Source organism: Triturus cristatus, chromosome 4_1 (genome assembly GCF_964204655.1).
Source record: "Triturus cristatus chromosome 4_1, aTriCri1.1, whole genome shotgun sequence".
Taxonomy (NCBI): Eukaryota; Metazoa; Chordata; class Amphibia; order Caudata; family Salamandridae; genus Triturus; species Triturus cristatus.
In genome coordinates, this window is record NC_140585.1 from 422,921,946 (window position 1) to 424,075,378 (window position 1,153,433).

Below are 1,153,433 nucleotides of genomic sequence, written 5' to 3' on the forward strand. Positions count from 1 at the left end.
ATTTGATTTCGAGCAGAACCATCAGTGTGAATGATATTTTGTGCTACCTTTAGGCCATGACTGCCACGCGCTTCGATGGTGGTACATTATAGAAATCTATTCATCACACTCATCTGTTTTTTAGGGGGCTTAATTCCCCGTCCTAGTTTATGTAAGTTTTCATACGCACTTGTGCTGCAATGTCGCTTATTTGGGCGAGAAATGTACGTGCAATTCAGACTAAGGATGTTCATGGCTATTGCATAGACTATACATAACCTATTTATTTTATGTGTATAAAGTTGACATTGTATATGCTAATAATGTCCAGTTATTAACATAGGCCCTGGATAAAGAGCCATTAAAAAGGTAGGGGGAGCTATCTGCCACAAGCCCTACTATTTTGAGGGCGTTGCGCAACACCTGCTTAACATATTTATACATTCATATGGCACAGAAGCAGTTCGCCTGTTTTTTGTGATATATTCCTGATAAGGCAGGTAACGTCAGCAGCCACTCAGTGTGGGTATATGGGCAGAGAAGGGCTCCACATCACGCTCGTGTCCTAAGGCCAAAATCTTCTAGCAAGCGGAGCCGGCCCTTGCTCGAACAGTGTTCTGGGTGAAGAGATACTTGGCGCCCTGGCTGCTGAATAAAAGGGGGCAGCAAGGGGCCCCTGTATGTGCTAAATACAGCAGTGACTGCTGGCCCTGAACACAAACACCTTCACTTCCCCGCCCCTACCTCACACGAAGTACCCACAGACTAGTTCCATCATGCTGATTGTTTGTTGGGGTGGGGGGCGAGGGGGGAGGGAGGTGCAGATGTATGGCTGCAGGAGGTGGGAGGGCAAGGAAGGAGACTGAGAGTGTTAAAGCAGTGCATGCACCATGTTAAAACAAGCACTGGCAAAGCCAATACATCTCCCTTATGCAAGAGCAATTGGTTTTGCCAATGTGTTTTATCAGTGTTGTACACCAGTGTGGCTGCTGTTCAGCGTGGATAAAAGTTAGTGGTGAAGAGGAGAGTGTCACAGAGAGGTATCCCGGTATGGCTGCTGGCTGTATTCATCATATACTGAGCGTGGCAAACTTTAACATCTCTGAACTTGTTGAGCCTTCCACACTGAATTACTCTGTTGTCAATCTTTTAGCTGTTATCATTTTAATGATTTTTAAATTGCAGCCTTGCACTATAACCTTTCCAGCTGCTAACCTTTAATGATTTTTTAACTGTGATTCCACACTGCATCTTTTAACGGCGGCTTTGCACAGTTCTTACCTGCACTTTGCACATTGCACACTTCTGATTGTCCCTTACCAGCTTTTCCGCCCCGGTCCACCGCGGCGGAGTGCCATTTGTGTGGAGGGTGTGTCAGGAAGCAGCGGGGCCATTCACAAAGCACTTCCGGTCTAGGAAGGGGCGGAGTAACGATCCCGCCCAGCCCACTCTCCTACATTAGACCGGTGTGCCAACTTATGCGCAGTGAACGCGTGCAGCGGGCGCGCCGCTGGTGCGCCGAAGGCATGCCTAAGGCAAGCCCATCTGCGCCCGTCCGCGCCCGGTCCAAACCAGCTCGAGCATTGCATGTTGTTACATAAAAAAATACACTTCAAGCCATGCTCCAACATGTATCAAACGATAAAACACACGGCACAAAAGCCTACCCAGGGCCAACGGAGGGCCCGTTATCCTGTCTTGGCTGCCAATGGTGCAGCATAACACAATTAGACTGGTTTCACAGAGAAGCGGCCGACCTGTTCAGACTTACATGCATTTATTTTAATGCCAGGTCTGTACTTAAACACTCCCTCGATATCTGGGACACCCTTAATGAGAGGAACCCCGACCTGGTGTTCATAACTGAAACCTGATTGGACGAAAACAACTCCCCTGACATTTTCAATGCCCTGCTTGCCAATTACAAAATATTAAAACAAGACAGGCAACGGCGGAAGGGAGGGGGGCTGGCTATCTTGTTCAAAGATTATCTCACCTGCCTGCATGTTAAAGTGGCACAACTAGGAGAGCATGGAATATTATCATTTCAGGTATCCAAAGATGGCCACACAATACTTGCTGGAGCAGTGGTCTATAACCCACCCGGACATCAAGCTGAACTCAGTGCCAAACAACTCACCCAACTTCTCCCCACATGTTTGAAACACAAGAACTACTTAGTAATAGGGAATTTTAATGTCCACTTTGAGAAAGCAAACAACTCTGCAGTAACACCCCTTGAAAGTGATATGCAGATTGTCCAACTTAAGCAGTGGGTCAAAGGACCCACACACATTGCAGGGCACACACTAGACTTACTACTTTCTAATATTGAGTCCACACTTATCCAGGAGATCAAACCTTTGTCCTGGACAGACCACTCACTCATATCCTTCTCACTCAGTCTGCTAGTAAAATCAAACAAACCCCTTAACCCCTCGCAAGTGGCAAACAGAGCCTGGAGGCTGGTCACTCAGGACTCTTTCCAGTCTCACTTTCCCCTCGGCAATACAAAGACCCAGTGGGAGCAGTAAATCTCGAAACAGAGATCACAAAAACGTTGGACCTATGCGCACCGAAATTAAAACCTAAACTCACAAAAAGATCGCTTTCTGAGAAGTGGAACACATCCGAATTCAGGGCACTTAAAAGAAAGTGGAAAACTACAGAACCCCAATGGAGACTGTCCAAGCAAGAAACGGACAGGCTGAGGTACAAGTCTGATTTGAGGATTTACAATAATGCTATTAGAAAGACCATGAAGATCTACTTTGCACAACGAAAAAATGAGAACTGCAACTCAGCAAAAGAGCTGTACAAAATAGTAAGAGAACTTTGTAAACCTGTGTGTATGTCCCAAACACTGCCCCCCTTAGAAAAAGGCTGCGAAAAGATCAGCAAGTTCTTCTCTGATAAAATCAGTAAAATCTATTCCTCCTCTAGCACCAACCCCCCAGTAGCCACCACCAACTGGAAACACCTAACCCCTCAACCAGATGCCCCGCATGTATGGGCAACTTCTCCCCTCTTACAGAGGAGGAGGTCATAAAAGCAATGGGGGAAGCCAAATCAGTATCTCCCCTTGATCCATGCCCCCACTTCATCTTCGCTCGGATCACAGCAGTAATATGTCCTTATGTTACCCAGCTCATCAATAAATCTCTCGATACTGCAGCTTTCCCTGAAACTTGTAAGCAGGCGGTAGTGACCCCCCTGTTGAAGAAAGCAGGAACAGACGTTCACAACCCTGAAAACTATCGGCCGATCTCTCAACTTCCATACCTCTCCAAAGTCTTGGAGAGATTGGTAAACAGGCAACTATCCAGCTATCCTGAGTCTAACAAACTATTATATCCATCTCAAACTGGCTTCAGAGCCACCAATAGCACAGAGGCAACTCTTCTGGCCGTCCTAGATAACATAAGATCTCTGACCGATCAGAGAGGGGCTGTAGCCCTGATCCTGTTGGACCTGTCGGCAGCGTTCGACACGGTCTCACACAACCGCCTGCTGAAAATTCTGCATGAAAAAGGAATCCATGCCAAAGTGGCTTAGCTCATTCTTGAGCAGTAGAACACAAATGGTACAAATGGACCAGTTCTCATCCAAACACAACACCATAAGCTGTGGCGTCCCACAGGGAGCATCCCTTAGCCCCACACTTTTTAACGCCTATGTGTCATCCTTGGCGAAAATCAGTAGGAAATGGGGCTTCAGTATTTGCTCCTATGCGGACGACACACAGCTGATGATAGCTCTCGAAGAAAGGCATGAGGACACCAGGGTAAAATTGAATAACTGCCACTCAGAGATGGCTTTATGGATGTCAGAACATTGCGTGAAATTAAACGCAGGGAAATCAGAAATCCTGCTCTTTGGAGGAGCCAACCTAATCTGGGATGCTATTTGCTGGCCACAAACCCTGGGAGATGCCCCAGCACCCAAGAAATGTGCAAAAAACCTAGGCATCCTCATCGACAATACCCTTTCCTTGAAGGACCATGTGTGGGCCCTATGTGGAAGAGGTTTTGCAACTCTGAAGCTCCTAAGAAGACTCTTCCCCTGGATCCCATTGGAATGCAGAACAGTTAAGTAGGCCCTGCTTATCAGCAAGTTAGATTATGGAAATGCACTGTTTGTAGGCATGGCAGAGTACCTCTTTACACGTCTGCAGGTGCTACAATATGCTGCGGCCAAACTGATGTGCAATAAAAGCAGACTTAGCTCATATCGATGTGCATGAAACAGCTCCATTGGCTACCCATGCACCAAAGAGCATTATTTAAGCTGCTCAGCCATGCACACAAGGCCCTACACCACTGTGGCCCTAGAATCCTACAGAATAAAATCGAATTCAACGTCCCTACGGGGTGCTTAAGATCACGCCACCAAGCGCAGGCCAGGATAAAACGTATAAGGAAAGTAAGGGCAGGAGGACGTTCATTCTCATATCTGGCAGCATAGCAGTGGAACGAACTACCCCAAGACCTACGCCTCACGGCTGACTATACAGCATTTAGAAAGAAACATAAAACTCATCAGTTCCCCAAGGCCTAATATTTGACAGTCCCACCACACCCATCGGTGTCCCTCCCTCGAGTTCTCGCTACATAGCGCCGTGATATCCTTCGGGATGAATGCAGCACTCTATAAGTAAATAAATAAATGTCGAAGAGTGGAATACAGTGTTATAGAATGGAGTGGCAGTGAGTGTCGTGATTTGGAATGGCAAAGAGTGGAGTTGCGTTGAGTGGCGTACAGTGGAGTGACATAGAGTAGAGTAGAATGGTATAGAGTGCATTGCCGTACAGTGTTGCAGAGTATAGTGGCATAGAGTGAAGTGGCATAGAGTGCAGCGACATAGAATTCAGCGGCATAGAATTCAGAGGCATGCAATGCACCATCGTAGAATGCAGGGACGTAGATTAGAGTGTTGCATAGTAGAGTGTGGTGACATGGAGTGGAGTGTTGTAGAGAGTACAGTGGTGTAGAGTGCAGTTGTGTAGAGTAGAGTGGTACAGAGTGAAGTGGTGAAGAGTGGAGTGCTGCAGAGTGCAGCACTAAAGTGTGGTGCTACAGAGTAGAGCGCCATACAGTGAAGTGTTGCAGAGTAGAGTGTTGGTGAGTTCAGTGGCGTAGAGTGATGCAGAGTAGAGTGCCATAGAGTGCATTGGCGTAGAGTGCATTGGCATAAAATGCAGTAGTTCAGAGTAGATTGGCATAAAATGCATTAGCAAAGAAAGGCTTGGAGTGTACTGGTGAAGTGTACAGTGGTGCAGAGAATAGTGAGGTGGCAAAGAGTGAAGTGGTGTTGAGAACTTGTTATTTTACAAATGGAGACAAGCTCGCGTGGTTCTACGTCATTCTGTTCTCAATGTAAACTGAAGCTGACCCCTGCAGCTTTTCTCCTGATTTATCTTTGAGCCATCGTTGACTCGGACGCTGGTAAGAGCAAATGGGGTCATATCTCATATTACTGGCTACTCATATCGCTCACACCAGAACCTACCCCTGTTCTTTAATTATTTATTAGAGACATATCTATCCACACTCATTTTCGTGATTGGGACCATTATTGATGCAACAATTATCTCACGGACTCCAAATGAAGCTGAGGCTCACAGCTTCTCATTACTCATCGATGAGTCATTTTTGACTCTCACGGAGAACACTCTACTGACACGGATTGCCATGACTTGTACAATTATTGATGCAGCAAATAAATTACGGCACGCAATAAAACAGTCAGTCCTTCCCCTCACTGGGGTAAGTTTCTCTATATTATAGTCACACCACTAATCCATGAGTACTGTGCTATAATGAGGATTCATTGTTCCCTTTATTTATTATTTTCTTCTCTCGCCAGTTCCCGGCTGGGTCCCATGTAAGTACCCTCCTTTTTATCCTCACCCTTGGGGTGCACTCATTTCACTCTGACAGCAGATTCCTATTTTAGGTATTACTACCAGTCTACAGTTAGCATATCCTTACAATCCTGCCTTTTTAGGACCAATACTGATGCACTCTATCATTCTTTCAGATGTCCCTGCATTGCTAGGTCCTGAAGAGACCCCTTATTGTTGGCGGGGTCGAAACGTCGTCGACACACCCATACCAAACTGTTTATCAGCCTCTATTACTGTATTAGAAGGCTGTGTCCATTTGATATTATTGTTATGGTCAACCTTGTATTTATTTATTTATTTAAACGGTTTTATATAGAGCTGGCTAGACCCAAGGGTATCAGAGCGCTTTACAGGGGATGGCAGTGGAAACACAATGCAGCATTACATTTGTACAAAAAGGAAAAGCAAAATATATGAGCAAAATGTAAAGAACAATAAATTCCTGGACAAGGAAATAAGAAGTAACATTTAGTCCATAACCAGTATATTGGATAGCTGTGCAAGCGTGGTTGGCCAGGGGAAGTGGAAGGGAGGTATGGGGGTATGGTGTAGCCGGGGCGGGAGAAGGGAGAGGAGATAGCATGTAGGAGTATGCAGTGAATATATGAGAACTGGTAGAAGGAGAATGGAGGTATGTGTGAGGGAGAGAGGCGGGGTTAGCAGGTCAGGTATAATGTGGTGAGAAACATAGCGCCATAATGGGCAGGTTGTGGGACACCTGTAAGGTGACAAGATTAACAACCCCAGTATTTGAGGAGAAAGTGTCGCCTGAGATCTTTTTTGAAGCTGAAATATGAGGGGGGCGACGTAGCTCTTTGGGGAGTGTGTTCCAGATGGTAGGCGCATTACCAGAGAAAGAGCGTGACTAGGTAGGTTTCTTGTTTACCAAGGGCGGTACCAGTATGAGAGCATTGGTGCTCCTCATTTCTCTCGAGCAGCCCGCTTTGTGAAGTTTCTGTGAGAGATACAGTGGGGTTTGAAGATGCAAGGCTTTATGCGGTGTGCACACATTCTTGTAGATGATTCTGCCTTCGAAGGGAAGCCATTGGAGATCTTTGAGGATGGGTGAGATGTGATCAAACCTCTTGCAATCGGAAATAACCCTGGCCGCGAGGTTCAGGACAGACTTGATTGGGGCTAGGTGGACTTTAGGTGTTCCGAAGAGAAGGCGTTATCGTAGTCTAATCTGGAGAGTACTAATGATTGAACAACAGATTTAAAGTCATCAACAGGAATGAAGGGTTTGATTTTCTTGAGGTGAAGTAGGGAAAAGAGAGCGCCTTTAGCTGCGTTTTTTATGTGGGGAGAAAGGCTGATGTTTTGGTCAATGTTTATTCCGAGGGATTTGACTGAGCTAGAGGTGGCCAAGGAGCAGTTGAGAGCTTAGACGTCGGAGAGCCAGTGTTGAATGGGGAGCCGGTTGTTTTTAGGGGTGAAGATAATGACATCAGTTTTTTTGGGGTTGAGTTTCAGGTGATTGTGATGAAACCATTGTTGAATCTTAGTCAGGGTATCATTGAGGTGCAGAATGTCAGCATGGGATTTGATTTTAAAGTAACGTTGGGTATCGTTCACATAGAGGTGGTATTTGATACCTGCTTTCTTTAGAATGAGGGTGAGGGTGCCCATAAAGAGGTTAAATAAAGAAGGAGAGAGAATGGACCCTGGGGAACACCCCAGGAGACAGGCATAGGTTTAGAGAGTGATGGATATCATGCACAATGTTGAGCATCGCAGTTTCTGAATTACAGGGGTGAGGAGCTCTGTGGTGTGGGATTTAATGCAAAGGATAGATCAATCTTGGCAATTTTCTCAGAAAACAAATTCGCAATTTCTTCACATCTTTTGGTAGTGGGGGGGGGGGGCAGAAGCTGTTTGATTTTTGATAATGCTGAATAGTACCCTAGGTCTATTCTTAGCTCAGTCGAGTTGAGCGCGAAAGAAGAAGGCCTTTTCGTTGTGGATGTGTTTTTTGTAATTACCCCTAGTGGTTCTGTGGAGGGCAAGGTTTTGGGGAGAGGGATGTTGTCTCCATGTGCGTTCGGTCATCCTAAGCGCGCATCTCTCATTGTGTTGAGATCAGCATTAAACCAGGATTTTGCGGGGATGTTTCTTTGTGGTTTTAATTTGGTGAATATTGAAGTCTCCGAGGAAGATGTTTTTGGAGTTGGAAACTGAGGCTTGGGAAAGTAGGTCAGACAGTTCCTCTACAAAGGGCAAAGGGTCACCAGGGGGATGGTAAATGTTGTGGAGCAGGGGCCCCCTGAACTTTAAGTTTGGCTGCCATGTATTTGCAAGTGGCTTGATCGGAGTTCTTAACAAGGGAGAGTGGGAGTTCATCTTTATAAATTATGGATAGGCCCCCCCCCCCCGATTTTGTCAAGCCTATCTTTTCTGAGGATAGAGTAACCTGGGGGGGAGAGCATGTCAAGAATAGATGAGGAGTGAGCCTTGTGCCAGGTTTCCGTAAGAAAGGCGATGTTGATGGCTTCACTGAGGATAGTTTCCGCGAATTCTGTAGCATGTTGTGCAGCAGATCGACAGTTGACCAGCATGTAGTTGAGGGGTTTGTGGTTGGTCTCAGGGGAGTACCCAGAGTGGATAGTGGTGAGATGCGGGGGAGGCCTGGGCGAGCCGGGGGAGGCAGGAGTGCTGCTTATCCCCAAGATCATGGGAATAGTGAAGTGAAGAGAATGAGGATCCTTAGTTGCCTTGAGTTGCGGTGGAGGCCTGGGCGACCCAGTGGCGTTAGGGCAGAGGCTTCTCCCCAGGGTCACCGGAATAGTAGAGTGAGGCATGCGAGAGTCAACAGTCAAGGAGCTGGGGGAGTAGGAATTATTTAGCTCCACAGGGTCTGGGGAGGAGTGATGGGTCGGTGCTTGGGATGGGCTAAGGAGGTAATTATCAGGGAGTCCCTCGGATGGGAAGCCATAAGGGGTGGTACATCTTTGTGGAGGGAAAGAATTGTTGGTATGAGCGTCGCCGATTGTGACGGGATGATTGGCAGGTTTAGTTTGAGAGAGGGCATTAAAGTCTTTCCTGAGAGATGAAAGTTCCAACGTCAAGATGGAGAGGTGGAGTTCAATGTTAAGAAGCGATTGGGTTAAAAACATGGACGGTAAGGAGGCAGGGGGGTCTGTGGGGAGAAGGGTATGTTCCACATTAGTCAGGGCAAGGGGAATGTGAGGTGGACGTGGAGGGAACCCAGGAGGCGGAAAGTGAGGGGTGTTCCAGATGCTGGGCTGAGGAAGGAGTGTAGTGTGAGCGCCCACATGCCCAGAGGCCTGAAGGTTGCTATGGGAAGAAGAGGGGGAGAGGGGCAAGTGAAGAGAGGTTCACTCATCTCTTTGAGGTTGGGGGTCATTAAGATAGGAAGGGATTGGTATCCCTCGTGGGGCGGTAGTGGTGATGGTGTGAGCAGGCTCAGTGTTTAGGGGGGTCGAAGTAGGGGGATCAGACAGTGGGGGTGGGAGGACTGAGAGGTAAGAAGGGAGAGATTGGGGTAGGGTGGGAAAGCGTCAATAGGCGTGGAGAGGGTTTGGATGGTCGAGGGGGGTGATGGAAAAGGGGAGAGAGGCTATGGGTGGCTAAATAAGAAGAGGAAGAGTCAAGTGAGGGAGAGGATGCTACAGGAGCGGTGGGATCAGAGGTCTGGGATTGGGAGACTTCGAAGTTAGCAGAGGTGGTGTCAGAAGAAGTGAAGTCAGGAGGACTTCCTGTGATTGTGAGGCTGTAGAAATATGAGCAGGGGAGGTTAGTAGATCATATAGGGTGCTGAAGTGGTGCTCAAAGATTGTGAGGTGGTTTTCAGAGGCTTGTATTTCCAGATTTAAAAATAGAAATGTCAATTTCAGCTGAGAAAGTGGAAGAAGGAGTGGTGGACAGTTTCCAGCCATATGGGACTTTGCAAGATTCCTTTATGGGGGGGTGGTGGAGGAAGATACTTTTCCATTTGGAGGGGCGTCTGGAGTAAAAGATGTAGTTAGTTTTGATAATGAATGTGAGGCTTAGGTAATTGTCAACAAATATGGTTTCTTGGTGACAAATTATTAGTTTATGTTTCAGGTTCCTCTTCGTATTTTTAGAGAGGTTGGAAGGGTAAAGGATGGTCCAAGAGTTGGAGCCAAACATAGTAATTAGTGTGTCCGGTGTAGTGAGGGTGTGATTGGGGGGAGGCATGGTAATACCACTAGGATGATCGAATGTGTGGGTAGGAGATTTGCAGGATGCAAAATGGAGGAGGAGAGTGGGGGGGGGGTAGGAGAAAAGTCTGTGAATGTGAAAAATAGGTCCCAAAGCTGGGGCAAGGGCCTTGTATTGCAGTGGTTTGAGACAGGGAGGTGTTGTAATACGGAGGGAAATCCAGAGGTAGCGACCTTAGTTTGAGTCAGCACGATAGAGAAGGCGAGGGTGACATAGTGATAGACCGGGTGGGGGACCAAACGATAGAGATAAATGGGAAGAAGATGTGACGAGTAAGAGGGAGAACAGAATAATGTTGAGGGGCATAGTGCTGTGTGCAATTATGTGGATAATAAAATAGAGTCTAGATGAGGAAGATCAGTTTGGGTGTGTGCGGGACAATAGACCCAGGAAAGTCGGGTCACAATTCAAATAAAATACAGTTTAGACTAGCAACAGGCAAAGTCACATTTGAGATAAATGGCATCAAGATGAGGTAGATGAGTTAGGGTGCAAGTAGTGCAAAACACCGATCGCCAAAAGGTTAAAAAAAGACAATACAGGTGGGGAAATTATTACAGATTGTCAAGCAACAGGCAAGGAGACCCTATGAAACGAAATTGAAGCATCACATTGAGGTAGATAAAAATAAAATAAAAGGAGGGGAACATTGCACATTAGGTAGAAAACATCATGGAGCAATCCGAATAAAATAAAATAAAAGATTCTTTAGCAGCAAGAAGAGAAACATTTGTGATAAAAAAACAATCACCCTATGAGGTAGTTCAGTTTTAATGCAATAGGTGAGAGGCGTCTGGTTGGGAATGTGCATAGGAAGTAATTTGTCGAGCCGTCGGGAGTGAAGCCAATAAATAAAGTAGCATGAAAAACGTTATGGGGGGAGAATTAGTCGAAGGGAAAATGTATGAAACTTAAGACCCTCAGAGCTAAAATGCACAACATGAGAGGAGGGAAGGCTGGAGCGGCATTTGAAGTGAAGCATGTCCTGTCAATCCGAAGTGTAGGCTCATATAGTGGGGGCGGGAAATTTTGATGCATCAAAAGAAAAATAAAGATAGTATCTTGTAGCAGATCAGGCAGCGTGACTTATCTTAAAGTGGTAGTGAGCTCCGTTCCAAGATGGCCTCCATAGGAGTGAAAAGGAGCAAGTCCTTTTTCTCTTTCACCTGTATGACCGGATTAGTGTTTCAAGGCGGTGGGCAGTGTCACCTAGCCTGATAGAAATGTACAAAATGGCGGTCCAACCTCCCAACAAAATAGGAGCCCTGCTGAGAGGCCCTCTGTCCAGTCATGGCCCTCTGTATCGGTCCAAATTCTCCACACAAAAAAGCATCCACTGTACCAACCTCGGGCTACCCAAGAGATGCACAGGCATCAACCCCACACCGCTGGTCTGATTAGTAGGCCAGGGCGGTAAATTTCGTTCTGTTCACAGAATTTGCGATATTTTGACATTTTCGCGTTCCGCGGAGAGCACGAAACGGAAGTATTTTTCTTGTTCACGCTTTAAAAATACATTCTCGCACACGCGGTCGCGACTTACCGGGTCCCTGCGTTCGCCGACGAGTTTTCCTATCCGTTTGAGTGCGCCACAAGATGTTGGATTGTTGGTAGCCGGTCGCGCTATCCCACGAGAGTTTGTGATCGTGAACATGTAATTGCGATCGTGAACAGGAAATAAGCATCGCGAGCAAGATGGCCACGCCCATTAGCGACCGCATGGGCAAGTTGGAGATATATTTTCCCGCGAGCACGCAAAAACACATCGCGAACGGGTGGGAAAAGCAATCTCCGCATCTTCGCGAAAGTTTCGCATGCTCGGGGAGATTTTGTGCAACTTCGCGATAATTTGCAAAAGTCAATTTCGCAAATTCCGCCCACCCTTACTGATTAGTCTCGGCCGGTCCCGAGAGCTGCCTCAGCTCAGGGTGTGCAGCACCAGCCCATCTCGCCTCGAAGAGAAGCCAGTACAAAGAGGACCTCCGGCGGATCCAGAGGGGGCAGGGCCAAGCCCGATCTTGACTTGGGGGGCTGGAAACAAGATGCCTGTGGCTCCTATGCGGGATCGCAGATTTGGGCCAGCGATGCGGGGCCCAAGCCAGGATGGAGCCGGAAGATGAAAACCCCAATAAACCTAAGAAGGGAAAGCCAACAACCTAGGGAGGCGGAGAGAGCAACCAGCGGGCGGCTGCGGCTGCCGTGCTCCGTCCCTGTGCCAATGTGCAGCGAATCTCCAGTGACTGGCATGAGCTCCTCGGCAACTCGCCCCGTCGCCGCGAGCGATCCGGGGTGAAGGCAGACAATGGGGGGCCTAAATCTGCTGAAAGACGCAGCCGCCAAGTTCAGCTCCGGTGCCCAGGGACTGCGGCTCCAACGCAGCCGTCCGGGTCTCCCAGGCAGCTCGCATGGACAGCTCGTGCAATCCAAAGGGAATGCGTCCGCCGAGAGGATCGCCGTCGCCCAGCCAGACAGTCAGGATCCACAGTGGGGCAGGTGGCGCCACAATGGAGGAGCCAGTAGCAGCCACAACCGATGGCCCACTGCAGCTATGCCAACCTCAACGATGCTGGGTAAGTGAGACAGATGAGCAGCATGGGGCCCAAGCAGCGTCTCGCAGTGGGGAAAGGGACTCCAGTCGTCCGGGAGGATGATCCTGCAGGTAAGCTGAGCGAACCAATTTATTCCTATCCCAATAGGTCACTGTAGATCAAATTGTAGACCGGTGCACAGCTCCGTCAAGACAACGCTGATGGGGGGCCAAAGGTGTGGTTTCTGCAGGGATAAAAACCTAATAGGTAATCCCCAAACCAGGAGCTCCTCCGGAGACTCCTACTCGGCGGCCATCTGAGAACTAACTAGTAACATTGGAAACCATCTGTTTATGTCACAAAATGTCACAAACTGTTATGTAGGTTCCATGTTCACTGGGGACACTATGCACCTTAATTCTGAATAAATGTTAAGCATTCTGAATATAAACATTTGAATTTACAAGTATCCTGCTGTATATAGTCTTATCTCTCTCTGACATACACCTTACCCCTGTTCATTGCCATTGTGCTTTTGATTATTATTGTTTATTAATTACATTTCTCTACAGGAACCACCATTTCTGTTTATATACGATGTACACTGCTTCCATGTGAGTAGGGTGTCCCTTGTGTCTTGTACACGTGTTGAGTAAAGTGGCACAGAGAAGACTGATGCAGAGTAGAGTGCAGTGGCATAGAGTGCTCTGGCATATAATTAAGCAGTGTACAATGCACATTTGTAGAATGCAGTGGTGTAGATTAGAGTGTTACCTATTAGAGTGTGGTGGCATAGAGGGCAGTGGTGTGTAGTGGTGCAGAGTAGCGTGGCATAGAATACAGTGGTGTAGACTGCAGTGATGCAGAGTAGAGTGGCACAGAGTGCAGTGGAGTAGAGTGGCTCTGAGTAGAATATAGTGACATAGAGTGGAGTGCCATAAAGTGGAGTGTTGCAGAGCAGAGTGGCATAGAGTGCATTGCCATAGAATGTAGAAAGGCAGAGTAGAGTGGCATAGAGTTTAGTGATGTAGAGTGCCATAGAGTGTAGTGGTGTAGAATACATTGCCATTGAGTGGCATAGAGAACAGTGGTGCAGAGTAGAGTCCAGTGACAGAGTGCAGTGGCATTGAGTACAGTGTTGCAGTGGCATAGAGTAGAGTGATGTAAAGTAGAGTATACTGGTGTAGAGTGCATGGCATATAGTGTTGCCAAGTATACTTATGTAGAGTGCAGTGGCACTGAGTTCCACATCACAGAATGCAGTGGAGTAGATTAGTGTGGTGCATGATAGAGTGCAATGGTGCAGAGTGGAGTGGTGCACTGTAGTGTGGTGCAGTAGAGTGACATGGAGTGCAGTGGTGTTTAGTGCAGTGGGAGAGAGTTCAGTGGCATAGAGAGGTGCAGAGTATAATATAGTGCCATAGAGTACAGTGGTGTAGACTGGTGTAGAGCGGCAGAGAGTGCAGTGGCAAATAGTGGGATAGCATGGAATGCATTGTTGTAGAGTGGAGTGATGCTGAGTGAAGTGGTGTTGGGGGAAGTGATGCAGAGTAGAGTGGTGTATAGTTCAGTGGCAGAGAGTGCAGTGTTGCCGAGTAGAGTAGCACAGAGTGCAGTTGTGTATAGTAGAGTGGCATAGAGAGCACAGTGGAACAGAGTAGAGTGCAGTAATAAAGTGCAGTTGTGCATATTGTGTGGGAATAGAGTGCAGTAGTTCAGATTAGAGTGGCAAATAGTGCAGTGGCACTGCATAGAGTGGCACAGAGTGAAGTAGAGTGGTGTACAGTGCAGTGGCGTAGAGTAGATTGTTTCAGAGAGTGTAGTGGCGTAGAGTAGCTTGTTTCTGAGTAGAGTGAAGTGCTGTGGAGTGGAGCAGGGTAGAGGGTAGTGGCATAAAGTAATGTAGAGTGCAGTGACATGGAGTGCAGTAGCGTCCAGTAAATTAGAGTGGCATACAGTGGATTGACGTAGAGTTCAGGGGTTTGAGTGTTACAGAGTAAAGTGCTTTGGTGTAGAGTATATTGGCATTCAGTGCAGAGGCAATAAGTGCAGTGTTGCAAAGTAGCGTGGAGTAGAGTAGACTGGAGTGGCCTAGACTGGAGTTGTGTAGAGTGTGGTGGTGTAGAGTGGAGTGGCGAAGAGTGCAACGGTGTATATTAGAGAGGCATAGAGTGAAGTGGCATAGAGTGAGGTGGTGAAGAGTGGAGTGGTGTGGTGTGGAGTGACATAGAGCGCAGTGGCATTAAGTGGAGTAAAGCGGAGTGGTGCAGAGTAGAGTGCAGTGGTGTAGAGTGGTGCAGAGTACACTGGAGTGCATAGAGTGGACTATGCATGGTGTTGTAGTACACTGCCATTACAGAAAACACATTTGCAATTGAAATGACCATTACATTTGCACATGCATACTGTTTTACTAATAAAACTATACAACAAACAAACGCTTGTGTGTGAAATTGCATCATCGCGTGCAATGATTTGTTTTGATCATGTTAAAATATTTGATTCCAACACACTTCAAAATTAACAAAAATGATGCTTCATTTTTGTTTCTAATCCTGACATGTTCTGAAATACTTGTACAGTTGATTTAGTTGTGTGCTCGAAAATAAGCTTGTCTGTAGGAAGGTTTCAGGAAAGAGATTTTGTCGTGGCATTATTGTCCCACATTTAGAGGCATATCATCAAGGGCTCATCGCCACTTTAGAGCAACTTTTTTGCTGCTAAAGTGGCGATATTGTTATTGCCCTATTAGCAAGCTGTCGTTAACAGGCATTAGCGACAGCTTTCAGGTGATAGCGGACGGAATTTCCATCGCCTTGCAGGTCAGCGATATTTATCGATAATGACATGCAAGGTAGGTGTTCCCTGGCAAAATTTCACAAAAACTCAAGCTAACACCACTTCGCCCTATTATCAAGGATGGCCCGGACCCGCAAAGCAATAAAAAACTCATGCTAAGGCCCATTAGCTGCAGGAAGCTAAGACCAGAAAAAAAGAGGTCTAAAAAATGGTGATAACTATTGGGGCCTCATCAATGCACCTTTTGGTACAGGACAGCTCTGCAAGCAATGTTGCAGTGCTGCCCTGCGACAAAACTACAATGCAGGAATGTGCACAACCAATAAGATAGTGCACATACCTGTGCCCCAGTCATAAAAAGTGTTGCTGCGCTACGACAAGACAGCGTTGCAACACTTCTCACTATGCTCTCCTTGCGACAACATGGATGCGCTGTAATCACTGGACAGCGCTCCATGATGTAAGTAATGACATAAACGTCAGGAATCCTGATGTATCCGCCTGCGCTAAAGTCACGCATTGCTGCAGTCATGTCACAGCCATGATGCATCTCCAGCAATGCATGGGGCCAGCCTATCCCTTTGGCACTGCCTCACCCTCACACCTGCCATCAGGCAGGCGCAAGGTACTGACACAGTGCCGTTCATGAGGGGTGCCCGAATGTCGGCGTCATTGGAGATCCACCAGTGGTGGTTCCGCGCTGCTGTGTCATCGTTTGGAAGCATTGGTGGAGTGTTAGTGCTGAGGGAGTTGTTGAGACGTTCTGCGGTGGCCTTGATCCAGCTGTGAGGAGGTGCGATGATGGTGCTAGCGTCCGGTCGGCAAGGTGAAGACATGATTCATTCAATTATAGTAGTGCCAGGAGAGTCTGTTGTTGTGGCTGTAGTTGAAGTACCCGCTGGCGGAGGTGACGTGCTCGACCGTGTGTCCTGCAATGTGGCCCGTTGAGGTGACTTGTTGCTTGCGTCTGACGATGGTGACAGGAGAGGGTGGTGCTCTGGTCACTGGGGTAACCCAGGTGGAATTTGAGTTCACAGAGTTGGATGTCGTCGGTGGAAGGGAGACCCTGGTCTGCAATGAGGTCTACAATGGGATTGGAGAATGGGGGGCCATGGCCCGGGGGCCATGCACATGAGGGTGCCGCAGAGGATGTCCTTGGGCTTGGTCCGGATCTGGGACTTGACGTGGTCCATGGTCACACTTAGCACATTAGAGTGCGTGGTCAGTTGGAGTGTGCCCTGTAGGTGACGGCAATGCCTCCTCCTTGATGTCCAGGGGGCCCCTTGTGGGTGAAACTGCAGCTGTCAGCCTGTCTGGTACGAAGCAGAGGTTGGTCCTGGCAGGCGAGGTTGCGTGCAGGGTTGATGGCGAGGAGGGTGCAGGCGCCGTAGCGTGTCCAAGAGGAATGCACCTTGGTGCTGTGCCAGGGCCAGGGGCAGACGGACGCAAACGACAAAGCCCATGGGTTGCCCTTTGCACGGGAGACGACCATTACAATGCAGGCAGAGCATCGTTAACGCAACTACGACATTGCGGGTGCCTTAACATCGCATGTGAATACAACACTCAGGTCAGTAATGGGATAATTTTGGGGTGTTGTATGGGGTAAAATATGAACAAGCATTGGCATAGCCAATAGGTCTCACTTTTGGGACCTTATAAGTATTTAGTTATGCAGCACAATATCCTTGGTGCAACAACATCAACTGTTGCATGGTTAAACACTTAAAAGGTCCCAAAGGCGAGACCTATTGGCTATGCTCGATGACTCAATTATGTGGTGTCCTTCTGAATTGTGTGGCATGATGTGGAATTCTATGGTGTGGAATGGATGTATGTGGCGTGTAGTGTAATTGTGTTGAGTTCAATTATGTGGTTTAGTGTTAAATTATGTGGTGTTGATTGGATGGATTAATGAATGAAAGGTTGGATGATGAGAGTGAAAGAGTTGCTGGATGAGGTTATGGGTTTCGAATCATGGCAAGTCAGACTCCCTTCTCCATTCATCTGAGGTGGGTGAATTGAGAACCATGAATTGGGCAACAGTTATATAACATAAGATAGTGAAAAACGTGAGTTGGCCAATATATAAAGCTATATAAAACTTTTGATATTATTGTTCCTTATATGTACCTTTTCATGTAGCTTTCTGATATATTTTCCATTAACAATTCTCTCACCAGTTCAGGTGGGGGGGGGTGAGGGTGGGGGCGGCAGGGCTTTCATTTTCAGCATTTCTTGGAGAGTCCTGCCTCAGTGAGGTGGAGTTGATCCTAGTAGTAATGATTGGGGTGTTGGCACGTAAGTTTAGGAGAAATGACTATTACTGGTAAGTGATGACAACATTCTTTACAGAACACAGGAAGATACTTGTAGGAATATACCTACTTTGTACAACACACGGGTACAGTAACCTGTGCATGACCTCTGGACATTCTGGAGCTGTCTATTAGGGAGAGGCCATTTCAGTCAGTATGAAGAAGAATGGGATAGAAGGGCTGGGACTAATGAAGCAATATACATGCAAGGAGCAGCCTGCCAAAGGGGCGATGTGCACTGGACCAGTATATGTATAGAAGCTTAGGGCAGAACCAACTAAAACAAGCGTGGTCATGTTACTGTCAGGACCTCCTCTCCTGCGTGGGAGTAAATGGTTAAGATTGTACGTTGCACACAGTGGGCCACTGTTCGCCAGCCCTTGGAGTTCGGGAGATAGGATTCCTCAAAATGTTTAAATAGTCCACACGAACAACTAGGATGTCAGTAATGAGAGGGTATGTCTGGTAGAAACTGTCTCCATCCTCAGCAGGACTGGAGTAGAGAGAGGCAGGAGCTCCCAACAGATGCCCCCACCCCACTGACCGCCTTATGCCCCTCCTAGCATGTGTGGGTCTGCAGGGCGAGACCTCTGACCCCTCAAAGTACACCCACCAGGGCAAGAAGGAGAAATGTGTTAAAAGCAGAAACCGGTGGGACCAGAGCCTCAAATTAGATCAATAATGCGCTTTTTATCGATTTACATTAAGAGTAAAGATGAGAATAGGAAAGATGGTGGAGGGAGCGAGGGAAAGTGGATTCAGAGAAGGGAGAGGGGACAATGAGACAAGAGAGGGGCAATGGTAAAGGAGAGAAGCCAGGGGATGAGAGATGGGAATAAGGGGTGCGAGGAACGGGTGTGGTGGAGAGAGGGACACACACACACAGAGTGGTACCGAGGGGAGGCGAAACACGGAGCGGCAGGAAAGACCCAGAAACAAAGAGTAGAAGGAGAGACACAAAGAAACAATCGGCAAACTGGAAAACAGTGGGCGATAGAGAGCAAGAAACACAAGGAAATAAAGAGTGAAGAATGGCAGAGAGGACCACGAGCCGGGGGGGGGAGGGTGGTCTGGGTGGAGGGGGTTGTAGAGAGAGGCAGACAGAATTAAGAAGTTGAGTGCAAAAAAAAGGATAAAATGCCATAGTCCGTGTACCATGTGTAGGAGTCCCCCAAACCGGCAGTCATATTTCAACACAGAGGAGTCTTTCTGTTGAGCCTTTGAAGTCATGCAAATAAAGCGGTATTTTAGTGGTTCACTTGGCCAGCTCTCTGAACCCTAAGGTCGAGGTAGCCACTCACGCGAGATTCAGACCTGGTTCAAATCAATAGCTAGGGCCGAAGATGAAACTGAGGTGTACAGCGCCGCACTAGTCTTGTCCACGATCACACAGGGATGCACGCGCCTCAGGGGTTACTGCCTCTTCTCTGCCCCCGCTCTAAAAATAAGCCCTAATTGTACATGGTGCAAGCCATCACCGGGGAGCCAAACGCAGCGCAACGCTGTGAATGCCCGGCGATTCCATCTGCTCGGGGTTTAATGGGGCGGACGCAGGTCGCGCTTCGTTCAGGCTGTTATTCTTCAGCCGCTATGATAGTGTTTGAAAAGTAATGATTTGTATCACGGTGGGAGCACGACCTGCCTTGTGCACGTAGCGTGAAAATGTGTGAAAATAGACCTTAGGCTCGCGTGTGCTTCAATGTCGCGGGCATCAGCTCACACAAATGTCAATAAAAAAAAAAAAATGTCAATGAAAACGATTACCTCTCGCCAACCTCCTTCCCAGCCAGAGACTTCAATCAAAAGAGTTGCAACGGAACGCTTCCAAATAAAACATGAACTCTGGGTGTACTCCAGCACCCATCCAGGATTCAGGGAGGACTTCCGGCAAGAGCAATGCCCAACAAACAGAGCTAGTCTAGGGAGCGAGAGTAAACAAAAGGAGCGAGAAACAGAAGAAGCACGCAGCTGCGAGGCGGACTGAATCTAATTTCCCACTGATCCGAGCAGCGCACTAGCACGAGAGGCGTTTATTTTCTCTAGCGAGCCTTCGTCCAGGAGGCTTCTTCGGTATGGAACGCCGTGCAGGAAAAACAAGGTGCTTTGCATTTGAAGTAGTTAAAAGAAAAAATAATAATAATAAAGACGGCAAAAGTGAATGCAGGGGTGAAAAGACGGCAAAAGTGAAAGCAGGGGAGCGAGCGCTGCATTTGATTAAAGTGATCGCAGACACGGCAAAAGTGAAAGCAGGGGCGCGAGCGCTGCATTTGGTTAAAGTGATCGCGGACACGGCAAAACTGAAAGCAGGGGCGCGAGCACTGCATTTGGTTAAAGTGATCACGGACACGGCAAAAGTGAAAGCAGGGGTGCGCGCGCTGCATTTGAAGTAGTTAAAGTGATCGGAGACGCGATCAAGCACAGCGAAACACATGGCGGCTGCGTGTGTGCACGCTCACGTGCACTCAAGCTTTAGGCCACAGGCAGCACTTTAAAAATCCCAACTACAAAATGTCTCTCCGAGCCAGCGCATGCGCTGGCCTCAGCGAGACCTAAAAATGGGGTGTATTTTGGGGTAAAATATAAAAAATGGGTATATTTTGGGGCAAAATATGAAAAATGGGGTGTATTTTGGGGTTAAATATTAAAAATGGGGCGTTTTGGGGGTAAAATATGAAAAATTGGATATTTTTGGGGGTAAAATATGAAACATTTGGAGGGTGTTTTGGGGTAAAATATGAATAATTTTGGGGTGTTTTGGAGTACAAAAATAAAATTTTGGGGTGTGCATTTGTCTCAAATGTGATTTTTGGGTGTCTTTTGGGGGTTCTACAATAGAATTCCAGGGTTCACGTTTGGGTTTGTTGTGCTAAGGTTAGTTTTGGTTTTCACTCACTGAAGTGGGAACAGTGATCTTCATGTGTCCGCCATGCAAAACCTACTCTACTATTGCAATGTGCTTAGTACTGGTATGCATTGGAATGGAATGCAATGTCATGGCATGCGTCGCAACCAGGCACAGATGTGGTACGCTCACTGTGCATGGGCACACACCGGCCAAGATTGAGAAGTGCGGCGGGGTCTGGACAGATGTGAGGTGGTAAAAACCGTAAAGAACACTGGATGGTGCATGTACGCGGGGATGTGTGTGTGAGGGGGTGTCGTCAGAAATTTATTGAGGGAAGTCTTACCTCTAATCCGTCTCTCATGTCTTCGTAGCTCCTGCTCTTCTGCGTCTGCTTCCATTAAAATGAAGTAGGCAGCCAGGCTCCGTCCCCTAAGTCAATCACAACACTGTGATGCAGCGGTGGGATTGGCAATCGGCAATTGGCAACGGGAAACCTCATGCAGTCAGGTGCCGAAGGGATGGGCATGTTATCCATATAGGCTGTAATGCAGCCTGCATTGCGAACAGGGAAGAGCACGTGACTGCTTTGGGCGGCCTGAGTGGGCCAACCAAACAGTCATTGCGCACTAGAGTATGCATGCCCATCCGCCCATGCCCTGCTCTGTGTTTGGAGCAGTCCTACCCATCCCCCCGCCCCCTGAGGATACATAACTGGATTACATCAGTTAGTTATCCCTTGTTCTTTCCATTTTGCACTTTTTTTTGGCTTCTCTGAGCCCGCACTTCACGCTTCCCGCCGCTGCTGCCCCACGGGCCCGCACCCCTGTCCTCGCCCATTCCCGCCAACCAGGTGATTGGTCGTCCACCCTCCTCTAATTAATGGTGGACACTGCACGATTGTGCAGAAGGCATGCCTAGGCTAAGCCCACCTGCGCCTGTCCATGACCCGACCGTGACCCGACCACGACCCGACCGCGACCCGACTACGACCAGTACCAGGAACCCTGGATCCTGGGCCACCCACTGCTCCAGCACAGCCACACTCCATGCACTCAAATCTGGGAGATACTCAACTCCCTCTCGCCTGACAACGCCTTCTTCATGGAGACCTGGACCAACGCCTCCTCCGCCCCAACATCAACACCACCATCCCGGACTGATACAAGACCCAGAGAAAGGACCACCACAACCACCCGGGAGGGGGCCTCGCCATTGCCCACAAGAGCACCCTCCACCTCACCACCTCCAGCTAAACCTTCCCCTCTGCCGAACACTTGCACTTCCAGATCCAGAACAGCCACAACTCCACACTCCGAGGAACTCTCATCTACAGACCCGCCGGACACACCAGCCCAACCACCATCTCCACCTGGACGCCAGTCACAGCCGAAGATACCGCCTCGACCATGAAAGGCATCCACTCGTGGGCCCCCACCAACCCATGCCCTCCTCACATCTACCACAGAGCCACGTCCGCCATCACACATGATCTTCAACGCACCATCAACACCACCTTCAAAACCGGCACCTACACAGATGACTGGAAGCGTGCAGAAGTCTGGCCCCTGCGCAATAATACCACAGCTGACCCCACTGACCTTAAGAACTACTGGCCCATCTCGCTCCTCCCCTTTGCAGGAAAAGTTGCTGAGTAAATAGTAACAGGGAACTGACATGATTCATTGATGACAACATCATCCTCGACCCGTCACAATCCGGATTGCCAAGCAACCACAGCAACGAGGCCACCTTACTCGCCACCACAGACAACATACGTACTCTCCTGGACCAAGGCCACTCAGCAGCCCTCATCCTACTTGACCTTTCACCGGCCTTCAACACCGTCTCCTACTGCACACCAGTCGCCAGACTACACGGCGTCGGTATACAAGGAGCAGCCCTAGACTGGATCCAATCATTCATCACCGGAAGAAGCCAAAGGATCAGACTGCCACCCTTCCTCTCAGATCCCATGTAAATCACCTGCGGAGTCCCAGAGGGGTAATCTTTGAGCCCGACCCTCTTCAACATCTACATGGCCCTCTCGACGACATCGTCCGACAACACAGCCTTAACATCGTATCCTATGCTGATGACACCCAACTCATCCTCTCCGTCACCAAAGACCCTACCACTGCCAGACTCAAATTCCAGAAAAGAATGCTGGACTTCACAGTCTGGATGACCAACAGCTGCCTTAAGCTCAACATCGAGAAGACAGTAGTTCTCGTCCTTGGAACCACGCCTTCAACATGGGACAACACCAGTTGGCCTCCGCTCTTGGAAGCCCACCTAACCCCTCAGACCACGGCAGAAACATCAGCATCGTACTCGACCCATCCCTCGCCATGAAATGACAGGTCTACGCCGTCACCCCCAGCTGCTTCAACACCCTCTGCGTCCTCCACAAGACCTTCAAAGGGATCCCCCGGAGTCAAGGAAGACAGTCACCATGTACTCATTACCAGCAGACTGGACTATGGACATGCACTCTACGCCACCACCGCCAGACTCGTCCTCGGCATCCCCCGGCACAAACACATCAGCCAACACCTAAGTAGACTTCACTGGCTCCCCGTGGAGTAAAGGGTCACATTCCAAATCATCACTCACGCCTACAAATGCCTACACAACAACTTAACCAAATACCTCACCAACAGAATCAACTTCCCTGTACCCAAACGAGACATCAGATTTTCCAACCTTGCACTGTCCTGAACCCCACGCATCCACAGAGCCAGAGCAGCCTGAAGATCCTTCTCCCACATTGCATCCAGGACCTGGAACATACTACCGGCAGACATCAGAGGTGCCACCTCCCTGAACACCGTCAGGAAGACCCTCAAGACCTGGCTCTTTGGCTAACAGATCTGCACCCCCCCCTCAGTGCCTTGAGACCCTCACGGGTGAGTAGCACACTTCCAATTCCCCTGAGTGATTGATTGATTGATTGAGTTATGATCATGTGAAGATTGTTTCTCTTCTGCACTGCTTGAGGTGGTGGGGCAACGCTCTTCCGCAATAGTGGTCGAGATGCCACTGGGGGTGCGCCATCTACGTGTGATAGGCATGAGTGACTCGGCCCTCCTGCGCTATGCGTCCCACCATCTCCTTGCCTGGACATTGACCCCATGGTGCAATCCACTGCACTCTCTCCAAATCTGTGACTCAGCCAGCAGGAGCCTGAGCCAGGTGTGATTTCACTGGGCTGGATACAGCAGTCACCGCGTAGTCCACTGGTGGACCTCCTGATGCAGTTGATGCAGCAGGGCTCCCTTAGGCGTGTAGTTGCAGCACCCAGACAACACAAGTTGGGCGTAGCACAGGGGCCTCACCCTCCATAGCATCCAGCCATCTCAACATCATCAGTTCTGTGATGCAGGGAGACGGCACCCACTGTTGGTAATCCACTCAGTGTACACCAGTGTAGTAGGGGATTGTTGTATGTGTCACTAGGTTGGTGCGCAGCAGCGCCTCTACCATTGACTGCTCCAAGGTGCGCAAGGCGGACTTCTCACACAGGTCAGCAACGTGTCTCCATGTGACCTGCCAGACTTCACCACCAGGTACGGGCGATCGTCGCACATCAATGTCTCACGCCACGGGTCATCGACTCCACAGCTACTCCACATCCCACTCCAGGCTCTAGGCGCAAGTCCAGCAGGCATACAGGCACCAGACGCAGGTCCAGCGAGGCATCCAGGCGCAAGACGCAAGTTCAGCACAGCATCCAGGCTCCAGGCGCAAGTCCAGCAGGCATCCAGGCTCCAGGTGAAAGTCCAGCAGGCATCCAGGCTACAGGCACAAGTCCAGCAGGCATCCAGGCTCCAGGTGCAAGTCCTGCACGCATCCAGGCACCAGACGCAGGTCCAGCGAGGCATCCAGGTGCAAGATGCAAGTCCAGCGAGGCATCCAGGCTCCAGGCGCAAGTCCAGCAGGCATCCAGGCTCCAGGTGCAAGTCCAGCAGGCATCCAGGCACCAGGCGCAAGTCCAGCAGGCATCCAGGCACCAGATGCAGGTCCAGCGAGGCATCCAGGCTCCAGGCGCAAGTCGAGCGAGGCATCCAGGCGCAAGTCCAGCAGGCATCCAGGCACCAGACGCAGGTCCAGCGAGGCATCCATGCACCAGACGCAAGTCCAGCAGGGTTCCAGGCACCAGACGCAGATCCAGCGAGGCATCCAGGAGCAAGACGAAAGTCCAGCGGGGCATCCAAGCTCTCCTCCCGGTAATCCTGGATGTTCGGGGGCTTGAGGGGGTTGTTGATGTGTGCTGCACTTGGCAATGGGTGCTCAGATCTGCATTCAACTTCTTTTTGTGCATCTTTTCTATGGTAGGTGGACTGATAGGCTATTTTTTCAAAGTCCACACTTGCGGGTTAGCATGCGTATTATTGTCTCTAAAAGCTTATCGTTGGATTCTGCTCCCTATCGCCGGTTTACCTATCGCCATTGCGCAGCGGTTAGCGGCAGTTTTCGTGGAAGCTATCGCCTGTTAGCGACCTGTTGATAAGTCGCTAACAAGGCGAATTAAAAGGACGATAGACGCCGATAAAAAAACTAACGCTAACCTAGGTTAGCGAAAGTTATCGCCAGTCCTTGATAATATGCCCCTCAGTCTTCATATCGCTTCATTAACTGCCCATTTTGATAGCTAATGTTTTTACCTTTATAGCTGCCCCCCCCGTTCTCATTGAACTGCATTGTTCCTCGGTTACCTCTCTTCTGCCCAGAATTACCCAACTAATTTACTAAAGTGTATTACTCCTTACTTGTCACGTTCATTGGTAAATGTATGCAACACTGTTTTCCTTAAGTGGATCCAGGGGATAGCTATCATATCGCAGTAGGTGGACAGGCAAAGGAGAAAAAGTGTGTCAGGTTCACTTAGCATCCCAATTATTGAATTACCCAACTAGAGAAGCGTGCCTTTCTTTGGGCCTTGGCGAAGGCTAACGTGGCTATAAAGCAATAAAAGCAGAAAAGGGGAATGCCTTAGCAATTATATGGAATGTGCGGGGGGTGTTACAGGGAAAAGGGTAAGGTGTAAGTAAGGGGTAGGGAGGATGAGTGGAAGGCTAAGTGGGTTCCATGTAGAGAATGAGAGGTTTGCAAGGGGAAGGAATCATGCAGCGGGTCAGATCTCCCAGTAGATAATAGCTCAAGTCTTACATGATAATTAGGTGATGTATGAAGATCAGGTCTACCGTTTATTTCTTATCTTTCCATGAGCCTCCTAATAGGCACACTTCCACAATAATGACCGAACTTCTCTCATCAGAATAAGTTCTCTTTATCTGCAATGAGTCTCGTCATAGGCAGACTAGTGCCCTGGTTTTTCTCATTATGTGAGGTCCTTCTTACCTGCCCTGACACTTCCACCGTAATGACTGGACTTCTCTTATCGAGTGAAGCTGTCTTATCTGCCCCAAGTCTCTCCATGGGCACACATCTACAAGAAGGACCTAGCTTATTCTGTCATTTGTCTGCCCTGACTCTCCCCCATCTGTTGCATAGTAACAATAATGACCTTCCTTCTATTATGAAGTGAAGTTCTTCTTCTGTTCCCTGAGTGTCCTCATATCTCACGTCCACAATAATGAACAAACTTCTCTTATCAGGGATGCCATACATACCTGCCACGAGAATCCTCACAGGCACACTTCCAGTGTAATGATCAGACTTCTTTTGTCAAGTGAAGCTTTCTTATCTCCCCTGAGTTTCACAATGGGCACACATCTACAAGAATGACCTAGTTAATTCTGTCATTTAAAACCCTTCATATCAGCCCTGAGTCTCCACAATAATGGCCTTGCTACTTTTATCAAGTGAATTTCTTCTTGTGTACGCTGAGTCTCCTCACAGCCCATTTCCACAATAATGACCACACTTCTCTTATCATGGAAGCCCTTCCCATGTGCCCTAATTCACTCAGAGGCACACTTCCACAATAATGACTACACTTCTCTTATCATGGAAGCCCTTCCAAAGGGGCCCTAAGTCACTCAGAGGCACACTTACACAATAATGACCACACTTCTCTTATCATGGAAGCCCTTCCCATGTGTCCTAAGTCACTCAGAGGCACACTTCCACAATAATGACCCGACTTCTTCCATCATATGAAGTGCTTCTGAGTCTCATTACAGGCCTTAAAAAGAGAACAACACATTTTAGAACTCCTTTCCCATTTCTTTCATTAGAGATAATAGTCCAATTTGAATGTTTATCCCATCATAAATAATGCACTGTTATTTTCAAGCGTCATTGTTTTGACTCTTCCATAAAGCCAACTCCTCATGTTAAAGCCAGAACACCTCAGAGTAATTTCCACATCACCTCTCATTTTCCAATTTTACTGTATGACCTTTATCCAGATATTCCAAGTAACATTTGTAGTTTCTTTTTTTTTTTTTTTTTTTTTTTTTTGAAAACCTTTATTGACAGTTCAATAGAGAACAAGTATGGGCCTACAACCCCCCGGGGCCGGCCGCTAAGCAATCAGAGCAAAAACAGGCAAGTATAAACACAGGCAGCACATCGGGGAGCAGAATCGTGGTGCTAATACTGTGAACAGCGTAGGTAGGGCAACAGGAGAAAAAGGTTTTCGTTTTATAATGAAACAAGGCAGAAGGATCAGGTGCCAGACAATTTTCAAACAGCAATTACAGGTACGCAGAGTAATAGAAGTAAACGATTTACAGCAATCTATTAGGTCAATGGCGCAAACACAAGAACATCAGGATGAGGAAGAGTATCATAAGCAGTTGCGCCTGCAGTCCCCCGCCAGAACTCCCGGAGAGCACCCTGGAAATTGTGGTACACATAGAGCGGCAACGAGTCATAGCAAAGGAGGTGTATCACACTGATCCCAGAAAAAGAAAAAACAAAAAGAATCAGAGAAGAAAAAGGAGGCCATGGAAAAAGAGATAAAAGACGAAAGAATCCCCTCCCCCAACCCCCCACCCTGCACCTCTGCAGATGAGTACGGCCCCCCCCCACCAGTGTGCCTGTCACCCTGGAACCAGACCCGAAATATAGGAGAAGAGGGAAAAAGAAGTAGGAAAAGAACCCCACCAGACGGGGGGGTGGAGAAAGTATTAATAAAACTGGAGGAGGGCCTTCAAAACATACCCCCGGCTTCTCCCTCCCGCACGGTAAGTTTCCCCCAAAGTGGACAATAAACAGCACAAAAGCGATCTTCTCAAAACAAGATGGGGAGCACTATGCACCTATTATGCTGTTAGCTATGCCAGGAGAGCACGCAACCCCTGAGCCCGCCCGTCCACTAGATGACCACCCCTGAAGGATCAGCCTTATCCCTGACCACTCTTCGGAATTCTGCCCATGCCTACCCCTCGACCCAGCACCATATCCAACGTTCCAAGGTAGAGAATAGTCCAAAAACGTCCGAGAAGCGACGCACACAGGTGGGGTGGAAGTCTCTGAGCATCAACACAGTCCGCAGCGTGGAGAAACAGGCTTCCCAGTGCTGCCCCAGGATATGCACTGCACTCAAGGTCCAGGAAGGCAGAAGCAGCCAAAGCAGACAATAGTTGCTGGAGTTGTCCCTGGGTCGCAGGAGGGCACGTACGGGACGAGGCTACCACACCCCACTCAGGTCCGACGCCTCCGGGACAGATCAGGCCCTCAGCTGGACGAACACACTGTAGCATACTGGCCGGAGTGTCCAGCCGTGCACTAACCTCAGGGGTGGCCGCCAAATTGTCCCCCTGTACGCAGTGTGGGTAGGCCCTATGTACGTGCGAACAGGCGGGCCGCCTTTGCCCCAACGCCGACGCCACACCGTCGAGCTTACTCCCCAAGACCCCGACACCATGAATCAAGGAGGAGTGAAGAGCACCAAGGGCCTCGAGGAGGTCGCCGTACCCCAGCACAGCTCTCTGCGCTCGCGCCGCCACACTCCCAAAAGTCGCACTCTCACAATCCCGCTGCGACCCAGCGGACAGGATGGTAGGCTTCATCGCAGCAAGATGGCCGCCAAGTACGCCCGACCCCCACCGGGGCCGGGACCCTGGGACAAGCGTCCCGATGGCCACGTCGCTGGTGACCGGGTTCCGGGGGCAGGCGAAAAGTTATCCGTTGCGTGGTCACGGGCAACAGTCGTCCCCACTACGGACCCGCTCCCGTAAAAAGCCGGGGGCGGCCCGCAAGGATCAGGGCAGGATACGGGCGGCAGCCGGGCAGCTCACCATCAAAGGCAGGGGCAGCCACCGGAGGATCTGAGAATTGCGCCCACGGGCATGCACCCGGACCGCTACACTTGACAGTAGAAACGACCACGACGAAATGTAGGCCGAGTTTGGCACCGCTCCGGTGGACCGCCTCCGCCCAGTCACAACAGGCCGCTGTTGTTGAACTGCCACCCGGCCACGGCGTCCACTTGAAGTCCCGGCTCCAGGGCCGCACAGGCCGCAAAGTTCAAATGCTCGTTTCTCCGGCGATACCGCAGCCAGAAACCTCGGAGTCACACAGTCGGGTGCCACTCTCCTTCAGAAACACAACCGCGTAGCACAGGTTGAGGATCTCGTGCAGGATATCCGCGCGGGATGCGGAGGTTCACGGAGCCGGGAGTCTACGCTGCCGTCCCGGTCGCCATCTTGGCTCCTCCCCCACACACATTTGTAGTTTCTGCTGGCGGTGCCTTTGGCACCACTGTCGCAAACATCCCTTGATATGGAGGTGGTCTGTTACCCAGAATGTCATCCAGCAACTCATCTTTAGTATCACTGTACCTACAGCCTGAAATTTGAACATGCTTCTTTTCCTCTTTCTTTTCACCTCCTGTAGATCCTCCCATACTCATGACAGGAAACAAATCATTTGGTACATCCATCTGTTGCCATGTACATATTCTGTCCTCAATATTCTCATTCTGATATTTATCCAAACCAAAATCATAACCTCTTCCTGATCTGTGCCGTTCTTTCTCATACACTGCATTTTCCCAATCCATTAATGCTTCAAATTGCGATGGTCTAGGTTTAGGCTCAAGTTTCCCCATTGTTTCTCTCAAATGCCGCAAAACTTCTATGTTAAAAGAACCTTCTGGAGGAAATGCAAGCGCACCATCACCTTTTGTATATCGCACCCAATTCTCTACAAACACGCAAGTGTGATAGCCATACTTCCTTAGCATGTGAAATACAGGCGTTCCCAGGGGAGGGAGTAGTCTCCACTTCTGCTTTACTGCAGGCTTGTCTTTCACAAACAATCTTTTTACCTTTCCAAACAGAGAAACTTTCTTCTTCTCTTTACCAATATAATACATTTTTCGCTTAACTGTTTGTCTTTGCGTTCAACTAGAAACGTCAGTGCAACACAAACTCTCTACCAATGAGCTTCCTCTGCGCGGTTTCATTTCCAACCAATGCCACTGTGGAAACACACTCGTAAGCAAATCAGAAAGCTCTACGTCACTTCCGCATCCACCTATCCCAGCGCGACTCTCACTAACGCACCAATCCGGAGCGTCTACGTCACTCTGTAATTCTTCAATACCAGCGCGACTCACACTAACGCACCAATCCTGTGCGCCAACGTCACTCCACAGCTGGCCAATCCCAGCGCGGTCTTCCTGATGTCAGCCTTTCCCGCTACTACTGCTCCTGCTGACCCTTCCTTTACAAAATTTATCGGCAAACTTTTCTTATGTTTCTTTTAATCAAATCTGTTAGTAACAACATGAAAACACCACCATTGCCGGTTTCGCTAAACGAAAGAGATAGTTTTGTTCATTTCCACAAGAATTCTGTATTTCCAGTAGGCAGCGCTTACCTCTATCCTACCACAGAATTATTCTGTTTCGCCGATAAAGTAGCACTTTCCTCTACCTTACCCTTCTAACAAGCAAAAAGGCTAACCGTCTCTCTGGGGATAAAACACATGTGGAGACTACACTGCTCCTGAGAATTAAGGCCAGGGTTTCACAAGAGAACCTGTTGCTATTTTACTCACGCACGTTCACACAGAAATGTCCCTACCGATAACACACGACGATGTTACCAACTCGAAACCAGACAATGCGTTGTGCGACTTCACTTGTCACACATTTCCCCGTGTACCTACAGGCTAACCAGACAATCACCGTGCGACTTCACTTGCCACACATTTTCCCCATGTACCTACAGGGCATCCAACTTTCTATGTCCCGGAAGTCTTCAAAACATTTGACAACATAAAACGCAACACAACTCAACATAGAATGTTAGAACATAAATCAATAATCAATAATAAACAAACCAATGCAATAAAACCATTACTAATCACCAACCTAGCCAAAAATACCCATAACTCTGCTACCAGAAAACTGCAGCAGCAGAAAAGGGAACATTTTCATTTTCCCCCATGTCACAGACTCGTAACCACACTAACTCATTCATACATTCATTCATTGGTGGGGCCCATAACACCAACACTCATACGTCTCACTCAAATCTGTGCACAGGAGAAAAAGAAGCGCTGGACATGTGGGGGGGTACCTTGTTACCTATCGGGAGTAATTCCTTTACATTATATACGTTATATACATCTGCACCTATAGAATCCTAACTTTAACATCAAGGCATTCCACCACTTGGTCGATGGACCAATTCGTTGGACTGGTTGATGGTGATTGTCAAGACCAGCTTAACCTCACTACAACAATACATTGAATTGCATAATTAATTGACTCTAAAAGAATCACGAACACCTGAAATCATTTAAAAGATTTTATGTACTTAATTTGCATAAAGAAAATTATCATTTATTCTCTCACTATTAATTCTCACTTGAGCATTGCCATTTATTCAGGACATAAATCAAGAAACTGTTTAATAAAAGTCATGAAGAGAAAATGTAGGTTTGCATTCATTTCATTATTCTCAAAATGGTAAAAAATCAATCCTTGGCCATGTAACTAACAGAGGGTTCCAAAATGAAGGATCAATGAACCATAGTTAAAAACATGCATTTAATTCTAAAGATTTCCTACACTAAAACCTTCCTACCCAGCACTAAAACCCCAACTTACTTAATTAACCCTTGGCCTCCTCGATGACTTCTCTCACCCAGGCTAGTGTCCCGCAACTATCACGAACCTACAGGGGTCATCAGTGCGCAATCTGGCATAATTTCAAGCTCCCAGCATCTCTCCAAAACAGCTTTTATCCTCCCCCTTCTCTGACTCTAAACCCCAATTTTGGTCTGATATTTTTACTGTGTTTGCTGGCTTTCTACCCTCAAATGTTTCAACTCTTGTCATTTCCCTTGCTCTGATTGGTCATGACAATGCAGTTCTCCGCTCCCAGGATGTCCGTTCATAACAATGTAGTTCTCAGCTCCCGGCTGACAAGCTGATAGATACAAATTCAACTGTCCCACAGTTCATTACCAGGCATTCAAATGTTCATTGGCAGGGATTCAACTGTTCAGTGTCAGGGATTCAGCTGTTTCCACGTGGTCATTCTTTGGCAGGCATTCAACTGTTTCTCTTTGGCAAGCATTCAGCTGTTCTCATGCTATCATTCTGGCTCTCAGCCACTCACACCAAATGGCCTTGAACATAGTCAGCTGGAGTTGCAAAGTTCAGTGGAACACAGTGCATGCAGGAGGTTCCTCCAGCAAGATGCTGCAAGTATTCTCTACTGCGCAGAACCAGGAAAAACTAAGCCATCTTGAAACTGCCCACCAGCCAAACTACGATAAACACACACAAAGAAAAAGTGAATACACAGAAAATAAGTGTTTTCTGTCTCCCCACCCGCCAGGGCTAATATTTATCCCCTAAAAACTGTCACCTAGCGGAAAAGCATCACACTGCATGCCATTAAAATGAAGCAAAAGCAGCATCTAATGCACAATGTACCCTACAACATAGACATGAACTATTACACTACTTAAATGCGCAAAATAGATTAAACATGCGTTTTACATCATTATTTAATATGTTAATCAAACTTGTTAATGTAGAGCATTTCCCACATGTAATGTGTGTGTTTGGTTAATACACAGCAAACAAAATTAATATATTACTTTGTTATGGGGGGTGATTGGTCTGAACGGGGTACACACAAAATCTTCTGCACTCCGCTCCTTCAGAGGAAAGGGGCAATAGGTTCAGCCAGAATGTGTAGGATTCATGTCAATTACCACCAAATTACCCTTTCTGCTTGAAATACCCTGCTCTGAGGAAGAGTACCAGCTGACCAAAAGGAGTACTGAAATATGTGTTTCAGCAACAGGTAAACCCTGTGCGCTTGTAGGTTAAGAAATTAAACTAAGTGAAATACCAATGCATAAGATACTTGAAGTAGGAGAGGAGGCACCTGGACTGAACACCTAGCTTGCCACCTGCCAGTGGCCTCCAGTTCCTGCTTGTTCCAGCCTGATACAGTTGCATCCTTTTGAACCAGTAATACCACAGTTGCCTGTGTTTTCCTGTCCTAGTTTTTCTTGCTCACTGATCTTCCCTCCAACAGAAGGCCTTGCCACCTCAGGACCTACTTAATGCAGACAGCAGCGTAACTGTATTAGTAGGCACCTGGACATCTAACTTGTCACTTGCCAGTGGCCTCCAGTTCCTCTTTGTTCTAACCTGATAATGTTGCCACCTTTTGACAAAGTGACACCACAACTGACCAGGTTTTCCCACCTGGGTTTTTTTTTCCTGCTCACTGTTCCTGCTAACAGAAGCCCTACCTACCCCAGGACCTACTGTCAGACAGCTCAGTGCTATATAGGAATTTAAAGGGGCACTGACCTGTTTATGTCGTACCCAGCAGGAGCGATGTTCCGAAGTATAATCCTCCAAAGCCCAACAACGCTAACCCGGATGAGCGTAAACATGACCCGCAAGCAGAAAGCACCAACAGGATAGGGGGGAGAAAACAAGGTAAGTGAGGGAAGAGAAACTGCTCGGGTGTCCATCCTGGGTCTGCCACTGTCCGCCCTCTTGAATACTGGCTCACGGAATCTACCAGTGAAAGGATCAATACCCCTGAGTCTCGTGTGATCCTAAAAAGAGAGAGTTGTGAGAACATGCACAATGCTACCAAAGGTGTTCTGCATAATGACCTATAAACATGCATATTTTATACCTGGAACAGTGTAAATAAAGTGGGCTTTTGGAACCTACTTATTTGTGACACTTTGTCGCAGAATCCATGACAAGGCCCAGCATAATCAAGGTTGCAGACAGGTAGGTAGACCGGAATCAGAGCGTAAAGAATGGGGATGGTACTCTTAAAGTCAGAGTCCAGCTGAAGTTAAGTAGGTTTCTGGGTGATGCTGGGGAGCACTCACTCACTCACACTATAGTCCTTCCCGCACACACTACTGCACACATTCCCAAAAATAAAATAAATGCAAGGCCCCAAGGCATACCAATTATTTGCTCGGTATAGTATATGTTTAAGGACTCTTGAGGTCCATTTACACAGAAATATTAATGCTCATTGATAAGGCTCTTGGTAATAAGGCTTTTTCTCGCGCACACCAACAACAGTGCAGGCATGCAATCCCCAAGTCAGAGCTGTGCGGTATACAAAAGATTTCCCAAGCGCTATCCTTGCAGCTGAAATTCTTGTAAATGCACTTTACATGCAATTGTTTGTAATTTGCCATTGATTATATGCCCCTGATGCGCATGCACACTTATTGATACATTATACTTAGCTTTTCCTTTGTTTTACAGGATATGGTAGAACGGTTAGGCACATCAGAGAGGCCACTGTCAAAGTAAGCAGGCCAGTGCTGCCATGATGAGAGGACTTGAAGGAGGTCAGAGAATAAGGAGATGATGCTGGTGTGGGTACCGAAGCTGGATTGTCAAGCAAGGCTCTGTGAGCATCCCTAATATGGCCACCTAGACTTCAGTGTCTCCCGCAACCAGGGAACCACCAATCGGGTGGCTTGTTGTCCCAAAATATCCGGGAGCTCATCTGGGAGGCACACGTGTGTGTGTGTGGGTGTGTTTGGGGGAATGACCTTACCTGATGCTCACTGCTTTAACCCGTAAGAGCTAACAAGGGGCTGAATGGGCGATGGGAGCCAATGCACCCCTTGACACTTACTTAATGCAGGCTGCAGTGCGACCACATCAATAGGCACCTGGAAACCTAGCTTGCCACTTTCCAGTGGCCTCCAGTTCCTGCTTGTTCCAGCCTGATCCAGTTGTTGCCTTTTGACCATGTGACACCACCACTCCCTGGGTTTTACCACCTGGGTTTTTCCCAGTCACCGTTCTTCCTCTCAACAGTAGTCCTGCCACCGCAGGGCCTACTTAATGCAGGCCACAATGTGTGTATCAGTAGGTACCTCAACACCGAGCTTGCTAATTGCCAGTGGCCTCCAGTTCATGCTTGTTCCAGCCTGATCCAGTTGTCACGTATTTGACCAAATGACAGCACTGCTGCCTCGGTTTTCCCGCCTGGGTTTTTCATGCTCACCAATCTTCCAGCCAGCAGAATCCCCATTCACCCAAGGACCTACTTAATGCAGGCTGCAGCATAACCGCATCCGTAATCACCTGGACATCTAGATTGCCATTTGCCAATGGCCTCTAAATCATGCTTATGTCCAGCCTAATCCAGTTGCTGCCCTTTTACCAAGTGACACCGCCACTGCCTTGGTTTTACCGCCCATGTTTTTTCCACTCACTATTCTTACCGCCAATAGAAGCCTCGCCCACCTCAGGACCTACTTAATGAAGGCCACAACATGACCGCTTTAGTAGGCACCTGGATACCCAGCTTGCCACTTGCCAGTGGCCTCCAGTTCCTGCTTGTTCCAGCCTGATCCTGTTGCTGGTTTTTGACCAAGTGGCACCGCCGCTGCCCAGGTTTTGTCACTTTTGTTTTTGTCGCTCACTGTTATTCACACCAACAGAAGCTCCACCCACCCCAGGACAAACTTAATGCAGGATGTAGTGAGACTGCACACAGTATGAGTGCCACGGGAAACCCATATGCACCTGGGTCATGCCAAGTGGCAATAACACTGACTCCACGACCATCCGTTGCAACATCACAACAAAAGCTGCCATCCGAGCCAGTGAAAGCGGAGACTACTCCTGAACCGTCCTCCACAACAACAACACACACCTGCAACCATGCTGCTGCAATGCATCTCCCAGCACCACGGTAGAACCTTTCTCCTGCACCCATTGCAAATTCACCTGCAACATCTCAGACACCGACACCACCACCTTCAAACAACCGATGCATGCCACCAACACCACAGCACTCCAACGCTCTGCCATGGTCCTCAACGTCTACTTTCTCAGGAAAAACTCCACAGAAATCTAGGACTTCCTCAACAGCAACACACCAACCTTCTCTTCCTGATCAAAACATGCCTCAACCCAGCCTCCAACCCAGACATCGTCACAACCATCCCGCCTGCCTACAACATCATACACCAGGACCGAACCCACAAACCAGGTGGAGGACTCGCAAACATCTACAAAACCATGATTGACTGCACCACCCATACGTACTCAGATACCAACCTCATGGAGTGCCCCCACTTCAAAATATGAATGGACTACTATGCCTTCCTTAAGGGAACCCACAACTTCCGTCCACCAGGCCCCCAAGCAGAATTCTGCAACAATATTGCAGACTTCATTGATCCCCTTTCCATCAGATCAACCAACTGCATCCTCCCCGGGACCTCAATTCCCACCTGGAAGACACCACAGACCCAAACTCCACAGCCCTCCTCAACAGCCGCAGCAGCCTCGGACTGACCCCGCTCGTCCAAAGACCAGTCCATACAGCCGGCCACACCATCAACCCTATTTTCTCCTCCCACAACAGGATCACCACTACCCAAAAGACCCGGCTCACATGGTCCGACAACTACGACAAAATACCTAAAGAAAACCGGTTCAAGACCCTACAGGAAAGCACACCCAACCACACGGAAACCTCAATGTCAATATCAACTTCTTCAATAAATGGCTCGCCAACTGTGCCCACCAGTCCTACCAGCAAACAAAGCAGCTGGTACATGAACGACCCCAGGGAGTCAAACGTCACTGCAAACAACTCTGCTCCATCTACATAACCTGGACACTAGGAGATGCACCGAACTCTTCTTCCAATAATGCAGCACAGAACGATTGAGCAGATAGTGCAGAACACCACCACCTCTCCTCCGTGATCTTGAATGGCAAACCATCACGGCAGCTCCTATTCAGTGGTCCGGGATGGAAAGGAATAACGCCTACACCTCAGGCTCCAGCACCCACACCTATTCGCCACTCAATGATATTTTTAAAGAAATCACCTCCATTGGGACCCACCTCACCACTATGTATACGCAAATGACTGACCTCACCCAAGATGTGAAAACCATCAGACATGGGTCTGTTCTATGCCAAAGTTGATACCTTGGACCAATGCCTTGCCACAGTAGAGGGAACCCTGACAGAACTGGAGGCCATTGGCTCTGACATATGGCACATTAAACAGAAACTGATTGACTTGGAAGAGCGCTCTTGCCGTGACAATATGAAATTTTTGGGCATTCCGGAAAAGATGGAACAAGCAATTGTCTATGCCTTTCTTTATTACCTCTTTCCAAAGATAACCAGCCTGACCTTCTGCACTCCATTGGAATTACAAAAAGTGCACAGGATACCCTCCAGGTATCCACTGGAAGAGCGGAGATACAAAACCCCATCCTATTATAGCCTGCTTTATCCTGCATGCTCATACCCAGCAAATCCTTTTAGTTGCACGTAAACACACTCATATGTCATTGAGGGGGTAGAGTCTCTGTGGCGGCAGACAATTCCCGGTCAGTCCTTCATAGCTTATTACCAGCAGCTACGGAAATGGTACATCAACTTGAGACTACTGGGCCTTGCTGTCATGTGGATCACAATGGACGCTCCAAAGACTTCCATGATTTTACAGATATGACCTGGTTCTTAGACGTGACCAGCTTGAATACCAATACCCTGCCACCCCTTAGCCCCTGGTAACTTCAATTCTTCCAGGTCTGGTGTCTTAGGGAGGACATCCCAGTGGGGAAGCCAGCAGAGACCGTCATATGTGACTATCTTGGGCTTAGCAATTGTCTTTTCGCCCCTGAGAGGGGAGTGGATGAAATATCTCAACCACTCGATGACCCCAGGTCTAGGTTTGGGCATAAGGCATCAAACATCATACAGTATAATGGGGAGGGTGATTCACTGCAGGAGCTACGAATGCTGCTGACAGGGGGTTTGGGTTCAAAGGGAATGACCATTGCAGGATGTAGTCAAAACAATGCAGAGAAAAGTGAAGCAAAGTTAAAGTTAAGCAGAGTCCATTTCTGGACACATCACCGAAGTGACAGAGAATCACTGAAGGAAGTGGCCCCTAGGGGCCACCCGGGTTACTTACAACCACCTGCTATGCCTTCCCACAAATGAAGAGTCGGTCAGACAGTAGAAAATACAAACATACATTTATTAGCAATACTCTGCAGAGGAGTCCAATCTTACCTGCACCCTAAGATGTCTGCTCCCCCCAACAGTCTGCAGTGGGTAATCATTCCTCCCGAGAAGCCTCCAACCACGCCCACAATGGAAAGTTACCAGGCTGGGCGAACATGAACAAAGATGCACAGAAGGATGAGCTATCACCTGCCAGATGGGTACATGTTATCTGCGATTCAAGGCTACGGCGCTGGGTCTCAGCGTCTCCTAACGTGGGAGCAGAACTACACACTTGGAAAGATATGCAAGGGCAGAATGGCCTATTCATTAGTAAGTTGGGAAACAGCCTTGGACAGAAGAGAAAATAATAACGAAGTACAGTGTTCTGCTGAGGCAAGCAATACTGAATAATGAGGCCTAGTACGGGCACGGCGTAAGCAGTCTAAAAGGGATTACAAAATACAAAATGGAGTCACAACCGCTAACTGAAGCTTTGCACTTTGCGGGGATAACTCAGTGGGTTGCATAACATGAATGCAAATAGCGTCTATTTAGCCACACATTGCTAATATAATCTAGCATGGAACGGGTGCAATGCTGGAATGAGATTTTTGAGATTAACAGACCCTCGTTTAGCATGGGTGGCTAAAAGCTTTATTGGGCTATCCGGTAGGGTCTACTCTTTACAATTCTAAGCGGGGAGGGGGAAATTGCATAGTCACTCACATCACAGGGAAGAATACAGTAGCACACAAGTATCAAAATTCACTTAGAATTCTAAAATGCCCTCGTTGATGAGCATTATGTCCTGGATATCCTGCATCATCATAGTAGAGACCTTATTAGCACGTCCTGACAATTTAGGGGCAGGGGTGAGCTTACTCACACAATATGTACAATAGGCTGGAAGGCAATTAATACATAGGCAACATGTAAGAAGACACCTGCGATGGCTATCAGGACAAGTAATATCTTCCAATCCCATGATGTCAGCAGACCACAGAACCACCCTGTCAAGGACCATGACCCATTATCTTGATGAATATCAAATGCAAGCTTGTGGAGCTTCTGTATAGCAGAATATACATTGGGGGCGTGATTGGGAATGTAGACGCAGCAGCTGCTACCGATGACACGACAAGCTCCACCCCTATCTGAGAGAATGACATCTAAAACCATCCGGTTTTGAAGAGCAACGAGTCTCGTAGCTTGAACCTCTACCGTAATGTTGGTCATTATTTCTGCCGTCATATTGATAACCCAATCCACCACCCGGGTGAGTTGTCTAATATTGAGGATATTGGCCATAGGGCCCCAGAAGGGTAGAATGCCTTTCATTGCATCAGTAAACTGTTGCAAGGTAGTATAAGTCTGGTCTATGTCATCTGTACTAATCATCCTCTTAAATCGGGATGCTAGGACACCTCTATGCTGTAGGCAATCAGTTTTGTGGTAGTTGTGAGGGGTTATATAAACTGGGGGAAGGAGGTAGGAAAGGTAGCACTGCCCAGACCATCCCTCAGGGAGCCACACATAACCACGAGCACCACAAACAAAATAAACATTAGGCGGCGGGATCAAGGGCAGACTTTTGGGCATCCTCAATATGGAAGTGGTGTTGCATCTACTTTCCCCCACCTCTATGTCTCCTGCCCCTTAAATGCAAAAAGGAGCCAGTACATCTACCACTGCCAGGGGTATGGGCTTATCTTCGGTGACATTTCAGGCTTGGAAGGATTGGTACTATTCTGATACTTTGAACTGCGAGAACCTATCTCTGTCCATCTCTGTTCTGCTTGCCTTTTTACCTCGATCTGCTGCTCTGAGGCAAGAACTCAAGAATACCTGATTTCCAGGGGAAACACCAGGTGGGGCCCTATGTTAGGAATACACATTCATTGTCAAGTAACGGGAATCAGTGCCTCTTTTTTCCAAAGAGTCAACCTGAGAGAACGAGCGGATCATACTAAGTAAGGTGAACCACCCCTCACAACTATTAACATAGGATAAGGGCATGGGCAACAAGTTCTCACTTCGATGTGTGACAGAAGGTAACAAACCACACACCCAACAATTTGTCATATTATAGGCTGCTTGCGTTTGGTGCAACGTCTGAATAAAAGCATTGTCCTTATAGAACTTCCAGTGTTCTTCTTTATGAGGCGCTAAGGTATCAAAAATATGTTCAGGAGGGCCTGGCGTAGTACTTATCCAAGCATGCACAGGATATTTTTCTTCTAGGAAGAACAGCAACCCTAATACAAATATCAGGGAAAGCAAAATTATTGCAACAAACACTATTTTACTCTTAGTGGACCAAGAGGACCAAACAGGCCCATCTCAAGTGGGACGCGAAGCCGCAAAGGGCTGCTCTTCATCTTGGATAGGGCGACCAAAGGGATACATTTATAAAAGTTTGAAGGCAACTTATATGTGTCACAAAGGAAAAGTCACAAGCTGGAACCACTTTTGCTACAACAGTATCAGGAGGCACAAATCACCCAGCGTCCGTTTAAAGCCACACCGGTAGGCTCCTATTGTTCATTAACGACGGTGCTATGATGCACTCCCATGGGGGAGCTGCGCGATTGCAGCCCTTGCAGAGAAACAAATCCTCTTCTGTCAGGATAGGGCATGCTCTCTCCTGGGCAAGTACCCTCAACGATCCTGTTCAGTGTCCAGGGCAGTACACCAGTGCAGTTCACTCTAATCTAAAGCAGGCACCATAAACATAGCACCTTCACCCTAAGCTCAAGTCCTTCCCCAACTCCTGGACTGTCTCTCTGGCACACTGTCCTTCCGTTAGGGCCGCAAGTTGTACCTGGCAACCCTTCTTCATCAACAAAAAGGGGAAGAAATTCAGGCTAGGCAGGGCATTGAGACTCAGGTGTCTGTGCACCAGAAGCGGGAGCATCCGAGGGGCCCTTATCTCTGGGGGACCACCTCAAGTAGGGTCGCGTTGCTTTCTTTGTCTGTCTGCATCAGAGAAAGGAACGAAACGATACACTCACTCCCCTTCCTGATCAGCAATGCTGTCGAGGACCCACCGGTCATACCGAAGTGGCAGAGGCACCTTCTTTATGCGAGTCCGTGGACCCAAGGTTTTCAGCCCTCAAGCTTCATAGCGGTGCGGGTGGTGAGTAGAACAAGGAGGGGCCGCTTCGACCTCGGCTCTAGGCAGTTCTTCCATTGAAAGTTCTTGACAAGAACAAAATCCTGGTACTGGTTGCAGCGTGGCCTGATTTCTATTTGTATTTGTATTTGTAAAGCGCAACATTCATCCTGGCGGATATCACAGCGCTGTCTAGCGGAACATGTAGTAGGTTATGTTAGGGGCGTTCAGCTGCTCACACTTATGTCATCGGAAAAAGCTGAGTTTTTAGCTTTTTCCTGAACGTTACATAGTTCTCAGTAAGATGCAGGTCCAGAGGTAATTCATTCCAGTGTTTAGCCGCCAGGTATGAGAATGATCGCCCACCTGCTCTGACTTTCTTTATACGCTTGGGCCTAGCTAATGCTTGGTGTCGTGATCTCAAGCACCTTGTAGGGATGTAGAATTCGATTCTATTCTGGAGAATTCCGGGTCCAACGTTATGCAGTGCTTTGTGCACATGACTCAGCAGTTTGAATCTTGCTCTTTGGCGCATAGGTAGCCAGTGGAGCTGTTTCATGCACGCAGACGCTGAGCTAAATCTGCCTTTATTACACACAAGCTTAGCAACCGCATTTTGCAGCACTTGTAAGCATGAGAAAAGGTAGCCTGCCATGCCTACGTACAGTGCATTACCGTAGTCTAATCTGCTAGTGAGTAATGCCTGTATAACCGTCCTTCTACATTCTAGGGGGATCCATGGAAAAAGCCTTCTTAGGAGTTTTAGGATAGCAAAACCTCTTCCACACAGAACCCGTAAATGATCCTGCATGGACAGGGTATTGTTGATGGTTATACCCAGGTTTTTTGCGCATTGTTTGGGCGTTGGGCATCTCCCAAGGATTGTGGCCACCATGTGGTGTCCCAAATTAGATTAGCTCCGCCGAAAAGCAGTATTTCCGATTTCCCTGCTTTTAACTTAAGGCAGTGTTCGGTCATCCATATTGCCATCTCTGAGAGGCAGTTGTTTAGCTTGACCCTGGTATCCTCATGCCTATCTTCTATGGTTATCATCAGCTGTGTGTCATCTGCATAGGAGCAGATGCTGAGGCCCCATTTCCTACTTATCGCCGCCAAAGATGACACATAGGCATTAAAAAGTGTTGGGCTCAGGGAGGCTCATTGGGGAACACCACAGCTGATGTTTTTTGGTTTCGAGGAGAACTGGCCCATTTGTACCATCTGAGTTCTGTTCCTAAGAAAGGAGTTGAGCCACTGGAGAGCTTTAGCGTGAATACCCTTTTCATGGAGAATTTTCAACAAGAGGTTGTGTGACACCGTGTCGAACTCCGCCGACAGGTCCAATAAGATCAGGGCAACAGCCTTTCCTTGATCCGTCAGTGATTTTATGTCGTCAAGAGAGTGGCCTCTGTACTGTTGGTGGCTCTAAAGCCAGTTAGAGTACAGTCTGGAAGTTTGTTAACCTCCAAGCAGTTGGCCAGTTGTCTGTTTACCATCTTTTCTAAGACCTTGGAAAGGTATGGGAGCTGGGAGATGGGCCAACAGTTTTCTGGATTATGAACATTTGTTCTGGCTTTCTTCAGCAGGGGAGTCACTACGGCGTGTTTCCATACTTCTGGAAATACTACTGTATCCAGTGATCTGTTAAGAAGGTGAGTGACATAAGGGCATATTATCGGAGTGATCTGGGAAAATATGAAGTCGGGGCATGGATCGAGGGGGGATCCTGATATTACTTCCAACATGGCTCTCTCGACCTCTAGTTCTGTAAGAGGGGCGAAATTGCCCATCTGTGTTGCACCCTCTGGATGTGGAGGTGGGTGTTCCCAGTTGGTCAGGGCTAAGGAGGAATCATTGTTAAATGAGCAATAAATTGTGCTGATCTTGTCGGCGAAAAACTCGCTTATCTTTTCACAATTGTTCTCAGAATGAGGCAAGGTTTGAGACAGATTAGCTGGTTTGCAAAGCTCCTTCACTACTCTAAAAAGTTCATTGGCCGAATTACAATTTTCTTTTATCCGAGTTGCAAAATAAGTCTTCTTTGATTTCTTGATGGAATTGTTGTAAATCCTTAACTCAGTCCTATAGCTTGTTCTATCTGTTTCCTGTTTAGACAGTCTCCAGGAGTGTTCTAATGATTTACACTTCCTTTTCAGTATCTTGAGATCCTGTGAGTACCACTTCTCAGATAGAGACTTGTTTATGGGTTTAGATGTAAGTTTGGGAGCAAAAGTATCTAGGGTACTGGTAATTTCAGCTTCAAGTTGTATTGCTTCCGCATTAGCTGGAAGAAAATCTTGGGTGGTTAGGTTATCTGGGGAAAAATGGGCTTGGAACTGGTCCTGAGTGACCAGTTTCCAGGCTCTGTTGCCACTTGTGCAGTTTTGAGGGGTTTGGTTGCATTCACCGGCAAGTGGAAAGTAAAAAATAGTGATCTGTCCAGTATACAGGAGTGATCTCCTGGATCCTTGTTGACTCTATGTTATGGAATAGTAGGTCTAGAGTATGCCCAGCACTATGTGTGGGGCCTTTGACCCATTGCTTGAGCTGGAGAATCTGCATATCCCTTTCCAGGTGCCTTGCTGCGGTGCTATGTGTTTCCTCGAAATGTACATTCAAATCTCCCATGACTAGGTAATGTTTCTATTTCAGGCATAAAGGAAAAAGTTGAGTGAAAAGTTTGGTGCTCAGCTCGGTTTGATGGCCTGGTGGATTGTAAATTACTGCTCCCCCAAGCAGCGTGTGGTCTTTACTAGATACCTGAAACGTTAGTACTCATGCTCTCCCTCTGGCACCACTTCAGAATGGAGACAGGCGAGGTGGTCTTCAAATAAGATGGCCAGCCCACCTCCCCTCCTTCTCTGCCTATCTTGTTTCAGTATTTTATATTTAGGGGGTAGGGCTTTGGCGATATCAGGGAGATTGTTGTCCCCCAACCATGTCTCGGTTACAAAAACCAGGTCGGGGTTTCTCTCATTTAGGATATCCCAGATATCAAAAGTATGTCTAAGTTTTGACCTGGCATTAAAGTATAAGCATCTAAGAGTGTGCTGATCATCTGTCTCTGTGTAGGAGCAGTCTGAAGACGCTAAACTATGCCATTTGCAGCCATGACTGGAAAACGGCCCCTCTGTGTTTCCTGGACAGGCTTTCACACATAGCGTTTTGTTATAGCTTGTCAGGTTTCGTGATATCGCTAGCAGGGACTCCCTTGAATATTGTTTGATTGTTCTTGTAATTGTCTTTGCGGGGTTGGGGGGGGGACAGGGGTCATGGCGCGGAGGGGCAGACGGGCTTATCTTAGGCATGCCTTTGGCACGCCGGCGGCGCGCCCGCTGCACGCGTCCGCTGCGCGAACACTGACACATCGGCCCTATGTAGGGGGAAGCGGGGGATCGTGCCTCCACCCCCTCCGGACCGGAAGTGCCTCCCCGAGATCACTGGTGCTGCCTGCCCCGTTCTCCACACAATCGGCACACAGCTGTGATGGACCGGGGCGGGGAAACCAGATGCAGCCTACAAGTACTGGGTGAGTAAGCTTTACAAAGTAATCTTCAAAGAAATGATTAACATTTTTATGCAAATAGCGCAAAAAGCAATTGATTAAAAAGAACACAGTTCTATTCGTTTTTTTAAAATCACCGCTAACAGTAAAGTACCACCCGGCAGCCTTTCCAGGTTCCATGATTCTGTTGGTGAATAGAACGAAGATCTTTAGACAAATCATACAAATAATCTATAAGCAAGGGGTACTCTATCAAGGAAAAACGCTTGGGTCTTGGGATACCCCAGACATTGGCGGGGCGGCCAAAGACCATCTCATAAGGGGACAACCCTGTTCTAGAATGTGCTGTGTTAGAAAGGGGGGTCTTTAGTTGGCAGATATAGGTATCTTTGACCAAATAGGGACCCTTGCTTCTAGTCAGGGTAAGGGGGAAACACACTCTAGATAACCCCTGCTCACCCCCTTGGTAGCTTGGCACGAGCTGAAAGGCATATCCCAAAGGCAATGTGTAAAGTATTTGCACCAACACTCACAGTAACACAGTAATAACACCACAAATGGACACCACACCAGTTTAGAAAAATAAAGGTTTCTTTATTAAGACTCTGACAAGACCAAAAGGACAAAAATCCAACATGTGCGTATTAATGTAATTGACTTTTCAGGATGTCATGAAAAATAACTTGCAGGTTCGTATTTCTTTGTAGGATTAATAAAAATGCCACAACACAGTTTGCTTCGGCACCGGTTCATAGTGCGCTCGAGGTTATGGCTTCTCACCACATGACAGGCTGACTCCGCGGTCAGCGAGTGCAAAGTTTTGCCCCCAAAGCTCAAAATTGAACGAGATATGCGCAAATGCCAGTCCCGGTATCATCCCGCTATTCAAGGCAGTTACGGGCCGTCAGAGTTACCCAGCGTAAAAGACTTCATTATGCAGGTGAGATCGGAGCAGTCTCTGCAGACACACGCAACCCGCCCTAGGCGGCGACACACGCAGCGGCTCTGGACTTTAGTCTGGGCGGTACCTGGAGGGTTGCTTTCTCTCTCTCGTCCTCGTGGCTCGACTTCCCGCTAGCAGCTCCGGCAGCCACAGCTGTTCCTCGCGGAGGGGGAATCCTGGTTACTAGGCGATGCCTCACAGAGGATCGGGTCTCAGTGCTTCACTCTCGTAGCTCCTCTACAGATGACTCACAACTCTCTACAGATGACGGCTCGCAGTAATCCTTTGGCAATTCACAGCTTGGGCCAGCAGCAGTAATTAGCTTCACAGCGTTACGACGATTACGCTGCAGGGGTTCAGTGCAGTCATGGCTGGCTCAGACACACGGGCACAGCGGACCACACGATGGTCTCAGGTTGCAGAAAAGCACAAGCACACAGCGTTGCTGAGACGATGGGGGAAGCTTTGATGTTCCTGAGTTTCCACAACAGAAGGCCAGCTCACTCAGGCCCTTGGAGAATTTTCTCTTCAGTTACAGATGGACACAGCACACAGCAAAGTCCTTCAAGCAGGGGGACACAGCACACAGCAAAGTCCCTTAACCTCTCCTTAGCAGAACAGCAAACTGCAGGCCAGCCCCAGACACACAGCAAGGACAGTACTCCTCCTCAGTCTCTTTAGTTGTCCTCTTTGGCAGCAGGTTCCTCTTGATCACGAAGTAGTCTAAAGTACAGGGGTTTCAGCTCTAATATTTATACCCCAAATGTCTTTGTTCTCTATGTGTAAGGGGTCCTGGACCCAGTCTAAACAACTTCTGGGTGCACTCTGCCAGTGCACAACTTCTTCCTTTGTCAGTGTGGGCCAGGATCTTAAGACACACCGCAGGAGGTGGAGCTAGTCTTTTATGGAAGGCAGGCACAGCCCTAGTCAGGTACTGGTGCTACTCCCCCCACCACTCCAAATGCAGATAAGTCTATTCAGCCCAGGGCTGATTCACCCAGACTCCTGGCGCCACCCCAGCCCCTGTCACTCCAAAGCCAGACAGTCAATCCACAACCAGGCAGAGGCACGCAGGAAGGTTGAACAAGAAAACAGCCACTTTCTAAAAGTGCTATTTTCAAACCCAAAATTTAAAAACCATCCTTACTAAAAGATGTGTTATTAAATTTCAGGGATACCAGACTCCAATTTTCTATCACACTCCTATGGGAAGATATGCTTGTGAATTGTAACAAAGCATTCCCAATTCTGTTCTATGGGCAAGATAGCCTTTCAATAGTGTAAAACTAAATTGGCAGTATTTCACTATCAGGACATGGTACACACACAAGTACATGTCCTACCTTTCACATACACTGCACCTTGCCCAGGGGGGTACCTTGGGCCTTCCATATTGGTGTCCTATGTGCTAGGAAAGGGAAGGGAAGTGCCTGGCAAGTGGGTGCACTTGCCAAGTCAACATGGCAGTTAGCAAACTGAGCGCAGACACTGCAGTGGCAGGCCTGGGACAACTTTTCATGGTTACTTATGTGGGTGGAACAATCAGTGCTGCAAACCCACTAGTAAGCAGAAAGAAGTGATCAGACGTATCAATAACTTGAGTTTATTTGGAATAAACCTTCTTTTTGACAAATAAGCAAGGTTTGGTGTTTTTTATTTCACCTATTTAATGTCACTGTTAGTTTTTGACGTAGAACATAACATTGAAATCATGTCAAGAGGAACGGACACATATATTAAACAAAATTGCACACAAAATATTTCACATTTGTTTATTACATAACAATAAGACAATTCTGACAACAACTAACATAAAAGACTAGTCCACAAGTTGGCAAAAAGTCAGGGAAAACCATGCCAAGGTTGCCAGGTCTAACTGCTGTTGCCCTGGTAGATAATAAAGCCAAAGGTAACACACCTGGCCATCGCAATCCTGTGCTTTTTTTAATCTTTACTTGTTTCAGTTTCAGAGTACCATTGTACTTCTTAACCAGGCCTGCTGACTGTGGTTGGTTGCCTGCATGAAACTTCTGTTTACTATGCAAACCTTTGCACACCAATTCAATGATCTTTGAATTGAAGTAACTTCCGTTGTCACTCTAAATCACATGTGGCAATCCGTAGAGCAGGAAGAACTCTTTTAAGAGTGCCTTCGCCATCACAATGGCTGTATTCTCCTTAGTGGGGTAAGCCTCAATCCATTTTCTGAATGCACAAATCACTACCAGCACATACTTCAAGTTGTTCACCCGTCCATTTCGATGAAATCCATCTGGAGAACCTCTAAAGGGAAGGAATGCGATGCAAAGTTATCTGCGGGTGTAGGAGTGCATTTCCAAGGATTATGCTTTAAACAAACAATGCAGTGCTTCACTAGGTGTGTGGCTACCTGAGAGATATTATCATTCTGCATACTGGGTCCAGTAGCTTACATATTCCTTTGGCACTGATATGTGCGGGACCGTGGGCCATGGTCACAACAGGGAGCAGGTACGCGTTTGGCAGCAACCATCTCTGTTTCCCAGATAAGTCAGTTCAGCACTGATCCTCATCCAAACGTCCCGTCCTTTCCTCCCATATTGCCAGTTCATCTATGGTCGCCTCACTCTGTATTTCCCTGACATTTTCCACTGTGTCCTCGAACATTCCATTATCTTGGAGCCACGTAGCGGGACCTGCCACAAACATCTTTTTTATCTTTGATCGAGCTGTCTCTTTAGCTATCTGGTCTCCAAACGCATTTCCCCTCCCAACATTGTCTGTGATGGTTTTGTGAGCAGTACATTTTATTATTGCCAACTAATCAAGAAGTGTCAATGCAGATGACAGTCTAAGTGTCAATGGTTCGTGCTGTATTCTCAGCCCATGCAAGGTCAAAAACCCTCTCTCTGCCCAGAGGCACCCAAAATTATGGCCCACCCCAAAGGTGTTCTGACTGTCAGTGTAGACATTAACAGTCAGTCCCTCACTCAACTCACAAGCCCTAAAAAGGGCAACCAGCTCTGCAGCTTGGGCCGATTGGTATGGGATACGGTATGTCTCAACTTCAGTGTGTAACATTGTGATTGCATAGGCTGCAGTGGTAGTGCCATCTGATAGCTTGAAACAAGAGCCATCGACTTATAGTTCCTCTTGGGGGTCAGATAAAGGAACATCAGTCAGGTCTACCCGTCCTTTCATTTCTTACTCAGTCCAAGATAAACAATCATGGACATCATTGTCCTTTTCTTCCGAAGGGAGGGGTAGTAATGTGGACGGGTTAAGAGTGGCACATCGTTTGATGGTTATGTTGGGAGCAAACAAATTTAACTCATATCCAGTCAGACACGCACTAGTGAGGTGCTGCGTATTTGTCTTATTCAATAGCATATCCACAGTATGAGGTACCATTACTGTGAGATCAGTATCAAGGACGAGCCCTGCCTATTGTCTGATAGAAACTTTCACTGATGCGGCAGCTCTCAGGCAGCTCGGGAGAGCTCTGGTGACATTATCGAGAATAGCAGAGAAATAAGCACAGGGTCTCTGCTTACTACTGAAGCCCTGTGTTAGGACAGAAAGCGCACAACCATCTGCCTCGTGTACATAGAGCACAAAAGGCTTCTGGTAGTCCAGAGTACCAAGCACAGGAGCAGAACATAGCGCAACCTTTAATTGCTCAAAAGCTTGCTGGCATGCAGGTGTCCAAGGCAAGGATTCATGCACATCCTTGGTGGTCAGGTAAAGAAGAGGTTTTGTTAGTAAGGAGTAATTAGGGATCCAGTGCCGACAATATGAAGTTATACCAATGAACGCGCGTAACTTACGTTGGGTGTTAGGAACAGGCATATTAGTAACAGCAGCTATGCGTTCAGGTGTTAGTCTGCGACCCTCCTTCGACAGTAGGTGACCTAAGTAGGTGACCTTCTGTCGACAATATTGAAATTGGAAAAGTGACACCCTGTGTCCATGGTGCGCCAAATGTAACAGTAATTCAACCGTAGCCTCCTTGCAACCATCCTCAGTGTCCGAGGCCACAAGGAGGTCGTCAGCGTACTGCAACAGCAGATTACCAGGGGGAATCTCCAAATTATCCAATTGATCTTTTAAAGCTTGGCTATAAATACTAGGACTTTCTGTCTAACCTTGTGGAGCATGTCAGAATCTAAAGCTCCGACCGACTATTGCAAATCCGAAAAGATATCTACTATCCGTATGGATTGGTATGCTGAAGAAAGCGTTCTTTAAATCGATCACAGAAAATAATTGTGCTGACGGGGGAATCATTGCCAAGATCGTGGTAATGTCTGGGACAACAGGGTACTGGGGAACCACTATTTTGTTTACCTCTCCAAGGTCAATGACAAAGGGTTAAACATCAGGATGGGCATTAGAAGAATCCAAGGGTTTCTTTTTAAGAATAGGAAGAATAGGGCTATTACACACATTCAACACTGTCTCTTCAACCACACCAGACTTGATCAAATCCTGTATTATTTGTAAAAAAGCCTTTTCTTCTCCCTGTGAAACCTTGTACTAGGGAATGCGTAGAAATTTGGCGTTATCCTTTATCCGGTTGGAGACCGGTGGGACCTGGAGCTACCCCACATCCGGGGAGGGGAGCATCTTTCGTGAAGCATTACTTTGCACGGGCCACCTGTGGTCCAATAGTCATGTATACACCATCAGGAGAACAAATGTGGTCGCATGTAACCTTTTTAACAAATCCAGTCCCAACAAATTCTCCCCACAATTTGACGTCAACAAAAATGGTGAATCAACCATGAAGGGGCCAATAGTCAATGCAAGAGGTTTGGAAATGGGGCTAACAACCGGCATGCCTGAAAAGCCTACCTACTCATTATTGTGGCTAGACAGAGCTGCCCCCGGGACCAGTGAACAGAAAACAGAGCTATTCATAGCCCCTGTATCAGATAAAAGTGTCTTGGTCATACCCTGCAAATCAGCCGTAACATAGGATCGGCACTGATCTACAGGCACCGGAACTGGTCCCTCACACTGTCCCTGGCTGTCCTAGCTATGGGACAACCCCGTCACCCCATCCATGTCATAATCATCATGATAGTACTGTCGGACTCGGGGTCTTCAAAATAGTTACCGCTCTGTCGATTGGGTAAGATGTTCTTTGACTGCATCCCCCTCTGCCTCCTCCCCCTCGTCCTCTAAAACCTCGACCTCGTGGAGCCTCACTTTTCTGCAACAGCTCTGGACACTCGTTACGCCAATGTCCCTCCTACTTACAGTACGCACATTGATTGAGCCCAAGGGTCGCACTTGAAGCACCGCCCCTGTTAGGCTGGGGTAGCCGTGGGGCCGAACCAAAACCTCTTCCTCTTCCACTTCCCCTCTCAACTTGCTGCATCAATACCCTTGTCTTCCAATCCTTTTACTTTTTCTCTACCCTTTCCTTGTCCTCATTCTCTCTATGCTCGTAGTACTGTGACATACTTAAAATCACTGATGGGGATGATGTTGTTCAAGTACTTTCCAAAGCCTGCAACCTAGTTGCAATCTCAGGAACCAGGCTAGTGACACATTTTTTTACAAACAATCAAACACCACCCTCCTGTGACAGGTCCCAACCACTAAAGTCTAAAAACACCCCTTCGAATCTGGTAAAGAAATCCGACACACTTTCATCCTTCTGATAACACGCAGTCAACATATCCCAGTCCACTCGCTTCAGCGGGATAAGTGAGTGCATGTAAGTTATGCTATGCCCCGGCAAAGCTAGGAGCTCCTCTTTCGGCTTGTCGCCGGGCTTACACTCTTTATCCCAAGCCTTGATCTCATCCTATGTGCCACCCAATTCCAGCGTATGATCCTACGTATGAACCTTCCGCAATATATCTACCGGTACCAGCAGACCAAAGACCAACTCAATGTCAGCTGTCATCACTGTGGAGGAGGCCGCCTCCGTAAATTCTTTATAATATGCAGTGGGCTTCTTTCAGAAGTCCGGCAGCTTGCTCTTTAGGGATAGGACCTCACTCCTCTTCCATGGAGCATATATCCACTGTTCCTGAAACCGAGCGTCGACTCGTGGTCTAATCACAGTGTCTGTGGAGTCGCGCAATTCTGGTACCTCAGGGTGGTAAATGGGATGGACCTCCCTCATGGGATACTGTGTCCCTATCGTCGGAACCTTTTGGAGCAATCTGCCTCAGTAACCCACCAATGTTGTTACATTTCTAAAAACCTCATTGGGAGCCATACCTGTAGCATACACCCTGTCCCGTATATTATAGATGATTTGCGGTGCAACACCATGAAAACACTGTTCCCACAGTCCTATCAGTGTAGCCGACATATGCTTAAGAGCATGCTGCTGTATGAATGGCTCATAATCTTTCATCACTTTCCACACATCCTCCACACTATAGATTGGTTTCCGAGCCCACTGGGCTGCTTGATTCGCCACCATTTGCTTTTCCTCATCACCCACAGCAGATCGCACCAATAGTTTCTCCGTGTGGTCCCGCGCAGCTGCCCAATTCGCTTCATGCATCCCACCAAAGGCGTTTCAACATTTGACAGTGTTTGAAGTGTCACGCTCAAGGGGTAAAGAGCAGAGGCAGAGACATGTACCATCATGTAGGGAGACAGTGTTGTAGGGGTGAAAGGGGGTAGTATCGGTCAAGACGGAACCAATAGACAGGACGGGAGAGCTAATGGCTCCCGCCCCTGTGGTTGGCACAGGAAGAGGAGAAGCAAGTAGGGCCGGGGCTGAGGCAGTAGTGCTGGAAACAGAAACACTAGGGAGGGTGGCGCTAGAGGCCGAAGACTGGGATGTCGGCACTGTCGTGTATATCCGTTCAGGGGCATGCGGAGGTGGGGGCGAGAATCCAATAACTCTTTAAGAAAATCATCACCTTCCTCTCTAGTAACATAACATTTATCAGTCTGTAATCGCAACCTTCTATCTGCAAATTCTATGCCCTTCTCCATCTTTTCCCTTTCATAGGCCACTGCTTTCTGTGTTATAGTTTGTGTCTGTCTTTTTCGGGCCTCTTTTTTTCTGCTCTCATACGCTGTTGCTTTGTTTTTTTCTGCCATACCCTTAGAGAATCAAATATCGACTGCCTACTCTTTTTGGCAAACAATTTGTCCTGCAAGAAATTAAATTTTTGTTCATCAAACGAACCAGTAAGTGGCCATTGTAGCTCAGCATTGTCCCTCATATATATATACCCCAACGTGCCAAGCATAATAGGGCCAATACCATGCTTGACGCATACGTCGAAATTTGGGGGACCCTCGGAGGCACAGGCTGGCTCTCTTCCAATCGAGCTTCAGTGAAACAACATCGGCATCCAAAACACCCTAACTTACTCAAACAAGACATCTTAATATAAGACACATATGCAGTCCCCAACGGACAAGTATAACACCAACAAAAATAATAAAAGAAAAAATAAACAAGAGGAGAATAGTGCAAGAACCAAACCACAACAGTCCGGAAACCGCCCACTGCAGTCCGGAGACTGTACCAAGTTCAAGAAGATAGGCTCTAGCCCCATACCTTTTCACAAGAAGACCAAATTACCAGTTGGCCTGACAGATTGTTCGCAAACACTGTGTGTCTTTTAAAAGGGTCTGCAAACCCACCAAGCTCAAGCCGAGACAGCAAAAAGAAAAACCATACCAAGACACAGCCCATCGGCTTGTGCCGTTCAAGCAAGGCAGTTCGGAAACTGCACCAAGACAGTCCAGAGACTGTACCAAGACACAGCCCATGGGCTTGTGCTGTTCAAGAATGGCGCCATTTTTCCAAGAATCAAATCACTCACCTGGTGCATACAGCTCGAGTCAAGTTATTCTCCACTGCTGACTCTTCGGACCAAATGGTCAACTCCAAGGTTTCACCTTCTCAGGAGCCCAGCCGGTGACCACTAGATGAGGAGACGCCCAATCAGATGGGCAGGACAGCTGCGAGAACCAAGCTCGATCGTATGGGGTACCCCGATCTACCCGACTGACCAAACGCGACCCGACCCTGCAACCCGATTACAGGTGAGTCGAATCACCTTGTAGGGTTCCTGTTTGGGCACCAACTGAAGGAAGTGGCCGTTAGGGGCCACCCGGGTTACTTACAACCACCTGCTATGCCTTCCCAGAAATAAAGAGTCGATCAGACAGTAGAGAATACAAACATACATTTATTAGCAATACTCTGCAGAGGAGTCCAATCCCACCTGCACCCTAAGATGTCTGCCGAGGGACTGACCCCCAACAGTCTGCAGTGAGTAGTCATTCCCCCAAGAAGCCTCCAACCACGCCCACAATGGAAAGTTACTGGCCTTGGCCGAACATGAACAAAGATGCACAGAAGGATGAGCTACCACCTGCCAGATGGGTACATGTTATCTGCGATTCAAGGTTAGGGTGCTGGGTCTCAGCGTCTCCTAACGTGGGAGCAGAACTACACACTCGGATAGCTATGCAAGCGCAGAATGGCCTATTCATTAGTAAGTCGGGAAACAGCCTTGCACAGAAGAGAAAATAATAACGAAGTACAGTGTTCTGCTGAGGCAAACAATACTGAATAATGAGGCCTAGTACGGGCACGGCCTAAGCAGTCTAATAGGGATTACAAAATACAAAATGGAGTTACACTCGCTAACTGAAGTTTTGCACTTTACAGGGATAACTCAGTGGGCTGCAAAAGGTGAATACAAATAGCGTCTATTTAGCCACACTTTGCTAACATAATTTAGCATGGAACGAGTGCATTGCGGGAATGGGATTTTCAAACCTAACATCACCATGCTGATCTGGAGGAGCAGAGGACGTGCCGGTGGGTTGGAGTTGTCATCCGATCAGAAGAAAGGTTTCATGTCATGGGAGATCTCAACTTGTCTCTGCCATTGGCCTGTGTCAGTTCCACAACAGTCGTTATTGCCCTCTCCCTGTCCAGCTGTTTATGAGGTGGGCAGTCGTGTTGCCAACCTTTTCCAGGGGTGGTTTGGTGGGGTTGTTGTCGGAATTGAAGGTACCCAGGGCTAGGGGTGGCAGGGTATTGCTTTCCAAGTTGGTCATGTCTAAGAACCAGGTCATATCCGTAGAAACATGGAAGTCTTTGTAGTGGATGTCCATTGTGATCCACATGACAGCAAGGTCCAGTAGTCTGAAGTTGATGTCCCATTTCCTTAGCTGAAGGTAGTAAGCTATGAAGGACCGACTGGGAATTGTCTGCCACCACAGAGACTCTGCCCCCTCCATGAGTGTGTTTACGTGCAACTAAGAAGATTTGCTGGGTATGAGCATGCAGGAGAAAGCAGGCTATACTAGGATGGGGTTTTGTATCCCCCCTCTGCCAGTGGATGCCTGGCGGGTATCCTGTGCACTCTTTGTAATTGCAATGGAGTGCAGAAGGTCATGCCGGTCATCTTTGGAATAAGGTCATGAAGAAAGGCATGTACAATTGCTTGTTTTATCTTTTCCGGAATGCCAAAAAAAGTAAGATTGTCACGGCAAGAGCGCTCTTCCAAGTCAATCAGTTTCTGTTTAATGTGCCATATGTCAGAGCCAAGGGCCTCCAGTTCTGTCAGGGTTCCCTCTACTGTGGTAAGGCATTGGTCCAAGGTATCAACTTTGGTATGGAACAGATCCATGTCTGATTTAACGGTTTTTACATCTTGTGTGAGGTCAGTCATTTTCATATATATAGTGGTGATGTGGGTACCAATGGAGGTGATTGCTTTGAGAATATCATTGAGTTGTGCCTTAGGTGTGGATGATGGAGCCTGAGGTGTAGGGGTTGTTGCGTTCCATCCCAGACCACTGAAGAGGCACTGCTGTGAGGGTTTTCCATTCGCCATCACGGAGGAGAGGTGGTGGTGTTCTGCACTATCTGCTCAATCGATCTGTGCTGCATTATTGGAAGAAGTGTGTGGTAAATAACCCAGTGTCCAGGTTATGTAGATGGAGCAGAGGAATAGAGCCTGAACAGGGATTGACTTTGTTTGCTCAACTAACAGCACAGGGGGCCAGAGGCTTGGGGGTAAGACTGGGTGGCCATCGGTCTATAGAGATTTGGTTGATGGAGGTGATCTGCAGGAGTCGGGTTGCAACACTGTGATGGTGGGGACTCAGCAGGGATGCCAGCTACCACATAGGGATCCCACGTAAACCAACTGCTATGGTGAAGGAATGGAGGTACCACGGTCGAGACACAGCTTTCATGTGATCATCTTTTTTGGACAACAAGGCTCTTCCCCCTCAGGTGACGATGCGGTTGTGGAGTTTGAGCATCAGAGGGAGGGAACCCATAGGCAGCCTGAAAGGGTATGGGGCTTGGACTATAGTGGGATCTGTGCAGAGAGAAAATGTACAGAGCAGGTGGTATCGGTCATGTAAAGTGTAGGGCCAAGATGTCTGGCCAGGTAGGGCCCTGTGGCACACAGGCAGGATGCTGCATCACATGTTGATGGGCCCCAGTAGGTTTGAGGGGGTGGCTCACCGTGGCGGCTAGGTAGTCAAATGGTGGGATCAATCTTGCAGGGGGGAACACTATAGCGTAAGCTCTCTGAGAAATTGCAGGTGGGCCCAAGGGGGCCCCCACTCACCCCGATGTCATATAGCAAGCCTGTGTGGCCCCTGCAGTCCTCCGCAGTGCACAGGCTACGTACATGCTTTCCCGCAGTCAGGTGGTCAGTGGGCCAGCACAGTACAGTAGATGGACGCTGCAGAGTTGCTGAGTGCCGAGCTCTGGAGGGTATGCCCTGGTGTCCCACTGGGCCCACTGAAGTGAGAGGAGGTTGAAGACCTGCCGTGTACACAGCATGGGCCGCTGGAGACAGTGGAAAGTCTCTGGGCTAAAAAAAGAAAGGCTCTGAGGCGGTTCAACAGCAGGAACAGCCATGGCTATCCAGTGTCATCAGGTGCTGCTGTGTTAGGAGAATCGACCCCCATCATTTGTAAAGGGCTTTGGCAGCAGTGGTGGGGTTATCAGCCCTGCTGCCTCCTCCGCGCAGTGGAGCCTCAAGGGAAAGTGACCATCTTGGTCCATGGCGAGGTTCGGCTGTTGTCATGGATTTTATGAAACTATATTTTTGAGAAGCTAGTGGGACCTCAACAATGAAAAAAAATTATTGGTGTCAAGCAAAACTATTTTAGGCCTCTCTAAGTACACTTTGCCATAGCAATCCCTAGTACAGGAGGGAACTACTTTAGGTGGATTTATTCTTTGTGAAAGAGCAGAATGCTTGCACTCACACTGAAGAGATCTAGGGGCTAGAGTGGGCTGACATATGCTTTGAAAGATTTACACAAGTCGCTAAAAACTGCAAGGAGAAACTACATTGTCTCCTGTATCCACAAGGCAGATCACTTCAGTAAAGAAGTCTTTAAGGTAGTACAGACCTTTTCTAAGCCAAAAGCAATAGAGACTGAAGTGCAACCTTCTCCAGCTCTGTGCGAAGACATCTCTAGCTTTTTTGATAACAAAATCCTAAAGGTCTATGACTCCTTCTCAGCACCCAAGGAAACAGAGAAACTGGATCCACCATCGGGGGGGTGCAGCGGTTCCTTTGTTGACACATTTTCTACCTATTTCGCATCAGGATGCAATGGCTGAAATTCAAAAATGTAGATCAGGTGCCCCAGATGATCCATGCCCCCTAAACTCTGGAAAATGCTATCTCACTCTCTTACTGATACGCTAGCTCATGTCTGGAATGCATACCTTGAATCTGGCGTCTTTCCCGACGAGTGGAAGCATGCTACCCTTCTCCCTTTGAGAAAGAAACCTACTGGTGACCCAGGAGACCTCAACAATCTCTGGCCAATCTCTCTGATGCCCGCTCCAGGAAAAATGCTAGAGAAGCTGGTCCAGCATGAACTGACCAAATTTATTGAGTGCAATGCCGCCCTGCATGATACACAATCTGGCTTCCGGGCGGGTTTCAGCATGGAGACTGCCCTCCTTGAGGTGGCAGAGTCAGTGAGATGGGCGTTAGATTCAGGGGCATCAGCACTGCTGGTGCTCCTGGATCTGTCTGTAGCATTCAACACCGTCGACCATGCCCTGCTGATTCAGAGATGGAAAGATACGGGCTTTTGGGGGGAAAGTGTTGACCTGGCTGAAATCATATCTTAGCGGCCGTACCCAAAGAGTCGCCTTACGACCTTTTGCATCAAAACCTAAACCTCTATGGTGTGGCGCCCCTCAGGGCTCTGCGCTGAGCCCTTTACTTTTCAATTTGTACTTAGCCCCACTCTTTTCTTTGATTGCCAACTGGGGTGTGAAGGCAATCTCTTACGCTGACGATACCCAGTTGTTTTTCTCTTTTCAAGAGCAGACGTCAGAGACTTTTAAGAACTTTAAAGCCTGTTTGCGTGACATAGCCCTCTGGATGAATATAAACAAACTAAAGCTCAAAGCGGGAAAAACAGAGGTGCTGTTTTTTGGAAAGGGCCCAGTGCCTGCTCCAGATCTGTGGTGGCCATCAGAAATGGGCCCTCTGCCTTCCCCCAGCTCCAGTATCAAAAATCTGGGGGTGAAATGGAAGGCTGACCTCTCTTTTTCGGCCCAAATCCAACAGGTCTCCGCTATGTGTTTAGGAAATTAAAAAACCTTCGTAAATTTCTACATCTGTTGCCAGAAGATTGCCGCAAATCTGTAGTCCATGCCACTGTGACATCCAGGCTAGACTACGCAAACGGCTTATATCTCAGCCTGCCTAAATATTTGATTAGACGTCTGCAGATGGTGCAGAATGCGGCTGCGAGACTGATTAGACGTATTCCCTTTTGACATCATGTCTCTCCGCACCTACAGGAGCTACACTGGCTCCCAGTAGCTAAAAGAATAGAATTCAAGGCCTTGACTCTGGCCTATCGGGCTCTTAAGGGAAAATGTCCCAGCTACCTTAAACAAAGACTCTGCTGCTATAAGCAAAATCGATCTCTGTGGTCAAATTCTCAGAATTTTCTCTGTGTTCCCCGCTTTGCGAAAGCCCGGCTGGGTGGTAGGGCATTCTCAGCAAGAACAGCCAAACTGTGGAATGCCCTGCTTGGATACCTCCGCCAAGTTAACACAGAGACCTGTTTTAGAAAAACGTTGAAGACATGGCTTTTTAGCAATGACTAGGTATGGCCCCAGTACCCAAACTTCCCTGCATGCGTTACTTGCTACTAGTGCGCCGGGACACCTCTGTTATTGAGGTAGCTGTTTGCGCTATACAAACTCCAGTATTATTATTATTATTATTAATAGGTTGTCAGATCGTTATCTGCGCCAACAAATGTACACTTTAAATTTCTCCAAACATTTCAATTATTGGGTGTGTGTTGCAGTGTACAGAACACATTTGAAGCTCGAGATGTTAAAGATATAGTCTAATTGTAGAATTCTGCATTGGAAGGGTACTTGTCCAGTGCAAAATCCATGCTAGGCAGCACACACACCCTATGCACTAAGGTGCAAAGGTTTCTGTGTGGTGCCTATTTGTGTGTCATTGCAGGGGAAGAGAGCAGCAGCTCATATTTAGCAAATATGGCTTTGCAGTTCCATCTTCTCCTAGTCCAACGCAGCACAACAACTTTGGTTGCTGCATTACCTTTTGTTATTTTTTCAGCAAATCCATCCCTTTGTCTACACATACGTTTTTTTAAATTGCCTGTATACCTTTTTCCCACTAGCCGGTGGCCAGAGAGCTTCTCCCCTCACATTCTAAGGGGTCACACCCACTTTTTTTGGGAAACACCCTATACCACAGAGTCTGAACAGCACAAGGCTTACTTAATGACGCAGTCAGAACCACGGACCTCTAAACCACGCATATGCCTTTATCACGCATATGCGTGGTTTAAACATCCGTAGAAGATAGTGCTCTAGACTCGAGCTGAGGACTGGGCGGAGGGTCGGAGGTGACTTCCTGCCCAGACTAGGAACTTTGCGAGGGCTCGGGGAGGCCGGTTTTAGGACTAAGGGTGGGGGGCGGAGCTGGATTGGTTACGAGGGCACTCAGGAAATAGCCGAAGGGCCAGTAACCGAGTTCTAGCTGTGGGCTGCTTTTTTGGGCAGCCTGGGGGCTGTATGTGCTGTTTGGATGCCGCCAAAGCAATACCAAAGGGGATGATGGACGGAGCGTTTGAGCAAATCAAACACTGGATGCCACCAGCAGCCTAGTGGGTGCCTGAATGGCCTTTCTAGAGGCAGAGGTGTCACTCCCTTTCTCTCTCTGGGCCAGCCCATTAATGTATGTTGATTAAGCGGGGGAAGGGGGCCTGAGCAGAAGTGGTCTCACCTGCATTCATGTGTGGCTCAGCAGTGAGAACTAATCTGTGCATTTTTTTTTATCTAAGTGAATTTAATAAAACATGCACCCCACACCCTTTCTTTTAATACAACTTTGCCTAAGCAGTGTTTTGCAGAAATGCAATACGCAAATGTGGGCCACTTTTAATTGTGTGCCCGGGCTTATTTTGTATCCCAATGCAACCCTGGTGGGGGGCATGGTAAATGGGACAGGGGATAGGGTATGTCTTATGGCTAGAGCGGTTTTAGGGCATAGGGCAGGGGGCTGGGGTGTTTTTAAATTTTGGGGTGAAGGTTTTAGGGCTCAGGGTAGAGAGAAGGGGGTCAGGGTCGAGTTCTGTGGTGAAGGATTTAGGGCTAAGGGGTGGGGGTGTGGGGTCGAACTCAAATATGGGGGCTGGGATTTAGGGCTCAGGGCACGGAAGGGCTGGGGTGTTTAAGGGTCTGGGATTGGCTTCCGCTATTAGGATTCAGGGTGGGGCTGGGGTGTTTTTAGAGTTGGGGTTGCACGTTAGGACAGGTGTGTGTGTTTTAGGGAATAGGTTGGGGGCCTGGGTAGAACCTTAACCACGCATATGTTTTTATCAAAAATGTAATTCCAACTACATTTGTTGTAAAAGCATGCATGGTAAAGCCATGCATGGTTAAGACGCTGTCATTGTTTAGAGTGTGTTGTTCAGTCATGCGGGGTTGGAGGTTCCACTTTTTTCCCCCAGACAAGTTGGCAACAGTACCATCAGCTCAAGTGCTTTCAGACCTTTAGCTTCATCATGGTTAAGAGGCGTCAAGGGAGCTGGTGTTGCTACCAGCCTTTGAATGGGAATTAAATAAATATGAAAAAAGACATTAGTTGTCACTTTAATTCTAGATCTAGATTTTGTATTAATTTAGAACTTTAATGTAGATGTGAACACAACAAAACAGACATTTCCGTCTATGCTCACAGGATCTGGAACAGCATTGTATAATCCATTAGGACGGTACCAGCGTTACTCCAATTTAGGAAAAATTTGAAAACTCACCTCTATAAAGAACACTGGATTAACCATCCACAAACCAGACTCACAGACTTGCTTTTGACCAATGACAGTGCTTCGCTACCTTTTGGCTAGGTTTGCGCTATAGAAAAAACATACATACATAGATGCATGCAATTTGGATACTTTTAGTTTATGCACTGCAAATACAGCCGTTGCACATATACCTTGGAGTTTATCACAGTCAAATAATTTAACCTGGAAAATTGCTTGCATTAATGTAGGTTTAGAACTTGCAGATGTTTTCAACTGTGCTGAAGAAGCAGAGTGGGGTATGTACAAGGAAGTGGAGGAGAGAGGCGTTAGCCTTCCTGGCTTAACGCCTCTCTCCTGCACTTCTGAAACACAAGGCTGCACCATATGTAGAAGAATGTGGTGCAGCCTTGCATTTCCCACTGCGATAGTGCTAAGTTTAGCAACTTAGCACCAATGCAGGAACCCTTGCACCGTAGTGCAAGGGTATCTGCGTGCGGGAAAGGATTGTTTATGGGTAGGAAGGTGTCCCTTCCTGCACATAAACAATCCTAGAAATGCCATTCTATCACTGGCATGTGTGCTGCTTCATGCAGCAAACATGAAAGTGAAAGAATTGCATTTTTTTAAAAAGTTTGTTTATGTACAGGAAGGGACACCTTCCTATACATAAACAAACAATGGCATTTTGCTTTTTCCATGTGTGCTGCTCAAGGCAGCGCACATGGAAAAAACAAAAACGAGGAGAAATAATGCATTTCTCCTCGTTTCGCCATCTTAAGACCAGTTTTTACCTGGTCTTAATTTTTGCGCTGCCTCTTATGAAGGCCAAACTTGTATATAGGGGGCAGCGTAAAAATGAATGGGCGTTGCGGTGAAACTCCCACCAAAACACCCACTACCCACCCCTTTCATGCTAACCATAGCGTGAAAGGGGACCTTATGTACAAGGCAGCGCTAAGCCACATTAAGTGGCTTAACACTGCCCTGTCCATAAAGTAAACACAAGGAGATGATGGATGGAGGGCTGAACCTATTCAGACACTCACCCCCAGTCACAGATCTGGGTTGAATCCATCATCGTTCTTTAGCTCACTTCGCCACCTTAGTTCAGACCCAGCTATATGCAAATCAGTTTTAACCCTGTGCCTCATGGGAACAGTTCAGCCTGAAGTGCCAAGCCAGCTCTTCCTTGAACCGGAAACAAGCATCCTGGGACCAGTTTCGGGGTACCACCCCTCATCAGGAAGGCTAGCTTGAATCCAGTGGCAAAGTGAGCAAGAGACCCACGTCTGGGCATACCCAGCCAACTTAGGGCAAACAAAGCAAACACAAGGAGATGATGAACGGAACGCTGAAACTATTCAGACACTCACCCCCAGTCATCTATCTGGGTTGAATCCATCATCATTCTTTAGATCACTTCGCCCCTCAGTTCAGATCCAGCTATATGCAAATCAGTCTTGATCCTGTGCCTCATGGGAGCAATCCAGCCCGAACTGCCAAGCCAGGTCTTCCCTGAACCGGAAACAAGCATCCTGGGACCAGTTTCGGGGTAACACCCCTCTTCAGCAAGGCTAGATGAAACTTAGTTTCAGCGCTCCATCCTTCATCTCCTTGTGCTTGCTTTGTTCACCCTAACTTAGCAGGGTATGCCCAGACGTGGGTCCCTTGTTCACTTTGCCACTGGATTCAAGCTAGCCTGGCTGATGAGGGGTGTTACCCGTAATCGGTCCCAGGATGCTTGTTTCCGGTTCAGGGAAGACCAGGCTTGGCAGTTTGGGCTGGACCGTTCCCATGAGGCACAGGTTCAAGACTGATTTGCATCTAGCTGGGTCTGAACTGAGGTGGCAAAGTGAGCTGAAGAACGATGATAATTTACTACCCAGATCTGTGATTGGGGGTGAGTGTCTGAAAAGTTTCAGCGCTCCATCATCTTCTTGTGTTTGCTTTGGTCGCCTGGTACAGAAGGCGCAGCTCCTATCACCACCACAAAATAACTAAAGGTGACCTTGTTGTGGTGATAGGCGCTTGTACAAATGCCCCAGAGAGTCAAACATGTGCATAATGAGGCACTTTCACTATTTTATTCTGCACAGCATAAATATTAGAGATCTTAGAATATTTTTTTCCCTTTTACTTCAAGTTTGTTTTGGGTTGGGTTCCAGCACAAAAATCCGAACTAGCACAGTCTGCTCACATTTCTTGAATGAACATAGTGGACCTCAAGAGCCCAAGCCTTTTTGCAATCTGAAGGCCATGTCTGAAGCCGTATCCGATGCATTTGCCGTTTCTTCTATCTTGATATTGTGTGTAGGAGGTTGTCAATACATGGATGTTTCTATGGAGAAACTATTATGCTATGTTTAGCTTCTGCTTCAAAATGATAATGCTTAGTACATCAAGCATAACACGACTGCCACATTACAAGCATACACACTGTTCTTAACATGGTAAATGTTCCAGAATCTTGCATATTTTGTTCTGCAAACACTGAAGAAGAAAAGCCTTTTCAATGCCATAAAATGATTGTATATTATTAATTGTTAAATACACATATCAATCAATCAATGCATTTGTAGAGGGCGCTACTCACCCGCGAGGGTCTCAAGGCGCTCGTGAGGTGGGGAGTGGAATGCTGCTACTGGTCAAACAGCCAGGTCTTGAGAAGTCTTCAGAAGGTCAGAAGGTCCTGGGTCTGTCGTAGGTGGTTGGGGAGGGTGTTCCATGTCTTGGCCGCGAGGTGAGAGAATGATCTGCCGCCGGTGGTTGTTCGGCAGATGCGTGGGACGGTGGCGAGGACGACGTCAGTGGAGCGAAGCTGGCGGTTCGGGTGTAGAAGGTGAGTCATTTGTTGAGGTATGCTGGTCCGGCGTTGTGGAGTGCTTTGTGGGTGTGGGTGAGGAGCTTGAAGGTGATCCTCGTGTTGACCGGGAGCCGGTGCAAGTCTCTCAGGTGGGCAGTGATGTGGCGGGCCATTCCGAGGATGAGGCATGCAGAGGTGTTCTGTATGCGTTGAAGTCTTTACTGGAGCTTTGCTGTGGTTCCCGCGTAGAGGGCGTTGCTGTAGTCCAGCCTGCTCCAGACGAGGGACTGGGTTACCGTCCGTCTGGTTTCGTGGGGATCCATCTGCAGATCTTGCAGAGCATGTGGAGGGTGTTGAAGCAGGAGGAGGAGACAGCATTGACTTGCTAGGTCTTAGAGAGCGTTGGGTCCAGGATGAACCCCAGGTTGCGTGTGTGGTTGGAGGGTGCAGCTCCCAGCGTGGCTGGCCACCAGGAGTCATCCCATGCGGAGGGGGTGGAGCCGAGGATGGGGACTTCGGTCTTGTCAGAGTTCAGTTTCGGAACGCTGGTCTTCAGCCACTCTGCGACAGCCTTCATTCCCTCTTGGAGGTTGTATTTGGCGGTGACCAGGTCCTTGGTGAGGGAGAGGATCAGCTGGGTGTCGTCGGCATACGAGATGATGTTGAGTTTGTGCGATCGGACGATGTTGGTGAGCGGTGCCATGCAGATGTTGAAAAGGGTCGGGCTGAGGGACGATCCTTGGGGTATGCCGCAGGTGATCTTGGTGGCTTCGGAGCGGAATAGGGGGAGGCGTACTCTTTGGGTTCTGCCGGTGAGGAAGAAGGTGATCCAGTCCAGGGTCTTGTCACGGATCCCTGTGTCATGGAGGCGTGTGCGCAGGGTGTGGTGGCAGACGGTTTCGAATGCGGGCGAGAGGGCCGAGGTTTCGCTGTTGTCCAGCAGGGCCCTTATGTCATCTCTGGCGGCGATGACGGCGGTTTCGGTGCTGTGGTTGCTGCGGATGCCGGATTGGGACGAGTCCAGGATGTTGTTCTCCTCTAGGAAGTGGGTCTTCTCAATGACTTTCGCCGGAAACGGGAGCAGTGTGATGGGTCGAAAGTTCTTGAGGTCTTTTGGGTCTGCCTTGGGTTTCTTGAGTAGGGCGTTGATCTCGGCGTGTTTCCAGCTCTCCGGGAAGGTGGAGGTCTCGAAGGAGTTGTTGATGATCTTTCGGAGTTGGGGTGCGATGATGGAGCTTGCTTTGTTGAAGATGTGGTGGAGGCAGGGGTCGAAAGGTGAGCCGGAGTGGATGGTGTTCATGATTTTGATGGTGTCTGCACCGTTGATGTTGTTCTAGGAGAGCAGGAGGTCAGTGTGTTTGGTGGGTGTTGAGTTGAGGGTGTCGGTGTCTGTCGTCGGTGTCTGGGTGCCGAAACTGTTGTGGATGTCTGCGATCTTGCGGTGGAAGAAGGAGTCGCAGAGTTCTTGTGATGGCGGGATGTCATTGGAGCTGGGGGTGGCGAGTTCTTTCATGATGTTGAAAAGCTCTTTGCTGTTGTGTGCGTTGTTGTCGATGCGTTCCTTGAAGGAGGTCCTCTTGGCGGTTCGGATGAGTTGGTGGTGCTTGCATCTGGCGATCTTGAGTGCTGCGTGGTTGTCTGGTGTCTGGTCGTGGCGCCACTGCTTCTCGAGTCTTCGGCAGGTTCGTTTGGAGATCTGGAGGTTGGTGATGAACCAGACGGCTCTCGTGTCGGTGCGTCTGTTGGAGGGTTTCCTGATCGGGGCGAGGGTGTTGGCACAGTCGTCGATCCATTGCCTGAAGTTGTGGGCCGCTGCGTTGGTGTCAGTGGGGTCGGATGGAGGGCCTCGGGTGAGGGTGGTGATTAGCTGGTCATCTGTGACTTTGTTCCAGCTAGGGTGTGCCATTCATTGCGGTTGGTTGTGCACGGTGTGTTTTTCGAAGGAGAAGTGGATGCAGTGATGGTCGGTCCAGTGGAGTTCGGTGGTGTGGCTGAAGGTGACGTGGGTGGGTGATCTTGCAGCCATCCAGGATGGCTATGGCTATGTCGGGTGCCGAGGAGGCGTTCATCCATGTCTCTGTCAGGAAGGCGACGTCCGGGGAGGATGAGTCAAGAACTTTACAGAGCTCGACGGCGTGCTTGTGGACTGAGCGGGTTTTAAGTAGGGTGCATCTGAGATGGTTGTGGCTTGCTCTGGTATGATGGGCATGGTGTGCTGGTGTGCACTGGCTGGTGAGGCTGCAGTTGAAGCTGCAGGTCGGGCAGGTGAATGGTCTGTGGGTGAGCTTTGGGGCGGCTTGGAAGCAGGTGGAAGATTGGCCGACATTGAGTGCATGGAGGGTGTTGGCGTCGTAGCGGCTTCAGGTGTCGTGGCAGTTATGGGGGCCAGGGGGTCTGGCACTGGGCATGGTCCAGGCACGGACGGGCGCAGACGGGCTTGCCTTTGGCGCACCAGCGGCGTGACCACTGTGCGGCCACCATAGGTAGGGGAGGGGGGGCGTATTCAGAGGATGTGAGGTAGGTGCGGGCTGGTTCAGGGTCGGGGCCCCAGCAGTGTCAGCGGTGAGTGAATGTGGCGAGGGGAGGGAGACAGACCAGAATGTGAGAAAACAAAACAGAATGCAACCAGGGTGAACCAGAAAATACAGTAATAAATACAGTAACAGTAATAGAAGGCAACAGTGCAAAAGGCAGTGACAAGGCAGTAGTGAAGGGTACCAAGGCACGGAGCAGAGCAGAGGTCAAGGTGGGCCTGCGGCGCTGGGACAGGCTGCTGGCTCAAACCCTAACAGGGAGGGCTCAGCGCTGGAGAGGTCCTGATGCCAGGCGGAGCTGCTGGGGAGAGTGAAACCCCGAGCCGGAGATCAAGGTTTCACTACACTTTTTCAAACGTCTGATGCGACTTCGAGCTTACGCTTCTGTTTGGATTATGCTTTGTCTTGCCCTGTCCTATTTTTTAGACCGTGACTGCCATGCACTCTGATGGTGATACCTTAAAGGAAGTTTTGTCATATTATATTCACACCACTCACTACACTAATGATTTATGGGACTCAGAGCCGGATGCACAAAAGCTGAACCAATTGGTAACCATTTGCAAACTTGTCACTTTAGCTTTGTGCACCATTTTTAATGTTTAAATGTGAATGTATTATGTCTCCTGACTTAATTCATTTATGTCTTTTGTGACTATATAAAAATACCTTCATTTTTGAAAACCTACATGGTGATGCTTTATTTTGACTAAATAATTAAGATTGAGTCTATTGTTCTGTACTTATGTTGTGCAATTGTTTGCCACTGTGACACATATTCTCTGTACCACATTGCACCCAGGTCCAGTGGCCATTCGGGTTCACCCCATTGTCACATAACTGCCTGATTCGTGCTGGCTGGAGCCTGCATGCCTCCGCCTGGGGCTGAATAATCTACAGCGGGCCTCTGGTGGCACCCTTGGTTCCCCTCTGCGGTGCCTGTTGGCTTGGGGCCCCACTACACTCCAATTCACCATTGCTGGCCTGCTTCTGCCGCCTTTTGCAGCCTGCCTGCGCTTCCTCCTGGGCCTGCGGGGGGGCCGTGCCGGGCCTCACGCTGGCACACTGGGCCTAGCCCGTTCTGACACCCCAGGACCCCCTTGGGCACAGCTGAACTTCATCACTGTCTACGCGCTGAATTGACCTACAAGACCATAATAGGGAAATCCAACGCCAAGCATCCTAAGCTTACATTCACTGTGCAGAGGCGGTGAACTACCCCCAGATTCCGGTGCACAATCAACCCAGACAGATCTGCCCGGTGAACAGGACGACAGTCTTCATTCCATACTGCTCGATGTCCAGTCCAGCCTAAGGTCCACAGATTCTAAGATAGGTCACCTCATGTCAAGCCTTGATCAGGTCAAGCAGTGGGTCAATTCTCACAATGCCCGCATTGTCCAGCTCGAATCCAGAGTCTATGAGCATGACGACGCCAGGGCAGAGAATAAGTAGAGGCTCCTCAAAATGGACAAGGTCCTTGAAATTATACGCGCCAAGAACAAAGAACTTGAATCCTGCTCCCGGAGAAACAACATTCATGTCATCATTATACCTGAATCCACTGCGACTGGGAGAATGGAAGACTACCTTGAATCTCTGCTCCGTGAAATTTTCGGCTCGGTCCTGTCCGAACATTTCATAAATGAGTGGGTGCACAGGTCCCTTGGTCTGTGGCCTCCTCCTGGGACCCCTGCGAAACCCATAATTGCCCGCCTGTTAAATTATTGAGACCGTGACTCCATCCTCCGAAGGGCCAGAGAGATGGGGTCAGACACCAGTCAGACACCAGGGTAACATTCTGTCATTCTACGCTAATTTCACCCTATCCGTCCAGGAGACTTTCTTCCCATCAAACACATTCTACAACAACTTAATATCACCTATGCCCTGATGTACCCTGCAAAGCTCCGCATTGAATCTGGTGACAAACACACGTTTTTCACAGACCTGAAGGCTGCCCTTGCTTTCACTAAACATCTACAGAAGTCACTCCCCCGGAGACACCGCAGTGTATCTGAGGACAGCGGTACAAGTGATAATGACTGACCTTGCTCGTTTTTATTTATTTCATACAGACACTTGGCTCTCATATTCAGAATTTGCCTAACTGCACCTCAAGCTTCTATCCATGTACACTATTATTGTGTTTTCTCATTTTGCTCCCTTCCGTGTTCTCTAATGCTCGGCTACCCTGCCTACATGGCATGGGGGTAACTGGCAGAACCATTGCACCCTAAAGGGATAATTCCCCTATTGACTCTCCCTCTTCCAAGTTTGGGTTCCTTCTGTGGGGGAGGATTTGTAGCTCAACCTAATCGGGGGGTTGGAGTGACTGGGGAGGGGGTTTGGGGTTTTCGCTTTAGGGGTCCTTTGGTATCCCACCTTATGGGTTTTGTTATACTGTTATTTCTGTATTGTTACCGGCATGGCATGAATCACATCCAATGGGCAACATTCTGCTCTCCGTGACTCTAGGCATCCCAACCTGACTACTAACCACACACACTAAATTATTAACCTTTTTTCGGTCATCACATGACTGAAACGACCTTCCTGACTTGGAACATTAGAGGCATGAATAATTACCGCAAGGCATGTCTCACACTCTCATACCTCATTCGACATAAAGTAGATGTATGCTTCCTTCAAGAGACACACCTTCTCCCCACCAATGCATCCAGACTGCGCTCTCGACATTGAGGGGAAACCTATTCTGCTTTTTATTCCAATTTTGCCCACAGCGCCACCATTCTCTTTAGGAAGGACCTTCTGTGGCATGCAACACAATCCTTTATTGTCACTGAGGGCCGGTATGTGATACTTTCCTGCACTCTCTACAACCAGCCAGTGATTTCGGCAGTGCTCTATGGCCCCAATACTGACGACACTCAATTCTTCTCCCGAGTATAGAACATTATATCCTCCCTCGGCCCCCAACCTCTGATCTGGGGAGGTGATTTTAATGTTGCACCCTCAGGGATGCTGGACCGCTCAGGGGCCCGCATGCATCATCCTCAGGCCACAGCCATCCTACACATCATATTTGAGGATAACTCTCTGATTGATGCATGGCGCCACTTCCATCCAGACATGCGTGAGGACACTTACGTGTCCGATACACACGGAACCTGGTCACAGATTGACTTGTGGTTCATTACCCGTGACATCGCTTCCTGGATCTCCTCAGTAGATTATTTGGCCCGCACCTTATAGGATCACGCCCCAGTCTGCTTGCGCTTGCGTTTCCCAATCACTCTCCGCCGCATGTTTGTTTGGCACCTGCCACTTGATGAGCTAACCGATGTGGCTTTCCGCAAGGAAATCTGGGGTGCCATCACTGAATATTTCAATCATAATACTAGCTCTGTAGAGTCTTCCTCGATGCTCTTGGAGGCCTTTAAAGTTGTGATTCGGGGGGAATGCATTGCAAGACAATCCAGGGTGCTCAAATCCATCAGAGGAAGCCTTCAGAGCCTCGAGACAGATATCAAAGCTCTAGATAAACATCAGGCCCAGAACCCCATCCCCGCTACCCTTGCTGATATTAGAAATAAACTTTCTGAATTCCACGCAGAGGCTGACAGGGACGTAGCATTTCTTGGTATAGAATTTCAGGGCTGCCAATATGGGGGGCGACTGCCCCAGTAAAACCCTTCTAATCTATTAAGGAAACAACACACCTCCTCATACATCACAGGGCTCAGCGACGAGACTGCCGGTAGGACCATCTCCCCAGGTGACATCTTTGCTAGGGCCTCTGCTTTTTCTGCCAAATTTTACACTGCCAGCGAGGCAACCCCTCAGGAACTCCTGGACCAATTTCGACTCTATCAAGCTTTTGTGGCTCAGCAACGAGCACCACGAATACTTGGATGAGCCATTCTCTACTGAAGAGATAAATAAAGTAATCGCAGGATTCCCCGGTGATTAAACTCCTGGTACTGATGGGCTCATGCCTGCATTTTATAAAGAATATGCACCCCTTCTTGTGCCCCATCTCGCCGAGATGTACAAAGAGTCCCTCACCATTGGCATATTTTCCGCGAAGCTATGATCACTCTTCTCCTCAAACCCGACAAGTCAACTAAGAGCTGCTACTCTTATCGTCCTCTATCATTGATCACTACAGATAATAAAATATATGCCAAATTACTGGCCATCCGTCTTCTCCCCGTAATGCCCCCGGTAGCCCACCCTGACCAATCAGGGTTCATTCCAGGTCGTGCCACATCGCACAACCTTCGCACCGTTTTCTCTGTGAGGCACCAGATCGACCCTACTTTACCCGCGGTGGCGGCCCTGTTGGATGCCACCAAGGCCTTTGACATGCTGGAGTGGCCTGTTCTTTTCTATCTTTTAAACATGCTGGGTCTCAGCCAGAGCTTCATCTAAAAAAACAACTTCTTTACACACTCCCGTTAGTGCATATTAGGTTTAATGATCAGGTCACTGACCCCATCAGTATCTCCAGGGTACCAGACAGGGCTGGCCTTTGTCACCTATGCTTTTTGCCATCACCATGGAGCCCCTTGCGGCATGCCTCAGACAACATCACAATCAACCGGGCATCGGCTTCCCTTTCTGCGGCCTGGTGACCTCCATTTACGCAGACGATGTCACATTATACATTCAGGACCCGCAGGAGAATCTAGCTCCCATGACAAGGGAGGTGATTCAATTTGGCTGCTACTCCGGGGTGCAGGTCAATTGGGTTAAATCCGTACTCTTTCCTCTCACTGATATGACAAAACTCTTTCCCACAGAATACCTGTTCATCTGGGCTTCGGGACTCACCAGATACCTTGGCATTCACCTAAGTGGAGACCTTGACGAACTGTGGAAGTCAAAGTTTGGTAAAGCAATAGAATAAATAACTGCTTGGCAAAGCTCCCCCTCTCTCTGGCTGGCCGTATCACGACCGCCAAAATGATCATTAGTTTAAAATGTTTCTTTAAAACTGCCGTTCTCACCTAACTATATTGTCACTTTAACCTTTGTATTTTTCAATTAATTTCTGAGTTTTTTAAAGCAAAGTAAGACATAATTACTAACCTTTTCTTTTTAAAGTGAATTTCTAGGAGTTTTTTAAATGTAAAGTAATATTTTATTTTACCATCTGTAAGTATGGCAACCATGTGTGTGGCATGGGGTTGGTTGCTGGCCCTAGCTTGTGGCCAGGTCCTGTACCCAGCCAATGAGGGCAGCTAACCCCGTGTTGTGTGCCCTGAAATTGTTGCTGCAACATTCCTCCTCATGTTGCAGCCAGTCAATTGCAGTGCAATCTCCTGTGTGTGCGAGATAGCATACAAGGAAAAACAGCCCTTGTGGTACGTAACAACGCTTTAATATTTGAAGTTGTGTGATTGTAGGACTTTCGCAAGCTTCGAGTGAACGCAACTGTCCAGGTATACAAATATTTTGAACCCTAACTTCTCAAAAATTACTGCACAGATTTACACCAAATCATGCTTTCCGGACACAAATCTAGCTTTCTGACAAATTTGGTGGAATCCTGGCAACATTGTGTTTTGGGACTTCCCCATTTATCTCAGCCCCTGCTTGATAAATTATTCTCAGACTTTCCATGACGAAGAAGAGGTGGATGAACTTTTTTTCTGTAAAGTTTCCAGAGGATTTATCAAAGTGCACCTACGTTATTAGCAAACTCAAAAAAACTCCTCCTATGGTAACTAGGTTTAACTCTAACTAAAGGGTCGCCTGAAACTATATAAATATATATTCACTGAAAAAACAAAGGTTTCAAGCAAGTTATAGTTAGAAATTATCATCTAAAAAACCTTGGAAATTCACTGAAAAACCCATAGGTTTTAGGGTGAGTTATAGTTAGTTGGACATTTCACTCGTACAAAACCATAGAAATTCCCCCGTTATAGTTAGTTCAGCTAACTATAACTCGCGCCCCCGCAATGCACGGCTGATGACGTCACATATTACATCACTCATGACATGGTCAGTGACATCACTGATGACATCACTGATGACATCTCAAATGACATCACTGATGACATCATCCATGTGATAATTAGATGCATCTTCTCACACCCTAATATAACCTTTGATACACCCACTCTAAATTACAGACTGACATTCTCAAAACCATAGACACTCCAACACCAATAACTACGTACCCACTCACTGATTCTTAGGTTCACAAACACATTCACTCACTCATCTGTACAGTCACTCATACTTATGGTCACTCAGTACAGGACTATCATATGCACTCATACACCTATATAGACACTCACAAGACCACCACTCATTCATAGACGTACTCACACACCTAGTCAGTCATGCAAATAATTAATCACACTGCCATTTACTCATATATACAGTTATACACACACCAGCTCACTTACTCATAGAAATACTAGCACATTCTTATGCTTTTATACAATCACTGATACAAGCACACACTCATCCATACAGCCACTCTCACAATCACACACTCTCACTTATAGCAATTTATATAATCCAACACACATATATACTGCCTTTCACATATGTAGTTACTCACACATGTACCACTGAGATATACATTCACTCACTAACACACCCATACACACACTCACCCACCCATACAGTCCATCACAGATGCACTCTTGAAACCATGCACCCAGTATATCACCCACTCACACATCTATGTACAGAGTCACACACACCTCAGCCACACAAACACTCAGGCACCCATACAGATACTCAGACAACCAATCAATAACCCATATAGACACTCATGTAGCTACTCACAAACCCATGCAGCCGCTTACACACCAACAGACAGACGGATTCAGACATTCACACAGTTTAGTCAGTAACCCATGCATTCAGTAAGATACGTTTAATCACTCACTTACAGAGTCAGTCATGCACCTACTAAATTATCCATTCAGACACTTATACACCCACTCATTCTTCAATAATCCTTTCCTTATATATATTAAACATATTTAAACTTTACCGAAACACACAGTCACTGGATGATGTCATCAGTGATGTCATTTGAGATGTCATCAGTGATGTCACTGACCATGTCATGAGTGATGTAATATGTGACTTAATCAGCAGTGCATTGCGGGGGCGCGAGTTATAGTTAGCTGAACTAACTACAACGAGGGAATTTCTATGGTTTTGTACGAGTGAAATGTCCAACTAACTATAACTTACCCTAAAACCTACGGTTTTTTCAGTGAATTTCTAAGGTTTTTTCGATGCTAATTTCTAACTATAACGTGCCTGAAACCTTTGTTTTTTTTCAGTGAATTTCAAAGGTTTTGTAAATGCTAATTTATAACTATAACGTTCCTGAAACCTATGTTTTTTTCAGTGCAAGAAACGTCTGTGTGCAGACGAGCAATCTGTTGGAGCTATTGTTTTTGCTGCAAACAATCATCGTTGTTAAATTTATTTTTATTTTCAACTAGTTTCTAATTGCAAAATGTTTTGAAAAGATTTTTTAGTTAATTTCCTTGTTTTTTTCAATTGTTTATTTTAAAAAAAAAAATTACTAAAAGAGTTAAAAAACACAAAAAGATTTAAAATGATTGGAAGGGTAATGTCTGAGTCATGCTTTTAGTGAATAAGTAGTGTCTGAGTGAATGAATGAGTGCAGCAGTATTACCTGACTCATTGGATGAGTGCACGGATAGTGTTAGAGGGAATGAATGAATGCATGAGTAGTGCCTTAGTGATTGCATGACTGAATGGGTAGTGCCTGGCTTGTTGCAAGGGTGCATGGGTAATGCCTAGGTGATTGCATGAATGTAGCGGTAATGTCTGGATGAATGGATGAGTATATGGGAACTGCCTGAGTGATTGTAGGACTGTATGGGTAATGCATGGGTGATTGCATGAATGTATAGAAAGTCCCTGGGTGATTGGAGTAGTGCAAGGGTAGTGCATGATGATTTTAGAACTGCATTGGTTACGCCAGGGTGATTGCATGAGTACAGAGGTAATGTGTGGGTGATTGGAGGAGTGTATCGGTAATGCCTGAGTGATTGTATGAGTACAAGGGTAGTGCCTGGGTGATTGGAGTAGCACAAGAGTAGTGCGTGGTGATTTGGTAAGTGCATGGGTAACGCCACACAGACTGTGTGAGTGCTGAGGTAATGTGTGGGTGATTGGATGAATGCATGGGTAATGCATGAGTGATTGCATGAGTGCATGGATAATGCCTGGGTGATTGTATAAATACATGGGTAGAGCCTGGCTGATTGGAAGAGTGTGTGGGTTCTGCCTTAGTGATTAAAGAAACGCATGGGTTATGTCTGAGTGATTGCATGAGTACATGGGCAGTGCCTGGGTGATTGCATGAATGCAGTGATAATGTCTGGGTGACTTGAGGAGTGCATGGGTACTGCCTAAGTGAATGAAGGAGTGCATAAGTAACGTCTGGGGGATTGCATGAGTGCATAGGTAGTGCCTGGGTGATTGCAGAACTCTATGGCTAATACCTGGATGATTCCATAAGTGTAGGAGTAATGTGTGGATGATTGAAGGAGCACATGGGTAATGTCTGGGTGATTGCAAGAGTATAGGAGTAATGTCTGGGTGTTTGCAGGACTACATGGGTACTTCCTGAATGATTAAATGTGTGGGTTGGAAATCCCTCGGTGATTTTGTAACTGCATAGGTAATGCTTGAGTAATTCAAGCAGTGCATGACTAATGCCTGGGTGATTGAAGCAGTGCATGGGTAGTACATGTATGGTTGGAGAAGTGCATAGGTACTGCCTGAGTGATTGGAAGAGTGCATTTCTAATGGCTGGGTGATTGTATGAGTGTAGAGGTAATGTCTGGATGATTGAAGGACTGCATGGTTAATATTTGGGTAATTGGATGAGTGCATGGGTACTGCCTGGGTGATTGAAGGAGTGCATAAGTAATGCTTCAGTGATTGCATGAATGTAAGGGTAATGTTTAGGTGATTGGAAGTGTGCATGGGTGATGCCTGGGTGCATGTAAGTGTGCATGAGTAGTGCATTGGTGCATGGAGGGGTGCATCGGTACTTTCAGGTAATTGGAGGAGTGTATAACAAGTACCTGGGTGATTGCATGAGTGTACAGGTAGTGTCTGTATGATTGGAAGACTTCATGGGCACTGCCTTAGTGATTGTAGGAGTGCATGGGTAAAGCGTTGGTGATTGCATGAATGCAGGGGTACTGTCTGGGTGATTGGTGGATTGCATGGATAATGGCTGGGTGCATATAAGAGTGCATGGGTAGTGTCTTGCTGCATGGAGGAGTACATGGGTAGTTTCTGTGTGAATGGAAGAGTTCATAACAGGTACCTGGTTGATTGCATGAGTGTACAGGTATTGTCTGGATGATTGGAAGACTATATGGGTAGTGTTTGAGTGATTGTGTAAGTGTAGCAGAAGTGTGTAAGTGAATGTATGCGTGCATGGCTAGTGCCTAAGTGATTGTCTGAGTGCATGGGTAGTGTATGGGTGATTGTAGGAGTGTATGGGTATTGCCTGAGTGATTGAAAAAGTACATGGGTAATGGTTGGGTGATTGCAGAACTGCATGGTTACTGACTGGGTAATTGAAGTAGTGCATAGATAGTGCCTGGGTGATTGCATGACTCCAGGGGTAAAACTTTGTGGGGGGCACACAATTTTGTTACACCACTGATTGGGAGCTGCTTTGAAGACAAGGGGCTGGCAGGGTGGCAATAATGGCTGGTATAGACTTGCTTGACTGTCTTACTGGTTCTCCCTGTATAAATGAGGGCACACTCCCCTTAGCAGGTGAAATGTTCTATAGTCCTTTTGGCTAGGGAGACAATGGTTGTTAAAAGCCCTCTTGTGTGTTATAGGCCCCCCACCTGCAGTTTGGGCCTCTCACACAGGTAGAGAGCTTTTCATGGCCAGGGTAGCCCTCTGCAACCGGCTGTGAGGCTGGGTTGATGCACTTACCAGAAATCTCCCTAAAACACGTAATTACATGTACCTTTCTTTAAAATGAGACTCGAAGGAATTAGTCGGAACTGCCACCTGTAAAGATACATTCTGGAGTTGGCAAATTATGTAACTGGCACCATGCCAAACAGTATCAGAGGTGCTATCTGAAGGTGTATTCATTCTACGGCTCCAAATACGGGCCAATTAGGTTAACGTCATCAAAAGCGGGTGAAAAGTTTGCACAAAAGGAGCATCGTCGAAATGCGATCATTATATGTTTTACCAGTTTTCAGGATAAAAGTCCTGCGTGAACAATCTTTGGTGGTCTCTGCGGTTATCCCGACATGTGTGAGGGGCCTAAATCGTGCCAGGCCAGATGTAAACAGACAGCTCCTGGCTGGTGCCTCGTGTGCCAGGGCTGGTTGGTGGGACAAGATGGAGACAGAGGAGGGGAGTGAGGGTCCCCAAAGGAGCCGGGCTGCATTCCTACACATACAGGGCATTCTGCTGCATGCTGCTGGTGCAAGGCTGTGTGGAGGGCAGGCTCGTGGTGTCAGAGGCGCTGCGCATCACCCCATTTGGTCTGTGTTTCCTACACCTCGTTGAGGGCACCAGCTCTCCGTATGGCTCCGAGGTTGTGGACTGCGGGGCTCCTATTGTGCTTCGGGGTGCTGCCAGTCGCCCCTTCCCGGTGCAGGGACTGTGAAGAAGGGGCTGGGGCAGAGTTGGCACAGCAGGTCTTCAGAGCCAGGTGCATGTCCCGCTGCCTGGCACTGCATATGGCCCACCTCTCCAGGGCCTTGAGGAACTTCCAGTTAATAAACAATGTAGTGATGGTATTTTTTAAGGTGCGCACCCATCGCCATTGAACGGCTCATCTTCATTTTGGTGACACTCACTTGTCTGACCGCCTTATTGAGATAGCGTCCAGCAAACATCATTGTATCTTCTGTGCACTGTAAATAAAAGTGTACACCTGTGGCATTGCGATCTTGTTCTGCTTTCAAACAATAACGTATTTTATGGGGACAGTCCAACGCTTTCTCTCCACGTGTGTGCGCGTGTTAGTGTGCGCTTGAGTGCACGTGTCTGTCAGTGCACGTGTATGTGTTTATAAGTGAGCATGATGTTTCTCTGTGCCTTCTTATTAATATAATATGTGTCTTTCTTTTGTACTGACACTGTGCATACTGCACACCTGCAGCACAATTGTGCGTGTGCGTGCTTGTGCGGGAATGTGGTGTGTGCGTAAATGTGTGTGTGTGTGTTTTGTGTGTGCAACTGCGTGTTTGTTGTGTGTGCGTGTTGAGTCTATGTGCTGCGTGTGTTTTGTGTGTGACTGTGTGTGTGTTCTGTGTGTGCATATGTGTTGTGTGGTGTATGTGCCTGCGTGTGTGTTGTGTGTGTACGTTTGTTGTGTGTGTGTCTGTGTGTGTGTGTGCGCTTGTGTGTTGTGTTTTTGTGTGAGTGCTGTGTGCGTTTATGAGCACGTACTCTAGACCGCTCACCCTAAGTTTGACCGCGGCCACTCCTTCAATGATATCTTCCGTTTGTAATCTGGTCATTTCACACCGACCTCACAAGGATGAACGTGCGTCCAGCAGGGTCTCTGGCCGGGGATCATGGCGTTCACTAACTACCCCTCCCTTGTTGCTGGATATTATGCAGCAGCACGTGCTTAATTGTAAATAACCTGTGGGTGCTGCTGCTAAGAGTTTGTTTTCAGTGACTGTGTATGAAGGGGTGTCCGTTAGACCCCCTCTTCCCCTGTCATGCTTTCCTTAGCCGGAGTTGGTCTATGTTAACACGCTTCTGCGGAATCGCCGTGGGTTTGCGCTTCGCTCGGATGCACTCTGATGCCTGACCACACACATCTTGAATTTAGAGTGGTACTAATACTTACATTGCTGTATAGTTGGAAGGGCCCATTCATTCATCCCTTCCCCAGGTTGGTTGATTAGGCCTCCACTCTGACGCGTCTTCCCGTTTGGAGATAAGATGGCCTCCCTTCACTCTCTTGTATTCCACAGGTGTCTGAGTAACGAGTGCTCCCGGCAGCACTTAGCATACATGAAAAATATTGCCCCTGGACCTGTGCTGCGTGTGTTTTGTGTGTGCCTGTGTGTGTGTTCTGTGTGCGTGCGTTTGTTGTTTGTGTGTGTTTTGTGTGTGCGCGCCAGCATGCGTGTGTGCGCATGTGCTATGTGTGGTGTATGTGCCTGCATGTGTGTTGTGTGTGTGCGTGCGTTGTGTGTCATTCATGCAAGGTTTAATGTGTGCTCCATGAATCAAATGACTGATGCACACATTTAGGTAGTTCTGATATCATTAGAAGTTGCATTTCTCCCAAAACCTTTTTATTGTCATTTTTAGTTCTCGCCTGACCCAGCGCATGCGCTGGTCTGGCGAGACTTTTAGTGAGGGCTCAAAAAATGCTATCATGACCATGCCTAGAGCTACAGTGCATGTACGCAGGTGCACGCTTAGGAGCAGAGGCACCATATGGCAAACCTCATCATGCTCATTAAGCGCCCGTGATAACTTTCACTTTTGCCCGCGATCACTTTGGCGGCGCCCCTTTGATGTTCTCGTTCAAAGAACATCAAAGAACATGTTGTTGTGTTAATGCTTTGCTGCGCCCGTTGACTTACAATGTGCTTTCTCTTTCCACAAACTCGATGTTTCTGTTCCTTTATTTTGATATGCTTTTAGTATTACTGTCACACACACAACCACAACCACACACACAACCACACACACAACCACAACCAAACACACAACCACAACCACACAAACAACCACACACAACCACACACACACAACCACAACCACACACACAACCACACATACAACCACACACACACACAACCACACACACACAACTACACACATACACTCAACCATACACACACAAACATAACCACACCCACAACCACACACACCCACAACCACACACACACAACAACCACATACATACAACCCCACACACAACCCCCCACACACACAACCACAACCACACACACAACCATACATACAACCACAACCACACCACACACACAACCACACCCACAACCACATGCACAACCACACACACACACAACCACATACACATACAACCACACACGCACAACCACACACACACAACCACACACACAACCACACACACACAACCACACACACAACCACACACACAACCACAACCACACACACACAACCACACAAACAACCACACACACACAACCGCAACCACACACACAACACACACACAACCACACCCAACCACACCCACAACCACCCACACAACCACACCCACACAACCACACCCACAACCACACACACACACAACCACACACACAACCATACCCACACACACACAACCACACACACACAACCGCCACACACATATGCAACCACAACCACACACACACAACCACAACCACAGACCCACATACACACAACCACACACACACACAACTGCACACACAACCACACACACAACCACACACACAACCACACACACACACAACCACACACAACCACACACACACAACCACACACAACTGCACACACATAACCACACATACAACCACACACACAACCACACACAACTATACACACAACCACACACACACAACCACAACCACACATACAACCACGCACACACACAACCACACACAACCACACACACAACCACAACCACACACACAACCACACACAACTACACACAACCACATAACCACCCATGCAGCCATACACACAACCACACACACACAACCACACACACAACCACACACATAACCACACACACACAATCACACACACAACCACACACACACAACCACACACACAACCACACACACACACAGCCACACCCACCCACACAAACACACACACAACCACACACACAACCACAACCACACATACACAAGCACACCCACACAACCACACACACACAACCACACACACACAACCACACACAAACAACCACAACCACACACACAACCACACACACAACCACACACATAACCACACACAACCACACACACAACCGCACACACATACAACCACATACACATACACAACCACACACACTCACAACCACACACACACAACCACACACAACCACAACCACACACACCCACACCCACACACACAACCACATACACAACCACAGACACACAACCACACACACACACACACACAACCACACACACACAACCACACACACAACCACACACACAAATATACACACACAACCACACATACACAACCACACACACAACCACACACACACAACCACACACAACCATGCACAACCACACACAACCACACACACAACCACACACAACCACACACAACCACACATCCACACACAACCACACCCGTACCCCTAACCTCACCCACACACAACCACACCCACACACAACCACAACCACACACACAACCACACACACAACCACACACAACCACAACCATACACACAACCACACACACAACCACACCCAACGGCACACACACAACCACACACACAACCACACAACCACACACACAACCACACACACAATCACAACCACACACAACTACACACAACCACACACACACACAACTACACACAACCACACACACACACACAACCACACACACAACCACACACACAACCACACACACAACCACACACAACCACACACAACCACACACACAACCACACACACACACCACACACACACACACAGACCTCATTGCAGCAACCCAATCACACAATCACACAAAGAACACCTGGTGACACCATCATTACAGTAAACATCAAAAACAGACAGTGTCATACAACTGCACCATCACAAAGAATCACAACACGCGATCAGACATATGAAAGGTGCAGGAATAGGCAGATGTTCATGCAAGAATAGGCAGATGTTCACACCATCACAAATGCACTATAACAAACATGCATTAACAAAAGCTCACATACACAGGTACACACACAGTCACCACAAAGCATATTCACCATCATTCACACATATTTTGCTAATGCACACATGCACCAATTTACAGACAAAATCACACCAATGGATTCTCACAATGAGGGAGAAACCAGCACACTGACAATAATACTGCCACACCAACACACATAGATCGTACAAACAAATGCACCAGTGCAGTAAAACACAATCACATAATCATACCCCATCATGCCTCCACACTCATGCATCATTATGCACATCACATACACACTCCTTATAACACACAACCTCATACAGCAACCCATCACACAGAAACACAATGTGAGGGAAGCTTGCAATTACATTGTTCATGATGTTACTGATCTTAGTATATGAGGACAGTTTTCATATGCTGTAGATGCTCTCTCTGTGTGAGGAACCATACACGGCTGATACATGTGCTTTAGTGGCTCTATTTTTGAAACATCTCACTCCTGACCTGCCAGCTGTTGTGTCATTGGGGCATATGTATGAAAAACCCATTTTGCGAGTACTTAATAGTGAATTTTTGTGAATCGCTATTAAGGATTTGCAAAATTGAATGTATGTAGGAACCGCAATATTAATTACGATTCTTTAATATTCCTTAATTGCGAATTGCAAATTGCAATTCGCAATTAAGAAATACTTTCCCATTCATTCCTATGGACCTAGAGGTCCATTGGAATGAATGGGAAGACATTCGCAATTTGCGAGTACCCATTAGGCAAATTGCAAATTAAATTTCAAGAGTGCAAGGCTGTCAAAAGGACACCCTGTTACACCCCTGAAATATGTATGTGTGCCCATGTGGCGCACATACATGCCTTTATGGCAGGTGTGCATTTTTCAAAGAAATCGCAAATTACCACCAACTTGAAGTTGGTGGTAATTAGCAATTTCCTAAGCAAAAATAGCACACCTTGGGTGCTTCCTGCATTGCATTTAAGGAATCGCAATTTGTGATTCCTTAAATGCAATTGCAAAATAGCGAATCACACATTTTAAGTTTCCCTATATTGCGAAGGCCTTTTGGGATGATACATCCCAAAAGGCCTTTTCCCATTCGCAAACGGGCCTATTCTGAGAATCAGCCCGTTTGCGAATGGGAAAAGGGCTTGATACATATGCCCATCTGTCCTTTGTATTAGGGTTGCTTGCATGCAGTGTTAAGTGCTAGTGAAATTTGGCAAAAGACACTGTGTAAATGCCAAAACAATTATCTTTGTCAATGCATGTTGTAATTTGCACCTAGTTAAGTGAAACAGGCAGCTCTCCAAACGAAGCTGTAGGTGATATAATGATAGGTATGATTCACACCAATCATAAGTGAATTCTACAATATTTGTTTACAGATTGCAGAAAGCGTCTCTCAGTACTACTCCCAGAAATGTAAGCTAATGCTAAGGCTGTATTTTCTATCTACCTCTATTACATTTCAAGAGTTACCAGCAAGTAATATTGTACCAAGATATCCCTCTCTTTGAGATAGATGTTCAAAATGTACTGTCTGAGTTCCAATGTTTATGGTTAAAGCTTACACAAATGTGTAGGTCCCAGTAACTATGTCAACTATGGGCGAGGTTCTCAATGGATTTAGACAGATATGCCACTTTATCTCCATATCATTTTTAATCTGGTTTGGAAAATCAGTTGCAATAAACTTAAGTAATGGAAGTGAACGTTTTTCTTCTGCATAGATTCCATTTTCGATATAGTCAGAGCAGGACTGTGTTTGTCCCAGTTCTGATGTACCACTTCAACCTGACCATGGGGGGAGGGTGTGCTTATATATCAGGCTGACTGTTCTTAGGGGGCTACAATTCATCACTGAAATTTATTTCAGCTTTTTAAATGTGTGCTTCAGAGAAGGTCTTGATAATAAATAAGTTTGTTGCTAATGCACATTTTTAGCTAGCTATTTTAATTTTTTTATCATCTTTAAAATAGGGAATTAGAAAAGTTAAAAGCATCTATCTCAATATTCTATCTAAATATTTGCTGAAATATAATATCTGACCATAACATCATGCTTAAAGTACAATGACTAGAAACATGGGCAAAAACCTTGATGGTAAGTACATTTCTACTGTTTTACAATAATATTGAAGTTTAAAATATAGTTTACTATAATATAGTGCAATGTTATTCTATTGCATTATGGTTTGAATCAATTATTTATGCTTTTCTGAACTTTATTCATAAATATATTTTTTCAAATGATTATAGTAATGCAGTTGTTAGATTTATTGGTGTGGATGTGTTGTATTTTTACAATTATATATACATTTTAAAGTATTATCTTGATTGTTTTTTGTTTTTTAATTGCTATGTGTTTAAATGTTTAATAAATAATTATATAGTACATTTACATTTCAGGTTGTAGGGTTTATTTGAGAATTGTGTGGGTAATGATTTGATAAAACATGTAATAATTGATAATAATTGATCATATATTCATTATGCAAATATTTACATATAAAACAGTTTATACTTTTCTAAACATTTAATAATACTTTTTGGGTTTTTGTATTTATTGGGGTTAGGGTGGGTAGTGTTATTTTTAAAGTGTACACTATTTAATTGTAACCTACTATTTTTTAAATATTTTTTAATTGGTAATGTATGGCATTGCTATTTTTTAGTGTACACACTTTATAATTCTAACAATATTTACTGTTATTTTTGGAGATGCTGGGGGCGTAGTTTGCAGAGCTTTCCTAAGCAGAACTTCGCGAAGTTATGAAAAAACTCCGTGAAGTTCCGCGAGTGGCGGAGTGCAGTGCGAACTGCAGTTTGTGCTGGTATTCCTGCAGCTCGGGTAGAAATTCTACTTGAGCAGCAGCTCACGCTCACGAACTTACCGTTCGCGATCGCGAGCTTACCGTTCGCGAACTTACCGTTCGCAATCGCGAGCGAGCAAAAAACTCCACTTTACATCGCGAAGCGGAGTTTTCTGCACTCCGTGAGCTCCATGGAGTGCGGAGTGCAGAAAACTCTGTAAACTCCACGAACGGAGCGAAGTTCACCGCCCAGACCTATTTAATAGTAAATTTGGTGGGTAGTTTTTTAAAATAACAATATATTTAAAATAAGTGATTTACCTTCATATTGGCACCTTTTCTTTTCCTGTTTTATATAAGTGGGACAAGCTCTTTCTTAGCTGAGAATGGAAAGGACGTGCCAAAAATGGGGACCAAGTTGGTCCCCATTTAGCTGCATGCGGACGACACTGTGCTCATCGCCCACACAGCAAATGGCCTCTAATCCCTATTAGATTTTTTCTTTCAATATATGGATGGGTTGGACCTTCAAGTTAATTTTTCAAAATCTTTTGTCATAAAATGCAGGCATCCAAATACCAGGACAAAAACTTATAGCATGGGGGACCGTATTTTAGTGAAAGTAAATTTTTAAAATTATTTGGGGATCCCTTTTAACAATCTGGTCACCCCTATTGACGGCAAGACTCCAATCTTTTAAAAGAAATTCCTAAGCTATTGTCAGATTTGCTCGCAAATTAAAACATTAACCATTAAATGAAATGTTGGCCATTTTTAAGAATAAATGTATCTCGGTTGGAACCTACGGTGCTGGTTTGTTGAGCTATAGTAAAGCTGGTCCCATGCAAACAGCAGAAAATAGCTTTGGAATTAATTTGCCATGAGGAATTGGGGATATCCTACATGGGAGACCTAATTGGTTTAGCCCCATTATTGCTTTGGGCAAATATTTGGGTTACATCCAAACATGCTGTTAGAAGAAAAGTTATAATTGATTGTCAGTCATTAGATAAAGCAAAGCAGATCCCGTGGCTGTCTTATATCAAAAATACTTTCTATTTGATAGAACTGCCAAAATTGTATGAAAAACTATCCTGTATTAAGCACAACCATAAAGATTTTATAAAAGAGCGCTATCTGGCTTATTGCTCAAAACTCCACTTAGACCTTGCCGAAGTTAAAGTATCTGTTAATATATATGTTGCCATCTCTACAAAAAACAGCATAGAGCCTCACTTATGTTGGGTAGAAACCCTGACCCATCAATATTGGCTGACAAGTTTTAGACTAGAAATGTTGCACTTAAAATGTGCCTTCCCTATAGAGCGAGTCTAGAGAAGGGATCTTCAGGCGTGTTGTTGGAATTTCTGCTCAAGTCACTTTATTCTATCTTGTAGACTGTATCTCGAACCGATGCATCCCTTTTTAGTCCCAGCCCTCCGTAAATCTAAAGTAAGATCTATTATAGAAAGGCTAATATTTGTGCAATCCTTGAACTCCAGAGACCTATGTTATTCTGTATTAAATTTGATAAGATCTGCTTTTAATACCAGGAAAAGATATTCATACCAAAAGTACTGTATTTTCCATTTTATTATTAATGATTTTTAGAACTTGGTGTAATTTATCTTTTCTAAAGGGGGGGCGGAGCCTGCCGGCTTGCAAAATGGCAGCGCGGTAACGGAGCTCCTCTAAGCCATTGCCATTATCCGAGAATATCCCGGTATTTTTGTTGACTGCTCCAGCCTGCTTTGTGCGCTCTGTGTGCCGGGGGCGCTTCTGCATCGAACCATGCCATGGATTCATTAATACGTGGAGCAGAGACCCTATGATACATGTAGTGAAGACATGAGCCGCATCGTCCGCCATTGAGGTCTGCAGCGTAGCAAGGTGTGCTTTCCGGGGATGCCTGTGCAGTAATGGCGCACCCGCTTCCCCATTCGACGAGACGGCGCTGGTTGGTGACTCTGCCTGAGAGAGCGCGGGCTCTGCTGGGGGCACCTGTGGCCTGTGAGCGCTCCGGCACACGGCCTTTCGATGCCAAACCTGGGCCTGAGCCCTCCGGAGATAACGTGGTGAGACTGCCGGACCCCGGGGAGTAGCCTACTGGCGGATCAGTGACTTCCCTTGTGGCGCACGGTGCTGACGACCCGCCGAGGAGGCAGCGCTGTCTGCGTCTGGCCCCCTGAGAGAGTGATCCGCCGAGGGAGAAGGATGCGACTGGTGCCATAATGTGCCGTGTGACGGCCTATGAACACTGAACCCCACATTCCAGGCGCTGCATCTGTTGCAGCACTGCTGCTGGGAGGACTGAGGCCCTAATTGGCCCCTGAAATGGTGATATAGACCCCTACTCCTGAAAATCAAAGAGAGCATTGGCCAGGAGACTGCTGCGTGAGTTGGCCCCTAAAGGGGGCCCAGTTATCCTCCTTTCCTGCCTACGTTTGCTCTTTGTGCGGGGAGTGCAGACTTGGGAGGTAGACTCTGATTGAGGGTCGTCGGTCCTTGCGTATTGTGTAGTGTAGGCCATGCTCTGATGATGCCTACACCTGCATACTCCATGCTCTATCCTTCATTCTGCTGCTCGGTCTAGCGATGTGAGTGGAGGGCACACTCAGAATTCCCTTCCTCGGCCCGCACCCTGATTTTTACGGGTATTCATTGTGTGACCCTCTGTGGTGGCAACGATCTGATTGGCAGCGAGCAGTGTGGTCTCTCTAGCAATGGGGAAGGTGGACAAAAGCCAGACCAAGCTCCCATTTGAGCAACGCAAAATGCGAACCCAGGAACTGGGTGACACACAGCTCCCCCCAGAACAGTGTGATATGTCTGAAGAAATGCCTGCGGACCTCCATCAAATCCTAGCTACTATGCAAACAAGCCTTAGCTCAAATGCTTGGAAAATAGACTCGTTAGTATACCGCATGGACCGTATGTCAGAATGCCTCGGTAAACACTCTGAGAGACTAGAAATGGCGAAAAGGCATGTAACAGAGATGGAGGAGGCCCACACACAGACTGATGTGGCACAAAAGAAGATAAACAAGGCCTTTACACTGCTGGATGATAAAGCAGAGGATTTGGAATCTAGGTCAACATTCGAATTACTGGCCTTCCGGAATCCACTGCCACAAGGTATATTGAACTGTTCATTGAGTCCCTATTAGTGACCCTCTTGGGCTGAGAAGCTTTCTCCTCCATGTTTGTGATCGAGCGCACACACCGCTCTTTGGGCCTTAGACTCCAACCAGCTGCACCACCACGCCAGATTATTGCTAAACTCCTCAATTACCGCCGCTCGGGGAACTATCTCGCCGCAGCTAGTTCGGCGGTTCATCGATGACTTGCCTCACCGTACCCTTACTGACCAGACTAGAGACGTCCTGGATGCCCCGACCTCATTGGAGAGGCCCAAGAAGCATTAGCTGATATGTGTTCCAGTAAGGCTCCGGGCCCTAACGGCCTCCACTGTGAATTTTATAAAAAGTATCAGTCCCTTCTTGTGAGCCCCTATCTTGCTGCGCTCAGGCCGCGTTTGACTGTCAGTGTCTTCCGATGGATTGCAGACATGCAGAGATTGGCGTTTTTCAGAACCCGGACAGACCCCCGGAACTCCATTCCTCTTATCGCCCAATATCGCTCCGTAATGTCGAGGCAAAACTGCTCGCCAATATTATCGCTAACCGCATAGTTCCACATATACTTGACTTAGTCCACCCGGATCAGGCTGGCTTTATGCCAGGCCGAGTTACGCGGCATAACATTCGACGTGCCCACAACGCTGTCGCCTCGGTGGATAGGTTGGGCGAACCGGCTGCCCTTTTGCTGGCGGACATAGACAGGGCGTTCGATTTTTTAAGTTGGACGTATCTGTTCGCGCTGCTGAACCACCCCAATCTTGGCCCTTGCCTACTACGATATATTCTCCTGTAGACTGTCGTTACAACGTCAGTTAGAGTGGCAGACTCTGTATCCTGCACCTTTGCTATTGGACGTGGCCCCCGCCAGGGCTGCTATCTATCCCCATACCTATTCGCGCTAGTGATGGAGCCTCTTGCGGCATGGATACGGATAGACGCTCAGTACCGGGGATTCGAGTGGCCTGAGAGGACGTTGGATCGCATAGCGCTGTATGCAGACAATGTGTTATTTTTTCTTACACAGCCGGCTCGCTTAGGACCTCAACTCCAAAGGATCATGCAGGTCTTTGGTGAGACATTAGGCCTATATATGAACCCCCAAAAGTCTTTTTTATGGCCCTTGTGGGATATGGGACAGCTTGGCCTTTGGTCCATAGAAGTCACAGTGGTGTCCGATGGCTTTAAATACCTGGGGGTCTTCTTGGCTGAGTCACAGTCTTTGTCCTGGGAGAGGAGTTGGCACCACTGGGGATCCAGATTGAAGAACAAACTTGTGTTTGGTCCCACCTTCCTCGTTCGCTGCACGGTAGATCCGCCATCTTTAAGATGGTCTCCCTACCTCGGTTATTGTACCAGCTTCAAAATCATCCATACTTGATCCCACCAAGCTGGTTCACACAGCTCAATGCTACCCTTCGCCTCTTTCTTTTGGGGGGTCTTCCCGGGTCCACTTGAGGACCTGTTTCCAGTCAACCTACTGTGGTGGATTGACGACACCAGACATTCAAGCCTATTATGCTGCCTCACACGTACTCATCTTAAATGACTGGTGGTGCGGAGATACGTCAGAGCCCACATATACAGGTGAGCGCTGGCTTATGGGCACCCAACCATTACATTCCGTCTTGTATGCAGACGCTGTTTAGAAGGCGCTGCCCCTGGCGACTGCCACAGTTTTTGGCCTCTGGAGGCATACCCTTCGGCAACTGGGGTGGTGGGGCAGAGTAACGAAAGAGGCTCCCCTCTGGGGCAACGGTCTCCTACCACAACTGGCCGGTCTTCCTGGCTTTTTGGGATGGGATAGAATAGGCATTTTTACTGTCAGGGATGTTCTCCACGGGCAGACGCTGAAATCCTTTCAGGAGTTTCAACAAGAATACACAATACCTAGATTGCAGTTCTATAAATATTTGCAGTTCCGCCATGCCTTCGTGCCTTACTTAGCATTACAGGAGTCCATCCCTGAATTTAGCCCCATTGAGGCTAAGGTGTTTATGGGGGATCTGGGGGAACACAAGATTGCGAAAATCTATTGCACAATAGTTACCAATAGCCACACAACACTGCCCCACACGAGGGAGGCTTGGCAGACTGACCTGGGCCCACTAGATGATGAGGGTTGGACCGAGGCGCTGGAGTCCCCACGTGGTGCTGCCATTGCGGTGCGACTTAGATATATACAGTTCAAATATCTACACAGAGTGTACTACACTAGGCACTGGCTGTGGCGGCCAGGACTAATCTCCTCCCCGCTCTGCTTTAGGTGCGGGGCGTTCAACAGCACTTTCCGCCACATTGTTTGGTCATGTACATCCCTTTCGAAATTTTGGGGTGGTGTTCTTTCCTGTTTGTCACAGATACTGGGGTGGGATGTCCCTCACACACACAGATTGACCCTCCTGCATATTACGGATGAAATACAGGGGAATATATACAAACGACACTTATTGCTACTGGGCCTCACTCTTGCAAAGCGCAATATTGCAAAACATTGGAAAGACACCTTCCCACCTTCTTTAGGGGTCCGGAAAAGGGTTTGGATTTCTGCATGGGGCTTGAGGTACCTATCTTCGCTGCCTGGGGCTGTCCACAGAAACATCCCAAGATATGGAAGAGATAGGCAGATTATAGGGGGATCTACCTGGAGCTTATTCCTGAATTACCAGCGGAATAACTTGAATATAACTGCAATGGGGGGATTTATAGATGATTGTGATGTAGATTTTCTGGTATCCGATGGATTTTCTATGCCTTATATATACTGTGGGTGGGTGACACAATAGTTATTTGTTATCATGACCAGTTGTCATGTACAGAAATCTTTATTATGTATCTTACTGCAAAACGTCGACATCAGTATTCGTGATTTGTATTCAATTTTGTTTTTGTGTAACGCCCTGCCAGGCGTCCTCTGGCTGTTGACAATAAAATTTTGTTGGGAAAAAAAAAACCCGAATTACAGGGATAGAGACGCGGCCCTAAAAAGAGCCAGAGAAATTGGGAGCCTGCAGTATGAGGGCTCTACCATCTCACTATTTCCTGACTTCACTGCCAGGGTCAAGGAAGCGCAGAGGCAGTTTGCTCCGCTGGAGCATGCCCTGCGGGCCCAAGACCTTGACTATGCCATGCTCTACCCTGCACGTCTCAGAGTGACGATGAATGGCGTTTCAAAGATTTTCTTAGAAATCCCTGCAGAAAGCATTGAAGGAATACTCCAAAACACAGCAAAGCAATACAGACTCTGATCAGCTGCAGGGGGCGGCGGGGTAAACGATGGATGAAAATGACTGAAATGGAACTTAACATTACGTTCCCAACAGGTCTTAAGCACTGTGTGTGTGGGGGGGGGGGAGGGGAGTGAGAGGAATTGGGTTTGCGGGGAATGTAATTTTTGGAAATTCATACTGAGCGGATTGCCGCTGCGATTATGTCCGACTATGATAGTGAGAGCGTCCTACTGTGGAAATGTGGATTTTCCTGGTCAGTTATGTCCCCTATCTTGGACCCCAACGGTTCTATATGCATGTTACAAGTACATGTATGTTCCCTCCAGTTCCAGTTTCTAAGACGCAAACATATGTGTGTCTACCGTCAACATGTTCTCTGTCAGATCCGCCATCAAAGGGCTGGATATTCGATTCATAAGTATAAAAGGCCACCGACTTTATATGGCTAAATTACTCCATTTTTACAGTTCAGGCAAGTAGGCCCGATTCTGTCCTCAAAGCCTTTCCCTGCTCTCTGTCTCTGACAGCTTCAGCTTGAGCTCGCATCTGTATCCATGAACTTTGTCCTACTCCCTGTGCAGCTAACGGTGCCTGCCTCGGCCAGTTTTCGCATGCCTGCCAAGAAGCTGTATTTCACCTTCGAATTATCTATTTTGCTCTCCAGCCGATGCATTCCTGTCTAGTGATTTAGGTAAACATTTCCTTTAGCTCACAAGCAAGGACTCAGCCTTTCCGTCCTCCTGCAAGTGATTCATAGCCCTGCTGCCATGGAAAGTTTTCTGCCCCTCGCATCTCATATAGACACTTAGACGTTTGTGCACGCACACAGTCAGTATAGACTAGATTCTGTCCGAGAGTCCTTCCTTGTGGATAACATAGTTCTCCAAACATAGGATGGTAGATATGATTTGGGATTAGGTTGACTTGACCCCCCAGACTTCTCGTCTCCACATGTAGAGCTAAATGTCAAGTCCCCTTCACCCCCTAGTTGCACGTCAATTACACGTCATGCTGCTGCGCGCGCATCCATGCCAAGTATTATCTTATAGATCCGCCTATGTCTGATAATCCTAACCAATCATGTTTCTTTTATTCCTTATTACGCCTAGTTTCGATTACGTACCTGTTTTGTCACTCTTCTTATCAAATGTTACGCCTTCTACATTCGTTTCATTGTAATGCACTTATTATAAAAATACATGTCTGTCAATAAATTATTGTACTTCACTTCCTGAACCCTCGTGGTGACGGAACCTGAAGGCCGCGACTCGAGTCGGCCATTTTTGAATGGAATAAAGCCCATTAGAAAACCTCTTATACCACGGATTCTGCCTCTTGTTATTTTGAGCTATTTATTTTATTTTAAGATTCCGTATGAAATTCAGTCCGGTATTTTTATTTACCACATAATGGCGCCCGAACAGGGACACTTTCTCATCTCACGCGCCGGCGGTGCGTTGCAGGCCCGGTCTCCTGCCACAGCTGGACGGACCATAAACGCGTACCAGCAGGATTTCCTGTAAGCTCCCTCCGGTCAAGCGGGGGCGACTGAGGCTGCGATCAACCCAGACGAGGCGGTGAGAAGTGCGAAGTATCCCGACCAGAGCCTAGCTGAGAGAGCAAGATCCGAGGTATACTGAGGCCCACCAGGTTTTCCGAAATCCCGACGTCCAGAGGGTCCGCTGTCCGCAGTTATCGAGTCCTGTCCATTCTCTGAGGCCTTCCGTTTCAAGGAGCTACTCGGTGAGTACCATCGCCGGGGAGGCGTGTTGACGCGCACATAGGTTGTGCCGGTCAAGACGGATTTGGGTACACAAATCCGGTCTGCACTGTTTAGCAGTGTATATGTACTGTTTAGCAGTATATCAAGTATTCCGAAGTATTCAGTTATTGTCAAGAATTCAGCGTGGTGATTAGTTAGGCAGACTGTCATCATTGTCGATCATTGTTATAATGTTTAATGTTTAATGTTTAAAGTATTCAGAAAATGTCTTGCATATTGTGGTATGAATGACTGTTCATTGTTCACTGTTCATTTATTGTGTTTTTCGTATTAAGAAAATTCAAGAGTAAGTATCAGATCAGTTGTAAATATGCCGCTCTTCTCGAAGTTAAGACAGATTACTACTAGAAAAGGGGTGCTTGAAGAAGCAGTTCCTATTCCTCCTAGGGACACTCCAGGGCATTTTATGTACCATAAACATGGCTTAGATGCCATATTGTTTCTTGATCTATGGGTAGATTATACCAAGGGATTGCCGGAAAGTCAAAGGTGGCCCGTAGCGGGAACCTGGGATGCAGAGTGCATCATGAAAGTGGAGGAAGAGTTATGGAAAAGAAAGGTCAGACAGTCACAGAAAGACGCTGTTGAGTTATGGCGTAAAGAATCTCATAGACGAACAGAAAAAGCACGTAGACAAGAAGAGAGGAGTAAAGAAAGTTCAAATAAAGTTGAAGAAAATCTATTAATTAAGGAAGGTATCCGAGTGAAATCAGAACAAGTAAATAGACAAAGAAATGCTCTTATGAATGGTATGTATCCCCTTCTAGCCGAAGGACTACCTAAGGCTGATCCAGAGATGCCAAAAGACTTGCCACCCCCATTATTTCCAATTAAGGTACATCCAAAAGGGCATCCCAGAACCGCAGAAGATGTTTTTCTTTCCTCATATCTAGACGATGCAGCCCCCGAGTATGCTAACGCCACACCACATAGACCGTCTGGCGGAGGGGTTCAACGTCAGGATCAGGTATCTGTACCCGTGCAACAGCAAGTCCCGACGCAAGCTTCGGCAAGCACATCTGTTTCCGCATCTGTCTCCGCAGTCGATTCTACAGGGGCATCGACGCCCATAGTTGCTGTGTCACGTTCGACGAACCCATTCACACCCGACGCCCCAGATAGGGCCACGGGAGGTGCTAGCAGTACTTTTACACCACCTAGAATAAATAAACTTGTCTTTCAAGAGTCAGCACATTCACGTACACCTAAATTCGTAAGTGAACGTACGCTTAAGGAACTCCTTGTAAATTGTAGATATGACCCGGTGGTTGGTAAAGAGGACGAAATGGTCCTGGCATCATTACGTATCAGACGAGCCGCAGAGTATTTAGCGAGGTTACCAGGGATGATTACGCATCTAGATAACATATATCATTTTGTTCAAACAGGACGAGATCCAGGATGTATTAACAGAGCTATGGAATTCCAGAAAGTAGAGATACAGGGGGAACTGTTACGTTTCCTCATAAACTGTGTAATCAGAAATCAAGATCGTCCAGGGGTAGACCCGAATGCAATGCTTACTCTTACAAGATGGAGTCAGAATATATCAGAAGGGAGACACGATAAGCAAAATTGTATAATAGCCATGTGCCGAAAAATACGTAAAGAAATAGAGCGTATTCATGAAGAAAGATTGGGAACAGACGAGTTTGAGCCAGATGAAGTGTCCGAATCAGGGAATTCCGCAAGACAGTCAGAGACCATAGCCTATGTAGGCAGAGGAAGATACTGTGAAAGTACTAGATGTTTTTCTGATCCCATACACTCTGTATGTCCAAATAATAGCAGAACGTATCCGACGCCTGTAATAAATCTGAAGTCTCCTGAACATTCGTTTCAAGCCGCAGACAAGATACTACGAGAACGAAGGGGTTACCACCTCCTCGATTCCATGGATGAGCAAGAATTAGCCAGATCAGCCGTTCACTGGATTGACAGTCCTGAAAAATACGGTGATGAGACCGTAGCACACACGTTTTTTAATCTCAGTACAGATGAACAACGTTTAGCTGGAATATATATGATTCAGCAACTCCTCATATTATATAAGAGCCAACATACTGACCCTGGTCCTTTACCTGATATATTAACGGAACTACTCACGAACAGATGGAGAGGTTCTAGTAACAAGCTAATTAAAGAGATATTAGTGTCACGTAAACAGTATGTCCTTTTTGTAAGTCCGGATTCTCTCTCGCTGCCCCACAGAGAAAGAACGCCGTACTATATGGATAGACAAAATCCTTTACGGGAAGTGCACCCAATAAAAGGCGAAGACAATGAGTTTCACCGTGTATTTGTTTACACACCCATATCAAAAATGGAATTATTAGAAATGAAGAAAGTAGTACCTAGTCACGACAAGGACCCAGCGGGTTTCCACCGAGAAATTAAAGACATGTTACTGATGGGAGAGTACACCTTTCCTGATATTATGACGATATTAAAGGTGCTTTTGCCTGCTGGCATTTATGAAAAACTGAAAGAAAAAGAGTGGGAAGTGGGAGACCAAAAGATAGACTGGACAGCATTAGCAGAGGAAGAAAGGGGCCGAACTGCAGGTTCAGGGCTCGGGGATAAAGTTAAACTGTTACCAGGTTTACTAGTACAGGTACTGCCACGTTTATTAACTACAAAAAAGGAAGATTGGGGTGCAATCACAGCCTGCAAACAAAAGCAAGATGAAGACACAAGCGATTATTATGCTCGATTTGAAAAATGTTTTGGTATAAATAGTGGTATAAAAGCAAGTAGTGATTCATATCCACATTTATTTGTGACAAAATTAGTGGAAAATGCATTACCTCCAGTAAAGAATAGAATATTGAAATTCGAGAGTACCTGGCAAAGTAACACTCCGTCGCAAATGCTACAAATGTTACAGTATCACCACAATAGAATTAGGGATGAACAAGAACACGAGCATAGACGCATGAAGGATACAAAAATGAAAATGCTAGTTTCTCAGACAGTACCAGCAGATGGTCACAAAAAGGGTGTGACACATTCTGGTGATTCTGCAGTTCCTGTAAAAGGAACCTGCAATTACTGTAAACAACTAGGCCATTATGTACACGATTGTCCAGTCCTGAAACGTAATATAGCTACAGGTATTGCAAAGGAGAGACCACGATTAGTTAGACAAGATCAGAATGAACAAGGAGCTATGCAGCATGGACAGTCCATGCCAGTTCAGCAACAGTCCATGCCAGCCTCACAGCAACCCATACAGTTTGTGCCAGCTGCACCACCGTTGCCTGCTACTGCCACACAAACCACAACACGACAAATGTATCAGACTGCACAGTATGAATACCCTGAATATCAGCGCTACGCATGAACCAGCCTAGAGAGGGAAGTTGACTTACCGCTTATCGAGATTCCTGTAGATCAAGAAGGACCTTATGTACATAGTGAATTATTAGGTCAAGATAGAAAATTCTTACTCGATACAGGGGCAAGTCGAACAACTATAAAACGAAGTGAAGTTCCGGGGGCACCCCTCTCAGGCTCTCAAAATGTTTCCCTTGGTTTTTCAGGAAAACCTATTGTTAATGAAGTATCACAGCCTCTACCACTTACGATAGGACCTTTGACACGAACTACAGATTTATTGCTTACTAAATCATGCCCAGAAAATCTGTTAGGAATTAAAACTCTGAAAGCACTAGGAGCCATAATATGTTGTTCTCCGGAAGGAGTAAGGTTGTTTTTGCGTGATTTTAAAGGTCACTATGTGTCTAGAGACATGGATCCCCGACTACAGACTTTACCAGTACATCTATGGGCACAAGGCCCTACGGATGTTGGCTGCATGAACATTACACCCTATCGAGTTACATTGAAAGCAGGAGTGGTACTACCACGAATGCGACAATACAAGTTACCGCATGATGCTGTAGTGGCTTTGCTGAAAATCATTGATGAGCTGATTGCCCAGGGAGTAGTTGTAGAAACAGACTCCAATGTATGTAATTCACCGATAATTCCGATTCTTAAACGAACTGATCCTACTGCTCCGCCAGTATACCGATTGGTTATTGATTTGCGTGAACTAAACAAGTGTATTGTACCACAATTCCCTGTGGTCCCTGATATATCATCATTGTTGACAGCAATTGATTCCGAAGCAACATTCTTTACTGTAATCGATCTCAAGAATGCTTTTTTCAGCGTCCCAATAGATCCGGAAAGCCAATACTTGTTCGGATTCAGTTTAAATGGGCGCAGCTTTAAATTCTCACGCGCTCCCCAAGGATTTACAGAAAGCCCCAGCATCTACAGCCAAGCACTGAAACGAGAACTTGACAGTATCCACATGCCAGTCAATACTGCACTGCTTCAATATGTCGATGATCTGCTGATCACCGCGAGAAGCGAGTCAGAATGTGAAAAAGCTTCTCTGACAGTTTTACATTTCCTAGCCGACAAGGGGCACAAGGTGTCCCCTTCTAAGCTGCAATTCTGTGTTCAGCGAGTTATTTATCTTGGTCACTCGCTGTCCAAGGAGGGAAGGCAGCTTACACCAGATCGCATCCAGTTAATTGCTAACATGTCAATACCCCAGACACAAAAGGAGGTGCGGGCTTTCATAGGCCTCACTTCATATTGTAGGCAGTGGATCCCTCAGTACGCATTTCTAGCAAAACCACTCATTCAGTTAACCACACAGGAGGCAGCCACATCGACTGTTCTCCCTTGGACTCAGGAACATACACAAGCTTTTGAAAGCCTAAAGGAAGCTTTATGTCAAGCACCTGTTTTAGCAACACCATGTTATAGCAAACATTTTACACTCTTTGTTACAGAACGCGAAGGTACTGCCTTGTCAGTACTCACTCAGGATCAAGCAGGATCACGCAAGCCATGTGCTTATTTTTCCAGTACATTAGATCCCGTAGCTCAGGCTTTGCCTGCATGCCTGAAATCAGTGGCAGCGACAGCTTTAGCAATCAGACAAAGCGATGCCATAGTATTAGGACACCCATTGACAGTTCAAGTACCACATGCAGTAGAGGTTCTTGTGAACCGAACACAAACACAACACTTGACCATAGCAAGACTTACCGGTTATGAACTGACATTGTTTCAACCACACATAGAGATCCGACGGTGTAATACATTGAATCCTGCTACACTATTACCTGTAATTGGAACAGACCCACTAGCTCATGATTGTGTTGAAATTATTGAAATAAAGACGAAACCTAGACAAGACTTGACAGACGTTCCATTGTTAGATCCAGACCTGACGTTGTATGTAGACGGATCGTGCATGAGAACAAGTACAGGAGATTTAGTGGCCGCGTATGCAGTCACAACAGACACTGAAGTTATTGAGACACATTGTATAGATACTCTGTCAGCCCAAGCAGCAGAACTTATTGCTCTAACGCAAGCCTGTATTCAAGCCACAAATAAGAAAGTTAATGTATACACTGACTCACGTTATGCATTCGGAGTTGTACACGACTTCGGCGTGCTGTGGCGAGAGAGAGGTTATTTAACGTCCCATGGTGCCCACATTCAGCACGGACCCCTCATTCATGCTTTGTTAGACGCAATACATCTACCCACTGCTATATCGATTATGAAATGTAAAGCACACACGAAGGTTACTGATACCATTTCTCAAGGCAATGATTTAGCTGACAAAACAGCTAAACAGACTGCTCAGAATCGCACATTAGACATGACAAAGCCAATAGTTCAGACACCAACACAGTGTATGACAATTAAGGATCCCGCACTTGACGTAATTGACATACAGACACATGCCACAGCAGAAGAAATAAAGAAGTGGACTGAACTAGGAGGGATCCAGACAGATCAAGGGTGGATGACGAAGGAGAAATCTGTATGGTTTCTCCCTGATTCCATGGTTCAAGCCATTATAGCTACAGTTCACAGTCCAGCACATTTAGGAGAGAAGGCTATGCTAGACAGCATTCAGCACATTTGGTTCAATAAACATTTACGAGCAGCAGCTAAACAAAAAGTTCGTACCTGTATGATATGTTGTCAGTTTAATCCAGGAAAGAGTGTTCCCGTAGAGCAGGGTGGATTTCAGCCTCCTGACCATCCTTTTGAAGTCCTCCAGATGGATTATATTCAGATGGAACGTTGTCGAGGATTCAAATATGTCCTCGTAGTTGTCTGCGCTCTCTCCCGTTGGACAGAGGCGTATCCCGTATCAGATTACACTGCCCCGACTACTGCCAAGCAGCTAGTTCGAGAATTCTTCCCACGGTACGGTTTACCACGTGTTGTATATTCAGATAACGGTCAGCCTTTCTCATCCGAATTAATGAAACATGTCTCACTTTTGTTGGGATATCAGTGGAAATTCCACTGTGTCCGACACCCCGAGGCAGCAGGTCTCGTGGAACGACATAATCAACTTTTAAAAATCAGATTGTCTAAAATATGTCAGGAAAAAGGTGTGGACTGGATAGTAGCCTTACCAGTTGCGCTATTCTACATGAGAATGGTAGCACACTCTCGAACAGGGCTATCCCCTTATGAAGTGATCTTTGGTAGACCACCGAATATGTGGGGGACGCCTATACCCCGTAAAATAACTGATGTTGACTGTAATATGCTGACAGATTACCTGGCTTCCTTGATGTCTGCACTACAATCTTGTCGTTCACAGGTAGTCGCAGCTTTTCCCGACAACACCGAGGTGAAACCTCATGATGTAATTCCCGGTGATTATGTTCTCATCAGAAATTTTGATCGGAAAACCCAACTGGAGCCAAGGTGGAGGCTTCCTAAGTTGGTCCTGCTGACGACCAGAACAGCTGTGAAGATCGAAGGAAGAAAAGGATGGGTGCATTCCAGCCATGTAAAAAAATTTAATGGACTTCCTCCTGACACAAACAGTACTTCCCGTGTGTCTTCCCCCATTGACTCAAAGCTACCTTTGGCTGAGGCCAGTAGCACCGAACTCTATAAACAGAAACTCAGGTCCAGATCTAAACTGTCGGACGATTTGATTGTTTAAGTCCTCTCCAAGGTGAAGCGGTTGAATCTGTCCCGACATGTATCCCTTAGGTCTGAATCATGTAGAGTCCAGAATCATAATGAAACGACATGCTTATTGTAAATCACTGCGTAACCACTGTATTGTGACTTTATTAATTTTGTTTTCCTTGAGTTTTTTAATAGTTACTGCAAGTATATTGTTGCATATGTATTATCCTGTTTCTAAACGTACTTTCAATATAACTGATGAACATTCTTTTAGTGACTTACCCCCACATGAGTTGTCCTATAGACTTGCGCTGCGCAATAACACATTCATTAGTATGTTACATCATTCCCATCAGACTAGTAATGCCACCAATTGTTGGGTGTGTGGCCGACTCCCTCCCTATCAGAATACCAAAGGAGTTCTGCCTTTCTTTCCACATCCGTTCACACACAATGGCTCCTGTGGAGCATGGTTTAGTTTATTAAATTCCATAGACCCAGACACAGCCGTTTATCAACAACATTGGATATGGGGAAATCTGAATCTAGTTTTATTCAAAGTCTGTCACCCTAATAAGGAGGGTCACCCCAGTAGAACAGGAACTGATTTAGAGAATGAAGTGTATAAATTAGGTAATTTTACGCCTAATCTTATGATTCTGAATGTCAAATCCGAAGTTGAACTAATTCTGCCCACTATGTCAGTATTTCCAGTTAAGGGTGAATTATGTGTAAGAAAAGTTGGTTCCATACATATGGGCCATAGTAAATGTGTTACTACAGTAGAATATAGTGATCAAGGCAAATCTTCATTTAGAGCTTCTCGCCATTCTTACTTTATATGTGGTCAGACGGCATATATGCGTCTGCCTCTAGATTGGGATGGTACCTGTTACATAGCATTCCTTTTGCCACCTGTTTTCCTAGCTCCCCCTGATTATTATCGAAATGTTCATTTAGTACATAAAAGAGAGCGGAGAGATCTCCCAGTTGTCGATTATACTGAGACGGCATGGGACAAGTATGTAGATTTCAATAAAGGTATCTTTCCCTATATAGGTACCATATCAAATAGTAAGCTGATACGCAGACTCACCAAGACTCTTGAAGCTGTAGTAAACGAGACTATAGCCGCCCTAGGCAATCTGACAGAGGAACAATCAGTGATGAGAATTGTTGTTCTCCAGAATCGTCTTGTCCTTGACGTCATCCTGGCCGATAGGGGCGGAGCTTGCAGGGTCATCGGATCCAGCTGCTGCATATTCATACCAGAAAATTCGCCATCTGTATATAAAGCTATAACACGCCTTCATAAGATTGTAAGCCAGATACACGAAAATCCAGGCACTTGGACGTGGTCCGGGTGGTTTTGGAGTGTGATATCAGCCTGGGGATGGAGAGTTCTATCCTTCCTAGGTATTGGCCTTCTTATGCTCTTCAGTTGTTGTTTATGCCTACAATGTGGACCAGTGATTTGTGGTCTGTGTGCCACATCATGCATTCCATATCAAAGTTCTCGTTCAAAATGCCGGAAGAAGAAGGAAGAAGAAATGATGCTCCATGAGCAAATCGATGGAATGATGAAGATTGATATCTCTTGAAGGGCAAGAAGGGGACAAGGAGGGAATGTGGAAATGTGGATTTTCCTGGTCAGTTATGTCCCCTATCTTGGACCCCAACGGTTCTATATGCATGTTACAAGTACATGTATGTTCCCTCCAGTTCCAGTTTCTAAGACGCAAACATATGTGTGTCTACCGTCAACATGTTCTCTGTCAGATCCGCCATCAAAGGGCTGGATATTCGATTCATAAGTATAAAAGGCCACCGACTTTATATGGCTAAATTACTCCATTTTTACAGTTCAGGCAAGTAGGCCCGATTCTGTCCTCAAAGCCTTTCCCTGCTCTCTGTCTCTGACAGCTTCAGCTTGAGCTCGCATCTGTATCCATGAACTTTGTCCTACTCCCTGTGCAGCTAACGGTGCCTGCCTCGGCCAGTTTTCGCATGCCTGCCAAGAAGCTGTATTTCACCTTCGAATTATCTATTTTGCTCTCCAGCCGATGCATTCCTGTCTAGTGATTTAGGTAAACATTTCCTTTAGCTCACAAGCAAGGACTCAGCCTTTCCGTCCTCCTGCAAGTGATTCATAGCCCTGCTGCCATGGAAAGTTTTCTGCCCCTCGCATCTCATATAGACACTTAGACGTTTGTGCACGCACACAGTCAGTATAGACTAGATTCTGTCCGAGAGTCCTTCCTTGTGGATAACATAGTTCTCCAAACATAGGATGGTAGATATGATTTGGGATTAGGTTGACTTGACCCCCCAGACTTCTCGTCTCCACATGTAGAGCTAAATGTCAAGTCCCCTTCACCCCCTAGTTGCACGTCAATTACACGTCATGCTGCTGCGCGCGCATCCATGCCAAGTATTATCTTATAGATCCGCCTATGTCTGATAATCCTAACCAATCATGTTTCTTTTATTCCTTATTACGCCTAGTTTCGATTACGTACCTGTTTTGTCACTCTTCTTATCAAATGTTACGCCTTCTACATTCGTTTCATTGTAATGCACTTATTATAAAAATACATGTCTGTCAATAAATTATTGTACTTCACTTCCTGAACCCTCGTGGTGACGGAACCTGAAGGCCGCGACTCGAGTCGGCCATTTTTGAATGGAATAAAGCCCATTAGAAAACCTCTTATACCACGGATTCTGCCTCTTGTTATTTTGAGCTATTTATTTTATTTTAAGATTCCGTATGAAATTCAGTCCGGTATTTTTATTTACCACACTACCAGATTAGTATCTTTGTTGCCCAGACGTTCTTTGCATGTAATTATGTTGGCACCCCTCCAAGTAAGTACAACGGGGCAGATTCATGAGCCCCTTGCGCCACTTTTGCGTCACTTTTCCCATGTTAAAAGTGACGCAAAAGTGGCGCAAGGGGCTCATAAATCTGCCCCAACGTGTGTACGTCGGGTTGGTTTCTGGCACGTACTTCTAGTGGTAATGCTTCCTCATTTATCACTTCTGCACAGCAAGGCTTTGTGATCCCTGTTTTGTATACCTTAATATTAACAAACTACAGTCTGCAGGGAAGGGTCGCTGTCGGCCTCAGGAATTCGTATGTTTAATTCATGGGAGTTTATCAAGCTCTGTTTGGCAGCGCACAGTTGATCGTGGGAACCGGGTAAATCCATGTTCGTAAGTTTTTACAGAAGAGCACTACAGGATGCCTCCTTTGTTTTTCAGTGACTGACACTCTCACTCGGCTATTACAGAGTGAGATTCGGTGGAGCAGCAACATCTGCCCCTGTGTGTGCTCCACCTGATTGCACTACTCTGTCCTAGTTTGGGTGGTATTTTCTTTGTGTCCAGTTGCGACGTGGGAGCAGAAGGGAGATTATTGTTGTTTGTTTTTTGAACCACAAAGAGTGCATTGTTTCTATGGAGCATTTTGTTAGACAAAATAGTCAATCGACTAGGTTAGACACCATGAAGATAGCCAGGCACATCATAGATCCCCAGATATCTCTGATATGACTCAATCTGACGTTAGCATTCTCAGAACCCTGATGTGGAATGTCAGGGGCCTTAATAATTTCCTCAAGGTACATAATGTTATTGCATATTTAAAACGACACACTATAGACATCGCCTTATTGCAGGAAATCCATTTACCGGTAGACAGGAAGATCCTCACGCAGAGAATTCTACAAGGTTCCTTTGATGCTGCTGGGTTCTCAACACATGCCAGAGGGGCGCTCACATGGGTCAATACAAAATCAGGCATTAAACTTGATCCGGTCATAGCAGATGAGGAGGGGCGGTACACTATCTCCAGATGCAATGGGAAAGGCCTAGACTTGCTAGTAATTAATGTATATGGGCCCAATTACGATAATCCGCAGTTCTACCAAACCCTTTTCATGAGCCCCTCGGTTGATACTGCACTGCCAGTGATGGCGGGAGGTGATTTTAACTGTGTTCTTGATCCGACATTCGACAGGTCGGGAGGTTCCACTTAGCATACTCAGCCTCAGCGAACACTATAGCTGACGCCATGGTAATTCTAAATTTGGCAGATATTTGGCGCTCACGATTTCCGATACTGTCCTTAAAGCTGATATCTCTGAAGCTATAGAAGACTTCTTTGACAATAATGAAGGTTCCTTTCCTAAGTTCGCCACAGTTTGGGAAATTCTCAAAGTTTACATAAGAGGCATTGCAATTTCTAAACACTCGGGAGTGCTGCGTGCTTTTAGGGGAAGGCTAATTAGCTGGAAAATGCATGGCTGAGCTAGAGTTGGGATTACAGCGAGATGGGGCAGCTAATAGTGACGAGGAGTTGAAACAGACACTGGAAGAGTACCACGCAGAGGCCGACCGAGAAGTCAAACATATGGGTAAATAAGCTGTAGCCAGAAGCTACAGAGAGGGAGAACGCCCGGGAGCCACACTTGCAGCATTACAATGGCATAGGAGAGAATCCTTAATGATCACGGCAGTTAGGTCTGAAGGAGGAGAGTTGCTAAATGACCCCAAAGCTATTGCAGACCAGATCAGGCAGTACTATACAGAACTTTACCGCTCCCATGCGCAGGTAGACGAAAGCCTGACCCGGGATTACCTTGAACACATAAAATTACCCTGGCTCACAAATGAACATCGCAAATATCTGATGAGGCCACTGGAGGCTTGGAAAGTCCACGAGGCTTTGAGGAATATGCGCTCGGGTAGTGGCCCGGGTCAGAATGGCCTAACAGTGGCTTTCTATAAGGAGTTCAGAGATCTCTTAGTCCCTCACATGGTAACGCTATTTGAACAGATTAGTGAAACAGGAGTGTTGCCCTCATCAATGAGTGAGGTCATGATAGTTACTATTTTGAAGCCGGGCAAGCCCTCAGATGAGTGCGCCTTGTTTTGCCCACTGTCATTATTAAACGTAGATACAGAAATATATGCTAAAATTTTAACCAATCGCCTTGCACCCCTTAGTTCCGAAATTGGCTTGCACGGAACAGGCGGGATTTGTACCAGGGCGAAACCTAACATACAATTTACGCACCTTTTTTGGGACGTTTCAGCACGCCTACCCAGAGATTAGTGCTACTTCAGGCTTTTTAGACGCAGAAAAAGTGCTCAACTTGGTAGAATGGTCATTTATGGGGGCAGTATTACGTAGGATGGGGGTCGGGGAAATATTTCTTAAATTGGTAGTGGTGCTGTACACTTCTCCCTCTGCCAGAATTCGATATGGTAACTGCTCCAGTCAAAATTTCTAGAGGCACCAGGCAGGGATGTCCTCTATCCCCTCTATTTTATGCTATAGTTGCAGAACCTCTAGCATGTGCGCTCAGTGAATACCACGGATTCCGTGGAATCCGTTTTCCCAATTACAATTTAATAATGTTATCCTTTGCAGAGGTCAATATGTCCCCGGTTCTCAGAGAATTAGTCCGATTCGGGGAGCTCTCCAGATTAAAAATAAATTGGAATAAGTCCATAATATTTCCCTTGACCAAATGCACTACCCCTTTCGAAATAGATTCTCCATTGACTTGGACTACCGATCTAGAGCACTATCTAGGAATTCAGATCCATACGGATACGGAGATAATTTTCAGGAAAAACTATGGCAGGGCAGTTTCTAAACTCAAGGAAGATGTGGAGCGCTGGATACGACTTGCTGGGGCGAATATCGCTGATGAAGATGGTGGCCCTTCCACGGTTTCTATTTCTGTTTTTCAATAAACCCATAGTCCTTCCAGCCCACTTTTTACATCAATTACTTCCACACTGACGAAATTGGCTTGGGCGGGGAAGCTGCCAAGAGTTCAGTGGAAGGTACTTACCCTACACTATGGCTTAAGGGGTCTGAGAGCCGCGGACATGGACCTTTATTATAGAGTGGCACAAAGCTCCCATGCGTTCCACTGGATTAATCAGCAATTAGACCCTCCTCACCTACACATAGAAAAGGTAGCTGTCTTCCCTGCTGCTCTTCCTACATGCTTATTTTACTCTCCTGATCGTCGCACAGGTGTTCTAGACTCAATTAATTCCACGGTGCATGCGTGGCATGATCTGTTGAAGAGACAAGCAAGCATTATATTGTATTCCACAATAGCTCAGTTGGAATGGTGCTCTTGGCTATCTATGAGTGGTGACCAGGCGGTGCACAAAACATTAAACACTATTAGCATGACCAAAGCTAGGGACCTCTTCTTGGATGGCAGAGTTCGTACGTAGGCTGAGGTGGACACCGAAAGGCATGATGTCACTCCCTTAGTACAATTCCATTACCATAGGGTGCGCAAGCTATGCAAGAGCTCCTTGGTGACAAAATGGCAGGGCCACCGGAGGTAGCGCCTTTCACTTTACTATCAAAATCGCAGTCTCCTTATAGATTGGTGTCTAACACCTACGGAGTAGTTCAACACTATAGTAAGAAATTCTACACTAAGTCAAGGTTGGAGTGGCAAACCGACTTAGATATGATTATTGACGACGACACCTGGAGGTACTGCTGTGAAGCGACGCGGCGAGTCTCCCTAAACGGCCGACATTGGCTGATCTACTTTAAATATTTACAAAGGGTTTAGTAGATGCCTGCCCGACTATTTCGATATGGGTTGCGTGAGACAGCTGAGTGTGAAAGGTGCATAGCACGAACAGCAGATTTCCTACAAGTGGCCTGGTTGTGTCCTGCGTTGCCAAATACTGGAGGCAGGTATTTCAGGAATTGAGTGATGTCACTGAGGTGCCTCTGCCCCCGGATCCTCTGATCGCCCTATTGGGTTATACTAAGCAAATAAAGAAGGAAATCTGAAGGTTGGTCAAAATGGGTTTATTGATTGCAAAGCGGAGGATTGTGATGCGATGGGCACGCGGCCCCTCTCCCACACTACAGGAGTGGTCACGAGACATGCTATACTGCAATATGCAGACGGAGCTGTATAGTGAACTGCTTCCCCCCCAGAGTCGAGCTAAGAATTTTTTGGGATTGTATCAAACATACTTAGCGGGAAAGGCCATGTCGTCTTCTGACCAGTCAACTGTCATGGCAGGCTCCCCACCTCACTAGTTAGTCTTAGCTGCTGAGACAAGATTTATACCTGGTGGCTAATTGAGTAAACAATCTGATGTCTGTTCCAATGTATGCACAATCCATTGACAGGTCTATTGTTAACCTCTGTGAATACTGCTGTGGTTCTTTTGTGACTTTATTTGTTTTTTGTTTTATGTTTTGTTTTATGTTATGCCTCTATGATACATATTATTTTATACACTTTCCATGCTGCTGGTTTGCAGAAACAAGAGATGTATGTTATTGTGTAAAAAATCAATAAATACAATAAAAAAACATTATCTTTTTAAATCCTGCTGGTTTGTTATGTATGATGGTTTTAAATTGTTAATGTTAACATTTGATATTGCTCTTATGGTCGTTTGACTGAATAAAGGTTGTTAGGAACTGAACTGATTTACCTATCAATTATGATACTTTTTAAAAAAAAATGTTCTATCTAGCCTGTTTTTTAAAACTAATTGAAGCATATAGTTATAATAAAACAAATAATAAAAATGCATGTGAAAATATCAGTATAGGCTGTAGTGGGAGAATAAGTGGGCTGTGTTGTCTAAAAGAAAAGATGACATTTTAATATTTAGAATTTCAATCAGTATAATTTTAAAATTGTAAAACGTTTTGTATTTTTAAAATAATATTGTTTCATTTTTTAGAAGCTTTTGTTTTTTTGTTTTTATGTAATTATTTGAGGAATAGTGTTTTAATTTTTTGAATAATTATTTATAACATTCTGATATAAATATAATTTTTTTAAAGTTACTAAAATAACTTTTAAAATGTTTTGGTTTGTATTGACATTTTAAGTATTTTGAAGTTTTTATATATATTTTTAAAAGATTTGAAATGTGTATTTATATTTTGTTGGGTATATTGAATCTAAATCCTCAAATGTATGCAGTTATCCTATGTTGTTAGAATGGAACAGAATAGTAAATCTAGCCCATCCCCAATGTATGCACCAGTGTATGCCCTCTCCCCAGTGTTTGTTAAACTAAAGTTAGAATAGTAAATGTGACTCCCAAAGCATGCACTTTCTCTGTTGTTTGTTGTACTGGAGTAAGTATAGTATAGCAGACTCTCGCCCGATGATAAGAGTTTCCCAAGGTTAGTTAGACTGGAGTTAGAACAGACAATCTGACCCCCTCCAATATATGTACTTTACCCAATGTTTATTATATTGGAGTTAAAGTTGAGTAAAAGTTAGAATTGTAAATCTGATGCTACTCCTGTGCCATCACAATGTATATTTTTCCTGTTTGTAGGATTTTAGTTGGAGTTATATATTTGATTTTTTTTTATTTTGTGTATTTTTTAATGATTTTGAATTAGAGTAAGGTTACTATATTTTACTGGAATATTCTTAACTCGTTCCATGTGTTGGACGGCTGGAGCCATCCAACATCATGGTGGGCATGTGCATCGGATGGCTCCCAGATCTCCTAGATGCACCTACGGGAGAATCGCTGGCGCTCCCCCGTGGGCCACTCATCAACAGGTCCCCACCAGGGATGGCAGCGGAAGCCCTTCCGCTGCCCCCACCCCCTCTCCATGTCACCTAATGATGACAGCGCGCACCGCGCGCCGACGTCATTAGATGCAACCGGACACGCTGGAAGCCATTTGCTTGCAGCGCGTCAGAGAGAGAATGTAAGTTACTCCCTGGGGAGGGTGGGGGGTTTTAAACAAAGAGGCATTGAAGGAAAGGGAAGAGTTTCTCTCTTTGGAACATTCCTGCTGCATGGCCGCACATGGAGCATGATCAAGCAGCAGAAATGTCCACTGGACATCAGGGATTTTTTTTTTAGATCAGTTTTGTGTTTGTGGGGAGCAGCCCCCGGGGCAAGGGTCACTCCCCTTTGGGGAGAAAATATTTTGGCCATTTCTGCCCCAATGGAGGGCAGATTGGCTGATTGTTTTGAATTTTAGTGTGCCCCACTAGGCCACCAGGGATTTTTTTAATCAATTTTACTTTCGCGGGGAGTGGCCTCTTGGGAAAGGGTCGCTTTCCTTTGGTGAGCAATTTATTTGGCCATTTATGCCTCCCTGGGGGGCAGATCAGCTGATCATTTTGAACTTTGTGTGCCCTACCAGGCCACAAGGGTTTTCTTTTTATTTTTTTTTATGTTGGGGGCGGTTCCCTGGGCAAGGGTCATTCCTCTTTATGGGGTGATTATTTTGGCTGATTCTGCCCTCCTTATGTTTTTAAGCCATTAGACACTAGGGATAATATTTTATGTTGTTGGGGAGCGGCCCCATGGACAAGGGTCTCTTCCGTGTATGGGGTGATCATTATGGCATTCCTGCCCACTTTGGGGGCAGATTGACCATATGTTTTTAGGCCCATCTGTCCCCAAGGTGGGGCAAAAGCCACTAGACAGCAGGGTTTTTTAAATGTTGTTGTTGGGGAGCAGCACCTCGGGCAAGGGTCTCTTCCCTTTATGGGGAGATTAGTATGACAGTTTCTGCCCCCTTTGGGGGAAGATTGGCCTTTTGTTTCAGGCCCATTTGCCCCCAAGAGGGGGCAGAAGCCATTAGACGCCGGGGATACAATAATACTCCAGATGAGTATTATTGTCATACATGAATCAGTTTTTTGTCAGTAGTTTCATAATAGCAGCATATTTAGTTTATCTTTTGAGTGTGAAATCCTTTTTGGATTTGTGCATGATGTGTATTGCGTTGTCTTATTTGTCATTTTTTTCCCTTTTCTTCTTTAGTGGGATATTGATGGCCCTTGCTGTGTCTGTGCAGAGTAGGTGGTGGTGAGTCTAGCTGCTTTGGTAAGCAAGTAGTATTGTTTTGGAGTATATAGGTCTTTGAGATAAAGCCACATGTTGTTTATTACTTATTTTACAAAGTGTTTGAGGTTGACTTGTTTGAAAAGTTACCTTTTTTAGTAAGGATTATGGCTAGCCGCAGAATTACTGCTCAGAAGGTAGTTGGTATGCTTTTTTAATCTTCCTCTGACCATGATTATGAGACTGACAGTGCATCAGAGGAGGAAATGGAAGATTCTGGCAGTGAGTTTTCTGTCTATGAGGAATTAGCTGATGATGAAGCTACTCTCAGTGCGGATGAAGCTACTCTCAGTGCAGATGAAGTGCCTGTTTTAGAGGATGACACTGATGTGTCGATGGTGCAGCAAGAGGCATCTGGATTGCAGGCTGGGGCTGCAAGGCTTCCCATTGGAAGTGCTGGACTCTTGGTTGATCCATCGTGAATCAGGGGTTGCCTACCTTTAGTGGTGATGCATGCTGTAGAGTGAATTTTGAAAATCTTTTGCGTATACAGTTTTTTCAGTTGTTTATGAATGATGTATTTTGACTGAGATTGTTGAGCAGACTAATTTGCATGCCAAACAGTACCGCTTAGGCCCCACTTTAGAGCACCCGGTGGACTCCCACAAATCTGGATGAGAGGAAGAATTTTTGGGGTTTAACTTTTTTGATGGGCTTGATAAGGAAGCCATCCCTGGCTTCATATTGGTCTACCAGTTCCTTGATGGCAACAGCCCTATTTCCTGCAATTATGAGTCATGATGGGTATTTACTTTTGTTTCGGATGCTGCATTTTGTTGATATTGCTTTGGCGTTGCCACAAGATCACCCTGACTGTGACCGTTTTTTAAAGATTTGGCCTGTCCTTGATCACTTTGTAGATCGATTTTCAGAGATCTAAATGCCAGGGAAAGAAATAGCTGTTCATGAGTCTTCATCCTGTTCAAGGGCGTTTGCTTTTTAGGCAGTACATTCCTAGCAAGAGGGTATGTTATGGAATTAAGATGTATATGTTGTCTGAGAGTAGGACAGAATATGTCTATAATTTCCAGGTATACACTGGCAAGGATTCCACTATTGACCCCCCTGGCTGTCCGTCCACTTTAGGAGTTTCAGAGAGAATTGTGTGGTAACTTGGTAGAGTGCTTTTTTAACAAAGGTCACCATTTATACCTATATAACGTCTACACTGCTGGGCAATTGTTTAATGAATTGTTCAAAGCGGACACTCTTTTTTTTTTTTTTTTAAAACCTTTATTCTTCAAAAACCAGGGACACAGCTATTCAGCCGACAACCCGGAGGTTCGGCAGCTTCAGGAGAGCAGCACAAAGAAGCGTCCACAGTGCATAAAAGGAGAAGCAAAAAGGTTCTATTTTAAATAAACACACACCAAACCCAAGCAAGGCGAAAAACACTGAATACCACTGGTGATTGCCCCTCAGGGGAGACCGGACCCCCCTCGTCTATCAGTCACAGTGCTGTGATAAGAGGAAAAAGGGGAAAAGCAGAGACCCAAGAAGTCAATTAACAATCAGATATATGTACAGAGCTGGAAAGAATGCTAAGGAGAGAGCTGCTCCTCGGGGGGATCCAGATCAGGGGCAAGAAATATGCCCCCCCTATATTGTTCCACCGCCCCCAAATGGCATGCCACTTCCGAGGGCGCCCTCTAGCGCAATATACCGTCTTTTCCCTGAGCATACTCCAGTCCATGTTTTCCTTCAACGCAGCCAATGTGGGGGGTCCCACGGAGCCCCACAGGCGCGCGATGTCTCGCTTAGCCACCATGTTACCCAGAGTCACCCACTGGGTCTGTGCCTCATCGTGATCAGTAGGCCCCCAAACATTCAGGAGACAACACCGCGCCTCCGGCTGCATAGCAATGCCCGTCACCTCCCCCATTACCGCATGGACTCTCCTCCAAAATTCCATGATGACGCCACATTCCCAAATAATATGCAGGAAGGTACCCACCATACCACAGCCCCTCCTACATAAGCCCTCCTCAGAAAATCCCATATGAACCAGCCTTGGCCCCGTAACATAGACTCTGTGGAGTATTTTGAGCTGCACCAGCCGCAGACGCGACGGGATCGCGACCTCCTTAGGAGAGGAAACCGCAGACTGCCAGTCCTCGTCATCCAGCTCAAGTCCGTCCCTAGTCCATTGGTCCCGCAGCCCCAATAGCAGGTCCGCCCGAACATTAATCAATTTCTTATAGATGAGAGAGATCGCACTCTCTGGCATATGGCCATCGAGGATCCGGTCCTCCAACGGAGAGGACTCAGGCACCTTCTCACCTTCTACGAGGACTGACCGCAGGGCATGACGCACCTGAACATAGCGGAAAAACTCGGGTTTCCCCAACTCATACTCCTTCTGCAGCTCTTCAAAGGACTTCACCCTCCCCTTAATCAGCAAATCTCCAACCCTGGAGATACCGATCAAGTCCCATTTCTCAAAACCTTTCGTATGCCAAAGCTTCCCCAATTTTTCAGATTCAAACAACGGGGTAGCAAGGGTGAGCCTATCCTTCCAGCCCAGCGAGTCAGTTGCCAACTTCCACACCCGCACCGCCACCCCAGTGGGCCCTGTGAGGGACGAGTCCAGCGACCGCGAGTACAACGCTCTGTGATACTTACCGCCGCGCAACAACCACCGGTCCATGGCGTAGCCGGGGCTTAGAGCCGGACCATAGAAACCATGATTAATCGCGCTCAACTGGGTGGCCCAGTAATAGCGTTGAATGTCCGGAAGCGCAATACCCCCGTCGTACCACGGAAGCGTCAACTTAGCAATCGCTATGCGCGGCCGCCCATCCCACAACAACGATCGTTGGAGGCTTTCGACCTCCCGAAAGTAACTGGCCGGTACCCAATCAAGAGTATTCTGCAAGGCGTAGAGGAACCGGGGAAGAGACATCATTTTGAACAAGGCGGCGCGCCCGAGGAGGGAGAGCGGCATCCTCCGCCAGCCCGCAACATCCCGCCGCAAACGCGCCAGGGGAGGGAGCAGGTTCTTCTCATACCGCAAAGTGGAATCGGTGGAGATAAAAATCCCCAGGTACACAAAGCCCTGCTGGGCAATCTGGATCGAACAAGTTCGCGGGACAGGTGGAACATCGCCGCTCAGAACATACAGATATGATTTACTCCAATTGATGACGAGACCCGAGTTCCTACCAAAAGATGTCAGAACGTCACAAACCACTATAAGCGAGTTCTTGGGCGAGGCGAGATATAACAGGATGTCATCGGCATAGAGCGAAATACGGTCCTCGTGATCGGGCGACCATCTAAGTCCACGTATATCCGGGTGAGAGCGTATCCACGCCGCCAGCGGCTCGAGGGCGAGGGCGAACAACAAAGGCGACAGGGGGCAACCCTGCCGGGTGCCCCTCCCAAGCTGGAACGGAGTCGACGCCCGCCCGTTTACCACAACACTCGCAAGGGGACGCTCATAGAGCAACCTCACCCAGCTCACAAAACCAGGGCCAAAGCCGAACTTGGCAAGCACAGCCCACAGATATGCCCATTCCACCGTATCAAAAGCCATCGTGGCATCAAGAGACGCCACAATAGCTGGTTCTCGCATCGTGCTCGCCCTGGCAATCACTCCATGAAGATGCCTAAGGTTTAACGCAGTGTACGGTGCGGGATAAAACCCGATTGATCCGGGTGGATCAAGTCTCCAAGCACCCTGACCAAGCGGCCCGCCAGAATTTTAGCCAGAATTTTCGGCTCAGCATTAAGGAGTGATATTGGCCGATAGGAGGCACACTTGTCCCGGGGTCTACCATCCTTATGTATCACAACAATCGTCGCCAGTCGCTGGTCCAACGGAAGGGACCCACTCCCCCGCGCCTCCACGAACATGGCTCGCAGGTGAGGGGCAATCCTATCCGGGAACAGCTTATACAAATCAATCGGCAAACCATTAGGGCCTGAGGCCTTGCCCGAGTGCAGCGCATGGATAGCACCAGCCACCTCATCAACCGTTATATCTCCATCGAGGTCATCTCTATCTACGTCAGAAAGGCAGGGCAGAGCGATGTCACGCAGGAGGTCACGCGAATCCTCAGTTGGCCTATCCGAAACCGAGGCGTAAACCATACGGAAATGATCCGAAAAACACTGTACTATACCCTCGGGATCAACAACCACCTCTCCCCCCTCTCTCGTCAGCTCCGGCACCACTCTATTAACACGTTCTTTTTTATCCAACCACGCTAGGAGTTTCCCGGCCTTATCGCCAACATCGTACAAGCGACCCTGCTGTTCCCTACTGAGGGTCTTGGCGGCATTCGTCACCAGGTCCCTATATTCCGCTTGCTTCAAGCTCAGATCATGCAGTGAGGCTGCTGTAACCTCCCCCTCCAGGGCCACCTCTAAAGCCGTGATCTCATCCTCAACCTGTATAACCTCGCCATCTCTCCGTCGCTTGGCGGCCACTACCAAGGAGAGGGCCTCTCCTCTCAACACGGTCTTAAATGCTTCCCACAACGACACAGCCGAGTCAACGGAACCCTGATTGTCCTTAAAATAGTGATCAACTGTCTTCAACAGCGCACTGTGCATCTTGGGATCGCGAAAGTACCAGGGGTTAATAGGAGCAACCCTGCCCCCTCCCTCGCGGCCGACATCCAGCCGGACCCACACTGGCGAATGATCAGATATGCCCCGCGCCATATGCCTAGCCTCAGATACCAATGAGGCGTGCGCAGCCAGGGTGAGCAGGTAATCAATCCGAGAGAGACTACCATGCGCCCCGGAGTGGAAGGTATATTGGCTCTGTGTGGGGTGCCGGAGCCCCCAGCAGTCTACCAAGCCGAGTGTATCTATAAAGTCTGGAAGCCACTTCTGGGCCCCCCCGGTGTCCCTGGGCGGGTACCTATCCAGCAACCCAGAGCCGACAGCATTAAAGTCTCCCCCCACCACTAGCATACCCTCCGGGAGGTCCAACAAGGCCCTACCCACATCTGCAAACGTGGAGGCCTGCAGGGCAGGAGGGACATAAACCGAAACCAAAACCAACGTTCTTCCCTCCCACCTCCCCGCCACCGCCACAAACCTCCCCCTATCATCAACAATGGTGGAGTCCACCTCAAAAGGTAGTGAAGCTCTAACAAGGATGCCCACACCCCTGGAGCCGGAGGAGAATCCCGAATGAGCGATGAATTTGTAACCTTTTCTATTAAGAGCATAGCAAGTATTACCTATAAGGTGTGTCTCCTGCAGTAGGGCCACATCCGGCAAAGAACGTTTCAAGAACTGCAAGACTATCCCCCGCTTAATACGATCTCCCAAGCCATTAACATTCCAGCTAATAACATTTAAGCCCCTAACCCCCATCCCCACACACAAAGAGGCCCACCCCACACCCGAAGAGCCACCATTGAACAACCCTGACAACCATTACTACGCCTTGCAAAAACAAACCCCCCAACAAAAACCCCAAAATCCCAACTCTCCCCCCCACCCTGCACCCCTGCTGCAGCTTACGAAGTCCCCCCAACTTGCAGTGTGCCTGTCGCCCTACCATAACACAAAACTACAAAAAGTACCCTGAGGGAGGAAAGAGCTCCCATCTTCCTCCCGCAACCCTCCGTATTACTGCAATCAGCTCAAGTCATTGTCCGGAGCCAAATCAAGTCATTCCGGCTCCAAAGGCATCAACCCTGCCCATCCCGGTCACCCTCCACGTCTGTGGCAGTATCCTCGCCAGTCCGTCGTCGGGGCAAAGCGTCCAACCAGTCTCCGGCCATAGCAGGCGACTCAAAGAAGAAAGTTCGGTCCTCATACACCACACGTAGTCTGGCAGGGAAAAGCATAGCATACTTCAGGTCCCTCTCCCGAAGACGTCTCTTCACCCCCAGGAAACTCTGCCTTTGCTTTTGCACCAGCTGGGTGAAGTCAGGATAGAAACTCACTGATGCGTTCTGAAAAGGGACCGGGCCCGTCACACGCGATGCTTGCAGGATAGCGTCCCGATCTCGGAAGTGAAAGAGCCGGGCGACAATCGGTCTCGGAGGGGCTCCCGCCCTGGGCCTCCCGCCAGGAACTCTGTGAGCCCGCTCGACTGCAAAAAACTTCCCAAGGCCCTTAGGCTTCAGATGGTTAAGCACCAAGTCCTCCACGAGCAGATCTGCGGAGATCTCGTCCGGGACCCCAATAACGCGCACGTTGTTGCGCCTGGCCCGGCCATCAAAGTCCTCCAGCCGGCGGGCGGAGAGGTCGTTCTCGGCCCGCAGCTTACGAACTTCGGTCTGAAGTTCCGAGACATCATCAGCGAGGCCTGTGGTCTTGAGATCAAGGGTTTTAACCCGCTCATTAGTTTTGCCCAAATCCGCGCGGATCAGGTTGACATCCACCAAGATAGTATCCACCTTATGCGCCAGGGCATCGAACTGTCTCCCAATCGAGGCCTGCATCCCCTCGAGCGCACCCATGACATCCTGCAACGAGAGCTCCGAGGTCGGGGATGAGGCAGTCTTCTGTACGTCCAGCGACTGGCCCGATCCACCAGGCGATCCCTTCTGCTGGGCATAGCGATCCATATTATTGGATTGGATATAGGCTCCCCGCCTGGTAGCCTTGGGTTTCAGCCTATCCACCTCTGCTTTACCCGACATGTCTGGCAACGAGCAATCCGGTGCAAAAAGACGACCCTCTCTCAGTCAGAGGGAACAGGAGAAGCCAGCTCTGCAATAACCAGTCAGAGTAGGGCGCAAGGCGTCCAGAGGATAGTAAAGCATCAGAAGGCACTCCCGGGCCAGGGCAAACAAAGGGCGAGAAAGTGAAAGTGAAAGTACGGCGTTCTCCGTCCGCCAGTTCACACCTCGCCAGGCCGCTGTTGTTCAATTAGAGGCCGGGCATCCTGCCAACTCCAGCCCCTGGCATCCCTCGGAGATAGGCCTCAATCTTCCGCCGTGCACAACTCCGGTTCCCGGTGGGCGATCCGAACCCGGGCAGCATCAATCGCCTCAGCAATGAGTCATCTGCAAGATGCCGTGCATATAATCCAGGATTTAAGACAGGATAATCGACGGAGGGCGCGTGGGTCCCGGGAGCTCAAAGCTCACGCGGCCATCTTGGTCAAGCGCTAGGCTCCTCCCCCCAAAGTGGACACTCTTACTTGTGGCACAATTTGCTCTTACCGTAAAGGTTACGCAAAAAAGCTTGTTTGCAGAAAGCTTCAGAGGGGACAGTGCAGTGCCTTGCATAGTGATGAACTGCTAGCTGTGAAATTTGTGGACATGAGGGAAGTCTACATGCTGACTACAATCCACGATGGAAGTACTTCACATGTGACTGTTTGGGGTCAGGGTGCTGAAGTGCACAAACCTGTGTGCATTGTAGACTACAATAAGCACATGGGTGGTGTAGATAAAGTAGATGAGAGGTTGGAATCCTACACTTCTGTTCGTAAGTCTTACATTTGGTATGAGAAGTTGGACATCCATCTCTTCAATTTAGCAACTTTTAATGCTTTTGTTGTGTTCAAGGAGTGTGCGCCAGTGTCAAGGATGACTTTTGTTCAGTTTGAGGAGTCTGTGATAGGCAGTCTTGTTGTAGTGGAATAGGCAGTGTTCCTAGAGTTGGAGTGGTGGAGGATGTGGCTGGATTGAAAGATCGCCACTTTCCTGATTTAATTCCTTCCACGCCAAAAAAACAATCCATGTCAGAGATGCAGAGTCTGTTTGCAAAGAGTATGCGGAGGAAGACTTGTATGCAGTGTGCTGATTATCCTTCTAATCCTGGATTGTGTGCCCACATCACATGTTTCAGATTTTGTCACACTCAAAAGAGTTTTTGGGAGCAACCGTGAGTCTAATAGTGAACTGCCTGGTTTGTATTGTTTTATGTTTGTAGTTCTAGTTTTGTATCTTGTTCCAATTGGTTTGTATTTTCTTTCGTGTTACAAAAATTTGATGACGGGGTGCTTGCCCTGGGATTTGGCATGGTTGTGTGCATGGACTGGTGCTTGGCTAGCGGTGTGAGTGGACTGACGCTTGGCTGGCAGTGTGCGTGGACTGGTGCTTGGCTGGCAGTGTGCATGGAGTGGTGCTTGTCTGGCAGTGTGCATGGACTGCATTTGGTTATCGGAGTGCATGGACTGGCGCTTGACTGGCGGTGTGCGTGGACTGGCATTTGGCTGATGGTGTGCGGGGACTGGTGTTTGGCTAGCGTGATGTGGCAGTGTTGTGGCAGGTTGAGGATTAGTCTTACGGCGACGTTCTGGATGTTTTCAAGTTTGCGGGTGAGTCTTTTGTTGATTCCGGCGTAGAGTGCGTTGCCATAGTCAAGTTTGCTGGTGATGAGGGCATGTGTGACGGTCTTTCTGTGCTCATGGGCTATCCATTTGAAGGTCTTGCGTAGGAGGCAGAGGGTGTGGAAGCAGGAGGATGCGACGGTGTTGATCTGGCAGTCCATTTTGAGTTCGGAGTCCAAGATGATTCCGAGGTTGCGTGCGTGGTCTGTGGGGGTAGGCGGGCTCCTGAGGGTGGGGGGCACCAGGTGTCGTTCCAGGCGTCCGGTGTGGGCCCATGATGAGAATTTCTCTTTTGTCCATGGTGAGTTGTAGATAGCTGCTCTTCATCCATTTGACGAGTGCTTCCATGCCTTCCTGAAAGTTGTGTTTGGCTGCATTGGGTTCGTTGGATAGGGAGAGGATGAGTTGGGTGTCGTCTGCTAATGAAACAATGTTGAGACCGTGGCTTTTGACGATGGGGGCGAGTGGATCCATGTAGATGTTGAACAACGTATGGCTGAGGGAGGATTCTTGGGGGACTCCCCAGGTGGTCGGTGTGGGATCCGAGAGGAAGGGAGGGAGTCTGACCCACTGTGATCTGCCGGAGAGGAATGAGCGGATCCAGTCGAGGGCTTTGTCCCGGATCCCTGCGTCGTGAAGTCTGCGTGTTAGGGTGCGGTGAGGGACTGTGTCAAAGGCCGCTGAAAGGTCAAGGGGGATGAGGGCCACTGTCTTATCTCTGTCCAGGAGGGAGCGGATGTCATCTGTTGCGGCGAGGAGGGCGGTTTTTGTGCTGAGGTTCTTTCTGAAGCCGGATTGGGAGGAGTCAAGAATGTTGTGCTCTTCGATGAAGGTGGCCAGTTAGCTGTTGATGGCTTTCTCGATGACTTTCGCTGGAAACAGGAGCAGGGAGATGGGTCTGTAGTTTTTTAGGTTGGTGGGGTCCTCCGAGGGTTTCTTCAGGAGGGGGTTGATCACATGTATGTTATTGTTATTCAACCATGCTAGTTTAGCCCAAGAGTTCACACAGTGTATCAGGAAAGCTATTTGAGGACAACGTCTCGTTCCAGGTCTCCCTCCCTGCAGTACCTTTCCCAAATCCCTTTCCCCGTCTAGCCACTTTGATCCTTGAGTCAAAGCTGCTGGAAGGTGGGCTTCTTGAGAGTACTGCTCCTGAGGAACCCAACAATACTTACCAGTTCTGATAGTCTTCAGTGTGTCTTCGGTGGTGGGGTTGTCCAGCTGTCAATCGTTGGCTTCAAGGTGTTGGGGTGGTTGGTGAGGGTTCTGTGTGTTGGCTGTCTTCGTTAAAATTGTCATAAATGTTCTTGATTTGGTGGTGGAAGAAGGTGCTGAGTTTGTCGGGGAGGTCTTGTGAGGGAGGAATGTCTGTAGACTTGCTGATGGGTTGGGCAAACTCCTTGGTGATGCTGAAGAGTTCTTTGTTGTTGTGCGCGTGCGTGGAGATTCTATCTTTGATCATGTTCTTTCTTGTATTTCTGATGAGTTGGTGGTGGGCGTGGATGGCGGCTCTGAAGTTGTTGTGGGCTTCTGTAGATTTGGAGTTCCTCCAGGCCTTTTTGAGGCGGCGGCATGTGCGTCTGGACTCTTGGAGTTCGGTGGTGAACCAGCTGGATTTCCTGGCGTGTGTGTTGTTGTTCTTCTTGAGGGGGGCTATGGTGTTGGTGCAGTCGGAGAACTAGCTGTGCAAGGTTCAGGCTGCGGTGCTAGGGTCATCGTGGTCCGCGATGGTTGGGGTGGAGTTGCTGAGTGAAGTGGTGAGCTGGACATTGGTGATTTTAGTCCAAATTCTGCATGGGAGCAGGTGCTGGGTGCTGTCCGTGATGGAGTTGGTGAATGGTCCGCAGGGTCCAGGGGGTCGGTAGATGAGGGTTCCCTGGAAGGTGGTGGTAGGGCTGGCCTGTATCTTGAACTGTAGGTGTATCAGCAGGTCTGTGGGCTCGTTGGAAATTTTGCTCATTCGGAGGGTGGATTTGTGGACAGTGGTGATCCCCCCCCCCAGGGCGGGTGGGGCAGTCCTTCTAGGAGATCGTGTGTCCTTGGGGAATGGCGATGGTGATGTCAGGTCCTGAGGTGGTGTTGGTCCAGGTTTCTGTGAAAAATGCAATCTCTGGGTGTTGCTGTTGAGGAGGTCCCAGATTTCGATGGCATGTTTGTGGAGGGATAGGACGTTGAGGAGGATGCATTGCAGGGTCTTTGGTGCAGTCGCGTTGTTGCGGGCGGGTTTTTGCTGGATCTGTGGTCTTGGCAGTGCTGCAGGAGTGGCGGCAGCAGTGACAGCTGAAGGGTCGGTGGGTGTCAGCTGGTGATGCTAGCTTGCAGTTGTTGTTGTGACCTGGGTTGAGTGCATAGAGTGCCACTGGGTTGTAGCGTTGGCGGTTCGGAGGTCCAGGATTCCTGGCACTAGTTGCGCTTGGGTCACAGACGGGTGCAGACGGGCTTGCCTTTGGCGCACCTTCGGCATGCCAGCGGCGTACCCGTACAGCGGCCGCCATTAGGTAGGGGTCGGGGAGGGCTGGACAGCTGGGAGGCTTGGGCTGGTCATGCTGGGGGGAAGGGGCCATGGGGGCAGGAGCAGAGGGAAAAAAACACGAGAGAGGTGCACAGAATAAAGAATAGAGTGAAAACAGAGTAACAGTGAAAAGGAGGATGGAAAGTAATAGAAAGAGAGTGACAGTAAAAGGGTGAAGAACAAAGGTGAAAGAAACAGGTCAAAGGAAAAAGCAAGCAGAAAAACGGAGTGAGAGAAAGAGTGAGAGGTCCACTGGACCACCAGGGATGAGGCGCAGGTATAGCCTGCGGGTGGAGGAGGGCCTCGAACACCAACACTCGAGAGTGCAAGGGCTCAGGACAGCCTCACTTGATGGTGGAGCTGAGAGGGTGGAAGAGCAATTTCACTGACAATAATCAGTTGTATAGGTTTGTTGGGTTTCCTAGGTGCGAACTGAGCTAGGATCCATAATCCACAGCTAAGCACATTGCAAAAAAAAAGGGTCCGTTTTCACTGGAAAAATGTGATGTGTTCACATTGCATGTTAGGCCATTTCCTAACGCAGGCACTAGGCCTACCCACACAAGTGAGGTAGCATTTGTATAGGGAGACTTAGGGGAACACAGAATAGTAGAACAAGTGTTAATACCAATTGACTTTCTTTACATTTCTGTCCTCCAAATGTAAGACAATTTGTGAAAAAATAACTCATTTTGAAAAATGACTTCTAATTGACATGCTTGTATGGGTACCAGCAATTTTGGAGATGTGCATATAACCACTGCTTCTAAACTTTATATTTTGTTCCCATTTCTGAAAAATATAGGTGTTCTTGGTACCTATTTTTCACTCTTTATATTTTACCAAATTAATATCTAGATACCCAGTATACAATGCAAAGCCATTGCAAGACACAGCTCAGTTATTGGGTCAGGGTACCTCTGGTTATTGGTGAACCTACAAGTCCTATATATCCCCACAACCAGAAGGGTCCAGCAGCTGTAACGGTATATTGCTTTTAAAATATGTCATACTTAGAAGAAGATACAGGTGAAAATGTTGCCACAAATGGCTGTTTTTTTCAACTCTATTTCAATATTTCTTATTTTCAACTGTTAGTTTCTATAAGAAAATCTTACAGAATCTACGCAAATGAACCCTTCTCTACTTTTCAGAAATGTGTAGCTTTCCAGGATTAATTATTGCTTTTATACCCAATCCTACCTCAAACTGGAAGGAGGTTGAAAGCACAAAAAATAGCAAAAATAGCCCACGTCCCAAAAAAATGCCAAAACTGTGTAGAAAATGTTGGTTTTCTTACCAAAGGCTGCCTGTGCATGAAAGCTGGGAAGATGGTGATTTCAGCACCACAAACTCTTTATTGATACCATTTTCAGGGGAAAAAACAGACGCTTTCTTCTGCTGCACTTTTTGCCCCATTTAAAAATAAATTGCTGTATTTAGGCTAATATCTGGGACCCCTCCACGGGAATCCACAAACCCTGGGTACCTTTAAAATCCTCATTATGTTGAATGTAAAGGAAGCAAATTTGGCGTGAACACCCTGTGTGGACAAAAGGTTACAGGGGCACTACCCCAAATAGCCAAGAAAAAGGCTTTGTGCAAGGGGGAAAGGCCTAGCAGAGAAAGGTTTAATATATTTAGAGTACATTTAATTTAAAACTTTGTATTTTTTAATTTATTTGAATTTATTTCTGTTGTGTTTTTAAATTATTTTCAATGTTATATGCATATTAACTTTTGGCACATAGTTTCAAGAGTTATTTATAATGTTATATATAACGTGGGTAAATGTAAAATACTTTTTCTATTTTTTATTCTTGATAATAGTTTTACTTGTTTTTATTGTGTGTTTATTCAATAAAATGTAATAATATATATTTAAGTTAAAGAGTATTCCATTCGCAAAATACATTTATTTATATATAAATATATACCCTCTTTTAAAAAGATGTGTTTGTGTCCGAATGTTTTAAAGTAAAAAAATCAATGATTTTGTTTGTTTAATATAGTAGTTTAAAAAATAATATATCTATAGTTTTAAATTATAATAGGTTTAATTGCAAATATGTTCATATACTTACTTGCATCATGTTATTACTGTAGTTTATCTTTTATAGATCCTCTGGGGTTTTGAAAATTGACAATGCTCAAAAAATTTAAGAAATTTGGACTTTTGTAGAAGTCCTGTGATTTTTACAAAGCCCCCACATAATATTTAAATAACATAAAACCTCTTGTACCCTTTTTTATTGACCCTCAGCTGCCACACTTGGCAATTAAAAGGAGAGAGGGCAGGAGAGAGTTGTTTTATCTCTTACCTGATTTGCGACACCACTATGAGCTTCATGGAGTCAAATTCTGCCTCCAAGAACCTCAAAACAAGCTATGCCAGACCTGCACAAAAGGAGAACAAGACTGCTGGAGACTGGGGCACTGCAGGTATGTGGTCACCCCGGCCATCTTTGACAGTCTTTAACCTTTCCTTTCCAGCCTCCCACCTCATCACCTTTTATTCCCGCGTCCACATGACAATTTAGTTTTTGCGCCCCTTCCCTGCCACATTTCTATTCCCCCTCAGACCACGCATCCGATCAGCATGAAATACATGACGCTTCAGTGGAGTGTTAAAATAGTCCCTTCACCATCCTCCCACCTTATATTTAGATGTGAGGAGGAAGCAGGAAGCACATTACCAGCTCCCTCTATTAGTATGCATGTCACGCTTAGAAGCAATGTGTCATGGTGGCTCCAGAGAGAGCGCCAATTTTAAACTGCATTCTGCACTCCCGCTGGCAGACATCTCGTTCCCCAGTTCATGTTTGCTGCGCGGTGCTGGTTTGATGGCTAGCCCACAGTATTTTTGCATATATGCCTCAGTTTTCCAATTTTGTAGCAGCAAAATTTGCCAAACAAGGCCGCAATTTCCATGGTTAGGATACTGTCCAATTATAGGTCTTTAAAATAATAATTTGGGTTGTCGCAATCTAGTCCGTTTTTGTACCACAAGTTTTTTTGTTGCTGATATTCTCTCATACAAGCATATATCTCTGTGTTCACATTTCGAACTCAAGCCCCAAAGAAGTAACTGCAGTTATATATCAAATATTATTCCTTAAAATAATATGAATATATTTGTATGTAAACATATACGGCAAACAGATGAAGTTCCAGTACTATGGTGCAGAATTAGGTGAACTTAGAAACAGGTGGGGTGAAACTCCCAGGTGGAACTTCACCAAGCCCACTACAAAATGTTGGCTAAAATAAAAACAAATTGTGCATATCATAGCACACGCTTACAAAGAAATTGACTAAAACCCATAGGCTTTACAAGCAGTTATGAACAGATGGTGCTGTACATTGAACTGTATGCTGTATGAGGCCTTGTTGCGATGAGTGTACAGAGACTACTATTGTACCAGCAGCGGAATGGACCTTCCCAAATTTTCAAGACCACGTAAGGTCACCCTGGGTGACTTTTCATGGGGTTGTAAATATGTTTCCCTTTCACGAAGAACTCTGCATGAAAGGGGCGCTCCATGGGTGTTGCTGTAGGTGTTCCCATCTAGCATCCATGGAAGTTGATGCATTCCCAGATTTACAAAATTTTGTAAACCTGGGAATGCGTCAGAATGTTATGGGGAGGCTTAAGGAGGCGCAACGAGGAGAAATACTTTTATTTCTCTTAGTTTTTTCCTCTTTCTATGTGAGGGAAATGCTTTTAATGACTGTTTTTTGTGTGCAGGAAGGTGACCCTGGCCCCTGTTACTAACACTAGTAAACGAAAATGTATCAAAACGGTACACCTTCCCAGGGGAGGCGTAACGAGTAGAAATATGTTTATTATTCCTCTTTTTTCCACTTTCTACATGTGCGGCACTCTGCAGAACACATAGAAAGAGGAAAATGCCTGAGGGGATTGTTTCAGTTCAGGAAGGGGTCCCTTCTTCCACAAAACAGTGCTGGCTGTGCCACAGGCATCCTTGCACCATGGTGCAAAAGGAATGTGTCCTTTTCCCACAACACAGTGAGAAATCCCTCACCACATTCTGAACTTTTTCACATCTCCGTCTGCTCCTGTCCCTAACAGCCTCCAACAACTCCTTGAAGGAAAACTCACTTCATTCACCACGTTTCCACAGCCGACGTCCTGCCCTGGTTGTTTGTTTTCTAGTATACCTACCAGGGTGCTTGCTCTTTCAAATCCCTGCATGGTATATTGTTTCAAATACGGCAGTCTTCCACTGAGATCGCCCTGCTTTTGTTATGCAACAGCCCCTCCTACCGCTCAATTGGCACAACTGTCTGGCAATTCATGGATTTAACCTGTTACTTATGAGCTGCACAAAAACCTTTCTGGTAAAACGGTCTCACTCTCTTAAAAGAAAATGCCACGTCTTCAAGATACTGCTAATATATAAATCAATCCTTACTAAAGCTTATATACAAACTCCTCAGTACCCAAAGTAACATTTTGCATTATACTTATATTTATCTGTGATATTATTGTATAATCATGCACCTTATGTAATATTCGTTTTCTATTGTAAAGCGCCCTAACAAAAATGCATACATAAAAGGATGAATGTACAATTCATTAGATACCCTCACATCTTTATGGAGTCATTCCATTTTTATTCCAGAAATCAAACTTCCAATGAACCTTTTGAAATGTATGTTGCTTCTTTGTGTGCCTTTGCAGCCTATTGGGAATTTGGTAACTTTGCTGCCCATATATTTACTCACTGTTACAACAAAAAATGTACAGGAAAAGTTACTACAATATAAGAACACTACACTGGCTGCAGTCAATAGGGGTAACCAATAGATTGAAAGATCAACTAAATCATTAAAAGTTTTAAATTAAAGAGCTCAAAAGGAAGTGCATGAAATGTCGTGCCAAAACCCAGTTTGGAAAACTAGTCTGTATTGCAGTACATAATGAGGCATATTTATGAGAGCCCTCTGTCACTTTTGTACCACGTAGAGTGGTACATGCATGACACAGAGCTCTCATTTTGATTTATAAAGCCTTGCAAAGCCACCCTGCATGGCTTTGAGGGGCCTCATATAGCGTGAGTAAGGCGACGCAGCGAAAATCACTTAGTCACCTCACTCTGCGTCCTTGGAGGCTTTCCATGGGCATTGCAGTGGGTTTTCCCACACAACGCCCATGGATTTTGACGCTGCCACAGATTTGCAGTGATGTAAACCTGTGGCAGCACCAAATCTGTATGCCTCCCAAGGTGAGGCATAACGAGGAGAATCACACCTGGCTTTCAGCCTTCACTGAAATATGCCTCACAACGGTTCAAAGCCCTAAGCCTTCTTCTCTATCATGAGTCCCTGGTCCTACATAGCCAACCTTATCGGACCCACTAACCAGCACCTTTCTTGGAATCAAAGTTACATTTGATATACACCTAGAAGGTCTACTTCTCCTCTTGTGTTTATGTTCCCATCCCAGCCCTTATGAATGTCAGCAATTCACATCTCCTGTCTGGACATTGCAGTCCTCACCTCCGCTAGATATTGCAGGCTCTGGATTTCCAAAATGGAACCCACAGGCCTCCATGTTATGTACCATGCCCAGGTACACACATAACTCAGCACAGACATGCAAATATCACAAGCTATCCAGCGGTGCACACAGTCACAATTTAGGCAAAGATGACACAGGTCAAAAGGCCTGTTCACACTACTGATTCGTACTAAACAAAAAACACATATGTTGCCACCACTGTAGTCTTGTTATGTAACTCCAGGCAGATGCAAAAGCCCTCTCTCACTATGAGGGCAGCGCTTTGTTTGCCCTGGCTGGTCTAACAAGAATACATTTCCATTAAACAGGCCTAGGTTACAGCGCACAAGCATGATCTGTATTCACACCTGACAAAATATCAGCATCAGGGATCTGGATATATATATATATATATATATATATATATATATATATATATATATATATATATATATATATATATATATATATATATATATATAGCTGGGGTTCTCAGGGCAGGAGTGCATGTCCAACACCATGTGGGGGGGGGGGTTGGTATATCCCAACAAGAGATTCCACAGGTTTTCCAATTCTTCCAAAACATTAAAGGTGGTAAACAATGCTCTTGAAAATTCAGAGTTTCCCAGGAGTCCCTGGCAGGAGATGTCTATTGATGGTCTGTATTACACTTGGCCATCTAGGGAAATATATACTTAAGGTCCGATAGATTATTTTTTCAAATGGGCAGAGATTAGATAGATTTATTAACCAAACACTGATGCTGAATGATACAGATTTTTTGGAGGACTGTGTTTATAAAGATCCTCTACCCTAATATATAATCATGGATAATAGTGTACAATTTACTTCTGAGATATTCCAGCGGTTTCTTAAGATATTGTCATTGAAAGGTTTAACCCCTTCGCTGCCAGGCCTTTTCCCCCCTCCTGTGCCACGCCCTTTTTTGGCTATTTGGGGTAGTGCGCGCTGAGGCCCCTGTAACTTTTTGACCACATAAGGTATCCACGCCAAATTTGCGTCTTTTTCTTCCAACATCATGGGGATTCTGAAGGTACTCAGGGTTTGTGGATTCTCCTGGAGGGGTCACAGAAATGAGCCAAAATACAGCAAAATTTAGGTTTTTTGGGGGAAAATGGGAAAAACGGGCTGCAAATGAAAGCATCTGGGTTTCTCCCTGCAAATGTTATCAAAAAAGGGTTTGTGGGGCTGAAATCACCATTTTCCCAGCTTTTAGGGGATACCAGACTTTTGTCAGAAACCCAACATTTTTTACACAGTTTTGGCATTTTTCTGGGACATAGCCTATTTTTGCTATTTTTTGTGCTTTCAACCTCCTTCCAGTTAATGGTAGAAATGGGTAAAAAAGCAATAATGGATCATGGAAAGCTATACATTTTAGAGAAGTAGACAAAATTTTGAATTCAGCATGGGGTAATTTGTGTAGATCCATCAAGGTCCCTTTATAGAAACTAACAGCTAAATATAGGATAAATTGAACGTTTGTTGAAAAAAGCGCCTTTTGTGTCAACGTTTTCACCTGTAACTTCTTCTAATTTTGACAGCTCTTTGAAAGCAATATACCGTTCCATCCGCTGGACATTACTGGTTGTGGGGATATATAGGACTTGTAGGTTCACCAAGAACCCAACGAACCCAGAGCCAAAAACTGAGCAGCAACTTGCAATGGTTTTTAATTATGTACCGGTTATATAGTAATTTTTCTGTAAAAATGTGTACATGGAAAAATCGGTATGAAAGACACCTATGTATTTCTGAAATGGGAACAAAATATAGAGTTTAGAAACAGTAGATATTTGCACATTTCCGAAATTGGGATACTCATACTAGTATGAGAATTAGCAGTCATTTTTTAGAATGACTTCTTTTTTACACAATGTCTTTCATTTGGAAGGCAGAAATGCATCGAAAGTCAATAGGTAATAACAGTTCCTTTACAAATCTGAATTACCCTAAGTCTCCCGATACAAATGGTACCTCACTTGTAGGGGTAGGCATAGTGCCCACGACAGGAAATGGCTCAAAACCCAACGTGAACACACCACATTTTCACAATGCAAAATTACCCTTTTTTAGCAAAGTGCCTAGCTGTAGTTTTTTAACCCTAGCTCTGCCGGCACCTAGGGAAACCTAGCAAACCTATACATTTTTGAAAACTAGACACCCAGGGGAATCCAGGATGGGGTGACTTGACTGCCTCCCACCAGGTTCTGTTACCCAGAATCCCTTGCAAACCTAAAAGATTGCCCAAAAAACACCTTTTCCCCACATTTCTCTGGTGGAAAGTTCTGGAATCTGCGTGGATCCACAAATTTCCACCCACCCCCTGTTCCCCAAAGTCTTCTGAGAGAAATGGTACCTCACTTGTGTGGCTCAGCCTAGTGCCCGCGACAGGAAACGGCGCAAAACATAAGGTGGACACACCTCAATTTCGTAGCGAAAAATGACCCTTTTTTGGCAAAGTGCCTAGCTGTAGTTTTTTAACCATAGCTCTGCCGGCACCTAGGGAAACCTAGCAAACCTATACATTTTTGAAAACTAGACACCCAGGGGAATCCAGGATGAGGTGACATGACTGCCTCCCACCAGGTTCTGTTACCCAGAATCCCTTGCAAACCTAAAACATTGCCAAAAAAACGCATTTCCCCATATTTCTCTGGTGGAAAGTTCTGGAATCTGCGTGGATCCACAAATTTCCACCCACCCCGCGTTCCCCAAAGTCTTCCGAGAAAAATGGTACCTCACTTGTGTGGGTCAGCCTAGTGCCCGCGACAGGAAACGGCGCAAAACGTAACGTGAACACACCTCAATTTTGTTGCGAAAAATGACCATTTTTAGGCAAGGTGCCTAGCTGTAGTTTTTTAACCCATAGCTCTGCCGGCACCTAGGGAAACCTAGCAAACCTATACATTTTTGAAAACTAGACACCCAGGGGAATCCAGGATTGGGTGACTTGACTGCCTCCCACCAGGTTCTGTTACCCAGAATCCCTTGCAAACCTAAAAAATTGCCAAAAAAACACCTTTTCCCCACATTTCTCTGGTGGAAAGTTCTGGAATCTACGTCGATCCACAAATTTCCACCCACCCCGCGTTCCCCAAAGTCTTCCAAGAACAATGGTACCTCACTTGTGTGGGTCGGCCTAGTGCCCGCGACAGGAAACGGCGCAAAACGCAACGTGGACACACCTCAATTTCGCTGTCAAAAATTACCCTTTTTTGGCAAAGTGCCTAGCTGTAGTTTTTGAACCATAGCTCTGCCAGCACCTAGGGAAAGCTAGCAAACCTATACATTTTTTAAAACTAGACACACAGGGGAATCCAGGATGGGGTGACTTGACTGTCTCCCACCAGGTTCTGCTACCCAGAATGCCTTGCAAACCTAAAAAATTGCCAAAAAAAAAACATTTTCCCCACATTTCTGTGGTGGAAAGTTCTGGAATCTGTGTGGATCCACAAATTTCCACCCACCCCGTGTTCCCCAAAGTCTTTGGATAAAAATGGTACCTCACTTGTGTGGGTCGGCCTAGTGCCCGCGACAGGAAACGGCGCAAAATGCATCGTGGACACACCTCAATTTCGCAGTGAAAAATGACTCTTTTTTGGCAAAGTGCCTAGCTGTAGTTTTTTAACTCTAGCTCTGCCGGCACCTAGGGAAACCTACCAAACCCACACATTTCTGAAAACTAGACACCCGGGGGATTCCAGGGAGGTATGGCTTGCGTGGATCCCCCAACGTTTCCTTACCCAGAATGCTCTGCAAACCTCAAATTTAGCTGAAAAAAAACATTTTTCACACATTTTTGTGTGGGAAAGTTGTGGCATCACCGGGTTGACACAAATTTCCTACCACTCAGCGTTCCCCCGGGTCCCCTGATAAAAATGGTGCCTCACTCGTGTGGGAGGCCCAAGTACCCGCGACAGGCAAGGGCCCACAACATAGTGAGGCGACATGAAAATTGCCTACCTCAAAACGACCTGGTTTTGCAAGGGGGGTCACCTGGGTTTTTGGTCCGGTGCTGGGCGGCCACCTAGGGATACCTACCAAACCCACACATTTCTGGAAACTAGACACCCGGGGGATTCCAGCGAGGTATGGCTTGCATGGATCCTCCAACGTTTCCTTAACCAGAATGCCCTGCAAACCTCAAATTTAGCTGACAAATTCACCTTTTTCACATATTTTTGTGAGGGAAAGTTGTGGCATCACCGGGCTGACACAAATTTCCTACCACTCAGCGTTCCCCCAGGTCTCCCGATAAAAACGGTGCCTCACTCGTGTGGGAGGCCCAAGTACCCGTGACAGGCAAGGGCCCAAAACTTATTGAGGCGACATGAAAATTGCCTACCTCAAAACGACCTGGTTTTGCAAGGGGGGTCACCTGGGTTTTTGGCCCGGTGCTCGGCGGCCACCTAGGGGAACCTACCAAATCCACACATTTCTGAAAACTAGACACGCGGGGAATTCCAGGGAGGTATGGCTTGCGTGGATCCCCCAACGTTTCCTTACCCAGAATGCCCAGCAAACCTCAAATTTAGCTGAAAAATTCACCTTTTTCATACATTTTTGAGTGGGAAAGTTGTGGCATCACCGGGCTGACACAAATTTCCTACCACCCAGCGTTCCCCCGGGTCTCCTGATAAAAACGGTGCCTCACTCGTGTGGGAGGCCTAAGGACCCGCCACGGGCAAGGGCCCAAAACGTAGTGAGGCGCACTACGTTTAGGACCCTTGCCTGTTGAGGCGCACTACGTTTTGGACCCTTGCCTGTCGCGGGTACTTGGGCCTACCACACGAGTGAGGCACCGTTTTTATCAGGAGACCCGGGGGAACGCTGGGTGGTAGGAAATTTGTGTCAGCCCGGTGATGCCACAACTTTCCCACTCAAAAATGTATGAAAAAGGTGAATTTTTCAGCTAAATTTGAGGTTTGCTGGGCATTCTGGGTAAGGAAACGTTGGGGGATCCACGCAAGCCATACCTCCCTGGAATTCCCCGGGTGTCTAGTTTTCAGAAATGTGTGGATTTGGTAGGTTCCCCTAGGTGGCCGCCGAGCACCGGGCCAAAAACCCAGGTGACCCCCCTTGCAAAACCAGGTCGTTTTGAGGTAGGCAATTTTCATGTCGCCTCAATAAGTTTTGGGCCCTTGCCTGTCACGGGTACTTGGGCGTCCCTCACGAGTGAGGCACCGTTTTTATCGGGAGACATGGGGGAACGCTGGGTGGTAGGAAATTTGTGTCAGCCCGGTGATGCCACAACTTTCCCTCACAAAAATGTGTGAAAAAGGTGATTTGTTCAGCTAAATTTGAGGTTTGCAGGGCATTCTGGGTAAGGAAACGTTGGGGGATCCACGCAAGCCATACCTCCCTAGAATCCAACGGGTGTCTAGTTTTCAGAAATGTGTGGGTTTGGTAGGTTCCCCTAGGTAGCCGCCGAGCACCGGGCCAAAAACCCAGGTGACCCCCCTTGCAAAACCAGGTCGTTTTGAGGTAGGCAATTTTCATGTCGCCCAGGGCTTATTTTGTGCCGGTGCTTTCCGGTGCTTAGCACCGGCACTTCTGTGACAGGGCCGGGTCTACACTCTGCATCTGCTGCATTGCGAGCACGTCAAATTTTTCAATAATTTAACTTACACTACAGAGTAGTGTGTCTCTCTGTCAGACTCTCGTGCCGCAGCGTGTTTTTCGCATCGCAATCGCATCTCTGAGGAGTGAGTCACAGTCACACTCACACTGTAGTCTGTATCAGATTCTCCAGGACCGACAGTCATGGCACTGTTGAGCTGGGCATCGATCAGTCAGTACTAGTAGTACTGTGGAGAGTTTGGTTGGTACAATTAAGCAGCAGAAGTAGCACCCGTCCAGGCCCTAAGTAACTTCCTCGACCTTAGTTAAACCAATGCCAATCCTCAATCATGTGATTTTTCAATAGGGGAGGGGGGCGGGAGCTAGCCGTAGTACGGACCTGCCGGGGTTAAGCAGACTCACTTAATAGTACTCAGTGGTCGAAGTGTGCGGGATCGGCAGGGCAAGGTGTGCCCCTACTTCTTTAATTCCAAGGATTCCGTTACCCTACTTATTTATTTTGAAAATGCGTCCCAGGACGCAAGCCTATAAGTAAAGCTCTATGTTCCTTGCGTTCATGACGGGCGGGGCGGCAGAGAACAGTAACAGGACTCTTCCCTCTCTTTCAGTGTAGCAGTTCTGGTCTTACTGAAAACCGTGACTCCAAAACGGGGTTCTCACTCTCTTTCCTCTCCTTTTCTTTTATTTGCTCCACTGTGAAATGGATCCAAAAAAGAAAAACAGTTTTGCAGGAAATGTCGTATTTTTGTGACATTTTAATTTCAAAGTGCAGCATCGGTAATAAAACGTTAAAAATATGAAAAATAAGTAAATAAACTAGGACAGAGTGGTAGCAAACTGGCCAGATTGATTTTATTCACATCCAAACACATTAGTGCCACTTTTACAGAGTTTGCCAGTGAAGCGCTATTTTTGTTTTCTTGTCTTTGTTTTCGCTGGTACTTGCAACTAGTGCACCAATCTCAGAGGTACTGCAAAGTGTGGATTGGAAAACAAAATGTGTACTGCTTCCAGGGATGTGGTCTTTTGACCATACTGCTTACGTTTTGTAAGGATATAAGCAATGGATATTGAAATGGGTCCATTCAGGCAAAAGCACTCACTGATTTCTGAATAGTGAGTGTAAAAGCGTTAAGGTAACCATGCTGTTCCTGCTTACATTTCACATGGTTTGCAAAATTTTGCATTCCTTATGAGTGAAGATGTTGTTACTTTTTCTTTGTAGGCAGCATATTGCTCTTGTCTAGTGTGTAATTTAAATTGAGCCGCATCCAGGTGTTTATAGTCAACAACAATTGGGTTGTAGTTGAAGGCAGTGTGAGTTTTTCTCAGTGGGGCAGTATGGTGTTCAGTAGGGGAGAGGATGTGGCACTATGGCCAGAGCTGCTGAATTTGGAACTGGGGAACCAGGTTCAGCCTTAATGACCAGTCCACCAGACCACTCTCCTGAGGGAGCACAATCTCATGCTAGACCTCAGAAGGCCTCGCAAGACCTTAGAAGCTCTCGCAAGACCTTAGAAGCTCTGGTGTCTTAGCACCAGCAGGTGGAACCTAGCATGGCAAATGTAAGTGAACCTTCAAGGCTTGTCTACCACAAACAATACTGAAGTTCACCTCCAGTCTTGCGGGCAGGCCTATGAAGCAGCACACCCTAGAACAACAGTGACTCTGTCACTAAGGTCACAGGACCCTTGCGAAGGGCCAGCTCTAGAGCGGTGCAACTGGTGTGACCGCACCAGGTGCTGACTTTGGGTGGAGGCATTATGTTTGCAAGTATGGTATGGTTTTAAAAGCGCTCGCTGCGCCTTCCTAGCCTCCAGCAATTTTCGGCAACAATAAAAATGTCATGATGACTCTGGTGATTAATGTTCTTCCTAGAGAGAGATCGGAATGTTGTCTAGTGGAAATTTTGACTCATGGAAAGGTAGCTCAGAGGGTTAATCATGTGCCTGCTGCACAGAACATGTACCATGCAGATCACACAGTGCACATAATGTAAATAGGTCAGTGGGCTACTGCTTTTGTCAGAGACATCCTTTTGTTACTTGCAGTTTATAAGTTAAAATCCTAACATAGAACAGTTAGCTATTAACTGTCATCTAAGAGCTGCATACAAACTGTAGGGTATAAATTAGTGCATTATGTTTCCCCTCCCCAGTCTTTGATTATCCTAATGTTACAAAAAGTGTTCTTTTGGACAGATAGCAATTCTGATTATTAAAGAGAACCCCCAACCATGGTATTACGTTTTAAATACTTAGTTTGTGTTTCTCCAGACCAATCACTATTAAACTATATGGCCTACTAGTATGGTTGCCATTTGACTCCTACACCTTGTAGTCCTTAGTCTTATGTAACATTTCCTATACACTGATTTACACACGTATTGATTGTCTCTGTGTAATGTTTGTGATGGAAAGTGCTCTGACACCCTAAAATGGTATGAGTGGCGCTGTAAATCATCAAATTAAATGCATCTGAGATAGAGTGTGGTTATGGAGACTTGAGGGGCACTGTTAAAGGGTGCTAGTGAGTGGATCCATGGCGGAGGTGGTCATTGGGGGGCACTAACAAACATTGTTGCACAGAGCGCCACGAGCGCTAAAGCTGACCCTGCCTTGTTTCAGCAGTAGTAGCTGCAACTCACCAGGGATTGGCAATGCTGGATTTGCAAGCCACCAAACTAAGTTCGCAAACTTCACAGTCTCTCTGCTTCATTCACAAGCACTTTTAACATGTGCTGCCTGCTGTGGGGCCATTGGAATTAATTATGCACCAAAGAAGGACAAAATTATGCTGCAGTGTTGACTAAATTATGCATTAAAAAAAAAGGCTGCAGCGTAATGCAGTATATTTTTTGATATTTTATTATTTTGACATTTGTACACATGCTGCAACAGTCTCTGGAAAGATGTTGCCTCATTAGTACCAGTGTAACATACAAATGCAGTAGTGAGAAAGGTGATCAGTCAACCTTTGCAATAGGCCATCCACTCCGCAGCAACACAAGTCACATTTTTATTAACTTTTTATACGTTTGAGCTATAAACAATTTATTAGTTTAAATGGTCAGATCATGCAGCAGATTTTGCATTAGGATGCAAATATGGCAGAGCCATGATTATATACAAAACATTGGCAAACTAGGCTATTTTGCCATTCATGTTTGAACTGCTGTTGTGGAAAAAGGGAGAAGTGCTGATGACAAACTGCGTGGCTCGGAGACAAATGGCTTGTGCTTCCACATTTTATTGTATTTGGGACATTCTGTGATTAGTAGCATATCCCACTTTGTGAATGTATTTTAATGTCAATAACTCATTATATACTTAAATAATCATGTGTATCCATTGGTTGATTAAACTGGGCAGTGAAATGCCAAACAAATACAAAAAATTGAGATGGTTGCGCATTCTGGCGCACCTCTGGCTCCGCCCACTGATTCAATCCTTGGGTTATTCCCGCCCTCTAATTCTCTGCCCACAGTTCCCCTACTTTTTTTCCCCCACTTCGACCACTGATAGTACTACTGTATATGTTGTTGTTGTAGATGTAGAGAGAGGAGTAGAGAGAAAGCCAAGGCCCTGTCCGGCGTGTCCGACAGCCACTTTGTTGTCCAAACTTGGCGCGCGCGCAGCAGCCGCAGCCACACAGGAATTAGTTTCACAATCAGAGCACTTTGTCTCGAAACTTCACTTCTTCTCGGGCCATTCCCCACGAAATGCAGTTCGGTTTGGTTTCACTTTCTGGTGGTCTCTCACTTGACTTAAGTCAACAACAAATGGCTGGGTCACCCACTAATACATTCTACAGCAACATTTTCTACATACAATTTCTGTAAAAGCCATTGGCTTCATTGACATGCAAATTAATCCACGTATAACATTTAAGATGTCTCTTCTCATTTTTAGAAAGTACAAAACATATACCGTTGTCTTTATTTCTGTTTTCATTTCCTTTGATTTTCCTTATGCACATTCCATGTAAAGTCGGCGTTTATATCAAATGCTTTTAGAACTATTTAGACAGGCAAAGATATGAAAGCGAGAAGTTACGCCAGAGACATAGGTGGCCGAGCTGTCTCTCAGTATGAACTGATTTTACAGGTTCAGCTGGGAAGATGGCGGTGACTGACAGTAAAAAACAGCCATCCGACTACCCACTTTATACAGGGCGGGCGAATGGCTTGCCTCCGATGGTATTGAGAGCATAAGATTTACTCCGTCAGCTTTCACCTGATGGTCCGCCCTTCTTCTAAATCAGGTGGGCGAACTGAGAGTCTGGAGAAGAGGGTACTCTGTGGTCATTGCACGTGCACCATACTCTAAGTCAGCCCATATGTTTTTGGTGTTAGTTGTTGTGCAAATATTACAGCACGATTTTACAGTGTTGTGGAAATCTGCACCTGGGCAGTATAGATTTTTTCTGGAGTTGCATACTCTGGGCTCCATACATGCAGGGATATATTTTTTTTCTTGAAGTTGTTTTTGTTTTCACAATATATGAACGATCAGATTGTTTAACACTATTCGTGTTCTCAGACGTGCCTGCCAGCAGTGCTCTGTTATGCAGAACAAACTAGAGAAGTCCTGAAACAGGATGTGTGCAAGGTAAAACATTACCAAGTATCCAAGTTCTAGAGTCCTAGGGTCAGCAGGTCAGACCTACCTAAAGAGTTCTCATGCAAAAAGGTTACGTGGCAAAGTACTGTTTCATGAAAAAGGAAAGGAACTGGGTGGGTACCGTGGGTTACTGGGTACCGGTGCTGGGCATGCTGCTCTGAACTGACATCAGTAACCCTTACCCTGCCTTGCCTGCCCTCCTACCACCTCTCTTCCTTCCAAGCTATGTATGTGAGATTGCAAGTTACTCGCTCAGCCTCAGGCTCACAGTCCGAAAATTCAGTACTATGCTGGATGGGTCAGGGACGGACCAGGTCCGGGGTCCTGTTAAAATAACACTCTGAGGAGTCTGACTGAGTCCTTCCGAATTTCTGAGGACAGCGGCGGCGTCACAAATCTTGAAAAAAAAAATGTATTCTGATTCTGCGTCAGCTTCACGCTCACTCACCCAAATGCTTGGCAGCATCCTGCTATGGGTGCCGGTGTGGGTTTTAGTTTTTAGCCAAAACATCTGCGTTCTGGGGCTTGTAGGACAACAACGTCTTTTTAACGATGGGGCAAGTGCAACATTCTGAAAATGCAGACAAATGGTGACGTGACAACAAGGGCTTTGCCATCATGATGCTACAGCACATTGCTCTTGTTATATTCAAATGTGGTAGATGGATCACATTACTCAGACTCGCGTGGTAGCCATTAATTAACTAGTCTGTACACCAGCCAGAACTTGAAGCAAGGGTCATCGCATCTCACATTCCAACTGTGGTGGCAGAAACTACTTACGGCATAATGGCAGTCGAGTGAGTCTGACTGCTGACCAATTCGCGCTCTGAGTCTGGCTTTAAAGTTGAAACCGTTGTGCGCACCTGCACCCCAACATTCTAAAAAAAAACAAAAAAAAAAACACTATTTGCAAGCATGCTGCTCACTGATGCTGCTGCTGACTGAGCATGACTGGATGAATGAATTGAATATATATGCAGCAACACTGGTGCAACAGTAACTCACTGTTGTTCCTTTGGGTTTCTCTATGTATGATGATCCATGAGTACAGGAGAATACGCTCCATAGCTACGTTTCTTTGCATTGGAGCTCATAGCCTCTATTGACAAGCTGCAGGCAGGCCATATTCCTGTCCATGCTCACTCACTACTCACCCACACACTGCAGTTCTGGTGTCACGACTCACAAGAGAGACCTAAGTAGGGCATGCAGATGCCATTAATGCAATCTAGCCTGTGCCCGAATGATTGAATAACTGAATGGAAAGCCTTGGGATGGGAAGGAAATTAATCTATTATTATCTGCATCAGTCTACTGATCAGGTTTACTTTCCAGAATGGTGTTTCCCCCAAATCAGAAGTTCACAGGCGCCCGGCATCCTGCGGACCTCTCTGCCATCATCCTGTCTCGCTGGTCTTGTATGAAAATATCCGTGAGAGGCCTGTAGAGCAACAGATTGAGGTTCCTGCTTCCACTGCTTTGGAAGACCTTTAGCACAGTTTCCTTGATATGTATGTAGTATGTGTGTGTATATATATATATATATATATATATATATATATATATATATATATATATATATATATCTAATGAAAAGCGGGATGTTAAATAAACTGGTTGCCTTTTTTCCTACCAGTGAGTAGTTGCACACCCAATGAATGAGCCCATAGTCTTAAAAGCTCTTTAAGCAAGCGGCGTGTCATGTTTTGTGCTTGTAAATTTGTAATGTAATTGTGCCGTGCCTTAATATGTATTACATTTTATGTGCAAAAACAACTGACAGAAGTAGGTCAGCCTCGCAGTGTCCTCTATTAATTTAATTCGAACTTCAAAGCAATCTATATTGCGGATCACCTGAGCTGCAGCATTTGATTAAAACAGGCAGCCCGTGGACTCTTTGTGCCACTGGCTTTTTTTTGTGGCTCGTGCAGATTTATGTTTCCTAAGAATTGTTTGCTTTAATTTATGGCGGAGGCCGGCAGAGCTGCTGCAGTATGTGTCTGCCCCAGGGGGGCAAAAAGACTACATTGTGCCAAAATAATCAGGGGGGAGCAAAGGCCCTTGCCCAAGGGGCCGCTCCCCCCTCCCTGGTGTCTAGTGGGTGGATCCCTGCTTGGGGATCGCCCTCCTGTGGCGATCCGCAAGCAGGGATCTGCTGGGGAGGGGTACCATTGGAAAGGGGAGATTCTCCCGTTTCCAACGATACCTCTCCCGTCTTTCTATGTGCTCGGGGGCTGAGATAGCCTCCTGAGCACGTAGAAAGAGAAACAGAAATGAGCCTCTTGGCTCATTTCAGTTTCACTTTCAGTGTAATGACGTCGGCGTGACGTGCGCGCAGATCGTCATTACACTGAAAGCAGGGGGGGGCCCTCGGGAGCTGGGGAAGCTCTTCCCCAGCTCCCGAGGCTATTTTTAGTGAAAAGGGAATCCCTCTGGTGCCCGCACCAGAGGGATTCCCCAGGGAATGCCTCATGACGAGCTGGACTCATCATGGGCACAGGGCGACTGTTCTCCATGACGAGTCGAGCTCGTCATGGGCACAGAAGGGGTTAATGGAGTTATATTTTGAAGCAGTTCAAGCTGCTATCATCAACAGGTATATTGTTCAGGAGTTTGTTGCTGAAAAAAACTGGGAAAACTACTGCACCCATGTTGGAAATGGCCCTTTTTGCAGGGTCACACCCAAACTCTTTGCCTTCCTCGTCCCCTTTTTTTGCTGAATTAGTTTTTGTTGGCCTTAGGATTCTGTTCACTTTATCACTCCTAACCAGTGCTAAAGTGCTTGTGCTCTCTCCCCTAAACATGGTTTGATTTAATTATCCAAAATTGGTATATTTACTGTACCTATAAGTCCCTAGTACAGTGCACTACTTGTGACCAAGCCTGTAAATTAAATGCTACTAGTGTGTCTGCAGTACTCATTGTGCCATCCACTTAAGTAGCCCTTTAAACATGTCACACGCCTGCCACTACAGAGCCTGTCTGTGCTGTTTGCACTGCCATGCCGACTTGGCATTAAAAACCCCTTGTCAAGCCCTAAGCCCCCCTTTTGTTACATATAAATCAACCCCTAAGGTAAGCCACAGGTAGCACATAGTGCAGGGTACTGCGTAACTCCGGGCGGAGCTGGCATAGTGCCACTACGTGGAGTTCCACTGAGTTGGGAAAAAACTCTGTGGAACTCCGCTCCATTCCCCGCCTCCATCCCCCTAATACAAAATATAAATTAAAAAATTAAAAAAGAAAAACGGCACTTACCTGACCCTTACTGTGGCATCTCCGGGCTGCCCTCCTCCTCCTCGCCGTGATCTCTCTCCTGCAAACCCCTACATCGGACATATGTTTTGCGAGAACTGTGCATGCGCATTTGCACACGCATGAGCAGTCCTACCAAGATTTTCATCTGATTTAGGGGTTTGTGTGAGAGAGACCATGGTAAGGAGGAGGAGGGCAGCCCGGAGATGCCACAGTAGAGGTAAGTGCCTTTTTTCTTTTTTGAATTGTTAAAAAAATATTTTTTAATAGGCGGGTGGAGGTGGGGAGCCGTTTGTGACAGCGAGGGGGCTGGCTAACTCTGCTCCACTGCAGAGTCAGAATTTTGCCTAAACTCCGCGTTCTCAGTGGAGCACGGATTAGGCAAAACTCTGCACACTACGCTGGTGGAGCAGAGTTCTCTGCCCGCCCTTAGTACTGTGTAATTAAAAGGAAGGACATGTACTTTCAAGTTTTACATGTCCTGGTATTGACAAACTCCCAAATTTGTTTTTCACTCCTGTGAGGCCTAACCCTCCTGTAGGTTAACATTAGGGATTCCTTGTTACATCTAATAAGTGTAATTCCAAATTGGAAGGAGGTAGAGTTGTCATTTTTAGTACCTATGGAATTGTAGTGATAAATCCTCTTAAATGTCAAGTCAAATTTATAATTTCAATTTTAAAAATGCCACTTTTAGACAGAATAGGACAGAATGCTGACAATGCAAAAATTCCCCCCAGTGAAAAGATCTGGGTTAAATGCATCCTTCTTTTGCCCACTACGCCAACCCAGTTTGGACCCAGACATATGCAAATCAGTCTTAACCCTGTGCCCCATGGGAACAATCCAGACCGAACTGCCAGGCCAGGTCCTCACTGGACCAGAAACACGCATCCTGGGACCAATTTTAGGGTATGTCACCCTTCTTCAGCCAGGCTACCTTGAATCCAGCGGCAAAGTGAGCAAGGGACCCACGTCTGGGCATGTACATCCCACTTAGGGTGAAAAGTGTTACAGCAAACAAATGATGGACGGAATGCTGACAATGCAAACATTCTCCCCCATTCAAAAGATATGGGTTAAATCAATCGATCTTTTGCCCACTACGCCACCCCAGTTTGGAACCAGCCATATGCAAATCAGTCTTGACCATGTGCCCCATGGGAACAGTCCAGACCGAACTGCCAGGCCAGGTCCTCCCTGGACCAGAAACAAGCATCCTGGGATTGGTTTCAGGGTCAAGACTGATTTGCATATGGCTGGGTCCAAACTGGAATGGCATGGTGAGCAAAAAAACAATGAATTCAGGCCCAGATCTTTGTACTGGGGTGAATGTATGACATTGTTCTGCATTCTGTCCATCAATTGTTGTTTTTACTTTTAGAAAGGTGGCATTTTATTGCTCCTAGCCCTGTGTGCCTGTTTTCAGTCTCCTATTCACATGTGAGTTGGGTGACAGTTGGGCCTTGTGCATTCCCTCTAGACAGCCAACCACGGAGGGAGCTTTGGTGTGACTGATGGGCCATCCATATCCAGATGGGAAATCCTGGGCAGGATGGGAGGGAGGAGCTGGGCACAGCCTCACACTTACACCTGAATAGGCTGTGTCCTGTCTCCACACAATGGACTACTTACCCCCTGTACTGAATCTGGTGCTTCATAATCTGGACTTCATTTTACCTGCCTCCGGGTTCTTTTCTCCAGCGTTTGTGTTGGGAAACTTTCACGACCCCTGCTTCGCGGGCGCCGTTCATCGGACCCTGGGACTGTTGCAAGGTGACGCTGCGGGACTGCGAGGCCCAGCAGGCTCTGCTGCCCACACCTGTTGCCTCTTCTCCAGCGGACACGCCCCCTCCTGGCTTAAAAGCTCAAGAAATCACTCGTACCACGGGTGCTTCATAATCTGGACTTCATTTAACCTGCCTCCGGGTTCTTTGCTCCAGCGTTTGTGTTGGGAAACTTTCACGACCCCCGCTTCGCGGGCGCCGTTCATCGGACTCTGGGACTGTTGCAAGGTGACGCTGCGGGACTGCGAGGCCCAGCAGGCTCTGCTGCCCACACCTGTTGCCTCTTCCCCAGCGGACACGCCCCCTCCTGGCTTAAAAGCTCAAGAAATCACTCGCTCCACGGGTGCTTCATAATCTGGACTTCATTTTACCTGCCTCCGGGTTCTTTGCTCCAGCGTTTGTGTTGGGAAACTTTCACGACCCCCGCTTCGCGGGCGCCGTTCATCGGACTCTGGGACTGTTGCAAGGTGACGCTGCGGGACTGCGAGGCCCAGCAGGCTCTGCTGCCCACACCTGTTGCCTCTTCCCCAGCGGACACGCCCCCTCCTGGCTTAAAAGCTCAAGAAATCACTCGCTCCACGGGTGCTTCATAATCTGGACTTCATTTTACCTGCCTCCGGGTTCTTTGCTCCAGCGTTTGTGTTGGGAAACTTTCACGACCCCTGCTTCACGGGCGCCGTTTATCGGACCCTGGGACTGTTGCAAGGTGACGCTGCGGGACTGCGAGGCCCAGCAGGCTCTGCTGCCCACACCTGTTGCCTCTTCCCCAGCGGACACGCCCCCTCCTGGGAGCCAAACAATTCCCCGCAATGCGGGACGCGCGCGGACGGTCGCCGGGCAAAGGGCGGGCCGTCTGAGGCCGTCCGAGGGCTGCCGAGGCTGGGCTGGGCTTACCCTCTTGGCTTGTTAAGTAAGGATTTGCAAATTACCTTTTTACATAGATTGATATCCCTTATTGTGTATTTGCCATTATGTCCTTACTGTCAGGGAAAGAGAGATTGGTACAAGTCCAGACATCGACAGGGGTGGTAACAGGTCCCCTTGATGCTTTTCTAATTAAAGCGACGGGTATCTTAGAAAAAGAAATTGCCTTTGTATAGAAACGTCTATCTTTAGACCTTATAACAGGCAAGCACTCTTCTTTGGGTCAAATTGCTACCGCAATTTCCCCCAGTAAAGTGAGCACTATAGCCCTAAATACAAGCCTACATCCAGATCCTGGTCCAGTGCCGGTAGGCTTATGCCATAATAAGGACGGATCCATTGAAAATATAACAGGTGAAGGCTTGTCCTTGAGTGATACTAACTTTAGTGGGGAGGATGTTGCCCTACATACTGGTTGTTCTGCTCATCCCCAAACATTTAAGGGGGTTTCCCAGACTATTAAACGTCGCAAAAGGAAAAGAGTGAATAGAGTTCAAAAGGGAGGTATATCTAAGATCCCTAAACCTAACACTACAGTACTGAATCCATTGGCTGACTCCAACCCTCATATTCCCATACCTGTATTAACCGATACTAGTCCACCTTGTCCGTTGGTTCCAGGTAGTGAGAAAGAATTATTAAATAGTATAGAAGTAATAGTTAAGTCACTTATGATACCCCTACTGGAACGTACCAGATTGTTGAATGCTAAAATGGAGTCTTTGGAGAAAACAGTTATCGCTAATAATGAGATGTTAAAAGATTTGTTGAATAAGCAAAATATGTCCCAAATAATATCTAAAACCCCCAAAGATTCTGGGACGGGCGTATGTACTATACCTGAAACCCAAACCCCTGCTGAATATTCTAGCATACAACCATCGATAAGCACAAATACCAAGGACGTTAATATTGTTAAGGAATCCATGGGAAGTGCAAAGGAAAAATTAAAGTCTAATCAAAGCGGTCTGACGTTGAGGAGCCTAGAGAACCCTCCAGTTGAGCCTGTCAAGAGGGATCCAAAACAGAATGTCCCCAATATTAACCTTCCTCCTGAGGCCACACCATATACAATAATTCTGACGGGAGTTTCGGTTGTTAAAGGTGAAAATTCTGAAACATTTAGGGAGCTTAAAAATAAAGTAGTCTTTTGGTTGAATAAAAATAGACCTCTCCCACCGACCTCTGTTACGGAAATCCTTAATGTCAGAAGAGTAAAATGGGTGGGGCATTGCCCTAAGGACCTAGAGCGGGATTGTATTATTGTCAATTTTAGGGACTCATGGGTGGTGGATTTCATACGTAGGGAACCTACATTTGGTAGGATGGGTGATGTGCAAACTTTGGACCTTAATTATTTCTATCCAAAAAGAAATAGGGGTCCTCCTACTATACCTATGTTTAACCATCATGGTAAACCCAAGGGTAGGTTCCTAAATGGATTGGCACCTTATACCCCCTATTCCATCCCCCATCTGTATAATCGTTTTGAACCACTCTCTGACCTAGAGTGTATTGATTGACTTCCTCCTAACAACGGTGGGGTCAGTCCACTAGATACTAACGTTAGAGTTACTGAGGGTTTTAATAATAATAATGAACCAGTAGCAGATGGTGTCGCCTGCTGTAGTTCATGTGACTTGGTTATAGTAGATCATGGTAGGAAGAAAGAGAAAAATGACAAGATTTGTGGGATTGCCACAGTTAGATATCCCTCTGTCAGTTGTCTACCACCAGAGAGGGGTGAGCAGGGCCCAGCAAAAGGGGGAACGAATCAAGTAAAATTAATATTTCAGGAAACTGGGCTGAAAATTGTTTCATGGAATATTGCGGGACTAAAGGAGAAATTAGGTTCGGAGGACTGGACAGTTTTTATTGACAGGTTTGATATTATAATTTTTCAAGAAAGTTGGGCACCTGATCCGTTATATCGGACAGGTTACCTAAACTTTTTTAAACCAGCAATACAGGGGAAAAAAGGAAGACCCTCTGGGGGCCTAGTTATATGGGTCAGGCAAACTAATAATTATAGGATAGTGGAAGTTCCAGTTTTGAACCCGGATATCCTGGGAATAAAATTAAGTAGGGTAGACCACAAGAGCTTGTTTATTATAAACATCTATGCTCGTGGCCTACCTGGGGGGAGGTGTCCTGCAATTATTGATGAGTTAGACTCATATCTAGAAGTAATTGGGAGGGACAACCCCATTATACTAGCAGGGGACTTGAATTGTAATTTTGAACCCTTGGCTTATGAAAGTCAGGATATACGGGAGGAGGAAGATGCAGTTTGGAATATCCCAGTTTTGGCCCTAAATCCCATTAAAAAGGCAACAGAGGCGGCTCTACATTGGCTTGGTTTGTGTCTGGAATGGGGGCTAAGAGCGGTTAATGGCCGCTCCCTTTCTGATAAAAACGGACATCCTACTTATGATAATGGGGCCAGTACTAGCAGAATTGACTATATTTTGTTAAAAATTGAGTATTGGTCCCTGCTGAATGATATGGAAGTTGTTGTTCGCCCAGAGAGCGACCACAATCCTTTAGTATTAAGTTTAAAATACTTAGCTGGCCAAGGTGGAATAGATCCAGTGAGATGTCACATTGCAGAGACATTTCTCACTAATGATAGACGTAGGGTCCGTTGGCCCAGGGCCTTGGAGGACCCGGATTTGTTGCATGAGTTATCCCTGGAAGTATCTTCATCCTGGGGTGCTCTTCAGGATCTGCCCATTACTTTAGATACTTTACACCAGATTAGCAACACACATGACCAGCTATTTAAAAAATTAAAAGCTCTACTCTCCAAACCTGTAAACCCTGGGAAAAGTGCTGCTATGGGATTCCGTCAGAAATGGTATAATAAATCATGTAGGGAGGCGCATAGTGATTTGATTAAAGTCATTAAATCTAGAATTAGCCTTGACATTAAAAAGGCACGTGGGAGGTACAAAAAGGTTCAGTGGGAGGCGAAGCGAGAGTGGGACGAATCCCATTGGCAGGACCTCTATGAGGCCTGTCTATCCTCCAACCAGACTAAATTTTGGGAGGTGGTGAACTGGGGCAGAAACTCAGACTCGCAAATCCCAGAAAATCCCGTCCCCACTGATGCCTGGGTGGATTTTTATTCTTCCCAGTTCAAGGGAGTAGAGAATGTACCTGATTACGTGATAGAAAATTCGGTACAATTGCGTGCCCCACCATCCCAATTTTTAATGTTTTTGAATGAGGACACAGAATTGGCACTGGGTTTGATACATTCAGGGAAAGCACCCAGTATGGATTGCATCCCGGCAGATCTTTTTAAATTAGATCAGTGGATCTGGGTCCCTTATATTACAAAGATTGCTAATGCTATTGCTAGTGGGGCCAGGATTCCTGATTCATGGAAAGGGGCGGAAATTCTCCCAATTTTCAAAAAAGGGGATCGTTCTGTCCCAGAAAACTACCGCCCTATTAGCCTTATAGATGCCCTACAGAAAGTTGTAGCAAGGATGATCCTTGCAAAAATCCAGATCTGGATGGAGAAGGAGAGTATTCTTTCACCAATGCAAGCAGGCTTTAGGTCAAGTATTAGCACCAATGACCAGGTATTCAGATTTATCCAGATATACTGGAAAGTGGTGCTATTGGGTGGTGGAACTATATATGCTGCCTTTGTGGACCTTAAGTCCGCTTTTGATCTCGTGCCCAGGGCAAAGCTATGGGCCGTGTTGGAGGATATCGGGATGCCGCAGGACATTCTTGAACTAGTGATAAGACTCCACACGGGCAACTTTGCTAGGGTTAGGTGGGGGAGACAGGGCCAGGTGACGGATTGTTTTCGTGTAACCCGTGGAGTCCGCCAGGGGTGTGTTTTGGCTCCCACCTTATTTTTGTTATTTATTAATCAATTGGCTCGTTTTTTTTTCTGAAACCCCTACTGACGCCCCAATATTGGGAGGTACTAAGTTCCCCCTGCTCATTTTTGCCGATGATACGTTAATCCTCTCTAAGACTCGCAAGGGTCTACAAACAGCGATTAATAGATTCGAGGATTTCTGTAAACTAAATGATCTACAGGTGAATGTGAGCAAAACTAAATTCATGTTACTAACTAAAACTCGATCTCTAAAAAGCCATGTTAGCATGAACGGGGTTGAGCTTGAACAGGTGGATGCCATGACCTATCTTGGGGTGACTTTAGATTCTCATTTGCGTTGGCAGCCACAGGTGGATATTCTTTGCTTAAAATTTGCGCGACTCACGGGTACCCTAATCCAGGAGCAACGCAAATCAGTGACCAAAAGGGTAAAGCCAGCCCTAAAAATATATAATGCAAGGATTAGTTCTGCCATATTGTACGGTGCTGATCTTTGGGGATATAAGGACTTAAGTCCTTTGGATAGGATAGAAAATAAATTCCTACGCAAGTTGGTTAGTTTACCCCAATCTACACCAATTAAACCCTTACTATTGGATATGGGTTGCAAAACAGTAAAGGAACAAGCACGGTACCGGTTGGTAGCACTATGGAGATGCATTTGGACTACCCCAGAACTGGCACTATTTGCGAAAGAAATCGAAGATGTAAGATCTATTTCGGGTTATGCAAAAATTCCCTGGTTTAGAGAAGTAAGGAAAATTTTGGATAACATGGGTCTTAGTTTACTGTGGTCTGGTCCGGGCACAAATGCCTTTCCCTCTACCAAAGATTTTAAAATGCTATACAGGGTAACTGTTAAGCAGCAACTAGTCTCGCAATCGGACCTGCTTACATTAACAGGTCAGTTTCTAGTACATAAACTGGATCCCCATCTGGAGGACTACTGGGATGTAATTACGAGGAGTCTAGATAGAAAACTATACCACCAGTTTAGGGTGGGGTCATTACCCCTGAGATCCTTTACCAAAAATTGGCAAGGTCAGCCAAATGATTACTGTCAATGGTGTAAGGAATACAGGGAAAGTGTTGGCCATTTTTTCTTTGCCTGCCCTGCTTACTCGGTGCCAAGGTGCAAATGGTTAAAGCCTATCTGCAAACGGTTGAACTCCAGGAGGTGTGCAGATGCATTATGTGAACTAAGATTTAATACTTCAGAGTTTATCGTTATCGGTGTGGCGAAATTCTTAGGGTGGGCATGGATCATTAGAGCCAGATAGGTCTAATATACGATGAGATATCTAATTGATAACAAATTTAAATTTGCAAATCACGTCTTGAATTGAGGTTTAATAATCTTTTATGATATGTTTTAAAGATTACATATTGCTGTTTTTAATTGTTTAAACAGTCTTTTATGAATTATGGTGTATGTATTTTTTATTTTTATTGACTGTCTTTTATGATGTAACTATCGAAATAAAGACGTATGAACTGAACTGAATCTGGAGCCTGGGCAGGAAGAGTGGATCTCTATGCACTTCAAAGCCCCTCTTTGAAGTCTTCTCTACCTCAAAGGCACCGGTTGGTATAAAAACTGGACTTTTGATCCTACCATCTCAGTACACTTCTGGACCTGTGGATACTTTGCCAGGAAGAAGGACTGCTGTGTTGCTGAAGGATTGCCACTCTGCTGGACTGCTGCTCTGGCAGAACTGCTTTTCTGCTGTGCTCACCTGTCTGCTGCCCTCTTTATCTGGGTGAGATTGACAGGACCTACACTACTGGAACCTAGAGTGACTTTAAGGGCTTGTCTGCTTTCCTCCTGTTCTGAAGTCTCAACGACTTCTAATACACCTGCTACAGCACCTGGACCCTGCCATCTGTGAGTCTTGTCCTACCAGGGGGTGCCAATCCAGTCCTGGGCCCTTGGAAGTGAGTATAAAGTGCTAATCCAGCAGAAATCCATGCATCAACACGTTTCACAACTTGGAACCGATGCATTTTCATCAGACGCATTGCCACTGCAGCGAGGATCAGGATCAGGTGCATCACATTGCCAATGCATCTTCAACTTTGCATGGCTCAGAGCAGACGCATCACCTACATCCCAAGGATCAACGCGGATGCATTGCCTCCTTTGCTCCTCGCATTCCATCCTCGACGTTGAAGAAACCACAAACCAAGGTACTGTTTTCAGTGGGCAAAGGCTGGTCCCTGTATCCGACCCGCACTATATCCCGGTCAGCTTGAACCTTTGGATTTGACCCGGTATAGAAGGTCGAGATAGACCCAGTTGGCTCTTTATACTTTTAAACAGTACATTTCAAGATATTCTTTTAAAATTCATAACTCCAGTTCTACGTATTGGATTATTTGCCATTTTGGTCTTGTTTTGTTCAATACAATAAGTTATATTTCTTTAACTAGATGTGGTATGTTTTTTTGATGTTTTCACTGTGTTACTGTTTAAAATGTTGCACAAATACTTTACACATTGCCTCTTAAGTTAATACTGATTGTTCTGTGCCAAGCTACCAGGGGGTCAGCACATGTTAATGTATGGTGTGTCTCTGAATTACCCTGACTAGGATTGTGGTTCCTTCTTGGACAGGGTATATACTTCTGCCAACCAGAAACCCAGGGGCATATTAACAAGAAACGGGGAAAATTAACTCTCAGGACGCTTAGCGTTAATTTTTTTAACGCCCGTTATCGCTGGATAATATCGCCTGGTTATCGCGTTATTAACAACGCTTACCGCCTAGGCGATAAAAAATCCAGCGATAGCGGCATTTTGGGAGGTTATCGCTGGTAATGCAGCGATAAAACTACAAGGATAGGGATATCCTTTTTGATAGCCCATGGTGGATTTAGCCATGTAATCCACCTCCCATTGGATTACATGGCTAAGTCTGAAAATTAGCAGACGTAAAAAAGCAACGTTAACCGTGGTTAGCGCTGCTTTTTTTGTCTCTAACAAGGTGAGCGTGAAGCTTGATAATAGGAGAAATGTCGCTTAGCAACATTTCTCCTATTATTTTGCTCTGGAACGCCCACTTTGCATCTCATTAGAGATGCAAAGGGAAGGGTAGTAAAAAGGGTGCAAACATGCAATTTTGCATGTTAGCACCCTGTTGTTGATACGGCGATATTTTTAACTCCGCTTCTTTGGCTTCTTTTTAAAGCCATTGTTAATATGCCCCCCAATTTCTAACAACCCCACGTTTCAACACTGAAGTACCCCCTTTTTAGGTCTCGCATAGGGCAGCGCATGCGCTGCCTCTCCGAGGCATTAAGTAATTAGTATTAGTGGTGAAACTCCACCCATTATGTTTCTATTTGTTTGGTCACTTACCATTGGTTACATCCAACATTGCTCTTCTTATCTCGCTCATTGATCAGCTGGTGGTCCAATGCCTCACTTCCGTTTTGATTTCATTTTGCCGGAAGCAGCATTGACCAACTACAGTTTAGTTCCGCTGCTCGGCCTTAACTATTCATTTAGGGACTACTTCCTTGTTACTTTACTATTTACACAACACCCTTCTTCACCTCTCTCATAGCGCAGCTCACTAAACTATTTATTTATTGAAATTAAATGTTATTATGCAGCGGCATGCCACGATTGAAGTTTATGGCAGACAGCCGCATTCTCTGCAACTCGAGTTGCCTCCTTCTTCCGCCCCTCAGGAGAAAGGGCTTCTGCCGCTGCTGCTTGTGCTGCCATTTCAGCCCCCCACCTGCCCCTTCGTACCAGGGAACACGAGGAAGCCGCTCCCCTACTGACGGGGGAACCATGTCACGGTTGATGTTTATGGCAGACAGCCACTTTCTCTGCATCTCGAGTTGCCACTAAATGATTTCTTTATTGAAATGAAACGTTATTATTCACGGCATGCCACGCTTGATGTTTATGGCAGACAGCCACTTTCTCTGCAACTCGAGTTGCCTCCTTCTTCCGCCCCTCAGGAGAAAGGGCTTCTGCCGCTGCTGCTTGCGCTGCCATTTTAGTCCCCCACCTGCCCCCCTCATACCAGGGAACATGAGGAAGCCGCTCCCCCACTGACAGGAGAACAGACACCGGGCCAAAAGTAGAAGCATTGTTCCATGCAGCAGATATGATATGTAGAGCAAAGTTGAGACGGGGCCCTGCGCACAGCATGCCCCCACACTTTCAATGTATGGAGGTCTTCACTGCAGATTATGTGATGTAACTGGTGCTCATGTAAAGCGCTCCAATACCTTCGCGTCGAGTTCGCGCTATATAAATCTGCAACTAAAAAAAAAAACGTAAAAAGAAAGTGTCCAACTACTGACAAATTACTGTCCGCTATCATGTCAATAATGGACTTCAGGCTAAAATAATGGGCCCGTTTGTGTAATTTATGGACAGGTGGAGATTCAAAAACTATCAAGCACATCAGCAATTATTTCACTCTGCTCTGTTCTTTAGTTTTTTTTCAGTGAACTTTTATGTTCGGGGTGAATCTATACAACTGCATGTACCAGGATGCAATGCACAGCATGAAAATAAGCCTGTTGAAGGTGCCTCCAGGCAAACTTCAAATTTGCTGCACCAAACACACATTGGACTTTTTCTTATTAGCAGTTCATTTGTCCTTGATGCCTTTGTTTTCGCTTTTCCTGCATCAATTTGACCACAAAACGAGAGCTGGTTGTTAAACGGCAAGAGGGGCCGACCTTGACGGTGGGGAACCGGGTTCGAGCCCCGGAGTCGGCTCAAACATTCTCTGATTCTGGGCAAGTCACATGCTTCCCGTGCCTAAAAAAATCTGTATGCAATTGGTGCTCTTGAAAAGCGCTCCGGGTCATGTTCGCGCTTTTAAAATTGAAAAGAAAAACTAGTAATCTGAATCGCTGAAGAGCTTAGAGGCACGTCAGTTTGCAGTGTGTGCTGTATGTGATTATGTTATATCTTCCTTTTGTAGTTTTCCTCGTGCTTGCATGCACAAGCTTTGTTATGTGTTATTTTTCCAAGCCCTTGATTCATGGCACGATCAGCATGTTCTAGAATAGAACATCTGATCAGTCCCATGAATCACGAGTGGACAGTTGCAGGGAACCAGCCGGAGCTTGAAGTCCTGTAACCGGCAGTGCTTCCTTTTCTTCATTGGATTAAACTTCCTTTTTAAAGTACTCATGAGTCTACGTTCCATCTTAACAAATTGGCGACGATCGAAGGAAGCACTTGATTATCGAACCTACAACTTGGATTAATTTCTTTTTAATTCCTCATTTTTTTTTAACTTAAAATATTCTGCGGAACATTTAAAAAAAAAACAAGTCTTCAACTTCGTTTGAAGTGAATTGAAGTTCCCGTTTCACACTTCTGCTCACTACTTAATCGGACTTTGGGTTGCAGTATTCGTTTCCTGTGAGTTGTTTCTTTATTTGGAAACATACATATTCGGAGTGTTCAAGGGGGCACGAACCGGAGACGCATTTGGAAAGGTAAAGAACAGTGTAAATTGTTGTGAAGTTGCGGAGCTTCGGCCAGTGTAAACATTTGTCCATTTTATAAGGGAAGAGCACTTGCCGTTGTTAGCATTTTCCATTGTTATGGTTCAAAACTTTACCAACGACTCACTCACCTAGTTCGTGGTGGAATTCTCATTTTCATTCCAAGTGGACTCCCGGACTGGAACCTTCCTGCGTGTTGTTCATGTGACGTTGCTTTGCCTGTGACGTGTTTCCGTCTTTACGTACTACACCACACGTAAGACGTAACACGTAAGACGGCAATCTTACGACATTTCACTGAGTCGGTGTCCATTTCATGCTGTCACCGTTTTCCTCATCAGGCCGATTTGAAGTGTCGAGTGGAAAAAAGCAAGCAGAAGGTATTATTTAAGATTTTTTTTTTCTCTTCATTCCCCTGTAACTACGAGCATTTCGAAAACAGAAGATTTGTTTTGGGGGATAAAATTCCTTGTACTTTGCTAATCTGAACTGCAACCTCTTCAAGTCTCCGATCATTTTGGATTTTTCATCCTGTTTCGTGGACATAATTTTTTCACGGACACTTCATCTTCAACTGTTTTGAATTAATTGAACAGTTCATCTGCTCCACCTGGTGGTTTAGATCAGTACACTCTATAGCTATAGTATTCAGAGCTTCATTTAAGAACATCTTTTGGTGCACTTTTCTGTATTTTTTCTTCCTCCAGGTATTTTCATCGTGCTATTTATTTTCCTAAGCCATATGCAGATTTACTGTAGTCATTGCATCTTGCGCATCTGATTTCGTTCAAAGTCAGTGAAATTCAGTTTTTTCATTTCTTCAAACTCACCTATTACACTTTCCTTTTCATTTTCTTTTCTTTATCTAAGTTCTAAACATGTGTGCACAGGGTTATACTCTTTCCCCCCCCACAACCTTATTGGTCTGCAGGTATGCCCTGGGTGGAGTGGAAAGCTTATTTCTTAAATTATATAGAAACGTTAGACTCTAATGGCAAAATGAAACCACCAGAAAAAAAAGGTATTTTTTTTCATTCCTTAGGCCCTGGAGGCCTCAAAGCGTTTAACCAACAACCCAGAACTGAAAGCAGTGGTGATGTAAATGTTTTTGAAAAAGCAATTACTGATTTCAATCGCTACTGCTCACCTAAGGTGTGTGTTGGTATTTCTAGATATAAATTCTTCCAAAGAAAACAGCGTAGCGACAAATCTGTTGATAGTTATGTTTCTGCACTTAAGACCTTGTCTTTGGATTGTAAGTTTGGCATTCTACAAGAAGATTTCATAAGAGATCAAGTTGTTATGCATGCTAATAATTCTACGATTCAAGAGAGGTTATGGGTCAATGGTGATTCTGATCTCGAAAACATACTAGCCATTGTAAGAAAATCTGAAATGTCTTGTAGAAGCGCCAAACAAGTTAAAGGTGAATCCAACATTAATAATACTGAGGTAATTGCAAAAGTAAAGACAAAAAATCGTTTCAGAGAACAAGACGTAAAGAATATGAAGACCACCAGTTCTTCTAAGGGAAAAAATGATGACTTAAAAGAAAATTTGAAATGCTACAGATGTTGTAGTAAATCTCACCTTGCAAATTATAAATTATGTCCAGCCATCAAGCAGAAGTGCTCTAATTGTGGTTTAGTTGGTCATTTTTCAAAAGCATGCAACAAAAAGAATGTATACAACAAAGTCAAGTGTATTGATCAAACTGAGGATAGTGAGGGTGAAGAACCTAATTCTGATTGTGGTGATGCAAGTTCTTTTGTTCTCAACATTAAGGATTCTAAACATCCTATTCTTAATATTGACAATTCAGTTGTAAAAAGAAAACCTGTTTGTGAAAAGGGTATTGGTGGAGTCAACACAAAAATGTATGCAGATTCAGGATCTCCTTACTCCATTGTGAAAGAGATGGTATGGAATTCTCAATTTGTACCTAAGTTAGGTAATGAGTTAGAATTGCCTGATATCAGTCCAGAGGGTTATTCCGGCGAAAGAATCGATATTCTAGGATACAGAACTCCAATTTTTAGATTCAAGAACCGTGAGTGTACTGCGAAACTATATGTTTCCAAAAAAGGACCCTCTGTTTTAGGCTGGTTTGACCAAGGCAAATTAGATATTATCCTCAATCCCAATAGCCCTGATCCTGGAATGGTTATTGATGAGTCTAAAGGTCTTGGTGAACTTTTATTACACAAATTTCCCAGTGCTTTTAGAACCGATATAGGTAAATTAAAGGGTTTCAAACATGAAATTTGTTTAAAAAAAGATTCATGCTCAAAAATTTACAAAGCACGCAACATTCCTATAGCTGTGCGCGAAGATGTAAAAAAAGAACTTGATTCTTTAGTAAAAGATGGCATAATTGAGAAGATTGAATCTTCTGAATGGGTTTCACCCATTGTCGTTGCCAAACGTGCCAATGGGAAAATTAGATTGTGCATCGACTTACGCCATTTAAACAACAACATCATCATCGATCAATTTCCTTTACCACGTATTTCAGAAATGTTGACCAGTGTTAGGGGAGCTAAAAACATTTCTACTATCAATTTATCTGCAGCTTACCACCAGATTGAGTTGCATGAGATCAGCAAAGATTACACAGCATTCATTACTCCTTTTGGGTGTTTCAGGTATAATAGAATGCCTTTCGGATTAGCTTCTGCTGCAGCTATTTTTCAACGTGTTATGCAGGATATTTTAAAAAATTGCAATAATGCTATCTGTTTTCAAGATGACATACTTGTTTTTGGAAGTGATGCCCAGGTACATTTATCAGCTTTAGAGAATGTTCTTAAGGTTCTTTCTGATCATGGTTTGACTATCAAACATTCCAAATGCAGATTTGGAGTGAAATCTGTGACTTATCTAGGTCATGAATTGTGTGAGGAGGGAATCAAACCCAAAACAAACTTAGTTGAGGCTATTCTATCTGCTCCTCACCCTAAATTTAAAGATGATGTTATGTTCTTTTTTAGGTCTTACTGAGTTTTATTCAAAGTACGTGCAAAACTTCTCTTGTCGTACTTTTAACATTAGACAATTAATCAAAAACAAAAACAAGTTCTTGTGGTCGAAAGATTGTGAGAATGAATTTAATGACGTCAAGAAAGCTATTTGTTCAGCTACTGCACTTTCAAGTTTTGACCCTTCACTCTTTTGCATCATTTCCACAGATGCAAGTTCAAAAGGTTTAGGAGCTACTTTAGCACAGAAGTCCAATTCCGGTAGAGCATACATCATTGCACATGCGTCCAGAGCACTCACACCTGCTGAGGAAAAATACTCTACCATAGAAAGAGGAACTTTAGCGTGTGTATGGGCACTTGAGCACTTCAGAGTGTTTGTGTGGGGTAAGGAATGTTTAATTAGAAGTGACCATAAACCTTTAGTGCACCTTTTAACCACAGAAGGGATGTTAAAAGCTTCAGCACGAATTGCACGCATGTCCATGCGTCTCCAAGATTTTATTTATACAATTGTCTATGTACCCGGTAAAGAAAATGTAACCGCTGATTTTCTGTCAAGGATGCCCTTACCACTCAAAGAGAATACCTACAATGATTGGGATGATTTTCATATTGCTTTGGTACACAACGAAGATTCTTTACCAATTGACCGAATTGTTTGGCTTAAATAGTTTGAGAATGACCATACATTAAAAAATGTGGAAAGGTACATTTCAAGTGGATGGCCTAATAAAAAAAACATTGATGCTGACCTCAGATGTTTTTGGGAGATAAGAAATGAGCTTTCATGTGTAGATGGTGTGCTTAAAAGGGATGATCGAGCCATCCCTCCATGCAAGTTAAGACACAATATTGTCAAGAAAGGGGGGTCTATACATGATCCAATTGTCAAAGTAGGGATGCTAGTCAAAGTTAAAAAAACCTTGAAAGGTCAAAAAAGGCGAGCCAATTTATGGGTCCTTTTGAAATCAAAGAGGTACTTAAGAATTCAGTCAGACTCACAAATAATAAGGTTTGGAATCTAAGCAGAATTGCGGTCCTGAAAGCTGATAAAAGTATTTATTTCAATTCTGAGGATGAACCAAAGTCTGTAGACAATCTTGATGATGAAGATCTTGTAGAATATCCAGTTCGTAATGATGAATTGGTCAATGTTTCTAATGATATTGATTGTACTGTAGACTCTGGAAAACGCCAACGAAAAAACCAGGTTGGATGTCTGATTTTGTCTCTTTCATCAAAAGCAAATTTGTAAGTTGATTGTTTTTTTAACTGTTTTTTTTCATTATTTATTAAAGGGGGAAGATGTGTTATATCTTCCTTTTGTAGTTTTCCTCGTGCTTGCATGCACAAGCTTTGTTATGTGTTATTTTTCCAAACCCTTGATTCATGGCACGAGCAGCATGTTCTAGAATAGAACATCTGATCAGTCCCATGAATCACGAGTGGACAGTTGCAGGGAACCAGCCGGAGCTTGAAGTCCTGTAACCGGCAGTGCTTCGTTTTCTTCATTGGATTAAACTTCCTTTTTAAAGTACTCATGCGTCTTCGTTCCATCTTAACAGATTAGTACTTGCTTGGAGAGGTAGAGCTTAGAGACGAGTCAGTTTGCAGTGTGTGCTATCCGTGTGATCAGTACTTTGAGAGGTAGAGCTTAGAGGCGAGTCAGTCTTCGGTGTGTGCTATGCCTGTGATTAGTACTTCCTGAGATAGCGCTTAGAGGCGAGTCAGTTTGCAGTGTGTGCTGTATGTGATTAGTACTTGGAGAGGTAGAGCTTAGAGGCGAGTCCGTTTTCACTGTGTGCTATGCGTTTGATTAGTACTTCCTTAGATAGAGCTTAGAGGCGAGTCAGTGTGCAGTGTGTGCTACATGTGATCAAGTCAGTTTATAGTGTGCGAACTCTCGCAGGTGCAAGGTATCGTTTGATTGGTGGAAATGGCCAGTTAGTGTCCATGGAGTAACGGTGACAAATTTACTTCACCATGACCCTTGCTTCGAGACACAAAGGGGAGACCACGGATCCAGCTTCGGGGACAGACGTTTGCACTTTTACACTGTTTTGTATACTGCGACTGCTGGGCATTCGACTAAACACCATGGTATATGCTGAAAAATCTGAATCAATATGAGGACTGACCCATGTGACAGCCGTGCCTCGGTCATGCTCTTATTCTGAGGCTTAGTCACGCAAAACCAAGTGTGAATAGCTCGGCTTTCACAAGTAGCTTTGTGGGTTCAGGCTGGAGATGTGGTTTCTGACGTTCCACTTCTAGAGGCTCCAGATCCCACTCAGAGCCCTCCAGAACCATCTCCAGTCACCTCCATAAACTTCTTAATACTGCGCACCCCTGTATTCTCTGCATGCGCCTGGAATACAGGCATCAACATAGGCGCTATTACTTGCTGCTCTTTCCTACTAACACCTACAAATCGACCTTTGCTTCAGTTTTGATATGATGTCAAGGCCGTTACTTTTTCCACCCTTTGGCTTATCTTTTGAAATATATTCTAGGCATTAATAATTACTTTGAAACCGACACCTCTCAATGCGTGAGGCTGTATTTAAGGTATTTGAAAATTTAGATTATGTTCCACGTCTACTACGATACAAAGGGGCAGAACAAACCCGATTTACATCAAGTGCACTGGCCTTTTTGCACCAATATGTGCACTGACGAACACAAATATGACGTCATGAACCGGTACTTGGTCTAAATGTTAGTGCAAGATTCTGCTGGTACGAGGGCAATCTATGTAATCAAAATGACATTACTGACTTGTGAGCCAGCAGACCCAGGGTGCAGATTCTGGCATCTCAATTTGAGTGCATTGTTTGATCGTCATCTTATTTCCTTATGCCTCCGTTTTTTTTATCTGAAAACATAAAAATTGCTTCAGAATGAACTAAATGTTAGCTTTAGTTTATATACATAAGCTTGACATGTCTTTCGTATTACAATCTACCTAAGCGCTTTATTATCATATCACAGTATTGATCAACTCATTAAATTATCGTGGTAATCGAACATGTGTCTCCCATCTGCAGGAAATATAACTTGTAACTTGCAAGTTGCAATCGAATCTCTACAGGAGGCATACAAATGTGCTAAATTGCGAATTTGCAAGATTTTGAACTATTGGTATTATAAATGACAATGCCTTTTATTTATGTATTTAAAAAACCTGCAATAATAAAAGGCATTGTCATTTACAATACCAATAGGTCAAAGTTTTGAAAATGCGAGACCTATTTCATTGCAAATGCTTGTTAATTATTGAAATGTAGAATGCCTTGCACTGAATTGATCACAATAATAATGAAGTAGAGTTTTCACTTTTAGATTTGAGGTCTCTATAGGAATAAGCCAGGGGTAATGTAGGAAAAAATGCATAAAGATAGTTGCTATTTGAACAATTCACGGCCCAATGGTAATTTAAAATCAGGTGACAGGGTCAACATCAAATTACCATTCAACATTAGGAAACATTTTTCTAAAATGTAGTGAGTGTTTGGAGTTGTGCAGGCTGGCAAATGGTGGTTAATGGTCGAGCTTGAGCAAGCTTGTCAGGGTTAGTCTTAATACCAGTGATGTTGATATCCAGTCCCCTATGAAAAATCTGGGGGCTTATTTACAAGCCAAAACGTGAGGCACCAGTGGCGCAACCTCCTACCCCATATTTACCAGGACACATAAAGATAGCCTGCGTGGCTTATCGTTCCCTTGTAAATATGACCCCTTTACACGCAACACTTTGCGTGAAAGGGCAGTGCCATGGGTGTTTCTGTGGGTGTACCCATGCAATACCCAGGGCTTCTGCCACATTTCCAAATTTATGAGAAATCGTAAACCTGGAAATGCATCACAATGCTACGCCTCCCCTTCGTAGGCGTAGGGAGGCGCAACGTGGAGAGATGTTTTCATTTCTCCTCGTTTTTTTCCTCTTTCTATGCATGCTGCATTCTGCAGCACACAAAAAATGAGGAAATCACCTCTTGTGAAAACAATCATTGAAATAAATGATGTTTTTTAACTTTTATCTGTTCTGTATTAAGCAGCACACATAGAAGTTTCAAAATGCCATTTCAGATTGTTCATGTGCAGGAAGGAACACCTTCCTGTACATAAACAATCATTTTCTTCAACGCAGGCACCCTTGTGATATAATGCAAGGGTATCTGCATTGGCGCATGGCAGCAAATTGTGTGCCAGCAAACGTGAGAGCATAGGGATCCATCATATTGTTGTAGATATGACGCAATCCTGTGCTTTGGACTTAACGCAGCACGGCGCAGCCAGATGGCTTCCAGCACTACGCTGAGTTAATTTCTTGGAAATGAGGCCCTTGGTCTTCAATTGAGTGGAGTGTTAGCCCTGCTCAAGCAAACACCACAATCCCTGTCAGGGTCAATCACAAAGTCACTAAATGAACCTGTGCTTAATCCTCTGGTAGCTTAGCACAAAAACAGTCAGGCTTAACCTACAGGCAATGTGTAAAGTATTATGTAGCACACAGGAAGGGGTGGGAGCACACTGCTTCACCTCTCAGCACAGTTCGCCCTTTAGCACTATGGTAAATGCAGTGCATGGTACATGCTTACTTGAATATTTACTGGAGTATTCCACCAAAGTTGGTGCAGGTTAGTGCTGTAAATCTCTAGACACGTGTTTCTGGATATCATCTGTCGTCAGTAGAGATTAAAAAACAAATTTAATCTGGGGTTGCTGAGCAGGCTGCCACAATCCTTTCAGTCTCAGTACCTCTCACAGGCGCACAGGTGCATCTCCACAAGCTCGTCAGCTCAATGGCTCAAGGAAGCCTTTTGAAACAGGAAGGGGTGGAAGTACACTGCTTCACCTCCCAGCACAGTTTGCCCCCTTAGCATTATGGTAAATGCAGTTCATGGTGCATGCTTACTTGAATATTTACTGGAGTGTTCCACCAAAGTTGGTGCAGGTTAGTGCTGTAAATCTCTAGATACGTGTTTCTGGATATCATCCGTCATCAGTAGAGACAAAACAAATTTAATCTGGGGTTGCTGAGCAAGCTTCCACAAATATTATGTAGCACACAAACAGAAAGTGAAAGCACAACAAAAGAGTATCCCCACACTAATTTAGAAAAATAGAGTAAGTTTAAAAAAAAAAAAAACACCAAAACAACAAAAATCCAATGAGTAGAACCGGAGTTATGAATTTTGAAAGTTTAAGGTAAAAACTAGCACTTTAAAAGATCAAACCACCAACTGCAGACATCTGGCTGCGCTAGACCTAGTCTAAGTCGAAAGGAATAGGGCTGATCATGATGGGGCCACGGTTGGTGCTTACCTTCGGATTTAGGACAAATTTGAAGTAAATGTCTCAGAGAAGATAAAGATTCAGCGGGGCAAGTCTACAGGCAGTATCTGAGAAGGAAGCTTTGTCATCAGGAGCCTCTGGAGTAAGTCGCAGTGAAGATTTCCACATTGGGACTTAGGTCCTGATTTAGGTTTTGGCAAGACTCCAGTCGTCCGTGGCGGCATTTACAAGTACTCTGTTGAGCTGGCGGATTCCCGCCTGCCATACTTAGATGTGTGCTGGTTGATCATCTGTCCCTGTTGACATTAGTGTTTTCCATTGCATACGCTGTTCACCTCTGTCGTGGTGGCTGATCCTTCTTTTGGCTAACATTGCTCCATCGTCATCAGGGTGGCGGGATTGCGCCAAGCCTATTTAGATTTCATAGTTGTGCTGGTGTTGTCCTAGCGGATGGTTCTCGGCAGAGAGATTCTGTCGCGGTACACATTCAAAATTGTACTATTCCTGCGGCTTTTGGACGGGTGCTAGCATAACCCCATGATGTGTTTTGGCTAATTGTTTTCACCAGCATACCACATTTTAAAACACACTTTATTTCAGACCACGATCCTTTGCCAATCTACTGCAGCACAATATTGTTAAGTTGAACTTTTGCTTACTCTGTTTCTCACTGAAATTGTTTTTTTATTATTTATTATCTTGTGGGTTATTAAATGTATTTAAGTTAATTAGTTAATAATGAAAGGGAGGATAAATCCATGTTTAGCTGAGGGAGAATTATTAGTCATGGTGGATGGAATTATTAGAGCAGAGCCACAATTGTTTGGAGCCCAAGTACAAAATACAACTGCAGCTCAGAAAAGGCAAATGTGGGCCAGAATAGTTGACAGAGTGAATGCTGTAGCAAACAACTTGCACACACAGGATGAAATAAGGAAGAAGTGGACCAACCTGGCCTCCGAGCATCACCTGGAGGCCCTGAGAACTGGGGGTGTTTCTCCCAGCCCCCCTTACAACCTTTCCCTGAGCGGAGATGGTCTTGCAGATCCTGCATCCTGAAGGCTTGTCAGGAATCCTTGGTGGAGTGGAGACTGGTAAGTTATACTTTTGAATATGCCACTAAACCTAAATGTCGTTTTTGCTTTTAATTTAGCTGTTGCTAATGTGTTTTGCACCTTTGTAAACATATAACACCATATATAATTTTTCTAATACTAGTTTTTAGGAAATTTTATTGCATTATTGTTGTATCTCTCATTTTACTAATGGTTAATGGGCCAGATGTAAGACGGTATTTAGCATGCACAAACAAGTTTGCCACCCCTTTGCCCTATGCTAAAAACCTGTGGCCAATGTACAAACACTAGTTTGCGAGTTGCAAATAAATTACGACTCGCAAAATAGTGTTTAGTGACTCGCTATTAGGAAGGAGCGTTCCCTTCCTAATAGTGACCGCAAAGCCATGTACCAATGTTTTGCGACTGCCAATTGCGGTCGCAAATCACTTGCAAATTACCACCCTCTTTAAAGGGGTGGTAATGCAGTTTCAAATGGGAAGGGGTCCCCAGGGGACCCCTTACCCTTTGTGACTGGCTCAGATATATTTTTAAAGGGCAGGAATTGGTCCCAGGGAGCACTACCTGCCTTTAAGAAATGAAACAAAATTGTTTAATTAAAAAAACATCCCTTTTTCCTTTCAAGAAAACAGGCTGCATTTTTTTTTTTTAAAACCTGCTTTATTGAAAAGCAGTCCCAGACATGGAGGTCTGTTGAGCTCAGCAGGCCACCATCCCTGGAAGGGCCAGGCATTCCCAAAGGGGTCGCAAATTGCAAGTGGCTGATTAATATTCATGAGCCTTGCATTTTGCAAACCCCTTTGGGAATCGCTAACAGTGTCTCAGACACTGTTGTACATTTGCTTTTGCGACTCGCAAATTGTGACTCGCAATTTTTCGCAATGTGCGAGTCGCAAAAGCAAATGGCCGTACATCTGGCCCCAAATGTGTTGTCAATCCGTGTGTTTTTCATAATGTATTATTTCTTGATTTTGCCTTGTTTGTTTGAATGTATTTTGTTGTTGTTAAGATTACAGGTTTCAATCTCCATTTAAGTTTGCATGAACTTATGGTGCTTGTAAGTGTTTTTGCACCTAATAACATATTTCATATATGTGATTTATATTGTAAATGCATACATTTTACTATGTATGTTCAACTTACATTTTTACATTTTTTCAAGTGTTGTTAATGTTTAATTGAAATGACTATAACTACCATATTGCCTTGTTTTTAGTTTTGTGAAAATAATATTGCTATGTGATGATGGTCACTCTCCTTTCTTTCATATGTTAAAGTGTTATGTATGTATGTATGTATCAGTCTGCTATTTATGTCATTTTTTGTTTATTTCTGTTTATGTTGTATGTTGAATATATGTTTTATTGATAATAAATGCACTTTGCAGAGTTCATATGATGAATAATGCTATTTATTCTTCTAAGCTATTAAACTGTCTGAATTGTATCCTGCTGGGCCTTGGAATGATTTATTTCACATTTCTCCTCTTGCCTGTGTTGTGTTGAATGTCTGGTATATTTTATGTATACTTTCAAAAAAAACATCTTCTCAGGACATCTTTTTTCCTGCTTTTGTGAACTAGTTTTGTGTGTAATTTAAACTGCTTGTGTAATTTATTATTATACCACTGAAATGTATAATCATTGCATTAATTTTCTTTTTCTTTTTAGTTTGCTTAATTTTTTGCTTCAAACTCATTTGATGTTTAATCTAGACTTTACCCAGAATATGTGGCCAATTATCTGCCACTGGTACTGAGTGTACCTCAACTTCAGACGATGAGCAAGCCTTAAGTGAGGACTCCACTCCTGCAAGTCCGATTGATGAAGACCACCTGGTCAAATGGTCTGCCTGATCAGACAGCTCCAGTGAGACTCACTCAGTCCACACCTACACCACCCAACCCAGCTGTTACCACACCTTAGCCTCTGGATAGTTCCACTTCCTGTATTCAAAGAATCATCACCCCAATCTTGTGCCCCTTATGCCTGGCTGCAGGTGGAGCTGGAGATGCTGGCTACTGAAGTCTTGTCCCTGTCAACACAGCTGTATGGCTCACCAGAGAAAAAGGTACATTTTTTTTTAAATGAAAATGTAATTCTGACTAACCTTTGTTTATTTAAACAGAGGCTAGAATGTTCCTTTTAGTTTCTGAGTAAAGTGCAGTGATTGAAGTGAAAATTCTGCTCTTGTTAAATTAGATAGCATAATTATGTTGCCTATTATTCAACACCTTAAAATTAGACAACACCACAACATTAGCATGTATTGTGTATTTGCTGCCCTATTTTTTGTTGGTATATATATATATATATGTGTGTGTGTAATCATTTTATGTAGATCTACACAATGTACATTATGTTTATTTAGGAAAGGTATTATATCATAATACAACTTGACATGTATATAAATATTTACATTCCACGTAAACATGATTTTTTCTATTTGTATTATCCTACAATTAACTCAGCCTAGACAAGGTCACTGCTTTGGCTAGTAAAATAAGAACAGAACAATACAAAAGGTTACTCAACAGGTTACTACAATTCTTTTATTTTAGAAAAATAAAAAATAAAATCTATGCTGTTGTAACTTTTTAAAAATGCTTGTGATTGAATTCTCTAAATTGTGTTACATCAATACAAATAAACAAAAAGTCTTAATTTTGTTTTTGTTATTTTTAATTGTTTTCTATCCATACAGGTCAACTCCCATCAGAAAAAGGAGATCTGGAAACTCATTGCCAAAAAGGTGCAGACCCTGCGGATCTAACAAGCGGCGTAGCATCCACTGCTGGAGTGATGGGACTACCTACAACGGTGAACCAAAAAGCCAAGAGAAGTTCAGCTCAGCCACTTCTCCCAACATCCAAAGCGTGTGCACTGCACACTGATCCCATCTAATGGACCACGTACTTGCAGTGGCCTATCCCCAGCTTGATGGGTAGTTGAGAGCACAACAGCAGCATCAAGGGGGTAAGTTCTTTTTTGAGTTTTCCATTTTAAATAACTATTTTTTGTTACACCAACACATGATGCCATCAACATAAAGGTTGACACATGTCCAACGCACAAGAAGAGTTATTGAAGGTGTAAGTTTTTCACAAGATGTATGGTGATGTGTTTTGTATATTAATTTGTGAAAAATTATACAAATATATTTCTGATCACTTCCAGAGAAGTGTTTTGAGCAGTCACATGCCTGGCTACAACACATTATGCATGAGTTTGGTTGATGTTATAAGGGACAGTTGTGCCAAACAGGCCAAAATGTATATCTGTGTCAGGTATGATGCTCCGTCACAATTATGATGGATGCTACGTTAGCCCTATTACAAGTGACATAGCATAAATCCACTTATGATACAGTGGATGTTCCAAATATCACATTTCTGAGGTTGTATTATAAACAAACAATAGTGAATATGTGAGCCAAAATGACAAGAAGCATAAGATTAAATGGCTACATTTTCTATTAAAAACAGATTACAATTGTGTTATTATTAAAACATAACATTTAATTTATGTTAATAATGACAGATTTGCATGATGTCTTACGGCCTTATTATGAGTACTTAACCAAGTGCATCACAGATGTTTTTTTTCACAACTTATTATGAGTTTGGCAGTCAAGGAGGGGGCTGCCGCGGAAGCGCCCTTCTCCAAGACTGCCAAACTCATAGGGAGACCACAAACTTGATTCCGACTGGAATCCAGGTTGGGTGGTCCTGCAGTGGCTGGTCCACGGTGGTGCATGCTAAGGCTCATAGGCAAGCCTTAGCAAGGCACAGCAATGGGAACGCCATTGCACATTCTTGCATGGCCTGGACTGTGAAGTCCAGGCCATGCAGGAACTGGGAGAGGGCATGCAGACAGGAAGGCACACCACGTGCCCCCTTGAATGCATCACCTAGCACAGAGGCACCGGCCCCCTTAGTTTCCTTACCGCCACACTTTTTAAGGGCGGCTCACCGCTATGTAAACTGTGGCAGTGAGGAAACTCGCAATATGCTTAGTGCTACTGCAGCGGCATCACCAGTATATTGTGGCCATGGACATCTGCGCCAACGCCAAGGTATTGCAGATCCATGGTGGTAGCAGTGGTCCAGTGGCGGTCCAACCACCATAGTCAGAATATGGCAGGTGGATTGTCAGCACGGCAGTCAACCACGACAACTCATTCACAAATGTGCATGTCAGCCAGTCTGTTTTTTGGAAAATGAACTTGGTAGGCATACAGGAATGTGAACACATTGGTGACAGAGTAACACATTCCCAAATGCATTATTTTTATGCCCTTTGCTATGTCCAGATGATAAATCAATAATGAACAAAAATAGATTATTTAAATGGAGTTTTGCAGATAGAATGTTCAGTCACAAATATGTTGGACTATCTGTACTGGAAAACTCAAAATCGAGCACAAAAATGACTCATTAGGACATTTTTAAAAAGCATCAAGGTGTAATCATTGTCATATAGTAATTTGTGTTTTTATTTTTAAAAATATATTTGAATCAACTAATGTAAAATATACTGTAATATTCCAATTTTCGACTAAACTGAAAGCCAGATTTTTTGCATTTTTTTCACAATAGAAAAGCAAACTAAAAATAACAAGACATTTTGGTGTAATATTTTTTTTTACCACTGTACTAAACTGGATCAGAAATGTATCAAGCCCCATGTATTTACTTATACTGTAGACGTCATTTGAAAGTACCCTAAAAAATATTTTTGGATTTCTTCAACAGCATAAGTATTACATAGGGCGTGATATATATATAAGCAAAGTAAGTACTGAAGCCATACAATTAATTATAACATTAGAAAAATACATAAGTTACTTAAAGTAAATGTAATCATTGTGAAATGCCCAAACAAAAGAAGTAGGCTTTCAGTTTGTAATAAATATTGGCACACCATTGCAGTAAATATTAACACATATTAATTCACATTTTTATTTTTAAAAATAACAAAATATATTTTTTTTTTGCCTTGTACATGCAATTAACTTTTGGGACATAAGTTCACTATTCAAAACAACAAATCAGAACCATTCACTGGTGTAAAACATTTCCTGGAGAGAATTGAAAATGGTTAAGATAAATGATCAAATATAAGATAGGACCCATAATAGGAAATTACAAACCTGTGACTAAATTGTTTCTGACGATGTTCCCTTCATGCAGGAGATAAAGATAACAATAAACCAAAGTTTAAAAGCCTTGAAGCAGGTGAAAAATTAAAATGAGGGAAATGTTTAGTGGAAAAAGTTAATGATCAGTTATATTTACACAGATACATAAAACTATTTCATATGTCTTTACAGCATCTTCAAGAGCAGGCTAAAGGGACATTGGCCAAGAAGGCGGGGAGGCAGCTAGCCACTGTGTTTCAGGTGGTAAAACATCTGACACCGATTGACTCAGTGGAATTGAGGGTAAGGGGACTGGAACGGAGGACACCACCTCATCATCTTCTTCAGAGGCCTCCACAAATTACCAATCTCTAGTGGTGGTGGACCCAACAGGAATTGTACCAACCTAATCCTTGTCCACCACTCAGATAACCATCTCCATCCTCCTACTTGCTTCCTCCCAAGTTGGCCACACCCAAACCCCTAAAATATCTGGGGTCTCCTTCACCACAGGCATCCCACCTCTGCACCTCTCCCTCTAACTGTGCTGACTGAGGAGGCTATTGTGCTCTTACACAGTATTTCTGTGGGCCCAACTGCGATAGTGAATGGCATCTAGGGCCTTACCTGCCATATGCAACAAAGGTTGTATTTCTGCATGCCATTCACAGTTATCCCTCCAACAACTGCTTTTGCCTATGGCACCGCCAACGCAGGATGAAAATTCTGGCAGGGTCGGCTGGACTTAGACGCGCCCACCAACATCTTAATATAGTGGGTGGACCGCCTAGTAGGCAAGCAGAGAAACCATGGAAAAAGTGACAGTGGGGCCAGATCCTCCAAGATCTAAATCAGGCCCTTAGACTCTTTTTTGAAAGTCGAAAATCTCTAGTAGGATGAAGCTGGAGGCTGCAGCCTATGAGAGTTCCAGGAGGCTGGATACCCCTTTGAGGAAGGACTGCTGAACAGAATTTGTTGCAGTGAAGAAGAACATAGCAGGAGCTGCCACAAAGTCAGCCTGAATGGCAATGCACCTCGGGCTTATATACCAACAGGTTGGTCCCGGTCTCCTCTCGGTTTTCAAAGCAGGATTTAGCCAAAAATGTTCTACGTTCCAAGTTTTGGATTTTGGCAATCTGGGCACTTTTGGCACCACCAACAAGGGTCCAGGACTGGAGGGGCAAACTTTGGTGGGGGAGAACTCACTCAGTCTGGGTCCAGGTGCACCTGTGAGTGCAAGATGATTGGAGCCTTTTCTGTCGCTAAAGCTCTGATCAGGTGGCCCAGCACCTAGCCCTTGGAGTTCTGGGTTCAAGCAGTGGAACAGGGCTCAATGAGCAGGACAGACCACTGAGAGTTCAAGGCAGGCTTCAGACAGCAAAGTAGTCCTTCCAGGTGCAGCAAAGAGATGTATGTGAACTAATGGAAAAACAAAAACTGAGGACCCAAATTGGAGGTAACCAAATCATTGAAAACTAATTTTTGGGAAAGACAATTTTAAGGAAATACAATTACATTGAAAATTAAAGAAAACTTTTTAAAGTAAATATAATTTTAAGTAAACCGAAGTCACATCCTTGGGTAAAGATTAGCTGTAGTGAAGGTCTTTTGGGTTCCAGAGTGGGAATGTTTAGGTGTGATGAGTGGTTTTTACAGTTCAATAATGGGTGGCGTTTAGGGATAGTGATTGTTTTTTAGGGATTAGGAATGTGTGGTGTTTAGGGTAGGAAGGGCTTTTCAGGGTTCACAGATGAGTAGGTTTAGGGGTGATGAGAGGTTTTTAGGGCTCAGGGATGGGTAGTTTGTTGTTGTATTGAGTTTTCTTTAGATTTTACTTATGGATAGAGTTTAGGGTTGGTGAATATCTTTAAGGTTCAGTTAAGGGTAGAGTTTTGGGGTGGTGAAGATGTTTTAGTGTTCAGGAATGGGTGGAGTTTAGGGTGGTGTACGTTTTTAAGGGTTCAGGGATGGGGGCTTATATGTGGAAAGGGTAGCTAGGGTTCAGTGATTGGGGAGTTTAGGCTTGAGGAGGAGTTTTAGGGGCCATGAATGGGTGCTTTTTAGGTGTGGTGAGGGTTTTTATGGGTTCAGGTCTGAGTGGAGTTTAGGGGTGATGCAGGATTTTAAGGCATCATGGATGGCTGGGATGTAGGCATAGAAAGGGTTTTTCAGGGTTCATGAATGGGTGGAATTTAGGGCTTGTGAGAGGGTTTTAGGTTACAAGATGGGTAGAGGTTTGGAGTAAAAAGTGCTTTAAGGGTTCAGGGGTGGGTGGAGTTTAGGGGCCAGATATGGGTATAGTTTATGAGCAGTGAGTGATTCTTAGGGTTTAGCGATGGGTGAAATTTAGGGTTAGAAAGGGCTTTTCATGATTTAGGGATCAATTGATGCTTGGACAGGCATTTTTAGCGAGTAGTGATGGATGATGTTTGGGGTTGGCGAGGATTCAGAGAATTACAAGCATACAAAGTAATTGACAATGTTAAAGATGTAATTCCGAAATAAGGTCCCCTTGCCTAAAGGATTGAAATAAGTACCTTTGAAAAATGTTTCTGAAAGTAAGACCTGCAACTGTTAAAAAACAAGTATGAGGAAAACAATTTTGAAAAACAAAATCTATGAATTGGTTTCTATGTATGGCAAATGTGGTTCATCCTAAAAATTTCCATTAAACGGTTTTAAGTAAATGTTTTCTCAGTATTGGATTTCCATTAAATCATTTTTCTGTGAAATTGCATACAACCAAAGCAAAGCAGTGCTCAGGAGAACACAGTAAACCACAGCAGCAGGCAGTAGTCTGAGAGTCCTTCTACAGGTTCAGAACATAGAATAAAGATAGGGTCTTAAGGTCCTATTTTTACACTTGGTGTCTTATTTGAACTAGGAGCAGTTTCTAAAGAATCCCCATTGAAAGGATTGCTGTTTCCTGCTTCACCTGCCTGGGCGCCAAGCTGGCTGCATGAACAATGCAGAGGTGACAAGTCCTTTGTGTGAAGGCATAGCACAGCCTATTCAGTTGCAAATGGGGCTGCGCCCAACTCCTCCTTCCCATCCTGCCAGTGATGGCCCAACCAGACACACCTCATCTCTCTTTTTTGAGGTTGTATGGGAGGAATAAACAAACTCCAACTGCCAAATACACCCAGCCATGTGTCCCTGGAACAGGCTGCAGGAATCAAAAATCTAGGTCAGGAAAATGGCAAATTTCTAAAAGTGTCATTTTCAAAATTGTAAATGAAAATCAGACTTTACCATTAAAGAGGCTTTTTAATTACAATTTCTCAGACACCAAACATGAAATGTTTACCTGCTCCCAATCAAACATTATCACTTTTTAAATGTAATAAAGGAACCCAATGTTATCCTATGGGCGACGAGGGCCTCACAGTGTGATAAACTAATTTGGGAGTTTTTCACTACCAGGATATGTAAAATCCAAAAGTGCTTGACCAACTTTTTAATTACAATGCACCCCACTCGAAGGACTACCTAAGGCCTATTTAGGGGTGACATATGCAATAATAGGGGAGTATAAGGCTTGGCAACGGAGGTTATATTACAAGGTTTAAAACTGCATTCAGGCTGCAATTGCAGTCCTGGAACATGTTTTATGGGGCTACTTAATTGGGTGGCAAAATATGCGTTGCCACTAGTAGCATTTCATTTACAGTCCCTGCGTATATTGTATACCACTTTATTAGGGACTTACGAGTAAATTAATCATGCCAATCAGGGGTAAGCTAATTTTACCATCATTAAGGGAGTGAGCACAAGCACTCTAGTACTGGGTAGCAGTGGTAAGGTGCACTTGGTCCCAAAGCCAACACATATATATATATGGTTTTGTACGAGTAAAATGTCCAACTAACTATAACGTACCTGAAACCTGTGCTTTTTTAGTGAATTTCTAATGTTTTTTAAATGCTAGTTTCTAACTATAACGTCCCTGAAACCTATGGTTTCTTTCAGTGAATAACCATATATATATATTCACTGAAAAAAACATAGGTTTCAGGGACGTTATAGTTAGAAATTAGCATTTAAAAAACCTTAGAAATTCACACAAAAAACCACAGGTTTCAGGGATGTTATAGTTAATTAGACATTTTACTCAGAGAAATTCTGCTGTTATAGTTAGTTCAGCTAACTATAACTCGTGCCCCCAATGCACTGCTGATGATGTAACATATTACATCATTCATGACATGGTCAGTGACATCACCGATGACATCACTGATGACATCATCCAGTGACTCTGTGTTTCTATAAAGTTTAAATATGTTTTAAAAATATATGCCAAGGTGTATTGAAGAATGAGTGGGTGTATAAGTGTCCTGGATGGAGGATTTAGTAGGTGCAAGACTAAATGTACAAGTGAGTGATTAAATGTGTCTTACTGAATGCATGGGTTAGTGACTGATACAGACATTCACACAGTTTAGTTTGTCAGTTGGTGTGTAAGCGGTTGCATGGGTTGGTGAGTAGCTAAAGGAGGATCTATATGGGTTATTGATTGGTTGTTTGAGTATTTGTATGGGTGCCTCAGTGTCTGTGTGGGCGGGTGGGGGAGGGTGTGACTCTGTCCATAGATATGTGAGTGGGTGATTCAGTGGGTGTATAAGTTCAAGAGTGCATCTGTGAAGGGATGTATTGGTGGGTGAGTGTGTGTTTGGGTGTGTTGGTGAGTGAATGGATGCTTCAGTGGTACATGTGTGAGTAACTGCATATGAGAAAGGCAGTATATGTGAGTATTTGATTGTATTAATGACTATATGTGAGAGTGAGTGTTTGTGAGAGTGGGTGAATGGAAGAGTGTGTGCTTGAATTAGTTATTGTATAAGAGTGTAAGTATGTGTTAGTATATGTTTGAATACGTGAGGTGGTGTGTATATAACTGTATAGGTGAATAAATGGGAGTCGTGATTGATTCTCTGCATGACTGACTAGGTGTGTGAGTAACTCTATGGATGAGTGGTGGTGTGTGAATGTCTGTATAGATATATGAGTGCATATGATAATGCCATAATGATGGTTGTGTGCATGTATGAGTGACTGCATGGGTGAATGAGTGGTTCTTGATTTTCCATTATTTCACCATAAAGATCTTCTAGATAAAATATAAAGTTTAGAATAACATTACCATAGCTGTTGACATCAGAAGCATTTTCTAATTGGTATCCCACAAGATCACCACTTGTTTGTATTTTCTGATTCTTTACATGTTTTCTTTTCTCTTGAATTTTTTTCTGCTTTTCAACCACACTTGATTCATCAACATGTTTGTGTTTTGAACACACAACAGATTTTTCATAAATAGGATATTCACCTAAAGTTGGTGCATAAAGCCTTCTTACACCATTATATTCTCTTACACAATTTACATCAGCACTAACCTTGTTTCCATCTAAATCAATTAAATACAAACCAGACAATGTTCTAACTCGAGATAATGCACCATATGCCATTCCCTCTTTAAACACAGTTCTTCCAACATTTAATAAAGCATTATCTACACTTAAGATTTATGAATGGTTATTGCATATGATAAACGGAAAGGAAACTGTTTTCTACGGACATACAAGTCTTTTACCAGCAAAAAACATACAGCACGATGCACAATCTGTTTTAACTCTGTAATCTGTTCAAATTAAATTTTCAAGAATTCAATTGCATTTCTGTTTTGATATTTTACAAATTCAACAACTTTCCCCATTGCTCCATTCACTAAACCTTCTTCTACATTCAAATTACGCCTCAAAATTACCCGACAGTTTATACATACATCTAAAAAAAATTCTAGCCAGCAGTTTTTGATACAGACTTTACCAAAGAATCCAATTTAGAAGAAGAATTGTTATTCCTTGATGCTCAATTTTACCAAAAGCTTCAATGTGAACTATTACTTGATTTTCCAGTTTCAGAAGTTCTTGATTAACTGTATAACACTCTTCCACTGTAGGCATTAGGCAAACTATAGACTTTTTTTCTGCAATTTTCTTTTACATTACTGCTGCTGGTGTGTTTTCAGTTGTAAACAAGTTCTTTAGTAGACGACTTTGTAAAGCTTGTTTACCATGTTTGCTTAGAACACCAATTCTTACTTCTTTCAGAATATTTCCATAATCTTCATCACTTGCTTGTCGCATATTCTGAATATGTTCTTTATATTCAAAATTTAAACACAGATTCACATTTCCAATACTTCCCAAATATTTCCTAGTGTCTTCATGTAGAAGAGTTTTAAAACGGGTTCTCCTTTTACAGGAGTTAGTTGTAGCAGATCTCCAAATACAATTAAATGTTTTCCTCCAAAGAGAACGTCGTAATATGTTTTTAGTACCTGTTGCATTCTTAAATGTACAAAAGCTAGCATTAGGTTTGAGACCATGCTCACCTCATCAATAATTAAAAGTTTAATTTTCAGCACTCTTGACACTTCATAAGAAGCTTCTCCATACAACTTTTGATATTCTAATTTACTATCATGCTCAAGTGGTACCATTGGTAATAAATGCAAAGTAATTCATTTAACATTGTGTGCAGCTAATCCAGTTGGAGCTGTTACCACACAGGATAAATGTGAACCAGTAGTTTTTGGAAGATAACTCGTCAAAACTTGAATTAAAAAACTTTTACCCGTTCCAGCTTGACCACTGATGTACATCAGAATAGGTTTAAATGATAAACATACACATTCTTTTTTTTCATGCAACAAACCATGTTCTATCTGTTCTCTCACTTGTACATATATTTCTTTCTGTACAATATTTACTTGTTCTTCTAACTTTTCCAATATAATGTTCTCCTCTTGTGCTTGTTACATTGCAATTTCGACTTCATGCATAGCAATCGCTGCTTCATTTTCCACTATTGGTTGTCCAAGTGGATCTTGGCTACATGGACCAGAACTTTGACTATCTTGAGAACTTTTATTAACTATTTCAGCTGTAATAGTCTTTTCCTGTTCAACTTCATCATTTAACATTTTTAAATATGTAGGGAAAATTGTACATGCAATGCTATCTTTACATGCATTAAAAGAATCTTCGTAACAGTCGAAATCTCCAAGTAATTCACTTTCGCTACGCCATGATTTGAACAGTTAGAGAAGTGGCAAATAGCAAAATTCTCGCTTATCTGGAGTTTCACAACTGAGTTTATTGTGGTTAATAGGGTTACCTTTTATATGTTTTACTAAACATCCATGACATCCAACTACTGCATATTTTTCTTCTTTTAAATTCTGTTTAACATTTCTTTTGAAGCTGTAATGTTGATGTACTTCATACAGACATAGCTGTTCCAGATGTCGAATCCTTTTCGGATAGTACGTATCCAACATATTAGTTTTAAGAATGTCTGTACTGTCTGGTTCATTTGCTACTAAGTATTCAATTTCTTCTAATGATTTCAATACTCCATTTCATGAGCAGGCAAGGCCTAAACTTACCCAAACGATTCCTCGTGATTTTGAATATAAACTTGAAGAGCACAAGCGGTCTGAACATTCATAGGATCCAATTTCTCGGTGGGGAAAGCATTTTCAAAGTAAAGCTGTACAATTGTTTGCTAATGTTCTTCTCTTGTGCAATTTCTTCCCACATTTGTTTCATCTCCTTTTTTCGTTATATATGATGTAACATAGCGTGCCACAGCAATTGAGTTATCTGCAACATACTCGATGTCCTTGTTTGCATACCACATTTTCAAAATAACTGGATTGCAGTCATTAATATACTTGAATAGTTCTGTTCTTTTTAAGTTTTAGGTATTCTTTGGAGATTTGCGAGTTATTGTGTGCTTTACAGACGAAAAAAAAAATTTACTCTTCCTCTAGAAACTACTGGACGCGGAAATCCAAACCGACACTTGGTCTAACATTTTCCTTTAGACTTGTATTTTCCTCGGCGGTACTTTCCACAATGGTGACTTTGGAAACATAAAACTTGCTGTCTCAAGTTTCTATCTCCTCCTTCTCTTGGAATCTCACATGTCACATACTGTTCAATGAAAGACAGTACTATTTCATCTGAATCAGTTCCAATGTAGGTGCATCCTTGATCCATAATAGCATATGTATATGAGGAGCACCTCTCGCTTGTTACTCCTTTCTCCAAAAGAAATCGGTAACTTCTCCTAGAGATGGATTCTTTTTATTGCAGATAAAAGACATAGCTCGAAACCTATGATTAAAATATCTGCACAGATTTACAGGATCCAAAGAACACAGTTCTCCAGGTGTCTTCATTTCAACAATTTTTATATTGGAATTTTCTTCTCGTAGAAATTCAAGAAAATCTTCCCATGCATACTCCACACAGTTAAGTGTCACAAACCATGCTGGTGTACCTAAGATCCGTAACATACACTTCAGTTCTCCATGACGATGATACCAATACTCATTTGTTCCTCATTGACATGCAATCAAATTAATTACTTGTGCTTCCAAATTTTCCTGTTTGTTGAACTTTCTCCACAAATTCTTTCACTAAAAGAAGTGATTGATAAACTCCAGTTTTAAGTATGTGGTTCACTGCATAGGACAGAGAACACAAATCACTTTCAAATAAAAGGTGAAATATATATGGAATACACAGTCAAAATCTAAGATCTTCAGAGTATAATCTTGTCGAGCGATATTCTGAAGCTGGATTCCGTACAGGTCGGTCATTATATCGTCCACCTTCTCCAGTAGGAAACAGCTGTGGAAAACAACGAGCTTCCAAGCTTTTCTCCCAATCACTCATTGGAGTTCCCTTTAAATTTTTAATTTGAAATAACTAAATGCTGTTTCCTAGTACTTCTTTTGAATGTAGAGGACATTGTGTGTAATATTCATAAATCTCTTCACTCCTTGACTTGTCCACTTTCTCTTTTTGACCACTTGAAATTTCAGATTCATCTTCCAAACTTATTACCTGTTCTTCCACATTTACATTTTTGTAAAAATTATTGTTCTCCACAAGATATAACGTAGCCTTTTGAAGTTTATTAACATCCACAAATTCTTGCCATATTGTCCGACTCTTTGTTGGTACTCCATTTACTAGAATGACTACTGCTTCATTTTCCTCTTTCTCTCCACCAACAATTTCAATATTTCTCTTAAAATCCAAAGGTAAGTACACCACTCTTCCTTTCAGCCCTCTTTGTAAGTCTGTTCGTGGCAGTTTTCCTATTGTAGGGTCCATGAGAATTATAGTTCAAAATGGATGAACAGATTGAATTAGAAAGGACTTATATGTATTCAAATCTGCCAGTTCCTCCGGAATAGCTTCTAATTCTAACTTATTATGTAATGCTCTAGCATCTTGTTCTATTCTAATTTGTTATAACAATATTTACAAACACATTGATCACTGCCTAACTCAAATTGACCTTCCACAAACAAGTAAGTTGCAAATTCCTTCCATTTATCATTATTCTTCTTTTCAGATTTCAAATACAAATCAACATTCCTAGTTTGAGTTTTATAATTAGTACGTCGACAACAAACACAAACATAGTTTGGAATTTCAGAGCACACTATGTTAAACTTTCCAATTTCTTCTTCAAACTGATCAATCCTAATCACTTTCCCATCTTCTTCAACATCTGTAATTGTCAAACTTTCACTTTCGATGCAGTGCGCTTCTGAGCGAAAGTATCGGAACTCAATACCATCACACTTTTTTTGTACATCTGATAAAGAACCGTGTAAAAGAGCTGTATTCAGTTCACTTAAACATAATGCAGGACTTTTTACATAGTACACTTTCCTTACAAACCGCATTTCTGAATGGTGTACTGCTAACATCCTCAAGTAATGAAAAACACTTTTACACACTTTTCTTGAACGGCAAGCCAGAGAAGGCCCATGTTTCTCAGTATATTTTCTTACATTAAATGGATCTAGTCCTTGTAACAACCGAATCTTCTGTTTAACACTTTTCTGTGCATAATCTCGTAACAGATTTCGTTTTATATCAATAGATTCCTGTCGAATACTACAAATACTGCTACAACCCCACTTATACACAGGAGCTTGTGTGTGTTTTCCTTGCACTTCTTCAGCTATTAACGGTTTTGCACTAATACCAACCTTTTCTTCTTTTGGAACAGGACAAGCATTCTGAACTTCGTAGCAACAACCTCTAGTATCAACTGCAAATGGTAAACTATTTTCTTGCAAGTAACGCTCTTCATTAAAAAAAGGTTCACTGTTAGACGTATGTTTCCATTTTCCACTGAAAGTTTTACAAAACTTGCTTCTGTTCACAAGTCTTTTTTTTCTACATTTGTCTTTCAGAATCTTCATTGTTTTATCCAACAGTTTCATCCTCTTCAAAATCAAAATGAATATTTTTTGTTTTAACTTGCTGTTTCTGTTTCAATTGCAGCACTTTCTTTTTATATTTGCGGCATCCCTATATTTATTAAATTCTGAATTACTCTATTTTGAAAAAGTCTTTGACGAATTTCTTGAAATTGTTTTTGTCTACGGGTAACAAATACTCTTTTGTTGTCATGATTTTTTTTTTCTTTTTTAAAAACTCTGTTTATTTAACATAAAAACTTTGGTCATGTTACACAGCTTTGTGTCTCACAGAGTATAGTTGCATCAGTTTACACATGCGTCGGTACATTCTCTTCAACGTAGCGGGCAGAGTTACATAACATACATTGCAATTCACACTGTACAGTGGTCCTCTGGTGATGGGATAGCCGGTGGCTCACATATCCCTCCCCGGTATGCATTCCACTTAGTCCAAATCGCCACCCATTTTTTGGGACAACCCTGTGCAACATAAACGGTTTTCTCGCGGATCATGCACCAGTCCATGTCTTCCTTCCATTTCTTTAACGTAGGTGGCGCGGCGGCCCCCCACAGTTGCGCTATGTTGCGCTTCGCCACCGTCTGCCCAAGCGTGGCCCACAACCTCCCGTGCACGGTTAAATCTGTGGGCTCCCACACATTCAGGAGGCATCTCTTGGCCTCAGGCAACAAGGGCACCCCCCACACCGCACTCATAACTTTCAGTGTGCACCGCCAGAAGCCATGAATTACTGGGCACTCCCAGAGCACGTGTAGGAATGTACCCTGCATGCCACAGCCCCTCCTGCAAAGCCCGTCCGCACCACTCCCCATGTGGATCAGCTGGGTCCCTGATAGGTAGACTCTATGTAAAATCTTTAGTTGTATTAATTTTAACTTTGCCGATATAGCCACCTCCTTGGGTGAGGAGAGTGCCTCCTGCCATTGCTCATCGTCCACCTCCAGACCATCCCTTACCCATTTCTCCCTGAGTGCCGCAAGGGGGTCAGGGGTGTGATGGATGAGCTTTTTGTATGTGAGAGATATACATTTGTCTGGCAGATGCCCATCAAGCAGTCTATCCTCAAGTGGGGACACCTCAGGGAGCTCCGTGCCGGGTCTGATGGTGGCCTGCAGGGCATGCCTTATCTGTGTATAATGGAAGTGTTCTGACGTCGCCATTTCATATGTCTGTTGCAGTGTAGCAAACGTCACCACTCCATCCCGCCCCCACAAGTCCCTAATGTGCGAAATGCCGATGAGGTCCCATTTTGCAAAGCCTTTGCTACGTCCCAGAGTACCCAGCTGCTCTGTATGCCAGAGGGGGGTTTCTAATGTAAGTTTATTGGCCCATCCCAGGGCTTTGGTGGCCACGTGCCATATCTGGACTGCGTGTTTAGTGGGGCCAGTGAGCAGATACCTAGTAGGTCTGGAATATAGGGATCTCGTGAAGTCACCTCCCGGTAGCAACCACCTGTCCATTCCGTATGCTGGGTCGTCTCCGCTTCCGTACTGGCATTGGTTTATTGCAGCCAGTTGCGCTGCCCCAATAGTATTTCCTGATGTCTGAAAGGGCTATACCTCCATCATACCACCCCAATGTAAGCTTGCCTAGCGCAATTCGGGGCCTACCATCCCACAGTGGGTCTCTCTGTAAAAACTCGACCTCCCTAAAGAAGGCTTTCGGTACCACGTCTGGGTAGTTTTGGAGGGCATAGAGGAATCTAGGCAAAGCCATCATTTTGAATAGGGCCGCTCTCCCAAGTAGGGACAGGGGCAACTTCTTCCAGACCTCTACATCTCTTCGGAGCCTTTGCAATGGAGGTAGCAGGTTTTTGTCGTATCGTTTCCTGACGTCAGTGGTTATGAATATCCCTAGGTAGCGGAAACCGTCCTCCGCTATCTGAATTGTGCATTCTCTTGGGAGGGAGGGGTCTGTTCCGTGGAGCATGTAAATCAATGACTTGCTCCAGTTAATACGAAACCCTGAGTTTCTTCTGAAACTGGCGAATATGTCTAACACCACTCGTATAGAACGCGCTGGGGAAGATAGATAAAGCAGTATATCATCCGCATATAACGAGATCCTGTCCTCCCAACCCTCAGTCCACCGGAGTCCGTGGATGGCCACATCCCTGCGTATCCAAGCCGCAAGCGGTTCAAGCAAGAGAGCGAATAGCAACGGCGACAGACGGCAGCCCTGTCTCATACCTCTACCAAGTGTGAATATCTCTGACGTCTTATTGTTGACGGACACTTTCGCAAGCGGTTCGGCATATAAGAGGTGCACCCACCCTATAAACTTGGGCCCAAAACCCAATTTCTTTAGCACCGCAAAGAGGTAAGCCCATTCAATGGTGTCAAACGCCATGGTTGCATCCAACGAAACCACCATGGCGTCCTCCCGGATTCCGGGGCGACGCCCCAGAACTCCGTGAAGGCGCCTAAGGTTGAGGGCAGTATTGGGGTGAGGCATGAAGCCCGACTTGTCAGGGTGCACGATTTTGGTGATGACAGTACGGAGCCTGTTGGCTAAGACTTTGGCTAGTATTTTGGGTTCCGCGTTAAGGAGTGATATAGGTCTATACGACGTGCACTCCGCCTTCGGTTTTCCTGGTTTGGGAATCGCAACCAGAGTGGCTATGCGCTAATCTTTAGGTAATATCCCCTTCTTCTGACTATCATAGTACATGGCTTTCAGATATGGCGCTATCTTATCAGGTTTAAGCTTGTATAGTTCGATAGGGAGGCCATTGGGCCCTAATGCCTTACCCAACTTGAGATCACATATTGCTTTAATTAGCTCTTCTGACGTGAGGTCGTCTTCCAGTTAGGGTAGGCAGCTGAATGTCTGCTAAGAAGTCAGTGGAGTCGCCCTCTGTGAGGTCAGACTGTCTCCGGTACACTCGCTCAAAGTGCAAGGCCAGCTCTCTCACTATGTCGCCCGGCTTGGTTAGGATGTTACCCGAACTACTCATGAGCTCGGGCACCACCTGTTGCTCCCTTTCTTTTTGTCATCCAGCCAAGCTATGAGTTTGCCTGCCTTATCACCCTGGTCATATATACGTCCGTCCCTGTCGCAGGCATGTTGTCATGATTTTTTGTCTTGCAATTTGAAGTCGAAGTCTGCTTCCCCTTACGTGAAAAATTCTTCTTTTTCCTTTGTGTGATGTTATTTTCATTAAATGTTCGTAATACCTTTTTTTAAAATTGTCTAGTATTTTTACCAGAAGAAAGTCTTTTTGTAGTACTCTCATTTACTTGTAATCCGCATTTTTGACTTTTCTTTAAGTAGATTGCCTTTTTGTCTTTCCTTTTTTTCAGTTCTTCTAGGCATTTTCAACTTTTAATCCAAACAAAATAATTTTCTGAGAAAGAAAAAAGTTTCAATTGTTTGTTATTTCTGTTCAATATGTTAAAATAATCACATACAATTAGATAAGTTCCACTGGCGGCTTCCAGAGGGAATGCTGCATGGTAGTGGAGCGGAATAAGGGAGCAGTAGGGTGGCAGATAGTGTCACCGGACGCACAGCATGTATTAATTTAATTATTTAGATTCACCTTCCCATTTTATATGTGACTCCACTACCTCCTACTTTTCCCCTCCCCTGCCCCACCCAATCGTCCCATGCACCCCACCATCCCATAGCACTTCCTCTGCAACCTGCTACAGATAACTTTGCAGATACTATTTTGAAAAATTGTTATCTGTATACTTAAATGTACCTCACAGTGTAAAAAATGACATCACAACCTGTGCATATGTAATATTTCCACCATAATACAGTGCAGTTTTATACCATTGAAACGGATTGCAACATTCTCTATATAGTACAGATCCTACCAATATACCAATAAACCTATAAGTGCTATTTTTATAATAGATAAAGCTGTATTAGATTATTTTTATAAACATTACTATTGGGGGCACAAAATGGTGGTGGGTGGTGGACAGAGTAAATGAAGGTGTAATTCCCAAACCTTTTATGTATCGTCCCTTTATTATACATATGTGAAGAGCTTTAAGTGCGATGCAAAAATTGGCGTCTGTCTTAAAGGAGTGGCGGAGCTCAGTACCGATAAGACCCAGACCACTTAAAAACCTGCGTATATTCAGCATAGGAACACACCCTAACAATTAATATCACTAATAATCACACTTACTTTAGCACTGTGAACAAAATCATACAGAAAATATACAGAGAACATTTTCATTTATTTTTTATCTCTCACATATTTATAAAAAATGTCTTCTAAAGAAACGCTCCCCAACAACTTAGATTTCCTTAAAACCAAAGCCTCGCAGTACCACACCAGCCTTGACTGATATTGAAATCTACCTCTCAGTATAAAAATGAGACCACAAACTGTGCACATAACATTTCTGGTTTTTGTTCCATCTCTGTTAAGTTAATAACACTCTCACCCCTTCCCCACTATTTCCAGACTAAGCATAATTTTCAAACGTGCGACATTCTGTTTATCTCGCCAGAATAGATATGCAAATCTAAATTAACGCTACATCTAATTTTTAAAACCATACAGTTTTTTACAGATGACAACTTACACCTTTTCTTTGTGAAAAACTCCTAAACATATATAAAGTACTTGTTTAACAACTAGTCACACGTTATGCATATTTTAGAACCAATGTGAAACACCAGACTTTACTAACACTATGTTATTTAAAAATAAAAAATAAAAAATACTTTCAAAGTTAAAAATATCACCTCAAATACTTAACCACTACTACAGAACACAAAACACACCTTCTTAATTTCTAACTTACCTTCGTAGTTGGTATGCAGTTTTCAAATGTCACAAACGCATGCAATTCTTTCTTTTTCACACAGTACATGTAATGCACCGCTTTCATCAAGAATGGAACCAGTAATGGCACAATTTCCCTGTTGCTCCACACATAAATACATGCAAAGAACAAATCAGAATAGTTCCTTGATTGTTTTAGATTGCAAAACTTCTCTCTATTGGGTATTTTTGAACTTTCCATATACACTTTTTTTTTTAATGTTTAGGGACACATACAGGTGAGAAGTTCAACGTATTCTATCAACACACTTTCTAGAACATTCTATGACACGTGCATGTTAAAAGTTCATCATTTTTTTAAACCTAACGATATTTTTTTTGCAACATTTTCTGGAACATTTAACGGCACGTGCAGGTTAAAAGTTCACCATTCTTTTAAGTTCGAACTGTACCTCCCAAATTAATTAGCAGGTGTGGTTGAGCTGAGCAAATTTTAATCTATAATATGTACTCCACGTTTAAACTGCTTTTTTATTGACCAATGACAAAGATGCTTTTCCTCAAAACTAATATGCACCCTACTTTTTAGGAAACAATGCTTTTCATCTCCCAATCAGTTAATGGTTTGTATGGAGAGAAAAAAGTAGTTCCCCATCTTTAAACATATCTCTTACGCTACGAACGGACTGCTTGAGCTAGACATCTATCCATATCTTCCAGCCATACCTTCAAAATGCTAGTGTGGATCGTAGGACATAGCTATGTTTTCTGGTGCAAGAGGTATGCAGAACAGAGACGTATTGACTTAGACCTAGGTTTACAAAATGTGGACATTAAATGGTTTGCACAGAGAGGATTGAAGTGACACCAATTGCTGCCTTTGGTTAAAACCTGTTTGCATCTCCAACACCCTGACCTCATGATTGTGAACTGTGGTGGTAACGACCTAGGCACATTGACTGCAGTAGGTTTGGAAATGCTTATGAAGGACACCTTTGTACAATTGATGTTGCTTTAGCCTCAAACTGTCTTTGTATATTCCAATATATGCCAAAGACAGAAGTGGAAATGGTCAAACCAATTTTGTCATCAGATTGAAAAATCTAGGAAGAATGGCAACAAAGCTGTGTCTGCATACTTCAGAGACCATAGGATGGGGTCGATCTACAACTACAACATACGTTTTGATATGGCTCATATCTACAGAAGTGATGGAGTACACTTGACAGAGCAGGGAAACCGAGTTTTTCTGAATAACCTGAAGCTGTGCATCTGCACTTACATGTAGCTCCAACTAATAAACACAAGGGCTCTTTTTAGAGCCGCCTTATATTCCCAATATCGGCTCAGAGAGTGACAGCTGTGGTCCGGCTAGCAGAGGGAGACCTGTGGGCCGTCGGGCAGGCTCGCAGAGGGGGAGCTGCGGCCCGTGGGCACAGCTCGCAGAGGGAGAGCTAAGGGCTGTCGGCTCGCAAAGGCACAGCAGTGGACTGGCTCGCAGAGGGAGAGATGTGGTCTGACTCGCAGAGGGAGAGCAACGGGCTGACGGGCTTGCTAGCAGAGACACAGCTACGAGCTAACGGGCTGCCTCGCAGAGGTAGAGTTGCGGGCCCGGTCTCAGAGCCGACGGGCTGACTCGCAGAGGGAGAGCAACGGGCCGACGGACCTGCTAGCAGAGACACAGCTATGAGCTAACAGGCTGGCTCGCAGAGGTAGAGGTGCAGGCCCGACGGCTCTCAGACGCAGAGCTGCAAGCCGACAGACTGGCTTCTAAAGGCATGACTGCGAGCTGGTGATGTGGGGAAAGAAAGTGTGAAAGGGGTATCTCGCACAGACAGAGCTGCCGTATATTTTCAGTGTTGCCTCGCAGAGGTATAACTATGGACCCGATGGCTTGTAGAGGGAGAGATGCGAGCTGACGGACTGAGTCACAAAATGGCTGCCAACACTTCCTAGTTTCAACAGTTCGCAGCCAATGAGCCACAGAGGTAGAGCTGCAGGCCCGAGCTGCGAGCCGACGGGCTGACTCTCAAAGGGAGAGCAACGTACTTGCTAGCAGAGACACAGCTACGAGCTAACTGCGAGCAGATGGACTGGATTCTAAAGGCATAGCTGCGAGCTGGTGTTGTGGGGAGTGAAAGTGTGAAAGGGGTATCTCGCACAGACAGAGCTGCGGTATATTTTCAGTGTTGCCTCTCAAATGGCTTCCAACACTTCCTAGTTTCAACAGTTCACAGCCAATGAGCCACAGAGGTAGAGATGCGGGCCCGAGCTGCGAGCCGACGGGCTGACTCGCAGAGGGAGAGTAACGGGCCGACGGGCCTGCTAGTAGAGACACAGCTACAAGCTAACGGGCTGGCTCGCAGAGGTAGAGCTGAGTGCCCGACAGCTCACAGATGCAGAGCTGCAAGCTGACGGACTGGCTTCTAAAGGCATAGTTGCAAGCTGGTGATGTGGGGAGAGGGAGCGTAAAAGGGGTATCTCGCACAGACAGAGCTGCGGTATATTTTCAGTGTTGCCTCACAGAGGTAGAACTACGGACCCGATGGCTTGTAGACGGAGAGATGTGAGCTGATGAACTGAGTCACAAAATGGTTTCCTATGGAAATTGCATGGAGAAAACACGTTTTGGGACCCCCTATTTTCTCAGCCCCCCCTTGACCAACAACCCCCAAACTTTCAAGATAGGCGTTGATTTGATTTTTGGGGGAAAATTTCGTAAAGATTCGTCGAACGACGCCAAATCAAAAAGTGCTTTTCCTATGGTAACTTGGTCCTAACTATAACTACCTACTGGCGACCGCCAGTAGGTAATATATATATTCCACTAATGAATTCCGTCACAGCCACCACTCTCCTCACAGCGGCTGTAGCAAGTAGGCAGCTATAGTTAGAACCTAGTTTCCATAGGAAGAGCATTTTTTCATTTGACAATAACTTTGGTGCTGTTTGGTGAATTCTCATGAAATTTTCAAAATTAATACGCCAGTCACTTTAGCTGCTGTCTTGAAAGTTTCGGGGTGATCCGTCAAGAGGGGGCCGAGAAACTCTTTTTCACAATGTTAATTTACATGGGATACTTTAGACATTACACCAAATTTGTCAGAAAGGTAGCTCTTGGTCCAGAAAGCACTCTTTCTGTTAAAGGTTGTAAACCCGTTCAGTAGTTGGTGAGAAATTTAAAGATTTACAACTGTGGCAGCGGTGGATCAGGGACCCCTCCTGATCTCATTCCTGAGATCTTATTGGCTGCCAATAATTTAAACCGGGAAATGTTGGCAGCCATCTTGTGACTTGGTGCACTGCTGGTGGGGGATGAGGTCCCCTTGTCACCTGTGCACCTCAAGACTATAGTGGACTTAATCCCCCCCGAGCAGCAGTGTGCCGAGTGGCGCACTTGCAGAGTGGTGGCAAAAGGTGGTGGGGCCTCTGACCTCCTCTCAGCAAACCAGCTGTGTGGGCCTTACAGGAGGTCAGGATCTGATGCCCCCCACACACACCCCAATATAATCTTTCATACACCCACTCCAACTTCCACACTGCCATTCTCAAAACCATTGACACATCCATACCAGTAATTACACACGTAGTCAATAATTCATCGGTCTACACACAAATCCACTCATACACGCATACAGCTACTCATACACCAACTCACTCACTAATACAGCCACTGATATATCCACTTATACACCCATACAGCCACTTACACACTGGCAGTCACCCATAGAGCTACTCACACACCTACGCACTCACCCATAGAGTCAACCACACAGCCACTTACTCACCTACACATTTATGCACACACCCTCTCACTTATTCATACAGATACTAACACATACTCCCTCACCCACACTGTCAGTGACACAAGCACACACTCACCATTACAGCCTCTATCACATTCACCCACTCACACATACAGTCACTCATGTACACCAACATTCACCTATACTGCCTTTCACATATGCAGTTACTCACCCATATACCACTGACACATCCTCAGCAACACAGCCATACACACACTCAGTCACCCATAGAGCCCCTCAGAGATGCCCTCACTAACCCATACAGCCACTGACTCACCCACTCACTCATCCATGCAGGTACACACCCTCACCCACCCACACAGACACTCATACAGCCATACAGGTACTCAGACAACCAATCAGTCACCCATACATCCACTCACATACCCCCAATCACACACCCATACAGCCACTTAGATACCAACTGACAGACTGAATATTCGCACAACCAGTAACTCATCCATTCATTCACTGAGGCACCTAAATATTCACGTATACAGTCAGCCATGCACCCACTAAATCATCCACACAGGCACTCATACAACCGCTGATTCACCAATACACCTTGGTATACATATTTAACACTCATAAACCTTTTAAAAACACTCAGTCACTGGATGATGTAATCAGTATTGTTATTTGAGATGTCATCAGTGATGTCATCAGTGATGTCACTGACCATGTCATCAGTGATGTAATATGTGAGGTCATAAGCAGTGAATTGCGGAGCCGCAAGTTATAGTTAGCTCAGCTAACTATAACTGCTGAATTTTACTGGTTTTGTACGAGTGAAAGTTGACCCCAAATAGAACGTCCCTGTAACCATTCTTTTTTGCTGGAAATAAACTTACCTTCTGCCTCTAGCAAACTCCTTCAGGGAAATGCAGGGATATATATAAGAAAGACTTAGGGCCTAGCACTACAGGGATGTTTCCGTTCACACTAGAAAGCAGTTGAAAAGGATCTGTCAGTCTACTGCTACCCCCAGCCAGGGCAAATTTTGTCAGATCAGCCCCCATTCGGTGCAGAGCTAGAGCGTGTAGATAGCTGGTATATATTCAATTGCTTAGCTTTCAAAGCATAGTGAATAATGGTTTTACAGTGCACCAGGATACACGGCCACTTAAACAATTATAATAAGACTTTTTTACAGAAGTGTGGGTTATAGGTTTAATTAAAAAGTCTGCAGGTCCAATTGGAAAATCTGCACATAAAGCATCAACGTACAGTTAAGACTGTGCAAAAAAAGACCCTATAAGTATGTTGAAAGCAATTTCTGTATAAGGAAGACAACGTTTCATAATCATGTCATCCTCTAATCACACGACAATTTGTATTGCTATGAGTTACAATACATATATTCCTCAATTACTGAATTGTTATGTTAATTAACACAGCATACATGAAAAGGCAATTTAATCCTTCATGCTGGCCATTTATTACCCCCACAGCCTCTGAGGTCTGATCTGGAAGGCAAGGTCACCTCAGCACAATGTGCGGGCACAGCGCTTCTCGCTGAGGGTGGGCCAGGGTCGGTTTTAGCACTGATGGCGGACAGTGTAACAGTCTTTGTTGAGACCCTTCAATGATTCCCTCACTATCACCATCCAACAGTGCCCCTCATCTCTCCATAGACCTTCTCTCACATCTATTTCATGTTAGCACCTTTTACATCACACACACATACTGAGACAATGAATTATATGTGTGTCAATCAGTGTATAGAAAATGTTACATAAGACAATGGGGAACTATACGCTGTTGCAGTTACATGTCATCCATACTGATAGACATTTTTTAAGGGTGCTTGGTCTGGAGCAGCACAAACTCAGGATTCATAATGTACCACAGTGGATGGGGTTGTGTTTACTAATAAGAATTTATCTCTACTCAAACAAACTCTTTTCAGCAACATTAGAATAATGAAATACTGGGAAAAACATATCTGCCTCACCTGTATGAAGCAGTTTGTATGCAGTTCATCAATGGCAGTTCATAGGTCACTGTGCTATTTTACGATTGTAACTTATGAATTGCAAGTAACAAATGAATCGCTTTGGAAAAGCAGTATTCCTCTGAGCTGTGCACATGAAGGAATATGCTACTTACCAGTATGCATCTGTTCTTGGCAAGTAGAGCTGTAGATCTACACACTATGCATAGATCGCCATCTGGTGTTGGGCCCAGATTTTTGCACTTATTTTTGTCCTGGAAAGTCTTTGGAAGTCACGAGGTATGTGACTCCTTCTTTGGATCATAGTGCGCATGGGCATTGGTTCCATCCGAAGATTGTTTTTCGCTAGCAGGGAAATGATGGAGCTTTGTAAGAAACAGGAAGGATGCCCATGTATGGTGTATCTAAGTAAGATAATACAGGAACAGATAAAGGTAGCCGGGGAGGTGGGTGAGCGTGTGTAGATCTGAAGCTCTACATGCCAAGAACAGATGCATACTGGTAAGTAGCATATTCCTTTCGAGGCATATGAGCTGCAGATTGCACACTATGCATAGATTGTATAGCAGTATCCCCTCCTAGCGGCGACCACCAGTATCTGTTGCAGTAGTTTGAAATAGTGTTTTGAGTACAGCCTGGCCCACACAAGCTTGTTGTTTAGTTTGCACATCGACACAATAGTGTTTTGTGAATGTGTGCGGTGTAGACCATGTAGCTGCTCTGCAGATATCGTCTTAGGAAATGTTCCCTAAAAATGCCATTGAAGCCCCTATCTTTCGTGTAGAGTGGGCTTTAGGAGGAACAGATAATGTACGTTTTGCTTTGTGGTAACAAATCTGTATGCATTTGACAATCCACCTAGCTATCCCAGATTTTGATACGGGGTTGCCCTTGTGTGGTGGTGAGAAAGACACGAATAGTTGTTTGGTCTTACGAAAAGGTTGTGTTCTCTCTATGTAGTACAGCAGTGCTCTTTTGACATCTAAGGTGTGAAGAGCTCTTTCTGCGACTGTTTGTAGCTGCAAGAAGAATACAGGCAGCTCCACAGATTGCTTGAGGTGGAAGGGAGAAATTACTTTAGGGAGGAATTTAGGATTAGTTCTGAGTACAACCTTATTATGATGCATTTGCAGGAAGGGTTCCTAAATAGTTAGTGCTTGTAGTTCACTAACTCTTCGTAGAGAAGTAATAGCTACTAGGAAAGCAGTTTTCCATGTTAAGAATTGTAGCTCATATTTAGGTAGAGGTTCAAATGGCGGCCCCATTAGCCTTGTGAGAATGATGTTTAACCCCTTGAGTGCCCATGACAAGATGGTCTCGTCATGGGCCGCGGTTGCGCTGTGCCCATGACGAGACTATCTCGTCATGAACCCCGCCCGCTAATTCAACGCCCGGCACAGGGCGGGGAAAGGGCGGGGCACACAAGGGGTTAAATTCCACACGGGTGAAGGTGGTCCTCTGGGGAGAATTATTCTTTTGGGGCCTTCCATAAAAGCTTTTATGGCAAGTATTCTGAAGAGTGATAGATGTTGTCTATTTTGTAGATATGCCGCTATGGCAGCAAGATGCAGTCTGATACATGTGTAGGCTAAGTTGCATCTTTGGAGGTGTAGTAAGTAGCCTATGATGTGTTGGATAGACACATCTAGGGGATCAGTGTTGTTGTTATGGCAGTATATTACAAATCTTTTCCACTTGGCTGCATAGCATGCTCTAGTGGTAGGCCGTCTAGCTTCTTTGATGATGTTCATACAGTCAGGAGGAAGGTTGAGGTAACCGAATTCTAGGACTTCAGGAGCCAGATCGCTAGGTTGAGCTGAGCTGGATCTGGGTGTTGTATCTCTCCATGGTTCTGGGTTAGGAGGTGTGGAGAGAGGTGTAATTTTTTGTGCGGAACTACGGAGAGTTCCAGCAATGTGGTGTACCATGGTTGTCTGGCCCAAGTTGGAGCAACTAGGATGAGCGTTAAGGAGTGTTGCTGTAGTTTGCGCACCACTAGTGGAATGAGTGGGAGAGGCGGAAAAGCGTACGCAAATCTGCCTGACCAGTTCATCCATATCGCATTGCCTTTGGACAATGGGTGAGGATACCTGGAGGCGAAGTTTGGGCATTTGGTGTTTTCGTGGGTGGCGAAGAGGTCTATCTGTGGTTGCCCCCACATCTGAAAAAACGGTTGAAGAACTTGTGGATGAAGTTCCCACTCGTGGATTTGTTGGTTGACGGCTCAACAGATCGGCTATTGTGTTTTGGACTCCTGGGACATGTTGGGCTAGGAGAAAAATGTTCTGAGGTATAGCCCACCTCCATATGCTCTGTGCGAGCTGAGAGAGTTGCAGAGAGTGTGTCCCACCTTGTTTTTGTATATAATAAATGGCTGTCATGTTGTCGGTGCGAACTAAGACAGCTTTGCCTGAAATGTGTTTTTGGAATGCTTTCAAGGCTAGGAATATGGCTAGTAGCTCCAGGTGGTTGATGTGGAGTAACTTTTGCTGAGGTGTCCACCTGGCCTGCATGGTATGATGAAGTAGGTGAGCTCCCCAGCCGGAGAGCGATGCATCCGCTGTCATGACTATTTGAGGAACCGGCTCGAGGAACGGTCGCCCTTTGGAAAGGTTCTTGGTGTCTTGCCACTGCAGAGAGCGATGGGTACGACCGTCTACCAACACCAGATCCGTTAGCTGACCTTGAGCCTGGTTCCATTGGCATGCTAAGCACTCTTGGAAAGGACGCATCTGGAGTCTTGCATGAGGCACTATGAATATGCAAGAGGCCATCATCCCTATGAGTTGTATGAACACTCGAGCTGGAAGAGAGTTTTGTGGTTGGAATCTGGTGATAAGAGCTTGTATGCTTGCTATCCTGGCGACACTCGGATAGGCTAGCGCCCTTGAGGTGTCTATTGTGGCACCGAGGTATTGTTGTGTGTGGGAAGGTTGCAGCTGGGACTTGGCGTGGTTTATTGTGAACACCAGGTCGTGAATTGTTGAATAGTGGCATGATTGTATGAGCTGGCTTTTATGAGCCAGTCATCTAGATATGGGAAGAGATGGATGTGTTGTCTTCTTAGGTGTGCTGCCACCACCACGAGGCACTCGGTAAACACTCTTGGTGCTGTGGTGACTCCGAATGGGAGTACTTTGAATTGATAGTGCTGACCGTCCACTACGAATCTGAGATATTTTCTGTGAGCGCTGTGAATGGGAATGTGGAAATAGGCGTCCTTGAGGTCTACAGTACCAAGGAAGTCGCCCTGGGAAAGCAGAGGGAGGACCTGCTGAAGTGTGACCATGTGGAAGTGGTCTGAGTGTATGTATAAGTTTAGGGGTCTGAGGTCTAAAATAGGCCTTAGAGATCCGTCCTTCTTTGGTATGAAAAATTGAGGGAGTAAACTCCCTTGTTTTATTGGTGCAGGGGAACTGGTTCTATTGCACTTTTTTGTAGGAGGAAGATTACCTCCTGCTTTAGCAGTAACAGATGTTCTTGTGACATTGGACGGTGTTTGGGTGGTATGGTTGGGGGGGTAGATGTTAGTTCGAGACAGTAGCCTGATTGAATTACTTGGTGGACCCATCTGTCTGAAGTGATGTTTGCCCAGGCAGGGAGGAATTGGTGGAGTCTTCCCCCGACTGGAGTGGAATGGTCTGGGGGAAGTGGAGGGAAGACATGGGGTGGGGGTGGAGGCAGAGCGGGAGTTGTTGTCTTTGCCTCTGACTTTGCTGTTGTTACCCCTGTAACCACCCCTTTGGTAACCTCTAGTAAAGGTGAATTGGGTGGGAGCATTGTAAGATGTGGAGGGGCTATCAGAGGAGTAGCCTCTATGGGTGCTTCTGAAGGATGAGCAACGAAAGGACCGTCTGGGAGCTTGCAACTGCAAGGCTCCCTTAGATTTGGCCGTGTCTGTATCCTTTTTCATTTTCTCAAGTGATACGTCTACATTGGGGCTAAATAGGTGTTGCTCATCAAAAGGCTGATTGAGTATAGAACTCTGGACTTCGGGTTTAAAACCTGATATGCGTAACTAGGCATGCCTGCGCAAAAAGACACTTGTGTTTATTGCCCTTGAGGCGGTATCTGCTACATCTAGGGCACAACAGATGGAGGTGTTAGTAATGGTTTTACCCTCCTGTATGAGTTCATTGGCCTGTTTTTATACCTGTCAGGGAGGTGCTGCATTATGGACTCAAGCTCATCATAATGTGCCTGTCATACCTGGCTAACAGCGCTTGGGTATTAGCAATGCGCCAAATGTTTGCTGCCTGTGATGCTGTGCGTTTGCCAGAGGCGTCCAGGAGTTTTGATTCCTTATCTGGTGGTGGTGCGTCACCTGATGTTTGGGAATTTGCTCTCTTCCTTGCATTAGAGACTACTAAGGAGTCTAGTGGTGCGGTGCCTTTAATGTATACTGGGTCAGAAGGAGCAGCCTTGCACTTTTTTTCTATTCTCGGGTTGATGACTCGAGCTATGACTGGGTCTTTAAAGATCTCTGGTGCATGCTTAAGGACCCTTTTAAGCATGGGCAGAATTGAGGTGGACCTTTGTGTGGTATCGAATGTGTCCATATGAAAATCTTCCTCTACTGGGTCTGTATGAAGGGCAACCCGTGGTATTGGGCAGCTCTGTGAAGGAGCTGGTTGAAGCCGATATTGTGCTCTGGAGGGGAAGGCCTGGAGGGATAGATGTCATCTTGTGGGGTGTAAGGGACGTCTGGGACACTGTAATCATCCCAGGGATCTGGGGAGTCAGTAGGGGTAGGGTCCCCAAGGGGTTGATCGTCTGCACCTCCCCCTGCATCATCTGAGGTGTTGTCATCATCATCTACTGGGGTAGGTGATGGTGTAGGAGAGTGGTGTGGTGGGGAGGAGGAGGAGGAGGAGGAGAAGGAGGAAGAGGAGAAGGGATCCTTAATGGAGAGGTAGCAAAGTCTCTCTTTTTCAGTGGTGGTGCGGGCGCAGGCATTTCCAGGGGTCTTTTCTTGATGCTAAGCATTAAATGACCAGTCTTAGGATCCTTCACAAGAGTCTTTTGGGTAGGATCTGGATGAAACAGTTCGTCTGTGGGAGGCAGATCCTTCGGAGTTGAGGGCTTTGGTGCCGTAAGCTTTTTCGGCATCGACTTGGTAGCAGTTCTAGGTTTGGAACCGTGTAGTTTTGTAGTGTCTTTATCTGATGGAACCGTTTTTTTTTTTTTCGGCTCCGAGGTCTTTGGCTTTGAAGAATCGGGGCCTTTTGGTGGGCGCTTTTTAGTCAGCTCCGAGGGTGTTGTCGGTGCCGAGGAACCGGTGCTAGCCTTCGACACCGAATGCTTTGATGTGGAAGCAGCGGTCGGCGTGGTTGAGGATGAGGACGTCTTCTTCTTCGGTACCTGAGTATGTTTTTCGGCACCGAGGGTAGGCTGACTCGAGCCCGAGTCACCTAAAGGCTTAATAGGCTTCTTTACCGGGCCTGAAGGCGGGGCATGGGAAGCAGTGTCTCACTGTGCACCTGGGCCCGAAGGTGGTACCAAAGCCTTTTTTGATAGTGTCGAGAGGGGGTGTGGGTCGGGGTGGACGTCTTTACTCATGGCCCTTTGAGCTGGAGTGATGTCTTCGACATCGGAATCATCTGCTTCGGAGGCACTGATGATGACTTTTTCGACCCGACCCTGCTCCGGAACATCGACGCCCTCTTGAAAGATGTCGTCTGGGATCGAAGATGACGAGCGCACCATTGTTCTTCAAGCTCGTCGGTCCCGGATTGTCTTCTTGGAGCAGAAAGAGGTGCAAGCTGGACAGTCTCTGGCCTCGTGCTCCGGTGAGAGGCAGAGGTTGCACACCTCATGTAGGTCGGTGTGGGGAAACTTCGGCCCACATCGAGGACACTTTTTGAATGGCGTCCTTTTCATGAGTCGGAGATGAGGCCCAGGTAGGCCCGAAGGCCTTCGTCGACGACCGGAATCGAAGACTTCGAAGTTGAAGGGTCGCATGGATTGGAAAACACGATCGAAACAATACCGTCAAGAAGGGAATGATTGTGCATCGAAAGAGAAAACGTTAACGGTTTCGAACTGGAACGTGAGAACACATCCAAGCCCGATGGCGGAAAAAAATTATCTGAGGATGAAGCCGATGCCCATGCGCACTATGATCCAAAGGAGGAGTCACATACCTCGTGACTTCCAAAGACTTTCCAAGACAAAACAAGTGCAAACATCCGGGCCCAACACCAGATGGCGATCTATGCATAGTGTGTAATCTGCTGCTCATATGCCTCGAACATACAGTTTTGTGATCTGCATTGTATATGTTCTTTGCAGCAGGCACATTAACCCTGTGCACTACTTTATGATGAGTCAAAAGTGCCCCTAGACAAAACTCCAACAGGAACTCTAATCATTTTATTGTTGACTGAAAACTGCTGGATATATAAGGAACTTGGGTGCTTTTAAACTCAGAACAAATTTCAAAACCCAGTTTCCCCGGGAGGCTGGAAGGTTGGGGGGGGGCATATTTCAGTACTGCTGCCAACCCGCCCCCCAGTACCAAAACCATCCCCCAGTATACACATCTGGCCCTCACCCTCCCGCCTCCCAGTGAAACACCCAATGCCCTGTACATCAAGTCTGGCCTTGCCCCCCAGCAACTACACCTCTATGGCTGCTTTGGCTGTCCTGACAGCACGACTCCCCACATCTTTTGTTAAGAAACACTACATTGTATGCCTTCATGCCTCAGTAATCACTTTTAAAAAAAAGTCCTAAAAAACAATATAAAATTGTAAATAGTATACAGTTCATCGACAATATTTCATCTCGTTTGACATAAAAAATTACCTAAGTTTGAAAGAAAAAACAAATATCATCCACCACGCATTAAAGCACAAATTATTAACATCACAGTGTCCACATATAATATGCTATAAAGCATATAAAAACTGCTATTTCCCGTAATATCAATAACGGCTCTTGAATTTTAATCAAAAAAAGTTCCCCAGATTCTGTCAAATCTTCTAATACCCCCACTCGTTGCGCGAAAGTCCTCTCACTAGTTTTAACCCGTTTCATCTTATGAAGCCATTCATAAAAGAATGGAATCTGCTCTGTACTCCATTGTTGTAATAAGAGAGATCTAGCCACTGCCATAGCAATATATAATAATTTAGCCACCTGGTCAGGAAAAGAGAGATCAGGATCAAAGCCATACAAAATTAATTTCTCGTTCACTACAATTTCGATACCACATTTGATCTGGAGATGACTGAAAATCTCTTCCCAGAACTTTGTAATCTTATCACAATAAACCATAACATGTTATGTTATGTTATCAAGATTTATCAAGCGCGCTGTTACCCTGTGGTGTCCTGGCGCTATGCGCTGTCTGCCAAAGCGAGCCGATTAAAACATTAGGAGGAAAAGGTTATTCAAGAGAAAAGCCAAGTTTTCAAACCCTTTCTAAAAGGAAGAAGTCCAGCAGAGTTCCTAAGATGAAAAGGGAGACTATTCCAAGCCTTAACGGCACAGTGACTGGCTCCTACCACCCCAACTGAGTTTGTGGTAGCGGGGAAGAATAGCACGTTTAGACTGCAGCGATCGCAGGGTTCTCCATGGCACATACCATGGAATAGAATGTTTTAAGAAGTCAGGGCCAATGCCATTGAGAGCTTTAAAGACTAGGCATAAAGCCTTGAACTGGATTCGGGCTGCCACCGGTAACCAGTGTAGATATCTAAGCCCTGCCTTTACTGAGGTGAACCTGGGTGTACCGGTAAGTAATCTAGCTGCAGCGTTTTGCACGGTCTGGAGTCTAGACAGATGTTTTTTATGAATATTAATATAGAGACTGTTACAATAGTCCAGCCGTGACAGGATAAGTGCCGTGACTGCAATTTTTAGACAGTCTTCTGGGAGAAAGGTTCTAATTTTACGTAAAAGTTTAAGTGTAAAAGAGCAGGAAGAGACAACCCTGCTAACCTGATCTTCAAAGGACAATTTTGCATCTACAAGCACCCCAAGGTTTTTTGCCTGGGACAGGAGGCCTTCCCATCGAAGTCGGCCACCAGTCTGATGTCCAGAGGTTGGCAGTGTTCCCAAAAAGTATGACCTCGGTCTTTTCAGCATTAAGCTTGAGGCAGTTTGCTGCCATCCAGGCAGCTATTGTCTGCATACAGTTGTGACACTTAGAGGCTGTTTCAGCCTCTGCCCCCTTTTTGATTGACAACACAATTTGTGTGTCATCGGCATACGATGACAGCTGGAATCCAAAAGATTTAACCAGAGTGGCCAGCGGGGTAACATATACATTAAACAGCGTCGGGCTGAGTGAAGACCAATTAGCTGGAGAATGATGGATACATCTAAAACAATGTGGAGAGTGATTAGGATACATTTTAGCAATAGAAGAAGGTGTACGATAAAGTAACAACTTACTAAAAAATAACATTCTACGCCAATTCGCCACCCCGTAATGTAGTAAAATTAAATCTATTAATGACAGACCAAACATTCAAAGGCATTGCCTGATTTTCCTGGTCCAACCACTTTTTGATTGCCTTTTGACGAAGGTCCAGCTTCCTGTTTTGAGCGAGATGGCGCTTCTATACCCCTGGTTTTCTATCAGACATGTCGACTAATAATTCCTTTATTAACTGACTTTGCTGATCTAACTGAGTAATATCCAATTGAACCAGGAATTTATAAATAGATTTATATGACCCTAATAAGATGAAATTTCAGGTAACTAATTGAGACATTTCCGTCAAGGTGATCCATTTCCCATTTCTCAAAAAGTCTGAGACTTTCGAGAACCCTGCCGCAGCCCAATTATCAGCAAGATCTGAACCTTATGTAACACCCGTCAGTGGAAGAATACTAGCTAGTAAGGATGTTAAGTTGATAATGGGAATAGAATATCTTTTAAACAGAGTCTGACGTTTTTTAAAAAAACCACTGAAGGGACTTATAACGAACAAATTTGGGAGATTTAAACACGTGTAGAGGAGCATGTATCTGATTTTCTTTACAGATTAGATCCATAAATGTATTTATGAATAATTTTTTGGTGTGAAGTTGAGTTTTGAATCTAGATAGGTACTGGGCAAAATAGGCATTATAGTAATCGCTAAGATTTGGCAGAGCAAGCCCTCCCTGACCCAGATCTTCATATAGATTACTAAGTGCAATGCGAGGTGTTTTCTTTGCCCAAACAAAACGCTGTAAACATTGATTCTACTCGAGTAAAGAAAGAACCTGACAAAAAACATGAAATAGTGAAGAACAAGAAATTAAAAATAGGAAGGACCGACATTTTGATCAAAGCTATCCGACCTAAAATGGATAATGGTAGCAAGTTCCAACGCGAGAACAATGTTTTGACTCTTCGAAGAAGGGGATTAAAATTCAAATCATATAAATCCCTAACTGATGCTGAAAAAAAGACACCCAGATATCTCTTTGGTCTAGAGTTGGTACAGGAAAGAATGTCAGGATGTAACTCCAGAGCTTCACCCCCACATTGTAGAATTTCCGTTTTCTTTTTGTTTATACGATATCCCCCTAAAATTTCAAAATCCTCAAAAAGCTGAAATACTTTGGCTTGAACTCTAAGTTTAGGTTTTATAATAAGCATGATGTCATCTGCATATAATTTTAGTTTTGCCATTGATGGAATTGGGGGGGAAATTTCTGCACAGGTCCTCAATGCTATTGCCAAAGACTCGATGAAAAGGCAAAAAGGACTGGTGATAAGGGACATCCCTGTCTTGTACCTCGTTTCACTAAAACTGACCCCGCCGCTATGGTGTTAATAATTACATTAGCTTTAGCATTGGAATATAAGTTGCGAATCAAAGATATAATTTTAGGCGAAACTCCAAAGTGTCCCAAAATAATAAACAGTGTCTCCCAAACCACCAGGTCGAATGCCTTTTTGGCATCTAATAACAAAACCAAAGCAGAAATCCTTTGTGTCTCAAAGTAATCTAAAGCCTCAATTAAATAATGTGTGTTAGTTGCTAATTGTCTGCCCGCAATAAAACCATTCTGATCCGGATGAATCAATTCTGCCGAGATATTATTAAAGCGCAATGACAACAGTTTCGTTACTATTTTGCAATCAGAATTTAGTAATGTTATCGGGCGATAAGAATTTGGATCTTTACTGTCCTTCCCCTTTTTCAAGAAACTCACTACGTTACCTTGTCTGAAGGAATCTGGTATTGTACCTCCCTCTAACATGGAATTTATTAATATGTGGAAGAAATCACCAAATGCAGAAAAAAAAACCTTAAAAAATTCCGATGGAAACCCATCTGGGCCACAAGCTTTACCATTAGGGAGTTCTTTTATAACTCTCTCTAGCTCCACTTTCGAAAATAATCTAGCCATAGACTGTTGATCTACTTCTGAGAGCCCAGGTAATTTATTTTTATGTAAAAAGGCTTCTAGCAAAAAGGGGTCTACCCTCTGATGTTGACCATATATATATTCACAGTGTTTAAGCATTATCTCCCCTATTTTAACCGGATCATCTCTCTCTAAATCAGTAAGAGGACATTTTAGAGTTTTAATTAGGTTGGCGGCAGCATGTTCCTTAGCCTGCCAGGCCAACAATCTGCCCGTAAAGTTGCTTTCTTCATATATCGTTTGGTACTGTTGCCGGAAGACAGCTTCGCTCTAAGTATAATAATTAGCACTAAGATCACGTTTTGCCTGATCAAGCTGATATTGGTTAGCTCTAGATGGATTGTGAAGCCTTATAGTGCTGAGTACTTGTACTTTCTGCTCTAGGTTTTGCTTCTTAACTCTAAATTCCTTTACATTGGCCGCATCCTTTCCGATGATTATTCCACGGATAAAAGCCTTAAGCGAGTCCCAAACGATATTAAATGGGGCAGATTCATAGTTTCGAGTAAGAAATTCTTTAATCTCTACCTTTATAGAGTTAACCTAGGACTCATCATTTAAATAATATCTATTAAAGACCCAACGCTTGGGAATTTTTACCGAGTTTTCTAAATAAATCTCTAAAACTATCATAGCATGATCTGAAAATCCATTATGAAAAAATCTCTGCTGACTAAAACAAAGCTTTCTACAGACCAAAAAAAAATCTATACGTGATGAAGACTTGAATCTGCCTGACCAGCACGTAAATTCTGCTTTGGATGGAAAATTCAAACGCCATGGATCATGCACGTCAAGTGTAACCCCATCATTCTGCAAAATTTTCAGTGATTCAGGTTTTAGTTGTTTCCTTGTCTTAATAGAGGAATCTATTATCGGATTAATAAGTATATTAAAATCTCCCCTAATTACCACATCCTCTATAACAGTTAGCAAAGATTGAAACAGTTCTTCATAGATCTTAAAGTTGTCCTCAATCGGTGCGTAAAAACTAACAAAAGTTATAGGTCTCTGTCTATGTTTAACTGTACATGTAACCCAGCACCAACGCCCCAACTGATCCCTTTCTGAGTTTATAATTTCTGCTTGAATATTTTTATTTAAAAAGATAGCTGTCCCTCTATGGGACGCAGAGGTACTGGAGAAACCTCGATACGAGGCCCAGGCCCTAAACATAGAGAAATCTAATAACTTTATAGAAGAAATATGGGTTTCATGTAACAAAATTACCGAAGGATTTTCAGTTTAAATCCACATCTCTATGGCCCGCATTTTCTTCTGATTATTTAAGCCATTTACATTAAATGATACCACTTTCAGTTGCTCCTTGCTAGTCATCAAAGCAATTTAACAAAATGTGCAATCGATTCAATCCTCATAAGAAGATATAAAAAACCTTGATTAAGAGAAAAACAATTAAAAAAAACAAAGGACTTCATTTTTTCCTTACTTTTACACCCTATCCACCCCCTGTGCCCCTCCCCCATCTCCATAATGCTCCTAACCCTACCCCTGTGCCCCTCCCCCCAAATGTGGTGCTTCCTCCCTCCCCCACACCAACCACACTTCCCTTCCCCCTAACAACATGGGTGTCTTGTTGTCACACCCCTGTGAACCCTCCGCCCCCCCTCAGCAATTAAGGTAATTTGACATGTGTTAGACTTGGCCCTTTTTGCAGGGTAATCCCTGAAATATTTGCCTTCCTCCTGTATTTTCTCTGACCTGTTGTTGGCTGTTTTATGACTCTGGGCACTTTACCACTGCTGTTCAGTGCTAAAGTGCATATGCTCTCCCTATTTAAAATGTATATGTTGGTTGGATTCCATGATTGGCTTATTTGGTTTACTGTCAGACCCCAGTAAAGTGCACCAGGAGTGCCCAGGGCTTGTAAATACAAATGCTGCTGGTTGTGCCACCCACAGAAGCGGCCTGGTAAAATGTATCTAAGGTCTGCCATTACAGAACCTGCGTGCAGTCTGGTACTGTCATGCTGACTGGGTAAGTGCACCCACTTCCCAGTCCCTAAACCTTCCCTTAACTTCATATTAGTCACCCCTATGGTAGGCCAAAGGGCAGGGTGCATTGTAAGCATAAGGTAGGACAAGCCCTGATGTGTGTGGCATGTCCTAATAGTGAATTACAGCCATTTTCATTTTTCACTATTGTAAGGCTACCTGTTCTCCTTAGGCCAGAATGGGCTGTTAGAATTGTTACATCCTATGATCCTAACAGACCCAGGGAACATGGTAGAAATTCGAGTTTAGTATGCCTGAACTCAGAATAATAAAATACATCTTTTAGTAAAGTTTATATTAATATTCTGTGTTTGCAAATGCCACTTTTAGAAAGTTGGTATTTGCTTGCCTGACCATTTCAGCCCGCCTCTGCTATGATGTGTATCTGCCTGTCTGGATGTGTGAGTGACAGGGCTGGGGAGACCCAGAGGGGCAGGGCTGGGGAAACCCAGAGGGGCAGGGCTAGGTAGCCTGGTGGTGAATAGGAAGATTGGCAGTCAGATGGGTGGGACTCACCTGGGCTCTGAATAGGGTTGTGCTCTGCTACCACAATGCTGGCTCCACCTCCTGCGGAGCGGCTGATGTCTCTGCCCTGCACCCTGAATAGAAAGGCAGAGTCATGTCAGAGTGCTCAAGAACTGGTTTGGACTGGGCAAAGGCCCGTCAAACCCAGAGGAACAAAGGAATTAGGGGTATAAGTATTGGGACCCTGCTCCCAAGAAAATAGATCAGATCCTGCTGAAACAAGAAGAACCTCTGCCTGAGGAGAAGGAACTGGGAAAGCTGTAAGGAGGAGTACTGTCCCTGACCTGGGGGATTGGCCTGCAGTGGTTGCCTTGCTGCTGGAAGGAGAGGAGAAAAGACTACAAAGACTTTTATTTCAACTTGTGCTTAAAGATCTCCAAGGGCTTGAACTGAGCTTGCCCCCTGAACGAAGTCCCAGGACCAGTGGACTTCACCCCCAGCTCCCCAGAGTCTTTTGGAAGTGCCTGCTGCTGTTGTTGGGCCTTCTGAGGGACTGCGTGTCGCAAGGAGCTGGGAGCGCGACGCCAGGAAGAGAAGCGTGCTGCCGTCGGAGCTGTTGCCGTCGCATCTCGCAGAGAGTGTCGCCGCTGCAGCATCGCATCGAGCGGAGGCATCTCGCATCATTCCAGAAGTGTGTCGCAACGCCGAAGAAGCGTGTCGCCATCGCAGCCATCGTAGCTGTCCCATTGCACCGCATCGAGAGGAGAGTCTCGCATCGAGGAGGAAGCGTGTCGCCATCGCAGCCATCGTAGTTGTCGCATTGCACCGCATCCAGAAAAGCGCCTCGCATCCACGGAGAAGCATGCCGCCGTCGGAGCCGCTGTTGCCGCACCTCGCAGAAGGGGTGTCACCGCTGCAGCATCCCATCGAGCGGAAGCGTCTCGCAAGGTCGGAGAAGAGGGCCGCTGCCAAGGCCGATGTCGTCGCATCTCGCCAAAGGTGACGCCGCTGTAGCTGATGCATCGAGTCGAGCCTTCTCGCAACATCGGAGAAGCGTAACGCATCTGGAAGATCCCGTCTTTATTTCTTTTGCACCAAGAACTTCAACGCATCTGCATCGCTGCAACACTTTCGTTGCCCTGCGTGTCGCATCTAAGGTACATTGACTTAAAGTGTCGCATTTAAGAACTTAAGAGAAACTAAGCAATCTTCTACCAACTAAGCAACCGTATTGTGTATTTTTAATCGTTTAATGGTCTTGTGATAATCCTATATAAAGAATCCTTATTTTTAATATAAATACCTGTGTGGAGTCCATTTGTAGTGTTGTCACTTGGTTACTGTATGTGTTCACAATTGCTTAACCTATAACGCTCTGAGATAAGCCTTTTCTGCTCGCGCCAAGCTACCTAGAGGGTGAGCAGTGGTTATTTTAGGAGTGTAACCCCTTACCCTGACTAGAGGAAAGGTTCCCTGCTTGTCACAAGTACCTACCTGTGCCAACCAGAGAACCCGGATTCTAACATTGGTGGTCAGCGGTGAGGATGCTGTATTTGCATTTGTGAGTCATGTCAACAGAGTGCTCAAGAACTGGTTTGGACCGTCAAACCCAGAGGAACAAAGGAATTAGGGGTATAAGTATTGGGACCCTGCTCCCAAGAAATTAGATCAGATGCTGCTGAAACAAGAAGAACCTCTGCCTGAGGTGAAGTAACTGGGAAAGCTGTAAGGAGGAGTACTGTCCCTGACCTGGGGGATTGGCCTGCAGTGGTTGCCTTGCTGCTGGAAGGAGAGGAGAAAAGACTACAAAGACTTTTATTTCAACTTGTGCTCCAAGGGCTTGAACTGAGCTTGCCCCCTGAACGAAGTCCCAGGACCATTGGACTTCACCCCCAGCTCCCCAGAGTCTTTTGGAAGTGCCTGTTGCTGTTGTTGGACCTTCTGAGGGACTGCGTGTCGCAAGGAGCTGGGAGCGCAACGCAAGGAAGAGAAGCGTGCCGCCGTCGGAGCTGTTGCCGTCGCATCTCGCAGAGAGTGTCACTGCTGCAGCATCGCATCGAGCGGAAGCGTTTCGCATCATTCCGGAAGTATCTCGCAACGCCGAAGAAGCGTGTCGCCAACGCAGCCATCGTAGCTGTCGCATTGCACCACATCCAGAAAAGCGCCTCACATCCACGGAGAAGCGTGCCGCCGTCGGAGCCGCTGTTGCCGCACCTCGCAGAAGGGGTGTCACCGCTGCAGCAGCGCATCGAGCGGAAGCGTCTCGCAAGGTCGGAGAAGAGGGCCGCTGCCAAGGCCGCTGTCGTCGCATCTCGCCAAAGGTGACACCGCTGTAGCTGACGCATCGACTCGAGCCTTCTCGTAACATCGGAGAAGCGTAACGCATCTGGAAGATCCCGTCTTTATTTCTTTTGCACCAATAACTTCAACGCATCTGCATCGCTGCAACACTTTTGTTGCCCTGCGTGTCGCATCTAAGGTACACTGACTTAAAGTGTCGCATTTAAGAACTTAAGAGAAACTAAGCAATCTTCTACCAACTAAGCAACCGTATTGTGTATTTTTAATCGTTTAATGGTCTTGTGATAATCCTATATAAAGAATCCTTATTTTTAATATAAATACCTGTGTGGTGTCCATTTGTAGTGTTGTCACTTGGTTACTGTATGTGTTCACAAATGCTTAACCTATAACGCTCTGAGATAAGCCTTGTCTGCTCACGCCAAGCTACCTAGAGTGTGAGCAGGGGTTATTTTAGGAGTGTAACCCCTTACCCTGACTAGAGGAAAGGTTCCCTGCTTGTCACAAGTACCTACCTGTGCCAACCAGAGAACCCGGATTCTAACAACATGCTTAAACTCTAGTGAAATCTAATGAAAGGTACAATAATCGACAATCTAATCTTACTTAGCATATAACCATGAGACCGACTATCATAGCCAGGATAAAGTAAAGTAAAACATGGTTTTTACTTTCAACTTAGACTGTTGGGCAATCGAGGCCTGAGCTCCATTAGCTTTAAACAGATGTAGAATTTTCACTAATTCCTTCCTTCTATGTGCCGCCGCTGCAGACATGTCCGAAAAAATACGACACTTTGATGTTTCATTTACTGAAAACTGTCTTTGCTGTATAGCTTTAGAGAGTATTGTTTCTTTAATCCGAAAATCGGAAAAGTTTAATAGTATTGTGCATGGCAGCGAGGAGTTAGGAAAGGGGTGAGCAGGTACCCAATGCGCCCTGGTAATAGTCAGGTCCCCTTCAAATTCTGGAATGACTTTTTGCCTAATGAATGAGGTGACCCATTGTACTGTATTGGCCCCCTCTAGCCCCTCCGGGACTCCAACTATTCGAAGATTGGATCTCCGTGTGTCATTTTCCAGCTCATCCAATTTATTTTCGAATGCCTGCTTGCTTTTGGCTGCCACTTTAACCTCTTCTTTTACCACTGTCATCTGATCCTCAAGGATAGAAATCCGAGCCTCAGCTTCTTGAAGTCTTAGAGGGAAACCTGAAATTACATCCTCAATTTTCTCCAGTCGCTGATGTACAGAGGAGAGTTCAGCTCTGTGAGTTTTTTTCAACTCCTGAACCTTCTCTAAAATTAGATTTAGCATGTCTTTAACCGTCATCTGGACCTCACTTGCTGACTCAGTGTTCAGACTAAGGACGGGACTTAAAGGATCCGTGGTATAAGGTAGCGGAGTGACCATATGCTCAGCCATTGACAGTGTATCTTCTGATGAGGCTGTCTTCTGTGCATCCAATTGAGACTGTGTCTTTAACTTTGCCGGCGGATATACAGAGGAACCAGGGGGAATGGAAATGCCTTCCATCTGAACCAAGACTTGTGCTGGTATGATATTTCCTGAACAAAACTCCTCTGGAACAGTAAGCAGTGATGAATCATCATCTTGGTGAGATATCGCCCCAGCAAAGGTACAGTGTTTGAAGGCGTATTCACTTGTGTAACAGCTTCAGAATCTCCATGGTTGACTATAGCAGGCTTTGCACATAGTGGAGCAAATAAGGGTGGAGAAGTCCCCGATATCTCCTCATCGGGTTGCAGATTTAAAGCAGGACTCACAGTGGGATGTGAGGTTATTTTATTTATTTTTTAAAAAGGGATAATTGTCTTGTTTATTTAGTAACTGCTTTCGCTTTCTTGGGGCTATCAGATCCAATGCTATCTGGTCAGGACAAAACCGGGCTGGCAGTGATTCAGTTCATATCGGCCGTCGTCGTATTTACTGGAATACTAGTTTGACTTCATGGCTCGGCAGAGGGTGATTCTTGTTCATCTGTACTCTCATATGTAGAGTTGATTTCCGAAAATTTTTCTGAAGATTCCTTGTCTGCCGTCCGAGCCACTTCCTTTGCTTCTTTAATCAGAAGGCGGCGAGCCTTAGCTTTAATACGAGCATTCAACAATTTGCCCATTTTACCCCGCTATATCTCCGAGGTAACAGCTTCTATCCTTAACCCAGCAGTAGGCGGAATCTCAATACTAAATAGAGTATAGAGTATTAACTTTCAAAGAATATTCTCCCTATTTTCTTAGGTGCTTAGGTACTTCAAGTGAGCAAGCACCCCCCTATCGGAGATTTACACACAGGCAATGCAGGCAGTGCAAGGAGGTACAGCCAGGGGGGGAAACAAAGACAAATAGTCTATTCGAAAGTCCTCTATAAATCACCTAGCGTGCAGTCGCAATGAATCAATAATTTACCTTTGACACAAGTCTTAGCTTGAGAGCATTGACCAGGTGCAGCGCAGCACAATCAATCAGGCGCTTTAGGCCTATTCACAGGACACTAGAGGCAAAGTTCTGGTCGCTGATTTTCGCTGCGCTTCCACTGAATCTGGAAGTCGTCAATTGCTCTGCGATACCTTCAAACCACTTCAACTGGGCACAGCACAGTCAATCGTGAGTTTGTTGCCTCCACAGCTCTTACACACCAGCCAGAAACAGCTTGCATCCTCAAGTGCTTAACAAGAGCCCTCTATTAGCTGCCGAGGCGCTTTAATTGGATTCTGGACATGGCTACGGAGAGCCACGCCTCCGTGTAGCCACAGGTGATCCGCGACCCCACCCTCTGCAATGGCGGCACATACCTGGCTGGATGGTTTGGCATGCTGCTCCCGGTAATGCGGTGATGCGGGTGTTTCTTCGCGAGGCGAGGCAAGATGTCTGAAAAGTGTGGAAAGCGCCGTGGAATAGGACGTTTCCCCGTGTGAGGAAAGAAAACCGCGGTTTCCTAGTGGCGGAGTGGAATTCGAGTCCAGCTGGTGAGGGAGAGCGGAGCTCTGGATGCCGGGCTGGGTTACCTCCGAGGCGGAAATATGTGAAAGCATTCTACAGGTGATTCCAAGGTGCAACATCGAAGCGCTTTACTGAATGGACCTGCTTTGGCGCTTCACCAACTGGACGTGGCCAGGAGGTAACAAGCAACCGGACTGAATGGTGGTCAAAATTTCTAGTAAGGGGGGGAAGCAGCTGCTTTTTTGATTTATTTAAAGCGCGGCCACAACGATTTTAAAGTGCAACTCCAAAGCGTAGACCCGGTTCTTTAGGGCTTTATTGTATCAACATAAACAGGAGGAAAACACATACTAACCGAATAGCGCGTAAAGGGTTTTTTGATCTAATTAAAGCGCCTCGGCATGCCTCAGTAATCACAACACGTGGGAAAATTGTCTATAACTCAAAGCATCCTTTGGTGAACTACATCACCAACAAGTTGAAAAGCAGAAATAGAAAAAGAACAAATGCAACAACACTCACCTTACATAGACCTCACAATGTTAATTCTATCTGATTTCAAGCCAAAGGAAGTGTGTTTTAGGTATCAGTTTGTTGCAAACGCAATTGGTTGGTGATGTACCCATTTTTTATTTGATGCAGATGGAGCCGTATTTCAGCAAACTGCTATCATTCAGAGTTTTGGATACATCCAAAGCCCATGAGTTATCCACTAGGCTGACCCAGAATGTAAATGACACTGACAATAAAGCCAATTGTTGATGGTGGCTCAGCCATTTCCCACTCTGATCCAAAATATGAATGACACTTGAAGGTGTCACTGGCTAGAGGGGGCTGTTCCTAGCCACCTTTTATGTATGATGTGATTGTAATACATTTGATCACAAAGTCAGGTGACAGCTGCTTTTTTAATCAAGTCTGAAAAAGAGCCAAATCAACAATGGTAGAATACAACTCATCCATTTAGAACACTGTGAGACCGAAACACTCCCAGGCAGAACAAACACAACAATGGCGTGAAAAGCCACTGAATCAAAAGCAGATACCCAAGCTGTACAACAAAGCCAAATAATTATGGGACTGACCTAAAACCCATTCTAAGTATAAGTTATGTATTGGAAACAAAATTCCTTCCTGCACAAAAGCAATCCTGGCTGCCACACAGGCTCCCTTGCAACATAATTTAAGGGTGTCTGCGTTGTAGCAAGGCAGCAAAAAGTTCACCAGTGCTAGGAAAGGACATGAATGTACAAAGATTGCACAAGTTTGGGTGTACTATTATACCTACTTGCATTTCATTTTTGAACTCACTTAGTATGCATGCAAATGTCAGTGCCAAATTGTACCGGCACTAATGAAACTTATGTAATCAAAAAACGTTGGGACAGATTAGTACTAGCAGTGGTGCAGTTCATGTAAACCTCAGGCCATAATCAAGGTGGAGAGAGCACAGGGGGCATTAACAAAGTGCTACATAACTGAAAAATGTAGCAAATGAGCCACATCCATTTAACAGGAGTATGGTAGGATTGTAGTATGAATGAATGAATGAAGGTTCTTGTAAAGCGCAACGTTCACTCCAAGGAGCATCTTGGCGCTAGTGGAAGAACAGAAAAAGATCTGTCAATGAGAAGAACGTAGATGGATCAACAGGGTTAAGTCTTAAATGAGAGATAACACCAATTGATCTGGGGTGGCAAAGATCTAGGATTTTAGAAGCTTCCTGAACATAAGTTCTGTTTGTGTGTGTCTCAGCTGAGTGGGCAGTTTGTTCTAGGCTTTTGTCCCCAGCACAGTCATTGTCTTACCCCCTCTGGATTTCAGACGGAAAGTGGGGGCAGCTAGAAGGTTCTCAGAGGATGTTCGTAGGATGCGTTGGGTGGTATATAATCTAATTCTGGAGCTGAGGTAACCTGGTCCTGTTGCCCTTGTGGCTTTGTAGATGATGGTTAGGATTTAAAAAAAAATCCTTTTATGGATAGGCAGCCAATGAAGAGTTCTGAGTGCTGATGCTGAGGGCGAGCCTTTCGGCCATTTAAGTTCCAACCTCGCTGCCGCATTTTGGACGACCTGTAGTCTTTTCAGGACCGTTTTTTTTGTTCCAGCATACAGGCTATTAAAATAGTCCAGCCGTGATAGAATTAAAGCTGCAGCAACAGTTTTCCTGGCCTGGACTGGGAGAAGATCAAAAAACATTCTAAGGGTTGTTATTGTTTGAAAACACATACCTGCTACAGCAAGGGCTTGCTTGTGGAAAGATAATGAGCAGTCAAATGTAATCCCTAGATTTCTCACAGTATCCACTGTGTTTGGTAGAGGGGCCGAATTTGAGGGCCACCATTGTTTGGGCATAAATAGGTTAGATTTTCCAAACAACATAATTTCTGTAATGTTCCCAGTTCTGCATTCTGAAACACAGGGCCTTATTTATGAAGAATTGGAGTAGGGCAGCGTCGCAAGTCTTCCTGCTGCGCTGCCCAACGCCAATTTGAAAGGGCAAGAATGCACTGTATTAATGAAAGGGGGTGCATCCCTGTCCTTTGACCCTCCACTTGCGCACAATTCGCTGCCTAGCACCAATGTAGGCACCCTTGCACCATGGTGGAAGGGTGTCTCAGTTGCAGGCAGGGTTGTTTTTGTGCAGGGACGGGAACCTTCCTGCACACAATTTTTTTTCCAGAGAAGCATTATGCAAAATGTAGCACATTTAGAAAGAGGAAAAACGGAGGAAAACTAAAAATATTTACACCTGCTCTGGGGAGAAGTAAGGTTTTGGCGCTGCCCCGGGTTTACGTGATTAAGCAAATCTGGGGTAGCGTCAAAATCCCTGGGTGGTGCATGGGAAACCTAATGCAATTCCCATGGTCTTCCTTGACACAGAGTGAGGCAAGGCAGTGACTTGAGCTGCTTTGTCTTACTCCATATATATGAGGCCATGCAGAGCCAGGCAGAGTGACTTTGCGTCGCCTCTTAGATATGTTTGAGAGGCTTGCACCACCAGAGCATCAAAAAAACATGACACTCTGGCAGCACAAGCCTCTCATATATCAACTCCACAGTGTCCCAAATATTTGATTAAAGCATGGAGCAGTAGGGTCCTGTCATGTCCAAAGAGGAAATTTTTCATTAAAATGTCCTCTTTAAATGACCATTAAATTTGCATGAGGCATGCAACCTTACTGCTAAACATATCAGGTGCACAAACAATGAGGAAATTTGAGCACATATTTATGATTTGATTGTGAAACACACGCAGCAAGCCACCTTGCTGTGCTGCGCTGCGTGAAAAGGAAAGGGCAGGAATGTGTCGTATTTACCATTGTTTGATGCATTCCTGTCCTTTCCTAATGCTGGGGCACTTTTGGCTGCCTTGCACCAACTCAGGCACCCTTAAATTAGGTTGCAACGGTGCCTGTGTGGCAGGCAGGATTGTTTTTGTACAAGAAGGAATTCTTCCTGCACAAAAACAATCCTCAGAGGCATTTTCCGATTTCTAAGTCTGCGTTAGGTGACAGCACACTTAGACAGAGGAAATGATGACAAAAAATAAAGATATTTCTCCTTGTTGTGCCTCTGGTGAGGAGACGTGCAATTCTGATGCATTCCTAGGTCTACCAATGTTGGTAGATCTGGGAATGTGTCAGAATCCATGGTCGGATGCATGGGAACACCTACGCTCCACCTATGGCACTCCTCCCTGCCAGAAAGTAGTGCAAGGGAGCGATTTGCACTGCCTTGCATTACTCTTGATTTATCAAGATACTCAGGGCCACGAAAGGTGGCCTTTCGTATCTTGATAAATCTCATTTCATTTTTGTATCGCCTGTACGTACCCTTGTGTGCCCCAAGCTTGACACAAAACCATGATAAATATGGGGCCTTGGTTTCTGTGCATATGTAACATTTTGTATTCAGAACAATTGACAATTAGAAAAAATCAATGTGCTTTATTTGCTCTTTAATTGCTACATTTTTGTAAAGTTCATTTAGAATTTTTATTGTGCATTACAAATCATTTGACATACTGCAGCCCACTCCTTTTACACCCTCTGTACCACAGGAGGATTGTCCCATGCCTTCAAAACTCACTCACTTTGCATAAAAAGAATGGAAAAGTAAACAACAATCTGCATATTATGAAAACAGTTTAAGCAGCAATTTGCTAGAAGACATTGTCTGGAATCTGACCTCTGACTTTGAACGTACAGCAAATGCTACAAGATAAAAACTAATTTGGAAGGCGCCTTTCTTGATCATCCTCCTTTTGAACTCCTGCAAGGTTATCATGAGGAAGCTGCAGCAACTCTTGCACCCCTAGTTCAAGCACCCCTCATTATGCTTTCATGGTCCCAAGGTCTTCCTGTAAAATTCATTTATAGATTTAGAAAGCTAAGCCTGACACGAGATAGGTCGGACATACCACGGCACCAGTGGAGCTTTCGTAATTTTACTGTGCATGAAGGAGATTCTTTATTAATGAAATTTGGGATGCTCATATTTCCTGGCATAAATGAAAATCACCCAGTAGGGCCGCACTTTCATGTGATGTTTGCAGCCATCCTCCATAACAGCTAATGATCCAGCTATGCCTTCTGTGAATATTCTGAAGCTGTGTATGTGCCTGGCTCCATCGTATCCCTAACAGGGATGAAGGTGCTCAATTTGTGATTTTCTCTAAAATAATATCAATGCCTGACAAGATGTGCACGCGCTAATGCCCATCTTCTTACAGGTCTGAAGCGTTCAACTTAACCTTAGTTCCAATGTACTCTGTCATCTCCATCCTTAGGGAATTAAGTGATTATACTCTGCTTATAATCATAAGGACCGTAATATCTGAAAAATAGTCATCAGTCACTCTGTTTGTTTTCCATTTCTGTTATACACTTGAAATTCATATGTGATGTCATTTTCTTTTTGTATTCCAGAAGGGACACCAGGAAACCTGTAAAAAATGTATATAACATGCGTTTTAAAAAAAGTTAATCTGAATGGCAGAAAACATTCTCATAGTCAGAGAGAAAAAGCAATCAGGGTGGAGGATGGTATGCTTTATGCACTGCCCAGGTGTTGGCGTGTATCTTTAGAAAGCAGCACTCCATGGCTAACTAGAATTTGATTTCTTACAATGTGAGGAAGAATTACTGAATGGGCAAGATATCTCTCCAAAGAGTGGATGGCCGATATTGCGTATGCCACCTTATTATGTATTTTTTTCATTCATTTGTAGAATTGTTTAAAGTGAAAAACATAGAATGAAAAATAGATTCATGAAACATATTAAAAGAATACACAACCTACTTATTAACAGCAAACTATCAGAAATACAAACATATGCAAAATACCATCTCATTAGTTATTAGTTTGAATGCTTAATTCAATCTTTGCAACATAAAAATCTAAAGTAGACTGAGTTACCTTACAATGGAATATATAAATAGACACAGAGTTAGAAATCAACACAAAATAGTGTTCCCATGACCAATTGTGTATACTTACCCCAGTATAATGCAGGCAGATCAAGAAAACAGAGAAATGGCTTATGTAAATGGGTCTCCCATTTCTAAATTTCAGATTCAAAAGGTACATTGATAATGTCTAATGCCCAGGTTTTTCAGCAAACAGTCATATTTTTGGTGGAAGAGAACACATCAGACAAAAAACACACACAAAGCGCCTCAGATTCTCCTATAAACGAGCAATGACAACAGAATTTTATTTGAAACAAAGGGGCTCATTATGATGGCGGGTGGACTTCAGTCCGCCTGCCATCATAACGGTGATGGGACCGACCGCCAGATGTGCGGCAGTCCCACCAGCCCAATTAGGAGGCACCCGCCATACTGGCAGGCGCATCCTGGCCTTTTACCATTGCGGACGGTGCTGCTGGCTGCAGCACCGTCAGCAATGGTAAAAGGGCATGCACAGCATTTCTCTGCACCACGTGGCAGGCACCACAGAGTGCAGGGAACTGCAGGGGGGTACCATAGGTACCCCCCAAGTGCTCCCCGCACCCCACCACCCCTCCGGGGCCAGCAACTGGGCCCAAAAGCCAATCCCCGCCAGCCATTCCATGGTGGCGAAAGGCCTGTAAACCACCCACATCATAATATGGCTGGCCTGCTAGGCACCGCCACCATATTAATGGCCCAGCCTCGCCCGGCCGGCAATCGTAACGATTGCCGACCGGCAGAAATTCAGCCGACGGACTTTGCGTCTGCCACGATACCCACCGCCATCATAATATGGCGGGGGTATTTCATAATAGGATGGTGTAACGATCGCCACCGATCGTTACGCCATCCTAAGGAGCCCCAAAGTGAGAACCCCAGGAATAGGTGAATTCTGCTAATGGCAGTATAACAAATCAAAAATTAAGGAGGTTCAATGAGATTCAGACAGTGTGCAAAATAGGCACTCCACCAACAAAAAGCGCTCAGTAATAGTCCCTACCCTCTTTCTCCTTAAGATTTCTAACTACTCCCAATTCCGAAATGCAATGCTTATAAAGGAGAAGTAGCCTCTATTGTTTACGGTTAGAGAGAGTCAAATTGAAAAAGGCATATGGAGATTTGAGACTCGTGAATGTATGTAAATCAACTAAGAGAATGAGCTCTCCTTATCTTCTAAACATCTGGTAGTGCATCTCGTATGAACTCCAACTCTACTCGCTCTATAACAGAGCTCAGTATAGTAAGAGTCTGAGTCAAATTAATGAAGTGATACTTCTTGCACCCAATTCCAAATAAAAGGAGTATTTGGTGTGCTGAAAGACATCCACAAAGGATCTTTTAAGAAAAGCATGAGCCCATAATTCAGAAACATACAACATAGTGGATTGGGTCTGGGCTTTCTTTACACACCTGAAAGGTTGGAGAAATTGCTCTACCACTCCCCAAATAAGATTTGTGACCAAGGGCTACTCACCCAGGAGCCATTTAGATTTCATAAAACGTTTATGCCATTTGATATCAGATTCAAGTCTAATGCTGAAATTATCCATGTCAATAACCCTCTAAAGTGGACGACCATAAAAAAGTAAGATGTTTTTAAAGGATTGATGAGGAATAAACTTCATTTCTGAGATGTTAATTGACAAACCAGTCAGCCCACAGAACTTTGCAAATTTATTGAGATGTTACATAGCCTTTAGTGTACAAGATAGTATTAAGTTTAATCAGAAAATAATAATGTTGGTATTTTAGAATATCTCAGTCTTGGGGCATCATTATTGCAGTCGTCTTGGGTAGCCACTGCCTAATTTATGTACACAATGAACTAGGTCAGAGCACGAACACAACTTGTTAAACACTCTGAGTCACATTGAAAGCTTGTATGGCTTCTTCATTAGTGGAGAAGCCTGCTGAATGCTAGCAGGGTTATTTACATAGGGTCCAATCAAAACATTTAACAAGTATGTTGATAAGCTCAAGGACCTAATGGTGTCTCATAACCTTTCCCTAGGGGTATTATCACAGGCTGATTTCAGGCGAACAAAAGTTACAAAATTAGTGGTTCGGTATTTAAAAGGGGCATTTTTAGGGCATCTCTTCCAAATACTGAATCTGAATGGGATGTATGAATGTTTTATGATCGAATTATAGTTGCAAAAGCTTTATATTATACCGACTCCTTAATGGAGGAGGTAACCGTTTCACAAATGGGAAGGGGTCCCCAGGGCACCCCTTCCCATAACTCAGCTTGTGCTCTCCCCATCACTGACTTGGCGATGCGGGGAGCGCAAGGTAAGTGGTTTTATCTTTGTATAATTTATCTTTACTTTGTTGTAGTCTGTCAACTCCACGCCCCGTCCCCCCACCCCACCACTCTTCCCTGCACGGGCCACGCCTGCGTTCAACGAAAACGGACTGCACTTAAAAAAATTAAAAATAATTGCTTCATTGAAAAGCAATCACAGACATGGTGGTCTGCTGACCTCAGCACGTCACCATCTCTGTGATAGCTGTGATTCCTAATGGGTTGCAAATTGCGACCTACCTCATTAAAATGCATTAGGTAGGTTTATTTGCGACCCAATAGGAATTGCTAATGAAACTCAAAATCAATCAATCAATCAATAATTTGTAAAGCGCACTACATACCCGCAAGGGTTTCAAGGCGCTGAGGATGGGGAGGGGGGGGTGCTCTTGCTACTGGTTGAACAGCCAGGTCTTGAATTGTCTCCTGAAGGTTAGAAGGTCTTTGGTTTGTCGTAGGATGAGGGGGAGGGTGTTCCAGGTCTTGGCGGCGCGGTGGGAGAAGGATTTGCCTCCGGTTGTGGTTCTACGGATGCGTGGGATGGTAGCTAGTAATTTATAGCAATTGCTTTGGAGAAAAATGCCTTTTCTTTTAAAGGTCAGTATATATATATATATACATATATATATATATATATATATACATATATATATATATATATATATAATCTACTGTCGGTCGCCAGTAGATAGTTATAGTTACAACCTAGTTTCCATAGGAAATCTCAAAATTCTATTTTGAATAACTTTGGCACCGGTTGATGAATCCTCGCGAAATTTTCAAAACTAATAGGGCGCTCCGTTCAGCTCCTACCCTGAAAGTCTTGGGGTGATTCGTCAAGCAGGGGCCGAGATAAAAGGGGGGTCCCAAAACGCGTTTTCCCCATGCATTTTTCCATAGGACCTTTAGACACAGCTACAGCCCGAACGGCTGAACAGAATTACTTGAAATTTGGCAGAGAGGTAGCCATAAGGTCAAGGAAGTGCCTTTTGCAGGTCTGGTGTAAATCTGTTCAGTATTTACTGAGAAAATAGCATTTAAAAGCATATATATATGTGGGCGGAGCCTAACCACACATCTCATCCTGAGATCTGATTGGCTGTCAGCACTTCATCCAAGAAGTGTTGGCAGCCATCTTGGGACCAATATACATGATAGCACCTCATTAAAAAGCATTGCAGTTAATAGAAGGTTTTAAGACTTTAGTTACATTATAAATCATTTGTTGATGGTACCATACTCATTTTAGGAATTGTGGTATGTTCTAAGGTGATTTCACCATGTGAAAAAGCCTTCTGCTGGGATATCATGATTGAGAGAAAAATATTTTCTCATGCTTTTACCACAGAGGTTTGGAAGGTGATCTATAAGCTAAACTGAGAGCTTATTTTCTGTAAATTCACATTATCTTTCTCAGTCATGTGAGAATGAAGTCTGACATTCTCAGTAAAACATGTACATCCAACAAGGGCAGAGACTGTCAGTTGATTCCTTTGTGTTCTACTGCAGCTTCCCAGAGTGTTCCAAAGAACTACTAGAGCACTAACCGTCCTACTTATGATAAACGTATGGCACACCTGAAGCCATCTTGCTTGGATTAAAGTGGTAACTCTTAACACATTTAATTTAAAAAGGAACAAAATGAGGGGGTTCATTTTTCCATAAAAAGTATGATTAGTGCTGCAGAAAGAAAAATTAGGGCACATTTTGAGTGACTTCTCAAATCCTCTTCTATTTCATAAAAAAACTCTGACATGCAGACTGAAACATGCACTTTCAATACCAGCAGCAGTTTTCCCTGGTGAGCAGTAGCTTTACTACAGTGATCTAATGAGCAAAAAGAGTGCTAACATTCTGAATTTATGACAAATGTGTGACACATCTGAATGCCTTCTTGATGGAATCAAAGTAAAAAACTGAAATTATTTCCTACTGAGGAGACTGCAGTAAATGAGGAAATTAGGAAACTTCATAACAAATAAGTCTCCCAAGATGGCCACCAGAGACAAAAGAGCCCAAATGTAGCCCAAATATCACCCAGATGTAGCCCAAGTATAGCCCAATGACAGAATGTCCAAGAATGTTATTAAAAACAACTAGAGCGCTTACTGTCTTCATTATGACAAAAGTGTGGCACACCTGAAGCCATCTTGATTGGAATAAACTGGTAACACTTAAAACATTTAATTTAAAAAGGAACACAATGAGGGGGTTCATTTTGCCATAGAAATTATGATTAATGCTGAAGAAAGAAAATGAGGGCACATTTTGAGTGACTTCTCAAATCCTCTTCTATTTCATTAAAATATTCTGACATGCAGACTGAAACATGCACTTTTAATACCAGGAGCAGCCTTCCATGGTGAACAGTAGTTTTAGTACAGTGATCTAATGAGCAACTAGAGTGCTAACATTCAGAATTTATGGCAAATGTGTGACATATCTGAATACCTTCATGATGGAATCAAAGTAAAAAACTGAAAGCATTTCCTACTGAGGAGACTGCAGTACATGAGGAAATTTCATAACAAATAAATCTCCCAAGATGGCCACCGGAGACAAAAGAGCCCAAATGTAGCCCAAAATCACCCAGATATAGCCCAAATATAGCCCAATGACAGAAGTGTGCAAAACACTTAGGGGCAGATTTATGTTGCACTTGCGCCACTTTTGCGCCGCCGTTGCGTCACTTTTGTGACGCAGCAGCGGCGCAAATCCTGCGCCATGGTGCGGGGTATTTACAACGTGACGCATCTGGGAGATGCGTCACGTTGTAAAGCCCTGCGCCACATGTAGGCGTTCCAGGGCAGGTGGGGGTGTTCCGGCGCAGGAACGCCTCCTAAAAGTGGCTGAGTGAAATCTACAAGATTTCACTCAGTCACTTTTAGGCCCATGCTGCGTCAAAACCCTGCGCCTGCTTGAAGCAGGCGTAAGGATTGACTCAGCATTGTACAGATAGGGCCCCCCAGAACATTGCTGGAGCTGCGTCGCGCTTGCGGCGCAACTCCAGCAATGCGCCACTTTTACGGCACAGATGCGTCACGCATCTGTGCTGTTTTTGCTCCATGGTGCATTATAAATGCGGCGCATCCATGGTGGCGCAGCTGTGGCGCATAATAATTGGCGCATCCCTGCTGATATGCAGGGATGCGCAAGTTAACATAAATCTGCCCCTCATTATTTTGTGTTTTTGCAGTCTTATATAGTGCAGACTTGTCAGGTATTGGAGTGCTTTACATGAGCATTGGTTACATCACACAAGAACAAATTCATTTTGGTTGTAGACATGGGGAGACTAAGTGATTTGACCAGAATCACAGAATGTCGAGCTGAAGCAGAAACTTCAACCTGGTTCCCCAGTTGCAAAGTCTGCAGTTCTGGAAGTAACACCACATCCTCTCCCCTAAGTGCAACATTTAATCAAGTGGTCAACTGGATAAAAAAACATAAATATAACAAATAATTTAAAAGTGCTTTGTCGCTATTTTAAAACTCAGAAAATATGTCCTTATTTTAGTCTTTTAGAGCACTAACCATAATTTTGATGCCAATAAGACCCTCTCATATATGTAATTTCTAAAGGAAATGCTCTAGGTATTACAGTTTTGATTACATTAAGATGATGTCAGGCGTTCCACACTTTTGTAATAAATATAGAATGTTAGCAATCTAGTTGTTCATTAGGATACTGTTGAGAGGCAGAGGCCAGGGGCACGGACTCTGAAAATTGAAGGCAGGTAGGAGGGTGCAAAGGCAACAATTTAACCACACTGAGCAGGCAGGAAGGGCCGTGGAAGCACAACAGACTATGGAGGGCAGTGGAAAGGGGGGCAGGGTCAACAAACCAACAATACAGGACTTGCAAGAGAGGCTGTTGGAGGGAAGATCTATTACGGGTCAAGGAAGCTAGGGGGGTCCCCAGAGCCCCGGGAGCCACCACAGAACTGAGCAGGAGAGTGAGTCAGGGACAAAAGGGGCACCTTAATTTGAGCCGGGGTGCCTAGGAACGCTTGCTCCAAAAATGAAGAAAACAGACATATGAGACATGGAATTGGAGGCAGAATACAATGGCAGTTTAATGAGAAGATGCAACTTCAAAGAAACTGCAGAATAGAGACATAAAGTACAAAATACAGAATCCAGATAATCATACAGCTGTCATGATATTCTCTGTATCTCAATTAATGTACTGACAGAGAGAGAGAGAAAACACATCTATAAATGGATCATGAGAAACAAGTTACACCAAGGAAAATGTTACCTAGGAACACTCATGTTTACTCTTAGAGCAAGCATTCCTGTAATTACAATACAAAATCTTTTAAATGCAAAAGTAAAGAGAACAATGGTTAAACATAACATGACATTTCATATAGGTAAAATAGAATAAGATACTTCAAGCAAAGCAGAGCAAGACATTTTAAGCAAAGGAAGACAAGAGCTCCCAGCTCTTGGGGAAAACCTGCACAGCCTGTTAACCTACATACAGACGGCGAGGTAGTCCGTCGATATCTGTGGGTGCTCCCTTTTTATATCATTTTGTGGGCTCCTTTGCATGCTACATCTACCTACGTATGCTACCCAAAAGCTTCGTCTACAGATTTTATTAGACATTTCGTCATTTACCCACTTAATCCTGACAATGGACTGGGTGAAAAGGTCAGTCTCTCAGGCCAATCGCTTATCGTAAGTTCCATAGAGCAAGCAGAAAATAATGGGTATTGTACGGGAATTCAATATATTCGTGTATAAAATCTCCTCAGTTCTCCTAACTTGACGCTCTGCGGTTGCCACTTCCTTAAAAGCAGGAAACCTGCCCAGGAAGCAAGTACCAGTCCAGGATGCAGCCTACTGTATGTCGACAGCTTCAGGGGGATGTTGAACTTTGATACCGAGCACGGAGCACTCGGGTAGGGTGGGGGCTACTAGTTTGGAGCAGAAGGCCTCGCAGACCTGCCTTCAGACTGCTATACACCAAAATTCCAGAGCTATGGTCAATTTAACAAAGAGGCCTACATATTGAACAGAAGGGCCTACACATGGGTTTTATGCTGGCTGAGTGGTAAGGATGTCTCAGGATAATTATATAGCAACACAGGACCCGCTGGTCAATTTAATACGGCCTACAAATGCGGCTGGCAGGGCAAGGACAAGGGTCTCATACTTTAGGTGTGGACAGAACGGGCCAGGGGCCCCCTGTGATACAAAATCTACCCTCCTTCAAGGCTGTGGCAATGTAATAGACCATTGTGGGCAGAAGGAAGAGGCAATGGTAGTACAACCATACATGCCAACAGACCCGATTCAGCCAGGAAACGTCCAATGTTTTTAAGCTCAAATGGGCTTTATTTGATCTGTCTCCTGTCTACAATATCCTCTTTTTCAATGTAACTCAAAGGGGAAAATCAATACCCCAGTTTTTTTTCAAAATCTCGCTCTTACCAAGTTCAAAATGTTCGCAAGTATGGTACATTGGATCATGGAAGGAAATGGGATAGGGACATGGACTTGGATAACAGAGGACAGGAGGGGCATGGAGAGGTGCACCAAACTGACCCTGCAGGGCAGGCATCAGGGTTTGCAGCAGCACAATACACCACACAGGGCATGCAGGACGGGAGTGCAGCACAACAATCCATAGAAAGCAAGAGGGAGGGGACAGGACCATGCACATGGACAACAGAGAACAGAGGGGCAAGAGGCAATGGTAGCTAGCTGACCATAATGGACAGACAGGAGAGAAAGCTGCAGCATAACAGACCATAAAGGGCAGGAGGGACGGATCAGGGGCATTACAATGGAACAGACAAGCCAGGAGGGAGGGAGTAGGGGTCTGCATATGTTAACAGAGGGCTGGGGGCAAGGGGGCAGGGCAGGAGCAGCAAGATAGCCATGGAGGTCAGGCAGGATGGGCACTAGAAGCAAGACACACCATGAAGAGCAACAGTGAGACTGTGATGGCATACACACAGACCATGGAGGGAAGGTGGGAGTGGTTCAGGGGCAGCTAACTGACCACACAGGGAAGGTGGGAGGGGCCATGGCGGCACAGAAGACCATGCATGGCAAGTGGGAGGGTTAGTGGCAGCACAATGGCTATGATGGGCAAGAAGGAGGGTGCAGGGGCATGCACAAAGGACGATGGAGGATAGAAGGGAGGGTCAGGACCTGTGCACAGACAAGAAAGTTCAGGGGAAGGGGCCTCACAACAGACCACACGGGGCAGGCAGGAGGAGCAGTTGCAGCACAACAGACCAGGGAGGGCAGAAGGGTGTGGCAGTACAATGGACCATGTAGGACAGGAGGAAGAGGATAGGGGCATGGCATGTGGACAGGCAGGGTGGAGGTGGCAGGGACAGGTTACAGTCATCTGACAATGCTAGGCAGGTGGGAGGGGAGTGGCAGCTCAACAGAACACTCAGAGTAGATAGGAGTGGCAGGTCCATGGGACATGGTGGGCAAAAAGGATGCACAAAGACATCGGAGGGCAGGGGGAAGGAGAATAGGGGCAGCAAGCTAAGCACAGAGTTTAAGCAGGAGGTCAATGATGGGGCATAGAATTGGGCAATGGAGGGCAGGAGGAGTGGACTGGTACATCATACTAAATTGAGGGCAGTGGCAGCACATCAGACCATGCATGGCAGGAGGGAGGAGGCTAGTCCATGGATTCACACAACAGAGGATAGGGAGGAGGGGGATGGGCAGCAAGCTAACTGTTCAGAGAAGGCGGGTATTAGGAACTTTATTGTTTTTAAAACATTGTGTCTGTGCAAACTACTTAAAATATGAACAAGTATGCAGCATAATCTCACTTTTATTCAGGAAGAAGAGGACGTTTGTGACTGTGACTCCGGGCTCACTTGGCAGAAACACCCCCTGACCCTCCACCCCCTATCGCAAAATGTAATGCCCGTGAAAAGGGTAGGTGAACACAGTGTTATATACAACATAGTCCTGAGAGCACGATTGAAAATGAAAACTAGATATAGTGTATGGTATAAACTATGCACCAAAAAGTGTGATATAAGATGAACCAGGCGTGAAATATAATATGCAATACATTGTGCGCAATGACAGATTCATTGGAGAGCGCGAGATAGCACAGGCACTAGCGCGTGCTATGCGATATGCGCCTTGGAGTGTAATATGCACAGGCCAGTGTTGTGTAACCTAACTAGTGTCTAAAGTTGTAATATAAAATATGTGCTGGGGAGTGTAACGTTGCATATGCACTGTGACAAAGATATGGATCCCAGATTGTAATATGTATGGCATAGCACTGTGCGTTATAACATAGGCATCGAGGAAGGCACGTTAGATGGGGCAATATAACCCGTCTGAAGACAAGTGTGGCATGACATATTCACGGGGTGGTGTTACAGTGCACATGGGCTAGAGAGCGTCATAGCATATGCACTAGCTAGTGAAATACAACACAGAGGTGTGTGGCACACGGCAGGCAATGGTGGGTGTAACACAGCATTGGGCTCTGTCAGGAGCGCGCTGTGACTCTCAAGTGATGTTCGTCCCCTTTCCAGAGAGTAAAATAAAAAGTATTACACATCCGGCAGTGGATGTGTGTTTTATTAACCATGAGGGGGGTTTCTTGCATAGTTTTGGTCGAATTTTTGTCGAATCCCCTTTGAATGGCTTGGTGTGCATGTGTATTAAATGTGCCCGTCAATAGCTACCCATGTTTGTATAAATAAACGACAAGGTTGTCTACCGGGATTAGGCACGGTAGGGCATCAGACATGTCAGAGCTTCACTAGTGGTGTAAATACATTCCACGTGGATTCATTGCATGCATAGTCGCCTTTTAATGAATATCACGCAAATCGTCATGGTGATAGGTACGTACGGTTTGTCCAGCATGTCCTAGGTGTGTCTATAAATATATATTTTTTAAAAATAATAAAAAACAGTGGCCGGCCCTGGGGATTGGGGTCAAAAAAATATAATTAGGAGACAGGCCCTGGGGGATGGGGTCATCAGGGCCAATAAATTAGAATAAGAAGGGGAACCACACAGCCCCCCTTCTTAAAAATTAAAATAAATAAAAGACTGGCATCGTGCTGGAGGCCATGCCCCCTCCGTGCAGCACTCTGCAAACGCGCCCCCAACAGGCATCTCCAGTATGCGCCAGGGAGCTGCGCTGCAGAAAGGTGTTCTGAGGCCAAGCCCCTTTTTACACCTCTCTGCAACGCACCTCTGTGGCGCTTACTGGAGGTACCTAGTGGTCTAGTGTGACCCTAGGGACCCTTAGGATTCAAGGGGACTTAATCTCTCAACTTAGAACAGCCACAGGGCGCATTTACACAGTGGTGAAGGGAGGGGACGGGGCCTGAGGTGACGTGTGCAAACACGCACTATGGCACGTTTTAAATTGGGGATATAATTTCCCTTCAATACTGAGGGCCCCTGGGGGCTAACTAGCCCACCAAGTGCTTCCAGTAAACGCCACGGAGCTGCATTGCAGAGAGGTGGTCCAGGCCGTGCCACTTTTTACACCTCTCTGCAACGCAGCTCTGTGGCACTTACTGGAGGTACCTAGGGGGCTAGTTGGACCCTAGGGACCCTCAGGATTCAAATGAACTTAATCTCCCAACTAAAAATGGACACAGGGCGTGTTTACACAGTGGTGAAGGGAGGGGACGGGGCCTGAGTTAACATGTGCAAAAACGCCCTGTGGCCTGTTTTAAGAGGTAGTTTTAATCCCCATGCCCTATTATATACTAGGGGCTTACAGAGGAGGTCAGGCTAATGACAGGGGGACCCCAACGCATAATGTTCCCTAGTGTATGTAGGTGTTTTCACTGTATTCTAAGTGTCTTTTAACATAGCACTGGCTCTAGGACTGGTTAGTCAGACTCAGTTACCACCAGTATCCGTCTGAAAAAGTTGAGGGTACAGGATGATTTTGCAACAAGGCTTCTTTCTGCTCTTCTTTTTGTTCTTTCTGCACGTTATCCTTCTTCCTGCACTTTTCTTCGTCTTTGAGGACTTCTGTTGCTTCTTTCTGCACTTCTTTTTTTTCTTTCTGTGCATTTTTTCTTCTTTCTTCACATGTCCTATCTCTGTAGGCATAGTTAGAAATTAGCATTTAAAAAACCTTTGAAATTCACAGAAAAAAACATAGGTTTCAGGCACGTTATAGTTAGGAATTAGCATTTAAAAAACCTCAGAAATTAACTGAAAAAAGCATAGGTTTCAGGGGTGTTATAGTTAGCTGGACTTTTCACTTGTACAAAACCATTGAAATTCCCCCGTTATAGTTAGTTCAGCTAACTATAACTCGCGCGCCCGCAATGCACTGCTGATGACGTCACATATTACATCACTCATGACATGGTCAGTGACATCACTCATGACATCACTGATGACATCTCAAATGACATCACTGATGACATCACTGATGACATCATCCTTGTGATAGAGTGGCAGACCTCCTCTCACCCTAATATAACCTTTGATACACACATACAAAAATAGAGACTAAAATGTTCAAAACAATGGACATACCAATACCAGTTACAACAACCTCTTCAGTAATTCTAAGATCCACATACACATCCACTCATTCACCAATAGTCCTATACAGTCACTCATACATGTACTTACTCATCATATTTACTCATACACCTATACATCCTGTTACACAATGCCACTCATCCATAGAGTTACTCACACACATAGTCACTCATGCTAATAAAGAATCAAACATACATTTACTTGCATATACAGTTATACACACACCACCACACTTACTTCTACGGAAACTTACACATACTTAGGGCCTCATGTAGGTAGCCAAATACCGGTCGGTAATGGCCGAATTTCGGTAAATATGCCGTTACCGACCGGTATTCAGACAAGTGAGATGTAGGAGTCCAAAAACCACTTTTCGGTAAATATGAGGCGGTAAATACCGAATCATATTTACCGAATTCTAAAATACCGAATCAGATTTACCGAATACATACTTAACGAATCGGTAAATATGAAGTGGTAAATATGAAGTGGTAAAAATTAAAATGACATGTAGGAGCACTCGGTAATTAAGAAATCCAGGAAAATCGGTAAATAAGAGTCGGTAATTAACACGGATTGAAAGCAGGTGGTAACCATCAACAGTGCACATAAGCAATCCCAAAATGCAACAGCGTGGACAACATGGCCGCTATGTACGTCATTGCAAGGCGCCTACGTCTACAGGCAGCAGGACTGAGGGTGTGGCGACGGGAGGAACAAATCCACAGACAGCGCATCACACTATTCCAGCTGACTGATGCAGAGATACATGAGAGGTACAGGCTACACCCCGAAACCATCATGGACTTAATCAGGGACCTACACCCACTCCTGGACCATCCAATAAGAAGGGCGCACGCCATACCCCCACATGTGCATGTGCAGGTGCTCTGCAGCCTACATCTGTTGGCATCCGGCAGTTATCAGGTGGTGATAGCTGCGGTGGGTGGGGTATCCCAGAGTTGCCTGTCACGTTTCTTCAGGAAGTTCCTGGATGCCATGATGCAGAGAATGCACCACTACATAAGCTTCCCAAACACACAGGCTGCACTGCAGAAAACAAAAACAGACTTTTATCACATGGCACAGTTCCCCCATGTCATCGGCTGTATTGATGGTACACACATCCCAATCTGTCCACCAGCTGACACAGAGCACATCTACAGGAACAGGAAGTCCACCCACTCCATCAATGTGCAGGTGATCTGTGATGCAGGGAACATCATCACAGATATTGTTGCAAAGTTTCCTGGGAGCACCCACGACTCTTACATCTTCCAGAATAGTGGGATCTACACACGACTGAGTGCCGGAGAATTCGGAGAGGGATACCTGCTAGGTAAGTAACAGTGACGCCCCTTGAAACCTGCAAATCATAGTGTATAGAGGCATGTTACTGATGGTTCCCTTTTACTCATATGCATGCCGTTCATTCATCCTCACTCCCTACCTACACCCAGCAACCCAGAGTGAGAGACGATACAACGTGGCACACAAAACAACACGCAATGTGGTGGAGCGCACGTTTGGACTACTGAAGAGCAGGTTCCGCTGCCTGCACAAGAGCGGAGGCGCACGCCAGTACAAACCCATCACCTGCTGCAAGATTATTGCCACTTGTGCAATGCTGCACAACCTTGCCACGAAAAAAGGGACAGATGTGGAACTGACATATTTTGAGGACAACGAGGATGAGTCAGGCCAGCCAGAGGGCAACGCAGCTAGAGTGCCAACTGCAATCGATGGGAGAGAGAGACGGGCAGAGATCACATGCAACTATTTCTGAGTAAGTGAGGGGACACAGCGAGTTGTGAGAAGTCATGACGTAGTTTTAATGTGGCACCACGCCATGAACACATGAACAGGCCAATCTGGCAATATACCATCTATACAAGGAGTATGTCCAGGGTTACGTCACCCAATGGGAAGTGGCTAAGCAGGGCTACATCAATGTTTGCGCATACGCGCTGCAGTGGTGGATTGCACGGCCTGTGCATCCTCACTAGAGCCAACCCCAAGCCGCCTGCTGCTCCTGCGTGCTTCTGGGACGGGGGGTGTGATGCTGCTGCTGGTGTCGATGCTCTCCGCAGCATCCCCTGCAGCAGTTGTCGACGCCTGACTAGTCAATAGCACCCCTAGTGCACTTGTCACCTGCACCATCCCCCGAGACAGGTCGCTGCAGCACTGTGTTAGGCCCTCCTGCATCGTCACAGAGCGCCGGCACAGTAGAGAAGTCGCAGTTGCCAGACGGTTGAGTGCCCTGCTGGTAGTGTCCCTTCTCTGGCGTTCCCGGCGCCGTGCTTCGATGTCAGCATCTAATTTGCTGCACAACTGCTGGATTGACTGGGACATGTCCCGAATGCCCGCAGCCATGCCGCTAATGTTATTGTCCATGTTGACTAATGTTGTCTTCATCACCCGCATGTGCCTCTGGACTGACATAACTGCCTTTGATTGCAGGCGCTGTTGCTTCAACATTTGGCCCTCGAGCCCCAAGAAGACACCATGGCCGTCAGTGGGTGCTGGTGGACTCTGGACACGCGACCTGCGGCGCCCTCTTGCTCCCGTCTGTGCTGCCTGTGAGGTGTGGGGCACAGTGGCATGGCTCCCTTCCTGGGGCCCGGTGCGGTCTTCTGGGCCCATGCTGTCGTCTGACGAGGTGTCTAAGGCTCGTAGCCTGGCTGCTGGACGCCTCCTCATTCTCACACCTGCAAGCGGAGATGTGGCCGGTGATTCGAACATGAGTGGCGATGCTGGCTCTGGTTGTGGTGATGCTGGCTCTCGGTGAGGTGATGCTGGCTCTGGGTGCGGCGAGGCTGGCTGTGTTGGTGGTGCGGCTGCCAGTGGGCCTGCTCCCTGGTCTGAACTTGTGCTGGCTAGAGGTGATATTTGTGGCCGGTGTGCCGTCTCTCCTGCAGCATGCCCTGTCCTGCATGATGTCACATCTGTGGACAGAAATACAACATTGGCTCAGTGTCCCCGAAGGGCTGCATTGCAAGCATCACAATACATCATTTCACATTCCAATATGTCCTCTGTCTCCTTGTGCCTCGAGTGCGTGACATGCCTTGTTGCCCTGTAACATTTACGTCATGGTTAGTGTTGCCCTGACTACATCTCCCGGAATGCATTGAGTGTCTGCACTGACACGTGTGGACTGCAGTGTGATTCTCGTTTCACAATGGGGGATGTGGGATAGGGGTAGGGGGGGCTACATTGCTGTGCTTTCGTCTTACCTTGGTGTGTTGCGGCTCTGGCAGAGCTGTCGGCGTCCCCAAGACCCACGACGCTCTCCTGCTCGATTGTGGCCGCCACCAGCTCCTCCAGTTCGGTGAGGGCAGGTGCCCTGTTGGTTCCACCTCCGGTCTGGCTGGCCTCCTACTGGATGTCGCCCATCTTCCTCTTGGTTACAATCCTCAGGTCATACCAGCGCTTTTTGAGGACCTCAATGTCCCTGTGGGTCACTCCCACAGCATTGACCTGCGCCTGGATGGCCAGCCATATGTTGCGCTTTTCAGCCTCAGGCACTTGCAGGGATTGCCTTCCGAACAGCTTCTGGTGCTGCTTCACCACCTCCTCCACCAGCACCTGGAGTTCCTTGGGGCTAAATTTCAGCTTCCTCCTCCTTTCCCCTCCGTCTCTCTGTGTTCTCTGGCTGGACATGCTGTTCGTTTACCCGCTCGCACATGCAACGGCTCCCTGCCTCTCCTCTGCACTCCAAGCCTCTCCAGGGTCGGCTAATTATGTACACCTGCCTGGGTGTGGCCACTTCGGCTAATTATGTACACCTGCCTGGGTGTGGGCACTTCCTGGTTGGGTGGGCTGTCGTTGCACAGGATTAGCTTTTTCGTCAAGTCATGTGATTTTATTTACCGAATCCGTACATACCGATTCGGTATTTTCCGATTCGGTAAATACCACCTCGGTATTTTCCGATTCGGTAAATACCACCTCGGTATTTTCCGATTCGGTAAATACCACCTCGGTATTTACCGATTCGGTGAATTCCGATTCGTGATTACCGAATGTTACCGAATCGGTAATTGTTACCGAATTTTTACCTACATATAACTTTCCGATTCTAATTTACCGATTCGGTCCGGCTCGGTATTTAAGAACCGGTAAAATGTATTTACCTACATGAGGCCCTTAGTCTTCTAAACAATCACTTATAGAAACACATACTTATTCATACAGGAACTCTTTCAATCTCTCACTCTCACATATACTCACATATATACACCAATAGTCACATATACTAGTTTAAAACATATGTAGTTACTCATAAAGACACTATTGAGACAGTCATTCACTCACTAACACACCCATACACACACTCATCTACCCATACAGTCCTGCACACATGCTGTGTTCAACACATACAAACAGTGAGTCACTCATTCATGCACCTATGCACTACGTAATACCCCCACCGAACCATGCAGACACTCAGACTGATACTCAAAAAACCAACTAATAACCTATATAGACACCCATGTAGCTACTCACCAACCCATGCAGCCACTTATACACAAAGTGAGAGACTGATACAGATATTTACATATTTAACCATTACTCACTAAGCCATGTATTCACTATGATACACTTAATCAGTCAGATACACAATCAATTTTTCAAAAAGAAATCATCCATTTAGACACTTATATACCCATTTATTCTTCCATCGACCTTGAGATATACATATATAAAACATATTTAATTTTCAGAAAAACACACATTCACTGGATGATGTCATCAGTGATGTCATCAGTGATGTCATTTGAGATGTCATCAGTGATGTCATGAGTGATGTCTCTGACCATGTCATGAGTGATGTAATATGTGACGTCATCAGCAGTGCATTGCGGGCGCGCGAGTTATAGTTAGCTGAACTAACTATAACGGGGGAATTTCAATGGTTTTGTACAAGTGAAAAGTCCAGCTAACTATAACACCCCTGAAACCTATGCTCGACATTCTGTGATTCTGGTCAAATCACTTAGTCTCCCCATGTCTACAACCAAAATTAATTTGTTCTTGTGTGATGTAACCAATGCTCATGTAAAGCACTCCAATACCTGACAAGTCTGCACTATAGAACACTGCAAAAACACAAAATAATAAGTGTTTTGCACACTTCTGTCATTGGGCTATATTTGGGCTACATCTGGGTAATTTTGGGCTACATTTGGGCTCTTTTGTCTCCGGTGGCCATCTTGGGAGATTTATTTGTTTTGAAGTTTCCTAATTTCCTCATGTACTGCAGTCTCCTCAGTAGGAAATGCTTTCAGTTTTTTACTTTGATTCCATCATGAAGGTATTCAGATATGTCACACATTTGCCATAAATTCTGAATGTTAGCACTCTAGTTGCTCATTGGATCACTGTAGTAAAACTACTGTTCACCATGGAAGTCTGCTCCTGGTATTAAAAGTGCATGTTTCAGTCTGCATGTCAGAATTTTTTAATGAAATAGAAGAGGATTTGAGAAGTCACTCAAAATGTGCCCTCATTTTCTTTCTTCAGCATTAATCATAATTTCTATGGCAAAATGAACCCCCTCATTGTGTTCCTTTTTAAATTAAATGTTTTAAGTGTTACCAGTTTATTCCAATCAAGATGGCTTCAGGTGTGCCATACTTTTGTCATAATGAAGACAGTAAGCGCTCTAGTTGTTTTTAAGAACACTCTGGGACATTGTCATTGGGCTATACTTGGGCTACATCTGGGTGATATTTGGGCTACATTTAGGCTCTTTTGTCTCTGGTGGCCATCTTGGGAACCTTATTTGTTATGAAGTTTCCTAATTTCCTCATTTACTGCAGTCTCCTCAGTAGGAAATACTTTCAGTTTTTTACTTTGATTCCATCAAGAAGGCATTCAGATGTGTCACCCATTTGCCATAAATTCAGAATGTTAGCACTATTTTTGCTCATTAGATCACTGTAGTAAAGCTACTGCTCACCAGGGAAAACTGCTGCTGGTATTGAAAGTGCATGTTTCAGTCTGCATTAAGGGTGGGCGTAGTTCGCGAAGTAGCACTTCGCGAAGCTACGCAAAGTGAAGTTCGCACTACGCGAGCTACGCGTAGCACTTCGCGAACTGCGTAGTAACATGTTCGCACTGTGCAAGATGTTGTTTTCAATGATTGCACAGTGCGGACAAGCAACCGGCACTGTGCAATCATTGAAAATGGCATCTTGCACAGTGCGAGCTGTAGTTTTCTGCTGCTCGAGTAGATTTTTACTCGAGCGGCAGCTTTCTCAACGCGAACTGGTAGTTTCTCATTGCGAGCGGTCGCGAGCATACGCGACCCCTCGCAATGAGAAACCTGACCTCCTCGCGTTGGGAATCTCGCCGGGAGGTTTATTTTCCATGCTTGCGATCGCGAACAAGGAAAAAGTCTCGCCAGGATGTCATTTTGCTTGCTCGCGGTCGCCAACATGACGTTGAGGACCGCGAGCAAGCAAAAAATAACCGCAGCACTACGCAACACTACGCTACGCATGTTCGCACTGTGCTACGTGCAGTTCGCGTAGTGTGAAGTAGCGCGAACTTCGCAAACTACGCGAGCGTAGCGTAGTGCTTCGCCCAGGCCTAGTCTGCATGTCAGAATTTTTTAATGAAATAGAAGAGGATTTGAGAAGTCACTCAAAATGTGCCCTCATTTTTCTTTCTGCAGCACTAATCATACTTTTTATGGAAAAATGAACCCCCTCATTTTGTTCCTTTTTAAATTAAATGTTTTAAGAGTTACCACTTTAATCCAAGCAAGATGGCTTCAGGTGTGCCATATGTTTATCATAAGTAGGACTGTTAGCGCTCTAGTTGTTCTTTGGAACACTCTGGGAAGCTGCAGTAGAACACAAAGGAATCAACTGACAGTCTCTGCCCTTGTTGGATGTACATGTTTTACTGAGAATGTCAGACTTCATTCTCACATGACTGAGAAAGATAATGTGAATTTACAGAAAATAAGCTCTCAGTTTAGCTTATAGATCACCTTCCAAACCACTGTGGGAAAAGCATGAGAAAATATTTTTCTCTCAATCATGACATCCCAGCAGAAGGCTTTTTCAAATGGTGAAATCACCTTAGAACATACCACAATTCCTAAAATGAGTATGGTACCATCAACAAATGATTTATAATGTAACTAAAGTCTTAAAACCTTCTATTAACTGCAATGCTTTTTAATGAGGTGCTATCATGTATATTGGTCCCAAGATGGCTGCCAACAATTCTTGGATGAAGTGCTGACAGACAATCAGATCTCAGGATGAGATGTGTGGTTAGGCTCCGCCCACATATATATATGATTTTACTTTTGATTGATTAAAAAGGAACAAAATGAGGGGGTTAATTTTTCCATAAAAAGTATGATTAGTGCTGCAGAAAGCAAAATTAGGGCACATTTTGAGTGACTTCTCAAATCCTCTTCTATTTCATTAAAAAATTCTGACATGCAAACTGAAACATGCACTTTCAATACCAGCAGCCGTTTCCCCTGGTGAGCAGTAGCTTTACTACAGTGATCTAATGAGCAAAAAGAGTGCTAACATTCTGAATTTATGGCAAATGTGTGACACATCTGAATGCCTTCTTGATGGAATCAAAGTAAAGAACTGAAAGTATTTCCTACTGAGGAGACTGCAGTAAATGAGGAAATTAGGAAACTTCATAACAAATAAGTCTCCCAAGATGGCCACCAGAGACAAAAGAGCCCAAATGTAGCCCAAATATCACCCAGATGTAGCCCAAGTATAGCCCAATGACAGAATGTCCCAGAGTGTTCTTAAAAACAAGTAGAGCGCTTACTGTCTTTATTATGACAAAAGTATGGCACACCTGAAGCCATCTTGATTGGAATAAACTGGTAACACTTAAAACATTTAATTTAAAAAGGAACACAATGAGGGGGTTCATTTTGCCATAGAAATTATGATTAATGCTAAAGAAAGAAAATGAGGGCACATTTTGAGTGACTTCTCAAATCCTCTTCTATTTCATTAATAAATTCTGACATGCAGACTGAAACATGCACTTTTAATACCAGGAGCAGACTTCCATGGTGAACAGTAGTTTTACTACAGTGATCTAATGAGCAACTAGAGTGCTAACTTTCAAAATTGATGGCAAATGTGTGACATATCTGAATACCTTCATGATGGAATCAAAGTAAAAAACTGAAAGCATTTCCTACTGAGGAGACTGCAGTACATGAGGAAATTAGGAAACTTCATAACAAATCTCCCAAGATGGCCACCGGAGACAAAAGAGCCCAAATGTAGCCCAAAATCACCCAGATGTAGCCCAAATATAGCCCAATGACAGAAGTGTGCAAAACACTTATTATTTTGTGTTTTTGCAGTGTTATATAGTGCAGACTTGTCCGGTATTGGAGTGCTTTACATGAGCATTGGTTACATCACACAAATTCATTTTGGTTGTAGACATGGGGAGACTAAGTGATTTGACCAGAAGCACAGAATGTCGAGCTGAAGCAGAAACTCCAACCTGGTTCCACAGTTGCAAAGTCTGCAGTTCTGGAAGTAACACCACATCCTCTCCCCTAAGTGCAACATTTAATCAAGTGGTCAACTGGATAAAAAAACATAAAGATAACAAATAATTTAAAAGTGCTTTGTCGCTATTTGAAAACTCAGAAAATATGTCCTTATTTTAGTCTTTTAGAGCACTAACCATAATTTTGATGCCAATAAGACCCTCTCATATATGTAATTTCTAAAGGAAATGCTCTAGGTATTACAGTTTTGATTACATCAAGATGACGTCAGGCGTTCCACACTTTTGTAATAAATATAGAATGTTAGCAATCTAGTTGTTCATTAGGATACTGTTGAGAGGCAGAGGCCAGGGGCACGGACTCTGAAATTTGAAGGCAGGTAGGAGGGTGCAAAGGCAACAATTTAACCACACTGAGCAGGCAGGAAGGGCCGTGGCAGCACAACAGACTATGGAGGGCAGTGGAAAGGGGGGCAGGGGCAACAAACCAACAATACAGGACTTGCAAGAGAGGCTGTGGCAATGAAATAGACCATTGTGGGCAGAAGGAAGAGGCAATGGTAGTACAACCATACATGCCAACAGACCCGATTCAGCCAGGAAACGTCCAATGTTTTTAAGCTCAAATGGGCTTTATTTGATCTGTCTCCTGTCTACAATCTCCTCTTTTTCAATGTTACTCAAAGGGGAAAATCAATACCCCAGTTTTTTTGAAAATCTCCCTCTTACCAAGTTCAAAATGTTCGCAAGTATGGTACATTGGATCATGGAAGGAAATGGGGTAGGGACATGGACTTGGATAACAGAGGACAGGAGGGACATGGAGAGGTGCACCAAACTGACCCTGCAGGGCAGGCATTAGGGTTTGCAGCAGCACAATACACCACACAGGGCATGCGGGACGGGAGTGCAGCACAACAATCCATAGAAAGCAAGAGGGAGGGGACAGGACCATGCACATGGACAACAGAGAACAGAGGGGCAAGAGGCAATGGTAGTTAGCTGACCATAATGGACAGACAGGAGAGAAAGCTGCAGCATACCAGACCATAAAGGGCAGGAGGGACAGATCAGGGGCATTACAATGGAACAGACAAGCCAGGAGGGAGGGAGTAGAGGTCTGCACATGTAAACAGAGGGCTGGGGACAAGGGGGCAGGGCAGGAGCAGCAAGATAGCCATGGAGGTCAGGCAGGATGGGCACTAGAAGCAAGACACGCTATGAAGAGCAACACTGAGACTGTGATGGCATACACACAGACCATGGAGGGAAGGTGGGAGGGGGTCAGGGGCAGCTAACTGACCACACAGGGAAGGTGGGAGGGGCCATGGCAGCACAGAAGACCATGCATGGCAAGTGGGAGGGTTAGTGGCAGCACAATGGCTATGATGGGCAAGAAGGAGGGTGCAGGGGCATGCACAAAGGACGATGGAGGATAGAAGGGAGGGTCAGGACCTGTGCACAGACAAGAAAGTTCAGGGGAAGGGGCCTCACAACAGACCGCACGGGGCAGGCAGGAGGAACAGTTGCAGCACAACAGACCAGGGAGGGCAGAAGGGTGTGGCAATACAATGGACCATGTAGGACAGGAGGAAGAGGATAGGGGCATGGCATGTGGACAGGCAGGGTGGAGGTGGCAGGGACAGGTTACAGTCATCTGAGAATGCTAGGCAGGTGGGAGGGGAGTGGCAGCTCAACAGAACACTCAGAGTAGATAGGAGTGGCAGGTCCATGGAACATGGTGGGCAAAAAGGATGGAGCAGGGGCATGCACAAAGACATCGGAGGGCAGGGGGAAGGAGAATAGGGGCAGCAAGCTAAGCACAGGGTGTAAGCAGGAGGTCAATGATGGGGTATAGAATTGGGCAATGGAGGGCAGGAGGAGTGGACTGGTACATCATACTAAATTGAGGGCAGTGGCAGCACATCAGACCATGCATGGCAGGAGGGAGGCGGCTAGTCCATGGATTCACACAACAGAGGATAGGGAGGAGGGGGATGGGGCAGCAAGCTAACTGTTCAGAGAAGGCGGGTATTAGGAACTTTATTGTTTTTAAAACGTGTGTCTGTGCGAACTACTTAAAATATAAACAAGTATGCAGCATAATCTCACTTTTATTCAGGAAGAAGAGGACGTTTGTGACTGTGACTCCGGGCTCACTTGGCAGAAACACCCCCTGACCCTCCACCCCCTATCGCAAAATGTAATGCCCGTGGAAAGGGTAGGTGAACACAGTGTTATATAGAACATAGTCCTGAGAGCACGATTGAAAATGAAAACTAGATATAGTGTATGGTATAAACTATGCACCAAAAAGTGTGATATAAGATGAACCGGCGTGAAATATAATATGCAATACATTGTGCGCAATTACAGATTCATTGGAGAGCGCGAGATAGCACAGGCACTAGCGCGTGCTATGCGATATGCGCCTTGGAGTGTAATATGCACAGGGCAGTGTTGTGTAACCTAACTAGTCTCTAAAGTTGTAATATAAAATATGTGCTGGGGATTGTAACGTTGCATATGCACTGTGACAAAGATGTGGATCCCAGATTGTAATATGTATGGCATAGCACTGTGCGTTATAACATAGGCATCGAGGAAGGCACGTTAGATGGGGCAATATAACCCGTGCGAAGACAAGTGTGGCATGACATATTCATGGGGTGGTGTTACAGTGCACATGGGCTAGAGAGTGTCATAGCATATGCACTAGCTAGTGGAATACAACACAGAGGTGTGTGGCACTCAGCAGGCAATGGTGGGTGTAACACAGCATTGGGCTCTGCCAGGAGCGCGCTGTGACTCTCAAGTGATGTTCGTCCCCTTTCCAGAGAGTAAAATAAAAAGTATTACACATCCGGCAGTGGATGTGTGTTTTATTGACCGTGAGGGGGGTTTCTTGCATAGTTTTGGTCGAATTTTTGTCGAATCCCCTTTGAATGGCTTGGTGTGCATGTGTATTAAATGTGCCCGTCAATAGCTAGCCATGTTTGTATAAATAAACGACAAGGGTGTCTACCGGGATTAGGCACGGTAGGGCATCAGACATGTCAGAGCTTCACTAGTGGTGTAAATACATTCCACGTGGATTCATTGTATGCATAGTCGCCTTTTAATGAATATCACGCAAATCGTCATGGTGATAGGTACGTACGATTTGTCCAGCATGTCCTAGGTGTGTCTATAAATATATATTTTTTAAAAATAATAAAAAACAGTGGCCGGCCCTGGGGATTGGGGTCAAAAAAATATAATTAGGAGACAGGCCCTGGGGGATGGGGTCATCAGGGCCAATAAATTAGAATAAGAAGGGGAACCACACAGCCCCCCTTCCTAAAAAATTAAAATAAATAAAAGACTGGCATCGTGCCGGAGGCCACGCCCCCTCCTTGCAGCACTCTGCAAACGCGCCCCCTGGCGAATTGTAAGTTGGGGAATTAATTCCTCTTCAATACTGAGGGTCCCTAAGGGCCAACTATCCCAACAGGCATCTCCAGTATGCGCCAGGGAGCTGCGCTGCAGACAGGTGTTCTGAGGCCAAGACCCTTTTTACACCTCTCTGCAACGCAGCTCTGTGGCGCTTACTGGAGGTACCTAGTGGTCTAGTTTGACCCTAGGGACCCTCAGGATTCAAGGGGACTTAATCTCTCAACTTAGAACAGCCACAGGGCGCGTTTACACAGTGGTGAAGGGAAGGGACGGGGCCTGAGGTGACGTGTGCAAACACGCACTATGGCACGTTTTAAATTGGGGATATAATTTCCCTTCAATACTGAGGGTCCCTGGGGGCTAACTAGCCCACCAAGTGCTTCCAGTAAACGCCACTGAGCTGCATTGCAGAGAGGTGGTCCAGGCCGTGCCACTTTTTACGCCTCTCTGCAACGCAGCTCTGTGGCACTTACTGGAGGTACCTAGTGGGCTAGTTGGACCCTAGGGACCCTCAGGATTCAAATGAACTTAATCTCCCAACTAAAAACGGACACAGGGCGTGTTTACACAGTGGTGAAGGGAGGGGACGGGGCCTGAGTTAACGTGTGCAAAAACGCCCTGTGGCCTGTTTTAAGAGGTAGTTTTAATCCCCCTGCCCTATTATATACTAGGGGCTTACAGAGGAGGTCATGCTAATCACAGGGGGACCCCAACGCATAATGTTCCCTAGTGTATGTAGGTGTTTTCACTGTATTCTAAGTGTCTTTTAACATAGCACTGGCTCTAGGACTGGTTAGTCAGACTCAGTTACCACCAGTATCCGTCTGAAAAAGTTGAGGGTACAGGATGATTTTGCAACAAGGCTTCTTTCTGCTCTTCTTTTTGTTCTTTCTGCACGTTATCCTTCTTCCTGCACTTTTCTTCGTCTTTGAGGACTTCTGTTGCTTCTTTCTGCACTTCTTTTTTTTCTTTCTGTGCATTTTTTCTTCTTGCTTCACATGTCCTATCTCTGTAGGCATAGTTAGAAATTAGCATTTAAAACACCTTTGAAATTCACAGAAAAAACCATAGGTTTCAGGCACGTTATAGTTAGGAATTAGCATTTAAGAAACCTCAGAAATTCACTGAAAAAACCATAGGTTTCAGGAGTGTTATAGTTAGCTGGACTTTTCACTTGTACAAAACCATTGAAATTCCCCCGTTATAGTTAGTTCAGCTAACTATAACTCGCGCGCCCGCAATGCACTGCTGATGACATCACATATTACATCACTCATGACATGGTCAGTGACATCACTCATGACATCACTGATGACATCTCAAATGACATCACTGATGACATCACTGATGACATCATCCTTGTAATAGAGTGGCAGACCTCCTCTCACCCTAATATAACCTTTGATACACACATTCAAAAATAGAGACTAACATTTTCAAAACAATGGACATACCAATACCAGTTACAACAACCTCTTCAGTAATTCTAAGATCCACATACACATCCACTCATTCACCAACAGTCCTATACAGTCACTCATACATGTACTCACTCATCATATGTACTCATACACCTATACATCCTGTTACACAATGCCACTCATCCATAGAGTTACTCACACACATAGTCACTCATGCTAATAAAGAATCAAACATACATTTACTTGCATATACAGTTATACACACACCACCACACTTACTTCTACGGAAACTTACACATACTTAGTCTTTTAAACAATCACTTATAGAAACACATACTTATTCATACAGGAACTCTTTCAATCTCTCACTCTCACATATACTCACTTATATACACCAATAGTCACATATACTAGTTTAAAACAGATGTAGTTACTCATAAAGACACTATTGAGACAGTCATTCACTCACTAACACACCCATACACACACTCATCCACCCATACAGTCCTGCACACATGCTGTCTTCAACACATACAAACAGTGAGTCACTCATTCATGCACCTATGCACTACATAATACCCCCCACCGAACCATGCAGACACTCAGACTGATACTCAAAAAACCAACTAATAACCTATATAGACACCCATGTGGCTACTCACCAACCCATGCAGCCACTTATACACAAAGTGAGAGACTGATACAGATATTTACATATTTAAACATTACTCACTAAGCCATGTATTCACTATGATACACTTAATCAGTCAGTTACACAATCAAGTTTTTCAAAAACAAATCATCCATTTAGACACTTATATACCCATTTATTCTTCCATCGACCTTGAGATATACATATATAAAACATATTTAATTTTCAGAAAAACACACATTCACTGGATGATGTCATCAGTGATGTCATCAGTGATGTCATTTGAGATGTCATCAGTGATGTCATGAATGATGTCACTGACCATGTCATGAGTGATGTAATATGTGACGTCATCAGCAGTGCATTGCGGGCGCGCGAGTTATAGTTAGCTGAACTAACTATAACGGAGGAATTTCAATGGTTTTGTACAAGTGAAAAGTCCAGCTAACTATAACACCCCTGAAACCTATGGTTTTTTCAGTGAATATATATATATATATATATATATATATATATATATGCAAAGTGGAGTGGGTTTTCCTGGGACCAGTCCCGCGTCAGGTGGAGCGTCAACCGGTAAAAGCCCTACGCCGGAAGTGAATAGTCCAAAAATCCATCAAGTAATAGACTTACTCTCGGAGGTCAAGTTGCTACACCAAGTTTAATTCTTGTTTAACCGCTACGCGTTTCGACACCAACAATGTGTCTTGATCACACGACAATACAGTTTCAAAGAAAGTGCATAAATAAGTATTGAACATAGACGAAGGACCAACAAATACACAAGTGTGCAAAGTAAAAGTAGCAGCCATTTTGTAAGAGTTTAGATTTCACCAATTCATAGATGTAATCACTCAATGTGTCTCATTGCGAATTATTGTCAAAAGCACCACAGAATTCATTTCGAGAATTATAAGGCACACGTATTGTGAACGCGTGACAAAAACAATTTAAAGCAATTTAAAGCGAAAAATAGCATTTCAATTCTCCAAGTGGATATATTGTAAGACATTCCTAAATTAATCTAACTCTGAATCAGTAAACTGACTTTGTGAAATGAAAAGGAGCTCATGTAATGGTGCACCATAAGTATAGTGTGTGCAACAGTGGCAACTCTTAGGCGCATTAGTCACCAGAAAATACATTTCGAGAATTATGAGACTCACGTATTGTGAACGCGTGACAAAAACAATTTGAAGCAATTGAAAGCAAAAAATGACATTTCAATTCTCCAAGTGGATATAATGTAAGTCACTCCTAAATTGGTCTAACTCTGAATCAGTTGACTGATTTCATGAAATGAAAAGGAGCTCATGTAATGGTACACCATAAGTATAGTGTGTACAGTCCATCAAAAAATGCAATAGTGGCAACTCTAAGGCGCATTAGTCAATAATACGCTACTGTAAAATTACAAAAGAATCTTCAAACAATATAAATCCATCTAATCGACAAGTGTCCATGGCCTGAAAACATTAATTGCTTTATAGTTTGGTCGTCTCCAAGTTCAATCAAAAAGTGATAAATTATACAGAAAAAACTACCAACATTTAGCATGTGAAAACCATTGTAAATAGGTCACATAGTCTCTGAGAAAGTGATCCACATATTTGGACAAGTTTTCGTTGACATTCCCTATATGAATATATCACTTTCTCAGAGACTATGTGACCCAGCTACCATCGCACATAGAGGACACTAAAGATTTCCTTAATAGGATTGATAAAATCAAGTGGGAAAACAATTTCATCATGATCACATTAGATGTTTGCTCACTATATACCATCATAGATCATGAACAAGGAATTAGGGCTTGTCAACATTTTTTGGAAGACAGAAACATGAGCCTTTTTGACCACACACAGATGCTCTTGGAAATGATAAGGATCTGTCTTGTTAATAACATTTTTATGTTCAACGGTGACCTCTTTAAACACGAGGTGCCGCAATGGGTTCGTGCTTCGCGCCGAGTTTCGCGAATCTTTTTCTTGGCAAATGGGAGGAAGAAATTCAAAGCAATCCTTTGCTTCAATCTGAACTTGTGCAGGTTAAAGTCTGGCTGAGGTACATCGACGACCTTTTTATTGTATGGGGTGGCACAGAACCTGAAGCCATTGATTTCATTGGCAAACTTAATAACAACCTGTACAATATCAAATTGACTTACAACATAAGCAGGACTACAACTGAATTTCTAGATGTACTCATAACCGTGCACAATAATACTCTGATCACCAGCCTTCACCGCAAGGAAACAGCTGGTAACAGCCTCCTTCATGCCCTTAGCGCCCATCCTGAATCGTTAAAAGCGAGCATTCCTTATGGGGAACTTTTGAGAGCACGGAGAAACTGCGGTACTGATGAAATTTTTGACAATGAACAGATGAAGATACTCGCAAGATTCAGGGCACGAGGTTACCCTGAGGAAGTATTGACTCGAGCTTTGAATAAAATCGAGGAAGTTACGAGGCCCATGAGTCTAGATTACACTAGGAAGGATCAGGAAGAAGAAGCCTGTTTAAGGGTCATTACAACCTTTACACATGATTCCAAAAAAATCAACAAGGTCTTAGCGGACAATTGGAAAATTCTCCAATCAGATAACATCATAGGAGAAAAAATAAGCGATAGACCTCTTATTACATACAGAAGGGGCAGAAACCTTAGGGACATGCTAGTTAAGGGAGATATAACTGTGAACAGCAACAGAAATATTCACAATCTCAAAGGATTCTATCCTTGTGGACACTGCCGGGCCTGCAGGTCTAGTCATATGGTTAAAAAGTTTGAAGTACCTGGGTGCCCTAAAAGAACTATCTCACAGTTCCTTACTTGTAGCTCTAACTATGTGATATATGTTTTGAGGTATGTTGGGAGCACCATCTGCATGGTAAAAAAACGTGTTCAGGAACATCTTAGAGCGATTACTCATGTAGATCTGCACTATCCCATTGCCAGGCATTTCCAAGAAAAACACCAATCTAACAATCTTTTTTTGAGATTTTTTGCAATTGAGCAAATTGTCCTAGGCAGACGGGGTGGAAACAGAGAACTCGAGTTGAGAAAAAAAGAATCCAAATGGATTATGGATCTCGAGACCGGAATGCCGGGAGGACATAACTTGGATGAAGAACTGGCCACACATCTGCATAATGATTAATTTACTTTGTCTTTCCATTTAGCTTTTCTCCTGAGTGTTGTGACTGTGGTGATATACTAATTGAATTAATTTTTTCTAGTATATCTGTTTCATGTTTTTATAAAATTGTAAATACCTTTTTCTTTTCATTTTATCATAGGAGAAAAGGAAGGGACCCATCATGTTCCAGGACTCTGCACGGGTTCCCCACCCTTTTCTTCAACATGATTGTCTGCACTCACTGTGAGATAAGGATAAAAATTAATCTTTTTATAAAAAAATATATATATATAAAAAAAAAACTTTTTTCCTATTTACAATGGTTTTCACATGCTAAATGTTGGTAGTTTTTTCTGTATGATTTATCACTTTTTGATTGAACTTGGAGACGACCAAACTATAAAGCAATTAATGTTTTCAGGCCATGGACACTTGTCGATTAGATGGATTTATATTGTTTGAAGATTCTTTTGTAATTTTACAGTAGCGTATTCTTGACTAATGCGCCTTAGAGTTGCCACTATTGCATTTTTTGATGGACTGTATACACTATACTTATGGTGTACCATTACATGAGCTCCTTTTCATTTCATGAAATCAGTCAACTGATTCAGAGTTAGACCAATTTAGGAGTGTCTTACATTATATCCACTTGGAGAATTGAAATGTCATTTTTTGCTTTAAATTGCTTCAAATTGTTTTTGTCACGCGTTCACAATACGTGAGTCTCATAATTCTCGAAATGTATTTTCTGGTGACTAATGCGCCTAAGAGTTGCCACTGTTGCACACACTATACTTATGGTGCACCATTACATGAGCTCCTTTTCATTTCACGAAGTCAGTTTACTGATTCAGAGTTAGATTAATTTAGGAATGTCTTACAATATATCCACTTGGAGAATTGAAATGCTATTTTTCGCTTTAAATTGCTTTAAATTGTTTTTGTCACGCGTTCACATTACGTGTGCCTTATAATTCTCGAAATGAATTCTGTGGTGCTTTTGACAATAATTCGCAATGAGACACATTGAGTGATTACATCTATGAATTGGTGAAATCTAACCTCTTACAAAATGGCCGCTACTTTTACTTTGCACACTTGTGTATTTGTTGGTCCTTCGTCTATGTTCAATACTTATTTATGCACTTTCTTTGAAACTGTATTGTCGTGTGATCAAGACACATTGTTGGTGTCGAAACGCGTAGCGGTTAAACAAGAATTAAACTTGGTGTAGCAACTTGACATCCGAGAGTGCGTCTATTACTTGATGGATTTTTGGAATATATATATATATATATATATATATATATATATTCACTGAAAAAAACATAGGTTTCAGGACTGTTATAGTTAGCTGGACATTTCACACGTACAAAACCATTGAAATTCCTACGTTATAGTTAGTTCTGCTAACTATAACTACAATCCACTGCTGATGATGTCACTTATTACATCATTACATCATTCATGACATGGTCAGTGACATCACTGATGACATCACTGATGACATCTCAAATGACATCAGTGATGACATCATCCACGTGAAAATCTGATGCACCTCCTCACACCTGAATATAACCTTTGATACACCCACTCTAAAATAAAGACTATAATTTTTGAAAAAATAGACACATCAATACCAGTTACTAAATATGCATTGACTGATTCCTAGGTCTACACACACATCCACTCATTCACCCATGCAGTCACTCATCAATACAACACTATCATATGTACTCATACACCTATACAGACACTCACACACTGCCACATATCCAGTTACTCACACACTTAGTCAGTCATGCAAAGAATCAATCATACTTCCATTTACTCACCTATACAGTTATACAGACACAACCTCACATATTCATACAGATACTAACACATAATTACTCTCTTATAGAATCACTGATACAAATACACACTCATCCATCCAGCCACTCTCACAATTACTGACTCTCACACATAGTTATTTATATACACCATCACTCACATATACTGCCTTTTACATATGTAGTTACTTGCACATGTACCACTGAGACATCCATTCACTCACCAACACACCCATACACACACTCACCCACCCATACAGCTGTTCATATAGATACTCATGCAGCTACTCACCAACCCATGCAGCAGCTTACACAACAACAGACAGACTAATACAGACTTTCACACAGTTTAGTCACTAAACCATGCATTCAGTAAGGCACATTTAATCACTCACTTATACAGTCAGTCACTTACCTACTAAATCCTCCATAAAGACACTTACACACCCACTCATTCCTCAATACAGCTTGGTATATATATAAAACAAAAGTAAACTTTACAGAAACACACAGCCACTGGATGATGTAATCAGTGATGTCATTTGAGATGTCATCAGTGATGTCATGAATGATGTCACTGACCATGTCATGAATGATGTAATATGTGACGTCATCAGCAGTGCATTGCGGGGGCGCGAGTTATAGTTAGCTGAACTAACTATAATGCCGGCATTTCTATGGTTTTGCACGAGTTAAATGTCCAACTAACTATAACGTTGCTGAAACCTATGGTTTTTTCAGTTATATATATATATATATATATATATATATATATATATATATATATATATATATATATATCTATATAGCTATATTACCTACTGGTGGTCGCCAGTAGGTACTTATAGTTAGGATCTATTATCCATAGGAAATCCGCAACATTCTATTTGGAATAACTTTGGCGCCGGTTGATGAACCTTTGCGAAAGTTTCAAAACTGGTGGGGCGCTCTGGTCCACTCCTATCCTGAAAGTCTCGGGGTGATTCATCAAGCAGGGGCCGAGAAAAAAGGGGGGTCCCAAAACGTGTTTTCCCCATGCAATTTCCCATAGGAACCTTTAATCGCAGCTACAGCCCGAACTGCTGAACAGAATTACACCAAATTTGGCAGAAAGGTAGACCTTGGTTCAGAGTCGTGCCTTTTGGTTAAATGGTGTAAATCCATTCAGTAGTTCCTGAGAAAATCAAAATCACATATATATCTATGGCCGCGGTGGATCTGCGCACCCTGCCGAGCACGAGCTGTATGTTAATTGGCAACACTCCAAACCAGGAAGTGTTGGCAGCCATCTTGTGCCTCGGTAGAACCGAGGCACAAGAAAACATTAAACAAACGCGCAAAACGCAAAAAGGGGGCAGGGTAGAAACACCCTGACCCCCTAGGCCTGCTCAGGGGGTCCCACAATGACCCCCAGGGCCCAAAAAAGCATTTCTTTTTAAAAACGGCGAGATTTGCGCACCCAGCATGAATTTCGGCTGAAATTTTTTTAAAAACGAAACGCGGGCTCCCGCCATTCGGTGTTAATTAGCCCCGGGGGCCAAGTCCCCAGGGCAATTTGCATAATGTAATGGGGGGCCCAGAGACCACCACCCCCGGGGCTTTATAAAAAAATAAAATAGGAAAACCTGTATGGAGGGCCCCCCTCATCAATTTTTTTTTTTTTTTAAATATTAAAAAAATAAACAAAGGCCGGCCACGGGGGATGGGGTCCCTGGGGCCATAAATGGCCTAAGGAGGGGGGCAAAGCAGCCCCCCTCCTAACATTAAAAGGAAAAAAAAACCAAAAAGGCCAGGCATAGTTGACATAACTATAACGCCGGAATTTCTATGGTTTTGTACGAGTGAAATGTCCAACTAACTATAACGTGCCTGAAACCTATAGTTTTTCCAGTGAATTTCAAAGTTTTTTAACCTCTTCTGTGCCCATGACGAGATAGTCTCGTCATGGAGCACGGTCGCGCTGTGGCCATGACGAGACTATCTCGTCATGAACCCCACCCGCGTGTGAAACGCCCAGCACAGGAGGGGGAAAGGGCATGGCACCGAAGGGGTTAAATGAAAATTTGTAAGTCTAATGTACCTCACTCCTATGTTTTTTTAATTTATATATATATATATATATATTTAAAATGTAAACAAGAACTGGAACACCAAGTTGACAAACATGAGGAATCAGTACAATTGCGGAAACAGTCTAAATTTCAAAGGGATAAAGATGACTACTCTGAAGGACGGATTTTTACATATGCTAGAAAATTTGATATTCTAAAGCAACAAGACAAGCTGGACCTGGCCACTAATACTTCAGGAAATATGTCATCAATCACATCAGCTGAAACAAGTGAAAATGAATTGGATCAAGGAGGAGCACGTCCGAAGTGCAATTTTTTAGGGGAAATGAGATTAGCCCTACAACAAAAAAACTGGGAAAAGAGCATGGGGACACAACCAACAAAAAACAGAGGACGGGGCAGAGGAAGGGGCCGCCCAAGAATAAACCAACAAGGAGAGGCAAGCGCATCCGCAGACCCCACAAAACCCGGAACATCAACAAGGAGTATGAAAAAGAAGAGACCATAGAGAATAATGAACAGGAACTCCAAGTGATAAACCTTTCTAAAAGGACATTAACCAAAAAGGAAATCAAAGTTTTAAAACGTGGATTGTCATTCTGCCCCACAAATGGCTTGAACTTAGCACAAACGAGGATTGATATTTTCAAATATATCAGAAAATTAAAACTTACAAAATTACATGAAGAAAAATGGAAATTCAATACCTTTGAAAAACAAACAGAAAATTCCACAATGGAATTACAAATCAAAGATGCGGAACACTTTGTAACATTAATGGAATTAGATCAGGATCCAAATGAACAAGGATATGATCTAGAGGAATATTACCCACAGTTAGGGGAAGGAACGAGTGGAAAGAAAAGTAAATAAAAATTTTATCCTCAGTTACAAAGCGGCAATAAAATTGATGTATTCCATGAAGCAATTGTCAAAGATCTTTATAACCTCAAAACTGTAAAAAGAAAACAGAATCTAACACCAGAGGAATGGACTGCTTTGAAAACGCTTAAAAGTGATGAAAATATAGTGATAAAAATGGCGGACAAAGGCGGTAAAATCATTATCCAGGATAGGGAGGATTATATCCAGGAAGCCCACTCACAACTAATGGATGACAACCACTACCAACGATTATCAGAGAATCCAACACCACAATACAAACAAAATCTGGACATCAAATTACAAAACTGGCTTGAGGAAAGACTACTGAACTGTGAGGAGAAAAAATATCTCACAACAGATTTTGCAATAACTGCAACAATATACTTCTTACCAAAAATACACAAACATTCAACCAAGCCACCTGGCAGACCCATTATCTCCGCGAAAGGATCTCTTTTGGAACCAATTGCAAACTACATTGATGGATATTTGCTACCATATGTTAAAAACCTGACATCGTACCTGCGAGACACCAGTGATTTATTAAGGATTTTGATGGGAGGCAACATACAAACTTATCACTATGGACGTGATCTCATTATACACCAACATACAGAATTCGGTTGGTCTGAGGGCATGTGAGTATTTTCTAAAAGAACGAAATATCCATTACTCGAATCACAACGCGATGCTAATGGAAATGATCAAATTATGTTTGACACAGAATGTATTCATGTTTGGTGAAGAGGTATATTTACAAAGAGAAGGCACAGCGATGGGTTTTTCTTTTAGTCCAAGCTACGCCTGCCTCACCATGGGATGGTGGGAGCAAAAAATAGCTTGGAGTTCAGAAAATGACATACATGTGGAAAAAATTATATCATGGTTGAAATATATCGACGACCTCATGATAATTTGGGATGGTTCAAAGGAAGAATTTGAGACATACTTCAAAATCCTTAACAACACAAACACAAATTTACATTTCACATATGAGATCAGTGAAACAAGAGTGGTTTTCCTGGACACTGAAATTTACATCATGGATGACAGAATCCATACAACATTACATCGTAAAGCCACTGCAAGTAATGCAACGCTACATGCGGAAAGTTTTCATCAGTCCTCCTTAATTAGCAATATTCCATATGGGGAACTTTTGAGGATACGACGAATATGCTCCGAAAACCAGGAATGGCAAAAACATAGTAAATTGGCAATCAATAGATTCAAAACACGGAAATATAACAAAAACATACTGGCATCCTGTTTAGAGAAAGCGGAGAAGAAACAACGGCTTGAAATCATACAAGAGAAGAAGAAACCAAAAACATCGGAGAAAGACGGAGTGATTCGACTAATCACAACCTACTCCACTGATTCCAAACAATTTGAAATCATTCTTAGAAAAAATTGGAGCATTTTATGCCTGGATCCAACAATGGCGAAACTTTTTGGGAAACATCCCAGAATTACATATCGAAGAGCGAGAAATTTGAAAGATGATTTAGTCCACAGCTACTTCAAACCCAAAAAACGGAATACCTGGATGACCAGCAATGGGTTTTTCAAATGCTCAACTTGTAAGGTGTGTCAGATTGCACACAATACAAAAGAGGCGCAAATGGTAAACAACAAAATGTGGAAAATTAATCAACTGATAAATTGCAAGAGTCAATATGTAATTTATGTAATAGAGCGCCCCTGCAAATTAAAATACATTGGAAGCACAGTGTGCAAACTAAAGAAACGCATTTTGGAGCATGTGCGAGCAACAATCAACAGGGATCGCAGCTATGCTGTGGCTGAACATATGGAGAAACACCACGAGGGTGATTGGAAAAAACTGAAATTTTATGGTGTGGAGATGGTCGAACGCCATGTGAGAGGTGGCAATCGTGAAAAGATCTTGCGACAAAAAGAATCTCGCCATATCCTGTCTTTCAGGACTTTAACACCGTATGGTCTAAATAAGGATGAGGAGATGCATTCTCACCTGTAATCAACTACTGAGTATGATAATGATTGTCCCAAATTGTCTGGTAATCCAACCACGTTTTCAAAAAAACATTGTGATACTGGATTAATGATGAAAAAGTGACTCTTGTTTGACTGTAGAAATTGTAGATCACATTCACTGGAAATAGTATAAATGTAATTATGGGAATGGAAACAAGGGAGAGATTAAATCCTTTTCTTGGCCTGTCATCTAAGCAGTGTAAGTAAGGATTGAACACAAAAGCCAAAAAAATGTAAAACAATAGGAAACTAAATAATTACACACGGGGGATGCCCACCGGAGGGCATAATATATGCAACACAGTGGTATATTAAACGGAAATATATTATCATGGTTTGGGTACTAATGCCCACCAGAGGACTAAATGACCGACTGTCATAATTAGATTTGTAACAAACACGTACTTATATAACAAGCCGAAACCCCTGCAATATACACCCTTGGTAAATTGATACCCACCGGAGGGTTAAATCTGTTATACATAACGATTGGTTCAATGTGGCCTTATATCACTAAATGTAACATGTTTAAACAACCCTTCAATGTTTATTGTTTATTATTTGTATTTGTTTACAAAAAATGAGTTTGCTTAATATAAAACTGCATGACCCATAATGCTAAGCATGTCACAGGATATGACGTAATATCTGTGTATGTACCTTTACAAAGTAACATGTGACATTGTGCTGCATACCCGTGATCAAGGTCTGTGGTGCAGACCGAAACGATGGCTGTTGAGCTGCTTAGGGAGTGCATTTAAATAAAATAAATGCAAATTGAACCTGCGAGTGTGTGGAATTTCTCCTTTGTGAGAAGCTGTGACGATTTTAAACGGCTGGGCTCTGCCATATCCAATACCCGCACCGTCGTCAGAGCGCCTTTGTCTTGAACGGAGCCAAACGAGGGGTGGATATAAATATATATATATATATATATATATATATATATATATATATATATATATATATATATATATATATATTATCTACTGGCGGCCGCCAGTAGATAGTTATAGTTAGGAACTATTTTCCATAGGAAATCCGCAACATTCTATTCCCAATAAGTCTGGCGCCGGTTGATGAGTCCTCGTGAAATTTTCCAAACTTTTGGCCAGCTCCGCTTCGCTCCTACCCTGAAAGATTCCCCATGCAATTTCCCATAGGACTGTTGTCGCAGCTACAGCCCGAACCGCTGAACGGAATGACACTAAATTTGGCAAAGAGGTAGTCCTCAGTTCAGACTCGTGCCTTTTGCATAAATGGTGTGAATCCGTTCAGTAGTTCCTGAGAAAATTAGAGTTAAAAGTACATAAATATCTATGGCCGGGGAGGATCCGCGGACCCTACCCGCACCGTAAGCGCACCCTCCCCGAACCAAGCGCGCACCCTCCCGATCGTACACTGAATGCTAATTGGCTGTCGAGTGTCTCTCTACATTCGAAACCAGGAACTGTTGGCGGCCATTTTCTGCCTCTGTAGAAGCGAGGCTGAAGAAGCAAGGGGAAAAAGTGTGTAAAACATATAAAGGGGGCAGAGTGGAAATACTCTGACCCTCTAGAGATGCTTAGGCGGTCCCAGAAGGACCCCCTGGGGCCCCCCTTTTTAAAAAAAAAAAAACGGCGAAATGCGCGCACGTTGCGCGCATCCTATCGCGTTGGGTGCACGGATTCTCTCGTGTTGGGTGCACGGATCCACGGAAATGTTTTTTGAAAAAAGACAAGAAATCATTGGTTGTATGACTACTTTCTACACTGAAAAGTAGGGTGTATATTTCTGTTTTTTAAAGGTATGATTCTTATTGGTTAACAAAAACAGATTGTAAGAAACATTATATATGATAAGCTGATATGTTGAAAAGTCAAGCACACTTACTGTCTTGTTTAGTAACATTGTGTGCTGAACTTGTGACCTGTGAGCTCAGTGCAGTGTTCCATGACCTGTTTCTATGGTAACAGGCAGAAGACAGATTGGGGGAAGGGTTGAAATGTATTTCAGTTGGAAAGGGTTGAAATGTTTAACCCATAGAAATGTGTGTTTACTTTTGAATTTATGTGTGAAGGATTGTGATTTGATGTTTACATGTATATGTGTGGAAAATGAAAGGGAAACTTTTCCATTCTTTGTTTTTGCTGAGAGGTGCACAGTGCAGAGATTCTGTAAAAGAAAATATGGTGAGTGACTGATATACTTCTTAATCTACAAAAGAACTTGAAAGATGAGTTATTTAATTGTGAGGGGATGTATGTAGACTATTTTGATTTTAATCAGACTAATGTATTTCTCCTTCTAAAGTGTAGGGAATACTTTTTTTCTCTACAATCTTATTGACAGTGTGTGTGCATGTAGAAACCATTCTGTGATAAGCATTTGTGTTTTTCATGTGTCTGCAGACAGATAACTGTGCTGTTTTTATATTTTGGTAGAATTAGAAACCAGTCATTGTTTATGAATTTGTGAAATGAGTTATGTTTCTACACTAAAATGTAGTACTCCTTCTAGATGAAGAATTGTGTTTTGGTATAGTGCAAGGGATAGTGTTGTTGGTCTAGAATCACACAGTGAGTCTGTGTGCATTTGGGAACCACTGTGAGAGAAGCATTTGGTAACATCGTGTATTTGCTGACAGATAACTGTTTTAACCTGTCATGCTGTGAAGTTTTAGTAGCATTAGAAGACAGTTATGGCTTATGCTTTGATTAAATGAATTAGGCTTTGACACAAAAGTGCACTCCTGAAATATGAAGATTGTGTGCAGTTCCCTTACCACTTCCACAGTAGTGAATGATTTTTGGTTATCTCCTAGGTATAGTGGTTGTTGTCTAGAATCACACTGTGAGTCTGTGTGCATTTGGGAACCACTGTGAGAGAAACATTTGGTAACATTGTGTATTTTTTAGCAGATAACTCTTTTAAAACCTGTCATGGTGTCAAGTTTTAGTAGCATTAGAAGCTAGTCTTCGCTTATGCATTGATAAAATGAGTCAGGGTTTGACACTAAGGTGCAGTACCATGTACTATTCTGTTCACTGTGGCAGAACTGAAAATGTAAAAGTTTTACCTAAGCACTGTCCTAGAAGTAGTCTGATTTTTTAGTCAGTTTCTAAGTACCAAATAGATTGCTTCAAATGTCTATGCAGTATGCATGTAGTGTTCTAACATACTATACACTTGTCTTTAACACCTTCAATTCCCTAGTCAGTATCCATACACTTCCAGGAAACACCCTGTCACTCCCTTTGCAGTCCTCTAGTGACCCATTCAACACCATGTACTAATCCATTCACTGTGCCAAAACCCAAACAGTTATACATTCACCAAGACACTCTCTTTCCAGTACTCTAATGATTCAGTCACTGCCTAAGTATTTATGCACTGAGCCAGGCCTTAGCACATGGACTTCTTCAAACCCCTATCCACTATGCATGCAGTCCCCTAACCACCTACACACTTGTGTTTCACACCTTCAATTCCCCAGTCAGTATCCATACACTTCCAGCAAACATCTTGTCACTGCCTTTGCACTCCTCTAGTGACCCATTCAGTACCAAGTACTAATCCATTCCCTGTGCGAAAAGCCTAGCACTTATAAATTCACCTAGGCACTCTCCTTGCTGTACTCTAATTATTCAGTCAGTACCCAAGTAGTGATGCAATGAGCCAGGCCTTAGCACATGGACTGCTTTAAATGCCTATGCAGTATGGATGCAGTCCTCTAATCACCTACACAGTTGTGTTTCACACCTTCAATTCCCTAGTTAGTATTCATAGTCTTCTAGCAAACACCCTGTCACTCACCCAGTGTGTCTCCTTATAGTACTGTAATCATTTAGTCAGTTAGCATGTAGAGTTTTAGTGAGGTAGGCTTTAGGGCATGAACTGCTTCAAAGTAGTATGCACTATGCATGTAGTGTTTTAACCATCGTCACACTTGTGGTTCAGGGACAAATTTTCTTAGTCAGTATTTATATAAAATGTGTTTGTACAGTAATGGAATAGTATAATTTGGAAAGTTATTAATATACATTTATTTTTGATTCTTTTTTACAGAAACAGAACAGGAGTGTTTCTCATCTGTTTGCACTCTTCTCGTGCAAGATTATTTGGATGAAGGGTCCTTGGGTGTTTCATCATACTTGCTGTGCCGCATGAGTATTTTTTGTTAGGATCCCCTCGTAACAGAACTCTTTTGAAAATCTTGTGCATGAGAAAGGTGGTATTGGTTATTGTTTGCCCCTCGAGAAAAGTAGAAAATTTCCACATCACTGAAGAAAAACGTTGTGGGCGTGGTGCATCCTCCAAAAATTCAACTTTAGATTTGGTGAATATTTTATAGCGACATCATTTACAGTTTTTGTAAGTTAAAGTTAAAAAATGTTGTTAGCTGTGTGCATTTTATATTTCTGTGATTTGTATTTTGAGAATGGCATGTTGATTTTTTTTTAACAATCTTTGAGATTGTGTTTTTTTTGCCCACTGTTAAGTGATGAGTACTATTGAAATCACTATTTTTTGTGAAATTTTATATATTCTGAGAACAGCAAAAAAGGCAAAAAAATTACTTTGTGGAAATCATGCTGTGTTGTATAAAATGTATTATTACATGTTATATATTTTTTTCCTTTTCTTTCACAGATCCAAATTTTAAAATAAGCAATTTATATGAATTTATATTTGAATGAAAAACAGAAAAAAATGTATACCATTTTTTATTCCTATTACTGTGAAGGTAAGTTTAACTAAGTCTCAATATGCAGAATGAAGAGGCCTGCAAGAAGCTACAAAGTTGAAACACGTTTCTAAAAACACTCTGTTTATGTAGTTTTGAAATCTGACCGTAATCAGATATCATGTGACCTGCAAAAAAAGAGATTTGAGGGGTTCATAATATTTCACCTTTTTAGCTGTTGAAGTACCGCAATTATTTCAATCATTCTTCTTTGAACATCTTTGCAGACAAAACTCTGTGCTTACCTTCTATCATTCGCAAGGAAATTTAAAAACGGAAATATGTCACTTTTTGTAACATAGTTATTGTGCAAGATACTCTTTTATATTTACAAAGAGAGGAAAAGGCACTCTGTGCACTTTTTATACTCCATGTAAATATAACCTCATCATGCACACCACTTTGTGTTGAAAGGGTGTTCTATAAGTTTTGTTGTGCATGATTGCACTTAATACTCATAGAACAAGACACATGTCTAGATTTATCATAGATCATAAATCTCGATATGTGTGTGAATGCTGCACCATTCTAAAATTGGTGTAGGAAAGCACAACAAGGAGAATTGTTTTCATTTCTCCACATTTTTATATCTTCAATGCATGCTGAAATGTTTTGCATACATTGAAGGACAAAAATGCATTTTCTCATTGTTTTTGTGCAGGAAGGTGTGTCTTCCTGCAGAAAAACAAACAGCACATGACACAGATATCCTTGCAGTATGGTGCAAGGGTGCCTGTGTCACCACATGGCTGCAGTTTAAGCAGCCGTGCAGAGAGAAGCATAGATTTGCAACATATTTCTGTACATATGTTGCATCCCTGTGCTTCGGAAGTACTACATCTCACTGCAGTTAAAGAGGTTACTGTGTGATGCTGCAGCACTTCCTCATAGTTCTGCACTTAAACATTCACCATACGCTACTAATGCATTCATTCAGTCAATTACATACTACACATACATTCATCTAAACTAACACTAACAAAGAAATTTAGCTCTTTTTTTAAACCAGGAAAGTTAGTTCTTACAAGAACTTTTTGTTTCTTCTTTCTTCTCTTATAATTTTTTGGGGGTTTTCTGAACAATTTTAAATTTTTGGGGGTTTTTCTACAAAAAAAAAAACAGGAGAAACCAAACAGTGAACTTCAGTGAACAATAAAAAAAACCAAAAAAAAAAACCTCCCCTCTCGATAGGACTCTTTTGCAAATCTTGCACGTGACCAAGGTGGCATTGGTCTTATTCTGCCCCTCGGGAAAAGTAAAACAATTCCACACCATTGAAGAAAAACGTTTTTTGAGTGGTGCCCCCGGCAAAAATTCATCCTCAGAGGTATGAGGTGATGCAGGTGATGCCTGCTGCCCTGAAGCCATTTTTGGTTGAAAAAAGTTAGAGCTAAGTGTAAACTTAGTCTAAAAAATCTTCTTCTCTCCAAAGAGATGGTGCTCTAAAGAAGATCAAAGAAGAAGAATTGAAATGAGTCTTTTAATAGTTAGAAGAGGAAGTGTAATGAACCAATCAAATCTCTTTTTTTGCAGGTCACATGGGATCCATGCACCGTGCGCTTACGCAGCACGGACACAGCGCGCATCCTCGAAATTGAATTAAAAAAAAATTATAGGATTAGATTTAAAAATATATTAGTTTTAAGACTAGTTTAGAGTTTGTCTTCAATTAATATTCACATGAAATACATATATATATGTTTTTTTAAATGTTAAATATTTCGCGGGATCTGCGCACCTACCGCATCATAGACGCAGATGACGCGTGTATACGTCACGTTACGTACATTGAACGTGTCGCGTATAGGCTGAGAGTCGCGTACCGGTCGCATTGCGATCGCGCACTAAACACGTACCCAACTCGTACCATGCGCGGATGCTATCACGTAGGGATCGAGAACGGTGCGCATAGGGTGCGTGGATCCAAAAACATTGAAAAACAATATATATAAAATAAAGTTTTGCCCATATAGTTGCAAAAATATTTTGAAAAATATAAAAAAATGTTTGAAAAACCCATTAAGTTCAAATAATATTTTTTAATTTTTAAAAGAATTAATTGAAAAAATAAGTTTAAAAAATGGTGATAAAAAAGTATTTTTAAAAAAATGTAACACTGAATTTGAAAAATATAGAAATCCAATCAAAATCATTAAACATGATATCTTCAGAGATAAGTTATAGATAGGAATTGGCATTTAAAAAACCTTAGAAATTCACTGAAAAAACCATAGGTTTAAGGGGTCTTATAGTTAGCTGGACATTTCCCTCGTACAAAGCCCTAGAAATTCCCCTGTTATTGTTAGTTCAGTTAACTATAACTCGCGCCCCCGCAATGCACTGCTGATGACGTCACATATTACATCACTCATGACACGGTCAGTGACATCACTGATGACATCACAGATGGCATCTCAAATGACATCACTGATGACATCACTGATGACGTCATCCATGTGATAAATTAGTGCATCTTCTCACACCCTAATATAACCTTTGATACACCGATTCAAAATTTCAGACGGCCATTTTGAAAACCATAGATACTCCAATACGAATAACTACATACCCACTCATTAACTCTTAGGTCTACATACACCTCCACTCACTGACATGTACAGTCACTCATTCTTACAGTCACTCCGTACAAGACTATCATATGCATTTATACACCTACATAGACAGTCACACACCACCAATCATCCATAGAGGTACTCTCACACCTAGTCAGTCATGCAAATAATTAATCACACTCCCATTTACTCACCTACGCAGTTATACACACTCAAGTTCACTTACTCATAATTTATACAATCATTGATACAAGCACACACTCATCCATACAGCCACTCTCACAATCACACACTCTCACATATACCCTCTTATATACTCTTACACGCATATATACTGCCTTTCACATACGTAGTTAGTCACACATGTACCACTGAGATATACATTCAATCCCTAACACACCCATACATACAGTCACTCAACCATACAGTTCATCACAGATGCCCTCTTAAAACCATGCACCCATAGAATCACCCACTCACACATCTATGCATAGAGTCACACACACCCTACCCACACAAACACTCAGGCACCCATACAGATACTCAGACAGCCAATCAATAACCCATATAGACACTCATATAGCTATTTACAAAACCACGCAGCCACTTATACACCTACACACAGACACATACAGACATTCACACAGTTTAGTCACTAGTCTGCAGTAAGACACATTTAATGACTCACTCAGTTACGCACCTAGAAAATCATCCATTCACACACTTGTACACCCACTCATTCTTCCACATGCCTTTCATTATAAATATATAAAACATATTTAAACTTTACAGAAACACACAGTCACTGGATGACGTCATAAGTGATGTCATCAGTGATGTCATTTGAGATGTCATCAGTGATGTCACTGACCATGTCATGAGTGATGTAATATGTGACGTCATCAGCAGTGCATTGCGGGGGCGCGAGTTATAGTTAGCTGAACTAACTATAACAGGGGAATTTCTAGGGTTTTGTACGAGGGAAATGTCCAGCTAACTATAACACCCCTGAAACCTATGGTTTTTTCAGTGAATATATATATATTTAAAAAAATTGTGAATAATTTTTAGTTAGGAAAACTATATTCTTTTTTAAAAAAAAATATATTATACAGAAGTCGCACACCCTTCGCGCACCCTACACGATGGCGGCGCGCATTCCGGCAGCCATTTTGAAAAGTCGCGCTGGGGTCGTGACTTCGGCATAATTTGTAAAGTATGAAATATCTTTAAATTAATTATAAATAAAAGTTTTCCTTTAAGTGTTTGTCTAAATTTATTAATAAAAGTATTTTTAAAGTATTATTTTCAATATAATTTCGACTAAAAATTATTCGATTATTATTGGATTCGGAGGTTAGGAGGGATGGCCATTTTGCTCGGTCTGTTTTGCAAGATTTTTTGGTCTAGTCAGGTGGACACCCTCCTCCGGGTGAGGTACGGATTGAGGATTCTATTAAAAAGGTGAGGAATCAACAGGCAGAAGTATCCATCAGAAGAGCAAGTTACTTAACTTCGGTAACGCTTTTTCTGGTGGATACAGTATCTGCCTGTGGATTCCTCACTGTCCCACCCGCCTCCCCGTTGTCCACCTGTTTCTACCAAAAAGATGCTTTTACTGTTTGGTATGAATGTTTTTAATATGTCTTAATCATGCTTATGTTTTAATAGTGAGAAATGCTTGATCTGAAGCTATTTTGTTATGCCTTTATTATTTATGCATTTGTGTGTGTATGTATATATATATATTTAGTATACTATGTATATATCTGAAAATGTGTCAGTCCACCTGTTTACCTCGGTGGCACGGAAAAAATGGGTGGAACTGACGTCAGCACGCTGACGAGGTCCTCCTATGGCTCCTATGACATCATACGGTGTTGCAAGCGGAGCCGTGCTATTATGACATCGTCATCGACATGGGAGAGCTAGGAAAGAATTTCTGCAGAATGCTGGTGCAGGGGATATTCACCTAAGTGTTCAGGCTAGTCCTTTGAGAGCAACAGTTTATGTTGCCACTCCAGAAACCGAAACCAGTGATCCAAGGGCAGAGGCCCTGCAGATGGCACACGATATGGGGAGCCCAGTCGTGTGCACCGGTGGGGCAGCGAAGTGACAAGCACCACTACCCACAGAAAAGGTAACAAGGGCACTAAATAACACAGGATCTTCTCTTTGTGTCTGGCAGGAACAACATGGTTAAAATGCCCTAGTTCCAAAATGTAGAATTAGTGCTACAACGGTCTTGAAGAGGACCTGCGATCGATGCCGCTTCTGCCTTCCGTACACTGGAGGCGGCACATGGGTCACGCGGTACGGTCATACTGCGGTGGAACGCACACTCGTTGACCTCTCATGGCACTGCTCCACACTTCGGGGACATCACTTTCCATTAGCTGTGTTTTCTGATGACGTGTCGCGCCGGCCCCATCCAACAGCAGAACCCCTTTAGATCCAAACAGACTCTTCCACTCTCTCACCGGAAGTGAAACCAGGCCACGCGGACACTTTCACAATACAACAGCCAGGACTGCACTTTTCGGTAAAACAAACACATTCCTTCTTCCTAATTTATCAAAAAAATGACTCACTGAAGAACAGGGGCCAGCTTCGATCGGTAAACAGCTGTTACAACAACGATACCATTACAACACATTCATTACCACACATGCGTTGTACATCGTGAAGTCATTACTACACAATATTTTAGAACGCATGGTCATTTACCACGCATGCCTTTACAACTAATTTTGTTGCAAAGGTATGTGTGGTAAATAACCATGAGCTCTAAAAAAAATGTAGACGATCCAATTCATTCTAAGGAAACAGAGGCTATTCCGTTTCCTCACAACGACTTGCACCGCCCCTCAGAGATGATATGAAGCAGGAACCACGAGGAGAGGAAACCATGAGGAGTGAAAGGTAAGGGGGATTGGGCATGGGGTGGTGGTTACTTTTCTAGGGGTTAGGGTAGTGCAGTGGTGTTTGTGTAGTGTAGTGGGTTGTGCTGGGGGTAGTTTTTTAGGGTTTAGGGCAGTGCAGTGGTGTTTGTGTAGTGTAGGGGGTCGTGCTGAGGTAGTGTTTTAGGGTTTAGGGTAGTGCAGTGGTATTTAGGTCGTTTAGGGGGTCTAGATGGGGTAGTGTTTTAGGTTTTAGGGCAGTGCAGTGGTGTTCGGGCAGTGTGGGAGGTCGTGCAGGGGGCTTGTGTTTCAGGGTTTAGGGCAGTGCAGTGGTGTTCGGGCAGTGTAGGGGGTTGTGCATGGGGGTGGTGTTTCAGGGTTTAGGGCAGTGCAGTGGTGTTTGGGCAGTGTAGGGGGTCGTGCAGGGGGCTGGTGTTTCAGGGTTTAGGGCTGTGCAGTGGTGTTCGGGCAGTGTAGGGGGTCATGCTGGGGCTGGTGTTTCAGGGTTTAGAGCAGTGCAGTCATGCTGGGGCTGGTGTTTCAGGGTTTAGGGCAGTGCAGTGGTGTTCGGGCAGTGTAGGGGGTCATGCTGGGGCTGGTGTTTCAGGGTTTAGGGCAGTGCAGTGGTGTTTGGGTAGTGTAGGGTGTCATGCTGGGGTAGTGTTTTAGAGTTTAGGTTATTGCAGTGGTGTTGTAGTATAGGGGGTCATGCTGGGGGTAGATTTAGTGTTTAGGGTAGTGCAGTGGTGTTTGGGTAGGGTAAGGGGTCGTGCTGAGGGTAGATTTAGTGTTTAGGGTAGTGCAGTGGTGTTTTGGTAGTGTAGTGAGTCGTGCTGGGGGAGTGTTGCACCGTTTAGGGTAGTGCAGAGGTGTTTGAATAGTGAAGGGTGTCATGCTGGGGGTAATGTTTTAGGGTAGTGCAGTGGTGTTTCGGTAGTGTAGGGGGTCGTGCTGGGGTAGAGGTTTAGGGTTTAGGGGAGTGCAGTGGTGTTTGGGTAGTGTAGGGGATACTGCTGGGGGTAGTGTTTTAGGGTTTAGGGTAGTGCAGTGGTGTTTGGGTAGTGTATGGGGTACTGCTGGGGGTAGTGTTTTAGGGTTTAGGGTAGTGCAGTGGTGTTTGGGTAGTGTAGGGGGTCGTGCTGGGGGTAGTGTTTTAGGGTTTAGGGTAGTGCAGTGGTGTTTGTGTGATGTAGGGGGTCATGCTGGGGTAGAGTTTTAGGGTTTAAGGTAGTGCAGCGGTGTTTGTGTAGTGTAGGAGGTTGTGTTTTAGGGTTTAGGGGGTAGTACAGTGGCCTTTAGTTAGTGTAGGGGGTCATGCGGAGGTAGTGTTTTTGGGTTTATGGTAGTGCAGTGGTGTTTGTGTAGTGTAGGGGGTCGTGCTGGGGTAGTGTTTTAGAGTTTAGGGCAGTGCAGTGGTGTTTGTATAGTGTAGGGAGTCATGCTGGGGTAGTGTTTTGGGGATTAGGGTAGTGCAGTGGTGTTTGGGTAGTGTAGGGGGTATTGCTGGGAGCTCAGGCAGTGTAGGGGGTCATGGTGGGGATAGTGTTTCAGGGTTTAGGGCAGTGCAGTGGTGTTCGGGGATGTGTAGGGGGATGTGCTGGGGCTTGTGTTTCAGGGTTTAGGGCAGTGCAGTGGTGTTCGGGCAGTGTAGGGGGTTATGCTGGGGAAAGTGTTTCAGGGTTTAGGACAGAGCAGTGGTGTTCGGGCAGTGTAGGGCTACATGCTGGGGTTAGTGTTTCAGGGTTTAGGGCAGAGCAGTGGTGCTCGGGCAGTGTAGGGTTCATTCTGGGGGTAGTGTTTTAGAGTTTAGGGCAGTGCAGTGGTGTTCGGGCAGTGTAGGGGTCGTGCAGGGGATGGTGTTTCAGGGTATAGGGCAGTGCAGTGGTGTTTGGGAAGTTTAGAGGGTCATTCTGGGGCTGGTGTTTCAGGGTTTAGGGCAGTGCAGTGGTGTTCAGGCAGTGTAGGGGGTCGTGCTGGGGCAAGTGTTTCAGGGTTTAGGGCAGTGCAGTGGTGTTCGGGCAGTGTAGGGGGTCGTGCTGTGGGAAGTGTTTCAGGGTTTAGGACAGAGCAGTGGTGTTCGGGCAGTGTAGGGCTACGTGCTGGGGTTAGTGTTTCAGGGTTTAGGGCAGAGCAGTGTAGGGGTCATGCTGGGGATAGTGTTTCTGGGCCCGATTCACAGAACTAACTTAAGACAAAATCCTAAACTTACTACCATTTTCGTATTCACAGAAGGCACTTACTCATTTTGGTATTCACAGAAGACACTTACTCATTTCGGTATTCACAGAAGTTAGGAGTCCTAACTTTAGGACTCCTAAATGCCTTCTGTGAATATCGAAAGTCTTAAAATTAGGATTTTTCTCAGTTTAGGAGTCCTAAAGTTAGGACTCCTAACTTTACTACTACTAAACTGAGAAAAATCCTAATTTTAAGGCTTTCGGTATTCAAAGAAGGCATTTAGGAGTCCTAAAGTTAGGAGTCCTAACTTTACTACTACTATATTGAGAAAAATCCTAATTTTAAGACTTTCGGTATTCATAGAAGGCATTTAGGAGTCCTAAAGTTAGGAGTCCTAACTATACTACTACTAAACTGAGAAAAATCCTAATTTTAAGGCTTTCGGTATTCACAGAAGGCATTTAGGAGTCCTAAAGTTAGGAGTCCTAACTATACTACTACTAAACTGAGAAAAATCCTAATTTTAAGACTTTCGGTATTCACAGAAGGCATTTAGGAGTCCTAAAGTTAGGACTCCTAACTTCTGTCAATACCGAAATGAGTAAGTGCCTTCTGTGAATACCAAAATGAGTAAGTGTCTTCTGTGAATACCAAAATGGTAGTAAGTTCAGGATTTTGTCTTAAGTTAGTTCTGTGAATCGGGCCCTCAGGGTTTAGGGCAGTGCAGTGGTGTTCGGGCAGTGTAGGGGGTCATGCAGGGGATGGTGTTTCAGGGTATAGGGCAGGGCAGTGATGTTTGGGAAGTGTAGGGGGTCATGCTGGGGCCGGTGTTTCAGGGCTTAGGGCAGTGCAGTGGTGTTCAGGCAGTGTAGGGGTCGTGCTGGGGCTAGTGTTTCAGGGTTTAGGGCAGTGCAGTGGTGTTTGGGCAGTGTAGGGGTTCTTGCTGGGGGTGGTGTTTCAGGCATTAGGGCAGTGCAGTGGTGTACGGGCAGTGCAGGGGGTTGTGCGGGGGGGTGTTTCAGGGTTTAGGGCAGTACAGTGGTGTTCGGGCAGTATAGGGGGTTGTGCTGGGGTGGTGTTTCAGGGTTTAGGGCAGTGCAGTGGTGTTCGGGTAGTGTAGGGGCTCTTGCTGGGGGTGGTGTTTCAGGGTTTAGGGCAGTGCAGTGGTGTTCGGGCAGTGTAGGGGGTTGTGCATGGGGGTGGTGTTTCAGGGTTTAGGGCAGTGCAGTGGTGTTTGGGCAGTGTAGGGGGTCGTGCAGGGGGCTGGTGTTTCAGGGTTTAGGGCTGTGCAGTGGTGTTCGGGCAGTGTAGGGGGTCATGCTGGGGCTGGTGTTTCAGGGTTTAGAGCAGTGCAGTCATGCTGGGGCTGGTGTTTCAGGGTTTAGGGCAGTGCAGTGGTGTTCGGGCAGTGTAGGGGGTCATGCTGGGGCTGGTGTTTCAGGGTTTAGGGCAGTGCAGTGGTGTTTGGGTAGTGTAGGGGGTCATGCTGGGGTAGTGTTTTAGAGTTTAGGTTATTGCAGTGGTGTTGTAGTATAGGGGGTCATGCTGGGGGTAGATTTAGTGTTTAGGGTAGTGCAGTGGTGTTTGGGTAGGGTAAGGGGTCGTGCTGAGGGTAGATTTAGTGTTTAGGGTAGTGCAGTGGTGTTTTGGTAGTGTAGTGAGTCGTGCTGGGGGAGTGTTGCACCGTTTAGGGTAGTGCAGAGGTGTTTGAATAGTGAAGGGTGTCATGCTGGGGGTAATGTTTTAGGGTAGTGCAGTGGTGTTTCGGTAGTGTAGGGGGTCGTGCTGGGGTAGAGGTTTAGGGTTTAGGGGAGTGCAGTGGTGTTTGGGTAGTGTAGGGGATACTGCTGGGGGTAGTGTTTTAGGGTTTAGGGTAGTGCAGTGGTGTTTGGGTAGTGTATGGGGTACTGCTGGGGGTAGTGTTTTAGGGTTTAGGGTAGTGCAGTGGTGTTTGGGTAGTGTAGGGGGTCGTGCTGGGGGTAGTGTTTTAGGGTTTAGGGTAGTGCAGTGGTGTTTGTGTGATGTAGGGGGTCATGCTGGGGTAGAGTTTTAGGGTTTAAGGTAGTGCAGCGGTGTTTGTGTAGTGTAGGAGGTTGTGTTTTAGGGTTTAGGGGGTAGTACAGTGGCCTTTAGTTAGTGTAGGGGGTCATGCGGAGGTAGTGTTTTTGGGTTTATGGTAGTGCAGTGGTGTTTGTGTAGTGTAGGGGGTCGTGCTGGGGTAGTGTTTTAGAGTTTAGGGCAGTGCAGTGGTGTTTGTATAGTGTAGGGAGTCATGCTGGGGGTAGTGTTTTGGGGATTAGGGTAGTGCAGTGGTGTTTGGGTAGTGTAGGGGGTATTGCTGGGAGCTCAGGCAGTGTAGGGGGTCATGGTGGGGATAGTGTTTCAGGGTTTAGGGCAGTGCAGTGGTGTTCGGGGATGTGTAGGGGGATGTGCTGGGGCTTGTGTTTCAGGGTTTAGGGCAGTGCAGTGGTGTTCGGGCAGTGTAGGGGGTTATGCTGGGGAAAGTGTTTCAGGGTTTAGGACAGAGCAGTGGTGTTCGGGCAGTGTAGGGCTACATGCTGGGGTTAGTGTTTCAGGGTTTAGGGCAGAGCAGTGGTGCTCGGGCAGTGTAGGGTTCATTCTGGGGGTAGTGTTTTAGGGTTTAGGGCAGTGCAGTGGTGTTCGGGCAGTGTAGGGGTCGTGCAGGGGATGGTGTTTCAGGGTATAGGGCAGTGCAGTGGTGTTTGGGAAGTTTAGAGGGTCATTCTGGGGCTGGTGTTTCAGGGTTTAGGGCAGTGCAGTGGTGTTCAGGCAGTGTAGGGGGTCGTGCTGGGGCAAGTGTTTCAGGGTTTAGGGCAGTGCAGTGGTGTTCGGGCAGTGTAGGGGGTCGTGCTGTGGGAAGTGTTTCAGGGTTTAGGACAGAGCAGTGGTGTTCGGGCAGTGTAGGGCTACGTGCTGGGGTTAGTGTTTCAGGGTTTAGGGCAGAGCAGTGTAGGGGTCATGCTGGGGATAGTGTTTCTGGGCCCGATTCACAGAACTAACTTAAGACAAAATCCTAAACTTACTACCATTTTCGTATTCACAGAAGGCACTTACTCATTTTGGTATTCACAGAAGACACTTACTCATTTCGGTATTCACAGAAGTTAGGAGTCCTAACTTTAGGACTCCTAAATGCCTTCTGTGAATATCGAAAGTCTTAAAATTAGGATTTTTCTCAGTTTAGGAGTCCTAAAGTTAGGACTCCTAACTTTACTACTACTAAACTGAGAAAAATCCTAATTTTAAGGCTTTCGGTATTCAAAGAAGGCATTTAGGAGTCCTAAAGTTAGGAGTCCTAACTTTACTACTACTATATTGAGAAAAATCCTAATTTTAAGACTTTCGGTATTCATAGAAGGCATTTAGGAGTCCTAAAGTTAGGAGTCCTAACTATACTACTACTAAACTGAGAAAAATCCTAATTTTAAGGCTTTCGGTATTCACAGAAGGCATTTAGGAGTCCTAAAGTTAGGAGTCCTAACTATACTACTACTAAACTGAGAAAAATCCTAATTTTAAGACTTTCGGTATTCACAGAAGGCATTTAGGAGTCCTAAAGTTAGGACTCCTAACTTCTGTCAATACCGAAATGAGTAAGTGCCTTCTGTGAATACCAAAATGAGTAAGTGTCTTCTGTGAATACCAAAATGGTAGTAAGTTCAGGATTTTGTCTTAAGTTAGTTCTGTGAATCGGGCCCTCAGGGTTTAGGGCAGTGCAGTGGTGTTCGGGCAGTGTAGGGGGTCATGCAGGGGATGGTGTTTCAGGGTATAGGGCAGGGCAGTGATGTTTGGGAAGTGTAGGGGGTCATGCTGGGGCCGGTGTTTCAGGGCTTAGGGCAGTGCAGTGGTGTTCAGGCAGTGTAGGGGTCGTGCTGGGGCTAGTGTTTCAGGGTTTAGGGCAGTGCAGTGGTGTTTGGGCAGTGTAGGGGTTCTTGCTGGGGGTGGTGTTTCAGGCATTAGGGCAGTGCAGTGGTGTACGGGCAGTGCAGGGGGTTGTGCGGGGGGGGTGTTTCAGGGTTTAGGGCAGTACAGTGGTGTTCGGGCAGTATAGGGGGTTGTGCTGGGGTGGTGTTTCAGGGTTAGGGCAGTGCAGTGGTGTTCGGGTAGTGTAGGGGCTCTTGCTGGGGGTGGTGTTTCAGGGTTTAGGACAGTGCAGTGGTGTTCGGGCAGTGTATGGGGTCATGCGGTCGGGTGGTGTTTCAGGGTTTAGGGCAGTGCAGTGGTGTTCGGGCAGTGTAGGGGGTCATGCGGGGTGGAGTTTCAGGGTTTAGGGCAGTGCAGTGGTGTTCTGGCGTTGTGTGGGGTCGTGCGGGGGTTGGTGTTTCAGGGTTTAGGACAGTGCAGTTTTGTTTGGGCAGTGTAGGGGGTCGTGCATGGGGTGGTATTTCAGGGTTTAGGGCAGGGCAGTGGTGTTCGGGCAGTGTAGGGGGTCATGCTGGGGGTAGTTTTTCAGGGTTTAGGGCAGTGCAGTGGTATTCGGGCAGTGAGGGGGTCGTGCTGGGGTGGTGTTTAAGGGTTTAGGGCAGTGCATTGGTGTTCGGGCAGTGTAGGGGGTCGTGCTGGGGCTGGTGTTTCAGGGTTTAGGGCAGTACAGTGGTGGGCAGTGTATGGGGTCGTGCTGGGGCTAGTGTTTCAGGGTTTAGGGCAGTGCAGTGGTGTTCGTGCAGTGTAGGGGATCATGCGGGGTGGAGTTTTAGGGTTTAGGGCAGTGCAGTGGTGTTCGGGTGTTGTATGGGGTCGTGCGGGGGTGGTGTTTCAGAGTTTAGGGCAGTGCAGTTTTGTTCGGGCAGTGTCGGGGGTCATGCAGGGGGCTGGTGTTTCAGAGGTTTAGGGCAGTGCAGTGGTGTTTGGGCAGTGTAGGGGGTCGTGCTGGCAGTGGTTTTTTCAGGGTTTAGGGCAGTGCAGTGGTGTTCAGGCAGTGAGGGGGTCGTGCTGGGGGTGGTGTTCCAGGGTTTAGGGCAGTGCAGTGGTGTTCCGGCAGTGTAGGGTGTCGTGCTGGGTCTGGTGTTTCAGGGTTTAGGGCAGTGCAGTGGTGTTTGGGCAGTGTAGAGGGTCGTGCGGGTGGAGTTTCAGGGTTCAGGGCAGTGCAGTGGTGTTCCGGCGTTGTATGGGGTCGTGCGGGGGTGGTGTTTCAGGGTTTAGGGCAGCGCAGTTTTGTTCGGGCAGTGTAGGGGGTCGTGCTGGGGGTGGTGTTTCAGGGTTTAGGGCAGTGCAGTGGGGTTCGGGCAGTGTATGGGGTCGTGCTGGGGGTGCTGTTTCAGGGTTTAGGGCAGTGCAGTGGTGTTCGGGCAGTGTAGGGGGTCGTGCTGGGATGGTATTTCAGGGTTTAGGGCAGTGCAGTGGGGTTTGGGCAGTGTATGGGGTCGTGCTGGGGCTAGTATTTCAGGGTTTAGGGCAGTGCAGTGGTGTTTGGGCAGTGTAGGGGTCGTGCTGGGGCTTGTGTTTCAGGGTTTAGGGCAGTGCAGTGGTGTTCGGGCAGTGTAGGGGGTCGTGCTGGGGCTGGTGTTTCAGAGTTTAGGGAAGAGCAGTTGTGTTCGGGCAGTGTAGGGCTATGTGCTGGGGGTAGTGCTTTAGGGTTTAGGGCAGTGCAGTAGTGTTCGGGCAGTGTAGGGGGTCATGCAGAGGATGGTGTTTCAGGGTTTAGGGCAGTACAGTGGTGTTCGGGCAGTAGAGGGGGTCTTGCTGGGGGTGGTGTTTCAGTGTTTGGGGCAGTGGTTTTCGGGCAGTGTAAGGGGTCTTGTTGGGGGTGGTGTTTGAGGGTTTAGGGAGTGCAGTAGTGTTCGGGCAGTGTAGGGGGTGGGGGGGTGGTGTTTCAGGGTTTAGGGCCGTGCAGGGGTGTTCGGGCAGTGTAGGGGGTCTTGCTGGGGTGGTGTTTCAGGGTTTAGGGCAGTGGTGTTCGGACAGTGTAGGGGGTCTTGCTGGGGATGGTGTTTCAGGGTTTAGGGCAGTGGTGTTCGGGCAGTGTAGGGGGTCATGGTGGGGCTGGTGTTTCAGCGTTTAGGGCAGTGCAGTGGTGTTCAGGCAGTGTAGTGGGTCGTGCTGGGGCTGGTGTTTCCGGGGTTTAGTGCTGTGCAGTGGTGTTCGGGCAGTGTAGGGGGTCGTGCTGGGGCTGGTGTTTCCGGGTTTTGGGCAGAGCATTGGTGTTCGGGCAGTGTAGGGGGTCGTGCTGGGGCTGGTGTTTAAGGGTTTAGGGCAGTGCAGTGGTGTTCAGGCAGTGTAGGGGTTCTTGCTGGGGGTGGTGGTTCAGGGTTTAGGGCAGTGGTGTTCAGGCAGTGTAGGGGGTCTTACTGGGGGTGGTGTTTCAGGGTTTAGGGCAGTGCAGTGGTGTTCGGGCAGTGTAGGGGGTCTTGCTGTGGGTGGTGTTTCCGGGGTTTAGTGCTGTGCAGTGGTGTTCGGGCAGTGTAGGGGGTCATGCTGGGGGTGGTGTTTTAGGGTTTAGGGCAGTTCAGTGGTGTTCGGGTAGTGTAGGGGTTCATGCTGGGGGGTGGTGTTTCAGGGTTTAGGGCAGTGCAGTGGTGTTCGGGCAGTGTAGGGGTTTGTGCTGGGGGTGGTGTTTCAGGGTTTAGGGCAGTGCAGTGGTGTTCGGGCAGTGTAGGGGGTCGTTCTGGGGGTGGTGTTTCAGGGTTTAGGGCAGTGCAGTGGTGTTTGGGCAGTGTAGGGGGTCATGCTGGGGGTAGTGTTACAGGGTTTAGGGCAGGGCAGTGGTGTTCGGGCAGTGTAGGGGGTCATGCAAGGGGTAGTGTTTCAGGGTTTAGGGCAGGGCAGTGGTAGGGCAGTGTTGGGGGTCATGCAGGGATAGTGTTTCAGGGTTTAGGGCAGTGCAGTGGTGTTCGTGCAGTGTAGGGGGTCGTGCTGGGGTTGGTGTTTCAGGGTTTAGGGCAGTGCAGTGGTGTTCGGGCAATGTAGGGGGTCGTGCTGGGGCTGGTGTTTCAGGGTTTAGGGCAGTGCAGTGTGGTTCAGGCAGTGTATGGGGTCGTGCTGGGGCTAGTATTTCAGGGTTTAGGGCAGTGCAGTGGTGTTCGGGCAGTGTAGGGGGTCGTGTTGGGGCTTGTGTTTCAGGGTTTAGGGCAGTGCAGTGGTGTTCGGGCAGTGTAGGTGGTCGTGCTGGGGCTGGTGTTTCAGAGTTTAGGGCAGAGCAGTTGTGTTCGGGCAGTGTAGGGCTATGTGCTGGGGGTAGTGCTTTAGGGTTTAGGGCCGTGCAGTGGTGTTCGGGCAGTGTAGGGGGTCGTGCAGAGGATGGTGTTTCAGGGTTTAGGGCAGTGCAGTGGTGTTCGGGCAGTGTAGGGGGTCTTGCTGGGGGTGGTGTTTCAGTGTTTGGGGCAGTGGTGTTCGGGCAGTGTAAGGGGTCTTGTTGGGGTGGTGTTTGAGGGTTTAGGGAGTGCAGTAGTGTTTGGGCAGTATAGGGGGTGGTGTTTCAGGGTTTAGGGCAGTGCAGTGGTGTTCGGGCAGTGTAGGGGGTCTTGCTGGGGTGGTGTTTCAGGGTTTAGGGCAGTGGTGTTCGGACAGTGTAGGGGGTCTTGCTGGGGCTGGTGTTTCAGGGTTTAGGTCAGTGCAGTGGTGTTCGGGCAGTGTAGGAGGTCTTGCTGGGGCTGGTGTTTCAGGGTTTAGGGCAATGCAGTGTTGTTCGGGCAGTGTAGGGGTTCGTGCGGGGGCTGGTGTTTCAGGGTTTAGGGCAGTTCAGTGGTGGTTGTGCAGTGTAGGGGGTCGTGCTGGGGCTGGTGTTTCAGGGTTTAGGGCAGTTCAGTGGTGTTCGGGTAGTTTAGGGGGTCGTGCTGGGGCTGATGTTTCAGGGTTTAGTGCAGTGGTGTTTGGGCAGTGTAGGGGGTCATGCTGGGGCTGTTGTTTCTGGGGTTTAGGGCAGTGTAGTGGTGTTCGGGCAGTGTAGGGGGTCATGGTGGGGCTGGTGTTTCAGCGTTTAGGGCAGTGCAGTGGTGTTCAGGCAGTGTAGTGGGTGGTGCTGGGGCTGGTGTTTCCGGGGTTTAGTGCTGTGCAGTGGTGTTCGGGTAGTGTAGGGGGTCGTGCTGGGGCTGGTGTTTCCGGGTTTTGGACAGAGCATTGGTGTTCGGGCAGTGTAGGGGGTCGTGCTGGGGCTGGTGTTTAAGGGTTTAGGGCAGTGCAGTGGTCTTCGGGCAGTGTAGAGGCTCTTGCTGGGGGTGGTGTTTCAGGGTTTAGGGCAGTGGTGCTCGGGCAGTGTAGGGGTCTTACTGGGGGTGGTGTTTCAGGGTTTAGGGCAGTGCAGTGGTGTTCGGGCAGTGTAGGGGGTCTTGCTGTAGGTGGTGTTTCCGGGGTTTATTGCTGTGCAATGGTGTTCGGGCAGTGTAGGGGGTTGTGCTGGGGGAGGTGTTTCAGGGTTTAGGGCAGTGCAGTGGTGTTCGGGCAGTGTAGGGGGTCGGGCTGGGGGTAGTGTTACAGGGTTTAGGGCAGGGCAGTGGTGTTAGGGCAGTGTTGGGGGTCATGCAGGGATAGTGTTTCAGGGTTTAGGGCAGTGCAGTGGTGTTCGTGCAGTGTAGGGGGTCATGCTGGGGTAGTGTTTTAGAGTTTAGGGCAGTACAGTGGTGTTTGTGTGGTGGGCAGCGCATGCGTTGCATCGCTAGGCGATACCTAAAAAGCATTGCACCAAGATGGCTGCTAACACTTCCTGGATTGAAGTGTTGGCAGCCAATTAGAGCCAAGCTTGTGCTTGTGTAGTTAGGTACCGCCCAGATATATAAAGATTTTTTCCTTTCGTATCTTGAAAACTACTGAACGGATTTATACCATTTAAAAAAAGGTCACTTTATGAACCAAGCACTACCTTTTTGCCAAATTTGGTGTAATTCCGTTCAGCAGTTTCAGCTGTAACCGTGTCTAAAGTTTCCTATGCGAAAATAATTTTTTGACCTCTTTTTTTTAAATTTCTCAGGAACTACTGAACGGATTTACACCATTTAAAACAAAAAAGGTCTCTTTCTGAACCAAGGACTACCTTTTTTCCAAATTTGGTGTAATTCCGTTCAGCAGGTCAGGCTGTAGTCGTGTCTAAAGTTTCCTATGGGAAATAACATGGAGAAAACGCGTTTTGGGACCCCCTTTTTTTCATGGCCCCCGCTTAGCGAATCACCCCAAAACTTTCAGGATAGGAGCTGACCAATGTTTCGGAAATTTTGTGAAAATTCGTCAACCGGCACCAAAGTTATTTGGAAAAGAAAAAAACACTTTTTGAATAGAAACAATGTCCTAACTATAACTACCTACTGGAAACCGCCGGTAGGTAACATATATATATATATATATATATATATATATATATATATATATATATATATATATATATATATATATATTCACTGAAAAAAACATAGATTTCAGGGGCGTTATAGTTAGCTGGACATTTCCCTCGGTCAGTGACATCACTGATGACATCTCAAATGATATCACTGATGACATCACTGATGACGTCATCCATTGAGTATGTGTTTCTGAACAGTTTTAATATGTTTAATATATATAGGGAAATGCTGGTGGAAGAATGAGTGGGTGTACAAGTGTGTGAATGGATGATTTTCTAGGTGCGTAACTGATTCTATAAGTGAGTCATTAACCCCTTCAACGCGGCGCGGATTACCGCGCTGTGCTGAAGGGTTCTTGCGCGGGCGGGCCGTGACGGAGTGGTTCCGTCATCCGCACAGCGCGACCGACGCGCGTGACGGAACCACTCCATCACGCGCATCGAAGGGGTTAAATGTATCTTACTGCAGACTAGTGACTAAACTGTGTGAATGTCTTTATCTGTCTATCTGTTGGTGTATAAACGGCTGCATGGTTTTGTGAATAGCAATATGAGTGTCTCTATGGGTTATTGATTGGTTGTCTGAGTATCTGTATGGGTGCCTGAGTGTATGTGTGGGTGGGGTGTGTGCGACTTGTGTGAGTGGGTGATTCTATGGGTGCATGGTTTTAAGAGTGCAACTGTGATGGACTGTATGGTTGGGTGAGTGTATGTAAGGGTGTGTTAGTGATTGAATGTATATCTCAGTTGTACATGTGACAGTAACTACATATGTGAAACACAGTGTATATGTGTATAAGAGTAAATAACTATCTATATGTGAGAGTGTGTGATTGCGGGACTGGCTGTATGTATGAGTGTGTGCTTGTACTAGTAATTGAATAAGAGTGTCAAAACTTTTTAGTATTTTTATGAGTAAGTGAACTTGAGTGTGTTTAACTGTATAGGTGAGTCAACTGGACTAGGTTTAATTATTTGCACAACTGACTAGGTGTGTCAGTACCTCAATGGATGATTGGCAGTGTGTGAGTGTCTATATATCTGTATAAATGCATATGATAGTCTTGTACGGAGTGACTGTAAGTATGAGTGACTGTACAGGTGAGTGAGTGGAGGTGCATGTAGACCTAAGAGACAATGAGTGGGTATGTAGTTATTGGTATTGGAGTATCTATGGTCTTCAAAATGGCCGTCTGAAATTTTGAGTTGGTGTATCAAAAGTTATATTAGGGTGTGAGAACGTGTACTAATTCATCACATAGATGACGTCATCAGTGATATCATCAGTGATGTCATTTGAGATGTCATCAGTGATGTCACTGACCATGTCATGAGTGATGTAATATGTGACGTCATCAGCAGTGCATTGCGGGGCCGCGAGTTATAGTTAGCTGAACTAACTATAACAGGGGAATTTCTAGGGTTTTGTACGAGGGAAATGTCCAGCTAACTATAACGCCCCTGAAACCTATGGTTTTTTAAGTGAATTTCTAAGGTTTTTTAAATGCCAATTCCTAACTATAACGCCCTTAAAACCTTTGGTTTTTTCAGTGAATTTCAAAGGTTTTTTAAATGCTAATTCCTATCTATAACTTATCTCTGAAGATATCATGAAAAGCATTCTTTTTTAAAAGAAGGGTGCACATTAGTTTTGTGGAAAAGCATCTTTGTGATTGGTTAAGAAAAAGCAGTTTCAACGTGGAGTACATATCAAAGGATAAAATTTGCTCAGATCAACTGCTACTTGCATTTGGAAGGCACTGTTCGAACTTAAAACATTCGTCAACTTTTAACCTGCACGTGTCGTTAAATATTCAAGAAAATGTTACAAAAAAGTATTGTTAAGTTTATTTAAAAATTGATGAACTTTTAACCTGCACGTGTTGTAGAATGTTCTAGAAAGTGTGTTGATAGAATACGTTGCACTTCTGACTTCTATGTGTTGTTGAATATTTAAAAAACGGCTCATATGGAAAATTAAAAAGAAACCAATAGAGAAGTATTGAAACCTAAAAGAATCAAGGAACTATTCTAATTTATTCTTTACATGTATTTATGTGTGCATCAACAAAATTATAGACACAACAGCACTAGGAAGAGGAAGAAGCAGGGAGTGGGGGGAGGGGGGGAGATGGGCAGCATGGCACACATGCACAATGAAGTACAACACACATATAGACTAACAATGGCCAAAATGAAACACACCAACAAGCAGCACAAGTCACACAACCCGCCAACATCACACCACTGAACTAGCATAGAAGTGAAAACCACGCTGCATTCATACAGGATGTGTACAAAGGCCAGTCGTTGGTGTTGTGGGATGTCTGCGACCGTGGTCATCATGGATGAGATGCCCAGCATGTGGCACATGGTCGAGTTCACTGTGTGTTATGTTGCCAAACGGCTGCACCTCCCTCCCAGGAGCCCCCACACTTTTGTACGGTGCGCTATTGTATCTCGTGCACTCGTACGGCACACCATTGTAATGCCTATTTGCGCATGTCCTGCTACATTCCAACTACAACATCACAGTGCCGTTTGGAGGTGGTGCATGCCAGTTTCAAACATCAACCGCTGCGGCACTTGTAGCAGGCCACACCAGAACACAGAGACACACTTACCGCATTTCCTGTACACGGACATGTCCGAGACACCCCGTTCCCCTTGCCGGATAGGCACACCCCTGCACTGACCTGTGAACCCCAGACCAGCACATGCCAGTTGTGCATGCAGGAGGATGCGTGCATAGCTACACATCCAGGCTCACTGCCAACGCTGAGGTGACAGCACACTGTGATGTTGCAGGGCTCGTGCCTATCATGCTAAGACAATGACCACAGGGACACACTTACTAAGATGTGGGTTTGGGGGGCATTGGCGGTCCTGGAGTTGTTGAGATGAGTCTTCTGGCCCTCATGGGTATCCCTGTATCATGCTCATTGACTCTATGGTACCTGTTGGTGTTCTGATGTGGCTCTTGGCTGTGTTCCCTTTCATGGTGCAGGTAGTTGTCCTGCTTAACACCAGCAGAAAGCATGTGTAAAATCCCTGGTGCTAACGTGTCTTATCGCCGGAATTTGTTTCGCATTGCAATTGGTGTGAAAGTTGTGATGTGATTTTTTTCGTGTGCAGAACAATATACGAACTGAGCAGTGTATCTCATCAAGATCCAGCACCTGACACACTATTCCCAATCAATATAAATTCAATGAGATTTCTTAATAGTTTTTGTGTGTACACTGTAAGTGCAGCCAATACCTCAGTGCAATTCAATACAGGATTTTAGTATTTAGAATAAATCGGAAAGGTGCACCTCGTGTCCTTTTGCACGGGAACGGCTACTCTCCATTTCATTATCAGCACTTTAACGGAAGTAAAGTTGAGATAAATCTAACACACTATTCAGAAGTTGGTGCAAACTGCAGATATCACCAGTATTCCAGCGATAAGTGCCCCAAAATGTAACACCATGGTGGACTCCATCAAATAACAGTAATAAGAAAAAGAAAGAGTCACACAGCAGTTAAGAGAACAACCAACAACATTATTAATGTTTTTTTCAAACTTTATTTTTTATTGTAATAAATATATAAACGAAAAACTATTTTCAAACTTTCTTTTTTTATTAACATATATATGAACAATAAACTAATAAACAAAATGTAACAACAATAACAAAAAAAAAAAAAGGCGGAACACTACTGTGGGGACAATGGATGTCGACGACAGACCTGGAAAATAAGAAAGATTGTAAAAAAAAAAACAACAACATGGTATTTGTTAGAATGGGGAACACCTGGTTGGCACAGGTAGGTACTTGTGACAAGCAGCGGTCCCTTCTTCTATTCGGGCAAGAGAATTACCCCTTCAGAACAACCCCTGCTCACCCTATAGGTAGTGTGGCGCGAGCAGTCAGGGCAAAACTTCAGGGTGCTAAGTTAGTTAAGCATTTATGACGACACACAGTAAATCACAACGATCCCCCACAAATGGACGCCAGGCATGAGTTGTATCAAAAATACGTATACTTTATGTAAAAGTTTCTCTACTATGCAGGCTTAGTACAAGACCATAAATAACGGTTGCGAACTGGGAGCCACAAGATGATAATTAGGCACTTAGTCTTTTCTTTGATCGCTTCGTGGTGATCTTTCGAGTTTGTCCGGTCACGGTGATGCGCAGGGCACCCTAGGCACAGTGAGGCGGGGAAATCGGAACGTTGCGGACCCCGAGTCCGAGAGAGTGTTCACTGTACCTGGGAGCGTGCGATGTGTTGGACGAGTCTTCGGTGGTGGGGTGCAGGTTCTGCACCTCGAGGGACTCCGGATCTAGAACCAGCAGGCGGCTTTCGGTGGAAAGGTGCGGCCCAGGGCCTCTGACACGGACGGTGCGAGAGGTCACTTCAGGGGGCAGTGCGGTCTGACTCTTTGTGGAGGCGAAGCGGGGCGGCCGGGTTCGTGCGACGTACGGGCGGCCATCTGAGGCTTGAGTTCGCGTTCCAAGTAGAAATCCGGCGGGAGGGCGAGGGGGCACCAAGCACGCTCCAGTAGCAGGCAGGTGACAGGGAAGCATGGCGGCCAGACCCGATGGGTCAAGAGCGACTCCGGTAGAGCGGGGCTCTCGGCGAGTGGAGGCGGCCAGGCTTCTGGGTGTCACGGCCCTTGGAGGGGGTGAAGGTGCGCCGAGCACTCCGGTGGGAGAAAGCACACGGCTCGATTCTTCAGACGAGCGGAGACACTGTGAACCCACTGGTCCTGGGGTTCAGTTCAGGGGGCAAGCTCGATCAAGCCCTTGGAGATTGCTGTGAACACAAGTCTTTGAGTCAATAGGTAAAGCAAGTCTTTTGCAGGTTTCTTCTCTCCTTTGGCAGCGAGGCAACCACTGCAGGCAAGTCCTCCAGACTTAGGAACAGCGTTTCCTCCTTTAGCTTCAGGTTCCTCCTCCTCAGGCAGAGCGTTCTTCTTGGTCACAAGCGGGATCTGATTTCTTAGGAGCAGGGCTCCTACATTTATACTCAGTTTCTTTTGTCTTTACAGGCCAGGGGGGCATTTGCATAATCCTGGTCCAGTTCTTTTCAGTGAGGAGCACTTTGTTATTGAAACTCTGGCTTCTTCTTTCAGCAGGCAGGGTAGAGACATCAGACGCTCCCCAGGGGGTGGAGCCAGCATTGTGGAGGCCAAGCACTGTCCCATTCAGAGTCAAGGTGCACTCCTCCCACCCATCCTGGTGTAATCTTTCTACTCACCACCTGGTAGCCCCAGCCTGTCTCCTGGAACTTCCCAGCCCTGTCACTCAAGCTACACACAAAGAAGATAGCCCTCCCCTCCAGAGGCGGACTGAAATGGTTAAGCAAGCAAATGCTAACTTTCTAAAAGTAGCATTTGCAAACACAGGATATTAAAATAAACTTTACTAAAAGATGTATTTTATTATTCTGCGTTCAGGCATACTAAACACGAATCTCTACCATGCTTCCTGAGCCTGCCAGGATTATGAAGTGTTATAATCTAGCAGCCCATTCTGGCCTATGGAGAGCAGGTAGCCTTACAATAGTGAAAAACGAAAATGGCTGTAATTCACTATTAGGACATGCCACACACCTCAGGGCATGTCCTACCTTATCCTTACAATGCACCCTGCCCTAGGGCCTACCATAGGGGTGACTAATATGAAGGTAAGGGAAGGTTTAGGGACTGGCGATTGGGGACACTTGCCCAGTCAGCATGACAGTACCAGACTGCACGCAGGTTCTGCAATGGCAGACCTTAGACACATTTTACCCCGCTGCTTCTGTGGGTGGCACAACCAGTGCTGCAAGCCCACTAGCAGCATTTGGATATACAAGCCCTTGGCACCCCTGGTGCACTCTACTAGGGACTGATAGTAAACCAAATAAGCCAAACATGGAAGTCAATTCACATAATACATTTTACCATAGGGAGCACTTGCCCCGTGGCACTGGATGGCAGTGTCACAGGGCCCTGAGCAGCTAACACCAGCACAAAAATACATTGAGGCACAAACAAAAATGGAAGGGTGACCCACGCCAATGGTGCCAGGTCTAACATGTGTCCCCTCCAGCTGAAATGTGGGGAGAACTACCCTACCCCAGGGAGTTCTCATCACTAAGGCGGAAAAATCTGGAAAGACCATCAGCGTTGGCGTGGTCTGTACCGGGGCGATGTTCCACCGTGAAATCCATCCCCTGTAGGGAAATGGACCACCTCAACAACTTAGGATTCTCACCCCTCTTCTGCATCAACCATCTGAGGGGCCGGTGGTCTGTTTGAACCCGGAAGTGAGACCCAAACAAGTAGGGTCTTAGCTTCTTCAATGCCCAGACCACCGCAAAGGCTTCTCGCTCAATCGCACTCCACTTTTGTTCCCGGGGAAGTAACCTTCTACTAATAAAGGCTACGGGTTGGTCAAAGCCCTCCTCAGTGATCTGTGAGAGAACAGCCCCTACACCATGCTCTGATGCATCTGTCTGCACAAGGAACTCTTTGGAGAAGTCAGGAGCCAAGAGCACGGGCGCCGTGCACATGGCAGTTTTCAGGGTGTCAAAGGCCTTCTGACAGGTGTCAGTCCATATCACTTTTCTGGGCTGCTTTTTCGAAGTCAGCTCTGTCAAGGGGGCAACGATGCTGCCATACCCCTTGACAAACCTCCTGTAGTACCCGGTGAGTCCTAAAAAGGCCCTCACCTCCGTCTGGGTCTTTGGGGGCTCCCAAGCCAGGATGGTTTCTATCTTGGGTTGTAGGGGCGCCACCTGGCCGCTCCCTACTTGGTGTACCAAGTACACCACGGAACCCTGCCCGATCTGACACTTGCTTGCCTTGATCGTGAGGCCTGCCTTGCCCAGTGCCATCAACACTTCCCAGAGATGTCGCAGGTGTTCTTCCCATGTGCCGCTGAACACTGCGATGTCATCCAGGTAGGCTGCGCTGAACTTGGACAGCCCAGCCAACACCTGGTTGACCAACCTCTGGAAGGTGGCAGGGGCATTCTTCATCCCAAATGGCATAACTCGGAACTGGAAATGCCCATCTGGTGTGCAGAATGCGGACCTCTTCTTGGCCCCATCAGTTAAGGCGATCTGCCAGTACCCAGACGTTAGATCAAATGTGCTGAGGTACCGTGCAGCCCCCGATCGATGAGCTCATCAGCTCTGGGAATGGGGTGCGCGTCAGTCTTCGTGACCAAATTGAGTCCCCTGTAGTCCACACAGAACCGGAGTTCGGGTGTGGCACCCGGCGAGGCAGCCTTTGGGACCAAGACCACTGGGCTGGCCCAAGGACTGCTGGAGGACTCAACCACCCCAAGAGCAAGCATCTTTGAGACCTCCTCCTTGATGCAGGCTCTGACCCTGTCAGTTACCCTGTAAGCCTTGTGCTTCACAGGTAAGCTGTCTCCTGTATCCACATCATGGATGCACCAATCTGTGATACCAGGAACCAGGGAGAACAGGTCAGGAAACTGCCCCAACAGGTGGCGGCAGTCATCCTGTTGCTCAGGGGTCAGGGTGGGTGAGAGGTTAACTCCATCCACTGACCCGTCTCGCTCTGAGGCTACCAGGAGGTCAGGAAGAGGCTCAGACTCCTCCTCCGTCCCATCATCTGTGGCCAAGAGCATGCCCACTTCAGACCTCTCCAAGTGGGGCTTCAGTCGATTCATATGGAGGACCGTCAAGGGGTTCCTCGGAGACTGCAAGTCCACCAAGTAGGTGACAGAACTCTTGCGCTCCACAATCTCAAAGGGTCCTGTCCACTTGTCCTGGAGTGCACAAGGCTCCACAGGGGCCAGGACCCACACTTTTTGACCAGTTGAAGCTCAACCAGAGTGGCATTCTGGTCATACCACCGCTTCATTTCCTCCTGGCTGGCTTCCAGGTTTGCCTCAGCAAGTTGCCTGAAACGCCTAGTCTGGTTCCGGAAAGCCAGCATGTAACTGTATACATTCTGGGGAGGTTTCCTGGGAGATTGCTCCCAGCCTTCCTTGACCAGACTAAGAGGTCCTCGTACTGGGTGGCCATACAAAAGCTCAAAGGGACTGAACCCCAGAGACTTTTGTGGCACCTCACGGTACGCAAAGAGAAGGCATGGTAAGAGGACGTCCCACTTACGCCTCATGGGTTCCTCGAGACCCATAATCATGCCCTTTAGGGTTTGGTTGAAGCGCTCAACCAACCCGTTTCCTTGGGGATGGTAAGGGGTGGTGAACTTGTACATCACACCACACTCTTGCCAAAGGGATTTCATATATTTCGATATGAAATTGGTCCCCCTGTCAGACACCACCTCTAGAGGGAATCCTACTCGTGGGAAAATTCCCATCAGTGCTCGTCCCACCACGGGGGCCGTCACTGTCCTCAGAGGGATGGCTTCAGGGTACCGGGTGGCATGGTCCACCAAGACCAGGATGAACCTGTTGCCCATGGCTGTCTTGGGGTCCAGTGGCCCCACAATGTCAATCCCCACTCGCTGGAATGGGGGACTGACCACAGGGAAAGGTTGGAGTGGAGCCTTCAGCTTCCTTCCACTCTTACCACTTGCCTGGCAAGTCTGGCATGTCCTGCAGTGAGTGTCAGAACTCCTGCGCATTTGAGGCCAATAAAAGTGGGTGACAAGCCTCTCGAACGTCTTGTCCTGTCCCAAATGCCCTGCTAACGGAACGTCGTGAGCCAGCCCCAGTAGGAAGGCTCTGAACTTCTGGGGTACCACCAGCGCACGGGCTGACCCAGGTTCAGCAACCTTAGGCTCTGAGTACAGGAGGTCGTTCTCCCAGTAGATCAAGTGAGTACCGGACTGATCACCATTGGCCTGGGCTGCAGCCTGCTGCCGCATACCCACTAGAGAGGGGCACTCTTTCTGCTCCCTGCAGAATTCCTCCCTGGTGGGGCCTCCTTCTTGCTGCCAATGGGTCAGCTCAGGCAGGTCCCCCAGTTCGGCTATCTGTTCCCCGGTAGGCTCCAGGGCATCCCCCTCAGGGTCTGCTTCCTCCTGGGCCATGGGAACTTCAGGAGCCGGATTCCCGTGCCTCCTGTGCCCTCTCCCTAAGGCCGGTTCCTGGGCCTGTCCCTCAGGCTCCAGGGTCCCTTCAACACCCCTACTGGCTGCCATCGACCGGGTGGTCACGCACGCCCAATCGGGTAAACCCACCATCCTCAGGTGAGTTGTCTTCTCCACCTTTTCCCAAGGGGAGCTCTCCTAATCGTTACCTAGGAGACAATCAACAGGCATGGCCTCTCTCACAGCCACTTGCAGAGTACCAGAGACCCCCCCCACTCAAAGGGAACCTGAGCCATTGGACACTGACTCTCTGTGTTGTCGGCGTTGACAACACGGCAGAATGCGTGTGGGACAACCTGCTCTTGAGACACCAGGTGTTGCTTGACAGCAGTCACACTGGCTCCTGTATCTCTAAGAGCCTCCACCCTTTGGCCATTTATGGTCACCCACTGCCCATACTTTTGAGTATTCGGGGGCAGTTGGGCCTCAGCGACCATCTCACTGTCTCCTAATGAGACTAGGGTCATCTGTACGGGATCCCCCGCCCCTTGGACATCTATCTCCCTCCCAAAGGCTACACTATTCACCTGCTTTGGGGGTGGAGCACCAGAGGTGCTGGTTTACCATACATGGGGCACTTGGGATCCATGGAATAGTGCCCCAGGTTATTACACTTGTAACATCTGGGGGCCCTCTTTGAGCAGGGTTACCTGTCGGGGCCCCAGTCTGCTTCGGGGGTGGGGGTGGCTGAGAACCTTTCCCTTGGTTCCCTTGGGAATTACTTTGGGGCCCTCTGTAGAACTCCCTCTGTTTACCCTTGTCCCCCCCACTCTTCTGCTGGGGACCCTGAACACCTTTGGCGGGGCCTCCCATGGGACCCTTGTGGACCCTGGTGCTGATCCAGCGGTCCGCCTATTCAGCAAGCTTCCTAGGTTTAGTCAGCTTGCTATCGATCAGGTGCTGGCGTGGCTCAGGAAAACAATTATCCGACAAGTGCTCCCATGCAATTAAATCAAACAGCCCTTGGTAATCATTCACTTTGCTACCCTTCACCCAACCATCTAGCGCTCTGGAAAAAAAAGTCACATATTCTACATAAGTGGTACCAGGTTTCTTGGTGCAATCCCTAAACCTCTGCCTGTACAATTCAGGAGTTAACCCATACCTTGCCATCAGAGCTTCCTTCATGTGTGGATAGGATGTTTTGACATCAGAGGGGAGATCTAGCAATGTGTCCCGCCCCTCACTCAGGAACCTTCCCCACAACCCTGCTCCCCAATCTTTCTCAGGGACCCGGTGGGAGGACATGGCTACTTCATAGGCCCTGAACCACTGCCCTATATCATCCTGTTTATAATACTCTCTTACTACATCTTTAGGAATATGCACCCTTGACTCTGTTAAATTGCTGCCACCAGAGGGAGAGTGGTTTAAACTCTTGGCCTTGATATCCAACTCCCTCATTTTTACCTCATGCTCCATGGCCAACCTTTGTCTTTCCATCTCCATTTGAAGTTTCGCCATCTCCACCTCATGTGCGCGTGCAGCACTCCTGTCGGCCATCTCCTCTGGCGACAGGCCTCTGCCAGGCTCAGGAACACCTTCTGGGGGTATCACCTCTCTTGCATTCTCTGGGAACTTTGATTCGTGCCAGGCCCTCAGCGCCTTTATGTACTGATCCTTGGTGGTTAATCCACTTTGTTTAATTCTGTACTTGGAGAGGTATCCTTTCAAGACTTCATTAGTGCACTTTCTCAGTGCCTCTTGTTCCCAATCTATGTCATCAATCCCAGAGAGTATGGAGGACGCTCCGCCTCCAATGACTGAGCTAGGCATGGTTTCTTCAAGTGGAGATTCTTCAGCAAAACAAAATTCAACCTGTGGCTGCGTTATAGGTCTGCTCTACGTGGTGATCAATAATTCACTGTATGTAAATCATAAATGCAAATTCGAAATCCTCACCGCTGCCACCAATGTTAGAATGGGGAACCCCTGGTTGGCACAGGTAGGTACTTGTGACAAGCAGCGGTCCCTTCTTCTATTCAGGGCAAGAGAATTACCCCTTCAGAACAACCCCTGCTCACCCTATAGGTAGTGTGGCGCGAGCAGTCAGGGCTAAACTTCAGGGTGCTAAGTCAGTTAAGCATTTATGACGACACACAGTAAATAACAACGATCCCCCACAAATGGACGCCAGGCATGAGTTGTATCAAAAATACGTATACTTTATGTAAAAGTTTCTCTACTATGCAGGCTTAGTACAAGACCATAAATAACGGTTGCGAACTGGGAGCCACAAGATGATAATTAGGCACTTAGTCTTTTCTTTGATCGCTTCGTGGTGATCTTTCGAGTTTGTCCGGTCACGGTGATGCGCAGGGCACCCTAGGCACAGTGAGGCGGGGAAATCAGAACGTTGCGTACCCCGAGTCCGAGAGAGTGTTCACTGTACCTGGGAGCGTGCGATGTGTTGGACGAGTCTTCGGTGGTGGGGTGCAGGTTCTGCACCTCGAGGGACTCCGGATCTAGAACCAGCGGGCGGCTTTTGGTGGACAGGCGCAGCCCAGGGCCTCTGACACAGACGGTGCGAGAGGTCACTTCAGGGGGCGGCGCGGTCTGACTCTTCGTGGAGGCGAAGCGGGGCGGCCGGGTACGTGCGACAATACGTGCGACAGTCTGGCGGCTTGAGTTCGCGTTCCAAGTAGAAATCCGGCGGGAGGGCGAGGGGGCACCAAGAACGCTCCAGTAGCAGGCAGGTGACAGGGAAGCGGGACGGCCAGACCCAATGGGTCAAGAGCGACTCCGGTAGAGCGGGGCTCTCGGCGAGTGGAGGCGGCCAGGCTTCTGGGTGTCACGGCCCTTGGAGGGGGTAAAGGTGCGCCGAGCACTCCGGTGGGAGAAAGCACACGGCTCGATTCTTCAGACGAGCGGAGACACGGTGAACCCACTGGTCCTGGGGTTCAGTTCAGGGGGCAAGCTCGATCAAGCCCTTGGAGATTGCTGTGAACACAAGTCTTTGAGTCAATAGGTAAAGCAAGTCTTTTGCAGGTTTCTTCTCTCCTTTGGCAGCGAGGCAACCACTGCAGGCAAGTCCTCCAGACTTAGGAACAGCGTTTCCTCCTTCAGCTTCAGGTTCCTCCTCCTCAGGCAGAGCGTTCTTCTTGGTCACAAGCGGGATCTGATTTCTTAGGAGCAGGGCTCCTACATTTATACTCAGTTTCTTTTGTCTTTACAGGCCAGGGGGGCCTTTGCATAATCCTAGTCCAGTTCTTTTCAGTGAGGAGCACTTTGTTATTGAGACACTGGCTTCTTCTTTCAGCAGGCAGGGCAGAGACATCAGACGCTCCCCAGGGGGTGGAGCCAGCATTGTGGAGGCCAAGCACTGTCCCATTCAGAGTCAAGGTGCACTCCTCCCACCCATCCTGGTGTAATCTTTCTACTCACCACCTGGTAGCCCCAGCCTGTCTCCTGGAACTTCCCAGCCCTGTCACTCAAGCTACACACAAAGTAGATAGCCCTCCCCTCCAGAGGCGGACTGAAATGGTTAAGCAAGAAAATGCTAACTTTCTAAAAGTAGCATTTGCAAACACAGGATATTAAAATAAACATTTTACTAAAAGATGTATTTTATTATTCTGCGTTCAGGCATACTAAACACGAATCTCTACCATGCTTCCTGAGCCTGCCAGGATTATAGAGAGTTATAATCTAGCAGCCCATTCTGGCCTAAGGAGAGCAGGTAGCCTTACAATTGTGAAAAACGAAAATGGCTGTAATTCACTATTAGGACATGCCACACACCTCAGGGCATGTCCTACCTTATCCTTACAATGCACCCTGCCCTAGGGCCTACCATAGGGGTGACTAACATGAAGGTAAGGGAAAGTTTAGGGACTGGCGAGTGGGGACACTTGCCCAGTCAGCATGACAGTACCAGACTGCACGCAGGTTCTGCAATGGCAGACCTTAGACACATTTTACCCCGCTGCTTCTGTGGGTGGCACAACCAGTGCTGCAAGCCCACTAGCAGCATTTGGATATACAAACCCTTGGCACCCCTGGTGCACTCTACTAGGGACTGATAGTAAACCAAATAAGCCAAACATGGAAGTCAATTCACATAATACATTTTACCATAGGGAGCACTTGCCCCGTGGCACTGGATGGCAGTGTCACAGGGCCCTGAGCAGCTAACACCAGCACAAAAATACATTGAGGCACAAAAAAAATGGAAGGGTGACCCACGCCAATGGTGCCAGGTCTAACAGTATTCTCAACAAAATACCACAAGAAACAAATCACAGATATATAAAATGCATACAGCTAACAAAATTGTATAAGTTTAACTTACAAAAACTGTAAATGTTGTGCTTTAAAATATTTACCGAATCTGAAGAAAATGTTTTGCAGATGGCACCACACCAACAACGTTTTTCTTCAGTGGTGAGGACATTTTTTACTTTTTCCAAGGAGCAAACAAAGACCAATGCCACCTTCGTCACTCGCAAGATTTGCCATAGAGTTCTGTTACGAGGAGATCCTAACAAAAAATACTCGTGCGGCACAGCAAGTATGATGAAACACCTAAGGACCCTTCATCCAAACAATCTTGCACGAGAAGAGTGCAAACAGATGAGAAACACTCCTGTTCTGTATCTGTAAAAAAGAATCACAAATAAATGTATATTAATAACTTTCAAATTTATACTATTCCATTACTGTACGAACACATTTGATATCAAAACTGACTATGAAACTATAGCCCTGAACCACAAGTGTGACGATCATTAAAACACTACATGCATAGTGCATACTACTTTGAAGCAGTTCATGCCCTAAAGCATACCTCACTAAAAGACTACATGCTAACTGACTAAATGATTACAGTACTATAAGGAGACACACTGGGTGACTCACAGGGTGTTTGCTAGAAGAGTATGAATACTAACTAGGGAATAGAAGGTGTGAAACACAACTGTGTAGGTGATTAGAGGACTGCATTACCTCCTCGTTAGTCTTCCTCGCCACATGACTAACACAGTGAGCTTCAGCTCCACACCAGAACCCTCCAAAGCAAAAAAGTCAGCCTCCCATGCCTCCATCCCTTCCCAATATGGCCGACAAATTACACCCATGACCCCTATAAGAGGCGGGCCGGCCCATCCCATCAGCCTGGTTTTTTTTGTTCTGCGCACGTCTCTCCAGATGTGTCAGGTAAGTGGTGCCTGCAGTAGCAGGTACGTGGGTCTCTGGTTGGAGGTCCTGCTCTAGCGGACCCTAGGATCTTGGGCTCTTTTTCCCCCGTTCCCCCGGTGTACTGGCCGGTTAGGCCCTTCTACAGCGGGCCATGGGTTTACAGGGGGGGTGACCGGGGGTGTGGGCCTACTGGTTACGTGCTTAGGCCCTTATTCTGTGGGTTGGGGGTTCATTCCCTGATCTTGCACTGTCGGTCTGATGTGTGGCCTATGGTGTTTCCTTACGTATGGTTGGGTAATATTTGCCTGGGCTCGCCATCCGTGGCACTGCGGCAGCTGTTAGGACGATCCCTGATCTTGGATCACGTTGGTCCTTCAGTGTACAATGTCGTTCTACTGCCTAGTGGGTGTTCAATCCCTGGTCTTTTGCTGTCACTGTGTGCTCGCTCTGCCATTTTGCTGAGCGACGCTCTGGCCTACTGTTTTGTTCACGCCGCCCGCTGGCCCCTCGAGGCGTTGCGGCAGGCGGGGCGGTGCTCGTGCCAGAGGCTGGCTTTCTTGGTATCGCCCGTCCCGTCGGATTCCGCAGAGGTTTGTGGTATATCTGGCGGGGAACGCACACTTATATATGGGTGTGTCGATACGTGTTGCCGCCGTGTTGCGCGGCCTCTGCTGTGTCTCTGGTTCCGCTGTTGCCTGGGAGGTACTTTCCCGCCCTGCCTGGAAGTTGGAGTTTTGCACTATTCGACCTGCGCTGCTCGTTCGCTTCTGTTGCCGGGGTGGGTGCGCTTCCTCCCTGTCCCGTGGTCACTCACCAGTTGCTCAGTCCGGGGTCGTGCAGGTTGCTGGTATCCCTGGAGTGGCGCCGGTCCTCTTGTTTTCCTGCGCGTAACTTTCGGGTTGGCGGTGTCTGGCTCGCGCGCATGCGCGCTGCTCCTTTTCGCGCTACGGCTTTCCCTGGTCTTGCGATGTCCCTGCTTGCTCTTTCTGGGGTGTAGGCACTGTCGTTTCCTTCAGGCATGTTTCCGGCCGGGTCCGGTGGCTCGTTGGTCCCTTGCGTGCCTCGCAGGGGCCTGGTTCCGCTCTCTTGGTCACCGGTTCGGTTCCGGGGGGGGGTCCGCTCGGCCCTTCGTCCTTCTGAGGGAGAGTTGTGTGCCTTTGAGTTGGCCTGCTCCTGGGGCTTCTCGGTTTCCGTTGGCTTTGCTTCGCTTTGCTTGACTCTTACTCCACTCTTGGCTGCTGTGCTATGCGGGTCTGTCGCCCCGTTGGTTGCCTGCCTTCTCTCTCCGCTCCTGCGGCTCTCACCTCCCGCCTGCCTCTGGTGGGTGGTCGACTTCCTGCCCCGGTTGGTCCGGGGATCCCGGGGGGTGGCTCTGCTCTGTTGGCCTCGCTTGCTGGTTCCCCTTCCTGCTGGCCCTCACGGTCCTGCCCTGCGCTCCCCCCTCCCCCGCCACCTTGTGCCTTGATGCCCTGCTATAGCGGGCTCTGGGGTTTGGGTTTTGCCATTTGGCTGCCCGTCTCTGTGGGGGCGGCTGTGGGTTTGTATGTTTTACCGGCGGTTGTGCCTGTGGGCGTGTGGGTCCCTCGGTCCCCTCTGTTTGTGGGTGTCCTGTTGGGGCGCGGGGATCGGTTGGCTTTCGGCTTGCCGACGGTGTCGGCGCTGTGTTTTGAGCCTTTCGACTCTGCTGTGCTTTTGGGCACTGGTATTTCCTTCGGTGGGGTTGGGTCCTGTTTCGAACTGGGTCTGGCTTCGGGGGTCGTCGTACGCTCTTCCGTGCTCTGCTTGTCCCTGCGATGGGGCCTTCCAGGTGTTTCCTCGCTCTGGTTTTCTTCTGTGTTGGCCTCGGCGGGCCCCCTTGGTTTGTTCTCTCCACTTTTCCGCAGGGTGTCTTTGACGCGTCTGCTGATGGGCGCCTGTGGCGTTGGGTTGTGGGGCCTCAGCTTCGTGGTTTGCTGTGTTGTCTCTTTTCCCTTTGGCCCCCGGGTACTTTCGTCCTGTGGACTCCTGTTCCCGCCGTTGTTGTGCGGGGTCTGTCCCTGGCGGTTGCTGGTTGGCTGTCCTCCGGGGGTTTCCGGGGGCTGTGGGGCCTTCGGCCTTACCACCCTGGTTGCGCCTGGTCTCATCTGCTCTCAGCGGTTAAGCTGAGTCTGGCCTGGTTCGTGCCCGGATGGGAGTCCGCCAGGGAATGCCGGGTGCTGTAGGCTATGGGGTCCTTCTTGGGCTCGCCCTTTCTTGTCCGGGTCTGCAGCTTTGCCTCTCCCTCCTCTTCCTGCTCCCTGTCTCGGCGGGCTGCTCTTACGCCCTTTTCCGGACGGCTTCCTGCTGTCTCCGTACTTCTCCTTGCCCCCTGGGGGTTGGGGTCTTTGTTGTGGTCCTTCTGTTCGGACCTGCTTGGTCGGGCCAGGGGTTCGGCGCCCACCTCTGGTGGGGTGAGAGTTCTGTCCTTTTTTTTTTCTACTGGGTCGCTTTTGGCGGTCTCGCTTGTCCTTCTCTGATCGGATCCTGTCATGGGGTCTGATTTGTTCCCCTAGTTTTTCCTGTTGGGGTTGTCTGCCTTGGTGGGTGCCTTCCTCGTATCGTGTTTTGGGTCTTGTTGCCTGGCAGTTTTTCTCCTTCCGGTGGTCTCGGTGCCTCTGGCCCTTCCTTGGTGCGGTTTGCCCCGGGCCCTTCCCGCTCTCTATCCTGGTGCGGCTGGGTGCATCCTTCCCTTTGGCGGCTTTTTGTTTCCCTGGGGGGCATGCTTGGGTTCCTGTACTGTGCTGGGTCAGTGGTTTTCCCTGTGGGCGTTTTTCCCGTCTGGCTTCTGTTTACCGTTCCTTGGTTTCTTTGGGGTTTTCCCCTGCCTTGCTGGCCCTGCCTCGTGCTCCCAGGTGTTTGCGGGGTTCGCCACTGTTGGTGGCTGCCTGTGTGGCGGTGTTCTTCTGGGTCCCTTTGGTGCTGTTTGCTTCCTTTGGGTCTCCGGTGTTGGCTCTTGGGCCTTCTCGTCCTGGCTCCCGGCCTGGAGTCGCTCTGACCTTTTGGGTGCTTGCTTCGGCGGCACATATACTAAAACTTGGAACGATACAGAGAAGATTGGCATGGCCCCTGCGCAAGGGTGACGCGCAAATTCGTGGCGCGTTCCTTATAAATTGTGGTCGTTGCCTCTTGCTCTGCGGATTTTTTGTCTCCCGGTGCTTTCCCGTTTTCAGTCGGTTCCTCGTTGTCGGGCTGAGCGGGGTCTGGTTGTTGCACTGGCTGCCTGTGTGGCCGCCTGGGTGCTCGCTTCGGCGGCTCGCATGGTCCCTGTGCGGGGCGGGCTCGGTCCGTCGCGCTGCTTCTCCCTGCCTTCTGTGCATGGGTGGTCATGTGGGTTCTCCGCTTTCCACTGTGGCCTGGTTGAGTTCCCTTGGTGGCCGGGTCTCTTCGGAGTCGTTTCCGACGCCGTCCTGGTTTTTTTTGTTCCCTTGTTCCTGCCGGGGTTCTCTCCTTGGGGTCGCGGTCCCTTCCAGGGGGTCCTTTGTGTGACTGGGGTGTTTCCCCGTCTGTTTATCTTCTGCGCCCCTTTCCTTTCTTGCGGCTCTTGCCAGTTGTTTGTTTACGTCTGGTTCCGCTGCCCTGTTCCTCTGGTGGATTCGGCTCTCTCGCGGGTGGTGGTCTCCCTTGCGGGGTTGCTGTGTTTGTCGGACTGCGTCTCTCTTTCTGCTGCGACTTTTTTGTTGGGTCGCTGTGGTGGGGTTGCCCTCTGTTCCTTCGGTTCCCCTTTCTGGGTTTTTGATGCCCTCTCGCTGTCGGGATGTCCGTTGGATCTGGGCCCTGTTTCCTGTGGCCTTTGGCTCCGTGCGGTCTTTCTCTGTCCCCCTTTGGCTTTGGCTTGGGGCTGGTTTCCTGGCTGCGCTTCGTGTCTCTGGGGTCCGGGTTTTGTCCTTCCCGGTGTCTTTCGGTCCCGGGCTGGTTTCTCCTGCTCGTGGTTGCCTCTCCCCTGGGTGGTCCTTCCACTCGTTCTGGCCTGTTGGGTTTTGCCCTCGTTCGTGGGCGTCCCTTTCTGGTCTGTTGGTTTCTTGTGAGTTTCCATGAAGCCGCTTGGCTTTGGTATGTGCTCACTGTGTTAGTCATGTGGCGAGGAAGACTTACGAGGAGGTAATGCCCCGATTACTTACCGGTAATCTTCATTACTCCGAGTATAGTCTTCCTCACCACATGAGTTCCCATCCTTCCCTCCCTGTCTGGCTATCGGCTTCATGTTTGTGCTTGGTAGTTTCAGGCTGATGGGATGGGCCGGCCCGCCTCTTATAGGGGTCATGGGTGTAATGGGTCGGCCATATTGGGAAGGGATGGGAGGCATGGGAGGCTGACTTTTTTGCTTTGGAGGGTTCTGGTGTGGAGCTGAAGCTCACTGTGTTAGTCATGTGGCGAGGAAGACAATACTCGGAGTAATGAAGATTACCGGTAAGTAATCGGGGCATCCATACTGCATAGGCATTTAAAGCAGTCCATGTGCTAAGGCCTGGCTTACTGCATGACTACTTGGGTACTGACTGAATGATTATTGTACAGCAAGGAGAGTGCCTAGGTGAATTTATAAGTGCTAGGCTTTTCGCACAGGGAATAGATTAGTACTCGGTACTGAATGGGTCACTAGAGGAGTGCAAAGGCAGTGACAAGTGCTGGACTGTATGGATACTGACTAGGAAATTGAAAGTGTGAAAGACAAGTGTCTAGGTGGTTAGAAAACTGCATGCATAGTGCATAGGGGTTTGAAGCAGTCCATGTGCTAAGGCCTGGCTCAGTGTATGAATACTTAGGCACTGACCGAATGATTAGAGTACTGCAACGATAGTATCTTGGTGAATTTATAAGTGTTTGGGTTTTAGCACAGTGAATGGATTAGTACATGGTGCTGAATGGGTCACTAGAGGACTGCAAAGAGAGTGACAGGGTATTTCCTGGAAGTGTATGGATACTGACTAGGGAATTGAAGGTGTGAAAGACAATTGTGTAGGTGGTTAGAGGACTGCATACATAGAGGATAAGGGTTTGAAGCAGTCCATATACTAAGGCCTGGGTCACTGGATGAGTACTTGGGTACTGACTGAATGATTAGAGTACTGCAAGGAGAGTGCCTGGGTGAATTTATTAGGGTTTGGCGCTGTGAATGGATTAGTACATGATGCTGAATTGGTCACTAGAGGAGTGCAACGGCAGTGACAGGGTGTTTGCTGGAAGTGAACGGATACTGACTGGGGAATTGAAGGTGTGAAAGACAAGTGTGTAGGTGGTTAGAGGACTGCATGCATAGTGGATATGGGTTTGACGTAGTCCATGTGCTAAGACCTGGCTCAGTGCATGAATACTTAGGCAGTGACTGAATCATTAGAGTACTGGAAAGAGAGTGTCTAGGTGAATTTATAAGTGTTTGAGTTTTGGCACAGTCAATGGATTAGTACATGCTGTTGAGTGGGTCTCTAGAGGACTGCAAAGGAAGTGACAGGATGTTTCCTGGAAGTGTATGGATACTGACTAGGGAATTGAAGGTGTAAAAGACAAGTGTATAGTATGTCAGAACACTTTTATTTGAAGCAATCTATTTGGTACCTAGAAACTGACTAAATAATCAGACTACTTCTAGGACAGTGTTTAGGTAAAACTTTTAAATTTTCAGTTCTGCCACAGTGAACAGAATAGTACATGGTACTGCACCTTAGTGTCAAACCCTGGCTCATTTTATCAATGCATAAGCAAAGACTAGCTTCTAATGCTACTAAAACTTGACAACATGAGAGGTTTTAAATTAGTTATCTGTCAGCAAATACACGATGTTACCAAATGCTTCTCTCACAGTGGTTTTCAAATGCACACAGACTCACAGTGTAATTCTAGACAACAACCACTATACCTAGGAGTTTACCAAAAATCATTCACTACTGTGGAAGTGGTAAGCGAACTGCACACAATCTTCATATTTCAGGACTGCACTTTTGTGTCAAAGCCTGACTCATTTAATCAAAGCATAAGCAAAGACTGGCTTCTAATGCTACTAAAACTTCACAACATGACCGGTTTTAAAACAGGTATCTGTCAGCAAATACACAATGTTACCAAATGCTTCTCCCACAGTGGTTTTCAAATGCACACAGACTCACAGTGTAATTCTAGACAACAACCACTATACCTAGGAGTTTACCAAAAATCATTCACTACTGTGGAAGTGGTAAGCGAACTGCACACAATCTTCATATTTCAGGACTGCACTTTTGTGTCAAAGCCTGACTCATTTAATCAAAGCATAAGCAAAGACTGGCTTCTAATGCTACTAAAACTTCACAACATGACCGGTTTTAAAACTGGTATATGTCAGCAAATACACGATGTTACCAAATGTTTCTCTCACAATCCTTACCCAAATGCACACAGACTCACAGTGTGATTTTAGACAAGCAACACTATCCTAGGAGTTTACCAAAACTCATTCACTACTCTGGAAGAGTTAATGGTACTGCACACAATCTACATATTTAAGTACACCACATCAGTGTCAAATCATGACTCATTTAATCAATGCATAAGCAAAGACTGGATTCTAATCCTACTAAAACTTCACAACATGACAGGTTTTAAAACAGTTATCTGTCAGCAAATACATAATGTTACCAAATGCTTCTCTCACAGTGATCCCAAATACACACTAACTCACAGTGTGATTCTAGACAAGCACCACTATCCCTATGAGTTTACCAAAACTCATTCACTACAGTGCAAGTGGTAAGGGAACTGCACACAATCTACATATTTCACAACTGCAATTTACTGTCAATGCCTGACTCATATAATGAAAGCATAAGCCATAACTGTCTTCTAATGCTACTAAAACTTGACAACATGACATGTTTTACAACACTTATCTATCAGCAAATACACGATGTTACCAAACACTTCTCTCACAGTGGTTCCCAAATACACACAGACTCACAGTGTGATTCTAGACAAACAACACTATCCCTAGCAGCTTACCAAAACTCATTCACTACAGTGGAAGGGGTAAGGGAACTGCACACAATCTACATATTTCACGACTGCACTTTAGTGTCAATGCCTGACTCATTTAATCAACGCATAAGCAATGACTGGCTTCTAATGCTACTAAAACTTGACAACATGACAAGTTTTAAAACAGTTTTCTGTCAGCAAATACACAATGTTACCAAACGCTTCTTTCACAGTGGTTCCCAAATGCACAAAGACTCACAGTGTGATTCTAGACAAGCACCAGTATCCCTAGGAGTTTACCAAAACTCATTCACTACACTGGAAGTGATAAGGGAACTGCACACAATCTACATATTTCACGACTGCAATTTACTGTCAATGCCTGACTCATATAATGAAAGCATAAGCCATAACTGTCTTCTAATGCTACTAAAACTTGACAACATGACAGATTTTAAAACAGTTATCTGTCAGCAAATACATGATGTTACCAAATGATTCTATCACACTGATCCCAAATACACACTAACTCACAGTGTGATTCTAGACAAGCACCACTATCCCTATGAGCTTACCAAAACTCATTCACTACAGTGCAAGTGGTAAGGGAACTGCACACAATCTACATATTTCATGACTGAAATTTACTGCCAATGCCTCACTCATTTAATGAAAGCATAAGCCATAACTGTCTTCTAATGCTACTAAAACTTGACAACCTGACTGGTTTTAAAACAGTTATCTGTCAGCAAATACATGATATTACCAAATGCTTCTCTCACAGTGGTTACCAAATGCACACAGACTCACTGTGTGATTCTAGACAAACAACACTATCCCTTGCACTATATCAAAACACATCTAGAAGTAGTACTACATTTTAGTATAGAAACATAACATAACTCATTTCACAAATGTATAAACAATGACTGGTTTCTAATTCTACCAAAATATAAAAACTGCACAGTTATATGTCTACAAACACATGAAAAACACAAATGCCTATCACAGAATGGTTTCTACATGCACACACATTGTAGAGAAAAAAGTACTCCCTACACTTTAGCAGGAAAAATACATTAGTCTGATTAAAATCAAAATAGTCTACATACATCCCCTCAAAATTAAATAACTCATCTTTCAAGATCTTTTGTAGATTAAGGAGTATAGCAATCACTCACCATATTTTCTATTACAGAATCTCTGCACTGTGCACCTCTCAGCAAAAGCAAAGAATGGAAAAGTTTCCCTTTCATTTTCCACACATATACATGTAAACATCAAAACACAATCCTTCGCACATAAACTCAAAAGCAAACACACATTTCTATTGGTTAAACATTTCAACCCTTTCCAACTGAAATACATTTCAACCCTTCCCCCAATCTGCCTTCTGCCTGTTACCATAGAAACAGGTCATGGAACACTGCACTGGGCTCACAGGTCACAAGTTCAGCACACAATGTTCCTACACAAGTCAGGAAGTGTGTTTGACTTTTCAACATATCAGCTTATCATATATAATGTTCCTTACAATCTGTTTTTGTTAACCAATAACAATCATACCTTTAAAAAACAAAAATATACACCCTACCTTTCAGTGTAGAAAGTTGTTATACAACCAATGATTTCTTGTTGTTTTTCAAAAAACGTTGCCGTGGATCCGCGCACCCACCGCGAGAGAATCCGTGCATCCAACGCGATAGGATGCGCGCACCGTGTGCGCATTTCTCTGCTTTTTTTTTTTTAAAAAGGGGGGCCGCAGGGGTTCCTTCTGGGACCCCCTAAGCAGATCTAGAGGGTCAGAGTATTTCCACTCTGCCCCTTCATATCTTTTCCACACTTATTCCCCTTCCATCTTCAGCCTCGCTTCTACCGAGGCAGAAAATGGCCGCCAACAGTTCCTGGTTTCGAATGTAGAGAGACGCTTGACAGCCAATTAGCATTCAGCGCGCGATCGGGAGAGTGCACGCTCCGTTCGGGGAGGGTGCGCTTACGGTGCGGGTACGGTCTGCGGATCCTCCGCGGCCATAGATATCACTAACTTTTTTACCCTAATTTTCTCAGGAACTACTGAACAGATTCACACCAAATATGCAAAAGGCACGAGTCCGAACTGAGGACTACCTCTTTGCCAAATTTGGTGTCATTCCGTTCAGCGGTTCGGGCTGTAGCTGCGACAACAGATCCTATGGGAAATTGCATGGGGAAAACGTTTTTTGGGACCCCCCTTTTTTCTCGGCCCCCGCTTCATGGATCACCGCAAAACTTTCAGGGTAGGAGCGGAGCAGAGCTGGCCAAAAGTTTGGAGACTTTCACGAAGATTCGTCAATCGGCGCCAAAGATATTCCCAATAGAATGTTGCGGATTTCCTATGGAAAATAGGTCCTAACTATAACTATCTACTGGCGACCGCCAGTAGATAATATATATGTATATATATATATATATATATATATATTTTTCATCAAAGTGCTCTTGCGCTCTTGAGAGGGCACGCACGGCATCCCAGCAGTTCAGCTTTCTCGCCTCTCTCAGCTCTCATGCCCTTTCTCCAAGCATGTATCCAAATCCCGACGCGTTTCGAGGCCATTCCGCCTCTTCATCTGGGGACAAACACAGAAGCAGACAGGAAACTCGCCTCTTGTTTCCATTACTTTTTATTGGAAATCACCGCCCTAAGTGGGCGTGGCTCGCCATGTTTACCATCAAGCATGATGGTATACGTAGTCCCTGAGGTGAGTTGTAAGTCTCCCTATAGTAGGTTGTGTGCTTCTATGTTCAATTTCAGTCCATTTTGAAGCCTTTAGTAGGAAAGGAAAAACGGGGCAGTTGAGCTGTTTATTAAAACGGAACATCGTATCCGAGGGTGATGAGCAGTTCTCCACCACGGTCTCTCTGCTAGCAGTATCGTCTTCTGCAGACAGAGCGGTGCACCTCTCCACGGCCAAGGGCAGCCGTGTAAATATTTTTCATCAAAGTGCTCTTGCGCTCTTGAGAGGGCACTCACGGCATCCCAGCAGTTCAGCTTTCTCGCCTCTCTCAGCTCTCATGCCCTTTCTCCAAGCATGTATCCAAATCCCGACGCGTTTCGAGGCCATTCTGCCTCTTCATCTGGGGACAAACACAGAAGCAGACAGGAAACTCGCCTCTTGTTTCCATTACTTTTTATTGGAAATCACCGCCCTAAGTGGGCGTGGCTCGCCATGTTCACCATCAAGCATGATGGTATACGTAGTCCCTGAGGTGAGTTGTAAGTCTCCCTATAGTAGGTTTTGTGCTTCTATGTTCAATTTCAGTCCATTTTGAAGCCTTTAGTAGGAAAGGAAAAACGGGGCAGTTGAGCTGTTTATTAAAACGGAACGTCGTATCCGAGGGTGATGAGCAGTTCTCCACCACGGTCTCTCTGCTAGCAGTATCGTCTTCTGCAGACAGAGCGGTGCACCTCTCCACGGCCAAGGGCAGCCGTGTAAATATTTTTCATCAAAGTGCTCTTGCGCTCTTGAGAGGGCACTCACGGCATCCCAGCAGTTCAGCTTTCTCGCCTCTCTCAGCTCTCATGCCCTTTCTCCAAGCATGTATCCAAATCCCGACGCGTTTTCAGGCCATTCCGCCTCTTCATCTGGGGACAAACACAGAAGCAGACAGGAAACTCGCCTCTTGTTTCCATTACTTTTTATTGGAAATTACCGCCCTAAGTGGGCGTGGCTCGCCATGTTCACCATCAAGCATGATGGTATACGTAGTCCCTGAGGTGAGTTGTAAGTCTCCCTATAGTAGGTTGTGTGCTTCTATGTTCAATTTCAGTCCATTTTGCAGCCTTTAGTAGGAAAGGAAAAACGGGGCAGTTGAGCTGTTTATTAAAACGGAACGTCGTATCCGAGGGTGATGAGCAGTTCTCCACCACGGTCTCTCTGCTAGCAGTATCGTCTTCTGCAGACAGAGCGGTGCACCTCTCCACGGCCAAGGGCAGCCGTGTAAATATTTTTAATCAAAGTGCTCTTGCGCTCTTGAGAGGGCACTCACGGCATCCCAGCAGTTCAGCTTTCTCGCCTCTCTCAGCTCTCATGCCCTTTCTCCAAGCATGTATCCAAATCCCGACGCGTTTTCAGGCCATTCCGCCTCTTCATCTGGGGACAAACACAGAAGCAGACAGGAAACTCGCCTCTTGTTTCCATTACTTTTTATTGGAAATCACCGCCCTAAGTGGGCGTGGCTCGCCATGTTCACCATCAAGCATGATGGTATAAGTAGTCCCTGAGGTGAGTTGTAAGTCTCCCTATAGTAGGTTGTGTGCTTCTATGTTCAATTTCAGTCCATTTTGCAGCCTTTAGTAGGAAAGGAAAAACGGGGCAGTTGAGCTGTTTATTAAAACGGAACGTCGTATCCGAGGGTGATGAGCAGTTCTCCACCACGGTCTCTCTGCTAGCAGTATCGTCCTACACAAGTCAGGAAGTGTGTTTGACTTTTCAACATATCATATTATCATATATAATGTTCCTTACAATCTGTTTTTGTTAACCAATAACAATCATACCTTTAAAAAACAAAAATATACACCCTACCTTTCAGTGTAGAAAGTTGTTATACAACCAATGATTTCTTGTCGTTTTTCAAAAAACGTTGCCGTGGATCCGCGCACCCACCGCGAGAGAATCCGTGCATCCAACGCGATAGGATGCGCGCACCGTGCGCGCATTTCTCCGCTTTTTTTTTTTTTTAAAAGGGGGGCCGCAGGGGGTCCTTCTGGGACCCCCTAAGCAGATCTAGAGGGTCAGAGTATTTCCACTCTGCCCCTTCATATGTTTTACACACTTATTCCCCTTCCATCTTCAGCCTCGCTTCTACCGAGGCAGAAAATGGCCGCCAACAGTTCCTGGTTTCGAATGTAGAGAGACGCTCGACAGCCAATTAGCATTCAGCGCGCGATCGGGAGAGTGCGCGCTCCGTTCGGGGAGGGTGCGCTTACGGTGCGGGTACGGTCCGCGGATCCTCCGCGGCCATAGATATCACTAACTTTTTTACCCTAATTTTCTCAGGAACTACTGAATAGATTCACACCAAATATGCAAAAGGCACGAGTCCGAACTAAGGACTAGCTCTTTGCCAAATTTGGTGTCATTCCGTTCAGCGGTTCGGGCTGTAGCTGCGACAACAGATCCTATGGGAAATTGCATGGGGAAAACGTTTTTTGGGACCCCCCTTTTTTCTCGGCCCCCACTTCACGGATCACCGCAAAACTTTCAGGGTAGGAGCGGAGCGGAGCTGGCCAAAAGTTTGGAGAATTTCACGAAGATTCGTCAATCGGCGCCAAAGATATTCCCAATAGAATGTTGCGGATTTCCTATGGAAAATAGGTCCTAACTATAACTATCTACTGGCGACCGCCAGTAGATAATATATATGTATATATATATATATATATATATATATATATATATATATATATATATATATATATATATATATATATATATATATATATATTTATTTATTTTCAGCCACAAACAATGTAGTTGGAGTGCATATAAGAAATTTAAATATTTAGGGCTTCATGTACCAAGCATTTTTGGGGTCGGAAATGGTCAATGGATGTCGGTAGTGGGCCCACCGACATCAGAATGAGGGCTTAGTTATCAATGTCTGTTCTTGCACTCTGTGTGACAGCTACCAGTTCACCACACTGTGACTGAAGAAGGTCTCCGAGCCTCACCTAACACCTCCTGTTTAGACCACGCTGGGCACAAAAAACCTGTTACCAGCCAGAGCATTTTGTGGCTTGGTCTGTTGCATGAAGAGTTACATATAAAAATGGTATTTCAAAGCAGCTCATGGAGGCCAAAGCCCATTCATCCTCACATATAAAACTTCCATATTCTCACAGTCAGACCTTAAATATAAAAACAATAAGTAATATTTAACAAATCCACTTACCCCTCAGTGAGCTTAAATTCATCCTTATTTAGCACTGGAAAAAATGCATCACATTCAAAATCAGCCATGACCTTGGTGAAGAATATCTGATCGCACCAAGGATGATGCATCATCTCCTGTTAAAATAAATATGTGCAAAAAGAAATTAAAATATGCAAAAATGGGCCAAATCGTTTTTGGGAGGTCATTCTGAAACGTAGTCAGCTTAGCTGGCTTTCCTTGAAACATAGCTCTTAATATGAAATGTCAGGGTACATCATGAAACGTTAACACGCCTACAGGATTCAATACAGGTTTAAATCTCAAAAAAGTAACTAGCCTGACTCAACAATTTAGTAATTACCTCCAACTGCTAAAGTGATGTTAAGGCCACAAGTACGAACCACGGTAAGCAGACTCTAAGTTCCATCCTTCTAAGGATGGTAAGTTGTGAGCTATTTAATGAGAGTAATAGGGCCCCTTCTTATTTACAGTGCTTATAAACCGCAAGTTTTTCTCACTAGCTACTGAAGTATGCATACTTCAACTCACTACCAGGGTATATGTTATATTCTGTATTACTCTGCGTGTCCTTTCTCCCTCCTGCTCAGCCTGTGTGTGTGATGTAATTAGAATGTTCGTGAATGCATGATTTTGAATGAGTGGGGCTGAGCAGCAGGACGCTGCTCCCGGTGGGGCCTCCTTAACCATTCTACTTACAATGAATAAACCTACTTAACTACACCTTCGGCTACTGGATTACTTACCCACAAGAACACTTTCTTCGATGTAAAAGTGGCGACGATTCGCAAAGAACTACGCGTGCAGGAACAATACATGAAACATGGAACTACAAAGATGATTGCCAGTTAACCCTGAAGATAAGCTTAAAACAAGATAAGCAACGCCCTTGATGCCCCACCGGTGTCTTTTACAATAGACAGCCTACAGAGGTATGTTTTCGGCTTTGGACATTGTGTGGCCTGATTTAAAGGTACTGAACAGCGCTTGGCAGTGATGTCATTTGAGATGTCATCAGTGATGTCATCAGTGATGTCACTGACCATGTCATGAGTGCATTGCGGGCACGCGAGTTATAGTTAGCTCAACTAACTATAACAGGTGAATTTCTCTGTTTTTATATGAGTCAAATGTCCAACTAACTATAACATCCCTGAAACCTATGTTTTTTTCAGTGAATTTCTAAGGTTTTTTAAATGCTAATTCCTAACTATAACGTCTGTAAAATCTATGTTTTTTTCAGTGAATTGCAAAGGTTTTTTAAATGTTAATCTCATATTTTAATATTTATAAAACTTATATTTTTTCTAATTTCTTTTGTAATATTTTGCAACTCTATTATCCTTTTTTTTTTTTTAATGTGAAAAATTATGTCATTTTTTATATCTTCCCAAAAAAGTAGGTATATATATATATTTTTTTTTTAGAAAACTAGACTCTCGTACCGGTAGTGTACCAAGCTCCATCACCACGCGAATCCTATCCGCGATATTGTGAAACTCGTTAAGGATGCACATTTTGTATCCGACGGCTTCGTAGCACCGTGTCCCGCCTAACATCATATACGTATATGGTCACGCCAGCTCCTAGATTGGTATGCGATGGCTGCGCAGTACCAATACGCATGCTACGTCATCTACATATAGGGTCACTCCGGCTGCGCGTTCCGTATGCGAGGAGTGCACGCTGCTAGTCCCTGTGTTACATCATAGACATATGGTATCGCGCCGGGTACGCCATTCCCTCATTTATTTTTTTATGTCTCAAAACTATATCTAAATAAGTTTAAAGTGTATATGAGAGCAAGCGATAATCTAAAATATTTTTCCATATTTATATATTTCTAACAGTAATAAACTTGTATTATGGTAAATATATTTTCTCAAAATCGCGTCGGGTACAACCTCCTTGCGCGCTCGGTGTGCGCTTGCCATGTGTCCTTAAAAAAAAGCTTTTGATTGGTTCATAACATTTCCCATTGTAACAGTTGGAGGACCCCACCCATTTTAGTCATTCTCTCCACAGCCTTTGATGAGAGACACCTCTTCAGCTTACAGAGCTTTTTTGACAACTTTTTTGCTGTGTACACATATCTTATAGTACACACAACATGCAACGATCATCTTGATCAATAATCATGCTCTGTACAGTAGCCTTCCATGTGTGATAGCCATGCCCCTGGTGTGTGTGTGCGCGCATTATTGTGCTGCCTTTCGGCCTGGGTATTGGTGGCTTGAAGGGGTATCATCTGCCACGGGCAGAGTGCACATCCTAGATCACATGTGACAAACAGTAAAGAGTAATGTGTAGATTTGTGTTGCAGTATGCTCTGTTGTCAGGCTTTACCAGTATAGTAGTGTGTCATATGTGAGACTTTCAGATTCATGTTTGACATGCTTTGCTTGACTATAATGAGCATTATCACTGTGTATGACGTAGCCTCACTGCTGATCCTCCCTCCATCCGAGCACATTCACATGTGTGCGCTTCGCGATAGCAACACTTTCAATAATACCGCACACCATTGACATGTGTGTCTGCGCATATCCACAAGCTTGACAACGACACGTGATGTTGTCCATTCAATGTTTTCGGATAGCATCTCATTAGCGATAGTTGCCGCCCTCCCGGTACATGCTACATTAATGTAAATTGCGGATTGTGCCACGTCAAAACTGCAACAGGGACACACACATAAGTACACTTCCTGCCCAGGCAGGAACTGAACAACGCCCAGGTACCCGGAATAATTATTCACACCCCTACACTGGCCTGGCGTATGCAAGCCCAGCCCACTTTGCGTACGTATAAATAGGATAACGACAACGCCACATGTCCCAGTTATTCCACACTGCTTCAGGTGATATGGCCACATCCACCTCGCATATCACAATGCGCAATAAATAAAGGGATCCATGAGGTGTAGATCATCCTGGCAATCAAAACTACATCTGAATTGTGAACCCTGCTGGCAGTCGTGTTTGGACACAAACCAATGAAAGCAGGTGAGCAATGGGGCCTGGGTGCACAGGGACTGCAATTGAACGCTGTGCGGCAGAAGGGATGGGGTGCATCAGCCTGGGTGCACAGGTGCAGACAAGCGATGTTGCCATGCGTAATGATGTGATCTCTGACCTCATTCAGTCACATCTCTGTCTCATTTTAAGGACCTGCTGGACTGTACTGTAGGCCTGAGCCAGCGGGCAGCACTGCCCTACAGACACATGGCGTTGGCTTTTGGGGCACTGTAGTGAGCCGATTACTAAGTGTACATGCACACAGGCTTGCCCAACTGCATTGCACGCGCACATTATCTTTCTAGCATGCGCTCTGTTCCTTTGTATGTGAACGTTGGCATAATATATTATTATTTACCCCTGTGTATTCTCCTGCACTCCAACTCCTTTTTGAACCACGATTACCACTAACAGTTGGTAGATCGTACTTCAAGAAGGAAGGATGCACTCAACTGGTGTTCTCTCTTAAACTTGAAATAAACCCTCATTTACCTTAAGACGTTTCCACCATTATATTATTTCTCCCTTTTCAGACTCTGAGTTAGTATCACGAAAAAGCACGCAGCAGGTGCTCAACCGGTGCTGATGTTCTGGCCTTTCTGACGCCTTCCATCATGGTATCAAGACACCGTCCCCGAACGGAGACCTGCTGTGCCACCCTGAGAGCGGCACCCCGTCACGTCGTTGGACACACCGGTTGTGGCAGGTGAGCAGTGAATCCTCGGTGCGCAGGAGCTGCAATTGAGAACAGTGCGGGGGAAGGGGCTGGGGTGTTGCAGCCTGGGTGCACAGGTGCAGACAAGCGATGTTGCCGTAGATAATAATATAATCTCTGGCCTCATTCATATCTCTGTTTCATTTGAAAGACTTCCTGGACCGCACTGTTTCTCGCAGACCCCAGCATCCCAGACACACGGGTGACGGGAGTTGAACAGTGAGGGCTGGGTGCAGTAGGCCAACGCTCTGTCTCCTCCTCCCTCTGTTCTTTTGACTCTCCCTCCCCTTCTCCCTTCCACCCACTCGCTCTCTGTCCCATTCTCACTTTCTTCCTTTCATTCTGACTACCTTTCTTTTTAAATCTCGCCTACGCAGTGCGCATGCACTGCATAGGAAACCTTTAGTCCTTGTGCAGCTCTTTTTACAAAGCACATAATCGTGCTTGTGGCCGCATACGGCTTGCGGGAGTGCGCAGCCACGCGCCACATGCACGAGTATGAACTTTGAAAAAGAGCAGGATGCGCGGTCAGGCACCCGCTCATCGCCAGCGCACTCACTCAAGCGCTTCTGAGCACCACTCGCGTATTTTTTAAAATTTTCTTTTAGCGCTTGCGCGCACGCACACAACTCTGGGCTTGTTAATTCATTGTATTTATTTTGACGTTTTTAGAGTGCCTAAGTGGCGCCTTACGAGAACTTCAGTGCGCATGCTGGTATGGACTCTTTTCTGATGCCAGCTCATGAGCGCGGCTTAAGGCTGCCTCTGGTCTCATGCGGTGAGCCAATGGTGGTGAGTTTTAGGGATAGGAACCTCATACTGTGAGCAGGAGCCAGTGGCACTGGGCAGGGTGCCTTGGGTCAAAGGGCAAGGAGCCTTTAGTCTCGTGCAGAGGACGTTTGCTTGAAACGTACAGGGTGCAGGGCTTTAAGTGGGCTGGGTCCCTCCTGGGCGTAGACTTGCGAGCAACTAACAAGCATTTGCAATGCAATAGGTCTCGCATTTACGCGAGTTTGAACTACTAACAATGCAAATAACAATGCCTTTTATTTTTGTTTAAGTTTTTAAAACAGCAATAAAAGGCATTGTCATTTACAATGCCAATAGCTTAAACTAGCGTTAATGCAAGACCTATTGCATTGCAAATGCTTGTTCTCTTGGACGTGGCAGACATACTTATGTTTCTTTTTTCTCTTGCAGGTTTTGTACGCAGCTTCCGGAGGAGTCCCACCCACTTCTTTCATGTTTTACTGTTGTTCGAATAAAGTTACATTTCCATTTATTTGTGTTGTTTTAATAAAAGTTATTTTTTTACCAATAAATAAGTGAGTGTATGGGTCTTGTTTTTCTGACAACACTTGTCTGTAGTTTATTGTGAAAATTGGCAGTTGATAGTAGGTTATGAGAGAAAACATTTTTAATTTTGCGGTGCACCTACCAAATATAAACCAACAGACTATTACATAAATCAAGCCTGGGTAATTCTACAACGGCAAGGGTTCTATGAGTGTATCACTTTATAACACCATGAGTACTGCCCGTGTGATTTCAAAACCAATAAGGCACTGCCTAGGGCCACCGAGGCTTCAAGGACTGGCGAGTCCCACCCTGCATACTTAAGTAAAGCCCCGGAGGTTGCTGATCTTGAGTTGGCCTCGAACCCCCCCCCGAAAAATTCATAAACAATACCCAGGGAGGTGTCGATCCCCTAGTCTGCGAAACGTCTCTGTGCCCTCCCGCGCCTAATTTACATGTGAGATTAAGGTCCCCAGTGCTGCAGAGACCCCGCAATATAATAATAGGATTGGCCCCGGAACATTACCCACCAGTGGGCTAATTTAAATGAACGGGTGAGACCCTGCCTCATTTTTTTTCCTCCATTTTTACCATCCGGATCTGCTTTATTGAAGCGATACGAGGTTTTCCTCGTCTCGCTTCAAAGAGGCAAACAGGAATTTACTATCACAGGGTGCAAGCAATGCTCCAGCCCTGTAATAGCAAAAATAAATGTCCAGCGGATGCACTTCCCAGGACATTGTATGACCTGCGCCTGGGAGGTGGCGCTCCATAGGGCCATGATGCATTGGTTAATGCATAGCCACAGAATTAGTATAAACACATACTAACACTACTTGCACACGTGTAGTACAGCAACCAGAGTGTAGTGAAGAGGCAGAGGAGCCCAAAATCAAAAAATATAAATCCTACCAGAGGTAGGATCACATAGTTCGATCAGCCGACGACCCTGGGATGAGTAGAAACAGTTTCACCAAGAAAACGGGTCTTCAGCAGAACGCAAGCAAGCTCAAAATCTTGGTGAGTGCTGCCTTCTTTTTACCTTCTCCCGCTCGTCGCCAAATTTATGTAGTGAAGAGGAAGACAGCAGTGGATCTGATAACTAGATTTATTGCAGGAAAAAAAGACAGTTTAAACAGCCACCAACAGGACCAGATAGCAAGGCAACCATCTTCACCAGCACCGTGTACAAACTCCCCAAGATTCCCCTCATGACAGCCCTACATTCTAACATTACATACTTACATTATAGTAGCATTACATACTAACATTCTACTATGACTTACATTGGAATACTACGCAGAGCACATGACTTTACAGCAATGAGTTCATGGTTTCATCCACGAGTCTTGAGACCGGTAGGGGTGAGTAGTTTGCTTCCCACTCCCTGTATTGTATAAACGCAAACTAACACTACTTCCACAGGTATGCTACAGCGCCCATAGCACATCACTTTACAGCAATGAGCTCACGGTTTAATCTCCGAGTCTTCAGACCAGTAGGGGTGAGTAGTTTGCTTCCCACTCCCTGTATAGTATAAACGCATACTAACACTACTTACACAGTTATACTACAGCAGCCAGTATGCTACAACGCCCACAGCCCATCATTTTACAACAATCAGATCGGTTTGATCCCCGAGTCTTCACACCAGTAGGCGTGAGTACTTCGCTTCCCACTTCTGGTATAGTATAAACACACAGTAGAGGTCAGTAGTTCGCTTCCCACTCCCTGTATGGTATAAACGCCTACTAACACTACTTCCACAGGTATGCTACAAACACCAGAGCACATCACTTTACAGCAATGACCTCACAGTTTAAGCTCTCGGTTTCATACCCGAGTGTAGCAGCATCTCATCTCAGCACCATGTCACTTTGAGCAACACCGCACTGTCAGTCCGGTAGGAGTGACTACTGCGCACTCCCCCACAGAGGTTACAGGGCTCCTATCCTCCTGTTTCCGACTCTTTTCGCCCTTTTTCCCCATTACTCGTTTCAACGGAATCACAAAATGGCTGCCAATACTTCCTAGTTGCAACCGCTTGCAGCCAATAAGCAGCAAGCTCGTGCTCGTAACGCCTCAGCCAATCAGATGGCAGAATTCCCAAATATCAATATCCGTAAATTTCGATATTTCTCCAAAACTACTGAACGGATTTACACCAAATAAACAAAAGCACGTTTTCTAGACCAAGACCCTTCTCCCTGCCAAATTTGGGGGAATCCCGTTCACCCGTTCGACCTGTAGCCTTGTCTTAATTTTCCTATGGAAATTAACATGGAGAAAACACGTTTTGGGACCCCCCTTTTTTCTCAGCCCCCCCTTGACGAATCACCCCCACACTTTCAACATAGGAGCTGATATGAACAAAGAATTAGTTTGGAAAATGTCATGAAGATTCATCAAATGACGCCAAAGTTATCAGCAAAACCAAAAATGCCCTTTCTATGGAAACTTGGTCCTAACTATAACTACCTACTGGTGACCGCCAGTAGGATATATATATATATATATATATATATATATATATATATATATATATATATATATATATATATATATATATATATATATATATATATATGCGTTCCTTAATCACCATTTCCTGTGCACTCGCGGGCGGGTGCTTAGTTCGCGGGAGTTCCAAATTACTGCTCCCAAACTCTGTGTTTCATTCGCACGAAATCCAACACTCAGGGGGTGAGTTCAAAGGTTTTTATTCTGGCGTGAAATCTTGCACACAAAAAAACCAGCCGCGTTTCGGTTAACGCCTTCCTTGGTGCGATCGGCCGTGCCAGAAACGGCCATGTTTAAATCAATCCTGAAGCGGACACGCGCATCAACAAAGGACTTCACAATGAGTAAACATGATCGCCATATTGAAGTAACATATAGACCATGTGTAGCACATTAAATTGCACAATTCATGTTATAGAAACTTGATGTTATGCCATATAATGCGTCATATAAATTGACATTCCTGTTATGGTTATTAATAACACCCTGGATGGGCTAGTGGCCAATATAATTATTTTAAGGGAACGTATTTGGACAATGAACGATGAAATCATCGATGTCTCCATGATTGCCAAATTTTACATGAATTGACGCCATCTTGGAATGATGTCAGAGCCACATACTGGAATACTTTTTTAAACGTTAAAAATCAAATCCTAAATTGGCAACCACTATTAGTATTCTTCAATTGTGTCAAGGTCAACATTGCAATGTCATTTGCATATGGCAATGTCATTTGCCAAACCTAAAACAATCTAAGTTCCATTCTGTCAATTCATATATTTATACCAACCTGTATGAGCAACTTCTATCCTCCTGCATATCATGCATTCCTAGCTTAACTCAATCTAATTATTTGCCTCATGTCCTTATATTGATCCCTTTAGCAAATCCAGCAATTTAGTTGGATTAAGAGTCTCATTCCCAAAGGACATTCTCCTAGTTGTCACAAAAGAAAAGAAAAGGAACAAAATAGAGAAACAATCGTAAATTCATTAAAAGACATTTCCACCATTCCACTCATGCCTTTAATCTGGCTTATGTTTTATGTTATTCTACCTGTATCAACATTCTCCCAAATGGACAGCCAATTCTTCATTGATATTCATGCCATTGGGGGTGGTATAAAGTGCCATCCAGTAATGCACATGATGTATTTTATCCCCAAAGTCCACAATAAAACTGTGCCCATAACAGGAAGACCTATCGTATCTGGAAGTAACATGATTTTTTTTTTAAACTTCACAATATATGGATCATTTCGTTCAGGAATATGTGTCAAGTCTTCCTTCATTGATCCAGAACAAAAATGATTTCCTATGCAGGATATATGACACCCCTTCCTTGGGCCAATGACAATGCATTGATGACATTGGATATCACCTCACTATATACAAGCATTAAGCACCATGATCGGCTGAATTCAGTGAAGCATTATTTAAAGAGTAGACCAATGAGGCTGTACAAACAAATAAATATGCTATTATCCATGATCACTTGGTGCTTGAATAACAACTTCTTTTACTTTAATAGCGATGTGTATCAACAACTAAGGAGAGTTGCCAGAAGTGCCTGCTTCACACCCAGTTTTTCTTTGTTTTTTTTGCAGAGTTTTATGTAGTGCAAACTTGATCCGAATCTAGTATCAGAGCGCTTTACATAACACCAGTTACGTAACATGAGGACACACATTCATTTTTTTGGTTAGGCACGGGAAGATTAAGTGATTTGCCCAGAATCACAGGATGTTCAGCGTTATTGCCGAGACTCAAACCCAGTTCCCCAGATTCGAGGTTGACCGTCCTAGCTGTTAGGCCAACTCCTCCCCAGTTATACATATTTACACATGGGCTTGTGGGGGGAACAGGTCCTGGTGGTTGACCATGTTGAAGCTGGAGATAACAATGTTGTAAGCTGGTTCTGATACAGCAATGATGTGTTTGTTATTTGGAAGGGGTCAATTACCAGGGCTCAATAATTTGTTGATAAAATCAACATTAACAATGTCAACCTTAAGTTTACTGATCATATTAACACTTATGGCATTGATTTTATTGATGTACACTTTTATGTGGAACATAACAGAATTGAATCCCAATTATTTAGAAAAACAATAGCAGTCAACTCTATTCTGCATGCCCATAATTTCCACCCTAGACATTTGAAGGACAGCATCCCCTGTGGTGAAATGCTCAGGTTACGCAGAATTTGTAGTCAGACGAGTACGCTCACTGAATGTCAAGATGAAGCTGCAGTTAGATTTCTAGAATGTGGCTATTCAATAGCAACTATTACCTGTACAATTGAATGAGCCAATGAAGAAAGCAGGGAATTGATCCTTTTCAGAGACTGTAGTGGTGATAAGACACAACACAAAAATATGAAACACAACAAAAACAGTGATGGTAACAACAATAGATTAATTGTACCATTTAACAAACAAGAACATAAGCTAAGGACTATTTTTAATAAACAATGGCCCATAATACAAACAGATCCTATTATAGGACAGTCTCTGCCGAAAAAGCCCTCCATCACCTTAAGAAGAGCTCCTTCCATGAGAAATGCATTAGTGATCAGCAGCCCCAAAGTAACACAAACAAGTAATCGGCTATCATCCAGGAAGGGGTTCTTTAAATGCGGCTCTTGCAGAGCATGCCACTTTGGTGTGAATATGTCACAATATACCACAGCTTTTAGTGACAAACCAATAAAATTAAGGTTCTGTTTTTACATGTAAAACTGACTATGCAGTCTACGTCCTTAAATGTATCTGCAAACTTAAATACGTTGTTAGCACTAAACTGCAGACACATGATCCAATGTTACAACACCTAAGAGTCATAGTCAACAGAGATTTAATGTATCCTGTAGCAGACACTTTAAACAAGCTCACAACAACAATCTCAGGGGCATATTCTCAAGGATCTATCGCCGAGTTAATCAGCACTTTATCTCAGCCAAAATTGTGATAAATTCATCGCCCCATTCACAAGCTGGTGCTAACAGCTGATACCACCAGTTTACCTGCGATAGCAGCCGCAAAAAACATCGCCACGGATGACCCCGGCAACTATCGCTAATGAGATGCAGAGTAGGCATTCCCGAGCAAAAAGCCACAACAACACCACACCTCAGCATTCTCAACGACCAGCCAGATCTGCGATAAGAACACGAAACATGCGATAAGGTGTGTTAGCAGCAGGAAATTAACACCCGCTCTGACCTGGTGCAAAGTTGGACTACAACCTGCACCAGAAAAGGGAGCCCAGCCCAGAGCCAGACCTGAAGAACAACAGACGCCATGGAGCCAACGATCATGCAGCTCGGACCCCCAAGAGGGCCACAACACCCACCACCATCCCCGGCCCACACTCAACCCCCCTGGGCCCTACCCCAGGCACACGCCACCTCCTCCGGACCAAGAGATTGCACATCAATGTCACAAAATCATGAACAAAATCATTCGCCTGATGCCGCAGAATCACAACAAATAACAGTCATGTGAGTACAGAAAAAGCAGAATCAATCATTCACCATTGAAAGTCCAAACAAAATATCACAATCAAATTTCTCTCCAAACAACTGTTTGGAAGAGTCATGGCGGGTCATCCCCGGACAATCTGTAAGTGACAGCCGGTAAGACAATATACAAGATAAGAAGGTGTGTCAGGGACTCATCAAAGGTCAGAGAGAGAGAGAGAGAGAGAGAGAGAGAGACTGAACAAGGGGGACAAGGACAATCGGGCCCTTGACTCATACATGCCAACTGTTGCATGTGTTTGGAAATTGGTGCACTCTAAATCTAAGCCCTGGCAACAATTTCAGCGTGAAGGCCACATAACATTTCAGAAATGCAAGCAGTAGTCAGACTGACTTTAGGCATGAAAGCTCCTTTGTCTCAATACACAAGGCGGAAGAACATCTGACCTCCGACCTTGTTCTTCAATGCGCCCGGCACCCCCTGAGTGAGATACCATACCAGACTCTGTCGACTCCCACACCATGAACTACGCTAATGAAAGACCAATGTGTCCACACCCCACACACACTTGTCCCTGCTCAAGGTACACCTGCATGGCATGCCCCCAACACATTGGTAAAAAACAACCCATATGTCCAAACATTGAACACACATACAACACATTGCTCCGAGCTGAGGCATATCCTCCACAGAACTGCCGCCGGTCTGAGGAGTGTCGTTGGTACGAGACCAACAAACTCAATGGCACAACCCCTGTCACGTGGAATTGTACCGCACACGAATACTGCATCTGTTGGAAGCTCTACCAATGGCAGTTTTGCGAATCAGTTATCGTCTAAGTTTCTGGCTTGCATACGTCACATGCGCCCAGCCCTGGTTCCACGGTCGATCATGCACATTCGAGTGGCCCATGGAGGTCTGCCTATCCAACACAATGGTAGCTGAACTGGATTATGACTTATGTGTGCGCCCCCTGTTGGCCCACGAACAGGAGTGCAACCGGGATACCCATGCATGGGATGCCCTGATCTGTGACGTATGTGCTGGCAGTAATGGATGGGAGATTGCACAAGTCATCGTGTGCAGTGACCACATCGAGGCGCTCCCCTATTGGGCTGTGTTGCGGATTGGTGAAACTGCGTGGACGGAGCACATCTGTCTGGACCAGTTAATGGATTGGCTCTCCCTCGTGTTCCTTGAACTCGAGAATGACATACTTCTGGAACTGATTACCTATGAAGCTGCGCTCGCATTCATGGGTGAGTAATTACCTTCCTGCAGCCACAACTGATAGACACCCAGAGCGAAGGTCCCAACACCGTGTTGCATCGTGGAGGAATGGTCCCATAAGCCAGAACAACAGTGGACATGTCTGAATTCGCCCGGACTCAGAATGCATGTGCGTGCACCTACGTGTGTTGTCACACACCTGTGTAAGGTGATGCAGCCCCATGGGTGGAGCTGCACAGCGTCGTTTGGCAAAGTTCCTAAATCTGGCATATTGCTGGAAGGAGACTACACACATGGCAATGTAGCACGACATGTGACATTGTTGGTCCCTTTCACCTGTTCACTGTCAGCATAGCACATAGTAGGTGCTTTTCAGTGGTACAGCTCCATGCAGATCCCATGGGCTGTGAGTCGTGTCCCCTGACATGGGGCTATGAGCAGACACCAAACATCACATGACTCGACCAGCAAGGCAAGGTGGGCTGAGACCGTTGCCAATCGTAAGGATATGTGTTCATTTTTGCCTCCACATTTCTTGCACCACGACACATTCCCATTCTGCCTGTGTCTTAAGCATTTGTCTGCCTGTTGTGGCCCATTCCTTGCCCATACTGACACGCACATGCTAATAAAGTCTACGCAACTTCACCAGAGAACAACTGTGATGAGTGTTGATTAGTATGACAAATCCTGTGCCTCAATTAGCATTGTCCGTACACAGGAAGGGACAGACTGTCGTATGTACATTGGTGGTGAATCCCTATTGGCAGCTCCACTTCTGTGAGCCAGACATTGTGTTTGGGATAGTTGCTGGTAGACCTGTGCTCTTACGTGTCTTCAGCAATGTGAGTATGGTGTCCAACTTCTTGCCATGTGGATCAATGTGATCCATTAAAAGAGACTGTGTCCACACTGATGTGTGTGAGTACGTCATGCGAAGAGAAGTTCTGTAGCCACATGCGATGTGGGACCCTACTTCAGGCGTGCTACCTATTCTGATATTTCTACACACAGCCCTATATAATACATGGACATGGGGCTACGTTGGGGGATGCAAGATTGTTATTCATGTGCAATAAGGCCACAGATAGTTCACACCTTCACATTCATCTAATTGGCCATGTGGGTCAGGGTCAAACGTGCGCATTGATAATATTTACCAGGGTGTATCCTTTTTGTGCAATCAATGTCCCTACATTCATCCATACTTGTACACGTGAGTGAACATAGACATGACACATCTGTGTGATTTGGAATGTTTTATTAACATTCTGGGGAGTGTCGGAGCTGGAGGGGTACATGGCCAGTTTAAGCCCACATTATGTGGTTGCCCATTGGTGGGACAACCAGAGTCCTTGGGGGAATGCAAGGTTAATCTGAAGAGGAAGAGTTCAGCCCACAGCCGGATTGCTGTGTCATTGGTACAAGAGCAGATATGACAGGCCATGTCGAGATCCAAGTGAATATCGCAGAGTGTTCTGGGGGACAGTGAGAGGTGTTGTTCCAGGGCATGATGCATAGGGCTGAACCAGGCAGGGACAGGCAATGTGGCGGGTACGGATGCTACTGCCTCCTTCCTCACACAGTTATTACCCCTGGTAACCCCGATCAAATAATGTCCCATACATATGGTAAGCAACAACTACTTGATCTGAGAAGAGGTACATGCATGCCACACAACATATCTTTACAGAATGTACAGGGGACAGAAGTCATTTGCTCTATATGTTCCTTTCGGATTAATCCTGACATACACATGGCCTCTAGGTATACCACTAGGATAGAGAAAGGGCTTGAAACGAGAAAGGCAATAGGACAGAACGACAGAGAAAAGGGGTCTAGGGATAACGATACAAACGGGTCTTCCAGACATTCCAAGGCAACTCAAAAGGCATATGTGGAGTGCCTTCTGATAAACGCCCGCTCGGTGGTAAAACATAAATACCAGCTGGACGATCTAATCCAACTCTCCACCCCAGACATAGTCTTTGTAACTGAAACTTGGACAGATAGCACATCATGCCCTGGTTCGAACATTGCTATCCCAACAGGCTACGCTCTCTATTCGCAAGATAGGGAGAAAGGTAAAGGGGGGTATAGCTATTATTTATCGAGACTATCTAAAAGCGCGCACTGAAGCTATTACTGATCTACCATCAGAAGCAATGCAGTTTTGTGTAAAACTAAATAATCTCTCAACTTTTCAGGGGATATTATTGTACTGCCCACCTGGACCCAAAGCAGCTTCCTCCCAAGCACTTTTGACACTCTTGGAGTCCTACACTGATCCTCACCCTTTCACTATTCTGGGTGACTTTAACTATCACTTAGAACAAGGAAACAACTCCGAGACAATAAGATTGTTAGACAACCTTGAGGCTTTTAACTTAAAACAACTTATAACTGAATCGACCCACCAGGCGGGACACACCTTAGATGGTATTTTTACAGCCAATTCTGACATTAAGCTGACTAAAATTCAGGCCTTGCCGTGGACTGATCATTAGGCTATTTATTTCAACATCAAATCTACACAGTTACACCCTTGCACGCAGACTAAGTCATCCAAGGTACAAATCAGGCACTGGAACAAAGTTAAAGGCTGCGGCCTAGAGTCTGCCCTCGGGCACTTTCCTGCTAAGTTAGAAAGGAATAATAACAAAGCTGCCTTGCAGTTTAATGGCTGGCTACAGGCAGCAGGCGACTGTGCTGCACCTAAAAAATTGGTGATGGTAAAGAAAGCTAAGATATCGCCACCCTGGTATACATCTGAGCTTAAATGCCTAAAGGTTAACTGCAGGAGAGCCGAGCATCTCTGGAGACAAAGTTATAGTAATTGAATGAAGTTAAAATACAACCTAGCCATTCAACAATATAAGGACGCAATCACCGCCGCGAAAAAGTCTTTTTTCACAACGAAAATAGAGGAGGCCAGTAACTCCACCAAGGAATTATTTAAATCAGTTAATCTGCTGGTTAGACCTCAACAGGATAATGTTTTTAAGCCTGACCAAGCTATGTGTAATAAACTTTTCCAAGACAAGGTGCAAGGAATTTATAATGGCCTTCGTAGCTCTCCAGGGTCTCAGGATAGAAATGATCAACTTATGCCTCCCACTCATTGTAGACTGTCGTGTTTCCAGACAGTCTCAAACGATGAAGTAGAAAAACTCCTTCTCTCTATAAAAACTGGCTCGCCCACAGACCCCTGCCCCGCCACCATTATGCATTTGGCCGACCAGAAGATTGGTACTCATCTTACACCCATTATTAACCAAGTCCTGGAAACAGGTCACTATCCAGAAATTTGGAAAAAAGCATCTATTAGACCACTCTTAAAGAAACCAAACCTGGACCCAACCAAACCAAAAAATTACCGTCCGAATGCTGGTCTGCCAATAGTGGCTAAGATTCTGGAAAAATCACTGAACACAGCACTGACTGACTATTTAGACGCCAACAACTTACTTGACACTTCTCAGCATGGTTTTTGTGCTCGTCATTCCACTGAATCAGCCCTTATCATTGCAACCGAAGAGATCCGCAGAGGGGTGGATGGGGGGAGGTCGATTCCCGTGCTCCTCGATTTGTCGGCCGCGTTCGACACCGTGAATCACACGGTGTTGGTACAGCGGCTGAAGGATGTGGAGGTGGAGGCCACTGCCCTGGCCTTTCTATCCTCCTTTTTGGATGCAAGAGAGCAGAGGCTGTTTTGGGATGGACTGCAATCGGAGAGCTTCCAACTCCCCTGTGGGGTCCCTCAGGGGTCGCCCTTTCCCTGACAATGTTTAACATCTACGTCACCCCGTTGGCCAAACTTGTGAGGAAGCATGGTTTTGTCCTGGTCTCTTACGCTGATGATTCTCAACTTGTCATCTCTATCACCAACCAGCCTGAAAACACAGCAGCCAGGTTCCATCTCTGTCTCACTGAGATCATGACCTGGATGAACCATAGCTTCCTGAAAATTAACACAGAAAAAACGGAGGTGATGGAGTTTGGCTAGGGCCAGCCCTTCTGGAATAAGTCCTGGTGGCCAATTGAGGCTGGAGAATGTCCATGCCCGGTTACCAAGGTTAAGAACCTAGGGGTCATCTTCGATGACCAACTGAACGTTGCTGCCCAGGTAAACAGTCTCACCTCTTCTTGTTCCCCTAAAAACCCTGAGAAAAATGTTTCCATTCATTCCACAGGAGTTACAAAAGACGGTCATAGTTGCGCTCTTCCTGTCTAAGTTAGACTACTGCAACGCTCTGTTTCTGGGAATTGACAAGTCCCAAATCAGAAAATTGCAATCCTTGCAGAATGCCGCTGCGAGGTTGCTTCTGGGTATACCCAGAGGACAGCCAACTTCAACAGGAATTAGATCACTACACTGGCTTTCTGTTAAACAACGTGCGGAATTCAAGTCCCTAGGCAACATACGGTGGCGGTGCCGAGGACATTCAAAGACTGTTTCCACCTTATATCCCTCCGCGCGCCCTTAGATCTGCTAATGTAGGTTTTATTAGGATTATAAAGACCAAACGGGCAAGATGGGGTGGAAGGGCAATATCACAGGGCGCGGCAAAGCTTTAAAATAAAATGCCTCTGGCCATGAAACTTCAACCCAACTTGCCGCTTTTCAGGAAGGGTTTGAAAACATCGTTGTTCACTTCTGCATAGATCCCCGGTAAAGACAGTGCGTTGTTCCTGCCAATACACCACATCGCCACGGCAATCAAGCGCTAAATAAACATAAACAAACATTACCCTCCACATCTTACTCCTCTTAGACGTCTTCTGTGTCTGATGTGTCAGGTGTGTGTGGTGGTGTTATGGCTGCATCACTGTGTGCCAATGACACATCAGGAGGCGGAGATGTGTGTGTCGAAGTTCCAGCAGCAGTTATCTGGAACAGGCTCTGTGGCAGCAATGGCAAGATGAGGATCTGCAAGGCATGGAAGATCCCAGCTACATCTCGCTGGTGTTAGGCCGTGGCAGCCCTACTTCCAGCCTGCATCAGCTCCATGGTCTCCATTGTCCTCCACATCTGTGCCAACTCTGTGCTGTCATCGCTGGAGCCTGTCTGACTAGACAGTTCTTGTATCCGAGTAATGGCTCCAGCGAGGTCTGCCAAGGATTGTTGGTGAGCATAGTGCGGACAGTGGGTTTCCGTTAGGGACTGTAAGTGATCCCTGATGGGACTCAGACACACACGTATGGCATCGAGTTTGGCTGCCATGAGGTCGAACCCCATCCGCAGCTGATTAGCCATCTTCTCCTGGCACCCTAACACACAGCATTGGAATTCCATGTGTTGGTCGTGGGGGTACTGTGAGCCAGTCTTGGTAGTGTGTGCTTCCTGCTGTGTGGTCTGTGCAGGGTGTGGGGTCACCGCGATGCAGCTGGGCTGCCCTGCTCCTGGCGGTGGGGTGCGGAGGCTGTCCGGATCGGAATTGGCCCCTAAGTCTAAATAATTCAATTCAACACTATTTGTTTAAGGTGCTCATATGATGTTACTATACCCACCCACCAGGGTATATCTTTCCTAGGAACACACAGCTAGAACAATATTGAACCACAATACACCAGAGCACAGCCAATCATTATATCTCTGATCCAACGCAGAAGTCAAAGGAGGATAGAGAAAAAGAAAAAAAAAATCCACACAAAACATTTCAGTTGAGCCAATGACATCAGTGATGTCATCAGTGATGTCACTGACCATGTCATTAATTATGTAATATGTAACATCATCAGCAGTGCATTGCGGGTGCATGAGTTATAGTTAGCTGACCTAACTATAACGGGCAAAATTATCTGGTTTTGTACGAGTGAAATGTCCAAATAACTATAACATCCCTGAAAACTGTGTTTTTTTCAGTGAATATACATATATATATATATATATATATATATATATATATATATATATATATGTATATATATATATATATATATATATACCGAGAAAGCGAACAGGACGTGTTTCAGCTTTGTGCCTTTTTCCACTGTAAGCAAAGATGGGTTGACACCATGCAAAGATTTCCGGTGCAGAATTTACATGGAAATAGTTGGCGGACTGTTACTTACAGAGCCCGTGGGTGCCCTCTTTGAAGGTATAAGACCTCAAACAAATATATTAATACAATAAATCGTAAGCGTGCATGATGAAAATTAATTATATATATATATATATATAGAAGTGGAGAAGTGTAGCTCACTGGTTAGAGGAGGCATACCCTGAAGCAGAGATCAGGCCCGGGACCTGGGTTCGATTCCCGACGCGGCAGGGTCCAGAACCCAATTGTCCACGGACTCGATAATTCTCGTTTCGGTGCCCACTCTAAGCACGAGTTCACACTATGCAGCTCTGGGCAACAAGCCTGCTTAATCTCCACAACGGCCCCCCGCGGCGGGATGCCTGGCTTTCACCTTGGGGATGCCCAGTACGGGTTATCTTACAGGGAAAAACCAGGACGGGTTCCCAATGCAAGCGCCAAGATGCCCGTAGGGTGACAGTTGCGCTCTATAAGTACTCCAATCAATCAATCAATCATATATATCGGTTGCCAGTAGATGCCTGTAGTTAAGACCTAGTTTCCATAGGGAAAGCATTTAGTGACTTGTCTATATCTTTGGACCCTGTTGACGAATCTTCACAATATTTTCCTATAACAATGCCCTAATGATTCTTGTTATGCATGAAAAGTTTCAAGTCAATCCATCAACCAGGGGCAAAGCAGAGAAAGGGGGGGGCACAAAATATGCGTTTCCCATGTTAATTCCTCCAGAGGAATTATAGACTAGACTACAGCCCGAACCAATGAACAGAATTACACCACATTTGGCAGAAATTTAACTGTTGCACCCAAAAGTGATCTTTTTGGGAATTGGTGTAAATCAGTTCAGTACTTTTGGAGATATTGAAAAAAAAATGTGTGTACATATATTTTATATTCACGGAAAAACCATAGGTTTTACAGATGTTATAGTTAGGAATTAGCATTTAAAAAACCTTTGAAATTCACTAAAAAAACCATAGGTTTCAGGGACGTTATAGTTAGTTGGACATTTGACTCATATAAAACCAGAGAAATTCACTGTTATAGTTAGTTGAGCTAAGTATAACTCACGTGCCCGCAATGCACTGCTGATGATGTCACATATTACATCACTCATGACATGGTCAGTGACATCACTGATGACATCACTGATGACATCTCAAATGACATCACTGATGACATCACTGATGACATCATCCAGTGAATGTGTGTTTCTGTAAAGTTTAAATATTTTTCATATATATCTATGCCAAGGTGTATTGAAGAATGAATGCATTTACAACTGCCTGAAGGGATTATTTAGTAGGTACGTGACTGACTGTATAAGTGAGTGATTGAACGTGTCTTACTGAATGCGTGGGTTAGTGACTACACTGTGTGAAAGTCTGTATTAGTCTCCCAGTTGGTGTGTAAGCAACTGCATGGGTTGCTGAATAGCTACATGAGTATCTATATGGGTTTTTGATTTGTTGTCTGAGTATCTGTATGCATCCCTGAGTGTTTGTATGGGTGGGTCCCGGGATGTATGACTCTGTGCATAGATGTCTGAGTGGGTGATTCACAGGTTGTATGGATTCAAAAGCGCATCTGGGAAGGGCTGTATGGATGAGTTAATGTGTGTATGGGTGAGTTGGTGAGTGAATGAATGTCTCAGGGGTATATGTGTGACTAGCTACATATGTTTTAAGGCACTATATGTGAGTTTTGGAGTATATAAATGACTATACATGAGAGTAAGTTATTTGAAGAGTTTGTGTATAAATGAGTGTCTGCTTGTATCAGTAATTGTATAAGACAGTAAATATGTGTTAGTATCTCTATAAATAAGTGATATGTTGTGTCTATAAATAACGAACTTGGTGTGTATAACTGTATACATGAGTAAATGGATATGTGATTGATTCTTTGCATAACTGACTAGGTGTGTGAGTAACTCTATGGATGATTATAAAGAACGGGGTAACCCAAAGTAATCAAGGACCTGGGTATTATGTGGTACAAAAAACAATGGTCCTGGACCTATATTTAAATTGAATCGATCAAAGGTTTTCATTTAACATATTATTGAGTAAAGCAATAGACATAAAAAATCAACATCAAAAAAGTCAACATAAAAAGTGCAACAAAAAGACCATGATCTGGATCACCATATATTTATTTAGAGGAATTAGGTGAAAACCAGACAGTACATAATACAAAGTAGCAATTTGAAGAAGGTTGCTCCAGAGGGAGACGTGCAGTGAAACAGAGTGCTCAAGAGTGACGTGGTAAAGAGAGATAACTCAGCAAGGATATATAAAAAATTCAATATGTCAAGGCAAAAAACAGCGGGACCGGTTGTGAGTCACCGTCCTTGGGTAACCTGGCCCAATTATATTCACACAAGATTATTATATCAGTTCGTACTAGAAATCAATTCTAGGGTAGCACGTGAAAAAGGCCAGAGGGTCCAGGTTAGGTTAATTGGGCGCCGACGTTTCGATCCGACTTATGGCCAACAGGGCAATTAGTTCCTCGGCCGGGCGGATCTTCATCAGGACTACACTGGGCAACCCATCAATTACAGGTGAGAACGGGAGTCCATGGTTTCCTTTATGGATCCAATATGGGGGTATTCGTCTCCAACCGTAATCTTCACACTTGGTTTCAATAAATGCACCCCGGTGAACCAAAGGAGATGATTGCGATTCCCAGTCACTTTAGAGGGTCGTGTAATCGAATTACTCGGGGGATTAAGCAGGCGCGTCTTCACTTCGCGGCCGTCTCCAGGTAGGAAAAATCCCTACCTGGAGACGGCCGCATTTACTGAAACCAAGTGTGAAGATTACGGTTGGAGACGAATACCCCCATATTTTTTTGGGTAATATTTTGGAACTCTATTATACTTCTTTTTTTAACTTTAAAAATTAAGTAATGTTTTATATCTTCCCCCAAAAAAATGTATATCTTTTTTTTGTTGTTGAGAAAACTGCACTCCCATACCGATAGTGTACCAAGCTCCATCACCACGCAAATCCTATCCGCCATATTGCTAAACTCGTAAAAGATGCGCATTTTGTATCCAACAGATTCGTGGCACCGCGTCCCGTGTAACATCATAGACGTATGAGTTTGCGCCAGCTGCTACATAGGTATCTGACGGGTACGCAGTACCAAGCCACGCGTTATGTCATGTACGTATGGGGTTGCGCCCAGTGCACGCTGCCAGGTCCTGTGTTACATCATAGACATATGGTGTCACGCCGGGTACGCCATTTCCTCTTTTTTTTTTATGTCTCAAAACTATATCTAAATAACTTTAAACTGTATATGAGAGCAAGCGATAATTTAAAATATTTTAAACATTTATATATTTCTAACTGTAATAAACTTATATTATGAAAAATATATTTTCTCAAAATCTTGTAGGGTGCGGCCTCCTTGTGCCCTCGATGCGAGATTGCCATGTGACCTTTAAAAAAAGCATTTGATTAGTTCATAACATTTCCCATTGTAACAGTTGGAGGACCCCACCCATTTTAGTCATTCTCTCTACAGCATTTGTTGAGACACACCCCTTCTGCTTAGAGAGCTTTTTTGATTTTTTTCTTGCTGTGTACACAGTAAGCCTGGGCGAAGCACTACGCTACGCTTGCGTAGTTTGCGAAGTTCGCGCTACTTCGCACTACGCGAACTGCACGTAGCACAGTGCGAACACGCGTAGCGTAGTGTTGCGTAGTGCTGCGGTCATTTTTTGCTTGCTCGCGGTCCTCAACGTCAAGTTGGCGACCGCGAGCAAGCAAAATGACATCCCGGCGAGACTTTTTCCTTGTTCGCGATCAGCAACATCAAGTTGGCGATCGCGAGCATGGAAAATAAACCTCCCGGCGAGATTCCCAACGCGAGGAGGTCAGGTTTCTCATTGCGAGGGGTCGCGTATGCTCGCGACCGCTCGCGATGAGAAACTACCAGTTTGAGTTGAGAAAGCTGCCGCTCGAGTAAAAATCTACTCGAGCAGCAGAAAACTACAGCTCGCACTGTGCAAGATGCCATTTTCAATGATTGCACAGTGCCGGTTGCTTGTCCGCACTGTACAATCATTGAAAACAACATCTTGCACAGTGCGAACATGTTACTACGCAGTTCGCGAAGTGCTACGCGTAGCTCGCGTAGTGCGAACTTCACTTTGCGTAGCTTCGCGAAGTGCTACTTCGCGAACTACGCCCACCCTTAGTACACAGATCTTCTACTACACACAACATGCAACGATCATCTTGATCAATATTCATGGTCTGTACATTAGCCATCCAGGTGTGATGGCCATGCATCTCAAACGTTACATCAAAAATCAAATGTGTGTTACATGATGCCCCTGGTGTGTGTGTGTGTGTGCACATTATTGTGCTGCCTATCAGCCTGGGTATTGCTGGCCCGAAGGGGTATCATCAGCCACGGGCAGTGTGCACATCCTAGATCACATGTGACAAACAGTAAACAGTGTCCATTTGTATTGCTGTATTCTCTGTTGTCAGGCTTTACCAGTATAGTAGTGTGTCATATGTGAAACTTTCAGATTCACGTTTGGCATGCATTGCTTGACTATATTGAACGTTATCACTATTTATGACGTAGCCTCACTGCTGATCCTCCCTCCATCTGAGCACATTCACATGTGCGTGCCTCGCGATAGCAAAACTTTCAATGATACCGCACACCATTGATATGAGTGTCTGTGCATATCCACAACCTTGACAACAACATGTGATGTTGGCCATTCAATTTTTTCGAACAGCATCTCATTAGCGATAGTTGCCGCCCTCCCGGTACATGCTACATTAATGTAAATTGTGCATTCTGCGACATCAAAACTTCAACAGAAACACACATAAGTACACTTCCTGGCCAGGCAGGAACTGAACAACACCCAGGTCCCAGAACTATTATTCACACCCCTACGCCCGCCTGGCGTACGCAACCCCAGTCCACTTTCCCGACATATGAATAGGATAACGACAACGCCACATGTCCCAGTTCTTCTACACTGCCTCAGGTGATATGGCTGCATCCACCTCGCATATCACAATGTGCAATAAAAAAAGGGATCCATAAGGCGCACACCATCGTTGCAATCCACACTGCACCTGAATTTTGAACCCTGCTGCCCGTTGTGTTTGGACACACAACAATGACAACAGGTGAGCAGTGGGGCCTGGGTGCACAGGGGCTGCAATTGAGCATGATGCTGCAGTAGGGGTAGGGTGCATCAGCCTGGGTGCGCAGGTACAAACAAGCTACAACTTGGAAAACACTACTGAGGCGGAAGCCGGTAGTCGCTAGTTTTAATATTTTAATTGTTTCTCCGTGTATAAAGTGTGTTTTATTTACTTGTATTGTGCTTCAGACCCTAGCCTCACCTGTGACACAGCTCAGCGGCTGACAGCTGCCGCTTTGCTCGTAGAGCACATTGCGTCTTGCAGCCATTCTTGGTCGCCGCCGGACACGCCCACCGCGCCAGGCCACGCCCCCCCCGCCTAATTGGTATAAATAACGCGCCAATGCGCCTGCGCTTTCTACAACTTGGAAAACACTACTGAGGCGGAAGCCGGTAGTCGCTAGTTTTAATATTTTAATTGTTTCTCCGTGTATAAAGTGTGTTTTATTTACTTGTATTGTGCTTCAGACCCTAGCCTCACCTGTGACACAGCTCAGCGGCTGACAGCTGCCGCTTTGCTCGTAGAGCACATTGCGTCTTGCAGCCATTCTTGGTCGCCGCCGGACACGCCCACCGCGCCAGGCCACGCCCCCCCCGCCTAATTGGTATAAATAACGCGCCAATGCGCCTGCGCTTTCTACAATTTGGAAAACACTACTGAGGCGGAAGCCGGTAGTCGCTAGTTTTAATATTTTAATTGTTTCTCCGTGTATAAAGTGTGTTTTATTTACTTGTATTGTGCTTCAGACCCTAGCCTCACCTGTGACACAGCTCAGCGGCTGACAGCTGCCGCTTTGCTCGTAGAGCACATTGCGTCTTGCAGCCATTCTTGGTCGCCGCCGGACACGCCCACCGCGCCAGGCCACGGCCCCCTCCTACGCACCGACACTACCTATAAATCATGAGTTTTTGTCGGAAGCGCAGCGGACGAGCGCAGCGGGCGCGACGAATGCGCGCCGAAGGCGCGCTTAAGGCAAGCTCGTCTGCGCTCGTCCGCGCCTCGGCAGCGGCTGCAGCGCTCCCCGATACTCTTGCCCTTATACCCTCCACCAGCCCTCCGTATCTGTCACGTGAGTTTTTACTCTCCCTCAGAGACTTTGCTCATGAAGGCCAACTCTCCTTCTTGGACACTGCATTCCCCTTACAAGACTTCGCCTGCAAAGGTCTACTGATGGGCGGCCTGCTGAATGTCAGGTCATTGCCCAAACACGCCAATGAAATCTCTCAACTTATCGAGAACCACCACCTCGACGTATTATTCATGACTGAGACCTGGACCCACTCTGACTGTAACATAGAGCTAGACTGGGCATGTCCACAAGATTATAAAATCTTACATCTCCCAAGACCCAAGGGTCGGGGTGGTGGAGTTGGCATAATCTACAGAGCCTCCTGGTCCATAAAAACACTTGACATGGACCCAGTGGCTGGTACGGAAATATTAGGTCTTTCAATTAACTGTCTCTCCGGAACATCTTTCACGGCTGTAATATGTTACCGCCCGCCGGGAGCTTTTAATTCCACACAACAGCAGTCGCTCCTCACGACTATCACGAATATGGCCACTTCCCACAACAAATTGCTTGTCCTGGGTGATTTCAATCTCTGGCACAATGGTAGTCTGGACTCTGCTTTAAACAATCTCTTACTCTCCTGTGAAGGTGTGGGACTGTCGCAATTGGTCAATGAACCTACACACTCAGCTGGAAACCAGCTCGACCTTATTTTCTCTTCCCCCCAGCTGGCTCTCCTGAACGACATCCTGCCTTTGTGCTGGACTGACCATGCACTTATTAAACTTCACATAGCCAGCGGCAGAGCTAATAAACCGCCACTCAGTATCACACCCGACTCTCTGTATAGAGACTGGAAAGTCTTAGATAAACAGAGACTGACTGGCCCCGTATTCGAGGTGGAAGACAGCTTCTCCACAGCCCGGTCGGTGGAGGACAACTATACGTCCTTCTGCACCAACATTGCTAATATCTCAGAGCGTATCGCTCCTCTGAAAAAATGTAAGCCAAGGAGTAGAGCAGCCGCCCCTTGGTTCAACGACTCCTTGAGAGCCCTCAAGCTGGTTTGCAGACAATCTGAGAGGAAGTGGAGGCAAGGCTATCTCGATTCCAATAAAACTCTTTGGAAAGACAATCTTCGAGCGTATAAATCTGCCATTGTCCGAGAAAAGGCTAAGTATTACTGTTCTACGATTACCAATGCCACTAATAGTGCAAAAAGCATTTTTCAGATACTTAGAAACCTTACCCACCCAGATTGTGTTACGTCAACGCAGCCTTCCACCCAAGCTCTCTGTGATAATTTGGCAACCTTTTTCATTAATAAAATTAATACCATCATTCAAAACCTGAAGACCCCCCCCGCACTGGGAGATGCCATTACTCAGGGAGCCAGCACTAGCCCCCTGGACCTGTCGCCTCAATCTTCCTGCGCGACGGCTAGACTGAGAGCATTCTCCATGATCTCTGAACCCGAGTTTGCAAAACTGGCGTCCAGTATTACCTCAGGTTCCCCGCTCGACCCACTGCCTCCAAAAATTTGGAAAAGCTCCGGAATAGAACTTTTTGGCATTCTGCGCCAAATTTGCAACCAGTCTCTGCAATGTGGCTATGTTCCAATCCCGTGGAAACAGGCGCTTGTTACCCCGCTCCTGAAGAAACCCTCCCTCAACCCAGACTGTCTCTCCAACTATCGACCCATCTCCCTACTGCCTTTCCCTGTGAAGGTAGTGGAACGATGGGTCAGTTCCTGCCTTTCTATCCATCTTGAGCAGAACAACCTTCTGGACGATCTCCAATTCGGCTTCCGTCCTGCCCACGGGACCGAAACGGCGATTTTAACAGCCATGGAGGATCTTCGCATGCGTGCAGACAGGGGCCAGTCAGTGGCATTGATACTGCTGGACCTGTCCGCCGCATTCGATACGGTCAACCACAGGACACTGCTGTTGAGACTCAGGGAAGCTGGTGTGGAAGGCACAGCTTTGCTTTGGTTTCACTCTTACCTGCAGGACAGGAGACAGGCTGTCTCCCTTCCCCCTTTTCAATCTGCTTTCTCACCGGTGCCACAGGGAGTTCCCCAGGGGTCCTCCATCAGTCCCATCCTTTTTAATGTATACCTTAAACCACTGATTACATTAATCAAGTCTTTCGGGTTAAAAACAATTAATTACGCAGATGACACCCAGCTCATTCTCTCCTGGGAAGGAGAGGATTCCATCTCCCTGACCTCCTTCCATGAGTGTCTTAGAGAAACGGCTGGCTGGCTCCATAGGAACTCTCTTCAATTTAATGCCTCCAAAACAGAGGTTCTGTTCCATGCCGGCACCATGCTATCACACCAGTTCCCGAACGACTTCTGGCCTCCTGAGACAAGGGAGAAACCTAAACCTGTCTCCTCGGTCCGCAACCTGGGGGTCATGCTCGATAACAAGCTGAGCATGGAAACCCAGGTGGCGAAAACAGTGGGGATCTGCACGGCCTTGCTACGCTCCATGCGAAAAATTATGCCACTTCTCCCTGCACAAGCCCGGGCGCTGGTAGTCAGGTGTACGATTCTGAGTCGCCTGGACTACTGCAACGCCCTTCTCCTTGAGTCCCCTGTTACGCTGTTGGACCGGTTGCAACGAATTCAATCAGCCGCGGCCAAGTTGGCTCTCGGCTGGTCGAGAAGGTCTTCGGCCACTGCGGCACTGGCCGAATTGCACTGGCTACCCCTAAAGCAGCGGGTGGCTTTTAAGTCCCTCTGCATTGTATTCAAGGCCTTGCATGGACTCGGGCCTAGGCCCCTGCAAACCTTGTTTCAGTGGTATACTCCCACTAGAGAGCTTCGGTCTTCCTCAGCGTATCTGGTAAGGGTGCCCAGATACAATAAAGCCAGAACTGGGGGCAGATCCTTCAGGGTCGCAGCTGCCAAGTTATGGAACAGTCTGCCCATTAATATACGCCAAACCCCCCAACTTCTCCCGTTTAGGAAGTGCATCAAGACCTGGCTCTTCCCCTAGATCGCCCAGCCGTACCTACTCGTGCTCCTCTTCAGTATAGTATTTTTTTTTTTTTTTTTTTTTTTTTTTTCCTCAGCGCCAGGAAGCCTGCAAGGTATCAGCTGCGCTATATAAATAATTAAAATAAAATAAAATAAATAATATTGCCCTGCTTAATAATGTGTTCTCTGACCTCATTCAGTCACATGTCTGTCTCATTTTAAGGACCTGCTGGATGGTACTGTAGGCCTGAGCCAGCGGGCAGCCCTGCCCTACAGTCAGGTGTTGAGCGCAGTGCTGCAGGAGGGGTGGGGTGCATCAGCCTGTGTGCAAAGGTGCAAACAACCGATGTTACCCTGCATACCGATGTAATCTCTGACCTCATTCAGTCACATTTCTGTCTCATTTTAAGGACCTGCTGGACCGTACTGCAGGCCTGAGACAGTGGGCAGCGCTGCCCTACAGACACGTGGCGTTGGCTTTTGGGGCACTGTAGTGAGCTGATTACTAAGTCTACATGCACACATTACCCGCCCACATTACGCTTCTACCATGCACTCTGTTCCTTTGTATGTGAACGTTGGCATAACATATTATTATTTAACCTTGTGTATTCTCGTGCACTCCAACTCCTCTTTGAACCACAATTACCAGTAACAGTTCGAAGATCGTACTTCAAGAAGGAAGGATGCACTCAACTGGTGTTCTCTATTAGCGTTGAAAGAAACCTTCATTTACCTCAAGACGTTTCCAACATTATATTTTTTCTCCCTTTTGAGACACTGGGCTAGTGGAGCCAAAATAGGCGGAGCGGGTGCTCACCCCATGATGATGCCCTGGGCATTCTGACGCCTCCCACCGTGGTATGAAGACACCGTCCCTGACTGGAGACCTGCTGGGCCACCCTAATAGCAGCACCCCGGAGTTGGAGCTCGCACCGGCACATCCTTGGACACATCGGTTGTGGCAGGTGAGCAGTCAAGCCTCAGCGCGCAGTAGCTGCAATTGAGCACAGTGCGGAGAAAGGGGCTGGGTGCAGCAGCCTGGGTGCACAGGTTCAGGCAAGAGATGTTGCCATAGATACTAATGTAATCTCTGGTATCATTCATATCTCTGTTTCACTTTAAGGACTTGCTGGACCGCACTCTTTCTCGCAGACCCCAGCGTCCCAGACACACGGGTGACAGGAGGTGAACAGTGAGGGCTGGGTGCAGTAGGCAGGCGCTCTGTCTCCTCCTCCCTCTGTTCTTTTCACTCTCTCTCCCCTTCTCCCGTCCACCCACTCGCTCTCTGTCCCATTCTCATTTTCCTCCGTTCATTTTCACTACCTTTCTTTTTCTCTTAGACATGGCACACATACTCATGTTTCTTTTTTGCCTTGCAGGTTTTGTACGCTGCTTCCGGAGGAGTCCCACCCACTTCTTTCATGTTTTACTGTTGTTCGAATAAACTTACATTTCCATTTATTTGTGTTGTGTTAATAAAAGTTTTTTTTTACCAATACATAACTGAGTGTATTGGTCTTCTTTTTCTGACAACACTTGTCTGTACTTTATTGTGAAAATGATAGTAGGTTATAAGGGAAATTTTGTTGAATTTTCTGGTGTACCTACCAAATTTAAACCCAACAGACTATTACATAACTGAAGCCTGGGTAATTGTGAAACAGCAAGAGTTCTATGAGTGTATCACTTTATAACACCATGAGTACTGCCTGTGTGATTTCAGAACCAATAACGCACTGCCTAGGGCCACCGAGGCTTCAAGGACTGGCGAGACCCACCCTGCATATTTAAATAAAGCCCCGGAGGTTGCTGATCCCCGGTCTTGAGTTGGCCTCAAAGCCCCCCCGAACAATTCGTAAACAATACCCGGGGAGGTGTCGATCCACTAGTCTGCAAAACATCTATGTGCCCTCCAGCGCCTAATTTACATGTGAGATTAAGATCCCCAGTGCTGCAGAGACCCCGCAATATAATAAAAGGATTGGCCCAGAACATTACCCACCAGTGGGCTCATTTAAATGAATGGCTGAGATCCCACTTCATTTTTTTTTTCTCCAGTTTTACCATCCGGTTCCGCTTTATTGAAACGATACGAGGTTTTCCTCCTCTCGCTTCAACGAGGCAAACAAGTATTTACTATCACAGGGTGCAAGCAATGCTCCCGCCCTGTAAAAGCAAACATAAATGTCCCGCGCTTGCACACCCCGGGACATTGTATGACCTGCGCCTGGGAGGTGGCGCTCCATGGGACCATGATTCTTTGTTTAATGCATAACTACAGAATTAGTAGAAACGCATACTAACACTACTTGCACACGTGTGGTACAGAAACCAGAGTGTAGTGAAGAGGCAGAGGAAGCCCAAAATCAAAAAATATAAATCCTACCAGAGGTAGGATCACATAGTTCGATCAGCCGATGACCCTGGGATGAGTAGAAACAGATTCACAAAGAAAACGGGTCTTCAGTACACGACCCTGGGATGAGTAGAAACAGATTCACCAAGAAAACGGGTCTTCAGCACAACGCAAGCAAGCGCAAAATCTTGGTGAGTGCTGCCTTCTTTTCACCTTCTCCCGCTCGTTGCCAAATTTATGTAGGGAACAGGAAGACAGCAGTGGATCTGATAAGTAGATTTATTGCAGGAAAAGAAGACAGCTTAAACAGCCACCAACAGGACCAGACACCAAGGCATCCGTCTTTTCCAGCACCGTGTAAAAACTCCCCAAGATTCCCCTCATGACAGCCCTACATTCTAAAATTACATACTTACATTATAGTATCATTACATACTAACATTGTACTATGACTTACATTGAAATAGTACACCGAGCACATCACTTTACAGCAATGAGCTCACGGTTTAATCCCAGAGTCTTCAGACCAGTAGGGGTGAGTAGTTCGCTTCCCACTCCCTGTATAAACGCATACTAACACGACTTACAGTTATACTACAGCGGCCAGTATACTACAGCGCCCACAGCCCATCACTTTACAACAATCAGCTCGGTTTGATCCCCGAGTCTTCACACCGGTAGGCGTAGTACTTCGCTTCCCACTTCCGGTATAGTATAAACAAACGGTAGAGCTCAGTATTTTGCTTTCCACTCCCTGTATGGTATAAACACCTACTAACACTACTTCCACAGGTATCCTACTAACACCAGAGCACATCACTTTACAGCAATGACCTCCCGGTTTAGGCTCTAGGTTTCATACCCGACTGTAGCAGCATCTCATCTCACCACCATGTTACTCTGAGCAACACCGCACTTTCAGACCGGTAGGTGTGACTAATTCGCTTCACACTCCCCACAGAGGTTACAGTGCTCCTATCCTCCTGTTTCCTACTCTTTCTAACTTTTTTCCCCCTAACTAGCTTCAATGGAATCACAAAATGGCGGCCAACACATCCTAGTTGCAACCGCTCGTAGCACTCACAACCAATAAGCAGCAAGCTTGTGCTCGTAACGCCTCAGCCAATCAGATGGTAGAATTCCCAAATATAGATATCTGTAAATTTCGATACTTCTCCAAAACTACTCAACAGATTTACACCAAATAAACAAAAGTGTGCTTTCTAGACCAAGACCCTTCTCCCTGCCAAATTTGGGGCAATTCCGTTCACCCGTTCGACCTGTAGCCTTGTCTAAAGTTTCCTATGGAAATTAACATGGAGAAAACATGTTTTGGGACCCCCTTTTTTCTCAGTCCCCCTTGACGAATCACCCCCAAACTTCCCACATAGCTGATATCAACAAAGAATTAGTTTGGAAAATTTCATGAAGATTCATCAAACGACGCCAAAGTTATAAGCAAAACAAAAAATGGTCTTCCTATGGAAACTTGGTTCTAACTATAACTACCTACTGGCGACCGCCAGTAGGGTATATATATATATATATATATATATATATATATATATATATACGTTGCACTCCAATCACTGCAAGGCTTCCAGCATCGAACAATAACGGAGGACGGACCACAAATACGTGCAAGTTCAATTTATTGTTCTTTTCCCTTGCACACTCGCACTCGCCTGACACGTTTCGATCCTCTAGGGATCTTGATCACATGACGCGCTTAGTGGTGCTTGATAGGTTTAAGTAGGCTGTTACTTTTTTTCATTTTTTTGTGTTATTTAAAGTGACAAAGCACAACAACATCCGTTGAGTGTCAGCAACCATAGACATAGTAGATATACCAAATTAGTCATTTTGTACAATGCAGAAACACAGGGATTAAAACCAATAAATGTTTAAATAACATATTAAAATAGTTTTCCTATGGTTCTAAAATATAATACATTGGACTATTAGATAGCTGCCATTTCTTGTGCAAAAATGCAAATGTTAGAAGATGTAAACAAATAGAGAAATTTTTAAAAAGTTTTTCTTAAAATTGCTCCATAGTCTAAAATGCAATTTGTCGATGTTTTCAATTTTTGTTGTAAGTCCAGGTTTAAATACCAGGATGTATCGTAAATTTGACCCAAATGTATAAGATCAAATGTGCTTATTGGCGTATATCCATCTGATATTCATTGGCTTCTGGTTGCCTAAAGTGCATATTGTATATAAGTGAAAAGTGCAATGTGCTAATGTTAAAACTAAACAAAAATCTTAATACACTCTAAAATTACCTATGCTAAAACACCGTGAGAAACATCTAAAAGTATAAAATACTGGTACTAAATACTGAAGGTGCAGCTGATTAATCTGATAGATTTCTAAACAAAATATAGATAGATTGGTTCTCATCATTTCTTAAGTTAATACAGTTTGGTGTCTTCATACGACAGATTGACCATCTTCAAGGAATTACACAATTTCATAAAACAATGCAATAGATATGTGTATAAGTCTTCGGTTTGATTCAGGCCACTAGGGTATTTGGTGTCGAGATTTAAAATGTACCTGGTTTCAAGTTGGCGCAGTGCCCGAACTCTGTCCCCTCCTCTCTTTTTGTTTGGTATACAATCAATGAGAAAGTATCTCAAAAGGGTAGGATCAGATTTATGATATTCTGCAAAATGGCGTGCCACAGGATATGATTGATCCTGGTTTTTGATCGCTCTAAGGTGCTGGAGTACCCGTTTGTGGCCCTGTAGTATTGTACTACCCACATAGCGAAGGTCACACGGGCACTCCAGCACATAGACCACATGGGTCATTTTGCAAGTCAGCGATTTCTTAATGGGAGTCTCTTCTGAATTGAAGAGGGTTTTGTAGGTGGTAGTGTTGACACCCTGTTGACATGCCTTGCATGTCTTGCATTTGAAAAACCCCAAACGTTGACTCAACCAGGTACCTTTACCAATATCTTCCAAGTCATTACATACCAATGTATCCTTCATAGAGGGTGATCTGCTATAGGTTATAGTGGGCTTTTGAGGTAATACCTGTCCAATTACTGGATCACCTAGTAAAATGGGCCAATTTCTATTAATTATTTTCTTGAATTTTTTACTTTGTTTATTATACCCAAAAATAAACCTAAAAGTCCCATCATTTTCTTTCTTTTTGGTAGCTGACTTGCTTTGTTCGTTCAGAAGTGATTCTCGACTGGTCAGATTACTCTTATTTATAGCATTCGTTATACATTTGATGGAATACCCTCATGCTAGGAATCTGTCTTTGCTGGATGCCTGTGCTATCTCCAAATCTCTGTTGTTGCTACATATTCTTCTCAGACGTATCATCTCTCCGTATGGAATACTTTGGATGAGATGTACCGGGTGGGCACTGCTCGCGTGTAACACTGAGTTGCCCGCAGTCGGTTTCCTATGTAAAGTAGTGTGTAACTGATCATTGCTGATGTATACTTCTACATCCAGGAAATTGACCGAAGTAGTACTGATTGAAGCAATGAATTGGAGATTTAAGTTGTTAGCATTTAAATTCTGGACAAACATCTCAGCATCCCTCACGGAACCATGCCAAATTACGAACAGATCATCGATGTATCGTAACCAACAGACAACGTTAGTAGTCATGATGCTTGGGAATTCCTTGGTGAGGACCAGCTCCTCCCACCAACCCATATGTAGGCAGGCGTAGCTTGGTGAGAAGCTGGCCCCCATCGCTACTCCCCGTTGCTGTTGGTAGATAACATTCTCAAACATGAAAAGGTTATATAGACAAAATTCCACCATGTTGATTAGCATAGTGTTGTGTTGATCACAATGCGGCCCTCTATGAGACAGATAATGGCCTAGTGCCCTAAGGCCATCTTGATGTCTGATAGACGTGTACAAAGAGGTGACGTCAAGTGTCATTAACAAGTAGTCTTTTTGCCAATTCACTTTTCTTATTTTGCCAAGGAAGTCACCCGTATCCCTGACATATGAAGGCAATTCCTTCACAAAATCCTGAAGGAAATAGTCAACATAAATTGATGTATGTTCTAACAAGCTATTACATGCCGAAATGATGGGTCTGCCAGGCGGCCTTGTGGGATGCTTGTGAATTTTAGGGATGAAGTACATAATTGGTACAACCGGGTGCTCATTCCTCAAATATTTGTACTCATCATTTGTTATTAGGCCAGCATTCATCCATGCTACTAGCTTCATGTTAAAACAGTTGTACATGATTTTTAAGTTCTGATAATCTACACGATGGTAGCACTCTTTGTCTCTAAGTTGCGACATGGCTTCTTCAATATAGGCCGGCCTATCCCAAAGTACCAGATTACCACCTTTATCTGAATTGCGAATGATTACATTTTCGTTCGCTTTTACTTTGCCCATTAGTTGATGGTATTGGATTTGTTGCTTATTGTCTCTTCTTTTCATGTTGGTATTGTTAATGCAATGTAGTTTTTTCATGCCGATGATGACCTGTTCGTTAAATACATCGATTGAATCCCGGATGTTTATAGGAGTGAAGTTAGACCGAGGCTTGAACGGCGTTGTGCAATTATATTTGACTACTTGGCTGCTGGAATGTGCACCAATTTGTGTGGGAACATAACTTTCTTCAAACAATTCTTGCATTGCCTGTAAAGCTGGTAACTCAGATGCAGATGGTTCATAGAGTAAAGATTCCGATGTTTGGCTATTAGATGGTAGTTTTTTATTTGAATTCATAGTAAGGAAGTGCTTTTTAAGTTTGAGTTTTCTTATGCTTTTATATAGATCAATTCTTGTAGCAGCATAATTCATAGAACTTTCTGGGCAGTAGGATAGACCCAAAGACAGCAGTTGTTTCTCAGCAGCATTCAAAGTCACGTTGGTTAAATTAATAATTGTCTGGCTATTGGTAACGTGATGTTCTTTTATCGTTTCCAATTCCGCCGAGGTTGTCCCCTTTGTTTCGGCCTGCTGATTGTTTGCTGCATGTCTACGCTGGGCTTTCCTTCTTTCCCTGCGTTTCCTTGTTGAGTTCCGGCTTGTTTTGTTTGGTTGCGTGGACGCAGGGTGTCCCTGCGTTCTGTAACAAAAAAATCCACTTCATCCGCCAACGAGATACTTGCTGGAACGCGTGACATTGCTATTTGTCTGGCTTCAATTTCACTGTCACTTTCTTGGGCTGAGCTAAGTTCAGAATTAGATGTTATTTCATTAACTCCACCTGTACTTGGTGGGTCATTCTGCCGCCCACTTGTCGTTCCGCCGTATTTAGAAATTTTCAGCTTGTCATATTTTTGGGCGAATGTAAACACGCGACCGCATTCATAATCCATGCGGTCGCGGTGGAATTTAAAAGCTTTTCTTTCCCTTATTTTTTCCTCTTCTTTTTTTAGCCGTTTGGTCATTTCCTCTTTAAGTTTTTTAATTTCATCTTGTTGACTGTTTGAATTAAGTTCCTCATTAAGTGCTTCTATTTCTGCCTGCAGTTTAATCCGGTCCGTTTCAGCGTATTTCACCAATATGATGATCAATCTCTTCGAGGACTCCAAGTTGGTTTCAGCCCATTCCTTCATCATGGACTTGTCTGGATTCTCGTAGCTCGGGGCCAAGAGGATACGTAGCCCCCGAGGTACTCTGCCCACATCTAGATATCGCTGGAGGGACTTCGCCTCCCACCATTTACTCTGTTCTGAGCGCATCAATTTTTCCAATAGCCTTATTTTGTCTCTAAGGCTTGCATTATGTGCTAATGGTGGTGCATTGTGGGTATTGGAGTCCATCACAATTTGTTTGCTATCGTCAAACATCCCTGCTGCTGCCTCCTCACGTTCTCTCAGCGCATCTGCCGACATGTTGGGGACAAGGGAAATATTACTTTTCACTTGATTCTTGGAAAGCAACGAACCAATGTGAGACAATTTCACTCGTTGTTCGAACACCTTCGCACACCTCTGACCCAGGATTCACGTTGTTTACTGCAACAACAACAAACCCCCTAGGTAAATGCGCGCCTCGGGTCCTCCGACCCGTGTTCGCTTACCTGTGCGGGGAGTCGTTGATAGTCAGTTGTTTTCCGTGCTGGGGGGCCTGCAGCCTGAAATCCTCCCAGATTCTTAACCGCTTGACTTGAGCCCAAGTCTCGAAACCTTTTCAACGGCTGCCACTGCCCAAGATCCAGAGGGGGTCCGTCGATAACCGGAGGATCCAAACCGGTTAAATATGTACGTTGCACTCCAATCACTGCAAGGCTTCCAGCATCAAACAATAACGGAGGACGGACCACAAATACGTGCAAGTTCAATTTATTGTTCTTTTCCCTTGCACACTCACACTCGCCTGACGCGTTTCGATCCTCTAGGGATCTTGATCACATGACGCGCTTAGTGGTGCTTGATAGGTTTAAGTAGGCTGTTACTTTTTTTCATTTTTTAGTGTTATTTAAAGTGACAAAGCACAACAACATCCGTTGAGTGTCAGCAACCATAGACATAGTAGATATACCAAATTAGTCATTTTGTACAATGCAGAAACACAGGGATTAAAACCAATAAATGTTTAAATAACATATTAAAATAGTTTTCCTATGGTTCTAAAATATAATACATTGGACTATTAGATAGCTGCCATTTCTTGTGCAAAAATGCAAATGTTAGAAGATGTAAACAAATAGAGAAATTTTTTAAAAGTTTTTCTTAAAATTGCTCCATAGTCTAAAATGCAATTTGTCGATGTTTTCAATTTTAGTTGTAAGTCCTATAACTATAGCATCTTCGAAGGATCCATATATATATATATCTATATATCTATATATATTTATATATATATATATATATATATATATATATACGGATCCTTCGAAGATGCTATAGTTCCCATGCTGAGATCGAATTGGTTGTCAACGCCTCAACCAGGAAGTGTTGGCAGCCATCAAGAGACGAGGCTCCAGAAAAAACAATGAAAAAAAGAAAAGGGGACATTGTATTCCTACCCTGACCCCTTAAGTATGGTGGTGGGGTCCCCTTGCGATCCCAATAGGGCACAAAATCACTTTTTTTTTTACAGTTTTTGCAACAAAAATGCAATAAAGCCGTGAATGTGCAGCAACAAAAAAAAAGAAACAAGTGCAGGCTTCCGTGCTTGTTTTAAATATATGCCCTGGGAGGGCCACGTCCCAGGGCATTTTTTTTAAAAAGAAGGCAGTGCACAGGGCCCTCCTCCTATGACTCCTTGAGCCCCAGGGACCAGCAACCCCTAATTGGAGATTTATTGAAGAAAGAAGGGGGCATACGGGCCCCCCTCCATAGGCATTATAAGACCTGAGGACAACCACCTCCCTGACGCTAAGGTAAGAATGATGAGGAGGGCGGTATGGACCCACCCAGCCTCAGGGATCACCACCTCCCCGGGGCTAAATAACACCTAATGGAGGCCCTGCTGACCCCCAGGTACTAGGGACCACCACCTCCTCAGGGCCAAATATATTTTTTTAATTGTTGAGGGGCCCCCCTCCCATGCTATATATGGCCCCGGGGCCGGCCCATGTAGATCAAAGGAGGAGAGCTGTGCGAACCACTTCCTAGAGTCAATAATGGCCGTGGGAACGCCAATCACCAGGGCTGGCTTCATAATGTCCTAGGGTGTACCCCCCGGGACATAGCTGTTTTCTATAACTTGGTGGGAGCTTTGACAGCTCCTGCCAAGTCAGAGCAAACACAAACTCTGCTCTCAGCAAGCAAGAGCTGTGAAACTGCTCCTGCTTGCTGGGAGCGGAGTTTTCATTTGTTTCCCTGCCCGGGGTCAAACAGACAGGGAAACAGTTAAAATGATTGCTGTGATAGACAGGGAGCTGCATGTTTTCAGAACAATGCTGGCTCCTGCAGGAGGCAATAAGCCAACTGGGACTGCGAATGCCTTGAGGCTCCCCTCGCAGTCCCATGAGAAAAAGACGAGAAAGAGGCAAAATAAAGGTCGAAAGCAAGCAGAAAGAGTCAGAATAAAGGACAGCTGTGAGGAGAAACAGGCACATTAAATGTGTGAAACAAGCAGAAAAAGGCACAATAAAAGTGAGAAACACACAGAAAGAAGCAAACTAAAGGTGAGAAATGAGCAGCAGGAGGCAGAGTAAAGATCACCCAAGAGCAGAAAGTGAGATGATAAAAGTGAAAAACGAACAGAGAGAGGCAGAATAAAAGTCTGAAATTAGCAAAACAAGGCAGAATTAAAGGTCAGCAAAGAGCAGAAAGAGGAAAAATAAAGGTGAGAAACAAACAGAGAGAAGCAGAATAAAAGTCTGAAATTAGCAGAACGATGCAGAATTAAAGGTCAGCAACGAGCAAGGAGAGGCAAAATAAAGGTGGGAGATGAGCAGAAAGAGGCAATATAAAGGTCAGCAACAAGCAGAAAGAGGCATGATACAGGTTAGAAACAAGCAAAAAGAGGCAGAATAGAGGTCAGAAATGAGCAGAAAGAGGCAAAATAAATGTCAGCAAAGAGCAGAATGAGCTGATAATAAAGGTGAAAATGAGCAGAAAGAGGCAGAATAAAGAAGTAAAGAGCAGAAAGAGGCAAAATAAAGGTCAGAAACGAGAAGAAAAGGCAGAATAAAGGTCAGCAATAAGTAGAGAGAGACAAAATAAAGGTGAGAAATGGGCAGAAAGGGGCAAAATAAAGGTCATAAATGAGCAGAAAGAGGCAGAAGAAAGGTCAGCAATGAGCAGATAAAAGGCATGATAAAGGGGAGAGACTAGCAAAAAGAGGCAGAATAGAGGCCTCAAACGAGCAGAAAGAGGCAGGATAGAGATCAGAAACAAGCAACAGCAGGCAGAACAAAGGTCAGAAACTAGCTGAAGAGGTAGAATGAAGGTTAGCAACAAGCAGAAAGAAGCAAATTAAAGGTGTGAAATGAGCAGAAAGAAGCAGAATAAAGGTAAAAAACTAGCAGAAAAAGGCAGAATAAAGGTCATCAGAGAGCAGAATGAGGCAAACTAAAATTGAGAAATTAGCGGAGAGAGGCAAAATAAAGGTCAGCAATGAGCAGAAAGAGGCAAAGTAAAGGTGTGAAACAAGCAGAAAGAGGCAAAATAAAGATGAGAAATGAGCAGAAAGAGGAAGAATAAAGGTCAGCAATGAGCAGAAAGAGACATGATAAAGGTGAGAAATGTGGAGAGAGGCAAAAAAAAGGTCAGAAACGAGCAGAAAGAGGCAAAATAAATGTCTGAAACGAGCAGAAAAGGCAGAATAGAGGTCAGAAAGGAGCAGGAATAAAGGTCAGCAACGAGCAGAAAAAGACAAAGTTAAGGTCAGAAGTGAGCAGAAAAAAGGCAAAAAACTAGGAGAGGGCAGTAAACTCAGCTCCGCCGCCAAAGATTGCGGAGATTTGCCTATCCACGGACTGCTTTGATTGCATTATTTGGCAAAACTTCGGCCAACCGCTGGTAAGACGGAGTTTACTGGCGTGCTCACCCTTAGACTTCATGCCCCAACCAGTAGTTATGTTATACAATGTTAGGGCGTATTTATAGAGCGCAGCTATCACTCCGAGGATCATCATGGCTCTAAGCGGATCGTTTTGCAGACAGGGTGTTAGGCTGGAAGAGAATGGTTAGGTGAGTGCTTTACATCGTGCCTCAGGGGCTGTGAAAATCCAAGTTTTCAGGGCCTTCCTGAAAAGAGTTTCTGATTGGATGAAAGGGAGGCCATTGGGGAGTTGATTCCAGGCTTTGGACCCTATCACTGCAATTGATTTCCCCCCTTTTGAGACACAGCTGAAGACTCGGGGTTTTAATAGATTTGTTTTAGATGATTGGAGGGTACAGCATGGTATATAGCATGCAAACCTGGGCTGAAGGTACTTGGGGGCCTGAGGAGTGAAAGGTTCTGAAAGTAATTGTCAGGATTTTGAACAGAATTCGTTTTTGGATCAGTAGCCAGTGGAGTGCTTCCAGAGCAGCAGATACTGATGACTTCCTGAGCCATTACAGCACTTATCTGGCTGCAGCATGTTGCACCATCTGTAGTTTGTGTAGGACCGACTTGTTGGCTCCTGCATAGAGGCTGTTGCAGTAGAAGAGTCTAGATGTAATTAAGGCCACTGCAACTGCCTGTCCTGCCATGCTGGGGAGTACGTCCAAAAACATTTTCAATGAGTTTATCAAGTGGAAGCAGGTGCCAGCCTCTGTTAAGAATTGCTGGTGGAAGGACAGAGCTGAGTAAAATTTGACCCCCAAGTTTTGTGCTGTTGTTACTGTCAATCAATCAATCAGTCAATCAATCACATAATTTGTAAAGCGCACTACATGCCCGGGAGGGTTTCAAGGTGCTGAGGGGGGGGGGGGGTGTTGCTGTTTCTGGTCGAAGAGCCAGGTCTTGAGTTGTCTCCTGAAGGTCAGCAGGTCTTCGGTTTGTTGCAGGTAGAGGGGGAGGGTGTTCCAGGTCTTGGCGGCGCGATGGGAGAAGGATCTGTCTCCGGAAGTAGTACTCCGGATGTGTGGGACCGTGGCCAGGGCGTGGTCAGCGGAGCGGAGTTTCCTGTTGGGTACGTAGAAGGAGAGTCGACTGTTGAGATAGGCTGTCCCGGTTTTGTGGAGTGCCTTGTGTGCGTGGATCAGGAGCTTGAAGGAGATTCTTTTGTCGACGGGGAGCCAGTGCAGGTTCCTCAGGTGGGGGGTGATGTGGTCGCGGCGCGGGACATCGAGGATCAGGCGTGCAGAGGCATTCTGGATTCTCTGTAGTCTGCTGATGAGCATGGACGAGGCTCCGGTGTAGAGGGCGTTTCCGCAGTCGTAGTAGTGTTTGGGGGAGGAGGGTGTCGGCCGGCCACCATAAACTGGGGGAAAAAACAGTCCCTTTCCCCAATGGTATGATTTCTGGTTTTTCATAATTACACTTTAAGTGATTGGCTTTCATCCAATGAAAGACCGCTGTGAGACATTGACGGAGGTTTTCCTCAGCTACTGTCTATTTTTATTTAGGACCAGGATTAGCTGAGTATCGTCTGCATATGAGATACTCTCGATGTTAAAGGACGATATCAGGCTGATCAGCGGGGTCATATATATATTGAAGAGCATTGGGCTGAGGATGGACCCTTGCGGGACCTCGGAGAGCAGAGGTTTTCATACCGTCTGGTATTGTCAAAGGGTGATGACTTGCCTTCAGTTTTGTAGGAACGATTTTAGCCAGGCCGGGGCAAGGTAAGAGATGTCGTAAGAGTCGAGTCAGTCCAGGAGAATGACATGTGAGACCGTATTTAAGGCAGCTGATAGGTATAATAGGACCAACACAGCATTCCTTCCCTGGTCAAGAGCTGCTTTAAGGGATTCAGCTGTGTACAGAAGGGCAGATTACGTGGAGTGGTATGGCCTAAAACCAGATTGGTTTGGGTGTAGGATGTTTGCTCCTTCCAGGTAGGTCATAAGTTGGGAGTTGACTAGTTTTTCCGTAATTTTGCTTAGGCAAGGAAGTAGAGACGCTCATTGGCCTGATAGGCACCATTCATGCACATCAGTCACTTCCCTTCCACGCCAACAGATGTGGAAGACTCATCTCATCGAGATTTCTAATTCTCAAAATTCTTCAATATGCAAGGGAATTATGTCACCTCCCAAGTATACAAGGTAAAAACCCTGTAGTAAGTGTCAGAATCAAATATGTGAGCGACCCACATGTGGTTTCCTTGTGGTGCCTAAGGTCAGATCAAAAATCTAAGGCCTGCAGTAATTGTGACTTGAAACACTCCAAAACTATTCGAGATCAGGAAGATAAACTCTTTGTGGCAAAGCACTGTAAGACCCCATGCTGGGATCAGTCGAGGTCTAAAGTTGCTGCTGTGATGGGTCTTCTTTTAGTTCTTAATCCTCAGGGAAGTCTAGAAAGAAGCCCAAGAGGCATTTGTTTCCGTTCTGACACTTTCACTCCCCTGAGAATACATGAAGGCCTCATCATGCCTCCAGGTCACACTCCCAAAATTGTTCTGATTAGGAGTCAATTCTGGCACTGGTCGCAGATCAGGCAAAACTTCCAGGCCCATCAGCAACGGGAAACCACCTTTACATCGCGGTCATTTGACCACGATGCCTTTACAACGCGGTAGTTACAACAACCGCGTTGTTACAACGCAATGCCATTACTACGCAAGTCATTACATCGACTTGCAGTAGATGGCGCTCTAACATAAGGAATAGTATAATTTACTATTCCAACACCTTCCCTACTGTTGCGCAGGCTGGAGGTGGAATAGTAAATTATACATTCCTAATGTTACAGCGCCATCTACTGCAAGTAGATGTAATGACTTGCGTAGTAATGGCATAGCATTTGTAATGACCACGTTGTTACCTACCACGTAGTAAAAGCACACGTTGTAACGTGCTATATTCATAAGCAACACTTCAGCATTTAGAGGAATTTTATAATGCTATGTTGCGTGTTTTTGACATGTACCACCTCCCTCTTGTGCACCTATGGACCCCAAAGACCTGAGAGGCCTCTCTTCTGGGCTTGCTGAAATGGGTTTGCCCTCAGTGGCAGTTGGGCCCTCCGGATCTGCTCAATGCTCCAGACCAACTTTGTTACCAGTTCCCTCCTTGGCACCACAAGCCATGCTGGAACATGATCCACCAACTTCTATTCTAGACCCGTCGACTCCAGAGAACAACTCCCAACCCAGAGTGCTGTCCAATGCTGAAACAGCACCATCCCGACTTCAATTGAGCTGCGCGTTCCTCTTTCTGAGCTGCAACCATTTTATCATCCTTCTGACTTAGGCACAGCACCTATACCTCCTGGTAGGGTTCAGGTTCTTCAGGAAATGTTCAGCACAGACTCAGACAGTGGAGGCTAAGATACTGGAGATGAGATTGCTCAACTGGGAATGGGGAAAACTGGCATGAGGATCTCTAAGATGCCAGTGGTTTGGATTCCTCCCCAGACAATGGCCTAGTTTTCCCCCCAGGGCCTGCCACAGAAGAAAGCACCTCATTCACTATGGTTATGCGAAGGGCGGCAGAGGTCGTTTATTTTCACCTTTCTACTCAGGAGGTGAAGACCAATGTTCTGACAGAGGTGTTGCAGCTTGGCCAGTTCAGTTCTGAGCCCATGATCCCATTTAACGATACTCTCACAGATAAACTGCGGCAAAGTTATTCTTTCTCTAATTGCTGAAGACCCCAGCATATTAAAGGTTCTTTGATATGTTTATTTTTTCATCTCTTTCTATTCTCTTTCGCCCTCCTCATTTGTCCTAATTTCCCTTCTGTTTGGAATTTCAGTGTTATAATTCACAGTGCTTGGCTTGTGTTCGTTTTAACTGCTAGTACACTTATCTCTACAACGTAAGAATGGCATTGTCCTAAAACAATCACCTGATACCAACATTTTTAACAATATGCACACTTCAATGTAATATATATTATTAGTGAATATCTAAAAGTATTGTCCTTACACTTACCTCATAGGATTTAACACCTCCTACAACCCAAATTGTTTCAATTTCTTTACTCAGCGGTGGCGTAGAACCCAGTTTTATAACTTCATGCACATCACGACAAATATACCCCACATGTTTTGGTGCAGATCTAAATTAAAAATGGAAACAGATTAATTGTAAAAAAATATATATATCTAAAATCAGAGGGCTCCAAAGACGTGGCATGTCGTAATATAAAATAATTGTGTTAATATCGATTCAATCATTTTTTTTTAAAAAGGTCTGAGAGCATTTCGACTATACATGATTCTATGAGAAGGGACACTTATCACAATATGAATTTTTAATACTGACCTGAGCTTAAAGTGACTCCAATATATCGACTAACATCATATGCTCCAGGTAATTAGAGGTGATGTCCTTCAAAGTGCATTTATCCTTCCCTATAAATGCTTTACCTTGATGATTGTTGGTATTGACCTCGAATTTGTGACGTACAACCTCTGTGAACAATGCAGACTATTTTAAAGTGTAATATCGTGAATTTTAGCCTTGGTAGTCAATAAAGAGATATGACTTCCCGAGTGATGTGGCCTTTGTGCTTCAGGGCTCAGATGAGTCTTGCTACATGCTTAGCATTTTGGCTCTTGGAGAGGCCTGTGAGAATGCTGTCATAATAATCTAGTTGAGATCCTTCTGAACTGGCTTTGGACCATGCTCATGGAATCAAGCCGGGTGAAAAGGAGGTGTAGGTGTCTACAGGGCCTACATGTGTGATTCTGACTTCTGACTGTTCAGGCAGAGCCAGTTTTGGTGCATCACATTTTGGACTTGCTTAAATAGGAAGCAATTTGAAGCAATCTGATGATGAAAATGATGCCATCTGATGATGCAAACGATACAATCCGATGAAGAAAATTATGATGAACCTCCTGATCATCCTTAACCCAATTTGAGGGAATCATCTGCTCATATGCAGAAGTTTCCCTTGGTGAGCTTTGAGTATGTACACCAATTTAAGCAAAGAAGTTAACAGGAGATAAAACATCAGGAACGTTAGCTGATCACCTGGGTTAGGTGTTAGCTATTGCTTTTATCTCTCCTCCTCAGTCCTAGTGACAACATGCCAATGGCTTCACAGTCAGGGAAGACCAATCTCTACGGAAGGGGTGGCAGACCAAGGTCTCACCCACAGGTACAATGATGTGTAAGTTTAACAAGACAAAGGGCACCAATTGGGACCACACATGCCTTTTCAGTTTATCTCGGATGCATTCCAACTGAGGAGTGCACTTACTCATCAGCACCTGCAACAGTTGTTTCTTAATGCAGCTCTACTCCAGTCAAAAAAGTGATGAAAGGAATGCTTGAGTAAATCTTAGCCACTGCCATTCCCTCGGGCCGCTTTCCAGTCCAAGATATTTTTCTCACTTGCAATTCTGGACAGAGACCAGGCATATGCAACTCCATCTAAGTTCTGCTCAATTAGGATCAAAATGATAGGCCAGGCCCTTTCTAGACCGGAATAGAAGCATCTCCATACAAGTTATGGATGTCTTGGGCTTCATCAATGAGGTGCAGCTAGCTTGAGACCTATGGCACAGTATTTGAAGACTGAGGCCTTCCGGACAGGTAGTGTAAGCAGGAGGAAGGAGTCACAGCAGAAACACTTCATTAGGGCCTTAAGGCTTTATCTTCATCTTGAGGGAAAGCACAGCTGATGTATGTGAATTAATGGAAAAACAAAAACTGGGAAAACACATTAGAGGAAACAAAATCATTGAAAAACAATTTTAAGGAAAGGTAATTTTAAGGAAATAGAAATAAATCAATAATTAAATGAAACATTTTAAAGTAAAGATGATTTAAGGAAAAGTACAAATTTACATTTAAATTAGGTGGAGTTTTGAGATAGTGGGGAGTTTTTGGGTTCAGGGAGAGTCGATGCTTAGGGGTAATGATGGATTTTAGGGGTCAGGGATGGGGAAGTTCAGCATACAAATGGGGAGTTTCGGGGTGTGAGGGTTTTTAGGGATCAGGAGTGAATGGAGTTTAGCCATGGTAAGGGTTTATTAGGGTATACAAGTGTGGAGTTTAGGGGTAGTGAGGGGTTTTTATGGTTCAGGGATAGGTGGAGTCTAGGGGTGTTGAGGGTTTTTAGTGTTCACAGATGGGCAGCGATTTGGTTTGGTGAGGGTTTTTAAGGTTTAGAGGTGGGTTGAGTTTAGGGGTGATGAAGGGCCTTAGGGGTCAGGGATGGGTGGAGTGTAGGAGCAGAAAGAGTTGTACGGTTCAGGAATGCATGGAATTTAGGGTATTGAAGGGTATTAAGGGTTTAGGGAGGTGTTGAGTTTTTATGTAAACAGGGTTTTTATAGGGTTCAGGGAGTGTGGAGTTTAGAGGTGATGATCGGTTTCTAGGGGTCAGGGATGGGTGGAGTTTTGGGGTGGTTAGAAGTTTCAAGTGTTCAAGGATGTGTGCTATTTAGGCATATAAAGTAATTTTTAGGGTTCAGAAATGGGTAGAGTTCAGTGGTAGTGACGGGTATTAGGGTTTAGGTATTAGTGGAGATTAGAGGAAGAAATATCTTTCAGGGTTCACAGATGGGTGTAGTTTAGGGGTCAGGAATAGGTGTAATATAGGCATGATTAGGGGTTTTTTTTAGGGGGCAGGAATGGATGGTATTTAGGGGTTGTGAGAGGATCAGGAAGGAATGGTGAAGGGTCAGTGGATTAAAAGCACCCAGAGTAATTTTTGACAATGTACAAGATATAAGTACAAAATAATATTTTCCGAAGTAAAGCACAGAAATAAATACCTCCAAAAAAAAGTTTATGAAAGTAAGACCTGCAATAATTGCATTTAAACCCTAAAAATAAGCAAGCAAATTCCAAGTTGAGATTTAAACCCTATAAATAAGCAAGAAAAAGCAAATAAAATAAAGCATTTGCAATGCAATAGGTCTCGCATTTACGCGAGTTTAAGCTATAGGCATTGTAAATGAAAATGCTTTTTATTTATATTTCAAAAAGGTAAACAAAAATAAAAGGCATTGTTATTTGCAATGTCAATAGCTCAAACTTGCATAAATGTGAGACCTATTGCATTGCAAATGCTTGTTTCACCTGCTCACAGTAAAACTTGTTCTAAGGGTACCAGGATGTGTGCACCGGCCTGCAGGTCTGGTTGCTGGCCCGCAGCTGCAGAGGGGTGTGAGTGTACTGCATTCACAGGTTTGAGTCCCGGAAGGTTGGACCTAGCTCTTCACCCTCGTAGACAGATGACGTGAGTGAGGTGGGTTGGATAATAAGGCAGGCGTTCGAAGCGAGTTCACTTTGTGTGCATATATGTAAATAGCGTCAATAATACAGGTTTTCTGCATATTGTTTACATTACGGGGGGGTTAAACCCAGCGCAGCCATAGCATGCAGTAGAGTGCAGACTTCTTCTGAAACAAACCTCTATCTCAACAAACCAAACAGCAGTGCACACAGACAACTGTTCCATACAACCAGCTTTAGTCTGGTTCACAAAGCGCTAAATACAGCAGCGTGGGCGTCGCCTGACTCGCAGGCAAGACAGGGTTCGTAGATGTGCATAGCTGTGCTATATCTGACACAAACAGAAGGATGAGACTCGAGGATATGCGGTGCTGGTGCAGGGGGGTGCTGCCCCCACAGTATCGTGTACTGCGTGCTACTCTCCAATTAACCAAGCCCGGGCTCTGTGGGAGTAAATGAGCCCACGCAGAGGCAGCAGTCGGGAACCAGGTGCTAATGTTGTTTGTGTACCAACTAAGCATCGTCTTGATAAATGAGCTCCGAGGAGATACGTAATGAATCAAGTGAGGTGATAAATCTTGGAAATGGACCCTCGGTCTCAGATTACATCCTGCCTCTTCTCCGTGATTGCCAATTTGGGCTCCAGGAACTCAGCTCAGTCACACTGATGTGTCTAGTCCCGCGAGGCTGCAGGCTACATGATGCCAACGCACTTGGCACTCATCAAAAGTGGGCCAGATTGCACACATTTTACACGCAGGCTGGGCACCCGTTCCTCGATCAGGGAACCAACAGCACGGGGAAAGTGGTCGGCATTAGCTCTGCTCTGGTCAGTCGAATTAAATGTTATATTTGCTCTGGGCTGTCCATGTCATTGTCGGCTGAAACTGTACCGTGCACCGGTGTAAATAGGCAACAAGCCCTATTTCGAGTCGGGGCAGTGAGCATGAGGCTAGGGAGGACACGTTAGGGGGCGCCTCTGCCCCAGATTCACCATAACAGCCCCGTCCCATCGTCCGCTCCAGTCCTATCTATCCCCGCACCCATTTTTAAACATGGTAAAAAGCGCACCTTTTTGTTAGATCACTGGCAGAGCTATATGACATGCATAACCAGATTTTTCATCCGCTGAGCTGCTGTGTAAAAACGACACAATTCTAAATCTGTTTGTGTCACCTATTGTGCGTGTGCCTAAACCCTTCTATTTAAAGCTGTTTACAAACTATTGTGCACCCGGCTGGAAAGCCCGGGCGGGCGCGGTCATGTTTAAATGAAATAAAAGTGAAGGCTGCTGTTCCAAACTGTGCCAGAGTTGAGGACACACACAATAACAGCCCACGCGTTTACAAAAACAAGAAAGAACCGAGATGAGGCAGAGGTGCCGTTTTAGTGTTGTACGGCGTGCTGAAAGTAAAAAAAACAGTGGTGTGCGCGCGCGCCACAGGGAGACATGTGGTTTCAATTATCGCGCCTGTGTCTGGGCACGATAATTGAAACCACATGGCCGGCGGTGCACGTAATAGACACCAATAGGCCCTGGGCGGAACAATGCGCCCGCCTTTGGCCAATTGCGTGCTGTCTTTAATAAAAAGACGCACGCAAAGGCCAATAGCGTGGCCCAAAAGGAAAAACACACGCACGAGCATGTGAGATTCCTAGGGTGATTTTGAAACCTCATACAAGAGGTCTCTCGATGCGCGAGCAGTGCTGCGCACTGCCATGCTAGGTGTGAGACCTAAAAAGGCATTCTATGAAATGGTAAATGCCATTCATCTTGCAAATTTCCAAGGAATAGTTTAGGTGAAATAGTTTCTCAGTAATGGTATTTCATAGAATTGTTTTTCTATGAATTCACATAGAACCATGCACAGCACTGAGCTCTCTGTTCCAGCAGCACCACAGCCTGGTCTATGTTAAAGAAGGTTTTACATAAGATAAATGGAAGCTACAGCTTATCCTTATAAGTCCTGGTGACTGAGATGTAGTAGAAGGCGAGACATAATCATTGCACTCTTAGAGTTTGCTCATATTTTCCCTCTTAAGGAATGGCGCCCCTTGCTCTCTTCCTACAAAGCACAGCAGTGACCACTGTTAACATGCAGCTGGCCACATGATATCTCCAGTGGCGACTATGCTGGGAAACCTTATGTATTCCCCTCATACGGATCCTAGAGCTAAAGGAAGCACAGGAGGAAAAAGAAGTAACCAATGAGCTGTTTTTTTTGGCATCACCCATACTTTATCTTGCAACCACCAGTCATGCAAATAGAAAGATGGATACAATCATATGAGGGTAACCCTAATGAGATGCTTTTCTCAAACTCTCCTATGCACACACAAAACACTGTTTGCATTCAGTGCAAAAACCTATGCATATAATATTCCTAAACATTTTTAATCATTAAAACGTAAACACAAATGGGTGCCCATATCTTCTGCTCCTCGGAGACACCCTTCTGATGTGTCCTATGACTGGTCTTCCCACCTCACAATATACCTTCAACCAGGACCTGTTAGGTGACAATAATGTTAGACCTGCCAACTCACGCAGTGTGTCACATTACACTGGTTCCCTTCAGACAATCACCCATTGAGTAAATGATATCCGATGGTGGCAGGGAAAGCATGCTGGAAAACACTTCTCTGCATGGGTTTCAAGCTTGTCTTTGGAGGTTCTAAGCAGCTGGTGTTCTTTAATGTGTTTGAAAGCACCCCAGGACATTTTCTCCAGCCTCATCAAGTGTTTGCCTTTTTAAGTCTGGAATTAGTCAAGATCTTTCGATTTTACTAAAATTACATGTATAATATACTCACATTAAGGAGCGGTCGACTAGCTTTCATCATTCATTGGTCCGTTGTTAAGTCATTCAAATTTTGTGTTCACCCACTACAGTAAGGAGCAAAGGGTCTGCCTCATTCAGCAAATGACTAACTTCATTTTGATTGACTGCAATTTGCTCTTTCACAAGGAGCATGTCCGCACACAATGGCAGTTATCTTCAGTGCAAGTCTTTGTATTTTTAGCTTATTGCTACGTTAGTGTTGCCTTTGTGTTTAGATCCTGATGTTATAGCAGGATGCTTTTGATCTGAACAAAAGGCACATTCCAGCTTTATCAGTTTCTGTGTCCTGCTAATGTTGGTGTAAATTCCTTTTTAAACCGCCTTTGTTTATCCGACTTCTGCTATTTCCCAGCATAGCAGATTGAGTCAATTTGAAACTGTTATTTATAAACGTATTCTCTTTTTAGTATGCATGTAATGACGTGCACATATAACTGCACTCCTGTAAAGCAAATGATCATGTATGTCCTTCTTGTGTGGGTTTCTAGTTTGCTTTCAGTGCTATCGTATGTTGTGCTTGTATAACCATTATATTACTAATTAAAGCTGTGATGTATATTCCAATTACCTTATCTATCTATCTATTTATCTATCTATCTATCTATCTATCTATCTATCTATCTATCTATCTATCTATCTATCTATCTATCTATCTATCTATCTATCTATCTATCTACCTACCTACCTACCTATCTATCTAGTAGAATGTCTGCCTTATGTCTATATACCAGTTGGCTGTCTGTCTACCTGTTGGCCTGTCTATCTATCTACCTGTCTGTCTACATGTCTGTCTTTCTGCTTGTCTGTCTGTCTTCCTCTCTGCTTGTCTATCTATCTATCTATCTATCTATCTATCTATCTATCTATCTATCTATCTATCTATCTATCTATCTATCTATCTATCTATCTATCTATCTATCTATCTATCTATCTATCTATCTATCTATCTATCTATCTATCTATCTATCTTTATGTCGGCCTGTCTGCCTTTCTGTCTGTCTATCTGTCTAGTCTAGCTATCATCTACCTAGCCATCTCTATGTCTAGGAAACCTTCTCTATCTATGCATTCTTCTCTATGTATGCAACCCTCTCTATGTAGCTATCTATGCAACCATCTCTATCTATGTAACTGTCTATCTGCCTGTCTGTCTATCTACTTGTCTATCTGCCTACCTGGTTGTCTGTCTATCTATCTATCTATCTATCTATCTATCTATCTATCTATCTATCTATCTATCTATCTATCTATCTATCTATCTATCTATCTATCTATCTATCTATCTATCTATCTATCTATCTGTTTGTAGTCTAGCTATCAACCCCCTACCTATCTCTATGTCTAAGCAACCTTCTCTATCTATGCAATCTTCTCCATGTATGCAACCCTCTCTATTTAGCTATCTATGAAACCATCTCTATCTATGCAACTGTCTATCTGCTTGTCTGTTTACCTGTATTAATCTGTCTGTCTAGGCTGTTAGCTATGCATCACTCTCTATATATATAACCGTCTCTATTTACATGCCTCTTAATAATCTATCTTTTTAAACCTCTAAATGTATTTGCAATATAGATGTACAAAAACATTACAAAAATACATTAGCAAAGGCAAAAGGCTGGCATTAGATATAAAGGCAAAATGCTGGCATTAGCCAATATCTTATGATTTTACTAAAATTATGTGTATAAAATAGTTCGCTACAGGGGTTTTCAGTCAGACCTCATCCCTTAGTCTGTTGTTGGGTCATTCACATTTTTCTTTCACCCACTGCAGCACACATCATGGGGTAATGAGTCAGCATTCAGCCACTGACTGACTTCACTGTGAGTTACTGAATGATTCGCTTTCACAATAAGTACATCCACATGTAAAGTAGTTCTCTTCTGTAACAGGGACTATTCTCATAATGTGTGCTTTTTACAGACCAAAAAGATATTTTTTTGCCTTTAGCAAGTGTTTTTTGTTATAACTGATGAAGGCCCGGCAGCTACCACAACAATATAGTTTTGCAAAAACCATGAAACTAAACAAGAAATGTAAAAGCCAAAAGGATAGCGGCCAGTGACTACCCTCTTGACTTTGACATTGCTTGTGTTTTTTAAAGAAGAAGGGGGTTATTGGGAGCAGGGGGTAGCAGGGGGTAGCAGTGTCTCTCAGGTAGTTCTTGGCATGAAGCACCCCCACCATTCAAGCCCCCCCAAACCATTTTTTTAAAGTTGGCAGGTCTGCATTATCTACTTTTTGGGATGCAGTAGCGGCTGTCAGGGTGATGCCACGGACTCCTCATGTAAATTGAGTCTATGACCTGGTGTACAAGGATACCCTTTATGATTATTGTTGGTAATGACTGTGAAGGTTAGCTATCAATAGATGCATTGGTTTTGCAGGGGTGATAGTAAAACTTGAAACATGTGCTGAAGAAAACAAATCTTGGTCACCTTTGGTGCAGTTGGCATTAAGGTACTCTTACAATTGTAATCATGTTTGTAGTTTAAAATGAAGGATAGCTTCTGCCCACAGCAAAATAACAGACACTTGCCAACATCTTCCTCTACCATCTTCTATGTCACTAGGCCCTGTCTAAACCCTTTTGGGTTTAATTTCTACGTTAGTGGATTACAGCACGTCCTATGACCATGGCTACAAATATTGGGAGTACAGAAGGCTGAAATATCCCTATTTTGATGTTCATGAACAATTGCTTGAAATGTTTGCACTGTTTTGCCAGGAGTGGGAAGTTGACCCATGTCCAGTGTTCATGTTCAAGAGAGTGCTGAATGCAGGCCAAGATGTACTAGTGCTGTTACCCACCATTGTCGACTTGCAGCCGCATTCCTTGAAGGTAACAGAGGTGGGGAAATTAATCTTCCCTCAGCATTGTCCCTCGAAATCCCCCCTTACCCGGCCCCACCGCCCCTCCGCTGTTACTTGCATGGACCGGTGCTGTCTACTTGGGCTTGAGTGTAATTATGTGGAATTACCTAAGAATTCCACGAGATTACACTGAATTATGTGAGAGTAATTATGCGTTTAGCGCTATTTCTTAGCACAAAAATGCCCAACACGAGGATGCATATTTGCACAAAGGGACCGTGCTAAATGCAGCAGGATTTTATCACTCAAATTGCGCCAGTAGGTGTAATCTCGTATATAATAATAATTCTGCATCAAAGAGTAATGCAGATTTATCAAAATGACTCTGATTACTCCAGCGTAATTGAAATTCCTCCCAAGCCTAGTTAATTCCCAGTTTAGCTGTGACACTGTGCTCACTGCTTTATCTGACTTTAAGGCCTTAGTAGCCATGTGGTCTGTGACAAGCCTGGGGATTTCATCCAGTGGACGTCATGCAGGTGAGAGAGGACTCATTTCTGAAGCAGTCCTTAAGATTCTCGGATGCACAGGAAATAGACTTTCTCCTAAAAGATCAGCATAAGGAAGTTATCATAATAGGAGTCCCCAAGAGCTGAGCCAAGAATGCGTGGCATCCATGAACTCTTATTCTGATTTTCACTTTTTATTGCGAAATATGAAGAATGAATATTATGTGACTGCTGATGTTAGTTAGTGCCCTGCAGAGATTTTTGTAATGATATGACACCATGGGAAGTGACATTTAAATGTTTTGGTACAGTTATTATGTTGTATTAATGTCGTCGATGTTAACAGTCTGCTTGGTTGGTTAATCACATACCAGACCATCCTAAGCACAGACACCACTTTATCGAGCAGTGCCCATTCCAGGCCGTGAACTCTGCTGCAAACGAGAGTGGGTGGGCGAGATACACTCTGGTTGGACAGGTCAAAAATGTATGAAAGGGCACAGTTGACAAAGCTCCACCTTTCTCCACGTTTTTCGCTACAAACTAAAGCCCGGGACTGAAAATGAATTGATCTGTGTGATTTACTCTAATACTCCTTTGAGACAGATTTACGACTGTCGCTTTTATTTTTACGTCTGCTTTCTTAGCATTAATGATGGGTAGGTCTGCTGTCGGGTTTGATCTTGCTTTTTCACTAAACTTAGCAGTTGGGTAAAAAAATCAGCACATTACGTGTTTGGTCGTGCGGGGTCTGCCAGATTACTAGCGTTTCTGTGGTGATGAAGTTGAAGAGCTGGTTAAACAGTGTGTGTGATGTAGTACCAGCGATAAAGTTCTTGTAATGGAGGGTGCTGTTGAACTCCCTGTATCTCTTCCTGGAAGAGCATGGCAGAAGTTAGGTATGGATTTTCTTGGACCGTTTCACGTTCTTCCTGCCAAATCAAAGTATTTTTTAGTTCTTGTTGATCATTTATCTAGATGGGTTGAAGTCGAACCAATCAGTGTTCCCAATTCAAAAAGTGTTATCACTTGTCTTAACAAGAGCTTTCTTAGAGAAGGTTACCCAGAGGAAATTCTTACAGACAATAGTGTCCAGTTTATTTCACAACAGATGAAATCTTTTTTGCATTCTTGTGGCATTAAACCCACCAGAACTCCTCTTTATCATCCGCAAAGCAATGGCAAAACTGAAAGATTTAATAGAGTTGTAGTAGAATGTGTCCAAGCAGCTTTTAGATCAAAGAGTTGTATTTTCCAAGCAGTGAAAGATCTTGTTTGGTCATACCGTACTTCTCATGTAGCGACCAATTTTAGCCCATTTGAACTCATGAGAGGGAGAAAAGCTTCTTCACAGGTCTATCCCTTTTGGATGGTGAAATATTTTCACCATGGTTGTGGCATGAGGAGTATGTGGGATTCTGCCAACAAAAAATCTTCTGAAATTAGTACTAATAAAATTGAATCCACCATTGGGAACGAAACTCCCAAAATTAGAGTTGGAGATTGGGTTAGAGTAAAAAACCCGGTCTCTGTTAGAAAAGGCTTTTCTAAATTTCTAGATTGTCAACAGGTTGTAGAAATTCGAACAAATGCTGTTAAGTTGGCCAATGGCAACTGGTGGAATACTTCTCGTGTAGCAAAAGATCCTTGCTGTTCTCACAGAAATGCAAAAAATGACAAAAATACTTCTGGAAGTGATAGTGATGTCAGGAAAAGCACCAGAATTGATGAAAATATTTCTGGAAGAGTTAGTGATGTGAGGAAGAGCACAAGAATTCATGTTAGACCTAGTAGATTACGAGATTATGTTTAAGTACAAATGTATTTTCTTGACATTGACTTATTGTTCCATTTTTTTTTTTAGTTTTCTTCTATTTTCCATTGTGGTTTTTTTTCTTCTCTGCCTTCTCAGTATCTTTTTGATAAAAAGGGGGAGGCGTGGTGATGTGATGATGCTGGTAGAGAACCCTGACAAGACTGTGATGTCATCTGGAGTGTTTAGACCGTGGTGTTCTTTTGGTGACAGTTATGATATGTGCTGTGGCTGTGCCAGCTGGGACGGCTCTCTGCTCTTCACAATAAATACAACTTGGAGAAACCATTACTGTTTCTGCCACCCGTCTTTACAGTTTCTCGTAATCAAGCCCTTATTCTGCGAGGTTTAGGATCCGACTGACTCTCAAAATAAAATATGTCCCATTATACCTTAGTATATTTTATGTAAGCACATCACATGTAAACTGTGTGAAATAAGTCTAAACTATCTTAAATAAAGAATTTGCTCCTTTCCTGTACATTTCTCCAGGTACCGCTTTACGGGGCCTTGGGCACAGGCCAGGAAGCACTTAAAATAAAGACCCTGGTATACTAAAAACCTGCACTAGCCCACCCACTGCCATACAAAAACAGGCAGCGAAAAAAAAACTGGAAGGACACATCACGGTAGCTGAAGGTGAGAACGGGCAAATCTGCAGAGCCGCAGAGGCCATCACCTGGGGCACCCATTTTCAGCTCTGAGGAATGGGTCCTCTGTGGCACACAGGGTCCAGCACCTCCCACAACATTGCCTGAAACATTCCACAGCTGGCAGACTGGTGCTCCAGCAGCGTTCCCGATGAACCTGCTCACTGTTAATCAAATCCCAGCATTTGTAAAGTGCACAGCTACCGCTGGAGAGGTGTCCCGGCGCTGGGGGCCGTCTGGAAGGTTAGGCAAGCTATTGCCAGAGTCATATGGTGCTGGGCTAATCTGCCCCCAGGAGCCGGGGATCGAACTATGAACTCTGTGGTCCGGAATCAGGCACCCTGGCCCCTGCGCCACACCTTTTCCACTTCAGTCGCCAAAAGCATTAGCAAACCTAATAGTTCTGACATTGCTCAACGTCGACAACACAGGAAAAGCTTTACTCTGCACACCAGTATGCCCAGTGCAGACAATGTGATGTGATGAGAGGAAGCTCAGACTAGTAAAAATCAACACATCCTTAAATACTATGGAGAGGGCCTTGAATGTACACTCTCACATCCAGAAAGGCCCGCTCAAAAAAAGAGTAGAAATAGAGAGTGAAAATATTTTCAAACGGCCAACTGGATAATTTACGAGATATAGGTGACAGCCATTTTAAACTATAGTCAGTCGCGTGAGACCATTGCCCACTTGTGAGTTGCCGTTCACCCCCCCAAAAGATAAGACATACAGAAAAAGAAAATATCAAGAAAGGTGGTCCAAATTTTAAAAGGAGACTCACAAGTACAAACCCCCAAGGAGAAAGTACCCCCATCTAAAATTTACACTAAGAATAATTTCTGCGTAGAAGGACACTGCATTTAGAGTGATAAGAAGCTCTAGGTGGAAGAAATACCCCAGACAGCACAGATTCCTCAAGAAAGTCCTTGGTGAAGTCAACGCTCATTACAAACTTAAAAGGCAATAGGTGGTGAAGCCTGAGGAATCTCTCACATTGCTAAAACAGTTATCCTCTTATGCACTGCAAGCAGCCAGCAATAATTGACATTCCTGATATTGTTTTTTTTTGGCTTTCTGGGAACCTGTGAGATCAAAGATAATAGGGGTCATACAACTGTTTACATATATGCCCATCAGATAATAGGCTTGTAGACCACGAAGTTCCCTGCCAGGAAGGAGGTGACTTTCAGATCTCCAAGGAAAGTCATAAACAATGTGCATGGGATTGGTGGGTTCCAGCAGCTGATTGCGCAGGTAAGCGCCGTGGGGCGGGGGCAGGGCCGGGGAGGAAGACAACAGACGACGGAATAGGTAAAATTTGATAAATAAACAAAACCTATTCTGTCTGTTGACTTCCTCCCTGCCCCGCCCCACTCCACTGCGCTTACCTGCACCGGATGCGACTGGTGTGTACATGGAATTGGTCAGACGGCTGTTACACCAAACTTCTAGATTTGTACTGCATGCAATAATGAAGTTGCAGTCCTACCTAAATGAGAACCTCCATAAATAAAAAGGAAATGACAAGAATTCTGCAGGCAGAAGGAGAGAATGGCACAACATGGGTAACTAACATGCAACTGAAACCTCCCCAACTGAAACCTCACTCTGCCCAAATAAAACCTCACACGAAGCTCATCTGCCCACCACTTGCTGATAAACAAATCAGCAGAAATGTATCTGCACAGCTATGCAGCAAATCAGTTGAGAAACCTGTTGCAGAAATGCCACCCAACTAAATCCAAAATCAACTTGTGAGGCACAGATATGCTCTCAAGTGGTCAGGTTCTATACAAGTACAGCTCCCCTGCGACATACCTTAAGGTTTTGCTGAGAAGTGCAATAACAGCATTTGGAAGTGGAAGAAGGCTTTCTGGAAATGTTTCAAAAGATGTTCGACCCCACATAATTAAATTCTTCTTTCCTAAAAACAAATCAAAATGTATTGTTATGTTATATGCAGTGAGTATCACCATTGGACTGTTTATTTAGGTTAATTAAAACTTTAAAAACACATTACAATCGCCATACCGTAACGTAGTCTACCTCGCCGGTAGTTTTGATCCAGGCCCGTAGACAGGAATATTTAGTTTGGGGGGCATGGCCCCTGTAATGATAACATCAAGAGAAGGTACCAGCCAGAATGTATTGCTTTACAATTTGTGAAAAAATATACTGAATTAATATGATTTAAAAGCAGAAAGCAGATGCTGTATTTTTATTTGCATTTTATGATAATACTTTACACTTCCCTGAGGATTTTTGGCGAAAATGTGAGTTATGTTTTTGTGTGTCTTGATGTCTGTAGATGTTTTATGTGGTTTGCATATTTGCTGGTATGCACACATTTTGCAGCTTCAAATTCAAAGTGTTGTGCATATCTGGTATTGCTGTTACCCAGTTTAACCATACTTGATGTATCTTCCTCAGAAGGATGAAAGACTGAGTTGGTTTTGTCAGGGACTCAAACCACCAATGACCTATATGTTGCAGCAGTCTCAAGGGGCCTCAATACATACATGTTTACAGAGAGGAGAATGAAGATATGAGACTAGCTGCTTTAGTGGGGTGTTCTGCTACCATATATGATGAATGATTGTATGACGTTATTCCGCCGCCTTTTTCCCCGCTTGGAATCACAATGCGGTCGTTACAACGACCGCGTTGTGATTCCGCATACCATTACTCCACAAGTCGGAAGAACGACTTGCGGAGGGGGGCACTGGATGTTGGAATAGTATAATTTACTATACCAACTCCAGTGTGTGCGTACACTGGGGAAGCTGTTGGATATTAAATCCAATACCTCCCCCCCTCCGCAAGTCGTTCTTCCGACTTGCGGAGTAATGGTATGCGGAATCACAACGCGGTCGTTGGAAAAAGTTTCGAGGTAAACGTTGTTTACCATGATGAATGAATTAAATTTCTAGGTACTGACTGTGTGTTATAAAGTATGTCAGTCTAGCCTCATCCAATGCATGCACTGCAGTCTGGATTCATTGCTTAGTGCTGAAAGCCCAATCAGGAGAGTATTTCTCCAGTGTTTAAGGGCCAACTGTACCATATTCAGTATGGAGATCAGATCACCTTTTTGCTTTTGCAGCACTCATCTGGAGTGTTGTTTCAAGTTACGGGGGGCACATTTGGAGTTTTTGTCCATCACTGGAGATCACCACTACTGTCTTACGTCTGGGAATCATCTGAAGTATTGTATCAAGGCCCTGAAATTGTGTCTGGAGTGACAAATGGACAGATGGTGAATATAGACAATTGGGAATTCATTGTGTATTGAGAATCATCGTTAAATGGATCGATACTTAATTGTAGTTTGTGATTTGATGAATTGTGTACAGGCTCATGGAATGGACCATGGGACACTAGTAAGATAGCATTGTCTTTCAGCACATACTTCTGAATGCATGAGGCTCCCTCTGCTCACTGGGACTGTGTGGACGCTACTTTGTTTTGGCATTTCAATTTGCATGCTGTATCTCCTAGCGCTCTGAAGAGACTGCAAGGGGACATGTTAGAGCTATGTAAAACAAGTAATCAAAAAGAAATGGTTATGCTATTTGAAGGATCAGAATACTGTTTAAAGCTACCCAAGTGGTACATTATGGCAATTGGACATGCCATTTTGGGTGATCAGATGATTTGGTGCGATAGTGTCTTTTATGGGTCTTGGCTCTAGACAACACATGCACTGTCTCGATGAGACATGTTGTACATAACTTGTGGGCTTCAGCCTGCCCACAGGCTTCCCATTTTCTCGCTCCATCATCGCTCTCCCATTTTTCTCCCCATTTGTCCACAGCTTACATGCGTCATACCTCTTCCTGTATTTAGCCCTCCCCAAGTGCAGGGGCCAATTACTACTATCCATCCACAGTGCCCAGTAAAGCAACAGGTTTTTAGAACTACTTTTTAAATTTATTTTTAGCACTTCAAGTGAATGCTCGCTGCTAGCGACATATCTGTAAACAGCCCGGTAAATCTTGTCCTTATACTCGTCACATTTGCTGTTCCAAGGGCACCTATTCCGTCCCAAAAGCCCCTCCCACTTGTTCCTGCCTGCTCCACAGCTGCACACAAATGTAGTTCTTCCTTGACCCTGATAGAGCAGTTGCCATGTTTACATGAGTTTTCTTAGACACTTGTTCTTATCTCGTCACATTTGCTGTTTTCCGAGGGCGGCTTTTCCATTCCTCAACTCCCTCCCGCTTGTTCCCGCCCGCTCCACTGCCACACACAAATGTAGTTCTTCATTAACCCTGATCGAACAGTTGCCATGTTTATTTGAGCTTTCTTAGATGCACACTGCGATTACCATCTTGTTGCTCACCACCTGGCTCCCTTGCTCTGCCGTCACTACTGTGATTACGGTTACAAAATAATAGCTGTGCTTTCTGGATATATATATATATATATATATATATATATATATATATATATATATATATATATATATATATATATATAATATATATATCACAAAAGTGCTCCGATAGATGAGCCACTGACCCTGCAGGGTGGGTCAGTGAAGCGGGACCGGAGCCACCCGCAAATACATCCACCTAACGCCTTCCTTCCTTCCAGAAAACCACACCAACCTCTGATGGGGGTTGAGAAAATGCTTTTATTCTTTGCGAGAAGATGAACAGGTAATGAACACCCAACGCGTTTCTCCTCCTATGAGGCTTGATCACGGGTAGAAAAGTCTCTGCATTCGGCTGCCTGCGTGAATTACACTGCTTTAAGCCATCTCCCAGAGTTAAACTGCACACAGGTGAGTTCCTTTTTTTCAAAGTAAACAGCAGCTAGGTGAACTTTATCAACAGTCACAATCACGCAGTTGCTGCTTTAATGTTTAAGATGAAAACAGTGTGTAGATGAAAGTTTGTTTTAAGACCTGTAAAAGAGTGCCAAATTCTCCTCGCTTTGCAATTTTACCACACCTTCCATCCACCAGTGGAAACATCCCTCTCGCTCCCCTTACCTCTTGACCTCCGATTTTCATGTAGACAAATGTCTGTTTTTTATCATTGAGGTGCGAGGCGGGCCAGGCTCACTGCAATTAAACACGACAAAAGTGCTCTGATAGATGAGCCACCAACCCTGCAGGGTGGGTCAGTGAAGAGGGACTGGAGCCACCCGCAAATACATCCACCTAACGCCTTTCTTCCTTACAGAAAAGCACACCGACCTCTGATGGGGATTGAGAAAAGGCTTTTATTCTTTGCGGGAAAATATATATATTAGACCTGGCATTTCTTGGCCTCTACCTCCTCTATTTTTGATGCTGTGATGAATTTCGTTTTACTGGCTTAGATGCTTTGGGCACTTTGCCACTGCTGATCAGTGTCAAAGTGCAAGTGCTCCCTGTATAACGTGTTATGGTAATTGGTTGCCCATTATTGGTATGTTTGCCTTACTAGTAAAGTCCCTATTAAAGTGCACTACGTGTGCCAGGGCTGGTAATGCAAATGCTACTAGTGGGCCTGCAGCACTTATTGTGCCCCCCACACAAATAGCCCTAAAGAGAGATCTCAGGACTGCCACTGCAGTGCCTGCACGCAGTTTGTTAACTGCCTTGTTGTCCTGACAAGTGCACCCACTTGCCAGGCCTTCCTTTCCCTTATTATGCACATCAGACACCCCTATAGTACGCCCAAGGTACCCCCCTGGGCAGGGTGCAGTGTATGTGAAAGGTAGGACATGTACTGAGGTGTGTGCCATGTCCTGACAGTGAAAGGCTGCTAAATTCGTTTTTCCCAGGAAATGCTTTTTCAGCAAAAGTGAAATGGTTGAGGAAGGGATTCGGAGTGAGATGACCTTTCACTCTGATCGTGCCGGAGCTGGAGCTTGATTCAGTGATGTCATCAGTGATGTCATTTGAGATGTCATCAGTGATGTCATCAGTGATGTCACTGACCATGTCATGAATGATGCAATATGTGACATCATCAGCAGTGCATTGCGGGTGCGCGAGTTATAGTTAGCAGAACTAACTATAACGGAGGAATTTCTATGGTTTTGTACGAGTGAAATGGCCAGCTAACTATAACACCTCTGAAACCCATGGTTTTTTCTGTGAATTTCTAAGGTTTTTTAAATGCTAATTTCTAACTATAACATCTTTGAAACCTATGGTTTTTTCAGTGAATTTCAAAGCTTTTTTAAATGCTAATTTCTAACTATAACATCTCTGAAACCTATGGTTTTTTTCTGTGAATTTCAAAGGTGTTTTAAATGCTAATTTGTAAGTGTGATAGTAGTTATACCTATTTTTTTGTACTGATTTTCTACAGTTTTTTAACTGTTTATTTATAAATATTTTATTCATTAAATAACATTATATATTTTTCTGAAAATTGCACACATTTTTTTTTTAAAAATCAAACTGAAATATTGATTCATTTTTTTTGCTTTCATTTTTTATTTTAATATATTTATATTATTTTCTTTAAAAAAAAATTCAATTTTTTTTTCTGAGTCGTGCACTCAAAGCGTACACATCACGGTGGGTGCGCGGATTCTAGCCGCCATTTTAGAAAAGTTGTGAAGGATCCACGTACGGTGTGCGACGGCTGCGTGTTTTTAATATTACGTGATGTGCGTGATTGGTATGCAACCAGCCCTATACTCCTGCGCATTCGCGACACATGCGCATTACGGTATGAGATTCTTGCGTGGTCGCGGATCCCGCGTGACGTCATATACGTGCTGGGGGGCGCTGGGTGCGCGACTCCCGCCAAAAAAATGTATGTTCCAAAATTATATGTATGTGTCTTTAATATACATATTAGGGCAAGAGATTATCTAAGATATTCATAAAAATAATATATTTGTACTTATAATAAACTTATAGTATTTTTAAATATATTTTCGCCTGAAGTCGGGTGCGTGCATCGTGAGTGCAGAGAAGCAGGTCAGCAGAGCTGCTGTAGAGCCTAAGAAGCAGATCAGCAGAGCTGCTCTAGAACCAGAGACCCAGGTCAGTAGAGCTGCTCTACAGCCAGAGACCTAGGTCAGCAGAGCTGCTCTAGAGGCCGAGAACCAGGTCAGTAGAGCTGCTGTAGAGCCAGAGAAACCAGGTCAGCAGAGCTGCTTTAGAGGGAGAGAACCAGGTCAGCAGAACTGCTTTAGAGCCAGAGAACCAGGTCAGCAGAGCTGCTCTAGAGGCAGAGAACCAGGTCAGCAGAGCTGCTTTAGAGGGAGAGAACCATGTCAGCAGAGCTGCTTTAGAGCCATAGAACCAGGTCAGCAGAGCTGCTCTAGAGGCAGAGAACCAGATCAGCAGAGCTGCTCTGTAGCCTAAGACCTAGGTCAGCAGAGCTGCTCTAGAGCCAGAGAACCAGGTTAGCAGCCCTGCTGTAGAGCCAGAGAAAACAGTTCAGCAGAGCTGCTTTAGAGGGAGAGAACCAGGTCAGCAGAGCTGCTTTAGAGCCAGAGAATCAGGTCAGCAGAGCTGCTCTAGCTGACACTGACTGATTGACACTGACTGACACTGACTGACTGACACTGACTGACACTGACTGACTACTCTCTACTACTCTACTACTCACTCTCTACTACTCTCTACTACTCACTCTCTACTACTCTCTACTACTCTCTCTCTACTACTCACTCTCTACTACTCTCTACTACTCACTCTCTACTACTCACTCTCTACTACTCTCTACCACTCACTCTCTACTACACTCTCTCTCCACTACTCACTCTCTACTACTCACATTACTAATCTCTACTACTCACTCTCTACTACTCTCTCTCTACTACTCACTCTCTACTACTCACTCTCTACTATTTGCTCTCTACCACTATTTACTACTCACTCTCCACTACTCTCTACTACTCACTCTCTACTACTCACTCTCTACTACTCTACTATTCTCTACTACTCTCTCTACTACCCACTATCTTCTACTCACCCTCTACTACTCACTCTCTAATACTCTACTACTCTCTACTACTCACTCTCTGCTACTCACTCTACTACTCTCTACTACTCTCTACTACTCTACTACTCACTCTCTACTACTCTCTCTCTACTACTCACTCTACTACTCTCTGCTACTCACTCTCTACTACTCACTCTCTACTACTCACTCTCACCTACTCTCAACTACTCACTCTATACTACTCACTCTCTACTACTCGCTTTCTACTACTCTCTACTGCTCACTCTCCACTACTCACTCTCTACTACTCTACTACTCGCTACTACTATCTCTAGTTCAAACTCTCTACTACTCTCCCTACTACTCACTCTCTACTACTCTCCACTACTCACTCTCTACTACACACTCTCTACTACTTGCTCTCTACTACTCACTCTCTACTACTCTCTACTACTCACTCTCTACTACTCCACTACTCTCTACTACTCACTCTCTACTACTCTACTAATCTCTATTACTCTCTCTACTACTCACTACTACTCACTCTCTACTACTCTCTACTGCTCACTATCTACTACTCTCTACTAATCACTCTCTATTACTCTCTCTACTACTCTCTACTACTCTCTACTACTCACTCTCTACTACTCAGTCTACTACTCACTCTCTACTCACTCTCTCTCTACCACTCTCTACTACTCACTCTCTACTACTCTCTACTACTCTCCACTACTCTCTACTACTCACTCTCTACTAATCACTCTCTACTACTCACTCTCTACTACTCTCTACTACTCTCCACTACTCTCTACTACTCTCTCTCTACTACTCACTCTACTACTCTCTGCTACTCACTCTCTACTACTCACTCTCTACTACTCACTCTCCACTACTCTCAACTACTCACTCTATACTACTCACTCTCTACTACTCGCTTTCTACTACTCTCTACTGCTCACTCTCCACTACTCACTCTCTACTACTCTACTACTCGCTACTACTATCTCTAATTCAATCTCTCTACTACTCTCCCTACTACTCACTCTCTACTACTCTCTACTACTCACTCTCTACTACACACTCTCTACTACTTGCTCTCTACTACTCACTCTCTACTACTCTCTACTACTCACTCTCTACTACTCCACTACTCTCTACTACTCACTCTCTACTACTCTACTAATCTCTATTACTCTCTCTACTACTCACTACTACTCACTCTCTACTACTCACTCTCTACTACTCTCTACTGCTCACTCTCTACTACTCTCTACTAATCACTCTCTATTACTCTCTCTACTACTCTCTACTACTCTCTACTACTCACTCTCTACTACTCACTCTACTACTCACTCTCTACTCACTCTCTCTCTACCACTCTCTACTAATCACTCTCTACTACTCTCTACTACTCTCTCTCTGCTATTCACTCTCTACTACTCACTCTCTCCTACTCGCTAATACTCACTCTCTACTACTCACTCTCTACTACTCTCTACTACTCTCCACTACTCTCTACTACTCACTCTCTACTACTCACTCTCTACTACTCACTCTCTACTCTCTATTACTCACTCTCTACCTCTCTCTACACGCACACATATGCATATATATATCACGTCCAAGGTCCCCGCAAAGAAAGACCAGGCACACACAATGGATTGCTTAGACCGGCAGATTTAATGAAATGGCATAATGCATTTCGGATTCCATCCTTACTCAGATGCCTTTCTCAACAGAACAGTGCCGTCGATATCCATCATTAAATGGCGCCTGCTTCACTCCGATAGATGAGGAAGACACGGTGGGCGTAGCAGAAGTAGGGACGCATGTTAAGTACCTTCCCCCATGTGGGTGGCATTCTCAATCCTGCCAGTTTCACCAATCACACAGGCACCTTTCTGCCGGTCCCACAATCCAACATCCAGACGCTTTTCTGTCACGGGAAGTCCCGAACTGGAATCATGGACTGTAATCAGTCCCAACGATTGTTGCTGGAATTAACAGAAAGCGGCGGCGCGGTAGTATTCCAAAAGTTTTGAAAATGTCCAAAGTGCCACTTAACCTGCCGCGCTCTTGTGGATGGGGTACCCATGCTGCTTAGTGGCAAAGCACCGTAATATCACGTCCAAGGTCCCCGCAAAGAAAGACCAGGCACACACAATGGATTGCTTAGACCGGCAGATTTAATGAAATGGCAAAATGCATTTCGGATTCCATCCTTCCTCAGATGCCTTTCTCAACAGAACAGTGCAGAGCTGCTCTAGAGGCAGAGAACCAGGTCAGCAGAGCTGCTTTAGAGGGAGAGAACCATCTCAGCAGAGCTGCTTTAGAGCCAGAGAACCAGGTCAGCAGAGCTGCTCTAGAGCCAGAGAACCAGGTCCACAGAGCTGCTTTAGAGCCATAGAACCAGGTCAGCAGAGCTGCTCTAGAGGCAGAGAACCAGATCAGCAGGGGGAGGTGGTATCCAGGGTGGCTGTCTTTCCCTATTTAGGTGTCCTTTTTGACGAAAAGGGGTCATGGGCCCCTCAAATTAAGGCCAAGAGTATATCCATGGCCCGTTCGTCATCAGCCCTTATGGGATTCTCAAAGAGGCTTGGGACCAGGCCTATGGAGGCTCTTCTAAAAGTTTACAACACCAAATGTATCCCGATTGCCTCCTATGGATCACCTCTGTGGGGTTATGTACCCGTGGAGAAAATACAAAGAGTGGAGAACAGATTTATTAGATACCTTTTGTCTGTGTCTGTCCCTAAATCCTCCCCGACCTTTTCTATTCATTCGGAGGTGGGTCTGGACTATGTCACAGACAGGTTGAAACTGGCCCCATTGATTTTTGGGGTAAAAATGTGGCTTAATCCAGAGTTAACCTTGAATCATGCCATTATGACTGACATTATGGCAATGGATCTGGTTAATAAAATACCCTGGCTGGTTTATTTGAATAAAACTTTTCAACAGTTGGGCCGTATAGAACTTTTTCAGTCGCCATCTTGTATCAGGAGGGAGGATGTCAACTGGATCAAGACACAATTCTTAGACAGGGCCAGATTGGCTCGTGAGGAGCAGGAACTTGCAAAACCAGCTGCTAGATCGCATTTTATGTTAACTACTTCTCCCTCACTAGAGCCTTATCTTATAATTGTTACTAAACCCTTTCATAGGTTCCTGTTGACTAAATTTAGGTTTAACTTGATCCATTTTACTTTGGGTAGTTATCCATCATGGGCAAAACCAGAAGCGGGCCCCCCCTATAACTGTGATAAATTTTCTCAGCAAGACACTATGCATTTCATTATGTTTTGCGAGACAAACAGGAACATAAGGAAAAAATACCTGTTACCAATCCTGAGAGAGGCTGGCTTTATTCAAGTTAGGCCTGCATTAATTTATCTCCAGCTCTTGGGCTCCACCCACATCATCTTTTGTGTGGCCAGCTTTTTTGTGGCGGCAATTAGGATTAAGAAAATGAAAGCCCACCTAATGCATTATTTTAACCAATTACGTTTTTTAAGTAGATTTTAACATGATCAACTGCCCTGCACTAACTAAAAAATGCTTTTTACTGTATTTATTTTTAGATACATGATTGTTCGTTTTTATGTTGTATGTATGTAAATTTTATGTCTTTTATGATTTTAACAAATCGAATAAAGTGTATTTGACTTGACTTGACTTGACTTGACTGACACTGACTGATTGACACTGACTGACACTGATTGACTGACACTGACTGACTGACACTGACTGACTGACTGACTGACTGATAATGACTGACACTGACTGACTGACACTGATTGACTGACACTGACTGACTGACACTGACTGACTGACACTGACTGACACTGACTGACTACTCTCTACTACTCTACTACTCACTCTCTACTACTCACTCTCTACTATTCACTCTCTACTATTCACTCTCTACTACTCTCTCTCTACTACTCACTCTCTACTACTCTCTACTACTCACTCTCTACTACTCTCTACCACTCACTCTCTACTACACTCTCTCTCCACTACTCACTCTCTACTACTCACATTACTAATCTCTACTACTCACTCTCTACTACTCTCTCTCTACTACTCACTCTCTACTACTCACTCTCTACTATGTGCTCGCTACTACTCTTTACTACTCACTCTCCACTATTCACTCTCTACTACTCACTCTCTACTACTCTCTACTACTCACTCTCTACTACTCACTATCTACTACTCTACTATTCTCTACTACTCTCTCTACTACCCACTCTCTTCTACTCACCCTCTACTACTCACTCTCTAATACTCTACTACTCTCTACTACTCTCTCTACTAATCACTCTCTGCTACTCACTCTACTACTCTCTACTACTCTCTACTACTCTACTACTCACTCTCTACTACTCTCTCTCTACTACTCACTCTACTACTCTCTGCTACTCACTCTATGCTACTCACTCTCTACTACTCGCTTTCTACTACTCTCTACTGCTCACTCTCCACTACTCACTCTCTACTACTCTACTACTCGCTACTACTATCTCTAATTCAAACTCTCTACTACTCTCTCTACTACTCACTCTCTACTACTCTCTACTACACACTCTCTACTACTTGCTCTCTACTACTCACTCTCTACTACTCCACTACTCTCTACTACTCACTCTCTACTACTCTACTAATCTCTACTACTCTCTCTACTACTCACTACTACTCACTCTCTACTACTCACTCTCTACTACTCTCTACTGCTCACTCTCTACTACTCACTCTCTACTACTCTCTCTACTACTCTCTACTACTCTCTACTACTCACTCTACTACTCACTCTCTACTACTCACTCTCTACTCACTCTCTCTCAACCACTCTCTACTACTCACTCTCTACTACTCTCTGCTATTCACTCTCTACTACTCACTCGCTCCTACTCTCTACTACTCACTCTCTACTACTCAATCTCTACTACTCTCTACCACTCACTCTCTACTACACTCTCTCTCCACTACTCACTCTCTACTACTCACATTACTAATCTCTACTACTCACTCTCTACTACTCTCTCTCTACTACTCACTCTCTACTACTCACTCTCTACTACTCACTCTCTACTATTTGCTCTCTACTATTCTTTACTACTCACTCTCCACTACTCACTCTCTACTACTCACTCTCTACTACTCACTCTCTACTACTCACTATCTACTACTCTACTATTCTCTACTACTCTCTCTACTACCCACTCTATTCTACTCACCCTCTACTACTCACTCTCTAATACTCTACTACTCTCTACTACTCTCTCTACTACTCACTCTCTGCTGCTCACTCTACTACTCTCTACTACTCACTCTCTACTACTCTCTCTCTACTACTCACTCTACTACTCTCTGCTACTCACTCTCTACTACTCACTCTCTACTACTTACTCTCCACTACTCTCAACTACTCACTCTATGCTACTCACTCTCTACTACTCGCTTTCTACTACTCTCTACTGCTCACTCTCCACTACTCACTCCCTACTACTCTACTACTCGCTACTACTATCTCTAATTCAAACTCTCTACTACTCTCTCTACTACTCACTCTCTACTACTCTCTACTACTCACTCTCTACTACACACTCTCTACTACTTGCTCTCTACTACTCACTCTCTACTACTCTCTACTACTCACTCTCTACTACTCTCTACTACTCCACTACTCTCTACTACTCACTCTCTACTACTCTACTAATCTCTACTACTCTCTCTACTACTCACTACTCACTACTACTCGCTCTCTACTACTCACTCTCTACTACTCTCTACTGCTCACTCTCTACTACTCTCTACTACTCACTCTCTACTACTCTCTCTACTACTCTCTACTACTCTCTCTACTACTCTCTACTACTCACTCTCTACTACTCACTCTCTACTACTCACTCTTTACTCACTCTCTCTCTACCACTCTCTACTACTCACTCTCTACTACTCTCTACTACTCTCTCTCTGCTATTCACTCTCTACTACTCACTCGCTCCTACTCTCTACTACTCACTCTCTACTACTCACTCTCTACTACTCTCTACCACTCACTCTCTACTACACTCTCTCTCCACTACTCACTCTCTACTACTCACATTACTAATCTCTACTACTCACTCTCTACTACTCTCTCTCTACTACTCACTCTCTACTACTTACTCTCTACTATTTGCTCTCTACTACTCTTTACTACTCACTCTCCACTACTCACTCTCTACTACTCCCTCTCTACTACTCACTCTCTACTACTCTACTATTCTCTACTACTCTCTCTACTACCCACTCTCTTCTACTCACCCTCTACTACTCACTCTCTAATACTCTACTACTCTCTCTACTACTCACTCTCTGCTACTCACTCTACTACTCTCTACTACTCTCTACTACTCTACTACTCACTCTCTACTACTCTCGCTCTACTACTCACTCTACTACTCTCTGCTACTCACTCTCTACTACTCACTCTCCACTACTCTCAACTACTGACTCTATGCTACTCACTCTCTACTACTCGCTTTCTACTACTCTCTACTGCTCACTCTCCACTACTCACTCTCTACTACTCTACTACTCGCTACTAGTATCTCTAATTCAAACTCTCTACTACTCTCTCTACTACTCACTCTCTACTACTCTCTACTACTCACTCTCTACTACACACTCTCTACTACTTGCTCTCTACTACTCACTCTCTACTACTCTCTACTACTCACTCTCTACTACTCTCTACTACTCCACTACTCACTACTACTCACTCTCTAATACTCACTCTCTACTACTCTCTACTGCTCACTCTCTACTACTCTCTACTACTCACTCTCTACTACTCTCTCTACTACTCTCTACTACTCACTCTCTACTACTCACTCTACTACTCATTCTCTACTACTCACTCTCTACTCACTCTCTCTCTACCACTCTCTACTACTCACTCTCTTCTACTCTCTACTACTCACTCTCTACTACTCTCTACTACTCACTCTCTACTAATAACTCTCTAGTACTCATTCTCCTACTCTCTCTACTACTCACTCTCTACTACTCACTCTCTACTCTCTATTACTCACTCTCTATACTCTCTACCTCTCTCTCTACTACTCTCTACCTCTCTCTACACGCACACATATGCATATATATATATACATATATATGCATTTACATATATGTATTTATATATATATACTACTCACTACTACTCACTCTCTACTACTCACTCTCTACTACTCTCTACTGCTCACTCTCTACTCCTCTCTACTACTCACTCTCTACTACTCTCTCTACTACTCTCTACTACTCACTCTCTACTACTCACTCTACTACTCACTCTCTACTACTCACTCTCTACTCACTCTCTCTCTACCACTCTCTACTACTCACTCTCTACTACTCTCTCTCTGCTATTCACTCTCTACTACTCACTCTCTTCTACTCTCTACTACTCACTCTCTACTACTCTCTACTACTCACTCTCTACTAATCACTCTCTAGTACTCACTCTCCTACTCTCTCTACCACTTTCTACTACTCTTTCTCTACTACTCACTCTACTACTCTCTGCTACTCACTCTCTACTACTCACTCTCTACTACTCACTCTCCACTACTCTCAACTACTGACTCTATGCTACTCACTCTCTACTACTCGCTTTCTACTACTCTCTACTGCTCACTCTCCACTACTCACTCTCCTACTCCTACTCTTTCTCTACTACTCACTCTACTACTCTCTGCTACTCACTCTCTACTACTCACTCTCTACTACTCACTACTCTACTACTCGCTACTACTATCTCTAATTCAAACTCTCTACTACTCTCTCTACTACTCACTCTCTATTACTCTCTACTACTCACTCTCTACTACACACTCTCTACTACTTGCTCTCTACTACTCACTCTCTACTACTCACTCTCTACTACTCTCTACTACTCCACTACTCTCTACTACTCACTCTCTACTACTCTACTAATCTCTACTACTCTCTCTACTACTCACTACTACTCACTCTCTACTACTCACTCTCTACTACTCTCTACTGCTCACTCTCTACTACTCTCTACTACTAACGCTCTACTACTCTCTCTACTACTCTCTACTACTCTCTACTACTCACTCTCTACTACTCACTCTACTACTCACTCTCTACTACTCAGTCTCTACTCACTCTCTCTCTACCATTCTCTACTACTCACTCTCTACTAATCACTCTCTAGTACTCACTCTCCTACTCTCAATCAATCAATCAATCATGGAACTTATATCGCGCACTACTCACCCGTAAGGGTCTCAAGGCGCTTGGGGAAGGGGGTCTGCTACTGCTCGAACAGCCAGGTCTTGAGCTGTTTCCTGAAGGCCAGGTGGTCCTGGGTCATCCGCAGGTGGACGGGTAGGGAGTTCCAAGTCTTAGCTGCCAGGTAGGAGAATGACCTTCCTCCAGCGGTGGCTCTCTGGATGCGAGGGACGACGGCGAGGGCGAGGTTAGCGGAACGTAGCCGGCGGGTGGGCGTGTAGAAGGTGAGGCGGCTGTTGAGGTACCCTGGGCCTAGGTCGTGGAGGGACTTGTGTGCGTGGGTGAGGAGTCTGAACGTGATCCTCTTGTTGACCGGGAGCCAGTGCAGGTCTCTCAGGTGGCACGAGATGTGGCTGCGTCGGGGGACGTCCAGGATGAGTCGGGCGGAGGCGTTCTGAATACGCTGAAGTCTTTTCTGAAGCTTGGCCGTAGTACCGGCGTAGAGGGTGTTTCCGTAGTCTAGTCTGCTGGTGACGAGAGCGTGGGTGACCGTCTTCCTGGTCTCGGTTGGGATCCATCGGAAGATCTTTCGGAGCATGCGGAGGTTGTGGAAGCAAGCTGAGGAGACTCTCTACTACTCACTCTCTACTACTCACTCTCTACTCTCTATTACTCACTCTCTATACTCTCTACCTCTCTCTCTACTACTCTCTACCTCTGTCTACACGCACACATATGCATATATATATACATATATATGCATGTATATATATGTATTTATATATATACATACATATATAAACATATATATAATCTGCATATCTATATAAATACAAATATAAATGCATGCATACATATACATATACATATATGCATACATATGCATGTTATGTACATGAAAGTTTGGAAAACACTAATGCAAGCAAAGCTAAAAAGCCACCTAATTAGAAACAGAATTGCTTTAACTTAAACAAGGGCGAGACCTATTGCATTTTCAATGCTTGTTTACTTTGGTTCCATCAAGAAGGCATTCAGATGTGTCACACATTTGCCATGAATTCGGAATGTTAGCACTCAAGTTGCTTATTATATCACTGTAGTAAAGCTACTGCTCACCAGAGAAGTCTGCTGCTGGTATTGAAAGTGCATGTTTCAGTCTGCATGTCAGAATTCTTTAATGAAATAGAAGAGGATTTGAGAAGTCACTCAAAATGTGCCCTAATTTTTATTTTTTCAGCACTAATCATAAATTCTATGGCAAAATTAACCCCCTCATTGTGTTCCTTTTAAATTAAAGTACTCACTCGCTACTATTTTCTACTACTCACCCTCTACTACTCACGCTCTACTACTCTCTACTACTACTACTCTCTACTACTCACTCTCTACTACTCACTCTACTACTCTCTACTACTCACTCTACTACTCTCTACAACTCACTCTCTACTACTCTACTACTCGCTCTATACTACTCTCTACTACTCTCTCTCTACTACTCCCTCTCTACTACTCACTCTACTACTCTCTACCAGTCACTCTCTACTACTCTCTCTCTACTACTCACTCTCTACTACTCACTCTCTACTATTCACTCTCTACTACTCACTCTCTACTACTCTCTACTACTCACTCTCCACTACTCGCTCTCTACTACTCACTCTCTACTACTCTACTACTCACTCTACTACTCACTCTCTACTACTCTCTACTACTCTCTCTACTGCTCACTCTCTACTACTCACTCTACTACTCTCTAATACTCTCTACCACTCACTCTCTACTACTCACTCTCTTCTACTCTCTACTACTCTCTCTCTACTACTCACTCTACTACTCTCTACTACTCTCTCTACTACTCTCTACTACTCACTCTCTACTACTCACTCTCTACTACTCTCTACTACTCACTCTACTACTCACTCTCTACTTCTCTACTACTCTCTCTACTACTCACTCTCTACTACTCTCTCTACCACTCACTCTCTACTACTCTCTACTACTCACTCTGTACTACACATTCTCTACTACTTGCTCTCTACTACTCGCTCTCTACTACTCTCTACTACTCACTCTCTACTACTCTACTACCCCCTACTACTCTCTCTCTATTACTCACTCTCTACTACTCTCTACTACTCACTCTCTACTACTCACACTACTACCCACTCTCTACTACTCACTCTCTACTACTCACTCTCTACTACTCTCTACTACTCACTCTCTACTACTCTCTCTCTACTACTCTCTACTACTCTCTCTCTACTACTCTCTACTACTCACTCTACTACTCACTCTCTACTACTCTTTACTAGTCTCTCTCTGCTACTCACTCTCTCCTACTCTCTCTTTGCTACTCACTCTCTCCTACTCTCTACTATTCACTCTCTACTACTCACTCTCTACTACTCTCTACTACTTACTCTCTACTACTCACTCTCTACTACCCACTCTCTACTACGCTCTACTACTCACTCTCTACTACTCACTCTACTTCTCTCTACTACTCACTCTCTACTCTCTATTACTCATCCTCTACTCTCTACCTCTCTACCTCTCTCTCTACTACTCTCTACCTCTCTACCTCTACCTCTACCTCTCTACCTCTACACCTCTCTCTACCTCTCTCTACACGCACACATATATATATGCATATATATGTATATGCATTTATATATATGTATGTGTGTATATATATATACATACATATGTAAACATATATATATCTGCATATCTATATAAATACAAATATAAATGCATGCATACATATAAATATACATATATGCATACATATGCATGTTATGTATATGAAAGTTTGAAAAACACTAATAAAAGCAAAGCTAAAAAGCCACCTAATTACAAACAGAATTGCTTTAACTTAAACGAGGGCGAAACCTATTGCATTTTCAATGCTTGTTTACTTTGGTTCCATCAAGAAGGCATTCAGATGTGTCACACATTTGCCATAAATTCAGAATGTGAGCACTCTAGTTGCTCATTAGATCACTGTAGTAAAGCTACTGCTAACCAGGGAAGTCTGCTGCTGGTATTGAAAGTGCATGTTTCAGTCTGCATGTCAGAATTTTTTAATGAAATAGAAGAGGATTTGAGAAGTCACTCAAAATGTGCCCTAATTTTTCTTTCTGCAGCACTAATCATACTTTCTATGGCAAAATGAACCCCCTCATTGTGTTCCTTTTTAAATTAAATGTTTTAAGAGTTACCACTTTATTCCAATCAAGATGGCTTCAGGTGTGCCATACGTTTTTCATAAGTAGGACTGTTAGCACTCTAGTTGTTCTTTAGAACACTCTGTGAAGCTGCAGTAGAGCACAAAGGAATCAACTGACAGTCTCTGCCCTGTACATGTTTTACTGAGAATATCAGACTTCATTCTCACATGACTGAGAAAGATAATGTGAATTTACAGAAAATATGCTCTCAGTTTAGCTTATAGATCACCTTCCAAACCTCTGTGGGAAAAGCATGAGAAAATAGTTTTCTCTCAAACATGATTCATGATATTCCAGCAGAAGGCTTTTTCACATGGTAAAATCACCTTAGAACACACCACAATTCCTAAAATGAGTATGGTACCATCAACAAATGATTTATAATGTAACTAAAGTCTTAAGACCGTCTATTAACTGCAATGATTTTTAATGAGGTGCTATCATGTATATTGGTCCCAAGATGGCTGCCAACACTTCTTGGATGAAGTGCTGACAGCCAATCAGATGTTACGATGAGATGTGTGGTTAGGCTCCGCCCAGATATATATGTGATTTTGATTTTCTCAGGAACTACTGAACAGATTTACACCATTTAAGCAAAAGGCACGGCTCTGAACCAAGGTCTAACTTTCTGCCAAATTTGGTGTAATTCCATTCAGCAGTTCAGGCTGTAGCTGCGACTAAAGTTCCCTATGGAAAATTACATGGGGAAAACACGTTTTGGTACCCCCCTTTTTTCTCGGCCCCTGCTTGACGAATCACCCCAATACTTTCAGGATAGGAGCGAACCAGAGCGGGCCACAAGTTTTGAAAATTTCGCAAAGATTCGTCAACCGGCGCCAAAATTAGTCCAACTAGAATGTTGCGGATTTCCTATGGATAATAGGTCCTAACTATAACTACCTACTGGCGACCGCCAGTAGGTAATATATATATGTCTTTTAGAGAAGTATTTCCTTTCGTGCACATGATCCGTGGCCATCTTGGAAATGGGAAGGTCAGTCGTTTCTCTTTCTATTTTGTCTTTGTCCATGTCTTGCGAGTGTAGTTAAAAGGTACTCGCCGTACCAGTGCTTCTGGTGGTAAAAGTGTGGGCATCAGTGCAGGCAGGAAGAGATTATCTTTCAAGCACCGCTTGATCGAAATCGTCCTTGTTTATAATTTATCATGTGTGCAGCCGCGGTAGGGATGTTCTAATGGAACATGCTGCATTAACAACCACTGTCATTTTACATTTGCTGTACCACAGCCCCTTCCCGCTTTGCTTCATGACCCACCCGCTCTCCACCTCCCTCATTGCTGCTTGCCCCCTCCTTGTTCTTCACATATCCACTCATCGTGTCCCCCCTTCTATTTTCTATCTTATTGTCTTTATTGATTGGCTAAAAACATTCCAGTCTTACTTGAGCTGAATGGGAAACGCTGCTTTTTTTTCTTTGTAATAACAGGATGTGACTGACCGATACACATAGGGACATATAAACAAACATAGATACAGTGGCATTGCTCACCTGATATCTTCCGATGCAAGCACAAGCTCAGCAACCTTCTCCTGGTTACTTGATGCAATGGAACAAGCTACATTATAAACCACTGTCATTTTACATTAGGTAAATGTTTTTTTCCCTTACCAATCAATTCGAAATATGTACTCATGTACATTAGATATAATTGTCTAAAGAAAAAATTCTCCTTTTTGTGTATATTTCTGTTTTTAAGTGGCCATTAGCAAATCGCCAAAATTTTGTGAATGTGGCTATGACAGACCCATTAAACTATTCTTCACTGCTCTTTTATCACATATGCGGGTGAAGCTCCTTGTAGGAAGATTAATGGGCAAATCCAAACTCTTGGGGTGGAGGTTTCCGGAGTGGTGGAACTACTGCATTTGGAGGCCTCCTGGTAATGTGTTTTATTATATTGTAATTGTATTTATGTAATAGTTGCTAAACCAAACATTTCACAGCAATTTACCCAGTATATATGAAGTGAAAACTATAAATGTCACTTTATATTCCAGGCAGCTTCGTAACATGGCTAAAAGACATTGACATTGACAAAGCCAATAGCTCTCTCATTCCTGAGACCAATGGCTTTGCCAGTGCTCGTTATTACATCTGTCCAAGCGTCCTGACATTTTTTACTAAATCAAATACTTGCGGTTTCATTAGGTTGAAAGAGTACAAGCATGACATGTCTCATACCACTTTCGAACCTAAGTACAAATTCAGCATGATACGAAAATGGGTATTCATCTACCACAGCCCTGCCAAGTTTTCCAGGTCTATATGTTACGAGCTGCTCCCATTCAGGCTTTTTCTCTGTAATCTGTGGCTTCTACTCTTGTTTATCCCAAAGATAAAGCAAGGACTACAAGTTCCACAATGAAAAGAAGAAACTGATGTGGCCCATGTAGTCAAGCATGGATCTGGTAAATATGGCAGCTATGCTACAAGCAAATCTGCTATCTTTTGTTACCATTGCATCAGAAGAAGAGGTAAAACCTGAGCATGTCATTTTGTCTTTTTCTTTTTAAGTAATCCAATTGCAACAATGATTTTGTTTCATGCTATGCTTACCAAGTGTTAGTTTGCAGGTAAAAATGGCTAAATGTGAGCACAGAGCAGGCCAGATCAGGTACCATCTATTCCAGGCTCCGCAGACCCCCATAGCCCAGATTTACTTACAACCCCATATGTCTATGCTGAAATGAGCAATTTTGAAATTGAGTTGAACATTACCATTTAATTTCTGGTGTTTGATCACGACAAAAACAACAGCAATAGCAATGTCTCTGGAGATACGTGATACCATAGTGCTATACCAGTGACTCGTCTTTTCATTCCTATACCAATACTTACTGACTATCCTGGTTTATGATTTTTAAATCCTGGCCACACTACAATTATCAGAAATAAAATGTGGTTGGAGCCCCACTTAGAATGTCCATAACAAGATTACAACAGGCGAACTTCCCATACTTGTGCAACTTGTCCTCACCTAGTACACAAGCATGATCCAGGTAGTGCTTAATTTAAGCTGATGGTCGCAGGCGGGTCCCACCGGCACTTATTAGGGACTGGATCTCTTTTTTCCTCTACAGATTTAGATCCATGGCAAGAGAGAGAAAAACACAAAAGGGGGAAAGAAGGATGAAGAGAAAGAAGGAAAAACAGTGACAAAAGGAGAAAGCAGCGATAAAAATAACATACAAGAGTGAGATAGAGAGGAAGGTTCTGAGCACTTTAAAGATTATGCCTGTTTAACAAATGGCAGAGTAAGCCATGATGGGACTGAATTTGGTTAACCAACTTAGTGACCTTACCTGCTGCTGCAGGTTTCAGTGGTGGGAAAGCAGAAGTGGGGGTCTGATTCACAAAGGTAAACGTACACTTTTGTGTAAGTTTATATTTGTTTTGGGATTCGCAAATCTCCAAGTGAGGAGATTTCGCAAAAAGAGCAGAGAACTCCTCACATAAAAAGATACAACATGCCTATCTTTTTATGTGCAGAGTTCTCCGTCCCGATTGTGGAGTCCCTGAATTCGTACACTTTATCCAAAACAAACATAAACTTACACAAAAGGGTAAGTTTACCTGTGGGAATCAGGCCCTGAAAGTTCAAGCCATATGCAGGTTGTAGCTCAACTCGAGTTTCTCTTGGACCCTTGAGCTCAAATCAAGATGAGCTTAAAACAGTTTTTGCCTGTGACCCACGTTCTAAGTCCAGGCACCAAGAATGAAAGTCAAAGTATTCATCTGTAAAACAGTAGATAAGGAAATTTCTACCGCGAGACTAAGTTACATAATGTGAAAGTGCAAAATATGGGCTAAATCCTGGCTTCCTCACTTGACCAAATTGTGTGATCCTAGGACAAGATTTGTATTAATGTGCCACCTTTCTCTTTATTATAACATATAAGAACACCTTAAATTAGGTGAGCTCGGAACGTGCACTGTACAAAAACATATTGTGTTTGTTTAATAGGTCATAATGTTGCTCCACATATAATAAAAATATAGCGCACACATGATAACTGACTTGCTTTTTATTGTTCACAAATGACATTGTCGTCTTTGAACAGAACAAAGGCTAGCGCAGGATTGCACTCTAACAACGGACGCACAGCATGCTCAATCAGTGGTCATCAAAAACTACAAATTTGTACATATTTCAACCATTTTATTCCATTTGATCCAAAAGTTCATAATGTTCATCACTTATAATCCTGCCACATGTGAGGCCCTATTGTATTCAACAGCTTCTAATGCGACCAGACATGCCAATCCATGCCTTTTTCTGACGCACGACGGATACAGAAAACATCCTCAGTGCTTCATCTCTTAATGCATTTCGGGCTTTTTTATAGCCCTTCTTCAGGGGTTCCCCACAAGTTTAAATCATTAGCATTATTATGTGTTTTCAAACCACTATACAGCAATTTGTCAAGTGCATCAAACCATTCCTATCATGTTTTTTAAAAATTATTATTTTCGACGTTTTCCATCTACACGCAACTGAATGTGCCCGAGACAACCTCTCCCAACCGCCATTGCCCTCCCGTGTTTAGCCTGACTTCCTCATTCAGAACCCTCGGTAAATGTTCCCCATCTCCTGATTTCCAACCCTGGTTAAAAATAACCCATGCCGATAAGCCAAACTCCGAAAACATTCCCAGTACCTGCATCATGTCACAAAATAATCTCCTTCATCGCTTGTTCTTTTCTCGTTCAGAACAGAGTTCCACTTATTCCTACTGTTTCCCTATCTACTTATATAACATGACTCGAACCCTCCAAGTAGGCCAATCATGTTGAAAAAGCTGTTCTTCTCCCGACATATGCTACTACAACTCCCATAAGGCAGTGCAGCGACTCCCTCAAAGACCCCGTTGTACTGATCGTCGATAGTTAATAATTTCACTGACCCACTCCCTACTGCTTAAAGCTCCCCAGGCACCTCATTATAATACTCCGCCCACCCGCAGATGTTGTAAAACACATCGATTATAGAGTTCTGACAACTAAAACATGAACTCAGCACATTAATGTGTGTAATCAGGATAAGCATTTTTAGATGCTTGAATGTCCATACGTAATCCGATCCAACACCCATCAGCTATAACTGTAAACAAAGTTATCAAGACTCCACTCCGAGGATGGATTGAAATTCCTGCCATTACACATGTGACCGTATCCGTTTTGTTCGTATTCAACAGTACTCCATTGGGTGCTACTTGGCAAACGGGCAGACATTGCTTGCAATCAATTAACGAGGGTGGCCAAGTGCACACCTGCTTCTTCCGATTTATTTTCAATATACTTCTTTTAATCGTTATTCAAACTGTAGCGTGCGGCCCGGAAAACGTGGTCTGCCCCAAGTCCACGCACATGTAAACAATGCAAAACAAAACAGAGGCATAAAACAGCGGGGTGGGCTCCCGCTGATCCGCAAAACGCGGGGTGGGCTCTCACTTGCAGGAGCACCAAAATGCGGGGTGGGCTCCTGCTCAAAAGGCACAAATGCGGGGGAATCCCCACGTCGGGATTCCCTCTAAATAGGTTGCAGCTCCGTGCTGTGAAGGCCCCTGCACACTCTCCCTCAGAAATGCAGTTGTAGTGCTCACGAGGCGCTAAGGTCCTCCAGGGTCAAGGGACAAAGCTGGCCCAGGCAGGCCACCACACAGGGCCCTCCAGCAGGGAGGCAGTCCCTCATGGCAGTTCCTCCTGGGGCCCAGCAGCAACAGGTCCCAAGGAAGCACAAAGCACACCATTTTCATGGGGTCACAGCCCCAGTACTTATACCAGTATTCTCTTTGTCAGCCCTGGCACAGGGCTTGGGAGGAACCAGTCCTAACTGGTTCTGGGAGTGTGGAGCACTTTGTGTACAGTGCTCACACCCTCCTTTGTGAGATGGGGCTCTGCCATCAGACACACCACAGGGGGGCGGAGCCAGCATTCACATAGGCAGGCACAGGTCTATTCAGGGCCAGGGGACTACTCCACCCACTACTCCAACTGCAAATACCCTATTCAGGCTAGCGCTGACTCACCCTGCCCCTCCTGCAGCCACACACACACCTCACCAGCCCCTGACACTCCAAAGCCAGACATGAAATCCACCTCAGGCAGGCAGACACATAGCACACATAAATGCCAACATCTAGAAGTGGAATTTCTAAGATAGTGATAATAAATCTGCGCCCACCATTGCGCAGCATTTATTATTACTATTCCAACCATACCAAACTTGACCACGCTGCTCCTCTTATATCAGGACTTACCACTGAAACACTTATCATGGAATCCCCAATGCATTCCTATCGGAGGGCAGCCTCACAGTAGTGAGAAACCAAAATGGCTGTTTGTCACTTCCAGGACATGTCACACACTTAAGGTACATGTCCTACTTTTTACCTACAATGCACCCTGCCCATAGGGCTAGCTAGGGCCTACCTTAAGGGTTACTGACATGCAGTTAAAGGGGGTGGTCACAGACATGGCACTCACTTTAGGTGCCACGTCACAGCGGCAGTAACACTGCGCGCACAGGCCCTGCAATGGCAGAGGCCTGGGATAGGTTTGAAAGGCTACTTTAGTGGGTGGCGCAATCAGCGCTGCAAGCCCACCAGTAGCACTTAATTTACCAGCCCTGGGTATATGAGATACCACTTTACAAGGGACTGACAGGTAAATTAAACACGCCAAACATGTGTAGACCAATCTTACCATGTTTACCACAGAGAGCACACGCACTTTACACTGAACAGTAGTTCTAAAGTGCCCAGAGTCATAAAACCACCAACACCATGTCAGAAAAAAGCCTAGGATAAAGGCAAAGAGTTTAGGGATGACCCTGCAAAAAAGGCCAAGTCCAACACAACCTGCTTCCGGCCAATACGGAGGGTAGACCAATCACCCCCTTGATGGGCTTCCCTGCCTTGGTCGATAGAAAACGGATGCGGACCCGCAACTGCAGGGGCACACTCCAGTTCTACGCCATTCTGAACCCATGTGGTTCCCTCTGTCAAAGCTCCCAGGAACAAATGAACTACCCCACTGGTACTCCCTAGTTGTCCTCGGCCAGGACCAGGCCCTAGGCCATCCAGATGTATCTGGTCCTTGCCATCTCACAGAGTGGGGGGCGGTAGCCCCAGGCACATAGTACCCATTCTCCACTCTACCCCTCATCAGGGCAGTTCTAAACTGCCACTGATCCTCCAGCCTAGGGTCCGCACCCTCAGGCTGACCAGAAGTCACAGGCGAGGCTCGCTTCTCCCTACATCTCCTTCTAGGGTTCTGCACTCTCCAACTTGGAGAAGCACACTCAGAACACAACTCTCCCACCAGTTCAGGACCTCTCTCCATCAACTGGTCTCCCAACCTAGGGTCTAAACCCTCAGGTTGCACCGGGGTCAGAGGCGAGAGAGCCCTCCCTCTGCACCCCCTTCCAGAGTTCTGCACCCTCCCACCTGGAGTGGTACCCCTGGAAGCCAAACCGGTCAGGACACTGGTTACAGATATCCTTCCCTCCATCTGACAGTGCGCGAAGATCCCCCAGGACAACAGTGGTGTCATCATGGTCACTGCGAGGAGACTCCGCTCTTATGGCTCTAACCCACTGGTTCTCCCACTGGGGAACACATCCCCCTCTCACCCCTCAATCTGGACTTTTGCACCCTCCCAACTGGAGCGGCCCCGCCAGACACCAGAACCACTAGAGCTCCGCTTACAGATGCTTCAGGTTCACCTGACACTAGGAGATCCCCCTCAAATGGCCTACTCGTACAGCCTAGACCCCCAACCTGGTGTTCCCTTAGGGAACCCTCCAGGCCTTGAGACTGGGTTTCGGGCACCTTGGGACACACAGTCCCTCACTCACTCCTTCTCCACTGAGACAGGACGTGAGCCCCTACACCCCTCCCACTACACCGGGACCTAGCTGGGCTACTCTAAACCTCTTCCACCACACAGAACCGGAAGATACCTGAGCCACTCCTTTTGGGATCACTCCCCAATGCCTCTTCAGACCCTCCGTCACACAGCCAGAGGTCTCTCTCCTGTGCAAGCTCCCTGGTATCAGAGAACTCACACTCCAAGAGATATTGGCGTAACCCAGGAAAACAATTACTGAACATGTGCTCTCTGACACCCAGATTAAACATCCCTTCAAAATCATTTGCCATGCTACTCATCACCCAACCTTTCAGTGCATCACAACATTCATCCAAAAACTACCCCCAAGACTGGTGAGGCAGTTTCCTACTGCCCCTGAACCTCAACCTATACCCTTCAGGTGTGACACCTGCTTCCTGGGAACTAGGTACCCCGCTCTGGGATCTGGGAGTGGGACTTCCTGCACTGGACTCCATATTGCTGCCACCACTGGACCCCAACCTCACTGGTGAATCCAGAGAACTGAAACTACACTCAGGGGATAACCTACCCTCCAGAGCTAGCTTCTCTCTGGTGAAGGCCCTCTCTGCCTCCGCCATCCTCTCCTGCGCTAAGACCCTTTCGATCTCTAGCTTTTTGTCCTCAAGAGCCAACTCCTTGAGTCTCAACTCCTCGGCCAACAAGGCGTTTTTCTCCTCTAAACCTAGCCGTGCTTTCTCCGTGGCGTACTCCGACTGGAGCGTGTCCAAAGCCAGATGATGCTCCCTTTCTGCCCTCCTATCTACCCACTCCTCTGGGGACAGGGAAAGGGATGGGGCACTGCCCCCGGCACTGGACCCAGCAAGGGACTCCCTATCTATGGGATCCTCACTATCTACTGGCGTCCCTGCCCTGTCATTTTCTTCCTCTTCTTCAGACTCTTCAGGGCCACCCTCAGACCCATCACCCTCTTGGTGTGCGGGTTGGGCCCTCTCCCACTCAGATTCCTGACTTCTCCATGTATCCTGTTGCCAGTGTAGCAGGGCTTTCCTAAGTTATAGCTGAGTGTCTTCCCCACCCACTGCTAATCCTCTCTCATCACAGAACCCCCTTAACTCCAACATACTGTATTCCAACAGATCATGTACACTAAAGGCAGATTCCATTTTTGGCAAGGTACTAAAACCCACACAAGTGCAACACAAGACTCCTAGGCATAAGATCTGAAGCAAGAGTACACAATTTGAAAATGACACTTTTAGGAGAAAACAAAATCAGGAAAAATAATTCCCAAGCCTGTGATTATCTAAATGCAGAGTTTGTAGTGCAACCAGTTGTCGCTGTGGTACTGCGCAAACGCAGGTCCTATTCTCACCGCTGACAACCAATGTTAGAAATGGGATTTCTGGTTGGCTAGGGCTTGCGCTTAAGCCAGGAAGTAACCACCACTCTGGTCAGGGCGAGGGAGTTACACGCTGAAGATAACCCCTGCTCACCCCCTTGGTAGCTTGGCACGAGCAGTCAGGCTTATCCCAGAGGCAATGTGTAAAGAGTTTGCGCAACACACACACACAGCAGCAACACACTAGGCACACCACAAAAGAAACTCCACACAAGGTTATATAAAAAATAGCCTTAGTATTATCATAAACACGTGAGAATTATAAACACACAGTACACACTGTGCCAACTGACACTAGGATATATCGACAGGAGATTATATACAGGACCAGGCCAATCGGGCCACTGTCAGAACCATCAGAATGCAGGTAGTAAATATAAAACACAACCAGTAACTACTGGTACCATAATGACCTCAGCATTATAACAATAGCATTAGACACCATCCCAAAATATCATAGCATGACATTAGGCGTAAACACATTAGGCCCAAACCTCATTAGCATAAACACATTATGCATTAGACCTCACCAGCATAAACACATTATGCAATAACCTCATAAGCATAAACACATTACGCATTAGGTATCACCTTGAGGTAATAACAGTAGGCATAAATCACATCATGCAGTAGACATCACATTAGGGCTTTGCGCACTACCAACATAAACCTGACCCCCAGGCCAACTGGCCTTTTACTGGGGCCCAAATGCCCTATGTCCAGATAGTCAAGGAATAAGCTGGGAGCCATTCACTGGCCCCTTGGCTGCCCATGCAGTAGAAACCCAGTGCGCAGAGGCGCTGGGGTGCAACTCCCCCCTTCATTAAGAAAACACAAATGCCCCCGTGGTGCAGCTGCCCGCGCTCCTGCGGTGCAGCTGGGGAAATGTGGCCTGGCACAACTGTGCCTCGTGGGTCCCACTGGGACTCTAAAACAATATGGCCCCAAAGATAAATGACACTGGCACCAACTGTGCCTCTAGAGTCCCAACTGGGACTCTAAAAATGCAGGCCCCTGCTCACCGGGGTTCTTGGTTGACTCCTCCGGACTTCTTGGCTGGTAAGGTGCCTCAACAGGTCCCGCCCTCACTCACCGGGCTGTTCTGGGACTCTGCTGGTCTCAGGACTCCGGCAGACTTCCTGGCAACACGCAGGGCTCTGACCGGCACACGGGAGCCCTGCTCGGGCAGGCGCTGACTTCCTCTCGGCTCTTCTTTGGACGCGGGGCTCCCTCACTGATACGGGAGCCCCGCCTCACGTCAGGCACCGTGTTGCCTGTCTTCCTCTCCTCGCACCTCCTTCCGCTTTCGCCCACAAGGCCCGGCCCACAACCAGGCATCTCGCCTGACTTCCGGCTCGGCTCAGGCCGTGGCGGTTCTCCCTTAGAGCACCACAGTGCGTGGTAGGCTCCCGCCTTCTAAATAGGCATAAAAGCAGGGTGGGCACCCGCTTGAGGTATAAAACAGTGGGATGGGCTCCTGCTGATCCGCAAAACGCGGGGTGGGCTCCCGCTTGCAGGAGCACCAAAATGCAGGGTGGGCTCCCACTCAAAAGGCACAAATGCGGGGGAATACCCACGTCAGGATTCTCTCTAAATAGACTGCAGCTCCATGCTGTGAAGCCCCCAGTACTCTCTCCTTCAGAAATGCAGCTGTAGTGCTCATGAGGCGGTAGGGTCCTCCTGGGTCAAGGGACAAAGCTGGGCCCAGGCAGGCCAGCACACAGGGCCTTCCAGCATAGAGGCTGTCCCTCGTGGAGGTTCCTCCTGGGGCCCAGCAGCAACATGTCCCAAGGAAGCACAAAGCACACCCTTTTCATGGGGTCACAGCCCCAGTGCTTATACCAGTATTCTCCTTGTCTGCCCTGGCACAGGGCTTGTAGAGAACCAGTCCTAACTGGTTCTGGGGAGTGTGGAGCACTTTGTGTACAGAGCTCACACCCTCCTTTGTGAGATGGGGGCTCTGCCATCAGACACACCACAGGGGGCGGAGCCAGCATTCACATAGGCAGGCACAGGTCTATTCAGGGTCAGGGGACTACTCCACCCACTACTCCAAATCCATTTGCCCTATTTAGCCTAGCGCTGACTCATCCTTCCCCTCCTGGAGTCACATACACCTCACCAGCTCCTGCCACTCCAAAGCCAGATATGCAATCCACCTCAAGCAGGCAGACACATAGCACACAGAAATGCCAACTTCTGGAAGTGGCATTTCTAAAATAGTGATAATAAATCTGCGCCCACCATTGCGCAACATTTATTATTACTTTTCCAACCATACCAAACTTGACTACACTGCTCCTCTCATATCAGGAACTTACAACTGAAACACTTATCAGGGAATCCCCAATGCATTCCTATGGGAGGGCAGCCTCACAGTAGTGAGAAACCAAAATGGCTGTTTGTCACTACCAGGACATGTCACACACTTAAGGTACATGTCCTACTTTTTATCTACAATGCACCCTGCCTGTGAGAAGTTGGCCTGATATATGCTATCCACTAGTTATAGGCTAAGTCTTGAAGGAATGTAAAGCAGCTTGTTTTACCAATCTATAATCTCTTGAGTCACTAAATGAAAGATATCCACACCAGGTATATATATAAAGTATATGTATTTATTACTAAACACACCCTCCTAGTCTCTTTATGAGACTAGAGGTCAAAACACATAAGTTACACTTCAATAATCACAGTAAAATAGCACAAACACACGTCAGGCCTTAGGGCCGAGCCAAACCATATACTAAAATAGTGGTATAAGAACCACGACTTAACTAGACACAAGGCCTAGAGCCTGTAGAATCGCTGGGACCCCAAGGAACCACCCAAGGTAGTGACACAGGGGACCCACGGGACCGTGTGCAGTGTGTGAACACAGCCGCGAGCTCCCATTAGCTTCTATGGGGAAAGTCGCGGTTAGAGTTTTAAAGATTAGGGACACTTAGAAATGAGTCAGGACCAAACCCTCTTGGACTTAGGAAGTTCTAGGGCTAGCACCCACGGGAGCACCGGAGTACTTGTGTTACCTCACCCAGGGAAGCCGGGTACATAGGTGTCTTTTGGTGTCGGGTCGCGTCATCAATTTCAATGGGAGCTGGCAAAGAAGTGCTGCTGCCATGAAGATGCGAAGTGTCCGAAGAGATCCAAGCCTGGATCGAAGATGAAAAGAACCTGAAAGCAGAGGGGACAGAGTCTGGGTCACTAGCCAGTGACCAGGAAGGCGATGGACAGATGCCCACTGATGTCAGGTGATTTCAGGTGAAAGAAGTGAAGCTTGACTCTTCAGCCACGAGGACCAGGAGGCGTCGAGGACAACCAGGAGCTGGATTCGAGCTGTGCCACAAAGGATGTCGAGTGCTGCAGCATTGGTGCCCGAATTGGACACAACAAGCCTTGGCAACAGCAACCCACGCAGAAACAAGAAAGATGCTTCGGTGCAGACCAGCAAGGTCTGTGGGACTCACCACTTGGTAGGGAGTCGGGGCACATCTGGAGCAACCAGGAAAGCTCAAGGAAATACAAAGTTACCCCCTCAGGGACCCACCAGTCAACGGACCAGGGATCGCGAAGGGACCTCAAGACGAAACACAAAATGGCGGAATGACCAGGCCGACAATCGTCAGTGGATTCAGTGCTCGAGGTGGGGGCTACAAGTTAGCCCAAGCACAACTTCAAGAGACGTCGAGAAGTCAATGCACTTGCAAAACTGCACGGTGACCAGGAGTTCCGGTTCCACGCTGCTCATGAGGGCTGCGGGTCTCAGCTTTGCTGGGGACTCGGCTCGGCCTCTGAGATGTCTGGAAACCCTCTTCCTGGGCTGCAAATACTTCGGAGTCCGGCGGGAGCTTTGATGATGCAGACTGGCAAATTGCTTCGTTGGTGCCTGCCAAGCAGGGGAGTCACTCCTTGACCCCAAGGGAGATTTCTTCAGTCCTCTGGTCTTGAGCAGAGCGTCGAAGGTCCAGGACTCAGCTTCAGAGTTTCGTCCAGGGCAATCTAAAGTCCTAAGGACTGGAGTCCCATACTTATATTAAGGTAGGGGGTTGGACATAGTCTGGGGACCCACCTATGGGAGGGTTTGGAAAGTGAGGTGGCTACACCCATTTCCTTTGTCCAGTTTCGTGCCAGAGCAGCGGCTGGAAGCCACTGAACCGGTTTGAGCTGGGCTATGCACAGGGACACCAAATGTGCCCCCAATGCAGGACTTCAAAGCACTCAGAGAGTGCTCCCACCCAGCCCCAATACACATAAGCCTGTCTGGGAGGTCGTTACACCTCCCTGTGACAGGAAACCTATTGTCCAGGCCTCCCCTGCAGGAGTTTCGGTCAGCAGCAGGAGGCCAGACCCGTGTCTGTGGCTGCAGCATCCATTTTGTGATGCCCGGGCTCTATTAAGTTTCTACCGGGTCTACCAGTGCTGTCATGTCTCTACCTCTAGAAGGGTGGGATCATACTCCCATACCAGTTACTGGTGTGGGGGTATGATTCCAAGGTGTTTTAACACCAAACACTTCATGTTTCCGTGTAGCCAGTCCAAAGTTAGCATTTACCGTTTGGTTATAATGCACTTAAGAGTATATGGTCAGGCTGAACTACAAACAGCATCAGAGAAGAGTCTCCGAATGCTGCAGAGGGGCTCTGCTCATGCAGGGGCACCCTCTCACATAAGAACCAAGCACTCTGCCTTCAGGATTGATAAGGCCTGCCATAGGAGTGACTTATAGGTTTATATGTGTGTATATATATATATATAGTGATATAGGTAACCTATATCACCGTAAGGGGTGCATGCACCACCATACCCAGGCTGCAGTAGCAGACCTGTGGTGGCATTTTGGGTGGCTTTACAGGGGTGGCATAATACATGCTTCAGCCCCTGGTAGGCCTCTGGGGTACCTATGCCCTGGGTACATAGGTACATAGCATACCATATACTAGGGACTTATAAGGGCACCTCAGATCCAATCTGAACTGTACCTAAAGTACATGGAATCATTATAGAGAGGAAGCAGCTGGGCTGGGGCCCTGAATATCAGGGCCCCAGCCAGACTAAAGTTGAAAAACATGAAACACCAGCAAAAAGTGAGGGTAAACATGTGAAGCAGATCCTACTCTCCTACTCTGCCCATAGGGTTAGCTAGGGCCTACCTTAGAGGTGACTGACATTTAGTAAAAGGGTGGTCACAGACAAGGCACACACTTTAGGTGCCACGTCACAGCGGCAGTAACACTGCGCGCACAGGCCCTGCAATGGCAGAGGCCTGGGATCATTTTGAAAGGCCACTTTGGTCGGTGGCACAATCAGCGCTCCAAGCCCACAAGTAGCATTTAATTTCCCAGCCCTGGGTATATGAGATACCACTTTACAAGGGACTGACAGGTAAATTAAATAGGCCAAACAGGTGTAGACCAATCTTACCATGTTTACCCTGAGTGGGACGAGTATGCCCAGCCGTGGGTCCCGTGCTCTCCATGCCACTGGAGCCAAGCTATCCTGGCTGAAGAGGGGTGAAACCCCAAAACCGGTCCTAGGATGCTTGTTTCCAGTCCAGGGAGGACCTGGCCTGGTAATTCGGACCGGAATGTTCCCATTGGGTACAGGGTCAAGACTGATTTGCAAATGGCTGGGTTCAAACTGGAATGGCATGGTGAGCATAAAAAACGATGGATTTAAGCCCAGAACTCTGTGCTGGGGTGAGTGTATGACATTGTTCTGCATTCTGTCCATCAACTTGTGTTTTTGCATGTGTCACCCCGAGTGGAACGGGTGTGCCCAGACGTGGGTCCCGTGCTCTCCATGTCACTGGAGTCAAGCTATCCTGGTTGAAGTGGGGTGAAACCCCGAAACCAGTCCTAGGATGCTTGTTTCCAGTCCAGGGAGGACCTGGCCTGGCAGTTCGGGCTGGACTGTTCCCATTGGGTACAGGGTCAAGACTGATTTGCATATGGCTGGGTTCAAACTGGAATGGCATGGTGAGCAAAAAAACGATGGATTTAAGCCCAGAACTCTGTGCTGGGGTGAGTGTATGACATTGTTCTGCATTCTGTCCATCAACTTGTGTTTTTGCATGTGTCACCCCGAGTGGAACGGGTGTGCCCAGACGTGGGTCCCGTGCTCTCCATGTCACTGGAGTCAAGCTATCCTGGTTGAAGAGGGGTGAAACCCCGAAACCAGTCCTAGGATGCTTGTTTCCAGTCCAGGGAGGACCTGGCCTGGCAGTTCGGGCTGGACTGTTCCCATTGGGTACAGGGTCAAGACTGATTTGCATATGGCTGGGTTCAAACTGGAATGGCATGGTGAGCAAAAAAACGATGGATTTAGGCACAGATCTCTGTACTGGGGTGAGTGTATGACATTGTTCTGCATTCTGTCCATCAATTGGTGTTTTTGCATGTTTACCACAGAGAGCACACGCACTTTACACTGAACAGCAGTGCGAAAGTGCCCAGAGTCCTAAACCACCAACACCATGTCAGAAAAAAGGCTAGGAGAGTTTAAGGATGACCCTGCAAAAAGGGCCAAGTCCAATAGCATCAATGTTTGCACTGATCTCCATCATAAGGGAACAAATTAACGTAAGCAGAATTCAAACAGCCCATCATCAAAAATCATAACAAAAAGTTCAAAGTGGCCTAACAACATCCAGCAACAATGTTCTCGTATAAGTATTCTGAAAAAGTTGTAAATAAAGTTCCATAACGTCAGTTGTATATAACAAATAAATATATCCGCCAGAATTTTCGATCAGCTCCACAGTTTCCCCATGTATTTGTCTCTACTGAGAAAAGCCCTTCTTAGTTTAAAATTTATCTTTCGTTTTCTGAGTCAGACTTTTCAAAAAATCTCCTGTCTCTCAAATGTGTCACATAATTCTTTGATATACCTGGTATTTTGTGGTAGATTGACTTTTCCATGCAGTCCTTGATTACTTCTCTATTTAGTTTTGTCTAGATTGAGATCCACGCGGAAAGAGGTGGACATTTGATGAAGTCCTCCAGTTAACTCAGAGCAAGTTTATCAGGGCAAGAGAAATAGGAATCATTATGAAGCAATCCTAATATTCTACTGCAGAATTAATTTTATTTAATCTGAAACCATGAGGTATCTGTGTAGCTAAAAAAAAAACTCCCCTACCAGATTGATGGAAGAAATGGAAGAAGCTTGTTTTTTTATAAATTTCTATCACAGCTTTCAGTCTTTAGTTGCTCCAAGATACCATTTTAAAGTTCTTTAGAGTATCTTCAGCACCAGAAACTTCTCTAGGAGAAGTCCAGTAGTTCGTACTTCAGCAGGTCTATGTGGTGAGTAAACCCAATGATGGCATTCTGTTAGGTTTACCATTTGAGATTAACATAGTTTATTGTAAGAGCTGGTCAAAGGATAATAATCTCACTTTGGGCCCGATTTCCAAAACTTTTTGTGCACCTTCATTCTATCTATTCTGTTCTAAAAGCGAAAATTACAATTTAAAGTAAGCTTGAAAATCTTCCAATTCTACTAAATTGTCCCATTGGCAAGTTTAAGGTGAAGGGGTGCAGAGGGCCAGGGTGTGAGAAGGGGACGGTTCTGCAAAAATGGACAGAACACTCTCAAACTTTTACATACGTGGGCATTCACAAGCAAGTTGCAGATGGTTTCCCACCATGGAATAAAACACAGATTTACTTTTGGGTAAGGCATGAGTAAGTGCCTTTTCAGGGTGGATAAGAAGAAGGAAAACACTTGTATTTAAATAAATGCATTTTCTCTGTGGAAAAGAATATACTTACATGTGCACATGCACATTAATGCAACATCTATGTAATCAGATCTTTCCGGGATTGTACCTTCCTCAATGTTGTGCATTGCAGCACTGTTGGAAATTCATGGCTATCATAGGAATACTTAATTGAGTCATTAAATTTCTGGCATTTTCTCAGTGGTGTCCCTGTGATTCTTCCTCGCAGGTACAAAATGCTCAAGTGTGCGGCCTTTCCATTTCTCCGACCTGCATGCTCTCCTGAGATTGTGGCCCATGTTCCTTCCTCTTCCATTCATCCCAAAATATCTCTATCTGGCAGCGACTCCCTTTCCACCCATGTAGAGCCACTCGACTGACAACAGGAGCATCCATCTTTCCTCTAAGTGCATGCTTTCTGGGTAGCTCCATGTTCTTTTGACATGCTCCCTTATGCATCTCCTTAAACTAATAACCCACTATCTGACAAGCATCCAGTCATTAGCTAGACATGTGCTCCATTTGTATGCCTTACAAAAACAACTGTTTGTTCGAAGGTTGCAGAGTATATAGAAGATCTGCCAGGCTTCACTTGTGCTCAATGATGAACAGTACTGAGAGTACACATTAACAGCTATGGGATCATAACCATGACTGGCAGAAGTAGGCTCTGCTCTCAGTCCCTCTGCATTCTCCTCCTCCGGCCCTGTCTGCTGCAGGACCTACACCTTTCCATTCTACCACTGCCCTGTGGCTCCATTAGTGCAAGGGAGAGATTTCACAAAAAGGTGTGCAAACAAGCAATCAAATTTGTTGCATTGCGAAATAGGGAATACACAATTTAAAGCCACATATACAAAGATAAGGCACTGCTGCTGTAATCCCCCTGCATTGATCCTCGAGCGGGCAGCCCAGTTCCACAATCACACCTTTGCACAATAGCACAAAGATTGTGCATTGTGTCTAGCATAGGTTTTGTACTCGAAAGATACCCTTCCAGTACCAAATAATTTGCTTAAACTAACTTAAAATAAATTCACACAGTATTTGTGCAGCGCAGTGCAGTACACATGTAATGTTTGAAGGGTTTTTTAACGTCTGCCTCAAGTCTTTGTCTTAGAATGTTAATAGATAGCAGAACCAAGACTTGTTTGCATAACCTTTCGTGAGTTTGTCCCAATGCGTAGTGTTGCTAAATCTATCCCATGATGTTTCAGCCAGGGGATTACTGCTGAGGCTGGAGGTCCCCTCACTTTCTGTTAGCTTTGCCTACTCCCTGCCTGTGATCAGGCATTTCGCAGCACCTCCATAGCAGCAATCACCTAGTTGAAGCCCCTTCCAACATCACCACTAAAGTGTGCTATTTTAATATTCAGATTCACAGTTTTATCGAGCATAACACGCACCATGTTCATCTATACCACTGTCAGGTCTTGCCTTGAAGTCATCCGTCATCCTAGTGGTGATTGGTGCTGTAGACAGGACATCCATGTTGCTGATGGTCTTGCTGGTGGTGACCAATGTGTCCTATTTGGTGTTCAGGGCCTGCGCGACTATCTTCTTGCTACGGTTGAAGTGAATATGCCACAAGTCCCTGCATTATTTGCCTCTCCCATACTTTCTCCTAACCCTGGGCGTCGTACTCCGCTCCGCCTGCGGAGTTTGTGGAGATTTACCAACTCCGCTCTCCACTGGGAACGCAAAGTTGGGCAAATCTCCAACTCCGTGGCAGAGCAGAGTACGAGGTTTTTATGTCGGAAGACGTAATACCTACAGGGAAGCGATGAGGAAGACGCGGGAGGAAGGGAGACACCGCGGTGAGGAGCAGGGAAGGCAGAAGACAAGGTAAGGGGTGTTTTGAATTTTTATTATTTTATTGCTGATGGTCCCGGGGCAGAGTGGAGCCCTGCGTAGTTCCACAGAAGTGTTTTTTACTACGTGGAGCTACGCAGAGCTCCACTACGCATACTCCGCCAGGGTTACTTTCTCCTTCATCTTCAAACTCCATGCCTCTCTCCTCTTCTTCCTGTTCTGCTGTGATGTCTGTTGGAAAATACAGCGCCTCCTTGATAATCAGAGCCAGCAGCAAGGAGGGGAAGAGGTGGAGCATCGGCGAAAAATCGCCCGGCCGGCCCGTCGGTGGCTGAGCTTCTGATGTGGCCGAAGGAGACACAGGCTGGAGCAGGAGCAGCCAGCGGTGAGAAGGGCAAGCAGAAACAAAGCAAGGAGGGGAGTCAGGAAGAGACTCAGGATGAGTCTCAGGATACTCCGGCTTCAAGTGCGGCAGGGGTTGATTTATCTAATGGAGGGCAAAGGGAATAGGTGACTACCTCCCCCCGCATGGAAGCTGCGGTGGGAAGAGAAGAGAGTATCTCGGCCATAGAAGATGGGAATTATGCTGGAAATTCAGAAGCGATTCGTGTACTACCGGCCCCCCTTGAATCCCGCATGGATACGGTGGAGCAGGACACAGTGGGTAAGAAGAAAGGCTCTGATAATGTTGAAATGCAGCAAGGAGGTGAAAATGAAGTGCAGCCACTCACCTCAGCGCCTGGCAGGAATAACGCGCTTTTGGTAACAGATCTGCTAGCAGGGGATAAAACCAGAGGGGATCTGGATAAGGAGCCTAGTGACTGCTTTTTTTCAGTCTCAGAGGGGGCAGAGTGGTCAGAGGACGGCTTGAGCACATCATCGGGGGCTAGTGATTTAGACACAGATCCCGAGGATAGCGACCCAGTGCTCCCTATAACAGCAAAAAAAACTAATTTTCGACATGGCACTCAAGGTCGTGGGAGAAAGGATTTAAATTGGGACTATTCATCTGCAACTCAGCTGTCGGGCTTCCTTTCTGGTATTACCCCAGTGGAAGCTGGCGTGGCTCCCCCTACACTAGAGGTAATTCATCAGGCTATTTTTCCCACAGGGAAGAAACACACCAAGACAGTCGGAAAGCACAGGCCGCGATGAGAAAAATGCAAGGGGTCGTTAGGAAGCTTTCTAAAGCATGTGTGAATATAGGGGAGAGGGTGATGAACCTCGAGGAGAGAATTGTCTCTACAGAAGTGGAGGCGGCAAGTGCATCGACCCAGGTGGAGGCTCAAGGTTCTCAAATTAAACATATCCAATGGAAGCTTGAGAAGTTTGAGAAAAGACAAACGAGGAATAATGTCAGGGTGCTGGGGGTTCCGGAGGGGTTGGAAGGGTCCGACACCTGGGCATATGTAATTGAGCTATTTAAGTCCGCATTCCCAGAGCTGTCAGACTGGAATTGGGCAGCAGAAGTCCAAACAGCACACCGTACTCCCTTTAAACCACAGCTGCAGGCAAGAGAAGGTGCTAAACCGCGAGCGATATTAGTGTTCTTTGGCAACTTCATCCTACGCCAGTCAATCTCAGACAAGGCAAGACCTGAAGCTAAGAGAACAAGTGGAGGGGTCTCGTTCTTTGTGCGTCCAGACTTCTGCCAATCTACGGTAGAAAGACGTTGGAGGCTAAGGCAGCTTATAAAACCCTTCCAGGAGAAAAACATTCAAATCAACCTGATCAATCCAGCACAGCTTAAAGTGATCCATGAGGGACAGACACGTTATTTGTCTTCGGAGATAAAAGCAAGACAGCATTTGGATGCTCTGGATACATAAAGCTAAATCTGGAGTAAATTCAGGGGAGAAGGGGGGACCAGCGGAAGTGCGGGGAGGGGAAAAAAAAACAATAAGAGGAAAAAATCAAAAGGAATGTTTGCACTGATGGAGATGAATGGTGTAAGGGAAGATGGGGGGAACAGTGAGAATGGTATCATTATGAATGAGTGGATCTAGACCTATGAATTAATAGGAGTAGTGGGGTAATGTAAGTTATAATGGATAAGGAGTAGCCAGGCCGCTAATGTTGCGAACTTCGCATGCACAGACTATGGTCTGAGGGCTTCAATGGGGTGTTGGGAGCACGAGGTAAGGGAGGGAGGAGGGGAGGTGAGGGAGGGGTGTAGGGGGAATGGGGGAGGTTGGAGAAGGTAGGGGGCTCACGGGGTAGGGAAGAAAAAGATAAATACCTGGCATTATTCTGTATTGTGGCGCAAGGTTTTGAATACAAAACAGCTGAAAAGTTTGAGTGATAAGGGTTGCGGCAATTTCTTAGAGAGAAATGGGGAAGCTTAGGATTTGTACAGTGAATATCGGGGGTCTAAATGACTGGAGGAAGAGGCAACGATTGGGGGAATTTGTAAGGTCAAATCGGATAGATGTGGTCTGTTTACAAGAGACCCACCTACTGTGGGCAAAGAGGATTTATTGAGTATCAGAGGATCTGATTTGCTGGCTTGTTCTTCCCAGACATCTACTATTAGAGGGGTCGCAATTTTGGCAAAGGGTGCCCTGGGAGGGACAAAACGTAAAATTACAGATACCCTTGGGAGGTGGGCTGTGGTGGAACTCGGGATAGGAATCACTCTGTGCACAATCTATGGGTCTAACCAGGACGATCCTGAGATATTTGATCAACTGGAAGTAGAGTTGACGAATTGGCCGAGACCTATGATAGTGTGCGGGGATCTTAACATCTCTGTTGACTTTGCTAATAATAACGCTTACGCAGGCCGTAAACCAAAGGTATATCGAGCTTTGAATTTGTTAATCAACTCACATGGGCTGGTAGATGTCTGGGGGAACAAAGAAACCAACAAATCGGGGTTTACTTATTTTTCCTGCCCCCACAAAAAGTATACTATGCTGGACTATTTTCTGATTTCCATGAAAGAAATTAAAAAAGTTAAGATTGAGAAACTGCCCAAAGCAATATCGGACCATAACCCGTTAGTTTTACAGCTTGATACAGACACTTTAATTAAGAGCTATTCAAGATGGACCTTTGAGAGGAAGTTATTGGCGAATCTAAAATATACAGAATATATGAGGAAGTGGGCTCAAGACTACTTCGATATGAACCGAAATAGTACATCCCGGAACTCAGTCTGGGATGCATTCAAAGCATCCCTTAGAGGGGAAACGATTCGTTTCTCTGCTAGGTTGAAGAAAGAGGCTTGGGTTGAATACGAGAGACTGTTGGGGAGTTATCAGCTGCAGAAGAACAACATACGGTAGATATTGGTCAGGGGAAAGAGGCCTCTGAGATTCAGCAGAGGATTTTGATTAAATCCGAGCTGCATAAATTGATAGCTCAGAAATCTGCAGACCAGTATGTGTCTCATAGGGGGAAGGTATACGAAACAGGAGAGCAGGCGGGTAAACTCTTAGCACTCCGGATCAGGAAGGAAAGCACTAAGAACGTAATAACAAATATACGAGAGGGGGATCAGAACTATACAGAGCCGGAGGATATACTTAAGGTCTTTAAGGATTTCTATCAAAAACTATATAAAGAAGAGATTGGAACGGATGCTGATACTATGGAAAATGATGGCAGCTGGATAGTCAGGGTAGAGATGAACTAGAGAAAGATTGCTCAATATAGGAAGTCATTGAAGCACTGCAAGAAATGTCATCAGGGAAGGCTGCTGGGCACGACAGTATCCCGCTCGAAGTCTATAAATTTATTCAGAGAGAGATCGCCCCCATAATGTTGGACCTATTCAATAATATATATTGTTCTAGAGAGAAAACGGTGTATGTGGCGAGAGGCAAGCCTGGGAAGTGGATTAAGGTGTGGGGTCCCTGGAACTCGTATCGTGGAGGTATTTGCGCCCCGCCCCAGACGCGTGAGATGGACGCCGCTCTGTCTCCCTAGCCCCCGCATTCCTGTATGCTCCTGCGACATGCGACTTTGTCGCTTCTGCCTTGCCCCCCTCCCCCCCCTCTGTCTACCCGGGTTGGTTTACTCCCTCGATACGAGGAGCACATGTTTCTGCCATTAACCCCCTCTGCCTTGTGAGTTTGATGTTTTCTGTTTTTCAAAATATGAAACCTTTCCGGTTTGTTTAGGGGCTGCGGCTGTGGCTGACTGCGATGATTAGCACTTTAGTAACTTTTTTGCTGCTTCATTGATGTGCATGTTAAGTCGTGCCTATGTTTACACTGCGTTTAGCGGCCGGCCTGTTGGTTGTAGGCCCATACTTGTATCTTTTCGAAATTGTAATAAAGGTTAAAAAAAAAAAAATTATAATATATATTGTTCAGTGGTGAAATTCCAGAATCCTGGAAGGAAACCAATATTGTAGTGTTTCACAAAAAAGGGAAACCTAAAGAGAACCCAGCATCCTATCGTCCAATATCCCTCATCAATACATATACTAAAGTTTATTCAAAGGTCTTAGCGAAAAGGTTAGGGAGGGTCATAGGCGGATTGAGTTCCCTGTGGCAGCATGGGTTTATCCCAGGCCGAGGGACAACGGACCATATTAGGTGGGCCATCGCGCTTTTCGATGCGCAGGCTACCACGGGGGGACGGATGGCCATGATCCTTCTCGACGCGGAAAAAGCCTTTGATCGAGTCAAGTGGAAGTATTTGTGGGGATATTGGAACAAAGGGGTGTTGGCCTTAAAATAACAAAGGCTATTAGAGCCATGTATTCAGAGCCAAGTGCTAGAATTCAATTAATGGGCGGCAGCTCGGAAAGGATATTCATCTCTAGAGGGACACGACAGGGCTGTCCCTGCTCACCAATACTCTTCGCCCTGTATATCGATCCGTTGATTGAGAGAATTTTAAGATGTCACGATATTAAGCCAATAGTTAGCAAGGGGTTTGAGACCAAGCTGTTGGCTCATGCGGATGACCTGGCCATAATAACTCCGGAGCCAATCAGGGCTATGAGAGCAATTATGGAGATTGCTGGCAAATTTGGGCGAAGCTCTGGGTATCTTTTGAATGAAAGTAAGACCCAGATAGTCAGCACTAATAATATTATAATGAATGATGCAAGGTGTACAGAAAGTGCAGTCTATCTTGGGGTCAGAATAAGCTCTGCAACGGAAACAATTATAAAGGTTAATATCGATCCGCTGTTGAAATCAATTTCAGCGGACCTAAAAAGAATAGACGCTTTGCACTTGTCTATAATAGGGAGAGCTAACGTACAAAAAATGACTATGCTGCCCAAAATACTGTATTTGTTTATATCTATTACATTTTTGACCAATGAAGTATTAATGAAATCGATAGAGGCAATATTTATGAATTTTATATGGCAGTATGGGAAAGTCAGACAAGCCATGAAATATCTGTCTTTACGGTGGGAAAGGGGAGGGCCGGCAATTCCGAATGTCAGATTTTATCATTGGGCCTGCTTGGTAAGTCAGAAGCCAGACGGAGACGTCATCTAGCAGCCTCAATCTTCCAACTATTTATGAGCTGATTCTGGCCATAGGGCTTTTGCTTCGGAAAACAGATAAAAAAATGCGCTATAAGATAATGGACAGTGCCTGGGAGGTTTGGAAGGTGATACAAAGAGCGTTGGCAGTTCCCAGAATAAACTTCTATACTCACTTATGGAAATCAAGTGTATTCCCGCAACTAAGCTATGATAGGATGGGTAGACTCTGGGAGCAGCAAGGAGTCAGAAGAATAGGTGATATTTTTGAAGGGCATCAATTAGTGGGATTCAACACCATTCAGCAAAAATTTGGTATTCAGGCAAACCAAGGATTTTAATATTTACAAATATATAATACTCTTTCGGGTATTAGGTCACAGATCTCTCCAGGGGGTAGAGTTAATATGATTGAATACTTAATAAGTGGTGGAACAAAAAATAAAAGGATATATAGCTCCTTATTATTGAGTATACAAGATGATCTTGAAAAATGTGAGGCCTCTTGGGTGACGAAATTAAATAATCTGGATGTAGATTTGTAGAAAGCGCTGCAGTTGGCAGGGAAATTGTTCCGGTCTACTAATCTAAGAGCCCAACTTTACAAAACCCTCTTCAACCTTTATTTTACACCAGCTAAATTGTATGATTGGGGGAAGAGGGAGGATGATAAATGTCCAAGGTGTATGGAAGGGCCCGCCAATTTGATACACATGTTCCATCAATGCGAAAAATTAAGATTAATTCGTGGAGATTGAGGTTTTCTGGGAGGGGCTGCTAGGAGTTAAGATCGACCTATCCCCTACCCTAATGTTAATAGGAATTGATAGTAATTTGGGCCTTAGTAAGGAGGAGGAAGCTTTTGTTTTTATATGTGTGGCAGTCCTGCGGATACTGTTAGCTGCAGGCTGGAAGAATACTGTAGGCCCCACCTTTCAGATGTGGCTGGCCAGACTCCTTGGGATTCATAATATAGAATCCTCCCTAAATACTAGGAGAGGTAGGAAGAGGAGGGAGCTGGTATTGGGCATCTGGGCCCCCATCAAGGATTGGAGGGATTCCCGCTTATGAATGGGATTAATTGCCTAAAATGACATATGGAATTGCCTGAAGAAAGCCTCCCTAGATAAAAAGAGGCTATTACTGTAATTGGGTCTGCAGGATTAATTGCGTTTTTTTTTTTATATATGGTCTTTTACCCTGTTTTATCTGGTATTAACTAATCTCTTCTTAATTAATGGGAGAACGCCACATCATGGTTAAGTATTTGATTGTATTTACATTTTATAATCCGTGTATATCATTTCTTTTTTAACAGAGTGAAGTATAAAATGTATGTATCGATGTTGTGCTGGGTATTTCATAAAAAAAATTCTTATAAAAAAAAAAAAAGGAGATGTTTGCTTCCCATAGTTACTGACCAATGAGAGTGGCTTGTAGGGTTTAGGAACGTTTTAACTTAGTGTAACAAAGTTGCAAATCCAGTATAAAGATGCTAGTGGGAAAATTAACTTCGGCATGTTCACATTCTGGTGACCTGTACTGCACCGGTGGTATGCTGTATGCTGTGCTGATTCCTGATCTGGCTGGCAATCCTGACTGCGGAGAACTCTTTCCCTAGAAACGTTGCACATCATTGGCTGATGATGCTGCCTACACTATTTTCCTACGGCTGCGGAGATAGTTTTCTTGACTAATTGCACTCTGTGCATTAGTTCTCTCTAATTTACTGAGAGGTAACTGAACTGTGATTACCCTAATGTTTCCTTGTTTCCCTCTCTTCCTCCCTTATATTTCACCTGAGTTTGATGGTCTTGAGTTACTCTACTTGTTATGTTATGTTATGTTATGTTATGTTATGTTATGTTATGTTATGTTATGTTATGTTATGTTATGGGCATTAATAAAGCGCAACTGTTACCAAAAAGGTGTCCTGGCGCTTAGAGAAGGCCTACAGAGGAGTCGGGAGAGAAAAAAAAAAGATTTGTTATGTTTTTTCTGTGATACTATAAGCAAAGTGTTTTCTTATAATTTGTATTTTTGTATGGCCATTCATATTTTTCTGAAATAATACCAAAAAGGGTACCTAGAAAGAACAGTGTCTGTCATTATTTCCTGAGTCATTACTTATTTTTAGAATAACATTTGTCCCATTATTGATGTATTTGTGGTGTATCTTATGGTATAGCTGTTTCTTCATTACAGGTCCTCATGAAGGAATAGTTCTCTGATTTCTCTACTTAGTCCCTTTTAGCTCTAACAAAGATCCATTGGAGGAACTTTTGATATTGCTAACAGAAATGATAATGACTTAATGGCCCGTCATTATAGTATTTACGCTTCCTTAGATATTGTAGAGGTTGGTGTGGTATGTTATATGACCCCCACCGCTTCTGCTGCATCAGTTTTTGGTAGCAGAGGATGGTTAGTTTAGACTAAAATACTAGGTGGAGAAAAAGGAGTTTTTGCCGACTAAACAGAATTGACGGTTCAAATATATACGTTGAGTTAGTTTTGTTACGTTGAGATTAGTTGAACGGATCATTCGACATCCCTTGCTATTCCTAAGGGCTGTTCTTAGTGTTTTTGTACACTAAGGTTTATGTACATTGTCTGCTGGTAATGCAATACTAGGCGGTCGTCAAACTGAAAGTACTGTAAAGGGAACTTTGTTGAATGAAATAGCGGGGGTTTATTTGGGTCACTTCAGTAAGCGCAACTGGGGAAGTCCCGAGAATCTTCCGCTTGTAAGAGAACAAGAATCCCGCTGGTCGTGTTTTATTCTTGGAGTGTAGGATTTTCTCTTTGAGTCCATAAATATACCTTTGATTTTCTTATAGTGGAGCAGACAATTTGTGTCTATGTAGTTTGTTTTGTTTGTTAAAAAGACCTTAAAGACATTGACGCTGATTTTGTAAAGGGAGGGTGAGTAGAAGGAGGGATACTGACGTAATAGACAGCCGCACTGGTATTGGACAGTTGGTGAGCAATGTCACAGAGTACTGGTACTGGTTAGTTGGTGTGAGTTGCGCTGCTATTGGACAGCGAAAATAATTTTGATTGGATGTTGAAAACATAACACGGAAGAGAGTGTTGTTAGGATTTTATGTAGATTAGAGTCATTAATCATATTTTACAACAGTAAGCAGAGAAAATGAAGATAATAAAGTTGTTAAAGACATTGTTTAGCAAAGATAAAAAAATTCCAATTAGAGCAGGGATTCCAATAGCTCCTGAAGGTATGCCAGGAGCATTTATGGCATTAGAAAGGTGTTATCATATGTGTGCATGGTTAGAGAACTGGGTGAAATATACAGAGGATGAATGAATGAATGAATGAGGGATTTATAGAGCGCATAGATACCCGAAAGCATCCCAGCGCTAAGCCAGAACAGAGAGACCGGAGAAGTAGTTAGGCATGATTACGGAAAGAAGTGGGTTTTCAAGAGTTTCCGAAACCGCAGATGGCAGGCTTCAGCCCGTAGTTTCAGGGGAAGGGAGTTCCACAGTTTGGCTGTATTTACAGAGAATCGCCGTCCTCCTGTGCGTACCTTTCTTACTCTAGGCACCATGACCAAACGTTCATAATCTGAACGGAGTGGTCTGTTGGCTTTGTAGGGTACGATTAGGTTCTTCAGAATGGGGGGCCCCTTACCCTGCAACAGTTTGTGTGCAATACATAGGGATTTGAATTTTACTCTTTCGCTTATCGGGAGCCAGTGTAGCAGTTTAAGTGCCGGTTTAGCTGACATTCTGACTGAGGTGCCTGTGAGAAGCCGTGCTGCAGCATTCTGGATCTGTTGGAGTTTGTTAAGTGTAGTTTCAGGTGCACCCAGGAAGATAGCGTTACTATAGTCCAGTCTGGACAGGATCAGTCCTTGGATCAGCAGCTTCCTAGAGGGCTGTGGAAGAAGAGGCAAAACTTTCCGAGCCGATCGGAGGAGGCCAAAACAGGCTCCTGCCATTTTTTTTGCTTGAGTCTTGAATGAGAGTTCCTGTTCCATCCAGACCCCCAGACTTTTGATCTCATTTTTTGGGGAAGGGGATTCCCCCAGACAGGTGGGCCAGATGTTCGGAGGCAGTGTGGGTACTTTATGGCCTAGTAACATGATTTCGGTCTTAGACCCATTCAGTTTTAGGGAGGATTCACACATCCAGGTATAGATTTTTGATAGACAGGAGTGGAGGGTGTGCGGGCACTGGGCAGGTTGGGATAGGGAGACGACCAATTGGGTGTCGTCAGCGTAACTCACGATTTTGATTCCAAACGGGGCAACCACCTCCTCCAGTGGGGCCATGTACACATTAAATAATGTGGGGCTTAAGGATGAGCCCTGTGGTACCCCACACTGGAGGGGAATTGCCATCGACCGTAAGTTACTTTCCCAGACCTGGAAGGTGCGGTTGCTAAGGAATGAAGTAAGCCAGGACAAGGCTGTCCCTGCTACACCTATGTCTGTTAGTCGCTGAATTAGGACCTGATGGTTAACCGTGTCGAAGGCTGCACTTAGGTCCAGGAGGATCACTGCCACTGATCCTCCTGAATCCATGATGCATCTGGCCTCCTCAACGACTGCCAGAAGGGCGGTATCCGTACCCTGTCCAGGGCGAAAGCCCGTTTGTGAGTTCCGAAGAAGGCTATTGGACTCCAGAAAGTGGGAGAGTTTCTGGTTAACTAGTCTCTCTGCGATCTTGCTGAGTCCGGGGAGTAGTGAAATTGGCCTATAATTGGCCAATTCTGCCGGGTCTAGGAAAGGCTTATTAAGGAGAGCTTTCACGATAGCTCTCTTCCAGGCAGGTGGAACCACTCCCTGTGAAAGTGAGGCATTAATAAGGTCAGTGACTGGAATAGAGATGGTGGTTGCAATCTGCTTCAGGATCCGCATGGGTACCGGATTGCTAGGAGAACCGCTTTTGATGTCGGCCAGAGTTTTGAGTACCTAGTCCACTGACACAGGACCAAAGGCATCAAGCTGAGTATCGAGTGTTGTAGGCCGATTGTTTATATCCATTCCATGATCGGCTTGGGGCAAGGTGGCTAAGATGTTCTGAATTTTGGCGTCAAAGTAGTTCGCCAATTTGTTGCATTTGGCCCCTGAGATGTCTTGAGCCAGCGGGGGTTCAGGCACCTTGAGCAGTTCCTTGATGATTAAAAAGGTTTCTCTAGAGGAATTAGAGGAATTTTTATTCTTTCGTTGAAGAATTGTCTCTTAGTGCTGTGCAGAGCAGCCTTATATGCTCTCATAGCGGTGCGATACTCATCTTTGCTGGATCCTGCCCAGTCTTTCCTCCAGTAGCGCTCCAGCTTCTTGCATCCTTTTCTTAGGAGTTTCAGCTCGGGTGTGTACCAGGGGGCAGAAGGAGCTCTCTTCTCCTTTTTCTGAATCATTTTCTTGGGGAGGATGGAGTCAAGTAAGTTGGTAAGCCAGTTTTCAAGGTTCGTATCTGCAGCTACAGGATCAAGAGCCGAGGGGGGGTAGGAAAGTTCTAGGTTGGAAATCCAATTCTCAACTGAGAGTTTGGACCAGACCCTATGCATGACACGAGTATTGAGGGGTTGAGGTGGGGTGGCCACGATTTGCCAGGAGAAAGGAATCAGGAAGTGGTCTGTCCAAGGAAGGGGATAGGGTGGTCTAGCTATCATTGCGTGAGCATTGGTGAAAATCGGGTCGAGCAAATGTCCCTTGATATGTGTCGCCTCTGTATTGATCAGTCCCAACTCATAGGAAGTAAGGTCGAGGTGGAGGTCAGATGCCAACAGGTCCAGAGGGTCATTAAAATGGAGATTGAGATCTCCCAAAATCATAAAATTTGGAGTTGAGGATGCCAGTACCGTAACAGTTTCCATCAGGGTGCCAGCGAAATGGTTAAGGCAACCCGGCGGACGGTATATAAGAGGCCAGAAAGGGAGATTGTAGGTGACATTTGTAAAGAGAAGTAACAGCTCTCGCAATCTGCGATGCCGCTATCTTTTGCCCTACATACATATTTATCCCTATAAAGTATGGCGAGACCGCCTCCTCTACCAACGGGCCTATTCTCGCTACTGGCGGGAACAAGAATTGGTCAGAACCGCGGCAGCGTTCACATCGGCTGCGCGGTGTAAGGTCGGCGAATCTAGTGGAAGGGGAGTGCTCAGGGCAATGTGCAATCACAGGTAAAAATCAGTTTTAATTCTCAAAGTTTTTAAAAAGGTATCGAGCGTTTTCTCCCGGCTTCCGCCTCAGGAGCTGTCTGTTTGGCTAAGGATGAAGGCGAGTTAGCTTTTCCTGAAAATGGTACTTTCAATACAAGGATTTTAGAAAACATGAGGTTTCGGATGAATGGTTTGAATCCAAACCCAAGACCAATGCATTATGAGGCTTTAGAAGAATGGGAGTATGATGCATACACAAGAGAAAGAGACAAGCATCAGAATAGGTATAAAAATACACTGAGCAGCTACTCAGAAGCAAAGTCGGATGCTCGCAAGAAAATGTGGAGAAGAGGTACTGTTATAGAAACAAATGGATTATTCCCTGTTAGAGAGGTTGATGAGACTGAGAGTGGAAAGTCCACAGAGAAAAAGAATAATACAGAAATACAAGATAAGAATGTGAATGTGAATCTAATGGATTCAGATGACATTGATGAGGATTTCCTAAATGAATTATTAATAAACAGACCGCTACCCCTATATCAAGAGGAACAGATTAGTTTAAGTACAGGTGATTCACATACTTCAAATGTTATACCAAGTGCTCCTTTCATTCAAATTGAAGAACAACCTCAGCATGGAGTGACAAATGGAGTGAGACCAGTTCAGGTTTAGAACAGGCAAAGGACGATTGTTAGGATGGAAGCAGCAAGAAACCCAGAAGTGTTGTCAGTGCCAGTGACGATTGGTCCAGTAGTTTCATTATATAGTGATGGACAAAGTGTTACAGGAGTACATGCTTTGGTAGTCCCAGAAGTGACTAGGACTAATGAAAGAGGTAGTAAAAGTAACAGTGCAAATGTGAGTATAGTTTCGAGACATGAAGAACAATTTCTGTTTCAGGGAGAATTGAGACACCGAAAAGGGTATTGTATCAAGAACCTAGGAGATTAATATAGATTGAAGAGAGATTGAATATACAAACACCTGCTAAACCTAGAAGTGAGTCCGGTGAAGATGTACAAAGATCAATAGGTCCATCGCCAGAAGAATTAGATCAGTGGATTCACGATATAGCTCCTGGTTGTAGTGGTGAGAGTAAAGGTGATTGTGTTGATGTGTCTAAATTAAAAGAAGTACTAGAAGAAATGATTATAGGTATAATTATTCCGGAAAAATTGAGTAAATCTCAGGATGATGAGTTGTTGTTTCCATGTAAGACTGTTACTCGAAGAGCGAAAAATTTACATGAGACTTTTGCTGAAAATACACAGATGTATGGAGTGGACATTGAGAAGTCAAAAGCATTACAAAAGATGTATAGAATAGATTTTACTGACAAAGATTTGGAAAACTTGAATGTTTCATGGAAACAATTGCAAATTAAAGAGTTGATTAGCACACTGAAGCCTTGGGGTGAATTGGACAAGTGGAAAGGAAGATGGACTAAAAAGAAGTAGGATGAAAATACCAAAGCGAATGTTGCTTCTCCGTCGTACCCTTTGAGAGCCGGAGAAAAAGACAGAATTGGATGATGCTGTCGGAACGTATCCAATGAGAGAAGTTCCTAGAGGTGGGTATGTCCACGTTCCATGGTCAGGAAAGGACATCTTGTCATTTACAAATGATTTTCCAAGATTGTGAGAAAAGCCTGTTGAATGGTACAGACAGGTTGAAAGATTTGTGAAGGTATCAAAAGATTTGTGGGTTGATTTAGAGGGTCTTTTTGATATAGTGGTTCCAGCTGATTTGTGGATTGAGTGTAAAATTGCTGTAGATTGGCCGAATAAAGACTACCCAAGAGATCTCAAAACAGGAGCACCTTCTGATGAGGTTATAAACAATTACAATCAGGTAATTACATACCTGAAAGGGAAGATTTCTCCAAATGAAACAGATTGGGTGAAGATTGATAGAACAACTGATGAACTGAAAGAATCAGTGCATGCATATTACGAAAGGCTTCTTCAAGTGTTTAAGCAGTTTAGTGGTATAGAAAACATCACTGAAAAAGACATGGTACACTTTGTATGTCATTTTGTCTATGGTTTGAGACCAAAAATAAGTGCTATGATTCGACAACATTTAATATGTTGGCAGAGTAAATTAGTTGATGAGATTCTTCGTTATGCGAAATATTGTGGAGATGACATAGAGATGAGACATAAGAAACTAAAGGAGAAATTTATGCTAGCACAAATGAGAGCAGCCACGAAAGGAGGATATCTGAGCGTAGATGCAACTGATGATGGTCAGACTACAACTGGTATGAAAGGTTTGGCTTCAAATGGCAATACAGTGACACAGATGATTCCGATGGGTCAAGGAAGATGTAGAGGTGAATTAGCGAATCTAGAAGATTTAAAACAAAAACATCCTTGTTTTAATTGAGGTAAGTTTGGACATTGGCGTCACAAGTGTAAAATGGTGTCGAATAATAATGGGAACTCAGGTTCATTTGATCAGGGACAAGAGCAGATGCAAAGCCAAAATCAGAACTATCAGGTGCAGATGAATCAGGTGAAGAATGAGAATCAACAAGTGCAGATGACAAATAGGGGACAGAATTTGCAAATTCCACAAGCTCCAATGCCTAATGACAATGGTCAAATGCAAAGACAAAATAAAAATACTGGTTTGCATACAAATGCTCAAATTCAAATGTGCATGTTGTTTCACAGTATGTTTTGCAGACAGATGGGAGTGATTCAGATTCATCACAATGACGGTGCCTGAGGGGGGAGGAGGAGTGTGTTCTTGGCGCATCTATAGTGATAGATCAGTCGGGTCCATATGTGGATGGCGAGGTTGACGGTAATGCAATTACTTTCCTCATTGATACTGCTGCTACCCGTTCCACTGTGAGAACTGTGGAAATTCCAAACCTACCCCTCTCGGGAGAGAATATCCAAGTTGTCGGAGTATCAAAAAAACTCATTAGAACACCAATAACTAAGCCAATGAAAGTTCAAATTGGAAATTTAAAGGAATTAGACAAATTTGTTGTGTGTGGTTCAAGTCCTGCTAATTTATTAGGTAGGGATCTGTTGTGTAAAATTAATTGTTCCATTTACTGTACACCAGCGTTTCACACAAGCGAAAAGCGTGTGAAAAGCGTTTCACACAAAAGACGAAGATGTAGTCTTCAAAATGCTGAATCAAGGGACAGAAGTGAATGAGTTCTACCCATTGCTCACAGAGAAGGATTTGCCCGTTGAGTTGAGAAAAACAATGTTGTTTGATGTGTGGGATTTTTCTGGGAAAGATATTGTTCTGATGAAAGGAGTTGCTCCGATTCAGATTACAGTCAAACCTAATGCAGAGTTTCCAAGAACACCACAATACAGAATGAGTCCTGATATTATTGCAGGAGTGACACCCGTGATAGATATGCTGATTGAACAAGGAATTTTGAGAGAGATACTAGGAAGTCCATGCAATTTGCCTATAATGGGAGTTCGCAAGCCTAATGGAAAGTACAGGATCGTACAGGACCTGAGAAAGGTTAGCCAAATTGTTATACCTTGTTGTCCTATAGTACCGAATCCAGCAGTGATCCTACATCAAATTCCATGTGATGTAGAATAGTTCACAGTGATCGATCTGTGTCAAGCGTTTTTCTCGATACCTTTGCATCCGGATAGCCAATATTTATTTGCATTCCGGTTCGTAAACTGTGTCTTGGCTTGGTGCAGAGTTCCTCAAGAGTATACAGAGAGCCCCTCAATTTTCAAACAGATATTGAAGAAGTGTTTGGAGTCATTGGTCCTGCCCAGAAATTTAGTTCTAGTCCAGCATATTGATGACTTGCTGTTAGCATCAAGGACTAGAGAAGATTGTGTGACAGATACAATTGCTTTACTGAATCATTTGGCAGTAGGTGGTCACAAAGTGTCACAGACAACATTACAATTTTGTAAGACTGAAGTGCTTTATCTTGGACACATCATTGAAAAAGGAATTTGGAAAGTGTCTCAGGATCGAATAAATGCTATCATGCGCATAAATCCACCATAAAACACAGAAAGAGGTTCGAATGTTTTTGGGACTGTTTAGTTACTGCAGACAGGGGAATATGAATTTTTCACTGATTGAGAAACCACTTCCGAGACTGACACATAAAGATGTGAGAGATCTAATCATCTTGATGAGCAATACATGAAGACGTTCCTAGAGTTGCGAGACAGTTTATGTCGAGCACCAGCTTTAGGGATGCCAGACTTTGAGAAATGCAATGAGCGTGAGGATTGCACACTCTCAGTTCTAACCCAAACACACAGGAAAACCAGTGCCATATTTTTCTGCTACTTTGGATCCCATCACTGCAGAATTGTTTGAAAGCAGTTGCTTCTACTTGTCTGAGTCTTAAACAATGTGAGTCGATTGTAATGGGACATCGATTGAGTGTGATTGTAGCACATTCAGTTGAGATTCTGTTGATGCGCACTCGAACACAGCATTTGACGAGTAGCGGTTTGACAAAACATGAGCAAGTGATTCTGGGTGCTGAAAATATGACAATAACGAGGTGTACTAGTCTGAAACCAGCCACGTTATTCCCAACTCCAGACCGAGAGGAAGTTCTTGATGAAGTGGATCATGACTGCCTGGATGTGACAGAGTTGTGCACAAAACCAAGGCCTGATATCAAGGATACACAGCTACCTGAATCTGATGTTGTTCTGTTTGTGGATGACTCATTTTTGAGAGATCCGGAGGGTTGCTTGAGAGCTGCTTATGCAATTTGAACAGTAGCAAATGTGATTGGAGTGAGCTCTGCACAAGTGGCGGAATTGAAAGCGCTCACCCGAGCTTGTATCTTGTCAAGACAATTGAGGGTTACAATTTTTACTAATAGTCAATACGGCCTCGGTGTCGTACATGACTTTGGGCAGTTGTGGTCCCAACATGGATTTTTGACCTCTTCGGGTTCATCGATCAGAAACGGAGAGTGTGTAAAAGATCTACTGATGGCTTTACAGTTGCCGGCGCAAATTGGGGTGGTGAAGTGCAGTGCACACAGATCTGGTTGTGAGTACATCTCACTAGGTAACAGATACGCAGATGAAATTGCTAAATTTTGTGCTTTGTATGCATACTCGATTAATATGGAATTACCAGTAAATGAGGAAATTGAACAAACAGAATGCAGATTATTATTCACATCTGTTGAGACTTGGGATAAAGTGAGAGACTTACAAGAAGAGGCAAGTGACTCTCAAAAGGAGGATGGATTCAATTGGGATGCAGTCGTAGGTCAGATAATGAAGTCTCGTGTACACTGATGGGAGAATAGTAATGCCAGACGGTCTTCTGTCTCAGATGGACAGAGTCCATCATGGACCGACACATATTGGGAGAGATGCAATGATTAAATTGTTTCAACAGACAAGGTTTAATCCCAAGTTCAGAGTGATTGCAGAAAGTCTCCGTCAGAGATGCACAATTTGTCAGCAGCAAAACTCAGGGGGAAAGACAGTGGTTAGCATGGGACGAATTGGTTAAGCAGCTGGTCCATTCACCAGAATGCAATTGGATTTCATTGAGATGCCCCCTTACAATGGATTAAAATATTTCCTTGTGGTTGTCTGTTTGTTGTTCTCGTTGGGTTGAAGCATATCCAACAAGACGAAATGACAGTCTAACAGTTGCTAAACTGCTTCTTAGAGAGATTATTCCTAAATTTGGTTTTCCAGTCTCGTTGGAATCAGATAGAGGGACACATTTTAATAATGCTTTGTGCAGCATTACAGATTGAGCAAAAACTGTACTTATAGACCTGAGGCTTCAGGTGTAGTTGAACAGGTCAACAGCACATAAAAATCAAGGTTGGCTAAAGTTTGTGCTTCCACAACACTGAGATGGCCTGATGCATTGCCGTTAGTATTAATGAGCCTAAGAAGTATCCCAGACAAGAAAACTGGATTGTCCCCCACGAAATCATTATGGACAGGGCTATGAGACAGCCAACAGTTCCAACAAATCAACTAATGAACATTACTGATGACTTGGTACTGGATTAATGTAAAGAATTGGCTGATGTGGTACGTTCTGTGCCTCACCAGGTTGGAGCAGTTGCGACCACAACTCAACAAGAACAAGGCCACGATCTAAGTCCTGGAGACTGGGTTGTGGTGAAGAAACATATCAGAAAGTCCTGCTTAGAACCTCACTGGCATGGCCCTTATCAGATTATACTGGTAACTACAACAGCTGTCAAGTGTGGTGGTCTGCCAAATTGGATTCACGCAAGTCACATGAGAAAAGTCCCAAGTCCATTTGAAAAAGAATAAACTGCTGGAGAGGAGAGACGTGAACAAGGAAATGTTCCAGAGCAGGTTGAAGTTGGAGTAGTGTGGGTACAAGTTACTGGGACCAGTGGAGATAACACTGTCACTGTCAATGGTGAGAACAGGGTGATTCCTTCAGCTCCTGCAGTTGCCAAAGGCAAAAGAAAGAGGAACTCATCTGAAGAAAGTTCAGAAACTACACTTGAAAATGAAAATGGAAAAAGGGCAAAGAAGGGAGACAATTGGCCAAAAGGAGTGAAAAAGCTGAAATACTCTGTCAATAGCAAGGTTCCTGAAACAATACTGGAGGTATCGAGTCAATCAGAGCAAAGTGAAGCAGAAGAAGAGAATCAAGTACGAAGAACGAAAAGAGTAAAAGTAGCAAACAAGAAATATTCAGTACCAGAATGAACGTATGTGGTTGTAGGTGCAAGTGAAAGTGTTTCAAATAATGATTGGGAAAAATAATATTTTTTATTCTGTGTAAAGCGGGACAACTCTTTTAAGCCGCCCTAGGTGAACAGCAAATTTGAAGAGAGTGTTCAAAAAGAGAGAAGAGATTTATGTGATAAATTTCCAGAAGTTTCCGAAGCTGTGGATTTGAAGAAGAGCTCAAGGCTCAAGTCTTTGGTGTGGAGTGCACAAACTAAACTAGCCTAGTGAATTTAATAATTATTTGGGGTACATATTTTAGTTAGAATTGTTGTCTATTTTTTCTTTTTTACATAATCTTTGAAGATGATTAGAACTGAAACTGGTAAGCAGAATCAGGGAATGTGTAGGCGGAAATGCTTCAATCTTTGTGCTTTCTGTGTTTTATTAACAATATCTGTATGGTTGGTTTTAACATTTGTGATACCACACTTTAGGTTTATTAATGTAGTAAATACTACTAATAATAATAATGAGCATGCGACTTTGGTTCCTAAAAGTGATCTGAAAGAAGATTCAGAGACTAATATGAGAGAAATAACCAGTAGTGTCTTATATATGGATAAATCTATTAGTGCCTATTTATTAAATGTTTTTACAAAATTGCTTTATGAATATCTAGATACAATGGATGTGAGAGATTGTTATGTGTGCATGCAGTTACCTATGTCTGTGTCTGAGGGTGTAATATACCACCACTTACCACCAACATATGGTATATCATGTAGTGTACTAACCAGTCTGTTATATGCTAAAGGAGTTTTTCAGTATTTCTTTTTAAATTATGACTTAGTGTTTTCAGAAATTCCTATTAGAAAGAATATGAATATAGTATATAGTGCTAAGGGTGCAGAATATTTGGGAGAGTTTTTTAACACTACTAAAATGATAGATACAGTATATGCACATAGGCATCATTTAACCGGTAGATTACACAATGTAGAGATTGATTTCATAAATTCTGAAGAAGATAGACGAAGAGAGTTCAAACGCATGGCTGCTGAACAGAAGAGTAAAGAGCCTCCATGGGCACATAAAGAAGGAAATTATCAGAAGACTGAGACTTATGCTGCAATGGATCTGGATTGGCCCCATAGGGAAAAGCTTTGCATACTAAGGCAGATCACAGATTATAATAATTATTTTGTTGGTTCCAGTGAATGTGAACACACTTTCTTAATAACTGGTGGTTGGGGATTAAAGGGTGGTACAGATCCTGTTTGCCCTGGGGTGTTTAATTTATTTGTGGTGAAAATGCCTCCTATAGGTTGCCACCACATTGGTATGGATGTTGTTATATGGGAATTGTTTTTCCAAAAATCTACCACGTGAATGATAAACAAGGAACCAATGAAAGGCAACTAACTCGGAGCAAAAGGGGTTTGAGTGTTGCTGAAATAATTGGGGATATATTTGGTGCATTGATACCTTCAGTTGGGGTTATTCTAAATTCACAGACAATTCGAGAATTGTCTACTGTGGTTGATCGTTTATCTATGAATACCAGTGGAGGGATCTTGATGGTTGATACTGGAACGGTTGCTATGAGGACCATGGTTTTACAAAATAGACTTGTCTTAGATTCACTATTGGCAAATGAAGGCAGAGTCTGTAGTGTGTCAAAGATTCAACAATGTTATCCCTGATAAGAGTAAGGATTTGGAGGGATATGTAAGTAACATTACTAATTTGCATGATGATCTGTCAAAACTGAAGGCTGATGGTGCATGGGAGAAAATTGGTAAGAGTATTTCTTCTTCTATAGTTAACTGGTTTTCTAATTTTTCTAACAGCTTATTAGGGAGAATATAAACATCGATAATTGCTATTGCTACAAGCATACTAATGATAATATTGCTTTACAAGTGTCGCTTACTGAGGTAAAGCGACGAGCAAGAAAAAGGAAAAGAGAAGAAATAGAAATGGAAGATCGAAGGGGGATTAATTAAGATGCCTGGAAGGACATAGAGGGTGTTAGGCTGAAAAAGATGAGAACTACTGCATTCAAATTGTTCATCATCAGATAGTAATCTGATATGGGTTGGTGTGATGGTTTGGGATACCATCAAATGGGGGATTGATGGAGCATGATTTTTGCTAATAAAATCTGCTCGGGAAAATCCGCCCATGTGTGTGTTCTAATAATTTACTAACCTGTGTGAAAACCGAAATTACTAAAACGTGAAGATTTGGAAGGTATGACCAAAAATGTGCAGGGCTGCATGAATTTATAAGAGTTAGAATACCACATATAGAATAGAAGATTTCTTTATAGGGTTATGAATAATAATAGAATGAGAAGAAATGATTAATTTGTGTATCTAATATTAATGTTCTTATGTGTCCTGAACTGCAGGAATATTCAAGCACAAATACGAAAAACATTTATTGTTTGTGAAAGTAGTGTAGGCCTAGAAATGTAGAAATGATTTTTCTTTTCTCTCTGTTTTCCTTGTTAAAACGTTTAGGCCTTAGCACATGTATTGGTTAGGGGATGTGCTTCCGTGCTCCTTTGTTTCTCTTCACGTTGTTTCCTGATGTCCTTGTAAAGAATAACATTTGCATCCTTAGAGTGCGGAGAATAGTATGACTGTTTCCTGTCTAGGCGAGGATTTAGAATGAAACTGTTGCTATTTAGTTACAAAATATGTAATTGTAGTTTTCTTGTTCCTCTCTAAGAAGTAATACAATTTTAGACAAAGACTGCTTCGAGAAAATTGTAAGTCATCGTTAGGAGATGTTTGCCTCCCATAGTTACTGACCAATGAGAGTGGCTTGTAGGGTTTATGAAAGTTTTAACTTAGTGTAACAAAGTTGCGAAACCAGTACAAAGATGCTGGTGGGAAAATGATCTTTAGCTCGTTCACATTCTGGTGACTTGTCCTTCATCCGTGGTATGCTGTATGCTGTGCTGTGCTGATTCCTGATCTGGCTGGCAATCCTGACTGCGGAGAACTATTTCCCTAGAGACTTTGCACATCATCGGCTGGTGATGCTACCTACACTATTCTCCTATGGCCATGGAGATTGTTTTTTTGACTATTCGCACGCTGTGCATTAGTCCTCTCTAATTTACTGAGAGGTAACTGAACTGTAATTACCCTAATACTTCCTTGTTTCCCTCTCTTCCTCCCTTATTTTTCACTTGAGTTTGATGGTCTCCGAGTTACTCTACTTGTGATAACTGTGATGTTTTACCTGTGATACTATAAGCAAAGTGTTTTCTTATAATTTGTATTTGTGCATGACCATTCATTTTTTTCTGAAATAATACCAAAAAGGGTACCTAGAAAGAATAGTGTCTGTCATTATTTCCTGAGTCATAACTTATTTTTAGAATAGCATTTGTAACAATATTTATGTATTTGTGGTGTATCTTATAGTATAGCTGTTTCTTCATTACAGGTCCTCAAGAAGGAATAGTTCTCTGATTTCTCTACTTAGTCCCTTTTAGCTCTATCAAAAATCCATTGGAGGACCTTTTGATATTGCTGACAGAAATGATGATGACTTATGGGCCTGTCATTAAAGTATTTACACTTTGTTAGATATTGTAAAGGTTGGTGTGGGATGTTATATGACCCCCCACTGCTTCTGCTGCATCATTCTTTAATATAGAAAGGAAAGCGGGTAGCGCATCCACCACTAACCACCGCTTCTCCAACTGTACAGTTCCAAAGGTTCCTCCAACATTCTATACCCCTCAGAATTCCACCAGCAATCCCTTGATGTCACCCATCATAATGTCTTCTAGAACCATTTATACCTCGCAGGTAAACACCACACATCTTCCCCTTTTACAATAATAAAGTTGCAATACAGATGAATAGTGAGTTATAATAAAACAATAAAATATATCTCATAAAATAATATAAAAGATTCCAGGCTCTGGATTCAAACAATTGTGTAATCAAAATTTGAGTTAATAAGGGCAGACAGAAGCACAACACTAAATTGTACATATCATTGTTACATAACAAATTCATCATATTCCTTGGGTAACATAACTGGCCTGTGACACCGGTTGACCCTTGTAAACAAGAGGGAGCTTGTGCATCGTCTTCACACACCATCACCTTATCACGTGTCACCTCCTCACCTCTACACTCTTCTTGTGTCATGTCACCTCCACATAGCTACTCCTCTCTTCCCCCATTATCACCTCTGGTTTGGTCCAATCTTTCTACTTCAGAGCACAACCAATCTTCATTATCTGTTTCCATGCTATCATCACGTTCCCACCACAGAACTTTGTTGCATTTGCCCATTAATAATAATAATAATAATCCACAATTGTAAAGCGCAAACAATCACCCGTAAGGGTCTCTAGGCGCTGGGGGCCGTCGGGAAGATTAAGCAAGCTATTGCCCAGAGTCACATGGTGCTGGGCTAATCTGCCGCCGTCACCGGGGATCGAACCGTGATTGTAATGATCTTACCCGGTCGAAGTTCTGCAGGGACGTCACGCAACACCAACTTCCAATGTAGAGAAAGGCCCAACCTTCCACCCCAACCTACTGCCTCTATCAAGCCCTAGAGCACAGAGGTGGTGGCGGAAAGAGGGGAAACAAAACAAGGATAGAGGGGAAACACAGGAGCTGCGGTCTTCTTCCTTCTGCTGTGTCTATGGAACTGTGTCTATGTCCGTGAAAACAGTGTTCTGTAAATGGTAAAAAGAACAACATAAGTGACTCTAACACACCTATGGGGTTCCTGGGAACCCCCCCCCCTTGTGTAGCTTTTCCTATCTGAGTACCTTACTGCTAGAAGCCTTCCGCTATCTATAGGGTTGCACAGGAGAACGGAAGAGGTCAGGCAAAGGCAAAGGCTAATCGTAATTCCCCTTCAATACTGGAGTGGATGCAGTTCGACCCTATAACATAAAAGGGAAAACCATAGACTAGTTCACCAACGGAAATTCTAATGAATCCCAAAGTCCCCTTCCCACTTATCTTACTCGGGGAATCCGGAGGTCATCAAAGGTTAGGGAGTCTCACAAGGCACCTGGAGAGACGTCTTCTGGTTGATTCCGGACAAGACAGCAGGAGAAGAGCTCGTGAAGAAGGAGGGGTGAATATGGCATAAGCTGGATATAAGCCTGCCTCAGGGGTCACTGGTAGGACCACAGCTCACATCTGGGTTGGAGGGAGACAGGGCAGAGACACCCGGCCGGCCCGTGGGACAAAATCCGGCAAGGTGGGCGGAGCGCTCTGATCCCTGTGCACCCAGGACCCAAACCGGAAGAGACGAGGCCAGCTAATCCGTAAGGAGGGACGGGACAAAAAAGAGGACTGCGGTACCAAAAAGTATAAAACAGAGCTCTGCTAAATGAGAGAAGCCTCTCATTCATACGTCCGATAAAGGAACGTACTTCTGACCACCCGCAAGGAGGACGGGGAAACAAGGAAGTCCAGTTCTCACAAAACGGACGCCGAAGCGCCCACTCCCAGAGGAACAAACAGGAAACAGGAAACAGGAAGTCCACGGAACAGCCTGTGGGGCAAACACTAGAACGCGAAGCCCCGAGCCTTCCGGATGTCAGGCTTTTCTACTGGCCTGCCGCCATCGCGCATGCGCGATAGCTAGACGCTTCAGGTGATTTGTATACAGCGGCAGATCGTCGTTCCCGGCAATCATGACAGTGATCCCCAAATTCTGGAGTCAGTCGCCCTGGCCGCGGTGCCACACCTCTTCCCTTTCTATTCAAGTGCCAGATTTTACCATCACTCAAAAGTGCAGAACGTGAATAAAGTTCCTTAACATGGAGAGGATCCGAATACTTGCTTCCTTCCTTCTTGCGGCTCACTCCTAGCCTCACTCTGACCCAGTCCCCCTCTGACAATTATACTTCTTTCACGCCATTTTTTTTCATAGTATTCCATGTACATTTTTTGAGCTTTCAGCAGATTCCCCTTAACTACTGAAGGAGACCATCTGGTTTGTAGCTTCAGATTCAACCATGCTGTGTTATCTCTTGTGAAAGCAAAGGCACTTTTCCTCTCAAAATCCTAAATGGACTATACCCAGTCAAAGTTGGAGTTATGCTGTAGGCCCATACTGTTTTCATAACCTCCTTCTCCAAATCCTATCCAGCATTCTATGCAGCTTGAACAGAACCCATAATCATGCGATTGAAGCGTTCAACTGCTCCATTGCCGACAGGATGGTAAATTGGAGTATGTTTCGCTTTTAGACTATTTCTGGTTAAAAATGCTTTCCATTTGTCTGATACAAATTGTGGGCCATTGTCACTTACTGTGGTTCTTGGAATTCCTTCTCTCAAAAAAATACTGGTTGAAAAGGAATTTTGGGTCAATGTGTCTGCCTTCTCACATACTTTGAACTCTGGCCATTTGGAATAGCTATCCAGCAAGGCAATTATATATTTTAGTAAACACCATGGATGCAAATTGGGACCAAAAACATCCACTGTGAGTTCATGTCAAGGGTTCTCATAGCACTTATACTCCCCAAATGGAGGTCTGAGGACTGTCAAGGACGTGTCAGCAGTGGTGCAATAACTAACATTCTCACATATTTTTCAACATCATTGTCCACACAAGGCCACCAATTTGATGACTTCACACTTCTTTTGGACTTCACAATGCCTAAATGGCCTTCATGCAAAATGTTCAGTGTGCGTCCTCTAATGCTCTCAGAAGAAATTATGCTATCTCCTCTAAGAAGGAACCCCTCATCACTGATGGATGACTCACTTCTCAGTTCCCAAAATTTCTTATACTCTTCTGGTGACTTGCTTTTCTCGGGCCATCCATCCATTACATAATGCATCAACTCCTTCAAAACATTGTCTGAGCTGTACGCTGCCCTCCAGTCTTCCGCCATATTTACATCCTCCTTCTCCACGGCATTTGCAACAGTGTACTCTTCCCACTCATTACCACAATACTCCTTCAATGGCAAGTGTGAATGACTCAAGTAGTCTGCCCCTTTATTTCTTTTACCAGGTAAATATTCTATGTTATACACGTAGTCTAACAACCTCAGAGTCATTTTTGCAATACGAGGAGTTGCTTTTACAGTACCACCAGAAATTAGAACTTTAACTGAAGGCTTGTGGTCTGTTCAGAGAATGAATCTTGTGCCCCATAAATACTATCTAAATTTTTCCATAGCGCAAACAGTGGCTAACATTTCTTTCTCTATAACAGAGACTGTTTCTTCTGATGGTGTAAGTGACCGAGATGCAAATGGACCTGCAGTTTCCAACCCCTAACTAGACACTTGAGTCAAGACAGCCTCCAGCTCTTCACCACTAGCGTACGTTGTGAGTACGCTGGATGCTGAAATGTCAAACCCTTGTAAAGGCACAGCCTTGCAAACATCATATTTAATGCCTCCAAATTCGTGATTCAAACTAGAATTCCAAATGAATGTCTCCCTCTTTCAAACGTCGATGTAACCCATGAGTCTTTGCTGCCAAATTCTTTATGAATTTGCTGTAAAACTCTGCTAGGCCTAGGAATGATCTAACTTCTTTCTTAGTCGTGGTGGCAGGTGCTGAACTGTTTGCTTTTACTATGTCCTTCTTGGGTGTAATACCATTCCTAGCACCTTCATGCCCTAAATAAGTTACAGATCGTAGGGCGAATTTACACTTTCCAAATTCAGCATTTAAGCAATTTTTAGGCAACCTTCCCAAAACGTGTTTTACTTTAGAATCATGCTCTTCTTTGTTCTTGCCCATGATGAGTATATCATCTTGAAAGTATGTAACACCTTTCAAGTCTTTGAATACCTTGTGCATCAGGCGCTGAAAAACAGCAGTAGCTGACGCCAAGCCGAATGGCATGTGCACAAACCTGTAACACCTAAAGGGTGTGATCGATTATGTTAACTTTTTACATGAAGGATGTAGGGGAATTTGGTGATAGGCCGCCGTCAGGTCGATGGTTGGGAACCATTGAACACCATTGGTCTCAGTCAGAAGCTCATTGATCTTAGGAAGTGGAAACTCGTGTACTAAAATGTTCTTATTACGCTCCTTAAGATCAATACATAAACTAATCTGGCCATTCTGCTTGCATGCAACCACTAAGGGTGTAAGCCATTCTGCACTTTCAATAGGTTCAATTATGCCATTCTTCCAGAGTTTATTCAATTCTATTTGCACAGCATCTCTTACTTTCAATGGAATGTTGCATACTTTGTGACAAATTGGTTTGCCCCTTCTTTAAGAACAATTTTATGTAATAATCCAGACAATTTACCTACTGTTCCAGAACATACTTCTGGAAATTCCTTCTTCAGCTCTTCTTCCATAGGTATCACTGGATCACCTAACATTAGGACTTGATCTTTAGAATTGGGATTAGGTGTAATGCCCAATGCTCCCTGGTCTGCCTAACCAAAAAAATAGATGGTCCTTTTTCTGCTACATACAATTTCCCTAAGGTTTGTCTGCCGTTAAATTGAAAATTCAAGTGTCTGTAGCCTAACGTGGGAATCTTTTCACCCGTTAATGTCACAGAGTGGACATCAGTGGGAATTAATTGATCCCCCAGTACATTCACACATTTCTCTTCCCAAATTCCTTGTTGCTATGTACTATTGGGCGGCTGCTTTTCAATATATGCGGGGGTTAGTAGGCGGGACTGTTGAGGATCTATGGATAAAACCGGCTCCCCAGATGTATATAAGTTACTACTAGGGGAGGATGCGGTGAATTGCTTACTGAAATACAGTGAACCTAGTTACTATAAAAGAATAAGATTCAAAACATTGGTGGCAGTATTTAAGATTTGGGCAGCGTTTAAAAAAAACTGGCTTAGGCAGAGTCAATTTCTACACTCAACTGTATAGAAATCCTATGTTTCCAGGAGTTTTCTCGGATAGCGCAATGTTAGAGTGGGAGGGGCACGGGCTACGGAAGGTAGGAGATATCATAGGGCCAGAGGGAATTCGAGCATTTGGAGATATTCAGGCTAAATTTAGACTTGAAAAAAGAAACTTTTTTAAGTATCTTCAGGTACGGAGTTTTTTGGGAAGTAAAAAAGGTAGTCTGACAAGCTTTAAGGAAGTCAGAACAATTGAGGCTGTAAGGGACAATGAGAATTGTACTATTAGGGGAATATATGCAGAACTATTTCTTTTGAAGCAGGACGACCTAGAGAAGTATGGGAAGAAATGGGCAGACAAACTTAGTATAAACCAAGAGGGATTTCTCGAGTCCTTAGATTTAGGACAGACTATTTTGTGCTCAGCAGGGCTGCAAGCCCAGCATTGTAAAACAATATTCTTGTTGTATTATATACCGGTGAAGATAGCGCAGTGGGGCGGACAGGAAGGGATCAGATGCCCCCGCTGTAATATTACCGACGCTGACATAATCCATATGTTCTCAACCTGCCCACAGCTCCAACCATTAGCAAACGCAATTGAAAAGTTCTTGGACCAAGCTCTGAATTTAAAGGCGGTGTTAGCACCTGAACTAATGCTTCTGGGGATTAATAGTGAGAATCAAGACCAGTCTCATTATTTTCTTATTCTGACCATGGCAGTGATGAGAATTTGTATTGCTTCTGCCTGGCTTGACACAATGGCCCCGTTATTCCAGCAATGGCTTGCTAGGTTGCTTTCCATTTTCAATCTGGAAAAGGGAATCTATGAGAGAAAAGGCAGAAGTGGGAGAAACTTGGCAGGCGTATCTGGGCACCAATTTATAAATGGAAGGAAGAAGTGGCTGAGAACCGTCCTTCACTGACTGCTTGATCACCTTCCTCTTCTCAATTTTTTTTGTTAAAATGGTCTCCCACCCACTCTCTAAATGTTTGCAGGATTTTGTTTAAGTAAACAAGCTAATCTCGGGCTTCATAGATCAACCTGTAGTAGGATATTCCTTTTAGGTCAATGGATTTAATGTTTATATACTGTGAAGGTCCCCTGTTTTTTCTTCTACGTATATAAAAGATGACTGATAATTCCTCATGTACTAATTGTATTGGTGATAATGGTGAGCAAACATTCGCTACCATCAATATTTCCCCACCCCAAATTCTAATGTGACATAACGGTTTCTTCTTTACTACAACATCAACTCCCAAAACAGCTTCATCAATGCAGAAAATACACACTTCACTCATTTTCACCTTCCCCTTCAGTACTTTGTTCATTCATAATGCATTTGACGGTAGAATTACTTGTCTTCTTCATGCACACCTTGGCAAAGTGTCCAACTATACCAAAATAGGCACACTTAGAATTGATTGCAGGACAATTCTTGCCTCATGCCATGTGTACCCAGTTGCCACTTCTAAAACAACTAGGACGTTTATCAACACAATTCTTATTCTGGGAAAATGTCGATCTAGGTGCATTACCACCACTCTTGCTCCCAGAACTTACAGTGCTCTTATTACCTAAGGCTTTACCAGCATTCCTGACAATAGCTTTACATACAGAGTCTGTTACCCTATTTTATTTCTTTGCTGCAATAGCACACCTTTTGGACATTTCTGCTTTTTTGACAATGACAATAATTTCATTAGGAGACTCATCACCACACACCAACAATTTCTCTTGTACACTGGTGTTCACAGAATGCATTATAATCTAGTCACAGATAAATTAACTGTGACTAGATTATAGTCAAGCCAAACGCCAAATTTACAATTGATTGCAAGTTTTTTGAGGGCTGACACATAGTCTTCTACTATCACCGTGTTGACATGCGGGAAAAATACTGCTCCGATGGAACCCCACAGCTCTTAGGTGTGCGTATTACCGTCAAAGTAAGTGTTTACCTACAAGGCAATTCACACCCAGAAGTATTGAATGTGTGGGTATAACTGTGCATATACGCAGGTAGCCTGCAGTGGCACCCAACGGCCCTGTGCAATGACTTCAGGTGCATAGGTGTTCGCATCATTGTGTTGATATGCTTGTAGCTACTGCAAATGACGTTGCAGCGTAAAGTGTCTGGCATACTGCACCGCGCCGTGAAGAAAGCGTTTGGATCAACAATAAGAATATTTAAGATGGCTGCCGACTTGACGTTTGCTGTTCCTCAAAATGGTGCAAGGCACGGCAGGTACGCATTGCAGTCGTCTCAGCATACACTATGCGCAGACATGGCCCTCCTTTATTGTCCTCCTCAAACTCCGGTGTCGAATTTCCAGCATTCCGCAATCTCCGGCGTCTATCTTTCAGCAGTGCCCTCACCTAATGGTGCCTACCGGCACTGGATCCTAGAAGAAGGCTATTGGCAGAGTGAAGATATGGGTCCAGGATTGTTGGCCGAGTGGGTTCTTCAATCGTTGCCAACTTGCAGTAACGAAACGAGGAACCAGAATAGTGGAACAGTTAAGTACCTTTATTATAGAAAGCGAGAGAGCAGGTAGCACATCCACCAGTAACCCTGGTTTCTCCAACTGTACAGTTCCAACGGTCCCTCCAACATTTTACACCCCTCAACATTCCATCCGCAATCCCATGATGTCACCTATCATAATGCCTTCTAGAAACATCTATACAACGCAAGTAAACACCACAGTGACTGTGGTGATGTGCATTGTAAATTATGATTCAGTATTTTTTGCAATTTCAGAATATCAATTTCGATAATTAGTACACCTTTTTCGTACCTTTAAACTATGAGTTTTGTGAATTGGGACTGTTCCTAGAAACATTTGTGCTTCTATCAAAACGAGCAGCAGACTTTATAGAAGAGTAGGGATTCTAGCGATATAAAAATTTGCATATTTTAGAGTAGAGCGGGGATTCCAGAGACATTTGGTTCAGCATTGGAGGCACACCTAAAATGAAAAGCCAATATATAGGTGCCCAACTTGTATACACTGCAGATCTAATGATTATAAAAGCATTACATGACAAATCAGTTGAGAAATTCATGTGAAAAGCCCAAGCTAAATTCATTCTCCAACACACGGGACTCTGGTCTACCTAGAGGTTTCTTCCAGGCCTTGATGTTGCACTTTACAACTTGGAAAGTGTGAGAAGTTGGCCTGGCATATGCTGGTCACTAGTTATAGTGGCCACCTTGCACCAGTCCAATTCGACTCTTATGGTAGATAGGTTTAAGACAACCTTTTAAAGAAAGCTATCCTAGTGGTAGCTGTGGAGAGCAGCCTTTAGGCTAAGTCTCTGAGGAATGTAAAGCAGCTTGTTTTACCTAATAATCTCTTGAATTACCAAATGAAAAGGACACCACACAGATATATATATAAAATATATATGTATTTATTCTTAGATACACTCTACTAATCTCTTTAAATTAAGCATAAATATGGCTGGAGCCCTAGGGGCGTACCGGACCATATACTAAGAAAATGGTTTAACAAACTCGACTTGCAAAATGAAAAGGCCTAGGGCCTTGGGAATCGCTGGGGCTTCACTTCTGCAGTGTTAGCAGGTAAGTAATCAGCCCACGGGAGACGCGTGCAGTGTCTAAACACAGCCGCGTGTTTCCTATTGGTTTCAATGGCACAAGTCGCGGTTTGTAATTTAAAGTTTTAGGGCACTTTGGAGAAGTCAACAAGCAAGCCACATACAGGGTAAGTATTTCAAGGGCCAACACACACTTGGGCACTGGAGTGCACGAGTTACCTCACCCACGGAAGCCGGGTGCATAGGTGTGTTTTTGTGTCGGGTCGCGATGCTGTTTTCAATGGAGATCACTGAAGACTTGCTGCTTGTGACGACTGGAGAGGTGTCCGCTGGAATCCGAAGATGGATTGAAGTTGAAGAGGACCTGAAAATTGAGGGGACAGAGTTCAAAGTCACTTGCCAGTGACCGGTGGCCAGCAGGATGGATGACCACTGATGTCGCGTCGCTTCAGGTCATCGATGGTGATTTGTCTCTTCGCTCACGAGGTCCAGGAGAGATCGACGTTGACCAGCAGCTGGATTCGGAGGGTCCCACAACGTCTGCAGCTGATGACGGTGTTGGCAACCGGATTGGAGCCAACAAACCTTGGCAACTGCAAGTCTTGTGTGGAATGAAGATTGACGATGATGCAGACCAGCAAGGTTTGATGGACTTACCCAGCAAGGGTAAGTGAGGGCAGGCCCGGAGCAACCAGGAGAGCCCTTGAAGTCAATAAGAAAGTCTTCGGGTGAGTAACTAGCCAACGGGCAAGCAACCGCGAAGACGCCTTTGCAGGAAAAGTTCCACAGGAGCCCACGGTCACTCGGGACGGGGTAGGCCACTGATTTTCGGTACCAGCCCTGCTAGGGACTTGGACTACAGATGGTGCAAAGCACAAGTTTGTAGAACGTTGTTTAGGGTTTGCACTCGAAATCAGTGCATGGTTCCCTGGTATTGCTGTCCCTCGTCACTCGTGGGGTCCAGATGCCACAGCTTTGCTGGGGACTCAAAATGGCCGTCGAGAGGTCAGGAAATCGACTTCAGGAGACACAGGGACCTCGAACTCCGGTGGGAGCGGTGAAGTTTGCAACCGTTGATCCAAGTTACTGGTGCCTGCCAAGCAGGGGAGTCACTGGGGAGGTATATATATCAAATATATATCTATTTATTCTTAGATACACTCTACTAATCTCTTTAAATTAAGCATAAATATGGCTGGAGCCCTAGGGGCGTACCGGACCATATACTAAGAAAATGGTTTAACAAACTCGACTTGCAAAATGAAAAGGCCTAGGGCCTTGGGAATCGCTGGGGCTTCACTTCTGCAGTGTTAGCAGGTAAGTAATCAGCCCACGGGAGACGCGTGCAGTGTCTAAACACAGCCGCGTGTTTCCTATTGGTTTCAATGGCACAAGTCGCGGTTTGTAATTTAAAGTTTTAGGGCACTTTGGAGAAGTCAACAAGCAAGCCACATACAGGGTAAGTATTTCAAGGGCCAACACACACTTGGGCACCGGAGTGCACGAGTTACCTCACCCACGGAAGCCGGGTGCATAGGTGTGTTTTTGTGTCGGGTCGCGATGCTGTTTTCAATGGAGATCACTGAAGACTTGCTGCTTGTGACGACTGGAGAGGTGTCCGCTGGAATCCGAAGATGGATTGAAGTTGAAGAGGACCTGAAAATTGAGGGGACAGAGTTCAAAGTCACTTGCCAGTGACCGGTGGCCAGCAGGATGGATGACCACTGATGTCGCGTCGCTTCAGGTCATCGATGGTGATTTGTCTCTTCGCTCACGAGGTCCAGGAGAGATCGACGTTGACCAGCAGCTGGATTCGGAGGGTCCCACAACGTCTGCAGCTGATGACGGTGTTGGCAACCGGATTGGAGCCAACAAACCTTGGCAACTGCAAGTCTTGTGTGGAATGAAGATTGACGATGATGCAGACCAGCAAGGTTTGATGGACTTACCCAGCAACGGTAAGTGAGGGCAGGCCCGGAGCAACCAGGAGAGCCCTTGAAGTCAATAAGAAAGTCTTCGGGTGAGTAACTAGCCAACGGGCAAGCAACCGCGAAGACGCCTTTGCAGGAAAAGTTCCACAGGAGCCCACGGTCACTCGGGACGGGGTAGGCCACTGATTTTCGGTACCAGCCCTGCTAGGGACTTGGACTACAGATGGTTCAAAGCACAAGTTTGTAGAACGTTGTTTAGGGTTTGCACTCGAAATCAGTGCATGGTTCCCTGGTATTGCTGTCCCTCGTCACTCGTGGGGTCCAGATGCCACAGCTTTGCTGGGGACTCAAAATGGCCGTCGAGAGGTCACGAAATCGACTTCAGGAGACACAGGGACCTCGAGCTCCGGTGGGAGCGGTGAAGTTTGCAACCGTTGATCCAAGTTACTGGTGCCTGCCAAGCAGGGGAGTCACTGGGGAGGTATATATATCAAATATATATCTATTTATTCTTAGATACACTCTACTAATCTCTTTAAATTAAGCATAAATATGGCTGGAGCCCTAGGGGCGTACCGGACCATATACTAAGAAAATGGTTTAACAAACTCGACTTGCAAAATGAAAAGGCCTAGGGCCTTGGGAATCGCTGGGGCTTCACTTCTGCAGTGTTAGCAGGTAAGTAATCAGCCCACGGGAGACGCGTGCAGTGTCTAAACACAGCCGCGTGTTTCCTATTGGTTTCAATGGCACAAGTCGCGGTTTGTAATTTAAAGTTTTAGGGCACTTTGGAGAAGTCAACAAGCAAGCCACATACAGGGTAAGTATTTCAAGGGCCAACACACACTTGGGCACCGGAGTGCACGAGTTACCTCACCCACGGAAGCCGGGTGCATAGGTGTGTTTTTGTGTCGGGTCGCGATGCTGTTTTCAATGGAGATCACTGAAGACTTGCTGCTTGTGACGACTGGAGAGGTGTCCGCTGGAATCCGAAGATGGATTGAAGTTGAAGAGGACCTGAAAATTGAGGGGACAGAGTTCAAAGTCACTTGCCAGTGACCGGTGGCCAGCAGGATGGATGACCACTGATGTCGCGTCGCTTCAGGTCATCGATGGTGATTTGTCTCTTCGCTCACAAGGTCCAGGAGAGATCGACGATGACCAGCAGCTGGATTCTGAGGGTCCCACAACGTCTGCAGCTGATGACGGTGTCGGCAACCGGATTGGAGCCGACAAACCTTGGCAACTGCAAGTCTCGTGTGGAATGAAGATTGACGATGATGCAGACCAGCAAGGTCTGATGGACTTACCCAGCAAAGGTAAGTGAGGGCAGGCCCGGAGCAACCAGGAGAGCCCTTGAAGTCAATAAGAAAGTCTTCGGGTGAGTAACTAGCCAACGGGCAAGCAACCGCAAAGACGCCTTTGCAGGAAAAGTTCCACAGGGGCCCAAGGTCACTCGGGACGGGGTAGGCCACTGATTTTCGGTACCAGCCCTGCTAGGAACTTGGACTACAGATGGTTCAAAGCACAAGTTTGTAGAACGTTGTTTAGGGTTTGCACTCGAAATCAGTGCACGGTTCCCTGGTATTGCTGTTCCTCGTCACTCGTGGGGTCCAGATGCCACAGCTTCGCTGGGGACTCAAAATGGCCATTGAGAGGTCAGGAAATCTACTTCAGGAGATGCAGGGACCTTGGACTCCGGTGGGAGCGGTGAAGTTTGCAACCGTTGATCCAAGTTACTGGTGCCTGCCAAGCAGGGGAGTCACTGGGGAGGTATATATATCAAATATATATGTATTTATTCTTAGATACACTCTACTAATCTCTTTAAATTAAGCACAAATATGGCTGGAGCCCTAGGGGCGTACCAGACCATATACTAAGAAAATGGTTTAACAAACTCGACTTGCAAAATGAAAAGGCCTACGGCCTTGGGAATCGCTGGGGCTTCACTTCTGCAGTGTTAGCAGGTAAGTAATCAGCCCACGGGAGACGCGTACAGTGTCTAAACACAGCCGCGTGTTTCCTATTGGTTTCAATGGCACAAGTCGCGGTTTGTAATTTAAAGTTTTAGGGCACTTTGGAGAAGTCAACAAGCAAGCCACTTACAGGGTAAGTATTTCGAGGGCCAACACACACTTGGGCACTGGAGTGCACGAGTTACCTCACCCACGGAAGCCGGGTGCATAGGTGTGTTTTGGTGTCGGGTCGCGATGCTGTTTTCTATGGAGATCACTGAAGACTTGCTGCTTGTGACGACTGGAGAGGTGTCCGCTGGAATCCAAAGATGGATTGAAGTTGAAGAGGACCAGAAAATTGAGGGGACAGAGTTCAACTTCACTTGCCAGTGACCGGTGGCCAGCAGGATGGATGACCACTGACGTTGCGTCGCTTCAGGTCATCGATGGTGATTTGTCTCTTTGCTCACGAGGTCCAGGAGAGATCGATGATGACCAGCAGCTGGATTCAGAGGGTCCCATAACGTCTGCAGCTGATGACGGTGTCGTCAACCAGATTGGAGCCAACAAACCTTGGCAACTGCAAGTCTCGTGTGGAATGAAGATTGACGATGATGCAGACCAGCAAGGTCTGATGGACTTACCCAGCAAGGGTAAGTGAGGGCAGGCCTGGAGCAATCAGGAGAGCCCTTGAAGTCAATAAGAAAGTCTTCGGGTGAGTAACTAGCCAATGGGCAAGCAACCGCAAAGACACCTTTGCAGGAAAAGTTCCACAGGAGCCCAAGGTCACTCGGGACAGGGTAGGCCACTGATTTTTGGTACCAGCCCTGCTAGGGACTTGGACTACAGATGGTTCAAAGTACAAGTTTGTAGAACGTTGTTTAGGGTTTGCACTCGAAATCAGTGCACGGTTCCCTGGTATTGCTGTTCCTCGTCACTCGTGGGGTCCAGATGCCACAGCTTCGCTGGGGACTCAAAATGGCCGTCGAGAGGTCAGGAAATCTACTTCAGGAGACGCAGGAACCTCGGACTCCGGTGGGAGCGGTGAAGTTTGCAACCGTTGATCCAAGTTACTGGTGCCTGCCAAGCAGGGGAGTCACTCCTAGACTCCAAGGGAGATTCTTCAGTCTTCCAGAGATAGTGGAACGTCGAAAGGCCAGGATTCTTCTTTGTAGAGCGTCATCCAGGGTTAATCTGAATTGCATTGGCAATGCTTGGTATCTTAGATAGGGGAGGGACTAGCTCTATGACCACTCCTCTAGGAGGGTCAGGGTAGTGGGTGGTTACACCCACTTCCCTTTGTCCAGTTTCATGCCAGAGCAGGGGCAGGTAGCCCCTGAACCGGTTTGAGCTGGCATATGCACAGAGGAGCCTACTGCTCCCCCAGTGCAGGACTTCAAAGCACTCAAAGAGTGCACCCACCCAGCTCCAATACACTAAATCCTGTCTGGGAGGTGGTGACACCTCCCTGTGACAGGATACCCTTTGTTGGGCTTCCTCCACTGCGAGTTTGGGTCAGCAGCAGGAGGGCAGCCCAGTGTCTGTGCTGGTGGCATCCATTTTGTGATGCCAGGGCTCTAGAAGATTTCTACCGTTTAGTACAGTGGGTACATGTCGTCCCCTCTAGAAGGGTGGGATCATACTCCCACACCAGTTACTCGTGTGGGGGTATGATTCCAATTGTTTGACACCAAACACAACATGTTTTGATGCAGTCATTTCAAAGTTAGCATTTACCGCGAGGTTATAATGCACTTAAGAGTATATGGTTTAACCGCATCCACATACAGCAACAGAGAATAGACTCTGCCAGCTACAGAGGGGTCCTGCTCATGCAGAAGCACCCCCTCACATAGTAAACTAAGCACCCTGCCCTCAGGATTGTTAGGGCCTGCAAGAGGGGTGACTGATAGGTTTATATGTGTGTGTATGGTAAGATATAGGAACCTATACCTCAGTGAGGAGTGCTAACACTACCTCACACAGGCTGCAGTAGCAGGCCTGTGGTGTCAGATTGAGAATGCTTACCAGGGGTGGCATAATACATGCTGCAGCCCCTGGTAGGCCTGTGACGTACCAATGCCCTAGGTACCTAAGGTACCATATACTAGGGGCTCATAAGGTACCACAGTATCCAATCACTAGTGCATCTAATATGCACACCAATCATTTAAGGGAGTAAGCAGATAGGCTGGGGTCCTTGATAGCAGGATCCCAGCCAGACTAGTCAAAAACCATTCAAACACCAGGAAAAAAGTGGGGGCAACCATATAGTCAGATTCCACCTTCCTACATAAAGTAACAGCCCAACTACAAAACAGCAGCCCCAAATATTTTTTACTTGCGGCTTCATTATGTAAACAATACATTGTAGAAAGAGTCAATCTAGAGAATTATGTTTCTCCCCACAGTTTCAGTGGTTTTACAAATACTTAGCATGCCATTTCCTTTTCAACTCTAATTGCATCAATACATATATTTATATTCAACTGTTTCCTCTTTATTAAACAATGCCATCTATGCTTCAGGATTTAGTAGAAAGTACCCTGATTGAACAAAAGATATTGAATCAAGCCATTGAGGTTTAGCCTTATAGGAATTTGAGTTTTTTATACACATTGTCCTGTGGTTTACTGGTACAGAACTCACACCAGAGACAGTTCTCAAAGGGACAAGGAAGGGAATGACGGAGGGTGCGGAACTTCCTGGGAAATTATATTCATCACTTTAATGTATCAATCAATCAATCAGGATTTGTGTAGTGCGATTAATCACTTGTGAGGGTATACACGTGAGCCTTTTATTTACTGTCATTGTGTAATGCAAAATCAAATCACCCTTTATGTGGATATGCTAATTCCAGCACAGTGTGGCATGATATTACTCAATCTGGATTTGTATAGTGCGGCTAATCACCTGTGAGGGTATACACGTGACCCTTTAATTTACTCTCATTGTGTAATGCAAAATTAAATCACCCTTTATGTGAATATGCTAATTCCAGCAAAGTGTGGCATGATATCCCATTTTCAATGCCTCATTTACGATTATGAGAAGAGGGTACGGATGAAGCAGATGGCATGAAGAAGGACAAGTCCACAATATGTTTGGAGAACTATTGAGCAATGTGGATGGGCATGTTACTCCTCGTTGTTACTTTCTGGCATGCTATATTTGTTGTGGAAGGACTGTATTGGGTAAAAGTTTCTACACTACTTCTCATGTTTGCAGTAGTGGCTGGCAGGCAATGAGGGTGAGAGGCGGGGGTAGGGTGGGGGTGGCAGGGAGCGCTGGACAAAATAAATAATGGAAAAAAAACACTTACTTCTTTTCGCGATCCATGTTTTCCGTCTGCTTCTCTGGGAGTCCTGGAACCATGAAGCACCAAAGCTTCCCACTGCCAATCACAGCACTGCAATTAAGAGCCGTGATTGGCTCCCCTAAGCCAATCACAACGCTGCAATGCAGTGCTGTGATTGGTCTGAGCGACATGGAAAGTCGCTCAGATAGGGAGTAGGGGCCTTTGCAATGTTTCCCAAAAAGGCTGTGTACTGCATACAAAGTGTGCATGACTGGTTGGCGGGGCCAAACAGTCATGCACACTTGGAGTGTGCAAACCACTCCTCCCCCTGTGTCTTCAGCCCTGCCCCGCCCTAACCCAGACCCGAACCTGAGAAAAATAAAAGGATAATAGCTATGTTTTATTTTTCCAGCTCAAAGGAGCCACCCCTGCATGTTTGATGTACTTACACTTAACATCTAGGGGCTTAACTAAACTGTTAGGAAGACATGAGTCCATACATATAGATGAAAGACCGGAGGTGGTAGTAGTTCAGCCAGAAACTGTGGTTTCCTGGCTGCTGCGGCAGGGCAATGGCGGTCTGACCGCCCTAATCGTAATAGGGCGGTCGAGAGACCACCACGCCCCCACAAGTCTGGGGGTCTGTGGACCACCAAACTCATAATCGGCCCCTCAGTGTTAATCTATGTAAAAAAAAAAGTTTTAGCAATACTGTCGCAAAATGTGGCTCATTATGCCAAATAATTAGCCTTTTCTTGTCTGCTGATTTAGTCAAGCCTGCTGCGTAATTTGGTACTTCCTGGACACATAATTCTAGTGGTCCAGCCTATTGGCTCCTTTTTGTGATCCTGAGAACCTGGCATTTCAGCAAGAAACATGGGTGGAACCTTATTATATTAAAAAACATGTAAATAGGACCATTAGAATGATCCTTACCATTTAACAGACAATGTGCTGAATTTAACTCCAAATTGTAATAGGCAGACTTACTATAGCAATAATACCCAGGTTGGTAGCCACCCCAAGGTACATATTGACCAGGGTGGAGTCGAAACCGTAACTCGTATTCATTTATTATACGCGCGATGTATGGCTCAAGCCGTTGTATCTCATAAGACAAGATGACGTTGGTAAAAAAAGAACTGTTGACTATGGCGATGCCTATTTGCTCGTCAGTCCTTCTGCTTTCTTTCACGTATTGTTAAAATACAACCGCTCCTGGACCAGTAGAACATCAGAAAAGCTAGAACCTTTTTAACACAATCATCTTGAATTGTCCTCGCCAACCACAAGGTGGCGCCCTACACTCTACCGTGTGCTGTATTCGAAACCGGTTTCAGTTTTAAAGCGTGCAAGTTATGCTCTTTCACATATCTAATTTAGCCAGGAAAACACAATACCCTACCTCCCTGGTCACCCCACCTCTTCTTTTCTACTGGGAATTATTATTAATCTAAACCCAGTACGTTAGAACTGTTTCTCCCTGTACCTTCCTTTATTGGATAGACAGAGGGTGTACTGTACATGTCGGAATGATAGATCATTTGGCTACACATCATGACATTTGCAGACATATGCGTCGTCCGAATGCCATGATCGTTCCTAATTATATTGCCATTATAGAGCACAGGACACGTACATTTCAGTAAATAAACAGATTTTCTGTTCGCAAATCATAAATTCATGAATAACATATTTATATTTTTGGTGCTTTTTAGTCGACCTTGTTTACCTGTTGCACTGATATTAGTAACATGCCTTTCCCGCAAGAATAAATGAACGGGGCTTAAATGGTAGCCAAATATGTACGTGCACTGTTTTTGTGGTAATGTAGATGTAGGAAGATACCCAACATATATCGCAGGCTCTCTGTTTTCTAAATGTTTTTTTTCATGCTCCTTTAACTTTTGTTAATTTTTTGTTCAATTTGGTGTGTATTCTGGGGTTAGTCTCTGAATTACCTACGGCCATAAGCAATGCAGAAGAGCCATCATCTATCGAAATGAGGCCCTTGTAGGAAGCAGCATTTGCGACCTTGAATTTTGTCTGCCGATAGAAGTACCCTTCCTAAGCCTTTCATGTGCCTGCCTCCCATCTCATTGTGCTCTGTGAGAAAAGGGGTTTGGCAACTCTGGGACATATTTATCAATGTGTAACGCTGTGCAGCGCAGCAAGCCACTTTGTTTTAAATAATAAGGCCCATTCCTGCCTCTTCCCAGCACTGGCACACACTGTGCTGCCTAGCGCCAATGCAGGCACTTTTGCACCCTGGTGCAAGGGGGCCTGTGTTGTAAGCAGTTGTAAGCAGTGTCGTTTTTGTGCAGGATGGGGCACCTTCCTGTACAAAAATAATACCCTGAGGCATTTACCTCTTTCTATCTGTGCTGCATAGCACACATAGAAAGAAGAAAGAAGCATTTGCAATGCAACCGGTCTCACCTTTGGGACCGTATATGTATTTCGCTATGCAGTACACTAGCCTGGGTGCTGAAACATCTACTGTTCTTAAACATGGAGGGAAAGTAAGCACCAAACTGCGTGACACGCCAGGTATGGAAACATATGGAATGAAATATTGCATTTCAGCTGGAAATGGAATAGTCCAAAGCTCTGTTTTTAATATAAAATCAGGGCCTTTGGTGGTCATATCACTTAAAATACAAGATTTGAAAAAAATATTGTCTAAGTGTGCTTGTGGAAGACAATTTCTATGGACTGGAATCTAAAGAATGCTAAAGTGATTCTGGTATTTTACTGGTCGTTTTCTATCAAGAAAGTTAAATAGAGGTGTTAGAACTGGGGGTCTCTAGTTGGCTGAGGTAGGTACCTTGTCCAAATAGGGACCCTTGTTTCTAGTCAGGGTAAGGAGGGACACACCTTTAGATAATCCCTGCTCACACCCTGGTAGCTTGGCACCCCAGCAGCCAGGCTTATCTCCAAGGCAATGTGTAAAGTATTTGCAACCACACACCCAGTAACAGAGTGATAAAACCACAAATGGACACCACACTAGTTTAATAAAAATAACAGTATCTTTATGAAAATGAATACGATAAGACCAAACAATAGAAAACCAACATATGCCTATTCGTAATAATTCTCTTGCTCGGTTACTAGGTCAGCAATAACTTGTAGGTTCTTGCGGTATTAATGAGCAATTTACGATCTCCAATACAGTCCTAATGCAATGCTATGCAGTTACTAATGCAATAATAATGCAATTCGTAATGCAAGAATCAGGCAGTTCGTAATGCAATAATGTGATTTGCGATGCAAGTATCAGGCAGTTCGTAATGCAATAATAATGCTGTTCGTGATGCAAGAATCAGGTAGTTCATAATGCAATAATATTGCGATTCGCAAAAATCAGGCAGTTCATAATGCAATAATAATGCGGTTCGTGAGGCAATCTGCTTGGTCAACTCGGGCCCCCACTATGCCCCAACAGCAGAGACAACGGTCATAGACATACAGGGGCGGCCCCGGTCCTGCTGGGCAGGTCCGGGCCGCTCGGGGACTCAGCGCATCTAACGCAGTGCAGCGGGAGGGAGCCCGGAGCACTCCTGTACTCCTCCTGCGCTGCCTCGCTCTCTCACTCCTGCTGGGCGATCCCAATCACGTTGCGGCTCTGTTGCTAGGCGGCACTGTAGCCGGACAGGTTATGGTGCTGCCTTCTCTGTCGCTGATGATCTTGGGCAGATTCCTTTCAATGAGCAACGATCAGTATCCAAATCAAATCAGTTGTTTGTTAAGCACGACTACTCACCCGTAAGGGTCTCAAGGCGCTGGGGGGTGTGGGGAGGGGCTCACAGGTTCCAGTCCATCAAGGAGGGGGTCTGTCGAAGAGTCAGGTTTTGAAGTTTCTTGCGAAGATGGGGAGCGATGTTATCTGTCTGAGGTGGAGCGGAAGGTTGTTCCAGGCTCTGGCCAGCCGGAAGGAGAAGGGGCGTCCTCCGGTTCTGGTCTTTCTGGTGTGGGGGACCACAGCGTGGGAGAGCTGGGCTGATCGTAGGGTTCTTTGGGGTGCATGGAATTTGAGTCGGCTATTCAGGTATGCTGGTCCAGTGTAGTGGAGGGCCTTGTGAGCGTGGGTTAGCATCTTGAAGGTCACTCTAGCTTCGATGGGGAGCAGGTGGAGTGTGCACAGGTGCTGGGAGATGTGGCAATCTCTTGGCAGGTTGAGGAGCAGTCTTGCGGTGGTGTTTTGGATGTTCTGTAGCTTGCGGGTGAGGTTTTTGTTTATTCCGGCATAGAGCCCGTTGCCGTAGTCGAGCCTGCTGGTGACCAGGGCGTGAGTGACGGTCTTTCTGTGTTCAAGGGGGATCCATTTGAAGGTCTTACGTAGGAGGGGGAGGGTGTGGAAGCAGGAGGACGAGACAGAGTTGATCTGGCGGTCCATTTTGAGCTCTGAGTCCAGGATGATTCCCAGGTTGTGTGCGTGGTCCGTGGGGGTGGGCGGGCTTCCGAGGGCAGAGGGCCACCAGGTTTCGTTACAGGCGAGCTGTTTTTCATCCATTTGGCGATGGCTTCCATGCCTTCTCGAGAGTTGTGTCTGGCGGTGTTGGGTTCGTTGGATAGTCGTTTTCCGCGATGGTTGGGGTGGAGTTGCTGAGTGATGAGGTTAGCTGGTCGTCGGTGATTCTGGTCCAGTTTCTTCGTGGGAGCAGGTGCTGGTGTCTGTGGATGGTGGGTGTTCTGAAGGTGAAGTGGACGCATCGATGGTCAGTCCATGGGAGTTCGGTGGTGTGGCAGAAGGTGATGGAGTTTCCTGTTGTGAAGAGGGGGTCGAGGGTGTGTCCTGCTGAGTGCGTGGGTTCGGTCATGATCTGGCAGAGTCCAATGTTGTGGAGGTTGTCCAGGAGGGATGTCGTGCTGGGGTCCAGTTGGTTGTCGAGGTAGAAGTTGAAGTCTCCCAGTAGGGTGTAGTTGGTGGACGCGATGGCATGCGGGGAGATGATGTCCATGATGGAGTTGCCGAAAAGTCCGCGGGGTCCAGGGGGACGGTAGATGAGGGTTCCTCGGAGGGTGGAGGTAGGGCTGGCCAGTATCTTGAAGTGAAGGTGTTCCATCAGGTATGTGGGCTTGTCGGGGAGTGTGCCCAGGTGGAGGGTGGATTTGTGGACGATGGCGATTCCTCCTCCCGGGCGGGTGGGGCAGTCCTTCCTGGAGATCTTGTATCCTTGGGGAATGGCAATGGCGATGTCCGGTCCCGAGGTGGTATTGGTCCAGGTTTCGGTAAAGAATGCTACGTCCGGGGTAGTGCTGTCGAGGAGGTCCCATATTTCAGTGGCGTGTTTGTGGAGGGATCGGACCTTGAGGAAGATGCATTGCAGAGTCTTCGGTTCAGTTGTGTTGTTGCGGGCGGATTGCGCTGGGTCAGTGGTCTTGGCGGTGCTGCAGGTGTGCCAGCAGCAGTGACAGCTGAAGGGTCCGTGGGTGTTGGCTGGTGATGCTAGCTTGCAGTTGTTGTTGCAGCCTGGGTTGAGAGCGTGGAGTGCCGCTGGGTCATAGCGTTGGTGGTGCAGAGATCCAGGGTTCCTGGTGCTGGCCGCAGTCGGGTCACGGACTGGCGCAGACTAGCTTGCCTTTGGCACCCCGGCGGCGTGACCGAGCAGCAGCCGTGCAGTGGGCGCCAATAAGTAGGGGTCTGGGAGGGCTGGACAGCTGGGAGCGGGGAGGGGAGCTGGATTGGGCCGGTCGCACCGGTCGTGCTGGGGGGGAGGGGCCACGGGGGCAGCAGCGGTGGGGAAAGATGGGCTTAAAAAGGTTAAAGGAAAAAGGTAAAAAGAGAGAGAAAAGTGCAAATCAGCCAGCAAAAGTGCAAGAAAGAGTGGAGGGCAGACACAGAGGACACAGGAGAGAGAAAGGGGGAGATTGAGATGAGGGTAAAAAACAAGTGAAAAACAGAGGAAAGACACAGAAGGAGAGTGAAGGGGGAGCTTGAAATGAGGGAAAAATGACAGAAAAAGTGCAAGAAAGAGTAGAGGAAAGACACAGAGGACACAGGAGAGTGAAAGGGGAGATTGAGATGAGGGTAAAAAACAAGTGAAAAACGGAGGAAAGACACAGAAGGAGAGTGAAGGGGGAGATAGAAGTGAGGGAAAAACAAGTGAAAAAGGAGAGAAAAAGCGGAGCAAGAGAATGGAGACAGAGGTCCACTGGACCACCAGGGATGAGGCGTAGGTGAAACCTGCGGGTGGAGGAGGGCCTCAAACACCAACACTCAAGAGTGCAGGGACTTGGGGGAAGGCCTCACTTAATGGTGGAGCTGCGAGGGAGGGAGAGCAATTTCACTGACAATGAGTCCCTTTCACCTTGTAGCTTCCTTAGCTTCAAGCAATCCTTTAGCACATTGCGGCTCGGGCTGGCGGCAGTGATCCTCACTCACAACTTCAGGTACGATGACGGCTCGGGCCACAATAGCAAGGCAGCAGCGTGAATGAAGTTTCACACTGCGGGGGCAATGCGATCATGGGGCACCTCGAAAACAGTACCACGGACCACACAGTAGTCTCAGGCATGCAAGAACACCATGCACACAGCGTCGCTGGGACACAGTTGGAAACTTTTGTGTTCCTGAGTTTCCACAACAGGGGACCAGCTCTCCTTGGGGCCCTTGGAGACATGCTACTTCAGGACACAGCACACAGCAAAGTCCTCACAAGCAGGGGGACACAGTCCCTTGTTCTCTCCTTAGTCAAATCAGCAAACTGCAGGCCAGCCCCGGAACACACAGCAACGGCAGTCCTATTTTCAATTTCTTCAGCTGTTCTTCCTTGGCAGAGGTTCCTCTTGATCACAAAGTAGGTTCAATCCTTTTTCAGTATGGATTGCAGTCTTGAGTTCAGAAATTTCAGCTCTTGCATTTATACCCCTACATTCCTTTGAAGTCTTTGTGTTCAGGGGGCTCTGAGCCCAGTCCAAACCAGTTCTGGGTGCCTTCCTACCAGGGCACACCTTCTTCCTTTGATAGTGGGGGTCTGGGGCCCAGACGGTCAGCAGGAGGTGGATCCATCCTTTTGTGGCAGAAACACAGACATCTTCACATCCAGGGGGCTACTCCTCCCCCCCTACATCAAATGCAGGCCCAGGCTGTTGCTGTGTCATCTTCTCCTTCCTGGGGTCAGGACACTTCCCAGACCCTGTCACATCTAAACCCAGGCAAGCAATATAGAACCAGGCAGAGGCACACAAGATGGTTTAAGACAAGAAACCAGACACTTTTAAAAATGTGGTTTCCAAGCACACAATTTAAAAACCATCTTCACAAAAAGATGTGTTATTAAATTCTGAGTTCAGGCACACTAAACTCCATCCCTCCATCTTATGCCTATGGGAAGATATGCTGGAACCATGGGACACAGCATTCCCCATTCTGTCCTATGGGCATGATGGCCTTGCAACAGTTAAAAACAAATTTGGCAGCCTTTCACTGTCAGGACATGGTACACACCTCAGTACATGTCCTACATTTCACATACACCACACCCTGCCCAGCGGGGTACCTTGGGCCTACTATAGGGGTGTCTGATGTGCAGAAAAAGGGAAGGGAAGGCCTGGAAAGTGGGTGTATTTGTCAGGACAACAAGGCAGTCAACAAACTGCACGCAGGCACTGCAGTGGCAGGCCTGAGATCTCTCTTTAGGGCTACTTGTGTGGGTGGCACAATAAGGGCTGCAGTCCCACTAGTAGCATTTGCATTAACAGACCTGGCACACATAGTGCACTTTATTAGGGACTTTACTAGTGAGACAAACATGCCAATTATGGACAACCAATTACCATAACACTTTATACAGGGAGCACTTGCACTTTGACACTGATCAGCAGTGGCAAAGTGCTCAAAACATCTAAGTCAGTAAAACGAAATCCATCACAGCATCAAAAATAGAGGAGGTAGAGGCAAAAAGTCATGGGTAACCATGCTAAGAAATGCCAGGTCTAACAAGAGGCAGTTGCCAGACAAAACTAAATAAAGAAATTCCCTCAGCAGAAAGCAATTCTGGTATTTTACTGACCTCTGCTGCTCGTTTTCTAACAAGACAGTTAAATAGAGGCAGTTGAACAGAAAAAAAGTCCCTAAGCGGAAGCAGACAAGTCCTAGGGCTGATCTCCAGAGCCCACACAGTACATACACATATAAGTATATAATAAGTATATACTATAGTATATACAAGAGGTCTTGAATGCTCAACATAAAAACTAGAATAAATAAGCATATTTTCCTCATTACTCCTTACCTGGGGAGGAATGGCAGTGTTGGCACATTCTCCGGTCTACCACTTACGGTAAATCTGGGAATGAGTCAAAATCCATGGGTGTTGTGTGGTAACACCCATGCACCATCTATGGAACACCTCCATGGGCAAAGTAACGCAACGCAGCAATTTGCGCTGCAATACAGTACTCTGGATTTATCAAGCCACTCAGGGCCACCGAAGGTGGGCTTGCATGGCTTGCTAAATCACACTCAAGGGTTGCATCACACATGCATCCCGTTGCTTGGTGCAAAAGTGAAGCAACCCTTTAATAAATATGGCCCTCTATTTCTTTGTTGTTCAGTACATTCAGAGGCAAGCGTTCGGTGGCTGCTGGACTCTGCATTACAATATACAGCATCCTTACTTCCATCCAGAGTACAGGCATTACAACATGGAACACATTCACCTAAAATAGACGAGCCTTTTGCCAGTGTTCATTAAATGATCAGATGGTGAAGTCACAGAAACTAGGCTGTGCATGTGTGCACACGTACAGCCTACAGAGAACCCAGCTAGCAAACAAGCCAACCCAATCTTGTAGATACACCTGAGATTAATATTTAAATGTTCAATTTTTTTCCAGATAAACACAACAAACTGACATATTTGTGTATGTTCTGTTGTTTTAACTGGACGCCAAAGAGTGGTACTCCGGGTTAAGGACTGCTACTCCTACATTGCCTTTGGTATCCCTGGGACTGCCCTAACTACCTTAGGTGTCAGAGGTCATGAAGACTGCAACAGGAACAGTAAGTGAACAGGGCTGCCAGAGGTATCCTTATTTTCAGTAGTTTCCACATTTGGCTTCCGCTAGCTCTCAGCAACAAACAGGATGCTGCTGAAGGGCTAAGGGTGGGATTAAGACTCAATTAATCCATCAATAATTACTTTATTCAATAGTATTTACCAATCATAAAAGTACAATAAAAAATCTAACAAAAAAACGGCAAAAGCAGCATAAAATTTCATTAGGTAAATACACTACTATTCAATGTCATGCATAAGCATAATAAACTGCTATTAAAAATCTCGCCACATAGCAACAGACAGTAGAATTTTCTAAAAATTGTAAATATAAAAGGGCAGGTCTCGCTTGTTTAAAATTCAAATGTGACAATAAAGGATATATATACTTTTGGCGCAAATTGGCCCATTTAGGGCAAATTAATACAATGTGTAAAGTGTCTAGTGCAGAAGACTCATCTCAAGAACATACAGGAAGATCCTGTTGCCTATGCCATCCTACCACAAGCTGTGGGAACATATTCAGTCTAAAGTATGTTAAAAGTCTTCTATAGCTCACCAGTGTTAGATAAAGTTCCATTCTTTCACTGCTTTTGACCATTGTATGATGTATGCAACAGCATTTACGCTGTGAGTCTTGCAGTCTAGATTCTTGAGCATGCTCTTAAAATACTTTCTTAACTTCTGCATTAACTAATTTAGTTATTTTCTCTGGTGAGTTACAGACATGCAATAAACCCAAATTAGACAATGTAGTTTTTATATAACTCAGCCATGGAATATTCAAGTTCAGGCAATCTCTTACTATTAGTCCATTAAATTCCAATTCTTTTTAAGTACATATTGAACACCATAGTAGTAGTAAGATATGTGACCTGCCCCTATCTCTTCATGAACTATTTCTAACGGGAGATTCTCTGGGATGCGTAACAGTTTCCTTAGGTATTTATTTTCTGCTGTTTGTATTAATATAGGATGTGAGATTTGGCCATTCAAGAGAATGTACTAAGCACCTTCAAAACTGATCTAATTGATTTATATATAAAATAAAAAGAAAAGGAGCTAAAATACAATCCTGACACACTCCTCTCCCCAAATCTTACCCTTGCCTCGAACCCCATATGTACGTTGTGCAAAGTGCAATTATAGCTTCATCCATCCCCATGTCCCTCAGCACAGCCCATAGCATAGATCTTACCACCGTGTCAAATGCTGTGCTGTGGTCCATGAAGGCTAAGTGTATACTTTCCTTTTTAGCCACCGTATACTTGCTAACTATCAAATATAGATTCAAATTCTGTTCAATCGTGCCACGTACAGGCCGGTATACTGTTCTCATTTGCCCATTCTAATAAACGCCTCAATAAAAACCCTACCGATCTATCGGAGAGATCGGACGGAAGCACATTTTGATGGATTTACAACCCACCATCAAATGTGTGAAATTGTACTGTGTTTATGGTACAGCAGTTGGAGTCTATGCTTTTCTAACTCCAAAGTGTACTTGCCTGTGTAACCAATTCATGTCATGGCGTGTGCATCTAAATTGCAAACCTGTCTTAAGGTCCCCTCATGTGGTGCTGTATGTGTGGAAATGCACCTGCTTTTTACTATTTTACGCAAACGTTTGGAGTGTATTTGAAGTGATATTTGTCGCTGCCTTAGCTGCAGCGCACAGAGGCCTTACACCGCACACATAGGAAAAAATTAAAGGGAGCATTGATTGTAAACGTCGTTGCTTGCTGCTTTTGTGTATGTGCAGTTGTGCACCTGAAATTAAAGCGCAATATGTAGTCGGATGCATTGGCAGTTCGATGTCATTTGTTTTTCTCTTTTTTATTAAAGTCTAACTATACTGCTGGAGAACTGTATATTTATAAGTTTAAAAATAATTATTTTCAGAATTGAGCAGAAGGAGGACGGAAGAGATACTGAAGGTTCACCCAACACGTATCAGAGGTCAAATGGGGTCTACATTTCCTCGGTCACATTATACAGCCGCCATTTTGCGCAGTCACCTGAAGCTGCACGTGGCCTTGATTGTAGAAGCAAGGGCTATATTTGGATTAGAGTCTATAAATTCTCAAAGCCAATTACCAGGGATTATTTTTGTCTGGGGGATTATTGCACGGAGCAGCCTGGTTCCAATAGCAGTCAGTCACTAACCAGTCTTAAAAAGGAATTGTAAGAACTGAGTGCGGCTTGCTACACTTGGCCCTTAATGAGAAGGAGATGGAAAGAGAAGCCGTGGAAAAGTAAAACCTTCCAAACAGAAGATGGCTGTTGGCTCGAGTCAGAGGACAATAGGCTAAATTTGAAATTTCACATGTATTCGTTACTCTTTTTCTCCACATAGAAAATCAATTCCATGTGAAGAATTCCCTCCCTTCACTCTCTTTTAACAAGCTTTGGCGAAGACAGTTGGTCTGTCTTGCATTTTCAGTTATACGTCCAACCTATTGTCTTTGGCTTTAAAATGCTAAAGCGTGATTTTTTTGTGTGCATCAGGGGCTCTGGCACCAAGTCCTATAGTTAGATTTATGGAGCGATGTACAGTCTGTTTCTCGAGAACCAACTCTTTCGTTCGCTGTGCTCCGTGAAAATGATGGAGTCTCAATGTAACTGCTGCTTCAAACAAGCATTTACAAGTGCAATAGGTTTTGCCTTCTCCAATCCTCGCTCCAAAACCCAGGCATCAACAAAGACCGACATGTCTGGCGTTTTAGAGAGCTGGAAGGCTAAGCATGTACACACATGCATATTACAAAGGTTCACTTGCACTGGCTCCATTGACTGACTGAAATTTACTGTAATCAAGCGTATTTAGATTAGTTTCTTTCATGGTCATACCATTGTTGCTCATTCGATGCCATGAATTTTACTGCTATTAAACTACAGCAGAATCATGTCATAAATGGCAGGCTACAGCAGGTGTGGGCTTCCTGGATTCCTACAACATGTCAAAAATGATCACACTTTCTAAGGGATGCCATAAAAGGGCATGCATGCCCACTATATTGCCAGGCTGAACTTCATTCCAGGGCGGGCACAATTGTACAATGGAAGGACACAATGTGCAAAGAAGCATAATCATTCTGCCAGGACCCTCGTTATGCTATGTATGGGCCTCACTGCCCCGAGGATGCAATATGTCAAGAATGGCCACTGTTGTCAGCATGAACATTAGTCTAGAAATAAGCACCTCGTTCCACGAAAGCTCCCTAACATTGCAGAAATCGTAGCTTTGTGCCAGTGCAAGCACGTTTCCAAGGATGAGTGCAGGGCCGGACTGACTACCAGGCGTTTTGGAATGCTGCTGAGCTGGGGGCTGATTTCGTTGATGGGGACCTGCGTGTACTGAACGAAATTCGTTTTGCTTTAGTTATTTCGAAGTACACACAGGTCTCCATGAACGAAATCAGCCCCCACCGCAGTGAAATCAGCCCCCTGCTCGGCAGAATTCCAAAACGCCTGGTAGTCAGTCCGGCCCTGGATGAGTGGCATGCCGCCATGGGTGTCCCTTAGGTTCCCAAGAAATGCCACCATTAATGTGAGGTCGAACATGTAAACATGGGTGGGAAATCACCCCTTCATGGGCCTATATCGGGTCATTGAAAAGGGGACATGTACCTTCCTAAACACAGAAATAAGATTGTCATCCATTTAAGGAAGCAGTGGCGCTAAAGGTAAAGTGTGCCTAACGACGACCTCTTCACAAAAGTACGTATAGGTACATATCTCACTATTAGTAGCTGCTGTGCCGATGGAGAGGTGGGGCGGGGGAGGGAGGTGATATAGAGAGGGGGGAACGGCCATAGGCTCCCAGGCTCCCATGCGGCCAATCTTGACGCTGCTCTCATGTTTGAAAGCAGCATCAGGAAGTGGGGTGTCAACAGAGCGCATCATTGCCATAAATCAGCGAATAAGCTAGCTCAAAAAGTGGCACATATTAGCAAATTAGGGCAGATTTGACCTTGTAAAGATACACTGTGTAAGTATTTTGCAAAATGTGGAAGACAACGTGGGTTTCAGCCTCGTGCAGGCAATATTAGTTAACAGTAAAAGCCAGTTCAGCAATCCATAAAACATGCCAACAAGTAGTGAAAAAAATAGGCCCACACACTGACCGTTCAGACCAGCCTAATTGCCCTGTAGGCCAGTCCAACCCTGCTTGTCGCTACCTGTTATCTAGCAGGCTTTCAGCGTAACCCCGTATAAATCTGTCTCTGGAGTCCCTGGCCCAAACCATACAATACTACTCCCTCAGTATGCATCCACATTCTATCAATTTGTATTGCTACTCTGGTGCACAAATTACACGTAATAACAAGTAGAAGATTAACATGTTAGACTTGGCATCTTTGGCATGGTTTTCTCTGACTTTTTGCCTCTACCTCCTGTATTTTTGATGCTTTGCTGGATTTAGTTTTTGCTGGCTTAGATGCTTTGGGAACTTTGCCAATGCTGATCAGAGTGCAAGTGCTCCCAGTATATATTGCTACTGCAATTGGTTCTCCTTGATTGCCATATTTGATTTACTGGTAAGTTCCTAGTAAACTGCACTGGGTGTTCCAGGACCTGTAAATCAAATGCTACTAGTGGGCCTGCAGCACTTATTGTGCCACCCACATGAATAGCCCATAAAAGGTATCTCAGACCTGCCACTGCAGTGTCTGCGCGCAGTTTTAAACTGCCATGTCGAACTGGCAAGTGCACCCACTTGCCAGGCCCTCACCTTCCCTTTTCTTACATGTAAGGCACCCCTATGGTAGGCCCAAGGTACCCCCATGCAAGGTGCAGTGTATGTGAAAGGTAGGACATTTACTGGTGTGTGCGACATGTACTGATAGCGAAATACAGTGTATTTCGTTTTTCACTTTTGAAAGGTTATCTGCCCCATAGGATAACATGAAAGATACTTTTTAACACCTTACAAGTATAACTTCCCATTGGGACAAGATGGAGAAATAAAGTTTAGGCTCTCTGAATTCAGAATTTAATAGCACATATTTAATAAATATGGTTTTTAAATTGTTTCTTGGAAAATGCAATTTTTAGAAAGTAGGCATTATCTTGTTTAACCATTCTGTGTGCCTCTGCCTGTTTGTGAATTGACTGTCTGGTTTTGAAGTGACAGGGGCTGGGGATGTGCATTCACTGCATGCAGCCACTGGGGGGGTGGAGGTGTGCCTAGCCATTCGTGGATGACTCAGAGCAGAGCTGAATGGGGCTTGGCTGCATTTAGAGTAGTGGGATGAGTTTTCCTTGCACCTGAATAGGGCCTGTCTCCCTTGCGCACAATGCTGTCTCCACCCCCTGTGGTCATACTGCACCAGTGAGGACAGAACTGGTTTGGACTGGGCTCAGAGACCCTTGCACAAAGAAGAACAAAGACAAAAGGGGTATAAGTAGTGGACCTTAAACCCCAGAACTTTGAATTTATTGCTATCACGACGTTGCTATAGCCCCAGGTGGAGCTATTTGTTTTCTACAAGCTTTATCCGTCATGTTATTGCGGCGCCAGTAACCAATGAGGATGACTCCACGAACTCAGCGACTTTGCACCATATCCGGATACGATGCCTCACCACTGACGCAACTGACTTCCCCTGTCCTGGATTCGACACGTCTCCTCCTCGCAGACATGACACCTCACTTCCCCCATGACAGGCAGGGAACCAACCTCGGCACCCACGCCTCACCTCCACCATGCCGTGTATCGTAATAGACTACGTTTCCAAGGTACTGGATATTTGGGGGTCCGTGTGACTCCATGCCCAATGCCGAACTCCTCACAGTCGGTGCTGTACTTTGAATTTATTGCTGTCACGACGTTGCCATAGCCCTAGGTGGAGCTATTTGTTTTCTACAAGCTTTATTTTTGCAATAACTGTTCTAAAGTCATATCTTATTACCTGTATGTTGGATTCTTTTAGTTGTTTTGGTTTTGTTGAGTTTAGATAAAGATACTTCATTCTTCTAAACTGCTGTGGTGTCCATTTGTGGTGTTATCACAGTGTTACTGCGTGTTTTGAGTACAGATAATTTACGCATTGCTTTTGGAATAAACCTGTCTGCTTGTACCAAGCTACCAAAGGGGTGAGCAGGGGTTATCTAAAGTGTGTATCCCCTTACCCTGACGAGAAGCAAGGGTCCCTACTTGGACAAAGGTACTTACCTCTGCCAACTAGAGACCCCCATTTCTAAAAAAAACAGTGACATAGTGCAATAATGAAATGCAGCTCTTTTCCTTTGATTTGGGTTACCATAATATACTGGAAACTTTACATCCGCTCTAACAATTCAATACTCAGAACTTCTAGTGTTACTTTTAGGAGTGCACTGTTAGCCTTATTGAGATGAAATAACTAGGAGCTACATCCTTGCCTTTTCTAAAATGGGGGCAGATAACCACCCACAACATTGTTTTTACTTCAGTTAAATCATTCCATCACAAACAATGTACCAATCAACTAGAATAACTAATAAAACAAATTAAATCAATCAAGTGCATTTGTAATACGCTCGGCTGCATCAGCAGAAGCATCCCAGTGCTCAAAGCAGCGACTGAAAACATGCTGTGTCATTGTTATTTTTATTCACTGGATTTGTAGAGCGCATGGCTACTGAACCAAGGGTTTCCAATGCTACGTCATGGCATAGATGCCCAGAGAATATCCAGATCGCTGATTCTGAAGTTCAAGGTTAAAACAGCCAGGTTTTAAGTCTCTTACGGAACATTGGGAGCAATCTACATGTTCTCAGATCAGGGGGGAGAGAGTTCCACAGCTTTGGCCCTAAGACATAAAAGGCTCAGCCTCCTTGCCTGGACCTCCTAACTCTCGGAACTGCAGCTATGTCCAGGTAACTTGAACGCAGGGATCAGTTTGGTGTTTAAGGTGACACCAGAGATCTTAAGTATAAGAGACCAGAGTTTGAAAGGCATTTATGTACATAACATATTGCTTTAAATTGGACCTGATGCTTAATTGAGAGCCAGTGCAACTCAGGAAGCAGGCAGGCAGAGGTCTGGAACTTGGGGGCTGAAGTATGAATCTAGCTGCAGCATTCCGTACTACCTGGAGTCTCCTAAGAAGATACTTTGAGACCCTTAGGTAGAGAATGTTTCCGTAATCAAGCCTTGAGATGACTAAGGCCTGGACAACAGTTCTCTGGGCTGAGTACGAGAGACACCCTAGAATCTTTCTAAGCCATCTCAGGATACCGAAGCAAGTGTCAGATACTTTGGTGATTTGGTAGCTAATAGAAAGATTATCGTCCAGTCAGAGTCCAAGGTTCTTGACTACAGAGGCCGGAGTTGGTAGAGCACCCATTACATCTGGCCAGAGATGGGGACCCCAAAGGTAGTGACATTTGCTTAGATATAAGACCTCCGTCATATCTCCATTTAACTTAAATGAGTTTGTGTTCATTCAAGTGGAGACTTGTTTGAGCCAGCTATTCAATGCCTTTTCACTGAACCTCTCCTGGGAAGACAAGGAGACAAAAATCTGAGTATCATCTGCACAAGACAAGAGAGTGAGGCCGCATGTTTCTACAATGTCTGCAAGTGGCCTTATGTACACACTGAAGAGAGTCGGGCTGAGAGTGGAACCCTGAGGGATCCAGTGATAAATGATGTAGTACAGAACAATACTGGTGCAAGTGAACGTGGAAGGCACGGTCCTTAAGAAATTAACTCAACCATGACAGGGCTGACCCGTGTAACTCCATAGCCTCTAGTTTTTGAAGAAGAATGTTGTGCTTTAAATTATCAAACGCTGCACTAAAGTCTAGCAGAATCAGAGCAGCTGTGCCACCATTGTCAAGTTGTTGCCGTAGGTATTCTGTTATGGCCAGAAGGGCAGATCTTATACTATAGTCAGCTCCAAAACCTGGTTTGAGGAGTGAGAAAGGCGACTGAGTTCTAAATAAGCAGAGTGTTGATTATTTACATGTTTTTTTAAAGTTTGGACAGATAAGCAGGAGGGAGATTGGTCTGTAATTGGTCGAGATGGATGGGTCCAAATTAGATTTTTTTAAGTAAAGACTTGACCATTGCATGCTTCCATGCACCAGGGACAACACCATTCTAAAGTGAGGTATTAGGAAGATGTGTGAGAAGGGCCATTGAAGAAGATTCCAATTTACCAAATACTAAGGGAGGACAGGGGTCAATAGGTGAACCCGACTTGATAGAGAAGAGTAGGGATTCGAGAGTTGGGGAGTCCAGAGGCTGAAATAAACTAAACAAGCAGGTTCTAATATGAGGACTCTCTAACAAATTAGGGCTCTGATGCTCAGGGTGAGAGTCTTAAATTTAAAATATTTCACCATGGGGAGCTAGTGTAGCTGCTTTAAGTGAGGTGAAATGTGTTGGTGAAAAGGGACACGCTCCCTTTTCAATGGAGGCTCTCATTGTTACAGTAAACAAAGCCCTAGAAAAAAGCATCTAAAGGTAGCCTAGATATACAGCTGAAATATAAAGCCCTAGTTAACCCCTTCGATGCGTGCGACAGCCAACGGCCGTCGCGAGCACTACCTCCGTAGTGCTGCGCACGTCCGTTGGCCGATGCGGCCCGGCCCGCGTAAGATTTCACCCGCACCGCGGCGGATTTTACGCCGTGGTTAATGGGTTAATGCTGAATATTCACATAATACAACAATAATAATCATCATCAGATTATCATATTTAAACAGTTCGGTGACACCAGGCATACTAGTACTGAAGATTGCCTCACACTAATATATGTACGCTTCCCTCTTTTTTATTTATATAGTGCAAGTACTGATGGGTACTAACAGAGTCAACAGCACAACAGACATGCTACAGCCAGGTGCTTTCCTCTCTACCGCAGTGTAATGGGGCTCACCGTGAGAGTTTGTTGATCGACAAATTTTTTTTCAGCTGGTCTATAGGGGCCAGATTTACTGCGGGCTTGTGATGCCCTTGTGTGACGCAAGCTGTCACAAGGCAACGCAGGTCCTTTAGTGGGATTAACTAAGCCATGCAAAGCCACCCTGCATTGCTCCACGTGGTTTAGTAAATCCAAAGTAATGCAAGACAGTGCACATGGCCGGTTGAGGGAGGTGCCAATGGTGCCAAACTTGGGGGGGGGGTAGGGGGGGGGGCATTGGTGCTATCCACTATACCTGAAATGGGCACCAGTGTCTGTCATTCATTTCCACGTTGTTACGGAAATAAAAAAGGGACAACAGCTGCAAGATGTGCAGCCTGCACTATTGCTGCCATGACATGTGCAGAGGGATGTATGTCGTTACAACGCACACTTTTACAACGCATGCACTTACAACGCATTTTTTACAACGCAAAATCCATTACAACGCATTGCATTACAACGCATGACACTACAACGCATTTTTAAAAACTACCTTTACAACACATTCCATTACAACGCATACTACCTTTACAACGCATACCATTACAACGCATAATATTAAATTGCATTTAAGGTAAGTATTAGATAGTATAGGGGTAAAAATTACTTAATAAGTGTTGGATAGTATAGGGGTAAAAATTACTATTCTAACTCCAGAGGGTGCAACAGTAGGGTAAGTGTTGGATAGTATAGGGGTAAAAATTACTATTCTAACTCCAGGGGGTGCAACAGTAGGGTAAGTGTTGGATAGTATAGGGGTAAAAATTACTATTCTAACTCCAGGGGGTGCAACAGTAGGGTAAGTGTTGGATAGTATAGGGGTAAAAATTACTATTCTAACTCCAGGGGGTGCAACAGTAGGGTAAGTGTTGGATAGTATAGGGGTAAAAATTACTATTCTAACTCCATGGGGTGCAACAGTAGGGTAAGTGTTGGATAGTATAGGGGTAAAAATTACTATTCTAACTCCAGGGGGTGCAACAGTAGGGTAAGTGTTGGATAGTATAGGGGTAAAAATTACTATTCTAACTCCAGGAGGTGCAACAGTAGGGTAAGTGTTGGATAGTATAGGGGTAAAAGTTACTATTCTAACTCCAGGGGGTGCAACAGCAGGGTAAGTGTTGGATAGTATAGGGGTAAAAATTGCTATTCTAACTCCAGGGGGTGCAACAGTAGGGTAAGTGTTGGATAGTATAGGGGTAAAAATTACTATTCTAACTCCAGGGGGTGCAACAGTAGGGTAAGTGTTGGATAGTATAGGGGTAAAAATTACTATTCTAACTCCAGGGGGTGCAACAGTAGGGTAAGTGTTGGATAGTATAGGGGTAAAAATTACTATTCTAACTCCAGGGGGTGCAACAGTAGGGTAAGTGTTGGATAGTATAGGGGTAAAAATTACTATTCTAACTCCAGGGGGTGCAACAGTAGGGTAAGTGTTGGATAGTATAGGGGTAAAAATTACTATTCTAACTCCAGGGGGTGCAACAGTAGGGTAAGTGTTGGATAGTATAGGGGTAAAAATTACTATTCTAACTCCAGGGGGTGCAACAGTAGGGTAAGTGTTGGATAGTGTAGTGTAATATTATGCGTTGTAATGGTATGTGTTGTAAAGGTAGTATGCGTTGTAATGGAATGCGTTGTAAAGGTAGTTTTTAAAAATGCGTTGTAGTGTCATGCGTTGTAATGGAATGCGTTGTAATGGATTTTGCGTTGTAAAAAATGCGTTGTAAGTGTAGTGCGTTGTAAAAGTTGCGTTGTAAAGGTTGTTCCCCTGTGCAGAGTGCACCCTCCAACCTTATGAAGCAAGGCACCATAAGACACCCAATGATCCATCCAAGCACCCAGACATCCTGTCGGCATCCCAGAACTTGGGGACATCCAAATGGCAAGCAAGATTTGAAGAAGGAAGAAGGGGACGCTGACTTTCTTTTATCTCTATTGGTCAATGAAGGAGCACGTTAACTACATTTTCTCTTTCATTCTACCGGGAGGGAGCCCTTTATCAGCCCAGTTTTTTTTTTGTGGCGCTATCTCAGCTCAATTCTAAACTTGTGAGGAAGTTTTTCTACTGTAGACTCGACGGGCACACACAGCTCTGTGCTGCAAGGGTCGATCATTGTGTGCAAGTGTATATGTTGAATGTTATGTACTTGTGGTACTTAGTGTTAAGTACTGCTGCAAGAACTGTTTGGGTGAATTGAACAGAACAAACTGGTGTACACTGTATGATGTGTGCAAACAAATGTTAGCGCATCACACAAAGAGACCCAGCTCAGTACAGTTGAAATGTAATGGCTCTAATGTTTTTTCTGCACAGAGCACCATTTGTTTGCAGGTGACATTTTAAGCACATTCTTTAGTTTTTTTGTTTACATTTATTTTTATTATTATGATTTTTAAAAGTTTCATAACAATCCAATATGTATGCCATATATCACAGCTTAGAAGCAAATCATTGCAGTACAGATCGGTACAAGTGTGATGCATTACATCATGATTAACGGTTTTAAACTTCTAGTATAGAATGCAGTTATATAACAGAGATTGTTGGTGTTTGAAACTTAACTACGTTTTAAGCACATTCTTTGTATGGAAGCAAGTGACAGAACAACGGGAAACACTTTTCAGTGTTCCATGCGCTTCACAACACCCAGAAAAACCTATAGTGATTCAGTACTTTGTACCAAACGGTTTTACCCCTTCTGGGACTGCAGGAAATGCGTAGATTCATAAGGGAGTAGACTTCGGATACTGTCTTTTCGGACTTTATGAAGACAGAAATGTCAGTTGTTTGCAATTTGAACTATTATTAAGTGCACAGACCTGCATACATCTGAGTTTGCATGATAAACATGACAGTAACCCAGTTTTTACCTGTGTAGACTCAACATAAACAAGCATTTGCAATGCAATTGGTCTCGCCTTTGGGACCTCATATGCATTTAGCTATGCAGCACATTAGCCTGGGTGCTGAAACATCTATTGTTATTTAACATGGAGGGAAAGTAAGCACCAAACTGTAGAACATGCCAGATATGGGAACACATGGAGAGAAATACTGCCTATCAGTGGAAAATTGTATTGTCCAAAGCTCTGTTTTTAATATAAAATCAGCCCCTTCGGTGGTTATATCGCTGAAAATACAAGATTTGAAAAAAATATTATCGTCTATGGGTGCTCGTTGAATCAAGTTTCTATTGCCTGGAATAAAGGGAATGCTAAAGTGATTCTGGTATTTTACTGAACTCTGCTTGCAGCATACAGTGAAAAAACAGAAGGTAATAGTAGTCCCTGTTGGCATTGCAATATGCCCAGGTTAAGCTACTTAAACACGCCCAGCAGAGCCATTTCTGCTACCAGAGTTAAAAATATACAAAGCACCAATTTCTGGGCTGTTAACTTCTTCACCAACGAGGAAAAAAATGAGATTAAGAAACTCATTAGGGTCCCACAAAACTTCATTCATGCCCTCCAGACAACCAGCACTATCGATCATATAGCTAACCTCAGAACTCCTTCAATGTCACATTCTATGAAGGTATCAACCCAACCCCAATAGTGAAATCCATCACCCTTTGGGCCATGTTCGTGCTTTAAAAAGACACTATCAATAAACAACCAGCAATAGAACTAGCAACCAGTTCTCCGGCGGTGGAAGAAAAAAAAGGAGAACGTGAGCAATGCAGAATGAAAGAACAGTGAGAGAAAGAGAATTAAATATTATACACATAGGCGGAGAGTGTGTGAGGGAGAGAGAATAAAAGAGTGAATGGGAGACAGAAATAAAGAGCGAGACACTGACGAGGATAGGTGAGAGGGAGGGAGGAGAGATTTGGGAGACCAAGAGAAGGAGCAATTAGGGAACAGAGAGGGGCTTAAAGCGAATGAATAACCGTGAAGAACTGATCGATGCACTTTATGAGAAGGAAAGAAAAGGCTCACTACTGAGAACCAGTCAGAGAGAAACTGAGAGAAACTAAGACAAGTGATAGACGTAGATAAAAAGAAAGAGACTGAGAATGTGAGAGACTTAGGGAGAAAAAGAAAGAGTAAGGCTGACCAAGATGGTGACAGACAAAGAGAGCAAACATTGAGAGAGAGATATGAAACAGACATTAAGTGAGGTGAAGAGAGAAGAGTTGGGCGGTAAGAAGAGACACCGAGGGAGTGACTGGGACAGATAATGAGTCAGGATGGGAGACAAAATAGAGAGGGGGCGGACAGCAAGCAGAGGAGGCTGAAGAATGGAGTGGCAGCTTGAGAGAGAACGACATTGAGTATGAGAGACGGAAGGTTACACTGACTGGGAAAGAGTGGTCTGAGGAGTTTGGAATACTGAGGGCTGAAGAGGGAGCCTGTGAGAGGCTGGCGTGAGAGGCAGAGGGCGGGAGAGAGGCAGAGGGCAGAAGAGACAGTCAGAGAGGGGAGGCAGAGAATACGGGGGGGTCTGCCCAGGAGCCTGGCCTCTGCCCTGCCCGTGCACAGTGCACCTCTGTCAGGCTCCTGCTGTGTGTGCCGGTCAGGGGAGACCTCAAAGATGGCCCGGGGCATAAGCTGCCCTGACACGGTTATAAACGAGTTCCTGAGGAGAAATAGAGGCTGAAGTTAATGCCGTGGTAAACCTGCCCCGGGGTGAAGTGGTCCCTTGCTCTTCACGTGCTTACAACAAGGCGGCAATGCACACGATGCAAACTTTCACGTCACCACTATTAATAAGGCAAAGCATGTATGACAGACATGATCGGAGATGCAAGGCTAGCCCATTAAGGCGGGGGGCACCTCAGAGAGGTCCCGTTAAAGTTTAAAAATACACAGTAAAAACAGCACTGCGACCTAGCCATGCCGATCTCAGGAGCAACGAAAGGACGCCTCAGCTTGTTACCCATACAATATACGCCCTCTCTGGTCACATCCGGAACTAGGTAGGCATGGAGATAAAAAACAATGCAGTCGGCCACCGCACCGGTTTCTCTCTTTCAGATGGTGGATGCAGTAATCTTTATACACTCGCATGATGCCTACCTCATCAAAGCTCATAAATGCCCTGTGGATACATGCAGCGAGCTGTTCAAGTACCATGCAGTCCAGTGTGCCTTAAAAAGCACTTAGCACAGGGTTACGAAGTTAGACTCATTTGCTTTGACACTGTTTGAAAGCAGGAAGTGAAGTTCGTCTCCTACGCTATCCGGAACCTGCACCGCTGCTGACAGCAGGGCACAATCTTCCACAAACAACTCTGCTGCATCCGCTCAGGTGTCCAGAGGCTGTGAGCTGTTCGGTGCTGTTTGTGTTCACGTGCGCACACGTCCAGGCGGGGCCGTCCAGTGCCAGACAGTCATTGGACACACACTCGATGACGGCACCCTGAAACCAGTGTCTCTAACCCTGTCCTAATCACATGCGCAATAGAAACGGCTCTCTTACGCATGCGTGGGGATGTCTTTCTGTGTGTTCACGAAGCGTTAGGGGTTTAACGCTTTGTGAGCAGTGCACACAGAAAGACATCCCCACGCATGCGTAAGAGAGCCGTTTCCATTGCGCATGTGATTAGGACAGGTCAGGCAAAATATAGTGCAAAGTCACCCACCAATCACAGGACAAACAAGCATTGAAAATGCAATAGGACTCGTATTTACGGGAGACCTATTGCATTTTCAACGGAATTGCGGGCATCAGAGAAGGCATGAGGGGGAGGGGGTGGGGGGGTAGTTGTGGTCCAAGAACTTACAGACTGTGGCAGGGTACAGGGAGAGGCAGGGGAACAAAAGCGTTTTTAAAGTAAAGGGGCTGATAGCCTCGGAAGAACAGAAATGACATCATGGCCGTCAGGAGGCGGGACTAACAAGCCAAAAACCAATCTTAATGCTGAATTTCTGATTGAAGCCAATCAAAAAGAAGGCCGGAAAGTAGGCGGAGCTTCCCCCCACTATAGTGTATACTGCATGTCTCGCAAAGCGAACAGCGCGTTGCGCTGCAACGCTATGCGAGACCTAAAAAGGTTGCTGGGGGCACTAACAAAGATTATTACACTGGGTACCACCAATGCTAAAGCCGGCCTTGACAGCGCATATCACTGCCTTGCATTACCTTGCGGCATGGAGGTGTTCCATGGGAGAAGTATCCACCCATGTTTTTTGGCACAATCCCAGATTTACAAAGTTCTGTAAACCTGAGATTGCATCAAAATGGGGTGCTTCCCTTATCTAGACATAACAAGGAGAAATATTTGTACTTCCTCTTTGCATGCAGGCTGCATTCTGGTGCACACATGTATTTCCAGTACAAAAACAATCCGCCCCAAAAACACAGGCACCCATGCACCATAGTGCATGGGTGCCTTCATTGGCGCTAGGCAGCCTGAAGTACGCCAGAGCTAAATGACAGCAGAAATGTTCCATATCTTTGTAAATAAGGCGTGTTTCTGCTGTGTCCCTTTCATTCAACACAGTGCAGCAAGTTGTCTTGTTGCGTTGCGTTGTGCTGCATTGCATGAAAGAATAGTAAATCTGCCCCTAGGTATGTTGGAGTGGAGCAGGCATCCTCCTGTCTTACTGTAGGCCTTGTGACACTTACCTGTAGAAGTGGCCCTTTGTTTACCCCAAGTGGAAGCGTTCTCCATGTTTCTAGATAGGAGTTTGGAGCACGCATCAGTAGGTGGAGTTTGTCCATTCAAGAAGCGGCTGTTTTTCTTGCATGTCAGTATTTAGTAAGAGTATGCTTTTCTATTTGTGAGCCAGCGGTTATAAATGTGCAACAGCCAGGAATAGCTTCTTGGTTAGCATCCACTTTCTGGTGAGTATACAGCAAGGTGGCACAGCTCCTTACTTTAAGCCTTGCTTTAAGGGATGTAATCACCAACAAGACTCCTTTGTAAAGAGATAATAAGGACCATGGTAATTAGGGAGATAGGCAAATCTCACATAGGATAAGAGATTCTCTATTTTTCTTTGTCTATTACCATAATAAATGTATTTACTCAGAGCAGAGAAGCTACCAGCGGAGTGGTTAAGAAAGCTCTGGGTATGCATACAGAAGACATTTTCAGGCACTGTTTTGACTGCTATGTGGCCTGACGTTTTAATGTTTTAAGATACCTTTAACAGAGGCCTCATTATAAATGAATTTTGTTCATTTTCAACATGGAGCCCAGAAAACATTCAGCAAAAAGATGCCATTTGGAAGACAAACCTTGTTCTTCTTCCGGGCATCATAAGGTTGTCCCTGGGATTTCTTTGTCAGTGCTGTTAACCAGGTGCAGGCCCTTGTGTCTCCCCCCTCTGTAAAAGGTACAGGGGAATGCCAGGAGCTCGAGGATGCCCAGTGGCCTTCATCAGTTACTTCAGGCTCCTCTCCTACACCCATCTCTTCACGGAGTTCTCCAGAATATGAGGGTGACTTACCTGATCCAGCGCCAGAACCAGTGTCCAGAGACAAGCGTATTCAGAGATCAGAGCTGCCTTTAGTGTTTAAGTACCTAACACATTTGAGGAGCAATGTCTGCTCAGCGCCAGGATACCAGTCTGGTCTACGTTCGCTTTATAAATACCACAACTATATAAATATAATAAAGGAGAACACACCTTCTTCAAGCTCTACAAGTTTTCAGAAGTTGTAGGTTCATCCTACTTCCTCCTTCCAGTTAATCAGAAACAGAAGGATCCAGAGAAAGTCATTTCCTCAATTTTTTATATAGACTTTATCCAAAAGAAAACTTGAGCTTCCTGTGTCTTGTCTGGTTTTTGTGGAAGTGTGTGTGGCGCATGCTCCAGTAGAGTGGAAGCTGCCCTTGAGGAGAGTTCTGCTGCTCTCAATCTAACTACAAGAGCAGAGATGTATGCAGTTTAAGTTTCCCGTTCTCATAGACTTTCGTGCGACCACCGTTACTGATCAAGCAGGAAAAAAGCGTTGCAGGTTTTTGGCAGGAATGGAGTAACAGGCAACGCGTTTCTCTGTCTGGCAGCTTCAGCTTGTTTCATGACCACAATGATTTCAGCATGACACCAAATATTCTCAAGAGACTGGAAAGTAGAAGATGGAGAAAAGGCTGGAATGTTGCTCCTACACGTTCCGGGATCACAATTGTGTTCCCTGACTACCCTCCCCTGGCCCCATCTCAATGTCCCAGTAGGAAGTCATCTTTCACTCTTTTATCAGGCTATGGCAGATTCCATCTCAGATATGCAGTGATCACAGCCCCCCTCATTATGAACAGTGCGCCCTTGGGTTGTTGAAATGGTACATGCTTGCTTATTTTGGGGCATATCAGCAAGGGCCGGCGATAATTATCGCTAAGCGCACCTAGCGCGAGGATAATTATCGCCGGCCAACTCTGAATTTTATCGCGGAGATAGCGTGCTATCAGCACCGCTTATCTCCAAAGCGATGAAATTCAGAGCGCAAGCTGCCAACTGTGCGATTATCGCTGGAAATCTAGCGATAATCACACAACTTTTGGCGAAAGCTTGCTGATAGGGCTACACATACTTGCCATAATATCCGCCTTCCATGGGATATCATGGCTAAGTCAGTTTCAAAGCAGGTGTAAGGAAAGTAGCGATTACAGAGGTTATCGCTACTTTTCTTGTCGCTATGCTTCTTTGCGTGAGGCTTGATAATAGGAGAAATGTCGCTTAGCGACATTTCTCCCGTTATTCTGGGGAGGAACGCCCACTTTGCATCTCATTAGAGATGCAAAGCTGGACGTTAAGGGAAAGGGCGAAGAAGCATGAATTCACGGGTTAGCGTGTCCTTGCTAATAGGGCGTTAAAATTATCGCCGCTTTTCGTCCGAAAACGGCACTAAAGCGGCGATAATTTTAACTCCGGCCCTTGCTGATATGCCTGTTTATTTCTTAGATGTAAAAATCAAGAAACAATATGAAGACTGGAACACAGAGCTGTAAGCCAAACCAACTGGTAGGAATAATGTGCTCTATTATCACATTTTTCATCCATGGAAACTGAAAGGAAATCTTCTTTATTACCAACTAACAAAAGAGTTACTTTACTTCCAATGATGAACAATTTAAACATGAGAAAATCAACAAACCCTACATTTTTTTACAAAGAGGATACCCATTGAATTGCCTTAAAAAAAGATTCACAAGGGTGGCATGGAACAAAACTTTTGGTTATGCAACATAGCAGCCCCTCTCCCAGGCCATCTGATATCACTTCCGGTTCCAGACACCTGCTTTCAGTCTCCGGTGATTGACTACTACATAAAAGAGAATTCCCCGCCTTTCTTGGATTCCTTACCATCATGGGAAATATACGCCGCCTACTGTTGCATGCAACCCGAATGCCTGCATTTCCAGCAGGTGTACTTGGAGTGAACTCTTTTTGACAACCAGCCACCCCACGCTGCCTGTCAGCCCCAACGACCCATTCCAGTGGAGGATGAGACAGGCAGACCTACTGGTACTACAAAGAACAAATGTGCGTGCTGCCTTGAGCTGCCTGGCAGCCTCTCAACTTGCACAGGCGGAGAATTACACAGAGAATATTTGCACAGATATCAGGTATCGCCATTGGTAAGTTTGTACAGGCCTCACTCAGGAGCTCGTGGACTCATGAACCCATTTCTAATGAATGTGTGTTAACCATGCTGCTCAGAGCCACACCTACTCAGGGTTGAGCTGAAGGTTTAACAAACGAAACCTAAGGACCCTAAAGGGTTGGTAAGTGTATATCATGCTGCGGTTGCACAACCACACAATAAATAATACACCCCATCTCCTCACAATGTGGCATGCTCTTGGAACATTGTGGATGTCAAGCAACTGTATGCAGACACAAACTACTTTGTTTTAGGTCCTTTTGTAGCACACTTAGGGGCCTTTTTAGGAGTCGGTTTGCATCACTCTTGCACCAAGGAATGTGGTGCAAGAGTGACGCAAACCTTACTTCTACTATGAAGCCACACAAGGCCACTTTGCGTGGACCTGAGGGGCTCCATAAATCTGGAGTAAGGCAATGAAGCACAAATCACTGCGCTGCCTTACTCTGCCCTGGGAAGGTATTCCATGGGCGTTAAAGCGGGGTTCCCACACTACTCCCATGGTTTCTGACGCATTCCCAAATTTTTCCAGAACTGGAAAACCTGGAAATGCGCCAAAGAGATACACCTTTTCAGGTATGGCGTACCGAGTAGAAACATCTTTATTTCTCTTTGTTACTTTCTCTTTCTATGTGTACTGCATTCTGAGAAATATGCCTCTCAGGATAGTGATTGTGCAGGCAGGTAAGCCTTCCTGCACAATAACAATCCTGCATGCAATGCAGGCGCCCTTGCACGGTTGTGCAAGGGTGCCTGCATTGGCTCTAGTCTACCAAAAGGGCGCCAGTGCAGGGGAGAAGGCAGAAATATGCTGGACTGCCTTAAATACAGCACATTTCTGTCCATTCCCTGTCGTGCAGTGCTGCTCAGCAAGGTGACTTGCTGCGCTGCACTGCGTGACATTCTCGTAAATAGGCTGCTTGATACTATTAAAGACATGAGTTCAGTTATATGATTAATTTTTGTGATTGATGCTTATAAGAGTTAAAGTTGGCCTGGTCCCTTGTTTTCACTAATGTATGCTATCATTACTCTCATCCAAATGTGTGCTGTAATTTTTAGCATGTTTTCTTTTAATTTTCTCCACAGAACCCAAGGTCAAATATTCCCCGTATCAAGAGAGAAAGTCTCAAGAGGCACTGGGATTGTTTAATTAACACCTTCTTCCAACAAAGGAGTGAACCGTTATGAGTTATATGAACTATGATTACTCACTATTAATGTATTTTTTTTAGCACACATCACACATAATTAGTTTACCTCCTATTCAAGAATCTCAGTACACACATAATCTTATAAGGTCCTTTGGGGCACACAGAGCTGTGCCAAGCAAACGAAAACACAAAGTAGGATGGAGTGGTGTCACAAAAAGGATTCCATCTCCAATATGTGAGTTAAAGTGGTTCAACAGGGCTGTTGTCAGGAATTTTTTCGCGATCCCTCCATATTTCCAGGTTGTTTCAACATTAGCCCAGGTTTCAGGGCCATCAGCACGCCCTGTTACAAGGAGTTTCAGATTCAGTAGACAAAACAGCCATTGTATCAGTGTCTTTGGGCAAACAGGGAAAGTGAGTTTATTCTTCAGTATTTCTGGGTTAAAAGCTTGCATTAGATTTCTGATTGATGCTCAATCTCAAGAAGCTGAATAGTTCCTAAAAAGACAGATCTGAAGATGGAGACCGTGCAAAGATTGCTCCCTTAATATCCTGGGGGAATGGGTGACATCCTTGGATCTTCAAGTGGCATATCTTCGCATTCCAATACATATGAGGTATCAGCAATTTCTACACTTTTTTGTCTCGGGTCTTCATTAGCAACTTCAGCCCCAAGAACATTCACAAATGTGCTTTCTCCTTCACAATTGCGGGATCATGCTAAACCCTCACCTAGACAACTAGCTAATTAATTCTCCGTCATCAGCAGGGGTGTTTCAGGACACAATTAATGTTTGTCAGCTCCTGGTAGGCCGCAGTTTTTTAATCAACATCAGGAAGTCTAATTTTGGTCCTTCATAACATCTGGATTTCATTACATCCAGGTCCCTGACGTCATTGCTGTTTGTTAATCTTTCTGAGTCAAGAGCAGCAAAGTTTATACTTTGGTTATCCAGTCTCCTACCAAAGAACAGTGTTCCTGATAGGGATTGTCTCTGAGTTGAAGTATGTAAATCACTCAGCTGAATAACCTATTTTATTGTCTTGATGCTCTTGGCACTAACTAATGAGTTACATTTTGTTTTGGACTGTAGGCTTCCTGTGTAGTCATGAAAACATGGGCTTGTCTATACATATACCCTTTGGTCAGACGTAGGCTCAGGTTTTTGCCTTTTCCTCTCAGAATTACAAGTTGGCAATTCCAATATCTCCTTCGATCAGATAGAGTCTTGAGTGGTGGTTGACCCATGCAAATCTAAAGAAAGATGTTCCTCTATTCCGCTTACAACCTGTGATAATCACTACATTATGCCATCAATATAGGATGTGGTGCTACCATGAGGTTCCTTTTGGCTTAGGGGAAATTAGTTCAGGCAGCTATGGGTCACCCCTCCAGCTGGAAGGAGCTAGCAGTAATTCAGAGATCTCATCTCTATTTGTCCCGCTGATAGTAGGTCAGTCAGTTCTGATTCAGACAGACAATACAGTAGCCAATACTGACTTAAATAAACAGTCAAGCAAAAATGTGGCCTCTCAAATTCACTTAGCTGTAAGAACATCTACTAACCCCATATCCTTCTGGTTTTCAGGGACGTCACTATGTGAGAGCAGATTGTCTAAGCAAGGTTTTGTACTCCGTCTCATGATATCTTGCTAGGTTTTTCAACAGAGTTGTGAGAGGTTTAGTGCTCCAATAATGATCTCTTTGCTACTCTTGAAAATACAACTTCCTTGTTATCTCTCCTAGTGTCAATAGCCTTGAGGTTTGTAGAATAGATGCATTGATTTCTCAATGGTCTGCTGTTATTTTGTATGCATCTCATACAATCCTCTGATTCCCAGGTTGCTGGCTCTACTCCAGAAAATAAATCTAGACTTGATATTAGTGGTCTCATTCTGGCTACGGATGAGCTTATTCCTTTCAGGATTTGTGGGAACTATCTTACTAATGTATGGACAATTCTTAGACATTCGGACTTAAAACCCTCATTCAAGTTTAGAAGGGGTCTAGATTGGTGTATCTGGAGAATGGGATTCTGGGGATTAGCTTGATGGATCCATCAGGATTATGTGAGTGGCTTCTGGGAGACAGTGAATATAAGACCTCAGTGCCTGACAAAATCTCAGTTGTTTTGGCTCGTTCACTACTGTGCAGTTCATCACTTGGCATTCAATACTCTCACCTTAAGTTCCTTGAAGGACAGGTTTCACTTAGGTCTTTAAGTTTCCACCCTTACAGTACAGCGGGAAACAATAGAAGCAGTCAGGTTTCCTTCGGTGGGGGGGGGGGGGTTGCTTAATGAAATCAAATAATTGGAGAATCACTTTCTTAAGAGATTCTCTCTTCAATGCTCCCATCATATCAGTTGTTCCTTCTTCAGATTTACCCTTAGTCATCATACCTTTACAGCAACCTCCATTTGGACCACTTGAGGAGATTCCCACTTCCTTTAAAGTTTCTGACCTTTGAGTTCTTCTTTGTAGTGGCCATTACAGCAGCTCTTAGATTGGAAGAGTTATTATTCTTATCTATAAAGTCTCACTATGTCAGTTTAGGTCAGGGTTTTCAACCCAAGGTGTTCTCTTCTTTTCATACTGACCAGGAGATAGTTCTCCTTTCTGTTTTTTGTAACTCCCTCCTTGCTGAGGAGAAATAATTCCATTTTCTCAGTATCACCTTTGCAGTCAAAATTTAGCTTCTCGCTCTGCTGATTTCAGACTGTGTGACAATCTCTTTGTTAAATGTGATAATTTTAAGCAGGGTTGTGAGTTCTCTACTTACTCCCTAAACTGTTGGGGTTAGTTGGTTACATCTCTAGTTTGTCAATCTCAGGGTGCTTCCCCACAGTTCAGGACCACTTGACTTGTGAAATAGCCATTTTTTGTCTAGAAGCTGGAGGTGCCTTTATTCAGGACATTTGTCATGCAGCAACTTAGGCAGGCCCTTCAACCTTTGTGAAACACTATGATTTGGATTCAACGAATCGACAATGCTTGGAGTTTGGGATTAGGGTTCTAAGCGCTGCATTATTAGTATGTTTTTCTCTGCTAATGGTAAACTTTTCACATATAGATGTGCAACTGCTACTTTGCAGTTGGTTTCTTATTTAGTTCATGATGTAGTTAGCTTTTGATCTATCTTCATTTTAGTGAGGACTGGGATGAGGTAGTATTGAGACGCTAATCCGTCGAATACTAGTTGGTTATCCTTCCTCGACCTTGGTTCCTTTTATGCAGTCTTCTTCCTCTTTTACCCCACGGTGGGTGAGTGGAGTCTGGGGGAGATGGAGGGAGTGGAGGGAGGTTGTTAAGTAGGAGTAGATATTTAGCTAGATAATGTGGTGCCTGAGGGGAAGGTATGAATAGTTAGTACTGAGACAAGGAAGGATAATCAGACTAATGAAGATTTCAGGTTAGTACTGGACACAACATTTTACATAAATATATTTGTTTTACATTTCGAACATAGCTACAATATTGGCAAAGAAAGATAAGTGGTTTTCCAGGATAACACAACATCTAATATTAGATCCAAGGTCGAAATCAGCTGCTTAACAACTAGACAAATGAATGATGAATCATAAATAACACCTCCCTATGCTTCCCCTTTGCAGTCACACTATTACCCTGCAATTTGATAAACACACTCATGACACAAAACAAATGGACTATTCTGTAAAGAGCTAGTCATCAACGAGGTACCTGTACTGAAAGGCAAAAATGAAATGCAGCACCTCAGCAAGTTCATCAAAAAACACATGAGGACAGTAAGGGATTATCCGAGGAAGAAGCATGAACGTTTTTCAAACCATTTATATTTACAGAGAAGTCTAGAAAACAGTGAATATAAAGCAACACTCTGTGCCCCTCACTTTCAAGAGTTTGGATACCTTGCATAAAATAAATGTATCTGGCAGCTTGAATGTGGCTAAAAGATTGTCCTTTGTTACTACAGTCCCCCATTGTCACAAACAACCATGGAAGACACAAAAGAAACATTTCTATGGCCCAAGAAATAGAATTCAAGCATTGGCAATGCCAACAGGTCTGGCTTATGAATGAAAGTTTGCTTTTTGTGTCATTGATGGGTTAAATCATCATACATGCACCCTGTCACTCATCTTTGTACTCATGTATCCATTCGTCCATCCACTGACTCATTATTGAATTCAGTCTCTGACACAACTGTAACAAACACACAAACTTAATACTATTTGCAAGATAAACTAAAAGAATACAAGTGAAAAAAAACATGCTGCTGTTTAAACACTGCGGGCATATGCTTGCAATAAAAAAAAAACTAAACAAAGCAGTGGGTGTCCGTTTCGCCAAGGTACTATTATTAATATGGAAATTGATGCCTTTATCAATAAAAATGAAATATCGTCTTTATTAACAGAATCACCCATTGTAAACTGTACATCAACCTTGACTTGCAAATGTGTAGTTAGGCAGACCCGGAGACCTAGGCCCGAGATTGCTGATTGAAAGGTCACAGGTGGTAGGGTGCATAGCCAGCAGGCTATCACTTAGGCAGGGAACTCTTGATCAGTTCTACAGATAGGCGCAGCAACATTACAAAGGATCAAAGAAGTTTGCCTCAATAAAGCACAAATGGTTGGAGTGGGTACGTGTGTTCCAAAAAAACACCAGAAAAGTCAGATGCAACATGAGTGAGGAACACAAAGCCAATCAGGACCTAGCACACATAGTGATCATGCACTCCCCATGCTAGACATCTGGGCATATTTCAACTGGCTACATTCTGTCCACACAAGGTAGAGACCCACCTGTGGTAACCATTAGACAATTCCTCACCATATATGGTACACCGGAAACTTTCCAGACAGCTGAAGACGGCTGGAATGCCAGAAACCGGTCCTAGGAAGCTTGTTTCCGGTCCAGGGAAGACATGGCTTGGCAGTTCGGGCTGGACTGTTCCCATGAGGCACAGGGTCAGACTGATTTGCATATGGCCATGTTTGAACTGGGGTGGCAGAGTGGGCTAAAGAATGGTGATGGATTAAACCCAGATCAGTTGACTGGGGGTGAGTGTTTGCAATGTTCAACACTCCGTCCATCATTTCCTTTGGTTTTTGCTTTGTTCGCCATAAGTTGGCAGGGTATGCTCAGACGTGAGTCCCTTGCTCACTTTGCCACTGGATTCAAGCAAGCCTGGCTGAAGACGGCTGGAATGCCAGAAACCGGTCCTAGGAAGCTTGTTTCCGGTCCAGGGAAGACATGGCTTGGCAGTTCGGGCTGGACTGTTCCCATGAGGCACAGGGTCAGACTGATTTGCATATGGCCATGTTTGAACTGGGGTGGCAGAGTGGGCTAAAGAATGGTGATGGATTAAACCCAGATCAGTTGACTGGGGGTGAGTGTTTGCAATGTTCAACACTCCGTCCATCATTTCCTTTGGTTTTTGCTTTGTTCGCCATAAGTTGGCAGGGTATGCTCAGACATGAGTCCCTTGCTCACTTTGCCACTGGATTCAAGCAAGCCTGGCTGAAGACGGCTGGAATGCCAGAAACCGGTCCTAGGAAGCTTGTTTCCGGTCCAGGGAAGACATGGCTTGGCAGTTCGGGCTGGACTGTTCCCATGAGGCACAGGGTCAGACTGATTTGCATATGGCCATGTTTGAACTGGGGTGGCAGAGTGGGCTAAAGAATGGTGATGGATTAAACCCAGATCAGTTGACTGGGGGTGAGTGTTTGCAATGTTCAACACTCCGTCCATCATTTCCTTTGGTTTTTGCTTTGTTCGCCATAAGTTGGCAGAGTATGCTCAGACGTGAGTCCCTTGCTCACTTTGCCACTGGATTCAAGCAAGCCTGGCTGAAGACGGCTGGAATGCCAGAAACCGGTCCTAGGAAGCTTGTTTCCGGTCCAGGGAAGACATGGCTTGGCAGTTCGGGCTGGACTGTTCCCATGAGGCACAGGGTCAGACTGATTTGCATATGGCCATGTTTGAACTGGGGTGGCAGAGTGGGCTAAAGAATGGTGATGGATTAAACCCAGATCAGTTGACTGGGGGTGAGTGTTTGCAATGTTCAACACTCCGTCCATCATTTCCTTTGGTTTTTGCTTTGTTCGCCATAAGTTGGCAGGGTATGCTCAGACGTGAGTCCCTTGCTCACTTTGCCACTGGATTCAAGCAAGCCTGGCTGAAGACGGCTGGAATGCCAGAAACCGGTCCTAGGAAGCTTGTTTCCGGTCCAGGGAAGACATGGCTTGGCAGTTCGGGCTGGACTGTTCCCATGAGGCACAGGGTCAGACTGATTTGCATATGGCCATGTTTGAACTGGGGTGGCAGAGTGGGCTAAAGAATGGTGATGGATTAAACCCAGATCAGTTGACTGGGGGTGAGTGTTTGCAATGTTCAACACTCCGTCCATCATTTCCTTTGGTTTTTGCTTTGTTCGCCATAAGTTGGCAGGGTATGCTCAGACGTGAGTCCCTTGCTCACTTTGCCACTGGATTCAAGCAAGCCTGGCTGAAGACGGCTGGAATGCCAGAAACCGGTCCTAGGAAGCTTGTTTCCGGTCCAGGGAAGACATGGCTTGGCAGTTCGGGCTGGACTGTTCCCATGAGGCACAGGGTCAGACTGATTTGCATATGGCCATGTTTGAACTGGGGTGGCAGAGTGGGCTAAAGAATGGTGATGGATTAAACCCAGATCAGTTGACTGGGGGTGAGTGTTTGCAATGTTCAACACTCCGTCCATCATTTCCTTTGGTTTTTGCTTTGTTCGCCATAAGTTGGCAGGGTATGCTCAGACGTGAGTCCCTTGCTCACTTTGCCACTGGATTCAAGCAAGCCTGGCTGAAGACGGCTGGAATGCCAGAAACCGGTCCTAGGAAGCTTGTTTCCGGTCCAGGGAAGACATGGCTTGGCAGTTCGGGCTGGACTGTTCCCATGAGGCACAGGGTCAGACTGATTTGCATATGGCCATGTTTGAACTGGGGTGGCAGAGTGGGCTAAAGAATGGTGATGGATTAAACCCAGATCAGTTGACTGGGGGTGAGTGTTTGCAATGTTCAACACTCCGTCCATCATTTCCTTTGGTTTTTGCTTTGTTCGCCATAAGTTGGCAGGGTATGCTCAGACGTGAGTCCCTTGCTCACTTTGCCACTGGATTCAAGCAAGCCTGGCTGAAGACGGCTGGAATGCCAGAAACCGGTCCTAGGAAGCTTGTTTCCGGTCCAGGGAAGACATGGCTTGGCAGTTCGGGCTGGACTGTTCCCATGAGGCACAGGGTCAGACTGATTTGCATATGGCCATGTTTGAACTGGGGTGGCAGAGTGGGCTAAAGAATGGTGATGGATTAAACCCAGATCAGTTGACTGGGGGTGAGTGTTTGCAATGTTCAACACTCCGTCCATCATTTCCTTTGGTTTTTGCTTTGTTCGCCATAAGTTGGCAGGGTATGCTCAGACGTGAGTCCCTTGCTCACTTTGCCACTGGATTCAAGCAAGCCTGGCTGAAGACGGCTGGAATGCCAGAAACCGGTCCTAGGAAGCTTGTTTCCGGTCCAGGGAAGACATGGCTTGGCAGTTCGGGCTGGACTGTTCCCATGAGGCACAGGGTCAGACTGATTTGCATATGGCCATGTTTGAACTGGGGTGGCAGAGTGGGCTAAAGAATGGTGATGGATTAAACCCAGATCAGTTGACTGGGGGTGAGTGTTTGCAATGTTCAACACTCCGTCCATCATTTCCTTTGGTTTTTGCTTTGTTCGCCATAAGTTGGCAGGGTATGCTCAGACGTGAGTCCCTTGCTCACTTTGCCACTGGATTCAAGCAAGCCTGGCTGAAGACGGCTGGAATGCCAGAAACCGGTCCTAGGAAGCTTGTTTCCGGTCCAGGGAAGACATGGCTTGGCAGTTCGGGCTGGACTGTTCCCATGAGGCACAGGGTCAGACTGATTTGCATATGGCCATGTTTGAACTGGGGTGGCAGAGTGGGCTAAAGAATGGTGATGGATTAAACCCAGATCAGTTGACTGGGGGTGAGTGTTTGCAATGTTCAACACTCCGTCCATCATTTCCTTTGGTTTTTGCTTTGTTCGCCATAAGTTGGCAGGGTATGCTCAGACGTGAGTCCCTTGCTCACTTTGCCACTGGATTCAAGCAAGCCTGGCTGAAGACGGCTGGAATGCCAGAAACCGGTCCTAGGAAGCTTGTTTCCGGTCCAGGGAAGACATGGCTTGGCAGTTCGGGCTGGACTGTTCCCATGAGGCACAGGGTCAGACTGATTTGCATATGGCCATGTTTGAACTGGGGTGGCAGAGTGGGCTAAAGAATGGTGATGGATTAAACCCAGATCAGTTGACTGGGGTGAGTGTTTGCAATGTTCAACACTCCGTCCATCATTTCCTTTGGTTTTTGCTTTGTTCGCCATAAGTTGGCAGGGTATGCTCAGACGTGAGTCCCTTGCTCACTTTGCCACTGGATTCAAGCAAGCCTGGCTGAAGACGGCTGGAATGCCAGAAACCGGTCCTAGGAAGCTTGTTTCCGGTCCAGGGAAGACATGGCTTGGCAGTTCGGGCTGGACTGTTCCCATGAGGCACAGGGTCAGACTGATTTGCATATGGCCATGTTTGAACTGGGGTGGCAGAGTGGGCTAAAGAAAGGTGATGGATTAAACCCAGATCAGTTGACTGGGGGTGAGTGTTTGCAATGTTCAACACTCCGTCCATCATTTCCTTTGGTTTTTACACCGGAAACTTTTACATCCTACTAAGTTCTGTATATAAGAAGGATACCTACAAAATCTAAATTGAGACAGTCCACAGACCCTGTCCCTGTAACTATTCTCCCAGCTGTAATGTTTAATTAAACAAACTGTTCCTGCTTTGTCATACACCTCTTGTCTTCTGGTTTTTAAGGGATTTCAAACTCAAGCAACACTGTAATTAGTCTTTCGTTGTTTTAAAGTACCAGCATAGCGCCACATTTAGAACTGTGTTGGAACTTGGAATGGTAAAAGAAGAATATTGAAAACTAAAGGACTGGCTAACCAGCCCAGACATTGAAGTACACTCTTTTCAGGCAGTTGTACACACGTGATCAGAAACAAATTCCATCATTTATAGGGCAATAGAGCCAATGACTGATGAGAACTGAACCATTAACCCATGCAGCACACTGTCATGGATGGAAGCAGCATGTAAATGACACTGAGACAGGCCAATGTCAGAACAGAGCTGGCCCAAAGGGCCTCTATGTATATGTGGATGAATGTTTAATTGAATGTTTTTTTCACTACAAGATCCTGGCAGGCAGCTAAGTAGTGATTCCAGCAGAGGTATTACAGTTTAAGTCTTCTACACCTAGAGTTTGTCAGAGGCAGTAACTAATGCCAGCATCCTTCCTACAAAGGTAATCTGCGACATTTCATGCAACAAAATACCTATCTGTAAGCTTTAATACATAGAAATACAATCCACCCTTAAATGCCTATTGACTTTTAACACATTTGTTTCACAAACAATTTGTCAAGCCTAATGTGTTTATCATAATGTTTTATAATAAACAGATCAGACCTATGCCATCAGAAATATGTTTCCAATCTAGTCTCTAGCAGCTATCATTGGCTTGTCGCCATAACCAACTGAGGCCTCCTGTACTGAGTTAAAGCATTCCCATTATAAAATTACACAGTATACACAAAAATGCTTCATTTTCTAAAAGGCCCTAAAAGGAAGTATGACAGTGCAGATTATCTATACCCACCGTAACAAAATACCTGTCTATAGGATTTAATACAGAGTAATGACAATCCACCCTTAAATGAGATAACACCCAACTGCTAAAGGCTTACTGGCTTTACCAAATTATTTTTGCAATAAATAAACTACACCAACTGCCTCTGTCATAATGTTTCATAATAGGCAGACTAGAGCTATGGCATCGGACGTTACATTTCCCAATGCACAAATCAGATCTTTAGCTTGTCACCATAACCATATCAGGCCTACAGTATTGAGTGTAAACCTTTCCACAAGTCAACCATCAGGCACACAGTCATAAAATTAGAAAGTGACACAAAATTACAGTTGGCGAAACAAAATACTATTTCTCCTAGATGGCCGAAACAAGGATTCTCATAGAGCAAAACGTCTATAACCCTGGATTGTCAAACAGGGTATCTAACACCAAAACCCAGCTTACTATGCTGTAAGATTCCATGTAACAAAATACCTATCTTTGGGCTATAATATAAAGTAATAACAATCCACACTTGAATGCCTACTGACGTTACCATATGCTTTTCACAATAAATGTGTCAGGCCTAGTGCTGTTCTCATAGCATAGCATGATAAACAGATCAGGCCTATAGCCAAGATTTTTGGCTTGCCGGCATTAGCAACTGATTCCTGGTGCATCAAGTATAAGTTTGCCACAATTAAAAAAGTGCAATGTAAGCAGTAGCTTTAGTGAAAGGATACAAATTTGTCCCAATCAAATCTGGGACTCTGGAAAACGTACATGAGGGTGGATCCTAAGCCCCTCTCTCAGAAAGTGCTTTTTTGCCCATGCATATTACCAGTCGTAGGAGAAATCACTATACCTTGTGCCTCGAAACAATTCTTCGGAGAAAAACAAGTTGCACATGTCCCAGCCCGTTACCAGATGGCAGGAATATGCAGAGCATGTGTATCTACTGCTACACATGTCACGAACATACACACACACGTGTATATATATATATATATATAATTCCATTACGGAGCGGCTTCTACAAGCGGATCCTCGTCCCTGCCTATCATAAATAAAGCTGCTGATCGAGTGCTACTCACCTGGTGGACAACCTTTGGAGCAGAATGTGATACGCGGCCGTCCTGCTGCACCACCCCGTAATGTTATGGGGGCCACTCAACATGGTAACTATCATGTCGGCAATGTGGGCCAGCAGCGGCAAAAAGGATTGAGGATGAGTCCTCTTGCAGGGTCTATACAGGACAGGATTTGTGTGCTTTCCGGACCACATTTCCCACGATGCACAGTCTCATTTGAGATTCCCATTGGTGGGTGTGCAGTATGAAAATGGCGAAGTGAGTTCAGCGTTTGCACACACCGTCTCCGTTCAAGCCTCTGAAGAGAAGCATATGGAGCTTCGAAACGAGTCAAGCAATTCCATTACGGAGCGGCTTCTACAAGCGGATCCTCGTGCCTGCCTATCATAAATAAAGCTGCTGATCGAGTGCTACTCACCTGGTGGACAACCTTTGGAGCAGAATGTAATACGCGGCCGTCCTGCCGCGGAGTGTGCACCACCCCGTAATGTTATGGGGGCCACCCGACATGGTAGCTATCATGTCGGCAATGTGGGCCAGCAGCGGCAAACAGGATTGAGGACGAGTCCTCTTGCAGGGTCCATACAGGACAGGAATGTGTGTGCTTTCCGGACCACATTTCCCACAATGCACAGTCTCATTTGAGCTTCCAATTGGTGGGTGTGGAATATGAAAATGGCGAAGTGGGTTCAGCGTTTGCACACACCGTCTCCGTTCAAGAATCTGAAGAGAAGAATATGCAGCTTCGAAACGCGTAAGGCAATTCCATTACAGAGCGGCATCTACAAGTGAATTCTCGTCCCTGCCTATCATAAATAAAGCTGCTGATCGAGTGCTACTCACCTGGTGGACAACCTTTGGAGCAGAATATATATATATATTCACTGAAAAAACAAAAGTTAAAATAATGTTATAGCTAGAATAATCTGTCAGTGACAACATTAATGTTTTGAACTCAAAAAACCATAGAAATTCCCCAGTTATAGTTAGCAGAGCTAACTATAATTTGCGCCCCTGCCATGCACTGCTTATGACTTCAGATATTACATTACTCATGATATACTCAATGACGCCATTTAGGACATCACTGATGACATCTTAAATTACATAATTTTCATCACTGATGACATTATCTAATGAGGGTGCTACTTTATTTTATAGTTTACAAAGTGGTGGGTAACTACCATATTACTTCTCTACCTAAGTTTGTTACTGCCTGTGTCCAGTTAATGTGTGCAAGTGTTTACAAAATGCGTGTGCTGCCAGTGCATCATAGGTTTGTAGAGGAAATTAATGTTATAAATCTTTGTATTTAAGAGTAACTCTTTGTGCAGATGACATTTAGCGACTTGTTTCCAGTATGTTCTTCGCAAGTTTTCTGGCAGGAAAAGAACAGGGCAAAGATTCTGTGTAGAAGATACTAAGTACTGTAAGCAGCCTTGAGTTATTAGACAGAATTGTCTTACCATGACAAATTCTACATAATGTACAATCCTGTGTGCAACAGGTACTAACCTACATGCATGTGCTTCTTTTGCTTCAGAAGATGGGCTATCTGAAACGTTTTCACCATAGTGTGAAGGCAGCAGGCAGTTTAATCTTTAGAGCCTTCAGACCTTGGTTATTTTAAGTCAATAGTGTATTTTTGACAAGTGTTGCATAGAGTGTACACTGTTCTTAGTAGATACTTTTGTGGAACATTTCTCACAAGAGTTTCACTGTCTGCAAACAGTGTAGTACAGAGTAAAGTCTCTCCATAGAATAAACATTGTTTACAGTACCCACTTTTCTACTCAGATCAACTTTCTCAAAGTAAGTTTGGTACCTGTGAATGATTTGATACAGATAAAAGCTGTCCATAGTAGGACATTCATTTTGGAACAGACTTTGAGTATCTTGAGGAACTTGGCTTTCTCTGAACAGCTGCATACAGATTGAGCACCGTGTGCAATGAGAGTTTTCCATATATCTGTGGTTGATTGTTAATGTAAATTAGGCTACCCGTGAAGAATATGGTATAGGCTCAATGTAGCACATAACCTCTGCCTGCTATATGTACTTGTATCTGTGATGGCATTTATGATGCTTCATATTATTCCAAGCTATTTTGCACTTACTTTCAGGCTTCTAATGCCATTCTAGTTTACATAGTTTATAGAGCAATAGGTGCAAAAGAGGTTTGGATGATGTCATCAATGATTTATTTCTAGTCATCATCAGTGATGACATAGAAAATGTCAACAGTGATGTAATATGTGAGGTCATAAGCAGTGCATAGCGGGGTGAAAGTTAACTATAACATCTGAATTACTGAGTTTTTGTCTTAGTTCAAAATATAATGTCACTGACATGTTCATTTAATTATAACGATACTTTAACCTTTGTTTTTTTCAGTAAAAAAGATTATATATATATATATTCACTGAAAAAACCATAGGTTTCAGGCACGTTATAGTTAGGAATTAGCATTTAAAAAAACCTTAGAAATTCACTGAAAAAAACATAGGTTTCAAGGGCGTTATAGTTAGCAGGACTTTTCAATTGTATAAAACCATTGAAATTCCCCCGTTATAGTTAATTCAGCTAACTATAACTCGCGCACCCGCAATGCACTGCTGATAACATCACATATTACATCACTCATGACATGGTCAGTGACATCAGTCATGACATCACTGATGACATCACTGATGACATCATCCAGTGAATGTGTGTTTTTCTGAAAATTAAGTATGTTTTATATATGTATATCTCAAGGTCGATGGAAGAATAAATTGGTATATAAGTGTCTAAATGGATGATTTTTTTTAAAATTGATTGTATAACTGACTGATTAAGTGTATCTTAGTGAATACATGGCTTAGTGAGTAATGTTTAAATATGTAAATATCTGTATCAGTCTCTCACTTTGTGTATAAGTGGCTGCATGGGTTGGTGAGTAGCTACATGAGTGTCTATATAGGTTATTAGCTTGTTTTGTGAGTATCAGTATGAGCGTCTGAGTGTCTGTATGGTTCGGTGGGGGGTATTACGTAGTGCATAGATGCATGAATGAGTGACTCACTGTTTGTATGTGTTGAAGACAGCATGTGTGCAGGACTGTATGGGTGGATGAGTGTGTGCATGGGTGTGTTAGTGAGTGAATGACTGTCTCAATAGAGTCTTTATGAGTAACTACATATGTTTTAAACTAGTATATGTGACTATTGGTGTATATAAGTGAGTATATGTGAGAGTGAGAGATTGGAAGAGTGCCTGTATGAATAAGTATGTGTTTCTATAATTGATTGTTTAAAAGACTAAGTATATGTAAGTTTCTGTAGAAGTAAGTGTGGTGGTGTGTGTATAACTGTATATGCAAGTAAATGGATATTTGATTCTTTATTAGCATGAGTGACTATGTGTGTGAGTAACTCTATGGATGAGTGGTGTTGTGTAACAGGATGTATTTCTGAATGAGTACATATGATGAGTGAGTACATGTATGAGTGACTGTAAAGGACTGTTGGTGAATGAGTGGATGTGTATGTGAATCTTAGAATTACTGAATAGGTTGTTGTAACTGGTATTGGTATGTCCATTGTTTTGAAAATTGTAGTTTCTATTTTTGAATGTGTGTATCAAAGGTTATATTAGGGTGAGAGAAGGTCTGCCACTCTATCACAAGGATGATGTCATCAGTGATGTCATTTGAGATGTCATCAGTGATGTCATGAGTGATGTCACTGACCATGTCATGAGTGATGTTATATGTGACGTCATCAGCAGTGCATTGCGGGCGCGCAAGTTATAGTTAGCTGAACTAACTATAACGGGGGAATTTCAATGGTTTTGAACGAGTGAAAAGTCCAGCTAACTGTACCGCCCCTGAAACCTATGTTTTTTTCAGTGAATTTCTAAGTTTTTTAAATGCTAATTCCTAACTATAACGTGCCTGAAACCTATGGTTTTTGCAGTGAATTTCAAAGGTTTTTTAAATTCTAATTTCTAACTATGCCTACAGAGATAGGACATGTGAAGAAAGAAGAAAAAACACACAGAAAGAAAAAAAAGAAATGCAGAAAGAAGCAACAGAAGTCCTCAAAGACGAAGAAAAGTGCAGGGAGAAGGATAACGTGCAGAAAGAACAAACAGAAGAGCAGAAAGAAGCCTAGTTGCAAAATCATCCTGTACCCTCAACTTTTTCAGACGGATACTGGTGGTAATTGAGTCTAACTAACCAGTCCTTGAGCCAGTGCTATGTTAAAAGACACTTAGAATACAGTGAAAACACCTACATACTCTAGGGAACACTATGCGTTGGGGTCCCCCTGTGATTAGCATGACCTCCTTTGTAAGCCCCTAGTATATAATAGGGTAGGGGGATTAAAACTACCTCTTAAAACACGCCACAGGGCGTGTTTGCACACGTCACCTCAGGTCCCGTCCCCTCCCTTACCCACTGTGTAAACACGCCCTGTGGCCGTTTTAAGTTGGGAGATTAAGTTCCCTTGAATCCTGAGGGTCCCTAGGGTCCAACTAGCCCCCTAGGTACCTCCAGTAAGCGCCACAGAGGTGCGTTGCAGAGAGGTGTCAAACTCTGCAAAGCAGCGCAGTGGCGCTTACTGGAAGCACCTGGTGGGCTAGTTAGCCCCTTGGGGCCCTCAGGATTGAAGGGGAATTATTTCCCCTACTTAAAACGTGCCATAGGGCGTATTTGCACACGTCACCTAAGGCCCCGTCCCCTCCCTTCTCCACTGTGTAAACACGCCCTGTGGCCGTTTTAAGTTGGGAGATTAAGTCCCCTTGAATCCTGAGGGTCACTAGGGGGAAAATAGCCCACTAGCTACGTCCAGTAAGCGCCATTGCAGAGAGGTGTAAAAAGAGGCACGGCTTCCACCACCTCTCTGCAACGCAGCGGCGCTTACTGGAAGCACCTGGTGGGCTAGTTGGCCCCCAGGGTCCCTCGGGATTGAAAGTGAATTATTTCCCCAACTTAAAACACGCCACAGGGCACGTTTGCACACGTCACCTCAGGCCCCGTCCCCTCCCTTCACCACTGTGTAAACGCACCCTGTGGCCGTTCTAAGTTGAGAGATTAAGTTCCCTTGAATCCTAAGGGTCCCTATGGTCAAACTAGCCCACTAGGTACCTCCAGTAAGCGCCACAGAGCTGCGTTGCAGAAAGGTGTAAAAAGGGGCGTGGCCTCAGAACACCTGTCTGTAACGCAGCTCCCTGGCGCATACTGGAGATACCTTTTGGGCTAGTTGGCCCTCAGTATTGAAGGGGAATTAATTCCCCAACTTACAACTCACCAGGGGACGCGTTTGCAGAGTGCTACAAGGAGGGGGCGTGGCCTCCGACGCGATGCTGGTCTTTTATTTATTTATTTTAAGAAGGGGGCTGTGTGGCCCCCCTTCTTTTTCTAATTTATTGGCCCTGGGGACCCCATCCCCCAGGGACTGCCCCCTAATTTATTTTTTAGAAAAATAAATTTTTGGAAGGGGGCCATGTGGCCCCCCTCCCGAGGCCTTAATCAGCCCCGGGGACCCCAACCCCGGGGCATGGCCTTTTTCTTTTTTTTTATTCTTTAGGAGGGGGGCTGCGTTGCCCCCCTCCTCAGGCCACTTATGGCCCTGGGGACCCATCCCCCGGGGCCGGCCTTTGTTTTTTTTTTTTTTTTTTAATATATATTTATATATAGAAACACCTAGGACATGCTGGACAAACCGTACGTACCTATCACCATGACGATTTGCGTGATATTCATTAAAAGGCGACTATGCATACAATGAATCCACATGGAATGTATTTACACATCTAGTGAAGCTCTGACGTGTCTGACGCCCTACCGTGCCTAATCCCGGCACTCCCGCCGGTGGGTACTCTCCAAGTAGACACCCTTGTTGTTTATTTATACAAACATGGGTAGCTATTGACGGGCACATTTAATACACACGCACACCAAGCCATTCAAAGGGTATTCGACAAAAATTCGACAAAAACTATGCAAGAAACCCCCCTCACGGTTAATAAAACACACATCCACCGCCGGATGTGTAATACTTTTTATTTTACTTTCTGGAAAGGAGACAAACCTCACTTGAGAGTCACAGCGTGCATATGGCTGAGCCCAATGCTGTCTTACACCCACCAGTGCCTGCCGAGTGCCACATATCTCTGTGTTGTATTCCACCAGCTAGTGCGTATGCTATGACACTCTCTAGCCCATGTGCACTGTAACACCACCCGTGAATATGTCATGCCACACTTGCCTTCCGACGGGTTATATTGCCCCATCTAACATGCCTTCCTCGATGCCTATGTTATAATGCACAGCGCTATGCCATACATATTACAATCTGGGATCCATATCTTTGTCACAGTGCATATGCAACATTACACTCCCCAGCACATATTTTATATTACAAATTTAGAGACTAGTTAGGTTACACAACACTGCCCTGTGCATATTACACTCCAAGGTGCATATTGCATAACATGCGCTAGTGCCTGTGCTATCTCGCGCTCTCCAATGAATCTGTCATTGCGCACAATGTATTGCATATTTCACGCCCCGGTTCATCTTATATCATACTTTTTGGTGCATAGTTTATACCATACACTATATCTAGTTTTCATTTTCAATCGTGCTCTCAGGACTATATTCTATATAACACTGCATTCACCTACCCTTTTCACGGGCATTACATTTTGCGATGGGGTGTGGAGGGTCAGGGGGTGTTTCTGCCAAGTGAGCCCAGAGTCACAGTCACAAACGTCCTCTTCTTCCTGAATAAAAGTGAGATTATGCTGCATACTTGTTCATATTTTAAGTAGTTCGCACAAACACACATTTTAAATACAATAAAGTTCCTAATACCCGCCTTCTCTGAACAGTTAGCTTGCTGCCCCATCCACCTCCTCCCTATCCTCTGTTGTCTTAATCCATGGACTAGCCTCCTCCCTCCTGCCATGCATGGTCTGATGTGCTGCCACTGCCCTCCATGTAGCATGATGTACCAGTCCACTCCTCCTGCCCTCCATTGCCCAATTCTATGCCCCATCATTGACCTCCTGTGTAGCCTCTGTGCTTAGCTTGCTTCCCCTATTCTCCTTCCCTTCTGCCCTCCGATGTCTTTGTGCATGCCCCTGCTCCATCCTTTTTGCCCACCATGTTCCATTGACCTCCCACTCCTATCTACTCTGAGTGTTCTGTTGAGCTGCCACTCCCCTCCCACCTGCCTAGCATTGTCAGATGACTGTAACCTGTCCCTGCCACCTCCACCCTGCCTATCCACATTCCATGCCCCTATCCCCTTCCTCCTGTCCTCCATGGTCCATTTTACTGCCACACCCTTCTGCCCTCCCTGGTCTGTTGTGCTGCAACTGCACCTACTGCCTGCCCCGCGTGGTCTGTTGTGAGGCCCCTTCCCCTGAAGTCTCTTGTCTGTGCCCAGATCCTGACCCTCCCTTCTATCCTCCATGGTCCTTTGTGCATGCCCCTGCACCCTCCTTCTTGCCCATCATAGCCATTGTGCTGCCATGCATGGTCTTCTGTGCTGCCACGGCCCCTCCCACCTTCCCTGTGTGGTCAGCTAGCTGCCCCTGACCCCCTCCCACCTTCCCTCCATGGTCTGTGTGTATGCCATCATAGTTTCACTGTTGCTCTCCATGATGTGTCTTCCTTCTAGGGCCCATCCTGCCTGACCTCCATGGTCATCTTGCTGCTCCTACCCTGCTCCCTTGACCCCAGCCCTCTGTTTCCATGTGCAGACCCCTATTCCCTCCTCCTGGCTTGTCTGTTCCATTGTAATGCCCCTGATCCGTCCCTCCTGCCCTTTATGGTCTCTTATGCTGCAGCTTTCTCTCTTGTCTGTCCATTATGGTCAGCTAGCTACCATTGCCTCTTTCCCCTCTGTTGTCCATGTGCATGGTCCTGTCCCCTCCCTATTGCTTTCTATGGATTGTTGTGCTGCACTCCCGTCCCGCATGCCCTGTGTGGTGTATTGTGCTGCTGCAAACCCTGATGCCTGCCCTGTCGGGTCAGTTTGGTGCACCTCTCCATGTCCCTCCTGTCCTCTGTTATCCGAGTCCATGTCCCTACCCCAATTCCTCCTGCCTACCATGTTCCAATGTACCATACTTGTGAACATTTTGAACTTGGTTAGAGGGAGATTTTGAAAAAAAACTGGGGTATTGATTTTCCCCTTTGAGTTACATTGAAAAAGAGGAGATTGTAGACAGGAGACAGATCAAATAAAGCCCATTTGAGCTTAAAAACATTGGACGTTTCCTGGCTGACATGGGTCTGTTGGCATGTATGGTTGTACTACCACTGCCTCTCCCTTCTGCCCACAATGGTCTATTATATTGCCACAGCCTCTCTTGCCAGTCCTGTATTGTTGGTTTGTTGCCCCTGCCCCCCTTTCCACTGCCCTCCATAGTCTGTTGTGTTGCCACTGCCCTTCCTGCCTGCCCAATGTGGTCAAATTGTTGCCTCTGCACTCTCCTACCTGCCTTCAATTTTCAGAGTCCGTGCCCCTGGCCTCTGCCTCTCAACAGTATCCCAATGAACAACTAGATTGCTAACATTCTATATTTATTACAAAAGTGTGGAACGCCTGACGTCATCTTGATATAATCAAAACTGTGATACCTAGAGCATTTCCTTTAGAAATTACTTATATGAGAGGGTCTTATTTGCATCAAAATTATGGTTACTGCTCTAAAAAACCAAAATGAGGACATATTTTCTGAGTTTTCAAATAGCGACAAAGAACTTTTTAATTATTTGTTATCTTTTTTTTTTTTTATCCAGTTGACCACTTGATTAAATGTTGCACTTAGGGGAGAGGATGCTGTGTTACTTTCAGAGCTGCAGACTTTGCAACTGGGGAGCCAGGTTGGAGTTTCTGCTTCAGCTCGACATTCTGTGATTCTGGTCAAATCACTTAATCTCCCCATGTCTACAACCAAAATGAATTGTTTCTTGTGTTATGTAACCAATGTTCATGCAAAGCACTCCAATACCTGACAAGTCTGCACTATATAAAACTGCAAAAACACAACAAATAAAAAGTGTTTTGCACACTTCTGTCATTGGGCTACATGTGGGCTACATCTGGGTGATATGTGTGCTGCATTTGGGCTCTTTTGTCTCTGGTGCCCATCTTGGGAGATTTATTTGTTATGAAGTTTCCTAATTTCCTCATTTACTGCAGTCTCCTCAGTAGGAAATGCTTTCAGTTTTTTACTTTGATTCCATCAAGAAGGTATTCAGATATGTCACACATTTGCCATAAATTCTGAATGTTAGCACTCTAGTTGCTCATTAGATCACTGTAGTAAAGCTACTGCTCACCACGGAAGTCTGCTGCTTTTATTAAAAGTGCATGTTTCAGTCTGCATGTCAGAATTTTTTAATGAAATAGAAGAGGATTTGAGAAGTCACTCAAAATGTGCCCTAATTTTTCTTTCTTCAGCACTAATCATAATTTCTATGGCAAAATGAACCCCCTCATTGTGTTACTTTTTAAATTAAATGTTTTAAGTGTTACCAGTTGTTCCAATCAAGATGGCTTCAGGTGTGCCATACTTTTGTCATAAGTAAGACAGTAAGCGCTCTAGTTGTTCTTAAGAACACACTGGGACATTCTGTCATTGGGCTATACTTAGGCTACATCTGGGTGATATGTGTGCTACATTTGGGCTCTTTTGTCTCTGGCGGTCATCTTGGGAGACTTATTTGTTAGGAAGTTTCCTAATTTCCTCATTTACTGCAGTCTCCTCAGTAGGAAATACTTTTAGTTTTTTACTTTGGTTCCATCAAGAAGGCATTTAGATGTGTCACACATTTGCCATAAATTCTGAATGTTAGCACTCTAGTTGCTCATTAGATCACTGTAGTAAAGCTACTGCTCACCAGGGAAGTCTGCTGCTGGTATTCAAAGTGCATGTTTCAGTCTGCATGTCAGAATTTTTTTATGAAATAGAAGAGGATTTGAGAAGTCAAAATGTGCCCTAATTTTTCTTTGCAAAAACAACAGTTGTTGGACAGAATTCAGAACAATGTCACACATTCACCCCAGTACAGAGATCTGAGCCTAAATCCATTGTTGTTTTGCTCACCATGCCATTCTAGTTTGAACCCAGCCATATGCAAATCAGTCTTGACCCTGTGCCTCATGGGAACAGTCCAGCCCGAACTGCCATGCCAGGTCCTCCCTGGACTGGAAACAAGCATTCTAGGACCGGTTTCGGGGTTTCACCCCTCTTCAGCCAGGATAGCTTGATTCCAGTGGCATGGAGAGCACGGGACTCATGTCTGAGCATACCCGTCCCACTCAGGGTGACAAATGCAAAAACAACAGTTGATGGACAGAATGCAGAACAATGTCATACATTCACCCCGGTACAGAGATCTGGGCCTAAATCCATTGTTTTTTTGCTCACCATGGCATTCCAGTTTGAACCCAGCCATATGCAAATCAGTCTTGACCCTGTGCCTCATGGGAACAGTCCAGCCCGAACTGCCATGCCAGGTCCTCCCTGGACTGGAAACAAGCATCCCAGGACCGGTTTCGGGGTTTCACCCCTCTTCAGCCAGGATAGCTTGATTCCAGTGGCATGGAGAGCACGGGACAAGATAGCCTGGCTGACGAGGGTTATGAACCCGAAACCGGTCCCAGGATGCTTGTTTCTGGTTCCAGGGAAGAAAGGGCTTGGCAGTTCGGGCTGGACTGTTTCCATGAGGCACAGGGTCAGACTGATTTTCATATGGCCATGTCTGAACTGGGGTGGTGGAGTGAGCTAATGAATTATGATGGATTAAACCCAGATCAGTTGACTGGGGGTGAGTGTTTGATTTGCTCAAACGCTCCGTCCATCATCCCCTTTGGTATCGCTTTGTTCGCCCTAAGTTCGCAGGGTATGCCCAGACGTGGGTCCCTTGCTCACTTTGCCACTGGATTTGAGATAGCCTGGCTGATGAGGGTTATGAACCCGTAACTGGTCCCAGGATGCTTGGGTCTGGTCCAGGGAAGACATGACTTGGCAGTTCGGGCTGGACTGTTCCCATGAGGCACAGGGTCAGACTGATTTGCATATGGCCATGTCTGAACTGGGGTGGTGGAGTGAGCTAAAGAATGATGATGGATTAAACCCAGATCAGTTGACTGGGGGTGAGTGTTTGATTTGCTCAAACGCTCCGTCCATCATCCCCCTTTGGTATCGCTTTGTTCACCCTAAGTTGGCAGGGTATGCCCAGACGTGGGTCCCTTGCTCACTTTGCCACTGGATTCAAGATAGCCTGGCTGACGAGGGTTATGAACCCGAAACCGGTCCCAGGATGCTTGTTTCCGGTCCAGGCAAGACATGTATTGGCAATTCGGGCTGGACTGTTCCAATGAGGCACAGGGTCAGACTGATTTGCATATGGCCATGTCTGAACTGGGGTGGTGGAGTGAGCTAAAGAATGATGATGGATTAAACCCAGATCAGATGACTGGGGGTGAGTGTTTGATTTGCTCAAACGCTCCGCCCATCATCCCCTTTGGTATCGCTTTGTTCGCCCTAAGTTGCCAGGGTATGCCCAGATGTGGGTCCCTTGCTCACTTTGCCACTGGATTCAAGATAGCCTGGCTGAAGAGGGTTATGAACCCGAAACCAGTCCCAGGATGCTTGTTTCCGGTCCAGGGAAGACATGGCTAGGCAGTTCGGGCTGGACTGTTCCCATGAGGCACAGGGTCAGACTGATTTGCATATGGCCATGTCTGAACTGGGGTGGTGGAGTGAGCTAAAGAATGATGATGGATTAAACCCAGATCAGTTGACTGGGGGTGAGTGTTTGATTTGCTCAAACGCTCCGTCCATCATCCCCTTTGGTATCGCTTTGTTCGCCCTAAGTTGGCAGGGTATGCCCAGACGTGGGTCCCTTGCTCACTTTGCCACTGGATTCAAGATAGCCTGGCTGACGAGGGTTATGAACCCGAAACCAGTCCCAGGATGCTTGTTTCCGGTCCAGGGAAGACATGACTTGGCAGTTTGGGTTGGACTGTTCCCATGAGGCACAGGGTCAGACTGATTTGCATATGGCCATGTCTGAACTGAGGTGGTGGAGTGAGCTAAAGAATGATGATGGATCAAACCCAGATCAGTTGACTGGGGGGGAGTGTTTGATTTGCTCAAACGCTCCATCCATCATCCCCTTTGGTATCGCTAATTTTTCTTTCTGCAGCACTAATCATACTTTCTATGACAAAATGAACCCCCTCATTTTGTTCCTTTGCAAATTAAATGTTTTAAGAGTTACCACTTTATTTCAACCAAGATGGCTTCAGGTGTGCAATACGTTTGTCATAAGTAGGACTGTTAGTGCTCTAGTTGTTCTTTAGAACACTATGGGAAGCTGCAGTAGAACACAAAGGAATCAACTGACAGTCTCTGCCCTTGTTGGATGTACATGTTTTACTGAGAATGTCAGACTTCATTCTCACATGACTGAGAAAGATAATGTGAATTTACATAAAATATGCTCTCAGTTTAGCTTATAGATCACCTTCCAAATCTCTGTGGGAAAACCATGAGAAAATAGTTTTTTCTCAAACATGATTCATGATTACCTGGTGCTCATCCTGGCCAAACGATGCATCACCATGCACTGGAAGGCACCGGAGGGACTTCCCTTAGCGGCATGGGTGGGTGCAGTTAAGAAGTGGGGCAGGGCGGAGGAAACGCTACTTAGAACGGAGGAAGCCCAGGGGCATCGCAAACACCCGATCTCCATGCCCTGGGCAATGCTAATGCACTCCTTCGCACAGGAAACATTAACGGCGGCGGGCCCGCGAACGGCTGGTTCCCCGGGGACCCTCGCGACTCAGGAGCCCACCCAGGGTGACATGCAGGAGATCCAGGCACCCGGCGGGTCCTAACTACGGACTGCAATTGTTCCCTCATTAGGCCCACTCATAGACAATGATCAAAGCTCCCATCTCCATCCCCCTCCCCCCAACTCTCGCCGCGCCTGCGAAACCCCAACACTTTAACACGTAACGGTACTGCTCTCCGGCGCAAGACTCCTACTGCTTATAATCCAAGATATGGTGCACTCCCCAGTTTACATACCCCCAGTTCGTTGTTAGTTACCAGTTGGCTGCAATTCTATGACCTATATGATACAACACAAAGGGGAAATAGACACACTGAGTAGCCCCCGTATGGCGCGGCGACCACAATGAACACTAGTGGGATAGGCCCAGGCACAGGCCTCGGAAGCCTGTCTATAACTCAGTGACAGAGCGGGGATCAATATACCTCAGGCCAGCGAGTTCAGAAGACCACACAAGAAGCATATGTGCGCTCCTGCACACAGGCCCACATTTATTGCATTTCCCAATGTGCTAATGTATGCAATGTTTTTCTACAAATGCCAATAAAAAGAGTTTTAAAAAACAAAAAAACATGATTCATGATATCCCAGCAGAAGGATTTTTCACATGGTAAAATCACCTTAGAACATACCACAATTCCTAAAATGTGTATGGTACCATCAACAAATGATTTATAATGTAACTAAAGTCTTAAAACCTTCTATTAACTGCAATGCTTTTTAATGAGGTGCTATCATGTATATTGGTCCCAAGATGGCTGCCAACACTTCTTGGATGAAGTGCTGACAGCCAATCAGATCTCACGATGAGATGTGTGGTTAGGCTACGCCCATATATATATGTGATTTTACTTTTGACTTTCTCAGGAACTACTGAACGGATTTACACCATTTAACCAAAGGCACGACTCTGAACCAAGGGCTACCTTTTGCCAAATTTCGTGTAATTCCGTTCAGCAGTTAGGGCTGTAGCTGGGATCAATGGAAAATTGCATGGTTTAAACACGTTTTGGGACCCCCTTTTTTCTCGGCCCCCGCTTGACGAATCACCCCGAGACTTTCAGGACAGGAGCAGACCGGAGCGCCCTACCAGTTTTGAAAATTTTGTGACAATTCGTCAACCGGCGACAAAGTTATTCCAAATAGAATATTGCGGATTTCCAAATGGCTTCCGACGGGCTCGGAGAGCCCGTCTGCCGTTCTGAAAGTCTCTTGTCATTCCAGGGGCTGCTTTTTCCGCCCGAGGGATAACAATGTTGGATTCCAACAACCTTTCTTTGCCGGCCTTTCCAACACATAAAGGCTGTCAGAAGTGGAATTTTGGGACCCTAGCAAGACCTCCGGATGGCAGCTGCCCCTGTTGATCCCTGCACCCCGTGGCAGGCACCTTGTGGTGCCTGCCACAGGATGCAGGGATGAACTTCACCTCTTCTCTTTACACTGAGAGCATGCATTCCGGTCGGAATGCATGCTCTCAATGTAAATAGGAGTGCGACCGAACAGTGTTCGGTCGCATCCAACTTGCTGGGTTAAGATCACCAACAGGAGCTCGGTTGGTCCCAGTACCCAAGCGATGTTGGACAGACTCAGGTCCGTCCGACATCGTAATTGGGCCCTTAGTCTTGTTGGGCAATACTAACTTGCCAATATTCTTGCTTTTCCATCCTACAGCCTTAATTTTATTCCTTTTCTTCTCTTTATGTGTTTAAACTATGCCTTCAGGTTACAGTATTTTGAAGCCTTGCACCCATGAAATCACATGCTAATATGATGTGCATTAAAATAATGAATGATTTCTGTTAGACTTGGGGGCCTCTAGTTGGCACAGGTATGAACTTGTGACAAATAGGGACCCTCTCCTCTAGTCAGGGTAAGGGGGTACACTCTTAAAATAACCCCTGCTCACCCCCTTGGTAGTTTGGCACGAGCAGACAGGCTTATCTCAGAGGCAGTGTAAAGCATTTGTGAACACATACAGTAATCATGTGACAACACTACAAATGGACACCACACAGGTTTTATATCAAAAATAAGTATTCTTTATATAGATTTACCACAAGACCATTAAACGACAAAAATACACAATACAGTTACTTTAGTTGGTAGAATTTTGCTAAGTTCTCTTAAGTTCTTAAATGCAACGCTTTTAAGTCAGTGTACCTTTTAGATAGGACACGCAGGGCAACGAAAGTGTTGCAACGATGTTGATGCGATTAAGTTTTTGGTGCAAAGAAATAAAGACGTGAAGATCTTCCAGATGCTTTACGCTTCTCAGATGTTGCGAGAAGACTCGACTCGATGCTGCAGTGGTGTCACCCTTTACGCGATGCGACAACAGCGGCCTTGGCAGTGACACTCTTCTCCGACGTTTGCGAGACGCTTCCGCTCGATGCGGTGTTGCAGCGGCGACACCCCTTTACGCGATGCGACGACAGAGGCACGCTTCGCCGTGGATGCGAGGCGCTTTTCTTGATGCGGTGCAATGTGACAATTACGATGGCTGCGATGGCGACACGCTTCTTCCTCGATGCGAGACTCTTCTCTTGATGCGGTGCAATGCGTCAGCTACGATGGCTGCGATGGTGACACGCTTCTTCGGCGTTGCGAGACACTTCCTGGATGATGCGAGACGCTTCCGCTCGATGCGATGCTGCAGCGGCGACACACTTTACGAGATGCAACGACAACAGCTCCAACGGTGGCACGCTTCTCCTTCTTGAGTCGTGCTTCCAGCTCCTTGCGACACGCAGTCCCTCAGAAGGCCCAACAACAGCAGCAGGCTTCCAAAGAACTCTGGGGAGCTGGGGGGTGAAGTCTGTTGTTCCTGAGACTTCAGCAGGAGGCAAGCTCTTTTCCAAGCCCTTGGAGATCTTTCACAAGTTGAGCAAAAGTACACACAAAGTTCCTTTCTCCTCTCTTTGGCAGTAAGGCAACCACTGCAGGCCAATCCCCCAGGTTCAGGGATAGTTTCCTCCTCAACTTCTTCTGGTTCCTCCCTCAGCAGAGGTTCTTCTTGTTTTCCCAAAGTGATCTAAATTCTTGGGATCAGGGTCCCAATATTTATACCCAGAAATCCTTTGTCCTCTGAAGGCAGAGGGGCCTTTGCCCAGTCCAAACCAGTTCCTGAGCACTTTGTTTACCAGACTTCTCCTTTCCTTTCACAGTGCAGGGCAGAAACATTAGACGCTCCACAGGAGGTGGAGCCAGCATTGTGGAAGGCAAGTACAGCCCTGGAGCACTTTGTTGACAGGATTCCTCCTCTTCATTCACTGTGCAGAGCAGAGACATCAGCCGCTCCACAGGAGGTGGAGCCAGCATTGTGGAAAGCAGGCACACCCCTATTTAGGTCCCAGGTGCAACTCCTCCCACCCATCTAGATGCAAATCTCTCTATTGACCACTGGGGCACCTCACCCTGTCTCCTGGAATTCCCCAGCCCTGTCACTCAAACTCCAGACAAAGGAATACACAGCCTAGCAGAGGCAGGTTTCAATGGTTAGACAAGAAAATGCCTACTTTCTAAAAGTGGCATTTTCAAACACAGAATGTTAAAACCAACTTTACTAAAAGATGTATTTTATCATCCTGAGTTCAGGCATACTAAATTCAAATTTCTACCATGTTCTCTGAGTCAGTTAAGATTATAAGATGTAATAACCAAACTGCCCATTCTGGCCTATGGAGAACAGGTAGCCTTGCAATAATGAAAAACGAAAATGGCTGTAATTCACTATTAGAACATGCCACACACACCAGGGCATGTCCTACCTTATCCTTACAATGCACCCCGCCCTTGGGCCTACCATAGGGGTGTCTGATACGAAGAATAGGGAAGGTTTAGGGACTGTCAAGATGAGGCACTTGCCCAGTCAGCATGACAGTACCAGACTGCACGCAGGCTCTGCAATGGCAGACCTTAGACACATGTTTACAGGCTGCTTCTGTGGGTGGCACAACCAGTGCTGCAAGCCCACCAGCAGTATTTGGATTTACAAGCCCTGGGCACTCCTGGTGCACTGTACTAGGGTCTGACAAGTAAACCAAACCAACCAATCATGGAATCACTGATTCATACAATAATTTACAATAGGGAGAGCATATGCACTTTAGCACTGGTCAGCAGTGGTAAAGTGCCCAGAGTCATAAAACAGCCAACAACAGGTCAGAAAAAAATATAGGAGGAAGGCAAAAAGTTCAGGGATGACCCTGCAAAAAGGGCCAAGTCCAACAATTTCTATACCTATTCTTAATGCACCTGCTTACTAGGAAGCACCGATATTGTTCTGTTAAAATTATAGGTGATGGGCAACATATGACCGCATGTGTAAGGGGAAGTGTTTTTTCCCTTTTCCTTTCTGTTATATTTTCTTACGTGGCATATGCTTGGAATAAAAATAATAAACATCAAACCAACTTGGCAGGGCCAGACTTATTGGCTTTGGCAATTCTTGTTCAGTATATTTCCAATCTTCCCTCACCCAGAAAGCAAAGTTATTATGAATCAAAGGAGCCCATCCCCTCTTTTTAGTAGAGGGTCAGAATTCTTTACTAATTATGTTATCACTAACCCAATTTTCAATTTGCACCTTTAACTTATCTCAATGTAAACGATTTTCTTGTGCTCTGTTGAAGTGCCATTGCACCCCTGCACAACCAAGGAATACTGAGGAGCTTGTCATTCCCTAGGAGGCTGAGATTGGGAGGCTTATTTACAAGCACCTTGTGCCGCTGGCACGTAATTTTTTTCCCATATTAAAAGTGACACACCGGCGACGCAAGGGACTTGTAAATATAGTGGCATAGCTGGGGGAAGGGCGGGGTGGAGGTTTGCCCCGGGCGAACTCTTTTGGGGGCGACGGAAGTCAAAAATTCTTGTTGTCGAGAAAAGGTTGTCTGTCGACTACCACCCCCCCACTTGAGAAGATGTAATCGGTCTGTCAACTACCCCACCTCCCCCTCTTACCTACACCGGCCGTCACTGGGTCACTGGGTGGCAAGCTCAGGGACCACCCCAAGCGACAAAAGCTGTACCTGCGGCACTGTGTAAATAAGCCCCGGTGTGTCCCTTGTCTCTTTACTATTTTGAGAAAATGTTTCCAGAAGGATTTTTGATCATTCAGGAAAAATGGTAAGGTGGGGAGGTCATTGTATATTTTTGGAGTGCATTCTTGCTTCTCACAGTTATCCTGTACTAGTGTCTGTTAGTGCTAGTATCCATTTATTCTACAATAAATTAAACCATTTTTATTTACGGCTTTTCTTGCTGGCTTGACAATTCACTTACAGAAGCGAATACGTTTCTGCAACATTACAGGTTTCATTTAAAATTGTCCTGGGGGAGCTACTTCTGCCCTGTTAATGCCTAGTTAATGACCTTATTTGTTTGTTGCATTAAATCTTTGGCAACGTATCCTTACCTTTTTCAGACTTTTTTTGTTTACTTTTTTTGTTCTCAAAATATCATGTCAGTGATTTATTGATAATAGGCCTTTCATTCTGTTTTAATTTGCATGATCGTAGAAAAATATCTGGAAGACATAGAACATCTATCAAACATGAATTCTACAGATATCCACGTGAGCCTCATTTGATGAGCTTGAACAGCAGGTGACACTCACAGTTAGGTCCAAAAGTACAATCTCATGTGACCAATAAAGAATGGTACTGCAAATGCAGGTTGCATTAGCATGTTAAATACCAGCGGGGCTTCATTAAAACTTTGTAAGGTTGAGCTTTGTGCTAGTCCCACTTTCAATTTCTGATTTGTTGTATAGTTTCTACTAAAGAAAAAACACTTTGAAATGATGTAAAAATGGCCTAAATTTACAAAAGTGATGATTCACATTAGTACATGTTAGTCTGTAAGGAATGCATATTTTTAAAATGTACAAGTGAAAGACCTCACAACAAAATTAATATTGAATACGTCAGGACATCAGGTATCCATTTGTAATGTCTGCATGTGTTTTTTCTGAGAAAGAGAGTTACAGTATTCACTCAGTGTATTCCAATAGTGCGCAATGGCCCTCCCATTAGGAAGCAGTGAATAGATGTGATGGAGGTAGTTTTACTAAGTATAAGTTGTTTATACCAGATTACCTGAAGTGTTGTGAATCAGATGCATGATACACAACGTCTCTTTCATCACTGTGTCTATCCGTCGTTAATGTTAAACAACAAAAAAAGAACAACTTTTATCCTTGTCAAAGTATTACAATCAAGTGCAAACAAATTAGACTTACCAGGATCTGACACAGAAGTAACTTTGTCCAGAAAGTATTTAAATTCATTCCTGCAGATACAAATGTACTTTGTTATTTATCTATAATGTGAAGATGTCACGGCTGTAAGTAGAATGGCATCAAATAATATGCATCACTGATACATATTAATGGCAACATTTCTAAAATACATGTGAAAATATACAACTTCACCACTGTATACCAGGGCGGTACCTGCGAGCGACACAAACCGCTTATCTGACAAAAGGGGGTGGTTATATACCCTCTGCCACTCTTCATTCCCAAAAGTGATTTTCTGACACTCGTGACCAGTCCTTCCCATCCATCTTCTCCCACTGAAATATGGCTGGTTCCAAGAAAGGGTACCACAGAGTCATTCATTTAAGCTCTACATTTGAATGATGTAAGCTAATTGACTGACAAAAGGAGGTTAGTAATAAAATATCTGTCACTCTCTATTCTCACAAGCACTATTGTGTCACTTAGGACCTGCCCACCCGAGGATGAGGCATTCCAATAAAAGGATCATCAGGGTAAACCATGTGTGATTTGGGGGAGGTCAATGAAAAAACAAGGAGGGACCCTGAATAAATGATTAGGAGGGGGAAGGAGTCAGGGAATAATCAGTACAGAAAACGGGAGCACATTCCCCCCACTGGTACGATATTCATTGGCAATAAGTCCATAAATCAGAATGTACCCACAGACCAAGCATAATATTTATGTTATTTTTACTTTCATTTATTTATCAAAAATAATTTTATGCATTTTGGTAGTGATGTCACTACTAATGTTCATTTTTTTATATAAGAACAAACACATTTTAAGTTCAACATTAACACTATGCATTAATAGGAGCAGAAAAACACAATCATTATACCCGACGCAAAAAGCAATTAGACATACAAACAATGCATACAATACATTAATTCATACAAAGGCACAGTAAATTACCTAGAAAGGACAAAAAAACGAAACAATATACCTTACAATATGACATACATAAAAGACAATAAATAAGACAAAAAAGCGCATACGCGCATTTCGGAGAACCCAAAATGACCAATGAGCTCCTTCCTCAGGGCGCAGGTAGCATAACAGTCTTAATGGAAATGGCCAAATAAGTTACTTAGGACCGAATATTAATTTACATGTCGGGCTTCATTCATAGAAAAGCTGTCGGTCTGTGGAGCACAAAAACAAAAGAATTTTTTTAGATAAAAAATACAGAAAAAACGAAAACTGTTGGAGCTAAACTTCAATCCTCAAAGAAAAATATAGAATAAGAAAAAAACATCACCAAGGAATAGTGCTCAAGACAATATTGAGGTGACGTAATATTGGCAGTGTAGCATTCGTCATTTAACGGAAAACTTTAGACAAAGAAAAATCAAAATAAGAGAGAATTACTAAAGGTCGTACTTAGAGGAAACACCGTCCTTTATTTTTTTCAAGAAGATGGAAGTGCCCCAGAGTCTCCAACTTCCTGGTCCTGTCCAGCAGGCTCCTCCTAGTGCTTTGTCCATCTCCCGTTTACTTTTCATTTGGATTTGGAGCTGGAAGGCTTGTGTCTGCTGGATCATATATCATTGGATTGAGGACTTTTGAATTTGAGATTTCACAAGTTGGAAAATTGGTGGTTTCTTTGATTAGGGAATTGCACTGACATTTGTTTGTACTTTTCATTGTTATTTTAAATGTATTGTGGTGGGTGGCCTGTAGTTTCAGTAGGGGAGTAGTTGTTTCTATGTAAGTAATTTTTCTTCTTTTATAAAGGAAACATGTTGCAAAGTTCACCACATTTTCTCCAACTATTGAAATCAATTTGCAATATTTATTTAATTCACTAGCCCAGTAGTCTGCCAATAGGCCTTTCAGCCAGTAGACCCAGAGCTACTCATGAGTGCATAAGGCAGCCAGTGTGCTTCTGCATGAGGCCTGCAAGCCTTCTTTGTGGTGGTCATGCATTCTTGCAGGTTGTTGTTTTGCATGCATGTTATATCCAGCAAAAAATGTAGCACAGTTCACTACATTTTCTAATAAATTTGCAATATTATTGATTTTAATTAATTCACTATGTGGCCTAGTCTGCCAATGGGGTTTTCAACCAATAGGCCAAGAGCTACGCATGGGTGCATGAAACAACTATTTCTGTGGTGTCTGTTGAATCTAAACATCCTTTATGGCATGGATGGCATTGGATTGAAATGCGACATGTGTTTATTTTGATATTTCACTTGTGTATGTGTGTTAAATAAATGCCTTTGTTGGATGTGTGTGGTTGTAACTTGCAAACCTCTTTTAGCCCTGTGGATTTTCATTTTTGGCATTGTTGCATTAAAGCTGTGTTGTTTAGCATGTCTCCTTTGTCTGGCCAGTGTGTGAGTGTGTTTGTAATAGTGAGGGCCAGCATTTGCCTTGGCTGAGCCTCCCCGGGTGACCAGGGTCCATTTTGTAAAGTGTGTGTCCATAAAGGCCTGCTTGAGTGCATTGTTTTCCAGGCCTCCTGCTTGCTGTTGTTGTGAGTGACTGACCATGTGGCTGGTGGCCATTTTGTGGTGGTAGTAGTGATTTTCCCATTGACCTGCATGTCTTCTTTCCTTTGTTCCTCTTGCCTTATTGCTTCTTGTTGTGGCCTGCCTGGCCATGTGGCTGGTGGATATTTTTTGAAGGCAGCCAGTGTGCTTTTGCCATAGGCATGCATTGTCTGTCTTCCCTTTCTTGTTGTTGGGGCCTTCCTGGCTTTGTGGACTGTGGCCATTTTGTGAAGGCAACCAGTGTGCTTTTGCCATGGGCCTGTATTGTCTGTCTTCCCTTTCTTGTTGTTGTGGCCTGCCTGGTCATGTGGCTGGCAGCCATTATGTGAAGGCAACCAGTGTGCTTTTGCCATAGGCCTGCATGCCTTTCCTTTGTTCCTCTCGGCTTATTGCTACTATCCATTGTCAGCTGCAGCTGCCTGAATGCTGAATCCCACAAGATGCACAATGCCAAACCGGGTGCGTTACATTTGTATTTTTGTTGTTGTTCTTCTTCCTTCCTATCCGTCCTCAGTGTACTGTACACTAGTACACCAACCATGAAAACCCTTGTTTTTGTCAAAGTCTCACAAAGGTCTACATTGTATTGTTATTTATCTTAATAACTGAGGTAACACATTTTATAATATTAATAACACTAACAAGTGTGACCACACACTAAGTTATATATTATATTTGTTTTTACTAGTAGTAATTGAACCACAACAATGAATACCACGTTTAACTGATGTTCTTCTTGCTTCTTTGCTTTTAGGTGCACAAAAGAGCAGGAGACGTCATCACCTATTGTACTGCCAGACATAAGTCCTGCTGTGCACGACAGCAAGTGGCGTGTGACCACAGAAGTCTCTTCAACTTGTGCCACTGCGTGCTGCTGACATCTTCAAGATGGCCCCAAAGAAAGGTACCATGTAAAGGACTTATCGTTATCGCAAAGTAGTACCCAATCAATGCAGGGAACTGAGATAAGTGGGCAACAAGAGCCGCAACCGCCCCCAATAGTAGTTGTATCTCCCGAAGTAGGGGCAGTTCAGGAGATCAAGCTTCCTACTGATGAAGGAGAAGAGCAAGCCACTCTTTCAGAAGATACATTGTCTTCCAGACGCACAGCAAGGAAAAGGAGGGTGAGTCCAACAACTTCTTTTCCAAGCCCCCTTTCAGATGATCTAGACACCACTTGGTTCCAGCCTCTGTCTGAGTTGGAGACACACCACGCCCACGAGACAAGGGTCGCGAAAAGGAAGGTTCCAGAAAGCCTTAGAGTTATGGAGGTAGATGGAGAAGAGGAGGATGATGATGATGAGCCAGTTATCATGGACATTAGTCCCGCCCCAGTGGAGACCGACATTACCCCATCCCAAATTGCTGTGAGGGATGTGGCACAGATACCACCAACACAGATGATACAACCAACACCACCTCCAGCTTCCATATTATGCCGTCAGCCACCTACATCCACCACAACCACCTCAGTAGAAATAGGTACTGCAGAGAGTCAAACTTCATGCCCACCTACCAGTTCATCCGGCATTGCAAGTGGCACCAGCAGCGCCAGAAAGTTGACCTCCCCAGTTTGGGACTTGTTTTCAGTTAGCAGGAAGGAGGTGAACATTGCTATATGCTCTATTTGTTGACAAGGTGTTAGTCGGGGTAAGCTTGGTCAAACTATGGCACCGGAGGCCAAACAACCCATCTGAAAAAACACCACTTTATTCAGTGGGAGGCACACCTTAGCAGCCATAAAACTGCGCCCATTGTTGTTGGTGGTGATGAAGAAGTAGAATATCTAATCACGGTGGGAGGTGAACAAGAGGGAGACATTTTCTGTGGCACACAAAGGAGCCCTGTCCCAAGCAGTGCAGTGATACCACCCGCATCCTCAACAGCAACATTGCAGTGGCACAAGACTAAGAGTCAGGCTGAGACACCAAGGGGTCCGAGACAAGAGAGTACTACAATGAAAAAACGTGCATTGAGCCTAACAACATCTGGCGTCAAGATGTCACCTGCATCAGTGACACCAGAAAAGAAAAAAATCCAGACTACCATCCTCAGCATGTTTAGGTCGGAGGAGCAGTACAAACGCAACCTCCCAATGGCACGTTTGTACAATGGGAAGCTGGCTAAAATGTTAGCGCTGGACGTCTTCCCTTTTTCTTTTTTGGAAGGGGTGGGTTTTCTTAACCTTGTGACAGCTCTCTGCCCAAAATGGAAGGTTCCCAGCCAGTCCTATTTCGCCAGAGTTGCTGTTGGAGCACTACATTACGACGTGCTGGAATTGCTTGGACAAGCTTTGCAGCAGAGTGCTGTTCACACTATCCACCTGACAACAGACATGTGGACCAGTTGCCAAGCCACTGATTACATGTGCATCACTGCACACTGGATCTCTTTTCTGGGGCTTAGAGAAAAGATATCTGCAGCAGGTTTTGTTGACATTGCTGGGATTTTTAATGCCACTCAGAGACATGCAACTGTAGTCATGTTCCCCATGGAGAAATCTCATACTGCTGCAAACATTTTGTAAGACTTAGACAGCAAGGTCTTTGAATGGCTGCGACCAAGAGGGCTTACCTTGGTTTTGTTGTCAAGGACAATGGCGGTAATATAGTTAAGGCCATGGCTGATGGTAGCTATTTCAGGGTCCTGTGTTTGGCGCACTACATTAACATCGTTGTTCAAGACTTTCTGAAATAAGATGACCGAATCAGCAACTTACTGACCACCTGCAGAAGAATCTGCACACATTTCAGCAATTCTTTTAAAGCCCAGAAGCAGCTTAGGATCATTCAAGATGAGCACAGAATGCCAGTTAAAGCACTCATCCAGGAGGTGCCAACATGTTGGAACTCAATTTATTACATCCTTGAACATCTGTTTGAGCAGTACAGACCAAACAATGAATATGTCATGCAAAGAGGGGATGCTACTTTGAAAGGCATGATCATTGAGATGGACCAATGGGGCCTAGTTAAATGCCTGACAGAGATGCTACTTCCTTTTGAGCTCTTCACACGTGAAGTCAGCAAGGGCGACTGTACTATGGGTAGGCTTTCCTGTTTTCAGTTTCTATTTTTAGTAAATTCTGGTGGGGTTTTGTCAGTGTTTTCAAGTGATCTCAATACGTTAAAAAACAGCGGTTATCAGTGGTTACACATTTTCGCACCATTAAAAACAACAGAGACAGTGTATTTCCTGTGTTTATGGAACATTTTGCTTTTATTATTGTTTGCATTCTGCACTGATAGCGCATGGTATATAGACAGTGTGCGTATAGTGAGTATGACGTCCAAATAGATTTTTGCAAATGAAACTTATTGTAGTACACCATACAATACTTCCTAAGCGAGTCTGTGGTCATGTGCGCTCGCTCTTTCCTTCCCATGTAAACTTCTGTGAAAAGGCCCTCTGAACATTGGCACTTGAGAAGGGCAACGCCAAAACAGCCAGTACATAATTTGTTAACTCCGGCCACTGACATAGCTTTCCATGCCAATACTAGTGCACTTGAAACTTGTGATTCTCAGGGCAGGTACTACAACAATTGCATTGAGCTGGGCGCTTATGCCCTCGTGGTTATTGAAGCGGTCAAAAATGATGCAGCACTTTTGAAACTACAGAGGAAATTCCCCTTTATGGAAGGGATCTAGAACTTGTACATAGTACCACAGTGAGGTTTCATTGACTTCAAATGCCATTGGTGGTAAAGGGACATTTCTATGCATTATTGCAAGCCAGTTCTCATACATTGTAAAACAAAAGTTCCTGAATTGCTCTTCAACATTGCTTTGCTTACCAAGTGGCAAGCACTCTAACATGGAACATGTTGCAGTGCCAAAGTCCCTATAGGTGTCACCCAGCCTACTCTTCAGGAGATATTTCACATCTACACAAATTATGTTGAACACTTAGCAGACAAGGGTGTTTTCAGACTCTAGATTTTGTATTATGTCCACTACAGCAGTTATGTTTTCCAGTAAAAATCTAAGAATGCAGTAGAGTGTAATTTTTTTCACATCACTATCAATATGCGACCAAAGATTTTCACATTTCTTGCCTTTGGCATCATCACTCAGCAGAAATTCTGTAAATGGTTGCCACATGGATAATATAGCATTCATAGCCCCTTGAACTGAGAACCATCAGCTAAGGGACACAGTTGGGATGACTCTTTCTTTGATGCCACACAAAGCAAGAAATGATAATTATGTGCGTTTTAGTTCCTGTGCATAATAAAACAGTGCACCAGAATGGACTAAAAAGTCAATAGCATTCCTCATTAACTCTGAAGATTGTAAAGATGCTTTCAGCATACCATCTAACAAGTTGCAAGGATCTCTTGCAGGGAAGCACTTCAACTCAGGTATCAATTTTGACAGGTCATCACACAAAATGTTAATATACATAGCTGAATCACTGTAAATATGAACAATATCACTCCAATCTTGATTGAACTTGGAAAGAACCTTTTTTGCAGAGCATTCCAAGTGACACTGCGTTCCATGTTTTCAAAAAGTCTGGTGTCATGTTTCCACCACTATCCGAGATGCTTGGTGATAGCGCTCTTTTCACATATACTTGTCACTATACCTTGCATTGAATGTTTAAAGCCTGAGGTGTTGGCAATTCACCTACTATCAAAACTGACTCACTAGAAACTGGGTGCTGATGTATTAAGGGTTTTTACCCATTCTCTGTGGGTAAATGTGATGACACATATTAGGAAAGATTCTTATGACACCAGCCATTTTACCTATCAGTGAAAGAATCAAACACAGCCAAAATATCAAATATGATTTTGATATTTTCTGATCCTCTAATGTTTATAAAATAATTAAACAAGACCTAAAACATGCTTCTAAACCCTGCATCTTTAGACCGAAGACCACAAAACTAAAGAAAGCAAAAGGAAGAAGAAACAATATTTTAGTGGCATCTCTAAATAACAAAACTCAAGCACAATAATGTTAGCCCAGTCTTTCTTACTGCTAGCTTGTATAACAAAGTTACATAGTATGAGCCCCTTCAGGAACAAAAAAAATCACTCTTTCACTCTCTTTTCCCTTTCTTTGAATGGCATTTACTTTGTGGTTGTCCAGAGTTTTTTTCAGTGTTTATATGATTTCACTGGCGAGGGCTATTTCCCTTTCAGTGGGGTTTTATGAGTTATTATAGGTTTAAACCTAAAACCGGACAGCCTAACTATGGGCCAAGCTATCCCACTGTTGAACATGCTACAGGAACAGCTGAAGGGGGTGTCTGCAATGTACACAGGTGTGGAGGGAAAAAAAGAAGCATATGAGTTGGTGGAGAGCTTAACCCTTTGCTTATCTGAAAATACAATGGTGCAAAGAGGCATTGTGTCATGCAACCATTACATTTGTGCCACAATTCTGGATCCACGGTACAAACCAGTAGTGAACACATGGATTCCTTTTTCAGAAGGGGATGTTGCCAACTAAAAAACTTGGATAGCTGTGGAAGCCAGTCGCTTAGAAAAAGAACGTCTGGGAATTAAAGGCCCGCTACTCCAGGCCACAACAAGTACTGAAGGGCAGCCGGCGTCAAGTTCAACTTTAGAGCCTGAGGGCAGTGCAATTGGCTCACAGCAGCCAAAACCACCAACAGCACCAGGAAGAACATCAACAAGAACAGGAGCATCAGCCCCACCAAAATCGGCACATGAATGGTTTCTACAGCAAGGACTTGTTAGGTCCAGTGCTGAGGCAAAGGCAAAAGAGACCGAGCCAAGCGGAGTACCCCTGACCATTGAGCAGATGGTCCAGGCCTATTTGGATGACCCAACAGAGGTCTACATTGATCAAAACCCATTGCTGTATTGGTATTGGAAAAGGCACCAATGGCCAGTGCTCAGCAGGCTGGCGATAAACTATCTGGCTTGTCATGTCACAAGTGTCTCTTCTGAGCGTGTTTTCAGTGCTGCTTGTGCCATTCTGACAGTGAGAAGGACAAGTCTCTCCCCCAAAACGTGGAGAGGTTAACCATGATCAAAATGAATCAGCACTTTATACCACAAGATTACACCATACCTGAAGAATCACAGCAGGAAGATGATGACGGCGACTTAGGTCATTGAAGTAGTGAGTTAGATGACCTACTTCTGGGTGAACCACCAGAGTTTAAGGACGAGCTCTACTTCCCTGACAACTAGGCTTTCGACTTGTTACTTTCTTTCTTGCTTTGACGCCCCCAAAAAAGCCCCCCAATAAGATACAGCTAAGGAATATTATTTACTTTTATTACTTATGTGTGTCACTGTCTTTCTGGTTCGAATCACAACAAATCCATCACCACCGTCTTTTTTATTGCCGGATTGGAGTTGCAACTTTGTACAGTCAGTGAAGAAGTAAGTCCACTCCTCTGAGTCCTGCTCCAGTCCTGACTGCCCCTAAATCCATTTCCCTCAAGCCAGACACTGGATGGAGATTAGTACAAGAAATGTGAAATGCGTGCCTGCCTCGTTGAGTCCCTCTAAAGAACCTGACTTTAGCTATCCTCCTTTATGAGCCTAGAGGGACTGCCCCATAAGAACAGATAATTGATGGTATGCATTGGACGCTGACTCTTAGTGATTGGTGTTTGTGTTGTTGTTGTGCATGATGTCTACTAGTATTTAATCTAAACACAAAAAAGTGACTCAAGTCAATGTTTCCCTTCTTGTTGCTCAATAAAAGAATTGTACTACAGCAGGCCATACATTGCATTTTTTATTCGGGACTCACTTGGTACACTACAGAGTTGGACACCATGATGATCATACCATACTCGCAGTCAGTCAGTAGGATCGGAGATGATCGATGGAATAACTCGGGGCGTTTCATGAAGTGGCCGAAAAGGTAAACACCTACATGTCTGTCTAGTGGTGGAGGCGAGTGTAGTGATATGACTGATAGCGGTGCATTGATTTAGTTACTTAATTTGGAAAATGCTATGTTGCTGTGTATGTGTGCCCAGTGCTGTCTGGCTCAAAATCTAAGCTAAGTGGAGGTTGGGTTGGCGCCGCGGGCCTGCTCCTGTTGTTGTAGGTCAATGCTGGAAACAGAGTAAACATGATTTAGCCATGCCGCCTCTGAAAGTTTACTTGTTGCACTCCTCCTTAATTTATGCAGTTTAACTTTACTTTTCTCCTTGATTTTTCAATATCGCTTTTGTTTTTCCATCTACTCTTACAGCCCGGCTTTAACCTTTGCTATACCGGGAAAAAAAACTTACACTTACCTTACCTATCCGCATCCACTAGGCAGGCACCCAAGATTGACGGATGGAGCGTCCATAGAAAGAAGGAAAGAGAGGAATGCCGAGATGCATCTCCCAATTTGATCATAACATAGTTATAGTATCATCATATAATTTGATTAATTGTTTTTTTCAATCATTACGACTGTGTGTGTTGTTGTTTATTATGTTTGCTTATATTTGACTCCTACAGATATTTTTAAATTTTCTTTGCTAGCTTTAAAAGGAAGTACAACAGTACAACAGCAGAACATAAAACATGTGTAACTTGGGTCTTTCTGGGGGCAGACAGGCAAGGTAATTGCTTAATAATAATAATTTATAATATATTGCTGATCTGTACTACTAGTCTAGTACTACTCATCAAGTCATCATCATGCATGCATTACCTTTTTCTCCCTTAACAGAATTATGATGATCGTCTGCCAAGATTGTGTGTTGTCCATGTGTAGTGTTTGTCTTTGTCAAACCTTTCCCTCAAATACACCTTCTCAAACATTCATCAAACCCTAACCTTCTTCCCCCGGGCTGTGTCCTTTATATTGAGGTGTGACTAAATTAAATGTACACCAATAATTGATCACACACTTGCTGGGGCGGATGTGGTGAAAGCAACACTAACTCAAGGCAGGGCGAGGAACTTCTTCGGCTTGCCCACCTGTGCTTAGTATTCGCAAGTAAATAAATTTCCAGAGGAACATAATCCATCATAATTAATTGCGGGCATCAATTAATCCTCCTTCCAGCACTAAAGGTTATGCTTGTTCACTTCATAGGTCGAGTCAACTTCAGTTTGTAACTTGTACTAGGCTATCCCTGCCACCATGATGCTTTATTTTACTTTTGCATTGCTTATCATCATCATGGTTTCTTGTTTGGCAGTCTTCTTGTGTACTGTACTCATTCCTGAGTCTCCCTCAGGTGACTGACTTTCTCGTTTTCTTTTTTACAAATGCTACTGTCAGTGTCTACTACTACTACCCTACCACCACCACCATGGCATCTTAGGAAATCAAACCATCATCACCACGCAGCCATCACTTTGCCCAAGTATAAATAAACATCAATCACAGGTAAGAGAAGTTTGGGAGAGGCATAATTAATAATATGGAAATAAATTTCATTAATTCACACACCCACACCCTTCCAAGCCCAGTTGCAGACTGCAAAGACTAGGAGGAGAGACTGGCAGTACTAGTAGGACAAGTCACAAGTGAGAGTACCGCATCTATCTGTTGGTGTGTTACACTATCGGCAGATTATTTTAATCAAAAACTGGCTGTGGCACTGTAGCAGCAAAGGAAACCAAGTGAAGTAAAAGAGTAAACCCCCATATCAAATGTAAACTTTAAGTATAAATAATTTATTCCCCTAACAAAATAAACTAATAGAAAAAACTCACAACACCTGACCCACCCCTCTCCCTAACCCCAACCAAGGTCCAAAGATAAAGAGTCCAATGTCCACTCCATTGTCCATAAATATAAACCCCAACTTCTCCCCAACGCCCAATTCCCAACCACCCAAAAAAAATGTCAAAAGGAGCAAGGCAACGGAATTCTAGCAGTGGGGTTGCTGGTTACTCAACAGGATCTTTATGCGCTCCTCTAGGCGCGCCATCCAGAGGAGCATGCATCACTTGAATGCTTTACAGTTGCATCCACGGGGGGCAGCAGTGTTCAATGAAGTGCGGCGGACCGATGTGCCGTACCACTGGGGGGGGGGGCCTGGCTGGGGCCCGGGGCATTGGTGGAGGCTGCAGGTGCTGCCGCCTCCTCCTCCTAAACCAGAGCCACCAGCCACCTATATTCTGTACAGTTGGCCTCCTTGTTGCTCTTCTCTTCCCAGCGATTTTCCCATTTATCACTGCATTGCTCTTCTAGCATTATATTTTTTTAATTCTAATTCTATTCTCCTTGGCTTTGCTACTCTGGCACAGTTTATTTTTCTTTTACATTGTCTTCATCCAGTGACAGTCTCCGCCTATGCTATGATGATTGAATACCATCCAGGCATCCATCCGTTCAAAGTAAACATGTCTATCATTCTTCTTAATCTCTCAACAAACCTTTTACCAACAACATACATTTGTGAAAAAAATGTAAACTACCACCCATGCGTCCTTCCTTGCTTGCCTTTGAGTTTGACCCATGAAATCCCCCGGAGGATTCTTCCTTTCACCCATACAGTTTCACCCACCCAGGCAGGCATCCTTTCTTTCACCCTCCACCCATCCTTCAACCACCCATGCATCTGATTCCTATCAGCCACATATGCATCCCATGCATCCTTCTCTGCCAGTCCTTCTCATTCCATCCTTCTTTCCTTTTTCGTTCAACCCATCCATCAGGACGTCTGACTATTAATCTTCTTCATAAAACTTTCCCAGCTGAGTTGAAGTCAGATAGAAGAGGCCATTAGTTACTCAACTCCTGCTGCGAATGCTATTGCTAATGCTAAGTAAAGGGTGTCTTCTTCAACCATTGTTCACAACAACTTAGACTCTCTCAACAGTACAGTGTACACCCTTGCAGCGAGTGTGTAACTATTGTCAATAAGTAAGCAATATAAGTATAACTTACCACCACCCGCCACTGCTGCTGGCTCACCCACCCTTGCAGCAGCTGCCGCATCTGCTCCCTCCTGGCTGGCATCACCTGCCCCGCCGCAGGCCCTGGCACAGGTGGTCGGTACGCCTAGAAAAAACATTGCTACGCAAACAAATGATGGACAGAATGCTGAATAAATCATACATTCACCCCTAGTCAAGAGATCTGGGTTAAATCCATTGTTCTTTTGCTCACCATGCCACCCCAGTTTAGACCCAGCCATATGCAAATCAGTCTTGACCCTGTGCATCATGGGAACAGTCCAGAACGAACTGCTAAGCCAGGTCCTCCCTGGACCGGAAACAATCATACTGGGACCGGTTTCTGGGTATTACCCTTCATCAGCCAGGCTACCTTGAATCCAGTGGCACAGTGAACAAGGGACCCACGTCTGGGCATACCTATCCCACTTAGGGTGAAAAGTGCTACGCAAACAAATGATGGACGGAATGCTGAATAAATCATACATTCACCCCCAGTTTAGAGATCTGGGTTAAATCCATTGTTCTTTTGCTCACCATACCACCCAGTTTAGACCCAGCTATATGCAAATCAGTCTAGACCCTGCGCCTCATGGGAACAGTCCAGACTGAACTGCCAAGCCAGATCCTCCCTGGACTGGAAACAGGCATCCTGGGACCGGTTTCTGGGTATTCCCCTTCATCAGCCAGGCTAGCTTGAATCCAGTGCCACAGTGAGCAGGGGACCCACGTCTGGGCATACCAATCCCACTTAGGGTGAAAAGTGCTACGCAAACAAATGAACATTACACATTTTTCAGATGCCATAAAAGCCTCCTCCTATTTATTTATTTATAGTAGCAAGATTGAAAATACAATACATACATACACCACATACATCACTAATACAAATCAGGTACTGGAGTAGAGTAGACAGTAGCATGTCCTATCCTATCACAAATAGGTAATTATCTGTTTCGGCATTTTTTTGGTGGCAATTGTCAAAAAGTCTCTCAAGATTAAGAAGAAGACAACCCAAAGGACTGGACTCAGTGGCTAGAGCTATTGATGAATCTGAGTTTTAAAACCTTTTAAAAAGAAAGAGTGGCCAACTGGGCAAGCTACAGACAGACTAATGGTAGTACAGAATCAAAGGCAGTTAGATTGATGTAAAAAAAAACAGACACTAGAAAAAATATAACTAAGTAGGTAGGTAATGCAGGAATAACAAGAATTTAGAAACAGATAGAAGAAGATTTGGTAAAAAATAGAACTAGGAAACGTAAATAATAGTTCAGAAAAAATAAGGTGCAGTAAAAGTTAGGGAAATATAATTATTAATATTAACAACAGGAGGCCTTACTGGAGCCAGCAGCAGAGCACTCTGTAGAGAAGCTATCCTGGCCCTGGGAGGCACCTCCAGCTCCCGTCTCAGACCCCATTGTCTTCTTGACCCTGGATGCTGATCATGTAAGCTATAATAAAGAGACAAAAATTGATTGGTGTGCAACTAATAAAATATTTTTTAAAACGCTCTAAAACCATTTTTGGACAGGAAGGAAACAACAATTGCAATAAAATTGACCTATCTAATCTGATTGACTAGGTGTATCACGGACCGTCTAGTTATTATTTATTAATCCAATGTTCCATTCCGATTCGAGAATCCTAATCCATACCACCTAGCCCGCCTATTCCAAAGACATTGGAAATAATTGCTATAAAATATATTCACTTCTTCTAAGTTTCAGTCTAATTCGAAATCATCAATGAATCAACCCCCTTTGATGGGCCAATTGTTCACTAAGTCTGCATTTCCATTTATTTTAGTCCTCAAAAATGCATAGATGGACGCATGCATGCATATTGCATACACCAAATTGTTGGTTGGTTACTGCTGATGTGCTGATGAGTTGCTATATTACTCACTCACTAACAAACTAGAAAAGGTTCTACTAAGGACTGGAGTCAGCAGCACGTAACAGAGGACGTGTCACACGGACAGCTAAAAAAATAACCAACTAATACCAAGTAACTAAACTACCTAACTACCACCATTATCTTGGTGACAGGACAAAAGAAAGGAGACTCTCTAGCATTACCTAACTTAAGTTCTCTAAACTCTCTTACATAATCAGCCCAAGCGAGTGCAAAGTTGCAAACAAGTAAGATTAGTAGCGCCGAGCACCTGTCTAGTCTCTAGAAGAATAACAATCACATAATATAAGATTTTTAAACGTAACTTACCTGCATGTAAGCAGCAGCATTCTTGCTATTTGGGAAAAAAATAATATTCACAATAACACAAAACAGAACACACAATAGTACTATATTTAGCTACTCACCAAGCCCCACGACCTCAACACCTAGCAGGTCCAGCAGGTCCTGCTCCCAGGTCCAAGATGTCGGACCACCAATGAGTCAGCTGGTTGTGGGTGTACCGGACCTCAGAGCAGCGAAACACTGCTTGGCGCATCCTCGCTGACTGGCGGTGAAGCTCCTGGCTACCGGAGCCAGAGCCAGGCCTGCTGCCAAGGTTAAGGGGAGGTGGCGCTGTACAAAAAAACCGAGGGCGGCCACCTCCACCTCGCAGAACAGTGCATGGGCTGCACCCCTTCTGTGCACCGCCTTCCGCAGTAGCCTTGGCCTTCCCCTTCTTACTAGCCTTAGCAATGGTTCCGGGAGGGGCGGGGCAGAAATGAAAATGTAGAAGTAAACAAAAAAGTCAGGAGAAGAAGTAGGAAAGTAAAAAAAAGCAATAGAAAAACAGTACAAAACACACTGTTAAAGTAGAAATAAAACGCAAAATATACACTGCGGGAGTGAGAGGGATAGATAATAAATAAAAAAGATTTTAAAAAACAGTGTAAGAAACAAAGGATTGAAAAGATTGGAAAGGGATGATTAACAAGCCCCAGAACCATGCAAAGCCCATTGACGACTGCATGGTGAAGTTCACACAATATTTCCCCCAAACACGTAATCTGCATTGCTGAACATCAGAAACATCTTGTGAGCATGCACGAGCATGCGGAACAAGCAACTCCGCATGCTCACGGAACTACGTGTAGCATTGCGGAGTTTTTTACCGCTTCGCGTAGGTTCGCATAGCGCGGCTACGCGAACTCCGCCCAAGCTTTGTTTTAAAACAAACCCTTGCATATATTCCTAAGCGAGACTCCAGGTGAACCTTCTTGTATTTTTTGGTGCTGTTTTTTTTTTATTTACAAAGCCATTTCAACAAACAATGTATTCACTTTACGTGATCATACATAATCATCCCACTTGTGCATGACTTTCACACACAAGTTGAGAAATATCGATAGCACTTTGGGTCTGGGAACTAGGTTCCAGTCCCAGCCCGGGCTCTGGACAAATCATTTAGGGCCCGATGTAGGTAAAACCGAAATACCGAGTGCTTAATAGCGATTTTTACCGAATCACTATTAAGAACTCAGTATTTCCAAAGTAGATAAAAAAATCGCTAAAAGTTAGTAAATCGGTAAAAATGGCTAATAAAAATACCGAATTCTCATAACTAAATCGGTATTCCCGATTCCATTATACCGATTCGGTAATTAGCGAATCCGGTAATTCAAAAAATCGCACATTTGTGCTCCAGCCAATCCTGTGCTTCCTGGTGACCTCACAACAAGGAAGTGGCCACACCCATGCAGCTGCACTGATTTTGAAGCTGTTGGAGAGGCAGGGAGCAGGAGCACAAGCACAGGAGCTGCACAGCTACCACCCAGCTGATACACAACAACAGAACCATGGACTCACAGGAGAAGGGAAAGGATGCTGGAGAAAGAAAGCGCAAGCACAAGTTCAGTGAGAGGGAGTTGGAGGTCCTTATAGAGGAGGTGGTGAAGAATCATGACCAGCTCTTTGGCAAGAAATCACTGCACGTCCCTGAGGCACAGAAAAGGAGGATTTGGCTGCTTTTGAGGAGTCCAAAAGTACGCTCCACCACATTGCGCATAGATTTATGTGCCACATTATATCTCCTTTCACTTGGGGTAGATGGGTTGAGGTACGGCGTCAGGATGAAAGCACGTACCGCATATGCGCTATCACCAAAGTGTAAAAGAAAGGAAAATTATTCACAGTCAGCAATCGTTGCATCAAATGTATACTTCAGGGTGTGTCACATGGATTTACCTAGCAGGCAGCCTTCTCCAAATTCACCCGCAGCAAGACGGGTATAGATCCCACTGTTCCTGAATATGTAGGAATCATGCGTGCTCCCTGGGAATTTTGCAACTATGTCGGTGATGATGTGAGAAGCATCACATATAACCTGTACATTTATAGAATGTGTGGATTTGCGGTTGCGGTAGATTTACTCAGTCGCAGCGGGTGGGCAGATTGGTATATGTGTTCCGTCAATGCACCCTATGGCGTGTGGGAACTGGGCCTTCTGATAAAAGTCCATCTTGGTCTTATGCAGTTCTGCCTGTGTGCTGGGGATTTGGATGTAGTGTGGCATCCTTTGCAACATGGCGTCCAGGAATGTATTGAAGAAACGTGACAGGCAACTTTGTGAGACTCCACCTGCCACAGCTATTACCCCCTTGTAACTGCTGGATGCCAGTAGGTGCAGGCAACAGAGTACCTGTACATGTGGCGGTATTGCGTGCGTCCTTGGTGTCTGGTGCTCCAGGATTGGGTGCAGGTCCCGTATTAGGTCTAGGATGGGGTCTGGGTGAAGCCTGTACCTCTCTTGGATTTCAGCCTCTGTGAGTTGGAATAAGGTGATGCGCAACCTGTATACGCATTCCTGTCATCTTCAGATCCTTTGTGCGGCAGCTCGTATCCTTAACCGCCTTGGTATGACGTAGAGGGCCGCCATTGTGTTCAGGCTGATACATTCTTGGGCTGTTTTTATGCTGTGCACCTGGTTACCACCTGCTTTGAGTTCATGGTAATTTGCGACTGTTAATTAGCGATTTTGGAAGGATTTGGAAATAGCGAGTTTATGTACATTGCTTTGCGATATATTTTAGCGATTCCTTATTTTGCTAATCACTAAATAGTGAGTTGGTGTGCCATTTTCGGTAAATAAGGAATCGCTAGTTGTTTTCCGTAGCGATTCCTTATTTAGCGATTCGGTGTTTCTGCCTCTACATCTCTACATCTCACATTTTAATAGCGATCGGTAACGCTGAAATTCTGTGATTTTCTGCGTTACCGATCGCTATTTTGCCACCTACATCTGGCCCTTAATCTCTTGTGCTTGAAATTAAAATGAATTTGACCTATATATATTCTCTGAAAAATACAAGGTTAAAGGAACATCATAGTTAGGTGAAAATGTCAGTTAAAACATACCGTTTTCAACTAGCAAAACCATTGAAATTCACCGTTATAGTTATCTGAAGTAACTGTAACTCCTGCCCTAAAGTAACTATAACTCCCGCTCCTGCCATGCACAGTGTTCTCATGAACAATGTCATTTCAGATGTTGAAGTGACGTGATCCATGATCTCATAAAGTGTGTCATGAGTGCTGTGATATGAGAGTTATCAGTGCATGGAAAGGGTGCGAGTTATGGCTACTTAGGAACACAAGTGTTAACTGACATTTTCACCTAACTATAATGTTAACCTTTGTTTTTTTTCAGTGAATTTCTAAGGTTTTGTTAAATACCTTACTATAATTGTCACTTTAACCTTAGATTTTTTCAGTGAATTTCTAGGGTTTTTAAAAATAAAGTAAAATTGTATTACTAATGCCAACACTACATAGAAGGCCATGCGAGGCATGGATTTGCATGCAGTGTCTGGTATTGGCCACAGGGTCTGGGTGGTGGCCAGGTCCTGCATCCAACCCCTCGCAGGCAACCAAACCCACACCGTACAGCCTCTGGCCAAGTGCAGCGTAGGGTTGGCCATGGGTGAAGCCTTGCACTCACCCCCTACTGGTGCAAAAATCCCCTGCAGCACATACGCCATGAGCAGCAAGGGGGGTTGTGCACATGGCCTGGCACCTAAACTCTCGCGGGCACAGATGGCTGAATATAAGAGGTATAATTTTAAGTAAGACAGAGCTACTGACTTTATTAAAGGTTCAGAAATCAAAATAACAAAAGTGGGCCTTTTGGCTTTATGAGAGAGTCAGAATATCAACTTATATGAAGCAAATGTATTGTCGATCTCTAAAAATGACCCCTATTTATAGTAAATAAACATTTCATTAATTCACACAGTTCAATGTTTAATTTATTAGCATTTCAAAATGTAATAAATAATTATTTTAAAAATACATCTCTGATTTATTTCGTATCATTTTTTAGGGTACAAAGTGCAGCCATAGCACAGACCACAAGGGCGCTCTGCACTCTAACTGAAGAGTGCAGAGCTCCAGATAGGAGTGCTTTAAAAAAAATGTGGCAGTCTCTCCTGGATTCATAGATTTAAGGAGACTTACTAGTTATTTTTTTTAATGCTGCTGGGGTGGCTGCTGCACTCCCTGCAGCCCCTACAACATTAAAAAAATGCTTGGGTGTGCCCCTACCCCTTCCAGAAGCACTGCTGAAAACAATATGTTTTAAAAGCCCTTGCAGGGAATTATGGGACGCTGCTTGCAAGGAGCAGTGAATAATAAATGAGTGCCTCCTGCCCACCCGGGGACACATGTATCTTTATATTATTTGGGGGCTACTGAGGGAGCCCCACAACCCACAGCCCCCCTGGACCCTCTGCCAGCACCCATCTTGCATGCTTGAGGGAGTCTGCAATTATTTATTTTTTCATTTTTTATATTGGAGAGGGGGCATGCCCCCTTCCCCGAGCCAACACTAGCCCCAGGGATCTCATTCTCCTGGGGCCATATTTTTTATTAAGAAGAGTGGGGCTCCTGGCCCCCCTCCCCATGCCAACACTGGCCTTAGGAATTCCATCCCCTGGGGCCGTAATCTTTAAGGGGAGCGGGGTGGGCAGTTCTAGGCAACAGATTGTGGAAGATACATAAGGGAAGTGGTCGATAATGTAGCTGTCACATCAGAATAAGAGAAAAGCACAAGGACTTCATGTCACCTTGAATCTACTCGTTGTTGCCCCAGCTACCTGCTCCTTGTTTCAGTGTGCCACCATATTTTCCGTGCACTCATCTTTGTTATTTTACTCCTACCCTGAGAGTTGCTTTCCTAAATTGTTAATACTGTTGCTTGTTGTATGTTTTCCCGCTGTTTTGGATTGGAATCTTGCTAACTGCAGTTGGTTTTCTCCTTCACACCAAATTACTTGAATGGCTCTTCATAGCTTCTTTTGGAGTGAAGGTGGTAAGCAGTATCTCTGTTATATGTATGTGTTGAACGTGTGTAACTCTATAATTATAGCACATGGTTAATACCCTCCTCTTCTTAGGTTGGTACATGGCAGCTAAAGAAGTGAAACTGACTCCAATGTACTCTTCCTGAAAGAACATACCACAGTCTGCTTTTTATGTCTCTACTGTTTATTTTTTAGGCTTCACCTATACAACGCATGCGCTGCGCTTGTGAAATCTATTGTTTTTAACATATCTGAAAAGGGACTTATTTCCCGCCATCACTTTTTATTGGTCTGTATGCTTGCTAATTTACTTTCCTCCATTTCTATTGGTTGCAGCCTGCTCTCCCTTCTGTGTTTCTCTTATCAGTATCCTGTGGCCTAACTACTCATACCCAACCGTGTTGGTGGTTTGAACTTTTTTCTTTTGGCAAAGCTGCATACCGTTTACTGTTTACATTTAGTTATCTTTCCATCTAAATTCCTAATTTTGCTAGATTTTACAGCTAAACAGGCAGTCATAATTGCAGTTACCTTGCAGTTTAAATGGCCTTGATTTAAATGGTGCAGCAGGTGTAGTGGCATGGGCCAAAAGCTCTAGGGATCCCAATAAACACAGATTATTGCTAAAGTTTACTACTAAACAGACAGTCACAAGTGCAGTTTTCTAGCGGACACTGGGGTCATGATTTCAATAGTGCAGCAAGTGCAGTGGAACCAGGACCAAAAGCTTTAGGTACCCCAATAAACACTGATTATTGTTATATTTTACAACTAAACAGGCAGTCACAAATGCAGTTATCTTGCAGGCACTAGGCTCATGATTTGAATGGTGCAGCAGGTGCAGTGACATCGGGCCCAAAAGTTGCGGAACTCTGTTTCTTACGTTAAAGCTGCAGAGCGTTTACTGTTTATCCGAAACTTATCTTCCTCTGGCTGCACACATTTAAAACGTGCTTTTTGAACTCTGCTTTAGTGGGTGGAAATTTTAACTAATTTTCATATTCTTTCTGATATTTTTCCGCTATTATAATTGAATTTATTTTCTTTCAGGTGTTTGGCGCTACTAAAAAAAAAAAATTTAAGTGATTTACATGAGCACACTCCATGGTGCTTTGAAGGGATGTTTTCACCTCCTTTATCTGTCGGGTCAGAATCTGTATCACATTACAGCACCAGACAACTGCGGCAGAGTCTTCGATTATGAACATGGTCATGAACCTATTCTTTAAGTTTTCCTTTAATTTTGTGACTGCAACCTATTCCTTCTACTGGCTGGGAAGGGAGGCTGTATAGTTTCAAGAGCAGTGCATTTGAAAATTCCAGGTGCTTGGCATTGTTGTCGCATTGCATCAAAGCTTGTCTTTGTGAGCAAGCATGTTTGGTAACTGTATGGGATTTGTGCTGCAGTTTTTTCGGAAGGTATCTTTTATTTTGGAATACTTTTAAATGAAAAAAAACATTGTTTTCTTCCTTTGTGTGAGTAATCTACTTTTTGAACACCAAGCGTTTAAATTAGTAAGCAGATAGGTGGTAAGACTGTCTTTTTTCTTATCTGGCCTTTACTATTCAGATTGTATTGTTCTAGCACCAAAAACATGTTATATTGTTTGCCGTATTTTCCGTTAGCTATATGAATAAGACACATGGTAATTGCGTGATACTCTGTAAACTGAAGCAAGAGTTATTTCCTAACGTAAGAATTTTGTGGTTCATCCTTCCATGAATGTAAAATACATTAATATATATTTGCATATATTTAACACATAGTATTTTAGCTAAATCAATGCTAGAAATGATTAGGGTTTTCCAAAGTAATTTAAACAGCCTCCTGTATTTTCATAATAATATAATATAAAGAACATCAACTGCAGATTCTTAAAACAGGTAAACGGGTTGTCTAATTTAGCTTGCTTTACGCCTGGTATTTTCACTTTATAATTGCTAAGAAGGTTTAAGTTGTCCAAAGTAATTTAATCGGCCTCCTGTATTTTCATTGTTATATAATATAAAGAACACCAACTGCACATTATTAAACAGACAAAGTGCAGTTATCTAGCAAGCACTAAAGTCATGATTTCAATGGTGCAGCATGTGTAGAGACTGGGACTCACTATAAAAAAAGTCTTGGAAAAAATACAGTATTTGTTACAACATACAAACTTCAAAGTATGTAGCACAATATTTGAAAATATCACAGTTTACTATTTAAATAAAGAAAAATTGTAAACCATAAGTAACACAAGGCAAGTGCAAATATTTACTATGTGCTCATTATCGTTTCAGAGTTTATGTTCATGCTTGTTTTTCCGCAATAATAAAAAAAAATGTGCACTGCTAAATTAGATTCGTAAGAGAAATCTGTAATATAATGTTAAAAAACTTGCCCATCTCAATAAAACATTAATCTCCCTTTCAGTGTGTTTCTTTAACTTATATTGCACAACTGCACAAATGCTCATTATGAAAAATGTAAAGTTAATTTTCATTTGTTTATTTTAACAATGGACAATGTTCGAAATCGGGTCTCTACTCACAGTGGCTTGCACCCAGTCCAAGTGGGGACCCTTCCTTCTAGTCAGGATAAGGGAGTTACACACCCAGATAACCACTGCTCACCCCCTTAGTGGCTTGGCATGAGCAGTTAGGCTTATCTCAGAGGCAATGTGCAAAGTATTTGTACATAACACACTCACAGTGAAAATACTACAAATGGACACCAAACCAGTTTAGCAAAATAAAAGCATCTTTATTTAAACCAAACAAGACCAAAACGACAAAAGTCCAACATACACAACTCAAAATATGACTTTTAAAAGGTTTCAAGCCATTCTGTCTATAGAACTCTATAGATTCAGTGATTTTACACAAAGGCGCATATTTACTACGAAGTGATGGAGCGCGGCGTTAGTCTCCTTGGCTTAATGCCACGTTCCGCCACTTCAGAAACGGAGGGCTGCGCCATCTTTACAACAATATGGTGCAGCCCTGCGTTTCCCCCTGTGGTGGCACTAAATTTAGCAGCCTAGCACCAACACAGGCACGCTTGCACCAGAGTTCAAGGGTGTCTGCGTTGAGGGGAAGATTGTTTATGTGCTGGACAGTGTCCCTTCTTGCACAAAAACAATCTTTCAACAGGCTTTTAAGGCATTTCTCCTTTTTGCACCTGCTTAAGACCATGTTTTCCCTGGTATTAATTTTGGCACTGCCACATATTTACACTGCCCTTGTAAATATGGGGCAGTGTCAAAATCAATGGGTGTTGCAGTGGAATGCCCACCACAACACCCATTGTTCTGTCCTTTTCTGCTAAGTATAGCGGGAAAGGGTGCCTTATTTACAAGGCAGAGTTAAGCCACGTTAAGTTGCTTAACGCTGCCTTGTAATTAAGGAGAAGTCCTTATCCCCACTACAAAGTCCTGAAAAGTGACATGGTGGTGGTGATAGGGGCTTGTAAATATGTCCCAGAGTATCTCAAATGCATCAAAATCCACACGGCAAAACAGCCACACAGGAGGGAAGAGTTGGAAAAAACACAGCAATGCGTTGGTTCCTGGGTCCCTGGGGAGGCAATGCGTCAGTTCTGCTGCACGCAGGAACAGTGTTGCGTCAAATCCGGACTTTAAGGGAAAGTGATGCGCCGATATCCAAGACGGTTCTGGTCTGCGGGTGATGCACTGGGAAACCTGTCACACAGGTGCAACGAATGGAAATCTTGATGCTCTGGTGATCAATGTGATGTCGGCACACAGGTAATGCGTCGGTTTCTTCAACCGCAGTCCCACGATGCATCGATCTAGTCAGCTGCACAGCAAGGCCTGCGTTGGAGGCAGTGCGGTGGGCTCGGATTTCGGAGACACGGTGCGCTGAATTCAGGCTGCAGCAGTTTCTTGGGCTGCAGGTAGGTGTTGCGTCAATTTCTTCAGCTGCACGGCACGGGTGTATGGAAATTTCTCCTGCACGGCAGTGCTGCGTCTGTAAAGAGGCACTGGAAGGACGATGCATGGATTTTTATGGTTTCAAGCAGATCTTTGCATCAGGAACAACGTCTAGGGGCCTAGAACTGGAATTGGTACCACTTGGCAGGACAGAACATCCAGCAGTGGAGTTCAGGGATGCTGCAGGTAAAGTCTTAGCTGGCCCTGAGACATTTTAACAGGAGGCAAGCACACACAAATCCTTGGAGAAGCTTTACAAGCAGGATACATAGCAAAGTCCAATCCTTTTCCTCTCCAAAGCAGAAACAGCAACTGCAGGCCACCCCAGCCAAGCAACACACAGCAAAGGGGCAGTACTCCTCCTCACAGCTCTTCAGCTCTTCTCCTTGGCAGAGTGTTTTAAACGTCTGGGACTTCAGGTCCAATACCTATACCCCTTTTGGCCTTTGAAGTAAGCATTCTTTAAAGGATTGTCATGTAGTGGACACGTTCTTGTCCTGCCTGATCTAGGCTCCAGACACAATACGGGCGGGGGGGTAGAGACAACATTGTGAGAGGCCAGGCACAGCCCTATTAAGGTACAGGTGACATCTCCTCCATCCACTCTAGCTAAGGAAGGCCTATCAGCCTGGTGATGTGTAATTAGGATATGCAGGGCACACCGCAACTCCCTTTGGGTGACGGTCTAGAGTGAATGCACAAACAGGCTCCTGCCAGTCTAAACCAGACATTGATTTCTAAAAATGTTATTTCCAAACACACAATTTAAAACCACCTTTACTAAAAGATGTGTTTTTAAATTCTGAGCTAAGAGAGCCCAAACTCCAAATCTCTAGCTGTTCCTAATTGAAAATTGCACTTGTAAAATGTTATAAGGTGGCTCTAATGATAGCCTATGGGAGAGCCAATCCTTGCAATACTGAAAAACGAAACTGGCAGTATTTCACTATCAGGACATGTAAAACACACCAGTACATGTCCTACTTTTCACATACACTGCACCCTGCTTATGGGGGTACCTTGGGTCTAACTTAGGGATGCCTTACATGTAGTAAAAGGGAAAGTTAGGGCCTGGCAAGTGGGTGCACTTGCTAGGTCAACTTGGCAGTTTAAACTGCACTCACAAACACTGTAATACCAGCCCTGAGACAAGTTTACAGAGCTATTCATGTGGGCAACACAATCGGTGCTGCAGACCTTCTAGTAGCATTTGATTTACAGGCCCTGAGCACACACAGTGCACTTTACTAGGGACTTACCAGGAAATCAAATATGCCAATAATGGAGAACCAATCAGAATTACAATTTACATAGGGAGCACTTGCACTTCAGCACTGATCCCAGTGTACATAAACCAGCAAAAACGAACTCCAGCATAACATCAAAAATACAGGGGGTAGAAGTGGAAAGACAGGGGAAACCACGCCAAGGATGCCAGGTCTAACCGACAATAACCATACAACACCTTTTCATCTAGTTATTGTAATCTTGTTTTTCTGGATTTGCCAAAACAGCGCTAACGCTGTACTTGTATGATTTTTCATCCCCCCTTTACCTATTCTCCCCATAGCTGCAGCACTTTCAAACCTACTTATCGGGTAGATGTTTTTTTTTATTTCTGTCCTCCACCATTTACCTACTCTTCCCACTTTTATAATACCTCTAGTAACAACACAATATATTGCCTTTTTGTACATAAACAAGTCATAACATTCTAACAGACTTTCTGTAACGTATATTGTACAACTACTCAGCAAGCTACAACTTGCAACAACAAAAACAGCTTATTATTAATCACATAGGCGAAACCTAATGCATTTACTAATGCTTGTTTCCATGGTGATCATTTACTGTTCTCATGTCCTGATCCTTGCTCTGTGTAGACAGAAAGAGCGGACTGGGGCTCTCTACTGGTTCATGCTTTTAATTATCCTGATTAACTAACACCAAGAGGTTGGGTTGCAACTAAGCCCACACAAATTGCCATTAAGATTACATCACTTGCATGTTAAAAATTATGCCATGGTAAAATGTCCACAATTTGTAGATGCATACGGCTACTGTGATCTAAGACTACCTTGCGGGAGACAGATTCAAGCAGAAAATGTGTTGTGAGAGTCATTTTTCAGTGGTCCAACCCCTTTGCAACCTAAGGAATGCCCTTTCATTACATTGAGATACCCCAGAGTGCTTTTCGCGTAATATACTGATATTTTTAATTCTTTCAGGGGGAGAAACATTACACTATTATGCACATCCTTAGCCAGGTACACAGTGACAGTGTGAGACCTGTAACTGAAGGCTATCTAACAACCAAGAGCACATTTGGTTAGTGCAAGTGAGCCTAGCTGGCATAGCCAAGCAAGGGCCGAAATGTTTTTCAAATGGTCGGTGATCCAGCCACCAGTTACTTGGCCTCAGTGACAGCAGGGGAGCAGCTTAAATTCCAATAAAAAAATGGCTGGGGCTCATCAGCAAACTAACACACACTGGGTACGTCTCGGAGGTGCGAGTGCAAATGAAACAAAAAGGGAAAGACCAGAAGGAGTTGTGATTCTCGGGCTACACAAATAATTACCAAGTCGAATGTATGGTTGGTCTTTCAAAAGTTCTTTTTATGAAAACACTGTAGCAGGGTGACATATATTTCTGATCATGACAAATGTCATTGAACTTTATCAAGTCTTTCCTGGCAGAAACATGTTGTTACATTACCTCCGGTCTACTCATTTTTTAACTCTATCCAAGATGGGCACCAGAATAAAGGACGATTTTCGCCCACCACAAGATAGTTTTAACTAAACATGTAATTATTTTGGCACTCTGTCACTAAATCTTATACATCTACATTGCTCATCTTAACCATAAACAACCTCCGCTCCTCCCCTTTGCTTCTTGGGGAGTTGTAGCCCACACTGGGGACCTTACGATCCCATTGTGAGGAGGGAACCCTATGATGAAGCATGTCATCCAGGCCCTCGTCACCAGCAGGCTGGACTACAGCTACGCCCTCTACGTGGGAATCACAGACGAACCCCAGAAAAGACTTAAACGCATAAAGAACGCCTTCGCACGCCTCGTCCTCGACATCCTCCGCCACAGACACATCACTGCCCACCTGAGAGACCTGCACTTGCTACCCGTCAACAAGAGGATCACCTTCAAGCTTCTCACCCACGCTCACAACCACTCCACGATGCCGGACCAACATACCTTAACAAACGGCTCACCTTCTACACTCCCAACCGCCAGCTTCCCTCCGCTGACCTCAACCTCACCACCGTTCCACGCATCCACCGAACGACCACAGGTGGCAGATCTTTCTCCCACCTCGCCGCCAAGACATGGAACACCCTCCCCATCCACCTGCGGTAGACCCAGGACCTGCTGACCTTCAGGAGACTTCTCAAGACCTGGCTGTTTGAGCAGTAGCAGCTACCCCCCCCCCCCCTTAGCACCTTGAGAGCCTCGGGGTGAGCAGTGCTCTCTACAAATGATTGATTAGCAAACTCAAGGCCCTGGATGCTTCCCAGGCCCTTGTCCCACTATGATTCTCACCAATGCCCGACCCATACGCACTCTACCACTTAGACTTGACCATAAATAAGAATTCGCGACTTTTTCAAAACTGTTGCAGTTTCTTTACATCTGCAGTGAAACCTTAAAGCAGTGTTCAGTCTTTATAAGTAATACAAATGTAAGGCTTTAAAGTGTTAGGAGAGCAACACATTGCCCGAATTCTCTAATTTTGTTTCCTATAAAAACGTCAACTAATCCTAAAAAAAAAAATCAAAAAACTTCTAATAAGCATTATGCTTCGAAAAAAGAACCACTGCATGTTATAGGATTTCTTGCAATTTTAATCCAACTACAGTTTTTGGGATGGTCTCCAGAAAGGCACTCCTAAGGGGCCGAATTATGCGTGGAGTATGGAATATAATTGTGCTGTGATTTGTACACTGTACAGAAAATATTCACATTATATTTGGTAAATATCTCCCGGTGTAGCACCATGCTTTATTTTTACTTGGGAGTTTTTCTCCCTCATGGAATCTCTTTGGGACGATAAATACAATGTGTCATTCGTTGTGACTTGTTTCATATTCTGTCATCTCTTTTGTTGGACAACAAAAAACGATTACTAAGAATAAGTCTCATAGTATTACAAGTCTCTTCTGATGATTCACTGACTCCCAGTTTTGAAAACATCTATCCCTTATCTCATGGAATATTGCTGGGTTAAGTAAACATCTTTAGAGACAAGGTCACACTAGACTATCTTGCAAAGGGGGACATATTGTGCTTTCAGGAGACCTGGGCCAAGTCAACCACCCCAATTGGCGGCTTCTATGAACATCACATACCAGCGACCAAAAGGACCATCTTTGGACGCCCGTCTGGGGGTTTGTCAATTTTTTTAAGTCATGCTTGCAAATTTAAAACCAAAGACATAAAAGTAGAAACACCTGACCTCCAAGCCATTATAATTTAGGGGCTGAAAACTAAGTCCAACAATTGTAACCCCAAGAATCGAAACTAACACCGGGCTAAAGCAGGGATGTGTTTTGGCATCCCTACTATTTAACTTGTACATGGCAGACCTGGGGCCAGCCTTGAAAGACGCCAGCCTAGTACCACCGAGATTGGGCAAGTTGACCTTGGTAACCCTCCAGTATGCGGACGATACAGTTGTCATGGACCACACTAGGGTGGGGCTCCAAAGAGCATTAAATAGTCTTGCAGTGTACAACTGGGAAAACAGCCTGCAGATCAATGAGAGGAAGACCAAGATAGTCATCTTTGGTAAATACCCTCACAAAAAACAAGCAGCATGTTCTTTGGGTGTGCGCCGAATCAGGACAGCTACATCCTACAATTACCTGGGGGTATGGGTGACGGAGAGGGCCACAGCAGCCAAACACATAAAGGAGCTAAAACCGAGAATTAACAAAATAATTCTGTCAATCAGACGTCTAAGCCATCGCCTAGTAAGTCCATCTAAAGAATCGATGCTGACTGTACTTAGGGCAAAACTAATTCCAGCAATCCCTTACGGTCACTTAGCCTTCCCAGGAGCACTTGAGAAAGTCATCAATGAGCCCCAGATAAAAGCTTACAAGACCGTGCTACAAGCTCCCAGATAAGCAAGGAACACCAGGCTAAGGCTGGAAATAGGACTGAACAGACCGGACCTGGCACTCCAGGGGGACCTAATAAAATATTACATCAGAGTACTGAAAGCCCCTGAAAACAATCTTAAATAGTTTCTAAAACTAATTTTCAGGGCAGAGAGTTCCCCCTGGCACTCTAAGTTGGATCAAGCAATAGACCAACTGAACATCGAGGCAAAGAGCATGCCCCTTCACAAAATTCCTTACTCTGCCTGGGCCAAAGCTGTGAAGCGCCAAGTCCAGACCATCTTGTTTGAACTGGATCGATCTTCACTCCGGTACAACTCCCTCACACTGGCCCTGGATAAGTCATATACTCCTGGGAAAGTTCAACCATATATGCGAGACTCACTCTCAGCCCAAGCAAGAAAGATAATCCTGTACTTGCGCCTCACTGCCCTCAAGATTTTAGATTTCAAACCAAAATGGGCACGGACAGACAACATCATCTCCTGCCGGTTATGCAATTAACACATTAATCCTGGCTATATCTTTTATGCTGCTGCCCCAAGCTGGCGAGCGATCGCCGTAGTTTGCTGCACTCGGCCCTAAGGGGCAAGGGCCTCAGAACTTGCAGTGAGGCCTCGAAATGGTGCTTTTCAGAAACCACAACTTGTTTACTTGCCAGAGCTGGCAAGTTTACCCATCAAATTAGAATTGCACTTGATTCCCATCAAAAGGCCGCAGATTTCAGGGTCCCTCTGTAATGATAATCATCTGGTACCCTAACCCTGTCAGTCGTCACCTAACCCAGGGTTTTTTTGCACGGACACTGGGATCATAAAGTGAACGTGGGGCCCACTAAGAGGCACACCAAGAACTCTTATTAATGACAATTTGACATCTTGGAGGGAATGACCCTGTTGATTTTTATATAACCATTGATCCCTACAGGAGTATAAGTGTTAAAGGGTGGTGACCCAATATTTTAACTCATTTTTAAATTGTAGTTTTAAAGGGACATTAAGTAGTAAATAGAGCCCATGTAGCCATGGCGCTATTTTAAGTTGAATACCGGGTTACTCGCTCGGGGTCGGCTATGGAGATTCCCGCCTCTCCGTAGCCAAGTGATCATGGCCCCGCCCACCGGATCAGAGACCGCAGTGGAGATTCGAATGGCGCTCATTCAGAAACCGCGGAGCTGAGCGCTGAGATAAGCCGAGCTATGAGCAGAATTCCTTAGAGCGGCAACAGCGAAACCGGCGAACCGGTGAACCAGCGAACCTGCGAAAAAGCAATAAGACGAGTAGGGACGTGGAATGCTGTGTTTGTAAAATTGGATACCGCAGCTGGAGTGTGGATCAATTTCAAGACAGCAGAGGGCGGCGGAAGGCCAGCAACATCGGAGGCTAAGGCTGAGTACTGAAAGGCTGCTGCGCTCGGCGCTCGATGAGGGTAAGAGCGCGAAAAAGGAGCTTTGAATTGTTACCCGGCCGTTTGCTCGCCCGAAGGTCATCGGAGGCAGAGCTTGAATTAAGTTAAACAGAGCAGAGCGACCCACGGGGGGCAGACCTTAAACAAACTAAGCAAGACATTTTGGGGGCAGTAACAGCAGCTGCAGCAAGGAGATGTTAAGATAGCAGGGTGGTGAGCAAGTCAGGTATTGCACCGCTTCATAAAAATTTCTGAAATTGATAAACAGGCAAGTAGGCCAAATCGGTGAAGCGGTGACGTTATGGACAGTTTGTTAAATTGAGAACAGTAAGGGCTACCCAAGGGAGAAAAAAGTGAAGGAACGAAGATGGGAAGACATCTAAAGCAAGCTAATGTGGTAGCCAGGGTTGATGCTACGACTGGGATGAAAGTAAAAAAAACGCTTAGCTCAAGCCAAGGGGGCTCCATCCGTGGCGAAGGACTCGGGCACTATAAATCGTCTGGAGCTAAACTCCAGTTTTGAAAGCTCAACAGAAGAGCCGGCTGAGTCACAATTGGAGCTATTGAAACATCCGCCAGGGGGTGAGGACCCCATCCCTGTAATTGATGACTCCCATGGGGTAAAGAAGGGTCTGACTGTTGAGTCCACCCCGGGGCGCAACAAGTTAGCAAATCATAAAGACTTCCCATTGTTCACCAAAAAGAACACTCAGCTGTCAGTGTCCCAAAGTCCATATTATGTAGGCCCAGCACCGGCTGCTTCTCCAGAACAACAATTAAATCCCTTGAAAGGCTGCACATTTCACCTCCCCATGAAGCCCCATCTGCGGACCTGACACTACCGGCTATCACCCTTGCAGAGGTGGGAAACTCACCGCCTTGCCTGGAAAACGTATACGCTATAGCGAAACAGTACCCGCTCCTTGAGAAATCCTCTATTGCAGAAAACATCCTTAAAGAACAACAACAGCTAGAGAGCGGGCAGCGACTCCAGGAAATAACTGGTGCATCAATGGAGAAGGGCCTTGAATTCTCAAGTCAGATCACCGATACTCTGCAAAATAATCCTTCCAGGGTTGACTCACAACAGATGGAAGTGAAAACATTGCTTAATCTTATACTGGAAGAGATCAGGGAGATGAAAAAGTCTCAGGCACACGAGATAGCCGCTCTCCATCATAGGCTGAAAAAGAATGAAGAATCTATCTCTGGTATCCCCGCTAGGCTTGAAGAAGCAAAGTCTAGAGTAGCCCACCTGGAGGACCAGATGAGCTCCACAATCCAGAAAATTAGTGAAGTAATGGCAGATAGGATCGCCCAGGAGACCAAACTAGAAGAATTAGAGAATCACTCACATCGCTCGAATCTCCGAATAGTGGGAGTACCCGAGGGGAAGGAGGACTATGCCATGGGTTAGTACCAATACCCTTCGCTGGGTCGAGACATTCATTAAACAAAACGTGCTTCCAGACTACTCTGGGGACCTATCACTAAACAGGACCCATCGAGTTCGCGCCCATCCAATCCCAAATTCGGAATACCCTCGTACCATTTTAATCAACTTCGCTGATTATAGAATTGAAGAGAGTATCTTGACGAAAGCTATCCAGCAGAGACAGTTTGTCATTGACAAAGGGACTAAATGCCGATTTTTTCAGATATGTCAGCCGGGGCGGCGCGTAGACGAAAATAATTTGTAAAATTGCTTTTCCTATTTAAAGCTCAGGGGCCGCAGGCTTCTATTGCCCAACAGTCAAAGTTAAGAGTGCTTGTTAAAGGAAAACTTTGTATGCTTTCGCGGGTAGAAGCAGCTCAGGAGCTCTTGAGAGAAATTACTGTTTCAAGATGAGTTTGTTTTGATATTGGAACTTGGTCTACTGGGTTTCTTCTCTGTGTGGGGGGGTAGGTCACCAAGGGTGCAGGATCAGGGCACCCGAGCTATAAACAGGGAGGGAGAGATGTGGGTAGCGGGGCCCGTGAGGACCTCTGCATCTCTAGGGTGGGTTTCTGGGAGGAGCATGTTGGAAATGTTCGTCCTAGGAAAAGAAAGCAATAGTAAAACAAGCAGACAGTGGTATATACATGTTTCTTATCTGAGCTACCAAAAAGTTTATCACAGAAACAGGAATGGCTAATATATGTAAGACTTTGTCAGTCAATGTTAATGGAATGCTTAATAAGAAAAAATATGGTGGGCTCATTAGATGGCTCACCTCATTGAATCCCCATGTTTTGTTTTTCCAAGAAACGCATCTAAAAACGAATTCACCTAAATTATATATACCCTGGGTCTTTTCAGATGCGTTTTTTGCATCTTCAGGCCTGGCCATGAGAGGGGTTGCTATTTATTTTTCTAAGAATCTGCCATGGGAATTTGAACAAATTCAACGCGATCCACAGGGGAGATGGCTTTGGGTAGTAGCCAAGCTGAAGGGGATGATTCTAAATTTTATAAATTATTATGGCCCAGTCACGGACTATGCCTCCAGGTTTGGTTAAGATTAATGAACTTCTAAGGGGGGCACCAGGGCAAATCATCATCGGTGGGGATTTTAATGACATACAGGATTTAAAGAAAGATACCTCAAATAAAAATAAAACCCAATTGAAACCAAATACAAATTTTTTGTTTGAGGCTATTAGACATGAATACAAATTAATAGATCCTTGGTGGAGTATTAATTTGGAGAAAAATACTTTTGCCTGTCACTCACACCACTATCAGACTGCTTCTCGAATAGATTTTTTCTTAACATCTAGATCCCTCCGTTTCAAGGGCGGACATTGGGACAAACCCTTTCTCGGATCACGCTTATGTAGGGATTGACCTTGAACCTGGTGTGGGAAGAGGAGAGCAACCCAGGTGGCAGCTGGATCGCCTCCTCCTCCAAGATCAAGATTGGGTGGAGAATTTTAAAGTATGGATCTCTGAATTATTGAGGGTGAATGCGGAAACGGCCGAACCCTTTGCGAAATGGGGGGGCTTCAAGTCCGCAGCCCGCGGGAAAATAAACTCCTTCTCGGCCGCCCAATCTAGTGCACGGCGGACAAAAATAGCTGAATTACAGGGTGCAGTTGAGAGGGCTTATGCCCAGAGGACTCGGTCATGTCCACAGCAGCTGGAGAAAGCTAGAAAGGCCCTGAGAGATTTTTTTTTTTTCTTAGAAGAGATCAATAGCTCCCGAACCTTCCAACAAACGATTTACGAGGATAGTCAGCTGGTCCGCAAATTGCTTGCCAACTCCACAAAAGCTAAACAGGAAGCATCCCTGGTTTTGAAGGTTAATGATCCTAAGACTGAATTGGATGTAACTAATAGGGAAGAGATTCTGCAGATTTATTTAGAGCATTTTCAGCAACTCTACACCACTGACCATCAGATGGGAGAGGAGATCCAGCGTTTGGGAATCACCGCAACCGGAGATTCTCAAATGCTGGATCAGAGACACCAAGAACCTTGACCACAGGAAACTGTAAATCTGACCTCCCCCCCCCTCGCATATAACTACGGTCAGTGACCTCAATGATCATTACTCAGCAACTATATCGAACATTCTGGATGACCTTGCCCCACTGAAACTAAAAAGAACACAAATCAAAGACAGAAACCTCTGGTTCACTGGATCCCTCAACATGGAGAGGAGATCCCTCCGGCAATCTGAAAGAATTTGGAGACAGCACCCCTCTGCTGTGCATCTAAAACTTCTCCGCCAGGCAAGAAACACCTACAACAGGAACATCCTCAATTCAAAAAAAGAATACTTCAGATCGGAACTGGGGAATGCCAAGAATAAACCCCGCAAGCTCTTTGAACTGGTCAAACACCGATCAAATAAACTGGCTAAAACACCGAAAGAAACTCCTAAGTCTCTAATATCATCTGAGGAATTCTCCTCTTTCTTTGCTGATAAAATCACAGCCTTAGGAAATGAACTCAGTGCCGCTACATATTCTCAACCCCTTCCTGACCTGCCCCCCTTTCCGTGCTACCCCCACTGGCCTCACCTAAAAATCAAGCACGCTGGACCGACTTCAAGTACTATGACGAAGACTCCATCTCTAAAATCCTCTCTACCTTAAAACCACTTTAATGACCCGCTACCATCCAACTGCCTCGCTTCTCCCACCCAATCCATTGCCCCTAGCTGGACTGCAATAATTAACGCCTCTCTCCAGCAGGGCTTGATTCCTGAATCTCTGAAAGCCGACCAAGTCCTCCCCATTTTAAAAAAACCATCGCTGGATCCAGCCTCCCCTTACAACTTCAGACCTATCGCCAATATCCCTCTGTTAGCCAAAGTGTTGGAGAAGTGTGTACAACAGCAACTAAGTCAACACATCAACAACTTCCACCTACTAGATGACTTCCAATCTGGATTCAGACTGGGGCACAGCACTGAAACTACCATGCTCCACATCGTGGACGATGTCTTCCAAGCCCTAGACCAAGGCAAAACCTGCCTTCTAATCCTCCTAGATCTATCCTCGGCCTTCGACATGGTCGACCATGAAAAACTACTCGAACGCCTCAAACTCATGATGGGTTTGGGTGGCTCTGTTTTAGAATGGTTTAGGTCCTTCCTCCACAACCGATCACAGAGATTCCTAATTAACGGCAACCTATCAGCTCCCACCCCGGTCACGGTTGGAGTCCCTCAAGGATCAACCCTGTCCCCCACCCTCTTTAATCTTTACTTAGAGCCGCTTACCGAAGTATTTTGCACCGCTAACATCTCCTACCATATGTACGTGGACGACACCCAAATATACATTAAAATTTCATCGCTCAAGGCGATCCTCTCCCTGAATAAGACCCTGAAACTGACAGTCCAATGGCTCGCCTCTAACCAACTCAAATTCAACGCAAAGAAAACTGAATTTCTCCTAATCTCCCCTGCAAAAGCCAACCCAGAGATTCAGATGTTGATCAAGGCCATCACAGCCTTAAACTGCCCACCAACCATCGTGGACTCAGCAAAATCTCTGGGAAAAATCCTCGACTGCAACCTGAACATGCGGGACCACATCAACTTGGTGGCTAAATCAGCCAGGTTCCACCTGAGCTACCTAAGGAAGCTGAAACCCTTCATCGATGCTCCCAACCTAAAAATGGCAGTCCAAGCACTAGTCATCTCTAGGCTGGAATATGGCTGTTCCACCCTCTCGGGTTTACCCAAGATCTCCCTGGCACCTTTAAAAGCCTGCCTCGACGCGGCCGTCAGACTACTTACCGGCACTAGGAAATTCGACCACATCTCTCCCCATCTGAAAGCTTTGAACTGGCTCCCCCTCGAGGCCAGAATACAGCTGAAACTAACATGCATTACACACAACGCTCTATACGCAAACTCCCCTGCTTATCTTGCACAGAAACTAGTGGTATCTGGAGGAAGCAGGAACTCTCGGTCTGCCAGAGACCTCTTGCTCCAACCTGCCCGTTTTCGGAGAAAAAAAAACGTACAATCGGGCTTTATCCAGGGCCACACCAAGAATTTGGAACTCTCTCCAACCCTCCATCAGAAGAATCCCTTCTCCAGCATGCTTCAAAAAGAAGACCAAAACTTTCCTCATGGGTAAATTCCTCACCTAATCTCTGCCTTCAGCCACCACAGTGTGCCTGACTAATCTAAGACTATTGCCTTTTCCTCAGATCACCTACTCACTCCACCAAGAAACTGTGGGGTTTTATACTGATTAACTGTAATTGTAGCCATACACGTGTCCCTCTATTCCCCTATGTGTCCAGCACCCCTGACCCTCTCCAATCGTTGTGTATACTTCTGTATTTCTAAGCCTTTTTTGTTCACTTATGTAAACCTTGTAAAGCGCTCTGATACCCTAACGGGTCAAGTTTGCGCTCAATAAAACACTAAAATAAATAAATAAATAAATAAGATGATACAAGAGTTCTTTGAGAGTGTGGATATTCCAAGATTACCTGCTTCTTGGATCGATCAATTAAAATCCGAGATAAAAACCGCCAAGATTGGGGCAGCTATTAAGGCAACGGCTGGGGCTAAGGCGTGTGGGGAAGACGGGTTCCCAATAGAATTTCATAAGACTTTTTGTAAAGAATTAATTCCACATATGCAAAAACTTTTTAATCATATTAAGAATGGTGGCCAGGTTCCTCCGGCCTTCAAAGAGGCAATTGTTATATGCTTTGTAAAAAAGGATAAGAACCTGAACGATGTAAACTCATACATGCCTCTTAGCCTCCTCAACTCAGCATTAAGATTTTTATGAAGGTGTGGGGAGAACGTTTTTAAAGGCGGCACAGGATATAATTCATAAAGATCAGGGAGGTTTTATAGCAGGAAGATCTATGGTAGCCAATACCGAATTTTTAATACAGGCTCTGGATTATTTTAACACCAATTCTATCCCAGCCTGGATAATGATGGTCGATGCTGAGAAAGCAATCGATTTGGTGAATTGGAATACCCTCTTCTTTGCACTCTGCCAATTTGGTTTGCCCCCCCCCCAGGTTTTTGCAATGTTATATAATATTTACTAGGGGGCCCAAGCCCAGGTAGTGATTAATATGTAACGGGCAGGTGTAATACAGATTAAGCGGGGACAAGACAAGGTTGCCCGCTCTCCCCCCTACTTTTTACTTTTTTTATAGAAACGTTGGCTATTAAAATACGCAATAATGCTGCAATCAAGACCCCAATCCAGGACATGGTTAAACTAAAATTCTTTGTGGACTATATCATTTTATTAAGCCTATTAATTATAATTTGGAAGTGGTATTGAGGGATATTAGCAAATTTGAGTTAATTTGGGGCTATAAAATAAACCCAAATAAAACTGAAGTCCTGCTTTTAAATTCAGATATGAATTTTCTTCCATTCTGTCTCAGGGCGCAAGCTGCGAAGTCAGACCCAATTGGATACTTGGGGATATTTGTGTCGATCAATATCAACAGTTATGCAATTTGAATTATGTAAGAACACTGGAAAGAATACAGAGACTATTAGATCAGTGGCTGTTAGTTCCCCTAACCTTAGTGGGGCGGGTTTCCCTTATTAAGATGTCCGTACTGCCGCTACTTACTTTTTTATTTATTAATGTTCCTATTAAAATTAAGACATGTTTCTTCAAAGAAATGGAAACCCTAATTAGACCGTTTGTTTGGGAAAAAAAGCCCTAAGGGTGAAACTAACATCGCTTCAATTAACAATCGAGCAAGGAGGTCTGGCTCTACCCCATCTAATAACGTACTATGATGCTGCTTCTTGGACCTATTGGCGAGTTTAATGGGCTCAAAGGGCGTTAGAGATCATTTTTTTGTTGACAAAATGGTACAGGAAACCGGCTGTCAGATCTTAATATTCCCAAAAACCTCCAAATTGCCGAACAGAACTAGGCACAAGACACTTAAGGACTACTCTTTTAGACTCCAGGTTTTTTTTTAGAATGACAGGTTCTTCCGGGTCTTAGTATTTAAAGTTACAAGAATGTAAAAGCCTCGGCCTCCAAATTCAAGCAGGTCACTTGAAGCACTGGGAAGGTTGTGGGCTTGGGGCGCTAAGAAACTTTTCAATACAGAATAGGATGATCTCTTGGCAGGAGGTGGAATTGAGGGATGGGAGCCAGAGGAGGCCCACCTTTATTGAATACCTACAAATTGTTTATTTCGTTAAGAGTATGAAAGGAATTTTTGACACCCCGAATAAACTGGTGATAGAGCTCTGTGGAGCCAAATTAAGTGAGGTAGGGAACTGGTACCGTTTATTGCAAAATCAGAGCCAACTTCCTTTGATTGAGAACCATCTGGAAAAGGTGGCCCGTGAAACGCAATGTACTTTTTCCATCCCCGAATGGGAAACCCTATGCCTTGGTGGGAGTAAGTCTCTGAGAGCAGCCAATTATAAAAGGATGGCTTTTCTATCCCAATGGTTGGCCTACCTAACCCCGAGTGCACTAAAGAAAAGATATTCGGATGCCGAAGATAGGTGTTTTTTGGTGTCAGGCAGACAGAGAAGGGGGTTGGCTCCACATTTTCTTTTTGTGTTTTTCTGGGAGGCAATTTTTTTGGTTCTAAATCGGGCATTTGAGAAGAGGCTATCGCCGGAGGCCAAAGCCGCCCTGTTTGGTGTGTGCAAAAATAGAACATTTTTAACGGAAGCCGAAGCAAATTTTCTTTCTATTACCTGTTCAGTGGCCCGCTCTCTAATTTTACAAAATTGGAGGTCTAGGGAGGTTCCCACGTATGACAAATGGCTGAATAAAATGAAAAGGACGCAGGCTTTTGAAGAAGCGTACGCAAAGCGGGTGGGAGCTTCCAGAAAATTTGAAAAGAACTGGAAGTTTTTAGGCAAAGTGGAAAATCCAATAGAGGGATAGTACTATCCAGAATCTAAAATTGTATTGATGCTCCATTAGGTCTAAAATATTTGGAGGATTTAGGAATGTATGCTGCTAAGCACTTTTGCACTTTTAGATTGTGATTGTTTTGCATGTTTTGCATTAGCACTTGCACTTTTTCTCTTGCACTTTTGCACTTTGGTATTATTGAAGCTTTTCTCATAGCCGTGTTGGTCAAAAGTAAATAGAAATAGTTTTATTGTACCATTGTTTGCTACCTGGAAAAGATTAAGTTAATGATTTTAGTATGCACAAAGATTAATATGTCTGTTTATATGTTATGTATTGCCCCCGATGCTCTGCTCAATAAAAAATGTAAAAAAGAATACCGGGTTGCTCCTGGGGGAAGGGTGGTTGGGAGGGGGCGTTGTTCATGTGTTTTATACTGTAAAGATTTTAAATAATCACACAGTTAATAAAGAATACTAATTGGCAAGTATTGAAAACAAAAAGTAAATAAATCTTGATCTTGGCTTTTTAAAATAAGAATACAAAGAATAGGTCTTTTCCTAAACATCTGCTATGAAAACAACAAAATTAAAAATAAAATATACGGAAACTGGCTATTATTTAATATCGACATGCACAAACTGGTCCAACGTGGACATTATGCGGGTCCCCTTCCAAACGCACTGTAGCATTATGGGCCACTGTGTTCTACGTTGTTTACATTGTTATCGTCAATATATCGTTTTATAGAAGGATAGATGGAGAACACGTGTCCACCAGTGGTCCAGAAGATGTAATACTGAATATATATAGCCCGAGACTGAATTTTAGTTTACACTCAGCTCTTTGTCAAGATGAACAATAGTATGGACAGTTCTTATAAGGTATAAATTAGAAACGATCATGCAGTCTGTGGCTCACATTGTTGGTCATTTAACGTAGCTCATACACAAATGCAATTTTTTTTTATTTCCATAGATCGAAAATGATAAACACATAATTTACATATAACACGGTTTAATGTAAAGTATTGTACTTACGGGAGATTCCATGGAAGATTCCTCTTCCACCCGATTCCCATATTTCGACAGGCTGCTACGATCAGCTTCACAGGCTTTGGGTCATGTGCTTCACCGCTCTCATTCATAATAAGCAAATGACATACAACAATGGATAATAGAAACCTGTAAATCACAAAAGTGAAATGTATCCGTGTTTGACCAAAAACAGGTTCTGCTGAGTCCACAGAGCTTTGCCAAACTGAAATCTGCGCATGCGCATCTGCAAGCCGCTCTGAAAAAATCCATCAAGTTAACGCTAGCCAGGCATTTGTTTTCCCATTTATTTTGAAGCACGGGAAAACGTCAATTTCTTTGCAGAAGCGCCAAATGACTTCATGGATAATATACAATTGGAAGCTGCGCACAAAAATCACTAGATTTAAAAGACATCGGAGTATCTTCCCCATTTTAAGAGTCACAATTTCCAGCAACCTGGTCGGACTGCCCTATTGAGCAATCAGGTAGAGCCTGAGGGACTGGTCTGACAGGTTAGTGTGTGGACCGGTTTTTTGGGTGTTTGTGGGCCTGCCTTTTATAGCCTTCTGGACGGTTTTTACAGCTGATTTCCCTTGTATTAAAACACACACTGCCTGCTATGCCGTGTATCTTTTTACAAGATCAAAACTGTTCCGATTTGCAAATGTTGCCACTTTCTATCTGATTCCCTAATGGGGGCACGGTTCTATTTTGCTGGCAGGGCCTATTTTCTATGCCACCCCGACCCTGCCTGTAACTTTAGTAATCTTCATAAAGATCAGGCATGAGGACTATACCATTTACATAAAAACTTGTTCGAAATACGATTTATTGACATGAGTCACTTTACCATGAATGTATGGGGCACACATGAATGGATTCATGGACTACTTAACATCTTACACATCAAGATGCCAATTGAATAAACCAGTACTAAGGGTTGTAAAATATAATTTAAATATTAACAAGTCTGACTATGAAACTCCTTTTGAAAATAAGATTTCCACCAAAATCGAGAATAATTTCACTGCCATAGGTAAATATAGATTGAATAATGCTGATCAATGATGTGTCTCCATCTTCTAAAAATGTGATGCTATTGATCTTCTTAATATTTTATTCATCCTCATCCCTGGATCACAGCACTTTACACCACGAGCAATCATTTGTTTTTTTCACATGTACATTTAGGAATACATCATGCTGCCATTCTATTTACTGCTTAAATGTATAGATTATTTTCCTTAACTTTTATGTTACTTTCTCATTTTAGTACGTGTGAGGTTTTGTGCATCTATAGCACACCCTTTAAACAGTATCCCCATACACATTTGTTTTGTCATCTTACTAAATGCCAAATGATAGAAATAAAATATATACTCTTTCCCTAGATTCACCTTTACCCTTCTCCCATGCCTTCCTTTTTAGGACTTACCTAACTAGACAGCTTTTAGCTGCCCTCTTCTTGTGTTTGTCCAGTCGCGGCCGGCATGACTCGCGGGTGGGGGCCGAGGCTGTCGTGTGCGGGGGGGATAACGGCGGTTTAGTTTTAATTATTAAAAAAAAATCTTAACTTATCCAGCCCGATCTGGTCCCGCGTCGTCTGTGCTTCTCGCAGGAAGCAGGCAGCCTCCCTCCCCTCCCCTAAGCCGATCGCAATGCTGCAATGGCAGCATTGTGATTGATGGGTACAGCACCCAGTCAGGTGAGGCCATTTTCTCCATGTAGTCTGCATGCAGCCCACATGGAGAAAAGGGCAGAGTGCGCATGACTGGTTTGATCGGCCCCAGAGGGCCGATCAAACAGTCGGGGCCTGCAACTTGGGCTAGCAACTGCTTCCCTCCCCAGTTGCAAGACCGCCCACCCGCCCGCCTGCACCCGCCCGCACCCTTCTGCTTTCTCGCAGTGCGAGAAGCATACCATTTTATGTTACTGCCTCTCGCACTGCGAGAAAACAGTAGGGCGACGATTCTCCGCCCACATGGAGGAGCCGCCACTGTGTTTGTCCTCCACTTGAGCATAGCCTCTTTACTATCCTTTTGATTGGTTGACTTGTATCCTACCACTGCTCACATTTAGTCAACTACTGTTCTCATTGAGCACTCCATGAGAGTGCATGTATTTTCCAGCTTTCTCTTTCCTGTGCTGCTTACCCACCCCGCTCTCCATGTTGTGCCCTCCTCCCACACTGCCGCTTCCCTTATACAGGAGCAGCCCATGCATGTATGAGTGGTGGGGCGAGGTGGGGGGGGGACTCGACAGACAACGACGAGGGAAAATTAAATATTTCGCTGTCGAGCCCCCCCACCCCGTCCCACACTGCTCTTACCTGCACGGGCCGCTCCTGCTCTCATGTGCTGCAGATTCGGATAGTAAGGGGGGTGGGTTGGAGAGCATTGGACATGAGGGCTATACCTACAATTTTAAAAAGGCTGGGTGGGGAGAGAAGAGAGTAACACAAAGCACATGAGGTGGGTAGCAGGTATCCCCACCTCTCTTGGTCATTACAATACTTACTGAAATAAAAATGTTAAGTCCCAGTAGCTCCTATGTATAGCCAGGCCACTCCCCTTTCACAAATGTGCTTTTGTCATGTGAACATTTATTTTTCTATTTACCGCTCCAAGGGGTGTTCAACATCTTGAATTGGGAGAAATAAAAATAAATATAATGTAATCTGTGCTGTTCAGTAGGCTCACATGTGTACTGACATGTGCGCAACACCATCACACATGCAAGCGCCTACGGAATAATGTGGCTACATGACTTCATTACCCATATATATTTTGCCTAAAAAGCATTGGAGAGCCACTAGGTCACACATCCTCCTGCTTCCACACACTTTGTCTGCTTTGCAAGATCTTGAAATGGATTCTCACGAGTCCAGGAAAACGTCACACATGCACTCATCAGCAAACTCGATGAAGGCAACGCACTCTACGCCGGCACCACCCAGAAACTCCTAAAGAAACTGCAGAACACCCAGAATGCCTCAGCCAGACTCATCCTGAACATCCCATGCCGCAGGCACATCACTGGCCCCTGAGAGACCTTCCCTGGCTTCCTATCAACAAAAGAATTATCTTCAAGCACCTCACACATGCCTACAAAGCCAGACCTGCATACCTCAACCACCGCCTCTCCTTCTACACTCTCACCACACATCTCCGCTCCTCCCAACTGGCCCTGGCCACCATCCCATGGATCCGCAAGACCACGGCTGGAGGAAGATCCTTCTCCTACCTTGCTACGAAGACCATGAACTCCATTTCTCTCCACTTCGGGCAATCACCATTGCTTCCATAATTCAGGAAGGACCTCTAGACCTGGCTGTTAAACTGAACCGCAGATTCACCTCCCCCAACCCCCACTCAGTGCCTTGAGATGCTTATGGGTGAGTAGTTGCGCTTGATAAGAAAACTGATTGATTGTCAAAGGTGCTACCCATTGGCTTTGCTCATACTTGTTGTGTTTGGTCGGCTGGTAGTGCCTCTTGCTTAATTGAAATTCAAACGGTTTAAATGGAGAGTGGGAATCAATTACGTAAACTTGAAGTACAGCAGTGGTCTCTTTTGCTGCTGCATTAGTTTGTCATTGACATTTTGTGACTTCCTGACCCTTCCTAATCATCCCAGGTGTTGGCAGCATATTTCACCAAGAGCTAGTTGTGCCGTGTGCTGATGGGCCAATCCCCTTCACAAAGAGAAAAAGGTTACAGATAGAAACAGCTCTCCTGTTTGGTGGTGAGAAAGGTATTTTGAACGAGAAAGACGAGTGCCTGGAGATCATACACCTTCATCCATCATCTTTTTTTGAGTCTGCCTCATTCAACAATTGCTTGTTTGAAACATCTTTTATCTTATATAACAGCACCCTGGAGTACCACAGAGGTTGGTACTTTGCAGTGGTAACAGGAAAAGGAGTCTGTCTCTGGCATCACATATACCGCACAAAGAAAAAGTAGACAATGATTGAAGACAGAATTTAGAGCTCTATTTTACTTGAAACAAAGCCATTCAGAATAGGATCACTAGTGCCAACGTCTTTTGCACCTTTAAATGCATAATTTGTTGGGACAAAGAACAATTAGACGGAAGTAAATAGCACCAGTGTGTAATCCAAACCCAGTGCATCATGGGTATACAAATAAAACATGGGCGGCTGCTTGTCAGGAACGCATTAAGGTCTACACGTAGACATAAGATGAAGAACCAGGTGCTTGAGACCAGAGAGAATGTGGTTACTGCACAAACTGTATTGCACCTGTCCAATAGGTAGGAGTCATGTAATGGCTGCCCCCAGTGCATTTACTGCATGAAAGACATGTATATGTATTTTAATTATCTAGACGCTTGGAAACAGGTGTTACCTTCTCCCAGTGCTGTGGTATTCATGTTATTTATCTCAGAGAAATGAAAGAATGAGGTGGCCTTCGCAGGTTTTGTATTCACAACCTACGTTTTGCTTCTCTTTGGTCTATCTGCTAACAGTTCTAAAACCCAAGACAAGCCTACTCTGTCCAGCAATGTGATCCTGGTACGAAACTGCTTGAGCAGAGGTGAAGCAACCTGACTCGTGCATTATTCATCTATGTGCTCTGTGCATTGTGCTAGCCCAGATTGACCCTCATTCTCTGGTGCGTAGCTTCAAGAGGGTGTTTGAGGTGTTAGAAACATGGGCGGGGGAGGCGAAGCCGGACCCAATAGGGGCCCGTGTCGAACGCCTCCCAGAGGCAGGAACCCCCCCATCAAGCTTGCGAAGAAGGGGGCACAGCGGATTGGTCACCCCATAAGCCAACCGCTAGCCATCCAATCATGGAGGGAATGGCAAGAAGCCAGGGGGTTCAAAAAGGGGTGTAGGTCCCCAGTTAGGCACATGAACCCCCCCCCCGATAGGAATCGGAATACCTGGTGCCGGAATCATCATTGCCGCCGAGAGGAGCCTGCAGAGAGTGACGAGGAGGTGCCCATGGAGCAGCAGAGGCCGGCGGCGCAGTAGAATGACTCCAGGACAAGCGGGACCAGCAGGACCCTGCAGAGGGATGGGATCGTGCAGCGGAGGTCTGGGCAAGGAGGCCGGACAAACGTCAGGTTTGCGGCAAGGACCCGGCTGCAACCAGCTGGAACCGGTGATCACATCAGCAAGGCAAAGACGACGAGTCCAGTCTGGCAACTGTACGGCACCAGGGCGCAGGGCTGCAGGCTTGTGGCGGCATGAGCAATCGGCGGTGGGAGCGGAGGAGCGGAGCAGGGTCTAACCTCCCCAAGGACCGGAGAGGTCTGCTGTCAGCAGGGACCAAGGAGAGGCGGCGTGGGCATCCGGCGGTGGGAGCGGAATAATGGAACAGCAGTTCGGCCTCTTCAAGGACCGGAGAAGTCTGCCACCAGCAGGTACCAAAGACAGGCGGGGCCTCTCTCAGCGAGGCAGGAGCGAGCCTGCGGCCGCACGGAGTGCTACAATGCTTTAAGGGTCAGATATTGTTTTGTGTAAAGGAAAATTGTGAGGCAAGGGGAAAGGGACACAACGAGGATTCCCAAAGCACGGGGCGGAGCAAGGCCCACACTCGGCAGGACCTTGGAAGGAGTCTCTTATGAAGCAAGGGGGGGAATAAGGAAAAAGGGACCTGTGCATTGGAGCTGTATTTTTTACGACACCGGCCTCAAATAATTTTAACGCTAATAAGGGACCAAGGATGGAAGAGCCCACGCAGGATAATTTCGCTCTTTACAAGCACAGTTCCTTCCCCCTAAAGGAAAAACTACACAGCGAAGAAACATGGCGGGGTGATGTGGGGTATCCTTAAGGGGAGCTATGGCAGAACTCGCCTGCACGTAGCTCAGGTGATCATCGCCTCGCCCCGCACCTGGAAACTCGGACCAGACCGTTGGAATTGATGGCGGCGTGAAGGACAGCGCGAGGCTCAGAGAGAACTCGGCGGGCGGAGTAAATTCGGCAGTCACTGTGTTTCTTGGAGATTACGGGCTTCAAGGAGGAGGCGAGTGTGCTGCTCCGGTCTTGTCTGGGTTTCGGCCCCCGCTTTGATTCACTCGCTCGGCTATCAGCGTTGTTGCTGAGAGCACTGAGAGACACGGGCAGTGTTGGTTGTGCTGGGGGGCAGGCTGTTCTCCTCAGTTCTCCCCTGCTCGTTCAGGACGGCTCAGGACGGCTGTTTAACCTAGAATTCTTCTCTACGAGGCTCCAGCAGAAGGGAAACTAAGGCTTGGTGAGGGTCAAAGCAGGTAAAAGCAGCTGCTGCATGATTCCGGTTGCTTTTGAAACGGAGAGCTCCTTTGTTGGCAGCGACGGGTTGAATAAGGATGAATAAGGTGAGAAGCAAAAAGGAGGGGGGTGCTCTCCTTTTGTGATTTTGTGACTTTGGCATCCCAGAGGTATTACAAAAAAAATATATATATATATATATATATCTAAACAATAATAAACGAAATCCAGCCTAATGGGAAGACACACTAAGAATCCCAGTCCACCTATTCAGCAAGGCACAAATTTGCCCCCCCAAACTAAAACTCGCACAACACAGATAAAGTTAACTTCTACTGCCGCAAAGGCTGAGCGTGAGCGCATGCAGAAAGCCCGCCAAGGCTTTACTCATACAGCTAGCCCCTCATGCTCTGAGAATGAAGTCTTGGTCCAAGGAGAGGAGGGCCAAGGGGGTATTCGCCAATCGAGATCGAATAATGCATGCCAGAGATTAACATATTTAACTCCAGAGGAAACTGAAGGAGATAACGAACTATCAGGTCCAACTATGATGGGAGAAAACCTGGATAACAATCCTCCAGTGGATAATCAGGAAAACATCCAAGAAAATCCCTCTAGTTTACCTCTGGGCAAAGCTAAGGAATACCTGATGTTTCTGAAACCTAAGGCATCTGAATCTCTTTTTCTATCTCCACTCCCTTTGCCGCGGCAGGCTCCTAAGCAGGCTTCTAAGCAGGACAGTCATGGTGCTAATGATGTACAGATTGTACAGTCTCTGTCTCAATCTTGTCCCGGAACTGCCATTGCTTTTTCAACCGTTGGTAAATCCCTCGCCTCCAGCACCATTATCATCGGAAGTGGCTGAAGCTACCACGGTAATTTCTACAAAGTCTGCAATTGGGGCCAGGCCTACTTTCCAGTGCGATATAAAAAGCATGCTTAATCTTATTATTGATGAGATTAGAGAAATGAAGGCCACACAAGCAACAGAAATTGCAGCACTACATGCTCGCCTATCTAAAATTGAAGAGGTAGTGGGGGCTTTGCCATCCAGGTTGCAGGAGGCCGAATCTAGAATTTGTCAGTTAGAGGACCCGATGACCTCAATTCAGCAGCAGGTCTTAGCTGACAAAAAACAAAATAACTTGCTGGAAGTAAAGATCGAAGAATTAGAGAATCATTCACAGCGTACTAACTTGCGGCTGGTTGGGGTTCCAGAGGGGTGCGAAGGGTCTCAGCCAGTACAATGGGTTTTTGTCCTTTATAAAGGAATCAGTCCTTCCAGAATTCGCTGGGGATCTCACGATCACTCGCGCCCATAGAGTCCCGGCACAGCCTTTCCCTAATTCGAAATTGCCCAGAACTATTTTAGTGAATTTTTCAGATTATTGTCTGAAGGAGAGGATCCTGACTAGGGCAATACAGAAGAAGCAATTTTCATCACAAGAGGTTCCTAACTGCCGCATATTTTCGGATATGAGTGCAGTGGCAGCACGTCGCTGGAAGGAGTTTTTTAAGCTCCTTTATTTGTTTAAAGCGCAGGGAGCTCATGCGGCTATTGTCCAACAGTCGAAACTTCGAGTTCTGGTTCATGGCAAGTTCCACATGTTGACAAGCCTAGATGAAGCTCAGGAACTTCTGCAGCAAATCACGAAGGACAATAAAGGGATTTGTCTGTTTGATATGAAGGACATTTATACTTTCGTTGTTTTTTTTTTTCCAGGTCGGGCGGTGTATCACACCAGGATGCAATATCATGGCACCCGATAACAAGGGCCCAAATTATGGGCAGGCAGGGGGTAAGGCGGGCAATTCCCCATCTGCCAGTAGTGGGAAGGGTCACTGGATTCCGGGGCGGGTCTGGGTCAGAGCACTGAGGGAGGGTGGTGGTGCAGAAAAAGAAAATGAGCAGAATTATTTAAAATATAATTCTAGAAGTAAGGGTATGTTTACTGACGTTTTGGATCAAAGCAACAGTGTTAATAACGGATAATAATGTCCGCATTATATCGATCAATGTAATGGCATCTTGAACAACAAAAGTATGGTGGTTTGATAAGATGGTTGGCGGCATTCTCACCCCAAATTTTATATTTGCAGGATACTCACCTTAAAACTAATCAGCATAAAATGTTTATCCCCAAAGGTTTCTCTAAGGCCTATTTTGCTTCAGCCCAGGCAGCAATAAGGGGGGTTGCTATTTATTTCGGACGTGGGATAAACTGGGACATCACTCAAATTCAAAGAGATCCATATGGCAGATGGATTTGGATTGTTGCGGAGGTGAGTGGCAATGTGCTAAATTTTGTGAATTATTATGCACCAGTTGTATATGATTTTGCGGCTCTTAACAGCATAAGTGATAAAGCTAGAACAGCGGTGGGCCCAATTATTTTAGGGGGGGATTTTAATTTTATACAAGATCTGCAATTAGATACATCAAACAAAGCAAAAAAGCAGATGAAGCCCGGGATCAAAAAGTTGATTGATGTCATAAAACAGGATAATCAACTGGTTGATCCTTGGCGAATGGCCCCTAGTGAGGCTAAACAGTTTATTTATTACTCTAGTCAATTTAAGTCCGCTTCACGGATTGATTTCTTTCTGGTGTCACGCTCCCTGAGCTGCTCGAATACTGAGAATTTGGCCAATTATTTCTCAGACCATTCTTTAGTAAAATTTGAAATTAATCTAGCACTGGGGGGGGGGGGGGAAGAGAAAAATCCAGGTGGCAGATGGATAGACTTCTCTTAACCAATCAACAGTGGATAATGAGTACGCGAGAATGGATATGGGAGTTTTTTTAAGATCAATAGGGGCACCGCGAGGCCTTTCTCAGTTTGGGGGGCCTCTAAAGCCTCAGTACGAGGACATATGATTGCTTTCATGGCAGAACAAGCCAGAGAGCGTAAAATTAGAATAAAAAAACTCCAGAAAGCCGTTGATGCGCCCTGGGTAAAAAAGAGGGGTTCCTCTGGGGGGTACAAGGAAAAAGGGACCTGTGCATTGGAGCTGTAGTTTTTACGACACCGGCCTCAAATAATTTTAACGCTAATAAGGGACCAATGATGGAAGAGCCCACGCAGGATCATTTCGCTCTTTACAAGCACAGTTCCTTCCCCCTAAAGGAAAAACTACACAGCGAAGAGACATGGCAGGGTGATGTGGGTATCCTTAAGGGACAAGAAGATGCCAGCATGCTATAGGGAGGTACCTGTAAGCAGTGGGGCCCCCAAGAAAGATCTGAGAAGGCCCCGGGAAATCTCTTGGCCGGAACTGGACGGGGATTTAGAGGAGCTGCTAAAGAAAGCAAGGGCATTGGTGGCCCTGAGGGGTAAAGCATGGATGGACAATCACATAGTGGAATGGCCAGCCAGGAAGAGGTCCAAACCAACAAAAGCACTGTCAACGGCATCCCCAACACCGCCAGGCAAGAAAGGGCATGTAGCCAACACGGAGGCCCCATCTAAGCCACGGAAAAAGGGGCTAAAGAAAACACCACAGCATTCCCCCTGCAGCTCCAGGACGGAGGGCGGGAGGTCTAGCACAAAGAATGGAAACAGGAGCAGGGCAGCAACATCACCGGAGGTGGTGACCGACACAGACACTGAAGAGGATAGCAGTGGTGAAGAGGGGTCTGTGGCTCAGGAAGCACGCAGAGGCCAAGCTTGATGGCAGACAGTGGATTTGATGAGCATCACATGCTGAGTGCAAGGGACGGGTGGCGTGATAAAGGGAAGGGGCACTCTGGTACTAGTAAGGGAGCACACAAGGAAATCACAAATTATGGCACACAGCTAGGGGTAAGCAATTATGCAACACATAGGCCATGGCCCCTTCAGCCCCCCTCGCTAGCAAACCTGAGGAGGGGCCAACAAGATTTCCAGGGCTAAGCATGGGGCCAAATGCAGCCATACCCAGCTCCATGGATGCCTTGGTGGTAATGGCCTGGGAAGGGATACCCATATGGAGGGGGACCCCAGACAAATGCAGAGCACAATGGGAAGGGCCACAGCAAAAGACAGGATGTACAGAGGACCAGAGGGAGAAAGCAGGAGTTAGCCAAGAAAGCCCACGAGGCGGGAAGGACACGGAGTGGCAGGGTCTGAAAAGGGCCCCACCAACCAAACAGGGTTGGCACAGCAACGCCAGAAGGAGACCACCCAACCAAGGCCGGGGCAGGGGAGGGCCAGGACCCGGGGTGGGGGAAAGCCTGCAAGAAAGTACATACACCCTGTCCCAGGCGACCCGCCCACCACCACAAAACTTTTGGGGTTAGCAAACCTTATCCCGCTAACAGTAAAAGAGAGGATCTGGTGTAAAGAACATATAGATATATTCTCCTTGCTGGAGGTGCGCCAAGCAGGCTTAGACCTCACAGTGCAAGATAAAAAAGACGAGGACAGAAGGGACAGATGCAAGCCCAAAGTAGAGAAACTCATAGAAAACTGGCTAAAGGCTGTCAGGATTCTGGCATGTGTGTTCATAGAGAAGTTCCCCCAGAGTGCAGCAGCACTAATATTATATGAGCAGAAAGTGCACGAAGCACAACAGAAGTATCAGGGTGAGGCATGGTTGAGGTACGATGAAGGTTTCAGGGAGAAGATGCAGACGTGGCCAATAATGGAGTGTGTCTGCCAGGACATAGAGGGCTTCACGACCCACATTGTGGCAGACAGGAAAGGCCATCCCTTACAAAGGACCAGTGGCCCGAGGGACAGCCGCAACTTAAAATCAGTACGGTACAACCCTGAGGCGGCTAGACAGAAGATGGACAAGGAGGTCCAGCTGGATAGAGTAGCCAGCCCATTCATGTTCCCTCCACTATCAAACATGATAGTCTCGCCATTGGGCATGGTACTTAAGAAGGAAGCAGGCAAATTCAGTCTAATACACCACCTGTCACACCGCCACAGGGATTCCATCAATGATTGGTTGGAACAGGGCAGCTGCTCGGTAGCTTATGCCTCCCTAGACGTTGCAATAGACCTAATCCAACAGGTGGGGGAGGGGGAGGGGCTTTGTTGGCCAAAACAGAGAGTCAGCATTCTGTTTGTTGCCAGTACACCCAGACAGTTACCACTTCCTCAGTTTTCAGCTAGATGGGGAATATTATTATGACAAATGCCTACCCATGGGCTGTTCCATATCCTGCACTTATTTTGAGTCCTTTAGTAGTTTCTGGATTGGGAACTGGGGATGGCCCACCCCCCAGGAGGACGGGTTCACTACTTAGATGACTTCCTCTTCATTGGAAAGGCAGCAACAGGGGAATGTGCAGACCTCCTCCGCCTGTTTGTGGACCTGACGAAGGATTTTGGAGTCCCGCTAGCACAGGACAAAACCGAGGGCCCAACCACCAGACTATCCTTCCTCTGGATAGAACTAAACTCAGTGGCTGGGAAGTGCAAACTGCCACCAGAGAAAGTAGCTGAGCTATGCCAAATCATACGATAGCTACGGCAGCAGAAAGAGGTGACGCTAGGTGAGATACAGCAGCTGCTGGGTAAACTGAACTTCGCCACCAGAGTAGTCCCTGCGGGGCGCCCCTTTGCTAAGTGCCTGGCTGACTAAGGGTTTGTCACAAAAACACCACAGGGTCTGCCTTACGCAAGGAGTGAGGGACGACCTAGGTCAATGGGACAATTTCTTGGCCAAATATAACGGTACCCTTATGTGGCGCGAACCGTGGGTGCGGGCTGACCAACTAGAGCTCTTCACGGATGCAGCAGGTGGATAATGTTTGGGGGCCATCCTGGGGTCAGCATGGGCAGCAGCAGCATGGCCAGCCAGCTGGCACCAGAATAGAACCACTGGCAACATCACTTTGCTAGAAGTATTCCTCTTTGTAGTAGCATTTACCACATGGGGCCACAAAATGACTAATAGACAGATAATCATATGGTCGGATAACCCACACGGTGGTACAAGCGATCAACTTGGGTACAGCAAAATGCCCGGCTGTGGTCAATCTATTGAGTAAGCTAGTCAATTGCCAGATGACAGCGAACATAGCAAGGCACATTGCAGGATTGGACAACTCAATAGCTGACTCCATTTCTCATTTTCAGTGGGGCAGGTTCAGGGAGCTCGCACCGGAAGCGGATCAAGTAATGACACCAGTGCCGGAGGAATTATGGGAATTGGTGGACTCAGAGTAAGAACATTGTTGGAAAATGGACTGGCCCCCAAGACAAAGAACCGTTATCGTAAGTGCTGGGCGACCTTTACCGACATAACGGGCACCAGGGGGGTGCAAATGGTAGGGCAAGATGAGGTGACCACATTTATAGAATGGGCCCACCTAAGCGCAGTGGCCTACTACAGCAAGCTTGCGTCAGGGAAGGATCCCACGGGGTCCTTTTTCCTGCAGAATGACCATGAAAGGCTGGTGCAGATTGCAGCCCAAAATGGGGGATAGGAGGAGGCCCATTCATTTTGCTGTCCTACAAGAGGCAATCCCTGTATTAGTGGAGGTATGCAATTGGGATCAGGAGATGAAGTTATTCAAGGCAGCATTTGTGCTTGCGTTCTTCGAGGCGTACAGGGTCAGAGAAATAGTGGCTACTGCGAAGGGTAACCCGGGGATTGCATGCATATGCAAAGCAGACGTAAAGATGGGAGCAGAGCACATGGTAGCCCATTTACACCGATCGAAAACGGATCAGGTGGGAAATGGGAAGTACACTAGGATCGAATGTATCAAAGACAAATCCTGCTGCCCAGTATGGCTTGTCCAAGATACAGTCTATATGCCCTCCCTATAGCTATATGCTACAGGAAGGGCCTGCGCAGGGGCCGCTTTTTACACATAGGGACGGGTCATGCCTCAGCCGGTTCCAGTTCATAGCGGTAATGCAGAGGTCTCTGGAAAAGGTGGGCTTCCCAACAAAGGAATTCGGGTCCCACTCTTTCCACATAGGGGTGGCAACCACGGTGGTGGACCTGCGGGTTGGTGCGGAGCAAATCAAGGCAGTGGGGCGTTGGACATCGAGCGCCTCCAAACTGTACATTCGCCCCTCAGTTTACTGAGTTTTGGTCTTTTACCCATCCACCATCTAGGTCTGCTGAAGGGTTGCAAGAAAGTATGTATCGTGAGGCACCCTTACATAACCTGGGCACAGCAGTGGACGGCGGCATGGCACAAGTTCAAGGGAATCTGACTCCGGAACACAGAGGTGACCTGGCTGGGACAAATGGGGATGAAATGGGATCAGCTACTCCCCGTGGTGCGAAGGGCACATCGGCAGTGCGGCGGACCAGACACAGTATTGGTTCATTTGGGGGGCAAAGACCTAGCAGCCATAGGGAAGAGAGGACTCTTGGAAAAAATTATTACGGACCTTGCATCACTGACTCACTTCATCCACCCGGCGGAGTAATATGGTCAGAAATAATAGTGCACAGGGCATGAAGGGGGGCCATAAACCAGGGAATGGTCGAAAAATCCAGACACAAATTGAACATTACCATGGTAAAAGTGTGCAGGGCCAATAGCTGGGGTTTTGTGAGGCATGGCTTCATTACCTTGAGGTCCCCAGGTTACCACGTGGAATATGGGGTGCACTTGACAGGGGGGTATGGACATGTTCATACTTAACATTGTAGGTGTCCTGGAACAGCTGGGTTTCTCTTGAGCAGGGCAAGCGGGGCAGAAAGAGGGAAGCTGCCTCCGATCATGGAACCGTAGGCAGCATGGCGGAAGAAACCCAGAAAAATATCCAAAAGGGGAAATTACGTTAGATAGATCAGCTGCTCACACAGTGTCCTTGAGATGTCTAATGGCAGGGGCACTGAGTGAATGAATGACAGCACACAGCCAAAGACAGAGTAGATGAGATGCTCTCACAGGGTCCTTAGGATGCCACACGGCAGGGGCACTGTGGAGCAGGCAGGTGGCCAGCATGGGTCCAGAGCAAGCAGAACGGTATTCGCAGCCCATGCCGGTCCTAACGGATGCCCACAAATTCGGTAGCAAGGGAAGCCTGAAACACATAGGCCTTGCTTAAAGGGGTACCTCGAACAAAGGATAGTGCTGTCATAAAAGGAGCATCAACAAATTTTAGAGGACAATGTACGATGTGAAAATGACATGGATGTATATGAATGACCAACCAAAAGTTGCAAGATGTACAAACCATGTTTTAATAATCTGTGGCCTTTCTATGCACCATATCATGTCGTCACTGGAATGATTAATGGGGAAGAGGATGCAGTTTGGGGGCTGGACGCTAAGAAGGGGGGGGGGACTCGCCCCTGGGAGGGGTTCACCCCTCTAAAAATTTATTTTCTGATAAATAGTATGGTACAGGTGCCTTCAGTCGGTTATTATGAGATATCAGTCGGATTTCCCCAGGGAGTTTTACATACACACAGATAAAAATGTACGCATGCTCTCTTCCTCTCTGTTTTGAAAGTCCTCAGAATATTTCACCAAACATTCTTTTCACGCTTAGTACTCCTACCAATCTGCATTCCTCTCCCTTTCCACTGCCCCTTAGGCTCCTCTCATGCATCGTGCTTGTCCTATATTGTATTTAAACATCATACACCAGCCTGATTGTCGGAGAGCAGCGGCCCCAACCCTGCTACAGTGGTGTGCCGGGCCAGGGGAGGCAGCTGGGGAGGGGTCGGGGGACAAATTAGTAATAATTAAAATTAAAAATGTACCGGCTCGCCTTTGCCGTCCGCTGTATTGCACTCTTCTGTCTTCTGGGCACAGGCTCCCAGAATACACTGCAGCCAATACTGATGCTGCATGAAAGCAGCCTCAGGATTGGCATGAGCGCTGGGACTTTGCACTCCCAGGCAGACTGGGAGCCTGTGCCTGCTTTCTCCAGCCCCAGCAACTTAGCTGGAGCTGGAGAAAGCTTCACTGCCCATGAGGGTTTGGCCGGGTCGAAACGGCCCGCCAAACCCTCATGCACAGAGAAGGGACTAGGGAGTGCACTACCCATCACCCACCACACTGTCATTCCCTGGAGCCGCCCCCCCAAGACTCGATTATAATAAAACGAGAATAAAACAGGTTTAAAACCTGTTTTATTTTTGTTTTATTTGCGGGTGAAGGCAAAGGGTGCGGCGCACCTCCGGCCGAATGGAGGAGACGCTGCTGTTGTCAGAAAATCTGAAGCTCACCCCCCCCCCCAATCTTACTGACCAAGCTACACCCCTGATCATTCTCATTGGCTGTATGGTGGAGGGGAGATATTGTTGCGTGCAAAATGAATCCATCCAGAGTGATCGTACTCCCTTCACCCATTAACCACACCACCACATAGTGAAAAGTATCGTAAATAGGGATAGAGGATCCCACTGCGTGCCTACGAACTTTCAAGTAAATGCAATTTTTAAGTAATAACCTGTGGTACTCTGAAAACTCCCGACGCTGTTAGAGTGGAACTCTCAGAAAAATATACAGTGCTGAATCAGAACATATGTGTAGGAGAGTAGGATCTGCCTCTTATGGTTACCCCCACATTTTGCTGGTGTTTCACTGTTTTTTTACTTTAGTCTGGCTGGGGCCCTGCTATTCAGGACCCCAGCCTAGCTTCTTCCTCTCTAAAATGATTGCATGTACTTTAGGTACACTCCAGATTGGATTCTGGGGTACCCTTGTGAGTCCCTAGTATATTGTATACTATGTACCCAGGGCATAGGTACCCCAGAGGCATACCAGGGGCTGAAGCATGTATTATGCCACCCCTGGAAAGCCCTCCAAAATGACACCACAGGTCTGCTACTGCAGTCTGGGTAAGGTGGTGCATGCACCCCTTACTGAGGTATAGGTTCACTATACCTCACCTATCACTGCACATAGTAACCTATCAGTCACCCCTATGGCAGGTCTTATCAATCCTGAAGGCAGGGTGCTTGGTTATATGTGAGAGGGTGCCCAGGCATGAGCTGAGCCCCTGTGCAGCCTTCAGAATCTCTTCTCCGGGGTTGTCAGTGGTGCAGCCTGAACATATACTCAAGTGCATCATATCTAAAACGGTAAATGCTAACTTTGGACTGGCTGCACGGAAACATGTCGTGTTTGGTGTCAGACACCTTGGAATCATACCCCCACATCAATTCCTGATGTGAGGATATGATCCCACCCTTCTAGAGGGAGAGACATGGCAGTACTGGTATACCCGGTAGAAATCTAACAGAGCCCTGGCATCACAAAATGGATGCTGCAGCCACAGACATGGGTCTGGCCTCCTGCTGCTGACCGAAACTCCGGCAGGGGAGGCCTGGACAATAGGTTTCCTGTCAGAGGGAAGTGTAACCACATCCCAGACAGGCTTATGTGTATTGGGGCTGGGTGGGGGCACTCTCTGAGTGTTTTGAAGTCCTGCACTGGGGGCACATTTGGTGTCCCTGTGCTTAGTCCAGATCAAACCAGTTCAGGGGCTTCCAGCCCCTGCTCTGGTGCAAAACTGGACAAAGGAAATGGGTGTAGCCACCCCTCTTTCCAAATCCTCCCGTAGGTGGGTCCCTAGAGCTAGTCCAACTCCTTCCATTGGTATAAGTAAAGAACCTCTGTAACCAGAACTTTAGATATCCCTGGACGAAACTCTGAAGCTGAATCCTGGAACTTCGACGCTCTACTAAAGACTAGAGGACTGAAGAAATCTCCCTTGGGGTTAAGGAGTGACTCCCCTGCTTGGCAGGTACCAACAAAGCATTTTGATGGTCTGCATCTCCGAAGCTCCCGCCGGACTCCGAAGTATTTGCAGCCCAGGAAGAGGATTTCCAGACATCTCATAGGCCAACCCAAGTCCCCAGCTAAGCTGAGACCCGCAGCCCTCGTGAGTAGCGTGGAACGGGAACTCCTGGTCACCGTGCACTTTTGCAAGTGCATTAACTTCTCGACATCTCTTGAAGTCGTACTTGGGGTTACTTGTAGCCCCTACCTCAAGCAGAGAATCCACTGAAGATTGTTGGCCTAGTCACCCCGAGTGACCCGTGGGCCGCCATTTTGTGTTTCCTCTTGAGGTCCCTTTGTGATCCCTGGTCCATCGACTCGTGGGTCCCTGAAAAGGTAACTTTGATTTTCTTTGGGCTTCCCTGGTTTCTCCAGACGTGCCCCGACTCCCCACCAAGTGGTGAGTCCTTCAGACCTTGCTGTTTTGCACCGAAGCATTTCTTCTCTTTCTGCATGGGTTGCTGTTGCCAAGGCTTGTTGTGTCCAATCTGGGCACCGATGCTGCAGCACTCGACATCCTTTGTGGAACAGCTCGAATCCAGATCCTGGTTGTCCTCGACACCTCCTGGTCCTCGTGGCTGAAGAGTCAAGCTTCACCTTCTTCATCTGAAATCACCCAACATCTGTGGGCATCCACCTATCGTCCTCCTGGTCACTGGCTAGTGACCCAGACTCTGTCCCGTCTGCTTTCAGGTTCTTCTCAACTTCGATCCAGGCTTGGATCTCTTCGGACACTTTGCATCTTCCCGGCAGCAGCACTTCGTTGCCAGCTCCCATTGAAATTGACGACGCGACCCGACACCATTTGACACCTATGCACCCGGCTTCCCTGGGTGAGGTAACACGAGTATTCCGGTGCTCCCGTGGGTGTTGACCCTAGAACTTCCTAAGTCCCAAAGGGTTCGGTCCTGACTCATTTCTAAGTGTCCCTAATCTTTAAAAATCTAACCGCGACTTTCCCCATAGAAGCTAACGGGAGCTCACGGCTGTGTTCACACACTGCACACGGCCCCCGTGGGTCCCTTGTGTCACTACCTTGGGTGATTCTTTGGGGTCCCAGCAATTCTACAGGCTCTAGGCCTTGTGTCTAGTTAAGTCGGGGTTCTTATACCACTATTTTAGTATATGGTTTGGCTCGCCCCTAGGGCCTGACGTGTATTTGTGCTCTTTTACTGTTATATTTGAAGTGTAACTTATGTGTTTTGACCTCTAGCCTCATAAAGAGACTAGGAGGGTGTGTTTAGAAATAAATACATATATTTTATATATATACCTGGTGTGGTTACCTTTCATTTAGCCATTCAAGTGATTATAGAATGGTAAAACAAGCTGCTTTACATTCTTTCAAGATTTAGCCTGAAGGCTGCTCTCCATAGCTACCACTAGGATAGCTTTCAATAAAGGTTGTCTTTAACCTATCATCAATAAGGGGTTGTTTGGACTGGTACAGGGTGCCCACTATAACTAGTGGATAACATATACCAGGCCAACTTCGCACAATATGCTGCCATTTAAGAAGGGGAGAAAAATTCAAATTGTTGTATGTCTGCATGCCCCTACCCTAAGCCTCTCAGCTGTTCAAAACGTAACTTTCAAATGTAAAACACAGGCATATTCTTGAAAATAGAGTTTATTCAGTATAGTAATGGAGGATATAGAAGGGAGAAAACCTCTGAACACATGAAGCAGTCCTATGTTCAAACAGAGATGGTTTAAGGTATGAGCAAAGTGGGTAATTGCCCACAGTCCTCAATTTGTAAAAAAAAAAAAAAAGTGTCAGGGCTCTCATCAGGAGGCCACTGCAGCTTGTACCACACATCGCCCCTGCCATGCTGCCAATGATAGTAATAACACAACTGTTAACCATCACACTCCTACAAATGTGACAATTCTGACTATTCCAGGCTCACAAAGCTGTAAGAATGGCTTGGGCGGCAGGTAATACTCATTTTTAATGTATATTGAATTAATTAATTAACTGTTGTTGTGGTCATTTCTAAATTAGCCAGACAGTGCCACCTTATGTCTGACTGTCACAAGCGCTGGTGTTGGCAATTAAGTGCCGGTGCCAAGCACCGGAAACCACCGGCTCAAATTAAGCACTGATTGCCCAGGGCGCCACCTTCCAAGGTGCCTAGTGGAAAAGAAAACACTCTGTCTTTCTCTCTCTCTAGCTCACTTCTGTGTATTTCTATACCTCAGCCTCTCTCTTTCTATATCCCTACCTCTGACTCGGTCTCTCTTTGGCTAGTGCACTCAGAAAGACATATTTCATCTGATTTTGTATGAACCCCCTTTCTGAACATTTGTTTGGCATCATGTGGACTTCAATTAACATAAAGTGGATAATACATTTCAAGGCTGTTAAGAACAGGGGGCCCCAAAATATGTTTTTCCTGGGGCTCCAAAAATCCATAAGACATCACTGTTTTCAAAGGCATTGCGGATGAGAGCAACGTTAGTGGATGTGTGCAGGATTAAGTGGAGGTTTTTGTATGCAAAACTACTGCTCACCACAGCCAGAGCTCTACAGACCCTGGGCCATTAGCTGTGCGAGAAACCCAGGTGTGGGAAGCACAGAGGCAGAGTGATCGGCTCCTCTGGCAATGCTGCCAGCCTGGCACAGAGCGAAGCCAAATACGCCAAATGCTACACACATGAGTCCCTTCATTCGAAATAATCAATCTGATGTTCACAAATTATCCATTACTGGAAAGTAAACCCATAGGTGATAACGGATGCTAACATAGTGTTGGGAACGACCATCATTTGCATGGCTTTTCCTCAGTTTTTTTGTCTTCTTTTTCTAAACTCGTATCTGGCAATAGGACTCTGCACACTTTACTCCTGCAAACCAGTGGGAAGGTGCTTGTGTTCTCCTCTCTAAACATGTTAGAATTGGCACACCCTAATTGGCACACTTAATTTACTTGTAAGCTCTTAAATGGTACACCGTGTGCCCAAAGTCTGTAAACTAAACGCTACATTGTTGCACCCACTAAATTATCACTGCAAAACATGCCTGCAACCTGGGTGTGCAGTGTTGAACAACCACTTCAACTTGGCAATACAAACCTTTTGCCAGGGCTAAACATTCCTTTTTAATACTTAGACGTCACCCGTAAGGTAGGCCCTAAATGCTCATATGGTAGATTATGGTATTTAAAAAGTAGGGCATTTTTATTCAGTGTTTTATATGTCTTTGCAGTGAAAAACTTTCAAATTATATTTTCCCTGTGGAAAGGTTGTCTCTACCATAAGAAAACACTTGATTACACAATAACAACTTATAGCACTTAGTTTTAATTTGGGAGCAGCAAGAGAAATGATCCACTGACTCATTTTAGTACCCAACTCAATGGTCACGTCGGATTTGATATTACTACTTTGAAAATTACATTTTTAGAAAGTTGTCATTTTTTCGGCCTTAAGCCAAAAGGGCCTTATTGCCAGTGTCCAGAATCACATTACTGCTGAAGTCTCATCTGTGGTGAGGTGTTGATTGTTCCCAGCCAGTGGACAAAGGGCTTGGGTGTGGGGAGGTGCTTTCTTCCTTGAGCAGGATGGCCTGGCCACTGTTCCCAGTCCCTTCCTAGCTTCAAAGAATTCCTACCCTGTCAATGGCAGATGTACTTCACACTTGGGCATACCTCCCTTTTGTCTACTTGGACAATTAGGCCCCAAACCTAGTGGGAAGGGGAGCTGTCCCAGAACTGGTTTGGAATGACTACAATGGAGAATGTACCCATTATCATAGCCACAACTCTGGATGGGAACAGGGACCTCTGGCTGGGGGTAGAGGGTAACAAGAAAGGTTCTACCATGTTGAATTTAGCAAAAGAGGCATAGTGTGGGTTTGGTCACAATAAAACACATTGAATGTGCTGCAAAAGTGGGTAGGGTCACCCTGGGAACTTTTACCCCAATGGTTAGGGAGTGGCCACGAGTTTCCCCCAGCCACAGCCTGGCACTGGGCATGAATTTGGCATCCCCAATACCCATCTCAAAATACTCGTGAAGACCAGAAGAAGGACTGCCCTGCTGTCTGAAAACCAAAGGAAGACTGGACCTGCTTGCCCTGAACCCAATACCCCAGCTGTGCTCCAAGGGCCAACTAGCTGATCTCCTGTTTGAGCTACAAGGACACAACCAACTTCCAGAGTCCTCTCTCATTGCCGCTTCCCAGCTGACCAGTTTCAACTGGACATTCAGTGGACCCTGCTACTGGCCTCAGTTGGAGTGAGTCCAAACCCCAAAGTGGCAACTTCCACATCCTAACTGATGTTAGAGTGTACTCATCCGGCCCCCAAACTGCAAGAAATTAAACTTTTGCCAACTTTCTGCCTAAAGAACTGATGGAGACCGAGGTCACCATCGAAGTTGCAGCCACTGACATCAAATCACCAGTCAGGCTCAACATGCTGGTTTTCCCTGCCGAGGGAGATATAACTTTTCAAAAAGTTTGTAAGTCCAACCATAGAGGGCTTCATCAGGACCAATGCTGAGCAGCATCCGAACAACATCAAGGCATTCCTGGGCACAGGCTTCAGACTTTGCCTGCTCAGAGCTTTCCCACCTTTGTTGACAACCTCACGGGAATCCCGCTCTTCAGCAACCTGCCATCTTCAAGCTCCTCTTCGGATTCAGCTTACAGCTTGCCCAGCCGATCACTTATCGACGACCTATTTTCCTCCATGAAAGTTTCTATGTTAGAAGGTAAACTTTACATTGGGACAAACCTAGTTCTTGTATATGACCCACACTCCATTACGGTTGGCCTTAACTTTGACCCGGTCTAGCATATTCAGATAACTGTAAATCAGTCAGTTAGCATTTATATAGTGCAGCTAATCATCCGATAGGATATCCTGGCACTTGCATGCCCAGAAGGCTTATTCAAACAGCCAGCTCTTGAGGGCCAGAAATTCCGGAAGTAAGGTGATGGTCAGGAGTTTCATGGGGAGGGTGTTCCAGGTCTTTGTTGTGATGTGGGAGAAGGAGCATCCTCCAATTCTGCTTCAGTAGATGCAGGGAGTATGGGCAAGTGAGAGGAGGTGGAGCGTAGAATTCTCGATGGATGGCAGAAGTTCAGGTGGTGATTAATGTAAGTGGGTCCTTGGTTGTTTAGAGCCTTGTGTGCGTGGGTCAGCAGCTTGAATTGGCATCTCTTCTGTATGGGGAGCCAGTTGAGTTGCCTGAGGTGGGAAGTGATGTGGGTTCATCAGGGAAGGTCGAGGGTAAGTCTGCCTGCGGGGCTCTGTATGGTCTAAAGTCTCTGTAGGAGGTGTGAGGCGATTACTACATAGAGGGTGTTACTGTAGTCCAGTCCGCTGGTGATGAGGGCCTGTGTCACGGTGCGTCTCATGTGTAGGGGTAGCCACTAGAAGATCTCATGTAGGGTGCACAAAGTGAGGAAGCAGGTGGAGGAGACAGCATTGATCTGTGAATTCATGGTGAGCTTGTTGTCAATGATGATTCCAAGGTTTCTGGTGTGGTCGTAGGGAGTGGCTGCAGGTACTAGGCAGTTCTTCATCCAGTTGGCGACGCTTGTCATGTATCTGTGGAAGTTGTTTCTGGTGGCGGTGGGGTCGTCAGTGAGTGAGAGGATGAGTTGGGTGTAGTCTGCATAGGAAATGATGTTGAGACCGTGGAATCTGACAATGTTGGCCAGCGGGGTCATATATGCAGTGAATAATGTGGGGCAGCGATATGAGCCCTGGGAAAAACTACAGGTTCAGAGTTGAAAGGTGGATCCTCTGGCTTCTGCTTCTTCCAGTGAGGAAGGTCGTGATCCATCTAAGTGCGTCTCCTTGGATGCCGATGTGGCGGAGTCTCTCGATCAGCGTGTGGTAGGATATGGTGTTGAAGGCTGCTGAGAGGTGAAGCTGCTGTTTCTCCTCAGTAGAGGAGGGTCTGGATATCGTCAGTGGCTGCGATCAAGACAGTTTTGGTGCTGTGACTGCTGCGGAAGGCGAATTGGGAGAAGTTGAGCAGCTGGTTCTTCTCCAGGTGTGTCATGAGTTGCATGTTGAAGATCTTTTCCAGTACATTCGCTGGGAATGGGAGCTGGGAAATTGGCCCATAATTTTTGAGTTTGCTAGGGTCAGTGGAGAGTTTTTGAGTGGTGGTCTGACTTTGGCATGTTTCCAGGCGTCAGGAAATGTTGCGATGGTGATAGAGGTGTTGAGCAGAGTGGTGAGTTCCTGGTCGATCCTCTGGTTTCTGAGGTTGAAGATGTGGTGTGGGCATGGGCCTGTGAGAGCTCCCGAGTGGATGAATTTCATGGTGGAGGTGGTGTCCTGGGTTGACAAGAGGTTCCAGGTGGTCAGACTGTGGTTCGTGTCGATTGCAGTGGAGGCTAATCTGTTGAGAAAGTATGTAGGTGTGGGTTGGGGTTAGAGATTTCTGTATATGTTTGCAATCTTGTCATGGAAGAAGTCGGGAAGGTTGTCGCACAGCTCCTGTAAGGGTTTGATGTTGTTTTAGCTGGCAGCAGGGTTGGAGAATTCAAAAACAATGTTGAAAAGTTCCTTGGTGTTTTTGGTGCTGGTTTTGATACGTGTGGCTAGGGCTGTCATTTTTGTTGCCTTCTGCAGGCAGTGGTGGAGGCTGAGGGAGGTCTTGAAGGCTGCTGTGTCAGAGGTGTCCTTGCTGGTGTGCCATCTCTTCTCTAGCTGTTTGCTGTCTCATTTTGCTATTCTGAGTTCTTGGGTGTACCAGCTTGCCTATTTGGAGGTTTTTCTCTGGATGTTGCTCCTGATGGGGACGATGCTAATGGCACAATTGGTGATCCAGGCATTAAAGTTTTTCACTCCCTGTTTGAGGTTGGTGACAAAATCAGGGTTGGACGCTGGTTGTCTTGGGGGTGGCAGTGCAGGGGCTGGAGATGTTAAAGTGGACGATGGAGTGATCTGTCCATGTAAGTTCTGTGACGTGGCTGCATTTGACTCGGTTGCTGGAGGTGAAAATGGGGTCCAGCATGTGTCCTGTGGTGTGTGTAGGGCCATGGATGATCTGGGTCAATCTGAGGCTGTTCATACTGTCGAGGAGGTGTGCTGTGTTGTTGTCGTTAGGGTCGTTGATGTAGAAAATTAGATCGCCTAGTAAGATGTAGTCCTTGGAGTCTAAAGCTAGAGTCGCAATGAAGTCTGCGATGGTGTTGAAGAAGCTGGAGTGCAGGCCTGAGGGTTGGTATGCCAGGGTGTCTCTGATGGTTGTCTTGTCATCCGTATGGAGCTTGAAGTTGAGATGTGTGATGGGGGTGGTGTTGTTGATGGTGGCGGTGCACTGCATGGTGTTTTTGTGGATGAAGGCTGTTCCTCCTCCCAGTTTGTTAATATATCCTTCGGGGATCACTAAGACAATATCTGGGGTGGATGTGGGGTTGAGACCGGTCTCGGTGAGGAAGAAGATGTCAGGTGTGAGGGTGGTGATGAGGTCCTATCACCACTGGTTAGCACTTTGTGCTTTTTTGCTATATTTCGAATTAAAAATTTTAAAATTCACATCCAAGGTTCTGCTTTTGGGTTTTTTGTCATTTTGGGACATTTTATTCACTAAAAATATCCTCTATTGTTTTAAATTAATTTGGGATTTTTCTTGTGCTGTGTTTTTCACTTTATTACTGTTTGAGTACTGCTATACAATTCCTATAAATGCGGCAGTAATACGTATCAGACCAACGCAAACTTTACAGTATGCGGACTCTGTGTACATATACTGTATATCAGTGAGTGTTGGTGGGTTTTGGCTAGCTCACAGTACTACAACCAACCAGGGTAACAGATGTTGGTGGCAACCTCGAATATGACACTCTGATTCCCAAGGATTCCGTGGAAACAGATCTAACCCTTTCGTTTGGTCACTCTTGCATGCCCATGGTAAACACAAGAAAAATACAACAATGCATTTCTGAACATTTATTGGAATTATCGTATTCTTGCATAAAAATCATGAGCTGCAATTATTAGAAATATTAGACATGTTACTGTAATCAGTGTTGCTAGAATGGTAAACAAAATGAAAAATTAAATATTGTTAATTGTTGCTAATGTTTGCTTATTCTTATCTGTATCTAGTACTACACTAAAGAGGGGATAGAGGGAGTATCATTCTGCCAGATCAATTGGGATGACCTAACCCTCACACCTTGGTCTTAGGTGTCAGGAAGCCGGTTGCAGTGTACAGGTAATCTTCCTTAGTAGGATGGAGGTCAGAGTCAGCAGGTCTACATCTCAGTCACAGTTTGCAATGGTCCCATGATAATCTCAGCAGGGAAATGCTCCTCTCAAAGAGCGTTAGCATGGAAGCTGTTTATATAATCTCATCAGGGAAATGCTCCTCTCAAAGCGCGTTAGCACGGAAGCTGTTTATATATTTTAAAGTACTGTTCTTATCAACTCTGACAGAGGCGCACAGCATCTCATATGGTTTTGTCTAGCTAAAATGAAGTGTCTCCTAACGAGCACAGAAAGAACGGAAAACAAAGGCATTGTGTTCTGCATGTATGTCCATGGAACTAAATGTTCAGTCTACAGGGCGTTGTTGCCTATCAGAGATGCACATACAGCATGCATTAGCAAAATGTGTGGCAAAGGGCACCACGAGGAACAGATGTCAACCTAAGGAGATAAATCCAAAATGGGGAATGCACATTCTCCAGGCAACAGTAGTGTATAAATACTTTACACATTGTCTCTAAGTTAAGCTGTACTGCTTTGTGCCAACCTACCAGAGGCTTAAGTACAGGTTTATTTAGTGATTCCTGTGGGTCACCCTGACAAGGAGTGTGATTATTGTTTGAGGTGGATTCTCAGCTCTTCAACTAATACCCCAATTTCTTACACATAACAGTGCACAAATGTGGTTTGCAAGCATTAGCCAGACCTATTAGCTTTGTCATTGTTTGTTAAAAGTACTGTGAAACATTGTGTTATTGGTTGACTGGGGTGTGCCTCCTGGTCAAGCAGCAACCGCAATCCTTGTCAGGGTTAGGCCAACCCTAAATTACCCTGTGCTCAACCCTTTGGTAGCTTGGCACAGAGCAGTCAGGCTTAACGTAGAGGCAATGTGTAAACTATTTGTGCACTACTTCAAACAGTAATAAAGTGAAAACACCACACAAAAAGGACCCCACACCATGTTAGAAAAACAGAACTTTCTTTAATACATAAACCAAGACCAAAATGACAAAAATCCAATTAGTAGAACTGGAGATATTCAATTTTACAGATTTGAGTAAAAATAGTGCCAAAAATGATAAAAGGCCAACTGTGAACATCTGGAATTGCCGGGACAAAGTCACAAGTTCAGGTGGACCGCAATGGAGTGCGGGACGGCTACGGGGACCCAGTTAGGCCCACTAAAAAAGGACCTTATATCCCGATTCTTGGAGCGTTTGGAGGATCTGCGTTGAAGATGCATCGTGATGGAGCAAGTAAAACAAAATTGTGTATACCTCCTCTAATTTGCATGTAATTAATTACGTAATCATTTTAACAATAATTTAAATAATATGTTTGAAGTGGAAGTGATACTAACCAATATTTGCACCTTGGTAAACAAAAATATACGTGGGATTAAATTGCTAATTGCATGGCAGAACAATTAATTAGTTAATAATGGTACGCAAACTAACCTTAGAGTGTGTTAAAATAATAAAATTGCATGGGTTATATTGCTTTGTGATTGTATTGTGGCTCCAAGTTACTGTATGGTAAGTATTATTGCTTTAAATGTTGCTACAGCTAGGAAAATACTAATATATATTGGGATTAGTATGGGTTTAAACATTAGAATCTTCATTTCTATATTTTAATTATTGTTATGTCTATTTTGCTTAAGTTGACATTCGGGCCTACTAGGCCGCAGTACCCAAGATGGCGTTTACTGAAGCAGATGCCACCATGTGAGCGCAATGATTTCTGCACATGCCCTGATGGCTCTTGAGATCACGTGGTGACCTGAACTCCTGACATCCTGTTCCCTGCCAAGGCCGAAAGTTGGGGACTTGACCGCAAGCGAATAGTCGATCGTGTGGGAACAACGGAAAAGACAGGGAATGAGCCTGTCAATGGGACCCTTTTACCTTGAGAAGATACATTTACTGTTCTCGCCAGATAAACAGAGAAAAATAACTTTTGATTCGTGACCCCCTGTGCCAAGTCACCATGGAGAACAAGTTTACACTGGGAAAATTGTTTTGAACTATTGATAACCCTGAACTGTCCAATCAGAACATTTTCTCTGCCCCTAAAAGTTACCATATCCTGAATGAAGTAAGGGTAAAAGGGTATGAAATCTCCTCCTTAGTCATTATTAGGGTGTGGGTGGTTGTACAGGAATTGGAGCTGTGGTTGCGGTTACGTTTATCTTTGGGTTAATTTCCGTCAAGAAAGAGTTTTGTTGGGTGGATGTTCCTTTTTCACAAATCCTAAATCTTAGTCTATTTCACCAGTCTGAGTGTGGAATTAATCCGTACTCCGGATTGGTGTATGGACTTTGCTGAATTTCTGAACTTTATTTACGCCGCATCCTGTATTTTTTATGACGGTTTGATCCTTTGTCGAGGGTCAGACTGCCTTTTTAAGGGAGTCTTCACTTGACAAAGCAGATAACTCCCTACTTGATCTGAAGATAACGTCATATAATAATGGGTAAATGATTTACTGCATTTTTCAAATGTATGTTTAAGAGTATTTTTATGTTTAATTTCTCTTCAATAAATCTAAATCAAATAATGAACTGTAGTCAGTAAAGGCAAGACATAAGAGTTTGATAAATGTTTAGAAAAACAAAATTGAAATAATAAGAGATGAGTCTGTGGTTCTTAAATTAATAATTGAAATATCAAATGTCTCTTAGGCTTTAATTGTGTTTTAGCTGGTTCTACTTCACCATCAACCAGTCCAACTAGTTGGTCCATCGACCAAATAATGGAGTGCCTTGATGTTAAAGTCAGGATTCTGAAGATGTATATAGAATGTGTATATAATGTAAAAGCAAATGAATCCTGATCAGTAATAAGGTACCCACATGTCCAGCGCCCTTTCCTCCTGTGTACAGATTTGAGTGAGATTGACTGAATGACGAGTGTGTTGGTGTTATGTGCCCCACCAAATGAATGAATGAATGAATGAATGAATTTTTTAATAAGAATCTGTGACATAGGGAGGATATGTAAATGTTACTCTTTGTGCTGGATCAGTTTTTCTTGGTAGCAGATTAATGGTTATTATTGTATTGGTTTGGTGATTATCGATTTATGTTTAACACTTTATGTTGAGTATTGTTTATGTGTAGTGTAGTTGAAACATTTGAAGCTTCCGAGAAGTAGGAAGTGGATTTATGTGGCAAGAGAAGTCACATGGAATTGAACATTATCTGGTTTTAATAATTGTGATAACACGGAATTGTGTTATGTTAGGGAAAGCTCTGTATGAATGTATGTGAGTGGAATAGTAATAGGTTTTCTTGTGAAACTTAGGCCTTAATTCTCAGGAGCATTTCAGTCTCCACATGTGTTTTATTCCCAGAGAAACAGGTTTGCCTTTTGCTTGTTAGAAGGGTAAGGTAGAGGGAAGTGCTTCTTTATCGGCGAAACGAAAAATTCTGTGGTAGGATAGAGGTAAGCGCTGCCTACTGGAAGGACAGAATTCTTGTATAAATGGACAAAGCTATCTCTTTGATTTAGCGAAACAGGCAATGGAGATCTTTTTATGTTGTTACTAACAGATTTTGATAAGAGAAAGTTTGCCAATACATTTTGTAAAGGAGGGGTCAGCAAGAGCAGGAGTAGTGGGAAAGGCTGATGTCAGAACCGCGCTGGGATTGGTCAGCTGTTAAAAGACAAAGCTTTCACTGATTGTTGCGTTAGTGTGAGCCGCGTTCGGATTGGAGAATTACAAAAGTGACGTAGATGCTCTGAATTGGTGCGTTAGTGTGAGTCGTGCTAGGATTGGTCAGAAAACTAAGAAGCCGTGAAAAGGTGAATTGCGGAGCTTCATTGATTAAGAGTTTGGAAAATAAAAATGATGTATTATGATCCACCAGAAAAGGAGAAAAAGTAATGGTTTGGAAAAATCAAAAACGTATTTAAATAGGATAAGCCGATTGTAACTAGAGAAGGACAGATACTTCCTCCCCCGAAAATGCCTGCATCTTTTATGGTGGCGAAATATGGTTACCATACATGCATTTGGTTGGAAAATTGGGTAAAATATACTAAAGATGAAGGAGTGCTAGCGTTTCCTTTAGTTTAGCGGTATTACGGAATTTAAGAGATAGAATGATGAGATTTAAACCGAAACCCGGATCTACCCAATTTGAGGCTTTTGAACTGAATGGGAAGAAGAGATGTATGAAAGAGAAAGGCATCGAAGTGGGAGAAGGTATAATTATGTCTTTAGTAGACAATTCGGGACAAGAAAACCACGATGATAGAATGAGGAGATGGCGAAATACAAGCATGACTGATGGTATGTTTCCTTTGAGAAATGATGGAGAGATGAGTGGTAGAAAATGTACAGAAAAGAGAAATAACACAGAGTCAGAAGATTACAGATATGGAGTGAGTGAATCAAGGAAGGAAGTGCTGGAGGACATGTTTTATAGAAAAAACACCTCCATATCAGCAGGATTCTGCGTTGGTGATGCCAAGTGCACCGCCACAGGAGACTGTAACGAATACAAATTTTGAACAAATTCGGAATAATTTTGGGAAAAATAATCCATTTAAAGATTCAGAAATGTCACAGACAGTAAGAACTGAAAATGAAAAATCTGCAGAATTAGCTAGAACTACACTGGAATTAACTGAAAAGATTAGAGAATTAACAAAGAATATGGAAGCAGTGACTGTGCCTGTGCCTGTTACTATAGGACCGGTGATACCCGTTTTTAAAAAACTAAAAGATAATGAGCATTGCAAAAGGAGAAAGAAAGGAGTAGTTCAGGAGAAAATGAATGAAAGGTTACTGCGGGAATATCAGGATTAAGTACACCTAAAAATGTAACTGTAAATCAAAGTCCAGCAAGTAAGACACCTATGGCAACAGAATCAGCAACAAAAACCCCAGAGAAAATGGCAGATAAAATTAGAATAGCAACAATCCCTGTAGGACCAACATCTGAAGAATTAAGTGATTGGTTAAGAAATTTACAGAAAACGGATACAGAACCACAACCTTTAGAAGTGGCGAAATTAAAGGTGACTTTAAGAGAATTAACTGTAGGAACTATTTCAACTGAAAAGTTAAAAGCATACCAAGATGAAGAGTTGATGTTTTTGTGTAAAAGCATAACTTGGAGAGAAAGGACTTTGCATGAAAAGCTAGAAGAGACAGCGAGTGAAATGGGAATAGATTTTGAAAAAATAAGGGGCCCGATTCACAGAACAAACTTAAGACAAAATCCTAAACTTAGTACCATTTTGGTATTCACAGAATGCACTTACTACTTCTGGTATTCACAGAATGAACTTACTACTTTTGCGAATCACAGAATAAACTTACTACTTTTGCTATTCACAGAATGGATTTACGACTCCTAACTTTACGTCCGCACGCGGGCCGGAAATTCCGGCCCGGAGGCGGGGCTTCTGGGCCGGAGGCGTGGCTTCCAGGCCGGAATCCCCACCTCCGGGCCGGAAGCTCCGTCTCCGGCCCGGAAGCCCCACCTCCGGGCCGGAAGCTCCGCCTCCGGGCCGGAATTTCCGGCCCGAGTGCGGACGTAAAGTTAGGAGTCGTAAATCCATTCTGTGAATAGCAAAAGTAGTAAGTTTATTCTGTGAATCGCAAAAGTAGTAAGTTCATTCTGTGAATACCAGAAGTAGTAAGTGCATTCTGTGAATACCAAAATGGTACTAAGTTTAGGATTTTGTCTTAAGTTTGTTTTGTGAATCGGGCCCAAGGTGATTGCAAAAGCCATACAGAGTAGATTTTACTGAGAAAGACATTGAATACTTGAATACGGCAGGAAAGTTGACCCAAATTAAAGAATTAATTGCATTGTTAAAAAAATTAAGGGTGGGCGTAGTGGGCGTAGTGGGGCTACGTGAAGCAGCACGTAGTGTGCCCAAATCTACGCACACTACGCGCTTCGCGTAGCCCCACTACGCGCCACCCGCCACCCACCCACCCTACTTTTAAAAGATAAAATGAATTTGTAATAAAGCAAATTAAAGGCACTTACCTGACGCGCGGCGTCTCCCGGGGCTCCCTCTTCCTGTTTTTTAATTTTCCTGACAAATGCGCATGCACGGACGCCCGCGCATGCGCATTTCTTGCGAGAAATGCGCATGCGCGGGCGTCCGCGCATGCGCATTTGTCAGGAAAATTGAAAAACAGGAAGAGGGAGCCCCGGGAGACGCCGCGCGTCAGGTAAGTGCCTAATTTGCTTTATTATAAATTTATTTTACCTTTTAAAAGTACGGCAGGCGGGAGGCGGGTGGTGGGCGGCAGGCAGCTACGCTTCGCCCATGTAGTGTACGTAGGCGCTGCCTGCTTCGCCTACTTCGAAAACTGCAAAGCAGGCAGCGCTACATACACTACGTGGGCGAAGCGTAGTGTCGCGCCCAGGGTTAAAAAAAATGGGGTGATGTGGAACGATGGAAAAGTAGATGGAGAGAGGAAACTACAGCCAAAGCCTCTCTAGCTTTCCCGGTGAGAGAAAAAGAGCCAGTGGTAACAGAATGTCTTATGAGGGGAATTCCTGGAGGAGGATATGTACATGTTCCATGGACTAGACAGGATATTTTGTCATTTACAAATGATTTTCCAAGATTGAGAAAAAAAACATTTGAATGGTATAGACAGGTAGATAGGTTTGTCAAACTGTCAAAGGTATTATGGATAGATCTGAATGGTCTTTTTGATATAATAGTGCCTGCAGATTCATGGGCAGAATGTAAGATTACTATAGATTGGCCAACACAAGAGTATCCTAGGGATCCAAAGACGGAAGTAATGAAAAAATATGATCAGGTAATTACTTTTTTGAAAAATAAAGTACCTCCGAAAGAAACTTATTGAGTAAAGATTGACAGAACTCACCAGGAGGCTAAGGAATCAGTGCATGCATATTACGAAAGGTTACTGTTAGCTTTTAAACAATACAGTGGAGAGCAAAATTAAGTGAAAAGGATTTGAGTCATTTTGTTTGCAGATTTGTTTATGGTTTAAGGCCTGAAGTTAGCGAAATGATTAAACAACATACAGTAGATTGGCAAAACAAAAAGAGAGACGAAGTGTTACGACATGCAAAATATTTTAGTGATGAAATTGAAGACAAACAGCGTAAGTCGGAAGAAAAGGCAATGTGGGCACAGGTTAAGGTAGCAGAGTGACAAGACGCCCAATCAATCGAACAAGTCAATGGAATAGGGCAAGCAAGACCAAAACCTAATATTGGAAAAGGAAAAGGACAGATAAGCATAGATGAAGCTAAAATGAAATGGCCATGTCATAATTGCAGAAAATGAGGGCATTGGAAATCAAAGTGTAAATTGACACCGAAAGCTAATGGTGATTATTCATCATTGAATCCACAGGTGCAGAATGAGGTGAGTTGCCAACCGCCGCGACAGCAGCAGGTTGTTACCCAACAGTGTCAGGTGCCAAAGCCACCTTTTCCACAGAAAGTAAATCCTCAAAGAGATATAATTCTACAACGAAGAACAGGTAACAAAGCTACCGCGAGCTGGTGATATTTCGAAGTATTGGCTGCAACGCGATGAAAGTGAGTCAGAAGAGAGTTATTGACGGTGCCTAGGAGAGGAAGAGCAGTGCGTACTTGGCGCAACTCTAGAGGTAGACCTGTCGGGACCCTTCGTGAATGGAAATGTGAATGAAGTAAACGTTACTTTCCTAGTGGATACTGGTGCTACTCGTTCAACTGTTAGATCAGCTGAAGTGAAAAATCTTCCTCTCTCGGGTGAGACAATCCAAGTAGTTGGAGTTTCAAATAAGCAGATAAAAGCTCATCTTACCGAACCTGTCAAGGTTAGAATAGGGAAATTCGCTGAGCTGTATCGCTTTGTTGTTTGTGACACTAGTTCTGTAAATCTGTTAGGAAGGGACTTACTTTGTAAGATGAACTGCATCATCTTTTGTACACCTGATGGCATAGCTTTTGAGACCCCAGACGATGATCTTCTTTATAGGATGACAATGGCTAACTTAGAACCAGAAATTACTGATGCATTTGTTGTATTTGATCCAGAGGGAATACCAAAAGAATTAAAAGAAACTGTGAAAATAGAAGTGTGGGATTTCACAGGAGAAGATGTTGGATTAATGAAAAGAGTAGATCCTTTAAATATAACTGTAAAAGAAGGAGTTAATTACCCGAATATCCCTCAGTACAAGTTGACTCCAGAAATAGTTGCAGGATTAACACCTGTAATAGACAGAAAGATTGAACAAGGAATTCTGAGAGAAATAATGAGCAGTCCATGTAATTCACCGATCATGGGTTTGAAAAAGCCAAATGGGACATTTATAATAGTGCAGGATTTGAGAAAGGTGAACAAGATTGTTGTTCCTTGCTTTCCCATTGTGCAAAACCCTTCAGTAATTCTATATCCAATTCCCCATGATGCAGAATGGTACACAGTCATTGATTTGTGTCATGCTTTCTCTTTTATTCCATTGCACCCTGATAGCCAACAGATTTTTGCGTTCTGGTTCGGCGAGCGTATTTTGGCATGGTGCCGTATCCCTCAAGGGTATACAGAAAGTCCTTCAATATTTTATCAGATTTTAAAGAAGTCACTGGAAGATTTAAAGATGCCAGAAAGTTCAGTACTCGTTCAATATATCGATGACCTACTAGTGGCATCGAAGACGCGAGGAGCATGTGTGGTTGACACAGTGGCATTGTTACATCATTTGGCAGATGGAGGACTTAAAGTATCACCATCAAAATTGCAGTTTTAGCAGAAAGAAGTACAATACTTAGGTTATAAGATTGAAAAGGCCTTAGAAAAGTAACAATGGACAGAATTAAAATCATTAAAGGAATGAGAGCCCCAATGACACAGAGAGAAGTCAGAATGTTTCTTGGAATGGTGGGATACTGTCGTCAGTGGATTAGCAATTTATCGTTGATTGCAAAACCATTGGTACATTTGACAAAGAGTGATGTGAGAGATCCGCTTGAGCTGAATAAGGAAGAGATGAAATCTTTTAAACAATTGAGAGACAGCTTGTGTGAAGCACCGGCTCTTGGAATGCCTGATTATAAAAATGAATTTGAGCTCTATTGCAGTGAGAGGGATGGATGTGCTCTTTCCGTGTTAGTACAGAGACATGGGAAATTGAGACAACCAATTGCCTATTTTTCAGCTGTGCTAAACCCAGTAGCTGTGGCATTACTTGGATGTCTGAAAGCAGTAGCTGCCACCTGTAAGAGTTTGGAACAAAGTGAAGGAATTGTAATGGGATATTCTGTGAGAGTGTTTGTCCCACATGATGTGGCAATCCTTTTGACGAGAAGTAAAACACAGTTCATGACACATAGTCGTCTGACTAAATATGAAAAGGTGATTTTAGCTGCTACAAATGTGAGTCTTGTAAGATGCACTAATGTGAACCCATCGACATTCTTGCCTGATGCTGTGGATGCGGAAGTAAAGGATGATGTTGATCATGATTGTTTGGAAGTGCTTGATTTTTGTACAAAACCACGTCCTGATATAAAGGACATGCCTTTGAAAGAGTCTGACTATGTGATGTTTGTGGATGGGTCATGCCTGAGAACTGAAGAAGGGATTTTGAGTGCTGCATATGCTGTATGCACAGTTGCAAGAGTTTTGGAAGCGTCTTGTTTGAGAGGAGTACGATCGGCTCAAGTTGCTGAGTTGTTTGCACTGATTAGAGCATGCAAGTTGGGAAAGAATTTGCGAGTCACTGGGGTTACTGATAGTCAGTATTGGTTTGGAGTGGTGCATGACTTTGGCCAAATTTGGTCCCAAAGAGGTTTCTTGACGTCGAGTGGAGTTCCAATTAGAAATGCAGAAATAGTTGTCAAGTTACTTGAGGCAATACAGCTGCCTAAACAGATAGCTGTCATAAAATGTACAGCGCATAAAAAAGGCACAGATTATGTGTCAGCAGGAAATTAATTTGCAAATGACATTGCCCAATACTGTGCTCGAAATCAGACCTCACTAAATCGTAACAGGGAAAAGGAAATGGATTTATGTCCCTTGCTTTTTACTAACACAGTGAGTACAGGGGATGAGGTGAGGCAGTTACAGGAAAAAGCAGGGGAAGAGGAGAAAAAACAGTGGATAAAATCAGGATGCGCACAACGGGAACTAGACAGAGTTTGTGTTTACAGAGATGGAAGACCAGCAATGCCTGATTGCATGATCTCTACCATGGCACGGATGTACCATGGGCAGGCCCACATAGGCAGGGATGCCATGATTAAACTTTTCAAACAAACTTGGTATAATGCCAAATTCCGGCTTATAGCTGAGAGCCTTTGGCAGAGATGTCTCATATGCCAGCAATTTAATCCAGGAAGAAAAACTGAGTTGAGCTTTGGAACCATAGGACGGGAGGAAGGTCCTTTCACTCATATGCAGCTTGATTTCATTGAAATGCCTTCATGCAACAGACTAAGCTATGTACTGGTGATTGTTTGTCTGTTTTCACGTTGGGTTGAGGTTTACCCTACCAGAAGGAATGATGGAGTTAATGTAGCGAAACTCCTACTGAGAGAGTTCATTCCCAGATTTGGTTTCCCAGTAACGATTGAAACAGATAGAGGGACACATTTCCAGAATGAAATTATAAAATTGATTTGTGAAGCATTAAATATACAACAAAAATTGCACTGTGCCTACCGACCAGAGGCTTCTGGAGTGGTAGAACAAATAAATGGCACCATAAAGAACAGATTGGGAAAAATGTGTTTGGCCACGGGTCTCAAATGGCCAGATGTCTTGCCTCTTGTCTTAATGAGCATTAGATCAATTCCTGATAGGAAAACTGGTCTGAGCCCCCATGAAATTATCATGGGAAGAACAATGAGACATGCTTTCATTCCTGTCAACAAATTGCTGCCTATATCTGATGACTTCGTCTTGGATTATTGTAAAGGATTGGATGATATGGTACATTCTGTGTTTCATCAGGTTGGACCAGATGCGACCACTCTTGAAAAGAAGCCAGCTCATGTCTTGAGTCCTGGAGATTGGGTCCGCACAAAAGTACACCGACGAAGAAATTGTCTGGTTCCACGCTGGGGAAAACCACGTCAAGTGATTCTGACAACAACAACTGCTGTGAAGTGTGCAGGGGTGAAGAACTGGATTCATGCCAGTCACACTCTTTGAGTCCCAAATCCGGAAGATAAATCTGAAGAAGAACATCGAAAAGTATCAGATGCCAGTTCAGAATCAGAATCGGAAGAAACGAGAACAAGACAAGAACCAGAAGCAGGTGAACAAGGTCCAAGTCAAATTGCTGGACAGGAAAATGTACCACTAAGAAGACGCCTTGAAATTTCTGATACTAGCTCTGAATCTGAGACAGAACAAGTAGGAATACGAGAAAGAACAAATCATGAAACTGAAAAAACTGAACAAGTAATCTTTGGTAAAGAAATCCCGAGTACAAGCACAAGAGAAATTTCCCCTCAGGTTATAGAGATAGAAGGTGAGGAATTAGATACAGAGAGTGAGGGTGAAGTAATTGCGGAAGAACCCAGAGGAGGTTTAGGGACACAAGACACACAGGTAGAAAAAGGGTCAGATAGTCAGCAGGAAGATTGTGTGGAAGAAACCTGAGGAGGGATAGATACAGATAGTGAACCTGAAATATTGAGGATAAAATTAAAAGAAGGTGAAATCCAGATGGAGACAGAATCAGAAGAAAGTGAAGCAGATAATAAAGGTGGAAACATTTTGAGGAAAAGAGCTTGGAAAACCGAGCGAGAAGGGAAAGGATCTACATTGAAAAGGCCTTTGAAAGAAGATATTTGGCCCAACAAAATCAAGAGGTTAAGATACCGACTGATCAGAATAAAGCATAATAATGCTGAACTAGTGAAGGAAGTGTCTAGTCAAGAAAAAAAAAGGACACAGATCAGAAGCACTTGCAACGCACAAAGAGGATAAAGAGACCATATCTGAGGTACAAGTCACTGGAATGGACATATGTGGCACTTTCTGATATACAAGAGGAAGCTGATAGCCAAGAAAGTCTAAGAGTGACTGTGCAGGAGGTGGACAAGGAAGAAGAAGATCCGGAAATCCTGAGAGTTATCTTGTCTGACACTAGAGAAGAAACGGATAATCAGGAAATTCTGAACAAAGACTGTGAACCTAAGGATATGGACGATTCATACATGGATTAAGAGACAAAAGACTCGGAAAAGGAATTAAAAGCCTGGATAAGACTAATAACCCGCAAAGAACGAAGTAGGAAGCTAAAGCCTTAGGTTTAGACAGAGGCAATTCTTTTTTTGAAGGAAGAGGCTAAGCCAAAAGACACTGATCATTGACAAAATGGCAAACACTGAGAATAGAAATCCAACATGTGGATTTTTTTGAAAATGGTGTAAACAGCCGCGGTCGGTAGTAGGAGTAACTGCAGGGCGGTGACGTGGGGAGGGGGAGGGGCAGGGTTGGGGGTAGTAAACTATGGATTACGGAGGTTTACAGGTAAGTTTCATATAAATTAATAAGACGAATTTCGTTGTGTGCACTGCATCGCATTTGGGGATGCAGTGCACGCAACAAAATTCATTTTATTAATTCATATGTTAACTTACCTGTAAACCTCCGTAATCCATAGTTTACTACCCCCCACCCTGCCCCTCCCCCTCCCTACATCACCGCCCTGCAGTTACTCCTACTACCAACCGCTGCTGGGTGTAAAATGTGTTTTTGTTGTACAGGATTATTAATGCTTGTTTGGATAATATTGGCAATAACCATTTCATTTAGAATAACTTTTGAAAATATAGACAGAGACACAATGCATAGAACAATTAGTAAAAACTCTGATGACAGTCATATCACAAAACTGGTAGATAGAACAGAGCTTCACAAAGATAAGTCCATTAATGATTTTTCTAAAAATGTTTTCACAAAGTTATTGTATGAGTACATAGAAACCATGGATGTTAGGGATTATTATGCATGTATGCAGCTGCCTGCATCTGTATCTGAAGGTGTCACTCTCACTTATCATCACCTTCCTTTAACATATGGAATAACTTGTAGTGTCCTAGCCAGTTTGTTTTATAAAACAGGCAACTTAGAATACTAGTACACTGACATAGATAATGTTTTCTTGCAAATTCCCGAAGTTCCTGAACTAAACAAGGTGAAGCCTGGTAAAACTCTTGGCGAGTTTTTCCTAGAAACAAGAAAACTAACCCTAGAAGAAGTGTTTAAGAATAACCTTACTTGTAGTTTAAGAAAAGAGGAGAAAACTTTCCTGAATATGGTGGAAGACAGGAGAATTAAAATGCAAAAGGTGGTGACTGGGGAAAAGATGGAAACACCATTTTGGGAGATTGGGAAGGAAAACCATTTAAAGGGAGAAACAAACCCGGCAATGGCTTTAGATTGGCCCCAGAAAGGGAAATTATGCACACGCAGAGATAATACTGTATATGATAATTATTTTGTAGGTACAAGTGAGTGCCATGATTTATACAAAATCTTGGGAGGATTGGGATTTAAAGGAGGAAAGGATCTGGTTTTCCCTGGAATATATTACATCTGTGGAAACAGAGCTTATTATAGGTTGCCGGACCATTGGTACGGAACCTGCTACTTAGGCTTGGTCTTTCCAAAAATATTTCATATGGAAAGGGGAGAAGATGGATTACATGAAATAGGTAGACAGCTAACACGTAGAAGAAGGGAGAGTTTTTCAGAAATTATTGGTGATATATTTGGAGCACTGATACCAGCAGTTGGAATATCTCTGAATGCACATAAAATTAGAAAATTGTCTACGGTTGTGGACCGTTTATCAACGAACATAGCTGGAGGGTTCTTAATGGTAAATGCCGAAATGGCTGCCATGAGAGCTATGGTAATGCAAAATCGACTTGCCCTTGACATTATATTGGCAAAAGAGGGAGGAGCCTGTGGAATGCTGAAAGTACAACATTGCTGTACTTACATTCCTGACATAAGTCAGAATATAAAGAAATGTATAAAGGATATAACTGATTTGCATGAAGAAATTGTTCCAATGGAGGTTGAAGGTGTATGGGAGAAACTTGGTAAAAGTTTTTCCTCTATTAAGAATTTATTAACAAAATTAGGTAGCTCCTTTATAGGCAAAATACTATTACCTGTGACTTTTGTGATTATTCTAATGTTGATTTTAAGATTAGGATGTCTGTGTACAAAAAGAAGAAAAGTACAAAATAAGATAAAAAGAGAAAACAAGAAAAATAAAGAAAAAGAAATAAGGGAAAGAGAAATAGAAGAAATAGAGTTAGAAGAATTCAAAGAAAGTGTGTACAAGAAAACAAAAGAGAACAGTGTGGAGAACACTATGATTTAAACTAACAAATGCGAAGCGGATTTGAATAAAACCATTTCCTTAGTTAAATTTAGTGAAATTAGTGATTAGTGGTGATGTTTAAAATCACCAAGGGGGGGATTGATGGAGCAGGTAAAACAAAATGTTGTATACCTCCTCTAATTTGCATGTAATTAATTACGTAATCATTTTAAAATTAATTTACATAATATGTTTGAAGTGGAAGTGATACTAACCAACATTTGCACCTTGGTAAACAAAAATATACGTGGGACTAAATTGCTAATTGCATGGCAGAACAATTAATTAGTTAATAATGGTACGCAAACTAACCTTAAAGTGTGTTAAAATAATAAAATTGCATGGGTAATATTGCTTTGTGATTGTATTGTGGCTCCAAGTTACTGTATGGTAAATATTATCACTTTAAATGTTGCTACAGCTAGGAAAATACTGATATATATAGGGATTAGTATGGGTTTAAACATTAGAATCTTCATTTCTATATTTTAAATATTGTTATGTCTATTTTGCTTAAGTTGACATTCGGGCCTACTAGGCCACAGTACCCAAGATGGCGTTTACTGAAGCAGATGCCACCATGTGTGCGCGATGATTTCTGCGCATGCCCAGATGACTCTTGAGATCATGTGGTGACCTGAACTCCTGACATCGTGTTCCCTGCCAAGGCCGAAAGTTGGGGACTTGACCGCAAGCCAATAGTCGATCGTGTGGGAACAACGGAAAAGACAGGGAATGAGCCTGTCAATGGGACCCTTTTACCTTGAGAAGATACATTTACTGTTCTCGCCGGAGAAACAGAGAAAAATAACTATTGATTTGTGACCCCCTGTGCCAAGTTACCATGGTGAACCAGTTTACAGTGGGAATATTGTTTTGAACTATTGATAAACCCAAACTGTCCAATCAGAACATTTTCTCCGCCCCTAAGAGTTGCCATATCCTGAATGAAGTAAGGGAAAAAGGGTATAAAATCCCCTCCTCAGTCATTATTAGGGTGAGGGTGGTTGTACAGGAGTTGGAGCTGAGGTTGCGGGTAGGTTTATCTTTGGGTTAATTTCCGTTAAGAAAGAGTTTTGTTGGGTACATGTTCCTTTTTCACAAATCCTAAATCTTATTCTATGTCACCAGTCTGAGTGTGGAATTAATCTGTACTCCGGATTGATGTATGGACTTTGCTGAATTTCTGAACTTTATTTACGCCGCATCCTGTATTTTGTATGACGGTTTGATCCTTTGTCAAGGGTCAGACTGCCTTTTCGAGGGAGTCTTCACTTGAGAAAGCAGATAACTCCCTACTTGATCTGAAGATATCGTCATCTAACAATGGATAAATGATTTACTGCATTTTTCAAATCTATGTTTAAGAGTATTTTTATGTTTAATTTCTCTTCAATAAATCTAAATCAAATACTGAACTGTAGTCAGTAAATGCAAGACTTAAGAGTTTGATAAATGTTTAGATAAACAAAATTGAAATAATAAGAAACAAGTCAGTGGTTCTTAAATTAATAATAGAAATATCAAATGTTTCTTAGGCTTTAATTGTGTTTTAGCTGGTTCTAATTCACCATCAACCAGTCCAACAAGTTGGTCCATTGACCAAATAGTGGAGTGCCTTGATGTTAAAGTCAGTATTCTGAAGATGTATGTAGAATGTGTATATAATGTAAAATCAAATTAATCCTGATAGGTAATAAGGTACCCACATGTCCAGCACCCTTTCCTCCTGTGTACATATTCGAGTGAGATTGATTGAATGACGAGTGTGTTGGTGTTATGGGCCTCAACAATGAATGAATTCATTTTTTTATAAGAATCTGTGACATAGGGAGGATATGTAAATTTTTCTCTTTGCGCTGGATCAGTCGTACAGCCGAAGCATTGCGTCAGTTCCAAGATGGTGCCAGGGTTGCAATGTGAAGGCCTGCGTCGTCATTGAGGATCCTGTCGATGGTACTTGAAGTGCAAAGTCTGGTGTCGAGGATGCAGTGCGCAGTCAGGGCAATGCGTTGGTTCTGAAGAGTCCATCGTCATCAATGAAGCAGCCATTAACAAGGGATGCCAGGACCTGCGCCAAGGATCCATCGCACAGTTGGGGTGATGTGTTGGTTCCGAGATGCTGTGATACAATAAAGGCCTTTGCGATGGGTCCAATCCACAAAGCACAGCAGTGATACGTCGGCTCTGCTTGAGTTTGCACGCACAGCAGAGGAGACTCACCAGTTCTGTTGGATCCACAGAGGCTGGATGGGCACCTAAGACCACCTCCAAGGGTCCAGGACTGGTCACTTGGCAGGGTAATCTCACAGATGCCAGAGTCCAGGCGCAGGGTCATGGTTGCTGGAAGCTCGTTATGTCCCTGAGGCTTCAAATCAGGAGGCCAACCAACCAGCCCTTGGAGTCACTCAGGGCTCTGGGTTCAAGAGATGCAGGTCCAGTCCTTCTAACTCAGGCAAGAGGGCAGCAGGCAGCAGGTCTGAACAGCAGGGCAGCAGTTCCTTCAGAGCAGCAGTCCAGCAGAGTCCTAGTTCTTGTAGCAGCACAGCAGTCCTTCCTGGCAGAGTATCCACAGGTCCAGAAGTTTACTGAAGACTTGATGTCCGAGGTCCTTCTTTTATACTAAGTTGTGCCTCTGAAGTGAGGAGAAGCTTCTAGAGGCATGTCAAGTATACAGATGCCCTACCTTCCTGGCCCTGGCTCCAGGCTAACTGCAGGGGGTATGCAGACCTTTGTGCAGAGACAGGACACATAATATTCAAGTCTAAGAGGTGATGGCCCATCCAGCCACACCTAAGCCATTGAGTGTGGCTGTCTAAGAGAAATACACAATGCCAACGTTCACCCACACCCAGTGATGTGACCCAGAAAGAGCCTTCAGACATCAAATGCCTAAGGCAAGTAAATGCCAATGTTCTAAAAGTGGCATTTTCAGAATTGCAATTTAAATTCAAACTTCACCATAAGTTAGGATTTTGAATTGTGATTCCAGACACACCAAACAAAGGAGTTACCTATTCCCATTTAGAAATTACACTTATAAAATGTAATAAGGTAATTCTAATGGTATCCAATGGGAGACAGAGTCCTTGTAGCAGTGAAAAACACATTTAAGAGTTTTTCCCTACTAGGGCATGTAAAACTTAAAAGTACATGTTCTACTTTTTAAATGCATTGCACTCTGTCCTCTGGGCCATCCTAGGGGTGACATATGTATTAAAAAGGAAAGTTTGGGCCTGGGAAAAGGTGTAATTTACCAGGTCGACATGGCAGTTTAAAACTGGATACACAGGCTCTGCAATGACAGCCCAGAGACATGTTTAAAAGGCTACTTAAGTGGGTGGCACGCTAGTAGCATTTAATTGACAGGCCCTGGGCACAGATAGTGCCTCTATACTAGAGACTTACAAGTACATTACATATGCCAATTGGGTATAAGCCCATGTTACCATGTTTTAGGGAAAGAGCACAATCACTTTAGCGCTGGTTAGCAGTGGTAACGTGTGCAGAGTCCTAAGGTTAGCAAAGACGAAGTCAGCAAATACAGGAGGTCTGAAGGCAAACGTTAGGGGAAAACCATGTCAAAGATGCCAGGTCTAACAAGTACCAACCCTACTTAATACCCCATTGTTTTAAAATGTGGTCGCTTTGAGTAATGTATAAGTTCAAGTATCCATTAGTGTGTGGGAAATACGCATGTTAAGTTACAGGAAGGTAACATCACTTCTAAATGTTCTTTTCACATTCTTTCTCTGATAACATTTAGTTCATATGCTGTTTGTGTGGCACTCAAAATCGATGGGGAAATTTCAGAGCATAGCATTTCGCCCAAATTGAGCCAATTGGTATCTTGGTAGGATGACCAGACGTCTCAGATTTACCCAGACAGTACCAGTTTGTCATGGACTTTCCCAGTATCCAGACACTTTTAGTTTAAATAAATACATGTTCCAGTTTCTGAGAAAGGTCGGATGAGTGCGTAAATTAATTACTGGTTAGTGCATGCTCAAGTTCTTACCAGCCCCTTCTCACACCATTTACAGGATTTTAATTCTTTAAAGAGCTGCATGTGTCCTCATTCGCACAGTAGGTTTCAAGGTGATGTGAATCAGTGCACACAAGCATGTCCAGAGTGTCATCACTGCAAGGGACACTTTTCTAATCCGTGTTTCAGAGGTTTGCACAAAACTCGGTAAAGAGGCCTGAATGTTTTTTTGCTATTCATAGTGAAAACGCATACTGAAGCATATTCATTACTTTTTTCATTTTTTGCCTTCTGGTCCTTGTGTCTTGTTGTACCATTATAAATACAGGATCACAAGTTCCAGAATGTAAAGCAAAGCAAAATGGACTATGCTTTTCATGTATGATATTAGACAACTTGAAAGCTTCACTCTTTCTTGGACTGTCCATTCTTTATGAAACAGAAGTCCAGAGCATCTAAAATGCTGGTCTTTTGTATATTTAGTCGTTTGTCTTTTTCATAGGTTTGTCGGATGTGGCAGGGCAGACCTTCATCTATGCAGCGGCGGCTACTCCACTATGGGGGAGGAGAGTTGCCCCTCCTACCAGCAGCTGCAAAACTTGAAAAATAAAATGATAATATACCATGTTTATTATTGTTTTATTTTTCACCTACTGTGGAGTCTTGGGGATGGAGCTAGGGGATGATAGGCATCTGAGGAAGTGGTGAGCACTGTTATCGGTGTGCATGACGGTTAGCCCTCGCCAACCCCAGCTGCGTTTCCGGGTTGGAGAGAAAAGGCACAGGCTCCCAGTCTCCCTGGGAGTGCAAATCAAGGGTGCTCAGTCCTATCCTGATGCTGCTCTGATGTTGTGAGAGCAGCATCAGGATTGGCCACAGGACAGCCTAGGAGCCTGTGTCTGCAGTGGAGCCAGAGAAGAAGTGAACCCGCGATGCGGCAGGATTCAGAAAAGGTTTTTCTTTTTTTAATTTGTTTTTTGTTTTGTTCCCCCACCCTGCGACTTTGCTCCGACACCAGCTGCGACTGCATCTATGTTGGTGAATGCTGTATTATAGGCTTTTGATGCCTATGCTGGATGTTAACAGTTAGTCCTTGTTGGAAATTAGGTTACTGTCTGAAGGCTGTAAAACCCTAACCCTACTCAAGCAACTGCCACAGTTTCTGTCAGGGTGAAGTCACAAGCAAACCTCAAATTAACCTGGGCTCAGCTCTCTGATAGCTTGGGACAAAGCAGTTAGGCTTAACTTAGAGGCAATGTGTAAAGTATTTATGCAGCACTACAAACAGTATTAAAGTAAAAACACAGCACAAGAAATATCCCACACCAATTTAGAAAATAGAATAGAATTATAAATGATTTGAGGTCAAAACAACAAAATTCCAATCAGTAGAACTGGAGATATGCAATTTTAAAGATTTAAGTGATAATAGTGCCTAGAAGCACAAAGCACCAACTTTGGTTATCTGGTTGCACAGGACTGGAAAAAAGTCACATGTTCAGGCTGAAAACGATGAAGCCCGGGCCGAGACTAAGTTAGGCCAGTTCAACAAAGTTCTCTAAATCCTGATTTGTGGAGCGCTGCGAGATCCTGCATCAAGGATGCGTCATGCAGCGGCCATTCTGAGGAAGCTGCAGGGCTGAGATGTGGAGTCCTGATATGTTGTCATGCCCTCGACGAGGGGCTAGCGATGCAAAGTCTTGTATTGAAGATGTGTTGTGCTTTCCAAAAAGCCATGAGGATGAGATGCAGAGTATTGGGTCACCACCAAGATTGCTGCTAATGAGAGTTTGCAATGCGGAGGTCTGCTTCGAGGATGCATAGCGCAGCAGCTGTTCTGATGAGGCTGTGTTGCGAGGTTCTGTGCTGGGAAGCAGTCGCCCTGCTGTGGTTCCAAAAAGGCTGCGAGGAGATGTGTCACGCTGCGTGCGGCGGGACCATGTTGAGTTTTGATTTGTTGAGGACAATGGACTCGCGGTCCAAATATTGACGGTGGCTGAATGTAACTAGCTTGTGGAAATATACAAAATGCGAGTGGGGGTGATGCAGTGATTATATACTTGCGGAAATCACCATTTTTAATAGGCATCAGTACTTGATGATGAGTTGCAAACTTCTTTTCCACAGGTGGAACACGCGCTAGTTTCAGTGCATTTCCAATAATCGGGAAAAGGAATACTAAGTAGAATCCCGATCGACATTGTGAAGGCTGGTATTAATGCCCTCGGCCTTTACATGGTAAATACACCTATGGGAACGAGCAATTGGTGTAATTGATGAATGGTTGGTCCATATTTTATTGAAGAGTAAATGGAAAACTGCAATTCTATTTTTCTTCTTTCCTGCTTTGCATACAGCCCTTCTGTAACACAAAAGTGGATGTCCAGTGAGGCGAGTGTTTAAAAAACCCCATGCCCTGACGAAATTGCCACAATATAGTAATGGCAATGAAACATGTTGGCCTTCCTTATAAAGGTTAGCGACATATAGTGCTTTTATTTTTGAGTGAACTCACTGGTTGTGAATAAAGAGGGTGACCTAGAGTGAGTTTTCAACTCAATTTTAATATTGCTTGGAACACTTGTTCTTGGCAATACACTGGGTTTTTCATTTTCTTCCTTTGTTTATGGGGACAGCAAAGTTTCCATTTAAAAATCATTTCTTTTTCTTTGTCTATCCACCTTTCCTTCAATGGACACTTTTTTCTATGAGTTGGCAACCAGTGATGACAAAACGTGGGCATACCAGCAAGAACCAGCTGGCAGCCTTCCTGGTGTTGCGTACGTGAGGTGCCTTCTCATCTTTCACTTTTTACGTCTCAATCTTTTTGACCTTTTTTTGAACTGTGGTGTCATACTTTGTGTGAGATTATGAAGGGCTGTATTGCAGGTGATTTTAATTGAAATTCAAGAGGTTCAGGACCTGGCTAAAATTTGGACGGGGTGCCGGTGGTTGGGAAATATCTATTCCCAGTAGCAGTGGAGGTCCTTAAATTGAAATGTGATTCCTCTTGATGCCAAGCCATCATTTGTGTTAATACGCTGCGTGTAAAGACAGGACCACAGCCCGGCTGGAAAAGTACCTTCAGCCCATTTTCACTAGTCTGAGACTGGGGTGGCACCACTTGGGGGGGGGCAAGACTCACAGCAGACAGAGTCCATCTGCTAGGTTCAAGTTGGTTGGAGCCTTTTTTGTCCCTGAAGCTCTAATGTAAAGGCCAGCCAACTGGCCCTTGGAGTAACTCTGGTTGTCTTGGAATCAAGATGTAGGCGCAGTCCTTTTACTGAGGCAACAGGGATGCAAGCATCAGGGCAACAGAGTAACAGTCCTTCTTGCAGAGCAGCACAGCAGTCCTTCTGAATCTTCTACAGGTACAGAGGGGTAATGAAGCGTTGGGTCGGCGAGTCCATTATTTATTCCTGGTGCCCACTTTGAAAAAGGAGAAGGTTCTGGAGGTTTCCACCCGCACAGATAATTGGAATTTCCTTTCTCCCTGCCTTTGCCCCCAGCTTATCTGGGGTCACAAAAGACTAGTGTCAAAACCTTTGTGAGTGTGCTCAGGTAAAGCCTTTATGATGTGCAAGTGTGGTAGGTGACATACCCCTCATCAAGTCAGAGATGGCCCATCCTCTCAACACCTATCCTCATTTGTCTCAATATCTGGAAGCAATGCACAAAGTTCAACTGCCAGCTACACCTAGTTGTGACCCAGGATACAGGCAGCAGACACCAAATGGTTGGGACAAGAAAATGCCAACTTTCTAGAAATTGCATTTTCAGAATTGTGACTTAAAATCCGACTTTACCATTAAAGATGGCTTTAAATTACTATTCTGTAGCCACCACACTCAATATTCCTACCTACTCCCAATTGAAGGCTATCACTTATGAAATGTAATAAGTTAAACAATGTTATCCTATGGGAGAGGCAGGGTATGCAGTAGTGAAAAATGAATTTAAGAGTTTTTCACTACCAGGACATGTAAAAGTTAAAAGTACATGTCCAACTTCTCAAATACACTGCTCCCTGCCCTGTGAGCTGTTTATGCCTACCCTAGGGGTGACTTATATGTATTAAAAAGGAAAGTTTAGGCCCGTCAAAAGGTTTAGGTCGCAATGGCAGTTTAAAACTGCACACACAGGCTGCAGTGGCAGACGACAAGACATGTTTGAATAGGCTACTTAAGTGGGAGGCACAATAAGTGCTGTAGGCCTACTAGCAGCAAATCATTTTCTGGCACTGGGTACAGGTAGTACTACTCTACAATGGACTTACAAGAAAATTAAATGTGTAAATTGGATATAAGCCAATTTCATCATGTTTACAGGAAAGAACACACACACTTTAGTATTTGTTAGCTGTGGTAAAGTGCGCATGATCTTAAGGGCAACAGAAACAAAATAATCAAATACAGAGGAGTAAGGCAAAACATTTGGGGGAAGACCACCCTAAGGCTGACAGACCTAACAGTTCTACTTCAATGTTTTTGGCCGTCCTGGTTTTTGGGTCTACTACAAATGCGGTCACCCTATATCTTGGCAACTCTTAGGGCGCATTTTAGATATAGAATTCCCATACAAATTATACTGTCAGTGTGCCCGTTATGCTTATCCTCAACAGGTGTCTGTTCACGGGGCTCCACAAATATCTGCTAAGTAGCCCTGTTTCATGTGTGGCACATTCAGCTCCTTCTAGCTTTCTCTCCAACATCCCTTTGCATGCAATGTTACAAATACTACTACAAGCCCTTGGGCTGTATCGCACTGGAAGAACTACCTGTTACCTGTTTGACATAGATTTGGGTTCAATGGTGTTGTAATTAGTTGAAGAGTTCTAACAGTGGTATTTTTTCACCTTACACAGTGGTAAATGGGGTTCACTGATAGAATATCTCTTTTGCACTTCTCATTTTTTCGCACTCCCCGTCACTGCTGCCCCCGTGGCCCCTCCCCCTTCCAGCATGTACTTTTTGATCTCTTTTTCTTTGTTTGCTTTCTCTTTAGCTCTCTTTTTCTTGGTTGCTCTCTCTTTCTCTGTTTGCATTTTTTGCGTTCCCTGCCGCTGCTGCCCCCGCTACCCCCCACCTCCAGCATGTCCTTCTCACTCCCGACCTCCCCCCAACCCCTACTTAATGGCGGCCACTGCGCGGCCAAGCCGAAGTCACGCCAAAGGCAAGCCCGTCTGTGCCTGTCCGCGTCCCAACCACGACCAGCAGCAGGGAGCCTGTCCCCCCATCCCGCCACCACTATGACGCCAGCACCATCTGCACTCGCAACCCCGCATGCAGCAACAACTGCCAGCTTTCGATGCCGAGCGACGCCCAAGGCCCAATCTCCTGCCTACACTGTCGGTGCACCTTTACCCACCTCTGGACCCCAGCAGCACCCAGCCTACGAGACGTCATCACACTCAAACCACTGAACTGCATCCTCCTCAATGTACGCTTCTGTAACAGGCACGCCATAGAAATCTGGGACCTCCTCAACACCCACACACACAATGTCACCTTCCTCACAGAAACCTGGACCAACACCAACTCTGTGCCCGACATCACAATCGCCATTACAGACGGATGCAAGATCCTGAGAAAGACTGCCCACCCGCCCTGGAGGAGGTATCGCAATCATCCACAAAAGCTCCCTCTGCATGACAACCACTGAGCTGAATGACGCTACGACCACCATGGAACCTCTCCACTTCCAGCTCACCCCAAAACAACTCTCCGCTGAACCCTCATCTACAGGCTGACTGGCCCCTGCGCTTCCTTCACTGACACCATCGCCGACCTCATTGCACCCCACACTCTTGCCTCCACAGACTAAATACTACTCGGAGACCTAAACTTCTACCTGGACAACCATGATGACCCCAAAACCACCGCCTTCATCGAGAACCTAGCCAACATAGGACTGAAGGAATTTGTGAACACCACCACGGACAGAGTGGGACACACAGTCAACCCAGCCTTCGCAGGAGGAAACAGCATCTCCTACAGCCACAACACAGAACTTCTTTGGACAGACCACCACTGCATCCATTTCTCCTTCAGAAAACCCACAGTGCACAAGCACGCGCACCTCCCTCCTGCAGAAGCTCGAAAAAAGTAACCGAAGAACAGCTCACCATCGCCCTCACCAACACCCCACCTCCAATGAAGCCAGACGCCAATACCGCGGCATCCAATCTCCACGGCTGGATAACTAACTGCGCAGATACATGCGCTCGCCTCAAGAAAGCAACAGGAACGCACATCAAGAAAGCAAACTGGTTTACCCCTGCACTTCAAGAATCCAAACGATCCTGCTGACAATTTGAAAAGACTTGGAGGAGCAGCAAAACCCCAGAAACACGCACCACTACAGAACAGCCACCACAGCACAAAGCCAACTCATCAAATCCACAAAGAAGAACTTCCTCCAAGACAGAATCCTCACCAACAACCACAACTCCAAAGAACTTTTCTCCAGGAATTTGCTAAACCCGACAGCGAAACAACAGATGTCCCTCACTCCCAAGACCTCTGCAACAGACTCAGCACCTTTTTCCACCGCAAGATTAAGACACTGTACGACAGCAACTAGGACCTCTGCATCGCCTCAGCCCCCAACAGGCCTTATTCACTTGGACCCTGCTCACGACAGAAGATACCCTAAAAACCATGAAGAGCATCCACTCCGGAGCCCCCTCAGACCCCTGGCGCCCCCCACATCTTTCACAGAGCCGCCATTGCACCTGAACTACGCCAGACTATCAACTGCTCCCTCGATACCGCCACATTCCCTGACTGGAAACGCATTGAAGTCAACCCCCGCCTGAAGAAACCCTCCGCAGACCCGACAGACCACAAGAACTTCAGGCCCATCTCACTGCTTCTGTTCGCAGCCAAGGTCATCGAAAAGGCTGTCAACACCCAGCTAACAAACTTCATGGAAGCCAACAACCTCCTGGACATATCCCAATCCAGACTCTGCAGCAACCACAGCACTGAGACTGCCATACTCGCCGCCACTGACAACATCCGCACCCCCCTCGGCCAGTGCCAAATGGCAGCCTCATCCTCCTGGGCCTGCTGAGAGATTGTCCATACGTCATTGCAAATAGTGTATAGGAAGGGTTTCTGATGTGGTTTCTGGGGACCTAACAAAAAATCCCTAAGATCCATGTCATCTCGAGTAAGGACAAGTGTTGTTTCATCTGGAACAGTGTTTGGGATTTTAGCTACTCTAGGTATACTTCCCAACACTGTAAGATATCACCACCCACAAGTGTCCTTGCTGTACGCAACGTAGGTGAGGCCTATGGATATTAAACCCTTTGGTGGTACCCTTGAATCTTGACTGACACCTATTCGTGTCGATAGGCCAAACCAACCATCCCTTCCAATTGTGGTCTGATAAATTGTACGAGCCACCATGTAGAATGTCATCTAGGGTATCCTCACTATGTTGTGTATAGTTCTGCCACCCCTCAAAGTGTGTAAGAGAGGGAATCCGAGGTGTGTTCAAGTCCTTGATCTTGGCTAACCCAAGAAAGGAAGTCTGTTTGACTGTGTTGTTCAGGAAGATAATTTGCTGTGGTATGAGGCATGCTCTAAATAAGGCCTCACTTCCCTGAACTTGTCTATCTTTAGTCCTCAGACAGATTTTGTGTACATGGTGTCCCTCCAAAAGTCAAAACCCTGTAAAGACAGTTGGGAAATAAAAGAAGCAGGGTATATCTGTTTCGTATTAGGGAGCATATTTTTCTTTGCAGGTGTAGGTGCAACCATATAATAATATGAGGTCAGATCTGAAGTATTAAACCCAGAAATATAAGAAAACTTTTGTGCAAAAATTACTGAACTACCTTTTGGCGGACGTCAAACTGCAACTTGCGTATCATTCATCTAAAATGTATTCATCAAGTGTACCATACTCCTAAAAAGTTGCACAGAATGGGTTTGAGAGAGTCGGCCTGTTGTAAGAGATGCGGGTTGGATGGGGCGGATTTTCTCCACCTGGCATGGCAATGTACGCTAGAATTCCAATATTGGGAAAGGGTGATTAGTCTTATAAACATCATGACTGGCCAGGTGATTCAGTGCACGCCACTAGTGTGTCTGCTCGGATATGTCCTCCAATTGACAGCTGTGGTGGGCAGATTCATCAGAGTAGCCCTGCTGGTAGCTAAACGGAGGGTCTTATTCACATGGGACAGCCGGCTGAGCCCGAAAGCTGATTTGTGGCTTAAAGACATGGTTTACTGCCGCTAACAGCTGGAACTGTATGCGGAAGAATTGCCAACGTCCTCTCGACCCAAGAATATATGGGCTCCCCTGAGGGAATACCTCCAGGCACAGAGTGAAGCGAGCTCGGTGTAACTATACACGACCTGGAGCCTCCTCAGACTCTAACAAACACTCGGACAATACATCACTGCCGTAAGGTCAGAATGTGCTGATCCTATGTATGTAACACAGAGGACCTTTAGAACAAAGCTGTAATTGACTGGTATCTTTTTTTTTATTGTATGTGCATTGTTATGCTGTTTTGTTTCTTGTTATTGAAGTAGGGGGGAGAGTTCTTCTATAGTGTATTTGTGAGAGGCATACTTTGTAATACATTGCTTATACCCAATAAAACCTACTTATAAAAAAAACACAAAAAAAACCTACCTTTTGGCAGTGTTGGACAGTATTCCCATTGATGCTTAGAACAAATATTTAGCGGGATACTTGATTTGTGCAAGAAATGAGGACCATAGTGTTGGGACTAGTACATGGTGTCAAAATCAGATGTATCATCATACAATTAAATACTGGGAAATGCAGCAGGTTTTTCTAAATCAGCATAGTAGTTACAGTTTCAAAGTCTCATTCATCAGAGAAAGTACTGGAGGTGATGATATCACTTAAAGAAATTTTAAATAGGTGTGGTATTTTCAAAAGTTCAGTTGGGCCATGTACGTCATATGAACCCTATGCCAAACTATTCTTTCTGGAACTGCTGTAATGTTCACTAAGGACAGGTCTCTTTGCTTGCAATGTGATGATGCATGTGGTTTCAGGACCAAGTTCACATGTACTGCGGAGCGTTGTGGGAGATAGTGTCCATTCAGGAGCAGGACAAAGACAGTTACCTCACCTAGCCAAAGGACTAGTAAAAGTAGACCAATTGCAATCCAGAGCTGTAGAAAGGGAGAAACAAAGTAAGTCTTGTTCAGCCAAAGGTAGAAATCATTTAGTTTTTGTTTGTGAGAAGCAGGAGCTGGCGGTGACTCAGGTTCACTTGGATCCAGAGGGAAAGTATCGAAATTGATGTAGTGGCCAGATGCAGTTCGATCTATCTTTGGTAGCTCAACTGGTTTTATAGAACTGGCAGATGACTTGTTTTGAGACATAGTTACATAGTTGTCAGTATTAGGCTGAATTGAGATTTGTGTTTCATTTGTATTTTGTTGGTGTTCAATTTTAACTGGCACGAGTTCCATTCTACTGTTGGTAACTCCTTTACTTCGTAGAGTAGAATCGTCAAAGGTTATTAATCTTTCTGTCTGAACTTCTTGTATGGTAGCGAGAGGAGATTGGCGGCTACGCAGATGTCCTTGCAGCCTACTATTCAGTATCACCCACATGGTGTGGTTTGATCAGATTGATGGAGACACATCTCTTTTCTTTCTTGCCTGTAAGGGGCTGAAGAAGTACTGTTCTTGTTCCTCCGACAGCCAGAACAGGTACATGGCCCAAATTCTTTTTTTTCCACAATATTTTCTCTGACCAGGTCCCCAATCTTTGGGACCCAGGAAGGTCTTGCCGGAACCGCTTTCACTTCCTCAGTGGCAGTGCGTTTAACTTGGAATTTGCTTTGTAATGCCCGGAATTCATTGAGGTCCTGTAAAACAGCCAAACGATCAATAATGTCAAATGGTTTTTCATCCGCCACTGTAATGACAAAATCGAGGTTGGGTACCCACATTCTACTCCCAAACAGGACTTCAGATGGAGTACGACCCCCTAGGGAACTTCTTTGCATATTATTAAGTGCCCACTATAGGTGATTGACCCAACTGCCAACCAAGGCTAACACCCTTGTTGTGAAGGATTGCTTTAAGTCCCGATTTTTCCTCTCCACAATCGAATTTCCCTCAGGAGGATACGGAGAGGAGTACTGCAAGACAACACGCAAACTTCCCATGGCTTCTTTGTAAGCCAAGAGCTAAACGCAGGGCCACGGTCAGAATGTAATGTGCCAATTGCGTATGTCCCTATAAAGATTTGCAAAACCTTTATAACAGTTTGAGCGTCAAGCGATAGCTTGGGCCAAACCCACAGGAATCTAGAGCATGAATCCACTGCCACAAGGATGTATCTGTACGCCCCATCAGATTGTAAGGGGACGCATTGGTCCAAATAGACACATACGAGAGGTCTGTCTGAAATCAGTAGTCGTGTCTGCTGTGGACGTGCTATGGTGGAACCTTTCATCTGGTGACCGATGTCACACTTTAGGACAAAGCCCTTGGTCTACTTCGTAAGACCTGGCCACCAATAACGTTGTTTCAGTAATGAAACTGTTGCAGTAATACCTACGTGTGCTGAACCCAGACCCTCGTGTGCAGCTAGAATTAACCCTAATCTGGAATCCATTGTTGGTATTACTATATACCCCAATCATGGAATTTGAGCATACAGAATATTTTGTGCATCTAACTTCTAAGAGTATTTGAGTGGAAAACCTTTTGGCAAGGCTGAGCTGTTGTTACGCATAGTGTTCACAGTTATCATTATCTGTGTGTCTATTCTCGTACTGGAACGAGTGATTGGAACAACGGCAGCAGGTTGCACTGCCGCATTGGTGGCTTCATCAGTCAGTGAATTCCATTCAACGTGTACGCCAACATACTGATGGCGCAATTTGTGAATAACATGAGCCTCTGGCAAGCCTTTTTTCAGCTCTGCCACTTGTTCACAAAGCAACTTGTGCTTTATTGTGCAACCTTTGGAATCTCTAAACGCATTCTGGCCCCAATAGTGAAGATATTTGTTGTACAACTGGACTAAGTAAAATGAATCGCACACAATAAGTATGGGGAATTCCTGATCCATATTTTTTAGTGCCAGTATCAGGGCTTTTAGTTATGCCAGCTGTGCCGTGCAATCTCCTAGAGACTGTGTCTGCCTATTGCTAGGACAGAACTTGCCGTCCTGCATACATCCCTTCACTATTGCACATGCCATGCAGTGTTGCTGTTTACGTCCTATGGCAGGCTGGGTGGGTGCGTCAGTGTAAATGATGTATTCATACTGATCTAGAGGCATTATTTAATTCGCGAGAGAATATTCTCATTCATACTGCAGGAATGCTTGTGGTTTTAATGTAGCATCATATTTGTATTCTACATCTGTTGCAGTGAGAGAATCAGCCCATTGCATCCATTGTGAATGCACTGCTTTCGCGTTTGTAATGCTTGCTTTTGTAACAACCTGTAAGGTTGGTACTGGAGTCACAACAATTATTCTTTTCCCCTGAGCTGGTGCTCTTTCTCTCACTTCAACAGTCTGTACTGCTGTCAGTATTTTTTCTGTGGATGCAGAACGCATTTCAGCATTTGTGTACAAAGGAGATTTGTATGCAGTGGGTACCGTTTCACCATCATTGAAGGTGAGGTAAGTGTATTTTGATTGACCCACTATTGCACAGATCACCAAGTACGTAGTGTGAGCGCATGTGTGTAAGTGCTTGGAAGCTATCATGTCAGCTTGTAAGGAACTGAGAATTGCTCTGTGTTCCTGTGTTTAATGTTGAACTGAAAAATCAGGTCTAATTAAATCGTAGAAAGGTTTTACCTTTTCTGTGTAATCCAAAATGTATGTTCTGCCTAAATTTAGGAATCCTAAAATGGATTGTACATTTTTCAGAGTCTTTGGAGGTTGGAGCAGCGCACATTTCCCCAAAAAATTAGCTGTTAGGATTTTTCCTTCACTTGAGAATTCAAAATAGGACATTGAGGTAGGCAATTTTTAAAAGTTAAATTTGTAGCCCTCGGCGGCGAACCCCACAATTATGTTGTTCACCCTGTGTAAGTGATGCAATAATTCATCGTCCATCAGATAAATATCATCTAAGTAGGACAATGCCTCCTCATCACAGTTTTGAACTAACTATGATACTTTCGCTGAGAGCAACCCAGGGCTATTCGTAAACCCTTGGGGCAGTCTACAAAATTGGCGATCAGAGCCTAGGGCCGAAAATGATGTCAAATATCTGCTTGCAGGTGCTATATTTTGGCAAAAGAATTCATTTGAGATAACTAATGTTGTTTTGTATTTCTTCCACAAAATGTTATTCAGTAATGCAGCACTGTGTGCACTTTGTACTGCAAATGTTTTCGTGCATGTGTTCAAATGCCTGTAGTCTAAAACTAGACGGTATGAATTATCGGGTTTCATTATGGGAAACAAAGGAGTATTCATGGAAGAGGTGCAATTTTCGAAAAACACCTTGATATTCTAGTTATCTCCCTGACTTGCTGTTTAGCGTCATGTTTTATTGGGTACTGTCTCCGTGGAGATGGAGTCGTTTTTACTGGGATTTCATGGTGAAGTGTCTCAGCATCCCACCCTACATGGTTGTGATATAATGCAGGAGCTAGTGCTACCGCCCACTCCTTTGCTTATGAATATTTAAGTGATTCTGGAACGAGTTCGGAGAAGGCTCTTAATATTATGACTTCTCCGTTTAGGCAGTTCATAACGAACTCAGGTGGCCAATCTTTTTCAGCCAAAATGATATCATATCCATATGTCAGGTTTTCCCAAAAGAGGCCTTTCACTTTCCTAAGTAAGTCCCCCTCCATTGGGAGTGTTATTTCAGATAGCTGATGTGGGACACTTAACTTTGTTTCCACCGTGATATGATTATCCAACGCTTCTGTCACCAGAAATTCCATCAAGTTCTGGTGAGCTATTGTTACTTCTGCTGCACGGTCTAGCACCGTCAGAGTCTATTCTCCTTTCAGTAGTTGAGTCCTCAGTAGCCTGGACATTTCTTATTTTATGGCCAGCTACCGTACTCTTTTTAAACTGAGGTTTAGATTTTGGTTTATCTTCTTGTTTGATAATGTAGTCTGAAGTGCGATATGTGGCTCTTGGCTTGACTCACTCTATTGATATGCGTTCTGACCGTCCTTCCCTCTCTGAGTTTTTGGATGAACCCTGAAAGGAAAGAGAGAAATATATATCAGCATTCTGATACCTGCCAAGATTTTTAATGTAGGCATGGTTTCTAAGGTTATATTTCCTGTCAGAGGGCTCCTGTTGAGGAGACGCAACCTGTGATTGTGATGCATTCTGCTTGTCTTTTGATTGTTTGTTATCCCATTTCTTTTTAGAAGAATCGGGTCCTTGCTTTGAGTTATCCTTTTCATGATTAACCGTTAATTGTGGTTTCACAGGTCTAGTTCCCAAATGATCTATACCCAGCGAAGCAAGTGTCTCTTGATAATTTTAGGTAGTTCTCACTGCTGTTGTGCAGGAGTGCATTCTCTCAGGCGTTGGCGTATGGCACTGCTGCTGCATCCCCTTTTATGCTGACTGACATATTTGTGGATACCTGGGCAAAATTGCCTATCAATTTCATCCCTAAGTCAAGTGCAGGCTCTGCCACGTACTCATTCTGTATTTGTTTCAGTACTTCTGGTATGACTGCTACTGAGGGGGTACCATGAGTCCTGGTATAAACGGCAGCAAAAACTGTACCCTAAATGATACAATCTTCTATCAGGGGAGCGATCGCCATTGGCAAGCAAATTAACAGTATTCTGTGTTTTGCTTGTGGACAAGAGGGCAAACACCACCTCAAGCTGTGCTATTTTCTGTACTATAGAGAAATGCATTTGCTCAAATTTAGTGGGCATTCTTCCCATAATCGCATTTAGTGTTTGTGGGATGATTTTTGTTACAGTCCCTTGTAGTTGACCAGCCTGAGTGACCCTTGTAGGTTGAATTGTAAGTGCTCGCATTACAAACTGTTTAAGATTTCTGTATAGCTTTATTATTTCTTTGTAAAGTGGACGTAAGTCTACTGCTTGCAATGTATCAATCTCTGGATGCGCAGTGTATGCAGCTAGGACCGGCCAAGTCACTTTTTCTGTATTCTTCGGGTATCTAATTAGGAATGTAACTACGCAATACATGTGTGTGCATCTGGAGGCAGGAATTTAACCCAAGAATAGAACACCTCTGTCCTGTGTGCCTCAGTCACGAAGGTAACGGTCCCACCTAATGCTAATTTTATAGTAAGGGCATTTCTGCAATTTTCGGAAATGTTTAGAGCACCTTCCTGCTCTGCTTCCTCCCCACTAGCATCACTCGTACCAGCGTCTGCAGTCTGAGACATTACGGGAGGAATTTTGTTTTTAGAAAGAGATACGGTTTTGCACAAATTATAATCCTTCAAGTTTGAACAAATTTACAGCCAATATATAGGATATACCTACTCAGCTGCGGTGGATTTTCCCTTCCCACTCCAGACGTCTCTGGGTAAATGTGAGTAGGGTCTCTGAGGAAGCATGACTGAACTACTCAGATTTGACCGTTAAATAAGAACCAAACCAACGTTGGCAGCGCCATGTCATGTAGTTCATATAAATCTATATAGGATCTGCGTGTTTAGACAACATAAACTAGGGGATTGGTGTCCACACTAATTCCAGACACCCGCAGAGGCTATGTTCGCCTTTAGACCAGCTAGCTCACAGTGCCACCATAAGCCCCCCAACCTTATCAAGGTTTCTGGCAACCATTGAACATGACAACCCTTGATCCTTCAGGGATTGTGGAAACAGTACATTACTTTTCGCTCACTTGTTCTCAGAGAAATACACAGACTAAACAATGGGGACATTTTCAAAAAGCATTTATTGAACCAGCGTCAGTCTAGTATAAAATACGTGTGCTGCGCCAACTATTGGATAGAAACAGATATATACGATTACAAGCATCAACAGAGTAAATAAAAGGTAGAATTCTACAGTGGTGCTAAAACAGTGAATATATGCAGGCATATAGATATATGGCAATAATCATGCCTACTCCTAAGATGTTAACCCTATCTAAGTGTACCTGAATGTACCTAGCATGTATGTATGTGTAAAGCCAAGAATCCCCTAGGAAAGAGCCAACCCCATTACCTGATGGGAGAGAACAAAGGGCCCCATCTTGGTTCGAGTTAGACACCCCACAAGGGATGTCAGACCACTGCGTGCTGGGAGTTCTGTGTGTAGGAATCTCAGCGTCTTGTGGCAGCATGGAAGTTTCTCCTCTGGCTGCCCAGAGAAGATGTTCTGCTTTTATACCCAAAAAGTACCCTCAGGGTCTCTACCTAGATGTGTAACAGTACTGTGCATCTGTTGTCCGAGGATGATGATAGCGGTGACTTTTGTACAGAGTTATTACACAGAATATGGCAATCCTACAGGCGGGGGATTAAGATATGATCATAAGACTCTTCATGCATAATAAATTAGGCTAGTCTTAGAAGAAAACCACACAACATTTATTCAGCACGTAACTAGGTAAAAGGTCAGTGCCAAAGCCGTTATGTAGAGCAAGGTAGGACAAATGTCGGTAAAAGGTCATGCAGCTACCTAGGCCAATATTGGGGTACAATGGGGTTCATAACAGAATGTGGGAGGAGAGATACGGTTTTGGTGTTGGTTAAAGCAGGATGGAGCACAGGCCGGATACAGGGACCCAGTTAGGTTCGCTGAGCAAAGTACCGTAAATCCTGGTTTGCGGAGCATTGCGAAAGACAGCGTCAAAGATGCGTTGTGCAGCTGAAGTGCTACCCCGGTTCCGAGGTGCAGCGAGGCTATGATGTGAGGTCCTGCACCATCATCGAGGATCCCCTTAATGAGGGCTTGCAATGCGAATTTCAGCGTTTAGGATGCGTCACATAGTCGAGGTGTTGGTTCTAAGGAGCTGCGATGCCATTTAGCCTGCCGTTGATGAGGGATGTGAGGGCCTGCTAGAGGGTGTGTCATGTAGCAAAGGTTCTGAAGAGGATATGGGCTGCGGTGGTGATCAGGATCTTTGCAACGGGTCCAATCCATTTAACAGCAGCAATGTGTTGATTCTGCTCAGGGTTACGAAGCACAGCAGAGGAGATGCGTTGATTCCACTGGATGCACAGTGGCTGGCAGAGCACCTTAAGCCCACTTTCAAGGTTCCAGGACTAGGATGGCAGCATTTGGCAGGGTAGACTCACAGATGGCAGAGTCCAGATGCAGGTGCAAGGTTGTTGGATACCTGTTGTGTCCCTGAGGTTTCAGATCAGGGGGCTGGCCAACTAGCCCTTGGAGTCACTTTGGGTTCTGTGTTATTGGTTCAAGAGATGAGGGTCCAGTCTTTCTCACCCAGGCAAGAGGGCAGCAGGTCAGCACAGCAGGGCTGCAGGCTTAAGAGCAGCAGTCCAGCCAAGTCGCAATCTTTCAGCAGCACGAAAATTATTCTTCCTGGCAGAGTATCCACAGGTCCAGAAGTGTACTGAAGAGTTGATATCTGAGGTCCAGTATTTAGACCCATTTGAGCCTTTAAAGAGGGAAGAAGCTTGTTGAGGCCCTGCCTTCATGGATCTGGCTCCAGACTATCTATAGGGGGTATGCAGCCCTTTGCGTGGAAGCAGGACACAGTATATTCAAGTGTAAGTGGGGTTGTGCCCAGCTTCTTCTTTCCACCCAGCCTGTGATGGCCCATCAAGGCACACCTAAGCTCCCTATTGTGTGTGTGTAGCTGTCTAGGAGGAATATACAAAGCCCAACTGTTAACTACACCAAGGCATGTGACCCAGAGACAGGCTGCTGGCTTCAAATGTCTAAGGAAGGAAAATGGCACCCTTCTAAAAGTGACATTTTCAAAATTGTAATTTAAAATACAACTTTAACATTAGTTAGGATTTTTCATTAAAATTCCAAAGACACCGAATATGAACAAGTACCTGCTCCCATTTGGAAACTACAGCTTATTAAATATAATGAGGTAACTCCAATGTTATCCTAAGTGAGAGGTAGTCCTTGCAATAGTGCAAAAAGAGTTTTCACTGCCAGGATATGTACACCTCAAAACCTTACATGTTTTGGTAGTGAAAACACTTAAATTTGTTTCTCATTACCAGCCCAACTCTTTAAATACATTGTTTCCTGAACTCTGGGCTGACCAGGGCCTACCCTATGGGTGCCTTGTATGTATTAAGAAGGAAGGCCCAAAAGGAAGGTTTGGGCCTGGCAGGCCTGAGACATGTTTAAAGTGCTACTTAAGTGGGTGGCACAATCAGTGCAGGTCCACTAGTAACATTTAATTTACAGGCTCTGTGCACAGGGATTGCCGCTTTACTGGGGACTGAAAAGTAAAATAAATAGACCAACTGTGTATAAACCAATTCCCCATGCGAAAAGGAAAGAGCACAAGCACTTTAGCATTGGAGTGCAGTGGTTAAGTGTGCAGAGTACTAAGATCAGCAAAAATGAAGTCAGGAAAACATGAGGCCTGAAGGCAAAAAGTTAGTAGGAAACCCATACCAAGGATGCCCAGTCTAACAGTGAATCCCCACCATAATGAATCAGACAGAGGGAGTGTTTCAAATTTCAAATTTTGCTTTATTTCGATAGCAAGTATGATAAAAGCATCAAACAAGCCATTTTAAAAAAAACACTATATACAAATAAACGTTTTCATAAAAGTCGTGGCAAATGCATGATATTTGATCGATCAGAACATAGCAAAATGACATTTCGTATAAAAAATTTCTTTATAATACAAACAAGGGTTAAAAAGAATTTTAGTTACAAAAATAAAACCCAATGTACCTCATATAAGTAGCAATGCATGGCTGTTACTTTGGGCACTATTCGATCATTCATCATGTGCTCTAGTTTATTCTCCATAGGGCTTATAGTTTGAGGTTAGGTCGCCCTTCGTAAAACATTATGTCTAACTATCCAGGCGCAACTCAAAAACTTGGCCACTCCGCAAGCAAAAAGGGTTCTTGCATCAGATTTTAAAATGCATAAAGCAATGCGATGATCAAGAGTGCCAAGCTGCTTGCAGATTGGTGTTAGCCATCTAGACCTTGTCCTTTCATACGCCGGACAGGCAAACATAAGGTGGGCGACGCTCTCCTTTGGTGCACTACAACAGGGACAGTCTCCTGTTGTTTGTTTTAGGGGGCGCTATTTTGCTGTCAGTTCACGAACCGAGAGCAACCCAAATCTGAATTGGCTGTAAAGTGCCCTGTCTCATGGTATCTGGATTGTATCAAAGTATGGTTCCAGGCGTCTACAATTTTTGTGCTGGAAAAATTCTTCCGTTAGCCTTCCCACATTTGGATTGCTAGAATCCCGGATATCAATCCAGCCCCAATAGTTACGCTTTAGCACAGCCTTGCTCAGGGGATTTTGGTTGTCCCAAGAATCCTTGAGTCCAATGGTTGTCATTAATTTCTTGACATTGGATATCCACTTGACCCTGTGATTAACATCAAGGCTCATGACTTCAGTGAGTGCATTAGCATAGTTCGCAAGTTCAATGGTCTGGTTAAGACGTGGCCAAAAAAAGCAGCAGGCATAGCTTTGGAATGTCACTGAATGAGCGCCTACCCATATCGTACATCAGGAGGGTTAGTGGGACGTTCTGGGGTAACATGACCAGGTCCCTCAAGAACTTGTGTTCTGACTTGCAGATCTCATCGACATTATCAAATCCCCATAACTCGGCTCCATAAAGTGCCGAGCTAACCGTCTTTGCGTCATAAACCGTGAGGGCTGGGGCGACGGCCTTACTTTGCGAGGAGCGATGTTCTTTGCTTAGTGCCCCACTGCACGTTTGTGGTTCAAAAGCATTTTATCGAGATGGGACCTCCAGACCATTTTTACAGAGAGGCGAATGCCGAGATAATCAAACGTGCTGACCGTCTCCCGACATGTCCCATCAAGAGTGAGGTTATTCCTAAAAGATTTATGCAGGTTAAATGTCATAAACTTGGTCTTGGTAGTTATATGACCAGCCCCCTGGAGTTACAGAAAGATTGGAATCTGTTCAATAATTTCTGCAACCCAGATGGGGTCTTGGAGATCAGCAGTGTGTCATCAGCAAACAGGAGAGTAGGGCCGGGGCATCTGCTGGATATTCTTGTGAAAAGCTAACCACCCCGTTCACATATAAGAAGAACAGGGTGGGTGCCATCACACAGCCCTGACATACTCCCCTGTTTACTGGAATCCTTTCTGTCAATTGGCCCTGAGACCCCCATCTCACATGTGCGTAATTGCCCTTGTGGAGCCGAATCACTAATTTAAGAATTAATGGAGGGATGCCCAATCTCCCAATATCTGCCACAACCTTTTCCTGGGGACCAGGTCAAAGGCATTCTTTAAGTCTATAAAAGCAAGATAAAGACTGCCTCTGCCAATCACAACGATTTTCCAGTAAATTAAAAGAAGCCTAAAGACCTGATCCACCGTTCCAGTGTTGGGCCTGAATCCCGCCTGATATTGGGAGAGGATATCTTCGTCCTTGGCCCAGGATTGGATCCTGTGTAGCAAGACCCTGCGAAATACCTTCTGGATTGCGTCAATCAAACTGATTGGTCTGTAGTTGGCAGGGTCCTCTCTGGCTCCCTTCTTGTAAATCGGGACTACCTCCGCTTCCATCCATGATTCTGGTACTGGGCAACTACTAGAGATGGAATTAATTAGAAGTGAAATGTAACATACCCAGTTTTGGGGGTCTGCAAGGAACAGGTCTCCTGGGGCTTGAGTGGCGACTATTTCGCTTATGGAGGTTTCTACTTCGGCCAGCAAAAAGAGTTTGCTGTTACTACCATCAGGGAGAGAAGGGTGACAATCGCTTAACCCTTCTACACAAACGTCGTCGGTCCCAGAGTAAAGTTTCCCAAATTGGTCATGCCAATCCTGGGATGTGATATGGTTGGGGAGATAGTCTGGATCCCTTTTACCTGCTCGTCTAACAAGATTCCAAAAGAGATTGGTATCCCTTGCTATGCTAGCATCCTTTGGCTCCTGCCAGTGATTCTTATCCCATTTCAGCTTTGCATGAAGCAAAGCCGCTCTATATTCTTTCCTTGCGATTTTGATCACAGGGCAGTTCTTGCTTCTGATTGCTACAGCCAATGCATGTCTCTTAAGTCTGCAATTCTTAGTGTACCATGTCTGCCTGCTCTTTGGTTGTATGCCAGGTTTGTTATGCTTGCTGAGTACCTGAAAGTATGCGCTAATCTGTTCGATTGTGCTTGTATGAATAGCAGGGACATTTGTAAGCCCGGCTGCACTTACCATTGCCTCCTGTAGCTGTAGGGTGTTCTTGCTCAAAACCTGCCTTATTCCTTCTATTTTTGAGTCTTGCACAGCAACCTTGGGGCATTTAAGGTACCTTCTGCAATTTGAGTGGACCACCTCTTTAGTTGACAATAGCGTATAGGTATTCGAAGGGAGGCAAGGAGAGACCCATGGGGTATTCGTAGTCACACAAAAGGGGTTATGGTCGCTGTCCGTTGTGTTACCTACTGTCATATCTATACTGTTTCCCCATAGTCTTATGTTTAGTAAGACATAGTCGATGCGGGAATGGCAGCTGGGTCTATTGTAAATGTTGGTCCCTTGGGCATCAGATATAGTTCTGCCATTTGCTGCCCTTAGGCCAAATTCGAGGGAGAGTGCTTCAAGTTGGATTGCTATCTGCGACCATCTTTTGACAGGGGGCCAGTTTAATGTGGGGACAGTCCATCTTCAATCGTCTTCCTCAGCCCCTAGCATGTCCTCTGTACTTAGAGGCTCGAAGGTGCAGTTGAAATCTCCTGCGACCACAACTCTAGTGTGTGGCAAGCAGTTAGATAGACAATGTTCTAATGAGGTAACAATAGGTGAAGGTTTACCTCCTGCAGTCCCCCTTATATAAACATTAAATATATCAAGCATTTCGCCCCCCCTCGTCCCGTTGATAGTAAGCCGCATGATGTCGGGACTCCTGCTTTGTTGTACAGTAATACTACAACCCAAGGCGATGTTGACCCAGACAATCAGCCCTCCCGAGGAGCACCATTTCCCATAAGATTCTTGAGCAAATATTATGGGAGGCTGGTGTCAGGGGAAATGCTCTGAAGTGGTTCATCAGCTACCTACCCAAGCGCTCCACTACTGTCCAGTTGGGAAACTTTGTTTCCTGTGCGAGGCCAGTAAAAATGGGAGTTCCTCAGGGCTCCATTTTAAGTCTGACTCTTTTTAACCTTTATATGACCCCTTTAGCTGAAGTAATTAGATCACACGGGTTTGATGTCATATCCTATGCGGATGACACGCAGATTCTGGTCACTTTTGGTCCTGACCCAAGTGATACTAAAAAGCATTTTAAGGACTGTCTTATCAGTGTTGACGAATGGATGAGATTAAACCACCTTCAGCTAAACGGGGCCAAATCAGAGATCGTGCTTTTTGGAAAAGCCAGAAATTATTGGTCACAGGACTGGTGGCCTTCTGAGCTCGGAATCTGTCCTGTTCCAAAGAAAACAGTCCGAAATCTGGGCCTTCATATAGATGATTGCCTATCTATGCGCAGCCATGTTAAGCACATTATAGGTACCTGTTTTGGTGTCATGCGCAGTCTCAGAAAGGTTTTTAGATAGCTCCCTATGGAGGCGCGTAAACCCCTGACACAAGGACTGATTACAAACAGAATAGATTATGGCAATGCGCTATTGCTATCTATAAATGAAGACCTCACCGACAAACTCCAGGTTCTACAGAACACTGCTGCAAGACTGGTTCTGGACCGTCCTTATAGATCTCCTTCGGCGGCCTGTTTGAATACCCTCCATTGGCTCCCAATCAAAAAACGAATCCGCTTTAAAGTATTATGTCTTACACATAAGTCCATTTATGGAACTGGTCCAAAATACTGGCGAAAAAAGTTGCAATGGTATCATCCGTCTAGAAGGCTGCGCTCTAGTGATGCGGCATTACTAACTCCGCTGAGAATCAACACCGTCAGACAAGGAGGTCGTTCGTTTTCCTTTCTTGCACCGTCTCTCTGGAATAAACTGCCTTTCCATCTGCGTACCATAAAAGAACATGGTAGATTTCGTAAAGAGCTGAAAACCTGGCTCTATGTCAATTAGCCTGGTCTTTGCCCACTTGAGCAGTCTGCAGCGCCATGAGACTCTTGTTGAGTGATATGTGCGCTATATACATTTTCTTTTGATTTGATTTGATTTCCCTGTAGTGGTCGCTGGAGAGTGGAAGCAGCTATATCCTGACTTATATAGGGGGACCAGACTCCAAGTTTCCTGGAAAACACAAATGTCAAATCCCTCTATCAGCTCGTTCCAATGGAGCAACAACAATTTCTTACTAAGTCCTGCAACATTCCAAGAGATGATCTTTAGGTGTTGTGAGGAACCCGGATCATGAGCTGGATCTCTACTGTGGATGTGTTGGCTAGGAGACTCAGAGTGTGGTGGCAAAACAAAGAGATTAGGGGCTATTGAAGGATTAGCCGCGCAGGCCCTTATAGTGTCTAGATGCTGATGGTTTTGAGCAATATGTTCCATTCTAGTTGTGTCTGGCTCTGGGCTAATACAAGGGATTAGAATGTTTTGGAGGTTACATTCGGTTACTAAAGGAGTAAAGTGTGGTTACCGATGTGGCTGTAGAGCACTTTGCAGTCAATCGACAGCTTCTAATGGGGTCCATCTGCTTAGGGCCCTCGATGGATACTTGCTGTGTGGTCTGTCTACAGGTGTGGTAGGAGATCGCCTCAACTGGATAGCTGAGGAGCTAGGGGGGCAAGTATGATACTCCAATATGAGAAGATTTTCAACCAGATCACCCTTGGTTAGGGTGAGCCTGATGCAGTCCCAAGGTTGAGTAAGGGACGTGCATCTCCAAGCCCTGATGATATCCTCTCGTATGACTGAGCAGCAACCCCTGACGTGGCGGATCCAGTGTATTGATTTATTAATTAAGGAGTCTTCATTTTCATAGCCACCCACTGGACCTAGGTTTGGAACATTAACCATAAAAACTTTTTGCGCCTGCCCTAGGGAGGGAGTTGCTGGAAAAATCCTCTGATCTTTTGCAGGGGGGGGTGTGACTAATGGTAAAGTGAATGGTCCCGTAAGATTATTAGGAGCCCGAGAGGGAACTCGATTCTGTTGGTTAGCTTTAAAATTGTCAGCCTGTTTTGGCATTGGGGTTGTTGTAGCCTGCTTGGATCTTATTGGGGGGGCTGAGGAGGGGCCATTTCTCATTAGGCCTATTTCCTTATTGAAGGATGAGTAAGCTCAGTTAGCCCGTGAGCGTTTCTCATACAAGGGGTATACAGTCTGCTTGTGCTTCTGGGGTGTATCCTTTGAAGATTGGAGTCTGACCGTAGTGATGAGCTCTTCGATCATATTTCTCATAGTCCCTATCTCCGACGTTAAGGAGCTAACAAGCTGAAAGATATTATGAGGTGATGGAATTTCCCCTTCGCTGGTCTCAATTGCGTTACGGGCAGTGCTTGCAACATCTCTACCCCAAGGGTTTCACGCATATCTGACAGAGCTGCAAACCTGTTCGAGCAAGTGATCGAGGGGCCACATGGATTCTCGCTGATACAAGTTGAGGAATTAATGAGTTGGGAGAAAGGATCATGGGAGGTAGGGTCGTTGAAAAGGAAAGTGGACAGATGGCGACAAAAGATGGAGAGTGTAACACCTTGGGCTTAGGCTCCCACCAGGGTGTTACGGACAGGAGTAATGTCCAGCCAAGTCCCACAGGCAAAACGCGTCCCTTGCCGCGGGGGTGAGGCAGTGCTTTATAGCGCGATGGAGGCTTCTCCCCCTCACCTGTGGCAGCGGTGACACGGCGGGAATGCTCCACGTTGCATCCTGGGACCTCGAGTCCCACCAGGGTGAGTAGTAGCCCGGGCTAAGAAGGAAAGTGGACAGATGGCAGCAAAAGATGGAGAGTGTAACACCCTGGGCTTAGGCTCCCGTCAGGGTGTTACAGACAGGAGTAATTTCCAGCCAAGTCCCACAGGCAAAACACATCCCGTGCCGCGGGGGGTGAGGCAGCACTTTATAGCGCGATGGAGGTGCCTCCCCCTCACCTGTGGCAGCGGTGACGCGGCAGGAATGCTCAGCGTTTCACCCTGAGACCTCGAGTCCCACCAGAGTGAGTAGTAGCTCAGGCAAAGTAGGAAAGTGAACAGATGGTGGCAAAAGATGGAGAGTGTAACACCCTGGGGTTAGGCTTCGCAAGGGTGTTACGGACAGGAGTAATGTCCAGCCAAGTCCCATAGGCAATACGCGTCCCCAAAGGGAGTGTTGTTTAAGGCACTGTCTACATATACAAACAATTACGAAGGAAGAACTCCCACACATCATATCAACATTTTGAAGGATTTACGTATAATTAGCTCATAAGATTATAAATGAACATGCTCCTGAATTTATATATGGTGTACTGCACTTGAATTATTGACTAGAAATATGACATCAGCTATTGACTAATAAAATGACAGCTCACATCAGAAGAGAAGTGCCACTGTGATAGAATTGGCCAGACCTGTCAATTAGGTTGGGACCCGCTACTGGGCCACATGAAAAACCTGTGAATCTAACACAGAATGACTTAGTGATTTATCCTCTTGTCCTGAAGAAGGTGTTGAAAAAAAGTGTTATTGTTCACCGAAACGCCGCGTAACAGTTTTATATTTTTAAAGTGATTTGTGATTTGGTTCCAAAAAGTAATTGTGAATGATCTTGTATTAAAAAAATAGGAATTACTTTAATTTCCCTTCGTTTTGTGATTCTTATGTATGTGAATTATTGTTATAATTTTTTTATTTTTTTAATAATTGAGAATAAATACCAACGTTGCAAGATATTTTGGTTGTACTCTGTATCTTTAATTTGCCGGCACATGTCCATTGTGTTTTTAAACATAGTACCCAATCTTTGATTTAGTATATACAAAAGAGAAGTTTATTTTTTGGGTTTAGATTTGACCACACTGTCCCTTTTGTTTCAGAGGGGTGACTCCTTTTGTTGAAGATGACGTGATACCCCACCATAAAGAATCCTAAACTGGGTAGAGTGGGTGATGTTGCATTATGAGAAGGGCAAGGTACAAGAGTTTCACGAAAAATAACTAGAGTGGACAACTTTAATCATCGTTAATGATTAGTAGAAAATGTTTTGCTATTTTAAACAAGAGCATCATGCACTCCAAGTCCAGTACTGACTCAGTGTGTGATCGCAGGCAACAACAAACATTCTGCTCACCCAGGCACTATTTAGTTGAGAGAAGCTCGCACAAACCAGCCCAGAAAACACTAGCTCAGTTTTGATCAATAGAGAAGCAGAAAAAAGAGTGAAGTGTTTCCTTTGAGAAAAGTTCTCTCATTTGCATATCCCTGCTGCCTGTTGCAGGATCTCACTTTGGAAACATGGGACGGGAGCAACAAACACCTTCCGAGAGAAGCAGCGAACCACACCAGCACGTGCTGCCGCCAGAGTGGTAATTATCCGCTGTTGTACACACTTCAGCCGCTGCGCAGAGGGCGGCTTTGCAATTGACGCGGGTAGTTTTTAACTGCATTTGCCGTGTGATTTTCAGGCTCTGATGTGTACTTAATAGCTCCATCTGTAAACTCTTACCTACTCCCTTATCTGTTTACTTGCTATGGCCTCTGATCGCAGTCATTCTTTTATCTCTCAGCAGATACACCAGGTGAGTGTGGAATCGGCTGGCAAACAGGAAAGAAAAAGTCGGGAAGGAACCACCTGAGACTGTCAATGTCCCGTGCCGGTCACGATGCACCAAGTGGGGGTGAAACAGACACACTGGCTTTAGCACATTAGCAAACGCCGATACATCTTGTTTGTTTTGTGATTTGTAAACTGATTAGCAATAATGTTCAGCTTAAAACAGCAGGAGCTGCAGGTGGATGAGACAAAGGTGAGGGGTCTGCAGGCTGTCCAGTGTCATCCGACAGGTGGCCAACGACAGAGTGTCACTGGTCTCTGTGGTATGCTGCAGGTGGATGGGACAATGGTGAGTGGTCTGCAGGCTGTCCGGTGTCGTGTTACAGGTGGAGATCAGCAGAGTGGCGACTACGGCATGCTGCAGGCCAATGGGACAATGGTGAGTGAGGGGTCTCTAGGCTGTGCAGTGTCATGCGACAGGTGGCGACCGACAGAGTGGTCTCTGTGGAATGCTGCAGGACGATGGGGCAATTGTGGAGACTGACAGAGTGGTGACTAGGGCATGCTGCAGGACGATGGGGTAATCCAGAGAGAGAGGCCTGTAGGCTGTCCAGTGTCGTGAAACATGTGGAGACAGACAATGGTGACTAGACTAGGGCATGCCGCAGGACGATCGACATACACTACTGATAGCAGCCAAGTTTTCAGTTTTTCTAATGTGTGCTTTTTGATGCTTCCAGTTTGCCATTTCGTTGACACTTTATCACAAGTAGAAGTAAGCATTTGATGAGATAACTTACAGAAACGAGACAACCTCCATTGTATAACGCAACGATCTAGAAACTGCCTCAGGAGCCTGTGAGGGGGGCTGAGCCGAGAGTTAGTCACACAATGGCGCCTGTCAGATTGTTCGTGGGCTTGTCATACTTCAAACCCCCCCACGCAGTGTCAGTATCGTATAAATATCAGAGCACGTAGACTATGGTAAAGTTATACCAATGTGTCAGCTCCAGCAGCGGTGGTGGGAGGGTCCTAGAGGGTGCCCTGTGTCATCTTTCAAGAAGTGCAAATCACCTACACATGATTTTCCGACAAATTTGTTTGGGAAATTTAGCAGTGTTCTTCTTTTGTCCCTAATAATATGGAACATGTGGTGTTTAGGGGTCTAAATGCACACAAGAACTCACCTACAACATTATCAGCTTAGAATGCCTTGAATGAGAGGGCATATTTTATTTTTTGAAACAATTACGTTAATAAATATTCCAAAGTTGAGTCACAAGTCAGTCAGAAATGAACCGCTTTGAACTGAAATAAGCGGACTTGAATACATTTCTGATGTGACTCACTGAGTTTTCTCTGCTTTCTCGCAATAAGTGTGCCAGGTATGCCCAGACTTGGGTCCTGGCTCACAGTGCCACTGGATTCAAGCTATCCTGGCTGATGAGGGGTGAAACCCCAAAACCGGTCCTAGGATCCTTGTTTCCAGTCCAGGGAGGTCCTGGCCTGGCAGTTTGGGCTGGACTGTTCCCATGAGGCACAGGGTCAAGACTGATTTGCATATGGCCAGGTCTATACTTGTATGGCATGGTGAGCAAAAGAATGATGGATTTAACCCAGATCTCTTGGCTGGGGGTGAATGTTTTGATTTGTTATGCATTCCGTCCATCAATTGTGTGTCTTTTGCTTTCTCGCCCTAAGTGCGCCGGGTATGACTAGACGTGGGTCCTGCGCTCACTGTGCCACTGGAATCAAGCTATCCTTGCTGATGAGGGATGAAACCCCGATACAGGTCTTAGGATGCTTGTTTCCAGTCAGGGAGGACCTGACTTGGTAGTTCCGACTGGACTGTTCCCATGAAGACTGATTTGCATATGGCCAGGTCTAATCTGGGGTGGCATGGTGAGCATAAAGAATGATGGACTTAACCCAGATCTCTTGATAGGGGGTGAATGTTTTGATTTGTTCTGCATTCCGTCCACCAATTGTGTATCTTTTGCATGGGTCCCAGGCTTACTGTGCCACTGGAAGCAAACTATCATTGATGATGAGGGGTGGATCCGGTCTTAGGATGGAGTGAATTTTTCGATTTGTTCTGCATCAATTGTGTGTCTTTTGCTTTCTTGCCCTAAGTGCACCGGGCATGTCCAGACTTGAGTCCCAGCTCACTGTGCCACTGGAATCAAGCTATCCTGGCTGAAGAAGGGTGAAACCTCAAAACCGGTCCCAAGATGCTTGTTTACGGTCTAGGGAGGGCCTGGCTTGACAGTTCAGGCTGGACTGTTCCCATGAGGCACAGGGTCAAGACTAATTTGCATATGGCCAGGTCTAAACTGGGGTGTCATGATGAGCAAAAGAATGATGGATTTAACCCAGATCTCTTGACTGGGGGTGAATGTTTTGATTTGTTCGGCATTACGTCCATGAATTGTGTGTCTTTTGCTTTCTCGCTCTAAGTGTGCTGGGTATGCCCAGATGTGGGTCCCGGGATCGCTGTGCCACTGGAATCAAGCTATCCTGGCTGTTGATGGGTGAAACCCCGAAACCGGTCCTAGGATGCTTGTTTCCGGTCCAGGGAGGACCTGGCTTGGCAGTTCGGGCTGGATTCTTCCCATGAGGCACAGGGTCAAGACTGATTTGCATATGGCCAGGTCTAAACTGAGGGGGGCATGGTGAGCAAAAGAATGATGGATTTAACACAGATCTCTTGACTGGGGGTGAATGTTTTGATTTGTTCTGCATTCCATCCATCAATTGTGTGTATTTAGTCCTTGATGCACAGCTCTGCTGGTAAGCAATAGCCTACTAAGCACTTTCCAACCAGTCCCGGTTTGTTGACCCTCGAAACTTTGCATGCTGATATCTGTAAATCTACATACATGAGGGCTTCCATGTCTCATCGATGGTAGTAAGTACTACCTGAAACATGATCAGAAGACTGATTTCAAGAGAAACAACTAGATCCAGAATGCAGTGCGCCACTTAACTCAAGTGCCAGGACTGTTAATGAATCCACCTGCCGGCTCTGCACCGCTCACGCATTCTAGTCCGTTGCCGAATTCCACCTCACCTGGTCATGATGCTATTCATGGCACCTTTGAGGTGTGCAGTGGACTAGTCCTGCATGGTTTTGAGGAGCCAGCGGCTGGAATCTGCTATAGCACCGCCGTGTTAATGAGCGAGCCCTAGTAGTAGGCAGCCCTGACTCCGACTCCACAGCTTGTGCTTCGTAGGGGCTCTGGGAGCCTAGTCAGACCCTTGACTTGGCCCTCTCTGTCAAGTTGTTGTCTCGCCTACCTCTACGATGAAATCAGACAACCTATGAACACTTGTGTCTTCAGCACAATTCAACTGTGATTTCAGGATGTGGGAGGAGAAAACATCTTGAGTTTAATCGATTTATATAATGCAGCTGCATGTTGCAGATTTTGCACCTCAAACAGCTTAGATGCAACCAAACTTGAACCTCTATTCTCATAAACGCCAGGTACAAGCAAGCCCAAGTTTGCATCCCCATAGTTTACTTCTCTCCAAATGATTGCCAGCACACCTGCAAATCTTTGTCTCAGTCTGTGTACGAACAGTTCTAAATATGCAGTGAAGGTGTGCAGACCACTTTGGCCGAGATCCCTGCCGGGTCCAGCCCTGACATGGACCCTAAATTATCGATTTGGAGGCCCTCGTAGTTGTACTAGGCCACCATGTCCTTACTGGCATATTTTGCTGCCACTATCTCAAGATTGCAAAGGGTTGCAATGGAGCTGAAGCTAATCACTCTGCAAAATCCTTCTGAGGATGAGCCCCGGTCAATGTAAACTGATGGGCATACCTATGCGTGTTCACACCCGCTTGTCCAACAGCTTCCTAGAGGCATTAAGTGCCTGTAGCCTAGACATCAGGCCAAAGAATGCTTCGCATCTGACGGCGACCCCACCACCCTGTCTATTTTGCTGTCAGGAGTTTTACTATTCACACCTGTACCTGTGTAAAATGACAAACATACCCCGCGTGTTCACCCGCTTGGCCCTGCAGCTTCATGGCAGTACTAAGTGAAGTTAATCTTGCCCCACCACAGGGTGGGCAGCACTCTCCACCAATTGGCTTGAGGCTTTACCCTAGGCGACGCAGTATGGGCTAGAGGAAATACCTCTTCTGTCCATAGCCTAGACATCAGGTCTTAGAATGCATCGCTTTGGAAACTGCTCCTGCCACCCTGTCCACTTTGCTTTAGGGGGTCTTACTAATTCACACCCATGCTCACCTCAGCCACGTGCTGACACCAATGGCTTCGGGGGCACTGCTGCCCACAGCGAGTCACTCTGCAATGCGGGATCTGGCACGCTGCCCATCCTCATGCAAGGCCAGAGTTCCCGATCAGAATATCTTGCATCCTGGCTGTGTCACTCCCCATAAGCACCGTTGTGATGGATCGAGGTGCCCCTGTGAAGCCCATCCTTCTGGCCCTGCTGCCTCGTTGCCACTGACGGTCCTGTGCGCCCGACGCTTTCTTCCTGAGAGCAGCCATTCTGGGATCAGGTTCCGGTGCGTCTGAACTCATGGGCTCTTGCTTCTTTGTTTGTCGCCGCCCTACCAGTGCCTATGCTTCTTCTGTAGGATGCCGAGTGTGACCATCGCTCACAACCTTACGTAGGTCCTTCTGTGCGCTCGGTCTCGTCTGTGAGGGTGAACAATGCTGTTCTTCCTGCACTGGTATCCTGTGCTGGTATTCAAGGGTGATGAGGCGATGGTCAGTTGTGGTCAAGGGGGGCCTGTGCCCTCTTTTGACTTCCTTGATCACCCTGCCTCCTACTTTCATTGGGTGGTTCCTGTTTTTCAAAAGACGCACCCCAATCGTCTAGCGTCTTTTTCGCGGCTTTGCTGTGCCGTTTCCTGTCATGTGGTCTGGCTTTGCCTCCCTGGCCCATGTCACATTTCCCTCCTGAAGATTCGAACAAGCATTTGCAAAGCCAATAGGTCTCGCCTTTGAGATCTATTGATTTACCCAATGTTTTTTAAGCTGGGCTGCACAGCATCCCTGATGGTGTCAAACATTGCTTAAGAATTAACCCGTTCCGTGCTCATGACGGAACCACTCCGTCATGAGCCACGGGTGCGCTGTGCTCAGGACGGAGTGGTTCCGTCATGCTGCGGCCGTTGGCGGCCGCTCCGCCCACGCGGCGCTAATTCCCCGCCTGTGCGGGCGATTAGCGCAGTGGGCGGAGACGTGACGGAACCACTCCGTCATGAGCACAGCTCACCCGTGACTCATGACGGAGTGGTTCCGTCACGAGCACGGCGGCACCGTAACTGCCCCCAAACTCCCCCAGCGCCGCGGCGGAATTCCTGCCGCGGCGAAGGGGTTAAGAAAGCCTTTGATGTGGCTGCCCATGCCATTTTATGTGCACGCTCAACACAGCTGTGAGCACCTACAAAATGATGCAGGTTTTTTTTTTAAGGTTAAGTTATCAATCTGAGTTTGATTGGTAACTAAAAAGAAAAAAAAACGTGCAAAAGCATTTTTTTGTAAAGTGAGTGGTGGGTACCAACAAGGGGCTGAAGCAACACCGGAGGCAACACAGAGGTCATGGGTGGAGAGAAGAGAAGAAACGGGTGAGAGAGCAACATAGAGCAGACGGGGAAAGAAGCACATGGGCAACCAAGCAATGGGGAGAACGGGGTGGGGTAGAAAAAGCAATGAGTTAGAGAGGCAGGCGAGGTCGAGTGTATGTAGCACAGAGGGAGTTGGTAGGGAGAAGAAACAACCGTTGGGAGAAGTGTATGGGGAGAAGCAGACGGATGAGAAAGCAACTGGGGAAATACACAAGGGTAAATGCAACATGGAGAGGGGAAGGGAGAAGCACACAGATGTCATAGAGCAACATGGAGTGCAAGAGGAGAGAAGTACATGAGATGGACAGCTGGAAAAAACATGGACTCTCATGGAGTGCTTAAACAAAAAGAAAAAGCAAGCCAAATAAACATGAGGTTAAGGAAGCAATGCTCCATGGGAGAGGCAAATGAAAAAATTGACAAGCTGGGAAATCAGGCAAATGAGAGTGATAGAAAAGGCAACCAATGCTAAGCAATGGATGAGCTGAACGCCCCTCTATACTCTTTCTCAGCCCACAATATGTCTCGCAATGGGCAGTGCATATGCTCTCTAGAAGATGAGACCTGAAAATGACAGCCCCCAAGATTAATTTCTGAGGATTTCAAAAGACAGCCTCTTTATCTTCTCTTTTCTCTCAAAAAGCAAAAAAAAACTCTACTTGATATTAGTGCCAAGCTCACCGAATGACCAACTGGCATCGAATCAACAGTTAGCTATACTCTTGGAAAACTGTTGAAGTAGCAATTTCAAATTTCCTTGGTATTCCCAATTTCCAGCACTTTAAGAGCTTTATCACTACACCTGTACATACCCTTAAATCTCATCAAGTAAGTCGCCACCACATATCCCTGGACCCTGTCATGACGTTTCATCTGCAGAATCATGTCAGCTCATGTGAGGCTAGAGATTGGGAGAAATGAAGACAGTACCACTGTTTTACATATAGATACATAGATGGAGGCAGGATGGTAAAACCCATTTAGATCACTCTTTCTCCAGCCTGCTGCAGCACCACATGCTCTCAATAGACCCAAACATGGTTCAGGTTACCCTCTAAGTCCTTGCCCTTGCTAGAGAACCAGCGGCCACACGGCTTGTCAGCATGTTTCATTGTGCAGAGCTTCATAAAGGCGTCATCTTCACATAAAAGATATTTCATGGCTGATATTCAATTAAATGGCCAGTCCCCTACTCGAATAGTCTCGTTTAAAAAAGTTTACACCTTAGTGCATCTGCAGTTGTCAAACCCGGAGAGATAAGCCAAGACCACCAATAACTTTTGACTCCCCTATGACTTGCTGAGTACCTCAAAGCGGTCATCCCTTAACTCTGCCTTTCAAAATGTCCCTCCAACTGATGAATGGTTTCCTCTGCTCTCTGCATCTCCAATACACTGCCATTGCTGACAGCACACGGCTGTATTTCCACCATGTGGCAAAACTAGTTTTGCCAAATAGCTCATTCAGTTCAGCTGTACATGGGGCAAGGCCGGAAAGGCCGTTCCGGGTATAAGGCATTTCCCCAGGTGTCTTGGAGGGTGTGGGCGGGGCACTTTTGTAGCTGTGCAGGCGCTTTAAAAGCACTGCAGAGTTCCTTGTATACCCAACAGTTTTCAGGCAACAATGAAAGTGCCAGGATAACTCCAGTGATTAACTTATCTGCTAATTGGAGTTTCGTCCAATTGGCAGATTTGACTCATCTAAGGTAGGGTTGAGGGTTAATATGCCTCCTGCAAAAAGTGTGTACTATGCAGATCACAGAACTGTAGTTTATGTGCATAGCTCCATGGGTTACTGCTTTTGTCCCAGAGATCCTTTAGTTACTGTGCAGATCATAAGTTACAATCGTAATTGATGGAGCGCGATAGTGTTTTGTAATTTGTAGGGGTGCATCATAATCATGGATAGTCCGCACCCGTATATATTCTTATGTTGTATTAACATTTGACCAGTAGAAGGTGTTCAGTAATAACACGTGAAAGTATAAGTGGTAGGAAAAGTGTTGTGCCATATAAAGAGACAACATAGCATTCATGTTAGGATATTGTAATTCATAGTATTTGATGTCATTTGCCTAATGAAATTGCTTATATGTGATGTGATATGTATGATTTAAGTGTGCACCATATTAAAGTTGCACATATCGTGACTTAATTGCATTTAACATGTAGACTTTCATAAGTTGCTTGTAGTTAACAATTAATTTGATGTGCCTTGCAATGTAATGAGTTAGAAAGGCCTAAATGAAATGTTCATTTATGTGTGTATTTGAAAGGCCTATGTGTGTCACTCTTATGTTGGCCGATTTCTGTAGGCCTTAATTGTATTTTCCCTGAGGGCTCCAAGCAGGGCTGTTAGAAATTTCATGAACATGTTTAATCTGTTCTGTTCTCACGTTTTCTGTTGCAGGTGGAGAAAGTCGTCTTTCTTAGGTAGAAAAACGTCTTTTGTCTAGTCTCGGGAGGATGTGCTACATTTTGGTGAGAAGAACTGATAATTAGGATCCGGTGTTCGTTCTAATTGAGGGAGGCCTAGGAATCAAGGTCATCAAGCCAGATGCTGGGAGCACCAACACTGTGTGGAAAATCACCTATAGGAAGTGTCTAGCGAGATGAGGTGATTTGTGGGCGTGTTCTATGTTTTTGCTTTTTGTATTAGGGATAGTGTACCGGGGTGGAGTCAGGAGAAGGGGTGAGGAGATTGAAGGCGAGAGAAGGAGCATCTTAGAACGAGCTCTGTAGCTTTGGCTACTTGACCCATACTACCTGAGTGTACTTCTTAGGAAGTCTTCACGCGCTGACACCTTTTTCCTGATTTTGCCTGGGAAATGCTAAGTAGGGATGTCACAATAGTGGTAGTGTAGGGACAGACTAATGCTTTTTATTCATAATCCGCAGATGAAGACCGAACTCAATGTGGGGCAATTTTTGCCTGCGTTCTGCTTCTGGAGATTGTCATTCTGTTCATGATTCATCGTATAAAGTTAGCCCGTAGGTTTGGATTTGTATTAGTTTCCATGTACTTCTACAACCTCGTAATGAGGTGCTTGTACATCCAGTTGTTTTTGGCTTAGAATAAACCCACTAACTTGGAGTGCAGAGTCTGTGGTTCTTCAGAGTCATAGTAACTTTGTCTAAATAAATTGTTTCTCCTCTCTACGCTTCTCAGCAGGCAATAAAGGTCCATCGGCTGTGAGTTCTACAGTAATTTAGTAGGGAGGAACACGGCCCTTATAGTTGGTAGCAGAGTAACGGTTGTCTATGCAGCGAGGGGAGAAGATAGGAATATTAGGGAAAGTTAGTCATAGAGTCCCAAAAGCCCAGAGGATAAAAGGTCAGAAGATTGAAGCAGGGGGACGACGGACTTTGGCGGAGACCGACGGAGAGTGATGGTGTGGCAGGAACAGCAGTTCACGATGGAGTGAGTATGAATAGGAATGTGTGTGTTAGATTGCGGTGATGATTTGATTGTATGATGTATTGCGGAGTTGGGTTGAGAGTCGAGTGATTTCGGGCCGAATGCATGCGGTCCATGTGATACGATTTATTTTGTTTCGATGTCAGGCTCGACGAGTAGCCTAAGATCCCGGGATAGATTTGTGGTGTAAAAGACACCAGAGCTGTAATTGTCTGACCAGTGATAGTGGGAGTCATGAGATGTCATTGACAAAACCCACTGGGAGATAGGGAACATTTGCGAGAGAGTGTGAGAAAGTAGTGTGGAAAGCTAGTGTACAAGGGCGGACCAAGGCAATTCGAGTGGCCAACGTAGTCATTGTGTGTGTAAATGATTTTGAGTGAGTAGATCCTATCGATTAGTTATATGACTGTCCAGCCATTTGTGGACAGATGGTTGAGGTGACTGTCCATTCGTTTCGCGGACAGACAGTTACCTGAGGTGAGGCATACAATTACTTCTGAGACTGTCTGGTCATTTCGTGGACAAACAGTCGGTTATGTGATTGTCCAGTCATTTCATGGATGAATGAGGTGCGTGAATGTGTAAGGAAGAGATTGTAAAGGAGGGTGAACTGCTAAGCTGAGTGAGGAGGAAGAGTGACATCGGAGTGTGCGCGCTGCGATAGGTGAGTTGGTGTGAAGCCGAGCTGGGGTTGGTGGATTGTCATCAGGAAGTAAAAACGAAAACATCTTGTAAGGGAACGGATTTGGTTCAAACATGCGATGCTTTAGAGTGTTACGTGACCTTTGTAGGGGAGATAGAGGAGTAGTAACTCGAGTGGGTGAAGAGGCACCACCCAAGGACACACCAGCACATTATATGGCCACGAATGTTAGACTCCATACCATAGTTTGGCTTCAAAATTGGCACAAAGTTACTGAAGAGGAGGGGGAGTTGGCTTTTCCACATTATGGGTCATTCAGATTGGATGTATTGTACCAGTTGAGGGCAGCAATTGCTTCATTGCGACCTCCACCCAGACTAACACAGTTTGAGGCTTTAGATGCATGGATAAGAGCAGCACATGTATGGAAAAGGCACCAAAGTCAGGAAAGAGTGAAATAGTCAATAAGGGCATTTCAAGATGCATGGAGGGATGCATTGGCGAAAAGATGGAGAGTTGAGACTATTGAGAGAGAAAGGTTATTCCCGATGTTAGTGAAAGTGGGAGATGCCCAAAAGAGGAAGAAAGAAGGAGATGATAGTGACATTGATGACAGCTTGTTGGAAAGGATGTTAGCAGAGCGTCCGCCTCTGTATAATCCAAGGTTAGAGGAGGGAAGACCAGCGCTTACGTGAGGGACAGGTGAATCGCAGATGAGTCCTAGTGCGAGAGTTGTCGGGAAGATTTCAACAGGAATGGAGGGAATAGGAATACAGCAATCGAGAAATACAGAGATGAGTGGAGCTAATGCTACATGGTTACCGTATGCCCTTACGGTGCCAGTCATCATTGGACCCATAGTGTCAGTGTATGATCCAGGTCAAGCAGGAAACAGTAGTCAAGGACACTTACCAGCAAAACGAGAAGGTAATGGTTCTGGAGGAAATGGTACAGGGAGTGGAACTAATCCTCCTGGGCGACCTTTAGAGGCTAGTACTCCATTACCAGCTACTGCAGACTCTTCTAGAGGGCATACTGAGTCTAGTCTAGAACAGTAAGGTCAGTGTCGTTAGCAGACTCACATTCTGATTTGAGTATGTGGGAACCTCCAGTCAGAGGTCTCATGGGGAGAATAGCAGAAGGAGGGTTGGATCAATTAATTTCAGTGAGTCAAGGTGTCTCACAGTCCATAGATGAAGGGAGTCGCCGAGGACACCAGAGCAGTGATCAAAGCAGTACATAAAATCAGGGAATAATTAAAGCTGCTATAATGGCCAAGATGCTAGATGTGGTGAGAAAATTATAAGCGGAAATTATCCTTTGGAAAGAATGGAATTTTATGAACAAGATCAGCTGTTGTTTGTGGTGAAGGACGTGACTCGTAAGGCAAGGAAAGCTCATGAAAAACTGACAGAGTTAGCGCGGGGGTATGATGTGGATCTCTACAAAACGAAAATGTTACAGGGAAGTCATAGGCTAAATTACAGTGATCAGGAATTGGAAGAGAAAAGAGTCATAGGATTGAAAACACACATTCGAGAATTGATAGTAGGGATAAAAGCATGGAGCATGTTTGACAAGTGGGAAGAGAGGTGGTATAAGAAGAAAAGTGTCAAAAAGGGTATAGGTGATACGCCACCTCCGGGAGGAGGAACAGCAGGACTAGAGGCTTACCCATTGTGAGAGGTACCGAGTGGAGGGTATGTGCATGTGCCTTGGAGCAAGGGTGATTTGGCAGTGTTCACAAATGATTTTCCTCTGCTGAGGGAAAAACCTGTTGAGTGGTACAAGCAAGTTGATCACTTTGTTAAAATCTCAAAGGTTTTGTGGATTGATTTGAATACATTGTTTGACATTGTAGTACCAAGTGATTTTTTGGTCAGCCTGTAAAATTGCCGTTGAATGGCCAACATCAGAACCAGAACAAGATCCTATTATTCATGGTCCGTCACCTGTGATTATGAAAAGGTTTGAGCAGGTTATCACATGGTTAGAGTCAAAGATTTCGCCAAAAGATATTGATTGGGTTAAGATAGATCAAACTACCCAAGAGCCCAAAGAGTGAGTTCATGCTTGTTATGAGAGGCTCTTGCAGGCCTTTAAGCAGTACAGTGGACTAGATACCTTAGGTTCCAAAGACATGGGACAGTTCGTTTCCAAGTTCGTGTTAGGGTTAAGACCAGAGATTAGCTTCATGATCCAATAGCATCTGATCTGTTGGCAAAACAAGTCCGTGGATGAAATCCTACGATATGCTACATAATGTAGTGATGAAGTAGACTCAAAGCATAAGAAACTCAAGGATAAGTTAATGCTGGTCCAAATGAGAAATGCAGAAAAGATAGATCAGGCATAGCAGAGCGGAGGAACACTAGAACGAAGACAGGGGAACTGCCAGAGGGGGGTCCAAAACATGTCAGGTCAGGGAAGAGGGAATCCTGTAGACCCCAAGACAGGAGTAGATGTTGGTTCTCTGAAGAAGACTATTGCATGTCATTATTGCCATTAAATTGGGCATTGAAAGCGCCAGTGCAGGTTAAATACCACTAATCAAGTTCAAGATGAAGAGATAGTACAGGTACCTGAGATAGTAACTACCACAGTAAGACCCAGGTCTGTACAAGGGGAAAGCTTAGGACCACAAGTGCAAGTTCCCCAACCGCCTAGAATCCCACAAGCTAGCAGAGCTTATCTTCAGATGCCACTCATTGAGACTCTCGATGAGTTTTACCCAGACCCATTACAATGACGGTGCCTGAGGGGGAGGAAGACTGTACCCTTGGAGCAGTCTTGGAGGTAGACGAGAGAAGACCGTATGTAGAGGCAGATGTTGACAGTCACCCTATCACCTTTCTGATTGATACTGGTGCTACCCGTTCTACTGTAAGATCAGCTGTAGTCCCAAACCTACCCCTCTCTGGACCATCAATCCAAGCTGTAGGAGTTGCAAACAAGAGAATGACCAATCCATTGACAGATGAGATACCTGTGAGAATAGGAACATTTCACGATCAACACCAATTTGTGGTGTGTGATTCAAGTCCGATCTGTTTGTTGGGTCGTGATCTTTTGTGTAAATTGAATTGCACCATCTATTGCACGCCCAAAGGAGTGGAGTTGCAGACTAATGGCGATGACATTGCAATTGAACTGGCGAACCAGAATCTCTGTATAGAGATGTTCCCTGTGTTGACAGTTGAAGACTTACCACTTGATTTAAGGGACTCTGTCTCTTTGGAAATATGGGACTTCATGGGGGAAGAGATAGGACTGATCAAAAGGGTTGAGCCAGTTAAGATTCAGGTGAAGCCAAATGCTGAGTTCCTGAGAACGCCTCAATACAATCTGATGCCGGAAACAGTGGCAGGAATCAAGTCTGTATTTGAGCCCATGATTGAGCAGGGAATCCTGAAGGAGAGAATGGGGAGTCCGTGTAATTCCCCCATAATGGGACTGCAGAAGCTGAGTGGAAAGTTCAGAATCATGCAGGACCTGCAAAAGGTCAACACAATTGTAGTTCCCTGTTGTCCGGTGGTACCGAATCCATCAGTGATCATATTTCAGGTACCGTCTGAAGCTGAGTGGTTCACAGTGATTGACTTGTGTCAGGCATTCTTCTCGATACCCTTGCATGAGGAAAGACAATTTTTATTCGCTTTCCGATTAGAATATTGTGATAACATGGTGTTGTAACCCCCAAGGGTACAAAGTGAGCCCATCGATTTTCAATCAGATCTTGAAGAAGAATCTTGAGAGTCTCGTACTGCCACAGAATTCAGTTCTCGTGCAGTATATCGATGACCTCTTGATTGCGTCTGAAACGGAAGATGCTTGCAGGATTCATACCATTGCACTGTTGTCTCATCTAGCAGAGAATGGACCCAAGGTGTCGCCAAGCAAATTCCAATATTGATTGACTGAGGTTCAGTATTTGGGTCACCAAATTTAAAAGTGCAAGAGGAAGGTGTCATCAGACAGCATTGAGGTGGTCATGAATATGACTGCACCTACCACACAGAAGGAAGTGAGGATGTTCCTGGGAATGGTTGGGTACTGCCGTCAATGGATACCTAACTTTTCATTGAAGGCAAAGCCTTTGCAGAGATTGACACACAAGGACATAAGTGATCCGGTACCATGGGATAGCGACTGTTTGGTTGCCTTCTTGGAGCTGAGAGAAAGCCTTTGTCGTGCTCCAGCTCTGGGAATGCCTGCTTACAACAAGTCCTTCTCACTGTTTTGCTGTGAGAGAGAACGTTGCGCACTGTCAGTAATAACACAGACTCATGGAAGTGTCCGTAGACCAGTTGCTTACTTCTCAGCTACCTTAGATCTGGTGGCTTCAACATTGCCTGGATGTCTCAAATCTGTTGCTGCAACGGGTGTCATTATTGAAAGATGTGAGAGCATAGTCATGGGTCACCCCTTAACTGTATATGTTCCACACTCAGTTGAGCTCCTGATGACAAAAACCAAAACATGCATTTAACCAATAACAGACACACGCTAAGAGCAAGTCATACTTGCATCAGAGAATGTGACTCTGAAAAGATGTTCCGTACTGAATCCTGGTACTTTGATGCCTTTGCCAAATGCTGATGATGAAGATTGTGAGGACCATGACTGTCTCGATGTGACTGAACTTTGCACCAAACCGAGACCCGACATTGTCGATGAACCGCTGTCTGAATCTGATGAAATCTTCTTTGTAGATGGTTCATGCTTAAGAAACAATGTGGGCCATCTGAGAGCAGCGTTTGCTGTATGTACCATTTCTAGAGTTGTGGAACCTTGTGGAAATATGGATTTTTCTGGTCAGTTATGTCCCCTATCTTGGACCCCAACGGTTCCATGTGCATGTCACAAGTACATGTATGTTCCCTCCAGTTCCAGTTATGAAGACGCAAATACATGTGCGTCCACCGTCAACATGTCCTTTGACAGATCCGCCATGTATAGGCCGGATATCCCATTCCTAAATATGAAAGGCCATCGGCTTTATATGGTTCACTTATGCCACTTTACAGTCCAGGCAAGTAGGCCCTGATTCTGTCATCAAAACTCCTCTTGCCTTCTGCCTCTGAAAGCTCCAGTCCGAGCCTGCATCTGTGACCATGAACTTTGTCTCATTCTCTGCGCGGCTCACGAAGCCTGACATCAGCCTACTCTCTGCCAAGAACTGTATTTCACCTTCGAATTATCTGCCTCCCCCTCAGCCGATGCATTCCTGCCTAGTAGTTTAAGTAAACATTCTTCCAGTTACCAAGCAAAAAGGCCCATCTTCTCTGTCCTCATGCAAGTAATTCATAGCCCTGTTACCATGGAATATTCCTACCCCCTCGCATTCAGTGTAGACACTTAGACGCTTGTACACGCACGCACAGTCAGTATAGAATAGATTCTGTCCGAGAGTCCCTCTTTTATGGATAACATAGTTCTTTAAACATAGGATGTTAGATATGATTTGGGATTAGGTTGACTTGACCCCCCAGACTTCTCGTCTCCACATATAGAGCTAAATGTCAAGTCCCCGTCACCCCCTAGTTACACGTCAATTACACGTCATACTGCTGCGCGCGCATCTATGCCAAGTATTATCTTATAGATCCACCTATGTATTACATCATAACCAATCATGTTCCTTTTTACTCATTATTACACCCATTTTCGGTTACGCAGACCAAACGTCAATGTCCTTATCAATTGTTACGCCTACTGTATTCACTTCATTATAATGTATGTACTATAAAAGTTACTTCTTGTCAATAAAGTATGTACTTCACTTCCTGAACCCCCGTGGTGATGGAACTTGAAGCATCCGATTATAATCGATTATTGGAATAAAGCCCATTCCGAAACTCTAATATCACGGATTCTGCCTCTCATTTTACTGAGCTATTTTATAATGTTTCTGTATCAAATTCAGTCCCGGTAAAGGAATTTTTATTTACCACATGATGGCGCCCGAACAGGGACACTTTCTCATCTCACGCGCCGGCGGTGAGTAGCAGGCCCGGTCTCCTGCCACAGCTGGACGGACAATAACGCGTACCAGCAGGATTTCCTGTATCTCCCTCCGGTCAAGCGGGGGCGACTGAGACTGCGAACAACACCCAGACGAGGCGGTGAGAAGTGCGAAGTATCCCGACCAGAGCCTAGCTGAGAGAGCAAGATCCGAGGTACACAGAGACCCACCAGTTCGAAGTCAAGCCCAGTTTCCGACGAGGCGAGTCGAGTCCAGTCCGGTTCAAGTTCAAGTTACCGAGGCCTTCCGTTTCCGAAGCTACCCGGTGAGTACCATTACTGGGGAGGCATTTCTGACGTGCACATAGGTTGTGCCGGTCAAGACGGGTTTGGGTACACAAATCCGGTCTGCACTGTTTTAGCAGTGTATCTGTACTGTTTAGCAGTATATCAAGTATTCCGAAGTATCTAGTAAGTGTCAAGAATTAAGCATGGTGATTAGTTATGCAGACGATCATCATTGTTGTTTCAGTTAAAGGTTTAATGTTTTAATGTTTAATGTGTTAAACGTCCTGCATATTGTGGTATGAATGGTTGTCCATTATTGTGCTTTTGTATTTAGTGTGTTCAAGATTAAGTATCAGATCAGATTGTCAATATGCCGCTCTTCTCGAAATTAAGACAGATCACTACTAGAAAAGGGGTACTTGAAGAAGCCGTCCCTATTCCTCCTAGGGATACTCCAGGGCACTTCATGTATCACAAACATGGCTTAGACGCTATATTATTTCTTGATTTATGGGTAGACTACACCAAGGGATTACCAGAAAGTCAGAGATGGCCCGCAGCGGGAACCTGGGATGCAGAGTGCATCATGAAGGTCGAGGAAGAGTTATGGAAAAGGAAAGTCAGACAGTCACAGAAAGACGCCGTTGAGTTATGGCGTAAAGAATCTCATAGACGTACGGAAAAAGCACGTAGACAGGAAGAGAAGAGTAAAGAGAGTTCAAACAAAATTCAAGAAAATCTATTAATTGAGGAAGGTATCCGAGTGAAATCAGAACAAGTAGACAGACAAAGAAATGCCCTTATGAATGGTATGTATCCCCTTCTGGCCGAAGGATTACCTAAGGCTACTCCAGAGATACCGAAAGACTTGCCACCCCCATCATTCCCAATCAAGGTACATCCTAAGGGGCATCCTAGAACCGCAGAAGATGTTTTTCTTTCCTCATATTTAGATGACGCAGCTCCCGAGTATGCTAATTCCGCCCCACGTAGACCGCATACCAGGGAGGTCCAACGCCAAGATCCAGCACCCGTATCCCTGCAGCAACAAATCGAGTCACAAGTTCCGGCAAGCACATCTGTTTCTGCATCTGTTCCTACAGGTACTTCTATAGCTGAGTCCACACCTATAGTTGCTGTGTCACGTTCGACGAATCCTTTCACACCCGACGCCCCAGACGGGGCCACGGGAGATGCTACCAATATTTTTTCTACGCCACCTAGAATAAATAAACTTATTTTCCAAGAGTCAGCGCATTCACGTACACCCAAATTCGTAAGTGATCGTACGCTTAAGGAACTTCTTATAGATTGTAGATATGACCCGGTGCTCGGTAAAGAGGACAAAATGATCCTGGCATCATTACGTATCAGACGAGCCGCAGGGTATTTAGCGAAGCTACCAGGAATGACTGCGTATCTAGATAAAATATATCATTTTGTTCAAACAGGGCGAGATCCAGAATGTATTAACAGAGCTATGGAATACCAGAAAGTAGAGATACAGGGGGAACTGTTGCGTTTCCTCATAAACTGTGTGATCAGAAATCAAGACCGACCGGGGGTAGATCCGGAAGCAATGAAAATTCTTACAAAATGGAGCCAGAATATATCAGAAGGGAGACACGATAAGCTAAATTGTATAATAGCCATGTGCCGAAAGATCCGTAAAGAAATAGAACGCCTACACGAAGAGAGATTAGAGACAGACGAGTTCGAGCAAAGCGAGGAAGAAGGGTCAGGACTGCCCGCCGGACAGTCAGACACCATAGCCTATGTAGGTAGAGGAAGATCTTGTAATAGGAATCAGACTAGATGTCATACTGACCCAATACGTCCAATATGTCCAGATAATGACAGGAATTTCCAAATACCTATAATTAACATAAGGTCTAACGAGCATTCGTTCCAAACCGCCGACAAACTACTCCGAGAACGAAGGGGTTATCATTTTCTCGATTCTATGGATGAACAAGATTTAGCGAGGGCAGCTGTTCATTGGGTGGACAGTCCCGGAAAATATAGTGATGAGACAGTAGTACGCACATTTTTGAATCTCACCCCAGATGAGCAGAGGTTAGCTGGGATTTATATGATTCAACAACTCATTATACTATATCAGAGTCAGCATTCGGACCCTGGTCCCTTACCTGACATATTGACTGAATTGCTTATGAATAAATGGAGAGGTCCAGGTACCAAATTAATTAAAGAAATTCTAGTATCTAGAAAGCAGTATATTCTTTTTGTATGCTCAGAGCATGTCTCATTGCCTGTCAAGGAAAGAACGACGTATCACCTGGATAGACAGAATCCCTTACGAGAAGTACACCCAATAAAAGGCGAGGACAATCAGTTTAAACGTGTATTTGTATATACGCCTATATCGAAAATAGAATTGTTAGAAATGAAGAAAGTAGTACCCAGTCATGACAAGGACCCAGCGGGTTTTCACCGAGAAATTAAAGACATGTTACTCATGGGAGAGTATACCTACCCCGACATTATGACAATATTAAAGGTGTTGATGCCTGCTGGCATTTATGAGAAACTCAAGGAAAAAGAGTGGGAGGTAGGTGATCAAAAGATAGAATGGTCAGCATTAGAAGCAGAAGAAAGGGCCCGAGGTCCAGGTTCGGGGCTTGGGGACAAAACTAAAGCACTACCAGGTCTACTAGTACAGGTACTGCCACGTTTATTAACTACGAAAAAGGAAGATTGGGGTACAATTTCAGCCTGTAAACAGAAGCAAGATGAAGACACTAGCGATTACTATGCCCGATTCGAGAAATGTTTTGGTATAAATAGTGGCATAAAAGCAAGTAGCGAATCATACCCGCATCTGTTTGTAACAAAATTAGTGGAAAATGCCCTGCCCCCAGTAAAGAATAGAGTATTAAAATTCGAGAGTACCTGGCAAGGTAACACTCCAACACAAATGTTACAAATGTTACAGTACCACCACAATAGAATTAAAGAGGAACAAGAACATGAACACAGACGCATGAAAGACACGAAAATGAAAATGCTAGTTTCCCAGACAGTTCCAGCTGAAGGACATAAAAAGGGTATGACACATTCCGATTCAGCAGGACCTGTAAAAGGGACATGCAATTATTGTAAAAAGCCAGGTCATTACGTACACGATTGTCCAGTGCTAAAACATAATATCGCCATAGGTAAAACACAAGAAAGATCACGGCCACTAAGACAAGATCAGAATGAACAAGGAGCTACGCAGCATGCCCAGGCCATGCCAGCCGCACAACAGCCAATACAGTTTGTGCCAGCTGCACCACCGTTGCCTGTTGCTGCCACACAGACAACAACACGACAAATGTATCAGACTGCACAGTATGAATATCCGGAGTATCAACGTTACGCATGAACTAGCCTAGAGAGGGAAGTTGACTTACCCCTTATCGAGATTCCTGTAGATCAAGAAGGACCTTATGTACATAGTGAATTATTAGGTCAAGATAGAAAATTTTTACTCGATACAGGGGCAAGTCGAACAACTATAAAACGAAGTGAAGTCCCAGGGGCACCCCTCTCAGGCTCACAGAATATTTCCCTTGGTTTTTCAGGAAAACCTATTGTTAATGAAGTGTCACAGCCTCTTCCACTTACGATAGGACCTCTGACCCGAACTACAGATTTATTGCTTACTAAATCATGTCCAGAAAACTTGTTAGGAATAAAAACGTTGAAAGCCCTAGGAGCCATAATATGTTGTTCTCCGGAAGGAGTAAGGTTGTTTTTACGTGATTTTAAAGGTCACTATGTATCTAGAGACATGGATCCCCGACTGCAGACTTTACCTACACATCTATGGGCACAAGGCCCTACTGATGTTGGTTGCATGAATATTACACCATATCGAGTCACACTAAAGGCAGGAGTGGTGCTACCACGAATGCGACAATACAAGTTACCACCAGATGCTGTAACGGCTTTACTACAAATCATTGACGAGCTTATTGCCCAAGGAGTAGTTGTAGAAACAGACTCCAATGTATGTAATTCACCGATAATTCCGATTCTTAAACGAACAGATCCTACAGCTCCGCCAGTATATCGATTGGTTATTGATCTGCGCGAGTTAAACAAATGTATTGTGCCACAATTTCCTGTGGTCCCAGATATCTCGTCATTATTGACAGCTATTGATTCCGAAGCAACATTCTTTACTGTAATTGATCTCAAAAATGCCTTTTTCAGCGTCCCAATAGATCCGGAAAGCCAATATTTGTTCGGATTTAGTTTAAATGGGCGTAGCTTTAAATTCACCCGCGCACCTCAAGGATTTACAGAAAGCCCCAGCATCTATAGCCAAGCACTGAAACGAGAACTTGACAGTATCCACATGCCGGTTAACACTGCCCTGCTTCAATATGTCGATGATCTGCTGATCACCGCTAGAAGCGAACCCGAATGTGAGAAAGCATCACTGACAGTTTTACAATTTCTAGCCGAAAAGGGGCACAAGGTGTCCCCTTCTAAGCTGCAATTCTGTGTCCAGCGAGTTGTTTATCTTGGTCACTCGCTGTCCAAGGAGGGAAGGCAGCTTACACCCGACCGCATTCAGTTAATTGCTAACATGTCAATACCCAAGACACAAAAGGAGGTGCGGGCTTTCATAGGCCTCACTTCATATTGTAGACAGTGGATCCCTCAGTATGCATTTCTAGCAAAACCACTCATTCAATTGACAACACAGGAGGCAGCCACACCGACTGTTCTCCCTTGGACTCAGGAACACACACAAGCTTTTGAAAGCTTAAAGAAAGCTTTATGTCAAGCACCCGTTTTAGCAACGCCATGTTACAGAAAACAGTTTACACTCTTTGTTACAGAACGCGAAGGTACGGCCTTGTCAGTACTCACACAGGAACAAGCAGGAGCACACAAACCATGTGCTTATTTTTCTAGTACATTAGATCCCGTAGCTCAGGCTTTGCCTGCATGCCTAAAATCAGTAGCAGCAACAGCTTTAGCAATCAGACAAAGCGATGCCATAGTGTTAGGACATCCATTGACAGTTCAAGTACCACATGCAGTAGAGGTTCTTGTAAATAGAACGCAAACACAACACTTGACTGTAGCGCGACTTACAGGATACGAGCTTACATTGTTTCAGCCACATATAGAAATCAGACGCTGTAACACATTGAATCCTGCCACACTTTTACCAGTAGTCGGAACAGACCCACTAGCCCATGACTGTATTGAAGTTATTACAATAACAACAAAACCCAGACAAGACTTAACCGATGTCCCATTGTCAGATCCAGACCTGACCTTGTATGTAGATGGTTCATGCATGAGAACAAGTACAGGAGAGTTAGTAGCCGCCTACGCAGTCACAACAGATACTGAGGTCATTGAAACTAATCGTATAACTACTTTGTCAGCTCAAGCCGCAGAACTTATCGCTCTGACACAAGCCTGTATTCAAGCCATGAATAAAAAAGTCAACATATACACTGACTCACGTTATGCATTCGGAGTTGTACATGACTTCGGCGTGCTGTGGCGAGAGAGAGGTTATTTAACTTCCCACGGTGCCCACATTCAGCACGGACCCCTCATTCATGCATTATTAGATGCAATACATCTACCCACTGAAATATCAATTATGAAATGTAAGGCCCATACAAAGGTTACCGATATCATTTCCCAAGGCAATGATCTAGCCGACAGAACAGCTAAACTGATTGCTCAAACTCAAACCCCCGATATGACAAAGACAATAGTCCCGACACCGACACATTGTATGACAGTTAAAGATCCTACTCTTGACGTAATTGACATACAGACACATGCTACACCAGACGAAATAAAGAAATGGACTGAATTAGGAGGGATCCAAACGGACCAAGGATGGATGATGAAGGAAAGGTCTGTATGGTTCCTTCCTGATTCAATGGTCCAAGTCATAATTAACACTATACATAGTCCAGCACATTTAGGAGAAAAAGCTATGCTAGACAGCATTCAACACATTTGGTTCAATAAACATTTACGAGCAGCAGCAAAACAAAAGGTCCGTACCTGTATGATCTGTTGTCAGTTCAACCCAGGAAAAAGCGTTCCCGTAGAACAGGGTGGATTTCATACCCCTAATCATCCTTTTGAAGTACTCCAGATGGATTATATCCAGATGGAACGATGCAGAGGATTCAAATATGTTCTCGTAGTTGTTTGCGCTCTGTCCCGTTGGACGGAGGCATACCCGGTTTCAGATTACACTGCCCCGACTACTGCCAAACAGTTGGTTCGAGAATTCTTCCCACGATACGGTTTACCACGTGCTGTTTACTCAGATAACGGCCAGCCGTTCTCATCCGAATTAATGAAACACGTTTCACTTCTGTTAGGATATCAGTGGAAATTCCACTGTGTCCGACATCCCGAGGCAGCAGGTCTCGTAGAAAGACATAACCAGATACTGAAAATTAGAATGTCCAAAATATGCAGAGAGAAAGGTGTCGACTGGGTAGTAGCGTTACCAGTTGCACTCTTTTACATGAGAATGGTAGCACACTCTCGAACAGGGCTATCCCCGTATGAGGTGATCTTCGGTAGACCACCGAATATGTGGGGGACGCCTATACCACGCAAAATAACTGATATTGACTGTAATATGCTGACAGATTACTTGGCTTCCTTGATGTCTGCACTACAATCTTCTCGTTCACAGGTAGCTGCAGCCTTTCCCGACAACACTGAGGTGAAACCCCATGACGTTGTTCCGGGTAATCTTGTCTTTGTGAGGAATTTCGACCGAAAGTCTCAGCTGGAGCCCAGGTGGAAAGCACCCAAGTTGGTCCTGTTGACCACAAGAACAGCCGTGAAGATCGAGGGCCGCAAGGGCTGGATTCATTCAAGCCACATCAAGAAATTTCATGGACTATCTTCGGATATAGACATTGTGCCCTGCACTCCCTCACAGACTGATACAAAACTCCCTTTTGTTGAACCTAACAAATCTGAAAATTACAAACTAAAGCTTAGGCCCAACCAGTCGAGCAATTTGATTGTTTAAGTCCTCTCCAAGGTGAAGCGGTTGAATTGTCTCTGACATGTATCCCTTGGACCTGAGTAGAGAAAATACCCGAAAAATGTTGAAACGACAGGCGTATTGTAAATCACTGCGTAGCCACTGCATAGTGACATTATTAATTTTGTTTTTATTGAGTCTTTTAATAATTATTACAAGTATGTTGTTGCACATATATTACCCTATTTCTAGACATGTTTATAATGTTGCTGCTGAACATTCTTTTAGTGACTTACCTCTGCATGAATTGTCTTATAGACTTGCGCTGCGCAATAACACTTTCATTAGTATGTTACATCATTCCCATCAGACTAGTAATGCCACCAATTGTTGGGTGTGTGGCCGACTCCCTCCCTATCAGAATTATGAAGGAGTCCTGCCTTTCTTTCCACATCCATTTACACATAATGGCTCCTGTGGAGCATGGTTTAGCTTAATTAATTCCATAGACTCAGACACAGCAGTTTACCAAGATCATTGGGTATGGGGAAATCTGAACCTAGCTTTACTCAAGGTCTGTTACCCTGACAAGGAGGGTCGCCCCAAAAGAACAGGAACTGATCTAGAAAATGAAGTATATGGATTAGGTAATTTTACACCTAATCTCATGATTCTAAATGTCGTATCTGAAATTGAACTAGTCTTACCCACCATGTCAGTATTCCCAGCGAGGGGTGAATTATGTGTAAGAAAGGTTGGTTCCATACATATGGGCCATAGTAAATGCACTACTATAGTAGAATTCAGTGATCAAGGAAAATCCTCATTTAGAGCTTCTCGCCACTCCTACTTTATATGTGGTCAGACTGCATATATGCGTCTACCTCTAGATTGGGATGGTACCTGCTACATTGCATTCCTTTTGCCACCTGTTTTCCTAGCTCCTCCTGATTATTACAGAAATATTCATTTAGTACACAACAGAGAACGGAGAGATCTCCCCATTGTCGATTACACTGAGACGGCATGGGACAAGTATGTAGATTTTAATAAAGGCATCTTTCCCTATATAGGTACTGTTACTAATAGTAAGCTGATACGTAGATTAACTAGAACCCTTGAAGCAGTAGTGAATGAGACTATTTCCGCCTTAGGCAATTTAACGGAAGAGCAGTCTGCTATGCGGATTGTTGTGCTTCAAAATCGTCTTGTCCTTGACGTCATCCTGGCTGATAGGGGCGGAGCTTGTAGGGTCATCGGATCAAGCTGCTGCGTATTCATACCAGAAAATTCGCCATCTGTATATAAAGCCATCACTCGCCTTCATAAGATTGTAAGCCAGATACACCAGAACCCAGGCACTTGGACTTGGTCCAGTTGGTTTTGGAATGCGGTATCAGCCTGGGGATGGAGAGTTTTATCCTTCCTAGGTATTGGCCTTCTCATACTATTCAGTTGCTGTCTATGTCTACAATGTGGACCAGCAATTTGTGGTCTGTGTGCCACATCGTGCATTCCACATCAAGATTTTCATTCAAGATCCCGGAAGAAGAAAGAAGAACAAATGATGCTATATGAACAGATCAATGGATTGATGAAGATTGATATCTCTTGAAGGGCAAGTAGGGGACAAGGAGGGAATGTGGAAATATGGATTTTTCTGGTCAGTTATGTCCCCTATCTTGGACCCCAACGGTTCCATGTGCATGTCACAAGTACATGTATGTTCCCTCCAGTTCCAGTTATGAAGACGCAAATACATGTGCGTCCACCGTCAACATGTCCTTTGACAGATCCGCCATGTATAGGCCGGATATCCCATTCCTAAATATGAAAGGCCATCGGCTTTATATGGTTCACTTATGCCACTTTACAGTCCAGGCAAGTAGGCCCTGATTCTGTCATCAAAACTCCTCTTGCCTTCTGCCTCTGAAAGCTCCAGTCCGAGCCTGCATCTGTGACCATGAACTTTGTCTCATTCTCTGCGCGGCTCACGAAGCCTGACATCAGCCTACTCTCTGCCAAGAACTGTATTTCACCTTCGAATTATCTGCCTCCCCCTCAGCCGATGCATTCCTGCCTAGTAGTTTAAGTAAACATTCTTCCAGTTACCAAGCAAAAAGGCCCATCTTCTCTGTCCTCATGCAAGTAATTCATAGCCCTGTTACCATGGAATATTCCTACCCCCTCGCATTCAGTGTAGACACTTAGACGCTTGTACACGCACGCACAGTCAGTATAGAATAGATTCTGTCCGAGAGTCCCTCTTTTATGGATAACATAGTTCTTTAAACATAGGATGTTAGATATGATTTGGGATTAGGTTGACTTGACCCCCCAGACTTCTCGTCTCCACATATAGAGCTAAATGTCAAGTCCCCGTCACCCCCTAGTTACACGTCAATTACACGTCATACTGCTGCGCGCGCATCTATGCCAAGTATTATCTTATAGATCCACCTATGTATTACATCATAACCAATCATGTTCCTTTTTACTCATTATTACACCCATTTTCGGTTACGCAGACCAAACGTCAATGTCCTTATCAATTGTTACGCCTACTGTATTCACTTCATTATAATGTATGTACTATAAAAGTTACTTCTTGTCAATAAAGTATGTACTTCACTTCCTGAACCCCCGTGGTGATGGAACTTGAAGCATCCGATTATAATCGATTATTGGAATAAAGCCCATTCCGAAACTCTAATATCACGGATTCTGCCTCTCATTTTACTGAGCTATTTTATAATGTTTCTGTATCAAATTCAGTCCCGGTAAAGGAATTTTTATTTACCACAACCTGCTTGTTTACAGGGAGTATACTCCGCACAAGTGGCTAATATCATTGCCCTGACACATGCTTGCCTGGTTGCCGAGTAAATCCGAGTCACCATCTACACTGATAGTATGGTTTCGGGGTGGTTCATGACTTCGGACAGCTATGGTCACAGAGGTGATTTCTAACTTCATCAGGATATGCAATCAGGAACAGTGAATATGTGAGGAAGTTGTTGGAGGCATTGCAACTTCCAAAAGAAATTGCGGTGGTCAAATGTGCAGCACATGGGAGGGGGGGAAGACTTTGTCACGCTTGGGAATAGATATGCTGATGAAGTTGCACGTTTCTGTGCTGAACAAGGGTGCATTTTCAAAGGAGTATATACTGGAGAGAGCCCAGAAAGAACCGAGCTCAGCATGATGTTAGCCGTAGGAGACCCTTGGGATGAGCTCGAGCTGGGAGAGGTATCAGGACAGGAAGAAGCTGGTTGGATAAAAGCAGGTCGTGAGAAAAGAGATGATGGCATTTGTGTTTCAGCCGATGGTGGGGCAGTATTACCAGATGACTTACTGAGCCCCATGGCAAGACAGATTCATGGAGCATTTCACATTGGAAGGGATGCCATGGTGCGAGTGTTTAGGCAGGCGTGGTTCAAGCCATGGTTTTGTGCATTTGCTGAAGCAGTGTGTCACAGATGTGTTACGTGTCAACAGATAAATGCTGGAAAGAAGACTGTGGTTGAATTGAGTCACATTGGGAGGTCACGAGGACCCTTTAATAGAATCTAAATTGACTTTGTAGAGATGCCTAGATGCAATGGATTGAGGTACATTTTGGTTGTGGTATGTGTATTTTCAAGGTGGGTGGAAGCTTATCCGACAATGAGGTGTGATAGTCTCACAGTAGCAAAGTTATTACTTAGGGAGCTCATACCATGTTTCGGATTTCCAACTTCATTGGAGTCAGATAGATGACCGCATTTCCATAGTGATATCATGAGGATGCTTTGTACCTTCCTACAAGTTGATCAGAGACTGCATTGTAGCTACAGGCCCGAGGCTTCTGGAATTGTGGAGAAAATTAATGGAACTCTCAAGTTGAGAATGGCAAAAGTGTGTTCATCCACTTCTTTGAAATGGCCTGATGCGTTCCCCTTGGTGTTGATGAGTATCCGTAGTATCCCCGACAGGAGGACTGGGCTCTCGCCTCATGAAATCTTGATGGGGAAGGCGATGCGCTTGCCAGCAGTGCCATCTGCATCTTTGATGAACATCACAGAGGATTCAATACTTGATTATTGCAAAGGACTGGCTGACGTAGTCCATTCTGTGTCTCACCAGGTAGAAGCTGCGACTTCCCCGACCTCGAAGGACCTGTGCCACGATTTGTGTCCGGGTGACTGTGTACTCGTTTGCAAGCATGTGAGGAAGAGTTGCCTTGACGCTCATTGGAAGGGCTCATATCAATGCAGACCAAGCACAAGGGAATTTGAGAAGGTCGAGAAGGCCGAGGGTGCCTTGTCTGAGATACGCCGCTCCAGAGTGGACTTACCTAGCTACTGATGCCAGGAGTAGTGGGGACTGGGATGCTGAGGTCTTCACGAGTGGTCAGCAGGACACCTGAACTGAAAATTGATGTTGAACTGATGGTTCCTGGAATGGAAATAGAGGGGGTGTTGACAGTGACAGGGCCGAGACCTCCGATGTTAAGCAAAGTGCGAATTTTGATTCTACAAGACGTGTCTTTCCCAACTTTTGGATTTCAGCCACCAGCTCAGGAAATTGCAGCTGTTCGTCTTGATATTTTGCAAAGTGTCATGGTGTTTTGAGCTCATAAGAGACTGTTGATTGAACTGTGAACTGTAAATAAGTTGCTTTGAAGAAGATAACCTAGGCCCGAGCGGAAGAAGAATACATTTAGGGATCTTTCTGTAGAAGAAGAAAGAGGGCTAAGGAAGTCTTCTGAACTGTGTAAATAAAAGAACAAACTGTGAATCTATTTCCAGAATTTCAAGGATTTGCATTGAACTGGTTAACAGCAATAAAAGGCGGAGAAAGAGACTTTGTTCAAATCCTCTTGCTGTGTAAAAACCGACAGTTAAAAATGGAGTCTGGAAATTCAAATCATAGGTCTAAGTGTGTAGTAGGTACACTCATTGTAGGGGTGATAATAGTAATAGCAGTAGTTATTATTGTGTCTGTAAAAAATTCCCACAATGCTGAAGTTGAAGGGGTGGAAGTGAACACCTGTTACTTCTAGCACAAAAGAGGGTATCGTAGGAGCTGAAAAGGTTATGCAGTATCAGACTAGTCGTATGTTAAACGTAGATTTTTCTAAAGGTGATTACACGCTTAACGCTTATGCCACACTGCTATATGAGTACGTGAATACGATGGATGTGAGAGATTGCTATGTGTGTATGCAATTGCCTGCATCTGTGGAAGAAGGTATTTGTTATCACCATCTTCCTTTGACATATGGTATTACATGTAGTTTGTTGCTTAGTATGTTTTACGGTAAGGATCACTATGAATATTATTTCTCGAAATACGATGTGGTGCTTTCAGAGGTTCCAGCTTATAAGCACCTGAATAAGTGTGATTTTTACAAGCAAGAAGATAGAATGGGAAAGTATTCAATACCTACCGTTACCTTAGATGCAGCGTATGCCCATTGTCATATTTTGACATGTGTGTTAACTGACATAGAGAAGAAATTTGTAGATCAAGTAGAAGACAGACATAGAATTAGCTCACAAGGCGAGAGGTAGTTCTGGTCCAATAGCTTTAGATTTCGAACAAAGAGGGAAGTTTTGCATTTGACAGGTACTTATAACATCTATGTGCGACAGAGTGTATGTGATCATATTTTCACGGTTGAAGCAACTGCGAAGAAGTTCTTGCAGGAGACGGTGCAAGTGGTACCAAATGTGTATTTCGTGTGTGGGAAAAATGCCCATGTGCGATTGCCGTTGAATTGGTATGGTACATGTTATGTAGCCATGGTGTTTCCCAAGATATATCATGTTGAGGATTTAGGACCCTTGGAAAGTGGAGTGCATCATAGGGAGAAACAAGGTACAACTGCAGGAGAGATAGTTGGAGATGTATTTGTAGCAATGATACCAAGTCTATGAGTGGTTCTCAATGATGTTAAAATTAGAAGGTTGTCAACGATTGTGGAAAAGTTGTCAGCAAATACAGCTCAGTCTTTGTTAGTTGTAGATGGAGAAATGGTGTCGATAAGAGCTATGGTGTTGCAGAACCTTCTTGCTTTAGATGTTTTGCTAGCAAAAGAAGGTAGAGTCTGAAAAATGTTGAGGGTCCAACACTGCTGTACTTATATACCTGACAACAGCAAAGATATGAGGAAGTATATAAGTAACATCACTGAGATTCATAGCGAGATACATGATTTGGCCACAGAGGGTGTATGGGACAAGGTTGGGAAAGGTTTCCAAAAGATAGGAAGTTGGTTTGCAAACCTTGGAATAAGAATACTTGGTTACATCTTGAAGCCTATTATCATACTTGTGGTTTGTGTGATCATATTGTTGGGATTTGTGAAGGTCTACAAATGGCATATGGCAGGACAAGTTGAGAGATCTCTTAGGGAGTGAGAAAGGAGAATGGAGAGATGCAGGACAGTCACTATGAGAATCCCAAGAGCCTAGAGAAGTTCAGACAGGGAGGACAGGCTACAACTTCTGTTTAGGTTGGTTATTTCTCCAGGGAGCTGTGATCTGTAATGATGACACTTGTCATCAGAGGGGGGACTGATGGAGCGCAATGGTGTTTTGTAATTTGTAGGGGTGCATCATAATCACGGATAGTCTACACCCGCATATATTCTTGTGTTGTATTAACATTTTTTTTTATTATTTATTTTTATTAAACAAAACAGGCTTCAGGTATATGCATTATACAGTATACATTAAAAGCATTTATCAGACATGACAACTATCAAGTCATTGCAACCCATCTTCTATATTAAAGGTGTGGGCAGAGCCCAGCAAAACCCAATGGAGTACGTCCCGGAACAACCCATGGAAGCCATACGGTGTTCCACACAAGTCTCATCACAGGCCTTTATATTCTGTTCAGGGCCCCCATGTTTTGATATACCACCTGCTCTGCGCCGCTGCACCAATCCATATCACAGAGCCAGGCAGCCACTGTCGGAGGTTCGGGCACTCCCCAAGCTCTTGCTATGTTCTTCTTAACAACGCCCCCTGCCAGAGCCAGCCACACTTTGGCCCATTTTGGCCATGTGAATTCTCCAGTGACACCAAGGGTGTGCCATCTGGGCTCAAGCGGAACTCGTGCACTCGTTACAGTTTTCATTACACGGGTGACGCCTTTCCAGAACTTCTGAATCCTGGGACAGGACCACAAAATATGGAAAAACAAACCCTTCTCGCCACAGCCCCTGAGACAATCTATAGAGCCCCCTCCCTTAATATGCACCTGCACCATTCTTGAGGCATATGACCTGTGAATGATACGCAATTGGACCAGTCGAAATAGCGCTCTTATGGCTACTTCCCTAGGACATTGGAGGGCCTCTGTCCAGTCGTCGTCCTCCAGCAGGCCCACATCTGTTTCCCAGTCCTCCCGCAAGGGGCCCAAACAATCCGGAGTGTTATTAACCAGCTTTTTGTATGTTAATGATACCGCCTTTTGAATCATGGGGTCTAAGAGCAACCTATCCTCTAATGGGGTGTATTGTGGAAGCACCGTCCCTTCTTTTACATGGCACTCATTTGGAAACCCTCTCGCAAACTATCAAAGGTTACCATAGTACCACCTCTCCAGACATCCCCGAGCAAGTCAATGCCTATAAGGCTCCACCTCTGGAACCCCTGCAGTTTGTGCGCTTCTTTAAGGAAATTCCCCTCCCACAGTGGGGTCTGTTCGGTGAGTTTCTGTTCCCACCCGGTCATTCTAGTTGCACTTTGCCAAATATCTATGACCATTTTTGTATGTGGTGGTAGATGTGCTGAGCCCCACCCTTCCAATAGAGTTCCCCAAAATGACTGTTAGAGCCCAATGTCAATCTGTCCACCCTATGTGCCGGCTTCTCAAGTGGAGAGAAGACCCAGCCAGTAATGTTGATAAGATGGGCAGCCCAATAGTATTTTCTGAGGTCCGGGACTGAGAGCCCCCCTTCGTACACTCCCTTCTGCAGTTTCTTAAGCACAATTCTGGGGCTTCATCCCCCCCCCACAATAGCAGGCGTAATTCAGAATCGATCATATGAAAGACTGAATCCGGGATGCGATAAGGAGTATTCTGTAGACATTCAGTAGGCGGGGGAGTGCCATCATTTTGAAGAGGACAGCCTGTCCCATAAGGGATATAGGGAGCCCCCTCCAGTGCGTTGCGTCTTCACACAACCGGGACAGCTGCCCCTGCAGGTTCAGTTGTGTAAATTCCACTTCATTCTTATTAATCCAAATGCCCAGCTATTTGAATTTATCCTGAAGTCCCATTTCTGAACATGTGGACGTCAAGACCCGAGGGTCCCCCACGAGAGGTAAACCCAGGGACTTGTCCTCATTTATACGATAGGCAGAGTAGGAGCCAAAGGATCGTATGATATGAATAAGACGATGGAAGGTCTGTTGGGGTCAGTGTGCATAAAGAAGGATATAATCTGCATATAGCAAAATACGCTGTTCCCAGACCCCTCTGAGATCGATCCCTCTTACCACCGGGTCTTTCCTAATCCAAGCTGCCAAAGCCTCAAGCGCCAGCGCAAAAAGCATCGGAGACAGAGGACATCCCTGTCGTGTCCCCCTGTGCAATGCAAAGGCTCTGGAGATAGCCCCGTTAACGCGCACTCCGGCCATCGGGGCAGTGTATAGCAAACGGATCCACCAACATCAGTCGCGGGCCAATGCCCATATTTCCCAGCGCAGCAAAAAGGTATGGCCATTCGATGCTATCAAACGCCATCCTTGCGTCTAGAGGGAGTAGGGCAGCTGGGACCTCCGGCTGCCTTTGGGCCATATACACATGACTCCAAATAAGCATCTCAGGTTCAATCTCGTACTCCTATGGGGCATAAACCAGGACTGATCTGAAAGAATCAAGGATTGCATAACCGGACCTGACCGGTTCGCAATAATTTTGGCTAATACCTTAGCTTCGAAGTTAAAGAGGGATATAGGTCTGTAGGAGCTGCAGAGGTCATGTGGTTTTCCTTTTTTAAGAAGAACCGCGATAGTAGGAATTCTCATGTCTTCCGATAATTGCCCCCTCATACACCTCCTTAAACATTTCTAACATGTACGGCGCCAACTTACCCGCCACACATTTAAAACATTTCAGTGGGGAGCCCATTCGGGCCCGCTGCCTTCCCCGATTGTAAGTGTCTCATGGCACTCTCCACCTCCTCCAAGTGGAAGTCAGAATCAAGCGCCTCCCTGTCTTCGGAACCTAAGGTTGATAGAGAGATGTCTCGCAAAGATTTTTGTTGCATTCCAATTCCCCTTCCTGGATTGGGATTGGTAAACGCTTTAAAAATATTTGGCAAAAATCTGTCAGGGCCGCCCGCTGCCTCTCTGCGTCCCTGCTTCAGACCGAATCACGGACACCTAATTGCGACTCCTGTCCCTACATTCCAGCCAAGCGATTAGTTTGTTGGCTTTGTCCCCCAGATCATTTACTCTATGTTGTGTAGCAATCGCATGAGCCCGAACTGCGTTTTCCGCAAGGTCATACAGGGATCAATCTATAAATTTGAAGGGATGCTGGAGTCCACTGACCTCCCCCATGGCTTCGGTTATGGTGCGCTTCAGGGCAAGTATGTCCTATTCGAGTTCTTCGCATTGGCGTTGATTCTCTTTGCGTTGTGCACTGCGTTCGGCCTGTACATAGTCCCGTGCCACCATCTTGTACGCCTCCCAAAGGAGCCAATGGAGCCCACATTTTCAGTGAAGTATAGTTCCATGCGTTCCTCGAAATGCTCCCGGAACTCTTGGTCTCGGAACATAAATGGATCCAATCTTGGGGGAAGAGACCAATCACTGACTGGACCTTGTAATTGTACCTCCACTGGTGAATGATCAGAGATACCTCCCTATGACACCCACGCCAAAAAAGCCCTGCCACAGTAGTATGTGTGAAAATATAGTCCAGCCGAGCACCACTGCCACGTACTGCAGAGATATGAGTGTATTGTTTGGTGCTGGGGTTGTGGCATCTCCAGATATCCACCAGACCCAAAGCACGTGCAAAAGAGAGCAACGGACGGGACGCCTTTACCTGTTGTATTAACATTTGACCATTAGAAGGTGTTCAGTAATAACACATGAAAGTGTAAGTAGTAGGAAAAGTGTTGTGCCATATAAAGAGACAATGTAGCATTCATGTTAGGATATTGTAATTCATAGTATTTGATATCATTTGCCTAACAAAATTGCTTATAGGTGATGTGATGTGTATGATTTGGGTGAGCACCATATTAAAGTTGCACATCGACATGACTTTATTGCATTTAACGTGTAGGCTTTCATAAGTTGCTCGTAGTTAACAATGAATTTGATGTGCCTTGCAATGTAATGAGTTAGAAAGGCCTAAATGAAATGTTCACTTATGTGTATACTTGATAGGCCTATGTGTTTCGCTATTATGTTGGCCGATTTCTGTAGGCCTGAATTGTATTTTCCCTCAGAGCTTTGAGCGAGGCTGTTAGAAATTTCATGTGCATGTTGAATCTGTTCTGTTCTCACGTTTCTGTTGCAGGTGGAGAAAGTCATCTTTGTTAGTTAGAATAACGTCTTTTGTTTAGGAGAAGCTAGGCTCGGGAGGATGTGATACATTTTGGTGAGGAGAGCTGATAATTGGGAGCCGGTGTTCTTTCTCATTGAGGGAGGCCTGGGAATCAAGGTCATCGAGCCAGGAGCTGGAAGCACCAACACTGTGTAGAAAATCACCTATGGGAAGTGTGTAGCAAGATGAGGTGATCTGTGGGCATCTTCTATGTTTTTGTATTTTTATTAGGGATAGTGTCCTGGGATGGAGTCACGGAAGGTGTGAGGAGATCGAAGGAGAGAGAAGGAGCATCTTAGAATGAGCTCTGTAGCTATGGCTACTTGACCCATACAACCTGAGTGTACTTCTTAGGAAGTCTTCACGCACTGACACCTTTTTCCTGATCTTACCTGGGAAATGCTAAGTAGAAATGTCACGATAGTGGTAGTGTAGGGACAGACTAATGCTTTTTATTCATAATCCGCAGATAAAGAACGAACTTGACGTGGGGGCAATTATTGCCTGCATTCTGCTTCTGGTGATTGTCATTCTGTTCATGAACCATCGTATAAAGTTAGCCAGTAGGTTTGGATTTGTATTAGTTCCCATGTACTTCTACAACATCGTAATGAGGTGCTTGTACATCCAGTTGTTTTCGGCTTTGTACTAACTTGGAGTTCGGAGTCTGTGGTTCTTCACAGTCATAGTTACATTGTATAAATGAATTGTTTCTCCCCTCTACACTTCTCAGGCAATAAAGGTCCGGCTGCCGTGAGTTCCACAGTAATTTAGTAGGGAGGAACTCTGCCCTTTCATAATCTAGGTTAGAAAGTTATGTTTTTCATTATCCTAATTTTTCAAAAAAAGTGTTTGGGTAGAAATACATTCTTATTAGTATAGTCAACCCTAACATTCCTAAACCTGAGTTTGTGCTTCTCTAGACCAAGCACAGTTAAAAAATGCCTGCAAGTATGGATGAAGTGAATCTTACACCTTGTAGTTCCCTTTGTCTTATGTAGCATTTTCTGTACACTAATTTACATATGTATGTTTCTTTGTCTCTGTATGTGTATGTGATGTCACATGCTCCAACACCCTACACTGTTATGGGAGGTGCTATAAAACAAATGAAATGCATGTGAGGGAGATGCTATGGAGAGATGAGAGGCACTGTTGGAGGGTCATAGTGAGGTAGTAATTGGAGGGCCACAAATACAAATTTCTGTAGCCGAGTCAAAAACCTGTGAAGAGTTGGGGGAAACCCTGTCACGCACCTGAGTGGGCTTGGGTCCCTTTGCGCTTTGCACTCCTCGCTGGCTGTGGTGTCTCCCTCCCGCCGTCGCCTGCCTTCCGCCGCGACCGCTGTGTGGGGGGAGCACCCGACGAAAACTACATTACCCAGGATCCCCTGCTAACGGAAGCAGGAAACACGCTTCCAGCGCGCCCGGAGGCGCTACATAACGGACCCTGCCCCCGGCAGAGCGGGGGCCGAGTCAAAAACCTGTGAAGAGTTGGGGGAAACCCTGTCACGCACCTGAGTGGGCTTGGGTCCCTTTGCGCTTTGCACTCCTCGCTGGCTGTGGTGTCTCCCTCCCGCCGTCGCCTGCCTTCCGCCGCGACCGCTGTGTGGGGGGAGCACCCGACGAAAACTACATTACCCAGGATCCCCTGCTAACGGAAGCAGGAAACACGCTTCCAGCGCGCCCGGAGGCGCTACATAACGGACCCTGCCCCCCGCGACGCGGGAAGCGCGCGGGCAGCGCCGGGAGAAGCCCGGGACAAGGGCGGGACCGTCTGTGGCCGTCCGGGGCCGAAGGAGGCCGGGCTGGGCCACCCCTCTAAGGCAAGTGACCACGCCATATTGGACATACCCTCGTACTACATCACCATTTGCTCTGATTATATTAACTTTACGGAATTGACTTACCTATGCAAGCTTGTAATACGTTTCACCTGCGAGTTGGCTGGCCAAAAGCTTGTTAGAGAGACTTCCGACTCTATCAGTGGACACATACTGAATGGTGCCCAAGTAGCTGTAGGTTTGCTTGGTACTTTCTCCAATTAGCAGAAGTTCATTGATACGTTTGGCACATGAGTGTAGTTAAATCTAGATAGTGTAACAAGAGGATAGATGTTGGATTCTTGTCTTTGCGTGTGATCCAATTTAGAACTTACTACTCACTGTGTTGTGTTTGTGGTGACAGCTTAAGTAATATATCTTGAGGCGCGGTGCGCCTAGGTTGGCCACAGACAGCTAAGCAATAAGGGCTCTGATTTTAATTGTTTATTCGTGACCCTTAGTGTCAATTTATGGCAAAGAAATATTCGACTATGGATAACTACCTTGTGAAAGTAGTAAGCCAAATTAATAAGGATAGAAGGAAGTCACTGGGCCGTGAAAATACTACTTCCACTAATTCAGGCACTCTGAGTATCAGTGGTAATACTATTATAAATACTGTGACGCCTAATGTCCAAGCGACCGAGTGTTTGTTAACAGAGTTTACGACGCTTCCGGAGTCTCCTGTAGTCCTAGAGCGTCCTGTACTTATGCCTGTAGACTCTAATACCACACCCCCGAATCTTCTGGAAGAAACTAGAATTGTCTCTCTTTCCGAATGCTCCCCAAAAAAAAGGGTTGTAAGGGAGTGCAGGAAAACGAAATTAAACAGAGGTGGGGCACAGCAAAAATCGAACTGCCAAGTCACCACAAAATACCCCTTTACCCAAAAGGGGACTATGACTGATAACTGTGGTAATGATATGTTTTCACCAGACACTATGTCCTGTATCATTAAGGCCTTTGAGGACAAATTAGAGGCAGTGGTAAAACCACTAGTTGAAAAAATAGATAGATTATCCGCAGAAGTGCTCAGACTAGGTGGCTCCCTATCCTCATTGATTAATACTCAGACCAATCCGCAGGGCGGTTCAAATGAGCAAGTGGATATAAATACCCAAGTCCCGTCTAAGGAGAATATCCCCCCATCTAATTCTACCCTAAGTAATCAATTGCCAGACAAAATAATTGCCCTGGACTCCGATACATCCCCCTCAGGCTGGACAATGGTTCAAGCAAAGAAAACTCGCTCTATTAATTTACCCCCTCAATGCGAACCATATGTTGTAGTACTTACAAATGTGCCACCCCTAGATTCTATGCAGTCCAAGGTGCAAAACGAAACACACGACTGTCTCAAACGGAAAACAGTCTCCTGGCTACACCACAACTGTGGGTTCCCTGTCAACTACTCGGAACAGATTCTATCAACCAGACGGGTCCCCTGGATTGGGAGTGCCAGGAAAGCTTGTAAAGGAGATTGCATAATAATCAACTTTAAACATCCTCAACACGTGGCGACCGTACTACTTAGAGCAGCATCATTGGTACCAACAGAGAATAGTGTGGGTGCACACCCGCTAGGCTATTTCTACCAGCACCTAGCTAGGGGTAAGCAGATTACCACTCCGAGCATACCTCAAAATGTTTTCCAAGGTTTACCATTCCAGATTAACATGAATAATAGGTACTTGGCACTAAGCTCCTTGGATTCAAATGATTGACTAATTCCACCCCCTGCGCCAGATAGGGAAATCAAGCTAACAACTCAAGGTGGAAATATGTTTTTGTCCATTGTGGAAGCTAGTGATGAAATTGCCCAATCAGGGGTGGGGGTCCCCATGGTAATTATTGATAGCCTGGGCGAGAAGAGACAATCTGGTACTAGGCAGACCAAGGATGGGGGTCCAACCATCGCTAACTCACCACCGCATGGAAATAATGTATCACATAATATTGCGGACGGTGTAGCTGAATTCACTTCTGTTAGATTAATATCATGGAACATAGCAGGGATATTAAGGAACATGCAGGATGAGGGATGGTGCTCCTACATTGAAAACTCTGATATTATTCTTCTCCAGGAGACATGGGCCACAGATACACCACATAGATTGGGTTATAAAACTTTTAGTCGGGGCGCAGTGCCATCCGCGAGAGGAAGAGCATCTGGCGGTTTGGTGATTTGGATAAGGGTTACTTTGGAGGCTGAAATCACATTACTGCCGATTGATTCCCTAGATATAATGGGACTAAGAATGGTGACTAAGGGGAAAGAAACAATATATTTAATAAACGTTTATAATAGACCGTATCCCCATAGCAAAGATTCACAGGTGATAACCTATCTTGACTCGTTTTTAAATACCTTAAGTCCAAGTAAGCAGGTAATTGTTGGTGGAGATTTCAACTGCCAATATGAGCCGATATTGGGCTTGGATACCTTATTTGAGGAACAGGATATAGCTAATAATGTCCTTTCTGTAGAGTCCAATAATATGGTAAAAAATTCAAGAGCAGCTATGCAGATTTTACAAATTACTGTAAATCATGAATTAAGGGCGTGTAATGGCCGTTTTAAATCAGATAGACCAGCGGCCCCAACTTTTGGTAGGGGGAACTATAGGTCTCATATAGATTTCGTAATGGCTTCCATGAATCTATGGTACTTAATAAAAGATTTTAATATAGACCATAGAATAGAGAGCGACCACTTCCCCCTCCATTTATGGTTACATCCAGAACCTTTCGCACAAAAAATAAATATGACAGATATATCAAATATCCCAGCAGGAGATCACCAGGTCTCCAATAATAGACGTGCTATTAAGTGGCCCCACATTCTGGATAAAGACGAAACGATGTTAAATATATATAATTCATTTGCTGACGTATTGGAGGGAAGTCATATGCTTGTTCTAGGTACCCAGGATGTCCTTAACTTACACTATAAACTTGTAGATGCACTGACTCCCCATCTAAGCAAAAGCTACAAAAAGGATCTGAGTCAGAAAGATAATAACCCAGCGACGACAAATCCTTGGTATAATAAAGACTGTCGCAAGGCTAAAAGTGATCTGATTCAGGCTGTAAAAGCAAAGGACGCTCAGGGAATTAAAGACAGTAGACTAGTATACAAAAAGACACTGTCCCAAGCAAAAAAAACCTGGGATGACGTTCTTTGGGATGACCTTTTGATTGCAGCTCACCAGAAAGAACAGGCCACATTTTGGAACTTAATTTCCAAAGGAAATAAAAAAGGCAGTTCATCTAGGGATATATATCTTGATGAAGAAACCTGGTGTAAGCACTTCTCTAAATTATACTGTAACACAAAAGAGGAGATGGCCATGGATGATATCGAGACAAATAGATTACTTGATAATAATACCCATCTACATTTTAGCCATGAAGAAACTGTTGAGGCACTCCTGGCCATTAAATCGGGTAAAGCACCAGGACCTGACAAAATCCCCGGTGACTTGCTAAAGCACGATGTAGGAATTTGGGGACCCTATATAAATTTTCTATGTAACTCTATAGTGGCTGGGACACCAATCCCTAATTCATGGAAAGGGGCTGAAATTGTAACAATTTTTAAGAAAGGGGATCGCTATGATCCAGCAAATTACCGCCCCATTAGTTTAATTGATCTTTTACAAAAAACTTTCGCCAGACACATTTTAAATAGACTTCTATTGTGGATAAAAGGGGAACAGATTTTAACTAAATACCAAGCAGGATTCAGGCTAAAAACCAGCACAGTAGATCAAGTATTTAGATTTATGTGTATTTGCTGGAAATATATTAATATAAGAAAGGGAAGTTTGTACGTAGCATTCATCGATTTAAGGGCTGCCTTTGACCTTGTACCCCGTAAATTACTTTGGTCCACTCTCAAAGACATTGCAGTCCCTAGTGAGCTACTCAGGGAAATAATTAGACTCCACACAGGAAACTATGCTAGGGTTAGATGGGGGAAGGGAGGAGAAATCTCAAAAGAGATTCCTGTGAATCGGGGTGTGCGCCAAGGGTGTGTGCTGGCGCCCACCCTCTTCTCCTTATATGTTAACAATATACCCAATTATCTTAAAGATTGCAAACATGATTCCCCGAAATTAGCAGAGGAGGTAGTCACTGCATTGCTCTTTGCTGACGATACAATCCTCATCTCGCAAACCCCGCAAGGTTTACAAAACCTAGTAAACACCTTTAATAATTACTGTGTGGAAAAGGGACTAGAAATTAATTCATCTAAAACAAAGTATATGTCCATAAATCCTCAGAAATCCTTTAGAAAGAACTTGGCCTTAAATAACCAGAAGCTGGAATATGTTGAGAGCTTTAATTACCTGGGCATTATGCTAGACAGTTTACCCAATTGGAAAGGGCAATTGGAAAAAAGTAATTTAATTCTAAAACAAAATTCAATGCCCATCCTAAAGGTGCACGGCAGTAGCCAATCTAAATCAATTACGCCGGCACTTGAATTATTTAAAGCAAAGGCCCAATCAGCAGCACTTTATGGTGCCGAAGTCTGGGGTTATTCCTGCAACAATACTTTTAGGAAGGAAGAGAATACCTTTATACGCAGGTTACTCAAATTACCAGTAAGAACACCGATAATTCCAGTCTTTCTGGATATTAATCTTAAGAGAACTGATCATCAAGCTACACTAAGGCCTCTACTCTATTGGATTAGACTATGGACAACCCCTGAGTTGAGCGATTACAAGAACGGACTGCTAGAAATAATTAGGATCGACGAATATAAAAGTATCCCCTGGTTAAAACACATCTCCCAGTGGTTCAAAAAGCTTGGGTTTACACATCTTTGGGAAAACCCCCAGAATATGTTACCATCTTCAAAAAACCTTTTGAAATCTGCTTTTTGGACATATGTAAAGAACGAAGTATCCACTAATACTACACTGGGTACATTGTCACAGAAATTCTTATCTGTAAAGGATACCCCTATATTCGAACAATTCATGGATGAGATAAGACCACCACTAGCTAAAACACTGTATCTTCAATACCGATATGGAGTTTTACAGATAGCTGCAAATACTAGTAGCTGGAGGGGCAACGAAGACGAAAGTGGTTTGTGCACCCTTTGCGTACAAAAAGCAATAGAAAATGATGCCCATATACTGTTTTTCTGCCCAGCTTACAAAAAACCAAGAATTCGATGGATTAAACCCCTGTGTATAAATCTGGGGTTTAGGCTTTTTAAAGAGGCAGAACGTACATTCAAAGCAAATACTTCACAACTAATAGTCTTTGGTCTAAGTAGATTCCTATTCAATGTATACCTTATAAGGAATAAGAAAGGATACAATTTTTAACACTTAAAGACTGGTTAGCTATTGTACCTGGTTGGTTTGATACTATGAATTTTACTTTTACCCTTTGCAAAATGTATTTTAATGATCTTTTTTATATTATCTGGCTTTTTAACTATTTATATGTTTTTAGCATAGCTGTGATAGAATTGAATGTGATTGACCCCCATCATATTGCCTGGAACTTTGGACTATGTACTATGTTTTCTTTTTTAACCTATGTATGCTGCTTTTATGACAAAATAAGTCGAAATAAAGCTGAATTGAATTGAATTGAAATTTCTGTATCCTGGTGCACTATAAGGTCATCATTTACTATGTGTTAAAAACGAATACAATGGAATATATAATGAAAAATGTGTTGTAGAATGCACTATTGTTGACATTTGTTCCACAAATTATTTTGGGGTGAGAACCCCCTCATCCCCCATTTGAAGTGGTCTCACATGGGGACTGGTCTGACAAAATGTGCTCGGGCCACTTTGGGTTCCCAGCCCTGACACGGAGTTATCACTGACAGCTCAATAATGAGAAATTAAGGTTTTAGTGGTAGCTGGGTTTTGTTACCCAACTCTATGGTTCTTTCACTGGGCACTGGCTCAATGCGGTGCCGCAGACTCACAAGCTGGGGTTTGATTCTGGTCTTACGTTGTAATCCCAAACAAATTTCCAACCGAAACTCCTGTATATGCTGTCCACGTTTTTGCTACTTCCAAGATACAAAGCTAAGGTATATGCATTTAATATGTCCAATTAGGAAATTCACTATACATAGATAAACACACACACACTTTGTCTTAACTACCAGCAAGAGTGAGATTGCCCTATAAAATGGAAAAGTGCAGAACTATTAAGATCATAACATTATCTCTATATTTTCTGTCTGTTTACTTCCAAAATATATTTATATGACCTCCCCGCTAGTGGGCCAAAAACCATCAGATGTAGGCCCTTCCAGCATTTGAAGCAACCTTTTACAGCATTTTCCAGTTAGAAATGTCCACGAAACCTAACGTTTTAGGTAAAACAGTGCTGCAATCAGATATATATCAATGAATCCCTGCAGTAAGATTAAATGGGACATTTTCCAATGTAGCACACATCATGTGCTCTACATTCACTTTATTTGAGATGTTACATCGGGTATTTTGTAATCTTTTTCTAAACATAAATCTAGGCTTAGTTTTTAAAAGATATGACCGGTTCTCCGACCGTTCTGGTTTTCATTTTCTTATCTTACCTCTACTTCTCCCAGTCTTTTGAGGTGACCTTATGGGAGCAAAAACCACTAAACAATAACTAACATCATATAATAGTGCAGGTGCTGTACATATCACCGAATTTCAGCAGGTCACACAAAACCTAGTTGATCGAAACCTACATCTCAGTAGTAGCGGGTGGATAAACAATTAAATATAAGCTCTTACCAGAATTTTACCGGCCACCGCCTCTCCTCTGTTCTCTTCTCCGCAGCAGGAAGCACACAGCTTCCCAAAATCCCCTAGCCAATCATGACGCTACCTTACAGCAGCATTGTGATTGGTCTGAGCGCCGTGGTTTGGCGCTTAGAGAGGGACTAGGAGGCTGTGCATGTTCTCCCCCCAGACTGTACAATACAGCCTGTGGAGAACATGCAAAGTGTGCATGACAGTTTAGCCGGCTGAGACGGCCAGCCAAACCATCATGCGCACTTAAGGTGCACCCACCGCTCCTCCTCCCTCAACGTCACAGAAGCACGGCTTCACCCTAACCTAACCTGACTTGAACTTCAAGCTCAATCCAAAAAATAAAATGATAATAACAGAATGTTATCATTTATTTTTTGTATTGAGCTTGCAGTTGAAGCAGTCTGGCGTTGCTCCCTCACCTTAGCGGAGGAGCCGCCGCTGCATCTCATCCTCACATGCTACTACTGATGAGGCAACAAACCAAAGCAGGCCAGAGCTGTAGTATTTGAAAACCTTAATATAATATCACAGGATATGAGACAAAAAAAGAAGTTTGAACTGATAATACTACTATATTTTGCACAAATATTGATGAAACATAATAATGGGCTCTGCATTGTTAATGGATACACGTGGTTTGATGAACAAACAAGCATTAGTAAAGCCAATATAGTCTTGCCTGTGAGAGCTATTGGCAATGTTTTGTAGCAATGCTGTCCAGCAGCACGGACACTTTGCAGTGTGGCTAAAGTCAATTAAAACAAGCATTGGCATAGCCAATAGGTCTCGCCTTTGGGACCTTATAAGTGTTTAGCCATGCAACAGTTGCATAACTAAACACTTATAAGGTCCCAAAAGCGAGACCTATTCGCTATGCCAATGCTTGTTTTAACTGCTGCAATCTAATAAAGCCTCACAACATCAAAGCGGTGGTGCGGCCGCGAAAGTGATCACGATCGCGATCAGACATCAAAGCGGCCGCGAAAGTGAAAGTAATCGCGGTAAAGCGCGACGCGCGCGCCCGCGCACATGCACTGTAGCTCTAGGTTGGCCTGGTAGTACTTTTTGGAGCCCTCACAAAATGTCTTGCCAGACCAGTGCATGCGCTGGGTCAGGCGAGACCTAAAAAGGGCTCCGACACAGTGAGGGCTAAATGCACTGTTTTTTATGCACATAAGAGCTGGATGCATTAAAGTCCTTCTTTTTCATATTTTTTTAGCTATGCTTCACAGCAGCCATACTGGTATACAGAATGCATAGAAACTATCGCCAATGTTGGCAATGCCACTATTATACTTCATGAACAAAAAGGTAATGGCAGAGCTAATAGCTAGACCTATTCGCTTTCCCAAAGCTTGTTCGTTCTTGGCACAATACTCCTGTGATTCTGAGCAGTTAGCATGAGTGTAAAAGAAAAAGAGGACATTTTGCAAACAAATCCTATCACATAAAAAAGCAATTATGCTCATATCCATTTTTCGGTAAAAAAACATTTGGAAGCAGATATCTGTTGTCACAATGAAAGCAGATAACATCTGTTGTCACAATAAACATGCATTTCAAAGGAGGAAATGGATTTGTTGAAGTATGTGTGACATAGTAAAACATAGCTTCAAATGGTAAGAGGTTAAAAAAGGATGACAGAGAAGAAGAACAAATAAATTAGTGCCTTAATTACAGTTGGATCAGCGGAAGGACAGCAACCAAGCTGAAGCAATCAGTACTTGGTCCATGCTCCAGCTGAAAGAAGAGGAAGTGAAGCCAGTGCGCTCTTGCAAATTAGAAGGCAGCAGATAAGAGTGAGAATGAAACCACCACATTTTTTGTAATGGGGTACTGCAAGCCACTTTAAGTTTCAAGTTTATTTTGTTAAGTGCACAGTTAATTAAAACCTTTGCACTGAGTGCTTATACACAAAATAAAACCATTACATAAGAAATAGCATAAAGAGTGGTTGCGGTATAAAAACAGGGCATTAAAATGCTAAGATACTGGGTGTCATTTGAAGGACAAGGTACCCTTTTAATACATCTTGGCTAATGTACCAATATACTGCCCCGGACTGCTGCTAATTATGTATTGTCACTGCTGCGCTGGTTGTTTAAGGCACTTTATCAGGGCGTTCGAGTGTCACGGCAGACATGACTTCCAATGTGCATGAAGTTTTCTGGTCAAACCTAATCGGATATTTCGTGGGCCTGCAGCTATGCTGCGTGTTTTGGCATTGAAGCAGGCTAGGATTGCTGGCCTTCAGTGACAAAGGCCCCTTTGGTTCCAGACTGGCCTTAGGATAGGTGTTCGTTCTTTTATGTTGGCTTTGCAGATACAAATCTGGTAGACCAATGTTCTGGAGCTTTTTCACAGAGTCAGCAAAGCCCTGTCATGTTAGTGTGCTTCCATGGAGGTAAATGAGGGAGTGACGACAAGCAGCCCATTCAAAACCTCAAGAAGGCGGTTTTCAGATGGGCTTTGATGGCTATGCCCAAGTATGTCTGATGTGCTAGCTTGGTGTAAGATGACAGTTTGAGCCAAACGTGCTGTCTCTTTGCAAAGCACTGTTTGTCAGCAAGCAGGCTTTGACATACTTGTTGATCATTGACTTGCTCTGCAGATAAGTGGCAAAGGACATTGTGCCGTTAGGCCTAGTGATTCCAGGGAGCTTACGAGACAGTCTCTTGCTTGATAATGGGACCTTTCTTTAATTTCTGTTCCTAGGTGGGCACATAGTGTCTTGTTGCTAGCCTACTTCAGCTTGTAGCAGAGTTTAACGAAAGCACCCTCCCTTGCAATCAATTGCTTGACTAAGCCAAATTCAAGGCATAGCTAAGCTGGAGGCGATTATGCTGGCACGGAGAAGACTGCTTTGAAGAGCCTAGTAGAAATGTTGTCCAGGTGAGCAGCGTCTCTCCACCTGAGAATTTTCACTTCTATAAGGGATGGTGGGAATTAGTTTTGCCTGGTTTATTTTTAGCCATGGTAGGTAAGTGGAAGATCCTGTGGCTGCTTTGATGCGCTTGAAGGCTGCTGTAAGGGCTACGGACTTCTTGAGCATGAGCTCCAAGTGTGGTTTAAAAGAGCCCTGGCAGTCCACAAGCATGCCCAGGTATTTATATCACTGTACCTCTTCCATTTTGACCTTGCCCAGGTACCACTGATGCCGATATAATAATGTTTTTTTCTGGCTCATCATTTTGGACTTTTTAAAATTGATGGCCGTGGCATTAGCATCTGAGTATTGGGATGTGGCCTCCAGGAACCTTCGGAGGCTGATTTTGGTTGGATTGAGTGGTACTAGATCATTAGCATACATAAAACATGGTAGTACGGTGTTTCCCAGTTTTGAAGCATGAGAATTGACTTGCAGTAGGCAGGATGGCTAGAAAAAAGGTGAAGAGGGTGGGGGCTAGCACCTACCCTAGTTGTAGCCCCTGGTGGGTTAGAATCTAGCTTCTTTGATAAATGGGCTCCATCACCAAGCTAGATCTTGACCCTGGTGTCGATATGGAGAAGGATTATTGCTCTCAGGTATGTTCCAGCTGTCTAGCCTGTTCCACAACGTTCCTCAATCAGCTCGCTCGAAAGCAGATTTATAGTCTATGAATGAAAGGTAGAGAGGTTGCATAGATGCCCTGCTGTGGTCAAATAGAAGAGATATGGCCAGTTGATTGGAAGTTGTGCCTGCTCCTTTGGCAAAATCTGTTTGATTAAACACGATTACTTTGTTTTCTATTGCCCAAGTTGCTAGCTTTTCCGAAAGACAGCCTGCGAAGTACTTGGATTCCAGGTCCAGGAGAGCTATAACCAGATAAATTGCTGGATCATTGTGTGTACTCTCTTTGAAAATTGTCATGATTGTAGAGCCTTTCCACGAGGAGCAAATGGTGTTAGAAATAATTATATTCTCATATGCTGATTCCAAGAAGTTTGCCCAGTATGATGTGTCTTCTTTGAACAGGGCAGTCGGGATGCCTTATGGTCCAGGTGCCACTTCTCTTTGGCTTTTGGTGATCCACTGCTTGATCGCTGCAGTCCGAATGTCTGAGGGCTTAAGATCGAAGCCCTGTTAGGGCAGTTTTGCAACCAAGGGAAGCCGTCATTCGAGTGATGGTCAGCGGCAGGCTCGATTTGGGGTCTGAGTAGCCAAAATGTTTTGAGAGGTGCTGATTCCATGTGTCTTCTGAAATATTTACTGTTGCTCTTGTTTGTGACAGCACATTCAAGTTGTTCACCACCTTTCAGAACTTATTTTGCCTATTGCTCTTAAGATCATTGTTGGACTTGGCCCTTTTTGCAGGGTCATCCCTGAACTTTTTGCCTTCCTCCTATATTTTTCTGACCTGTTGTTGGCTGTTTTATGACTCTGGGCACTTAACCACTGCTGACCAGTGCTAAAGTGCATATGCTCTCCCTATTGTAAATTGATGTATGAATTAGTGATTCCATGATTGGCTGATTTGGTTTACTTGTTAGATCCTAGTACAGTTCACCAGGAGTGCCCAGGGCTTGTAATCCAAATGCTGCTGGTGGGCTTGCAGCACTGGTTGTGCCACCCACAGAAGCAGCCTTGTAAAGTGTGTCTCAGGTCTGCCATTGCAGAGCCTGTGTGCAGTCTAGTACTGCCATGCTAACTGGGCAAGTGCACCTACTTGCCAGTCCCTAAACCTTCCCTTTTCTTCATATCAGAAACCTCTATGGTAGGCCCAATGGCAGGGTGCATTGTAAGGATAAGGTAGGACATGCCCTGGTGTGTGTGGCATGTCCTAATAGTGAATTATAGCCATTTTCGTTTTTCACTATTGCAAGGCTACCTCTTCTCCATAGGACAAGAATGGGCAGTTTAGGTTATCACATCTTATAATCTTAACTGACTCAGGGAACATGGTAAAAATTCGAATTTAGTATGCCTGAACTCAGAATGATAAAATACATCTTTTAGTGAAGTTGGTTTTAACATTCTGTGTTTGGAAATACCACTTTTAGAAAGTAGGTATTTTCTTGTCTAACTATCCAAACCTGCCTCTGCTACGTTGTGTATTCCCTGTCTGGAGTTTGAGTGACAGGGCTGGGGAATTCCAAGAGACAGGGTGAGGCAGCCCAGTGGTGAATAGAGAGATCTGCATCTAGATGGGAGGGAGGAGTTGCAACTGGGACCTGAATAGGGCTGTGCCTTCCCTCCACAATGCTGGCTCCACCTCCTGTGGTGCGTCTGATGTCTCTGCCCTGCACTCTGACATGAAAGAAGGAGTCATGTCAACAAAGTGCTCCAGGACTGACCAGAACTGGTTTGGACTAGGCAAAGGCCTCTCTGCTTTCAGAGAATAAAGGAAAACTTAGTATAAATATTGGGACTCTAACCCAAGAACTTTAGATCACTTTGGGAAAACAAGAAGAAGCCTCTGCTGAGGAGAGGAACCAAGAAAAAACTGAGGAGAGACTATCCCTGAAACTGGTGGATTAGTCTGCAGGGGTTGCCTACTGCCAAAGAGAGGAGAAAGGAACTTTGTGTGTACTTTTGCCCAACTTGTGAAGGATCTCCAAGGGCTTGCAAAAGAGCTTGCCTCCTTCTGAAGTCTCAGGAACAACATACTTCACCCCCAGCTCCCCAGAGTTCTTTGGAAGTGCCTGCTGCTGTTTGGGCCTTCTGAGAGACTGCGTGTCGCAAGGAGCTGGAAGCGCGACTCAAGAAGGAGAAGCGTGCTGCCGTCGGGCTGTTGTCGTCGCATCGCGTAAAGTGCGTCGCCGCTGCAGCTGTCGCATCGAGCGGAAGCGTCTCGCATCAAGAGAAGAGTCTCGCATCGAGGAAGAAGCATGTCGCCATCGCAGCCAATGCATTGCACTGCATCAAGAAAAGCGCCTTGCATCCACGGAGTAGCGTGCTGCCATCGGAGCTGTTGTCGTTGCATCGTGTAAAGTGTGTCGCCGCTGCAAGCTGTCGCATCGAGCGGAAGCGTCTCGCAACGTCGGAGAAGTGTTGCCGCCAAAGCCGCTGTCGTCACATCGTGTAAAGTATGTCGCCACTGCAGCTGACGCATCAAATCGAGTCTTCTCGCAACATCGGAGAAGCGTGCCGCATCTGGAAGATCTTCACGTCTTTGTTGCTTTGCACCAAAATCTTCATCGCATCAACATCGCTGCAACACTTTCGTTGCCCTGCGTGTCGCATCTAAAGTTACATTGACTTAAAGTGTCGCATTTAAGAACTAAAGAGAGCTAAGCTAAATTCTACCATCTTAAAGTAACAGTGTTGTGGATTTTTGTCGTTTATGGTCTTGTGGTAAATCTGTATAAAGAATACTTATTTTTGATACAAAACTTGTGTGTTGTCCATCTGTAGTGTTGTCACTTGGTTACTGTATGTGTTCACAAATGCTTTACACACTGCCTCGGAGATAAACCTGTCTGTTTGTGCCAAGCTACCAAGGGGGTGAGCAGTGGCCATTTGTCTCAAGTGCATACCTGTGCCAACTAGAGACCCCCAAGTCTAACAGTCATACAAAAGTTTGGCAGATAGCTTGGCTGTCGCTTCTCTTTTCAAATCCAACAGGAACTTTATGTATGCTAGCCTGAACTTGCCAGGTTTATCCTCAACATGTCGTCCCTTGGACAATATGTCTATCCAACACTATCGCAGGCAAGACCTAAAAATAAAGTACTGGGCAGCAAAAAGTTGTCACTTTTTGAACTGGAATCTGTCTTGTTTACTTTCCTGACTAAACCAGTGAATGTTTGAAGATTTCCTGCGTTTTTCATACACATACACATCAGACAAGTAGAGGAACGGGAATGCAGTTTACACCTCAACCGTTTCTGCATTTACAGCAATTTCCCATTAATTTACTTTACGCAGAGTGTTGGTCAGCTTTCCCTTAGTTCCACAGCATCAATGAATTCATCTTTAGAGTTTGCATGTAGGACTGGATGATGGAGAATGGTGCTGCGGCTGTATTGCACAAGACCTGGGGGAGGCGAGTGGACCTACCAAAATAGTTTGTGAACATAATTTCCCTCTCTCAGCAACAATCTAGTGGTTTGATTAGTTAACATGTAACCAAGTGACCAGAATTCTCATCCTGCCATTCACACATAGACAAAACGTGCGATGCTCGCCAAGTGGTTTACATCTGGTGATCTCATTTTGCTCCATTGTCAGACGTGAGTTGCCCACTGAGCCTCGCCTCTTTAATATCACATCACTTGTACCGAAGGCCTTGCAGGAGTCCTTTTCCCATTATAAATCCATGCCTATAAGAAATGACTGTGTAAACGCAATGATCAGTCATAGGGAACATCTGACACATACAGGGAACAACTTGAGTACCCTGTGCCACAGATTCAGGACCTGTTAAAAACTGGAGTTATTAAATGCAGGTTAAGCCAGAGAGTGCAATCTTTTCAATCTGGTGTGCACATAGCTCACCACCCCAGATGTATTCTTCTTGTTACATAATTTATGATGTAAAAATTACTACATCTACCAGAATGCAGCTAGGTTGTTGATTTTCAAACTGCACACCTAGGCACTTTTTCAACAACCAAGGATGGTATCAGCTCAACATCATGTGATTTTGGTCAAATCACTTAATCTCCCTGTGCCCCCTAAAATAATGTATGTGAACTTATGTAATGTAACTTGTGCTCATATAATGCACTCCAATACCTTTGGGTTGGGTCGAGTGTGCACTAAGTAAAAATACCCCTAAAAAAGAAGAAATATTACCTCAAGCACAGGGCTTTCTTTAAACATGTGCGCTACCTGCAGGCTTGGCCTAAAAAAGGAGGAATGCAAAATAAATGCTCTACAAAACAAGAATTCTATGCTCCGGGCTTTGAGGAATGCAAGGAAAGATGAGCTATTGTGCCACTCCCGAATGACAGGGGTCAACAGTTCTAATTGATCTAATGGCAATTAAGTTAATTAGGACCATTGCCTGTGCTCTCAAAAAGAACTTCCCCAGGAAGAGCGGTTGAGTGTGGCAACTCCCTGCCAGACAAACCCTGCATGTAGGTGCTGCAGAGTGGTGGCTGCTGCTATATAAAGGGGGGGGGGGGCGGGTGGGATAATAATACAAATTAAAATGTCTTACCTGACTGTGCTGCCGGCTACGGTGATACTGTGCTGGCAGCCTCAGTGCTCCTCTTCAATGCCACGCAGCACACAGCTATACCAAGCATTTAAGAAGTGCCGGGATTGGCCTGAGCGTGCTGGTTTCTCGCTCGCTTAGGCACAGGGAGTCTGTGCCATGCCTCCACCCGGCTGTACTATACAGCTAGCTTGGAGAAACCAAAGTGCATATGTCTGTTTGGCCGGCCTAAGACGGCTGGCAAAACCGACATGCGCACTTATAAGTGCCCACCACTCATCTTCCCTGCCTTGGCCCTGCCCCGTCCCACCCTAGACTGGCATCGCCTCAGTCAGTAAAATTAAATTATAATAGTCTTTTATTATCATTTTATTTTTGCTGGCTCACAGTGGGTTGACACTCCTCCGCCAATCACAGAGGAGCAGCTGCTGGTGCTGCTGCACAGGGAATTTCTTGCTTGTGTAGTAGCTTTGAAGTGCACTGTGAGAGGCTGGCAATGTGCAGGTAGCATTAATACAAGTATATTGGGCACCCAGTCCTCCACAGTGCCACGTAAACCAACTGTGATTTTTATTTTATTTTTTTGCCATCCAGTTACACTCCATGGGTGCACTATATAAAAAAAATCTGGTAAAATTCCCATGTGGAAATTGAATTGGTAGTGGAATTGGACCTGATCCGTTGCTCTGTGTACAGAAACTGCTCTACTTAGCAGCGCCCCTCAGCATTTTATTTGTTGTCTCATGAGTAGGTGCATGATTAGGTCGAACCTGGGTAGCGCATGCGCTGCTCTGGGTCATGCTGTATTGAGGTACAGCATAGACGCTCTGCCCATTTCCCGCCCTTCTTTCCAATTGGCTCCTGTTACAGTCCTTGCAAAAATCACTGCTTTTCATTTGTGAATAGTCTTAGTAGTCCCTCCTAGAACTGCCTTGTCTGCATTTGTAACCTCCCATAACGACTGGACCTTTTACTTGTGGCGTTACACGGTCTGCTTTATAAGTCGGTGAGCACTATTTTCCTTAATTATCGCCTCTTCCAGGCCACGGGGGTGCTTAAATCATGCAATGGAAAGCGAGCGTTGGCATGATTAAAATGCGAATTCTTCCATGAAAATCAACTGTAATTGTTTTTGAAACTAAATACAATTCAGCTTGCTCAGAACTCACACGTAACTAACTGTTGCTTTTGAATAAATAATTACTATACTGCTGTTGAAGCCAGTTTCCTAAATTTTTGCTTGCCACTGTGATCAGTTAAAGCGCATTCCAACGCCGTCCATGAACAGAAACAGAAGAAGGAAATAGGCTGTTGGGGGGTAGCCCATCTGGAACCACTTATGTAAGTAAGGGGGAGGTAAGTAGGTGGTTTTGAGTAAGGACTATTGAACATCTGACCTCCGCACCTCCGCCTGTCCTTGCTCTGAAGGTATGGCCATTTAGGGTTCTGCTAGACATTGCACCACACATATATTCTACTGGGCACTACAGCATGCCTAATTATACTGGACTTTACACCACACTTACATTCTATGGACACTGCCCCAGACACACATTCTGCTGGGCGCTGCAGCATGCCTACATTATACTAGGCACTGCGCCACATGTACATTCTGTTGGGCACTACACCACACATACATTCTGTTGGGCACTGCACCAGATATCCATTCTGCTGGGCACTGCACCAGACATCCATTCTGCTGGGCACTGCAGCATGCCTACATTATACTGGGCACTGTACCAGACATCCATTATACTGGCACTGCAGCACAAATACATCCTCCTGGGCACTGCAGCACACATACATTCTGCTGGGCATTGTAGCATGCCTACATAATACTGGGCACTGCACCACACACCCATTCTGCTGGGCACTGCACAAGACATCCATTCTGCTGGGCATTGCTTCAAACATATATTATGCTGGGAACTGCACCACACATACATTCTGCTGGGCACTGCAGCATGCCTACATTATACTGGGTTAATACTTGACAAGGGGAAACCCGTGAGGTAGGAAGGACCCAGGGTACTTGCTAGTTTGAAAAACAGGAGGTCCTTCAAAAACAATACAATATGCGATAAATATAGACCAGAATCGGCTCTATATAATTTGTACAATGCCCAGCCGGACATTGAGGTTTTAATGATCAATAAAAGTAATTTTTAGACATACGTTAGAATGTAGAGTGGGACACAGTCCTGTGTCCTTACACACTAAACAAAAGGTACAGACAGTCAAACATATAGAACATTTATCAGGCTGAAGAGCGAAGCTTGTAGCCAATACGAGATACAAGGGCAAGCTTTCATGAAGGTACAGTGTCATGCACAATTTTTAACATATGCGTTTAACATGCATGTTTGTACATGGGGTCGACGACGTTTCGATCTATTCAACCAATACATAGATCATCATCAGGACTAGAGAGAATAAAAGCCTGAAAGTATAATTCCTGTAAAAATGGAAGGGGGAGAGAATAAGGAAGAAAGGAGAGGTACATTAAAAACCTAAAAATACTGAGAAAAATCAAGAATGCCAGTGGTCATGCACGACATGCCATCAGTGAGGTACAAACCAGAGAGGCTGGTTATTGGAGCGAAGGAATTCGATTTGTGAGAATTAACGGTGAATTTTAAATCGGATGATCGAGGCAAACCCACAGTAATTGGACTGTGAACTGACAGAGAGCGTGTAAACATGTGCAATATGATGATAATAGTCCGCAGTGGAGCGTGTGGTAGACTGCAAGGTGGTATAGTTGTGCGGTGAACTAGTGCGCGATTGAGCTAGCAACCCGTCAAGAATGCGTGAAGTATGAAGGGTGAGCCGGTTAGCGTTGTGACAGGGAGCGCAAGGACGGCGGGAAACTAACCCGAATCGGAGACGAATAACTCCTAGAATTAATTAACACGGATCCAGATGAGGAAGTAGTTGCGGGGATCAACCGGCCCGGACAATTCCATGTGATGGCACAGCTGAAAACTAAGGACGGGAGCAATTACGAGAGATCACAACAAAAAAGGGGATAAGGGCGGAATGAAAGATAGGGAAGGGGGACTCACCACTTGTACGCCGTGGCGTGTGGGGGGAGTTAAGGGATTAATCAGCTACCCAGCGTAGCGGCTTGACAATCCAAGGTCCGCCTGAGGAAAAACGCATTACGGGAATTAGAGGAGAAGGGAGCAGGGTCGTGGAGAGGGGGTGAACGCGCCGCTCGAACACTTACCAGAAACAAGGGGAACTGCACGATCGCAAGTTGGCGGTGACTGGATAGGCTAAGTGGTTAAGACAGCCCCAGAAGACACGTGACAGCCCAGCCTTGGTCATGTGACAGGAATTGCAGGGTGTGCTGGGACGGGATTTCGTGAGTGAATTAACGGCGGACATGTTGGGTCAGTGTTAGTGATTCAGGAAGCGATGAAAGTAAATAGAAAAAATTTATAGAAAAAAGCAGAACATTGTTAGGTTAGAACAATACCGATAATTTTACAATTGTTACAGGCAAGGAGCAACAATTAAGTCACAGACTAACTAAATCAGAGACAGCCAATCCTCATTCCTGTTGAGACCATTGCGGATTGTGTCAAGTTGAATAATAAGTTTCAACTCCTCTTTATTAAGGATGTGCGCCAGATCGCCACCTCTTGGTGGCAGCTTGATGGTTCGTAGAACAGTCCATTTAATCTCATTGTCCTGGTGATTAGCCTGTTTGAAATGTTCAACCAGCGGTGCGTTGATTCTCTCCCCCTTCCATTTTTACAGGAATTATACTTTCAGGCTTTTATTCTCTCTAGTCCTGATGATGATCTATGTATTGGTTGAATAGATCGAAACGTCGTCGACCCCATGTACAAACATGCATGTTAAACGCATATGTTAAAAATTGTGCATGACACTGTACCTTCATGAAAGCTTGCCCTTGTATCTCGTATTGGCTACAAGCTTCGCTCTTCAGCCTGATAAATGTTCTATATGTTTGACTGTCTGTACCTTTTGTTTAGTGTGTAAGGACACAGGACTGTGTCCCACTCTACATTCTAATGTATGTCTAAAAATTACTTTTATTGATCATTAAAACCTCAATGTAAGCTGGGCATTGTACAAATGATATAGAGCCGATTCTGGTCTATATTTATCGCATATTGTATTGTTTTTGAAGGACCTCCTGTTTTTCAAACTACATTATACTGGGCACAGCACCACTCATACATTCTGCTGGGCACTACAGCAGGCCTACATAACACTGGGCACAGCACCACACATATATTCCGCTGGGCACTGCACAAGACATCCATTCCTCTTGGCACTGCGCCACACACACATTCTGCTGGGCACTGCAGCATGCCTATATTATACTTTGCACTGCAGCACACATACATGTTGCTGGGCAATGCACCAGACATCCATTCTGCAGGGTGCTGCAGCATGCCTACATTTTACTGGGCACTGCACCGCATACACATTCTGCTGGGCAGTGCACCAGACATCCAGTCTGCTGGGTGCTGCAGAATGCCTACATTATACTGGGCACAGTACCACACATAAATTCTGCCAGGCACAGCACCAGAGATCCATTCTGCCGGGCACTGCAGAATGCCTACATTACACTGGGCGCTGCACCAGACATCCATCTGCTAGGTACTGCAGCATGCCTACGTTACACTGAGCACTGCACGGGACATCCATTCAACTGGGCGCTGCAGCATGGCTACGTAACACTGAGCACTGCACCAGACATCTAATCTGCTGGGCCTTGCAGCATGCCTACGTTATTCTGGCCACTGCACCACAAACAAAGCCGTGGAATATGAAAAATGCTAACAAGTCTATCTGCTGAGCTTGGCTTTTCAGACAGTTTTCTTTGATGTCACTTTATGTGGCTAGTTGAACATCCCTCCAGAGGCAGTACTAGCCAGGACTGCTTAAGAGCAGCCCGTATATGTGCAATTCTTTTAAAGCTGTGAGGCACATGAATCTTTCGAAATATAGCTCTGACTTTCAATGCTGTGATTGGGTTGAAAGGTAGTTTTCACATTAAATGAATGTGCCCTTGCGTAATGTAACTGGTGCTCGTATAAAGCGCTCCAATATCTTCATGTCGAGTTTGCACTATATAAAACTGCAACAAAAAAATGTTTGCATTATATCCAGTGCTTAAAATGGGCCGCCACTCACCGATACCGGATGTAGTGACCTGGGGGCAGGGCACTAGGACCCTGCAAGACACTAGATGGACACTGAGGGAACCGGACACCACATCCGGTCAAGGGGTGTGGGAGGGCATTGCAGAGTGAGGGAACGACGTGGGCAGACGTGCTTGGGCACTGGGAGAACATCCTGTACTAGAATAAAGTATCATCGATCCTTGCCTGTCTCCTGTGAGTCTGTTCTGAAGAGACACCACATCTGGCAAATGAAGGCGGGATACGAAGGGCAGAAGTGGATCGGAACGTCTGTTTCCTGGAGAAGAAGCGCGACGGAACCAGGAGCCCACACTGGTCCACAGGCCAACTCAAGAAACACTCGTGCGGAGTGGTGTGACGGGGAAAGAAAAGCGGAGCCAGGAGCCCACCCTGGTCCGAGCAGTGCAGCCAGAGAACAGCGCGACGCGGGAGCCCACCCCGACCGACACATCGGTAAGCGCGCTGTTGAGGCTGTGCATAGTGAGGAAATAAAAGAAATAAAGAGGGCATCCGCCGGCGAGCAGAAAAGCAAATAAGCGCCAGCACCCAAGAGCGCTTGTATTAATCTAACATTGAGAGAAGGAAGACGCATGTTAGTTTGAACAAAATATCGCGAGACTACGGTGGCCATCTTGGAGTCAGGCAACTGAGCCAATCAGAAGCCAGGAATCAGAGGTGGCCATTTTGAAGTCAGGCGGCCATTGAAAAACAAGGAAAGAGTGCAATAAAGGCGCAAATAGCTGACAAAAGAGGGAAATAAAGCACAGGAAAGGAAAAAACAAAAGAAACAAAGAAATAAAGAAAAAAAAATAAAGAAAAAGAAAAGAAAATGAGCGACAACGAGGAGAAGCAGGGCACGCAAGCCATCTTCCGCAGGCCGTTACCGTTCAGCCTATCAGAGCCACAAGCGGGCATCAGGTGGGAAAGATGGGTAAGGAAATTTGAGCGCTACATGAGCGGCACAGACGTCCCGGATAGCAAGCAACTGCACCTACTACTGAATCTCGCAGGGGATGAAATAGAAGATCTTTTATTAACATTCCCTACTGACCAGACCGCGGATTATAAGGGAGTGATGCAGTGTCTCACATAAAAGTTCGACCCCCAACGCAATGTCGATTTTGAAAGATATACATTCAACACAGCATGCCAGCAGGGAGAAGAGAGCCTGGACGACTTTGCAACGAGACCAAGGAAGCTGGTCGCATATTGCGAGTTTGACAAGTTCGACAATGAGCAAGCAATAAGACTGTGCATCATCGAAGGGTGTAAATCAGTGGAGTCCCGAGCACGCGTTCTGAAGGAACCAACGACGTCGGAGAAGATATTGACGATGGCTCGCACCGAAGCACGGGCCACGGAGCAAGCGAAGCAGATGGAGATGGGAAAAGAGAAGAGAGTGGCGCTAGCACATCGCGTCACTGGGAACTTCAAGAAGAAAGAATTCCAGGCGCCGATCCCACAAAAGAAAGGCGAACAAACGTGCTATCAAAGTGGCCTAGAGTTCCCGCATGTCGGTGCCTGCCCAGCAATGGGTCAGAAGTGCAAGAAGTGCAACAAGGACAATCACTTCTCAAGCACGTGCATGACCAGACAATTCGGAAGTGAAAGAGGCAGAACAATGAGACCACGGATGACCAGTAACAGATACGCACGACACGTGGACACGGCAAATCGCAGCTCCTCCGATGAGTCAGAAGAGACGGCAGCACCTGTGAGGGAGGCGAGACTATATCTGATGTCAGACGCACCAAGAGAGGACAAAGAGACAGAGCATGTGCATCTCGTGGAAAAACAACAAATAAAGAAAACGGCCACTGTGGACATCGGCGTAGGAAACCACCAAGCAAAGTTTGTGCTTGACAGTGGAGCAACCTGCAACATCATGTGCATGTCAGAATACCAAAAAATGATAGTGAAACCACAGCTATCACCGTCAACTGTGGACCTGTTCACGTGGGGTTCCAAACGGCCGGTAGAAAACATGGGAAAATTTACAGAGACTCTGACGTACAAAGGCAAATCATACCAAGATGAAATACATGTGCTTAAGGGTGACATCCCAGCACCATGCCTGCTCAGCAACGTGACGACCCAGGTAATGGGGCTACTGGCAATGACATACAACCTGTCGGAAATGGAAAATATCCTACTAGAATACCCAGCCATATTGAAGGGTCTTGGCAAGCTAAAAGGAAAACAGATAACATTGCATATAAATGAAGCTATCAAGCCAGTGGCCCAGCATCACAGACGAGTACCAATTCACCTACAACCACAAGTTGAGGAGGAGATAACAAGCTTACTGGCACAGGATATAATTGAACCAGCTGAAGGACCGACGCCTTGGGTGTCCCCGATTGTGGCAGTCCCTAAGAAGAACACCACAAAGATCCGCATCTGTGTGGACATGAGGATCCTGAATACCGCAATCGCAAGAGAACGTCACCCGGGGCCACACCTGAATGACATGATCAGCTGCCTCACTGGGGCTTGCCGGTTCTCGAAGCTGGACCTGTGCAAAGGGTACCATCAGTTAGAACTGGACCACCAGTCCAGGTACATCACAACATTTTCCACGCACATGGGTCTGTTCAGATACAAGCGACTGAGTTTTGGAATATCGTCAGCAGCGGATAAGACCGGTATGGAACAGCCTGAACTACAGCGATGACATTTTGGTATTTGGAAAAACAGACAAAGAACATGATGCAGCTTTGATTCAAGTGTGCACACAACTGGAGCGAGCGGGCCTCATGTTAAATGGAGAGAAATGCGAGCTGGGAAGAGGGGAACTAGTGTTCTTCGGGCACATCTTCTACAAACGAGGGATGAGGCCAGACCCAAGCAAAGTTGAAACATTGAAAAATGCAAACCACCCGACGGACGTTGCAGAAGTACGGTCGTTTCTAGGTCTCGCCAGCTATTGTGCGTGGTACATACAGGACTTCGCCACAGTGAGCACACCACTAAGAGAACTTACCAAACAAGGACAGAAGTTCATCTGGTCTCAGGAATGCGACAGGGCATTAGAAGAAATAAGAAAAGCGGTGGTGACTGTGGAACATCTGGCCTACTTTGACCCCCAACGGTGCACTGAACTGACTGTTGATGCCAGCCCAGTAGGACTAGGAGCAATACTAGCGCAGCATCTGCCAGGGAGAGATTCACAAAGGAAAATTGTTGCGGATGCAAGTAAGAGTTTAACAGACATTGAAAGAGCATATTCGCAACCAGAAAAAGAGAGCCTAGCAGTGGTTTGGGCGTGTGAACACTACCACATGTTTATCTACGGGAAGTCATTCACCATCATAACTGACCACCAGGCACTAGTGACGATCTATGGTAGCCCATCAGCTAAAATGCCGCCCAGGATTGAACGCTGGGGCATAAGGTTGATGGATTATGACTTCACGATTGTGCGCAAGCCAGGGAAAGAACACAACCCGGCAGATTACATGTCGAGACACCAACTACCACAAGCCCATGAGACGACATCAATGGCAGAGGAGTACCTCAATTTCGTACTGAAACAAAACACCCCGGCACCAATAACACAAACAGAACTGGCAATTGAGACGAAGAAAGACGCCACAATGCAAACGGCCTTGGAGATAACAAGAAAGCAGAGATGGAGGCATGTCAACAATAATTGCACCTGGGGAACAGGAGTATGCAAGGAAGAAGTGCTAGCTCTCAAGAAGATTAATGAGGAACTGTCAGAGACAGATACCGGGATAATGATGAGAGGGACAAGAATAGTGATACCAAGCTCACTCAGGAGGCAACTGGTAAACCTGGCTCATTGTCACGATGTCAGTAGTGTCAAAACCCACTAACCTCTGATCAGCCAGCAGGGACGATGGAATGGAGAGAAGCCCCCCTCCTCCCCAGGGCACTGGCCCCCACAGAGTGAATCTCCACTACTAGTAAAATAACAAACAGTGTTGTTTCAACGGGAGCTTTGAGTTCTACGTCTGGTCTTAACCTTCAGCACAGATGCAGAGAAATGCCCCTCAGAGGATAGACAACAACAAGGAGACCTGGTAGTCTTTGCTCCTGACAAATCATCTAAATGGAGTCTAAAACGAGATTCCTTGATAGAAGTAGATATCACCTAGCGTAAGTATGCCCCAGGGTGTACAGAACGCTGTCTTTACACACCAAAAGAATGCAGGATATCTCTGGCCTTGGAGAGTGCTAAATACCTATACAGGGATGGCCGCAAGCGCTGCTGTTTCTTCATAGCAGACGTGTTGTCCAGGAACACCTGACAAATAGGAAAGCAAAAAAGTCAAGCGGAGTCTGATGAGCAGGGGGAGTGCACGCACGCTTCGGACCCCCACTAGATCCCGAAATACCTGAAAAGACCGGAGAGGACAGGTCTCGGGTTGCGGTGACGGCCTGATCCCGGCTCCTCGTGGGGGTTGCTGGAGAAGAGGAGCCGCAAAGGAAAGCTGCGGCGGAATGGCCACGCTGTTGAATTCATGGGTTCACAGCCGTTTACTGCGGGAGAAGTGCGTTGAATGTAGCAGCCCCATGCGGATGGCCCGGCTGCCGAAATACACTCGGAGGTGAAGGATTTCCAGCGAAAAATACCATCCGCTACTCCTGCTCCAACAAGGTTCCTAGATGGATTGTTAAGCCCCGACCCTTGTAAGGGGAGGGGCTTTATGGCGGTGACCCGGATGGCATCGTCGGATCCAGTTTCCTGTTGCGAGTCCCGGGAGCTTCTGGGGGCTGTAGTTCCTGGATCGTCCCTTGCCTGCTATTACCTCGCTATGCTTCTCAGCCACACTCATGCAGGGCATTCGAGGGAACTGATGGTGAAAGCAATAAGCCCCGTTCCCCTGTTCCTGTGCTGCGATCGTGACACTCATGAGTCACACCGAGGCATAGTAGCAACGAAGAAGCTGATAAGAGAGAAAGTATGGTTCCCTGGCCTAGACCACATGGTAGAAGACACCATAACGACCTGCCATCTCTGTCAAGTAACAGGATCACCGGCTAGAAATGAACCACTACAAATGTCGGAACTTCAGAGAGCGGTGTGGACAACACTAGCGGCTGATTTCTTTGGGCCCCTAGACACAGGCAACTACCAACTTGTGGTCATCGACGAATACTCACGGTTTCCAATAGTACGACACGTCCCGTCGACATCAGCAACAGCAACTCTACCGATACTAGATGACATCTTTGCAGCATGGGGTTCACCGGAAACACTAAAAACAGACAATGGTCCTCCATTCTCAACTACCGCAGATTAATGGCCTACCTAGGGATAAACCACAGGAAGATAACTCCTCTGTGGCCTCAAGCAAATGGAATGGTGGAGAGGTTCATGGGAAACATCAAAAAGGCAGTTCAAAGAGCAAAACTGGCGCAAATTTCACTTGGCCAAGCTCTGTGCCAGGTTCTGCGTGATGACAGAAACACACCCCATAACTCCACAGGAAGATGCCCAGCAGAGTTAGTACTGGGACGAACAAGTAGAACAAGGCTACCGCAAATAGAGGCAACAATGACACCGGATCACAGCAGCATTGCAGAAAGGGACAAAGAGGAGAAGACAAAAATGAAAAGATATGCAGACGCCAAGCGACACGCCAGCGTGTCAGACCTAAAGGAAGGAGACACGGTGGTAGTACGTCAGCGGCAACAAAGGAAATCAGACAGCACGTTCTCCAAAGACCCGCTAACAGTAACGAAAGTAAAGGGACCAATGATCACGGCAGAGTCAGCACATCAGCGGATAACACGAAACAGTTCACATTTCAAAGAACTAAAAGAGGAAAAAAAGAGAAGATCAGGATAAGGAAACAGCAGAACAAGAAGAGCAGGAGCATAACAGCGGTGAGGGGCCAGCAGAAGAGCAACAGACGGAAGCAAGCCAGAGAAGAGCATGCAGATGTCCAAAAATACTCATAGAAGAAATGTGATGATGGGAGGCACACCGACCTGTGCCCGGGCAGACTTTGCATCTATCTCTATCTACACATCTCTGGGTTTCACTTTTCTCGTCACTTCTTCGTGACAAAAGGGGGAGATGTAGTGACCTGGGGGCAGGGCACTAGGACCCTGCAAGACACTAGATGGACACTGAGGGAACCGGCCCCACATCCGGTCAAGGGGTGTGGGAGGGCATTGCAGAGTGAGGGAACGACGTGGGCAGACATGCGTGGGCACTGGGAGAACATCCTGTACTAGAATAAAGTACCATCGATCCTTACCTGTCTCCTGTGAGTCTGTTCTGAAGAGACACAACACCGGTTATCCAATCTGTATCAGGAAAGGCCAGCAAGGTGGGTGGGTCAGACCAGAGCCTCCATTGAGAACCAGCTGCCATGATTTCCACATCATTCATGTTAAAAATAAGACTAGTCATCTGCGCACCCCAAGCATGCACATTAAGACATGATGGCTGTTAATGGCATCATTCATTTCCTCCCTGCAGTAAAGTGGGGATAATTATTGAAGGCTTTTAATCTAACTCCAGATGTGTGTCACTTGGCAGGGATGACTACTGCCACTCGCATGCCTTCTATTCAGAATCATGTCGCACGCCTGCCTCCCCAATAACACAATTCAGGCATGTACCGCACGCATACATGCATCATCTTCGAACATTAATGCCATAAACGCATCTCATTCACAGTACTGGCACAGCTATACCATTATCACACACAGTTGTAACACACAGATGTTGTTTACGTAGCACTCTTCTGACAACAAGTTGATCTCTAATCACACTTGTATCCTCCACATTCTAACACTCTTACCCATCCCCATCCATGGCCTTCCCACAAAAGCATGAATTGTACACACTCATTCCCCTCATGTACCTTCCACAGGCACTTCTGGCACCAAAGAGCTCTCTAGAAAGTCTTCTGTCAGCAGTGTGACCTTTGTACGAGCCAGTAGGAACTTCTTTTGCATAAAACACTGAGTAGTAGAATAAGCTTTTGGCCATTTCCTTTGCTGTTCTGTCTGTCAGCCTGTTCCTTTTCGATTTTTCCACAATAAAAATCGAAAACCACCTCTCCTGTGCAGGTACAGCCCAGCTCAGTTTCGACGTCTCTCAATTCTTCCTCCTAGTGGTCCTTTCTCACTGCACCACCTTGCCAGATCTGTTGAAGAATTTGCTGTGTTCCACTGTATTAAGTATATCATTGGAATGGAATGGAATGGAATGTTATTATATGATTCCACTGCTGTTCCTTCAAAGGGAGAGTCCCAAGTAAGTCAGTTGGAGCAATCCTGAAGAGGTGTGACGGCAGTGGCTTTTGTACAGACAACGCATGTGAAATAAACCGAAGATAATCACTTAAATGCTGGTGAGCATAGTCATTACATTTTTGGCGATGATTTAAGACACCACTTTGAACCCACTGCTGACTGATCCATAACTTATGTGAATCGGCAACATTGAAGTTTCCCCATTTCCAAAGCTGAACTAATGATCTTACCTTCCAGGGATACTGTTGATAAGAAGCGCATTGCCATACTGGATACAGTCGGAAAGAAGCACATTGCCATACTGCGTGTTTAAGTTTTGACTGCCGTGTACCTCAGCAGCACAGCCGACCGCTTCTCGCAGCCTGCCAGCCACGCTCAGGGTTGTACAGCAGTGGGCCATTTTATCAGCGCACACATTTATCATCAGAAGTCTCCTACCGTCTGTCAAAAGAGCGTTGTTGGATTTCAGAAATCTTCCACCTTCTGCTAGCAGCGTGCCATAGGACGTGTGCAGGAGCAAGGCGGGACACCAGTAGCCAATACGGTGTTCCCAACCAGTTTTTGTCCATTTTGTTTGGCCACCATTTTGAAATGTAGTTCCCATGGCACTGCCGCCATTTTGCGGTAAATAAAGCTTCCCTTGTAAAATTGTTCTAACACTCACACCAAACTTACTACTGCCGTGCCATACTCACTAAACATACATGATGTAGACCTCCACCCTTCGCTAATGGATTTCAAATATATACCCCACAAAAATCAAGGTGTAGTGCTTATGCTGTTTTATTCTTTAAATCAGGAAAAGCACGTAATTAAACTCACAAAAATTCATTTTGAGAGAAACATATACACTACACAAAATATATAATTCATAAATTGCTGATACTCCAAATCCTAATACAGATCACACTAGTATTAAAAACAGATTAAAAACATCGGCAAAATATTTTGCGAAAAGCAATAACATTAAATCAAAGTTATACTTAAGCTGTTACAAACATTGATCCACCGTCTAATAGACAACAGAAGGGCTGGTGGGATTATTACTCCTATCACAGAACTTCATATGGTTGGATTCGATTGAGTAGGCGTCGACGAGTTTCAGTGGCATACAGTTAGAATTTTTCAACCACCTTCTTCAGGACTCAGATTTAGGGATATTACTTCTCATTTGAAGTATGAGCAAGTTTTATATCTACATATAAAAAGAAAACATTAGAACAGGAAAACTCTTAGGGAAAATACCAGAAAAAGTCTTCATTGTGTTGGCCCACTTATTATACATGCTTATACTACATTGGGCCTTTCATTAATTTTCTAGTAATGTTAATAAAGAAACATAGATAAGCACTATACCTTCATTTTAAATAGTATAAAGGGGGACCTGCAGAAGTATTATTAAGATACATACGGCTATCTCTCATACCATTCGTTCCGCATTCATACATATAGAGATGAGTAGAACGCACTCACCGTGATCAATATATCGCTACTTCAAATGGTTTAATACCTTGAGAGAAGTAGATGGAATATTAAATTTGCCTCTCTAACGAAAACGGTGTGAACGCTTACCTTCCAAAGTGTAATTCTGGCATGGAAGAGCTGTGTATTTAAAATGATTCCTTTCCTCTATTGCGAATCTCAGCGGTAGTCGTCCTTCTGATCAAGTAATCGTACTACCTGTAAGGTAACCACCGCGATAAATTCTCTGTTTGTCCCCACATATGATTTGTATGGCACTTCTATTAAATAGCGTTATCCCAACTTCTATCATACGTCCACTTTGTGTGGTCCTTGGATACGCTACCTTAGTCATTAATTCATGCTTGAGACGAGTTGAATATATAGAATCTCGGGTTTTCTGGCTATTAACTAGATCCAAATTCCTATCAGACAAGTCGCCAGATTTCAAAAACTTGTAATGTAGCCACAAAAAAAGTCATATTAGACCAAGCCTTTATTTTACATCTATTGCATTCTAGGAGGTTTATTCACAGAAATAGGACACTATCCCAATTACTGGCAATTTTTTAAAAACATGTAAGGCAACACTCAACATAACTTAAGCGTGTCACGTATTAGTTCTTAATACCCCAGAAATACCCCGTCTTACTTCCTATAGCTATGTTACTCTACTTCAAAACAAGACGGTGAGGTACTGACTACCGGCATGTTATCGCCGGTTGCCAAACGGAGTTACCCTCCTTGTCACCTAGAGTTGGTACGAGCTCACGTTGTGGCGTGGAAAAAAACAGCGTCTTCACGTCCTTCAAGCTGCTGATATTGGGTCTAATTACCCTGAGTTTTTAAAGTCCTCTACCCAAAATATTCCCGACATGATATCCTAGAGACCTAATGCACATGTCTCGCGCCCATCTTGGAAAAGGAAATCTACCGGATTAAACATACCCTCCTGGTAACCTGGGGTTTGAACGAGCTCACCTTGTGGCATGGAAAAGATGGTGTCTTAACATCCGTCAAGCTCCTAATGTTGGGCCAGATTACCCTGGGTTACTAAAGTCCTCAACCCGCAAATACGCGCAATAAGGCAATGTGCCCGACATGCCATGCTAATAACCTAATACGCATGTCTCGCGGCCATTTTGAAGTGGGAAATCTGCCGATTTAAACATACCACTAGTTAATGTTTAAGAATTGCTTTTGTCTAAGGGAACTCCAACCCTATATGTTCCTGATGTTTCCGTTAAACATCTTATGATACAGGGCCCAATGTGATTCTACCAAATTCTGTAATAAACCAATGTCTCAGCCACTAAGAATACAATTGCTTCTAAAGATAACTGATTATGATCATAGCAGGTCATCTTATTATGTTGTTATTATTTTCTCCCAATCCTCTCTGCTAATCAGTCCATTATTTATTGTATCAAATTTCACAATGTACCATTGTTCACGCATCTTGCGTCTATATATACTGTTGTCACATCTTTTCATTTCTCCTATCTTTTCCAATATTATCCATTTAATATCAGTAACCGTGTGTTGTTCTCTGCCCAGTGATTTACTAGCGGGGCATTCTCTTCTTTGGTATTAATGGCAGACCTATGTTCGCACAGTCTTTGTTTGAACTCTCTCCCTGTTTCGCCCATGTATCCCTGCCCACATGGGCACATTATGAGATACACTACATTCTTGCTCTTACAGTTGTTAAGGGTGGTGATGTGCCGTGTTACCCCGTTAAGATTGACTTCCTTCGTAACAATACATAGATCACATATGCTGCAGTTTCCGCATGTGTGGTTCCCCCTAGCTTTGGTCCCTGTGATCGTTCTTTGTGTTTCGAGGACATCATCTCTATATGTATGCACTAGGGAATTGCGAAGGTTTTTATTTTTCTTGAAGGCATATAGCGGCTTTGGGAGACTAGAGTGGTCACCATTGTTGAGAATTTTCCAGTTTCGATTGATGATGTTTTTTACTTTGTTACTAATCATGGAAAACTGACTAACCATTACTATCGTCTCTTGGGATTTATCTTTCTTCCCTCCATGAAGGAGGCGGTCCCTGTCGTAAAATATCTTGCTCTTTTAAAAGAATGGTTGATTCGTTTTTTTCAGGTAGCCTTGCTCTTTGAATTTATTTTTCAGTTTTTCTGAATGAGTATCAAAATCTTGTAATGAGGTACAATTTCTACGTAACTGCCACCATTTTGTTAACACTGGGAGAAAGTGATCAACATATATACTTCCTTTTCACAATCATCGTGGACATCTTGAAAACATCACAACTAACAGCGTTTTAACAGTTGTGCATATTATTTCGTTGATGTGCACAACTATTGGAGCACATCAGAAATTATTGTTTTCTCCTTCGCTGATGTGCACAGCTGGTGATTATTCTTCAAATTTAGAAAAACGTTGTTGACATGCACAACTAACAGAGCATATCAATAGACATGCAAATTATTTTGTTGATATGCACAGCAAAGGCAGCTCATTCAGCCTTAACTCTGCCAGTAAAGTGCACAGCTGTGTTGTACAATCTTGTGCTAATTTCTATTGAGTAAACTGCACAAGCAAATAGTATTGTTATTTTTCCATCGATGATGTGCACAGCTCTTGAATTGTATTTTAAGTGCATGCAGTAGTTTACATATAGACTAAGTTGATGTCCTCAGTAATTGAGGAGTTCAATGGATGCTATCCTGGGCCTTAAGAAATGTGAGTGGTGTTGTTAATTATATTCTGTTTCGTAGTTTGTACAGCTATCTTTCACCATCATGCAATCTGTTAATCCTCCACCACCATTTTTGGAATTGCCAGGTTGTCCAGCCATACCATAGAATTAATGGTTTGATGCATTTGAGATGTATATAGGGGCTATAGAGACATCTCGTTTCAGGAAGAGAGAAGGACATATCTATTGTTACATTCTTTGTGTTTTGAGGGGAGAGAAGTGTACAAACATCTTCCAGAAGTGCCTGCAGTAGAAGGTGAAGTACTTGATAAATGCCAAGAGGGGGTACAAATATTGAAGGAAAGGTTTGACATTCAACCTAGCGTGGCTGTCTGATCACATAAGTTCTTCAAAAGAACTCAATCCCCATTGGAAAATGTTGACAAATACATCAGTGCATCAAGGAAACTGTGTGCAAAGTGTAATTTTGCAGAGTTCACAGATTAACTGATTATAGATCAGTTTGTAAGTAATTGCTCAGACAAACAAAATCAGTAAAAGCTACTTACTATGGGCAATCCTTCCTTAGATGAAGTGATTAAAGTTGCAAAGAGCGTAGAATTAGCTCAGCTTTCCATAAAGGAGTTAAATGCCCAAACTGTGGGAAAAGAAACTGTAATGTAATGTAATGTAATGTAATGTAAAAAGAATTTATAAAGCGCGGCTAACACCTGACGGTTTCTTGGCGCTGGAAGCAGAGAGAGAAGAAAACAAACAGTCCAAGGGGCTAAGGAGATTAGTTATAAGCTATGCGAAACAGATGGGTTTTTAGGAGAGACCTGAAGTGGGTTAAGGGGGAGGCCAGTCTTAAACTTAGTGGAAGGGCGTTCCAAAAGGAAGGGGCAAGGAATGAAAACCTTAGTCCTCCCTGGTTTTTACGTTTGAAGGTTGGGATCTGGAGTAGAGCCAGATGGGCGGAACGGAGGTTGCGAGAAGGAACATATGGGTGCAAAAGTGAAGAGATGAACAAGGGTCCTGTACCAACAAGGGACTTAAAAATAACGCAGCCCAGTTTGAATTTACACCGCTCAGTGACAGGGAGCCAGTGAAGAGATTTTAAAAGGGGGCGTACGTGTTGGTGTTTGGGTTGGTGATGAATGAGCCGTGCTGCCTGGTTCTGGACCAGTTGAAGCTTCTTTGATTGGTATACCGGTATGCCAACATAGAGGGAGTTGGCATAGTCTATCCTGGAGATGACTAACGCCAGTAATGCCAGGGTGAGGGCTTCGGTGGTCAGGAAGCGGGCAATCTTACGGATTTTTCTCAACTGGAAAAAGCTGGAGGACACCACCGCACCAATCTGGGATTTCATTGAGAGATCATTACTAATGATGATCCCAAGGCTCTTCACTGAGCTGACGGGATTAGGGGGGGTGCCCAACCTTGTGGGCCAAAAGGTGGAGTTCCAGGGGTTGATTGTACCCCCGACAAGCAGAAGTTTTGTCTTGTCGGGGTTAAGTTTCAAATGATTCGCCCCCATCCAGTCACTGATGTGACAAAGAGTGGTTTGAAAATTGTCGATAGACTGGGCCGTGGAGTTGATATCGAAGACCAGCTGAATGTCATCCGCATAATTAAACGTGGTGACACAGCTGCCTCGTAAAGAGCGAATAAGGGGGGTAAGGTATAAATTAAAAAGAAGAGGGGATAAGGAGGAGCCCTGCGGGACGCCACAGGTTAGCTCAACCTCGTCCGCGGAAAACTGAGAGAGCCGAACCGCCTGATGGCGGTTGCTCAAGAAGGAGCGGAACCAGGCCAAGGCAGAGCCCTGGATGCCGGCCTCCTTGACACGGCCGACCAGAATATCATGGTCGACCGTGTCAAAGGCGGCCGACAAATCCAGGAGCACCAAGACCTGGCTGATGTTAGAGTCCGCCCCTCTCCGCAGTTCCTCCATGACTGAAAGTATAACAGATTCCGTGGAGTGATTGGGTCTGAAACCAGCCTGTTGAGAGTCGAGGAACTGGGAGTCCTCGATAAAGGTACTCAAAGTATTAGTCACATGGGCCTCAAGGACTTTGCTAAGGTAAGGAAGGAGGGAAATAGGGCGGAAGTTACTCATAATTGTGGGGTCTGCTGTGGGTTTTTTAAGAATGGGCGTGACCTCGGCACGTTTGAATGACCCGGGAACAGTGCCAGAGGAAAGAGAGTTGTTCAACAGTACCAGAGGTGGAGAAGGGCAGACTGTGAAGGTCTCGCGGAGGACTACGGGGGGGCAACAGTCAGTAGGGGATCCAGAGGCAACCTTCTTAAGGAGGGCTGGGAACTCTGTCTCCGAGATTAAAGGGATCTGGGTCAACTGCCTAGGATTGAGAAAAGGCAGAGTGGATTCGGGCCCATGGTGGTGGGAAGGGGCTGAAGATAAAATACTGTTCTTAATGTTGGCTATCTTCTCCACAAAAAAAAGATTTAGGGAGTCGCAGAGTGCCCGGGAGGGAAGGGGTTTAGGGGTAATCCTGTCTGGGTTTGACAACTCCTCGACAATAGAAAAGATGTCCTTGGTTTTAGTTGCAGAGCTGGCAATCTTATTTGAGAAATAGGTGGATTTAGTTCGCAGGACTGCCAATTTATAATCTTTAAGCAAGGTAGCGAAACGTAGTTTCATGTCAGGGGCATAGCCACGTCGCCACTTGAGGTTCTGTAGCGATCCGAACCCGTGAATTCGGTATCGTAGTACTGACACGATTTTGGTACCAATGAACCGCAAATGATCCATTACATACATGACAGTGTTTTCGCTACGCAACTAGCATGAATTCACTGAGAAATAGGGCATTCTGTTGTAAAGTCATGGCATCCATTTTAGTTACGGCATCCATTTTGTTTCTTGCCCTCACATAGTCAATGAACGGGCGATGACCCCGGCAGAGTCACCTTGTTAAGGACACGTAAGCTCAAGCCCCGAGAAAGGCTGACGCTACATGACTAGGCAGAATCAAGCTGCCTCCCCTGCCTGAGGCCAGTTCTGCTATACTGGTTCTCGTGTCCGTTGTTCTGACTGAAAGGCCGAAGACGGTAGCCATGCCCGTTTATGATCCATAAACACCTCTTATCCTACTTTTCAATCCTTTGCACCTGGCTCTGCTCCTCTCCTTCTGGGCTTTTACAATAGGGAGGTTACGATTTTTATGATGGGGAGGATCGGGTAAAGAATGGAAAACTGTCAAGGGAACCTGATCGAATACCGAAATCCTACGACTAATTATTGTTTGATGTCTATTTACTGTTTGTTTGGGATACCGGGTTGGGCATGAGAAATATTCGTGTAATGTTGCCTAAAGACATTTTTCGTGTATTTAAAGAATAACACACTTAATGCAATTCGAACAGTCTCGTAGATTCTGCCTCTGTGTGGTTCCTATGACTTCTGTGTCCCTGCAGTAAATAAACCTTGGTCTTTGACGCCACCATCGAGAAGCCCGTGTCTCTGTTTATTTGTGCACCGAGACAGGAGGAACTCAGGGGTCTTTGGGTGTTGTTTCCCTGACACCTCTGGACTCTTAAAAGTCCAGAACCTCACACTGGCGCTCAGCCTGCCTAAGGCCCAACTTCAAGGCTTTAAGGTCGTCCGTAAACCATTTTTGGGCGTCATGCGGACGTCTACGTTTTATTTGTCTGAGTGGAGCCACGATGTCACTGGCTGACTCCAGCCAGTGTGTGAGAGCAGAGGCTTGGGTGTCGATAGACCCCAGACTGGAAGGGATGGAGGTTTTAAGTAAGGTGTAAGTCTGGTCTGTCGGGGACAACAAAATAAGAAAGATGTAAAAACAAATGATAAGAGTTTCTTCATAAGTACCAACATACTCTTTAGATGTGGGAACAATCCACATGGGAGCGGGGGCAGAGGTTGTCCTGCAAAACGATTGCATGTTGCAAATTCTCAAAGGTGGGTCATTTGGCGATGGTCTGTCAGAGCAATGTGACAGGAGGCACGATGGTGAGCAGTGTGGTGAAAAATGAGTAACGGTGAAGAATATGAACAGATTGTGAAAGAGGTTGAATATATGATTTAGTTGTTAAGGAAGATGAGGTGATAAGTGGAGATCTGGAGAAATGTAAAGATCGTTACATAGATGTGCCAGTGGGAGAGAAAAAGGTTCACCTCTCAGTTAACTCAGGGACGAGGATCACAATGATTAATTCTGACAATACCACGAACTATGGGGTGATATGAAATTAAATCCACCATATATGCCAACTGTATCCTATGGAGGTAGAAAGATAGAGTTAGAAGGATTATTTGAGGATAGTTTGAAATTCAGAGACCATAAAATACATGGAAAGGTTTATGTTGCTAAAAAGGAACTAAATAATTTAGGATGAGACCTTCAGGGGCTGTTTGGTTTAATACTTAGACCAGGCACATAGAATCCGGTGTTAGTGGTAATAAACACATCTTTATCTGATGCTATTGAAAAAAGAGTTTCCTGAAGCTTTTGCTAGTAAATTGGGAAGGATTTTAGGTTTCAAACATAAGTTTATGGTAAAACAGGAAGCCATACCTGTTAAACATAAGATCAGATCTATCTCATTTAGCATAAAAGAGGATGTGAGCAGCGAATTAGACATGTTACAAAGTTCAGGGGTCTTAGAACCTGTAGAATCCAGTCATTGGTTGTCTTCATTGGTGGTAGCCAGAAAACAAAATGGAGCCATACGTGTCTGCGTAGATTTGAGAAGTCTCAACAGAGAGATATGGGTGGATTCCCATCCTTTGCCAAAAATCAATGATTTGTAAAGTATGTTGGGTGAGGCTGAGTGTTTTTCAAAAATGTACGTGGCTTCAGCATCCCATCGGGTTGAATTGGAGGAATCATTCAGATACTCCACAGCATTCGATTCACCTTCAGGTACATACCAATTTTGTCGTATGCCATTTGAGCTGGCATCTGCTATGTCTGTTTTCCGGCAAATTATGCATCAGTTGCAACATCGAGGGATTTGCGGTATCGAAGGATGATTTATTTCTTTTTGAAAAATTGTTGGAAGACCATGACACCATATTATGGAAAGTTTTTCAGATTTTTCAAAACAGGGGTGTGGTAGTTGAAAAGGAGAAGTGTGAGTTTTGGAAAGAGAAAGTTTTGTTCCTAGTTCATATGATTTCTGGGAAAGGTATCTACCCGAGACATCGTTTGGTAAAGGCAGCTGTGGATTTCCCACCACCTAAGACAAGGATGAGTTACGCTCAATTATTAGGCAATGTGAATTTTAGGCTAGATTCATTCCGGACTATGCTACAAAATTGAAGAAACCTACAAACCTGTTGGAGGAAAGTGTCCCGTTTGAATTGGATGACTGTTGTCAAGAGACTTTCAATGTAGTCAAAACAGAAATAACAGGTGCATGAGCCTTACATCCTTATGATCTGAATGTCCCAAGCACCATTACAGTTGATACGAGCAAATATGGTCTGGGCTCCGTACTAACTTAAGATAAGGGATGTGAGCCGGTTACTATAAGCTATACAGTGAGGATTCTTCGGGAACCTGAGCTCAATTATGCTGTGATTGGAAAATAGTTACTAGTGAGAACTTCAACACCTGGATCACCAACGCTGCTGATGACACCCTTGCAGACCGCATCGAGGCTAGCGCCACCCACACCAAGGAACTCTTCACCAGTACCAAAGAGTTATCCTGCCCACAGCCACTGAGAACACAATCCCTCTCTCACAGGAATTATACGGTGTGCTAGCAAATCACTTCCACACGAAGAAATCCACCATCTGCAGGAACTTTTCCCGAACCCACCGACCTCCTCAGCCTCCTCATTCCAGTGGAAAAGTCCCCCGACCAATATCTCACTGCATGGGAGCAGCTCACCACACCGAACACCACAGACATCATGAACTTCATCCACTCTGGAGCACCCACTGACCCCTGTTCCCACTGCCTCTTCAACCTAGGAAGTAACGAGATCAGCCACAACTCACCACCATCCTCAATACATCCATAGCCACAGCCACCTTCCCAGATGCAAGGAAACACGCAGAGGTCAGAGCTTTCCTCAAGAAAGCATCCATGGACCCCAGTGGACTACAGAGCTACTGCATCATCTCGCTGAACCTGTTTCCCACTAAATTCCTGGAGAAGAACATCAACCGGCAGCTCACCAAACTCCTGGAGAGAAATAACCTGCTAGATGCTTCCCAATCTGGTATCTGAGCCAACCACAGCACTGAGACTGCGCTGATCGCTGCCTTGGACGGCATCCACACCCTTACTCGACAGAGGAGAATCGGACACCCTGATTCTTCTCGACCTCTCCACCGCCTTCAACATCGTTTCCCACCACACTCATCAAGAGTCTGCACCAGATCAGAATCAAGGGAGACACACTCAGATGAATTGCATCATTCCTCACAAACGCACAGAGGATCCACCTACCCCCTTCACCTCAGAACCCACAAGCCCCGTCTGTGGTGTCCCTCAAGGCTCATCCCTCAGCCCCACCCTCTTCAACAACCGCATGGCGTCTCTAGCTGACATTGTCAGAACCCACGATATCAACATCATTACCCACACCGACAGCTCATCCTCTTGCTCTCAGCAGACCCCACCACCACAAAGACCAACCTCCACAAGTGCATGAAGAACATTGTAGCCTGGATGAAGGACAACTGTCTGAAGCTCAACATGATCAAAACCGAAGTGCTGATCTTTGGCAACCATGCCTCCCTCTGGAACGACACATGGTGGCTCACTGAACTTTGACCCACCCCCACACCTAAGGCCCACAAACTCAGTATCATCCTGGATAATAGACTCACCATGAAACGACAGATGTACTCAGTCTCCTCTGCCTGCTTCCACACTCTGCATGCTCTGAAGAATATTCAAATGGCTCCCCATAAGCACAAGAAAAACCATTACACAAACACTAGTCTCTAGTTGTCTGGTCGATGGCAGTGCACTGTACACAGGAACCACTACTGAACTCATGAGAAGGCTCCAGATGATACAGAACTCAGCGGCCAGACTGATCCTCAACCTACCCAAATGGACCCACATTACCCAGCACCCGAGGAACCTCAACTGGCTCTCATTAGAAATAGGGTTTCTGGTTGGATAGAATATGCACCTAAGCTGGTTCACAACACACCACTCTAGTCAGGGTAAGGGAGTAATAAACCCACGATAACCCCTGCTCACCCCCATGGTAGCTTGGCAGAGCAGCCAGGCTTATCCCAGAGGCAATGTGTAAAGCGTTCGTGCAACACACACACACACACACACCAGTGGCACAATAAATACACCACAAAAGAAACTCCACACAGCAGTATAAAAAAAATCTCATATATTGTATATAACACTGTTAAAAATGTGGGTCTCTAGTTGGCAATGGTTTGCACCTTTGTCCAAATAGGGACCCTTGCTTCTAGTCAGGGTAAGGGAGTTACACCCTTAGACAATCCCTGCTCCCCCCCTTGGTAGCTTGGCAAGAGCATACAGGCTTATCTCAGAGGCAATGTGTAAAGCATTTATCCACACATACAGTAACACAGTGAAAACACTACAAATGGACACCACACCAGTACAAAACAAGACCAAAACGACAAAAATCCACCACACATATATCAAGATATCCTCAAAGATAGGTTATTCACAAAAATAAGGCTTGTTAGCACCAAATAGCTCCACCTGGGGCTATTACGACATAATGAGAGATGAAAATCCCAAAGTACGGTGCCGACCACGAGGTGCACAGTGTCGGGCCCGTAGTCACATGGACCCCAAAGAACAGTACCTTGGCAAACGATGAAAACAAATATGGTGCAAGTCGTCAGGGAGATGATGCTTCATTGGCCCTGGGCAGCGTCGGTTCCTTACGACCACAGGGGAGGTGAGGTGTTGGTTCTTTACTGCGATGGAGGGGAGGTGAAGCATTGGTTCCTTACTGTTGCCAGGGAGGTGGCATCATGGTGGCATTGAGGTGTCGGTTGCTTACGTCGATCACCCATGTCAGATATCTGCTCAGTGATGAAGAGGCACCGGCGTTGGTGAGGTCGGGCGGAGGTACGAGTTAGGATGGTGCGTCATGAGCATCACGAGGGGTGCCCTTGGCTCCAGTGCAGGCAGCGACTTCGGTGACGGCATCAGAGTCAAAACGGTACAGCGTCGATTTGCATCGGGGTGTGATGCTAGCTGGGGCGGTACATCGTGCACTTCACGAGCAGTGCCCATGGCTTCGTTGCAGGTCACGGCATTGCTCGCCAGCGTCGGTGTTGCTATTTCCAGGTGTGGCAGCTGAAACAGCAGTTCGAGGTGCAGGAGGACAGAGGAAGTGAAGTCTTTGTGTCCCGGAGACTTTAGAACAGGAGGAAAGCTCTACACCAAGCCCTTGGAGATCTTCTTCAAACAGGATACACAGCACAGTTCAGTCTTTGTCCTCTCCTTGGAAGAAACAGCCACTGCAGGCCAACCTCACACAGCACCCAGCACAGGGACAGCACTTCTCTTTCAGCTTTCCCAGCTTTTCTCCTTGGCAGAAGTTCCTCTTGAGTACAGAAGTAATCTAAAGTTATGGGGTCTGGTCCCCGATATTTATCCCACATGTTCATTTGTTCTCTTTGTTCTCTTTTGGCAGAGAGTCTCTTAGCTCAGTCCAAACCAGTTCAGTTCTCTCTGGTCAAGCTTCCTAGCAGGAGGTGGAGACAGCAATGTGTAAGGCAGACCAGGCTTATTCAGGTGCTAGAAACTCTCCTCCCACTGCTAAATGCAGCTCGGGTCTATTCCGCCCAGCCCTGACTCATCCAGGAAAGACAACACACACTTAAACCCCCCCCCCCCAGGCTGTCTACAGTGAATGCACATACTAAGCCCCTGTCACTCCAAAATTAGACACTTCTCCAGCTGCTCACCGCACAGTTGCCAGTTATCCTTCTGGTTATTCCGAGGCCATCCCTGACCTACTGTGCCAGTTAGTCATCGCACTATTACCAATTGGCAACTTCCCAGGCACTTGTTTTATTGCCATTTGAAAGATCCCCAGCACACGTCAAGCAGTAAATTACAGATATATTAAATGCATGACATTCAGCAAAAATATCTTCAAACACATGTGAATTTTCTCTTGTTTTTTAATTTCCTTGTGTTCCTTCAGATTGAAAGTCTTCTTCAGACAAACATAGCCAACACGTGTTTCATCGCCAAGGGGACAGTATCCCGCGACTTTTTCAAGGCTCTGTCCTTTTAGCAAGCAATTAATAATTCGTGGTTTTAATTCCGTCCCACGAGGGATTCTATGTGTTCCAAGATTAATGATAAACGATCAGAGGGTCAAAATTGACAGTCAAGGTAATATGTGAAATCTTAAGCACGAGAAACCAGAGTAAAGGATCCCCGGCGATATCCTAGAGTGTCCGAGTATTTTTGCTGAATGTTATGCATTTAATATATCTGTAATTTACTGCTTGACGTGTGCTGGGAATCTTTCAAATGTTGTTAATGTATTTGTGATTTCATGTCACAAACATTTTTTGAGGAGATTGGTGGTTCTCCCCTCCCTGCTAGCACCGTCCTAAAGATATAGTATACTTTGGAAACGAATTAGTGTAACCCTCCCAAGGTGCCCCTTTTTTCCTACAAAAACCACGGCTGCTAATTTTGAAATTCACTTGTTTTATTGGTTAGTCCTGGTGAGATCCCTATACCTGAATTGGGATCAAAACGTCGTTGACACATACATCTTCAACTCTATACTTTAATTTGTATTTAATTGTGGAGTAAGAGATGTAACTCTGATTGTAACTTTTTGTTTACCTACATTTTCACAAATTGAAAAGTCACCTTTTAAGTCTCTTGCCTGCGGTAAGGAAATAGGCTGATTTTCCTCTACCCTGTCACGTCCTGCTCACTCACTTTTGTGTATATTATCTCTGCGTTGAACTTAAATGTTAATTAAAATCCTTATTTTTCATTGATACATTCATAATTCCAATTTTGATTACTGAATTGTGATATTGTATTAATTTAACTTGTATGGGACCACTGCTCTCTTTAGCATACTTTCTAAAAGTGGCATTTTCAAACCCACAATTTAAAAACCATCTTTACTAAAAGATATGTTATTAAATTCTGAGTTCAGATAACCTAAACTCCATCTTCCAATCTTGTCCTTGTGGGAGGTTATACTTGTAGGATGTTACTGCGAATCTCCCATGCTATCCTATGGGACAGATAGCCTTGCAGTAGTGAAAAACAAAATGCACCGTATTCACTATCAGGACATGTCACACACCCAGTACATGTCCTACGTTTCACTTACAATGCACCCATCCTATGAAGATACCTTGGGCCTAACGTAGGGGTGACTAACATGTAAGAAAGGGATGGTTAGTGCCTGGCAAGCAGGTGCACTTGCCAGGTCGACATGCCCTTTACAAACTGCGAGCAGACACTGCAGTGGCAAGTCTGGGAACCCTTTGGAAGGCTGCTTGTGTGGGTGGCACAATCAGTGCTGCAGGCTCATTAGCAGCATTTGATATTTGGGCACACAGTGCACTGTACTAGGTACTTACTAGTAAATCTAATAAGCCAATCTAGGAAATGCCAATCCATAAACACAATTTACATCGGGTCATTGGGAGCACTTGCACTTTGGCACTTATCAGCAGTGGCAAAATGCCCAAAGCATCTAGACCAGCAAAAACGAAATCTGGCATACAGCAAAAATACAGGAGGCAGAGGCATAAAGACTGAGGAAACCACGCCAATGATGCCAGGTCTAACAAACACATAGACCATAATCACATGACTCACTTTGCCAACTAGGCAATTGTCATAACATCACAGTTAGTGTAATATGTTGCACATGTCATAAAAATTCCTTCAATGTACATAGTATACAGACCCAGAGTTGATACTCTTTATCCTATCATTGCAAGGTAAAACACCTCATAAATCACAATATCAGGGCATGAAATGAAGCAGTTAGGTCAGCAATAGAAAAGCACAGGAATCACCATATTCACAGGAATCACTAAATACCGTCTCAACCCCATAGGATGCAGTCGATACCTGGCTGTATTGCATCTGCGCCTCTATTATACATGATGCGGTAATGCAAGCACCAAATGTAGGACACAGGAGCACTGTTTGCCTGCCACAGTCAATATGGTAATTTTTCTTGTTTCCCTCAATGCTGCCGGTTCCTAAGCGGGAGCCCATCATGGGCTCGTCTCACTGTGGCCAAAACAAGAGGTCCCCATAATCCATTTTCACCTGCAGCTGCCCTCGAGCATGCGGCACAGCTGCCAACAATCTCGGGCAACACAGCTCTTGATACGAGGGGTGCTCATTTACCCCTCACCCTTGTAGGGCTTCAGATAGCACCACAACACCAGCAGGCCTCCTTCAGCAGGGGCCCTCATCTCTCACGACCCGCAATTCCCTCTGGGGCGGGGCAACTTCGACTGGACAGATTAGCAAAGCCAGTGATGCCGGCGAACAGCTGAGAGAAGTGCCACACTCCCTCTCAGTTCCCTTGTTGGTGGTCAAAACCTGCTGCTCAGGACCCGGAGAGGGCTTGGGGGACTCAGCAGGCACTGTCCCTGCCACGCAAGTCCTTCAGGAGACCTGCCGGTCCCTGGGAAACCCCTCTGCACACAGGGGGTTTCCAGCCATGAAGGCACACAGAAGTGGGTGCCTGTTTGTGACCCGGGGAACTAAGTAGTGCAAGCTTGGGAAACAGACTAATTTCAGGCAGGCAAAGCACTTAACATGTGTTGAAGTGAACAGTTGCAGTGGCTGGACTCCCCGTCCCACGGCCAGTTTGGGCAGTTCCCAGAACCCTCCCATCCCCACTGAGCAGGGGGTGTAGCCACCAGCCCCTGGAGAACACTAGGGAGCATGAGGTGCAGGCAAGCAGCAGACCAGCACACTGGATACCCTAACAAAATGGCCGAGTCTCTGGCAGGAATGCAGGTCAGCACACAGAGCCCAAAACAGTTCAAGTGGTGATCTTTTCTGGCACCACAGCAGTCCTTTGGTGCAGCATGTAGAGCCAGTAGCATCTGGTTACACATCCCACGCAGTGTCTAAAGTCATGGGGTCGGAGCCCCTGTACTTATACTCAAAATATTTTTGTTCTGGAGGTAACTTTAAACAACTTTAGAAGTGCACAACACCCCCATTCAATCCCTAGCCCTGGCACCACACACATTACAGGGGACGGAGACAGCATTGTGAGGGGCAGACACTGCCCTATTCAGGTGCAGGTGACAACTCCTCCCACCACTCTAGCCCAGGAAGACTCATCATGATATGCGGGGCACACCTCATCTCCCTTTGTGACTGTCTAGAGTGAATGCACAAAAAAGGCCCATGTCAGTCTAAACCAGGTGTTGATTGCAGTCAGGCTGCAAAGCACATAGAATCATAGGCACACAAAAAGGTCCACTTCTAAAAGTGGCATTTCTAAAAATATTAATAAAAAAATCCGCTTTCACAAATAAGCAGGATTTATCACCACTATTCCAAACATACCAAACATGGCAACGTTACCGCTTCCAGATTTGAAATTACCACTGAAACACATATCAAGGAATCCCCAATGCAAACCTATGTTAGGAGCAGCATAACAGCAGTGAGAAACCAAAAAGGCTGTTTGTTACTACCAGGACATGGCACACAAGGCACATGCCCTACCTTTCACCTACACAGCACCCTGCCCATAGGGCTACAGAGGGCCTACCTTAGGGTGACCTATATGTAGTAAAAGAGGAGTTTAAGACTTGGCAAGCACTTTAAATGGGAAGTCACGATGGCAGTAAACAGCACATGCAGGCCCTGCCATGGCAGAGGCCTGAGACAGGTTTGAAAGGCTACTTCTGTAGGTGGCACAAGCAGAGCAGTAGGACCACTAGTAGCATTTAATTTAAAGACCTTGGGTATATAGGCTACCACTGTACAAGGGACACACAGGTAAATTAAATATGCAAACAGGTCAATGTTGCCAAGTTTACAGGAGAGAGCACATGCACTGATCAGCATGGTAAAGTGCCCAGAGTAAAAAAAAGAAAAATAGAAAAAAAGAAACACAGGAGAAAGGCAAAATAAATTGGGATAACCCTGCAAAAAGGGTCAAGTCCAACACCTCTCCATCCTTAAAAGATGTCAATTCAAACTACTGACACACACTTACAAAGCCCTCCATGACCAACGACCAGCATACCACTGCCGGAACTTCCACCAACCATCCAGAAACCTTCGATCTGCCTCCCTCTTCCTCGCACAGACACTGCACATCCTCGGGAGCTACAGATGAAGCTGCACCTTCTCCCACCTCGCCACCAAGTCCTGGAACGCCATCCCTCTTCTCCTCCGAAAATCACCCTCACTGACGGACTTCAGGAAGAAACTCAAGACCTAACTTTTCGACTAAGACCAGCAACCCAGCACCTGGATAACCTCAGGGGTGATACGCCACGCTCCACAAATACTGATTGATTGATTCATTGACTGTTATTGGGCAACTGAAAAATGTAGGTCCTACTTATGCGCTAGAAGATTTTGTCAAATAGACCATAAGCCTCTGGTGAACATTCTTAGTAGTCATAGAATAAAATGTAATACTCCCGGTATAGCTCGTCTTACTACGAAGTGTTTACAATATGACTTTGTAATTTCACTATTACCTGGTAAAGACAATATTATTGCTGATATGTTGCTCAGATTGCCCTTGAGTGACCATGAAGTGATAAATCCTGAAGATGACGTTGTGAGTTGTTTTGTAGCAGCAGTGGATATGCCTGTGCATGAAGCACGTTTGAAAAAAGAATGAAAGCAGACAAGTGAACATGATGTAGTGTTGGATGAACTCCAGGAATATATTTTCAATGATAGCCAAATAAAAGGTGTCTGAGCCCAGAGGTTCAGTAATATGGTAAAATTGTTGATGAACTGTCCATTGAGGATGGTGTTGTGGTGAGATGTGACAAGTGTGTTGTCCTTGAAACACTGCTTCCTAAGCTTATCAAAATGATATATCATGAAGGGCATATAGGGTCAACAATGACAAAGAGAAGACCCAGAGCTTATTATTGGTGACCTTCAATGAATAAGGACATTGATGTAGAAGTTAAAGAATGTGAGGTGTGCAGCAAATCGAAAAATGGTTTAAAGTGCTATCTCCACAATTGCAGTCCATCCAATATTCTCACAGACCATGGACTAAACTAGGCATTGATATGGTCGGACAATGAACACTGACAAGTATTTAAACCTGACCTCTGCGCACTATATCGTAATGGCTGTTGCTATGTGATTTTTTTTTTTTTAAATCAAAACACTTTAAACATAAATCAAAACTTTCTTAAACATTCAACTTCATACACCGTAATTAATGTTCAATGAATCGTTTCATTTCACAAAAAAAAATTGTATTCCATTATCTTCATGGAAGCTTTCTTGAGGCTCAATCTCTTTACATCAGTGCAAAAAGTCCATGAAATCCTTTACTTTGACTTCACTTCTGATAACATGCCCAATGCATTTCGAGCCCCATCGGCCCTTCCTCAGGGGCTACAGTCTGTAAATTGTACAAATAAAATATTGTTTTACTTATAATATGCAGGAAAACACTAAAACAAACAGTTTGATAATTGATGTTGTTTAAGCAAATCAGTATAATATGCCAACACAAAATTTCTCGAAGGAACAAATTTCCTAAATTATAATGGTTTTATTTAAAATAAAACTCGAAATAGAAAAGTGAAAAACAAGAGTAAAAGAAAGGCAAGAAACCATTTGTGACCGAGACATTATTGATAGAACAACTGACCCCTCTTTATTTTTGAGCACCCAGTGCTCGTAATGTCAATCAAGTCTGTAAACTACCGAAAAAAACTACGTGAAACCCAACCAAGAGACAATTATGCCGTGAGCTTATCTCACTGAAATCCTTTGCTGAACAGGTATACCCGGTAACTGTATAACTCGCGCCTCAGTCTAAACCTGAAAAGAATAGACAAATGCCTTGAGCGACCACTGTGTTCAATTCACTGCTAAACACGAAAGACCCTACTAGAATCTCTTTTAGCTCCAACTTGTGATAACTTTCCGCCGCTATTACTCCCGACCTCGAGTAGTTTGGTTTCGTGAAAAACTTCTCGTCCACGTAGTAACGCACTCACGTCTAAAAACGTGAGCGCGGGATCAAAACAAAAAATGGACTACTAGCTATCCTATGAGCGCCATATTGGAACGGTGCTCAAGTAAAAACATTCTCCATTAGTACCATAACCAAACCTTAACAGCTTCAAAAACTCAGAGAATATAACAAAACAATCAATGCCCCGTCGCTTACTCCGTGCTATAATATATAAACACCGAAACAAAGCACCTATTCAAGGAATAGTGCGGTATCTGTTGCACACCTACATTATCAAAATAAATGACCATAATTCATATGCAAACCTGATAATTGTTTCAAACATGGTCTCTCCTTCCTCACGGACCGCGTTGATAAAAAGCATGTGCATCATGTTAAAGTGACAGTGTGAAATGGAAGAAAATAAAAGAATTACCGGGTATACCTGTTCAGCAAAGGATTTCGGTGAGATAAGCTCACGGCATAATTGTCTCTTGGTTGGGTTTCACGTAGTTTTTTCCGGTAGTTTAAAGACTTGATTGACATCACGAGCACTGGGTGCGGAAAATAAAGAGGAGTCAGTTGTTCTATCAATAATGTCTCGGTCACAAATGGTTTCTTGCCTTTCTTTTACTCTTGTTTTTCACTTATCTATTTCGAGTTTTATTTTAAATAAAACAATTATAATTTAGGAAATTTGTTCCTTCGAGAAATTTTGTGTTGGCATATTATACTGATTTGCTTAAACAACATCAATTATCAAACTGTTTGTTTTAGTGTTTTCCTGCATATTATAAGTAAAACAATATTTTATTTGTACAATTTACAGACTGTATCCCCTGAGGAAGGGCCGATGGGGCCCGAAATGCATTGGGCATGTTATCAGAAGTGCAGTCAAAGTAAAGGATTTCATGGACTTTTTGCACTGATGTAAAGAGATTGAGCCTCAAGAAAGCTTCCATGAAGATTATGGAATAAAAAAAATTTTGTGAAAGGAAACGATTCATTGAACATTAATTACGGTGTATGAAGTTGAATGTTTAAGAAAGTTTTGATTTCTGTTTAAAGTGTTTTGATTCAAGTTGTTTTTAAAAAAAAATAACATAGCGACAGCCATTAGGATATAGTGCGCAGAGGTCAGGTTTAAATACTTGTCAGTGTTCATTGTTCATAGCCAGGCTTGTTTAGGCAGCAAGTCAAACTCTGCAGCACGCCACACTTAAGGTTCTAAAAAAACATATTTGTAAAAAAAGGAATACGAGAGTCAAATTAGGAGTGCTCCTCGTTCAATTTAATTTAATTGATATGGTCGGACCATTCAGTTTCCTGCAACATCATCTACAATATGAGCTTGTTCTAATGGATTATTACAGTAAATATCATGAGATACGTTTTTTCTCCACACCATCTGCAAGTAATGATGTTACATTCCTGTAGGATGTGTTTACTGGAGATGGATATCCTGAACATCTGATTTCTAATAATGGTGTACCATTTGTTGATGCTGACGTGGAGGATTTTTTTTTTTAAATCATGGGTCAACCACATTCGAAATTTCCCTCTATCATCCCCAGGCCATGGTTTGGTAGAGAGGATGAACAGGGCTGTGGTTGATTACATTAACTGGGCTAAAAACAACTATAATGTGGAAGAAGTCATCAGATCTATGTTGTGATTTTATCGAACAACACCTCACAGGGTTACACAGAAGTCCCAGTTCAGTTATTAAGGGGTCATCCACCCGCCTACATGTTGTAGCCATCTTGGTTGCTTAGATCCATTGGGTACAAAGTAATAGAGATTGATGATCAGAGTGTCTTATGCCAGAGAGTGGTGGAGAACCAAAGAAAACAAAAAGAAGGGTATGATGCAAGAAGAGCTGCCAAATGTGTTCCATTTCAGATGGGGGACCGGAAACCTGGTTTTGTTAAGAAAGGGGATGCCAAGAATGGTGAACCTGTTAAGATAGACAGAGTGTGTGGGAGTGCAGTACGTTTAGAAGTGAAACATTGGTGGAAGGTAGGAAAGATTGTCAAAGTGTCTGGTTTGAAAACTACTCCAGTGGTTGATGTCAATCATAATAAAGATGACATGGCTGGTTTGTCTAGAGATATTGAAGATGCTGGTTCTCAAAAGCCCTATGGGAGTCGTAGTAAATTTGAAGAATTCTTTCATTTCAAGGAAGGGCTCTCTGGGTCTTCTGAGCTTGTGTTAAGGAGGTCGCTTCCGAAAAGATTTGTGCCTGTGAAATTCAGATGATAATATAATTTTATGATGCAAGAATGCAAATCAGTATCTATGCCCTAAGCTAATTTTGCTCATTTTTATATTAAGATGCATAGTTTCATCATTTTTGGATTGCTATTTTGCGGTTTGAGTTAATGCGTTTAATTTTATTTATCTTAAATTGTATATGTTCTGTAGTCTCCTCTTATGTTTCATTTTGTTTCTCAAGTTGATTTTTGTATAAATGTAAGATACTATGTTGTGTTTTACTGTATTAAGTATGTCATTGAAATGGAATGCTAATGTATGATTCCTCCGCTGTTCCTTCAAAGGAAGTATTCCAAGGAAGTCGGTCGGAGCAATCTTGGAGAAAAGTTGACATTGGTGGCTTCTGTACAGACTATGCATATGAAATATAATCTCTCAAATGCTGGCGAGTGTAATAATTACAGAATTGTTCAGTGCTCGGAGACCAACATTGAGTTAACGTGCAACTCCTCCGGTTTGTAATGGGTCCTATGATCCAAGTTTGTTTACTCTCCATTCCCAAACATAACAAAGGAGGGGGCTGGTGGTCACTCCCTACTATGCTCCTTCTCTGTCAAACCGACTCTCTATGTCCTTGTCAGTCTCAGCCATCACACTAACCAATCTGAAGTCTGGGAGAAGGGCCACTGTTAGGCTCTCATCTGCCCTAGGCAATCCCTCAGTCACTGAGGCTCCTGGTAAACCCTCCCTCAGTGTCCCAGTTAGAGACAGTGGCCCAGTTACTACCTCACAGAGCAGCTCCCTCAACAAGCAGAAGACTCTCCCAGGGAACATTGTCTAATACACAACCTCTCTTACCATGTGAGGGGGCTCAAGGAAAACTACAAAACTGGGACCAAGAAAATTGATGCAGGTGACTCACCACAGTAACAATATCATGCGCCCAGCATTTTACTAATAGTGAGATGGTGAGATGGTGAGATGCATCTGTTAGGCTGAAATGTACTTTCCATTGGTTGAACCCCATGCACTTTAAACACTGCCTGAGCTTCAACACGTAGCAACCTGCCGGTAAACATCATCTGTTGTTTCCAGTGGTTTGACATGTTTTCATCGATGATGAGGAATTATTGAGTTTTATTTTAGTTTTAGTAGGTCTATGCCTGCCTGCTGTATATGTTCAGTAACTTTTGCTCAAGAGAGTATCTAGTTCAGCGTTGCTCTAATACACCAATCGGAGCTTTAAATGGACCGGTACTGTCCGGTACGGAGTAACAGCACTTTTTAGGTCTCACCTGAGACAGCGCATGTGCTGTCTCTTCGAGACATTTAGTAAGTGGCTTTTAAAAGTGCCACCAGAGGCATTTGCTGGCCTCCAGCTTGCGTTCACGAGCGTGTGCACGTGCACAGCTGCCATCTGTGTTTTTATTGCTGTAATCAGGCTTCTCTGCTCGCACTCCCCCCTCCCTTCTCCCCCTCTGTTTTCGGCAGTTTCATTTTCCTCTTGTAACCCTGTTCTTATTAGTTTAAGCATTTACTTAAGGCCCTGAACAGTTGGATTCTTTTTTTCTACAATTTATTGTTTTGTCCCTCACGGAGACATACAGCTCTCCCCCAACACATTAAATTAGGGACTCACATTATTACTAATAGTGTTTTCAGGCCGTCTCCCCTATCCGTGTTGCTGCTCTTCCATTTAACCCCTCTGCCCCTGCCTGTTTCTTCTCTAATCTGCCACCCCCACCCCTGCCCTTGATCGTGTTTATCTTTTCCCCTTCTGTCTGCCTTTTATCACTCCCATTGCTGTTTGATCTTGGTGCTGTTAAGTTGGCACTGCTGCTGTTCTCTCAGTGGCTTTTCTGTGCTCCTAATATATGTGCTCTGCCTGAGAGTGAAGTTCATACTGTGTGGTTGGTGAATGAATTAATATTTTTAAAATGCAACATTTACCCCGAGGGATAGGAAAGATGACTACATTTACCAGCATGCACCAGAGAGAACCAGTCTAGGCAGCCACTGTGGAACTGCATGTATTCGGAGGCGACTAACCTACCTATCTTGAAAGAGACCGCTGCTAAAACTAAATCTGCACGGCATTTGTAAAATCCCAAAATCTGACTGTAGTTCAGGAAATGTGTGCGCATAAAATAGATCTCAATTTTCTATAAGGCAGATTTGTACTTTTCCTACAGAATACAATAGATGGGAATATCCAGGCCAAAATTCTAAAACATGGATCACATTAATATACCGCCTCAAAAAATCAGATAACCAATCAGAAAAAGTATTGAGGTGTCAGAATGAAAGCTCACAGTTAAACCACCAGTGATACCATATCTATAGATTCATTGTAAGGCTAGTGGTAATCCTGGGCAGCCTAACATGTCCAAGATGTAAAGGACACCCAAATGTACAACTCTAGTAATCTGCAGATAATATATGAGTAAAGAAATGAATAAGAAATGTCTTTTTTTATGAACATAGAGTCACCGAAAACAAATATTTAGAATGGCATGTGTACTGGTTAATATAAACACACCTTTCTTCTGATGTACTCTGCAGACCGCATGTCAAAAAATAAATGGAAACATACCTGCGACTTCTCTGTGTGTGAATGGCACAGTGTACACAGACACTAGTCAGCAGTTGAGTGTTACACAATGCTGTGCATAACAAAACAGCACCTTGTACTCATCTCATTGCGCATTAATCCCAGCCCAGGCTCACGGTGGATAGGGCTCAATGGGGATTTGAAAGACACAGTGGTAGTTTAGCACAGCAGTGGTTTTAGCAAGTGTGTCTAATCTCACATTTCACGTACAGATATATAATGTAGCATGGTAGATAAAAAAAGAAAAGATAAAGCGTTTGCTAGATAAAGTGCCAGCAGAATGCAGTACCTCGAGGTGTGAACACGCATGCCTCTGCTCAGTACTGAGTGTAGCTGAAGAGGAGAAACACGCTCCTTGAATGGCCTTCACAGTCCTTCTGCAACACTGACGCAGTGGAGCTAAGATGGCTGACAATACAACAGAGCCTCTGGCCAGGGTTCTTTATACACGCACCCGCCACAGACACGCAAAGTACAAGCAGTACAGATGCTCATGCAGCACAATTCACAGGGGCTCACACTGCAGGCACATTACCATGTATCACATTCACACTACACACAAGGGCAGCAGGATGACACACAGTGAACACAAGTTAGAAGTACGTACAACAGAGACTTGGGAGCATTCAGACAGACACAGGCACGTGCGCGCTTTATAGATACATGCACAACAAAGGTGCAAACACACACAACACAGACATACGGTGGTTACAAAGAACAAGCATTGACCGCGTTGCCGTGAAAGTGACAGCCGCGCGAGTGATCTCATGCTTAATGAGGAAGGGGGGGGGGGGGGGGGGAGGTAAGCGGAGCGAGGCGCACTCACTTACTAACCGTCACAAACAAACTCACTTACAACTGATTATAATTCTTGGTTGCTCTATTTCATAATTTCGTCAATTTTAAGGACAAAACGTATTCAATCCAATGGCTCATAAAATAATACACTAGTCTGCATTTCAAACTACAGTTTCCTAACCTCTGTCATGCCACCTAATTGGGACATTTCCCATATTTATGGTTTTGTATTGTGCGCACCATGCCTCCCAGCAACACTATGTAAACGAGCATTGGCATAGCCAATAGGTCTCGCCTTTGGGACCTTATAAGTGTTCAAACGTGCAACAGTTGATGTTGTTGCACCAAGGATATTGTGCTGGATAACTAAACACTTATAAGGTCCCAAAGGCGAGACCTATTGGCTATGCCAATACTTGTTTATTTTGAGAGGGAGAGAACCCGGCACTTCTCAGAAACCAGCAGGTACTCCGGTGTAGATTTCCAGCACTGACACCAATTCACATCAAAGACATAATTAAACGATACATATAGAGACAGGTACGCTTACCTGTCCCTGCTTCCCCGCGATATGCAGACCGCCGTGTTCAACGCTATTGTTTGTTTCTGTTCAGCTGGTCACGTGGTGTCGTCGTCACGAGTACACTGCCATCTATGTTTTCCAGATGGCGAGCAGAGATATTGGTGGTAAACTGACTAAACAAAAGTACAAAATGTTGCTGAACAACTCAAGCAAAAACATGGGTTAGTTATAGCAATTTTCAGTTTGTATTCTTTGCTATTATAATATTTCATCACAGAATTATAAGTATATTTTGCGGCTATCAGAATGGCAACGGAATAAAAATAGTAAACCTTGAAAAACAGTTCTTCGTTAAAAACAGTACTCTGCATACTCAGTTATTTGGCAATAAGCCAGACTTATTGCGGATGCTCTGGTTTAATAATATTGAGGCATAACGTACTCATGCAAGACCTGACCTCAATAAAAAAAATTAAAAAAGGCCAGTGAGCACCAAATGCAGCCATGCTGCTGGAAGACTGAGTGGTATATTTAGTGCATGGAGCCTTATCAGGGTCTGAATCCGCGCCATATATTATATCCATCTCTTTCCCGCCCATGATTTATAATGAATTCCACAGCACAGCTGCATTAGTTTTGCCAGACCAGCCATTATTAAAAACATTCCCTGTGAGAGGAGGGGGCGAGGCCTTAGAGGGACGAGGCTTCGTGCCAAGAACTGCATGAAAGGCACATCTGCCCCCACATCTAAAATAAATAAATCTTGCTGAGTCTGCCACTGATGTCCGGGGGTATTTTCACACATTTTAATGGGGATCGACTGCTTAGAGCCTCCGAAGTCGATCTGGAAACCCACTCATTGTATGAGTTTCCAGCTCGCCTTCCCATATCGGCTCTTCACCGGGTGACTGTGTGATTGGAGTCGATATCATGTAAGGGAAGGTTGCACAGTGAGAGATAGGTCTTCTTTCCAGTTGTAGCCGGTAAGTTGTCCAGTTTGCTCTTGGAACGGTATTGCCATGTTTTGGTCTGGCCTCTTGAGAGAGCTTTAACTGTCTCGCCAGACTACTGTGTTAAAAAAAATATATTCTATAATACGCATGCATAGATAGAGAGGCTTTTTTAGCCAACCCCCTCATCCAATGGTTTGTTCGTTATTCACATTTTGGTTGCGCCCACCAGACCATAAAAATAGGACAGCCAACTTCAGCCCCTGGTTTACCACAGCGTGAGTGACAACACCTTGCACTGCAGTGACCTGGCGTCGTGGACTTCCTCGGGCAGTCCCGGTTTTCAGAGGACATTCTCTGCATCCCGACATACTTCTTAATTTTAAACACATGCCCCGATTTGTGGGGCAAAAATCAAGTCATTCTGCAAAGCAGAAATTAAACCTGTGCTCTCATTTCCACAGGCACCTCTAAAATACTTTTTTCATTCATATGTTTCTTTCACGGCGCACGAGGAGGCTGGTTACAACCTCCCAGCAGAGGCGAAACAAAGTGGGGATGAGGACAGGTGAGGCCAGAGAGTTTCTGACATAGAGGGGAGAGGAGTTGGCCTAACGGCTAGGGCGCTGGACTCGGGAACTGGGTTCGAGTCTCGGTAATGACGCTGAACATCCTGTGATTCTGGGCAGATCACTTAATCTCCCAGTGCCTAACAAAAATGAATGTGTCCTCATGTAATACAACTGGTGCTATGTAAAGCGCTCTGATACCTGATTAGGGTCAAGTTCCTGCTATATAAAAAAGATGATAATAATAAAGTGGGTAGTGTTATGTAAAAGTAACCTTGTAAAAACATACATATAGATGTATCCAGGGCTTTAAACTGGCTGGGTCCGTTCTAGTCTCAGACAAGGCAGTAATTTAAAACAGATATTGAAACGGGTTCCTTTTGGGCCCTTAACTTTACAGGCAAAACACACTGATTGATTCCTGAGCAACGAATGTAAAACAGTTAAAGTAATCAATGTCAACTAGTTATTTCCTGTTTATATTTCATATGTGTTGGCTGAATGTGCTAGCTACTTCCAGAATGTTGCATTTTTAGGCTGAGCCTAGACAGCGCATGCGCTGTCTCTCGACATGGTGTATCTCGTCTATGGAGTTAAGGCACACCCATCTCTTACAATTTGCTTCTTCCTCTGCCTTTTGAAAATGATTTGGGTTCAATGGTGGATGGATGGTTTACATTAGTCTCGCCTTATGGCTGTTTTGTTCAGCCCTGGAGATTGGCCCTGTTACTAATATCACTTCACTTCTGGCAATTCGTTGAGTTTTGACGCACTATTTTGAGGTCTCGCCTACGCAGCGCACAAGCGTCGCTTTGGAGTGACCTCTTGGAATCACTCCAGACTTTTGCATGTACTGCACTGTTTCCAATGAGCACTTGTGCATGTACGGCATTTACCTTGCGGGAGCGAGAAGCGGCACCACCTGTTTGCAATTATCACGCCCGCGCTTTGGAAATAGATGGTGCCGCTGCTCACTCCAGCAAGGTAAACGCTCTACATGTACTGAGCCTCGAAGCCGTGCCCCCGTTCCCCACCATGGCGTTGCTTTAACTTTCGTGGCCGCGCTTGTCTTTCAGCGCTTGTTTGACTTGCCATTGGCACATTGGTTCTGACATCTATTGTGCTGGCCGCCACTGGTCTACAGTCTTCACGCGCAATCAGTCACTTACTTCGTGATGTGTCAGACACAGCGGGGAGGAGGCCGGCCGCCTCCCTCTGAGCCCACGAACCGGGATACAGTATCCCGCAATCTGTGCCGGAGGCTCCACCAATCCCTTGCGTCCTCTGCAGGATACCGGCGCTGCCACAGATGCCCCAGCCAGTACCCCTCGCCCGGCGCCGCACCCTTCTCCTGCTCGCCGGCTCTCCCAGCTCTGTCTGAGAGTTCTGCCCGCTGTCTCGGGATGGTTTAATCACCGGGTTTGTATTCATTATGCTCGGTGCCATAATTATACAACTTGCTCACTATTCCCTGCCGTTCCCTCCCACCAGCAGCAGCCGTCGCCCTGGCAACCGGATTAGCGATTCTGCAAGCACTGGAGCTGTGCACAGTAATCCACGCCAGGTGGCGGCATACATTTTGGGGGTGCGATGGGAAGCGGACTTTCTATGACAAAACCATGAACAATAACATATTGAACAGGTTCAAAGAACGCACCCCAGAGAAGTATAAATTAATTATCCCCATATTCCTACATCCCTATTTCAGGAGACCAAGTTTTGTTGTTGGGGTGCCGTGTCAAATGGTAAACTTTTTGATTTGTTATAAATCACCATTTGTTTTCTGGGCGCGTGCAACAAAAAAAACATACACACAGAGTCAGCTGGATTCTTCCGGAACCTCAGTTTCTGATCTTTGAGTCCAACCCTCATCATAAACAAAGCATGACTTTAAACGTGTTTGAGGCAGTTATATCGGCACATAAGGGCTTTGATTTTGCCCAGGGTGAAACAGGTGCAGGGTGAATTCCTCGTTTGAGAGATGACATTGGGTGCCAGTTAAATGCAGGTCACTGGAATTATGCGGCAGGGGAAGTCCAAATAATGCGGCAGAGTTGACTAAATTATGCAGCAAGAAAAAAAAATTGTGTGGCGTTCCTAGCTAGATACAGATAGGTCATTTGTTTGATAGTATTACTACAATATTTAGTTAATGCTGTCTGGACAAAGATTTCCAAAAGGGCATTCTACTGCTCCGCAACGTGTCACCGCATCTTTTGGTATTTTTGATCCATATGAGCTGATAACATTTATTTGTTTGAATCCGCAGATTATTCTGCAGATGATGGGTTATGAGGCAAATCCTCAAATATGCAGAAAATGCAGTGGCTGCAAAATTATAGAATTCCAGTGGGCCTGGTTATAAAAGTACAGAACTCTGATCATTGCTGTATTTCACATTCACAGCAGCCAGAGGGTCAATTTCCTCCCTTGTGCTAGGGTACAAGTAAAAAAGGCGCCTGTGTCATTTCTCTTGGTAATGCATGTATGTGCCTACAAAATAATGTGGCCAGTCTTGTTTATTATATCTTTTCAACATGCGGCACAGCAGCTACTCTGCTATACAACATAGCTTAAAAACAAAGGCGAACTAAAACCTCTGGTAACCACGTATAAGGTCCCAAAAGCGAGACCTATTGGCTATGCCAAAGCTTGTTTTTGTTTGTTGAAGCAAAGCGCTTATCTTCTTGCCTTCACCCTCCGGTAGTTCGTCCATTTGCCGTACTGCGACAGGCATCGTACATTTATTATTTTGTTTACCATTTACCACAGTAATATTTTCTTAGCAAATGATCATCATCTATTAATATTGATTTTTTGTTAGATATAGGGAGAAAGGGAGACTCGAACCGGCCTGTAGTCCGCATCAGTGCGGTACGGACCCAAGATGATGCCAGTGAGTGCTGGCCTCTGTTTCGGACTCATGATTGTTGTTGGGTGTCTGCATATCTTGGATTACCAGTTTCTTGTGTTAAATACGTCCCTAAGGTGTGCGCTGCAGTTATGTGTATTCACAAGTGATTGCATTTCCCGGCTTGTATAAAGGGGGTTGCAGTTATAAAACGTTCACTGAGGCGATGAAGCTTCTGACATGGATGGGGTTTGCCTTCAGAGACTCGTGTTAGAGCACCTTCATACTGAAAGAGCTCTTCGGACATCCATTGCGTACAGTCCGCAGAAAACTACAGAACACTGTAAACTTCGCTGTTTGTCTGAAGGTTTAAGACACTGGAACACCCTGGCCAACTTGCTGTACCTTAATTTCGTATCAAATTCTCGATACAATCATAAATTACATTTTCTTTTTCTCATCCAGTAGATGGCGATGAGTCGCTATCTATCGGGTTGTGTTTTTTCATTATTTTACCTTCCACATATGTGTATGTAATTATGTACACACACATTTATGTTTTTTAGGTCTCGCCTACGCAGCGCGTATGCGCTGCATAGGAGGGCCTTTAGCCGTTGCTCTGCTCATTTTCAAGCACACACTCGTGCTTGTGGCGGCATCCACCTTGCGGGAGGAAGCAGGGGCGCGCCACAAGCACGGGTGCAGTGCTTGAAAATGAGCAGACTGTGTGCGCACGCCACTCCCGGGCTCACCTCCTGCTCCCCCTCTCTCACGCGCATTCCTTGTTTTGTCATCTTGCGGATGACTCATCTCCCCGATTTCCCGATTTAACTTTATTACTGACAGCACTTTTTAATCAATTCCCTTTGGGGAAATTAAAAGTGAAAGCCCTTAATTTTTCAAACAGTCAAAATATTTGAAATGTGTTTCATTTGTATGTGTCTTTTTAAATAGCATCCGATATTTCACTCATACAGTGGAAGTTTTGTTGAAGCAAATGTCCTGTATCACTATGCTGTATGGATCCTAACGGCAAATGTGCCAGCTATTTGAACACCACATCCACCTCCACCACCACGTCCACCACCACCACCACCATGTCCACCACCACCACGTCCACCACCACATCCACCACCACCACGTCCACCACCACCATGTTCACCACCACCACCAAGTCCACCACCACCACATCCACCACCACGTCCACCACCACCACCACATTCACTACCACCAGGTCCACCACCACATCCATCACCACATCCACCACCACCACGTCCACCACATCCACCACCAGGTCCACCACTTCAACCACCACCATCACGTCCACCAAAACCATGTCCAACACCAACAAGGCCACCACCACATCCACCACCACCATATCCACCACCACCACATCCACCACCACCATGTCCACTACCACCAGGTCCACCACCATCACATCCACCACCACCACCACGTCCACCACCACGTCCACCACCAGGTCCACCACCACATCCACCACCACGTCCACCACTACCACCACCACATCCACCACCACATCCACCACCTCCACCACGTCCACCACCACCACCACAAGTGACAGGTAAAGTGCCACTGGAAGGCAGGGGTAATAGGAGCGTCAACCCCAGCTGTACATGGAACATTTAAGGATTCATTGGGTGCGAGAAGACGGGAATAGGAGCTAGAAGTGTTACACCAGACCCAAGATACATTTTGAAGAGGCGCAATGTCATAGGGGCTCCTGTAAAAGCACTCGCTGCATCTCTACTTCACAGTGGCATACCTGCACGAGCCACTCACTCAAAACAAGCATTGGCATAGCCAATAGGTCTCGCCTTTGAGACCTTATAAGTGTTTAGCCATGCAACACTTGATGTTGATGCACCAAGAATATTGTGCTCGATAACTAAAAACTTATAAGGTCCCAAAGATGAGACCTATTGGCTACGCCAATGCTTGTTATAATTTTGATTTGTTTTATCTTTTAAAATAATGGGACCTTCATCACCCGGGAAGTGCTGGGCTGCATGCCGGCATGAGACACGGGTGCCCTGCGTGGCCAGAAGCACTTAGGATCCCGACCACCCCTGCAGACAGGATTTTCAGAAAAAGAGTCTCCACAACCCCGCCAGCTGCTTTTGGATGTAGGCCATTCAAACTGACAACATATACTGGCACTTACTTCAACCCACTAAAATATCTCACAGGTGTTGGAACTTTTTATTTTTATTTTTTTAGTTATGATGTTTTATTAAGCATTACAGAACAAATAACAGCACAATGAGGTACAGGGTACAGTACGGGGCCAGGTATCAATGCATGTCACAATAATACAGAGTACGTTGAGATCAGGCTAGGAGCCCACATGGAAACACAAATGAGCCAGTAGCCAACACAAAAGGGGGAGAGACAGGGAGACAGGGGGCTTCATATTAATGCACGAACATGTCCATAGCATTGTCCAAAAGAGCAGCACACTAGATCTCAGGCATAGACAATAAATAGGTCGTGAGGGGTGACCAGACATCACGGGGTCGGGATGACAGCGGCAGTTCCTCAGCATAACAAAGCAATTGATCTCGACAGTAGGTCAAGTCCTGCAGCCACAGCCTGGCGGTGGGGGCCACCCTACTCTCCCAGCACATGGAGACCCTCCGCTTGGCCACCAGCAGTGCAATGGCTACGAATCACCTACATGATGCCTTAACTTCAGCAATAAGACCAAGAAGACAGAGCTGCGGAGTGCAGTCCAGGGGAAGCCCAACCATGATGAGCATAATCTGTATTACAGCTTCCCAATATGAGTGTACCTTGGGACAAACCCATGCCAAATGATAAAAATCAGCGGCCGGGGCACCACAGCGTTTACAATTAGCAGAATCACGCAAACCATAGCGATGTAACTGGGCAGGCATATATATAGCTGGTGTATATATTTATAGTGCACTAGGCGCAGATTGCCGTTCGGGGTCAACAGCCCCGTGAGGCTACAACAACCCACCCATTCATCGTCCGTCAACTCGCGCGGCAAAACTGCGTTCCATTTCAGGCACGCCACCGCAACAGCCGGAGAAGCCGCTTTCTGTGAGATTCGATACAGTCTAGTGACCAATTTCATCCGAGAGGGGGTAGTGTATAAAAGCTGCAGTGCGTCCAGCTCAGGAGGCTCCGCAGGAAATTGCTGATACAGTTCGCGCATGGCCGACCGTAATCTAGTGTAAATGAAGAGCTGCATAGTGGTAAGAGGGCCGTCAGCAGCCAACGAGGCAGCTGTAATAAACCGACCACCCGGGTAGAGATCTTTCATAGCCACCAAATTCATGCTCCTGAGAATCTGCAGGGCGCCCACTTCAGTAGTAACCGAGAGAGAAGAATGATGAAGCAGAGGCATGTCAGGCGCATAAAGCGGCATCTTCTGCGCTTGTTTACCCAACTCCCGCCATGTCCCAGCCGTGGTCTGCACTGTGTCAAACTCCCCCTTCTCGAACACTGTATGAGTATTGACAAGCATGGCCTTGAGGGGTATACGATGCACCACCCCAGCATCCACCGCCACATGAGGGATATACACAGGGTCATGCTGCCAATAATAGGCAAAATGGGCCTGCGCACACAGGTAGAACAGTAGAAAGTCAGGCGCCGCAAAGCCCCCCAGCTCATAAGGAAGTGTAAGTGTTTCCCACTTGAGCCGAGGTTTTTTTCCCCCCGACACGCCAAAGTAACTAAGAGAGATCGAAGAGAAGTGAAAAAAGATCTCGACAGGGGCGCCGGTATATTTAGAAATAGATACAGAAAACGGGGGAGGACTGTCATTTTAATTAAAGCTAATCGGTCCCCAAAAGAGAGGGACAGTTTTATCCAGCGGGCTACCTGCTCCCCAAGACGTGTGACAGCCACTCCATAGTTGGCACGTATCACTTCCTGGGGGTCACGATGCACCCGCACACCCAAATATTTTACTGCATCAGTACACCAAACCAGGGGAAAGTCCAAATCCAGAGGAGACGTACCGTCTGTAAGGGGCAAAAGCAAAGACTTGGGCCAGTTAATACCAAGCCCAGAAAATTGTTCAAAACGAACATACTCCCGCAGGAGAGGGGACAGATGAAGGGCCGGCTCGCGCACATACAGCACCATATCATCTGCGTACATGGACACCGCCAGGGGACGCTGGAGAAACCGCAGCGCCGCCCGGGAGTGACGTTGCCACAGAATGCAGGCGAGAGGTTCAAGCATGAGTGTAAACAGTAGCGGCGAGAGCGGGCAGCCCTGGCGTGTACCCCGATAAATGGATATTGGGCGAGAAATATGCCCATTAATCCTCACTCTAGCTGTGGGGCGGGTGTAAAGCAATTTGACCCAGTTGGTGAAGGCGAAGGGCACCCCCATACGGTGTAAAATCGACAGCATGTAAGACCAAGAGACAGAATCAAAGGCCTTAGCGGCGTCAAGAAGCACCGCCACCGCTGGCAGCGAAGGCTCAAGTGCATGCATAACAGCAAAGAGAGTTCTAAGATTGTGGGAGGTTGAACGGGCAGGCACAAAACCAGACTAGTCCGGCAGGACCATGACCGGCAGAATCAACTGCAATCTGGTAGCCAGTACCTTAGCTAGAATTTTGACGTCCGTGTTAATTATAGATAACGGTCGGTAGGATTCACACCGGTCAGCCGGCTTACTCGGCTTGAGAAGGGCGATCATCAGCGTCTCACGCAGCGTTGGGGGCAGGTATTGCGTCTCTTAAGCTTCTTCATATACCTGGAGCAAGCACGGGGCTAGAATGTCGACATAGGTCTTATAAAACTCCGCCGGTAAACCATCAGCCCCAGCAGATCTACCAGCGGGAAGAGCGGCTATGGCATCCCGTATTTCATCAAGAGTCAGCGGGTGCATTAGAAGGTCTTGTTGCCTCTGAGAGATCCATACCAAGGCAATATCGTCCAGGTACTGTTGTAACTCAGCATCATCAGCGGCCGGGCGGTGGGCGTACAGGCCCTGATACAAATCAGCAAAGGCCTGTATAATATTAGGGGTGTCATGGTAAATACTATCAGCAACGGTGAGCGAGCTGATCGTATAGGTGCCACCTCGAGGTTCCATGATACGGGCCGCCAAGGCTCTGCCCGGCCTGCCACCCTCCCCGTAGTACCTGGCCGCACTCCTGCGAGATAAGTGACGAATCTCCTGGTCTGCCACAGCATTATATTCTGCCACTTTTGTTCTAATAAGCGCAAGAACAGAGGGTTCAGGTTCGCTCTCATACTGCCGCTCCAACCCCTTCAACTCCCGTTCCAGCGCAGACATCGTGCCCCTTAGTGATTTTAAAACTCCAGCCTGGAGACCAATGCAGACCCCACGTATGGTCGCTTAAAAGCTTCCCAGAGTGTCCCCACCGTGTCAACCGATCCGGTGTTCCGTTCAAAGTAGCCAGTAATTGTCTCCCGAACACCCTCACAGAACACCGCATCCAACAGAGCGGAGGGTTGGAGCCGCCATTGGAAGGGGGGGATATAAGTCGGCAAAGCCAGATGAAGGTGCACAGGGGAATGATCCGAAAGCGTCCGAGGCAAGTGTTCAACCTGCGCTATCCAATCATTGGCTTCCCGGGTCAGCAGCCACAGATCTATACGAGACCAAGCAGAGCGTGCGTATGAGTGACAAGTACCTTCCCGGACGCCAGGGTGACGCAGGTGCCAGACATCCACCAACTCCAGCATGGACATACCATCCCGCACAGCAGCAGCCGCCCGCTCGGGAGGCCTATCCACAGTGGAGAACCTGTCCATGTCAGGATCCAGGGCCACATTAAAATCGCCTCTGCAAATAATAGTGCAAGGAGGCAGCTAATAGAGCTTCCTCCACAGGTCATCATAAAAGGAAGGATCATCTATGTTAGGCCCATACACATTAACTATGATTAAGGACCGATTATAGAGCGTACCTTGCACTATGAGGTATCTTCCACACTCATCCGCATCTACGACAATCGGCACAAAGGGAGTGCCTTTTTTAACCAAAATCATAACCCCCCTGGCGTATGAGGAATAGGAGGCCGCAAGCCGAACCCCGCCCATCTGGTAGCAACCGTAGAGACCGCCCGCCTGGTTAGATGCGTCTCCTGCAGGAGAGCAATGCGAACATTGTGACGATCAAGGTAAGAAAGCACCTGGCGAACCTTTGCGCGGATTATTAAGACCCCGTACATTCCAACTAAGCCCCGATATCGCCCTGTCAGCCGAGTCAGTCATGGCATGATAGGAAGAGGCATAATATCATCACAGTAGATATAACCAGCTCCCAACACACTCCCACCCCACCCACAGCGCACCGACAATGTACCTCTTAAAACAGTGCAAACCCCAACAGCCCAACTCACCCACTCCAGCAGTAAAAGTCCACTGTGACACCCCAATAAACAACATAAAATAAAACACCCCCAAACTTGTCTCACAGCAATCAGAGCAGACAAATAGGTCATCCAAATAAGAAAGATCAGGATGTAACCAAAAACTAAAAATACAACTCGGCGGGGAATTCCCATTTGGGGAAGCGCCAGAAGCCCTGAACACCCCGAGATGTACAGGGTGGGCCGAGACGGAAAGAAGAAGGCCATCCGCAGCTGGTCACAAATGTGGCCGAGTGACCACATCTGGTACCAGAATTATAACAGCCCCCCCGCATCCAACAGTAGTACCAGCAATATAGTGCAGACAACAAAGGTAGCATACATCAAACAGTTAAGCAGATTTAAAATGAGAGCATAAAACACCATAGGTTGCGCTTGAAAACAGTGGAGGCAGTTAGGGCAAATTTATAGGGACATCCGGCTTGCCAACGGGCAGAGCAGGAATGGGACATCAATACAAAGATCAAGCTACTCTCCGTCAGTCAGCCATCAGAGTCAGAGTCTCCCACTTTCCCATTTTGCGGTGCCCTCTGCGGCGAGCGGCGCTCCAGCTCCCGGATAAATTGAAGTGCATCCTTAGGGGTGGAGAAGATACGAGTTTTCCCATTCTGCTGAATGAGTAGGCGCGCCGGGTAAAGCATTGCATAGGGAATACTAAGCAATTGCAGTTTTTTCTTAACAGCATGAAACTCCCTGCTCGCCTGTTGCACTGCCACAGTGAAATCAGGAAATAATTCCACCTTCATTCCCTGATAATTCAAGATGCCTTTCTCCCGGGCCAGACGCAACGCAGTGTCCCTATCACGGTAATTTAGCAGGCGAGCTATAATGGGACGGGGCGGCGCCCCTGGGATAGGCCTGGCAGCTAAGGAGCGATGGGCCCGTTCAACAATAAGGACTTTTGAGATGTGCTCCACCCCAAATAGGGAAGTAAGTAGGGACTCAACAAATAGCTCCATAGGCCCCGTATTGGTCGACTCCGCAATACCAGTAATACGCAGGTTGTTGCGCCGAGACCGGGCCTCGATATCCTCATTCTTGGCCCTAATAACCTCCAGGATCTTTTCCATGCTCGCACATGAGGTGCTGACCGCCTCCACCCTATCCTCAGTGGTAGAAATGCGCTGCTCAGCCTCAGCCAGCTGCGCGCCGTGTTTATCCAGTTTGGAGGCCATGGTGTCCATTCGCATATTTAAAGTGTCGATTTTAGCGTCAATAGTATGCAGGCTCTGCTGCATGGCGATCATCATGCTTTCCAGTTTAGCCCCAGACCCCTTCTCAAGATCGGGTTCAGCATCAGAAGCAGCTGGGGAGAGGGGCTTTGGGGGCGGCTTAGAACTGAAAGAGAGCTTACTTTGCTGCTTGTCCGTACGCCCCATGGCGGATCACTCAAACCGCCTGATGTACAGTATGGGAGCAATACCGCAACAATCAGTGTCCCCCACAAGATCAGGAAGCAGGCTGCGCAAACACACTATCAGGGGCCACACCACCGGGACACAAAGCCGCGAGGGTCACAGCTAGCACACAAAGTCTATGAAGGAGCACAGGAGAAGGGGAACACCCACTTGAAAAGACGGGTCACCACTGGGCACCCCGCCACCAGCAGAACAATAGACAAGGAGCCGCAGATGATGCTGAAGAACTGATATGTTTTGGCGCCAGGGATGGGGGCCCCACACGGGAAGTTCCAGTAGTCCGCCACCCCAAGGACACGGGGGTCAGGCGGCAGCCAAGCGTCGAGCAGCACCAACCTCAGCAGCGGGGACACAAGGGAGAGGCGCGCCGCAGGCAGCCCCTGGGCGCGAGGATCAGCGCCGCGCCACACAGCCGTACCCCGGCCGCAGCAAACCAGGCACAGCGGAGAAGCCTCACCTCCGCGCCAGATCCACAGGCACCACAGACGCTGCAGCAGCACCTTACAGCCTCCCCCAGCACCAGCGGGACGCCGCCGTCAATCCCCGCCGCAGCCGCGTCCCCCGAGCCCGGGTGGCGCGCTACTCACAGCCGGCACCAGGCGGGAGGCCCCCGCGGTACCTCCGGGTCACAAGCAGGCAGGGGGAGTCGCCCCGCAGATCCGTCGTCTACGGGGCCGGCCAGGCACAGCGCCCCCACCGCATGAAGCACTACAGGCGGCAGCCAGCAAGCAGCAACACTCCACACAGGACAGCAGCAGTTCCGGTCACGGGCTAGCAAGGAAGACGGAGCGCCGCCATTAAGCACGAGGGCGGGCAGTCAGCCAGAGCAGTACAGGCAGCAGCAGGCCGCAGGCGAGCAGAAAAGCCTTCAAGCACCAGGCGGGCTAAGGCCGCAAATCCACTTACTTTCCTCCGATGTCAGAGCCAAATGTTTATGCTGCAAACCGAAGCACCAAATCCCGCTGCACCAAACAGCAAGGGCGGGCAGACTCCAGAGCGGCAGCTCCCAACAGGTCCGGCGGCCTCGTGATGAAAGGATGGCACAGGGCAGGGGGCGCCTCTCACCCGATATCTCGCAGTGGGCCCAGCAGGATAGGAGCAGCAGCCGCGACCGGCGGGGGGGGAGGCGATCCAGCAGCCCAGACCGCCGCGCAGGCACTCCGGCAGCAGGCCTGATCCTCCGCACGCCTCCACCGCCAATCCGCTCCCAGCGGGGAGCGCGTCACCACACTGCAGCCGATCTGGCGAGAGGCCACAGATCTGGGAGACCGCCTCCGCCCAACAGCAGGTCCGATCCTCTGCGCGCCTTCACAGCCACACTGCTCCCAGCAGGGAGCGCGTCACCACACCGCAGCCGATCGGGTGCTAGGCTGCAGAACAGGGAGACCACCTCTGCCCCACAGGCCCGCCGCGGCAAGTGCCCACCAGCGCATTGGGAGGCAGCGCCGATCCCAACAGCCAGGCAGCACCCGCCCAGCACACCAGCCTGGACACTGAGCCTCAGCCTCGAGTCCTCCCCGCACCGCTACGGCCCAGCGATGAAACTCAATGCAGTTCTCAGGAGAGGACCGTCAAACCGCCACTCTATGCCGCCGACCCTCCAGAGCAGGAAAAACTGCGGAAGCAGGCCACCGCTCTGCAGGTAAGAGACCACCGAGTGTTCAGCAGGGGTTAGCGGTTCAGGATCAGTACAGCGAAGCCACGGATGGAGCCAGAGAAACAGGATAATGGGCGGATAATAATCTCGGCCGGCAGAGCAGCACTAAAGTGCGCCCATCTTACTCCGGGCTCTCTAGCGCCCCCCACAGGTGTTGGAACTTACTATTTTCCCTTTTACCTTGAAAAGATACATTTTCTTGTCCCCACATGGGAATCGGAATCGGAAGACCTCTTGTGCCAAGTCACTATGTAGAACCAGTTTGCACTGGGAAGAGTGTAATGAACTATTGATAACCCTGAACTGTCCAATCAGAACATTTGGTCTAACCCTAAAGTTGCTATATTTTGTATGAAGTAATGCAATGAAAGGTATAATAAGCCCTCATCTGTCATCACGGGAGAGGGGGTTATTGCGGTTGTCCACGGATTGTTCTTTAGTCAGGTTTGGAAGGATTTTGAAGGAAAGCCTTTGGGAGATATTGCGTTTATTCTGTATTTTGCCTGACGGTTTGATTCTTTGGTGAGAGTCTGACAGCCAATCTGAGGGAGTCTTTACTTGGGAATGCGGATAACTCCCTATTTGAACTGACGCTATTGTCGCCGTTCATTGGTAAATGATTTACTGCATTTTTTCTAAATTTATGTTTAAATGAATTTTTCTAAATGCTTATTTACTCTTTAATAAATCTAATTTCCAAATTATGAGCTGTAGTAAATAAATGCAAGAGGAAAGTAATTTATTAATGATTGGATAAACAAAATTGAAATAACAAGAAACAAGTTTGTGGTTCTTAAAGATATCAAATGTTTCCTAGACTTTAATTGTGTTTTAGCTGGTTCTAATTCACCATCAACCAGTTCAACTAGTTGGTCCATCGACCAAACAGTGGAGTGCCTTGATGATAAAGTCAGGATTCTGAAAGTTGTATATGGAATGTGTATATAAAGTAGTAAGAAAATTAATCCTGATAGATAATAAGGTACCCACATGTCCAGAAGCCCTTCTCCTGTGTACAGATTTCAGTGGGTTTGTGTGAGTGTAAAGAGTGTTGGTGTTATGGGCCCCACTAATGAATGAATGTATGAATGACATTTTGTGGATAAGAATCTGTGACATAAGGAGATATGTAAATTTTTGCCCTTCGTGCTGGATCAGTATTCCGTGGTAGCAGAGGTGATGGTTACTATTGTATTGGTTTGGTGATTATTGATTTATGTTTAACACTTTGTGTTGGGTACTGTTTATGTTAAGTGTAGTTGGAAATGTTGAAGCTTCCGGGAAGTAGGGATTGGACTTGTGTGGCAAGAGAAGTTACATGGAATTCAACATTGTCTGGTTTCAAGAATTGTGATAACACGGAACTGTGTTATGTTAGGGAAATCTCCGGATGAATGCGTGTGAGTGGAATAGCAATAGGTTTTCTTGCGAAACTCTGGCCTTAATTTTCAGGAGCATTGTAGTCTCCACATGTGTTTTATCCCCAGAGAAACAGGGTTGCCTTCTGCTTGTTAGAAGGGTAAGGTAGAGGGAAGCGCTACTTTATCGACAAAACAAAATATTCTGTGGTAGGGTAGAGGTATGCGCTGCTTACTAGAAAGACAGAATGCTTGTGTAAATGGATAAAGCTTTCTCTTTAGTTTAGCGAAACAGGCAATGGAGATGTGTTTATGTTGTTACTAACAGATTTGGTTAAAGGAAAACTTAAGAAAAGTTTGCAGATACATTTGGTAAAGAAGGGGTCAGCAAGAGCAGGAGTAGTGGGAAAGGCTGATGACAGAAAGACTGTGCAGAGATTGGTCAGCAGTGGAAAGACGAATCTTTCACTGATTGGTGCGTTAGTGTGAGTCGCGCTAGGATTAGAGAGTCACAAGAGTGACGTAAACGTTCTAGATTGGTGCGTAAGTGTGAGTCGCGCTAGGATTGGTCAGAAAACTGAGAAGCCGTGAAAATGTGAATTATGGAGCTTATTTGATTAAGAGTTTTGAAAAATAAAACAAGATGTATTACGATACATCTGAAAAGGAGAAAAAGGTCATGGTTTGGAAAAATCAAAAACCTATTTCAGAAAGATAAGCCGATTGTAATCAGAGAAGGACAGATACTTCCTCCAACAAAAGCGCCTGCATCCTTTATGATGACGAAATATGGTTATCATACATGCATTTGGTTTGAAAATTAGGTAAAATATACCAAAGATGATGGAGTACTAGCGTCTCCAGAGAATGGTTCATTTAGTCTAGCTGTACTACGAAATTTAAGAGATAGAATGATGAGATTGGAACTGAAAACCAGACCTACCCAATTTGAGGCTTTGACTGAATGGGAAAAAAAGATGTATGAAAGAGAAAGGTATCGGAGTGGGAGAAGGTATAATTATGTGTTTGGTAGACATTATGGTCAAGAAAGCCATGATGACAGAATGAGAAGATGGCGTAATGTGAGCATGACCGGTAGCATGTTTCCTCTGAGAAATGCTGGAGATACGGGTGGTAGAAAATGTATGGAAAAAAGAAATAATACGGAGTCAGAAGGTTACAGATATGGAGTAAGTGAATCTGAGGATGAAGTGCTGGAGGACAGTTTCTATAAAAAGCCACCTCCATATCAACAGGATTCTGCGATGGTGACGCCAAGTGCACCACCAAAGGAGACTGTAATAAATAAAAGTTTTGAACAAATGCGGAATAATTTTGGGAAAAATAATCAATTTAATTATTCAGAAATGTCACAGATGGTAAGAATTGATAATGAAAAATCTGTAACTATAGGACCAGTAATACCAGTTTTTGATAAACAAAAAGATAGAGAGCATTGTTTAACAGTCCCGTATAACTGCGGTATGCAAAAGGAGAAAGAAAGGAGTAGTTCAGGAAAAAATTAATGGAAGGTTACTGCAGGAATATCAGGATTAAGTACAGCTAAAAATGTTACTGCAAGCCAGAGTCTAGCAAGTAAGACCCCTATGGCAACAGAATCAGCCACAGAAACCCCAGAAAAGATGGTATATAAAATGAGGATAGCGACAACCCCTGTAGGACCAACATCTGAAGAACTAAGTGATTGGTTAAGGAGTTTGCAGAAAAAAGATACAGAACCACAACCTTTGGATGTGGCGAAATTAAAAGTAACTTTAGAAGAATTAAATGTAGGAACCATTCCAACTGAAAAATTAAAAGCATACCAAGATGAGGAATTCATGTTTTTATGTAAAAGCATTACTTGGAGAGCAAGAACTTTGCATGAAAAGTTAGAAGAGACAGCGAGTGAAATGGGAATAGATTTTGAAAAAATAAGGTCATTGCAGAAGCCATACAGTGTAGATTTTACTGAGAAAGACATCGAAAACTTGAATACTATAGGAAGATTAACCCAAATTAAAGAGTTAATAGCATTATTAAGAAAATGGGGTGATGTGGATCGATCGAAAAGTAGATGGTTTAGAAAGAGAGATGAAACTACAGACAAAGCCTCTCTAGCTTTCCCAATGATAGAGAAAGAGCCAGTGGTAACTGAATGTCCCATGAGAGAAATTCCTGGAGGAGGGTATGTACATGTTCCTTGGACTAGACAGGATATTTTGTCATTTACAAATGATTTTCCAAGGTTGAGAGAAAAACCAGTCGAATGGTATAGACAGGTAGATAGGTTTGTCAAACTTTCAAAGGTATTATGAATAGATCTGAATGGACTTTTTGACATAATTGTGCCTGAAGATTTATGGACAGAATGTAAGATCACTATAGATTGGCCAACACAGGAGTATCCTAGGGATCCTAAGACAGGAGCCCCAGATGCAGAAGTAATGAAAAAATATGATCAGGTAATTACGTTTCTGAAAAATAAAGTACCTCCAAAGGAAACTGATTGGGTAAAAATTGACAGAACTCACCAGGAGATCAAAGAATCAGTGCATGCATATTACGAGAGGTTACTTTTGGCTTTTAAGCAATACAGTGGAGATGAGAAACTAAGTGAAAATGATTTGAGTCATTTTGTTTATAGATTTGTCTATGGTTTAAGGCTTGAAGTTAAAGAAATGATTAAACAACGTACGGTAGACTGGCAAAATAAAAAGATAGACAAAGTGTTGCATCATGCATAATATTATAGTGATGAAATTGAAGCCAAACAACACAAGTTGAAGGAAAAGGCAATGTGGGCACAAGTTAAAGTAGCGGAGCGACAAGAAGCCCAGTTAATTGAACAAACTAGTGGAATACGGCAAGCAAGGTCAAAACCTAATATTGGAAAGGGAAAAAGGCAGATTAGCATAGATGAAGCTAACAAGATGTGGCCGTGTCATAATTGCAGAAAGTTAGGACATTGGAAATCCGGGTGTAAATTGCCACCGAAAGCTAATGGTGATAATTCATCATTAAATCCACAGGTGCAGAATGAGGTGAGTTTCCAACCGCCGCGACAGCAGCAGTTTTTTAACCAACAGAGTCAGGTGCCAAAACCACCTTTTCCACAGAACCTACATCCTCAAACATAAGCGACTGGGGAAAAAATGAAAACATCATTTTTGGATGTTGGGAAGGAAAATCATCTAAAGGGAGAAACAAACCCGGCAATGGCTTTAGATTGGCCCCAGAAAGGGAAATTATGCATAAGTAGAGATAATACTGTATATGACAATTATTTTTTGGGTGCAAGTGAGTGCCAGGATTCATACAAAATCTTGGGAGGATGGAGATTTAAAGGAGGAAAAGATCCGGTATTCCATGGAATATACTACATTTGTGGGAACAGAGCTTATTATAGGTTGCCGGACCATTGGTACGGAACTTGCTACTTAGGCCTGGTCTTACCAAAAATATTTCATGCGGAAAGGGGAGAAAATGGATTGCATGAAATAGGTAGACAGCTAACACGTAGAAGAGAGAGTTGGTCAGAAATTATTGGTGATATTTTTGGAGCACTGATACCAGCAGTGGAATATCTCTGAATGCACATAAAATTAGAATATTGTCTACAGTTGTGGGTCGTTTATCAACAAACACAGCTGGAGGGTTCTTAATGGTAAATACCGAAATGGTTGCCATGAGAGCTATGGTAATGCAAAATCGACTTGCCCTTGACATTATTTTGGCAAAAGAGAGAGGAGTCTGTGGAATATTGAAAGCACAACATTGCTGTACTTACATTCCTGGCAAAAGTCAGAATATAAAGAAATATATTAAGAATATAACTGAATTGCATGAAGCAATTGTTCCAATGGAGGTTGAAGGTGTATGGGAGAAACTTGGTAAAAACATTTCCTCTATTAAGAATTTGTTAACAAAGTTAGGTAGCTCTTTTCTGGGCAAAATACTAATACCTGTGACTTTTGTGATTATTCTAGTGTTAATATTGAGATTAGGACCTCTATGCATAAAAAGAAGAAAACTACAAAGTAAGATAAAAAGAGAAAACAAGAAAAAAATGAGAAAGAAATAAGGGAAAGAGAATAGAGGAAATAGAATTAGAAGAATTTAAAGAAAATGTGTACAAGAAAACAAAAGAGAACAGTGTGGAGAACACTATTGTTTAAACTAACACATGCAAGTGGATCCGAACAAAACCATTTACTTAGATAAATTTAGTGAAATTAGTGAGTAGTGGTGATGTTTAAAAATCACCAAAGGGGGGATTGATGGAGCAGGTAAAACAAGATTTTGTATACCTCCTCTAATTTGCATGAAATTAATTACGTAATCATTCTAAAATTAATTTACATTACATGTTTGAAGTGGAAGTGGTACCAATCAATATTTGCACCTTGATAAACATAAATACGCGTGGGACTAAATTGCTAATTGCATGGCAAATTTAAATAATTAACAATGGTACGCAAACTAACCTTAGATTGTGTTCTCGTATGGTAAGTATTATCGCTTTAAATTTTACTGCAGCTAGGAAAATACTAATATATATTGGGATTAGTGTGGGTTTGAACATTAGAACCTTCATTTCTATATTTTAATTGCTGATATGTCTATATTCGCTTAGTTAACATTCGGGCCTACTAGGACGCAGTACTCAAGATGGCGTTCTCTGGAGCAGATGCCACAATGTGCGCGCGATGATTTCTGCGCATGCCCATATAGCTCTGGAGATCACGAGGTGAAATGAACTTCTGACACCATGTTCCCTGTCAAGGTCGATGTGTTGGGGACTTGACCGCAAGCCAGAAGACGAATACATGAGAACCACGGAAGAGACAAAGAATGAACCTGTCAATGGGACCCTTTTGCTTTGAAAATATACTTTTTCTTGTACCCGCATGGGAATCGGAATCGGAAGGACTCTTGTGCCAAGTCACTATGTAGAACCAGTTTGCACTGGGAAGAGTGCAATGAACTATTGATAACCCAGAACTGTCCAATCAGAACATTTGGTCTGCCCTTAAAGTTGCTATATTTTGTATGAAGGAATGCAATGAAAGGTATAATAAGCCCTCATCTGTCATTACGGGAGAGGTGGTTATTGCGGTGGTCCATGGATTGTTCTTTAGTCGGGTTTGGAAGGATTTTGAAGGAGAGCCTTTGGGAGATATTGCGTTTATCCTGTATTTTGCCTGATGGTTTGATTCTTTGGTGAGTGTCTGACAGCCCATCTGAGGGAGTCTTTACTTGAGAATGCGAATAGCTCCCTATTTGAACTGACGCTTTTGTCGCCTTTTATTGGTAAATGATTTACTCCATTTGTCCTAAATTTATGTTCAAATTAAATTTTCTAAATGCTTAATTCCTCTTTAATAAATCTAATTTCCAAATTATGAGCTGTAGTAAATAAATGCAAGAGTAAAGGAATTTATTAATGATTGGATAAACAAAATTGAAATAACAAGAAACGAGTTTGTGGTTTTCAAAGATATCAAATGTTTTCTAGACTTTAATTGTGTTTTAGCTGGTTCTAATTCACCATCAACCAGTCTAACTAGTTGGTCCATTGACCAAACAGTGGAGTGCCTTGATGATAAAGTCAGGATTCTGAAAGTTGTATATATAATGTGTATATAAAGTAGTAAGAAAATTAATCCTGATAGATAATATGGTACCCACATGTCCAGTAGACCTTCTCCTGTGTACAGATTCAAGTGAGTTTGTGTGAATGTAAAGAGTGTAAGTGTTATGGGCGCCACTAATGAAAGAATGTATGAATGACATTTTGTGGATAAGAATCTGTGACATAAGGAGATATGTACATTTTTGTCCTTCATGCTGGATCACTAGCATTAGGTCCCACTGCATGGCTGTAGGCCACTTCCGTAGCCCTCTGCACTCTTCATGTCTGAGAGTGCCTCTTTCTGTTAATCCTTCCATACTTGTACACTGGGGGGCGTTTTGGACTTCTATCTCTGAGTGATTCTTCTTTTTGTTAAAAGTAGGCCTAAGTCTATACATTTGAGCTGGGCCTCGTGTCCCTTGCGACAAGCATATAGCCCAAGTATACAAGCTGCAGCAGAATAACCACCTGTGTCCAATATTCGTGCAGGCTGGGGCAGTTCCAAATCATATGTAATAAGTCAGCGTCTTGTACATTGCAACGGGGGCAGGACGCTGTGGTGCTAGGCGACATTTTATGTAATTTGTGAGGCATCAGGTACGGTCGCTGAGACACCATCTATTGTATAAACTTGAAACGTGTGTTTCAGGACACACGTTTGGGATATTCGAGCGCTGTTTGCCATTCTTTATCCGTAAGTTGTTTTTGCAAATCCCTTTCCCACTTAGTTCGTACCATATTTAAAGGAGTGGGTTGGTGAGCTCTAATCTCTTCGAAAAACCATCTAATTAGATGTTGCCCTGTACTCATGAGATAAATTAGATGCACCAGCTCATTTGTGGCGATCTCAATCCCCTAGGGTGCCCAATGTTGTTTGATGATGTATGGTAGGTTAGCATGCACTTGGAATATAGAACCCGGAACCCTGTGTTGCTGGATGAAATCAGTGTGTGTTAGGAGCATGCCGTTTCCGAACAGATCTCCAATCTCAGAGACCGCTTCTGTGCCCACTGTGTTATTCCACATTTTGTGAGTATCCCTGTGTTAGTTAGTATTCCTAGGATGGGAATATTTGGAGCGTAGGTAGAAGTATGTGCCGTATATTTAATCGCACGCTTCCAATATTCCAATGCAACCTTGAGGAGGAGTGGTGTATCGTCTGTGGCACTTCTGCCTGGGGATAAAAGGGCATGCAATTTGCCACCGTCTATCATTTGGGTTGTGTAGGCGATGTCGTGTAAGTTTCGGCCCGCTAACCAGTAAGACAGCCATTGCAATTGGCTCACTAGGAAATGTGCATAGAAATCGGAAGCTCCCATTCCCCCAGCATCTGACGGCAGCTGCACCTTAACTAGATCAAGCTGTCTGCAGTCTGTTGCCCATATAAGATCAGTTAGCAGTGAATTAAGGGTCTTAAATATAGCACCCAGGATTGTAAAGTGATAAAGCAGTCAGGGTAGCACCACCATTTTAGAGATCGCCAGTCGGCTTGGGATTGAGAGGGGTAAGGTCGTCCAAAATGCGATTTGGGTGCCCAGGGAGCGAATAACCTTTTTAGGTCTCGCCTGACCCAGCGCATGCGCTGGTCTTGCTAGACTTATTGAGAGGGCTCCAAAAAGTGCTACCAGGCCAGCCTAGAGCTACAGTGCATGTGTGCGGGCGCGCAAGCTTTACCGCGATTACTTTCACTTTCGCGGCCCCACGGCCGCTTTGATGTTTGACCGTGATCGCGATCACTTTCACTTTCGCGGCCGCACGGTCGCTTTGCATAGCCAATAGGTCTCGCTTTTGGGACCTTATAAGTATTTAGTTATGCAACTGTTGCATGGGTAAACTGCACTTATAAGGTCCCAAAGGCGAGACCTATTGGCTATGCCAATGCTTGTTTATGTTGCCATCTAAAAGGTCCTGCGCGTCCCTATATATTTGCACTCCCAGATACCGGAAGGAGGACTGTCCTACCTAGATAGCCTGATCTCCAAATGGAATTACTTGACTGTTCAACTCCGCCTTAAAGGGAAATGCATAGGATTTATCGTGATTGATGGCCAGCCCTGCTATTCATTCAAACCGCTTGAAAAGGTGTGCTACTGTGTCCAGGTTATTGCACAAATATCTAGGGTGTAATATCATATTGTTCGCTACAGTGAAACTGCGTGATGAATGTGGTTAATTTCAATCCCCATGCGATGGCGTCAGCACAAACCTTTTGTACATCAGAGGTGGTAAAATGCACACCAGCGTAATCCATGCTTATGAATGTCCAATGTAACGTGAATGCAGCAGGCCAAAAAAATATATAGTTTTGCACGCATAGTTTATGAAAACATAATATATTCAGATAGAACAAAAGAGATGTAGTAAGTTTGTTAATTGTATTTGAAGTGGAATAATAATGCTGACTGTGACGTGTAGGAAGTTTTGGTATTCTAGATACCCCTGATGAAGGGAATTATCCTGAAATGCATTGGGTTACTTTTAATAAAGTCGTGACATGTGGAACCAATTACTGCTCCTCTGCTTACGTGATACCAAAGGGGATGATGGACGGAGTGTTTGAGCAAATCAAACACTAACCCCCAGTCAACTGATCTGGGTTTAATCCATCATCATTCTTTACCTCACTCCACCACCCCAGTTCAGACATGGCCATATGCAAATCAGTCTGACCCTGTGCCTCATGGGAACAGTCCAGCCCGAACTGCCAAGCCATGTCTTCCCTGGACCGGAAACAAGCCTACTGGGACCGGTTTCAGGTTCATAACCCTCATCAGCCAGGCTATCTTGAATCCAGTGGCAAAGTGAGCAAGGGACCCACGTCTGGGCATACCCTGCCAACTTAGGGCGAACAAAGCGATACCAAAGGGGATGATGGACGGAGCGTTTGAGCAAATCAAACACTCACCCCCAGTCAACTGATCTGGGTTAATCCATCATCATTCTTTAGCTCACTCAACCACCCAGTTCAGACATGGCCATATGCAAATCAGTCTGACCCAGTGCCTCATGGGATCAGTCCAGCCTGAACTGCCAAGCCATGTCTTCCCTGGACCAGAAACAAGCATCCTGGGACTGGTTTCGAGTTCATAACCCTCATCAGCCAGTGCTTATTTGAACATCTTTGTAGAGCATCTGAATGAGTAAAACAAATTGAAGGAACTGAAAGCAGGAGTACAACCAAATGGAGTAAAACATGGATAAACAGAAGATTAAGAAACATGAAATTTGATTTATTTGATTCATTCAGTTACGTGTAACCCTGAGCGTAGTTTGCGTAGTAGCGCTACGTGTAGCTCTGCGAAGTGCACTTCGCACTACACGAGATACGAGTAGTGCTACGCGAACTGCATAGTGCGCTGTTCGGGATGATTACACAGTGCCGGATGCTAGTCCACACTGTGCAATCATTGGAAACGGTATCTCGCACAGTGCGAGCTGCTGTTTTCTGCCGCTCGAGTAGATTTTTACTCGAGCAGCAGCTTTCTCAATGCGGGCTGGTAGTTTCTTAAGAAACCTGACCTCCCCTCGTTGAGAATCTCACCGGGAGGTTTATTTTCCACGCTCGCGATCACCAACTTGATGTTGCTGATCACGAATGAGGACAATGTCTCGCCGGGATGTCTTTTGACTCGCTCGCGATCGCCAACTTGACGTTGAGGACCGCGAGCGAGCAAAAAATGCCAACTACGCTATGCTACGCATTTTTCCACTGTGCTACTGCAATCCGCGTAGCGCGAAGTAGCACAAACTACGCGAGCGTAGCGTAGTTGGCCACCCAGGGTTAGTTTCGTGGCTGTGCAGCTTGAATCGGAACCAAATGTGGTTCCTTCATGTTCGTCATTATTGTTCGGAGCCAGTCCTCTATGTAGTTAGTGGCATTTTGACCTTCACTGCTTTGAGGCAGGCCTACTATCCGAATATTGTTAGGGCGCGAGCGCCCTTCGGCATCTTCCAATAAATCTTTGAATACCATGACTTGGTGCTGCAGACGTTCAACTGTTTCGATTTGTTCTTTCCGCCACGGTGTCAGCTCTTGAAGCGTGGCAGTATTGGTGATTACCTTGTCCGCCAGTTTCTTATGATTGGCTCTGATGAGGGTAATTTCTGTGGTCAGTGTTCCCAATTGTGCTTCCATAGCTTTTCGTGAGTTTCTAATTTCTTGCAGTATCATATTCAGCTTGTCTGGGTTAGAGCAGTCCAATGTCAAGCCGTCTCTTCTGATGGTATACCACCGGGAATGGAGGATGTTGTCGATCGCGTCGCCTCGTCTGTATCTTGCTGCTTTCCTGAGGTGCGGCCCATTTTTGATCTTTGACTGTATAGTACACTTAGGTGCAGAATATCAAGGACAGTTTTACTGCACAATGGTAGGCATAAGTGTGCTCCGCCCTACTTGCAGTATTGTACCAGATTCGCCACGGTCCAGCTCCACCAGTCTTTGCCAGGCAATGCCGGCCGAGCGAGACTCCTGAAGTATGAATGTTTGGATTTAGCTATGGTTTCCTCGTGTATCGTGATGTGGCGCTAGGAGCCGGCTGGATACTGAGTTCTGTGTGGCGAATACTGCAGCAAGACTGTAGCTTGGCATTGCCTGCCCAAGCCTATGCCTGGGCAGCCGTCTTGTGGGACCGGAGGTCTTCCTGTAGTGTTCTCCGTATTGCCTCTCAGCAGATTTCTCTCCCAAACACAGCAGGAGTACAATTGCAGGAGCACTGCATACTGTGTTTCCCCACTGCGCCTCTTGACACTGTGCTGAGGAGGTGTATCCACTGCCACCTCCGCAGGAGAAATTGATAACAGGGCCTCAACAGTGCGTAACTCTGATGTCCGAGCACCGTTTTCGTGCCGGGCTAAAGAGCTTTGTGCCGCGATCTTAGGATGCCCAATGGACTCCTTGCAGACACCACCATACTCCGCCACCCCCGCCATCTCGCTGGTGAAGAGGTGTGACGAGAGAGGGCCACAATCATTCAAACGGTCGTGACGGTCAGCCCATGGCATGTGTGCCCCGCTGGCATCTCCGTCCCCGTGCTCGCCTCACACAATCACCACCCAGGTTCCAGCGTGAAGACTCACCCTGCTGTCTCAGGTAGGTGCAAGGCGTCCTCGTACAGTAGATGTTGTGAGTTGCCGGTGAGGGTCACGGTGGGAGCTATATCTGAAGTGCAGTCCACGATCAAACCAACGATCCCTTGCTGCGGAGGTCCGTGCAGTGAGCTGACGACGAGATGCTTGGACTCGCGGCTCTTGCGTTCTGCCCCACCCGGGTGCTGCTAGTGATTATTTAGGCATAGGTCTCGCTTCCCGCCTGGTATTGCAGACTCCTCACCTCTGTGCCCTTACTCCATCATTTTTCCGGCAGTGTCAGGCCACAGCCGCTTCACAACTACAATCATGGAGATGGTGGACTTGTTGGTGAGATGGGCGTTTCGCCATGCTGCTAAAATGGCCACCCGTAGTGCCAGCCGAATATCAGCTGTTAGAAATGGGGGTCCCTAGTTGGCAATGGCTGGCCACTGTCCAAGTAGGGACCCTTCTTCCTAAGTCAGAGCCCATGGAGAGATCTCTAAATCATTGCCCAACAGACAGTCTACATGCATGGTGGGCCTCACAGCATCCTGAAGAGTTCCTGATACCCCCCCCCACTCAAAGGGAACCTGAGCCACCTCACATTGGCTCTCTGGGTTGTCTGCGGACACTACTGGGTAGAATGCATGGGGAATAACCTGCTCTTTGGACACCAACTTGGAGCTGACAGCAGTTACACTGGCTCCTGTGTCTCTCAGAGCCTCCACTCTATGACCATTGATGGTCACCCACTGCCTGTATTTCTTAGTTTTATCAGGCAGTGCAGGCTTAGGGACCATCTCAAAGTCTCCTAGTGTGACAAAGGTCAATTCTATGGGATCCCACCCACCTTGGGCACCCATCTCCTCCCCTCCCAGGGCTACACTAGCAAGCTGGTGGTGTGGTGCACGGGGCGGTGCGGGAGCATCCCTCTGAGGACACTGTGGATCAAAGTATCTGTGGCCCACTTGACCACACTTAAAACAAGTAAGGGCCCCCTCTGAACAGGCCTACCTGTTGGGGGCACTGTCTTCTTATCTTGGGGAGGCTGGGACACCACTGCTCGGTTCCCTTGGGAATTACTTTGGGGCCTTGGTTTACCCCTGTCCCCCCAACCTCTCTGCTGGGGACCCTGCCCACCTTTGGCGAAGTCTCCCAACGGGACCCTTGCGAACCCGGGTGCTCACCCAGTGGTCCGCCTCCTCAGCAAGCTTCCTAGGGTTAGTTAGCTTGCAATCTATCAGATGCTGGCGTAGCTCAGGAAAACAATTACTAGATAAATGCTCCCATGCAAAATCATACAGTTGCTCAAAAGTTTCTACTTTGCTACCTTTTACCCAGCGCTCCATTGCTCTGCAAAAAAAAGACACATATTCAACCCACGTGGTACCCTCTAACTTCTTGCAGGTTCTAAATCTCTGCCTGTACATTTCAGGGGTCAAACCATAGCGGGTAATCAAAGCTTCCTTCATGTGGGCATAAACCATCCTACTTTCTGGGGGCAGATCCAACAAGGTATCCCTCCCCTCACTCACAAAGCGTCCCCACAACCCCGCTCCCCAATCCTACTCAGGGACCCGGTGGGACACCATAGCTAATTCATAAGTGGCAAACCATTGCCCAATATCTTCACTTTTATGGAAATCCTTAATAACCTCTTTAGGTATATACACTCTACTCTCAGTCTGTACTACTGGTATGCTGCCACCAAAGGGGGAGATCTCTATACTCCTTGCTTTAATCTCCAACTCCCTCCAACTTCTCTCATGCTCAAGTTTCACTTTCATCATCTCAAGTTCTAACTTCTTATTCTCTAGGTCCCTCTGACCATCCAATTTAAGCTTAGCCATCTCCATATCATGCTGCCTATCTCTCTCCCTGTCCTCCATCTCTTCTGGAGTCAGACCCATTGAGGACACACTAGTGCCCGGGCTGGAAACTGCTTTATCCCCTACAAAATCTACCACTTCATCCTGCTGCTCTCCTGTATTCTCTCCCCCCTCTACAGGCTCTTCCATATTCCTAGGGGCATCCCTGGTTTCTAACAAGGGCTTCAGCGCCTTGTAATACTCTTCCCTTCTAGTGAGACCTGTGATAGGGACTGTGAAGCGTTTGCAAAAATATTTGAGCTGCTTGGCATTGTAGGTTTCTAATTTCTCTTCTTCCCAGGAGAGATCCTCAGAGGCATTGGATCTGGGCTTGCCCATTGTAGCAATAACTGGCAATAACAATCAAAAATAGAACAAAAAGTGGATGAAGTACTTCACGATGATAGGGGGCGATATGTGGCGCTGGTGGGGAGATGGGAGGGCAGGACTGTGTCGCTCGTGGCTGTGTATGTACCTCCGGGGTTACAAACGGCTACGTTTGCTGATTTGGGGCGTTTGGTCCTGGGACTCCCTGGGGGGGTTTTGGTGTTGGGTGGTGATTTTAATGCCGTTGTCTCCGGATTGGAGGACCGCCACCCTCCCAGGGATCTCCCTAGGACTTAGGCCTGGTTGGGGGTTTTTTTGGACACTTTGGGACTTGTAGATTGCTGGAGATTGATGCACCCGGCACAGGCGCAATACACCTTTCACTCGGGGGCCCATGGGAGTCTCTCGAGACTTGACTATATGCTTATGCCGGCGACCCAAGCTGGAATGATTGGGGAGGTGCGTCATTTAGCCCGAGGTATCTCTGACCATTCCCCTCTATGGCTGCAGTTGAGGGTAGTCTCTGGGGCAGAGGGGAGAGTGGCACCCATTAACACCTGGTATCTCCGTAACCCTAAGATCCGCGCGGAGTTGGTCAAGTCTACTGATCACTACTTTACTGATAACGTGGGGTCGGTGTCGTCGGCCGTCTCCCTATGGGAGGCCTATAAGGTGGTGGTCAGGGGGCAAGCCTTGTCCCTTATCTCCCATACTAAGAAGTGTGAGAGAGCGGAGGTGGTCTGCCTGGAAGCGGAAATAGCTGTAATGGAGGAGGACTTGGAGAGTGGGGTCACTGAGGAGAAATTGCATGTTCTCAGCCTCAAACAGTCAGATTACAGAGCATTAGTCACAGAAGCGGCTAAAGAGATGAGTAGAGAGCAGCAAGGGCGGTTGTATGTTGTGGGGGATAAGGCCGGAAAACTGATCGCTTGGTTGGATAGGAAGGAGAGAGCTAGCAGGGTGGTGCCCGTTGTGGAGAGGAGTGATGGAGTGCGTGTGACTGACCCGGTTGAGTTCGTTGACTGCTTCGCAGCTCATTTCCGCGGAGTATACTCTCCGGTCTCGTTGCGATCGGAGGAGGATTCCCATAGCCTGCTTAGAGACATCGCATTGCCAACCCTATCGGAGGCAGACGCGGTGTTGATGGAGGCGAAGTTGTCGTCAGATGAGATCGCTTTGGCCACTCGTTCGATTGCTTCGGGTAAAGCGGTGGGTCCCAATGGTCTTCCCATCGAACTCTACAAGCTGCGTCCCGATAAGATAGCACCATATCTTCGAGACATGTTTGTGGCGGCACGTACGGCGGGCTTCCTCCCCCCTGACCAACGCCTCGCCAGCATAGTTGTGATACACAAAGAGGGGAAGCCGCGAGATCGCTGCGCTTCCTATAGGCCCATTTCGCTGTTGAACGCAGAACCCAAAATTCTGGCTAAAGTGTTGGCTAACCGACTGGTTCGGGTCGTGGGCGACTTGATTCATCAGGATCAGTCTGGTTTTATACCCCATCGGAATACCGCTCTAAATCTGAGGCGGTTACACGGCGTGCTTGCTAGAGCGGAACTCATACGTGAGCCGGCCATCTTGGCATCTTTGGATGCTACTATGGCATTCAACACTTTGGAGTGGCCATATATTTGGGCCGTGTTGGCGAAATTTGGGTTCGGCCCGGAGTTTATTGGTTGGGTAAAATTGCTATACGCTGACCCACTGGCTCAGGTGGTAGTGAATGGTAGGGTGTCGGCTCCCTTCGCACTGGGGAGAGGTACGCGGCAGGGGTGTCCGCTATCACCCCTTCTCTTTGCACTTTCTTTGGAGCCTCTCGCCGCCTGGTTGCGTTGGGAGCCGTCGTTGCGAGGCATTAGATGGACGCCGGAATTCGAAGACCGTGTCTACCTTTACGCGGATGATATCCTTCTGTATCTCACGTCTCCCCGGCAGTCGCTAATTGTATTGGTGGACGTGCTGAATTCTTTTGGCCGCAACTCCGGCCTGGTCATCAACTGGGCCAAGTCGTGCGTCTACGTCCTCTCGGGGGAAGCCCCCCTGCTGCCGCGGGGTTGCCCAGCTCAGATTGTTACCCTGGGGTTCAAATATTTAGGAATCTTTATCTCACTGGACCCCGCGGTTCGCTATGAGCGAAACCTTCTACCTCCCCTCCAGCGATTGAAGGCCGACGTAGCGAGATGGCGACGACTTCCGCTCTCGCCGCTCGGACGGGCGGCATTGTTTAAAATGATGTCGCTGCCTCGTTTCTTGTACGCCTTACAAAATACTCTTGATGTCGTGCCGGCCTGTTATTTCCGGGAGGTGGTGGGTCTTCAGCGCCAACTGTTTTGGGACGGGCGGCCGCGGATTGCTCTAGCCAAGTTGACGCTCCCTTGGTATGATGGGGGGGGTCGCCCTCCCCGATATTAAACGATACTATTGGGCGTCTCAGTTGGCGGCGGTGAACCACGGGATATATGGTCCTGCCTTAAACCCGGCCTTTGAGATGGATAAACTCCTGCTTCCGGGTGGAGACTATAATAGGGCGCTGTACTCGGTGACCCAGGATACGCGGTTGACGGGACCCACGCGGGTGGCGGTGCACGTGTGGCACGCGGCGAATGCTGCGATGGGGTGGAGGGATCGCTTGACTCGGGCGACGCCGTTGTATGCTTCTGGGCGGTTGGGCTGTTTGTGGAGATCGAAAGGCTTTGAGAAATGGGATATGATTGGTATATGTAAGGTGGGTGATCTGTGGGCGAAGGGAGCGTTCAAAACGTTCGAAATGCTTAAAATTGAATATAAATGAAACGATAGAGAGTACTTCCGGTATGCTCAAGTCTACCATGCACTTTGTTCGGTCTTTCCGGATGCTACTGCTATCCCCGAGTATTTCCCACTGGAGGATAGAGTGTTGGATGGCTACGTCCCCGACAGCACTATTTCCCTGATTTATAAGAAACTCATTAACGATCGTGCGGACTTGCTGCTCCGTTTGAGGGAGGCGTGGACGGGCGATGGCTTGGAATTGGATGATGAGGACTGGGTATCGGCGGTGGCCTCCCCGAAAGAGGTGGCGATCCCAGCCCGCCTACGGTTTGTACAGCTGAAGATCCTCCATAGAGTGTATGTCACAGGACCCGGTTTGCTGCGTATGGGTTATTCGATGGATGGATTGTGTAAGCGTGGATGTGGCCTGCCGGGCACGTTCCTTCATATCTTGTGGGAATGTTCGGAGGTTGTGCGATTCTGGAACGGTATCCACACCGTAATGGAGGGGGTCACGCATGTGGCCCTGTTGCCAGAGGCTAGGAGGTGTTTGTTGAATGTCTGGGAACCGAATGATTGTAATGCGGCACAGACGCAGTGGGTGACCTTGGGGTATATGGTAGCTAAGCGTAACATTGCACAGCTATGGGGCTCCCCGATGCCGCCCACGATTGATGTATGGAAGGAGAATATGGACTGGTGTATGTTTAGGGAAAAGACGGCGTATGTGGCTAGAGGTAAGCCAGGGAAATGGACTAGGGTATGGGGTCCGTGGAATCTATATCGGGGACGTATCTGCACCCCGCCTCTGCCATTAGAGGTCGATGTTGCTCTGACCCCCTTGCCGCGCGTTCCGCGGGAGGGCTTGAGGTGTGCTTCATGCTTTGTTTTCCCATTGCCCCCCTCTACAGCTTCCGGACAGGAACTGCTTTGGACACTATATGTTATTCCCCGTCCCGGGAAGAGCACGCTGCTACTTTGGACTCTCATTGCCTTGAGTGTGTTTTATATTTAATACAAAATGAAACTGTTGTTTTCAATTGCTCCTGGCCTATGGCCCCGGCCTGTTATATGTGCTTACGAACTGCCGGGCGCCTTGCCTATGGTTCGACCCATTGTGTGGCGTTACACTGCGGGCCCTCGGGCTCTATGGCGGCCGGCCCTGGTGGTTGTAGGCCCTTGTTTGTATTTTATTGTGTGCTAACGGTTTCGAATAAAAATAAAAATAAAAAATAGAACAAAAAAAACCCCTCAAAAACGTACGTGGTTATGTTATGGTCTGCACTCACTAGTAGTGTACACAATAATTACTGTATGCAATCATAAATGCAAGTCCAGATCCTCACCGCTGACCACCAATGTTAGAAATGGGGGTCTCTAGTTGGCAATGGCTGGCCACTGTCCAAGTAGGGACCCTTCTTCCTAAGTCAGAGTAAGCAGACTACACCCTTTGATAACCCCTGCTCAACCCTGGGGTAACGTAGCACGAGCAGCTAGGCTTATCTCAGAGGCAGTGTGTGAAGCATTTATGACCAAACACAGTAACACAGTGAAGAACACTACAAATGGACACCACTCAAGTAGTTATAAAAAATAAGTATCTTTATATATAGACTTAACACAAGACCAAAAACAGTAAAAAGCCACAATACTAAAAAATAGGGTTACTCTAAAAAGGCTGCAAAAATAGTTCAAGGTGCACAAAGAGGTGTTCAGTTCAAGGCAGTGGTCTCTGTGACCCTTTTACTCACAAGGTAACTGGATTCTGTAGCAAAGCAACAAAAATGTCGCTAAGTAGTTGTAGCGATGATTTTCCTCACTCTAACCAGCGATGCGTTGAATCCTTACCACAAGGGAGGATGATGCGCTGGATTGTGTGCAGGACAAAGCGACAAACTTCTGCACGCTAAGCCGGCGATGCGATAAAATCCTTGCCGCGAAGGGAGGATGATGCGCCGAGCCTGTTGCGTGTGCGATCTTGTTGCGATGAAAGAAAATGGCGCTCCGTGAGGGAGCGACGATCCTGATGCGATGCGATAAAAATGGCGAACGCTCGGCGTCCACGCTGCGATGTCGTGAAGCGATGAACTCGATGCGATGATCTTTGGTTAGTGTGAGTTTTGAGGCCCGCTAACATGCAATGCGATAATCTTCGGGTTAGCGAGCGTTTTCAGGCCTGCAGACAGGTGATACCAAGAACTTGGGTTAGAGAGCGTTTTGGGGCCCGCTAAAATGCAATGCGATAATCTTCGGGTAAGCAAGCGTTTTCAGGCCCGCCGACATGTGATGCGATGATCTCCGGTAGCGAGCACTCGGCGGCAGCAGAGCGACGGTTTTCCTCACGCTTTCCAGCTGCAGCGGCTAGCTAACGGGGGTTAGCGACAATTTCCAGCGCTCTCTTCTCCACAGTAGACCTAGAGGCCCAGGAACTCACAGGAGCCTCACCTGCAGATAGAAATCCTCGCTGGGAGGAAACAGGAGGCTGGTGGTGGAGTCTGATGTGCCTGAGACTCCTGCAGGAGGCTAGCTCTCTTCTAGCCCTTGCGTGATTGCTGTAATGCAATACGATAATCTTCGGGTTAGCGAGCGTTTTCAGGCCTGCACACAGGTGATAAAATGAACTTGGGTTAGCAAGTGTTTTAGGGCCCGCTAATATGCAATGCGATAATCTTCGGGTTAGCAAGCGTTTTCAGTTCCGCCAACAGGTGATGCGATGATCTCCGGTAGTGAGCAATCGGTGGCAGCAGAGCGACGATTTTCCTCACGCTTTCCAGCTGCAGCGGCTCGCTAACAGGGGTTAGTGACGATTTTCAGTGCTCTCTTCTCCACAGTAGAACTAGAGGCCCTGGAACTCACAGGCGCCTCACCTGCAGATAGAAATCCTCGCTGGGAGGAAACAGGAGGCTGGTGGTGGAGTCTGATGTGCCTGAGACTCCTGCAGGAGGCTAGCTCTCTTCTAGCCCTTGGGTGATTGCTGTAGCAAAAATAAAAGTTCCTTCAAAGTCCTTTTCCTCTTCTTCCAAGTCCGGTAGTAACCACTGCAGGCCAGTCCAAGAAACAGCACACAAGCACAAGGACAGTCCTTCTCCTGCAGATTCCTGTAGTTACACGGACAGAGGTTCTTCTTGTTGTCCAGGAGCAATACAAATTGTAGGGGTTGGGGCACAGATATTTATAACCCAAAAGTCTTTGTTCTCAGAAGCTACTAGTCACTGAACCCAGCCAAAACCAGTTCTGCCCAGCCGTGGAGCACTTTGTTTACCAGGCTGCATCCTTCCTTTCAGAAAGAGGGGCTCTGCCATCAGATGCACAGTGGGAGGTGGAGCCAGCCTTCACCTTGCCAGGCACAGCCCTATTCAGGTCCAGGAGCTACCCCTCCCCATACTCCAATGCAGATCTCTCTATTCAACACAGGTCTGACGCAGCCTGCCCTGTCCCTCCAAAACCAGACAGCCAATACACATAACAGCAGAGCACACTGGAAGGCTTAGGCAAGAAAAGACCTACTTTCTAAAAGTGGTATTTTCAAACACAGAATATCAAAATAAACTTCACTAAAAGATGTATTTTAATATTCTGAGCTCAGGCATACTAAATTCGTTTTTCTACCATGTTCTGGGGGTCAGTTAGGACTATAGAATGTAATAGCCAAACCTCCCATTCTGGCCTATGAAGAACAGGTAGCCTTACAGTAGTGAAAAACGAAATTGGGTGTAATTCACTACCAGGACATGCTACACACATCAGAGCATATCCTACCTTACACATACAATATGCCCTACCATAGGGGTGGCTTACATGATGCCAAGGGAAGGTTCAGGGGCTGGGAAGTGGGTGCACTTCACAGCCAAGATGGCAGTTCTGGACTGCACGCAGACACTGCAGTAGCAGGTCTGAGACACACTTTACAAGCTGCTTCTGTGCGTGGCGCAAAGCAGCGCTGCAGGCCCACTAGCAGCATTTGTTTTACCAGCCCTGGGCACACACAGGCCACGCTACTGGGGACTAACAGGTAAACCAAATAAGCCAATCATGGATATACCAATTCACATGTCAACTTTACACAGGGAGAATTCACGTTGTGGCACACAATGGCAGTGGCACAGCGCCCAGAGCATCTATAACCAGCAAAAACAGAGGAGACACAGTGAAAAATGGAAGGGAGACTTACGCCAATGGTGCCAGGTCTAACACGCGTCCCCTCCAGCTGAAATGTGGGGAGAACTACCCATCCCCTTGGAAGTTCTAATCACTAAGGCGGAAGGATCTGGACAGACCATCAGCATTGGCGTGTTCTGTACCAGGGTGATGTACCACCATGAAGTCCATACCCTGTAGGGAACGGACCACCTTAACAACTTGGGATTATCACCCCTCATCTGCATCAACCATCTGAGGGGCCTGTGGTCTGTCTGAACCCGGAAGTGAGTCCCAAACAGGTATGGTCTCAGCGTCTTCAGTGCCCAGACCACAGCAAATGCCTCACGCTCAATTGCACTCCACCTCTGTTCCTTTGGAAGTAACCTCCTACTGATGAATGCTACAGGTTGGTCTAGTCCCTCCTCATTCATCTGTGACAGAACAGCCCCCACCCCATGCTCTGAAGCATCTGTTTGGAAAATAAATTCCTTAGCAAAGTTGGGCGCCTGGAGTAAGGGTGCTGTACACATGGCAGTCTTGAGGGCATCAAACGCTTTCTGACAGGTGTCAGTCCAGTTCACAATCTTTGGCCGCTTCTTGAAAGTCAGCTCAGTCAAGGGTGCAACAATGTTGCCATACCCCTTGACAAACCTCCTGTAATAACCCGTGAGTCCTAAGAAGGCCCTCACCTGGGTCTGGGTCCTTGGGGGGCTCCCAAGCCAGGATGGTTTCAATCTTGGGCTGTAGGGGTGCCACCTGGCCACTCCCTACCTGGTGTCCTAAGTACACCACAGAACCCTGCCCAATCTTGCACTTACTGATCTTGATTGTGAGGCCTGCTCTGTGCAGCACCATCAACACTGCCCAGAGGTGGTGCAAGTGGTCCTCCCATGAGGAACTAAACACTACAATGTCATCCAGGTAGGCAGCACTGAAATCCTCCAGCCCAGCCAACACCTGGTTGACCAACCTCTGAAAGGTGGCAGGGGCATTCTTTCTCCCAAAGGGCATCACACGGAACTGGTAGTGCCCATCTGGTGTGGAGAATGCTGACCTCTTCTTTGCCCCATCACTCAAGGCGATCTGCCAGTACCCAGACGTTAGATCAAACGTGCTGAGGTACCGGGCAGCCCCTAACCGATCTATGAGCTCATCAGCTCTGGGGATGGGGTGCGCGTCGGTCCTCGTGACCGAATTGAGACCTCAGTAGTCCACACAGAACCTAAGTTCTGGAGTGTCACCAGGCGCTGCAGCTTTTGGTACCAAGACCACGGGGCTGGACTAGGGCCTGCTAGAGGACTCAATCACCCCTAGGCCAAACATTTTGGAGACCTCCTCCTTAATGTAGGCCCTTACCCTGTCAGTCACTCTGTAAGCCTTGTGCTTGACGGGAGGACTGTCCCCGGTGTCTACCTCATGAACGCACCAATCAGTGACACCAGGCACCAGGGAAAATAAATCAGAAAATTGCCCCAACAGCTGGTGGCAATCTCTCTGCTGCTCAGGGATCAGTGTGGTGGAGAGGACCACACCCTCCACTGACCCATCCTTCTCTCCTGCACACAGGAGGTCAGGAAGAGGCTCACTCTCCTCCTCCATCCCTGCATCTGTGGCAAGAAGCATGCCCACTTAAGACCTCTCAAAGTGGGGCTTTAGGCGGTTCACATGCAGGACCTGTAAGGGGTTCCTGGGAGACTTAAAGTCCACCAAGTAGGTAACATGGACTTTTGCGCTCCATCACCTCAAATGGACCGGTCTACTTATCTTGGGGCGCACAAAGCTCCACTGGGGCCAGGACCCAAACCTTCTGACCAGGTTGAAATTTGACCAGAGTGGCATTCTGGTCGTGCCAACGTTTCATCTCCTCCTGGCTGGCTTCCAGATTTGCCTCAGCAATCTTTCTGAAACGCCGAGTCTGGTTCCTGAAGGCCAAGATGTAGCTAAATACATCTTGGGGAGGTTTCCTGGGAGATTGCTCCCAGCCTTCCTTGACCAGACTCAGAGGCCCTCTTACTGGATGGCCATAGAGTAGTTCAAAGGGACTGAACCCTAAGGACTTCTGTGGCACCTCATGGTATGCAAACAACAGGCATGGAAAGAGGACGTCCCACTTACGCCTCAGGGGCTCTTCTAGGCCCATGATCATGCCCTTCAAGGTCCGGTTGAACCTTTCAACCAGACCGTTACCTTGGGGGTGGTAAGGAGTGGTGAACTTGAAAGTTACCCCACACTCCTTCCACAGAGACTTCATATACTGGGAGATGAAGTTGGTCCCCCTGTCGCTCACCACCTCTCTGGGGAACGCCACACGGGAGAAGATCCCCATCAGTGCACGTCCCACTACGGGGGCCGTCACTGTCCTGAGCGGGATGGCTTCAGGGTACCGGGTGGCATGGTCCACCAAGACCAGGATGTACCTGTTGCCCATGGCTGTCTTGGGGTCCAGAGGCTCCACAATGTCAATGCCCACTCGCTAGAATGGGGTTCTCACAACTGGAACGGGCTGGAGTAGGGCTTTGATCTTCCCCCCACTCTTCCCACTTGCCTGGCAAGTCTCACAGGTCCTACAATACGTATCTGAGCTCTTGCGCATCTGGGGCCAATAAAAGTGGGTGACCAGCCTCTCAAAGGTCTTGGTCTGCCCCAGATGTCCTGCCAATGGAATGTCATGAGCCAACCCCAGTAGGAAGGCTCTAAAGCACTCGGGTACCACCAGCACACGGGCTGACCCCGGCTCAGCAGCCTTAGGGTCGCTATACAGGAGACTGTTCCCCCAATAAATCAGATGTGAACCAGACATGTCACCTGCTGCCTGGGCTGCAGCCTGTCGCCGCATACCCTCAAGAGAAGGGCAAACTCTTTGCTGCTCACAAAACTCCTCCCTGGTGGGCCCTCCTTCCAGCTGTCAATAGGTCAGCTCAAGCAGGTCCCCCAGGTCGGCACTCTGCTCCCCGGTAGGCTCCAGGGCATCCCCCTCAGGGTCTGCGCCCTCCTGGGCCATGGGAACCAAGGGGGCCGGCTTCCCGCACCCCCTGCCCCTTCTCTCTAAGGCAGGGACCTGGGCCATACTCTCAGGCTCCAGGTCTTTCTCAACACCCTCTCGGGCTGCCATGAACCGAGTGGTAGCAAAAGCCCACTCAGGCAGACCCAACATTTCCAAGTGAGATTTCCTCTCCACCGTAGCCCACGGTGAGTTCTCTAAATCATTGCCCAACAGACAGTCTACAGGCATGGCGGGCCTCACAGCCACCTGAAGAGTTCCTGAGACCCCCCCCCACTCTAAGGGAACCTGAGCCACCTCACATTGGCTCTCTGAGTTGTCTGCGGACACTACTGGGTAGAATGCATGGGGAATAACCTGCTCTTTGGACACCAACTGGGAGCTGACAGCAATTACACTGGCTCCTGTGTCCCTCAGAGCCTCCACTCTATGACCATTGATGGTCATCCACTGCCTGTATTTCTTAGTGTTATCAGGCAGTGCAGGCTTAGGGACCATCTCAAAGTCTCCTAGTGAGACAAGGGTCAATTCTACGGGATCCCACCCACCTTGGGCACCCATCTCCTCCCCTCCCAGGGCTACACTAGCAAGCTGGTGGGGTGGTGCACGGGGTGGTGCAGGAGCATCCCTCTGAGGATACTGTGGATCAAGGTATCTGTGGCCCACTTGACCACACTTAAAACAAGTAAGGGGGCCCCTCTGAACAGGCCTACCTGTTGGGGGCACTGGCTTCTTATCTTGGGGAAGCTGGGACACCACTGCTCGGTTCCCTTGGGAATTACTTTGGGGCCTCTGTGGAACTCCCTTGGTTTACCCCTGTCCCCCCCACCTCTCTGCTGGGGACCCTGCCCACCTTTGGCGAAGTCTCCCACTGGACCCTTGCGAACCTGGGTGCTCACCCAGCGGTCCGCCTCCTCAGCAACCTTCCTAGGGTTAGTTAGCTTGCAATCTATCAGATGCTGGCGTAGCTCAGGAAAACAATTACTAGATAAATGCTCCCATGCAATCAAATCATACAGTTGCTCAAAAGTTTCTACTTTGCTACCTTTTACCCAGCGCTCCATTTCTCTGCAAAAAAAAGACACATATTCAACCCACGTGGTACCCTCTAACTTCTTGCAGGTTCTAAATCTCTGCCTGTACATTTTAGGGGTCAAACCATAGCGGGTAATCAAAGCTTCCTTCATGTGGGCATAAACCATCCTACTTTCTGGGGGCAGGTCCAACAAGGTATCCCTCCCCTCACTCACAAAGCGTCCCCACAACCCCGCTCCCCAATCCTTCTCAGGGACCCGGTGGGACACCATAGCTAATTCATAAGCGGCAAACCATTGCCCAATATCTTCACTTTTATGGAAATCCTTAATAACCTCTTTAGGTATATACACTCTACTCTCAGTATGTACTACTGGTATGCTGCCACCAGAGGGGGAGATCTCTATACTCCTTGCTTCAATCTCCAACTCCCTCAAACTTCTCTCATGCTCAAGTTTCACTTTCATCATCTCAAGTTCTAACTTCTTATTCTCTAGGTCCCTCTGACCATCCAATTTAAGCTTAGCCATCTCCATATCATGCCGCCTATCTCTCTCCCTGTCCTCCATCTCTTCTGGAGTCAGACCCATTGAGGACACACTAGTGCCCGGGCTGGAAACTGCTTTATCCCCTACAAAATCTACCACTTCATCCTGCTGTTCTCCTGTATTCTCTCCCCCTCCACAGGCTCTTCCATATTCCTAGGGGCATCCCTGGTTTCTAACCAGGCATTCAGCACCTTGTAATACTCTTCCCTTCTAGTGAGACCTGTGATAGGGACTGTGAAGCGTTTGCAAAAATATTTGAGCTGCTTGGCATTGTAGGTTTCTAATTTCTCTTCTTCCCAGGAGAGATCCTCAGAGGCATTGGATCTGGGCTTGCCCATTGTAGCAATAACTGGCAATAACAATAAAAAATAGAACAAACAAAAAAACCTCAAAAACGTACGTGGTTATGTTATGGTCTACACTCACTAGTAGTGTACACTATAATTACTGTATGCAATCATAAATGCAAGTCCAGATCCTCACCGCTGACCACCAATGTTAGAAATGGGGGTCTCTAGTTGGCAATGGCTGGCCACTGTCCAAGTAGGGACCCTTCTTCCTAAGTCAGAGTAAGCAGACTACACCCTTTGATAACCCCTGCTCAACCCTGTGGTAACGTAGCACGAGCAGCTAGGCTTATCTCAGAGGCAGTGTGTGAAGCATTTATGACCATACACAGTAACACAGTGAAGGACACTACAAATGGACACCACTCAAGTAGTTATAAAAAATAAGTATCTTCATATATAGACTTAACACAAGACCAATAACAGTAAAAAGCCACAATACTAAAAAATAGGGTTACTCTAAAAAGGCTGCAAAAATAGTTTAAGGTGCACAAAGAGGTGTTCAGTTCAAGGCAGTGGTCTCTGCGACCCTTTTACTCACAAGGTATCTGGATTCTGTAGCAAAGCAACAAAAATGTTGCTAAGGAGTTGTAGCGATGATTTTCCTCACGCTAACCAGCGATGCGTTGAATCCTTACCGCAAGGGAGGATGATGCGCTGGATTGTGTGCAGGACAAAGCTACAAGCTTCTCCAGGCTAAGCTGGCAATGCAATAAAATCCTTGCCGCGAAGGGAGGATGATGCGCCGAGCCTGTTGCGTGTGCGATCTTGTTGCGATGAAAGAAAATGGCGCTCCGCGAGAGAGCGACGATCCTGATGCGATGCGATCAAAATGGCGAACGCTCGGCGTCCGCGCTGCAATGTCGTGAAGCGATGAACTCGATGCGATGATCTTTGGTTAGCGAGCATTTTGAGGCCCGCTAACATGCAATGCGATAATCTTCGGGTTAGCGAGCGTTTTCAGGCCCGCACACAGGTGATAAAATGAACTTCGGTTAGCGAGCGTTTTGGGGCCCGCTAAAATGCAATGCGATAATCTTCGGGTTAGCAAGCGTTTTCAGTCCCGCCGACTGGTGATGCGATGATCTCCGGTAGTGAGCAATCGGTGGCAGCAGAGCGACGATTTTCCTCACGCTTTCCAGCTGCAGTAGCTCGCTAATAGGGGTTAGTGACGATTTTCAGCGCTCTCTTCTCCACAGTAGATCTAGAGGCCCCGGAACTCACAGGAGCCTCACCTGCAGATAGAAATCCTCGCTGGGAGGAAACAGGAGGTTGGTGGTGGAGTCTGATGTGCCTGAGACTCCTGCAGGAGGCTAGCTCTCTTCTAGCCCTTGGGTGATTGCTGTAGCAAAAATAAAAGTTCCTTCAAAGTCCTTTTCCTCTTCTTCCAAGTCCGGGAGTAACCACTGCAGGCCAGTCCAAGAAACAGCACACAAGCACAAGGACAGTCCTTCTCCTGCAGATTCCTGTAGTTACACGGACAGAGGTTCTTCTTGTTGTCCAGGAGCAATACAAATTGTAGGGGTTGGGGCACAGATATTTATAACCCAAAAGTCTTTGTTCTCAGAAGCTACTAGTCACTGAACCCAGCCAGAACCAGTTCTACCCAGCCCTGGAGCACTTTGTTTACCAGGTTGCATCCTTCCTTTCAGAAAGAGGGGCTCTGCCATCAGACGCACAGTGGGAGGTGGAGCCAGCATTCACCTTGCCAGGCACAGCCCTATTCAGGTCCAGGAGCTACCCCTCCCCATACTCCAATGCAGATCTCTCTATTCAACCCAGGTCTGACTCAGCCTGCCCTGTCCCTCCAAAACCAGACAGCCAATACACATAACAGCAGAGCACACTGGAAGGCTTATGCAATAAAATACCTACTTTCTAAAAGTGGTATTTTCAAACACAGAATATAAAAATAAACTTCACTAAAAGATGTATTTTAATATTCTGAGCTCAGGCATACTAAATTCGTTTTTCTACCATGTTCTGGGGGTCAGTTAGGACTATAGAATGTAATAGCCAAACCTCCCATTCTGGCCTATGAAGAACAGGTAGCCTTACAGTAGTGAAAAACGAAATTGGGTGTAATTCACTACCAGGACATGCTGCACACATCAGAGCATGTCCTACCTTACACATACAATGCACCCTACCATAGGCGTGGCTTTCATGATGCCAAGGGAAGGTTCAGGGGCTGGGAAGTGGGTGCACTTCACAGCCAAGATGGCAGTTCTGAACTGCACGCAGACACTGCAGTGGCAGGTCTGAGACACACTTTACAAGCTGCTTCTGTGGGTGGCGCAAAGCAGCGCTGCAGGCCCACCAGCAGCATTTGGTTTACCAGCCCTGGGCACACACAGGCCACGCTACTGGGGACTAACAGGTAAACCAAATAAGCCAATCATGGATATACCAATTCACATGTCAACTTTACACAGGGAGCATTCGCGCTGTGGCACTGAATGGCAGTGGCACAGCGCCCAGAGCATCTATAACCAGCAAAAACAGAGGAGACACAGCGAAAAATGGAATTGAGACTCACGCCAATGGTGCCAGGTCTAACATCAGCCGTCGTCAGTTACATTCAGTGCAGATGACGGCTTGACATAGGCAACTGCCCAATGTCCTGGGATCGGGAGGTCACTCACCGCTTAGTCCGGTGGTGTGATTTTCCCCCCATAAATAACAGAGATACCACTGGGGAGGAGGTGTAGGTGCACTGATGCCGCAATTACACATGAAGAATCCAGTCACCGTCTCGGTCCTTCTGCCGGTCTCACAGCAACTGGTAAAGGTTGCCGCTCTACTCCCCCAGGTTCATTACAACTTCCCAGTGGCAGCCTGTACATCGCGCGAAGGAGACAGCCCAGTCACTGCAAACCTCGCGAGCCGGGCAAACTGTAATGCACCATCTTGTTGCAGCGTTTATCGGCTATACGCCTCTATTTGCAGGCAAATCACTCCGCCACCGCCAATTGTAGCCCCATGATTCGCACCATAGGTTCATAGTGCAGGTTTGGGCCGATGCTCCGCAGGATGGGCCAGCGTCGAAGAGATGTCAGGCCCAGATGCAGAGCTGTCAATTAAGCATCCACCATCTTTGGCGGTTAGCCACGCCCAACAAGCACACAAAAGTGTCCTCGGTTCCGGGAACGCATAAGGCAAAAGTGTGTTTGGAACCAACTATGCTAAGAGCAAGGAGGGGAATCCCTTATCAGGACGGTTTCCCTCACACACCAGAGGTGTCATGCTTCCTCATAGGGATACCCCCTCGCGTCACAAGCCTAGTCGTGACACGGGCTACAACAACCTACACCCTCCAGTAACAGTGGATGTTCTAGCATCTAGCATAATGTGCTGCATGGCTAAATACTTAGACTGTCGCAAAGGCGAGACCTATTAGCTATGCCAATGCTTGTTTTTCTTGTAGCCTTTTGCTTTTGTATAGTGCATATTCAATACTGTTGGAATGAGCGGCCTCTTGGTGATTATAAAGGGCCCCAAATGAGAGCACTGGAGTTAAGGCTGAAGGCAAATGCACCTCACAGCACCTGCCAATAGGTCAAATAGGTGTTCAGAAAAAATGGTCCTCCAATCCTTGGTCTCTCTGCAGAGTGCACAGAGAGCTTGTATTCAAGTTGCAAATGTGATTCTGTGCAAATGTGTGTGAAGGAGTTGTGCAGTTAACAAATTACTAGCAATGCAAAAGTAAAAGAAAATGTGTTTCTTTCAGGTGAGTGAGTGCATTGTGTGTTTGGAGGGTGGTGGGTTGAAGGAGATGAGATGAGGTGCATTCAAGAGACAGTAAAAAGAGGGTTCTACAGAAGAACGAGAGGAGCTGTATAATTATGCAGAAAGGCACGATATGGAGAGAAATGGGATGCACATATCTAACATAGAGTGGACATAACTGGAGTTATTGAAACACCCTGAAGGCTACTACCCCTTCCACAGTCCTCAGTAATGTGTAATTCATAGGTTCACTATTTCAGAACTGAAACATTTTTAGTATTAATTATTTACAACAAAACCATTGTTGTTACTCCAATTCCAATATAACTTTATTCGGAGTCATAAAAATAACATCCATAAAAGCAGTTATACATAAAAAAGAAATAAAAACAGTATAAAAAAAGAAAGATGCAGGCAATTCGTTTCTAATTCTAGTTGTAGGTTACACTTATGTACAATATAAACATGAGTTCCTCTTGTAGAGACTTGCATCAAATTTATTACACTTTATATTCTATAGTTTGAACATAGGGACATCTTATCATTACACTTTACTTTAGAGACACTCCCTACATTTTTCCCTTATTGTTTCCTTTATTAATATGAATGTACTCTATTTTCATTTTTGCTTCCACGTTGCTCTTCCCCCACTGTATTTCCTTTCTCCTTTATACATGATCTAAATGGGGGGAACTAATATATTTTTTTCTAGCATAAAAAATAGCCCCTGGGACGAGGACATTCCGGAGCACATCTCCAATGTTGGCAACGATTGTAAAAACAGGTATGCAGGGCGACATTGTACAAAGGACATACGTCTAATGAGCGGGAGGACATACCTCTTTCTCTGCTCAGTGTAAAATTTGCACAAGAGTACCACTTGCATTGTATTCTAATGCAGCCTATCGTCACAAGGGCAGTTTGGGAGGTTTGACGACCAGTCGTTCATGGTAGGGAAGGTAATTGATCTGTGAAATATATTTAATCTTAAACGCATTAAAATAAACCTGTGGTGAGCATTTAACACTAATTTAAGATATGGCTGTATATTAAAAGCAGTTACAATTAATTGCTAGTTTTAGGAATTTCGGAAGTCAATTTTAAGGTTTCCAGATGCCCCATTGCTTCCTTTTTTAACATTTTTCTGCTGACCATGCCTAATGATTCTGGTTTCTCAAAATAGTCTGGATGAGTCAAGTCACAAAAGAACCTCTGAACACATACGCAAACCATGTGATGCATGAGTAAGAGGCTGATTTTAAGGAGTCACCAATTAGTGCACGCTTAAGGTCTGTTTGGTCTGAGGTCCAGATTTTGTGCCACAACAGAATTGGTTCCAACTTAATCATGTCTGTAACAAAGGGAGCACCTGTATACTGAGGTACTTTTAGGAGTTGCCAGAAGGTATCTAAAAAAATCCTTTTCTATTAATTGCACACCTTCACATATCTTGTATCCCCATATGCCCGCCCCATATAAAACTATACTGAGGCACTTTTCTGTGTAAGTCTTCAGCATCAATTCATGGGGGGTTGAGCCCAATCGTGTTGCAAATGTTCTGAGAGCCCAACAAGCCATAATAATTGGTTTCTGTCTATTGTCAATGGCATTACTCCATAGACTGGCTGCATCGAATAGGACCCCTAAATAAGAGAAGGAGTCATTGAACCCAATTTTTGTTCCAGTTATTGTTATATCCCTACATTTCGTGTTTTCCCCCCACATTTCGTAGTGTATGCTTTTGTTTGGTTCACTTGGGGGCCCGGTTCCTTCATGTAGTCGACAAAGCTGGTAAGCAGCGACTCTAAGGGCAGGGGGGTGCGAGCCCTAAGCACTGCATTATCGGCTAGAGGAGGGCTGAGACAGGGTGCATACCTATTTGTGGAAGATCTTTACAGCTGCCACTAACTCCTCCCCCACACTGTTAATGTATAGTGAAAACAGGAAGGGGGCTAGGACGCATTGCTGCCTCACCCCTCTCTCCATGCCGAACGTTTCTGAACATTCTCCTTTAGCGCCATACCTGCACCCCGTATATAGGTCTCTCAGAAATCTAATAATCTGGACTTCTACATCCATGTCTTTCAGTTTTGACCAAAGTTTATCGTGAACCACACAGTCAAAAGCTGATGAGCGGTTTACAAATGCTAAGTAAAGCATACCCTTTCTCATCGTCACATACTTCCCAATAAATATGTATAGGTTAAGACTGTTCTATCGTGCCTATCCCAGTACGGAAGCGGTATTGCAGGTCAGACAGTTTCTGATGTGATTCTGCCCAGTTCTGTAGCCTCTCTAAGATTATACATCCTGAAATTTTAGCTAGGGAGTCAATCAGGGAGATTGGCCTGTAACAGGTGGGATTTAGGCGATCTCCCTTTTTATATATAGGGACAATGATTGATTCTTTCCATGTGGGCAAAAACCCCGCTGTACATATGGCCCTCAATACTATGATCAATAATGGTCGCCACAGGGCGATGTTACTTTTATACAAATCTACTGGGATGGCAACGGGTCCTGGGGCTTTACTACTTTTACTTGATTGTATCGCTGTAGTAACTTCATCCAAAAAAAAACCTGCAAATAGACGCCGTTAGATAGGGGATTTATTCCTCGTTCTTAGGTGCTCCCTGGACCTATGTAATTACTGAAGGAGGTGCGATATAAATACTGGAAAAATGTTTAATCCATTCTTTTTCTAGTATTGCTAATTCAATTTTAGGAGCCTCGTCTAAACTCCATGGAGATGTTAATTGTCTTCCAGAAGGTTCTTCCATCATTGCTTTCACTTGCCCGCTGTAAATTTTCCCATGCAGCCTCTGTAAAGTGCTGTTTCCTTATCTTCACTGCTTGTTTATAATGTGCTCTACACTGGAGAACCTCGTTAGTGCTTCTAGGAGTTCTACGTAGTCCCTCCTTCAGACATTTATGGGCTTTTGTACATGAGGCATCAAACCACCCTTTATCTCCTTTATTTATTCTGCCATTGTTGACAAAAAGGCTCTCTCTTACGCCTTGGCACATAGTCAGGAAAGCCACAATAATTTCATTCAAAGGAGTGGTTTCTTTTAGGCATAGATCAAAGGCATCTTTGTTGTCAGTTATCAATTGTTTAAGGAGTTCTTCCGGATAACCTGAGTCAAACGTAAGTTATGACCATCACGCTGTGCTAGTTCAATTCTTTCTGTTTGGTGAGTAATCCTATTATGCCCCTGTTTAAAGAATTGTTCGAAAGATAGCTGGACACTCAGAGGAAGGTGGTCCCTAAGTGAAATTGAGTGAGTACAGAAATGAAAAACTGTTACTCATTTTTAGGTCAAACCTAGAGCCAGCGCGCATGCGCTGCTCTGCAAGACTTGTTGTAGTGGAGTAGGGCCCCATGTGCTCTCCGCCCATATTTGCCATTGGCTTGTGTCATTGTCTGTCCTAAATGCTGGATTCTGATTTGTAAATAGGCTTGTCAGTCCCTCCTTAGTACTGTCACCTCCTCAATAGCCACCTCCCATGGTGACTGACCCCTTTACTTCGGTTGTTACACGGTACCTGTTATTTAGTCTTTAAGCACTATTTTCTTTACCCGTTTTCTCTTACTGCAGGCACAACGTGCTTTGGTGCCTTCTTTACAATACCGCCCTCCCTCCTGTTGTCGGTGCCTTCTTTAAACTACCCACCCGCCATTCTTCCTGTTGTCCGTGATGCCTACCATTTGCAATGCAATAGGTCTCAAATGTATGCGAGTTTGAGCTATTGGTTTTGTAAATGACAGTGCCTTTTATTTATGTTTTTGTTTTTAAAGCATAAATAAAACGCATTGTCATTTACAATGCCAAAGGCGTAAACTCTCGTAAATGCGAGGCCTATTACATTGCAAATGCTTTTTTTTAATAAAGGTGGTTGTTACTGTCTTTCTGTAAGTATTTCATCAGTCAATCAACGACTATTTTACTTTTAGCAAAAGCAGGTCCCTCTACTCACATCCCGCACAGAAAGAAGTTGTAACCGTCCTAGGCACGCCATAGCCTCAGTGCTGTAAGCCATCTGACGAAATGGCGTCCGAAGCAGCACCGGACCCAGCACAGCCTGCTTCTCCTCCAGAACAAATCAAGCTGTTGAGTTGTGAACTTCTCCGTATCCTGACAAGAATGCTGGGCTTCCCTCATTTGTAGGCACGATTAAGCCAGAGCAAGCAATACGCATCCAGATACACAACAAAACTAACTGCATAGGATCAAAGTTTATGTGTGTTGCGAGGGTAAACATTTGAAATTAAAACTTTTACATTGTGGCTCCCTCCTAAAAGGTTGTTTCATTGAGTAATTTACAGCATTTTACCAGTGGTGCTTGAACCAGGCGATCTGCGAGTGAGGCCGTGTCTACCCTTGGCTTGCCCCCCACAACCAGTTCCCTCTTCTTCCTTTCCAAACTTGCCGTGCTGGAGACCCCTGGCACCACCCTCTCACAAATTTAATGTTTGACTCATTTTAATCTCTTGAGAAATGCAGGTTGGATGGATCCAGTCTATATGTTGATTTACTTTATTTTCAAAATTGTGTAAGGCACCTCGATCAGATGGATTTACCCCTGTTTTTAGGTTTCAGATCAAAACGCAGCTGGCTGCACAACTCTTTGCTTACAAGCATTGGGAATGCTGTGTGTCGCTTAGCGTCCAGCTGCTGAGTCCACCACAGGGAAGCAAAGCCCTTGGACATGCCTTCTGCGAAGGATTGATTGATTAAGTAAGACCGCTGTGTTGATTTATTTATTACATTTGTTGTATTTATGGGTCTCTTGACAGCTATGGAAGGAGGGGAGGAAGTCGACAAAAGTGACATTCAAGTTAAGTGAAGCGGGGACCTGTGTGTTGTAAGCAATACAAAGTGCCAAAAAGAGCACTCCTGCAGTAGTAGTCCAAGACTAAAATGTGTCCACAGATGAGTTCCTCGCTGGATCAGTGTATCCAAGTTTACAGCAACCCCTCTATCCCAGAGGGCAACCGGAACATGCTAGGGTGGCACAATGGCCAGTCCAGCCGTGTGACTATGTTATTTCCCAGAAATTTGAGGAGCACCCCTCTGGGTGACCATGAGCATGGTGGCACCGGGGTGGTTCATGTGGTGCAAGCGCTCAGTACTTGGCTGAGTCAAGCATCTCAGAACATGTCGCCTGACAATGTGAGAAGCAATTATACCTCTTCAGCGCACAAAGGGCAGCCCAATGCAGCAGCAATTCAATGCATATTTTAAAAATAAGTACGTTGTTCGAAAGATGTCATCTCTGTGTTAAATGGCTAAGCACTTATACTGTCCAAAGGGCGAGACCGATTGCATTGCAAATGCTTGCTCTCAAACAGGTAACAACCTGTTATATGCATACACACATTTACAAGTCTACAGGCCAGACATATCGCTAAAGGCTTTAGTCCTACTTTTATGTTGGGTCTGACCCAGATTTTGCTTCTCAAAATCTGGTCAACCTACCTTGCACAATGTTCACTGTAAATTTTGTCCTGTTTAGTACCAGATTTGAGGGGCTGTCTTTCCCTCACTGAGGTCTCATCTACACTGTTATGCAACTCACCGTGAGGCCATCAACTCAGCATTACAGCCCTTGCACACAAACTAACATTACAGCCCTGCTCACAGGGGGAGGCAGGAACATCGCCTGAGGCACTCTCCATTGCTGTATGTCATTTAGCTCTAGTGATGTCATACTGTTCCTTTCGACTTCAGAAGCATACCTTTGTACAGTAGTGCAGTGCGTAATTTGTGAAATAAATAAGTGTCAGGGCTCTCGTCAGGAGGCCATTGCAGCTTGCAGCGCACATTGCCCCAGCCATGCTGCCAATGATGTAGGCCACGCAACTACTACCTATCACATTCCTACACGTGTGACGACAGGGACTATTTAAGCCTCCCACAGCTATAAGAATGGTTTGAGTGGTAGTTAATAGTATTTTTCAATATATATTGAATTAATAATTAACTGTTGTTGTGGTCACCTCTAAATTAGTCAGACATTGCCACCTTGTGGCAGATTGTCACAAGCACCAGTGTTGACAATCAAGTGTTGGTGCCGAGCCCCGGAAACCACCAACTTAAATTTGGGCAGAGGGGAGCAGCACAGATCACTGCCACCAGTATATGTGAAAAAGGCAGTATTATTGAAACAGGTGCATCTTACAACATAACCTGGGCCTTTGCCTTATTAAACTATAACCTCACTATGGGGCTCATTACGATGGCGTAACGATCGCCACCGCCGGGCTGGCGGTAATGAGAAATACCCCCCACCATATTATGATGGCGGTGGGTATCGAGGTGGACGCAAAGTCCGTCCGCTGTTTTTCCGCCGGTCGGTAATTGTTACGATTGCTGGCCGGAACTGGGCCACTAATATGGTGGCGGTGCCTAGAAAGCACCCCGGCATATTAGGATATGGGTGATGTATAGGCCTTTCCATGGCCGTGATTGGCTTTGGGGGCCCGTTGCGGGCCCCCTGGGGTGGGGGGTGCACTGGGGGGTACCCATGGTACCCTCCTGCAGTTCCCTGCACCAAGTGGCAGGCACCACGTGGTGTCTGCCATGTTGTACAGGGAAATGCTGTGCATGCCCTTCTACCATTGCAGACGGTGCTGTAGCCAGAAGCACTGTCCTCAGTGGTAAAAGGCCAGGATACGCCCGTCAGTATGGCGGGCGCATCCTATTTGGGCCGGTAGGACTGCCGCACGTCTGGCAGTCGGTCCCATCACCGTTATGATGGCGGGCGGATCATAATGAGCCCCTATACATCTGTAATCACTTACCATAAGCTACCCCCACTTCTAACAAGCCACCCCATAACAACTTAAAACCTCAATAAAATACTTGGTTCAGAGCTGATCAACTGTAACTGGGACCTTTAAAATCTCTTCCGTTTTCTTATCCCAATTACCCTTTGAACCCCATTCAACTTCCTATCTAACCTTGAACTTCCTATGTCATCCAGGCATGAATTGCCTAACAGTTCCCTTTCAGCCCGAACTGCTGTTGACAAACAATAAACTTCTGTAAATCATGGCAAGTTTTCAGCCAATGGCCACCCAGAAGAAGAGCGAGGGGGGACAAACTTGAGGAAAGGAGCTTCCCCACCCCACCACCACGCTCTGCCCTTCCACCCCCAAGCTCCCTGTGTGCCAAACAGAAAATGTACCCCATCACTGACTGGCCAGTGCTTTAGCTAGAGCCAGCATCACAATATATGTATACAAATATTATTAGATATATTAAATATTACAAATTAACTTTAACAAATATTAGATTTAATATACATTTTAACAACTATAATAAAGAAATTTAATTAAAAACATTTAAACATACGTACATAAAATCTAATATACATATATATTTACTTTAAAACAATTAATAAACTATTAATTTTAATTTATTTTATAATTGTATATATGAAAATTTACAAATAAACATATATATATATATACATGCACCAAAAAAATAAAATCTTATAAAAAAAAATTATATGATCAATTAAAACCTTAAACTATTTTAAACTTAAATTTTCGACTTCAGTGAGTGCAACAGTAGGTAAAGTGTTGGATAGCGGAGTGGTAAAGATGACTATTTCCACTTCAGTGAGTGCACCAGTAGAAAGTGTTGGATAGCGGAGTGGTAAAAATTACTATTTCCACGCCAGTGACTGCAACAGTAGGGAGAGTGTTGGATAGCGGAGGGGTACAAATTACTATTCCCACTCCAGTGACTGCAACAGTAGGGAGAGTGTTGGATAGCAGAGAGGTAAAAATTACTATTCCCACTCCAGTGAGTGCAACAGTAGGAAAAGTGTAGGATAGTGGAGGGGTAAAAATTACTATTCCCACTCCAGTGACTGCAACAGTAGGGAAAGTGTTGGATGGCACAGAGGTAAAAATTACTATTCCCACTCCAGTGAGTGCAACAGTAGGGAAAGTGTAGGATAGCGGAGGGGTAACAATTACTATTCCCACTCAAGTGGGTGCAACAGTAGGGAAAGTGTTGAATAGCAGTGGGCTGAAAATTACTATTCCCACTCCAGTGGGTGCAACAGTAGGGAAAGTGTTGGATAGCAGAGGGGTAAAAAATTCTATTCCCACTCCAGTGAATGCAACAGTAGGGAAAGTGTTGAGTAGTGGAGGGATACAAATTACTTTTTCCACTCCAGTGAGTGCAACAGTAGGAAAAGTGTTGGATAGAGGAGTGGCAAAAAATACTATCCCCACTCCAGTTAGTGCAACAATAGGGAAAGTGTTGGCTAACCGAGGGGTTAAAATTTATATTCCCACTCTAGTACGTTCAAAATTTTAAAAAAACAAAATATCACCAACACAAAATATTTATTTTTAAATGAAAAACACCTAAAAATATTTTAAAAAACTAAAAAATAGAAACATATTATAATGTTAAATAGATATGAGAAATAACTAGAAATTTTATAATAAATAAATTTAAAAATAATTTACCAACAAATAAATATTTTAATTAAAAATTATTTATAAACAAAAACATTAATTATTACATAAATGTAATCTTTTTAATTTCCTACTCCATAACACCACACAATTCACAACACACATCCACATTTAAAAAAAAATGTATCCCCATAATTAACATAATTAACTATTCATTAATGAAATATTATTAATTTAAAAAAAACAAATAAACAGATACAAATTAATTTACTCCCCAAACGTAACCCTTATAGAACCAAAACTGACACACAAAAAAATAAACAATTATCCTAATTGATTATCGATTGATGAATTAATATTAATGATCAACTAATAATTAATTAAACATAAATTACTTTCCACCACTTACCCCATTAAACCCCACAACCCAAACCTAAAAATCATTACACAATTTCCATAATTAATTTTAAAATAATAAATTAATATCAAAATCAACTACTTAATAATTGATTAAAAATGAATTACTTCCCACCCTTTACCACTATAAACCCCACAACTAACATTTAAAATGAATTACACAATTGCCATATTTAATAATTAATTGATTAGCATTAAGTAACAAACAATTAATAATGTATTAAAAATAAATTACTTCCCACCCTTTACTCCTATAAACCCCAAAACCTACTCCTAAAAAAATTACACAATTAACATAGTTAATTACCAATTAATTAATACTAAATAACAACCAATTACTAATTACTTAATAATACATTACTTACTACAATTAACACTATAAAATCTAAATTAAATACATATTACTAAATAAAAAAATAATCATGACTTTATTATAATTAAATTAAATGAATATTAATATTTTTTTATAAATAATTAATTTGTAATAATAAAATTACTTCCCACTGTTAGAACCAGCGGTCTCTAGTTGGCAGAGGTATACACTTCTGACAAATAGGGACCCACCAACTCTAGTCAGGGCAAGGGGATTATATACTCAGATAACCCCTGCTACCCCCTTGGTAGCTTGGCAGAGCAGACAGGCTTATCTCAGAGGCAGTGTGTTGAGCATTTATGACCACATACAGTAATAAAGTGAATACACTACAAATGGACACAAAACAGGAGTTATTATAAAAATAGTATTTTTTATATAAGGCTGAGCACAAGACCAAATAACGACAAAAATATACCACAATCTTAATAAATACTCTTTGGAAGGAAAAATAATAGTTCAGGTAAAGTTTCTTCTTAGGAAATAGTTCTTTAGCAACAAAAGTAAGTATTCTTCTGAAACACAGTTCTTGGCAACAATGTGACCCCCACAGGAGTCACACGACGTCGAGTTTACGACATTCCCAAGGTTCGGCGTCCACCGCGAGGAGCGCTACGTCGAGCCTGGAGTTGCAACAGAACCCACAAACACAGTACCTTTGAAAATGAAGAAAACGATGATCCACGGCGTCGAGATGTCGGCGTCGAGGTCGGCGTCGATCGTGCCTCGGATTCGGGATGATCCGCAGCGGTGTCGAGAGGTGTCGGGCCGGAGCAGCGCTCACGGCATCGAGAAGGGCGTCGAGTCGATGCGATCAACAGCGGCGTCGAGACGGGGTCGCTTAGAGCTGGAGCCGATACTCACTACTCAGTGGCGTCGATACCGGCGTCAAGACGGGGTCACTTGGAGCTGGAGCCGATACTCACTACTCCTGGCGTCGCTACTGGCGTCGATCAGGCCCGGCGGCCGGCGTCGAAGACTCGGAACACTGGAGCCGTTACTCACGATGTCGAGCTGGATTCGGCGGCGTCGGCGGCGTCGAGACTGCAAATTTCCCCTGTGCACTGGAAATAACACTTTCCAGCAACCAGCAATTCAGTAGAGGGTGAAGTCCTTTGGCCCTGTGACTTCAACAGGAGGCTGGCACTCTTCCAGCCCTTGGAGATTTTCTAGCAAGCTTTTTGAGAGCACACACCAAGTTCCTCTCTCCTTGTTCCTTGGCAAAAATAAAGAAGCAGCTTCAGGTTCCCCACAGAAACAGCACACTGGCAGAAGGGGGAGGCAAGTCCTTAGATCAGCAGGCCTCTTGTCCTTGGTAGAGGTTTCCTTGTCAGAAATGATCTGAGTTCTTGGTTCAGGGGTCCTTCTCTTATACCCCTTTTCTGCTTTGTTCCCTTTGTCCAAGCAGGGAAATTCCCCCCATCCTGGGTTTGTTGTGGGTGTTGCCAGGCAGAGGCACCTGGCCTATTCACTGAGCAGGGCAGGGTCCTCAGCCGCCCAGCAGGAGGCGGAGCCAGTATTGTGCAGGAGAAGGGCTATCAGTCGCACGGCAGGAGGTGGAGCCAGCATTGTGTCAGGCAGGGCAGGCTATCAGGGACTACTCTTCCCCCACTCTAAGTGTAGATGCCTCATTCACCCCACACTGACTCATTCAGACCTCTGGAGCCACCCAGCCCCTGACACACACACCAAACCAGCAGAGACCGGTGGATAGTTGGACAAGAAAATAGCCACTTTCTAAAAGGGCTATTTTCAAACACAGAATTTAAAAACCATCCATCCTATAGGGTGTGTTATTAAATTCTGAGTTCAGGGATACTAAACTCGACCTGCTACCATGCTTCCTGAGTCAGTTAGATTATAATGGAGTTAATAATAAGTCTGCCCAGTCTGGCCTATTGGAGGCAGGTAGCCCTTCAATAGAGAAAAACGAAAATGGCTGTAATTCACTATTAGGTCATGCCACACACATCAGGGCATGTCCTACCTTTTGCCCACAATGCACCCAGCCCTAGGGCCTACCATAGAGGTGTCTTAAATGTGGCAAAATGAAGGTTTTAGAGACTGGCAAGTAGGTTTCCTTGCCAAGTCGACAGGGCAGTCAGGGACTGCACACAGGCTCTGCGATGGCAGGCCTGAGACACAGTTTGCACGCTGCTTCTGTGAGTGGCACAACTAGTGCTGCAAGCCCACCAGCAGCAGTTAACTTACATGCCCTTGGCACACGCAGTGCACTAGACTAGGGTCTGAACAGTAAGTCAACCAAGCCAATCATGGTAACACCAATCAATGTATCAATTTAACATAGGGAGCACTTGCACTGTGGCACTGATCAGCAGTGGCACAGTGCCCAAAGCAATATTCCAGCAAAAACATCGTAAACAGCGGAGGCCAACAGAAAAAAATGGAGGAGAGACTCATGCCAATGATGCCAGGTCTAACACGTGTCCCCTCCAGCTGAAATGTGGGGAGAACTACCCTTCACCCAGGGAGTCCTCATCACTAAGGCGGAACAATCTGGACAGACCATCAGCATTGGCGTGATCTGTACCAGGGCGGTGTTCCACCGTAAAGTCCATCCCCTGGAGGGAAATGGACCACCTCAACAGCTTTGGGTTTTCACCCCTCATCTGCATTAACCATCTGAGGGGCCTGTGGTCTGTCTGAACCCGGAAGTGAGCCCCAAACAGGTAGGGTCCTTGCTTCTTCAGCGCCCAGACCACAGCAAATGCCTCACGCTCTATCGCACTCCACCTTTGTTCCCTGGGAAGTAACCTCCGGCTGATGAAGGCTACAGGTAAGTCTCGGCCCTCTTCATTTATCTGTGCTATAACAGCCCCCACACCATGCTCTGAAGCGTCCGTCTGGACAATGAACTCCTTGGAAAAGTTGGGTGCCTGGAGGACCGGTGCTGTACACATTGCAGTTTTCAGGGTGTCAAAGGCTTTCTGACAGGCGTCAGTCCAGATCACAAGTCTTGACTGCTTCCTGGAAGTCAGCGAGGTCAAGGGGTGCACAATGTTGCCATACCCCTTGACAAACCTCCTCTAGTAACCCGTGAGACCCAAGAAGGCTCTCACCTGAGTCTGGGTTTTGGGCGGTTCCCAAGCCAGGATGGTATCTATCTTGGGTTGCAGGGGGGCCACCTTGCCGCTCCCTACTTGGTGCCCCAAGTACACCACTGAACCCTGCCCAATCTGGCACTTACTGGCCTTGATTGTGAGGCCTGCTCTGCGCAGGGCCAACAACACTTCCTGAAGGTGGCGCAAGTGTTCCTCCCAGCTGGCGCTGAACACTGCGTTGTCGTCCAGGTAGGCGGCGCTGAAATCCTCCAGTCCAGCCAATACCTGGTTGACCAACCTCTGGAATATGGCTGGGGCATTCTTCATCCCAAAGGGCATAACCCGGAACTGGTAGTGCCCATCTGGTGTGGAGAATGCAGACCTCTCCTTTGCCCCATCGGTCAAGGCGATTTGCCAGTACCCAGACGTTAGATCAAACGTACTAAGGGCAGCACCTAACGGATCTATGAGCTCATCAGCTCTGGGGATGGGGTACGCGTCAGTCTTGGTGACCGAATTGAGTCCTCGGTAATCCACACAGAACCGAAGTTCTGGTGAAGCACCAGGCGCTGCAGCCTTTGGGACCAAGACCACTGGGCTGGCCCAAGGACTGCTAGAGGACTCAACCACCCCTAGGGCAAACATCTTGGAGACCTCCTCCTTGATGTATGCTCTGACCTTGTCAGTCACCCTGTAGGCCTTGTGCCTCACAGGAGTGCTGTCCCCGGTGTCCACATCGTGGACACACCACTGAGTGACACCAGGGATTAAGGAGAACAGATCAGGGAATTGTCCCAGCAGATGGCGACAATCTTGCTGCTGCTCAAGGGTCAGTGTGTCAGAGAGGACAACACCATCCACTGACCCATCTTGCTCTTTTGCACACAGGAGGTCAGGAAGAGGCTCAGTCTCCTCCTCCATTCCAGCATCTGTGGCTAGGAGCAAGCCCACTTCGGACCTTTCTAAGTGGGGCTTTAACCGGTTGACATGCAGGACCCTCAGGGGGTTCCTGGGAGACTTCAAGTCCACCAAGTAGGTGACATCGCTCTTTTCCTCCACAACCTCAAATGGTCCAGTCCACCTGTCCTTGAGCGCACAAGGTTCCACGGGGGCCATGACCCAAACTTTCTGACCAGGTTGAAGCTCAGCCAGAGTGGCATTCTGGTCGTACCACCGCTTCATCTCTTCCTGGCTGGCCTCCAGATTTGCCTGAGCAAGATCTCTGAAGCGCCAAGTCTGGTTCCTAAAGGCCAGCATGTAACTGTATACATTCCTGGGGAGATTTCCTGGGAGATTGCTCCCAGCCTTCTTTGACCAGACTCAAAGGCCCTCTTACCGGGTGTCCATACAAAAGCTCAAAGGGACTGAACCCAAGAGACTTTTGTGGCACCTCACGGTAAGCAAACAGCAGGCATGGTAAGAGGACGTCCCATTTACGCCTCATTGGTTCTTCAAGACCCATATTCATGCCTTTTAGGGTACGGTTGAATCTCTCAACCAGCCCATTACCCTGAGGGTGGTAAGGAGTGGTAAACTTGTAGGTTACCCCACACTCCTTCCACAGAGACTTCATATAATTAGAAATGAAGTTGGTGCCCCGGTCTGACACCACCTCTCTGGGGGACCCCATGCGGGAGAAAACACCCATCAGTGCCCGTCTCACCACGGGGGATGTCACTGTGCGGAGAGGGATGGGTTCCGGGTACCGGGTGGCATGGTCCACCAAGACCAGGGTAAACCTGTTGCCCATGGCTGTCTTGGGGTCCAGTGGCCCCACAATGTCAATCCCCACTCACTCAAAGGGGGTACTGACCACGGGAAAAGGTTGGAGGGGAGCCTTCTGCTTCCGCCCACTTTTCCCACTTGCCTGGCAAGTTTGGCAGGTCCTACAATGGATGTCTGAATCCTTTCTCATCTGGGGCTAATAAAAATGGGTGACAAGCCTGTCATAGGTCTTGTCCTGCCCCAGATGTCCAGCTAACGGAACGTCATGAGCCAACCCCAGTAGGAAGGCTCTGAAGCGCTGGGGTACCACCAGCACACGGGCTGACCCAGGTTCAGCAGCCTTAGGCTCGCTATACAGGAGGTCGTTCTCCCAGTAAATCCAATGTGATCCTGACTGATCACCTGTCGTTTGGGCTGAGGCCTGCTGCCTCATACCCACAAGAGAAGGGCACACTTTCTGTTCAGCACAAAATTCCTCCCTGGAGGGACCACCATCCTGCTGCCAATGGGTCAGCTCGGGCAGGTCTCCCAGTTCAGCCACTTGTTCCCCTGTAGGTTCCAGGGCATCCCCCTCAGGGTCTGCTCCCTCCTGGACCGTGGGAACGATGGGGGACGGTTTCCCGCGCCCCCTGCCTCTTCTCTTCATGGTTGGATCCTGGGCCATACTTTCAGGCTCCGGGACCCCATCAACACCCTTACTAGCTGACATGGACCGGGTGGTCGCACACACCCACTCCGGCAGACCCAACATTTCCAGATGCGCTTTTCGCTCCACCTTAGCCCAAGGGGAGTCCTCCAAATCATTGCCCAGGAGACAATCAACAGGCAAGGCGGGCCTCACAGCAACCTGAAGAGTACCTGAGACCCCCCCCACTCAAAAGGAACTTGAGCTACCTCACACTTACTCTGTGAGTTGTCAGCAGCTACAACGGGGTAGAATGCATGAGGGACCACCTGCTCTCTGGACACCAAGTGACACTTGACAGGTGTCACACTTGCTCCAGTGTCTCTGAGAGCTTCCACCCTATGGCCATTAATGGTCACCCACTGCCTATATTTCTTAGTGTTACTAGGCAGAGGGGTTGGAGGGACTATTTCCACGTCTCCTAAAGAGACCAGCGTTTAAACTAAGGGTAAACCCAAAAAGTCGCTGGGACCTGGGTATCAAAACAGTAGAAAGGAAATGGTCCCAGAACAAAGGAGCTTGTAAAAGCCTAAACAGAATCAACAGTAATGAAAAATACAACAATGAAATAGCATCCAAGTGTTATTTAATTACACCTAGATGGGAACATATTAATGTAGAAAAAGATTCACAATATTCAATCAGTGCGGGGTGCCACAGGGTAAGGGAAGGGAGTGATGGATTGGGTAAGGTAATAGGATAAGTGACATGAAAAAACTTTGATACTTGTACAAATCAATTGTTTGGCACGCGATATTGTGCCAATTAATTAGTATGAAATCCATTCACAGAGGAAAATAGATGATGTGACAAAAACCATATACGATCAAAGGAAACCAGTGCACATTACACTATTGTCGGTATTGGCAAAGTCTTATGTCGACGTTTCGACCCCAAAGAATAAGTAGGCGACTGAGGTCCATACTGGCGGGGTCTTCCTCAGGACAAACAGATAGGTGGAGCAGAAGGGGAAGGCACCTGAAGAGACATTGGGTAAGTATTAAAAACTGTGTCGAGTCCCAACTGAATTAACTTAGGGAGACTGGGTAAGCGAAAACATCGCCATAGTTACCATATTAGAAACAGGGCATCTAATCACTTGGAAAGTTCGCGTCCGGGGGCGCAGGGCCTGGTGGGCTCCGAGGACTGTAGGAGGTGGAGTTCACCTGTAATGAATTTAAGGTGTCATTGTAATCATCCGTAAGCGGGTTGAATGGATTGGAATTCATTCAGAACAAAAAAGAAGGAATAAATCTCACTTACTGGTGATGATCAAATCAACGAGGAGGTGTTATTTAATCCAACATCACACGCCGTGAAAGACATCGGTGTGACAAGTGAAATTAATCACGGAGGATGGTGACCTCTATGAATAAAATGGAAAAGAGTACTGATTTAAAAACAGATGGAAATCCCAACCTAGAGGATATTCAGCTAAGGACCTAGTTCCCTAATCTGTCAACAAAAACAACAATTAAATAGGGGGAAAGTCCGCACCTTGGTAAGTGGTGGGACATAGACTGTATCAGTATTGCTGTACATTAATGAAAGTGATGACAGGAGGTTAGAAACTGTCTAACTGGAGAATACAAGTATAATGGAGTCGCATCGTTTCCAGTATCACAATAGAGTACACTTCGACAAAGCCGGTATGCATTTTCGTGAAGGAGTTAAAAAGCTACGCAACCGAGTGTGGAAAATGATGCCACGCATTGCTAAGTTGCTCGTAGCATGAGGGAAAACAGTTTAACAGAACAGACGTCCCCATACCTTAAGCGGCTGCCATGACCTGTCGTGCTCGCGGTTTCAAACAAAGCACTGGACCCGTTGGGAGAATTCACTGATAAAGACACGCCGTGCGCCGCGTGACGTTAAACCGGGCGCAGCAGCTCGATGCTAGCGGCGTCGGTGTAGTAGAAGAAAGACACCGTGAGTAGTTCTATGGGGAAGGAGGCAAAGAGCTCGTTGATCCATCTTGACGACAAATGCGAAATGATGGACATTAGTTCCGAGCACTCCAATAAATTAAATTAAGAGGCTAGATGGATGGTTACACATTAATTGAGAGTGTAATAAAAAAGGATCTCGGTTAAGGCTTCTTGCGTGAATGAAGCAAATCAGTTCATGGGCATGAGGGGACAGGGGGTGAGCAAACCTGCAGGGGGTAAATCACAATTGATCGGGCACATACGTAATTACAGACAAAGATGAAAGAAACATATTCGAGCAAACAGAAAACCTTTGCATAGATTTTAAACACACACGACGGCCTATGTGATTGATCGTGGACCCGTTATACCATTGACAGTAAACAGAGTGTTAATGGATAGACATTGCATTTGGAACATAAATGTAGCATAGATGAATGACATGTTGCAAGGTAATTAAACAGCTAAATACATTAAAGGTTCCATTCACAACGGAAGCGACCTAACAGCTGGATGGATCGAGATACAGTGGCCAGCTAATTTCAGTTCCCTAGAGTGGCTAATTGGGCATTACTCGGATCCTGTTCGTTCAGACCCATGTTGACAGTGTCAAAGCGAATCATCCATTTGGACTCCCTAATGGTGAGAATAGAAGATATATTGCCACCCCTAGGGCCCAGTTCGGTCTTCTCCACCACAATCCATTGCATTTGCTCGGGGCTGTGTCCTAGTAGATTAAAATGTTCAACTAGAGGTGCTCCGATCATATTGCATCTTATTCTACTTTGGTGCTGTAGAATTCTCGCCTTGATTTTTTGTTGTGTTTGGCCAATATATAATTGGCCACAGGGGCAGAGGATCCCATAAATGACGTTGGTCGAATTACAATTGGTGTGTGAATGTAAAGTGATGGTTTGATGTTTATAGACAAACTTTTTAGATTGAAATGTAGTTGGGCATGCCTTGCACGATCCGCACTTGAAATGACCTATAACGGTTGGTAGTTTCCAAATTGAGTGGATAGTTGGTACATCCGGGTCCTCAAGGAAAGAATGTACCACATGGTCCTTGATGCTCATGGCTTTTCTGAAGGAATGCATCGGTAAATTCAGTTGATTGATCTCAGTTGATACAATACCCCAATGTTTGTTAATTATCTTTTTCACGGCATTGCTTCTAGTTGAGAACGTTGTCACACATATCATCTTGTTGCTCGTTGGTGATGTAGCAGGATCTTTATCTATGAGCAAATCATCACGTGGGTTGTACCAGGCCCTCTTCTGGGCCCTCTTAACCAAACGCTTCGGATAGCCCCTGGCAATTAGTCTGGCATTCAGGTCCTCCGACTCTGTCATGTAGTCCACTCGCTTAGTACAGTTCCTGCGGATCCGCAGGAACTGACCTACTGGGAGATTATCACGTAAACCACGTGGGTGGTAACTACTGTACCTCAGCAGGGAATTCCGTTCGGTTGGCTTCCTGTATAGGGTGGTGAAAAGTTTGGCATCTTCGCTGAATATTTTCAAATCAAGAAATGGTATCTCCTGTGAGTTGGACTGAATGGTAAACTGGATGTCTTGGTCACATCGGTTAAGCCACTCATGGAACAAATTAAGTTGGGGTATATCGCCATTCCAGATCATCAATATATCATCGATATATCTCTTCCATAGATTAATGTGTCCAGAGAAGGGGTTGTTATAGAGGACGAAACGCTTTTCAAAATCGTCCATATACAGGATCGCCAGGTCTGGGGCAAAGGCAGCCCCCATCGCCACTCCTTTCGTCTGTACGTAGTACTTTCCTTGGAAGTAAAAGAAATTCTTCCTCATAGCAATAGTCAAGAGGGCTATAATGAAGTCAGTAGGTACCCTCATCGGTGCTGGTCTGGAGTTCAAGACTTCTCTCATGACTTCCAAAGCTGGTTCCTGAGGGATACTGGTGTAAAGTGATACAATATCACAAGTCACGAGTATTTGCTCGCTGGAGTTGAAAGGTTGTTGATCCACTATGTTGATGACTTGCATGGTATCACGCAGGTACGTCTCTGTTTCCTCAGCTAACGGTTTTAGAAAAAAATCTATGTACTTGCATAGAGGTTCCAATAATGACCCACACCCCGATACAATAGGGCGCCCCGGTGGATGAAGAATGTCTTTATGTATCTTCGGTAGGGTGTAGATGGTCGGTAGACGTGGGCATTTCTGGTTCAAGTACTCGAATTCCAATTTGCTTATAAAACCGAGGTTAAAGGCTTCCAAAGTGATAAGAAGGATTTCACCCATCAAGTCCTTGGTGGGGTCGGATCTGAGCAAGGAGTAGCTGACACCATCTTGCAGTTGTCTCAAAATTTCAGATTTATACGCGGTCGTGTCCTGTATCACTATGGCTCCCCCCTTATCGGCAGACTTGATCACAATGTCCTTGTTGTTTTTAAGGGTCACGAGTGCAGTTTTTTCAGATTTACTGGTGTTCGGTATAGTGTGTTTATATGTCGATAATAGCGTATTGACATCCGTCAGAACCATGTTCTCATACGCCAAAATCCTGCTACTCATGGCACTGGTCGGTGGAAAGAACTTAGATGGAGGCCTTAGTCCAGTATGGGATTTAGAGGGATTATCCTCAGCATTTCTGAAAAAGTATCTGAGACGGATCTTACGAAAAAATCCATAAAGTTCTGTCTTGAGATTAAATGAATTTGGATGTGCCGTTGGAACGAATGATAGACCTTTTGAAAGAACAGCTTGTTCATCAGTGCTCAAATTGTATGCAGAAATGTTGACCACAGGGTTATTATGGGGCTCTACCATCTGTACACTTTCCTCCTTGTTGAGATCTCTCCATGATTCTCCTGTTGGAAACGGACCTGTTTGGGGGTCGAGCCTCTGCCTCTGTCCCAATTCGTACTCGGTGGGTTCTGCTGGCCTCTCGATGGTCCTCTTGGCCAGTTGCCGCCTCGTCCTCGCGGGGGTCTCCATTGGCCTTCCCCTAAAAAAGGGAAATAACCTTGGGGGGGATACCAGTTATCACGATAGTTGTCACGGTAGTTGTAATCGTAGCTCGGGCCCTGGACCTCCGGGTCACTGTCTGAGCTCACAGTGGAGTCAGAAAAATTGGTGTAATTCCTCCTGCCTCTAAAAGCACCTCTGCCTCGTCCTGTAAAACGTCCCGAATTGTCTTGCTTGTAATAATCCTCGTTGAGGTAGGGGTACGTATTCTTTTTCTCATAGAACCTGATATCCTTGGAGAGTTTATCCAGCTTCTTGTTCTGCGTAGTTGTTTCAAAGTCTTTTAATGATTTGGTAAGATTCTCCAGGGCACTTTTAGCGTTAATCAGGGAAGAATCTCCTGCGATCTCTTGTTTCAGGGCAGCGATTTCCCTCATCAAAACTTGGACCTGTTCTGCCGCTGTCTCCACTCCTAAAACCATCCAATGTCGCGAAGCATTGTTTGCAATGAAGCTGAAACCTTCTTTAAATTTAGGTATGTCAATGAAGATGGCAGGTTCATTTTTAATCTGTAGTCCAACCAGTATTATGCTAGCCTGTAAATATTTGGTGAGCAGATGGCCATGAAGTTTAGTGCGGATAAGTTTCTTTTCTAGACGTTCGAGTTGTGCTATTTTATCGTTGAGCGTAAAGTCAATGTTTGGTGTGTCGGATGACAGAAAAAGATTTCTAGGATCCTGTAGCAGCTGGTTGATATAATCCTCGGTATAGGAAAGGGTTTCGCTCTCCACCATTTTCTTTACAGAAGGAGATATCACATAAAATACCTCGCAGGTATGCACCTGCACATGAAAGCGTTTAAACTAAGGGTAAACCCAAAAAGTCGCTGGGACCTGGGTATCAAAACAGTAGAAAGGAAATAGTCCCAGAACAAAGGAGCTTGTAAACGCCTAAACAGAATCAACAGTAATGAAAAATACAACAATGAAATAGCATCCAAGTGTTATTTAATCACACCTAGATGGGAACATATTAATGTAGAAAAAGATTCACAATATTCAATCAGTGCGGGGTGCCACGGGGTAAGGGAAGGGAGTGATGGATTGGGTAAGGTAATAGGATAAGTGACATGAAAAAACTTTGATACTTGTACAAATCAATTGTTTGGCACGCGATATTGTGCCAATTAATTAGTATGAAATCCATTCACAGAGGAAAATAGATGATTTGACAAAAACCATATACGATCAAAGGAAACCAGTGCACATTGCACTATTGTCGGTATTGGCAAAGTCTTATGTCGACGTTTCGACCCCAAAGAATAAGTAGGCGACTGAGGTCCTTACTGGCGGGGTCTTCCTCAGGACAAACAGATAGGTGGAGCAGAAGGGGAAGGCACCTGAAGAGACTTTGGGTAAGTATTAAAAACTGTGTTGAGTCCCAACTGAATTAACTTAGGGAGACTGGGTAAGCGAAAACATCGCCATAGTTACCATATTAGAAACAGGGCATCTAATCACTTGGAAAGTTCGCGTCCGGGGGCGCAGGGCCTGGTGGGCTCCGAGGACTGTAGGAGGTGGAGTTCACCTGTAATGAATTTAAGGTGTCATTGTAACCATCCATAAGCGGGTTGAATGGATTGGAATTCATTCAGAACAAAAAAGAATAAATCTCACTTACTGGTGATGATCAAATCAACGAGGAGGTGTTATTTAATCCAACATCACACGCCGTGAAAGACATCGGTGTGACAAGTGAAATTAATCACGGAGGATGGTGACCTCTATGAATAAAATGGAAAAGAGTACTGATTTAAAAACAGATGGAAATCCCAACCTAGAGGATATTCAGCTAAGGACCTAGTTCCCTAATCTGTCAACAAAAACAACAATTAAATAGGGGGAAAGTCCGCACCTTGGTAAGTGGTGGGACATAGACTGTATCAGTATTGCTGTACATTAATGAAAGTGATGACAGGAGGTTAGAAACTGTCTAACTGGAGAATACAAGTATAATGGAGTCGCATCGTTTCCAGTATCACAATAGAGTACACTTCGACAAAGCCGGTATGCATTTTCGTGAAGGAGTTAAAAAGCTACGCAACCGAGTGTGGAAAATGATGCCACGCATTGCTAAGTTGCTCGTAGCATGAGGGAAAACAGTTTAACAGAACAGACGTCCCCATACCTTAAGCGGCTGCCATGACCTGTCGTGCTCGCGGTTTCAAACAAAGCACTGGACCCGTTGGGAGAATTCACTGATAAAGACACGCCGTGCGCCGCGTGACGTTAAACCGGGCGCAGCAGCTCGATGCTAGCGGCGTCGGTGTAGTAGAAGAAAGACACCGTGAGTAGTTCTATGGGGAAGGAGGCAAAGAGCTCGTTGATCCATCTTGACGACAAATGCGAAATGATGGACATTAGTTCCGAGCACTCCAATAAATTAAATTAAGAGGCTAGATGGATGGTTACACATTAATTGAGAGTGTAATAAAAAAGGATCTCGGTTAAGGCTTCGTGCGTGAATGAAGCAAATCAGTTCATGGGCATGAGGGGACAGGGGGTGAGCAAACCTGCAGGGGGTAAATCACAATTGATCGGGCACATACGTAATTACAGACAAAGATGAAAGAAACATATTCGAGCAAACAGAAAACCTTTGCATAGATTTTAAACACACACGACGGCCTATGTGATTGATCGTGGACCCGTTATACCATTGACAGTAAACAGAGTGTTAATGGATAGACATTGCATTTGGAACATAAATGTAGCATAGATGAATGACATGTTGCAAGGTAATTAAACAGCTAAATACATTAAAGGTTCCATTCACAACAGAAGCGACCTAACAGCTGGATGGATCGAGATACAGTGGCCAGCTAATTTCAGTTCCCTAGAGTGGCTAATTGGGCATTACTCGGATCCTTTTCGTTCAGACCCATGTTGACAGTGTCAAAGCGAATCATCCATTTGGACTCCCTAATGGTGAGAATAGAAGATATATTGCCACCCCTAGGGCCCAGTTCGGTCTTCTCCACCACAATCCATTGCATTTGCTCGGGGCTGTGTCCTAGTAGATTAAAATGTTCAACTAGAGGTGCTCCGATCACATTGCATCTTATTCTACTTTGGTGCTGTAGAATTCTCGCCTTGATTTTTTGTTGTGTTTGGCCAATATATAATTGGCCACAGGGGCAGAGGATCCCATAAATGACGTTGGTCGAATTACAATTGGTGTGTGAATGTAAAGTGATGGTTTGATGTTTATAGACAAACTTTTTAGATTGAGTTGTAGTTGGGCATGCCTTGCACGATCCGCACTTGAAATGACCTATAACGGGTGGTAGTTTCCAAATTGAGTGGATAGTTGGTACAACCGGGTCCTCAAGGAAAGAATGTACCACATGGTCCTTGATGCTCATGGCTTTTCTGAAGGAATGCATCGGTAAATTCAGTTGATTGATCTCAGTTGATACAATACCCCAATGTTTGTTAATTATCTTTTTCACGGCATTGCTTCTAGTTGAGAACGTTGTCACACATATCATCTTGTTGCTCGTTGGTGATGTAGCAGGATCTTTAGCTATGAGCAAATCATCACGTGGGTTGTACCAGGCCCTCTTCTGGGCCCTCTTAACCAAACGCTTCGGATAGCCCCTGGCAATTAGTCTGGCATTCAGGTCCTCCGACTCTGTCATGTAGTCCACTCGCTTAGTACAGGTCCTGCGGATCCGCAGGAACTGACCTACTGGGAGATTATCACGTAAACCACGTGGGTGGTAACTACTGTACCTCAGCAGGGAATTCCGTTCGGTTGGCTTCCTGTATAGGGTGGTGAAAAGTTTGGCATCTTCGCTGAATATTTTCAAATCAAGAAATGGTATCTCCTGTGAGTTGGACTGAATGGTAAACTGGATGTCTTGGTCACATCGGTTAAGCCACTCATGGAACAAATTAAGTTGGGGTATATCGCCATTCCAGATCATCAATATATCATCGATATATCTCTTCCATAGATTAATGTGTCCAGAGAAGGGGTTGTTATAGAGGACGAAACGCTTTTCAAAATCGTCCATATACAGGATCGCCAGGTCTGGGGCAAAGGCAGCCCCCATCGCCACTCCTTTCGTCTGTACGTAGTACTTTCCTTGGAAGTAAAAGAAATTCTTCCTCATAGCAATAGTCAAGAGGGCTATAATGAAGTCAGTAGGTACCCTCATCGGTGCTGGTCTGGAGTTCAAGACTTCTCTCATGACTTCCAAAGCTGGTTCCTGAGGGATACTGGTGTAAAGTGATACAATATCACAAGTCACGAGTATTTGCTCGCTGGAGTTGAAAGGTTGTTGATCCACTATGTTGATGACTTGCATGGTATCACGCAGGTACGTCTCTGTTTCCTCAGCTAACGGTTTTAGAAAAAAATCTATGTACTTGCATAGAGGTTCCAATAATGACCCACACCCCGATACAATAGGGCGGACTTTCCCCCTATTTAATTGTTGTTTTTGTTGACAGATTAGGGAACTAGGTCCTCAGCTGAATATCCTCTAGGTTGGGATTTCCATCTGTTTTTAAATCAGTACTCTTTTCCATTTTATTCATAGAGGTCACCATCCTCCGTGATTAATTTCACTTGTCACACCGATGTCTTTCACGGCGTGTGATGTTGGATTAAATAACACCTCCTCGTTGATTTGATCATCACCAGTAAGTGAGATTTATTCTTTTTTGTTCTGAATGAATTCCAATCCATTCAACCCGCTTATGGATGGTTACAATGACACCTTAAATTCATTACAGGTGAACTCCACCTCCTACAGTCCTCGGAGCCCACCAGGCCCTGCGCCCCCGGACGCGAACTTTCCAAGTGATTAGATGCCCTGTTTCTAATATGGTAACTATGGCGATGTTTTCGCTTACCCAGTCTCCCTAAGTTAATTCAGTTGGGACTCGACACAGTTTTTAATACTTACCCAATGTCTCTTCAGGTGCCTTCCCCTTCTGCTCCACCTATCTGTTTGTCCTGAGGAAGACCCCGCCAGTAAGGACCTCAGTCGCCTACTTATTCTTTGGGGTCGAAACGTCGACATAAGACTTTGCCAATACCGACAATAGTGCAATGTGCACTGGTTTCCTTTGATCGTATATGGTTTTTGTCAAATCATCTATTTTCCTCTGTGAATGGATTTCATACTAATTAATTGGCACAATATCGCGTGCCAAACAATTGATTTGTACAAGTATCAACGTTTTTTCATGTCACTTATCCTATTACCTTACCCAATCCATCACTCCCTTCCCTTACCCCGTGGCACCCCGCACTGATTGAATATTGTGAATCTTTTTCTACATTAATATGTTCCCATCTAGGTGTGATTAAATAACACTTGGATGCTATTTCATTGTTGTATTTTTCTTTACTGTTGATTCTGTTTAGGCTTTTACAAGCTCCTTTGTTCTGGGACCATTTCCTTTCTACTGTTTTGATACCCAGGTCCCAGCGACTTTTTGGGTTTACCCTTAGTTTAAACGCTTTCATGTGCAGGTGCTTACCTGCGAGGTATTTTATGTGATATCTCCTTCTGTAAAGAAAATGGTGGAGAGCGAAACCCTTTCCTATACCGAGGATTATATCAACCAGCTCCTACAGGATCCTAGAAATCTTTTTCTGTCATCCGACACACCAAACATTGACTTTACGCTCAACGATAAAATAGCACAACTCGGACGTCTAGAAAAGAAACTTATCCGCACTAAACTTCATGGCCATCTGCTCACCAAATATTTACAGGCTAGCATAATACCGGTTGGACTACAGATTAAAAATGAACCTGCCATCTTCATTGACATACCTAAATTTAAAGAAGGTTTCAGCTTCATTGCAAACAATGCTTCGCGACATTGGATGGTTTTAGGAGTGGAGACAGCGGCAGAACAGGTCCAAGTTTTGATGAGGGAAATCGCTGCCCTGAAACAAGAGATCGCAGGAGATTCTTCCCTGATTAACGCTAAAAGTGCCCTGGAGAATCTTACCAAATCATTAAAAGACTTTGAAACAACTACGCAGAACAAGAAGCTGGATAAACTCTCCAAGGATATCAGGTTCTATGAGAAAAAGAATACGTACCCCTACCTCAACGAGGATTATTACAAGCAAGACAATTCGGGACGTTTTACAGGACGAGGCAGAGGTGCCTTTAGAGGCAGGAGTAATTACACCAATTTTTCTGACTCCACTGTGAGCTCAGACAGTGACCCGGAGGTCCAGGGCCCGAGCTACGATTACAACTACCGTGACAACTATCGTGATAACTGGTATCCCCCCCAAGGTTATTTCCCTTTTTTAGGGGAAGGCCAATGGAGACCCCCGCGAGGACGAGGCGGCAACTGGCCAAGAGGACCATCGAGAGGCCAGCAGAACCCACCGAGTACGAATTGGGACAGAGGCAGAGGCTCGACCCCCAAACAGGTCCGTTTCCAACAGGAGAATCATGGAGAGATCTCAACAAGGAGGAAAGTGTACAGATGGTAGAGCCCCATAATAACCCTGTGGTCAACATTTCTGCATACAATTTGAGCACTGATGAACAAGCTGTTCTTTCAAAAGGTCTATCATTCGTTCCAACGGCACATCCAAATTCATTTAATCTCAAGACAGAACTTTATGGATTTTTTCGTAAGATCCGTCTCAGATACTTTTTCAGAAATGCTGAGGATAATCCCTCTAAATCCCATACTGGACTAAGGCCTCCATCTAAGTTCTTTCCACCGACCAGTGCCATGAGTAGCAGGATTTTGGCGTATGAGAACATGGTTCTGACGGATGTCAATACGCTATTATCGACATATAAACACACTATACCGAACACCAGTAAATCTGAAAAAACTGCACTCGTGACCCTTAAAAACAACAAGGACATTGAGATCAAGTCTGCCGATAAGGGGGGAGCCATAGTGATACAGGACACGACCGCGTATAAATCTGAAATTTTGAGACAACTGCAAGATGGTGTCAGCTACTCCTTGCTCAGATCCGACCCCACCAAGGACTTGATGGGTGAAATCCTTCTTATCACTTTGGAAGCCTTTAACCTCGGTTTTATAAGCAAATTGGAATTCGAGTACTTGAACCAGAAATGCCCACGACTACCGACCATCTACACCCTACCGAAGATACATAAAGACATTCTTCATCCACCGGGGCGCCCTATTGTATCGGGGTGTGGGTCATTATTGGAACCTCTATGCAAGTACATAGATTTTTTTCTAAAACCGTTAGCTGAGGAAACAGAGACGTACCTGCGTGATACCATGCAAGTCATCAACATAGTGGATCAACAACCTTTCAACTCCAGCGAGCAAATACTCGTGACTTGTGATATTGTATCACTTTACACCAGTATCCCTCAGGAACCAGCTTTGGAAGTCATGAGAGAAGTCTTGAACTCCAGACCAGCACCGATGAGGGTACCTACTGACTTCATTATAGCCCTCTTGACTATTGCTATGAGGAAGAATTTCTTTTACTTCCAAGGAAAGTACTACGTACAGACGAAAGGAGTGGCGATGGGGGCTGCCTTTGCCCCAGACCTGGCGATCCTGTATATGGACGATTTTGAAAAGCGTTTCGTCCTCTATAACAACCCCTTCTCTGGACACATTAATCTATGGAAGAGATATATCGATGATATATTGATGATCTGGAATGGCGATATACCCCAACTTAATTTGTTCCATGAGTGGCTTAACCGATGTGACCAAGACATCCAGTTTACCATTCAGTCCAACTCACAGGAGATACCATTTCTTGATTTGAAAATATTCAGCGAAGATGCCAAACTTTTCACCACCCTATACAGGAAGCCAACCGAACGGAATTCCCTGCTGAGGTACAGTAGTTACCACCCACGTGGTTTACGTGATAATCTCCCAGTAGGTCAGTTCCTGCGGATCCGCAGGAACTGTACTAAGCGAGTGGACTACATGACAGAGTCGGAGGACCTGAATGCCAGACTAATTGCCAGGGGCTATCCGAAGCGTTTGGTTAAGAGGGCCCAGAAGAGGGCCTGGTACAACCCACGTGATGATTTACTCATAGCTAAAGATCCTGCTACATCACCAACGAGCAACAAGATGATATGTGTGACAACGTTCTCAACTAGAAGCAATGCCGTGAAAAAGATAATTAACAAACATTGGGGTATTGTATCAACTGAGATCAATCAACTGAATTTACCGATGCATTCCTTCAGAAAAGCCATGAGCATCAAGGACCATGTGGTACATTCTTTCCTTGAGGACCCGGTTGTACCAACTATCCACTCAATTTGGAAACTACCACCCGTTATAGGTCATTTCAAGTGCGGATCGTGCAAGGCATGCCCAACTACAATTCAATCTAAAAAGTTTGTCTATAAACATCAAACCATCACTTTACATTCACACACCAATTGTAATTCGACCAACGTCATTTATGGGATCCTCTGCCCCTGTGGCCAATTATATATTGGCCAAACACAACAAAAAATCAAGGCGAGAATTCTACAGCACCAAAGTAGAATAAGATGCAATGTGATCGGAGCACCTCTAGTTGAACATTTTAATCTACTAGGACACAGCCCCGAGCAAATGCAATGGATTGTGGTGGAGAAGACCGAACTGGGCCCTAGGGGTGGCAATATATCTTCTATTCTCACCATTAGGGAGTCCAAATGGATGATTCGCTTTGACACTGTCAACATGGGTCTGAACGAACAGGATCCGAGTAATGCCCAATTAGCCACTCTAGGGAACTGAAATTAGCTGGCCACTGTATCTCGATCCATCCAGCTGTTAGGTTGCTTCTGTTGTGAATGGAACCTTTAATGTATTTAGCTGTTTAATTACCTTGCAACATGTCATTCATCTATGCTACATTTATGTTCCAAATGCAATGTCTATCCATTAACACTCTGTTTACTGTCAATGGTATAACGGGTCCACGATCAATCACATAGGCCGTCGTGTGTGTTTAAAATCTATGCAAAGGTTTTCTGTTTGCTCGAATATGTTTCTTTCATCTTTGTCTGTAATTACGTATGTGCCCGATCAATTGTGATTTACCCCCTGCAGGTTTGCTCACCCCCTGTCCCCTCATGCCCATGAACTGATTTGCTTCATTCACGCAAGAAGCCTTAACCGAGATCCTTTTTTATTACACTCTCAATTAATGTGTAACCATCCATCTAGCCTCTTAATTTAATTTATTGGAGTGCTCGGAACTAATGTCCATCATTTCGCATTTGTCGTCAAGATGGATCAACGAGCTCTTTGCCTCCTTCCCCATAGAACTACTCACGGTGTCTTTCTTCTACTACACCGACGCCGCTAGCATCGAGCTGCTGCGCCCGGTTTAACGTCACGCGGCGCACGGCGTGTCTTTATCAGTGAATTCTCCCAACGGGTCCAGTGCTTTGTTTGAAACCGCGAGCACGACAGGTCATGGCAGCCGCTTAAGGTATGGGGACGTCTGTTCTGTTAAACTGTTTTCCCTCATGCTACGAGCAACTTAGCAATGCGTGGCATCATTTTCCACACTCGGTTGCGTAGCTTTTTAACTCCTTCACGAAAATGCATACCGGCTTTGTCGAAGTGTACTCTATTGTGATTCTGGAAACGATGCGACTCCATTATACTTGTATTCTCCAGTTAGACAGTTTCTAACCTCCTGTCATCACTTTCATTAATGTACAGCAATACTGATACAGTCTATGTCCCACCACTTACCAAGGTGCGGACTTTCCCCCTATTTAATTGTTGTTTTTGTTGACAGATTAGGGAACTAGGTCCTTAGCTGAATATCCTCTAGGTTGGGATTTCCATCTGTTTTTAAATCAGTACTCTTTTCCATTTTATTCATAGAGGTCACCATCCTCCGTGATTAATTTCACTTGTCACACCGATGTCTTTCACGGCGTGTGATGTTGGATTAAATAACACCTCCTCGTTGATTTGATCATCACCAGTAAGTGAGATTTATTCTTTTTTGTTCTGAATCAATTCCAATCCATTCAACCCGCTTATGGATGGTTACAATGACACCTTAAATTCATTACAGGTGAACTCCACCTCCTACAGTCCTCGGAGCCCACCAGGCCCTGCGCCCCCGGACGCGAACTTTCCAAGTGATTAGATGCCCTGTTTCTAATATGGTAACTATGGCGATGTTTTCGCTTACCCAGTCTCCCTAAGTTAATTCAGTTGGGACTCGACACAGTTTTTAATACTTACCCAATGTCTCTTCAGGTGCCTTCCCCTTCTGCTCCACCTATCTGTTTGTCCTGAGGAAGACCCCGCCAGTAAGGACCTCAGTCGCCTACTTATTCTTTGGGGTCGAAACGTCGACATAAGACTTTGCCAATACCGACAATAGTGCAATGTGCACTGGTTTCCTTTGATCGTATATGGTTTTTGTCAAATCATCTATTTTCCTCTGTGAATGGATTTCATACTAATTAATTGGCACAATATCGCGTGCCAAACAATTGATTTGTACAAGTATCAAAGTTTTTTCATGTCACTTATCCTATTACCTTACCCAATCCATCACTCCCTTCCCTTACCCCGTGGCACCCCGCACTGATTGAATATTGTGAATCTTTTTCTACATTAATATGTTCCCATCTAGGTGTGATTAAATAACACTTGGATGCTATTTCATTGTTGTATTTTTCATTACTGTTGATTCTGTTTAGGCTTTTACAAGCTCCTTTGTTCTGGGACCATTTCCTTTCTACTGTCCTAAAGAGACCAGGCACATTTCTGCGGGACCCCACCCACCGGGGGCACCCATCTCCCTCCCTCCCAGGGCTACATTTGCTACCTGACGGGGGGTGCACGCGGCGGTGCATTCGAATCCTTCATGGGACACTGGGGATCATAATAACGGTGTCCCACCTGCTTACAAACGTAGCAGGTCATTGGGCCCCTGGGAACAGGTTTACCTGTTGGGACCTCTGGCTTCTTTACAGGGGGAGGCTGGGAACCCTTCCCTTGGGGATTACTTTGGGGCGCTTTCTGAAACTCCCTCTGTTTACCCCTGTCCCCCCCACTCTTCTGCTGGGGACCCTGCCCACCTTTGGCTGAGTCTCCCACTGGACCCTTGTGGACCCTGGTACTGACCCAGCGGTCCGCCTCCTCAGCAAGTTTTCTAGGGTTAGATATCTTGCTATCGATAAGGTGCTGGCGTAGCTCTGGAAAACAGTTATTAGCCAAGTGCTCCCACGCAAACAAATCATAAAGAGCATCATAACTATCCACCTTGCTACCTTTTACCCAACCATCCATGGCTCTGCAAAAGAAGGACACATATTCAACCCACGTAGTACCAGGCAACTTCTTACATTCTCTAAAGGCTTGTCGGTACTTTTCTGGAGTTAAGCCATACCTCAACATTAAAGCATCTTTCATATGAGTATAAGACATCCTATCCTCAGCAGGCATGCCCAACAAGGTATCTCTCCCCTCATTGGTAAAGCGACACCACAACCCCGCTCCCCAATCTTTCTCAGGGACCCGGTGGGCCAACAATGCTAACTCATATGCTTTAAACCATTGACCAATATCCTCATTTCTACTGTAATCTTTTATCACATCTTTGGGAAAATAAAACCTACTTTCTGCAGGCACAGATGGAGTGCTGCCACCAGAGGGATTCACCGTTAAACTCTTAGTTTTAAGCTCCATCTCACTCACCATCTTCTCATGTTCAAACGCTAATTTCTCTCTTTCAAAATCCAATCTTTTGCTCTCCATTTCAGCTTCCCTTTTGCTTCTTGCATTCTCTAATTCCAACTGCCCTCCTAATTTAAGTTTTGCCATCTCTAACTTGTATTCCCTCTCCTTCTCCCTGTCTTCCAACTCTTCAGGAGAAAGGCTCTTAGAGGACACACTGCTGCAGGGAGATGCCACGTGCCCATTCATGGGCTCTTCCACTTCCTCTTCCTCTTCCTCTTCCGGTACCACCCCCGGATCAGAGGGATTTCTGGTCTCTAACCAGGCCTTCAGTGCTTTGAGGAAGTCGTCTCTCAATTTGAGACCTGTGGTAGGAACTTTAAACTGCTTGCAATATTGCTGTAGCTCCTTTAACTTGTACTTATTTATCAATTTCTTATCAAATTCCTCCACAACAATAAGAGAAGGCGTAGCAGCTCCGGCATCCTCCATGGTCAAAACTGGCAGTGTTTAAAAAACTAAGCTCCAGGAAAGCGGAGAACAAAAATAGAAGATCCTACCAAAACAGATTGTGGCTGCGCTATGGTCTGCTTTCACTATGTAGCGTACACTGCACATGAGTCATAAATGCAAAGTTCAATCCTCACCGCTGACCACCAATGTTAGAACCGGCGGTCTCTAGTTGGCAGAGGTATACACTTCTGACAAATAGGGACCCACCAACTCTAGTCAGGGCAAGTGGATTACACACTCAGATGACCCCTGCTACCCCCTTGGTAGCTTGGCAGAGCAGACAGGCTTATCTCAGAGGCAGTGTGTTAAGCATTTATGACCACATACAGTAATAAAGTGAATACACTACAAATGGACACAACACAGGAGTTATTATAAAAATAGTATTTTTTATATAAGGCTTAGCACAAGACCAAATAACGACAAAAATATACCACAATCTTAATAAATACTCTTTGGAAGGAAAAATAATAGTTCAGGTAAAGTTTCTTCTTAGGAAATAGTTCTTTAGCAACAAAAGTAAGTATTCTTCTGAAACACAGTTCTTGGCAACAATGTGACCCCCACAGGAGTCACACGACGTTGAGTGTACGATATTCCCAAGGTTCGGCGTCGACCGCAAGGAGCGCCACGTCGAGCCTGGAGTTGCAACAGAACCCACAAACACAGTACCTTTGGAAATGAAGAAAACGATGATCCACGGCGTCGAGATGTCTAAGACCCACCCTTTACCCCTATAAACCTCACAACTCGCTCCTAAAAAAAGAACATGATTACTATAATTAATTAGTATTCATTATTATTAATTAACAACCAATTAATAATTAATGAGTAATAAATGACTTCCCACAATTACCACTATAAAATCTAAATTCAATCAATATTACTAAATAAAAAATAATCATGAATTTATTATAATTAACTACTAAAAATGTAACACATATATTAAAAATCAAAAACAATACTTATGCAACAAAATAGATCACATACATTTAAAATACATACTAAAATACATAACACTAATTAAAAAATCTATATTTTAAACAGCTATATTTTTGTAAACGATATTAATGACTTCGATATTTAAAAAAATGATATTTCTTACCTTAAATTCAATGTTCTTGACCACGATATTCTTGCTGGCGATATATCTGTGTCACGATATTTCCAACTCGATATTTGTGTAAATAGACATTTCCAACTAGATATTCTGTCTGCATACCCATTTCCCGTTCACCAGAAGCCTATTCAGACAGGGAATGAGCTCCCTCCACCGCATCTCCCTTTTTCCCCCCCAAGTGATGGTATATAGAGACTTGTTAAACCCAGATTCACACCATGACTGCTGTCCCTAGCTTGCGCCTCTGCCCACTTCATGAAAAAGTGGCCCACAATACAGATGTTCATCCCTGCCACCTGGAGTCAGGGAACAGACCAGCACCAGCAATAGAACAACCTGCATTCTTACTCCCCCCACTTACCTCCCCCTGATAAATCTTGAAAAAGCAATTTGATGACCATCTGCCCAACTCCATAATGCTCCTTTGGCCCAAACCCAGTCGGCCCTCTTGTGTCGCTGCCCCGATCCTGAAGGAGTGGGTCGCAAAACCACTATGGTCCAAGCCAAGCAACATCAGTGCCTTCTGCAAAACTGCCAACAATTGAAAAGAAGTCACTGGCTTACCACTTTCATGCTTAAATACCCTCCCAACAATAGCCGCCCCAAGCCACAGAGCCTTAACCCAATGCAGCTGGCAAATGCCAGTTGCAGGGTAATGTCTCAGAAGCACGCTTCTACCCTTCTTCCTTTGGTCGGTCTTAGACTTTTGCAGCCAAATAGGCAAACCTTCTTCCCCGCAATACACTTCCTCCTGCAGCAAACCCCTACTCCCCCTCCCCCCCAATAGCTTTGAGAGCTGGAAGGCCCCAAAAAACATCCAGAACATGAGAGTCGAAAATAGAACTGTTTCCCTATTTCCTGAGCACACTGTCCTACAGGCTTTAATGACCTCAGTCAAGACATCCAGGGTCAGGGTCCTCCATATATGGACCCTGCACCCGCTTCCCTCATCCAATCCTCCAAAATCCGTGTTCTCGATTCCACTGCTGAAGGGACATAGCCCCACAGGAGCTTGCCCATAAATGAAAAGCCCAACAACTTGCCCAAAATTGTAACCTATGACTTGCCCTTCTCTTTGAGGAAGAGAATTAATTGTACCGAATTCTTAACCCTCTCCCGGGACCTCCATGTGGCCCTCCCTGCTAAAAATTCAGATCACACCTCATTGTATGCCCTTCTTTTAGAAATGGCTAAAGACCCTGCTACCAATTGGAGCATTCTCTCTCCTAGTGACCAGAGTTTCTGCTGCATCCATGTCTTCACCCAGTCCACCTCCTTGGCCAGCCCATGGAACCTCTCCCACGTGTCGGGCTTTAAAAGTAATGTTAAGTCCCAAGCAGTGCACACAACTGAGGCTCCCTGGCGGACTGTCAGTTAACTACATGTGCAACAGACATATTGTTGGCATGAAATAGAACTCTCCAGTGAGCCAGCTGTTCCCCCCATAGCACCACCGCTACCAGTAAAGGGAAAAAATCTAGGAAGGCAATACTACACCTACCCTCTTTCCAATTTTGAGGCCACTATTCTGCGCACCAAGGACCCTGCCAATACAGGCAAAAGCTGCAACCTCCTTCAGCGTCTGACAAGAGTTGGGCATCCCGCTCAAAATCCATCAAGGCTGCCAGTGGAATACTGTTGAATGACTGTAAAAGTCCTCCACATTCTCAGATCCTCATTAAAACCTGCGGACAACATGACATGATGGTGCGATAAGGGCAGACCCATGAGTGCCTAGCTATCTACAGAAAGTGCTCCCAGCTCTCACTACCCTGCAGGTGAAGTTCAGATGACTTAGCGACATCTGCAACTCCTTAATCGTTACCTTTTGTTTACGCAGCATTGTGTTCGGCATATTCAGCATGTTAAGCTTTTTGTCATCAGGTAACCGTGCCTCCATGGCTATAGAATCAATCTCAATACCAAGAAAGGATAAGACCATACTGGGCCCCACTTCCTCCTCTTGGGCCAGTGGAACACCTAAGTCACCCATGAGTGCTTGGAAGCTAACCAAAATATCTTCCAAATAATGTGTCATGCAGTTGTGTCCTGTAGGCCAAATGAAAAGCCACTGGCAAAAAATGGCATTTGAATAAAGTACACAAAATGGAGCAACCCATTGGAAGCGTGCTTTATCCACATATCATTTCCCTTCTTATTGGATGCCCAGCAGTTGAAAGTCAGCAGGATGTACTGGCAACAAACAGAAGGCAGACTTAATGTCACTCTTAGCCATCACTGCCCCCTTGTTCAACCTTCTCCAATAGTGTCAAGGCTCTACCTACAGAGGAATATGACACTGCCACCTGTATGGATGGGATGATTCTGTTCACTGGCTGGCCCTCTGGTCAGGAGAGGTGCTGGATGAGCCTAACTTCCCTGGCTCCTTCTTAGGTACCACTCCAATGGGGAGCAAAATGAGGTGCTCCATAGGCCAGTCCCCGAAGGAACTCACCATTCTACCCTCCTGGATCTCCTTGTGTATTTCCTCCCTCACCACTTGGGCGAGTTCACTCGCTGACTTAAAATTAGCTGCCCAGCGGCACCCCATCAGGTAGTGGTAACCTAGTCTAACAACGTTTATAAAGCCGCCTAGCAATAACCTAGCGTCGCCCATCCTGTCATATTGTAGGAGCCAAAACGCAAGTCTGTCCAAGTTAATGAGTGTATGAGCCCTTCCCTCTAGATTCCTGTTCACCCCTACTGGACCTGAAACCCATGGCCTGACCCTGCCCCAGCAGAACCACTTGCTTTTCCTCCTGTGCCCCTTGTTGCTGTCCATAGCCGGATGGATAACGGGCTCCTCTCGATCCACAGCAGGTGAACAATAGGTGTCTGAACTAACAAAGTTCCCTCGTACACAGTCCTTTATTATAGTCCCAATAGGCCCTGCCTTGGCTACTCTGACCTTTGAATGAACTCCCCACCCCTCCCCGGTTGGGGGGCCCCTGAGAGGGCATGTAAACGATCAGAAGACCACTCGCCATAAAAATAGTTTTGCTGAATATTGCTAGGCCCATAGTGTGGTGCTATAAATCAGTGTCCAGTTCTGCCCATTGTGAGTCTGGGCCCACTACCGTAGGAGCCCAGAATTTCTCATCGTACTGGACCCAAGTGTAGCCCCCATAATTTAACTGTGCCTTTCTTATAACATCCATGTACTTTAAAGTGTGCTACTGACCTCTCCGGGTACTTTTCACAGTAAACACTCGCATTAATGAGGAATGCAGCAGTCCAGTTTTTTATTGTCACTGGCACCCTCTGTCGCTATGACAGTTCTAATTCTTAATCCTTAGACCTTTCCTTGGAGCTCAATTCCCTATGGAAGAATGTCATCATTTCAACATACTCCCCTTTCCAAATCCTCTCCTTGATGGACTGCACAAGGTAGGCCCACAACGGGTTGGCTGTTCCCATGTAGGGAAACTTCTTCGACTTTACCTCTTTGCTCTCCTGGTTGTCACTCGAGTACGCTTTTGAGTCACTCTTCTTTTACCCTGCAACCCTGTATCTGCTCCTGTGTCAGTAACCCTACCTGATGTACTCACCTGGTCTAAGATCCCCTTCACTTGTTCTTTGACGTCTTTCTTCCTTTCCCCCTGCTTCATTGTGGCATTGTCTGTGCACACTGTGGGGCCAACAGTGCCCACGCCAGTGTCCTGCACATACCGCCCTTTCCTTAAGCGGGCCTCCCGACTGTCATGAGGCTACCTAGCATCGATCCCAATGGACACCACCTTTTGGTGGGCCTCTTCACGTGCTTGAGGTTCCCTAGCCTCGATCCCAATGGGGATCATCTTTTAGTGAGCCTCCCGCTTTATCCTTAGCCTTAACCCCAATGAATACCATGCTTTTACGGGTTTCCTGCTTTCCCCAAGCTCATTAGCTGCAACCCTGTAGAAATTATGGGGGTGTGTGGGGCCCATACTTCGGCATCTTACCTGGTGCCAAAGTCTGTGCCTGCTCAGGGGCCCTCCACTTCACCATCGACTATTGCCACCAGGTTCTGTCACAACCACCTGTGTTCTGTTGGGCCCTTGGATCCTGAAACACACAAGGTGCAGATGGGTTAGAAGACCCTCCCACCGCACCTTCCTACTACTAGCTTTGGACTTTTACCTGATCCTCATTATCATCCCTCAGTTCCCCTTCCTGCAAACTTCCTTTGTCATAACCAAGCATTGTCCACTCAGTCTGTGCGCCCAATTCCCCCGAGTGCCCCTCCATGTAACCACCTTAGAAGGGACTCATTTGTATGCAACATATGTCCACATGTCAACCTACCTGTGGGGGCCTTATCTTGTAAGCTCCACCTTTCTAACAATGCAGAATTCATAGTCCTCTACTCCATCCTTGTGGAGGACACCCCCAGTCCTCCCGCTCGTTGCTTCGGCGGGGTCACACCAGACCTTCTTGTGGCTGTGATCTTGCAGACCCCTGATGGATTACAACTAGCCTCACAGGCCGCAGTGTCTCTTCACCTCGGGCCATTGAGCCGCATGTGGGTCTCCCGAGAATGGCCCCCCAGCGAACCTACCGACCTGGAACATAGAAACATGGTCCAGTGTTCTGGCAAACAACTCCTCAAACCCAAATACCTCACCTGACCACTGCCCCACCGCAACCTCCTCTCTACCTCCCTGTGACCCCACTGCTTTGAGTTGTTGGACTAGGCACCCCGGTTCCCCCTTCCCACTGCTCCATGTCCTACCACCCTTTTCCCAACCCCCTTCAATGGGCCTCCCATATACCTTGCTCGGTCGATTAACTGCCAGGACACTGGCTGAGTCCATAATCTGGACCTTGCCGCCATATGAAAACCCCCATTCTGCCCTTCCCCCATCACTCCATTCCAGACTAGCCACAGCCAAAGAGGAGTGTTGCGGGCTTATAGGCCCAAAACCCGCCCCCTGCTTCCTCCTGGGATCCACAGGGGCCCGTAATTGTCCCCTTCTTCAAAACCTCGTCCCAGGCTGCCCTGACTCGCAGGGGTGCCTGGTCCAGCAATGTCTCATTATTCCAATCAATTGTATTCAGGACTCTGCCCTGTGGTGGGTCTAACCCCTCCTCCTGCTTCCACTTTACTGTGCCAGCCTCCCCTGACATCCTTTCACTATAACCTTCCCTAAAATTCACCTGCCCCAGCTCCGCATTTCCCTGATTATGTCCTACGAACCCTCCCTCCTCCCCCCCAGCCCTGACAACTTAGGAGAACCCAGCCAGGCAGAATTGAAGCTCTTCAGAGCCCCCACCCAGGTCACTGCCCATGAGCCAATGTAACCCCACCTGAAAAACAAACTGAGCCTTCAAATTGTGCCCCTTATGTTCTGGGGAGGTGTTAAAGCCCTGCTGGATATCAGTTGAGCTTAGCTTACCACACAATGTAGGTTGGAAATGCTTTCTACAGGAGTTTCCAACTCACATTGTCTGACACAGTGTGATATCAGCTCCTCACCTGGTGACCATGTGAAAAGAACCAATATCGTCTGACACACAGTGGCCCCATATGAGTTGGCAGGTCTGAGGAGGGCATAGGCGAAAGAAGAGGGCACAGTATGACATACATTCATTCTATACAATCAGAAGGCCAGTTATGATTGCAGTTTTTAGGTTTGTGACACACATGATGTTTGCCCAGAGTACTTGCAGCACTTTTTAAAGGGCAACTAAAACTCATGACAGAATTTATAAATCATGAACAATGATGAAGTTATTTTTATAGCAAAATGAGACTAGATTTCTCCTGAAGTGCTACATCAGAAGTCGGATTCTTTACAAGATTTCGCTCTCCTTTCCAAAAGTGTGTTTGATTCTCCGTATAGATATAGGACCAAACAAAAGAACAAATGCAGAAAACAAAGACGTAAAGCAAAAAGGAGGAAACAACAGGGGAAAATGGAGAAACATGAAGAAGAGAAATTAGACAATGATATAACCATGGATAATACTGTGATAAATTTGACTAACATTAACCTAACGAAAGCTGAAATCAAGTTACTATCATTGGGATTGTCATTCTGCCCTAAAAGTCGTTTTAAGTATGTCCAAACTCAAATAGATATTTTCAAATTTATTAGAAAATTAAAACTGTTGAAACATTTCAAACTAAACAAAGCATCGAATGTTGCTGCAAAAATCGCAATTTCGGACACTCCGAATATACGACTGCCCGCCAGTGATGTAACCAACCTCAAGACTCTACATGCCCTTGTTAACAACTCGGATGAGGTTGAGTGTTCAACTCAGGAACAACTACTCAACTTAGGTACTAGTGGTAATTCCTCAACTTTGAGCCCATTTCGTCCTAACCCTACCTTCATCCCACTTATGCCTAAAGATGCATTGGATATATTCAGTGACTGTGTTATCCAAGATCTTAAAACACTAAATAAAAAGATCTTAAAAAGGAATAAACATCAATCTTACCAGGACCAGCAGTACTACACCCTAATGAACAAGTTGAAGAATGATGCTGATGTTGTTATAACCAAGGCAGATAAGGAGGAAATGTCGTTCTGTGGGCCAAAAATCAATATCTACTTAAAGCATATCGTCACTTAAACGATGACCAACATTAATGACATAAGGAAATTGAAAGATCTAATCCATGGTGAACTTGGACAATGGAAAAGAGTTGGCTTGATCAATAAAAATGAATACAACTATTTGAAGGTTGAGTTTCCAACCACTGCGGCCCTGTATTTTGTACCCAAAGTACATAAACAACAAATACCTATCCCTGGTAGGCCTATCATCTCGGCTCAACGCAGTTTATGTGAAAACATATCCAAATATGTAGATTTTTTCCTTCATGAATTTGTTGAAGAACTGCCATCCTACATCAAAGACACTGGTCATTTTCTTTCCACCATACAGACTATATCTTGGCTAGAGGGATACTTGGTCATTGTCATGGATATTTGTTCCCTGTATACTAGCATACGCCACATTGATGGCTTGCAGGCAGTTAAATACTATCTGGATAAGAGAAATATTATTTTCCTCCAACACAATGCCATGCTACTACGTATGATTGAGCTATGTCTATATAACAACTATTTCATGTTCAATAATGAGCTATTCCAACAGCTTCAGGGCGTAGCCATGGGGGCATGCTTCTCTCCTAGTTATGCGTGTTTACACGTAGGCTGGTGGGAGGAGCATGTCCTCAACCACACTTACGGTGAGATATTCACGGCCCATGTAATACACTGGTGGAGATACATTGACGATATCTGTATCATATGGAATGGCTCAATCGAATCAGCTAATGAATTTGTAAAAATGGTTAATGTTAACAAATCGAATCTAAAATTCACTGCTCAAATCAATGCAGAACGAGTGGAATTTTTGGATGTAGAACTGTATATCAGGGACAACAAGATACAGACCAAACTACACCGGAAAAGTACAGCTGGGAACTCTATACTCCATGCCCAGAGCTCCCATCCCCATCATTTACTCAATAGTATTCCCCATGGGGAGTTCCTGCGTATCAGACGTATATGCAGCTTAGAGTCTGATTGTAACACCTGTCTAGCTGAATCTTTTTTAAGATTCCTAGCTCGAGGATACAAAAGAGATGATTTAGAACGGGCCTTGGCCAAAGCTAAGACTATGAACCGCAGTGTATATTTTGAGACAGTCACCAAAACTACCACTCACAAAACTACGGGCAACACTAACAGTGTATCCAATGAGGTAGATTCTCTTCGTTTCATTACTACTTTCAGCAGTCAAGACAAGGATATAAGGAAACGTATATACAAAAACTGGCCCATAGTGAAAACTAACCTTACTATGTCACAACTAGTACCAGACTTACCCCAAATTACATTTAGACGAGCGCCCTCAATGAGGGATGCTCTGGTGAAAACTAGTCCTGAGGTAACTATCACAAACACCTGGTTATCCAAACGTAAAGGTTTTTTTAAATGCAGCTCCTGTCGAGCTTGCAGATTTGGCATTAACACCTCTGAATTTGTGATTGCTTTTGATCAGACCCCTATTAGTCTTAGAGGTCTGTTCACATGCAAATCTGACCATGCAGTATATGTACTTGAGTGTGCCTGTAAACTCAAATATATTGGCAGCACTAAACAACAGGTATTCACTAGGATCCTACAACATCTACGTGCCATAGTCAATTCTGACCCAAGTTACCCTGTTGCACGACATTTCAAATTAGTCCATCACAATAATTTGAACGACTTGAAATACTTTTTGATAGATACGGTACCAAAACTTCCGAGGGGCGGCAACAGGGAAAAACTTCTCAGTAACTTCTTAGAAACACAATATATACTGCTACTAGACACCAAGATGCCCAATGGACTTAACACAGGGGAGGATATGCACAATTTCTTATGACCACAGTATACTAGTTGATTCCAGTAAACACTAGCCATTTGGGTTTTCTTTTATCATCTTCAATTGTCTGCACCTTGATTTTAACCTAATTTTATCCCTATGGGTTGTCTTTGGGTTTATATATAAGGGTTTTTTCACTAGATTTCTATTCGTCAGAGTATATATTTTATTATACATTTCCCTCGTAATCTGATAGTTTTCAACACTGTTGTAACATCTTAGCCCTAGGCAGATCATTTTCCCTTGTCTTTCCTACCTCCTTTTCCTATGCTGCTATATGGTTGCCATCTTTGCACATTTTTTTTGCCATATTTGCAAAGATGCACTTGCACCTTATAATACATGATTATTTAGATGTACTGTATGAGGCACTAGCACTTTATACTACATGATTTTTTAGATGTACTATATGATTTTAATATTTATATTTGGAATTTTATCCATTTTATAAATATTCCCCAAACCTGATAGACTCCCAATATATATTGCACTTGCACTTTATTGGAGAGTAGTATATTGTTCAGAATTTTAACATTATCTATGTACTAAAATTATGTATCAATATCTGGGGATTTACCAACTACCATAGTGCATACTCATACATGTGATACACGTTCAAATGTTCAATCATGATTATAGTTGATTCAACTATACTTTAATATGGTATACATCTAAGAATAGGCATTAACCAATTTTGTCATCTGCAGCAAAAAGAAAAACCTTTATGGTTTGTGCCAAACTACTAAATGCAATTATTGATTCTTTCAATAGAACGCATAAACAAGATGTTATTTTGTTCTACGCTTTGTTGTTCTCAGGGTTTCTAAGGCTATGACTTCTCAAATGATTTATGTTTTAATCAATTGGTTTTATGGGCTTCCTTCCTCCGCATGCTTATTTATGTAATTAGGGCTACTTTTAGATCGAATTTCGATGGTCCACTTTTACTGTTTGGAATTATATTCAGTGTACATTACAGGGGTTTTCTAGAATTTTTCTCCCACTTTGGAACCATATGTTTTAAAGTTTAACCTAGAAATTAACTGTCCAAATGATAGTATTTCTTTTATGTTTACCCTGTCGGTACGTGTAGCTTGCTGTTTTGTCTGTTATTATTCCATTGGTTGAGAGAGGAGGAAGTCAACCATATTACACTATATAACATGTGATAGGTTCACCAAGTGTCATGTGATCAAGGCCGTGGTGACGCGGCCGAAACGCGTCATGCCGATTGACTTGGAATAAAATCTGCACTTCTACTTATCTACTGCGTGCTGTGGTCTGTACCCGTCTCCACTACTTGCTGGACCTTTGGGGAACCTGCTTTCTACATATATACATATATATATATATATATATATATATATATATATATATACATATATATATATATATATATTACCTACTGGCGGTCAGTAAGTTATAGTTAGGACCAAGTTTCCATAGGAAGAGCATATTTTGTTTTGCTTATAACTGTGGCGTCATTTGATGAATCTTCCAAACTAATTATTTGTTTATATCAACTCCTATGTTGAAAGTTTGGGGGGGATTCGTCAAGGGGAGCCGAGAAAAAAGGGAGGTCCCAAAACGTGTTTTCAGCATGTTAATTTCTATAGGAAACTTTAGACAAGACTACAGGTCGAACGGGTGAACGGAATTACCCTAATTCTGGCAGGGAGAAGGGGCTAGAAAGCACGCTTTTGTTTATTTGTTGTAAATCCGTTTAGTAGTTTTGGAGAAATATTGAAATTTAAAGATATGGATATTTGGGAATTCTGCCATCTGATTGGCTGAGGCGTTATGAGCACAAGCTTGCTGCTTATTGGTTGGGAGCGCTGCGAGTGGTTGCAACTAGGAAGTGTTGGCCGCTGTTTTGTGATTCTGTCGAAGCGAGTAAGGGGAAAAGAGGGTGAAAGAAGTTGGAAAGAGGAGGGTAGGAGCACTGTAACCTCTGTGGGGTGTTTAGGGTGTGCTATAGAGGGGGTGCAAAGCGAACTACTCATGCCTACCGGTCTGAAAGTGCTGGGTTCGGAAATTAAGTGAGGTATTGCATAGAGTCTGATGCTGCTAAGGTGAGCTGCTGCGGGAGTCGGGGATGAAAGGGTGAGCCTAAACTGTGTGTCTTATGGTGCGAAGTCATGTGCCCTGGCCACTGCAGCACACCTGTGAAAGTAGTGTCAGCAAGGGGTTATACCTACTAGGACGAACTACTGACTCCTACTGGTTTGAAAGTCCTTGGGTACTGAAAATATGTGAGGTATTGTCTAGAGTCTCATGGTGCTAAGCTGAGGTGCTGCCGGAGTCGGGGATGAAAGCCTGAGGCCAAACTGTGTGTCATATGCTGAGAAGTTATGTGCTCTGGCAGCTGTGCCACATCTGTCAACTAGTGTCAGCATGTAGTTATACCTACTCGGAGGAACTTTTGTTTCGAACATTGTAACTTGTGTATGGTGCTTAGGGGGTGTTATACAGGGAGTGCGAAGGTAAATTTGTGCATATCAAATCAATACGGTATTTGTAAAGCGCAAACTACTCGCCTCTATGGGTCTGAAGGCCCTCGAGGCCGGCGTGGAAATTATCAGCCTCATGCATCAACCCAAAATCCAGTCGGTAAAATACCGATTCGGTAATAGCTCCCGGTATTAAGGAAAAAATACCCAATCCCAATGCATCAACCCAAAAGCAGAAATCGCTATTTAAGGAATCCTTAAATAGCGATTCTTTAAATAGGGATTCCTTAAATACCGATTCCTTAAATAGCGATTGCATTTAAGGAATCCCAAAGTGAGATTCCTTAAATGCAATGCATCAAAGTTAAAAAATTAGCGATTTCGCTAATAGGGGGAGCAAATTACCATGAAGATGAACTGCATGGTAATTTGCAAAAACTTTGAAAAATGCACTTATGTGCATTTTTCAAAGTTTCATGTTGCGCACACACATGCCCTTAGAGCATGTGTGTGTGCAACATATGTGCACATATCATTTTCAGGGGTGCAACAGGGTGTCCTTTTGACACCCTGGCACCCTTGAAAGTGCTCCCGCTATTAGCGATTCGGTAATACCGAATCGCTAATACAGACTGGCTTTACATTCATTCCTATGGGCCTCCAAGCCCATAGGAATGAATGGGTAGGTATTCCTTATTACCGATTCGGTATTACCGATTCGGTAATAAGGAATATTAAGGAATCGCTATTTGAATAGCGATTCCTACATGCATAGCCTTTTGCTATTCCTTATTAGCGATTCCTTATTTTTCGCTAATAAGGAATCGCAAATGGCATTGTTGATGCATAGGCCCCTATGTGAGCTATTAAGTGAGCTATTGCCCAAAGTCACATGGTGCTGAGCTGAGGTGTCCTAAGGTGTCCTTCATAAGCATTTCCAAACCTACCCCAGTTAATGTGCCTAGGTCATTTCCACCACAATGCACAATCATGAGGTCAGGGTGTGGAAGATGCAAAGAGGTTTTAACCAAAGGTAGCAATTGGTGCCACTTCAATCTTCTCTGTGCAAACCATTTAATGTCCACATTTTGTAAACCTAGGTCTAAGTCAATACGTCTGTGTTCTGCATACCTCTTGCACCAGAAAATATAGCTATGTCCTACAATCCATACTAGGATTTTGAAGGTATGGCTGGAAGGTATGTAGCTCATGCAGTTCCTTGGTAGAATAAGAGATATGTTTAAAGATGGAGAACGACTTTTTTTTGCCATACAAAACGATACGTGATTGGGAGATTAAAAGCATTCTTTTTTTAAAGTAGAGTGCACATTAGTTTTGTGGAAAAGCATCTTTGTGATTGGTTAAGAAAAAGCAGTTTCAACGTGGAGTACGTATCATAGGATAAAATTTGCTCAACTCAACCACGACTGCTACTTGCATTTGGAAGGCACTGTAAGAACTTAAAACAATCGTGAACTTTTAACCTGCACGTGCTCTTAAATGTTCGAGAAAATGTTGCAAAAAAATATTGTTAAGTTTAAACAAATTGATGAACTTTTAACCTGCACGTGGTGTAGAATACGTTGCACTTCTGACTTCTATGTGTTGTTGAATATTTAAAAAACGGTTTATATGGATAATTAAAAAGAAACCAATAGGGAGAAGTTTTGAAACCTAAAAGAAGCAAGGAACTATTCTAATTTGTTCTTTACATGTATTTATGTGTGGACCAACACAATTATAGACACAACTGCATCAGGAAAAGGAAGAAGCAGTGAGTGGGGGAATGGGGGGAGATGGGCAGAATGGCACACATGCACAATTAGTACAGCACAAGTATAGACAAACAATGGCCAAAATGAACCACACCAACAAGGAGCACAAGTCACACAACCCCCCAACATCACACCACTGAACGAGCATAGAAGTGAAAACCACGCTGCATTCATACAGAATGTGTACAAAGGCCGGTCGTTGGTGTTGTGGGATGCCTGCGACCGTGGTCATTATGGACGAGATGCCCAGCACGTGGCACATGGGCAAGTTGACAGTGTGTTTCGTTGCCAAACAGCTGCTCCTCCCGCCCACGAGCCCCCACACTTTTGTACGGTGCACTGTTGTATCTCATGCACTCGTACGGCACACCATTGTAATGCCTTTTCGCGCATGTCCTGCTACATTCCAACTACACCATCACAGTGCCATTTGGAGGTGGTGCATGCCACTTGACAACATCGACTGCTGCGGCCCTTGTGGCAGGCCACACCAGAACACAGAGACACACTTACCACACTTCCTGTACACGGACATGTCCGAGTCACCCAATTCCCCTTGCCGGATAGGCACACCCCTGCGCTGACCTGTGTACCCCGGACCAGCACACGCCGGTTGTGCATGCAGGAGGATGCGTGTGTAGCTACATGTCCAGGCTCACTTCCAACGCTGAGATGACAGCACACTGTGATGTTGCAGGGCTCATGCCTATCATGCAAAGGCAACGACAACAGGGACACACTTGCTCAGATGCGGGTTTGGGGGGCATTGGCGGTCCTGGAGTTGTTGCGATGAGTCTTGTGGCCCTCATTGACTCTATGGCACCTGTGGATGTTCTGGTGTGGCTCTTGGCTGTGTTCCCTTTCATGGTGCAGGTAGTCGTCCTGCTTAACACCAGCAGAAAGCAGGTATAAAATCCCTGGTGCTAACGTGGCTTATAGCCGGAGTTTGTTTCGCATTGCAGTTGGTGTGAAAGTTGTGATGGGATTTTTTTCATGTGCAGAACAATATATGAACTGAGCAGTGTATCTCGTCAAGATCCAGCAACTGACGCACTATTCCCAATCAATATAAATACAATGAGATTTCTTAATTGATTTTGTGTGTACACTGTAAGTGCAACCACTACCTCAGTGCAATTCAATACAGAATTTTAGTATTTAGAATAAATCGGAAAGGTGTACCTCGTGTCTTTTTGCACGGGAACAGCTAGTCTGCATTTCATTATCAGCACTTTAATGGAAGTAAAGTTGAGATAAATCTAACACACTATTCAGAAGTTGGTGCAAACTGCAGACATCACCAGTATTCCCGCGATAAGTGCCCCAAAATTTAACACCATGGTGGAGTCCATCAAATAACAGTAATAAGAACAAGAAAGAGTCACACAGCAGTTAAGAGAACAACCAAAAACGTTATAAATTCTTTTTTTTCAAACTTTATTTTTTTTATAAACATAAATATGTAAACGATAAACCAATTTCAAACTTTATTTTTTTATTAACCCCTTCGACGCGCATGACGGAACGGTTCCGTCATGCACGTCGGTAGGGCTGTGCTTATGACGGAACCGTTCCGTCATGGCCCCGCCCGCGCTCAGAACCTTCAGCGTGGCGCGGAAATCCACGCCGCACTGAAGGGGTTAACATATATATGAAAAATAAACTAATAAACAAAATGTATCAAAAATAATACAAAACAACAAGGCGGAACACTCCAGTGGGGACCATGGATGTTGACAACAGAGCCTGGAAAATAAAGCACAAAATAAGGATGTGTGTAATGGGCATATCAAAGGAGAGAGACACAGAGAAACAGAGAAGGAAAAAAAAGCCAGAGTGAAAAAGTGAGGGAAGGAAAGAAAGGGAGTGAGAAAGGGAGAAGGAAGAGAGAGAGTTAGAGAGATAGAAGAGAGAGAGAGAGAGAGAGAGAGAGAGAGAGAGAGAGAGAGAGAGAGACATTGCCACCCATGTGCATCCATGAGCAAATAATTACTTGGTGCCACTGGAGTGTGCAGCAGTGGGCACTCCACGTGCCCATCAAAACTCCGCGCATCCCAGATATGTCGCTGAGTCCTGAGTCATGAATGGCGGAGACCACATCAGCTTCTCCGCGGATCTCACAGATGTCGCTGAGTCCTGAGTCATCAATGGCGGAGACCACATCAGCTTCTCCACGGCATGGCAGATCTCACACATGTCGCTGAGTCCTGAGTCATCAATGGCGGAGACCACATCAGCTTTTGGGGCTGCTAAGCATGTGGAACTCAAGTCCGTGCCACGTGGTGGTAGGCCCCAAATGGCCATATGAGCTTCAGGTGGCACTAACCCTGTGCATCTGAAGTCCGCGCCAAGGGAGTGATAGGCCCCTGATGGCTATACAGATCAGGGTGCGACTAACCTTCTGCACAACTTTTTAAAGACTCTTTATGGTTGAGACACGTGGAGTGTCCGCCATCTAGTCAGCACCGGCAATAAAGAATGTGATGTTACCGATCTATTATATTTGCGTGGTCACATGGCCTGTGACGCATGTGCCGGATGGGTGTGATGTGTGTGCAAACCTGCCCTCAGGGAGTGGCCGTGAGATGTTGAGAACTAGACCACTGACCTGCACACCAACAGCGAGTACACCTGCGTCAGGTAGCTATGTGGGGCTAACGTCGGAACGTAATCGGAGTGGCGTGGCGTACGACGGAACCGGGCAGGGAGAGCTACAATGACTCAGACGGCTCATAGTACTGCATCTGTGAGTCGAGCGGACGGGCCGCAGCTGTCCCTCTGCGAGCCTGGGTGTGAACTGTTCATAACTCACACTACATAAGCATTGAAAAACCATTTTGAGATTCAGTCCGTCAGCTGGCATTTGTCTGAAGCATTTGTGCAAACATATCGGAGTTCTTTCTGTGATAGATACCCCTTTGACGCTGCCTCACCCCACATCAGCAGGTAACGCACCCTCTTCCCACATTACCATCATACCCCCAACAACCTTCTTGGGCCTGGAAGTGTCCCTGTGCGGTTGGACAAAGAAAAATCTTAGTCATGTATAGATTTACATATAAAAAAAATTATTTAAAGAAAAGCACAACAAATAAGATTGAAGGGAGTCTGGTGCTGTGGTCGCTGCCACGAAGTTGGGGTCACTGCCATTCAGGACTCAGGACACAGTTACACATGTGGGATCGGCTTGTGTTAAAGAGGGTTAGTGGGACTACGTGTCGCCGGCCTTGCATATCGAAATATGCCTTACTGATCGAAGGGAGTGTGGTGCTGTGGTCAGTGTCATGGACCTGAGGTCACTGCCATTCAGGACTCAGGACACAATTACACATGTGGGATTGGCTTGTGTTAAAGAGGGCTAGTGGCACCAGAAGTATTGAGACTGTATGAGCCTGTGATGATGCTTGGTGTGGACGGGCTGCACTGGGAGCAATGTGTCTTGGCTACTGGACTGCGTCATGTGGAATCAGGACTCTATCTGAATTGTGAGGCCTGCTGACCGTAGTGTAGGCCAGAGGTAGTGGTGAGCAAGGGCCCACAGCCACATGCATAAATTGGTGGCCCCACCGGCCTCCGTAGTGTAGGTTCAGTCGCATTACGTGTCGCCGGCCTTCCATATGGATATACTCGAAGGGAGTCTGGTGCTGTGTTCACTGCCATTCAGGACTCAGGACACAGTTACACATGTGGGATCGGCTTGTGTTGAACAGGGTTAGTTGGCACCACGTGTCTTCGGTCCTCCACCGTGTAGGCTGGAGGCAGCGGTCAGCAAAGACCCACAGGCAGGTGACGTTGACTTGAGCTGCACAGATTGGGAGCATTTGGTCTTCTTAACCCATTATAGTCTCTTACACAATTTGCGTCGCTACTAATCTTGAATTGTGAACCGTGTAACCCCAGTGTAGGGCGGAGGCAGCTGTCAGGATGGGCGCACAGCCACGTAGCGTTGACTTGAGCTGCACAGTTAGTGGCACCTGGAGTACTCAGCGTGTGCGCACCCTGCGATGATACGTTGTTCCGGCGCGCTGCACTGGGAGCAATGTGTTTTGTCTAATGAATTCTGCCTAGATGAGGTCACGTGGCGATGACTTATGGTGCAGTGAGTCAGTAGCACCTGAAGCACACAGGGTGACACCCTGCGATGATGCGTGGTCTGGGTGGACCGCACTTGGAGCAACATGTCTTGCGAACTGGACTGCGACATCTGTAATCGCCACTGCATCTGAATTGTGAGCCCTGCTGTCCGCAGTGTAGATCGAAAGCAGTAGTTGGTACAGACAAAAGTCTACGGTGCTGTGCCGCTGGGTTTGCAGGGGGCCTGTGTCGAGGAGGCCCGCGGTTATGGCGGCAGCCACGTGCCAGGGTGAGGGCTGCCACTGTGACAGACTATTTGGTCTTCCCACAAGTGACCCACGCCTAGGGCCTGGCCTATTTATTCATACTCCTATGCTGGATTGGCGTATGTTGGAGCAGCCCACTCCGCTTCCGCTTCCGCTTCCAGGGGGGACAACACAGCTACATGACTGAGATCTTCCCCACTGCCTGAGGTAACATGGTTGCATCCACTGTGCACTACACTACAAGTATCAATAGTATATCTCCACATGGAGAGGTTTGTGCTTTGCATAGTGAGGTCTGTGCAGCACATCAGCGTTACACTTGGCATTGTGTGCTTTATTGTTGATGGGGGACTTGCCTCCTTCATATATAGTTGGTTGCCACATCTCCCAACATTCAGCTATTGTGTGGCTGAGGGTCATGGCGTTTTGGGAAGGTCCGTTGTCCTGTTTTGCGCTGCCTCGGTGGTAGTAGGGGGGGTGGTGTGGAGGGGAGGTTCTGGTGGTGGTGGCGCTGGGTGTTGTGGCCTTGTTGGGGTTCGGAGCTGCATGATCAGTAGGTCTATCACGTGTTGGTCTTTAGATGTGGCTGTGAGTTGGGTCTAATTCACGGAGTAGATAGTCGACATCCTTACACCAGTTCAAGGTTGATGTTAATTTGCTACTGCTAACTCGGCTTATCGCCTGCTTTTTGGATCGCATTGCAGATTTGGCTGGTCGTTGAAAATATGGGGAAGTGGTGTTTTCATGTTTTTTTTACACGGGAATGCCTACTTTGCATTTCATTAGCGTTAGTTGTGGCTCTCGTTTGTGGCAATTTTGTTGGCGTAAGGTATCGATGGAAGAGTGGTGAGATTTGCAGTTTTCACCAAGTTGAGAATGGGATGATAATTAAAAAACACCGAAAAAAGGATAGGTTTAATGAACATTATAATTAGAAATTAGCATTAAAAAACCTTTGAAATTCACTGAAAAAACCATAGGTTTCAGGCACGTTATAGTTAGAAATTAGCATTTAAAAAACCTTAGAAATTCACTGAAATAACAATAGGTTTCAGGGATGTTATAGTTAGTTGGACAATTCACTCATAGAAAACCATAGAAATTCCCCTGTTATAGTTAGTTGAGCTAACTATAGCTCGCGCCCCCACAATGCACTGCTGAGGACGTCACATATTACATCATTCATGACATGGTCAGTGACATCACTGATGACATCTCAAATTACATCACTGATGACATCATCCATGTCAAAATCTGATGCACCTCATCAGACCCTAATAAACACTTGATACACTCACTCTAAAATACAGACTATAATTTGCGAAACCATGAATACACCAATACCAGTTCGTACATATCCACTCACTAATTTGTAGGTCTACACACACATCTATTCATTCACCCATACACTCACTCATACATACAGTCAGCCATCAATACCGCATTATCATATCCAGTCACATATCTATACAGACAGTCACACACCACCTCTCATACATAGAGTTATTCACACACCTAGTCAGTAATGGAAACAATCAATCACACTTTCATTTACTTACCTGTACAGTTATACACATATCACGGCACTTATTTAAACATATACTAACACATACTTACACTCAAATACAATAACTAATACAAGCACACACTGATCCATACAGGCACTCTCACAATCACTCACTCTCACATATAGTCATTTATACAGTCCAACACTCATATATTCTGCCTTTCACATATGGAGTTACTCACACATGTACCACTGAGGCATCCATTCACTCACCAAGACACTCATGCACACACCCACCCAGCCATACAGACCTTCACAGATACGGACTTAAACACATATACCCAGTGAATTATCCCCTCACACATCTATGCACAGAGTCACACCCCCACCCACCCACACAGACACTCAGGCACCCACTCAGACAAGCAATCAATAGCTCATATAGATCCTAATTTAGTTGCTAACTAAACCATGGAACTGCTTACACACCATCTGACAACCTAAACTGTGTGAATGTCTGTATCAGTCGCTAACACATGCATTAAGCAAGACACAATTAATCACTCACTTATACAGTCAGTCACACACCTACTTAATCATCCATCCTGACCCTTATACACCCATTCATTCTTCAATACACCTTGGCATATATATATATAAAACATATTTACATTTTATAGAAACACACATCCACTGAATGATGTCATCAGTGATGTCATTTGAGATGTCATCAGTGATGCCATCAGTGATGTCACTGACCATGTCATGAATGATGTAATATGTGACATCATCAGCAGTGCATTGCGGGGGCGCGAGTTATAGTTAGCTCAACTAACTATAACAGGGGAATTTCTATGGTTTTCTATGAGTGTGATGTCCAACTAACTATAACATCCCTGAAACGTATGGGTTTTTCAGTAAATTTCAAAGGTTTTGTAAATTCTAATTTCTAACTATAACGTGCCTGAAACCTATGTTTTTATCAGTGAATATATATATATGAAGAAAACCACAATCCTGAATTGCCTTTGTCACGGCAAGAACCAGGTACGGACCACAGCGTGCTTTAATAGTTTAAAGTGCGATTTGTTGAAAAATGATCAGCTTCTTACATAATAGCAAGTGCCCAGCATTACGCGTTTCGACAATGAAACACTGTCTTGATCACATGATGTACCTTGGGCCAATAAGCAATATATAAGCATAGCAGTGGCAACAAAAACTGGTAAAACAAAGCCCGCCCTTTCCTAAATCATAAAACTGAAAGAAATACTAGAGCAATCCAAATACAATAAAATATATATAGATATATTATCTACTGGCGGTCGCCAGTAGATAGTTATAGTTAGGACCGCGTTTCCATAGGAAATCTGAAAATTCTATTTTGAATAACTTTGGCGCCGGTTTTCGGATTCTTGCGAAATTTTCAAAACTAATGGGGCGCTCCGTTCAGCTCCTACCCTGGAAGTCTCGGGGTGATTCGTCAAGAGGTGGCTGAGAAAAAAGGGGGTCCCAAAACGCGTTTTCCCCATGCATTTTTCCATAGGACCTTTAGTCGAAGGTACAGCCCAAACGGCTGAACAGAATTACTTGAAATTTGGCAAAGAGGTAGTCCTCAGGTCAGGGATGTGCCTTTTGCATATATGGTGTCAATCTGTTCAGTAGTTCCTGAGAAAATTGCAGTTAAAAGTACATAAATATCTATATGCGCGCATCGTGCGCGCACCTTGCGCGCACTGTGCGCGCACCTTAACGTGCGCGAGCGTAATTGTGATTGGTGGTTACATGTCAGTCAACATTCGAATCGGTCGAAATCAGGAAGTGTTGTCCGCCATTTTGTGTGGGACAGTGAAAAAGAAAGGCGGAGAACATGAAAAGGGGGCAGGGTACAGAGTTCCTGACCCCCTAGCTTTTGTCAGGGAGTCCCTGAAGGACCCTGAAGGGTGAAAAAAACATTTTATTTTTTGTTAAAAACTCGCGGGGTGCGTGCACGGTGGAAAGAAAATAGAATTAAAAATCAAATTTAAGTGTTTAGATGTTAGGTGGCTCTAAAAAGAGCTGTTGTGTTAATTGAGGAACAGAGGAACAAAAAAGCAAGAGCCACAGGATGTACTCCTTTAACGTGCCTGATCATAGTGAAAATACTAAAAGATTATTTCTTTTTAGGATCTCCTCTTGATAAGACAACACCACAAACAGTGCAGGTGACTTTTGGAGCATTCACCTTCTTCTGCCCCGTACGCGTGTGCTCCGTACGCGCACGGCAAGTTGTAAGAATCCTCCAAACAGTGTTGAGGGTATAGTAAAAAATTATTTATTCAAGTTATGGAAGACACCTCAGCCTCAAGTATCAGCTTCAGGGAATCTCTCTGAATCACAGTTCACAAATGAAAGATATACATTCCATCTTGAAGCTTGGTAATGGCAATTCCAGAACTCTGAATCATGAGAGATCCAAATGAAACTACAATGGCTGACCTAGTGCATTAAGGCGATACACATACACAAAGTACAGAATATCACACATCTCCCTCTCAACCTAATATTGTACAAAGTCATAAACACAAACAGTAGAAAGTGCCATTATCAGTGACAACCTAATATTGTACAAAGTCATCCAGATAGTTTGGCTTGAACCGTGTTCTCTCACTTCTCCTAAGCACATCTTTTCCGCCACACATTTTGTTACCTTCTGAACCAATATCAGAGAACATATCAACAGGAACATTAGACAGTTTAGCAACCCTATTGAGGTTCGAAACCCTATGATCCTCTGTTCTTATGGCATTCTTGAACACCTTGATGACACGCATGGGGTGTAAAAACTTAGGACCTCCAGAAACAGATGTCTTATGAGGGTTGCGAATCTTAACAAAATCTCCAACCCTCACTATGGTTTTTTTAACCGCACTACTCTTGTCAAAAATTCCTTTATTCATATACATATTCTTTACCTCTTTCTCAATACATTCTTTATCCTCATCCATGCACAAAGAATGAGAAGAACTCTTGGGTACCCAAGAAGGACACAACAAGGTGTAGGGTTTCCGCTTACGGAACAATTCGAAGGGTGTCCTACCTGTCGAAGAATGAGGAGTTAATCTGTAATTTTTTACTTTATTATGGAGTTCTACTTCCCAAGGAATATGACCGGTAAATGCTCTCTGAATAGACTCTTTGAGCACTCTGTTGAATCTTTCAACGATACCATTAGTTTCTGGATGGTAGAGTGCCGACCTTTTGTGTACAATTCCTCTACCATTCAAGAAACCAACCATATCCTTGGATGTGAACTGGACTCCATTATCCGAAAGTAGAGTTGAAGACAAACCTTCCCTTTCGAATATCTTTTCAAGAAACTGTATGACATCCTTAGTTTCTATAGAATTAGTTATCTTTATCTCAGGCCACCTAGAATATACATCAAGAAGAACTATAACAAACTTATCCACGCTAGTTTGTTTGACAGGGCCCAAAATATCAATAACTACCTCCTCCCATACATCTTTAGGAAGAATTCTCACAGACATGGGTTGTACACGTGGTTTTAAAATCTTATCACTTTTGTTGCAGTCAAAACAATCTCTAACCACTCCCTCCACAAAAGTGTCCATGCCAGGCCACCAATAGGTTTGCCTGAGAATCTCTTTTGTTTTAGAAATACCAGGGTGACTCTCATGAGCAAAATCTACAAGTTGCGATCTCAAAGAAGTTGGTGGAATGAGTCTCGTGCCTCTCATCAAAATTCCATTTTGACATGCTAATTCATCTTTGACACAAAAAAACCCACTAAGAGTTTTGTGAACCTTAGCATTTTTGTCCCAATTTCCGGCAATACCCTTACATACAGATTGAAGCATCTCATCATTTGCCAGCTCATTTTCCCATACTTCTTTCTTGATGATACTCTCATTAACCAGACAAACAGCAAAGTTCTCTAAATCATCACTGTCCTCCTCCAACTCCTCATCCGTGATATTTCCAGTGTTTACCAAGCATGAACAACAATCCGCTAAATTGTTCTTCGCACCTGGGACATACTCAACAGTAAAGTTAAACTCTTGTAGAGATACAACCCATTTTCTAATTCTAGAGGGGATGTTGTCTAGACCCTTTTTTGAGAAGATTTCTTTCAAAGGTTTGTGGTCCGTTTTTATAGTGAAATGGGTACCCCAAAGAAATTTACGCTATTTCCTTATAGACCAGAATATACCCAGAGCCTCTTTCTCAACTACAGAATAATTGTGTTCAGCTCCCCTTAGGCATCTGGACAAAAACAATATGGTTTTCTCTATGCCTCCATGATTCTGTAACATAACGGCACCCAAACCAGCAGAGCTGGCATCAGTCATGATTACAGTCTCGTGGCTAGGCTCAAAGCTGCTCAAACAAGACGCTTTTGACAACAATTGTTTAATCAACACAAATTCATTCTCACACTCATTGTTCCACGTGAAGATTGCTCCTTTCTTTAAAAGTAGTCTCATATTTTGTGTCTTGAGTGCAAAGTTAGGGATGAATTTTGCGTAGTATTCAGTCATACCTAAGAACTTCACCACTTGCTCTTTATCACTGGGACTGGCTAAGTGACGTATGGTGTCTACTAATTCTTTCTTGGGCTCTATTCCTGAACCAGAAATTTTGTGACCAAGATAGTCTATTTCAGTGAGATTGAATTTACACTTTTTTGCTTTAAGAGTGAGTCCATTAGACTCAAGTATCTTTAAAACTTGTCTCACTCTGTCATCATGTTCTTTCTTGTTGCACCCATACACAAGCATGTCATCTTGGTATATTTTTATCCCTTTGACCATACCAAAAATGTGTTCCATCATCCTCTGGAAAGCAGCAGCAGCAGATATTAGCCCAAAAGGCATCCTAAGGAATTTGAACGTCCCAAAGGGTGTAATAAATGCTGTTAAATCTTGTGAGTCTGAGTGTAATTTCACCTGATAGTAAGCTGAAGCCAGATCCAATGAAGAAAAGAATTTGGCTCCCTCTAATAAGGACAACATTTCCGAGATATTTGGTAAAGGATAATGGTCAATCACAACACACCAATTAAGTTCCCTCAAGTCTATGCTAAGCCTTGCCTCTCCATTGCTTTTAAGTGCCATGACAACCGGAGATAACCATTCTGTAGCTTCGACTTCTGTGATGATACCTGCATTGAGAAGTTTTTCTAACTCTAGCTTCATGTTGTCTTTTACTTTGATAGGAACACCTCTGACTTTACTGATGACAGGTACAGCATTTTTTTTTTAAATGATTTTGTGAGAATACCCTTTTAGACAACCTAAGCTTTCATTAAAAACTAGAGGAAATTCTTTTTCAAAGGAAATATTAGGACTACACAACTTGACCTGATCCGTAGGAAGTTGTGAATCATTATTGTTAAAGGGTTTCAATAAGACTGAAGGTTTCTCATTAGGATCCAAGATAATCTTAAGATCTTACTGATGAATCCAACCAACTAATGAATCCCCCCTTTCAGAGATATAAACTTTCCTACAGGTACTGCGATCCTTGAACGCAATGACACCATTAAAATACCCAGAGAGTTTAATAGGTTCTCCCCCATAACCTTTAGCTTTGATATCTGGTTCTTTTAAAGCTACACATCCTTTTAAATGTTTATCAAAAATTTCCTTAGGAATGAGGGTAATCTTTGCCCCAGAGTCAAATAACATCCGTACCGGAGTATTATTAACGTATACAGTTTCAAACCGGCCGCTCTTTTCACCAATGGAAGTTCTGAGTATAATCTCTTCCACATCACAATCTTCAGAGTAACCAATTTCTTGTACCTGTTTTTTGTTTATACTAGAGCGACAACACTTAGTTAGATGGCCCTTTTTTTTACACTTCATGCACGTTGTTTTCCATCCAATGCACCCTTTAAAATTAGCAACATGACCATGTTCCCCACATCTATAACAAGTAACTTGAAACTTTTCAGTGTAAAGAGCATTTCTGTTGGAAGTAGTCTTGTTTGACAAAGATTTGTTGGAGTCATTTTTGTTTTGGTGAGTGTTCGTAACATAGTTAGGTTTGTTCTTTGAATCATAGACTCTATCAACTTTATCTTCCTTATGTCCCTCTCCATCTTCTTTCTTAAGATCTGCAACACACGCCTTGGTGTGTTCGCACGATTTGGCTATGGTAATTACTTCACACAAAGAAGGGTTATCTTTATCCCAACAAGATTCCTTCGCTTTGTCTAAAGAACAACCCAGCATAAACTGGTCACTGAGCCTTTCCTCATAATTGGCGCCAAAATTACACGTGGAAGCTAGTTTTCTTAGGGTAGTAATATATTCCTCTACACTCTTACCCGGCCTTTGTTTACGATTGCCAAAGTGATGTCTTTCTAGAACAGTTGAGACTTTAGGTAGAAAATGTAAATCTAATTTTTTTAGTCAAACTTCATAGTCATTTAAATTATTAGATGTTGAAAGATTTCTTGTCCCTCAGGGCCTAAACAATGAAGAAGGAGTGACATTTTCCTTTCTGCACTAAGTGACACCCCACACACACGGGAATAGTGTATAAAAACATTCTTCCATTGTTTCCAAGGAATGTTGGGTTCACCTGGACTCATTAGAAAGAATGGAGGAGGAGGTACGTTTTGCATTTTGTCAAAATTCTATCCTACAGAAATTACTTATAAAAGTTTATCGCCGTAAAGATCCGTAGAATTACAGTCAAAAGTCACACATCTGTAAAGAAAGTGGGATTACCACATGCAGAAAACAGCAATATAATATAATGAGTGACAAATTATTATATAATATAAATAAAAAATAAATGCCACCGTGAACATAAAAGTGTGCCTGTCAGTAATTAGCAAAGGAATTATTCCCACGCTGAACAGAATTAGTATTGTTTCTGCAGAATAAATGCAATGCCTTCTTTAAAAACTTAAAATTCCAACCCTATTGTTGCAACAATAAGTCCCTTCAATGACCAAATTCTTTGAAGAACGTTAGGATAATAGAGAGAATGTAGACATGAAAATTCCCAGATTCCTTGAAGCAAAGAGAGTTGACAGTCTAGTTTTCCAAACTCTGTGTGAGGCAGGAAACGAATCCACTTCCTGTTTGTAATAAGTTGGCAGTCTAGTGTTTATAACAAACAAAGACTTCCTGCTTGAACGAATGACGTTGGAAAGCTCGAGGTGAAGTGAGGAGCCTTCAAAGGACAACACCGTCGCGCTACGAAGACCTCCTGCTTGGCTGAATGACGTAAGAAGGCTCGAGAGACCTTCAAAGGTAAACAGCGTCGCGCTAATGTGTCGCTGGACACAATCGTGGCAGCATTTCAAACAATGCAAATGTCAGCAAAGCATGAATCACAGGCAAGTCGGGTCCAATCCACTCTCCTAGACTTGCAAAAAAAACACTGGTGCCGCTTTCCTCCACGCAAAGCCCCTTTCAAAAGAAATGCGAGCAGCACATAAATGGCTCTTTTTTCTTACTTGGTGAGACAGATCTCCCAGACTCGCAAGAAGCCAGACACTCGCGCCGCTTTGCTCCACACAAGTTTCCTTCAAAAGAAATGCGAGCAGCACACAAATGATCTGTTTACTTGTAAAGATCGTGTTCTCGTTTCTCAGCGAGATCAAACAAAGTACAAACAGACAACTCAGCTTGTGTTAGCTTGAAAACATGGGTGCCACAGAAATAAGTTACTTTACAGTAGCAATCAAGTAGGGATTAGATTAATCTTGAAGAGGTGAAAGCATAGACACGTCGCCTTTGAATTCAACACAGCCAAGGTTAATCAACCATGTGTTCAGTGGTGCTGCAATCAATCCATTAGACGTTGAAACCTTCCAAGAGTGAAACTTCTACACAATAAAAAGTCACACTTGAAAAAAAAAAAATGTCAGAGAATAAATATGATACCCAAAGCTTTCACGAAGATATCGACATCTTCTCTGGATGAGGCAAATAAAAATGAATCCTGGTGAAAGTCTTCTAAAGTTGAGGTGTATGAAAGTAAAATCCAAGTCCAAGGTGGGTTCTTTCAGATCGTCGCCATTGTAAGAATCCCCCAAACAGTGTTGAGGGTATAGTAAAAGATTCTTTATTCAAGTTATGGAAGACACCTCAGCCTCAAGTATCAGCTTCAGGGAATCTCTCTGAATCACAGTTCACAAATTAAAGATATAGATTCCATCTTGAAGCTTGGTAATGACAATTCCAGAACTCTGAATCATGAGAGATCCGAATGAAACTACAATGGCTGACATAGTGCCTTAAGGCGATACACATACACAAAGTACAGAATATCACACAAGTCATGTGATTTAAAAACAACACTTTTCATTGGTTTATAGTAGTTTCAGTTCCAGAAACTTCCAACACCACACCCACTCCCCTCATTATTTCTTCTGATTCCCTGGGAGAAGGAGCTGAGCAGCTTTTCCAGTACTCCAGTACTTGAGAATGGCAGAGCAGCAGTCATCTTCTGGGAGTGAGCAGGAGACCCTTGTGAGACAGAGGAAACAGAAAGACTCTTTTATCTGGCAATTTTTTAGATTTCCAGAGGGGCAGAAGAAGGTGAATGCTCCAAAAGTCACCTGCACTATTTGTGGTGTTATCAAGAGGAGATCCTAAAAAGAAATACTCTTTTAGTATCTTCACTATGATCAGGCACGTTAGAGATGTACATCCTGTGGCTTATGCTCGAGCTGCTAGAGAAAACCCTCCAGCAGCTCAGCCGAGCACATCCACAGCAGCTCAGCCGAGCACATCATCGGCAGCTCAGCCGAGCACTTCATCTGCGGCGGCAGCTTCACCTGCTTCTGTTCCTCTGGATATACACCCTCTGTTTAAGAGGGTGCATATACGGTGCAATGCGTGCAATGCTCTTCTCTCTTATGGGGACACCAGCATTCCCCAAATAGAGAGCAAGATACAGCAGCACACGAGCGGCACCCTATAATTTTTGCCATTTTTTTGTTCCTCTGTCCCTCTATTAACACAACGGCTCTTTTTAGAGCCACCTAACATCTAAACACTTAAATTTGATTTTTAATTCTATTTTTTTAAAAAAAAATTCCGCCGTGCACGCACCGTGCGCGCACCCCGCGATTTAAAAAAAAAAAAAAAAATGTTTTTTTCACCCTTCATGGTCCTTCAGGGAACCCCTGACAAAAGCTAGGGGGTCAGGAACTCTGTAACCTGCCCCCTTTTTACGTTCTCCACCTTTCTTTTTCACTGTCACACACAAAATGGCGGACAACACTTCCTGATTTTGACCGATTCGAATGTTGACTGACATGTGACCACCAATCAGAATTACGCTCGCGCACGTTAAGGTGCGCGCACCGTGTGCGCACGGTGCACGTACGGTGCGCGGCTATAGATATTTATGTGCTTTTACATGCAATTTTCTCAGGAACTACTGAACAGATTGACACCATATATGCAAAAGGCACATCCCTGACCTGAGGACTACCTCTTTGCCAAATTTCAAGTAATTCTGTTCCGCCGTTCGGGCTGTACCTTCGACTAAAGGTCCTATGGGAAAATGCATGGGGAAAACGCGTTTTGGGACCCCCCTTTTTTTTCGCCCCCGCTTGATGAATCACCCCGAGACTTCCAGGGTAGGAGCTGAGCGGAGCGCCCCATTAGTTTTGAAAATTTCGCGAGGATTCGTCAACCGGCGCCAAAGTTATTCAAAATAGAATTTTCAGATTTCCTGTGGAGACACGGTCCTAACTATAACTATCTACTGGCGACCGCCAGTAGATTATATATATATATATATATATATATATATATATATATATATATATATATATATATATATATATATATATATATATAATCTACTGGCGGTCGCCAGTAGATAGTTATAGTTACAACCTAGTTTCCATAGGAAATCTCAAAATTCTATTTTGAATAACTTTGGCGCCGGTTGACGAATCCTCGCGAAATTTTCAAAACTAATGGGGCGCTCCGTTCAGCTCCTACCCTGAGAGTCTCAGGGTGATTCGTCAAGCGGGGGCCGAGAAAAAAGGGGGGTCCCAAAACACGTTTTCCCCATGCATTTTTCCATAGGACCGTTAGACACAGCTACAGCCAGAACGGCTGAACAGAATTACTTGAAATTTGGCAAAGAGGTAGTCCTCAGGTCAGGCATGTGCCTTTTGCATATATGGTGTAAATCCGTTCAGTAGTTCCTGAGAAAATCAAAAGTAAAATCATATACATATCTGGGCAGCGCCTAACCACACATCTCATTGTGAGATCTGATTGGCTGTCAGCACTTCATCCAAGAAGTGTTGGCAGCCATCTTGGGACCAATATACATGATAGCACCTCATTAAAAAAGCATTGCAGTTATTAGAAGGTTTTAAGACTTTAGTTACATTATAAATCATTTGTTGATGGTACCATACTCATTTTAGGAATTGTAGTATGTTCTAAGGTGATTTTACCATGTGAAAAAGCCTTCTGCTGGGACATCATGAATCATGTTTGAGAGAAAACTATTTTCACATGCTTTTCCCACAGAGGTTTGGAAGGTGATCTATAAGCTAAACTGAGAGCATATTTTCTGTAAATTCACATTATCTTTCTCAGTCATGTGAGAATGAAGTCTGACATTCTCAGTAAAACATGTACATCCAACAAGGGCAGAGACTGTCAGTTGATTCCTTTGTGTTCTACTGCAGCTTCCCAGAGTGTTCCAAAGAACAACTAGAGCGCTAACAGTCTTACTTATGACAAAGGTATGGCACACCTGAAGCCATCTTGATTGGAACAAAGTGGTAACATTTAAAACATTTAATTTAAAAAGGAACAAAATGAGAGGGTTCATTGTGCCATGGAATGTATGATTAGTGCTGCAGAAAGAAAAATTAGGGCACATTTTGAGTGACTTCTCAAATCCTCTTCTATTTCATTAAAGAATTCTGACATGCAGACTGAAACATGCACTTTCAATACCAGCAGCGGACTTCCCTGGTGAGCAGTAGCTTTACTACAGTGATCTAATGAGCAACTAGAGTGCTAACATTCTGAAATTATGGCAAATGTGTGACACATCTGAATGCCTTCTTCATTGAATCAAAGTAAAAAACTGACAGTATGCCTACTGAGGAGACTGCAGTAAATGAGGAAATTAGGAAACTTCATAACAAGTCTCCCAAGATGGCCACCAGAGACAAAAGAGCCCAAATGTAGCACAAATATCACCGAGATGTAGCCCAAGTATAGCCCAATGACAGAAATCCCAGAGTGTTTTAAAGAACAACTAGAGCGCTAACAGTCTTACTTATGACAAAGGTATGGCACACCTGCAGCCATCTTGATTGGAATAAAGTGGTAACATTTAAAACATTTAATTTGCAAAGGAACAAAATGAGGGGGTTCATTTTGCCATAGAAATAATGACTAGTGCTGCAGAAAGAAAACTTAGGGCACATTTTGACTTCTCAAATCCTCTTCTATTTCATTAAAAAGTTCTGACATGCAGACTGAAACATGCACTTTGAATACCAGCAGCAGACTTCCCAGGTGAGCAGTAGCTTTACTACAGTGATCTAATGAGGAACTAGAGTGCTACCATTCAGAATTTATGGCAAATGTGTCACATCTGAATGCCTTCTTGATGGAACCAAAGTAAACAAGCATTGAAAATGCAATAGGTCTCGCCCTCGTTTAAGTTAAAGCAATTCTGTTTGTAATTAGGTGGCTTTTTAGCTTTGCTTTTATTAGTGTTTTTCAAAATTTCATGTAAATAACATGCATATCTGTATATGTATGCATGCATTTATATTTGTATTTATATAGATATGCAGATTATATATATGTTTATATATGTATGTATATACATATATGAATTCATGTTTTGTCCTGTGCTTGAGGGAGCACTCCACGGCAGGCAATTTTTGTGAATTTTTACCAACAGGGGAACCGGCAAATTTCATGCTGAGTTTATTTTCCGCCTGACGCGTTTCAGAGCCCCCAGCTCCTTTTTCGAAGGCTGCCTGCAGCTTCGCAAAAAAACATCCAAGGTTCACTGTCATTAACAAATTTATTGCCCTTCAGTGGGAACAGGTGAGTATTACACAAAGGATTCTGGTACCCGTAGTTTACCTTGGTGACAATCCAGCCTTTCAGTAGGTTTTGCGTGGCTGCAGACAAATAGTTAAAATGTTCAAACCCTCCAGTGGGCCTCAGGATGTAACTTGCTCAGTCCGTTTCTTCCCGCACTGCTATGTCGCATAAGAAGTTAAGGAACAGTTCTTTAACTTTGCGCCCCACGTTTCCATAGTGGGTGGTGCTCTCCTCTACGGCCAGACTGCCGCATTGAATATGAATTCATGTTTTGTCCTGTGCTTGAGGGAGCACTCCACGGCAGGCAATTCTTGTGAATTTTTACCAACAGGGGAACCGGCAAATTTCATGCAGAGTTTATTTTCCGCCTGACGCGTTTCAGAGCCCCCAGCTCCTTTTTCGAAGGCTGCCTGCAGCTTCGCAAAAAAACATCCATGGTTCACTGTCATTAACAAATTTATTGCCCTTCAGTGGGAACAGGTGAGTATTACACAAAGGATTCTGGTACCCGTAGTTTACTTTGGTGACAATCCAGCCTTTCAGTAGGTTTTGCGTGGCTGCAGACAAATAATTAAAATGTTCAAACCCTCCAGTGGGCCTCAGGATGTAACTTGCTCAGTCCGTTTTTTCCCGCACTGCTATGTCGCATAAGAAGTTAAGGAACAGTTCTTTAACTTTGCGCCCCACGTTTCCATAGTGGGTGGTGCTCTCCTCTACGGCCAGACTGCCGCATTGAATATGAATTCATGTTTTGTCCTGTGCTTGAGGGAGCACTCCACGGCAGGCAATTCTTGTGAATTTTTACCAACAGGGGAACCGGCAAATTTCATGCTGAGTTTATTTTCCGCCTGACGCGTTTCAGAGCCCCCAGCTCCTTTTTCGAAGGCTGCCTGCAGCTTCGCAAAAAAACATCCAAGGTTCACTGTCATTAACAAATTTATTGCCCTTCAGTGGGAACAGGTGAGTATTACACAAAGGATTCTGGTACCCGTAGTTTACCTTGGTGACAATCCAGCCTTTCAGTAGGTTTTGCGTGGCTGCAGACAAATAATTAAAATGTTCAAACCCTCCAGTGGGCCTCAGGATGTAACTTGCTCAGTCCGTTTTTTCCCACACTGCTATGTCGCATAAGAAGTTAAGGAACAGTTCTTTAACTTTGCGCCCCACGTTTCCATAGTGGGTGGTGCTCTCCTCTACGGCCAGACTGCCGCATTGAATATGAATTCATGTTTTGTCCTGTGCTTGAGGGAGCACTCCACGCCAGGCAATTCTTGTGAATTTTTACCAACAGGGGAACCGGCAAATTTCATGCCGAGTTTATTTTCCGCCTGACGCGTTTCAGAGCCCCCAGCTCCTTTTTCGAAGGCTGCCTGCAGCTTCGCAACATCCAAGGTTCACTGTCATTAACAAATGTATTGCCCTTCAGTGGGAACAGGTGAGTATTACACAAAGGATTCTGGTACCCGTAGTTTACCTTGGTGACAATCCAGCCTTTCAGTAGGTTTTGCATGGCTGCAGACAAATAATTAAAATGTTCAAACCCTCCAGTGGGCCTCAGGATGTAACTTGCTCAGTCCGTTTTTTCCCGCACTGCTATGTCGCATAAGAAGTTAAGGAACAGTTCTTTAACTTTGCGCCCCACGTTTCCATAGTGGGTGGTGCTCTCCTCTACGGCCAGACTGCCGCATTGAATATGAATTCATGTTTTGTCCTTTGCTTGAGGGAACACTCCACGGCAGGCAATTCTTGTGAATTTTTACCAATAGGATTTTGGTACCCGTAGTTTACCTTGGTGACAATCCAGCCTTTCAGTAGGTTTTGCGTGGCTGCAGACAAATATTAAAATGTTCAAACCCTCCAGTGGGCCTAATACCTACTGAAAGGCTGGATTGTCACCAAGGTAAACTACGGGTACCAGAATCCTTTGTGTAATACTCACCTGTTCCCACTGAGGGGCAATAAATTTGTTAATGACAGTGAACCTTGGATGTATTTTTGCGAAGCTGCAGGCAGCCTTCGAAAAAGGAGCTGGGGGCTCTGAAACGCGTCAGGCGGAAAATGAACTCAGCATGAAATTTGCCGGTTCCCCTGTTGGTAAAAATTCACAAGAATTGCCTGCCATGGAGTGCTCCCTCAAGCACAGGACAAAACATGAATTCATATTCAATGCGGCAGTCTGGCCGTAGAGGAGAGCACAACCCACTATGGAAACGTGGGGCGCAAAGTTAAAGAACTGTTCCTTAACTTCTTATGCGACATAGCAGTGCGGGAAAAAACGGACTGAGCAAGTTACATCCTGAGGCCCACTGGAGGGTTTGAACATTTTAATTATTTGTCTGCAGCCACGCAAAACCTACTGAAAGGCTGGATTGTCACCAAGGTAAACTACGGGTACCAGAATCCTTTGTGTAATACTCACCTGTTCCCACTGAAGGGCAATACATTTGATAATGACAGTGAACCTTGGATGTTTTTTTGCGAAGCTGCAGGCAGCCTTCGAAAAAGGAGCTGGGGGCTCTGAAATGCGTCAGGCGGAAAATAAACTCAGCATGAAATTTGCCGGTTCCCCTGTTGGTAAAAATTCACAAGAATTGCCTGCCGTGGAGTGCTCCCTCAAGCACAGGACAAAACATGAATTCATATTCAATGCGGCAGTCTGGCCGTAGAGGAGAGCACCACCCACTATGGAAACGTGGGGCGCAAAGTTAAAGAACTGTTCCTTAACTTCTTATGCGACATAGCAGTGCGGGAAAAAACGGACTGAGCAAGTTACATCCTGAGGCCCACTGGAGGGTTTGAACATTTTAATTATTTGTCTGCAGCCACGCAAAACCTACTGAAAGGCTGGATTGTCACCAAGGTAAACTACGGGTACCAGAATCCTTTGTGAAATACTCACCTGTTCCCACTGAAGGGCAATAAATTTGTTAATGACAGTGAACCTTGGATGTTTTTTTGCGAAGCTGCAGGCAGCCTTCGAAAAAGGAGCTGGGGGCTCTGAAACGCGTCAGGCGGAAAATAAACTCTGCATGAAATTTGCCGGTTCCCCTGTTGGTAAAAATTCACAAGAATTGCCTGCCGTGGAGTGCTCCCTCAAGCACAGGACAAAACATGAATTCGTATATACATATATATACACATACATATATATAAATGCATATATATTGCATATGTGTGCGTGTAGAGAGAGGTAGAGAGGGGTAGAGAGGTAGAGATGTAGAGGTAGAGACGTAGAGGTAGAGAGGTAGAGGTAGAGAGGTGGAGGTAGAGAGGTAGAGGTAGAGAGGTAGAGAGTAGTAGAGAGAGAGAGGTAGAGAAAGGTAGAGAGGTAGAGAGTAGAGGATGAGTAATAGAGAGTAGAGAGTAGAGAGAGAGTAGTAGAGAGAGTAGTAGGGAGTAGTAGAGAGAGTAGCAGAGAGTGAGTAGGAGAGAGTAGTAGTGAGTAGTAGAGAGTGAGTAGTAGAGAGTAGTAGCGAGTGAGAAGTAGAGAGTAGTAGAGAGTGAGTAGTAGAGGGAGTAGTAGAGAGTAGTAGAGAGTGAGTAGTAGAGGGAGTAGTAGAGAGTGAGTATTAGAGAGTGAGTAGTAGAGAGTGAGTAGTGGAGACTGAGTAGCAGAGAGAGAGTAGTAGAGAATGAGTAGTAGAGAATGAGTAGTAGAGTGAGTAGTAGAGAGTAGTAGAGAGTGAGTAGTAGAGAGTGAGTAGTAGAGAGTGAGTAGTAGAGAGAGAGTAGTAGAGAGCGAGTAGTAGAGAGTGAGTAGTAGAGAGTGAGTAGTAGAGAGTGAGTAGTAGAGAGAGAGTAGTAGAGAGAGTGAGTAGTAGAGAGTAGTCGAGAGAGTAGTAGAGAGTAGTACAGAGTGAGTAGTAGAGAGTGATTAGTAGAGAGTAGTGGAGAAGTAGAGAGTGAGTAGTAGAGAGTAGTAGAGAGTGAGTAGTAGAGTGAGTAGTAGGGAGTAGTAGGGAGTAGTAGAGAGTGAGTATTAGAGTGAGTAGTAGAGTGAGTAGTAGAGAGCAAGTAGTAGAGAGTGTGTAGTAGAGAGAGAGTAGTAGAGAGTAGTAGAGGGTGAGTAGTAGAGAGTGAGTAGTAGAGAGAGTAGTAGAGAGTAGTAGAGTAGTAGAGAGTGAGTAGTAGAGAGTGAGTAGTAGAGAGTAGTAGAAAGTGAGTAGCAGAGAGAGTAGTAGAGAGTAGTAGAGTGAGTAGTGGAGAGTGAGTAGTAGAGAGAGAGAGCAGTAGAGAGTGAGTGGTAGAGAGTAGTAGAGTGAGTAGTAGAGTGAGTAGTAGAGAGAGTAGTAGAGTGAGTAGTTGAGAGTGAGTAGTAGAGAGTAGTAGAGAGTAGTAGAGAGTAGTAGAGAGTGAGTAGTAGAGAGTGAGTAGTAGAGAGTGAGTAGTAGAGAGAGTAGTAGAGAGGGAGTAGTAGAGAGAGAGTAGTAGAGAGTAGTAGAGAGTGAGTAGTAGAGTAGTAGAGAGTGAGTGGTAGAGAGTAGTAGAGAGTAGTAGAGAGTAAGTAGTAGAGAGTGAGTAGTAGAGAGTAGTAGAGTAGTAGAGAGTAGTAGAAAGTGAGTAGTAGAGAGTGAGTAGTAGAAAGTAGTAGCGAGTGAGTAGTAGAGAGTGAGTAGTTTAATTTAAAAGGAACACAATGAGGAGGTTCATTTTGCCATAGAAATTATGATTAGTGAGGAAAAAAGAAAAATTAAGGCACATTTTGAGTGACTTATCAAATCCTCTTCTATTTCATTAAAAAATTCTGACATGCAGACTGAAACATGCACTTTCAATACCAGCAGCAGACTTCCCTGGTGAGCAGTAGCTTTACTACAGTGATCTAATGAGCAACTAGAGTGCTACCATTCAGAATTTATGGAAAATGTGGGACACATCTGAATGCCTTCTTGATGGAATCAAAGTAAACAAGCATAGAAAATGCAATAGGTCTCGCCCTCGTTTAAGTTAAAGCAATTCTGTTTGTAATTAGGTGGCTTTTTAGCTTTGCTTGTATTAGAGTTTTTCAAACTTTCATGTACATACCATGCATATGTATCCATATATGTATATGTTTTCATGAATTTATATTTATATAGATATGCAGATTATATTTATATGTTTATATATTCACTGAAAAAACCATAGGTTTCACACACGTTATATGTACGAATTAGCATTTAAAAAACCTTGCAAATTCACTTAAAAAACCATAGGTTTCACACATGTTATAGTTAGCTGGACATTTCACTCGTAAAAAAACAATGAAATTCCCCCGTTATAGTTAGTGCAAGCAACTATAACTCACACGACCGTAATCCTCTGCTGATGACGTCAGATATTACATCACTGTATTTAGACACTTATTTACCCATGTCTTCTTCCATTAATCTTTAGCTATACATATATTACAAATATTTATTTTTCATAAAGACACATATGTCATCAGTGATGTAATATCTGACGTCATCAGCAGAGGATTGCGGTCGCGTGAGTTATAGTTGCCTGCACTAACTATAACGGGGGAATTTCATTGTTTTTTTACGAGTGAAATGTCCAGCTAACTATAACATGTGTGAAACCTATGGTTTTTTAAGTGAATATATTGCTTCGAGAAATATGCTCGTAACAAGCTGCTGGGGAGTGCAGCCTTGCCTGCGGGCAACTTTGGAGCTAGAATGTTTATGCGGCGGCCCGGCCGTAAAGGATCGCACCACCCCATATCTAAGGGGGCCATGAAGGACCAGCAGCAGGGGATTGATGTCTTACCCGTTCCTTCGGGCCCATCCAGGGCATCACAACAGTATAATCAATGTGGCTGACACGAACTTCCTTTCCCATAAGACATTGCAAGGATTCACCTAAGCAAAGCCCATCTGAGGGCGGTTAATTATAAAAGGTGTGGGCGTGTCTACTGCAACAATCTCATGTCGAGCCTCTGAAGAGGGCGGAAGCCCAGAAACGCGTCAGACTCTACTATCGTTGACACGAGAACTGTAATCACAGAAGGACGGAGTGCTGACTTTACCCTGAAAATTGCTTCGAGAAATATGCGCGTAACAAGCTGCTGGGGAGTGCGGCCTTGCCTGCGGGCAACTTTGGAGCTAGAATATATATATATATATATACATATTAAAACTGCTTTTATACTTGAAAATACCTGCTAGACCACCTATTCCCACTCTCTTCTTCATTTTGTAATGTAACACCTGAAGTGTTGCAGTTTTTCATAGAGAAACATGTTTTCAATGCTCTCATTTTTTATAGCCAACTCACATTTTTAATTATCTCTCGATCTGCTAATAATCCACCACTCAATCCATTGCCTTTTCTACCAGTTTTTCTCCTGTTTTATTTCCTTCGCTCCTTCTTTCTTTTTTGTGTGTGTTTCTGTGTGGCAAGAGAGGGGTAAATATAGGGAACCATTTGTTCCATACAGGTTCTTAGTAGGTGTCACTCATCTTCTTAGCCTTAAAGTCAGACCCTGTACAGTGACTGTTCAAGTCACTGTAGAAGGGACAGGACATTTTTCACTTGACTGAAAGGTGAATAGGGTCCAGAACCCTTTCATAGCTGTTCTGTGTCTGTCTTTTGCTTTTGAGTGTGATTATGTGCAGGGTTATGTGCAGTGGTCTAAGTGGGCGGGATCGGAAGGGCACGACGTGCCCCTACTTATTTAATTTAACAAAGTCCGTTCACCTACTTCTTCTTTTCAAAAATGCGTCCCAGGACGGCAGGAATGCTCTGAGCTTAAAACTAATACTACAGGATCATCCAGGCCGGTGAGCTACTGTGGCATCTTCCATTTCCATGTTAGTTGCTATGTATGACATAGTGGTTGTGTTGTCAAGAATGACATAGCTATGTTCTGATAATGTTGGGGGGCTGGAGTTTTGGTCAGCAGTTGGAGCTAGCAGTTGGATCTAATGGGATGTTGTTGGATAGGATCTTCCTGTGAAGAATAAAGATATCTTCTTCAACTTGATTACGTGTTGGGACCTGATTTGAAATATTACACTGGCGTAGTCAGCAGCCTTTGGCGAGAGGAAGATCCTAACACGCGTCATCATCAAAGGAAGTGGTGTGAGTAAAGCGGCAGCAGTTTCTTGGTGACTTTGGTGTTCACTATTTAAGGAGTATTGGGAGCTAGCAGCTTTCGACACACACCGCTCACTTATGTTGGCTGGTGTGTGAGGTGGGAGCCTTCGGTGTGTGCTGCTAATTTAAGTGTACTGCTGGAGAACCGTCACTCGAAAAGAAAAATAAAGGGGTTTCCATCTCGCTACTCAAGTATTTCCCGTTTTTCACACTTTCGCTATTTTGTGGGAAACCTTTGAAGTTTGACGTATCACATGTTACCAGTTTATCAAGGTGCAATCGGAAATTCTTTTGAAAACAAACAAAGAAAGAACTCACTGTGCACGAGATGTTCCAGTTCCCTGTTGCGTCGATGCCTGTCAGGAAGGTTCTTAGAAACGCGCTGCGCATGCCTCATCACTATGTGGTTGTGCGTGATTACTTGTGTTGAGGTCGTTGCCTAGCTACGACGCTGAGACTCTTTGCAAGGATTGGATTCAGGAGGAGCGGCTGAGCGTTGTGGTTGCCTAGCTACGACGTAGAGTCTCTCTTAAAGGTTATTCAGGGAGTGCGTCTTAGCGGTGGCTGGCGTGACTTTGTTCGTGGCCTTGATTCAAGAAGAGTGGCGGACCGACTGCTGGTTAATGTAACTGCTCCGGAACCACCTGTTTAGCGGTGGTCATGTGGAAATGATTCTGTAACTCAACATTTATTTCAGGAGACAGGTCATAGCGGCGCTCACTCTCATCTTTCAATTACTAAATTTGTGCTTTGCGTGTTTCTTCAGCGATGCACACGCTTATTTTTATGTGGAAATTTTAAATTGATTAATCTGTTTCCCATTCCCTAGCAGGTTGTTATCAACACAGTGTTTTGCTCTTGGTTGCTGGGTGGTACTGTTGGTTTATTCTGTGAAGTCCTTTGCTGGGTACATAGTAGTATCTGTACAGCAAGGAATAAGGGCATAAAGATATAAGAATACCAAGAGCATAGTAGTATCTGTACAGCAAGGAATAAGGGCATAAAGATATAAGAATAACAAGAGCACTTTTTTTTTACAACGTAAGTGTTTGCAGCTTGTTTTAAAAAAAAAAAAAATAGTAATAAGGGTAGCAAAATAAGAGGATGTGATTTCAGGTTTAGATTTAGAGACCTGAAACAATGCAGAACGTCACTGCTGCCCCATTTTTCTTAGCTTCTCCTGGTGAACCCCTTATAAAATGGAAGAAATGGAAAAAAGTTTTTGAAAGATATGCGAGGGTATGTGGCGCATCTTTAGGTGCAGAAAGGAAGACCTCGTTGTTGCTTCATTGTTTGGGGTCAGAAGGGCAAGACGTTTTTGATCACCTACCCGAACTGTCTACCATAGAAGCACGAGGGTTAAATGATAACGAAATTTGCATATGTAAATTAGGCAAACATTATCTACCTAAAATAAGTACTATTTTAGAGAGGTATCATTTTGGAAAAAGAATGCAACATGATGAAGAAACTGTGGAAAGTTATTTGACTGATTTGAGGAAGTTAGCTTCTTCTTGCAAATTTGAGGGTTTAGTTGATGAGCACTTGCGTGACCAATTTATGTTAGGCTGTAACATGGACAAAGTTAGAGAAGAACTTTGGCTTAGGGATGAGCCTAATTTGGATGGGGTTATAGCTATGGCAAAAAGAATTGAACACTCATTGATATGTGTTGCTATTATTAACAGGGATAAGACAACTGACTCCAAAGTACAAAGTGTGAATGAAAAGAAAGATTCATACAAAACAGATGATAGGGAGAAATTTGTTAATAACAAAGGTAGGATGTCTAGCTCTACTTCTTCGTTGAAATGTTTTAGGTGTGATAAATCAGGTCATCTATCGAATGATCGTAAATGCCCTGCTTTAAATAACATCTGTAGCAAATGGAAAAAAAAAGGACATTATTCATTGGTCTGTAAAACTAAACCTTCTCCTAGGGTAAAACGAATTGATGTCTGTGAGGGTTCACAAAAAAGTTATGAGGAATATGAGTGTGGACAAATCATTTCACAAATAAGTTGCCCTATCAATAAGAGGTCTTGTCCGTATGATGAAATTCTAGTTGATGGTATTCCCACCCGCGTCTTATTTGACTCTGGTGCTAAAATTACGATTGTGTCAAATGAATTTTATTGGAATAAGTTGAAACAAAAGGTGAAGTTGTTGAAGCCTGACATATCTCCAGTGGCTTATGGAGGTGAGATGATAAAGTTGCATGGGTATTTCTGGGGAATGATTGAGTTTAGAGACAGGATGACTTCAGGGAAGGTGTATGTGTCGAAAAAGGGTGACAGTTTGATAAGTTGGTTTAATCAGGGTGAACTTGGTGTTTATTTAGATCCTAATGCTGTACCGCAAATTTTGTTAAAAGACCAGGTGTGTGTTGTCAGAAAATCTTGTGATAGTGATTTCACCAGGATGTTGAAGATGGAGTTTCCTAAGGTGTTTAGTGATGGCTTATGTTGTTTGTAAGGTTATCAACATAGGATTAAGCTAAAAAATAATTCCATACCCCTGTCCTGTAAAGTTAGGGGTGTACCTTTGTCTGTCAAGGATGAGATGATGAAGGAATTGGAGAAGTTAAAAAGAGATGGTATCATTGAGGAGGTGGAAGGAACTGAAAGGCTCTCTCAGGTGGTCGCTGCAAGGAAGGCCAATGGAGATTTGCGTTTATGTATAGATTTGCGCCAACTGAATAAGAATGTAGTTGTGGACAGATATCCTTTACCCAACATCAGTGAGTTACTCTCGTTATTGGGGAAGGCTAAGGTTTTTAGTACGATCGATCTAACGTCAGCGTACCACCAAGTTGATCTTGAACCCTCTTGCAGAGATCTTACAGCTTTTATTACGCCTTTTGGAATGTTTCGTTTCATAAGGATGCCGTTTGGATTGGTCTCTACGGCCTCAGTTTTTCAAAGGGTTATGGAAGGTTTGCTTAAAGGCATTGAAGGAGTGTGCATTTATCAAGATGATATTCTGGTGTTTGGTAATGACTTGGAGCAACATGATTCACGGTTAAAAGAGATTCTTTTAAGGTTGAGTGATGGGAACTTGATGATAAAGATTGAAAAGTGTAAGTTTAGAATGGACTCGTTGAATTATCTTGGACATAACATTTCTGGCAGTGGTGTCAGACCTAAGGAAGATTTGGTTAGTTCAATTCGGAAGTTGTCGGCACCTAGCTCTAGGGATGAACTAATGAGTTTTCTTGGCATGATAGAGTATTATGCAAAGTTTATTAAAGGATTCTCTGAATTGACTTCTAACATGAGACTTCTTCTTAAGAAAGGAACTAATTTTGTGTGGTCTAGTGGTTGTCAGGAAGAATTTGTGGGGATTAAAGAGAGGTTAGCGGCTGCACCGTTTTTGCAGAGTTTTGATACTAATTTGAAGTCTATTTTGACAACTGATGCAAGTGAAAAAGGGCTTGGTGCTGTGTTACAACAAATGAGTCCTGGTGGAATGAAGACTATTATGTTTCTTTCACGTGGTTTGAAGGATCCTGAAACCAGGTATTCTGTAGTTGAGCGTGAGGCTTTAGCGATTTTTTGGGCTATAAAGAAATTGAAAAAAATTCTGTGGGGTGTACATTTTGAAGTTAGAACAGACCATAAGCCTTTAGTGGAAATTTTTTAGAACAAAGGTGTGGATTTGATTTCGAGCAGAATCACTAAATGGATCATTGGTCTCCAGGAATACTCTTTTTCAATTAACCCCTTCGACGCGCATGACGGAACGGTTCCGTCATGCACGTCGGTTGGGCTGTGCTTATGACGGAACCGTTCCGTCATGGCCCCGCCCGCGCTCAGAACGTTCAGCGTGGCGCGGAAATCCGCGCCGCCCTGAAGGGGTTAAGTATATTCCTGGTGTGGATAATGTTGTTGGGGATGTGTTTTCGAGAATGGTGTCTGAGGAGTGTAGTGATGGTAGTGATGTTGATGATTGTGATGATTTGGTCTGTGTGGTGGAACGTAGTCATATTTCTCAAGAGAAGTGGGCTGATGAGGTTGCAGGAGATGATACTCTCAAAGAGGTGATGAATTTGATTCAGACTGAGTGCGAAATGTGGTTCGGATGGGTCTAAACCCTTTTGGTACGTGAGGGATGAACTTGCTGTGGAGGATGGGTTATTGTTCAGGGGCACGAGATTGGTTCCTCCGGAGAAACTTAGAAAGGAGTTGGTAATTTTGGGTCATGTGAGCCATCCTGGTATTACTAAGACAAAGGAAAGGCTGTGTTCATCGTACTGGTGGCCAGGCATGGACAAGTTCATTGAGAGGCAAATACATGACTGTGTGTTGTGCAATGTAAGTATTAAATCAAAGGCACCTAGGATGCAGCCCATGGTTATTAGGTCTCGACCCAAGTCTCCATGGGATGATATTTCTGTGGATATATTAGGACCAATTAACATCTCTTAGTCATTATTGATATGTACTCTCGTTGGCCTGAGGTTTTTTTTTTAACTAACATTGACTCCACGAATGTCATAAAGTGTTTGAAAATCTTTTTTGCTAGAGAGGGTTTGCCTAAATCGATTTTATCGGACAATGGTGTACAGTTTGTATCAAAAGAAATGGAAGAGTTTTTAAGTTCTTGTGGGATTTTGCATAAGAAATGTGCTTTATATCATCCCGAGGCTAACGGGATGGTAGAAAGGTTTAACAGAGTGTTGAAAGAAACCATCACTCTTGCTAAAGCTTTAACTTTGGATTGGAAGAGTGAAGTTCTTAAGAAAATTGAGGAATATAGGAGAACTCCTCATTCAACCACAGGGAAAACTCCATTTTTTCTGTTTCGAAGGAGAATTCCTAACACATATTTGGAGCCGAGTTGGGTTAATAAGTACAGTGTGAGCAAGTGTAGAGTGGATGTGTGTGATGAGGATGAATTGAAGGTAAAGGAAGATGGTGAGGTCAGTAAGAGGAAGAATAATTTTGACAGTAGGAAACGTGTCAAGTGTGTAAAGGTAAAAGTTGGTGACTTAGTGGCGATTAAGAAACCTGGACAAAGTGGGAGTGCAAATCTTACATATTTTAACCCTATGACTGTTATCAAAGTTTTTAGGAATACAATCAAGACTCAAGACCACCGGGTTTGGAATTTGGACAGAGTGGTCGTTCTAAAAGATGGATATGGCAAAATGGTTGGGAGTGAGGTTCACAGAACCTTGAATGAGTAAGCTTTGACGAAGAGTTTGATTAATCCGGTGGTGGGGTTACGACGTTCTGTGAGGCATTCTTCACAGCCAAATTATTTAAAGGATTATGTTTAGTAATGTGTTTTTGTTTATTTTTTGTTGTTGTATTGTTATATATGTTGTTTATAAGGAAGGGAGATGTGTGGCATTTTCCATTTCCATGTTAGTTGCTATGTATGACATAGTGGTTGTGTTGTCAAGAATGACATACCTATGTTCTGAGAATGTTGGGGGGCTGGAGTTTTGGTCAGCAGTTGGAGCTAGCAGTTGGATCTAATGGGATGTTGTTGGATAGGATCTTCCTGTGAAGAATAAAGATATCTTCTTCAACTTGATTACGTGTCGGGACCTGATTTGAAATATTACAGCTACATAGCCAGGAAGGCCTCTGCAGTTGCCAGGACCTCCTCCCCTTCCCCACTGTATCTGTGGGCAGGGGCCTACCCAGCAACACTGTAAGAGCCGTGTTGCACTGGAGGAGCAAGAAATCAGCATGAAAAAACGGCTACCTTTGATGGCCCGGCTATGCAGTGATTTACACCTCATTTAGTGAGGAGGCCACCTGCCTGCCCCCACTGTGACCAATACAATGGTCACATCAGGACACATTGGCGGCCCTGCCCTTGACCTCATCTGCCCTTTATTTTCCGGCTCACTCAGACTGACAATACCACAAGAAAAGGAAGAAGACTTCATGTGGCATTCGTGGCAGACTGTGCCCAAACCTTGGCGCTGTTTTTTTAAATAAATGCGGAAAATGTTTAATGTCTTATCTGCTGTTTTCCGTATTATATTTTATAAAATGTGTACTGCTTCTCTGTCTATGTTCAGGGATGTGGTCTTTTTAAAAATACTGTTTACCCTTTTCTAAGCATAAAACATAAAAGCAGCCCGAGGTGTCCATTTCTGTGACACCCGAGCACCAGAGTCCCTTGTGAACCCCATCCAGGGTCTGACTGTGAAAACAAATAAGCCCAGGCACCAAGGCCGGGCTGGTGTACTGGGCATAGGAATGGAGGCTGGTTTTGTTACTGGAGGCTGCAAAACCTACCCCCAGTAACAAAACCCGCAGAGCTGTGCAGCACAATGACTCACTTCTCACTCTCAAAAAAGCAAAAATCACTGCAGGGTTCCTTGTAAGCCCAGCAGATTTCAGGCAACAATAAAAGAGTCAAGATGTATATCTCTGGTGGTTGATCTTCCTGTTGGAGAGAGATTGAAGTATTGCCCATTGCCAGTTTTAACTCATCCATTGTAGCGCAGATGGTTAAGATGCCTGCTGCAAAGAACCTGTACCATACAGATCACAGAACTGTATTTAATGGGCAAAGCTCAGTGGGTTACTGCTTTTGTCACAGAGATCCTTTAGTTACTTGCAGTGCATAACTTACAATCATAATAAATCTAGCACCATGAGCTATGACCTACCATCAAAGAGCTGCATGCAAACTGCATGGTGAGGGTTTGGAAGTTATGTTTTTTCCCCAGTCATCCATTATCCTAATACTGCTAAAATTGGTTTGTTTGGGAAAAAATACATTCTTATTAGAAAATCCAACCACTGTGGTACATTTTGAATCCTCGGGTTGTGCTTCTCCAGATCTTAAAAAAATACCAACCAGAATTGATGGCATGTGAATCCTAACACCTTGTAGCCACTTTTGTCTTGTAAACATGTTCTAAACATTGATTTACACACGTATAATTCATTGCCTCTGTATGTGTGCATGATGTAAAGTGCTCCAAGTCCCTCACTGGTATGAGAGGCACTATAAAACAATTTAAATACATGTGAGAGAGGGGCAATGGAGAGATGAGGGGTGCTGTTGGAGGGTGATAGTGAGGGAATCCCTTTAGGGCCCCAACAAGATTGTTGTATCCTGGTGCACCATAAGGTCATCATTTACTATTCTCTAAAAGCTAATACAATGTAATACATAATACAATGTGTTGTAGAATGCGCAATTTATGTTATTTTTTCCAAAATTTTCTTAGGGAGAGAACACCCTCTCGCTGTGTCCCTTTTGCAGTCATCAGGCTTGCTTGCTGCGTTCGCATGCATCACACTGTGCAGGGGATGGACAAAAATTTGCAAGGGCTGCTTTGGGTTCCCAGTTTGGCCCTGTCAGTCTGGCACCAAATTAAAAGTGCCCCATTTAGCAAATGAGATATCTAAACAAGCATTGGCAAAGCCAATAGGTCTTGCCTTTGGGACCTCTTAGGTTTGTGATTTTGTTTTAGCAACACATTACAGCCTAACTAATGTACGATTGTGTCACCACAAAAAATAAAGTTGGATGTATCCTTCACTTCCCAAATGAAAATATAATTTGGCCTTTTACTCTAAGGAGCTTGCTCAAGGTTTTTGTGGGTAGGAGAGTTAGCAAGCCAGACAGTTCAATAGGTATCGTTAGCAGGACACTTGAATACATAATGTTGATGTTTGAGCAGCTTGCTGGCTGACATGAATGTGGAGGAGCCCTGTGGGTTTCTGTGAGTCAGATCAGATTTTCCTGAAGAATCCCTTAATCTTCTGAGCCCTGCTTATGCCCTTCCTTGCTGTCCACCAGTACACCAAAGGCACACCTGTGTACACTAAGAGCACAGTTTTCATGTCCTTAAGGTTTGAGGCAAAAAACACTCATTGATTTCTAAACAAGGAGTGTAAAAGCTAAAGTAGCCATGTCGTTCCTGCTCATATTTCGCACGCTTTACATAATCTTCCTGAGCCTACGAGTGTTTGCTTTTTCCAGGATGTTACTTTTTTTCAGGCCGTGCATAATTTGAATTGAGTCACAGCCAGGTGTTTATAATGGGGCAGAATTGGGTTGTAGCTGGAGGCAGTGCAAGTGTCTCTCAGTGGGACAGAAGGGTGCTCAGGCAGGATAGGATGTGGCACTACGGCCAGAGCTACCAAATCTGGAACTGGGGAATCAGGCTTCATGACCAGTCCACCAGACCACTCTCCTGAGGGAGCACAGTCCCCTTCTAGACCTTAGAAGGCCATACTAGACCATAGAAGCCCTGGTCTCTTAGCACCAGCAGGTGGACCCTACCGGTGGCCAGTGTGGGTTAACCTTGAAGCCCTGTCCACCACAATCCATACTGAAGTTCACCTACAGTCTTGCGGGTAGGCCTACGAAGCAGCACACCCTAAAACAGCAGTGACTTTGTCACTGAGGTCACAGGACCCTTGAGGCCAGTCCCCCTCACCCATTGGTTCCTCCATTGGCCTTGTTCCAGCAGTACTAATGCAACTCAACAGAGATTGGTAATGCAGGATTTGCATGCACACCAGACTAAGGGGCATGTTTACAAGGGCCTTATGTCATGCTTGCACCACGGAACGTGGCAAATGCATGTCACAAATCTGCAAGTCATTTTTATGAAGCCACGCAAAGCCACTTTACATGGCTTTGAATGGTTTCGTAAATATGGAGTAATACAACACAGCGCAGATTGCTCCTTTGCCTTACTCTGCACAAGAGAGGCGTTGCAGTGGGCGTTCCCACTCAACTCTCAGTTTTTTTTTTATGCATTCCCAGATTTACAAGGATTTGTAAACCTGGGACTGATTCAAAATCTTTTGCCTCCCCAAGGGACGCACAACAGGGAGAAATATCTTTATTTCTCCCTGTTTTCCTCTTTCTATATGTGCAGCACTCATACAAAGAGGAAAAAGCCTCTCAGGATTGATTTGTGCAGGGAGGTGCCCCTTACGACACAAAAACAATGCTGCATGCAACAGAGGCACCCTTGCACCATGGTGCAAGGGTGCCTGCGTTGGCACTAGGCTGACGAAACAGCACCAGCACACTTGGAAAGGGTAGGAATGCACCGTATTGGATAAAGACGGTGCATTTCTGCCCTTTCCCTGTGACGCAGGGCAGCACAGCAAAGTAACTTGATGCATTGCACCACCATTCCCGTAAATATGTCCCTAAGTTCTCAAACTTCACGGTGTCTCTTTGCTGCAAGCAGCAAGTACTTTTAACATGTACTGCCTGCTTTTGGGCCGCTGCAATTACGCAGTAATGTAGGGCAAAATTATGTTGCAGTGTTGACTAAATTATGCAGCAAAGAAAGGATGCAGCTTAATGTGGTACATTTTCTGATACTTTGTTATTTTGAAATTTTTACACAGACTAACAGTCTCTGCAAAGCTTTCACCTCATTAATAGCAGCCCTGAGAACGTGACCAGTCAACCTTTGTAAAGGGCCCTCCACTTCACAGCAACACAAGTCACGTTGTTTTGATCCACTTGAGATACAAACAATTTTTGGGGTAAAACCATCAGCTTATGAAGCAGATGGTGCTTTATGTGGCAAACACGGCAGAGTTATAATTATGTGGAAAATATTTGCAAACTAGGATATTTTGCCATTCATGTTTCAACTTCTCTCATGCAGTCTCTGGTGGGTGGTATTCCTAGACACCTACAGTGCTCATGGAGAGACAAAGGAGGAAGGTGCCTAATAGTGATTGCAGAGGATAGTAGCCTGTAGGGGAGAAAATAACTGATTGAAATAATCTGAGGACCACTACCTATTTTTGACTCTACCAATGTTTGAGTCTCATAATTTCAGAATTGATGCATTTGCAATTCTGATTGCTATCTAACTTGAGTGGTAATTACACAAACTACTCATAAAATAGTTGTATCTCATTCATCTGATACTGCTAAAAGCATCTGCAAAACCAACTGGTCTGGGTTATTTTAGAGGGCTATGTCTAGATACAATAAAAGGACACCAAGAGGCATCTAATGCTGGCTTCATGACATGTTGCGTGAAGCATGTAAAAAACACATGAATACAGTTTTGCATTGACCGTGGGGCACAGAATGATATCATCAACAGTGCTCCCCAACACGTGGGGCTTCCTGTCATCGAATCTAAAGCCAAATGTTATGTTCAGAAATGGTCAGAAAAAGGGAGGAGAAGTGCTGATGAAAGAAACTGCATGGCTCGGACACAAATGGCTTATGATTCCACGTATATGCTTATTTGGGACATTCTGTGATTGAAAACGTATCCCACATTGTAAATGTATTTTAATGTCAATAACTCATATATTAAACCTCAAATAAACGTGTATCTAATGGTTGCATTAAATACCATTATAAGCTGTAACTCGTCAGTGAAGTGCCAAACATACTAAAAATTGGGATGTTTTGCTCTTTCTAGCCACACTTCTGACTCCGCCCACTGACCCAATCTTTGGAATATTCCCGCCCCCTGATGCTCCGCCCACAGTTCCCCTACTTTTTTTTCCCCACTTCGACCACTGGTTATGTGTTACGGTGTGTATGTTTTTATTTGTGCGTTAATTAATGTATATGTATCTGCATGCTTTAGCTGTCCATATATTTATTTGGGTATGGTTATGTGAGCTAGCACGCCTATGTTAATATGTTATTATACCTGTTTGGCTGCAGGCCAGTATGTGTTTTTGTGCTTTCCCCTGTTTGTCTGCATCTAATTTTTGCAATGCGTCAAGTATGTGTGCATATTGCTTTTAGGTATTTATGGGGTTTTATGGGTGTGCTTGTGTTCTGTGTCCATCTCTGCTCACTGTGGACATTTGTAGCGCCTTGGGGATCAAGGTTTTAAAGGTAGGAAGGCCCACTCTGATTTTTATCCTCCTGATGTTGGTAAATGCAATGCCATAAAATTTGCTAATAAGACTTGCAACTAATTAGTAATTACAGTGCTTATAAATAGCAACACCTGCGTTCTGCAAACCAATAAAAAGCATATCTCCTGTTCTGAAAAAATGTCCTTAATGCAAACTTAGGTGCCCATTTGGATGTAGGGCGGATTGCAATCCGTCCTACATCCTTCCCTGCCCGCCACCCATTTCCCCCGCCATATTAGTATGGCGGGGTTTGCGGCGGACGGGAAGACCGTACGGCGCTTTTCCGCCTGGTCGACAAGTCGACCGGGCGGAAAAGAGTTTAATATGGTGGCGGTGTCTTCTAGACACCTCCATCCATATCAGGATGCAGGCGGGAGGTAGCCAACGCCGCCATGGAAAGGCATGCGGATTATCAAGTTGGGGCCCATTGTGGGCCCCCAGGATGTTGGAGAGGTGGGGGGCTCAGGGGGAGTAACTATGGTACCCCCCTGCATGTGCATGCACAACATGGCAGGCACCATGCACTTTTGGCATTGCGGCAGGTGCTGCTGAAAGCACCGCCCGCCGCACTGTTAAAAATGCATGATGCGCCCTCCAGTGTGACGGGCGCATCCTAATATCCCCCATGGGACCGCCATACATAAGGCGGGCGGTCCCGTTTTCCGGCAGGATGGCAGGCGGGCAAAGTCCGTCCACCATCCTAATGATGCCCTTAATGTCATGATACACACCTATCTTCACAGGCAAAATATATTTTCTCAAAACACTAAGAAAAGCCACCACGTTTACAGATACCAGCATAATGTTTGAAATGCTCAGCCTCACATTACGGAAAAAAAACATACTCTCTACGAACATACAGCCATTGACAGTGTGAGAACATTTTATTTTGCTCCTACCCCCACCCACCACTCTTGTTCTGACATATACACTTTGGTCCCACACACTGACATTGTCTTGGACCTCACCGTACTTGACCCATTGAATTTTCTCCTTAATCTATCCACTGTCTCACCCTTTCATCCGTCCATCAATGTACACATTTATTTATCTATTCAGCCAATGATTAATTCTTAAATTCAGATACCTGCCCATCATTCACACAAACCTGCACACAAACTTGCCAATCATTGTTGAAATATTTTTGCTTGTTAAAAAGACATACCAATTGACCTTGCCAGTGCTTTTGGTAAAAGCAACATTCCATCCTGGAACGGTTACGAACGTTAAAGTATTCTAAATTCATTCAACGTTGGCCACCCATGCCGGCAGCCATCGTTGAATGGTTTTCGCCATATTTTGTTAATAATGAAAAATGTGATGGCCATCTACGCAGCAGTGGCATAGGCTAATAGCTCCCCAGGCGGCCAGTAAGGGCCAGACTTATTGGCTTTGCCAGTGCTTGTTTCCCAGAAACAGCCACTTTCTTACAGGCCTGCACTTCCAAGTCCAGTACATAATAGGTGTTATTATTAGCACAACTTAGGGGCATATTTACTAGGTAATGGCACATCGTTGTGCTACGGGCAATTCTGGAGCACCGCACCATTTAAAAACACAGGGATGCTCCGTATTTACAAGAATACGGTGCACCCCTGTGTTTTCTCTCGGGCTGATGCTAAAAATAGCTGCCTAGCACCAACACAGACACCCTTGCACCATAGTTCAAGTGTGCCTGCATTGCAGGGATTATTGCCTGCAAAACAGACACCCTTGCACCAGAGTGCAAGGGTGCCCACATTCCAGGAAATGATTGTTTATGAGCACAAAAGGACACCTTCCTGCACATAAACAATCTTTAAAGGTGACTTGCTTTATCTATGTGTGCTGCAGAAAGCAGCACACATAGAAAGAGCAAAAACTAGGAGAAATAAAAATATGGGGGTCATTGTGATGGTGGGCGGATCGCCACCACCCGGCCGATGTTGGCGATCCACCCACCATCACAACATGATTTACCCCCCACCAAATTACCATGGCGGGGGCTTACGCGGTGGACGGAAAGTCCGTCCACCGCTTTTCCGCCGGTCAGCAGTCGTTACGATTGCTGGCTGGACTGAGCTGGGGTATGAAATGGTGGCAGTGCCCTGAAGGCACCGCCATCAATATCATGATGCCGGGTTGTCAAGACCTTTCCAAGGTTGGTGGGCATTGCCCTGGGGGCCCGTTGCGGGCCCCCAGTGGATGGGGGGTACCTATGGTACCCCCCTACATTGCCATGCACATGGTGGCAGGCACCGCGCGGTGCCTGTCATGTTGTGCATGGCAATGCACAACATGCCTTTTTGGCATTAGGGCGGGTGCTGCATACAGCAGCACCTGCCGCAATGTTAAAGTTGCGGAATGCGACCGCCAGGGTGGCGGTCGCATCCTCATTGGCGGTGCAGGACCGCCGGACCGTTGGTTGCCCGGCCGCCATCCTAATAGGCCCCCATGTGTCCTCGCTGTGCTAATCTAACACCTGCTTTTGAATGGTGTTAGTTTTGGGTGCTGCCTCAGATTTACACATCTTTGTCAATCTGGAGAAGATTCAAAAAGAAAATGGGTGTTGTGGTGAAACTCGCACAGTAACACTGATTTCACACCCCTTTCACGGCGAGTTATGTGTGAAAGGGTACCATATTTGCAAAGTGGTGTTAAGCCATGCCAAGTGGCTTAATGCCACTTTGTAAATATGGGGAAGGGCATTGTACCACCAGAACGTCAGTTCCAGTGGCCGAGAGGGGGTTGACATTGAGACTTCATTGTTAAGAAAAGAAACCTATATGATAGCTCGTTTTAATAGCATCACCAAAGGACTGAATTAGATGTCAGAAATAGGTAGATGTTAAAACAGCTCCAGTACAGGTTTTGCATTTCCAGTTTGCACCATGATTCAGATAATCTTTGGAAACATGCATATATATTTTATTACCAATGTGCACAAACCCTTGAAAAAGATATATGTGTTCTAACTTTCCCTTAAATATGAGTTACTGGTAGCACAGTTTTCCGTCGATGAACTCACTTAAACATAATGCAATGGGACCAGGTCACTCTTGAAACTTCCTGTGACCTGGAAGCATTCTTGAGTACGGAACTGGGAATGAGACACCATTAGATGACTTTCACAACTGATCACAAGTAAGATTATGCAACTTTTCACTACACAGGTGCTTTAAATTATTTTCATAGAATATGACACATGCTGACATGTCCTTTTCTGTTTACACAGAGAGACGTGATGTGGTCCGTTTCTGTGTGAACTTTAAAGAAACCTAGCAATTAACAAACCGACTGAGAGCTAAAAAGAAGAATATAAGAAAATATCACGGGCAAGGCGAAAGTGAGTGTTGCCTCTTGCCCACAAGGTTACAATATATCTAATTAGATTATTGATGTAGCACTCATTTCTATTTATAGATCGCCTTCCAAAGCACAACTAGGCTTCCATTTAACAGGCAGTAAGCATTTCAATACATTTTCGCAAATGCACCGCCCGTCTCGCACAAGTAAGTGCCTTTTTTGTTTCCTCAGTTACAAAATGTTTACAATTACAAAACTATGTAAATGACTGATGGTGGATCTGTTTTCATTTTAGATCGTGCCCTCTACATTTTAACTTGCCTCTTCTCGCCTGCAACATCCAAATTTGTTTTGCCTTTCAATCTGGTACTTTTTTGAGAAGTCATCCCGTAGCTTGTGGTAAATATTTAATTACCGGTACTATTTTTTATGCGGTAAAGTCTTAGTGAGAATAACTCAGTAAAAATAAGAGGCAGAATCCGTGGTATTAGAGGGTTTAAAAGGCTTTATTCCTATACAAAGGAATACAATTCGAATTGTAGGCTTTCTATTCCATCACCACGAAAGTTCAGGAAGGAAGGGCATACATTATTGACAGATAAGCAGTTTTATAGAAAATACATTACAGTGAGACAGATGCAAGAGGCGTAACAGCTGATAGTACAGATAAAAGGTGCATACGTAACTAACAAAGGCGTATACATGGGTGTAACTAAAATACGTCATTAAACATGATGTCACAAGTGGGTGGATCCATAAAAGAATCCTGCAATGTCAGCAGAAATATTTGGCAGAGATGCGCGCGCAGCCGCATGACGTGTGTTTGACGTGCAACTAGAGGGTGAAGGGGACTTGACATTTAGCTCTACATGTGGAGACAGAAGTCTGGGGGTCCTGTCAACCTAATCCCAAATCATATCTAATATCCTATGTTTAAAGAACTGTGTTATCCAAAAGGAAAGGTTTCTAGAGTAGAATCTATTCTATACTGACTGTTAGTGCGTGTACAAGCGTCTAAGTGTCTACATGAGATGCGAGGGGGTAGGAATATTCCATGGTAACGGGGCCTATGAATTATTTGCAGGAGGACAGCGAGACCTGGCTCTTTGCACAGTAGCTGGAGGAATGTTTACCTAAACTACTAGACAGGAATGCATCGGATGAGGAGCGGAGTAGATAATCTTGAAGGTGAAATACAGTTTTTGGCAGGCAATATGCTGGATCAGGCACCGTTAGCCGCGCAGGGAGTAGGACAAAGTTCATGGACACAGATGCAGGCTCAGACTGGAGCTTTCAGAGGCAGAAGACAGGAAAAGGCTTGATGACAGAATTCAGGGCCTACTCGCCTAAATCTGTAAAATGTGGAAAGTGAACCACATAAAGTCGGTGGCCTTTCATACTTAGGAATGGAATATCTGACCCATTCATGGCGGATCTGAAAGAGGACATGTTGACGGTGGACGCACATGTATTTGCGTCTTCAAAACTGGAACTGGAGGGAACATACATGTACTTATAGCATGCACATGGAGCCGTTGGGGTCTACGATAGGGGACATAACTGATCACAAAATTCATATTTCCTCATTCCCTCCTTGTCCCCTACGGACCCTCAGGAGATATCGATCTTCATCAATCCATCGATCTGTTCATATAGCATCATTTGTTCTTCTTTCTTCTTCCGGGATCTTGAACGAAAACTTGGATGTGGGATACACGATGTGGCACACAGACCACAAATCGCTGGCCCACATTGTAGACATAAGCAGCAACTGAATAGTATGAGAAAGCCAATACCTAGGAAGGATAGGATTCTCCATCCCCAGGCTGACAACACGCCCCAAAACCAACCGGACCAAGTCCAGGTGCCTGGACTCTGGTGTATCTGGCTTATAATCTTATGAAGGCGGGTTATGGCTTTATATACTGACGGCGAATTTTCTGGTATGAAAATGCAGCAACTTGATCCGATGACCCTACAAGCTCCGCCCCTATCGGCCAGGATGACGTCAAGGACAAGACGATTTTGAAGCACAACAATCCGCATAGCAGACTGCTCTTCTGTTAAATTGCCTAAGGCGGAAATAGTTTCATTCACTACTGCTTCAAGGGTTCTGGTTAATCTCCGTATCAGCTTACTATTAGTGACTGTACCTATATAGGGAAAGAATCCTTTATTGAAATCTGTGTATTTTTCCCATGCTGTTTCAGTGTAATCGACAATTGGGAGATCTCTCTGTTGTCTATTGTGTACTAAATGGGTATTTCTATGATAATCAGGAGGAGCTAGGAAAACAGGTGGCAGAAGGAATGCTATGTAACAGGTACCATCCCAGTCTAGAGGTAGACATATATATGCGGTCTGGCCACATATGAAGTAGGAATGATGGGAAGCTCTAAATGTAGACTTGCCTTGATCACTGAATTTTATTACAGTGGTGCATTGTGAGAAGTTGGCCTGGTATATGCTGTTCACTAGTTCTAGTGACCACCTTGTACCATGCCAAGCAACCCTTATGGTGTGGTTGTAAGTCAACCTTTTCGGACTAGCTGCCCTAGTGGTAGCGTAGGCTAAGCAGTCTTTGAGGCTAAACTCGTGATGCGTGTTAAGCAAGCTGTTTTACCAATAGTAACCCCCTTTTATACCAATGAAAGGACACCACACAGATATATATTCAAAATATATATGTATTTATTTCTCAAAGTAACCCCTAGTCTCTTTATGAGCACAGGAGCACAAATCGTCAAACAAGATTACAGTAGAATACACAGAAGTTGCACTTTATATGGATAGGCCCTGGTGGCCACTCAAACCATATACTAAAATAGTGGTATAAGTACCACGAACAGAAAAGGGAAAAGGCCTAGGGCCTCTAGAATCGCTGGGCCTACAAGGAGCTAACGTCAGTTAGTGACCAGGAGGTCCACGGGTGGCGTGTGCAGAGCAAATAGTCACACGCGTGCTCCCATAGGTTTCAATGGGTGCGTAAAAAGTACAAAGTTACTGCAAAGGAGATCTTCCGGGTTGACTAGGAACTTAAGATTTGGAACACAGGCACTAGAGATGTATTACTACACATGGGCACCGGAGTACCAGCTTTACCTCACCCACAGGAAGCGGGTGCATAGGCCTCAAAGTGCGTCGGGTTTCTTCTATCTGTTCCGTGGAGCTTGAAGACAAAGATGCTGCAGGCGGTCGGTCCGGGAGAGATGCAGTGGATCCAAGAGTGGATCGGAGATGTTGAAGACCTGTAAGCAGAGGGGACAGTGTTCACAGTCACTAGCCAGTGACCAGCGTGGCACCAGGTGGGTACCAGGCGATGTCGGGTGCAAACAGGTGATGAGGGGTAGCTTGTCTCCGCAGCCACGTGGTCCCTGAAGGTCGACGACGTCCAGGAGTCGGCTCACGAGCTGTCCCACGCAGGCTCTCGCTGTCGGCGGTGTCGGCGACTTGATCGAAGCAAACAAGCCTTGGCAAAAGCAATTGCAGGAGGATTCGGAAATCAGCTGTTGGTTCTGACCAGCAAGGTCAGAGGGATTGCTCCTTTGGAGGGGAGCAAGGGCCAGTCTGGAGCAACCAGACCAGCGGTGTTTGTCGTAGATTTCGTCGCCAAGATGGCCACTAGCCAGCGGGCCAGCAACCGGTTAGGCGCGTCGAGTGGCAAAATGCAGAAGGGCCCCACGCAGATCGTGGAGATGCTGGAGGGCTCACCTTTGGTGCAGATGCTGCTCGAGGGTTGGGCTTCTCAGGACCCAAAGCACAACTTGGAGGGAGCCTCGGTTGTTGCACTGGTCAGCTTGTCGTAGTCGTTCCAAGATGGCTGGCTCCACGTGTCTCGGTGCCTCCACGGGTCTCCTCTTTGCAGGGACTGTGGATCGGGCAGTGAGAGGTCTGGAGGTCCAGGTCTTGTCAGTCTCTGGGCTCGGGCTCCGGCGGGAGGCGGCGGCAAAGCAGACGGTGATTCGCTGGATGGTGCTTGCGTTAGCAAGGTGGTCACTCCCTGACCACAGGGGAGATTTTCTTCAGTCTTCTGTGCAGCAGAATGTCGAAGTTCCCGTCTTCTTCTTAGTTTCAAGTTGATTCCAGGATGTCTGAAGTCTTAGGACACAGCTCCTACCTTTATTCGGATTCTAGGGGCCGGACTACCTGCTAGGTCCCTCCCTATGGGTGGGACCAGGAAGGGGGGTGGTTACACCCCCAATCCTTTGTCCAGCTCGCCCCAGGCCCGGGACTGGTGTGCCCCAGGACCGGTTTGAACTGGCATATGCACCGAGGCTCCTTGTGAGCCACAGGCATGTCTGGTTTCTTTCAAGCCCTACCTGACCAATACACAAAATCCTGTCTGGGGTGGTGCATGCACCTCCCCTGGCAGGAAACCCTTTGTCCACACCTCCCAAGCTGGAAGGACTCCCAGCAGCAGGAGGGCAGACTTGTGTCTGTGGTGGCAGCATCCATTTTGTGGAGCTGAGGCTATGTCTGATTTTACCCGGGTTTCAGGTACTGTACATGTCGTGTCCCTCTAGAAGGGTGGAATGCTAACCCCGTCGCCAGAATTGGCGAGGGGTTAGTATTCCAATTCGTATGACACCTTACTCGACATGTTTTGATAAAGCCAAACCAAAGATAGCATTTAACCGCGAGGTTCATAATGCACTTAAGAGTATATGGTATGACGATATCTGGAAACAGTAGAAGGAAGTTGTTCCGACCACTGCAGACAGGCTCAGCTCATGCCAGAGCACCATCTCACATGGAACCAAGCACTCTGCCTTCAGGATTGTTAAGGCCTGCCATAGGAGTGACTTATAGGTTACCAGGTGTCCCATTTAAGGTTAGGTATAGGTATACTACACCTAAGTAAGAGGTGATTACACCAACTTACCCCAGCTGAGTGATCAGCCAGTTGTGTCAGATTGTTAGGCCAAGCCTGGGGTGGCATAATACATGCTGCAGCCCTTGGCAGGCCTTGGGTACACCAATGCCCTGGGTACCTAGTGTACACTGGTACAGGGGCTGACAGGGTGATCCACTTCCAATTGGTTATGCACCTAGGGTGCATAGTTTTAATTTAGTAGAGAGAACAGCAGGCTGGGGGTCTGATTGGCAGGCCCACAGCCTCAATATGTCAAAAACCAGTGAAGCAAAAAGCAAAAATTTGGGGTGACCATAGGATAGCAGACCCTACTCTCCTACACAACCCCCCCCCAAACGCTGGGACATTAAACTAGCCTTGACCAGTCTCGTCTTCATGTCCTAAGTGGAAGTACCTGGAGAGACCATCTGCATTCCCATGGTCAGTACCTGGCCGGTGCTCCACTGTAAAGTCCATCCCCTGTAGGGAAATGGACCACCTAAGCAGTTTGGGATTTTCACCCTTCATCTGATTTAGCCACAAGAGGGGCTTATGGTCGGTCTGAATCTTGAAGTGAGTGCCAAACAAGTATGGCCTCAGCTTCTTCAGGGCCCACACCACAGCAAAGGCCTCCCTCTCAATAGCTGACCAATTCTTCTCTCTGGGGGTCAACCTTCTGCTAATAAAAGCAATGGGTTGGTCTTGACCATCTACATTAAGTTGTGACAGCACAGCTCCCACACCCAACTCAGAAGCATCTGTTTGGACAATAAACTCTTTGGAGTAGTCAGGACTTTTCAGGATAGGTGCAGAGCACATGGCCTCCTTCAGGTCATCAAATGCCTTTTGACAGCTTACTGTCCACTGAACCTTTTTGGGCATCTTCTTGGATGTCAGATCATTAAGAGGAGTCACAATGGACCCATAGTTCTTAACAAACTTCCTGTAATACCCAGTCAAGCCCAAGAAAGCTCGAACTTGAGTCTGGGTGGTTGGAGGGGACCAATCCTTGATGGACTGTATCTTACTCTCCAGTGGTTGAACTTGGCCCCCACCTACAAGGTGGCCCAAATACACAACCTTACTCTGCCCTATCTGGCACTTAGTAGCCTTGATAGTGAGGCCTGCCCTTTGCAGAGCCTCAAGAGCCTTCTTCAGGTGGATCAGGTGATCCTCCCAGGTGGAACTAAAGACAGCAATGTCATCAAGATATGCTGCACAAAAGTCATCCAACCCAGTAAGGACTTGGTTCACCAGCCTCTGGAAGGTGGCAGGTGCATTCTTCAGACCAAAGGGCATCACCACAAACTGATAATGCCCACCTGGGGTTGAGAATGCTGTTTTGGCCTTAGACTCCTCAGCTAACCTGATTTGCCAATAGCCAGCTGTCAAGTCAAATGTGCTCAAAAACTTTGCAGAAGCTAGTTTGTCTATGAGCTCATCTGCCCTTGGAATAGGGTGTGCATCTGTCCTGGTGACAGCATTGAGTCCTCTGTAGTCCACACAGAACCTCATCTCTCTCTTGCCATCTTTGGTGTGAGGTTTGGGGACCAGAACCACTGGGCTAGCCCAGGGGCTCTCTGAGGGTTCAATGACACCTAATTCCAGCATTTTATGTACCTCAGCCTTTATACAGTCCCTGACGTGGTCAGGTTGTCTGTAAAGTTTGTTCTTTACAGGCAGACTGTCACCAGTGTCCACAACATGGGTACACCAGTCAGTTTGACTAGGTATCAAGGAAAACATATGTGAAAATGATTGTAGAACCTGTCTACATTCAGTCTGCTGATGGGCAGTGAGGTTGCCTCCAAGGGTCACTCCTTCAACTGAGCCATCTTCAGGGTTCTGAGACAACAGGTCTGGGAGAGGGTCACTCTCTTCCTCCTGTCCCTCATCTGTAGCCATGAGCAAGCCCATGTCTGCCCTGTCAACATATGCTTTAAGCCTGTTAACATGGAGTACCCTGTGGGGACTCCTGGGAGTTCCTAGGTCCACCAAGTAGGTGACCTCTCCCTTCTTTTCCAGGACTGTATGGGGTCCAGACCATTTGTCTTGGAGTGCTGCTGGGGCCACTGGCTCCAACACCCATACCTTCTGTCCTGGCTGATACTCAACCAAGACAGCCTTTTGGTCATGCCAAGCTTTCTGTAAGGCCTGGCTTGCCTCAAGGTTTTTAGATGCCTTCTCCATATACTCAGCCATCCTGGAGCGGAGACCAAGTACATAGTCCACTATGTCTAGCTTAGGCTTTTTGAGAGGTAACTCCCATCCTTCCTTCACCAAACACAGTGGGCCTCTCACAGGGTGCCCAAACAACAATTCAAAGGGGCTGTAGCCAACTCCTTTTTGTGGGACCTCTCTGTAAGCAAACAGAAGGCAGGGTAGAAGGATATCCCATCTTCGCCTGAGCTTTTCAGGTAATCCTTTGATCATACCCTTTAGGGTCTTGTTGAATCTCTCAACAAGCCCATTGCATTGTGGGTGATAAGGGGTGGTGAACTTGTAGTTGACACCACATTCCTTCCACATAGCTGTCAAGTATCCTGACATAAAGTTGGTACCTCTGTCAGATACTACCTCCTTAGGAAACCCCACTCTGGAGAATACTCCCAGCAGGGCCCTGGCCACAACAGGAGCTGTAGTGGTCCTAAGGGGAATTGCCTCTGGGTACCTGGTGGCATGATCCACTACCACCAGTATAAATCTGTGCCCAGATGCAGTGGGAGGATCCATGGGACCCACTATGTCTATTCCCACTCTTTCAAAGGGGACCCCCACCACAGGTAGTGGTATCAGGGGGGCCTTTGTTGTGCCACCTGATTTGCCACTGGCTTGGCAGGTAACACAGGAGCGACAAAACTCCTTTGTATCTTCATTCATATGGGGCCAGTGAAAGTGAGGGACAAGCCTGTCCCAAGTCTTGTTCTGGCCTAAGTGTCCTGCTAAAGGAATGTCATGGGCCAAGGTAAGAAGGAAGCCCCTAAATTGCAGAGGTATGACCAACCTCCTGGTTGCACCAGGCTTGGGGTCTCTAGCCTCTGAATAAAGGAGCCCTTCATCCCAATACACTTTATGGGTACCTTGAGCATTCCCAGCAGCCTCAGCAGCAGCCAGCTGTCTGAGGGGTTCAAGAGAGGGACAGGATAACTGAGCCTGCCTCAAGTCAGCCCTTGAAGGTCCCCCTGTCCCCAGAAACTCAACCTGATCAGGTTCAAGCTCTTCAGGGACAGTTCCTTCAGGGTCCTCTAGATCAGCTTCCTGGGAAGGCTGATCATCACTCTGAGGCAGGGGGGAAGGCACAGCCTTGACCCTCCTGTTCTTCTTCTTGGTAGGTACTTGGTCCATTGTTCCAGGATCCAAGACCTGAGGTTCAGTGAGGCACTTTTTGGCCTGTGACCTGGTCACAGCAAGGACATGTGATGATATACCTAACATCTCTGCATGAGTCCTGTACTCCACTTCTGACCATAGAGAACTCTCTAGGTCATTGCCCAACAAACATTCTACTGGGAGGTCTGCACTAACCACAACCCTTTTGAGGCCAGTTACCCCTCCCCATGAGAAGTTAACAACTGCCACACTGTGTGAAGTAGTGGCATTGCTGGCATTGGTCACCAGGTAGTTCTCACCTGGTATGTACTGTCCAGGGTCCACAAAGCCTGGTGTCACCATAGTGACACTGGCACATGTGTCCCTGTAGGCTTGAGCCACTTTGTCATTAATTAAAGGAGTCTGTCTGTACTTGCCCAGGTTACTGGGGCTCACAGTCAGGGACAAATCAATGTCCCCATCACAGATCAAGACTGCCTGTGTAAGGGTTCTGTCTAAGTCAGAATCTCCTTCAGTTCCCATAGTGATTCCCACTACACCCTTTGTCTGGGGACCAACACTGCTAACAGTAGTACTGGGAGCAGGTGCCTTAGGGGCAACAGTGTTGGGGGCTCCACCCTTTTTGCAATCACTAGTCCAGTGAGTTGTATTTTTACAATGATTGCACCAGGGTTTCTTCTGACCTTCTTTCTTCTTCTTGGACTGTTGGGACCCACCCTCCTTAGCAGTAGTTTGGGGCCCTGTTGAAGACTTCTGGTCTTTAGGTTTCTGATCTCCACCCTTTTGGTCTGTTTTCTTCTGATCACCCCCTTGGCCCTGGTTCTGGTTCTTTTGCTTAACCCTGGTTCTGACCCATTTGTCTGCCTTCTTTCCCAATTCTTGGGGAGAGGTCAGATCAGAGTCAACCAAGTGTTGATGCAGTTGCTGGTTTTGACAGTTATTTAAAATCTGTTCTCTCATCATCAAATTATACAATCCTGTAAAATCAGATACCTTACTTCCCAGCAACCAACCCTCCAAAGCCTTAGTGGCACATTCAATGTATTCAGACCAGTCCTGAGTCTGTGTCTTTTGGGTGTCTCTGAACATTAACCTGTACTGTTCAGTGGTTAAGCCTAACCCATCTACCAGAACACTCTTCAGGACTCTGTAGTTTCTGACATCCTCTTCTCTAACAGTGAGGAGTCTGTCTCTGCCTCTTCCTTCAAAGGAGAGCCAGAGGATTGCTGCCCACTGGTCTTCAGGAACCTGCTGTACTTTGCAGGCTCTCTCAAGAGCAGTTATCCATTTGTGGATGTCATCCCCACTTTTGTAGGGGGGCACAACCTTAGACAGGTTCCTATTGTCAAAGACCCTATCTTTGTCCTTAGGGACAATGCTGCCACCAGTGGGTATAGACCCACTCTCTTTATGCTGTCTAGCCTTGCTAAGTTTCTCTTCCATCAGGGCTACTTCTAGCTCCTGCTTCCTGATCCTCAGCTGAGCCTCTTGCATCTTGGCCTCATGTTCCCTCCTCTGAGGGGTGGTCATCCTTCTCCTGGAGTGACCTTGAGAGCCTCTAGAGCCATGGGAAGCATGGGAGTCACCTGAGCGATTCCTTTGCCTTCCAAGCCCTGTGTTAAGTCCACTGGGGAGATCCAGTGGGTTGAACCCACTGTCAGTCCCCAATAGCCTTGGTTTAGCTGGGCCAAGTATAATACTTGGCACTGGGCTAGTTCTCCCTTCATCCTCACTACTGTCAGTATCCTTTTCACTCTCATCCTCTGTGGTAGGCATCCCATCTAAGGGGTGACTATTGGAACTGGGTACCTCTGTAGTATCTTCAGAAGGGGGGCCTCCTGTTCCTGACCCTAAGGGGGCTAACTGGGAAGCTTTCTTGAGTGCTCTCTGATTCTCATCATTCTGTAAGAGCTCTCTGAGCTCAGCAGAGTTTGGGTTCTTGGGCTGTTTAAGGCCTCTAAGAGTTGCCAAATGCCTGAGCTCATTCTGATTAAGGGTAGCAAAGCTGGATGGTGCCCTCTGGGGGTCACTCTCAACAGAGATGGGTACAGTGGACCCCTCTGCCCCGGCCATTGCTCTTAAGTGTGGGTGGATGTGTTGCAATCTACCTACACTTGGGTTTACCTACTAAACCTATCTAGTAGTTGTAGTCAGGGTGTGCTACTCCCTTTGCTCTACAACAACTAAGTTCAGTAGAACTTAAGTATATCTAATCTTGTTTTATATGTACCTACAGGTACCTATGTGATCTTTCAATTGGTAACCAAGAGATTACAATGGTAAAACACAGCAAGCTCAAATCCAACCGCTGCTCACCAATGTGAGAAGTTGGCCTGGTATATGCTGTTCACTAGTTCTAGTGACCACCTTGTACCATGCCAAGCAACCCTTATGGTGTGGTTGTAAGTCAACCTTTTCGGACTAGCTGCCCTAGTGGTAGCGTAGGCTAAGCAGTCTTTGAGGCTAAACTCGTGATGCGTGTTAAGCAAGCTGTTTTACCAATAGTAACCCCCTTTTATACCAATGAAAGGACACCACACAGATATATATTCAAAATATATATGTATTTATTTCTCAAAGTAACCCCTAGTCTCTTTATGAGCACAGGAGCACAAATCGTCAAACAAGATTACAGTAGAATACACAGAAGTTGCACTTTATATGGATAGGCCCTGGTGGCCACTCAAACCATATACTAAAATAGTGGTATAAGTACCACGAACAGAAAAGGGAAAAGGCCTAGGGCCTCTAGAATCGCTGGGCCTACAAGGAGCTAACGTCAGTTAGTGACCAGGAGGTCCACGGGTGGCGTGTGCAGAGCAAATAGTCACACGCGTGCTCCCATAGGTTTCAATGGGTGCGTAAAAAGTACAAAGTTACTGCAAAGGAGATCTTCCGGGTTGACTAGGAACTTAAGATTTGGAACACAGGCACTAGAGATGTATTACTACACATGGGCACCGGAGTACCAGCTTTACCTCACCCACAGGAAGCGGGTGCATAGGCCTCAAAGTGCGTCGGGTTTCTTCTATCTGTTCCGTGGAGCTTGAAGACAAAGATGCTGCAGGCGGTCGGTCCGGGAGAGATGCAGTGGATCCAAGAGTGGATCGGAGATGTTGAAGACCTGTAAGCAGAGGGGACAGTGTTCACAGTCACTAGCCAGTGACCAGCGTGGCACCAGGTGGGTACCAGGCGATGTCGGGTGCAAACAGGTGATGAGGGGTAGCTTGTCTCCGCAGCCACGTGGTCCCTGAAGGTCGACGACGTCCAGGAGTCGGCTCACGAGCTGTCCCACGCAGGCTCTCGCTGTCGGCGGTGTCGGCGACTTGATCGAAGCAAACAAGCCTTGGCAAAAGCAATTGCAGGAGGATTCGGAAATCAGCTGTTGGTTCTGACCAGCAAGGTCAGAGGGATTGCTCCTTTGGAGGGGAGCAAGGGCCAGTCTGGAGCAACCAGACCAGCGGTGTTTGTCGTAGATTTCGTCGCCAAGATGGCCACTAGCCAGCGGGCCAGCAACCGGTTAGGCGCGTCGAGTGGCAAAATGCAGAAGGGCCCCACGCAGATCGTGGAGATGCTGGAGGGCTCACCTTTGGTGCAGATGCTGCTCGAGGGTTGGGCTTCTCAGGACCCAAAGCACAACTTGGAGGGAGCCTCGGTTGTTGCACTGGTCAGCTTGTCGTAGTCGTTCCAAGATGGCTGGCTCCACGTGTCTCGGTGCCTCCACGGGTCTCCTCTTTGCAGGGACTGTGGATCGGGCAGTGAGAGGTCTGGAGGTCCAGGTCTTGTCAGTCTCTGGGCTCGGGCTCCGGCGGGAGGCGGCGGCAAAGCAGACGGTGATTCGCTGGATGGTGCTTGCGTTAGCAAGGTGGTCACTCCCTGACCACAGGGGAGATTTTCTTCAGTCTTCTGTGCAGCAGAATGTCGAAGTTCCCGTCTTCTTCTTAGTTTCAAGTTGATTCCAGGATGTCTGAAGTCTTAGGACACAGCTCCTACCTTTATTCGGATTCTAGGGGCCGGACTACCTGCTAGGTCCCTCCCTATGGGTGGGACCAGGAAGGGGGGTGGTTACACCCCCAATCCTTTGTCCAGCTCGCCCCAGGCCCGGGACTGGTGTGCCCCAGGACCGGTTTGAACTGGCATATGCACCGAGGCTCCTTGTGAGCCACAGGCATGTCTGGTTTCTTTCAAGCCCTACCTGACCAATACACAAAATCCTGTCTGGGGTGGTGCATGCACCTCCCCTGGCAGGAAACCCTTTGTCCACACCTCCCAAGCTGGAAGGACTCCCAGCAGCAGGAGGGCAGACTTGTGTCTGTGGTGGCAGCATCCATTTTGTGGAGCTGAGGCTATGTCTGATTTTACCCGGGTTTCAGGTACTGTACATGTCGTGTCCCTCTAGAAGGGTGGAATGCTAACCCCGTCGCCAGAATTGGCGAGGGGTTAGTATTCCAATTCGTATGACACCTTACTCGACATGTTTTGATAAAGCCAAACCAAAGATAGCATTTAACCGCGAGGTTCATAATGCACTTAAGAGTATATGGTATGACGATATCTGGAAACAGTAGAAGGAAGTTGTTCCGACCACTGCAGACAGGCTCAGCTCATGCCAGAGCACCATCTCACATGGAACCAAGCACTCTGCCTTCAGGATTGTTAAGGCCTGCCATAGGAGTGACTTATAGGTTACCAGGTGTCCCATTTAAGGTTAGGTATAGGTATACTACACCTAAGTAAGAGGTGATTACACCAACTTACCCCAGCTGAGTGATCAGCCAGTTGTGTCAGATTGTTAGGCCAAGCCTGGGGTGGCATAATACATGCTGCAGCCCTTGGCAGGCCTTGGGTACACCAATGCCCTGGGTACCTAGTGTACACTGGTACAGGGGCTGACAGGGTGATCCACTTCCAATTGGTTATGCACCTAGGGTGCATAGTTTTAATTTAGTAGAGAGAACAGCAGGCTGGGGGTCTGATTGGCAGGCCCACAGCCTCAATATGTCAAAAACCAGTGAAGCAAAAAGCAAAAATTTGGGGTGACCATAGGATAGCAGACCCTACTCTCCTACATGCATTTACTATGGCCCATGTGTATGGAACCATTCTTTCTTATACATAATTCCCCTTTTACTGGGAATACTGACATGGCGGGCAAGATTGGTGTAGCTTCAGATTCAACGTTCAGGATCATGAGGTTAAGTGTAAAATTACCTAATCCATATACTTCATTTTCTAGATCAGTTCCTGTTCTTTTGGGTAGTCCCTCCTTGTTAGGGTAGCAGACTTTAAGCAAAACTAGGTTCAGGTTTCCCCATACCCAGTTGTCTTGGTAAACTGCGGAATTTGAATCTAGGGAATTAATCAAACTAAACCATGCTCCACAGGAGCCATTGTGTGTGAACGGATATGGAAAGAGGGGCAAAACTCCCTTATAGTCTTGATAGGGAGGGAGTCGGCCACATATCCAACAATTTGTGGCATTGCTGGTCTGATGGGAATGATGTAACATACTAATGAATGTGTTGTTGTGCAGCGCAAATCTATAGGACAACTCATGCGGAGGTAATTCGCTAAAAGAATGTTCTGCAGTTATGTTGTAAGCACGCTTAAGAATAGGGTAATACATATGCAATAGTATGCTGAAAATAATGATCAGAAGACTTAGAAAAAACAAAATTAATAATGTTACTGTGCAGTGACTACGAAGTGATTTACAATACGCATGTTTTTTCAGCTGCATCTGTTGATTTCTTTCTCTATTCCGGTCTAGAGGATACATGTCAGAGACAAATTCAACCGATTCACCTTGGAGAGGACTTAAACAATCAAATTGTCTGACTTACTAGACCTCAATTTTAGTTTGTAAAGTTCTGGTTTTGATTTCTCAACCAAGGGGAGCTTTGAGTCTGTCTGTGAGGGAATACAGGGTTGAGTATTCACACTGGATGGTAGTCCATAAAATTTCTTGATATGACTCGAGTGCAACCACCCTTTGCGACCCTCAATCTTCACGGCAGTCCTTGTAGTCAGTAAAACCAACTTAGGCGACTTCCACCTAGGATCCAGTTGGGTCTTCCGGTCGAAATTCCTGACCAAAACCAGGTCACCAGGAACCACGTCATGGGGCTTCACCTCAGTATTATCGGGAAAAGCTGCGGTTACCTGTGAACGACAAGATTGTAGTGCAGACATCAAGGAAGCCAGGTAATCTGTCAGCATATTACAGTCAACATCAGTTATTTTGCGAGGTATAGGCGTCCCCCACATATTTGGTGGTCTACCGAAGATCACCTCGTACGGGGATAGCCCGGTTCGAGAATGTGCTACCATTCTCATGTAAAAGAGTGCAACTGGTAAGGCTACTATCCAATCGACACCTTTTTCCCTACATATTTTGGACAATCTAATTTTCAGAGTTTGATTATGGCATTCCACGAGACCTGCGGCCTCGGGATGTCGGACACAGTGGAATTTCCATTGGTAGCCTAACAAAAGGGAAACGTGTTTCATTAGTTCGGATGAGAACGGCTGGCCGTTATCTGAGTAGACAACACGTGGTAAACCGTATCGTGGGAAGAATTCTCGAACTAACTGTTTGGCAGTAGTCGGGGCAGTGTAATCTGAAACCGGGTATGCTTCTGTCCAACGGGAAAGAGCACAGACAACTACGAGAACATATTTGAATCCTCAACATCGTTCCATCTGGATATAATCCATCTGGAGGACTTCAAAAGCATGATCGGGAGGTTGAAATCCACCCTGCTCTACGGGGATGCTTTTACCTGGATTAAACTGACAACATATCATACAGGTACGTACTTTCTGTTTAGCTGCTGCTCGCAAATGTTTGTTGAACCAAATGTGTTGAATGCTGTCTAGCATAGCTTTTTCTCCTAGGTGCGCTGGACTATGTATTGTGTTAATGATGACTTGAACCATAGAGTCGGGAAGAAACCATATAGATTTTTCCTTCGTCATCCATCCTTGATCCGTTTGGATCCCTCCTAATTCAGTCCATTTCTTTATTTCTTCTGGTGTAGCATGTGTCTGTATGTCAATTACATCAAGGGCGGGATCCTTAACCGTCATGCAATGTGTTAGTGTCTGAACTATTGTCTTTGTCATGTCAGTTGTGAGAGTCTGATTCTGAGCAGTCTGTTTAGCTGTTCTGTCAGCTAGGTCATTACCCTGAGAAATGATATCGGTAACTTTTGTATGGGCTTTGCATTTCATAATCGATATTGCAGTAGGTAGATGAATCGTGTCTAATAGGGTTTGAATGAGGGGTCCGTGTTGGATGTGGGCACCGTGAGAAGTTAAATAACCTCTCTCTCGCCACAGTACGCCGAAGTCATGGACGACTCCGAATGCATAACGTGAATCTGTGTATATATTGACTTTCTTATTTGTGGCTTGAATACAGGCTTGTGTCAGAGCGATGAGCTCTGCTGCTTGAGCTGACAAAGTGTTAATACAATTTGTTTCAATGACTTCAGTGTCTGTTGTGACTGCGTAAGCGGCCACTAACTCTCCTGTACTTGTTCTCATACATGACCCATCTACATACAATGTCAAGTCTGGATCGGACAAAGGGATATCTGTCAAGTCTTGTCTGGGTTTCGTCGTGATAGTAATGACTTCGACACAATCATGTGCCAATGGATCTGTTCCGCCCACTGGTAACAGTGTGGCAGGGTTTAACGTATTACAACGTCTGATTTCTATGTGTGGCTGAAATAATGTCAATTCGTAACCGGTGAGTCTCGCTATAGTCAAGTGTTGTGTTTGTGTGCGGTTCAAAAGAACCTCTACTGCGTGTGGTACTTGTACTGTCAATTGATGTCCGAACACTATGGCATCGCTTTGTCTGATTGCTAAAGCTGTTGCTGCCACCGATTTCAGGCACGCAGGAAGAGCCTGAGCTACTGGATCTAATGTGCTAGAGAAATAAGCACATGGTTTGTGTGATCCTGCTTGTTCCTGACTGAGTACTGACAAGGCAGTACCTTCGCGTTCTGTAACAAAGAGTGTAAACTGTTTACTGTAACATAGTGTTGCTAAAACAGGTGCTTGGCATAAAGCTTTCTTTAAACTTTCAAAGGCGTGTGTATGTTCTTGAGTCCAAGGGAGAACAGTCGATGTGGCTGCCTCCTGTGTTGTCAACTGGATGAGTGGTTTTGCTAGAAATGCATATTGAGGGATCCACTGCCTACAGTATGAAGTGAGACCTATAAAAGCCCGCACCTCCTTTTGTGTCTTGGGTGGTGGCATGTTAGCGATTAACTGGATGCGGTCGGGTGTAAGCTGCCTTCCCTCCTTGGACAGCGAGTGCCCAAGGTAAACAACTCGCTGGACACAGAATTGCAGCTTAGAAGGGGACACCTTGTGCCCCTTGTCGGCCAGAAATTTCAGAACCGTCAGTGACGCTGTCTCACATTCAGGTTCGCTTCGAGCGGTGATCAGCAGATCATCGACATATTGAAGCAAGGCAGTGTTAACTGGCATGTGGATACTGTCAAGTTCTCGTTTCAGTGCTTGGCTATAGATGCTGGGGCTTTCTGTAAATCCTTGAGGTGCGCGTGTGAATTTAAAACTTCGTCCATTTAAACTGAATCCGAACAGATATTGACTTTCCGGATCTATTGGGACGCTAAAGAAAGCGTTCTTGAGATCAATTACAGTGAAGAACGTTGCTTCTGAGTCAATAGCTGTTAATAATGAAGAGATATCTGGGACCACAGGGTATTGTGGTACAATACATTTATTTAATTCGCGCAGATCAATAACTAATCGATATACTGGTGGTGCTTTTGGATCCGTTCTTTTAAGAATCGGAATTATCGGGGAATTACATACATTGGAGTCGGTTTCGGCAACCCCTCCTTGTGCAATGAGCTCGTCAATGATTTGCAGCAAAGCCACAACAGCATCGGGTGGCAACTTGTATTGTCGTATTCGTGGTAGTATTACTCCTGTTTTTAGTGTGACACGATATGGTGTAATTTTCATGCAACCAACATCAGTGGGGCCTTGTGCCCATAAATGTGTAGGTAAATTCTGCAGTCGGTGATCCATGTCTCTGGACACGTAGTGACCTTTGAAGTCACGTAGAAATAGTCGTACTCCTTCCGGAGAACAACATATTATAGCTCCTAGAGCTTTCAATGTTTTTATACCTAACAAGTTTTCTGGACATGATTTAGTAAGCAATAAATCTGTAGTACGTGTCAATGGACCAATCGTAAGTGGAAGAGGTTGTGTTACGTCATTTATTATAGGTTTTCCTGAGAATCCAAGGGAAATATTTTGTGAGCCTGAGAGGGGTGCCCCTGGAACTTCACTGCGTCTTATAGTTGTTCTGCTTGCCCCTGTATCAAGTAAAAACTTTCTGTCTTCCCCTAATAGTTCACTATGTACATAAGGTCCCTCTTGGTCTACAGGAACCTCTATAAGGGGTAAGCCAACTTCCCTCTCTAGGCTATTTCATGTATATCGCTGATAATCGGGATAATCTGCTTGTGCATACTGATACATCTGTTGTGTTGTTGCTTGTGTTGCAGCAATAGGCTGCGCTTGTGGTGGTGCTATGGTCTGTTGTGGAGCTCCCTGTTGCGGAGCTAGTTGTTGCGGAGCTAACCTAGGTTGTGCATGCTGAGGGATTTGTTGTTGATTCTGATCCTGTCTAGGTGGACGTGGTCTCTCCTGAGTTCTACCTGTAGCAATATTATGTTTCAGGACTGGACAATCGTGTATATAATGACCTTGTTGTTTACAATAGTTGCATGTCCCTTTCGTAGGACCTGCGGAATCACCCTTATGATGACCATCAGCTGGAACTGACTGAGCAACAAGCATTTTCATTTTTGTATCTTTCATACGTCTTTGTTCGTGTTCTTGTTCTCTAATTCTATTGTGGTGATATTGTAACATCTGTAACATCTGTGATGGGGTATTACCTTGCCAGGTACTTTCGAATTTCAATACTCTATTCTTGACTTGTAGCAGAGAATTTTCAACTAATTTTGTCACAAACAGATGTGGATATGACTCGCTACTGGCTTTTATACCACTATTTATACCAAAACATTTTTCAAATCGGGAATAGAAATCACTAGTGTCTTCATCTGGTTTTTGTTTACAGGCTGAGATTGCACCCCAGTCTTCCTTTTTCGTAGTTAATAAACGTGGCAGTACCTGCACTAGTAGTCCTGCTAGTGCTGTAGTCTTTTCCTCAAGTCCTGCTCCTGCAGCTCGGGCCCTTTCTTCGTTTTCTAATGCTGTCCAATCTATCTTTTGGTCTCCCACCTCCCATTCCTTTTCTTTAAGTTTCTCATAAACACCAGAGGGTAATAGGACTTTTAATATTTTCATAATATCGGGGTAGGTATACTCTCCCATGAGTAACATGTCTTTTATCTCGCGGTGGAAACCTGCTGGGTCCTTGTCATGGCTGGGTACTACTTTCTTCATTTCTAATAATTCTAGTTTAGTTATAGGTGTGTACACAAACACGCGTGTAAAATTATTACCGTCACCTCTGATTGGGTGTACTTCGCGTAACGGGTTCTGTCTATCTATGTGATACATTTTTCTTCCCATGATGGGAACTGGAACGTGTTCTGGGCATACGAAATTTAAATATTGGTTTCGGAATTCTAGAATTTCCCTAATCAAATCAGTACCTGACCCTCTCCATATGTTCGTGAGTAGTTCTGTCAATATGTCAGGTAAGGGTCCTGGATCGGAGTGTTGGCTTTTATATAATATAAGGAGGTGTTGAATCATGTACATACTAGCTAAACGCTGTTCGTAGGGGTCAAGATTCAGAAACGTGTGCGCAAGTACATCATCATTGTAGTCGCTGGGACTGTCAGCCCATTGTACTGCTGACCTAGCTAATTCTTGTTCGTCCATGGAATCGAGCATGTGGTACCCCCTTCGATCTCGGAGTAATTTATCAGCGGCTTGGAATAGGTGTTCGGGGGATTTTGTATTTAACATAGGATTTGGAAAATGTCTATTATATTCTGGACGTATTGGACGTATCTGATCATTAAAGCCTCTAGTATTATTATGGGGTCTTCCTCTACCTACATAAGCTATCGTTTCTAATTGTTCTGATTCTTGCTCCTCCTCTTCTTCTGATTCTACTCTGTCTGTTTCTCGTCTTTCTTTATGTATTCGTTCTACTTCCTTGCGGATCTTTCGACACATGGCGATTATACACGCCTGTCTATCATGTTTCTCTTCTGATATGTTCTGACCCCATTTGACAAGTTTTTGCATGGTATCGTGATCTGCCCCGGGCCTGTCTTGATTCCTAATTACACAATTTATGAAAAAACGTAGTAGTTGTCTTTGTACATCCACTTTCTGGTATTCCATAGCTTCGTTAATACTTTCTGGACCTCGTCCTGTTTGGACAAAGCGATATATTTCATCTAGGTGTTCACCCATTCCTGGTATCGTCATTAAATATAATGTAGCTCGTCTTATACGTAGTGATGATATGAGCAATTTATCCTGTCTACCTGGTACTGGGTCGTATCTACAATCCACAAGCTGTTCTTTAAACATGTCGGATGTCGCCAATTGGGGTGTACGTTGGAGTGCTAAATCTCTAAGGGTCTGTTTATTTCGCGGCGGGGTGGCAAACATGTCTGTCGTACCTCCTGTAGCACCATCTGAAGCGCTGGGCACGAAAGGATTCGTTGGATGTAGGATAGAGATTGTGGATGCGGGAAAGACTGTAGAAACGGACGGACCCGTGGGAACTTGTGTAGGAGTTTGTAGTTGCGGGGATACAGACGGATGCTCTTGGTGTTGAACACCATCGGCAAACGGTGTGTGCGGTATGGCATTAGCATACTCGGGAGCTACGTCATCTAAATAGGAGGAAAGGAAAACGTCCTTTGCTGTTTTGGGATGCGTTTTGGGATGTGCTTTTATCGGGAGCAATGGAGGAGTTAAGTCTTTTGGTATCTCCGGGGTAGCCTTAGGTAACCCTTCGGCCAGAAGAGGATACATACCATTCATAAGAGTGTTTCTTTGTCTATCTACTTGTTCTGAGTTTACTCGGGTACCTTCCTCAAGTAATAGATTTTCTCGAGTTTTGTTTGAATTCTCTCTACCTTTCTCTTCCTGTCTGAGTGCTTTTTCTGTACGTCTGTATGATTCTTTTACGCCATAATTCAATGGCATCTTTCTGTGACTGTCTGGCTTTCTTTTTCCATAATTCTTCTTCTACTCTCATGATGCAATCTGCATCCCAGGTCCCTGCTGCGGGCCATCTCTGATTCTCTGGTAATTCTTTGGTGTAGTCCACCCATAAGTCAAGAAATAATACGGCATCTAGGCCATGCTTATGATACATAAAGTATCCTGGAGTGTCCCTAGGTGGAATGGGAACAGCTTCTTCGAGTACCCCTTTTCTAGTTTTGATCTGTCTTAGTTTCGAAAAGAGCGGCATTTTTAGACCTTATTACTAGAACACACTTTATAAAACACAATAATGAACAGTCATTCACACCACAATGTATAGAACGTATTAGAACATTTAACATTTAACAGTTTTAATGAACAATGATAACTAATAGAAAACTAGTTACTGACATAATACTGACACTAGATAATACTTATTTATATGCAAGACATACTATATATACTGCTAAACAGTACAGATACACTGCTGAAACAGTGCAGACCGGATTTGTGTACCCAAACCCGTCTTGACCGGCACAGACTATGTGCACGTAAAATGCCTCCCCGGTAATGGTACTCACCGGGTAGCTCGGAACGGAAGGCCTCGGAACGGAACTGAAACTGGACCGGACTGGACTCGACTCGACTGGACTCGGAACTTCGGAACCTGGTGGGCCTCTGTATACCTCGGATCTTGCTCTCTCAGCTAGGCTCTGGTCGGGATACTTCGCACTTCTCACCGCCTCGTCTGGGTGTTGATCGCAGCCTCAGTCGCCCCCGCTTGGCCGGAGGGAGATACAGGAAATCCTGCAGGTACGCGTTTTTTGTCCGTTCAGCTGTGGCAGGAGACCGGGCCTGCAACGCACCTCCGGCGCGTGAGATGAGAAAGTGTCCCTATTCGGGCGCCAATTTATGTGGTAAATATTTAATTACCGGTACTATTTTTTATGCGGTAAAGTCTTAGTGAGAATAACTCAGTAAAAATAAGAGGCAGAATCCGTGGTATTAGAGGGTTTAAAAGGCTTTATTCCTATACAAAGGAATACAATTCGAATTGTAGGCTTTCTATTCCATCACCACGAAAGTTCAGGAAGGAAGGGCATACATTATTGACAGATAAGCAGTTTTATAGAAAATACATTACAGTGAGACAGATGCAAGAGGCGTAACAGCTGATAGTACAGATAAAAGGTGCATACGTAACTAACAAAGGCGTATACATGGGTGTAACTAAAATACGTCATTAAACATGATGTCACAAGTGGGTGGATCCATAAAAGAATCCTGCAATGTCAGCAGAAATATTTGGCAGAGATGCGCGCGCAGCCGCATGACGTGTGATTGACGTGCAACTAGAGGGTGAAGGGGACTTGACATTTAGCTCTACATGTGGAGACAGAAGTCTGGGGGTCATGTCAACCTAATCCCAAATCATATCTAATATCCTATGTTTAAAGAACTGTGTTATCCAAAAGGAAAGGTTTCTAGAGTAGAATCTATTCTATACTGACTGTTAGTGCGTGTACAAGCGTCTAAGTGTCTACATGAGATGCGAGGGGGTAGGAATATTCCATGGTAACGGGGCCTATGAATTATTTGCAGGAGGACAGCGAGGCCTGGCTCTTTGCACAGTAGCTGGAGGAATGTTTACCTAAACTACTAGACAGGAATGCATCGGATGAGGAGCGGAGTAGATAATCTTGAAGGTGAAATACAGTTTTTGGCAGGCAATATGCTGGATCAGGCACCGTTAGCCGCGCAGGGAGTAGGACAAAGTTCATGGACACAGATGCAGGCTCAGACTGGAGCTTTCAGAGGCAGAAGACAGGAAAAGGCTTGATGACAGAATTCAGGGCCTACTCGCCTAAATCTGTAAAATGTGGAAAGTGAACCACATAAAGTCGGTGGCCTTTCATACTTAGGAATGGAATATCTGACCCATTCATGGCGGATCTGAAAGAGGACATGTTGACGGTGGACGCACATGTATTTGCGTCTTCAAAACTGGAACTGGAGGGAACATACATGTACTTATAGCATGCACATGGAGCCGTTGGGGTCTACGATAGGGGACATAACTGATCACAAAATTCATATTTCCTCAAGCTTGAGTAATTGGTAAGTTTAGAGTCCTTCCTTGTGTATATTTAAATGCCCCCCCCCTATTTTTTGTTTCTTAGATAAACCAGTCCAAGCCCTGAAGAGAATTTCGCAAACCACTTTGGGAATCAAAACACGTTGGCATTACACAAACGTGGGGACTTTCGCACTTATCTAAGTTTTCCCCAGTAGAAATGTTATTTGAATTGTCTCACTACTGGGTTTAATGTCTATTTTCCCTGTGGGTAGCAGCTTCTCAAATTTGTTACACAATGTGGATGCTAAAGGATGTCCTAGTAGCTGCTCCTTTTATGAACCAAGGGGCTCATTATGATGCCGGGCGGAAAAGGCTTCCGTACGCTGTGCTCGTGGCAAAAATCCACCTGCATGACCCTTGGCATCTCTGTCAGTCAAATTACAATGCAATGCACGGTAAATCCTACCACAGCGGACGGAACTCACAAATGACCATCCGCCATGCTTGGAAAAGTTGCAAGTCTGACCGCGGCAGACGGGGAAAGCAGTTCAAGGGACTGAAAAGGCCACTCCTGCCGCGGAATGACTGCATGGACAATTACGATAAAACCGTGGAGCTGGAGGATGCAGCATTGATGGCGGTAGTAACAAACTGAACAGCGATGCACAAAGTGTACCTGCACACAACGCTGCCCTCAATCACATCACACACGCCACAATGATACACCCCAAATGTCCATTGGCAATGTAAGCCATGCCCAGCATGGAAGAAACAGCTGGAGACATCACTCATGTGGACACACCCACACACCACAGCATAAAAACAACCCCTGCCTGGACCAACATCCATTGCACACCAGAAGCTGACACAGAGAGACAGGACACCATTTACGCACACAGTACAACATCACATACACCCATCTCCACACAACACCACTTCCCAACTACACACCTGACTCACTTCACATAACTCCACCACCCCCTGCACCTGGCACTTTTCATACCTTTCACCATTCCCAAACAGAAAACGCCCACATTCACCGACACTGAGTTGAAAGTGATGGTAGACGAGATAATAAGGGTAGAACATTTGTATGGGAGCCTGGTCCAACACACCCCACTTGTGTGCAAAACCCAGATGTGGACAAGGATCTACAACAAAGTCAATGCTGTAGGAACCACCCTATGCACACTGCGTGACATCAAAAGGCGGTGGGTCGACCTCAAGGCCCGGGTCAAGCATCAGGCACAGAGGAACAACGAGGCGGCCCAAAGAACTGGTGGCAGTCCTCCCATACCACCACTAACCTTCACTGAATGGGAGGAGAAGGTGCTTGCCATACTGCAACCCAAGAGTCTCACTGATATCAAGGGGGGAGTGGAGGCTGGTAAGTACAAACAAAATGATCACATCCCACTGTAATGTACTGTTGTGCACAACAAGTGAGCCTCAATTGCCAGACAAAATCAACCTCATGTAGAATGCACGCTGTCAACATGAATGTCTCATAAGGCTAGCATTTCCTTTCTCTGCTTTACCTCACAGGCAGGTAGCCATCTTACTGGGGAGGGGGTTGATTGGACCTGACAGCAGGACCACTACTCTCACAAGTCCTATGTATTAGCTGTTTGGTTTTGTTTAACGTTGAAAGGATACAGTATTCCAAAATATTGTGCACCTTATCTTTGTCCCCTTGAAACTTGCTCTGTATTTTTCATTTCAACATGTCCGAAAACGGCACAAACACCAATCCTGATGGGGCTGTAGCCGACCAAGTCGCAGTACCTTTTAATCGTACAGGTTTTCAAGAAACCGACGAGGATGCTACAATCATCCATCCAAATTTAAGGAGAGCCATCACTCTAAAACTTATAAAACATGGTCTAACACCAAGAGGTGGCAGAGCAGTTTTTCGTGATAGAGGCACATGAATCTCACCAGACAGAGGTATTCTATTCATGGATAGTATTCCCAGAATCAAATCCAGTAACACACTTGTTTCACTTCTACAAAGAAGATGAACCACCTGACGAATATATTCCTTTCGAGGATATTGAAATTCCACTCACATACCAGGAGCATGAGCTCTGGTTTAAAGGCGCCCTAAAACAAAACAACCACAAGAACTAGCCAGAATAATTGAAAAATCCTATGAGGAATTAGGCAGAGACAGTTTGGGAGGGAAACCAGTAAAACCACAACTGTCTAAAAGTCCTGATAAGGTCTTTACTAAAAACACTCCTACCTCTTCTAAAAAGAAGTGGGAAAATAGTAAACAGAATTCCAAAGAGAGGCGTTCTCATTTCTGAGACAGGTCTCCTCCTCAAAAGGAGCCCTCTGAAAGGAGGTACAACCTGGATTAGGGATAATTTGAGAAAACCTGACAGATATCAAGATAATGATACACGTTCCTCTCGTACCTTTCAGATATCGTCACAGACATCCGAAAGAAGAGGATGGTCAGAAAAAAAGGAAGAACGCGTGAAGTCCAAAGACGATCAACAAGTTCAGAAAAATAAAGCAAAACCTCAATTCTCCAAGAAAAAGGTAGCAGGTATAAAGATCAGACATGCCGAGAATGCTGAGAACCCAACTCAGGAATGGAGAGTGGGCCAAGGCCATGCTGGACAGTGCAGCAGAAGTTACAATAGCTCGCCAGAACCTGAAGGGACTTCTGGAGACAGTGGACTTGAATGAAGACATACAAGTTGAGACTGTAGACACCAGGGTTAGTTCTCCACGTAGGTTATATGAAATAACACTCCGGATGGAGGGAGACATACCAAGAAAAGTGAAAGTATTCTTTTGGGAGCATCTTTCAAATGGTTATGATATACTTCTAGCAGAACAGGACTGGCTACCAGAGTTTGTCAGGGAGTGCCCACATGGCGAGGCCATAATTATACCTGCCTTCTCCAACCATATTCCAGTTCATTTAAAATATACATTAGCCAGGAAATGGGCAGTAGCCCAAGCCCCAGCACTGTATAAAAATCATGTAGGATGGGATGAGGACTCACCTCACCATAAAATCCAGCTCAAAAATCAACCAACTGCACAAAGGCAGTACCCAGTTAAGCAAGAAGCTAAAAAACAGGTCAGGGAGATCTTAGATCAACTTGAATATCAGGGGATGATTGAAACTTGCACCTCATCAATGAGCAATCCTTTGTTTCCTGTCTCCAAACCAGACAATACATATTGTCTAGTTTTGGATTACAGACACTTAAAATCCTGTTGCAAAACATTTGCAGTGCAAAATGCAGATAGTACAGCATTAATGAATAACATTGTGCGTAAAAAATATAAAACCACATTAGATGTTTCAAATGGTTTTATTGCACCAGAAATCAGATATTTAACCGCTTTCTCAATTATGGGGACCCAGCGTCAATTTTGTCGACTGCCCCAGGGATTCAAGAACAGCCCGTGGTTATTCTCAGCTAGAGTAACAGAGTTACTACAAACTTATGATGATGAGGCATTGTCATGTGTCGATGATATCTACCTGACAGACGATGACCTGGATAGGCACTTGAACAGGCTGAGCACCATAATATTGGGCTTCACCTCAGAGGGTTACAAATTCAACTTTAAGAAGTCAAGAATTGCCCACCTCAACGTCCTTTTCCTAGCATATGAACTATCAAGTGAAGGCAAAAGCCTGGCAGCCAACTTTTTTGAAAAGTGTGCGCTGCTCCAACCTCCAAAAACGCTGAAAAATTTACAGTCGATTCTAGGTTTTCTGAACTTTGGAAGAACTTACATTCTCAATTACGCAGAAAGGGTTAAACCTCTCTACAAATTAATCAAACCTGAATTTAAAATCACACATTGGACACAAAAACACACAGAAAGTTTGTGTTCACTACAAACAGACATGTTAGCAATGAAACACTTGCAAACACGCGTAAACGTACGCAATTTAGTAATCCAAATAATTCAAGGTCAATGCGGGTTCACCTACTTAACTTTTAACAAAGGTGAAAAAGTACCCATTGCATACAAATCCCATTTGTATATACAAGCAGAAATGAAATTCACTTCTACAGAAAAAATTCTGACAGCAGTTCAAACCGCTGTAGCAAAAGAAAGAGCCCTAGCACAGGGGAAACACATTATGGTCGTGACTCCTGTTCCGGCCCCAGAGGCAGTCGCAAAGGCTATCATTCCAATTGCAAAAGCTTTACATCCAAGATGGATACAGTGGGTTAATTCTCTTGCTGCAACTGATGTTGAATACGTTTTTGATCCATATTTAAAAACACAAGCATTCCTGCAATATGAACACGAACTCTGCCTACTGAAATTATCTCTCTTGACCAGTATGAATTTATAATTTAGACTGACGGATCTGCACAGCCCGCTACGGGGAGAAAACACGCTTACAGTGCAGCGTGTGTGCGAGATGGCAAATTCAGACCACTGGTCACAAAAACCCGATCTCTAGGAGATTGTACAGATCAGCGAGCTGAACTACAAGCATTTAAGATGACACTTGAAAACACGGATCGCGAATTCCCCACACTCATAGTGTGCGATTCTTTTTACTGTATTCAATCTTACAATGAATATTTACAGAATTGGATTCAAAATGGTTTCAAAGATGCAAAAGGTGGCAAAATCAAGCACAAGTTGCTTTGGGAACAAGTAGTTCAGTTGCGAAACGGACTACAAAACACTCACGTGATACACACGCTGAGTCACCAACGTGATGGCGTTCATGTTGAAGGGAATTCATTGGCTGATGAAGCCGAGAAAGGGGCTGTGCAAACGGCTTCTGTAGCTGCAATCACTCGTTCAAAAACAAAAATAGACAGCAAAATAATGCTGGCTGTCAATGCATCAAGCAAAGGCAGCGGTGCGGCATTACCTAAAAAGTTTCCACTCAAATACTTATATATTATTGATGTGAACAATGTTCCATTTGCTCGAATCCCTGGAGTGGGGGATAGAGTAATTCCAAAAATGGAACATAGACTAGGGCTAATCCTAGCAGCACATGAAGGGCTCGCCTTTGCCCATGCAGGTGTTTCCGCCACAGTTGCATTATTAAAACAAAGGTACTGGTGGCCCGGCATTAGGAAACAGACTAGAAATTATGTTTTGGACCGTGAGATATGCCAGAAGATGAAAGTCTCTACGGTGAAACGTCCTGCGCAGACGCCCCTGTTAATTTCAGATAAACCATTAACTTGTGTTTACCTGGACCACAGCGGTCCCTTACAAAGGGATGGTAACTATAAATATATCATGGTCGCAGTGGATTCGTGCTCAAGGTTCCTATGGATGTGGCCTCAGCACTCGACTGATGCTCGAACTGCTATAAAAGATGTGCGAGTCTTTATCGGCACATACACAATAGGCACACTACATTCTGACCAGGGTCCTGCGTTTAGCTCTCGAGCTTACAAAGAAGCCATGGCCAGTCTGGGGGTAGCATTGCGGTATTCTTCTCCGTTTCATCCTGCGGGAAATTCTGTGGTGGAAAGGAAAAAACGGGACATAAAGCTGTCTATAACAGCTAGGGATAAGGTTCGGGTGTTGGGTGGGTCAAACATTTGTATGGGGTCCAATGTGCACTTAACAACTTGCCAAGAAGTTCTCTAGGGGGTGTCACTCCATATGAGGTCCTGTTTGGGACTAGAATGTTGGTTTCCGGACTTAGATATGAAAGGCACAGTGGTGAAAAACAAACAATTTGATATCAAAGATCGTTTGGCTGTTTTACAGGACTTAAAATATTTAAGAAAGCAACAAAGCAACGTGATCCTGAAGCCAACCACCAGTGAAGAAAATCCAGCCGTCTCAGCAAGGCCTGTCTGGATCCCAAAGCTTGGGGATCTAGTCAGAGAAAAGATCACGGATAAGAAGGAATTTGGGCCTTCTTACAGACAACCAGTACCTGTCCTAGCAATCCACGGATCAAGAACAGTACTTTTGCCGCCCCTTGCTGGTAAAAAGGAGAAAATATTTGTGTCCATCGACCTGATCAAACCACACTATGTGGCCGATACTGAACAGTAGGCCAAGTGGACTACACCAATGTAGCAGACGCACTCCTCTAGCTACAATCCAAGAGGTTCAAACTGAGAGACTCATCACCTTTGAAGATTCAACAGTAAGAAATAGAGGACTAAGCAACAATGCTATGGACCTTGTACCGCTTGAGACCCAAATAACAGTTTGTCCTAATACACATGTCTACAATGAAGTAACAAGTAATCAACTGGTTCCAGTGAATTCACCAAATCCGAATGCAATTCCAATCATTGACAGAACTGCTTCTGGCTATTTCATGAACTTTGATACGTTTTCTGAGGATCCCAGCGAGCCTGAAACAACGCCAGTACAAAGAACTTTCAAAGAACAAGCAACAGACTTTTTTCATCTACTGAAAAAGACTTATCTGGTTTCACCATGGATTGAACTATCGATTGTTTTGGGAATATTCTTCGTTCTACTTTGGTTAGCTCTGATAATAACTCTGGGTATGCGGATTAATGGAAGATATATTCAAATGGACACAGCAAGTAAAAGAGTGAACTTACTTCTCCAACCACACAAATCATCCCATTGTGAAGCAAGAGACTTGTCAGCAGTGAACATCACAGCGATTCCTATACCAGATGGTATAGTTTGGGACAAAACAGAATATGAAATTTTTGGTCCCACGGAGCTTTTGAAGATTCCACATTTATTTAAAATTTAATTAAGTGACTTTATTACCTCCAGTACCTTTTCTGATGATTGGGACTTCGAGACTGTTAATACTATGATGTCTGATCTAGAGATGTCAACTGCATTTACTAATAATGAATATTTACAAGGTTCATCAGACTATGAACAACTGTATTGTTTTAACCACTATGATCATCATTTCTTGCATAAATCTGCACCACCTAAAAATGTATTTATGTATAATCAATGGGAACATTGTCCTACGCCACCGAAGGGTAGCTCGAAAACATTTGCAATGAAATTTCCATATTTTTCAGGGTTTAATATTTCAAATGCAGAGACATTTTACTTTAAGAATGTTAATAAGACAGGAATGAAAAGTATGTTGATGAATACCAAACAGATTTATTCTGCAGCCTTTATTGCCCAACTGTCTAGACAGGGTTACGACTTTTGGAAAGACAACATTGAGACAAAAACTGTCTGGGGTGCTAATGATTGGCAAGTACAGGGAATAGAAGCTTTGTTTAGAGCCTGTATCATCCCTGAGCAAATTATGTTTTTGAACAACACTGTCCAACAAACATAGAATAGCCAAGATAAAAGACATGAACACTCCGTCTATACCTGCACCTACAAGTGAAAGCACTACACAGGGGGAGGTCGACGTACATAATATTTTGCATCACAACTGATCAGATCCTGAATGGAAAAAATGGTTGCTCTGGCCCTTATACACAAACAACTGTCAAGATAGATTCCTGAACAAAACTCAAGGTTTTTCCTTTCATCGGCCATACCCACATTATGTCCAAAGACAGCATCTGGGGGTAGTAAAAACTTACAGTGTAGGGAAACTTTGCCTTGATTGGCTACAGAAAGCTACACTAGAGGATGTAAAACAACACTTAACTTTACTTCAAGAAGGCGCAGATCTTAGGGAGTTCTTGCTAGGTCCAAGAAAACCGCGTCAAAAACGTTTCATATATGCCGGTATCTACGCTGCTTATAATAAAGCATGGAAGGTCACCCAAGCAGAGACTGCAGAACGAATACGAGAAATTGATCGGATTAATTTAGAGAAATCTCTCTCTGTAGGAGACAATGGGTTAACGACTCTGTCGTCCAGGATATATTCTTTGGACAGCATTGTATCCTCTGTCATAGACATCATGGAACAAGACTTGGTCATGTTGCAACATGGTCAGTCACAGCTACGTTCTGTCATGCTATTAGGTTGGACGCTTCAAAACCTGAGTTCTGGCTATGTGCCTTGGTGTATAATCAATACTACGGCAATGTTTACAGAATTCAATCTCACTGATAGACAGATCAAACTGGCACAAAGGGGAGCAGACTATACGGTGCTGAGCATTGAAAAACTAGAGAAATTACCATTCACAGTGACACAAAAACCAGCCACTGAGTGGATCATACATGGTAAGATTACTCTGCCTGTTACGACTTTCCATTTTCAGAATTGCCTAAAAAATATACCAGCAGGCAAATATGAAAGGTTGGGTAAAGAATACATCAAGACATCCTGGGATTTACCTTACACACACAGATGTTGGAGTGGGGGACGTGAAGTGTTTCTTAATGGTGAAAACTGTGAACACGCACTAAGTGGTTCTCTCCTTTGTCAGGGTATTAACTTACACGGGCCTGTGATGGTTCCACTACAAACTTATCCTGCTACCTGCACTGTTCACCGGCAGCAGTGATTAATCCAATCTTTGGTCAAATTTCAAATGGGAGTTACATTATGTTGAATGATCACAGCTGCTGTGGCATGCTGCCAGGTATCCCATATCTAGTAATGGTTACATCCAGGGTCACTTCCTGTATGCAAGACTTGTTTCCTCAAATAGACATAGTCAGGGAGTCGCCTTTATGGCCTTCACTGAATATCTCTTCTATATTTGATACTCTAAGCAGAATGAAAGCCATTCTTTTGCAAAAAACTGTGCCTTTGACCTCTGCCAAAGAAACCTATGAACTCCAAGTCGCAAGGACTTCAGCAGAGATACATAGCCTTTTATATACAAACTGCCCTGTGCATTTTGCAGATATGTTAGGTCGTATCTTAAACATGTCTGATACGAGCGGTATTGTACATGTATTTAAGACCGTGTGTGCAGGACTATTAGCACCTTTTCAAGCAGTCCTCGGAATTATTCCAAACTTCGTGCACTCTGTGTTTGGCGGACTGCCGCCCCTTTTAACACTTGTTGCAGGGTTACTCTTTTTTCTCCTACTGCTACGATATGGCAAGCCAAATCACCTGCGACACCCAGTTCACCATGGAAAGAACTCTATTGGAGATGAGGTGTCGTGAGCGCATTGTCCAAATTCTGGGTTTACCTCGTCTATGAGAATTAAACACCACTTGGTTCCTGTCATTCAGACCAATCTGGCAAGATTGCATTTTACCTGTTCTACGCTGCCTGCTATGCGGTGAAGAATGCGTGCTGGCCATTTGTCTGACACTCTCTTCAGTCATGCCTACGGATATCGATACTCTGCTGGACCCAATAACGGCCCATGCTATGTGTTGTCCCCAGCGGCTACCAATCCTGATGGCGGCATTCATTGAGATCTCACAGACGCAACACACTACTGCTGAGGTACGAGAGGAGACACCAGGCTTCCAATGCTGACGGCAATAGTTTGCATCTCTGTGCTGTTGATCTTCTACATGAGGTATTCCAACTCTCACCCACAACGGTAGACGACTTGTTGTCTACAAGTTTAGAAAATGTTATGTTTTCTCCATCCGCACATACTCACTTTTGGTTCAAGCACACAGTGTTTCGGAGAGACTCTGAATTTGGCCTTCATTCTTTTTCAAACGTAATACTGACTTTGGAACTTTTTCTATGATTATATTTTTCTTCTCAGCCCAAAATTGTATTTTTCTTTTTTGGCACAGTAATCTGCTTATAGTAGAACTATTCATAGAGAACAGAATTCTTTGATACTACTTCCAGGGACAGTATGCCACCTTGTCATGTATAACAATTTGACTTATGTAACCAGATATGAAATGGTTTCGGCTCCTTTTTTCTTCTGTATTTATGAGCCATTTCATCACATGTATATATTTTGGTTCATTCATTTAGCATTTAATATGTACAACACGTTATGCATAGCAATAGTTATGTAATGTATTTTTTAGAACATATGTTTTAGATATGTTTTTAGCCTATTTTAGCAAACCCATGAAATACTCTGTTTTAAGATATGTTTAGAATGTTTAGGATTTAGTAACGTCATTCCTACGAAACTGGAGTGGGTGTTGTGTGCAGGTTTAGATTCCGTATATAGCTTTCCCGATTTATGCCCTTATATAGGTACAATTCACATTGCCCTTATTTGGACATAGAAATCCGGCCCTTATTTAGACATTGTCCGTACAAACCAAATACAGGCATGGCCACCTACATCCGTCCATCCACGTCACAACGACATCTTGGAAAACCAGACCCATAAGCCTTTAGGAATTTCCCTCAGCTTGAATATTGATTTCTCCAAGAACTCATTAAGTATGCATGAACATCTATTCCTTAGGGGTTCATTCATGACGTTCCTCTGCCCGACTTTTACGTCAATATTGGCATTCCTAGACACCTTCAAGGTATAAATATACCAGCAGTTGCCTTGGCAAATTGCGGGTCCCAGAGGATTCGATCCAACCCAGACTACGCGGTTTGCCACGGCAAGTTCGGAAGGAGATGGAGTTCCAGCCTGATGCACTGACCTGACGCTGCCATCCTCCTCGCAGAGAATCCAGCTCCAGTGCACCCTGACTTCCCTTGCGGGGGGTTAGACTATCGAGTCCAGAAAAGAGATTCCAACCTCTCTCATTCTAGAACTTAGAGAAACTTTTGGCAACACTTGTCTAAACTAAAATATAGCTAGCTATACTTTAAAAATAGCACCTACTTCAAACCACGTACTACACTTAGGTTAGGTACACTGGGGTAGAACAATTTAGAAGCATCAGATGAGTATCAAATTTTAGCATTATGTTATTTATGCATGTATTTTGATTAATATATGTCTTAGCTACAAACCATGCTGTTGCAGTATTATTTTATCTTACTGTTAACCTCGTACATATTGTACTTCGCAGTCTGTCTTACGATTGTAGCAATTCATATCTCTTGCATGAGAAATAAGACTGTTCAATAAACCCTTTTATTGAAACGCCGTCTCTTTATTTCTGTGCAAATCTGTAGAAACAAAGCATGCACGATTGACTGAGTGAGACTGTTATCTATTGTTTCCACGATTCTGAGACTGTTCCGATTCTAAAGGGAAACAAAGTTGTCATGTTTATGTGGTTGTCAGAGACTAATCCCTTCTTGTATATTCGAGAAGTTTCTAGTGACCTCTGAGTTAGCTGGCACACACAAGTAAATAAGTTTAATATACTCGATAGAGACATACTGACCTTAGTCCTATGTCAAATCTATAGTGTATGTTATTCCAATGTGCAGAGTCTATCAGGGATATAGGAACTACACTACACTATGGGCAAGATGGCCTTTCAATAGTGAAAAACGAAATGGAGATTATTTCACTGTCAGGACATGGCACACACCTTAGTGCATGTCCTACCTTTCACATGCACTGCACCCTGCCCAGGGGGTACCCTAGACCTACCATAGGGGTGTCTGATGTACATAGAAAGGGAAGGGTAAGGTCTGGAAAGTGGGTGCACTTGTCAGAACAACATGGAAGTTTAACATTCTGCGTGCAGGCACTGCAATGGCAGGCCTGAGTTCCCTTTTTAAGGCTACTTGTGTGGGTGGCATAATTAGTGCTGCAGGCCCACTAGTAGCATTTGCATTACCAGCCCTGGCACACATTGTGCACTTTACTAGGGACTTTACTAGTAAGGCAAACATACCAATCATGGACAACCATTTACCATTACACTTTATACAGGGAGCACTTGCACTTTGACACTGTTTAGCAGTGGCAAAGTGTTCAAAGCATCTAAGTTGGCAACATCATGTCAAAAAAAGGGTCTAGGGGGGAATGCAAAAAGTTTAGGGAATTAGCCAAAAAGGGCCAAGTCCTACAAGAAATAAGATATACAGTAGTGTGATAGCAGGACAAAGAGATAGCAGCATATTAGCCCGTAAGGTTGAAAACCTTAAATCGCAAATAATAGCTGCCGCCTAGCCTTCAGGTTTCTTTACACCTCAGCCAATCCTTAAAGTGACATGTGCATAAACACAACGTATTACCCCAGGGGCCCCATATATACCTCTTACTCAAGCCCCAGTCCCCCCTGTTATTCAATGGTTGACCCCCTTATTCCATTCATGCCATCCATCCACTCATCGACTGAAGCTAAAATCTAGCCCACTTTCTTGCTCTCCTCTCCTTTTGCTCATTAAGGCTTGTCTCCATATTATGCATGACCAAAAAGCGTGATCTCCACTCTATAAGTGTCTGGGGGTTTTGACTTATCCATCCAGATGCCAGACACATTTGTGCCACAGCCATTGCGGCAAAAATCAGATAGACTCCCTCTCTAGGAATCATCCAGAAGGTATTTAGAGGAGTTGTTAGTTAATCCAAACTTTTCCTGCAACTCCGTAAACAAAAAGAGTTGACCATTATCTAGAAGATCCCCAGCTTTTCACTGGCCTTATATCGATTGAACATGCAATTTTGAAATATACTTGGTAAAAATGGGCAGCCCCATAGGTGGTATATTGGTTTATTTTAGTAATATGAAGTCTCTTTTCGATCTGACACCAAACCTTAAAACCGCGTCCACTGTCTTAAACTTAGTCTTCATATAGTAGGCCTTCTATGTGTTCCTTAAAAAGCATCCCTTCACATTAGAGCCCAATGTGAGTTGGTATATGGATGGTGCGACAGCCGGATTCACATCTTGGGTGTCGCCTGTTATCAATACTGCAAAATGCTGTACAATGCAAGCCCAGTAGTGTAATACTATACTAAGGACCCCCCCCCATCCTCCCTGATCATTTGGTAAGATCCTACATTTTGAGGCCTGCCTTGTCTTCTTAAATTGCCATATAAAGCTAATACACAATCTGTCCAGCTAGGTCAGGCAACTCTTATGTATCTCAAGAGGGATAGTTCTGAATAAATACAAGATTTTTGGGAGGACAACCATTTTTAATAAATTACACCCCCGTCCAGAGTTAAATGCAGATTGTCAATTCTATGCAGATCTGTCTTGATTTTGCTATTCAATGGGGCTAGATTTAATTCCACTATCTTCCTATTGACGGATGTATGAACCACTCCAAGGTATGTTGCCTCCGCCACCCAGCGCTGATTACCAGAGTTAGTATCTCCCGTACTTATCACTTGGTTCTTGCCCTCATTTAGATGATAACCTGATATAGCTCCAAACCTGTGCGCTTCCTCTTCTTTATCATTTTAGGCATTAAAGGGTCTGGTGTTCCGACGACTACATCATCGGTGTATGGCAATACTTTATACTGAGTTTGAGTCATTATTACTGGCTGAATCCTGCTGTTACACTCCAGTCAAATTAAAAACAGGTCAATGTATAAGGCAAATGATAGAGGTGCCTCGTTCCCCACGTGCTATGAATTTGATTCGAACACCTGCTCATTATCTGCAACCTGGCCTTTGGAGCCTGATACAAAGCCCTAATAGATTTAATGAAGCCCAGACCCAGGCCCTTCCACTTCAATACCTCCCAAAATATAGCCCCAGGAGACTCGATCAAAGGCTTTCTCAGCGTCCAGGAACACCAACCTCAACTGAGATTTTGCCACTTCTGCTATATCCTAAAGCATGATTTCCCTACGCACGTGGTCATCTGTACCCCTCCCCGGGATGAAACCATGTTGATGGAGAGACACAAGTTTCACTTTTACCTTCCTAAGTCTTGTTGCAAAAAAAATGTGGGTATATTTTAGTGCCTGCATTTATAGGGGAAATTGGTTTATATGACCCCGGGCTCAGCGGAGGTTTACCCCTTTTTGTAAACACAATATTGGTGTCTTCCCATTATGGTGGTATTACCACCTCTAGCTGTGCTGGCAAAAAAATATAGGACATCATTTCAAACAGCTCAGGAAGAAATACTGCGTAAAATTCCAAAGAGATTTTGTCTGGCCCAGAAGCTTTCCCCCTTGCCATGGCTTTTACCACAGCCACCAGCTCTTCCATAAATAAGGGTATCTCCAAAGATACTCTTTCTTCTTTTTCTAGGGAACTCCCTGTAACTGTACTAAGAAAGTTATAATAGGAGTTTGGTTGAGGAGCTATATCTTCCGAATAAAGATCAGAATAGTAAGTATGACAAACTTCTAAAATCACTATAGGCACTTCCGTTCTCCTCCCCTGATTGTCACAAATAGCCTCAACCCCTCTTGCTGCACCCTTTTTACCAAATGCGATGTGCTCTCTCCACCTTATGTAGTGGTCTTGGAGAACGTCCCGCCTCTTCGCCCAGGTATAAACGAGGATTATAATAAGTTAAAAAACAAGGTACTCCACTGGTTAACAACTAACACCCCCGCGGGTCCTGGTGCAGAACGCAGTATCATTATGGTACGTCGAGTGGAATGGATAGGCAGCTCAAGAAAGCTGGGAGGGGGTGACTGTGTTATAGTTAACTTCAACAGGGCCTCTGTAGCCGAAAGAATCCTATCAGGTGATATTCGTGTTGGTCAGTCATTTCCTGGGTCCACAATACAGGCACTTCCATTGGGTTTCTTCTATAGAGCTGAATCTCATGGGTACAAAATGGGAAATGAGGATAGGGAACCCTCACAAGTCAGACGGCCTTATAAAAACCCTGTAGGCAAGAACCGAGGGTTCCCACAACCATTGTACAGTACACGTTATTCATGGGGGCCTCACTTTGCCCCTGTCGTGCCTCCTACCCTAGCATTAGCCAACAGATTTTCTATGCTATCGGGGTTGGAGGAATGCGATTGACTGGATGTTTCTGACAAGAATGTAGTAGAGTCAATGCACCAACAGAGGGCCCACTCAATTCCGGCAACCGAGATAGAGACAGTGCAAATGATTCCCCTTTCACCACCACAAATAGAGGTGACATCTCATGATGCGGACAGTAATGTTCTATCATGGAACATAGCAGGCCTGGCAGACAAGTTCCAGGATCCTTTATGGTTACAGTTTGTTAGGCAATTCTTAGTAATTTGCCTTCAAGAGACCTGGTTATTGGACTGCAACTTGTTTCTGTAGGGTTTTAAAGCTTATTTTGTTCCTGCTTCCCCATCACCCAGTGGTAGAGCCAAAGGAGGTTTGATTATTTATATCTCCCTGGCCGCCGATTGCCAGGTACAAATTCGCCCTCCTTCTAGCCAGGGCCTTCAGGCCATCACACTTAAGCAGGGGAACAATACAATGACCCTGATCAATTTTTATAACTCTTCGAATAGTAAAAAGGGGGAAGGTAACATCATACAGCTGAGTCACTATCTAAGGAAGTTATGTGATCTCAGCTTACACCCCTTGATGGTGCTGGGAGATTTCAATACTCAATCCTGTGGCGACCCAAGGATCACAAATATGTCCGACATGGGATGTCACAGAATGAGGGGGTTTCACTTTGACCATTCAAAACAGGGGGATGAATTAAACAATCTAGTCAAATTAATTTGACTTACTGACACTAATGTCCCTCTCTGCCCCAAACCGTAAAACCCTGACTCTTACCTTCAAAGGGAGAGGTACCGGATCTTTTATAGACCATATTTTAATTTCTTCCTCCTCTCAGTCCCTTTTTCAGAGGTTTACCATCGAGGACAGTGGTTATAGTGATCACAATCCCCTTTGTGTATACCTCTGTGGTGTATTTCTATCCAGCAAATCTAGGGGAAGGGTACTGGGAACCATGAGACCTATAGACGGTGGGCGCCGCCTTAAATGGTCCCAGATTGACCCAGATGTTTTTCACAGGGATGTGAGAGACTCATGTGTAGCTGAACTTGCTCTTTGTGTCCAACCGGAGAGTCTACCAAGGGATGTTCTTTGTGCCTTCAGCACCATTTCACGTAAAGCAGGGGAACTTCTGAGGGCTCCAGCCTGTAAGGTATCTAATTCAAACCCCAGATGGTTTGATTCCTCTTGCTCCCAGGCAGCACGTAAGTTAAAGGAGGCCCTGAAAGTTGTTCCAAGAAACCCCCCATACATACGGGCATGTCGTACAGGATACAAGCAGGCTCTAGCTCCTCGTAAGAGAGCCCTGAAGGAGGAGGCATGGAGGGAGTTGATAGAGTCTAGCACATTAAGGAACGGCACACGGTTTTGGGGCATTGTCAACAGACCCCTGTTCTCTGAAGACACAGGCAAAATCTTAGACTCCCACATGACGGAAGAGGAATGGGTGGCCCACTTTTCATCCATGTTTAAGGGTTTCATGGGTCACCACAACCAGTTACCCCGGGCAACAAACACTGACTATCTGGATTTTGAGTTAACAGAGGTAGAGGCGGGAATTGCGGGCCTAACCAGTAACAAAGCTCCTGGACCAGACGGAATTCCGCCGGACCTTCACAAATCGGATCCATCTTTCTGGGCCCCGATCCTGGTAGCTGTATTGAATGCAGTGGCCAGGGACGGTAGCCCCGAATCCTGGGCCATCTCTACCATTGTGCCAGTGTTTAAAAAGGGGGATTAAAACAGTACGCACTGCTACTGACCTATCTCTCTCTGTAGCTAAGGTGTTGGGAGGGGTACTATTACAAAGACTATCTTTATAGGCAGAGGAGCATAATATCCTTGCCGACACCCATTATGGGTTTTGTGCGGGGAGGTCGACGGTGGCCCAATGTTTAAACCTTTACCTGATCCTTGGCAAGTACACGATGGCCCGCCCAGGTACGATCTACATGGCCTTCATGGACCTATCTTTCGCGTTTGACTGTGTAAACCGGGTCAAATTGTGGCAGTCCATGAGGGCCATGGGGTGGAGGCCTCTATTGTGGACTTTCTAATGGATCTGAATAGGGATACCAAGGCAAATATCAGATATGCACAGAATCTGCGGGTTTCCAAGGAATTCAATATCGAAAGAGGGGTGAGGCAGGGCTGTATTCTTGCCCCCTTCCTGTTTAACCTATACATCAATGATCTTGAAGGGGCCCTGGTAGCTACGGGGGCGGATTTCCCACGTGTAGGTCACTGGGGTCTCCCCGTCCTCCTATATGCGGATGACGCCGTCCTGATAGCGAGAACCGCTAGAGGACTCCAATCTTTACTAGACGCTTTTTTGAATTTTATGGGGTCCCGTGACTTAGCGATTAATAATGCAAAATCCTATGTCTTGCAGGTAGGGGCTCGTCCCACGAAAAAGTATTCTTTTTCCGTAGGTTCTGCGAAGGTCCCCACAACATCAGTTTTTTCATACCTGGGGGTCCTGTTGGATGATCGCTTGAATTGGGGGCCCCTTATTCTAAGGAAAAAGGGGGAGCTTATACGAATAACTGCCAGCATTTTCAACTTTGCTGCTAAGATGGGGAAGCGCCCAATTGCAGCCTTGCTGAAAATCTATCAGGCTAAGGGTGTGTCAACTGCATGTTACGGTAGTGAAGTCTGGGGGTATACCACAGCTGATCTGATGCAGGTGGCAGAGAATAACTTTTTAAAGCGCCTATTGGGAATGCCGATCTGTTTATCTAACCTAATAGCTCATGAAGAACTGGGGGCCCCATTTTTATGTGATACTCTTGCCTTGCGTACCCTAGTGTTTTGGCTTAAGTGCTGGCCAAATAAGGAGCTAAAGCTCACCCAGCAGATCCTAACAGACTGTATGACCCTGGAACATATGTCCAGAATTCCATGGTTGCAGTATGTTAGAGACCGCTTTACGGAGTTGGGGCGCCCGGTACTTTTCCTAAAACCGTCAACTATAACAAAAAAGGATGCGGAACTGGTTAAAAAAAGCATTTATTTGCACCAGGAAGCTAGAAAGAGACGAACAGGAATTATGCAAACCAATTGTCTGTAAATTTCTGACCCTAAAAACCCATCCATTGGCTGAGCCATACCTTTTGGGAACATTGACCACCTATGAGCGGTTTTTATTGTCCAGGTTTCGTCTCGATTTTTTCCATCTTTTAATTGCCGTTCCGAAAGGGTGTAGCAGAGGACAGGTGTTAGCACCCTGTGGTTGCGACAACCTGTCTCCACAGGACCTGCTACACTTTATGTTCCTCTGTAAATTCTACGAAGTACCTCGGAGACATTTTTTACTCCCCCTCTTAAAGAGGCTTAATTTTAACCAGGTTCACCCAGCACTTTTGTATTTACAGCTGTTGAAACCAGACTGCATAATCTTTATTGTAGGCTATCTGAAATCTTTGGTGAGAACCAGGGCCTGCCTGGAATATTAGTTATTTCAGGGGGAGGAGGTACTCATAGTTTTAAGGTATGTCTCTTATGTGTTTTCTATTTTTAGCACAGAAATGTACTTATTGTACCTGCCATATTTTATTTTGTAATCTTGTATGGCTATGGACTGTAAATTATTTTAATGTATTTTTTTTTTATGGGATGTGTATATACATTGTGACTTTTATGGTTTTCACACTGTAAAACCGAATAAAGTTTTATGAAATGAAATGAACTGTACTAAGAAAGTTATAACAGCAGTTTGGTTGAGGAGCTATATCTTCCGAATATAGATCAGAATAGTAAGTATGACAAACTTCTAAAATCACTATAGGCACTTCCATTCTCCTCCCCTGATTGTCACAAATAGCCTCAACCCCTCTTGCTGCCCCCTTTTTACCAAATGCGATGTGCTCTCCCATATTTGTAGTAGTTTTCCCTGTGCTTTTGACATTTAGCCGCCCCCTCCCTGCTATAATACTCTAGCCCTAATTATCCAGAGTTTCTGCATACCTCTCCACTGTCTATCCCCAACCTGACTGCCCTCACTAGATCAGACTCATATTTCAAAAGCACATCATACAATTCCTTCAGCTGCAGTCGATTTTGCTGTTGTTTGGTTAAGCTATAACTCAATGTCACCCCCTTACTCCTGCTTTCAGAGATCCCAGACCATCCTTAAGGCGGCCCTACGGTGATTTAGTAAAAGAAACTTCTTCAGCCACTTACCCATATGTACAATATAATCATCATCCTTAAGTAACTTCTTATCAAACGTCCAAGGTCTGGGTTTCTTTTAGAGCCCTGCCATTTCACATTCTAATACCAGTGGGTTGTGGTCTGACCAGGGCTCGAGTCGGGGTACCACGCGGGTGGACGGCGTCCCCCCACTTATTTTACCAGGTTTTAACGGGTGGATGCCGTCCCCCCTGCCCAAAAGCTGGACTTCACTCTTTGGCATCATTGCGGGGCCCGTTGCCAAGAACAGCACAAACATGACCAACAATGTAATGCCAGACGATTTGTTTTCGCCAGTCGCGAAAGCAAACTGTCACCAAGGAAGCCGTTCCACAAACTTCAAGATCTCCTGACATACTGCAGAGCTCGAACGAGCAGCTACACGAAGAACAGCTACACGAAGAAGTATTGGGCCTGACATCTGAGAGACACTCCCACTGCGGGGGGGGGATTAAACGCAGCCTCCGCGAGGTAGGGTGCAGACCACCTTTCATCTAAAGGCATATGAATACCCATGAGATTCCTGTTGTGACATCACTTCCGGTGACAGCGTCCCCCCACTTCTCGTCACTTCCGGTGACAGCGTCCCCCCACTTCTTTTTTTAAGACTTGTGCCCTGGGTCTGACATTACCCTTGGAAAGATTCAATCCCAATTTGGGAAAGATTTTATGGCCCCATAGATTTTCTGGAAGCTGCTGGTTTTGGCTCCGCTCGCCCCGGATCGGGCTTTTCATGTGCCTCTCTGTCATTTCCCTTTCTCTTGGGGGGTTTATCTTTCCCCACTGCAATCCAAATGCCACTCTCTACCCATGGTATTAAGGCTTATTCTGGGCCCATTCTGTTGCCCAAGAGTTCTTGCCGCTTACTGCCGTACCGCCTAATGTCTGCTCCCGCCAACGCACCACAAGCATCAGACTTCGATGAAATCTCCAGCCGCGGCACTCGCACTATAGGAACGCCGTGTTGCCGGGTGACATTGATTGTTTGAGGAGGAGCTTCCTGCTCCGTCTCTCACATCGAAACGGGGAAGTGAGGGGGAGGGATCTGAGCGGCCACAACTACGCAGTCTCCATCGTGCACCCACACAATGAGCAGTCATTTATTTCTAAATGTAATTAATTATTTTAAGTTTATTAGAGATTTGGTGGGTTTGTAGGGGAATGGGGTGTTAAGTTAATTAACTAATAATTAATTTAAATGCAATGGCAATTATATTTTGATCAATTATTTAATTAGTCACTAACTATGTTATGATAAATAATAGTACAATATAATGTAGCAGCAGGATGTTTGGTTTGTAGGGGAAAAGCGTGGGAAGATAAATTATAAATAATTTAAAGTTAAAGGGACGTATAGTTTCACTATAAATTGATTAATGATGTTACATATTTAAATATTAGTTTAAATGTTTTCATATCTTAATTTAAAGTATCTTTTACTTATAATAATAATAGTATGTATACTCCCTTTCGGCACAAAAACAATCCTGCCTACAACGCAGGCACTCTTGCACAATGACCCAAAAGTGTCTGCATTGGTGCTAGGCAGCCAATAGGGTGCCAGCACTAGGAAAGGACAGGAATGTGCTGAACAATGTGAAATACGGTGCATTCTTGCCCTTTCACGCAGCGCAGCAAAGTGGCTTGCTGTGTTGCTATGCATTAAAAAATGATGACTATGGGCCTGGGCTTGTACCTACCCCTTGGAAAGCAGAAACTGTGAAGACTCTGCATACACACATCTTTAAAAGCAGATCTGAGCAGTTTCTGATCTGTCTCTTTGCTTCCCTTACTTAACGTAAATTATAAGAAAGGAGGGCTTTATCACAGTCACAAACATTTGCCAAAAAGAACACACTTCTAAGTTTTTCAAACGGACATCCAACTGGGCTGGAGAGATTTGGTGGTGTTGTCCATGCTGGATGGCCTGTGAAAACTGGTTATTGGTGGTGGTGTGAGATCCACTGATAATGTATATTTCCATCTACCAAATCATTAAAAACAATTGTTTAAAAAAAAGCCTTATTTTCTTTTCGCAAATCTGGTTTATATATAATATGACTGCATAAGCATTTCAAGGATAATCTCCTCAAACCTGGGCCTGAAACAAGTTTGCATTCTCACCCTTTTTTAAATGTAAATTTGATACTTGTATAGCGCACTACTCACTCGCAAGGGTCTCAAGGCGCTTGTACGAATACCGCTGTGGAACCCATCCTGGCTTTCCCTGTGAGGCGTCCACTCCTGGGCACCCCCAAGGTGGAGGCCAGGCATCCTTAGCGTTGTGGGGGCCGTTGTGGAGATTAAGCAAGCTATTGCCCAGAGTTGCAGAGTGGGACTCCATGATTGTAATAGGCACCGAGGCAAGAATTATCATGTCCGTGGAATTTTGAGCCCAAGACCCGCTGAGGCAGGGAATTGAACCCTGGTCCCAGGCTAGACCTCTGCATCAGGGTCTGCTGCTCTAATCATTGAGCCACACTTCTCCACCCTTGCCTCTTCAACTTGTATAACGCTGGTATGTCAGCGGAGCTAGACAATGCCAACTGCCACCCTCCCAAGCTGGGTGGTCAGCGCATGACACATCTACTCTAAGAGGATGATATGGGCTACTTTGTCAAACCAGAATCGGCCTCAAGCGCCACCTTTCAAGCCTCCATAATTATACACCCGTAAACAGCCTGGAAATAAATCACAAGAAAACAATGGCTGCCAACTTTGGCAAGAAAAAAGGCTGGCCACAACAGGTGGCATCTAAATGGGGAATGGCTGCTGCATGGCAATGAGTACAAATACTTGAGCATACTTCTCGACTGTCAAGCGTCATTCAAATCACATCTTCATACCCTGAGGAGGAAAGGCACCGACCTTATGCTTCCCCTCACAACACTTTCCCAGAATTTCAAAGGTTAGACCCGTTTTTTTGAGTGATGAAGGCTAAAGTAGTCCTGGTCTTGTCCTGAAAGAAGTTAAACCTTGCTGGGCATCAAGACCCCGCTATTGGATAAGAGTTCTACCAAGATCTACAAAGCTGCACTGCGTTTGTTGAAGCGAGCACCACTGGCGCAAGTCAGGCTCGAGGTTAACCTGGCAAACCCACCATGGGCTAGAAGCAGCACTTTTTAGATCTTTTGCCACAAGCTCAGACTCGCCCAGCCTGATTCCATGAATGATCTATCCCAGCAAGATTTAGACTGCTCAGGAGAGTCTTTCAAGGATCATCTTCAAAACAAATTAAAATATCTTTTGCTTACTGAAGCCTGGGAAAAACATCTTAAACAATCGGTATTTAAAAAACTTGCAGTGACCACAGCGAAAAGGCTACCAAGGCTGAACGATTTAGCAACGCTGAGCTAGCGTGCGCACACTTGGGCAGTGGCCAACTCCTACACTCCTTGGATCCAGCCGGAGTACATTGCTTGCACATTTACGCTGTGGATCAAAGCCAGATTTGTAGCTCTCAGACTATGAGAGTGGCATGGAAGTCATCAGCAGCTGAAAGAACAGCGTGTCACTTCTGTGGCCAGGGAGAGCAAATCATCATTTATTTTCCCTTCATCTGCCCTACATTGCTTCACCTGAGGAAAAACGTCCTCCCTAAAGAGTTCCTATGTCTGGGACTGCGTACCTGCTGCCAAGATGCATTTGCATTCCTGAAACCAGTCAATACCAGTTTATACATCAAAACAGCGACATTTCTATAGGCAGTAGTGTCAAAACTGGAGCCCACACAATTCATTGACGACCAGGAGCCAGGCCCCAAAACTTGCACCAATAAAATACAGCTTCCCGCAAACATCTGAAGACCGCTATGGACACCACACGGCTGCTTCTTGCACAGACTGTATTCACCAGCCTGAGCACTCTAAGGCCTTAGCATTGTACAGCAGCTAATTAAACTCATCTGAACCATTTCTGGGATCTACCAGCACCCACATTCTCGTCGATCTTTGCACTCTGCACTTTTCGCTTGTTTGTCAAACTCAAGCACCATGTGGAAGCCATCGTTTGAAGCCACCGGGGCTGCCTGGCTGCTGAGCCAATGCCCGCAAAGACGCCGCACCTTGCATTTTCTGCTGCGCTGCCATGCTCGAGCACTTTTTGGAATCTAACTCTTCGAAGCAACCGTGGTTGCCTGCCTGCTGCTTCAGTCCTCCTGATGCCATACATTGACCTTGGCAAAAATAAAAAATAAATAACAAATTAACATTTTTCAGTCAGTTCTGACCAACCAGATGCTGCTCTCTGGGGCTAATTTTCATCTATTCTGATCAGAGCATCACTGACCAAATTAAGGTACTTGTTGCAATGGCTTAAAATGGACTCAACGGCCTGTCCCGGAGTCTTTTTACCTCTTTTCCTTTCAGAGCCCACAGGCCAATTTTGTTGTGAGTTTCATTGCCCTCCATGTCAACTTTTAGGTGTCTTGATTGACATCTTTTCATGATATTTTGTGAAACTAAAAAAGCATCTTGTGCTTTTCTGCTATTGTAAAGGTTTTAACTAACTATACAATAAAATGTACTCACTTACAGTGACCACAACAGTATTACCACAGCTCCACTTATACTTGTTCCCAACAATAACTCCAAATTCTGGGTATGAACACAGAGTTAGGCAGTTACCCCCGAGCAGTACTACCTGCACAAGGAGGTAGTGTAATTGACAACACTACGTCTTCAAGGTGCTTTGTCATCAGATTGAATCTCCAGTTTGTCCACGTAAACATCCCACTTCTTATGTCTCACACGTCCCTTGAATGAGATGAGTGGATCTCCCGGCAATGGCTATAAGCATTTTCTCTAGGACCAATATGAGAACAGGAAATTTGCAAGTGTATTTAGTCTTTTCGTGTGGAAACAGAGACCTACGATTCATTGTTAGGCCTCTCTCACCACTTCCCTGCCAGTCAGGTTGACCACATATTCCTCAGATCCTCTTCTCAGAAGCCACATATCCTGGGACACTGCCATGTTCTGTGATAGAAATCAGTTTCGCCTGCTGAGCAGCTAGGGCAACTGTTGGAAGCACCTGGATACACCCCCCCTATTCTTTTGGGTGGCAAGTGGGTGTGCTGCAAATAAATAAACTGGGTGTATTTGAATCTGGCGTTCCTGGAAACCACTTTCACCCCTTCAAATACTTTGCCCATTTCAATCACTCTAAATAATCTATGTCATTTCAAGACAGTGTTACCGTATAGGTTAAAGCTATGCTGATCTGGACCACATTTTGTTTGTGCTATAGGGACCAGTGGGATAGCCAGATTTTTTTAAAGAACGCTATCGTCCAGGCTGGACGACAAAGGACGATAGAAGCCCACCTACAGCGGGTCTCTATCATGCCTTGGGAGAGCCACTATTACCAGTATATTTATCCTCAGTCTGCCAAAGATCAAGTTTCTTCTCACTCCATTAGATGTCTGCACTTGATATATTTGTTCCTCTGCCACAGGTCATTGGGCCCTTCCAGGTGGCACTCAAGGCTGTACATAATCTGAGCACCCACACAGACTCCAGACTCCCACGCGAGATCCAGGTTGCAAGAGCAGCAAATGTGTGATTTCTCCAGGTGAGGATCTCATGGAAGGTGCTGCCTTGCATTGATTCACAGTTCCATATCTCCGTGATTAGTCTCGGTCTGGTCGCTCCAGCAAACATTTTGTACCGCTTTCAGGTGGTGAAGTAACAAAAATTAAATCAGCCATTAGGCCCTTACAGTGGCTGCCAAATCCCAGCAGAATATATTACACATTTTTGTTTCAGGTTCCTAAACCTAGAAGCATCACCTGTAATTGTAGGGCTTTTTCTGAAGCTGCTGCAAGATGCTGGTGCTCACATTCCATTTCTCTTAACACTTAATCCAGTCTGTTGAAATTAAAAATCAACTAAAACCTGTTTTCTTGATAAAGAGCTCCCTTTCCTTTGATTTGTGTTAGATTTTCTCCGCTTGAGTATGTTTAAGCTGTGTAGTGTTGGCCTTGTGGTTGCTATCTTTACCTTATAGCACCAATAAGGGGCGTATGAGTGAGCTCAACTGGTAGACATCATGCACCGTAACATAAGAGGGTCGCCCTGTTTCACCCTCTTCAAGCATGAGAGGGTCAATGGACATAACCCCTGCATTTTACCTGCTGATACATATTTATTGCAGTTACTGCACAAGTGATCACAAGTAAGATTTGTATTTCTGCACACATTCAAGCATAACGTTATGTATCCTGCTCTTCCATACTGAAAGCAACAACTTAAAACATATTACTCTAAGGCAAACATGATTCTTCTTCCCTCAAACATATGCCTGAGACCCTCAACTGCTTCTCCCGTCCCAACTGTAAACAGCCCTTGCAGATCCAGATCCCTGCATTGACTCACCATCATTCATCGTGCAGATGCGTGTAGCCAGTGCAGTAGCAGTGAAGCAGTATTTTGAATCAAAACTCGAAAGTAGAACAACCATCATGATATTTAGTAATACATGTATCTACCCCGCCCTCTAGCCATTAAGGGCCCGATTGCGACTTTTGGAGCAGCAGGAGAGGGCACTATACCACCGCCACGCTCCCGCTGCGCAAAGGCCTTTATCGGGCAGCCCGCCAGATTAGGAGTTTCCTCCTGTCTGGTGGGCTGCTTTTTTTAGCATTCCCATGGCAGTGCCGCAGAAAATAGGTGCACAATGGGAATGCCAAAAGCAGTTCCTGCACGACATGGAATATAAAGTCCATGCCAAACAGGAACTGGGGTGCATGCATCCACATGGCTTGAGGCACCAGAGGGCCCCGTAGGGCCCCCTTTGTTTCCTCTCTGGCATGGTCCTCTCTGCCATGGTTTTCATGGAGGTGGAATCGCCATGAAAACCGTGGCAGAGAGGAAACTCGTAATATGCTTGGTGGGTGCGCGGTGGTCCCACCAAGCATATTTCGGGCTCATGTCCGCCCCAAAACTGCCAGGGAACGGCGGTTCCCTGGTGGCGTCGGTGGTCCCAGGGCGGTCCGACCACCGACCACTTGTAATGGAGTGGTCGGACCGCCGATGTGGCAGTAGCAGCGCCACCATAAGTCTGGCGTTCCTTGGACTGCCAGACCTGTAATTAGGGCCTATATGCAAACTGTACCCAACAGCACAGGAAGCAAGAGAAGTGCAAGCTTCCCTCACACACTAAAAAGGTACAGCACATTGAAAAGCAGCACACACCTCCTTAATAAAACTGAAAAGTTACAGAATGTCTACTGCCATGCCCAAATACAGAACAGCACAGCACACAATTTTTACAAACACAAAACAGGCAGAGAAGAGGAAGGCTCTTAAAAGGAACATGTATACCTGTGCAATAGAAAGGCAAACACGGGGTTAATGGCCTACTCTGTGGGGAACGAGTCTACCAAGTAACCTTTATGTAGCATGCTAGGAAGGTCGTCAGTTTGCCATCACTGGTAATTTGCTGACTCTCAGATGCCCTTGGTTAGCCCTCACTTCATATGTGGTGTTCTGCATGACAGGCAGCCACGGCTTTTAAATCAGTGACCAACATGGAATGGCAACATTCATTGTTTATCATTGTTTTACCATTCCAAAATGAAAAATGGTTCGAAATGTGAAGGCCACGCTGGCCCTTTAAAACAATGATACTCTATTACCAGTACCAGTGCAAGACAGCCACCTGCTGCTAAGCTTCACTTACTTTGACAGCATATGCATGCCATGTTTAGGTGGAAGCGTGTCTTCTTTTTCATACTTTTTTGCTCTTTTAGTTTATCTTGCATATTTTTTTGACTGTGTTTTGTTTTGTTTTGATTGTACAACTGAATGAGTGCAAGAATGAGTGACTAGGCAGATGAGTGGCTGCATAAGTGCAAGAATGAGTGACAGAATGAATGAATGATGACTTATTGGCATCGTCGATAGGTCTTTTTATTACGAATCTCCATAATGAACACCTTTTGTTTTTCTCTCTAGAATACAAGTGTGTTTTTTGCAGCCCACTGTGATTATTGAGACTAAAAGTGTGTGTTTAACTGGTTAAATTATTTACATTTTTCTATACAGAATGTGCTCATCAATACTGTTGTCAATGATTCACATTATAATACATAGCCTCTACTCATTGTGGGTGTGCACCCTGAATTCCAACCCTAGAATATTGATCGGCTCAAAATCGAAGACACAATATCGGAAAACTATTGTCAGATAATTAAGCCTAGATTTTCTACCCCCAACTCTACATATATTTAACTAGGCGGTATATGTATATTCAAGATGCACAGATGCAGATTTAGGAACAGTTAATCTATACTTGCTTATATGCCCTTACCTTTCCAACTTTTCTCCCTCTTTATTCTTGTATGACGATATTCTGGAGGTTGAGATTCGGGAGTACAATCCCGATGGAACACTGTGCTTTTATGAATTTGTAAGTCCTTCCCGTAAAGGCCTGCCACCAGGAAACGAAGCTTGACACGTTGTGTTCTCTGCAAATATATCCTTAGTGTGCCCCAGAGCAACTGGAGAGAGCCAACAATGCCGCCCACCTCCAACTGAACGGTTGGACTCTGGCCCTCTCTCTGCGCCGCTGGCGCTGCTCCACCTGAAATCCATTTCACACAAACGCCCGGGGGAGGGATCCCTTTATATTGCCCTCCATTGGTACTTTTCCTTCGCAACTTCAATTTTTTGGGCACCTACATGTACATGCACTGCTGCACCTAATTGTTGCAGAAATGCAAATCCCCTCTGTAGGCAGTGTTCCTGCAGAACTATACTTCGGGGCATCCTTCTCGCATTGCACTCTTGCGGTTCTTTCCTGTCTCCTGCTCTCATATACTGGTAACCTCTGTGCATCCATCAAGTCGAAGGACTTTTGTTCGGTTGTATTGTGTCCTGTTTTTCAGATATCCTGTTTAGCTTCCAATCACATTATTCCCTTTTAGTATGTTATATAAGACTTAATCAAGTGCTAAGAGTAGCACATTACTGGGCCGCACGGATAACAGAGTGCCATGGGTATTTTTTGACAGTTCATTACTTGATCCCCTCAACACATTTTGGGTAATGCAGATGCATCACAACATTTGACTATTTTTTAACTAACTTGGTTTAATTGGCTTGGGGTTCTCAACTTGAATAATTTATATATGTAATGTTGTTTCTTTCTTGTATAATAGGCAATTTCCTCTGAGGAAGGCCTAGCTTCATGTCCAAAAGCTACCAAGGATAAGCTAGTTATCCCTCAAAGAAACCAGTTTCCATAAAAGGAACCTGATCGCTTTTATGTAGCCGGGTCTCAGTCACAATGCACATTTATACTGCGGCCCCTCTCTGCCACAGTTAAACAACTCAGGGCCATAAGTACACAATCACACAATCATTTGTGCAGTCGGAAACAGCCCAATTCACACAATCAGGCCTTTCCGACCACAAAAATGCTTTTTTGTATGCACAATCGCAATTTGTGTTTAGCGATTCAGCATTTCAAAGGAGCGTGTTTAGGGCGGCCCTTTCAAACACCAATTGCAATGCTGTGTATGAATGTTTTGCCTCCGAATTGCAGTAGCGGCTCGCATTGGGGGTGCTGCGGGGCGGGGGAGGGGGGCAAACACGGACATACGACGGAACGGAGGAACGTAACAATTACTTTCCTCCGTTCCGTCCTATGTCTGTGTTTGCTACACCCCACCCTGCCCCTCCCCCGCCCCGCCCCACAGCATGCCCTATTCAAACCGCTACTGCCGAATTACTGTTACAAAACAGTCATTTTTTACTGACAACTCAAGGGTGGTGGTAACCAATTGCAAATGGGAAGAGGTCTCTAGGAGGCTCCTTCCCCTTTGTGAATAATGAAACAAATATTTTTTAACACCTAGCCGTGGTCCAAGGAACCACTGCTTGCTCTTAAAAAACTTAAACTTAAACCTTTCTTTTTTTTTTTTTTTTGAAACGCATCCTTTGAGGAATATGAGATGCATATAAAAAAAAAAGATTGCTTTATTAAAACGATATGACAGACCTGGTGGTCTGCCGATGAAAGCAGGCCACCATCCCTATGATGGTTGCACTTCCTAATGGGTCACAAATTGTGACCTGCCTCATAAATATTAATGAGGTAGGTATATTTGCAACCACATTTAGAATCACAATCAGAAGTTTGTAAATTTTCTTATATTAGGAATTGTGATTTCCTATTTGCGATTTTTACCAAATTGCAATTTGGAAATCACAATTCAAATTTTTTGTACATATGGCCCTCAGTGCTTTAATGTACCATCATTTAATTTTTGTTTTACCAAAAATTAACATTTCCAAACTCGAAGAGATCTTTGGCATTAAGTTGTCACAGTCATATGGTGTTAACAGGAAATTGAATTTTTTATTTTTATAATTGATAAAAAAAATATTTTAGTTTCAGAATGAGCTCTACATGTCATTTGCCATTTCTTATGAATCTTTTATAGATATCTTTAAATTTGAAATTATTACTTTGCGAACATGGGATTGAGATATAAGGCGGGAAAAGTATTGTTTCTGCCATAAGTGTTTGATGAAAAGTATGCTAAACATTTGATTACATTCTATCCTATAGAGTTTGATGATAAACTTCCTATAGGCATGAAAATCTAAAACAATGAGAAAAAGTTTTGAATTGGTAAACTAAAATGTCACGTGGGAGACATGGTGTTGCCTGACAGAGCTATGGTACTGCGTAACATCTGTGGTCTAGCTGGTAGGGGTACTTTAATTGAGTTATGCAGAGGGGCTAGGAGAGGCAGTGTCATGAGAGAGACAAACTCTTGCAGCCACACCACATGTAACATTGTTGCGTGTTATATCACTCACATGATGGTGCTATTACCACTTTATGTAACACGTCAGAAATGATAGATTGTTCAAGTATGAGTACTGTCATAGACGCCATTTTATTTATGTTTGTGGAAACAAAATCTAGTTGATCTTCAGAAGTTTGATTACGTTTTGAATGACAACAATCCATCTCATCAAATTCTCTCATAGCGTTCTGTTCTGGTAGTTTTGGTGTTTTGTTTTGCTTGACAATTTGTAGATTTTTAACACAATTTCTAAATTAGAAGGTCGCAATTCATCATATGAGTTTCAACGTTTTCTTGGTTTCCTTTTGAGGCATAGTTTTGCATTTTATACGATTTTGCAAATGAAAACTGAGTACCTATGTAGTATAGTTGTATGAGTGTAAGTGTTAGAGTGTATGTGTGGTTTATAGCTAAGTGTGGTGTGTATGCACTTGCATAGGCTGGTGACATATGTTAGGTTCTCTGGTGACATGTATGTGTTCTAAAGCAGAACCCAACACAGAGACAGCCAGATAAGCGGTTGGGGACTGGTTATGCATTCTGGGCGCTGTGTACTATTTACATGTATTCCTGTTTGTTGGACCTGGCCCTTTTTTGCAGGGTTATCCCCAAACCTTCTGCCTTCTTCCTCCTATTTTCTCGGACCTGTCTTCGTTGACTTTAGGACTGTGGGCACTTTACCACAACTAACCAGTGCTAAAGTGCATATGCTCTCTATCTAAATTGTATTGCTGATGGGTTTATCCATTATTGGCATATTTGATTTTCTGGGGAGTTCCTAGAAAAGTGTACTAGGTATGCCCAGGTCCTGTAAATCAAATGCTAATAGTGGGCCTGCAGCACTGATTGTGCCACCCAAAAGAGTAACCCTGCAAACATGTCTCAGACCTGCCACTGCAGTGCATGTGTGCGAGATTTTAAACTGACATTTCTACCTGGCAAGTGCACTCACTTACCAGACCCAAACCTTCCATTTCACTACATGTAAGTCACCCCTAAGGTAGGCTTAAGGCAGCCCCATGAACAGAGTGCAGTGTATTTAAAAGGTAGGACATGTACTGGTGTGTTTTACATGTCCTAATAATGGAATACAGCTAATTTTGTTTTTAGGTCGATCACTGTTAGGATGATCTGTTGTATGTATTTTGTGGGCTTGAACTCTGCCCACCGCTTGCCATTGTTCTAATAGCTTATCTTTTAAAAATGCGTCTTTGCCCATGGCTAATTTGTCTTCTTGGTATGTCCTTTTTGCAACTTGTTCACTTCCCTGGAGTATTGCCCCAGGACGTGTGGGCTTCCACCTTTTTCAATTTTACTTTTTGCTCAGGAACTCTTTTGTTTATTCTGAACAGCTCTTCACAGATGAAAATGTGTGGCTATGTGCGTGCCTTTATCTAAGCTGTAATGTTAGAGGCTGGTTCCTCACCTGTGGTTTTTTATGTCACATTTCAGAGGGAGAGAGATTTAACAGAAAAATGGTGACAGTCTTGTTTTGGCGAGTGTTGCCACATCATTCCCTGTTTGGCACCCAATTTTTTAATTTGATTACCTGCAGATGCTCAATGAAATTTTGTTTTGCGAACGTCACTTCAGGCTTGAGCCCTTCCCACAATACAAAATGCAAATGTAATATTCCAAATCAGTTATGTTCCCGAGTCTCCGCTGCTGTTGCGGTCGAGGAGCCAGTTAGCTCATTCTGATATTGTCAGACAATGACTACTCTGTAAGTTGGAAGGTGGTTTATATTGATGCATGTATTTCATAACAGTGCAAGGAAAGAGACATGTCCCTGCAGTCCTGCCTATTACAAGTCGCATATGTTTTTCAGGGTTTTCTCTGTAAGTCACCGATGGTTTACATTTTAGTATTCAGATCATCCTGTTAACATACCTGTCTGCCAGAATCCTTTAGGAAGTTGTGGACAAAGTGATTTTGTGTGAGCCAAGAAAGGGGCTGATACCCTGTTCATACTATCCAGTTGCCATTTTGCTCCATCTAGGCCATGTTGTGCAATTTCACAACAAACGAGGTGCTACAACTGCACATTCCCGCAAAGAGTGTGTTCTCTGCCTGTCAAGCTCTCAAAAATCCAGCCAACCTTGGCCCATAAGAGACGGCTGTAAATAAAAAGCTATGCAGTCATGGAGCTCCTGCTGTATAAACTTGCAAACGGGCAGGCGTTAGCAAATTGTTAGAAGATAGAATGGTTACAAAATTGAACTTAAATGAAGGGATAGTCTTTTTAATGTGTTTCTGTATGAGATATTCTACTGCACATTCACTCATCTTTGTATAGTCAAGCTTGTGGCATAATCTTTTCCTCCGTTACCATAAAATTCCAGGCTCTATTTATGCCTCAGGCAACTTAGAGTTTCTGGTATTCAACAGATTGTAAATGCACCTCACACATTCCACAACTCACGCAGGCAGAGTATTTCAAAATGTATGTTTTTCTGCTCGTAGTATGCTCCTTCAATCACCACACTGCCCTTCTCATTTTCAGCCAGATTGTCACGTGGAACATATGCTTTAGTGATTTATGTATCAAAACAGCATATGCCATCAGATCTGGTTTTGTCTGTTAATAGCGGTTTGTTTTTATTGGCAGTAGCAACACACCTGGGCACGCATTCATTACAATACCCTTTGGTGGCACACAATTATTACAGTTACCATTTGGGTGTGAGCACATACGAGCTTCGTTTATTATAGGTTGAATTGAAATTGTCTGCTTTCAGTTATGGTGTAGGTGTTTGGAAATACCGGAATGTGTTTTCAGGAGATGCAGGATTTGTGGCACGGGTTACATTGTGATCTGGTGAGTGCATCTGTTCCTCACTGTAAAGCTTATTACTTTAGTATATTTCATGGACCTTTCATTGTGTGGATAAGAGAGGAAGGTCCATAATTATTTCGCAGAAAACATGGTTTTTAGTGATCGTACTCAAGAGCTGTTAAAGCAATAAATGCGTTCTTTTTTATGATTGTGTAATAAGCATTTATTGTGTAATATCCGAGATAATATGCATCCCCAATGCTTGTAAATCAAGTGCAAATTGTCATGCATACTGACAGGCGAAGAGAGGAATTGCTGCTAAGCAGTCGAAGGCACTCCAATTGCATGTTAAAAAACAATATTCTTGGTCAACATTGTATATTGGGTTTGTTTTAGGTCTCTGCCGACCGTTTATCAGAAAAAATTGTACTTATATGTGACTTCACCATGTTTGCAATGCACTTATGTGTGACATTCCATGTCTTAAATATGACACCTCGAGTGACACTTTATCACAAGTATGAACTGCATCTATGCTTTATCGTTAATGTCCCAATTTTCAAAACATTGAGCACTCTTCCAGGTCTACTATTTAAGTTCAAACCAAATACTTCACTTAAGCTCTCTTCTCTAGCACTCAGGTGATGTCTGTGCACCACACCCACTCCATTGACAAAGCCAATAGGTCTCCCATCGGCAAGACCTATTGGCATTGCCAATGCTTGTTCACTATTGCAAGGACTATCTCTTCCATAGGGTAATATGGGGATTGCCTTGCAATATCTTTTAAGTGCAGTTTCCCATTGGGAACAGATAGAGATTAGGTGTTTGGGGTCTCTGAAATCACAATTTAAAAATACATCTTTTGGTGAAGTTGGATTTTAAATTGCACGTTTGAAAATGCCCCTATACTGTGTCTGGAACAAGGTCATAGGAAAGCAGGGTCATGTGCACTACATATAATTTCCTTTGAAGTTTGCCTACTTCAAAAGCAGAAACGGATATAAGTACTGGACCTCTAACACCCCCATAATCAGAACACTTCTGGACTAAGGACATCCTGCCAGGAAGAAGAGCTGGATGCTGTAGGAGGGACTGCCACTTTGCCTGTTGCTTTGTTGTGCTAGCCTGCTGCTTGCTGCTTCTGTCCTTGGAGTGATAGGACTGTACTTTGCTTTCTAAATCCTGCTTCAAAGGTTCTCAAAGGGCTTGTGTGCGCTTGCCTCCTGTTAAGAAGACTCAGGGCCCTCAAAGACTTAACCTACCAGTGCCTGAACTGTTTTGCTGAGGGTCCTCACTTGCCAAGTGGTGCCAAACCCAGTTCCTGGGCACTTGGAAGTGTAACCTGGTGATCTTAAAGAGAAAATCCACACATTGACTCCTAGAGCCTGTTTTCTCGATGCATCGCTTTAAAGATCGATGCATTTCTGTTGCCTGCACGGAAGCATGGTTCCCGCATGAAGCATCAACCACGGCTTTTACCACAGGCTCCAGCTTGCTATCGCAGTGCATCAGAAAAATTGCTGCAGCATGAGTCCTGGGCACTGTGTCACCAAAGTCCTTGGCACCCTCTCAGACTCTGACAAGGCCCCTGCTTGCGGCTGAGAAATCGACGCAGCACCCGCTTCATAGCTGTGTCATCCACGCAGCACCCACATTGCCGCTGCCGCATCAACGCAGTGCATCTGGATTTGTGATGCATGGCCCCTAAATGCCGACTCTACATCGACACTGAGACCGCGTTTCTAGGAACCGACACATCACCTTCTCTCTCAGCAAAGAACCAACACATCACCTCCCCTGTGTAGTAAGGAACCAATAAAATTGCTTTGTTCTTCCAGTGCCTCAATTCTCCCGCGCCTGGCACAGTCTTTGATTTTTGAAGCATCTGAGGTTCTTTGTGCTAAAAAAAATGCATCCATTGATTTCTATAGACTAAACTTGCTTAATCTTTTAAAAGATATATTGTGACTTATGTATGTTGGATTTTTGTCATTGTGGTCTTGTTCCATTCAGATGAATATTGACTATTTCTCTAAACTGGGGTGGACTCCTTTTGTAGTGTTTTCACTGTGTTACTGTGTGTGTATGTGTACAAATGCTTTAAACATTGCCTCTGAGACTGCTCATGCCAAGCTACCAAGGGGGTGAGCAGGGGTTATATTAGCTGTGTGACTCCCCTAACCTGTCTAGAGTTAGGGTTCCTACTTGGACAAGGTGCAAACTACTGCCAACTATAGACCCCATTTCTAACACTGCTACACTCTGTCACAATATACCTCTTCTGGTTTACATAGTGAGTGTTAGTGTCAAAGTCACTTCAATTTTGGTGATGAGTAACTGAGAAAAACCCTTGGTGGGGGCACCTGCATTCTTAAGTCTATTCTGTCGAGGAGATTGAACTAAGGAGACGCTATTTGAAGGATGGCACCCAAGATTGGATCTGTCTTTGGTGACACTGTCTTCCCATTTGTGCCTTACTGGATTACAGTAACTCTATTTATCTGCATGCTAACTGTGTGGCAGTTGTTCCTGTCTGGTGCTCAGGCGCAGGGTGTTTTACCCTGTTTGTGAGCCCTCAGCATGTGCACTCTTCTTCTCTGGTCCCTGCTGCTCTCATGAGCATGTGCACGTCTATTGTCTCGAGCACGTGTATCTACATGAGCCCCAGCGTGTCTCCCTGCTCAAGCCATCACTGCCATAACAAGCTGTTTACGCTCACGTTGCATCACCCACCGCTCACCTGCATCCTGCATGTTATCTGTTACCGTGGCCATTGCAGGATGTAATTGCGATGGCTCCATTTCCGGGTCTGAAAGTACACTAATAAAAGGTTGCTTGTAATGGCAGCCTACCAGTGAGATACTTGAGTTTGGCCAAAGTCCAATCAAGTGACTTCTCCTTGGTTTTCACAACAGCAATTGGCACTTTTTATATACAGATTTCTTGGATTTTACAACAGCGATTGGCACACTTTCGTGTGTTAGCATCTCTACAGTGATCAGCACACTGTTTACTGTGTAGAGCACAATATTAGTAATTGATTTTGGAAATGTTTTGAGTTCTTGATTACAGATCAATGTCATTTTGATCTATATTTTGTTTGGTTTTCTCTGTTAACGTACAGTTACATTACTTGTTATTTTTTAATTTCTCTTTGCGACCTTGACTTGTTGGTAGAGTGTGTTTCAGTCAAGGGTTGAGGGGTACTATTATGCAAACTGTGACACCTACAGCTCCCTTCCTTCAAGAACATGGGGAGCCTCAGTTGAAGTGGAGAGTTTGGGTTAGGTCATTTAATGCTTACATGGGAGCAACTGATGGTCAAAAAAGCAACCTGTTGTACTATTATCTAGGCATAGAAGGGCAGAGTACTTTTGATCATTTGCCTACCTTTAACCCTAGTGAAGATGAAGAACTGGACGAATATCAAAGTGTTCTTAAGCAATAGGAAGCTTATTTTGAAGACAAGTGAGTAGGCATACATTTTTTACTAGAGTTCAAGGGCCTACTGAATCAGTGGATTTTTATATAACTGTGCTAAAAGTCTTGGTGTCTTATTGTGATTTAGAGAACTTCACGTCTCAAATGATAAGGGATCAGTTAGTAGCGAGGTGCAATTCTAACAGAATCCAACAGCCTCTTTTTGCGTGTGAGGCCGTCGATATAGCGAAAATCATAAAATCATCTATGGAGGATTCTAAGTTGTTTGACAGTAGTGTTTAGCACATGGTTGTAGCCAATCAAGTTTCTATTAGAGGACAACAGTTCAGTCATCAGCAGCAACAGTCAGTATCCACCTCTGTACTCAAATGTGTGGTAAATAAGTGTTATAGGTGTGGTTCTGATTTTCATGTTTCCAATTTCACGAATTGTCCTGCAATTTTGAAAGAATGTTGGAAATGTAACAAAATGGGTCACTTTGGCAAAGTGTGTAGAGGAGGTAAACATCCTGGAAGTAATAAACCTACCTCAAGAGGCACAGCTGTTTGTGCCGTACAAAGTCAATACACCCTGGAAGATTTACGGTGTTTAGAGAATAAGGTTGAGGAATTAGTTTTTGCTGTTGATGTCATTGGTGCTGAAGAGGGTGTGGGTTACAAATGTTATAGTGACTTTTTGGTTGAATTTGTCATTGATGGCTACACTATTTCCTTATTAGTATATTACGGAACAGGGATCACCATCATTGACATCACTAAATGTAACGAGTTGTGGAGTGACCTAATGTTATTACCCCCAATTTCATTACCAGTGCTTTTAAGGGGAGCAGGGTAGATGTATTTGGGTACCTTTGGGTAACCATTGGTTTTTACTCCAAGTCAATTAAAGATAAAGTCAATGTGGCCAAAAAGGGCATCAACAAGCTTGAGTAGTGGCATCAGGCTGATTTCAGCATTGTAATAAGACCTGGGACGAAGCACACTGTAGCTTTGGAAGAAAATCATAACAATGATAGCAGCACAGTTAACAAGGATAATTGGGTCTTTGAGTCACCAAAGTATTTACAGATAACATTGGGAGGATCAGATGAAGCATGTCATAAAGATGAAAGGAGGTTGTATCCCTTAAATCACAAATTACACAATGTGCCCTTTAGCATCAGGAGTGATTTGTCTAAAATTCTGTCATAGATGCAACTTGATGGCATTATTGAACTGGTGGATGCCACCCTATGGTTGTCACCTGTTGTTTTGGCTAAACTAAACTGTGCCTATGGATTGATTGGAGGACTGTGAATGTTGCCATATGGGTGCCATATGGGTGGGGAATTTTCTAATCCCACGGATTGAGTACCTCATCACAGCAGTGGATCAGGCCAAATGGTTTACAAACTGTAATTTAAAGGTGGCATATCATCAGGTGGTTTTAGCTCAGGAGTCACGCCATTTGACAGCCTTTGTGACTCCAGGTTGTACCTTCCAATTTTTCAGAATGCTGTTTGGTCTGGGCCCCCGCTGTATCGTTGTTTCAGAAAATCATGATAAAGTTTCTCCAAGGTATTAAAACCTGGTAGTGGTCCAGGATGACATATTAGTGTTTGCAGATTCCCTGGATGAATATGACATTGTTTTACAACGTGTATCCAATGTCTTAAATACTAACAGCGGTACCTTTTGAAACGATAAGTATGTGTTTGCAGTAAATTAAATTGAGTATCTGGGTTAACTGCTATTGTCGGAGGGTGTCAAACCTAAACCTGGTTTGGATGACGGCATTGTAAAAGGAAGGGGAATGTTTTGAGAATGTAGGAGTTTTATTCGAAGTTCATGTGTAACTTTTCTGACATGACAGAATGCTTTACAAATTTGTTAACGAAAATGCTGACATTATTTGGTCCACTGAATGTCAGCAAAATGTTGATCTCATCAAAAAGAGTATCAGCTCAGCACCAGCACTACAACCTTATGTCAAAGGATGTAGGACAGTGATGATGGTGGAATGCTAGCACATACTGCCTGGGAGATGTACTCTCTCAATGCGATGGTGCCAAATAATCGACTGTTTTATTTGCTTCCAGAATATTAACTGATGTCAAGACCAGATACTCTGTTATTGAAAAAGAAATGCTGGCTTGCACCTGGGGAGTAGAAAAATGCAAACCTTATTTTAGGGGTAAACTACCAGGTTGCCACTGCTCACTGTGAAACTCCTAGAGTTCAATTTTGAAGTGTTCTATATATTCTGGGGGGAAAGACCCGTTTCGCCTGCTGCCTTTTGGAGCCCCGCTGGGCATTGGTTTCTCTGATCCTGTATGCAGGGAGCCCCGTTTGGGCATTGCAAATCGAGTGGGGAGCTGCTGTGTAGGAGGACGGGACTGCGAGGCCCAGCAGGCTGTGCGTGTTCCAGCGAGCACACCTGCCGCCTCTTCCCGTGACTCCGCCCCCTCTATCCACGGACAGCATAAGACCTGAAGTCATTACGCGTCAGCGGGACGCGTGTGCGGGACATCACCCGGGACAAAGCCCGGACTAAGGGCGGACCCTCTGAGACCCTCATAGACCCACAGAGACTGGACTGGGCCAGAATCCCTGCCCGATTACTGATCAGCCTAGGACTATTGTGTAAGTGTTTGGGGGGTACATTATATTATCAATCATTATGTCTATTGAAATACTAACCCCGGAGTTACCTGGCCCTGAGAAGCCGGTCAGTTTGGTAAATGGGAAATTAGATAAGTACTTTAAGAAAACCCTCTTGGATTCTCCAACTCCCCCCACCCTTGAAGAACTTCGGGCTGAACGACGGCGGTCGATTGAAAGCCTAAAGAATAGACCATTCCCGGTGTCACCAGTATTAATTAGCTCTACGGGGGATGGAACTCTTACTGAAAGAATCTGCACCCCCTCGCAGGACAGCATCCCTCTAATTTTTAGAGAGGGAACACTTACGAGCGAATTAGAACCCTTAGGCACTACTAGTAATTTGTCAACCATTGTTACCACTCCCAGTACAACCAAATCTACTGTTATAACCAAAGCACAAATTACCCCTATCCCTAAACAAACAAAAGTAGTTAATAGTAGGGTAAAAAAAGTCACGCCAGTTAAAACTTATGGCCCTCCTCCGACAAAAAGGCGTAAAAATAAATCTGACCTTCCAAAGAGGAAAATTAATCATGCAGACTTTGGTATTAAAAAGGACGACAGTACTAGGGGAGGACGGGTTAAAGTAACAGATAAAGGAAGGATAGTTATATCACCTACGCATCCATGTGTAACTCCCCTTACTGACCCTGTCATCTCCACCGTCGACAGCCCCCCCACGGTGGTGTCGCTACAGGAACCTTCAAACAGGGCCTTGATCGATAGCATAGAGACTATAATGAGGACCTATTCTCTGGCTATCGTAGATAGACTTAGTAAATTAGAAGACAGACTTGGGAAGATAGAACATGAATTGGGAACCAAGATAGTGACTAATAAAGTGTTGCCTAACCTCCCTATACAAGCCCCAATTGTACCCTCTTCATCAGGTATTTTTACTATAACTACTATACCTACCGCTGATCAGACTACCATTCAGCGTCAATCATCAAATAATATGAGTGGAAGTACATCAGGGAGTAACCCTGTTGGACCTAACAGTAAACCCACATTATCCCTGGCTGTAACGTCAAAGACAGTGGAATAATCTTGGTCAAGCCCCAGGGAATATAAATAGAGAGGGAGGAAACGAGCGGCCGGCTCGAGGTAATTATAACAAGGGCCCCCTTCCAGAACTTCCACCAGAAGCTGTGCCCTTTGTAGTAGTCCTTACTGGGGTACCAGAGCTGGAGAAGAACAAACGGGAGGGCTATGCCCAGCTGAAAAATAAAATATCGCATTGGTTAAGTCTACATAGACCTATTGCAAATAATATCAATGGAGAAATTATCCATGTCCGCCGCCTTCCTTGGCTGGAAGGAAGATCTAAAGACATTGAGGGAGACATAGTGGTCATTAATTTTAGAGATCAGAATGCCGTCCATTTTATACTTAACTGGCCGTCTGTCCACGGTAGTAAACTTATTACACCCCGCCCCCTAACATATTTTTATCCTCGCTCAGTGGTGTTTCCACCTAATCATCAATCACAGCGAGCCCCCCCGCCCCCGTTATTGAGGCAAATGCTCTCAAACCCATATCGTCCACCTGTTTACAATAACGGCCCTATATTTAACGACAAGCAACCACCTATAGCTGTAGATCTGTATGGGTGGAATACTATAGGCCCACGGTATAACTCCCTAACACACAGGAGAATGGATCATCTCAAACCTTTTACACCCCTAGATACCACCAACAGGTTTGACGTGCTTAGTGGCCTGGAAGACTGTGACTGATGCCATCGAGCCACAGGGGAGGGGGAGAAGGAATTCTGTGGAGACACAGGGGGAGACACGGGTGTAGGTACGGGGGAAAAAGGCTCAACTGATATTAACCCACCCAATGGGTACAATGCTACTTGCAGCTCTGGGGGTAATACACGTAATTCGGGGCAGCTTTACTGTAACTCAGATACTCTTACCCCGGCCAATGGAAGTACAAGTCCGATCTTACTATCTGAAGACCCCGTGCTAGGGGAGGCAACCCATGTCCACACCTTACCCCCACCATCCATTGAGGCTGTTAGTCTAACAGAACGGGGATATAAGATGGCGAGTTGGAATATTGCTGGATGGAATAACAAGATAGATTGTCTAGGATGGTTAGAATTTATAACCCAATTTGATATCTTGTGTCTCCAGGAGACTTGGGCGGCCGAAGATGTCTATCTTGATGGGTATGTTGCCTATAATTGCCATGCTCAGCCATCCAACATGGGGAGAGCCAGTGGTGGATTGGTGATATTGCTTTCTGTGAGGCTACCGGTTCGAGTAAAAATCCACCGGACCGTCGGTCTGCATTCTCAGTTGTTGTGGTTACAAAACAGGAATGGGCGAAATGTTTTAGTTATAAACCACTACAACAATGCCTTTAACCACTCCAAAACAGATATGGTTGATGAACTTGAAGCGGAGGTGGAAAGGTTATATGGGCGCAGTGATGTGTTTTTTGATATTTTGTGGGGCGGAGATTTCAACATTCACATGTGCCCATTTGTTGGCAGAAGGGTGTGTGGGCATGGGGATGAGGTGGGGGAAGATCAGATCCACTTTATACATTCGGTTTATGGGGAATCCCTAAACACTCTTATGCTTAAAATGGATTTATGTATTATGTTACCTGGCGTGGACAGTGAGGGCAATTCGGTGCCAACCTTTATTGGTAGGAATTGTGCCACGGTTATCGACTACCTCATTGTCTCCTCCAGTATTACAGCTTTGTGTTCTTTACCCGTAATAGTAGACCCAGCCCTAAGCGATCATAACTGTCTCACAATGTATCTCTCCTTGTGGGGGGATAAAGTAAAGGCGTTACATGGTGCAGTGACAGATATAGTTCCACATAGACCCAATGGCCCTAGAATTAAATGGGGTAGGCAAAATGAGGAACATTTACTATGTACCATTGTGTCTGCCTGTATAGATGAGGTGGAATGCTGTCTCGAACCCGAAAAGGATAATGCTGATATTCTAGCTAGTTTCGATATCATTAATAAAAACATTGCAGAAATCTTAACTGGAAGAAAACCAAAGGGCCCTAGGATTAACGGGGGATGGTTTAACAGGGAATGTACTAAATCCTTACAAAGACTTAAAGTTGCTCTTAAGGGTAAACCCAGAGATAAGGATGCAGTTAAAACCCTCAGAAGGGAATACTCAATTCATCTGAGGGATAGGAAACAGGAACTAAGGGAAGAGGCCTGGAACAACCTGACTAAGGCAGTGGATCTTAAGGATACCAAGCTTTTCTGGTCCACTGTCAATAGTCCCTTCCTCCGAAATGAAGAAATCCCGGTAATGTCTGCCCAGGTATCTGAGGAACAATGGGTGACTCATTTTACTAGTATTTTTAACCCCGAAGGACTAGCTGTAGGGGGGGATAGTGAAACCCTGGCTTTTATCCCCATACCTCTTAATATCACAGTCTCTGAGGTGGATGATGCCATCCGGGTCAGTAAGGGGGGAAAGGCGCCGGGCCCTGATGGGGTACCCGTTGACCTTTATAAAGCCGAGATTTCCATATGGAGCCCACTGTTAACAAAGGTTTTTAATGCCGCTGCAATGATTGCGGCCCCACAGACTTGGGGAGAATCAATCATTATCCCGGTGTATAAAAAAGGGGAGAGGGGTGAGGCAAAAAACTACCGCCCGATCTCTCTCCTCACTGCTTCTCTAAAAATTATGAGTAGGGTATTACTGAGTCGCCTAGAGGAATGGGTAGAAGATAAAGGGATCCTTGCGGATTCCCAGTACGGATTCCGCGAGGGGTTAGGCACTATAGAACAGTGCATTAATTTAGACCTTATTATATGCAAATATACACGGGCCAAACAAGGCTCGTTGTTTCTTTGCTTTGCCGACCTGTCCAGTGCCTTTGACTTGGTTGACCATGGTCTTCTGTGGTCAACCTTGTTGGACATGGGTGCTCCACAGGATATTATCTATTTCTTGGCCCAACTTTATAGGAATCTGACAGCTAAGATACGATACGGGCAATCGGGGGAGTGTACACCCAGTGTTAAAATAGGTTCCGGAATTAGGCAGGGATGCGTCCTTGCACCTCTTCTTTTCTCCCTTTTTATTAATGCAATCGAGTCGGAACTACGGTCCACCAGTGCAGATGCACCGACTGCTGGCGGCCTGTCCATCCCAATATTGCTTTATGCGGATGACGCGGTTCTGCTCTCACAAACCCCTCTAGGGTTGCAAAAACTTATGAATAAATTTGCAGATTTTATTAATGGGAGGAAATTAAAAATTAATAATTCGAAAACTTTTATAATGCCCTGTGGGAAGAAAATTAAAAACCTAAGGCCCTTCACAGTTATGGACCAAACTATAAAAGTGGTGGACAAATTCTGTTATCTGGGTATCACTTTTAATAGTGGGGGGATGTGGACACCTGAAATGATTAATGTAAGAGCAAAAATGGCCAAGTGTTCTTTTGGCATATTTAGGTTTGCATCCAAGCTAGGCTCAAGACGGATACCAGACATGTTGTACCTATATCGCCATAAATGTGTTGCTCTGGCCCTATATGGCTCAGGAGTGTGGGGCCATTGTAATAACAACATGCTCCAGGTTGAGGAAAACAAATTTGTCAAAAAACTCCTGTGTTTACCATCTTCTGCCTCAACAAAGCTGATCCATCAGGAGGCTGGTCTAGAACATCTATCTGACTTGATCAGATTAAGACCCCTGTTAGTATGGAGATCTATATGGGCCAAGGAACAGACTGGTTTTACAAGAAAGATTATTTTAGATTGTCTTCACATGGACAAAGTTCCCGCATCCCCTGGCTTAACTATATTATCCGAACATTTAATGATGTTTTTAATCTCACGGTGCGTGATAACCCTTCTTGTGCTTTAGATATCCCGAAGAGTGAGATTAAACATGAATTTCTGAGGGTTAGCATGGTGAAGCGTAACGCAGCTACTGCTCAGTTCTCCTCACATGTTTTTTACGACAGATACACTAAGGAAGAAATGGGGCTCTCAGGATACCTTAAATTGGTTACTATTCGATCCCACCAATATGTATTGACAAGATTACGGATGGGGTTTGTTCATTTGCTTGTTGCGTACCCTGTAATGAAGACTTATACTATTGCCCCCTGTCCGTGTGATGGGACCACAAAGCAAAGTACGGAGCATTTTTTATTGTTATGCCCTCTTTATCTCCACCTTCGAAAAGTATACCTGAAACCGCTTTTCAAAAAATATAATGTATTCAATATTGTTTCGGCCATGGGGCTTTTATTTGGACTTAATTCACAGGACATCTGTTTTTTTACTGCTGTATATATTTTAAAATCGATACGTCTGAGGAAAAGCACCCTTTTTTTTTGATATGTGATTAACTTAAAACCTGCTATATCCTCATGTTTTAATACTTATGTATGTATGTACTTTTATGATTATTAATCAATGATCGAATAAAGTTTTTGAATTGAATTGAATGTAAGGGTGATTGCCTGTCAAGATTACCCATTGGTCCTGATCTGAGCAGATTATGGAAGATGATGTGGAAGAATGTATGATTGCAAAGGTTGAAGATCGCGTGGTGTGTGGGAATCTGGATGAGTGGTGCAATGCTTAAAGGTCTGATAAGGTGCTTCAGAAGGTCGTAGAATTTGTATTGAATAGATGGCCTACAGAAAAAAGTCTTGTGTCGAATTTACAACCTTTACGGACGGTTACAGATGAACATCCCTGGAAATTGACATTTTAGTCAGAGGAGACAAGTTAATTCCTCTTAGTTGTTTCAGACATAGGATTGTTGAGAGGCTACATGCAGGACTTTTGGGCATGACATCTGCTAAAAAGAGAAGAAGAGCCATGTACTTGGTGGCCGTGTATGGATGGTGAGGATGACAGTCGTGTGCGGGAGTATCTTCAATGTTGCTTTAGTGACAAACATCTTGTGACTTCCGTCCCGGAACCTAGAATGTTGTTTAGTCCTGATAAGGTGTGGAAGAAGTTTTCTAATAATTTCTTGGGGCCTTTTCATGTTTTGCCATCACACGTGGTCCATGATAGTGTTAATTTGCCACTTGGCTATGTGGGTGGAAGTGAAAGGTGTTGTGGAGTCCCACACTGCTAATGTGATCACATTTTTTAACAACGTTTTTTATTGAGAAGGTATTCTGACTGACGTGTTATCTGACAATTGAGTGCAGTTCACTTTGACAGATAAGCAGGAAGTTTCCAGGTAATACAGGACTAAGCACACCCATACAACACTTTATTGCCCGCAATTTAATTGAAAAGTGGAGAGGTTCAATAAGCTGATAGCAGACAGCTTTCAGAGTACATTGAAGTGTCAAGTTAATTGTGAAGAAGCAGTCAGTAATACCATTTAGACATATAGTATCACTCCACATTCGGTTACAGCTCAGATTCCCTTTGAAGTGATGAGATGTAGAAGTGTGAAGTCATGATTAGTCTTAGGATGTTTCTGATATCCTGGATGTGGATGTTAACGTTCAAGAAGCATCTGAAAAGGAGTAGCTAGTGATGAAGTGTCAAGGAATATAGTTTGTGAGGGGTTGGCTGTGATGAAGAGGCACAAGATTGTGCAAAAAGTTAGTTCAGGTGACTGGATTCGCAATAAAAGCCCATTGGTTTTGAGAAAGGAGATGTCAAAGTTCAGGGAACCCATACAGGTGAGAAGAGTGTGTGGTATTCTGCGCAGGTTTCCAATGGTCAGTGGTGGAGTTTGTCACATATTGCCGTAGTGAACAAAGGTGTTAACTCTGGAAAACCTTCAGAAAGTATGAGGGTAGGATAGAAGGAAAGGTTGTGTTGGATTCACAATTCAGTAGTAGTGATGGATTATTAAGGAGAAGTTCTTGTGTGAGAAGATGACCGAAGAAAGGTTTGGACTAGTTTTTTAGGGGTTTTTGCAGTTTCTTTTTTTTCCCCTGTGCATTGTTTTTCCGTGTAATTGTTGTCTTGGGGTTTTTGGGGAGTTTGAGGACACGTGTATCAATTTTGGAAATAGCGATTACCTAATTGCAATTATCTGTGAATTACCATGAGCTAATTGCTATTCCTACTGTAAGAAACTCCATGAGTTTCATTTAGTGATTCCCTGTGGGTCACAAAATTACCTTACTCATGAATATTAATGAGGTAGGTCGCTATTTACGATCCACTGGGAATCGCAAAGCTCAATTGTGAGGTGGCCTGCTGGGGTCAGCAGACCACCATGTCTGTGATTGCTTTTGAATAAAGCAATATTTTTTTTTAATGCAGGCCATTTTTATTAAAGGAAAACGGTTGGCATTTAAAAAAAGAAAAATGAAAAGTTTTCTTTTTATTTTTTAGGAGCAGGCAGTGGTCTGTGAGACCACTGGCTCCTCTGAAAAAACGTTTTTGCTACCATTCCAAAAAGGGAAGGAGTGTATTTGGGACCCCTTTCCATATGAAAATGGGTTACCACCTACTTGAAGTAGGTGGTAAAATGCGAATGATTTATGACCGAATTTCAGTCACAAAACATTCCTACATACTGCTGAAATTCGGTATTAGGAAGGAATGCTCTGTATACGTCCCTTCCTAATATCGAATCGATATGTATTCGCAATTCCAAATTGCGATTCTGTAACATGTTACCAAATCGCGAATTGGGACTCATACGTACTAAAATGCATTTTACTGGTTGCAAAGAGCCCGAATCTCTGAATCGGGCTGTTGGCGTCCGGTAAAATGCATGATACATGTGGCATTTATTGTCTTTGTTTTTTTTGTTTTGGAAGAGGAAATAGGTGGCAGTGTGACAGGGTATAGGTGCATGTTTCTTGTTATTTGTGTTGTATATAGTTTAAAAATAGGCGATATGCGGTATAGTTATGAGTGTATATGTTTGTATAAGTGCATGTATGGTGTGTAGCTAAATGTGGTATGTGTGCACGTTCATAGGCTGGTGACATACTTAAGGTTCTCTGGTGACATATGTATGTTCTAAAAGATAAACCACTACGGAGACAGCCAGAGAAGCATTTGGGGACTGGTTATGTCTTCTGAGCTTTGTGTACTATTTACGTGTATTCCTGCTGTGTCACAGTAAACCTCTTCTGGTTTACATTGTGATTGTTGGTGTCAACTTCACTTCAAATTGCTTATAAAAGGAGGTCACAATGTGCATTTTTAAAGTAGAAGAAAAAAAATTGATTCATTTTTAACTTAAATTTGGAATACTGATCCTGGTGTAATTTCAAGTAGATTTCTTTAAACAAAATAACCAATATTGTAATTCTGTGTACAAACGTTCAACATTTTCCTGTTCCTCTATGTTTCACCGTACCACAACAAGGGCCCAACTACAGCCAAACTTCGGAATGCGGATAGGGGACAACACCACGAACAGTGGGAGCAGAGCCATCTTCACAGCCAGAGGTACTTATCTTGGGCTCCCTCCAATGCCCTGGTGCAATTCATAACACATGGAGTCACATTTCTGGACAATGTGTAGCAAGAGCACACTTTAAAGCACACTGGGCCAGTAACAGTAACCTTGTTCTCAACATAATAGGAGTTAATATCACTAGTGGCTTGGGGGTTCTCGCTCAAGGAATTGCAGGACCATAAATAGCAAATGTTGTATTTTTAATACAAATACAGGCAGTAGCCCAAGTATGGTGGGGAATGACAGGTTCTAGTTTATGTGATGATATTCAGTGGAAAATGGCATGTTCTAAACACAGTGCCAGTTGCATCGACATAATGCAAAGAAAAAACCTTTAACAAGATAGTTGAGAACTCTGCGTCAAAAGAAATAGAACATTCCTGTCCTTATCTATGAGATACGGCACATTCCTGTCCTTTTCCCCTGCACTGCGGCACACTTGCGCCATGGTGCAAGGGTGTCTGCGTTGTAGGGGTGATTGTTTTTGTGCAGCAAGGGACACCCACCTGCACAGAAACAATCAAGAGAGGTGGTTTACTCTTTCTGTGTGTGCTGCATAATGCAGCACACATAGAAAGAGGAAAGAACAAGGAGAAATATGGATATTGCTCCTTGTTACACCTCCCTAACGCCTCCCATGGGGTTGAATTAAAATCTGAAGCATTTCTAGGTGTACGATTCCTCGTAAATCTGGGAATGCTTAAGATTGCATGGGTGTTGCGTGGGAACACCCACCCGCAGCAACACCCATGGAACGCCCTTTTCACGCAGTGTTCTGTGTGAAAGGGGCGCATATTTCCAAGGCTGTGTAAAGCCACACAAAGTGGCTTTGCGTGGCCTTGTAAATATGCCTCGCCACATTGCACTAGCAGAGCATAAAAAAAGTGAGGCTGCGGTGGAGCAAAAGTGCTTCTAGTGGCCTCGTAAATGAGGCCCTGTATTACTAAATCTTTCGGACTATGCCCTCCTAGAAACCTCTCTCTTGCCCACTGTCACTCCTGCTTCCTCTTCAGATAAAGGTAACTATTAGAAGGATGCTCATGACAGATCCTCCAGAGGCCGCTTTTGGACTTGCTCTAGTACCTCTTGCACCCAAACAGTATGTTTGTAACAATATATACTTTGTAGAATTTTAACTGGAAGAATGACCAAGTAAACAGTTTAAGGACCAGAAAAGCGGACATGAAAAGAAAATCAATTCACATTCTAAAGCTGCCATTTTACAGCATCGTTTATTATCACAAAGGACTACAGTCCATAGAAGTGCAGATAAGATTTAGACTACTTAGTCACAACTTTCCTGCTTTTCGATACTTCTGGAAATGCCTGCAGGAGATTCATTTCACTACCCCAGTCATGAAAAGGTACTGAGGAAAACTTAAAATTTCAAATAGTTCAGAAATCAATGGCATTTTACAATCTGTTTTAACACCTTTATAGAATGGGTGATTTTGCATTTTTTTTTAAAATATATGAGCCGAAACTAAAATTATAGACAATTTAGACTGAAAACTAAATATCAAAATACAGTAGTTGTAATTTTCTTCTAAGAATATCCAACGTTGCTGTTTTGCCAGTACACACATCATAAAGACCAATAGTACAATTTCCACCAAGGCACACCAACGTACCCCTGTTATATCTTCACCAAAGTTTGAGTCTCTGTTGGTGCAGATAGCAAGGTTTCGTTTGACTACTGAATTCAACTGCAATTCTTATTATTGTGACAGGTATTCAATTAAAACAGTAATCTGCTACACCCATCTTCCATTCCTACCGTAAGAGACAGACATTGACACCTTTGGTAAGTTGTTGTGTTCTAGTGCTTTTTAGTAACTTAATACGCCCTCAGAGACTCGAAATATATTTCCATAATGTGTTTGAGTTAAGAGCAACAAATGGATACATTACTAATGTATTTAAAATGCGTGCTTGGACTAATACATTTTTATATTCCACTTTCTATCATGACGCCTACACCACTTACCATTCTTTTGAAATTAGGAATGCCATCTTTGGGAAGGGAAATGATCAGGTTTGCTATTCTATGCTATCATTGGACACAGTGTTTGCGATGAGAAACATTTCAGCTCCCTGAGGATCGATACAGATACTCTGAGAGAGGTACTTTTTGCACAGACAATGCTGCCCACTGTGATTGTGGCTGTACAACCATACTAAAAAAGGAAAGGTAATACAGACTTGTCAGGAGCAAAGAAACAACATAGGGACTGGGGAGAGAGAAGGGGAAGCTCCACTCTGACAAATGTAAAGAAACCAATCTCAGCTAAGCATTGTATATGAATGGCTGATAAAAAACGCTGGATGACTCTGTCCTCAAATGACAATTGTGAATACACTAGAACAATCCCAGGTGCCAGTTGTTAGTGATGGCTACCTCCTAGTATCATACCTACATCAGAGACTTGCTGTCTCAAAATTAGAAAAAACATGTGTTCAGCAATGATATCAAAATTATATTTCTAGTCTAACCTTCACATTGAAATTGACGTAGCATGTATGGTGACGATTTCATATAAATTTAGAAGTGCACCCTCTGTCATACTTAAAACAGTAATAATTCACATTTCTCATGTTACTTATGTTGCTCACAATTGAATTGCAACCGTCGGCAAGTTTGGTGTTGGGCTTGAAACATATTTTCTCAGGAAGTACAATGAACAAAACAAAAAAGAATTTTTGATGTGTTCATCCCATTTTATTAACAAGGATAACTTTTAAGTGAATAAGGCAATAGGGAATACAAATAGAGATACAAACAATACACATATCACATTTGCAGTTATTCGAAGTTGACAACGTTGTACACTAAAATGCAAAATATTTATAGTAAGAATTACACAATTAAACATTTTGTTTCACTAACAAAGTTGAAGTGCACATACAAAGTTCTACTCGGTAAACCATAAATACAACAGTATAAGAACAACCAACGTAAATGATCTGTTTAAAAACCTTTACATACTCTCATCACAGCGTAGAACACCTTCTTTATATATATCTGTGGTGCATTTATAAATTGTTGCCAATAAATGCCATGCCTGAAAAATTATCAAAAATATAATATTGATGAGTCTAAAACTAATCAAGAAGATCTATATTTACAGTCCTATTGAGTATTTACACTTTTGCTCAACAAAAATAACCAATTTAGAGAACACTCAAAAATGCAGCTGAAAATAAAATTCAAAATATTCAACAGAAAAAGAGACATTATGTTCTTGATGACTAAATGCCAATTGGAAACTATTTATTAAAAGACTTCCAGAGATCTTACAGTCAACATGGCAAGCACCAGGAATGCACTGTTTTGAGGGACTGCTTGTCTGAACTTAACAAACTGAAGCATTTGAGCAGGCCAGCCTTTCAGGCCTGGAAGAGTCCCAACCAGTTGATTGATATTCATTGCATGAGCAAGCAGTATGTAGACTTGTTCTATGGAACACTCAAGCTGATACCGTTTTATTTTCCTGTTACACATCATATTTTGCCTTGTCACCTCAAGATGGTATAGTTCACCCAATCTTTTGTTGTATTACGATGACAGAAACTCAAAAACGTTCAAGCGTCTCAAATTTAGCAAGCGGCAGAAACATTGGTGTTGACACGGCACAGCTGCGTGGTGTGAGACTGCACAGCCTCAATATCCAAATGAGTGCTTATCAACAGTTGTGTTGAACAAGTACAGAATGTCAGTAAAGACTATGTTTCTTCATAGGTAAAATGAGTACCCATACAGAACAACTGGCTGTTTCAAATCATTTTACATCTTCACCTCCACAGGTTTCTTAGCTCTCAGAAAGAAAACAGTGCTGAAAATGTTCATCTTCACATCTTCACAGCTGGAGAAAAAAAATGAGAAATCATTATTTTGCATGTTTTTTTATTGAAACACACCACTGTAATTATATATAAGCTTAGCATACCTGTCTGTTTCTGTAACAGATATATACTACTGCTTGAAGCTGCTCAATATTAATTGCTACTATTGAGGGTATTTTTAATCACTTTATATTTGAAACTGTGCATTTGTAATCATATTTTGTAACTTCTATATAGGACATTCCAACTTTGATACCATTATATAGGTCCCCATAACCAATCATGGGACAATGAAGAGATTACCACCAAGTTATTGGAAAAATGGATAGGCATCAACACCACCTTTGACGGTCCAACTTTACATAAAAACAACTATATAACACTTCTTTCATCCTACAGTTAGCATAGGTTCAAACCATTTAAAAATTATATGAAAGAAGTGACCTCTTTGCATGGGAGATTCTGAGGAACACAGAACGTCAGAAGAGAAGTTGTATCTCTCCTCAGCTACTCTTTACATCTGCCAAGAAAGGTTCAACACGTCTATACTCAATAGTAATCACCTGCAAGCACAGCTCCATAATTGGAACTCCTATATATAATAAGCACTGGAAAAGGCAATGGACATGCCATTGGCTGCCAGTCTTTTGGCTTTGTCAATTCTTGTTTTGTCATGATTTTTGTAAAAAATCATTGTTGGAGGAACTGTTGTGCATGTATCAATATAAAGAACACTGGCTAAAATCATGAATATATTTGGTTTCCTAAAGCACACATTGCCATGGAAGTCCCTGGCACTCGAGGGAACTAATTTGTGTGCAGATTTGCTCTTTGTGAAAGAACAGAATGACATCACTCGCAGTGAAATTGGCTAATGCCTAAAGTGTGCTGACCTACTGCCCATGCTGCATGCTGTAGTGAGTGGTTGAACAAATCAAACAGACCAGTGAACGAAAAGAGCTGGCTGAAAACTCCTTATAAAGGTACATTATTTTTACATAATTTTAGTAAAATCAAAAGGTCTTGGCTAATGCCAGACCTAAAAAGCAAATAATTCTAACATTGTAAGGAAACAATATTCAGAAACAACTTCTTGATATGCCAATTTATCAAAAAGAGTCGGTATGTTACACACTTAGACATGGCATTCTTACGCATGAATCCAGCTTCACTTGGAAGCTGAGATCTAAACCAAGAAGAATTCAGTGGCCTCTTGAAAAGCTGCAAACGAACATGGCAACTAATACACCCAGTTTCCACAAAAACGTGGCATGGAAGATAGAATGTAGAGAGCCACAGCCAAGGAGGTGGAATAACAACATCTCCCTTGGCATGAAGTGCCTCAATGTAAAAAACACTAAACAGTTCTAACAGAACATGTTGATGCAGTAAAAGGAGATGGCATGACTGTCATTTGATTTTTCTGCAAACTTTGAAAGTCATTCTGATAATTTTATGGTTTGCTCAGTACCAACCCATTAAGACCTCAACTTGGGCAAATACTCATGTAGCCAAAAGGTCTTGCTTTTACAAAAGAACAGTGGAAAGGGGAAGGATGAGTGGGGTAAATTGTCACGTATGTGCTTTCGTAAAGTATGTAAACGCAACTGATGTACTGAATACAAACGTAAAACTGATGAAAGGAAAGGAATACATGTTGTGAACATACAGTGCAGTGGTATATTCTACAGTAAGGTGCGTGGTATAGTTCAAACATTTTTACGGAATATGATGGTTAATTAGGAAGTGAATGCACATGCTTTACTGCCTGCATTGAATACATCATGCCAGCTGCCTGAGCAAGGACGTTAATGTCAAGCATGGTGTTGGGACGCAAATGACCCCTGCATGGTAAACAGGCATGTGCTCCTGCCCTGAGTGACCCGACTGCATGCGAAACTTGAATCTCGACTTTCTGTTGACCCAGTAGAACTGGGTGACCCTGGGGCTGTATCAAGAACAAGTTCTACTTTGGTATGCGGACTTGGAATGGACTGTGCACCTGTTTTGCTCATATTGTGTTGTTTGTGGCACATGCTAGAGGACAGAGCAGCAGCTGCCTCTTCATTTACGGTCTGCAACTCATAGGTTTTGAATTAATGTATGTGCTGTAGGCAGCACACTGCCAGCAAAGCGGGTGCATGGACCCCTTCTGGGCCTGGAGATGGTTGTTGAAGATGTTCATGATATGGTCCTTGCCCTTTAATATGATGGGATCGGGCTCGTGAATACATGCTTTACAAACCAGAGACAGCATATTATGGAAAGGCGTCCATATGCTCAGTGACCTTTGTTGCCATCACCCTCATACCTCAGCTATTAACAAGTAAGCCTTGCACCAGTCAGTGATGGAGAATGACATCATGCCCTAAGCCTTGCACCAGTCAGTGATGGAGAATGACATCATGCCCTAAACTGAGACCCTGTTCAGCTGCGAAACCATTGGCCACTACACAGCAATGTGCAGTGAACAGTTAGCATGTGAGGTGAGCCCTGCACAGAAAACAGAGTGGAAGTATGTTCAGGGGACTCCGGGTCCTTTGAGATGGTTGAAAGGGCATGTTAAGGCCCAGATTTATTATGATTTTGCATCACAGTCACTTTTGTGGTGCAACCCCGACATAAAATAATTTCGGCATTTCCTAAGTCACTTTGGTTGGTTAAGTAAACTCAAAGTAAAACAACACAGCGCATAGGGCTGCCTTGCTTTAGTTTGTGTCAGGTAGGCCTTACATCAGTGTTGCATGGGATTCCAAGGCATCCGTTTTTTACGCACACCCAGATTTACAAAATCTTGTACACCTGGATTTGCGCTGAAATGGTATGCCTTCCTAACAGAGGTGTAACGAGAAAAATATCTTAATTTCTCCTCATTAAATCCTCTTCCCATGCAGTACACCTAGAATGAGGAATATTGCTCTAAAGATTATTTCTGTGCTGGAAAGTATTCCTTTTTGCACAAAACAATCCTATCTGTAATGTAGGAACCCTTGCACCATGGCGCAGAGGTGGCTGCATTGGTGATAAGCAGCACATAGAGCGCCAGTGCAGAAATTATTTATATGTTTGCAAATATGGAACATTTCTGCTCTCTCCCTTTCACGAAATGCAGCAAGTTTCCATGCTGTTCCGCTATGCATGAATTATTAATAAATTTGCAAAAGTGGCTTACTTTGGTTGGCGTGAGTCATAGTGGGAGCAATCATTACTGAAATTTGTTCAAAACTAAAGACTCCATTTATACTGCTTTGACACCAGAGGGCATCATAGCACAAAAAGTGCATAAAATCTACAATTTTCCAGTTTCTACTGAAAAGCGAATATTCCCTTGGTAATGCTTTATTGGTTATAATCAGTTTTAACTGAAAACTGGAAACCATATCCCATTTAGGCACGGGGTGCATCTTCAGTTTTTGCAGGTTGTGAAGGTGGCAACAGTGGAATCCACGCATAGAGTATCACTACAGAATCTCCCAATATCTCTGAAGCTGCATACTTGTAAAAAGTTGCAGGGGTGAGAAGCAAATACAGAGCACAGCAAGAAATACAAAAAGCAGCATGTGGAATACACAGATTTGGTTGATGAATACAGACTATGGTGCACAACCTTATATTAAAGCACAGGAATACATTTAAAAAAGCCCCCAAGCTTGTGCAAACCAAAACCAGCCATGTAACACGCTAGAGATGCATGTTTTTTCACCACTATTAAAGTTCAGGGTGCATTGTCACAAACTACACCCACACACTAATGCAATGTTATCTCTTCCTGCAGCTGCTGCATGATGCTGAGACAGAGGCAACAGCTACCCACACACAGCACCATACAATGTATTCAGAGCCCATCATACCACGCAAAGAACCTACGCCTCCTCTGGTAAGTAGAAGTTGCCTGCTTTCTTTGCCCAGGGAGGCATATACACACAGCACTATCACACACAAAACAACACCAGTTCTAGCAACAATGATGGATACAGTTTTCATTTTAAACTGAATATTGTAAGGTTTAATCCACATACACAACGATTTCCAGACATTACCATACGAAGACGAGATCTCAAATGGGAAAGGTGTAGCATTATAATGTTTCAACTCAGCTAATTTAGAGCATACAATCACAATGAGCAGCTAAACTGCGGATTTCTATTGAAACAAACTTAAAACTAGACACCTAAGATAAAGAAAACTTTGTGGATAATTGTGGGGATTGTAGTGTAGTAGTAGGGGCAATATTATGCAAGCAGAGATTCTGCACTGATATCCCAGATAAACAGGGAGACTTATTTCCTTCATTCTTATCCACTATTAGTTTCTCCCTTATCCCCTCTCATGGTATTCATTCCATTCAGTCTAAAATGTTATCTCTGGAAATGTGACTTGTGTTAATACAGCTGCATTCTCAGAGACCTCCTGTGAGTGTTTTTCATAATACATCTGGATTCTCAGCGACCTCCCATGAGTGTTTTTCGATCTTTCTGATTATATCCGGACCATGTGAAAGCCAGATCTGCACGAGAAACAACATGCCATCCCATTCAAATCTTCATTCTTACCTTTGTAAATATCAACAGCGATGTAGGTCTCGGGCTTTAAACTAGCATGGAGCACAGCCTTCCCTTTTGTAAGAATATTGATTAATCATATTTATATTCACATTTCACATGAGGCCACATGATCCTGTGCGTTTATGCCTGCTGGTTAAACACATTTCTAAAATGTCTGCATAAATAAGAGGGCCACATGTAGAGTTGATATTTGAGGTGGGATCTTACATCAGCATTTGTGAAGGCTTGGGCAGTACCTGCCTAGAATATAACTGGTGTTAATTCCCTGGGTTTCCCTAGAAGGATGTGCATTGTGATTGGTTAGTGATCCTGAGATTCTCTCTAGTCTGGTTGCCTAGTGTTCTTAAGATGTAGTGCTGTGCAAAGCGATGGCTTAATGCCCCTAAGATGCAGCATGGTGTGGTAGATTAATATCCCCAGAATATAGGTGCGTTGATATCTCGTAAGTGCAACTTGTGGGTGAGCGTCTCAGTGCCATGCAATGCAGTGTGGTAGTTTAGTGTGACTAGAAAGGCAGTGTTGTTGTTGAGTGCAGCTAGGGGAAAAGGCACTGTTGTGGTCAGTCTTCTTAGGGTGCAGTCTAGCGCACTAGTGCCTCCGGAGTCTAATTGAGTGGGTGTGTGCTCCTACTACGTAGTACCATACTAAGTCACCACTTGACCTTTATCTGCTGTTTCTGTTAAAGAAGGCTGCACTGCTGCTTTCAATGCTGTACTCATGTTGTTAGTGAAGCTCAGTGAAACTGTTAAACTATAATAAAGCAAAGATAATTCACACTGTCAGGTCTAGTAGGAGAGTTGATCTAGGAAGACATGAAGGTGGTGCAGTAAGGGCTAATTGACCCGGGCCCCACTCTAGGCAAGGCCTTGCACATCAGCTTACAACATGAGATAAATGGCAGGGGCGTAGCTTACGGGGGCTGTTTGGGTTGTAACACCCGCCTAATAAATGTATTCTGCTGGAAATAGTTGGGTACAGCTGTTTTAAGTCAGGTATGGTGAGAGGTTTCACTTGGAATTTTTACATACACATGCAGACAAACACAAACACTCTTGTTTCTGTTTTAAAGGTCTTAAAAATGGTTATTTGACAAAATATTGAGTTATAAGCACCCCTCACAATCCGCACTCCACTCCCTTCCTGCTGCTCCTTTAGACCCCCCCTACTGCCCTGCTTCTCGTATAATGTATTTTAATCCGCATAGTTGTTGGGAAATCTGAAGCTTAAACCCACCCAACCCTCACAAATCTTACTGACCAAGCTATGCCCCTGATTAATGGCTCACAGTAAACGGAAGACCGAGTCTATGTATGACCTTATGACTTCAAACTCAAGAGCAGAGGTGCTTTGCAACACCAGTCAGGCCCATTTTCTGTAGTGGGACGGGAGCACGGATAGCTCTCCTCGCAAAAGGTAGTACTACAGAAAGGATGTGCACATTGTTTTATGAGTGGCACATTTCAGTGTTCACAAACACATTTTGGTGGAGAAGGGGTCACCGGAGGTGAGGTAATACAGAGAGAGAGAGGATGTTTTGGGAAAATGTGGTAATGTCAATACAGCACCTTGTTCATTTGTAATGCGGGGAATTTTAAATATATATTTGTGTATATATATATATATATACATATATATATATATATATTACACCAACAGCTTCCTTCTCAGGAGACCAAGTAGTACGCACTCACGGGATTCTTTGTTTACCCCAATTTCCTTTATTTATTCAATAGCATCCAGTTCCAAGGAAATACCAACGCGTTTCGCTATCCACAGATAGCTTGATCACGGTTAATATTATGCATTTGAATCACCCTATAAAAACATCTGATGCCAAACATGTGATTAGTGATGTAACTCATTTGTTAAACTAGACTTCTGGTCCTTGTAGTCCTCAGGCCATATACAATGTTAACATTTTGTTTCAATGATGACATTAACGTGTCCCCAAAATCATACATATTTTACTTTACTTAATTCAACATATTTTTTGTTTATCTCTTTTATATACATCTTATTTTTGTCAATTTGTCAATGACATACATACGATCTGCCATAATATTTTTTACTTGTCATTTTCCAAATCGGCTCTTACTAAGCGGATAGAGACAGGTTTTGTTTTTGGTTTTTTATTCACAGGTTTCAACTTGAACTTTATTAACTTCCCTGTCCTTTGTTGGGATCGATTCACACAAACTACGATGTTCTTATTTTACCCAGAGTTGTGCAGCCACACTTTCGTCATTTTTGATGGGAAGTGATACGTTTCTAGTTGTTTAAATTTAACCTGCATATTCGTTAAACCTCTAAAAATCGGAGCTCCGATTTCCGCTATTTATGGTAAATAGACAGCCTTTAAGTTTTATTGTGACGCGGTGAGTTAATTCCGCGTCTAATACCATTCATGCTATTCTCAAGCCCTCCAGTGGGCTTAGAAAGAAGGCGTCACATATGTTACTTTGTGACAATTTTTTAACCTTTCCTTATCTGGTATACTTGTGTTTATGGCATAAAGCATACCCTCTAGTGGGCAATGTCATAATTTGTTTATTGAACAGCAGTCATTTAGTTCCTACCCAATTATGGGACAGTTAACAATTAAATGGTCCTTCTCAATTATGTCATAGGTTTGAGTGTGTTCATATGACTTGAGCATGAGCCTTTTTCCCTCCTCTCCCCTTTCTCAAGGCAAAACGTCACAGGATCTTAATGGTCTTTTTATATTTCTATAAATGAACATGCAGTTCTTCACTTTGATTGAGGCCACATGGCGTGTAAGTCCTGAAATTCAGAATTTGGCGGGATTCTCTACGTCTCAGATTCTTTTCTCGATCTCCTCCTCTTTCATGTGCAGATATCGTTTCAAGAGCATAAAATCGTAGGGATTTCCAATCTCCTCCATGATTACTTTCCATGTGTTTTGCAACTGCGTTGCTCCTGTCTTTTTTAACCGTTGCTCTCACATGTCCAAGGATTCTCTTTTTCAACTCACACTTCGTGCTGCCTATGTATTTTAGTGAACATGGACATTCGATCAAATATACAACGAATTGACTTTTACATGTGATTAGTTCTTTTTTTTGCCATATCTTGTTGTTAGGTAATCTGACCTCTGTCATGTTTTTAGCGATTTGGCAAACTTTACATGTGTAGCACTTTAGGAAGCCCTTTGTCCTTAACCATTGCATTCCTTTCTTTTTATCATGATCTTGATGATGGCTGTGTACCAGTTTCTCTCTCAAATATTTATTATGTTAAACAATGTTTGGAGTGATTACAGTATGTTGTGCCCCAGGTCTCTTTCCCTGCTGTTCCCTTCCCTTTTCTTACCTCTATTAATCACCTCAAACTTATGTGCTATAATAGCAGGCGGAATTGAGGCTATTGAAAGGTGGACCCTATTGTGCATCAAACCGATCCTGAGGGCATTGATCATCGTTACAGAATAATCTGCCCAAGAAAATAATCCCACCTAGTCGGTTTGAAGACAATATGGTATTGTTAGAGGCAGTGTTAGTACACCAACAGGTAACAGCATCACGAATATGCCTGGGCAAAGCACTACGCTACGTTCGCGTAGTTTGCGAAGTTTGCGCAACTTCGCACTACGCGAATTGCACGTAGCACAGTGCAAACCCGCATAGCGTAGCGCTACGTAGTGCAGCAGTCATTTTTTGCTTGCTCGCGGTCCTCAACATCAAGTTGCCGATCGCAAGCGTGGAAAATAAACCTCCTGGCGAGATTCTCAACGCGGGGAGGTCAGGTTTCTCATTGCGAGTGGTCACGCATGCTCGCGACTGCTCGCGATGAGAAACTACCAGTCCGCGTTGAGAAAGCTGCCGCTCGAGTAAAAATCTACTCGAGCGGCAGAAAACTACAGCTCGCACTGTGTAAGATGCCGTTTTCAATGATTGCACAGTGCAGGATGCTTGTCCGCACTGTGCAATTATTGAAAACGGCATCTTGCACAGTGCGAACAGGGTACTACGCAGTTCGTGAAGTGCTACGCATAGCTCGCGTAGTGCGAAGTGGACTTTGCGTAGCTACGCGTAGCTCTACTTCGCGAACTACGGCCAGGGTTAATCACGAACAGAGACCACAGCATTGCAGGAAAGAATAGACAGAATGCAGAAAAGTCTATTTGATGCTGATAACGGAAGAGCCTCGGGGGGGAGGGGGGGGGGGGGGTTCTTGGTTAACCAATGATGGCACCACACAAAATTCTTCAGTTACAGTAGAAATTCCTACTCCAGTACCGTTAGCTGCACCTTAAAGATTTCACGGTGAAGCAAATAAGGTGCAAGTATTTTTAACACAAATCCTTTAGCATTTTTCCTGTAGACCTCAAGCATTTCCCACTAATCAGACAAGAGTGGCCTTTATGATTTCATACTTAGCAGGTGATGCTACACAGTGGGCAGTACTATTGGTAAGGAGGGACGATTCGCCCTTGTATGATTAGATAGAATTCCGGAAGGAAGGCTCTTTTTCAACGGACAGAGAATTATTGGAATTAAAGCATGGCTCAAAGGAATTGGTTGAATACTTAAATACCTATCAACGTTTGGTGGCTCAAAGAAAAAATGGCCCGAAGAAAAAAGAGCGGCTTTATTCGATCAAGTATTGAGAGACGATATAAAAGATGTGCTAGCACAGAGCGATCCACAACTTGCTACTTGTACGTATTTAATTAATCTGACTTTCGATTAGATTATCGCATTAATGAGTGTAAAGAGGATGTAAGGAAAATGGATCAATTAGTCCCCAGATTTGAGAGAAGTAGAAACATGGGAGGATTATCTGGGGAGACTTCAGAACCCATGGAAATCGGTAAAGTCATAGCTTCACTGACTCAGGAAGAGAAAGACCAGCGTTGGAAGAAGGGGCTGCGTTTATATTGCGGCAAAAGAGACCATTTTGTAAAAGACTGTTTGGCTAAACCTAATACTAGGTCCGGATGGTCCAAGGTATCATCTATTGATACCACCAAAAAATCGGAACACTCAATAGCTCAAGGGTAGCGGAAGAGAACACCTTGAGCTGCATGAATATTTCTTCATTAGATGTATCCAATTGAGAGCACTTCTATTTACCTATACAATTGAGTACTAAAAAAGTTTGGCAAACAGTTCAAGCCATGATTGATTCTGAGGCTACAGGGATTTTTACTGATGAAGCTATGATTCAAAGGTTACAAATACATTTGGTGAAAAAAGAGAAACCTGAAATTGTAGTAGCTGTAGATGGGAGAGACTGGGGGCAGATTTACAAGAAACTGACGCATCTGTACAGATGTGTCAGTTTCCAAGCGCCTGCGTGAAAAACCCTTGCACCACCATAGATGCACCCTATTCACAATACGGCACACTATGGCGCAAGGATTGACAGATGCATCAGAATTTCTGACGCATCTGTTTGTGGAAAAATCACGCATTGCTGGAGTCGTGTCGCAAGCACGACGCAACTCCAGCAATGCGTGTTGCGGCCTATTCCCAATACACTGCGTCATGCCTTACGCCTGTTTCTTGTAGATTTCACTGCGTCACTTTTACAAGGCTTTCCTGCGTGGGAACGCCTACACTGCATACATTATACCTGATGCAGGTATAATGTCACGCAGGGCTTTACAACGTGACACATCTCTCTAGATGCGTCACGTTGTAAATTTGCCGTATTTTTTACGCCGCCGTTGTGTCACAAAAGGGATGCAACGGCAGCGCAAAAGTGCCGCACGGGGCTTGTAAATCTGCCCTTGGGTTTCTGGCCCCATAAGATATAGCATTGAAATTCTCTCAGTGAGGTGTGAGGAGAATCACACCGGAACATTACGTTTTGATGTAATGAAAGCTCCTCATTATGGATTGATACTTGGATTACCATGGCTGAAACAGCACAACCCTTCTATTAATTGGAATAATAATACCCTTGTCTTTGATTCTCACTTTTGTTCTTCTCATTATTTATTTTCAATAAGCCAGTGAGTACGGTTTTGGCACTGAGACATAGTATAGCCAGAGTGGCCAGAAAAAGAGAACATTCTTCCCAACAGGTATCAAGAATACTGCGATGTATTTAATGAAAGTCAAGTAGACATATTGCCACCTCATAGACCCTATAACTGCCAAATTGACTTAATACCAGGTGGAGTAATACCTTGTGGAAGAATATATGCTCTCACAGAACCAGAGAATAAACATTTGTAGGCATATATAGATCAATATCTAGCCAATGAATTCCAAATCACCAGCTTCTTCTCCTCTTTTCTTCATACCAAAAGCCAATGGCGAGAGGAGAACGCATATAGATTATAGAGCCTTGAATAATATTACCATCAAGAATCATTACCCTCTACCTCCTATACCAATTCTTTTAGATCAGGTACAAATGCTACCATTTATACCAAGTTAGAGCTCAAAGGGGCTTATCATTTGGTGAGAATGAGGGAGGGTGATGAATGGAAGACAGTTTCCGTACACAATATGGTCTTTTTGAGTATCAAGTGATGCCTTTTGGGGTTTGTAACGTGCCTGCTGCGTTTCAACATTTCTTTAAGAGAATATTTGGATATTTTCACAGCAGTTTACATTGATGACATATTAATATTTTCCAAGAATACGTTTAAGCATGAGCAACACGTGCTTTTGGGGTTACAAGCCTTGAGGGAAAATGGTTTATAATGTAAACTCAGCATGTTCCTAAAGTGAAATTCTTAGGTGTAATGCTGTGTACCACAGGTTTGGAGATGGCAGAATGTAAAGTACAGGCAGTAAAGGAATGGCCTGTACCAAGAAATATCAGAGACATCCAATGTTTTTTGAATTTTGCTAACTTTTATGGGAGGTTTCTTGATCAATTTCCAAAAAAGTAGCACCCATTACTAGGCTTTTGCAAAAAAAAACACCTCTTTCATATGGTCAGAACTGGCCAATCAATCTTTTGAACTCTTGAAATTAGCCTTCACCCCAGCACCTATTCTAGCTCATCCTAGCCCAGAGAATCCTTATGTTGTGAAAGCATATGTTTTAGAAGTGGCAATAGGGGCTACTCTTTCACAACATCATGAATCAACTGGACAGTTGCATCCTGTGACGTTCATGTCCAGAAAATTGACTACAGCTGAGTCATACTATAACATTGCAGAAAAAGAGCTCCTGGCTATAAAAAAACGCCTTTTGTGAGGGGCAACATCATTTAATGGGTGCAAAACAAAACATAACACTATATATGGAGCACCGTAATTTACAATTCATGAGGTCTGCCAGGTTATTAACACTGAGGATTGTGATGGCTGTTGTTCTTTGAGGAATACAACTTCATAGTGACCTACAAACCCGGTGTGGAGAACCACAAAGCAGATGCTCTGACCAGACAAGAATCAGTGATGAAAAGCAAGAAAACAAAAAACAATCCATTCTGAATCCATCTCAAGTAGTCTGTACGTTACAAACAGAACAATTTCTACAGAAGATAGCACAAACTATGTGTAAGGGTACTTGGAAATAATGGCTTAGGAATCATCCTACATGGAAACTATAAAAGGGGTTGCCTATTTGTGAAAAGCAATTGATGATACCATCCAAAGAACAACAAAAGGAAGTGTTGCAATGGTGTCACAATGTGCTTAGTGCAGGACACAATGGATTTGAAAAAACACTTGATCGAGTGTTAAGACAATTCTGGTGGCCTAACCATAAGTAAAGATGTTCAGCAAATGGTTCAGGAATGTGTTAAGTGTGCAGAGGCCAAAACTGATCATAAAAGACCCCAAGGATTGTTACAAGCATTACTTACCCCTGAGGTACCATGGGAAACCATCTCTTTGGATTTCTTTGTAGGGCTCCCCAAAGATCAAGGATGTACAGCAATATTAGTGGTAGTAGATAGTCTGACTAAATTATGATATTTCATAGCGTGTTCTCAAATACCCACAGCAGGACAACTTGCTCATATGATCAAAATCATAAGACTTTATGGTTTGCCTAAAACCACTGTGTCAGATTGGGGAATCCAATTTAAGGCCCATTTTTGGAGAGTATGATGTAAGGCATTACACATATCCTCAGCAATGTCTACCAGTTTCCACCCACAAACAGACAAGCAGACAGAAAGTTTGACTCAGGCCCTTAAACAATATCTCTGTTGTTATGTGGAAGTAAAAAAGTCTTTGGTAGAACTATTTTGGGTTACTGAAATAGCCTACAATAGCGCAAAGCACTGTGCTAAGACGTCTGTACCACTTTTTTGTACATACAGATTTCCTCAACATTTTATTCCATTGCTTTAATGCCTCATCTAGTTCCAATAGTCACGAAGCTCATCAGAGCGGGACACATATTCAGAAAACATTGAAAGAAGCTCAGGTGAATTTACACAACGCAAAAATACATTATAAAAAGACAGTCGGCAAACACCGTGGGGCATATCCTACTTATCAAGTAGGAGATGCGGTCTGGTTGTCCAGCAGGAATCTGCATTTTTGAAGATATAGTATCTTTAATCCTAAATATATTGGGTCATATAGGATACTTAAATACAGCAATCCAGTTGCAGTAAAACTATCTCTGCCAAAATCCCTAAAAATACATCCTGTGTTCCATATCTCTTTAATTAAGCGTTAAGGAGTTTCGGTGAAAAAGGTGCCCTCTCCCATATGGGTGAACAATGAACTCGAATATGAAGTACAAGAGATTTTAGAATCCAAGCAGAGAGGGTCCAGTTTATGGTATCTTGTGTCTTGGAAAGGATACGGCACAGAGGAAAATTCATGGGAACCAACCAAGAGTATTCATGCTGCCCGATTATTGCGTGCTTTCCATGCCAAAATTCCTGAGAAACCTGTGCCCTGTCAGCATTCTTGAGAGAGCGGATGTAAGTTTACATTTAAAACAAGCGTCAGGGGTAAAATGGACATGAACGCCGACACAAAGCAAAACATCTCCATAATAGTAGATTTAGCAGTTGAGATTAATGGAGAACAGAAGTTACTGACATTATTTTATAAGCTCAGAAGATGGTGGAGTTTATGAGAGAATTCATAGGGCATCACAGAAGCAGAATTTCGCATGGAGAAGGTTTGAACTACACGTCCCATTAATCACTGTAGAGGTCAATTGCTCTATAACCTTTTGTAATTAATGGATCACAATAACCCAGAAGAGCTATAAGAAGACCTTCTAGTTGAGAAATGAGGCAGATTATTCCATCTCTGGATCTTATCCATCACTTCTGCTGTTTTCCTGAAAATCCTCGTACTTGTGAAGTGGTAATGGTGCTTGCACTGATTCCTGTTCATACATTCAATAAAATGTAAGTCTGTGCTATCTCTGTGACATTAGATAAAAGATTTATATAATATACTGATGTATAAACAGCCAAGGGGACATGAAGAATATAAGGGCACTAAGCCAGTTGTATATGGAGACTTGGATAAATAGGTCCCCTTAATAGAGGTATAAAGTGTATGTGTTAATGTACGCAGTATCTTAGTAATTACAACATTACATGGTTAGAGAGGAGGTATGGAGATGAGATTATTGCCGCTTTAAGGCAGAGGCAACATAAGAGACACTGTGATATCCCGATAAAGACACCCACATAAGAAATGGTGTGATTCTGACAAAAAGTGGCAATTGGTAAAAAAACTTAAATAATATGGACAGTGGTATACCCTTAAATAAATATGCAGAACTAAATATATCAGTCAATAAGAAAATGCAATCTTAGTATGAAAAACCAATTCCGAGTTTTACGTATGATTAAATAACAATGTACATCACTGGACTAAATGCAAACCGACACAATGAATTGTAAAAAAAAAATGTGTTTGTTTTTAATCATTGTTTGTCATGTATGACTACTAATCACATAATGCCTCATAATGGACATAATGGGAGAGAGGTATAAAATATAAAGCAATGATGGACTCACAAGACTGTGAGCAAGACCAGTGTTTGATGGAAACACGTTGGTGGTGGTGATATGACGATATTTTCAACGACCTAATAAATTTAAAAGAAACCTTCCTTTCGAGAGTGTGGCGTTATTCATAATTTGATGGCTTATACATATATACATAGATTACCAACTGGTGGCTGTCAGTAGGTAGTCGTCGTTAGGACCATGTTTCAATAGGGAAAGCATTTTTGGACTTGCCTGTATCTTTGGCGCTGTTTGATGAAACTTCATGAAATTCTCCCCAAAAAGTGTGCGGTGCTTCTTAATGTGCATGGAAAGTTTTAGGGCGATCTGTCAATCCGGGCCCGGGATAAAATAAGTGCGTTTCCCATGTTAATTCCCATAGAAACTTTAGACACGCCAGCAGCCCGAACCACTGGACGGAATTATACCAAATTTGGCAGAACCCTAGCTTTTGTTTCGCAGATTGTGCTTTTTGTTATTTGGTGTAAATCTGTTCAGTAGTTTGCGAAATATTAAATGCATATATTTTTGGCCACAAATAAGTTGCGCTGATTTTGCAACAAATTGTGAATGCGCACGCCAACAGGAATACTGTGATTGGCTGGCCGCAACCTGAACAGAGAGATGCAACCACCATTTTAGTTTATCGGAACAGTCCCCAGGGCTCAAACATAATGGCAGAAAGTGTTAGAAGGGGTCAGGTTGGATATGCCCTGACCCCATGTCTGGAATATAGGGGTCTTTGAGGAACCCGTTGATGTATATAATATTTCATTGAGATGTCATCAGTGATGTCACTAACCATGTCATGAGTGAACTTATATGTGAGGTCATAAGCAGTGCATTGTGGGGGACATAAGTTATAGTTAGCCCAAGTAACTAGAAGTGCTGAATTTCACTGGATTCGTATGAGTGAAATCTCAGCCTAACTATAACGTCCCTTTGACCATTGTTTTTTTCAGTAAATATACATATAGGGGTTTCGAAACGCATCGGGAGTTGTTTGCCACAAACTTGATGGAATAAAGCACGCTGTTACAAACAAATTGGGGCTCGGCGCAATCTTTATGAGCAAAGGATTGATTGATGGAATACTAAGGGTCGCGTCCTTGCCGGCAGCCCGACACCCTTTTGAGGCAGAGGATATCGCGAAACAAGGTTTGAATATATATATACATTTTTTTTTTTATTATTTCTAAAGGGCATCGGGGAGGTACGTAAAGTGAACCTATATACTCTGACCTTGTCTATTTTTTGGCCCTCTGTATTATTCCATGGTATTGTGGTATGTTTTTGAAATAATGTGTAGGTGTAAATACCCTTCACTGTGGCTATACAATGAAAAACTACAGGCTTTACTGTCTGAATGAACAGTACAGAAAAACACAACATTAAAGTTTAGTTTATCGTTTTCACGTTTGCATTAACTTACCTAATCAAAGACTGCTTTGTCGCTGGACTTTTGGCCCTATGCTTTGTATATCCTCTTCAGAGTTAGGGCGTTTCCCGCTGCTTACAACTGTGCAGAGGGAGTTTCTTCCTTTAAAATGAAACCAAACTTGCAAGTTTAGAATTATTTCTGCATAAGTAAAAGGGAAACTGAGAAACATACCCCGATTACTTACAAAGAAACTTAGGAACTTTCATCATGGAAAATACCTGAACTTTTGTTCAACAAATGTAAGCATACCCTAACATGGCTAACATTATAAATCTCACATGTATAAAATCAAAAATCTCAATCATACAACATTCACGGTAAAGCACCGTAGCAAAAAAAAGTCTACAATTATTTAGTGAGTGATACAACTCCACAAGAAAAGTTACTCACCAATAGTATGTCCATTTAAACGTCTTGCATTACCATCACTTTAATATATTTTAGCCAGGACTATGAAGTATCCCCTAGTTAATCATTTGATCAAAGAATGTGCATTGAATGCCTAACTCTGTCTCCCTTACATCAGTTACACAGCTCATTTCCTAGTTCAAAATGTATTTAGATTCCTGGATGTAACTGTAGTTTCACAGAATCCCAGGGGTGGGCAGGATTTAATTTTCCGCTGGCACCAGAACAAGTCAAATGGACTAGTTAACTCATAACGACTACATGATACTACTATTATAAAGGTTGTTTCCCTCATTATACCGTGGGGAACCAGGAGCCAAGTAGGGAACACTAAGAATGCAAAATCCAGGCAAAGCATCAGGAGCAACAACTCTGCCAGAATTCCTAATCACATTTTAATTTACTCCCAAACCTACACCTACAAGGTATTTACAGAAAGAATGTTGGATGGCCCACTTCATGGCCTCACAAAAAATGGGACGTTTCTGCACGCAATTAAATAAGACTTACTCTGGTGTAGTGGGCATTAAAACAGGATATCATCCGATGATAAGTGGTGGCTTTTTGCAAGATGCATTTTTTAAGCAAAACACAAAGCATCTAGGAATGATACTAAACTACCTAATGTTATTGGGAACAGCACTAATTTACTGAATGTGGTGAATATAAAATTCATCGCATCTCATACCCATACTGTGCAAGTAAACTCAGCTTGTGATGTATGAGAAATACAGTTGAGAAGGCAGGGTAATATACATCTTCTGGTTGAAAGTCCTTTCTACGTTACTATTGTAATAAATATTTGATTATTATAGAGAAATGCTACCTCTACTCTGCAAAAGTTTGATTAGGGTTGACAGCAGATCAGTTTTGGAACAAACCTAAAACATTTCTCAGTTAAGAATTTAAACATAATTGACCAACAAGCCTGCACCACCAGATCCTCCTGAGGATGTCTCCTTCAACACAGGAAACACAAAGAGATGATGGACGGAACGCTGAAACTTTTCAGACATTCACCTACAGACACTGATCTGGGTTGAATCCACCAAAGTTCTTTAGCTCACTTCGCCAACTCAGTTCAGACCCATCCATATGCAAATCAGTCTAGAACCTGTTTCTCATGGGAACAGTCCAGCCCGAACTGCTAAGCCAGGTCTTTCCTGGACCAGAAACAAGCCTTCTGGGATCCGTTTCGGGGTAACATCCCTCATGGCAATGTCACGATCTCTGAGCTAATATCGGATGGAGAGGTGCCCCAGTCGAGGGGCCAGGGAGCGGTGAGCCTGTTCCACCGGAAATAAAGCGGTGAAGTTATCTCAGCTGAAGAGATCAGCTAGGCGGGACTTCACATATATGTCCATCTGGCCTGTACTGAATGGATACAGCTATGCCTCTGATGCAAGCTTATTATGTCTGGAGCACGCCTCGAGATCCACATGTTTGCCGCAACAGTAATGAACTGTTTCTCTATCTTGGTGAGTTTCACTGTAGTATCAGCTGTATGGTCTTCAAGTTGGCGCTCTGCTCCATTCAAACCAGCCAAATCTTCTATGTCAAATCTTTCTGTCATGTGGTCCAAACGCGTCGTCACAAAGTCAATCAAGGCATCAATAGACTGTAATCTGGATTTCAACTCCAAAAGGATTACGGTGGATGCATCGGGAGTCACAGTCTCCACTCCCCCAACCGCACGCTCTGCATCTGTAGCAGACACCTCAATGCGGCGAGGTGTGCAAGTGGTGTTAAATTTAAGTTTCCCCTGTTGGGGCTCACGTTTGTCCATCGTGGGCTGGTGAAGTGTTTTTCCTAGGTTATGGATGTGTGACAGGGAGGTAGCACCTTTAGGTGCCTCAAGCCATTGGCGGCTGTGTCCACAGGAGGGACAGCATAAGGCATTACCCTAGATGTGTCAAAGCCAGGACAAGAGAAGAAAGATCTATGAATACTGGGCTGATGTGCCCAGTGTGCCAATGAATGGCACAGTGAAGGGGTCCACAGAGCACACCACAGCGGCATCAGGCATAGAAAACAGGCAGGGCCACAGTCAAGTTGGACCACCCCAGTGCGAAGACGCCACAGCACAGGCTGCCCCATCAATGTAGAGGGGTGGAGAGGGAGGATGAGTAGTCAGAAGCAGTTTGCCAATCAGCAGCATGCCTCGCCTCAGCGACTTATCTGGCTGTGCGGCAGAGAAGTGAATGTGGGCTAGCCATCGCCTCATTGCGGATCAAGCAGCCACTCCGCAGGATTACTAGATTGGAGGGAGACACACACCCCACCCTGTTGCAGCCTGGGCTTTGAGAACAGGACCTCCAACTATGAACGCATACATTCCATATGCTGCAAATGCTCACATGCCTCAGCGCGCTCACCCGGGGGGATTCACAGTTACCTCTCGACCCAGCAATGGCTGATATACCCGGGGGTCATCTGATGCCATCTGTTAGCTCCAAGGCTGATGCACGCCTCATGGAGCTCCACGCTAGACTGTCATCTTGGTGGCCTGCATGGCCAGATCCTCCAGAGTTCTGCTTCTTAATGAGAACATAGGCTTTTCGAGTGATCACAGAACATTCACAGAGTTTGAAAGGATATAAAGATGGACCTGGGATAGAATCTGGACCCTGTGCTCAACTGCACTCTTTTTTTTTTGCTGTTAACATCCTTATTATTTAATTTAAGCACTTCATCCAAGAAATTTGATATCTTGGGGCATCACTATACCATGTGTATAAAGTCTGCTTCTTTTTCTTTTTCAGTAACAAATGTTATGACACATCATACATGAGACTCAATACTTGACAACCAAACTAGACAAAAATAAATAAACAACATAAACAATGCAAGCATTTCACATTGACTTAACATGATCAGATAGCTGACAGACAGTATATAGAAAAGGAACAAACAATAAATAACAATATTAATCACCCAATCCAATTGGTTATAGGCACCCACAGCTTCTTTCCCATGTCCTGTCTCCCACATCCTTTGAGCCTATAAACTGCTAACTCCATACTATATATGGCAAGTAGCCTAGCCCTCCAATTTATAAACGTAGAAGGATCAGGGCTGATCCATTGAGATGTGATATTGGCTCTAAGGATCGCCACTGCAATAAAGACTAACCCTATATTCGACCTGGTCCAACCCACCATATTCTGGGTCTGATCTATCCCCAGGATCACTAAACCAGCAGTTATTGTAATCGTCTTACCAAGGGTCTGACCCAAGAAATCCTCGATGTTTTGTAAGAATTTAGCAAGCTTGGGGCATCTAAAGAACATATGGACCGTTTAGGCGGCCAGTGCTCCACACCGGCTACACAAATTCCCACGTGGCCCAGACCAATTAGCGATTTTCCCCAGAGTATAATATAAGTCAAAGACAGGCTTATAATGTTGAGCTCTCAAACTGCCAGTTATTAAGATCTTATTTGCAAATTCTAAAGATGCCCCCAGGTCCGTGCCCTCCTGTGCGAGTTTCCTATCCCATCTTTCGTTCTGAATGATCAAATCATCAGGGTGGGCAGATAGTAGAGTTTAATAAATTTTCCCTATCCTGGACCTGGATGCTATAATGTTCACCAACGATATCTTGCCGAAGTGCTCAGCTGCACTCTCAATCGCACGCACACCTGCATCCATAAAAGCAGAAAGTGAGGTCAAGAAGTCTCCTACATCGTACCCAAAACCTGGCATGACCGCCCTCAACACATCACAGACTTCTCCCTATTTTGTTAAGTCAGCAAAAGCTGAAGACCTTGTTCTTTGGTTAACTCTTTGGGGCGGACACCCTACACTTAGTCCTACCCCTACTCGCCTTCTCATGGCCTGGATACCCTCACTGGTGATTAGCTGCACCAAACAAATCCTAGAACCATAACATATGTGCAATCACTGGCAGCACAGCAAGCTACTATCTCTAACAGAATTTTGGAACAGATATGGGGCAATGTCAGGGAATGAAGAAAAGAACTGGAGATTGCCATCCTGCGTGTATTTCAATCAGTGTTTAATCTCCTACGAAATGGTGCTCACCACAATCTCTGCATGAGTCGGAATTGTACTATATAAATTCAATGTAAGAATTAATCAGAAAATACATCAAGCCTCAACTAAAGAATGAGAAAGATCTACTTTGCTGATCCCCACATTGCTTTATTGAATCATCACAAGACCCCATAGTCTCAGTGGCGGCTCCTCCGCTATGCTGGAGGAGCATCGTCCCCCAGCCAACCTCAAAAGTTGAAAAATAAAACGATAATAAACCAATTTATTTACATTTTACTTTTCAACTTGCACTGCTGCGTCCCGGGTCTGGACCATCGCGGGGCAGTCAGGAGAGGGGGTGGTGGGCAGCACTGCTATCAAACCTCATGTGGGTTTGGCCGGCTGTCTCAGGACGGCCAAACTCACCTGCGCACTGACCTGTCTCCAACCCAGCTGCATTGCTGGGTTGGAGACAGCAAAGCACGGGCTCACAGCCTCTCTGCAAGCACAAATTCCCAGCGCTCAGGCCAATCCTGATGCTGCTTTCTAACATGAAAGCCGCTTCAGGTTTGGCTGCAAGGAAGGCTGGAAGCCTGTGCTGCAGCGAGCAAGGAGAGGACACGGAGAAGAACGTTGAGCGCCAGGTGACAGGTAAGTTCTTTTTATTTTATTTTTTAAATATTTGCTATCATTTCCCCTCCCTCCCCTCCACCTCCCTGTCCCCCCAGCCCCCACTCCACCCTGCTCCCCGCCACTACGCCCACTCAGCGGCCCTTCCATAGGGATTTTGAGGCATTCAAATAAGCAGGCAGGAGGACAATACACAGATTAAAGTACAGGTGATTGCTGAAACGGGTTCGGTGGATCTCAGTATGTAGGATTTTTAGGTGAGCAAGTCCACATGTAGCACAATAACAAGCTGGCCAATTCTAAGTGAGCATGTCTGAGGTTTGCAGGTTATACATGTTGCCACTCCTTACTAGATGTTCCAACCTTTCAAGCTGTGAACCTATGTAAAATAAACATATATGTATGTAGATTATTTAAATTAAATAATATAAATAATAATAATAAAGTAGCTGGTAAATAGGGGCATTCAAATTGTTTCAGTAACTAGTGCCCTTCACACTCTCCAATCTGAGCCCCTTTACCCTTTTGAAAGCTTCTTAGTCAGATCGAGTTACCAAAAGAGGCGACAATTGGGCATGAGAAACTGTCCACAGAGTGGTAACCTTTACACACCTCAAAGCTCAGAGATCCATAGTTACATTCACGTAAATTGTTCATCCTCATCTCCACACAGTGCTGGCAGGTTCCCGGCCTTGCAAGCTAAGCCCACATTGTGCAAGTTTAGATAAAGTTAAGCTAAGGATATCTAGCAGTATAGTTGTGTAGAGTTGGTTACCAAATTTGAAACGATTTCTGCAATCGCCATTAATACATTAGTGTTTTGTGAAAGTATGCACTGTAGTAAGCCATACTGATATGAGAGTGAAGCCGCCATGTGTCTTTTTCAGAATTATTACAGAAGAAATGCCGAGCACTCATTTAACACCATGGAGGCATGTCCTGCTAGAGCAAATCAATACAGAACTCTATCGGTTTTGTGATTTATGGGCAGTAGTTTTTTTTTTTTTTAAATGTATTATTCCTATTTCGTTGAATTTCTTTGAATATAGCACCAAGGTTTGGGATACAATGCATGTTAATCTATTGTTAATTTTGCTTGTGCAGGCAGCGAATATTATGCCAGGTCACAGTCCCGCGGATGAAGGACCATTTTGCCCCGAAATGCACTGGGGAACTACGAATGTTCTGGACTCAACATGTTGATTGGATAAAAGTTCAAGTTATAATCATTCTGTGACCTTTGAATATTAATGAGGATATAAGTGAGACAAAACGGGCTTCAGAAGCAATGTATATAACATTCATTTGGAAACCGTTTAATCTAACATACATTTGATGGCTACATTGGATGGACATTGAGTAATCATTTCTGCTTTATGAAAGAAATACATTTATTGTGCACCATGGGACTAGTCTCACATTGGGAAATACAAAGTTTGTATGTATAGTGTCCTTGGAAAGAGTACACACCAAGGTTGCACGTCTTCATGATGAAAAAGCGTTATAACATTTCGGGCTTAATGTCAAGAGTGCACTACTGCCAATCGTAACTTGGTCTCCCTTCTTCACTATGCCATAGAACTCAAGCTGCACCTTACCGACAACACCTAAATAGGCCAAAGCTACTCAGGGACTGCTAGTGTTCCCACTCATAGTGGACCTGGCCTGGCATTTAAGATTGGACTGTTCCTAGTCGAGAAGCACCAAAACAGATGGACTAGATTGCACCTCAGAATAATTACCAGCGGCTCAAATAAATTCAAGAAAATCACTCATCACTTTTTTGTTTTCTGCCACACTGATCTGATTAGATGGTCTAGACAAGGGGTCAGTCAGTACCAAGGGACAAGGAGGCAACAAATCCGCTTCTACTGCAAGGTGAGAGACGGAGGGCACTAAGTGATACCAATAGAGCGCAAACTGAGCCAGTGCAGCAAACCAGAAATATTGCTCCATGTAAGCGACTGAAAATCCTTTATCGTAGCACAATAGTGTCGTAATGTCCCAGTTCAGATGCGACTGACAACGGGACTATATCAATCTTGTCAGCCTAGTTTGCAGGGTTTTAAAAAAGGATATGTTCAAAGGCATTGCCATAGTGACAAAAAGATACAGCAGCTTGGGAAGAATATAATCTTAAGGAGGGTCACAATCCGAGTAAAGGAGAGAAGGATGCTGGTTCATCTCGCAGTCACATCTTGTATCCCCGGAACTACTGGGCCATAATTGTGCCCAAGTATAATACCCACATCTCTGTGAAGATGTATTTGAGGTATCACACCCATTCCTCATGGCATTGCAATGGCAAACAGAGCACACGCTTAGTAGGAGTTGGGGGCAGAGGAAGAAGTTCCAATTTATCTTAACACATACTCCCGACAGGTTACCAGACCAAACAATCTCTCTATGGACAAGGGAAAGATCACTATCTGGTTCCCTTTTATAAAATAAAATGTACACGCACAGCATTAAGTGACAGTAGCCACCAATCTCAGGTCCCTCTGGGAGTGGTGTCATCTAAGAATGCTGGCCAGAGGCTCCATGGTAACACCAATAAAGGAGATACCAACAATGAAGATATCGGGCCAGCTCTTGTCAGGGTTTCTTTGGTGCTAGACATCTACGAGTACATACCGTCATATAGAGATTCTGTTGTTGCAGATAGCGGTCTTGCCGTGTTGTGGGTTTTATCTAGTGTTGCGTTTAAGATAACAATGAAGTCACCACCCTAGAGTATGGTATGCAGATCCACTACTAGGCAAGCAGACATCACTCCTTCTTAGAGTATTTAAGTTTGGGCCATATCCATTAGAATGTATTACATGCTTATTGTGCAATATATGCTTTTTACAGTAAGATATAGTACTTCAGTGTGGGACGTGACCCAATCATACCAGACCCGTTGAATCTTCCTGATCAGAACAGCGACCTCTCTAAAGTGTGTGTTGTATGACTCCTAATGGTGACTCGTCCACCGCATCTATTGAATGTCCCCTCTAAGTGTGTAACCTTGAGAAACTCTACAAATATCCTATGTGTGTTTAGATGAGCCCATACTTTTAGAGTTTTTAGGGGGATATAACCCTATATCATGTATCCATGAAAACTACGGAATGTGATGCCATTTAGGCCCAGATTGCAAACAATGTTAACCCATGCGTTAATTTCGTTGTGCCTTATTATGAGATGTCTGGCTTTTTATTCACCCCGTTTTCAAAGGTGTGGGAGAACCAAACACAATATTTTCGATGGTAATTTCTGCTAGAATCATGGCTTTGACTGTAGCAGCAGCCAAGTCTCGGTCTGCATTTTTTCTCTTAAAGCTAAAAAACAGCCTCCTGTTCCATGCACCCCTCTGCCACATGCTCTTGTGAAAAGGCACACGGGACATCTGTCATGTTTGTGAGAGTACACATCCGCCAAACTCCAACTAAAGTCCTTAATATCCAACCAAAAAGTGAGACATGTAAAATGAAAGATGGTACATTAATCAAGAAATCATCATAGATAACAGCGATCATAAATGTTAATCAAAATACTTATCAGCGTGCACAGTGCAAAAAGGTGGACACAGTGCACGCTGCTCTGAAATAGAAGTGCCCGACTGATTATACTAAAAACGGAGGCCGAGGTGCAGTTAACATTTGCATAGCAACTGAAGCAACAATGCAAAAGCTCAGCAAAAACTGCAATTCTAAAACCCTTTCTTTGGTGCCTGCTATTAGTTTTAGGTCATCTTCAAGTAATCACCTGAGCACATGGCTGTCTATATAATTTTTGAAAGACTAGTTGTGCTTTAAAAAAATTAAAAAGAGTAGGAATTATTGGTTTACGTGGCCGCCAGATGACTTGCTCAGTAATGTAGTCCTTAAACACGTGTTATCAAAGACCACAATTAAAATATTTACAGATACACCATCTACAGTAATAACAATGAGGTTGACCAACACCATCCGTGTAATATAGCGCGTCAAGGCAAGCCTCTGCCAATTGACCAGTTTTCCAATTTTTATACAGTAAAACTGAAAATTGACACTCATAACTGAAGCAAGTTCAGATACAACAGCTGGAGCATAAAACTGCACGGTGCATTAACACTAAATGAAGCTAAATTTCCATTTAAATACAATTTGTATTTCACTTGCACATCAAGCGGCAATCTCGCTGTATTTGTAACACTGTTGATAGACATGATAGCTTTGTATGTCTTGCTTAAGTGTATGTATCGGCCTGATTAAAACCAGCTTCAATCGATTTAGAACTAATTACCTTGATTCCGAAATATGATTAGGACGCTACATATCCGTTTCATTACCAAGTCTAAATATTAAAATACTTATCTTTACTTTTTGAAAACATAGTCCTAATGTTTTATTATCATACTCGAACAGGACTCATTAAATATGATCTTCATGCATCTTGCATTGAATTGCCTATTAGTTAACTATAAATCTGTCATATCAAAAGTTGTAATTAGCTCAGATAGTGAGAAAGACCTTTTTTTCTCATTTAAAGAATCAATGATACAACTTCCAATTTCCGAGTACCTTTTATTCATGCTTGGTCAGGCACACAACACAAACTTTCATTAGCTGCATCCTCCATCTATGATCCTACCATGTAGTTCTTGTGTATTGCACATGAGTGACGTCTGTCACTAAGCTCATGCCACTATATGGCTAGTTTTATTATATGTTGTGTAGAAGTGCTTGGCACTTGCTAATTTACTCATACGTGTGGTCCCTATGTGTTCCTTCAATGTTCACTAATATGTACACGTGAATCCTTAATATGGGAGATGTTGTTAATGTTTCCAAGAGAAAGAACATGGAGAACACAACATTTAGAAGTGGCAAACTTGTCTATGTGTCTCTAAGACAAATAGTGTACAGACTTGTAAAACACAAAACCACACACTAAACCAGATCGAGAACACCACGCCATGACCATGAATTCTTTGGTTCAATAAACTGATCTCACATGCCTGTGACATTCCACAGCACTTCCCACAGTAACCTTTCCCTGTATGCCCAACTTCAACATACTGACTCCAAAACAAAATATGAGCCCGTATCCCCTTGGAACCTGGAATGACTCGCAGACAAAGTGTTTTAGAAACTAATCTGAAGTCCACTACTCAAACCATGAACACATTGTTGAATACACGGCTCATTGCACTTCTTTAAAATATGCAGTGATACGCCCCCCTAGAAATAAAATTTCTTTGGATAACTCCAATCTGGCAAATTGCCACTAGAAATACAATATTCCTTCCCTCCAAAATGTTTGAACCCACAATGAAGTACATCATTGAGGGACAGAGTCTCTGAAAAATAACTCCAGCTACTTTATTTGTTGGGTGCCCTTGGGTTTAACATTGTTGCTACTGGTGGTGTCAGCGTTGTGTGTTGGCTGCACTGGCCAGAAGAAATCCATAATATAGACTACATGCTATTTTAAGGCAGTCACTGCTTCCAAGGATGCTTTGCGAGACAGCAATTAAGTGGCACGCTTACTTTCGTACAGAAGGCAATTCGGAGGAATGCCATCATGTACTTGGGTTCAATGGGATTCACTGCAGTGCCCTTTATTGTTTACTGTATCCAACCTAACATCGGCCATTCAAATACAATTTTCCATTTTGCCTACATTTGTAGGACACTTACATTTTGTGGTAATTGAGTCTATAGAGAAAGGGTGACAGATCCTAGTTGGCTGACTTTCTTCAGAATGTAGACACTAACAATTGAATGAAATAATAACATTGCAAAAGTGAATTTGTGGGTTTTGGAAATAACCACAATCTATAGTTTAATAATACCTTGCATTACTCCTGTTACTCATATGAATGGTTGAACACTAGTTTAACACTCCCCAAGTGCACTTATGGGGCATGGATTTGTTTCTTCTGTCACCACCACCAATGCAGAATTGTCTCGTCTCTCGCTCAGATTTTCATATAGTGAAATTTATATATTTGTTGTATGAACTTTAGACTATGGAAATGTATCACTAGGCCTTTTAAAAATGCAGCAATGTATTTGGAGAGGGAGGGAGTGTGTTGTACCTCCGCTCACATCTTGTGAAAAAGTGGTGCCTTAATGTTTGTTTGAATTATTTATTGTTCACTCTTTGCATACGCCCTCATTCTATAGTGCTTTAAACCCATTATCTTCCAACCAAAGCATTGATATTTTCTACTAGTGGCCTACTCATATGGTATTATTTACCAAGGAACAGTCTAGGAGGCATGGCTTTTTCTGTGGCAGTCGGCCTAGGGAGCGACCATCCAAAGGACCATTTTTTGAGTGATGGCCACCTTCAGTTTTGGAGTCCTGTTAATGTGACTGTTTAATCTCTAGCATAACCTTGTTTAACGTAATCTCCATCTTCAGTCTATCTCAAAGGGCAATTTAATCTGGCATAACACTAATGAGATCACAATCCTCATGCATTCAGTTGTGATTGTGTTAGCACAGGATAATCATTAGGAAACTATAAAAGCTTCAATTGTCTATGTTGTCAAACCTTCTCATTTGTACTTATCGGGAATGTATTGTGTAAACTTTGACAAATTATCTTGAAATAGGTTAATTGTAAACTGGGTCTCTATAAATCTATAAGGATATTTCCAGCACACATCATCTCCATTGACAATCTCACCTGATGACCCGAGATGAAAGCACTCACTAGATTCATTATGCTGCACATGAGCATGGCAAAGGGATCAAAACCTAACCACAAATGAAACAAGAGAAATGAGCCCATCCATATTTCATCATAATGGCCCCAATCACTCTTTTGGTGGTACAGTCTTTCCTAATTTAAGTTTGAGGACTGCTTTCATAACAGTGTGAGTTTTTGAAAACCTACCATGGACAAAGAGTCCACAGTGTGCAGCAGATATGTAAGGGCTTGCTACTAAGACTGACAATAGTGATGTTGGGTAAAGACCTGCAAACATAGCCTTGAGTGAAACTTCCAATGCAGTGAAGCAAGTGATAAAGATAGTTCTGAATGTGCACACAATCAGTATGTGAAAAGGTGAAACAAAAGCGGCTTAGCGTTAGCACAGCAATATTCTGTAACCACATTTTAGTTTTATCACCCATTCTCCTATGGAAACAAAGAATAATTGTTTGGTCTTGAACTAAAGCTGAGGCTATTGCAACATCAACTACAGCTGTCTCCCAAAGAAACCTACTGAGATACTGTAAAGGCTTCAAAACCAAGAGAACACTGTTTACACTGGTGAAAAACCACTATATCTGAAATCCTTCCACTGGACCCCACTGGAGAGAAAAATCAATACAATTCTATGCAACATAAATAATAAACGATAGGTGTTGGGGGTGGAGCAAGGCATCTGCAGAAGCAAAGTCCCTGGTATGTGGCTATAGGAACCTGCACTCTGCTTCTACACACTTGATTGGAAAAGAAGTAGGAAGGCAGCACCCTGGGAGTCCAGGTCTCTGGACTGCAGACAACCTTAAACAAAAGGAAGAGTCGAACCACATACGTTGGAGGGAAAACCTTAAAACAGTTTCAGCTAAAAGGGCGTTGAAACATCTTACATATTGGCACTGTAATGGGGCTAAAATGCGACACACAGCAAGCTATAAAACTTCTTAATAAGTACATTAAATGAAATATGGCCCCAGCAGGGACTCAAAGTGTTGGTGTGCAGATACCACTACTAGTTAAACACTCTGAAAGTTAATTGGTAGATAAACATTGCTGCAGTGAGATTTGGCGCCTCACAAAAACAATAGGTTGCAAATATGAAGCGAGTATGAGAAAATGTTGGTTTAAAATGCATATTTCACTCAATGTTGCCATGTTAGTAAACTCTGCACTGAAGTCTTCTCAGTGAACAGAAAAGGCCACTCAGCATGTCAAACTGCTTCCAAAAGCAAGACATATTTGACATTGCTGATACATGTTATGTGACACCCCAGTATATATCATCACTCTTTCAGCTGCCTTTTTGCACATATACAGCTTTTTTGTTACTGGATTTCACAATATCCTCCGATTTATATCTTTGCTTCCTGCTTACTTTTTGTAATTGCTCTTCTCTCCATGTATATCTTTGATTCACTCTCTGCTGCAAGATCTTTCTTCACTTTCTACTTCTAAGAGCTAACTAAAATACATTTGTTTATCCTCTGGTTATTGTAAATAACTGAACCTTTTATAAATGGTTGAGGTCTATCTGAAATTAAATTTATTATGTTTATATCAATTGTTCAAATCCCATAGACCTGTGATTCACAGAGACCCAATGTGAACAATGGTTTGATTTCCCCATTTGAAGCAACATTTAGCATGTTTGAAAAATAAGCATTACAAGTAGATGAATGAAACCTTCACTAAATACTGTAAATCACTTGATGTAGATGACACTTTAAGGAATGATTCAGTAGTGCATATCATTATGGAAGATGCAAAATGTCTTCTATAAATCAGGAAAGAATGAATTTCTTTCTGCTGCAAACAAGAAAACAAGGTGGGTCAGGAAGTTGACATTCAAAAGGCTGAACTAAGATAATTTGCCCACTGAGTTCCATGGTTTGTTTGACTAGTCCTTGGTTCAACTACTGACAAATGGATTCCACAGCTTTTTTATCGGCTTAACTAAAACCAACTTCAATAGAACCCAGGTTGTTCCTCTCACACTATCCTGTCCTGATGAAGACCCACATTTAAGGTCCAAACTGGCCAACCCCTAGCTTTCAGCTCGAAACATCAACATAACATTACAGCCAGGATGGAATAGAGTATTCACTGAGAGGCAATAACGATTTAAGCTATTATCTCTATGGAGTGTAACAAAACTGTAATGACATAGGAAGATGTACAGACAGGCTTGACCCTAAATGAAATTTGAATATGCTTTGTTATCTTTTTATTTTTCTATGAATACCTTTTCTGAGCAACCTTTGTATTTAATTACTGTATATATATATATATAGTTGATTCCAAATATAGTTGGACTTTTTCGCATTTGATTGCAGTGTTTTGTGTGATGTGACCTTTTTATACTCTTCCCTCCGTTGGTTCTACATTTACCCCTCTCTTGTTGTGTGGGGGGGGGCATAGTTGTATTGCCTCAGGATATGTTAATTGAGTTAGCGTATCCTACTCATCTGTGAGGACCAATTGTTGCGTGTATTGTTCACATGATGCCAACACACACAATTGGTGGCACATGCTAAATGGTTGTTTACAAAAATTATATTTATTGGGTTGAACTAGTTAAACCCTCTAAACAGTACATTGCCATAGGCTATAAGGATTGTGATGATATTCTAAGAACAAGACCAAGCATTTATTCCAAGGGGTTAAATGACTTTTATGAGGGTTTGGAGAGTATTAAAAATGTCCAGACACTGATGACTGGATCTTTAATGTTTATAAACGATAGGGACTGGGCTGATTTCTTAGAACTGTGTTCAGATTTATCCTTTTTTCCACCCTCCCTACTTTCTTCTACTCCTTCCCCTATATTCTTTCTGAAGCAGTACAGTATTACCTGTGGTCTGTAACAGGACTATTTTTTTTTCTTGGAAAAGCATGCATAAAAAAACAATATAAAAAAGAAGAACGAAAATGCTGGAGAAAAGCACAATGTTTCATTTGGAGCAAAAATAAAGAATAGAACCCCACTGCATTTATTGTAACAGCCAGGCTCCATAACACTGTCTAGCTACAAGGCAATGGTAGTACAACATGTTTCATAAAGGAAAACCTTCAGAGAGGTAACACTCAAGCATAGTGGAGAATGAATGAGAGAAAGGAAAATTAGTCACTATTTCATGTTCGGAGAGAAGGATGAAGAGGTTTGGGAAGTCCCTACTGTAAGAAAGTGCAGTATTAACTGGGTCAATGGAATACCAACAGAAGTAATAAAGTCACTAACCTGTCAGGTCCAATAAAATGCTTCAACAATTTAAACCAGAGTTCAACATTTGGCAGCTATGGCACAGAGCACACAGGCTTAACATACAGAAAATGTGTAAAGCATTTAAAAGTACAAAAACACACCACAATAAAAATCCCACTCCACTTTATAAAAAGAGAATAAATCGAATATGCAAAATAACACCAAGATGACAAAAATCCAACAAGAGGTTAAAGAGATATGAATTTTTAAAGATTTAAAAGGAAAAAAAACAGAAAAAACAAAAGCCTAATGTAAGATGAGGACCAAGTTGCAATTTCAGGCTGACCGCTATGAGGGCGTGGGTTAGATACATCAAGGGGATTGCCCTGGTGAAAGTCTTGAAGCCAAAAAGTCAAACTCTTTTAAAGTCCCACTTCAGAAAGGTACTTTGTCACTTTCTTTTAGAAAAACATTGAAATTCTTCCCAGTCCCAAGGCAAACAAGCATTGGCATAGCCAATAGGTCTCGCCTTTGGGACCCCTGCTACCTTAGAGCCAAATTTCAGGGGGGGTGGGGGGGGGGGTAATTCTTCCAGCAGTAGGAAGAGTGGAGATGCAGGAGCTCTGAGAAGGGGTGACAAAACAACAAAGCCTGTTTAACAAGCAAATGGTCTTTTGAAGACCTGTGATGTACTTGGGTGCGGCTGCTGTGTGTGTGCCCGGGGCGGGAAGCTGTTTCAGCTCGGGCTGCCACACACTAGGAGGGAGGGGAGAGGCGGGGGGCTGAAGCCCTTTGAACCCAATGGGCGTTGCGCGCCTGACTGCACATGATACCGTTTTCTACAGGCTCAGGAAAAGCCAATTCGTCCAGCCTGAGACGCCATTGGAATGCACCTGCACGTGGAGAGGTACATTATCTGTGAAACTAAACAGCACCCCAAACACAAGACCGCTCACCGCTGAAGAAAGCCCTCCCGTATAAAGAGAAACATAGCACTGGCTAATACTGCCAAATACTTACGAATGTGGAAACAACAGTTAAATACTTGGCACGTACAGAGCATTGTCCAAACAGCAGGTCAGAAAATGATGCATTTATTCAAGACTTGATGCAAAATCACAACCCCTTACTCTCCTGTACTGGAACCTGATGAAGGGTCTTCTAGCCAGCAAAATGATGCCATTCCAGGTGAGTGCCTAGTTTGTCAGAGCCGTTCTCACAGCACTTTCACCTGTGGGCTTTCTTTATCATCTATAGCATGTGCCTACGCATCCATCACAGCTCAAGTGATGGAGCAGCAAAGTCTCTCAGGAAGACGTGCATTCCACCGGGTAAGAAGAACGCTGACGCGTGCACTCTTGACCGAGCTTGAAAGACATAAGCCTGGGCACATTTGTGCTTCCCTAACTTGTGTCTAAGTCACATCATATTCTATTCGCCCCAAATACACTTCAGTGAGTTTACTGGTTAGTATAGTTTGACAGGGGGAATTTGTTATTCTAAAACGAAGAGCTCTTTTAATTTCAAAAATATTTTATTGAATTGAGAAGAAAAGATCTAAAAGTGCAACAACTACAATCCATAAAATAATAACCAACCGCTTGTGAACCGAAAAATAAATGGAGAAGCACAAGGTTAACAGAGGCGAGAGAGCGCTTACTGACAGGGGGAGAAGGGAGAGGGGTAGTGACAGCAGACAGCAAGGGGGTAGAGGAGGCTTAATGAGCCATGACAGAAAGGCAGATGGCGGCTGGGGGCGTGCACGCTCACGTGCACTCAAGCTTTAGGCCACCAAAAGCCTCTGGTGGCACTTTTGAAAGCCACTTACAAAATGTCTCGAAGAGACAGCATGCGCTGTCTCAGGCGAGACCTAAAAATGACTTTGTCAATTTTGAGAAGAAAAATCCTCCCCGAGTGGGTCGTCACTGAAACTGTAGCCACTGCCATGGAACTGAAGGACACGTATCTGAAGCAGGTTGGTCTCACTGCGGCTCTGAAGCTTTGGTTGTTTCTCATTGAAAATGATTTAAGTCCCAAAGCTGAAAGGGGCTTAGTAGTTTTTCAGAGGTACAGGGATCTTGAGTGGGAGTGGGATAAAGATAAAATACAATCCATTGGTGTGGAACTGCCAGTCATATACAATGTCCAGTGGGTCCCAATGAAGCTCTGGAGGAAACAGTTTTCAAAGTTTCCCAACTTTCTTCCGATGTCCCAACATCTACAGGAGTTCACTTCCAAGGCCCCCAGAACCTCAATGGAGGCACTTAGAGACTCTCGGGATATCTGGTCAAGGCCAACAGCAGTGTTAAGTCCAGGTTCAGTTGCTACTGGTTAGCTAGGCACTTTAGGGAAAGGGCCTCTTGCAACTTGTTGTGCATCTCTAGCCATACAGGTCAGCCTACAAGCGTTTGGAGTCCATTTATTTGCACTGGGTACAAGTGGGAGCAGACCCAGCCCTTTAGGTTTATTGACAGGTTTCGAATAGCAGGTACAATCCTTCTTCGGTTCTTTGGCTGGTCTAGTGAGTGTTCCCAAGATGGTGCCTTGGGGTGCCACATTTATAGTAGGCAATAGCTAATGGGTGGGATAACTCCTGGGCACTCCCTAACCAATGAGGTAAATGTTCCCAGGGGCAATGCTACTTACTTTTTTAATACTTCCTGGCTGCCTTATTACAAACAGGCTCAAAATATCATGTGGCAGAAGTCTTCAGCCACACTAAACTTGGGCTCTATGAGCTGGTAGTCGGTATGGGAGGGCACTACAGAAATCATCAGTCTCCTCCCACTAATACTACAATCCAGTTTGAATCAGGCTCTGGACTCACAACAAAACAGGAGACAGAAGTCTAATAGAAAAAAAGCTGGGTCCTTCAGAAACCAGCCATTGGGTACGCAGGAATTGTGTTCTGGTACTGTTTGATATCTTTCAAGGGTGAGCAATTTTATATGTACCTGAAGCAGATCTGCTAGGCAGGATTTGACACTAGTGCTCCAAAGGGAAGGGCAGTACCCTAACCCTGGGGGGCTAGGAGAGCACAGAGGAGCCATCCCTGCCCATTAAGTAGACCTGTCAATCAAAGTGGTCTATTGTGTTGCTCCTGGGATAAATTTCCCACCTCATTAAGGTCAAGCACTTGACTGACAGCTGCTGGTGAGCTAATGCAGATTAGTCTCTAGGAGCTTCAGGCAGGAAAAGATAATTTTCTGTTATTTTTCCCTAAATATTTATTAAAAATCCAACTTTACCACTGAATTGGACATTCAATAAATAATAAAATGAGTGGTTGAATTATTTTTCTAGCTGATCCCAAACTTGAGATAGCAGAATTAATATTTTAATCAGTTTTCTCATTGAAGGGCTTTCCTTTGTGAAAATAGATTTTGAAACTTGGCATAGCAGAGACATGGTAACAGTAAAAGTCTACATGTCTCATTTTTAAAAACCAAGCACCCTACCTTGTGGTTTATAATGCCTAGATAGGAGTGACTCATTAATATTTAAAGGGGAGTATTTTCTCACAGTCCAATGGGTTATTTGAACGGGCTGCAGGTTTGAAGTGCAGCTGAGTGCTACACTGGTATGCTTGAATCCATGTTTGTCTTGTCACATTAGTGGATAGAAAAATAAGTGCTGCAGTACAAATGTTATATTTAACTTTCCAAGCCACAGGTGTAGTTTCTAGAGGACTGATAAATATGCCAGTCAGGAATGTGCCATGTTTTCATGTTTTAAGGGTTCTGAGCACATACACTGGTAACTGGTCAACAGTGCCCTAGTGTGCAGTTTAAAAAACAGCAATAACAGTAAGCACAAAATGGGGATGACCATGCAAAAAGTAGCATTTTCTCACAATTACCAACCTGAAGGTAAATAAAGATGGGGAAATATACTGTTAGTGTGGTCAAAATGCTCGGTTTCTACATAGCCAGGTTTATTTACAAAAAGGGGGTGACTCTTAATTTCATGTAAGAGGGACCTACTGCCATTTAGAAAAAAATAATGAACTGGTGAAGCCACAGAACAGGGTCCATCAAAGAAGTTCAGCATGTCTTGGAAAAAGAGAGGTTGAAAATTCTTCTAAAACACACACACAACTGAAAATAAATCAAAAGCTAAAAACAAAAATAACTAAAGTAATTAATCCGTATTACTCAGTTTGAGTAAAAAATAGATGAATATAGAGTAGACAAGAATGATTTGATTGAGTTGATTCAAACCTCGATGGGTTAATGAACTGTCAAAACACATAAAACTTCTACAAAGATATGGAGTGTGCCACAACGGTATGCCCCAATTGCTCTGTATTTAATACCTATCTTAGATTTAATACGTAAATATACCAAGCAGTGATTTTCATAAAAGACATGACAAATAAATCAGTAGTGATAATATGCTGTTAAACAATTCTAGAGTAATGGCCTTGTCAGCACTCTATTTCTAATAATACCACTTTCATATTACATGCACTCATACTACATATTAGGGTTTTCTTCTGATAGGCAAGAATGTTGAAAACTTGCCAGTGTATGTGATGAGCATATTTCTTAGTAGGCTGGACTAGAGGCATTCTCATAATCAAAATTCTGATATTATACACTTTTCTGAAAAAAACTGTCTAAATGTGCTCATGGCACTTACGTTTGGTAGCAGCTTGCTTCATGTGGTTCACACTTATGGAGTTCTCTAGTCGCTATACCTGTTTCGTGCTGTAGATTCTCTAGTCAACATGAAATGTTATTAAATGCTCTAGCAGCAATAGCTATCTGATATGTTAAGTGTAGTTTACAACAGATCACTGCATCTGAGTGCCCTACAGAACACACCAACGTCTAGAAGGATAGATCAGCACATTTCAGGAAGAAGTTATAATCTGTTGCAGCCTCTGTCTAGTTGCATGAACATGACAACATCTGGGATTAGAGATTTTCGAATGGGTAGCAAGTTTTATAATTTAAGCCATCTATTTGTTTTATCAAGTTCAAAGTATGCTTTATTCGAATTTCATTCATAAAAGCAGAAAAACAAAATCAATAGAAGACGAATACATACAACAGTTTTAAAACGAGATTAAATTTCAATCATTAGCAACAAAGTGCAAAGCACACTTCAAAAGAAATTTTTTGCCTCAAATATTTGATCCTATATTTATGTACTGTTCTATTTACAATGGTAAGAAAATAATAAGATACATAATTTAAAATAGTTAAAAAATGGCATACAGATAAAAATACAGGAATAAAACGTAACAGAGAATAGACAAATGGCTAGCAGTCTCTGTCATAAATAAGAGAGTAGTTAGGTAACTAGCAATCTCCTTCTAATTGACCACGCCCAACCTAAATACCTTGCGGTGGCTACTGAAACCCATGTCAAAGTGCTGGTGCATATAATGCGCAGAGCCACAGTGCTACTTTCTGTCCCAACATTTCTGCACATTGGGGACAACCAGATACGCCTTGGTACCGCATAGGGTTGGCAGGAAAATAAAAAATGACCGATGGTTTCTTTGGTAATACCACAAACAGGGCAGGTGTCACAAGATCCACCTTCCCACTTGGCTGTCAAAAATTTGATGGGAAGTGCACCTGCTCGGAGTTGGAAGAGAAGCTTCCTTTCACCTGGCCTGGTTATAGTATCCCAGTAAGATTCTAAACAGGGATACATTTTAGCCTCCAAAAATTCACCAGACATTGAGCCAGCACTGGAGCTTCTCCAGTGTCGGGACGCAACCATCTCCCAGTAGGTGCTCTTTAAAATACTTTTAGATGGAAAGATTGCTCTCGTCGGGTCTTCCCAAAGTGAACACATACCAAGGTCGATCAAGGATGTCTTTAGTGATTTCAGCCATCCAATTTTGTGGTATACATCAGATCTTATGATATCTAAAAATCCCTCGGCGTAATGATGAAGCACAGGAGTGGTCCATAGCCTATGCCAATAAATAATCGGGCCAAGCTTAACTAAATCTGTAACTGCTCTTCTACCCAAGTCATATTTTAGGGGCAACAATGGGGTGCTTTTAGGTACACCAGTTATAGCCCTGAGAAATTTATTCTCCGAGGATTGAAGTGCAGCCACCTTTTCAAAACCCCAAAGCTCGGCGCCGTAAAGCGCAGAGCCAATAGCCTTTGCTTCATAAATCTGCAGGGCGGGTTTAACAGGTTTAGTTAAAGATTTTCTGTGCTCTGTAGAGATAGCACCTGACAATTGCCTATGCCTAAGTGTTGCAAGATCAATATGATGCCGCCAACTCTTCTCTTTAGATATGTGTATACCTAGGTATGTAAAAGTTTTCACTACCTCTAGCGGGCGGTTATTCAAAGTAATTTGGGATTTGAAACTACGATGGGGGTTAAAAATCATAAGTTTAGTTTTGGCTGTATTAACCTCTAAGCCATACTCCCCACAGAATTGATCGAAAATAGACAAGGCATGCTGTAAACCGCTAGGGGTTTTCGATAGGATGAGCGTGTCATCCGCAAACATTAAAATGGGGATTTTAATCCCTGCTAAAAAAGGGGCATCCACTTGTGCTGAGAGCATCCGGCCTACAACATCGTTAATGTACAGTGTAAAAAGCACGGGAGCCATTGAACATCCCTGGCGAACTCCCCTTTCAACAGGAAAGTCCGCAGTTACCGAACCCATCCCCCCCCACTGAATTCTGGCGTAATTAGATTCGTGGAGTCTCATTATGAGGGATAATAGTTCGTTTGGGAGTCCCTGCTTCTTGAGGACCGACCATAGCATGGAACGAGGGACAAGATCAAAGGCGGCCCTCAAATCGACAAAAGCCGCATACAAGCTTCCCTCGCCCAGCACTACGGTCTTCCACTGTAGCAATGTAAATCGGAAGACCTGGTCCACCGTGCTAGTGGAGCGACGAAAGCCTGCCTGAAAGGGTGAAAGAGCATTAAACTCCTCCGCCCAGTCCAGGAGCCTGTTAACGATCACACGCCCCACAACTTTTTGAATAGTATCTATAAGGCTTATTGGCCTATAGTTACCCGGCTGGGACCGGTCGCCTTTTTTAAAAATGGGTATAATTACTGCGCCCTGCCTGGATGTAGGTACCGATGCACCCTGAGCAATAGCATTCAGGAGAAGATAAATGTACTTGCTCCAGCGTTCTTTATCATTAATAAATAAGTCCGCTGGCACTCCATCAAGACCAGGAGCACGTCCACTGGCCACTGAGCCAAGGGCCGTCGTAATTTCAGAGATGCTAAAGAGAGTTTCCTGGATTTGTTCTACTCTAAGTTCTGGGCCCGAACTAGAACTGTTTGGGTCAGCATACTGTGCTCTGAAAAATGTTACCCATTCTTCTTCAGGCACATTATTGTACGGGGTCTCTGGGAAACCAGATTTTTCCCACCTAACAATGTGCCAAAACAACCGGGAATCCCGTTTGTTGCTTGCTACCCTTAGCTCAGACCAATGGTGCTCGTCCCATGCTTTCTTAGCCTTGGATATGCTAATTTTATAATCCCTTCTAGCTATTTGGATTACAGAGGATTGGCCGCCCTTAATGGCGTTACCCAAGGTTAGACGTGCATTTCTACACTGTTTGTTGTACCACTTGTTAGGCTTTGGGGCTCTAACTCCATTGTTTTTTACCGGTTTCAGAAAGTAATCTTTGATTGTGCAGAAGAGGGTATTATGTATTCCTTCTACCTTGTCTAAACCAGTATCACGTGAGTTAGAATGCTCAATTGCCAATATTGCTTGATCAACCTGGTCAGAAATTTCAGCAATAGCTTGGTGATTGGTTGCTATCTTTTCCCACTTTAATCTGCGCAGGTCATTAGTCAGAACGGTCAGGGGAGGAACCAACTCAGAGGAGCCATTGGGCTGGTTGGTATGGGACCACCATTTATGTATTGTACACAAGGGATTGTGATCACTCTCAATTCTCCCGACAACCTCCATGTCGCATATTGAGGACCACAATCCAAGGCTACACAAAACATAGTCAATTCTACTATTATGGCGCCCATTATCAAATGTACTGGCACCGTTCCTGTCGCTACTGGTCCTTCCATTCAGAGCTCTTAAGCCCTTCTCATAACAAAGGGAATTTAGGGCAATGACATCGTTGGTCCAGCGGACAACCGCATTGAGCTCTAATTTGGGGACTCCCCATTGACAATCCTCTTCCTCCCCGAAAAGATCGTCTTCATTGACTAATGGCTCGAATGTTCTATTAAATCGCCCGCGATGACAATGTTGTTATTTAAAGAGTGGGTATCAAGAAGGCAGCTCAAGGCTGCTAATGTCTCTGACCTCCCCCCCTATTACTCCGAACATAGATGTTATAAATATCCAACATACCTAGTTTTCCTAGGTTCACTTTAATTAGTTGGATATCTCGATTATTAGTTTCCACAACTTTAATGGATAGTTTTAGATTCTGGCGGACCCATATAGTTAAACCCCCCATTGGCCTCCCCCTGGGTCCTTTTAGTGCAGGTACCGAATAATTCAAATATCCCTGTACAAAAGATGGTTCACACAACCAAGTCTTCTGGAATATGCACAAATCAAAACTGTTGACAAAAGATATCCAATCCTCAGAATCCAATTTAGAGGACAATCCAGCTATATTCCAGGAGAGTAGGTTCCCCGTAGTAGCCTTGGTACCAGCCAAGCCATCAACAGATGGTAAAAAATCTGGGGCAGGGAAATAACCATTGCAGGTATCTGTGCTTGCTTGTGATACCGGCTTTCTTAGATCACTTGGGGCTAAAAATATATCAGAAGATGGTTTTCCAAGGACCAAGGAGGAAGCCTTAGGGCTATTAAGTCAGTCCACGTCTTCGAGGTTTGCTAGTACCTCATATCGATTTCTGAGCGGAATAGGAGGGTTGGATTGATTAAAAAGTGGAGCCCCAAAATTATTATTGGGGACTATCTGAGTTCTGGGATAAAAATAGGTTAATTCCCAAGTAGTGATAAAAGACCTCGTATAATTAGTATGCCAATTGAGGATATGGCTGACAGCTCTAGGGTCCCTAAAATTGATTAAAATGATGTCCCCATCTATATTTTTTTGTGTATTTCCCAGCCAGGATAAGCGACGAACATGTAAAATTTCCCCGTTGATATATGAGGGAAGAGGGCGGTTCTGGCCAAGCCAGTGGATCACCTTGTTTTTTAACTGCAAATCTCCCTCTGTTGTGCCATCTTTTAAAGTAGGAACCCCCGCAAGGACAACCACAAGAGGGACAGCTTCTGGTGGCAGGTTAATAAAAGAAGGTCCACGTGGTTTAGAGGTAGGAACTAACTTATAATCTTTCCTATCACTCGTTAGGCCTGTTTGTGACAGAACATTATCTCCCAAGCAATCAATGGTGTTATTTGGAATAATGGGTTGCATTAGGTTGGAAGTTGTAATTCCACCCGCATTAGTGCAGGTTACCTTGCTAGTACTCGGGTGGGTTTGGGAATTAATCTCCAGAGGAGGAGCAATATAAAATGGTTCAGCAGGACCTGGACCAGCAGAAGGCGCTGTGTTTGATTTACGAGAAACCGCGGCTGATTCCATTTTGCTATTCATTAGAAGTTCCACTTTCTCCAGCCTTTTTTCAATTGTTTTTAAACTCTCAACAACGGGTACCAACAGAGATTTCAATAGCTGATCTATATTACCCATTAACTCTATGACATTTATGTCACTTAACAGACAGGATGTTGACCTGCCAGGAGAAGATGTACTAGCTATATGGTGTGTAGGACCTTTATCGGTAAGTGCCGCACCAGAGTTGCAGCTGAGTTTTATTTTCTTTTTATTCCTTAACAAATTAGAGTCTATCTTTCTCTGTTTATTAGGCACTGGGCCCGTGGATTTAAATTGCCTAGATGGGTTGACCTTGTGGGTTGGAGACTTGCTAGCTTGTAATAATGACCTATTAGAAACAACTGGCTCGTCAGTTTGGCTAGGGAGTGTAGTTAAAACTATAGGGGATAAATCAATCAGTGTCTCAGCAGAATGTACATTTTGAGACAGTACGACAGAATCATTATTACCAGAAGGGAGTGGAGTCTCTTTAAAGGAGAGACCACTCACATCTGGGGAGGTTACCACATGCTGAGGGGTCGTGGGTGGAGGCGTACTTTTAATCAGTTCAATAGAATTACGACGCCTCGCTCTTAAATCTGCGAGCGTAGCTTCACGATCTGAATTCAAGGTGACTTTAAATAGATAACTGTCGAGAGTACCTCTATTAGCACAATCAGCCATATCGATATAACTTAGTATCGTACACCACTATAAAATAAATACTACGACAATGAAAGGGTATGAACACAACCCAGCAGTAAGAGACAAACCAGAATACTTTAGGAACAGTACGATGGAAAGTCAAGAGGGTGAGCCCGGCCCGGCCTCCTTCGGCTCCTGAGGGCTACAGAGGGCCCGCCCTTTGCCCGGGCTTAGCCCGGCGTCGCCCGCGCGCGTCCCGCGTCGCGGAGGTAGCCTCTGCCTTTTCTGCGCCTCCGGGCGCGAACACAAGCGGAAGTGGCCGCAAAGCAGCCTGGGAGCTGTAGTCTCCCCCAGTCACAGGCGCGATAGCGTTGAGCGCCGACAGAGGAGACACACAGCGTTTGCACCCCAGGAGCAGCGGGACAGCAGGACGTCCACCAACAGGACCGCAGGTAAGTGTAGCAGCAAAGGATTTTACACCCCCGCTCCACCGAGGGAGCCTCTGCCTTTTCTGCGCCTCCGGGCGCGAACACAAGCGGAAGTGGCCGCAAAGCAGCCTGGGAGCTGTAATCTCCCCCAGTCACAGGCGCGATAGCGTTGAGCGCCGACAGAGGAGACACACAGCGTTTGCACCCCAGGAGCAGCGGGACAGCAGGACGTCCACCAACAGGACCGCAGGTAAGTGTAGCAGCAAAGGATTTTGCACCCCCGCTCCACCGAGGGAGCCTCTGCCTTTTCTGCGCCTCCGGGCGCGAACACAAGCGGAAGTGGCCGCAAAGCAGCCTGGGAGCTGTAGTCTCCCCCAGTCACAGGTGCGATAGCGTTGAGCGCCGACAGAGGAGACACACAGCGTTTGCACCCCAGGAGCAGCGGGACAGCAGGACGTCCACCAACAGGACCGCAGGTAAGTGTTGCAGCAAAGGATTTTGCACCCCCGCTCCACCGAGGGAGCCTCTGCCTTTTCTGCGCCTCCGGGCGCGAACACAAGCGGAAGTGGCCGCAAAGCAGCCTGGGAGCTGTAGTCTCCCCAGTCACAGGCGCGATAGCGTTGAGCGCCGACAGAGGAGACACACAGCGTTTGCACCCCAGGAGCAGCGGGACAGCAGGACGTCCACCAACAGGACCGCAGGTAAGTGTAGCAGCAAATGATTTTGCACCCCCGCTCCACCGAGGGAGCCTCTGCCTTTTCTGCGCCTCCGGGCGGGACAGCAGGACGTCCACCAACAGGACCGCAGGTAAGTGTAGCAGCAAAGGATTTTGCACCCCCCTTATCTATCCTGCCCTCTCCTATTCGACGGTGCACAAGGACACATGAAGGTCGAGGCTCCAGTGTGTATGGCTTTCTCTATGGAACGATCAGATCCACAGATGTCAAATACCTTGCCCCTCTAGCAGGAGGCCTGTGGGCATCAGGATGCTGAGGCAACACCCGTGCGCCTCTTTCTTCCTCCAGAGGGGCACTTTGTGCTTGGTACTCATATACAGAACATCGCACCTCCAGCCCCACCAGAAGTGATCAGCGAGGCTTTACAACAGATCACTGCATCTGAGTGCCCTACAGAACACACCAACGTCTAGAAGGATAGATCAGCACATTTCAGGAAGAAGTTATAATCTGTTGCAGCCTCTGTCTAGTTGCATGAACATGACAACATCTGGGATTAGAGATTTTCGAATGGGTAGCAAGTTTTATAATTTAAACCATCTATTTTTTTTATGTCCTGCTACAACTTGGTTTCAGCTTTCACGAAATGTCAAAGCCATATTTAATTGTTTTTAATCACTGAAGTCTTCCAATGTTATCCTCGGTTTGCCTTGTCACTGCCATGACATTAAGAGACTGTGCACTATTCCAGTGGTATTAGTTTAAAAAAAAATATTTCCATGCAACAATATGATTGATGTGTAAGATTTGAGGGCAGCCGGAAGGCACTGGACATCAACTGTGTCAACTGTGGTCTTTCAACTGGGGTGTTTCTAGCGCTTGACTCTCACAGTAGCCAGGCAGAGCCATCCAAGCTTGCTAAGGCACGTGCTGTGGGCTAGAAACTATCCCACAAACAACAAAAATACTTTAATACTACATAACTAAATACACCCTAATCCCTAAAACCAAAATACTCCAAAAAATGCCTATTGTAAATCATTGAGGGTATGGAACTCTAAAAAGACTGCCTAATGACTTTGTCAGATGGATGCTTAAAAATGTATGATCTGTGAAAAGTGGACAACTGCTTATCAGTAGGAGTGGCACGAAACGCAATGGAGTCAATCACGGGGAACACGACTGCTTATCAGTAGGAGTGGCACGAAACGCAATGGATTCAATGACAGGGAACACGACTGCTTATCAGTAGGAGTGGCACGAAACGCAATGGATTCAATCATGGGGAACACGACTGCTTATCAGTAGGAGTGGCACGAAATGCAATGGATTCAATCACGGGGAACACGACTGCTTATCAGTAGGAGTGGCACGAAACGCAATGGATTCAATCACAGGGAACACGACTGCTTATCAGTAGGAGTGGCACGAAACACAATGGATTCAATCACAGGGAACATGACTGCTTATCAGTAGGAGTGACACAAAACGCAATGGAGTCAATCACAGGGAACACGACTGCTTATCACTAGGAGTGACACAAAGCGCAATGGATTCAATCACAGGGCACACAACTGCTTATCACTAGGAGTGACACATAATACAATGGATTCAATCACAGGGTACACAACTGCTTATCACTAGGAGTGATTTAAAACCAAGCCAAGGCCGAGATCACTATTCCTCCAGAGATACACACAGTGACACCTTTTCCTCCCCATCCAGAGTCCTTATGGGGAGACTCACCATTACTCCTGGTTGTTCCCCCACACTCCTCATGCTTTTTGTGGAGCCCATTCCCTTTTGCCATTTTCCAGGTGAGACCTTCCACCAAGTATTTGCCACTCGTCTTACAATAAAGCCTTCATGAGCCTGGCATTTCACAAGAGTACACAGACTGAGCTTTCGGGACATATAATGCTATTGGAAACTTCATATCTAATCGACAACAGATTGGGGCTTTTGTGTAAGATGTTTTTGCTTGTGAGTGACCTTAAAGAACTAATTTGAATCGGCATAGGTGAAAGTCAGTCACTTGACGTGCATAATGCCAGTGCATCTCTACATGACTTAAAAGTGTGCTGTGACTGAGGCCACTTTTTCAAACACGTGCTAAGTGGTGCTTTTCCAGATGCACACTGGCAGATTTGTAGCTACACATGCCCCTCTAAAATGCAATCTGCACATTTTTTGATGGGCAAATATCTACATTTAAAAATGTATTTCTGTAAATCCGGCCCATTGAATCACGATTTCTGAACATGAACCTAGCATTAAATTTTACTGTTAACGAACAAGTCTAGTAACGTATATGGTGGGTTTAAATGTATTTAAGGGGCTACTGCAATGAGTTTAAAACACAATAACACAGTCCCACCTGACCTCCCAGCATCACATAAGGGAATTACGTGATGTGTGGGGGAAGAAACGAATGATAAACAACCCTTTTCAAAGGCCCACTGCTCAAGAGGTCCCTGTCCGTCCCGGCTGCCATCAAGTGGGATTAGGGGACCCTTGATGAGTGGTAAGCCGAGGGGGATGCTGTGAGCACGCCGAGGGCCGGAAGGCGTCTTGGTCAGAAAATGCAAAAGTTAGAATCACCTCCGTGAAAAAATATTGCATGTTAACTTGATTTCAACAGGAACGGCACTGGAGTAAACATGTGGCACTGCTGGGTCTGTGGGAGAATGGTGACACTGGAGGAGATGTCAAAATGGATTCCTTGTTCTGATGAGAACTTTGATTCTGGTTTGTGGTGGAAGGGAGGGAGACAAGAGATGAGTGGAGTGTGGAAAGCTAGAGCCAGAAGTTAGCCAAGCACGGAAATTGGACAGAGACAGTGCACAGAATGTGGCCAAAAGATGTCTAGAGATGAGAATGTGCCGGAACCTCAGGAAGAGCAGAGCCTGTACAGCAGTGGCTGGCGCAGAGGAAACACAACTTGGCGGAAAGAGGATAAAAGGAATGAAAGGAGAAAAGTGACTTAAATGCACTTTGGTAAGAATAGCAAGTTTGCGCATGGAAGATACAACATCATTTGAACATCAACAGAAAAGAGCAATATTTATAAATCTACACAGTGGTTGGACAGGCCACTCTGAATCAGACCCAAATTGTGACTATATCCTCAACCCGATGGAAGGCAGAAGTACAAAAATCAGGGTTCCCTACTGTTGTGCATCTGTAGATGTGTACCTACGGGGCGCCGTTCAACATACATAAGTGCACGGGCAGAGGGCAGGATGCCAGTGTGGTGGGAAGTCCATTCAGCACATCTGAATTGGGGGATGTGGGGCCATTCATCCTAAAAAAGGTCTCTATTGACTCACATCGCCAAACTACTTAACATTAAAACCACGCGGTCATCCGGGGGACCCACTGCTCTAATGGACACAAAGTCAAATGTACCTGAGGCGACCCACATTAAATCAGCAGCCGGGAATAAACATGGTCTTTTCACTCAGCAGCATTACTTTCTAATGCAACCATGTTATCAGACGCTGTCAATTAAATTTATTTCACTTCAATCTTTTAGGCGGTTAGAGTTGGAAACAAACACCTGGAGTTTTGAAATGTCACTCCCGCTGTTGTGAATGTGAGCCTGAAACGCGCCCTGGAAGGCAACTGAGACCCAAGAGTTTTAAAGAGCAATTCAGAAAATGTCCCTGTAAAACACTTACAAATCCTGCTGTTGTAGAAAGGGTCAGACTATAAAAGAACACAAAGGTCTCATTACGAGTCCGCAGGAAAATGGTCCAGTACTTGCACAGTTGGGGTGGACGACCCACGAGCTGGACTCGGAGGGTCCGCAACGAAATGATGAGTTACCGGGATCTGGGAGTCAGAGAAAACGGATCGTCGTATTTTTGAGGATCGTTTAATGCTGATGGAGCCAGTAACAATTGTTTCCGGTAGTTAATGTCCCCGTTTGAATTAAGTGGCCAATCATAGTCACTGCCTCATTGTCACCAACTGACAAACAAAAGAATGTCGACTCTCGGTCAAAGAGCAAAATATATTACAGGTTGTAACCTGTGAAATAAAGCCAGCCATTACCTGGTAGTAAGTTAGCCTGATGACTGTCTCCGTAGGCATAATGTAGTATACCGCTCCCTTGACCATAACCTAGAAGAAAAAGAGTTGCACATTATATCTTATATGTTTAACTAGTTGATAAACTTTATTTAGGAAGCATTGTATTGAACGAACAATGCATTTAGCAGCAAATGTATTTACTAATGCAACTACAGTGTGATCATATGACATCGCTCATTACACAATCGTCAGAATTGCTGTTACAAACTGTGATCAGTTCACCACTCAGCCACTGGTGAGTGCCTTTTACACATGAAGGTCACTAGGGTGTAGTGAGCAAGGTCGCAAAGAAAGAGCAGAAATGTCACTAGAGCCTCCATTTGACTTTGGAGTAAATAATCATCTATTTTGGATGTATACTTGGAAAGACCTCTTATTGATTTGAGATAGGGCTTCGGACCTAAGGCCGGTAAGCATAGACCACTAGGAGTGAGGGCGGCTTGGACTGCGGCAGGAATTTCCCATTTGGGCGAACTTGTGAACCCCAATCTTGCAAACGCGGTACTGGGTTCAGTCGTCATAAAGTGGTGTGTCCATTTCAATGCAGAAACAGAACACAAAGACCTTCGAATTATTTTGAGACACATAATATCTGCAGAGCATTACAACCTCTATACATCTTTAGTATACTTTAATCAAAACCTTAAACTACATGGTGATGCAAAGGCATAATCAGCAGGGGGAAAAGAGAAGCACCCTTCCTGCCCTCCCTACCATCAACCGGAATCCCAATAAACAAGCAAGCAATCCAAGAAGGGTATTCACTGCAAAACCAATAAACCTAGGTTGCAACCATACTATGAGACAGCCAAGATGCAGTTAGCATGATCCCATCAGAGTCTATGGAAGGTATGCTATCCGCCCACTCCCTGCCCCACATTACTACCATGAAGAAGGGTTGAACTAAGAAACAAGGGAGGGGAAACAGGGCTGACAATGTCCAAGATGGGAGGTGTACAGACGGTACAGAGCACTCGATGTTCCCAATTAGTCTGCTAGAAATAATCTCGTTCAGGTGTTAAGAAGAGATGCATTATTGCCTCTTTGAAGAGAAGCAAACCTGAAACTCTCGCCATGGATACATAGGAAAGCCCCAAGCAGAGGATACAAACACGTCATGATCATTATTTGTCACCAGTTCACAGAATTTGCTGCTGCTAAATTAATGTCTAACATCCAACAGAGATGATCGAATCTCAAAGCCAAAGCCGAGCACATGGAACATTACAAATCACTGTCAACCTACTGCACGACTTCATAGACCAAATGTTACAACTGCTCTAATGAACTTTCTGAAATGTAAACATCGTATTGAACATCGCTTTATCAAGCCTATATAAAGCATTCTACAACTTCCATGTTGTTACTCACTACTCTCCTTTCACATGCCTTACTGATGTATAGACGCCTTGAACAAGTAAAAGAGACGAAATGTGTGACAGCTGTTTCCACATCCACCATGGCTATCTTTGATACAGATTATATATTGCATAACCACAGCAGAGAAGCATTCATCAAACAAACACATAAATGATGAAATATTTAATTCACAAACAAATATAACAAAACACTAAATTTTATTTTATTGGGAAGGTTGGAGCTTTTCTAAATTCTTTTGAGGCCACACAGTGTCCATTCTATATTCTGCTAGATGCATTTATACTACTCCCACTAATTTCTAGAACATTTCAAAAGTTTCCATATTACATTTTGCTTTGTAATTTATATACACTTTACTAATCTGTTAATATTACTATATTTTCTAAGCCATCAAGGACACCATGAGTAGGCTTTGCAGACCCCAGGGGTCCCAGGACCACAGGTTAAGAACCGCTGGATTAATGTTATTTGCATATAGAATATAAATGTAACTGTATATCAACTCTAAGAACGCATCAGGGTTCATTAACTCAATAGAATGTGACATGCAGAGATTGCCAAAATCTATATGAAGTACAATGTTGAAAGTTAAATACAAGAGTCAGTACAGTAGCAATACTAAAAAACGTATCTTGCCTTCAGACCTCAACGCTCCTGCAGTGCAGATCAAGCCCAGCCGTGCAACCAAGGAGCACGGCTGGGCTTGCTCTCTTGTCCCACTACCATTCCCCGGGGTCTACTTTGAACTTACATTTTGTCCGTGTATGTCTGCAGTGGGTTTGGAGAAGTGTAGCAACACACATCGCTCCGGCTGATTTGGACTGAAAGGCTAGTGAATCTGGGCAGTGTGTTACCACCAAACATTGCTCCTCGTTGAGGGTCCATTGTCTTAGTATACTGTCCCAATTTCGGGAAATTATCTATGGAAAATCATTGAAATGGCACGTTTTCCTTTACATGTGGAACCCATAACAAAGTCTACATTGATGATGAGACCCAATATATAGACATTCCTCTTACCAGGCCTGTCTACAGGGGCAGGGATTAATTCATGCAAGAGTCACAAAAACTAGCATAGTTTGCTCCAGAAATAATGCTATATAGCTCTTTAAAATACTAGATGTCTAAAGCAGGCAGTAAAGATGTATACCTTTTATTCTGCTCCTATTTTCAAGATCCACCTAGTCTCTATTTGAAATTCCATGTCTTGCCCTCACATTGCATTCACGCTGGGAGATATCCAAGCCTCTTGATTTTCTTCTCATTGTCATGTATTGTATTGCCAACTTTGCTCTCTATTATACATAGTTTGCTGGTGATGGATTTCATAAAGAGCTTTAGAGATAGCTGCAAAGTCCTGTGGAACTAGCACCAATCACAGCACTGTTATGATCTCCCAATGAGAGAGCGCTAATGATGAGAAGCCTGGACACATGATCCGCCTGTTGTCCCTTTGTTGCTCCTGTAAGGTGTCACTTCATATGTAGGAGCAAACCGTATGATCATTCCAATATAGAAAAGGGGAGCAAAAGGAGACCCAATATCCTACAGACCCAGTAGTCTAATCGATATAGCCTGCAAAATCTATTCAAGGTTGATGCGCAACACTTTGGAAGACTGGATCAAGCAAGAGAACAACCTAGACAATAAAACGTGGTTTCAGAGGCAATCTCTCTACATTGGATCCTATGTTCAATTTCACACACCTCATTTTCAAGTACAGCACATTAACAACAATCCCTCTGTACGTAGCCTTCCTTGACTTCATCGCTGCCTCTGTCCTGGTGGCATGGCCATAATAATAAATGAGATATATAGGCCTGGAGCTACCTCTACTGTCATTGATTAGGATACTCTATTCAGGTAAAACAGCACAAGTTAGGCTAAACCAGAAAAGCCTCCTTATCCTGAAAATTAAAACAGTAAATGGAATGAAAGAGAATTGCCTCTTAGGCATGCTACTTTTCTCCGCATACAGTAATGCTTGCATAAAAAAATGTTACAAGCGACACCAAATGTTCCATCAATTGCAACTTTCCAGTCCCTGCCCTATTATATGCAGACAACTGCATCCTGATCGCAAGAACACCTAGAGGCCGCAAAGCCAAACTTTGTGCAATGACTCAATACTGCAAATGAACAGCCTGAAAAACACACATCTAAAACAAAAATCATGTATTTCCGAAAAAGAAGAAAGTAGGCCATAGTTTTCTATAAAGTCATCACATTTACATACATAGGTCTAGCAATCTTAAACAACCCTCTATGGGACCAAAAGGATGATCGAGAAATCAGAACCTTCTACAATGCGGTCCTAAGGATGGTCAAGGTGCTCGGTCAATGCTTCTTCATAAACATAGACAAGGTTGTCATGGCAAATGTGGGGAGACAAATTGCGCATGGATCCAAAATCTGGAGCCTGGACAAAAGAGTACCCAAAGTTGGATGCCAGAAAAGAAGATCCGGAAAAAGCTTCTGTTTCTACCTCGTGTATTCCGCACTGCGGCCCTCGAGGCTGGGGTCTGCTACAGCTCGATTCAAAGCAGATGCCACATGGCTTCTGTTAATTATGGACTGAAGAGACTAAGACCTCAAGATACAAACCTGATAAAGAAAGCATAGAAAGAGCACTTCTCACTCAGCCAGAACTCTCCCCTCCCCAGAAGTAACCTGCCTTGGAAGAGCGCTGTCACTCTCCGAAGCTCACTTCTATTCAGAGAATGAAGCAAACCACTTGACAAAGGAGGCTGCCCTTGCTTTCCCGGAGTGGCACCCTTCCCCCTGAGTAGAAGAAAGGAATATTCCTCCCCAAACTGCTTATTGTGATGAAGTGGAAGACCTAACTCTTACTTTACTAAAATGTCCCCTCAACCACAACGATATCAAGAAGCACACCACCGGCCACACTCTGGAAAAAGAACACTCGGACTCTGATAAAGACTGCTTACATACCTGGCAAGAAGCTCCAACCTCAAGAAAAAGCACAATGTGCAGAAAAGCAAGAACTGAATATCTGGTGGCCCAGTTAGACCACAACCCCTCCCAAGGAGTACAACTTACGAACTCAACTGGAACTCAGATACTCCCGAGGACCACCACCCATTTAGTTGGCACCATCACTGAAAGTCAGTGTTCATGGTCTCAGACTGACCGGAGGCTAAGCAGCGGGCAGTGATGTTGATGGACTATCTCCATGCTGCACATTATGTGCACCTGAAGACAAATCAGAAATTGTATCTTTCTATATTTTTAATATTAATCCCCTCTTTCTTGAGTGGTTGGCACGACGTGCCGAAAGCAGCAATACACTAATCTAATCTAATCTAATGCAAGCGAGTGAGCACAAATGATGAGAACTGCGGACACAGCAGCCGCCTCCACCTCTTGTCCTTTTGTTGCTTCTTGAGGTGTCTCCCCATAACTAAGGCAGCTGTATGCAGGGTCTTTCTCATCACTGTTTGCTGCCACTGTTGTCTAATTGTTGAAAGATGGACAACTAGCCAGACAAAAGTAATTCCAAAGTTGTTCAGTGCACAAAATATTCTTTGTTAGCAGCATCCTCGGGGGCTAGGACTTGTCTATAGTGTAGCAAAATTCATTCTAATGGCCCCAGCACACTTCTGCACGTTTTCTGTCAATTATTTCCCATCTCTTTACATGATCTTCTCAGCAGTCAGCTTTTAAGATAAACTTCTCCCAGCAGGCACACACTCCAGCAAAATGCAGATGTAAATATTCTTCGGGGTCAGGTAAGTAGACTAGCTTCCTCAGTTCTGGAATCGGGTTCTTGAAGCAAAGATTCCATTCAAAATGAAGAAATATGTTCCTATAATTCCTCAGACAGGTATCAGGCAGCCTTTTGGTATCAGGCAGCCTTTTATCCATGACAGTTCTGCAGTGCCTGTGGGCTAACCAATGGGGCCTAAAAAGAGGAACTAGAATGGCAGTGATTGATGACTTAAGCTAGATCCTTAAACTCTCCCTTTTGACTCCATTAACTAACAGGTACAACAGACTTGAAAGAAATGACCACACAATCTGGGCGTACTATACTGGGATACGCCGCACTTTCTGGCGGCACTATACTGGGATACGCCGCACTTTCTGGCGGCACTATACTGGGATATGTCATACAGAAGACAGCTAGACTGAAGCCGTCATCCTCTTTAAAGAGACAAGGTAACAGTAGAGCTATTCATTCACAAATGTCTGGGCAATAAGCACAGGTATGTCCCATTCTTCCTTCAAATGCACTGCGTGTGCTCCCTTTGAAGATGAGCATGGCAGGAGGCTTAGGCTCGGTGGGTAAAATGTATACAAGGGAATACATTTTCAGTCACAAGAGCTAGTTTCATGATGCAAACAAGATTCCTTATCTCCTGAGTAACGAAAGTAGAAAGAAAGCGCTTATAAAAATAATGTTTCTATGGTACTTGACTCCCATTCGGCTAGCACAACCTCATGGGCACGGACATGTGCTGGAGGGCTTGTGAAACCCAAGGGATGCACCTACATTTTGGTGGGAATGCCAGCACCGTCTGAAGCTTTTGAGAGGGGATGTTGGCCCAGATCCGGAATTTCTCAGGAACCGGTCTGGGTATGGACCCCACGACTGTCGCTCTGGGGGTAGTGGACGATGAGGGTCTCTTTCCACTTAGCTCAGCAATAGGGAAACTTATCTCCTAATTCTTACTTGCAGCTCGGCTGACTGACACACAGACATGGATGGGCCCACAGACTCCCGGTGTGACCATCTGGTGGAATAAAGTGTGGAGTCTATGCAAAGGAAAGACTCACAGCCACTGTTGACATCTCACTGTCACAGTTTGAGAACATTTGGTCACCCTTTCTCACCTTCCTAAAGCGGCAAAACATCATACACAAACCGAGGCATGAGGGAATGGGACGTGGTACCCCCTTTGGAGGAGAGGGGCACGGATGAGATGGGAGGTGCTCTGTAGCTATCACTAGTTTTAGGCTTCTATGAGCGTTCGTCGCTCAAGATGACGGGGTGCGGGGGGAGTTGGGATACATCACGGAAGGTACAAGAAAAATGTATTGATATGTGGATCCCAGATCTCTGTACTGGGGTGAATGTATGACATTGTTCTGCATTCTGTCCATCAACTGTTGTTTTTGCAATTGATATGTGGATCCCCCCCGGGATATAAGGCTTCATTTTTGGGATAAGTATAATTGCTTTTGTTAATAATGCGGCATGAGGAGTGATATTATTTTTAAGGGTGTGACCTCCTGGTTGTATAATTTTGAGATTTATTGTACTTCATTGAAGACATCTACGTCCTATGGCCTTTCAGGCATTTGTTGCAACATGAGAGAGACGAAGAATCACATTTATTCCTTATAATGTAAACCCAGCTTATCTGACCTTTACAATTTCCCATCACACTCTTTTCTTATTGATAACCAAAAACACAAGGATATCTCATTTGATCGTGGTGAGACTCAAGCTTGTAAAAATAATACTTTTTAGATCTGGCATTAGCCAAGACCTTTTAATTTACTAAAATATACATAATACACTAACATATAGTGGCTGTCAGCAACCTCTCTTTATCAATTGGTCTGTTGTAGTGTCATTCACTTTTTTTTCTCCGCCTACTACAGCATAAGTAATTAACTTAACTTTGAGTGACTGCATTTCGCTCTCTCTCTCTGAGACCATCCACACACAAGCTAGCTCCCTTCAGTGCCAGTGTTTTTGTTTTTAAGTTGTAGTTACATTAGTGTTGCCTTTTTGTTTAGAGGCACAGATGATAGGAGGATGGTTCTGAGGCTCATTCCATCTTTAAAGGGTCGCATCTACTGCCAATGCTGTTGTAAATTCCAGTCGGGCTGTTTTTCTTTTCTTACTGCTTCTATTTCATAACATACCAGATCAGACTGTGTCCGTTTGAAACTGTTCTGTATTAAGTTATCTTATTTTTTTTCTTGTTTTCTCTCTTTCTTTCTAACTTTCTTTCTTTATTTCTTTCTTGCTCTTCTTTCCTTCTCTCGTTCTTGTTTCTATTTTCCAAGTTCTTTCCTTCTTTCCTTTTTACTTTCTTTCCTCATCCTTTTCCCATGTGTATTAATATTGACTTCTACTGAAGCATGCGGTAGGCAGATACATATATCTACTTTTGGCATAATACACCGATAGTCACCCGCCTGAATCGTATCTATCGACAAGTATGGTTGGCTCTAAAACCACAAAGCAAGCAAGCTCTTACATTTTTAAGGAGACTTAAAAAAAAATATGTTCTAATTCTTTCCACTAGGTGGTGCTGTTCTGCAATTTTCAATAGGCAAGTGAACTACACTAGAACTCAAGAGTTGGCAGGTTTTTTCATTCAAAGTTGTTAAAATTCAAAACAATGTACATACGTTTAGATGCATAATGTAATTTATTCTGTACTTCTTTTCAATTATTTGCCAATGAACGTTCAAGTGGTACATGCTTAGCGTAAAAACCCATTTAGATGCATAATGTAATTTATTCTGTACTCCTTTTCAATTATTTGCCAATGGACGTTCAAGTGGTACAAGCTTAGCGTAAAAACCCACACATTAATAGTTTGATAAAATCACATGCCATAGAAATGGGAGTAGGGGCCACTGCGAACAGTAGGTTCATGACACGTAGGGGGTAAATAAGAGACACGCATAAAGTTAGAATGAGTGACAGGGGAGTCAGACGAGAGGAAAAGATGAGAGGTATTTATTTTATTTATTTATTACATATGGGAATAGGATGAACTTTGGAAGTTATAATAGTCGATGATTAAACCAAATCTTGCAGAAAGTGAAAAACAATTTGCCAACAAAAGAAGTTTACAGAAAGTGTCAAGATGGCGCTCATGGAACACAACTGGACTAATGTAAGATGCTGGTACGTTCAATCTATACAGTGTGGCCCTGAACACAGAGCATGTCAAATACGAAGAAAATAATTCATGGTAAAGGTGGAGTTTGAAAGCCCACACTATGAAGAAGAGCCATATTGCACCATTGTTCCGGTTGGTGACCTACATTTGTTCCGGCGTCACTAACTGTACTTTTTAACCGAGTAAACAGGGCGTGGGCTAAGCTCAAATATTCCTATGGCCTGATTACCTTACGAGGCCCAGGGTACACTTAAGGACAGCAGACGCAGCGTCATAAACAGAGAGGACATGTTCTGTGGGCAGCACTTCAATACTAATACACCAGATTTCCCCGAAGGGTTTGGCAAGATGCCTTGCTGCGAAATTCCACTTGGCCCAATATTAATTTCTGCCTGAATGCTGATCTGAGACCCAGCAGGATGGTTCTCTCCAGCACCAATCTGAGTCCCTACAGAGGGCAAATAGTATTCTGCATTGAAAAATAACACTGTCATGTCCTTTAGGCTAGTCCTGTCATGTGTGCCCCCTTTTTACATGCATTGTCCTATCCACACGGAAATACCTGTTCTGAAAAGGTGACCTTTTACCTAGTAGTTTGCTCCTGTCTCTTCGACACCATGCTCTTAGTATTTTATCATAATCCCTGTACTAATGCACATAAACATGTCCCCAGGCAAAGCATAATTATTCTGTATAAGGGTCACCACTTTTTTCATCCTTAGCCAACAGGCCCGCTGTGCATGATCAAATTGTTTAGAAAAACATTTATGATTGTTTTCAAAACATTTATGATTGTTTTCAAAACATATCGATTCTAGAAGAAACCCTGGCGTGACCGCTCTAGTATATAAGACCCTTATCACCCCTGGATATTAGAGTAGAATTCCTTTCACACTGACACGGGGTCCTGCATGCTGAATCTTCGACATGCAGTGTTCTGACATCCCTTGTGGGGTGTCATCGTCGGAGCAGAGACGGGCTGCTTCCTTCTCTACCATCAGGTGAGGGAGTTGGTTCTTCCCTAGGGGATTCTTGGCTAAATACATATATATCTATACACATAAACATGCTTCCCCTACATATCTAGGCTAGGTACATTAGGCAAATTACATAGAGCACGCAGTATAAGAGTATGCAAGTGCTACTGTCTTATCTGAACTATATATGTTAATCTTCTTAGCACAATGGTGGAAATGTATCTACTGTTTACTATATTGGTACTTGCGATTTCTTTCATATGCTCTGTCTCCTGATTGTTGCAGCAAATATGTTTAACACAAGACTGACACTAGACCAATAAATACTTATTGAAACATCCTAACCACCATCCTGTGAATTTTCAGAGATTAAGCAAGCACGAGTGACTGAGCAAAAAGTACTGTACTGTTTGCCACGATCCCTGAAGAATCAGAGTTGTGATATTCAGTGGTTGCCAGAAACTACCTACACCACTGTAAGATACAGGGGAGTGGTAGTGGCACTGTTGAGCTTGCTGGTCTAACTGCTGACGTATCCTGTGGGGGTGTCCGGAATCGGTTTGGACACCAAGCCCTCAGTTTGGGTTATCCAAAACACGCAGGTCCTAGGGATTCCCAGGAACTACGCGACAACAAAAAAAATCTATATTTCAAGCACTACAAAACACTGATTACTCACACCGTCTGAAAACAGATGTGAAATGCACAGCAGTCTCCTTAGGTCAGTCCTGTCTTTCTGTGTGAGGAGTTCTCTTTGGCATGAATTCCCAATGAAACTGTAACAGTTCAGGTACCCGAAAAGGCCATTATGTTTCTTTGCTGCAAGTGTAGCTCGCCTGCTTTGTTGATCCGTGAGCAGGCATGCTATGACTGGGTGTGGAGAATCCGTCCTGGTTTGGTATCTTGAGAAGATCATGTATGCTCTTTGAAACTCCAGTGGTGGAGAGAAAGTTCGACTGAACAACTGAGGTAAGAAGCATTTTAAAAAGCAAACCATATTGCTCTGCTCTTCCTTCGCAGGGACACCGGATTATCATTTAGTTTCAATATCTTCGATCATTCAAATCTATGTTTCTCCTACGCAGGGTACACATTTCTTGACCCCAATAATGCATCAGAATCATTTGCTCCACTAGATCCTGGACAGAAATTAGACATCAGTCTATTAGGGCCAATCGAGACTTGAAAGAGGCAATATCAGTATGTATGCGTTTATTATCAGACACCATGGAAGCGTGTATTTCTGTATCCCTCATAGCTGTTTTAATGGAGGAGTGATCTTTTATGAGTATATCCATCACAGAGTTCTTTATAGAGGAGGTTTCAAAGTGTACTGCTGTCTTCTTCGGAATTATCAGACAGGGCTCTGCAAAGAGGAGCTGTCCCCGAAATTTTGACACACTTAAAATAGGGTTATTTCAACCAAACATGGGGGGTTATACTAAGAGTGCGTTCGATGTAAAATATAGGTCTGAGAATACATATGGATTCCGACAAAAGCACACACAGGACAGGGGTGGCTTTGTATGCTTCCAATGTTAAGGAAATAGACACAATTTACCTGTGTGAATAATGAGAATCTGAAATATCATACCTGCCTTAATGCAGCATTATCATATAGTCAAAAAAAGTTATACAGGAGGATTGTAAAATCTTCCTTATGCTGTCTGCAACGGGTCCAGCTTGTACACTACCAAGTCACAGGCCTTCTGCCAGGTCTACTTCCCACTGCCAGCCCTGCACAGCGCCAATACTTTGCCAACGGTGACATAAAAAATAGCGTACAGTGGAAACTAGAATTGTTTAATGTCCACGCCGCTTAGCCCTTCATATTCCCGGGACAGAGCCATACAAAAAGCCACTGGGGTACATTGAACAGAGCCCCACAATACAACATGACCACCGCATTATAGCCGAAGTGGGTTCATAGACCAGATCCCTGTATGCCAAAGGAGGTTTGAGGGGTTAAAGCCATCAGCCGCAACAAAGGTTAGGTATGGGTTTAATAGCATGTATTGGTTCCGTAGTCTCTGTACAATGCCTGCCGCTCGTAGAGATATCAGTGAAGAAAGATGACTTCCATCCCTTCAGATCACAGTGATCGAAGTCTGGTCACAGAAGCCGAGTGGAATTTGCTTGTAATAGGATCATGCTGGCAATGAGATGCTGTACCTTGGGTCACCCAAGAGAGGATGGAGCTGGTGCCTCCTTCCTCACGTTCTCCAAGTGAGTAACTTTCATTGATCGCATCTAATTGAATATCTCTGTATTCCTTATTTGTTCTGATATTACGGCCACGATGGTAATTAAACACCATTAGAACAAGGCAGCTCAGAGTTCTAGGCAGAGTCAGCCATCTTTAAGGTGGTCAAATCCCCGCCTTGTAGCACCAACATCCTGATTTTGGGGCAGCAAACCTAGATGGGCTCTTGTGTAATGTGGCACTACATCTATGACACGTTCATTGCATCTACTAAGTGAAGACAGCGGGCTCTATTTAAGGACAGAATCAAAAACATGGAGTTCAAAAGTGTTACAAGTCTGAAAGAGGGAGGGGTAAGTATACTAACTCTTTACAAGAAGAAAGAATACATCCATGATATTAAACCCAGGTAATACCTAGGTCTCCAATATGGGAACAAGTACGGGTTTGTGCTCTTAACCATGGTGCAAAATATCCTTAAATGTGTTCTTAAATATTATGCATTTTTAATATGATTTGAAATTTTCATCTAGAGGCCTTACACTGACCCATCATGCATTTCTACTTCTACTTTTGAAATTAAATACAAATAAATAAATCATGAAAAAGTTTAAAGACATTTTGGATTGTTCGATAGTTAAACGGAGCAATAATTGAACTTTATTGACAAAATCATGAGGCTCCTTCATGAAGATGATGATGAAAAAAGCAAGTCAATGGTATGAAGGTATGGTAAACAAGAACAGCTGCACAGCTGAACAAAAAAGGCATCCTTGATGAAGAAAAAAATATTTTTGAAAATAAAAATATAATTGTCCTCCGGCCATGAGAGTCATCTCCCATGGCCAGGGGCATTATTTCTCTTTTACTGTCCCTTACCGCCAGGGTTTGCCTGGCGGTGTGGACAGTAACAAAAATCTGGTATATATCTACCCATCCTAATTGGGCAGATGGACATATGGCCAACTCTGCAACAGGCCTTACTCTGTCAGAGAAATTTGAAGTAGTCACCATCACAGCCAAACATATGGTCCGCCTGCTTCTAAATTGGGCAGGCGGAACACTATGTTGGCGGGGAGGGAACTCTGTCAGCATTAGGACTGAGTTCCCCCTCTGCCAACATATAAATAAGGCCCAAAGGCACTAATCCAGAAAATACATACAATAAATTATTCTTGACAAGCTCTTTTCTAGTCTTGGAGAACTCTAATAATGACGGTAACTTGAAAGAAAGGGGATCTTCTCTTTACCTCCAGCACTGGTAGAACCAGGGATGCTTTCGCCAGGTGAGAAACTCATGAGGCCCCCATTGCCGTTCCCATTAGGAGTCGATGGTACAGATGCAAGCAGGCCTGGAAGTATAATGGAAATACTATTGTAAGAAAAGCATATATAATTTACACTGCCACAAATATAAGCTACAGTGAAGGGAGTCTACCTGTTTTAGGTGAAAACTGTTGATTATCATGGAATGTTCGATCCCCAGGAATTCCACAATTCTTTATTTTCTGCACAATGACAGCTATGCCCCCTTCCCAAAAATCTACCATCTAGTATATAGTTTGCATATTTTCTTCAAAAAATGTTAATGTCAAACGGATCAAAGATTCCCAAGGAGGCTGCACCGTGAGCAGAACATAGATTTACAAAAGTGAAAAAGGTCAAATTGTATACACCAAGCAGTAAGGGTCTCATTACAATTTTCCCACTAATCACAATTCAGGTTCAAATGGGAGGTCCTGCCTGAATCGAAAAATAACAGGAGCAGCGATACCATACCCTGTATGATTTTCGTCAGGCATAAACAAAACACATTCTGAGCATGTGTGTCTCAGAAGAATGAGTAAACAGATGGTATTGATGCATTATCTCAGAGATGCAGAAAAAAAGATTGTTGAGGTCATAGAGAATTTGATAAATATATTTACCGGATGATCAAATACGTTTTGGGATTGCACAAGTCTTCTAATAAGCCCCTGAAAAGATAACCTATCTGCCCTGTTGGTGTAAACTATCTGGTGACTTGATAAAGGCAACTGTCTGCTGCAGACAACAAACACCCTACAAATTTCAATGTAATTCAAATATGTTGAAAAGAATGATTGAGTCATATAATGCTTCACTTCATTTTGTAGACAACTACAGGTTTAAATGACAGCTTCTCAAGAATCCCAGAACATTTTACATCGCTTTACATGGCCTGAAGCTTGAATTTTAACGTGGCTCCTAATGAGAGACTTACACAGAGTCATATGCATTGCAGTACTGTTTAATGTTCTAAAGAGGCACTTACAGGTGCCTTTGCTGTGATGGGGCACATTGTTAGTTACAGAAAATGTGCACAGGTAAGATTATTTTTATGCTAAGTGCAACATGGTATTTGTATACAAACTATTTTATCACTATGGTATAGCACAGAGCCTTGTGTTAGAAGATTGGTGCTCCTTTGCTTCTATAAAAGTCAAAATCAGCGAGATATGGGTAATAATCTTTTGAATGGAATCTGCTGAATGTGTACAGATTCCTTCCTTAAGCCTATTTTTTTATTAGTTTTGGGATATTTTGCATTGCAATAACAGCAATTGCATTAGATGCTGCACCATTTGCATCGCTTTGCCACACAATCTGCCTTTCCAGGCTGCATGACCATCACTAGGTGGTCCTCCATAGCCACATAACTCCAGTAGCCTGGGACATTTTCTAGTGAAGCATATCACAAATGAGCCATATGTTTAGTGGACTTCTGAAAGCTAAAGGCCTGATGTTGCTTCATTCATTGAGCTACTTACTTAAATATTATTTCTAATTATGTACTCTGTTCCTTTGGTATTCAGAAGTTTAACAAGAATTGGAAAGGTAGTCAACTAAAAATGTCAGGGTTGAATTGAATGACTTGTGCAGAGCAATTCACAATTTGTGCTTTAAGTGTCTATGTTAGATTACATGGTTAGGGAGGGATAACAAGTGACAGAAAGAGATGAGGGAAGACTTGTTGGGTATACAATTCATTTTTATTCACAGAAGAGAGTGAGAGAAGCAGCACAGTTGCACTCTCCCAAGAATTATGTTATCACTTAAAGCAACTGCTGTTGTTACTGTTATACCGCAGGTACACAGTACTCTAAAAAGAGTTGTTTACCAGTTGATCCTACAACAGACTGGTATGTCCTGTAACCTCTTTATATACTGGAGTATCCACAGATATTGGAGAAGACGCCTCACTCACTAAATAGTGACATGCTTCATCATAGGCGTCTTTCCACACCTAGGTAAGATGATACTACCTAGGCGGACTCAACCAAAGGTGTTCTGGGAGTTCTTATATAAAGTTTTCCTGGTTAAGCAGGGAACCAGATAGGTGATAAATATAAAAATACCTCCAGGTATACCCAAAATTTCTATGTTTTATTCATTGGGTACCTGTGGTATAAGATAAAACCGTGAAATTGTGTTTTTTGTTTTTTAAATAAATGTTTCAAGTATACCCTCTAAACTGCCAATATGTTTCGGCCCTCAATAAGAGCCGGTCCGGGTCTAGGGCCTCCTTCAGGGCTAGAATGTCTACTCTTAAAAGTCCCTGCTAACTGTTAGGCAATAATTAATGTGCATAACATGAATGAGGCCTATTGCACTCACCTATATATCTTATTTGTTTCAGTAGTAATTCTACTGTGTGATGCTATTAAGCACCATGTGGGTCTCTTGTGTTAAGGTGCCCTCTTGTAGTCACACATTCGTCAAAGATAAGGCACCGTGGTAAACCTAGTCGGTACACACCACCAGCCGCTGGATAAATTGCATAGAATTTAAAAAACAAGCAGCTGGAGTATTCCTAAAATAGAACTAAAATGAAAGTGTAAATCAAGATTTGAAATCTCTCCATTGACCTTCAAAGGCACAGAGAATCAAACTGAAGCCACTGTGATTCCTATTGAAAGCATATCAGGACCTGGAGTGTAAGCGTGAGCAACCCTCGGAACTGATGCTCACATTAGTACACACCCAGCCTCTTGGATCCAGCAGGTCTAGAGATGTACAGCATAGAACAGTTCAAATCAAAACACACATTCAAGTCCATCAAGATACACAGGAGTATATTTTGGAATTTGTTAGCCACCCAGCTGCAAGCCTCAACCAGCCTGGCCTCATTCAATAAGGTCTTTAATACTTCATTCTTCAGGGAAGCCTTTCCCAAATGACTTCTTTGTATCCATACCAATCCCACTCTTCACCCTGCAGAGCTTCATGGGCTTGGCACGCATAAAACAATGGATCCAACATCCACATCCCCTTCTCCTGATCTTGAAGATGCCATGCTGCATTAAAAACAACAGATGGCCGATTCAGTATTAGAAACTGTCCTGAAAGTGTTGGGTGAAGTCTATGTGAAAGTACTCTAATAAATTTGGGATATTTGCTAACTTTAGTCCTGCACAATGCAGAAACTGGCTCAGTGCCCTTAGTTTTGCAAGATTTGTCGGAGACGAATCCTCCAATGCAACATTATTGTGCATCTTGAACAGTTTATTCTTGAGAGTAAATATTCATCTACACCACCTTATGAAAACTATCCAGGAGCAAGGAGAGATTATAATAAATGTGAATAAGGTATATGTTGGAAATTACTTCTCCTAATTGATCAACTTAAAACTTCTATACTCCGAAGTGAGCACGTGGTGAACAACGTCAGAGAAGTGAACAAAATAATTAGTCTGCAGGCAAACAGATTTTCAAGACAGTTTTCCCAACATAAACAACTATTATCAGTTCCGAATGCAATGAAAAGAGAAAAAGCATAATGATCAGCACATAGCAAATATGAAGACCACAGCAAGTAGGACATTCTTAAGTAGTGCTGCACTGTTTATATCGTTCTCTACCCACTATGATGCAGCCAACTACAATATTTTGTAAACATCATCTCAATAATGCCGGTCTGCGCAACATATGACATATTTTCTTCCACGTCATACCTAGCCCTCTGTAGCGTGACAGCTGCTGGTAGATTTGCTTCATTCTTTCAATATTCAGGCGGCTGGCTTCTGCATGGTTCACCATTGGTTTAGGGTAATTTACCCCAATAACACATTTTGCAGCTTTCTGGACACTTTCAGGTGCATTCCACGGATCATAAATGTATTTTGCAGGAAATCCTCTGAGAACAGGCAAATAACGTCTAAATGGAAAAATACCATTAAATTCACATCTAGAAGTATTTTCATCTAATCATTATAACTTCACATACAGAGAAAACATATACTAGATTTCTAATGGACAAGTAGCATAGTAATAACTTGCTTTTTTCACAGTATAAGGCTCCTAGTGCCTGAAACAACATCGCAGTCAACATCCCTTCTGACTTACCTGCAGTTCAGAAAGGAAAAGAAACCCTCCAGTTCCCTGAACTCTACCTCTCTAAAGGATAGGACTCTCAACTAATGAATGTCTCGCCCCACTGTAAACAATCCCAAATGAAGTCCCAAGGAACCCCCCCCCCCCTCCCCTATGAATACAGCTCTGTTGTTCTCTAGCTAGTTTTGTTTGCTAATAGATTCACAATTTCACAGCACATGAAATACAAATTGTAACTCGGGTATTATGCTACTACTACCTTGAGTTCAACTGCCACAAGGTACAAAAATATCTATGGAAATACACTGACTACCACTGAATCCCCACTATAGGGTTTAGAGATATTTTACCATAATATCAACCCAACTAGCCCTGCCCTACAACTACATAATTTTATGTTTAAAATAGAATTGTAGCTCTACTGCTCCAATTTGCATTCCAAGCTCAAAAACATTCTGGATCAATTACCTGATGTAGTCTCCATTAGGGTCAGTCCGTCGACCAAACCCCACAGGACAGTAGCAATGAAAAAACTGCTGAAAGAAGGCGCTGCAGGAAAGCCACATCCAACTTCCAGCATTCACGCTCCAATCTGCATCAAGGAGCAGCTCTTCAAAGACCTTTGACAAACAGAACACAATCTGTTAACAACTTGTATCGACACTTCCAAAAACATTACCAGGTTATGCCAAGTTTATATTGTCGATAAAAGTGATCTTAGGCATACCTATCGCTCAAGTAATAGTTTTTAACAGTCAAAGACCATAATATATTTAGTTAGAAGATTCAGTGCAACAGAGGAACGCATTACTTCAGTAGTTGATCAGCACTGTCTATGAAACATACATTCGCTCCATACTGGCCTCCAGAGGACAAAGGCAGAAAGATCTATTGGAATCATCACCAGACTATCCAAATAAAATGTATCATTAGCCATATATCAAAGGTCTAACTTTCTTTGCTGGACATCAGGATGCAGCTCAAGGACTACTCCTGTGTCTTTTAGTAACACTCCCTTGAATTGCAAGACTTGGGATATTCCCCGTATTGACAGAATTGCTCTCCGTAGGTGCCTAGAAACTTCTATGCTCACTTATGTTACATATATAAGTTCAAAAGGACAACAGGCTGCAATTTTAAATAAGCTTTCTGATGTGATATTTGTAATTTTAAATCAGTGTGCATTCTGAACAGGAGGATACTATGTATGAAATGATTCTTTTAATTCCATTTAGGGTGATACAATAGAGTGTATCTTCCTCTATTTCCCTCTGCTATTTTTTGATTTCCTATAAGATCTTATAAACCTTTTTCTCAATATAAAGCTCTTAACGTTCTAACCTTTGTGAGCATTTTCATCTTAAAATGAGAGATTATGAAAGTATACGGGAAAATATACTACATGATTAATGTGAGAATCTGGATACACTTTTAGCAAGAAAGAAAAGTGTATCCTCAACAGTATCCTGTCCCTATGAAAAAAACAGAAAAGACTATGAATGCTAAGGGCTGGGATTTCACTAAGTGTTCTGTACCTGCAAACACCTGGCAAAGGAACTTAACGTCTGCCTCGTGGGCAGGCTCAAAGAGAAAATCTATCTGTTTTCAAAAGACTTTATTTAAGTTCCCATTGTGGACACAACGGCATACTAAAAAAAATATTCTACATACCCTCTACAGATCAAGAAGTATTGGGATGATATTAAAAAAAAGTATTTCGAATTCTTGGTAGAAGAGTCACTGGCAAGGACAATTGGCGTTTGGCAGAATAGTTCCAAAAAGTCTGTACTTTCAATGAGGAGGGTCTTGCCGACATTTACCAATTGTTTGATGTTCAGCTGTATTATTATTATATGTGCTGGGTTGCTAAAGATAAAACACAAAATTGCAGGACTTATGCTATGATATATTGCATGCATGCAATGAGCATGTAAGTCAGGGGACAAAACCATCAGAAGTATTGTGCTACATATGGGTCTAACAAGAGAAACATTTTTGACCATGCATCATGGCAATTCAGGGCCCTATTCACTGTCAATGCACTGCTGGGAAATTTTCATAGAAGAACCACCAGATGTTTAACAGAAACCTAAAATCCACTGCTTTCTGCAGGAGTTCAAAGCCTGCTGTTGACCATTAAACTGTCTTCAGTGTCTCAATCTTCATGACTAACCATGCAAAGACCCTTCAATTTCCCCTGCCTTCTTTTATGAGCTCTTTTTCTAACTACTAGATTCCCTCTCTCTTTGCTTGTGTCAGAGGCCCCTGAAGACAACAAAAGGACGCTGGAGACTCAGAATTCTATAAATTCCTCTTAACATAAAATAAGCAGTGTAAATGCTCCTGCTGTCAAATATAATCTTAAGGAATTAAAACAAGGTGGATGCAATGCTTGAATTAATCTCAGCTACTTGCAATCAGTCAGGGTGGCATCCCAATGTGTGCCACCTCTGTTTGGACCCAGTCATATGCAAATCAGTCTTGACCCTGCTCCAATGGGAACATATCAGCCTGAACTGCCATGCCCGGTCCCCACTGAATCGGAACACAAGCAACTCAGGAACAGTTTAACACTGATTGGGCTCATGATTCTCATGTAGCTTGATTGCAGTGGCAAAGTGAGCAACAGACCCACGTCTGCGTATACCCTTACCACTCGGGGCATTACATCAATCACAAAAAAGGGGATGGGAGAAATGCAGCTGGTGGAGTATATTCTTGGTTCCAGTTGGAAGGGACACCAAGCTTGGTGTACCATTCTCTGAGTAGTCAAGGGTAGGGATGTGAAACGCCTCTCTGGAAGAGTGGGGACTCCCATAGTGTTAGTAAGGAGTGAGGGAAATTCAATATTACCATAAATATGGTGAATCACATGCAAATTAGATATTCCGCATAAACACTATATTGTAAATGAAATACCAAATGTTGGATGAGTAGGTAGAACCTCGTGATAAAATATGTCGCACTCAAATATGAAAACTGAATATACGCACTTTCATTCTTGACTTTCAACCAAATTAGCAAAACACATTACAGAGAATATGATCCAATGGACAGAGCACTGAGGCTGCATAGTGAGAATAAGCAGCGCAAAACCAGAAATATTTAGGAATCCCCATGTGCATGCTGCTGTCAGATGCTTTCTGCTCTTCCGAAGATGGGCGCGAACCAGTAATTACTATTACCACAAACAACTGGTTTGACAGAAAATCACTGCTAAACAGAGGGAAGGCAATTCTGGAGAAACTTACAGGCAGTCATTAGAATACATTTTTATAAGACTTTCTTTGCAAACGTAAGAATAACATGTGCAAGAGGCATTCACAGCTTGATGTACCTTCATTCCTTCCTCCCAGCTAATCCACAAGTCACCCCTTGTCAGGAAACAAGCAACCGCATGACGCGCCAAGTGATGGATCCACCCTTCTTGGCGCAGCTGAGTCATGATAGCATCGATCCAAGGAAAGCCTGTCCTTCCTTCCGCCCACTTGGCCAGCGCCTCAGGGTTTCTATCCCAAGGGATTTGCACGCAGATCGGGTTTCCCTCCATTTTATCAAATCGGGGGTTATTTGTTGCTGCGGTGTAGAAAAACTCTCGCCACAAAAGCTGGCCATAGAGAGAAAGCGGTGGCAAGCTATTCTTTTTTACCTTTAAAATGTAGAATAACAGCATTACAAGAAGCGTTATCAACTGGAGTTTAAAAAAAAGGCTTTTCAACACAGTGCGTCAAATATATTTTACCTTTTTGTACAAATCTGTTAGTTTGAAGTAGAAAAGGCGGCATGATAAGCACCCAAATCTTAGGTAGGGACTCAGTCCTGTAGGACTTGCAAGAAGTGAATTTGCATTCATTCGAGGTCTTTCAAAGTTTGCCACCCATGCCTACAAATACAAGAACAAAGGTATTTAAATATTGGTCAATCAGACTGGCGTCCAGAGCAAGGGTGTCCAATGTAGGTTTAAAAGGGCGGGGTTAATGCCAGATTTTCATGATATGTACATTAGACAAAACATGTATACACAATGAACCTATGGTGAGCCCATTTACATAATCTGTGATCATCCTTAAACCTGGCATGGATCTGCTACAAGAGGACAAACGTTGGACACTGTTGCCCGAGACTGGTCATGTTAACAATACGTTTGTGCTTTCAGTTACTTCAGAAAATGTCTAAATTTGAACAGTGGAATTCATTGGAAGATTACCAAAAACATTTCTGGAAAGCAAGTCTAAAACGCCTGAAGCATTGCACACTACACACACCCCTTGCACAGTGAAATACTTCACAACAACTACAAAACATCAACATTTCGTATGTATGAAAAACAGCACAAACATTTCAAAGAGCCTTGCCTAGCTAGACCCCAGGGTGTTTACATTTACTGTCGTAGATCATATCTATATCTTAAATGCATACCTAAGTAACACACAGGATTAGTGGTTAACATGACAAGGAGCAAAACATTGTCATTAAAGTGAACACCTACCTAAATGACACTACATTCTAACTTATATATTTGAATTTGAATTTGTAAAGCATGTGATTACTTGTAAAGTCGTCTTGGCGCTAGAGGAAACAGCAGAATTCAGCTAAACATACTGTGAATTTAAGAAGAGAAAAGATAGATTTGTAAGGCTTTTAAAATGGAATGGTCTGATTAAAAGCAGAAAGGTTTGGCATCAAGTACAGAACATGTGTGCTCTCCCAAACAGATGTGGCGGTGCATGAACCAGTCTGGCAAAGGAGGACAGGAGGAGGCGGGTTGGAGATGAATGGGAACACTGGGATTGAAAATAGAGGACCAGTTTTGTGAAAAGCCCATCAGGCCAAGCACAAAGACTTCACAATCATTCTGTTTTAGACTGATAACCAGTGCAATGACTGAAGGTAGCGAGTAGTGTGAGTATGAAAGGGAACCTGAAAATCAGACTAACATGAGCATGTTCAATGCATTAAGGAAAGAGGATCAAGTAGAAAGGAGAACCTAAGTAGAGAGAATTACGGTAATCAAGGTGTTTAAGGATGACTGCTTGTACAACCTGTCATCAGGACGCAACAAGAAGGAAAAGTAGACTTTTTTGAGTAGCCTCATTTGACGAAAGCCTCAGATGAATAAAGAGACTTTATTGACTGAGAAGTGAGGATGTTTGTTTTTACCATTGATTAGGATGATCTCAGTTTTATCAGTACTTGCTTTCAAAAAATTATTATTCATGCATGGGAAAACATTAATTGTTTGCGTGCTAATAGGGATTGATTATCAAGCTTTAACAACATTTGTGCAGCGTTTGCACAGCACCTCACACTGAAACCAAAGCAGGTGATGAGTTGAGCAAGGGCGACAAAGAGTGCAGAAAAAGTGGAGAAGTTGTTGCATTACGTTTGTGACTGTTCAAAGAAGGTGGAAGAGAACTCTGAATTAGAGATAGACTGAACAATTTTAAACAGCTCCTAGCTGCAGGTACTTGACATGCAGATTTCTGGTAGCGTGATAAGAGGCACAAGTGTTACCAACAGTTTAGTGGAGTTTGGTGGGCTTAAGTAGTTGGTTGCAGCAAGATACGAAGGGCTTGAGATGGTGGTCGCAAGAGGGTTTGAAGGGAATAATGGTTTTAAGCATGCTATCAGCATCCAGTGAGGAGTTAAAGCTGGAGTCTGTTGAAGATGAAGAACCACAAAATAATGTCAGTTTAGAGACTGTGTTTGGTTGTGGAATGGGTGATGTTGGTGGTGTTTTTCTTAAATGTTTCCAAAAGGATAAAGCAGAATGGAATAACTAACTGGCTAGATGAAGACAGGGGAACTGCAATGGAACAGGACACCTGGGCTGGCTGCAAATAAGATCTAAGAGGTGGCATGCTTGAAATATGAGGCCATTAACTTCTGTACTAAGGAGAATTCATTAAAAGAGCTGTCTCTTCTCAAGCTGGCAGTTCTGTATTAAAATCTCCGGGCAGCGTGATTTGCTGATGATAATGTGGAAGGTAGTCAGTAGGCTCGCAAATTTGCTGTGCAGCTGGGTAGCATATAATATTTGTTTTTTAACTTTACTTTCTAAAATGCCACTTTCCTGTAATTAAAGATTTGAAAATGGGTATTTTATGAAGCTCTCTTACTTTGTCACATATTCACTGTTGGAGAGAAATTTTGAAAGTGCTTGGGGCTATTCATGAACTTGTCAATATTAAGAACTCAGGGCTCTTAGACTTAATCACATTTAGATTTTTTTAATGATACAACACACAAAGTAATTTGTGGATAAATGAAAAGGTGGATTCATGATGTTATGATTGTGACTGTTACTGATGTATGGTTCACTAAATCAGAATGATATCGATTGAATAACGTGCATGGGGACCATTCCTTTTCTTTACTTTTCAGTTAATAGAATTGATCTGTGTGACGTGTGAGTCCATGAGACTAATCCCCATCCTGGCTACTGCATTCTACAACTATCAAATTTCTGAATAAAACATGAAGTGATAACCAGATACTTTCTTTGAAAGATCATTACCTTTCTTTCCAAATGCCTTTCAAGGCGTGTAAGAGCTTCTGTTTCTCCTCCTGGCCAAACTGCAGATGATAAACCTTCTGTATCGAAGCCTAAATGAAGATCATATTTAAAAAAAGCAACATTATTTGTAGTTGTCAATTTCCTTTTAAATAACTTTAATATTGTACATCAACAGAAGCAACACAGAAAGAGTCCATCAGCTACAAAGAGATATTCATAAGGATCAATGCATACATCATCTCACTGAGGGTAACCTTTTCTTCCATAATATGGAAGGGTATAGGACAACCCAAACAATTACTGAGAGTAAAAGGTTATGGGTTCGCATCAGGAATTACTGTGTTTTCATGCATTTTAAAAGTTAATATTATCTTCTCATTTAACATATTTTAAACGTACACTGAAGTCAAATTGGCTTTTCCATTCATAGGTGTGATAAACATAGAAAAACCTAAACCATTTGTATAAATGGTTTTGGAAGAAAGGACATTTCCATTTTCCAGTTTGCATTTGATTGTTCACCATCTTTTTTTATGTGATAAACTACCTCACACCAAAAAGTGTGCTTTTATAAGATAAACGTGATTTGAACGTACAAACATATTACATGCAGACCCTGAGGTTTCAATGTCCAGCTTGCTAGAATGATGAGTTGTAAGTGACATTGGCAGCAAATGCAGGTAGGATCACTCTTCCCATCTCAATTAACAACAGATTATAAAATCACTCCACCTTTGCCTTCTTCAGCAAGGATTAAATTAAATAGCTTCTAATTATGTCAATAGGTCATATTAATTGATTTTATGTGAAAATTTATGACACTGAAATATCTAGACTCATCAGGTAAATCTCTGTAAAAGTTTCAAAACCTCTACAAAAAAAGATACACAATGCCAAATGAAACAAGTCACTATTTGTTAAAAACGGGTGAAGTGACCAATATTTTACGTACTCCAGAGCTTAATTTCCTTAAAAATTGAAAGATTCTCCCAGCGTGGTCCTGCAAACCTGGCTAATGTAACCCAAGAAATTCCAAAGGATTAATTCTTTAGGCAAACTATTTTTAAAAGACAGCAGTCTACCAGAGGAGAAAAGCCAGACAACATATTCACAGAAATTCCAAGATAATGTTGCACCCCTATACATCTCCAAATCAGATGTAATACCTCTACAACATATGTGGAATAAGCAGGTAGATACTGTTATTCACCTATTAGCTAATTAGTAGAACAGGGTAGAATAGAACAAAATTCACCACAGAGCAGTGAACAAGAGACAACATCCCACTCTTCCATTCTTGCTAAGTTAAACTACTGCTTTTTGGACTGGTTGGAGTTTGAGTTAGTTGATGTTCAGATGATCCTTTGCCCTGTAAACACAGGCCCTGGGCTAAGCAGGCCAAACAACATACTTCTACACAGTTTGCTTCCAGTGTTTTACAACTGGTTACATGCTAGGAAACCTTTATATGACACAATGCTTCACAGTCCAATATCACCTCTAAAGCACATGACCTACACATCTGCAGTATTATACCTAGCTCTTCCAATGATGGTACACCATATTTATCATCGTGGTCATCGGATACTGGAGTCGTACACTTTTCCATCACTTCAGGTCCAATGGTTTCCACAGGCATCTCCAGTGGTTCCATTCTGCTTATTAAAGTTTGAAATCTTTTATAGGTCATAGGTGGCTGTCCTCCATTTAATTCTATTATCCTATGAAAATAATTAATGGACGCATCAATATAGTGAAAATACATGGATAGAGTTAATTAAGGCTTACGTTTATTCATAACATTTTTACAATAATGTAATTATGTGCACGTGAAGAAGTCTCTGAATGCTTAGCAGCAGAAAAATATTCCTGTGAACAAACAAAATGACATTGGCTTAATAAACTCACATGAACAAGGGAGACATTAGTTGAAATGATTTTTAAGATTTGCAGGCATTAAATCAAAGTGTTTAATGTATTTGATAGCAAACTAGAAAGCACCAGTCAACATGATGTAGCTTAAACTGACAACTGCAAACCAACCATAAGAAAGTGATTGCAATCCTTGAGCAAGCACATTTAACCCACTTGAACTACACTGGGCCACATTTTCATCATCTCCGCTTGTATGTACAGAATAGGATAAACTGTATGAAAATTCACACTATTGTATTCTACATAAATCTTTAGAAGACAATATTTATGAAAACCTTAAATATTTGTCTGATTTTACTGCCTAGTGAGGGTCATTAATCTTCTGAGTTTTTTAGAAACAGACACTAGCTACTAGAACATTTTATGAATTCTCCGTTTGTTTTGATTTGAGAAATTTTAGTCGTTGAAGACTGTTAATCTAAACTGGATGGAATAATTAACTACACAAACAAAGCCGATTGAAGAGCTGTAGATAAGTTAAAGAAACATGTTCATTCGTCCCGTAAAGGCTATTTAGAGGAAAGAAACACTTTTTATTTTGATAATGAACTCTACATCAAATGTAAAACTTTCAACATATGCTTTCAAAGTGATTTAAAGGTTAAAACATAGATTTATGCTGCACCATTAATAGCTAGGCCTTTGTTCTGTATCTTGGCCCAAACACAAGTAGGTGTATTCCTTACTATGGGTCACGGTATGATCCCCTTGATATCCCTTAAACAAAGTGGACTTTTTGGGATTTGCATCTCTTTAAGGAGCAGGTGTTATAATACAGTGACTTTGTGCATGTGAAAGCAGAAAGGGCAGTCCATTGCCCCCTGCAGGCTTCCTCCTCTGCATTTGAGTCTGGTTGAGAGGATTCACAGATGGAATCCTAGATTATGAGGCAAGAAATCAGTAAATCCTCTTGAGTGGTCTGCTTGTGTTGTGCTGGAATGATTCATGGGGTAAAGAGCAAAAAAGAGGCCTCATTCTATTGCAGATGCAAAAGGCTGCGAAGTGACTGGCTGTTAATGGACCTGGTCTATTGTAATGATCTATTGATATTTTCTGTTGAAGTATTCTACTTCCAAAGCCTCCCAAAAATGCCTTGTAGCACCACATAGGGAAGATAAGTAACACGTGCATTGTTATTGTCCTCTTGCACACTTGAATACATATATGATTCCATTTCTATACAATCATGCACTCACTTGTCCAGGTCATATAATGTATGGGATATTCGAACAATGACTTCCACCCCAGCTTCGCTTGCAAGCTTTTTAATCGCGGCATCTCGCTCCTTCCCAAATGGTTCAGAATCGTATTCAATGGAAAGTTTTGATATTTTCCACTCCTGGAAATAAGATCAGTAAAAAATTAACTGTGGCATTGTAAATAGAGTAAAACATTTCAGAGCAAAATACATAGTGTTACAGTATAAATAAACTATAAGCAGAAATAACAAGTTGGGGTCATTTTTGAGACAGCAAGAACATGTACAGAGGTTCCATTAAAAACTATTTGCATTGTTATTAAACATAACATTAATGCCACACTAGAAGGAACTGTTGTTAGAGAATCAACATATCTTGGAGGTGATATCTGTAGTAAAGCAGAGTTGGTAATTAAAAAGAATTATAAGAAATTATTGAAAGAAATTTGGTAATTTAGGAGAAACTAGCACGATTATCTGTTAGTCTCATTGGACACTGCAATCTAAACAGAATGAAGATTCAGCCCAATTTTTTTTAAATATTTGTTTTGCTCTATTTCATTACATCTTCCAGGTATATATTTAAGAAAATTAGAATCTGGTATAAGTAGCTTCATTTGGGGTCACAATGAAGGTCAAAGTGTAATACAATTTTTGGTTTGATGAACCATCTGCATACAACATTTGTTTAGGGAAATAAGCAACATTTGCTTTCTTAAGGACTTTAATACAAACTACTTCAAGAGAGTAACATTCAATGGACTAAGATCAACCTATGTGAAATGGCAGCCATGAAAAAACATTTTCAACATGACCCTAATAACTCAATATAAAACTTTTAGGAAGTGAATCTTATCATTTCCAAATCCTTTAATATGACCGTCATTCCAGACATGGGATTTTGAAATGCTTCAAGTAATTTCAAGATGAGTTTAAACTACCAAGACAAGTTTTTTTCACATACTCAAATGATCCAATTTGACTATTAAAGGACCTGAGACAATAGTTTGAAAGGAGAGTCCATTCATTGAAATCTTGAAAAAGGGATTGTGAACGAGAGAAAGTTTTGGAAAGAACAGTAAACATAGAGTAGAAGTCACCATCTGAATTCCTTGGACCACCTGCTTCCAGTGATAGAAAAAACACAGATGGTGGATTGTCTTCTGTATGCACCAGTTCCACTCAATAACGGAGGATTAGCACCTATCACAAGAGGAACAGAAACAGTGCAGACAGCTCCAGATGAGAAACCAAAGAATTACCATTTAATATTTGGATTACGATCTCCCATCCCTGCAGTCCACGCCTTCAGTTTGGACAATTAACCTATGTGGTCACAGTAAACTCTACTCACAGATTTAAAGAGGGATACAAAAGTCGGCCAAGCGTTCTTTTTGTTACAATGTGTTTAAAACCAAAACCTGGAGCGTTCAAGTGCTGATACATTGTGTATATTGAAATACAAGTGAACAAAAAAAGACGTGGGCCTGGTTCTTAAAATAATGAGTAAATCAACTCCTAGAAGTTAACGACCTTGCATGAGTGTAAAGTTACTCATCTTGGGAATTCAGATTTGCCAGGCTATGCCTGAAAACCTGCGACCATTTATTAGGCATAAATCTAGGCAATGTTTGTGAATCTGAAGTTGCAATTGTTCAGAGACATTCCCACCAGTGCAACTGTGGATAGTGCACATCTGCACATGGAGAATTGCTATCATGGAAAATATTCTTCCACTGGATAATACTCTTCCTGTGAATTGGTCCCTGTGTATGCATGAGGATCTCCTAATTTTCTCATAGGATGTTGGTCACAAGTGCGTTTGAACAGTCTTGCTTGGATGCTGCAAATGCGGCCTACTGGGTTTCCCAAGTAAGACTGCTACTAAATTGGAATCTATCCAGAATGCTGCTGATAGCATTGTTGAAGTAAACTGATCACAGCACAACAATTGGATCCATTTCAAACCTACATATATGTTACTCAGATCTATTACATTCAAAAATGTTTTGCTCTGCGATGAGTTGTTTCAAATATTCTCTCATTAAAACGCTTAGTTCAGCAAAGAAACCTCTGCTACAATATGAAGTGAAGCAGTGCTGGACTGGCTTATTGGCCACGTTGGCCCTGCCAGTTGGGCCCCTCTTGAAAGGCCAAGGGACCAAAACAAAATGGTACACACAGCGGCCTTTTCAAGATGATCCATATGTCAGAGGCAAGAGTGCCAGAGAGGCCGGTCCAACTCTGAAGTGAAGAGATGAGATGGCCGAGCCTTTAATGTTCAGTGTGCTTTACTCTGGAATTCAATCCTGGAAAACATCTGGATTGAGCCAGTGCATGTATGGCTTAGTCTGAAAATGAAAATTCGCTGATTAGTATTGAGGTTTAGGATTGTATTGAGTACTCTATCCACGAGATTTGATTTCTCAATAGCATCGAGATTCCCATATTGGTTGGAAGCTCCTGCTTTATTAAATACTGAATAACAATAATAATAATAATAATAATAATAATAATCATAAAATAGAGTTTTTGGCAGAAGACAATCCTTTCTCCTCCTGAGGTTTATAATTGTGTTCTTTAGACAGAGCATTAAATTAAAAAAAACCCTCTTCATGAGTGGATTAATTTTTCCAAAGGACTGATAATCTAAATGGTTTGATAAGTCAAGGATCGGTTCACGTCACTAACAGTTTTAAGATTGGAGCTGACATTGAATTTCCTTTTTGACGGTTAGTTTGGAATCACAAATTGTACTGTGGCAGCAGACAGCGAGGGCGCAGAGAGTCAATGAAGAACAAAACAAGATGCTAACACGTCATTACGTTTGATGTGGTGGCCATCCTGGCGATGAGAAACCCTTCCGGAACCAGTGAAAGTGCAAGAAGCACTATTTTTCCAGCACATAACTCCTGCTCAATCAAATCCTTTACTCCTTACTCCTAATAAGTTGGTGGAGCCAAGGCCCCTATTTATTGTTGATCACATAATGGTCTGTCGACAGCTGCACTGCCAGGGCAGACCATAAAAAGAAGTCTCAGTACTTCTGACAGATTGAATGCCTATGGGGCATATTTCAAGTAATTGATGGAATTTAAGTCACTTGAATCGTTACTGTATTTTCCAAAAGGCTAAATTGTTATGGTTTGAGGTATCCAGGTTATATGCAATTTTGCTGTCAAGCTTTGTCTTAAGGCTTGCTTTAGAGCTAGGTGGACAGGGTACCCCTACGCAAAGGTGACAGAATACCCTGTCCCCCGAACGCTCGGACTGCCCACCCAATTTTGAGTCAGGCAGACGGGAAGGTTTACACAGATAGAGTGAAATTTACAGTGTTGCTGTAAACCTTTGTTTAGTGGTCCAAAGGAGTTCAGGCTGTCAGGGGTAAGTCGCCTGACCACCCACTCTAGAGTATGAGGTCGGATGACTTTTTTTCTTTACTGTTCATCACTACCAGGACTACCTCAGTGGTGAGGGACAGTAAAAATAAAAAGTGACCCACCCCCCAACCATGGGAGAAGACTCCCATGGTGTAGGGGGACTTAACTTTTACAAAAAATAAACTCCTGCATTTTATCATTTTTATGGAAGCATTCATCACCAATGACGGATGCACACCAACCTTTTTAATAGCTTTGTATGAAAGCCTTTGATGCCATAGCCGTAGCGCTAGCTGCAGTGCTGGTGGTGTATTCTAAAATTGGCAGGCGGAGTAAAGGCAGGGTGGCAGATGTAAAGTCCTCCACCACCTCGACTGCGTTTTATTCTGACTGCCGAACTATAAATCGGGCGCTTAGTCTGTTACACGAAGGACGCAGATGAACTGGGATAAACTAGGATAAGCAGATTTTCCCTACTTTTATGTTTGACTCCGTCTTGATCGCACAGTTTGGAAACGGACAAGAAAAAATACTTTGTGATGGTAAGAAAATATAGATCGACGACAAAGATACAGGGAACATACTAGTCTGACAGGGCTGAGCTTCTGTCTGGTAAATCACCAAGAGAGTAATCCTTGTGTAAAGCATGTGATGCAGTTCTTGTGGCGACCATATACATTTCCTTTTCGTAGCCATGCCCACAGAAAGTATCACACTGTGTCTTAACTTTGGGGGAACGCACATGCATGTGTGCAAACTCCATGACAGATTATCTACATGTGCTTGCAGAGTTTTCAGTCCTCATTATACCGCTTGTGGTCTACGAATGTGAAGGAGAAGGAAAGAGTATGCTCCCAAAGGTGGAAACGCGTTCAATCATCCAATTAAAAGCATCCAAATTTAAAACCAGAATTAAAATAAAATAGAAACAATTAAATTAAGCATTCAAAATGATCACATTCCAGTTACTCTCCCACATCGTATCATAAGTTAAATTAAATGATTTTGGATTATACTTTGCAACTGTTGCATTTTATAGCACGTGTCACTCAGAAGTATTACTATACAGTTTGACAGATGCACAGATGTGGACAAACTGGTTAAATCAACCTGTTTGTCAACCTACTTTAAAGAGGCGTGGAAACACATCTGCTGGCTGGCCACGAATCACAAACAAGCGAGAATTCAGTTTCCTCAAATTGGCATCCAGATCTTCAAGGCATTGCAACAGAAATCTAATAACAAGAAAGGTAATCATTTAGAAGTCAGAGAGAAACCTTAAAAGAGCACCACATACAAAACAGTATAATCAGATCCAATAAACATGTTTTATTGGTATGTCAAAAAAGGAAATTAATGAAACACTGAGTACTTGCAATGATATCTTGACATTATCAAAAGTGAGGCAGGATTCGCATGAGACAATGTATATTAATAAGGAAAAGGACCATGTGGATTATAGTTGTGGTTGCATTTTGCAGTCTCACTACAGACAGCTCCTGTAGCCCTTGCTCAAGACTTTAAGTTCCCTGCTTTTTATTGGTGTCTTTCCTCTCTATTTTGTGTTTGTCCCTCCCCTGGACTATAGCTTTTTTTAACCTTGGTTTTGATTGACTGGGTTGTAGGCTTCCACCACAGATGCCATTTATGAAAGAAATCATTACATGTTTAGGACTCTATGGGAGCAAAGTCACCCTCTCTACTTTGCCGCCCCTGATTAACGCCAACTCTCCTCTCTCACTATCCTCAATACTCCTCGAAGGTTTGCCAGGAGCGGGAGAGTAGCCTTACTGATCGCCTGTTTGTTATCTTTACCCATTCTCTCACCGCCCACCGTCCCTTCCAATGCACTTCCATGGAAAGCCAGGCACAGGATGGCAGTCTTGGTTATGCCCTGGATAATGTCCCATGACAATGTCCAGTTTCACCCATCTCCATGGTGGGAGACACTATTGGATTTTCCAATGCCGGAGGGTTTTAAACACTGCCCGTACTGACAAAGCCACCAGCAGCAACTGCCCAAGTAAACAGAATGAAGAACAATGAAAACATTGTTTCTATACTTCTAAGAAGTCCGCCTCTTTGCTTGACACTGGCCAGTGGTGACTATGCATTGATGATATCACAAACAATGGGTCACACAATGCAAAGGCCATCTTTAAAGTATATATAGAAAAGTCTTCTTTGCTTACTATACTTTCAACATGGCCAGTTGGGCGCTAGCATAGCTGACTGCATCGCTTGCTCAACATCGGCAAAGCAAGACCGACTGGTTTTGCCAATCGTTGTTTTGTTTTTCTAATCTAAACATAACCTTCCCCAAAATATTGTCATACACTTTGCTCAATATTGTCAAGCATCAAGTAAACTGTTCAATGGGGAGAAAGTTAGAGAAAGGAAAGTGGGTCCCAATATTTACTATTCCGTTTTAATTCCTGACACCAAATTTGGCAGGCACACATAACCGTTGAGTATGCTTAAATATTTAGCAGCAAGGGGGAGGGAAAATTGCATAGCTCTCTGAGTTCTTTTAGGTCGTGTAGTTCTGATATTGGATCTGAATCTGGAAATGACTGGTTGTGGAAAGCTAATCATTTTGGTCAATCCACCATTGTCCAAAGTGCGCGCACATTCATTACATTTGCAGACCTTTTTAGGTAAAGATTTTTCTTCTGGCCATGAAAGGGTACCCTGGAAGAGCCGTATAATGCAAGGAGTGCATTGATGATCCTCAGAAGGATGGAAAGCACTTTCTTGCCTGAAGAAAAGACACATCAGCATTCAGCCACAGAGTCTGCACGCTCAAATTCAGCTCCATGGGCAGCATGCATGGTTTTCAGCCTTCATGTCCATCGTCCTTGCAGCACTAATCCTAAATGTAGCCCTGACCACAACCAGAATACTGACCTCTATTCTAATCGAAACTCCTAATTCGTGTGCAATGTGTACATGACACATGTGAGGTTCATGTCCTTTTCTCATTAACAGTTGGTGCTGGTATTGTGCGCAGCTACTGAACAACACATATTTGGATTATATACAACACTGTCATTGTTTAATGAATAAACACGTTTGAAATACTAAATGCATCTCTACATTTTGATAATGGAAAGTTGGATGCAGGTTGTTCTAGGCGGTTACCGAAGATGCATTTTCAGTTTAAAAACACTATCACAAAACTATGCCCTGGCAGTACAACTTCCATGATATTGGTTACATTACATGGTCAAAAATCACCTCCAGTGCCCAAGTCCCATTAGGCCATGCCCACAAGTGTCAAGTATCTGCTTGGCGTGGGCACAGGCTGTGTTCGTACATACAGGAGCCAAGGTACTGGGCATAGTGCATGGTCCAACGTATGCCCATTGGGTATTGGGAGTAAAGGTAATGTGTACAGGACCCGGATGATGGCCACCTGACGTGTCCAGTACCTGCTGCTCTTGGAATCTGTTGCCAACAGGAAATTACCTTAAAGCCTGGGGTGAAGCAGAAAAAACAACTGTGCTCCTTTCAGGTCCAGAAATAGCCAGAAATGAGCTCTCACAAAGGCCATATCACAAAGGGGATATGGAAAGTCTTAGAGATGATGCAGACTTATCACACCAGTGCCTCTGGAATGCTCCCTGCAGGCGCGCGGCCTTCATGCTCATGTAAATGTGAACAGGAGTAATGCAATCAGTTCCGGCTTGCAAGACACTTATGGCAAATAGACAGCTCATTTCATTCACGCACTCCAAAAAGGCTTTGGTCAGCGGGGCTGCACTAGAAGTCCTCATGGTTAGGTACCTGCTCGCTTCCAAACTCCAGGCAGTAGAGGTTCCTTTTGTTCCAAGAAAGGTCACAGCAGTAGGGTTTCCCAATGAACTTAGGCCTGGTCCTGAACTGAACAAGATACAGCGATAGCACAGCCCTATCCCTGGTAAACATTTCTTTGGGGGGTGCACAGATGAATGTCAACAATAATATTGAAGGAGGGCAATGTTCATCTTACCTTGGGGCACTGTTATAAATCTAGGGCTAACCAAAGCCCTCCTCCAATCTGGAAAAAGAGCATGTTCCTGAGTTTTAGCCCGAGTTGGTAGATCCTTGCAAAATATGAGGAAGGGGCTGACAAAAAATGATCAACGGAATGTAGATTGCACACTTTGCTTGACAAGGCCTTTTGATTACTAGATGGTCTGCCAGAAGAGATCAGGAAGGAGGAGAGCTCAGGTACAGTTGCTGGGTAAACGAGAGCCTGGCACGAAGTATATTCTATCACTCATATAGACATATATGTGGTCTATTGAGCAGAGCTCCAGAGCCACAGCATAAAGATTGTTATATTCACAAAGAAGAACAAAGGCCGCAAAAAGAGAAGAACAATTTTTTGCACTCATGCGCTATGTCCTCCACAGGACACCATCAATTCCGCGCGCATCAAGGAACGGAAGTACAGGGGACTGCAGTGATTTCATGGGGGAGCTGGTAGGTCTTCAAAATACCAGGTGTATAGGTAAAAAGCTAAGTGCTTCTGAAGCAGTTTCCATTATGATCAATGAAGAGGCACTCGCCAACCTTGACTAAGCACAGGGATGCACTCTGTGTGCACTAGCTGAGCAGCTGGACCTTGTGGGCTGCAAATGAATAGTATCAAGAATAGATAAACTCCATTGGACTTAAATATTGATGAGGGGGTTATTTAGAGGTTGGCCGACTGTACCGTGTTCCACCAGGGCAGTCGCAGCACACCACGTGGTTCCTCTGAAGTCACTATACATTTTTTGAATGGCCATGATTCATGCAGCCCCTTAGCAAACATGTTTTTCAAAAGCAAACTCCCAGAGTGGAGAAAAACAAAAAAAGTAGTGCCACTCACATCCTGGGAGCTCTCTCCAAGGGTGCGGGGGTCATTTAAAAAAAAAACCATGGTTTGGGACTGCCCAGCTTTTCCGAGCGGTCCCAAACAGTACACAAAAGTATGTCAAAACATTCAGGTAAATAGGGCAGTACTCAGATTGATGACCCAATGCCCATGAGCTAAAGTTTCCTCCGGCAGAGCCAGCGGGGGCTCCGCCATCAGAAACATAGCAGTTTGCCTGTCTTTAAATAGAGTGGAGGAAATTATAGCTTTTGAGTTTGGGTTTGAGTTTAGCCGGCAGATTACTCCACCTTAATTGTCTCACAGCCTCTAAATAGCCCTCAGAGCCTAGATGGTGATAACACAGTTCAAGTAGGCTAACATATTTGCCACAAGCAAGGCATTTTGGACCAGATGTATCAATAAACTGGTTGCTACCAATATTGAATTTTGAGAATTGACCTATGTAGTAATAGGTTGTTTCACACAATTCTGAATCAGAGTGGTCACAATCTGACCTACATCTTTATTATTCATAAAGTAAATTGCAAATTGCGACTCACTGCGATTGGTGTGCAATCACAGGGCCAGAAAAGGTCAGGAGACCACCATGTCTATGAATGTGTTTTTAATTTAAAAAAAAAAAAACATTCTGAAAGCTGTCCATGTTTCTTCAAGGAAACAGGGCTGATTAAAAAAAAGACAACTTTGTTTTAAAAGAGCATTTAGGAGAAGTTGAGGGTGGTCCCAGGAATCACTGCCCACTCTTCCTGAAACTGTTTCCATAATTCACAAAGGAAAACCGCTTCTCTTTGGCAAATATGTTACAATACCAACTTCCCTTCTGAAAATAAGTTACCACCTCAATTTAGGAGTGGGAACTTATTGGAAGTATCACTCAGAAACAGTAGGCAAGGTTTGCATCTCCCTGTTTCTCAGCTGTGCTTTCAGAAAATAAAGGACTAACTCAGAGTATTATCTGTCAAATTAATTCACTATACGTAGGGCCGGTGCAGAAACAGGAGCTCAGCTCTGCGCCAGCAAAACAGAGCCGCAGAGTTGCATTAAGCATGCCAGCCTAGCTGTAAATCCCCATGGTGCAAAAATCATAATTTCATTTTGTTAAATTAACGCTTCTTGCCCAGTTCATTCGGCTGTAAACTTGTGGGCAAAGAGAATGGGCGAACAATTTGCACGTAGATTAAATAATTAGCACGTGGGCAAATACTGCTCGAAAGTGCATTTCGGACAGAAATTAAGTTTGTACCCAAAACGAAATTAGTGCCATTGAAGTAACCATGGGCAAAGAGGACACAGAACACAAGTTCCCATTGCCTTATCTTGGGGTGAAACTAAATATAGTCAGCCCATTATGTAATCAGTGCAATCAACTATAGAACAACATGTTCCATGACCTAAATTTCTCCCATGTAATAAACCATGATACAGGTTGTACTAGGAAACTGACTGGTTTCAGAATTCTTTCGCAAGAGGAATGAGGTATGCATGCTTGCCAACCAGCACACATCTCTAATTATACCTCAAACAGTGACTTGTTCACTGTAGGATGAACGTGTCCTGCTTTGAACTTTATGGTTTAGCTACAATAACTTCCCAATACGCCTTCTATGATAGTTTTTTAATCCCAGTTTAAGTAACTTAAAGAAAAACTTGCAAACTTCGATCCAAACATGTAGGCGCTACCCATTTATGAAACTGATAAAAACATAATGTCATGTGAGCTTTTAAAGGGGGCATCCAGTGTAGAGAAACACATACGTTCTTGTTGTCCACCACTCCTGCATCTCCAACAACCTTCAGCAGTCGGGTGGTTTGCTTGATGACGTCAGCCGGGGCTTTGGGATGTACTGTTACATAATTTACTAGATAGCCTCTTTAAGGAAGGTACACTTTAAGTTTCATAAAATAGATCTTACAAAAACGTCATCTCAAAGGGCAAATAGACATTTTTCTAAACAGAGAACGTAAATATTAGCTTAATGGTACGCTTGGTTAGTACTGAAAGCTGGAGGGAAGGAAAACACATGGTGAAAGGGCTAGGTGCAAACTTTATCAAAAACCTTTAAATACATATAACATCTTATTTGTGTATAGGTTGTTAAATTCACAGTATAGTACATTGACATGGATTGAATGTAAAATATTCATTATGAAAACTAAAAATAATGAAGAACATCTTGTAAACATGGGAACTCTGGTACACTCATTCTAGGGGGTAGGGGTCTACACTTTATTATTGTTTGGAAATGATGGAACTGGGTGAAAAAATGCACAAGAAGAATAATGTAGAAATACAGAAATTGTGTTTATGCAGCATCGTTCGGTGTCATCCTGATTCTGCCTTTACAAGCCATTGGACGGAGCAATTTCAAGTAACGAATGGCACTCACATTAAAACGCAAGCTTAGATGCTGGCTTCCCGCTGAGTGAGGAAGCCGGGAGCTATTGCTAAAACGAATGAGCAAATTCAATAAGAAAGCGACTGCATCAGGTTTCTCTTCCTTCCCAAGACCTGGGGTGATAGCCCCAAGAATACAGGAATCTCCAAAGCCTGTATTCAAGAACACATGATGATGTCTTCTGTGAGCCTCCCTCAAACTGCCAGTCAGAGGAGTGCATACAGCAGGTCATGGAGAAACATGTGAGGCTCCTGTCCTTGGGTGAGCCACTTATGCAGCCCTGCTTCGCGAGGAATGAGTCCGGAACCAGGGACCAATGGTAGAGACAGAACCTTGTCTGCTGATCCACTGTAGGTGTCAAAGAGCAGCAGTTTTATCATTCGCTATTTGGTAATCACAAACACTAATGTACAAAAGTGTGTTTTACATTTTTGGGGATTCCCAGTGGGTCACAAATAAACCTACCTAATGAATATTAATGAGGTTGGTCTCAGTTTGCGACTCATTGGGAATCGCAGAAAGCAGAATGGTCATCAGACCACTATGTCTGTGATTACTTTTAAATAAAGAATTTTTTTTTTTTTAAACACGGCTGTGTTTCCTTAAAAGAAAACGGGATGCATTTAAAAAGAAAAAAATAAATGTTTAAGTTTAATTTTTTCAGAGTGGGAAATGGTACCTGGGACCACTGCCTGCTTTAAAAAATATATCATTCACAAGGGGACCCCTTCCCATTCACAAATGGCTGTTGCAAAGTGCAAATGTTTTGCAACCGCATTTCAGTCATAAAACATTCGTACATACCAATGCAAATCGGTATTTGGAAGGGATGCCTTAAACACTCCTCTTTCAAATAATCGCAAATGCCTTTTTGTGTTTGCAAATGGGCTCATTCTGTGAATAGGCCAGTGTGGGACCACAAAAGGGCCTTGTATATGTGGCCCTCTACACTGTGCATATAGCAGAAGTAAAAACATGAGTGCATTTTTTAGGGTCTACTTTATGAAGCTGATATCTTGAGGAAAATGCTGGAAAATTCCCTGTAGGTTGACTTGGAATTTGAAATCGTTTTTGGAATGGAGGTTGAATGGGTCTGTGAAAGAACATGTAAAGGCGAGAAGCAGGTACAACCTCAGGTTCTCCAAAATTCTCCAAATTTTCAGGCAGCAATAATTATCAAGACCTCACTATCACAGAAAGGTATGGGTGCAAAACTAATCTTGAAAAGCAATCGTGGGTCAGTATTCAGAACTCATAGAGTCCGGCATAATGTTTAATCATGTTAAATGCTTTCAAAATGTTTACAAATTCATTTCACTGAATGAGTACATGGCAACTGAATGGGTGGCACAAAGCTTTGAACGGGAAGCTAAACTGGTTAGATTAGAATATTATTCCAGAACAGCCAGCGTTTCAGAAGACTTTTTAGACGATGGGAAAGGGTCTCTGTATTCCAGAATATGGATCCTCTAAACAAGTCAGCGACTCTAAAGATAAGGCCTTTTGAACCAAGACTACGTGATTTTAGTTTACTTGATGACTGAAGGTATCTCGCGGTTGGGCTGCATAAAATAACCCCATGGATGTCCAGCCACAGAGGCTGTTGTTTTCTTGAACTTGGTAGTGTTCAAATGGACTGCAGAGTGGCTCCCTTTGCTGTCACCAGGGACAATGTAAGCGTTTGTGTTTTCTACGGTGTCAAAGGACTGAAGATTCCTTTTATACAGGGAAGCTTGGTTGCAGAATTCACCCATGAAGTAGACATGTTCAGTTGCTTTCAAGGGGTTTTAAAAATAGGAGGTAAAGCAGAAAAGAAGGGAAAAAGGTGAAAACCGATTGTACCTACTTCCATGTATGCAATCCTTAGACCCCTGGGAATGAATTCTCGGATCACAAATCAGAATTTCTTACTATTTACCATACAAGACCATTGCCACGTTTTACCTACTGTAAACCTGTGCACAAATAGGTACGAGTATGCAATTTCAGCATGGAGAAACAGTACGCGTGAAATCAGTGAATGGGCAGATGCTGCCCAATTTGCAATCACATTTTGGGTGTAAATGGAATTGTGCACCTAAATAGGATTTTGCTCCATTGTCTCTTGGAATGGAGAGGGCTGGATGATGTATTTTATGTCAGACCGAGTACTAAATGAAGCCTCCTCCAACAGGACCTGCCTCAACGGTATGTGTGGAACGGAGGAGTCTTCCTGGATGGAGGTGCTGGTACTTGGAAGTTGACCAATGACAGAGAGAGGAGAGCTTTACTGTTGTCAATTCAAAGTAGTTTGCTTAACCTGGAAGGATGCATGAGAAAGAGATTGAGCGCTTCCTTTATAACACATTTGCATATTTCTATATTATAACTTTGCCTTGTGTATTATTCTATTTTCCTTGCTGTTCCATGGCCTACAGTGATGAGCCTGTGCAGTTGGTGTTACAGGGCAAGGAGGCAGGTGTGCTGCAAGGAGAGATAATGGGGACCACCCTGGGAGCAGAGTGCAGCTATATGAGACAAACAGTGAATGATGTTCGAGCCTGTGGTGGTTTAGATGAAAAGTCTAGCATCTGATGCTAGAAAGAGTGAACAGTATCTAGGGGGAGGGTGTGCTGAGTACCTGAAGAGGAAACGCAGCATGAAGCCTGAGGGTGGTTACTTCTCTGTGGATTTTGTCAGCAGTAAGGTAGGGTGAGCGCTCTCTTCTGCCGTGGACACTAAAATACAATTTGTGATGTCTGAGTATTCTAAAAGACCTAGTAAGAAAAATGTAAAACTTTTGAGGAAATCATTTTATTGTCAGTTATAAATTCCTTCTTCCGGATTAGAGGGAAAATTACAGTATTGTACTCGATTGTATTTTATTTAAACAGCACAAAGAAATACAAGAATGGAATACAGTTTCACATCAAAGTAAAATAAAGAAAATGTGGGCACATTGTTTTCGAACAGAGGCAGGAGAGAGGAAAGGGAAGGCAGGGAGTTGGAAGACATGGGGAGATCATATGATGGGAACTTTAAACACATAGGTTTCAAGAAGGCTGATTATGACAAATGACTGGTTGGTTGAATGTGAAGTATTTTTAGAACTAGCCGACAGACAGCTCAAGCTGTCTGGTGACAGCTGTTGAGATCACTCAACACAACACACACCACAAAACATACATACACAGAAACGTGCTTTTGGACAGCCAGTTTCTGCCATTGGCTACTGTGGTTCAATTGACTTTAGGCATTGGCTAATAGTGCTGTCCATCAGCGTTGGGATCAGCCCCCAGCATTTACCGGATGCAAACATCTCAAACATTGTGTGCATACACACACAAACACGCGGATCTCCACCTAAACCTTTACTCTATGGTGCTCTGCCGCCTGTCCCTGTCCTGTCCATTATGGCTCTCTTGCTCATTATTAGCCTTCATCCCCGCTGCATAACCATTGTTTACCATTCACATCCCCTCAGCCTCCCTCACTCCCAGTCTGTCAACTTCACTCATGCCTACCTAATTTGTTCTCAACATCCACTGTACTTTCTGGGGATGGGAGACCTGGACTCGGTCTTTCCAAGGGCTGTTGTCTCAAAGTCCCAATGCAAACTTTGCCTGGCATGTGAGGCCCTGCAGAGGTCCAGGCATCGCACGATCATTGTGATCTCATGTCGCACAACCATCCTGAAGGAGAGCAGGTCAAAAACACCACACTTGCAGGTCAGGCGCTGCTACTCCCCTTTACTCCTTCTTATCCCTGTCCTGGCGGCCACTTTCCTCTCATACTATATTTGTCGGTAGATAATTTTTTGGGAGGACCGCAACTGTCGACCAATGGGCAGTAATCCCAGTACTAAACTGAGGTGCTGGCTTGGTGATCCGGCACCGGTCGACTCATTTTGCTGTCATTACGGCCGCATACTGTAGAGGAGTGGTCCAGGGAATAACATTTGTACCTTGGTTGGTGTTGCTGATCGTTTCTATTATTTTAAAAGTTCACCTTTTCTGTGGCCAACGAAAGCTCACTTTGCTGAAGAGGAAAGTTGCAAAGCTGCCGCCGTATCAGCTGAATGACATCCTCTGCATGGCTTAATTCATGAGGCAACAAGCCTATCATGTGGCTAACCCTTATGCAGCTTCACTGGCCCATCAGAAATTTTATTTTGGACAGCTGCAGCTCCTTCGTTGAGGCGAAGCAGTGTCACCTCACTGCTTTCGCAGCAGTGAGAACATGAAAAATGAAATGATAATTACACAGGTTATTACAATTTTATTCTTCCTCGCTTACATCAGCCGAGCCATGGGCAGGGGGGGGGGGCATGCACTGTGACGACGCCTCAACATCAGGCAGCTGCAGGAAGGAGGAGGAGTGGTTGCACTGTTAAAAGTGCGCATGGCGGTTTGGATGGCCATTTTAGGATGGTCAAACCGTCATGCGCACTTAGATCTCTCCACCTAAGTTGTGCTCTACAGCCGGGTGGAGGACAGGCAAAGGCTCATACTCCCTCAGTGAGCGATGAAACTGGGCGCTCAGGCCAATCCCGGCGCTGCTCTCATGCTGGGTAATACCAGCATGAGAGAAGCATCTGGATTGGCGTAGGGAAGACTGTGGAATGCCGGAACTCTACGAGCAGAGGCGCAGAAGAGCACAGAGGCTGGAGATGGCAGGTAAGTACTATTTTTTAAATGTTGTCACATGAGCTGCCCCCCATGCTGCCTCCTCATGTTTATTCCCCATGCTGCCTCCCCCACGCTGCTCTACCAATTTAATGGCACTATAGCCGCCACTGACTTTGGACTGTCGATGCCCTAGCCCTACAGGCAGTGGCATAGTGAGGCAACCACGGGCCTTAATTCAAGGAGGGAAATGGACCCATGAGTCATAGTTGTCTAGTAAAAGGTGATCATAAGTTTGGTGCCCGTAAACCAGAGCTGATGGTTTTGCTAATGCTTAATTTAGGTGACTAATGTGATTCTTAGTCAGATTAAAAACACCGCCTTCTTTTGTTCTCAGCCCCTGCTGAGGTTACAAAGTCACAGGAGGAGCACTCCGCCCACCTCTCATTACTCGCACACTGTGCTCATTCCATTCTCCAATCATTTCAAGCCATTACTCAGTCGCTCAGCATCTGCTGCAGCTGCAGTCAAGCACCAGGTGCCACAATTACCAGCTCAAGGGTGCTCATTATATTGACCTCGGAAAGGTGAAAGGCTGCGCCGGGTGAGTCGAGGCTCGCGTGCTGATCTATGCTTCCGGTGCTTTACCTAGAATCTCTCACCGCGTTCCACTAAAACAAGTGCCACTGATATGAAGGTGGGAGTGCCCAAAGGCCACAGACCACAAACCCAGATTCCAGTGCACTTTCCAAATCCATGTTTTCATTAGTGCATGGGATAGAACGTAGGGCAGAACGTTTTTTCGTGAGTGTTCTTGTTTTCTATTTAATTATATGGCAACAGAATGGAAGACTTAATCAACTTTAAAAATATCGTGGCCTTTGCATGAATAAAAAAAAAATCAGACGCTCAATCACATCATAAAGTGTATCCCTTCATATGTGCTGTCTGCTTGTAAACAAATTCAATCCGCGACATCCGGTCTATCCCTTTATGTTGGAGACATTGTTAAGGGTTGGAGCTGAAAGCACAGTGACACGCTGGGGATGTCTACTTTTGTGAAAGGGTTGGCAGATCTCAAGCCTGGCCAACCAATAGCGGGGAACACAACTTGCAACATCCTTTTAAAGGGGGCTAAGCTTCAGAAACATCCATCTTCCGCGACACTGCACCAGAGTGTGCCCTCATTTGATGGTGTTGGGGAAGGTATGGGGAGGGGACAAGAGAAGAGCCTTAAATCGCATACTCAGCCAAGGGCCAGTAAGTCTTCAAGAGCAAAGCCCGTCTAACCAGTTGCAAACCCTGCCTAAACTCATGGAAAGTCATTAATATATCGATGTCTGCACAAGAACCTTCCACTTGGTACACAGTAGTGTGGTGTGTGTTGGGTCTGGTAGTCCACTCCGCAAGTCATTAAAAGTGACTGCCACCTCCTCCTGTCAGATGAGGTGAGAAGGAACCCCTGAGAGTCCAGCCACACTCAGTGTAACAGAAAGCACCGAGCACTTAGACCGCCTCACAGACACACGTGCTTGAGCAGTGCAGGAATTCATGTCACAACTGGCCCCTCACCTTCAGACCCACACACGGCGTCTGTTTACATTTTGAGTAAAAAATGTGATTCCCCAAAGGAAATCCTGCAAAAAAACAGGTAAATGAGTAAATAGCAAAGTGTAACTCAATTTGGAAACTATTCCTGAATACTGGAGAAGACAATACATAATAGGGGTTCATAGGTATATATGTATGTACAAATCACTGAAGTGCTATATGTCACTTATTAAGGAATTGACAAGGTGCCACCACACTGTTCTGAGAGACAACATTAGGGGCCCAAACATATACCACCGCAAACGTTGATAACATATATACTTGGCAGTTGATCATATAGATATAGACAGAGTCGTATCCCATCTGAAATAGGAGGAACAGAGATTGTAATTCTATGAGCTCTACAACCGTCTGGGAGGTACAGGGGGAAGGTTGGAGGGGAAAATGTTATACTATACATTGTGGATGTTTTCACAATAAAGCTGCATGAGATGTAAACACAAAGGTGACCTTTAGTTTTACCGTGTAGTGCAAATTTAATGGTTAGTTTTCTTTAGGGTTTCTTGTTTTCAGTTAAACTAATTTTAACTATTGAAATTACAACAATGTGAACATGTGTTTTTCAGTGGAAATTGGAAAAGCAGATTATTTGCACCTCCCATCTCAAAAGCACCATTCTGTGATGGATACTCTCTCCATGCCAAATTCTCGAGCCATGGTCAGCTACCAAATATGGACTTGTGACTGTCCCTAAGGTCTATGGGCCCCCAGAACCTACTTCCATCTCCTGGTCCCTACCATTTTTAAGAGCATTACGTATCACATCAAGATTCAGCTTGATGTTGTTTACATACCGTTGGGCTGCATTTACTGTCAACATATTCAATTGGGCTTGTTTTTTTCTGCACAAGATGGAAAACCCACCAAAACTGTATAGGTGAAAATCGCTTAATAGAATACAAAGGTGAAGTAGAGGGTGCAACCCTCAAATATGCCCAGCATGAGCACAGCATTTCCCATATTGCTTTCAAACAAATACCGGCCCACATGCCTGGTAGGAATCAGTGCTTAGCAGGCCTCACACTTATTTCCGTGTTTACCTAATAATTGATAGACGTCACCCAATATTGCAAAAAAAACATGAGTAAGAAAGAAAAGCTTCAAGAATGTACATAGATTACATGGCCTTCATACATTTGGCAGTTGGCACCCTATTTTGCATACATTGGCTACATTCACAGTGTGACCGTAACTCCCAAATGACCAAAGGATTCATGTAGATCATAAAGTTTCTTAACCTATGCTGTTTTTATCATACAGCAGCATAATTTACTGCTATCAAAGGTCTTACAGCCAATGTTATGCATGGTAAATTCTCAGTAGGCTTCTCCCTATGACCAGATATGCAGGAAAAGGCCCAGATCAGCCCCTGTCCTTTGAATGTAGAGTTTGGTAGACTCACAAACGTGATAGATATCCAGTCTATCTTAACACAAGTACATTATATGCAATGGCACTTGTAATTAGAACAACGGGATATCCGGCACATTTGTGATGGAGCACCCATCTGCCAAACTCTAAATTAGGCGCTTTGTATCTTGAGACAAAGAACACGACTACTTAACACTGGTTTGCAATAGTGGAACAGAGAATACTTCTAAACACATACCTCATGTCCTAACTAAAAAGACCCTCTACTTCCAGCCGATCATTCCCATTCAAAGGAAACAGCAGCATGGTTGTGTGCTAAGTACCTACCATTAATCTTTTATCTGCTGCAATCAAACCTTACTGATCTCAAGGAATATCTCCAGCCATGTGCATCTTTGACATGGCGTGGGATTTCCCTGCTACGAATAGGAGTATGAGAACTGGGAAAATAGGCAAGAAGTTGAGAGAAATAAAGAAATGTTACATGCAAAAGCAAATTCAAGGAATGCGTAGAAGATTTGAGCAGGAAATAAACATTGACAGTAGTAATGATTGAGGGAAATAAGAAGATAAAAGCAGATTCCCTGTAAAACCTGAAAAATCCCCACCAAGACTCATCGAAAAATAGAAAACCTTGTTAAATACACCTGTTTAATTCAAAGTTTGTGTCTTAATAAGACAATGAGTTGAAACAAAAAATAAATCCCCAATAAAGAATAATTGCAAAAAAAAGAAATTACTCAAAGGGCTACGAGACGGAAAAAATGGTGTGTTCATAATCATTTACTTGTATCTTCCACATCACAGGGCAGGGGATTTCTGCAAGAATGGGACTACAGGATACCCCACCTGGAGCACAGGACTTCCCTGCTCAGCTTCAGGTCTCAAATTGGGTAATTGTCAGACCAACACTTTTACGTGACAGAGGAACATTCCATGTAGGATCATGTTCATGGTGGTGCAGGGACACAGAGAACAAGGAGAGCAAGACACAACAAGAGTCAACAGCATTGCGGCCCAATGACACCAGAACTTAAACGCCCCAGTTGTTACAAGTGGGAAGCGATAATGTCTGATTGCTATATACATTTCTGAGATGAATTTCTCAGACTCAGTATGTTTGTGAACTAAATATAATCTGTGCAGAACATAGTGCAGGAATTAAAGTACCAATGTGTGCAAAGGAAGTACACTAAATTCATGGGAAGTACCTTTAGTGAAGCTACCTCTAATAACAAAGGGTGCTTAACACCGGTGACAGAGGGGCTCTGGCATAGATAATCACTCAAATTATCCACAGTATTGAGTACCTGCACAATATGACTGTCATCAGTAGCACTGGTTGTCGCTGTGGCACTGGAATACTGGCAAAGAAGAATAAAGGTTTTTCTTCTAGCTTTGCAGCATCTGGCGCTTAAGTCCACCGTAGTAGTGGCATTACCTTCTCCTACACTAGAAACCTTCTTACCCAAATTGTGTGAGAAAGATCAAATGCTTTAAACTAATTTTAATTTTGAGTGCTATGCAATCCAATAACTGGACCAGACATTAAAAAGCCCAAAGTGCCTTTCCCTTTGAAACATAATACCAGGCTCACTTAAAGTTCAATGCTTTAATTTTAAACAACCACTGGGCAATATAGCTGAACTGAGGTTTTAGCTCATCTTATTTAGTTTTACAATCTTTTAAAGGAGGTTTCGTAATCCTCACACCTTCGCTAGGCGTAGCTTTTCCTCAGCTATCTTCATTTTTTCTCCTTTTCAATAAGTCTTAATGGTTAGGTCCTTTTTCCAGATCGTTTCTTCATCAAAGTTTAGGGTTCACTTCCTAAAGACTCATAATGCGAGGAATGACTACCGCACCACAAGCCTAAACTCCAAGGAAGAAGCACTAGATAAAAAAGTCCACAACTCCTCTATCTTCATTGTTCTTCTTGGACGTCTGCCAGCACTTTCACAATATGAATGGGAATCTTGGGAACTTCTCTGACCTTTTGTTCTTGACAGTTCTCCTGAAAATGTTTTCTTTGAATACAATCATAGCGTTGCGTAAGAACCAACTTAAACATTAAGGATACAATTTGCACAAATGCTGATTTTTAAGGTAAACACTTTTTAACATTACTTTTAATTAGTGATATATTTATGGGTGTTAGATTTTCATTATTTTTTAATGTGACTTTTCCCTCCCTTCATTTTCAGTAGGGACCATTTGTCATTATTTTTATTTTCGATTGGGTTTTCATGATGCTCTTCTTAACTCTTATTTCGAGTGTAGAGTCATGCACCACTGAATATTCAATGAGTATGTTTCTCATTTCCCAAAACTTTGAAATCATTATTGTTTTTTCTTTATATTTGTGCTTTAAAATTTGAATTTATTTTTTAACTTTCTCTTTATATAGTTGTGGAGCGTGAAGTTCTTTGTTACAAGATTGTTGTAATAGTTAGTTTGAGTAGGATCACATCTGGACACTTGTCTGAGGATTCACTACAGTGTAGCTCGGACCAAGCTCCAAAGATGGGCTGACGATGTACTCACTAAAGCCTGTGCACCCACAAAAAGCACTTTCCAGAGAATAGAAGTACAACATTGCAAGGCATAATGTAATGGAGCAATGAGATCAAGCTAATTAATAGTCTTCTATAAACAATCTTAAAAATGGCACTGAAGAACTACATACGACTATAATTGGACTGGGTTGGAGGGTGGAGATGGGGGCATGTAGAAGTGAGTGGTCGTTAAAATGTTAACTCACAAGGTTAGTAACTTCTTGAATACTTGTGTGATCCAAGAAATATGTACCAAAACAATCGGTAAATATCATAGCCTTAGAGCCCACTGCTGGCGGCTATTCTGGTTGTTAAAGATTCTGAGCTTGGGTAACATGCCCGAGATGCAGACAAGGGCCTATACACTAGAGAGAACCTTTTACACCCAGTATAGACCAAGGCAGAATTGCTAAATGTCTTAGAAAATTCTACCCACGGTGAATAGAATGTTCTAAATTCTAATCGGAGAAGTTGCGAGACAAGCATTAGAATGCTGGCGTCACAAGCTATACCAGTCATTGTTGGCGCTGAACCGCTACACTGTCTTAAGGGAAGCTCTAAATATTCCAATAGTTTAAATTCAGTTACCATATCAACCTAACTGGATCAGAACCAGATGATGTGTTCCAGCAGGAATACTCTGAAACAGAAGAGAAGCTGTATATCTTTCTGTAAGTCTGAAACACTAATAAAATACAACTGAGTTGATTTCACTTTATTATAAAGAACAGCACAAGTTTCTAAATGCATGTTACGCATGCTACTTGGGTCATGGGCGCTATGGAATACCTTTACCTTTTTGGATACTCATAATGCCTCTTAATTGAATAATACGTTTCTAGTTTAATCACATTTTTTTCCTCAGGTGTGATCAAAAGTGGCTTAATTAACTGTCTGCCAAGGTCTAAGAGCTCACATTCTGTATGAATAAAAGGAACACAAAGCGAAGCCTGTCCTTTACTGGTTTCATGATAGTTTTTCATACTTTTCTGATGCAAAAATCCCCCCTCACCACAGTAACCCAGAAAATAATCCTGTGCAGAAGTGAATAATTTGTCTTGGCTACGTAGTGAGACATCAGTCCAGTGTTGCGGCAAAAGGAGTCTGACAATGGTAATTGGGAATGGGATTTTGCGCACACTCCATAAAAGTCAAACACAAGCAAACCAACAGATTCTAATATTATATCAACTTTTCAACCACAGGCCTACATGGCTCAGGATCAAATGAATGTGAGTGATCTTGCAATCAATCGAAAAGAAGAAGTAAAGGACAAAAGAGATCAGTTACAGGTGAAGGTATTTTTCAAGTTGTTGTAAAATAGATCCAATCACCGTAAACTAACATTAGAGCCTTTTGGTTTGGTGCAACATCAACCTTTTCAACGTGCAATCATGTTTATAAAGTGTTCCATGAAAACTTTAGCCACGAAGCAAAGAAATTAATATAGAGAGGAATGTTGCAACAATATGACATTTAGGCGTGGAAAAGAAACAATATGTTAAACAAAAGAAGTGTATAGGGAAATAGATATGGTGCTCAAAATATTGAAATAGTATCAAATATATTTTTGCAGTATTGCCTCAATTAATTATTCCGTTGTGTATTCCTTGCCTAGGAAAGCAAAAGGTGGTCTTCATTCTTACTTTCAGTTTCAATGTAAAAACATTTTTCTTTTAAAGAAACAGAACAACCAAGTCTCACATCACCACAAACTGTTCCTGCTGCACATCGTCAAACCACTCCGGTAAGAGTGCACACAAGGGTATAACTATCGGGCAGCCCACAGACAAAAGTATCTGACCTACAAACCCATTTCTGTCTCCTGCACTTCAAACATAGCATAAGTACTGCTCACGACAAGGCGTATTACACTCTCCTGAGCACCAGATTAGGTGAGAAGAATCTTAGAAGGACCAAAATAGACTCAGGAAACATCTCCCCTTGCTCCCTTTTGGGATCAGAGGGGTTTTAAGAGGCACGGAAAGCATCACGAGCTTGATTTCCTCACATGAACACGTGTGATGAACACAAACAGAGAACAATGACTGACTGCAAACACAGCATTGATTGACAGATCTCTATCCGAAGATTTTGTGCAATTTTTAAAACAGTGACTCCCATATATTAACTGCTCTCTAACTTCATACTTTTATTGTATGTCAGTATGAAAATCAGTAAAGATTTTCAAACTTAAAACACAAAGTGTCCCTCAGGTCCGCCGTCTGGATTCACACATAAGTCATTCATACCACAAGTCAGCCTTCTACTACATAGAGCTGATTGGGGAGGGGTGGGGGTACCTGGGGTGAGGCGTGCTACCTGTCTATTGCTACCTCACCTGATGGCAGTTGCTGTCACTGCTCATGTCGCAGCTCGACTGCTCCGATTCACGCCTCGCTGTCAAGGAAGAAATTATACCGGTTACAAAGACCAACCCGAATGAGTCCTCTTTGCCTGCAGGTCACACCTCTCCACTGTACAGATCAATTCGAGGTTCTTTGCCAGCGATTACATTCCAGACATATCAGCCAAAGAGACACCCAAAGTCAGCCACGTAGGAGCAGCTGTCAATCCGCAGGTCCATGTACACACAAAGATGCAAGGGTCCTCCATCGGCTAAGGCACCAACTGGGAACTCGGGCACGCCGCACCTATGGTGGTTGTGCCGGTCCCCGATGCCATGGCGGGGCAGGTGGCGTGGGCCTGGTGACGCGCCCGGCACCCGCCCTGATTGGCTGACTTTAGAATTGCCCCGGAAACACTCAAGTTCTGGGGCGTGGGGTCGGGTTTAAGCCGGATATCGCTGGTTTTCCATCGTGGGGGATAAAAGGGGCTGTGGAGCGGCAGGGTGGTCTTTCCCTTTGCCGCTCCACATCTGATCCCCTGGAAGGACGTCTACACGACGGAGTGTCCTGTTTCATGTCCTGTGCTGCAGGAAGAAAGCTCGCCATTGTTCATCAGTCGCCTGAATCTCGCCCAGTCCAGGTACCCGCCTGGGGGGCCAGGAGAAGTGGAAGTAGGGATAAATGGTCATTCAAATGTGAACATGTTGAAGCAATATTTTTTCACAGGCAATTATACAGAGAGGGCCCTTCTGGCTGGTTTCACTGTTTCTTTGCATGGGCAAGGAGGTTTGTGCCTTGGGCGGCTGTGTGTGCTGGAGGTTCTGCTGGGTAAGACTCCCAAGCCCCCGCAGCGGTAATTGTGCATCTAGGGGGCAACCACCTGGTGCACCTGGGTAGGAAAGCCGTGGTTGAGGCTCTGATCACAGAGATTGGATGGTTGGCAAGGAGGCTCCCACAGGCAGTGTTGGCATGGTCCCACATCAACCCCAGGTTCCAATGGCGGGGGGGGTGAGTCGGTATGGGCGCTGAACCACTCGGTGAAGAGAATTAATAAACTGATGCATAAGTGGTTTAGATTCCCAAAACTGCAGAGCATTTCACAGGGGTGCATCAGGGGGAGAACATTTTTCTACAAGACAGTGATCAGTTCCAGCAATGGGCAACAAAAAAGTTTTCAAAAAAGTTTACTGGTCTGGTTGGAGGGAGCAAGAAGCAAGGGATGACCTTGAGACTGTGAGAGGGGGGAGGCCAGATAGTCGGTCAACTATGCTGGCCTGGTGGGCATTTTTACGGTCCTTAGTAGGCATCACCATGGTCAATGGAGAAGCCTGGGGGGACAGTGGTCTCTCATGAAACTCCAGGGGGCGGTTGCAGCCGGTAGGCTGGAGGGTGTGGAGAAGTTCCGCTTCCGGTAAGCCTTTGGGCCAGCTCCTGCACAGGTGCATGGGCACAAAGGTTGGCATAACAGCAAGCATTTCCCCTTGGGGATATTTATTGAGGGTGTAGGGGGTGCCCCGTGGGATATAACCTTCTGGGGAACTGGGCCTCCTGCGCAAGGTCACTCCGGTAGGAGGGGTTGGACCTAGCACGTAGTTTGGACCAGTCATGACCTTGCCCGTAGGCTCAATTCGGGATACGCAGAAAAGCAATAATGTATATAATCTAGTTTTATGTCAGGAATGGCTATATATTAGATAACATGTTAAGGTTATCCATCTGTAATAATATGAATACATTGTATACAATTTGGTGTAATAATATGGTTGATTGATGGACAGATTTTTTCTGTATATTGTACATATTGTAAATATGAAATATTTAATTTGTTTGTATGTTTTGAATAAAATACGGCCGGGGTTGATGACCCCTAACCCAAGTCATTGTGTGGATGTTCATCTATGCCTTGGGGGAGAGCGGAAGGGTTTGGGATACCCATGGGTTCATAGTTGGTGAGAGATGCCAGTCCTAGGGAGGGGACTTGGCAATTCCTGGCCATATGAAACAGATTTTGCTCAATTCCAGACTAGAACTCAGTGATTAAATTTCAGTACGGCGCTGAAGATTCTTTGAATTGCTCGTTTCCAACAATCCTTAGTGTGAAGAAGCCAACTCGTTGACACCCTCCTGTCATGTTCATGTTCTGAAATATAATTCTGTTGGTATGAATGTGCAACAAAAAACATTTTAAAAAAATAAAGAAAAAAGAAAAAACACCATTATATGAAAGATCGTAATCGGTTTCAGAGGCCTTGGTAGCTGTGAATAAAATGTCATCCTATACTGCCCATTTGTTTTTTCCCATCGGATACTAATAACATTGTTTTAATAATGTTCTCAAACAAGATAAATGATTATCTTTTATTGAATATCTGTTTTGTTACCCGAGGCGCTATGAACATTCTAAGTACTTATCTGCAGCACTGGGTAGTTAACCACCAAATTTGAGAAAGTGAGTTTGGAAGTACCGCATTGGTAAGCAAGGACACTATTGGTTACTATTTCTGTGTTGTCCAAACTTGACAAGGCAATCTTAAAAAGTAACTTCAAATGTTCTGAAAGCAATTCCAAAATTAATTGTCAAAACTCCTTTCAGGAGGCTATGAGGCAATTAAGAGTTACTGGGATTAACCATGGGGGTTGTGTCCTTTTATTCCTGCTGTCCCGTGGTACGACCTACCAAGGCTCCTGGGCCAAATACTATCGCTTCAGCACATGACTCAAACTGATAGTCTGGGGCAAGCAGTCCAAGGCTCTACAAGTGGGAGGTAGGTGTGAGGTATACAAAGGCGCAAGACTCAACGTACAGTAACCACTATAGGCTGATTATCCAATCAAAAACTTGCTTTTATGAAAAATGTATTATTTTAATACAAGCAACAAGGCACACACAAAGCATAAAGACAATACACTTAATAATATACACAGACTCTTTTAGATGGTACACTAGCGTTGCCCTGGGCAGTGTCCCCAAGTCCCTCTGCCCTACTAGAGGGGCTGGTCATGCCCCATTCGATAATACAGGTGTGATGGGGCCTAAAATAGTCATCGTGTGACAAAGGGTACATTTGGCATTAAGATTTACCTTCAGCAGCACTATGCACTAAGTTTGTTTAAGTCCCTAGCAGGCCTGACAACGTTGAACAGTCAGTCTTACCACGGCCCAATGGCAGCTGGCAAATGTGGGAAAACCGAGGCTTCACAGGTTCCACTCTCCCAATGCTGAGAGTCTGAAACATCTTGCTGTCTTTCCCTGATGACATGTTGAGCCACCTCAGAATTCAGCCAGCCAGCAACAGTGTTAGACGTCCTGTCAACGTCTCCTTTGGCAATCGGTAAATGTTCTTCATAGCAGCCTTGGTAGACTAATCCAGGGTGACGGCCCTGCCTTCATAGCAGCCCCCTCCTCACACACGTACATTGCCAATTTTGCTTGCACAAGAGCGACAGCCTGACTTTCAGAGGGGCCTCCTCCTGACACATGGGGGTCACTGACTTTGACAGCCCTCATTCACTGTGGCCCCTTCAGGTACACACGGGATGGCAACTTCACAAGAACGGCATGACACTTCGCTAATCAGGATCCTCTCAGCCGGCTCCTTGCTGGACCTCGCTCCCTCCAGCCTTTCTCCTCCTCCTCACATGGTTTGCTGGTCTTGTCAGACAGGCAAAAGGCTGGTGCTCAGGGCAAGGGGTCTTGACTTCCTGAGTGATGGTCCGTCACACAGCAGGAAGACTAATGGACCTTGGTCCCTAGTCCTGGTTCCAGCGGCTAGAAGTCTTGGTGATCATTTCTCCTGTTTTACAATGTTGTGAAACAACTTGTGGGACTCAGGATCCCACATCTATAGACCAAATCTAGGCACTCATGTGAATTAGTGTCTGGTCCTTTGATCTTTCTGTTGTGGGTGTTGACTTCTTTGAAGTGCCCCCTCTCCTGTCCGTTCCTTTGTCAAACAGACAGTCTGCCATAGCAGAAGTGGTTCTAATTTTGATTGACCCACAACACAGCCCAAGAGAGTAACCTGGCTGTCAACCTTCACTGAAAAATGCTTTAAAGGTTCAAATGCCTACGGTTTCCACTCTCATGATTCCCTGGCCCCGACAGTGCCAAACATATGAGACCCATCATCTCACTTTGCATTAAGCTCAGGTCACACTGACCAGTAAGTCTTCCTGGAATCAAGAGACCCGAAATGCAGAGAGGATGCTATGCTCCCCTTCCTCCTGCATGTGTGTTTTAATCCCAGACCTCAGGAATTTCAGCAATGCGCTTCTACTGTATGGGGGATAGCGAGGGTGGGGGGGGAGGGGTTGTAGTCCTGATCTCCAACTAGCCTTTCAAGTCCCTGGGCTTCCAAAATTGAACCATGTTATGTATCATGACAGGCAAAAATACATTCCAGCGCGGATATGCAAATATCATATGCTGCCTGACGCTACACAGTCACCATGTTGGCTAAAGGTGAGCTAAGTACATAGCCGCTGAACTTTACATGAGTAGGCCAGTAGGCACCGTTCCAGTGACTGAGGAAAAATAGCTGGTTCAGAGTACTGATTATTACTAAACACAAATTGGGAATGTTGCCACTACTGCACACGGGTCACTCAACTCCTAGCAAGTGCTGTAGCCCTTTACCACTATGAGGGTAGTACTTGGCGAGCCCCTCCTGATCTAACAGGACAGCATTACTATGAGACAGGCCTAGGTCATGGCACACATGCATGATCAGTGTTCGTCGATGAGCAAAAATCTGTACCAGGGGTCCAGATATCCATTGTGTTGGGGCACCGGTGCACATCCGTTACCACACGGGACATTTAATCCCAAAACTCATGCGATTAATTGTCGAGTTCAGGGATGTAGCTATCATTTGACAATTACACTGCATCCAATATATCATCCTAACCACTACATTCCACAATATGTTTAGGTAAGTAGACGTGTAGGAATGCATAATAAATATATTCTTACTTGACGATGTAGTGGTAGATGATGTAGTAGATGTGGTATTGTTGTAGGTCAATATTATTTACCCTGCTATAATGTAATAAAACCATAAACATACATTACAATTCTATAAAACTCTGGGGAAATGCCCAGAAATAGAATAAGAAGTCTCAACTATCTAATAGAAATTTAGCTTCCCCATCTGAATACCACCAACATTTTCTTACCCGGGTTTTCTAGTGCAGTTCTGAAAAAATGTTAGCACAATACAGAGATCTGTGGAGAGGAGGGTAGAGTGTTTTCCATTTTCAGAACAAACACATTTTGAAGGGATAACAGCACGTTTTTACCACAAGTCCTTTGAACGCCTCCCACATCTCCCAAATATGGACAACTTTATGGTTGAATACAACTTCAATGGATTGTTTCTACACACCTATACTGGGATGGCACATTGAGCAATGGATACTAGTGGTAGGCATAGTGCTCTAGAATAAGAGTTACTTAGGCCTGTTTCTCAAATGGTCTGCGTTCCATCTAAGTCTGAAATCTTACAAGTGTACAAACCCTCACTATTTAGTAAGTTATGTGAAGTGGCAACCAACTCCCCACTTTTCCATCAGATGTACTTCCATAAATGAAATAATATTTCAGAGGAAGAAAAACATAGACTGTTTGGCTGTGGTATGGAGCCAGATGCCTCACAACAGCTACAAAAGCAACATGATGCCATTCATTAGAGAGTTAATTATTCATTACCTGGTTAAGCTTATGGACTTTGTTTGACAAGGACAAAAGCTAAGAACTCCATTAATCTATTTCTTAAAATGACTCTGCAGATTCTTTCTGTGTCCCAATCTGAGGTGGCTTGTCAACCCAACCAAAATAAAGGCGACAACCGACAAGGAAACTAGAGCTAGAAATGCAAATTTGTGCTTCCTTACAGGAAAGGCCTGACATGCCATTGGCTACGGTCAATAGACCTGGGGTTGGCTGTTGAGAAGCCTCTGACAAAGCCATGAGATAATGAACTTTCAAATCTTTGGATGTCAGGCAGACAGAAAAGTGATCATTGTAGATACATGTTTTGAAAACACGTATTATTGCAGTGTTGTTTTTCTACACAAGGCATTCAAATAAAATGCATCCAGAAGTGTGAAGAGATACAAGATTACCTGAGACAGTGAATATTTCTAGGGCAAGATGTTTACTGGACCCTTAACCACCCACCCTCCAGTGGGTATGTATATTTACCAAGCATGAACAGTTCAGGTGAACTCCATAGCCCAGGATGTCCGTCAGGATCCTCACTCAGGACTGCTGAAACCAACTTTTTTTGTGGAACTATAATCAATGCACAACCGCTACAGATATTTCAAACTTCCCTCGCTAGAAAAAGTAATTTCCAAACTCATCACTACTAGCACTTCCGCTTATCTTTCAGGTGACCTCACCATCTCTGATAGTTCTCAGCACACCTGCAGCAAGGACACGATCAGACAACAGACAAAGAGCAGGCCACTTCCATCTATGCACCCAGCATCTGGAACAACATCCTCATATCCATCAGAACCACCGCAATGCTGTTCCAATACAGCTGGGAGATGAAGACTCACCTCTTTAAAGAACACTATATCAAAATACATTCACCATCCACAACCCAGAGTCCTTTATTACTTGTTGACTGTATGCTTGTTTTTTACTATGTACAGCACTCCCCTGTCACTTGGCTATGCTTGCTGTATAGAAATGCCTTAAACATACACACAGATTCATTCAAGGTCAGGGCCAATAGATTATCTACTAACATATCATAAAACATCAAAATAAAAGGTGATTGGTATTTCTGAACGAACTGGGAAAAATCAAATGTCTTCCAAGAATAAAATGTCGGGAAAGGTTATGGCCGCTACAATAGATTTCTTAAATAAATCACCGACATGCATTTCAACGCATTGCTATTGACACTGAAACTGTCTCTCGCAAATCAAAAGTTAATTTAATGAACACTACACAGGAAGGTGTGGCGCAGCGGCCAGAGCAACTGACTTCGGAACCCGGGGGCTCACGGTTCGATCCCCGGCAGCACCATGTGACTCTGGGCAATAGCATGCTTAATCTTCCCGACGGCCCCCAGCGCCTTGACACCCTCGGGTAATTGTTTGCACGGTACAAATACTGGACATTAAGTGCCAATGTGAATGTGAGTGGGAGGTTGAAATCCTATTCAATCCTCGGTGTTATAATCTGCTTAAACTGTAGTAGCCACAGCAACAACAAAACAGAAGCAGAAGCATGACCGTGGTCCAACAAAGCACATTTGACCCTCCATCACATAGGCTTAATGTTAAAACAGGGTCAAATAAGAACACTCATGTGTTAAGAAATTCATTTGGTGTTACCAGGAAAGGGCCTCAGTAAGAATGGGTATGAAAGTTTAACACATAATAAAGAATCTATGCAAAACCTAGCCTTAAATTATTTATTTGAACTTTTACTTCTGCATACATAAAAATACAACTCAAGGCTGAGTTCTTACATTTTGTGTTTTTTCTAAATCACTATGGTGAGTGCATAGTAAAACGTATTTTGGTTAAATAACCTGGAACGCTACCCAGAGGTATTTAAGATTTTAGAATAAATCCGTTTTGTAGAGGATTATGACAGACTTCAGTAAACTAGGGAGTATTCTCTATTATATTGGGAATATATACTCGATCAGGTATGGGAAAAAAGGGATTTGACATGCATACTTTGCCAAGTATCAAATTAAATGCATGTAGGGGTGTCAATACAAGGATAGTTCTACGCCAGAAATGAGAGGTTGATATTCAAAATGCTTAGCAACACGTGCGGTCCAAGATACCTGTATCGAGAAAACTGGCACCTGTGTTTCCAGATCATTTCAACTGTCAGAATGTAAAGCCTTTCTAGTCAAAGCAACATCTAATCCAAGTTGTTGAATTTAACGAACCTGAGGTCTAAAAAATAACCTGTTCAATTCCCCAAGTCAAATGATTTAAAAATGCCTGTCGAAAAGGTTGAAAAGCTTGATTTTTGTACGGCAGTCAACACTATCCCCTCCTTTACATAAAAGTGCATGGCTACTGCTTATCTCCTCAACTCCCATTCTTGCCCATTATTTGACTCTATTGACCCCATCTTTGCATGCACATTCTGCCATGTGGATTACAGAGCCTTTTCTGACTACTCCCTTTTATATTAGTGGACACACCTAAAGCACCCACTGCCTCCTGCAATACCTATGTGCTGTATAGTTACCAAGATGCTTTTGTCCTAACTCTAACGTTTGCACTTCTCTCTCTTACAACCCCAACATCACACTGCTAACCCCTGTGCCCCACGACAATAGTGCAAAGGGCAGACATGAGTCCCTTGTTAACTGTGTGATAAGACACAAGCTGCACCCCACTGATGAAGCTCAGATCTACTGGAGTAGGTCTAAGTCTCATTTGCTAGGGCTGGCTCCTGCCTGAGCCTGCTTAGTAGGCAAAAGATAATGGAGTGAATTGCGCCCCAGAGTAAAAACCAGTAAATGAGATTAATTCAAGCAATCCACCCATCACTTTTTTCTCGTTTTCCAAGACAAGATAAGAGTACCTCTTGATCCCTGACGTGTGACACCAACACACTTTCCACGTGTTGACAACAAGTACAATGCTCTGTCAACCTCACAGATCTCCATGGTGCAGCGCGGTACCCATCCGAAAATTCACTTTAGTACATCACATAGGAGTATGAAGCACTATATAAATGCTACAGTACAATAGTCAATGGCCATGGCACTCATGTTGCCAGGGGTCAAGGGCTGAAATGTAAGCTTCGGGTTGGCCTCCCGCTCACTAAGAACAGAGATCAAATCAAAGGCAGTGTTCTGGGCTCTTCACCCTTTGCTCGGAAACAGATGTGGAATTGGATTCACTGCGAGGTAAGCGGTAGGCGTGACTTACAAAAAACACAAACTAATTAGGGGACAGGGATATATATTGAAAAAACATGCAATGTGAAGAGAAAGTTTCCTTATAAAGACCTTGTACACAGTGACTTGAAGTGGTTTTCAGTAGGATTCATCTATCAGCACAGTAAAATAGAAATAAATAGGAGTATAACAACTTAGGGCGCGATTACGATGCCGTAGGAAATGGCTTAGACCCTTGGTCTGAGCCCTTCCCATGGCATCGTAATTGGCTGTTCGGATTCCTTCACTGGTTTTGCACCAAAGCTAGGGGAAATAGAGGGGTGCACCATATTCTTGAAAATGCGTTTTGAAAATGTTGGCGCAAATTTTCTTGTAAATATGCCTCATAATCTGAAAGACTGTGACTGTGACTCATTTGTACATAGTAGCAAAACACACGAACACGGCGTAAACACGTCAGCTGAGCCAATCTGTATTACTTTGATATTGGAGGTTAAAGGTTTGCAATTCTATAGGAACACGTGGACAGAAGCTACAAGACAGTAGATTGATTCGAGCTCCTGGAAAATGAAACATCAGTAAAAATGCAAGCGGGGCGCTAGCGTTGCTCTAAATGGCTCTTGCATCATTGGCTTTGGCACTAGCTACCCAGAAACAAAGGGCATCACCGCCTTAGACATAACAGAATAGATTCACTATTTCAGGGACTAAAAATGTAGAATGCTGCTTTACAAAAAGTGCGCAGCAATGTTAGCGACACATGACAGATTATTTACAGGAAAACTAAAAGCAACTTGCATGTAACCCTAGACATCTCAGCAGTTTTTGTCGGTTTACTCACAGAAGTTCTGGGATCAAATCAATTATTTCCATTAAAAAAAAAAAAAACTAATTAACTTCTTACTGCAGATGCGCATCGGTACCCAGTCTCATACATATTTTAATTCAATCAGCAGTCATTAACTAAGCTCAAACATCTTAATATTGATTCAAACGATTTAGATTTCCTTGCGCACCGTATTTCTGGAAATCATTTTACCAGGAATTAGAAAAACATTGACCAGGAAGTAGGTCGTTGCCCCGGAAACCAGATGAGTGTCTGAACTGGCTGACAGACTAACCTACTTTGCAGCATTTTCGACTTGGTGCCATTTCCTTTACTTTCATGTTCCTCTTAAAAAAACCGAACGGTATTCAAGTTAATACTGAAGGACCCGCACTCTGAATTACATTAAACCCGCAAAACATTCAAAGAGGTAACGACGAACGTCAACTAAATAAAACGGCGAATCTGTGTCTTTTTACTAGAACTGATTAAACTGCCTATGAAAGATAAGTGCACTTACAATGATGACCTGGGATCAAAATATTAGGTGAACATTTGCTTGGTAAGAATTCTAAGAAACCTCGATATATTTTTCCATGGAGTAATGGACAAAAACTCGTAGAAAAACTCCTTAGAAACAACAACATATTAAACCATAAGTGACTATGCAAGGGGCATATGAAGGATGATGCGCTGACCATAGACAGCATACACTAAACGTAATCTGCATGAATTACTGGCACACTAACACCACACCTACATCCTGAGCTGTCCCCGTTGTAATTAAGTGGTGACATGAACCATACATGCTACCTCCACGTATATTCAAAAACAGGACTTACTTCACAGAAGGCACCCTACGAATTACCAGATGCATTTTAAAAACGTTTACAAATACCCTGACAAATTATTTTTTAAACCTATTTGTTTGTAACAAAGCACCCAATTACTTTTACAAAAACAAGATGCAGTGTTCCCAAGACGTTATTTATGTATTTAGTTATAAAGCATGCGCGGGTACCCTAGAAGGGGGGGCGGGAGCCTAAGAAAGTCCTCGCATAGGGAGCGGCTTCTTCACTGGAGAAACAGCCAATAATTGAGCTGTTTCTTGAAGAGTTTGTAACTGGGAAATGGATGACTGGAGGAGGGTAGCAGAGTTCCCAAACTGAAGGCTTAACTACCCCTATGCGTTGACAGTGTATTCTAAAAGGCTGGGGCCAGTGGGAAAGAGTTCACACCTGAGCGGCGCTTAAAGCTTAGATGACTTGAGTGAGTCAGTCACCCCGCTCACCTAGCAGACCTGAGACCCGTCCATGCGCTGAGGTGGGTGCAGGGTCCATCACCGACCCTGCCTCACCCACAGAATTGAGTGCATAGGTCAGACTCGTTGCATAGGAGAATGGTACTGGAATATCAATGTTTTAGCTATCACGCTGCAAAAATATAGTAGCACAAATAGCAACAACCAACTATCAATAATGTACACTTATAGAGTTAATTATAGGGTTACTATACTTCAATTCATATATACATATCATGACAATATATGTATATATTCAAGTTACACAGACGTGGCATATGTATAGTAAATGTATACTTACCAATATATGCTTATCACTACAATAGTTTGGTTGATGATACTTTTGCTGAAATATTCTTGTAGAACGTTATTTCTATAGTCAACACTCTGACACAACCCACACAGCACACAACTCACTGCAGCACAAGCACAAGGAGGGGATAGGAAGAATAGGTGATGTGCAGTCAAACCGAGCACACTACAGAGACAGCAGAAGGGGCAAGCGTGGATTCGAATGGGAGCCCTTGATGCTCAGAATTAGTAGAAGGGACAGGGGTAGCAGATGATCTAATAGCACTGCAGAGACATGTTGAGTGACGTTTGACTATGACGTAGGTAATATAAGCTGCTAAAGGGGATACATAGAAATTAGGTCTGATTGAAGCTGCTCTGGGAAGTGCTGTTGCGTCTGAAATCCAAAAGGAACCCAAGTTCCCTAAAAATGTGTACAAAAATCCCAAAACAACTGCATGTCCTACCTAAAACAACCCAAAGAGAAGCATAACATCAAATAATCTCAAAAATTGCTGAAAGGGAGAACAAAAATGTAGAAATACTGATATATTCACATAACATTTTTCAAATAACATACATGAACCTGTTTATGTCTTTCTGTGAATTACAGCAAATATTTACTATAAATGTACACAATAAACATTTGGAAAAGATTGCGTATTTTACTAATTTGCTTAATGCCACGTCATATTTAGAAAATAAAACAACTCCGAGGAAGGTAACACTACATAATATTTAAAAGTTCGAATGGCTATATGATGTTTGTGGGGGAAGCATCCTTTTCAAAATGGCACTGCATTCACCAAAGAGTCCCAACTGTATGCTGAATACAATACATGTTATGCATTGCAATGGCAGCACTGCAATGGAAGCCCAATAATACAATAAAGATTAAATAGCATGATGGAGAGATGAACACACCCCTCCCCTGATCCAAGATGCAATTGACAAAGACTCAAGCCTATGGCTGAAGGAGACTGACCCAAATCCCACTCTCTGTATATTGGAAACGATGTCGTGCAAGCAGGAACACTGACAAGCCAGATTTAAAAAGCCTTTTAACCCAGTTTTTCACCAGTAAAAACACACTTCTTAATGAAAGCACAGTTTCAAACCTGCCATCTTCCTGTCACTATTATGATCCCCTTTGAATGCTGCTGGGTTTCTCTGTGAAGTTTTGTACAAGTATCTTTACTTACACACTTTATGTTAATATGGGGCCTAATTACTTTGCAGTCACTTCAGTCGCCATGGGAGGATACAAATAAAGACAAGGTGGTACCAAGGAGGGACTAACAAGCCTATTAACAAATTAGAAGCCAGCATTTATGAAGGACAATGACGCAAGCCAATGAAAAATATGGGGGAGAGTGGGCAGGACTTCAAGTATATAGTCCAATACAGCATGCCTCGCAGAGCAGTGAATGCGCTGCCCAGGCTCAATCTAAAAAGTACTTGCAGCACCATGCAGCTAGCGAAAGGGCACTGGCCGCAAACAGGAAGCTGTGCTGGGTCCATCCTCCACAGAGCGGACAGAAGCCCTGAGAAGGCTGCTGGAGGAGATGAGCAGCTGGCAGGAGGTCTGACCAGTAAGAAGCAAGGAAGCTGGAGTAAAGTGGACACCAACCATTGGTAAGTATTGGTAAGTAATGTGTGGGCTCTCAGCCCCTTTTAAAGTTCAGTTTTAACTACAATAGCTTTTGCTGACATCACATGTGCGCTGTATAGGCAAAACCTAACAAGCATTGGCATAGCCAATAGGTCTCGCCTTTGGGACCTTATAAGTGTTTAGCCATGCAACAGTTGATGTTGTTGCACCAAGCATATTGTGCTGCATAACTAAATACTTATAGTGCCCCAAAAGCAAGACCTATTGGCTACGCCAATGCTTGTTTATTGGAGGTAACAGGTGGCCTACGGGTAAGATGACCTCAAGAACAGCTCTCGTGAGGCAAGGAAACATTGGTACAGGGGGTACTTGGACCTCACAATTGCGACACATTGGGTCAGGAAACAGACAACAAAACAGGTTTACTGCACCGAAGAGCAAAAGAGACTGGATGATAGGGAAACACTGCTTCCATAGAGGAGACAGGTATAAAAGAAACAAAGTGTTTTCATTGTTTTAAAGCCTGGATCTGGAACTATACACCACAGACGAACTCACAAGCGTTGCACTAGAAATACTCTGACATGAAGTCACCTAGGTCAGGGAACCGTAGCAACCTAAAGTAATGAGACAAAACAAGCCTTGGCAAAGCCAAAAGACTAGCAATAAAACTCTGAGCCGTAGGCTTTACAGATATCGCTAGATAATTATGTGAGAATCACTTAGAGAGGGGCGTTGTGTCTGCCCACATGTTGGGACCCAACAGTACATGTTTCAACTGGACAGAAGTTGTGTGCTTTCACAAAGAAAAGTGTTTGTCCTCCACAGAGCTCTAATCGTTCCTTCCCCTCATTTTAATTGCCTTGCAAGGGGGAAAAGCTACATTTGTCCTTCCAAGGTCCGAGCTTTGACATGTATGCTGCACGCTAAACTCAGCAGCAGGCGCCTGGTTTAGTGAACTATCTCAGTGCCATGATTAGGCAGGTTAGAGCATTTGAATGGAAAATCTAACCGGGACCAGCATTCCCATGTCAGAAGTTCCTCATTACAAGTGTGACTGGTTGAGAGCAATGCTGAGAAGTTTCAGTGAACTCGTGTACTTTGCAGACACTGTGTGCCCACCATGCAGACTTTTGCACTGGAATAGTAAACTGTGCGTGAATAGTGAATTTAGAGAGGATTAGGAGAGCTGGTGAAGCAAAGGTGTCAAGCTGGTGCAAAGGAGATAGTTTTGTTTCGCACACATTGTTTTCTCTCCTCTCTGCAGACTGACCTTTGTGACTTTGATAGCCAATAAAAACCTTCGTTGATTTATTAATCACAAGGGTTGTGAATCAGGCTGGAGAGGTGACAAGCAGCAGCAATTGCAACTGCTGCGGACTGCTAATAGATGCCAGTCGCTGTTTAAAGCAGGTGGTTTAAAAGTAGTATTTTGGAGTTTTTTTTTTTTGTACATGCGCATTTGTTGAGCATCTCAAAATTGAAGGCAGTACACTAATTATATTAAAATAACTTATTGAGTTTTTCTAATTATTGGTGATAAATACCAGGAACTCGGCAGTGGAGAAGACAGTGAGACAGTACTAGAGGACGTGTCATTACTGTCAGTGTGCTTAGTGACGTACATTTTCTGAGTGGCACTGAGGCCTTGAGGAGCAGAGGCGATGAAGGACTTTGAATTGGAGGAGGTGGGTTTTGAGGGACTTTTAGAAAGAGCAAAGGCACATTTCACATTTTCATTACACTCGTGAAAATTATGAAATTCAATTCGCATTACACAGACTTTCACGACTGGAGAATTTTGCAATTTTTTCCCGCTGAGAACTGGTTCAAATAGAACCTTGACAGTACCTCGTGTGATTTTTGAATGCGAGGTTCCATCGTGTTCCAATTTCACATGAAGTTCTGCAAAGTGTCACTTAATTTCAAGTTATTCTCCAAATATTTAATGCAAAATAGTTTGCAATTTCATGCAGATCTGAGGAGACAATGTATGTTCAATAAATGGGAATGACAGTGGAAAGATGTCAGAAAAACACATTACATGATTCACTAGATGGCCCAGGGAGAACTTAGTGCCATGGACATCGATTATCAAAATACCCGAGGTAACAGAAGTGACATCACACACCTTTGAGCCCCGATATCGCAAACTTCTGAGCAGGTTCATTTTTGTTGCTCAGGTCAGGATCTATGTGAAGGGCAAGTGTTCCTGCTCCTGCCTTCATGATTCTCGAGACCCTGGGTGAGAAGGGCTGTGAAGTGGTACTAGAGGTGTGTAGAAGGTGCCAAACCTGGACTCTGCAATGTTTGGTGGTGAGCAGTGCTTTAAATGGAAGCAGAGAAATAATCCAGAGAGCCTGTTAGCTACGAAGAAGTTGTGGTCCCCCCATAAGTGCCCCATTACAAGTTCTTGTTAATTACGCGGGGAGAAAACAGGTTTGGAGCAAAAGATTCCATCGAATACCAACCCCTCCGACCCCATGAGCATTTGGGTGTCACAGTTAACCTTCCCCTATAAAATAATCGAAATACCCTGGAATTATCAGGTCCTTTTGTGCAGGTTTCCTGTGAGTTTAACACTGCCGCTTACTGCTACCTGCTGCTATAAGGTAGCAAATGGCATTGGCGTGGCCGCTTCAGGTAAGGTGCGAAAGGTGGGGGCGGGGAGTGGGCTGACTGGGGCAGCGTGGTCTGCTCCTCCGGGGTGCCGTTCGGAGACAAAACATCGAACCTGCTTATTTTCTCGACGAGACGGCGGCCATGTCGTCTCGCTTGCTTAGAGGGCACTTGAAACATGCGGGGGCAGGGGTGGGGCAACGGACGAAGGTTGTTTTAGAGAGCCGGAGAAGCATCCGTCTAGTGATAAAAAATACACGGCGGGCAAGGGGCCAAAGAAACAAATGCTCTCCCCGGCCTGTCGAGAGATAAGTGTAATTGTTTCAGTTTTTAATAGGATCTCTGAAAGATACAGCACCCTGTTTATGATGTTTTGCAGCAAGTATCTGGCTGTAATGCCTCCCATGTCAAACCTTGAAAGCAAGACTATAAGTTTGCCGCTTACTACTACCTGCTGCTAGAAGGTAGCAAATGGCAGTAGGGTGGCTGCTTCAGGTAAGGTGCGAAAGGTGGGGGTGGGGAGTGGGCTGGCTCACCAGCAAGAAATATTCCTTAGTCTGACAGAGCGCGCGGCATTGTTTCAACTAAGGGCTCGGAGCAAGAAAGTCAGGAGGAATTGTGATTCCGAGCAGGCAACTCTCTGCAGCAAAATTAGTTATTCATCTCCATTCTTCGGCACGGAAATGAGACAACAGAGCAGAGACAAACTGTACTGAGAGGAATCTCAAAAGCTGCACACCCAGTGACACTGACAGCAAACCACGGTATCCTTCCACGAGGCGCGAGCGCGACACTGCTCATCTAAACGATCGAAGGCTGGCATCAAACAGACTGGTTTATCATACATACAGCAACATAGTCAGAGAAATCGACAGCTGCGCCATCTTTCCACGTTTGGGTGATTTAATGAATGCCTTCCTCATACACAAAAATTGAGTCAAATTGCAGATCTAATTGTTATTAATCACAAATCGATTTCATTGTTTGTAGGTAGATGTTGTCAGCCTCCAATGTAGCCAGCTGTTCAAAACCGAACATATTCCAGCAACATTACAAGCATTGGCCGCGCGGCTGTAAAAGTAATGCCGCACGGCCGCAAAATGAAATAATAAAAAAATATGGTTATGCAAGCACACGGGCGAGGCTTGCTGGTTGGGGTTATACATCTAAGCGCAGACTAAGGGGCAGTGAGTAACGAGAAGGGAGGGAGGAATGACAGCAACAAAGGAGCCCGCGAAAGTGAAAGTGATCGTGATTACGATCGCTACAGAGGAAAGACACATGGCGCTGCGCGCGTGCATGTTCACGTGCACTGTAGCTTTAGGCCACGGCAGCACTTTGAAAAACCCAGATATAACATGTCTCTTCGAGCCTTTGGCTCGCGAGACCTAAAAAGGATATGGCACCGATGCTCCCATTTGCCCGGTACACTCCCAGAGCACATATCTTTCTCCCAGGCTCTCAGAATGTTAATGTGATCATAGACGCTGCTCCATAAAGAGGAAGAGCTGCTTGGCCAGAAAAAGACAAAAAAGCGCAAAGCTAGTCTTTCTAGTGCTGCTCAGCACTGTGTGGAAGAGATCTAATCCCTTTACAGTCAGAAGCAGGCAGCTCTTGTCAATGCCAATGCCTCTCAAATTTGTTTTAGGATGTGGACCACTCAGAGGGCCTGTGATAGAACGCTCTGCTCCACAGCTTTCCTCGGGGTGCAGCTGCTTGGGCCTCTGATTTCAAATCTCCTTTGAAGACGCTCTTCATTATAGAAGATGTAGTCTGATGTATTTGCTTCATGGAGAAGGGCCTTTGGGTTCTTCCAACTTTTCTTCTTTGAAGAATTAAAAAAAATGCACGTTGAAATACATTTGCCTAAAGTATGCTGATTTTGAAAAATATGCCCTTAATGACTTCACAGAACTTAACTGAAGTTTTTTTCTTTCACCTCTGGAGCAACTTCAAACAGAGATCCATATTCAGCTGTGACTACATCTGCCTTACCAACAGGCTGGCGCCTCTACGGTGCAAGTCAGTCACAATTCGCTGTGTGTGCCCAAGCTCTTCTGGGTTTTTGGCACCAGCAACTTGCTTAGAATTCTCTCTAGTTTCTGTGGTCCTTGAGTCCATCCAACTTTTGCCTTGGTGGCATCGTTTTCTACTTAGCTGTTTGGGCATGACTTCTGTTTTTGGGGTAGACTTGTGCATGGTACGCGAATGTGTCTGTAGAGCTTAGGGTCTTGTTTTAATCTTAATATGACGGTGAACAAGGATCTCTTCAATCATACAGCTAACGTTAACTTTTTGGGGAGTAAGACAAGTAGTTCCATACCTAAAAAAATGTAATAAAAATGTTTTGGGAATCCTATAAAGCCAAATAACGCAACATAACAGAGTTACCAGGCAGAAAACCATCTTGCCTTCAACTGCAGATTTTTAAACATGTTGAAGTTGCTGATGAAATTAGCTGGAAGGCCACAATAAATACCATGTCCTTGGCACAGCATAGAAGTAGTAGAGGTTTTATCTGTGGATACACGATAAGGAAAAGCTCAAAGGAGCAGAGAGCAACACAAAATACAAAGCTAAAGAAGCAACTTCTGATCTCCGCAGCTGTTTGCAGGTTCAAGGAGAGATCAGAGTGCAGTGAGATCCCCAAATTACTAAAAATGTGTGCCTTTATAACCAATTATGCTCAGAATAAACTATTTTGAATGACTGCATAATTACCTGCTGGCATTAGGATATATCATGCATGCAAGGCAGAGTTAGGAGTTGTGGATTCGACTTGAGTTAAAAGGATTTTAGATATAGAGGGATTTACCTCGAGTAAGTTAGAAGACATGCGCAGATGTACCGCACTTAGAAAAAAGCAGAGATGAACCTAATTTATATCTTTACCAAATATACCATTAGGGCCACCTAAGGGTGCCTTCTAGAACAAGATAGGTTGATTTAATTTAATTAGGTCATAATAGCAATGCAAAGAGATGTCAATGGGTGTGGCATATTGATGTGGCCCAGGGTATTCTGCGGGATGATAGTATATGTTAAACATGTTGATGATGTCAGCCTTACGGTGCTGGGGCCTGGCCCCTTCAGGTGTTCGGGGACATACAAGTCGGAGGAGGGTATAAATGAGTTTTCAAATGCACCCTGAACAGTGGGCGGCAAAGTAAACTCTCAGGGAATGGTCTTGGGTGGCTCAAAGCTACAGACCGCACTCCTCAACAGTGTTTCTGAAAGTGACTGGTAGGACCCCACTTTTTCTAAGTTTTATTTTCATTTAAAGAGGTTTTGTGAGTCCACACCACTCTGACTGCTCAAGCTGAAGGGGTCTCCGCTCACGTTCCTTCTTTGAAGTGGCAAACAACGCTGAGTTTGGTAACTCGGCTGCATGGTAAGTTGTTGAATGCCTTTCATGCAGCTGGCCTTGGCTGCAGTGCAAAGAGACCATTCCCACATCTAATCCTTACTCAGAGAGCTGTACAGCAGGAATGAATGAGGAGCGAAAGAACACTAGGGAACGCAGCACGTGCCTCGAGCGTCTGACATGGAAAACACAAAATCAAAGGCAGTAGAGAAGTTAACAAATGCACAGTACAAAATTAGAGTTCCCATCACCATTGTCCGTAGTCCCATCAATTTCAAAGCCATTGGGTTACACATATTAAGCAGGCCTTTCTAATTTGTCAGGGAAAAAAGCAAGAGAGTCTGTTCTTTAAACCACATAGTGAAGTGGACTAACAGATGCTTGAAATGCAGTTTCTTGAAGGTGTCGATTAGGGTAAATAGCCAATAGCATGAGGGGAGAGTGTGTGGCCATTTCTAAAACACTGATGCAGGCAAACAAATAAACATAATAGAGGGTATAGAGAGCAAGGCCATTGTACGAGAAACCCTAAAGAAGTGTGCTACCTGAACCCACCTTTCAAATGTATGAACTCCACAAAATAAATGCTCTTCAAGTAATATCTACAATAGTCCCTCCTGATTAATATTTCTCTGTTGGATGTAAGGTGCTGCGATACAGTAGGGTGGTGGTGAATGCAACCACCTCACTTGCGTGTCGTGTTCTAATCCAGGCGCAATATCTGAGATACAGTGGGAAGAAGGCGAATGGTGGCTGCCATTTACACCTGTACATTGCCTATCGACAACTGTGCAGTGCGAGAAAAGGTGTTTGCGTCAGTAGGCGCTGCTTGTCACATAAGTACCTGTGGTCGCTGATGCTGGAACCCAAAGCTGAACATTTGGACACAACCTTTAAAGCCCTCCCAGGACAGGTAGGCACAAAACCCTTATTTTAAAGAAAGACCCACAATGCCCATCGCCCACCACATGGAAATGTCATAGAGTGGCCACAGTTGGGTGGTCTGTACCATTGCCTACACTCAGCTGCTATGGGGCATCAAATGTCCTGCTTTTTGTAGCTTGCAGCAAAAGAGAATCGTTCTGAAGAAGAATGACAGGACAACTCAAGGTATCTACCTCTCACTATGTAATAATAATAATCCACATTTGTAAAGCGCAAACAATCACCCGTAAGGGTCTCTAGGCGCTGGCGGCCGTCGGGAAGATTAAGCAAGCTATTGCCCAGAGTCACATGGTGCTGGGCTAATCTGCCGCCGGCGCTGGGGATTGAACCGTGATCCCCAGATTCCGGAGTCAGTCGCCCTGGCCGTGGCACCACACCTCTTCCACGTGAACGCTCTATAAGCTGTGAAAGAGAAGTTTTTGTCTGTGGCTGGTGGTCTGAAGCTTCAGCATGGGACGTGCCCTACATAACACAGCTAAGAAACACATTCGCATTTAATAGTGGACACCTGCAGTCAAACAATCCTGAATGTACGAATGAAAACCATGCCCTGAACCTGCCTTGGTGTTTATTTCTTCCATTAAGCCTCTTTAAAAGTGAACACATATTGACAGATCAGGGGAGAGAGGCACAGGCAGAGTATGACTTGCCCAAGATCAGACAGTTTGGCAACGTTGGAGACCCAAGATTGTAAAGAAGTACTGCTTGTCCCAAAGGCTATTAGTTTACCACCACATTACATTCTGTTGAACAGAGCATGAGAGTGGACACTGTCTCTCTGTCCTCTGAAGAGGTAATGTCCGTTCCAGTTTTTTTAGGTCTCGCCTAGCATTGCAGCGCAAATGCGCTGCCATCGCTTTGCGATGCATGTAGTATATACTGAAGTGTGGAAGCTTCGTGGAAGCTCCGCCCACTCTCTGAACATTGACTTTTGACTTAAATGCTGCCTTCCGATTGGTTTGAAGCTTGTTAGTCCCTCCTCATTCATCATTTGTATCCTTCCACGGCTATTGGCCCCTTTACTCCTAACACTATTTTCGTTTAGGTCTTGCCTAGCGTTGCAGAGCGAATGCGCTGCCATCGCTTTGCGATGCATGCAGTATATACTGTAGTGTGGAAGCTTCGTGGAAGCTCCGCCCACTCTCTGACCATTGGCTTTTATCTTAAATGCTGCCTTCTGATTGGTTTGAAGCTTGATAGTCCCTCCTCATTCATCATTTGTATCCTTCCACGGCTATTGGCCCCTTTACTCCTAACACTATTTTCGTTTAGGTCTCGCCTAGCATTGCAGAGCGAATGCGCTGCCATCGCTTTGCGAGGCATGCAGTATATACTGTAGGGTGGAAGCTTAGTGGACGCTCCGCTCACTCTCTGCCCATTGGCTTTTGTCTTAAATGATGCCTTCCGATTGGTTTGAGGCTTGTTAGTCCCTCCTCATTCATCATTTGTATCCTTCCACGGCTATTGGCCCCTTTACTCCTAACACTATTTTCTTCCCTGTCTCCCCACCCCACTGCCCCCTCCCTCAGTCTGTGACTTCTCACCCTCCCCCACCCCCCCCCACTCCCGTTCATGTTGTCTTGGCTGCCGACACTTCTGTTTTCATCTTTATTATTGCCACCTTGAAATATGCGAGTTCAAGATGCGTGGTGTACAAAAACTTCTTGTGTTTAATGAACTAGATTTTAATGTTACTCTAAATATATTAAGATTCTGGGCAACATTCGGGGTATGCATGGCAACTGACGCCTCTTATATCGTTGCAGCGCGAATGCGCTGCCATCGCTTTGCAAGACATGCAGTATATACTGTAGTGTGGAAGCTTCGTGGAAGCTCCGCCCATTCTCTGGCCATTGGTTTTTGTCTTAAATGCTGGCTTCCGATTGGTTTGAGGCTTGTTAGTCCCTCCTCATTCATCATTTGTATCCTTCCACGGCTATTGGCCCCTTTACTCCTAACACTATTTTCTTCCCTGTCTCCCCATCCAACCGCCCCCTCCCTCAGTCTGTGACTTCTCACCCTCCCCTCCACTCCCCCACTCCCATTCATGTTTTCTTGCCTGCTGGCACTTCCATTTTCATCTTTATCATTGCCACCTTGAAATATGCGAGTTCAAGGTGCGTGCTGTACAAACACTTCTCGTGTTTAATGAACTAGATTTTAATGTTACTCTAAATATAATAAGACTCTAGGCAACATTTGGGGTATGCATGGCAACTGATGCCGCTTAGTTCACAAATGGCATTGTTGTCGGGCGGGAGGAGCAGCAGTGTTTTAACTCATGCTTAAAACAAGCACTTTTAATAACTTCCTCTTAATTCAGTGCTATAATCTTGTGTACTGAGGTGACGCGCTAAAGAAATGCACTCTTTTGAATTCTGAAGAGACATTATCGCACATTTACATCATGTTTACTGTATGATTAACATGCCGATCATTTTCACGGCTCGCCCACTGGCTCGTATACGCTTGGCTCGTCTCCGGCTGGCTCTACCTGCTAATTAATATATTGGCTCGTGCACCTCTAACAAAGAGAGATGAATGAATACATGACAGTGAGCCCAGTAGATGGCAGAGAAATAGACTGGTGCAGACAAACAGACAAAGTCAGTCTCCATTGCCTCACGTCAGAATCATCACTTTCAATACCCTGGAAATCTTCTGGCAACTCCTGCATGCCCCAACCTCATCCCCCTCACCTATTCTTAGCAGACACGACAGATTCTGAGCTGTGCCCTGCTGGTGCAGAGGAGCACTGCAGAGTCTGTAGAAGCGCTGGGATCCCTAGCGTCTCCGGGCAGGCACCTAAGCCTTCCAGGTGCCATCACACTCAGGACAAATGAATAACATTTTGTTCTGTGGTTTAGTCGCCCCTCTGTGAGCACTGTCTGGTAGATGGAGATCTGTGTTAATTAACACATTCAGAGAGGTGGTTGTGTACAAACAAACAACAGCCACAATACCGTACGTTTTGAACGTGTAGTTAAATACCTGCTCATAGAGTACCTCATTGGCTGATCATTCCATAGCACTACCAAAATTATATTTGGACACATTTGCTCAACTGTAAAACCCTACCTTCTATGGGTCATTAAACAACTCGGGGCTTTGGGGTTAGGTAATCTACTTTGGATGCTGTGTAAAAGAGTAAATACAAAATTAATGTAATGAAACTAAGCAACCAGTACTGTCTAAAACACTGTGAAAACTGACACGAATTCTGGCATTTTGTTTAGTTAATGTTGATTTTCTCATAGATGCGAGTAAAGTACTCTTAATATCTTAATGAAAACTGCACACTTTAAACTAATAGCACCGGGTGACCTTTGACAACTAGGCAATGAATACATTTTCATGTACCCCCGAAACTCCCCTACCCCTCGCCCCCTTGGCAAACTTCATTGCCTCTCAGTGTTTGGAGGATAACCAAGACGCAGGAGAGTGAGTCAAATAGTCTAGAAAATGAAAGAGAAGCCGGGATTCGGATTCACATGCTTCGATCCCGATCGCGTTGGTTAGTCTGCAAGCACTACTTTTATTAATGAGTTTCGCATAAGTAAAGCACCACTGTGTGCATGTGTGGCGACACTTCACCCATGAGGTACGTGCCAAACAATTGTCGACACAATCCACACTTTGCGTCTTTTTCAATATATTTATTATGAAGTTCAGGACCTTTCCAAGGGATTTTGCACACTACATACATTCACTCCAAAAATAAAACATGTAGGTAAAAAACATTGCAATTTACAACATCAGTAGCTCTAACTCACAAATGCGAGACCTATTTGCATTGCAAATGCTTGTTTTAATTAGAAACTTATTAACACCTTTTACATTTAAAAAAAAATAAGGAAAGAAGAATAATTGGGGAAGAAGAATATGTTTAAAAGTTGATTGACAAGGAGCCCGCAAATGTAGATAAGTAGGCAGGCTTAAATGTGGATAACTAGGCAGGCTGGGCATTTCTCCAGGTTCCAAAGTTTCCAGCTATTCTACTAGACTACAAGTGGGGCGGCAATGATTACGGTGGAAAGGTCAGGGGACTACCATTCCCAGGGAAATGTCACTGTATTTTTGGCTTTGCCCAGATTTCTAATACAGTGTGTATGTCAGTAAAGTGGTAAAGCCAGGATTAGTTGTTAAGTCTAGTGATGGTATCTGCCAAACCCAGTGACTTGCCCAGCCCGTTAGGAGTCCAGTCATTGTGTTTTTATTGGAATGTCTGTACTGTGCCAATTACTAAGCTCCTCCCTCCCCCATTGTGTTTATATAATGGAGAAAAGACAGAAGTAGATTTTAAGACAAACGTCTTTCAGTCCTGGGGTTGTGGGGTGTTATTGGGCAGTATCCGTGGCAGTTACTGCGATTTACAATTGGTGTTTCGGGGCTCAATACTATTTCATTCCATTTGGATGATATTTATTTTCTAAACTGGTCTCTCCAACGTTGCCAATAGCGATCAGACAAAACTTACTCCAGGAGTTGGAAAATAGACTGACAATCACACTCTACACGCTCAATATCCAGCAAAGTTAAAGACTTTTAGAAATATGTAATTCAGAGGAGTGGGCTCTGGAATGAAGCTCCAAAAAATTGCTCTGCCACTCATAGTCCTCCTGCTGCTCCACGCGTTTTTTGATGGCTCTGCATGCGCAATGTGTCCACACGCGTACACAGTGTCTATACAGTGTCCTAGTGTCTCCATGAGCGCACTGTGTCATGCATAGTGAGAATGGAAAGTTGCCACCCTAAATGGCCATGTTACTGTCCCCCGAAATGTCTGCTATTGTGACATGAACAAGAGACTATATTTCCCTCGGCGGATTCTTAGTGTACTTAATGCAGCAATTATGTGGCTGTACACCAGTGTAATAGCAATGCTCCATACATCCTGCATGGCACAAGAACCAATGGTGGAAGGAGGGTTGCCATAGCTATAGCCCTTTTCTCCGTTCATTGATCAAAACCTAAAAAAGGGAAACCTCTGCTCCACCAGATCTCTATGCTCCAGAATTGTTGTAATCCAAATGATGCAAGAATCACCAGAGCCAGGTGCGTTTTTTTTTTCACTTTACTTCATGTTTCCGGCAGAAGCGTCACCAGGAGCTAGCTGCATCCTGCTCAGCCTCCAGAACTACTCTCTGCCTGGACTAGTCACTGGCGGAACCGAAGGGGTTGGAACGTTCGACGCAGTGACCTCACACGCTCCATGCACCAGCTCACATACCGGAACTGGGGAAACACAGGATACCGCACGAATATAAATAAAATAAAAACATCACTTGGTTCTCTGTTCGTTCTCCCACGCACCGTGCCTCCCCCCGAGTAAGTGGGTCTCCTCTCTCAGGCGCTGCCTCGTTTCTAGGACGCTGACGTCCTTTGACAATACAGGCCTCTGCAGAGCACTCATGAAGAGCTTAACACGTCACTGCAATGTCCTTCAGGATTTTTTCACTCACACTCAGTGCTTTAAATGGATGTACAGAAGTGCGGGTACTCACTATTTAGAGTACCTGTTTGCTCCTGAGAAGAGCCGGTACTCTCCCATGCAAAGTGCATGTACTCAGTACCAAACAGTACCTAATACTGCTAGTACTTCATATAAAAAAGTTATTAGCATGTTATGCACTTGTGAAAGATTCTGCTTCAAAATCCTTCTTTTCACCAGGAGTACAAATTGTTACCAGTAACAGAGAGTACAAATTGTTACCAGTAACAGATCTAAATGCAAGATATAACAATGTCAGTAAACACGTCAAATTAGCAACAAGAAGCCCTTGCTTTAACCGAGTCTGAAGAATAATGAATATGTCACAGTTCACAGCTACCCACTCTCCCATTGAAAATGTGAGGACCATCACTTGCAGGTGAGGTGTGTCCCTTCCATCGGGGCTGCAGAGGGGACAAGAGAATTACGTTTAAACGATAATATGTAGAGGTGCCACTGGTTTTTCCAGCGTCTTGCGCGAATCTTGCAGGCAGCTGGTTAGACAAGGTGACCTGGGGACATCAGGCCTGTACCTCTCAGAGGCAGCTGCACGAGCTCCCGACACGCGCGCTGGTAGCACAGCTGCCGCACCACGCCCAATCGGCGGTGAACTGAGGACGTGCGCAACCCTGAGGGCGGTGTGCTTGCGTAATCACCTCGATTTCCAGCTACACCTGGCGCACATTTACAGCCATGTGCATGTATTCTACAACACTGTGAATTCAGTGCGCCTAAAACAAGTTTTGCTAAAGTCAGGTCTTACCTGTGCTAGATTTATTGGCTTTATCAATGTTTTTGTCATGTTGTACTGCGGCGTGGCTACTGTGCAGCATGGCTGAAAGTAAAAAAAAAAAAAGAAAAGCTTCACTGTTGTACAAAATGGTAAAAAAACACCGACAAAGCCAAATAGCTCAACTGTTTGACTTTGCCCATGTTTTTTAGGCCTGCTCCTGCACTTTTTAAAAAACGTTCAACCCTGCTGAACAACAGCCACACTGCACTGCAACATGACAAAAAAATTGACAATGCTGCAGCTGCTGTGCAGCATGGATAAAAAATTGCTAACAAAGCCAATAGATCGTGCATAGGTGAGACCTATTGGCTTTTCAATGCTTGTTTTTTCTGGTGGGAGGGGACAAGCAACAAAAAGAGGGGGGAGGGCAATCAAGAATGCGGGAGGGGGCTAGTTGGGTGGCAAGCAAGAACACAGGAGGAGGGGGATGGGCTAACAAGGAGGTGGCAAGCAATGAGGGGGCAACAGCAAACGGGCAACATTGACAGGGTAAGCAGCCACAGTGCAACAACAAAAAAGGGGCAAGAAAGACAGGGCAAGCAACAAGAATGGGGCAAGAAACGACAGGGCTGGCAACAACAGGGCAACAATAATAGAGCAAGTAATAACTAAGGAGCAACAACAAGATGAAGTGGGTGTGGGGAGACAGCCCGCAAACACATGCATTACGGAACCCTACCACTAAAATTTTTAAAATGTACCACGTTTAAGCACACGAGCAGTGGAAACACACTTGGCACTGAAAGGAAGTAGTACTTGGGTCATGCTCTCGGCCTGCACTAATCAAGGAAATGAAAGTGTCAATGAAGCCAACCGATGATATGAAATAGGCGGCCTCTAAGTCCCTTGTATATAAATAAAATAGCTTGCAAATTACAGCACATATGCCGCCTTAGGAAAGACCTAAAAATGAGTTTAGCTATCAGAGATCCAACCACATTCATTGGTATCTACCTCTATAACATCTTCGGCTCACATCATAGCCCTAAATTAGCAGTACTTCATTTGAGCCGCTGGTTGCATGTGGGGCTGCAGGTGGTTTCCACCGGCATTCATTTTTGGGGACCAGCACCACTAATTTTCCCCATTAGGCCTTCACCAAGAGCAAAAGGGAGAAAAACACAAAAGGGAGAAATAAGGAAGAACAGAAAAGATGGAAAAACAGAGGCAAAGAAAGAAAGCATGGGTGAAAGAGAATGTGAAAGGGTGAGATAAAGGGGCAGGGAGTGTTCAGGCTTCTGAACAAAACTGTGGGCCTCGGCGCTTAATCGTTCACAAATTAAGCAATGCTAATGAGTAACCATGGCCCTGAGCATGGTACGAGTTGTGTCGTATCTACATATCTCAGACCATTGCCCCTTGCCGTGCATCTATTATAGAATTGATATATATCCTTAAGGTCTTAGGTTCGAATCCTGACAGAACACTCAGTCTTTCATCGTTCCGAGATTGATAAAACGAGTGCCAATGACTTGGGTAGTAAATAACAGTGGTGATCAAATTCAAAAGTATTTACTAAGTTTAATAAAATTTCGCAATAATGTGAACAAACTAATCACATAAAGCGGTTCAACGTTATACAAATATGACTCAAAGTAAGTAACCAATATGAAATGGTGTATTTATTAGGAGCATGACTGTAAAGATATAAACTTTTTTGTAAACTGAGACATTCTCAAAATAATTTTTACAGCGGCACACTTTCTCCCAAAATTCAGCACTCAAGAGGAGCAAATCCTAAACTGTGCTATGTAAATGTAGCAATTTCAAACACTCTCTGATCATAATCCAAAGTAGGACTGTCTCAGTTGTCTGTGGCGCCCAAAGACTTCAGTGCCCCCTCTCCCCCCAACTGCTTTCCCATCCTAACAGGAGGAGTTTCTGTTGCTTGGAAGTTTTAAAGAAAAGTCCTCCTTACTTGCTAGAAACAGCACATTATTCTAATTCAGGCCTGATGAGCTCTCACCTGGATTATGCAAATGGCCTTTTTCTTGTTTTCCCTTCTTGTGCTCTACATCGCTTACATTTGGATCAGAATTGTGCAGCTCGTGCTCTCCTTGGCCTATTATGTAAAGTCATCTTTTATGTACTCTTATGTTCTTTATAGTGGATGTTGGTAGAAAAAGGTTATTATCTTTAAAGGCCTTTGTATTTTGGGTCGAGGCGTTAGGACGTGACCATACACTCATCTCTGGTCTATCTTCGTGAATCCTAAAATAAAGAAGGCCCTCCAAGGGGCTGATCCTTTGCATACCAAGAACCAACTAAATTGAATCCTCTTCTTCTGACCATTAAAAGCAGGACTTCTTAAAACGTTGTTATTTTCACAGGAAATTGACTTGCTCTTTAATTTAGTCCTTCTGGCAATCTTCCACTTTAGAAACACAAATGCAAATGTAAGAGTCGCAAGCCCAGCATCTTGATGTTCTGCTAAAATTCCAATCTGTACAAGGATGGTCCATTATCAGCCTGCAGAATAGTTGCAAACCGACGGTATTAAAAATATCCTCTAGCCTTTGGAGCACCTGTTAGAAGGCTGTTAATTGCATTATCTCGGCAACAAAGAATATTGTGCAATAGTACATCAGGACCAGTAAGTTTCTCCTGTCTTGGAGTAGACTGACGGCCGTCCATGTTTTAGCGCATGCTTCCTCCATTTTTACCGGAGTCGGCCGGTCTGTAGTCGCTGATGGTAGGCTCCAGTGTCATTCATTCACCCTCTGGTCTACTAGTGTGAGTATGCCAGGGAACCAAACACCTTCCCTACGTTTAGCCTTGGTTTTAGCAACCCACTGGTTGACCATGTGGTGTGTTAGTGAATGTGGAATGATGCTCTTGTTCTTGGAGGTGCTGATTTCACTGTACACTCCCTATAGCGCTCTCATCATCTCTTCCATTGGTGTGAGATAGAAACGTTTCCACTTTACTGCCTCTTCTCCCTTCTATAGACATTCATTCGGAGATATTTTCAGTTCCGTGTCTTTGAGCAATAGAGGTTTAGAGCAAGCCACATGAACAACATAGCTTACTTGTTTCTATGAACTGTCTCTTGGGTGGTGGTGGGTTGCCATTCCTTTCCGCGGATGTCTCAAGCGGTAGTCAGAATGTTGCAGCCAGACTTGTATGACATGCTGAAGCTCGTCGAAAAACTGAAGGGATTCTTGATTCAGCGAGGAGGATGGGGTAGATGCGGTGCCTTACCTGCAGAGATGGACAGGAGGGACTTGTGACCAGCGACCACAAATCATGCAGGAGTGAGTCCTTGATGGCCTGGGGTGCTTTCTGTTGAGAACTGTCCCATTGCTATTGGGTTCTTGTTTGGTCAGACTCCTCAAGGGTTCGTATATCATAGCAGAGGCTCGACGGCCTTTACGGAGCAGATGGGCCTCTATTACCTCCCTTTTACGAAAGGGACGAAGGTGTTATTCCCAGTCTCCAGCTGGGCAGGCCCATTAATGAATGTAGATGGAGACGGAGAAGGGGGCCTGAGAAGAAGGGGCCTCACTTATAATCAGGTGTAGTTCACCATTGTAATCTAATCCTTACACAATTAGTCCTGGCAATATTTGCATTTATTATCTCAGTGAAGTTAAGTAAACATGCGTCTTTAAAGAGCCCCCCCCCCCTTCTTTTCATTATAACTAAAACACTGAAGCAGTGTATTGCGGAAAGGTGTAATCCGCAAATGTGGGCCACTTTTTCAAAGGTATTTTTGATCCAAATCCAACCCTGAGACACACCCTCAGAGCTCTCATAATGCACCTCTATCCTGACTCACAGTACACACTAGTGTGGTATTACACACACCCTCAGAGCTCTCATAATGCACCTCTATCCTGACTCACAGTACACACTAGTGTGGTATTAGACACACCCTCAGGGTTCCCATAATGCAGCTCTATCCTGACTCACAGTACACACTAGTGTGGTATTGGACACACCCTCAGCGCTCCCATAATGCACCTCTATCCTGACTCACAGTACACACTAGTGTGGTATTAGACACACCATCAGGGCTACCATAATGCACCTCTATCCTGACTCACAGTACACACTAGTATGGTATTAGACACACCCTCAGAGCTCTCATAATGCACCTCTATCCTGACTCACAGTACACACTAAAGTGGTATTGGACACACCCTCAGCGCTCTCATAATGCACCTCTATCCTGACTCACAGTACACACTAGTGTGGTATTAGACACACCCTCAGTGCTCTCTATCCTGACTCACAGTACACACTAGTGTGGTATTGGACACACCCTCAGCGCTCCCATAATACACCTCTATCTTGATTTTCAGTGTGCACTGGAATCCCAATACTGAAACGGTCACAGAATTCTCAGAACGTACCCCTATATCGACTTGTACTTTGCAAGTGAACCTCTGTGCCGAGACAAATGCGATGCAGTGCACGCAAAAAAAAATTCGTTTTATTAATGTATATGTTAATTTACCTGTAAACCTCCGTAATCCATAGTTTACTACCCCCCACCCTGCCCCTCCCCCTCCCCACGTCACCGCCCTGCAGCTACTCCTACTACCGACCGCGGCTGGATCTGTGTAATCTTTTGGTCACAAGTTCCGATAGCCCAGTGCCTTTAAAATACTTGTTACAGTCATCTGTTTGTAACCTGCACACTACTAATCTGAACGCCAGCAGGACCATAGCAGCCATTTTAACCTCAGAAAATAAACAATGAGAGTTCATTTGGATTGAGTAACCGCATTAGCTGATATAAATTGCTTGGCTGAGCTTTATTATTTAATAAACAAAAGCAAATTTGTAACACCATTTCGTACCCAAAATTGCCCATTTTTCGAATTGTGATGAACATACCATGCATATTTAACCTCTTCCTCAGCCCATCACTACGTGCCCCACCAAACTCAAACTCTCAAATACGTATTTAAGAGTTAATTATAAAAAGGAGTGAAAATGAGGGTTATTGAAGGGTAACAGATTTTAATGCGCAATGGGATTGCCTTGTGTAGAATTCAATTTTATAAGAAAAAATGGGTGTGAAGATCAGTTCTTGCCGTTCTGAAGACGGTTCTGGGAATGCACGACCACATAAACTCGAACAAAAATACTCAGGTGTTTACCTAGGTGTTTATTCGTACCAAGTCACTCACATCAGAGTAATATACGAATGAGCGTAAAGCCCTCCAAAAGGCTGACCACAAAATACATAAAATCATTTGATCCATTCAGGGTAGAGCGCTGGAGGGCGCCATGTATATACCCCTGTATCTTTCCTGGTCGTAATCCATTCTAATGTGTGGGGAAACGTTTGAACTGTACAGGGGTGCCCCGCGCCTCTGATAAGGACCCTAACCCTTGCCCCCACCCTTCAGGATCCCCCTCCCTGCCCAAGGCTAATAAATATATACGTGAAATATGCGAAACTCGGGGGCCCTTAACACACTCTGCAGGGGCCCTAAAGTTTTGTATTACCTTCTGCCTCTGACCCCAGTCTGTGTGCACGAGCGGCTACTTTGACGGGGGGTGGGGAAGGGGGGTCGCATGTCGCTATCTCTGCGTCACTGAGACACCTAGGCTCTGTGCTCCCCCAAAGAATCCCGAATACCGGCACATGCGACAGCTGCTGTCAGAGTCGGACTGGCCTACAGGGCTATCTAGCAGTGCCAGAAGGGCTAGCCTAACAGGCCAATAAGCGGACCAGTTATTTTGCAGTTTGGGGTCAGTTTTAAGGTCTGGTGGGAGTTTTACTGTTAATTTCCCTAGGACCACAACCATTGCCTGCAAGAAGCACACATGCCTGCAGTCTCTCATACCCTGCAAAACTCCATCACAATGTGGCTTTTCAAGTTCGAAACCGCCCCGATGTGCAATGAGCCACACTTTCAGCTATCTGATAAGCTAACGGGGTCTCTTTGATTTTGGTTCCAGAGCCTATATTCCGTCCCAGTCCAGTGCTGTCGGCTGCTTCCCTCCCCAGGTAGCACAGCCCACCTTTGATAAAATCTACAAGATGCCCCACCCTCTCGTCTCAAACATTCTGCTCCCCCAACCCCCTCCCCAAACTCCCCTCCCAGGGGTGACATACCTCCATCTGTTGATGCCCACATTGGAGGAACCAGCGAACCAGGGGTCCAGGATGTAGACGCAGCGCACGGTGTCGGCTCCCTTGATGCTGTCCCGCAGCGCCGGGTTGTCGTGCAGTCGCAGCCCCTTGCGGAACCAATGCACCGCATTGACCCCCATAGTGGGGGGCAGTGAGGGCTCTGCGCGTCGAGGGTCCGTACGGTCTCCTGCAACTTTTGGCACTGTCGAGCGCTCTCAGTCCCTCTGCCCGCTGCTGCGCTGGTGGTCGGGCAAGCAGCAGTTCACGGCTGTTGGGACGCGGTGATGGGCAGTGGGGGGCTCGCCCTCGGCGCAGAGGTGATGGAGAGAGGGGGTTGGGGGCATGGGGGACCTGGGGCGTGGTGGTATAGGACAGCGGGGGTAGGTGTTGAGATGGGTAGTGGTGTTGTCGGGCAGCGAAACTGGCTGTAAATAGGTACTGCCGTGCTCTGGGGATCGCTACCTGTGCAGGTGGGCAAGAGATGCTGATCGGGCCACAGGACTGGCAGGATGAGGGCGGTGGTGATTACCAGCCGGAGCAGCGCACGCGAGCAGGGGCTTCAAATGGGCAGCGAAGCCGCGGCTGTGAAGGCTGGCAACCAGGCGGGCATGGGCTGGTTACAAAGAGGCAGAGGAAAAGGCTGTAGATTGCCAGCAGTGAGCAGCAGCCTGGGCGGGGGTACTGGTGCTCAGCGATGGCTGGCTGTGACAGCAGGGTAGTCCACGCGGGAGAGCGCGAGTGCCGGGCTGGTCCTGGGACCCTGCAGGTGACGCCTCGCTCCTACTCTCAGGTCAGCTAGAGCTGTTATGTAAAGCCAGACACTGGCTCCCATCAGCAGGGACCGCTGACGTTCGTCTGTACGTGCTTCCCTCAGGCTGCTGCTTGATGCGCCTGCGCCAGCCTGGCACTGTGGAGCGCTCACGCGCCGTCCCGCGTGTGCTCCTGTTATGGTCACACCGGTGTTCCGTGATGTGGGCGGCGATCGATATAAGAGGGTGTGCGCGCAGACACATCCGAAGAGAACTGTGTGAAGCGGACATCAGAGCTAACGCAGTGCGATTGGCTCCACGCGCTGTTCTGCACAGAATGTGTGTGATTTACATTTTCCCTGGAGCTGCACGGGTTCACCTCCTTCCCTCCAGCCTCATACATTGATTACGATCCTTAAGCGGGCCAGGTCCTGCTGGCCGTTCTTAAAAGCAGGTGCTGAGACGGGTCTATCAGGCTCTCCATTTTTGCCCTCACCCTCCGGGTGAAACAAAAATTTCAAATTACCACTGCGCAAAGGCTTTGCTGTAACTTCAAAGAGATTTGTTATAGTTCTTTCACAGTCTCATAATTTCAGAACTGAAGCTTTTTCAATATGATATACTACAGATTCATAGCCAGTGCTATCTGATGCAAAACCGTTGACAAAGTCAATAGTCCTGGCTTGTTGTAGGTGTAATGCTACTTATCATATATCTGGATGCAATGACAGATCCAGTCTGTCAGCCCACTATGCTAAGCACAGGTTTGTAACGTATGAGTTTTAAGTCACATCCTTAACTTCATCGGCTATGCACCTTTGAGAGACCCTCCCTTTTATCAGCCCACTTAAAGCCCTACCTGAAGGTGTGTATTTATCAGCGGTACAGCAGGTGCGGAGGCACCGGATCCCAAGACTCTGAAGTGCCGATGTTTCTTGGGTTCGAATTCTTTAATAAACAGAATACAAAAGGTGTTTGTCAGAACAGGACCAGTTTTGTTTAATTAAACAATGCAGCTGGGAGAACAGTTACAGGCAGAGAGGTCTGAGGACTGTCTCAATTTACATTGAAGTCATTTATACATTTTACATCAAGCCATGAACGTATCCGGTGCACCATATATGGTGAGGAATGTTGGATGCCTATATACCTATTTGTGGGATCGAGCAAGAATTTCCTGCCCTTGTGTTCGCCTGTCAGCCATGCACACTCCCACCTGCGACCCATCAATCAGGGATCACAGGCCGAGGACGCAGGACCTGCCTGACTACATTCTTGTGTGTCGAGGTAGATGTGGAGTTGAGGACGGGAGATTTTATTAATAGGGATGACAGTTCCTTTTTATCAATATACTCATTGATATCCATATAAACATTCCCCCTCTCTAGTTGATCCTTCAGCTACACAATCCAACTCATGCATTTGTACCATCACTTTATTAGGCTCCTGCTGATCCTTTTGCTTGCTTTGGACTACGGCAACTTTTATAGTTATTTTCATTCTACCTAATTTGAGGACTTTTGGCGAAAAATTGCAAAGGTATGCCAGGTGAATGTGAAAAACCAGCACTGCCTCAGCAAATTTGGGATGCCTGGTCACCCTGGTGCCCCCAAACCCCCAACTGGAGGCTTGAACTCAGCATCATGCTGCGGTCTCGCAGCTTACTGTCTTTTTGTGTGTGTGCTGTGGATTTACCATCCCAGGCGCACATGATCCCTGTTTCCAGCCACAGAGGCTAGCTTCATTTTAGAACTGAACATGGGCCTCCATTAGTAAGGAGGCTTTGAGCTTTTGAAGGTGCTGTGGGTGGGGAATACATGCTATGAAGGAAAAATTGGCCAGGGTCTGGTGCCCGAGAATGGAGACCTTTCGACTTGGTGATTGGAATGAATCGTTTGTGACTTTGGCCGCGGGACCTGGGTGTCTCTTCTTAAGCAATTCTTGGTCATGCCCCCTCGTCAGACTGCCCAGTCCCTAGGGCATGGTAAGCCATCCCCACCCTCGGGGATCACCAGCAGAGTGGGGACCCGTGCGATCAGCCCATGATGACGAACTTGGTGAGGGCCCCCGATCAACACAGCTCTCAACCACTCTGAATTTCTGGATGCTAGTAAATATTTTGACCTCCCACTTCTGTCTTTAGTCATTTTTGATAGTGGTTTGGGGGAAGACAGTGAGTGGGTGAACCACTGGGTGTTAATTTGCTGGGATCATTCCTAATTGTGCTGTTTTTGTTATTTTTACTGCTCAGTTTGGTTTTGTGTTTGCACGAAGGTACTACCTCCCAACATGGTCACCCCTTCCTATGGGTGTTGGAGCCCCAGACCATGTCGTGTAGGATTCCCCGTCTGTGGCTGCTGCTGCCACATGCTCACCCAATTGCTGGATCCCTGTTGCGGTTGTGTGGGGAACAGCGGACCTCTATGCTGGATATGGGGTACATTTGGAGTCCCCAGTGTTTGGCATTGAGTAGGGACGGTGGTGCGGTATTGTGGTGGCTGGCTCTGGCTCATTGATCTCTCCTGTTTTTGCTGTTCATGGTATGTCTTTAACCGGCATCTCTCTGCCAGGAGTCCTAGCCTATGCCAATAGTTGCATACCCTAGGGTCTGGTTGTTGCCAACCTCCCTGGCCTCTACTGCCATAGTCTGTTCAGAACCCTCGGGGTTTTGCGGTGGAGCCTCCATCGAGACTGGTGCCATCTACACAGTTGCGGCCATTGCTGCCCCTTTGAGGGCAGTCTTTTTCAATTTGTGTTGAACCCGTTTTTTAGTGTCTCCTTAGGCCTGCTTCTGTTTTTCTATATCCTTTTCTTGCTTCTTTTTGTGGTAGTGAAGGATGTGAGATAGTCAGGATTTCACCAACTACGAACGGAGCACGCCAGGAGGCTGTTTAGTCCCGGTAAGTCCGTTATTTTAGGTTTATAGCAGGCTTTATTTGGTTCCTTTAGCCATGAGCCTTGTATACTGAAGGGCTATTTTGGTAGTTGGCTCTCGCATTTGGTGAGAAACTTTTGAAGTCTTAAAGAAAATGTGTGTAGCTGAATTGTATAAAAACCAAGATCTATACAGGTTTTTCACAGAAAGCCCTTGAATTTATTTACATCGGCCAGCTGTTTAACACAAATGTTGGTATTAGAATCTTTTGCAGTGTAAAAAAACCCGCATTTATTTGATTTGTTTTTTTTAGCACTAGGCGGGGTGGGGGTGGCTTGTATTGCCTGGTTATAATTTAAGTTGGGAATATTAGCACCCTTGGTTTTAACCAGACAGACTTTAGCGCACAGCCGTTGTAGTGAAGGTTCGGATTTATATAGAACAAATATTGTTTTCAATTTTACAGGCTCTTGGCTCCGCGTTTAGGAAGAGTGTTGGCCTAAGAAGTCTTGTTAAAATAGTGAGGATTGGCCCACCTTACATTTTTGAAGCAAGTTATTCTGTTAAAAAACACTACAAGATCTGACCCCTATCAAACAGACCAAATAATAATATTTGGGACCCAAGGGAGCTTATACCACACTTTCAGGCTTCCTTAGCAATGCCTGCTAATTGCAAAAGGCCTGCTGGTCCGTGCCGCTCAGTTTAAACAAACATCAATACCCACAGCCTATATAAACAGTATATAGTGACTTCAAACCACTCACACAAATGTGTACTACAAATTAAAGATAGAAAATGTGAGAGAAGGTCAGTAAGCACCTCACGTACGCAAACCCAAGGAGCTGCTGGATGGTACTCGCCAGTATGCCCACGTTTATCATCATTGGTTGCTTACATGGCCCTAAAAGAAAAGAATATGTGTGCTTGTATTTCCTCAGAGGTGAGAAATTAGAGAATAAATAAAACACTGTGTGCCAAACAACACTGAGTCCGTATAGCTCACTCAGTGCAAACTGGACCCCAACCGTGAATAGGAGAAACTATTCTCACAGTTAAAATGATGTACTGCTCACATGCAAGACATACTTTATTCAGTGCTGCGAGTGTCCTCAGGTTAAAAAATGGGCATGTATACGGCCACTTTCACCCACAAAAGGCCATTGGTCTTGTAGTGTTTTTTGATTGCTTGAGTGGGGGGCGATCTGACTCCGTATTCCCCCTTGTTCCTTTTGTGTTTGTGGCAGGTTATCCTGTGCCTGTAAATCGTTTGGCCCATGTTAAGGTAAATATGCATTTGATGACTAGCTGTGGGTCATGAACACAATAGCAGGGAGAGAGGTTTCTGACAGTCACTTGTTATGTGTTTTTGTTCTATTATTTACTTTAGGGCACCAGTGACAGGTTTTTCTTGTGCTCAGCACTGCAACAATTGCTGATTACATGAGGAAATATACGAGGTGTGTTGGAGGAGTACATTTCCTTCGTTAAAACTTCTTTTCATCACTACTTTCGGTGGGTAACTCGTCATAGCTATGCTTATAGCATACATGTTATGAATTTAAAGAGCAGTGAAAGACTTTATTAAATGTGTAATACTGCTCTATTATTACTTATCCTAGAAGATTGGTGAGATTTTATGTCCGCCTTCTGTCCGTTACTCGTGGTGGAGAAACGAGCAAAACGACTTGGTGTGCAGGAGGAGTTAGTTCCCTTGTTAGATAATTATCATCACTACTTTCTGGTGGGTATTTCTCTAGAACTATTTTAATAGTCTAGGATTGAAACAGCTGACATATTCATGGTGGGAGTGGAACGTGTGAGTGAGTACTTTGTGTGCAATCACCATTGTCAGAGCCAAAAGTCTAATATAGGTGTTTAATATGTGCATGTTAAGATGTATTATAAAACAGACAAAATGTCCAATAATTTTAGCAGGAAATGATGACAATATGTATATAACATATATATATTTTTATATAAATCTGAAATATTATTTTTATGAAAGGTTTTTATAACAGATGAAAGTGCTGAGAGACATCTTTTTAAAAAATATCTTTATTGCATTTTTAATTTTTTCAAACATACAGAGGTCATTCAAAATTGTATGGACATTAATTGCGAGAGAGTACATGCAGCTGGAGTTTATAATACAATTACATCTGCGGGACATGTATATACGTTTCTGTGTTCGTTGTATTAAAGTGAACAATTGTACACCATATCTTTCTTGTTCTATGTCACTTCTTTCTTTTTTAACAGATAATGGCGCCTGTGAGGCACACAATCGCACTGAGCATGGCTGCGTCGTGTTGCCACGTGTAATGCACAGTTGTATATCGCATGGGGACGATGCATATATGATCACCTCTGTGTACAACAAGGGAGCCTGCGGGGTATGCTAATAAGATATATATATTTTTAATCTACTAAACTAGTAACTTTCTAAAACTGCCATCAAGAACTTATCACAGCTGGGCCTGGGTATGTGCGTCTTGTACATGTGTAATCTGGTAGCTCGCTGGGGTGGCACGCCGGCTCGTGCACGCAGTTGGGAGCCGGGTTCGCTAGGTGTGCAGTTAATGTCCTGAGTGAGCATGCGGCGGTGGATTCAGGCCATGCGTGTGCTTCGTCATGGGTCACAGCTGAGGCACGAGGTGACGTGTGTCTATATTCTCGGGCTCTGTTGCTCATGTTAGCTTCCTGTGAGGGGGCGATGTTGTCTTTACTGCACCCTTGTGTGAATGCTGTAAGGATGGTGTCCCAGTATTGCGCTACCGAGTACTTGCGTAGTCCCGCAGTTTCCTCCCTATGTAATGTTGTACTTTCTGCTTGTGCCCACACCGTGAGGGATTTTTCCCAACTTACTATTACTGGGGGGGCATTGTGTTTCCATCTCTTTGTGATTAGGCGCTTCACCACTATCAGTCCCAAGTCTCTAAATCTGGAGGTAACTCTATTCTTTTTGGATCTGGCATATTGGCCCAGTATGCAGACCTCCCATGTGTGCGGCAGTGGCACATCAGTATAGCTCGCGAGTGCTGCTGTAACCGCATGCCAACAGACTTGAAGGGAGGTGCAGGACCAGAACATGTGTAAAAGGTCTGCGTTTATTTGTTGACAAAGCGGGCACGCGGAGGTGGTGATGTTGACATTTTTATTTATGTTATTGGGCGAGAGGTTTGCCCTCTGTGTTATGTATGTTTGTATTAGCTTAAATTCTGAGCTCCTTGGTATGTATGAGGAGCTTGCAAGGATTGTGCCCCATTCGTTCTGTGTACATGGTTGCCCTCTATCTGCTTCCCAACGTGTATGAAGACTCAACATGGGCTTCAGTGTGTGTGTGTGTGTGTAAGCAGAGCTTCCACCAACCAGTGTACTATGTGTGAACCTGCACCCATAATGTGCAAGTACTGCAGCAGCAGGTGTGTTGTCGGTTCAGTCGTTATGTCCCCCCATGCTGCTGATAGGGATCTCGCAATAAAATTATGGAGAAGAAATTGTCCTGCCGGTAAATCATAGTCCACTGTCAGTGCCTCGAAAGAGAGCAGGGAGCCATCTGCGTAGAGGTCACACAGTGTATATAGGCTCGCTGCATGCCAGCGTGTCAGAGTTCCGTCTGAAGTGCCTGTCCTCGCTCTTGGCGTCCCTGTGAGTGGCAGCAGTGGGGCATAGGGGGTCACATCCCGGGTAAGGTGCAGGCTTCTCTTGTAACACCTATGCGCTAGCTCCAGATGTATCTGGGATGGGAGTGGGAGTCGAGCGATGGAGTGGAACAAGTGGTTTATCTGAGATTGTGTCCATGGCTGTTGCATGGTCGCCGTGTCCTCTAATCCATTGCCACTCAGCCATCTCGCCACCCTTTGTAGCTGGGCCGCCAAGTAGTACAGTTCCATGTTTGGGACCGCCAGCCCTCCTTGGCTGGTGGGGGCGTATAGTTTCCACAATGCGACCCAGGGCCTGCCCTTTTTCCAGATTAAGTTACAGAACAGACGTTTCAATTCACGGAAGATTTTGGCCGGGACATAGATTGGGAGGTTCGAGAAGTAGTATAGTAATTTTGGTAGGATTATCATCTTTATCAGTGTGATTCGGCTCATGACATTCAATGGAAGTGTCTTCCAAAAGTGCATTTGGGCCCTGACAGCAGAGAGGGCCCTGGTTAGGTTTCCTTCTAGTATGTTGGTGGGCGATCTATACATGAAGACGCCAAGATAACGGAACGTGGTGGGGTACCAAGTAAGAGTGGAGTCATTTCTAAACACGTCCTTCTCCAGCGTGTTATCGCTAAAGGGGTAAACTCCCGATTTTGACCAGTTCACCCGGAGTCCCGACACTTTCTCAAAGTCCCTGAGAGTGTCCGCTATAGTTGTGGGGACATCGTGCAGGTCTCGTACGTACAACAGCAGATCGTCTGCATATAGAGAGACAGCATGCATCCCATCACCCAATCGTATGCCCCACTCATCTCCATCCTTGCGGAGCAGCATCGATAATGGCTAGGGAGAAAAGTATTGGGGACAGGGGGCATCCTTGACGCGTGCTTCTTTTCACCTGGATGGGATCCGAAATGAGCCGCCCTGTCCGAACTCTAACAATAGGGCGTTGGCATAGCAATTGGATCATACTCATGTAGTGGTCCCCCAACTCGTATTTGCGTAATATCGCTGCCAGGTAAGGCCATTCCAGGGAGTCAAAGGCCTTCTCCAGGCCTAGCACTAGGCAGCCAGATCGCGGCCATCTGTGCAATGGTTGGATCTACTTATACCACTGAAACGCGTCGCTACTTGATTTCTAGAACTACCAAACCACAAGGGTTCTTATTGATCAAACAATAGAGAAATTTACAATATGTTGAACCTGTAATGATCTTAAGTTTGGTTGCTGTGCATTTCAAATTGCACTTCATTGTCAATTATATTCTCCCCAATTCTGTTTGTTATGAGATATATTGCAGAAATGTTTAGCTAACAATTGTTTTATTGTTTATATTCTATAATTTTTTATCTTTTTAACTTTTTAAAGGATCCATTGAATAAACATTTGTATATTAGTTATTTGGCTGCTGCTATATTAGTTGGTGATTTTGTGACTGAGAGCGAATGTGGTATATATCCATGATGGTATGCTTTTAAGTAAACCCAAAGGGAAGTTGTTTCTGACTTAGTGAAGGATGTGAGCCTGTATCTTCTGCCAGGGTTTGGTATCCAACCCCACTACGCTGTCCAGCCCGATGTGTATCTCGGTGGGAAGCCCATTTTTAAGAATATTGTATGAAAACGTGGCTTGTGGGCCCGTATCGGTCCATGGCTGTCCTGTCTCTTGTCCCTATCGTTCCGTCATTCTATTCATAAATTTGCCTATGCTTTCCTCCAATTTCATGGTCTCTGCTATTAGCTCCCCTTACATCTGGGCGGTCGGGAAATATTTCTCTCAGGCGGTCCATAGCCAGTGCCAGTTTGAGATAAATGCAGACTCATCACACTGGCTCTCTGTTAGCGTTATTGCTGGAATGCGGGCTTGGCTCAAAACTGTATTTGTTCGCGAATTAGGCTGCTTAACAGACTCTTGATGTCGCCTATCGCTAGGTTAATACCTGTTGTGTTCTTTTTGAAACATTTAATACATTTCCCTGCCCCATCCAGCAACAACAGTAACTTCGTTCTTAGTCCCTTTTTGTCCATTTGGGCCCAGGGAATGTATATGACCCCGCTGCACCTTTCTGCAGTAGTGGGCACATTCTCAACCTGGGTGGCTGTGCGGATTTATCCTCAGCGTAGGCCTTTGACCTTGTGAGGCATTGCTGCATGTAAGGGAAGTTCCAATTTGAATTTCCACCTTCATGTCTGATGCAATACTCAGCTACCTCCATGTCCTCGGACTCCAATGATCCTTCTCTAGACCAAGACCACTTATATTGGTCCCTCTCCTCAGTCCACTACCCTAACAGGTCGCAGAACAGGTACACAAAACTCTTGCCTTCCTCCTTTGCTATTATCTGTCTGGAGGTAGGTCTCTCTTTGCCGTGCACGCGTGTGGAGCTGCGCCTTTCTTCATCGATACTCTCCTCGTGTGCACATAAAGGTGCCATCCTGCTTTTCCTGCAACACAGGTGTATGAGCTCCAGGTTGCCTTGATCTTTGATTTCTTGGTCAGCCCTTCTTCTTTGACAAGTGAACAATGTGACTCTGAGCCCTGCTAGTAGTCTATCGTCCCAGCACTGCCCTTAATCCCGATCACTGATTTGCTTGTGACGAGATCACGACATCCTGTGCTCTTGGTCTAATTCCCAGTTGCATTCCCTTTCACTCTCGAGTAGGAGCTCAGATCTCTCTTCCTCACGCCATCTGGCCTGTCTCTTTTGCTCTGAACTACGCGCTGCTTTCGTTGACCTGGCTTCACATTTGACTTCAACCTGCGTTTCCTTCTCAGCTAACTGCAAAAATCCTGTACACCCACCCTTGTCCTCGGTTCCAGGGGGACTGGGGCTCCCATCCTCGCTTGAGCTTGCTAAATCACCAATGAGGACCACCACAAACTTCTTAACACGTGCTTAATGCTCGCTTGCCCCAGTGGGAATGCATATCCTACCTGCTCTTAGAGTGTCACATGTCGTGTGTGGTGGTTGGGGAGTCAAGCTCTTGGGGACCTTCCCTAGGAACTTGACTGTGCTGAGGTGTCTGGGCCTGCTTAGTTTACTTCTCTCAGACATAGATCTGACTGACCTTTTGGTGGGGGGTCATTGGCTTCCATTACTAATGGGTTTGACTAACCTAAAGCAAGGGGAGTGGGTGTGAGCACGTCCATCCCTGCATATGGTGAGGGAGGTGTCAACAGTTTATTTGCTAGTGGCATTGTGTGGCTATTGCTGTTGGCCTCCTCGAAGATGGCACATAATTCAAATAATGCCCCTCTCTTTTGACCTGTATATTTGGTCTTTATGTGTACTTTAGTATGCTCAATTATGTTTGTGTGAAAAGTCCGTATCTTAGGCCAGGTAAATGTGTGTGCCTTCGTTCGCGAGTGCCATTCTTTGCAGAACTTAGTTAGTCTTTTTACCTGCTTGGGGAACCTATTTTGCATGTGTTTTAGTGGGGAATCCATGGTAATTTCATAATCTGGCTAATATAATTCAAATGGTGATTGCCTAGATTGGTTTGTCAAGTTGTAATGGCGATTCCTACGTGATGCTCTCTTACAATTTTATGTACTATAAGTTCAGTGCTTGCAATTTATTACAAAAACTGTTAACACAAGTATTTACAAGCATTGACGTGAAACATGACAAGACTGTATACGTTGGATTGTAACACAGGGTGAATACACAATGGGTTAGCACAAAACCTGCATGCACTCAATTTCCATGCAATGTATTTTCAGTGACAATCTATGCAAGTAACATTTACATACAGCAATGCATTTCATCAATGATCAACAGAAAAAAGATTGCTTTGTCATAAATCACTTAGTAGTTCATTGCAATTTATCCTCTAGAAAAGGAAGACTAGCTTGGAACACATTCCTAAGTGATCTGATAGTCTACTACTATCCGCTCCTAGATAAAGGTGGTAGTCACAGATCCAGAGAGTAGTAGCTCAGAATCACAGGCCCTTCTTGGCCCCACTCAAGTTATGCCCAGTTTCCTAGGTCCAACTTTTCCCAAAAGTCCGAATTACATCCTGTGTCCCACCTAGGGGCCATGTGTATGTTCTGTGTCACTCCCTGAGGTCCAAGCTACCAACAACTCTCACTCTGTTCAGACACCAACGGTGTTAAGAAACCAGTTAGCACTGAGAAATCCTCTATGACTAAAAACTATCAGACTGAGGTGCCAACTCCGCGATTACAGGATAGCTGCATCGTAAAAATAGCATCCTGGCAGCCATCAAGGGCTATACAATAAATATTCAACTTTCCTAGCGTGCTGACTATCAAAAAAACTGTGACTTCCGTGGGATCGCCTCCTTGGCCACCTTATTACTTATACAGTTGGGACATATAAAATAGGAAATATACCAGACCGTGCCAGTGGCAGGGTGCTCAGGTTATCTTTTTAAGCTTCTCCCTAGTTTGCCATACGCTAAATGCATTAAAAGACAATTTTTCTACTTCGGATGTGGCCTCTTACCCTCTGTGATGGCTGCTTCAGGATGGCCCTCCGCCCCATGGATTCTGCAGAATTTCCCAGCAATTGCAGTGTCTTCCTATCTTTGTCAATGTGCAACACAAATGCATCCGGGCAGAGTCGCCTTTGTTCGGCTGCAGTTGGGTACAAAGTCCCAGTCCTCCTGACTGGCTCACCAAAATGTTGCTCATGTTTGAATTCCTTAAACAACAGAAGACAAGGGGCATCTGGCAAAACAGGTGCAGCGTTGTTTAATTAAACAATGCAGCCAGCGAGAACAGTTACAGGCACAAGGTTTGAGGTCTGAGAACTGTCTTAATTTACATTGGGTTTGCGTTAGTCTATTATACATTTTTAGGTGGAGCCTGAGCCAGCGCGCATGTGCTGCTCTGGAGATCTGCTGTAGTGGAGTATGGAAGAGAAGTCCTGCCCACTCTCTGCCCATATTTTTCATTGGCTTGTGTCTTTGTCCTTCGTATATGCTGTCATCTGATTCCTTAATAGGTGTGTTAATCCCTCCTTAGTACCGCCTTTTCTCCATTGGTAACCTCCCATGGCTGCTGGCTGCTTTACTTTGGTTGTTACACGATACGGTCTTTTAAGCACTATTTTATTTATTGATTTTCTCCTTCTTCAGGCACGACGAATTTCATTTCCAGCTCATTATATTGAAACTAATCTTCACGGCGAGGTCTGTCTTTTTTCCCTTAACCTCCTCTGGGGAAGCTCACCTGCTCTCAATTACGGCCACACCGGGCCCTTGTATTTGTACAGTTATGAGAACGCACATGGTATTTTATATGCCAATAATTTACTGTGTAGCCTGGAACAAAAGAACACCTCTACCTGCCACAGCTTTACTGTAGAGCTGTGTGCATTGACAGGGCTCTGTATCCAAAATATCACTGTTTATAACTAAATACAGTAGCAGGGTGTCAAGCCTCAGCACTGCTTCAACGCACAGTGCCTACTTTATGGTCAGCATTGTATGTTATTTTACTGGGTACTTGTATAGCACAACGTCTGCTAATTACTTGGTTTGTGGATTGTGATTTTTGTTTTTTGAAGACACAGCCACGTGTGCGTAAGAAAGTAATGTCATGTACCCAATCCAAATAACTGACTAACATATCCACCACTCAAATTACTTTCATATTTTCACTATACTAATTCACCACTAATCCTTTATGGGTTCCAGAGTAGCGTGCTACTCGCAGAAAAAGCGTTTTGACGCCTCATCAGAGGTAGTAAGCGCTATATAAATGCAATTACAGTACAATACAATACAAGTTCTATGTTTTCGGGGTTTCTCCAATATGCCTGTGGGATGTTCTGGGTCACAGCAAGGAAATCAGCTCATAGAAAGGCCCATTATGAAGACTGTGGCTGACATAGCAAGCTAACGAGGTTATAAGAAGGGGTGATAACGAACCTCAGATTTCCAAACGTGGGGCCTGATCCCAAGGTAAACACTGACCAGCTAATACCAAAACCCCCAGGGATTTATTCAAAATTGACATTTCTTTCAAAATTCCATCCTCGGTTACAGGGCTGCTATCCGCCCAAGCTTTCTGTTTTCGGAAGGAGGGTAATTTATTGCTCATGCTGCGAAAGTCCCTGTTTGAGGGAAGAGATCATTAATCAACCCCTCTCCGCTCCTTAGAAAAAAATCCCCCTTTCCTCTGCAGTTTTAAAATATAATGTTCATGAAGGCGACAGGAGCAGAAACCTGGCGAGCAATAATGCAGCCCCACCCATTTCCTGCAAGGCCCTTTAACACTCTTAAAGAAGCATTCTTCACCACTTGGTTTCTCAGGGCACCAGCAATATTTACAGCTGTGGCCATTTTAATATACTTTGGACAGCTTCCCGAGAAAGGGTTACTCCGATGCAAATCTACTACTGTGTGCCTATTAGGGGTGGGCGGAATTTGCGAAATTAACTTCCGCAAATTATCGCGAAAATGCAGAAAATCTCCGCAAACACGCCGGAAATATCGCGAAGACGCGGAAGTTTTTTGCCGCCTGTTCGCGGTATTTTTTGCGTGATCGCGGGTCGCCAACTTACCCATGCGGTTGCTCACGGGCGCGGCCATCTTGTTTTCACTTGTCCCGCCCTCTCGCGATGCTTACTTCCTGTTCCGGGTCGCGCAATGCATGTTCGCGCCTGTTCGCGGTCGATATTTCCTGTTCGCGACCGCTTTTACTTGATCGCGTTGCTTTTTGCTTGCTCGGGGAGAAAATATCGCGCTAACTTGCGCACGTGGTCGCAATGGGCGCGGCCATCTTGTTTTTCACTCTATTGCATGGTTCTGGGGCCTGATTTTCAATCCTCCCTAAATCTTTTCAATCCTTTGTTTTTTGGATCTTTATTACTTATTATTTCTCTAACTATTTTCCTGCTTCTATATTTTTGGTTTTTGTCAACTTTTTTTTTGTTTTTTAGCTACTTTTTCACTCTTTCTATTGCCTATTTATTTCCTTTACTTACTTTTTTAATTGTATTACCTTTTCTTTCCCACCCCGTCTCTCATCCCCAGAACCATGTCAAAGGGTAGGGCTCGCCGCAGCCAGAGCCGCGACCGCCTTCCATGTGGAAGGCGGCGCCCACAAGGGGTGCAGGCACGGGCCTTATTTGGGGAGGTGGAGTTGGCTGCACTCATTTTCTTTGTGCAGCGCCACCTCCCCTCAACCCTGGCAGCAGGTGGCAGGCCTGGGTCCGGGTACGGCCTCCGCGAGCGTCGGCAGCGGTGGGGGAAAGTGCGCCGGGCAGTGTCGCGCATCTCTGGGGTCCGGCGCACCCAGGCACAGCTGACGCACCGGTGGTCCGACATCCTGGACCGTGAGCAGGACCTGCTGGACCTGCTAGGAGTGGAGGTCCCGGGGCATGGTGAGTACCTATTTAATTTATTACAGCTTTGTGTCTGTTCTTCTGCTCTATGTTATATATTGGGAATATCTTTTTTTCCTTCCAACCAGCTAGAATGTTGCTGCTTACAATACATTCCAGGTTAAAAACGTTTAAAAGTCTTCTGTGATTATGACACAGGTGCTCTTCTGCGCTACTACTAATCTTACTTGTTTGCAGCTTTGCGTTTGCGCTTGCTTAGCGTGATTCTTTACGAGTTTATTTTAGAGAAATTAAGTTACGTAATGCTACAGTGACTCACGTCCACTCCTTACTTTGTCCTGTCACTAATAGATAGGGGCGGATTGATAATTAGGTTTAGGTACTTTGTAAGGACCTTCTAATTGGTTAGTGGTATGCGTGATGCCCCCCCTCACTCAGTTACGTGACGTGCTGCTAGTACGGCAGTCTTTAGAACCTTTCCTAGTTTGTTCAATGAGTGGAGGTAGGCTTAGCAGTTACTTAGCAGTAGCAGATCAGCATCAATCAAACCAAAATTTGGTGTATACAAAAAATGTAGTCATGTTCATGTGTCCTCCATGATTGGACCATACGCATTGTTGAGGAATACAGTGGAAATGCATACTTAATGTACAATTGGCATGCCTGGAATAGGTGGGCTAGGTTGGGTGGTACGTTGTACTACTACTTAGGCTTAGTTGTAACTTAGTTTTCTTTAATCAGAATGGAAGACTGGATTACTGTTGATAAATAGTAACTTAAGTAGTCGAACTGCGAATCCCTCGATATTACATGTTGACCAGATGAGATCGGTCAATGTAGTTATTGCAATTGTTGTTTACATAAGTGTTTTTTGACCGTTATTGAAAAATATTGTATTTGTTTGACACCATCCATCAATGTTTGTCTCTTTCTTATATCTTTCCTGTCCATCAGCACCCAGGGGCAGACCGACAGGGACTGGGCAGTCGGCGGGACAGGAACACCACCAGGAGGACACCGCTGAGGGCTCCTCTGCTGGCCCCAGTAAGTCTTCTTGTTTTTAATAATATTTCTTATTCCATAACTTTTACTGCCCCATTTCTCCCGAACTATAGTGTGTTTCCAAATGCTATTTTTTTACCACCAATTATCCTTCGATCTGTACGGTTTCAAAAATCTTATCCCTGCCTCCGCTATGATGACTCTGAGTACTACTACATCCTATCAATCTGTCTGTACTGTAGTAGCTAGTCTTGCCCAGTTGGCCAGTGCCACTCTTTGTGAAAGGTTGTAATATAAAACTCATATTCACCAGTAGCTCGTACAATCCGTTGGGTCGTTGTCTTGTACTACTTTTACTCTTATTGATGTTGAGGCTTTGAAAATTCACAGCAACAGCCCTACCAGATTTCTTAATATTTTGATATGATACCCTATAGGACATACCACTGTTGTAGGGATCTTGCACATACATTTGCACCAGAAAACAGGATGTTGGTGATGGTAGGTTGGACCTTCCTTGCACACCTCAATCAGAAATTCCGCACCCACCACAATTCCACTGCTTGACTATAGTACTGTCTTGTCATACCTATTAGGTCTCGGAACCCTCCCCCCAAGATACCCAACAAGTAGACAACCCAGAACATAACACACCCAACCTCTGTCGTGGAAGCAATTCACATGCACACCCTTACTTTAATTTGCTCACTCGTGTAACTTAGTCCACTCCACACCAAATACCACAAAGTCTATGTAAGTTTAAAATGTTTATTTCAATTTGAGAAGGTCTGTACACTGTTTTCTTAGCAGCACCAGCCGGCAAATCAATAACATTAAAACAATATACATTGTTACACTTATACAGTTGGGAATTAAATCATGATAACTGAACAGTGGTGGAAGGCAGCACCACCATCCCATAGCAATTTAGTTTATATACATTTATAAATGAAGATGTGAGTGAATGGACCCCTCACCTCAGAAGAACCTAGTACTGGTAGTTGGTGCATCGTTCAGAAGCTCTGGTTCATAGAAGGGAGTCTTGCGTCTGTAATGCGAAAAAAGAAATGGTGTGCGTTAGTATATTGCAACTTGCAAGCATTTCTCAGCCGTGCCAAAAAGTGTAGCATCTATGGATAAGCAATATGGACTAACAGTAACAGTAGTACACCAGTTCTTCCTAAAAAAGTGGCTTGTTAATGTTTGTTGACCGCTTGTACGCAGCGCGTAGACTAGACAGTAGCAGTGTGAGGCAGGTCATGTGGGCTCAAAGGTGTCTTAAGAAGCTGCAAGGTAAAGGTAACGTCACATGTGCATGGCTAGGGCTAATCAAGCAAAGGCTACAATGATCATATAACTATTAGTGTCTACTCTACTACTACCTGATTTGTACTAGTGATGTATGTTAGTATTAACTCATTTTTCAACCTTGCTACTGATCAATAGGGGGGAGGTGTATATGACGCCTAATAAATGTGTAATGTTTTCTAGGCGCACTACCGACCACCATTGCTGGGGCCAGCGAAGGCGACGCCGAGGGCGAGGATGCGGCAGTTGCAGATAGCAACGGAGCGGTAGGGGGAGTGGCAGCACCAGTGGCAGGCGGTGGTAAGTTAGATTCATAATTTTTAACTATTGTTGAACTTGACAGCACACTCACTGCAAGGGTGTACTGTATGTATATGTATACTGTACAGTTGTGACTTAGGGCCCCCATTAGGATGGTGGGCGTATTGCCCCCGCCGGGCCGGCTGGAATTCACTGCCGTCACCGCAGGGGCAAACCTCCCGCCATCCCTGTAGAAAATATTCAGACATGTCCAGGCAGAAAAGGGTTCAATATGGCGGTGGTGTCTCTCTCACCACACCGCCAGCCATATAATCTGCATTTTGGAATGCCTTTGCGTGGCGGCATTGCCGTCCGCCACGGAAAGGCATGCACACATTGCAGAGTATGCTTGGGGGCCCCCATGGAGGGTACCTACCGATGCTATGGTACCCCCGACTTTCAAAGCAAAACGTGACAGACTCCGTGCGGGGCCCGTCATGTTGTGCTTGGAAAAGCAGCACAACATTTTAGCATTGCTTTCAGCAAAGCCAACCAGAATTTAAATTAAAAAAAACAGGGTGTGCCCGCCACTGTGCCGGGCGCATCATCCTAATTAATTGTCCCCACGGGACCCCCACCCTTTTTAGCAGTCGGATGGCGGGCGGACAAAGTCCGCCCGCTATCCGATGTCGTAAGTAAGTATGAGTTCTTGGGGACGTTTGAAGAGTGAACTAGAAGACTAGAATTCCCTTTAATTGGTATAGGACTAGGAGCCGGAGTATTGAGTAACCAATGGCCTCATCTATCTGATTTGAACTCCGCTTTGAAAGTTTTATGGAGAAGAGCACCTGGTGCACTGTTCAACTAAAAAGTGTAAGACAGGTGGAAGGAAGAAGTACGGGCGCCATTTAAAATGTTATGTACTACTGTGCTTTATTTTATAGTGCTACTCTACCATGCCACTATGTGTATAAATAATTACCTTGTCCTACTGTTTTATTAAGACTATATTTTACAATTGTCTTGTTTTTTTTACACAGCAACTCCGAAACTCAACCGGAAGGAGTTGGCCGCCAAGGCACGGCGCCGGAAGCTGGAGGCAATCCAGCATGAATACCGGCGGCTGGTGGTCCTAGCCGAGGAGGAGGAGGAGACTGCAGCAGCTATTGAAGCCTCCTCCAGTGCCCCGGGCCCCAGCCACCGCCCTCCAGCATTACGGCGCCACCGCCTGGCGGCTGCCCGCCGCCACCGTGTCATCTCCGGTGCCCCCCCACTGTGGCTGCAACTGCCGCGGCCTTAGACGCCGCGTCGCCCATTTAGAGGACGAGATGCGCCAGATGCGTGTCCTCCTCCAGTCCCACCCCACCAGTTAGTCCCTGTCACTGCCCCTTTTTTAATTCCTGTTCTTTACTCGTTTGGCGTTTGACTTTTTTCTACTGTGGACAGTGGTTGGGGTTAGGGAGGTGGGTGGGTCAGCTTTTGTGGGTTTAGTTTATTTGTTAGGGTAAATTAAATATATTTTTCTATGTTACATGCAATGTTGTTAATGTTTTGTAGGTGGGGTAACTGTTTTACATCACACTGTTTCCTTGCTGGTGCATGGCCGCCCATAGCCTGTGTTTGATTTAAATAATTTGCTGACTGTATAAGACACAAACAGATAGATGCGACACACCTCACTCATTGACTGGTCCTTCTAGTACTTTCAGTCTGTCCTCTAGTCTATGCATTCTTTGGAGTGGTGTTTGAAAATGAAATCATTGACAACATGTCCATTATTAATTCTGCCTCCCCCAAACTTCTCTCTTACCGGTGCTTGATGTTTATGTCCAACTGTGGCACAGCACTGGCTGCATGGTGAAGATGGTTTCCTTTTCCATACATGCCATGATTGGGGTGGTGGTAGTATAGTAGTAGTAGTATACACTGGCAGGGTGGCAGCATTTCCAAAAAAAGAAAAGGAGATATTCAATTGCCTTTGAGAGACTGTTAGAGGAGTAGTTGAATGAAGTACATCACAGAATTTACCGAGCAACAATTATATGCTCAAATAATTGACAAAAAAACGGAATGGTGGTTATTATGAGGATAGCCTACTAGACAGAGTTACAAACTATAGTTTTGTCGACTCGAGTCACTTGACTATGCCTACAGTCTAACAGTTAGTGCTGTATATGAGGAATGACAACAAACAAATCCAATCAATGCCGGCAATTCATGCTGAGGTATATGTTCCTTTGTTAAATAAAATAACCTCTGAAATATCCTACTCATGGGTGGGCAAGCAGAAGAAGATCATCGCTCTGCATTGAAATTGAAGTAGTGTTGCTTTCACCACATCCGCCCCAGCAAGTGTGTGATTAAGTATTGGTGTACATTTAATTTAGTTACACCTCGACAATAAGTCACACAGCCCGGGGGAAGAGGGTTAGGGTTTGTTGAATGGATGGGAAGGGGGATTTTGGGAAAGGTTTGACATAAAAAAACAGTATGGATACATAGACAAACAAACGACAATCATTGAAGACTACCATACCATATCCATTCCATATGTTAAGGGAGAAAAAGGCAATGCATGCATGATGATGACACCCGGATTACATACACTTCTATTTCTTGTTCTGTTCCGGCCTTAATACTTTAACAGATAGCAAATAGAAATTTTAAATATTGGTAGTGAAGAATCGTAAACACAGAGCAAACGTAATGATGATTGATAATAACAACTCCAAGAACACACTGTTGTAAAGATTGCATACAAGATATTAATCAAATTATTTAAAAGAAGTTAAAAGTGGATTCTGTTACTGTCTTATCCTGGTCAAAAATGTGGACTGGTTTTTTGCATCTCGGCATTCCTCTTGCTCCTCTCGTCCATCAATCTTGGGTGTGTCGCCTCGCCACTCGCCACTGCCCGGCTGGAAAAAAAAGGTGATTGATTGGTAAGGTAATTAATATGCATTGTAATGTTTTACAAAGTTTTGGCCAAGGCCCGGCCTGTAATTTTAGATTGAAAACCAAAGGGGATATTGAGAAAGAAAGTGAAAACAAATGCACAAGTGATGGTGTAGTGCAACAAGAACACTTTCCGAGGTGGCATGCATGCATATGCATCATCTCTACTCTAGTCTGTTTCCAGCATTGACCTTCAACAGTAACAGGAGAGATCAGGCCTACAGTGCTTACCATTAGCACATCCTACTTTAACACTTTAGAGTCCTTTTTTTTTCTCTCAAAGAGTAGGACAAACGCAAAGCACATTATCCATTCCAAACATAGCATTTTACAGTTAAAGTTAGTAAAATCAATGCACTGCAGTCATCCCACCGCTACACTCTATTCAACTTCTACACAGACATTTGGGTCTGCTGTGGTTGTTGTTGACGTGTTTACCTTTAGGCTTTTCCGTTTTATGCCACTCCTGAAACATCCTCCTCCTGACTTCATCATCATCTCTGATACTTTTACTGACTGAAGATCGGCCTGCAGTATAAGTATAATTTTTATGAATCACCCAGAGTAGAAATATAAATATTACTGACTTGAGTCATTCTTTATTGTGTACAGAAAGATAGATTACTACTAGTACACTTTGACATCACTTTGTGCACAACAAACAACGCAAACACAAAGACCAATAGCTCAGAGTCAGGTGTCCAATGCATGCCATTAATTGTCATCATTCATTACCTGTTCCTTCTCATCTTAAGTTAACAGGCCGTCTCTTTCGCCATCATCATGATGGACGGTGCTGTTAAGTCACAGTCATTTGCATTGCGCAGATTGAGTGAGTCCCCTTCCTGTATTGAATTAAAAGCAATGTATCACCAAGATGCAGGAGAAGTACACATTTCTTGTTTGCAAGAAGGGGAAAATTAGTGTGTTCTGTAGAAAGTTGATTAGTGGCAGTGCACAATTACATCAATTCATGCGCAACACACACAACAAAATCTACATCATTCAGTCTGCCATTCTGCGGCCAATGCATGGCATCAATCATTACCTGTTGCATCTTATTTTCAGTTAATGGCCAGTCTCTCTCGGCTCTGAAGGAGGATAGCTATAGAAGTCATCAGATTCATGGTCCACTTGTTTTGGAAGGACGAGGAAAGTTTGAATTTGTTGTTACCATCATCCAATCATCATTCATGAGGGAAATGGAATTGACCAGGAGATGCAGTATGATCGAGCGGAGGAGCTGGATTCTGAGGACTGTAGTGTCAAATGGCAGACACCTGAAACTTGTATCTTAAATTAGAAGAGTAGAAGACGGTGATAATGCATTTGTTGCGATTCACAAGTTTATAACCGGAACGACAGACACAAACAAAGGGGGAAAAAAGGGAGGAAGACAGTAAGTGCGAGCCTAATTGTCAGGGAAGTATAGCTCGTCCTCAAACTTTGGGGGATCTTCCAGTAGTAGGTAATCATCTGACACAATACTTCCATCACCTGAGCCGCTGTCCTCATCTTCCTCTGTTGATTCATGCATTGTGTAATTCGGTGGTATGAAGTGCTGATTCATTTTGATCATTGTTAACCTCTCCACGTTTTTGGGAGATAGACTGGTCCTTCTCAAGGTTACAATGGAACCAGCAGCACTGAAAACACGTTCGGAAGAGACACTTGCGACAGGGCAAGCCAGAGAGCTTATCGCCGGCCTGCTGAGCTGTGGCCAATCAGACCTTTTCCTATACCAATATTGCACTGGGTTTTGATCAACGTACACCTCTGTTGGGTCGTCCAGATAGGCCTGGACCATCCGCTCAATGTTCAGGGTTGCTGCTGGTAAGCTTTTGTACTGTTTTTTCTGTGCATCAGCACTGTGCTTAAGGCCCATCTTTACATACCAATCTGATAATGATTGTACTCGGCCGCATGATCCAGTTATTGTTTTTGTAGTCGATGGTGATGGTGAGTGTTGCGATTGTGAGCCAACCACACTGCCCTCAGCCGACGAAGTTGCACTTGATTCTGCATGGCCTGCTTCAGTATCAGTACTTGTTGTGGGTTGATGTGGCGGGCTTTTAATTAGCAGCCCTTCGTTTTCAAACTTGATGGCTGCTTCAGCTATACAACTTTTGTAGCGGGCAACATCATTGTCGGAAAAAGAAAGGAATAGTCCTAATTTTGCACGTGGATCCAGAATTGTGGCACAAATGTAATGTTCTTGTGACAAAATTTTATTTTGTATCCTTACATTTTCTGATAAGCGCCTGGATAAGCTCTCCACCAAGTCATGGGCTTGCCTTCTGTCCTCTACACCTTTGTAGGATTCAGACACATTATTCAGCTCATGCTCTAGCATTTGCAACAATGGGATAGCTTGGCCCATTGTACAGTCCTCCTTGCTGACTTCACGTGTGAAGACCTCAAAAGGAGACAGCATCTCAGTCAGGCATTGAATTAGGGTCCATTGCTCCCTCTGAAGGGTCATGCCTTTAACACTAGCATCACTGCTTCTGTACCAGACATATTCATTGAGTGACCTGTGCTGTTCGTACAGACGATCAAGCATGTAATACGTTGAGTTCCAATGTGTTGCCACCTCCTGGATGAGTGCCTTGACTGGCATCCTAAGTTCACGTTGGATGATCCTCAGCTGCTTCCGAGCTTTAAAAGAATGGCTGAAATGAGTGCATATTCTTCGGCAGATGGCCAGTAAATTGCTTACTATGGGTTCTTTTTTCAGAAAGTCTTGCACTATAAGGTTTATGCAGTGTGCCAAACACGGAACCCTGAAATAGGAACCAAGTTCCATGGCCTTTAGTACATTACTGCCATTGTCTGTGGCAACAAAGCCAATACCAAGCCCTCTGGCCGCAGCCATTCCAAAACCTTGGTGCGAAACTCTTCTAAAATGTTTTCAGCCGTATGAGATTTCTCCATGGCGAACATGGCTACAGTTGCATGTTTCCGAGTACCTTCAAAAATCGCAGCTGTGTCAACAACACCTCGTGCAGATAGTTGATCTCTAACCCCCACAAAAGAGATCCAGTGTGCAGTGATGCACATGTAATCTGTGGCTTGGCAACTGCTCCCCATGTCTGTTGTCAGGTGGATATTGTGCACAGCACTCTGCCGCAAGCCATGACCAACCAATTCCAGCACATCATGATGTAGTGCCGGAACAGCAATTCTTGCGAAATAGGACCGGCTGGGAACTTTCCATTTCGGGCAGATGGCAGACACAAATTCAAGGAAACCCACCCCTTCCACAAATGAAAAAGGAAGAAGGTCCAGCGCTAACATTTTAGCCAGCTTCGCATTGTACAATCATGCCGTTGGGTGGTTGCGTTGGAACTGCCCCTCCAACCTAAACATGCTGTCAATGGTAGGCTGGCTTACTTTCCTTAGTGGTGCTGTTTTCATTAACCCACTAAGGCTCAACGACACAGATTGTCTCATTGAGGTACTCGCCGGTCGCCTTGGTGTCTCACCCACACTCTGAGTATGGCTCTTACTGCGGTGCCACTCTGATGTTACTGAGGAGGATGTGGGCGTTACCACTGCAGTGACTGCACTACTGGAGACAGGGCTAGAAATGCCTCCCTGTTCTTCACCTGCCACCACAATAATATCGCTCCCTGATTCCTGACCAACTTCAAAGGGTTTAGTTTTTCTACTTTCTTTTAACTTACGTAGGTGATCCTCCCACACGATATTGTGGTGTATTTTTAGATGACTTGCTTGTCCTCCGGTACCATAGTTTGTACCAAGCTTACCACGCCGAACACCTTGCCGACAAATTGCGCATATAGCAACGTTCTCCTCCTTGGCGCTAACAGAAAAGAAGTCCCAAACTGGGGAGGAGAACTTTCTGGCACTGCTGGATGTGCCACTTTCAACACCAGATGAACTTGAGGGGGTGCTTGAAAATATGTGACCCTGTCCACCTACACTGTGACTTTTACTACCACTTCCTACTGAGATGGTTGAGCTGGATGTAGGTCCCTGCCGGGCCTTGGAAAATATGGCAGCTGGAGGTAGTGGTGGTGTAACCTGTGTTGGTGAGATCCGTGCTACATCCCGCTCAGTAGCAGTTTTTCTGGATAGGGTGAGAATGTCGGTCTCCAATCCCTTTGGGGCGGGAGTAATGTGCGTGATGACTGGCTCGTCTTCATCAACATCATCACCCCCCTCTTCTACATCTACCTCCATAACTCTAAGTTTTTCTGGGACCTTCCTTTTCAGAAGCAATGTCTTGTGGCGTACTTCACTCTCAGACCGAGCTGGTGGGACCCAAGTGTCATCACGATCATCAGAAGCGGGGCTTGAAGAAGAAGATGATGGACTAAGCCTCCTTTTCCTTGCTGGTGGTCTGGAAGACAATTGATCTTCTGAAACAGTGGTTTGACTTCGCTCCACTTTGTCTGCAGGAAGCTCGATTTCCTGAAATGCCCCTATGTCAGGAGCAACAACTACTATGGTGGGCTGTTGCGGCGGCTGCTGCTGTTCTGGTTGCGGCGGCTTCTGCAGTTCTGGTTGCGGCGGCTGCTGCTGTTCTGGTTGCGGCGGCTGCTGCTGTTCTGGTTGCGGCGGCTGCTGCTGTTCTGGTTGCGGCGGCTGCTGCTGTTCTGGTTGCGGCGGCTTGACACTGATCTGCTGAGTTTGCGCCTGCGTTGAACTTGATTGTGTACTACTTTGCGGTAATGACATTTCTTCAACATCGCTGCTCGTTAGTAGACTGGCTACCTCTGCGACACTAAAGCCCTTGGGCCTAGGTTGGTGGGGTTGGACCGCTGTGCTGCTCCCAGCTTGGATCCCGGACAACGCTTTGGTGCCAAAAAAAACATTGGCCGGCACACCACCAGTCGTGGTTAATGGCACTTCCTTTTTCTGTTCCTTCTTCTCACCGGCAACTTTCTTGGTACTGGACCTGGTACCTTTCTTTGGGGCCATCTTCTTCAGATGTCAGGCAGGAGGCAGATGCACAACAAGTTCTGGTCACACGTGGGCGTGATGCGCAGCAGGACTTCTGTCTGGCTGGCAGTACAACGGGTAGCCAGGTGATGCCGATGACACCTCCTACTCTGTCTTTTGTGCACCTAAAAGCAAAGAAGACAGGAGAAGAACATCAGTGAAATGTTGCATTTGTTTTTGTGGTTCAGTTACTTAGTACTGTACTAGTGCAAACAAAAGATAGTCTAGCCATTTATGACTATTTTTTTTAACTAGAGCTATGTTATACTACTAGTACTGTGTACAGCCACACACTACACTCTCAGGAAGGATAGGAAAGTTAATAATAAACAACAAAATAAAAAACTAATGGAAGTGGGGTGGACCATTGCATTATTTGAGCATCTCAGCATCCATGGAGCTGCTGCTGGCAAAGGAGGTGGATGGATGGAAGCAGTAAGCCAATAGGAAAACCATGCAGGCCTATATGGCAAAAGCAGGACACTAATAACTCCCAACACAAAAAAAGGCCACCAGCCACATGGACACTCACAAATCACTAACAAGCAGGGGGCCTGGGAAACACCAGGAGCTGACAAAAGGCCTATCAAAGTCAGGTAAAGGATGCATGCTGAAGCACACTGCTCTGCCTTTTTAATGCAACAAAATGCAAATACGAACATTCACAGGCCCCAAAAAGGTCTGCAGGGAGCATGCATCGCACACCAACACTCACCAGACACACACAACAAAAGCATGTCTTTAAGACAACCAACATCAGAAAGCCCACCCCAAAAAACACACTTCCCCAACTCAATCCAATGCCATCCATGCCCTAAATGATGTCTAAATTCAACAGAGCACGCAGAAAACAGTAGATTACCAAAGCTGTGGCTACCTGCTCTGGTCCTAGTGGATGAAAGCAGGCCTGTTGGCAGACAAGGCCAGGCAAGCTTGCAGGCCTAGGCCTCAAAATGGCCACCAGCCACATGGCCAGGCCCAACAACATCAGCAAGGCCGCCCCAAAAAACACACTTCCCCAACTCAATCCAATGCCATCCATGCCCTAAATGATGTCTAAATTCAACAGAGCACACAGAAAACAGTAGATTAATAAAGCTGTGGCTACCTGCTCTGGTCCTAGTGGATGGAAGCAGGCCTGTTGGCAGACAAGGCCAGGCAAGCTTGCAGGCCTAGGCCTCAAAATGGCCACCAGCCACATGGCCAGGCCCAACAACATCAGCAAGGCCACCCCAAAAAACACACTTCCCCAACTCAATCCAATGCCATCCATGCCCTAAATGATGTCTAAATTCAACAGAGCACACAGAAAACAGTAGATTACTAAAGCTGTGGCTACCTGCTCTGGTCCTAGTGGATGAAAGCAGGCCTGTTGGCAGACAAGGCCAGGCAAGCTAGCAGGCCTAGGCCTCAAAATGGCCACCAGCCACATGGCCAGGCCCAACAACATCAGCAAGGCCACCCCAAAAAACACACTTCCCCAACTCAATCCAATGCCATCCATGCCCTAAATGATGTCTAAATTCAACAGAGCACACAGAAAACAGTAGATTAATAAAGCTGTGGCTACCTGCTCTGGTCCTAGTGGATGAAAGCAGGCCTGTTGGCAGACAAGGCCAGGCAAGCTTGCAGGCCTAGGCCTCAAAATGGCCACCAGCCACATGGCCAGGCCCAACAACATCAGCAAGGCCACCCCAAAAAACACACTTCCCCAACTCAATCAAATGCCATCCATGCCCTAAATGATGTCTAAATTCAACAGAGCACACAGAAAACAATAGATTACTAAAGCTGTGGCTACCTTACCTGCTCTGGTCCTAGTGGATGAAAGCAGGCCTGTTGGCAGACAAGGCCAGGCAAGCTAGCAGGCCTAGGCCTCAAAATGGCCACGAGCCACATGGCCAGGCCCAACAACATCACAAAGGCCACCCCAAAAAACACACTTCCCCAACTCAATCCAATGCCATCCATGCCCTAAATGTGCTTGAAAATGAAATATATACAAAAAACAAAAGGAACAGTTGCTTCATCATGCACACACACACCCATGAGGCCATACCCCTGGCTAGCTCGGGCCTACTACTACAACCCACAAAATTAAAAAAAAAAAAAAAGGAATGATGATAATTAATTAACAAAAATAAATTGTAGTTACACAACAACTGCAATGCCCACAATCAAACACAACAACAACTTACTTGTAAAATATCCTATTTCAAAAATCCTGAAATCCAATTGCAATGATGCAGCAGACAAAAAGAGTGATCTTTCCAGCTCCAAATCCAAAGGCAGAATGAGCAGGAGATAGACAAAGCACTGGGAGGAGCCTGCTGGACAGGAACAGGAAGTTGGAGATTCTGTGTCACTTCCTCCCTCTCTCCACCTTGTAAAAAAATGACTCCTTGCACAAAAAAGGAAAGCCAAATGTCAATGTAAGGAGTTCTTTTCATCCAAAATCAGTATTTGCAGATGGTTTCATGCTGCTAGAGCCGATATTCCTCTCCAAATTGTAAATTTTACGTTGTTGAGTTCTCGAGCTTCACATTACTTCCGCCGGCGTGTCGAAAACGATATGATCGCATTCTCTTCTTTGTCCCTGTCGCGTTGGATATGACGTGTTCGCGGTCTCTTTCTCCTGTTCGCGTTCGATTTCACGTGCCCGCGTCCTCATCCTCTGGCTCGCGATGTAGAATGACATGTTCGAGATCTCAATCTTCTCATATTCGCGCGGTGCATGATCGCGAGAAGAAAGACGTGATCGCGCGACAAATGACGTGATCGCGTGAAAAATGACGTTAATGCGGCCGCGAACTCTCGCGAGACAGCGCAAAATGGCTACCAAAATCCAACATCTCGTGGAGACCGCGACCGGGTCAAGAAAACTTGTCGGAGAACGCAGGGATTCAGGTAAGGCGATCGCGCGCGCGCGAGAATGTATTATTTTACAGCGTGAGCAAGAAAGAAATTATCGCTAAGCTGCGGAATGCGGAAATTTTGACATTTTCGCGCTTTCCCCGGAACGCGAAAATGCCAAAATATCGCAAATTCCGCGAACGGAACGGAATTTTGGCCCAGGCCTAGTGCCTATCTGATATACTGCACTCCTTCTGCCTAAAGACCACCCACAAATTGGCAGTGAAGCCATTGGAATTGTTTCAGAGATGCCTTCTTGCTGCTACTCAGTCACAATTGCATTTAGGGCTGTTATTGCGCTATGTGAAAGTTGGTCTATAAGTCCATGTTTTGTGTAGCAGCATACTTTTATTTCCAGATGAGTTTGCATGTTATAAAGACTGCGTGTGACTCTCCTGATGGAGAGCTGACTTAAACTGCCAAGCACTCGTATTAAATTACTGTACCTTAAGAGTACCCAGGTGAGCATGTGGCCTATGGACAAATTGCATTTTACACTCCTGCTGCCTGGCATGAAGCAAGGCATGAAGTGTATAGCATGTGTTTCATCTCCTCTATACCAAAGTGTCATTTTGAGCCCTTACTTATGTGTGATTTGTCATACACCAGATTTATTTCTCACCCCTTGTTTAAATAAGCAGGGACATTAGTCACATGCCCACATTGTGCCTGGAATTGCGCTGCTCACACTCCTAACCCCTCAAGCCTGCGTCCACACAGCACTGGATGTCCTGTAGTCCCCAGCGGGTAGTTCCTGCTGCACCGCTGTACAATGCTGGTAAGTTGCCTTTCGAATATGTTTTTAAATCGCAGCACAGGTTTCACCATTGTATTCTGTTGAGGATTGGTTTTAACAAGGTGTTAGAAATGGGGGTCTCTAGTTGGCAAAGGAAGGTACCTTTGTCGACTAGCGTATAAGGGGGATACACGCTTTAGATAACCCCTGCTCACCCCCTTGGTAGCTTGGCAGAGCAGTCAGGCTTATCACAGAGGAAATGTGTCAAGCGTTTACACAACACACACACATACCAGTGACACACTAGGCACACAACAAAAGAAACTGCACACAAGGTTATATATAAATAGCCTTTGCATTATTTACACATACACAAAGCACATTAGATCATGAATTACAGAGTAGCATGTAAAGCTCATTTAGACCACATAACATACATCAATGCGCGACTAGGTGCATGTCATCACACAGGTAGATCATAAACCACATTTACATAGATCGGTAATCACTGTGCCATAGGGCAACTGGACCTAGCACACTTCGTCATATAAATCACTTTTACCCCCATAAGGCACTTTCCAAGGATAACAGTACTTGCATGGCTGAACAGCTATACATAAACCCATGAGACCCCCAATCACAAAAACACTTGTGCCTCTAGGCACTTGTTATAAAAAGGCATGTAACCACAGACCATAATCACTGGAAACACTGTGCCACTAGGCAGGCGTCAAGGTTACATGTGTAGGGCACTAACATATGATTAGACATATTGCACCTGTCCTTAGAAGAGCACCGCTGTGCATCGGAAGATGGCCTGCAACCCTGACCCTGGCCATCAGTGCACAAACCACTGGGCTCAAATCATGCTGCCAGTGAGGCACACACACTACGCTCCATGAATGAGGTCCCCAGGTATCAGAATGGGGAGTGCAGGAGGACCTGCACTCCAGTACCGGTACAGTTTCTGGAAGCCAAGATGCCCCCATGGGCGGGTAGACCTCATTTGATCCCCCGCATCTGTAATTCGAATGAAGGGCAGCTGTCCATGATGGCACCGAGGGGCAGCTGCAGCGAGATCACACACAAAGGTCTTCCCCGGCCTCAGTCCGTAGCGGCCCTTTGGGGAGACCTCGCTGGACCCTTGCCCCTCCCCCCAGCAGATCCACACGGCGTCTAATAAACAAAACAGTACAGTACGCTGCTGACCATGGGATAAAAGTTAATTTAAGTAAAACTAAAACCATGCTAATTTCAAGAGGAGTAACCTCTCACCCAACTTTTAGCATTGAAGGGAAAGCACTGGAGTCAGTAATGGAGTACTTGGGGGTGATTTTTGACTCTTGGGACACATTTAAGAACCATTGTACCGCAATTGCAAGAAGGAACAATTCATAATTTGCTTCGTTAAGGAACACCTTAAAAAGCCTGTCACTCAAGCCACTTATGCAAGTAATGGCAGCCAAACACGCTCCTTTTTTGACGTATGGAGGGGAGATGTTAAGAGGGAAAGCCGAAAAAGTTACATATAGCCTTATAGTCAGAACTTATCAGCGTTTATTTAACTTGCCACAGCAGGCCTCACCAGCCCAAATTCGATTGGAATTTGGCCAAAGCAGACAAAACATAAGTAACCTAGGTGCATATTTGAAATTATGTCAAAAATTTAAAAATCCAAAAAGTATGGATCACGCACTCCGTAATTTTTAATCCTTCTGTTAGAACAAGTTTTAACAGCGTGTGTTTAGAGGTTGGTTGGCATGCATCAAAGGTATCGTCCTCTGATCCTGGACATGTGTCAAATGTACTGCCTGTTGCACTTTCCCACTGGGAAGCGTACCTTTTGAGCACTGCCTTATCACAATTGGAAAACTTTAGGTAGAACATTTTTATCACATTCAATTTCAGGCAGCCTCTGTTTTCAGTTGAGTTTCTTTATTTGCTCTCTCAATAATGATTTTTTCTCATATTGTAGTCATTCATTGTATTCATGTGATGACAAAGCCCATTTACGTCAATGGGTAAACACCAAACGAAGATTATACATGTCCCCAATGCATTTCGGGCATATCACTGCCCTTCATCAGGGGGATGTATTCCTAGAAAACAATGAATTTAAGGCGAAAATGAAACGACAAATAAAGATATAAACAACCAACTTCACCAGGCTTGTGCCATGACGTAGCCTCTTTTTTTATATATGTTGTGCAAAAAAACATAAAACATATTGTGTGTAACATGTGTGTTGTTGGCCATTACTTAAATGACTTGCCCCTGGTTAAAACTCAGGGTGTTCAATGGGATGTACGGGATACAGGCATTTTAATATTCAACACGAAGTGTGTTGGTGTTACATGCGAAATCACATGTCAGAAATGTAAATTACCGTTGTGTGAGCGCAAAAATCTCAAGTGGTGTCAGAACGAACTACACTGCGTTGCCTGCATATTGTCAATAGGTGTGCAACATGATGTAAAGTGCTGTCATACAAGTGCACGAATTTTGTTGAAACGTGATGTTTAAAAGATAGCGTGTGAAATACCATCCATGCTCCGTAGTTCAGTGAATGGTATTCTATGACTACACTGCACAATGTGGCAGGAACATCGTCATGTAAGAAAAATTCAACCGCTTCGATCCCTAAATCATGTGGGATCGAAGTGTTCAGGGCCCTTACATCGATCGTACACAAGAAAACTTGTTTGTTCCAATCAATATCCAAATTCCAGATTTTCAGTAGGAATTCTGTGGTGTCCTTAATGTAGGTAGTCATGCTCTGTACAAATTGCTGTAAGTGTCGGTCAAGGTACTTGCCCACGGTTTCATGTATTGAGCCCCGCGTAGTTACTATGGGCCTTATTGGTGGTTTTCTCAAATCCTTGTGAATTTTAGGTAGCATGTGCAGCGTAGGGCTTCTCGGAATCTCTTGTGTCAAGTATCTCTAGTCAGTTTCTGTCATGGTTCCAAAGGCCACTGCTTTGTCTGTTAGCTCCTTGAGTTCCCTTCTGAATTTTTCAGTTGGATTGTACCCTAATTCCATGTACGTAGTCTGATCCTTGGATGGCATTTACCAAATGAGAAACATCAACTATGCTGTTATTCTGACAAGGTATTCACTTTACGCGGCACGCACCATGTCGGGTTTTAATTGTGGTAACCGCCTGTAAGAGCACTTGATTTACTTATATTTGCATGTCTATGTTTCTGCCACATTGGGCGGTGTAGGCATTGAACACCATTCACTGAACTACGGAGCATGGATGGTATTTCACACGCTATCTTTTAAACATCACGTTTCAACATAATTCGTGCACGTATGATGGCACTTTACATCATGATGCACACCTATTGACAATATGCAGGCTACGCAGTGTACTTCGTTCTGACACCACTTGAGATTTGTGCGCTCACACAATGGTAATTTACATTTCTGAACATGGGATTTCCGATGTAACACTAACACACCTAGTTTTGAATATTAAAACGCCTGTATCCCGTACACCCCATTGAGCACCCTGCGTTTTAACCGGGGGTAAGTCATTTAAGTAATGGCCAACAACACACATGTTACACTCAATAGGTTTTATGTTTTTTTGGACAACATATATAAAAAAAGAGGCTACTTCATGGCACAAGCCTGGTGAAGTGGGTTGTTTAGATCTTTATTTGTTGTGTAATTTTCGCCTTAAATTCATTGTTTTCTAGTAATACACCCCCTGATGAAGGGCAGTGATGTGCCTGAAATGCATTGGGGACATGTAAAATCTTTGTGTCGTGTTTACCCATTGACGTAAATGGTCTTTGTCATCACATGAATACAATGGTTGATTACAATATGAGAAAAAATCGTTATTGAGAGAGCAAATAAAGAAACTCAACGGAAAACAGAGGCTGACCTGATATTGAATTTGATTAAAAATTTCTACCTAAAGTATTCCAATTGTGATAAGGCTGTGCTCAAAAGGGATGCTTCCCAGTGGGGAAGCACAACAGGCAGTACAACAATTTAAAAATGACACAAGACCCACATTGAACATCTCAGTATGGGAGTCTATAAATAAGTTCATAATGTTATTGGTAAAAAGGTCTCATCCTTGATAGACAGACATATATTAGCAAAAAGAGCTCATGCATGGATGATTATTGCCACATATGGCCTATTAAAACCCCAGAATTATCTGGGAGGCCAGAATAGATTAGCCGCAAAATTTAAATTCTTGAGATACCGGTTAGGCAATTTTCAATTCCGATTTATTTATCAGCCTGGGAAAGACAGAGTAACAACACATCTTGCCGCTTTCGTAAATACACTAAGGAAGACATCTGTCACATAGTTTGCTGTTGTCCAGCCCTAGATGAGGAATGGAAAAAGCATAACTTTAAATTGAACAGTATACATACTTATCGACAAGCAGTTACAGAGGCGCTCTGGGGATATGACTCAATATATTTAGGGAAACTTTTCAAATATATGTATATAGCAGAGGGGAAATTAGTAAAATGTGAACAGCACTAATTTATATGGATGGTAGTAGTTGGTATGATGTAAAAGTAGGTACTGGTTTAATTTTATAACAACTCTTTTTTGATAAAAGTTGTAACAATCTTTTTCCGTTACACTGTTTAACGCTTTTATAAAAATGTGTGTTACACGTAACCTTGGTGGTCAAAGGTATATTGCCCGTTTATCTATAAGGGGTGACCCAACAGGGCAATAGTATTGCTATTAGCACAATGCACTTTAAATTGTACATGGGAAATCATTGTAGAATGTGCTTTATTTTTTCATTTTTTTTAAATTTGTATTTCTATTGTTTTAATGATCGCATTTTTTTGAACCTACACAAAGTACATCATTGCCTTTTAAGATGTCTGTTGTCAGTTGTAATGTTGTAATTGTTTTATTAACTGAACAATAAGCAATTCATTCATTCATTCTTACATACATTTGTTTTAGGAACGTGTAAAACCCATGACAACTTATGTAACAAGATGAGATGTTAAGTTACTCCCAGACTCAGGAAGTTTTACGCTAGCTCTCTCATGATCATACCTGTATACATGCTCAAGTAAATATTATGGTACCACACCTAGCTTCTCCTCCAGCATGCCCTGACAAAGATTGGCACTTTTTCTGATTTGCTATCACAGTAGTTTGTAATTTACTGTAGTGGACTTTGTTAAACTGGATACAGCAACCTACTATCTTTTCAATGGTGTACTAAATTGATATGCTGATAAAGTCTTTAGAAAGCACAATCATTCCAAATATGCATCAGTTTTCTACATATCAGGCAGTGGAAATATATACATTGAAAATGGGTTACCACTCTAAATCAGAAGTCAGTAAGTTTTTCAAAGCGTAGTGATCCGTTTTCTGTAAAATAAAATTGATACATCACATCCTGATTCAGTATTTGGAGGGAGCACCTACAACACGGCCCTTCCAAATACCAAGTCAGTATCCATTTGTAGTGCCATTTTAGGACTCATTAAAACGAAATTTGAAAATCAATTTTTGTGGTCACAAACTCTGATTCGGTGTGTTTGCGACCACAAAAATGGTAGTACATCAGTCCCAAAGTTATTCATTTTGGTACTTTACCAAGAAAGATTGGATTCAAATGTTCACCAAATGCCATGTCCACGTCCACGATACGAACCACCATCCAGTATCCTGCCAAAGTACTTGGAGTCTGATCGTAAGCATCTTTAGTGAGCTTCATTCAACTTAAATTCCACTGCTGTAAGACCAACTGCGTCAGCCACCATCTAGAAGTATGATAAGTTACTTTGAGAGCGGGCTCCATGGGGAGAGCTTGCTGTTTGCTTCTTTTAGGTACATAATCGCTCAGGCAGGCTTTCTTGGAAGGGGTTATATGGCTGTAACTCTTAAAATCTAAATATTGTTAACCAACCACTTATCCTTCATAGACCTCTGGTAACATTATGACTTTTGTGATATAGTTGGCATTTTCTTAATTCTATAACCCCCTGTTGTGTTATTTTAATGCTATTTTCTCCTTTTAACTCCATGATTATTCTAGTTTGACATTTATTTAACCATGACATAATACCAGTCATTTACATCATTTTATTTGTTTTGCTGAACCCCTATCCCCTGGAAAGGGGCTATGTTTCTACCAGCTATAACACATCAAGAAGTTTAGTCATTTGAAAGAAGTCACTGTTCAACCTATAGCAAGTTATGTTGTGTGTCGGGGTTCTCCCTTCCTGTCATCAGCTGGTTCTCTGATGTCCTTGTGGGTCTCTGCCTTCATTCCTGTTTATTACAGACCCCTCCTTTGACCTATTGCAGACCTTCTTTCATGTCTCGGTCTGGTCCTGGTTTTCACAATACCATACTGATGCATTCTAGTCATTGTTGTCTTTCCTTTGTCAAATCATGCTGCTTTCCACTTCTCCCTTCATATGGATTCTGGCTTCGGTAGTCTTTGCCTCTGTCAGTTCCTTTGTGTCGTGAGCGCATCGTCCAAATTTTGGGTTTACCTCGTCTACGAGAATTAAACACCACATGGTTTCTGTCATTCAGACCAATCTGGCAAGATTGCATCTTACCCATTCTACGCTGCCTGCTCTGCGGTGAAGAATGCGTGCTAGACATCTGTCTAACACTTTTATCAGTCATGCCTATGGATATCGATACTCTGCTGGCCCCGGTAACGGCCCATGCTCTGTGTTGTCCCCAGCGGCTACCAATCCTGATGACGGCATTCATTGAGATCTCACAGAAGCAAATTGCTACTGCTGAGGTACGAGAAGAAACATCAGGCACGCAGGTAACATCTGAATCGAACATTGCTGATGCAACCAATGCTGAAGGCGATTGTTCTCATTTATGTGAAGTTAATCTTCTAAACGAGGTATTCCAACTTTCACCTACAACGGTAGATTACTTTTTCTCTACAGGATTAGAAGATTTCATGTTTTCTCCAGGCCCACGCAGTGACTTTTGATTCAGGCACACAGTGTTTCGATGAGACTCTGAATTTGGCCTTCATTCTTTTCAGACAAGAGGCTAACTTTGGAACTTTTTTCCTATGATAAAGGCACAGTAATCTGCTTATAGAAGAACTATTCATAGAGAACAGAATTCTTTGAAAATCTTCCAGGGACATTCTGACACCTTGTCACGTCCACAATTGATTTGTGTTAACCTGATAATTAAATGGTTTTGGCCCCTTTTCTTCTGTATTAACGAGCCATTTCATCATGTATATATATTTCTGGTTCATTCTATTTAGCATTTCCAATGCACATATATGCTTAGAATGAAATATTGCCTTTATATGTAGAGCACCTTATGCATAGCAATGGTTTTGTAATGCATTTTTAGGACATATGTTTTTAGATATGTTTTAGCTACTCATGTGAAACTCTCTTTTAGATATGTTTAGTATGTTTGGGATTCAGTAATGTCCTTCATATGAAACTGGAGTGGGTGTTGTGTGTAGATTTAGATTACGTATATAGGTTTCCCGATTTATGCCCTTATGTAGGTACAATTCATATTGCCCTTATTTAGGCATAGAAAATCCAGCCCTTATTTAGGCATTGTCCATGCTAACCAAATACAGGCATGGCCTCCTACATCCGCCAATCCACGTCACAACGAGTTCTTGGAAAACCAGACTCTTAAGCCTTTAGGAATTTCCCTTGCTTGGATATTGATTTCTCCAAGAACTCATTTGTTATGCATGAACATCTATTCCTTAGGGGTTCATTCATGACGTTCTGATGCCCGACTTTTACATCAATACAGGCATTCCTAAAGACCTTCAAGGTATAAATATACCTGCACTTGCCCTGGCTAGGTTCCGGTATGGTCTAGTTCGACTGCCTACTTGCGGTCCGTCACAGCAAGTTCGGAAGGAGATCGAGTTCCCGCCTGATGCACTTACCAGACGCTGTCATCCTCCTCGCAGAGAATCCAGCTCCAGTGTTTCTGACTCCCCTTGCGGGGTGTTAGATATCGAGTCCCGGAAAGAGATTCCAACCTCACACATTCTAAGGTATGGAGCAGACTAGAACTTAGAGAAACTTGTGGCAACTCTTGGCGAAACTAAAACTATAGCTAGCTATACTTTAGAAAACAGCACCTACTTCTTACCTCATACTACTCTTAGGCTAGGTACACTGGGGTAGAACTATTTAGAAGCATCAGATGAGTATTCACATTTTAGCCTGTGTTATTTATGTATGTATTTTATGAATATATGTCATAGCTACAAACCATGCTATTGCAGTATTATTTTATCTTACTGCTAACTCTGTACATATTGTATTTCACATCCTGTCTTACGATTGTAGCAGTTCATATCTCTTGCGTGAGAAATAAGACTGTTCAATAAACCTTTTTATTGAAACGCCCATCTCTCTATTTCTGTGCAACTCTGTAGAAATGAAGCATGCACGATTGACTGAGTAAAACTGTTATCTATTGTTTCCACGGTTCTGAGATTGTTCCGACTCTAAGGGAAACAAAGTTGTCATGTTTATGCGTTTTTCAGAAACTAATCCCTTCTTGTATATGCGAGAAGTTTCTAGTGACCTCTGAGTTAGCAGGCACACACAAGTAATTAAGTTTAATGTCAAAACTATAGTGTATATTATTCCAACGTGCAGAGCCTATCAGGGATATAGGAACTACACTACAATTGCTTCTCCAGGATAGTTCAAGAAGGCAGGAGGTGCAATTCATGTGTTGCATGATGCCAGCAAGTGAAAGTGTGTATTCTAACGCTTTGCACAAAGCAGCACCAGCATGTATGACAAACAAAACAACAAAGATAAACATTAAAAAAAATATTAAGAGTTCCAATATGAGGACAGAGATAATTATTTTTCTTTGTGGAAATGTACTCTTTACATACTTACGAAGTACCTCTACTAGTCAGAGCTACTGACTTTGAAATTGACAAATTAGGTTTGAGTCTCCACTTCAGCGCAATACCTTGTGATTCTGGGCAAATCACTTCATTTGCCCCTGCCTAAAAAATTAATGTGATCTTGCGTAAATGTTAACTGGTGCCTATGTAAAGTTCTGCAATACCTTCGGATTGGGTTTGTAAAACAACAACAACAAAACTCTAATGTGTCGTTGAGAGCGGCAGTGTGTTTTTACAGCATATGGGCAGGTTGAGATCTCCATTAAAAGTTGTATATCATCCTTCTCGATGACATTTTTCCTCCTATCAGAGCTTCATCTTCTGGAACAAAACCCAAGAGAGTTAAAAATGACCCCCCTCACCCATTTTGTCATCGCATAATCCTGTCCTTGATACTATTCTTGATGAGGTGAGGGGTTTGAACTCTTTTATGTCCTCTACGTAGGAGAAGCTTCACCAAATTGAAGATAGGTGGATTACTATGGAAGCGAAGTTATTCGACATTGAGCAGCGCATCAGTGATTTACATGATGTTTCTACTAAAATTCCTATATTGGAACAGGAAATTCAGCATCTTAAACTTCACACTGAGGATCTTGAAAACCGTAATAGATGTAATAATCTACGTCTTTATGGCTTACTGGAAAATTTGGAGGGTCCAGACCTCCTCCTTTTTCTTAAGAAGTTCCTGCCTGAGCTCCTTGAACTTCCACTAGAACCATCACTAAATATCCAGAGTGCTCATCGTCTTGGACGTTTTCAACCAAATTCTATTAGACCTAGAGGAATTATAATGTTTTTTCTGGAGTTTACAGATCTTATGCGTGTACTTCAAGCAGCAAAAGTAGAGCGTCGCCTTGTATGGTCTGGTCACACAATTTATCTCTCTCAGTATATCTCCAACGCTACTAATGACAAAAGGAAGGAATTTCTGGCCCTATGTCCTCAGATGAGACAGTTAAATATTCGCTATGGCATTTTGCACTCTTGCCTGTGTAAAATTACTCATAATGGTTCCTCTCGCTCATTTGATGATCCTGTCAAATCGAGGTTCTTTCTTTAGAGTCTCTCACCAAACTCTGTGGACAGTTCAATTCAGCATATCTAACTCTTTTCTCTTCTGTCTTTCTAACATATTTTGTATGGCTGTTCATTTTCCTACTTCTTAATATCTCTTCCTCTGCTGTTCCATCTGTACTCGGTGCTGTTGTGCCCCATGCTCACTTTGTTTACTCTTTTTCTTAGATCTGGATCTCTTTCCTTGATCTACCTTTTTTCTTCTTATTTTCTTCCCTTTATCTATTCTTTTCTGTTTGTCCTTTCTTTTTGACAGTATTTTGTATGATGCATGTGCTCATTGTTGTCATTTGTTGTTATACATACTGTTTTTCGTATTACCTAATAAGTGGTGGTTTTCTGTTTCCTGCTGTTCTCCTGAAGTGTATCATCTCCATTCATGTATTACCTACCCCTCCCTCCAATATGTGTAATGTTGTTACGTGGAATGTTCGTGGTCTTGGACACCCCGTCAAAAGACAAAAGGCACTTTCTCATTTGTCCAAACTGAATTCTCATGTTTCGTTCTTTCACTTTTTCATAAGTCATTACATGTACAAATTTTATCTACACAATGTGATTCTGAAGGACGTTGGGGAATGGCTAAGGTTGTTATACACAATAAAAAACTTGTTTTATTGAATATTTATGGCCCTGTTAAGCCAGATCCTGACTTTTGGAATAATATCAAGATCTTACTTTCCTCCATCAATGGTCCAAATATTATTGTTGCTGGTGATTTTAACCAATGGTTAGACCCATTCTCTGATAGACAGTCCAAATGCAAATTTAATCTCGATAAATCCCATAGATGATTTCAATCTGCCATTGCCTCTTGTCCATTGTTTGATGTTTGGAAGACTTGTAACCGTGACTCCCTTGAATATACCTTCTTTTCTAATGTCCATCATACACGTTCTAGAATTGATTATATTTTGGTCAGTAAACCCTTACTTCCTACTATTCAATCTTCCGAGATTGGATCTATTTTTATTTCTGACCATGCTCTTGTCCTTTCTGCATTTGACCTTTCCCTGAGCGCTCCTCAATTTGGCTGCTGGAAACGTAATAATTTTTTGTTGTCAGACTCTGTTTTCATCTGTGAAGCCACTGCTTTTATTAATTAGTTTTTTACTATTAATAATCCATCGGATACTTCCATTCCTAATAATTTGGATGCCTTTAAGGCCTCCTTCCGTGGATTCACTATTTCATATTTAGCAAGAAAGAAGAAAACCACAAAGGCCAAGTATACAACTCTATTACAACAACTTAAATCGCCTGAACATAATTATTTTTCCTCTAGATCCCCCTTCGCTCTTCATGAATTAATTAAGGCCAAATCTGCTTTAAACAAACTGGCAACAGTTGATGTCTGTAATGTCCTTCTTAAAATTAAGTCCAAGTGCCACAGGGGTCAAAACAAAGCTGGCAAGATACTGCCCAATTAAAAAATAATTAAATCTGAACGTAAAAATATTGGTCCAATCCTAAATGAAACCACTAACAAATTGGTGTCCTCCGATGAAGATATTTCTACTGTTTTTCATGATTACTACCAATCATCCTATTCTGATGACACAAATCCCTCTAGTCAAAATTTACACACCTTTTTTATGGATCTCCCTAAACCCCCATCGCTGTCTGGTGAATTTGAGGTATTAGAAACAGAGATCACTCTCCAAGAGATAATGAATGCCATTAAATCTTTAAAGAAATCGAAAACACCTGGTCCTGATGGCCTCTCTGTTGAATTTTTTTCTACTTTTTCTTGCTCCCAAACTCCTTGCTCTTTTTAACTCCTTCCTTCACGACTCTAAAGCCTCTTGTTTTCTTTATGGAAGCTTTGATTGTCCTTATTCCTAAACCTGATCAAGAACACACCCTCTGTAAAAATGATCACCCCATTTCATTAATTAATTATGATTGTAAGATTTTTGCTAAAATCCTTGCCTCTCGACTTGAGAATATTATCCCACTATTGGTCAAAACTGACCAAGTTAGTTTTGTTACGGGCAGATTAGCAGCGGATAATGCGCAAATGTTTGCTAATGTCATCTCATTTGGGAAAAAGTATAAGTCTCCCCTTGCAGCATTGTCTTTAGATGCCGAGAAGGCTTTTGATCGTATTAATTGGCAATTCATGTTTAATACTATGCAGTGGTATGGTTTTGGACTGAAATTATCTCTTACGTTAAACTGTTATATTCTTCTCCTCGTGCCAGTATTTTTGTGAACAACCACTTTTCTAAATATTTTCCTTTATATAGGAGTACTAGTCATGGATGTCCTCTTTCACCCTTGTTATTTATTTTATGTTTGGAACCCTTCCTTGAGCGCGCATTCGTGTTAACAAACTTATTTCTGGTTTTACACATAATTCCATAGAAACCAAATTATCAGCGTACGCTGATGATAATCTGGTATATATGTCCAATCCTATTACCTCTCTCCCTCCCTTTTTCTACGAAGTTCAGTTGTATTCCAGTATTTCTGGATATAAGTTGAAATTCTCTAAAACAGAGGTTTTACCTTTGAACTCCCTCTGCTATCACTATATATTTAATAACACTAACTTTACCTGGTGTCCCTTGGTATTTGGTTTTCCTCTACCTTATCTACCACCATAAGTTACACGTTTAATTCATTAATTACCAAATTACAAACACTACTTCATTCTTGGTCGCCTCTTCATTTGTCATGGTGGGGTAGACTGTATACTATTAAAATGATGATTGTTCCCCATGTCCTTTATACATTATCCATGTTACCTTTTCGGATTTCCGTTTCATATTTTTCACAAATTAATTCTATTTGCATTAAGTTTTTATGTAATAATAAACATCTTCGTATTGCCCTTGTGAAACTCAAACGCTTCAAATCAGAAGGTGATGTACATTTTCCTGACTTTAAATTATATCACCCTGCATTTTTAATTCATCAGTTTTTTGCTTTAACTTATGATTTTGCTGATAACCCTATCCCTCATTTGATTGTTTTTGAACGTTCCCTATTAAAAGATTTTTCTTTTCGAAACATAATTTATATGTCTAATTGTACTTTCATATCAGATAATCCTATTCTAAAATATTTCCAACAATTATTATATAATATTTTGTCAGATGGTCTTGATCCATATCAGTGTTTTTTGTCCTCTACTGTTTGGAATAATACATTTTTTAAACATAGACGTAAAACGTTTTATTACAAACACTGGAAGGAGAAGGGAATTATATTTATACATCAGTTGATCCTTCATAATTCTATTATTCCCTTCCCCAAATTACAGTTGCAGTATAACTTGCCCAACTCATTTCTTAATGAGTACCTCTTAATATCAACTGCTTTGCAGTCCTATCTAACAGCTAATAATTTTCCACTAGCCTCTCCCCCACTCAATCCTCCCACACCGTTATATGGTGTTTCTCAAGACCACAGGCCTAAGGCTGCTTCTATTTATAAGATGTTGTTATTACCAGTTACTAAATGTTCTAAATCTCATACCGAATTACTTTGGGAAGCGGACTTATATTTATTGCTTTCTATTCCTTCATGAGATAAATTCTGGCTCAAGTTATTAAAAACTTCTAGTGCCGCCTGCATCACTCAATCCTTATACTTTATTTATAGTAGAGCTGTTATTACTCCTGCATGTAAATCCAAGTACTCCCCTACCTCCTCTTCCCTTTGTTGGTCCTGTTCTGTGTCTAATGTACTGCGAACATTCATCAATTATATGAATGTTCTAATGAATTAAAGTTTTGGCACTCTATTTGGTCTAAATGTATGATAATATTTCAATGTAATATTCCATAATCAAAGCAAAATGTTTTTCTTGGTTCCGCCTCACCTGCTTTGGAGGTTTCTTCCCCTATCTCATTGTTGTTTGATCTTTTTATTACTCTAGCATTCAAAGTGATCTTGTCCTGCTGGAAAGATAATTCTAAATTATCATTGTTAATTTGGTAGAACTATATTTGTGATGAACACAGAATTGCTAAGGTCTCTTCTCTTTCTTTATCTCAGAAAATTAAATCTGACCTATTGTGGTTACCCTTTACTTATTATCTTTCTAGATATGCACCTGCATCTTAGTTTTTATCTTATCCTCATTCTTTCCCTTTTTTAAATTTATTGTATACCTTATACATCTCTTCACTCTCTTTATCTCTTTCTCTATTTCTTTCCTTTCTTTCCGACTCTTTTCCCTTTATTTGCCCATGTTCTTCTTATACATTAATTGTTGTATTTTATCTACAATATGTTCATTTGCTTGATAATGATTTTCTTTTCTCTTTATCTGAAAACTTAATAAAAATTATTGAACAAAAAAAAAAACTCTAATGTGTCTAAACAATTGTTTCTGCCTTACCCTCTCCCAAATGAGAACTAGAATGACGGTCCTATGGCATTTTCATACCTTTTAATGTAGGGATTGAGATTGGCTGTTAATAATTAATAATTAGCTCCTCATGACTTTCTGCTGGCTGCTGGCCTAATATCAGCTTCCTTAGATACAAATGAGCCGGTATCGAAGTTCCAGTATCGGCTGCTTTTTTTGGCAGCTGGGGGCTGATTTGGGCTGTGTCTGGTGTGTTCAGATGTCGTCGGGCCCTGAGTGGCCTTTCTGGAGGCCGATGGGCGTCCATTACTTCCCTTTTATCAACGGGCAGAGGTGTCACTCCATTTCTCTCGCTGGGCCGGCCAATTAATGTGTGCATACTGAGCGGGGGGAAGGGGGCCTGAGCAGAAGTGGCCTCACTTGTTTTCAGGTGTTTATAAAACTTTGCTGAAGCCGTGTTTTGAGGAAAGGCAATGTACAAATGTGGGCCACTTTTTTTTAGTGTGCCCGGGCCGATTTCTAATCCCAATCCAACCCTGCTGGCTGGAACAGTGTGGGTTGTGCAAGCTGCAGTGCTTCCAGTATAAAACCTTCGACCCTGGCACTTTTTTAAAATTGTTTTTAATATTTCAGACATACAAGAGGAAGCCATGTCAAAGGTGGCATCACTAAAGTGATGGACGTGCACTGTTTGAAAGATAACAGGGTTCTGCAAAGGATGGTGCTATGTGACACAGCTGTCTTGCCAATGGAGAGCCACCTCAGATGCTGTTGTGTGATATGGAAATGTCAGAGGGGAGATTTGCTCAAAATCAGATGCAGGAGAGTGTCGCTCGAGCACAGATGCACCCTCAAAAGATATGAAAGACCACCTATGACCGTTGCAGCATGGCACTAAATTATATGGTAATCTCTGTATCATTTAAAGTGGCAACCCTCTTCAAAGAACGACACACACTTTTTGGTTACCTATGCTGTGTTTTCACTGAACAAAAAGCAATGTGTTGTAATCTAGGAAGTTATAATGCATCTACTCTCTGTTTCTGTCCTTGCCTTGCTGCTCAGTCTGTGTTGTCATCGGAATGTTGGGTGTGTTTGAGTGGAAGGAAAGATCAGTTGGAGATGGGCTGAGCAGCAGGGAGGCTGCTCCTGGTGGGGCATTGAAGAAGGCCTAGCATGAGGCTTAATATGGATCTTATCTAAAGAATAAAACAACGATCCTAAACTACATCACCTGGACTATGTATCTTTCTTTAATTGTAACACTGGCGACGAGTTAAAGAACCTGCGTACCTTCAAAGGATTTTGGACTTGTGAAACTTAAGAGCCTACCTTGGATGAATTTGGGAACTGAAGAAGCGCAAAAAAAAAAAAAGGAAAAAAAAGAAGTAATCTTGCACTCCACAAGCCCCACCAGTGACCAAAGACCGGTCAGCCCTATCGTGGACGTGCCAGATGATGGTCTTGGGTGAGTGATTCCCCAAAAGACTAGTTTGACTGTGGTTTTGGACATTTCTGACTATCTGGAAACGGTCAGCTCTAGCCTGGGCCTGCCGATTTCTGCTGTTTTTACCGAGAAGCCAGCTCTTTGGACTGATTAATAAACTACTGTTTTGAAATAAGAGTGGGATCGCTACTGAGAGTGGAAAACTGCTGTCATCAGCCTTTTTGGCTTAACCTGTGTACCACCTGTGTCGAGCGTTACTGTGAAGAGACTGCAACCACGAGATTTTATTTGTCAGCTGGTTGATCTTGGGCACAATTTCGGTTTTGCCATATGATCCTCATCAAATGGATTTTACTGCTAGACTTGAGGAACTGTGGGGCATCGTTTTGTTTTGGCACTAATCGTGTCAGGGTGTATGACTCTCTGTCAGAGTCTGTGGAGAGGATCAACCGTCAGCGTTAGGATGTTTGGTCAACTGTATGCCAAGTGAAGATGTTTGACAGCGCCTGGCGGAATATACACTCTGGGACAGTGTCGGGTGAAGTTTGGGCTATTAGTCATTTATTTTTATTTTTTCTGTCTACACGGAGGGTTTGTCAGGGTGTCGTTTTTATTTGAACATGCCACGAGATCAGCTTAAGCGTGCGCGCACTTACTTCATCGTGACGTGTCCAGCATTCAGCAATCCTCTGTGACGAGGTGTGATTTCGTAGGATGTGATGCCCAGGGATGCTGCCCAGTGACGCATGGATGCAGATACGCGCCGGGAGCCACCCGGGGTGGCGTCATGAAGCGTGCTGCCATTTTGAGTTTGGCCATTGCGCAGAGATTTTGAAGTATTGACTGGAGTTCCTGTTTTCCAACCACGAGTCTTCACAAGTTTTCACGGCAACTCTCAGAGGTCTTGGCGGTTTCTGGTGGATTTCAAGGACCCCACAAGCCAGGTGTCTAACAAGTGTGTTTTTTTAATGCTTTTAAGCCAACCAACGATTTTGGATTGTTTTTTTGGCTTTTCTGGCTTTGCATTACTGTGGTCCATACGAGGTCTGTTATGAACTGTTCGTTTTTGAAGGAACATGGACAACTCCTTTAGAGCTGCATACAACTCATAATGAAGAGTTTCCTGCTGGTGACTATATCGGGTGAGAGATCGCTCACCGGCGTCAGAGACTTTCCTTTTTTTTCATTTTGTCATTACTGTTATCTGTTCCGATATTTGTATGAGAGGGGGTGAGTGTGTGAAGTGTCTTTGTTTTGCATCTGTTTGAATAGTGAGGGAGAGATAGGCAGTTTTCCCTGGTCTTGTTGGTGTACGTCTTTTATTAGTTTGCTTCGTGTGAGGTGTTTGGTCTGTGTGCGTTATGGTTGCGCACATGAGAAGACTTTGGTTTTACCCTTAGATTGGTGGTTACCTCATGTGAGGTGGTTAGTCTGTGCGTTAAGGGTGCGCATGTAAAGAAGACTCCTTACTTAGAGCCTTCTCAGTCTTTCCTGTCTGTTTTACCCTTCAATTGGTAGGTTATTTGAGTGAAGTGTTGGCCTGTGTGTGACGGGTGCGCATGTAAAGAAGACTCCTTATTTAGAGGCTTCTCAGTCTTCCCTGTCTTGTTTTACCCTTCTATTGGTAAGTTATTTGAGTGAAGTGTTGGCCTGTGTGTGACGGGTGCGCACATGAGAAGACCCCTTCTTTTGAAGCTTCTCTGTTTTCACTGTTTTGGTTTTACCCTCTGAATTGGTTGTTACCTCGTGTGAGGTGTTGGACTGTGTGTTACGGGTGCGCACATGAGAAGACCCCTTCTTTTGAAGCTTCTCTGTTTTCACTGTTTTGGTTTTACCCTCTGAATTGGTTGTTACCTCGTGTGAGGTGTTGGACTGTGTGTTACGGGTGCGCACATGAGAAGACTCCTTCTTTTGAAGCTTCTCTGATTTGCCTGTTTGGTTTTACCCTTTTGAATTGGTTCTTATCTTGTGCAAGGTGTTGGACTGTATGTTACGGGTGAGCACAAGAGTATTTGTATCATCAATGTGTGTCTTTCTATTATCGCACAATTAATTTATTTAATATTGTTGCAAAAATGTACTTTGTTCTTGCATTTTACTATCTGCATATATTGCATGAAAGTTAGTTGTTAATGCATTTTACTATCTTCATGATTTGCACAATAGTACATTGTTTTTGCATGTTCATATTTTCATTAATTTGATGAGGGGGGGATGTGTTGTAATCTAGGAAGTTATAATGCATCTACTCTCTGTTTCTGTCCTTGCCTTGCTGCTCAGTCTGTGTGATGTCATCGGAATGTTGGGTGTGTTTGAGTGGAAGGAAAGATCAGTTGGAGATGGGCTGAGCAGCAGGGAGGCTGCTCCTGGTGGGGCATTGAAGAAGGCCTAGCATGAGGCTTAATATGGATCTTATCTAAAGAATAAAACAACGATCCTAAACTACATCACCTGGACTATGTATCTTCCTTTAATTGTAACACAATGTCTTATTGAAAAACAAAGAAACCTCATACTTATGTTAGACTTGTTCCATAGAGAAGCCCGGAGATCCTTAAGTACATTTATCAGAAACACCAAAAATGCCCCAAAAGATACTTATTCCTGGCTCTCTTTCTTTTCTCTCATGACCATAATATACATGGGCTGTCGTCCCACCAAGGTGTGGCGGTCATAACCTCCCCCACCATGGCAGGTGAATGCCAAAATTAAAGTTTGTTATTAATAAACAAGAAATTAATGGACCTGACACTGAGAGAATTTTCTCTCAGGATATAGGGGATTCTTTTCTTTAAGAATCACCATGATTTTACTGGTGATCCTTAAAAGAAAAAATATATGTCAGAGCATCCACCATATGGGGTGTCAATCTAAAGTTTCAAGTGGCAGAGCCAATGGGGTTAATAATACTGCACTGCCTGGAACAATATACCTGTTGCTTTGGGAACACTCTATTCACAGAACTCACTTCAGAAGAATCAAGGATAGGTAACCCAATATTATGGTCTTCCCTAAAAAGGGTGAGGGTCCTCACTCACTGAAGAAACATACTTCATCATTAGGTCCCTCCCTACTGTGGTAGCATCCAGGCCCTCACAGTGGACTCCCCTGTAGCTATTTTTGTGCAAGAGAGAATAATGTGCTTTTAGCCAAAAAGGAGGACCAGGTTAAAAATGGGAGTGAAGCATATCTGAGTGAGGTTTAACCATTACATGCTATCTCATGCTTAAACACTTGCCCTAGAAGGTCCACTCAATGAAGAACCCCCAGTCGATGACATGAGCATGTTTCTGTCTCCTGTGAAAGGCCCATTTTTGTCCGGGGCATTTATCAGGAAGGAGAAAAACTCTCCCCTTCTAGTCCCGCACGCTTACCCGGTGATTCAATTAGCTAAATGTGGATGGTGAGCAAAAGAGACAAAAGGGTACACCTTGAATGCTGATGTATCCTAGTAGATGGTTCTTTTGACTAAGCATAACCCTGCAATGAGCTGCCTGGCTCTGGCCAGTGTTTTTTAATTGCCCTTTTAGAGATAAGTTTACTGTCCACAAGTCACTGGTCTGTCCAGTGGCTGCGCTGCAGGCATAAACATGACAGAGCGCTCAGCTGTAAACTGAATGGATGGGAAATCAGTGTGTAGAACAGGTACTCTGGCCACCAAATGCTAAATAATCCCTATAGTCCTTTGAGAATTTCTGTGCACTTTTAAATGTGGGTTGGCTTTAAAGTAACATAGTTCATGTCACACACAGTTTGAGTTTAATTATTTCCCAGTTTACATTTGTCACTAATGTACGTAAGTACACTCAAACACAAGGTGGTTATTAAGCCTGATGTTCTTACAGGTATGCTTCTGAAGTGCCTCAGCTACTAGTCTGCTTCTAGTCTATTCATCTCACCACTCATAAATGATTATACATTCTGAATTTCAAGCTTGCTTTACCATTTTCTCATTGATATCACATCTTCTGTTCTGTTTATTGTCCTGTCTGCCTTCAAGATACCACACATACCTCACAGACATTTACCAACTTGTTTACACCAATGGCAGTCAAGCTATAAAAACAACTTTGCAGCAAGCCCAGATCAGCATTTTACACTAAGTCCTGAAGCTCATTGAACACTGGTGACAATACTACAATGTCCTCAATTCTAAATAGAAAGGAAAGTGACTTATCTGAAGAGCACTGACTCAAGAATATCCTTCTTGAATGGAGCCAAACTGATTTAGGAAAGCAGGGCCCAGCAGCTCCATCAGTGCTGAGAATCAAGCCCAATGCCCAGTCATGGGGTTCCAAATTCGAGGCTAACCCTACCCTAATACGTAACCACAGCCCCACTCCCAAGGGGACGGAAACATGAGGGGCCTGGGGTGGAATCATGGTCAGGATTTAGAAAGACCAAAACCTCCAAGATTAGGTCCAAATGAGTAATACACACAACAAAATCCATATTTCTTTCCAGGTCTCAACAGTAGTAGAGATGTAACAAAGGGGGTTACCCTTCCCCTCTCCCTCCACCCTCCACCCCTCCTCCTAAATACGTACACCTTCTAGGGGAAGAATGGATGACCATAGTAAGACCCAAAGAAAATAAAAAATAAGGGGTGATATAAGCAGCTAGGCTCAGCGGTAGGATACTTGCTGCCACCGAAACAGAGAGTACCTGACATTTAAATCCAAAGCTGACCCAACACAGGTAGACAAGTCCCAGGTTGTGCATATCTTAGGGCCTGCTTTCAGTATGGCATGCAATCTGTCAGATCAGCAGAAGCTCTGGCTTCAACTCACCTAGTCGAGGACCACTCAGTTAGAGACAATGCAAATGAGATACCTCTCTGAATTTAATGGAGTCACTCGTGCGGCAGCTCAGTTAAAGGCAGTGAAGCTTTGCAGAGTGAGTGCCATTTCTGATGCTCCTACTCAGCAAGGTTTTTCAGTTTTCCAAGCTCAAGACTAAACTTCAAAAGCTTCAGTTCATTCTTGACAAACAAAACATCAATGACACCGACACCCATGGAGTTTTCAACCTGTGTAAGGGGCAATTGAGAGAGTTCCCTGCACCGGGACTATCAGGCAAAATACAATGGCACGGAAAGGGAAGTATTGAGATGATCAAATCCCTCAAACAGGACTTAGGACCAAAACTATGTCCTCACAGCCATGTGGTGACTGGGTCATCAGGTCAGTAGAGTGAGCAGTGGCTACCTTTTTCGGAAATCCAGCACTTCCCCCGACACTCAACAGAGTGGTGGAACCATGAGTTTTGTGGTAGGAGAGTTCTGCCAATTTACATTGGTGCTGTTGCTCTGCCAAACTATAAAGGACTTCCTTAGCTTTGTAACAAGAATGCTCGTCCTCCAGGATAGACAAACCATATCCAAATAAAGAATATGGAAAACAATTTGGGTTTTGTGTGTGACCCGAAGACCAAGAAAGGACCTCTGATCATAACCTCTTCACAGCACCTCCAAATATAGAAAAAAACACACAAAAAATTCTACAAAAGAAGAAATGGAACTCTCTACATCAAGTGAAGCAGATGACATTCAGTGTCTGAATCATTGAACACACAAACAGTATTCCTGGTTGAAAAGTCAGGTTTTTACTTCCAGGGTGGAAAAAGGGAATAATAATGCAATTAAGTTTGAGCAGCTGGCACAGTTACCTCTTTCCTTGAAAGGGACTGTCATGAAGGAGAGGGATGTTATGATGGATGATGTCTCTTTAGTTCTGTCATTACATTTCTAAGGCAAGAATAGTGAGCCTTGAGAATCCCAGGATTGTCGGTTGCATCCAGACAGCCTAGGAAGGATCACATTTGGTTGAATGTTCCATTAAACTTACATCAAATACAGTATGTGTCCCTTAGTATTTATTCCCCTTGACATCATAAATTGGCGACGGGGTTCCCTTATTTTGGGTCAGGGCGGCACACAACCCAGGGGATCCGCGTGAAGTGACATCTGGAGGCGTATAGATTGGAGGGACCCTGAACTGCGCAAGTGGAGCTAAGAAAGGCGAGCGGCATTAGAGGGTCCTGATGATGCCAGTTTTGGGGGGATACGGTTGTTTTCAAGGTACTGTTCACATATGTGTTATCTTTTTGCAGCAGCAACTGTTTCAGCACCCACGCAGGGGTGCGCTCACTTTTTGGAACTCCAGCCACAGCGCTCGAGCATTCTCATTCTGGCACTCCAGCCACTCTGCGCGTGACTCAGCACATTGTCAGGAGGACTTACGAGCATCCTAGCGAGCACGGAGAGACGTACCGCAAACTATGTGATCATGTTCTATGTAGGGGCACCATTTTCGATTAGGTCGCTTCCATTTTCTCTGGTAAATTATGGTACTAGGGTCACTATCTTAAGTTGGGCTGCATCCAGTGCAGGAGCTGAGGATTTGCCATGGCGCATCAGCATCATTCAAATGTGTATCGGCGCATTGGTATCATTTTCAATTGCTCCGATCTTTGGAGAGTGCGGGACAGTGAGCAGTGAGCAGTGATACTCTCACCTGATCTACGTCATTACTACATCTTGGTCGCTGTGGTCACTTCCTCCACTCTGTTTCGCGGTCATCGCACCGTTAAATTGTTGCATCGCTGGATTTTCTGCACTGGACACGCCGCCGCAGTCCTTCGATAGGATAGTTTGCCCACATTCCCAGCTGCACGGTCATCGCACCTTCCGCACATTGTTGCATTGCTAGATTTCCAACATTGGACACGCCGCCGCGGTCCGTCACAAGGACAGCTTGCCTATGTGCCTTTCCGCAAGGTCATTGATACCAACGCTCCTTGCGGTTTTCTCCTTCTGTAAATGAGGACACACCCACCCAGTCCTCTTGGCTATACTATCACTTTCGAGTACTGTTCATGGCAATTTTCACTCAGGAATGTAATATAGTGTCCTCAGCTCCATGCAATTACTAAAGACAGGGTCCAGCAAGGGGCCTTAGGTAGGAGTGGGGGTCAGTACTTTCTCCCTTAGCTGAAGCGCCAAAAGATTCCTAGTCAGCTCAATAGCTGATGTATCGAAAGGGTCATCTAGATGAAGATTGAGATCACCAAGTACCGTAAGGTTAGAGGGGATAGCAGCCAGGGTAGCTACCATAGTCAAAATTGCATCAAGAAATTGTCTTGGATTGGCAGGAGGGCGGTAGATAAGGAGACCTGAGAAGGTACTGGTCGGGGATACTTCAATGGCAAAGATAGGACTTACGCAACCTGGTAGAGGATCTGCTGCAATGCGACAATTTAATTTATTATTAACTAAAATAGCTATACCTCCACCTCACCCAGTCTTGCGGTCCACCCTATAGATTGAGTGGCTAGGGGGGAGGGTTTGAGCAATATTAGGCTCTGATTCAGTATGTAACCATGTCTCTGTCAAAAAGAGAACATCGGGTTTAAGATATGACATTAAAAAGGACAGTTCAGTAGTATGTTTTGGGAAAGATCTACAATTTAGTAGAAACGTCTTTAAAGAGGGTGAAGCGTCCTTAGTTACTATCTGTTCAGATACTCACTGGAGGGAAAAATCACAGTTTTTGCACTGTGTGTCACCATTAAATACATTAAGCATGTGACGGCATCAATCTCTAGGAGCCGCTCTGAGCAAGTAAATATACTGTGCCCCATAGATTAAAGATGTTGTTTCCCCGTGTGAACGGGCAGGGGGAGTTGCCCCTGGTCCCGACTGTGCGCAGTCGGGCGCAGACGGGCTTGTCTTTGGTGCGCCTTCGGCGCGCCACCGTTGCACCCGCTTCGCGCGTCCACTGCGCGGAAGAAAGAGCATGGATTTAAAAAGATATCGAGACTCCTCCCCCTCCGGTCTGTAATCCGGAAGAGGGAAGTGAAATGAAGTGAAATGAACTCCCTCCACTGCTACGGGAAAAACCCGAGGTGGACCGGAGAGTAGGACGACAAAGCAGAGGCAAGTTAGCAGTTACAGTCAATCCAATTTAAAATCCTAAAGATAAGCAGCTTCTTATTCCTGCTAACACAGTAAAATAAACAGTTTAATTTCTATTAAAAATTCAATTTAGGGATCTACAGTCAACAATCAGCAATTCTAGTTTCTTTTTCAAAACAGTTTAGCGCTATTATTTCACACGGTCACTAAACTGTGCGCATCATCGGCATATAAGGATAACTTCTTTTCCCAATTTTTATACTTAAAAGGAGATATATCCTCATGTTTCCTAATCCTTTCCACGAGAGGCTCGATATACAGGTTAAAAAGCAATGGTGATAGGGGACATCCCTGCCTTGTCCCTCTTTTTATGACCACGGAATCCGACAGGCTTCCATTTACCAAAATTCTGGCTGATGGTGTTGATGATATTGCCCTACAAAACGTTTCACCCAGGTTACATTTTTTAAGTGCTTGGACTAGGTAGGTCCAATTGACCCGATCAAACGCCTTTGTAGCGTCAACTGTAATAATGGCCATTGGTAGTTTATGTATTGAGGCTATATCTATAGCTCCGATGAGATTATTTGTCAGTCCTTGAATACCCCTACCCCTATAGGGTATAGGAAGAAGGCATTACTGTTAAGTGTTTTGGGGCATGAGGGCCAGCACATTTTTAAATTCTTCTATGTGGCTCTGGGACCTAATGGTAAACCCATGGATAATGAATATAAGGGGGCACTTAACAGACTCGAGGCTAGATTCACTAAGAATGTTTATCTAGGCATGGCACACTGCAAATTTTACACTTAACCACATTGAGAACATGCATCTAGAAATACATTTGTAGCTAGACTTAGGGAATTGTCTGTCAAGTGTCGCTTTGGGGTGTTGATGGACAAATTGATTTAGGTTCAGCTCATAGTTCAGTGCAAGACCAAATAAAATTCAGGAGAGGCTTTGGCCAGCAATAGACCTGACCCTCAAAGATGCAGTGGACATGACAAAGGTGATAGAGGAATCACAATATTGTATGAAGGAGTTGAGCAAAAGGGAGAAAATTGGTGGGGAGGTAGCAATGGTGTTGGAAATGGCCCTTTTTGCAGGGTTATCCCAAAACCTTTTGCTTCTTCCTCCTTTGTTTTTCCTGACCTGTGGTTGTTGGCAAGCGGACTCTGGGCACTTTACCACTGCTGATCAGTGCTACAGTGCATATGCTCTCTCTGTAAATTGTTAATTGTTAATTGTGATTGGTTATCCATGATTGGCATATTTGTTTTACCAGTAGGTCCCTAGTAAAGTGCACTGAGTGTGCCAGGGCTGGTAATTCAAATGCTACTAGCGGCCCTGCAGCACTGATTGTGCCACCCACAGGAGTAGCCCTAAGATGGTATCTCAGGCCTGCCACCGTAGTGCCTGTGTGCAGTTTGTTAACTGCCATGTTGACCTGGCCAGTGTCCATACTTGCCAGGCCTGACCCTTCCCTTTTCTTACACATTGAACACCCCTATGGTGGGCCCAAGGTACCCACCTGGGCAGGGTACAGTGTATGTGAAAGGTAGGACTAGTGTGGGTAACATGTCCTGATAGTGAAATACTGCCAATTTCGTTTTTTCACTATTGAAAGGCTATCTTGCCCATAGGACAGAATGGGGAATGCTGTGTAACATGTTTACCTGCATATCTTCCCATAGCAGCAAGATAGAAATTTGGAATCTGGTATCCCTGAACTCAGTATTTAATAACACATCTTTTAGGGAGGATGGTTTTTAAATTCAGAGTTTGGAAATAGCACTTTTAGAAAGTGGCTATTTTCTTGTTCAATCTTTCTGTGTGCCTCTGCCTCTTTGTGAATTGACTGTCTGGTTTGTGAGTAACAGGGGCTGGGGTGGCTTCCAGAGGAGAAGTGTGGCTCAGGGGTTAGAGGCGGCAGACCCGGAAGCTGAGATCGGTCCTGGACCTGGGTTCAATTCCCCGCCTCGGCGGGTCTTGGGCTAAAAATTCCATGGACTCGATAATTCTCGCCCCGGTGCCTCCTCGACTCACGGGTTCACACTCTGCAACTCTGGGCAATAGCTTGCTTAATCTCCACAACGGCCCCTCGCGGCGGGATGCCTGACTTTCACCTTGTGGATACCCTGCTATCTCACAGGGGAATACCAGGACGGGTTCCCTAAGCAAGCGCCGGGAAACCCACAGCGGGTAGCTGTGCGCTATATAAGCTCAACTACATTTACATTTACATGAGTCAGCACTAGGCTGAATAGACCTATCTGCATGCAGAGTGGTGGGAGGAGTGGCACCTGGATCTGAATAGGGCTGTGCCTGCCTTCGAAAAAACTGGCTTCACCTTCTGCGGTATGTCTGATGGCCCTGGCCCACACTCACAAAGGAAGAAGATGTGCACTGGCAGAGTGCACCCAGAACTGGTTTGGACTGGGTCCAGGACCCCTCACACATGAAGAACAAAGACTTTTGGAGTATAAATATCAGAGCTAAAACCCCTGAACTTTAGACAAGAAAACTTTGTGATCAAGAAGGAATCCCTGCCAAAGAGAACAGCTGAAGAAGACTGAGAAGGAGGACTGCCCTTGCTGTGTGTCTGGGGCTGACCTGCAATTTGCTGTTTCTGCTGAGGAAGAGGACTAAGGGACTTTCTGCTGTGTGCTGTGTCCCCCTGCTTGAAGAGGAACTGTGCTGTGTGCTTTGTACCTCTGAAGAGTCTCCAAGGGCCTGAGTAGAGCTGGCCTCCTGTTTCTGAAGTCCCAGGCTCAAAAGGACTTCACCTCCAGCCTCCCTGAACTTCCTTGCTGGGAGTTCCAGTTTGCCAGGAGGGCCTGTAACTGTGTGTGAGGCCTTTCTGCTGTTGGAAGCTGACCAAGAGTAAGAAGAAGAAGAAGAAAATCTGTTTTCCGATGCTGTTGACGCTGCCGCTGTGACGCGCGACCTGCATCGAGGCCCGGGGAGCCGCTCGTGAAGTGACGACGCTGCGCCCGGCCTGCACTGCAGCTCGGACGCCCTATGACGCCCGCCGACGCCGGCAGTGATCGACCGTGACCAACGCCAGCGCTCGCATCGACTTCTTTTATCCGGCCTTCTGTTATCGCGGTGCCAATAACCACCGAGGGTGACTCGCAAGAACCGCCGACGTCGCGTCATCACCGGAGATGACATCGTTCTCCTTCGACGCCGTGCATCGACACAACATCATTTTTCAAGGTACTGTTGTTCGGGAGTCTGTGTGACACCTTGCCCGATGCCGCGATCCTCGCGGGCGGTGCCGTACTTTGGATTTTCACCTGTCCTGACGTCATGATAGCCCCAGTTGGTGCTATTTGATTTCTACAAGTTTATTTTTGCAACAACCTTTCTAAAGACATTTTACTGAGTTTTGTATGTTGGATTCTTATTGTTTTGGTCTTGTTTCGTTTAGATAAAGATATTTTATTTTTCTAAACTGGTGTGGTGTTCATTTGTGGTGTTTTCACTGTGTTACTGTGAGTGTTGGTACAAATACTTTACACATTGCCTTTGAGATAAGCCTGTCTGCTCGTGCAAAGCTACCAAGGGGGTGAGCCGGGGTTATCTGAAGTGTGTTTCACCCTTCCCCTGACTAGAAGCAAGGGCCCCTATTTGGTCAAAGATACCTACCTCTGCCAACTAGAGACCCCCAGATCTAACAAATGGTGAATATGGGCAGAGAACTTCCAGAAGGGATGTACATGAAATATCCAAGGGTGGCAGTAGGATGGATGCATCAAGTTCTAATAATAGCAAAACTAAAGAATTCATATTATGCATCAGATTATAAACGTTGCTTTACGATAAATAAAGACTGCAGGAAATGTGGTTGCAAAGGCCACTTTGCACGTATGTGCAGAGAGGGCATCAGGCCCAGAAAAGAGAGCAACAAGGGGCAGTTGCTGAGAGTACCGAATCGGATATGTGTGATAGGGTATTAACTGTGGATGAGGCTAGTGAGGAGAAGAAAATTGAGGGGGACAGGAGGAGAATGCACAGACCTACAGCAGAATTTGCAGTATGCGGGAGCAAGTACAATCCATGGTGGGTTTAGAATGTGTGTACACCATAATTCCTGAACAATTGTTTTAAGCACATTGGCAGAACATCACATTGTTACCCAAGGATATATGTCTGGGTAGATACCAAGGTGAAACCATTGACATTTTGGGGTATATGGTTGGCGCTATAACATTTGAGAATCACCAGGTTGATGGGAAAGCGAATGCATATTTCTTCAATACTACGATATGCACATAAACTTTTAGACATCAAACACTCTCCTAGCACCTCTTAAGACATCGTTTAATTGCACTTCTGCAACCACCATGACTTGGCTGGGTGCTCTGGGATTAATTTGGGATTAATCATGATATTCAGATCGAATTGGTGCATCCATCCTAATATGGGAGGACACATACGCTTTTCCATCAACCATTCAAGGTCGACGGCCTTAGCCGTTAGGCCAACTCCTCTCCCCATGTTGTTGTTGTTGATGGACTTGCTGTGATTGAGTCTGAGAATGAAGGGGCAGTGGCATTTATACAAAATGTAATAGACAGTGGTTTGGGAGTCTTTACAACTCAGGAATGAAAACGTGAAATTTATTCTGATGTGGGATTGAAAGAAATGGTGAGAATGATTTGCAATGGAGCCTCAAGAGAGAGTGTGACTACAGTTTCGGCAAGACCATTTGTTAAAATGTTTTATGAGCTGTGGGTAAGTGGTCAGAATGTTGTTATGAATGGCTTGTGCCTCCTTTTTTATTGAGATTTAGGTTGTTTAATTTGGCTCATGATGGTCACTTAGTCTAATCTTTAATTAAACAAAGGTTAAAGAGTGAGTTTTGGTGGCCTGGTCTTGATGATTAAATCAGTGTGTGGGTGGAGAGGTGTCTTGTTTTCAAGGAGAGCGACAAAGGGTTGAGAGTGGGGTATAAATCGAATGGAGGTCATATTGAGGATGAAGGTGTGCCATGGCATGCTGTATGTCTGGATTTCAAATGTCACATGTCACATTTAACGCATGATATGTAGTGCTTAATTTGTGCTGGTGGTTTCCGGTGCTTAGCACCGGCACTTACTTTTTAGGGCCGGGTCTACACTTGATATCAGCTAACTACCTTCACACGTTCTCCCCGGTGAAGAGCTGACATCGCACATAAATCCATACCTGGGTTTCATTGTTGCCTGATTGGGCTTGATTTGTGCGCAAAATATTTAAATTTGGATGCTGCGACCTCCCGCCTTATAATGAGGCACATAGACGGCACACACACAACCTCAGAAACTTCCTGGTTGAGGTCCCTGCCTCAGCCTAACTAACAGGAATCATAGCCCTAGAACGCAACCAATGACTGCTTGACAATGGATTATTAGCCCGTCCCTCTTGGAGAATCATCGTGTATCCTCCTGAGTCGGATCAATGCGGATTAGTGTCCCCACTTCAGCCTCCCCAGCACACTTCGCAGCTGCAGCGCTAGTCAGTCGACTCAAGCATCAGGCTGCGTGTCACGCAGCCGCAAGCCTATAATTGAATATTTTAAACCAAAAGGCAGTAAGTAATGATTTAATTTTCATAACATGCGCAAGTATTTTTTGTTTACTGGTTGAGGTGTGTGCCCAGAAAAGTGTAACCTCTCATTTCTTGCGCTTGTTTTTATGTAAAATTAGCATACGTTCATTTGCAAATTCCACTGCAGACGACCTGCCCTACAATCCTGATTGCCGGGCTACCCGAGTGATAATAAATAATGTGTCTGCGTATTGTTTCTACAGCAGCCAGGTTTCCAGTTGTGTATCTTCTTCCTTGATCCTTACCGTGTTGTGTTCTTTTTCTCTGTATTTTGCAGAGATCTGATAAAAGCATGCCGAGCCGAGAGCTAGGGCTTTATAAATATATAAAGAAAGTGAAACCAATGGTAATAGGGAATGAGGAGGACGAGTTTGCTTGAAACATGGAAGCTGGAGTTTGCAGTGTTTGTGACACAAGGGTTTAAATTACTAAACAATAAACCCCTTCATAATTGCAGTTAAGGTTTGAACTATGTCAGTAAAAGAATTATATTACATTGTATTAAACAATACACAGATTTGGTAGATGCGAGTGCAATTGAATATGTCAAAAATGTGTCTTGGAATCGGTTTTATTTAATGAAATCGCAGCTCATTACAAGGCAAATTTATTAATAACAATAACGTCCACCTTGTGGTCAGGACATTGGCTTCAGAATGAAAAAACTCTTGCTTTACAGTGTCAAGCGTGGTATAGTTACCAAGGAAGTGGTTTCCCCAGCAGTGGTAACCATGTTAAAAGTGCTCTCCAAACTGTTCTTGTGATTTATTCCCAAGTTCTGAATTTTGGAAAGGTGGGCAGCTGGGTACATCACAAAAGTCTGATCGAATGAGCCTCCGTTTTTTCACAATGTCCACCACTTGCAGTGCTCAGAAGCTAAGGCATTCATACAGTTCAATACATGGACCATGTAAAGGGGATTTGGATGACTTCTTATAACTCTGGGAGACAGGACTCTCACCTTGGATTTTCTTTAACATTCCATTGCATTCTGGGGTCTGTAAGCTTGGTTTACTTTAATTATATGCATTATACGAAAACGAGATTACACAGTTTTCTTAAACAAAAGCACTTGACTGAATTAGCCATTCCCTAATGACTTAGAGCCAGCAAGTAAATGCATAACAGCATCCCTTTAGATAGATTTTTAGCAACACCAGTAAAGTACCTTGGTTTCCATGGGTATCTTGGGGTGATTTTTCCCTGCGATTAAGGCAAAACATCAATTGATCTGGCTATCAACTTTTAATCCATACAAAAACAGAGCGCACCACGTCATGAGCATCATTGGTTAGATCGAGCATTCGAGACCTATTGTAACTTCTCTTGTGTACTTAAAGCCATCCCCCTGCTATCCATTTGTTTGTTTTCATGTCCTTTAAAAATTCTTGCCTGCTAGTGGTCAGTCATGTCTCTTTGTCCCTCCTTATTCTCTTTCATTCCTCCCAGGAAGTAGGGACTTGGGGGCATATCAACAACAACCAGCGATAATTATCGCTAAGCGCACTTAGCGTTAGGATAATTATCGCCGGCTAGCGTGGATTTTTATCGCTGAGATAGCGTGCTATTAGCAACGCTTATCTCAAAGCGATAAAAATCCTCACGCTAACTGTCTAACGTGAGATTATCGCTGGAAACCCAGCGATAATCTCACGTTTGCTTGTTGATAGGGACAGGCAAACTTAGCCATGATATCCTACTTCCATAGGATATCATGGCTAAGTCAGAAAAATACCTGACGTAAAAAAGCAGCGTTAACCGCGGTTAGCGCTGCTTTTTTTGTCTCTAACAGGGTTAGCGATATTCTTGATAATAGGAGAAATGTCGCTTAGCGACATTTCTCCTATTATTTTACTCTGGAACGCCCCCTTTGCATCTCATTAGAGATGCAAGGGGAAGCGTAGAGTAAAAGGGTGCTAACATGCAAATTTGCATGTTAGCACCCTGTTGTTGATACGGTGCTAGTTTTATCTCTGCTTTTTTGACTTTTAAAGCCAAAAAAGCAGAGATAGGGCCCTTGTTGATATGCCCCTAAGTACTGAATCATTACGATTTGATTGTATTTATGCTCTTTGGGGGATTATTTCTTTCTTGGGTTCCTGCTCAGTGCACTAGATGCTTGCATTCTATGATCCTGTCAGTGCTCTGAGCTCTGACTTTCTGTAAACAGGCATTGGTTGGCTCTCTGGTCGCACAGCTGCTTCCCCTGCCTTTCGATTTTAAGCACGATTAAAAACAGCCCTTTTATTTATTCAGCAGGGGTATGTGAAGCATTTTAAAAGCACGATTAAAAACAGCCCTTTTATTTATTCAGCAGGGGTATGTGAAGCATTTTAAAAGCACAAATCGACATCACCCTTCCATGTCTGCATGCCCTCCCCACCTACCCCTGCGTAGGCTGGTTCTTTTAATATTTTGTTTGCAATGATGTTGAAAAGACGGTGTTAAAATCAACAGCAGCTGTTCTGTTTTCCGAGGAGCATGTTGATTTGCTACTATTTACAACCCCAGTGGGTGGTCATGCCTCTATCGGGGAAGACCAGCTGTTGGGTGAGAAGAGCGTCGTTCTTTGTCAAACGTACTCATTCTTTTTTCCGGGTCCGCTGTCTTTGTCTGCAGCAAACTAAAATGGCTCATCTGACCATCCTTTATAATTTTGCGTGATTCCCAGTTAGATTGGCTGTCATTGCTTTCCGTTTGTTCAGACTGTTCTCCCCTTCCCCTAGCAACAGATTAACGGTGAGTGAGGAAACACACACAGCCACGCTACTTGTATTAATTTTTGCAACTAACTTTTTCTCCTTAATTTTAAACTAGAGATGGTTATGCACTTGATTGTAACCGAAGAAGTTGTAATGTACTATTGTTTCCTCTTCTGCCTTATCTATTGTTGCCAAGTGGTCTTGCGCAATGTCAGTCACTTTCAACCAGTTTTGGCTGTTTAGCCAAACACTTTCCATGCTGGGGTTTTTAACTACGCTTATAATAGGAAATATCACCTTCGGGTTCCACAATGCAAAGCGTTGTTGAGCAGAAAGTCAGCATGGTTGCCACGTTTTCAGGTTGTTTATGTGCAACATTTCTATGATTTCAGTGTGAGTAAGGGTGACATTCTGCTGCGAAATGTGTCACACCTTGAGTGATACTTTCTTGCGAGTAAAACCAAGCAATGTAAATAGTTAAATAATGGATATTACCTGCTCTTAAACAACGGGAAGCTCTAAAACGTAATTGAAATACTGCAGCACCTGTGCAATGAAAAGGCACTAATCTATTGTAACTAATAGAGCTGTAGTGATTTCCAGTAAGAGCATGGCCTCTGGCTGATGATTAGTGTAAATATTACCTGATCCCTTTTGGGAGAAGTTTTCAGGCTCGTTTTCTGCAGTAACTAGAGTGGACTACACAAACCTCCCAGCAATGACTAAGAAAGAGGGTAACAAAGACACATACACCACCCAGTCATCAGTCTGGTTGCCAGCTGACCACTATTTTATGGGCCTGTGTAGTAGTAAAGAAGCCCTCAATTGAGGACACTCGTGTGAGGTAAAAGGAACATGTTTGTTCACGGTAAAAGTAGCCCCTACAACTGCTAGCTCCAACCGTCACAGAACGTTGACAACATTCTAGAAGTGCCTGGAGCAGAACACAACAGGAAAGGGGATGATAACGACAAATACCACAAACGATTTTAATACAACTGCATGTAAATAATCGCAAACAAAATACAGCATATTACATCGTTTCCCATCTTTAAAAAAGTTTTCAGTCCATCACAAAGTCTTTGAACTTGAGAGGACATGCAGCATTTATTTTACTGAACTCCTCACAGAACGGTGTATCTCTAGCCTTGCTTTCCCTCACACTTGGGTAACAACCAATTCTGGGAACATTCTCTGCTGAAAAACTACTGATGATTTCCACCATTGGCCATTGCCAAAGAGAGTGGTAGAGCATCTCTTCTGATCATTCAAAACTACTCAACCACCTCCTTTATACCAATGACCAATAAGGTTGAAGTCTGGTAATCGCTAGCCTGTCCATGGAGCAATTTGAAAGGAGTTTTCCCATGCTATGGAGAGTCTTGAGGTAAGACCAAAGCCTGGTCCTAAAAGTGTATACTCCTTCACTCCTCTATCCCTCCACTATCCTCTTCAATCAAAATACCAGCCAGCCATGTCCACTTCTAAAATTTCATATTTCACCATACTAATTCACCACTAATCCTTTATGGGTTACAGAGTAGCGTGCTACTTGCCGAAAAAAGCACTACCTCATCAGGGGTAGCAAGCACTATATAAATGCAAACCTTTTTTCCCTCTTCTATCCCTCCACTACCCTTCTCTATCCAAATAACTGAATATCATATCCACCACTCAAATTACTTTCATATTTCACTATACTAATTCACCACTAATCCTCTATGGGTTCCGAAGTAGTGTGCTACTCACCAAAAAAGCGCTTCAACAACCCATCAGGGGTAACAAGCGTTAAATAAAGGCATACCTTTTCCCCTCTTCTATCCCTTCGCTATCCTTCTCTATCCAAATAGTTGAATATCATATTCACCACTCAAATTACTTTCATATTTCACTATACTAATTCAACACTAATCCTTTCTGGTTTCCGGAGTAACATGCAACTCGCCGAAAAAGCGCATGGACGCCTCATCAGAGGTACTAAGTGGTATATAAATGCAATTACAATACAATACAATTCATTCAAAGTTGCTGGTTTGTGGTCATATTAAGTAAGACTTTGACTTGGAGTTGTGATGTTTTGGGTTGAAAGGTGTACGAAGCGCCTCCCCACCGCATGGTAACATCTGCGTTAGACTCATGCTAGTTGTCTAACCCGTGGCCACTGTTTCTTGTGAATTTCCATGCAGCCACACTTTGCCAGATCCCCCAGGCCGCTGTGCCAAGCTTTGCCGCCAGTGCCCATCCATGCTAGGCCAGTCCTGGCGCCACACCGAGCAGGCAGGCGTACTCCTGAATAAACACATGGTCAGCTATGAGCCATGTTTAATAAATCTCATTTTCATATCAGACGCAGCCCACGTCTGTTGGAGCAGCCGTAAATGAAGCGAGTTTGATTTCCAGGAAAATCTGCTGAAATTGACAGCAGCAGAGGAAACAGGGAGGAATCGATGCTAATTGCAATTCGGGTCTATTTGTATTTGAATTTATCAAGCGCCTAAGCCTTATTTCTAAACTCACACATTTCAATGAATATTCATTAGCTTTTAATGTTCTAATGTTGCCTAAAGGGTTCATTTGGATTGAAATCAATTATTAGTAAAGACAACCCCTAACCATGGTGTTACTTTTTAAATTCTGAGTTTGTGCTTCTCCGCACCAAGCACTCCTAAACTATACTGCCTAGCAACATGGGTGGCATGTGACTACTACACCTGGTAGTCCTCCGCCTGATGTAACATTTCCCTATCACTGATTTACTGACGTATGATTGATTGTCTCTGTGTAATGTGTGTGTGATGTAAAGTGCTCTGAGACCCCATAATGGTATGAGTGGCGCTATACAGCAAAAGAAATGCATTGGATAGAGAGTGGTAATGAAGACTTGAGGGGTACTGTTAAAGGGTGATAGTGAGAGAGTCCATGGTGGGGGTGGTCATTAGGGGCGTCAACAAACATTGTCGCACCAGGCGCCACCAGCGCTAAAGCCAGCCTTGAAATGGCCTTTCTAGTTATGGAGGCTGTAAAAACCTACAGAGAAAATAGAGTAAGAGCACAGAAAACGCATACCTGTGCATGCAGAGCAAGTCTTGTTCATCAAGCCCAGTTGCATCATCATGCAAAGGTCCTGCTTTTGCAATGTGTAGGATACTTCTGTGCTAAGGAATAGCCTGTGCCACAAAAAGCATTTAATCATTTTTTCAAGTTTCCTTTCCAGAGGCGCTAAGTAATAAGCATGCAGTATAAAGTTCTACAGAAAAAGACACACAATGAAGTTCTTTCTTTTATTAAGGTGGGGAGGGCATATCCTTACCAAGTGCCTTATTGTTTGGCCGTTTACATCATGTAATTGTAAAAGTATTATTTATAGGCACTTTTGTGCAACACTCAACCCCACACCACATCATTAAACTATACTGCATATCACTCCACAACACAAAATGCAATTCCACATAATTACACTCCAAAACACACAATCCCACTCCACATTATTCCAGTATACTCAATACCTCATAATTCCACAGCACACCCTGCAACATAATTTAATTCCAATCCACCCCACACCACACAAATCCAGGACACACAATTACACAACTAACTTATCCCGTCCAACCCACATAATTCCATAACACATCACATACATACACTCCATAAAACATAAGTAAAAAACATTGCCATTTACAATACCAATAGCTCCAAGTCCAACAAATGCGAGGCCTATTGCATTTCCAATGCTTGTTTTTTTTAACCAGCATTGCACCGGAGAAAAGAGGGCATCAATATTCTTTACAAAAATGTTGTAATTGACAAAACAGTAAATAACTTCCTGTCTCTATTCCTGTGTATTTGCTCCTTCTTTACTTTGCCTGTCCACCCCCTCTTGTCTAAATGTCTTTCTATGCCAGGTAAACTTTCCTCAACTTCCATTTTTTTCAACAGATGTACTCAATTTCCCTCTTTTTAGATCCTCTTCCACTTTCCCCCATATGTCTCCATCTCTCTCTTTTGCTTTCACCTTTCATAGCACTCGCTCTGTCTTCATCCATTTTATTACCTCCATTTCTTTCTCTTCCTCATGTTTGTTTCTCTCTTTCAGGCTCTGTCTTCTTCCCTCTCTCTTGTTCTGTTGTTCTCTTGTCCTATATCTCTATTTGCATTCTATGCTTCCACCTCATTCGCCTCCACTCATTCTGTCTCCTTTTTTCCATTCCATCTTTTTCTGACTCTCTTTAATTAAAGTTTCCCTCCCTCCATTTGGCTTCCTGTATGATTTTTGTTTTGCAGTACACACCTGTGTATCCTCATACATTAGTTGTACTATCATGTACCTTTTCTGGTGCACATGCTGTTGAAGATCTTTAAGCAGCACTGCACCTACAGAGTCAGAAACCCTTGGTCTACCCAGCAGTGGAGACGTTGTAAGGCATGAGCAAAGTGGGCTCTGGCCTAGGGCCCCAGGCCTTTCAGGGGGCCTCCTCATGAAGTTAGCTCCGTTCTGCAGAGAGTCTTGCCCTGATTACCTTGACTAATTCTTAAACAAATTATTTTAAATACGATTTTCTTTTATAATGTGGGGGAAATGTGAGACTCTATTACGGACATTTTGCAGAGACATGCTGTGTTGATATGTGGTCTGCTGTGGTTTTGATTGATGTTTTTTCAAAGCGGTTGACTGTAAAATATTTAAAGGAGATAACATCTAAGACAACCATTTGGGCATTGGAGGATAATTCTACTGATGGGGTACCTTCGGCTCTCATAACAGATAACGGTACACAGTTAACATCTAATGAAATGGTCAATTTTCTTGCCCAGTATCAATGACTGCCTTTACTTCCGACCCGGCAATACTCACCGTGCACGTGGGCTGTGGCCTTCTCCGCCTCTTGAGCTCCTGCGTAAAGGAAACTAAGTAAATCTCTCCTTCATCGTCTTCACTGGATGTGTCTTCCACTCGGTATGTGGCTTGTTCGTTCCTCTTCTCACCCCGTGAGGATGCGAGGGAGGCGCTCAATAGCTGGTGCACTAATCTTCGCAGTGGTCTGGCTACTTTGCTGTCCTTGCGCTTGGTTCTCTTTCTGCATACAGATGCGAAATGGTTTGGGATGCCACAGTGGGATCATGTCCTCCCTTGGGCGGGGCACGCAGTATCCGCACTGGCCCTTTGGGGTCTGGGGTGGATGGCCTTGCTGCCATCTCCCTCTTTCTCGCGTCCTGACGGCGTCAGCCCACTTCATCTTGATGGTTGCGCTCTTTTCTGCTGCGTCAATGCCAAGTCCATCTCGTCTACTCTGGCTGCTGACAAGTCATGTGTCCTGGCCAGGATTAATATGTCATTGAGGGGTATGTTTGGCTGCCTCAGTATTAGTCCAAGCAGTATCTTGCTGCGTACCCCTTGGATGAGCTGAGCACCAACCTCCTCTGCGGCTCTGTCTTCTGTGGCGTAGGTACTCGCCAGCTCGCTCAGTCTCGTGTGTAACGCGTCAATCGATTCTTCCTCCCTTTGCCGGGGTTGGTGCAGTTAGAACCTCTAGAAGTCTGGGTTCAATTGCAGGTCGAAGTGCGCTTTGAGGGCTGTCACTGCCGCGTCGTAGTTGTCTGGTGTGCCTGTGTTCGGGAGGTGTTTGAATAAAAGGTACAATTCTTCCCCCACATAATGGAGTAGTAGTGAGCACTTCACTGCCTTGTCTGTTTCCCTGGTCACCACAAAGTAGTTCTCCAAACGTCCCAACCACGTTTTCCTTCCTGGGGTTGCAGTAGTAGGGTCAGCTACCTCACTGAACGGGGGCAATACACCTGTAGGGGCATGTTGCCTGATGACTCGGACTGGTGGCTGGTTCTCATCTGGGTTATCTCCCATCGTTCCGTGAGAGTGCTGTCTTGGTGTCGCTGAGGTGTGATGTGCTCTAGTTCCCCTTATGTGTCCTCTATGGTTGCTCTGGCCTTGCTGCACATTTGTATGCGTGGTGGAGGTGTACTTCTGCCTCCCTGCTGTGTCTTGGGGGGGGGGGGGGTCTCCTGTCAGTATTGGGGCCTCAGTCTTCCTGTTTGTGGCCTGTGTCCTTCGCCTCCCATGGCTGGTGTCCCCTGTGTTCCGAATGGGCTCTGTCCTCATAGGCCAGGCCCGCACGGCGTGCGTGGGCGATGGTCACGTATGGGTGCCCAGCGTGTGGCTGCGCTCTGTGCAGGCGGGGGCAGCCTCTCTTATCGGCTGTCTGCCTCCGGCCTGTGTGTGTAGCTGCAACTGGTGCTTTTCACAGGTTTTGGCAGCCGCTGGGGGGCTCAGGGAATGCTAATGGTACTCCCCGCCCCTTGTTTTTGGTGTGTCATCGGGCTGCTTGGTGGCCGTTGCGCGATATCGGGTGCACGGTGGGCGCGCGCGCGAGCGTAGGTTTCATTCCGCGCTCGTTACCAGTGTAAAGTGCTGGCTGCTCCAAGCACTTCGGGCCCAATGCGTGCAGCGCGCAGAAATAATAGGGAACAAGCATTTGCAATGCAATAGGTCTCGCATTTATAAGAGTTTGAGCTATTGGCATTGTAAAATTACAATGCCTTTTATTTATGTTTTGGTTTTAAAACAAATAAAAGGCATTGTCATTTACAATGTCAGTAGCATAAACTCGCATAAAAGCAGTGTGTGGAGTGCAGCAGTGTGCGGCGTGCAGCAGTGTGTGGTGTGCAGCAGTGTGCGGCGTGCAGCAGTGTGCGGCGTGCAGCAGTGTGAGGCATGCAGCAGTGTGAGGCATGCAGCAGTGTGCGGCGTGCAGCAGTGTGCGGTGTGCAGCAGTGTGCGGCGTGCAGCAGCGTGTGGCGTGCAGCAGTGTTTCGTGTAGCAGTGTGAGGCATGCAGCACTGTGTGGCGTGCAGCGGCGTGCAGCAGTGTGCGGCGTGCAGCAGTGAGTAATGCAGCAGTGTGCAGCAGATCGGTAAATATTAACTTGTGCTCTCATTTCGACCCTGTGACCTAAATTTTTACGAGTGGCCAACATTTTTCTTCAGACCCACCAAGCAGCCACCCCTAGCAGACAGGGCTCATTGCCTAAAACTATCCTGGGATTTGAACCCGCGCGGCGGTCAGTAGTCACACACAATGGAAAAGTTAATACATCAAGCCGTTTTGTTTGAGCGAGTCGCGCGCGCCCTCCGCGGGTGATCATGGGTAAAGTGCGCGCGATTACACAGATGCACGCACCTGCTGTCCCTTCTCGCAGACGCTTTTATAAACAGATAAGCTGAGGGGTGTCGTGGGGGAGTGACAGCTGTCTCGATGGGATATAATGCCGGAGAGACAGGGTGACGAGGGGCATGCTCTCCTCATACGTAATCTAGTCCATTGCCTTATTCTACCAGACACTTTCAATTTCTTTCCCTTTTGACAGTCAGTGAAAAAGTTCCGGGGAGCGAGACGTTTTAGAAAAGGAGAGCGGCGGTGATGTGTAGAAGTGGTTAGCACGTGAGGGAAACAGTCTCAGGCACGGATGGGAAAAAAACAGTGTGCATAGGACCAGGTAGGGACAGACGAGAACAGATTGAGCCACAAACAAAAATAGGTTGTGATATACATAAGAGGAAAGAAGCGATGATTAAGGGACAGAAATTGGGTTAAATCGCCGGGGACAGACGAAGAGATGGCGTAATGAATGGCCAGAACTGCCTGCTTTGGAACTGCGTGTGGGGGGAGGGGGCGGCTAGATTCGAGTCTCGGCGTCGGCTCAACATCCTGTGATCCTGGGCAAATCACTTAATCTCCCCGTGACTGCAAAAAATGAATGTGTCCTTGTGTACTGTAACTGGTGCTCGCGTAAAAGCGCTTTTTATCTTCGACCTTCGTTCGGGTCGAGTTCGCGCTATAAACAAGCCGAGGTGACAAGAAGGGCTGGGCGAGAAGGGAGGGGGGAATGTCAGCAACAGAGGAGCCCGCGAAAGTGAAAGTGATCGTGATTACGATCGCTACGGAGGAAAGACACATGGCGCTGCGCGCGTGCACGTTCACGTGCACTGTAGCTTTAGGCCACGGCAGCACTTTATTTATTTGCAACACCAATAGCTCAAACTTGTAGTAATGTAAGACCTATTGCATTGCAAATGCTTGTTTAGTCTTGAGTATTGAGGAAGAATCATTTTTGAATGTCGGAAGGGTCTATGTTTAAGAGCAGCAAGGCCGCATCATTATGGCCCTTTTCCTCCCTCAATTATATGAACAAAGAGCGTACTACTGGCTACAGGTCTGTATATATGGCTTGTACCATCAGTTTGATCATGTACAGCAATTAATAAACAAACATTGGTAACATGAGCACATGGACTTAAATCCATCCAGCGAGACAAATGTCATTAAATACGCCTTATGAGTAAGGACTCCTTAGTTTCCTGTGTAAAGTGATTGCAGCATGAATCTGTGAGGCTGTAAGTATTGATATTCCAAGTTATTAAGGTTGCACTATGGTAAAAATATGGAATTTGACGCTTGCACTGTAGAAAGAAGCCTGAGCACACTTGTTCTACATACCACGTTTTATTGGGTATATATATGTGCACTGACATTGTATGAGCTTTATGCTTATCGATTTATGTCTTGGGCTGTCTACCAGCATCTATAACCAGTCACATCACTACAGTTCAGATTAACATGATCATTACAAGTTCCTTTTTAGCACTCACACAGCCCATCTTTCAAGCACTTAGTGACACTGCCCCCAGAAACAATTAAACAGGCAGGATGGTGTCTCTTTCAGGATCCTTTAGTGGACACAGTAATAGTCTATGAATGAAGCAGGCTCGCTAGAGTGGAGCTGTGAGCAAGGACAAGGTGTGTGTGCCTTCAACAGACCAAGGACAGAAAAGCACTGAGTCAGGAGTGTGAGGGGTCCACTGCACCCCAATTAAGCATATGTTGTACTACTCTACCAGCCACTGGCGTAAAACGAAATGACGGGGACTCCCTGCCTCTCATATGTCATGTATATTCCCAGGCCTTGTGTTGAAAGGGCCTTCTGAATGGTGTTGGCACCATAAGGGCCTGCATCACACCCCTGCTACCATCGAACCTTGCCTGCATTACTGCTCAGGTGCCTCTTGTTACGTCACTGCGAAGCAATCGAGTTTAAACACAGCACGTGGGAAACAGAGGAAGTGCTTCTTGGCTAAAGAAGGAATATGTATAATTTTTTTATCTAGCTATTTCTTGTGAAGTACATTTTGAATGCTGCTATGAATGACTGGAATGTACACATCGACATATAATATTCCAACAGCTGAGACCTCAAGATATCAAGGATCATGTTTGGAATTTCATATGTAAAATGGCTTGTGGTAAAAACGGCTTAAAAAGAATTTATTGCATTGCTGTTACATGCATCCTATCTCACATATACACTTGTATTCAAATGTCGACCGTTGCAATTTCTGATATTTAAGAGGGCATTTCGGATGGTGTTTAAAGCTTTGGTTATATGTGTTTGGGATGCGGGGATCAAATGGGGGAGGGGGTCTGCACGCAGTTCCTCGGAAGCAGGAAAGAGGCTAAATGAGCTCCCAGAAAGCGTACGGTGGGCAGGTGTGGCGATGTGGTGTTTTGTATGAAGCATGACACACAACGTGGTCAGTGGACCCTTGCATATAGAAACTGATCATTCTGGAAAGAAAGACCCCACAAGGTGATAACACTGGAGCATTCAGGTGCTGCTGTATTTATAAGGTCTGCAAGGGACGTTATAAAATGTGAGTGGAAAGAAGTGGTAACACTGCAGCCGCTTTACTGCATGCTTTAGCATACAGTGTCTGCATTATCATACATTATAATCTTGTGAGAATATACACCGCGTCGCTAGAGAGACAATTGTGACTTCTCACTTATCCTGAACTTCCTAATTGGCAAAATGTTACTGCATGTGACGTGGGCAGTGTCTGTTGGTTTTAATAATGCAAGTGTTCACCACCTGCTTTTCGGTCGTGTTTAAGTGGTACTTTAGTCAGTTTTAGGGTTCGTTGGACAGATTTAAACTAGGCAAACTAACACATGGGGTGTTACTGCACATGGGATAGTAGTGGTAGAATTGTGGCATACGCAATGTGATAATTTCTAGTGGTAACTCACGAATCTTGATTTACCATCGTACTGTTAACAAGGCAAGCATTTCTGTCTGTGATTGGCACGCTTTGATAACTCTCCACACTTCCCATACATGCACCCAGAGAGCCAACTGCGCCTTTAGCTCGGATTTCAAATGGGGACCAGATTAAGAATTACGAGCATGCAACCAAACCACACAATTATTGCATGCCCAAAACTGAAGCCAGCAAGTTGGCAACCAAAACTAAAATAGGTGCCGACCATAAGTGTTAATAAGGAACTAAAGCGACGCATTGCCTGACTTTAACTTGTCTGCCATCGTGCTACCGACCTGTGTGCATATACTTAGTGATAGACAGCCTCTTTTAGCTGGTAAAACTAGCAAGCACAGTGAGAGCCTAGGGTGGCGCTATGTGAGGCTGCAAGACGCAGAACCAACATCCTGCATAGGTAAGTCAAGACACAGAAACAGACTTCAAAGAGGAAGGCAAATTAGAATGTGTCCTTGTGAAGCGCAACTGGTGCTGATGTATAGCGCTCTGATACCTGATACCTTCGGGTGAAGTTCGTGCTATTAAAAAAAATAATACTGAAACCAGCCTCTAGGAATTACATTTTCCGTGTTTTCAAACCGACCTCAATCACAATACCTTTAAGCAGGGCTGGGGGTACCTGAGCTGAAGTTCGGGCCAAAGCGCTAGTTAGAGGAGATAGTCCTGCCACTGTGAACAGGCGGCCGAGGCATGAAGTCAGTCAGGCGCAGACAGGAAGGAGAAGACGTACACAATCAGCTTCCTGAGCATCGACGCTGTGCCCACCTCCCCTCACTGAGGAGCCATGGGCACCCAGTGACTGCCGCACTCCCCCATCCCTGCTAAAAAGGAATTAATTGTGTCTGAGGTCGGTCTACTTAGCAAACACACAACAAGCGGCACTGAAAGCGATCGTTTCGCAATCGCTATTGTAAAAAAAAAAAAAAAAAATGTTTTTAAAAGAGCCACATGCTTTTTGCCAGTAAAACCATTTCCTTGTTTGAAAGTGTGACACCCACTGTTATAGCAGCCTTTTACTCCATTAACAATTTTCATTCTGGGACGGGGCACAACATGCCGTTAAAAAAAACAGTAAAACTACCTGTCCCATAATGCTACGCTCCACTGTCAACAAGGAGAGAAAGAAAAGACAGAGTATGTGTCAGAGAGAAAAAGACAGAAAGTGAGAGTGAGGACGTGTGTGTGCGTTAGAGAGAAAGATAGGTAAGAGAGAACGTAACAAAGATACACCGAGTCCCTGTGTTTGTGTATCAGAGAGAACAAGCCACGAAGGGGCTGCGTGGGAGGACGATCGAGCTGGAGGGGGGGCAGTGTGCGTGGGTGGATCGGACTCTCCTCAGGAGGGCTGTGTAGGGGAATCGCGCAGTGCAGCGAGACAGCGTCGACTTCCAGGGGCAGATGAGGAACGGAGGGACCTGATGGAAGATCAAGTGAACGTTGCCGATAGATAGGAAGCAGTGAGAGACAAGAGAGAAAGGGAGGAGCCAGGGGGCAGGGGGGCTTAAAAAAAGCTAAGCAGGACAGGTAAGGGTGGGGGCTGGAGTAAATGAACATGGGGCAATACAGAGAGCAAGGAAGAGGGATGCGAAGGGGACGCAGCACACACAAGGGATAGAGGCTGAGTGACTGAGGCGCAAAAGTGAAAGCAGGCTGGCAGGCGAGTGGTGTGCGATGTGCGATCAAGCAAGCAGAAAGACACATGGCGCTGCGCGCGTGCACGTTCACGTGCACTGTAGTTTTAGGCCACGGCAGCACTTTGAGAAGCCCACATATAAAATGTCTCTTCGAGCCTTTGGCTCGCGAGACCTAAAAACACACAGTACTATGATGCGGTACCGACTGACCTCGTGCGGTCACTCCCCCTTTTATTATGGGTGCTCCATCGGGTTGTATAGCTGAACCCCTAACTCATTACAACGTTGTGAATAAAATGCAGGGTAACGTTTTAATACGATATAAGTCAATTAACGATAAAAACAAGATTGCATGAATAACATGGTGAATTAAAAAAATAAAACAGAGAAAATTCGTTTTAAAGGTGCACATTTCTATTAGAGTGGTTTGTCCGCGTCTAATAGAAAATTAGCAAATTGAAAGAAAAATATTAATGAAGTCTCTCTTCGCCTGAACCTGCCTGCCCCCCGCTCCCTCAAAACTAAAGCTATATATTTATTGGCGAGATCCGGCTTCTCCATAAACAGGTGAATGCCAAGGGCACTGTTCTGCGTGGGGAGGGATCTGCCAATGACGCACATGAAGTAAAACCCCAGCTGTTCCTTAACAACGTGGGTTCTCTGTTCCTGAACGGTTATTATTTCGTACGCATGTGGGGTTCACCACATGAAATTCTCAGTTCCTCTAAATCATTCTGTTCCTATCAATGGCAGAAATTAGACGAAAAGGCAGGTTACCATAGTACCGCAAATGGACGCAGCAAAGGTCGCAGATGCATCACAGGTTCAGAAAGGTAGTGCTTTGTAAATGTAATATCTATTTTCCGTTCGGGGATGGCTCATGGAGGGGGGTAGGGGGGGGGGGGGGAGGAGGGGCGGATGGGAATGTTGGGATATTTTGGGGGCGGGGCTTGTGAATCGGTCGAGAGGGAGACAGGTAAAGGATAGGGGTAGGTTTGTGTGTGTGTTAATTTTTTGGTATGTGTGGCTGGAAGACGCAGCAGAACATATGCTTCTTTCGCTAGGGCTGTTCGTCCATGTTACCTCTGTTTTGTCACACCACCCTTACCCCATTGGGATTCTACTTACTCCACTTGCTGGACCATGCCATCGTCAAAACAAGATGCAGCATCACCAAAGCCACCATGACTGGCACCATCGGAGTTCAGAGATGATGAAGAGCTGTTTTATGTTGCTGCTAATCTGGGAGCAGTGTAGCGATGATACTATGTGCTAGTGGTCTCATACGCTAAGGAGTAACAGAGAGGAGCTGTCATTTTGGTTAAGACTGAATTGGGAATCCATAATATCATTCAAATTTCTTACTTGGGTTTGAATACTCCACTTTTAGCAGTTTGCCTTTCTAGAAGTAGACACTTTAGGCATTTTCTATCTGCAGAACAAACGCTCATAAATAACACTGTTAGAGAATGCCACGACAGAAAGGGTGTGAGCCATAGAGTGATATACACAGTGAATATAACAGAGAAAGAGAAATTAAAACATGCGAAAACCCAGAGGAAAGGACACAGTAAAAAAGTGAGTAAGACAGATAGCTAAGAACGGAAAAGTAGGGATGAGTGAAAAAGTTCAGTAGGTAGGAAAGGGATAGAAATAATGGAACAAGGACAAGTCAAAGGAAAGAAGTAAACATGAATGGAAAAAGGGAAGATAGCAGAAAAGTAGGAAGAAGAGTTAAAGAAAGTAAGGGTGAAAGAATGAATGGCTGAAGGAGTGAAAGGAAGAATACGTCAAAGAGTGAAATGGTGGATGTAACAGTGAAAGGATCTAAAGGTTAGAGGGTTAATGAATGGAAAGACAGAAGAATTTACATATGGGTGACAGGATGGAGGTAAACAGAGTAAATGGATGGATGTTATGCATGTTTGTGGGATTTTTATAGCACAAATCTAACTGAAATCAGCACAGCAGAGTCCTGGTCAAGGTCAAAGGCAAAGACACAGCATGAGATTGGAGAGTTAGCTGGTTTCTAAGGTAGTATTACTGCATGATGATGGAGTGTTCTTTAAAGATATAAGTGGATGGGTTAGTGGGTAGATAGATGCATGGTTATATTGATGGATGATTGAAAGGGTAGATTTACATATGAGAGGCAACATACTATATCTTGCCCAGGCCACGGCAACTCCCTTTATTTAGGCAGCCCACTATCCGTCACCAAGAAGCTGCAAGTGATCCAGAATGCCATGGCTTAAACTCTGCTCGGTATACCCAAAACTCAGCCAGCTTGTCCAGCTCTCACCACACATCACTGGCTGCCAACAAACAAAAGAATACAATTTAAAGCACTCTGCATCGCACACCATGCAAAACATAAGGTTGGTCCGCATATCCTTTGTCACCTCATAAATACCCACAGCGCCAATGGAGTATTAAGATCAAACAATCTATCTCTCCCCGCCGCCCCCAGACTCAAGAGAGCCAGAGGCGGTGGTCGCCCAGTTGCATATCTTGTTCTGAAAATCTGAAACTCCCTACCGATCAGCCTTAGGACAAATGATAATCTTTTAAGTTTTAGAAAACTTCTCAAAAGCCATTTATTCCTCTAAACGGCTCACTACCTTTGCTAGGCTTGTTAGCGCTGGGAAGCCTGTCTCGGTTAGCTATGCGCTCTATAAAAACCTTGAATTGAATTGAATTGAATTGATGGGTGGATAGACAGATTGATGATGGGTGGATGAAAATATGGTTAGATATGTTAGTGAATTGATGAGTGGATGGACAGAAAGGATAGATGAATGGAGATGTGATCAAAGGCATGGAACTGGAACCATTCCATTCTGTGAGAATGTAGATACATATGTTCTTCTGCATGACAAATAATCGCAATAGGATAGTAACTGCTGTCCAGTTTATAATTGTTGGATCTTTTCTTTACGACAACAGATTCACTGTTGTCATAAACACCTTTCAGATATCCTTTCCCACAGCACCCTTCCTAACATCCCTTGCCATAGTTAGGCAACCCTGTGCCTCAGAAACACACAATGTAGTCGACGCTGAGAGATTGGATGGAATTCTGGGAGCATGGGGTAACTCAGGATTACAACTCTTGAGGTAGTGTTACCTGCCGCAAACCTCACGCACAAAGAATCCTCTCAAAGGCATACATTCTCACAGAATCCTCTCACAACATACATTCTCACAGAACCTTCCCAAGGCATACATTCTCACAGAACCCTCTCACAATGTACATTCTCACAGAATCCTCTCACAGCATACATTCTCACAGAATCCTCTCACAACGTACATTCTCACAGAATCTTCCCAAGGCATACATTCTCACAGAACCCACTCACAATGTACATTCTCACAGAATTCTCTCACAGCATACATTCTCACTGAATCCTCGCACCGGATACATTTTCACAGAATCCTCTCATGGGATACATTGTCACGTATTTCTCTCACAGGATACATTCTCACTGAATCCTCTAACAGGATACATTCACACACAATCCTCTCACAGGAAACATTCTCACAATCCTCTCATGCATATTTTCTCACAGAATCCTCTCACGGTATACTTTCTCACAGAATCCTCTCACGGCATACATTCTCACAGAATACTCCCACAGGATACATTCTCAACGAATCCTCTCACAGGATACATTCTCACAGAATCCTCTCATGGGTTACATTCTCACAGAATCCTCTCACGGGATACAGTCTCCCACTCATCAGCAAAGTATCTACATGCACAGCATACTCAGTACATGCAGAGGCACAGATATGCTTCAAAATCATCAGAAAATCAGTTTCTCGTTTGTGTCAGATGTTACCAGAATGTAGGCTTTTAAAAAGGCTTTCAATTCTTTTTTTTCTTCTTAAAGTGAAACCTTATTAACATTTCCCATTGACAGAGCCTATAAGAATTCTATATCTTGCAGTAGTATCCATTTGCTTCGTAGCATTCATAAAAATGTTTTGAAATTTTTTGAAAGCTAAAACAGAAAAAAACAAAAGTAAACAACGCAAACATTAACACCCACCTCTCTCTTCTCGCCTGGCTGTCCTTAGTAAATCCAGAGTGAGAGTAATAATATATGTCACCATTATCAGACTTGATTTTCTGATAATAAAAGAGCATTACGAACTGAGCATACGCTAACATTAGGATGTGTTTACACTGTCCTCCATCTTGCCTCAAAGTCACATTATAAAACGTGATGACTAATGCTATTTTCTGTTCTAAATAAAGTACACTAGTGTTCACATGACTAGGCAGAGAGTGTTCTCAGAGATTTTTTCTCAGTGTACTGAATCAAGGGCATTCCCAACTATCCCCGACTCTTGCTCGAACAATGTATCAGGTCAACTGTTCAGTAAAAAGCTGAGAACAACTGATTTTCATTGTATTGCTATCTTGAGTGAATCCTCAAATGTACATCACAGTAAAATGTTTCCTATAGCTTGGTCCCTATTGGTGCAAATCCTGAGAATCATGTATTCCCACACAATGTATGATTTGTTTTGTCTGAAGTCCTATAAAAGGAGGTAGAGTTCTGTAACTAAGAGAGACACTTTTCCCTCTATTTAGGCGGATCTATTCCAGATTTCAATTAGAATTTGTTAGAAGGCGACCTCAGAGGGGCCCGGAGGGGGCCCTGACTGTCCTGAGACCAACCCTCGAGGTATCGTAGCCGGGCACTGGCGGGAGACTCCTCAGGGGAGGAATCTCGTATCTAGGATCGTACACTCGGCACCACACGACAAAGAGACACCACACCGAGAGTTCTTACGAGCAAATCTTTATCAGGTCGGAGTGGCAAGATCTTTATGATCAGCAAGGCAATATATATACAAGTAGAGCGCGGGCTCACAAAGTCTTGGAGGGGGTTTAGGAGGTAGCGGGACAGTCTTTGGGGGAATGGATCAAATGCAGGAGCGTATCCGGCGCACAGCTCACAATCCTCGAGCTGGGGGATGCGCTTGTCGTCGTGGGGTCCGGCGGGACCAAGGGAGTCTGGGGGCGCTGCGAGATACTCAGCAGGCTCGAGTACAAGTTCGGAGGTCTTACGATCTTCAGGGAGCCGCGAGTCACTCAGCAGGGCTCAAGCACAAGTTCGGAGGTCTTACGATCTTCAGGGAGCCGCGAGTCACTCAGCAGGGCTCAAGCACAGGTTCGGAGGTCTTACGATCTTCAGGGAGCCGCGAGTCACTCAGCAGGGCTCAAGCACAAGTTCGGAGGTCTTACGATCTTCAGGGAGCCGCGAGTCACTCAGCAGGGCTCAAGCACAAGTTCGGAGGTCTTACGATCTTCAGGGAGCCGCGAGTCACTCAGCAGGGCTCAAGCACAAGTTCGGAGGTCGTACGATCTTCAGGGAGCCGCGAGTCACTCAGCAGGGCTCAGGTGTTTCCAAGGCGAATCTGCCGGACAGTCCCAGGGCACCCCTTGTTATAGGGCGACTCCTCTTTGATGTCCGGAGTCTGTGCAGGCAGGGGTCTTGTCACCTGGGGGTCGCTTGTTGGGGGTTTCCTGCCATTGTCCTTTGATCCTTTCAGGGCCGGGTCGGGAGGAGCCCCAGACACCCAGCAGGCGTTGAGCCAGCCCTCGGGGAGGCCGGCGGGTCGATCGAAACCCACCTTCCCAGGGAAGCGCAGAGGTGTGATGGAAACTGCTCCTCCCTTTCTCATCCCAAGGGGAGCGCGATGTCCTCCAGCCGGAGTGGCGCCTGTAGGCTAGGGTCGCGCTGGGGCCGGGCGGCCATCTTGGTGCATGAAGTGGGCACGCGGGCCCGGGGTGGCCGAAGGGGGAAGGCCTACGGACGGGGGAAGTCCGGGTCGGGTGTGTGTGTTCTGGGGGGAAGGATCGGCCAGGCCGGGGGCTCGGGCTGGTGTGAGGTGCAGGGGTCAGGTCTGACTATGTTACGAGGGCCGGGTCTAACACGCGTCCCCCCCAGCTGAAAGCCGGAGAGAACTACCCATCTTCTTGGGGGTTCTCTTCGCTGAGGCGGAAGAATCGGGAGAGGCCATCGGCGTTGGCGTGGTCCGTACCAGGGCGATGTTCTACGGTGAAATCCATCCCCTGGAGGGAGATTGACCACCGCAGAAGCTTGGGGTTTTCTCCTCGCATCTGCATGAGCCATCGCAAGGGGCGATGGTCGGTCTGGATCCTGAAATGGGTGCCGAACAGGTAAGGGCGTAGTTTCTTGAGGGCCCAGACTACTGCGAACGCCTCGCGCTCGATGGTACTCCATCTCTGTTCCCGGGGCAACAGCCGTCGGCTGAGGAAGGCCACGGGCCGGTCCAGACCCTGGTCATTTACTTGGGAGAGGACGGCCCCGATGCCATGCTCGGAGGCATCAGTTTGTACCACAAACTCTTTGGAGTAGTCGGGGGCCTGGAGGACGGGGGCCGTACACATGGCCGTTTTCAGGGCATTGAACTCCTCTTGGCAGGTAGGGGACCACTGTACCTTCTTGGGCTGCTTCTTGGACGTGAGCCCCGTGAGGGGCCGACCAGGCTGCCGTAATTCCGGATGAATCTCGGATAGTAGCCCGTGAGACCCAGAAAGGCTCGGACCTCTGTTTGGGTAGTGGGAGGTTCCCAGGCTAGGATGGCGTCGATTTTGGGCTGTAGAGGGGCGACCTGCCGGCTTCCGACCTGGTGCCCCAGGTAGGTTACCGAACCTTGCCCAATCTGGCATTTGCTGGCTTTCACGGTGAGGCCCGCCTGGCGTAGGGCGGTTAGCACCCTCCGGAGGTGTTGGAGGTGCTCGCTCCATTCGGAACTAAAAACTGCGATATCGTCGAGATATGCAGCGCTGAATTTTTCCAGCCCGGCCAGGACTCTATTTACCAGTCGCTGGAAGGTGGCCGGGGCATTTTTCATCCCGAAGGGCATTACGCGAAAGCGATAGTGCCCATCTGGGGTGGAGAAGGCGGACCACTCCTTGGCTCCCTCTGTGAGCGCAATTTGCCAGTAGCCGCAGGTGAGTTCGAAGGTGCTGAGGAACCGTGCAGCTCCGAGCCGGTCAATGAGCTAGTCGGCTCGGGGAATGGGGTGGGCATCGGCTCGGGTGACCTCATTGAGCCCCCGGTAGTCCACGCAAAAGCGGAGTTCCGGGGCGACCCCGGGGGCGGCTGCTTTTGGGACCAGACCACGGGGCTGGCCCAGGGGCTGTCTGAGGGTTCGATCACGCCTAGGGTCAACATCTTCGAGACTTCGGCTTGGATACAGGACCGGACCCGATCGGGGACTCGGTAGGCTCGGTGTCTCACTGGTGGGCTGTCCCCGGTATCCACATCATGGACACACCAGTCGGTGACCTTGGGGACCAGGGAGAAAAGGTCCGGAAACTGCCCTAGGAGCCGGCGGCAATCCTCACGTTGCTGGGGAGTGAGAGACGGGGAGAGGTTCACTCCTTCTACGGAGCCGTCCTTCTCCTTGGTGCATAGAAGATCAGGGAGAGGATCCGACTCTTCTTCGGACCCGTCGTCAGTGGCCAGTAGGAGGCTCAGCTCTGTCCGCACAAAGTGGGGCTTGAGGCGGTTCACGTGGAGGACCCGGAGGGGGTCCCGGGGTGACTGGACGTCTACCAAGTACGTGACCGGGCTCTTTCGCTCAACTACTTTGAAGGGCCCGGTCCATTTATCCTGGAGAGCGCAGGGTTTCACGGGGGCCATGACCCACACCAGCTGGCCCGGGTGAAACTCGACTAGCGCGGCATTCTGGTCGTACCAGCGCTTCATCTCCTCCTGACTCGCCTCCAGATTGGCCTCTGCCATCTCCCGGAACCTCCTAGTCTGATTGCGGAGGGTCAGGACGTAACGGAACACGTCTCGGGGGGTGCCTCGGGGCGCCGCCTCCCACTCTTCTTTGACCAGGCTGAGGGGCCCCCTGACGGGGTGCCCGTAGAGTAGCTCGAAGGGGCTGAAACCCAAGGATTTCTGGGGAACTTCTCGGTATGCGAATAGGAGGCAGGGGAGCAGGAGGTCCCACTTACACCGGAGGGGCTCTTCCAGGCCCGCGATCATCCCCTTCAGAGTCCGGTTAAACCGCTCTACCAGGCCGTTTCCTTGGGGGTGGTACGGGGTGGTGAACTTGTAGGACACCCCGCACTGTTGCCATAAGGACCTCATGTATCGGGCGATAAAGTTGGTACCGCGATCGCTCACGACCTCGCGGGGAAAACCCATGCGGGAGAAGATCCCCATCAGCGCCCGGCCCACCACGGGGGCCGTGACGGTGCGCAGGGGGATGGCCTCAGGGTAACGAGTGGCATGGTCCACCAGGACGAGGATGAACCGGTGCCCTTGGGAAGTTAGGGAGTCCAGAGGTCCTACAATGTCGATCCCGACCCGCTCAAAAGGGGTACTGACGACAGGGAAGGGCTGGAGGGGAGCCTTGCGCTTTCCTCCACTCTTCCCACTGGCCTGGCACGTGGGACAGGACTTGCAGTGGGCTTCTACATCCGCTTTCATTCGGGGCCAGTAGAAGTGAGTCACAAGGCGACTGTATGTTTTGTCCTGATCCAAGTGGCCTGCGAGGGGGACGTCGTGGGCCAAGCCCAGGAGGAGGTCTCGGAAGCGTAGTGGTACCACCAGCACTCGGCCGGACCCTAGCTCCACCGACTTCTGTTCGCTGTACAGGAGGTCATTCTCCCAATAGACCCGGTGCGTCCCCGTCTGGTCGCCTGCGGCCTGGGCCTCTGCCTGTTGTCGGGGCCCGACCAGGGAGGGACAGGTAGCCTGCTCTCGGCAGAACTCCTCTCGGGAGGGGCCCCCTTCGTGGCGCCACTGTGCTAATTCGGGCAGATCGCCTAACTCGGTGTCTGGGGTGGAGTCGGAAGGCGGCGGTTCGTCACTGGCGAGCGACTCTTCCGGTGGGGGGATGTGGGGGCCCTCGGCCGGGACCATCCCATCTTCAGGGGTCGGGGCGTCGTCGACGTCCCTCAGGGGGGTCAGTCGAGCCGCCATGGATCGAGTGGTGGCGCACACCCACTCAGGGAGGCCCATCATCCCTAGGTGGGTCTTGCGCTCAACTTGCCCCCAGGGGGAACTTTCCAGGTCGTTCCCCAGGAGACAGTCGACGGGCTGGGATGTTCTCACTGCGACCTTCAGTTTACCGACCACCCCTCCCCACTCGAAAGGCACCAGGGCTACCTTACATAGGCTTTCTGTGTTGTCGGCTGAAATGACCGGGCAAAATACGTTGGGGAGGACCTGGTCCTCGTGGACTAAATGGCTGAGGACACCGGTGATGCTGGCCCCGGTGTCACGGAGGGCTTCTACTTGGTGGCCATTGATCATGACGAGCTGCCCATATTTCTTTGTGTTAGAGGGCAGGAGGCTCCCAGGGACCATCTCTCTATCTCCTAAGGACACTAGGGCCATAGCGGCGGGTTCCCACTCCTCGGCCTCCTCAACCTCCTCCCCCAGGGCTACATTGGCTATCTGTCTAGCGGGGGGTGCTGCCTGGTTGGTGCGTGGGGCCATGGGGCATTCAGGGTCGTTGGCGTAATGCCCGGGCTTCTGGCAACGGAAACAAGTGATGGTTACCCGGTGCCCCCGTCTCAGGGGGGGGCCGGATACAGCTGGTGGGGGTGCCGGGAAAGGCGGAGGTTGGGACTTCGGGGGACTAGTCTGGGGCTCTCTCTGCCCTCCCTGGTTTCCCCCCCCTCTCTGGCGGGGTGGTCCCTGACTGGCTCGGGGGTACTCTCCTACAGGGCCCCGGGAGACCCGGGTGTTGGTCCAGCGATCCGCCTCGACAGCCAGCTTTCTCGGGTCCGTGAGCTTGCTGTCGAGCAGATGCTGGCGTAGTTCCACAAAGCAGTTGGCAGCCAGGTGTTCCCATAACATAAGGTCAGTTAGTTCTTCCAGGGTGGTTACCTTGCTGCCCTTGATCCACCCATCGAAGGCACGGCTGAAGAAATTCACATATTCCACCCAGGTGGTACCCGGGATCTTCCGGCAGTCCCGGAACCGCTGGCGGTACATCTCCGGGGTGAGGCCGTACCTTGTGAGGAGGGCCGCTTTCATGTGTTCATATGAGGTCTGCATGGAGGTGGGTAGGTCGAGCAGGGTGTCTCTTCCTTCGCTCAGGAACCGTCCCCATAACCCAGCTCCCCAATCTTTCTGCGGGACCCGATGGGAGGTCATGGCGACCTCGTAGGCCCGAAACCACTGCTGAATGTCATCATTCTTGTAATATTCCTTGACCACATCCTTGGGGATGTGGACCTTCTGTTCCGTCGGGGCGGCCGCCTCTCGGTTCCCCGGGGGCCGCGCTTCTTCGCTTCTTGCTTTCAGTTCTATTTCCTTCAAACTGCGTTCATGTTCTAGTTGAAGTCTCCTTCCCTCGTGTTCTCGTTGGAGTTTCTTCTCTTCCAGTTCTCCTTGCACTCGCAACTGTTCTACTGCTAGCTTTTTCTCGGCTAATTTCAACTCGCCCTCAATTTTGAGTTTGGCTAATTCGAGCTCGTGATGGCGACTTTTTTCTCTGTCTGCGAGTTCCTCCGGGGATAGGCCCCCGTCTGGTACGAAGCCTCGCACCTGGTTGCTGCTGCGTTCTCCTTGGGAGGGTCCTGCTTCGTCGTGGGGCTCCACCGCTCCTTCTGGGCGGGGGGCTCCCGAATCCACCCAAGCTTTCAGTGCCTTTTGCATATCTTCTTTGGTGTTGAGACCAGTGTTAGCGATTCTGAGTTCCTTACAGAATTGCTTTAGTTCCCTGTGAGTGTACTCTTCCAGCTGTTCCACCTGGAACACGGTACTGGCGTCGTCTTCTACGAGAACCACGGCGTTTCCTTCTGCCATCTTTGTCGGTAGTGCGTCAGCCGTTCACGGTACGATCTCTAGATTATGGGCCCGAATCCCGTCGCTTGCCACCAATGTTAGAAGGCGACCTCAGAGGGGCCCGGAGGGGGCCCTGATTGTCCTGAGACCAACCCTCGAGGTATCGTAGCCGGGCACTGGCGGGAGACTCCTCAGGGGAGGAATCTCGTATCTAGGATCGTACACTCGGCACCACACGACAAAGAGACACCACACCGAGAGTTCTTACGAGCAAATCTTTATCAGGTCGGAGTGGCAAGATCTTTATGATCAGCACGGCAATATATATACAAGTAGAGCGCGGGCTCACAAAGTCTTGGAGGGGGTTTAGGAGGTAGCGAGACAGTCTTTGGGGGAATGGATCAAATGCAGGAGCGTATCCGGCGCACAGCTCACAATCCTCGAGCTGGGGGATGCGCTTGTCGTCGTGGGGTCCGGCGGGACCAAGGGAGTCTGGGGGCGCTGCGAGATACTCAGCAGGCTCGAGTACAAGTTCGGAGGTCTTACGATCTTCAGGGAGCCGCGAGTCACTCAGCAGGGCTCAAGCACAAGTTCGGAGGTCTTACGATCTTCAGGGAGCCGCTAGTCACTCAGTAGGGCTCAAGCACAGGTTCGGAGGTCTTACGATCTTCAGGGAGCCGCGAGTCACTCAGCAGGGCTCAAGCACAAGTTCGGAGGTCTTACGATCTTCAGGGAGCCGCGAGTCACTCAGCAGGGCTCAAGCACAAGTTCGGAGGTCTTACGATCTTCAGGGAGCCGCGAGTCACTCAGCAGGGCTCAAGCACAAGTTCGGAGGTCGTACGATCTTCAGGGAGCCGCGAGTCACTCAGCAGGGCTCAGGTGTTTCCAAGGCGAATCTGCCGGACAGTCCCAGGGCACCCCTTGTTATAGGGCGACTCCTCTTTGATGTCCGGAGTCTGTGCAGGCAGGGGTCTTGTCACCTGGGGGTCGCTTGTTGGGGGTTTCCTGCCATTGTCCTTTGATCCTTTCAGGGCCGGGTCGGGAGGAGCCCCAGACACCCAGCAGGCGTGGAGCCAGCCCTCGGGGAGGCCGGCGGGTCGATCGAAACCCACCTTTCCAGGGAAGCGCAGAGGTGTGATGGAAACTGCTCCTCCCTTTCTCATCCCAAGGGGAGCGCGATGTCCTCCAGCCGGAGTGGCGCCTGTAGGCTAGGGTCGCGCTGGGGCCGGGCGGCCATCTTGGTGCATGAAGTGGGCACGCGGGCCGGGGGTGGCCGAAGGGGGAAGGCCTACGGACGGGGGAAGTCCGGGTCGGGTGTGTGTGTTCTGGGGGGAAGGATCGGCCAGGCCGGGGGCTCGGGGCTGGTGTGAGGTGAAGGGGTCAGGTCTGACTATGTTACGAGGGCCGGGTCTAACAGAATTGTACTAAGGTCTTTGTTCTTATGAATTGTATGCTTTGCTGCTAAACCTACCAATAGCAGGTTTATTGTAATCTGCCTATAAATTCTTTATAGAAAGCCCTGAAACACCAATCATTGTCTGTTATTCTTAAAGAATGTGTCAGCATATTCATGTGAATGTACCTAAATAGAGTAAGTGACGGCTCCTCTCAGGAATACACCACACCCGGTCCTAGTCATTGAGAGCACCCATGAGCTCAAACTTGAAAACCAATTTATGCGCCGACACGATCCTTATGTTAACTTGGTTTTATCAATACAATCACAGTTCGAAGTATTGTGCATAGATAAGTGGATATCTGCCAATTCTATCTAAAAAGTCACAGGGCCTTTCATTTCAGGTGAGGGGAAACTGGAATTTCGGTGGCCCGGGTTAAAAACTCCAACACTGGGCCCCAAATTCCCTCAAAGCTCCCCTACATTTATAACAAATGTCTCCATGGCAACCATATCCCAAAACCTACTATACTAGTGGAAGATTGAGAGGAGATCTGCATTTTTCCACCAGATTGCTGTTATTACTTTGACAGCTTCCAGGCAGTTCCATAGCATGATCCTATTGGTCTTGGTAAGGTATTTCAGGCCTGACTGTCTTTGTTCTAACAGGAATAGTTTGAGTGTGTGAGAGTATCCCAGAATCTCCTTGTTGGACCTGGCCCTTTTTGCAGGGTTGTTCCCAAACGTTTTGCCTTCCTCCTGTATTTTGTCTGACCTGTTTGTGTTGGCTTTATGACTCTAGGCACTTTACTAGTGCAAACTTGGTATGATTGGTCTACATCTGTTTGGCATTTTTAATTTACTTATAAGTCCCTTGTACAGCGATATCCTATATACGAAGGGCCTGTGAATTAAATGCTACTAAGGGGCCTACAGTGTTGCTTGTGCTACCCATGAACTAGCCTTCCAAACCTGTCCAAGGCCTCTGTCACTGCACGGCCTGTGTGCGCAGTTTACTGCCACAGTGACTTAGCATTTAAAGTCTGGAACTCCCCTTTTGTTACATATAGGTCACCCCTAAGGTAGGCTCCAGGTAGCCCTATGGGCAGGGTGCTATGTAGGTAAAAGGCAGGACATGTGCATTTGCTGTGTGGCATGTCCTGGTACAGCCTATTTGGTTTCTCACTCCTGTGAGGCTGCTTCTCTAATAGGTTTGCATTGGGAATTCCCTGGTATGTTCTTCCATGGCAATTTTTGGTATGCAAGGAGTAGCATTGCCATGTTTGGTATGTTTGGAATAGTGGTGATAAATCCTGCTTATTGGTGAAAGTGGATTTTCTATTACTATTTTAGAAATGCCACTTTTAGAAGTAGGAATTCTGTGTGCTTATGACTCTCTGTGATGTGCAGCTTGACTCCAATCAATGTCTGCTGTAGACGGACAGGGGCCTGTTTTGTGCATTCACTCTAGATAGTCACAAAGGGAGCTGAGGTGTGCCCCGCATATAATGATGGGTCTTCCTGGGCTAGAGTGGTGGGAGGAGTTGTCACCTGTACCTAATAGGGCTGTACCTGCCTTCCAAAATGCTGTATCCACCTCCTTAAAGGTGCCTCGAGTCAGGGCTACGGTTTGAATGGGGGTGTTGTGCACTTCTTAAGTTTGTATTGAAGTTACCTCCACATCAAAGACATTATGAGTATAAGTACACGGGCTCTGACCTTATCATGCGTGGGACTTGTAGCCAGATGCTGTTGGCTCTACCTGCTTCAACAAAGGACTATTGGGCTGTCAGTGGAAACCACCACTTGGACTTGGTTTTGCTGTGCTGACCTGCTAAAGAAGGATTGTCTCCTCACCTTCCAAAGACCTTGAGTGTTGGCATGCCTGCATCCTGGCATGTGTGCCCCAGTGATCTCCCAAGGCTTGGTAGCCTGCCCGGTGTTGCTTCAAAATTCAGTGCCTGATGAGTGATTTACTTTGTAGGCAGATTTACCATGTGGTGAGCGCGCTGATCCCTCTTGGCACTGGGGTTGACTCGAACAAGATGCGTCAGGAGTGCTTTCTGACCAAGCATGTGGTAAGCCTTTTTGGTTTCAATCTCCACAGTCCGTGTTGAGTGCTGTAAACTGTTCCCTAGCCTGCCTTTCTCTTGGGCCTAGCACTAGGTGAGCACGTTGTCTCTCTCCAGTGCATGCAGATCGCATGCCGGTGCCATAACAGGGATGCCCATCAGAAACCCCCTTCAGCGGTTGAGCTATGTGAGCCCGAGGGTCGGCCTGGCAAGGACGGGCTGCACCAAGACCAGCATGTAGCTAAACTGACCCAAGCCTGTGCAGGCTCAATCCTACACACCTTCGTTGTGCTCCGGATGGATCAGGGAGGACATCCGATGACCGCATTCCAGGCTGGGATCGACTCCCAATAGCTGGGGACTGCAGCAGCTGCGCTGCGCGATCACGGGCAGATGCCTTTCACTGTTAGACGTGGGGGACCCAGCGAGATCGTCCTGCAGTTCCGAAGTGAGTGTGAGCCCCCGTGTTGGTAAATTTTTTGGGGGGCACTTATTCCTTGCTGGTGGCATTGCGGGGTGAGTTCTCAATGGAGGCCCCCCGATTGGAAACATGGCGCTTGTTAGAGAAACTTCCTGATATTACTGTATTCACCAGAGTAGGCGTGCTGCACCTCCTGCGTTACATGGTGCTCGGGAAATTACTGTATAACCTGTAGTAGGAGCATAGGTACAACATGCTCTATGATTTCATGGTGCATTGGAGCCCAGGAGCGCTGTGCCGATAGTTATAATAGTAATATGTGGTGATTCCTATATTTTCATTCATTGTCTGCTGCATTTCATGCCCTGATGTAATGATGCATATTGTTCTGGTGTTTTGCATGCTCATCCACGGACAGTAGTGATGATTCATGTTCCATTACATGCTGCATTTCATGTTCACAGGGATATGTTGTTTAATGCCTTGCATAGTCAGGATAGGGAGTTACCTATGAGGTTATGGTAGAATGGCACTAACTGTGATGAAATGACAATTACCTAGTTGGCAAAGTGATTTATGGTTTGTATGATTGTGGTTTCATGTGTTAAATACCAGTTCTATCACTTTCCAAAACTGAAGTAATCTAGGACACCCTCCACATGTGAATATTAAAGCCTTGTTGTCCACAGTGTCTCCAGCATATGGGGCTAGCGGATAGAAGCATTTTATGGACTTTAGCAGGGTGGAATGCCATCCATAGTAAAGATTATAATTTATGTCTCTTGTTTCAATGGAAAATTACCTTTTAGTAAGGTCTCCGCATTGAATCTTCCACTCTTTGTATGTACTTTCTCTCCAAGATCCCTATCCCATTTATTTTGAGATGCAAATTTAGCAATGGTTTTGGGTTCTAATAGTACTGCATATATCATAGAAATGAGGCCTTTCTGAGATGTCAGGGTAGAGGGAAGTTTTTCAAACATTGTTTTTTCTTATGCGAGGGCTATTCTAATTTCTGCATGCAAAAGCCAGTGCGTCAGCTGTGTATAATGCAGTTTTTTAGTTTCCATCCAGTTGGAAGTCATTTATATGTACAAGAGGTGTGATAGAAGTCAGCAACCTATTCCTCACATTTATCAAAACAGCCCTTTTGGAGTGAAAGGGAGAAGTCTCGGTTGAAGTGAATTGGGTGTATGGAGGAGTAAAGGAAGTAAATTGCCCCTCTTTGACAAGACTATCCTCGGTGTGTTGTGGTATCACTGACTTAAAATCGATGCATGCAGTATCAAAACACAAAAATATTGTAAATTAAATATCAATAACAAAAATATCGACTTCTCATTCTTAACTAGTGAAACCACAAAGATCGATAACACAAATATTGTTGTTAAAAATATCCATTTTTACTTGCATCAAAAACATAAATCTCGAAAACAAAAATAGTGTCACCATCAAATAAATATATAATATGTCAAAAATATCAAGCCAGACAATATTGACTACAATATCACCAAAATAATTAAATGTTCATTAATAAACATTAAAAAATCTCTTTTTATATAAAACAATATTTTGAAATAAACCCACAACCTTTCATATACATATTTAAATTAAATATAAATAGATTGCATCACTAAAATATTTACCATTCACCACAATAAGTTGTATAACTAAAATCATAAACCCCAAAAACATTTCAACAAATGACTAAATATTTATAAATATATATAAATACATTTATATTCAAAACTATAAAACTATCTATTATACTTTATAAATAAAACCTAACTTAGCATTCACTAATGAAGGACATAAAATAAATAAAACTAAACTAACTAATAAAATCAAAGTATAAACAACTCTAACCAATAAAATCAGACAAACAATTACATGAACAATATAAAAGACAAACTAATTTAAACAACTAAATACTTCAAAAATGACAAACAGTGCAAGATGAGGAAACTCTGCTGGATTCTCTTACCAGACTGTTAAAGACGAACTACATCTCAAAAACTAACCAAGTATGCAAAACTTATCGTTAAACTAAAACATATTTATTAATAAACTTAAAAATGTAAACTGCAGATAATTAACAATACACTCTCCATCTTCTATATCTTTACATAGACTTCCAAAAAAAGAAACAACTATGTCTTAGAAAAGCGATAAACTGCTAGAAATAACAACTATCACAAACCAGAAAAAAGATATAACAAAATATGTATAAATAAATTAAGAAAAAACTATAAGCTCACTCAAATAGCAACTTAAAATAAAAGAAGTACAATAAATACACTTTAACCTCTACAAACTACTAACAAATTAACATTTCAAATGGAACTGATTTTTTTTTAACCAAAAAAAAAGAAAGCACCTGCTCCACATTAGAACACTCACAATAGAAAATCTGCAAAACAGCTATCTAAACAGAACATACATTTAAGTATACAAAATAGAAGTAATTGCATAATTTTACATGTAAATAACAAATGTACAAACTTTACTGTATATATTTATACTATTACACTACTTTCAGATACAATGACAGAGGCAGCAAAATACATACAGCACATAAAATAAAGCAGTTACTAAATCACATTGGCTACACCTACAGCCAAGAAAGAGCATTAAGAGAAAATATATATCGGAAATGTGCCAAATATTATTCTAATGCATGCTATGGGAGGACAATTTCTAAAAGTTTATGTTGTAATTCATGTAAGAGAACACAACCCCACCCCCCAATTGTGAAAGAAATGGAAGTAAGGGAGGTATTGCAGGATATAAGCGAGGCAAACACTGGCTCCCAGGAACCCACAATCAAAACCTTCAAGATATACTGCCTAAAGCCCTTGAACACATCACAGGCCAATTGCAATTTATACCCACTTTAAAACGCTAAATTTCATGAATTAAAATAGCCACCAGTGATTAAGCCTGGGCAAAGCACTACGCTACGCTCGCGTAGTTTGCGAAGTTTGCGCTACTTCGCACTACGAATAGAAACAATGCGAAATTAATCCTAATATTCTTTACAGAAACGAACTTACTAATTGTCAAACCTGCATATTATAAAATAAATAGGAACCTACCAAAGTTTCCCCCAAAAATCTAAACTAACATGACAAATCATTTTCAAATAGTAAATGTCATATTTTTTTCATCAGTCTGAAAACGTAATACAATTCCTATTTTAATTAAGACTGAGGTAATACAATTATGTTGGAATTATTTAAACAAAAATTGTGACCACCACCAACTCATCAACTAAAAAACAAAATTCACCAAATAAATTAATTACAACACATAAACCACACAATTCCAAATAGCAATTACACAGTATTTACACAAATAATAAAATATAACTTTTGCCACCCAAAGTAAACAAAATAAATAATGCCTATTAAGTAGTTATAGATCTTTCTCTGTACCCATGCAGTCAAAAGTAGTAATACACAAAAAAAAGAAACATTATTGTCCAAAAAGCCCCCCAAAAATGCAAAAATAAAACAAATTCAATTCCACCACAACACCCCTTGATTTTGACGCTGCCCCCTATTAACAAGGGCAGCGTTAATAGGAGGCAGCGCCAACATTAAGACCAGGAAAACCCTGGTCCTAATTTGGCGAAACGAGGAGAAATGCTTTATTTCTCCTCATTTTTGCTTTTTCCATGTGTGCTGCCTTGTGCAGCACAGATGGAAAAAGCAAAATGCCATGTTTTGTTTATGTAAACAAACCCTTTTTTCAAAATGACGTTTTGTAACTTACGTTGTGTGCTGTATGAAGCAGCACACACGTAAGTTACAAACTGGCATTTTAAGTTTGTTTATGTGCAGGAAAGGACACCTTCCTCTACATAAACAAACTTCCCTGCTCTCAGACACCAACTCTGGTGCAAGGGTGCCAGCGTTGGTGGTAAGTTTTGAAACTTAGCGCCATCGCTGGGGGAAAAGTAAAGCTGCACCATATCCTTGTTAATATGGTGCAGCCTCGCGTTTCCGAAGTGGCGGAGAGAGGCGTTCAGCCAAGAAGGCTAACGCCTCTCTCTGCCACTTTCATGATAATAGGCCCCTGTGTGCGGCTATTTCATATAGCACAGAAATCAATTATGACTTTTCTCTGCCCGTCAGATGCCCCCAGCAGCCTCGTGACGATCAGCGCAGATGGGCCTCTGTTACCTTCCTTTTACAAACAATGGACAAACAATGGGAGAAAAACCATTAGAGAGCAACAGGAAGGAGCGGGGGGGGGGGGGGGGGGGCTCAAGGGACGTGTCATTCCCAGTCTCTCAATCTGCCGCCCCTGTGATGTAAGCAGGTTCAGCAAGAGCAGGAATCTTGACAATACCTTAACTTTTATTCATGTGTGTTTCACAAGTGTGCACAAACCAATTCACTTAGGTGCCGATTACGATCCTGTAAAAAAATTCCCCGTACGACTCGTATCCGGTCTTTTTACCGTATGAATCGTACAAGTGCCGTACAAACTGCCAACTACGATTCGCATGGGGAAAAGGCCAATACGAATCGCATTGGGAATTATTCCCCACACGTCCTCGGGTCGGAAAATGTGTCCGACGCGTCCTCGGACGATTTACCGTACAAATGTGAAAAGTGAAGTCCGACCGCAGAACTACGATCCATCCCGTGCGTCCGATGTTACAACCGTATGGAAAAAACACCGTCCGCACTGAACTCCCATAGCAACCATGGAGACATGTGCACGCATAGGCGCCCAACACTCCCCCCAGCCCTCCTATGTACGAGTCGAATCCCCACCCGTGTATGAACACCCGTGTATGTACGAGACGTACCCCCACCCGTGAATGTATGGAGCGTACCCCCACCCCAACCGTGTATGTACGACCCGTACCATCACCTGCGTACGTATGGAGCGTACCCCCACCCCAACAGTATATGTACGACCTGTACCCTCACCCGCGTATGCATGGAGCGTACCCCCACCCCATCCGTGTATGTATGACCCGTACCCTCACCCGCGTACGTATGGAGCGCACCCCCACCCCAACCGTGTATGTACGGACCGTACCCCCACCCCAACCGTGTATGTACGACCCTTAGCCTCACCCGCGTACGTATGGAGCGTACCCCCACCCCAACCGTGTATGTACGACCCCTACCCTCACCCGCGTACGTATGGAGCGCACCCCCACCCCAACCGTGTATGTACGGACCGTACCCCCACCCCAACTGTGTATGTACGACCCGTACCCTCACCCACATACGTATGGAGCGCACCCCCACCCCAACCGTGTATGTACGGACCGTACCCTCACCCGCGTACGTATGGAGCGTACCCCCACCCCAACAGTGTATGTACGGACCGTACCCCCACCCCAACCGTGTATGTACGACACGTACCCTCACCCGCGTACGTATGGAGCGTACCCCCACCCCAACATTCTAAGTACGGAGCGCACCCCAGGCCCCAACACCAGCACCTTCACCCAACATCGTGCATGTACGAGTCGTACCAAGCCAGACACAAGGACAGCACTGTACAACAAAATTCCCGAAGTACACACCGTACACACGCTAAAAACGCACGTACACAACCAGGACAAAGCAAAACAACACAAGAATACACCATTCGAATGGCACAAAGCCACAAAACATGTCCAACAAGCACAAAAACAACACATTCACTGACCTGCAACTGCCAAAATCCCAAACAGAGGCCCAAAACACAACCACTCCTTATAACACACCCAACCAAACTTCAAACACAGCCACACCCACCAATGGACCAATAAAAAGGGCCCACAGACACAAACCATGAGCCTTTGCAACAGACTCACTGCTGCCAGACCCCACAGACAACCTACAGCACCATACTTGAACCTTTACTACACCTTACACTTGCACACCTTCACACACACACCTTCATAAACACCCCTTCATCACATTCACACACACACCTGCACAATCACACCCACACACCCACAACCATCCACAGACACCCCCCCACCATCCACACCCACACCCCTCACCATGCCCACTAACAAGAATCCAAAGTTCACTAGCCGAGAGTTGGAGGTCCTTGTCGACGAAATCCTCAGAGTCGAGCCACACCTCTTTGGAACATTGGTCAGACAGACCTGCATGTCCGAAAAAACAGCCATGTGGCAGAGGATTGTCGATGCTGTGAATGCTGTTGCGGCCACCAGAAGGACCAGGCATGAATGCCAAGCCAGGTGGTACGATTTGCGGAGGAGGGTCTGAGCCAAAATGACCGACGACCACAACCAGGCCAACGTCATTGGAGGAGGGCCGCCCCGCAGACCCGTACACTACCATCCCTGGGAGGAGAGGGTGATGGCCATACTGCCGGTGGTGTCAGTGGACGGATTAGAAGGACTCAGAGACCCGGGTGAGTACACAAACAACTCACCTCACATGGGGGGAACGTCATCCACAACCAAACTCACAAACAGGCACGCAACCACCCCAAGCTATCGCATGACTCAACCACACTCCATGAACACGCACATGCCACTGGCGCCACCATGCCCCATGCACCCAGCTGGACAATGCAGTCACAGGCCACAGAAAACACCAACACAAGACACGGTAAGCCGGATGGCGGGAGTGTGGGCCCCAAAAATCACATAGTGCAACTCAGAAGCAGACAACAATGCCCCCTGCCCATAAGGCCTAGGTCACAGCCAGACAAACAGTGTGTCCCCACACAGGAAAGACTTGCCAGCAAATGGCGGACGCCTTGCATTAACACATGGGGGTGACGGCACGTTTTTGCACATGACAGCAGCTAATGAACAGCCAACACTGTGAAAGAGTGGCAGCACACACCACCACAGCAGCAGCGCAGACACAGACACTACACCCAATGGGTGCCTGGAGATCAGAAACAAACTCACATCAACAAGCCAAGGGCCATTCAAAGATCTGCAAAAAGTGTGTGCCTAGGAAGCTGGGCTGAGGTGACAGAGGGTGACACACAGAGGGAGGGAGAGGGGGAGAGAGAGGGAGGGAGACACAGGGAGACGGACAGAGGGAGGAGGCTGACACACAGAGGGAGGGAGAGGGGGACAGAGAGGGAGTGAGAAAGGGATACACAGGGAGACCAATTCAGCCTTGGAGGGTGTGGGAATGTCTGCTCGTCAGCAGGTGGACTGCGTGCATGTAGACAAGGGTGGCCAGTGCCTGAACCCCCCCTCTTCTCCATGGCAAAACACAGGGCCATGTCTCAACCTGTGCACGAGCACAACGTCAGCTACCTGCATTATCTAAGTGTGTGGAACAACTCCATGTGCCCACGTACAGTGCAACATGGAAGGCGCCAATGCATGGCTCGCCACACCTGCTCACTCCACTGCTGACTGCAGTCACAATTGACGCAGCAAGTAAGACTGTGCCACACATAGGTAAAGTCGCAAAAGCTGTGGCCAAGGGACATACCCATGCACAAGTGCACTGTGAGTGGAATGCAAGACATATCCAAATTCCCAGAGGAAATGTGCCAGCTTAGAAACGAATGAAACATGGATGTTGCATGGAACAAAATTAACATTGTCTCTCTCACACACAGGTCAACGTCGTGGATCACCCCCCAACACTGGGGGGGAAGACTCACAGGACCCGGCTCGGCGGGATGACGGACCCACCGGCAGCGACGACTCTCACCACTCTGTGGACGAACCCAACCCCGACCAACCTGGCCCCTCTGGTGTCCAACCACCTGCAGCACCTGCGTCAGGTACAACTGGGCCAACCACCACCCCCACTCCTGCCACATCCCAGGAGACACCCAGGATCCTGCCCCACCACCACAATGCAGCCAGGCTGGCCAGGAGGGACACAGTGTACCGGGCACCCAGGAGGAGGCAGGCGACAACGCCAATGCCACCCCTCAGGGGTCCCGGAGACCTGATGTGCCCACAAGGGCAGGCCAGGTGCAAGTGGGCAGGGGTGGTGGGAGTGGAGGACGGCGGAGGCGCGAGCCTGACCGGTTGGCTGCGGAACCGGTATATTCCCATGTCAGAAACATCCTGGACACATACCGGCAGGACACCACGGGCATGGCCCAGGTTGTGTCCATCCTCGAGGAGATCAAGACCCAGCAGGCCCAGCAACATGCGGAGCAACATGCCTGTCTACTGCGACACCAAGGGCGGATGAGGGACAGACAGGCTGAGCTCGTGACGGTGTTCACGGGAATTCACAGTACACTCCATCGGATAGCCGACAACATGGGCAACCCTCCCTGTGCCACCAGGCGTAGAACATCACCACCCACAGGGAGGGATGAGGAGGAGGAGGAGACATACGACGGAGCATCCCAAACATCGTCACGGCCTGCTTCTGAGGGTCCCCGCAGGAGGGCGGGTCGTCCACGGAAAAGACCGTGAGGGTCAGCGCAACAGCACCATCTCCCAGGACACCTGGCCTGGCACCTGGCCCACTGGACCAACAGCAGCACAGCAGCAAAAGACATTCTCTGCCACATGGACTTGCTGGTCACTGTCTGACCAATGTTGACAAAGACTGTGGCATGGACTCTGAGGATTTCCAATGGCAAGGACACCAACTCCCCTAGTGAACTTTGGATTCCACACACCCGGAAAGCCCCTCATGTCATACCCCACCCCCACTTCCCCCACCAAAATAAAAAGTTACACCATAAAGAGAAGATGCCTACATTTTGCATTATTACCTTACATGTGTCTTGTAAAGTCTAACCATGCCTGAGTTTTCATTTGACTTCAACCATCCACACCCTGGGGCCTGAGTCTGGCACAGGACACACATGGGTCACATTGTATTAGGCAAGACAGACATGGAGCACCATACACACCCGTGATGGGCCCAACCAGCTGAGGGGGTGGCCGCACAACCGTGCCAACAGACATATTGAGTACAGCGACAGCCATGCGCAGAGGTCAGGGATCATGTGGAGTGTCCTGTGGGGCACCCAGGTATGTGTGGACAGGTTGCAGAACCATGTCCTGCAAGCTTGAGTCAGGTGGATGCAGAGAATGGTGGCCTGGCCAACGTTGGATGCATGGGGATGGCACATGTCACAATACCCACACAGTCATGGACATCATGCACAATACACAGTCTAATCCCACACAAACAACTTGCATCTTGCTACTCTACACATAGACACATAGCCACTATCACGGAAAACCATGCCAGACATGCCGGATGCACTGTGGCAACACACCAGCATTGACTGAGAAGAGGCACCTTGGAGGCATAGGGACACCTTTATTAGTCATGTATTCGGGAATGCAGAGGCAACTCGGAGTACACATGAACGGGTCATGTGGAGTAACATGTGGGTCCAACACTGGAACCCCCCTTCTGCAGCACAAATGCGTGATAGCCATGGAACTGGCACACAAGTGTCGGCTAACAGCTAAACACCCCCTGCTGCTCACGGAGAGGCTGCCATACACCATTGATCCTCTGATGTGGAAGTCCCACACCATGTCAAGCCAATGCAAACCGTATGTGTCCGAGGGCAGTGTAACACACATTGATGCCATCATCACAATCCACAATCCCATCACAGATGACTGTCAACAAGTCTGACCATCTATTCAGGTGTACCCAGCTGCATGTCATGTGTCCCATGGTGATGCGACATGTCTGCAGAGGAACCAAACATCGACAGGGGCAGTGTGCACACATCGTAAACAACTGCCACACCCAATACACCCCTGATGCATCCCTTACCCTAAGGAGACTTCCAAACTTGTCCGTGCGTGTAACGCTGAGTCAGCACACGATGACGTGTCCATGAGGAATAGCAGTGCCACAACAATGCAACCAGCAGACGGCATGCGCAAGTACCTGGGGATGAGAGACACACAAGAAGTCAGCCACAAAAAGCACAGCCACTTGCATGTGCATGCACTCGACACATGTAAGAATGACAACATGCTAGGTCACAATTATGACTGGGGAAATACACTCATCACTGGCACCATCACTCTAGTGACACATCCACACACACCTCTGACTCACGTGGCATACATGCAGATGGACACACACATCGCAACACATGCCACACGGGGACCAATGCGTGCACACACAGACACTGGTACTCACCACTAAGCAAAGAAGTCGCGTATGAGCCGACTCCGGATGTCCTCTTGCGGAACCACATCCTCCACATCACTAGCCCCATTGCCAAGACCTTGGTCCTCCACGGGTGGATGGTCCTGATCATCTTGATCCAGGATGAGTGGCACAGCTTTCTCAACTGCCATGTTGTGCAGCATGCAGCAGACCATGAAGATTTTGCAGACCTTCGCCGGGTCATATGGGAGGGCGCCGCCGGTCTTGTGGAGGCATCTGAATCGGCTCTTCAGGAGGCCAAATGTCCTCTCTATCACTCGCCTTGTCCGGCCATGGGCGGTGTTGTAGCGGAGCTGGGCCGGCGTGATGGGGTTGCGGAGAGGTGTGATCAGCCATGGCATGTTGGGATAGCCAGCGTCCCCTACATGGAAAGCACATGGACATAAGTAGGACAGGAGAAGCGGTCGTGCTGGAAGTCTACGCAAAATACAGGACAGACAGAGTGTACCCACCAACAACACATGCTCGTTCGTTGCGCAGCTGCATCATCATTTCAGGCACCCTGCTACGCCTCATGATGTAGGCATCGTGTGCTGATCCTGGAAAACGAGCACAGACATGTGAAATCACCATGTTGGACAGACACACCACAAGGGCATTGATGGAGTGGTAGTGCTTGCGATTCCTGTACGCTACCTCCTGTGCCTGTGGTGGTACCAAAGCCACATGTGTCCCATCTATGGACCCAATGACATGGGGCATCCCTCCCAGGGCATAGAATCCACGCTTGACCCCAGTCAACAGTTCAGGAGTTGGGAAATGGATGAACTCATCCAGGTGAAGCAACATGGCCTCTAAGAAATCATGCAGCACACGGCTGAACATGCTCTGGGACATGCCACCAACATGAGCTATGGTATTTTGAAAGGTACCCGTGGCAAGAAAATGTAGGGCTGCCAATACCTTCAGCTTGGGTGTCAGTGCCGTAGGATACCTGTGCAGCGGTTGCAGGTGTGGTGCCAGCCTCGCCGTCAACTCCTCAATCAACCTTTGGGGGAAGCGGTAGCACCGGATACAGTCATTCTCCCGCATGTCAGCCAAGTCCGGAATTGCTCGGGGAAGAGGCGGCGCTCTGCAGTAATTTGGAAGTGACAAGGAAGAGTGAGTGCACTACAACAACAATTTTTTTGTACAGAGAACATGTAAATCTGTCAATACACATATGCGACATACGGAGTCAGGTATGTGCCACATGCCCTGGAGACGTATGGCTGCCAGGTGACACTCCCACCAAGACCCAGCTACACACGGAGATTGTGAACCTCCACATGCCATGGCATGGGATTAGCTGTGTCCCAGTGTAAGTGAACAGCCAGACGCAACACAGGAGTGACATACATCAACACATCAGCAGAAGTAGGATGTCCATTTCAGAGACTGGTAGCGGAACACTAGAGCCACAGGTCACATGACATTACACTAGGACAGCCCACACACCTTGCCAATAAGGTGTACATGTAATGACTCACCACACATTCATTGAGAGGATGCAGACATGTCCTTGTAACGCTACTCGGTGTCCCATGCATACATACGCACCTCACATCCGATACCACATGTGGCCTGGTGTGCGTAACAGTGTGCCATGTCCATCTACACATAGACACATGTTGGTTGCTGCAACAGCTGATGCTTTTGAGGGAGCACCAACATCAAGCTAATGGGAACACCCCATACATACATGACATAGACACATCGTGGACCGTGGTTAGTCACATGTCTGGTGTGGTAACCCCTGTAGCGGGCATCAGGGGACACTTGCGTGTGTTGTTGACTGTGCCATGCCAGTGACGCTCATCCCAAGTGTGCAGTACGACATGCACACATGTCAAAGGAGTTAAGGGCATGCCTGGCACACATTGCACCGTCACACATAACATCTGTACACATCTCATCATACATCTGGTGCCTTCTCGACTCAGGAGTAATGTGCCACATCACAGCCTTTCACACCTGTGCCCCACACATGTAGTACTGCCCAGACAATGCCTTGATGTCCATCCATGGACAAGTATGTCAGCCCTATTCCTTCCTGTGTGCTGCCTGTCACCACTGTGATGTGTGAAATGCACCGTACATTCGCTCAGAGGGCCTGTGTACGTTCCCTATCACTATGGGAGTGCTGCCGTATGTGTACCCATAGTGATAGTGAGCGTACGCACGCGTGTACGGTCCGTATCACTATGGGTACGCATACGCGAGAACACCCATAGTGATAGTGAGCGTACAGGCGTGTGTACGGTCGGTATCACTATGGGTACGCATACGCGAGAACACCCATAGTGATAGTGAGCGTACAGGCGTGTGTACGGTCCGTATCACTATGGGTACGCATACGCGAGAACACCCATAATGATAGTGAGCGTACATGCATGTGTACGGTCCGTATCACTATGGGTACGCATACGCGAGAACACCCATAGTGATAGTGAGCGTACAGGCGTGTGTACGGTCCGTACCACTATGGGTGTTCTCGCGTATGCGTACCCATAGTGGTCCGGACCGTACACGCGTGCGTACTCTCACTATCACTATGGGTGTTCTCGCGTCTGCGTACCCATAGTGATACGGACCGTACACGCGTGCGTACGCTCACTATCACTATGGGTGTTCTCGCGTATGCGTACCCATAGTGATACAGACCGTACACACACCTGTATACTCACTATCACTATGGGTACGCATACGTGAGCACACCCATAGTGATATGGACCGTACACACGCCTGTACGGGCCGTTGCCATGCATTTGGGGTGCCCTAGGGCCCCGGTACGCACCGTACCTGTGTGTGAAACTCCAAATTACGTAGGGGACACATGAGGGACAAGTATAAAGGCCTACATGCATGCTGGTTGTCATGGAGACCAAGTTTAAAGTTTGAATTTTTTTCAGCAAGTGCACAGCAGTAGTCAGTTTGAATGAATCTACTTTGTTGCAATGTGGTTCTGGAGTTGACATCATGCTCAAGAAAAAAACACAATAAGAACCCACTGACTGTGCTAGGTTTGAAGGGATTGGAGGAAACATAGGATGCAAATGTGAGTGACCAATCACTCTGTACTCCTGTGCATGAAACAGGCCAGCAAGGCAGATATAAGGCAGCCAGGTCCCATGAGGGAGCACTTGCCTGCACATCTTTGGATTCTACGACCCAGCTGCTGCTACTGATTCCCTGGAACCATGTCAAGGTCTGTGGAGAGGGCACAGCCTTTCACCCTGGAGGAGAACCTGGCTTTGCTGGATGTGATCCTCCCACAGTACCCCCTGCTGTATGGGCGACCAGGGTATCAGGTGAGTGCAGAGTCTACTAGCACAGACTGTGTCCCTTGTTTGTGACTTCTGGCATTGTGTCCAGGTGTGACACACATGATATGTACTGTAGGGGGGGTACCAGGGGGGGGAATGCCTGATGTCTCCCAGCCAGTGCATGCTGTGGTGCATGTCTGCCGTCCTCACTTGCATTGTGTTTACTGTGACAATCACTGCATGGTGCATGCCACATTCTGCCTGTCTTGTCCTCCTGGGAATGTAGCCTCTACAGTCCTCATTTTATTATGTGGTCAGCCCAGTGTGACAGGTGACTGTACCCAGAGATGTGTGTTAGTTCTGTGTACCTGTGCTGAGAGTGTCCACATGATGTGTTCGTACCCTGGACATCGGTGTGTGTGTAAGTCCCCTGTCATGTGGGTGGGTGCATATGTGGAGTGTGGCACCCGGGCTGCATGAGGGATGGATATACCCTGGCCATGTGATGTGAGCAGGGAGCAGTGCTGTGTGTCTGACGTGCAGAGCCAGCCCCACACCTGTGAGCCCCCCCCGTCTAGTGGCACATGTGCAGAGTGAGGTTTGTCGCTGCATTTGGCAATGGCAGGTGAATGTCCTGTGCCTGTGTGTGTGTCTGTGTACTATGCTGCGGTAGCGTCAGTGGCCTGTGGCCTGTGACTGCTTAGAGGTGCAGCACATTATCCTGGTGTAGCTTGTGATGCACAGTGTGAGCCTGGATCATTGATTGTGTCGTTGCCCTCATTCCACCTGTGTACTTTCAATGGCACGTACTGCTTTTGCCCTTCCCCAGAGGATCATGTCCCTATGACAAAGGTGCAATGCGTTGGATGCATACTATGCTTTGTTGTAAACAGCAAATTGGTTCTAGTATGTGTCTCTGTGACATGTGCCAGGTGTATTGATGTAGTGTCACTTGTTCATCCTCACAGGTGGGCGCCTCTGCCAAGAAGCAGATATGGATGAACGCCGTCAGTGCCGTGAGGAGGACGGATGGTCGCAAGCGGCGCCTGGCCCAGGTGAGGAAACGCTGGTAGGATATCCGGTGCTGGACGCGGAGGATCGCACGGGTCCTGCTGGGGTACTCACCTGAGACCCATAAGAACCGCGGGCGCCGCCGTCTGACCCACATCCACAAGCGTGTGCTGGCGGTGGTATTTCCAGACCTGGACATGCGCTTACAGGAGAAGCAGCAGCAGGAAGGGGGTAGGTACATGTGTGTTTGTTGTGTATCACCAGCATTTGTAAGTGCACAGTTGCATGGATACACTGCCAGGGTTTAAAGGTGCTGTGCAGATCCAGTTACCCACAGTATAGCGGTGCTCTCCTGCCTCCCTTCCCCTCCTTGCAATGTGTTCCCTGGTCTGTGTGTAGTCACTCCTTCACAAGGTTATGTAGGCTGGCACTTTCTCCACGTGAACTATGCCTGTAGCATCATGTGTGGGGGTGGTGTGTAACAGGTTTTGGGACCTTGCCTGTGCCCTGTCCAGTTCAGTACTTGTGGGTTCCATGTCAGTTGGCACTGATACTGAGTCCAGACATGGGAGTTAGTCTCTCAAGTGTCATGCCTTACAGCACGCATGTCCTATGTTGTGGCCTGTGACATGATGTGCATGAGTGTGCGATACGCATTGTGCAGGGATGGTAGCGTGTGTTGCAGTCATTCCCATTCAGGACCATGGAGTTGTGTGGCCACTACTGTCCCCTGAGGCATATTTCCCTAGGTGTCATGTGTGTCATCACAAATGTGGACACTCTCAGTGTCTACAGCATAGGTTGTGCTCTGTGCCATTGTCCCCTGGCACCATGTATATTGACGTAAAATGTAGTACAAGTGTCCACTGTACAGCCTGACCTGATTTTCCTTGTTCATACTCACGGTGGCCAGTGCCTGTGTGTCTTGTTACAATCATCTGATGATGCCCATTTGTACATGATTATTTGGACAGGCGCACCTTGGGTATTTTGTGTCCAATCTTGCATTTATCTAGCCCATGTGTATTTCACCCAGACTAAGAGATGTAAGTGCTTCCTGTGTCTCAACAAATTGTCTCATGTAGGGGGTGGTTGGTGCGGGCAAAGCCTACATGTCAAAACCTGATATCTCCTTGCTAGGTCTGGCCAGTGTGTGATGTTTGTCTGCACATACACTCAAGGTGCAGTGAGCCAGTCATGGTGGGCATGTTTTCAGTATTACCTATGCAGCATGTGCCTCAAGTTCATGGATATGGTCCCTGCTCATCCCTATTTTCGGCAACGCTGTGTGGTGCAGATGCAGTGCTGGATTGTCCCCAGGGCCTGGCTCCTCTGTCAAACTCCATTTCATGTCATTTGCTATTGTGTCATGCTCTCCATAGTTTTTCAGTGGCATGGTGGGTCAACCAACTGTGTGTTGCATGCCCTACATCTGTACCTTGTTTTGTAGATGTTACTGATCTTTCTTTTCAGGCTATGCACTATAACCTATGTAGATTAGACTCATGTGACATATGTATACAGGTGAATGATTAATTGCTGTCTCTTCACCTTGCCCACAGCATCGTCGGGGGACACGGAGGGAGACATGAGCACAGACGGAGCGGAGGGACCGAGCACCAGTGCCAGCAGTGACATCGTGCCTGGCAAATCGAGTGGAACTGAGGCGGAGGAGAGTGAGGCCGAGGACCTGTCCACTGGCACGACAGAATATGAAGCTGGCGGGTCCGAGGATGATCTCTCCGAGTGGGCGGAGGCTGCACCAGCAGCTGACAGCGGCACAAGATCGCTCCCCGCCACCTCCATTGCCATCAGCCGCCTCCCACTTGCTCGTGTCCCTTCCCAGCGTGCCCAGTCACCACATGTCTCCTTCCTGCCAGGCACCGCACCCCCTGCCCCTGTCTCCACTGCTGCCGCCAATGCCGAGTCTGTGGACATCCAGCGGCAGTTGCAGGTTGGTCAGGCTGCGATGCTCAATGTCCTCCATGGCCACAGCCAAGTGCTGAACAACATGGAGGCATACTTGGAGGGCATTTTCTCATCGCAGGCTGACCAACGCAACTTGCTGAGGTCCATTGACTCGACACTGACTGCAGCAGTGGGTCTCCTGCAGCGCTACGTCCAACCCCCTACCCCTGACCCATCCACACTTCCCACTCCCATGCCTGTCCCACGTACACCCAGACGTCAGCATGCACCCACCACAACAGACACAGGCACCATACCAGCAGGGAAGGTCAAAGGCACACCTCCTGGCACGCACACACAGGGTGAAGTAGGCACACCCACTGGGTCGGGGGGCAAACGTAAGCCACGCAGCCAGAGTGGGAGTCCGCATTCCACCAAATCCACTCCCTCCAAATCCCCTCCCCTCAGCTCTCCTGGCCACATATCCGGCAAAGACTCCTTCATGGCCGCTCTATCCCTGAGCCCCACAGTGACACCACCCCGCAAGCGGTCAAGGGAGTCCCCGGTCAGGGTGGTTGAGTCCCCCCCCTGTCCACACCCTCCCCCAGTGGCGCTGCGACCCATCCCTCCGCCCCCCCTCCTTGGGGCCTGTGGTTCCTTCGGGTGCAGGGGAGTCGCTGGAGGACCTTGCTAAGGTGTGCAGCGCCATCCTGGCCTCCGCCTTTGGCCCTGCCCCACCCCCTGTGGTGGAGTCCTCCATCCCTGCACCCACGACGCCTACCCTTCGCCCTCATGTCCCTGCGGTGCCTGGTCCTTCCCCCCCACATGATGCCCTCCCCGCTCTGGAAGATAAAGGAGTCTGACTGTGCAGGCAAGCTAGGGGACACGCGTCCCACTGTGTCCCCCCCCTGGATTTGAACTTTGGATTGCCCTATGGGCATTGTACATTTTGAACTTTCAAGGGACAAACAGATTTTTGGATGCTGATTAAAGCAATTTTTTTTCCTTAGTACACTACTGTCTGTCTGGTATTGCCGTTGGTCGACCTGCCCCATTATTATGGGTGGTGATTATGTGTTGGGTGTGTGGGAATTGTCGTCTTGTGCTGGTCATAGAGTGGATCCTGGTATCTGTGTGCCATCACAAGCTGTTGGCTACATAACTTTGTTCATGTAGGCAGTTACTGCATGGTGACATCGTCCCAAGGTGTGTTCCTTCCTCTGTGTAACCCGACTTCTGCCCTGCAGGGTCTTTCCAATATGTGGTGCTGAGCTGTGTCTACATTGGCTGGGTGTGTGACGGACTCGTTAGACTTGGGCCATGCATGCTGAGCGATGTCTCCACCTGCATCATTCGTGGCGTCCTTGGTGGTCACTGTACTTGTGTATGTAGACTGTTGCCATGACTTCATGTGTACATGTTTTCTTTTTGGCGCTATGCATGTGTATACTCCCAGCCTCGCACACATGTGGTACATGTACTGCAGGATCTTTGTGCACCTGACTGACATTTGTGGGCATTGGATCTGTGGGTACTCCACACTTTTCTTTGCAGCAGGGGCACTGCTGTGAGTGTTAGGCACCCACCCCTCCTGTCTCTGGGCACTGCTGGGAGTGTTAGGCACCCACCCCTCCTGTGTCTGGGCACTGCTGGGAGGACTCTGCACACACCCCTCCTGTCTCTGGGCACTGCTGGGAGTGTTTGGCACCCACCCCTCCTGTGTCTGGGCACTGCTGGGAGGACTCTGCACACACCACTCTTGTGACTGGGCACTGCTGGGAGGACTCTGCACCCACCCCTCCTGTGCCTGGGCACTGCTGGGAGGACTCTGCACCCACCCCTCCTGTCTCTGGGCACTGCTGGGAGGACTCTGCACCCACCCCTCCTGTGTCTGGGCACTGCTGGGAGGACTCTGAACCCACCCCTCCTGTGTCTGGGCACTGCTGGGAGGACTCTGCACCCACCCCTCCTGTCTCTGGGCACTGCTGGGAGGACTCTGCACACACCACTCTTGTGACTGGGCACTGCTGGGAGGACTCTGCACCCACCCCTCCTGTCTCTGGGCACTGCTGGGAGGACTCTGCACCCACCCCACCTATCTCTGGGCACTGCTGGGAGGACTCTGCACCCACCCCTCCCGTGTCTGGGCACTGCTGGGAGTGTTAGGCACCCACCCCTCTTGTGTCTGGGCACTGCTGGGAGGACTCTGCAAACACCCCTCCTGTGTCTGGGCACTGCTGGGAGGACTCTGCACCCACCCCTCCTGTGTCTGGGCACTGCTGGAGGACTCTGCACCCACCCCTCCTGTGTCTGGGCACTGCTGGGAGGACTCTGCACCCACCCCTCCTGTCTCTGGGCACTGCTGGGAGGACTCTGCACACACCCCTCCTATTTCAGGATGTAGGAACCTGGGGTCACCAGGCCCTATAGGCGGTAGCGTGGCGCGAGCCGGTCGGGCAACCAGAGGGCTATGTGTTAAGCAACCATACACCACACGCTTCTCATGGACTAGAGTCACACACAATAAGGGACGCCACACCGTTTAAATTATGCAAATACTTCAAGTTTATCCAAGTATAGCTGGTCAGATGCAGTTCAGGAAATAACAAGGTAATACATGAATCATAATACCATTGTGACATTACATTCGACACTCTGGGTGATATCTATGCAGTGCCTAACCTTGTTCTAGCGCCGTGCGCGTTTACGTAAAGTCTTTCCCTGAACCGGCCGTCTAACTAAGCGTAATACTGGAAAGGGGACACATTGGGTTCACTTAACATGGCGCCTGTAGAACTGAGCGCTCCTCGTGATCAAGGGCCCCTAGTACTGTGAAGCAAGGCATATAAACATAGCGCTACGCGCAATCAGTTGCATGTGGATACGTTTGCGTAGAACATTTAATACATCGCGTGACTCGTAATCAGTCGCATGTCATTACCTTTGAGCAGAGCATATAACACAGTGCACTACTCGCATTCCTAGGCAGGTAACTACTTTCGAGCAGAGCATATAACACAATGCGCTACTCGCATTCCTGGGCAGGTAACTACTTTCGAGCAGAGCATATAACACAATGCGCTACTCCCATTCCTTGGCATGTAATTACTTTCGAGCAGAACATGTAACACAGTGCGCTACTCGCATTCCTTGGCATGTAATTACTTTCGAGCAGAGCATATAACACAATGCGCTACTCGCATTCCTTGGCATGTAATTACTTTCGAGCAGAGCATATAACACAATGCGCTACTCGCATTCCTTGGCATGTAATTACTTTCGAGCAGAACATGTAACACAGTGCGCTACTCGCATTCCTTGGCATGTAATTACTTTCGAGCAGAGCATATAACACAATGCGCTACTCGCATTCCTTGGCATGTAATTACTTTCGAGCAGAGCATATAACACAATGCGCTACTCGCATTCCTTGGCATGTAATTACTTTCGAGCAGAGCATATAACACAATGCGCTACTCGCATTCCTTGGCATATAATTACTTTCGAGCAGAGCATATAACACAATGCGCTACTCTCATTCCTTGGCATATAGTTACTTTCGAGCAGTGCATATACCACATGGGATTACTCGCCGTCCCGGTCCCTCCGGCTGAGGAAGCAGAGTCGGTGGCGTGAAGCGCCACGCGAGAGCAATGTCAGTCAGTACTTTGAACGGCTTCCAGCGGGGAAGATTACTGGACTTGAGGAGCGAGTCCCTATGCTCCGGTGCAGTTCACAGAGCACCGCGCTCAGTAACACAGGAGGGGGGAAACGGACAGGATCCCTCGGCGGGGTCTCTCCGTCGCGCAGGCAGGGGAGGGGATTCCCACGGAGGGGACAACCCGGGCCAAGTGCGGTGTGGTTTCCAGACCAGCAGGGGGCGCACCAGGGGGGATCTCGGCCTCCGGGCTTACCTCCGTCTCGGCGTCAGCAGGTGTCCGTCCTCACGACGTTGGGGGAACTCGGCCCCGACCTTGCGCACCTCCTCACACGGCTGCGACGGCAGCGACGGGGCCCCGGACTTCGCCTGGGCCTCGCGACACAGCAGGGCACTCCTCCAGGCCTCCAGGCCGCGGCGGTGAGCGCGCTGGCTTCGTCGTCGCAGGGGGGGGCTCAAATTAAGGATGGGGGTAAAGTGCTCAGCGGAGCACGCTGCCGGGGGTCCCAGACCAGGGCAGGGAGCGCGGGGGTCACAGCGCTAGTACCTGGTCGATCCCCGGTGACTTGGCAATCGGCTTAGTATTTTGTTCACTAGGGTAGCTTGGACACGCAGTCTCAGCTCTGGCATTCAAGGCTTCAGCTCGCTCTTGTCATGCAGTCTCAGTTCTTAAAGTTAGGTTTCAGTTCTCAGTTGACAGATGAAGTCTTTTGGCGCAGATGTATCTGGCGCCCTTAAGGGGTTCTGTTACAGGGGTAGGGATGGAGAGGGCGACTAGGTCCTTCCTAGTCAGGCTGGCAGAGAGTCTCTGGGTCCTCCTACTACTGGGCAAGATCAGTGGGATTCACAGGGCACCTCACTCACTTAAGAGGCAGTACCTAAATCCTGTCACTCTCAGAGGCATAAGTCCCTGGCTAGGCCCTACCGCCTACACTCCTGGTGGATTCTTCCAGCTCTGCTTCACCCCAATGGCCAACTCACTACAAAAGTTTCCCTCCCACTCTTAAGTAGCCCTAGGTCAGGTGACCTCTAGCCAAGGCGGCAAAAGTAAAACCCCACCTCCCTTCTAGAAGGTTCCAGCATCTTCCAGGAGCTTCCCCACTCTACCTATGGGACAAAAAGGCGGGCTGGTGTCGCAACATTGTTGTGGGTCCCAGCCAGCTCCTGGCAGCTAGGGTGCTACTATGAAAAACGACCACCCTGCAGTAGCAGGGGTCTGTGGCAGCCATCTTGGGCGAAGTAAGCACCTGCACCTTAACATTACAAAAACGACAAAAATGAGGGAAAAAGGGCCAAGTCCAACACAGGATATGTACGCTTAGAACATACACGGGTGTGGGTTCGCTCCATGCATACGAGGTGGGGGTACGGTCCGTACGTACACTGTTGGCATGGGGGTACGCTCCATGCATACGCGGGTGTGGGTATGGTCCGTACATACACGGTTGGGGTGGGGGTACGCTCCATGCATACGCGGGTGAGGGTACGGGTCGTACTTACACTGTTGGGGTGGGGGGTACGCTCCATACGTACGCGGGTGAGGGTACGGGTCGTACTTACACTGTTGGGGTTGGGGGTACACTCCAGACGTACGCGGGTGAGGGTACGGGTCGTACATACACGGTTGGGGTGGGGGTACGCTCCATGCATACGGGGGTGGGGGTACGGTCCGTACATATCCGTCCCCACGCTATGTAATGCTTGTGCGGGCCGTACCCAGCACTTTGCCACGTGGGTACAGCCGTCCCGCCATTGTTGGGGTGACGTAGGTGTGGGCGGGGTACGACTCGTACCCACGCTCTTAAGGCATGGGTACGGGACGTACCTGTATTGTTGTGTTGCCGGTTCGCGTCATCAAGCACTTCCGTTGTGGCGGACGCTGGCTTTGCTGGACACGCCCCCACCCCCTCGTAGTGACCAGGGGGTCAGGTATGTCCAGGGCATGTGTGCTGTGTGACTTTGGTGGGGGTTTTGTGGCCTGCCCCTGGTCCTGCCCCCCCATCCTTTCCCCCCTCCCTTTGTTGTTCTGACCTTCTGCGGCGTCTGCGTCGTAACCTGTAGAGGAGGTCGACTGCTATGAGGGCCAGGATGACACGTAGGTTCGGGTCCATGTCTGTCCGTCGCGTGCAGGTACTCCTTGTTCGCGTCGTCCTGATTTCCCGGCAGTTTTTGGCTGCTGGAATATAATTGTCCGTGCGGGATGACGTCGGTGCGAATCGTAATTCCTGGTTCGTGAATGGCAGGCTGCGTGCGTCCCGACGTCACGTCGGCGCTTTCCCGGATCACATTTGTATGTTTATTTTCGTCGGTCGGGGTTTTGTACGATTCGTACGGAAATGGTATTTCCGTGCGAATCGTACTTCCATGTTTGTGTATTTTTACGACCGGGTACGCGTCGGATGGAGAATATGCTCCGCCCGACGGTTCGTACCCGGTTTTTACAGGATCGTGATCGGCACCAAAGTGTGCAAACAACATTTATTTTTTTCATCTCACTGAAGTTAGTAAAGCATGTCCGTGTTAAAGGCCCCCCCCAGTATGTTTCCACAAGCTTCAATCTGCAGAAGGCCATTTCTTGTACATTACCCCGGCCGATTTTGGACCCCAATTCATCCCTGTACCTTAGACACAAGACCATGTAACCCTTGCAACATCACACACTGCACTCGTGTACCACTGGAACCGATTGCAACTTTCTCTGCGCTGTACAGATACCACCAACAAGCCAGTGAAGGTCTAACTGCTATTTTTCCGGGTACATGTGCCTCTCTTACGTTCCTTTTACAAACGACGGGAGACAAACTTTTAGAGGGGGGGTGAATGGAGGACGTGTCATTCCAAAACTCTTCATCTGCCAGCCCTCTAATATACGCAGATTCAGCACAGGGAATGACCCTGAAAATTCCCTCCATTTATATTCACATGTACTTCACCCGTGTGAACAAATTCCTACACAAAATATGCTCGGAACATTTCCATTTCTATTTTATCCCTCACACATTCATAAAACATATCTCTTGTTAAGAAATGCCCCCCCACCTGTATTTTCCGACAAGACACAATCAACAAACATCCCTATTTCTCTTACATTGACTTGGCCGATTGTCGATATTAATTTGACCCTGTACCTTACTGGCAACACTATGCAGACCTTTCAACATAAGAGACTGCGTTCCTTATTTCACGAAAACACTTAATATGTATGGCACACTTCAACAATACCTTCCCAAACACTCATACGAAGTACCATAATCACTAATCGCTTTACCACCATGTATTTCGCTTCATCTGTTTTTTCATTGTTCACTGCTGGGCAACTAGTAACGGTGTTGACTCTATCCAAATGCAAAGCAGAAGCCCTTTTCATATCACAGTTGAGAGTGTCACAATATCACTGAAAGCATGCGTACCTGGAGCTGTATCTTTTCCTAGTAGCACATACTTAAAAGAAACATACAAATAGATATGTACCACTGTTATATAATTATCGAATCTTCTGATGCATAACACATGTAAAAATACATATAGAAAGGGACGTGCCATTCTTAGTCTCTTGATCTGCCGGCCTTCTAATGTCTGCACATTATCCACGGCCAGGGACTGTAACAGTTGCCTACACATTTACAAATATAGCTCACCAGAGTCAAAAGTCAGAGCACATCTGCACGCAATATTTCTTTTTTTTAAATATCCCTCAAGTTAATAAAACATGCCTCTTCTACCCCCCCCCCCACTATTTTTCGACAAGTAACAACGTGCAAACATGTAACATTTTCTTAACTTGCCCAAATCCATTTTGGAACCCAAATGAACCCTTTACCTCACTTTCAAAACCAGATACTCATTTAAACATGGAAACAAAAACGAGGGGAAGGAGTGACAAGAGTTTTTGTAATAAGGTCCAGCATACGTACCCAAGAGACTATGTGTAAACAATGAGTATGCAGTTCCTGACAGAAAGAAAAATGACAAATACTAACTGTAATGTAGCCACCAGTACAATGCAGGAGAGTGATCTCCTTGTTGGAAAAAGACCCTCACACACCTGACAAGAAGGTGTCTTGCTTCATCATCGGGTCTGCTCCTACTCGGGCCGGCGCTGCAATGCCCGATCAGGCGCCCGTGATGGGGCCTACTTAACGGAGATCTTTATTCCAAAGCCGGCAGGTGAAGTGCAAGTACGGTGAATGTGAAGTGTGTAGTGAAGTTAAAATAGGGAAAAAACATACCAATCAAGAAAAAATTTTATGAAGTTGGTTCCTCCCCTAATTAAAAATAAAAAGTCGCGTATGGTCACTCTATGTAGTGCTCTTATACGCTAAAAAAGTAAATCAAGTATAACCTGTAGAGATTAGAACAGTCAAAGATAAAGCGTTGCGATATCATTTTAATCAAATCAATAATATTGATTCAGCAGGTGACAGTGCATCACACGCATGCAAAAAGCCCATGGGCAGTGACATGCTTGATGCAACCAAACTATTATAACTAAATCAATGTACGTTCAGGTGATGAAGATAATGTTGTGATTGTCACAACAGGTAACTACGGGGAAAGAAGAGAGGGGAGTAGTATAAACAATGTCACTCTCAAACCTCAAGAAAGTCCTCACCCATATTATTTATGGTCCGGGCCATAACAGTACCGGTCGCCGTCGACACTGAATTCTAGTGCCCTGGTATATAATAAAGAAATGTTAGTTCAACTAGAAAAACTGGAGGGAAGCGAAAAACATGAAGGTATCCCAGTCAAGTCAAAAACCAGGGCTTTTTGCATGCGTGTGATGCACTGTCACCTGCTGAATCAATATTATTGATTTGATTAAAATGATATCGCAACGCTTTATCTTTGACTGTTCTAACTGTTTTTATCTCTACAGGTTATACTTGATTAACTTTATTGACACCAGAGGTACCCCCACATTTTTTAGGGTGCTGTAAGGGTGGTCACTTTTCACTACATGGTTGGGTATCCACCACCCAAAAATGTGTAGGTAGTATTTCAATTAGGTCCTGAGGAATTGCCATCGAACTGATAATAGGGCAAGAAACATGTCGACCTCACATTTTTAGCGTATAAGAGCACAACATAGAGTGACCATACGCGACTTTGTATTTTTAATTAGGGGAGGAACCAACTTCATTAAAAATGTTCTTGATTGGTATTTTTTTCCCTATTTTAACTTCACTACACACTTCACATTCACCTACACTAAGACCCTTACTTGCACTTCACCTGCCGGCTTCGGAATAAAGATCTTTATTAAGTAGGCCCCATCACGGGCGCCTGATCGGGCATTGCAGCGCCGGCCCGAGTAGGAGCAGATCCGATGATGAAGCAAGACACCTTCTTGTCAGGTGTGTGAGTGTCTTTTTCCAACAAGGAGATCACTCTCCTGCATTGTACTGCTGGCTACATCACAGTTAGTATTTGTCATTTTTCTTTCTGTCAGGAACTGCATACTCATTGTTTACACATAGACTCATTTAAACATGACAAATTACACTTCTTCTTCCTCAAAAACTCCTAAATATATATGAGGTACTTGTTCAGCAACTACTCACAGGCTATGAACATTTTGTGACAAATGTGAAACAGCACACTTCAGTATGTTAATTACCCCCAAAAAATATTTTATAACTTAAAAATATTGTCTCAAAGACGTAACCACTACTACACAATATATAACACACCTTATTAATTTCTAACTCACCTCTGTAGTTGGTATGCAGATTTCGAATTTCACAAAAGCATTCAATATTTTCTTTCTCAGACAAGAAATGTATAATTGTAGATTCTCGTCAAGAATAGAACCAGTAATGGCAAACTTGCCCTCTGTTTCTGCACAGATACATGTACATAACAAATAAAAATCCTTCCTTCATTTTTTCAAATTGCAAAATACATTCCTATTGGTTACTTATATTAACCCTCTCTAACTCTCTTCCACACTGCCACATCGCTATAGAGCCCCGAACGCTTACAGCAATTCAGGAGCCTATTTCTAATAATACTACCTCAAATTTTAAAGAAAAAACTTTTTCTAGACATAATACTCATTTAGAAAAATGTACTTTAATAGCTTACCAGTTGTAATTAATTTGTATTTCCTATTCTAATACAAGTTATTTCTACTCCTTCCCCAATCACCTTTTCGCCAATTTCCATACCAACAGTTTCTGCAACATTCAACAGAAGGCTGCAGGTCACAAGTTCACCAAATTTCATCCCAACAGTTTCTGGAACATTCAACTGCAGGTGCAGGTCACAAGTTCACCATACTTCATCCTAACAGTTTCTGGAACGTTCAACTGCAGGTGCAGGTCACAAGTTCACCATTTTTTTAAAGTTAAGAATAGTACCTTCCAAATGCAAGTAGCAGGTGTGGTTGCACTCTGCACGTTTGATCGTATCCTATGTAGTGTACGTTTCAAATATTTTTTCTTAACCAATCAGAAACATACTTTTTCATGAAAGTAACATGCGCCCTAGTTTTCACTACACAGTGTTCTTCATCACCCAATCAGTTATCGTTTTCTCAAAACAAAAGCTTCTTCTCCACCTTTTAGCATATCTCTCATTCTACAAACGGGCTATGTGAGCTACAGACATCTTTTAATTCCTTCCAGCCATACCTTCAAAATTCTAGTATGGATCGTAGGACACAGCTATGTTTTCTGGTGCAAATGGGATGCTGAACACAGGCGTATTGACAAAGACCTAGGTTTACAAAATGTGGACATTAAATGGTTTGCACAGAGAGCATTAAAGTGGCACCAATTGTTGTCTTTGGTTAAAAACTCTTTGCATCTCCAACCCCCTGACCTCATGATTGTACACTGTGGTAGCAATGACCTAGGCACATTGACTGGGGTAGGTCTGTAAATGCTCATGAAGGATACCTTTGGACAATTGATGTTGCTTTTGCCTCAAACTGTCTTTGTATACTCCAATATATGCCAAAGACAGAAGTGGAAATGGTCAAATCAATTCTGTCCTCAGATTGAGAAAGCTCGGAAGAATGTAAATAAAGCTGTGTCTGCATACCTCAGAGATCATAGAATGGGTCCATCTACAACAACAACATACGTTTTGATATGGATGGCATCTACAGAAGTGATGGATGAAAACAAGGGCTCTTTTTAGAGCCACCCTATAACTCTGTAACACAGGTCACTGCAGTCCCCACAGTGCAGGAGGCCCCCAGGCTCCAGGGGGCCCCCTCAGCACAGTGCTCTGGCTGGAGAGCTCCTGATTGAGTCAGGAGGGGGCCCCTCCACGTACCTTGCAGGGGGGCCCCCTCAAGTTTCATTACACCACCTCAACTGGACCATTTCAGCCCAGCGAACCGCATCCCCCAGAGCCTCGCCTGCCACCTCCCCACCTCCTGCAGCAGCCGGCATTCTTTTTCAACAAAGCCAGCTGCTTCATGCAAACTCCCTATGTCTAAAAACAAATCTGCTTCGCTTCATAAAAGCGAGAGCAAATTTCCTCCTCTCGCTTCCATCAAGCGAAGCAAAAGTTTGCTATGACAGAGCCAGAGCTCTGCATACATTCAGCCTTGCCATAGCTAACTACAATGTCCATGGCGTAGGCAACATGGATCATTGTTGGAACCGGCCCTCGGAGATAACGATATCCAGAGCCATGGAAAGCTCCTCATGGGAAATTGGATGATGTGCCTCCATCCAATTTAGAGCCAGCGAACATTGTGCTCCCCGGGGCCGGCAGTCCGCAACAGACCCTTCATTTTAATTCATGATTGCCCAAACAAGTAGTGCCCCTGGGACAGTCTGAGGGATGCTTCAACCCTCCACACTTACTTTTTACGTATCCCTCCACACACATGCTGCTCCTGGGAGCGGAGGGGGTGGGAAGACACCTACCCCCCCATATCATTATATTTGATCCAAGGAAGTGGCAGTTCCTGTGACAGAAGTAAACCCCGCATCATAACTAAACATAGCTCCCGGAAACTAGCCCACCCGGGGGCTTAATTAAATGAAGCACTCAACTCCGCACTTCGTTTTTCTTTTTCCCACCGTGATTTTCAGTCCCTACGCGAATCCCGCTGAAAACATATAAAAATGTTTCGTTACGTTCCGACTCCCTGTGACACCCCCTGAGCACCCTAGGAAGGTCACAGTCAGTGTTCCTACCCTACCCTTTTCTACTTTTCTTTTCCCCCTTTTCCCCCAACTCGTTTCAACCTAGTCACAAAATGGCTGCCAAGGCTGACTAGTTTGAAGTTTTCGCAGCCAATCCCAGGCAAGCTCGTGCTCGGAATGCCTCAGCCAATCAGATCTCACAATTCTCAAATATTGATATCTGTAAATCTTTAAACATCTCAGAAACTACTGAACAGATTTACACCATTTAAAAAAAAGCGTGCTTTCTGGACCAAGAGCTATCTCTCTGCGAAATTTAGTGTAATTCTATCCTGCAGTTCCGGCTGTAGCCGTGTCTAGTTTCCTGTGGAAATTACCATGGGGAAAACACGTTTTGGGACCCCCTTTTTTCTCAGCTCCCCCTTCACGAATCACGCCCACACTTTTAAGACAAGAAATGACCTGAATGAAGAACTAGTTTCAAACATTTTGGGAAGATTCGTCAAACGGTGTCAAAGTTATTGGCAAAACAAAAAACGCTTTTCCTATGGAAACTAAGTTCTAACTATAACTACCTACTGGCGGTTGCCAGTAGGTAGTTATAGTTAGAAACTAGTGTCCACAGGAAAAGCGTTTTTTGTTTTGCCAGTAACTTTGACGCCGTATATATATATAATTCAGTACTTTGATCATCTGGTCATCAGGCTAAGTGACAATCGGACATCGGGCCCTCAGCTGGAAAAAGTAAAGCCATCCTCCAAATGAAAACCTCAGCCACAGGGAAAAAATACAGGGCTGCTCCGGGTGGTGCTTTGTCACCGGTCATCACTGTATACAGAGCCTTAGCTGTAGCATCTGTGATATATGGAGCTGAGATATGGGGCCACACCACAGCAGAGACTATGGCAATGATTGAAAACAAGTTTATAAGGGGTCCCCTTAAACTCCCCCCAAGCTCTCCTATCACCCCACTGAGACTTGACCTAGCCCTTAATCCAATACATTTAATACCTTTAGTCAAACCCTTGCTATACTGGATGAGACGCTGGTCCACCAAAGAACTAGTAACTTATAGGGACTGTGTAGCCTAGAGTATCCCCTGGTTGAAGGCCGTAAAAGACATATCTTATAGAATAGGAATGGGTAAATTATGGACCACTTCGCAGCTGATTACTAAAAGTGATGCACAGGAAGCAACAAATCAGTTGTGGGAGGCAACTTTGCTGCAAACATGGAAAGTATATCAGGACAGTATTTTAACTGGCCAGTTCCTCAATCACAAGTGCGTACCCCGCTTCGAACCATACATGGACCGAATGCACCCCTTCCGTTGCAATTTAGGTGTGGTGTAAAGCCCTTGAGAACACACACTGAGAAATGAGACAAGGCATTTTCAAAATCAAAGTTTTGCCCAACCTGCCTCAAAATTATGGGATCGGTAAAGCATTTTATTATCTTCTGTCCCCTATACAGAAAAGCGCGTAAGAAATGTTTGATAGCTGCACTTAAATCTATGGGAGTGAGACACTGCAGGGAAGCAGTTAGGCTTCTCAAGAGCGATACCAGGGAATTATTAGCCTTCGCAGTATCACGCTATCTGTTCTGTGCCTGGAACCAGAGAAATAAGGCTTTAGATAACTGTCAACCCTGATAGCCAGCCTGCAGAAAAAGTCCCAGTAGGCCCATTCATTGTGTTTTATTCTCCTTCTCTTTTATACTTTTCATTATTGATATTGGGGATTATGCTATTTGTATGTTTTTAACTGTCTGAACTAAATGACTATGACGTCTCTATTCACATATGAATTTTTTTTTATAATGGATACTTGTGCAATAGGATAATTAAGTTTGTCTTAGGAAAAGTATATATTACATATAGCAGTGTTAAAAACTGTAATTAATGAACAAATATACATTTTAACTTACTACTGTTTTTAATTCACTGTCAACATTAAGCTTGTATGATGTTTTTATTGATATTGAATTTTATATTTGTAGCTTTCTATGGCTGTTAGCCGAAATAAAAGATTTACTCTTTATATATATATATATATATATATATTACCTACTGGCGGTTGCCAGTAGGTAGTTAGGACCTAGTTACTATAGGAAAATGGCAACATTCAATTCCCAATAACTTTGGCGCCGATTGACGAATCTTCGCGAAAGTTTCAAAACTAATTCTTTGTTGAGATCAGCTCCTATGTTAAAAGTTTGGGGGTGATTCGTCAAGGGGGGCGCCGAGAAAAAAGGGGGGTCCCAAAACATGTTTTCTCCATGTTAATTGCCATAGGAAACTTTAGACAAGACTACAGGTCGAACAGGTGAACGGAATTACCCCAAATTTGGCAGGGAGAAGGCTCTTGGTCTAGAAAGCACGCTTTTGTTAATTTGGTGTACATTCGTTCAGTAGTTTTTGAGAAATATCAAAATGTACAGATATCGATATTTGGGAATTCTGCCATCTGATTGGCTGAGGCGTTATGAACACAAGCTTGTTGCTGATTGGCTGCGAGCGGTGCGAGCGGTTGCAACTAGGAAGTGTTGGCCGCCATTTTGTGATTCCGTTGAAGCGAGTAAGGTGAAAAAAGGGGGGGAAAAGTGGGAAATAGAAGGGTAGGAACACTGTAACCTCTGTGGGGTGTTTAGGGTGTGCTATAGAGGGGGTGCGAAGCAAAGTATTTACCCCTACCGGTGTGTAAGTGGTGGGCTACGGAAATTAAGTGAGGTAAGGTGAGCTGGTGCGGGACTCGGGGATTAAAGCGTGAGCCCAAATTGTGTGTTTTATGCTGTGAAGTCATGTGTCGTGGCCGCTGCACTACAGTGGTGGAAGTAGTGTCCAGATGTGTTTATAACTACTAGGACAAACTACTGACTCGTACTGGTATGAAAATCCTGGGGTACGGAATATATGTGAGGTATTGTCTAGAGTCTCATGTTGCTAAGCTGAGCTGCTGCCGAAGTCGGGGATTAAAGCGTGAGCCCAAACTGTGTGTCATATGCTGTGAAGTCATGTGCTCTGGCTGCTGTGCCACATCTGTGCAAGTAGTGTCAGCATGTAGTTATAGGTACTTGGATGAACTTTTGTTTAGAACATTTTAGCTTGTGTATGGTGCTTAGGAGGTGTTGTATAGGGAGTGCAAAGGTAAATCAATATGGTATTTGTAGAGTGCAAACTACTCACCCCTATGGGTGAGTAGAGTTGGGGATAAAAGCGAGAGGTCTGTGCTGCAAAGTGAGATGGTCTGGCCTCTGCGCCACAGCTGTGTGGAGAATAAATTTTGACAAGGGTGCGGAAGTTAGCGTTATGTGGCCCTAAAATAGGGGGCCTAGGTTGTAAGTTACAGGATGGCTCTAAAAAGAGCCCTTGTGTTCATTAGTTGGAGCTACATATAAGTGTGGATGCACAGCTTCCAGTTATTCAGGAAAACTCGGTTTCCCTGATCTGTGAAGTGTACTCCATCACTTCTGTATATATCCACCATATCAAAACGTATGTTTTTGTTGTATATGGACCCCATTTTGTGGTCTCTGAGGTATGCAGAGACAGCTTTGTTGACTTTTTTCTGAGATTTTTCAATCTGAGGACAAAATAGTTTGGACCATTTCCAGTTCTGTCTTTGGCATATATTGGAATATGCAAAGACAGTTTGAGGCAAAAGTAACATCAATTGTCCAAAGGTGTCCTGTATAAGCATTTCCAAATCTACCCCAGTCAATGTTCCTAGGTCGTTTCCACCACAATGCACAATCATGAGGTCAGGGTGTTGGAGATTGTTGGACCTAGGTCCGGGGGGTAGCTTGGCTCAAGTTAACAGGCATACCTCTCAACATAGCGTCTCGTGCGTGCATCCTACTCAGTCCGCAATCTAGCGCAGCACTACTAAAAAAAAAAGACACTACACTGTTTAATGTTAAGGATTACCAGGAGTCTTTATCCTTTCTTTTTTTTAACTGTGGTAAAACAACCTCATTTCTCTGAATGAAACATTACAATACATTTAGTTTGATATTCATTGCCCCAATGTAGCATTCATCTTCACCCCACCATTGTTGCCCAACCCCAACTCTATGCTCTTGGAGCGTCAATTTAATTCCACCTAGACACGCTTCTCAAAGCATTTATATTCCCCGGTACATCAGATGGTTCACAGTCTATACAACATTCTACTGAACCGGGCTCCCGTAACTATCCTTTCTGGACCTTAAGGTGGTCCTCTACTCAATGACTACTACAGTTGGCAGTAAATGCAAGGTTCACTTTGTTCACGGTCTTTAGCAGATGACCTCTAGGCACTATGGCAACTTATTTCATCACCCGCTAACAAGGCATACATTATCGGCATTTCCATCACCCTGGCAACTGGCGGTTTACAATTATTCCCAACATTTCATTTCCACAATACCTAGGCGTTACTCGCATAGATGTCTCTGTTGTCTATCCGGGAACTTTGCGTGTGAGAGATTACAGGGATCAATCACGACAATGACTGAACTTAGCTACGTGTTACTCTGGACTCTCTCTTTCTTCCCCCTTCCCTCCTCACTCATTGCCCAGCTTACTGTTCAGTCCCGGTGTCCTCTGTTCTCGGAGTCCAGCCGGAATTGGAGTTGAGTTCTCTTACGTTGTGAGAGTCGGGAATCACGCCGATGAAGTGATCGCTCCCCACGGAGATGAGAATCAGGTAATTTCCACCAATCCCCACCCCCGATGAGTAACCTAATGGGAGTTCCCCTCCGGGAAGGTGATCCACACTCGAGCGCTCTCCACAATACCAGCTTTCCCCCTCTGCGGCCTCTTGTCAGCCGGACACTGTGTCGATACAAACCGGGGACCTGGAAGTTGCCTGCTCACCGCCTTCCGACGCAGGCTGGGGGCGCGGTTTTCCACAACTTTACGGAAAGGGAAGGGCGGCGCTTCAGCCCCTTTACATGTGATCGGAGGACGGCGGCCCCCGGGTCAGTCACGCCCCCTTCCTTCCTGGCGTAACTCTCCTCAGACAATCGGCGGTGTCGCTGGCTCCCAGCCCCTCACCCCTTCAGCACTCGGGACATCAGCGAGCCCTCCCATCGGATAACTGGCCACTTGCCGATCACTGGGTGGTGGCGGGGTCCATACCAGGTAGGAACTCGGCCAAGTTGTATATCGGGAAGCAGTAAGGGGGGGGGGGGGCTGTACTAGACGCCACCGGGAGCTCTCCGGTGCAGTTGTCTGGAATGTCACGGCCCTTCTAGCTACAGGTGCGAACCTCTCCTCCTTGATTAGGGATGAAGGGTCATTGCCATGGCCAGTCTACTTCTTTCGCTTCAACCACGAAGGTATGCGGGATGGAATGATCCCAGCCAGCAATCCTGGGTCTCCTTGGGGGATTCTGGCCAATTGTGAGAACCCCAGTAACGCTGCTCAACCCGATCACTGACTGCGCTCAGGGACCGGTCGCAAGGTTAGGGATGATGTCACTAGGATTGGGAATTTGTGCAGATCCGCAGATCAGTCCGTTTCCTCCCAAGTACAACCACCTCCTCACACAGGCGCCTTACTCCTGATTGCCACGCAGTCTCTTGTCATCTAAAATGGCTGCCCTCCTGTCACCCCTATATATCACCTTGGGTCTGACTTGCCAGAGGGACCCGGAAGGTTCCGGAACCTCTCATGACAGTCATGGCCCAGGTGCTGAGGTGACAGTTGGAGCCACCATTTTGTGGATTTCACCTACCTCATCTATTTTCCTCAGAGGAGCACCTTGCGCCTTTCCCTCAGGTAGTGAGGGTGAGGCGCCCAGAACCTCTACATTAGCACCTAAAAAGTTTGGTAGACAGAAAAAAATGAGAAGGGGACAAGGGACAAAAATAATAAAAATGAGGAGGAAACTGCCAAAGGGCTGACAGGTCTATCAGAGATGCTAACAGGTTTTAATCAAAGGCAACAATTGGTGCCACTTCAATCCTCTCTGTCCAAACCATTTAATGTCCACATTTTGTAAACCTAGGTCTAAGTCATTTCGTCTCTGTTCTGCATACCTCTTGCACCAGAAAACATAGCTATGTACTACGATCCACACTAGCATTTTGAAGGTATGGCTGGAAGGTATGGAAAGATGTCAGTAGCTCATGCAGTTCCTTCGTATAATAAGAGATATGTTTAAAGATGAGGAACTAGTTTCTTTTCGCATACAAAACGGTACCTGATTGGGAGATGAAAAGCATTGTTTTTTAAAAGTAGGGTGCACATTCGTTTTGTGGAAAAGTATGTTTGTGATTGGTTAAGAAAGAGCAGTTTGCACGTACATATTATAGTACATATTATAGGATAAAATTTGCTCAACTCAACCACACCTGCTACTTGCATTTGGAAGGCACTGTTCAAACTTAAAACAATAGTGAACTTTTAACCTGCATGTGCCGTTAAATGTTCGAGAAAATGTTGCAAAAAAATATCGTTAGGTTTAAAAAAATTGATGAACTTTTAACCTCCACGTGTTGTAGAATGTTCTAGAAAGTGTGTTGATAGAATATGTTGCATTTCTGACTTCGATGTGTACTTGAATATTAAAAAAACTATTTATATGGAAAAGTAGAAAGACAGTAATAGAGTGAACTTTTGAAAGCTAAAAGAATCAAGGAACTATTGTAATTTGTTCTTGATTACCTACTGGCAGTCGCCAGTAGGTAGTTATCACTGTTAACGGTCTGAAAGTGCGGTGTTGCTCAGAGTGGCATGGTGGTGATATGATATGGTCCTACACTCGGGTATGAAACAGAGAGTCTAAACCGTGAGGTCATTGCTATAAAGTGATGTGGTCTGGTGTTTGTAGCATATGTGTGCGAGTAATGTTAGTAGGCGTTTATACCATACAGGGAGTGGGAAGCGAACTACTGACCGCTTCTGAGTGTTGATAGTATACCGGAAGGGGGAAGCGAAGTAGTTACGCCTACCGGTGTGAAGACTTGGGGATGAAACCGAGCTGATTGCTGTAAAGTGATGGGCTCTGGGCGGTGCAGGATACTAGCCGCTGTAGTATAAGTCTGTAAGTAGTGTTAGTATGCGTTTATAGTATATAGGGAGTGGGAAGCGAACTACTCATCCCTACTGGTGTGAAGACGGGGATTAAACCGTGAGCCTAAATTGTGAGCTCATTGCTGTAAAGTGATGTGCTCTGGGCGCTGTAGCATACTTGTGGAAGAAGTGTTAGTTTACGTTTATACAATATAGGGAGTGGGAAGCGAAAGTCTTATCCCTACTGGTGTCAAGACTTGTGGATGAAACTATGAGCTCATTGCTGTAAAGTCATGTGCTCTGTGTAGTAGTCCATTGTAAGTCATAGTAGAATGTTAGTATGTAATTCTACTAGAATCTACGGGGCATATTATCAAGGAACGGCGTTAAAATTATTGGCGCTTTAGCGGCAGGAAACTACCGCTAAAACGGCGATAATGGGTTTGATAACATGCCGTAGAGAAATCCAAGAAAATGGGCTTCTATTGGAATTCTCTACGGCATATTATCAAGCCCATTATCGCCGTTTTAGTGGCAGTTTCCTGCCGCTAAAGCAGCGATAATGTTAACGCAGTTCCTTGATAATATGGCCCTCAGTATGTAATGTTAGAATGTGGGGCTGTCATAATGGGAACCTTGCGAAGTTAGTACACGGTGCTGGATTAGACGGTTACTTTGCTGTCTGCTCCTGTTGGTGGTTGTTTCAGGTGTCATGTTTTTTTGTAATAAATCTACTTATTGGATTCACTGCTGTCTGCCTCTTCACTACATAAATTTGGCGACGAGTGGGAGAAGGCAAAAAGAAGGCACCACTCAGAAATTTTTCAAAATTGGTTACGTTGTGATGAAGACCCGTTTTGTGAGTGTAGCTGTTTCTACTCATGCCAGGGTCGTCGGTTCATTGAACTATGTCATCCGACTTCTGGTAGGATTTATATTTTTAGATTTTGTGCTTCCTCTGCTTCTTCACTACATACTGGTCGCTGTACTACACATGTGTAAGTAGTGTTAGTATGCGTTTATACTAACAAATGCATCATGGTAGTAGGGAGGGCGACCTCTCAGGCGCAGCTCATACAATGCCCCGGGGTGTGTATTCGCTGGACATTTTTTTTTTTTTTTTTTTTGAAAAGATTTTATTGTGCATAAAAAGGGTTACAAACACGGGCCTACAACCACCAGGGCCGGCCGCTAGTAGTAGGAGTGTTCCAGCATATCAGAAAACAATGACTGGCCCACAGGGGCTCCGCACTATCACAGTAGATCAGACTGCACATAAGGGAAATCAGAATACACACTTTTAGTATAAATAACAACAAAAAAGAAAAATACAAAAATACAACAAACAAGGCGAAACGACTTATGAAGGGCGGCGAACACCAGCCGGGGGAGTCAACACCCAACCACCCGAGGGTGGTCAATAAAAGAAGACCTGAGAGGGAGGGGGGGGGGCCACGAGAGAACCAAATCTGTACTCCAAAGTACGAGATACACAAGGAACCCTCAAGGATCAGGGGGACGAGGCAACCGCGGACGCATCCACCAAAGGGGGAACACAGATAGACCCACGATACGCGTTCCACTGCCCCCAAATTCTACCCCACGCCCCCGGTTGACCACGAGCCACATACACCGTTTTCTCCCTGAACATGCACCAGTCCATGTTCTCCTTCCAGACGGACACGGTGGGAGGCCGCTGGGAACCCCAAAGCTGTGCAATATCTCTCTTTGCAATCATGTTCCCCAAGGCCGCCCACCGAGCCTGAGCCGCATTGCAGTCATTGGGCTCCCATACATTCAGCACACAACGACGCACCTCCGGCAGCAGAGCGACCCCGGTGACTCGTCTCATAATATCATGCACCCGGCGCCAGTATTCCGCCACCTCGTGGCATTCCCATAGGATATGGAGAAAGGTAGCACTGAGCCCGCAGCCACGCTTACAGAGTCCGTCGTCTGAAAACCCCATCGAGACCAGGCGGGGGCCCGTCACATATACACGATGGAGAATCTTAAGCTGGACCAGGCGGAGACGGGCCGGGATGGCCACCTCCTTAGGGGATGACAGTGCAGTCTGCCAGTCCTCATCGCCCAGCTCCACCCCATCTCCCGTCCATGCCTCCCGAAGACGCACCAAGAATTCAGCCCGATTGTTTATCAGTTTTTTGTAAATCAGGGAGATAGTACTGTCGGGGACGTGACCATCGAGTATGCGGTCCTCGAGAGGCGAAGAAGAAGGGACCGTGGTCCCCTCCCCAAAGACCGAAAGCAGGGCGTGCCGAACCTGTGCATAACGGAAGAACTCTCTGTCACTAAGCTCATACTCGCGCTGAAGCGCCGCGAAGGATTTAACCGCACCTTTAACCCACAGGTCCCCCACTCTGCTGATGCCGATCGTATCCCAGCGCTCGAAGCCTTTCGTTGTCCAGAGGCTTCCCAAGCGGTCTGAGTCGAATAGAGGAGTGGCGCACGTTAAACGCTCACTCCAGCCCATCGCTACGTTAGCCGCCTTCCATACACGGACCGCAATCCTGGTAGGGCCCGTAAGGGCCCTACCAGCAGACCGCGAGTAAAGCGCTCTGTTATAGTTACCGCCGGGGAGCAGGAATTTATCCATCTCATATGTCGGGTTCGAACCAGGAGCGTACGTAGCATGATTAATGGCAGACAGATGGGAGGCCCAATAGTACCATCTAATATCAGGAAGCGCGATGCCCCCGTCATACCAGGAAAGAGTCAGCTTGGCCAAAGCGATACGCGATCGCCCGTCCCAAACCAGTCTCCTCTGCAAACTCTCCACCTCCCCAAAGTAGGCCGCAGGAATGACATCGAAGGAGTTCTGGAGTGCATAAAGGAATCTGGGAAGGGACATCCTTTTAAACAGCGCCGCGCGACCAAGCGGAGACAAGGGCAGCTTACACCACCGAGCCGTATCTGCCCTCAAACGCCGGAGTGGAGACAGGAGATTCTGCTCATAGCGGACCGCCGGATCCAACGAAACGTACACCCCCAGGTATTTAAAGCCGGACTGAGATATTTGGAGCGGAAGCCGAGGCGGCAAGAGAGGAAGACCACCAGAGATAGGATACACACAAGATTTGGACCAGTTGATTATCAGACCCGAGTTTTTCCCGAAGGAAGTAAGGACATCAAAGAGAACATTGAGCGACTTCCGCGGTGAGGTGAGATACAAGAGAATATCATCCGCGTACAATGAAACCCGATCCTCGAAGCCCGGGGCCCACCGGAGCCCTCTAATCGAGGGCTCCCAACGGAGCCAGGCAGCGAGCGGTTCCAGGGCGTGAGCAAAGAGCAGCGGGGACAACGGGCACCCCTGCCTAGTTCCCCTCCCGAGAGCGAAAGGCCGAGAAACCCGCCCATTGACAACCACCTGAGCCATTGGTCCAGCATAAAGGAGCTTCACCCAGCTAAGGAACCCCTCCCCAAAACCAAACTTCGCCAAGACGGCCCAAAGAAATGGCCATTCAATGGTATCAAAGGCCATCGTGGCGTCTAGGGAAACCAATATGGCCGGTTCAGCGAAGTACTCAGCCCTAGCGAGGACGCCGTGCAGACGCCGTAAGTTGAGAGCGGTATTACGATGTGGGATGAAGCCACATTGATCCGGATGTATCAAGTCACATATAACGCTCAGCAGGCGATTGGCGAGGACCTTAGCAAGGATTTTGGGTTCGGCATTTAGCAGGGAAATAGGCCTATAGGAGGCACAGCGGTCACGTGGCTTACCCTCCTTGGGAATCACCACTATAGTAGCCAGACGCTGGTCGTCAGGAAGGGAACCCCTCTCGAGCGATTCCTGAAACATATGACGGAGGAAAGGCGCGATTTTATCCGGGCGCAACTTATATAGTTCAATCGGCAGACCGTTGGGGCCCATAGCCTTGCCCGGGCGGAGGGAGCGAATCGCAGTAGCTATCTCTTCGACAGACAAAGGGGCATCCATCAGCTCGCGGTCCTCGATGGATAAGCCGGGCAGGGCAATATCCCGAAGCAGAAGACGAGAGTCGTCCTCATCTCTATCAGACACCGGGGAGTACACTGCACGGAGGTGGTCAGCAAAACACTCAACAATCTCACCAGGCTCAGTCACACACACTCCATCCGACACCCGAAGCTCCGGGACCACACGATTCACTCTCTCCTTCTTGTCCAACCAGGCAATCAGCTTACCCGCCTTGTCTCCGGCGTCATACAACCTACCCTGCTGCTCCCTATACATAGTCTTGGCAGCATCAGTGACGAGAGACTTATATTCAAACTGCTTCAGGCTGAGGGCATGCAGCCCATCCGGGGTGACACCCGCCTCCAAGGCTGCCTCCAGCCCCGATATTTCAGTCTCCAGCGTCACAACCGCCTCTCTCTTAACCCTCTTGGCCTCCACTATCTGGGACAGGGCATGCCCGCGGAGCACTGCTTTGAAAGCTTCCCACAGGGACACCGAGGACAACACCGACCCCTCATTCTCAGAAAAATATTGATCAATCGACTTAATCAGGCTATCACGGATCTTGGGGTCTCGCAGGTACCAAGGGTTAATAGGAGCGATCCGCCCAGCGGACCGCGACCCGGTGTCGAAAAGCAACCACAGTGGGGAATGATCAGAAATACCCCTGGCCAGGCGTTTGACCTCTCGAACCCGAGTAGCCTGGGCCGCGGGCATAAGGAATTAATCCAGTCTGGAGAGACTCCCATGGGCCCCAGAGTGAAAGGTGTACTGACACTGTGTCGGATGCATTAACCTCCAACAGTCCACCAGACCGAAGGTCTCCAGGAGCCCGCCCAGCCACGCCTGGGCAGCAGGGAGGGCCCTGGGCGGATGACGGTCCAGGTCACCCGAAACAACCGAATTAAAGTCCCCACCCATAAGCAAAAGACTGTCAGGAAGCCCAAGCAGCATACGACCCAAGTCTGAGAAGGTGGAGTTCTGGAGGCCCGGGGGAACATAGACCGAGATCAAGGAAAGGGACTGCCCCTCCCACCTCCCAGTCAGAGCCACATAGCGCCCTCTATCGTCTGGGACCACCCTGGTGATCTCCAACGGAAGTGAAGCTCGCAAGAGAATGCCCACCCCTCTCGAACCAGTGGTGAAACCAGAGTGGGCCACAAGTCGATATCCCCCCCTGTTCATAGCCCGACAAACATTGCCAACCAGATGCGTCTCCTGTAAGAACACCACATCAGGAGTCAGACGACGCAGATATTGCAGCACAACACCCCGTTTGATACGGTCCCCCAATCCATTGACGTTCCAAGACATCAATCTCAACCCGTCCCCCCCCATCCCTTCCAGTAGATCAAGGGCCCCCTAGCAAAGAGCTCAACACCCAAGGATGAACCATAGCCAATACTTCGCCTTGAAAACAAAAAACACAAATCCAAACAACCCCACCCACCAACCCCCCCCAACTCCAACACCCCCCACCCTGCACCCCTGCGGTCCAAAAAACCACCCCAACTTGCCGTGTGCCTGTCGCCCTACAAACCCCATTCTACGAAAAGACCCTGGAGGAGGGAAGGGACCCGTCCCCGCCCGCTCCCCACACACAACATAGTGAAACAAAATGCACAAAAGAAGTAGAACCCAGCCGAACAGTACAACATGGCAGAGTCCGGGACCCTAAGTCAATCCAAAGGAGACCCGCCACCCTCGGTACCGGCAGAGGGCCCAGTCCGGTCACCCCGGTCCGGCAGCGAATCCAGCCAGTCACTCACAGTCGCAGGAGAGTCAAAAAAGGTAGTCCGATCTTCATGTTCCACTCGGAGCCTTGCAGGATAAAGCATAGAGTACTTGAGACCGAGGTCCCGGAGACGCCGCTTCACCCCCTGGAAGCCCATCCGCTGTTTCTGGACAAGTTGGGTGAAGTCCGGGAAAAAGTTAATGGACGAGTTCTCATGTCGGACCGGGCCATGGACCCGTGAGGCCTGCAGAATCGCGTCTCGGTCTCTGTAATGGAAAAGTCTCGCAACGATAGGCCTCGGGGGGGCCCCCGGTCGCGGCCGGCCACCTGGGACTCGATGGGCCCGCTCCACAGCGAAAAACTTACTCAGGCCAGCGGGAGCAAGATGTTCGAGGATGAGCTCCTCGACCAGGAGATCAACCGGGCGGTTATCGGAGGTCTCCGGAACGCCTATGACGCGGATGTTATTGCGGCGGGCCCGTCCCTCGAAGTCTTCCAGCCGCCGGGCCATCAGATCATTGGCCGACTTGAGATCGCCGAGAGTGGCCTGCAGGTCCGACACGTCCGTACCAAGGGAGGACGTCCGCACATCCAGCGATTGAACCCTCTCGTTGGTCTTAGAGAGATCCGCCCGGATTAGCGTAATGTCAATGGCCACCGTGTCGATTTTACGGGCCAAGGCCTCGTACTGCGTAGCGATGGTCTCTCTGATGCCCTTAATGGCGCCCATGATGTCCTGCAGGGACAGATCCGGAGAAACGGACGGGCCACCACTGGTGTCCTCCGGGGGGACATTGGCCGTCCCGGGGGATCCTTTACCCTGAGTGTAGCGGTCCATGTTGTTCGTCTGGACCGGTCCCCCACGTAGGGATGTTTTGGTCTTACGCCTCTCGGGGTCTCCCTTGCCTCCCATGAGAACCTCGATCGCCGAAGGGGACCACCGAGGAAGCGCCGAGGTGGCACAGGCCAGGCAGACGCGTGTCGCACCACAGGCCGCAATGTGGCGGAGCGAAGGGACCACCGTCAATGAGCACACTGGCAGGAGACGAAGCCACCGGCGTCAAGCGAAGGCAAAATGAAAGCCCAGTCGCACCAAGCAAGTCCACAGTCCAGCCCCTCAAAGACCAAAAGTGAAACCGAAAGTGATGTGACGGCCACTGGCACAGCCCCGCTGCCGTTGTTGTTCAACTACGCCCCGGCTCCACAGATCACCCTCACATCGGGCACAGCCGTCGGGTGGGCCTCACAAGTTCAAACCACCATAACTCCGGATTGCCAGGTCCGATTTGATTTCCGAAAGGAGTTTAGTGTTCAGCCAGCATTCATCTCCCAGATTCCATCAACCAAGTCAGGATAGAGTCAGGATAAATTCCGAGGAGCAGCGAGGGTCCGGGGAGCCCTGTGCTCACGCGACCATCTTGGATGCGCGCTGATTCGCTGGACATTTGTGTTTCCCATTAGAGGTTGGTGCATGGCTTCCACCCTGTGATAGCAAATACTTGTTCGACTACTTGAAGCGAGAGGAGGAAAACCTCGTATCATTTTAATAGAGGGGATGCGGATGGTTAAAATGGAGAGAAAAGAACAAAAAAAAAACGGGGTCTCACCTGTTCTTTTAAGTGAGGCCCCTGGTGGGTGGGTAATGTTCCGTGGCCAATAAAATTATTATATTGCGGGGTCTCTGTACTACTGGGGATCTTAATGTCACATGTAAATTAGGCGCGGAAGGGCACCGAGATGTTTTGCAGCCTAGGGGAGCGCCACCTTCCTGGGTATTGTTTACTAATTGTTCGGGGGGTTCGAGGCCAACTGAAGTCCGGGGATCGCCACACTCCGGGTCTTTATTTAAATATGCAGGGTGGGCCTCGGCAGTCCCTGAAGCCTCGGTGGTCCTAGGCAGTGCCTTATTTGTTCTGTAATCACACAGGCAGTACTTATGGTGTTATGAAGTGATACACTCATAGAACTCTTGCAGTTGTACAATTACCCAGGCTTCATTTGTCTAATAGTCAGTTAGATTATGTTTGGTAGGTGCACTCTAATATTAAATAATGTTGTCCTTAAAATCTCCTATAAACGGATGATTTTCACAATTAACAATAGACAAGTGTTGTCAGAAAATGAAGACCTATACACTCAGTTATTTATTTGAAAAATAAGTAACCTTTATTAAAACAGAAATAAATAGAAATGTAACTTTAATAGAACAGTATAATAAAAAAAACGTGGGTTGGACTCCAGTGGAAGCAGCGTAGGAAACCTGCAAGACAAAAATGAAACATAAGTATGTGTGCTATGTTGAAGAGGTAAAGAAAGGTAGTCCGAATGAAAGGACCATAGTGAGAATGGAAGGGAGGAGGAGTGAGTGGAAGGGAGAAGGGGAGGGAGAGTCAAAAGAAGAGAGGGAGGAGGAGACAAAGCGTCGGCCTATTGCACCCAGCCCTTAGTGTTTACCCTCTGTCACCCGTTTGTCTAGGACACTGGGGTCTGCGAGAAAGAGTGGGGTTCAGCAAGTCCTTAAAATTAAATACATGAGGCCAGAGATTATGGGCCTTTTTATGAAGGAAGGGCGATAACATTATCGCTGCTTTAGCGGCAGGAAACTGCCGCTAAAGCGGCGATAAGGGGTTGATAATATGCCCTTGAGAATTCCCTTAGAAGCCCAGTTTCTGGTGTGAACCTGGGCTTCTATGGGAATTTACATGGGCATATTATCAACCTCCTTATCGTCGCTTTAGCTGCAGTTTCATGTCGCTAAAGTGGTGATAATGTTATCGCCGTTGTTTGATAATATAGTCCTACATCATTAGCTACGGCAAAATCGCTTGCATGCACCTGTGCACCCAGGGTGCTGCACCCCAACCCCTTCCCCCGCACTGTGCTCAATTGTAGGTCTTGCACACGAGGCTTCACTGCTCACCTGCCACCACTGATGTGTCCCACGACGTGTCGGTGTAAGCTCCTAGTCCGGGGTATGTTTGTACGATAGACCAGGTCTCCGGTCGGGGACGGTGTCTTGATACCACGATGGAAGGTGTCAGAATGCCGGGGCATCATTGCGGGGTCAGCTCCCGCTCCACCCTTCTTCTGGCAATCAATGGAATGTCTGAAAAGGGAGAAATAATTTAATGGTGGAAACGTCTGGATGAAAATGAAGGTTTATTTCAAGCTTGATAGAAAATAGAAGTTGAGTGCATCCTTCTTTTTTGAAGTACGATCTACCAACTGTTAGTGGTAATCGTGGTTCAAAGAGGAGTTGGAGTGCACGTGAAAACACAAGGTTAAATAATAGTATGTTATGCCAACGTTCACATACAAAGTAACAGAGCGAATGCTAGAAGCATAATGTGCACGTGTAATGCAGTGGTGGGAGCCTGTGTACATGTACACTTAGTAAGGAGCTCACTATAGTGTCCTAAATGCCAACGCGACGTGTCTGTAGGGCAGCGCTGCCCGCTGGCTCAGGCCTACAGTACGGTCCAGCAGGTCCTTAAAATTAGACCGATGTGACTGAATGAGGTCAGAGATCACATTATTATGCACGGCAACATCGCTTTTTCGCAGGTGCACACTCAGGGTGATGTACCCCACCCCTCCCGCAGAACCGCCCTCAACAGGTGTCTGTAGGGCAGTGCTGCCCGCTGGCTCAGGCCTACAGTACAGTCCAGCAGCTCTTTAAAATGAGACAGAGATGTGACTGAATGAGGTCAAATATCATATCATAACACATGACAATATCGTTTGTTTGGACCCGCGCAGCTAGGCTGAAGCACCCCACCCCTCTCGCCGTAGCGCGCTCAATTGGAGGCCCTGTGCACCCAGGCCGCTCTGCTTACCTGCTGTCAATGTTGTGTGAGCAAACACTATGGGCAGCAGTGCTCACAATTCAGATGGAGTGTTGATTGCAGGAGAGTGCACACCTCATGGATCCCTTTCGTAGACGACGGGCAGTAGGGCTCACAATTTAGAGCCCGAGTTGATTGCCAGGATGGAGTACACCTCATGGATCCATTTCTCTTTTTTATTGCACATTGTGATATGCGAGGTGGATAAAGCAAATGATTTGAGGTTGTGTGAAGAAGAGGGACGTGTGGCGTCGTGGTTATCCTATTTATACGTACGCAAAGTGGGCTGGGCATACGTACGCCAGGCCAGCGTAGGGGTGTGAATAAATTATTCTGGGGACTTGGGCGTTGTTCAGATCCTGCCTGGCCAGGAAGTGTACTTATGTGTGTTTCTTTTGAAGTTTTGACCTCGCAGAGTGTGCAATTTAGATTAGTGTAGCATGTGTCGGGAGGGCGGAAACTATTGTTATTGATATGGCTTGTGATTTAGGATGTCCAGTCTCCCCGTGGCTGTTGAGGCTCCTTAGAGCCAGCAATACCCAGGCAGAAAGGCAGCACAATAATGTGCAGACACACACACCAGGGGCATCGTGTAACACATATTTGTTTTTTGATGGAACGTTTGAGATGCATGGCAATCACACGTGGAAGGCTAATATACAGAGCATGAATATTGATCAAGATGATCGTTGCATGTTGTGTGTAGTATAAGATATGTGTATACAGGAAAACACTTTTCAAAAAACCTTTCTAAGCAGAAGAGGTGTCTCTCATCAAACGCTGTAGAGAGAATGAGTAAAATGGGTGGGGTCGTACAACTGTTACAATGGGAAATGTTATGAACCAATCAAATGCTTTTTTTTAAGGTCACATGGCAATCGCACACCGAGCGTGCAAGGAGGCCGCACCCGACGCGATTTTGACAAAATATATTTATCATAATATAAGTTTATTACAGTTAGAAATATATAAATGTTTAAAATAATTTAGATTTTCGCGTGCTCTCATTTACTGTTTAAAGCTATTTAGATATACTTTTGAGAAAAAAATAAAAAAGAGAATGGCGTACCTGGCGTGACACTATACGTCTGTGATGTAACACAGGGCCTGGCATCGTGTACTCGTGGCGTGACCCCATACGTACATGACGTAATGTGTGGCTTGGTACTGCGTACCCTTCGGATACCAAAGTAGTACCTGGGGTGACTTCATATGTATATGATGTTACACGGGACGTGGTGCCACGAACTCGTCGGATACGAAATGCGCATCATTTACGAGTTAAGCAATATGGCGGATAGGAGAGACTAATACAGGCTTTTGCACAGTTTAGTCACTAACCCATGCATTCAGTAAGACACGTTCAATCACTCATTTATACAGTCAGTCACACACATACAAAATAATTCCTTTAGGCACTTGTAAATGCATTCATTCTTCAATACACCTTGGCATATATATATACAACATATTTACATTTTATAGAAACACACATTCACTCGATGATGTCATGAGTGATGTCATCAGTGATGTAATTTGAGATGTCATCAGTGATGTCATCAGTGATGTCACTGACCATGTCATGAGTGTTGTAATATGTGACATCATCAGCAGTGCATTGCGGGCACGCGAGTTATAGTCAGCTCAACTAACTATAACAGGCCAATTTCTCTGGTTTTATATGAGTCAAATGTTCAACTAACTATAACGTCCCTGAAACCTATGGTTTTTTTAGTGAAAATATATATATATATATACACACACACACACACACACACATATATATATATATTCACTGAAAAAACCATAGGTTTCACACATGTTATAGTTAGTGGAAATTTTACTGATAAAAAACCAATGAAATTGCCCCGTTATAGTTAGCGCAGGCAACTATAACTCACGCGACCGCAATCCTCTGCTGATGCTAATACTGTATTTAGACACTTATTTGCCCATGTCTTCTTCCATACATTTTTAGCTATACATATATTACAAATATTTTTTTTTCATAAAGACACATATGTCATCAGCAGAGGATTGCGGTCGCGTGAGTTATAGTTGCCTGCGCTAACTATAACGGGGCAATTTCATTGGTTTTTTATCAGTAAAATTTCCACTAACTATAACATGTGTGAAACCTATGGTTTTTTCAGTGAATTTTCAAGGTTTTTTAAATGCTAATTCCTAACTATAACGTGTGTGAAACCTATGGTTTTTTCAGTGAATTAGTACGGTTTTTTAAATGCTAAGTTTTTTTCCCTTATAATAAGCCCTGTACATTTGGTGGCCTACGGCCACCAAAAGCACAGGGGGTGGGGTAAGTGTGGATAGTGGTTTTTTCCATTGTAATAAGCCCAGCACATTTGGTGGCCTTCGGCCACCAAAAGCACAGGGGGTGGGGTAAGTGTGGATAGTGTTTTTTTTATTTTTATTTTTTTTCCGTACGCTTACCGTAAGCGTACGGTAAGCGTACCCCGCGAAATTGCCGAAAAAAAAATAAAACCGTTTTTGCACTTGGGGGATGTTTGGGGACTCCCTCCACATGACTATGTGGGAGGGAGTTGTCAAAACAGCCCCTTTACATGTTTTTGGGCTTCCGATTTTAAAAATCTCTCTCAGTGCGAGAGACAAAATGGCGGCCGCCGCTTCCTGGTTTCGGCCGATTCGAATGTTTACTAAGATCTAAGAGCCAATCAGAATCGCGCTCGCGCACGCCACCGTACGCTTACCGTAAGCGTACGGTAAGCGTACCGTAAGCTGGCTCAGATATATATATTGATTTAAAGGCTATTTTCTCAGAATCTACTGAACAGATTTACACCAAACCTACAAAAGGCACTTCCTTGACCTAGGGACTACCTCTCTGCCAAATTTTGAGTAATTCTGTTCAGCCGTTCGGGCTGTAGCTCGTTCTAAAGGTCCTATGGAAAAATGCATGGGAAAAACGCGTTTTGGGACCCCCCTTTTATCTCAGCCCCCGCTTGACGAATCCCCCCGAGACTTTCAGGGTAGGAGCGGAGCGTAGCGCCCCACCTATTTTGAGAAATTCGCGAGGATTCGTCGACCGGCGCCAAAGTTATTCAAAATAGAATGTTGAGGTTTTCCTATGGAAACGTGGTCCTAACTATAACTACCTACTGGCTATCGCCAGTAGGTAATATATATATATATATATATATATATATATATATATATATATATATATATATATATATATATATATATATATATATATATATATATATATATGTTCCAGGTATGAGTACTACAAACCTCAGAATTTTTATGATCTTTGACTTTGATGTGAAAACACATTGTGGGATGTTATACACTATGTTTGCAGCAGCACACCATTCATAAGTCCTTGGAGTTGATATATTCAACAACAATGGTATACATTAGCATACATTTCAGACTTCCAATGTAGTATTTGGTGGCTTTTTTAATTGTTCATCATTTGTACAGATGGACAATATTTCATTGGTTTAATGAATAACAGCTAATTTGTTATCATAGATACAGTGGTAACACCCAGCATTTGTTTTGTCCCTTACATTGGAATTATTCATTTCATTTTTCATTTCATTAGTCTTTATTGTCGATGCATTTCATCATAAAAGACATTTACAAAACATTAAAAGATAAAAATACATATTTTAAGAGACACGATTTTAAAAAGAAACATGAGCAAAGTGCTTAAAAATGGACCAATATCTTAATGCCTCTTGTTTCTAATAAACCAAACCCAGGCCAAGAATTTAGCAGCAGCAATAGCAACATATTCACTGGGTTCAAATCTCAACATTTCTAGAGCTTCTGACCCTTGTCTAGTGCCCAATGTTCGACATAATGGCTTGAGCCATTTAGCTCGGGGTGCAGCATAGGCAGGACAAGCAAAGAAAATATGACCAACAGAATCAATACAGTCAGGGCAACTTTTACATGAGTCACTAGACATACCCTTCCACTTTTTGGTGAAAGAGTTGGTCTGAAGTGTGCCTACCCTAAATTGATGATAAAGTTTCCTGTCACAAGGTCTGGTGATGGTATCCCAGTATGCTTCGAGGAATGGGGTTCTTTTTTGGGCCAGGAACCTTCCTGTCAAGGACTCTGCAGTAACTGAATTAATATGTTTCTGCTGCACCGTAGACCAATAGAGACTCTTGAGGTCTTTTTTAGAGGGAAAGGGGTTGTTAACCGGGTCAATCCATAAGTTGACCAACCCCATGGATTTCAGGAGCTGCTTAGTCTGTTTGAACCAAGGAATGTTGCCAGCCCCCAGAATAGAGCGCACATCAAGGAAGGCCTTTGCATAGAGGTCTAGCTCAGGGACTGTCCATAAACGCCTCCAAAAGGCCAATGGCTTAAACCTCGCAATATCCTCAAACGAATGACAGCCAAGGTCCAACAGGAGGGGTTTAACTGGGGTAGAGCATGGAAGGCCCGTAAGTAATCTAAAAAATTTGTATTGTGCCTTAACCAGAACAGAAAGATCTGCAAAGCCCCAAAGTTCAGCACCATAGAGGATCGCAGAATTTATCCTCGCATTAAAGATTTTGATGGGGGGGCCTATCATTCTCGACTTGGATTGCTTATGTTCTTTAACTAGGCAACCAGAAAGCTGGGCAAATTTTAGAGATAGAACATCAATTTGCGGCCTCCAATCCAACTTATTTTCAAAAACTACCCCTAGATAGGTCATAACATTTGTACGCTCAAGCAAAGCTTTGTCCATAAAAACATGTCCCTTTATACCTCTCCCTTTGTTAAAGACCATATATTTGGTTTTGGACACGTTGACCGCCAGGTCAAAATCAGAACAGAAATGCGTAAAGACGTTAAGTGCCGCCTGTAGTCCAGATAGGGTCTGAGAGAGAAGTAGGGTGTCATCAGCGAACATAAGGAGCGGGATTTTAATACCTCCCAGCGTAGGGGCGTCCGTCGATGTGTTGGAGTAATACTTAACAACACTGTTGATAAACAATAAAAACAAGGTGGGAGCAAGGACGCACCCCGCCTGACACCCCGATTGACCCTGAACCGACCAGTAACCTGGCCCTGTTTTCCCCAGCGGACTTGTGCATAGTTATTATCATGGAGCCTAATGATGATATTCAGAAGATCAGGAGGAAGCCCTAGCTCCGCCAATACGCTCCAAAGTTTAGTTCTATTGACTAGGTCAAATGCTGACCGGAGATCTACAAAGGCAGCATATAAGGTACCGCCACACAAATAGACCGTTTTCCAGACAATCAGTTGGAATTTGAATGCCTGGTCGATGGTACTAGTACACGGTCTGAAACCGGCTTGGAGAGGAGAGATGATGTCCTCCTGCTCAATCCAAGCCTGGATTCGTGCCAAGATCATTCTAGCGATAATTTTCTGGACCGAGTCAATAAGACTAATTGGGCGGTAGTTCCCCGGGCATGAACGATCACCTTTTTTGAAAATGGGGAGAATCTCAGCCCCCCCCCAAGAATCGGGAATATCAGCCCCTCTGGCTACGGCATTGGCAAAATGTACGATGTAAGGCACCCAGTTCACTGTGTCAGATTTAAAGAGATCCGCAGGAACACAGTCCATGCCCGGCGCCTTGCCACTTGAAACCTTACTTAAAGCCTGTTTAACCTCAGCACAGTCAAAAGTTAAGGTTGAGGGAAGGGTTATAGCTGGGGCAGGCCCCTCGACCACTGTGGAATCTAAAAATTGGGATTCAAAATGGGTCACCCAGGCTTCCGGAGGGACATGATTTGTAGGGACCTGGCTATTCTGGGAGTTACCCCACTTAACAGTATGCCAGAAGAGGGTTAGATTCCTGTGCTTACTGGCAGCCAAAAGGTTATTCCAGTGATCATTATCCCACTCCTGTTTTGCCTTTGCCTTAGCCTTTTTATAGATTGTCCTGGCCAGTCTGACATTATCTGGATCTTTATTAGCAATGGCAGATTTTAATTTGATAAAAGATTCTCGGCAAGATTTATTGTACCAGGAAGATGGTTTTAGAGTGACGGATTTCTTGGCCTTACAAGGTTTTAAAAAAAGGGTTCTAAGGCCAATAAAAAGATGATCATGTATGCGTGTAGCTTTACCAGTCACATCCTCAGTGTTCTGAAGAGACTGTAAGTCAACCAGAGCACCGGATACCATGGAACTAATTCTGGACAATAATTCAACATCAATTGCGACTTTGTCCCAGCGTACCCGCCGTTGATCATTAGTTAAAACGGCTTCCGCGGTCACTATTTCAGAGGGTTTGGCTCTCTGGGCTGGGCAAAGTAAAAGACTTAAAACCAACGGGTTGTGGTCACTCTCCGGGCGATCTAATATCGCCATATCACTTAGAGTGGACCAGAACTCGATTTTAACAAGGGCATAATCAATTCTACTGTTACAACGTCGGCCATCTGAGAAAGTCATCTTCCCACCCTTATCAGAGGCAGTCCTCCCATTGGCAGCCCTGAATCCCCGCTCCATACATAGTCCCATCCACTGAGTGGCTGACTCTGTCCACCTCTTGATAGGAGGGAGATCGAGGGGGGGAATATTTAAAATTGCATCTACTTCCCAGGTTAATGAGTCAAGAGTAGAGAGCAGAGGTTCAAAACAGCAATTTAGATCACCCACAATCAAAACATTTGTATACGTATCAATAGTGTCCAGAAACCCATCCAATAATAAAAAGGTATTAGTGCCACGTCCACCGGGGAGGCCTCTATTGTAAACGTTTACAATTAGAACTACGGGATCGTTGTCGTGTTGCAAGGAAATAATTAGTAGGTCAGGGCTATCAATAGCTATTTCCTTGAGTAAATACCCAAGGGATTGCTTAACCCAAATACAAAGCCCACCTGACGGGCGGCCCCTTGTGCCACGGATTGCCCCCTTGAAAAAGTTCACATACCCTGAAAGATAGATCGGGTCCACAGCCCATGTCTCCTGGAAAACCAGGATATCATGGGTGTCGACCCAGCCTACCCATTCTTCAGAGGATACCCTGGTACCAAGGCCCGCAACATTCCACGAAACCAGGGTCAGGGGCGTAGAACTAAGTGGCATTGTGCATGGTACTGCAGATGCGGGACCCTTGGTAGTTGGGGTAGTATCGATATTAATGGGGCCCCCTGTCTCACTATCAATCAAGGAAGAAACAGTGGGGGGGAGGGATGGACTAGTTGGGTGGGAAAACGGGGTACTGGAAGACATATTTTCCAAGCCAACTTTAGCCCCCCGTAAACACCCACTCCCTGCCTGCGCTGAGTTAACCAAGCCAAAACAAACTTCCCACAAATTATTCGAATTTACCAGATGAGGTAACTGTCAGTCAACCCCATCTAATGAATTCAAGGGTGTGTAAAAGTTTGACAGGGGGAGATGGAAATCCGGCCTTATCTGGTGGTGGGAAGACCTATTTACCCTTTCCCAGACATAGGACATATCACGTGTAGTGACAGCGGGTTTGTGTGGAAAAAAATATGACAAATCCACTGTAGATATGCCAGTCCCTCTCAGGGTATTGGAAAAGGAACAGATATGCCTAACAGCCCTCGGGTCACGAAAATTTATGATCACACAATCTCCCTCCACCTGTTTAACTCTATTGCCCAACCAACATACCCTACGGACGGTCATTATTTCGGTCCGTAGTCCAATAGGTAAAGGCCTGTTGGTATTTAGCCAGTGTGAGACTTTGTTCTTCAGCTCACTATGACACTCGGGCTTTGTCTGAGGAAGCCGGGGTACATCCAACATTATAATGGTGTAGGGCTGCGACTCAGGTGGGAGATTGATAGATGGAAAGTTTTGATAGGAAACAGCAACCTCAGAATTCGACTTGTTGGTAAGGATGTTATTAGTGTTAATGGCAGTGTTGATATTGCAATCTGTTTCTCTCGGGACCTCAATGTTAACCTGAGGACGTGGAACGTCCACCGCCTGGACATTGTGTGTCGGGATACTAGGTAGTACTCCATCCAAGGGTGTATGAGCAATGGAGACAAGCCTAGATTTATCGACAATGTCATTGTTAGAGGAAGTTGCATGGTCAATAGAAGACACTGCAATCTTTTCTAGCAGGGACGTGTTAGCAGATACCATACCCTCTAGCTTCTCAAGTGAGGAGGCGAGACGCGCAACTCGCTCTAATAATGGGAGGAGTAATGATTTAAATAACTTCTCTATAGGCTTGAGAAGATCGAAGGTAGAAGAGTCTGCGTTGGATTGAACGGGTGGAGGGAACGGGGACTTCAAACCACCAGATGCCAAATGGAAACTAGCAGATGTAGCAGGGTTTAGAGCTTCACAGGTAGGTGCAGATTTATGAGGATTGGACACTTTGGGGATTTTAGCTCGTTTCCCCTTAGGGGGTGCTCCCATACGTTTCCTTTTACTTGGGATGTGCCTGGGCTTAGGGACCTGAATCATTGTTCCTGTAATTTGCTGTTCAGTGGTAGGTGGAGGGATATAAGTACTATCAGTGGTTTGGTCATCACTGGTATCAGGGATACTAGTTGTCTCCTGAATATCCACCAACGGGCAATGATCAAGAGTGTCCGGCAGTACATTTAAAGTATTACCACACAAAATGGAGGGAGGTTGAGGCTGGCTGTTTACAGGCGAAACAGCTAACATAATATTACCAAGAGATGATCTTTTAGCAGAAAGTTCTAGGGACAGTCTTTTTTCCGTTAACAAAATTTCGTGTTCAAGAACACGAGCAGCTCTAGTGATAAAATTGTCAAGGGTCCCTGTAACCTGACCCCCTACGCTGTTCCTGGCCACCTTCCTGCCAGACCTTAAGGAGGTCATGATTTGGGGAATAAGCAAACAGACGAACAAACTCAAAGAGAGGGAAACAGATGAACCTCCGAATGTAACAGGAAACAGGAAAATGAAAATCACTAAAAATGTCCAGCACACACTACAATGTTTATACACAAAATATGGGCGACCAGTGCTATATAAGCAGGACACCGGTTGGCAAAGGCGCTTGTACTCACAGTACCAGCTGGGTATGTGACCTGTTCAAGGCGGCTCAAATTAGGGAGGTGGCCCGCCCCGACCACAGCCGACCACGAACGGCCACAAACGGCCCTGTCTTTGCCCAGTCTTTGCCCAGTCTTTGCCCAGTCTTTGCCCAGTCTTAGCCCGGGCTGCGTCCCGCGCTGCGGGAGCAGGATGTTGTTATTAAGCCTCAGGAGGGCGGGGGGCGTGGCAGCAGGGAGAGCGGACCGGAAGCTCGTCCACGGTCTAGCAGGGACTTCTGGGAAATGAAGTCCCCGCACGCTCGCAGCCCCGCTGCAGCCACACGCCTGATGCCGGTTTCCCTCCTCCGGACTCCTCCCAAGCGTGTATCGTGGTCCGCTCCTCTAGACGGGCGAAGGAGCACCCGCGAAGCGGGTGCGCCGAGTGGTGGTTGGGCGCCGAGTGGGAGACAGGTAAGCTCCTCCGTTCAGGTCCTCTGTGCAAAACTGGCAAGATGTCCCGCTTGATTCGTGGCAATTGAGTGTTTTTAAGCCTCAGGAGGGCGGGGGGCGTGGCAGCAGGGAGAGCGGACCGGAAGCTCGTCCACGGTCTAGCAGGGACTTCTGGGAAATGAAGTCCCCGCACGCTCGCAGCCCCGCTGCAGCCACACGCCTGATGCCGGTTTCCCTCCTCCGGACTCCTCCCAAGCGTGTATCGTGGTCCGCTCCTCTAGACGGGCGAAGGAGCACCCGCGAAGCGGGTGCGCCGAGTGGTGGTTGGGCGCCGAGTGGGAGACAGGTAAGCTCCTCCGTTCAGGTCCTCTGTGCAAAACTGGCAAGATGTCCAAGGAAAGAAGACTGTAACTGAGTCCTACTAGGCGCTCCTTGCTAATGGAGAGAAAGCGCCAGTCAAGATGAGTTTGAGGAACAACATAGGTGTGTGATAAGGAAGATAAATGTTGTAATCAATAAGGGGTGCTTTCAGTAGGTGCAGCCTGAAGGTTGTTTGTTTGAAGTATGAAGTGCAACTGGCTCAATGTGATAATATCTTGCCTTACTTTATAATATAGTATTTGTGGGGTCCATGAAAAGATCCTTGTGACAAAACTCGCAGAGTTTCGGGGAAGATGTAATTGTCTCACATCCTGGGATGAAAGCAAGCCTAATGTAAGAACAACAAAAATGTCATATATCTGCAGTTTGTTTTTAATGTCTGCACTTTTGTCAGCTATAAATGTCCTCAATCCTGATTTAGGTTTGTAGATCTCATGCGAATGCAGAGGTGGAACTTCCTTTCTGAAAACTACAATTGAAAGTTCTACAAACCCCATAACCTTTTAAAGAGTCAAATTTGATAGGAAAACCTTTTGTTCTAAGTTGTTTGACTGCAGACATGATATCAGAACATAAGAAAAAGTACAACTGAGTAGTTATAGTTACATTTTTGCAGAACCATTCTGCGAAACCAGAGCGAGCTGCTCCCATCAATGCCATATTGTTTCAGGTTCGAGGATGATTAGCAATAGCTTGGGGACCATTCCAAAATTTGATTAGCTCTTGAGAATGTACTGCTCCATATTCAACAGTTCTTAGGTATCTGACTCGGTACTTTCTATTGCACAGTCCTGCAGAAAACAAGAGAACAAGAAAGGTAAAAATAAGAAGACGATCAAGACATAGTACAAGAACTGGAAGTCAGTGATACTGGGGGTTCAAGACTAGTGCTGGAAAACCTTGTCTGGAACTTTTTTGCTGTGCCACCAGACAAACAAAACATTTCCAAGTACATTACTTGCACTTTGTGCGACAAGAAGCTCAGCAGGGGCACCCGAGGGAAATACAGCTTTGGATGGAACAACATTGAAGTACAATCATTTTAATGCATAGCATGGACTGCAGTTCATTGCAGAAAAGAAAGAAGATGAAGGGACACCAAACAGGCAAACAGGCAAATACATCTTCTGCAACCATTTATTTATCATCCTTGCTGGTCATCAATTGCCTGTAGAAACTTTACAGATGAGCAGCAATTCATTGATCTTGGTTATCAATCTGTAGGATTGCATTGCTTAGTAGTTAGCACAGGCACCTGCTGTGACAAGCAAAATTAGATGCTTAATTGAAGCACCTTTCTGAGCATTTTCAAAAAAGATTTATTTCATTAGTTATCCTAGTTTTTTATTTATTTTTTCTGGTTTCTTTGAGAAATACTAGTGAGGTGAACCTAGCATTGTTTTTTGTTTACACCCAAAAATTAAAATCGCAAAAACATTTGTATAAAAACCAAAATAATAGTTTCTTCTCCGAACCAACTTCAAATGTTTAAAAGTATAAACATATTTGTTGCTTTTTTTTTCATATGAGTGGGTGGGCAAAAGTAAGCAAAAGTGCAGAAAGATAGGGGGGTGAGTGAATGAAACAGTGAGCAATGGAGTGGGCGAGTATGTGAAAGGATATCATTACCGCTGCTGGTCAGTTGGACTGCGGCCGCTATTGCGATGGTCA

The 1,153,433-nt window shown here is 44.7% G+C and overlaps 2 protein-coding genes, 1 long non-coding RNA gene and 1 other non-coding gene across 9 annotated transcripts; 2 read left to right on the forward strand and 2 right to left on the reverse strand.

Annotated features, from left to right (window-relative positions):
* Window positions 1-208,096: 208,096 nt before the first annotated feature.
* On the reverse strand, window positions 208,097-858,813 carry LOC146855062 (dihydrofolate reductase-like). 5 transcript variants are annotated; one of them, XM_085652548.1, is made up of 10 exons: window positions 858,567-858,749; window positions 680,704-680,849; window positions 656,813-656,920; window positions 656,240-656,435; window positions 523,460-523,603; window positions 483,981-484,030; window positions 351,225-351,330; window positions 337,512-337,638; window positions 294,208-294,323; window positions 208,097-209,109 (listed from the first exon to the last, which is right to left on the reverse strand). In XM_085652548.1, coding segments are annotated over exons 4-10 (636 nt in total). In that variant the 5' UTR covers window positions 656,242-656,435; window positions 656,813-656,920; window positions 680,704-680,849; window positions 858,567-858,749; the 3' UTR covers window positions 208,097-209,018. The 5 variants fall into 5 exon arrangements, with proteins under 5 accessions (XP_085508674.1, XP_085508672.1, XP_085508671.1 ...); XM_085652546.1 differs by lacking the exon at window positions 656,240-656,435 and adding an exon at window positions 761,206-761,308 and having other exon boundaries at window positions 858,567-858,686; XM_085652545.1 differs by lacking the exon at window positions 656,240-656,435 and having other exon boundaries at window positions 858,567-858,758.
* On the forward strand, window positions 284,332-284,439 carry LOC146855063 (U6 spliceosomal RNA). The gene has a single exon (XR_014958909.1). It is a non-coding gene; the product is annotated as a U6 spliceosomal RNA (small nuclear RNA).
* Window positions 858,814-881,046: 22,233 nt separating the features above from the next.
* On the reverse strand, window positions 881,047-1,011,106 carry CRY1 (cryptochrome circadian regulator 1). 2 transcript variants are annotated; one of them, XM_085652551.1, is made up of 13 exons: window positions 1,010,219-1,011,106; window positions 959,397-959,505; window positions 954,889-955,031; window positions 953,294-953,478; window positions 951,758-951,846; window positions 948,983-949,123; window positions 948,578-948,889; window positions 945,709-945,860; window positions 944,862-945,064; window positions 941,139-941,240; window positions 928,403-928,471; window positions 898,110-898,217; window positions 881,047-882,214 (listed from the first exon to the last, which is right to left on the reverse strand). In XM_085652551.1, exons 1-12 carry the CDS (start codon window positions 1,010,374-1,010,376, stop codon window positions 898,114-898,116), a joined length of 1,767 nt encoding a protein of 588 aa, XP_085508677.1. In that variant the 5' UTR covers window positions 1,010,377-1,011,106; the 3' UTR covers window positions 881,047-882,214; window positions 898,110-898,113. The 2 variants fall into 2 exon arrangements, with proteins under 2 accessions (XP_085508677.1, XP_085508678.1); XM_085652552.1 differs by lacking the exon at window positions 898,110-898,217 and having other exon boundaries at window positions 1,010,219-1,011,095.
* Window positions 1,011,107-1,025,787: 14,681 nt separating this feature from the next.
* LOC146855065 (uncharacterized) lies at window positions 1,025,788-1,028,540 on the forward strand. The gene is made up of 3 exons (XR_014980780.1): window positions 1,025,788-1,025,879; window positions 1,027,329-1,027,445; window positions 1,028,426-1,028,540. It is a non-coding gene; the product is annotated as an uncharacterized LOC146855065 (long non-coding RNA).
* Window positions 1,028,541-1,153,433: the final 124,893 nt, after the last annotated feature.

What these genes read in the sequence shown, in the direction of transcription:
- LOC146855062 (XM_085652545.1), bottom strand. Translation starts at nt 656,835, where the DNA reads ATGCCAGAATTACACTTTGGAAG. An exon ending in CTTCTCAGCAAAACCTTAAG is followed by an intron (nt 337,639 to 351,224) that starts GTATGTCGCAGG and finishes TTTTTAATTTAG; the next exon opens with ATCTGCACCAAAACATGTGG. An exon ending in GAATTTAAGCTCACTGAGGG is followed by an intron (nt 209,110 to 294,207) that starts GTAAGTGGATTT and finishes CATTTTTTACAG; the next exon opens with GTTTCCTGGTGTCCCTTCTG.
- CRY1 (XM_085652551.1), bottom strand. Translation starts at nt 1,010,376, where the DNA reads ATGGGGGTCAATGCGGTGCATTGGTTCCGCAAGGGGCTGCGACTGCAC. An exon ending in TGTTTCCACGCCTCTTTAAA is followed by an intron (nt 955,032 to 959,396) that starts GTAGGTTGACAA and finishes TCTTATTTCCAG; the next exon opens with GAGTGGAAAATATCAAAACT. An exon ending in GCTGGGAGGAAGGAATGAAG is followed by an intron (nt 945,861 to 948,577) that starts GTACATCAAGCT and finishes TGTTTGTCAAAG; the next exon opens with GTCTTTGAAGAGCTGCTCCT.